At 41.7% G+C, this 1,078,031-nt stretch overlaps 4 protein-coding genes, 1 long non-coding RNA gene and 2 pseudogenes across 24 annotated transcripts; 4 read left to right on the top strand and 3 right to left on the bottom strand.

Annotated features, from left to right (window-relative positions):
- Nucleotides 1–124,947: 124,947 nt before the first annotated feature.
- On the bottom strand, nt 124,948–409,652 carry sumf1 (sulfatase modifying factor 1). Of its 9 annotated transcripts, XM_073072463.1 has the most exons (10): nt 409,149–409,652; nt 403,270–403,443; nt 387,563–387,637; nt 349,250–349,332; nt 341,830–341,952; nt 311,244–311,358; nt 304,971–305,084; nt 251,134–251,193; nt 231,324–231,447; nt 225,921–226,036 (listed from the first exon to the last, which is right to left on the bottom strand). In XM_073072463.1, the coding sequence occupies exons 1-9, from the start codon at nt 409,455–409,457 to the stop codon at nt 231,349–231,351; spliced, it is 1,152 nt and encodes a 383-aa protein (XP_072928564.1). In that variant the 5' UTR covers nt 409,458–409,652; the 3' UTR covers nt 225,921–226,036; nt 231,324–231,348. The 9 variants fall into 9 exon arrangements, with proteins under 9 accessions (XP_072928567.1, XP_072928572.1, XP_072928563.1 ...); XM_073072466.1 differs by lacking the exons at nt 225,921–226,036; nt 231,324–231,447 and adding an exon at nt 124,948–125,057; XM_073072471.1 differs by lacking the exons at nt 225,921–226,036; nt 231,324–231,447 and adding an exon at nt 176,961–177,396.
- setmar (SET domain and mariner transposase fusion gene) lies at nt 184,601–208,166 on the top strand. 3 transcript variants are annotated; one of them, XM_073072474.1, is made up of 3 exons: nt 184,714–184,851; nt 205,178–205,277; nt 206,993–208,166. In XM_073072474.1, exons 2-3 carry the CDS (start codon nt 205,233–205,235, stop codon nt 207,788–207,790), a joined length of 843 nt encoding a protein of 280 aa, XP_072928575.1. In that variant the 5' UTR covers nt 184,714–184,851; nt 205,178–205,232; the 3' UTR covers nt 207,791–208,166. The 3 variants fall into 3 exon arrangements, with proteins under 3 accessions (XP_072928573.1, XP_072928575.1, XP_072928574.1); XM_073072473.1 differs by having other exon boundaries at nt 184,716–184,851; nt 205,171–205,277; XM_073072472.1 differs by lacking the exon at nt 205,178–205,277 and having other exon boundaries at nt 184,601–184,851.
- LOC140742136 (eukaryotic translation initiation factor 4E transporter pseudogene) lies at nt 232,889–234,754 on the bottom strand (annotated as a pseudogene).
- Nucleotides 409,653–409,731: 79 nt separating the features above from the next.
- On the top strand, nt 409,732–942,589 carry itpr1b (inositol 1,4,5-trisphosphate receptor, type 1b). 9 transcript variants are annotated; one of them, XM_073072453.1, is made up of 60 exons: nt 409,732–409,835; nt 413,546–413,657; nt 417,384–417,454; nt 529,496–529,611; nt 560,842–560,928; nt 563,139–563,297; nt 564,685–564,783; nt 565,664–565,747; nt 570,399–570,545; nt 572,428–572,532; nt 572,621–572,665; nt 581,947–582,101; nt 593,400–593,499; nt 595,559–595,719; nt 601,272–601,413; nt 604,746–604,904; nt 605,708–605,880; nt 606,855–606,974; nt 612,087–612,278; nt 615,057–615,308; nt 616,237–616,396; nt 616,789–616,942; nt 617,044–617,231; nt 622,270–622,420; nt 624,407–624,461; nt 629,666–629,831; nt 633,784–633,966; nt 634,869–634,958; nt 635,038–635,175; nt 636,846–636,971; nt 643,544–643,744; nt 645,664–645,915; nt 647,991–648,116; nt 653,260–653,388; nt 668,270–668,390; nt 670,264–670,448; nt 671,009–671,157; nt 672,326–672,437; nt 681,813–681,848; nt 699,886–699,933; nt 704,676–704,808; nt 717,842–718,032; nt 743,744–743,927; nt 748,007–748,260; nt 757,483–757,683; nt 759,031–759,141; nt 761,027–761,122; nt 761,202–761,324; nt 764,447–764,554; nt 771,545–771,737; nt 788,541–788,663; nt 801,749–801,924; nt 822,057–822,221; nt 827,255–827,450; nt 833,109–833,207; nt 834,193–834,326; nt 836,269–836,434; nt 837,507–837,667; nt 922,777–922,938; nt 941,595–942,589. In XM_073072453.1, exons 2-60 carry the CDS (start codon nt 413,566–413,568, stop codon nt 941,679–941,681), a joined length of 8,292 nt encoding a protein of 2,763 aa, XP_072928554.1. In that variant the 5' UTR covers nt 409,732–409,835; nt 413,546–413,565; the 3' UTR covers nt 941,682–942,589. The 9 variants fall into 9 exon arrangements, with proteins under 9 accessions (XP_072928554.1, XP_072928558.1, XP_072928556.1 ...); XM_073072457.1 differs by lacking the exon at nt 409,732–409,835 and adding an exon at nt 412,755–412,901 and having other exon boundaries at nt 572,428–572,523; nt 616,255–616,396; XM_073072455.1 differs by lacking the exon at nt 409,732–409,835 and adding an exon at nt 412,755–412,901 and having other exon boundaries at nt 572,428–572,523.
- LOC140741912 (uncharacterized) lies at nt 733,130–764,724 on the bottom strand. 2 transcript variants are annotated; one of them, XR_012102169.1, is made up of 3 exons: nt 764,598–764,724; nt 735,931–736,027; nt 733,130–733,329 (listed from the first exon to the last, which is right to left on the bottom strand). It is a non-coding gene; the product is annotated as an uncharacterized lncRNA (long non-coding RNA). The 2 variants fall into 2 exon arrangements; XR_012102170.1 differs by lacking the exons at nt 733,130–733,329; nt 735,931–736,027 and adding exons at nt 748,673–750,857; nt 751,331–751,697.
- On the top strand, nt 795,276–797,030 carry LOC140742135 (eukaryotic translation initiation factor 4E transporter pseudogene; annotated as a pseudogene).
- Nucleotides 942,590–955,636: 13,047 nt separating the features above from the next.
- bhlhe40 (basic helix-loop-helix family, member e40) lies at nt 955,637–959,819 on the top strand. The gene is made up of 5 exons (XM_073072451.1): nt 955,637–955,911; nt 956,021–956,087; nt 956,334–956,441; nt 957,243–957,366; nt 957,880–959,819. Exons 1-5 carry the CDS (start codon nt 955,835–955,837, stop codon nt 958,704–958,706), a joined length of 1,203 nt encoding a protein of 400 aa, XP_072928552.1. The 5' UTR covers nt 955,637–955,834; the 3' UTR covers nt 958,707–959,819.
- Nucleotides 959,820–1,078,031: the final 118,212 nt, after the last annotated feature.

Genomic DNA, 1,078,031 nt, shown 5'->3' with positions numbered 1-1,078,031 from the left:
AGCTAGAAGAGCGGTTGTCTTGATGTTCAAGCTCAACCTCTGTGTGGAGTTTGTACCTTCTCCTCATGACCGGGTGGCTTTTTACTGAGTGCACTGGTTTCCTCCAACACCTTGGGGGATCCTGGTAGCATAGCAGTTAATGTAATGCTATTCCAGCACCAGAGACACAGGTTCAATCCCCCCGCTGTCTGTAAGGAGTTTGGGCCAGAAAGTTGGGCCAGAAGGGTCTGTTACTGGATCTCAAAATTAATAAATCTCAAAGAGATGCTGGTCAGAAGGTTAAATGTCAGTTATCCCTAGTGTGTAGGAGACTGGTGGAATCTAGGGGAAGATGAGGGAAATGTCGGGAGAATAAAATAAATTGGTGTAAATATGCTTATTGGTTGCCAAAGACTCATTGGACTGAAGGGCCAGTTTCTGAGCTGTGTGACTCTATGACAACAGGAGAATTTATGTTCAATTCTAGCACTGAGAATCCATCACAATTAAAAGTCACCATGAAGAATGCGGATTAGAGTCAGGCAATCATAAAGTTACATAGCAGAGAAACAGAGCCTTTGGCTCAACTCATCCCAGTTGCCCAATTAAGTTGCTCCCATTTGTCTGTATTTGGCCTATATTGTGCCAAAACTTTCCTATCCATGAAGCTATTTAAATATTTTTAAATATTGCAATTGTTTTCACCTCTACCACAAGCAGCAATGTAAGTTTAGGACACCAAAGAAAATGGTGGCCTTGAGTTATGAGAGTCGATATAACCTGTCTACTGTAAAAAAAAAAGAGTGATGGGCCACTCCCTTTAATCTCAACTATCCAATTGATTCCCTCTGAGTATCAATGTTCTGTCAGAAACTTCAAGACTAGCTTGCCATTGGAAAGTGTTCTAGAAAATGTTACTCACATAGTTGGCATGTTAAAACAGTGTTTTGGATAATGCTAGCAGCAAATTAGGCCATGGGAATCAATTACTAAATTGTATAAAAACAAGATCCAACACTGAATGAAAGTCCAAAAAATCCAGACACTGAAAATCTGAAATATAAACAAAGTGCTGGAAAACACTCAGCAGGTCAGGCAGCATCTGTGGAGAGAGGAATTGTTAACATTTAAGGTCTGGGACCTTTACTGGGGGGAGTGGGTGGATACAAAAGATCATGTGAATGGGAAATGTGCCGGAGTCAAAAACACAAACAAAATTCTTCTCAGCACAGTCTCCACACATGACACATTAAACTGTGACCAGCACATATCCTGAAAGGAACATGCCCAATGTTTCTCAAATGCGAAAATCGATGATCAGAGAAGGACATGGTCCTTCAAGACACATTCTCCCTCCCCACTGCCCTCCTCCCGCCCCACAGCCTGACACAACTACACGTTATGATTGCTACAGAGAGAGAGAAGATAGAGATGCCACCAGGAAGAACATTAAAGTGCTGGTGAGTAAGGAACATCTCAGGGTAGAAAATTCATGTACAATGGTATGTAGGGCTCTCAGAACCAGTAACTGTGGTGTTAACTATTCAGGCATACAAGATAGCATAACAATTCTCCATCGGTTAGTCACCCCCTCCACCTCATCTACAGTCATAACTTAAACATTCCAGACACAGAAACCCATTACAGCATTAAATAACGTTACAGAGAAGCCATTTCATTATAACAATACAGAGAAGCCATTTTGTTAGCCTGAACAGTTAGCACCACAGTTACTGGTACTGAGAGCCCTACAGGTACTATACCAAGAAAATACGATGGCATTGCTAGCTAATTCAAGGTAAGCTCTATAGATCTATAGTGCTGTTAAGTACTGTCCTTTAAACTGCAAAAATATCACCCTACACACACACACACACACACACACACACACACACACACACACACACACACACACACACACACACACACACACACACACACACACACACACACACACACACACACACACACACACACACACACACACACACACACACACACACACTTCCTAAATATAATTTTCACCAGTTCACATTGCTTGCTCCATACCCTTCACTGAGGCAGAAACACTAGAAAATAAGAGGGCGATCCCTCATAGAGGAAACGGTCCTCTTAGACACATTTCCTCATCAGGGTGGAGGGGTAGTTCCTCCTGCCATAGGTACCCACTGAGGCTCAAGGTTTATAAGTTAAGTGAGTGACTCAGTGTTTATGATCTCCAAAGACACTGGTTTGAAGATGGTCAGAGTATGGTGGGCATTAGAGTGTAAACTGGGGGCAATGGCACCTTAAAGCAAAGCTCAATGAGTCACGTTCCTTATTTATTGAGCATGTCGAACTGCCATCATTTTCTGAGCTCCATATGATATATGACACAAGAACTGAAGAAAATAGAAGCAAGAGTAGGCCACTCAGCCCCCCCAAGCATGCCTCACCATCCACCATGTTCGTGGTTGGCCTGCACTAGGTCTTATCTTCTTTCTGTGCCAGTTGCTACAGCTTTATTTAACAATGAGGTTAAATTTCCCTTTTCTATGGAGGGATTCAAATTCATACCCCAGCTTCTGGACACAAGCAGTTTAACACCGTGCTGCCAAAATTGCTGTGGTACTAGGGAAAAGATGATGTCCCATATTCTGATTCACTTTGATGTTAAAATATGAGACTGGAAATGATATAACAATTAGCTTGAAGTTAAACCTCATGAATTGCAAAAGACACAGAGGTACCTTACATACAGTATATTTACTGATTGATTAGCGAAAGCTGTAGTGTCAGAAGATTGCTGTACAGTTAATATAGTGTAGCTTCAATAATAATTTCCAGGGTCGATTGGAAGCTGAGGCCCAATGAGCGGAGCCTGAATCTGCGAATCTCAGTGAGTCCGCTGGGGAAGTCAAAGACCCAACGTCTGCGAGCTCAAATCCAAGTCCGCGAGAGATTGGACACAGAAGACCAAAGTCCTGTTGGGAAACGGCCTGGTCGAGGGAAGTGCCTGGTGTGAAAAGTGCTAGTCTTTGGCTCGAGAGTCTTCGACGAGGAGACTACGCCAGGCACAATTGCAGAGGGTGAAGACATGACCGCTAAGCTGATTCAGTGTGCTACGTGCATGATGTGGGAGGTCAGGGACACTGATGGTGCCCCCGGCTGCTACAGCTGTGGAAAGTGTGTCCAGATTCAGCTTCAGAAGGAGCATGTTGCAGCACTGAAGAAAGAACTGGATGACCTCAGGTTTATCTGTGAAAATGAGAGTTTTCTGGACAGGACCTACAGTGAGGTCATTACACCGAGGATACCGGAAGAGAGAAAGGGGGCGACGATGAGGAAGGAAAGGATCCTTGAAGTACAGGAGACCCCAGGGGATGTACCTCTCGTAAACAGGTTCACCTTCTTGGAAGCTGTCAGGACAGAAGATACTGCCAGTCTGAGAGGCGGACAGGTCTGCGAGCCGAAAATTGGTGCAGAAGCAGAGCCGAGGAGTCAGACATCAGGAAAAGCCGTGGTAGTAGGGGACTCCATAGTAAGAGGTACGGAAAGGGGTTTCTGCGGCAACAGGTGAGATTTAAGGATGGTGTTTTGCCTCCCTGGTGCTAGGATCCAGGAGATCACAGACCGATTGTAGGGAATCCTCAAGGGTGAAGTTGAACAGCTGGAAGTGGTAGTGCATGTCGGCACAAATGACATCGGGAAGAAGAGGAAGGACATTCTGCAGCAGGACTTCAGAGAACTCGGAAGAAGGCTGAAAAGCAGGACTTCCAGGGTGGTTATCTCTGGTTTGCTTCCAGTTCCTCATGCTGGAGAGGGCAGGAACAGGGAGATAATGGATCTGTATGTGTGGCTGAGGAACTGGTGCAGGAAGCAAGGATTTACATTCTTGGACCACTGGGATCTGTTTTGGGGTAGGGATGAATTGTACAAAAGGGACGGGTTGCACCTTAATAGGCGGGGGACCAGCATTCTGGCAGACAGGTTTGCCACTGCAACATGGATGTGTTTAAACTAAGTAGTGGGGGGGGGGGGGGGGGAGGGGATGAACTGGAAATATAAGGATGGAGTGAAAGGGAAAGTGAAAATAAGAAAAGTTAAAAAGGACAACAGAATCAATGGAGTAGAAAGCTCAAGAAGAGATCATACAGTATGGCCAAGTGAAATAGGAATTGATATGAAAGGAGAGGGGAGTAACAAATTAAAAGTATTATATATGAATGCACGAAGTATAAGGAATAAAGTAGATGAGCTTGAGGCTCAGTCGGAAATTGGCAAGTACGATGTTGTGGGAATAACAGAGACATGGCTTCAGGCGGACAGGGCCTGGGAAATGAATATTCAAGGCTATACATCTTATCGAAAGGACAGACTGACTGGCAGAGGGGGTGGGGTGGCTCTGTTGGTGAGGAATGATATTCAGTCCCTTGCGAGGGGGGACATAGAATCAGGGGATGTAGAGTCAGTATGGATAGAACTGAGAAATTCTAAGGGTAGAAAGACCCTAATGGGAGTTATCTACAGGCCCCCAAACTGCAGTCTGGATGTAGGGTGAAAGTTGAATGAAGAGTTAAAATTGGCATGTCGCAAAGGTAATGATACAGTTGTCATGGGGGATTTCAACATGCAGGTAGACTGGGAGAATCAGAATGGTACTGGACCCCAAGAAAGGGAGTTTGTGGAGTGCCTCCGAGGTGGATTCTTAGAACAGCTTGTACTGGAGCCTACCAGGGAGAAGGCAATTCTAGATTTAGTGTTGTGCAATGAACCGGATTTGATCAGGGACCTCGAGGTAAAGGAACCATTAGGAGGTAGTGACTATAATATGATATGTTTTAACCTACAATTTGAGAAGGAGAAGGGAAAATCGGATGTGTCAGTATTACAGTTGAACAAAGGGAACTATGGAGCTATGAGGGAGGAGCTGGCCAAAGTTCAATGGAACAATACCCTAGCAGGGAAGACAGTGGAACAAAAATGGCAGGTATTTCTGGGAATAATGCAGAAGGTGCAGGATCGGTTCATTCCAAAGAGGAAGAAAGATCCTAAGGGGAGTAAGGGCGGCTGTGGCTGACGAGGGAAGTAAAGGGCAGTATAAAAATAAAAGAGAAGAAGTATAACATAGCAAAGATGAGCGGGAAACCGGAGAACTGGGAAGCTTTTAAAGAGCAACAGAAGATAACAAAAAAGGCAATATGCCAAGAAAAAATGAGGTACGAAGGTAAACTAGCCAAGAATATAAAGGAGGATAGTAAAAGCTTCTTTAGGTATGTGAATAGCAAAAAAATAGTTAAGACCAAAATTGGGCCATTGAAGACAGAAACGGGTGAATTTATTATGGGGAACAAGGAAATGGCAGATGAGTTGAACAGGTACTTTGGATCTGTCTTCACTAGGGAAGACACAAACAATCTCCCAGATGTAATAGTGGCCAAAGGAACTAGGGTAAAGGATGAATTGAAAGAAATTTATATTAGGCAAGAAACAGTGTTGGATAGACAGTTGAGTCTGAAGGCTGATAAGTCCCTGGGACCTGATGGTCTGCATCCCAGGGTACTTAAAGAGGTGGCTCTAGAAATCGTGGACACATTGGTAATTATTTTCCAATGTTCTATAGATTCAGGAACAGTTCCTGCTGATTGGAGGGTGGCTACTGTTGTCCCACTTTTCAAGAAAGGAGGGAGAGAGAAAACAGGGAATTATAGACCAGTCAGCCTGACGTCAGTGGTGGGAAAGATGCTGGAGTCAATTATAAAAGAGGAAATTACAACACATTTGGATAGCAGTAGAAGGATCAGTCTGAGTCAGCATGGATTTATGAAGGGAAAATCATGCTTGACTAATCTTCTGGAGTTTTTTGAGGATGTAACTATGAAAATGGACAAGGGAGAGACAGTGGATGTAGTGTACCTGGACTTCCAGAAAGCTTTTGATAAAGTCCCACATAGGAGATTAGTGGGCAAAATTAGGGCACATGGTATTGGGGGCAGAGTACTGACATGGATTGAAAATTATCTGGCTGACAGGAAACAAAGAGTAGCGATTAACGGGTCCCTTTCGGAATGGCAGGCTGTGACCAGTGGGGTACCGCAAAGTTCGGTGCAGGGACCGCAGCTGTTTACAATATACATTAATGATTTAGATGAAGGGATTAAAAGTAACATTAGCAAATTTGCTGATGACACAAAGCTGGGTGGCAGTGTGAAATGTCAGGAGGATGTTATGAGAATGCAGGATGACTTGGACAGGTTGGGTGAGTGGGCAAATGTATGGCAGATGCAGTTTAATGTGGATAAATGTGAGGTTATCCAGTTTGGTGGCAAGAACAGGAAGGCAGATTACTATCTAAATGGAGTCAAGTTAGGAAAAGGGGAAGTACAATGAGATCTAGATGTTCTTGTACATCAGTCAATGAAAGCAAGCATGCAGGTACAGCAGGCAGTGAAGAAAGCTAATAGCATGCTGGCCTTTATAACAAGAGGAATTGAGTACAGGAGTAAAGAGGTCCAAGGCAGCTGTACAGGGCCCTGGTGAGACCCCACCTGGAGTATTGTGTGCAGTTTTGGTCTCCAAATTTGAGGAAGGACATTCTTGCTATTGAGGGAGTGCAGCGTAGGTTCACAAGGTTAATTCCCGGAATGGCGTGACTGTCATATGTTGAAAGATTGGAGCGACTGGGCTTGTATACACTGGAATTTAGAAGGATGAGAGGGGATCTGATTGAAACATATAAGATTATTAAGGGATTGGACACACTGGAGGCAGGAAGCATGTTCCCACTGATGGGTGAGTCCAGAACTAGAGGCCACAGTTTAAGAATAAGGGGTAGGCCATTTAGAACAGAGATGCGGAAAAACTTTTTCACCCAGAGAGTGGTGGATGTGTGGAATGCTCTGCCCCAGAAGGCAGTGGAGGCCAAGTCTCTGGATGCATTCAAGAGAGAGTTAGATAGAGCTCTTATAGATAGCGGGGTCAAGGGATATGGGGAGAGGGCAGGAACGGGGTACTGATTGTGCATGATCAGCCATGATCACAGTGAATGATGGTGCTGGCTAGAAGGGCCGAAAGGCCTACTCCTGCACCTACTGTCTATTGTCTATCGCCTATTGAAGGACTGCATGTGTGCGTGGGTGGGTGGGAGGGAGGAAAGGGGCTTATTTTTGCTGCTGCTGGTTTGTCTTTTGTTGTGCTTAGTGTTGTTCTGTCGAGCTTCATGGGCGTGCTATGTAGACGCCAAATGTATGGTGACACTTGCCCGCAGCACCCCTTCGGGTGTGTTGGCTATTAATGCAAACAGGAGAACTGACTCCTTACACCCTTCCTCGATGAATGATGGCCCATAATGGGATAGAACCACACTGATAAAAGGGGAGATCTTTGAAATATGAATAAAACTGTATGGCAGAAAGGTTCAGTCTAGAACATGAGGTGATTGAGGTAATATGGGTGGATCTGTCCAAACACATGTGGAAATATGGAAAGAGGAGGGTGCAGAAGTTGCAACTATACTTCAATATGTGGTAAAACTGGCGATTATAGTCTAGTCAGTCTAATGTCAGTGTTGGGGAAACTTTTAGAAACAATAATTTGGGTCAAAATTGATTCCATTGGGTTAAGTACAACTTAGTAACTAAATGCAGCATGGAGTTGTTAAAGACCAATTTCTTTGGCATCAATACTTTTCTCAAGTGCCACATTTGATGTGCATATGAATATTATTAAGCTGTTTGATACAGTACAGTGAAACAGATTACTATGCACCAGCAGAATCAGCGGGATTATAGAGTGATACAAAATTAGCACAGGGAGAGTGATGGTAAACAGATGCTTTGTAGATGAATTGAAGACCTGGAGTTCATTTTCCTCAATGGTCTCTGTCAGAACCATTGCTCTTCTTTATGCCTAATTTGGAGGTGTGTAAATGGAATTTCATTTCAAAGTCTGCAGAATACTCAAAAATTGGGAATATTGCAAAAAAATGGATGATAGTGACAATAATCAGGATGTAGACTGACTGGTGAAATGGGAGAACTCGGGAGATAAATTTCAAAGTTCGAAGTAAATTTATTATCAATGTACATATATGTATATGTCACTACCCCGGAATTCATTTTTGCAGGCACTCACAGTATATACAAAAACACAACAGCATCAATAAAAACTACGTACAAAGATGGACGAACAAACAATGTGCGTAGAAGACGAACTATACAATTACAAAAATAAGCAAATAATAATAAATGAATAAGTAATAACTAAAATTGAGAACGTGAGTTGAGGAGTCCTGTATGTAGGCTGTGGAACAGTTCATTGCTGAGGTGAGTTATCCAAGCCCAATGGCTGAAGGATAATAACTATCCTGATCCTCATGGTGTGGGGCCTAAGATTCCTGTACCTTCTTCCCAATGCCAGTAGTGAGAATAGAGCAGAGACTGAATGACGGGGGTCCTTGATGATGGAATTTTAATGAACAGGAAACATTATAGTATGTTTTGATAAGAAGAATGAGAAAAGATAATATACTGTAAACTAGGGTGTAATTTTAAGGAGAGTGCAGGATCAGGAAGTTTCAGTGTGTAGTTACATTTTTAACATAACAAGGTGAGTGAAGGATGCAATATAAATGTGGCTTCATTAACAGAAAACAAAAACCAAGGACACTTGGTTAAACCATTTTTAAAAATTGGTTCGGCCTCAGTGCCACCTCATTTTTGAAAGCAGTCTCATTTTATCTGCCCCATCGCACACAACACTTGAATTAAAAGCTCCTGCATTCCACTTTTGTAGTGCCTAAACCCTGACAACAGCAGATATGCGGTGTGGGCTTGAATCCTAGTTGAAAACAATTAGCAGATGTCTCGGGCAAGCTGCAGGAAAACAGGAAGGAATAACAGAATCCTATGGTTGCTCTGATGGGTAATAGATTCAAGAACCTAACCCAAAATCACAGGGAAGAGGTTTTGGGGGAGATAGTCAGGCTGGTTTGATTAATGTGGCACAAGGCATTGTGGAGCCCCACTGGGTGTGCAATAAAGTAATTTATGTTTTTAGTCTCTAGAAAGAATCCTACAGCTGGCACTCAAGGGTTCACAGAATTCTACTGCACAGAAATTGGGCCCTTTTTGCTCACTTTTCCCCTTCCAACCCTGATGCCCATCTTCACTAATCCCAATTGCCTATATTGGACCCATATACCTCTACTCCTTTTCAACACAAGTACCTATCCAAATGTCTCTTAAACGTTGTAATGGCTTCCACCCCTACCTCCTCCTCTGGCAGCTCCAAATAGTCACTAACATCTCTGTGAAAATCTTGCCCCTCATAACTCCCTTAAATTTCTTTCCTCTCACTAGAAACCTGTACCTCCTGTTCTAGATTCTTCTGACCTGAGAAACAAAAGCTCTTTCTGTGATCTTCATGATTAGAGCTTCACGATAGAGTAGCATTTAGTGTATTGCTTTACAGCGTCATCTGTAAGATTAGCTTCAATTCCTGCCACTGTTTGTAAGGAGTTGTCTTTTCTCTTCATGACCATATGGGTTTCCTCCAGTTGCTCCAGTTTTCTTCCACATTTCAAGGCCTTAGGGTTAGGGTTAGTAAGTTGTGGGCATGTTGTGTTGGACCCAGAAATGTAGTGACATTTGCGGGCAGCCCAGCACACTCATTGCTGATTTGATTGATGCAAATTACATATTTCACTGTATATTTTGACAAATAAAGCCAGCCTTCCTTCTTTCTTGGAAACAAACAGTCAACATTTCGGGCAGAGACCCTTCGTCAGGACTGAAGAGGGAGGGGGCAGGGGCACTATAAAGAAGGTGGGGGGAGAGTGGGAAGGAAAAGGCTTTTGGGTGTCAGGTTAAAAACCAATCAGAGGAAAGATCAATGGGTGGGGGAGGGGAAGCAGGGAGGGGATAGGCAGGAAATGTGAAGAAGGAATGTAAGGTAAAAGCACTATGGGTAGTAGAAGGAGGCAGAACCATGAGGGAGGTGATAGGCAGCTGGAGGAGGAGGCAGAGTGAATCTGCGATGGGGGAAGGGAGGAGGAGGGAATTACCAGAAGTTGGAGAATTCAATGTTCAGGCCAAGGGGCTGGAGACTACCCAGACGGTATATGAGGTGTTGCTTCTCCAACCGAAGTTTGGCCTCATCATGGCAGTAAAGGAGGCCATGTATGGACATATCCGAATGGGAATGTGAAGCAGAGTTGAAGTGGGTGGCAACCGGGAGATCCTGTCTGTTGTGGCGGATGGAGCAGAGGTGCTCAACGAAGCAGTCCCCCAATCTGCATCGGGTCTCGCCGATGTAAAGGAGGCCGCACTGGGAGCACCAGATACAATAGATGACCCCAACAGACTCACAAGTTAAGTGTTGCCTCACCCGGAAGGAATGTTTGGGGCCCTGAATGGTGGTAAGAGAGGAGGTGTAGGGTCAGGTATAGCATTTATGCTTGCAGGGATAAGTGCCAGGTGGGAGACCTATGGGGAGGGATATGCAGTCCAGGCAGTCGTGGAGGGAACAATCCCTGCAAAAAATGAAGAGGGTTAGAGAGGGAAAGATGTCCTTAGTGGTGGGGTCCTGTTGAAGGTGGCGGAAGTTGCGGAGGATAATATGCTGGATCCGGAGGCTGGTGGGGTGATAGGTGAGGACAAGGGGAACACGGTCCCTGTTGTGGTGACGGGAGGATGGGGTGAGGGCCGAAATGCGGGAAATGGAGGAGATGTGGGTGAGGGTATCATTGATGACGGCAGAAGGGAAACCACGATCCTTAAGAAAGAGGACATTTGAGATGTCCTGAAATGGAAAGCCTCAGCCTAGGAGCAGAAGCAGTGGAGATGGAGGAACTGGGAATAGGGAATAGCATTTTTGCATGTGGCAGGGTGGGAAGAGGTATAGTCGAGGTAGTTGTGAGAGTCAGTGGGTTTATTGAAGATGTCAGTGGACAGTCTGTCTCCAGAGATGGAGACCGAGGATCGAGAAAGGGGAGAGAAGTGTCCGAGATGGACCAAGTGAATTTGAGGGCTGGGTGGAGGTTAGCGGCAAAGTCAATGAAATTGATGTGCTCAGCATGGGTGCAGGAAGCAGCACCAAAGCAGTCATCAATGTAGCGAAGGAAAAGTTGGGGAGCAGTACCAGTATAGATTTGGAGCATAGACTGTTCCACATAACCAACGAAGAGGCAGGCATAGCTGGTGCCCATGCGAGTACCCATAGCTACACCCTTGGTCTGAAGAAAGTGGGAAGAGTGAAAAGAGAAGTTATTAAGTGTGAATACCAGTGTTACCAACTGGAGGAGGGTGTGGTGGTAGGGAACTGGTGAGGTCTAATGTCCAGAAAGTAGTGGAGGGCTTTGAGGCCTTCCCCAAGATCCACAAGCCTGACTGTCCCAGTAGACCCATAGTTTCGGCCTGCTCTACCCCACTGAACTTGTATCTGCCTACCTGGACTCCATTTTGTCACCCATAGTTCAGTCCCTCCCCACCTACATCCGGGATACATCCCACACCCTCCACCTCTTCAATAACTTCCAGTTCCCCAGTCCTGACCGCTTCATTTTCACTATGGATGTCCAATCCTTATACACTTCCATTCCCCATCAAGAAGGCCTCAAAGCCCTCCGCTACTTTCTGGACAATAGACCTCACCAGTTCCCCACCACTACCACCCTCCTCCGGTTGGTTGAACTGGTACTCACACTTAATAACTTCTCTACCCCTCTCCGCTTTCCGCAGGGATCATTCCCTCCACGACTCCCTGGTCCACACGTCCCTCCCCACAGATCTCCCACCTGGCACTTATCCCTGCAAGCGTAAGTGCTACACCTGTCCCTACACCTCCTCTCTTACCACCATTCAGGGCCCCAAGGGGTCTTTCCTCTTACTGGTTTTTCACCTGGCACCTACCAGCCTTCTCCTTCCCACCCTCCCCCCCCCCCCACCTTCTTTATAGGGCCCCTGCCCCCTCCCTCTTCAGTCCTGACAAAGGGTCTTGGCCTGAAACGTTGACTATTCATTTCCACAGATGCTGCCCAACCTGCTGAGTTCCTCCAGCGTGTTGCTTTCACCCCAGCATCTGCAATGTACTTCGTGTTTCCTTCTTTCTTTTCTTCCTTCCCTCCTGTTATTGGAAAAGATGACTTGTTCATTATTTATCGTATTTATTTATTTATTTATTTATTTGTTGTAATGCCTGCACTGTTTTGTGCACTTTATGCAGTCCTGGGTAGGTCTGTAGTCTAGTGTAGTTTTTTTCTGTGTTGTTTTTTACGTAGTTCAGTCTATTTTTTGTACTGTGTCACGTAACACCATGGTCCTGAAAAACATTGTCTCATTTTTACTGTGTACTGTACCAGCAGTTATGGTCGAAATGACAATAAAAAGTGATTTGACTTGACTTGACTAAGTTCCAGGGTGTCAACATCTCTGAAGATCTATCCTGGACCCTATATATTGATGTAATTAAAAGAAGGCATCCAGTAGCCATATTTCATTAGGAGATTGAAGAAATTTTGTATGTCTCCAAATACTCTAGCGAATTTCTAAGATGTACCGTGGAGAGTATTCTAACTGGTTGCATCACCATCTGGGATGGAGAGGCCGCTGCACAGGATCAGAAAAGTCTGGAGAGGGTTGTAAATTCACCCAGCTCCATCATGGGAACTAGCCTCCCCAGCATCGAGGAGACCTTTGAAAGGTGATGTTTCAAAAGGGCAGTGTCCATCATTAAGAACCCACACAACTCAAGACATGCCTTCTTCTCATTGCTGCCATCAAGGAAGAGGTACAGGAGCCTGAAGAGACACACTCACCATTTTAGGAACAGCTCCTTCCCCTCTGCCATCAGATTTCTGAATGGTCCATGAATCCATGAGCACTACCTCACCATTTTGCTCTTTTTTTTGCACCGCTTATTTATTTTTATACATTTCTTATTGAAACTGATAGTTTATTCATATATTGAACCGCGCTGTTGATGCAAAGCAACATATTTCATGCGAAATGTCAAAGACAATAAACCTGATTCTGATTCTCCTCACAGTTTACAATGATTTTACTGAGAAGAAGCGTACCACCAGACTCAAGGACAGCTTCTACCCTACCGTTACCAACCTCTTGAATGGATCTCTCCCACGCTAAAGATGAATTCTTGATTTTCAAATCGACTTCACCATGACCCTTGCTCTTTACAGGTTTACCTGATCTGCACTTTCTGCGTAGCTGCAACACTATATTCTGCATTCTGTTTTTTAGTATTTGGATGTAATTATACAGTATTTGCCTTGATCTGCTGGATGGCACGCAAACTAAAAGCTTTTCACTGTATCACAGTACATGTGACAAAACTACATCAATAAACCATACAGGCATGAAACTTTGACACACCACAAAAAGATCATTGATAATGTCCCTGTCTTGCAGCAAAAGGCAGCGTACATTGGGCACCAACAGTCACAGACTCACAGGGTTAGACTCCCGTCTATTGGTTCATTGGATTTGAGGAGAGAGTGACCACCAGCTTGTGGCCAGTTGTGAAGATGTCTGTCTGATGATTTCCGATCAGTCCCCTGGTGCTCCACTTCCCCTTTCTCCCACAGTCACTTCTGTTAACGATCATTCAGAATCAGAATCAGGTTTATTATCACCAGCATGTGTCATGAACGTTGTTAACTTAGTAGCAGCAGTTCAATGTAATACATAATATAGAAAAAGGAAAAATAATGATAATTGATTGTATTTGTTGACATACTAAATCTCTTCAAACTCCTAAAGAAGTATATTCGTTGTCTCGCCTTTATAACTGCATCGATATGTTGGGACCAGGTTAGGTCCTCAGAGATATTGACACCCAGGATCCCTCTATGAGGATTGGTATGTGCTCCTTCGTCTTACCCTTCCTGAAGTCCACAATCAGCTCTTTCGTCTTACTGATGTTGAATGCAAGTGCTGCGACACCACTCCGCCAGTTGGCATATCTCGCTCCTGTACTCCTTTCTTCTCCATCTGAGATTCTCTACCGACAATAGTTGTATCATCAGCAAATTTATAGATGGCATTTGAGCTATGCTCCAACGATTCTCGAGTTATGGCAGTATAGATAGCATAATTATGGATTAACTTAAATAACCATATAACAATTACAGCACGGAAACAGGCCATCTCGGCCCTTCTAGTCTGAGAACAAGACTTCAAAATAAAATTGTATACAATTTAAAGGGATATTCTGATTCTGTTCCATTGGAACTACATAGTGAAAGACAATATGGATGCTACTGCTATTAGCACATTGTTAAAGATGTATCCCTGTCACTTAATGCACAGTGCAGGACAGATCTGTTTTGTCTCTTAACTTTCTGGTTAGTTGTATATTCATGGAGCCGTCTCTCAAGATTGTAAATCATGGGCTATATTTTGGCTATCTGGCTTTTAGAACAAACACCAGTATTGAATATTCAAAGGGGTTCTGCTATTTGGGATGTGCTACCATTGAAAATATTCAATTCTGTAAATTTATCTGACTATATTCAAAATATTAAAATTAAAATTGCAATTGAAACAATGATTAATCTTTTATTGTTATCTGTGTTTGGAAGAACTATAAAATGTGTTAGGAGATTGAGATTATCATGGACTGTCTTCCATAAAGGCTTGTGTGGAAAAAAAAGACTTTTATATTTCCCAGTTACAGCTTCTGTCTGGCTCAGTTTTAGTCTGGTTAAATAATGGTTGAGTAACTTCAATCATGAAATTAAAGTAAGTACCTTCTTCCCTCGCCTTACAAGTGACAATTCAAGCTGCCACAGGTTTCCATCCCTGGTCAGACCCTGGCTTCTGAGCATCAGTGCAGTCTGATCCTGCTGAGGATGGGTTCAGCCACTCTCACTGTGCCGAGAGTGAGCAGTGACTCAGATGCAGGGTCCATCTGGTCTCATGGCTGAGGATGTCAGGCGTAAGTTTTTTACACGGACTGTAGTGAGAGCATGGAACACCCTGCTAAGGATGGTGATAGAGACAGGGGCATTAAGGGAACCCTTAGATGGGCACATGGATAACAGGGAAATGGAGGACTTTGTAGGAAGGAAGGGTTACATTGCTCTCAGGTTGAAATCTTGGTGCAACGTTATGGGCTTGCACTGTGCTGAAATGTTCTAGGCATTGTCTTCCTTCACTCACTACCAATAAGCCGACTCTAATAAGACATGCAAAAGGAAATGTAGAAGTACTTTTGATACAATACCCTGACATCAGTGATTGGGAAGGTGTTGGAGTCCGTTATTAAGGATGAGGTTTCGGGGTAATTGGAGGCATTTGATAAAAGAGGCCAAAGACTGCATGGATACCTTCAGGGGAAAATTTGCCTGACAAATCTGTTGGAATTCTTTTAGGAGATAAAAAGCAGGATAGACAAAGGTGATTATGTGGAAATTGTTCACTTGGATTTTCAGAAGGCCTTTGATAAGGTGCAGCAACTCAGGCTGTTTAACAAGAGTAGAGCCCATAGTATTACAGGAAAGGTACTGTACTAGCATTGATAAAAGATTGACTGACTAGCGGGGGAAAAGAGTGGGAATAAAGACAGCTTTTTCTGGTTGGTTGCTGGTACTAGCAGTGTTCCACAGGGTCCTGTGTTGGGACCACTTCTTTTCACATTATACATCAATGGTTTGAATGATGGAATTAATGATTTTGTGGTGAGGTTTGCAGACGATACGAAGGTAGGCAGAGGGGCAGGTAGTCATGAGGAAGCAGGGAGTCAGTAGAAGGACTTAGACAGATTGGGAGAATGGGCAAAGAAGTGGCAGATGGAATACAGTGTAGGGAAGTGTATGGTCATGTACTTTGATGGAAGGAATAAAGGCCTAGTCTAATTTCTAAACAGAGAGAAAATGCAAATATTAGAGGTACAAAAGGACTTAGGAATCCTTGTGCGGCATTCCCTAAAGGTTAACTTGTAGGCTGAGTCAGTGGCCAGGCAGGCAAATACAATGTTAGCATTCATTTCAAAAGGACGATAATATAAGAGAAAGGATGTAATGCTGAGGTTTTACAAAGCATTGGTCAGACCAGACTTGGAGTATTGTGAGTAGTTTAGGGCACGAGGTAGGAATTCAGAAAATAGTGTTATAAGGATTACCCCTCAATAATAATAGTCAGTTAGGCACAGAAATGATCTGTATTTACCAATAAGCCCCTTTAATGGCTCAGTTCATAAATTTATACAGCTGATTACCTGTGTATGCACCTAATAAGTTTCCCTGACCCTCCATGCACAAAGAATAGAATAGTTAATAGCCAGGGAAAAGTCTACGCTGGCCAGGAATTCCTTGTGGTCCTGATGTGATCTCCACATGTCTGACAGGTGGTCCATCACTTCTACATTGATAGATCTCCAGAGAGCTGCGGCTGCAGAGTTCCCAAAATCTTCTACTTTATACTTTTCCTCATCAGGTCAATCTATGATGTTTCAATTTCATTGGCTCCAAGTCTCCTGACTGACCTGTGTCAGAATCCCATTGAATGGAGCCCAGCGCTACAAGAAGTATTGTTTTATGGCCTTGGGCCCTCAACTTTGTGCCTCTAGTGACTTCTTTTATTTCTATTCAACTCAAACTATGTCACCCAGACACTAGGGCTATGTCCACACTACACCAGATAAATCCATAATCAAAGCTTTTTCTCTTCGTTTTGAACCTCCGTCCACACTAAAATGACGTTTTAGTCCACCGAAAACAGAGCTTTTCTGAAACGCTCTCCAGAGTGTGTAATTTTGAAAACGCTGGATTGGCCGGAGCAGTGTGGACAGAGTAACTGGAGATTTTTTAAATGCAGTCATGACATGCCGGAACAGATGCTGGCAGCAGTGCGCTTTTTCATTGTTTTATTGAACGCAATCTAACAATTTCAGAACAGATAGCTACGTGACTGAAGCCAGAAGAGTTAGAAATGTACTCACCAAATACTTTGACCCATAACTTACAGAATAAATAAGTATACTCACTTTGTCCTATTTTCTGTCCTTGCTCGTATGAAGGTGGTTTACCTATTTATGCAAGTACTTCTCTGACAATAGACGTGTAATAGCCTAATGTAACATTGTATGGAAATACAAGATAACACTGATGCAGACATGTTTTATACATTTAATAAGGTACTTTATTAATGCAACAGAGTTAGTCAGTTTTTCAATGTTCGTCGTCAGCCAGGTCAATCTGTTTGTGAACTCCCTATCGGTTGCCTCCATATGCTCCATTATTTGTTTTTTTTTAGTCGAGAGCCAACAGCTGTCCATCATTTAAGTTTTTCTAGTCTGTAACTGAACAAATGCCCACCCAGTCTTTCACGGCGAGATTCGACACCAAACATGTCACTTATTTTCGGTAGATGTGTCCTGCGCATGAGCAATAGGAGGAGATTAGCTGAAATCTCTATTTCAATGTAGACAGAGATATTTTCAAAAATGCTTGGTATGGATGCCTATCGTTTTTATGCGAAACCTGCGTTTTTTAAATTTTCCGGTCTAGTGTGGACATAGCCTAGGCCCGGATGTCTAGATTACTCCTACAAACCTGCCATTTTACACAATAAGATAAGCTTCTTATCTTAGAATGGTCTCAGGTTTAGCAGACACTCTTTGGGTCCACATTCAATGCTCTGATTAAGATATACCAGAGGAATAATCAGTTCAGTAAGCAGTTCACAAAATGGTGGCTGCAAAGACAGTCTCATAAAATGGCCACCTATATTCCCATTTACTGATTGTAGTTCTTTCTGGGCAATAATAGGCAACTTAACAGTGGATGTCTTTGAGCAACATTATGAACAAAACATAATGTTTTTTGAATGAATTATATGACTGAGCTAAAAGAACCTGAGTAAGCCTGTACTCACTGGAGTTTAGAAGAATAAGGAGGGAGGGGGTCTCAGTGAAATCTATCAAGCTTTGAAAGGCCCGATAGAGTTTACATGGAGAAAACATTTCCTATAATGAGGAAGCCAAGGACCAGAGGGCACAGCTTCAGAATGCAAGGACGTCCCTTTAGAACAGAGGAGAGGAGGAATTTCTTTACCATATGGTGGTGAATCTCTGAAATTCATTGCCAGAGGCAGCTGGGGAGGCTAAGTCACTGGGTATATTTAAAGTGGAGGTTGATTGGTTCTGGATTAGTAAGAGTATCAAAGGTTATGGGGAGAAGGCAGAAGAATTGGATTGATGGGATTATATATCAACCATGATGGAATGATGGAATGGTGAAGCAGATCTGATGGACCGAATGGCCTAATTCTGCTCCTGCAGTACTGTGCAAAAGTCTTAGCCACATGTAAAATAAATTCTGTAAAGCAAACATGCTTTAAAAAATAATGAAATGAAATATTTCTAAATATCAATTACAAATGTTCTAAATTTCTTCACCAGGGTTTCAGCCCGAATGATCAACAATGCTCTTTTCCATTGATGCTGCCAGGCCTGTTGAGTTCCTCCAGCATTTTGTGTGTGTTGCCTGGATTTCCAGCATCTGTGGATTTTCTCTTGTTTTTAATATACAGTATGGTGTGACCACCCTTTGCCTGTTGGATACACTGTTATGCAGTTTTATAAGAACATCAGCTGGTAGGTTGTTTCAAGTATCTTGGAGAACTAGCCAAAGTTGGGCTATCTCACTTGCTTCTGCCTCTCCAGGTAATGCCTCGATGATGTTGAGATCAGGGCTCTGTGGAGGCCGTACCATCTGAAACCATATAAAAAACCTAGGGTGCCTAAGACTTTTGCACAGTACTGTACATCTGATGGCCTTATAAACAGTGAGTGGGTGATTAAAAATATTGAGAAGAGAATTAGTTGCAACCTCTAATGAATAATACACTCTAGGGAACAAAGCTATTTCAGCTACAGCCACCATTTTTATTGTCAAAGGACGTCTGGGTCTTCACTGTACATCAGTTTGACATAGCAACTGCAAAGAAGGAAAATAAGCGATTGTGTGGATAGACTCACACCGATAATTGAGTTACCTTTCAAATTTGTGGAATGATGATGACAGTGGCTTGCTTCAGAGCAGAATGGTAATAAACCAATTGCCATGCTGAAAGCCAGATGCAGCTGGAGCTGTGATGTGGTCTGCTGACTTCCCAACAGCAGCTATGAAGAAAAGAATCAGCTTGCATCCATATGGAATCTTTCCACCCTCAGGACATCCTTAATCACTTTGCAGATAATCAGTCATTTTGTCGTGCAGTCATTATTGCAATAAAAGGAAACATGCAGCCATTTTGCCTAAAATGTCCCTCACACAATAACGATTGGATAATTTTTTTTAAATGAAGTGATTGAAGTGATTTGGTACTAGCATTGCTACTGGGGTGAAATCCCAAAAGAGGGCACATATTACATTACAGAAGAGGAAACTGATTTGATATCAGGTTTGAAAGACAACACCATCAGGGCAATATTTCTGTAACATTGCACATTCTGCTTGCCTTGTTATAGGAAGGAAGTGGAAGCTCCGGAGAAGGTGTAGAGGTGATTCACCACGTAGATAAAAGAAAAACGAAGGGTTCTGTGGGAATGAAGGTTGGATTAATCTCTGAGCTGATTAAAGGGTTAGCACAACAGTATGGGCCAAAAGGTCTCCACCATACTGTATTGTTCTATGCACTATCCTCAAACCATTTACCAATCTGCTATTGGTATTCAAGTGCTCATTTAGATACCTCACTGGGAAGTGAATTAGATTTCATGGTTCAGATCAGAGTTCTGAAAAATGGTCTTCAAACTGAAATGTTAGCTCCAATTAGCATTGCTACCTATTAACTCCCAATTTACTTAATAAACAAATTAAGTTTCTCAACCTCAGTAGTGGATTATGAACTCATGTTTCTAGGTCATTTTCCAGCCTCTAGGTTTTTAGTCCAAGAACATGACTTCAAACACATTTCAGACCTTAATTTATAGCAATGAATTAGCTATCTATATTTTCTGGATTGTATTCCCCATACAGATTTGTTAAACTAATCTGACTTTCTCAGTAACTTCCCTTGTTCCCAATCTATTGTTTGTTCCTGATTGGATCCACGCAGAGAATAATTGTGAGTGCTCTCCCAATGACTGGTTTGCACAAAGACATTTCTTCTCCTGACAATGTGGACCCAAATAGCTATACTGGTGAGGATAACTTCAGTCACCTCAACTCAGATCCAATTCCGCAGCATACAGACTCACTTTCAAGAATTCTACAACTCATGTTCTTGGTATAATTATTTTTTTTATCTGCACAACTTGTCTTCTATTGTGCATTTGCTGTTTGTCAGACTATGTATACTTTATATATAGTTTTACATACATTCTATTGAATTTCTTTATTTTCTTACAAATGCTTGCAAGAAAATGAATCTCAAGGTAGTGTATAGTAACATACAGTATCCATTCTTTGACTTTCCTGCATGCTAAGTAACTCACTATCCTTTGTAGACCAATCAACTTAAAGTCATAGAGTCATCGAAAAGTACATCACAGAAACAAGCCCTTTAGCCCATCTCGTTCATGCTGAATCATTTAAACTGCCTACTACCATCAACCTGCACTGAGACCATAGCCCTCCATACCCCTACCATTCATGTACCCATCCAAACACCTCTCAAACATTGAATTCAAGGTCACAAGCACCACTTGCACTGGCAGCTCGTTCCACACTTTCATGACCCTCTGAGTAAGAGGTTTCCCCTCATGTTCCACTTAAGCTTTCACCTTTCACCCTTAACACATGACCTCTAGTGCAACCCCAGTGGAAAAAGCCTGCTTGCAGTTATCCTATCTATCCCCTGGTAATTCTGTATACCTTGATCAAATCTCTTCTCAGCCTTCTATGTTTCAAGGAATAAAGTCCTAACTTATTCAGTCTTTCCCTATAAGCCAGGTCCTCCAGACGCAGTGACATCCTTGTAAATGTTCTCTGAACTCTTTCAACCTTATTTACATCTTTCCTGAAGGTATTGATCAAGAACTGCACACAATACTCCAAATCATGCCTCACCAATATGTTATACAACTTCAACATAACATCCCATCTCCTGTACTCAATACTTTGATTTAGGAAGGCTTATGTGATTTATGACCCTATCGACTTGTGACACCACTTTCAATGAATTATGGACGTGTATTGCCAGATTCCTTAATTCTACCGCACTCCTCAGTGCCTGGGCTGTTCAGTGTATAAGATCTACGCAGGTTGGTCCTACTGAAGTGTAAACCTCGCACTTGTCTGTTTTAAATTCGATCTGCCATTTTTCACACTGTTTTTCCAGCTGGTCCAAATCCTGCTGCAAGCCGTGATAGTCTTTCTCGTTGACCACTACAACCCCTATCTTGGTGTCATCCGCAAATTTACTGATCCAGTTAACAACATTATTATCCAAATCATTGACTAGGTATCTGCTAGTCTCGACAGACTATGGATTTGCGCCTTGGGAAGTTTCCAGGGCGCAGGCCTGGGCAGGGCTGGATGGGAGACCGGCAGTTGCCCGTACTGCAAGTCTCTCCTCTCCAGGCCACCGATGTTGTCCAAGGGAAGGGCAAGGGCTGATACAAGGATGTCGTCGCAGAGCAATATGTGGTTAGGTGCCTTGCTCAAGGGCACAACACGCTGCCTTAGCTGAGGCTCGAACTAGCGACTTTCAGATCACTAGACCAACACCTTAACCACCTGGCCACGCGCCAACACTAATATAGATGACAAACAATGATGGACCCAGCATTGATCCCTGCAGCACTCCACGAGTTGCAGACCTCCAGTCAGAGAGGCAACCATCTACTACCACTTATAAACAAGAGAAAATCTGCAGATGCTGGAAATCCAAGCAACGCACACAAAATGCTGGAGGAACTCAGCAGGCCAGGCAGCATCGATGGTGAAGTATAGTCAACTTTTTCGGCCAAGACCCTTCAGCATAACTGGGCAGGGTTTCAGGTCTCGGCCTGAAATGTGGACCATACTTTTTTCCGTAAATGCTGCCTGGCCTGCTGAGTTCCTCCAGCATTTTGTGTGTGCAGCTACTACCACTATCAGGCTTCTCCCACAAAGCCAATGTCTAATTACATTTACTACTTCATCTCGAATGCCAACCAACTGAACATTCTTGGCCAAACTTCCATGTGGGACCTTGTCAAATCCTTTGCTAAGGTCCATGTAGACAACATCCACTGCCTTGCTTGGTTAGACATGACCTACCATGCACAAAGCCATGTTGACTATTCTTAATCAGTCCGTGTCTTTTCGGTCTCTTAGAATAACTTCCAATAAATTTCCTACTAGAGATGTCAGGCTCACCAGCCTATAATTTCCCAGTTTATTTTTAGAACTTATTTAAACAGTGGAACAACATTGGCTATGCTCCAATCCTCTGGTACCTCACCTGTCTCTAAGGATGATTTAAATATCTCTGCTCGGTCCATGGCAATTTCTGCATCAGCCTCCTGCAGGGTCCAAGGAAACGCACACAAAATGCAGGAGAAACTCGGCAGGCCAGATACCATCAAAGGAAAAGAGTAGGTTCGACGTCTCAGCCCAAAACATCTACTGTACTCTTTTCCATAGATGCTGCATGGCCAGCTGAGATCCTCCAGCATTTTGTTCGTGTTGCTTGGATTTCCAGTATCTTAATATTTTCTCTTGTTTGTGATTTGGTCCAATGGAACACCTTGTTAGGCTTTAGTGATTTATCCACCTTAATTTGCCTCAGGACAGCAAACACCTCCTCCTCTGTAATCTGTATAGGGTCCATGGAGTTGATGTCATTTTGCCTCACTTCTATTGAAACTGTTCCATCTTCTGAGTAAATACAGATGCAAAAAAAATTATCTCCCCCATCACTTTTGGATCCACACATGAATTATCATTCTGATCTTCCAGAGGACCAATGTTGTTGCTTGCAACCCTTTTGCTCTTAATGTAGCTGTAGAATCCCTCAGGATTCTCCTTCACCTTGTCTGCTAAGGCAACCCCATGCCCTCTTTTAGCCCTCCTGATTTCTTTCTTGTGTTCTCTTGCATTTCCTATATTCCATAAACACCTCAGTTGTTCCTACCTGCCTCTTGCTGCAATGCACTTCCTTTTTTCCTTAAGCAGGGGCTCAATATCTCTTGAAAACCAATGTTCTCTACACCTGTTATCTTTACCTTTTATTCTGACAGGCACATGCAAGCTTTGTACTCTCAAAATTTCACTTAACAAGTATACCTTTGCCGTAACACAGTCTGTCCCAATCCACACTTGCCAGATCTTTTCTGATACCATCTAAATTGGCCTTTAGACAATTTAAAATCTCAACCTGCTGACCAGATCGATCTTTTTGCATATTTACTTCGAAACTAATGGCATTGTGATCACTAGATGTAAAACGCTCCCCTACACAAACTTCTATCACCTGACGAAGGGTCTCGGCCCGAAACATTGACTGCTCGTTTTCACGGCTGCTGCCCGACCTGCTGAGTTCCTCCAGCTTGTTGTACATGTTGCTTTGACCCCAGCATCTGCAGAGTACCCCGTGTTTACTTCTGTCACCTGCCTGTTTCATTCCCTAATAGCAGATTAAGTATCACACACTCTCTCATTGGGACTTCTATGTACTGATTAAGGAAATTTCCCTGAACACACTTAACAAACTCCATCCCATCTAGTACTTTTACAGTATGGGAGTCCCAGTCAATATGTGGAAAATTATAATCACCTACTATAACAATCTTATGTTTCTTGCAACAGGCTGTAATCTCTCTACAAATTTGCTGCTCTAAATCCTTTGGACTGTTGGCTGGTCTGTAATATAACCCCATTAACATGGTCATAGCTTTCTTATTCCTCAGTTTCACCCATAACTCCTCATTAGATGAGCTGTCCATTATGTCCTGACTAAGCACTGCTGTGACATATTCCCTGACTAGAAACACCACCCCTCCTCCTTTAATTCCTCCCATTCTGTCATGTCTAAAACAATGGAACCCTGGAATATTGAGCTGCCAATCCTGCCCCTCCTAAACCGAGTCTCAATCATATTTTTTGTTATATTGAAAATACATTCATCAAATACATACGTTCATCTGTGGCCATTTTATTAGGTATGCCTGTACACTTGCTTGTTAATGCAAATATCTGATCAGTCAATTTTGTGGCAACAACTCAATGTATAAAAGCATGCAGACATGGTCTAGAGGTTCAGTTGTTGCCAGACCAAAAATCAGAATGGATTGGGTATCTTGGAAATTGTTGATCTCATAAGCAACACGCACAAAATGCTAGGGGATCTCAGCAAGTCAGGCAGCATCTATGGAAATGAATAAACGGCTGATGTTTTGGGCCGAGACCCTTCTTCAGTACCTGATCTCCTGGGATTTTCACGCACAACTTACTCAAAAATTCACAGAGAATGGTGTGAAAAAGACATACAAAACATCCAGAGAGTGGCAGCTCTGTGGGCGAAAATGCCTTGATAATGAGAGAGCTCAGAGGAGAATAGCCAGACTGGTTGAAGCTGACAGGAAGGTGACCATAACTCAGATACCCATGCATTACAATGGTGATGTGCAGAAGAGCATCTCTGAATGCACGACACATTGATCTTCAAAGTGGATAGGCTCCAGCAGCAGAAGTCCACAAACTTACACTCAGTGGTCACATTATTAGGTACAAGAAAGTGGCCACTGAGTACATTTCACTATTTTGAGAGACAGGCAGGATGGATAACCTGAAAAAATAACTGCAGTGAAATTTGACAATCCTCCAATCCTTTTGATACTCCACTGACTGATGCTCTGTTCTTCATTTCATCTGAATCCACTGTGACCCTTTATCATCACCATCACGATTTTCTAGCCAAGTTATGGTAGATGCCCAGGAAAATGCCTGAAGGGATTTCCAGTATTAATATTCTTCAGTATGGACTATTTTAACAACGGGCAATAAGTTTGGCCTTCTTAATGTCACACGCAGCCTAAGATTAAACTGAAAGTGAAGTATGGTATGAGAATGACTCTGAGCATCAAGAAGGTCTTTGGAAATTAGTAAAGGGATATCCGCCCAGGATACAGTGATCATGAAGGTGTATCAATGCTGTTGTGATAATCGTGATATCAAGCCAGTAAAAATAGAGATCTGTACACACTCACAGATTCATATTATTTGGTATAAAGGGTAATTCTTCTCTTTGAAGCAATGTCAAAAGCATTTGTTGGAACAAAGGACCCTTTTAATTTTAGAAAATTCCACCAAATTTAAAAGAAATTCTTGTTCACTGCAATAACACTATGTTCTCCCTTTATATATTTTGAATAATAGTCGCATTGCAGGATAACTATGAAGTGTTGAAACAAAAAAACATACAGTTGTTGAGTACCACTGGCAGTTTGACAGATGAAATGGGAGAGGGAATGACTAAAATAAAGTACTTTCCAGTTCAGAAGGGGTAAGTGCTTTGAACATGAAATGCTCGTTGTCCCGAAATCTATCCCGCATCAGGCTGTGGTCGAAGATCAACTGAGAAGTGTTGTTGCTTGGATTATGTAACTACTCCAGAGTCATTTATCTTCCAAACTAGAATTACAACTAAGAAATGGAATTTAATTTTTTTATATACTACAAAGACCCAAACCACAGAGGGACAAGAAGGTGACCTATCTCCAGCCTTTCAAGGCACAGCAGACATCCGTTCAGCCAGTTACATAGAAAATAGAATATTACAGCACAGTACAAGCCCTTTGGCCCACAGTGTTGGGGCAATCATTTAAGCTACTCTTAAATCAACTTAATCCTTCCCTTCCACATAACCCTCCATTTTTCTGTCTTCCATGTGCCTATCTAAGAGTCTCTTGTTGCTGTTGAGTGTCATCGAATTGTCGTTGACTCATGGCGACCCTATAGATGGTCTAGTTGTCCAAAGGGCTTTCATAGGAAGGTACAGAAGTAGATTGCCAGGCCTTTCTTCTGCACAGATACTGCTGCTGCCAGCTTGGGACCCAGTTTTGAACTCAGGACTATCTGTCTCCAAGTCCAGTGCTGATGCCACTACACCACCGGCTGGCAGCACATTAAATGCCCCGAATGTATCTACCTCTACCACCACCCCAGCAACACATTTCACACACCCACTGCTTGTTAAAAAAAAACTTACATCTGACACACCGCCCCCAAAACGCTCCCTCCAATCACCTTAAAATTACGCTCCCTTGTATTAGCTATATCTGCCTTTGGAAAAAAAGTCTCTAGCTATCCACTCTAACTATACCTCATATAAGACTGTAAAATAAAGGAGCAGAACTAGCCCACTTGGACCATCGAGTCTTCTCCACCATTTCATCATGGCTGATTCATTTTCCCTCACCTGCCTTCTCCCCATATTCCTTCATGCCCCAATTAATCAAGAATCTATCATCCTCTACCTTAAATGTACCCAATGACTTGGCCTCCACAGCTGCATGTGGCAACAAATTCCACAAATTCGCCACTCTCTAGCTAATGGAATTCCTCCTCATCTCTATTCAAACTGGAAATCCCTCTATTCAGTCTTAGACATCCCCACCGTTGAATACGTCCTCTTCACATCAACTCTATCGAGACCTTTCAACATTCGATGGATTTCACTAAGGTCCCCCGCATTCTTCTGAATTCCAGTAAGCAGAGGAATAGAACCATCAAATGCACCTCATATGGCAAGCGTTTCAATCCCAGAATCATGTTCACAAACGCTCTTTGAGCTCTCTCCAATGTAAGTACATCCTTTCCTAGATAAGGCGGCCAAAATTGCTCACAATACTCCAAGTGAGTCCTCACCAATGCTTTATAAAGATTCAACATTACATCCTTGCTTTTATATTCCAGTCCTCTTGAATTAATGCTAACATCATATTTGCTTTCCTCACCACAGACTTAACTTGCAAATTATCCTTTAGGGAATCCTATTCAAAGACTCTTAAGTCCATCTGCACCTCAAATTTTTAAATTTTCTCTCCATGTAGATAATATTCTATGCTTTTATTTCTTCTACCAAAGAGCATGACCATATACTTCCAGATACTGTGTTCCGTCAGCCACTTCTTTGCCCATTCTCTTAATCTGCCTAAGTCCTTCTGTAGCCTCTTTACTTCTTCAAAACTACCTGCCCCTCCACCTATCTTCATATCATTCACAAATGTGGCCACTAAGCCATCAAGTTCATCATCCAAATCATTGAAATATAATGTAAAAAGAACAGTCCCAACACAGACCCCTGTGGAGCACCAACCTTTATTCCCACACTTTGATTCCGGCCAATCAGCCAATGCCCTAACCATGGTAGTATCTTTCCTGTAACACTATGGGCTCTTAACTTGTTAAGCAGCCTCATGTGCGGCACCTTGTTAAAGACAATCTGAAAATCCAAAGACACAACATCTAGTGATTCTCCTTCGTCTATCCTGTTTTTTTATTCCTTCAAAGAATTGCAGCATATTTGTCAAGCAAGATTTTCCCATAAAGAAACCCTGCTGACTATGGCCTATTTTATCATGTGCCTCCAAATACCTAAAACCACATCCTTTACGATTGACTCTAACATCTTCCTAACCATGGAGAGTCACACTAACTAGCCTATATTTTCTTTTTTTCTGCCTCCCTCTCTTCTTGAGGAGTGGAGTGACCTTTGCAATTTCCCAGTCTTCTGGAACCATGCCAGAATCAATTGATTCTTGAAAGATCAATATTAATACCTCCACAATCTCTTCAGCCACCTCTTTCAGAACCCTGGGGAGTCATCCATCTGGTCCATCAGGAGACTTATCTACTTCAGACCTTTCCGTTTCCCAAGATCTTTCTCCCTAGTAATGGCACACACTTCTGCTTCCTGACACTCTTGAATATCTGGTATACTGCTAGTGTCTTTCAAAGTGAGAAATGATGCAAAATACTTACTCAGTTCATCTTCTAATTCCTTGTCCCCTATTACTACCTCTCCAGCATTATTTTCCAGTGGTCCAATATCTACTCTCACCTCTGTTTTACACTTCATATGTCTGAAGAAACTTATGGTGCCCCTTTTTAATATTATTGGCTAGCTTACCTTCGTATTCCATCTTTTCCTTCTTTCTGTGGGTTTTTAAAAGCTCCCAAAATCTCTAACTTCCCACTAATTTTTGCTCTATTATATGCCCTCTCTTTGGCTTTTATGTTGGCTTTGACTTCTCTTGTTAACAACGGTTGTGTCATCCTGCCTTTAGATTACTTTGTTTGCTTCAGGATGCATACATTCTTAACCTTCCGAATTGCTTCCAGAAATTCCAGCCATTGCTGCTCTTCCATCATCCCTGCTAGTTTTCCCTTCCAATCAATTTTGGCCAGCTTCTCTCTCAAACTTCTGTAATTCCCTTTACTCCACTGTAATACTGATACATTGAGTTTTGCTTCTCTTACTAAATTGCAGAGTGAATTCTATTATATTATGATCACTTTCCCCTCAGGGTTCCTTTAGCTTAAGCCTTTTAATCAATTCTGGTCATTGCACATCACCCAGCCAAGAAAAGCTGATCCCCCAATAGGCTCGACCATGAGTTGCCCTAAAAAAGGCATCTCACAGGCATTCTAGAAATTCTCCCTCTTTGGGATCCAGGTCCAACCTGATTTTCCCAATCTATCTCGAACACGTCCACGTCAACTCTGTTCTGCTGTTCAATTTGTTCAAGTTTCAATTCTACATCTAGTTTATTCCCATACCTTTCTCCTGTATGGAATAGTCCCCAACAGAATATTTTACATGCATATTTAAAAATATTAATTGGCCCAGCAGCATTTTTTGATGCCCAATTTTCCCATTGCTCTCAATGAAAACAAGTTTGCAGATTCTGCTCTGTTTAATGTTCTTCCCTCTAGTCCAAAGGAAATAACATATACTCAGTAAAATCGCATTTTCATTTTAAATCCCTGAACCATCTAACACCAAGCAACCTATATGCAAGTCAGCCTCCTGACAAGACACTGGAGAAATTCTGGAGATACAGTAGGGTGATAAAAGGTGCCCAGCCAAATTATAAAAACATGTTTAAAAAGGAGCTGATAATTAACCTGAAGTGGTTCTAGATCTATTAACTGTTTGCTTACCATGGTTTACTGGGTTCTAATATCTGATGTCTCCCCTCAAGTTTTCTTTCACGTTACTGAAGTGAGGCCCAGTCAGCGGTAGGAGCAGAACAGAGCATTGAGATTTCTCACAGGTCGGCAACACTTAGTTTAAAAGGAGAGCTTTGCGGGCATTTTTCCTTTTTTCTCTCTCTTGCTCTACTTAGTGTAGTGAATGGCCATTGTGTGTTCTTCATGCTGGATGTTGGAGTCCCGGGAGACCCAGAGTCTCTCAGGAAAATATGTCTGCATGAAGTGCATTCATCTGCAGCTCCTTGAAGACCATGTTAGGAATCTGGAGCAGCAGCTGGATGACCTTCTGCTAAAATGGGGGAGTGAGGTGATAATCGATCAGAGTTATGGAGAAGTAGTCACCCTGAAACTGCAGGAGCCAAGCAGCTGGGTGACCATCTGGAGAAATGGAAATGTGAATAGACAGCACAGAGCAGCCCTGTGGCTATTCCCCTCAAAAATAAGTGTACCATTTTGGATACTTTCGTGGTTATGACATCCCAAGGGGATTGCCACAGAGACCAGGTTACAGGCACTGAGCACGAGTCCAAGGTGCAGAAGGTAAAGAGGAAGAAGAAGGGAGCGGTAGTGATAGGGGACTCAATAGCCAGAGGAACAGACAGGAGATTCTGTGGATGTGAACGGGACACACAGATGGTATGTTGCCTTCCAGGTGTCAGGGTCAGGGACATATCGGTTTGTGTCCACAGCATTTTAGAGAGGGAGGGAGAGCAGCCAGAGGTCTTGGTACAAATTGGTACCAATGACATAGGAAGGAAAAGCAATGAGGTGTTGAAGAGAGAACTTAGAGAGCTAGGCAGAAGGCTGGGAAGCAGGACCTCCAGGATAGTAATTTCTGGATTGCTACCTGTGCCACATGTTAGTGAGGGTAGAAACAGGATGATGTGGCAGATAAATATGTGGCCAAGAAGCTGGTGCAGGGGGCAGGACTTCAGGTTCTTGGATTATTGGGATCTCCTGGGTTGCACCTGAACCCGAGGGGGACCAATATCTTCATGTTTGTTAGAACTGTTAATGAGAGTTTAGATTAATTTGGCAGGGGGTTGGGAACCAGAATGAAGGTACTTAGGATAGGATGGATGGTACAAAAGCAAAGATAGCATGCATTCAGACTGTTAGAAAGGGCAGGCACACGATAGGACAAAATTGCAGCCAGCAGGAAGAGTGCTATATCTCAATGCACTGAGTCTAAGAAACAAGGTGTATGATCTTGCAGATTGTCAGGTATGATGTTGTGGCCATCATTGAACTGTGGCTGAAGGATGGTTGTAGTTGGGAGCTGAATGTCCAAGGTTACACGTTATGTCAGAGGGATAGGGAGGTAGGCAGAGGGGGTGGCATGGCTCTGCTGGTAAAGAGTAGCATAAAATGAGTAGAAAGATGTGACATAGGATCAGTAGAGGTTGAATCCTTGTGGATTGATTTAAGAAACTGCAAGGGTAAAAGGACCCTGATGGCAATTATATGCAGGCCTTCCAACAGTGTCTGTGATATGGACCACAGATTACAATGGGAAATAGGAAAGGCATATTATTACTGAGTTAAGTATTGTATGTAATGAGTTTTTGCTACAACAAGTGTATGGGACATTGGAAAAAATGTTGAATTTCCCCATGGGGATGAATAAAGTATCTATCTATCTATCTATCTATCTATCTATCTATGTCAAAAGGGCAACATTATGATAGTCATGGGAGATTTTAACATGTAGGTCGATGGGAAAATCAGGTTGGTAATAGATCTCAAGAGAGTGAGTTTGTTGAATGGCTACAAGATGGCTTTTTAGAGCAGTTTGTCGTTAAGCTTACTAGGAAATTAGCTATACTGGATTGGGTGTTTTGTAAAGAACCAGAAGCAATTAGGGAGCTAAAGGTAAAAGAGCTCTTAGGAGCAATCACAATATGATTTAGTTCAAATTTGATAGGGAAAAAGTAAATTCTGACATAGTAGTATTTCAGTGGAGTAAGGGAAATTACAGTGGTATGAGAGAGGAGTTGGCCAAAGTAAACTGGAAGGACCTGCTGCCACTGATGATCGCAGAGCAGCAATGGTGTGAGGTTCTGGGAAAAATTAGGAAGGTGCAGGACAGGTGTATTCCAAAAACAAAATAAACTCAAGTAGCAAAATAGTACAACCATTGGTGACAATGGACGGCAAAGCTAATGTAAAAACAAAAGAGAGAGCATAAGACCAAAAGATCATAAGATATAGGAGCAGAAGTACCCATTCGGCCCATCGTCTGCTCTGCCATTCAATCATGGGCTGATGCAATTCTTCCAGTCATCGCCACTCCCCTGCCTTCTCCCTATACCCTTTGATACCCTAACTAATCAAGAACCTATCTATCTCTGCCTTAAATGCACCCAATGACTTGGCCTCCACAGCCGCTTGTGGCAACAAATGCCACAGATTTACCACCCTCTGACTGAAGTAATGTCTCCACATCTCTGTTCTAAATGGATGTCCTTCAATCCTGAAGTTGTGCCCTCTTGTCCTAGGATCCCCTACCACGGGAAATAACTTTTCCATATCTAATCTCTTCAGGCTTTTTAACATTTGGAATGTTTCTTTCTGGTTCCCAACCCCCTGCCAAATTAGTTTAAACTCTCATTAACAGTTCTAACAAGGAATACAGCCCAAGAGCTGCCAGACATTCCTCATACAGTAGCCCTCTCATTTCTGGAGTCATTAAACCAATAAAGCAAAAATTAGCGGGAACATAAAGGATTGGGAGGCTTTTTAAAATCTGGAGAGAGCAATCAGAAGAATCATTAGAAGGGAAAAGATGAAATATGAAAGCAAGCTGGAAAATAATATCAAAGCTGGAAAAAAATATCAAAATCTTTTTCAAGTAAAAAAATAAAAGAAAATGAGAGTGGATAAAGGACTTCTAGAAAATGAGGCTGGGGAAATAATAATGGGGGAACAAAGAGATGGCAGATGAACTAAATGAGTATTTTGCATCAGTCTTCACTGTAGAAAAGACTAGCAGTGTGCCAGATGTTGAAGGGTATGAAGGAAGAGAAGTGAGTGCAGTTACTATTATAAGGGAGAAGGTGCTCAAAAAGCTGAAAGACCGAAGGGTACATAAGTCACCCAGACCAGATGAACAGCACCCTAGCGGTCTGAAAGATGTAGCAGTAGAGATTGTGGAGGCATTATTAATAATCTTCCAAAAATCATTGGACTCTAGCGTGGTGCCAGAGGACTGGAAAATTCCAAATGTCACTCCAGTCTTTAAGAAAGGAAGAAGACATCAGAAAGGAGATTAATTATAGACCAGTTAGCCTGACCTCAGTGGTTGGGAAAATGTTGGTCAATTGTTAAGGATGAGCTTATGGAGTACTTGGTGACACAGGACAAGGTAAGACAAGGTCAGCATAGTTTCCTTAAGGGAAAATCTTGCCAGATGGACTTTTTTGAGGAGATTACAAGTAGGATAGATAAAGAGGATGGAGTGGATGTTGTATATTTGGACTTTTAGAGGGCCTTTGACAAGGTGCCACACATGAGGCTGCTTACCAAGTTAAGAACCCATGGTATCACAGGAAAGTTACTAAGCTGGTTAGAGCATTGGCTGATTGGTAGGAGGCAGTGAGTGGGAATATAAGGATCCTTGTCTGGTTGGCTGCCAGTGACTAGTGGTGTTCTGCAAGGGTCAGTGTTGGGATCACTTCTTTTTATGCTGTTTTAGATTTAGATGATGGAATAGATGGCTTTGTTGCCAAATTTACAAATGATATGATGATTAGTGGAGGGGCAGGTAGTTTTGAGGAAACAGGTCGGCTGCAGAAGGACTTAGATTAGGAAAATGGGCAAGAAGGTGGCAAATGACATACAATGTTGGAAAATGCATGGTCATGCACTTTGGTAGTAGAAATAGACATGCAGACTATTTTCTAAATGGGGTGAAAATCCAAAAATCTGAGACGCAAAGGAACTTTGGAGTCCTTGTGCAGAACAACTTTAAGATTAACTTGTAGATTGGCTCAGTGATGAGGAAGGCAAATGCAATGTTAGCATTAATTTCAAGAGGTCTAGAATACAAGAGCAGGGATGTGATGCTGAGGCTTTATAAGGCACTGGTGAGGCCGCACCTTGAATATTGTGAACAGTTTTCGGCTCTTCATCGAAGAAAAGATGTGCTGACATTGGAGAGGGTCCAGAGGCAGTTCACAAGGATGGTTCTGGGAATGAAAGGGTTATCATATGATGAATGTTTGATGGCTCTGGGCCTGTACTCACTGGAACTTAGAAGAATGAGGGGAGATCTCATTGAAACCTTTTGAATGGTAAAAGGCCTAGACAGAGTAGGTGTGGAGAGGATGTTTCCCATAGTGGGGGAGTCTAGGACAAGAGGGCACAGCCTCAGGATAGAGGGGTGTCCAATTAAAACAGAGAGGCAGAGAAATATCTTTAGCCAGAGGGTGGTGAATTTGTAGAATTTGTTACCACAGGCAGCTGGGGAGGCCAGGTCATTGGGTGCATTTAAGGCAGAGATTGATATGTTCTTGATTGGACAGGGCATCAAAGGTTACGGGGAGAAACCTAAAGAAAGAGGTTGAAGAGAGGAGAAATGGATCAGCCATGACTGAATGTCAGAGCAGACTTGATGGGCCAAAAGGTTCTATGTCTTATGGTCTTATGTTCGAAGTGGTGATCATATTAGAGTTGTACAGAAAAAGCCCTCAGTCCACTGTCCGGAGCAACCACTGAGGACCCATTTATACTGTACTAATCCAAAGTAACACACAAAATGCTGGAGGAACTCAGCAGGTCAGGCAGCATCTATGGAGAGGAATAAACTGTTGACTTCTCAGGCTGAGGCCCTTCATTAGGACTGGAAAGGAAGCACTACACTGATTCCATTTTATCCTCCCCACATCGCCCCAGAACCTGTGGCTCACCTGCACACTAGGGACAATCTGCAGACCTTTTGGATGTGGGAGGAAATGGCAATACCCAGGGGTCGCCTGTGCAGTCATAGAGAGAACGAACACACTCCACACAGGCAGCACCAGTGGTCAGGATTGACTGTGAGTCACTGGAGATGTGAAGCTGTGTCATTTTGTCTTGATAATCTGTTTTGTCTTTGTAATGCTTATGATGGCATATCTTTTAGCCAGGTCACCTGGAAGAACTCCCCAGTTCTCAGAATCAGGTTTACTATCACTGACATATGCTGCAAAATTTGTTGTTTTGTACAATCCAATACATAAGTTGTAAAAAGAAATATATTTTAAAAAGCAGAACAAAAAGAGCAAAATAGTGAGGTAGTGTTCATGGTGCGCTCAGGAATCTGGTGGTGAAGGGGATGAAGCCATTGCTAGATGGTGAGAGTCCTTAATTATGGATGCCACCTTGCAGAAGCACCACCTTTTGAAAATGTCCTCGATGGTGGGGAGGCTTGTGCCCATGATGGAGCTGGTTGAGTTTACAACCCTCTGCAGCTTTTTCTGATCGGTGCCTCCATACCAGACAGTATTGAATCCAGTAAATCTCCTTTATAGTGGTGTTATGGGATGTACAATGGACACGTCGGGCTCAGATTAACATCTCATTAGAAAATATAAACAATAGCAGAGCTCCTGTCAGATACTGCACCTAAGCAGTGATGTAGTCAATCATTCCCCAGTTGAACTTAATTCTGGAACATTCCACTTAAAAAGCTGATTTCACAAATAAAACGTAATTGGAAATACACAAGATTATGGGCAACAGTGAGGATGTAGGTTTCTTATGCTCAAAAAGCTTCATAACTATGAAGAATCACTTCATGTGCTGCAAACTTCTTAATTAAAGCCTTGTTCCCACAGAGAACAGCAAAATCCAGAATCCAGCAGTAAATTCTCCCTCTCACTTTCCAGTCTGATCAAAACTGCTGATAGCACTAAAAAAGCTTAGCAGTACCAAATCTCCTCACTCCAGTACCAGCTTCACCGGAGCCAACAAGGCTCAGATTGGGCTCTGAGCTGATTGATGGCCTTCAAGGTGTAGAAACAGTTTGGACTTTACTCCCTATAGGGTATGACCATATGGTATACATGTCAAGAAATGTAGAGGAGGCTTGACCCAAAATACAGGGCAGCGGAAACAATTTAGCAGTGAGCTATAGTTTTAATAATGTACTGCAAAATAAGAGAGAACAGATAACTAAATTCGACAAGGCAACAGGTAACTGAAGACTAGGAGCTTCTGGCTGAGGAAGGCTGGTTCGTTGAGTGAACAGCGACTGTGAATGGGAGGTGGACTTCAATTGGCTATAGGTGATAGCTCGAAACAAGAGGCAGGTGACTCCTGTTAGCTGAAAGGAGGCTGGCAGGAGCCTGCATGTGCAGGCGTGACAGGGGTCCCACCCGCATGGCTGGGCCCTAACTGTCCAGGATGATCCAGATGGGTCCAGTGGAACTCCCTGATGAGCGATGGATCTCAGATGTAAGTGGATGGCACACAAGTTTTCTCCTCTGGGTTATGCACTTCCCAGTCGGAAGCCATGATTACATGAAGTTATCTACCAGCGAACCAGGGAAATTGAAGTGCCTTCCACCATCCTGGGCTCTGGAAGTGCAGGCTCAGGTGGGTTCAGTGGTCCCTAGACTTCGAGCTTGCGGCAGGACACGAGGAAGATAGGTGTGATCCTGAGGAATGGTGGCAGCAGGAGATGATAAGTGGCTAGATTAATTTTATGGCTAATCTTGAAGGGACAAATGAACTGGGCCGCGAGCTTGTGGGAGTCAATGCGCAGGGGCAGATCTTGGATGGACAGCAAGACAAGGTGCCCAAGTCAGTATTGTCTGGCTGGACACTGGCGGTGTTTAGCCTGTTGGCAATTGACACAGTTGGCAACTAGAATGGCTCTCCATTCCCTCTTCCAAGCATTCCAGCATCAGTGAACGAGTGATGGTGGATGGGACCTCCACAGATGGCTTCTCCGCAGGGAGGAATGGGGGTTGGTAGCCATGAACTACTTCAAAGGGAGACCTACCCATGTAAATTTTCGGACAGTTCAGTCCAGAGCAGATAATTCTTCCATTCGGAAAGGAGAGAGACAACAAAACAGCACAGAAACTTCTCCACTGGCTGATTGGCTCTTTCTGACTGATCGTTTGTCTGCAGATGATAGCCAAAGGACAAGTTCACTGAGATGTGAAGGAGGGAGCAGAGGTTTGCCTGAATCATGAGGCAAATTGTGGGCCCTGGTCCAACACAACATCCTGAGGAAAGCTGTGGAGATGAACTGCATGTTGGAGAACCAGGTCCGCTATCGCAGCAGGTGCCTGAAGCCTGGGGAGGGCAATGAAGTGGGCTGCCTTTGGAAACCAATGGCCCCATCGGAAGGAGGCAAACCCATCATAAAATCCATGACGATGTGGGACCATGGGCATTAAGGGACTGACAGGGGCCGGAAGAGACGAGAGGACTCACTGCTTAGAGGAATTAGACTGGACACATCGAGGGCAGGCTGTGTGAAACTGACATACATCTGCGGTTATAGTGGGCCACCAGATAACCAGAGAGGGGTGAGGAGTGGGCACACCGGAGTTCCTCAGGCTGCGTGTCCACTGGCACATCCTTGTGGTAGACAGGTGTGTCGGCCAGAGGAGGCTTGTACTGTAGGGCCTGGTGGATCTGGTTCTCAAGGTCCCAGACAATCAGGGGAAGGATCTGAAATGTTGGAATGAATGGTTGAAGGCTGATCTCCGTTTTGGCTGGGCCATGTCTGCCTTAGTGTTCTTGGAGCTGGGTTGGTCAGAGAAAGTGAAGTTGAATTGCTCAAAGAAGAGGGCCAATTGAGCCTGATGTGGGTGGAATTGATGGGTTTGTTGAATGGTCCTGGTGGTCAGTCCAGATCAGGAAGGGCTCGGTGTTTCCCCTCAGCCAATGTCTCCATTCCTCCAAGGCCCATTTAATGGTGAGTAGCTCCCTGCCTCCTACTCCATAACAGCTCTGTGTAGAGTGAAACTTGCACCAGTAGGCACAAGGGTGTGTCTTCCTGTCTGGTCTTTGCTGGGAGAGGATGGCCCTGGAGCCCATGTCAGATATGTCCACCTCTATCACAGAAGGTCCACAGGGGTTCAGATGGCAGAAAATGGCTGCGGTGGTGAAGTGTCTCGAGCTCTGCAGAACAGGTTGCCTGTGAGGGAGGTGACTTGGTGAGGGAGATGAGTGAGGTGAGGGAGCAGCAATTCGGCTGCAGCTTCTGATGAACTGGCAGTAGAAGTTGGAGAATCCTAAGAGCACTGTAGCTGTGTGAGGGAGTGTGGTCGATGTTATTCAAAGATGGCGCACACTTTCTCTGGGCCCCTGGTGACATCTTGGCGTGAAAGGATGTAACACAGGAGGAAATAGCTGTGGTGTCGATCATACAGTTGTGTCGTCTGTGAGGCGGCAGGGTCCCAGCTTCCCTGCTACTGAAGGTGACGGCTAGGTTGTGGTATTCCTGTGGGAGCTCGGTCAGGGTTTCCTCCATCTCCATGGATTTATGGGGTGAAGTTAACTGAGGTTGTGGGCAGGTGGTCCAGCAGGCCCAGCACAAGCCGTGTGCACACTCTGACCATCTCAGACCCCAAGGGACGTCCGTCAATGGCTGTGATGCAGAGGGGTTGAGAGACGGTCCCAATAGGGAGTCCAAGCTACACACATGGAGTCTGATATGGGAAGTTGCCTCCTGTCTGCATAAAGCTGTCGAGGTGTGGAGGAGGACAGAGAGAGTGTGAGTCGGGCTATGGTGCTGGAACAAGGGGCCAGATAGAAGGCCCCACGCCTTTATCCAGAGACAGTGAGTATTTGATGTGTGAGTGATTTGCTCTGCAGTTAGCACACAAGCTGTTTCTCCACTGAAGTTCATCTTCTCGGGGAAGGGGGGTGTTCTGGGAACAGAATTGGGGTTCTGGCTGATGATCGGGAGGATCGTTCCATTTGTCAGTTTGAGGGCCATGGTAATGAGGCTTTTGAGGTTAGTGGGCATCTCCCGGATAGACAGCTTGTCCTTCAAGCTCTCCATGAGGCCATAATGGTAATAAGCCGGCAGCATTTCCACTTTCCAGCCATGCTCCACAGCAAGGGTCCTGAATTCCAGCACAGAGCACGAGCCTTGATGCAAGTGAATATACAATCTGCTGCCTCCCTTCCACTTCCCGGACGGTCAAAAACACAGCACATCTCGGCAGCGAAATCCTCGCATTTGCTGCACACGGTGGATTTAGGTCTCAGTTAGTGGAGGCCCAGTCAAGGGAAGAGGTGACGAAGGCAATCTTGGCTCAGTCTGTGGAACATAGAGACAGCTGGTGCTCAAAATGTAAGGTGCATTGGGACTTCAAGTTGCATCGTCAGGTTGGGGGTTGATTGAAGCATTAGGGCACCAGAATCCAGGGCTCTGAGGGAGGAGGGTGACTTCCGCCTGATTCCTGAATCAAGACAGAGTTGGAAGGGGGTGATGAACCAATGGTCAGCAGTTTCCAGCTGCTTCTTGTTTGTGTGCTCATGTCAGCTGATGACTTCCTTTAGGCGAGCATACGCTGCTGAGTCAATTGTTGGTTCATTCCTCCTGTCAGGAAATGTAGAGGAGGCAGAGCAGTGGAAACAATTGAGCAGTGAGTGATAATTTTAATATTAAACTGCAAAATGACAAGCCACAGGGGGCCATGAAAAGAAAAGATATTAAACACAATAAGGCAACAGAGTAGGCTAGGACTGATCAGAGCTGGCTGGTCCATATGAATGAGCAAGGCATGTGGCTGAAAGCAGGGTTTAAATAGGCTGCAGGAGATGAGTTAGAAACGAGTGGCAGGTGACTCCTATTAGCTAAATGGAGACTTGGAGGAGCCTGCACCTGCTGGTCTGACAATCCATTGTGAAAATAGGAGGTTATTCAATCACTGAAACTTTCTGTTCTCATATTGTACCTTGGGGATCTCGGCAATGTTCCCAGGAGGTATTTTGTTAACATACTAATTTATGGATATGGATATATTCATCATATTTTCCATAATTGGCATGTTCAAGTTATCAATTATAAAGAATGCTAATTTGAAATTGAATTTCAAAGTTCTGAAGAGAGTAATCTTTGACAAGAGCTGATTTGAGTAGTAAAAGTAACTACCGTAGATTCCGGATTTTAAGCCGCTACTTTTTTCCCACATTTTGAACAGCTTTGAACTTTGCGGCCTTTAATCCAGAGCGGCTAATACATGATTTTTTTCATGCCGCCTCGTAAACATTTTGCCTCATAACAGTAGACCAATAAAATTGATGAGTAGTTCACAGAGGTCCAATGAAATTGTACGATAAATCAAGCGCACTTTCACAATTAAATTATTGTAAATCAGTCATTTGTACTCACCCTCATCAACATGGAAAACACTCGAAGCATTGTGCTGCCTTATGGCAGTTACTTAGTTTATAATATTTTCGCTTAGTAATTCATTTTCTAGTTAAAGTTAGAAGAGTTTTAACTATATTTGTTTTCTGTACTACATCGCGGGATGCTATGACGTCACACCCGGTTTCGCGGTGTCTTGTGGGAAAAGTGCCGTTTGCGATAAACGGAAAGGTGGGAGGGAGCACATTATGCGAGCGGCTTTGGATCTGAGCGAACGCTGCTTTTAAGTTAAAGGCGATCAATAACTTTTCCTGGTAGGCTGCAGTATATATATTTTTTACCAGTCGTTAGGAGATATTGGAATGTTGTTCAGTAAAGAAGTATACGCAATGTATATTTAAAAGTAGCCGCGTTACGGGCATTTGCAATATGTATTTGAAAAAAAGCATTTGCAATATGTATTTGTTTTTGTTACCATATGGATTTAATTAAAAGTTAAAAAATCCTCACGTGTAATATCTTTCTGTGTAAATATCTCATATTACAACGTGGGACACCTGCGGCTGAAAATCCGGTGCGGCCTAAAATCCGGTGCGGCCTTTACAATTAAAAAATTGATTTTATTTCTAAAATTAGAGCCAGCGGCTTTTAATCAGGTGCGCTCTGTAGTCCGGAATCTACGGTATCTTTAATTCTTCAGCCAAGCTTTTGTGGAGTGAAGTGTATATGAATGTGTACACTTCACTCCAGAACAACTAGGATGAAGTGTTATATATTGATATACAACACCGTGTATGGATGCTATGCAGTCTGTGCACATGTGCAGGGCAGCTAGACAGCTGAAAGGAAGCATGCTGTAGCAGATCTCCATTATCTCTTCTCTAAAGACACTACTCCACCTGGGTTGGAAGTAAGAAATTTGTGCATATGCATTTCATTACAAACATTCCATTGCAATTTTCTTTCCAAAATTACTGACTCAAACTGCTTTATTCAATTTCCTTCCCCACTCAAACACCCTTTTTAAAGATCAGCCTCAGACAGCAGTGGGAATCGAACCCCGATCACTGATCGCCGTAAAGCGAAGCACTAACTGCTACACTACCGTGCTGCTCTTCTGTCCACCCCACCCAATACCACAATAAACACCAGAGAATTTATCCAACCAGAATTAACCTGGCTGGGTGAAGAGAACCACGGAATCTTATTATTACAGCTGTCTTACTATAATTATACTGGGCTTTAGGGAGATCACATTTGGAGCTTTGTGTGTAGTTTTTTTCTTAAGGGAAGGACATAGTGGCCATAGAGGGAATACAACAAAGGTTGACTAGACAAATTCCTGCAATAGCAGAGCTGCTGCAACTGGAGGGATTGGGTTGACTAAGCCTATATTCATGGAGTTTAGAAAAATGAGAGAAGATGTATTAAACTGGATCAGCATATACGCGGGTGATAGGGGTGTAGTGGCAGCAAGGAAAGCTATCAAAGCTTGCAGAGGAATCTGGACCAGCTGAAAACAAATGGGCTGAACAATTGCTGATTAAATCGCAGGAGAATAAAGGGAGATTTGATAGAAATGTACAAAGTTATGAAGGGTATGTTCAAAGTTCAAAGTAAATTTATTATCAAAACAGAATCTCAGGCTTGTATATGGTGACATATACAAGCCTGAGATTCTGTTTTCCAGGCATTCACAGTAATTACAAAGAAACAACAAAAACATGCAAAATGATAATAATAATTAAATAAGCAATAAAGAGTCCTTGAAAGTGAATCCATCGGTCATGAGAATGGTCGAGTGTTGGGGTGAGTGAAGTTATCCTCTGGGGTTCAAGAGCATGATTGTTGAGGGATAATATCTGTTCCTGAACCTGGTGGTATGGTTCCTGAGGCTCTTGTACCTCCTTCCTGATGGTAGCAGAGAAAAGAGAGCATGGTCTGGATGGTGGAGGTTCTTGATGATGGATGCTGCTTTCCTGCGGCAGTTCACCGTGTAGATGAGCATAGTGGTGGGGAAAGCTTTACCCATGATGGACTGGGCTTATGCACTGGCCCTCTTCACATATTGTCCACCAATGAGGATTGGCTCATGGACATCCAGTTTACTCCTCCTGAAGTTAATAATCAGCTCCTTGGTCTTGTTGACACTGAATGAGAGTTTGTTGTTGTGACAACACTCAGCCTAATTTTCTGTCTTTCTCCTATATGCTGATTCATCACCAGCTTTGATTCGGCCAATGATAGTGGTGTCATCAACAAACTTATATATGTATTGGAGCCGCACTTACAGTAGCTGCACAGCCACAAGTGTAAAGTGAGTAGTTCAGGGGGCTATGCACATGACTTTGTGATGCCCCTGTGGTGATGGAGATTGTGGAGGGGATGTTGTTGCCAATCCAGATTGACTGGGGTCTGCAAGTGAGGAAATTGAGAATCAAGTTGCACATGGAAGGGTTAAGGCCAAGGTCAGAGCTTATTGATTAGTTTTGATGGGCCGATGGTATTAAATGCTGAGTATAGAAAGAGTTAACACAAGCAGGTTCGTCCCACTGAGGTTGGGGGAAGCTACTGTAGACCTAGAGGTCATGGGGGAAAGGTGAAATATTTAAGGGGAACCCGAGGGGGGATCCTTCACTGAGAGGGTGGAGCAAATATGGAACAAGGTGCCAGTGTAAGTAATGGATGTGGGTTCAATTGCAACGCTTAAGAGAAGCTGAGATAAGTACATGGATGGAAAGGGTATGGATATCTATGTTCCAGGTGTGGGTCGATGTAACTGGAAAAATAACAGTTTGGCACAGATTAGATGGGCTGAATGGCCTGATTTCCTGTTTTTAGAAAGAAGGTAGATGGAAAGTGTCATAAAACACAGGAGAGACCGGGGATATCGTATTGAAATAGTGGTTGTTCTGGGATTGAAATGAATTGTGGAGCAGTCTCAGGTGGTAAGATTTTTCTGTGGAAGGATGAGGGAATGAGGAGTGTTTGAGGTAGAATCACTGCAACTAGTGTCAGAGACAAGCAACCTCATTTTAATGCCACTTATTTTCGGTGACACATGGCTATCACTAAAGTAAAAGTTGACTTAACTGAACAAATGTTAGAAGCCACCTCAGGAGTGCCACCATCACATCACCCTACTGGCTCAACAGCCAGCAGTCCTGATTGCTGTCCCTGCCAAAATGGCTCTTGCAAAGCAACCTAGCAAATCCACAAAGGGAAATGTCTTCACAGGACTTTGTTGACAGACCACCAGATACCAGCTGTACCATTTACTGCAAAAGTAACTGCAACTTCTGTCCTGAACAAAGCCGACACATCCATTGAAAGTTCACACTGAGGAAGGGCACTCCATCTATAAAATGCACAACTAACGCTGACTAGTATCTCCCCAACACATGACCGCTACCTCCAAGAAGGATAAGGACTGCGTCCACTGAAACACTGCTGGAACATAGAACATAGAACAGTACTGCACAGGAACAGGGCCTTTGCCCCACAATGTTGTGCCCAGCCAAATAAACTAGAAATCAAATGACCCACCAAACCAATCCCTTATGCCTACAAAATGTCCATGTCCCTCCATTTCCCTCACATTCATGTGCCTTTCTAAACATCTCTTAAAAGTCGCTAATGTATCTCCCTCTACTAGCACAACCCCAGGTAGTATATTCTAGGTACCCATCACTCTCTGTGTAAAAAAACTTGCTTCTAAAATCTCCGTTAAGTTACCCTCTCTCACCTAAATGTATGCCTTATAGGTTCTCCTATAAGGAGAACTTATAGTTCAAGTCACAGGCTATTCTACTTTAGAACTGAATCACCGAACCATCATTGTTTCTGTGTCCAAATACAACCCAACCTACCCAAAAGCTCTGTAGGAGTACTTTCTCCAAAGAGTCCTATAGGGTCAAGGTGTTTCACTGCCATCTTCTCAAACTAGGGATGGGGAATAAATGTTGGCACTGCTGACAATGCACAGATCCAGGAACATGAATGAAGGAGAAGTGGATTGATATTTGATTCATGTATTCCTTTTCAACTCCTTTGAGTATAGACGTACAACCCATCTAAAGGACAGTACGTGCAACAATGTGGTAGTCCCGCAGTACTGCATTGAAGTATTGACCTAATTTTTGGTTGAAATGTTAATGTTATCTTTCCACATATGCTGCCTGACCTACTAAGTGTTCCTAGCATTTTCTAGTTTTGTTTCAGATTTCTAGCATCTGCAGTATTTTTATTTTTATTTATTGAACCAATAAACTCAGAAAGAACATACAACAGAGAATACTACAGCCATAGTTTGGCCCTTCAGCCCATGATGTTACACCGACCTTTTAACCTACTCTTAGATCAATCAACCCTTTTCACCTTCATAGTCCTCTATTTTTCTATCATCCATGTGCCTATCCAAGAATTTTTTTAAATGTCCCTAATGTATCTACCATCACTGCTGGCAGGGTGTTCCATACACTCTAAGCCTCTAATCATCTTGTACACCTTTCTAAACCTCCTAACTGGAAGGTGAGAATCTAAATAATGCAATGGTAGAACGGGAAATAAAATTATTCATTCCTCGGAGGAACATGGTTCCTAATGGTGATGGAATAGGCACTAACTTCAAGGAGATACACAACAAACAATGCTTTGAAATTCAATTTCTACCTTGAGACAGCACTCATGACTGTATGTTAAGTTAACACAAAGTTTCATCTTAAATGACACTGTACATTAATCATTTGTTGGGAATGAGAAATGCTGGCGGAAATAATTGTTCATCTGGAGAGCAGTGAGGTCAGATTAGCCTGGGTTCCGCCAGTGCCATGGAACTGCAACTTACATTTATCTAATTTGCAGCTGTTAGTCGTACACATGCATGAGATTTTCAGACAGTGCATAACTCGTTGGGAGCTGGTTTTAGAGTCACCATAATTAGGAGACAACACAAACTTAGCCTAACCAAGAAGATTTCAAAGCATTCATCAGGCACCACTTCAATGAACCATTCTCAAATCGGCTGAGAGCTCTTTTCGCATTACAGCTGGAGTTTATTTTCAGGATCAGGTTTATTATCACTGACATACGTCAGGGAATTTGTTGTTTCACAGCAGCAGTACAGTGCAATGCATAAAAAATATGAGCAGTGATACAAAATCCAATATATGAAACAGAGAGAGAGCAAAATAGTGAGATATTGTTTATGGACTCATGGGCCATTCAGAAATCTGATGGCAGAAGGGAAGATGTAAAATGTTGTGAGTATGTTCCTGTACCTCCTCCCCGATGGTAGTAATGAGAAGAGGGCATGTCCTGGATGGTGACAGTCCTTAATGATGGATGCAGCCTTCCTCAGCCACTGCCTTTGAAGAGGTCCTTGTTGGTGAGGAGGCTAATTCCCATGACGGAGATAATATTGAAACTAGTCAGAACACTGTCCATTGCACATCTATAAAAATTTGTTGGTACACTAAATCTCCTCAAATGCCTAATGAAATATAACTGCTGGTGTTCCTTCATGATTGCATCAATATGTTGGGCCCAGGATAGATCCTCTAAGATGTTGGTGCTCAGGAACTTGAAGCTGCTCACCGTTTTCTCTGTTGACCCCTTGGTTAGGTGTGTGTTCTCCCAACTTCCCTTTCCTGAAGTCCACAGTCAATTCTTTTTTCTTACTGACATTGAGTGCAAGGTTGTTGCTGCAACACCACTCAACCAACCAATCTATCTCACTCCTGTACAACTCCTCATCACCATTTGAGAATCAGCCAACAACAGTTTTGCCATCGGCTAATTTACAGATAGTGTTTGAGCTGTACCATTTTGTTCTGATCCATGCATTACAAGTTCTATGCAAAAGGGTTTAAACCAGTATGGATGTGGAGTTGCACTGAACCCAAATTATGGATCCATCAAAGCTGTAGAGGGGTTTTAAAAGAGATTTAACAGAATCTTAATGGACAAGAAAGACTTGTTTTCTTCATTTTAAGGATGTAAGTATTGTTGACTCTGTAGGCGTGCAATGCCCATTGTTAATTGCCTATTAACTGAGAGTCCTGCTTAACCATTCCATGGGGATATTCAGTTAGATGTTTGGGTAATATTGACCAGACCAGGCAGGAACAGCAGATCAACTTCACTCTGGATTATTAGGGAAGCAGGAGGGTGTTTATAGCAACCTAGTAGTTTTCTCCCCAAGGATTCTGATACCATTAATTTTCTTATCTAGGATTAATTTTATTAACTGACTTCAAATCACCAAGTTGCTTTGCAAGAGTTCATATTCATACCTTGTATTATTAGTGAAGGTCTTTTAATACTCCTGCATTTAATGTGTAAAGTGAAAAGGTGTCATCTCCATTCAATACATCAGGGTTATTGGTTACACAGTCTGTTCAACATATCAGGGTGAATGAATGCCTGTTCTATTAAATGTTTTGCATTGACAAGGTGACAAATCCATTTAATGTAATGGCTGAGAAGATGTCCATTTCTTTCAAGGTATCAGGGCACTGGGTGCCCACTCCATTCAATGCATCTGTATTCAAGATTCTGCTCCATTCAATATTAGGTAACAGATTACATACTTAGAGTCACAGAAACAGGCCCTTCAGCCCATCTAGTCAATGCCAAACTATTATGCTTCCTCGTCCCATCAACCTTCACTCAGACCATATTCCTCCATAGCCCTCCTATCCAAATATCTTAAATGTTGAAATTGAACCCGCATCCACCAGCTTCAACTTAACATCTCAACTCGTGTACTCAATACTTTGAAAGGCCAATGTGCCAAAAGTTCTCTTTATGACTCTATCTACCTCAAACACCACTTTCATGGAATTATGGACCTGTATTCGCACATTTCTCTGTTCTACTGCACTCCTCAGTGCCCTACTGCTCACCTTGTAAGCCCTACCCTGGTATGTCCTCCCAATATGCAACACCTCATGCTTGTCTCCATTCAATTCCATCTGCCAATTTTCAGCCCATTTTTCCATCTGGTCCAGATCCCACTGCAATCTTTTATAGCCTTCCTCACTGTTCACCACACCCCCAGTCTTGGTTCATCCTCAAATTTATTGATCCAGTTTACCACATTATCATCCATATCATTGACAACAACAGACCCAGCACCGATTCCTGCAGCACACCACTAGTCACAGGCCTCTAGTCAGAGAGGCAACACTCTACTACTTCTCTCTGGCTTCTTTCACAAAGCCAATGTCTAATCAAATTTGCTACTTAACCTTCTTTACCAACCTCCCATGGAAGACCTTTTTAACTTCCTGGTAACTTCTTCAAAAAACTCTATAAGATTGGTTAGACACGAGCTACTGTACCATGTAAAAAGCCATATTGACTATCCCTAATCAGTTCCTGCCAAGCCAAATACTTGTATATCCGGCCCCTTAGAATACCTTCCAATAACTTTTCCACCACTGAATTCCACTATTTTAAATACCTCTGCTAGAGCCCCTGCAGTTTCTGATCAAGCCCCCCACAAGGTCCGAGGGAACATCCTGACAGGCCCTGGACATTTATCCACCATAATTAGTCTCAAGACAGCAAGCACCTCCTCCTCTGAAATCCAAATACAGTCCATGACAACCCTACTGTGTTGCCACATTTCCATAGGCTCTGTGTCCTTCTCCCAAATAAATACAGATGCAAAAAATCCATTTGAGATCTCCCCATCTCTTTCAGCTTCTTTCAATGTTTCAGGCCACAGAGTACCTTTATGTTTCAATGTATCTTGGAAAAGTGAGAAGGAGCACACTGCATTTAGTGTATCAAAGAAGGAATTACTAACTTGTAGTGGATGGTCTACAGCAGCAGAAGACAACAAACATACACTCATTGGCCGCTTTATTAGGTACAGGGGTGCTGAATATAAAGGAGAGGGGTTACTGGGTAATAGCTATGCCCGACTCAGCACCAGCAATTCAGATTATTTATACATTGCTGAGTGGATGTGGGGGATCATGGGCAAGGAGCAGGAACAGGCCCTTTGGGCATTCAGTGGACACTTTATTCAGTATAGTAGGTGCCTTGTAGTGGATGAAGCCCATTTACTTCAAGGTTTAATGCGTTGTTCATTCAGAGGTGCACTTCTGCACACCACTCTTGTAACGCGTGATTACTTGAGTTACGGTGGCCTTCCTGTCAGCTTGAACCAGTCTGATCATTCTCCTCTGACGTCTCTCATTACCAAGGCATTTTTGTCCACAGAACTGCTGCTCCCTGGATGCTTGTTGCTTTTTTGCAGCATTCTCTGTAAACGCAAGAGATTGTTGTTCATGAAAATCCCAGGAGATGAGCAGTTTCTAAGATTCTCAAACCATCCCTTCTGTCACCAACAATCACTGCTCTGTCAGAGTCGTTTAGATCATATTTCTTCCCCTTTCTGATGTTTGGTCTGAAAAACAATGGAATCTCTTGACCCTGTCTGCATGCGTTTATACATTGAGTTGCTACCACATAATCAACTGATTAGGTGTTTACATTAATGAGTGTTTGTATCTAATAGAGCGGCCATTACCCTAGTGTGTGTTGGTGAATGAAAGGATCTGGGGTGGGGGCGTGCAGGAGGAGTTGTAGTAATGTGAAGAGATTGGGTTACATATGGGGATTGGATCAAATCCTGATGAAGGGTCTCAGCCTGAAATGTTGACTGTTTATTCATTTCCATAGATGCTGTCTGACCTGCTGAGTTCCTCCAGCATCTTGTGTGTGTTGCTGAGGAATGGGATTGTTCTGTGCACCAGAATGCTTGAATGTTCTATGTCAGAAAGAAATCTTAAATATAAAAGGTACTTCTGGAATATTCTTAAATTCAGAACTTTCAATCATTCCAGCGAAGGCTGACTCTGTCACAGTGGTAACATTATACACTGTCCATTCAATGTATCTGGGAAGCACTTGATCAACATACCAAAGTGATGGAGTGTTCACTTGGTCTGGAGTGCCATGGAACACAGTGAGTCACCAGTGAGTCACCTGTAAGCACAGCTGTGAATGATAGAGAGTTAATTCATTTCCCTATAAATGCTCCGCTTCATTCGGACTGATGGTTTCATCAGAAAGTGGAATACATGGAACCACAAATCAACATGGTTTATTGCCTCACAGGCACATTATTTGACATGTAATTTACTTCCTATACAGGCAGGACATATTTCTCTGCAGGCACAATGCCACATTTAAAGTAATCGATCTGTCTCGGTCAGTAATAGGCTCACAACTTGGCTGTTTCAATTCAGATCACAGTTCCACGAATGTTTATCTCATTGTATATTGGTGTACAGTTGTTTGTGTGTTTCTCTACATTGTTGTTGGGTGCATATGTGCGCTTTGTGTGGGCAGAATGTGAGTGTATACTATATGAATATGTACGCGGTTATCTATGTGGACATATAGATGAGTGTCAGTCTGTTCAGTTATGCAGATGATGTATAAAACAAAATAGTGTCCCTTAATTTTTGCAAATTGCTTTACTGCTATTACACATTTGATCTGTTTCTGACCTGTCCTTGCCCATTATTCAAGAGGTAGAAATACTCTTTTCCAATAGTTTAAAGTTTGAGTTGAAGCACTGAATGACACAGTTACATATTAAACATTGTTGGACTCCTTATTATAAGCATCCGTTAGTCTCGTGAGACAATGGATTTGCGCCTTGGAAGGTTTCCAGGGGGCTGGCCTGGGCAGGGTTGTATGGGAGACCGGCCGTTGCCCAAGCTGCAGGCCTTCCCCTCTCCACGCCACCGATGTTGTCCAAGGGAAGGGCACTAGGACCCAAGCAGCTTGGCACCGGTGTCGTCGCAGAGCAATGTGTTGTTAAGTGCCTTGCTCAAGGACACGAACACGCTGCCTCAGCTGAGGCTCGAACCAGTGACCTTCAGATCACTAGACCGATGGCTTATCCACTAGGCCACACGCCAACACATTGTTGGACTAAAAGCAGGTTATAAATGCTTAGACTATTGTAAGTTCTTTCCAGGCTTACCAAGTCACTCGTCTGGATGGTGGTAGAGTGGCATCACCACCGGACTTCGGGGCAACTGGTCCCAGGTTCACATCTGGCCGGTTTCTTTGCACGCCTTCCATCCGTGTTGGGTTGAGCGTTGGGCTAGCAACTCAGCCTCATAAAAAGCAGACAAGTGCAAAGGAACTGGCAAGGTTGCCACCCGATGTGCCACAAGGCATGGAGAGGGAAAACAACAACAACTAACCTATAAAAGATGTAATCCCGAAAAAATCTTATCTTGCTGAAATTTAGAGCAGTACCTGAAATCACAAAACTTGGCCTTGCGTATTTCATATAAACAATTTTCTTCAAATGCAAATAGTTGGATTGCTGGTGCAACATGTTATCAGGAAGACAATGTTGGCCTTCCTTGTGAGAGGGATTTAATTTAAGAGCAGTGAGTTATTGTGCAAATGTACTGGTGAGACTGCACCTGGAGTACTGTGTGCAGTTCTGGTTTCCTTACATGAGCAGTGAAATACTGGCCTTGGAGACGGTACAAAGGAGGTTCACTGGGTTGCTTCCAGAGGTGAGGGGATTAGCCTATAAGGAGAGATTGAGTTGCCTGGAACTATACTCACTGGAATTCAGAAGAATGAAAGAGGATGTTATAGAAACATACAAATTCTGAAAAGCATAGGTAAGATAGAGACAGGAAATTGTTTCTACTGGTAAGTGAGACTAACATAGGGGATGTGGCTGCAGGACTTGAGGAAATAGATTTAGGACGGAAATGAGAAGAAACTCATTTTCCCAGAGAGTAGTGTATCTATGGAATGCTCTGCCAGGGAAGCAGTAGAGGCCACCTCATTAAATATATTTAAGGCAGAGTTAGATAGATTTTTGCATAGCGGGAAAAAGGCAGGTAAGTGGAGGTAAGTCCATGGTTAGATCAGCCATGATCGTATTGAATGGCAGACCAGTCTCAAAAGGGCCAGAGCAAACTCCTTCTCCTGTTTCTTATATTCTTATGTTCAATAGATCTGTCTTAAAAGTTTAATTAATTCTGTGGCTTGCTCAAACACTGCCATCTTTTAAGGTGGGGAAAAAAGTTACTAAGGGTCCTGACTAAGTGCATCTCCAGTTTGCAGCCTTATGTAAGTGAAGATATTTCCTAGCACATAATCCTTCAGTTTGTAGATCTGCTTTTCAATCTTCTTTCAGTATTCAGCTAGACCGATACCTTGGAGACAGCAAAAGATATGAACAGAGTGAACTAGAAAGGCCCATTTCCCTTGGCAGTGAGATACATAACAAGGTTTGAGTTAATCAGTGACCTGACCAGAGAGGATTTGAGAACTTGTATTTCACCCACAGCACAACGGAGATCTCCAACTCATTGTCTGCATAAGTGATGGAGACACACACCCTCATTTAAAAAGTACCTGGATGAGCAGATGTGGGGCCATAACTTGAGCTATTAAGCAGAAACTAAACAATTACATCTATTCCAGGCATGGACAATAGAGGCTGAATTCCCCCCACCACCCAACACCACATCTCATCCTTCCCACTCCCATTTGTATTATACACCTCTGTGAGTTGTATAAGTTTTCTTGTGCTGTGAGATTTCTACATGAGCTGTGAAGAATTTCCGTTCACTTCAGACAGGACTTACACTTCAAACTCACCTAATACCTCATACCTGAGAGTGACAAATGCTTTTGCTCAGCAGAGTGGAGCTGCTAACCAAGGTTCAATGCTGATCTCCAGTGCTCTCCGCCTCATGTTCTCTCTGGGACTGTATGGGTTTGCATCTCGTGGTCCAGTTCCCTGCCACACATAGACATGCAGCTTGGGAGGTGAAAGGGTGCCTGTAAACTGCCCTTCGTATCAATATTGGAAGCATTCTGGGGGAGTGGGGAAAATACAATGAAATTAGTGTGGATTTGGTGTTGAGGGTTGGTATAGACTGTTTCTATGCTGAACAGTTCTGTGACTCTTGCCTGAAGATGAAGGAATAAGCAAATACCGTAATGGTACTTTGTTAGTTCAATACTTTGTAAGCATGGCAGTGTGTTTTTTTAAACCCATTCTCTACTCCTTCATTCTGCATGAATAATATTTCTTTCTAATTTCTAAAATCTTTTTAATTACCTAGTCAGGATAATGAATTTGACAGGGTCCCCAAAACAGTGCAGACAACTCCATGTTAAACTGGCATAACACTGATTAGAGGATTATGTTCCTTTGGCTTATATTTTCCAACTAAAAGAAATACTTGTTTGCTATCTTAACTTATCAATTCTCCTTCTCTCCGAGAGCAGTAACTTAGGTCAAATCAATAACCCATTATAACTCAGTAGTTTCATGTTGGATCCAGTGTTGATCAATTGCCTTTCATCTTTCTCTGAAGTTGCTGACCTCAATATATAATGGGCTGATGAAACCTCGGTACAATACTTCAAATGAGCTAGGACTCGCATTTAGTACAACTGAAATACTAAAACACTTTGAAAAATCTGGAGCTGCAACCATTCCATGAGAGAGAGTAAACACTTTCCCCTCTAGCACATAAACATAAGTTTCTGATCTGAGGGCCACACTTTGGGTCATATTCACACTGTTTACATCTAACTGTGTGAAATACACCAAAAGACAACTTTGTAACTGTAATGCTTGAGGAAATGAATGATGTGCTGTCCACTGCAGTCTGTGTGCTATTAAACTGTTTGGTTGATATGACATGTTTAGAAAGGTTCTTGAGATGTTTGTTGCTCTGTGTACAAGATTAAAGTTTCCAAATATACTCACCAGTGAGGAGGAGCCTGTGATGCAAGTGTGCAGTTATGGCCCAAGTGCAGAAGAAGAGACACTGAAGTAGATGAACTGTTCACTGACTTTTAATCAAAACAGTGCAGGACAAAGGAAAAACAATCAATGCTAGTCCATCAGGGCCATTAATTAAAACTCTCAAACTGAAAGTTAATGCCAAAAGTATGGCTAGGAAGCAGTAACTTATTACTAAATGAATGCCGCTCCTTTACAGCATCAATTGGACTGTTGGTCTTCTTTTCTGGAACAAAGGTGAAGGTAAGCTTGGACTGTAGACATGGCCGTGCTTTTGGTCAAGTCACGACAAGACTGGAACTAGAAGACCTACTGCCTTGAGGGACCAACTAATCTGAAGGTTGTGTCAAGATAGCCAAGGAAGGCCAAGCACCAGTGACAGTTCAGGCAAATCAACATGATACAAGAGCTGTTTCCTATGGTTGCTTTCTATCAAAAGTTGGAGGGGTTCTGTGGAAAGGTGGATCTTGCTGGTGCCCAAGGCCGGCATCGATATTCTCTCTCAATTGCTGAATCATAGTTCTCCATCCTTGAACGAGAGAGATATCCATGAGGGTCCTAGCTTCCCTGGAGTCAATAAACGTCTGAAGCTCGTGAGTCTGGGACCATCATGCCAAGGAAGCTGGGAGTATTATGCAGTTAGGAGATGATGCTTGCAGGGAGAATTGACCCATCAGAATTCTCCTTCCTGTAGACGGGCATCATCTTTTATTGGGCACTTGGGACACGATGCCCGGAAGTGTCCTGTATCACCACAGTAGAGGCAGGGAACTGTTCTGCACCATCTTGTTCCTCCCGAGATAGGCACATGCGTCCCACCTGCAAAGGCTCCTCTGTGGACGGGGTACTGGGAGATGAGGGAGAAGGTGAAGACAGACAGTGATCCAAAGAGTTGGAAGCTTGAGGCAATCTTTCTCTCCGCCGCTTAGTTGCCTAGTTGTCGATTCGAATGGCCAAATTTATCAGGTCATCCAGATTGTCCAGGTTGTCACACACTGTGATCTCATGCCAAACCCCTGTGCTCAAACCACACTGGAAGACAGTGATAAAGGGTCTTTTGTTCCACCCCGTCTCAACCACAGGAATGCGGGACTTTACCGCGTAGTCCCTCACTGTCCTTTACCTCTAGGAATGTTGCTCCTGACCTCGTACTGGAAGATCAAACACTCTCTGGAACTCAACCACAAATTATCGGAAGGACTAGGCTTTGGGGAAATCTTGTTTCAGTGGAGCGTTGAACAAGCTGGTGAATCTACATCAAGATTCACCATGGAAGCCATTTTACATGCATTGTCACGGAACCGAGCTGGTGAAGTCAGCTCACACTGGGTAATAAAGTTCCTGCATCTGTCAGGGTCACCAGAGTATCCGGCTGGTGGAGGAATACTTGGCTCTGATATGGAAAAGGCTAAGGGAATCGGGGCACTAGTGGCTGAGAGTGAAGAGACTGTTACAGGGGAAGATGTAGGAGATGCTGAGACTAGGACTGTCCTAGCTGAAGGCTGCTGGTGCTGAATTGCGGCACTGAGAACTGCCACCTGATTCTGGATGTGCGTGGTGAGTTGCCGAACCATTGCTGCAAGTGCTGACATCCATTCTTCCTGTTCTGACTGGGCTTGCCACTCTGAAAGCAATTGTAACACTTCACTAGCCATTTCAGTCCACCGAGACTCCACTGACTTTAACTTCTGCTCCACCTGACCAATGAACTTCAGTTTGGATGGGACTTGCTGCTCTGCAAACAGTTATCACACCATATGAACCACATCAGCTAAACCAGTCTCTACTGACTTTAGCCTCTCTCCTACCTGCCCAACAAAGTTCAGGGCTGAGATCGGCTGTTCTTTCTCCACTGGGTCCATTTTAGTTGGTCGATGCTTGCTGGCACAAGTGTGCGGTTATGGCCAAAGCACAGAGGGAGAGACGTTGAAGTGGATGAACAGTTCACTGACTTTTAATAAGAACTGTGCAGGATAAAGGAAAAACAATAAATGCTAGGCCAATAGAACAGTTAACTAAAGCTCTCAAACTGAAAGCTAACATCAACACTGTGGCTAAGGAGCAGTGACTAAATATTACAAGAACACCGTTCCTTTTCAGTGTCAGTCGAACAAGGACAAAGGTAAGCAGGGAACATAAACATTGCTGTGATTTTGGTCAAATATTAACAAGACTGAAACAATAGGAAGGGAGATAAAGACCACCAGAGTCAAACACTCATTGGCTGGAACATGCATATTCGCGAGTGTGATTGGTGAACTCGTTCCATTGCCCGCCTGCGAGAGCGCGCAGACACCATGGTTATGATAGTCTGAACGTCTTTACTCTAGAGAACTATAGAGCTCTACATTGTCACTTGTCGTGGCATTGACCCAGATCTTGACACATAAAGAGTTATAATCCCTACTGGAATGGTTTTTCTCACTTGTCGCTGCCTCAGTAAAGCAGCCAGCATAACCATTCACATTGGACATTATCTTTTTTCCCATCTTTCACTGGGCAGAAGATACAAAAGGCTAAAAGCAAGCACTGCCAGACTCAAGGACAACTTCTACCATAGTGTAATAAAATAGACTCTTAACCTCACAATCTAGTTCATTATGATCTTGCACTGTGTTGTTTACCTGCACTTCGTATTCTCAGTAGCTGTTACACTTTATTCTGGATTCCCTTACTGTTTTACTGTGCACTATCTCAGTGCATTGCAGCGTGTGTAATAATTTGATCTGTGTGAACAATATGCAAAGCAAGCTGTTCACTGTACCCCAGTACACATGACAATAATATTCCAATTCCAATTCCAATTCTTGTTGGCTCTATTCAGTTAGATTGTACCCTTTAGAATTGTGTAGAATTGTGAATTTAGATACAGAAAGTGCTGGCAACACTCAGCAGCATCTGTGGAGAGACAAGCTGAGTTAACATCTCAGGTCAAAGATTGTTTTTTTTCCAAAAAGGAGTGTGATCAGGTTAAAAGAACACACTGCCCACCATCTTTCATCCTCCTCAGTGCATCAATCACCTCAGACTCCCGCCTCACCGTTCTCCCCTCTGCTCCTTACACTGTCCACCTTCCCTCTCCACAGTCCGTCCTGAGGCAGGGTTTCAATCCAACATGTTGTCAATTCCTCCACAGAGTCTGCTTGACCTTCCTGAACTCTGAGCTGTTAACCCACATTTGCTACTGCTTCCAGAACATTCTAAGATCACACTGCACAGCCCACACAATTCTGAAATGTACACTCACATTTCTATTTTCCCAGTTTGATAGGATAGAGCCAATCTGTTCTGCCAGCAGATTGTTTGTTACCCAAGATTCCAGCATCTGGAGTCTCTTGTGTTTCGAAAGGGCAAGCTAAGCAGCTAGATGCAAGACTTGCCCAGAATAAGCAAGATGATATTCCAAAATAAGCACTGATAGTGTGACAGGCTGTAAACCAATCAAGTGATATAGTGCCCAGGGTACAGTGAAAGGACATGGGAGTGAAGAGAAAGGTGAAACCCCCAAAAGTGGGGTTGTTATATGGGTTGGTAACATCAACGATGAATATACCTTTTGGGATATTAAGAGAGGTTTGTCAAGACCTGGGGAGTTGTAAAGTTGGCTATTTGTGTGCCTGCCAGCGAGGCTGTTAACTTTGCTGCGGGGCAGCAAGAAAAGCAAGTACACTTGTATAATGGCAATGAAACGTAAGGGCAGAAAGCCTCCATTATGGAAGTATCTGTGGAGACAGCAACGAGGTGGGAAGGCAAAGTGACAGAGAGTTGGAACGAAGTTCAGAGCAGAGGGAGATGTTCCAAAGCAAAGGCCAGCATGTTCTGAGCAGTCTAAATTCAGAACATTATCGGGGTTATACAAGACCCCCATTGACTGAGGTATTGAAGTAAAAGGCTGCATCATTGAAAGAAGATGCTGATAATGTAGGATCAGGGTGAGAGATAGCCCTCTCCTGATCAAGTAGGAGGTCATAAACTCTGCACAGAATGGTGTAGTGAGGCCGTTTACTTCAAGTCAGAAGACAATACTGCAGTGGATGAAATAATGTGGTTTTTCCTGTTATAAACCACTGAATTAGGATCAGATTGCCTGGCTGCCTCGAGAGAGTATTGTGTTATCATGTTGTTGCCTCCAAGGGTTCCATGAATGATAATACACCAGGCCTGGATTTACTGATGTTGATTCAGTACAGAGTAGGCAGAATTATATGACAATAACTTAAAGCAGAATGCTTAGAATTAACAACTTTCTAGCTTCAAAAGGCTCAAGAAGAGGTTTTAAGATCTGCTTTGTGGAAATTATCAGCTCTTGGAATAGATAATTCAGAGGTCAAAAATAAACACAAGAGATGCTGCAGATGCTGGAAATCCAGGGTAACACAGATAAACTCAGCAGGTCAGACAGCATCTATGGAGAGGAATAAGTCGATGTTTCGGGCTGAGACCTTTCTTCAGGACTGGAGAGGAAGGAGGAAGAAGCTGGAGGAGAAGGTGTACAAGTTGGTAGGTGATATGTGAAACCAAGTGGGTGGGTGTGGGAGAGGGATGAAGTAAGAAGCTGAGAGGAGAAAGGTAGTAGAGGTAAAAGGCTGAAGAAGAAGGAGTCTGACAGGAGATGGGAGTAGACCATAGGAGAAAGAGAAGGAGGATGGACACCAGAGGGAGGGGTAAGAGGGAAGCAAGGGGAATGGGAGAAACTATCAGAAGTCAGGAAAACCAGTGTTCATTACATTAGATCGGAGGCTACTCAGATGGAATAGGAGGTGTCACTCTTCAACAATAGCTGTGTTTTGTAGTTGATCGGACTAAATAAATTAGTAAATTTCTATTTGGTTAAATCAAATAATTCTATGCACATTGTCACTGTGAATAATTAATAAATTACATAATTTCACATATGTAAATAATTAACCATTGGTATGATTTAGTGTATGTATGTAATGGGTGGTTTCTGTGGTTTAAAGTAATCAATAACAAAGTACTTAATTACATAGAGAATAAAGGATACCAAATCAGATTATATCCAAGCCTTTAGTTCTCTTGGTATTATCTGTTGTTATTAATGACATACAGTGAAAAAATTGTACCTTTTAGTTTGGCAGTCCCATATCTTAATAAATGTTGCAGGTATAGATAACTATTGGCAAAGTACTAGATTACATTAATACCAAATTCACATGAGTATTTGGTTACAGTGCAGTTGGAATAATGTATAAAAGCAGGCCTGGAGTTTGAGGTCCCATCATCTGCTAGACCAGGGACTGATGACAAAGATCGAAGCCTGAAGGTCAATCAGAAGTCCAAAAGTCAAAGCCATTGCTGAAGCCTGGAGACTGGAGGTCCAGAGGCCTGTCCTGGAGTTGGAGGACTGACTGTGTGGTGTGGGTGGGAAGGAGGGAGGAAAGGGGCCTGTCTTGCTGTTGTTGTGCTCTGTGTTGTCCTGCCAAGTAGGGTGGGCAAGCTATGTTGGCACTGGAATGTGTGGTGGCAGTTGTGGGTTGACCCAGCACATCCTTGGGTGTGTAGGTTGTTAATGTAAATGGCACAATTCACTGACGAATGGTCTCGGCCCGAAATGTCGACAGTGCTTCTCCTTATAGATGCTGCCTGGCCTACTGTGTTCCACCAGCATTTTGTGTGTGTTGTGGCACATTTCACTGTATGTTTTAGAACATAGAAATTTACAGCACATTACAGGCCCTTCGGCCCACAGTGTTGTGCCGACCATGTACCCTACTCTAGAGACTGCCTAGAATTGCCCTACCGTATAGCCCTCTATTTTTCTAAGCTCCATGTACCTCTCTAAGAGGCTCTTAAAAGAGCCTATTGTATTCGCTTCCACCACCACCGCCGGCAGTGCATTCCACACACCCACCATTCTGTGTGAAAAACTTACCTCTGACATCCTCTCAGTACCTATTTCTTAACACCTTAAAACTATGCCCCCTCATGTTAACCATTTCAGCCCTGGGAAGAAACCTCTAGCTATCCACATGATCAATGCCCCTCATCATCTTATGCACCTCTATGATGTCACCTCTCATCCTTCGTTGCTCCAAGGAGAAAAGGCCAAGTTCACTCAACCTACTCTCATAAGGTTCGCCCTCCAATCCAGACAACATCCTTGTTAATCTACTCTACACGCTTTCTATGGCTTCCACATCCTTCCTGTAGTGAGGTGACCAGAACTGAACACAGTACTCCAAGTGGGGTCTGACCAGTGTCCTGTATAGCTGTAACATTACCTCATGGCTCTTGAACTCATTCCCATGGTTGATGAAGTCCAACACACCATACACCTTCTTAACAATATTGTCAATCTGCACAGCAGCTTTGAGTGCCCTATTGACACAGACCCCAATGTCACTCAGATCCTCCACACTGCCAAGAGTCCTACCATTTATATTATATTCTGTCTTCAAATTGGACCTAACAAAATGAACCACTTCACACTTATCTGGGTTGAAGTCCATCTGCCACGTCTCAGCCCAGTTCTGCATCCTATCGATGTCCCGCTATAACCTCTGACAAACCCCCCAGACTATTCACAACACCCCAACCTTTGTGTCATCAGCAAACTTACTAACCCACCCTTCTACTTCTTCATCAAGGTCATTTATAAAAATCTGAAAGAGGAGGGTTTCCAGAACAGATCCCTGCAGAACACCACCGGTCACCGACTCCATGCAGAATACGAACCATCTACAACCACCCTTTGCCTTCTGTGGGGAAGTCAATTCTGGATCCACAAAGCAATGTCCCCTTGGATCCCATGCCTCCTTACTTTCTCAATAAGCCTTGCATGGGGGAACCTTATCAAATGTCTTACTGAAATCCATATACACTACTTCCACTGCTCTACCTTCGGCAATGTGTTTTGTTATTTCCTTAAAGAATTCAATCAGGTTTGTTGCATGACCTGCCTTTGACAAAGCCATGCTGACTATCCCTAATCAGATTATGTCTCTCCAAATACTCATAAATCCTGCCTCTCAGGATCTTCTCCAACAACTTGCCCACCACTGAAGTCAGACTCACTGGTCTATAATTTCCTGGGATATCTCTACTCCCTTTCTTGAACAACCCTCCAATCCTCCGGTACTTCTCCCATCCCTGTTGATGATCATTGCAAGAGGCTCAGCAGTCTCCTCACACACTTCCCACAGTAGCCTAGGGTATGCCTCATCTGGTCCCAGTGACTTATCTCACTTAATGTGTCAGGAATCTTTCCTGAACACACCTAACAAACTATACCCCATCTAAACCCCTTGCGCTAAGGAGATGCCAATCAACATTAGGAAAGTTATAATCTCCCATCACAACAACCCTATTATTATTGCACTGTTCCAGAATCTGCCTCCCTATCTGCTCCTCAATATCCCTGTTACTACTGGGGGGTCTATAAAAACACCCAGTAGAGTTATTGCCCCTTTCCTGTTTCTGCCTTCCACCCACACTGACTCAGTAGACAATCCCTCCATGACTTCCTCCTTTTCTGCAGCCGTGACACTACCCTTAATTAGCAATGCCACACCCTCACCTCTTTTGCCTCCCTCTCTGTTCTTTTTGAAACATCGAAAGCCTGGCACTCTCAGCAGCCATTCCTGGTCATGAGACATCGAAGTCTCTGTAATGGCCACAATGTCACAGTTCCACATATTGATCCACACTCTTGTTTATTTTACTCATTGCATTAAAATAGATGCATCTCAAACCATCAAGCTGAGTGCATCTTTGCTCTAACATCTCACAATCTCCCTACAAGCTGTCTCTACTTGTGCTCCAACCTCCCCATCCTCTGCCTCTTCACTTCGGTACCCCCCCCCCCCCCGTCCCCACACATCTAGTTTAAACCCTCCTTAATGGCATTCCAAACCTCCCTGCCAGGATATTGGTCCCCCTCAGATTCAAGTGCAACCCATCCTTTTTATACAGGTCTCTCCTGCTGCAGAAGAGGTCCCACTGATCCAAAAGCCTGAATCCCTGCCCCATGCTCCAATCCTTCATTTATCCCCCACCTCATTCTATTCTTATTCTCACTGTCCTGCAGTACTGGCAGCAATCCTGAGATGACTACCTTTGAGGTCCTGCTTCTCAGCTTCCTTCCTAACTCCCTGTATTCTCGTTTCAGGACCTCCACCCTTTTTCTACCTATGTCGTTGGTACCAATATGTACCACGACCTCTGGCTGCTCACCCTCCCATTTCAGGATATTGTGGGCATGCTCAGAAACATCACAGACCCTGGCACCTGGGACGCAAACTACCATCCTAGTTTCTTTTTCTCACCCACAGAATCGCCTATCTGTCCCCCTAACTATAGAGTCCTCTGTTACCGCTGCCCTCCTCTTCCATTCCCTACCCTTCTGAGCCACAGGGCTAGACTCAGTGCCACTGTTGTTTCCTCCAGATAGGTCGTAACCCCTCCCCCCCCCAAAAGCACTCAAAATGGAGTAAGGGGGACAGCCACAGGGGTGATCTCCACTCCCTGATGCCCTCCTTTCCCTCTCCTGACAGTCACCCACTTATCTGTCTCCTGTGGCCCCGGGGTGACTACCTGCCTGTAGCTCCTGTCTATCACCTCCTCGCTCTCCCTGACAAGCTGAAGGTCATCAATCTGCAGCTCCAGTTCCCTAACAGGGTCCCTAAGGAGCTGCAGCTCGATGCACCTGGTGCAGATGTGTCTATCAGGGAGGCTGGAAGTCTCCCTGATATCCCACATCTGACACCCAGAACAGAAAACTGGCCTCACAGTCATACCCATTATTCTAATGTGCCGAGCCCCGCGAGACGCTCCTTTTTTAAACTCTGCTTTCCGACCTGTGCGAATCTCTCTCTCTCTCTTTGGATTGACTGGTCTGTCACTAATGCACCGAGCCCCACAAAACGCTCCTTTTTCAAACTTTTCTTCCCGGCCTGTGCGAAGCGCACTCTCTCTCCCTCTCTCCATCTCTCTCTATGAATCGATTGGTCCGCCCTTCTGATGTACATGTGATAAATAGATCTGAATGTGAGTAAATCAGAATCTGATTTTCAGGCCATCCCTTAATTTATAGGCCATTAAGGTCATGCTAACGTTTGTTTATTGGAGATTCCCAACAATAGTATAAGGAACAAACTTGTATCTATATGAAACATTACATTATTGCAATTCTTTTAAACCATATGAAGTTATTTGAAATTAATGGCTCTGATAGTCATTTGGAGGCGCACTGGCAGTAGTGGAAAGTCCACCATTGTTTGTGAAGGTTCAATAACTTTGCTTTTGACTTTTTAATGCAACCTTCCTGATGCACCATCAATAACTCTCTCTGAGACGGAAAGGCGAGATATCGGCTTTTATTGACTGGAAGAAGGAACAAGCAGTGGTTGACCACCATACTACATCCTGGAGACTGAGAGGCCAGGCTCAGACCTCAATCGCCTTTATACCGGGGTCTGTGGGAGGAGCCACAGGAGCAGTCAGCAGAGGGCGTGTCCAGACAGGTATATGTAGTTCACCACACTTCCTCAATAATCATTTTGCTTCTAGATTCATTGGCAAAAGTGGTGAAGGAAGATGTGAGTGAATCCTCATCACTCAACCAGCTTAGATGTGGAGTTAGGAGTGTACAGTGAGAGAGAGAAGGATTAGGGTGGACTAAGGAATTTTTCATTATTCTGGAAGAGTGGAAGGAAGATTGATGAGGATGTTGCCAGGATTTGAGGGCCTGAGATACAGGGAGAGATTGGGTAGACTGGGACTTTATTTCTTGGAGGGTAGGAGACTGTGGTGTTTAAAATCATGAGGGACATACTGTTAATCAACTTTTTTTTTTCCCCAGGAAAAGGGAAATAAAAAAAACTAGAGTTTAAAAATGAAGAACTTTCAAGGGACCTGAAGGACAATTTCTTCATGCAAAAGGTGATGCGTATGGACTGAGCTGCCAAGGGAAGTGGTTGAGTCAGGAACAACAATGTTTTAAAACACTAGCACAGGTATCTGGATAAGTATAGTTTAGAAGGATATGGGCCAAACCTGAGTAAATCAGACTTGCTTAGGTGGAAATCTTGATCAGCATGGATGAGCTGGGCAGCCCTGTTTCTGTGCTGCATTACCACATGACTCTATGACCGGATTGTGATTTGAATATACATTGCTTAATGTACACCTGGAATCGATGAGAAATCAAAGATGGAGACATTTCTTCAGCAGCAAGAACACTGATGTTGTAATAAAGAAAACCTGGCCAAAGGAGGTCCAGGGGACCAGCAGCAGGAGCATTGAAGAACTGGGCTTCAGTGTAGCACCTGCTTTAATGACCTAACCGAGACAGGAAAGGTGAGTGTGTTAACAGTTAATGTGGATCGATAACATCGTCTCCTTCTTACTGACAATTAACACAAACTCACTTCAGGGATGCATGCTTAGCCCACTGCTCTCTCTCGACACTGAGAGATCCCACACCATCTATAAATTTTGTCAATGACGCCATTGTTGTTGACAGAATGGCAAATAGCAACACGGAGACATAGAGGAGTGAGATAGATCGGCTGGTTGAGCGGTGTTATAACAACAACCTCGCACTCAAAATCAGCAAGACCAAGCAACAGCTTGCGGACTTCAGGAACGATAAGTCGGGAGAACACACGCCAGTCCTCATTGAAGGGCCAGTGGTGGAACGGTGAGCAGCTGTAAGTTTCTGGGCAACAACATCTCCTAAGATCTATCCCGGACCCAACTCACTGATGCTATTACGCAGGAGGCATACTAGTGACTCTTCTTCATTCAGAGATTTGGTATACCACTAAAGGCTCCAGCAAATTTCTAGAGATGTACAGTGGGGAGCATTCAGACTGGTTGCATCACAGCCTGGTTTGGAGGCTCCAACTTGCTGGATTGAAAGAGCTTGCAGAGGGCTGTAGACTCAGCCGTCTCCATCATGGGCACAAGCCTCCTGACATTCAAGGACATTCTCAGGAGGCATTTCCTGAAGAAGGTGGCATCCATCATTAAGGACCCATCTGGGACAGGCCCTCATCTTGTTACTACCATTGGAGAGAAGGTACAGGAGCCTGAAAATCCACACTCAATGTTTTAGGGACAGCTCCTTCCCCTCTGCCATCAGATTTCTGAACAGTGCATAAACTCATGAACATTGCCCCTCTATTCCTGTTTTACACTATTTATTTATTTTGTGACTTATAACAAATTCTATATCTTTCACTACACTGCTGGCCAGAACAACATATTTCACAACGTATAAGTCAGTGACAACAAGCCTGATTCTGATTCTGACACTGCTTTGTCAAGCTGACATCACCAATGCTTTCTGGCATCTGGAAACCACAGACCTGGGGGAGAGTGACACAGGAAAGTAGTCCTCCACATATTTCCTAGCTGCAGGGCAGCAAGGTTTAGGAATCAGTGCTATTTTGATGTTGCTGTGCTTTGGAAATGGGGAGTGAGGGATTTCCCCCACACACTTCCAGCTAGCTGGCAGCATTATCGAAAACAGTGGAAACTTTACAGGGGTCAGAAGTTACAGGGAGAAGGCAAGAGGATAAATCAGCCATGAAGGAATGGAGTGGCAGACTCGATAGACTAAATGGCCTAATTCTGCTCCTATATCTTATGGTATCAAACCATTCAACACACATCCTGCTGGCTAGATTTCAAGAGCAAGTGAAATGTGATCATCTTCGTAATGATCAGTTGCAACTTTTATATCTTGACATGCTCATGCTTCAGTCTATGAATCTTCTGAGATGTTGATTTGGTCTAAGAATGCATTGACCAAGAACCATATGGACTATGTACCAGCTCAGATCATTGCACTTTTCCTAGTTGTCATCTCCTCGTGCTTCACAGTTGCAAGAGGAGATAATGTAGTCAGGGGCACCTGTGAAGAGTTCATATCATAGAGCTTAGCCCCACCCGAGGCTCTGCAAAGCCCTGTCTCTCTGATCCCCTCTCCCTGCTTTCCCTTTCTCTGTTGTACCCTCTCTGTTTCTCCTCTCTCTCTGATGCCCTCCAACTCTGCTGCTCCTCTCTCTTCTGACACCCGCTAATACTCTCTCATCTGGCGTTCTCTCTCCCTTGCCTCTCACCTTTTTACTGCCTCCTCCATCATTTTCAGCTTCCATAATTTCACTATTTCAGCCCCGATATACCCCTTTGAAGAAGAAAAAGAAAACCCTTAACTCCGAGTGGAGTCATCGGGATACCTTCGTGACGACGTCTTTTTAGCAGGCTTTCTTGTTTTTACAAGGCCGAGCTGCTAGCTCGACACTCACCCCAGCACGGATGGAAAGCGTGCCCGGGGGGGGGGGGGGGGGGGAGCCGGCTGGATTCGAACTCGGGAGCCTTCGCTCTGAAGTCCAGCGCTGATGCCACTACGAATCAAACACAGTCATCTCGATGGTGTTTCCTCGCCTCCAGGTTAATGGTGTTGCCATACATGGTAGAGCTAGAGGGTCTGATGAAATCCTAGCCATGTTCAAACAATCCTAGCCAGGGTCACCTCAACAAGTCACGTGAAAGAAATGCACATAAAATCGAATTAGATTTAGATTCAAACTTATTATCACTGACAAGCCCTGAATTTTGTTCTTTTGTGACAGGAGTACAGTGCTAGACATAAAATACGATATAAATTAAAATAAGTATAGGTTATATGTAACACACATATATATGGAATATATATGTTACATATAATTACATATACAGTATTTATATTATACTACTAATTTATATATGTAAATAACTAGTGCAAAGATTGCAAAAATCGTGAGGTAGTGACCATGGCTTCATGGGCCGTTCAGAAATCTGATGATGGAGGGGAAGCCTTTCCTAAATTACTGAGTGTGTGCTTTCTTGCTCCCATACCTCTTCCCAGATGGTAGTAATGAGAAGAAGGCATGTCTTGGGTGGAGGGAGTCCTTAATGATAGATGCCACCATTTTGAGGCATCTCCTTTTTAAGATTGGTACAACAGCCAGAAAAGAAGGCAACTTGAGTAAGTATCCGAGCAGCACACACAAAATGCTGGAGGAACTCAGCAGGCCAGGCAGCATCAACATCGACTGTACTTTTTTCCATAGATGCTGCCTGGCCTGCTGAGTTCCTCCAGCATTTTGTGTGTGTTGCTCGGACTTCCAGCGTCTGCAGATTCTGTCTTGCTTAGAATAAGTATCCGATGGTTCTGACACAGATGATCAGACATAATAACTTGCAGTCATATTCTGTCCTTGCACCATTGTAGACTAGAGGACAGAAAATGATTCCCTTCTCCCCGTGTTCTCTCTCTGTGATATTGAATGTGCCAACATTTGCCCTGAGGGGTGACTTCATGAACGCCACCTTGGGCTTCACAGGTAGTTTCCATGCTCAAGCAGATGAACGAAATGGATGTCACTTCACTGATACCTGAGCCAAATACAGTAAAAACACATGGCCTACACTTCAACAGGAGTTATTGCAAAGTGATCAGAGCATCTTACCCTCCTTTGCACAAGGACCCTAACCCCTATACTGAATGATAATTGTTTGAGATTAGTTCAGTTCTGCACAGATTGAGAACCAGTTTGGTTCACGTGTATTTCTGTTGTTACATGCGGTTCAGCATTACATTGCTGACTATCAATAGGAGCTAATTTAAAACCAAGGGTTTTGACTTGTACGTTGAAAAGCTTCAGTAACACATTCTCTCAACAAAAAATAGTTCTAAAGCTTTTACATTCTTATCTTTTATACTGGTGATTCAAAGGAGAAGGCCAGATCAGCATCACGAATATTACCTTTTCGTTACCCAGGTCAGGCCTTGTTCTCATTGCTACCATCAGGAAAGAGGTTCAGAAACCTAAAGGCATACACTCAACGATTTTTCCCCATTGCCATCCGATTTCTGAATGGACATTGAACCCATGAACACTGCCTCGCTACTTTCTTATTTCTATTTTTGCACTACTTATTTGAGTTAACTATTTAATATACAGCTTACTTTATGCTTACTGTAATTCATGTTTTTTTCTCTATTATTGTATATTGTGAAGTACTGCTGCCGCAAAGACTACAGATTTCATGACATGCCAGTGATATTAAACCTAATTCTGATACTGAAAACTGGCTGACTGCCAAAAATGGAGAACTGGCATTGAACAGCAGAATCAGAATCAGGTTTATTATCACCGGCATGTGACGTGTAATTTGTGAACTTAGCAGCAGCAGTTCAATGCAATACATAATATAGAAGAAAAAATAAATAAATAACTAAATCAATTACAGTTTATGTATATTAAGTAGATTAAAATTGTGCAAAAAAATAGAAATAGTATATATTAAAAAAGTGAGGTAATGTCCAAGGGTTCAATGTCCATTCGGAATTGGATGGCAGAGGGGAAGAAGCTGTTCCTGAATCACTGAGTGTGTGCCTTCAGGCTTCTGTACCTCCTACCTGATGAGAGCAGGGCATGCCCTGGGTGCTGGAGATCCTTATAACCATATAACTATATAACAACTACAGCACAGAAACAGGCCATCTCGGCCCTTCTAGTCCATGCCGAACGCTTACTCTCATCTAGTCCCACTGACCTGCACTCAGCCCATAACCCTCCATTCCTTTCCTATCCATATACCTATCCAATTTTACTTTAAATGACAATATCGAACCTGCCTCTACCACTTCTACTGGAAGCTCGTTCCACACAGTCCTTAATAATGGATGCTGCCTTTCTGAGACACCATTCCTTCAAGATGTCCTGGGTACTTTGTAGGCTAGTACCCAAGATGTAGCTGACTAGATTTACAACCCTCTGCAGTTTCTTTCGATCCTGTGCAGTAGCCCCTCCATACCAGACAGTGATGCAGCCTGTCAGAATGCTCTCCATGGTACATCTACAGAAATTTTTGAGTTTATTTGTTAACATACCAAATCTCTTCAAACTCCTAATGAAGTATAGCCGCTGTCTTGCCTTCTTTATAACTGCATCGATATGTTGAGACCAGGTTAAATCCTCAAAGATCTTGACATCCAGGAACTTGAAACAGCTCACTCACTCCACTTCTGATCCCTCTATGAGGATTGGTATGTGTTCCTTCATCTTACGCTTCCTGAAATCCACAATCAGCTCTTTCGTCTTACAGATGTTGAGTGCCAGGTTGTTGCTGCGACACCACTCCACTAGTTGGCATATCTCACTCCTCTACTCCCTCTCGTCTCCATCTGAAATTCTACCAACAATGCTTGTATCGTCAGCAAATTTATAGATGGTATTTGAGCTATGCCTAGCCACACAGTCATGGGTATAGAGAGAGTAGAGCAGTGGGCTAAGCACACACCGCTGAGGTGCGCCAGTGTTGCGCACAGATTGTGGTCTTCCAGGAAGGGGTTTAATTTACTCCTGAGTAAAAGCAAGAAGTTAATCTGGAAGGTAATTGTTCTTAGCTTTTAACATTCATGGAAGTAAAGTTGGCTGTTGATCACACTGTCGTTTATTGCTTATTGTGTCCACGAGCAAGAAGTTAGCGACCACTTTCCTGACAATAAGCAATGTTCCTATTGATGGGAGCTGGCTTGTGGAACAGAGAAATTGGCATACTGTGAGAAGGGTGAAATATCCTTGAGTGAGACATTCCAGAGTGGTGAAAGGTTCTAAGTTATGTTGTAACAGAAGTCTGCCAGAAGTGTACATGCCAAAGTAAGGCTCAGCTAGAAGACTTCAGAGCAGCAAATCCATTTTGACTGAGGGCTCCAAAGACAAGCTTTGAGCCATTAACCATTGAAATGAAGCAATGCCAAATAAGGTAACTGTTCCAAGGTGGGGCTGTGAAAAATCCTGCCGATTCTCAACTAGAGAACTTGACTTTAGGCATACTCAGAAACTGCTTCTTTACTATATAAAGGTGTATAAAATCACGGGGTGGCAAAGATGGGGAGAATACACACTGTTTTCTCAGAGAAAAGAAAACAAAAACTAGAGGCCATAAGCTTAGGGTTAGTGGGCAAAGATTTAAAAGGGACCTGAGTGTCAAGTTCTTCATTAGAGAGTGGTGAGTATATGAAACGAGCTGCCAGAGGAAATGGTTGAGGCAGATACATTAACAATATTTAAAAGACATTTGGACAGGTACATGGATGGGAAAAATTTAGACAATAAGTCATTAGACCATAGAACATGGGAGCAGAAGTAGGCCATTCAGCCCATCGAGACTGCTCTGCCATTTGATCATAGTTGATTCATTTTCCCTCTCCACCTCATTCTCCCGCATTCTCTTTGAAACCATTAACACTCTTACTAATCAAGAACCTATCAATCTCCACTTTAAATATGGCCAATGATTTAGCCTCCACAGCCATCTGAGGCAATTATTTTCAGAGACTCAAGACCATCTGGCTAAAGAAATTTCTCCTCATGTCTGTTCTAAAGGGACATCCCTGTTTTTTGAAGCTGTGCCCTCTGGTCTTAGACTCCTTCACCGTAGGAAACATCTTCTCCACATCCACTGCACTTAGGCCTTTCAATATTCGATGGGTTTCAATGCAATTTCCCCCCGCCCCATTTTTCTAAACCTCAGTGAGTACAAGCTCAGTTATCAAATGCTCCTCATGCACTCACCCTTTCATTCCCGGCATCATTTGTGGACCTTCTCCAATGCCAGCCCATCCTTTCTTAGGTTAGGGGCCCAAAACTGCTCAACATATTCCAAGAGCAGCCTTAGTGGGCAAATGGGACTAGCTTAGATGGGAATCTTGTTTGCCATGGACGGGTTGGAATGGAGTGCCTGCTTCATTATCACTCTATGATTCTAATAATGGATATTAGGAACAGCCGTTCCTGGAGAGGGTCAATGTGCTGTTGTGAAAGCCTTCTCATACATAGCAATAGTTGTATCACAGTCAGGGGCAAGCAAGCTGCAAACAACCATTGCTGCCAAGTCTGGAATAAAGACTTTCCAAGTTCCAGCACCAACATGAAGCTGAATCAGTGAGTGCGGCAATTCACTCTAAATATGGAGCAGATACTCGGAAAAGAATGGATTTAATGGAGTGTGGAGTCACAAGAGATTTCAGATGTTGGAATCTGGAGCAACACACAAAATGTTAGATGAACTCATCAGGGCAACACACAAAATGTTGGAGGAGTTCAGCTACACAGGCCAAATCTAAGGGGCGAACTGAACTGTTGACATTTTGGGTTGAGTCCCTTCATCTGGACCTCTTGTAAGGCAACAATTCATCCATATTGCACTGACAAGTCAGACAAAAGCACTGTACCTGAAAATTAGTCCTTAAGTTTATTGACTGCCAGCCTCAAAAATCCTTCTATAAGGCTGAGGAATAAAAACTACAGTCAGCCAGGAGAAGGCAATTGTCTCGATTGTGATTGTGACCCAGCTCACCTTCTGAAACCAGCTGGATGGGTGGGATGTGGGTTGTGGTTCTGTGGGGTTTGCAAGTCTTCTCCATGACAATGTGGATTTCTCCTGAATGCTCCATTTACCTCCCACAACCCACAGGTGTACTGGAAGATTAAATGGCACTGTAAATTTCTCCTTAGCGAAGGTTAAAGGCACAGAAGAATCTAAGCATCTTCTCTAGAACCTAAAAGAAAATAATGGGCATGCAGGAGAGAAGATACATTGAAGAAATACAGAAAAACAAGGAGAGAGAGAACAGAATTAATTGGATTTCTCCCTTGGAATTTGGCTTGGATCTAATGGGCTATTATGCAAGTGCACTTGATTTCCTTGCTGTCCCACAGCCAAGTAAACAGAATTGCTGGCTGACACTTACCGTAAGTAGTCAATGTTAAAAATCCTTCGGTTGTGAAAAACTGCCCTTCACTAAATTGCCCTTCACATTCTCTTTGTATCCCAGAAGATTCATTTACCATTGATGTTACCAACCCACATAACAACCCTACTTCTGGCCATATCACCTTTCTGTTCATTCACATGTGATTCACCACATCTCCGTCTCTCCAAAGTTTTACAGTCTCTGACTCACCACCATAGCCTGCATTGGCCCATCCCCTGGCCTACTGTCGTCAGGAAGGTCTTGCAGTTAACTACTTAGTTCACTTTTTAGTCTGATCTTCACATTCATCTTCCTAAGGGTAATCTTTGACCTAAAATATTAACTCAAATGCTCTCTCCACAGCTGCTGCCTGATTTGTTGAGTGCTGAGGGCAAAATGCAGAGTACAGCAGGCACAAAGCTCTAAAATCTTGAAGTATATATTTGCTATAGATAAAATAAATATTATTATGAATCATAGTCAGACATGACCTTCTATGACTGGGAAATATAAATTTCTGTATCTTTCTGAATGCATTTGCCTTCACTGTCAATTGGCAGGTAACACAATGCTGACGATTGTGGGATTTGATCTCATTCTGGCATTAATCGTGGACTAATAGCAGAAAAAGACAGTGAGTGACACTCTCACATCATAATCACAAACCTGAAGGCTGTCCTGACCCCGTATCGATATCCAACAGATACCAGTGGTAAACAGGTTTAGTTTCATTTCTGGGGCAGATACCTACGGGGCCTTAGAAAGGTGTGATTTAGCATCGCGTGATCAAACTGATACATTCTCATCCATGATCAAGGATCCTCACCACCCAGTTAATGCCCTCTTCTCACTGCTACCATCAGGCAGGAGGTACAGAAGCTGAATCTCACACCACCAGGTTCAGGAACAGCTCTTTTCCAACAACCATCATGTTCTTAAACTGACCGGAAAAACCCTAACCCTAACCCTACCTCAGCAACGGATCTGACGGATCATACCCTGCCCTACCACAGACTTGGCTCTGATTGGTTGTTTAGAGATACAGTGCCAACTAGGTCCTCCAGGCTCTTCAAGCCATAATAGCCAGCAATTCCTGATTTAACCCCAGCCTAATCGTGGAACAATTTACAATGACCATTTAACCTATGGATGGTGGGAAGAAACCAGAACACCTGGAGAAAACCCATGAATTCCACAGAGAGGAGGTACAAACTCTTTACAGGGGACACCGGGATGGAAGTCTGCAATCCGACACTCCAGGCCGTGATAGCATCGCACCAACTGCTTTTGGGTTTTTTTTTGCACTAATGTCTTGTTTTGCCGCTTTTTTTTCACCTTGGTTTGTATATGTTCTGTGTGTTGTCTAACCTACCTGGCTGTTACTGCTGCTGCAAGCAAGTTTATCATTGTACCATATGACAACAAACTTGACTTATGAATATGAAGCAGGAAAATGCTTTTGGTCATTTAGACTCATCCTTTGAATGCTTGCTACTGTAAAACCCGAATAGTTTGCTGTCTATTTGGAAATCCCACTGGTTTGGTATTTGGCTCAGCTCAGATGTTTGAAATGTTCCCCTTTCACTCTCTAGGCCCCCAGTTTCTATGCTCTCTTTCTACTCAGCAGCTTTCTGTTTGACAAGCTCCCAATATCCTTCACTGGAAAAATTATCATCAAGTGCTGTAGCATCTAAAATAAAAAGTGAATTAAAAACATGAGGAAATCTGTAGATGCCGGAAATCCAAAGCAAAACACACAAAGCGCTGGAGGAACTCAGCAGGTCAGGCAGCATCTATGGAAATGAATAAACAGTCGCCATCTTGGTCTGAGACCATTCTTCAGGACTCAAGAAGGGTCTCAGACTGAAACATTGACTGTTTATTTGCTTCCATGGATGTTGCCTGACCTGCCAAGTTCTTCCAGCATTTTGTGTGTGTTGAAGAAAATTAAAAGTCTGTTGGGGTATTAATAACATCTGAAATTCCTGAAAATCTTTCAGTCCAGTATCCCCAGTGTCCTAAGCTTGCCAGATGGTCGGAGTTTTATTGAACTATGATAGATCTTCACAGATTGCCTACGGTACTGTGCAAAAGTCTTGATTCTTTTTTTATGTGGTATGTCTCCACAGAGCCCTAGCTTCAACATCATCATGGATGTCTGGGATTACCTGGAGAGACAGAAGCAAGAGAGACAGCCAAAGTCTGCAGAAGAACTGTGGCAAGTTCTCCAAGATGCTTGGAACAATCTACCAGTCGACTTTCATATAAAACTACATGATAGTTTACCTATGAGAATTGATGCAGTTTTAAAAGCAAAGGTTGGTCACACCAAATATTGATTTGATTTCGTTTTTTTACTGTTTACTGTTCTTTATAGCAATTTTTTTGTTATTTAGAAACTTTTCATTTCATTATTTTTGAAAGTATCTTGGCTTTACAGAATTTTTTTACATATGCCTAACACTTTTGGACAGTATCATATCTCCTATTATTCCAGTTGGCCTGTTACAGATAGTAACACTGCATCTTTTCTCCACACAGAAGCTAACATCCAAAAATATGATAAGATGTGACAAAGGGATGAAAAATTAGGGCAGACGTAGGACTGAACAGTTAGCATTTTACTTGGTCATTACAGCAGGCAGAAAAGGTTAGCGCTGAAAGGTATGAGCTCCCAGCAGCCCACCGAGGAGTGAATTATTATGCTTAGGGGAAAATTTCCTGCAGCAACATTCCTTCATCACTAATGAACCCTACGTGTCGTGTGTCTCGGGTCAGGCTTGTCAGGACTCTGTTGACATCTCCGTACAAATGTGATGAGTTGCTCGTCGGCTGCTCTGGGCTCTGTCTGGCTTTGCTTCTTCAAATGATCCAAAACTGCCATAACTGACACGCCTCCTCCTATTCAAGGGATTTACCTCTTGCAGACAACATTAACAAACATGGGCCCCTTGGTTATGTCATTATAACCTTGCAAAATTTCTAAAGTGAAATTTGTCAGGATTATAGATATGGTATGCAGCAGCCAGAAACTTGGGATAGGAATTTAATACAATGCAGGTCATTAATTGACTGATTCTGTGTGTACCGCATGGAAAGAACTTCCATTCATATGCTATACTTTAGATCAGAATCAATTAATTATAGTTTGCAGTGTAATTTTTCTCACATAACAGGAAAAGTAGGAGCTAATGGGTGCACAGCAAGATCTCATCAGCATGTTAATAAGCAGATAATCTCACTGGAAACTCTCTGAGACTGAAATGGACCGCTTGCAAATGGCTGACCCCAAGTTGAGCTTCCTGGCGTGTATGTTTCTCTCATGTTCAAGGTCACCCGCTATCACCTCAGAAATATTTTCTTGTACCAGCTCACTTCCTGCTGAAATCTCATCCATATTATTGTGGATCTTTCACATTCCCCCTTCCTAATGATGCTCCAATGTTCTCAAACCTTTAATTCTACCTCTTCTGTTATTGTCACTTTAGCATTTATTTTTGCTGGCCTCATATATAAACCCCTTCATTCCCAGAATCATCCTTGTGAACCTCTTCTGGACTCTCTCCAATGACAATTCCTCCCTTCTGAGATAAGCGGCCCAACACAGTTGACAATACTTCAAGTGTGGCCTGACTAGTGTCTAATAAAGCTTCAGCACTATTTCCTTGTTTTTACATTCTATTCCCCTTGAAATAAATGCCAACATTGTATTTGCCTTCTTTACCACAGACTCAACTTGTAAATTAACCTTCTGGAAATCTTGCATGAGGACTTCTAAGTCTCTTTGCACCTCTGATGTTTGAATTTTCTCCCCATTTAGATAATAGTCTGCACTATACTTCCTTTTAACAAAATACATTATCATACATTTCCCAACACTGTATTCCATCTGCCACTTTTTTGCCCTGTCTTCTAATTTGTCTAAGTCCTGCTGCAATCGCATTGCTTCCTCAGCACTACCAATCTCTCCACCTATCATCCACAAACTTTGCCACAAAGCCATCAATTCCATTATCCAAATCACTGACAAACAATGTGAAAGGTAGCGGTCCCAATACTGACCCCTGAGGAACACCACTAGTCACTGGCAGCCAGTCAGAAAAGTCTCCTTTATTCCCATTCGCTGCCTCCTGCTCATCAGCCATTCCTCTATCCATGCCAGTATCTTTCCTGTAACACCATAGGATTTTATCTTGTTAAGCAGCCTCTTGTGAGGCACCTTATCAAAACCTTCTGAAAATCTATGTAAATTACATCCACTACCTTTCCTTTGTCCACCCTGTTTGTTACTTCCTCAAAGAATTCTAACAGATCTGTCAGGCAAGTTTTCCCTTTACAGAAACCATGCTGACTTTGAATCATTTTATCATTAGTCTCCAAGAATCCTGAAACCTCATCCTTAATAATAGACTCCAACACTTTCCCAACCTCTGAGGTTAGGCTAACCGGTCTATAATTTCCTCCCCTCTTAAAAAGTGGGGAAACATTTGCAATATTCTAGTCCTCTGGGACCATGCCAGAATCAAGTGATTCTTGAAAGATCATGACCAATGCACTTATCTGTTATCACTTCAGCATCCTCTTTCAGGACTCTGGGATGTACTCCATCTGGTCCAGGTGACTTATCCACCTTAAGATCTTTCACATCGCCTATCACTTTTTTCTTTGGAATAGCAATGGCACTCACACCCTCATTCCTGCTCCCTGACACTCATGGACCTCTGGCACACAGCTAGTGTCTTCCAGAGAAAAGACAGAAACAAAGTACTTATTAAGTTCATCTGCCATTTCTCTGTCCCCTGGTGCTACTCTCCAACATCATTTTCCAGTGGTCCAATATCAACTCTCACCTCCCTTTTATTCTTTATACAACTGAAAAATCTTTCAGTATCCTGCTTTATATTATCAGCTAGTTTGCCCTCATATTTCAAAGGTTCCAAAGGTACATTTAATGTCAGAGAAATGTATACAATATACATCCTGAAATGCTTTTTCTTCGCAAACATCACAAAAACAGAGGAGTGCCCCCAAAGAATGAATGACAGTTAAATGTTAGATCCTCAAAGTCCCCTCCCCACTCTCCTCCCTTCCACGTGTAAGTGACAGCAAGCAACGATCCTCCCTCCCCCCACCGGCAAAATAAAAACATCAGCACCTGCCACCAAGCACTCAAGCGTGAGCAAAGCAACAGCAAAGACACAGACTTGCAGTACTGCAAAGACTTTGTGTTTCACCCGGTATTCGATGTACCACAGGCTCTCTCTCCCCCAATACACAGCGAGAGGGGAGACATAACAAGCAACTCGCTGATTTATGGTGTTAAAAGTCTGTTGCGTTGTTTTTTCCGAGCTCTGTGCCCAAAGATCTCAGGTCTCTGGGCACACAGCCTTAGATCTTCCATCTCCCACGCCACACCGATCTCCTGCCTGGACACCGACCTCCGATACTCCCCCCCCCCCCCACCCCATCTCCAGAGCCTATGAAGGCAAGCAAAGCTCTTAGGCTGCGCCCTGGGTGTATTGAATAACGGCTAGTCATGAAACCCTGAGAGTTGGTCCCATTCCTGCAAAGAACCATAGTCGGTATGTAACTCCAGGTCAGGGTCTTCAAAAGAACTCTGAAAGGGAAAAATAGAGATGGTAAAGATGGATATATAGCTGATTCCAAAGATGCAATCAAAGGAGTCGCTGTCAGGCGCCATTGATTCTCCATATTTCATCTTTTCCTTTGATTTTTCTTAAATCTTTTAGTTGGCTTTTGTTGGATTTTAAAAGCTTCCCAATCAACCAACGTCCCACTCACTTAATCTACCTTATATGCCCTTTCCTTGGCTTTTATGCGGTCCTTAACTTCCCTCGTCAGCCACAGTTGCTTACCCCTGCCATTTGAGAACTTCTTCCTCTGTGGAATATATCTATCCTGTGCCTTGTGAACTGTTCCCAGAAACCTCAGCCATCTCCACTCCCATCATCCTGCCAGTATCCCCCTCCAATCCATTTGGGCAAACTCCTCTCTCATGCCTCTGTAATTCCTTTTGTTCCATAATACGTGTGACTTATGCTTCTCCCACTCAAATTGCAGTATGAATTCAATCATGTTATGGTCAGTGCCTTCTAAGGGTTCCTTCATGTTAAGCTGACTAATAATAGACAATAGGTGCAGGAGTAGGCCATTCTGCCCTTCGATCCAGCACCGCCATTCAATGTGATCATGGCCGATCATCCACAATCAGTACCCCGTTCCTGCCCTCTCCTTATATCCCCTGACTCCGCTGTCTTTAAGATCTTTAAACAACACCCAATCTAAGAGAGCCTTTCCCTAGTAGGCTCAAGCACAAGCTGCTCTGAAAAGCCATCTTGTAGGCATTCAACAAGTACCCGCTCTTGCAATCTGATCCTAACCTGATTTTCTCAATCTCCTTGCAAATTGAAGTTCCCTATTACATTTGTGACGTTGCCCTTATTACAATGCCCTGTCCAGCTCCCTTTGCAATCTCAACCCCACACCTTGGCTCCTATTTGGAGGCCTAAATATGATTCACATAAAGGTGTTTTTTTTCATCCTTGCAGTTTCTTAACTCCACCCACAAAGATTTGACATTCTCTGTCCCTACGTCACCTCTTTTTAAAGACGCAATTCCATCTCTTATCAATAGAGCCACACCACCACCTGCCTATCCTTTCGATACAGAGTATATCCTTTGATGTTAAATTTCCAACTATGAACTTATTTCAGCCATGACTCAGTGATGCCCACAACGTCATACCGACCAATCTCTAATGGAGTATGAGTTTGTCCACCTTATTCTGAATGCTATGTGCATTTAAATGCAGCACCTTCAGTCCTGCATTCTTTGCCCTTTTGAATTTTGCCTCTGTGGTACAACTTAACTCTTTGATGTCTGCTGTTGTACCCAATCATTGGCTTATCCTTCCTTACATACATATTACATCATCGACTTGTAAACCTGCTGGCTCATCTTCAGTTCTTTCATCCTGGTTCCCATTCCCCTGTCATATCAGTTTAAACCACTCCCAACAGCTCTAGCAAACTGGCCCACAAAGATATTGGTCCCCTTTGAATTCAAGAGCAACCTGTCCCTTTTGTAAAGGTCACACCTGCCCCAGAAGAGGTCCCAATGATCCATAAATCTGTATCCCTGCCCCCTGCTCCAATTCTTCAGCCAAACATTTATCCGCCACCTTATTCTATTCCTATCCTCACTGTCGGGTGGCACAGGTAGCAATCCCGAGAATGCTACCCTTGAGATCCTACTTCTCAGCTTCCTTCCTAACTTCCTGTATTCTGTTTTCAGGACCTCCTACCTTTTCCTACCTATGTCGTTGACACCAATATGCACCACGACCTCTGGCTGCTCAGCAACCCCCTTACAGGATATTGTAGATGCATTCAGAAACATCATGGATCCAGGCACCTGGGAGGCAAACCACCATCCATGTTTCCTTTTTGCATCCACAGAGTCGCCTATCTGTCGCTCTAACTATAGAGCCCCTTATTACTGCTGCCACCCTCCTCAGTTTCCTGCCCTTCTCAGTCATAGGCCAGACTCAGTGCCAGAGGGTATCAGTGGCGATGCTTGCCTGTAACACACCCTCGTGTTTGTTGGTTATTAATGCATTTCACTGTATGTTTTGATGTAAACATGACAAATAAACCTGAATCTTCAACCTGAATATTGAATCCTACTACAATTTACACCATTCATCTGTTTTTATTTATTTATTTAGTGATACCGTCCAGAGTAGGACTCCCTGGCCATGCTCTCCTAGCAACCCCACAGCCCTGACTAACCCTCACTTATCACCTAATCATGGGACAATTTACAATGAGCAATTAACCTACCGTTACATCTTTGGACTGTAGGAGAAAACCAGAGCACCCGGGGAAAACACACGCATTCCACAGGGAGGACACATAGAAGAACAGCACTGGAATTGAGCTCCGAATGCTGAAACGCCCTGAGCTGCAATAGTGCCTCACTAATCGATACACTACTACAGCGCTGCCTTTTGCACTCCTTGCTACATTTATTGTATTCATCATTACCATACACACTACTTACTCTGAGAGCTACACAAGCAAGGAATCTCACTGCACATTGTCATATAAGACAATAGATTTAATTGAATCTGAATCTGTCCTGCAGTACAAACCGCCCTAGCTGATCCGCCGGAACCATCCTCCATAAACTCCTGTTCAATCAAAGTTGTGATATCTATTTCTGAACCCATTCTTCTGTCACCTCTGACCTTCATGAGGGAGCCATAGTCATAGAACATGGAAACAGGTCCTTCTTCCCACTTAGTCAACGTCAACATTAAATGCATGAATTCCACTTTTATTCTCCCCACATTACTTATCAACCGCCGTGAGGTTTTATCACTTACCTACATGTAAGGGTTTTCAGCAGCCAAATTAGCCTGTTAATCCACATGTCTCTGGAAACCCACGTGGTCACAGCGAGAACATGCGGACTCCACACAGTCAGTACCTGAGCTCAGAAGCAGAAGCAGAATCAGGTTTAATATCACAGGCATATGTCATGAAATTTGTTAACATTGTGGCAGCAGAACAATGCAATATATGATAATATATATTAAAAAACTGTGAATTACAGTAAGTATATACACACACACACACACACACACACACACACACACACACACACACACACACACACACACACACACACACACACACACACACACACACACACACACACACACACACGTGTTCGCGCGTGACCGAGTGATTAAGGTGTTTGTATAGTGATCTGAAGGTCGCTAGTTCAAGCCCTGGCTGAGGCTGCGTGTGTATCCTTGAGCAAGGCACTTAACCACTCATTGCTCTGCGACGACACCGGAGCCAAGCCGTATGGGTCCTAATGCCCTTCTCTTGGACAACATTGGTGGTGTGGAGAGGGGAGACTTGCAGCATGGGCAACTGCTGGTCTTCCATAAAAAAAACCCTGCCTAGGCTTGTGCCATAGAAACTTTCCAAGGCGCAAATCCATGGTCTATCGAGACAAACGGAGGCCTACACACATCTACGTATATATAGTTAAATTAAGTAAGTAGTGCAAAAAAATAGAAATAAAAAGTAGTGAGGTAGTGGTTATGGATTCAATGTTCATTCATAAATCGATGGCAAAGGGGAAGAAGTTGAGTGTATTCCTTCAGGCTTCTGTACCACCTTCCTGATGGCAACAATGAGAAGAGAGTGTGTCCTGGGTGGAGAGGGTCCGTAATGATGGATGCTGCCTTTTTGAAGCACCTGTCCTTAAAGATGTCTTGGATGCCACAGAGGCTGGTGCCCATGATGGAGCTGAATCAGTTTTCAACTCTCTGCAGTTTACTTCAGTCCTGTGTAGTAGCCAACGCCCCCATACCAGACAGTAATGCAGCTAGTTAGAATGCTCTCCACAGTATATCAGTGGAGATTTGCAAGAGTTTTAGGTGACATACCAAATCTCCTCAAACTCCTAATGCAATATAGTTGCTCTCTTGCCTTCATTATAGCTGCATCGATATATTGGGACCAGGTTAGGTCCTCAGAGATATTGACATATTAGAAATGGATCAGGCATGTTGACCCCCAAATCCCTCAAAAAACATGAACAAAATGAATCAGGCACATCGACCCTCAAATCTCCCTCCCCGCACAAAAAGATGGGACAAAAAAACACATAATATAAAAACTACATGACTGAAGAAAAGTCTATACTCCAAGTCCACATCTAAAATGCAGAAAGAATCGGGGCAACACTCTAGGGGTGCAGCAGCAGGCTCTCCCTCTCCAGTACAGAGCAACAGATCAAAAGGCAAGCCGCTGGCACTCACCCTCTGCATTCATTGCAATGCTTCAATCACCCTCATCGCTCCCTCATGGCTATATTTAGTTTTTATTTTATAGTCACAATCTGTTTATGGGACCTTACTGTGCACTACATTATGCAGGGATCACACTTCTATAAGAATTCCAATTGTTTAAGTGCTCAACCTGTGCTCTTGAAAGGTGCTAAATAACTTCGAGTTCTCTCCTCATTTATATATCCAGCAGAGTTTACATTGAAAGTTGGTGAAAACTTTTACACGAATAATGCAAAAGGGAACCAAAATCTAAGACCTCTTTAGACTTAAACAAAACAGCCTAGCTTGCTGGGTTTTGCCTCACTCTAAGTTAGAACCCTGGTTAGAGTGACACGACAGCCAACAGATATCGGAATCTGGAGCTGCAAGCAACCTGTTGGAAGAACTCAGTGGGTCAAGCAGTATCGGCACAGGGGAAGAAATTGCCATCATTTTGGGTCAAAACCTTGCATCAGGGCTGAGGCATGGTTTTAAACTAAAACTTTGACAATCTTTTTCCCCCTGCAGATGTTGCTCAATCCACTGAGTTCCTCCTGCAGATCATTTGTCACTATAGTTATGGATGATTTTGTAAGCCTTTGTGATCACACCAGGAATAACGAATGACATCCTCCATGGACAGAGATAATGCTTATCTACCTGTGCACACAGTAGCTTTTCAGTAGCCAGCATTCAGTACTGCCATGAACACTTCACTGAAAGATTTTGCAACTAAGCATCGCAGCAAATGTGCTAATTTACAGGATTATGAATATATTTTTCAGGGCTGAAACCACTAGCTCAATTTTAAGATAGTCTATTCATCAGGAAGCCCATCTGGCTCAGTAGAGGCCTACATCGTGCAGACTGAAGGGCTACTTTTAGTAGCCCAGCCACAGCGTAGCGGCTGTAAATGCCATTAATTTACCGAACTTCTCCAGCCCAGCATTTCCCAGGAAGTTTTGAAGCTGGGATCATTAAACCACATTGCACTTTCACTGCAAAGCCAGGCGCCACCTGGGATCTCTAACTCTGCGGGGCTGGGTCCAGTGTTTGTGTACACAGCCGGCCTTCCACCAGAACCCTCAAGCATCAATCATTACTGTGTAACTGAGCGCCTGGTGAACACTCCGGCACACTGCAATGGGCAGGGATCACAGGCAGCCATCACACTGGGAAAACATAAAGAACGGCCGGGCATCTGTTCTTTTTTCTTCATCAATTTTAATTACTTAAATAAAGAGGTCTTGTAGTTCATGATGGATAGATAGTGCAAACCCGTTTGATTTATAACTGCCTGCTGCTCTGGGAGCTAAGGTTAAGCTCTGTCTCAGCATTCTTAGATGGCTTTAAGCACTTAGGAGCATAGTAGATGTCTCTCTCAATTATTCAAAGATTCATCCAACTGCTCTGAATGATGTTCATAGTTAGGGTGGCTCTGTTGGTCGAATCTCAGGCGGACCAGTCCCAAAGGTCATGACCTGCAATGGTCCAACGATGCACTTTAGAAGTGATCCATATCAGTTTTGACATCAGCTGGTTTTCCCTGTCTTGTGGCTATAAAATCTGGAGCACCTAGTGAGATGTGTGCCTGAAGCAATTTGCAGACTGCAACCGCTTGGCCTGCATGTCTCTTTAACCACGCAACTGATGACAGAAATGAATGAGACAGCAATCCCAGCAGAGGTATCTTCTTACTTCTAATTATGATGGCTTCTGCAGATGGGTTTTGCTATTTGATACACAAAATGGCATATGTGTATAATTTCCATTTGCAATAAAACTGATCGATAACTCTGTTATTACTCATGGATATTAGCATTCTTTTTGCTAATGATGAGGTTGAAAAGCTAGGGTGAAAATAAGAGACCAACATTGTCATACCAGACAATTATAACAGCGTTAAAGGCATGGAGAGTCAGACTGGGAAAGGCCAGTGACCACTCACACAGAACTGAACAGAATGGAATGGAATAAAGCAGAACAGAATGGGTTTATTAGTGTCACATGTGTTCAGAGATAGTGAAAACCGTTTTGTTCCTGTGCCATCCAGAAAGACAATTCCATTCTTTAAGTGCACAACATAGGGTTGCAACTGCAGAGAAAGTGCAGTGCAAATAGCTTGTAAACTGCAGGGACCATGAGAAGGTACATTGGGAGATCAAGAGCTCTTCTTTTCGTGTATGAAGGACCCATTCAATAACAGTTAATAACGTGGGAATAGAACCTGTCCTTGTCTGATGGTTCATTGTCACAAGCTCTTGCCTGAAAAGAGAAGGGAAAGAGATGCCCCTCCTATTCCTTTTCTGACACAGTCAACTCTCCTCTACCATCAGATTCCGATCAGATATATCATTAGGAGCTTGAGGAAATGTGGTATGTCGCCGTGATGTACCTTGGAGAGCATTCTGACTGGTTGCAATACTACGGAGAGGCCAATGCACAGGATTGGGAAAAGCTGCAGAGGGCTGCAAACTCAGCCAGCTCCATCGCGGGCACTAACCTCCCAGCATCAAGGACATCTTCAGAAGGCAATGCCATAAAAAGCCGGCATCCATCATCATTTAGGACCCCTGTCACTCAGGACATGTCCTCTTCTCATTACTGCCATCGAGAAGGAGGTACAGGAGCATGAAGACATCCACTCATGTTTTAGGAACAGCTTCTTCTCCTCCGCCATCAGACTTCCGAATGGACAATGGGCCCACGTACACTGCCTCATTATTTTTCCCTCTCTTTTTGCACCACTTATATATATATTTCTATTGTAATTTATCATGTTTTTATTATGTATTGCATTGTACTGCAGCCACAAAACAACAACTTTCATTACATATGCCAGTGATATTAAATCTGATTCTGACTTCAACTCAGCCCTTTACCCCTTCCACCAGCTTTTACTTCTTGCCCTCCCCCACCTTCTTATTCTGGCTTCTTCACGCTTCCTTTCCAGTCCTGACAAAGGGTCTCAGCCCGAAACTTCAACTGTTTATTCCCCTCCATAGATGCTGCCTGACTTGCTGAGTTCTTCCAGTATTTTGTGTGTTGTTGAGGGGAAATGACTGGGGTGGGAGGTAACTTTGATTATGTTATGCTGTCAGCAGTTTCTCAGGGAGAATAGTGAAGTGGGTGCATCTCTGCAAAATATTGAATTGACGCCAATCGCTCTCCCTTAATGATGATGGACAAATTTCCTACTGGTTTGATTGTTGCGTATGTACCGTTCAAAGGTGAAAACTAATTGAATACTCTTCTTGAAAGTAATGCCAAGGAATCTTTTATAGAGTCAACTCTGAGGGCATGCCTGTCTTCCCTCAACAGTGCATATACTCTCTGGGCTGTCAGTCCGTGAGTCAGCCTGGACTTTTGAGTCTGATTCTCTAGAGCAGGTCATCTGTGTGACTGTTGCCACTGTGACATGAACGACAGTGGGGAGTCCACCCTGGGACTCTCTGGCACAGTTTGGTACAATTTCAAGCTTTAACACTGTTACGAATGTGCCACAACTCTGAGGGGCCGAAGGGTACAAAGTAGCCCCCTCCTTTTTCAGAATCGTAAGATCGCTATTAATTTGGGTCTGGGACCCAGGAAATGAGAGAGAGAGACACGCAGAATCCACAAGGGTTTGGAATGTGTCCTGGCCCCCCCAGAAAGGCGGAACCATTGATAACGACTATTGTCTCTTGGAGACGGAATTGTGTATTGAGTACTGTACTATTCATTGAAGCCCTCAGGGGGTGACTAGAGTGGGCTGGTTGAGGGATTGCATCATCCCAACTTGATTGACATCTGAGACCCCGTGAGTAAGGATAAAAGAGGGTCTGGGGAACAACCCCTTTAGACGCACCAGGAGAAACATATGAGACCGGTGGGGACTTGTGTGTGTGTCCATCCTTGCCCGGATGACAAGGCTTCCACGGAACGGCCTCGCTAAAGGACGAATACGGATCAAGATCGGATAAAGGAAAGCCAGCAAGTTTCTAAAATCTGTCTCTCTCCAACCAAAAGGCTGCAGCCTGCATGAACTGAGTGACTTTTATATTTCCATCGGACAATACATTATCCCCTAGACAACGATAGAGCTTATTTCTTATTGATTATTATTATACCCGCACTTTTAGATTTAGTATTGACAATGTATATTATCTGTATGTTTGCATTGATATTATTTTTGTGTATTTTTACCAATAAATACTGTTAAAAATAGTACCATCAGACTTCAACGGACCTCTCTATCTTTGCTGGTAAGTGACCCAGTTACGGGGTTCGTAACAAAGTGGGGATCACGTCTCGAGATTTGATACCAAATTGGAGGGCCAGTGAATCGGGCCTATAAGTCCAAACTTGGATCTGGTTGCGCGGGTAGCCAGACGGGAAACCAGCAAAGATGGACGTGGATGAATTTATAGAAAACCCGACTCTGGAGGTGCTAGAGGCAGCCACAAAGTCGGATTTGATAAATATTGTGAAAGGACTAAACCTCGCAGAGGTGAGGTTGTCAATGAAAAAGCGGGAGGTGCGGAGGGCCATAACTCAGTATTATATTGTGAATGTGTTTTCTGCTGAGGTATTGGAAAATATCCCTGAAAAGGCAACAGCCAGTGGGAGGGCTCAGCTAGAGTTGGAGAAATTAAGGTTGGAACATGAAATTAAATTAAAGCAGCTGGAAGCAGCTGAAAAAGAAAAAGAGCCAAAAGGGAGAAGGAAAGGGCTGAGAAGCAATGGGAGCATGAGCTCCAGCTAAAGGAGTTAGAGGTGAAAAGGGAGCATGAAATTCAGTTAAAACAGCTGGAAGCAGCTGAAAAGGAAAAGGAAAGGGCTGAGAAAGAAAAGGAAAGGACCGAGAAAGAAAAGGAAAGAGCCGAGAAGGAAAGGGAGGCGGAGAAACAGAGGCAACATGACTTGGATATGGAGAAGTTAAGGCAAGAGCGAAGAGCTCAAGGGTCAGACCGAGAGGAACGGTTTAATGTTAGTTGGGAGTTTAGGTTAGTACCTCCGTTCGAGGACACGGATGTTGATAGTTATTTCTTGCATTTTGAAAAGGTGGCAGTGAATCAGAAGGGGCCCAAAGAGCAGTGGGTGGCATTGTTACAAAGTGTGTTAAAAGGGAAGGCACAATGGGCATATGCGGCGTTGTCCATGGAGGAGGAAGAGTCGGAGAATTATGAGAAAGTAAAGGAGGCCATTCTTCAGACCTATGAATTGGTACCTGAGGCCTATAGACAAAAGTTCAGAAATTTAAAGAAAGGGTGGAATCAGACGTATACCGAGTTTGCCTATGAGAAGGGTGTGCTCTTGGATCGCTGGTGTGCAGCAGAAATAGTGGACGAAGATTTTTGGCGTCTCAGGGAGTTAATTCTGATTGAGGAATTTAAAGGTTGTGTTTCGGAGGATATCCGGATGTATTTGAATGAGAAGCCGAATAAGTCCATCTCTGAATTTGCTAAGTTCGCAGATGAATATGCCCTAACCCACAAGACAAAGTTTTTCTCGAATAAAAGTTACCAGAGAGACCGTGGGAATGGTAGAGAAAGCCCGCCAGGTGAGGCAGAGGTCCCGCCGGGAGCTAGTGGTAAGATCGAGGAGGAGAGGCAAGACAGCAGGAGAGGTCCTGGCTTGACCTGTTTTAATTGTGGAAAGGGGGGACATATTGCATCTAGGTGCCTTGCTCCGAGGAAGAAGACAGGAAAATGGAAAGCAGCAGTCCCTATAGGATGTGCTGTGGTGATCAGTAAATCGACGAGAGAGCCCCAGGTAGACAGAGTACGAGAAGGGTCTGAGCAATGTATTTCAAAAGGAACCGTGTCTGTGAGAGAGGGAGACACACCAGTTCCAGTGTGGATCTGGAGAGACACGGGAGCTGAACTGTCATTGATTAGCAGTAAGGTACTGGATTTTGGGCGCAAGACGGGAATGGTAGCTTTGAGAGGAATAGGAAAAGGGACAGAAGCGGTGCCCTTACATAGGATCATTATAAATTGTGATCTGGAATCTGGACCAGTTGAAATAGGGGTGCGATCAGAATTCCCAAGAACTGACGTGGACGTCCTTCTTGGTAACGATTTAGCCAGTGGTAAGGTTTGGTCAGCAATGAAGCTGATGAGCCAGCCTGTGAGTGTTGAGGTCCCACCCCTAGATTCTAAGATCTATCCCGCTTGCGCAATCACTCGCAGCATGTCGAGAAAGGCAGCTGAGAACGAGACCAGTTTAAATCCGGCCAGTATCGATTTGGCTGAGACGTTTTTACCGACCCTGTACCACGAGGGTTTAGAGGGTGGAAAAACAGAGAATAGGAAAGTGAAAGAGAGTAAGGGAGAGGAGGTAGTCCTGCCCTTAGCCAGGAGGAAATTTATAGAGGCACGAAGTAAAGATGAGAAACAGATAAGGCTGTTAAAAGGTCCAGGGTTGGACATGGATGATTTGTCTGGTTTGGCAGAACTGTTTGAAGAAGTTGAAAATTCTAAAGATGTTCCAGATAATGAAATGAGGGCAGTCCTAGATGAAAAGGATGCCATTACCTTGAAGAAGTCTGCTGGGTTGGCAGATGAGGTTGTTTCAGCCCGCGGGGTTGAGTTTACTCCGGAAGGAAGTTGCCCAGAGAGTAGTTGGGAGGATCAGGGGAATTTAGAATTTGAAAAGCGTACGGGTATTGAAAGCCTGGAAGAGGCAGATGTCCCGTTGAGTGTGTCCAAGATGTGGATGCACGTGGTACTGAACCTAGTAATGGAGCTCAGAAAATGTCTGAGGTATTTGATTCAGTTGAAAAGGAATGCAGTCCTTGTGGGTCAGATGGACTTGGTTCAGTGAAGAAAGGGTTAATCTTGGTAATAGTGGGAAGTGAGAATTCCCAGTTGTTGGTGTTCGAAGGTGTGTTAAAAGTTAGTGAGGAGATAAAAGGTGGTGATGTGAATCTTATTATTGAAGGAAAAGGGAAAAGCGTAGTTCCCAAATTGAATGAAGAAAATTTAAAGTCTGGATTGATGTCAGAAGCAGCCACCAGGCTACAGAGACGATGGCTTGGTAACCCGGTGCCTGCGAATCAATTACAGGTTCAGTTGGAATGTAAAGGTGCCCCACACGCTATTGTTATTCAAGAGTGTGGTGTGAAAAAGCAGAATTCGAAATGCTGTTTGAACAAAGAGGAATCGCTTGCAGATCTTAAATTGAGAACTAATAGCATGAAGGGTCCTGAAGAGAAAACCAGCAACTTGCTTAAACTTAAAGAATTGTGTGGAAATTCGGAAAATGGTCTAAGTTTGGAACACATTGTTGATAAAATAACTCCTATGAAAGGAGCGGGCGAAAGCCTATTTCGCCATGGTGCACAAGCTCACCACGTGGGAGTTAACTGGAAAAGGCGCGAGGGTTGACGGGCTGCCATTTTAACTAGCAGGATCCAGTTTTAAGGGATTTCGACAAAGCATGTGAATAATAAAGACAACCCCCATGGAAGATTGACTGTTAAGTTTGAAAGTAAAATAAAGATTAGTATTTGCATGAACTTTTGTAGTGTACACGTAAGCTAAGATCACAACTCTTTAGTTTTGTTTGTGGAAGAAAAGGAATAAAAATAGGTAGTTATTAAATTGGAGTCTGATGCTACAAGAATTTATTAAGGTACAAGATGTTGAGATATTAAAGGAAGTGACAATGTAATCGTTAACTGTTTAGATGCTGAATTGAATGTATAACTGTATTACTCTGTAGTGAAAAAAAAACTTTTGTATTGTGTTAGATTCTAAAATCCTGTAAGACTCTGTATTACTTCGCTTTTACCGATGGTAAAAACGCTTTGAAGGAAGGGGGTGTTACAAATGTGCCACAACTCTGAGGGGCCGAAGGGTACAAAGTAGCCCCCTCCTTTTTCAGAATCGCAAGATCGCTATTAATTCGGGTCTGGGACCCAGGAAATGAGAGAGAGAGACACGCAGAATCCACAAGGGTTTGGAATGTGTCCTGGCCCCCCCAGAAAGGCGGAACCATTGATAACGACTATTGTCTCTTGGAGACGGAATTGTGTATTGAGTACTGTACTATTCATTGAAGCCCTCAGGGGGTGACCAGAGTGGGCTGGCTGAGGGATTGCATCATCTCAACCTGATTGACATCTGAGACCCCGTGAGTAAGGATAAAAGAGGGTCTGGGGAACAACCCCTTTAGACGCACCAGGAGAAACGTATGAGACCGGTGGGGACTTGTGTGTGTGTCCATCCTTGCCCAGATGACAAGTTTTCCACAGAATGGCCTCGCTAAAGGACGAATACAGATCAAGATCGGATAAAGGAAAGCCGGCAAGTTTCTAAAATCTGTCTCTCTCCAACCAAAAGGCTGCAGCCTGCATGAACTGAGTGACTTTTATATTTCCATCGGACAATACATTATCCCCTAGACAACGATAGAGCTTATTTCTTATTGATTATTATTATACCCGCACTTTTAGATTTAGTATTGACAACGTATATTATCTGTATGTTTGCATTGATATTATTTTTGTGTATTTTTACCAATAAATACTGTTAAAAATAGTACCATCAGACTTCAACGGACCTCTCTACCTTTGCTGGTAAGTGACCCAGTTACGGGGTTCGTAACAACACAATGAGCCACTGGAAGAGGTACACACTTGTTGGTCTGGGAAAGCCTACAGAAATTTTACTTTGACTTAAGTGTAAACAGTTATATTAACTGAGCAATATTAACTGCCTCAGTTTAGCAACACTGTGACCACTTTGAACTACAATAGATTTATACTGTTCTAATTGTGTTCTCTCCTGTTTAAGTGTGATGGACTCAGCCCAGTCCTTCCCAGGCAAAGCCCTTCCTACCATTGAGACCATTTATAAGGAGGGCTGCCACAAGAAAGCAGAGTCCATCATCAAAGTCCCCCACCATCCAAGCCATACTCTCTCTCACTGCTGCCGTCAGGAAGGAGGTACCAGAGGATTACATCGCACACTATCACATTCAGAAACACCTACTACCCTTCAACCATCAGACTCCTGAACCAGCATAGGTAACATCACTCACCACAACACTGAACTGATTTCACAACCTAGATTCACTTTCAAAGACACTACATCTCATGTTCTGAATATTACTTGCTTTTATTTGCATTATTTGTCTTCTTTTGCACACTTGTTCTTTGTCAGTCTTTGTTAATGCATTGTTTTTCATAAATTCTATTTGATTTCCTTACTTTCCTGTAAATACCTGCAAGAAAATGAATCTCGGAGTAGTACAGAGTGACATATAGAGTATGTACTTTAATAATAAATTTACTTTGACTTAAATGTGCCATTTAAATAATAATTTAGTACTGCAATACATTTAAAACCTATTCACTTCACTGGTTAAAATTACAGCATGGAAGCATATTGCTCAGCCCTTCTCAAAAAAGTTGCGTTGTCTATGAAAACTAGGTGAAAGGTTTGGATTACGTCATGTTAGGTCAGCCCGTTCCTGGGTGACCATTTTCTCATTGTGAGACAGCTCTTTGTTCCCTCCAGATACATTCCAACATGCCAAACAGTATACTCCATCGGGCTGACAATGCAAAGAAAAGAAATGATGACATCACAGGCTCCAACCATCCTTTTCTTTGATAAACCACATTTCAAACAAATCTTGGCTGATCAAGATTCTTGTATTGTCTCATTATGTATTGTTCCACATGGAATGTAAAAATAACAATCAATGAACAAAAATATAATGGATGTGTAACAGAATTACTTTCTGGAAACTAAATAGGTGACTCAAGAACTTTAGAAAAAAAGAATGACCAAGAGGTCTTATTTCTGGCTGCTCAACATTGTCATTAGCCAATTATTTATAAAACTGAGCCATTAGTAAATTTTTCCATGGACATAAGACCTCTTCTTTCTTTATCTTCACCTCAGGCCACATTTTGAAATAAATGGACCCATTCCAGAATAGAGCAAATGGAAATCGGAGACATGATAATGGACATCAGAGTTACCAAGGTCCTATGACTGTCCAAGAATCCACGGGAATTAAAAATAAATCATCTGAAAAATTTGCATAAATACCATGGAGAAAAAAATCACATGGCAAAGGAAACATTTCTTTACTCATTTCCATTCATATGCAAAATGATTGGATAGCGAACGGTTTACGTGGCTGATTGTCAGGAGCACTGTTCCTGTTAATGAAGAGCCTGTTTGCTTTCCAAGGTCACAAGGTTCCCTGAATTGGGTAACCACAACTTAGAATGTGAGATGTTACATACTAAAACTTTTTGAAGTTGTAGAAAACAGCGGATATCTACAAATTTAACAATTTAGACCCGGTCCTGATGAAGGATCTCGGCCCAAACTGCCAACTGTTTATTCACCTCCATAGATGCCGGCTGACCTGCTGAGTTCTACCAGCATTTTTTTGTGTTTAGTAATTTAGGACCAAGATGGTGGTTTAACTATTCTTGTTTTCTTTAAGCAAGATATAGAATTTCACCACATCTAATGCAAACAATGGAGGTTGGTGGGATGTGACTGTAATCCAAACCACATCTGTAACACTCTGCTTCCAATTCTCACTTCAAAAGGAATAATAACTGGAAGAGAGGTCTAATGGACAGCACATTTATTCAACAATATTTAACAAAATCAACATACTCCTGTTTTACTGAATATAAAATGCATGCGAAAAGGGCAATGTTTCAATAGCCATAAGCAGGTAGATCGGTAAAATCAGGTCAGGAGGGATTTCTAGAGTGTCTATGAGGTGGCTTATTAGAGCAGCTTGTTATTGAGCCCACTGGAGGATCAGCTATTCTGGATTGGGTGTTGTGCCATGAACCAGAATTGATTAGAGAGCTTAAGGTAAAATAAACCCTTAGGGGCAAGTGATCATAATATGATCGAATTCACCCTGAAATTTGAGAAGAAGAAGCTAAAGTCAGATGTATCAGTATTACAGTGGTGTAAAGGGAATTACAGAGGCATGAGAGAGGAGTTGGCCAGAATTAATTGGAAAAGGACATTGGCAGAGACAACGGCAAAGTAGCAATGGCTGAAATTTCTGGAAGCAATTCGGAAAGCCCAGAATATATACTTCCCAAAGAGGAAGAAGTATTCTAAAGGAAACTTAGTCTAATTCTAACTTTAGTCCTGACGAAGGGTCTTGGTCCGAAACGTCGACAGTGCTAATTCCTATAGATGCTGCCTGGCCTGCTGCATTCCACCAGCATTTTGTGTGTGTTGCTGGAGAGGTAGTAATGGGGGACAAGGAAATAGGAGATGAACTGAATAAGTATTTTGCATCAGCCTTCACTGTGGAAGACACTAGCAGTATGGTGGAAGTTCCAGGAGTCAGGGGTCATGAAGTGTGTGAAGTTACCATAACTAGAGAGATGGTTCTTGGGAAACTGCAAGGTCTGAAGGTGGATAATTCATCTGGACCAGAGAGTATATGCCCCAGAGTTCTGAAAGAGGTGGCTGAAAAGATTGTGAAGGCATTAGTAATGATCTTTTAAGAATCACTAGATTCTGGAATGGTTCTGAAAGACTGAAAAATTGCAAATGTCACTCCATTCTTCAAGAAAGGAGAGTGGTAGAAGAATGGAAACCATAGACTGACCTCAGAGGTTGAGAAGATATTGAGATCAATTATTAAGGACAAACTCTCAGGGTACTTGGAAGCACATGATAAAATAGGCCATAATCAGCATGGTTTCCTCAAGGGAAAATCTTACCCGACAAATCTGTTGGAATTCTTTGAAGAAATAACAAGCAGGATAGACAAAGCTGAATCAGTTGATGTTGTGTACTTTGATTTTCAGAAGGCCTTTGACAAAGTGCTACACATGAGGCTGCTTAACAAGCTATGGCCCCATGGCATTATAGGAAAGATTCTAGCATAGATAAAGCAGAGGCTGATCGGCAGGAGACAAGGTGTGGGAATACAGGGAGCCTTTTCTGGCTGGTTGCCATAACCAGTGGTGTTCCACAGGGGTCTGCGTTGGGACCAATTCTTTTTACGTTATATGTCAATGATTTGGATGATGGAATTAATAGCTTTGTTGCAAAGTTTGCAGATGATACAAAGATTGGTGGAGGGACAGGTAGTTTTGAGAAAACAGAAAGACTACAGAAGGATTTAGACAGATTAGGGGAATGGGCAAAGAAATGGCAGATGAAATACAATGTCAGGAAGTGTATGGTCATGCACTTTGGTAGAAGAAAGAAAGTGTTGACTAGTTTCTAAATAGTTTCTAAAATACAAAAATCTGAAGTGCAAAGGGACTTGGGAGTCCTTGTGCAGGATTCCCTATGGTTAATTTGCAGGTTGAGTCTGGTGAGGAAGGCAAATACAATGTTAGCATTCATTCAAGAGGACTAGAATATAAAAGCAAGGATGTAATGTTGAGACTTTATAAAGCACTCGAAGTATTGTGAGCAGTTTTGAGTCCCTTATCTTAGAAGGGATGTGCTGAAACTGGAGAGGGTTAAAGGAGGTTCATGAAAGTGATTCCAGGATTGAATGGATTGAAGAGCACTTGATGGTTCTGGGCCTGTATTCATTGGAAGTCAGAAGAATGAGGGGTGGCCTCATTGAAACCTATTGAATGGTGAAAGTCATTGATTGAGTGGATGTTTCCTATGGTGGGAGAGTCTAAGACCAGAGGACAAGGCCTAATTCTGCTCCTGTATCTTATCATGATCTTATAAGAACCAGGTTATTCCAAGGGCATAAGGTGTGAAGACACTGGCTTCAAGATCCAGCCCCAGCCCACATGTGATATTCCTCTTCCCCATCTCAGGTTGTTGCTGAGACAGAGGCATCTTGCATTTGTATAGCAGAATGTCAGGGAATGCTTTACAAAGAGAAAAGAAATCTATTGCATCATAGATAATGATGCTAAGAGCCTGTGAAGTAATGGATACCAAAGGTGGGATCAAGGGCACAAGGTTGTAGGAGGCGTTTCTAAACAAAGAGACCGCAACATTTTGTGACATGATAAAGTTGTAGCAATGAAGATGATGTTGATGTTCCAGATGATTTGAATCTAGGCAGGAGATTTCCATTAGACTGTATGATACAGGAGCAGATTTGGGCTATTTGACCCATCAAATCTGTTCTGCCATTCCTTCATGACTAATTTATTCAACTACTTTTTCTTGTTTTCACTCAATAATCCTTAGCTCTTTTACCAATCAAGAACTTTTCAAACCCTGCCTTAAACATACCCAATGACTTAGCCTCCACAGCCCTCTGTGGCAACAAATTCCACAGATCACCGCTCTCTGGCAGAAGAAATTCCTCCTCATCTCAGTTTTAAAGGGGTACCCCTTTATTCAGAAGCTGTGCCCTCAGATCCTAGACCATCCCACAACCGGAAACGCCCTTTTCACTTCCACTCACTCCAAGCCTTTCAACATTTAGTAGGTTTCAATGAGATCCCTGTTCATCCTTCTGAACTCTTGAGAACAGGCACTGAGATATCAAAGACTCCTCATACGTTAAACCATTAATTTCTGGGGTCGCTCGTGTGAACCTTTCCTGGACTCTCTCCCAGACCAGTATATCCTTCCTTAGATATGGGGCCCAAAATTGGTCACAATATTGCAAATATTGGATCCCTGTTTCATTCGGCTGTATTCATGTATGGCTGAATGGTAATTAAACTTGAATTTGATCTGATGATTGAAATTGAAATGCTGTCTGCCCAGTGCCTGTTTCTGGTAATGTTAGAGTCTGCTGTGTTGAGAGAATGGGTACAGGTAATAACCTCAGTAGAAATATAATCTAATTTCTCAACCAAATTAAGTTGACATTTCTTTAGACAGGATAGGTCCTGGAGACAAGAATAAGAGTCCTGTATTACAATTATAGATTTTTTTTAAAAGGCTGAAGGACGTTAGTCCTGTATGGTGGTTGAAGCAGTACTCTGAATTTGGTAAGTTACTGCACACCATGAAATCAGTCAAGCAATCTTTACTTTGGTTGCTTCCTGCTCCTTCATTGTATATCTGCTTTCACACCATCTTGCATCTGTTCTGATATCCTGGGTATATCAGGCATTTCCTACCTCCTGTTGTCTAATTGCATTTATTGTCATATGCACAAGTACGGTGAGGTACATGTACAATGTGACTCTTGCGTGCAGCAGTATTACATGTATGTAGGTTCAGACAGGTTGCTGCTGAAGTCACAAAGTCTGGATCATCTCTAGGTTTTCAACCCCCACTCTCACTGTTTTCAATCTGACTATATTCTATGTTGCTCAGTTTTTAATTAACCAGTTTTATTAGTAGGGTAAAACTAGTGGTGGGTAAAAGCAAAGGGAATAAGCTACTTATTCTTGCTTATTTTTGAGTCAGTTTGTGGCTTGGGACTGTCAGAGGTCTTATCTTTGCTGGCCACTTGATATTGTTTCAAGATTGTATGTTTGCTAATTGCCAATAAAGGATGGAACAAAGGATTTGACTCTACGGAAAATTAATTTCACTGGAGCAGAAGGTGCGAGAGTCAAGTGTAGCAACTACGTGGCAGCCACAGGCTAGCGGCAATTGTTTTATTTTGATTTCGGATTAGTTTTGCTGCTACCTGACTTTACTCACTGTACTGACTGAGCTGACACCAGTAAGCTCACTGGCTGTGATTTCACTTTTAGGCCAGAAAAGCTGCAGTTGTCTCACAACACCGGTGACCTGGGTTCAATCCTGACTTCCAGGGCTGTCTGCGTGGAGTTAGCAAGTTCCTCCTGTAACTGTATGAGTTTCACTTTCCTGCCTTATCTCTGAACCATGAGGATTGGTAGGTTGGCACTGTAGTGTGGAGATGAGTAGTAGAATCTGGGCAATGGGATGGGATCAAAGTAGAATTAATTGACAGTCAGCTCAGAATTGGTGTACTAAAGGGTTAATTTCTCTTAAACTCTAAGCACCAAACTCAACTGCTAGTACTTGAAGAGAGTATCTGGTACTGAGCCTTTTGCTTCTCACCTTATTGTGAAATACCCTAATGGACCAACCATTAGACCATAAGACTACAAGACATAGGATCAGAATTAGGCCATTCGGCCCATCAAGTCTGCACGGCCATTTGATCATGGCTGATCTGTTTCCCTCTCAATCCCAATCTCCTGCCTTCTCCCTGTAATCTGACTAATCTAGAATCTATCTACCTCTGCCTCAAATATACCCAATGTCTTGTCCTCCACAGGTGTCTGTCACAATGAAATGCATAGATTCGCCACACTCTGGCTAATGAAATTCCTCCTCATATCTATTCTAAAGGGAATCCCTCTGTTCTGAGGTTGTGCCCTATGGTCCTAGGCTCCCCCATTATAGGAAGCATTCTCCCCATGTCCACTTTATCTAGGCCTTTAAGTATTCAATAGGTTTCAATCCCTCATTCTTCTAAACTCCAGCGAGTACAGGCCCAGAGCCATCAAATGTCCTTCACACATTAATCCTTTTATTCCCATGACCGTTCTTGTGAGCCTCTTCTGAACCCCCTCCAATGCCAGCACATTCTTTTTAGATAAGGGGCATGAAACTCCTGTGAACTGTTTGTAAATAACTGTTGATCCACAGTGAAACAGATTCTTGTCCAGTCTTGAGTTCAGGTAATCCATTTAGAAGATAATTTACTCTTTTATTTCTTCAACCAAAGTGCATGACCATACACTTCCTTACATTGTATTCCATCTGCCACTTCTTTGCCCATTCTCCTAATCTGTTGAAGTCTTTCCGCAGCCTCTCTACTTCCTCAAAACTACCGGCCCCTCCACCTATCTTCGTATCATCCACAAACTTGGCCACAAAACCATCAATTCTGTCAACCAAATGTTTTAAAGGAAGCAGTCGCAACACAGACCCCTGCAGAACACCACTGGCAGCTAAACAGAAAAGGCTCCCTTTATTCCTACCCTTTGCCTCAGTTCTCAAGGCTCCCTTAATTCTCAGTATCAGTCTCCAGGTAAGTCATTCTGTATTGCTCAACCTGGAAATTGCACTTCTTTGACAAACCCTTCACTCTGATGGTAAATGTGCCATCCGTTTTTGTTAGCATCAAGTTATGAATGCCTACCTCAGGAAAATCTCTGATGGGACTGCATTAGGGTAAGACTTCTGTCTTTTTCCCAGATTTATAAAGTTCATAGTGACGGTTTTGGGGACAGAGGAGTGAGTTAGGCGTCAGGTTAGGGTTTAGGGACAAGGATGTGGGGGAATTAGAGTACAAGCTGGAGTCTGAGCCTCCACTTCATGTTCGAAGGCTAGCAACATGGATGTGGTTGGATGTCGGGCTGTGGGATCAGCAAAGACATTTGGGGTCCTGTCATTGGTGGTCTAGAGTTCAGATACTCATCCAGGCTCCTCATTAATCATCCTTGGCAAATCTTGGGTCGATACCAAAGATTGAAACCCAAAAATTGATTGGAAGTCCAGATCAAAGTCTGAAGGTTGATCAGAAGTCCAAACTTTGAGAGCTGATGACCAGAGCCCCAGGTCTCCAAATCTCTGTGAATCCGCTAAGGAAGATGAAGAAACTGCGAATCTGTGAGTCCACTGGAGGCTGGAGGCTAAAGACTGTCTGTCCTGGGGTTAGAGGGTTATGTACAGGTATGTTTGTGGGTAGGTGGGAAGGGGGACTGGAGGAATGGAACTTTTCTTGTTCTGCCTAGCATGGTGGGCAGGCTATGTTGGTGCCAGAGGGTGTGTCATCATTTTCAGGGTGACCCAGCATATCCATGGGTGTGTTGGTTGTTAATGAGAATGACTCATTGCACTGTATTTTTCAACATACTTGTGATAGATAAATGTGAATCAGTAGGGTCAGCCAGTCCATTGTTCAATACGATCATGCTGATCCTTTGCCTTGCCATCTAAAGATGGAGGAATCAATGTTCATGAAGATGCAAAGTAATGCTTAAGAAGCTGCTTTTAGACTCATGAAGATGCAGTGAATGGAGGAGTATGGATCCTATCGAGGCAGAAGAGAATCAGTTTAGTTTGACATTGTGTTTAGGACAGGCACTGTGTGTTCTATGCTGCCGGGTTATATTCTACCCAGGTGGAATATGAGGTGCTGACCCAGGGTCAGCTTACATTCAGCCTCACCCTGGCAGTGGAGGGGGCTGAAGACAGACAGGTCAGCATGGGAAAGGAGAGGGGAATTATAATAGCTAGAAACTAGAGGCTCCAGACGACCGTGGTGGACGCCATGCAGTCTGGGCCTGCTCCATCTGACGAAGAGGATGCCACATTGCCAGCACCAGGTGTTACAAATGAGTTGATGACGGTTCAATAAATAAAACATGCGTTCTGAAGCCTTCTGAAGAAGGGCGTGAGGTATGAATCAGGAGATGGATTCGTGAAACATTCTGTGACAGAGGACAACTAGTACAGTCCATATCAAGTCTGCAGAGAGCAGTGATTGGACTCCTCGAAAGCAGACCAACCATTTCACATCAATTAGAGCTTCCTGCTGATCTGTAACCTTTCTGTGTAAGCTTACATACTGACAGCCTTAACTGTTAGGGCCCGAAGGAGGGAAGGGGGAGTTCATGAATCCTATGTTGCACCAGGTGGCCATTCCGCAACCCAGAGAGATTTATTTTTCGATGTGGTTGTTTTCCATCAATGTGGCTTGGCTTTCAGTCTCACAGAAGGATCTATTAATGTTCAGAACATATGCTGCATTCTTCTTATTCAGGCATCTTAACATTTACAATCCTGAGTATTAGCCATGCATGCAGCTCTATCCAATTAAGCCGGTGGTGGTGAAGTATTGAATAAGTTCCTGGAGAGCATAGTTCGGTACAGACCTCTGCAGCCATGTCTGAACCCTAGCAATGTGGAGAATTATCGGCAGCTAGGGATCATGACAGCTGCACATTTGACTGGAGAGCCCAGATCAGGAAGCACTTAAAGAGCGGTGACCTGCAGGGCCACTGACTTACTGCAGAGAGGTGGGATTGGGTCGGGTGATTCAGCCTGGACACAATAGTCTGAATGACTTCCATCTGTTTCACAACTTTTCAATGATTATCTCCAAAATGTCCCTTCAAGGTTTTCACTAGGTCATCAGAAAAGCCTTTGTCTTTTGTTATACACCCGTAACCACTTCTTCTGTTTCCAAATCAGTCATATTTTCCTCTCATATGTTGCCAAGTTGACATATTTCTCCACTCTTTATCTCACCCAGGGCTCCAACAATACCACTTATCATCAACAAAAACTCTGCTAAGTCCTTTTGTGTCTCTCGAGCTCACCAGCATATCAGCCAGCTCATAGTTGCACAGCTCCTCTAAGAACCTCTTCCTTATCTTCAAAGTTCAAAGTAGTGTGTTATCAAAGTACGTACTGTATATATCGCCATATACTATCTTAATTTTCATTTTCTTGCAGACTTTCACAGTAGAACAGAGAAATGCAAAGAATCAATGAAAAACTACACACAAGCAAAGACTGACAAACATGAGAAATTCTACCGTTGCTGGAAATCTAAAGCATCACACACAAATGCTGGAGGGACTCAGCAGGTCAGGCAGCATCCATGGAAATGAACAGACAGTCGATGTTTTGGGCCATGATCTTTCTTCAAGACTGACAAGGAATTTTTTACAATTTTGACAGAGAACAAATTTTTCTTCACAGTAAAAATTCTAACATAATTACCAAACACAGTGTGGTTTATTTGGGCCTTTCCTCCTTGCTAGTTTTGATGTCTGTGGTTCTTGAGTGAAAACCAAGCAAAGAAATATTAAAGGGCTGAATTTCCCTGCGGCTGAAGTTTCCTCTGGTATGAGTCACAACTCAGTACATGAAAATACCAAATTCAAATCTAGAATTCCATATCTACAATTTCATACATCCTCCAGGATGATTTATACATCAGCATTCTCAAAGTATACTGGGTCATATATTAGATTGACAACCAAGTATAAGTTGGTAATACCAAATTAAGTAATCACTATTTGCTTTTTCTAGTTCTTTGTCATTAACTTCACCAGAAAGGTAAGGTGACAATGTTAATTATGATCTATTAATTTTACATGTTCTTACAGGAAATGACCAAAGCTACAATACTCTTTGTATGATGAAGGAATGCCATGGGCTGCATATTAGCCTCAAGCCCATGTTTCACCCAGAGGTAGGGACAGACTTGAGCAGGACGGGAGGAAGGGTAGTGACTGAGGACAGGCCAGAGAGCAGCTGAGTTAAACCTGACACGAGGAAATCTGCTGATGCTGGAAATTCAAGCAACACACACAAAATGCTGGTGGAACACAGCAGGCCAGGCAGCATCTATAGGGAGAAGTACAGTCGACATTTCAGGCCGAGACCTTTTGTCAAGACTAACTGAAAGGAAAGATAGTAAGAGATTTGAAAGTAGGAGGTGGAGGGGAAAATGTGAAATGATAGGTGCAGACTGGAGGGGGTGGGGTGAAGCTGAGAGCCGGAAAGGTGATTGGCAAAAGGGATACAGAGCTGGAGAAGGGAAAGGATCATGGGACGGGAAGCCTAGGGAGAAAGAAAGGGGGAGGGGAGCACCAGAGGGAGATGGAGAACAGGCAGAGTGATGGGCAGAGAGAGAAAAAAAGGAAATATATCAGGGATGGGGTAAGAAGGGGAGGGGCATTAACGGAAGTTAGAGAAGTCAATGTTCATGCCATCAGGTTGGAGGCTACCCAGCTGGTATATAAGGTGTTGTTCCTCCAACCTGAGTGTGGTTTCATCTTGACAGTAGAGGAGGCCATGGATAGACATATCAGAATGGGAATGGGACGTGGAATTAAAATGTGTGGCCACTGGAAGATCCTGCTTTCTCTGGCGGACCGAGCGTAGGTGTTCAGCGAAATGGTCTCCCAGTCTGCATCAGGTCTCACCAATATATAAAAGGCCACACCGGGGGCACCGGATGCAGTATACCACACCAGCCGACTCACAGGTCCCTCCACTCCCTCCGCACCAATCCCAACCTCACTATAAAACCTGCTGATAAGGGGGGAGCTGTTGTTGTCTGGCGTACTGACCTCTACCTGGCCAAGGCACAGCGACAACACTCTGATACCTCCTCTTATTTACCCCTTGATCATGACCATACTAAGGAGCACCAGGCCATTGTCTCCTATACAATCAACAACCTTATCAGCTCTGGGGATCTCCCATCCACTGCCACCAACCTCATAGTTCCCACACCCCGCACTTCCTGTTTCTACCTCCTACACAAGATCCACAAACCTGCCTGTCCAGGTAGACCCATTGTCTCAGCTTGCTCCTGCCCCACCAAACTCATTTCTGCATACCTTGACACTGTTTTATCCCCCTTGTTCAATCCCTTCCCACCTGTTCGTGACACTTCTCACGCTTGGAATTTTTTCAATGATTTTAAGTTCCCTGGCCCCCACCGCCTTATTTTCATCATGGACGTCCAGTCCCTATATACCTCCATCCCCCACCGAGATGGTCTCAAAGCTCTTCGCTTCTTTTTGCATTCCAGACCTAACCAATTCCCCTCTATCATCACTCTCCTCCGTCTAGCGAAATTAGTTCTTACTCTCAATAATTTCTCCTTTGGCTCCTCCCACTTCCTCCAAACCAAAGGTGTAGCCATGGGCACCCGCATGTGTCCCAGTTATGCCTGCCTTTTTGTTGGCTTTGTGGAACAATCCATGTTCCAAGCCTATACAGGTATCCATCCCCCTCTTTTCCTTCGCTACATCGACAACTGCATTGGCGCTGCCTCCTGCACGCATGCTGAGCTCGTTGACTTTATTAACTTTGCCTCCAACTTTCACCCTGTCCTCAAATTACCTGGTCTATTTCTGACACCTCCCTCCACTTTCTTGATCTTTCTGTCTCCATCTCTGGAGACAGCCTATCTACTGATATCTACTATAAGCCTACAGACTCTCACAGCTACTTGGACTATTCCTCTTCCCACCCTGTCTCTTGCAAAAATACTATCCCCTTCTCACAATTCCTCCATCTCCACTGCATCTGCTCTCAGGATAAGGCTTTTCATTCCAGGACAAAGGAGATGTCTTCCTTTTTTAAACAAAGGGGCTTCCCTTCTTCCACCATCAACTCTGCTCTCAAACGCGTCTCTCCCAGATCAGGGTCCAATTCCCACCACTGTCTGTACGGAGTTTATACTCCTCGCCATGACCATGCGGGTTTCCCCCACGTGCTCTGGTTTCCTCCCACTTTCCAAAGAGGTACGGATCAGCGGTGAGTTGTAGGCACGCTATGAAGGTGCCAGACGCTTGCACAGTCCTCACTGATCTGATCTGACGCAGATGGTGCATTTCAGTGTATGTTTCGATGTACATGTGACAAATAAAACTAATCTTTCTTTCTTTCTAAAATCAATACAGGAACGTCAGCAATGTATTTTATCATGTGTTATATTTTATTTAGCGATACATCGCAGGACAGGCCCTTCCAGCTAATCAGGCCACACCACCCAGCAAAGCACTGATTTAACACTAGTCTAATCAAAGAACAATTTACAATGACCAATTGACCTACCAAATGGTAGGGGCTTGGACTGTGAGAGGAAAGCAGAACACCACACGGTTCATGGGGAGAACGTACAAACTCCTTAAGGACAGGGCCAGAATTGAACTCAGAACTCCAGGACATCCCAAGCAGCAATAACATGGTGCTAACTGCCAAATGACCTTTGACATTCTACTTTTCTCTCCAACTAGAATAGGTACTCTCCAGGGTGTTTTCCACAAGCCATCCAGTAATGGAAAGGAAGCAGATCAAGTCAAGTCAAGTCACTTTTATTGTCATTTCGACCATAACTGCTATGTATAGTACACAGTAAAAATGAGACAACGTTTTTCAGGACCATGGTGTTACATAACACAGTACAAAAACTAGACTGAACTATGTAAAAAACAACAGAGAGAGAGAAAAAAAAACAACTAAACTAGACTACAGACCTAGCCAGGACTGCATAAAGTGCACAAAACAGTGCAGGCATTGCAATAAATAATAAACAGGACAATAGGGCAATAAGGTGTCAGTCCAGGCTCTGGGTATTGAGGGGTCTGATAGCTTGGGGAAGAAACTGATACATAGTCTGGTTGTGAGAGCCTGAATGCTTCAGAGCCTTTTCCCAGATGGCAGGAGGGAGAAGAGTTTGTATGAGGGGTATGTGGGGTCCGTCATAATGCTGTTTGCTTTGCGGATGCAACGTGTAGTGTAAGTGTCCGTGATGGTGGGAAGATAGACCCCAATGATCTTCTCAGCTGACCTCACTATCCGCTGTAGGGTCTTGAAGTCCAAGATGGTGCAATTTCCGAACCAGGCAGTGATGCAGCTGCTCAGGATGCTCTCAATACAACCCCTGTAGAATGTGATGAGGATGGGGGGTGGGAGATGGACTTTCCTCAGCCTTCACAGAAAGTAGAGATGCTGCTGGGCTTTCTTTGCTATGGAGCTGGTGTTGAGGGACCAGGTGAGATTCTCCACCAGGTGAACACCAAGAAATTTGGTGCTCTTTACGATCTCTACCGAGGAGCTGTCGATGTTCAGCGGGGAGTGGTCGCTCTGTGCCCTCCTGAAGTCAACAAGCATCTCTTTTGTTTTGTTCACATTCAGAGACAAGTTGTTGGCTCTGCACCAGTCCATTAGCCGCTGCACCTCCTCTCTGTATGGTGACTCGTCATTCTTGCTGATGAGACCCACCACGGTTGTGTCATCAGCGAACTTGATGATGTGGTTCGAGCTGTGTGTTACAGCACAGTCGTGGGTCAGCAGAGTGAACAGCAGTGGACTGAACACACAGCCCTGGGGAGCCCCTTGCTCAGTGTGATGGTGTTGGAGATGCTGCTCCCGATCCGGACTGACTGAGGTCTCCCAGTCAGGAAGTCTAGGATCCAGTTGCAGAGGGAGGTGTTCAGGCCCAGTAGGCTCAGCTTTCCAATCAGTTTCTGAGGGATGATTGTGTTGAATGCTGAACTGAAGTCTATGAACAACATTTGAATGTACGTGTGAGGGGTCCAGTGAGGGGGGCAGCAGGCTCTTGATATGCCTCATGACGAGCCTCTCGAAACACTTCATGATGATGGATGTGAATGGAACGGGACGGTAGTCATTGAGGCAAGACGCTGAAGACTTCTTCGGCATGGGGACGATGGTGGCGGCCTTGAAGCACGTTGGAACGGTGGCGCTGCTCAGGGAGATGGGACTGGGCAGCAGAATCGCACAGCTTAAACCTCATAGCACAGGTTCAGTCCTGACATTTGTTCTGCAGTTTGTAAGTTCTCCCTATGACATCTGGCTTGTTCTGGATGTTACAGAGATTTAGCCCACCTTCCGTGCTGACATTTCAGAAATCTTTGCATAAAGTCCCACATGTTACGACGGTTAGCAAAATGAAATTCTGTGAAATAAACAGGTCAGCAACAAGAAATAGGAAGCTGGGTTAGGGAACTAATATTACTCCAACCTGGAGAGAGCAGAGTTTCCAGGGATCAGTGCTGGATCACGGCTTTTGTTAATATTTTTAATAGTTCGGATGTGGCTGCAAAGAGTAGCATTTCCATATTTGCAGGTAATACTAAGATTTTTGGATGTTGTGCAGAAAGCAGAGCTGGCAACAGAATGCACATCCATGGGTTAATGGAAAGAGGCAAGCCAGTGGCAAGTAGAAATGAATGCATAAAGGTGCAAGATAATAATATTTTGATTTAAAAGATTGGGCGAGGGCAAATAGATTGAATGGTATGATTCCACAGTGTGTTCTGTGACAAAGGGTGCATACATTTAGAAAAATAAGATGGCAAGTTCAAAAATAATTCATGAAGAAAGTGAAGTCCTTGGCTTGGTAAGGCATGGAATGCAAGCGGAAGCAGGTTACTCTGAACCTTTATAAAATAGGAGTTAGGCTGGAACCGGAGTCTTGTAACTAATACTGATTCCACAATTCAGGAAGAGTGCAAAGTTTGCAATGAAAGTGCAGAGCAGATTTGCTAAAATGGACACTGAAAGTACTGGGATTGTTTTCCTTTCTGTAGAGGAGGCTGAGAGGAGATTTGATTGTGGTATACATGCTGGGGTAACCAGCAGCTTGTAATTCCCGTTTGCAGCAGACCCAAATCAAATTCAGAGCGATTGGTAAAAACTAAGGAAAAACTTTCCCATTCAGTGGATGCCTGGGATCAGGACTGCATTGCCTGAGCATGTGGATGCAAATTTAGTGCATCTTTCAGAGGGGAATTGGAAAACTACCTGAAGGTAAAGCCATTATGATAAACGGACGCAATTTTGCAGATGCTAGAAACCCAGAGTAACACAAAATGCTGGAGGAACTCAGCAGGGCAGGCAGCATCCATGGAAAAGAATAAAGAGTCAAGGTTCTGAGGCCCAGGGCCTTCATCAGGACTGACGTGGATTTTCCCCAGCATTTTGTGTGCATTACGCAGGGTTTATGAGTAAGTAGTAGGTGGATTTGACTCTCCAGATTGCCCTAAAACGAGCCTGTAAAGTCATGATGAGCCAAGTGATCAGAATCAGGCTGAAAATTACTGACCTATGTCGTGAAATCCATGGCAATAATACAGTGCAAAAATAACTACAAATTACAATAAGAAATACATATTAAAAATTAAACTAAATAAATAGTGCAAAAAGAGAGCAAAATTAGTGAGGAACTGTGCAAGGGTTGGTTCATAGTCCATTCAGAAACCTGATGGTGGAAGGGAAGAAGCTGTCCCTAAAACTTTGAGTGCGTGTCTCCTCTGAAACCCCGTGCCTCATCGACAGAAGAAACACAGGATGAATTATATCTGCTGGGAGGGAGATGAATCGGGGGAAGAAGATTAGCATCTTCCCACAGAGGGAACTCAGCAAGGTTTGTTACCTTGGGCTTGTCTGAGCTCAAGGAAAATATTCTCCAGCAGAATCCTATAACCTGGCCAATGGCCTACTGCTGTGAACCTGATAAACCATCAAGTGGTGGCAGGAACAGAAAATGAGTAACATACTTCTGAAGAAAAGACATGTTCACACTAAAAAGCTGATTAAACTTGAATACAAACTGCGGAATATCTGACCTGAGGAAATGTTGGCCCAGCCAAAAACTCCAGACATGAAGCCCAGCCAAGTTGGCTAGGAATTCAGGGGTTACCATGGAACTTCTAGGTTGTCATATAAGTGTAATCTGTTCTATTTGATGAAAACTGAAACAGCAAACTATGTAACAAAGCTCTCTGTGCATAAGTCTTTTCCTAAAAAATCGGGGGAGAGAAAAAAACAGGGAGGGAGAGAGAAGGGGTGGGGGAAGAGGAAGGGAGAGAATTAATGTTTCAGATTGATGAACTTGGCAACTAAATAAATTAGAGATGCCGTACTCCAGAAATGATCTGCGCAAAAAAGAATGCTGAACAGCGAGTCAGTTTTATGCCTGGAGTGATTTTCATGGCACGCCACGCATTGTGTATAAAACAGGCCAGAAAAACATTTACTGAAAAACTCCTTGACCCTGGAGTGACCGTGGATAATTTCAATCATCGCTATTCTGAACTGATTCTATGACCTACGGTCTCACTTTCCAGGGTACTTTACAACTTATGTTCTCAGTCTTGTTTTTATTTGCACACTCTGTGTTCTTTTGAACATTGGTTGTTTGTCTGTCTTTGTTTATGTAGTTTTTTATAAATTCTATTATATTTCTTTTTTTCCTGTAAATGCCTGCAAGAAAATGAATCTCAGGGTAGCATATATGTATTTTGATAATAAATTAACTTTACAGATATTAATCATGTGTAAATTTAAGAGCTCCCGCAAAGCACCATCTGTCCTTTACAATGTCATGACTTACTGGAACTGTTAAAGTTGTTGTTGTTCACGTGAATTGTCAGTCAAACGAATCACAATGGGCATCGAGCTGTCACCCTGCTCTTCAACTGGTGTTGTGGCAGGAAGGCTGGAGGCATAGAAAGAGGAATGGAATGTTTGAGCTCTGGTATCACGTCACCCAAACCGTGCTTGCAATTTGCAGAGAAATCTGGTCAGCCTCCTGCACTGAATTCTACAACAATGATACGGGTAAAGTCTGTCCCTTAAAGATGTACTTTGATAAACCACCGTCCTATTAGGTCCTTGATGCACAGCGGGAAACACAAATAAAGCAAGAAACACTCAAATCAAATTCTAATTGAACAAGTATAGAGTGGTGGAAAAAACAAACTGTCTGAAGAACTCAGCAGGTCAAGCAGCGTCTATGAAAACAAAAGCTAATGTCGTTGATTGCTGATGTCAGACAGACAGACATACTTTATTGATTCTGAGGGAAATTGGGTTTCATTACAGCCGCACCAAGAATAGTAAAGAAATATAGCCATATAAAACCATAAATAATTAAATAATAATAAGTTAATCATGCCAAGTGGAAATAAGTCCAGGACCAGCCTATTGGTTCAGGGTGTCTGACACTCCGAAGGAGGAGTTGTAAAGTTTGATGGCCACAGGCAGGAATGACTTCCTATGACGCTCAGTGTTGCATCTCGGTGGAATGAGTCTCTGGCTGAATGTACTCCTGTGCCTAACCAGTACATTATGGAGTGGATGGGAGTCATTGTCCAAGATGGCATGCAACTTGGACAGCATCCTCTTTTCAGACACCACCATCAGAGAGTACAGTTCCACCCCCACAACATCACTGGCCTTACGAATGAGTTTGTTGATTCTGTTGGTGTCTGCTACCCTCAGCCTGCTGCCCCAGCACACAATAGCAAACATGATAGAACTGGCCACCACAGACTCGTAGAACATCCTCAGCATCGTCCGGCAGATGTTAAAGGACCTCAGTCTCCTCAGGAAATAGAGACGGCTCTGCCCCTTCTTGTAGACAGACTCAGTGTTCTTTGACCAGTCCAGTTTATTGTCAATTCATATCCCCAGGTATTTGTAATCCTCCATCATGTCCACACTGACCCTTTGGATGGAAACAGGGGTCACCGGTGCCTTAGCCCTCCTCAGGTCCATCACCAGCTCCTTAGTCTTTTTCACATTAAGCTGCAGATGATTCTGCTCACACCATGTGACAAAGTTTCCCACCATAGCCCTGTACTCAGCCTCATCTCCCTTGCTGATGCATCCAACTATGGCAGAGTCATCAGAAAACTTCTGAAGATGGCAAGACTCTGTGCAGTAGTTGAAGTCTGAGGTGTAGATGGTGAAGAGAAAGGGAGACAGGACAGTCCCCTGTGGAGCCCCTGTGCTGCTTTTGTGATCTAATGTTTCCACGGAAGTCAAGGCTGAGGCTTGAAACTTGTTGTGCTTGCAATCGTTGTATTAAGCATTACGAGAGCAAAGAAAAACAAGAAGTCTTGAGAGAACAAAGGAAAGAACAGACTAAAAGTAGTCACGGTCTTCTCATACTAGACAAGAGATAGCAAAGTTTCAGCGATAACAATTAGCCTATAAAATGGGCAGTTATGTGGTGTAACACTTGCTACAGAAAGCTATGAAGTTTCTAGAATAAAAACAGAAGCAACTGTACTGTAAGTAAGGGAAGATTTACTGAACACTTACAGGTATATCGACAATTATATAAAAATACCAGCTTAGGAAGGTTAAACTACAAGAAAAATAACAATTCTACACTCCAATCCGAACATTGTTGACTGCTGAGCTCTCCCTGCAGTTTATACTTTGCTCCAGACTCCACTATTTGCAGTCTCTTTTGTCTCATGTGTAGGCTGGTATTTGGTTTATCAAAGTACATCTTTAAGAGACTGAATGGGGAAAGAGTTGATGGTAACTCAGCAAGTAGAGATGCAAAAGATGTTTGAAGATATGAATGCAAGCAGCAAGATTGTTATCTGAAATGGTTTATCTTACATGCCTGGTCAAAATATGAAGGGCTTACATTGACTTCCGCTGGATGATAGAGCGGGAAAAAGGTCATAGAATTTGTAATGTGAGCTGCGAACAGACGAAATGCAAATTAAAGGACTTACAAGCCAGCCACTCTCTCATTTGGAAAGAGCTTTGGGGCCCTCAATGAAGGCAAAGAATGTGAAAAGACAGTCACTGTACTTCCCACTTTTGCATTCATATAGTGATTTTTCAATGCCAAAATATCTCATGGCCCCTTTCAGCCAATGAAGTAGACTTGGAGAGCACCCTCCATTATATTGTAGTCATCTTTCCACAAAATGTGACTCAGATAAACTACCACCCTGTTCCCGGTTATGGTGCTCAATACAAAACAGTGTATTTCTCACCCTGAAAGATAAAGATTTCAGCTGCAAGTACTCTTATAATTATACACAAAGTCAGCTTTTGGATTAATATATTTGGTTCTCAGACAGATTTCCTGTGTGATGCACCATCAATAACTCTCTCTGAGATGTAAAGACAAGACCACCATACTACATCCTGGAGACAGAGAGGCCGGGCGCAGACCTCCATCACCTTTATACTGGGGTCAGTGGGAGGAGCCACAGGAGCAGTCAGCAGGGGGCGTGTCCAGACAGGTATATGTAGTTCACCACACTGTGCTTACATATAAATTGGACAAGAAAGGAAAAAAGAAATGCTGGAAGTCTGTACAGACCATTTCTCACTGTTGAGGCACTTGACAGGCCCTGAACAAGACGTTAAGAGAGCCAGGGAACAGTCCCCACTACACACTGTGGCCAAGAAATCAGCTCGAGAAGCCGAGCAGCTTAACAGAGTCGGAGCTCAAAGCCAAATCCACTCTCTTACTGAGGTGCATTGCGAGATCAGTGGTATATTTGCTCCTTTAAGAACAATTAATCCCTTACTCCAGAAGGTTGTCACTGAGAATTTATGTGTTGCCTGCCCCAGGCTGACATAATTTGTGTTACTTGTCCAACCATTTTGCTGGTATCAGGGGAGAATACAGGCCATCAAGCCTTGCTAGGGTACAGTTCCATCATCAACAGCAGAGCCTTGCTGTCACTGCCAATTGCTGTGGTACTTCTTCATTAAGAACAGTAAGTGCGGCATAAACACTTAATGTTCTGACTCAGAAGCTGGGGCATAAACACTTAATGTTCTGACTCAGAAGCTGGGGCATAAACACTTAATGTTCTGACTCAGAAGCAAACGTTGTTCCAAGGCCATTCATTGTGAATCACGGTTACTATTCAGATGATTCAGATAAAAGTGAAGGCAAGTTTTTTCGTATAAAATAAACTTTATTCATAATAAAAATATTTACAAGGATAGACCATGCAAAGGAGGCTATAGTCACAGTGCAAGTCCACGGGGGTAGGCTGCTTAAATGGTTAGGCATTCTTGAGGTGCTAGTAGACCCAGCAACATTCAGGTGGACCCAAGCCTTTCACTGAGTTGATGATCTGCCAGTGGAGACAACAAATCTTGGTAAATCCATTATCCTATTGGTCGGTTCACCTGGCTCTATATCTTGCACTTCCTTTCTCGTCTGGTCTCACCTGATCTCTCAACACCAGCTCCATAGCAAAGAAAGTCCAGCAGTGTCTCTACTTTCTGTGAAGGCTGAGAAAAGTCCATCTCCCACCCCCCATCCTCACCACATTCTACAGGGGTTGTATCGAGAGCATCCTGAGCAGCTGCATCACTGCCAGGTTCGGGAATTGTACCATCTCGGATCGCAAGACCCTGCAAGCGGATAGTGAGGTCAGCTGAGAAGATCATCAGGGTAAATTACAGACATTTACATCACACGCTGCACCTGCAAAGCTAACAGCATCGTGAAGGATCCCACGCACCCCTCATACAAACTCTTCTCCCTCCTGCCGCCTGGCATTCGGGCTCTCACGACCAGACTGTGCAACAGTTTCTTCCCCCAAGCTATCAGACTCCTCAATACCCAGAGTCCAAACTGGCATCTACATCATTTATTATTATATTTTAATGTGTCCTCTACTGTGTCTATTGTATTGCTTATTAATTATTGTACTGCCCTGCACTGTTTTGTGCACTTTATGTAGTCCTGTGCAGGTCTGTAGTCTACTGCAGTTTTTGACATTGGTTTATGTAATCTACTGTAGCTTTGTGCTGTTTAGTGTAGTTTTGTGTTTCATGTAGCACCAGGGTCCTGGAGGAACGTTGTTTCGTTTCTACTTTGTACCAGCAGTTTATGGTCGAAATGACAATAAATTTGACTTGAAACTCACCTGCGCTCCTTCTGAAGTCACTGAGGCCCCAATATTCCTGCTTCTTTTAAACTCACCAAGGATCAAAGGACAAAGATCAACTTTATTCAGCTTTTGCATTTACAAACTCTAATGTATTTACATATATTAGAAATTTGCTGTGGTGTGTTGGCATGTCATGCATGAAAAACAATTTCAACAATTATAAATAATACAGAATTATGTAAAAATGTTAAGGTACAATTCCAGAATAAATATGCATAAATACATAAGTACCAGCATGTATTTCCAGTGCAAACAGCATTGTAAAAAGTGATTTAAAATACTTACAGTACACTGCAGTGTCAGAGGTGATAAACAGAGGAGGCTGGGAGTGGGCTAATTAGAATGGTTGATCAGATTAACTGCCTGAGGAAGAAATGATTAAGATGACGTGAAGCCTTTGTAAAGAGGCATCATCAGGGACCCTTTAGCATACTCTTTTTGATCTCACCTCTATCCTGTTCCTGTGCAAGCTTTAAACTCACTGGGTTTTGTTTCCCTCATTCCTTTTAAACCCATCTGGTTCACTGAAAAATGTATTACACCATAGTCTATTATCCAAACACATGAATTGAAAGTGTGTTACAATAGTAATAGAGTAACTTCCACCTTTTTAAAGGTAGGTACAAATGAACAACAATAGGGAAATACAAGTAATGTTACACTTTATGAACAGATAACAAAATATAAATACTTCTAGATCTCATTTATTGATTAATCCCCATTTTCATCTCTATTTTGTCCACCACTTTGTTTCCTGCTTAAATTTACTTTGCACTTTGTACCTTGACCATTGTTACTATTGCATTGTCATCCTTCACTTTCATGGCTGAGTTCCTGTAGCTTCTTTGTTTCTCTGATCATCTGGAATGTTCTGATCATCTGAATGTTCAATCATTTATCCCAATAACTAGTTCCTTTTCCTCTCTGAAGGATTTGCCAAGCCGCACTTCACTTCTAATGTTTCTTTTAAATTTACAAGTCTGGCCATGATTCCATTTGTTTAGTCTAAGTTTCCTGATCTTAGGTATGTGCTGTTTGGTAAGATTGTGTGTGTTTCATTTGTCTTTTACTATTATCTTGAGAGGCAATGGCTTTAATTTGATTTGTACATTCAATTATTGTTAGAAACATTAGCAGTCATATACTGTATAGTCATTAAAACCATGAGGCACAGAAACAGGCCCTTCAGACTACCCAGTGCATGGCAACCGGCAAGTACTCAGCTATCTACCAGCACTTCGTCCTTAGTCTTCTCTGCCTTAAGATATAGGAGCAGAATTAGGCCATTGAGTCTGCTCCGCCGTTTCATCACAGTTGATCCATTTCCCTCCCAGCCCCAATCTTCTGCCTTCTCCCTGTATCCCTTCATGCCCGGACCAATCAAGAATCTATCAATCTCTGCCTTAATGACTGTGGCAATGAATTCCACAGATTCATCCCTCTTGGCTAAAGAAATTCCTCCTAATTTCCATTCTAAATGGACATCCCTATATTCTGAGGCTCTCTCCTCTGGTCTTAGACTCCCACACTATAGGAAACATTCTCTCTACATCCACTCTATCGAGGCCTTTTAACATTCAGTAGGTTTCAGTGAGATTCCCCCCTCCCCATTCCTTTGAATTCCAATGAATACAGGCCCAGAACCATCAAATTCTCCTCATATGATAAACCTTTGAATCCCGGAATCATTTTCATGAGCCTCCTTTGAACCCTCTCCAATGTCAACACATCCTATCTTAGCTAAGGGGCCCAAAGCTGCTCACAATACTCCTAGTGAAGCTTTACCAATGCCGTTTAAGCCTCAATATTACATGTATGTTTTTATATTCTAGTCCTCTGGAAATGAATGGTAACACTGTATTTGCTTTCCTCACCACCGACTCAACCTGCAAATTAACATAGAAACATAGAAAACCTACAGCACAATACAGGCCCTTCAGCCCACAAAGCTGTGCCAAATATGTCCTTACCTTAGAACTACCTAGGCTTACACAAAGCCCTCTATTTTTCAAAGCTCCATGTACCTATCTAGGAGTCCCTTAAAAGACCCTTTCATTTCCGCCTCCACCACTGCCACCGGCAGCCCATTCCACGCACTCACCACTCTCTGCATAGAAAACTTACCCCTGACATCTCCTCTGATCCTACTTCCAAGCACCTTAAAACAATGTCCTCTCATGCTAGCCATTTCAGCCCTGGGAAAAAGCCTCTGACTATCCACACGATCAATGCCTCTCATCATCTTATACACCTCTATCACGCCACCTCTCATCCTCCGTCGCTCCAAGGAGAAAAGGCCGAGTTCACTCAAACTATTCTCATAGGGCATGCTCCCCAATCCAGGCAACATCCTTGTAGAACTCCTCTGCACCCTTTCTATAGTTTCCACATCCTTCCTGTAGTGAGGTGACCAGAACTGAGCACAGTACTCCTAGTGGGGCCTGACCAGGGTCCTACATAGCTGGAACATTACTGGTGGTAACTTTAGGGAATCCTGCACAAGGATTCCCAAATCCCTTTGCATCTCAGATTTTTGAATTTTCTCTGCATTTAGAAAATAATCAATGATTTTATTGCTTTTACCAAAGTGCATGACCATACATTTCCCAACACTGTATTCTATCTACCACTTCTTTTCCCATTCTCCTAATCTGTCTAAGTCCTGCAGCCCTCTGCTTCCTCTAAGCTTCTCGGCCCTTCCATCTATCTTCGTATCATCCGCAAATATGGCCACAAAGCCATCAATTCTATCATCCAAATAACTGATATATAACGTAAAAAGAAGCAGTCCCAACACAGACCCCTGTGGAATACGACTAGTCTCTGGCAGCCAGTCATTTTATTCCAACTCTGCCTCCTGCCAGTCGGTGAATGCTTTATCCATGCTGGTGTCTTTCCTCTAATACCTCGAAGCTCTTAACTTGTTAAGCATTCTCATGTGCAACACCTTGTCAAAGGCCTTCTGAAAAACCAAGTACACAACATCCACCGATTTTCCTTTGTCTATCCTGCTTGTTCAAAGAATTCCAACAGATTTGTCAAGCAAGATTTTTCCTGAGGTAAAGCATGGGAGAATAAAACTACAGCTGTGAGTATCCCTGCTGTACCTGGTGACCCTGTGCTTCCTGTCTCGGAGGCCAACGTCAGGCTGTCTTTCAGGAGGCTGAACCTTCACAAGGTGGCAGGTCCTGATGGAGTACTTAGTAAGGCTCTGAAAACTTGTGCCAACCAAGTGGAGGGGGTATTCAAAGATATTTTCAATCTCTTACTGAAGTGGTTGGAAATACCTACCTGCTTCAAAAGGGCAACAATTACAGTATACCAGTGCCCAAGAAGAGTAGTGTGAACTGTCTTAATGATATCGTTCAGTACCACTCATATCTATGGTGATGAAATGCTTTGAGAGGTTGGTCATGGCCAGAATCAACTCCTGCCTCAGCAAGGTTATGGACCCACAGCAATTTGCCTATAGGTCTACGCTGACACTATCTCAATTGCTCTTCACACAGCATTAAATCTCTTGGACAATACAAACACCTATGTAAGGATGCTATTTGCTGACTATAGCTCAGTGTTTAACGCTATCATTCCCACAGTACTGATTGATAAGCTACAGAACCAGGGCCTCTGTACCTCCCTCTGCAATTGGATCATCAACTTCCTAACCGGAAGACCACAATCCGTGCCGATTGGTAATAACATCTCTACCTCACTGACAATCAACACTGGCACACCTCAGGGGTGTGTGCTTAGCCCACTGCTCTACTCTCTCTATACCTATGACTGTGTGACTAGGCACAACTCAAATACCATCTATAAATTTGCTGATGATATAACCATTGTTGGTAGAATTTCAGATGGAAACAAGAGGGCGTACAGGAGCGAGATATACCAACCAGTTGAGAAGTGTCAAATCAGCAACCTTAAAATCAGCATCTGTAAGATCAAAGGGCTGATTGTGGACTTCAGAGAGTGTAAGATGAGGGAACACAAACCAATCTTCATAGAGAGATCTGAAGTGGAGAGAGTGAGCAATATCTCTGAGGATCTAACTTGGTCCCAACATATTGATGCAGCTATAAAAAAAGGCAAAACAGTGGCTCTATTTCATCAGGAGATTTGGTTTGTCACCTAAAACACTCAAAAACTTCTCCAGAAGCACTGTGGAGAGCATTCTTACTTTTTCAATCTTTTTATTATTATTATTAATATCAACATGATAAGATTAATACATAGATAGTGGGATTACAAACTTACAAATTTAAACTGAACATGAAAGGATACACAAGCAATAGTTACAATATAGTTAAGTCTTCCCAAATCATGAATGATACAAATATCATGTAAACAAAGCAAAACTAGGTATATCATATATATGTAAAAAAAAGAAAAGAAAAAAAGAAAAAAAATTTAACCCTAAGAAAAACTAACCTAACAACCTAATAACTAATAAAAAGAAAAAAAAGAAAAAAAAATTTAAAAAATATAATGAATAATGGGCTGTTTATAGTATCTATAAAATATATACAAAATCATCAGTGTCGCCAACTCCAATCCTCTCAACATAGGGATTAAAATTACAAAAAATTATAAGGAGTTATTTAAGGTTAATTTTTTACCCTTAATTGATCAGATTAAATGTTTGTTCACTAAATGGTCACCATTATCTTTATCTCTGATAGGTCGGATTAATGCTATTAAGATGATTATTTTACCCAAGTTTTTATATATATTTCAAGCGGTACGAATTTGTATTCCGAAATCTTTTTTTGATAATGTTGATTCAAAAATTTCCTCATATATATGACAGAATAAAAATCGTAGATTAGGTAAAAAATATTTACAGAAGGCAAGGAAGGAAGGTGGATTGGCATTGCCTAACTTTAGATTTTATTATTGGGCAATTATTATCCAATATTTGATATGTTGGTTGAAGGATTGGGATTTATCTTTTAGCCCTCATTGGGTAAACCTGGAAACTAAATCTGTACAAGGATTTTCATTGGGTTCTATTTTAGGGTCTTCTCTTCCCTTTGCTCTTTCTAAATTGCAGAAACCAATTGACAATCCGATAGTTAAACATACTTTACGTATATTGTTTCAATTTCGGAAATTTTTTGGGTTGAATCAATTTGTTTTAACTATTCCTATTGTATCCAATTTCTTTTTTCATCCTTCTATTATAGACCAAGCTTATTCAGCTTGGAAGACTAAAGGATTACTACGATTTTCCGATTTATTTTTGGATAATTGTTTTGTCTTTTGAACAATTATCTGATAAATATAATTTGCCTAGATTTCATTTTTTTTTTAGATATTTACAGATTAGGAATTTCTGTGGAGAGCATTCTGACTGGCTGCATCACTGTAAGGTATGGGGGAGGCTACTGCACAGGATCAAAGTAAGCTGCAGGGAGTTATAAAATTAGTCAGCTCCATCACGGGTACTAGCCTCTGTAGTATCCAAGACATCATCAAGGAACAGTGCCTCAGAAATGTAGCTTCTCACTGTTACCATCAAGAAGGAGGTACAGAAGCCTGAAGGCACACATTCAGTGACTCAAGAACAGTTTCTTTCTCTCTACCATCCAATTTCTGAATGGACATTGAACCCACCTCACTACTTTTTTAAAAATTTCTATTTTTGCACCACTTATCTTAATTTAACTATTTAATATTGTACATACATAAATACTTCCTGTCATTCAGTTTTTTTCTATATCTATTATGTATTGCATTGTACTGCTGCCATAAAGTTAACATATTTCACAACATATGCCGATGATATTAAACCTGATTCTGTTTCTGTCTACAGCCTATTTTATCATATGCCTCCAAGTACCCTGAAATCACATCCTTAACTATCGATTCTAACGTCTTTCCAACCACTGAGGTCAGACTAACTGGACTATAATTTATTTTCTTCTGTCTCTCTCCTTTCTTGAAGTGTGGAGTGACATTTGCAATTTCCCGCCCTCCAGAACTATGTCAGAATCCATCAATTTTTAAAAGATCATTACTAGTGCCTCCACAATCTCTTCAGCCACCTGTGTCAGAACCCTGGGGTACAGACCATCTGGTCCAGGTGACTTATCTACCTTCAGACCTGCTTCTCAAGCACCTTCTCCCTAGTAATGGCAGCTTCACAGTCTTCTGCCCCCTGACACTCTTGAACATCCGGCTAGTGACTTCCACAGTGAAGACTGATGCAAATTACTTACTCAGTTTGTCTAGCATTTCTTTGTCCCTCAATCGTTCTCCTGTGGTCCAACATCTACTGTTACCACTCCTTTACACTTTATATATCTGAAGAAACTTTTTATTTGATATCTTTTAATATTATTCTCTAGCTTACCTTTATATTCCATCTTTTGCTACTTTATGATTTTTTTAGTTGTCTTCTGTTAGTTTGTAAAAACTTCCATTCCTCTAACTTCCAATTAATTTTTGTTTGATTTTATGCCCGCTCTTTGGCTTTAATGTTGGTTTTGACTTTTCTTGTCAGATCCTTTTGTGACATCCTACCTTTAGATTACTTCTTCTTTATTCGGAATGTATCTATCCTGTGCCTTCTGAATGACTCCCCAGAAATTCTATCCATTGCTGTTCTGCCATCTTCCCTGCTAGTGCTCCCTTCCAATCAATTGTGGCCAGCTCCTCTCTCATGCCTCTATAATTCCCTTTACTAGCTATAATACTGATACATATGCCTTTAGCTTCTCCTTCTCAAATTGTAGAGTGAATTCTACCATATTATGAAAATTGGTTCCTAAGGGTTCCTTTACCTTAAGCTCTCTAATCAATTATGGTTCATTACACAACACCCAATCCAGAATAGCTGATCCCCAAGTGGGCTCAACCATGAGCTTCTCTAAAAAGCCATCTCATAGGCATTCTACAAATTCCTACTCTTGGGATCCAGCACCAACCTAATTTTCCCAATCTACCTACACATTGAAATCCCACATGACTCTCTTTACATTGTCCTTTTGACATGCATTATCTATCTCTGATTTTAATTTGTAGACTACATCTTTACTACTGCTTGGATGTCTGTATATAATTTCCATCAGAGTCTTCTTTCCCATGCAGTTTCTTAGCTCTGCCCACCATGATTCTGCACCTTCTGATTCTATGTCACCTCGTTCTCATGATTTGATTTCATGTTTTACCAACAGAGCCACCCAACATGTCAGCCTACATTCATACCCTTTCAATACAACGTGTATCCTTGGACATTAAGTTCCCAGCTATAATCTTCAGTGATTCTGATACCCACAATGTCATACATGCCAATCTGTAACCATGCTACAAGCTCATTTACCTTATTCTGTATAATGTTTGCATTCAAATATAACACCATCAGTCCTGTATTCATCACCCTTTTTGATCTTGCCCCGTTTTTACATTGCACTGCAGCTATTGACTGCAATTTTGCCCTATCATCAGCTTCACAATGGAAGCAGTCTCGGCGGAGACTGCCTCTGTTTCTAAACCAACCATCCCATCCTCAACCCTATTGCCCCAGTTCACGTCCCTCTGCCAAATTAGTTTAAACCCCCTCTAAACAGCTCTAGCAAAACTGCACCCAAATATATTGGTCCTCTGGTTCAGGTGTAACCCATCCCTTTTGTACAGGCTGTACCTTTCCCAGAGGAGATCCCTCTGATCCAGAAATCTGAAGCCTTGCCCTCTACACCTGATCCTCAGCCACTCATTCATCTCCCATATCATCCTGTTCTTACCCTCACTGGCGCAAGTCATGGGCAGCAGTCCTGAGATTACTACCGTGGAGGTACTGCGTTTCAGTTTTCTACCAAGGTCCCTAAAATCTCTCTTCAGGATCTCCTCACCTTTCCTACCTATGTCATTGTGCTAATATGTATGAAGACTTCTGGCTGCTCACCCTTCTCCTTTAGAACGCTGTGGACCTGGTCTGAGACATCCCTGAACCTGGCACCTGGGAAGCAACAGACCATCCGGCTGTCTGTATTGCAACCACAGAATCTCATCTCTGTTCCTCTGACTATGGAATCGCTTATCACCACCACAGTCCTCCTCACCTCTTCTGAACCAGAGATCTGGTCACTGTGACTCACAACCCCAACATGATCCAAAGTGATATACCTATTATTGAGGGGAATGGCCACAGTTGTACTCTGCAATGGCTGTCTTTATCCCTTCCTTCTCCTGATAGTCACCTGCTTCCTGCAACCTAGTAGTGACTATGTCCCTGAAGCTCATATCTATCTCTTCCTCAGCCTCCCATATGAGCTGAAGGACATTGAGCTGCAGCTCCAGGTCCTTAGCATGTTCTCTGAGCAGCAGCTGGTCAGTGCACCTGGTGCAGATGTGGTTATCCAGGGGGCTGGAAGTTTCCCAGAATTCCCACATCTCACACACAGTACAAAACATTGCCCTGGAGGCATTCTCACGGTACTAACTGCGCTCTAACAAATGAGGAGTGAAGAACAAAGAAGAAGAAAGTTACCAGATCTTTACCTCACTCAAGCCTGATGAGCCAAAGCCACTCCAATACTGGCCCACACACACAAAGGCCATTCTACTTGCCTCTGCCTTATTTTTATTCACCCTTTCTAATGAATCCCTTTCACTGATTGGACGCAGTCCAACTCTGAAAATTTGCCGCAAAGCGCTACCTTTTTAACCTACAGCTGCAATCCAAGTGAAAAAGTAGCTTTTTGTCATGCTCTTGCTCACTGATTGGGAACAGTCCAACTCCAAGTTTTAAGGAGTTCCCGAGATACTTCTTAAATGTTGAGAATACTTGCTTCCACCACATTCTCAGATAGTGCATTCCAAAATCCATGTTCTTCCTTACATCCTCTTTAAACCTTTTACCTTAAACCTATGCCCTCTGAGTATAGACAAGTTTGCTATGGGAAAAAGTTTATAACTACCTAGCTTGACTATGCCCTCCATAATTTTGTACACTCTCTCAACCCTCACCTCAACCTTCTCTGCTCTAAGGAAATTGAACCCAGCCTAAACTGTCTCTCCTCATAAATGAGATACTCCCTCCCAGAGGATAGGCCACCACAATTAGAACAGAATACTTCAGGATAATCCAATGTGATTTAGGCCCGTCTAAATGGATGAAGGATATCCCAACAGGATTGAAGATACTCCAAAGAACTGAGATTTAAAAAAAATAATCCAAGTGTACTGGGGATCAGCAAACATGGGAGCACTGTAGTGTAGCAGCTAGCATAATGCTTTTACAGTGCAATTAACCCAGGTTCAATTCCCGCCCCTGACTTTAAAGAGTTTGTACATTCTCCCTGTGACTACATAGGTTTCCTCCAGGTGCTCCAGTTCCCTCCCACATTCCAAAGATGAATGAGATGGTAGGCTAATTTTAATACACAGGTGTAATTGGGCAGCGCAGGCTCATTGGGCCAGAAGGGCCTGTTACGGTGCTGTATCTCTGAATAAATAAAAAAGTAAAGTGATGGTGTGTAACTGAATGACTGAAAGTCAGGAGGCAGGTCTGGAGCAGCAGAACATTGTTGAGAATAACCAGATGTGTGTAAGGATGTACAACAGGGAATAGGATAACTGGACACATTGGAACGAACCCTAACATTACTGAAAATAGAAAGCTGTGGTTATGAATATCCTGATATGGATTAGTGTAATGCTACCATTGAATTTAGGCCAGTACTAATAAGGATAATGAGTATTCCACTGTTTATATCGAGGTTACTAGACGATCCTTAATGACTCCTAAATGGATAAGGTAGAGCTTTTCCTTGGCCATTGCCCAACACTGGGTAAAAGTGGCTTTGGTGGCTTGATTTCAGCATGACCAGAAGCTATTTTGTTCATGGTACTTCCAACAAGGTCAATCTTTAATACCCATTGCTCACTATCCTCGAGAAGGTCGTGATGAGCTGCCTTCTGCTAAAGTACTTTTAGGGTGTATTCTGGAATTAGGGTATATCGCACATATTAATTTCACCAACAACCAGTCTTTGGACCTGAATGTGGATTGTAGGTTGAATTCAAAATGCAGTCCTGAACAATAGTTTTCCTGGAGCTGCAAACTGGAGTTGATTACAAACCAGGCAATACTGATTAACATTCATTTTGGGTGTCTGGAGTGTGGGTGTGAAGAAGAAGGTGCTTGAAACTATATGCATTTCAAAGGAAGCACTGTAGGTAAATTGTAGCTGTAGAATTGTCCTGCTGTTACCTTTGATCTTCAGCATATAAAATGCCATGTAATATTGGGCCAAGCAGGCTCCTTCTTATGAGAGTGTCTCAATACAATGCCTGTTATTCACTTTTGCTGAACAAAACATTTCTATGTCCACTAACATCAGTGTCTGTCCAGTGACTTTGTTCACAGTTACAACATTTGGGGGCTCATCTGGGATATGTTCATATCCTATCATGTAGCCATCAATCTTAGCAGTGTAAATGGGTGAGTATTTTATAAAGGTTAGTACTCACACTTAGATCTGTTCAGGCCAGGGACTATGGGATCATGAAGTATCACAACACAGTGGAGAGATGAACTAGTAGATATAAAAGTAGTGTGGGGTGTGTGTGCATGTGTATTTATGTAGTAGACTAGATATTTTGTGTTAATTTGGTGGGACAGGGTCACCAGTTGTGAAGGGTGGTTACTGACCATTCAGGACACCAGTAGTGTGTGTGCATACTTGCTCAGGGAATTGTATAGTAGCAGACATGTTTGTGAGTGTGTTTGTGTGTTTTAAGAATAATTCTGTAACCTTGGTGTAACAGTTTTAAATGCAAATAGATGCAATAGGCATTATGAGTTCAGACATACTTCAGTGACAGATTGGAGAATGCATACTCTGTGGTTTTAAGTGTCTACTTTGCTCCATCATTTATCTCTTGCATAATGTGGGAATTAGTGTGGAGGTATTTTAGGGAGAGGTTATCCCCAGGACGGCAGTGATTGCAGTCAAGAGATGTCAGCTCGAGAACCCTGATGACCTGGGCCAGACATTGACTTTGATTACAACCATCCATAAGCCCTTCAGCTCCGGGGAGAAGCAGAGCATTTTGTCAGACCAGTCTCATTTGAGGTCACCTGTGGGAATGCAGAATTCTGGCACAAGCTCGACGAACTGATTGAAATTCACCAGATGCACCCTGTGTGTAAAAGCCAAGTGCCCGAGGAATATGTGGGACAGTATGGCCCAGAGGGTGCGGGATGGTACATGGCCAACTACTGGGAATGCCAATAATGAAGAGAGATATCGCTTCTTTAAGGGGGGAGTGAGGTAGTGACTGGGGGTGGTGAGAGTAACTGGGGAATGATAATGTCAGTGGCTCAGAGAGCTCCATACCAGACTGTGATGCTTCCAGTTAGAATGGTACATTTGAAGAAATTTGCGAGTGTCTGTGCTGACACACCAATTCTCCTCAAACTGCTAATAAAATATAACAACTGTTGTGCCTTCTTTGTAATTGCATCGATATGTTGGGCTCAAGATAGATTCTCAAAGATGTTGACACCCAGGAATTTGAAAATGCTCACCTTTCCATTTCTGATCTCTCAATGAGGACTGAGTGTATTCCCTCAACTTCCCCTTCCTGAAGTCCACAATCAATTCCTTGGTCTTACTGACGTTAAGTGCAAGGTTGTTTTTGTGACATCACTCAACCAGCCAATCTTACCTCTGTACCCTTACTTGTCACGTTGATGGTGTTTGCGCTGTGCCTAGCCACACAGTCATGGGTGTAGAGATAGTAGAGGAGTGGGCTAAGCTTAACCTTGGGATGCACCAGTGTTGATTGTCAGTGAGGAGGAGATGTTATTTCAGATCTGCACATACTGTGGTTTCCTGGTGAGGCAGACAGGATCTTCTCACATGAAAAACCCCATGACAAATTAACAAGGATATTAACTTTGGTGCCCAGGTCAATATTTAACCCCCCTGCCAACCTAGAAACAGATTGTCTAGTTACGATTTGCATTGCCATTTTCTGGACTCATTTCTTTGTGCAAATTAGATGCCACCTTTCATTCATTCACACCCCATCCTTCACACCGACCCTATCCCACACACACCATCCTTCATAATAGCCATCCCCCATAATCTCATACACACACACACACACACACACACACACACACACACACACACACACACACACACACACACACACACACACACACACACACACACATCTATTTCACACCCACCATCCCCCGCATACACAATCCCCATCACACTCCATTCCCCTAATACTCACCTCATCTACACCAACCCTATTCCCCCCCACTCACCCCATCCACACATATCATCCTCCACACACCCCGTCCTACACACACCCCATGCCACACACACATCTATACACCCCACCCCCACACACCCATCCCACCATACACAAACCATCCCATACATGCACACCCCATTTGAAAAGTAAACCATTGACAATGCCAAGCTTCATAATAGTCCAATATTATGAAAACTGCTTTACCTGTGTTACGGAGCTGCAGGTTTTGTTTACCGTGGACTGTCACTTTAAAAGAGTGCTTCAGTGAGGCAGGACTATGTTGTTCACTGACTGACTCGCAGCTTGTCTACCTTTAAAACAAGGACACAGACCGTCACCGTCACAGTCAGAAGAAGGGAGAGAGAGGAGTGAACCTGGAAAAACTCCAGCTTCTCGAAGCTGGGGATTTGGAATTCTGCTATACCCACAAGGGTGGGTTGATTATTAATCCAGTGCACCTCGAATGTGGGGCAGTCACTTTGTATAACCCATAGGAGTGGATTAAGGAATGTCCTGTGGGACCACTCGAAGTTAACCCTTGCCTGGGTAGGTTATGTGGTAACCCCTTGAAGACGACATCCCTGTGACAGATCACTTCAGTGGTAATTCGTATGTGGATTTGGAATGGCTCGACAGAGGATCTTCCACCACTGATATTTATTAATTACCATCATGGAACGTGTGGAATTCGATGTAATTGCCTTCTCTCCACATTTTACCTTGGATTACAAATATCTCTCGCCCATCATTTATTCCTTGGATTACTGTACTTTGCTAATTTACCATCTCAAGACTCTAAGCCCTGTTTCCCCAGGCTGGATAGTTTGGGAGTTGTATTTATACATATTCATTCACATAACACTGTTAATTCTGTTTATCTTGTTTAAGTTTCAATATTATAAGTAGTCACTAATAAAGATAACAACACACACAAAATGCTGGTAGAACACAGCAGGCTAGGCAGCATCTATAGGGAGAAGTGCTGTCGATGTTTCGGGCCAAGACAAAGGGTCCTGATGAAGGGTCTCAGCCCGAAACATCGACAGCACTTCTCCCTATAGATGCTGCCTAGCCTGCTGTGTTGTTGTTTGAATTTCCAGCATCTGCAGATTTCCTCGTGTTTGCACTAATAAAGATTATGGTTTTAACATCAAAACCAGACTCCAGGTGTAATCTATTGCTGTTGGTTTGTTTCTAAAATGTTACAGATCGTAACACCTGTTCTTTCTTCTTCTATACCAGTGACAACAAGCTGAAATGCACTTCAGTTTCACAGAAATCATAGAATCAGAGTCAGAATCAAGTTTATTATCAGTGGCATCTGTTGAAACTTGTTGCTTTATGGCAGCAGTACAGTGCAATATATAAAATATCGTATAAACTATAAAAAGAAATACAGTTTACTGTATACAGTAAATAAAATTATAAACTAGTAGGGCAAAAAGAGCAAAAAATAGTGAAGTCATATCTATGGGTTCATTGTCCTTTCAGAAATCAGATGACGGAGGAGAGGAAGCTATTCCTAAAATGTTGAGGGTGAGTCTTCAGGCTCCTGTACCTCCTCTTTGATGGTAGTAAAGAGGAGAGGGCATGTCCTGGGTGGCGGGGGGTCCTTGATGATGAACAACACCTTTTTGAGGTATCACTTTTTGAAGATGTCCTCAATGCTGGGAGGCTAGTGCCAACGCTGGAGCTGGCTGGTTTAAAATGCTCTACAGCTTTTTTCAATCCTGTACATTTGCCCCTCTATACCAGGTGGTGATGCAACCAGTTAGAAAGCTCTCCACAGCCCCTGTGCAGAAATTTGCCAGTGTCTTTGGTGACATACCATTTCTCCTTAAGCTGCTAATGGAATATAGATGCTGGCATGCTTTGTAGTTACATCAATATGTTGTGCACGGGATAGACCTTCAGCAATGTTAACACCCAGGAACTTGAAACTGCTCATCCTTTCCACTGCTGATCCCTCGATGAGAACTGGTGTGCGTTCTCTCAGCTTCACCTTCATGAAGTCCAGTCAATTCCTTGGTCTTACTGACGGTGAGTGCAAAGTTGCCGTTGCGACACCACTCAATCTATCTCACTCTTGTACACCTCCTAGTCACCGTTTGTGATTCTGCTGGCAGCAGTTGTATCATTGGTGAATTTATAGATGCCATGTGTGCTGTGCTTAGCCACCAAGTCACGGGTGCAGAGATATTAGAGCAGCACTCTAAACAGGCATCCGTGAAGTGTGCTGGTGTCGATCGTCAGCATGGAGGAGATGTTATTTCCGATCTGCTCTGACTGTGATCTCCCGATGATATAGCACAAATAGGCCCTTCTGCTCTCCAATGCGATGGATGTTCACTTTTCTATGATCTGAGAGGCTTATTGCTAAACACAGCTTTCTAGCTGTGCTACATGACCTTTCCAAAGGATTAAAGTTGTTGGTGATAAAATTAAGCTTTTAACAAATAGTCTTTTTCCAGCTTTGTGTTGCAAACAAGGATCAGTCTAAAATTCTTAATGTAAACTGCATGTAGCTTTGCGAAGAAGGTGATCAGGAGACTTGTCTCAATTAGCCAAAAGCAAGACAATGGGGTTATGTCACTTAGCACATCACACAATGGTAGAAGTTGGGATGTTTGTGTACTCAGAGGGTTAGCCCTCACTGCGTTTATTGTGGATGCTTGGAATCTCTGTCGCCAAAAGTCCATCTGTGTGAGTTACTTTGTCCCAGCAATGGTATCTGGAAAGCATCACATGCAGAGAAAGTCATCTAGTAGAAAATGGCATAGATACCAACACAGTTTGGAGATTTTTAGGAATGACAAGGAGAACAACAGAAAGATGGAGCTGCAGAAAAAAATTAGAAGTCATTCCTCAACTTTTGGTTTCTGTGACAGACAACTCGTTCATCAGCACCTTTACAGTATGTTCTTCTGGTTAATAATTATTGTACTTGTATGTATTTGAAATTCCTTTGTAGCCTATAAAAATTTTGTAGTTCAGGCATCTTTTATAAATTAGAAGTCCGTGTGAGTGTTAAATGAGTGATAAGAATTATAGGTCTTATTTAAACATGTATAATTAAAAACAAAATAACTGTGTTTAAACTACTTTTTCAGCTGGAAGTATCTCCTCCTTGGTAGGGAGGGGCAGAACCAACATCAAGCAATGGGTATTGGCAGCTAAACATTGCCTCAGAGACTAGACAAGGAAATCAGCTAGCCCTTGAAGAGTGGCGGATGCAGTATAAACTCCCTATAGTGAGGATTCCCATAGTTCTCGTCAGGTAGGGCTTAAAGTTTTCTTTTGAGTTTATGGTTTTGCAGACAGGGAACCCAATGCAATCACACCAAGTTCACTCCTAACGTCAGCTACCCATTTGCATTACTCTTATACTATCCCTATTTTATCCTCCTCAACTCCCTCAGGGTTCTTCCCTTCACTTAAACCAAGACTACTTTAATGTGATCAATTCAACTTCAAAAGAGCACATCTTTGGGACGTGGGAGGACACTTTTGCTTCTAGAGAAATCCGTACAATCGCAAGAAGATTTTGCAAACTCCACATGGATAGCATCAGGGGTTTGAATAGAACACAGTGCAGCCCACACTATGGTAATGATAGAACAAGAAAGAATGGGGATTTCAAAATGATAAAGATAATTGAATAAATTCAAGTAATTAAGCTTTAACAGGATGTGAAAATAATTTTGAATTGTGATAGTTCATTAGTATTGCCTTTACAGTTGACTTAACTGATGATGGAAAGCACTTTTTTTGACAATAGTCTGGTACACAGTGTAGGTGGATTTCTACCACAAATCTGGATGGCATCACGCTGTTCATTCAAATTTTAAAAAGTGGGTGACTCATATGTTGAGATTTGTGTGAGATATTGAAAAGAAATAATGTCTTTTATTCAGTTCCAAAAGAAATAGATTTGTGTTTATCACGTTAATTTGAACCATTTTGTGTTGTCTTTGTATGGCATTGTCATATCTCTGAGGGGGATGAAAAACCTGTATTTATCTGATATCTCATTGCCCTGATAACTGCATTACAAAGGCTTCCTGTTTCATATATTCCTTCCTTATGTGAAGTTACTGTTGCTCAGTATGCAAAAATCACGAGGACTCACAAAAGGAAATTGGGTACTTAGCTCTTGTAATCAAAAAGCTGTGGCTTCTGAAAATCTGAAATAAAAATAGAATTGCTTCAAACACTCAGCAAGTCAGATCACTGACCTGAAATGTTAATTCTGTTTCTCTTTCCATAGATGCTGCCAGACCTGGTGAGCACTTCAGCATTTTATTTTGATATTTTTCTGCAAGCGTTGTATAAATTTTAGCCTGAATTCCAGAAGAACATTTATTTTTCTTTATGGGTTGTGAAGCAAATCTGGGTGAGCAACACGTCTACCTAATCAATGTTTTAAAGCTGACCTTCAGTTCAGAATCACAATCAGGTTCATTATCACCAGCATACGTTATGAAATGTGTTAACTTAGCAGCAGCAGTACAATGCAATAAATGATAATATAGAACAAAGAATAAAGTAAGTAAATTAATTACAGTAAGTATATACAGATATGTTAAATACATTTAAAACAGCACAAAACAAATAATATGTTAAAAAGTGAGGTAGTGTTCATGGGTTAAATGTCCATTTAGGAATCGGATGGCAGAGGGGAAGAAGCTGTTCCTGAATTCCTGACTGTTTGCCTTCACGTTTCTGTACTGGATAGCCTGCTGTTCACTGTTAATGGGTAGTTAATTGAATGTTTGGGAGCTGCTTTGTAGTAAAATAGTCCTTAACAATATCACTGATCTGCAAGATGCTGGACTTCCAGTATATTGCTTTTGAAGAGTTATTTTATCTTTTGTCTAACCCTTTTTGGGTCAGAAGGTTCTGGATTAAGTCCCATGCAATGACATCAGCATGTGGTCTAAGCTGGCACAGTTCTGGAAGGTCACTACATAGCTCTTTGTACTGCTTTCAAATGAGGCCCTGCTGTCCCCATTAAGCTAAATGGAAAAGATCACATCATACCATTCAAAAAAAAGCATTAACATTTGCCTTTCTATTCCTGCCAGCATTTATCTGTCACAGACATCACTAAAATAGACAAGACGGTCATTTCTATCATTGAATTTTAAGGGGCCTTGTCTTCAAGATTCAAGATTCGAGTTTATTTGCCAAGTGTACATTGAAACATACAGTGATATTTGTTGTTTGTGTTAACAACCAACACACTTGAGGGTGTATTATGGGCAGATGGCAAGTGTCGCCACATGCTCCAACGCCACTTGTGATTTTGTTACTTCCTGTCTTGTGGATCGCAGAAAATGACTACCCTGAAAAAGGCTACCATCTCTCGTGCAGGCCTCAGACAGCTACTGTTCCCAGTGGTGAGGTCAACCTTCACCCAGAGCTCGTGAAAGAAGATGCCATCTAAGCTAGTCACAATTTGTCCACACTTGCCCGATGTCCCTCGAAATCATTCTGAATTAATCTAATGACCTTAGGTCCTCACTCTGACACTGGGTGTCTTCTCAGTTGATGCTATATGGCAAGTGTTTTGCTTCATTTTGCAGATATATTTCCAAATTGATATTGTGACTATGTTCAGAAGTGTGTCATGGGGCACAAAACAGTTCAAGATGTCTTAATATGATTAAAGAAGCTGCACAAATGCAGTGGACTCCTTTTTTGGTTATTTCTCCCTGATACATTGAAGAAGGAGGTAGATATATTTCTCAGCACTGGAAGATTGAAAAGAAATGAGGAGAAGGGTGATCAGGTGTTGATGGGGGAATGGGGCAGAGGGGCCAAATAGCCTTCTATTGTTCCCATATTCTCTGTTATTTTTAAACTTGTAGATCCAACAAGACCAATTACATCCTTACTTTCAGAGAGCAGTCAAATCACAGGAGCCATACCAAACCCCAGAGAGGTGCTGTAACTTTCACTGGCACTTGGTCAATGTTAGATCATGCCTCGGTGGAGGCCTTGTGTAAACTCTTCCTTCTCGAGCTCTAGGTGAAGGCTGACCTCACCTCTGGGGACAGAATTAAATTGCAGCCGTCAGAGACTGTACAAGGGATGGTAGACTTTTTACAAGTTAATCATCTTGTGAGGTCTACAAGACAAGTTTTGACAAAATAAATGTGGTTTACTCTTTAGCTGTTATGCTTCTGTACCTGCAGTCTGTCTTTCTGCAACAGCTCTTGAAGATGGAGTATGACTAAAGCCAAAAGCACATTACTTGTTATGTCTGTAAACTACATGACCGCTGGAAAAATAAAGTGGAAGTGAACCTGGTTTCCAAATCCCTGTGAGTTGGAATGAGGGAAAGCAGGCATTGCCCCTTGATAGCTTGTTTCTAAAGACAACATGCAACCAGCTCAGGTTGTCATAACAACCTGGGCCTACGGTGGTTGTGGGTGGGTACGGGTGGTCGGGGTTGTGGGAAAGTCCCACTTCTTCTTTGGCAGAGCGTCAGGGTCACAGATGACTTGCCTCAACTCTGGTTTCATGGGTTCTGAGGTGGCTGATGAGGTCAATGCAGGAACCATAGACCCTTTCACAGATGGGGCAGAGGTTTTTTTAAGGGGCAGCTGGGTGATTTGTGAGGTGAGTCTCCCCTAGTCATAGAGTCACACAGTACCAAAACAGACTCTTTAGCCCAATTAGCTCATGCTAATCAAGGTGCCCATCTAAGCTAGTTCCATTTGTCTGCATTTGTTCCATATCCCTCTGAATTAATCTCTCTAAGCCTTAGGTCTTCCCTCTGACACCTGGTGTCTTCTCAGTTTACTCTAGATATCCTATTCCACTGATACCCCTTACAGTAGTGAACAGGACAGGAAATTCTGTGAACACTCCCAGGCCAGCCAGTATCTTTAGAATGGAAGGAAAAAGATAACAGGTGTTTGGGGTCTGAGACTCCTTGCCTGAACTAATTTGTAGAAATTAAGTTTATGATAGGATACTTAAAAAAGAAAAGAACTTCAAGCGGTGCTTTCATTGTGTGCTGCATCTGCGAGGCTGAGTCCGACAGCGCCGTGGAAGTCCATAGCAGGGGGTATTCCCCCTGCGTGGGATGACGAGTCTATCGGGACCCTGAGGACTTGTGGAAACTGTGTGGTGGTTTCTTTCAAACTTATAGTCTTTTAACATCTTTGGTCTATTTTTTACTGTGTCCATGGTCTGCTTTTTCATCAATTATGGTATTGTTTGCACTGTTGTAACTATGTGGTTTTGTGTAGGTCTTGTAGCTTTAGTTTTTGGTTTGTTGGGTGGTAGAGTTTGTCTCCTGACTTGGTGTGTCTGGGTAGTCTTGTTTTGTCTGGTGGATTTGGAGTTCCTTTCCGGGGAACGCGCTAAGATGGTAGCGCGATATTAATTCGCAGCAGCCTCTCTGGACTCTGGATTTGGTGATTGCCAAACATTATCTGGATTTTCTGGTGTAGTCTGTTTTGTTGCGTGCTTTCGTGATATCATTCTGGAGGAACGTTGTTTCATTTTTTAACTGCATTGCATTTGTGGTTTCTAAATGACAATAAACCAAAATTCAATTCAAGTAACACTGAAGGAACACCAAACAGCCAAACACAGTTGTTGTCATAAAGAGGTAACTGGGAAGCATTTCATTACATAATGTCTGGGTGGGTTTGTAGGGTCAGGAATGGGAGGTGTGGTTAGGGCAGCAGATGCAGCAATGGACAGATTTACTAAAAGGAAGAAAACAAGCTTGATAATTTGCAGAGACCAGAGCCAATGTTAACTTCTGGCAGAGCCCAGGTAGCTCTGACCATATGACAGAGCTACAAAGATAATAATGTCTTAATAATATAGGAAGCCTGATGGTAAAATACTTCACCTTAATGCCTTCAGTATGGCAGGCAGTTTAACAAGCTTTGTTAGTAATCCATATTTATGGGTCTCTTTTTAGAACCCAGAAGGCACTAAAACTGTCTTTATTAAAGTTAAGAGAATGTCCTTCAGTGAGATCAGTACATGCAAACACAGTGAAGCATGTCTGCAACTCAGCCCGAAACGTCGACAGCGCTTCTCCCTATCGATGCTGCCTGGCCTGCTGTGTTCCACCAGCATTTTGTGTGTGTTGTTGATTGATACCAATACATTTCGTTTACTTCCACACAATTATTTGATCTCTTACCCCCATCTCCTTTCCACTGAGATCTTTCAAAGCTGAGCTTTATTTGTCACATGTATGCTGAACATACAGAGAAATGAGTTGTTTGTGTCAAATCATATCAGCGAGGATTGGGCTGGGAGCTGCCCGCAAATGCTGCCACGCTTCCAGACCCAACGTAGCATTCCAAAACTCACAAACCTTAATGTTACATCTTTGGAATGTGGGAGGAAACTGTAGCACTGGATGAAAGTTAAAAATAGCAGGAAGAAAAGCTTTTTACTGGTTTGCTAAATATGGATCTCTCACATAAAAATTTTGATTTAAAGCATTTCTGGTGTGCTGTATTTAGTGTGAATGCCCAATTAGGGACATAAATATTACAAAGTTGATGAAATTTAGCATCAAAAAAATTCTAGAATGTTTACCCCATTTTGTGCACAAAAATATGACGTGTAATTTCCAACAAAATTGCCTGTTGAAATCAGAATTGCAGCTTAACTGCCGCTGGATACCATGGAAACTGTGGCAAACTTCTACAGATGTACAGTGGAGAGTATCCTAACTGGTTGCATCACAGCCCGGTATGGAACCACAAATGCCCAGAAATGGAAAGGCCTACAGAAAGTGATGGATACCGCCCAGTCCATTAAGGGCAAAGCCCTCCATATCATTGAGTATCTTCACATGGAGAACTGCCACAAGAAAACAGCTGCCATCATCAAAGACCCACCACCCAGGCCATACCTTCTCGCTACTATCACCAAGCAGTAGGCACAGAATCCTTAGGTCGCACACCATCGGGTTCAGGAAAAGTTATTACATCAGCCTCCTGAACTGGCAGAGATAACCTCAGTAACCACAGCTCTGAACCGATCCTACGACCTCCAGAAAGTCATTCAAAGACTCTTTACAACTCCTGTTTTCAGTTTTATTTTTTATTTGGACAGTTTGTCTTCTTTTGCACATCAGTCATTGTATTTATTTTTCCTGTAAACACCTGCAAAAATGAATCTCAAGGTAGTGTATGGTAACATATACATAATTTAATAATAAATTTACCTTGGGGCTGCAGCAGGTTGTACACACAGCTATCTCCATCATGGGCACAATGATCCCCACCATCATGGATATCTTCAAAAGTCATTGCCTCAAGAAGGCAGCATCCATCCCTACAAACCTTCACTATGTCCTCTTCTCATCACTACCATCAGAGAGTTGGTACAGGAGCCTGAAGACCTACATTCTACGCTTCATCAGAAACTTCTTCCCCTCCACCATCACATTTCTGAATAGTCCATGCATGCATGAACATCACCTCGTCATTCTTTACGTTTGCACAATATATTTATTTTTGAATTTCTGGCGACTTTGTATCATTAACCTGTAAAACTACTGCAAACTGACACCATAGAAGTCAGTGATAATAAATCACTTTAATGGGGCACTCTTCTGTAGAATTGCTTAAGCTTTTGTGCAATGCTGGGTCCAGCTAAGAACGTCATTCCAATGAAAAGCACGGACTGAAATCCAGTTATCCCTGAGCATCTTACAACAGTAGCAGTTCAATCAATCACTCAAGTTGAGTATGATGTTCTCAAAAGGGTGTATTGGTGGGTCTTCAGGTGGATGTAGAGACTGTTTCATGATATCATGGTGGATTCCCGTATTGGAGAATGCCTGTGTGACTTTGTTTAATGTGAGGAGGCTGGTGCACAGGCAGGTCCTTGATGGATCGGGGTCCGGTTCAGTGGCATGGAGTGCAAGATGACTGAGATCCTTCACGGTTGCAGCCGTCCTCCACCTTCACTGCCGCTGTGACATGCCATCATCTTCTTCCAGCTCCACCATTGAGATCTTGGTTGGATTGGTCTTTGTCTGAAACTTTCCACTCGACCTTATGGCCAGTGGTGACCCTACAAGGAGCTAAGCTCCAGACAGCATCACTCTCGGGATCTCAGAAGCTCACCACTACAGGGTGATGATCCTAGGTGAAGCACCACAGAGGGAGACAGAATAGTCATCTTAATGCTGGATTTCAGAAGGTGCTGATTCAAATCCTTTTCCAGACGAGAGACGAAGCTGTACCTCCAACTCAGAACTCCTGGTTGAACTTCGGCTGGGTTAACCATCTCATCTTTGAGAGAATCTGTAAAACACTCCAATGTATAACAGAAACTGGGTACTCTGATGTTTTTAAGGTACTTACAATCTTTGATGGAGAATTCACAAGGCAGCCCATTAATCAGCTTGTAACTCTTACCTATTTTTAAAAAATCTACAAGGTAATTGTGTAATAATATAAAGGCAAAAATTTGGAGAATCTTTCCAAGTTAAACTAGTAAAACTGTCAGTGATATGAATAGGGTCGCATGGCAGTGTAACGGTTAGCTATTACAGCAGCAGCTGAAAGATCAGGGTTCAAATCCCATAGCTCTCCACAGGAATTCAATTTATTTGAATTTATTTAAATCTTACATCCATCCCACAACATGAGGGAGTAAAAATCTTTGCGTTATGGCTCTGTTGCAATATACAGGCAAGGAATTTATAAGTCTAATGGCTTGCAGAACAAAGTTGTCCCACGGACTGTTGGTCCTGGCATTAATGCTGCAGTACTGTTTGCCATACAGAAGCAGCTTGAACAGATTGTGGTTGGGGTGACTGGTGTCCCTGATGATCTTCCAGGCCTCCTTTACTCACCTCTTGCTGTAAATGTCCTCAATGGAGGGAAGTTCGCGTCCACAGTCGCTGTGGGCTGTCCGTACCACTCTCTGCAGTGCCCAGCGATCAAGGTTGGTGCAGCTCCCATACCAGATGGTGATACAGCCAGTCAGGATGCTCTCAATGGTGCCCCTGTTGAAGGTCTTGAGGATTTGGGGGCTCATACCAAACTTCTTCAGTCGCCTCAGGTGCAAGAGACCCTTGTACTTTTTTTTGCCATACAGCCAGTGTATACAGTGCAGTGGATATCTTTGGGGATATGTATACTGAGGAACTTGAAACTAATCACCCTCTCAACTGCAGTCCTATTGATGCTGATCAGGGCGAGTCTGTCTCCATTCCTCCTGTAATCCACGATCAGCTCTTTTGTTTTTTGGACATTGAGGGAGAGGTTCTTATCTTGGCAGCACTGTGTCAGGGCATTAGCCTCTTCTCGGTGGGCTGTCTCATCACTGCTAGAAATAAGGCTGATCAATTCTTGCCATTGCCTATAGGAGTTTGGACACTCTCACCCTGACTGTGTGGGTTTACCCTGGGTGCTCAAGTTTCCTCGCACAATCCAAAGGCCTATGGTTTAGGGTTAGTGAGTTGTGGGCTGGTGCCAGAAGTGTGGTGACATGTGCTGCCCAGCACAATCTGCACTGATGTGATTTGAAACAAATGACACATTTTGCTGTACGAGTCAATGTACACGTGAGAAATAAACCTGATCCAATCTCAATCCCTGACCCAGCCCATATCATTTTACCAGCAGCTGCAGATCTACACAGCACTTGTCCTTAAAGCTGTCTCTCCCTTTCCACCACACGCCCACTAATGCTTTGGAATTTGAAATTATGAATGTGATAATTCAGCTGTCTCCGAATGTTGAATGGGAACCGTAGATGAGCTTGATTGGATCAACGAGTCTATGGAGTCTATTTGTTTTATATGGTGTTGAAAGCTAGATATTCAATGTGTTCCTTCAGCCTGCCACTACCAATCGTCCACCTAAACCCCCTACTCCCCAATTTGCCAATACAGAACAAAAGCAATTCTCCCTTGCAAATTCACTCCCATTAGTTTAGGTTTTTGGGTCTTTATTCATTGACCTGAAATTAATTAGAAGAGTGCTTTTGCATGAATCCAGAATTTCAGGTGTTTCTTCGCCTTGCCTTGATTTATACAGTCAGGAATGTTGTATGCTTTTCAAATTACAGGAATTATGGGAGTGCATACCCAAAGTGTTTTCCAGCAGCATGGATAATTTGTCTTCAATGCACTCCCTTTATTGTCAAACAGTGTGTAATGCTGCTGTACAGTTCACAAATACAGGACGTCACAGCCCAGTGTTGGGACTAGTACATCAGTATAGATAAAGATGGGAGAAATGCAGTCAAATATTCCACCAAAAGAGAAAAGAGAGTGTGTGTGTGTGTGTGTGTGTGTGTGTGTGTGTGTGTGTGTGTGTGTGTGTGTGTGTGTGTGTGTGTGTGTGTGTGTGTGTGTGTGTGTGTGTGTGTGTGTGTGTGTGTGTGTGTGTGTGTGCGCGCGTGTGTGCATATTAAAATTCCACAGGACAGCTGAGGTGTAATGAAGTTTCATCGAAATGCTGTTACTGATTGCCCTGCCTTCTGTGACTTTGTTTGGGGTGATTTACAAGTCCGGGGGTGATAGATAAGGAAGGTTCAGTCTACATTGTGCTCATACAGCCCACAGTTTTAAGCACCATAACACAAGCTAACTCTGTAATCATTCCTATACAGTGGAGGGCTGCGTGGATTCCCATGACGATGAGTACTGTAGGTTAACTCCACTGATAATCAATTAAGAATTCCAAGCTTGAGTCTGGCATTTGCATCCTGCACCCTCTGTATTTTTAGTACCAAGCATCTTTTTGGTCTTGTCTTCCAACTCCAGAGATGAGCTGTGAGGGTACATTTAAATCTACAGTTAAATTTATCAAGATGGGACTGATCTGCAATCTCCGTCAAGATTGTGGCACAAGTTTAATTATTTTTAAAGTTTTCTGGGATGGTTTTGGGGACGGAGAGAAATCAAAGGCCAGGTTGGGGTTTAGGGACAGGGACGTGGAAGAACTAGAGGTCAGGCCTCTGCTCCCCACTCCGTGTTCGAAGGCCAGTAATGTGGATGGGTGATGAAGGACATCTGCAGTCTCGGCTTCGTCTCTGTGCATGAAGGCCATGGCAGCAGGAGGCCTGAGGGCTGGTCAGTTTGTGCGTCCAGAGTTCAACCTGAAATTTGTCTGGAGTTCAGGGTCCCATCATCAGCTAGACTAGGGATCAGAGCCCAAAGGTCAATTGTAAGTTGAAGGCCAGTTGCTGAAGCCTGGAGAATGGAGGCTGGAGGCCAGTCCTGGAGATGAGTGACTGTCCAATGTGTGTGAATGGATGAGAGGGGGCTTTGTCTTCCTGCTGCTGTTTTGTCTCTTCTTATGTTCTATTTTGTTTCTTGTTGTGTTGTGTTTTATTGTGTCCAGTGTTGTTCTGCCGAGTGTTGTGGGCATGCTATGTCAGCGCTGGAATGTGTGGTGACACTTGTGGACTGCCCCCAGCACATTCCTAGGTCGTACTATTTGTTAATGCTAACGACACATTTCACTGTATGTTTCAATGTAAATCTGAACCCGAACCTGGGAAACAAGTGTACTGGTCTCCCCGCCAACCATTAGCCGCCCAGTTACGTGAATGTTACATTCATCCCAAAGTTTTAACTTTCCCAATATTCTCAACTTTCCAAAGTTCTGCCACTCACCTACACACTAGGGGCAACTTACAGTGGCCAATTAATCTATCAACCCCCATGTATTATGGAAACTAGAGCACCTGGAGGAAGGCCATACAGTCACAGGACAAACAAACTCCACACAGACAGCACCCAGGTCACTGGCATTAAGAGGCACCGTATATAAAACATGGTTCTGATTATACACAGTAACCAACCTTCACAGTCTATAATGAATTCCAATGAATAATTCTACAGCTGTGGGATTTGAATTCATGTTTGTTGAGAGTTAGACCTGACCTCCAATGTCATTGGGCCATGACTTGCAAACTAAGTGGGCCAGCCAACTCAAGTGGGAGCCCTGACGAAAGTCTCAGCGGGGTGGGGAGTGAGGGAGGGGTCGGGAGTGGTGATTAGCAACAGTAAAGGAAACAAGAACCAGCTGATTCCTAAAACAAAATACTTGCGGCACCTGGACATTTCCAATAAGAGTAGGAAATGCTGAAAATACTCAGCAGATTAAGCAGGAACTCTGGAGAGACACGAAGTAGATGTTTCAGATCAATAACCTTTCCTGAGAACCTGCTGATTTCTACCACTTTCACGGTAAGAATTTCTGCAGTGTAGGTGTCTCCATCAATGGGAAGCAAAGGCAGAATGCTGGTAAATACCCAACAGCTCATCCCCACCCCCATCCATTCCCTGCTTCATTTAAGTACCAACACACGGTCTGTAATTACTGTGTGAAAAAAATTGCAACAGTGTGTTAGAGTAACAGAACTGGCAACTCCACCCAATCTCCTGATTAACTGCACCTATGAATTGAAGATGTCAAGCCCCAATTAAAGTCCATATTAATAAAGGGACATCAACTTGATGCGGAGCTGTGTTGGCAGATGGAGTTCAACCCTGTAAAGTGGCTCACTTTGAAAGATCAAATTTTAAGGCAGAATACAGGGTTAATGGCAAGATTCTTGGCAGTGTGGAGGAACAGGGGTATATTGGAGTCCATGCCCAAAAATCCCTTAAAGTTACCACAATAGGGTTGTTAAGAAAGCATATGGTGTGTTGGCCTTCATTAGCCGAGGGATTAAGTTCGAGCCATGAGGTAATGTTACAGCTCAATAAAACCGTGGTTAGACCTCACTTGGAATATTGTGTTCAGTTCTGTTTACCTCACTATAGGAAGGGCCTGCACTGTGCTGTAATATTCTATACCCAGTGGCCATTTTGTTAGGTACCTGCTGCGCCTAATTAAGTGGCCGGTGAGTGTATGTTTATGGTTTTCTGCTACTGTAGCCCATCCATTTGAAGGATCGATATGTTGGGTGTTCATAGATGCTTTTCTGCACACCACTGTTCTAAGGCATGGTTTTTGGAGTTACTGTCACATTTCTGTCAACTGGAACCAGTCTGGCCGTTCTCCTCTGATCTCTCTCAGTAACAAGGCATTTTCACCCACTGAACTGCAGCTCACCAGATGTTTTTGCTGCTTTTCACACCATTCCCTGGGAACTCAAGAGACTGTTGTGCATGAAAATTCCAAGATCAGCAGTTTCTGAGATACTCAAACTGTCCCATCTGGCACCAACAACCATTCCAGGGTCAGAGTCACTTAGATCACATTTCTTTCCCATTCTGATACTTAGCCTGAACAACATCTGAAACTCTTAACCATGTCTACATGCTTTTATGTACTGAGTGGCTGCCACATGATTGACTGATCAGATAGCTTCATGAACAATCAGGTGCATCTAATAAAGTGGTCAGCGAACGTATATTCTATTACCTGAAATGACATCCATTCAAGTTTTTGTCATTCCACTGCCTTTATGAATTCCACTCCATGCTTTGGTGGTGGACATATCCAGTTTTGTAGATTTCATTAACAGATGTCGTTGGATGGAAGAATAGAGTAGCTAGCAATTGAGAAGAGCATACAGAAACTGCTGAGGGAAGTTGTCACATTCAAGCTGTTTCTGATGAGAAATTCATCCCGTATCTTCCATCCACTTCCATGCTGAATATTTGAATCCCACACAGAAGGGTTATCCAACCCATTCAAAACCATTTGTAATTGTCATTCATTCTAAATCAATTCGATAGGATTTAATGCTCGTTAATGGCTTACTTCCATTATGTCCTGTTTAAGTTTAGAGAAAATAAGAAGTCGGACTTTTGATACATCCTTTAAATTTGAGAAAACTTGGCGACCTTTTATTCAATATTTTCATATGCTTTGATTTATGGCTCTTCCAGTTACCCTCTCGAAATGTTGGATTTGATCAGAAAGTTTTTCTTTTTTCTTGTTTTCACTCTCAGTCTGAGCTGCCTAGTCCTTTCTTGTTTAGTGAGGTTTATTTTAATGTATATTAAAATTATAAAAGTTTCTTTATCTTTTTTCTTCTTTTCATGGAATGATAAGAAAACTGATGATCTTATTCTTTATTACATACTATTAGATTAATACTATGTATGATCTCGATAATGTTTATTTTACCTTTTATACAAATTATTATTGATACAAATACTTGTGATAATTCCCCTCTTGTTTATATATATGTACCCTTTCTTTTTAAATAAATAAAAAGATTGATTTAATACTGGAGTCTGGCTGGCACCAACTTGATAACTTTGTGTAAGCTTGGTGAACTGGTCCCATACAACAGGCTGAAGGATCACCCATCACTTGGTGAACTGGTCCCATACAACAGGCTGAAGGATCACCCATCACTTGGTGAACTGGTCCCATACAACAGGCTGAAGGATCACCCATCACTTGGTGAACTGGTCCCATACAACAGGCTGAAGGATCACCCATCACTTGGTGAACTGGTCCCATACAACAGGCTGAAGGATCACCCATCACTTGGTGAACTGGTCCCATACAACAGGCTGAAGGATCATCCATCACTTGGTGAACTGGTCCCATACAACAGGCTGAAGGATCACCCATCACTTGGTGAATTGGTCCCATACAACAGGCTGAAGGGTCACCCATCACTTGGTGAATTGGTCCCATACAACAGGCTGAAGGGTCACCCATCACTTGGTGAACTGGTCCCATACAACAGGCTGAAGGATCACCCATCACTTGGTGAACTGGTCCCATACAACAGGCTGAAGGATCACCCATCACTTGGTGAATTGGTCCCATACAACAGGCTGAAGGGTCACCCATCACTTGGTGAACTGGTCCCATACAACAGGCTGAAGGATCACCCATCACTTGGTGAATTGGTCCCATACAACAGGCTGAAGGATCACCCATCACTTGGTATTATCTATCAAATAAGCCAAGGGCCACCTATTCCGAATCTATCTTCTGGCCATGACAAATGGGCGATATTTATAGTGATACAATCGAGGAGCTGATGCAAGGAGAAACGCTGGTTGATTGCAATTTTAAACATCAGAGGCCAGATATAGAGAGTCAGGTGACAGAGAAAGACTCTGGTGATCCGGCATGCTCAGAACTTCGGCAGTGCAGGAATAATAGACTTTCCAGATGATTGGATGCTCTTTTTTATTAATGTCAAAAATATGTAATAAATTTGCTTTTTTTAGATGTTACTCAGTAATATAATAAACATTATTATGCAACCATGTAAAACTTTGGTCAGGTTGCACTTAGAGTATTGTGTGAAATTCTTGTTGCCCCGTTATGGGAAGGATGTGGAGGAAGGTGCAGAAAAGGGTCACTGCCTAGATTAGAGGGTGTGAAATATAAGGAAAAGTTGAACAAACTTGAGTTGTTTTTTCCCTGACACATCAGAGACTGAGAGGAGGCCAGATAGACAAGAGGCATACGTAGAGTAGACGGGATCTTTTTCCCAGAGTAGAAATGTCAAATATTAGAGGACATGCAATTAAGGTGAGAGCAGAAATTTAAAGGAGATGTGCAGTGCAAGCTATTTTATGCAGAGAGTGTGAGTGCTCATGATAGTAATGGTGGAAGCAGATATGATAGTGCCATTTAAGAGGCTGTTAGATAGACGGGTAACCAGGCAGGGAATGGAGGGATATGGATCATGTACCGATGGATGAAAATCAGTTTAATATGTCATCATGTTTGGAACAGGCATTGTGGATCAACGTAGACGGGTCCTTGATGATTGGCATGGACATGGTAGTCAAAGAGCCTGCTTTTGTATTATAGGACTCTATGGCTCTAATTACCCACTTCCCCAGGGAGACTTTAAGTCAGCACTCACACAACCATTTCAAGTTTTAAGTGATCATCTTAATTACCCTGCTGGGCTCAAACATCTGGGTTCATCTACCATCAAGGAGCATTGTAGGGATTTGATTGACATATTGAAGGAACATAGGCTCAGTGTGGGCCAGGTGATTAAAAGGCATTGATCAGGCCAGGTGAGAAAACCACTCACAGTCTATGTAAGAACAGAGCTAGGTCACTGGTGGGGATGTTCTTTTTGTCTCAGAGACTGGTGCCCTGTTGAATAAACTGCCTGATTATGTGATGAACACCCATACACTGAATTCCTTCAAATGGGAAGTAGACCAGCATTTAGCTGAGCCCAGCTCAGCTTGTGTATAAAGGCATTTGAAACATTATTTTAAGTCAGACTGAAGTCCAGATGAATTATGATCATTTACTTGTCTTGGTTTTGATATGTTTTTATATTCATCCCTCTGGTAGAAGGTGGAAGATAGGTACTGCGATGGCATTGTGAGTGTGCATACACTGTACCAGTATCACTGGGTTCTCAGAGCTGTCGATTATCCCTCCCATCCATCCCTCAATTGCTTTGACCTCCTGCTGTCAGGAAGACGGTGCCACAGTATAAGAACAAGGATTGCTAGACTGGGTAATGACTTCTTCCCCAAGACTGCGAGACTTTAGAACACCCTGCTACCACCCAGTCCACAGTGTCGGTAACATTATACTGTTGTATACTTACTGTAACTATGTGTCCTATATGCACATCATGCCAGCTTGTATGTCCACAGATTTTTTAATATTATTGTGTTAATATTATTTTATGTGCTGTAATATGCTTTGCACTTGGTCCCAGACAAATGTTGTTCTGCTTAGCTGTATACTTGTGTGTTGTTGAACGGCAATAACCTTGAGAACCTCAAGTCCATGGGTCAGGGACACTCAGAAACCAAGCATGAATGGCAGAAAGAGCACGTCATCACCTCACCAGATCTGGAAGAGTCTGCGAGTCCGCTGCTGCAGAAGCCCATAAAAACGGATTGGAAACAAGTTATCCTCACTCTGAGAAGAAGATACATACACAAGAGATACACACTGAACTAGGAAAGGTACTCATGAAAGATACAACCATTAGAGAAAGAGAATCTTGTAGTATACATGAAAAAATATGAAGCATGGTCATAAGAACCATTACTTTTGCATCGTTTTTGCACTTTGCTACTTCTTCCTTCCTTGAATGCTCAGTTCAATAAGCAGATTCCATATCAGATTCCCTGAACCCTGCATTAACACTAACCTCAATTATGGATCTGCTTCAAAGAAGATCTTTGTTAGATGCTTCAATAAATTTTCCCAATCTCATTTCAAATTAGCCAAGTAGCAACAATAAATATTTTCCAACATACAATAATAACAATGGAATATGTACAGACAGGATTCAAAAATAAATAAATAATGTATGGAATAGCAATGCAAAGAATACTTTCTAACTTTTACCATACCCTTAAGTTCATATTTTGAGGTACTGTATACAATTGAGAATTTTTGTTAATTTTCACGTAATAAACCTAAAATACATAGATGAAAATTTATCAAAACACTTAAATTTTCTGTATACCGAAACTAAGCAAAAGAAGTTTACATTAAAGACAATAGCTTTTTAATGCCCATTAATTAATGACATGAACGAAGCACTTATCAAACTTTCTCCAACTATTTACACATCTGTTTATCTCATGACTGTGTGATATAAATCTGTCATGGAGTTTATCGTCTGCAAGTGACATCTCCGTGGTTCAAAGACCCTCCTATGCTCTCACCGCTTTAATGCAAGTTTTCTTCAATACTTTGTCACCAAGTTGCTGAAAAGATCCCATTTCAGGTTAATGTGCTAAACAGGTCATATTTGAGGGAGGGGTTGTCAATGTCCTGTTTTCTTATCTTGGCAATACCTTGGGCTCCCATTCAGGACGTAATGTGTTTTCCAGACATTCTCCGTACTTTTCAATGATGCCAGCAGCAAGCTTTTTAATGTAAACAAAAGGGGTGACTATGAGGTTGAATAGTCAATATTTGAAGAGACTCAAGTTCCTTCTAAATAGCACTATAAATTCAGATCTCTTCTGTTGTTTTTCTCATCCTTTTCTCATCTTAAAACATAGTTTTGCTTGTCTTCATACTGTTTAGTCTAACATTGATAGGATCATCTTCTCTCTGCCAAAAGAGGGAGAGAATAATCACAGAAGTAAATTAATCCCATTGGCAACAAAGCAACATGAAGCAGGATGGTTCCAGGCTTCCTAGTCTGCTTATCTGAAAGTGACCAACCTCATCTAAACATGATCGGAAAAGCGTTTTAGCTCAGCTCTGGTTTTAGTACTTGTGGGGCTTGAGGACCTAATGAATACCATGAATGACATAAGCTGTTCCAAGATAATAAGATGAAATAAATTCCAAGAGTACTTATTTGATATCAGATGATTGTTGAAAGTCATCTTTTCCCTTTGATTTTCTTCCACACTTTCTTGTAATTCTGTTAAATACCTACAGTATGTTATTCCTGACATATTGCAGCCGCGTCTTTACCAACTAATACTCCGCTATTGTGGGGTTGGAGGCTGCCTACTTCTCGATTTCCATGTGGTCCAGTGAGGGAGTACTGTCAGGCGGCTAGTTGCAACTCATTGGAGTGGCCAAGAATCATGCGTCATGGCTGGCTGCGCTGACATAATTGCCTAGGCAGCCAATGAGACCCCTCCACCCAGGGCTTTCTGCCTGCCAAAACTGTCACTGCTTTTGCATGTTGCCGAATGGCTCTGATATTCGAAGATATGAAAGTAAGACAGCTGGTAAAAATAAAAACAATGCTAACAAAATGTAAATACTTAGTTCTTCTTTAAAAGTTAATGAAAATAGACAATAGCAAGTGAAAATAAACTTAATACAACAAATTAAACAAAAAATCTCTACATCTGCCTGTTGGTTTTAATATGACCACTGGACTGTAATGGATAAACTTCCAGCTTCAGAGCCGGGAAATCTTTGGAAGAAATGCCAGTTCCTTGCATTCCATGAGAAACCATTTCATCAAGCACTTTCACTGCATCCTCAACAGGGAGGATTCCCTGTGGCCAACCATTTTAATTCCACTCTCCATTCCCATTCCAACAAATAGCATCCTCTACTCCATAATGAGGGCCCTGTCAGGTTGGAGAAGCAATAACCTCATACTCCGTCTGGGTAACCTCCAACCTGACGGCATGAGCATTGCCTTCCCTAACTTCCGTAACTTCCACCCCCCTGTCATTCTCTGCTTTTCCATTCCCCATTCTGGCTTCCCTCTTACCCCTTCTCTTTCCGTCAGCTGCCTATCACCTCCCTCTGGTTCCCTTCCTCCTCCCCTTTCATCCATGGTCCACTGTCCTCTCCTATCAGATTCCTTCTTCTTCTGCCATTTACCTCTTCCCTCTATCACCTCTGAGCATCCCTCCCGACCCACCCACCCACCTTCCCCCTCACTTGGCTTTACCTTCCAAATTGTACTCCTCCCCCACCTTCTTATTCTGGCTTCCTCCCCCTTCCTATCCAGTCTTGATGAAGGGTCTTGGCCTGAAACATCTACTCTTTAGTTCTCTCCATTGATGGTGCCTGATCTGCTGAGTTCCTCCAGCACTTTGTGTGTTTTGCTCTGGATTGCCCTCATCTGCAGCGTCTCTTGAGCTTAAGAGAAATCCACGGAGACAGTACATGTGCCTTGGGACCCAATGCCCAGCTGAGTGGATGATTGCTTCAGCCCATGCTCAAAATCTGTCCAGTTACCCATTTATCTATCAATAGGTCTGAGCAGATCTCAGTGGAAGATCTGTTCTACTACATCAACATTTCCTCCACATTTCCTCCATTTCTCTGCTTATCACAAATTCAATGCAGTCCCAAAGTCAGGCCCCAAGTGACAAGGAGAAGGGAGCTACCTTGCCATAATAAAACCCAAAATGCTGGGAGTACTCTGTGGGCCATGTGTGAGAGAGAGAGAAAAGCACAAGAGTTAATGCTTAGATCAATGACCCCTCAAAGATCAGCGACCTGAAATGTTGCTCTTAACTCTCTCCTCACAGATCCCTGACCCACTGAGTATTTTCAGTAGCTTGTGTTTTGCTACAGGAGAGCATGGCTTGTTTTTATTTCAGAATTCCTGTGCCTGCAGCACGTTACTTTTAAACCATCTTTGGCCCAAATAGAAAGACTTTGCAAGCTAATTAATCGCAGTTAACGCTGCACATTATTATCCCATTTGTTACTATATCATGCATTAGTCATATATCCCTGCCTTGATCACTCACGAGCTGTGGATCTTTCCCTGAGATCGGCTTGGATCTGTTGATGGCTAAGAGGGTAACTGGGCTGTGCCAGTACATAGGCTGAAACCAGCTTCTAGTCAGCAGGATGTTGGTTCAAGGACAGGTATAGTATTCCCTGTGGATTACTTATGGAATGCAAGGAAGTGACACCAGCTTCCACAGTTTTCCCAGCTGTCAATTTCAGTAGTCCAGTTGTCCTATTAAGATTAATAGGCAAATTCAGCTGTCAGGAAAAAGACATAGAGAGAGCTTTTTATTTGATTTTGATGTATTAGTTTAAATATTCTTACTTATCTTTATGTATTTTTATTCTTATTTATTAAAAAATAATTAATAATTCAAATTTTGTTTCTATTATTCATATTTCTAACAGTTGTGTTTTTAGTGGAGTACCAACACAGAGGCTGTGTACAAGAAGGGCCAGAGTTGCTTCTACTGCCTGAGGAGACTGAGGTCATTTGGAGTATGCAGGCCTCTCCGTCACATGTTCTACCAGTCTGTTGTCACCAGTACAATCTTCTATGTGGTGGTGTGCTGGGGCAGTGGCATCAACATGGATGATGTCAATAGGCTCAATAAACCGATTAGAAAGGCTGGCTCTGTTATAGGAGTCAAACTGGACACACTGGAAGCTGTGGAAGATCAAAGGACCCTACGGAAAATTCCGGCAATTCTGGACAATGTTTCTCACCCTCTGCATGCCACCATAGCTGAACAGAGGGGCACTTTTAGTAACAGACTAAGACAAATGCACTGCTTCAAAGAGAACTATATGAGATCATTCTTACCCTCGGCCGTTGGACTCTATAATGAGTCAACCTATAGCCTGGGACGTGATGACCCCCTCCTGTTAGACTGTTTGAGGTAACTTATTTTTTATTCTCTCTACTTCTCTTCTAATATTTATATCTGTGCACTTGTAATGCTACTGTGACACTGGAATTTCCTTTGGGATCAATAAAGTATCTCTCTATCAACAGCAAAAATCAGAGCCATTCACAAGCATTTGATAGCAGTGATAGCTTTGACAGCCACTGAACCCAGGGTGAGCAGGGCTTCACTGGCTTACTGGTAGCGCAGGTAGCCATGACACTACTCCGGGCTACTATGGCGTCACCTGGCAGAGAACTGCCTCATGGAACCGCATCGGAATCAAGGAACAGGCAACTGTCAGAGCAGTGGAGTGGTGGTGGCATCCATCGGTCTCAAGAGACCATGGATCTGCGCCTGGAGTTTCCAGGGCGCAGGCCTGGGCAGGGTTGTATGGGAGACCCTCTCCTTCCCCTCTCCACACCACTGATGTTGTCCAAGGGAAGGGCACCCATGCAGCTTGGCACCGGTGTCGTCGCAGAGCAATGTGTTGTTAAGTGCCTTGCTCAAGAACACGAACATGCTGCCTCAGCTGAGGCTCGAACCAGTGACCTTCAGGTTACTAGTCTGATGCCTTGCCCACTAGGCCACGCGCCAACACATTGCGGAGTAGTGGAGTACTAGCAGTGGAGTACTAGTTGACAAAGATATTTGATGGAATTTTGGAGGACAAAACAAGATATTTAATAAAACTATATAAGAAATTGTCGAAGAAAAGCAAAGGAAAATAATAACATTTTGATAATCATTTGAAATGAAATAAGTACTCTTGAAATTCATTTTATTGTATTAGTTCAGAATAGCTTGTGTCACTCAGCAACAATTGTGTTACTGACTTAGCAAGAGAGTGGCATGTTAGCATAGAGATTAGCGTATTGCTATTACAGCACCAGCGACCCAGGCTAACTTCCTGCCACTGTCTGTAAGGAGTTTGTATATTCTCCCTGTGACTGTGTGGGGTTCCTCCGGGTGCTGCAGAATCCATCCACATTTCAAAAACGTACGGGTCTTGCAATGCCCACAAGCACCAATCATTTAAAAGGGTGAGGGGCAAAGAACTCCAGATGCTGAAAATCTGAAATGAAAACCGCTGGAGGGACTTAACAGGTAAAGCCTTGTGGAGAGAGTAACGGTCAAAACTTCATCAGCTAATGAGGCTTATTTGGTTAAAGAGATTGAAGGTTGAAGATTTAAGTTTATTTATCATCTGTACATCAAAACAAGAGTGAAACGTGTCACATGGCTTAAGAACCAGCACACCCAGTGGTGGGATAGCGTACCCGCATACTTAGCAAAACAAAACAGAACACAACAAGCAACAGAACAACAGTAAATCAAACCCTGTTCCTCACTCCCACACACAGGCACTTCTGGAAGTCTGAGAAATCGATGTTCATGCCATCAGGTTGGAGGCTACCCAAACGGAATATAAGATGTTGTTCCTCCAGCCAAAGTGTGGCCTTTTCCCAACAGTGGAGGAGGCCATGGATGGACATACCGGAATGGGAATGGGAAGTGGAAATAAAATGGGTGGCTACAGGGAGATTCTCGTTTGTTCCACTCCCCCTTCACCATTTCCCATCCCCTTGTGCCTCTCTCATGTTATCTCCTTGCCCGCCCATCACCTCCCTCCGGTGCTCCTCCCCGCCCTTTTTTTTGCTTTCTTCCATGGCCTTCTGTCTCTTTCACCAATCAACTTCCTAGCTCTTTGCTTCATCCCTCTCCCTCCAAGTTTCTCCTATCGCCTGGTGTATCTCTCTCCCCTCCCCCATCTTTCAAATCTACTCCTCAGCTTTTTTTTTATCTAGTCCTGCCGTAAGGGTTTTGGCCCAAAACGTCGACTGTACTTTGTTCCATCGGTGCTGCCTGGCCTGCTGAGTTCGCCCAGCATTTTGTGTGTGCTGCTCGGATTTCCAGCGTCGGCAGATTTTCTCTTGTTAGTCAGAGCCTTTTCGTTATGGAGGTTGCAAAGTGGCAGGTTAGCAGAGGGCATTGAAAAAATCAGTGGAAACTGCTAACTGTCTGCAGGGAGAGTGAGTTCAGACTGAGAAACTTACAGTAAACAGAGCCTGTTTTCACACAGACTGCCAGCATCTGCAGTTTAAATGTTTGTCCTTTCATTTGGAACAAGCAAATCTGAAAATGAAAAGGACAAAGTGATGAAATTAGTAACAGATGGGGAGAGGTAACAATATCTCATTGCACAGAAGTGCTGAGGGTTGCTGGACCTCGCCAGGTAAATAGATTTGAAATACAGATAATGCAAAACTATAGGATGGAGAAGGTTGAGGAAGTGTTGGTGCACTCCATTGCTCATGTTTCTGAGACAGGAAGAAAAGCCAACTTGTGTGCTGAAGTTCAGTTCAGGATTGAATGATATCTCTTGCTGGTGATCACAGGGGAGAATGTAACTCAAAGCTTCAAAGTTCAAAGTATGTTTATTATCTAAGTATCTGAGCAGTATACAGCAACTCGTGGCAAAGCCCTGAAGTTTGTGCCAGAGACAGACACTGTGGCTCATTCCTGAGAGGGTGCTCGTCATACAGAGTAATCAGTTGGAAGGCCTGGGCTGTGGCCAAAGTGTGGCATTTATGCTGTAATGTAACTAACCCCATATCATTATCTCATTATGTGCGGTTCAAACAAAGCATCATTCACACGGGTGGCCCTCACAATCTGGCCTAAAGAGTCATGGACTGCTGAAGCAGACAGAAATGAACTATGCTGCTACCAACAGATCAGATCAAAGCTCCAGAACCCTGAACTGCAAGGGAGTTGCAATTAAACAAACAGGAGAGAAAGACTTCACGAGCTCCCTGTGTTAACGTTGGCCCCTGTGTTAGTGATGCATAAGCTCACAAGACAAGCTTGCAGTCACTAGCAGGAAGTCCCTTGCCCATAATCCTCCTGAGCTCCACCAGCTCTCAGCGATTCAGTTCACTTCTTTAGATATCAAGTAATATTTCAGCCTGTTAGTCTACAGGCCAGGTATCTGGCTGCTAAGAGAAGGTTGGCAAGTTGCTACCATCTTATTTGTCAGTGTTTCATGGTTACATCTTGCTATATATCCCACAGCAGGCTTGCAATTCAGTTGAAGGCTAACTGGCATTAATAACGTTCGGATGATGTCAGCTGTTGACAGATTCGATGACAGATAATCAGCCAAAATTCAATTGCAGAGTAGTAGGCAGCTGTCAATCCCAGGGGTCATGGGTTTGTGCCTCTGGTGGACTGTGTCCTCTCCAGGGCACAAGCCTGGGCAGGAAGATTTGAAGAATTGGCTGTTGGCCATGTAGCGGGTTCCCCCTCTCCACGTCACTGATGTAGTCCAAGGGAAGGGCAAGTGCCGATACAGCTTGGCACCAGGGTCACCGCACAGTGAAGTTGTAAACAGCATCAAACTGCCTTAGGGACCCCGGCTCCGGATTTCTTCCTTGGCGTTTACTCCTGAAGCCTTTCTCATGGGCGGGTGTGGCCGCAAGGCAGCGGAGGTTTGAAATCAGAGTTTTCCTTCTCCTAGGCGGGCTGCCGTCCAAGGCTGACAGGCCCCACCTGTTCGAACGGCAGAATAAATGAACCTACAGAGATTAAACAACATCTCATCAGTTGTGCTGAAGACTTGCATTCCAGAACCGGCTATACTTCTAGCCATAATGTTTCAGTACAACGGCAACACCTGCATCTGTCCCATGTGGTGGATAATGTTCAACTAAAACTGAGACAAATCTAAGTTGCCTCTCTTCAGTACATTATCAATCAGAAAAGCGATAGAAGGTGGCAATGATAGCATTCGAATAGCACTTAGCAGCCAATAACCTGCAGGCTGATGTCTTTAACAAGATTTAACAAAACGATTTGATCCGGGCATCACTACACCTATCGCTTGAACACAGTAGCATAGCGGTTAGCTTCACATTTTATAACGCCTGCTGCAAAATGAGAGTTCAATTCCCACTGCTGTCTGTACGCTCTCCCCATGGCCACATGAATTTTCTCCGGGTGCTCCGGCTGTCTCCCACATTCCCAAGATGTACAGTTAGGATTTGTGAGTAAAGGCTGATTTATACTTGTGCATATGGGCTACGCTGCAGTCTACGCCTTAGACCTGATTTTCACTTCTGCGTCGCTCTATGCCGTAATGAGCATGCGTTGGTGTGTGTGGTGAACTAGATATACCTGTCTGACTGCTCCTGTGGCTCCTCCCACAGACCCCTGTATAAAGGCGACTGTGGGCTGCTGCTCTCCCTCATTTTCCCCAGGATGTAGTGTTGTTTATTCTTCCAGTCAATAAAAGCCAATATCTCACTTCCTAAGTCTCAGCGTGAGTTATTGATGGTGCATCAGTCTGCGCCAAAATGCTAGTTGGCAGTGGGGTTTCTATGTCACTGTGTTGAGTTTCTTTGTGAGAGACGTGGATGAGGAAATGCATTTCAAACATTTTTGCATGTCAGCAGGTAGATTTGATGATTTGGTTTATCTATTTCGTATCGGTGTACTCACAGCCTACAAAGATGGCGGAGAAGAAGCAACCGGAAATGCGATGCTACTAAGCGGACCAATCACAGTTGTTGCAGTCTGCATCGCCACGACGCGTGAGTGACTTTTCTGCAGAGGTGCACATCACCCTATGGCGTAGGGTACAACGTGGGTACGGCGTAGGGTACGTGATACATACGGCGTAGATGCGACGCACAAGTATAAATCAGCCTTTATGGACATGCTATGCTGACGCCTAAACCATGGCTGCACTTGCAAGCTGCCTCCAGAACATCCTCAACGCAAATAACATATTTCACTGTATGCTTCGATGTTTCAGTGTGCATGTGACAAATCAAGCTTTAAATCAAGATTAAATAGCAATCTTTAAATCTTTAAGCAGAAGGAGTTTCAGGCAAGAGGAAACAGTGTAGGTGGCATCAGGAAGCTGAAGTCGAAGGAAATCAGAGGGAAACCTTTCTGCTTTCCTGTCATACCTAAGAGATGTAAGATTGCTTGAGGTCAATTGTCTCAATCCCAGGATATTGTTCCTTATCTTTAGTGAAAGCAATAGGTAGGGATGTTTGCCAATAATCGCAAGTCATCAGATAGTGAAGCACTCCTTCCTGGCATGCAGTGACACCTGGAGAACATACAGGCAAGGGCAGATAAGCACAAGAGATTCTCCAGATGCTGGAAGTCCAGAGTAACGCACACAAAATGCTGGAGGAACCCAGCAGGTCAGACAGCACCTATGGAAACAGTCAATGTTTTGGGCTGAAGCCCTTCATCAGGCCAGGAAAGGAAGGGGGAAGTAGAGGGTACAAGTCCAGATAAATAGCAAGTAACATCTGTGCCACACAGGTCACAGGTGCTATGTATTGACCTTCACCAACCAAGGAGAGTGTAGCCACTGACCCCTGATATTCAGCAGTGTTATCATTACCCAATCTTCCACCATCAACATACTGGGCAGGAATGGGGGCTGTCGGACACCATAGAATGACAACTTCATGGGACTAAATACTGTAGCTACAAGTACAGGTCAAAGGATAGGCAAATTACTCATTTCTTGACACCTTCAGGCCCTTCCATCAGGTTTGATGTGAGAGGAAACACTCCCCACGTGTCTGGATGACTGTAACATCGATTCTCCATCTTTGCAGCAGATGGAGTAGGTCGCATTTCTAGCGGCTCTCTCTCTTTCAATATATTTTATATCCCATTAACAGATCCCTTTTAGTTCTAATGACTTACTACTTCTACTGAAGGATTTATTATTTCTACTGAAGGATTTACAACTTAATTACAATGGACGAATAAAGTCGTTCTGGTATCGAATTAAGAAGCGGTAAGACTTTCCTCGAAATGGAACAAACGGAACAAACCAAGAAAACAGAGGAACCTGTTACACTAGTGGGAGTATTTTCTTCAATACAAGACATGAAGTCGGAATTCGGATCGCTTAATATTAAAATTGATAAGCTGACCAGTTCAAAAGGGAAGCTCGAAAAAGCTATTTCTACGATTCAAGACTCGCTGAAAAACTTGGACTCTCAACTTCAAACACTTCAGCAGACTACAACCCGAATCAAGAGTGAGCATGATTTATTCAAGCAAACTATTAAAGATCAAGGATTGAAGATATCTTCGATGGAAAAGAAAATCAATGAAGTTACCTCGGATCTATCTAAAACGAAGAAAAGAATGGTTGATTTAGATAGTTGGAGGAATCTGCGTTTTCTGGGACTGCCTGAAAATACTGAAGCTGGCGATCTGTTAAAATTCTTTTCAGATATGCTGTATTCACTTTTCAATGAGACCCTCGAAACTAGCCCCCTAATCGACAGAGCCCTCAGAATTCCATTCTCTCGCCGTTCAGCCAAATTACGTCCTCGAGCAGTTGTACTTTCTTTGCATTATTACACGACTAAAGAAGCTATTCTTCGAGAAGCCAGAAAGAAATGGAAATTACTCTTTAATTCAACACACATTCGTATAGTTGAAGATTATCCCCCCAAAATCTTTGCCGAAAGAAAGAAATATCGAGAAGTTATGAGTGAAATGTATAAATTAAATTTAAATCCCTCCCTTCGCTTTCCAGCAAAGCTGATCATTTTTCCTGAAAAATCTCAACCATTGAGAATCTACTCTCCTCACGAGGGATGGGAGTATATTAAAAACTTTAAAGTTAAGCCTACTGAATAAAATATTAAAGTTACATCGATTATTCAATAGCCAATTTTGAAGTATCTGCTGTATGAGTTGTTTATGGAGCTTTTGAGTTAAGTACATGTTATACCTTTTCACTCTCTGGAATGGGACATGGTCGATTTAATTTTTTTTACCTTATTAATAATTAGTACATATATAACTGTTTTGTAGGGAACCTTTATAGTATTGTACTTTAGTGGTCCGTGTCGGACCTTTTGTGTATTAATCTTTTTATTTTTTTTATTTGTTTTAATACTTATAGTTTTAGGTCTGTTATATACATATATTCATTTATTTTTATTTTTCGAGAGAAAGAATATTCATTGTAACATTATTTGCTCGGATTTATTCCTTCTTTTGAATATGTGTTTAAGCTACTTTAGCTGATTCTAAGATGGCCGTTGTTGATTATGTTTTTATTAATGTTAGACACAACATTATAGTAGTTGAATTCTGTTTGTGTCTTTTATTATGGTTATTTTCCATGAGATTTTTGCTTTTTGTATATATGGAGCTGCCAGATGGAGAACAGGGTCAAAGGTTATTAGTTAGCATGGAACCAGCTTCTCGGTTCCTTCATTTCTATCTATTGGGTGGGGGGAGGGGGGAGGGGGGAGGGGTCTATTAGCGTAGGTTCTTTTCTTGATTGGGCAGTTCTTTTGATGGATTTCTCTTTCGTAAATGCGTCACTCCTTCTGGTTGTACCTGCGCCTTTTGGTTTAATCTGTACTTGCGTAACATTTCTTTTATATAATATTAAGCTCAATTTTAAACATGGATGTTAATAAAATTAATATAATATCTTGGAATTGGAACGGTGTCAATCATCACATTAAGCGTAAAAAGATTTTTAAGAAATTAAAAACACAACGCTGATATTTTTGCGTAAGAAAATCATATACGAAAACAGGATGGGGATAGGTTTTTTCGCTTTTGGAAAGGGCCTCTTTATCAATTCTCTTCGGAGAATATCCTTGTCCATGAAGGTTCGGAGATGACTGGAAGGATGTGTTTTTTTCTCTCTCTCTTTCTTTTTTAAGTTTATCCTCATTTGGACTGCCCAATCTTTCTTTTTCTTTTTTCTTCTTTCTTTTTTGTTTTAGTTTAGTTAGCGGGGTTTTTCTTTCTCTATCAATAAAATTTCCAATCTTTTTTTTACGATTGCTATGAGGAGTTGTAATTTCTCTCTGACCATTGTATATATAACAGCATAATATATTACCTATTTGAGTTTGATATTATATGCTTTTCGTCTTTAATATTGCTGTTTATATGTCTTTTATATTATCTACTTGTTAAACTCCTCTTTCGATTTGTATTTGTATATTCTTTATTTGAAAATCAATGAAAAAGATTGAAAAATGAAATGAAATGGATGACTGTAACATCAACAGCTCTCAAGGAGCTCAAAGTCTTTCAAGACAAAGCTGCCTGTTTGGCTGCTAGCCCCCACCCACCACTTAAACATTCATTCCCCCACCCACAACAACCACCAGTGTACCTTGGAAGCTGTGAATTATTTCTAGAAAATGTACGGCACAATTTAACTCCGATCTTCCAATAACATGCCTCAAGTCCACAACATGTGGCTGGTGGTGAGAAGGGCCTTCCCAGGCAGATCCCGGACCATCACTCCTACTGTGTGCTGGCCATGGGGTGACTGCACAGGAGACAGGATGGCTGCTCACCTCTCTGCGGACTATGGGGTTGCAAAGAGGATGTGGAGAAAAGGTCATCATGTAGCTCTCTGATCCCAGGGACACACATCAAATGCTGTTGGCAGATTATCAGCTCAGTGGAAGAGGCTGTCACAACCATGGACTCTGCCCGGGAATTTAGGTGCCCTCACAGGCTGGCTTCATTATAGGGTCAGCAATCACACTGTGAGTATTCATGTTCCAGCCAATTAGTGTTTCATTGTGGTTGCATTTAACACCATTCCTCTCACTTCAGTCTTGTCAAATCTTCACCAAAGCACACTCTGCTTAGTCCTTGTTCTGGGAGACAAGAATGCTGTTTAGATCAGGAGTTCCCTACCTGGCATCCACAGACCCCTTCTTCACGGTATTGGTCCATGACATAAAAAAAGTTGGGAATCCCTGGTTTAAATTGACGCTGTAAAGGACTGGTATTTATTTAGTGTTTTGTTACTGCTTCCGAGCCACAGTGTCAGTTTGAGAGTTATAGTTAAAGCCCCATTGGCCTAGCATTTATTGTTTTTCCTTTATCCTGCTTAGCTCTTATTAAAAGTCAGTGAACCATTCATCCGCTTCAGAGACTCTCCCTCTGCACTTGGGCCATAACCGCACATCCTTGTCAGATGACCTTTGGCCTATCTAAACCGTGTTGGTCTGCCAGCATGTGGAGATGTCTGTGGAGGAATGCTGTCGACTGGCACATTCCAGACAGGAGCATGTGCTGAGAGACACACTGACTCCCAGTGCAGCCACCACAAGGGTTCAGTACAGAAGAACCACGGGGTAGGGATCTTCCGTTACCGGACAGGGAGGGGCTGGGTTGGTTGAGAAAGCCCCTCAATTACAGTGTATAGTAGGGTATCATCTCAGAGGGCCATATGAGTGGCAAAATTGCTCTTGGTTTTAAGGTATAAGACCACAAGACCATAAGACATGGGAGCAGAATTAGGCCATTGAGCCCATCAAGTCTGCTCCACCATTTCATCATGGCTGATCTCCTTGCACCTGCCTTCTCGCCATATATTTGATGCCCCGACTGATCAGGAAACAATCAACTTCTGCCTTAAATATACCCGCGGACTTTGCCTCCACCGCAATCTATAGCAAGCCATTCCACAGATTCATTACTCTCTGGCTAAAAAAATTCCTCCTTACCTCTGTTCTAAAAGGTCACCCCTCAATTTTGAGGCTGGGGCCTCTAGTTCTGGATACGCCCACCATAGAAAACATCCTCTGCACATCCACCCTATCTAGTCCTTTCAACATTTGGTAGGTTTCAATGAGATCCCTCCACATTTTCCTAAATTCCAGTGTGTAATAGAACACGACTTAAGGTATTGACTATGAATGTAAGAATGAAAAGGCATTGCACAGTTCATTCTAGTAATTTTTTAAATTATGAGTAAAGTTTATTTTGATATATTAAGAAACCACAGCACCAATAATGATACATGGAAGCACCAATACCTGAAGATTCCTCTTCAAGTTAAACACCATCCTGATTTTGAATTACATCACAATTGCTTTATTGTTTCAAGGTCAAAGTTTCGGTACTCCCTCCCTGAGCAATGCTGGAGTACTTGGAACACACAGACTAGAGGTTCAAGAAGGGGCCTCCTCACCAAGGGCATTTAGGAATGCTCAATATGCACATCCCTTCGCAGTGGTAGAAAAATCCCACAAAAAAAGGATAAAATATGACACCCTAACACTCCATGGGTGGTTGTTCCATTTGCTTCTCAATTCTGCTGCTCTCTCAGCACCGCTCCACTGCAATCAATCCTCTTGGTCATTTCCAGTTGTTCCCCAATGCCCTCACTCCCTCGCTCACCTCAAACCCTCTCCTGTTCGCTGTTCTTTCAATGAATTCCCATTGTCAGCAACTACAAATTCGGCAAAACACAATGCACACTTCAGCAGATCTTACTGTGATAAGGAAATTTTAAACTGCATCTTAACTCAAAATGCAAGAATTAGAGGAAGTCCCCACTAAGCTCAGTCTAACTTTATTGTCCTGTGTACAAAGTTCCAAATGACATCCCTCTCCAGTGCACATTCCCCGGGTCCTTTGACAATCCCTCGTCCTGAGGCTTCATGGACATCTGTCTTGGGTCTTGACCAGGGATATCAATTGTCCACTTCCTTGTGCACTTGCTGTCTGACCCACCAAATTCCTCCAACAGTTCGTGCTTTTTTGCTCCAGATTCCAGCATCTGCAGTTTCCCATGCCTCTGTTTCCAGTTTTTCTTCATGCCTTTATTCTAACTTCGAGGTGTAATTTCATTTCCCTTCTTATAGTCATTGCTTCATCTTGTAAAGTCAAAGTAAATTGTATTATCAAAGTATGTACAATATGTCACCCTATACTACCTTGAGATTCATTTCCTTGTAGGCATTACAGAAAAATAAAGAAATCCAATGGAATTGGATTTAGATAGTAGCTGTGTGGAACAAGCTTCCAGTAGAAATGGTAGAGGCAGGTTCGATATTGTCATTTAAAGTAAAATTGGATAGGTATATGGACAGGAAAGGAATGGAGGGTTATGGGCTGAGTGCAGGTCGGTGGGACTAGGTGAGAGTAAGCATTCGGCGCGGACTAGAAGGGCCGAGATGGCCTGTTTCCATGCTGTAATTGTTATACGGTTATATGGCTAATTTATGAAAACCTTACTCATAAACAAAGATTGGCATACAAACCAATGTTCAAATGAAAATAAATTGAGCAAATAAAAACAAATAAATGAATAATACTGAGAAAATGGATTGTAGAGTCCTTGATAGTGAGTCTATAGGTTGTGGAATAAGTTCAAAGTTGAGGTGTGTGAGGATATTGACGCTGGTTCAGGAGCCTAACGGTTGCTGGGTGATAACTGCTCCTGAACCTGATGATGTGTGACCAAAGGCTCGTGTACTTCTTGCCCGGTGGTAGTGCCGAGATCATGTGACAGCATAGCATATGAAGCCCTATTAACTCACTGTGAGTAAGATAAGTGTACTTTCAATTGCATACAGATTGAGTCAAGAGGCAGTGCTTAGTGAAAAATGTGTGGCCCAGCTGTCCATACTGATGGTGAAGGGACTTCCTTTAGAAGCAGAGATCAAAAGGTAAAGAAGTAGAAGGCTGATACCACAATCCCATCTGTCAGCAAGGCTCTTGTCCTTAAGCACTGTAACCAACACAAGCAGGAGCAGCACATCAGATCACAGCTTATAACCCTATACATCTGTTTTCTTTACAAGATGTGTACAATTTGATTGACCCTTGGATATTTATCACCAAACAAACAGCTCTGCCAAATAGAGCCATATACCCACCATAAAAAGCTTGACATGATAGCAATTAAAAGCAAAACACTTCTTTTTCCAGCTCTTCCATTTAGGATCTAATTATTGAGGAGCAAAGAACAGATGGCAGTCCTGTTTTTTCCAAACAAGTGGAAGCTATTAAGTCAATGAAAGAGTTGGAACAGCAAACCAATAATGCTATAAAAGTTCATGTGAGTAGCTACTGGCAGCAGAGATTCAATTTCACACTTTGTCAGATTTTCCGTATTATTTCTGTATTTCCTCACAGCATAGGAAACAATTTAGTCCATAGAGTAGAACTCTTAGTCCATAGACCTCTTGCAGAAATTGCACTAATACTCTCTTGAACATTCTCCCCAAAATTCCCTTCAACTTCCTCCAAGGTTCTACTGTTTGATAGCCTCTCAGAGCAATTCACAGAGGCTAAACTGCACACCCTTGAGGTATGGGAGTCAAACCATGCAATCACAGGGAGAACATGCAAAATCCATGCAGATGGCACCTGAGATCAGGAGCTAACGCAGATTATTGGAGCTAGGAGGCAATAGCTCGACTGTACCACTCCACTTTGCCCATGATATTTCCTAACAACATAGGACACGATTCAGCCCTTTGAGTGTATGCCAGCAACCATTCAACCAGTTATTTCCTGGTAACCTCTTCTCTCACTTACGCCAATTAACGCTGCAGCCACCCACCTACAATGAGGCAATCTCTGGCAGCTAATTAACCCAACAACGATCCAAAATTTGGGATGTTGGAAGAAACTGGAGCACCTAAGGAAAACCTGTGTAACGATAGTGAAAACATGGGTCACTGGAGCTATGAGAAGACCGGAGACTGCGGAATCTGGAACACCACAGAAAGTAAAGGAGGAACTCAACAGGTCAGGCAGCAATTGTGGAGGGAAATAAACTATTGAAATTTCCATCCAGGTGAAGGGTCGTTGCCCAAAACATTGACTGTCCACTTTCCTCTATGGGAGCTGCTTGACCTTCTGAATTCCTCCAGTACCTTTTGAGTCTATAGTTACAACACCCACTACCCATGGAACCACTCTGGCATTAAGTCTGGGAAGAGATTTGTTGGATGAGTCATTCAGTTTTGAACAAATTTAATATCTAGTGTGGATAAATTGTCATAAATAGTGACTGAATTTGATAAACTCAATAACAGGGTTCAAAAGGTGAGAATGTTGTATTTACCAGTTTACAATCAAAATAACATGTATTACACCAAGATGTAATTGGAAAGGTTTTAACAGGAATAATGGAGCACTTGTTTCTAATGCCAGAAATGTAGCCAGAGGGCACAGGCTGAGAATAATCAGGAAAATGTTCAGAGATAGGATGAGGAAGTTGGAACAAAAACTACAGATGCTGCAAAACCAAAACAAAAAAAAAAACAGGAATTGCTGTAAACACTAAAAGCCTGAGCACAAGAGATTCTGCAGATGCTGGAAAATCCAGAGCAACACACACAAAACAATGGAGGAATTCAGCAGATCAGGTAGAAACTATGGAGAGGAGTAAACAGTCAACGTTTTGGATCAGGGTCCATCATCAGGACTGGAAAGGAAGATGGAAGAAGACAGAATAAGAAGATGAAGAGAAGGGAAGGAGTACAAGTACAAGCTGGTAGGTAATAGGTGATGCACTATCAATAACTCTCGGAGACGGGAGGCGAACGATAGGCTTTTATTAGCTGCAAGAGACCACGATTAGCAGCAAGAGACCACCACACAACATCCTGGAGACTGAGGGAGGAGCAGTGCCTCCAATCGCCTTTATACAGGGGTCTGTGGGAGGAGCCACAGGAGCAGTCAGCAGAGGGGCGTGTCCAGACAGGTATATATAGTTCACCACAATAGGTGAGGCCAGGTGAGGGTAAAAGTGGAGCAGTGGGGTGGGGGGTGCTGTTGAAGTAACTATTTAGTATTTCCTACAGCTCTGCATTTTGCAGCTTTCACATCCCTTTTTGAGTTCTCTCTCTCTAACTGCTCCCATTAATCTAACAACCAGATTTCTTAAATCCCCACAGTTTATCTCCACAGTAACTTCACTCTATTTGCCTTTTCCCATCTGTTCCTCCACGCTTTCTGCAAGTTAAAACCACGTTTCTTTTCTCTCCCAGTTCTGAACAAGGATCTTCAGCCTGGAACAACAACCTGTTTTCATTTCCATGGGATAATTTGTAAATTTCTAAAACATTTCACAGATCTGATTTAATTGCAATTTAAATATTTGATAAGCTGTTTATCTAGTTTAAAATGTTTTCTACTCACAGAGATGATTATCTCTACTGCAATTCACCGCAATTAACAAAATTAAATATTATTGTACCATAACATTATTTTACTTGTCCACAAATTCAGCTGCATTTAAAAGAAAAAGTTGTCCTGCAATTTTGGTGCTTTAATAATATATTGAGTGAAAATGGAAGTCATTACATAAAATGATAAAAGAGATGTCATACCATACTGACTTAGTTGGATACAAAGAGTAAAGTCGCTGCCTGATGGTGCTTTGGATGCAGCTTCAATCTTCATCACAGGACTGTCTGTGTGGAGTTTGTATGCTCTCTCTGTGACTGTGCGGGGTTTTCCTTGGACACTCTGGTATTTCCCCCACATCCAAAAGACATGTAAATTGCTCTTAGTAATAGAATGTAGGGGAGGGTTTTTAAAAATGGGATTAATTTATGATTAGTGCTAATTGGTGATTGATGGCTGAATGTCCTGGTTCCTTGCTGTATCTCTTTATAACTCCAAGTTCAAACATTTGCAAAAGGGAAGCATTCATGAGGTTAGAAGGAGCTGTCAGGGTAGTGGACAAACTTCTTACAAGGGGCTGGAACAGGTAAACACGTGCAAGTGGTCTTGTTCTGCATTGCAAAGTTCTCCAAGATTTCAATGCCATCATACACGGCTGCAAGGACACAATTTAAAAACTGGCAGCCTATACTAAAATATTGACAATGCATCACCAGAGCAAGTGAAGGAATTAGTCGATGTAAATAAGTTAAAAAAATACTGCAGATATTTGAAATTTGAAATATAAAGAGAACACATTAAAAACTCTCATCAGGTCTGGGACCATCTCTGGAAAGAGAAACAGTTAAGTTTTCAGACTTGAGGTCGTTTGTCAGAATGTTTGTGACCAAGAGAAGCTTCCCAATACCTGGGCAAAGAGTGATGAGATTTATGCCATGTTAGGTCAACTCGCTGCCAATCAGACTCAGGCTGATGACATCACAACCCATGTCACTGGCACTTGAAGGGTCTGCAGGGCTATCAGCTCATTTGAAAGAGTTAGGGCTGCCCAGCAGTGAGTGTCACAGGCAGAGGCAAATGGTGGGGGGCGGGGGGGGGGGGAGGAGGAAATACTAAGGACAGCTCAGTCCATCACAGGAAAAATCCTCCCCAGCATTGACCACATATACAAGGAATGCTGGTCAATCCCAGAATCATTTTGTGAACCTCCTTTCACAAAGGGGCCAGAAGTATCTACAATACTCCAAGTGAGGCCTCGCCAATGTTTTATAAACCCTCAACATTACATCCTTGCTTTTATATTCTGGTCCTCTTGAAATGAATGTTAACATGGCGTTCACCTTCCTCACTACAGACTCAACCTGCAAATTAACCTTGAGGTTTACTTCAGGATTAGATATCTTGTGTTTTATGTTTACATTAGTAAATAGAAACTGAGATGGAGAGAGGGAAGATTTGGCAGCCTGGTGAATAAGGAAGTGTGGTTGTACTCACTGACATGGCAGATCACAGAGAGCCTGAACTCCTCGGTTCCCTTCCCCTTTCACCTCCCTTCACATCTGCCTCTCCCTCCTGCTAATCTTTTATTGAATGTCCTTTTCCTTTTCAGCCTCATGGGGAAACATAGAACACTGTAGACGAGCCATTCTCTGCCTGGAGGTCAGTGACCCATGTTGTTCTGCAGGGATCTGTTCAGGGAGGGGGCGTAATTTCAAGGTGATCGGAGGAAGGTTTTGGAGTAATGTCGGAAGTAAGCCTTTTACACAGGGAGTGGTGGTTGGGTGGAATATCTTGCCAAGGGTGGTGGTAAAGGCAGATATATTAGGGGGTATTTTAAGATACTTGTAGATAGGCACAGGGATGACAGAAAAATGGTGGGCGATGTGGGGAGAAAGGAGTAGATTGATCTCAGAGTAAGTTATAAGGTTGGCACAACATTGTGGGCTGAAGGGCCTGTATTGTGCAATATTTTTCTATGCTCTATGAAACAGTACTGCACAGGAACAGGCTCTTTAGCCCACGACATCTGTGTCAAACACAATGTCAGATTAAGCTAACCCTGTCTGCCTACATGGTGCCCATATTCCTCCACTTCACACATATTCATGTGACTGTCGAATAGCCTCCTGAAGGCCACTGTTGTATCTGTTTCATCCTCTACACCCTGACAGGTTATTCCAGGCTCATCCCCTCTCTGCGTAAAAGAAACTCATTCCTCACATCTCTTTTTCAGAGAAAAAAACATCATTCATTTCAACCACTATCTTGCTGTCTCCATTACGGAGGAACTGCAGGCAGGCAGCACAACAGTACAGTAATGGCAGAGATTAACTCAGAAGCCTGAGCTAACACTCCAGACAACTGAGGTAAAGAACAAGATGTTGGAGGAACTCAGCAGATCAGTCAGCCTGTGGAGGTAAATAGACAACCAACATTTTAGGTTGAGACCCTTCATCTGGACTGAAAGAGTAGAAGTGAGCATAAAAATGGCACAGTGCAGAAACACAGTGGTTAGCATAATACTGTTATAACACCAGTGTTCCAAGTTCAGTTCCACTGCTCTCTGTGAGGAGTTTGTATGTTCGCCCCTTTACCTCGTGGGTTTCCTCTGGGTGCTCTGGTTTCCTCCCAAATTCCAAGGATTGACGGGTAAATCATGTGAGTGTAATTGGATGGCACCAGCTCTTTGGGCTGGAAAGGCCTGTTACCATGCTGAATCTCTAAATTAAATAATAGATAATAAGGTAAAGGGGAGGGGTAAGCAAGAGGTGACAAGCGATAGGAGAATCCAGGTGAAGAGGGTTTGATTGACAGATAGAGTCAGGTGACGGAGGGGAGGTTGGAGATGGCAATAGTCGCTGGGAGGTGATAGGTGGAGGCAACAACAGATGGTGGATGTCTTTGAATTTTTTGAGGTAAAAAATAGATAAATTCTGGATAAGTAAAGGGGTGAAAGTTTACTATGTGTAAAAAGGAATGCATGTTTCAGGTTACAGTTGTGATATCATTAAGTGTAGGAACAAGATTGAGGAGCTGAGTGAATTTCTTCAGTTCCTGTTTCATATATAAAAGACAGTAGTAGAAGGAGGTGATTTAATGGAGTACATTGACCAGAATGGACCACATGAGCTGTGTAGCAGTGCTGTAAGTTGAATACAGTTCTCTGCAATTATTGATACTGTACATTCTGTGATTTTAGAAGGAGGGCAGGAGGAATGAGTTTGTGAATTGGTGAGACAGCAGTTCAAGCCCTAGTGTTTGGGGTCCCATCATCCGCAAGTCTGGAGTTCGAGGCCTAGTGTTTGGTGATCAGCGTGTCCCGGGAGTGATGCTGAGGATCGAGGCCAGAGTGGCGATTCAGAAGTCCAGAAATCGCGGCCATTCGGCCAGAGCTAAATCTGGGGATCCCTGTGAGTTGACTGCTGATGTTGAATCCCAGTGTCTGCAGGCCCGAGTACGTGTCTGCTGAAGGCTGGAAGCTGGAGGCCCGTGCAGGAGCTAATGAAAGGTGTGTGTGCGCGTGGGTAGGAGGAAGGGATGGGGCTTGATCTGGCTGATGCTGTTTTGTTTCTTGTTGTGTTTCGCCAAGCATTGTGGGAATGCTATGTTGGTGCTGGAGTGTGTGGTGACACTTGCAGATGCAACCAGCACTCTCAGGTTAACATAAATGACACATTTTACTGTATGTTTCTGTGTACACATAATTATCAAAATTGAATCTTGGATCTTGTATTAGCTGTAGTAACACTTTGTCTCCAGACTCCAGACAAAGGTTTAAACCCTGCTCCAGGTTGCTTTGTCTCACTAACAAACATACCATTGCCATAGATACTGATTCTCAGGACATCGCAATATCAAGAGATGTTAGTTCAAAGAAGAACAGGGCTTTCTCCTCTGGCTGATACTTGGGAATCTAAATCACAGCAGCTGTAGCAGCCAATGGAAGGAGCAGTGGGAGTCTTTCTCAGCAGCAAGATTAGTAGGCATTCAGCACAGCTCATTGCCTGCGCACTCTCCTGTGACATTGCAAATTCATCTGGTAGTTAGGGAGTGGCCCTATTTCCGGACAGAGTGCTGAGCTCCTCAGAATTTTCTGCATCGTTAACTTAAAACTGCATCTATTCCTTTCAACGGGTCTTCAGGACGAATAACCAAGTGTGACCATGGGACATTTAGATCACTGCATTGGAAATGGATATGTCATACTAATAACATGCTGGAAAAAGGGAGGGAGGGGAATAGGCGTAATCCTTAAGGCAGCCTCCCTCCTGTGTTATTCTGCACAGGCATTGGATGGAAGGAAGAGGTCCATTGAAACAGGGTTAAACCTGTTGACCTGTTCCGTCATTCAGGTTGATCATGGTTGATCTGCCTCTTCACACAATCACTGTTTATAAAATCCCCTCCATGATCTCATCATTTGCACAGTGAGCTCTAACATGAGCTTAGCCCCAGTTTAGCACAGCTTTGTATATGAATAACCTTTCTCTCATCTGGGCAACGTGGCGTGCTTTTGGAGAATTAGGCAGTGAGGCGGATTAGGTTAAGGATTATACATCAGACTCTGCTCTCTTCGTGGCCACCTATGTTCCGAGATTTTCTTTATTACTTAGCTTAAAAATCTGAGTTGTACTTAATGTTTAAATGTATTTTACTAAGATGATAAACATAAAGATGAACTTTATTTGTAACATGTACATCGAAACGTACAGTGAAATGCATCATTTGCGTCAAATCAAATGAGTGATGCCTCACCTCCGGTATCAACATAGCATGCCCACAACTCACTCGCCCTAACCCAGCTGTCTACTCCATCTGTACCTTAATCATGTCACCCCTCAACCTCCTTCCCTTCAGGGAATACGAACCCAGCCTATCCAATCTCTCTTGGTAACTCAAGCCCTCCAGCACAGGCAGCATCCTTGTGAATCTCTTTTGCATCCTCTCCAGCTTAATCACATCTCCTCCATAGTGTGGCAAATGTGTTTCTCGCTTTCTGCATTCTGCTGAAGGGTCTTCAATCTGAAACGTTAACTCTGCTTGCCTTTCCGCAGAGGCTGCCCGAAACTGCTGTGTATTTCCAGCAGTTTATCTTGATATGAATAGAATACCTTGGCTTCTGCTGGTTCAGAACTCAAGTATACACCCATTTTGACCTAATAATGTATTGATTTCCACTCGCTAAACACATAGACTCATCGAGTAGTACAGCACATGAACAGGCACTTTGGCTCACCCAATAGTCCCACTGAACTATTATTCTGCATAATCCCATCAACTCATACCTGGACCAAAGCCCCCCATACCCCTCCCATACATGTACTTATCCAAACATCTCTTAAATTCTGAAATCAAACCCACACCCACCACTATTACTGACAGCTTGTTCCACCCTCTGAATGAAGAAGTCCTCTCAGGTTCCCCTTAAATATTTCACCTTTCACCCTTAACCTATGACCTCTAGTTCCATCTCACCCAGCATCAGTGGAACAAGCCTTCTTCATTTACCCTATCGATACCCCTCATAAAATCTCTATACCTCTATAAAATCTCCCCTCATTCTCCTGTGCTCCAGGGCATGAAGTTCAAACCTATTCAGCCTTGCTCTATATTTCAGGTCCGCAAGTCCCGGAAACAATCTTGTAAGTTTTCTCTGCACTCTTTCAATCAAATTGATATGATGAGATTCCCACATAATGGGAACTGATGAATATCTGTCACAAAGTTATGTCGACTAAGTTCAGGAATGTAAGTTACTGTTTAGGTGGATGAACTCGGGCCTCCAATTGATGATCAACTAAAGTGAATCCAGTTACACAGATCCATTCAGCCAATAACAGAGAACAAGATACTTTATTGCATCGTCCTTCACAGGAGCCCGTGTAATGCAGCTTGAAGTTAGGTAGTGCGAATAAATGGTCACTCCTGGTGCGTGAACGATCAGCATTCGATCTAAACCAACTTAATGTCCAGTAAGACAGTCACACACAGCTGCATCACGTCATGGAGTGCAGGAGCCTAGAAATACGTGTTAGAATTGGGAATTTGATGTCAGTGACAAGTAACATCCACGCCACAAAAGCCCAGACAAGGATTAACTGTGAGTCCTGATGAAGGGTCTAGGCCCGAAGGTCGACTACCTACTGGTACCCGTAGGTGCTGCATGACCGGCTGGCTTCCTCCAGCATTTTGTGCTTGTTGCTTTGGATTTCCAGCATTTGCAGAACCACCTGCGCTAAGGAGTACTTCAGCAAGGGAAAGTCTCATGCAATCCCACTACAGGATCAGCTCCAAAATGTCAAAGGACGGTTGTTATCAAAGTCCGCATATGTCACCATATACAAACCTGTTCGGAGTTGTGGTGAGTGAAGTTATCCAAGATGGTTCAGGAACCCGATGGCTATGGGGTAATAATGCTAGGTAAAGCACTGCAGATGCTCACCCAGGCCACTCCAACAGCAACATTGCAAAGACATTACCCCTGCCACTAAGAAGGATAAGGGCTATGAATGCATGGGAACACTATCACCTACCTGTACCCCTCAATTCACACAGCATGAAGACTTGGAAATATACCTCTGAAATTCATTATTGCTGTGAACATCTCCGGGAACAATACTCTCAAAAGCATTCTGGTAGTACCTTCAGCTGCAGTTCAAGAAGCAGCTCATCGCCAGCTTTACAACGTGAATTAGGAATATGTAATAAAACCCAACAATGCCAGCTCCCAAAGATAAGATTTAACCAAGTTATAAATCCACCTAGTGGCCCTTTTATTAGATACCCCTGTGTATTCAGAGGAGCTCTTCTGCATATCACTGTGGTAACATGTGGTTATTTGAGTTACAGTTGCCTTCCTGTCACCTTGAATATGTCTGTCATTCTCCTCTGACCTCTCTCATTAATTAAGCATTTTTGCTCACAGAACTGCCACTCTGGATGTTTTTTTTTGTTTCTTCACACCATTCTCTGTAAACTCTAGAGACTGTTGTGTGCAAAAATCCCAGGAGATCAGCACTTTCTGAGATACTCAAACCACCCCATCTGGCACCAACAATCATTCCACACTCAATGTCACTTAGATCACGTTTCATCCCCATTCTGATGTTTGATCTGAAGAACAACTGAACCTCTTGACCATATCTACATGCTTTTATGTATTGAGTTGCTGCCACATGATTGGATGATTATATACTTGTATTAACAAGCAGGTATACAAGTGTACCTAATAAAGTGGCCACTGAGTGTATAACTCCATGTTCAGCAAACTTGACAAATGGAAGCTTGGATGCTTAAACCCAGATGGTTGATTCCATATCAGACAACGTCTACAATTTTATGCTGCAATTTGAGTAGTACTGGAGCTGGTGATACATCCCCTTGGAAATCAACAAAGTTATTGGAGTAAGAAAATCAGATCAATGTTTGAACACAATCCTCAATTCTCCCCCTTCTCATCTCTCACTCAGCCTGTTTCCAAAGGTCCTAGACCTGAGTGTTTTGCCATTCTGAGGTTTAAAGACTGAAAATTGTCAAACCCAGCTCAGCCTCTGAGTTGCTTCCACCCTTGTACAAACATTCTGCAGATGCTGGAGATCCAGAGTAACACATGCAAAATGCTGGAGGAACTCAGCTGGTCAGGCAGCAGCTATGGCGAGGAAAAGGGTCCACGTTTTGGACTGAGACCCTTCATCAGGACAGTCCCAGCCTTTATTTTTCTTAATAGATGCTGCCTGGTCTGCTGTGTTCCTCTAGCATGTTGTGTGTGTTACTCTTGTACAAACCATTCCGAGAATGAGTGACCTTGGCTGGATTTCAGAACATTCCCGGGTCTTTGGTGCCATCTGCTGGCTACAATAATTCCTGCTGGCTAGCTTCAGAGCCTGCATCCTACATCCAAATCCTTGCCACATAATGAAAATAGCCTGCATAAAAAACACACTTTTTATAATAATAAGGCATATTATATCAAGTAAATATTTTCAAATGCTGTTATGAATGAATCAGTATGATTAATTTTCATACAGGGAGTTCCTTTAAACAGCAGTGTGGTAATAACCAGAATATATAACTTGGTAAACTAGCTTATTATTATCACTTGTTCCAAAGTACAGTGAAAAACTTGTCTTGCATACCGTTAGTACCAATAATTTCATTACAGCAGTGCATTGAGATGGTATAAAGTGGAGATTAAAGTGTTACAGTTACAAAGAGAGTGTAGTGCAGGTAGCTAACACGAGGTAAGGCTATAACAGGATAAATGATGGGGTCAAGCGTCCATGTTATCATTCTAGGGGACCATTCTATAGTTTATAACAGAGGGATAGAAGCTGTCCTTGAGCCTAGTAGTAAGTGCTTCAGCCCTTCTGCCCGATGGGGGTGGGGGAGGAGAAGGGAGAACAGCTGGTGCAGGTGGGGTCTTTGCAAACATGTAGATGGATCTCAGCGAAGAATTGTAGAGATGTTGAACAAAACCTGAGTAAAATGTACTGTACAGTTGAGCAAAAGCTGAGCCGAGGCTGTGATCCTGTGCTGAGGAACTTGCCTCCTGGCCCCCGTCTACATGATTCGCTTTGGGAGTGTGATGGCCCACTTGTCTGGAAGAGTACAGCTTCAGCTAAGACATACACAGCCTCCCTCACCCACTTCAACAAGTTTCTACAGGACTATTTAGAGTGTCCAGTCTGGCTGCATTATTGTGTGATAGGGAAACTGCAAGACCCTACAGACGATAGTAAAAACTGCCAAGAGGATTGTGGGGTCTCCCTCTTCCCCCGTTTGTGAGGTTTACCAGAAGTGAAAAAGGATCTAGTGCTTTCCCAGAGTATACGACAAATAAATTCTTCTTGGGCTTCCAGGGTACAGGCTTTGATGACAAACTCTACTGTCTTGATCAGGAATGAAGCCTGAGCATGACTAGTCCAGTGGTATTTATACCCCCATCGTTCATCCCTCCTGATTGGCTAGTCTTCATCCTATCAGGTTTCCACTTTCCCACCTTGTTTTCAATTGAATTCCAATTCCAGCGAGACCTTAGTCTTTGTTAAAATTGTCTTCATCTAGTTTTATTTCAATAGCTTCCTTTACCAGGCAGTCCCAAAAGCCACTGGTGTGGCACAGTAGTTTTGTGCCGTCGAAGTCAATCCTATGGCCATTGCGAATGCGGTGTTCTGCCACTGCCGATTTCTCTGAGTAGCCCAAATGGACACACCTCTTGTGCTCCTTGATACGGGTTCACAGGAGTTTCCATTAAGGACAGCTTGGTCCTCCTGTGGTCAAGGTGTGATAATTGATCTTTTTGAACACACCCTTATATTGACGCACTTTCTCTATAAGGGGAACTACCATGAACAAATGGACGGAGTGGCCATGGGGTCGCCCTTGGCACCAGCTGGTGCTAATTTCTACATGGAGGACTTTCAGGAGATAGCTCTGAGTTCATCGCCCTCAAGCCCCAAATGCTTCTTCAGATGCGTCGATGACACCTTTGTAGTGTGATCTCATGTCCTCCAGGCACTCCAGCAGTTCCACGGCCATCCGAATAGTATACATCCACACATTCAGTTTACGATGGAGATGGAGAAGAATGGTTGTCTCCCATTCATGGATATTCTAATACAACGCAGGCCGGACAGTAGCCTTGGACATGGCGTTAATCGGAAACCCACTCCCATGGACTTGTACTTCAACAATAACAGCCACCAACATGCCTCCCAACGTAGAGCGGCTCTTTCTATTTTGATTAACAATGCAAAAACAATTTCGGACCCGGAGAGTCTCCCTGAGGAAATGAGATGATCACGCACGGCATTCCTGCAGAATGGCTAGAAGGTGAAGGAAATCACTTGGGCCATTCAAAGGGCTGATGGAAGAACCAGGAAACCTAACAATGAGATGGAACATGTCGCTACTGCCTGTTTTACAAGGTAATCAGAAGGTTCCCCAGAATCCTGAAGAAATACTGGATTAATACCATCACAGACCCGGAAGGAAGCTCAAATCAAAATTTACGTGGCTCAAAGATGACCCGGAACTCAGGTTGACTGGCATTTACAGGATCTCCTGTGAATTTTAAAAAAAAAATATTTATTTATTTATTAAATTTTAGAAATTACAAGGAATAAATGTAATAATAAAATAGTAAGAAAAATAATATTGACCCTCCCCCCTCCCCCCCTTAACCCTTATCTAAAGAAAGAAAAAAAAGAAAGAAGAGAAAGATTGCCTGGATATCAGAGGATCCCCACATGCTCCATGGAGTTCAAAATAATTTTGATATTTATTTTTACTTTCCCCAATTACTATAATTTTATCTTCAAAGGACCTGTGTATTTAATCCTATCTTTTGTAAGTATGGGAGAAAAAATTGAATTTGTTTTTTCATAAAATCACAAAAATCTTGACGTTTTAATAGGGTTGAATTAAATCTCCATCTGTAAATCGATTCCTCCTTATCCATCATTATCATTGTCATTATCAAGGGGGAATGATCTGACAATATTCTTGCTTTATATTCCACACTTTTCACTCTATCTTGAATATTTTTTGATAATAAAAAAAATCAATCCTTGAGTAAGTTTTATGTCTGTTTGAGTAAAATGAATAATCTCTTTCTCTTGGATTAATTCTTCTCCATATATCAATCAAGTTTAAATCTTTCATTAATGATAAAGTTAGTTTTGTTATTTTTGATTTTATAGCACCTTTAGTTGATCTATCCAAAACTGGATCTAAACAAAAATTAAAATCTCCACCTATTAATATTTTATCATGTGCGTCAGCCAAGTTCAAAAAAACTTCTTGTATGAATTTTGCATCATTTTCATTTGGTGCATAAATGTTCATAAAAGTCCATAATTCTGAAAAAATTTGACAATGTATAATCACATATCTCCCCCAGAATCAATTATTACATTTTGTATTTTAATTGGTAAAAATTTATTAACCAAAATTGCAACTCCTCTCGATTTTGAATTAAATGAAGCTGCAATGACGTTTCCAACCCAGATCCCCTGTGAATTTGGAGCAGTTTATATCAGCCAGACAGGATGCACAGTGGAAACTTGCATCAAGGAGCACAAGAGGTGTATCTGTTTTGGTTACCTGGAGAAATCGGCAGTAGCAGAACACTGCATTCAAAATGGCCATAGGATTGATTTTGACGGCACAAAACTATTGAAGTCTGAGAAGTGTTACAGATAAAGGGCCCAAAGCATTGTTCAGGATCCCTAACACCCATCCCACAATCTCTTTGACTCACTACCACCCAGAACCTAGGATTGCCAAACTGGATAAAAGCTTCTTCACTCAACTGTGAATACCAAGGTCTCATCACTAGGACAACGAGCTATTCACTGCTGACCACATACAGTTGCTACATTCACTGCTGACCACATACAGTTTAACTTATTATGATAATATTTTGGTTTATGGTTTATGATATATGTTCTGTGGGTGCACTGTAGTGTTAAAGTCAGTCCCAAGCATTATAGGCTTATCAGGCTTATCGGTGCTTATGCCGGTTTCTGTGGCGTGAAGTGACTGAGAGTACGAGACTCCCCCCCCCCCCCCCCCACCCCTGGATAGGATGCCAGTCTATCACGAGGTTAACCCCCAGCATTTTGCCGGCACCCATTTTCAACTGGAGCAATGTGTGGTTAAGTGCCTTGCTCAAGGACACAACACCTTCAGATCGCTAGTCCTATGCCTTAACCACTTGGCCACATGCCACACACACTGTAGTGACTTTGCGGATGACAACAAACTTGAATTTGAACTTGAACAACACACAAGAAAGTCACCATTGTACAGGAAACAGCAGCCTACTTGATAGGACCCAATCCACAACTCTTCACACACTTCACCGCTGACACAGCTGCAGCTTGTAGCACATACTGGACGCAGTGAAGCGACTCTCCTCAGACTCCACCTTCCAAACCCACTACTTCTACCAGCTGGAAATCAAGGATATCAGAAAGCACCCCCTGGACATTGCCCTCCAAGACCCACACCATCCTGTCTTGGAAATAACCCACTGTTCCTTCACTGTCATTGGGTCAAAATCCTGCAACTTCCCTGCCTAACAGCACTGAGGGTGTACCCCCACCTCTAGGATGGGGGGGGGGGAGGGTGGTTCTAGAAGTGTTGCAGTTAGCGTGACACTATTACGGCTCAGGACATCGGAGTTCGAAGTTCAGTTCCGACATCATCAGGAAGGAGTTTATACTTCCTCCCCGTGACCACGTGGGTTTTCTCCTGCTCCTGCAGTTTCTTCCCACAGTCCAAAGATGTACTGGTTAGTAGATGAATTGTTCATTGGAAATTGTCCCATGATTAGGGTAGAGTTAAATCCAGTGAAAAAGAACCATGGGAAACAGGACCCCTGGTGAGTTCATGGAGAGCAAGGGAAACAAATACAGACGAGATTCGAAGAAGTGCAAGATACTAGGTCCCAGTGTGTTAAAGGAACTCCAGGAATTGGCACCCTAGTGACCCAGATGATAATTCATCAGGATTTATGAACATGGGTTCGGGATTATAGAGTTTTACTGTAACAGCACAGTTTTGTTTTAAAGTCACTGTGACAGAACCTGATGCACTGGTCTACCTAAGAAAACTGCACTGCATCCATGGTATGGTTGGGGAGGGATATTCACACGCACCATGAGAATCACATGTACCAGACTGCCCTGAAAACAGAAACCACTTAAACCAGTTTGGAGTTCCTCTAGTGAGAGAAAAGGCCAGTGTTTTAGATGCTTATCCTTCATCAGATCTAGGAAAAATCCGAAAGTTGTCATGATTGTAGAGAAGCAGGAGGTGGAAAGAACAAGGGAAGGTCTGTGATATGATGGGGCTCAGCAATAGTACAGAGAACCCTACTCATGCAGGACTGTTAGGATATTGGTCAAACATGGCGATGCAGCCTTCTCTCTGTAGAAACTCAGCAGGTCAGGTAGCATCTATGGAGAAGAATTAATAGATGATATTTCAGGCTGAGGCCTTTCATCAGTACTGGAAATGAAGAGGGAAGAAGCCAGAAGGAACAATGACAGAATATTGAAAGTACCAATCTGAAACAGTGTACTCCATTGACTTGGTGACTGAGTGTGTCATTAGTACTGACCTTACAGTTTGGGACATAGAAACAAGGGCAGTCACTTTGGCTCTTGATGCTGCTCCACCATTTATATTATGGGTCTTCTCTTCATTTATGCACCCTTGGCTTTCTCATATACTTAAATCTATTCAACATAGATTTTCATTTCACCCCCAGTAAACTCTGGGTTTTTAAAGAGAGGATTCCAAATTTCCACCATCATTTGGGTGAAAACGTGCTTCCTAAACTAACTCCAGAATGGCCTGACATTTATTGTAATATTGTTCCCCCATCTGATAAAATAGTAGCTCTTCTCCTTTTCCTCTTAAATTTTGTTTAAAACTCCCATTGAACATTTAAGCTCAAGAGATACAAGCTGTATTATCAGGACCTGCCCTCATAAATTAAGAATTTAAGTGCCAGGGTCATTCTAGGCTTGATAACTTTTTGTGCTAGTGTAATCATCAGACTCTGTACTTGCAGCCCAAGGTTGAAGAAGGGGAAGATTGGTCAGGGTTCCAGTTATGAAGAGGGTTTGTGAAGATAATGGCTGTTATTCATGGCAAAGCCTGCCTGATCACCATCCATTAACACCATGGTGAAGAGCAGACATTTGGTGGGGTGCACTGGATACCTGGAAAGCACTGAAGCCAAGTGGAGCAAGTGTCTCTTAGATGCAGATTTATTAATCACAGGTACTGTATGTGGAAACAATCAGTAAACTGCATCATCTGTGTTAGCAACCAACACACCCAAGGATGGGTTGGGGGCAGCCTGCAAGTGTTGGCACACATTCCAGCACCAACATAGCATGCCCACAATGCGTGGCAGAACAACACAGAACACATCAAGCAGCAAAACAAGTCCCTTTCCTCCCTCTCACCCACCCACATTCACGGACAGTCCTCCAACTCCAGGACAAGCCTCTGCATGCAGTCTCTATGTTCTGGCCGTGGGGCTTTGACTTCCAGACTTCCGATCGGACTTCAGGACTGGATTTGAGGTATTGACCCCAGACTAGTTAATGATGGGACCCTGAACTCTAGGCACACCAAACGAGCAGCTCTTGTGCCTTCTGCACGCATGGCTTTCGACCATCTCTTAAACCTTATGTAGAACAAAATGCTTTGTTATACCATGAATTAGCAAGGATTACATTAGGAGCCACAAGTCTGTGTATCTCTCTGAGCCTGCTGTCTCTGAATCTGCAAGTCCCCTGGAGGCTGGAGGCTGGAGGTGGCCTGCCTTGGGGTTAGAGGTCTGTGTACGTGTATTGGGAGAGAGGAATGGGGCTGGCTTTGCTGCATGTTGTGATCTGTCTTGTTCTGCCAAGTATTGTGGGCATGCTATGTTGGTGCTGGAAGATGTGGTGACACCTTTTCACTGTGTGCTTCAATGGACATGTGATAAATAAATCTGAATCAGAACCTAACCATGTCTCTGGCCCTAAAAGTTTAGGTGGAGCAAGAGTCAATGCTTCTATCCCATAGCTCCAGGGACCCCAGTTCAACCTTGACTTCGGATGCTGTGGTTTTCCACATGACTGCATTGGTTTCAGCCAGGAACTCTGATCTCCTACTACCTGAGGACATGTTGGTAGGTTAATTGTCCATGATAAGTCAATCCTCAAATGATTGATTAATAGATGGTTTATATCCAATGATGACAACTGGATGTGTGCAATAGTTCATTTTGTGAACTACACTATAAACCTGTGCAGAAGAGTTTTTTTTTAATGGAAAATGCATTCAGCAGGGCAATTCCACTCTCTCAAACTCGGAAGTCCAGGGCCAGTGGTGCAAGTAGTTGCCTAAACTGGGGTCTTCCTTGGTTGCAGTGGATGGCCATGACTTTGCCTGTGCCTTGTCATGCCCTTTGTTCTCTATAAGGTGTAGCAGAACCACCTTCATGGACTACAGACATGTCCCTGTCTCACCAGGTTATGTGGCCCACCGGCCACCCTTGTGTAATCCAGCACACCCGTCGAAGCGGTTTACTGTAGGGTGGTTGCTGTCCTGTGCAAACCGCTACTTGGAGCCACAAGTGAGAGCCGAGTGTCTGGTGGGGCCGAAAAGTGAGTAAGTTGCCCTAGAATGGACATGACAAGCCTCATCATCAGAGCTGCCACCACTCCCTGGACACCCAGGACGTACATTGGTAAGAAGCAAAAGAATCAAAGGGGAACTGATGGAGGGGGAAGGAGAGAACAAGTTGCAGGGTCACATGGAAATAAGAAAAGAGGGAGAATGGTATACTCTGCTGGGAGCTAGTAGACCTTGTAGGCTGAATAGTCTCCTATGTTGTGGTAGATAAACAATTTTAATAATGTGTTCTGTTCTCAAAGAAAAAATGCACTGGAGTGTTTATTATTACTTTATTTTTCTGCCTCTTTCATTTGTTCTCATATTCCTAATTTTCATTTTGATTTCTGTTCATGATTTAAACTTACATTTATATTTCTGGCTTTTCACTTCATGGGTAGTCTGTCTGTAGCTCAGAAAGGATTATTTATCTGACTGACTGAAGGGTCTGAATGTTTGATGACCTGTGCGCAGACACTGTTAACCATTTACAGAGGGTGCCACTCAGATCAGAAACCAGATTAAAGGGAATCTGAAGTTTAAAGCCAGTCAAAACTTTGTGGGCAGCTCTCGATACCGACTGCACATCCTGGAATAGCTTACCTCGGCCAGCAACCATTTTCCATTCCGGTGAAAGAATTGCCAGCTTTCATTTCTGTTCAGTTAAATAGTTTTCTCATCACCTCCCATATTATTATAATAAATGAAAGATTTCAAAGAAAATAAATTAAAACATCCATTTTTATTGCCTCTATAATTTTCCTCCTAGGACGCTTGGAGAGATTCAGGAGATTCATCTTCACTAACTGGGGACTCCAGGCGTCTCTGAATCACAGAGTAATATTGCATACTGTGATTCAAAGATGTCTGGAGCATCCAGTTACTGAAGGTTCCTTTGCCCAACCAGTCCATACTGATAATGTTGCTCTTTCAGCTAACACCAATTTCCTGTGCTTCACCCATATTCCCACAGGACCCTCCTTTGTTTCTAGCCAAGTGCTTCTTAATTGATAACTATTTTACCTGCCTCAAACACTTCCTCTGGGAGCTCCTTTCATATGCTCACTATCCTCTGTGTGTAAATGTTGCTCCTCAGGTACCTATTAAATCTTTCCTCTCTCACCCTAAATATATGCTCCTTAGCATTGGACTCCCGTGCTCCAGTGAAACGATTGTTGCCATCCATTTTATCTAGCTTCTGATTATTTTAAACATTTCTATAAGATCACCCCTCGATTGTAAGGAACAGAAGCCTAGACTCACCAACCTCTGCTATAAACTCAGGCTTTCTAGTCCTGGCACCAATCTTGGAAATTTTTCTGGACTTTTCCCAGTTTTAACCATTCTTTACTGTAACATGGTAATGAAAACTGTACACAGTACTACAAGAGTGGCTTCATCAATGACTCATTACATTCCAACATAATGTCCCTATTCCTCTACTCAGTGCTGTGGCTGATGAATGCTGGTGTGTTCAATTCTTTTCTCACTATCCTGTCAACATTACTATAATGCCACTTTCAATAAACTATGCACTCTACTAGGTACACCTGTTCCATTACACTCCCTGGTGCTCTGCCATTCATAGGATAACACCTATAGTACATTGGTTTGACCATCCAAAGTGCCATTTCCTCACACTTATATGTATGGAAATCCATTTGGTTCTTCTTAGCTCACTTCCCTATCTGATCCTAAAAGGAACATGAGAATGATGCTGATAGAATCTGTTGCTGAGATTATTCCCAATAATCATTACACTCAATTGATAGAGTCATAGCAGATCAAAATCAGTTCTTTAGCCAATCAAGTTCACACTGACAATCATGCACCTTTTTCCAGCAATCCTACCTTCATCTCATTTATTCTCCCATATTCCCATCAATTCCACTTGGACTTTGCAGAATCTGGGGAGACTTTATTGGAATATGGGTGAGTAAAATGGGTACTTTTGAATTAGTCAATTAGCCTATTGAACAATAAGTTTCAGGGATGCAGGCAGAAACCAGAGAATCTGGAGGAAGCTCATTTAGTCACGGAGAACATGCAAATTGTACATGCACTAGAGGTTTGGTTTGAACTCAGATCTCTGGAGCAGCAAGGCATAGGTTATAAAACTGAGCTGCCTGTAAAATATAAATGAGGATGTTCTGTGCTGGATCTTAAGAGCCTTATTGAATCACCAGAAATATTCCTTAACCCAAAAAGTCTAAATAATAACTGTTGGAAGCAAGAATTTTATTCTAACAGTTCATTGGTACTGAATACTTTTTAACCACAGATGGAGACAAAGTACTTTAAAAAAGTTATTTTTATTTTTATTTGGAAAGTCAACTGTTCTGCAATTCAACAGCTCATTCTCTACTGCTTACACTAAACAACATTAAGAATTTCCAAAAGATGCTGGCAAGGTTGACTAAATGGGGAATAAAGGAATGCAAATATACTTCAGATTGGTCAGAGGAGCATTGTACTGCCATAAATTTAAAGCTAATATTGCTTCTGAGTAACACGCACAAATACTGGAAGAACTCAGCAAGTCGGGCAGCATCAATTGAAATGACTAAACGGTCAACATTCGTGTGTGTTGCTCTGGATTTCCAGCATCTGCAGAATTTCTTGTGTTTATTCTTTCTGAGCACTGGCTATCACATACATGTAAAATTCCCTTCTGCTTCACTTGCATGAAGTCAACGGGCAGTTGGTTTTGGGAGTTCAAAGGTCAGTACAGTAGAACAGTGAGTTACTGTAGATTCTCAGCATGAAGTCTTTGCTAGTGCTCCTAATGTGGCTCTGCAGAAGCCTAAAGAAGATGGTGCATCTTGCTTCACAAAGTAGCTACGCTTTTCATGTGGTCATGCAGTCACCTCTTCACCTCCACAGGAACTAACATGCCCGTTGATTAACAAACCCATGGCTGGAAAATCAACAGAAACATATTACTGTGGTGGATAAAATGTCTACAGCACCAGACAAATGTACATAACAGTCTTTCTTTTTATTGCACTGGTACATTCTAGTTCATTGCCTAAAAGCAAGATAATCTGCAATATTTGAACCTTATCAAAAAAAGACCTCATAGGAATAAATTTACCAGAAAATAAAAATAGGAAAATTTCTATCCATTGAATTCAACTTTGAAAAAATTGTTCTAAATGTGTAAATATGGCACTATTGCTATTAGAGTCATTTGAATTGTTGTCAGTCCACCAATACAGCTGTAAGTTTTATTGTTTTATGAGTAGTAGATTAAAACAAGGAATTGGTTGGGAGAATTGTGAGTTGTGTGACATTAAATAATGTGGGAATTAACAATTTAGCAGTCAAATTTCCTAAATTAGATATTGTATGAATGATTCAGGTCTAACGGAGCTACTTAACGGCATCTGAGCTAGCCAAATTCCACCCATAATCCTGTTTATCTTACACATCTATCTATTCTGAGGTTTTATACCTTCCTGAATGTTTTGTGTGGGCCTGTAGCTTAGTTGTTCCAGTTGGCCTTGTACTCCTTTATCTATTTTGTCATTCTGGCTCCCTACTTGTTCTGTATCAAATTATAATTGTTTATTTCTACATATAGATCACAGAAGCATAACTGAACTTTTCCAAAATTACCAAAATTCATTAATATGATTTATAATTGACTGCAATTAGCATTTAACATTCTGCTCTTAAAAAATCTTGTGTTTGAAACAATTAATGCATTAATAATTTAATGCATTAAAATTAATAATTTTACATAATTATGGTGATGTAAAATGTAGTTGGTCAGTTGTTAATACACTGTAAGTGAAATAACTTATAAATATCAGCCCTAGCACTGATTTTTTTTTGCATGATCACATTTCTGTACCTGGCAAAAACAAACAGATTGTTGTCAGTCCTCTACTCTTTAACTTTCACTTGGAAGACTCGAGAACATTGAGCTCTTCTGGTTGGAACACAGGAAATAGGAGCTGGAATAGGCTGTCAGAATTGTGAGCCAGCTCCACCAACATTAAGGTCATGCCTGACTTTCTACCTCAATGCAATTCTCCAACATTATCCCCCTGTCCTTTGATTCCCTCAATGCCTAAAGATCTAGTGATCTTTGTTCTGCATTAATTGAGGTGAACCAGCACAGCTCCCCACAGAAGAGATTTCCAAAAGTTCACTAGTCTGAGTAAAGAAAGTTCTCCTCATTTCATAATCTTCAATCTCAAAACACGTTCTTTAGTCTTAGACTCATCTTTCTGGAGAAAGTTTCTATTGTATCTGGCCTGTTAAGGCTTTAAAGAATTTTATAAATTTGATGAATTTTTCTCTCATTCTTCAAAACACTAGAGATTAAATCCCAATCTACTCCTCGTTTGGAAAACTTGCTATCCCTGAAAGTAATTTAGTGAACTTTGTTGGCAGAATGCAAAAATCTTAAATTATGCTGTGTGGAAGTTACATGAAGATCAAATCCCAATCCCTGCAGAAATGCAATTATAGCAAAGAAGCTTCTTGTGTTCCGTACAAATCAGATGGGTGTTGGCTCAGCCTGCTCCCCCTCTTAACGCCTCTATCCTGACATCAATCTATCTTCCCATTGCTTTCTATCACCAGTCTAGGAGTAACTGAAATTCAATATCTCCTTTTCTTATTCAATTCCTTCCTACATGGGCTTACGTATTCTTATCTCTATAACTGTATTTGATCTTGAGAAATGTTGGCTTGTGGATGTCAAGGACTTTAGGTCATTACTCTGCTCCTCCAGTAAGTTCCCCACAACTCTGTCAAGCGCATGCACCACCGCATGTGAGTTTACTTGACTGCTGGGCAAATTCCCAAACCTCACCAAGCCCACATCCTCCACTATAATCACAAAACATGGAGTTGAACACCATATTTCCACAACTACCCTGCCAGGCCCGCACACGCAAGCTGGACCCAGATAAGCTGGCAACCGTGAAGTCTTAGTTTGCCAATGTGAAAAGACTGGCATGGTACACCGGCTGAATAACCCCTGGGCTTCACCCCTCCATATGGTTCCTAAGTCTGAATGGCAGTTGCTGCCCATGTGAGGATTACCAAAACCTTAACAAGGCCACCACCCCCCAATCATTACCCTATTCCACACATCCAAGGCCTTTCGGTATACTTAGTAGGAAGTTATTTTTTTCCAAAGTCAGTCTATTTCGGGGTTATCATCAGATGCCTGTGTGCTTGGAGGACATTCCCAAAATGGCTGTGATAACCCCTTTTGGCCTCTGTGAGCTTCTGCACATGCCATTTGGGCTGAAAAACGCTGGACAGATTTTCCAATGGCTGATGGACTCTTTATTAAAAGACTTAGATTTTCTTTCTGTTTTCCCAGATGGCATACTTGTTGCCAATGCATCCAAACCCGAACATGTATCTCATCTCCGTACACTTTTCGAGCACTTAAGCTGACACAGGTTGATTATTAACCCTGCTGAGTGCCTGTTTGTGTTGCAACTATTGACATTCTCGGCCATCACATCTCCACAGGTCCAAAACCCCTCCCGTCAAAAGTAGCTGCTGTTATGGATTTCCCACAGGCCTATATTACTAAACAACTACAGGAGATTTTAGGCATGGCAAATTTCTATCAGCACTTCATTCCATGAGCTGCTGAACTATGGCTCCCCTGTACAGTGCACTTAAAGGCAATGCCAGTAATCATGAGCTTGACTGGGCAGCAGACATGACCAGGGCATTTGATGACATGAAATGTGCAACCCTATTGGTGCAACTGCTCCCCAATGCACCTATAGCCATTACTTCTGGTGCTTCAGGCTGTGCCGTGGGTGCTGTGCGCGAGCAGTTGGTCAGAGGCGCGTGGCAGCCGCTCGCCTTCTTCAGCCGGCAGCTGAGAGAAAGTACAACATGTTTGACTGTGAGCTTCTCGGTCCCTGTCTGTCTGTCCACCATTTTCATTTTCTTCTAGAGGGTTGCCATTTCACAGCTTTCATTAACCATAAACTTCCTTGTACCAATGGCCAAAATATCAGACCCTTGGTCTGGATAGCAGCAATGCCAACTGGCCAACGTATCAGAGTTCACAACTGATGTACAACATATCAAAGGGAAAAATAATGCCGTGGCTGATTGCTTCTCACGGCCAGCCGTTCAGGCCTTACACATTAGAGTAGACCATGGCAGCCAACCAAGCTACTGACCCTGAGGTCCAGGTTTACTGAGCAGCAGTCACGGGCCTGCGGTTGGCTGACACTAAGTTTGGGGAGGCTGGAGTTTCTCTCCTGTGCGATGTCTCAACCGGTCACCCTTGCCCCATCGTGCCCGCAAACTGGAGACGGACTGTTTTTGACTCCATGCATGGTCTCTTGCATCCAGGCCAGAAGACCTCACAGAAACTGGTGCACTGAAGTTTATGCGGCATGGCCTTAGAAAGGATATATGTGATTGGATTGTATCCTGTGTGGAGTGGCAGCGGGCAAAAATTAACCATCATGTGCCCGCAAACTGGAGACGGACTGTTTTTGACTCCATGCATGGTCTCTTGCATCCAGGCCAGAAGACCTCACAGAAACTGGTGCACTGAAGTTTATGCGGCATGGCCTTAGAAAGGATATATGTGATTGGATTGTATCCTGTGTGGAGTGGCAGCGGGCAAAAATTAACCATCATGTTCAGACACCATTGGCACCTTTTGAGGTCCCTCAGCGACAGTTTGACCGTGTCAATGTGGACCTTGTTGGTCCTCTTCCCACTCCTGCAGTTTCATGCATCTCCTTACCATAGTGGACTGTGCCCAGAGGTCACCCCTCTTGCATCGATGACAGCTGTTTACCTGGCTCGGGCATTCATCAGCAACCAGATTGCTCAGTTTGGTATCCCATCTCATGTTTCCATCTGACCACATTCCCCAATTCATATCAGACCTCTTGTGGGTCCTGCTCTAGCTCAGAACAGCTCCAAAAAGAGGAGCTGCAGTTGTCCACGGCTGAGTTGGCATATGGGCAGCCATTACAAGTGCCAGGTGATTTCATTCCTGTTACCACGGCCACCTGGCCAGCCTCTCAACAGCATTCCACCCTCCTCAGTAAATTCAATTCCTTTTCACCTATTCCTACCTCACATCATGGCGTACAGCACTCCTGAGTTCCTGTTAACCTAATTCTGTCTCGTTTGTTTCCATTTGCCACGATGCACACCAACATACATTCCGTGTTTTAAAACAGTGAAATAAGAGGAGTAAACCTGAATGCCTTTCAGTCGATTGCCTTAAACAAGCCCAGTAAGATTTGGAGGATTCTCCTACCTTGTCACTTCAGTCACATGACCACGAACGTGTCAACACACCTCTGGATGAGCCAGAGCCCTCTGCAGTTCCTCCATCCATAGATGCTGCCTGATCTGATGAGTTCCTGTGGCATTTTTTGTGTTAATTTAAATAAATAAAGTTCTGCAAATAGAAACATAGAAAACCTACAGCACAATACAGGCCCTTCAGCCCACAAAGTTGTGCCAAGCATGTCCCTACCTTAGAAATGACTAGGCTTAACCATGTACTTATCTAAAAGTATCTTAAAAGACCCTATTGTATTCGCCTCCACCACCATTGCTGGCAGCCCATTCCACGCAGTCACCACTCTGTGCGTAAAAAACTTATCCCTGACATCTCCTCTGTACCTGCTCCCCAGCACCTTAAATCTGTGTCCTCTTGTGGCAACCATTTCAGCCCTGGGAAGAAGCCTCTGACTATCCACACGATCAATGCCTCTCAACATCTTATACACCTCTCATCCTCCATCGCTCCTAAGAGAAAAGGCCGAGTTCACTCAACCTATTCTCATAAGGCATGCTCCCCAATCCAGGCAACATCCTTGTAAATCTCCTCTGCACCCTCTCAATGGCTTCCACATCTTTCCTGTAGTGAGGCGACTAGAACTGAGCACAGTACTCCAAGTGGGGTCTGACCAGGGTCCTATATAGCTGCAACATTACCTCTCAGCTCCTGAATTCGATTCCACGATTGATGAAGGCCAATACACCGTACGCCTTCTTAACCACAGAGTCAACCTGCGCAGCTGCTTTGAGCATCCTCTGGATGCAGACCCCAAGATCCCTCTGATCCTCCACACTGCCAAGAGTCTTACCATTAATACTATATTCTACCATCATATTTGACCTACCAAAGTGAACCACTTCACACTAATCTGGGTTGTACTCCATCTGCCACTTCTTAGCCCAGTTTTGCATCCTATCAATGTCCCTCTGTAACCTCTGACAGCCCTCCACACTATCCACAACACCTCCAACCTTTGTGTCATCAACAAACTTACTAACGCATCCCTCCACATCCTCATCCGGGTCATTTATGAAAATCACGAAGAGGAAGGGTCCCAGAGCAGATCCCTGAGGCACACCACTGGTAACCTCCATGCAGAATATGACCTGTCTACAACCACTCTTTGCCTTCTGTGGGCAAACCAGTTCTGGATCCACAAAGCAATGTCCCCTTGGATCCCATGCCTCCTTACTTTCTCCAATAGCATGTTGCTCCACCCACATAAAAATTGGATCTAATGTAATAGTCATGCTGCAGAAGTAATACCTAGCATAAAGTAATATGGCAACCTTCGCTCTCAACACGGCTCAACCATCCATCTTTGATGCACACCTCTCATCTGTGGGCTACATCATCCTGGACCTAATCCACATTCTGCAATGATGCCCGTGGTTACTGCCCACACCCATTTAATGTTTCCAGTACCATCACCCAGAGAACTGACATTCACACCCAACTAACATCTGGTAGGGTAGAACTGGCATTGATGCCCTTTGACAGATCTGTCTAAGTCTAAGGCTCTTTGATCAGAGATACTTGAAAACCACTCAGTTGGGTTCATACATATTCTAAAAATAATAAAAATTAAGTAAGGCAATAAAGCAGTTTGTTCATTCATTATGCGTCATGTCGTATGACGTAGGCATGCATGGTCTTTCCATGACCATGATTGCTCTCGGCTAATTTTTCTACAGAAGTGGTTTGCCATTGTTTTCTTCTGATGGGTGATTCCAGCCATTATCAATACTCTTAAACATGAGAAATTCTGTAGATGCTGGAAACCCAAAGCAACACACACAAAATGCTAGAGGAACTCAGCATGTCAGGCAGCATCTACGGAAATAAATATAGTCGACATTTTGGGTCGAGACCATTCTTTGGGATTGAAAAGGAAGGGGGAAGATGACAGAATAAAAGGGTAGGGGAGGGGAAGGATGATAACTAGAAGGTGATGAAGCGAGGTGGGTGGGAAAGGTAAATGGCTGGAGAAGGAAGAATCTGATAGGAGAGGAGAGTGGACCAGAGGAGAAAAGGGAAGGAAGAGGGGACCCGGGGGAAGAAATAGGCAGGTGAGGAGATGTAAAAGGTGAGAATGTGGAATAGAAGGGGGGGGGGGAAGGGGAGGGAAAAATGTTGTTACCAGAAGGAGAAATCGATATTCATGACATTAGGTTGGCGTCTACCCAGACAGAAAATAAAACATTGCTCCTCCACTCTGAGGGTGGCCTCATCTTGGCACAAGAGGAGGCCATGGATCTCAGAGATTGTCTATCTGGTGTCAGTGGTCACATAACCAGGACTTGTGATATACACCAACTGCTCATCCACCCACCACCTGTTCCCACGGCTTCAGGTGACCCTGCTCAGGGGGCTAAGCAGGTGCTACACCTTGCCCAAGGGTGACCTGCAGGCTAGCACAGGAGGGAAGGAACACCTTACACCTTTTTTGGTAGAGTCGTATCTCCAACCCGCCACCCTACTGAAGCAGTACCAAAATAATTAAAGACAAAGTTAACAGAGCAAAATCCCTCTGTCCAATGCATTGGCAATTCTTGTTCAGACAAGTAAATATCAAATAAAAATACCGTTTATATTTATTACTGTCAAAAAACCCACAACCTTCCCTCTACCCACATTGTCCGCTTATGACTGGGCAGCAACTGGAACATTCATGACCTCCGTCCGAGAGTGGGAGCGTCCGCTTTCACTCCCCGTCCAGCCCCTTCCCTGATTGATCGCCGATTCGAGTAAAGGACAGAATGATTACTTGATTGGCACTGCCCACAGCCAATGAGCTTGCGGAGTGCGGAGAGGCGGGGGAAGGCGCTTGGCGGATGGCGAGCCGGCATGCTGTGAGCTCTGGTTGTGGAAGTAGCGGAGAGTCCGCGAGTCCAGTGAGAAACTGGACCTCCACTGTGCGTAGTTAAGAGTGTGAGGGTAATGGCCGCCTCTAGTGCCCTTGCAGCTGGCTTAGGCCGCGTCCTGACCTTTGACGTGTGCTGCGGTCTGGAGAACCTGCCAGTGCCAGTCATTAATGGAGTGGATGATGAGGGCTTGCCTCCCCTGCAGGTAGAGCAGCGTTTATTACACTTCCCAGGCCTTCTACACACGCACTAGTTCAACACATAAAATGCTGGGCTTAACGCAAAATATAGTTCTCCACTGCATTTGTGCTACTTTTAAACAGATGGCAATGAAAGTTTGCTTTTTTTTTTTAGCGCAACGTACTTGAAACCTGAACGACAGGGCCAAAATCAACCATTTAGTTTTTAGATGACCTTTTAGTTATCCACCTAAATGTGGGAAATGCAGATGCTATAACTCTTTTTAAAAATAGCTGGTTACATTTGTCGACGAAAGGTATGAAATGTTCATAATACAAATATAAATAATAACTTCTTTATTGAGCACTTTTCATACAAACGTGGTAGTTCAAAGTGCTTTACAATGGGATAAAGTGCCAAAATAAAACAAAAGACAAAATGATGTTTGTTAAAAGCAAGGTTAAATAAATGGGTTTTGACCTGTTGTTTAAAAGTGTCACCTGAGTCTGCATCCCTTATAGTTTCAGGTATTGGATTCCACAGTTTAGGACTGCAGTTGAAAGAAAAAGCTGTCCAGCCTTTTGAGGAAGTTCAAATTTAAGAGATGGGCAGAAGACCTGAGAGCTTGAGCAGAAGCACAGGTTGTCTTTCTGTTGGTGTTACCAGACCAGCTGAGTGTTTCCAGCTTGTTTGTATGTCTGATCAACTTAGACTGGCTCTTGACAGGGTCATACCTCACCAACTCAAGCCAACTGTTGAAGCAATACATAAAGACTTATAGGGGTGATAGGGAAAAAACCCTTTACTCAGGTTAAACAGATAATCATGACTTGGTAACCTGATCCCCCCCATTGGTCATCTCATCTGCATTTTGTGCCATCTCTTGTGAGAATATGAGAACAAAACAAGACTCGGTAATATTGATAGATAGGCCTGTCAATGGATTTCACCCATTTTGGTCTATTCACTTTAGAAAGCTACCTTCTGAGAAGAGATTGCACATATATGTGCATGTGAATAGTGAATGAAGATAGCGAATCTGCTACATTACTTGAAATAAGTGTGATAAGACAAGTGCCACATGTTCAAAATAATAAAAAGCAAATTCAGCACTGATTATCACCTGAAGTAAGCTTCCAGATTGACCAGTGGGAATAAATATTCTACAATGTTTTAAGAAAAATGGATTTGGACAATTGAGTTGTAGAGAGATAGAAAACAGTTGCAAGAAATATAGGGTTATGATAGCAGGGGATTTTAACTTCCCACATATTGACCGAGGCTCCTATACTGTTAAAGGATTGAATAGAATGGAGTTTGTCAGATATGTTCAGGAAAGTTTCCTTAACCAGCATGTAGAGGTTCCAACTAGAGAGAGTGCAATACTGGATCTCCTCTTAAGGAATGAGACAGGGCAGGCAACACATACATGTGCAGGAGAACACTCCAGTAATCATAATTCCGTTAGCTTTAATATAGTTATGGAAAAGGATAGGACTGGTCTTCAGATTGGGTTTCTAAGTTGGAGAAGGTCCAATTTCGAGGGAACTGGTAGGCATAGACTGGGATAGGTTATTGTCCTATCCACCAGGTGACTGTTTATTGTCTAGTCATGCGACGTAATGGGATTCGTCGATTCGCGGGACTGCAAATCTATCAATACACGTTTGACCTGGTAATTCTGCGTGTGAACATGTTCATTGTTTCCAGGTGACTACGAATCAAGCAGACCTATCCGGCAAAGAGATGCGTGGTAAGCGGGAGGTTTATAAAAGTGAAATATTGAGAGTGCAGAATCTGAATGTTCCTGTCAGGAAATAAAACACAAAGATAATAGGTTTAGGGAATCTTGCTATTGGAGGATATTGAGGCCCTGGTAAGGGAAAATGATGTGTATATCAGTTATAGACAGTTAGAATTACTCTGGCAGACAAGATAAAGTTGATTCCCAAGGGTTACTATAGGTACATTAGAGGAACATGATAGCAAGGGATAAATTTGGTCCTCTTGAAGATCAGCATTGTATGCATGGAGCCAAAGAGATGGAGAAAATCTTAAAGAAATCTTTTGTATCTCTATTTGCATGGGAGATGGACACAGGGACTAGAAGTGACGTAGTGAGGTTATGGGCCATATCTAGATTACAGAAAGGGAGGTACTGGCTATCTAGAGGTGAATTAGGGGGTTAAATCCCCAGGGCCTGATGAGGTGCCCACAGACCTTGTGGCAGGCCAGTACAAAAATAGCAGGGGCCCTGGCAGAGATACTTAAAGTGTTCTAAGCCACTGGTGAGGTGTTGGAGCCCTAGAAGATAGCTAGTGTTATTCCATTGTTCAAGAAAGGCTGTAAGCATATGACGGCTGATGAGTGTGATTTCAGTAGTGGATAAATTATTTTGAACGATATTCTACGGAACAGGATAATATAAGTATTTGATAGACGAGCTTGATTAGGGATTGTCAACATGGCTTTATTTTTGGTAGGTTCTGTCTAACCAGTCTTACAGAGTTTATCAAGAAGTTTACCAGGAAAGACAATGAGGGAAAGGCAGTGGAAGTTGCCTACATGGACTTTAGCAAAGCCTTTGACAAAGTCCTGCATGGAAGGTTGGTCTATAAGGTTGAGCCGCTTGGCATTCAGGATGAAGTAGTAATTGGATTCAGCGTTGGCTTAGCGGGAGAAGTGAGTGGTAGCAGATGCCTTTTTGACTGGAGGCGTGTGACTAGTGGAGTGCTAAAAGGATTGGTGCTGGGTATGTTGTTTGCCATCTGTATTAATGATCTGGATGATAATGTGGTAAACTGGATCAGCAAGCTTGTTAATTACACCAAGATTGGAGGCAAAGTGGGCAGTGAGGAAGGCTTTTGAGCTTCCAGTGGGATCTGGACCATCTGGAAAAATGGCAGATGGAATATAATGCAGCCAAGTGTGAGGTGTTTACTTGGGAGGACCAACAGGGTAGGTCTTACACAGCGAATAGCAGTGAACAGTGTGCGGTAGAACAAAGGGATCTGGGACTACAGATCTGTAATTTCTTGAACATGGTCACGCAGGTAGGTAGAATCGTAAAAAGAGCTTTTTGGCCCATTGACCTTCATTAATGAAATTATTGACTACAGGAGTAGCATTTAGCTGGGCACTATTACAGCTTGGGGGGTGTTGGAGTTTGGAGTTCAATTCTGACATCATCTCTAATGGTTCCTCCCTGTGGAATACCTGGGTTTCCTCTGTGTGTTCCTTTGTCCTCCCACAGTCCAAAGACGTACAGGTTACTAGGTTAATTGCTCATCGCTAATTGTCCTGTGATTAGGTTAGGGTTAAGTCAGGGGTTTCTGGGCGGTGCAGCTCGAAAGCTATAAAGACCGATGCTGTGCTGTGTCTCTAAATAAACTAAATAAATACAATGAAGTTTAGAGATTCAGCATGGAACAGGCCCTTCTAACCCATCGATTTAACCCTAGCCTCATCACAGGACAATTTACATTGACTAATTAACCTATGAACTGCTATGTCTTTGGACTGTGGGTGGAAGCTGGAGCACCTGGAATTACACTGCGAACTCCATTGCCCCGAGCTGTAATAGTGCCGCGCTGTTGTGCTACTGTGGTATCCTTCAGATGGTAATCTTGATGTTATAGCCACTAAGACAGCAAATAAAAATTGATTTGCCGGCTATCTTAAAGCTGCCACATAGAGCAGGGGTTCCCAACCTGGGGTCCACGGACTTCTCAGTAAATGGTAAAGCTTCATGTCATAAAGAAGGTTGGGAACCCTAACCTAGAGGAAACAAGACCTCCCTATCACTGGAAAAGAGTTGGCCCAAAGTGTCAACTGTACTCTTTGCCATTGACGCTGCCTGCCCTGCTGAGTTCCTCCAGCATTTTGTATGTGTTGCTTGGATTTCCAGCATCTGCAAATTTTTTTGTCTTTATGTTATTCATTACTGTATGGTGTTTTTGAAGATAACAAAGTGTTGGCCAATAGAAGTGATTTGATGAAACTGTATGTGCAATGTACATTTACATTATTCAGTGCCTTTGATTCCTCTGACTGAGTGTGTAACAGGCTTTGATCAGTTGAATGATATTTGGCTGTGCTAACTGTCAAAAAAGTAAACATAACTAATTAACAGAAATCTTCTAGTGTTGTGCCTAAAGTTTTAAGAAGTGTACCAACTGCTAAAGAGAACAAGCTTTTCTTTGTTAGCTGTATTTAAACCAGACCTTATCTTAGAAACGGGTAGCAGTTGATGAAGGATTTGAAGCAATAAGAATTGTTGCACAACCGTGCTTCGTAATGCCTAGTTTGAAACAGCTTAATCACTGGAGATAATTGTTTTCAAGCTGGATGTGAGAGGAGGATTTGGAAAAACAGTTGAAGGTGGGGTTTAAAGAAAGAAGGGTGAAACTGCATTGTGCCAACGGGATCATTGAATGTTCAGCTACCAGTTGTTGAACAGAAAGATGGCTCATAAACCTCTGGAATTCACTTCTTCAAAGTAGAGTCTTTGACTATTTTTAAGGCAGATTCAGATTCTGAATGGGCATGGGCAGAGATATCACACAGGCATGTAGCTTTAAGATCGAATCCTGCTCCTCATTTATACGTTCATTTGATACACATAGCAAAACAGACTTTAGTCAAGTGCGCTGAGAACTCTGGAGCACTTTCAAGGACTCCACAAGTCACGTTCTCAGTTTGTTTTTATTTGCACAGTTTGTCTTTTGCACATTGGTTGTTGATCTTTGATTATATAGAGCTTTTCGTAAATTCTATTATTTTTAAAAAAAGTTTTGTATAAATGCCTATCAGAAAATGAATTTCAAGGTAGTATATAGTGGCATATATGTACCTTGATAATAAATTTACTTTACTTTGACCTTGAAAGTGGAGGGTGGTGATGTATAAGGATGAAGATCCTGAACTTGATTTATTAGGGCAGACAGTCTGAAGGTTGATGACAGTCAATGAGGTAGGTGAGCAGGTCTCTTTGTTGGTCGGATTCTGGGCTGTGGAGTTTTGTTGGGTTGAAGTTCAAGTGTTGAACAAGGAAGATTCAGAACATTGAAATGAAAATTCATGAATAAAAATTTCAACAGTGGGGAGAGTGAGTTAGGAACCGAGATAAACAGTTCTTCAAATGGTGCAAAACCAGATGTAGGATTTGGACTGTCAAACATTAAATTCCTTAGCAGCCAAGCTTCAGTAGTGTGGTAAAGGGGAAACTGAATTTTGGAGCTGTAGTTTCAAGGCATTTGTTTAGCCCAGTACTGCACTTGGTTCCATTGACCGAAAACAGAAAGATAATGAGTGGTAGATATTAGTTTTCTTTCCCAATCAGTAGTACAGTGACAGATATTTTTAGCTCAAGTTGAAGATTGAGTGATATGTCATTGCCAGCATCAGACACAAGATGGGGCTAAATGCCACATATCATAGTTTCAGTACCAAAGTAAACATTACTAGAATTGTTTCTATCTCTTAAGACATAGAGTGGACATGGAAAGAATGTTTTCAATACTGTGGGAATTGAGGACTAGAGTACATGGCCTCAGAAGAAAAGAAGTCCCTTTAGACTAGAGATGAGGAGGAATTTATTTAACTAAAGGGTGGTAAATCAAAGTTCAAAGTAAATTTATTATCGAAGTACGTATATGTCACCATATACGACTCTGAGACTAGTTTTCTTGCAGGCATTTACAACAAAGAAATATAATAGAATCATTGAAAAACTACACAAACAAGTAGTGACAAACAACCAATAGGTAAAAGAAGACAAATTCTGGTAACAATAATAAATTAATTAATACTGAGAAGATGAATTGTAGAGTCCTTGAAAGTGAGTCCATAGGTTGTGGAATCTGCTCAGTATTAAAATGAGTGAAGTTATGTCCCTGGATCAGGAGTCTGATAGTTGAAAGATAATAACTGTTCCTGAACTCGTTGGTGTGGCCCAAAGGCTCCTGTACCCCCTCCCTGATGGCAGCAGCAAGAAGAGAACATAGCCTGGATGGTGGGAGTCCTTGATGATGGATGCTGCTTTCTTGTGGCAGTGCTCCTCGTAGATGTGCTCAGTGGTGGGGAGAGCTGTATCCACTATTTTTTGTAAGTTTTTCTGTTTTGGGGCATTGGTGTTTCCATACCGGACTATAATAGAACCAGTCAAAATATTCTCCATTGTGCATCTATAGAAGCTTTTCTAAGTTTTATATGATATGCTGAATCAGCACAAACTGCTAAGAAAGAGTTACTGCCATGGCTTCTTTGTAATGATGCTTGCGTGCTGGTCCCAGGATAGATTGTTTGGAATTTAAAGTTACTGACCCTCTCCATCTCTGATCCCTTAATAAGAACTGGCTCATGAACCTGCAGTTTCTTCCTCCTGCAGTTAATAATCAGCTCTTTGGCTTTGTTGACATTGAGTGAGATGATGTTGTGGCACCATTCAATCAGATCTTCAGTCTCCCTCCTAAGTGCCAATTTTTTGTCTTTCATTCCATATACCATGTAGCAAATGCCACATACCTTAATTTCAGTATCAACCTAAACACTTCCTAGAATTGTATTTATCTCTTAATGTCTTAACATGTTATTAAGGAAAACAGTAAATACATAATAAACTATTTCTATATGAAGTGCCCTCTCTAACCAGAAAAAAATAATGCTGAATAGTTAAGGAATGCAAGAATATTCTCCATCCATCCAGTGCTCTGATATTTCACAATTTTTCATAAAATACATGATTTTCAGTTGAGATCAACAATGGGGCTGTTGTTGAGTGGCTTTGTGAGACAACCCATTAATCACCATTCCTTATCCCAAAAGGCAATGGTGAAGTGTCTAGGGTTTGATGACTAAGACCTGTGATGAGAAAAAGATGGAGGGCTATGACAGCTTTAACCCAAAGAGGTGGTAGTGGGGGGAGTGGGTTCAGAGAGTCTGGAAGTTTAATGTAGCAACAGCAGAAAAGTCTCTGAAAAGAAAATGTGGCAGTGATGAGAAGCTATTAGTATATAGAATGCATCTGACTTGCCAGAGAAAGGTAAAATTCACACATGTAGAGCTCATTGCAGTGTAATTCATTGTATTGTACTTGCACTTGGTAATGTATACTTAAAAAAAATTTGCCTTCAAGAATAAGGAGTATTTGTATTTATGTCACATCTCCCAAAATATAACAAAGGGATAGGTTACTGTGATGCAGAACCTCGATTCGAAACATCGACCATTTTTTTCCCTTCATAGTTGCTGCCTGGCTTGCTGAGTTTCTCCAGATTGTTATGATCATTCGGTATCACTTTTATGTTCAGGAATCTGCTTTGGCTCAGTTGGTAGCATTCTCTTCTCTGAATCAATGGATCTGAGTTCAAGCCCCACTGCAGGTGTTGATCACAAATTGTGTAACTGCAAAAATGTTTTACCATTGTAGTATTTTAGATGAGCTGTTCAACTGTGGCTTCAATTGCTCTGAAGAAGATGACTACTCTTTTGATGAAGAATAAAGGAGTTCCCTGGACAGTACTAATCCCTTGATGAACATTCCTAAAATTGATTATTTGATCATTATGATGTTGCTATTTACAAGAGCTTGTCAGATTGGCTGCTGCATTTCCCATATTGTGTTGGTGTATCATCTTTAAGAGTAAAAGCTGTAGAGCTACAAATGGGAAATAAAAACAGAAAATAGTGGAAATTCTCAGCAGGTCAGGCAGCAACTGGAGAGAATAACCATGTTAAACCTTCTGGTTGATGACCTTTTGTAGAACTTCTTTCTACAGAAGAGCTTGACCCACTCAGCATTTCTCACATTTTCTGTTCTTTTTTGTTTCATTGGCTGTAAAACACATCTTGGGACATTTTGAGTTGTGAAAGATGCTATATAAATGCAAGTAGCATTTACGTTGTTGACTTGAGTTGTGTGAGGAATACAGAAGGAGGAAGTTTGGCAGTGCTAGGGATTTCTCTTTCAAAATGTGATTTTTAAAATTGACCTGATGATGGAATATTAAACCAGATAGATTCCTGGTGTAACAAAAATTTAAAAATGTCATCACTATCTTTTTCCCTCCAGTCCTCCTGTTTTTGTCAGGAGTTTGTTGGAGGAGGTAGTTCTGGTGCTTGAGAGATTTGCCTTCATCCAGCTGTTATACCTTCACCCTAATGGCTTCTAATCAAACCTGATAGGCTGGGCTATGGAGGGTTTGCACATTGTGACAATATAAATCAGTTTCTATTCTTTCTCTCATATAGTGCAATGGAAGGAAGGAAGGAGAGAGTATAAACAAATCAGGGAGGGGAAACAGTGTAAACTGGAGCACAGAGAGAACAAATTAATGGAGGGAAAGGAAAACCAGAAAAACGCATAGAGAGTGTTCAGGTCAGCCATTAATGTACAATGTCCCAGATATTCTTGTGTACCAGATAATTATTGTAGGCTGGTGGTTGCAATGGGATACTAAAGACCGTATGTCACACTGGGGTAACACACATAAAATGACAGAGGAATTCAGCAGGTCAGGCAGCATCTATGGAGAGGAATAAACAGTCGAGGTTTTGGTCTGAGACCCTTCATCAGGACTCTGATTGTAAACTAGGTTTCTGCTGCAAAATTCATTTATACTTGATGTCTAAGGCAGAGTATATAATATATAGGCACCTGTTGGTTTTGAGAGATCATGGATTTGCGCCTTGGTGCAAGGGCGCAGGCCTGGGCAGGGTTGAATGGGAGACCGACAGTTGCCCATGCTGCAAATCTCCCCTCTCCACGCCATCGATGTTGTCCAAGGGAAGGGCAAAGGCCAATACAGCTTGGCACCGGTGTCATCAATGTGTGGTTAAGTGCCTTGTGCAAGGACACAACACACTGCCTTGGCTGAGGCTCAAACTAGCGACCTTCAGATCACTAGACCAATGCCTTAAGCACTTGGCCACACACCATATAAGTGTACAGAGGTTTAGAAAATGTACTGCCCGTGGTTGAAAGTCCAGAGAAAAATGGTAAGAGTAATGTCATGTGATTAAATATTTTGTAATTGATTTAATCAGATCGGTACTCTTATCATGATTAAGGAACAGATTATATTCTGTAATTAAATTCGAAATTCCCTGATTTGACCTTGAATAAACTAATGGAATTGGTGGGGGAGGGTGGGCTAGCAGCTGTAAGGCAATAGAGTCATACCATGGGGTGGTAACAGTAGTGTAGTGGTTAGCACAGTGCTTTACAGTATGTGTGACCTGGGTTCAATTCTTGCTGCTGCCTGTAAGGAGTTTGTACATTCTCACTGTGACTGTGTGGGTTTCCTCTGGGTGCTCCAGTTTCCTCCCACAGCCCAAAGACATACCAGCTAGTAGGTTAATTGGTTGTTGTAAATTATCCTGTGATTAGGCTGGGATTAAATTGGAGAATTATTGGGCATTGTAGTTCAAAAGGCTGGAAGTGCCTATTCCGCACTGTATCTCAATAAAATAAAAAAATAAAGTAACACTGTATGGAAACAGGTCCTTTGGCCCAACTTGTCCAGGCAGCCAAAATTCCTATCTAAGTTAGTCCCATTTGTCTGCACTTGGCGCATATCGTCTAAACCATGAACTTTTCTCAACCATGTACCTGTCAAGAGGATTGAAGGGGTTTCAGGGAGTTAGATATAGAAGTGTTGGGAGGATCGGTAGGTGGTATTTTGGGCCTGGCCCTGGGATTTGAGTGAACAACTTTGTGAAGTGGTGGGAGGAGTTTGTGGTAGGTGAAGTGTGAGGGAAGGAGGCCAGAAAGTTAATTAACAGACGGAGTTAAAGGAGTCTCAATTCAACTACATGCTGTGAAGACCTTGTTGGTTTACCAGTACCCAATTAAGTCTGCTATCAGGGCAATCTAGTCCAGATTTCCTGCAACAGCACAAAAGGAATAATGTAGTCTGCGTGCCCCAGGGAGCAAGAGTGACTTACTTCAAAAAGTGCCTGGTGGTATTTCTGCATTACTGTGAGTTGACCTGGAGGAGTCAAAATGTTTGTAAATCCAGAAGAACAGAGGACTTACAAATGTATAATACTGAAAGAAACATCAAAACTATACAGTTAATTTTTGAGGGCAATATGCTTTGCATTTGTGTTAGGCATGTTTAAAGTTTCTTTCAGAGGTATCTCACTGAAGCTGGCTTTCTGGAATAGCATTCAATGAATTAAATTAGGTCTTTTTTATTTGTTTCATCATTTGCTTATACTAAGTCACAAGATTGTGTTAGTACTTTTGTCAGAAGTTATTTTAATCCGGCATATTTTTGCTGAAGTGTGATCTGTATTTGACATTTCACCATGCGATATGTCACATAATTGTCATCTGATTACATTTTATGTGATTGAATGTGACATAGTCTGATTTCTGGAGCAGAGCTGGTAATCCCACTCTGACATGTAGCATTCTCATAGTAGCAAAGGGCCACATTATATAAACAGTGTTTAGAACCCAGGTTGGAGATGAACTGACATGACAGTGATTAAGCTGACCAAGTATTTGCATTTTATCAGGTTACGTAAATTTAATTGCTTATCTGCCATGTCAAACTTTGTTTCATAGCTCCCATACATACATTTACAACACAAAATGTGGACAAGACAATATGATTTCATAGTGTGGAAACAGTCATCTGTATTTTGGAGATGGATCATTTGTGACATTGTAGAAAGGCAGTGTAACTCCAGGGGCCGGTATCTCCCCCATTTCTTTTTGCTTTGTGCCTAACTATGGCTTGTGTTGATGTGGCACAAGAACATTCTCCCCCTCTTTCTCTCATTTCAGCCTGTCAGTGTAACCTTTATTCAGTTCTCCTTTATGTAGTCAATCTATTTTCCCTTTGAATGTGTCTATGGCACTGATTACAGCATTTCAACTGTCCTCCAAGTAAAGAAACATTTCTTTGCTAGATTTATGAGCTTATGTCCCATGGTTTTACATTTCTACAATCAGAAACATCATCTGTATATTTGTATCTTTGTCATTTTAATCTTCAACTGACCACACAATCACTTTCTTCCTTGGTTACAAAGTATGTGGTTGAATTAGCTGTATTATTTCTAGAAAGACTACTGGAACCTGACATGAGTTGAGAACTGTTTTCTGAGAGTTCCAAGATCTTACGCTAAATGGTAGGATGACTGAGAAGTGAGGCCTGACTTTTCAGCTGTGGCATGGATGCAGTTACTGTTATTGGACACTCAGTACAGTTGAACTCACTAAGTTTGTCTCAAGCATTAGAACTAGACCAACAGTCTTGGATAAGGGGGTAAATTAAAGGCAGATTTGCCAGGGTAGTATTATTGAGTGAGTAGCTGATAATAGAAATATGTGTAAACGTGAAAATATCTTGTAAACAATCTGTGATTATTTTGGATGATGACATGCATGCTCTGACATTTGACATTTTTTCTTAAGGATTTTCACCATTGATATTTTTCTTGTAGTCTGATTAATAGAGATTAGTTTCTGTGGTTACATAACAACTCCATTATCATTGCTTAATGCAGCTACTAGCGGAAGATAAACAAGGTGGTGTGTGTTCACCTCAGCAAGAGTCAGCAGAGCTCATAATTTCAGAAATGCATGCACTCACTCAGCCTGTCCAGTATAATGTTGATTACTGGTCATTCCTACTTGGGGGTCATAAATAAAAGCAATGCGTGATTGTTTTACTGAAGATGACTAAAATATGCTTGAAAACCTATTTAAAATGTGATTTTATGTCTGTACTTCAGTGACACGGTTGGCAGTATATTTTGTGATGGCAGTTATACACTTGCTTTAATATGTGGGCATTGTGCATAAACAAGTGACAAATGTCATGTAATTGTGGAAATGTAATAAAATAAACTGGTGAGTGATGTAACTGGGTAATTCTGGTTCAGTGATGGGGTCTTTGACTATGAAGATATGATTTATGTATGATCAATTGAGAGGCATTACAGGTGTCCCCTGATTTACAAATGTTCGCTTTACGCCACTTTGCTTTTACAAAAGACCTACAATAGTAACCTGTTTTCCCATTACAAAGAGGATTTTCGCTTTTATGAAAATTTTTCCCATATAAATTAATGGTTCTTTGCTTTACGCCATTTTGGCTTATGAAAGGTTTCATAGGAGCTCTACCTTTCTAAAGGGTGGGAGGGAGAGCACCTGTACTTTTAAATATGAACCAACAATTGATGTATTTGTTTTAAGGTTTTTCTAACAATGGAAAAAGCCCAGCTTGGCCAAATGTAATATTTGAAGAGCATTCCTCAATGCAACCAAAATTAAAAACTGAAGAATTCAAGCCAATATCATTAAGCAACTATCAAATCCAGTAAGAAAATCAGAGGTTAGGTCTTGCCATTTAAGAAGGATAACAATATTATTAGAAGGAGCAGAAATGCCTTTAAGGGGAAGAGGGTTGAATATTGAAAGAAGAATACAGTAGAAGAATATGTTGATACAGTATGGAGTACAAAGTTCTTGTTCAGCATAAGCACAGGATGATGAAGGGTCTCAGCTCAACATGTTGACTATTTATTCCCCTCCATAGATGCTGTCTGACCTGCTCAGTTTCTCCAGCATTGTTTAATATTTCCAGCATCTGCAGAATCTCTTGTGATTGTGGAATGATCTGTTTCTTTCTTTTAAGTCACATGTAATGTTTGGGGAAACATTGGTTGTCTGTTTCACATTCTACTTTGTTTACTTTTAGTTTTGCTACAGTCTGTTGGTTTCATATTCCTGCCTTTAAACTTGTAAGAGAAGAGTCAGAATAACCGTCACTTTTTGGCTAGCCTAATCATCTCTACTGCAGGCAGCATCAATTGCCAATTATTTAATAACATAAGAAATTGAACACACTACACTTGATTCCCCCTTCCAGGTCATTAATGTGTATCATGAACAGTTGTAGGCCCAGCACCAACCTCTGTAGCAGTCTGCTCACCGCTGACTGCCAACCGGGGAAACTCTCATTTATTTTTACTCTCTGCTTCCTGTTGGTTAATAAATCCTCTATCCATGCTAATACTTACCCCTAACTCCATGCATCCTTATTTATGGATAAGTCTTTTATGCTGCACCTTACCAAACCTCTTCTGGAAATCCAAGTATACAACATCCACCTTTTTCCTCCTATCTATTGTGCTCATTATATCCTCAAAGAAAAGCCATTAAGACAGGACCTGCCCTTCATGAATTCATGCTGCGTCTGCCTGAAGGAACAACTTCTACCCAGGTGTCTTGCTATTTGTTTTGTAATGATAGTTTCAAGCAATTTCTTGACCCAGGTTTTTCTGTTCCAATTATAAATGGATGAGAAGTTTATGGAGCTATATGAAACAAATGACTTGGATGAAACTTTAGCAGTAAATTGGTCACTTCACTCAGGCTGGAGTTATTGTGGCACATGCTATAACGTTGTGAAAAGAAGCACTCTTCCAAGGTTGATGGTTCAGTTTTTTAGGGGCAGAGAGATGGAAACTTCTGTTTTCACATAGCTCACACTGCACAGATTTGATCTGTTTCATTTCCTCCATCGGATGTGCTGCACTATACCGACCAACGCTTGTAAATTAGAACTTTTATTACTGAAGAAGTGGCATAACCCAATGCTTCTATTTTGGTATTTCCACATGAGCCCCCACCCCCCACCTCTTTGCATCTCACTCTGTAAACATATAATTCTCTAATTTTCTCTATTACTTCAGTTGTCTCATTCATTTTCATTATCGAAACTTTGGATCTTTTTGATTGTGGCTGAGTGTTACTCCACTCACACTGGAACTGCTTTGAATTTTTCAGTATTTGAAATATATTATCATGCTTTTAGTTTAGATGGGCTTTAGACATTATTGTATAGGTGTCTCCCCAGAATTTTCTTCTCACTCCTAAAACAGAGAATTTTAAATGCTTACTTTTGTATTCTGTCTTTCATGTTCACAGAACATTACAAAACATTTCACAGACATTGAAACACTTGAAAAGAAGCCTCTGTTTTAATATAAGGCCTCTTATTACCATTTATACGTGTATGGCTCCACTAGCAGCATTGTGGTAAAGGCCAGATAATTTGCTTTTATGTTGTTGGTTGGGCGTTAAATGTTTAACAAAACACCTGCAAGCCTACTTGATTCCCACAAGTTGGACTTGAACCCACAGCCTTTGAGTTGGAGGAAAGGGTGCAACTCAATGAACTATGAAAAATCAGATGGGGGAGACTAAAGCTGATTAAAGGAGTGCAGGAAATGAAGAGCGAGTTATAGATGAGGGATAGGAAGGAGGGAATAATTTCATAATATCATGTGTTTTAGGCAATGTCTGCTGTGAAATAAGAGGTAACTACACATGAATTCCTGGACTGCACTACCCGAAAGGAAAGTGAATACAACCTTCTTTCAGCTTAGAAGAATGATGGATGATCTTATTGGAGTGTATAAGATCCTAAGACCATGACAAAGTAAATGTTGAGATGTTTCCACTAGTGGGAGAGTCTCAAATAATTTTTTGAAAACAGCGAATATCGTTAGGAATGAATCATTGTTTGAGCTAATGAAAAGAGGCAAGGATTAAACAGAGCAGCCATTGTGGGAGCGGGACAGTGTTAGAGTGGTCAGGCTTTGGCTCAACAGGCTCTGGCAAGAACAAGCATATTCTACAGGTGCTGAGTCATTTGGAATAATTCGGTTGATTGTAGAACTGAAGCTTAAGGAGTTAGAGCTAAAGGTATAACAAATGTAGGCAGGACTGTAGTTAAGGCAGTGGAATGCTCCTTCTGTAAGATCTGGGATTGCAGTGTACCTGATGATTACATCTGTAATAAGTGTACCCAACTTCAGCTCCTGGTTGACAAGGTCAAAGAACTGGAGCTGGAGCTGGATGTACTTAGGGCCATCTGAGAAGCTGAAAACCAAATAGATGAAACTTTTATTGAGGTAGTTACACTCAAAGTGCAGGCTTCAGATAGTAGGTAGGTGACCACCAGAAGAAGTAAGTGTAGGGTTCCCTGGGGCCATTCCTGTCAGCAACGTGTATGAATATCCCCTTGGATATAGCTAGGGAGGGGATGACCTATTAGAGCACAGCAGCAGCAGCAGCTAGACTAATGGCACTGTGGCTGGCTCTAAGGCTCATCAGCAAAGGGTAATGTCAGGCAGAGTGACAGTGATAGGAGACTCGTTAGCTGGAGGGTCGGACAGGAGACCCTGTGGCACACCAGGATGGCGTGTTACTTCCCAGGTGTTAAGGTCAAGCACATCTCAGAGTGGCTGCAGAATATTCTCAAGAGGTCGTGGTGCATATTGGCTTCAATAACCTGAGTAGAAAAGGGGAAGAGTTCCTGTGCAATGAGCATAGGGAGTTGGAGAAGAGGCTGAAGAGCAGGACCTCCAAGGTAGTAATCTTGGGATTATTTATTTGATTTTATTTATTGAGATACAGCACAGAATAGGCCCTTCCGGCCCTTCAAGCTGCATTGCCCAGCAATCTCCTGATTTCTAATCCTAGCCTAATCAAGGGACAATTTACAATGACTAATTAACCTACCAAACAGCACATCTTTGGACTGTAGAAGGAAACCAAAGCAGCTGGAGGAAAGCCATGTTATGGGGAGGACGTGCAGTCTCCTTACAGGTAGCAGCGAGAGTTGAACCCGGGTCACTGACACTGAAGCATTGTGCTAGCCACTACACTACTGTGCTGCCCCAACTACTCGCAGTGCCACATGGTAGTCAGGGCAGGAATAGGACGATAGTACAGATGAATGAGTGGTGGAGAATCTGATGCAGGGGTCAATGTTGCAGATACTTCGAACATTGAGATCTTTTCTGGGGAAGGTGTGATCTGTACAATAAGGATGGGATGCACCTGAACCCAAGGAAGACCAGTATCATTATGGGTAGGTTCACTAGAACTGTTGAGGACAATTTAAACTAATTTGGCAGGGGCATAGGAATTAGAGTAATAGGGCTGAAGATGGGGCAGTTGGTTTACAGGTAGATGCAGTGTTCTGTGGGACTGTGAGGAAGGACAGGCAGATGATCGGTCAAAATTGCGGTCAGTGAGATGAGTTGAAGAGTAATATGGGGACAAAATCAAAAAGGGTAATGAATAAAGGACTGAAGGTGTTATACTTAAAGTGTGCAGTATGCAGAATAAGGTAGATGATCTTGTAGCACAGCTAAAGATTGTGACATTGTGGGCATCACTGAGCCGTGGCTGAAAGAAGAGCTTAGTTGGGACCTTAACATTCAAGGATACACATAAGGCTGGTAAGGAGAGGGGGTTGGGGTGGCTCTGTTGGTAAAAAAAAATGAAGTCAAATCCTTGGGAAGAGGTGGGTAGAGTTAAGAAACTGCAAACGTAAAAGGTGTCGATGGGAATTGTATACAGGCCTCCGAAAAGTATCTAAAATGTGGGATATAAATTACAATGGAAAATAGAAAATACATGTCAAAAGGGCAATTTTCTGAAATTTGTGGGGGATTTCAATATGCAGGTTGATTGGGAAAATCAGGTTGGTCCTGGATCTCAAAAGAGGAAATTTGTAGAATGCCTATGAAATGGCCTTAGAGCAGTTTGTGATTGAGTTCACTGGGGGAAAGGCAATTTTAGATTGGGTGTTGTGTAATAAACTAGATTTGATTAGGCAGCTTAAGGTAAAAGAACTTCTGGGAGGCAGTGATCATACTATGATAGAATTCACCCTGCAGTCTGAGAGGGAGAAGGTAAAGTCAGATGTATCGGTAATACTGTGGCATAAAGGGAGTGAGGACCTTGCCAAAATAGACTGGAAGGGGACACCAGCAGGCATGATGGCAGAACAGCAATGGCTGGAGCTTCTGGTGACAAATCAAAAAGCCAGATGGATACATCCCAAAGATGAAGAACTATTCTAAAGTGAAGATGAGGGAACCATGCAGACAAGGGAAGTTAAAAACAGAATAAAAGGAAAAGCGGGCATATAATATAGCAAAAATGTGTGGAAAGTTGGAGGATTGGGAAGCTTTTAAAAACCAGCAAGAGGTGACTAACAAAGCTATAAGGAGAGAAAAATATGAAGGAAAGCTAGCAGATAAAATAAAATAGGATACGATAAGTTTTTTTCAGATAAATAAAGAGTAAAAGAGAGGTGAAATTGGATATTGGACCACTGGAAAATGATGCAGGGGAAGTAGTAATGGCAGAGTAAGAAATAGTGGAGGAACTTACTAAATATTTTGCATCAGTCTTCACTGTGGAAAGATGCCAGCAGTACACCAGAAATTCATATGTGTAGGAGGGGGCAGAAGTGAATGTAGTTGGAAGGTGTTTGGGAAGCTGAAAGGTCTGAAGATGGATAAATCATCTAGACCAGATGGACTACACCCCAGGGTTTTGAAAGAGGTAGCTGAAGTGATTGTGGAGGCATTAATAATATTCACAGAAGATGCTGGAGGAACTCAACAGGTCAGTCAGCTTCAGTGAAAATGAATAAATAGACCATGTTTGGATTCAGCATCTGCAGACTTTCTCGTGTTTATAATTAGTAATATTCTTTCAAGAATCATTAGATTTTGATATGGTTCCAGAGGACTGGAAAATTGCAAATATCATTTCGCTCTTTAAGAATGGAGGGAGGCAGAAGAAAGGAAATTATAGGCCAGTTAGCTTGACTTCAGTGATTGGGAAGATACTGGGGTCCATTATTAAGAGTGAGGTTTTGGGGCACTTGAAGGCACATTATCAAATAGGCCAAAGTCAACATGAGATTTCCTTAAGGGAAATCTTGCCTAACAAATCTTTTGAAATTCTTTGAGGAAATAACAGGCTGGGTAGACATAGGATAGTCAGTGGATGTTATTCACTTGGATTTTCAGAAGGCCGTTGACAAGGTGCCACACATGAGGCTGTTTATAAAGAGCCCATATCATTACCAGAAAGATACCAGCATAGACAGAATATTGGCTGACTGGCAGGATGCAAAGAGTGAGAATAAAGGGCATCTTTTCTGCTTGGCTGCCAGTGACTAGTGATGTTCCGCAGGGGTTGCTATTGGGAGTGCTTCCTTTCGTGTTATATGCCAATGTTTTGGATGATGGAATTGATAGCTTTGTGGTCAATTTTGCGGATGGTATGAAGATAGGTGGAGAGGCAGCTAATGTTGAGGAAGGAGTAAAGGTGTAGAATATTTTCTAAGTGGGGAGAAAATTCAAAAATCAGAGGTGCAAAGGGACTTGGGAGCCCTTGTACAGGATTTCCTACAGGTTAACTTGCAGGTTGAGTCAGTGGTAAGGAAGGCAAATGTAATGTTAGTACAGTATTCATTTTGAGAGGACTAGAATATAAGAGCAATGATGTAATGCTGAGACTTTATAAGGCATTAGTCAGACCACACTTGGAGTCCTGTGAGCAGTTTTCCCTCCCTTATCTAAGAAAGGATGTGCTGGCATTAGAGAGGGACCAGAGGAGGTTCAGGAGAATGATTCATGGAATGAATTGGTTAATGTATGAGGAGCATTTGATGGCTCTGGGCTTGTAATTGCTGGAATTTAAAAGAATGGGGAGGTGTAGATCTCATTGAAACCTATCGAAAATTGAGCAGCCCAGTAAGAGTGGATGTGAAAAGGATGTTTTGTATTCTTGGACCAAAGGGGACAGGTTCAGAATAGAGGGACATCCATTTAGAACACAGGTGAGGAGGAATTTCTTTAGCCAGAGAAGGGCGGATCTGCAATTTATTGTAACAGATGGTTATAGAGGCAAAGTTACTGAGTATATTAGTGATTAGTCTCTTGATTAGTCGGGGTATAAAAGGTTATGGAGAGAAGGCAGGAGAATGGGGTTGAGATATTAGCAGACTTGATGGGCCTAATGGCCTAATTCTGCTTCTATGTTTTGTAGTCTAAAGGAGCATAATTTCAAGAAAAGGAGTTGATCATTTAAAGCTCAGGTGCATAGAAATTTCTTGCAGAGAGCAGCACCTCTCTGGAATTCTATATTCCATGGAGTTGTGGAGGCTAAAATTTTGAAAGTTTGGAAAATTGAAGGTAATGGGATCTGACAGAGAAAGGGTGCTGATGGTTGTGGTAGACTTCATATTGAATGCCTTGGTAGGCCTGAAAGGCCAGTTAATCTAGACCTACTATTTTTTGTGTACTTGTGTACTCTATCTGCATAGGTTGTGTGTACATGCTTCTCGTAAAGCTGGATTTGGTAAGGCTAAGTGGGAAGAGCTGGTGGAATGGGCCTAAATGTTCAGCCCTTTCAACAAGGACACCTGGTTCTGATGGACTGAATGTCTTGTGCTCTGAGACTAGGATTAATCTGCAATTGAGGTCTGCTTGGGCATTGAATTGAACTGAGCACAAGTACTTGGAATCTTTTCCATATTTATCAAGGCCATCACTGTAAATACAATAGTATTAAGTATGCTTTTCCTCAGTTAGAGTTTAAAACACCACACTTTACTGAAGAACAGAGAACAGATCCTGGCCTGGATAAAGTGCTAGCAAGGCTTGCACTGCTTGATCCAAGCTGAATCCAATACGCCTGGTTAGATCCCTTCAGACTTAAATCAGTAGGCTAAGCTCTAATTTAAAGATCATTTTACCAAATGCTCTAAATATATAGTTTATTCAAGGGACAATAATTACTTCTGAAATCACAAACCACATAAATATGGGTAGGAACTTTGGGTTTCCAGTACAGTATCTAAGCTATGAGATTAACCGTTTGCTACATCCTGCTGGAGTGAGGCAGCACTGCTACTGATGTAGGCTCTAAGACCACAGTGCAGGGAAACTAACTGTTTGAACAGACTTCAGTCCCTAAAATAGAATAAAATGATATGGCAACAATGTAATAAGCAGAAACAAAAGAAATAAGGATAGGAAAATTAGAGAAGATTGAATAGAGATTGGTTGCAAAGTAGTGTTGGCCTCAACCCACTACATAGAACAGCTTTCTGCATCCTAGACATGCAACAGTAGAAATTAAATTAGATACTAACCTACGTGAGCATCAATGGAAAGCTGATTGCCTCTGGTTTCCTTTCAAAATACATCAAGTATCATAGAAACCCACAGCAATAAAATTCAGAAACACAGGAAAGACTTGTGTTTGTATGATTAATACCCCACCTAAATTTTAGGATAAATTTCATCCATTGTAGCCAAGCTGCAGACAAAAAAGATGAAAATACAGATGGGAAATTCTGACGTTATTAATTTGCAAAAGGGTTATTTTGTGTCTAGGAGGAAAATACATTAAACTTTTTATATTTTTAAAACAAAACACTTAGACCTCATAATGTTCTCAAATATTCATTTAGATAATCATTTCTTGTCTTTCCACATGCCTGAGCTTCTAGTGGAAGACCAAGATTATTACTGGATTTTGTGGTGCAGTGAGTGACTAAAGATGGAATGCAGAATGAACATGTCCCTCCAGGTCTGAATGTACAATGTGAAGTAAGTGTTGACACCTCTAGTCAGCAGTGGCCTATAATTCAACATCATGCTAAAGAAAGATCTTGCATTTATATTGTGCCTTTAACACCTTCACAGAGCCCCAGTTTATCGTGAATGAAGGACTTCTGAAGAGTTATTGTACTGCTGAAATGCTGCCACTCTACTTGTCTAGAACAGTACCTCAGAAGCAATAGTATAATACGTAACCAGATAAATGCATTTAATAACACAACAACACGAAAAATGCTAGAGGAACTCAGCAGGTCAGGCAGCATCTATGGAGGGGAATAAACAGGCTACGTTTCAGGCTGAGTCCTAATGAAGGGTCTCTGCCCAAAATATTGACTGTTTACTCCTTTCCATAGACATTAAATGACCTGCTGCATTCCTCCAGTATTTTGTGTTTCCAGCATCAGCAGAATCTCATGTTTAATGATGCACAGCTTGATTAGAAAAGTCCAAAAGGAAATGTATTGGTGCAAAAAAGGGTAACTAACTCCTTTGAATCAAATTCTGGCAAAATTTCCGTGTGCTGCATCAGATACCCTTTTGAACTTTTCAATCAGGCTGCATGTCATGAAAGCAGACTTTGCGGCTGCTTGTGCAGCAACTACAGGCTGATGAAGGACCTTTGTCTTGTCATTAGACCCGTCTCTGTAAGTTTCAGTGAAGGTGTTGGGGCTCTGTCTGTGAACAATTAGACGTGAATTAAACAAGAATGTACAGAGTGAAGTTGGTATTGAAATCTTTGGAAATGAAATAAAGAATTTACATGCATATTATATCTTTAACACCTTCACACTGTCCCAATGTGTTTTAATGTCATTGAAGAACTTCTAAAGTATTTTGTAATGTAGGAGTTGTGGCACTGTACTTGTTGAGCTAGTTGTATCTATTATATGTAAATATAATTTCCCATGATACTTAAAGATCAACTTGGACTACATCCTGATTGTAATTTAACCCCCTACTCACTTCCTATTTCAAGAAAAGAACACTATTTTTGGTGTTAATATGCCTGGCCTGCTTTTTGTACTTTATTTCGTGGATATAGCATAGGGACCAGCTGTAATAGACCAAGGGCATTTATCTGAAAGCCAGATTTACATAACTTAATTAAGGACATGCTTGCTAAGATCTTGTCTAGAGACAAGAAGTACCAGTTTAGAAATAGGTAATGAAGCCTTCCTTAATTGGAAGTTAAGGTTCTTTGGTCATGCTGGTGTCATTTTGAATTTATGTAAGTAAAGAGGTAAACATTGATTTGTAGATCATAGGATGTAGGGATAATACTCATGCTACTCAGCTTGTTGTGTTTCATAATTATTTGAATTAATGGAGATCCCATTTTCATTTTGTTATAATGTCTATTTCTTTTAACATAGCCAGCATTTTCTGCAGATGGATTCATACTAAAAGGAGCAATAAACTGACCTGCACTCCATTGAGAGTACATGCTATCCATCCTACGCACTAGATATTTGAATTCTGGATTTAAGCTTTCCATTTAAGCATAAACATTTTAGGTAGGATTAGGTGTATTTAAACGTTGTTCAAATTTTCCTTTGGCACTATGACTTAATTTAACACAGCTAGTAGAGACATGAAGTGAGATAAAAGTATGTTAATAGATACAGTGAACCTTTGAAGAAACCAGATAACAGAAGGCTATGTGGAAGGAATCACTTTAAGGCTGTTTTGTGTTTATCCTACAGTACACACCTGGAAATGTAGCTGGACCAGGAGAAGACCTTGATCCCACTGAAATAAATCTTCCAGGATGTGACTGCTTAACCTCTTCCTGTAAGTTGGACACGTGCACTTGTCTACAATGCTACAAAGGAGCTTACGATGAGAACATGTGCCTTGTGGACCTTAATGACAAGACAAGCTATTCCAGGCCAGTTTTTGAGTGTAACATTATGTGCAAGTGCAGTGAGGCCTGTAAGAACAGGCTTGTCCAAAGAGGTCTTGTCTTTAAACTGCAGGTGTTCAGAACCTCCAAGAAAGGATGGGGTCTTCAGACACTAGAACCAATTAAGAAAGGGAGATTTGTATGTGAGTATGGGGGTGAAATCATCAGTTTTCTCGAAGCCAGGAGGCGAATTCAGTGCCAAAATTTGGATGATATGAACTATATCATAGCGGTGAGAGAACACCTGAGTAGTGGAGAAGTACTACAGATGTTTGTTGACCCGACACACACTGGAAACGTTGGCCGTTTCCTCAACCATTCTTGTGATCCCAACCTGTATATGGTTCCTGTTCGTGTTGACTCCATAATTCCAAGGTTGGCCCTTTTTGCAGCTCGTGATATTGTAGCTGAGGAGGAACTGTCTTATGATTATTCTGGAAGATTCAATAATCTTTTGAAAGAAGACTCAGATAAGGAATCATCTGGTGGCCCGACTCTTGCCCTTAAGCCATGTTATTGTGGCGCACAGACATGCACTGGCTACCTGCACTTTGATGGTTCACTTTATAATCTAAAGGATAAGATAACTCTGACTTAGTTTTGCCTATCTGGTAACTAGTTTATGGTTCATTTAGCTAGATTTTGCAGTTAATGCTTGTTGGTGTTACAGTGTTGAATGTGTTAGCCAATTACATTCCTTTATAGTACACACTTGTGGAAACACAGCCTTGACTTATTTATAATTGCAGCTATCTGCATTTATAGCAAGAACAAAAACAATGTTATCTCAGATTGCATATTTTAGTGGTAATTTTCCTTATTTTCCTTCAGTTTAGAGGTCCTTTGATTAGGGAATTTTTCCAAATCAGAATATTTGCTTAATATTTTTCCTAATGTTAAGGATCTGAATAAATTGTGTGGCAGAACTAATTGTCTCTTACCCGTGTTATGTTCATAAATGCTTTCATAGTGAATCATTGCATTTGTGCATTTGAAATGATTTTATGGCTAGCACAGCTCAAACGCCATCTACAAATTCACCAATGACACCACTGTTGTTTGTAGAATCTCATGCTGATAAGGAGGTTTACAAATATGATTTAGATGGTCTGGTTGAGTGGTGTCACTTGACAACCTCACACTCAAATCTCAGCAAGCCCAAGGAACTGACTGCTGACTTCAGGAAGGGGAACTTGAGAGAACACATTGAATCCTCATTGAGAGGTCAGCACTGAAAAAGGTGAACAGCTTTAAGTTCCTGGGCATCAACATCTCCAGAAAGTCTTTCTTTGGCCCAATACATCAATGCGATCATGAAGAAGGTACACTAGATAGATAGATAGATAGATACTTTATTCATCCCCATGGGGAAATTCAACTTTTTTCCAATGTCCCATACACTTGTTGTAGCAAAACTAATTACATACAATACTTAACTCAGTAAAAAATATGATATGCATCTAAATCACTATCTCAAAAAGCATTAATAATAGCTTTTAAAAAGTTCTTAAGTCCTGGCGGTTGAATTGTAAAGCCTAATGGCATTGGGGAGTATTGACCTCTTCATCCTGTCTGAGGAGCATTGCATCGATAGTAACCTGTCGCTGAAACTGCTTCTCTGTCTCTGGATGGTGCTATGTAGAGGATGTTCAGAGTTTTCCATAATTGACCGTAGCCTACTCAGCGCCCTTCGCTCAGCTACCGATGTTAAACTCTCCAGTACTTTGCCCACGACAGAGCCCGCCTTCCTTACCAGCTTATTAAGATGTGAGGCGTCCCTCTTCTTAATGCTTCCTCCCCAACACGCCACCACAAAGAAGAGGGCGCTCTCCACAACTGACCTATAGAACATCTTCAGCATCTCACTACAGACATTGAATGACGCCAACCTTCTAAGGAAGTACAGTCGACTCTGTGCCTTCCTGCACAAGGCATCTGTGTTGGCAGTCCAGTCTAGCTTCTCGTCTAACTGTACTCCCAGATACATGTAGGTCTTAACCTGCTCCACACATTCTCCATTAATGATCACTGGCTCCATATGAGGCCTAGATCTCCTAAAGTCCACCACCATCTCCTTGGTCTTGGTGATATTGAGACGCAGGTAGTTTGAGTTGCACCATATCACAAAGTCCTGTATCAGTTTCCTATACTCCTCCTCCTGTCCATTCCTCTACTTCATTAGGAGTTTGAAAAGATTTCGTATGTCATCCATATCTCTTACAAATTTCCATAGATTTAGGGTGGAAAACATTCTAACTGATTGCATCACTGGTATGGAGTCTACAAAGCATAGAAATTCAAGAGGCTACAGAGGGTTATAGACTCATCCATCTCCATCACAAGGATTTTAAGAGGTGTAGTCTCAAGAAGACGGCACCCTTACCATCCAGGATATGCCCTTTTCTCATTACCATCATCAGGGAGGAGGTACAGGAGCTTGAAGGCTCATACTCAACCATTTCAGAACAGCTTTTTCCGCTACACTATCAGATTTTTATGCTTATGCACTATACTGCTGATAAACATAGATCCACACCAAATGGGCCATGCCTTCCTTTGTCTGCTGTTATCAGGCAGGTGGCACAGAAGCCTTAAGTCCCAACCACTAGGTTCAGGAGTAAGTTCTTTCCCACAACAACCAGGTTATTGAACCAAGCCCCACACATCCATAACCTATCATAACAACAGAACACTATGGATCACCTTTTGCACTGCTATGCATTTTGACTCTGATTTTTTTTTCATTATATCTTATTTTTGCAGTTTTTATGTCTTCACTGTGTAGTTAATATATAATTTTTGTTTTGTGTGTTGTCTGAACTTACGACTGTCATGATACTTCAAGCAAGCTTTTCATTGCACCTGTACTTCACTGTACTTCTACATATGACAATAGGCTTGATGTGATTAAGTCGGAAGGCACTATGAGTTTTTTGATTGTTTTTTGTTGTCATTTTCTTTGGTTAGTGAATGTTAAATGTTTGTTAAGCAAATACTTATATACTTTTACTAAACCACCTCAGTGTATGTATGGAATTCACTACAAATTTAATACAGGTGCTTTAATAAGTGTTGTCATCACTGTGCCTGCAGCTGGTCAATTGGCTTTGATGATGTTTCTGTGATCCTGTCCCTGAAAAATCATAACTAGATCTTAGTGCAGACCCGTATGTGAACATTGGAATTGTAGATGTCAAAACAAAGACCCATCCATCTTGCTAATCATTTGATAATACAATAATGAGATGTTAAGTAACCAAAGCAATTTATCTTTGCAGTCAACAGGGACCTGAGGCAAGGAGAGCTTCCGTGTTGCAGAACATTGGACATCATTGGTCCACACACTTTTGTTTTACACAAGTGTGCTACAATTATCACAGCATGTCTCAAACAACTCATTACTGTAGGCCAAGCAGGTTTTTTTAAAAAAAGGAAATCAAACTAATTTGCTTGTGACAGGAATAATGCTCACATTTTACCATAGCTCTGGGGAGCTTGTTCCTTAGCCGGGCCACTCAGTAAATATTGACGCAGCTTTCTACTTGACCTTCCTTTCCTTCAAGACCATGACATGTATACTGCTCTGAATAGGTTGCCACACACTTACAACTCTTGAGATCAATTTTAGCCACTCACTTTGTAATTTGTCTTTAGATAAAAGAAGGAAGGACATTGCCAATTATATGTACATTATTAGTTTTACTAGCATGTAATCTTATGAATTGTATATTTTTATAAGGGTAGAAATCAGTGCACTTTAAAGCTCTTTATTGTTTCTGGAAGATGTGATGAGGAGCCATTTAAACAATGTAGGGCACTGGGCTGTTTAATTAGCTGCATATGTTGGACGCTGTCCCACATTCCCCAAATAACACCAGGCATCACTTCCAGCACCACAAGAGAGAAGACTGAAATAGGTCAAATACAGGTATGTCTATCAAGTAAAGGTAAAGTAGTTCATTCGGTTGTAGCAAGATCCCAAGTTTCCACTGGAAATTTGCACTGTTAACCTCGTTTTGAGTGCCCACGTTCTCATCACGGAAATGACTGCATAGTGCACACATGAGAAGAAGCTACAGCTTGACAAAACACTGGCAATCTCATAAGCAGAAATTGGTGGGAAAATTCTAAAACTAAACAGAAAGATTTCAATAAGAGTGCAGAAAAAATTTACAAAGATGTTGCCGTGACTTCGGGACCTCAATTAGAGAGAAAAGTTGGATAGTTTAGGCCTTTATTCACTGGAGCCAAAGAGAATGAGGGAAGATTTAATAGAGGTATACAAAAATTTGAGAGGTTTAAATAGGGTAAATGCAAGCGTGCTTCTTCCACTGAGGTTCAGTGAGACTAGAACTAGATATCATGTGTTAAGGTTGAAAGGTGAAATGTTTAAGGGGAATGTGAGGGTGAACTTCTTCACTCAGAGGGTGGTGGGACTGTGGAATGAGCTGCTAGTGTAACTGGGTGCAGATTTGATTTCAACATTTAAATGAAGTTTGGAAGTACATGGATGGAAGAGGTATGGAGGGCTATGGTCCCAGGAGCAGGTTGATGGGACTAAATAGAATAATAATTTGGCACATACTAGATGGGCCAAAGGGCCGGTTTCTGTGCTGTAGTGCTCTATGACTATAAGTATTTTGCCATCTAATCCAACTGCGGATCCATAGTGGGATTCTCCGGTGTATTCAGTTTGAGATGTATTTTGTCAGATTGATCCTGTAATATTTGTTGACATTTCAGTCCAATGGTGTAGGAGCGCTGCACAGTTTGGAGCGGTAAGTTTTAATTATTTAGCGATACAGCGTGGAGTAGGCCATTCTGGCCCTTTGAACCACGCTGCCCCAGCAACCCTGACAAACCCGATTAATCCTAAACTAATCATGGGACTATTTAACCTACCCTTTTATTTTCCCCAGGTGCTCTGGTTTCCTCCCACAAATGTGCAGATGTGGGAGGGAACTGGAGCACCGGGGAAAACCCACAAATTCCATCGAGAGAACGTACAGACTCCTTACAGACGGTGCTGGAATTGAACTCTGAATTCTCGAACACCCTGAACTGTAATAACATTGCACTAACTGCTAAACTATGGTGGCATACATTTTGGATTACCTTAAACCAAGGGACCTGTCTCCTGTCTGTGGTGAACATAAGGATTCCCATATTATTTGAAAGAAGAGCAACATGCATTTATTCATTCACCAACATCACAAAAAGGGATCATGGATCATTGCTGTTTGTGTGATCTTATTATATGCAATTGGTTATCATATTTCTTAGATTACAAAAAGATTGCTTTTCAAAAGTGCTATGTTCACTGTAAACATGTTTTGAGAAGTGCTGCAGACATGAAAGGCACTTCAGAAACATATGTATTTTCAGTCCATTGGCTTACTTGAATAATTAGTCACGGCCCCTGTACATATTCATAGCACTTCTGGAGAACAAAATGAGCATTGCATCTAGGTCAAAATTAAAAGGTTGGGAGCAATTAAAGGGAAGTGGAATGATTGGGAGGAGGGTAGCCAGAACAAAGGCATGATTTGGAATCCTCTAAAGATCACAACTTAAGCAGAAGGGATTGAAAAGCAGGCGAACACCAGGTGTAGGCACCTGCAGCTGAACAATTGAGGAGCCCTGTGCCTACCCTTGTGCAACTGGAGCAAAACGAGGGTTGGGGAATTCTCTGTTTGCCTTCTGCAGAAGAGTGCTAAAAACTACCACTATCACAAGGCTCAGGCTCCAGTTGGCCATCAACATGCACTCTGTACTAGCCTGTTGAAGTAGTAGCATTCAACGTTTCTGACTTTGCACAGTTTGCTGGTGACATCTTAAGGGCAATTAAGCACCCCTAGCTCTTGTTTATCTCACAACGCTTTAATCTAGATAAAGAAAACAATGTGCCATTAATTGTAACATCGTCTAACTCCATGAGCTCCACCATGAACGGTCACAAGCCCAGCTGCAAAAAGAGAGGTGGGTTGGGTATGGGGCTAGCAACCCTATCCCATAAAAACCCAGAATTAACAATGTTCCAAAGACCACAGCACTGGAGAGAAATGGGCTACACCTGGGGACTACTTGAAGGTCTTGCCCAGGGTAGAGGACTCTAGTGAGTTGTTGTCAATAGCCTACGCTGTAGTAGGGGAGAGAGGCTTAACAACAGCAACCAACCCCATGAGTTCCTACACAAGTTGGTTATGGTTGTCACATGTTCCTCAGTCCATTAAACCATATGCATCGACTGAAGCCCTGCAATCAGCTTTCTGTTTTCTAAGATGACAAACATCAGCATTTCTAATCAACTATCCACCATTATGGCAAACACAAAAGTTAGAAGAAATATATTGTAAAATTAGGAGTTAAAAGGAACATTAAAATTCAATTTATTGTCTTGTGTAATGAGTAAATAAAAGTTTAAAAAATGTATATATTATAAATCTGAAAAGCAGAAAATACTGGAAACATGCAGGAGGCCAGGCAGCATCTTTGAAAAGAGGAGCAAAGTTAATGTTTCAGGACAGGGATCTTCTGTGTCTAGCTTTTTTAGTTCGGGCAACTGAAGTTTTCATTGAAAACTTTGTTGCCTCTATCTATTTTCATGTAGAGATCTCGTTACAAAGGTCTGCTGAACCTTTAGTGACAAATTGCCAACCTTTTGTCCTAGAAAAAGCATCAATCACTTTGCAAAACCAAAGTCCAAGGAAGGAAAGTCAGTTACAGTGTAAATCAATAGACTGTGATGAAAAAAGACAACCTTTTTACAGATTGAAATAATAAAGATAAATAAAAATAAGACAGTACTGGACGTTAGAAGTAAATGTTCTCCCAGAAGTATGTGAAGAGTAAGGTGTGTGATTAACAGGCTGCATGAGGATATAAAAGGGCTGTCATTTTGGGCAAACAGGAGGCAGATGAAATTTCATGCAGAAATGTATGAAGGGGTATGTTTTGGGAGAAAGAATTTGGTGAGAGTTTCATGCAGAAATGTATGAAGGGATATGTTTTGGGAAAAAGAATTTGGTGAGAGTCCTTTGGAGTTGCGGATGTTTTTGCACCTTTCCAAAATCTGCCTCCCGATCTGCTCCTCAGTGTCTCTATTGCTGTTGAGGAGTGTATAGAATAAAGTGATCCCAGTAGTGTGATTACATCCTCCCTGTTTCTGACTTCCACCCACAACAATCTATATATGATCCCTCCATGACATCATTCCTTTCTGCAGCAGTGATACTATCCCTGATTAGCAATGCCACTTCCCCACCTTTTACCTCCCTCCCTGTCCCTTTTGAAACATATAACTCCCAGAATATCCAGCAGGCATTCTTGCCCCTGTGACAGTCAAATCTCTCTAATGGCCTCACTGTCATAGTTCTATAAACTGACTCATGTTCTAAGTTCATCATTCTTGTTCCTGATACTTCTTGCATTAAAATTTCAACCCATTCAACTGACTGCAATTATGCCCCTTCCACTGCCTTTCCTACTGCTTAGTTTCAATACACTGCATACACTTTTACACCAACTGCCCATGTCTGACCTCTAACTGTGGTTCGTATCCCCTGTCAAACTAGTTTAAACACTCCCTAACGGCTCCAGTAAACCTGCCGGCAAGGGCATTGATCCCCATCGAGTTTAGCTGTAACCTGCCCCTTTTGTACTCATGATACATCCCTCAGAATGGATCCCAATGATCTACAAATCTGAAACCCTGCCCCATGCACCAGTTTTCAGGCACGTTCTTCTGTCAGTCATCCTATACTTAACCTGACTTGCGCATAGCATAGGCAACAATCCAGAAATTACCACCCTTGAGGTTCTGCTTTTTAGCTTCCTACCTAGCTCCCTATAATTCTCTCTTTAGGACCTCATCCTAACTAAGGCCTGGTATTAGTGCATGAATGGTGTTTTTTATTTTCTTTCTCTTGCCCATCGGGTGTTAGTCTTTTGTTTATATTTTTCTTTAATTGGGTTCTTTTGAGTATCTTGCTTTGTGGTTACCTGTGAGCAAATACATCTCAAAGTTGTATAATTTATACTTTCTAATTTATAATTTATACATTTATATATGTACTTTGAATCATCCCTTTTCCTACCTGTGTAATTCTTCTGGCTGCTCACTCCCCCCACCCCTCTTAGGAATGCTGTGGACCAGATCTGAGATGTCCCTGATCCTGGTATCTGAGAGACAACGTGCCATCTGGAAGTCTCTTTCATGTCCACATACCCTTGTATGTCCCCCTAACTATTGAATCTCCTATCACTACTGTTCTCCTCCTATCTTTACTTCCCTACTGAGCCACAGAGCCAGACTCGGCTGTGGCTGCGGCTGTCCCCTGTTAGGTCTCCCCCCACCCCCAACAGTATCCAAAACGGTAAGGGGAACAGCCATGGGGGCACTCCTGCACTGTTTACCTGCTCCCTTTCCTTCTCCTGACAGTTACCCAGCTGCTTGGTAGGGTAAATACAGAGATGTTCCCTTCATTGGATTGTTTGAGCCAAGAGTTAGTATTTCAAGGCCACAGGAGTATGAGGTAAAAATTGTTTATGCAAAGGTAAATTGTGTTCTGCAGCTCATTGCTTGTGAGGATGAAAGAAACTAAATCAATAAAACTTTTAGAAGAGAATTGGAAAAGCACTTGAGGGAGCATTGCAAGCCTATGGAGAAAGAGCAGGGGGGAATGGGGCTAAATTGAGTGCTTAGAAGAAATTAGCGAGAACCTGATAAGTTGAATGGCTTGATGTAATAACTCTATAGTTCCATGCATGGGGCATCTCTTCTCTCTTGTGAAAATGGGAACCCAATGCCAGCATTATATGGTTTAGTTTACAGTTTACATGTGAAGTCGGGTTCAGGACTTTTAAGGTTTTAATACCAGGAATTGGCATATTCTACTGTCCCGGGCTACAAAAATTATAAAAACAACCCTACAGCTGAAGAATTAAAAGGAAAGCTGTGGCCTCCAAGTTTGTCTAAAGGAAATGAGTTTGCCTGTTAAATTGTAATCCAAAGCAGTCTGAGACTGAGTAATGTTTATTAACATACTCCAGGAAGAAACCAGATTTGATTTTGGAAAAGTCTCACCCATATGAAGATTCCAGCTAAACAAAACTGCTGCAGTGATCCTTGTAACAATATTGTCTGTTGGCTGGGTGGGTTTTAGGTTATTGTTCATACAATAATCAGCCATTTCTCAACTGCACTTTCTGCTCAATAGGAGCCTTGTAGGGTCTTGGCAGTGGAAAATCTAAACAGTAGTGGCAAGAAAGAATGTGTTTTAAAAAGAAGGCTTAAAATCTCTTAAAATAAGTGGAGCAGTGCATCATTCAAAGGGTTACTTATGTGTTCCCTGGCTTATGAAAGTAGTCCAGTAACACATTATTCCTGATTAGATCGTTAGTGGATCTCAAGGCAATTCTTGTATTTATAGAACTGACTGCTTCTGCATCCTTCCCTTTTATCAAGATGATAAATTCTGTGCAGATAGCAGAGAAAATGCAGTGTTCAGGTTCTGTTTTCTCCCCAATCCTAATACAGCGATTTTAGTCTTTAATTATCTGTCTGTCCTTGAAGCAGCTTTTTAGCAGCCAATTCATCACTTCACCCAAAGGGTCATTCCTGGAGCAGAGGGCAGGAATTTTTAATATCAGAGGGCATGCATTTTTTACGCTGAGAGGAGATAATTTCAAATGAGATGTGTGGGTGCTTGGAGATACATTGGAGACTTTTACCAGATGTTCAGATAGGCACATGAATGTGAGGAAAATGGAAGGATGTGGACATTGTATAAGCAGAGATGATTAGGCTGCCCATTTGACTGCTCATTTAATTGGATTGGCACAACTTTGAGGGCCAAATGAGGTACCGTTTTACGTCAATGTTAAGATCAGGTATCTGATAATGAACTATTGAATAAGGTAGGTTAGGCCAGCCAATCCTCTTTTATTATTGCTTTCCAGAAGATGTCAATGCATGATAAACAGAATAACCTGCCCTGCACGGTTTAGCTCAGGGTGCCATGAACAACTCAGCGCTTGATCATTCACACATCATCAATCAGGGATCAAACCTATTCCTGTCCAGTGAGTTTGCACTAATCAGCAGATCACTCAGTGCGCACACTGAGACAATGATGCAGGGATCGTTTGTAAAGGTACTCTTACACGGACAGTTTTGAATGAGGTGCTTTGATGATAAATTTGCTTTGAATTTTGAGCTTCTTTCAGAGTGGTAACACATTCATCATTGGAATGTACCAACTCAAGAAGGTTGTGCTTCTCCAGGCAACAGTGGATAATAAAACCTGATCATGAATAAATTAAGTAAAACATTGATTTTTTTTCTATTTTTGGCTTGTAAATATAGTAGGAATTCTTCTTCCTGCAGTTAACATTAGTTGTATTCTATCAACATACTGGAATGAATAGTAGTGGGTTGTTCAAAGGTCTGTTCTATAAATGCTATCTTGCTCCACATTTTGCTTCCATCCACTATGCAGTATTTGAAGATACTTGATTTCCATATTTCTCCTGGTATAGGAGGCCTTGCAGCCTACCTAATTACGTTGGCTCTCAGAGCAATTCCACCAGATCCACTTTACCAGTTATTTTTGTATGACTATTCTCTCTCACATACTCATCAACTTATCCTACCATTTATACTTGGGGTAAATTACAGTAGCAAACAAACCAACCACCTTGGCTTTGGGGTGCAGGAGCAAACTGCAGCACCCAGGGAAATCCATATCACCACAAGGAAATCATGCAAACTACACACAGACAGCATGAGAGATCAGGATTGAACCTGAGTTGTTGGAACTGTGAAGCAGAAGCATTACCTGATGTGTTGGCTTATTAGTTATTTGCAAATGATATGCTAAGCAGGGATCAGTGAGTCATGAGATGTGTATTTAAATCTCCACCCCACACCTCAAGAGAAATGTCTCTCTAATCTAGGCATCTCTGTTCAGTGTCATAGAGCCATACAGCACAGAAACAAGCTCTTCAGCTGAACTGGTCCATGCCTTCCAAGATTTCCATCTAAGTTAGTCCTATTAGCCTGTGTTTGGTCCAGATGGTCTAGATTTCCTGTCCAAGTATCTCCACACCCCTGTAAGATCAGGTAAAGTACCTTTATGTCTTACAAGTAGGAGTACCACCTTTTGTATTGGAAAATCAGTTGATCCTAATATATGACGGTGGAGAAGTGGGAGTTTTCTAAGACTTCTGGAAGGTTTTGTCCCTCCAACAATATCTAATCAAATTATCTATTGATTGTTGCTGTTTATGGGTCATTAACATTTATTAATTTTCTGTTGCAACATCACAGCCGTGACATAGACTTTTAAAATACTGAAATAAGCTAAACAGCTTGGCCTGTCGCAAGGTTGTCAAGGTATTGTGTGCAAGTAGTTCTTTCCCAGGGTTGCATTGTCTACTCTGGGATACAAAGTCACAGTATCAAATCCAGAAACAACCAACTGGATAGATTCCAGCACAGGTTGGCATCTTGTGCAAAACAGCATTTCTTTAAAGTGAGACAAGGGCACAAGGAACAAATACATTGTTATATCCATGCAGAGCCACAAACAGACGTTGTTCAAATTCATTGTCATCTGGGCAGAAAGTTGATTTTAGTGAGCTACCATCACCTTCATTGATAATTTATCAGATGAAATTAAATTCTGTACTAATACCAACTTTAACATACTCTATTATCTCTATAATGCTTGTGTTTGAACATTTACTATGTGGGTTGGAGGAGCGTTACAGTCCAGCTTGCATGAAAGCATGAATTAAGAATGCACACAGTAGGAATTATCCCTTATGATTTGTATCCACTTGGTCCACAGCAACACTCTCTACCTCCAACCATGACCATCCCAACAACAACTTTCCACCACTAGGTGCCTGATTTAGCAAAAGTATTTATCAGTTCAAGTTCAAGCTACAGTGGAAAATAAGAAGTACTGCATTTGCATTATAGGACAAAATGCATTCTTTAGGAGAATTGTAGTTGCAGAAAAGCCGAAGAGAAATGTGTGCAAATATAATCCAGGCACTGCTTTGAAGTCACCCATTCTGTCCTTTGTTCTTTGAACATTGTTTATTGAGCTCTGAAATTCCCTCCACGGAGTCTCTAAGATTTAAAAGTTTCCTCATTAAGCAGACTTCTGGTCAGCAGTTCTATTGTTTTATGCTTTAGCTCAGCCTCAGATTTTGATTGCTACACCTCTGATTCATTGTTAAATGTTTTGTTTTGCTATGGGTACCATGTAACTTCCATTTTCTATTCAGCGTTAAATAGTAAAGACAAGAATCTTTGGAGGAACTAGTTTAAATGTAGGTGCCTATCTATAATAGAGGCAGACTGGTGCACTATATTGCTACTATTAGTGGGAGGGGGCAATTTATTTATATATTTATTAAGATATAATAAATATGGTTATCATAAGTATTCTAAAGTTTGTCTTCATCAAAATTAATACCATATTTCCTCAGAGAGACACAAGAATTCTGTCAACACCTGAGTCCAAGCATTGGCATCTACTATTGTCTGAGTAAATGTACTGCATTCCCATGTGCTGTGACAAGCACCTTTCATTGCTGCATTAATCATTACCTAATCTCTGTTAGCTTCTTTAAACAAAAATATCAGAGTTAACAAAAAGATTACAAGAAAATTAGTAACAGAGCTCTGAAAGGCCTCGCAAAGGGAGGTCCTCTCTTACACCTTCTGGGAAACATTCTGTTGATTCCCAGCTTATGGGTTGTTCTGTAGTCCACCCTAATAAGTGCCTGCAAATAGACTCTTGGCTTCTACATCAAGAACCACAGGGAAGGGTTGATAAGAATGACTAGGAGATTGAGGAGAGAATTACTTGTAAATATTAGGCATTCAATGACTTAAATTCCACTATTTCTCAAAGAAATAGAAACAGTTCTGTAGGCCTCTGAAGACTAAGGTCAGATTGAAAGCCCATGAATTAAAAGAAAAAGTGAATAGAAGGTGTGTAAGAAACTCAGCAACTTGTTGATGGCCATCATATACATTGTTTCATTAGCAAAGCTGAAGCCTTCCATGGTCCAAAAACCAAAGAACCCCTGCCACGGAGAACCAAGAAAGGAGGTGAATTTATTGAGGACAGAGAGGCAGTCAAGGCCTATAGGAAGAACCACATTGAAGACCTCATCAACTGCAATACTGTATTTAATGTGAGTGTCCTTCATTCCATCTCACTGTAGTCAATTTTAACAAGCCTTGCTGAAGAATATACTGTATAGTTCAACAATCCCAAGTAAAAACAGAACAAGACCATAGGAGCAGATAGTGTCCTGCTGATGTTCTAAAGTCTTGGTAGTGAAGGATTTCAGGTATAGGTCCACCTCTGAATAGCAGGATACAGCAGGGGACATCAGGTATGCTGTAATGATGGACATGTACAGGAAAAGAGAAAAATCTTTCCTTGGTAATTATAAAGGGGTTTCCCTGCTGTCTGCCACAGGGAAGGTCATTGTCAAGGTCCTCTTCAATTGCCTTCTTCCAATGTACATGGAGCCTCTCCCTGAACTGCAGTGTGGATTCTACCCATCCAGTGGTACACTGAACATGATCTTCATCATGTGATAATTCTAATAGAGATGCAAGGAGCAGCACAATGCACCATGCATTACATTTTTTTCAATATTGCTCAAGCTTTTGACCCCATTAATTTGAAAGGATTGTGGAATGTTATCCATGGAAATTCATCTGCTTCATGATAGCATGTAAGCCATGATACTAATCAACAAATGTGCAATGGAGCCAATCACAGTGAAGACTGATGGTAGACGAGGCTATATTACTGGTTTAACAGTTTTGCTGTTGAATCCACAATTCCAATGAACTACCTGTGGTAGTGGAGCTAATCTTCCAGATTCCAGTTACACTCAGTTGGCTGTGTTAGGCTCGCCATGTCATTAGTATTGCCAATAACAGACTCCCATTACAGAAGCTCTGTCACAGTAAGACATTACCAGGTAAGTATAACAATAAAGAAATCAGGGATGTATTCAAAGCCTCCTTGATAAAATGCAGCATCCTAGGCAACCCTGGGGAATCCCTGGCCTATGGCCATTCAAAGTGGAGGTGGAGATTTAGGGATAACTTTGTGAATCTTGAGTTTAGTCTGCACAAACACAAATCTTGCTTAAATGGTATAAAGAATGCACCTGCTCCAAATACCAGCCTTTCCCACCACATCAGACACCTTCTGCTCCATGTGTGGAAGAGTCTATGCTCCAAGCATTGGCCTTAACAGTCCCATGACAATCAACAAACCCAGAGTGGAAACAAGTTTTCCTCAATCCCAAGGGACTACCTAAAAAGATTAGAGACACAAGAGACTGCAAATGTTGAACAATGAAGCAACACATGAAGCGTGAGAGGAACATAGTGGGTCAGACAGTATCTATGGAAGGAAATGGGCGAAGTGAATCTGGTCCAGATGAAGAGTCTTGACCTGAAATGTCGGCTGTCCATTTCCCTCCAAAGATGTTGCCTGAACCACTGAGTTCCTCCAGTGCTTTGTGTGTTACTTGAGAAAATTAGAAATGTTGATGTGGGAATTCACTATAGTAACAATCAGCTGGAGCTTCATATAAATTTAATAATTTTAGTATAAACTATATAACCATATAACAATTACAGCATGGAAACAGGCCATCTTGGCCCTTCTAGTCCTTGTCGAATGCTTACTCTCACCTAGTTACACCTACCTGCACTCAGCCATAACCCTCCATTCCTTTCCTTTCCATATACCTATCCAATTTTTTTTTAAATGACAAAATCGAACCTGCCTCTACCACTTCTACTGGAAGTTCGTTCCACACAGCTACCACTCTCTGAGTAAAGAAGTTCCCCCTCATGTTACCCCTAAACTTTTGCCCCTTAACTCTCAACTCATGTCCTCTTGCTTGAATCTCCCCTACTCTCAATGGAAAAAGCTTATCCATGTCAACTCTATCTATCCCCCTCATAATTTTAAATACCTCTATCAAGTCCCCCCTCAACCTTCTACGCTCCAAAGAATAAAGACCTAACTTGTTCAACCTTCTCTGTAACTTAGGTGCTGAAACCCAGGTAACATTCTAGTAAATCTCCTCTGTACTCTCTTTATTTTGTTGACATCTTTCCTATAATTTGGTGACCAGAACTGTACACAATACTCTTAAATTTGGCCTCACCAATGCCTTGTACAATTTTAACATTACATCCCAACTCCTATACTCAATGCTCTAATTTATAAAGGCCAGCATACCAAAAGCTTTCTTCACCACCCTATCCACATGAGATTCCACCTTCAGGGAACTATGCACCATTATTCCAAGATCACTCTGTTCTACTGCATTCCTCAATGCCCTACCATTTACCATGTATGTCCTATTTGGATTATTCCTACCAAAATGTAGCACCTCACACTTATCAGCATTAAACTCCATCTGCCATCTTTCAGCCCACTTTTCTAACTGGCCTAAATCTCTCTGCAAGCTTTGAAAACCTACTTCATTATCCACAACGCCACCTATCTTAGTATTATCTGCATACTTACTAATCCAATTTACCACCCCATCATCCAGATCATTAATGTATATGACAAACATCATTGGACCCAGTGCAGATCCCTGAGGCACACCACTAGTCACCGGCCTCCAACCTGACAACAGTTATCCACCACTACTCTCTGGCATCTCCCATCCAGCCACTGTTGAATCCATTTTACTACTTCAATATTAATACCTAACGATTGAACCTTCCTAACCAACCTTCCATGTGAAACCATGTCAAAGGCCTTACTGAAGTCCATATAGACACATCCACTGCTTTACCCTCCAATTTTCCTAGTAACCTGTTCAAAAAATTTAATAAGATTTGTCAAACATGACCTTCCACGCACAAATCCATGTTGACTGTTCCTAATCAGACCCTGTCTATCCAGATAATTATATATACCATCTCTAAGAATACTTTCCATTAATTTACTCACCACTGACGTCAAACTGACAGGCCTATAATTGCTAGGTTTACTCTTCAATGGAACCACATGAGCAATATGCCAATCCTCCAGCACCATCCCTATTTCTAATGACAACTGAAATATTTCTGTCAGAGCCTCTGCTATTTCTACACTAACTTTCCTCAAGGTCCTAAGGAATATCCTGTCAGAACCCGGAGACTTATCCACTTTTATATTCTTTAAAAGCGCCAGTACTTCCTCTTCTTTAATCATCATAGTTTCCATAACTACCCTACTTGTTTCCCTTACCTTACACAATTAAATATCCTTCTCCCTAGTGAATACCAAAGAAAAGAAATTGTTCAAAATCTCCCCCATCTCTTTTGGCTCTGCACATAGCTGTCCACTCTGATTCTCTAAGGGACCAATTTTATCCCTCACTATCCTTTTGCTATTAATATAACTGTAGAAACCCTTTGGATTTATTTTCACCTTACTTGCCAAAGCAACCTCATATCTTCTTTTAGCTTTTCTAATTTCTTTCTTAAGATTCTTTTTACATTCTTTATATTCCTCGAGCACCTCATTTACTCCATGGTGCCTATATTTATTGTAGATATCTCTCTTTTTCCAAACCAAGTTTCCAATATCCCTTGAAAACCATGGCTCTCTCAAACTTTTAACCTTTCCTTTCAACCTAACAGGAACATAAAGATTCTGTACCCTCAGAATTTCACCTTTAAATGACCTCTATTTCTTTATTACATCCTTCCTATAAAACAAGTTGTCCCAATCCACTCCTTCTAAATCCTTTTGCATCTCCTCAAAAGTTAGCCTTTCTCCAATCAAAATTCTCAACCCTGGGTTCAGTCCTATCCTTCTCCATAATTATATTGAAACTAATGGCATTGTGATCACTGGACCTGAAGTGCTCCGCAACACATACCTCTGTCACCTGACCTATCTCATTCCCTAACAGGAGATCCCAAAAAAGACCCACATATAAAAACATATCAAATAATTTTTTTAAGTTCCAGGAAGGAAACAAAGTTTTGGTAGATTTTTTTGAGTAGCCATCTTTATAGCAAAGGGTTGTAGCATAATTATAATAATTACTGTGTGTGGTTTATTTCTTACTGTGGCACAGGAAAGGATAAGGAGTGACTTTCTGTGTTACAGTAGTTGTATGATTTTCGGGTGAAGATTCTGTATGATTTTCCATCCCAAATTAAATATGACACAAATTCAAACTTAAACAAGTTGGTGTTGGAATAGTTTGATCAGTAAATCCTCTCTTTGAGTTCTAATATTAACTTCCCTTAAAGCATTCTAAGAATACTCTTGTAATTAGTTTCTCTGTCATAGATCTTGAGAATCAATAGATTTAAGCATGACTTCTAAATAAAGACAAAGACATGATGTTATTATGAAATCATTCATCTTTAATGAGATAAAACCCAGTTCCCAATAGATAAAAGTACATAGATGAATCTGATATTTTACACTCTTAACAAACTTCTACAGACTTACTTTTGGTAGGGTTTTCATTGTACCTGTGTACATGTATTTGTGTATATGATAATAATCTTGACTTTGAGATTAACTAGAAATTAAATGTGAACAACAGCCAAGGTGATGGCCACATTGGGGATTCTGCATTGTATGTTAATAGTAATTTAGATTTATCATTGAACCTCAATTCCTGATAGACCATAATTACTGTTTCATTGTAAAACTATCCATGAAGAATTGCTTCCACTTTATTGGTTAAAATTTTGTCAAATTTTAAAACCATGTCCTAAACACTTCCTGAGATCATAATTCTTGTCCCTGTCACCTGAGGTTGGTGAACCATGCTGGGGCTAGGAACTTGTTGGCAATCATCATCACTAAGTGCTAGAACACTCACCTCTTAATCCAAAAATATGTGTTTTACCACCCAGATTTGGGCATATAATCCAATTGGTTCAACAGGGATTACTGGTGCCAGCTTTTAGATATCTTGGACCATATTGATGTGTCCTTGGGTTGATGTAAAAAATATCTTCACCAGTTTATCTGTTAAGAAGCAGCAAAGTTCAGCTTATAGTTATTCTTCAACCAAACATTGCAATCTTTGTGATTCTTCGGTGAACAAATTGGCTTTTATTTACCCTGCGTTATTAGTGACAATATTTTAAAAATCCTCTTCAGCCAGGAGGATACTTTAGACATGCAAAGGGCAGTACGTCAGATCTAATCTTGTTTGGCTTAGATTTACCAGTTGTAAAACCATCAATAAAACAAGCAAATCTTCACTGGACCATTTGATATCAGGGTCAAATGAAGAGTCTTTGCTCTGTTTTCGTTGTAAAGGTTTGGGCAAAAAATGGTTTAAAATTTATTTAATGTGTTATTCCAGATTGTGATCTATGATTGACTATGTTTCTGAGCAACAGAATTAATTTTATTGGAATATTACTAAAGGCATAATCCTACTTGAGAGTGTTGCAGTGCCAGTGAAATTGCTAACAGACTTTCTTGGCTTTACTGCATTCTACCTTTAAATTTACAACATCTAATCAGAAATATCAGTGATTAGGGTATAACCAGTTTATGGGTCACCCAGTACACTTTGGCTGCTGGTTTCTTTAAAGGCAAGTCCATTCAACATGTATCATGTGCATTCTCCTTTTGGGGAGAGCTATTCCTTCGATTTGGTCCTTGGGTTCCAGACAATTCTCCAGGAACCTGCTTCATTTAAGGTAATCTGGCAAAACATCGGCAGCACAGCGGAAACCCAGGTTGGAGGCAGAACTGTCAGGTGTGTTCTGACTTCGAGCAGCACAGCGGTATCTATAGCAATAGGACTAAATAGGAATCAGAACATTAGAGATGGATAAATGATGGATTTTGTGCACTGTGAGTGTACATCTGTGATTCACTCCTACTCTGTCAAGGCATGAAGCTCCTGTTTAGCTAGCTCCTCAAAAATTCACCGGTGGATCCTTCAGATTTTTAGTCTGTGCATACCAGATCATAACAGCACCATTTGTTTAAACAAAAACTCTGGTTCTTTTACCAATTAGTTTGAATCTGTGCCCAGAATTGGACACAGAACTCCAGCTGTCGTCTTTGCACTGATTTGTAAAGGTTTTACATAACCTCTCTGATTATGCACTCTGTGCTTCCAGTTTAATTTTAAAAGCTCTTATCAACTTACCGTGCTGTCTTTGCAGATGTGAACCTGTAGTTCTGTGTACTTTTGCTAAAATTGTAGAATTTATAGAATGCATAACCCTGAAAATTGTGATTATGAAGTTGAAGCTGATTGTAGAGAGAGATGAAAAATGGAATTTTGGAACCACTGTTTGATAGGAATATAGGAACACAGGGAGACAATCCAAGTTGCTTTACAGTTAAGCTGATTACAGCTGGTCTGGATTTCTAGTCCTTTTACCTGCTTCAGCTGCTTCCTAATAATGCTCACTAATCACACGTATGTAAGTTCCAAGTGACGTCCTGAAGCTTTTACAGGAGGGAGTTCAGGATTATATTATTCATTGTGAGAGAAACAGTTTGCAATTTCTTTCCTAAATGGCCAGGCTCTGATTTTAACAATTTTTCCTTGTTCTTGATCCCATTATCAGAAGAAGTAGTTTCTCTGTATCCACCCAATCAAATTATAAATGGCTCAATTGTACTATTCCTTAATTTTCAACATTCAAGAGAATAGAGGCTGTTTCTGTAATGCTTCCTGCTAATTTCACCCTCTGAATCTAAATTGTTGTGCTGCTAGAGGCATGTGGAGACCTGAATAAAGAGCTGAACTCACACAACTTCTTAACTGCTGTAAACCATGATGGATTAATTTAATTATGCCTCTCAATTGTAGGATAGGGGATATCTGGAACCGTGAAACTGTTTGTCTTGATAAAGCAATTCAGTTTAGGTGCGGGGGCGGGGTAGAGGGGGAGTTGTGAATTGAGATTTAAGGAACAAAAGTGATGAATTTTTATTAGAAAGTATTAAGGAGCAAGGAACCAAGGTCAGATGCAGTGCCACCATGACCAAAACAAGAGTTGAGTGAATGGACGAACTCACCGGCTCAGACAGCATCTCTGGAGAGAAATAAAGAGCCTATGTTTTGGGCCAAGACTTCCATCAGATGCTGCCTGACCTGCTGAGTTCCTCCAGCATTTTATCTAGATTACTCTGGATTTCCAGCATCTGCAGAATCTCTTGCATTGAATGTGATGGCTCACATAAATGGCCTTTTGACCACAGCCACTTGGAGAAAACCTTGAACTAACACTAGGACATCGACCATAAGAGTCAGGAACACAGATTGAAACTGCATTGAAGTACTGCATGCAGTTCTGGTCACCCAATTACAGAACTGACAACAATGCTTAGGAGAGCGTGCAAAAGAGGTTCACCAGGATGCTGCCTGGATTAGGAAGTATGAGGTTTATAGTCAGATAGTTTAACGTAGATAGAGTAAGAGTCTTTTTCTCAGGGTAGAATCATCAAATATGATAGGGCATAGCTTTAAGGTGAAAGGGGAAAGTTTAGAAGAGATGTGTGGTGTAAGTTGCCTGGAATGTGCTGCTGGAATGGTGTTGGAAGCAGACATGTGAGAGACCTTAAGTATTTAGACAAGCACATGAATATGTAGGGAATGGAGGGATATGAACCATGTTCACAGATAGGTTTACTTTAACTTAGCATCATGGTCAGCACAGCTATTATGGATCAAAGAGCATATTCTTCAGCTGTGCTGTTACTATGTTCTAATTGTAGGGAGCTAGTGATAAAATATTTGGTACCTATCCCTGGCTTTGACAGTGTGCTTCTCCTTGTGGGAGATAGCCTTCTTGCAGTTCCTATATTGTGTTTTAGGCAGAACTACAGACTCTGTTCATTGATTACAGTTCAGTGTTCAACATCTAAAAAATTAACCATCCTTCATCCCATCTAAATTCATCATCAAGCTTAGACACCATTGGTAGATCTCAGTCAGTGAGGATTGTTAACAACATCTCTTCTCACTGATCTTCAACATATATATGCCTCAAGGCTGTGTGTTTGGTTCCTTGCTCCACTCTCAACAAACCATGACTATGTGGCTAAGTACATCTCCAATGCCATCTTCAAATTCACCAATGACACTCCTGTTGTTGGACAAATCACAGGCAGTGATGAGTTAGCTTACTGTTAGCTTACTAGTTGAGTGACAACAACCTCTTGCTCAACATCAGCAAAGCTAAAGAGCTGATTATTGACTTCAAGTTTGGGAAGGAAGGTGAACATGCAGCAGTCTAACTGAGTCAGCAGCTTTAATTTCCTGGACATACTGTTTGATTTGTCCTGGGCTCAGCACATTGATGCAATCAAAATGAGTGTGCCAACATCTTTACTTTCTTAGGAAGTTAAGGAGGTTTGGCATGTCACCAAACACTCAAACAAACTTTTACAGATGTCCTGTTGAAAGTATCTTGATTGGTTGTATGGTCTGGTATGACAATTCAAATACACAAGAACATAACAAGCTGCAGAGATCAATGGGCTCTGTCCAATACATCATTGGCACATCCCTCCCCATCATCAGGAGGTGCTGCCTCAAGATGGCAATAGCTAGCATCAAAGGTCCCACACCACCTGGTTCAAGAATACTACTTACCTTTGCCCATTTAGTTCTTGCACCTCCCAGCAAAACCCTATTCACTACAGTTTAGCAACACTATATTATTTTACACTAAAATAGACTTTGTTTCCTATCTTTCCAATTATGTCCTTCATTATAAACATTATGTATATATTTCTCTTGTGAATGTTGCAGTAATTAAGTTTTTCACTGCACCTGTGCTTACTTTTACATATAACAATAAACTTGACTAGAGACACTTGAATAGAGATAATACCATTTATACAATGAGATATGGCCAGAAAGCTGTGGATTTTATATTTAGCGAAAGATAATCATCTGATGATTACTTATATAAATGCTGAATCATTATTTATGTAACATTCTTTTCACAAAAAATCTTTCTTTAATTCACGCTTATATTATTCAAAAAGTTCTTACTGTATAAAACACATTATAACTTTGTGTATGTGTTTGTGTTCAAAACAAGATGCAGTTGGCACAATCAGTAGATGCCCCCAACAGCCAGATAACTGAAAAGGCAGAATACATATTGGGAAAATTTACACTGTATTCTAATAATGAAATAGTAGTTAAATATACATTCCAATAAAATCTTAATTTTAACTTCTGGAAATCCTAAGCCACTAAGACATGTTGGTGTTTGATCTTCCTCTGAATGCTTTCATCAGTGGTATGACCTGAAGAAAAAGGAGACTACTGGTTTTCTGGTGTTGAGGCCTTCAAAGGGATAAATGCTGTCTCAGCCTGTAGAACTAAATATAGAAAATCCACAGCTTTTCTTTAAAAATAACTTCAGCATTTTCCGATTTATAATGCAAATTGTATTTTTAGCTAACACATTAAAATAGTTTCATTTTTGAAACAATGAACCAACGTAAATGCACATTGACTATTATTTTACCACCTTCACTGAATAATGCTGTAAGATCCTTCCAGCTACCATGGCTTACCAATCTATCAGGCTAAATGTCAAAGGGCATAAACAAATGTAATGGAAAGAATCTAAATGACCAATTACTTTAAATCTAATTTGAATAGTTCTGTGTGGAAAAACATCAGACGGTAACGATGTCTCTTTTTCGCAGCTGAACATTTGGTTTCCTGTCAGGTTTTTCCAACACACTCTTATCATGATTAGGCTACAAATAGACTTCTATCTGAAGCTGGCCCGATGTAGTACATTTAAAATAAAAGCAAACTTCAGTAGGATTTTCTTTTGGGTTAAAGCTTGAAGCCAAAACCAACACACTTCACTGCACCCTAACAGCATGAAGATAATTGCTGAAAATTAGATCATTAATTAAGCTATACTCCACTGTAAGAGTTCCACTTTGTGCTAATGTGACATTTAAATCCCTAGAAGTTTGGCACTGCTTAGATTTTCCAAGTATTTACTGGAATTATACACTGAAAAAGAAAGAAAACACTTTTCGAGTGAAACACTCAATTGTTTCAGTCTGGCCTGTTTTTGGTGAACTCACAACAAAATAATTTTACCCATCAGATATCCTAGAAACAGAACACTGTTGGCAATGGTGCACTGGGTGAAAGAAAGATCTTTTAGGAATGTAGTCATTTCTGTGACCTCAAAAGATGCTTTAAATCAATAAAGAACTTCTGTGACAATTCACTGTGATAACACAACAGTCAACTTGTGAACAGAAAGCCCCATAAACAAAGTTGTGATAATGGGCCCGATGATCTATTTCAGAACTGATTGTTGAATTTTGGCCAGGTTCTTAGGGATAATTCTGATGCTCTTGTTCAAATTAGTGACATGGGGTCATTAACATCCACCTGGGCAAGTAGACATGGTAACACATTCATACCTTATCCTGAGTCTACCTCTGTGTAATACTCTTAGCCTTGCATATGGGAGCCCAGTTAAAGTATCAGTGATCATCCCCACTTCAGACCTCCCCCTGGAACAAAGATAATTTACGAGGCAGTTGAATGAAGTTGGGCTTTGGGACTTTGTCACAATATCCACGGGTTGAGATCATGGTTGGAGTGGACTCTACTCTTAACTATTTTCTGTGCAAAGTCTGATTCCAGTCTGTGGTGAATTTTCCCCCTTGTTTTCCACTGATTAGTTTACCATAACCTATTTTAGAGATTTACTTCTATCGTGTCTTCTTGATGCCTCATTCCATCAGATGATGCTTTAAAACAGGGGTTCCCAAACATTTTTATGCCATGGACAAATACCATTAAGCAAGAACCCCAGGTTGAGAACATCTGCATTAAAGTCAAGAGCAGTTATTGTCATGTCATTCTGAAATTCAGCTCTCCAATCCAAATTTGAACCAAGGCTGTAATAAAGTTTACTGTCCTCAGTGAGTCCTGGGTGAACACTGTGACTACAATCGGCGTCCACTTTATTAGGCACAAATACAAATATCTCATCAGCCAATCATGTGGCAGCAACAGAATGCATAAAAATCATGCAGACATGGTCAAGAGGTTCAGTTGTTGTTCAGACCTACCATCAGAAGGGGGAAGAAATGTGATCTAAGTGACTCCGACCATTGAGTAAATTGTTGGCGTCAGACAGGATGGTTTGAGTATCTCAGAAACTGTAGATCTCCTGGGGTTTCCATGCACAACTGTCTTTAAAGTTTACAGAGAATGGTGTAAGAAAAAATGCAGCGAGTGGCAGTTCTGTGGGTGAAAATGTATTGTTAATAAGAGGTCAGAGGAGAGTGGCCAAATGGTTCAGGCTGACAAGAAAGCTTATACTTCTGTGTATTGAGGGATGAATGTTGATCAAGTTATTGGGTGATCAATTCCCTACTTGTTCTTGCTATTATCATAGGGTATGATCTTTATAACAGAGAGTGAATGAATTAGTTGTCACAAAAATGGAGGGACTTTTGTCCCAATCTGGAAAGATGAACAAGGATCTATCTTTGTTATTTCAGACTAGCCTTCCACATCTTTATTTATTTAGCAATACAGCACAGAACATGCTGGAAGGGCCTGTTCCACGCTGTATCTTTAAATAAATAAACATAATGCTAATGATTTGTCTTTTGCTTCTGCATTTGTCTGCTTTCTGTTTTCTGTATTTGCTTTGTGGATGATTTTGCAAGTGTGCTGTTGTTTACTTCTTTCTTCAAGTTGGTAATCTAAGATCCAGGCTCCTTTCTAAGCTATGTTTTATTCCAGGCATACAGGACCTGTTAGGATTTGGTCCAGAAATTGTATCACATAGTGCAGTGGCTTTGTGTGCTGCAGAATGGTATAATTAAAAATCTTGGTGCAGGAGCACTTCCCATGGAAAATAGATGTGGCTTCTGACTGCTGGCCATGACTTGTACATCACATTGTGAAATCATTTGTGCATAATAGTTAATACAGCTGGGCACTGCTAACAGCTATGGATAACTTGGCTGGGAAGTTCCTGTGATCTGGAGCTTCCCACTGCTCTCTGCTCTTTTTCCTCCCAAATGCTTATCCACTACTAATTCACTGGCGAATGATCTTCTCCTATCTCCTGCAACCACTAAGCCTCTTCCTCCTCTGTTTATAGTACTGGGAAACCAGGCGGCTGTGGGGATGGAGAGGTGAGGAATAAATGTTCTGCTTTTTATTTTGCTTGTAAGTCATCTACCCAGAAAGCCTTCTCACATCACATCCAGTACTAACATGCAGAGAAGCTTGACAGTAACCAGTATGGGTCAAAATAACATGTATACATAACGTATCCTCTCCCCCCCACCCCCCACACTTTACCGATTTCTACTGTTTCCTAAACACAGCCCAGCTGCTGAACTATTAACATTCCATGGAGTAATCATCAAATTCAACCAACAACAAAAAACATTTTTTTCTAAACTAGGGGAAGAGGATAGATTGGCTCTATAAACCCAGGGATTATTCTGCCCCATGTGCTGAGGTTCAGTGAATAAACTAAAGATTCAATCCGTCTGGAGGCTGCCTGTTTCTGTGAGGGTACCAACAACCTGGGGATGACGCCAAGGCCACTTTAACTCTCGGTGATGTATGTATAGATCCCAGCTTGGGTACTGCATTGTCAGTATGGGGCACCTCAGAAAGCAAAGCTGATGGAAGATGAATGGCCTTGCTAATTAAGGACTGGTGTATGATGATTTGGACTGCCAAGCAGGTCCCCTAGAATACCTGGGGATGGAGGCCGCATTACAAGGGGCAGTAGAATTTCAGGGGGTTTAAATTGCAAAGGCAAGGTTCTAACAGCCTTCATGCTGTTAACTAGCTTGGTGAAAACAGTTATATCTGTGTCTTTTTTTACTATTTGTTTAGGACCGGGTGACACAATTAGAGTCTGTTCCAAATGTTCCACCATGGCAAGTTACCTCTCAAATTCCATTTTGAGACCTTTCAGTTCTGCCTCCACCTCTTACACCGACAAAAGCACTCCAGTCTATGAACTCTTCTTGTTGGCAGTGAGAATGGACAACAGTGGTTTCACATCCACATTTGCTTTTCACAGTATTTCTAATATCAATCTTCTTTATTGATCTCCTTATTATCTTCTCATGATGAAATGGGGGCAAGGTAGTTTCCAAGCTGTGAAACAGGTATTGGGATCCTCTGCAAGTCTCAAATTCTTCATGTGGGGTAGACCGTGGTCTACTGGAGTGACTGCCTGGTCTACTTAACTTACTTGAAAACCACTGACTTAACTGGCTGGATGACACTGATCCTTCACCTAGCACCTCTTCAATCATCAATGCTAGTCCAGATACACTTCTCTCCAAGTTGAAGAGCTCACTGAAGTCCCCCAATAAGGTTCAAGCCTGCTTCCTGGGGAACATCTTTGTCAGCTTCTGATGCATAAACAGTAGATACCTCTGCTTGGGCAACACCATTGCATTCTATGCCTTCTTAAGAGTTTCTGATCACTTCCTCCACCTCTTTGCCCTTCACAGATCCTCCAGTAGCACTTTTATCATCAATGCCCGTCAGCTCTATTGCTTCTGGTTGATTAATGGGGCCAGCAGAAAACCATACTGCTTTCTTTCCAGTATAGGAATCACATGTTTACACTCACCAAAAACACAGTTGCCATCGCCAAGCTCTCTTCTAAAGTGCTTTACCTTGTAGTCTCATTCCCTACCTTCTCTTCCATCTGTCATGCAAGTCTTTATCTCTGCCATCACAATCAAATGTTCTTGATGTTGTTATGCATCCACTTTCAATTCTCCATTGAATACTTTTGCATGTTTCTTCATGTAGACCAGTGCTCCCACCAATCAAGTGCACAATGTGCCATTTGAGCTTGAGCTTGAGCTGCGCCAACTGCAAGTGGCCGAAAAGTGCTGGATAACTACCTCTAACACTGCACAGTGGAAATTTCTTTCTCATTATCAATCTGCACTAACAGATACTACTCCCCACAACCTCATTAGTCAGCCTTGCTCTTTCTGGGGTGAGATGCTGAAATTTCTCCTTGTAAACTGTCTCTGACACCAGTGATACTACAGCACCCGTGGCTGTATCCAACCATGGAGTCACCCAAAAGACGTCTTTGTGTCCTAAAACAGACAAACATGCGATGCTTCTTCAACCACAGATTGAGTCAATCAGTCTGTCCTCGGTATGCTCCATCTTATTCACATGCTTTTTGTGTTTTTCCATAAGTTATTTTTCTTTATTACAGTGTTTTTGCCTGACAGCATCTTTTTCTTTCTTGGGCATGTTCAGTATGTCCCTTTTTACCATAGATCTGGCAATACTAGCATTCCTGATACCACTGTTCTTTTGCTGAATGCCCAATTTTGCCACAACAGTAACATTGATTGCCAATAGTTGCCTTATTCTTGAAGTCAGTAGAAACTTTATGAACTAGGGAAGATGTGCTTAATAGGTGTGCTTCTTTAACTGCCATGTCCATGGATGTACTAATCTCATTTGCCTTCTGTAATGTTAGTCTGTCTTCTGTAAGCAAATGTTTCTGAATTGCCTCACTATGCAGACCATGTATGTCTATCACATAATGTGTCATTCAGCGACTGCCCTAAATCACAGTGTTCAGACGATTGCTTCAGTACCACCACAACCTGTGAAGTAGACTTGCCTTTCTCTCAATTCCTTTTATGAAACCTAAACTTCTCAGCAATAATCAAAAGTTTAGGTGAATAGTGGTCCTTTAAGAATTGAACGATGTACTCATAAGACTTATTGCCAGGCTTGGCAAGTTGCAATAGATTGCATAATAAATTAAATGTTTTTACACCTGTCACAGGCAGAAAGGTTTGAACACAATATCTGAAAGTTGATTTCCCAGTGCAAAATATTCAAATTTTCCAGCAGATGAAATCCATTGCTTTGTCATTTAATCATACCTCCAAACATTGTCACCATTTTCAAACACAATCACATTCCAGATAGATTAATCAGTCTTATCTCTCTCTCTCGTTTGTTTTATGTAATTGTCCTGTTCTCGTTCATTCCCCTCGGGTTCTTCGCTCTCCACACTTGCTGTGGCAGTTTTCTCATGGTGTGCAGCACCTTCTTTTATACAGTGGTAGACTGCCAGCATTGCACATAGACTTTTCTTGCTGGACAGGACAAACAATAAATAACATGTGAGAACTTGTCACCTAGTTACAGTCGGTATGGTTGTGGTACTGGGAAGATGGGTGGCCGTGAATAATAGACATGATAGATGGAGAAGTAAGGAACAAAAATGTGCTGCTGTTTATTTTACATATAAGTCATCTACCCAGAATTCCCTCCCACATTATCATAAGACCTGTATATAACTGCCATTGAGTCACTGCAGTCATTGAGTCTGTCCTGTGCACCTCCAACATTGTGTGGTTTGGAGCCGCCACCAAGCAGGATAGAACCAGACTACAGCGCACAGTGAGGACTGCCGAGCGCATCATTGGAGCTTCCCTGCCCTCTATTGTGGACCTGTACTCTTCCAGGTTGAAGAAGAGGGCGGGGAACATCATAAAGGACTCCTCCCATCCTGCGCACGGACTGTTTGATCTGCTTCCGTCTGGTAGGCGCTTCAGATCCCTCCAGACTAAGACTAATAGGCACTGGAGAAGTTTTTTCCCTACTGCGGTCACTTTGCTGAACAGTTAACTGCCGGTTAACTGTCAGCTAACTATTACTTGGATTGCACTACCTGTATGTACAATTTATATTTTCATTTATATTTATCATTATTATTGTTATGAGCAGAGAGACATCTGCCGGAAGTAAATTCCTTGTATGTGCATAGGTACTTGGCGATTAAAGTCTGATTCTGATTCTGATTCTGATCAATGTCCTTTTACCCTTGCAGTTTCTTAACTCAACCCACAAGGATTCAAAATCTTCCGATCCTATGTCACATCTTTCTGCTGATTTGATGCCATTCTTTACCAGTAGAGCCACACCACCCCCTCTGCCTACCTTCCTATCCCTCCGATATAATGTGTAACCTTGAACATTCAGCTCCCAACTATAACCATCCTTCAGCCACGATTCAGTGATGGGCACAACATCATACATTCAGTACGTAAAACACGGGGATGCTTGATGGCAACCTGGAAAGGTTAAAATATACACAATACATTACATCTTCCATTTTCAGTCCAGGTCCCAAAGTCCTCGTCTTCAGCATGACTAGTCCATTGTCCAACATTTCCTCCATACCCACATAACAGGACACTGTTGAAGGGTGAGCTTTAAGCAAGTTTCCACCTGCAAGGCCCGACTCATTGTGTCCAATCCCTTGGGCTCCATGTGCATTGAAAAAATAGATGCCAAGGCTTTCAGAGTGTAAGGTATTTTATAAATAAAGATGTGAATAATTTAACCTCATTTGTTTCTTTTGTGTCCACCTCATAAAAATATAGTACTGAAATAGGTAAACTTCCTTATAAAATCCATAATCATTTGTGTGTGTATCTCTATAAAAATGTAAACTGTTTTAATATTTTCATTGAACATTAGAATTTGAATTATAATCGAGTGCAGTCTTATTTGTGTAAATCAGGAAAAATAAATAATATTGCAAGAAAATCACAGATGTGGAAGACAAATTGCCTATCTTAATTCATTCATCCAGATTGGCACAAAGCTCCCTCTATTTTGTACCACCTAATTAATTGTAGCTTATGACATGAATATTATTTTTTGTGATTATGGCACGGGAGAATTAGTACATTACAATTTCTTGGCCTTTGTCTCCAAAAGGCTGAACGTCAGCAGTAATACTGGGTGTAAGAATGGGCAGGTGACTGCTCACTACATTGTACCGATGTGGCACATGAAACAGGGCAAGGCATTGGTTACATTGACTTTAAAAGTGTTTATCCTCTTCCTTTCCTGTGGATAACTGTTTTGCTTTTCTCTTTGCTAATATAGCTGATGCTACAACACTGCTTGGGCTGAATCACAAGTGAATTCTAGATAAACCTGCATTCTCAACTTAAGCCAACAAGATTTTAGTGCCCTCCCCACACGAGACTCATACTGCAGTCTAAATTTCCAACAGATTTAAATTGCTTTTCATAAAAAAACTCATTCTGCAAAGCCAGCAGTTTGCCTTTGATTGCCTGATGCAGGTTTAGAACACAGGATTATAGGCCGTAAAAGATCATCTATCCCCTATTTTTAATCTTTCTCCCAAACCAATATAATTACCTTTATCATTTGTTGATATCCAAAAATAAGACTGGTGCATTTTCAGATTTAATTTACAATCCAAATTACACTTGTGGATAAAAATAATCAATCCCTTGAGCTTTTCATATCAATTGATGTATCTAATGACACTCAAGGACATTGACAGTAGTTAGTTATAAATTTGGGAATATAACTTAAAATATGAGTATTTCAATTAGAAAGCATACCATTATATTGCATAGGCTTTCAAAGATGTAAAAGGTTAAAATGTACAGCAATTTAAAATTATATTGAATTACTGATCACGTACACACTGTTCTTAATGGAATGTTTGTATCTTTTTGTCATAATTTAAATGGTACTGAGTTATGGGGACATTATTTCAATAGTAGCAGCAAGAGCATCAGATGAGATTAATAAGTGAGCTAGACAATAATAGTTACGAGGCCAGTGAAGAATCATTGGGGAAACAAGTTTGAATTGAACTGCTCACTCTCTATGAGTGAGATAGTCATTCTTTGGAATGAAAAGCAAGTGATCTGGTAATTTCCAGGAATGACATGGCCACTCCCAGGACTGAAGAGTGAATTAAATGGTCATCTTGAGGTGTAAAGTAGTGAGTGAACTCGTCAGTCTGAGGTGAAGATCTGATGTCCAAGTGAACTGGCCACTTTGTGATCAAGACTTCGGGCGAACAAATCATACTGATTGAGATTCTGAACGAGTCGCTCAGTGGTCAAGAGTTCATTTGTCATGGTCACACTAAGGTCGAAAGTCTGAGTAAACTGGTCATTTTGATATCATAAGTCTAAATTAATAGGTAATTTTGTGGTTAAGATGTCAAGCGAACTGGTTACTCTGAAGTCTAGTATCTAAGTGAACCAGACATTCTGAGGTCAAGAGTCCAAGTGAACTGGTCACTTTAATGTCAAAGGCCCAACTGAATTAGTGACTGAGGTTGAGATTTGGAGTGGATTAGGCACGAAAGGTGTCTGAAAGGTCAGTCAACTTACTATTGTAGAAAATTAAGTTAACCTGTCACTCTAAGGTCAAGAGCCCAAGTGACCTGATCATCCTAGGTTGTGCGTTCAAGTGAACTAGTCATTCTCAACTTGAAGGTCAAACTGAATCATTTACTTTGAGGTTGAGGGGCTGAGTGAACTGGTCATTCTGGAGTCACAGAGTCACAGAAAAGTGCAGCACAGCAACAGGCTCTTCAGCTCATCTAGTCTATACCAAACTGCCTACTCCCATCTACCTGCACCAGGACCACAACCGTCCATATCCCTACTATCCATGTACCTATAACTTCTCTTAAAAGTTGAAATCAAGCTCACTGTGCTAGCAGCTCATTCCACACGCTCACGATTTTCTGTGTGAATAAGTTTCCCATATGTTCCCCTTAAACTTCTCAGCTTCCATCCTTAACCCATCACTTCTAGTTGTAGTCCCATCTAGCCTCAGTGGAAAAAGCCTGCTTGCATTTACCCCATCTATACCCCTCATAATTTTATTAACCTCATTCAAATCTACTCTCAATCTTCTACATTCTAAAGAATACAATCTCAAATACAATCTTTGTATAAATGACCTGGATGTAGAGGCGGAAGGATGAGTGAGTAAGTTTGCGGATGACACGAAGATGGAGAGAAAGCAGGTACAGGGTTCTGAGTTGGATGATCAGCCAAGATCATACTGAATGGCGGTGCAGGCTCAAAGGGCTGAATGGCCTACTCCTGCACCTATTTTCTATGTTTCTAATATTGGAGGAGTTGTGGATGGAGCTGTAGGTTGTCAAAGGTTACAAGAGGATATAGACAGGCTGCAGAGTTGGGCAGAAAAATGGCAGATGGAGTTCAATCCGGACAAGTATGAGGTGATGCATTTTGGAAGGACAAGCCAGAAGACTGAGTACAGGATTAATGGTCAGTTACTTAGGAGTGTGGATGAACAAAGGGACTTTGGGGTTCAAATCCATACATCCCTCAAGGTCGCTGCTCAGGTTGATAGGGTAGTTAAGAAGGCCTATGGGATGCTAGGCTTCATTAACAGGGGGATTGAGTTCAAGAGTAGAGAGGTCATGTTGCAACTCTACAAATCTCTGGTGAGACCGCACTTAGAGTATTGTGTTCAATTCTGGTCACCTCATTATAGGAAGGATGTGGAAGCTATGGAGAGGGTGCAGAGGAGATTTACCAGGATGTTGCCTGGTTTGGAGAACAAGTCATATGAAGCAAGGTTAGCAGAGCTGGGACTTTTCTCTTTGGAGCGTAGAAGAATGAGAGGGGACTTGATAGAGGTCTACAAGATTATGAGAGGCATAGATAGGGTGGATAGTCAGTACCTGTTTCCCAGGGCACTACTAGCAAACACCAGAGGGCATATGTACAAAATTAAGGGAGGGAAGTTTAGGGGAGACATCAGGGTTAAGTTTTTTACACAGAGGGTTGTGAGTGCCTGGAATGACTTGCCAGGGATGGTGGTGGAGGCTAAAACATTAAGGGTATTTAAGAGCCTCTTGGACAAGCACATGGATGAAAGAAAAATAGAGGGTTATGGGGTAGTGTGGGTTTAGTACTTTTTTTTAAAGGATCATATGGGTTGGCACAACATGGAGGGCTGAAGGGCCTGTACTGAGCTGTAATGTTCTATGCTTCTATGGTTCAACCTATTCAATCTTTCCTTATAACTCAGGTCCTCCAGTCCTGGCAATATCCTTGTAAGTTTTGTCTGCACTCTATCAACCTTGATTATATCTTTCCTGTAGATAGATGACCAAATCTGTACACAATAAAGGTTCTGAAAAGGTCTGAAAGGTTCCTGCAAAATTAGTAGTATCCAGACAGAAATTCTGACTCCATCTGAAGGCTTCTTTGTCCCCCACAGCCACCCCTGAATCACATGCTAAGACAAATGTCGGGAGGTGTTATCGCAGGTAGAGCTGCCCAATGTTTATGGCTCATTGTGGAAAGCTGTGGAAATGATGTCTTAAGGCTGAAAAGAAAAGTGTTTATTAGATTGAGACTGCAACTGAACTAAGTCAGCCAGTGAACAGTAATGTGTGAAAAACAGTAACTCTAAATATAGTGTTGATTAAAATACAGTTCATTGTGGTAGAAGAGCAGAATGGCAACACAGCAAGGGGCTGCCTCAGAATCACAGGCTTTCTGATAAAGTGGCTTGTATCTACTCATTCACAAGTGAAAGGTGATTATTTACTAGCTCAATCATCCAAAAAAGCAACTCTCACCCAACCTCAGTGGAAATAGTCCACTTGCATTTACCCTATGTATACCCCTTAGAGTTTTATATATATCAAATCTCCCCTCATTCTCCTATGCTCCGGGAAAAAAGTACTAACCTATTAAACCTTTCCCTAAAACTCAGGTCCTCATGTCCCAACAACATCATAGAGTCATGGAGCACTACAGTACAGAAACAGGCCCTCCAGCCCATCTAGTCCATATCAAACTGTTATTCTGCCTATTCCCATCTCCCTGTATCTGGACTCCATACCCCTCCCATTTATATACTTAACCAAATTTCTCTCATATATTGAAATTGAATCTACATTCACCTGACAGCTCATTCTAGATTTGCACCACCCTGTGAGTGAAATACCCCTCAGATTCCATTAAATATTTTGCCTTTCACCCTAAACCTATGACTTCTAGTTTAAGTCTCACCCAACCTCAGTGGAAAAAGCTTGCTGACATTAACAAAAGCTTGCTGTAATTTTGTATACAGTACTTCTATCAAATGTCTCCTCATTGCCATACGCTCCGGAGAATAAAGCACTAACTTATTCAAGCTTTCTCTATAAAACTCCAGTCCTGACAACATTCTTGTAAATTTTCTCTGTTCATTTTCAATCTTAGTTTGTATCTTTCCTGCAGGTATAGTAGGTGACCACAATTGCACACAATACACCAAATTAGGACTCACTTCAATGTCTCATACATTTTTCAACATTATCCCAATTCCTGTACTCAATACTTTGATTTATGAAGGCCAAGTTGCCAGAAGCTCTCATCACGATCCTGTGTATCAGTGATGCCACTTTTAAGGAATTATGAATCTATATTTCTCGATCTCCGTTCAACCGTAGTCTTTAGTGCCCTACTGTCCACTATGTAGGTCCTACCCTGGTTCGTCCTCACAAAGTGCAATCCTTCACAGTTACCTGCATTAAATTCCACCTGCCATTTTCCAGCTCATTTTTCCAGCTGCTCTGACTGCAAACTTTGGTAGCCTTTCTCACTGTCTACTATATACCCAGTCTTGGTGTCATCCACAAATTTGCTGATCCGGTTAACCACATTATCATCCAGATCATTGATACAGATGACAGACAACAGTGGCCCTAGCACTGATCCCCATGGTACACCACTAGTCACAGGCGTCCAGTTAGAAGGGCAAACATTTACTACCATTCTCCAGCTTCTCTTGCAAAGGTAATGTCTAATTGAATTTACTATCTCATCCTGAATGCCAAGTAATGGAACCTTCTTGACCAACTTCCCATGCTAAAGTCCACGTTGAGAACATCCACTGCCTTTCCTTCATCAACTTTCCTGGTAACCTTATTGAAAAAGTCTATAAAATTGGTTAGACATGACCTACCATGCACAAACCCAAATAGTCTATCCCTAATCAGTCCCTGACTATTCAAATATTTAACAATGCAGGCCATTAGAATACCTTCCTATAACTTACTCACAATTGATGTCAGGCTCATCGGCCTAATTTCCTGGCTTATTCATAGAGCCTTTCTTAAACAATGGAACAACATTAAGATGTCTACCAGATCTTTGGCACCTCACCTGTGGCTAAGAATGTTTCAATACCTCAGGTAGGGCCTGCAATTCTGCACTAGCCTCCCACAAGGGCTAGAGGAAAACCTTGTCTATCCCTGGGGATTTATCCACCCTAATTTGCTTCAAGACAGAAGGCACTTCCTACTCCTCCGTAATCTGTATACAATCAATGACCTCATAGCTGGATTGCCCTAGTTATAAAGAATTGGAGTCCACATCCCAATAAATACAGATGCATAAAAAATTCATTTCTCTCCCTATCTCTTTTGCCTCCATACGGAGATGACCACATTGATCTTCAAGAGGACATACTTTGTCCCTTGCTATCCTTTTGCTCTTAACATATCTGTAAAAGCTCTTCAGATTTTCCTTCACCTTGTTTGTTAAGGTTAATTCATGCCTTCTTTTAGCCCTCCTGACTTCTCTCTTGTGTTCTCTTGGATTTCTTATACCCAAGATTTTCATTTGTTCCTCGCTGCCTATGAACCTCCTCCTTCTTAACCAGGGCCTAAATAGCTCTCAAAAACAAAAATTCCCTAAACCTGTTAGTCTTTCTTTTTATTATGACAGAAACATGCAAACACCTTACTCGCTCTATATTTCACTTTTGAAGGCCTCCCATTTATCAAGCACACCTTTGCCAGAAAACAACCTATCCCAATCTACACTTGCCAGATCTTTTCCGATGCCATCAAGATTGACTAACTCCACTTTAGAATCTCAATCTGAGGACCAGGCCTATTCTTCTCCGTAATTATTTTGAAACTAATGGAATTATGATCACCAGGTCCAAAGTGTACCTCTACAACACTTCGGTCACTTGTCCTGTCTTGTTCCCTAATAGGAGATCCAGTATGGCACTCTCTAGTTGGGATCTCTATATATTGATTAAGGAAACTTTGGTGAACACACTTGACAAACTCTATCCTATCCAACCCTTTTACAGTACGTGAGTCCCAGTCAATATGGGGAAAGTTAAAAATCACCTATTATCACAACCTTATTTTTCTTGCAGCTGTCTGGCTATTTCCACAAATGTGCTCCTCTATATCTCACTAACTATTGGGTGGTCTATAATATAATCCCATTCATCCCTCAGTTCCATCCAGATAGCCAAGGTAGACAAGCACTGCAGTCTATCCTGTCTGAGTACTGCAGTGACATTTTTCCTGACTAGTAATGCCACACCTTCCCCTTTAATCTTACTTGTTCTATCACGTGTAAAGCAATTGAACCCCAGAACACTAACCTGCCAATCCTGTTGCTTCTGCAGCCAAGACTCACTAATGCACTAATGACTACAATGTGCATAATTCTATGTGCTGATCCATGCCTTAAGCTCATCCACCTTTTCTACAATATTTACATTGAAATAGACACAACTGAGAATATTTTCCCATGTTCAACGTTTTGATTCCTGTCTTTGTATGTAGGCTTTACAGCATCTTTCCCCACAACCAGTCCACCATCTGACCTCACACTTTGGTTCACACCCCCATGCAACACTAGTTTAAACCTCCCGGAGCTGGGCTAGCAAACCTTCCTACAAGGTCATTTGTCCCCCTCCGGTTCAGGTGCAAACCATTTCACCTGTATAGGGGACAGTCCAATGATTCAAAAATGTGGAACAATCCCTCCTGCGCCATCTCCTTAACCACGCGTTAAACTGTATTTTCTTCCTTTTTCTGGCTAGCATGTGGCATGTGAAGCAATCCTGAGATCATAACCCTAGAATTCCTATCATTTTTAACTTAGCACCTAACTCCTTGAAATCACTTTGCAGGACTTTGTCATCCTTCCTGCATAAATCAATGATACTGATGTGGACTATGACCTCTGGCTGCTCAATTTACGGACGCAATCTGAGATGTCCCTGACCTTGGCACCTAGGAGATGACATACTAGCCAGGAATCTCGTTCCCATCCACAGAACCTCCTGTCTGTTCCCCTAACCAATGATTCCCATATCACCAATGCTCGCTTCTTCTCCCCCCACTTCCCTTCTGAGTCACAAAGCCAGACTCAATGCCTGAGACTTGACCGCTCTGGCTTTCCTCTGAAAAGTCATCCCCCCATCCCCCTCACCAGTATCTAAAGCAGTATACTTGTTATTGAGGGGAACAGCCACAATGGTACCCTGCACTGGCTGCCTATCCCCTTTCCCTGTCCTGAGTAAATCCATATAAATTTTCTCTGTACTCTTCAATTTTATTTGTATCTTTCCTATAGGTAGGTGACCAGAACTGCACACAATACTCCAAATTTGACCACTCCAATGTTGAATACAATTTCAACATAACATCCCATTTCCTATACTCAATACGCTGATTTATGAAAGCCAATGTGCCAAAAGCTATCTTTAGAACTCCATCCACTCATGATGCCACTTTCAGAGCATTATGGACCTGTACTCCCAGATCCCTCTGTTCCATCGCACTCCTCGTTGTCCAACTGTTCACTGTGTAAATCCTACCCTGGTTTGTTCTCCCAACATGTAACACCTCACACTTGTATGCACTAAATTTCGTCTGCCATTTTTCAGCCCATTTTTCCAACTGGTCCAGATCCCACTGCAAGCTTTGATAGACTTCCTTTCTGTCCACTACACCTCAATCTTGGTATCATTATGAAATTTGCTAATTCAGCTTACCACATTATCATCCAGGTCATTGATATAGATGACAAACAACAACAGACCCAGCACCGATCTCTGTGGCATTCCACTAGTCACCGGCCTCCATTCAGAGGCAACCCACTCTCTGGCTTCTCCTGCGAATCCTTTCTTTCACTCATTTGGTCAGTTCTCTAAACAAGTTCCATCAGTTTATGTGGGTCAATTGAATTTCTCTGAAGAACTGTGCTGGCCCAACATACTGATGCAATTATCAAGTGGGTACGCCAGTGGCTATATTTCATAAGGGTTTGATGAGATTGGTATATCACTAAATACAGGCAAATTTCTACGGATGAATTGTGGAGAGCATTAGAAACATAGAAAACCTACAGAACAATTCAGGCCCTTCGGCCCACATAGCAGTGCTGAACATGTCCTTACCTTTGAACTACCTAGGCTTACCCATAGCCCTCTATTTTTCTAAGCTCCATGTATCCATCCAGGAATCTCTTAAAAGACCCTATCGTTTCCATCTCCACCACCGCCGTCGGCAGCTCATTCCACACACTCACCACTCTCTGCGTAAAAAACTTAACTCCTGACATCTCCTCTGTACCTACTTCCAAGCACCTTAAAACTACGCCCTCTCGTGCTAGACATATCAGCCCTGAGAGAAAGCCTCTCACTATCCACACAATCAATGCCTCTCATTAACTTGTACACCTCTTGTATGATGCATTCTGATTTATGTTTAATACTTTCATCTATTGAAACAATATTTTTTTTAAACTAAGGACAAATATGTTTATGCTCATTGAAATTCTAGTTTTCACTAAATTTCTTTGCACTATTTATTTTGTAATTTATTGTAATTTTGTGTCTTGGCATTTTACTGTTGTTGCCAAGAAAAACACAAATTTCACATCATATAAGATGGTGATAATAATGCTGAGTCCGATTCATAATGCCTCTAAAATGGTGTCTGAAAATCATAAACAAAACATGATTATTTATCAACTCAAATAAGATGCATTGTTCGCATCTTATTTAGTTGGGGAAGTCATCATAGACCAACCACATCAACATCACAGTAGGACTGAGGTTGGCTGCAAGTTATCAGTTTACCTCTTACCTCCTCAAGTACTGCAGAATCTATCAAGCTTCCTTTTTTTGGCAGTCATTTGAAGTCAAAGATGGTTTGCATCAACTCAATTTCATGAGTTTTGAGCTTGCTATGAGTCTTAAGCAGGATGCACAAAGTCTGCCACAGCCGAGACAGATTTTGCTTAATGAATATTGCTTGCAACTTTTGCTATTTACTCATGGCCTCCACTTGGTCTCATCTTAGAAACTCAAGGTGCTTGGTACCTTCCCAAATACTCCTTCGTGAACCAGGGTTTTCCATATGTCAGTGAAGATGTTAACAATTTTTAAGAACAATTTGAGAGACGTCCCGGAGGTATTTTCTTTGTTCTGAAAATTCCTTGTAGTGATGTGCTTGGAGTACATTTCTAACTAGTTGCATCATCGTCTAGTGTAGAGGGACCATTGCACAGGATCGGAAAAATCTGCAGCAAGTTGTAAACTCAGTCAGTCTTATCACGATCACTAGCCTTCCCATCACCAAGGACATCTTCAAAATGGGATAAGAACATAAGAAATAGTCGCAGGAGTAGGCCATCTGGCCCATCAAGCCTGCTCTGCCATTTAATAAGATCATGGCTAATCTGGCAATGGACTCATCTCCACCTACCTGCCTTTCCACCAAAACCCTTAATTCTCCTGCTATGCAAAAATTATCCAACCATGTCTAAAGTATATGTACTGAGGTAGCCTCCACTGCTTCATTGGGCAGAAAATTCCACATATTCACCACCCTCTGGGAAAAGCTGTTCCTCCTCATCTCTGTCCTAAGTCTACTCCCCTGAATCTTGAGGCTGTGTCCCCAAGTATTAGTCTCATCTATCAGTGGAAACAACTTCCCTGCCTCTGCCTTATCTACCCCTTTCTTAATTTTATGTTTCTATAAGATCTCCTCTCATTCTTCTGAATTCCAGTGAGCACCATCCCAGGCGACTCAATCTCTTCTCATAGGCTAACCTCCTCATCTCTGGAATCAACCTGATAAACCTCCTCTGCACTGCCTCCAAAGCCAGTATATCCTTCCTCAAATAAGACCAGAACTGCATGCAGTATTCCAGGTGTAGCCTCACCAGTACAGTTGCAGCATAACCTTTCTGCTCTTAAATTCAAACCCTCTAGCAATGAAGGCCAATATCCCATTTGCCTTCTTGATAGCCTGCTGCATTTGCAAACCAGCCTTTTGTGATTTATGCACAAGCATTCCCAAGTCCCTCTGAACAGCATCATGCTGCAATTTTTTTACCATTTAAATAATAATATGCTCTTCCATTTTTCCTTCCAAAGTGGATGACCTCACATTTACCAACATTGTACTCCATCTGCCAGACACTCGCCCACTCACTTAACCTATCTATATCTCTCTGCAGACTCTCCGTATCTTCTGCACAATTAGCTTTTCCACTCAATTTGGTACCATCAGCAAATTTAGATATACTACACTAGGTGCCCTCTTCTAGATTGTTAATGTATATCGTGAACAGTTGCGGGACCAATACCAATGCCTGTTGTACACAGCTCACCACTGATTGCCAACCAGAGTAACACCAACTTTCCGCTTTTGTTTAATTAACCAATCCTCTATCCATACTAATACATCACCCCCAATTCTATGCATCCTTATGGATAAGTCATTTATGCGGCACCTTATTGAACGCATTCTGGAAATCCAAGTAAATAACGTCCATCTGTTCCCCTCTATCAACTGTGCTCATAATATCCTCAAAGAACTCCAGTAAGTTTGTCAAACAGGACCTGCCTTTGCTGAATCCATGCTGTATCTGCCTGAAGGATCTGATTCTTTCGTTATTTCTTCTTTAATGATAGTTTCAAGCATCTTCCCAACTACAGATGTTAAACTAACTGGCCTATAGTTATCTACCTTTTGCTTACATCCTTTTTTGAACAGTGGCATGAAATTCGCCATCTTCCAATTCACCAGGACCTGCCCAGAGTCCAGAAAATTTTGGTAAGTTATCACCAAAGCCTCTTCTATAACTTCAGCCATTTCTTTCAGTACCCTGGGATGCATACCATCAGGACCTGGGAACTTACCTATCTTCAAGCCCACAAGTTACTTCTTTAGTGATAGCTATTGTATTGAGGTTCACACCTCCCATCGCATCCATAACATCTCTCTTTGGCATGTTAGATATGTCCTCCACCCTGAAGACCAACACAAAATAGTCATTCAAAGCCTCTGCCATTTCCTCATTACCCAATATCAATTCCCCCTTCTCATCCTCCTATGTTCACTTTAGCCATCCTTTTCCGCTTTATATAATTATAAAAACTTATACTATCAGTTTTATATTTTGTGCTAGTTTATTTTCATAATCCAGCCTCCCTTTCTTTATTGCTCGCTTAGTGTTTCTTTGCTGCTTTTTAAAGTTTTCCTATCTTCCAGTTTCCCACTACTCTTGGTGACTTTGTACACATGAGCTTTTAGTTATCCAAGGCTTGCTCTCCTCACACTTACTGTCCTTGCTTTTAACTGGAATATACTTTTGTTGAGCACCGTGAAAAATCTCTTCGAGAGTCTTCCACTGTTCCTCAACCATCCCACCATATAGCCTGTGTTCCTAGTCTACACTAGCCATATCCTTCCTCATCCCATTGTAGTCTTCATTGTTTAGGCATAATACACCGGTTTTTGATCGAACTATTGCACCCTCCATTTGTTTGAGAAACTCAATCATACCGTGATCACTCTTTCCAAGAGGATCCCTAACTACAAGATCACTAATTATACCTGTCTCATTACACAGGACCAGATCTAAGATAGCATGTTCCCTTGTAGGTTCAGTAACATGCTGTTCAAGAAAGCCATCATGGATGCATTCTATGAAGTCCTCCTCAAGGCTGCCTTGACTGTCTTGATTCACCCAATCCATGTGCAAGTTAAAGTCCCCCACTATAACTGCTGCCCCATTCTTAAATGCCTCAGATATTTCTCTTTTTATTGCCTGTGCCACTGTAATGTTATTATTGGGTGGCTGATAGACAACTCCCACCAGTGATTTTTCCCTTTACTATTCCGATCTCTACCAGATGGATTCAACATTTTGCTCCCTAGATCTTATATCAGCTCTCACTATCGTCCTGATCTCATCCTTAATTAAGAGCCGCTACTCCACTTCCCTTACCTTTCTGCCTATCCTTCTGTATTGCCTGATGTCCTTGGATATTTAATTCCCAATCCTCTCCACCCTGCAACTACATTTCCATAATGGCCACTAAATCATACCCTTTGTACTGATTTGTGCCACAAGTTCACTGACCTTATTTTGAATATTACGGGCATTCAGATAACATGCCTTTACACTCATTGTGCTTTTAAAATCGTGTAATCTTTTTCTCTTTTGCACTTGACTTTTCTTTGCTCCACTATTTTCCCTTTTGCTTTTACCTTATCTTTATCCATACTTCTCCAATCTGTTGAACCCACCCCCCTACTATTTAGTTTAAAGCCCTATCCCCAGCCCTAGTTATGCAATTCACTAGGATCCAGTTCCCATCACAGTTCAGCTGGTGCTTATCCCGTTGGTATAGCTCCCTCCTTCCCCAATACTGGTGCCAATTCCCCATGAATTCAAACCCACTTCTCCCACACCAATCCTTGAGCCATGCATTTAACTCTCTAATCTTCTTGACCCAATGCCAATTTGCAGGTGGCTCAAGTAGTAATCTAGAGATTACCACCTTTTTGGTTCTGCTTTTCAGCACCAGGTGGCAACGCTCGGGACACTCTATCCTTGCGACAGATAACTCTGCCTATTCCCCTGACTATACTATTCCCAATTACCACTACATTTCTCTTCTCTCCCCCGCTTGAATGGCTCCCTGAACTACAGTGCCACAGTTAGGTTGCTCATCCTTCCTACAGTCCACACTATCATCCACACAGGGGCGAGAATCTCAGACCTATTGGACAAGCTCAAGGGCTGAGGCTCCTCCAGCACTGTTTCCTGGATCCCACTACCCACCTCACTCACAGTCACACCCTCTTGTCCCTGACCACAGACTGAATTTGAGGCAGCTAATCTAATGGGTGTGACTACCTCCTGAAACAGAGAATCCCGGTAACTCTCCCCCTCCCTGATGTACCACAGTGTCTGAAGCTCAGATTCCAGGTCATCAACTTTGAGCCTGAATTTCTTGAGCAGCCAACACTTGCTGCAGATGTAGTCACCAGGAACCACAAAGGGGCTCATCAGCTCCCACATCATCCAGCTACAGCAAATCACCTGATCCTGCATCATCCCTACTTTATTTAATTAGCTGTAACTTAGTGACTTTTTATTCAACCACTGCAAAAACCTTACCTGCTACTTACCTCTGTCTCCTTGCCAAAGCCTCAAGGTCCCACTCCTACACTGGTCCACTCACACAATAGTCACTCTGCTTTGACCCTGCTTTACTTTTATTTGCTCCTGCTAATGAATTGCGAATCGATTGGTCCGCTGTTAATGCGCAGAACCCCGCAAAATGCTTCATTTTAAACACTGCTACCCAACCTGTGCGAAGCTCTCTTACTCTCTGTGAATTGATTGGTCCACCGCTAATGCAGTGAGCCCCGCGAAATGCTCCTTTTTTAAACTCTTCTCCCCGAGCTGTATGAAATTCTCTAAGTAGATCGAGTGGTCCGCCGCTAATGCCTCAAAAAGGCAGTATCCAAACTACCCCATCTGGCACCAATAATCATTCTCCGGTCACAGTTGCTTAAATCACATTTCTTCCCCATTCCAATGTTAGATCTGAATAACAACTGAATCTCTTGAACATGTTTGAATGCTTTTGTACATTTAGTTGCTGCCTCATGATTGACTGATTAGATATTTGCATTAATGAGCAGGTGTACCTAATAAAGTGGCCACTAAGTGTATATTTTTATTATAATTTATAGTATATTTTATGTATTGCACTGTACCACTGCGTCCAAAATTTTACGACATATATTGGTGATAATAAACTTGATTCCAATTTAAAGCTCTTTCATAAAACATTTACCTGTCTTTCAGTTCTGTCTCTAGGTGCTCACTGAGCTGTTGTGTGGTCACTGAACTTTCAGTCCTTTGTGTTATGTCATTGTGTTTTACAATGCTCAAAAGTTACCTTGTGGCACATGTAGGATCCACCCTTTTTCACCTTATCTGTCCCCGAGGCAGGTCCTATCTGTAAGAAACAAATTGGATGGACAGTCAGTGGAATGTCAGTAGGACTTATAATGATAATGTGATCAATAACATCCAATCACCATAAACCTTTCAGAACTGTTCACCATTCTGCAAAAGCTGGCTTCCATTATACTGGACAACAATGTTTTTGAAAGTATAGCTTCCTCTGAATTTCTATTTTGTGGGTATGATAGACTGCCTGAAGCTGAACACAAATATAACTTCAGACTACTTGTATCACACAGGAATTTGGAGAAATAAAAAATATAATTTTTATTGAATATAATGTGTTTAATTGCATAACAGTACACATGCTTTGCAATAATTCAACTAACCTAAAAACGTTGAAGATTTTTGTTTGTACTCAATGTCTGAGACTTCTGTTCAAGTCTCCAACAATAATCAGCCAGCATTGATGGATTCCAAACAACACACACAAAATGCTGGAGGAACTTAGCAGGCCAGGCAGCATCTATGGAAGAGAGTACAGTAGACGTTTCAGTGTCCTGCTAAAGGGTCTCAGCCTGAAACATCCACTGTTCTCTTTTCCATAGATGCTGCCTGGCCTGCTGAGTTCCTCCAGCATTCTGTGTGTGTTGCTTGAATTTACAGCATCTGCAGATTTTCTCTTGTCTGTGACTGATGGATTCCAGTTGCACTGATACCAATTTTTCTATGACCATAATGTCCTAGAGAAACCTTTCACCATGTTCGTCACTGATGGCACCGAGATTTGCAGGGGAAAAGTCTAAATAGGAATTCAGAAAATTAATCTTCAGTGACATGTTGCATTTCATGGTTTTGGATATTTTAAGCATGTTGTCAACCAGCTACAGTTTGGTGCTCTGTAGTTGCCAAGAAAATTTTCATCGACATCCTTGAATGCCTTCCATGTGATTTTCTCCAGTCCCACTAAAAGTTCTTTGAACTACCTGTCATTAATGAGCTGTTTGATTTGTGGGCCATTAAAAATGCCTTTGTTAATCTTGGCATTAGTTATTCTGACTTGAATTATGAATTGAAATAACAAATATAGGCAATTTCCAAAAGATGGTACAAGTTAGGGAAATTTCAAGGTGATTTTCATGATCAGCAGCCCAAAATCTGTAAGGTACACCCATAAATGTTTAGGAAGCAAAATCTTTGTTGTCCAGTGTTACTACCGTAGATTCCGGATTTTAAGCCGCTACTTTTTTCCCACATTTTGAACAGCTTTGAACTTTGCGGCCAATAATCCGAAGCGGCTAATGCATGATTTTTTTCATGCCGCCTCGTAAACATTTTGCCTCGTAACAGTAGACCAATAAAATTGATGAGTAGTTCACAGAGGTCCAATTAAATTGTACAATAAATCAAGCGCACTTTCACAATTAAATTATTGTAAATCAGTCATTTGTACTCACCCTCATCAACATGGAAAACACTCGAAGCATTGTGCTGCCTACTTAGTTTAAACTATATTTGTTTTCTGTACTACATCGCGGGATGCTATGACGTCACACCCGGTTTCGCGGTGTCTTGTGGGAAAATGCCGGTTTGCGATGAAACGGGACGGAGGGAGGGAGCGCATTACGCGAGCGGCTTTGGATCGGAGCGAAAACGCTGCTTTTAAGTTAAAGGTGATCAATAACTTTTCCTGGTAGGCTGTAGTATATATATTTTTTACCAGTCGTTAGGAGATATTGGAATGTTGTTCAGTAAAGAAGTATACGCAACGTATTTAAAAGTAGCCGCGTTACGGGCACGGTTCGAAAAAAAGCATTTGCAATATGTATTTGTTTTTGTTACCATATGGATTTAATTAAAAGTTAAAAAATCCTCACGTGTAATATCTTTCTGTGTAAATATCTCATATTACAACGTGGGACACCTGCGGCCGAAAATCCGGTGCGGCCTTTACAATTAAAAAATTGATTTTATTTCTAAAATTAGAGCCAGCGGCTTTTAATCAGGTGCGCTCTGTAGTCCGGAATCTACGGTACTTAACATATGGCAGGAATTTCCCAAGACAAGTCCATGAGTGTGCTTTAGATATTGTTAGTAGATTTGTGGTGGCTCTACCAGAACTCCTCTCTGGAGTCCGCAATACCCTTATACTCTGCTGTTCTTATACAATCTATGTTTTTTAACAGCGTAGAACATAAACATACTATCAAATTAACTGGGACCTGTTAAGATGGGCATATGCCAGCTAACGAAGTGTATGTTTTGTTAATTTAACTTTATGTTAATTTGTGTTTGTCCCTGTCTTATAATGTACTGTTCTGATGTGGCAAAAACTAAATTTTCATGAAATTTAAAACCTGTAAATGTATACCAATGACCCAATAAACTTGAACTTCTAGAACTGCAATGGAGATGTAGGAAGAGAGCTGAGTAAACTCGGCAGTACACAACTCCCTGCAGGGATATTGTTTATTTAAAGTTTCTTTTTGAAGAAGTTGTTTCTTGAATGTTTAGAGGCATATGGCAGAACGTATATCAAGTGTCTAATGACTGAGGGTAGTGATGAAGATTGTTACAGTTGTTGATTCTTACACTCATGGTGTTTAATGTCCCCCCCGCCCAGTTTTAATCCCAACTAAACACTCTTCATGTTGATTGTATTATTTATTTTTGCCATGTTAAAGTTTTAAATTTGCTAAATGCTCCATTTACATAGAGCTACAAATGTTAAATCTTCTTTCTGAAGTATCTGAAGCAATGTACAGTAAACATAATCGTACTTGGTGGTCCTAGAACTACTTGTTTTCAAAGGAAACTATTCCTGGTAAATATCTATGGGCACTATGACAGAAACTGGACAATGCCAGTGTTAACGGAGTTGGTAGGATTAGTTCCCAGATTGGAATTTGCAGGTGAGCAATGAACAATATGGTAAAATATTACTACTGCCACCTTTTTCAGTACTGCACACATTAGAATTAGCTAGGTGTGACTTAAAACTAAGAGCTGTAGGAAGTCAGTGGCTCAGGCAGCATCTGTGGAAGCAGATAGTGTCCTGATGCAGAGTCTTGTCTTGGTCCTGTTCACTGTTCAAGACCTATGGTTCTGAACTTTACAACTCCAGGACCCGACGCAGACTGGGACACCATTTCGCTGAACACCTACGCTCTGTCTGCCAGAGAAAGCAAGGTCTCCCAGTGGCCACATATTTTAATTCCACATCCCATTCCCATTCTGATATGTCTATCCATGGCCTCCTCTATTGTCAAGCTGAAGCCACACTCAGGTTGGAGAAACAACACCTGATATTCCGTCTGGGTAGCCTCCAACCTGATGGCATGAACATTGATTTCTCTATTTTCCGTTAATGCCCCTCCTCCCCTTCTTACCCCATCCCTTATTTATTTATTTATTTATTTATTTTTTTTTAATTTAATATTATCTCTCTCTCCCCCTTTTCTTTCTCTCTCTGCCCCTCTCACAATCACTTCTTGCCTGTTCTCCATCTCCTGTCCCATGATCCTTTCCCTTCTCCAGCTGTGTATCACTTTTGCCAATAAGCTTTCCAGCTCTTAGCTTCATCCCTCCCACCCCCATCTTCTCCTATCATTTCGGATTACCCCCTCCCCCTCCCACTTTCAAATCTCTTACTATCTTTTCTTTCAGTTAGTCCTGACGAAGGGTCTCGGCCTGTAACATCGACAGTGCTTCTTCCTATAGATGCTGCCTGGCCTGCTGTGTTCCACCAGCATTTTGTGTGTATTGCTTGAATTTACAGCATCTGCAGATTTCCTCGTGTTTGCGATCATAAATGGCTGCAATGTTTCACTCCCAGATAAGTTCAATGCCTTAATGCATGCTTTGAAAGGGAGAATAAAACTACACTTGTGTACACTGCAGCACCTGACGATCTGGTCTTAGAGGCTGACATCAGAACATCTTTCAAGTGGGCGAACCCTTGCAAGGCGTCAGGCCCCAAAGGTGTACTTAGTAGGGCACTGAAAACCTGTGTCAACCAACTGCCAGGACTGTCCAGGGACACCTTCAATCTCTCAGCGCCACAGTTAAGGTTCCTACCTGCTTCAAAAGGGAAATATTAACGAACAAGCTTGAAAATATGGGCCTCACTCTGCAACTGGATCCTTAATTTCCTTGCTGGGAGACCACAGTCAGTATGGATCAGAAATATCATCTCCTCGTTGTCAGTCATCACAGATACACCTCAAAGATGTATACTTAGCCTGTTTCTCTCATGACTGTATGGCTAGGCACAGCTGAAATGCCATCTATACATTGGTCAATGATGCAACTATTGTCAGCAGAATCTCAGATGGTGATGAGGAGGCACATGGGAGTGAGGCAGATCTCCTGGTTGAGTGGTGCCACAACAACCTTGCACTCAATGTTGTCCCTCTCTCTCCTCTCCCTGCCACTCCAGTCACCATGGTGCCTCACGCCCAGTGATAAAGGGAACAGCACAGAGACAGGACATCCTCCTGCTACCTCTATTATTTGCATGTCCAGAAATATAATCATCTCAAATTTAGAGCTGTATCAGATAAAATTGAAACATTATTCCAATGATCCATGACCCAAATTTAATGCCTACAAGACATACTTTGATTTATGTAAATTATAACCTGATTTATGCAAATTTATGACTCTGGCCAGTTTCAAACACTGAATAACTCACAGTTTAATTATTATAGGTATTGTAATTTGTACTTCAAAATATAAATCCTGTATACTGAAAGAAGACACATTAATACAAACCTCAGGGCCTCAAAATAGGTATTGTGATAATAAAAAGATTATTAAGAAGAGCCTCCTGTAAAGAAGTAATTTTTTGCCTATTTGAAATTTTCTTTTTCCACCTCGTATTGAGTGTTAATTTAGGCCCCCTCTTTGGGCTGCATGCATTCCGCTCAAATGAGTGCTGATGCTTATCAGCAGGCAAAGCTACTCGAAGTTGCTGTGAGTGGTATTTGACTCTCTGTTGGTTGCCAGTCAGATGTCAGCTGATCTGGCAAATCTCAGCCACATCAGCATGCCAGCACTGTTTTCGAACCATGCCAGTTTGAGCGTCTCCTGATTAGCAAAAAGGCTACATCAGTCCCCAAGCTGCAGTATTTCCAACCAAACATCACTCTCAGGAACTGAACTAAGATGCCAACAATGCATTGTCCCAACCAGAAGCAAAGAGGACAGAATATTTTTTTTCTCAGCAGGAACTTTGAGGACTTTAAAGGACCAAGTGGCTTGACTGGAATTAGTTACAGGTCAGCCATCATATACTGGTATTGGCTTACATATTATCACATATACCAATATAGATGCAAAAAGCTAGTCTTGTATACTGTTTGTACAGAACAAATCATTACATAGGATATTGAACTGAATTGACTTTATTTCTTATATCCTTCATATACATGAGTAAAAATCTTTACATTACGTCTCAATCTAAATGTACAATGTACTATTTATAGTAATTTATAATAAACAGTATGTACAAAGGGACAGACAATATAACATAGAAATACAATTGTATCAGCATGAATTAATCAGTCTGATAGCCTGGTAGAAGAAGCTTTCCCAGAGCCTGTTGCTTCTGGCTTTTGTGCTGTGGTACCATTTCCCAGATGGTAGCAGTTTGTGGTTGGGATGACTTGGGTCCCCAGTGATCCTTTAGGCCCTTTTTACACACCTGTCTTTGTAAATTTCCTGAATAGTGGGAGGTTCACATCTACAGATGCACTGGGCTGTCTGCACCACTCCCTGTAGAGTCCTGCGATTAAGGGAGGTACAGTTCCCATACCAGGCAGAGATGCAACCAGTCAGGATGCTCTCAATTGTGCCCCTGTAGAAAGTCCTTAGGATTTAGAGACCCATACCAAACTTCTTCAAGCAACACACACAAAATGCTGGTGGAACGCAGCAGGTCAGGCAGCATCTATAGGGAGAAGCGCTGTCAACGTTTCGGGCCGAGACCCTTCGTCAGGACTAACTGAAAGGAAAGATAGTAAGAGATTTGAAAGTAGGAGGGGGAGGGGAAAATGCGAAATGATAGAAGACCGGAGGGGGTGGGGTGATGCTGAGAGCCGGAAAGGTGATTGGCAAAAGGGATACAGATCTAGAGAAGCGAATGCCTCGAGGCCACCCCCTCCGGTCTTCTCCTATCATTTCGCATTTTCCCCTCCCCCTCCTACTTTCAAATCTCTATCTTTCCTTTCAGTTAGTCCTGACAAAGGGTCTCGGCCCGAAACGTTAACAGCACTTCTCCCTATAGATGCTGCCTGACCTGCTGCGTTCCACCAGCATTTTGTGTGTGTTGCTTGAATTTCCAGCATCTGCAGATTTCCTCGTCCAAACTTCTTCAACCATCTGAGGTGAAAGAGGTGCTTTTGTGCCATTTTCACCACACAACCAGTATGTACAGACCATGTGAGATCCTTGGTGACGTGTATGCTGAGGAACTTAAAGCTGTGCACCCTCTGAACCCCAAATCCATTAATGTCAATAGGGGCTAGCCTCTCTCCATTCCTCCTGTAGTCCACCACCAGCTCCTTTGAGCTAGAATAAGGTAAAACAATAACATGTAAAAGTTACCAAAAAAGTGCAGCACATTTATATGATAAAGTGCAATATCATAACGAGGATATAAGCCTGCACTCACTGCAGTTTAGAAGAATAAGGGGGGATCTCAGTGAAACCTATGAAATATTGAAAGGCCTAGATTTGGTGGGTGTGGAGAGGATGTTTCCCTATAGGTGGAGATATCTAGGATCAGAGGGCACAGCCTCCGTATAGAGGGACATTTTTTTAGAATGTGTCAGGAAATGTAGAGGAGGCTTGACCCTAAAGTAGAGCAGTGGAGACAATTCAGCAATGAATGATAACTTTAATAACAAGAGACTGCAAAACTAACTAGTCACAAGGGGCCACACAATGAGAGAGAACAGATACTAAACATCACAGGCAATAAGAGACCTGATGGCTAGGAGAAATGGTCTGGTTCAGTGGCTGAACAAGGACTGTGGCTGAGAGCAGGTTTAAAATGGGCTGCATGTGATGAGTTGGAAATGAGTGGCAGGAGATTCCTGTCAGCTGGGTGGAGACTGGGAGGTGTCTGTCTGTGTAGGACTGATAGAACAGAGATGAGGGGGAATTTCTTTAGCCCGAGAGTAGTCAACCTGTGGAATTCATTGCTACAGACAGCTGTGGAGGCCAAGTTATCGGGCATATTTAAAGTGGAAGTTGTTAGGTTCTTGATTAGTCAGGGCATCAAAGGTTACAAGAGAAAGGCAGGAGAATGGGGTTGAGAGGGATAGCAGATCTGCAATGATGAAATGGTGGAGAAGCTTAAATGGGCTGAGTGGCCTTAATCTGCTCTTATGTCTTTTTGTTTTATAGGTTGTGAGGCAAGAGTCTATCCTATCATATTAGAGTCTGATAACAAAGTGGGATAGAAGCTAGCCTTGAGCTTGGTGATACTTGTCAGGGCATTGAGTATAGAAGTTGGGATGTTATGTTGCTGTTCTTGAAGATGTTGGTGAGACTGAATTTGGAATATCCTCTTCATTTTTGGGCACCCTGCTATAGGAAAGATACAATTAACCTGGAAAGAGTGGCGAGCAGATGGACAAAGATGTTGTTGGGACTTGAAGGATTGAGTTATGGAGAGAGGCTGAGCAGGTTGGAACCTTTCTCACTGGAGTGTGCAAGAATGAGGGTTGATCTTAAAGAGATGTACAAAATCATAAGGGACACAGATCAGGTCAATGTGCATCATCTCTTTCCTAGGCTTGCAAAATCAAGTACTAGAGGACATAGGTTTAGGATTAGAGGAGAGAGACACTTGATAAGAAACTGAGGGTCAACTCTTTGATCCAGAAGCGGTTTAGTACATGAAATGAACTCTCAGAAGAAGTGGTTGAGGCAGCTACATTACCAACCTTTAAAATGAACGCAGAGAGGTACATCGATGGGAATAGTTTAGAGCGATATGGGCTAAACACTGGCAAATGCAACTTGCTCAGAAGGGAACCTTGGTTGGCATGGACCAGTTGGGCTGAAGGCTTGTTTACAAGCTGTATGGCTCTATGACTCTACAACTGAATCAAAGGACACACCTGGGAGATTGAATGGTTCCCACGCACCACAGAGGCAGGCCTGTGGAACTGAGCAAAAGATCAAAAATAAACTTCAAACAATTGCTTATTTTCCCAATGTGTTTCAGTCCCTCAGTCTACATTATATTGAAAGACCCTCCATTGACTTGCTTACTGTTTGAAACCTCAAAGGTACATAGATAATTGTTGATAGCTCATTATGCATCAAACAATCCTGAACCCCTTAATTAGAGTGCAGAAAAACAGCAGACAGATTACAGTTTGTCCAGCAAGCATCAGTCAGTCATGGTGATTACCACAAATTCGTGAAGCATACAGCTGACAACCTCTCGCAATCTCTCACTGATCTCCATCAATAGAGGTGAGTACTCACACAAGAATACAACTGCAGATGCTGTGGATCAAAGAATACGTACACAGCGCTGGAAGAACTCAGCAGGTCAGGCAGCATCCGTGAGAAAAGAGTAGCCAACGCTGGAAGAGCTGAGTTCCTGCTGAGTTCTTCCAGCGTTGTGTACGTACTCACACAAGAGTCTTCAATGCTTATCTAAGAAAAGATATACTGATGTTGGAGAGGGCCCAGAGGAGGTTCATGAGAGTGATTCCAGGAATGAAACATTTACCATATGAGGAGTGTTTGATGGCTCTGGCACTGTACTCATTGGAGCTTAAAAAATTATGGGGGAATCTCTGAAGCCTACTGTATATTAAAAGATTTAGATAGAATAGATGTGAAGAGAATGGGGGAGTGTGTACCAGATGGTACAGCTGCGCAATACAGTGACGTTCATTTAGAACAGAGATGAGGGGAAAATTCTATAACTAGAAGGTAGTGCATCTGTGGAATTTATCGTTGCAGATGGCTGTGGAGGCCAAGTCATTGGGTATACTTAAAGCATAAGTTGATAAGTTATTGATTAGTCAGAGTGACAAAGATTAGGCTGGAGAATGGGGTTGAGAGAAGTAAAAATCAGCAGAGCAGACTCAATGGGCCGACGGCCAAAATCTGCTCCTGTGTTTTACAGTTTTATAAGCCAATCTTATACAGCAGAACTCAGTTACTTGTGCTGTACATTGTGCTTTTTAAAATTGCTTTTATATTTATATTTATTGTGTTCTTCATGATTATTGTGTCTTTTTATGCTGCATCAGATCTGGAATAACAATCATTTCATTCTCCTTTACACTCATGCACTCAAGAATGACAATAAGCAATCTTGAATCTTAAAATACCTGAATGTACCTTGAAAGTACTGCATTAGGTGCAAAGCATTTTAAGCTATTCTAAGATGACAAAATACATAACAGCAATATTTATTTCCTGACAGGCCACCAGGACTTTTATTTACTAGAAGAGTCTGCAATTTTAAATTCTCCATCACTGTACATTGTACTGAACAGATATGGAGTTCTCCCATTCCTTAGCAACACACACAAAATGCTGGAGGAACTAAGCAGGCCAGGGCAGGATCTATGGAAAAGAGCACAGTTGACGTTTCGGGCTGAGATCCTTCATCAGGATCCATTCCTTTATGTACATATTAAAAATGTCATCACTAGTGAACACAACAGAAAAATCTTATGTTCAGTTTGTATTCTGCCCTCGCTCAAGAGTTTTCCCCGTTTTCTCAAGCTAAACAGATAACGCCAGTTCTAGTGGTCGCTGTAGTTGAAAGCGGTTTTATTATTCACCAGTGCATTACAGTATGCAAGGAGCTGGTTTAAAAAAGTACTGCTTGGCGTTCTCACGAAAGGCTGATTCAAATATTGATTAAAATTCCTTCAATTTCCAGCATGTGCTTATAACTACTAAATGAAATGTACAAAAGATATAAAATGGCCACCCTGATGACAAAAGCTAATTGCTTAACAACACAATAATAAGCAACCAACAACAGCTGTGAACCCACAAGGAGCCAGTGAGATCCAGCCGTTAGAAAAAAAGTAACAATCTAAATCAGGAAAGACATAACAGTTTGCAATGTCTATTAAGAAATAGAGATATGAACCACTAAGGAATACACCTCTTTTTAGTAAACCCTTTAGTAGTATTTCAAAACTGTTAAGAATGATATGTAATATTGAAAACAGACTAACCTCAATAAAAGTTCCCATTTATAGTTAATTTGAAAGCATCATTCAAGCACTTCAGAGAAACAGGCTGATATAAAAATGACTGTCACCTGTTATTATTACCATTCAGAATTTATTTGTGTGGGATACAGTTCATTTAGATATCAAAGGACAAGAAAGAAATAATGAATTTTAAACTACATGATACAATCTGAGGTTTTCTTATAAAATCAAGAACTACAATGAGTTGCATTTCCCTGTTTATGATTGATAACCAAGTTGTTCACTTGTACAATGCAAGTATTTCAAGTCGTAAACAAGAGAGATTCTGCAGTTGCTAGAAATCCGAAACAACAAACACAAAATGATTCTGCCATCTTGGCCCTTCCTTTCCAGTCCTGAAGAAGGATCTCAGTCCGAAACATTCACTGTTTGAATTATTTCAGGTACATGGTTATGATGTTGCTGACTATATCTGATTAAAATGATGAACTGTAAGATTAGTTCCATGATACAAGGTGTGGTTCTGCTGACCATGTACAAAAGATACTCAAACAGCCCACTCCATTGACGTTTGTTAGTGTGTCAGCACTAACACAAATGCTGATTCCCTTAAGTGGATCTTTTTCCTTTATCTACCAATTTCCCTTATTTTCCTAGATGGTGCTGGGCTGAACCTCTTTTGAGTCGTGGCTCAGATTTCATTGCTTGTTAGTTTTTTTTAAGTTCATAGAGATAGTTTTGGAGACAGACAGGGGAATTTGGGCTTATGGATAGGTCAGTGGGGAATTAGAGGTCAGTCTGGAGCCGAAGTCTCCACCCTACATTGGAAGTCAGGCAACACAGATGTGGGACATCTACGGAACAGGCTGGGATGTCCAATGGATGTCGGGCTGGCAGACCAGCTTGGACAAGGTTTGGTGCCCTCCCCCCAGGGTCAGTGAGTTCCAGAAATGGAATTCTATATGGGCAGAAGGAACAACGTCCAGTGATGCTCTGGTTTTGTGAACCGGTGAGATCAGAATTCCAGACCTAGTGTTTGAGGTCCCATCATTGGTGAGTCTGGAGTTCAAGAACTAGCATTCAGTGACCAGTGGTTCCAGTCAATGTCTAATAAGAGATTATACAATTTTGCTATTTATTTAAACAATCAATTAGCAGAACAGTCCTGCAACTGTTATTTTGTCATACACGCAGACTGTAAATTGGTGCAGACCACCACCATTCTTCAGGAATCATCTGTTTACACAACAGATGATTAAGGAGGAGATTAAATAGACTTATGTTTGGGACTCAGGAGACGCTTGAGGAGTTGCTGTTTGGGGTGACTCAGGCATATGTGAGCACATGAGTTAAAGGGTCTGTTTCAAAAGATTAGCTTTAGTTGTCACATGTACATCGAAACATAGAGTGGAATGCGTCGTTTGCGCCAATGACCAACATGGACTGAAGATGTGCTGGGGGCAGTCTGCAAGTATCGCCATGCTTTCAGCGCCAACGTAACATGCCCACAACGTACTACCCCTAACTTGTATGTCTTTTGGAATGTGGGAGAAAACAATAGCACACAAAGGAAACCCATGTGGTCAAGGAGAGAACGTAGTCTTCTTACAGACAGCAGTGAGAATTGAATCTCAATCTTCCAATCGTTGGTGCTATAAAGCGCTGTACTAACCACTATGCTACTGTGCCATATAGAAGTAAATTTCAAATCCTATTGAAGAAAAATAATTTGACGTAAAATGACCAAACTGAGATTAGTTTGTGTAAAATGTACAGGTTTTCTGTATATCCATGAACACTGGTGTGAAATTTTCAATATTTTAAATTTCATCAAGAACTGGTCCAGTAATTGCTGAGTTCTGGTATTGAAGTTACTTTATAGACTCCCATAAAATTCAAATAGGCACTTAGGAATGGTTATCACTACTATAGAAGGCTGTGGAGGCCAAGTCATTGGGTATTTTTAAAGTGAAAGCTGATTAGTAAGAGTATCATAGGTTAAAGCAAAAAGGCATGAGAATGGGGTTGAGAGGGATAATAAATCAGCTGTGATCAAATGGCAGAGTAGCTTCAATGGGCTGAATGGCCTAATTCTGCTCCTCTGTCTTTTGGTCTTATTTGTAGAACAATTTAATGAAGTGAAATTCCAACATTGTGTGAAAATAATTAATAAAAAAACAACCAGATTGTTAGATTAAGGACCTGGAGTAGAGATTAGTTATAATTATCACAAGTACATGGAAATATGTGGTTACATGTGCTGTTTGTGTCAATGACTAACACAGACCGAGGATGTGCTGCTTCTGCTTCGGATTAACTACGTTTACAATTTGTCGATGTTCATGAAAAATTAAATGCAGACAGATCAGCAACCCCGGTTGATAACTGCTGCTTCTTAGCAAGTGATGAGGGCAAAATCAAGAGTACTTTTCATGAAACTTTCTGTGTTGCTGTGGCTTAGTTAAATAAGTTCCTCCTGTATGATACGAAGAAGCTCCTCAATGATTTGCAATTTGTTGGCATAAACTGCTTGGAATTGATGAGAAATATGTCAAGTTTTTACCAGATCTTTAGTTGGGGGGTTGCACAAATCCATTGCGTGTGCGTAACTCCCTGAACTCAGCGATGTGCCTACCTAAAACATCAGAATCAGAATCAGACTTTAATCGCCAAGTACCTGTGCACATACAAGGAATTTACTTCTGGCAGATGTTGTCTCTCTGCTCATAACAATAATAATGATAAATATAAATGAAAATATAGATTATACATACAGGTAGTGCAGTCCAAGTAATAGTTAGCCAACAGTTAACCGGCAGTTAACTGTTCAGCAAAGTGACCGCAGTAGGGAAAAAACTTCTCCAGTGCCTATTAGTCTTAGTCTGGAGGGATCTGAAGCGCCTACCAGACGGAAGCAGATCAAACAGTCCGTGCGCAGGATGGGAGGAGTCCTTTATGATATTCCCCGCCCTCTTCTTCAACCTGGAAGAGTACAGGCCCACAATAGAGGGCAGGGAGGCTCCAATGATGCGCTCGGCAGTCCTCACTGTGCGCTGTAGTCTGGTTCTATCCTGCTTGGTGGCGGCTCCAAACCACACAATGATGGAGGTGCTGTATTTCAACATCAGTGATCTGGTGAGGGTCAGTGATAAATTAGTAATATGTTCACCTTGTGGTTATGTATAAATTAGTAATATGTTCACCTTGCGGTTATGTTTGCTTCTGCATCATCTTTCTTACATTAAATGTTGTTACATTTTAGCTTGATCCATGAGATGCATTAGTACATGTGTGGGTGTCTGTTTGCAGAGATTTTTTAAAGGTTTCATTTTACTTGTTTCCTCACTGGACCAAAAATGGACTCTTGTGATTCTGTATTCAATCAACTCTCAGATCAATGGCTCAGCAAGTGAGCTAAGGCCTTTTTTTGAGAAATCAGTTGTGCTTCAGTTCACCCTAAGCTGTCCAAAATGGTACATGAGAGGTAGGGCCAAATCATTTAGAGTATCCAGTCATTACTATCCAGCATTACCCATGCTGGATGTACCTACATGTGAACATCCTTGTAAAGAATAGCTGTGGTCTCATTATTGTTGGCATTCAAAGACTGTAAGAGCCACTTAAACCAGAGATTAGGAAATCCTTTGTGTAGGAAAATAAAATACAGAAAGGGGAAAAGCCATCTACCAGAGGGGGACCAATTTCAATATATACTTCATTTTTTGGAAACTGATGTCAGATCTGATATTGGCTTTACCCTCACGACATCAAATTTACCTTCCAACAGTCCAACTGCCAAGGCTCAGCAGAGAAATATGACAAATAGGCAAGGGAACCAATTTTGGTAAATTTAATAATAATCTTACCTTTAACATTGAACTACTGAACTATTGTAGTCAGAACAACTATATTTGGGAGTTATGGTTACACTTAGGCAATAAAATAAATAAAGTCTCTGTAAACATAAGAGATTCTACAAATGCTGGAAATTCAAAGTAACACACGCAAAACACTGGCGGAACTCAGCAGGTCAGGTAGCATCTACGGAGAATAAAGAATCAGCGCTTTGGACTAAGACCTTTCATCAGTACAGTTATCAGCTTTCTTCATCGAAAAGACCTTGATGGGCCAATAAGATATTATACAACATGGCAAAGTCTAAACCAACAAACTGTAAGATGCCTTGTATGAATAGCTTTGTCATTAACAAGTAAAACCTTTTGACCTCAAGAAGAAGCTGTATTAATAGTCGGCTCTGTATTTGCATTCTTTCCACGCCATCACAGGGCAGAGTTCAGGAATACACTGTTACTCCCTGAAAATGTTACAAAATAAATTGCAGATGCTGGAAATCTAAGCATCACACGCGGAATGCCGGAGGAAATCAGCAGGCCAGGCAGTATCTAGGGAAAAGAGTCCTATGACTCTTTTCTATGGGTCCTATGAGTCCTATGACCCAAGTCGATGTCTTGGGCCAAGACCCTTCATCAGGACAGGAACATTTTTGAGGAGTCTGAGTAAGAAAGTGGAGGGAAAGGAGGAAGAACCACAGGGTGATAGGTGAAACCGGGAGGGGGAGGAGGGTTGAAGTAAAGAGCTGGGAATATGATTTGTGAAAGAGATACAGAGCTGGAGAAGGGGAAATCTGATAGGAGAGGACAGAAGGCCATGTAAGAAAGAAAAGGGGGAGGAGCACCAGAGGAAGGGAGGTGATAGGCAGATAAGGTGAGAAGGGCAATTGGGAATGGGAAATGATGAGGAGGAGAGGGCATTACCAGAAATTGTTGGTTAGATCGATGGCACAGAATGCATTGCAGAGATTTAAGCTTTCACTGGACACAATACAACTCCTATGGAATATTATCTGTCCCTTATGACTGTCATCTCCCCAGCTTTTCTCCTCAACTGCAATACAGTGGAACAGTTAATGTGACCTGGTAGTTCACGCACCCCAATAATTCTTTGCATCAATTGAAATATTCATGTTAGGCAGCTTCTATAGAGAAGAGTGTTCATAGTTCTAGTCCATGACCTCTCCAGGAAATATCATTGATACAATAATCAATAATTAGATAGAGATCTGTGTATCACTGAAACAAAGAATGCTTCACAAAGTGACAAATGTAACCAGGATCCACACTGGTATCCATAGCAACAGTTTTATGTAATTTTTTTGCTTGTTAGATCTTCAATCCTGTCACAGGGGCAAAGTTTCAACCCTCAGTAATCAGAGAAAGCCAGCTTTGTGGAGCAAAGAAATCATTTTAATGATAATAAAATTTTTAAAAATCTGCTAATTGCAGCTATTGAGATTTAGGTTAAAGCAACCTTGTCTTTGACAAATCATCCTGGAGGAGGCTTAAAGAAGACAGAGAAACATAGGTAGAGGGGAAGAGAGGACAGGTTTGGTGGTTGTGGAACCTGACGAAAAGGCGGAGATAAAAACAAACTAAGGAGAGCTGCCAAATGGATTGGCACTTTAATTCCATGATAAGAAAATGCCGGAGTCTATGTTTTGTTACGTCTCTGAAATAAAAAGATCTAATATCCTTTTCCTTTTGTGGGTGATTTTAAAAATTCAAATCTTGCCACAACATTAAGCCTTAATGAGGAAAAAATACTTAAAGGTGTTTCAGAGATGTGTGATCAGGCAAAAGTAGGCAAAGAAGGACATGTATTGAAAGGTGACCAGAAGTACTGCCAGACATGGTATAGAAGATGCTCCTAAAATGTTGAGTGTGATCTTGGGACTCATGCACCTCCTCTCTGATAGTAGTAAAGAGAAGAAAGTATGATCTGGGTGGTGGGGTTGTTGACGATGGATGCTGCCTTTTTGAGGCATCGCCCTTTTGAGGGTTTCATTTTTGAAGTTTCATTGTGATTTTTGTAGGAAATTCAATCCATGAACCATAATCTTGAATGGTGTGCAATGCACCTCTTTACATAAATTGCGCAAAACTTATTTGCATATGCAAGACCTATGATCGGTGTGGGCCACTGACACCAAAGTGATGAGTTGCAGTCAACTTAAAAGTTAAAAGGGACCTGGCTTACTTATTGACTAGTAGTACAGATATACTATCAATGAAACATCACACACAGCAGGCAGCATTCCCTCCATTAAGTCAATATCAGCTCCTAGTGAAGGAGATCTGTTAGTTTTAATGCCCAACTTTTTTATAATACGGTGTCAATTGACTTGTTGGTATGTTCTGTTTTATGCATGTTCCTTGAAAGGCAGAGGTGTTTATAGGTGGAGTGTATCCTGCTCAGAGGTCCATGACTTACTGGAGTCCTGCAAGAACCTGTCTGGGACCCTGCTCTTTGTCATTTTTATAAATGACTTGGATGAGGAAGTGGAAGGGTGGGTTAGTAAGTGTGCAGATAACACCAAGGTTTGTAGTATTGTGGATAGTGCAGAAGGTTGTTGTAGGTTACATTAGTACATAAACAAAACGCAGAGTTGGGCAGAGAAGAGGCAGATTCAGTTCAATTCTGAAAAGTGTGAAATGCTATACTCTGGAAGGTTGAATTTGAAGGCATCATACAGGATTAATGGAAGGAGCCTTACCAGTGTAGAGGAACATAAGGATCTTGGGGTCCAAGTTCACAGATCCCTCAATGTTGCAGCACAGGTCAATAAGGTGGTTAAGAAGGTGTATAGTATGGTGTCCTTCATTGATCAAGAGATTGAATTTGAGAAACATGAGGTAATGCTGTAGCTCTATAAAACTGTGGTTAGACCACACTTGGAATATAGTGTTCACTTCTGGCTGCTTCATTATAGGAAGGTTGTGGAAGCTTTAGAGAGTGTACAGAGGAGATTTACCAGGCTGCTGTTTTGATTAGAGAATGTGTCTTATGAGGAAAGGTTGAGCAAGTTAGGGCTTTTCTATTTGGAGTAAAGAAGGACGAGAGGAGACTTGAGAGAGGTATATAGGATGTTAAGAGGAATCGAGTGGAAAACCAGTGCCTTTTTCCCAAGGTGGCAACGGCTAATATTTTTAAGGTGATTGGAGGAAAGCACAGGGTAATGTCAAAGGTAGGGTTCTAACAGAGAACTGTATGTGCATGGAATGCACTGCTGGTGGGGGGTGGGGGGTAGAGGTGGTGCATTAGGTCATTTAAGAGGGTCCTAGATAGGCACATGGATGAAAGAAGGGTGAAGGGCTATGTGGGAGTGAATGGTTAGATTGGTTTTGGAGTAGGTTTAAAGGTCAGCACAACATCATGTGCCAAAGGACGTGTGCTGTGTGGTAATATTCTGTGTTTTATGTTCTCATCAGTGTCAGTACTTTGCAGACATTGTGCATATTGCAGTTCAGTTGCTGCTGACTGCTTTGTTTCCCTATTGTCCTGATTATTGGTGTCCCCAAACTATGCACAACTACTCTTAAAAAGAAGTCCAGCGTTGCTCTATCCTGAGACTGTAATGCTTCACGTCACCTGCGCGTCTATGACCCCCAGTCTAGCTAACTTCCTAAACATGGATCCAGCAAGAGAAAGGCTTTTGTGCATGGATGGCTTTTCTGACCTTGAGCCATTAAATTTATAATTTATAATTTAGCCCAGAATTACCTTTGTCATGTGTTCACTGTTGCTGGATCACCAATCTCATTCGAGGTGGACTGTGTATGTCACCACATTCATAAATGAATAGGATTCTAAACTTCACTTTTTATGGTTTGCTACCAGTCACACATGGAGCATGCAAAGAGTGGTAAACACAACTCAGTCCATCAAAGCCTTATCATCTACTTCCATCCAGTCCAACTTCATGGCACATTGCTTCAGGCAGGCTCATAGTACTGTCAAGGAAGTCTGCCATCCTGGCCATTCCCTTTTCTCTCTTCCACCATCTAGAGGACCCAGGAGCTCTAAACCCTGGATGACCAGCTCCAAGAACAGCTTCTTCCCCACTGCTATCAGACTCATGAACCAATCACATATTTAACATCTCCTACCAGATGGCTTTGCTATGATCCCAAACTATTAATTATAAATTTTTAATTTTTCACTTTAATATTTCTTTTTTGTACTGCTACACTTTGCGCCATTTCATTGTATTTTGTTTACTCCAGGCGTGTCAAACTCATTTTAGGTCACGGGCCAGATTGAGCAAAATGCAGCTTCATGCGGGCCGGATCAGTCGGACGCGTGTGAACGCAGCTTTCGTTGCCTCCGTTTTTTCAGCCTGCTCTCATGTGTCTCAGTCTCTGCTATAACTACAAAGTGTTTCACTTCACAAATTCCGTTTCTTATGAAGAAGACTGCCGAATAAACACTAAAAACCCTGAAAACCTGGTACCTGAATAAACTCAGCATTAGCCATATCATACGCCATAGGCGCTTCGATTACTGGGGCCAGCTTTAATAGTAATTAGATATTATCTCGCGGGCCAAAGATAATTCCACCACGGGCCGGATTTGGCCCGCGGGCCTTGAGTTTGACATATATGGTTTACTCTGTCAGGTTCACATGAGCAAGGAATTTCATTGCACCCCCGTGTACATGACAATAAACTAATCTGTATCTGGAAGGAGGGGTTACTCTGTGAAATGGAGAAAGAACAGATTATTCCAACTGCAGCAGACATTCTCTCTGCTTGTTCACACTACAGTAGATATATGATTTTCCCTCATTTGGCTGCACTCCAGAATTTTAATGGCCTGTTGACAACACTATTGGCCTTTCGATGTGCCTGTGAAAATACCTTTGATGTAAGGCTGTTCTTTTTCAATGAAGTCACGTGCATCAGCTCTGTGGAATTTTGTATTAGGCAACAGAACCTAGCAACAGAAATAGTCCTCAGAGGCGCAGCACAGAATCACAGGAGATGCTAATGGAAAACCTCCAGAGAAAATAAAAAGTCTGCAGTGCATAAGCATGTTCCTTCACACTTCATAAATCAAAAAACTGGGTGGTGGCCAGTGATAACACCTAAATAGAAGCCAAATGAGTTCTTCCAAAACTCCATTAATGTTGGACTCCTGAATCAAAGTTCTGACAGAACTTTTAAGTTTTATCCTGTTTTTATCCTGTTGTTGAGTTTCTGAATGCTGCTGTTTAGTACCTGGTAATGTTAACATGTTTCAATTCCATCCATTGAACTTGTAACTTCATGGCATGTCGACAACTGAAAGACCATCTGCATTGGAAGATACCGTAGTTTAAAATGTTAGGGCAAATCGTTCTCCTGGCCTCTGGCATTCCCAATGTCCAGCACAACCTTGGAGAGCTGTTTTCTTTTCCCTGCTCCCGTGCACCCAAATAGGGCATTATACAGACCTTCCAGTTTTCATAGAACATTACAGCAGAGTACAGGCCCTTTGGCAAAGTACCCTCTATGGTGTGTGCTTGTACAGATGCACACATCTTTTGCTACTAATGCACAAAGGAATTTAAATCTTGCACAAAAGGTTGTCAACCTCTACCATGTTGGCATGTTAAAAATATTTCACGATCATTCACAATCATATTTCCTTTTCCAGTTTCTGATGTGGACGGTGTTGACAACTTGGAGTTTGCAATGATTTGTCTGCAGATTTTAGAACTAGCTTATTTATACTGTTTTTATTGAAACATTTATTCAGTGTGCACATTTTGTTGTCACTGGGCAAAAAATTGCACAGCACAAGATTTTTGCGCAGACCGGTCATTACAAATTAGAGGGAACATTGCCCTTTGGCCCATGGTATTGTGACAACCTTTTAACTTACTCTAAGATTAATCTAACCCTTCCCTCCTCTCTAACCCTACATTTTTCGAACATCCATGTGTTTAAGTTTCTGAAATGCCCCTGATGTATCTGCCTCTACCACCACCCCTGGCAGGGTATTCCACACACCCACCACTCTCTATGCAAAGAACTTAACTCTGAGATCCCCCTCCCCCCCATACTTTCCTCCAATCACCTTACATTCATGAATCACTTCACACTTCTCTGGGTTGAACTCCATCTGCCACTTCTCAGCCCAGCTTTGCATCCTGTCAATGTCCCATTGTAACCTATGACAACTTTCTACACTATCCACAACACCAACAACCTTCGTGGCATCTGCAAACTTATTAACACACCTTTCCACCTCCACATCCAAATCACAAAGAGCGGCAGTCCTAGAAAAGATCCCCGCAGAACACCACAGGTCACCAACCTCTGGAGAGAATTTGCTTCACTTGCTCCCCCACCTCTGCCTTCTGTGAGCAAGCCCTTTCTGTATCCCTGGATCCCATGACTCCTGTTTTTCTCAGTGAGTTACCATGGGAAACCTGAGCAAACGCCTTACTAAAATCCATATACACATTATCCACTGCTCTTTCTTCATTAAAGTGCTTTGTCACATCCTCGACGAATTCAATCAGGCTCATGAAGCATGACCTGCCCCTCACAAAGACATGCTGACTATCTCTAATCAGTCTATGCTTCTCTAAATGCTCCTAAATCCCATCTTTATAAATCTTCTCCAATAATTTGTCCTCTACTGAAGTAAGATTCATTATTCTATATTTCCAGGGTTATTCCTACTTCCGTAATTGAAAGAAGAAAAACATTAGTCATGCTCCAACCATCTACAACTCCTACGGCCAGTGAGGACACAAAGGTAATCTCTAATGGTCCAGTAACCTCTTCCCTCACTTCACGTGATAATCTGGGTTGTATCCCATCTGGCCCCAATGACTTATCTATCCTAACATTTTTCAAAAATTCCAGCACATCCTGCTTCTAATGTTGACATGCTCAAGCATATCAGCCTGTTAAACACTATCCTCACAAATGTCAAGGGCTTTCTCAATGGTGAATACTGAAGCAAAGTATTCACCAGTCAGAGTAAAGCTTCCAGGCCAATGGAGCCTCTGCCAGGTTAAAGCTGGCATGAGTACGGGGTTTCCATATAAATCCCCATGAAGAAACAGTTGCTGGGAGAACAGGAAGTTGCCATTTTCTTGTGATTTCATTCATTATTTATTTTACTCATTTATACAGATACAGCGTGAATACTTCGAGCCATCCCCCCAATGGCAATTGCACAATTTAATCCTATCCTAATCACAGGACAATTTACAATGACCAACCAACCTACCAACTGGTATGTCTTTGGACTCTGGGAGGAAACCCACCCAGTCATGGAGAGAACATACAAACTCCTTACAGGCAGCAGTGGGAATTGAACCCAGGTAGCCAGTACTGTAAAGCATTGTGCTAGTCACTACACTACCATGCTGCCCCAGTTGGTTAAAATTTATTTAGTTATGTCTAAATAGATAAACATTTTTAACAAATTTCTTAGTTTTAATTTTTTATGTTTTTTTTAATGGACATTTAAGTTCGACGAAAGCGTTGGTAACCATCAGTCACAGGGGGGGGTGGGGTGGTTCATCCTCACTGGCTTTTAGAGCCAGTTTCTGGAGGCACAGTTAACTAAGTGGACTAGGAGCTCATCACAGGGCACTGGGCCATGCTAATGAGGTGGGGGTCAGTCTGCCATTGTTTGGGGCCGTGTTTGGGAGAAAGAACATGGTTCAAGGGCAAGAGAGCAGTGACCTCATGGTCCATGGCAAATCATCTCCATTATCGAACAACCAATATGAGGCATTATGCCAGTGTTATCTGATTATGCCCACTCCCCTCCTCTTCTCCCTCACTTTGGGAATGTTGGCGTCTGGATGGATGATATGCCCAGCATTTGAAAGTGTGATTGTTTTTCAATGATCACAAGTTTTTTCCATGCTAAATCAGCTGATACTGTTCTATAGGGCAGTTCGCTACAACCCCCTCTGTTAAAGGAGCTACAATTCGTCCTCTGGGTGGCACAAGGATGCAGCAGTTACTGCTCTGCAGCTCCAGGTTCTATCATGAGTCTGCGTGGAGTTTGCTCATCCTCACCATCACTCCGGGTGCTCCGGGTTCCTCCTGCATTCCAGGTGCTGGTTGGTTAATTGGCGAACTGTAGATTACCACTCATTCTAAGCCAAAGGCAAAAGTAATCAAAGGGGACTTGATAGACATGTGTTGAAGAGGGGCAGCGAAGTAAAGAGAGCAGGAACACGTCCATTCGGATTACTCCTCTGAAAGTTGGCACAGACCAGAGAGGCTGAATGGCCTATTTGTATGTCATTGTAAATATGAGGTTCTGTTGACAATAATTATTGCTCCTACTGTGGAGGAGGTTTATGAGAATGATCGTGTGAATGGAAGTGTTAACGTATGAGGAGTGCTTGATGGCTCTGGGCCCCTACTCGCTGGAGTTTAGAAGAATGAGCGAAGGATGACATTGAAACTGATCGAAAATTGAAAGGCCTAGTGAACATGGAGAGGATGTTTCCTAGAGTGGGGGAGTCTAGGACCAGAGGACATAGCCTCAGAATGCAAGGACACCCCTTTAAAGCAGAAATAAGAAGGAATTTCTTTAACCAGAGGGTGGTGAATCTGTGGAATTCATTGCCACAGATGGCTGTGGAGGCCACATCATTGGGTATATTTAAAAAGGCGGTTGATAGGTTCTTGATTAGTAAGGGTGTCAAAGGTTACAAAGCGAAGATAGAGGGATAGGTTTGTGAGGGATATTAAGTCAGCTATGATGATGGAGCAAAATCAATGGGCTGAATGGCCTTGTTTTGCTCCTATGTTGTATGCTCTTATGGAAATAAATTCTACTGAAGCTTTCTAATAAATATTCTATTCTAAGGAGACTATCTAATTAACTGTTCTGCTAGCTTCAATCCTAAAAGAATAATCAGAACTATGCTGCAAATTTCTGCTTCATAATTGCCTTCAAACGTGGATGTTTGTTTCAGATAGCTTTCACTGATTCTGCTTTACTAGAGCATTTCGGAGAATACCCTTCTTCAAAACTGAGCAACAAAACACAAAGCAGAGCCCACTTAGTATTCACTTGTGAAACAAACAGTATTTACTACCTGGGTTTCAGTAACATGAAAGGTTATAATTGTGTGTAAAAATAGAAACGATGGTGGTAACAAGACTAATGTATGGTAATTTACCACCTTTGTGCCTTGAAAGAAAGTCATTTCTTGCTAGACATGGAGGCAGGGGCAACTTTCATGAAGACAGATGGTTACTTGAATCAACACATTCATCATTCCCAACTGAAAGTTAGCTCTGAGTTATATAATATAGTAGTGTCTACCATTAAAATACTCTATTTATAGATCTCTACCACCACAAAAAAATAGCAGTCCATGAGTGTTAGTAATCAGAATCTGTACATCACAGGGAAAAAAATATGTTAGGTAGCTTTGGAATTAATGATTTCAAGATGTTGGTAATGTTAAACAGACCTGTTCAGTGAGCCAAGAAATGTAGTGGTGTGCTTCTTCCATGAAGCATATCTGTTCTCATATTAATTCTGCAAAGTGTATATAATAAGATAAGATATTAAGCTGGTAATAAAGAATAAGTAATTTATCACCAATATCATTTTTACATAGTAAAGAGGGATTTAATGGCCACAGCTGGACCTTAAACGTATTTTGTGGTAGAAGCTGGAAGGAGAGTGATTACAAAGCAAAGAGAAATCATCAGGAGGTGTAAATATGCAATAAAATCAGAAATTACTGGAAACAGTCAGCAGGTCAGGCAGTATCAGCAGGGAGAGAAAAGCCTTAGCTATAAGAACTGGAAAAGTGAGAAAATGTAACATGGACAACTTTGGTCTCCACTTTCTCACGGATTTTATTCTATCATTCCCTCTCTTTGCAAGTTAAAACATGGTTATTTTCTTATTTCTCCAATTTTAATGAAGGCCATTGACTTGAAAGATCAGTTTTTCTTTCCACAGATTCTGCCTGACCCCTTGAGTGTCTCCAGCATTCTGATTTGTCTAAGCTGGTGATTTGTTGAGATGCATCCTGTCGATACTAAATTCTGCTAACAGAGGACAGAACTGAACTCAGTATGGTATCCTCTCCAGGAAAGCAAGTTGCAGAAATATTACTCAAGTGCAAATGCAGAATAGGTGAATAACTGTGGAGCTGGAGCTGAAATCAGTAAATCAATTACCTTGGGAGCGAAGAAAATTGGGAAAAAAAACTTGTATGCTGAGCCTTATGTCAGAGGGACAATGGCACAGCTAGTGGAACTGCAGCCTCATAGATCCAACAACCCTGACCTCCCGTGCTACCTGTGCCAAACTTGCATGTTAGATCATAAGACCATAAGACATTGAAGCAGAATTAGGCCACTTGGCCCATTGAGTCTGCTCTGCCATTCAGAGGATCTGCTGATCCTTTTTTTCCCTCCTCAGCCCCACTCCTTGGCCTTCTCTTTGATGCTATGTCCAATCAAGAACTGATCAAGCTCTGCCTTAAATAAACTTTATGACCTAGCCTCCACAGCTGCCTGTGGTAGCAAATTCAACAAATTCACCATCCTCTGGCTAAAGGAAATTTTCCACATCTATGTTTTAAATGGATGCCCCTCTATCCTGAGGCTGTGCCCTCTTGTCCTAGGCTCCCCCACCATGGGAAACATCCTTTCCACATCTACTCTGTCTAGGCCTTTCAACATGCGGTAAGTTTCAATCAGATCTCCCCTCATCCTTCTAAATTCCAGTGAGTAGGGACCTGGAGCTATCAAACGTTCCTCGTATGATAACCCTTTCATTCCCAGAATCATCCTTGTGAACCTCTTCTGAACCCTCTCTAATGCCAGTTCATCTTTTCTTAGATGAAGAGACCAAAACTGTCCACAGTACTCAAAGTGAGGCGTCACCAGTGCCTTATAAAAACTCAGCATCGCACCCTTGCTAATGTATTCTAGCTCTCTTGAAATGAATGCTAATATTGCATTTGCTTTCCTCACCACCAACTCTACCTGCGAGTTAACCTTTAGGGTATTCTGCACAAGGACTCCCAAGACCCTTTGTATCTCAGAATTTTGGATTTTCTCCCCGTTTAGGAAATAGTCTGCACATTTATTTCTACTACTGAAGCTCATGACCATGCATTGTCCAACATTGTATTTCATTGGTCACTTTCTTGCCCATTCTTCTCATCTGTCTAAGTCCTTCTGCAGCCTACCTATTTCCTCAACACTACCTGCCCCTCTATCACTCTTCGTAATATCTGCAAATTTGGCAACAAAGCCACCTATTCCACCATCTAAGTCATTTATATACAGCATAAAAAGAAGCGGTCCCAACACCAACCCCTGCGGAACACCACTAGTCACTGGCAGCCCACCAGAAAAGGCTCCTTTTATTCCTACTTGCTGCCTTCTACCAATCAGCCAATGCTCTAACCATCTTAGTAACTTACCTGTAATATAATCGGCTCTTAACTTGGTAAGCAACCTCATGTGTAGCACCTAGTCAAAGGCCTTCTGAAAGTCCAAATATACAACATCCACTACATCCCCTTTATCTATCCTACTTGTAATCTCAAAGAATTCCAACAGGTTCATCAGGCAAGATGTTTCCTTAAGGAAACCATACTGACTTTGTCCCATCTTGTCCTATATTGCACCAAGTACTCCATAACTTCATCCTTTACAATAGACTCCAATATTTTCCCAACTACTGAGGTCAGCTAACTGTTTTATAATTTCCTTTCTGCTGCCTTCCTCCTTTCTTAAAAAGTAGAGTGACATTTGCAATTTTACAGTCCTCTGCCTCCATGCCAGAGTCCAATGATTTTTGAAAGATCATTACTAATGCCTCCACAATCTCTACTGCTACCTCTTTCAGACCGCTAAGGTGCAGTTCATCTGGTCTGGCTGACTTCAGCTTTTTGAGCACCTTCTTCTCTCTTGTAATCATAACTGCACTCACTTCTCTTCCCTCATACTCTTCAACATCTGGCACACCGCTAGTGTCTTCCACAGTGAAGACTGATGCAAAATACTCATTTAGTTCATCTGCCATCTCCTTGGCCTCTGTTATTATTTCTCCGGTCTCATTTTATAGCGGTCCAATATCTACTCCCATCTCTCTTTTATTGTTTACATACTTGAAAAAGCTTTTACTATCCACTTTGATATTGTTTGCTAGCTTGCTTTCATATTTCATCTTTTCGTTCCTAATGATTCTATTAGTTTCTCTCTGTAGATTTTTAAAAACTTCCCAATCCTCTGTCTTCCCACTAATTTTTGCTTGGTTGCATGCCCTCTCTTTTGCTTTTGCATTAGCTCTGACTTCCCTTGTTAGCCATGGTTATACTATTTTGCCATTTGAGTACTTCTTTGTTTTTGGAATATACTGTATCTGTCCTGCACCTTCCTCATTTTTCCCAGAAACTCACGCCATTGCTGCTCTGCTGTCTTCCCTGCCAGCATCTCCTTCCAATATACTTTGGCCAACTCGTCTCTTATACCACTGTAATTTCCTTCACTCCACTGAAATACTGCTACATTAAACTTTACTTTTTCTCTATCAAATTTCAAGTTGAACTCATATTGTGATCACTGTCTCCGAGAATTTCTTTTACCTTAAGCTCCCTAATCATCTCTGGTTCATTACATAACACCCAATTTAATATAGCTGATCCCCTAGTAGGCTCAATGACAAACTGCTCTAAAAAGCCATCTCGTAGGCATTCAACAAACTCACTCTATTTTGATCCATTACCAACATGATTTTCCCAATCAACCTGCATGTTAAAATCTCCCATGACTATCATAACGTTGCATTTTGACATGCCTCGTCTATTTCCTGTTGTAATCTGTGGTCCATATCCCAGCTACTGTTGGGAAACCTGTATATAACTGCCATCAGGGTCCTTTTACCCTTGCAGTTTCTTAACTCAACCCACAAGGATTCAACATTCTTCTGATCCTATGTCACATCTTTCTACTGATTTGATGCCATTCTTTACCATCAGAGCCTAGTGACCCCCTCTGCATATCTTCCTATCCCTCTGATACAATCTGTAACCCTGGACATTCAGCTCCCAACTACCACCACCCTTCAGCCACGATTCAGTGATGACCGCAACATCATACCTGACAATCTGCAATATTGCAACAAGATCATCAGCTTTATTTCTTACACTCCGTGCATTGAGTACTGTATTTTAAGTACTGTATTTACACTTTGAGTACTGTATTTGCTACCCTTTTTGGTTCTGCATCCCTAGTACACTGATACTCACCCTGCTGGCTGTAATTTTGTCCTAACATCTGCCTGCCCATCCTGACAGTCTGACTGCACGCTATCTTTGCTTCTTTGCCATCCGTCCTATCCTGACACTGTGTTCTCCCATGTCTGTGTGGGTTTCCTCCCATTTCCAAAGATCTGTGGATAGGTTAAATAACTGTGGTGAGCGAGTGGGTAGTCAAATCTGAGAGATGTTGACAGGGATATGGGGAGAATAAAATGTGATTAGTGTTAATGAGAACTAAAAGACCGGTAAGGAGTCAGTGTTTCCATGCTGTATGGATCTGGATGATGGATTTGTGACTTCAAATACATATCCATTAAGGGAAGTGGAAAAGAAAGTAAATCAACTTATGTCATTGTTATATACGCACCTCTGAATAAAATTTTCATGAGTGATGTACTTTCTTTTTAGCCTCTTTGGTGGCTAAAGCACAATTTGACAAAGGAGGAGATATTAGGAGGGCTGAGTAAAAGTGTCATTGAAAAGTAAGGTTTCAAGGAGGTCTTCAAAGACCTGTGGGTATTACTCACAAAAGCAACATCTTATTTCCCATCCCTGGTTACCGTATGAAAGCAGTGGCAGTTCTTGAGGTGTTACAGTGCATATCCTAGTTGAATGGACACTGCAGCTGTGGCCTGCAGCCATCGGCACTCGCCTCAGTGCTGAACTGGCTCCATGGCTGTGGCCTGCAGCCATCGGACTCCTGGACCGACTTCACTCACCTCAGTGCTGAACTGGCTCCATGGCTGTGGCCTGCAGCCATCGGGCTCCTGGTCTAGCCGCTGTGCAGAACAGAATCCGTGGCTGTGGTGTACAGCCATCGGGCTCCTGGTCTAGCCGCTGTGCAGAACAGAATCCGTGGCTGTGGTCTGCAGCCATCGGGCTCCTGGTCTAGCCGCTGTGCAGAACAGAATCCGTGGCTGTGGTCTGCAGCCGTCGGGCTCCTGGTCTAGCCGCTGTGCAGAACGGACTCCGTGACTGTAGCCTGCAGCCATCGGGTTCCTGGTCTAGCTGCCGTGCTGAACTGGCTCCGTGGCTGTGGTGTACAGCCATCGGGCTCCTGGTCTAGCCGCCGTGCTGTACGGACTCCGTGGCTGTGGTGTACAGCCATCGGGTTCCTGGTCTAGCTGCCATGCTGAATGGACTCCGTGGCTGTGGTGTACAGCCATCGGGCTCCTGGACTAGTTGCCATGCTGAACTAGCACTGTGGCTGTGGTGTACAGCCATCGGGTTCCTGGTCTAGCTGCCGTGCTGAATGGACTCCGTGGCTGTGGTGTACAGCCATCGGGCTCCTGGACTAGTTGCCATGCTGAACTGGCTCTGTGGCTGTGGTGTACAGCCATCGGGCTCCTGGTCTAGCTGCCGTGCTGAACTGGCTCCGTGGCTGTGGTGTACAGCCATCGGGCTCCTGGTCTGGCTGCTATGCATAACTGACTCTGTGGCTGTCGACTTGCTTTTGGGGACTCTGCTGTTCATATTCTGTGTTTCATTAGTGTTTTCTCACACATTGGGTGTTTGACGGTCTTTGTTGTGTGGGGTTTTTCATCAATTCATGGGCATTTAAGAATTTAACCATATTGACTATATTCACATGTAGGCCAAGTTCTGTCCCTGGAAAGGCCATTATCATCCAGCTGTTTTCAATAAGTTGGTAGTTTTTGCTGATATTACTTTTTGATTCCAGGTTTGTTTAAACTGAGGAATATGGGACTTATCTTCTTTCACATTAGTCAGTATTAGGTCAGGGGCAAGTTACTGACAAGTAAAGGATGAGTTAAATAAATTAGAAGGATTTTATCTGGGAGAAATCAAGATCAAGTTCTGTTTGGATGGACTGGAGAAACAGTAAGAAGTTCAAAGAATATGCTGAAGATGAGGAGGAATTTCTTTAGCCAGAGAGTGGTGAATCTATGGCAGTTGTTGCCATAGGCGGCTGTGGAGGCCAAACATTAGATATATTTAAGGCAGAGGTTGATAGATTCTTGATAAGTCATGCATGAGGGATACAGGGAAAAGTCAGGTGGTTGGGGCTGAGAGGGGAAAATGGATCAGCCATGATGGAATGGTGGAGCACACTTCATGGACCAAATGGCCTAATTCTTCACCTATATCTTATAGTATTATCAAGTAGTAAGTATCCAGAAACCTTGACAACTACTTTGCTGTAAAGAATGGTTCATTTCCACCATGGCATTTGGGAAATAAGTCTGGAATTAAAATGCCAGTATCATAATGATGCTCATGAAACCATTGGATTTCCATCAGAACCCATATGAAAGGTAGGAGTACCAACACCTGCAGGTTTCCACCCAATCACACATCTCCAGAATTAGAAATAAATCACCAGTCCTTCATTATTTCTGGATCAAAGCCCAGGGACTTCTTCCATCATGCTTCTACAGAAGGACTTTCACCCACAGGTCTAGGTGGTGACTCACTATTAACGTTCAGAGTGATTAGGGCTGGACATTTCTCATCGCTGTCTGTAAGGAGTTTGTGCGTTCTCCCCATGTGCACGTGGATCTCCTCAGGGTGCTCTGGTTTCCTCCCACAGACCAACCATCTACTGGTTGGTAAGTTAATTGGTCATGGCAAATTGTCGCATGATTAGGCTGGGGTTAAATCAGGGGTTTCCAGGCAGTGCCACTCCAAGGGCATTAACAGCCTATTCTGCGATGTATCTCAATAAATAAAATCAGTCAATAAGTAAAATAATGAAATGCTGCCCTTGCCAGTGAAGCATGTACCTTATAAGCAAATAAAATAATTAACAAAAGGTTTACCAATGTCTTTTAGAGAAGGAGATCTGCTATCCTTATCCAGTGTAACTGATATTGGGGACACAAGATTGCAGATGCAGGAATCCGAGGCTGCTGGAGGAACTCAGTGGTTTCAGCAGATGCTGTGGGATGAAAGGAATTGTAGATGTTTCCCATTGAACCCCTACACCAGAACTTTGTCTCTATTTAGTCCTCTGGTAGGGTTTTGACTCCAAACCTCAACAATTCCTTTCCTCCTACAGATGCTGCTCAACCCACTGAATTCGTCCAGCAGATTGCTTATAATTTGAATGTACTCTGGACCAAACGATGTTGCTTAGTTTTCACACAAAATGCTGGAGGAACTTCAAGGGCTTTGGCCCAAAATGTTGACTGTTTATTCCTCTCCATAGCTGCTGCCTGACCTGCTGAGTTCCTCCAAAATTTTATGTGTGTTACTCTTACTCTGGATTTGCAACATCTGCGGAATTTCTTGTCTTCTTTTTCTTAAGCCCATCACCACAATTGGGTGCAGCTCACCAGAGTCCTCTGTGTTGGGCTGAAGATTCACTGGCCTTGTGGCTTCCACTTTCACCATATGACTTCATACATCTTCCAGCAAAGATCCTTCCTCTCCTAGGGAAATGGTCTATGGAGCTTCTGTTGCAGTTTCTGTAGCTCTGGGTTTTAACGGAATGGAGTTGCTAGCCCCATGCCCAACCCTTCTTCTTTTGCAGCCGGGCTTGGGACAGTCCATGACAGAGTTGGAATCTTTTGTGTTGTTTAATTTTCACTGCTCTCTGTCACTCAGTTCAGAGATAATTAAAATTTGGCAATAAATGCTGGCCTAATCATTAATTTCCATGTCTTCTGAAAGAAAACATAAAAAAGCCAAATGTGACAGGAGTGTTTTGTAGGCCTTTAACACTAGTTGCTGTGTTGAACAGAGTATTAATTTGATTAAGTTACATGGATCAGGGGTAATATGGTAATCATGGGGGAACAGTAATCATAATGAAGGATGAACAAATCAAATTTGCAGTTATGGGGTTTTAATAAAATGCACACAAGATAGCTTTTTAGATCAGTATGTCAAAGCAGCATCCTGGGAACAGGTGACATTAGATCTGGCATCGTGCAGTGAGACGGGGCTTATTAATAAACTTGTAGTAAAAGAGCCTGTAGGGAAGAGAAACTTCAGACTGATGACCCAAATGCATGGAGCTTGCCAAAACATCCAGCGCTGCGTTGTTGGAGAGAGTCTGAAAGAATGTGGCGCGGGGGAAGCAGATGGCTATCTGTGTTCACCCTTGTAACATTGGAGCATACTTCCTCCATGAGCACAATGGTGTACAATAGTAACACTAATTGCATTCCAAAGTGAGGTTCTTTTTTATAACAAACTCACAAAATTTAACAGAAATGCAGCACTTCTTGAAATATCATCAGTGTCATGGTATAAGGTGTTTAGCACTAATGTATTTATTAACATAACATAATATAATATAGTATTAGTATCTTAATTTAAGTCTTTTAGTATAAGAGATTTAACATTTATTTATTTCTTCAGAGATACAACATGGTAACAGGCCTTTTCTGACCCAATGAGCCCCTGCTGCCCAATTACACCCATGTGACCAATTAACTGACTAACCTGTACGTTTTTGGACAGTGAGAAGAAACCCGAGCAATTGGGTCAACCCACGCGGTCACAAGGAGAACATACAGACTCCCTACAGACAATAGCGGGAACTGACCCCAAGTCGCTGGTGCTGCAATAGCTTTATTCTGACCGTTACAGTACTGTGTTGGCACACATGTACTAAAACTTCACTGATGTAAAACAGAATATCATTATGTTCAGGGCTGTGCTTGGAAACTCGGGTGCAGCACATTGACCTGATGTGTTCAGCAACAATTTAAAGAAGGACCATTAGATGCAAAATCACATCCATCAGAAGACTGCAAGTTGGAAAAAGTCAGCCCTCTCACAGCTTGTGAAAGGGTAAGAATGTAATTGTTGCCATCACCAGAAACTCTCTCTCTCTCTCACAGTGACAGTAATTACAGAGGATAAAAAACTTCCCATTGTTAGTGTTCTGAGCTCTAGAGCTGCAGAGAATTTGGTTTTAAAATTTGCCCATAGGTTTAACACCTAACAGAGGAAATCAGATGCTTGTCTCTCAAAGGAATGGAAGCTTTACTTGACTAGTATCCCAATTCAAGATGTTGAATTAAAGATGTTGAATCTTTGAAAGGATTTCCTTACTCAAATTTCCTTCTCTCTGATGCACAGTGGATAGATAGAGAGGCACATTTACAGTGGATCACTTTATGGTTCTGGTTACAAATTATATAATTCCACTCAAAATTCCCTGTGCTGATACTGGTTCTGTGTTAGGGCTAGTATTCTAATTTTGTTTTTCTGCTCCTTTCGTGAACCCATTAATACTTCCCTCCAAGCATGTATAACACTGTTGTTTGGACAGAACTTACAGAACTGCCTGATGAGCTGAGTTCCTCCAGGATTTTGTGTGTTACTCTAGATTTACAGGATCTGCAGAATCTCTTGTGTTTATGCACAAATATCCTTATTTTTACTGGAAAACATTCTACATTCTGTACCAGTTCAGTTCAAAAGAAACATTTGGTTGAAAAAGTAGGTAGAAAACTACTTGTCAATGGACAGGATGTTAATAGTCTCTGGATGGATGGACTTGCATACTAAAAAATGCCAAGCCAAAAGAACTACATGAATCAATCTCATTCCTTTTTGATTCCCTGTAGAAGTTTACAGCACAAAAAAATTCTCTTTCCGCTCACTACATCCATGCTGAATTTGGTTATCTATCTATGCTAATCTCAATTTACTGCATCAGCCCAGTATCCCTCTACATCTTTCCTATTTAACTAGCTGTCCAAATGCCTTTTAAACACTGTCAGTGCCTCAATGACCTCTTCGGGAATCTCGTTCCCCAGGCTCTTTAAACTTACCTTCTTTTTCAAAGTATGAATCTAATTCCTTTTGAACATTACCACTGAATTTGGTTACAACATTTTTTCATTTATTTCATTTCAGATCATACAGATACATAGAGAGAGAGAGAGAGAGAGAGAGAGAGAGAGAGAGAGAGAGAGAGAGAGAGAGAGAGAGAGAGAGAGAGAGAGAGAGAGAGAGAGAGAGAGGGAGGGAGGGAGGGAGGGAGGGAGAGAGAGAGAGAGAGAGAGAGAGAGAGAGAGGCATTAGCTTTATTTGTCAGCTGTATATTGAAAGATACAGAGAAATGTGTTGTTTACTTCAAATCAAATCAGTAAGGATTAGGGTGAGAAAAGCCCACAATGTCACCATACTTCTGGTGCCAACACACCTTTCTCACACTCACTAACCCTAACCCGTATATCTTTGGAATATGGGAGAAAACTGGAGCACCTGGAGGAAACCCACACAAGAGGGGAGTGTACTAATTCCTAACAAGACAGTGGCGGGCACTGTGAAGAGTTGCGCTAATCGCTACACTCCAGCTTTCCAATTAGAAAATCTTTATCAGATCACCATAAATCACAACTTTGTCTTCTCCCCAGGTTTTGTATTCTGTGCACCAAAAAAAGAAGCCTCAGAGCAGGATGCATCTGTATCCTCAGTGAATCAAATAACTCTTTCTCAGTTGATGTGTATCTGGGAATTCCAGCTGGTTCTGCAGCTTCGATGAAGGCATGGAGAGGGTTTAAAATGACAGAGCAATATGGAGAGGTTGAAACCAGTTGGATTGTTTTCTCTGGAATTTCAGAGGCTGAGGGGTGACTGGATAGAAGTTTATAACATTATGAGAGGTGTACATAAGGTAGAGAGTTAAGAGTCTTTCTTCCCTGTGTGGACTGGCCTAATGTTAGAGGGCATAGGTTTAAGGTGAGAGGAGGAAAGTTTCTAAGAGATTTAAGTGGCATTCTTTATACAGGCACTGGTCCCTCCACAAACTGCCAAGGGAAGTGGTTGAAGCATATGACCATAAGATACAGGAGACAGTTAGGCTATTTGGCAATTCGAGTCTGCTCATGGCTGATCCATTTTCCCAATCTCCTGCCTTCTCCCCATAGCCCTTCATGCCCTGACTAATCCAGAATCAAGAATTGCCTTAAATATACCCAATAACTTGGCCTCCACAGCCACTTGTGGCATCAAATTCCACAGATTCTCCACTCTCTGGCTAAAGAAATTCCTCCTCATCTCTGTTCTAAAAGGATGTCACTCTTTTCTGAGAAACTGCTCTCTGGCTCTAGACTTCCCCCACCATAGGAAGCACCCTCTCCACATCCATTCTATCACGGCCTTTCACCATTCAATAGGTTTCAATGAGATCCTTCCTTATTCTTCTGAATTCCAATGACCACAGGCTCAAAGCCATCAAACACTCCTCATATGATAAGCCTTTCAATCCCAGAATACTGGAGTGGTGATAATTGCAATGTTTAAGAGGCATTTAGAAAATATGGACGTGTGCAAGAAGATACGCAATTGAAATTGGCATCATGGTCAGCACAGATACAGTATGATGGGCCAAAGAGCCTATTACTGTGGTTGCTAATTCAAGTCTTGCTGTGTGTGTTTGTGCATGTGCTTGTGCACAGACAGTGAAGAATTACTCAGTACAGTGTGAACGACAATTAACCTTGTACTACACAAAGTACACTGCAAATGCTGTGGTCAGATCAACACGGACAAACAAGCTGGATGAACTCAGCAGGTCGGGCAGCATCTGTTGAAATGACTGCTCACTTCAACGGATGCTGCCTGACCTGCTGAGTTCATCCAGCTTGTTTGTATGTGTTGATTTAACCTTGTACTAAATGCCTGGTATGCAAATATTCTTTGCCACTAGATCCTGATGTACTTTCCTTCAACCAGAATCCATGATGACACCTTAGCAAATGTAGAACACTTGCTATCTCTTGGCAACTACCGCTATGTGAGGGCAGGCACTGAAGATGAAATTCACCATCGCCTTTGTTTGCTTGAGAAAGGCAGGACTTGAAAACCTCAGTGCCACAACATCCAGCTCATGGTGTATTGAGCAACAGTGATGCTCACCGTCCTGTGCACTTTACAAGACACGGCCAACTTACAGCAAAGGCTAGCAATAATATCTGAAAAATCCTCCACACTCATTAAGCTGACGTTGATGCCTTCTCTTGAGCCTCATGCTCAAGGCACAGTTAATCAGCTTTCCTGGGATGGTCACATTGTCCATAAACTGATACCTTGTAGTGGACAGTGTATAAGTTTGTCAAGGGTCACAACAGGCATTAATCAGATGCAGAAATTGGATGAAAAGTGGCTGATGGAGGTCAGCCTGAAAAAGTGTGAAGTGATTCATTTTGGAAAGTCAAACTTGAGTACAGGATTAATGGCAGGATTCTTAGCAGTGTGGAGGAACAGGGGAATCTTGGGGGTCCCTCAAAGTTGCTGTGCAAGTTGATAGGGTTGTTAAGGAGGCATATGGGTTTATCAGCCTTTATTAGCTGGGGATTGAGTTTGAGAGCCACAAGGTAATGTTGCAGCTCTATAAAACTCTGGTTAGACCACACTTGGAAATCTGTGTTTAGATCTGGTCACCTCATTTTATGATGATATGGAAGCTTTAGGGGTGATGCAGAGGAGACTTATGGTATCACAAACATGAGAAGATCGGCAGATGCTGGAGATCCAAAGCAACACATACCAAATGCTGGAGGAACTCAGCAGCCAGGCAGCATCGATGGAAAAGAGTAAACAGTCGACATTTTGGGCTGAGACAATCTTCAAGACTTATCGTATGCTGCCTAGATTAGTGAGCATGTCAGGGGTGGTGGTAAAGGCAGATACATGAGGGACATTCAAGAGACTTTTAGATCGGCACATGGATGATAAAAAATGGAGGGTTATGTGGGAGGTAGTTAGTTACTGCCCATTATGCCACTGGCATTTAGGGCAGCAATGAAGGACCTCCATCTCTTGTCTATCCTTGGCCATAAACCTTCGCATACAGATGTAGGATTCTTTATTGCTATTTCTGTAACAATTGATTTTTCACCAGTCAGGGTTGTTAGCCCTGAGCTGAACCCCTGGACCTAGAGGACAGTGAACAACTCTTAGTCTGGCCTCTACCCTTTGACCTGTTTGGCGTGGGGAACCCTACCAAGAGCCAAAGCATAAAGGCCCTGACTCCAGCCAACAATAAGGCATGCAAGCTTCCAACCCCTTCAGAAAGGTTGTGGTCCTTTTGGAGGTTGGGGGAAGGAAAGGTTAGGTTCATCTTAGAGTAGGTTAAAAGGTCAGCACAACACCATGGGCCAAGGGGCCTGCACTGTGCCATCATGTTCTATATAACAGATTTCCAAAGCAAGTCTTCGTTGGGAAATCTTTTGTGGCAATTGGTTTGAAAGGAGCCCTTGGCCCATGTCTGTTCAGACTGGAGGAGAAACATTTTGGAATGTACTAAACACTTCAAATGCTTTCAATAAGATCTCACAAAAAAAAGAAGCAATGACCAGTGGAAATCACCAAACCTCTGAAGATCTATAGACCTCAGATAGGAATCAATAGCCCCAACTCAAATGGAAACAAGTCACCCATAATCACAAGGGACAGACAAAAACTGATGTGTGCTTCCAATTTAGTGTAGTGCATAGAAGTTAAAAGTACAGAAATCTCTGTAAAGTACTGTGCAAAAGTCTTTGGCACATATGTATAGTTAAGGTGCCTAAGACGTTTGCACAGTGCTGTGTACTGGTTAAAATAGGAAGGTGGTTAGGAATTAGAAATTAATGTACTCCTCCTCCCTCTCTACCAGTCGGGGGCCCCAAAAAGTCCTTCCAGGTGAGGTGACTCTTCACCCGTGAGTCTGTTGGGTCATATACTGTGTCCGGTGCTCCCAGTGTGGCCCGCTGAGACCCGACATAGATTGGGAGACCGCTTCGTCGAGAACCTAAGGTGAGAAAAAATGAGATATCCCAGTGGCCACCCAGTTTAATTCCACTTCCCATTCCTATTCTGATATGTCTTTCCCTGGCCTCCTCCAGTGGCGTGATAGGTTGGAGGAACAACACCTTATATTCCGTTTGGGTAGCCTCCAACCTGATAGCATGGGCGTCGATTTCTCTAACTCCTGGGAATGCCTCCCATACCCCTCTCTTTCACCATTTTCTCATCCCCTTTTCCCATCCTCACCTTATCTCCTTGCCTGCCCATCACCTCCCCCTTTTCTTTCTTCCACAGCCTACTGTCTCTTTTACCAATTTACTTCCCAGCTCTTTACTTCATCCCCTTCCCTTCAGGTTTCACCTATCACCTTGTGTTTCTCTCTTCCATCCCCTCACCTTTTAAATCTATTCCTGCTTTTTTTCTCCAGTCCTGCTGAAGGGTTTCAGCCCTATTTAGCCCTATCGGCTACTATTTTCCTAGATGCTGCCTGGCTTGCTGTGTTCCTCCAGTATTTTGTGTGTGTTGCTTGAATTTCCAGCATCTGCAGATTTTCTCGTTTGTAGGAGTACTGAGTTTTGGATTAACTCAGTAGTATTAAGTGTTATTTGGTGACTGGAAATACATAATATACAGTTCTGTGGAAAATTTTGAGGCACCCTACTATATAAATGTGCCCAAGGCATTTGCACAGTACTGTACATTGGGGCATTAAGATGGCGCTAAAGACAGTGGAACAGTTTGAATTCTTCTTCTAATGCCTCTTTTTTCATTTTCAGGGTGGCTGGGGTCCTGTTGGAGTCTGTGATCTACAGCTGTACTCAAACTGTGGTTCTGCATGGGGGTGTGTTCCTCTTCTTGGAGCTTGCCAATTGGCCGTGTTTTCGATAGCTCAAGGAGAGGCCTTTGGGGTGCGGTTTAGTGCAGCCCTGTGGACCCGATTTCTCACCAGTGTTGTGAACTGAAGTATCATGGGGAGCCAGAACGTTGAGACAGCAGGTGCGGCTGTTGGAGGCCTCTGCTCTCGGGTGATTCCTTTCTCTCTCTCTCTCTCTCTCGATGGTAAGTGAGAGTTTGCTGTCGATTCACAAGTTGGGGGAAACTGGAAATAAAAGCAGTGCTACAGACTGTAACATCAAAACAGCGACTGTTTGCCCCCCTTCTCACTGTGGAAGGAGTGATATCTCTCTCTCCCTTGTTAGTGAGAGAGAGAGAGAGAGAGCCTGAGAGACGTCGAACTGTTGGAATGAACAGTTAGTTTTTGATGGACTGGTCTTTCTTTGAGGCTTTGCTGTTGCTTATATGGTGGGTGGTGGGAGTGCAGATGCTTTCTGCTAGAATTAGGTGGGGGGAGGGTTGAAGCTGCTTGCTGCTGCTCGTGTGTGAGAGGGTCAGGAGCTTTGGGCTTCTTACGTTGTTTTCTGTCATTCATTCTTTAGGGTTTTTCTTCTGTTTCGTGGAGGTCTGCAGAGAGTAAGGATTTCAGGTTGCACACTGTATACATTATCTGATATTAAATGGAACCATTGAATGTACTCACATGTAAGGCCATAACAGAAATAAAATTTTTCTGTATCATGTATGGATGTTCCAAAACTAGAGTTTTACAGGTGTATTTGGAGATTCAATTTACTTGGACAAAACATTTATTTGCACCTATGCAAGTTGAGGAGAACCATTGCAAATTTGGTTTTTATCAAATATGATAAGAGTGGATGTTGAGAGAATGTTTCCTATGGTGGGAGGGTCTAAGGCCAGAGGACACAGCCTCAGAATAGAGGGGAGTCCTTTTAGAATGGAGATGAGGAGGCATTTCTTTAGCCAGAGAATGGTGAATCTGTGGAATTCTTTGCCACAGGCAGCTGTGGAGGCCCAGACTTTATGTATATTTAAGGCAGAGGTTGATAGATTCTTGATTGGTCAGGGCATGAAGGTATATGGAGGGAAGACAGGAGATTGGGGCTGAGAGGAAAATTGGATCATCCATGATGAAACGGTGGAGTGGACTCAATGGGCCAAATGGTCTAATTCTGCTCCTATATCTTATGGTCTTGTATAAATCTGGCACTGTTCATTTGATATCAATATAAATAGATACTAATTTATGAAATACCATTGTTTCTCAGATATAGAGACCATAAGTCCAATTAAAATACTTCATTGTATGAAGTATTCTCTGTAAGTGCTGCTGGCTTTCTCCATTATTCCATGACATTAAGTTCAATTTAATCGGAATGTTTGAAGTTATTAAGAAGCTTTGATTATGAAAAGAATTTTAGGCCAGAAGCCAAATATAGAGCAGCCTAATCCTGGACACAATCAAATTGTGCAAACGGTTAATCAATCACTGAGGGATTGAGACCTGCATTATTCTCTTAATGCTTCAAATAGACAATCTCGAAACTGGGTCAAAGACATTGTTCTTTTGAGAAGAGCTTCTGCCTATTTATATCCTTAAAAACTGAACCCTGCTCCTCTACTTCTGATTCCAAGAAAATAACTGGCAATTGACCAGAAGATTTCAGGTTTGATATTGGCTGTATTAATAAGCATTCGGGAGAGCAGATGAGGGATTGCAACTAGCTTTAATTATGCTGAGCTACATGCTGAGACTTCCTGTCAATACTCGTTAATGGTCCCTGCTCCAAAGTGCTCATCTATAGATACTGCTTGGGCTTCAGTGGAACGCACTCTAATGGACAGATGGAATGGGTACTTGATATTAGGATCCTGAACCAGCATGGATAACTTCACTCACCTCAGCTCTGAACTGATTCACTCTCAAGGACTCTACAACTCAAGTACTCAATATTATCCATCTATCCACTCATCCATCCATCCACCTATATCATTTGCACAGTTTGTCTTTTGCACATAAGTTGGTTGTCAGTCTTTGTGTGTACTTTTTCATTGATTCTATTGTGTCTTTTGTGAATGCCCGCAAGAAAATGAATCTCAGGGTAGTATGTGATGACATATACATACTTCGATAATAAATTTACTTTCAACTTAGAAATGCACGATGAGACACCAGTGCCATGCAGCTACGTCTTTTAAAGCATTGCTTATTTACATTGATAGGGGTTGGGAAAAGGGGAAAACAGGCTATTAATGGAATGCTCCAAATAATAAAGAATGAAAAGAAAATTGGTTAGATGAACCATTAATGAAAACCGATGAAGAATATAAAACCAACAGCACACATAAAGACAACTGTGCAATTTTGTATCTTGTACAGTATTGGCATCATGTTGGTCTCACTTGTGTCTGCCAGAGACTAATTGAGAGGAACTGATTGCAATCATTGCTGAAGGATGAGATAGAAAGTTATATTGATTAACATAATCTTCTTCACGGATGAGCCTGTGTAACACTATGGTGCCACATTTGAACAGGAATATTGGTATCTTTAAAACTAGCAAAACTGACAAACAATAAGCATGAGAAAGTCTGCAGATGCTGGAAATTCAAAGCCACATGTGCAAAATGCTGGAGGAACTCAGAAGGTCAGGCATCATTTATGGAAATGAATCACAGTTGACACTTCGGGCTGAAACCCTTTTCAGTAATGGAAAAGAAGGGAGAAGATGCCAGATTAAAAAGGTGGGGGGGAGAGGAAGGAGGACTAACTAGAAAGTGATAGGTGAAGCTAGGTGAGTGGGAAAGCTAAAGAGCTAGAGCAGAAAGAACCTAATAAGAGAGGAGAATGGACCATTGGAGAAAGGGAAGAAGGAGGGGCACCAGGGAGAGGCGATAGGCAGGTGAGGAGAGGAGTTAAGAGGCTAGAGTGGGGAATAGAAGAGGGAAGGTAGGAGGGAAAGACGGAATATGAGTTGTTGCTTCTCCACTCTTCAGAGTAGCCTCATCATGGCAATAGAGGAGGCCATAGGCTGACCTGCAAAAAGGGAATGGAGAAAGGAAATAAAATGGTTGGCCATGGGGAAATTCTGCTTTTGGTGGATGGAACAGTGATGCTCAACAAAGTGGTCTCACAATTTACCTCAGGCCTCAAAAAATGTACAGGAATACAGGCATTGGGAATACCGGATACAATAGACACCCCAACAAATTTGCCCTGAATAGAGGTAAGGGAGGCGGTGAATGGGCAGGTGCAGCATTTCGGTCACTTGCAGGGATATGTGCCAGGTGGAACATTAGTGGGTAGGGGTGAATGGACGAGGGAATCACGGAGGGAACAATCCCTGCAGGAAAGTGGAGAGTTGGGGAAAGTAAAGATGTGTATGGTGGTACGATCCCGTTGAAGGTGAGTAGAGTTGTGGAGAACGATGTGTTGGATGAGGGGGTTCATGGGGTGGTAGGTGAGGACAAGAGGAACTCCATTCTTGTTAAGGTGACAGGAAGGTGGGGTGAGTCCGGATGTCCGGGAAATAGAGGAGATGCAGGTGAGGGCAGCATCAGTACTGGAGGAAGGGGAACACTGTTCTTTGAAAAAGGAGGACATCTCTGATATACTGGAAAGGAAAGCCTCATCCTGGAAACAGATGCGGTGGAGACAAACTGAGAAAAGGGAAAGCATTTTTACAGGAGATAGAGTGGGAAAAGGCATAGACTAGATAGTCGTGGGAATTGGTAGGTTTGTAAAAGATATCAGTAGACAGTTTGTCTACAGTGATGAAGGCAGGGAAATCTAGAAAGGGGAGAGAGGTGTCTGAAATAGACTAAGTGAACTTGCTGCCTATTCAATTCATATTCCTTCTAGGTAGCCTCCAACGATGGCATGAACATCAATTTTTCCTTCCAGTACTTCCCTGCCCTGCCCCCACTCCTCTTCTCTACTCTGGCCTCTTCTTTCTTCTCCTCACCTACTAATCACCTCCTACTGGGTTCCCTCCTTCTTCCCTCTCGCCAATGGTCTACTCTGCTCATCTATCAGATCCCTTCTTCTGCAAGCTCCTTACCTTTCACACCCACCTGGCTTCACCTATCACCTTCTAGCTAGTCCTCCTTCTCCTCCCCTCACCTATTTATCCAGCATCTTCCCCCTTCCTTTCCAGTCCTGAAGAAGGGTCTCAGCCCGAAGTGTTGATTGTTTATTCATTTTCACAGATGCTGCCTGAAGTGCTGAGTTGCTCCAGCTTTTTGTGTGTGTTAAACTGACAAACCAGATATTCCATTTCTGTTTGTGGACCTTATCAACATTGATTAGGACTATAAGATATAGGAGAAGAATTAGGCCATTCAGCCCATTAAGTCTTTACATCATTTCTGACTTATCCCTCTCAACCCCATTCTCCTGACTTTGACCCCCTGACTAGTCAATAACCTATCAACCACTGCTTTAAATATACGTATTAACTTGACCTCCACAGCTTTCTGTGGCAATGAATTCCACAGATTCACCACCCTCTAGCTAAAGAAATTCCTCCTCTTCTCTATTCTAAAGTGACATCCTTCTATAGGATATAAACTCTCACCATCTTGTCACGTCTACTCTGTCTAGGGTATTGGAATGTATAAATGGAACTTACTGAGAACTGCATACAGGGTGGGTCAGTAAAACCACTCTCCATCAGGAACTTTTATGTTAGACCAAATCAGCTTGTGCAACATCAACAATGAGTGCCAGCCAAAAGTTGCTGTGGTCTCTTTAACTATGTAGTGGCAATTTTATTTCCACTTCAAACCGGGTAACTTTATACGGTCCCAAGAAAGCCTTACTCTTACTCTTCAACCATTCAGATTATAACAGCATTTGCATATTTCAGTTCATTTATGTTTGGAGTGGTTCAATTTTGTTTACTGCAAGCTAGGCTTCTGCAGAGTTTGGAGTGCATTGTGTTGTGTGTGTGTATATATATATATATGTCACTTCCAAACGAAGGTTGATTGCAAACTAAGAAGAAAACACTTATCCAATATAAATGATTCTCTTCTGAAGTCTACCAAACTATGGGAATGACTAAGACACCAGTAATATATTATGATCCTGTGGAAGCATCTCAGACCAGAAACATTGACCCATTGTTTTCCCACAGCTGCTGCCTGACCTTGAGTATTTCAAGCCTTCACTATTTTCTAGCATGCAGCTTTGACATAAGACAGAATCCCGGCAAACACAGGAAACAAGATTTTAGCTGGAGTGACATTGCATTTTTTAAAATTGATTTGAATGTCAACATTTTAGACATCTCAAGTAAACAACTGACTGCCTGAAACAATCCTCGAGTGAAAGATCTTGATTCCTTTTGTTCCTAGTTGAACTTAAACAAAGATATGATAGAGGAGTGATAGGGTACTAGGCATAGATCTAAACTAATGATCTGACAATTGTATTTGATGTAGTGAGTAAGAGAGTGACATCTTGCAGGGCAGAAGTCACTTGTAAACTGCAAGTCCTGTTGGGAGTGAGTCATTGTTTGAAGTAGCAAATGAGAGAGTGACATTGTGCAGGGTGGGAGTAATTTGAAAACTGCAGATCTTGGGAGTGAGTTTTATTTGTGCTGATTAAAAGAAAGGTGTGAGTGATTTCACCAAGAACAGGCTTGAGCAAGCACGGGTGGTAGGTCTAAGTAAATTTCTAGTAAGTTTTTTTCCCCTCTTTCTATGTCTATTAGTACATAACTAACACACTGAGAATGGACACGGAAATTTGTGTGAGATACAGGAACTCTGGGAGACTGCCAGTCTCCCTGATAACTACATCTGCACAAAGTACATTGAGCTCCAGTTCCTCAGAGAACGTGTTAAGGAACTGGAGCTACAGATCATGCAGGAGAATGAGGAGGTGATAGGTAGGAGCTACAGGGAGGTAGTCACCCCTAAGTTGCAGAAGGCAGGTATCTGGATGACTGTTGAAAAAGAGAATAGGCAGTCAGTGCAGAGCAACCTTGTGTCTGTTCTCCTCAACAATAAGTATACTGCTTTCAATACTGTCGACGGCGGGCAACCTACCAGGGAGAAAACACTTGCTGGCACTGGTTCTGGCTCTGTAGCTCAAAGGGGAAGGGGTGGGGAGAAGAGGAGCGCAGTACTGACAGGGGATTGCATGTTAGAGGAGCAGACAAGAAATTCTGTAGAAGTGACCAAGATACCCGGATGGTGTTTGGCCTCCCAGGTGCCAGGGTCAGGATGCTTCAGATCAAAGTTGGAGGTCAATCAGAAGTCCAGATTGAAGCCTGAAGTTTGATTAGAGGACTGGATCAAAGCCTGAGGCCATTCGAAGGTTTAGGTCAAAGCCTAAACGTCAATTGGAAGTCCAGATGTTGAGGTCCAGTGGCCAGGGCACTGAGTCTGTGAATCTCTGTGAGTCCACTGAGGAAGTCATGGTCCAGTGTCCATGAACCCATGAGTCCACTGGACACTGGAGACCAAACACTACCTGGCATGGGGGTCAGAGGTCTGTGTTTGTGCATGGGCTGGGAGGGAAGGAGGAAAGAGGCTTGTTTCACTGTTGTTGCTTTGTTTTTGTTGTTTGTGGTGTTCTGTGTTGTTCTGGCAAGCATTGTGGGCATGCTACGCTGGGGCCAGAATGTGTGACGACACTTGCAGGTTGCCCCAGCACATCTTTGGGTGTGTTATTTTTCAATGCAAACATCACAGTTCACGGTATGTTTCCATGTTCATGTGATAAAATAAATCAGAATCTGAATCTACAGTATACTCAATAACCCAGCTTATGAAAACAAGTACATTTGACCTTCCCACTTTGCATGCAATTCACATATACAACTGTGTTGGGTAACAGGATTCTTTTACAATGCACTTTATACCCAAAGACCCAGTTTATTCCTTAACTAAAACTCACCATGCAGACAAGTGGGTTTCCCGAGCACAGCCACATAGAATAAAAACATGCACACATCATCAAGGAAGGGGAATACTGTTCAGAAGTAAAACATATCTGTCAATGAGAATGGGATGAGAAATTAACCACTGTACTATAAGGGAATCTTGTGCCAGTGCATGGTAATATTTGTCTACTGTGCACTTCTTTCCTTGGATGAGCATCCATGCAAAGCTCTTGGGGATGTTTCTTCCCACATTAGTGGCACCAACTATTGTCAGGTTGTTATTCATGGCAATTTCTAATCTTATCCTTCTCTTTGGTGGCAGCTATCAGCCCCAGCCCACACATCGAGTACAGTTTTGCTCCAGAGTTCCAAAACATTTTTACAGCCCTTGTAATACATAAAGCCACCTTCAGCTTTCCATGACAGCTAGGTGAGCTGCCCTGTGTAGTTTGCATATTCTTCCTGTGAACACATGGGTGCTCTGATTGCCTCCTGTGGTATGGTAAACTAAAAGGCCACTGAGAATTGCCCCTAGTGAGTAGGTGAGTGGTAGAATCTGGAGAGAGTTGATGAGAAAATGGGGGGAATAAAGAATTGGATTTGTGTGAGTAGGTTATTGATGGTTGGCATGGGCAGTGGGCTGAAAGGACCATTTTCATGTGATATGAAGTATGTGGGTGAGTGGTAGTTATGAGGATGACTACGAGCTTAGCAATGGGAGATGCGTCAATGACAGACATAACTCTAGAAAGTAAAGTATGCAATTCAAATTGCCTGTATATAAGATCATAAGACCATAAGACTTAGGAGCAGAATTAGGCCATTCAGCCCACTGAGTCTGTTCCACCATTCCATCATGGCTGATTTATTATCCCTCTCAACCCCATTCTCCTGCCAGCTCTCTGTCACCTTTCATGCACCTACTACTCAAAAATCCATCAACCTCTGCTTTAAATATACCCAATGACTTGGCCTCCACAGCTGCCTGTGGCAGTGAGTTCCACAGATTCACCACCCTCTGGCTAAAGAAACTCTACTCATCTCTGTTTTAAAGGGATTTCCTTCTATTCTGAGGATGTGCCCTGTGGTCCTAGACTCTCCCACTATATGGAAGCATTTTCTCAACATCGACTCTGTTAGAGTGAGTTTTTGGGTTTAGGTCGTTCACTCTTAGCAAATGGCTTTGGCCACCAGTCCTCTGTTTGACAAAGTGCTGTGGATTGAGTTCGTAACAATGCATTTCCTAAAAGCTGTGAATACCCGACGCTGCTGACACTGTAGTTTGCCCAGATGCTGTAGTTTCGAAGACAGTATTATCTATACTTTATGAATAGGAATTGTCCTCTATGTTAGCACGTAAAATACCAAATAAATGTTGTAGCGTGGATGAAATCACGGGAGAGCGAGTTACTGGTAGGTACAAAGCAGCTTCCTTATTCGACGCAACAAGGAACAGCAAGTATCAAGAGTGAATTTTTGGGTTTAGGTCATTCACACTTAGCAAATGGCTTCGGCCACCAGTCTTCTGTTTGACAAAGTACTGTGGATTGAGTTCATAATTACAAATTCACAGCATTTCCTAAAAGCTGTGAATGCCACAGGGGTGTAGGAGGGAAAACAATGAAAGCAGAAAGAAGCGAGTCACAAATACTAGAAATCGGGGGAGCACAGCTTCCAGTGTATTTCTGGGTATGTCCAAATATCGAGGACACAATCCTTGGAATAGACATCCTAAGGGAAGCAGGATTTGGGAAAGGGAGAATTAATATGGACAAGTCAGGGGCAGCAAACGCATACAACCAATAGAATACACAACCTGTCTAGCATAGTCGCAACTGCCCCGATCACCAGAGAATGCAGCCCGGATGGTGTCTGGGTTACATTGTCATCAATTCCCAGCAGTGTGGGCTACACACAAGCACGATTGTGGTCGAGTAAAGATAAACCCAGTTAAAATAGAGGAGGGTCAGATAAACCCCCAAAGCAGGACTCTATAAAAACTGATGCACTGACCGCTGTTCAGGATATAACGAAGGAACAAAAACACCAGAAAGTGAGAGCATGAATCAGAAAGGAAATGAGTGGGCAGATGTTGCTGTGAATAAGGCAGCAGGGGAACAAGAGGTAATTGAAATTGCAAGCGTGTAGGAAGGAACGAGAGAAGCCAGTTTAGTAAAATTATATGAAGATGTGGAGGCAGAAGAGCAGGAAAAATGGAGAATAGGGTAAAAGGAGGGCTAGATACGTGGGGAGGAAGGAGCTGCGGTGTCCCCACCATGTATTAGGTAGATACTAGTATCTCATGGGGCAATGCAACAAGGAAGGCAAAGCATGATCACAACCCTCCGGCAGGACTCGTGCTGGCCAGGGATGGGCGGAGATGTTGAGAAATTCTGCCGCCGTTGTATCATTTGTGCCCAGCATAACCCTGGTAAGGGCAGAAAGCTACAGCTGGCAGATCAGCCTCGACCGAGGGGACCCTGGGAAAACATTCAGATAGACTTCACAGGGCCCCTGCCAAAAAGCAGGGGGGAAAGCTACTATCTAGGAATTATGGACCACTTCACCCGGTGGGTAGAGGCTTTCCCAGCAAGGGACTGCACTGCCAGCTCTGCTGCATGGATCCTAGTTCACGAAATCCTCCCAAGGTGGGGAACCCCGGTCCAGGTGAATTCAGATCAAGGAGCACATTTCACGGGGAAAGTGATGAAGGAAATGTGCCAACTGCTTGGGATTCGACAACGGTTTCACATACCCTACCACCCCCAGAGTTCAGGGATGGGAGAAAGGATGAAACAAACAATTAAGAATGCATTAGCCAAAGTTATAGCTGAGACAGGAAAGACATGGGTTGAGGTATTACCGGGAATCCTGGTGAGATTGCGTGCAACTCTGAATTGCACGTTGGGTCTCAGCCCCTACGAATTATTGATGGGGTGAGCAATGCGACTCCCCTATGGGGTAATTACGGGCTGCGGGGAGCCTGGGGCTTACAGGGATAGAATGACGCAATATGTGAAATACCCTTGTAACCAACTTAAACTGTTGAAGGACCGAGTGAAACAACAGCAGCGAATCACTGATCAGAGAGAGCCAGAGGGAAAGGAGATAGTCCTTCCACAGCCCGGCGACAAAATCATGGTGAGGGTGCTGCCAGAAAGGCCGGGGTTTGCCCCCAAGTGGATAGGACCACAGACGGTACTCTTAACCAATGATACGTGTGTCTGTGTGCAGACTCAGCGAGGCAGCCAGTGGAAACACTGGACTCAGGTTAAAGCATACGACTCACCCTCTTGTTGCTCTCACAGACAGAGCGGGGGATCAAGTGTACCCAGTAACCATGTAATTACAGGAAACCTAAGACAGGAAGACCAGCCAGCCATGCCAGACCTCACCACAGCCGATGAAAACATACCTGGAGGAAACGCAAAGGCAGAAAACGCTGGGAGCATGGCAGAAGACACTGAGAGCATGCTGGAAAACCATGGATCGCCTGCTGAAGTGTGATGATGATGGTACTCTGTAATGAAGGCTGGCTGCTGAAGGTAGATGATTAATTTAATAGCATAGAATAGAAAACTATTGGAAAATAGATTGGGAGGGATTTTTAAGTTAAAGCAGAGGTGGCAAGTTCCACCACTTCGATGGCATTTCAGACTGCACACGGCATCTGGAAGCAGTCACCCCCAGGCTGAGGAGCTGGGCCCTTTCAGCAGTTGGGCCAGTGATCGACAGGAAAGTTCAGAAGGGGGTGCCACCGGGGAGAGGTCCTTGCAGACATTTACGTCGAGGCTACTCCAACCCTTCCTGTCCATTGATGAGAGAGCCTGTGGGTGCTCCTGGAAAGAGAGTTTCAGCGAACAGAGAACGAAGGGCTGAAGACAAACAAATGTGATTAAGCTGTAATCAGCCTGCAGGGAAAGAGCTGACAGGCACACGAAAGGAGCCGCATTTCTAAAGACTTGTTCAAATTTCTGGAACAGCCTCTCTGCTTAACATTTGGTAGGTAGTGATTAGGGAACGCTAGGACAGATAGCGAGGCACATAAAATTGGGGGGGGGGGAATTTTCGAGACAGGGCGTTTTTGTTGCCCTATTTGTTGGCCTTTCCTGGCACAAATTTAATTTGGTCCAGGAGGGCCAAGAGGAGGGACTGTTAGAGTGAATTTTTGGGTTTCTCTACGTCCTCTATGTTAGCACGTAAAATACCAAATAAATGTATTGTGGATTTAACTTGCATTCCGAAAGGCTGTGAATAACAGCCCAGACACGTGGGCGTCAGGAGGGAAGAGTGAAGTCAGAAGGTGTGATGTTTTGTATGTAGCTTCGAAAGAAAGCATTGTCTATACTTTGTGAATAGGGATTGTCCTTTGTGTTTAGCAAATAAATATCGAGCCCACATCGGGCTAGCAGATCTTTTCCACCAAAAGGGCCTCCGTATGATGCCTGCTGTACCTTGTTGTGTCGAATAAAGAAGCTGCTTTGACCTACCAGTAACTTGCTCTCCTGTGATTTCATCCACGTTACAATAGACTCCATCTGGGCCTTTCAATAAGGTTTCAGTGAGATCCACCCCCCCCCCCCCCATTTTTCTAAACTCCAATGAGTACAGATCCAGAGCTATCAAACATTCCTCATATGTTAACCTTTTCATTCCTGTGATCATTCTCATGAACTTCCTCTAGACCCTCTCCTACGTCAGAACATCCTCTCTCAAATAAGGGACCCAAAACTGCTCAGAACACTCCAACTGCAGTCTGACCAATGCCTTATAAAGCCTCAGCACTCCATCCTTGCTCTTATATTCTTGTACTCTTGAAATGAATGCTAACATTGCATTTGCTTTCCTTACTACCGACTCAACCTGTAAGTTAACCTTTATCCTGCACTAGGACTCCCAGATTCCTTTATATTTGTAATGCCTTGGTTAAGAACATGTTTTATTGTATTTCTACTGCTATGCTGTTGGGCATTTTATTTGAGCAGTTTTCTGCAAACACAGTATGTTCTGTTAGTTAAGCTTCATAGACTAGTGTTTTGACTTTAGTTGAGATAAGAAGCATTTACTCAGCCTATGAATGTTGTGTCAGTCATTCGATGGGGTGGGGGGGGGGGGTGGGAAATACCCTGTAACATCCTAGAGAGCTGGGTGGGACCAGGTTTCTGAAGGACAGTAGTCTGATTTCGGGTCTTTTTTTAGGAGGTGCGGAGAAAAGCACAAGTGAAGATACTCGGAGGATCCCACCCAAAGGGGAGACCCTTTTGTAAGAAGTGCCTTGTGCAGACAGGTGGTTCAAAGGAGGAAGTGCCAATACTCATGAGTTAGACAGTTCGTTTGACATGTCTTTGAGGGAAGTTCAAACTGTGGCTGGCGTCTTTCACACAGAACATGGATTCAGCGCATCAGTAATCAAAGTGAAGCATCTTGACTACTTCAGAAATGAGTTCCCATACGTATGTGCACATTTAGACTGGTTTAGCTGTAATGGGCCCCTTTTCTTCTCTTCTTCTATTAACTTGTGTTAAAGTTAAAATACCTGTAAATTTATTTCCACTTTAAGTTTGTGAGGATGTAGAGTCTGCTATCTCCTGGCATCGCTAGAATTTGCAGGACCACTTTGACAACCACATTTGCTCCATCCACAACATGCAGGATTGGCCAACCATTTTAATTCTACTCCCCATTCCCACTTTGACATGTCGGTCCGTGGCATCCTCTACTCTCCGTGATGAGGCACTCCCAAGTTGGAGAAGCAAAACCTCACATCCCATCTGGGTATCCTCAAACCTGATGACATGAACATTGATTTCTCTAACCTGGTAATTTCTCCTCCCACTTCCCCCTTCTCTTTTTTCACATTCCCCTGTCTGGCTCACCTTTTACCCCTTCTCTTCTCCTCACCTGCCCATCACCATCCTATAGTGCCACTCCTACTTCTCTTTCTCCCATGGTCCACTCTCCTCTCCTATCAATCTCCTTCTTCATCAGATCTTCAGCTTTTCCACCTATCACCTCCCAGCTTCTCATTTCATTCCCTCTCCCTTCCCCCGACCTGTCTTCACCGATCACTTGCCAGCTTGTACTTCTTCCCCTCCCACACCTTCTTATTTTGGCCTCTACCCCCTTTCTTTTCAGTCTTAATGAAAGGTCTGAACCGTTTGTTCCTCTCCCTGGATACTGCCTGATCTGCTGAGTTCTTCCAGCATTTTGTGCGCGTTACTTTGGATATCCAGTCAGAGAGTACACGGGGCTGAGAAATGCTCGGAGTTCTGTGTGGAACTCTGTGCCTTTGATTGTACAGGTGAGTGGAAAGTCAGGCATCACCCTCAAACGTCTTTTTAGGTGCTCACTTAGGTCTTGCAAACCACACACCAGTGCAGGACTCCCAGGAGAACAAACTAACCTACTTATAGTAATGAGGGAGTACTACTACTAAGTGGAGTAACCACTAAGGAATTCATTCAAGGAAAGTGTGGACTCAGCAGGTGAGGAAAGAACAAATGCAGGCACCTGTGGGGTACCAATAAATGTGGGTAATTACTAGATTTCTTCAAATACCTGTATTCTACACCTTGAGGAGTTAGTTATGCAGTTGGGATACTAAACTGAATCTTGGCACCTGAATGATTATTTAGTTTCATGCACAAGAGGAAGAGAATAAAACATTTATCTTATTTATTATAACCACTCATACCGAATATTGAAGGCTGAAGGCAATTGGAAGTTCAGAGGTCTCAGACCGATGGCCAGTTAATGGACACCAGAGACAGAAGGCCCAGAGGCCTTTCTTGGAGTTGGAGAACTATCCGTACGTGAGGGAGGAAAGGGGATTTGCTTTGCTGTTGTTGTTCTGTTGCTTTTTGTGTTCTGTGTTGTCCTGCTAAGCATTGTGGGAAAGCTGTGTTAGCACTAGAATGCGTGGTGATACTTGCAGGCTGACCCCAGCATATCCCTAGCTGTGCATCGGTTGTCAATGCAAACGACACATTTCACTATTTGTTTTGATGTACATTGATAAATAAATCTGAATCTGAGTTAGAGCTACAATGAGTTCACTGCTTCCTTTAGATACACTACTGACTTTTGTGATTCTTGCTATTTCAATGTACCTTGTTCATCCTTGGGAAAGTTTCAACAGAAGTTTTCACATCACCAATTCCACAAAATTCAAAAATGACAAACATTCAAAATACAAATTAGGAATACAGTAAGAAAAAGTCTATGTTTTGTGAAATAGATTGTTGGATCATTGCCCATAGGTTGGACTGCAGGAAATAAGTTTTGATCCTGTTTCCTGGTCATAATTCTTATGTGAACCTAAACTAATTCCAAAAATAGCTGCTATTTATTAAATCATTTACACCCTTTGTGGGACTTTGCATGGATGTGTGTGTGTGTGTGTGTGTGTGTGTGTGTGTGTGTGTGTGTGTGTGTGTGTGTGTGTGTGTGTGTGTGTGTGTGTGTGTGTGTGTGTGTGTGTGTGTGTGTGTGTGTGTGTGTGTGTGTGTGTGTGTGTGTGTGTGTGTGTGTGTGTGTAGGACAGTAGCACATTATTATATGATAGTAACTGCAATACATAAAGATGATCTAACAAGTGGTAAAATTTTGAGGAAATAAATGCAACGTAAATGCAATTTATTTTATTTTCTTTCCAAACTGTAGTTAATATAGAATACAGCACATTCATTCAGTGGGGCAGCTTAAATAATGTACTTGCTATACAATGAGTGACCACTTTATAAGACACCTCCTGCACCTAGTAACATGTTCATGGTTTTCTGCAGCTGCACACCAATGCCTAACACGTGGTTACTTGAGTTGCCGTTGCCTTCCTGTCAGCTTGAACCAGTCTGACCTCTCTCAGTAACAAGACATTTGCACCCACAGAACTGCTGCTGCCCACTGGATGTTTTTTTATTTTGTTTTTCACACCATTCTGTGTAAACTTTAGAGAGAACTGTGCCTGAAAATCCCATGGAGAACAGCAGTTTCTGAGATAATCAAACCACCCCATCTGGCACCAACAATCATTCCATGCTTAGATCACATTTCTTCCCCATTCTGATGTTTGGTCTGAATAATAATTGAACCTCGACCATGTCTGCATGCTTTTATGTAAGGACTTGCTGCCACATAATCGGCTGATTAGATATTTGCATAAGTGAGCAGGTGTCCTGGTGTACCTAATAAAGTGGCCAGTGAATATACATTTCCTGCTTTGCTTCCTCCTTCAAGGCTCTGACATGACCTAGGAATAATCATCTTATGCGGTTAAATAAGACTATGGTTTTGCAAAGCACTGCAGTGATTATGAAAGACTGGTGAGAAACTGCATAGACGTAATTTGGTTCTTTTTACCCCTGCACTGAAGCATAGAAATTTCATGAGCTATGTCTGATGTGACAGCAACCAGGGAGATGTTTACATCACACTTTGATATGCAAATAAAACACTTTGCATACATTTGCAAAGCAGCTGCAAAGAAAGGAAATCTTTAAATTAATTAATGCCTTGTTCTTATTGGCTTGTAATTAAAGCCTTCACTGCATCAAAGGGGTGTCAAACTTCTGCTTTCATTTTCCACAACACTCATGCATGTGATTTATAGCAGTCAGTCTAATCACTGTATCCAGAGGAGTCAACACAAATTAGCTGACATTATCCTCCTTCGTGGCCCCTATGATGGCACTGATCAACTATGTCAGAAGATAGTACTGATAACGATAATAATTTTGAAGCACAAAAACAAGATTACCTCCATTTTCTCCTTTCCTTGTGTTTTAACACTTTTATCCAGTATAACTGCATTCATACAAGGAGGCGATTCCTCCAAGTATGCACTGTCAACAGGGAATGCCATCATCACACCAAAGGGAAAATTAAATCAAAAGATGTTTTTCTGGTGTCAGTGAACAGGAGATAACGGGTGGCACAACTTGGATTTTACTGTTGTCTGCACCTCCTCTGCCATCAGCAACAAAGACTCCCAAAAACCAGCCGTGTTGTACACAAAAGACAACCTTGTTCCTGTAGTGATACTCACAGGATTCTCCACTTCATCTGTGGTGTGGTGTACATTCCACCAGTCTGCTGTCCATTCCCAGACATTCCCTACCATATTGAAGAGACCATAAGCATTGGGAGGAAAGGTGGTGACCTGTGAGATGGTTGGAAAGGAACACAACGTAAATAGAGGGCCACATCCGGTTCCCATCGGGGGTTCCCAACCTGCGGTCTACGAACCCCTTGCTTAATGGTATTGATCCATGGCATAAAAAAAGGTTTGGGAACAGCTGCTCTACATGATAATATTAACTCATATAACAGACATGTCAAAATCTTAAGCAGATGATTAAATGAATACAGTGTATTTACCATTTTGAATATAAGACAACCGCAAATATCACATCAAAGTATGCTGCTCATGGCATGTCATACTCTTCATTTGATTCCAATCATCACAAAAGCACTATAACATTAAAATTACTTTCTATGTGGCTATAGCAACAGTACAAATAATAATAAATATAACACTTATCAAGATCCTGTTTAACTCTGCCAGTCAACGCTTTGTCTAGTTTCTGCCCTCCCACAAGCTGTACACTTTTTTGACATGAATGATGATTATTAACATGAAGCTCTATTTACAAAGTTGCTTCAGAAATCAGATGACTCATGTAAAAGGAAAATACCCTGGAAAAGAATGGAAAGCTGTTACGTTAAAAAAAAGCGTTCAGTTACACCGCCGCTGATGCTTTTGTGCATCAATGCATGACCTTGCAAAAACAATCTGCCCTTTTCCCACTCCAAATCTTTATCTTTGTACTCCTTTTGGCAATGATTTGTGCTGTGGTATCATTTTTGGAGAGTAGATGAACACGTTCATCATACCATTCTCCTCAATAATCTAAATCCAAAGAAAGAGTTTAAGGAAGAGAACATAAATAAAGAATAACATATTCCATGAATAAACTAAATTTATCTGCTGGATTCTCTATTGTGTCCTTTAACATTATCATGGAAAAGGATAGAATCAGAGAGGACAGGAAAATTTTTAATTGGGAAGGGCAAATTATGAGGCTATAAGGCTAGAACTTGCGGGTGTGAACTGGGATGATGTTTTTGCAGGGAAATGTACTATGGACATGTGGTCAATGTTTAAGGATCTCTTGCAGGATGTTAGGGATAAATTTGTCCCGGTGAGGAAGATAAAGAATGGTATAGTGAAGGAACCATGGGTGACAAGTGAAATGGGAAATCTAGTCAGGTGGAAGAAGGCAGCATACATGAGGTTTAGGAAGCAAGGATCAGATGGGTCTATTGAGGAATATAGGGTAGCAAGAAAGGAGAAGAGCGAGAAGGGGGCATGAGAAGGCCTTGGCGAGTAGGGTAAAGGAAAACTCCAAGGCATTCTTCAATAATGTAAAGAACAAAAGGATGACAGCAGTGAAGGTAGGACCAATTAGAGATAAAAGTGGGAAGATGTGCCTGGAGGCTGTGGAAGTGAGCGAGGTCCTCAATGAATACTTCTCTTCGGTATTCACCACTGAGACGGAACTTGATGACGGTGAGGACAATATGAGTGAGGTGGATGTTCTGGAGCATGTTGATATTAAGGGAGAGGAGATGTTGCAGTTGTTAAAATACATTAGAATGGATAAGTCCCTGGGGCCTGACAGAATATTCCCCAGGCTGCTCCATGAGGCAAGGGAAGAGATTGCTGAACCTCTGGCTAGGATCTTTATGTCCTCGTTGTCCACGGGTATGGTACTGGAGGATTGGAGGGAGGCGAATGTTGTCCCCTTGTTCATAAAAGGTAGTAGGGATAGTCCGGGTAATTATAGACCAGTGAGCCTTACGTCTGTGGTGGGAAAGCTGTTGGAAAAGATTCTTAGAGATAGGATCTATAGGCATTTAGAGAATCATGGTCTGATCAGGGACAGTCAGCATGGCTTTGTGAAGGGCAGATCGTATCTAACAAGCCTGATACAGTTCTTTGAGGAGGTGACCAGGCATATAGATGAGGGTAGTGTAGTGGATGTGATCTACATGGATTTTAGTAAGGCATTTGACAAGGTTCCACATGGTAGGCTTATTCAGAAAGTCAGAAGGCATGGGATCCAGGGAAGTTTGGCCAGGTGGATTCAGAATTGGCTTGCCTGCAGAAGGCAGAGGGTTGTGGTGGAGGGAGTACATTCAGATTGGAGGGTTGTGACCAGTGGTGTCCCACAAGGATCGGTTCTGGGACCTCTACTTTTTATGATTTTTATTAACAACCTGGATGTGGGAGTAGAAGGGTGGGTTGGCAAGTTTGCAGACGACACAAAGGTTGGTGGTGTTGTAGATAGTGTAGAGGATTGTCAAAGATTGCAGAGAGACATTGATAGGATGCAGAAGTGGGCTGAGAAGTGGCAGATGGAGCTCAACCCAGAGAAGTGTGAGGTGGTACACTTTGGAAGGACAAACTCCAAGGCAGAGTATAAAGTAAATGGCAGAATACTTGGTAGTGTGGAGGAGCAGAGGGATCTGGGGGTACATGTCCACAGATCCCTGAAAGTTGCCTCACAGGTAGATAGGGTAGTTAAGAAAGCTTATGGGGTGTTAGCTTTCATAAGTCGAGGGATAAAGTTTAAGAGACGTGATGTAATGATGCAGCTCTATAAAACTCTAGTTAGGCCACACTTGGAGTACTGTGTCCAGTTCTGGTCGCCTCACTATAGGAAGGATGTGGAAGCATTGGAAAGGGTACGGAGGAGATTTACCAGGATGCTTCCTGGTTTAGAGAGTATGGATTATGATCAGAGATTAAGGGAGCTAGGGCTTTACTCTTTGGAGAGAAGGAGGATGAGAGGAGACATGATAGAGGTGTACAAGATATTAAGAGGAATAGACAGAGTGGACAGCCAGCGCCTCTTCCCCAGGGCACCACTGCTCAGTACAAGAGGACATGGCTTTAAGGTAAGGGGAAGGAAGTTCAAGGGGGATATTAGAGGAAGGTTTTTCACTCAGAGAGTGGTTGGTGCGTGGAATGCACTGCCTGAGTCAGTGTGGGGGCAGATACACTAGTGAAGTTTAAGAGACTACTAGACAGGTATATGGAGGAATTTAAGGTGGGGGGTTATATGGGAGGCAGGGTTTGAGGGTCAGCACAACATTGTGGGCTGAAGGGCCTGTAACGTGCTGTACTGTTCTATGTTCTATGTTAATATTATAAATCATTGTGAGTTCATGTGTACAATTATACACAAATACAATGAAAAAACAACTTGAACAGAATACAGGCTCGTAGCATTAGATATAACGCTTAAAAGAAAAACATAAATTATACACAACTTATACAAGAATTGCACAGAAAGAACACAATTAGAACTAAAAAAAAAAGAAAGTTTATTATTGTCCAAAATGGTGAAAGTGGCTACAAGTTACTATACTGAAGTATTAATTAAGGTCATGCAGGTTGGTTCCAAGAACTGAATGGTTGAAAGGAAGTAGTTGTTCTTCAGCCGGATGATGTGATAATGCTTTAGGCTTTCGTTGAAAACCTTACAAACAAGCTGCATGAACTCAGCAGGTCGGGCAGCATCCACTGAAAGGAACAGTCAACGTTTCGGCCCAAAATCAAACGTTGATTTCGTGTTGATTTGATGACACCATCTGCAGTGTACTTTGTGTTTACTAATTGAAAACTTTGTCTTCCCACAAAACCTGGGTTTGGATTGGGTGAATTTTGTCCAGTGCTATGAGTGTTAATGAAATTCAGAATGCTCGGGTCAATTAATTCTCCTTAGACAGAATGTTACACTATTGTTTTGTCAGATTATATTGATTAGATATGCTTTGCGCTTTAGAAATTGAAGAAAAGGGTACTGGGAGGGGGGCAATGAATGAGATAAACCAGAGAAGGGGTGGGACAAGCTGGATAAGCAGCAGATAGTATAAGTAGAAATTCTTCTCAGGCCATGAAGATGGTGGAGTTTGTTATTGAAATGTCAGTTAAAATCGACACCTGTACCCAGGTGGAAGCCTGTGAAGAGTTTATGCGTCATATACGCCAGTAAAGTACTAGATTCTTTCTCAGTTGCTTAAGTAGCTTGGAGGGAAGAGGTTGTGGGAATTAATGACAGTTGGATGACAAATGAAGAGAGGACCCAAAAGGTGAGAGACACAGAGGCGGATGCTAAGGGCATCAACAAAAAGACTCCTGGCAACTGATGACGACTCCCATCTGCACTTTCTTCTGCCATCCCTTTCCCAATTGGATAGAAAGTAAAATACTAACAAGAAACAAATGAGAGAGTGAAGAACAAGGGAGGTTATTAAAGGAAAAACAGAAAGTGGCTAAGGCAAGAGAAAGTGAGAAATGACATTACAAAACAATATGGAAGAAGTTAAAAAGAAATGATCATATATTCCAATTTATTGCATGCACCACCAATGGTAATCTATAATCAATTCTGTTATTGTAATTCTGTTTTTGTTCAGCTCCAACCCGTCCTTTCAATCTCCACAAGCACTGCTGTTGTAGATTTTGTGGTATAAAAAATTCAAAAGTTCGAAGTAAATTCATTATCAGAGTACATATATGTCACCATATACAACCTTGTGGCATACTCAATAAATCCATAATAGAATAATAACCATAATAGAATCAATGAAAGACCACAACAACTGGGCATTCAACCAGTGTGCAAAAGACAAAAAAAACTGCACAAATACAAAATGAAAAGAAATAATAATAAAAAATAAATAAGCAACAAATATCAAGAACATAAGATGGAGGCCTTGAAAGTGAGTCCATAGGTTATGGGAATATTTCTGTGATGGGGCAAGTGAGGTTGAATGAAGTTATTCGTTTTGGTTCAAGAACCTGATGATTGAGGCATAATAACTCTTTCTGAACCTGGTGGGGTGAGTCCTGAGGCTCTTGTACCTTCTTCCTGATGGCAGTAGTGAAAATTGAGCATGTAGATGTGCTCAATAGTGGGGAGGAGAGTGCTGATGGACTGAGCCATATCCACTACTTTTTACATTATCCACTCAAGGGCATTGGTGTTTCCATGCCAGGCTGTGATGTAACCAATCAATATACTCTCCACCACACAACTATAGCAGTTTGACAAGTTTTAGACATCATACTGAACCTCTGCAAAGTCCTAAGGAAGTAAAGGCCCCGCCTTGCTTTTCTCGTATTTGCACTTACATGTTGGGCCCAGGACAGGTCCTCAGAAATGATAACACCTGGACTGATAAAAGTCTGATTCTGAATTTAAAGTAGCCGACCCTCTCCACCTCTGAGCCCCTGATGAAGATTGGCTCATGGACCTCTGGTTCTTCCTTCTTCTGAAGTCAATAATCAGCTCCTTGGTCTTGCTGACATTGAGTGAGAGGTTGTTGTGGCACCACTCAGCCAGATTTTCAACCTCCCTCCTATATACTGATTTGTCACCACCTTTGATTCAGCCTATGACAGTACTGTCATCAGCAAACTTGAATATGGCATTGGAGCTGATTTCAGCCACAGTCATAAGTGTAAAGTGAGTAGAACAAGTGGCTAAGCACACAAACTTGTGCACCCGTGCTGATGGAGATTGTGGAGGAGACGTTGTTGTCAATCCAAACTGATTGGGGTCTGCAAGTGAGGAAATTGAGGATCCAATTGCACAGGAGGTATTGAGACAAAATTCTTAAAGCCTATTGATTAGTTTTGTGGGGAAGATGGTACTGAATATCGAGCTATAGTCGATACAGAGCATCCTGATGTATGCATCTTTGCTGTTAAGATGTTCCTGGGTTGAATGAAGAGGCAATGAAATGGGACTGTTGTGGACCTGTTGTTCTGGTAGGCAAATTGGAGCGGATCCAAATCACTTCCCAGGCAGAAGCTGATGTGTTTCATGAAAGACTTCTCAAAGCACTCCATCACTATGGATTTTAGTTCTAATGCATGATAGCCATTGAGACAGGCTACCATGTTTTTCTTAGAGTAAAAGTGAAGTCTCCTTGAAGCAGGTGAGTACCTCAGACTGCTGAAGCGAGAGCTTTAAGATCTCAGTGAACACTCCAGCCAGTGATCAGCACAGGTCTTTAGTACTTGGCCAGGTACTCCATCTGGGCTAGATGCTTTTTGTGGGTTCACTGTCCTGAAGGATGCTTGCATGTCAGCCTCAGAGACTGACATCACTGGATCATCAAGGGCTGTATTTTGATGGTCAAAATGAGCATAGAAGGCATTGAGCTCACCTGGGAATGAAGCCCTACTGTCGCCTATGTCACTTAATGAGTATTCAACTAAAAATTCAGAGAGAGTGACACTTACAGGGGCTGTGTCGGCATATCCATCATCTGCTGTGTTCTGGTGAGGGAAGTCTCCTTGCCAGATGTTCATGTAGTGCTGGCCTTTAGGATGTAGCTTGTTCCCCCATGGGAAAAGTCTGTAGAAATGTTAAAGCTTTAATTCAACAGTTGTAAAACAGATAAACAGTTTGTAGCTTTGCAAACATATAAAACAAGAATATTTAAGAGACATAATTTACTTTCTCTGTCACATATGTTCAACTTGTTAGGCTCATGTTACTAGTGTTGGATCGGGGTGAGGAACTGTTGACGTTTCGGGCCGAGACCCTTCATCAGGACTAACTAAAAGGAAAGATAGTAAGAGATTTGAAAGTAGTGGGGGGAGGGGGAAATGTGAAATGATAGGAGAAGACCGGAGGGGGTGGGGTGAAGCTAGGAGCCGGAAAGGTGATTGGCAAAAGGGATACACAGCTGGAGAAGGGGAAGGATCATGGGACAGGAGGCCTATGGAGAAAGAAAGGCGGGGGGGGGGGGGGGAGCACGAGAGGGAGATGGAGAACAGGCAGAGTGATGGGCAGAGAGAGAGAAAATAAAACAAACAACTAAATATGTCAGGGATGGGTTAAGAAGGGGAGGAGAGGCATTAATGGAAGTTAGAGAGGTCAATGTTCATGCCATCAGGTTGGAGGCTACCCAGCCGGTACATAAGGTGTTGTTCCTCCAACCTGAGTGTGGCTTCATCTTGACAGTAGAGGAGGCCATGGATAGACATATCAGAATGGGAATGGGACGTGGAATTAAAACGTGTGGCCACTGGGAGATCCTGCTTTCTCTGGCGGACCGAGCGTAGGTGTTCAGTGAAACGGTCTCCCAGTCTGCGTCGGGTCTCACCCATATATAAAAGGCCACACCGGGAGCACCGGACACAGTATACCACACCAGCCGACTCACAGGTGAAGTGTCACCTCACCTAGAAGGACTGTCTGGGGCCCTGAATGGTGGTGAGGGAGGAAGTGTAAGGGCAGGTGTGGCACTTGTTCTGCTTACAAGGATAAGTGCCAGGAGGGAGATAGGTGGGAAGGGATGGGGGGGACGAGTGGACAAGGGAGTCGTGTAGGGAGCGATCCCTGCAGAAAGCAGAAAGGGGGGGGGGGGGAGAGAAAGACGTGTTTGGTAGTGGGATCCCGTTGGACGTGGCGGAAATTACGGAGAATTATACATTGGACCTGGAGGCTGGTGGGATGGTAGGTGAGGACAAAGGGACCCTATCCTGAGTGGGGTGGCGGGCGGATGGGGTGAGGGCAGATGTGCGGGAAATGGGAGAGATGCATTTGAGAGCAGAGTTGATGGTGGAAGAAGGGAAGCCCCTTTGTTTAAAAAAGGAAGACATCTCCTTCGTCCTGGAATGAAAAGCCTCATCCTGAGAGCATATGCGGCAGAGACGGAGGAATTGTGAGAAGGGTTTAGCATTTTTGCAAGAGACAGGGTGGGAAGAGGAATAGTCCAGGTAGCTGTGAGTGCAAGAGAACACTTGCTATATTTACCAAAGAAAGCTAATGCTGTATGACTCTGTAACTCAAAATAAAGATTGTTAAGTGATGTATATCTATTAGCAGAACAGCCAAAGGCACAAGCTCAATATTCTTACATACTAGGCTTTGTCTTCATGATGAAAAGGTTCCTTGATTTCAAGTATCCAGTAAATACTAATAGCTTGAGATGCATAAACTCCTGTCCCACAATCTTCAGTTTGGATTCTCATAAAAGCAAGAGACATTGCAATTCCCTTTTTCAAACATAGAAAACTTGCTTTCTTCTTACTTTACCACAATGGTTCACTGTTGGCAGTATTGTTATTCAACTGCATTTTCTTTTAAAACCAGACTAAATGAAAATATGTATATTGGAATCAGTTAAGTTTTCTGATTAAAAAATCTAACCCATACATAACAGATTCTCAGGAAATGTACCCATTGGATGAATGGAGATGAAGAATATAATTTGGGTTAGTGGTGTATATGGTGGTATATTTAAAGTGGAAGTTGATAGGTTCTTGATTAGTACAAGGATCAAAAGTTATAGAATGTTCAAAGTTTACAGTAAGTTTTTTTTAACAAGGTACAGATATGTCATGATATACAATCCTGAGATTCATTTTCTTGCATGCATACATGGTAACTCAACAAAACATAATAGAATCAATGAAAGACTGCACCCAACAGGATGGACAAACAACCAACATGCAAAAGACAATAAAAAATGTAAATACAAAGAAAAAAAACAAGAAATATCAAGATCATGAGATGAAGAGTCCTTGAAGAGTGAGTCCATAAGTTGCGGGAACAGTTCAATGATGGGGCAAGTGAAGTTATGCCCTCTAATTCAAGAGCCTGATGGTTGAGGGGTAATAACTGTTCCTGAACCTGGTGGTGTGGGTCCTGAAGCTCCTGTACCTTCCTCCTGATGGCAGTAGTGAGAATTGAGCATGACCTGAGTGGTGGAGGTCCTTGATGATGGGTGCTGTTTTTCTGCATTAACACTCCATGAAGATGTGCTGAATGATGGGGAGGGCTTTACCTGTGATGAACCGGGCTGTATCTGCTACTTTTTGTAGGCTTTTCCATTCAAGGGCATTGGTGTTCTATAACAGGCCATGATGCAACTAGTCAAGACATTTTCCATCACACGTCTACTGAAGACCGGAATGAGGAGAAGAAGGCAGGAGAATAGTGTTGAGAAGGGTAATACATCAGCAGTGATCGAATGGTGGATCAGACAAGATGGGCCAAACAGCTTAATTCTGCGCATACGTCTTTTGGTCTTATAGATCTGCGTGTGTGTGCGTGAGAGTATATATGTTTACGTGTGTGAGTGCATCCATGCACGTGCTTATTTGTACATGTGAACATAAAGAGCAGCCTTTTACACAAGTGTACGTGTGTGCATGTGCATGAGATAAGGAGAGAGAGAGAAAGAGAGGACAGTCAAGGGTTACAAGAGTAAGCAGCTCTTCACTGAACCAATTTACCTTACCTTCACTGCCTCCAACCCAATCTCACTTATCCCTGCACCAAAAACCCTCAAACCCTTCCAGTGTCCTTGATCCAAGTCTTTGAACAGCTCTCTGATTTACACTGTTCTTTCCCCATTCTTCTTTCTGACTCCTCCATAATGATGTCAGTCCCTCTCAAATTAGCTGCCACACCGCAGAGATGGGTATAAAAATAAAATGAACTCAAAAGCCTCTCCTGCTTAGTTGCTAAATTATCCAGCCAAAATACAATAGGCAGCATTGGCTTTTATGTAGTGTGCTTCAGGATCCCAAGATAATATTAACGTGCATGAACGCTGACTGTGCATTTTGGCCATTACCTGTCTCTCATAGGCAATGCTGTTATTGTGTGGCAGAAAATAAAACATCAGCTCTATATTTACAAATTAATAATAACTGCAGCTGGAGCCTGGGCAGGTGGGTGTGTGTAGAAAATATGCCACGGTACTTTCCACCTTCAGTTTACTGGTTTAAAATATGAAACAGGATAGACAGAGAGAGTGCTTTTATAATATTCTCATTCAGCTTTTTTATAAAAAATTTCATTAGAAGTATTTAACTAAAATTCTCTCTTTAGCTTAGCGTTGCATTTCACTCTGCCTCGATTTTATTGTCAAAAAGTGGTTGCCAAATATATTAGCACACACACAAAATCCTGGAGGAATCAGCAGCTTCTTTGGAGAGGAGTACAATGAGACCACTCTCAGGTTGCAGGAGCAACACCTCATATTCCGTCTGGGTAGCCTCCAACCTGATAGTATCAACATCGACTTCTCTAATTTCCAGTAATTTCTCCCCCTCCCCCTCTTTTTTTTTCATTCACCATCCTAACTTCCCTCTTACTCTTTCTCTTCTCCTCACCTGCCTATCACTTTCCTCTGTTTCTCCTCCTCTTTCCCCTTCTCCCATGGTCTACTCTCCTCTCCTATCAGATTCCTTCCTCTTCAGCCCTTTATCATCTCCACCAATCACCTCCCAGCTTCTCACTTCATTCCCTCCTCCTCACCTGGCTTCACCTGGCTTCACCTATCACCTGCCAGCTTGTACTCCTTCCCCTCCCCCCACCTTATTCTGCCTCCTTACCCCTTCCTTTCCAGTGCTGATGAAGGGTCTCAGCTCGAAATGTCAACTCTTTATTCCTTTCCACATAGGCTGCCTGACCTGCTGAGTCCCTCCAGCATTTTGTGTGTGCTACTCTGGATTTCCAGCATCTGCAGAATCTCCTGTATTTGTGGCAAACTTATTTTAATCTTTGCATCTTAAAATATGAAATCAAGTGAAATCATTGTGCTTTTGTCATTCTTTGCTGCCCTACAGATTTACTGTCAAAACGTACTGCAGGAAAACCAGCAGGAATTATATTTGCTCAGTATGTCAAATGAACACTGAGGAACATAAATAAGTGAGCCTCCTCGGAATAGCTACAGTAATTAGCAGGGATGGGTAGTACTCTGTCAAAGACTTGTACTGCACTATAAATACAACTACTTTAGGAGGTACTCTTCAAACAGATGTATATATGCATGCACATGGCGATTAAAGGAAACGGTTTGCCTGTTATAGTGTGAGTGTGTGTGTGTGCTTGCACGTGTGCGCTGTACAGGCCTTAGGTGAGGCGACTGAAATAATTTAAAATACGCCATGCTCTCTGAACCTTTGTTATCTACATTAACCAATGTTCATATCCAACACTGATATGATGGTCTCCGTTTCTGTTATAAACTTCCGGACAATGGTGATTCATGACATACAGGATGACTTAAATATGCATTCCATTCCAGGAGTGAACAAGCCAATTTCAGTACCTCAGAAAGTGACCACAAATGAGCCCTTTGGTCAGCCATGCACAATGTTTGAGGAAGTGAGAATCTTTAGCACATGCAACAAGATGTGAGAAATACTGTATCATCAGTAACCTGGTGGAGAGCATTCTGATCTCTGAGACAGGAAGCTGAGGGTTCCTAATGATAGAGACCCTGGTGATACTTCATAAGACATAGGAGCAGAACTAGGCCATTCGGTCCATTGAGTCTACTCCACTATTCCATCTTGGCAGACTTATTATCTCTCTCAACCCCACTCCCTTGCCTGCCCCCATAACATTTGATGCCATTCTAATCAAGAATCTATCAATCCCCGCTTTGAATGACTTGGCCTGCACAGCTGTATGTGCAATGAATTCCACAGATTCACCACCTCTGATTAAAGAATGTGACTGTTTTAATTGGAAAAACACCCACTTTCATATTATGTAAACTAGAATTTGGGAGGAAATTATCATTTGGTTTAACAAGGGGAAAAGAAGGAATTGAATACTTGGGCATTTCAGTCATCCATGACTGTGTGCATTTAAGGCAGAGATAGATAGGTTCTTGATTAGCCAGGACATCAAAGGGTTTGGGGAGAGGGCAGGGGAATGGGGATGACTGGAAGAACTGGATCAGCCTGATTGAATGGCGGAGCTTTTGGTCTTATGAAGTTGGACTGTACTAACAATGATAATGGTGTGCTGCACACACTGTCTATAACAGTAGCTGTTTGCATATCACTGTATTCTGACTACAGCCAGTTATACACTGGATCATGGGATGTATTCAAAGGGACCGTGCAGTGAGAGGAAACCGAAGGTGCCAAATAATGGAAAACAGTGTTTATTCAATCATATTTGTTCACAAGTTAGTAACACCTGTTTGGATAGCACACAAAATACGTGTGATTTATGATATATGTTTATCCATCATACTGCTGCCCCACCAAGGTTTGGCCATATGTGTGAAATTTAGTCATATGTCATATGCCATTTACCATCTGCTTGTATTACTGCTTCAAGCCTTAATGCAGACTTAACTAAAAGTGCAGTCTTCATCCCGATACTAAATAACATACAGTGAAATAAACTGTCCTGTACGATTGAAATGCTTATCCAGGATATGACAATATTTTTATCATTAAAAAAGGAAGATATATAATTTCCTAATGAGCTAAAAGACGGATAAATTTTAAGTGCCTGTTGAAATGTATCCCAGATGGCTTCAGGATTGCTTGGGCCCTGACAGACTTTTAGATATTCACTGTTCGCAGCTGAAGTTCCAGATGAATGACGGACAGCAAATGTGATACCCTTATTCACTAGGAGGGATGTGCCAGAAAATTACAGGCTTCTGATCTGCACGTTATTTATAGGGAGGTTACTGAGAAAGAAAATCTGAGGGACAGGATTTACCTGCACTTGGAAAGGTAGACAGTAATCAAAGATACCCAACATAGTTTTATTAAGGGGAGTTCTTGTGTGTGCGATTTAATTGAAATTTTTTGAAGAGGTAACAAAATATAATAATGAGGACAGTTGATGTAGTCTACTTGGACTTCAGTAAGGCCTTTGACAAGATTCCACATGGGAGACTGGATCAAAATGTCAGAACTCGTGAGTTTCAAAATTGGCTTGGCAATAGAAAGCAGACAGTGAAGTTGGAGGGCTTTTTTTTAATTGGAAGCTACTGACAAGTGCGGTGCCACAAAGAGTGTATAAACCCTTGCTGTTTGTTCCATATTTTAACAATTCTTTAGTATGATCAGTATGTTTGCAGGTGACACATTAACCAGTTGTGATGTTGCTAGGGAGGATAGTTGTAAGGTACAGCATAAGATTAGGCAAAGAAATGGCAGATGGAATACAGTGTCGGGAAGTGTATGGTCATGCACTTTGGTTGAAGAAATTAAAGGGTGACTGTTTTCTAAATGGAGATGAAATACAAAAATCTGAGGTGCAAAGGGGCTTGGGAGTCCTTGTGCAGGATTCCCTAAAGGTTAGTTTGCAGGTTGAGTCTGCGGTGAGGAAGGTAAATATAATGTTAGCATTCATTTCAAGAGGATTAGAATATAAAAGCAAGGATGTAATGTTAAGACTTTGGGCCCCTTGTCTTAGAAAAAGATGTGTTGAAAATGGAGAGAGTTCAAAGGAGGTTCATGAAAGTGATTCCAGGATTGAATGGCTTGTCACATGAATGGTGTTTGATGGCTGTGGGCCATTCATTAGAATTCAGAAGATTGCGGGGTGACCTCATTGAAACCTAGCGAATGGTGAAAGGCCTTGATAGAGTGGACCCCACCATAGGAAACACCAAGTCTAAGACCAGACGACACAGCCTCAGAATAGAACGGTGTCCTTTTAGAAAGGAGATAAGAGGAAGTTCAATACCCAGAGAGTGGTGAGTCTGTGGAATTGTTTGCCACAGGCAGCTGTGCAGGCCAAATCTTTATGTATATTTAAGGCAAAGATTGATAAGATTCTTGATCTGTCAGGGCATAAAGGGATACAGGGAGAAGGCAGGAGATTGGGGTTGAGAGCTAAACTGGATCAACCATGAAGTGGTGGAGCAGACCCGATGAGCCAGTTCTGCTCCGATTCCATATGGTCTTACTATTGATCAGTTGGTAAAATGGGTAAAGCAATGGCAGGTGGAATTTACTCCTAAGTGAATGAAAGGCAGTGCATTTGGGAAGACTACTAGGGGAGGACACACTGAATGAATGGTGTGGTTTTAGGGAGAATTGAGGAGCAGAGAGACCTCATTGCTCAAAATGTACCAGCACTGGTATATAAGGTGATGAAGAAAGAGTGTGGAATGCTCGTCTTGATTATCTGGGCCATAGAATATGAGCAGTGCGAAGTTGGAACATTTTAAGATATTGGTGAAGTCACAGCTGGAGTATTGTGTACAGTTGTGGCTGTCACATTTTCAGAAGGATATGATTGCAAAGGGGAGATTCACCAGTATCTTGACTGTGTTGGAGCGTTTCAGTTATGAGAAGGGGTAAGCTTGAAGTGGAGGAGGGGAATCTGCTGCACCAAATTATGAAGGGCAGAGAGTCCAAAACATTTCCCTGGAGCTGAGCTAACTAAAAGCTGAGGACTCAGACTCATGGAGATTGGGGGAGACCTGAGGAAGAATCTTTTCACCCAAAGGGTGCTGGAATCTGAAAAGCAGGTGGACGCAGGCACTCTCGCAATGTTTCAGAAGTTTCTAGATGTCAGTGTGTATACAGCTGTACAGTAAGTGCCAATAAATAGAATTAGTACAGATTAGTACTTAGTGGTTATCATGGGCATGGAGGCCTATTTCTCTGCTTTATGACTATGACACTGAATTTATCTGGTGCCTTTTATATGGAAAATGCCAATCATGGCATTATCAGACCAGCTCAACTGGACCAGACAGTGCGCAGATGCTTGATTCCCATCTTCCCAAGCAAGCTCAGTATCCCTAGTTAACCCATCATCAGAGATCCCCTGGATGTTAGAAGGCATCCAGGAAGGACACTTTGAAAAAGTAACAAAAACAAATGCAAGTATCATGAAGTGGAAGAGACAAAAATCTATCAACGTCATTGAACATTACAGCACAGTACAGGCCTTTCGGTCCACTATGTTATGTCGACATATTAATCTACGCCATGATCTGCCTCTACCACAACCCCGGCACTGAGTTCCACGTCTCCAACACATCTGTGGAAAGAAAGTACATCTGACTTTTCTCCTAACACCTTAAAGTTATGCCCCAATCTATCAGTGATTTCTGCCCTGAGAAAAAGTCTCTGGCTGTCTGCTCTATCGATACCTCTTATCATCTTGTACATCTCTATTGAATCACCTTTTATCTCCTTCCCTCCAAAAAGGAAAGCCCTAGTTCACTCAACCCATCCTCTTAGGACATGCTTTCTGATCTAGGTATCATCCTGGTAAATCTCCTCTGCTCTCTAGAGCTTCCACATCCTTCCTATAATGAGGTGGCCAGAACTGAAGACAATGTGGTCTAGCTAGAGTTTTATAGAGCCGTAACAATACCTTGCGGTTCTTGAACTCAAATCCCCTGACTAATGCAGGTAACACACTATACACCTTTTTCAACATCCTATCATCTAGTGTTGCAACTTTAAGGGATCTATGGATGTGAACCCCAAGATCCTACTGTTCCTCCACACTGTCAAGGATGCTGCCATTAACCTTTTCTCTGCCTTCTATTTTGACCTTCCAAGATGAATCACTACATACTTTTCTGGAGCTCCATCTGTAACTGCTCAGCCCAGCTCTGCATCTTGTCAATGTCCCAATGAAACCCACAACAATCTTCTACACTATCCACAACATTGCCAACCTTTGTTTCATCTACAAACGTACTATCCCCCCCCCCTCCACTACTCAATCCAAGTCATTTATAAAAATCACAAAGAGCAGGGGTCCCATCCCAGAACAGATACCTATGGATCACCACTGGCGACTGATCTCCAGAAAGAATATGCTTCATCTACTATTGCCCTCTGCCTTCCAGTGGAAAAGACAATTCTGAATCTTTGCATCCAGCTTTCCTTGAACCCCATGCTTCCCGACTTTCTGAATCAGCCTACCTACCACGGGGATCCTTGTCAAGTGCCCTACTGAAATTCTTATACACCACAACCACAGCTCTACCTTCATCGATATGTTTTGTCACTTCCTCGAAGAATTCAATCAGGCTCATGAGGCACGAGCTGACCCTTACAAAGCCATGTTGACTGTTCCTAATCAGACTATGCTTCAGTGACTCCATTATCTCCTGCTGCTTTGTAGAGATATGTTCTGTCCTCAAAGCTGAAAAGACAGAGAGGTGATAGAAAAGGAAAATAAATTCCTGTCACCACAACCTTTACTGAAGCCAGAGTCCCTAGTATTAAGATAAAGACACCACTCTGCTGGATCAGACATTATGCATGGATGTTCTTCTGAGGGCATCCACCTGTTTCCAGGATTTGAGTTTTTTTTTAACCCAGCAGTTCAAGGGTAGTTTTGGTCTAAAGCAGTTGTTCCCAACCTTTTTTTTGCCATGGACCCCTACTATTAACCCAGGTTGGAAACCCCTGGTCTAAAGAGTCCCAGACTCTGTTTGTCCCAAAGAAGGGTCTTGGCCTGACACGTTGTCGTTTTCCTCTTTTCCGTAGATGCTGCCTGACCTGCTGAGTTCCTCCAGCATGTTCTGTGGGTTGCTCTGGATTCCCAGCATCTACAGATTTTCTCGTGTTGCTGGTTTGTCATTTACTTGTTACTGACTATGCAAAATTCAACTTGGAAGGAAACGTTCTGCAACAATCTTATTACAGTACTGCAGTGGCCAAAGGGTTTTCTACACCCAAGGCACGCTTTTCCCAACTGAGGGAATTACAGGGAAAGAAAATAAGATAAAGAGGCACCAAATGCATTCTGAAAACACAGCAGAAAAGTGGAGAAAGTTGATCTGGTGTGCTGCCTTGGTCAAAAAACCTCATGAAATTTTAGCATTCCTTTCAATATTTTCATATGATCTAATTTTTTTTTCTTTTCTTTTCTATTTTTTAGGTGATTTTTTTTCTTTTTTTTCTCCCTCCGCAAAGTTTCAGATTTGACCAGAAGGATGTTTTCTTTTTTTTTGTAATTTTACCCTCAAATGGACTGCCCAGTCCCTTTTCTTTGTTTTAGGTTAGTTCAGTGGGGTTTTTTTTCTTCTTAATAGAAGATTTCCAGTCTTTTTTTTTGTATGAATTGTCAAGAGGAGTTGTGGTTCTCTGTTTATATATACTAGCTTAATATAATACATGATTTTGACAGTGTATATCCTTTTCTTTGTACATTTATTGTATTATGTATTTGATAACCTCTGATTTGTATCTATTCATATAATTTTTTTTTTAAATCAATAAAAAAGATTGAAAATGAAATTTTAGCATTCCAATCTGACACATTCCATATGCCATTTCACTGTGGTACACAAGACATCACTCACTTAATTGCAGCAAGTCGGTGATAGGGTTCTTCATTATGGGATGTCACAGCGGGGACAATTCAAAGAAAGAATTGCCTTGTAAAACTAATTGAGTTAAAATAACAAAAATGGTCTCAGAGCAGAAAGCTGAAGTTTACAATTTCACTGTTAATAAGTTTGCAATTATAACAAATCTGGTTTAATGCCTCCGACTCTCACTTAACACTTTCCTGTCTGCCTCGGAAGTTTATATCAGTGAGTCCGAAAGCATAACCTTGCAGCCGAAAACAGAAGTGTGAGGAGAAAGCTAAGATTTATTACAAAAGATAAAAAAAGAGAAAGATTCGAGAAGAATTGGCAATAGAAGAAACAAGCATGGCAAACTGAATGAATTCTTCTGCTTCTTTATTTTAAAATTAATCTACAGCATTTCTACTCCCTAATTCTGTTAGCTCCTTCATTTGTACTCCATTTAATCTACCGTTCTGATCCCTTGTGCACCGCTGACTTTAACTGGCTGTAGTTCTCACAGCGTAATGGTTGTAAGCTCTGAAATTGCCTCTTTAAAATCTAGATTTTGATCTAATTTATTTGTCCCAATATCTCCTTGTGTGGTTCAGTGTCAATTTTATTTTTCAGCTCAGTTCCTGTGAACTGTCTTGGGACGTTTGTACTGTTAAACATGCTGCAAGGCTGAAAAGAATAAACACGAGATTCTGCAGAAACTGGAAGTCGTGAGCAACACACACAAAATGCTGGAGGAATTCAGCAAGTCAGGCCGTATCTATGGAGGGAAATAAACAGTCAAGGTTTTGGGTCAAGACTCTCATAAGGACTGGAAAGGAAGGGGACAAATGCCAGAATAAGGTCATGGGGGGCAGGGGAAGGAGTACAAAGCTGGCAGATGATAGGGGAAAGGTGGATGGTTTGGAGAGGGGTGGTTGAAGTGAGAAACTGAGTAGTGATAGGTGGAAGAGACTGAAGAGGAAATAATCTGATAAGTGAGGGCAGAGTTAATGGTGATGGCCCTGTTCTTCAACAAAAACTTCTCAAATAATCTAGAATCGAAAGCCTCAGCCTGAGAACAGAAACACGAGAAAGTCTGCAGATGTTGGAAATCCAAAGGTTCACACAGAAAGTCATGGAGAAACTCAGCAGGTCAGGCAACATCTCAGGAAATGAATAAACAGTTGATGTTTCAAGACCCTTCTTCAGGCTGAAAAGGAATGGGGAAGACTCCAGAATAAAAAGATGGGGGCAGAAGAAGGAAGCTAGCTAAAAGGATAGAGGTGCAGCCGGGTGAGTGGGAATAGTAAAAGACTACAGAAGAAGAAAGGATGGGACTCAGGGAGAGGTGATAGATGAGAAGAGATAAAAGGCCAGAGCGGGGAATAGAAGAGAAAGGGACGGGGAGGGATTTTTTTTTATTGGAAGGAGAAATCGATACTCATGCCATCACATTGGAGGTACCCAGACAGGAGAAAGTGTTGCTCCTCCACCCTGAGGTTGGCCTCATCTTGGCACAAGAGGTGGCCATGGACCAATATGTCGGAACGGGAATGGAAATGGGAAATAAAATGTTTGGCCACCAGGAAGTTCCACTTTTGGCAAATGGAGCAGAGGGGATCGACAAAGCAGTCCCCCAGTTTATGATGGATCTCACCAATGTAGTGGAGGCCACATCGGGTGCACTGGACCCAGCACACTCACAGGTGAAGTGTTGCCTCACCTGGATGGATTGTTTGGAGGTGAGGGATGAGGCGAGTGGGCAGGTGTAGCGTTTTGGCTACTTGCATGGATAAGTGCTGGGAGGGAGATTAGTGGGGAGGGATGAATGGACAAGGGGATTAAGAACAGATGTGGCAGAGGTGGAGGAACTGAGAGAAGAGAATGTTATCAGAACAGATAAGGAGATACATGGGACAGGAAATGGTATTTAAGAGACCAAAGAAGACACACTGACATTTGATCAAGGGAGAGACAATAAAGTGGCAGATTTCTGATGCAAAGACACTGCAATAATGAGATAATGATGGGAAAAAGAGCAATACAAAATTGTCAGCACATGGAGAAGTCAAGCACAGAAATACACACATTAAAATCAAGTCCCAGGCAAATTCAACAAATACTGAAACAAGGAAAGGGGCAATTAAAGGCTCTGTTGAAATTGTGACCCACACTTAGTTGTTTGTTTTAAGTTGGTAGGAATGATTTTGGGGCCCGAGGGGATTTTAGGGTTTAGGGACAGGGATGTGGAGGAATAAGAGGTCAGGCCTCCTCGAAAATTCCCTAAATGAGACTATGGGGCACCAAAGCATTTTAAAAATATATCATCTAATTCCCCACAACAATCAAGCAGTTGTGGTAATTATTGATGTGCAGTCTTCTTACTGTGTCATGCTTCAAAGTTCAAAACAGACTTATTTTCAAAGTACTTATATGTCACCATATACTGCTCCAAGGTACTTTTTTTGCAGGCATTCACAGTAGAACAAAGAAATACGACAGAATCAATGAAAAACTACACACAAAAACTGACGACCAATGTGCAAAAGACACACCATGCAAATACAAATAATAACACTGAGAATATCAGTTGCAGAGTCTTTGAAAGTGGATAGGTTGTTGAACTGTTTCAATGTTGAGGTGAGTGAAGTTATCCACGTTGGTTTAGGAGTCTGATGGCTGAAGGAGTAATAACGGCTCCTGAACCTGGTGCTGTGGGATCTAAGGCTCCTGTACTTCCTGCCTGATGGTAGTAGTGAGAAGAGGGCGTGGTCTGGATGGTTGGTGAGTTGTACAGCAAGGAAACAGCCCCTTTGGACCACCGCACCCCATGTCAACCTTTTTGTCCATCAATACCAATCCAGTTTGTTTCCATGGGATAAAATTGCTGCTGATATGTTTGCCTAAATAATCTGTAGGACATAAAATTCTGCCAGTTCTAGTTCTCATTTATACAAGACAGTAACCTTTAATTAAGATTAGATTGCTCTCTAGCTTTCTTAATACAAAACTATAAATATTCAGAAAGGACGGCAGCTTGAGACGGCGCAGTCAGCTTCAATCAGTCTGTCATGATTACTCAGGCTCTAGAAAGTTCTTTCAGATTAAGTGTAAAATGAGAAGCCGTGGAATTAGTTAAGAGATCCATTACTGAATGTGTCTAAAATACAAAACACTGCTTGGGATTTTTTTCATTAATTACAATCGCAGCATTCCTAAATCCCATTGACTGGACGTTGGATTTGAGTCTGCTTAGCATTTACAATTTAGGCAAAATCTTTAATGGGAAGGTACACAATGTACACACTAATTTAAATTATTTTTAATCCAAAGAGTTTTTTTTATGTGATGATCCCAGCCATTATCATGAAGTATATCATAAACACACGAGATTCTGCAGATGCTGGAAAGTTAGAGCAACACATACAAACAAACTCAGCGGTTTAGGCCACATCTTCAGAGAGGAATAAAGAGCCAACAGTCTTGGCCTGAAATATCAGCTCTTTATTCCTCTCCACAGATGCTGCCTGACCTGCTAATTTCCTTCAGCATTTTGTGAGTGTAATTATCATAAGTACAGAGCTGGGACGTGCAAAGTGTTGCTCACAGGCTCTGCAAGGTCTGGTTTCCATAATCTACCATGCTTATAATAGGCAATTGAATTTATTTATAGCTTACACAGTGGGTTGTTTTTAAAATGGTTTGTCAGGGACAAGACCCGGTTCTCCCTGGCATTATTCATACACTGATATCAGCCCTTTGACCAGGGTAAATACTGTAAAAAGTACTTTGAGTAAAGAATGTTGATAGAAGCAACTGTTGAAATATGTTGTACCCCAAATAGAAGTGAATTGTGCAGTTAATGAAAATGCCGTGTACAGGTTCATGGCTCTAATACTAAAGTCTGCGTCAAATATGAAAGACATTTGCAGTGGTTTGAGAGTCTATTACCAGAGGGCACAGCCTCAGTACCGAAGTTCTTCCCTTTAGAACAGAGATAAGGTGGAATTTCTTTAGCCAGAGAGTGGTGAATTTGTGGGATTGCCACAGGTGGCTGTGAAGGCCAAGCAAGTGAGTATATTCGAAGAGGAGTTTGATATGGTGGAGCAGAATCGATGTGTTGAATGGCCTAAGCCTTATGGTCTTATGGTACCTTGCATAGTAGCACTTCTCCATTCATGTGACATTGTACAATCAGCAAAAGAAGTGAGCTGGCAACAGGTCCCCTCTGCTCATTAGAAGCAGGAGGGGACAATCAGCAATCTGATCCAGTGTTCAATGCATGGTATAACTTTGCATAATCAACATCAAACTAGCATTATATAGTAGTTTGATATATGCTATTTGAATTCACTGCCAGTAGCCAGTAGTTTCCCTGGCATAAATTTCCATCTGCAACCTTCTATTCTGAGTTGGAAATAGCCAATCATACCCAAAGCTTTACAAGTTGAATGTTCTAACACAATGACATTTCCCAGTGTATTTTGTGCATGTGATGCCACCATCAAAGTTTATGCCACATGGGGGCACCACGATAGCGTAGCAGTTAGCACAACACTATTGGAGCTCAGAGTTTGGAGTTCAGTTCCGGCGTCCTCTATTAGAAAGTTTGTACGTCCTTCCTGTGTGCATGTGGGTTTCCTCCCACAGTCCAAAGACATACCAGTTAGTAGGTTAGTTGGCCACTGTAAACTGTCCTGTAATTAGGCTATGGTTGGATCAGTGGTGGTGCAGCTCATTTGGGCTGCAAGGCCTGCGCTCTATCTCTAAATAAAGATAAAGAAATGCTTTTGACCCAGTGACAGATGCACTAAAAGCTGCAAGCTATGGAATTTGTTTCTTTTATTTTCATGAAGGGCAATTCATGGGAACCGCAAATTATTTAAATAACCTTGATGTCATCAACTTTCCCTGTGCTGCCCTTTAGTAGAGAGATAGCATTGGCAGGTAGCTGTGAACTATGGCCTGAATGGGCTACCCTCATAAACCACTGCAGTGTTTCATCCTCCCACGCTGCTGATTGCCTCATCTTTCCATGATAACCCCCTCATCTCTATTTCCATTTATCTATATGGGTAGCATGCAAAAGAGACAGCAGATGCGAACTCGGGAGGCAGCCATCATTTCCCATTGCTTAAATCATGCCCTAGCCCTTTTTGTAAGGGAGAAAACCCTTGACTATGGAAGAGCAATGTTGAGGAGATTAAGTTCATTCTATAATATGATGTAGTTTTATTACAGAACAGGAAAAGGAGCTTTATAAAGTAAAAATAATTAATTGGGGAAGGCCAATTTCGATGGATTGCGAGAAGCCCTGGCCAGGGTAAATAAAGAGAGATTTAAAGATCAGCTTTATTTGTCACATGTACATCGAAATATTGAAACATACAGTAAAATGTGTCAACAGCCAACAGTCTAAGGATGTGCTGGGGCAGCCCACAACTATCGCCATGCTTTGGCTCCAACATATCATGGCCACAGCTTATTAAACCTGACCCATATATGTTTGGAACGTAGTAGGAAACTGGAGCACCAAGAAGACACCCACATGGACTTGGGGAGAATGCACAAAATCCTTCCAGACTGTGGCAGGAATGGAACCCAGGTCACTTACGCTGCAATTGCGTTACACTAACAGCTATGCTCCTGCAGATTCAAAGGTTAACAGGTCAAACTATATCAGAAGAATAGGCTGACTTAGAAGAGACAGTTCAGATGCAGTTAAGCCTATTCCTATGAGGCGCAAAGAAGAAACAAACATATACCGAGCTCCTAGGATGACAAAAGAGTGAAGATAAAAAGCAAAGAAACATTATGACAAGTACAAGGTTATAAAGAGCAGCAGGAATCAGGCTAGTAACAAAGGAATCAGAGGGACTATGAAAATTGAGACAGAATTTGAGAAAAGAGCAGCTGGCAATCTCAAAGACATTTCAAAGTTTTCTCAATGCAAATAAATGAGAGATTGCTCATGGAAGCATGAGGCTTATTAACGGTGAAAATGGGAACTTGCAGTGGAATCTGAGGGCACTGTTATATTAATTGAATACTTTATCTTTGTCTTCATTGGGGAAGAGGATGCTTCTAAAGTAATTAATAGTTGAGATACTAGATCTATTTGACCTGCCCTCCAGTAACTGTTGTGATGTTCCCTTCTAACCATGGCTCACAATAAATTATTGCTTCTTATGGCCACTGTGGGCCTCTTTCAGCAACTGCACTTCTGGCCTGGTGTCTGCCTAAGTCTGTCTGATCTTCTTCCCTTTAAAAGAAATGCCCCTGACTTGATGAATATCATCTTACGATACAATATCTATTGATGTTGTGCATTATACCAAAGGACAGCATGGCTGGGTTGTACATAATTCCAATGGCTCTGTGGCTCTGATAATTACATGAAGGCTGCTTTCGAGCATGGGGATAGATCTGTGTGAAAGGCAACTCAGCAGATCAGAATCTTATCAATAATTATCTAGAATTCAATAAAACAAATGCATTTGTCTCCACGTTGCGACAGCCATTGTAAGATGCTTTATTCCTGTAATTGAAGGATTGGAAAGTGGGAATGTTCAAGAGGAATGGAATAGTTAGGGAGAAGGGGAATAGTAATTTTTGCAATTACATTCATCATCAGGAGGTAGAAACTTTGCCACGATGAGAAAACCATCCGGACTATGCTTTTTTTTGCCACTACCATCGGGCAGGAGGTACAGGAGCCAACCACCAGGTGCAGTAACAGTTACACGCACAACACGTTGGAGGAACTCAGCAGGTCGGGCAGCATCCATGGAAATGAAGAGTCAACTTTTGAGCCGAGACCCTTCGTCAGGTCTCGGCCCGAAACGTTTACTGTTCGTTTCCGCCGATGCTGCCCAACCTGCTGAGTTCCTCCAGCATGTTGTACGTGTTGCTTTGACCCCAGCATCTGCAGTGTACCCTGTGTTCAGTAACAGTTATTAGCCCACAGCCATCAGACTCCTGAACCGGTGTGGAAGACTTCACTCACCTCAACACTGAACTGATTCCACAACCTAGACTCACTTCAAAATACTCTGTATCTCAAGTTCTCAGTATTATTTATTTGCTTGCTACCTATCTCTCTATCTATTTTTATTTGCACAATTGCTTCTTTGGCAGTCTTTGTTAATGTATAGATTCTTCATAAATTCTATTACATTTCTTTATTTTGCTGTGAATGCCTGCAAAAAATGAACTTTAAGGTAGTATATGGTGACATTTATGTTCTTTGATGATAAATTTACTTTGACCTTTAGATTTTGAATAAACCCGATGCTCTCAGTGTCCGCCAAAGGGTTTCTGCCCGAAACGATGACTGTACTTTTTTTCCATCGATGCTGCCTAAACCTGCTGTGTTCTTCCAGCATTTTGTGTGTGTTGCTTGGATTTCCAGCATCTGCAGAATTTCTCTTGTTTTCTCTCAACAACTTTGAGTAATTGGAGGCAGTGGAGGAGGTGAGTTGGCAGGACTGTTGGGATCAGATCATGTGTGCAACATGTGATGCTGTTGAAGACTCAATGGAGTTCAAGTTCAAGTGTATTGTCAACTGACCATACATGTACACAACCAAATGAAATAACGGTAAAACAGTAAACAGTTCGCTGTTCTAGTGATAAGACCTCGGTGGTAACAGGGTATTCATTAGTCTCACAGCCTCGGGGAAGAAGCTGGAATTTATCAGTTTCTCACTTCCCTTGAGCTTTGAGGTAATGAGCCGTCTCCTTGAATCACTGAAGTGTTAGAGCGGAACACGTTCACTTGGTACTGTTGGGTTGGAGTTACCAGGATTGGATACGTCGAGTATAAAGGAATGGCGGTACATTCCACAATGGGTGGGTCCAGCAACACGGGGAGGAGCAAGTGCGGAGAAAATGACTTGCAAGTAGTGGTGCTCCCAAGTACGAGCTCTCTGTTGAGTGGTCCTGGGTTTCAGAGGTGCTGCTGAGTGAGTAACTGCAGTGTATTTTGTACAAGGCAGACACCTTTACAGAACGCTAGTGGTGGGCGTAATATTTAGTACAATAGATGGGGTGCAAATCAAGCACACTACTTAGTCACGGGTGGTATCAAGCTCATTTGATGTCTTTGCTGCAACCTTTGTCCAAGTCAGCAGAGAGTACTCCACTAGTCAGAGGGCGAGCTTAGGATGAGGGTGCCTAACGGCAACTCCTTTGCTTGCATCTTCGGAAACAGCTCTATTTCTATCTTTAATATCTCTTTTCCCATTTCAGGGTTCTTTTGAAGACCCTGACTTTGGTTCTTTGCGGGAATGGAACTCGCTGTCAGGGTCTCACGGCCAGTCACTTTTCAAAATGCCAAGGACACGGCCTGCAAGACTAGTGCGCCTTCACGGTGCCGGATTTTCGCGGCTCTGAAAGCGGGCAGATTTCAGGTCAATGCCGCTGCAGAAAACTGGTGTGTCGTGGGAGTACATGGAAGATTGAAAGCAGTGAGCTGGCTGCTGGCTGTGTGCCCGGAGACCCAAGATCTTTGGACACAGAGCTCGGAAAGAGCAACGCAACAGACAATTAACATCACAAATCAGCAAGTTGTTTTGTTACGTCTCCCCTCTCGCTGTGAAACGGGGACACCTCTTTTTCCCTTATTAGGGAGAGAGAGAGCCTGTGGTATGTCGAATACTGGGTAAACGAGTAGTCTTTGGGGAACTGCAAGTCTGTGCCTTTATTGATGCTTTGCTGTGCTCAGTGAGGGGTGTAGATGCTTTTTTGCTGGTGGGGAATTGGGGAGAGGCTTTGGGGTTCTAACATTTAACTATATTTCATTCTCTGGGACACTCCGCTGTTTTTGTGGATGTTTGCGAAGCTAAAGAATTTCAGGATGTATATTGTATACATTTCTCTGACATTAAATGTACCTGCTGAAACCTATTGAAATTCAATAAATGAAACACGCTGAATACCCCGCTCAGCAAACTGCAGCAACAACAGGCTTGTAACATTATTTTCAGCTGTATCTCTCCTCCCTCCCTCCCTCCCTCCCTCACTAGTTCCACATTGTGCAAACTACACTTAAGGCTCGGCAAGCAGGCACCAATTTTGTGTCATCTGATATTATACCAGCTTTCAGGTTTTCCACACCTACCAGGTTGCCAGTGAAATAAGCAAAAACATGACAGCCTTATACAATATTGCAACAGGCCCTTCTGCCCACGGAGTCCGTACTGACTGTCAAGCCTACCTTTACACTAATCCCAGTTTATTGACCCCACATTCCTATCAATTCCCATTAACTTCTACCACTCACTTACACACTTGATCCAACTAACTTGCACGCCTTTGAGAAGTTGGAGGAAACTGGAGAACCTCCCCACAATCAGGACCCAGGGACAGACCTGAACCCAGGTCAATGAAGCTGGGAGGCTCCTTGGTGGAGGGGGGGGGGGGGGTCGTTGCCTTGGTGCTGTTTGTGTGTGGGAGGGGGAAGATGGGGGGGCTTTGGGGTTCTAACATTTAACTGTCATTCATTCATTGGGGCACTCTTCTGTTTTTGTGGATGTTTGCGAAGAAAAAGAATTTCATAATGTATATTGTATACATTTCCCTGACATTAAATGTACCTGTTGAAACAATGCTTCTGACTTATGACAAGGATGCAGTGGAAAGATTGTGGAATCTGCTAAATGAAGGATGCCTAGCTCCAACCTGCTGTTATACCAACAGAATCTCCTCTTTATCCCTTTACCTATTCCACCTATCACCTCCCAGCTTCTCACTTCCTCCCCTCTCTCCCACCAACCCACCTTCCCCTTTACCTGGCTTCACCTTTTACCTTAAAGCTTGTAAACCTTCACCCGCCCCCCCCAGTCTGGCTTCTGCCCACATCCTTTCCAGTCCCAATGAAGGGTCTCGGCCTGAAAGGTTGACTCTATTCCTCTCTGTAGATGCTGCCTGTTCTGCTAAGTTCCTCCAGAACTTTGTGTGTGTTGCTTAGAATTTCTGTGGCTGGTTCAGTTCAGCTTCTGTCTGGAACAGGGAGTGTTTTGACTGTTTTAGGTTTGACATTATTCTGTATGTCTAAATTAAGGTTCAAAATGCCTTTACTGAAAATGACTACTTTTAGATGTCTACTCCCCAATGCAACAAGTTGCTATCTCCCAGTTGGTAATCAATCCCCATGACTTTCCTGGATTCCAGCTGTTGTAAACATAGTTCAGAGTTGTACAGCCTCAGTGCCCGTGTCGATGCAAGACAGGCTGAATACTTCATTTACAACATCAAATAAACAAGCTACATTCAGCTGTAGCCCATAGGACAGGCAATAAAAGGATTAAATACCTACTCATTGCATATGCTAGTGTGAGAAATCAAGGAGTCTTTTTCACTCCTCAGAAGTGCGCCAGTAGTAGATCTGCTTTCTGATACGGAAGATTGTGGGTGTAGTGCTGAAGGAAGATAAGGATGTCATGGCACCATTTTTCAAACAACAAGTTAAATCTAGGCTCCACTTTTCTCAAACACAGGAGATTCTGCAGAGGCTAGAAATTCAGAGCAACACACACAAAATGCTGAAGGAGCTCAGCAATCCATGGAGAGAAATAAAGAAGCCATGTTTTCAGGCCAAGACCCAAACGTTGGCTGTTTATTCCTCTCCATAGATGCTACCTGACCTGCCAAGTTCCTCCAGCATTTTGTGTATGTTACATCACTTTATTTCTCAGTTGACCTTAGAGGATCCGATTGCACTTCTGTGGAGAGCAGAGAGGAAATTCTCAATTTGATGACAAATAATTGTTTTGTCATCAATTATCTTATACTAATATGACCATTTAATTTGTACAATTATATAACAATTCTTGTAACTATATTAATTTATTCACTCAGTGACATAGAGCTGTAGAATAATACAGCTCTACATGTCTTTACTGACCAAAATGCCCACCTGAGCTAGTCCAACTTGCTGATGTTCGTCCTATATCCCTCTAAACCTTTCTTATCCACATACCCTCTTAAATGTTGTTATTGTATCTGTCTCAGCTACTTTCTCTTGCAGCTCGTTCCATACATGCAGCACCTTCTGGGTGCCCCTCAGGTCCCTTTTTTTTTAACCTCTCACCTTATACCTATGCCCTCTAGTTTCTGAGTTCCTTTCCCTGGGGAAAAAGAATATGCTTTTATCCTATTGTTAGGGCATATTCTGGATTTATGGTATATAGCAAATATTAATCTCAACAGCATCCAGTCTTCAGATCTGAATGTGGATTGTAGATTGAGGCTAAAATGCAGCTCGGAACAGTGGTCTTGCTGGAGCTTCCGATTTGGTTTGATTGTAAACTAGGAAACATCCATTCACCTGAGGTATGTGCATAAGCGTGACTGCAGCTGCGGAGGCAGGGGCGATTAACCCTTGTGTTCGTGTGAAGATGTAGGTGTTTGAAACTCAAAGGACATGCTATGAAATTGTCCTGTTGTTACCTTTGTACTTTAACATATAAAATATGATGTAATATTGAGTTAGGAGGTCTCTACTGAGAGCGTCTCCAGAATGATGCCTGCTTGTTTTGCTGAATAAAAGCATCTATATCCACTAGCTTCAGTATCTCTCTGATGATTTTATTCACAATAACAATATCTGTACCTTTATGATTGTATACACTTCTGGAGTGCCATGCATTAGTTTTGTACATTCTACGGAATAAAGTCCAAGCCTGATCAACGTCTCTCCATGTCTCCAGCCCCCGAGTCCTGGCAACATTCTGCTAAATCATCTTTGCATTCTATCTATCTTAATGACATCTTTCCTATAAAAGAGTGACAAGAACCATACACAATACTCCAAATACATCCTCACTAATATCCTGTACAATTGGAACATAGCATCCCAACTCTTGTACTCATCGCCCTGACTGTTTAAAGTGTACTAAACACCTTCTTCAGCACCTGGACTACCTGTGACACCATTTTCCATGAACTCTCGTGTATACTTGTACTTCGAAGTCCCAGGGCCCTACCATTCACTGTATAAATCCTACCCTGGTTTGACTTCCAAAAATTTAACACATCACACTTATCTGGAATGAAAACCATTTGTCAATGCTCAGCTCACTTACCCAGCTGATCAAGACCCCCTGTCATGTTTGATAGCTCTCTGCACTGGCTAAAATATCACCTATTTAAGTGTCAAGTGAAAGGCTACTAACCATGGCTAAATTATTTCATCAGCTGCAAATGATAGCTTGGATATGAGATGTAATGAGTCAGATCTATTTTTACACCCTGTTTCTTAGACCCAGCAGCTGAGGAATGATTGTGTCTCATAGAACAGTTAATTGTTTCATTGACGAGCTGTAACCTTTTGCATCAGTAATCTGTAATTTATGTCGTTTTTGGAATCAACACTTCACGCACATGAGAGAAAAAAAAAGCAACTAATTTCTAATTTGAGATTTTAAAAAAAAATTATTTGGAGGTATAGCGTGGTAACAGGCCCTTCCAGCTCAATGAGCCCGCATCTCCCAATTACACCCATGTGACCAATTAACCTACTAACCTGTATGTCTTTGCAATATGGGATGAAAGCAGAGCACCCAGAGGAAACCCTGTGCGAATGTACTCCTTATGGTGATGGGAATTGAACTTGGGTCACTGGTGCTGTAATAATGTTACATTAACTGTTATACTAATCCCCAGTTATATAATGGAGGATAATTTTAAAGGGGTTTCATCTAGCACTATGCTCAATCCGAATCAAAAGGGAAAGATGTCTGGTGTACTGGAAAGATAATATTAGCCACTACTTTGACGGAGCACTAAATAAAAATCTATCCACACAGGGCAACAAAACCATCTCTTAAATCTCACCATCAGCTTCAGAATGTCATTTGAAGGATGTCTGCTCACTCTTGGCCTGCCTATGAAACACCTGCTAAGGGAAGACAACTGAAAAAGCAGAAAGAATATAACTTTTAATAATAAAGGGAACAAAGGCGAGGGGAAATACACTGCTTTTGAAGTTTATAATGTTATTCATTTCAGCTGCATGTTAGCCACATAAAAGAGAATCCATTCTGGACCAAAGTGCAGGTTAAAATCGCTCTTGCATTTTTCTGTTACACACTCATAATATCATTCATTAGTTAGCAGTAAATATCTGTAATTGATATTGAAAATAAATCTTGGTTTGTTCCAGATAAAGGCTTTTAACACCACAAAAGCCCCATTTCCGTTGACTTTTAAGTATTGAGCCCAGTTTGCAGTTATCATTGGTGCCTCTCATTACTTTGTGAAATGATCAATATGAACTTCCTTTTATATGACATCTTTTAGAATAACCTAATATATCCCAAAGGGTTGCCTAGGAGCATTATCAAACAGAGATAGGGAACTTGAGGCCCTTCAGGAGCTATTAGTGTAGATGACCAATAGCTTGGACAAACAGTTCTTTGCTTAGCTGGACACAGTATTTCTGTTTAATGAATTAAATCCCATATACTGCATGAACAAAATTTTGTGATGAGACACCTTTTCCTTACTGGGATCCTATTGATGGTACATGCAATAAACGTAGCTGCTTGTTTTGGCTTATTTATGCCGCAATACTAACTCTGGACTGAGCTCGAACTATAACTGTATGCATGCCATCATAACCAAGTGACCACTGAATTATTCTGTACAAAATAGTGATGACAGGCAAAATTACAAAAAATTATCTTTAGAGCCACTGTCTAAGGTTTTCCTTGCACAAAGGCTGATAGTCACTTGAAATGGATTTCTTGATCAGTTAATGTTGCTGGAAACATTGATTTTATCCAGTTCTACCTTACCACCAACTCTTAATTGTCAGATTGTTTATCTGTCACATTGTTCAGGAGGAGAAGAAATACCCTGCAGTGAAATACTGAGTAATGCACAGTCCCTTTCTTCCGTTCCCATTACAAGTTCTACTCTTCCTGCTGAGTCCAATCCTCTGACAGATTGAGTCTGAAACTCAGCCGGTTGCAGTGGTGCATCTGGTTGAGATGCTGTCTCAAACCTCCAGCAACCTGGGTTCACTACCGACCACCCCCCCCCCCCACTATACCACCTGCATGGAGTTTGCAGGGCCTCTTTGTGACAGCACGTGCTTCCCCTGGGTTCTCGTTCTCGTTTCCCAAAGACATGCAGGTTGTTAATTAGCCACTAAGAATTGTCTGCAGTGTAGGTGAGTCTCAGCATCTAGTGGGATTTGGTGGAATGTTGGGTGATTAAAATGGGATTCATGGAAATGGGCTCTTAGTGTTTACCATGCACTGGATGGGCTGTATGGTATGACTGTTTTATGTTTTAACAACTGCTACTATAGACCTCATTTCTCCCTTTCTAAGCTCTATATTTGGCTGCTGCAGTGTATTCCCGGCTGGCTTCCCTTCACTCCCTCTTCTGAGATCATCCAGAAGGACAACAGCCGTACCTGCACATGAAGTCCAATTGATTCACCACTGTCGTGCTTGCCGATCAATACTGGCTGCCTACCAAGCAACACCAGATTGATTGTTTGGCCATCTCTGCACCTCCACAGGAGTGTTTTTGAAGTGGAAAGCCGTTGCACTGGGGCAATTCCACTCTCTTGACCTTGGAGATTCTGGGTCAGGGTTCCAGTTGATGACCATGACTTCTTCTGTGCCTCTCCATGAAGCATTGCAGAACCACCTTCCTGGCCGGTGGATCTCACTGTTGATCTCATTCACCCAATCGGACAGAGCTGACTTCCCAGGCTAGGACAGCCATGCCATTATCTCACCGGAGTATGAGGCCTGCCAGCTACCCTCACCTGGTCTAGCCCACCTGTGGAAGTGCTGTACCAGTGTGTGGCCCCTGTCGCATGCAAATAGGTACTTGCAACCAAAGGTGAGTGAGCTGCCCCAGAATGGACATGATAAGCGTCTTCACTAGAGGTGCTACATCCAACCGCCAGGACTTAAGAACTTTTTAAAAGCTATTATTAATGCTTTTTGAGATAGTGATTTAGATGCATATCATATTTTTTTACTGAGTTAAGTATTGTATGTAATTAGTTTTGCTACAACAAGTGTATGGGACATTGGAAAAAAGTTGGAATTTCCCCATGGGGATGAATAAAGTATCTATCTATCTATCTATCTATCTATCTCATACACCCAACAACAATTTACAATCCTAATATTTGTTTCCAATCTATTTGCTTGCATCAATTTCTTTCACGAGTCTTTTTCAGCACCAGAACACACCAAGATGGTTTTTGTCGCCATTTCTCACCTCTTCCTTATCCCTGAATTAAATCGTTTTGCAACTGAGATCCATCCTTAAAGTTGCAACACTTTAAACCATGAGTCTCCTCTACAGACCTCGTGACACATCTGCCTCCTACAGGATGCTCTTTAAAATGTCCACTTTCATTTAAGCTTTTGGTGAGCTGCCAGAATATCTTCTCAGTGTCATACTTTCATTTATACATCTCCTGTGATCTATCTTGGGTTTCTTTGCTAGAATAATTTCAAAAAATAAATAATATACTCAAATTAATGGACTGCAAACGAGGATGGGCCGGGTTAGGCTGGTGAATGTAAAACCCTTCGTTCTCTAGCAGGGCTCAGGGATACAAAGTCAATCACTGCATTCCCACCATAGAGTCACAGTCAAAAAGCACTACAAATGACAAACAGGCCCATTGGCCTATCTAGTCCATGAGGAACTGTTATTCTGCCTAGTAACCATCGACCTGCACCTGGACCCTACCCCTCCCATTCATGTACATAGCCAAACTTCTCTTCAATGTTGCAAAGCGAACCTGCATCCACCACTTGTGCTGGCAGCTTGTTGCACACTCTACCACCCTCTGGACTTCCCCCTCATGTTCCCTTAATAGTTCATCTTTCCCCCTTAACCCATGACCTCTAGTCACCCAACCTCAGTTGAAAAAATGCATGCTTGCATTACCCCATCTATACCCTCGATAAAGCTACCCTCATTCTCCTACACTCTAGGGAATACATTCCTAACCTCTCTCTTTAACTCAGGTCCTTAAGTCCTGGCAGCATCCTTGTAAATTTTCTCTGTACTCTTTCAATCTTGTTGGTATCTTTCCTGTAGGTAGATGACCAGAACTGCACACAATACTCCAAATTTGGCCTCACCAATGTCCTGTACAACTTCAACATAACATGCCAAGTTCTGTACTCAGTATTCTGATTTATGAAGGGCAATGTGCCAAAAGCTTTCTTTACAGCCCTATCTACTTGTGATAACATTTTCAAGGAGTTATGTATCTGTATTCCCTGATTCCTTGGTTCTACCGCTGTCCTCAATGACCTAATGTTCACTGTGTAAATCCTACCATGTTTGTCCTCCCAAAGTGCAACACCTCAACCTGACTGTATTAAATTCCATCTGCCACTTTTCAGTCCATTTTTCCAGTTCTGCAGACTTCATCAACCCAGTTCACCACGATCACAGCTATTCTCCAATGTTGAAAATCATAGCCGCACAGTGGCACAGCTAGTAGAGCCCCTGTCTCACATGCCAGTGACTCAGGTTCAATCCTGAATTTGGGTGCTTTCTATGTGGAGTTTGCATGGGTTTTTTTTTTTTGAAAATGCTCCATTTTGCCCCCATATGCCAAAGACAGGTGGACTAGTAGGTTAATTGGTGATTGTAAGTTGTCTTAAGAGTAGGGGTTTCCAGCTGTTCTTATGCCATGGACCAATAGCACCGTAGACCCCAGGCTGGGAAACCCTGTTCCAGAGTGACAGAATATTGGGGCATGGTTAACATATAGGAAATGGGTTAAATTGATAAATGAATTTGTTATTCTCACACATACTGAAGTATAGCAAAAATAATTTGTTTTGCACACCAGTCATTCAATTCATTTCACCACATACTTGAATATTTGAAGACTTGAATATACTATTGAGGTAGGACAGGGGAAAACAATAACAGAAAATAGAAAACAGGTTTACATTTACAGAAAAAGCGCAGTGTGGGCAGATGATAGAATGCAAGACCATAAGAGGTAGTTTATGAGATAAAGATATCATCTTATTGTTTTAGGGGACCATTCAAGTCTTAGAACAGTTGGATAGAAGCTGATTTTGACCTTGATGGTACAGTATGTGCTTTCAGGCTTTTGTATCTTCAGCCTGATTGGCGGGGGGGAGGGGGGTGGGGAGCAATGTTCCCACTAAATCTTGTGTTGTGCAATGTGCAAATTTTTTGCCCAGTTATAACAACATGTGCGTGCTGAATTTTATATATAGAGGTATTCATTTTAACATCTAGCAAAACACTGTCGATAAGAACTTTGATATCCCCTGGGTTTGATCATTTTCGCCCTCATTCTTCTGCGCTGTCACAGAATATACACAGCAGGCTTGATCGGGTAATGAAGGATTTCCTCGCTCCCGGAGCTTTTGCATACCGTCGCTTGCTAAATAACATTTTAAAAAGTCAAATTTCCAAATATCACTCCACTTCCTCCCACTTGCAAATTCTCCAGCAACTTTTGCATCGCAACAATACACATAGGTAACACCAGTATTGTACATAAATATTTCTCTTAGCTGCATGTTCCTGACCCCATGAGATTTTGATGTAGCAGTTTCTACTGTTTGATTAAGCCATTCCGCTTTCAATGAACTAGGAGTTCCTTTGGGCTTCACACCCTTTGCTTCTTTGGAATTTGACATACTTAATCAATAATTTTTTTCAATAAAAACAAAATAAATAAGCCAGCTCTAAAATCTGCAGACAAATCATCGCACACTCCACGTTGTCAACACTGTTCACAACAGACACCGGAAAAGGAAATGTGATTGTGTACGATCATGAAATATACTTAACATGCCAATGAGGTAGAGGGTGACAACCTTTAGTGTGCAGTTTAAATTCCTCAGTGTGCTAATAACAGAAGATTATTCGAAGGCAGGCAGGCACGCACACCTTAGCGGGAATGTTGTGGGGGGTGAGGAATAAAGAATACCCAGGGTGGGTGGGTCTTTGATTACGTTGGCTGCTCTACTGGGACCAAGAGATGTCTTTGAAAAGCATAAAATTCCTTTTATTTCAAAATATTTTTACGAGAATTACCCACCACTTGTATATTTTTTATGGTTAGAAAGCTTGTTAAACAGTAATTATTACTTGGTATGCTATTTAACTGCACCCCCAACCCCCACAATCAGATCTCATGCCACAGAGAGAAAAATATCTATGTTATAGTCCATTAAGATTACTTTGTGAACAGTAAATTTATTATCAAAGAACTATAATTTATAATTTACTATAATAAATTTATTCTGAACTTTGTAAGTACTAGAAATGGAAATGATTCACGTTGATTTTGTTGGAGAAGACTGCAATAACATCATCTGCACAGGGCTACCTATTATACTGTTAGTTTGTGCATTAAATGATACATGCAGCTAGATCACAAAGGATGTTGCAAATGGTGAGGGTAGAGATTAGTCTATTGATCATTACAGAATGTCTCTCTGGTGCCTTCCGCTGCCTACCCTCTCGCTACCCCTTTTCCCAACCATGATTCCCCGCTCCCAGCCCCCTTCCCACTCTCAGTCCACAACAGAATCAGGTTTATCATCACCCACATATGCCATGAAATTTGTGTTTTTTTGCAGCAGCAGTACAGTGCAACACATAAAATTATTACATACTGTGCAAAAGATATCCTAGCTATATATATATGTGCCTAAGACTTTTGCAGGGTACTGTACTTCAAGCAACAGCAAGCTCACTTAGTTCAGATTCTGCATTCTAATTTACAACCAACTTTTAATGGGAACGTAGAAAATCAATGATATTGATATTTAAATTACAGTTCAGAAATAAACCACATTGGAAGCCATTGGTTCTATGCATGGAAGTTTAACTAACAGTTTGTGATATGATGTGATGTTTCTGATTACATTAAAAATATTGGAGGTCAGATTAGCGAACAAAGTCTGACAAATGTCTCATGACACAATCTTCTGGTATTGTTAGAATAAAGAATTACATTCAGTGGCCACTTTATTAAGTGCACCTGTTTGTTAACGCAAATACCTAATCAGCCAATCATATGGCAGCAACTCAATGCATAAAAGCACGCAGCCGTGGTCAAGAGGTCCAATTGTTTTTCAGGCCAAACATCAGAATGGGGGAAAAAAGTGATCTAAGTGACATTGACTGTGCAATGATTGTTGGTACCAGACGGGATGATTGGAGTATCTCAGAAACTGCTGATCTCCAGGGACTTTCACACACAACAGTCTCTAGTTAACAGAGAATAGTGTGAGAAACAAAAGAAACATCCTATAAGCAGCAATTCTGTGGCAAATATGCCTTGTTAATGAGAGAGACCAGAGGAGGATGGCCAAACTGGTTCAACCAAACAGGAAGGTGACAGTAACTCAAGTAACCATTGCCTAACAAAAGTGGTGTGCAGAAGAGCATCTCTGGATGCACAACACATCGAACATTGAAGTGGATGGGCTACAGCAGCTGAAGACCATGAACATGCACTCAGTGGCCATGTTATAGGTATAGGAGTGGCCACTGAGTGTATATCTGGATTCCAGTTCATTACAGGTTTAAACTTTAACATATTGAAGGGATATTCATATCTTTTTCCCAAAATTGGGGAATTCTACAGGGTGGTGGTCTCTTCAAAGAACCGGCTACCTCTTGGTTTGTCATTTGAACCTTTGCTATCCATTCTTTAAACCCCTCACAACGGCATATGAAATCTGTTCTGCTTTGGTATAATTTCCAGAAAAGAGTCTTATTTTTACCTGTTCTCAAGTCCACCTCTGCAGGCGTATTCCCATTCAGCTTCCGTGGGCAGCCGTTTACCTGCCCAGGCGCAGTAAGCCACTGCATTGTGCCAGGAGACGTGCACAACTGGGTGATCCATCCTGAGAAACAGCAAACACAATCACATGGAAAAATAAAGCAAGAACAGGTTATGGTAGTTATTACTGCTTTGCATTTTGGCTGAATTATCAGACCATGGATATAGAAATGTACAGCAAAGGGAAAGGCCTTTCAGTCTCATGATTTATTATCTCGCTCAGCCCCATTCTCCTGCCTTCACCCCTTAACCATTGATGCCCATACTAATCAAGACCTATCACATAAATATACAGAAAATGGAAGGATACAGATCACGTGCAAACAGAAGGGATGTGTTTAATTTGGCTCAGCTCAGATATCATCAAGTCAAGTTAAATGGCAATAACTTGACTTGATGATATCTGAGCTGAGCGTGATGCCAAATTAAACTAATCCCTCATGGTGTGGTAGTGTGATAACGTATGCCATTCACGTACTTTTACATATAACCCGTAAAGAGTTATGTAAACAAAGAACGCTTAATTAAACAATATATTTACATTACTCAAATATTATTGAATACACAACACTCCTTCCTGCTTAGCTATAAACTCCAACTCAATATAGAATGCACGTCAACTTATATATATTAGTACTATATAATACAACTACTATAGAGACATCCAGAGCATATTAAATTTTAAATTGTCTCTTTCAGGCCTAAAGTTTTAATTGTTGAGGGGGATTTCTTACTCTTATGGGAAAACGTCTTTCTCATGAAGGTGGGATCACTCGGCTTGGCAGGTGAAATTTGTGGCTGTGGAACAATCTCAGAATCTGTGACTTCCTCCGTGGTGGTTGTAGGAATTGACAATGAGACTGCAGGAAGTGGTTCTGACAGCTCTAGCCGCCTTTTTACTCTAATGATCTCCTCAACAGATCAATGTATCATCTCCAGATGACATCTGACGCAATGTCCACCGTGTAGGAGAGTGGTCCAGTTCTATCCTTAATCTTTCCAAGTAACCACTTTTGATCACCTCTGTATTCCCTCGCCAGGACTGCTTTTTCTAAGAGTGAAACATCGAACCTCCTTATTTAAGGAGCCCTTTATTTGTCTCAGCTGTTTGTCCTGCATCCTATCCTGAGATTGGGTTTGAGCAGATCCAAGCATGAAGGCAAGAGATGACCCAGGAACAGCATAGCTGGTGAGTTGTTCGTTGTGGAGTGAGTTGTATTGCAATATGCAAGGAAGAAGTTGTTGAGCTTCCGATTCAGTGTTGCTGTAATGTGTTCTGACATTGTTCACTGAGCGTCCTTTAGATTCTGGACAAGCCACTTGCAGCTGGGTGGCACGGTGAATATTCCATTTGTTTCCAAGAATGACTGAAACGGGTCTACAACAAACTATGTCACTGACCAAGGCTACGTCCACACTAGACCGGATAAATTTGAAAACGCCGGTTTCACGTAAAACCGATAGGCGTCCACACCAAGTGATTTTGAAAATATCTCCATCCACATTAAAACGGGTATTTGGGCAAATCTCCTCCTACTGGGCATGTGCAGGACACATCTACAGTAAACAAGTGACATGTTTGGTGTTGAATCTCGCTGTGAAAGTGCGCGTTTGTGCAGTTACAGACTAGAAAAACTTAAAAGGAAATTGCCAAACGACGGACAGCTGTTGGCTCTCGCACAGGAGGACTTAAAACTAAAAAAAACCCAAATACTGGAGCGTATGGAGGCAACCGACAGGGAGTTCACGGACAGTATGACCTGGCTGATGACGAACATTGAAAAACTGACTAACTCTGTTGCATTAATAAAGCACCTTGTTAAATGTATAAAACATGTCTGCATCAGTGTTATCTTGTATTTCCATACAATGTTACATTAGGCTGTTACATATCTATTGTCAGAGAAGTACTTGCATAAATAGGTAAACCACCTTCATACAAGCAAGGACAGAAAACAGGGCAAAGTGAGTATACTTATTTATTCAGTAAGTTATGGGTCAAGGTATCTGGTGAGTACATTTCTAACTCTTCTGGCTTCAGTCTCGTTGCCGTCTGCTTTGAAATTGTTAGGTTGTGTGGGGAGGTTGCGTTCAAGAAAACAATGAAATGCTGTGCTGCTGCCACCATCTGTTCCGGCACGTCATGACAGCGTTTCTAGATATCTCTGGTTACCCCATCCACACTACTCTGCCCAAGCAGCGTTTTCAAATTTACACACTCTGGAGGGTGTTATAGAGAAGCTCCATTTTCAGGGGAGGAAAACGCTGTTTCAGTGTGGACGGAGGGCCAAAACAAAGAGGAAAAGCTTCAGTTATGGATTTATCTGGTCTAGTGTGGATGTAGCATAAGTGTTCTACAACACCAGTCCTTAAGAAGAGGCTTCTCAATACAGTGCAGTCCATTGTGAAGATTGTAACTGCACCCACTACTAACCAAGAAATTTATGTCCATGAATGGTCTGGCAAAATCCACATGAATCCTCTGCCAGGGCAATACAGGTCATTCCCAGGGATGGAGAGGAGCTGCTCTTGGTATCTTCTGGCTGTACTGACATCTCAAACAGTGCATAGCGAGCTGTCAATCTGCTGATCTATCCCAGGCCACCAAACAAAGCTACAAGCCAAAGCTTTTATTCTGACCATTACTAGATGACTGGCATGTAACTCCTCCAACACTTTGGCTCTCAGCGTGGATGCTACAACAACTCTCAATCTCCACTTAAGGCAACCCTTGTCAAGAGCAAGTTAATCCCAGTGCTGGTAAAAACTGGGGTACTAGGAATTCTAATGCACATTCCAGCCAAATTGGGCAGGCACAAAGACCTGAGACAGTGTGGGGTCTTTTCTGTTTTCCCTTTGGATCATCTCTGCTGTAATAGGGAGACTTTTGATTTGCATTATGTCACGGGGTGTCCTCTTCTGTAACTTTTCAGGTACATCTTTCTCCAAGGGTAAACCAGATAATCCAACAGGACTTCTGTGATTAGTTGTCCTCTTGAATTTAATCTTGTAATTACGTACTCCAAGAAACGGAGCCCTTCTCTACATTCACGCCACTGCTGTTAGTGGAACACCCTTTTGTGGACTGAAAATGGACACTGGTGGCTGATGATCAGTACCAAGGGTAAACTCTCTCCCATACAAGCACTGGTTGAAACGTTTTACACTCCCAAGCCAAAGTCAAGGCCTCTCTGTCAATCTGTGCATCTGTTTTCCCTGTGGCAGTAAGGGAACCTGATGCAAAGCCTACATGGTGTTCATTTCAAATACTCATAACATGTGACATGACTGCACCTATACCAAAAGGTGCTGTGTCGCAGGCAAGCTTCACTGGACAATGTAGATTATAAAGCGTGAGGACACTGTCTGCTGTCACCAGTTCCTTTGCCTTTTTGAAAGTCACCTTATGCTCCTTTATGCAATGCCATTTCTTACCAATCTGTCGTAATGAGTTCAAGGGGTGGAGCATAATAGCCAGGTTTGGCAGAAACCTGTTATAGTAATTGACAAATCTTGAAAAAGGCCCACAACTGTGACACATCCTTTGGACTTGGGCATCCACCACTGCTTGCACGTTCTCAGCACACTTGTGTAGTTCCTGTGTGTCAATGGCGTGACCACAGTAGGTGATGCTTGATTTAAAGAGTTCACACTTGTTGCATCATGCTCTGAGCCCATAATCTTCAAACCTTTTTGACAGTCTTGTGGTTTTGGAGATGTTCCTTGTTGTCCTCACCAGTAGCTATTACGTCATCCAGGTAATACTGAGTGCCTGGATAGTTTTGTAGCACCTTGTCCAGCTTTCTGCCAGAGTGCAGGTGCAAATGCTATTCCAAAAATAAGCCTATTTTAGCGATAAAGCCTTCTGTGAGTATTTATGGTGAGAAACACTTTGGACTTTTCTTCCACCTCCATCCGTAGGTAGGCCTCAGCTAAGTCCACGAGGCTTCAGTGCTTCCCTCCAGAAAAGTTTGCACTGATATCCTCTATGGTGGGCAGAGGGTATTGATCTATTTTAAATACTGAGTTGATGGTGATCTCCACAGATCCTGACAGACTCATTGTTTTTGGCTATTTAAGACCACTGGTTTTGCCCACGGGTTCCACTCAACCTTGGAAAGAATTTTTTCAGCCTCCATGAGATTTAGCTCACTGGCTACTTTATCACATATGGTATAAGGAACTAGATGGGCTTCGTAATACTTGCGTGTGACATTTTCATTTAACACAATTTTACCCTTAGTTTGTTTGGGTTTTCCAATGCCATCCTTGAACACTGCTGTGGCTTTCTGAATTTGCTTTCAGTTGACTCTATTACAGGGGATGCGGCATGCAAATGGTGGACAGATCTCCAATCAAGTTGTAGCCACTCATGTTTTTAACAAGCCCAGTGTGGCTTGTTGCTCGTTGTATTTCACTGGTTCGAATGTCATTCCCACGGAGGTTTTTACTTTAGTGAAGTGCACACTTATTACGTGGTGGCATGATTAGTTAAATTTGCTGTGAAAATTTTCTGGAAAAAATAAGGCCAGAGTAGTACAGTGGTGCAGTTAGAAGAGCAACTGCCTTTCAGTGAGACTTGGGTTCCTCTTGACCTCTTACTGTTTTAGTTTTTTTTTTGCGTATACTGCACTGAACTGCCATAGGCCAGTGATACTGAACTGGATTCTGACTCCAATTCTGTGAAGCCAGCACCAGAGCAAACACAAGTTTAGAGGCAAAGGTCTGCCAACGGATTTTACAACAAAGTGTTACAGCCTACATGTCTGGTAGGTAGATGGAGGGAAATGACCAAAAGAAACCTCATCTTTCTGTAGTTAAAGTATAAATGTATTGTTGCAGGTTTTGCACGGATGTAAATTACCTACAGATTACTGACTAAATGAAGGTTTCCAATTACTGGTCAGGTCTAAACTTTCAGCAGACAATCCACAGGGAAAGGAGCAAGAAACGAGGCAAATATAGAAACACATAATTACAGCAAGAGATCAGCCATTCCACCTCAACAACAAAGAACATTACTCTTTTTAATGCAGAGGATCACCTTTTATCTCAAAAACATTTTGAGATCTGCATACTGGCAGATGACTGAGACCAAAAGCTGCAGCTTCCTAAAAATAAATGATGACTTCTTCTTTTCGTAATGTCTCTTTGACCTGTTTTCTTAATTTAACAAAAAGAAAACCTCGTAACTAATGAGAAGCATCCTATTTATTTCCCAGCATGGCGCAACCGAAAGAAAAATCAAGACTAATTGGTTGACAATGAGTTGTTATTCTGTTATCACCTCATGTATAAAACGATATGGCATATTGTTATAAAACCTTACATTGGAATAGTTGAGAATGCTCACCAATACGGCACAACAAATACAATTGGTACAATCGTCCAGCTTCTCTGACGGACAACAATCATCTGACATACACGTTGTGTCACACACGCATGAGAAAATCTGCAGACGCTGGGAATCCAAGCAACGCACACAAACGTTGTGTGTCTTGATTGGTATGAGTTACTAAATCCATGATTAAATGATACAGTTTACACAAGTTTGCTGCCACTATTTTCATGTGCTGTATACAGAACAATTTTGAGGCAAACTTTTCATGATTCTTGTGGGATTGAAATATACTTCCAACACCTTTTGTCCAATTCTGCTGCAGTGGTTTCAAGCCGCACAGAGTAATTCTCTGCCATACAGTCTCTTCTTCATCCATTCTGCACGACACCTGCTGATATTCTAATATTCTTTTAATTTCTATCTTTAATATCTCTTTTTTCCCTTTTCAGGGTTCTGTTGAAGACCCTGACCTGAAGTTACACGCTGACTTTGGTTCTTTGTGGAAATGGGACCCGCTTTCAGGGCCTCAAGACCGGCTTGATAAGCCAAGGACGTGACCTGGAAAACTAGCATGCCTTCAGGATGCCGGATTTTCATTACTCTGGAGGTGGGTGGGTTCGAGATCAGTGCCACCGTCTGATGTGTCGTGGGAGTACATGGAAGATTGAAAGCAGTGAGCTGGCTGCTGGCTGTGTGCCCAGAGACTCGAGTTCTTTGGGCACAGAGCTCAGAAAGAGCAACGCAACAGACATTTAACACCATAAATCAGCAAGTTGTTTTGTTACGTCTCCCCTCTCGCTGTGAAACGGGGACACCTCTTTTTCCCTTATTAGGGAGAGAGAGAGCCTGTGGTATGTCGAATACTGGGTAAACGAGTAGTCTTTGTGGAACTGCAAGTCTGTGCCTTTATTGATGCTTTGCTGTGCTCAGTGAGGGGTGCAGATGCTTTTTTGCTGGTGGGGAATTGGGGAGAGGCTTTGGGGTTCTAACATTTAACTATATTTCATTCTCTGGGACACTCCGCTGTTTTTGTGGATGTTTGCGAAGCTAAAGAATTTCAGGATGTATATTGTATACATTTCTCTGACATTAAATGTACCTGTTGAAACCTATTGAAATTCAATAAATGAAACACGCTGAATACCCCGCTCAGCAAACTGCAGCAACAACAGGCTTGTAACATTATTTTCAGCTGTATCTCTCCTCCCTCCCTCCCTCCCTCCCTCCCTCCCTCACTAGTTCCACATTGTGCAAACTACACTTAAGGCTCGGCAAGCAGGCACCAATTTTATGTCATCTGATATTATACCAGCTTTCAGGTTTTCCACACCTACCAGGTTGCCAGTGAAATAAGCAAAAACATGACAGCCTTATACAATATTGCAACAGGCCCTTCTGCCCACGGAGTCCGTACTGACTGTCAAGCCTACCTTTACACTAATCCCAGTTTATTGACCCCACATTCCTATCAATTCCCATTAACTTCTACCACTCACTTACACACTTGATCCAACTAACTTGCACACCTTTGAGAAGTTGGAGGAAACTGGAGAACCTCCCCACAATCAGGACCCAGGGACAGACCTGAACCCGGGTCAGTGGAGCGGCAAAGATCAGCTCTATCAGCTGCACTGCTGTGCCCCCTCCAATTCCGATCGAGAACAAATGGCATATTGTTTTAAAGTTAACATTAAAGTTTCTTTCCCTTCCCACCCCGAGTCCACTATCACTACTAAGGTAATAGAACATAGAAGATACACCAGAAGAGCAAGGAACAGGCCCACTCTGTTGACAATGGAGCTAGCTGCTTCCTGAGCTGCAATAAGGCTGTGGTCAGGAGAAGGACATGGTATGAGTAAACATGAGCTACAAGTGTGGCCTAATTCTGCTCCTAAGTCTTATGGTGTAATGATGTAAAAACTCTGTCACAAATTTTACCTATTTTAAATTGCATCATAAACACAGAAGTAGAAGAACAAAATATATTCGGATGTGAGGCATGCTGATGTATTGTAGTTACCTCTTCGTAATGTTAGAGTCAGGACCTTCCGGATGTTTCCAGCTGGCACCTTTAACAGGCAGCCACCATGGCGCCGCGGCAACCTGGAACGGGAAGAGATCGTCTTGAGTTGAGAATCGTGTAGCATAAGACGGAACTATTGAGACACAAGAGACTGCAGATGCTGGAATCCAGAACAAAAAATAATGCTGGAGGAACTCAGTGGAAGTTGCATGCCAGTCCACACAAATGGTCCTGAAATGTCAGATGTCCACTTCCCTCCACAAATGCTGTCTGAGCTGCTGAGTTCCTCCAGCAGTTTTTTTTTGTGCTTATGATGGACCATACTCTTCTCACAGTTACCACTGGGCGGGGTTGCAGAAGCCTGGCGTCCCAGCCCAGTAGGTTCAAGCAGAACAAAGTACACTGCAGATGCTGTGGTCAAATCAAGACGTACAAAAAAGCTGGATGAACTCAGCAGGTCGGGCAGCATCCGTTGAAAGGAGCAGTCAACGGCTGCTGCCCGACCTGCTGAGTTCATCCAGCTTTTTTGTACGTCAAGCAGAACAACTTCCTTCAGTCACTTGGTTCTTGAACCAACTGAACAATCGTCACTTTACAGGAATGTGAGTGAGAGTGGGAAGCAGTTAAAAGAGCAAGTCTTGCTGATGAGCCAACTGGCTAATTAAGCAGCACATGCCAATAGGATGAAGGTAACCTCAAGTGGAGCATCTATTGTGGTGTGGCCCAGTTTCATCTTTCACACAATATAAAAGACTTAAAGCTATAGTTGGAATGGTAGAGAGAAGGGCAAAGAAAATGTATTGGAGAATGTACTGTGATAGCACTGGGAATGAGATCCAAGCAGAGGAAGTTTGGGTTATGATACAGAAAGTGGAGGAGTTAGAAAACTTGATGCATTACCAATTTTGTATGCTGGGGAGAAGGTTGCAGTTACTGATTCTGGAATAAGCAGACTTATTTGCAGAAACATATGTCAGTGTACATAATTTGGCCAATTTAAGTAAATAAGAGGTCTTATAGAGAAACAGTTTTGGGAAGTAAACCTCAGATTGCTGAGAAAAAAGGTATTCCAATTCCTGCTTGGATGTTGAATTTATACTGTCTGAACTTAAAAGAGGCATTAATGGTGCTAGTCAGGCATCACTCGGGAAAGATGATATTTGTTATAATAACATGGTTATCAGATTCAGAGCTGATGTTGGTTTTGAAATTCTTTAAGACTATATGGGTTGAAAAGTGACTTCCTACCTTCTGGAAATTAGCAGTGATAATCCCTATATTGAAACCTGTTAAGAATGAATCAGATCCTTCGAGTTGCAGTCCCACAGTAAAGTGCAAAAGTCTTGGGCAAATGTAAAAAAATTCACTAAAGTGAGAATGTTTTCATAAATAATGAAATGAGATGTTTCTACACATAAAAGCATTTACTATAAAGCGCATTAAATGGTAAAAAACTAAATCAAATCAATATTTGGTGTGACCACCCTTTGTCTTTAAAACTGCATCAATTCTCTTAGGTACATTGTCATGCAGTGTTGCAAGAAAATTGGCTGGTAGGTTGTTCCAAGCATCTTGGAGAACCTGCCACAGTTCTTCTTCAGACTTTGCTCTCTTCTGTATCTCCAAGTAATCCCAAGCAGACTCAATGATGTTGAGATCAGGGCTCTGTGGAGGTTATACCATCTGTGGCAGAACTCCTTGTTCCTCTTATTGTTAAAGATAATTCTTTAGGACCTTGGCCGTGTGTTTGGGGTCATTGTCCTGCTACAGAATGAAGTTAAAACCAATCAGATATCTCCCTGATGATATTGCGTGATAGAAGAGAATCTGCTTGTACTTCTCAGCATTGAGGATTCCATTAATTCTGACCAGATCACCAACTCCGTCTGCAGAAATGTAGCTCCAAACCTGCAGGGAACCTCTGCTGTGCTTCACTGTTAGCTGGTCTTCACAGGTCTTCTACAGACAAGCTGCCTCCTGTTTGAACCAAAAATTTCAAATTTTGACTCGTCAGTCCAGTGCACTTGTTGCTATTGTTCAGCACCTTAGTCTTTGAGTTTTTGTACAAATGGGAATCTCTTGGCTTTGTTTTCACTCCAGAGGAATGGCTTTTTCGCAGTAACTCTTCCATGAAGACCAATTCTTACAAGACTTCTCTGGACTTAGAGGGGTGTTCTTGAATTCCAGTGGTTCCTGTGAGTTCATAGATGATAGCAGCGCTGGTCCTCTTCCGATTTAGAAGGGACATCAATTTGACGTATCTCTTGTCTGCTGCATTCAGCTTTCATGGCCGACCACTGTGTTTCTGGTCCTCAACCTTGCCCATTTCTTTGTGGTTCTTTAGAAGAGCTTGGACAGCACATCTTCAAACTCCTGTCTGTTGCAAAATATCTGATTGGAAGAGACCTTGCTGATGCAGGATGACCACCTTGTGTCTTGTTGCTATGTTCACTCTTGCCATGGTGTTAGAATTGATGATTTGAAGGTTAAACTGTTACATCTGCCACACCGTCAGCTTTTAGTTTAGTTGTCCTTTTCCCAGCTTGATTTCTTCTACACCTGTTTCTGTTTCAGTTAATCAATTTAGTTCATTCAGCTCATTGTGTCATTGATAATTAGCTCCTGTTTGTTATCTTTGTTTAATCATTCACTGGGCGATATACCTACAAAGTAGTCAAGTTTTTATTTGATCAATTATTTAATATGTTACTTTCTTTAATGAAATACAAACATTTCTCTGTGACATTTAAATTTCTGGAAAATTAATGTTTGGAAATCTAACATTTACTCCTTTCTATTGACGCACTAACACAGAAAACAAAAAACAATGTGAAGCAAAATTTATATAAAAAATCTTGGGTGCCTAACATTTTTCATGATCTTTACATTTAAGCAAGATAAAGGAATGAATGGTTATAGCAAGGTTTTCTTGCACGCCTAAAGAAAGACATCAGAATTTATTTAGAACTCCATGTAACAAAGACTGACAAACAATGAATGAGCAAAGGAAGAAAAGTCATGCAAGTAACACTGGACAACAAAGATTTTGCTTCCTGAATGCTTTTCCGTGTATCTCATAGATTTTGGGCTGCTGATCATGAAACTTCCCTATCAAGTACCATTTTTTAAAAAACTGCCCATATTTCTTATTTCAATTCATAATTCAAGTCAATTAAAATGTTGCCCACAACATAAGCTGAAAAGTTTTTTAGCTTGTCCAGGCATGCTTGGGCATACTTAGGCAGGACGGATGCTGCAAGGCAGAACAGGTTTTAGAAAGGCTATAAAACCATCACATACACCGTTCTATGCATTGTGTTTACATGTCTTACTGGTTTGCGATCACGTTAGTGTGCATGTTCTACAAACATAGTATATTGTGTGTACTCATTTTAATCAAGTACTTATACTTTCAGGAGTATTTGTGATAGCAAACTGTCTCGCCAATGTTGCAACAGTCGTGATATTTTCTGTTACATTTATGGCAAGTATACACTTAAATCTCAAAGACGGAGCATGAGTCATCTTATTAAGAAAGCCTATCAGCTCTGCTTTGGGTGTAAAATCGGTGACCAAGACGAAGGCTGGGCTCCTCACATTTGTTGTGCAACATACACTGTCAATCTTAAGAGCTTGGCCCAGAGGTACTGGGAAACGAATGCTGTTTGCTGTCCCAATAACATGGCGAGAGCAGAAGGATCATATGACAAACTGCTACTTCTATCTGAGCAGTGAGGCTGGTTTCTTTGCTAAAAACAAGAAATCCATTGAATACCCCAATCTCCTCTCAGCCATGAGAGCTTCCAGCACCGAAGCCTCCAGAGACATGACGTCTAGAGGAGGCAGACGAAGATGCCATGGTGCAAGAGCCAGGAATGGAAAATGACACTTAGACTGATAGAGATTTTGAACCCTTTATGTCAAGTGACCCCTATATGGTAACTCAATCGGAGTTAAGTGACTTGCAAAAGCAGAATTAGTGGGTTCGAGTCAGCAAAAACGTGATCTGCTGTCACCAGGCACAAAAATTTCCATCTTCTGAACCACGAAGAAGACAACGCAGTTCCTTCGTCAGGGTGATAATCTGTGTTTCTACACTGACATTAATGGGCTTTTGACTGCTTTGTGTTGCCAGCATGAACCACGGCAATGGTGTCTTTTTACTGATTCTTCAGTGTTAAGCCTGAAAGCTGTGCTGCTGCACGACAGCTATATCCAGCCTTCGATACCAACCATGATGCAGTACACATGAAAGAAAACTACTGAAATTTGGAAGTCTTGTTGAGATGGATACAGTACAACTACAACTGGAACATCTGTAATGATCTGAAAGTAGCAGCGCTGCTACTAGGGATACAGCAAGGGAGGGGGTCGGGGCTTTGATGTGATTGTCACTGATGGGGCTGGGGGTTTTGGGTTTGATGTTCCAGCTGCCATTTTCCATGCGGGCAATCTGTTAGCTTTTGTGTGAGGGAGTGGTGGTGGTGGGGGGTGGAATTTGAGGTTTGCAGGTTTCGGTTCTTCTTCCGTTTCATGTGGGGAGGGGGGTTGATGAATTTTCTTTCAACAACATTCATGGTTTTTTTTGCGTATTTCATGGCTATCGGGAGAAGACAAATATCAGAGTTGCATTGTACGTTGACAATAAAATGAACCTTTGGACACACCAAGTACTTTTGTTTCATTGACCAATGGGACAGCTATGATAAAGAATCTCATTACATTAAAAAGGATTGGCCACTCTGTAAACAGCTGGTTCCAGGGTAGGAAAATGGGGCACATAAGCCACTTGTAGACCCAATAAAGATATTTTTGTCTCCTCTTCAAATAAAACTGGGCTTATGAAAATTTTTGTGAAAGTGATGAACGAGGAAGGTGAAGGATTTTGATATTTGAGGCAGATGTTTCCCAGACTAACTGATGTCAAGATTAAGGAAGGCATTTTTGTTGGCCCACAGGTCAAACAGGTCATCGATTACAGGCAATGCAAAGTGGGACCAGAGATAATTACAGGCCACCAAACTATGTGCAGTTGGTTGACAACATGCTTCAAGCATACAAAATCATGAAGTGCAACATGTCACTGAAGATTCCTTTACTGCATTCCCATTTCAACTGCAAATCTTGGTGCTGTCAGTGATGAGCATGGTGAAAGATTTCACCAGAGCATCGTGGTTGTGGAGAAACAGTACCAGGGCAACTGGAATCCATCAATGCTGGCTGACTATTGGTGGAAACTTAAGCAAGAAGCCTCAGACACTGAGTACAATTGAAAATCTTCAACACAACATTATTAGGTTAGCTGAATTATTGCAAAGCATCAGCATCATTATGTAATTAAATGCATTATAATCAACAGAAGTTACAATTTGTTGTTTCTCCAATTCCCACGTGATACAAGAAATTATAATTCTATCATAACCACAGAAAATTTCTGAGGAAGCAACGCTTTTGAAAAAATGTGCTGTCTAGTGTAATTAAAAAGGTAAATAAATGATACTGAGAACATGACTTGTAGAGTCCTTGGAAACGAGTCCATAGGTTGTGGAATCAGTTCAGTGTTGAGGTGAGTGAAATTAATCATGCCGGTTCAGGAGCCTGATGGTTGTAGGATAATAACTGTTCCTGAACCTGGTGGTGTGGGACCTAAGGCTCCTGTATCCCCTATGATGGTAGTGAGAAGTGATGACAATCAATATCAAAATAAAAGATGTCATTTCACAGATACATTATTTCATTATATTAATGAAGTTCTGGACAACAAGGATCATTTCTTCTGTCTTAGATCAACACACTACTTCTCACTTGCAGTATGGTGTGAAAATCTGCAAAACCTGATGTGAAAAAACTGCAAAACTTCTGACATCTTCAAAACCTCAATCTGGAACAACAAGGGTCCAACTATATACACAGATGGCACATCTGGTTTCTCTTCGGCTGTGTATACTGGGTCGCTGACTACTTACTGGCAGATGTGGAGACTGACAGCATTTACCCTCATCTCACTGAAGTATCTGGAGACATGCAGGACCTACACAACAAAGATAATAACAGAGAAATAGCCTGACAGAAGCAGGGAGTTTGCAGAAGGACTTTGATGGATTAGCAGAATGGGCAAAGAAGGAATACAGTGTAGGCAAGTGTACAGTCATGCACTTTGGTAAAAGGAATAAAGGCATTGACTATTTTCTAAACAGGGAGGAAATGCTGAAATCAGAGGTGCAAAGGGACTTGGGAGTCCTCGTGCAGGATTCCGTGAAAGGTAACTCACGGTTGGGTTGGTGGTAAGGAAGACAAATCCAATGTTAATATTCATTTTGAGAAGATCAGAACATAAAAGCAAGGACGTAATACTGAGGCATTGGTTAGACTTCACTCTGAGTATTGTGAGCAGTTTTGAGCCCCTTACCAAAGAAAGGATGTGCTGGCATTGCAGAGTCTAAAGGAGATTCATGAGAATGATCCCAGAAATGAGAGGATTCATGTATGAGGAATGTTTAATGGCTCTCGGCCTGTACTTGCTGGAGTTTATTAGAAGAATGGGTGGGGGGGGGGGGGGATATCATTGAAACCTAACAAATATTAAAATGCCTGAACAGAATGGATGTGGAGGAGTCTGGGACCAGAAGACACAGCCTCAGGATAGAAGGATGTCTCTTTAGAAAAGAGAGTGAGGATTAATTTCTTTAAGCAGAGAGTTGTGAATCTGTGGAATTCATTGCTACAGATGGCCGAGGCCAAGTCATTGGGTATATTTCAAATGGAGGCTGAAAAGTTCTTGATTAGTAAGGTTAGGGGAGAAGGCAGGAGAATGGAGTTGAGAGGGAAAATAAATCAGCCATGCTGAGATGATGGAGCAGACACGATGGGCTGAATGGGCTAATTATCTTCATGTAGGCTGTCACACACTGGAGGGCAAGCCTCAGGATGGTTTTTAAGAAACACCTGAGTCGCAGAGGGAAGCAGAAGTTCCATGGTCTGAAGAAGGTCAGTTTTCTCTGAGTGCTAACAACCATTCACTTGTTACACCCAGACCAGTAACTACACTGTGCCAGCAGAGAGCCCAGACTGATGTACACAGGTGAGCCAAACAACTGCAGGTACCAAGCTCCATCTGACAAGAACAGCCATGCCCACAGTTAGAAAGTTCTGCCTCTGGTGCCCCAGGCACATCTACCACACCAGAACAAACACTCTTGACTGACTTTGTCACATCCAGTCATCTGTCCGGACACTGGACGACCACCACCTTCTTTAGAAGTTGAACACAGGCTTAACTGAGGCTTAAATTTGTCACCCAGTGTTGAAGTAACAGTGCAGTGTTGAATGTTGAATAGATGCTTATTCATGCAGGCCACAGGGAAGCCACGGTGTTATTCAGGGTATCCATTCAATTTTTTCCCTGAAGTAATACCTCTAGCCAAAGTCAAACCAAAACACAGCCTTAGAACCTACTGCTGCTGGTGGTAATTCTAATTAACAGTTTTCATCTAGCCATTTTACCTGATGTCTGTCTTCCCTACACCATGAGCAACATGGCACTGAGTTGTGATCTCAGTTGAGGTCACAGCTCAGACTTCATTGATTTTAGACTGATAGGGGTAGTTTGGGAGACAGAACAGGGGAGTTAGAGGTCAAGTTATGTTTTAAGAACCATTGTGGGGAAGTTCAAGTCAGGTTGGGTCTAGGCCTTTGCTTTGCGCTCCACTTTAAGGCCAGCAATGAAGACATGTGACAAAGGGCATCTATGTTAGGCTGGCAGATCTGCAAGGACAAGGGCTAGTTGTATTTGAAGTCCTGTCATTGGTAAGTCTGGAGTTCAAAGCTGCATTTCGGGGTCCTCATTGGTTATCACTGGTGAGTCCTGGGGTCGATACGGAGGATCGAAACCTGAAGGTTGATCCTGAAGATCAAAGCCTGAAGGTCAATCGTAAGTCCAGAAGTCCGGGACCGATGGCCGGAGACCCAAGTAAGCAAATTTCTGCAAGAACACTGGACAAGTTGAAAACTCAGCGTCTGAGTCCAAGTCCACTGGAGACTGGAGGCCTAAGGTGACCTGTCCTGCGGTTTGAGGTCTGTGTCTGTGCGTGGGTGGATGGGGGAGGAAAGAATGGGTCTTGTTTTGCTGTTGTTGCTTTGCCGTTTGTTGTGTTCTGTGTTGTTCTGCCGAACATTGTTGTCAAGATATGTTGGCACCAAAAAAGTGTAGTGACAGTTGCAGGCTTCTCCCAGCACATCCTTGGGTGTGATGGTTGTTTATATAGGTTTTCATGTACATGTGATAAATAAATCTGAATCTGGACTCTGTTATTTTGCATTTTGTGATACTGAAGGCAGGACTTATTTGTGTATTCAGTTTTATTTCTAGTCTATTGTCATTAGCAGGATCATCATTTATTGGCAGTGGCTAATTGCTCCTTCTGAATGTGACAAATATCACTGACAGCTCTTTTTGAACTGTTCCCATATTCCTGGTACTTCCACTGTGCTGTTCAATGGGAAGTAAGCTTTCAAATATTTTCATCCCATAAATTTAATTTTATTATCATGCACAAAATGTTCAGCAGGTCAGGCACCATCTATGGAAAAGAGTAAACAGTTGACACTTCAGGCCGAGACCCTTCACTACGACTCACCCTAGATTTTGACTTCTTTTCCACAGATGCTGCCTGGCCTGCTGAGTTTCTCCAGCAGTTTGTGCGTGTTACTTGGATTTTCAGCATCTGCAGATTTTCTTGTATTTCAATTTAACATGCTTGTAAAATATTGGCTGTAAATTGTGAGAGGTGTGTTGAGGTAGTGAAAAGCATAATGTAAGTGCAAGCTTTGTTTTATTTACATTATTCCTTTTTACTGTACAGGTTGACTATCCCTTATCTGAAATTCCAAAATCGGAGATCTTTCTGAATGCTGACATGACGTCACAAATGGGAAATCCCGCAAAGTGTCGAGTAAGTTCTTCAAAGGTTCATATACAATCAAAACTCTGAAATTTCTCTTCTCCAGATAGCCACCAAACCAAGAAAGAAAAGAAAGGCAGCACGATTGTCAACCTCCAAATCCCACCTCCCTGCACAAAAAAATGAACAAAAATGGAACAGGCATATCAACCCCTCAAATCCCCCTCCTCCACACACAAAAAATAATGAGAAAGATCAGGCAAAAAAAAACCAGAATATAAAAAAAACTGCAATACTGAAAAAAATCCATAGCCCATAGTCCAAATCCATATTCATATCCATATCCAAATTGCAGAAAACCTAGGCACAGCAGCAGACTCTCTTTAGTAACCCCAAAACAAACATAAAAACTAATTGAAAGGAAAAGAAGAAAGCTGGCTGGGAATGTGAATGTAACCTTGTTTTTTTTTCAATTTAAGCAAGGCATGCACATATCACGTGGTGTGATGACATATGCCATTTACGACTTTTATAGATAACCCACAGTGCTTTATGTAAACAACTAAGAATGCTTAATCAAACAATATATTTACTAAATTACTCAAATATTAGTGATATTTGATACGCAACAGCTCCCAGGTCTCTGCGCACCATGGACAGTTCTGAGAAGTGATCTCATGTATACTGGTTGGCAGCAGTTTGGTTTCCTCACAGCCAGACCTTTGGGCATTATTCACAGTGATTACCATGTGTTTTGTGCTCTACTGCTCTCAGCTGTGAAGATATTGTTGAAATCTTCTCCTCTCAACATAACATCCATTACTGTGGCCTACTGAGTTGGAGTGTGGAGCGCAGAGTCAGAAAATAAATAAACCCACTAAATCTTTGCCCTCCCCACAAAAAAATTCAGAGATTATAACAAAATGTCTAATGCTTTTCAAATATGCACTTATGTTAACAAACTTTCCGTGTTAAATTGTGTCCATCCCAAAGGTCTCAATTTATAATGGGATGTTTCCTTTGCACCTCATAGGAACTGCATTCACACAATATATGCTGCCAGTAAATACTTGCAAGACAATGAATCTCAAGATAGTATATGGTGACAGATGTGTACTCTAATAATAAATTTACTTTGAACTTTGAATGTTGAAGTTGGTGTACAGTATGTATCAGAGAACGTGTTCTTGAATACAAGAAGTATAATGCTAAAGTCATCACTTCCCAAGGAAGGATGAAAGTAAATTGGACTTGAATATTGCAATTCAATTGCTGACATTATATAAGAAGCTAGGTATGTTGTGTTGTGGCTGTCTCTCTGACCTGACTCCTTGAGAGCGCAATGAGTTGGCACTGAACTTTCAGAGTTCCTTGCACATTGTTCAGATGAGAGTCTAACATTCCAACGCTGACCGAAAGCTAATAACAGCAGTACTGTAAAACACCTGAAAGAATCCCAAGCTGGAGAGTTATTCCAATGTTTGAAGTACATTCACAAAATGATGGGAGAGGACTGATAGGAGAATCTGATAGCCCGCCAACCTGACCGTGGCCTCATCGTATAATACCTTATATTTCAGCTGGGTAACGTCCAACCTGATAGCATTAACATTTATTTCTCAAACTTCCAGTTATTACCCCCCAACTTCTCTCCTTCACCATTCCCCATTCCTATTTCCCTCTCTCACCTCATCTCCTTATCTGCCTATCACCTCCCTCTGGTGCTCCTCCCTCTTCCCTTTCCTCCAAGGTCTTCTGTCCTTTCCTATCAGATTCTTCCTTCTCCAGCCCCTTATCTCTTCCACTAATCAACTTCACAACTCTTTCCTTCAGCCCCACCGCTCTCCCAGTTTCACCAATCACCTGACACCTTGTTGTACCTCTTCCTCCCCTCCCCCCACATTCTTATTCTGACTTCTCCCCTTCCTTTCCAGTCCTGATGAAATTTCTCGGCCCAAAACGTCGACTGTTTACTCTTTTCCATAGATGCTGCCTGGCCTGCTCAGTTCCTCTAGCAATTTGTGTACGTCACTTTGGATTTTCAGCATCTGCAGAGTTTTTTGTGTTTAAAGTACATTGTCGCTGGGTCAGGAATAACCTCATCCCTGCACCGTTTAAAGGGCTTTATCCCCAACTGGAATCTGGGAGCCTCCACTCTTCATTTGTGTTCTCCATTTGTCAACATGCTGTGTTTCTGATTCAGTGTTAAAATATTCTGCATTTAATGTTTCTGTACATAAACTGCCAACTTTTGTCAGCATGGGTCCAAAAATCTGAACACCACAGAAACATCTATGCATGCATCTCAGAACAGATCAAGCAGCGCTGACTACATAATCAGGTTTATTATCGCTGACATATGTCAGGAAGTTTGTTGTTTTATGGCTGCAGTACAAAGCAATACATAAAATAGATCACAAAAAATATACTGTATATGGTGCAAAAAGAGAACAAAAATATTGAGAGTTCATGGACTTTTTAGGAATCCGATGGTAGAGTAGAAGAAACTGTTCCTCAAATGTTAAATTTGTGTCTTCAGGCTCTCGTACCTCTTCCCTGATGGTAGTAATGAGAAGAGGGGCTATCCTGGGTGTTGGGGGTCCTTAATGATGGATATCACCTATCTGAGGCATTGCCTTTTGAAGATGTCCTCAAAGCTGGGGAGGTTAGTGCCTATGATGGAGCTGATTGAGCTAACAGCCCCCTTCGGCTTTTTTTTCCTGATCCTGTGCTTTGGACCCTCCATGCCAGATGATGATCCAACCAATTAGAAGAGTACATTACTATAAATTTGCTGGAGTCTTTGGTGACATACAAAATGTCTTCAGACTCCTAAATAAATATTTACTGGGCCCAGGATAGATCTTCAAAGATGTTGACACGCAGGAACTTGAAATTGCTCATCCTATCCATTGTTGACCCTTCGATGAGGACAGGAGTGTGTTCCTTTGACTTCCCCTTCCTGAAGTCAGAGATATTTGGGCTCTACCGTAAGTTAACATTGGCCCTGGTCTCTGCAGATGATCAAACTTAGAATTAGGGAAGAGAATAAATCTGTCCATGGCTAAGTCTAGTGCCCCCACCATAACAACCATTCCTGATCCTACAAACCCATTTAAACATTATGCAACAAATTGCTCCTCAATTACCTCTTCATGACAACAGCTCTGTTTGGCTGCTTAGTGTATGCTAACTATTACTTTAGGGTCTTTTTTTTTTATCAAATATCCTATCATAAACTTGATTTCTACAAATTAGTTCTGACAAAGAGTGTTAGACCCAAAATGCCTGTTCTCTTTTTAATTCTGTTCTATAGATACTGGCTGGCCTGGGAGTTTCCTGTCCTGTTCAGTACTGTAAGGGGTATCAGTGGAATAGGATATCTAGAGTAAACTGAGAAGACACCAGGTGTCAGAGGGAAGACCTAAGGCTTAGAGAGATTAATTCAGAGGGATATGGAACAAATGCAGACAAATGGAACTAGCTTAGATGGGCACCTTGATTAGCATGAGCTAATTGGGCTAAAGAGTTTGTTTTGGTACTGTGTGACTCTATGACTCTAGGGGAGACTCACCACACAAATTACCCAGCTGCCCCTTAAAAAAAAACCCTGCCCCATCTGTGAAAGGGTCTATGGTTCCTGCATTGACCTCATCAGCCACCTCAGAACCCATGAAACCAGAGTTGAGGCAAGTCATCTGTGACCCTGAAGCTCTGCCAAAGAAGAAGTGGGACTTTCCCACAACCCCGACCACCCGTACCCACCCACAACCACCGTAGGCCCAGGTTGTTATGACAACCTGAGCTGGTTGCATGTTGTCTTTAGAAACAAGCTATCAAGGGGCAATGCCTGCTTTCCCTCATTCCAACTCACAGGGATTTGGAAACCAGGTTCACTTCCACTTTATTTTTCCAGCGGTCATGTAGTTTACAGACATTAACAAGTAATGTGCTTTTGGCTTTAGTCATACTCCATCTTCAAGAGTGTATGCAGAAAGACAGACTGCAGGTACAGAAGCACAACAGCTAAAGAGTAAACCACATTTATTTTGTCAAAACCTGTCTTGTGGACCTCACAAGATGATTAACTTGTAAAAGGCTACCATCTCTTGCTGCAATTTGTTTCTGTCCCCAGAGGTGACTCTGAACAATGTTTATGCATGCTTTAAGGCATGCAACACAACAACAGCCATGAAAGCCACCTCCTCCCCCTCCGAGCTGAGCAGCCACCGTCTGCAACAGCAGCGGATGTGAGGAGGACTCGGGAGAGTCAACCCCCACGAGGCAGCCGGGCCAGACAATGTCACAGGCAGAGTACTCAACGTGTGTCCACACCAGCTCACTGACATCTTCAACATTTCACCCATCCAGGCTCCTGTCCCCACATTCTTCAAATTAGGCACCATCATCCCTATACCAAAGAACCTTACATCTCCAGAACTAAATGACTACTGCCCAGTGGTACCGATGCTAATCATCATGAAGTGCTTTGAATGGCTGGGAATGGCACATATCAAAAACTCTATTTCTGCCACACTGGACATTCACCAATATGCTTACTGACAGAACCACTCTACGACAGATGCCACAGCATCTGTCATGCACCTACAAACCTACAAAACAAGGAGCTTATTCAGAATGCCATTTCTGGATTTTAATCTGGCATTCAATACTAATGTCCCACATACCTTGGTGAGCTCTACTCCTTGGTCAAAATACATCTTTGTGCAGCTGGGCGCTGTGCTTCCTAACCAACATCTTCTCCTCCCTCCCCATCATCCAGAACACGGGTGCCCCCAGGGCTGTGCACTGAGCCTATTGCTGCACACTCTGCTCACACATGACTGCACGGCCAGACACCCGAGCATTCCCATTGTCAACTTCACCGATGACACGACAGCGGTGGGGCTCAACACCAACGACAAAAGGATGGCCTACAGAGAGGAGGTGGTAGAGCTCGAGGCCTGGTGTCAGGTTTGCCTTCAGCACTATATTTTAGCTCTGCCTTCAACACTATTGTTCAGGAGTTACTCCACAGCAAGCTAACCCAGCCAGCAGTACCCTTCAGTATCTGTCAGGAGATTACAAACTTCCTGACAGGAAGGAAGCAGTACGCAAGGTTGGGCTCCACTAAACTGATCCAATGTCTATAAGCACAGGCTCTCCCCAGGGCTGTGTTCTTTCATTCCTCCTGTTCTCACTTTGTACAAATAACTGCACTTCCTCAGACAAGTCCATTAAAATCCTAAAGTTCGCAGACCACACAACTGCAGTTGGTCTCATCTCTAATAATGATGTGGCCTGCTATCAAAGAGAGGTAGACTGTCATGCAGCACGGTGGGCTCATAACAACTCGGTGCTTAATGTTATCAAGACAGTGGAAATGAGGATTGACTTCTGCCGAAACCCCCCAACCTGCCTCCCCGCTTGGAAATTAATGGTCAGGCTGTGTATGTGGTTGAGTCATTCAAATTCCTGGGGACTACCATTATCAATAGATTGAAGTGGAACACACACTTTACACTCATCACGAGGAAAGCCCAGCGGAGATTGTTCCTCCTACTCCAGCTTCGGAAACGTAACATCTCAGGGTGGATCTGGATGAATTTTTATTCAACCATCATTGAGAGTATTGTGGCCACCTCCAGCACCATTTGGTTTCCCGCTGCCTCCTCCCTCTCCGAGTCCAGGTTGCAGTCAGCAGTCCACTGAGCAGAGAAGATCATCGGCTGTCAGCTACTGACATTAAAGGACCTGTTCATCGCCAGAGCGAAGAATAGATCTGAAAATATTACTGCAGGCTCCACCCATCTTAGAAGTCACTGATTCACCAAATTATCACTGCAAGTCCATCAGCACCAGGACTACACGTCACCTCTAAAGCTTCTTTCCTGTAGCAAACCAGTTTATCAAGAAAACTCCCTCAGGTGTACTACCCTGCACAACATCCGTTAAAGGTCTTTTCTGTTCTCCTTGTCCTCTTGATAATTATTGAATCTGTTGATATGTTCACATTTATTTAAGTCTGATTATTGATTGCTCAAGGCTGTTTGCACAATTTTCATGTAAATTGTTGGTAGCTATTGTGTTGACTGTTATGGTATTGTGCTTGGCACCAAACCACAATCAATTCTGGTATGTTTCATATACTGGCTATAACGTGATTCTGATCCAGACTCTGAAAATAATCTCTTCCTCAATGTCAACAAGACAAAGGAGATGGTTATTGACTTCAGGAGAACTCACACCATACACATCCCTCTTTACACTGGCAATCCAGGAGTGGAAACTGAGCCGATTCAAGCTCCTGGGAATGCACATCACGCACAACCTCTTATGGTCCCAGAGCAGGCACTACACAGTCTGGAAAGCTCACGGTCGCCTCTACTTTCTGAGGAGGCTGAAGAGAGCTGGACTATTGACGTGAGAGAGCATCCTAACATACTGCATCACTGCACGGTAAGGAAACTGCACTGCAGTGGACCAGGTAAAATAATAACAGAGTGCAGAATAAAGTCCAACAGCTACAGGTAGTTAGAACTACCTAACACATCACCAGTATCAGCCTACCTGCTATCAAGGACGTACAGTATATATAGAAAAGGGCCAGTAACATCATGGATCCCACCACCCTGCTAATGGACTGCCTGTCTCACTCCTCTCAGGGAGGAGGCTACGTAGCATTCACGCCAGGACCACCAGACTCAAAATAGTTCCTTCCCCCCAAGCAGCAAAGCTGATCGACACTTCCACCCACTAACCCACCCTCTACACTCCCCCCACAACTACTTTATCATTTCTTGTCAGTCACCTTATGTACAGACACTCCTGTGACTAGCGTCACTTTATGGACATACAATCAATCCATGTAAATAAGCTATCTTCTATATTTATAGTTATTGTGTTTTTTTATTATTATGTTCTTCATTTTATTGTGTTTTTGTGCTACATCAGAGCTGCAGTAACAATATTTCTTTCTCCTTTACCATTGTGTACTGGAAATGACATTAAACAATCTTGAATCTTATCATTGAGAAATGTCCAATAGTCCTATAACAGTAGGGTAGAAGCGTTGTTGAGCCTGGTGGTGTGTGTTTTCAGGGTTTTGAATGCGCTGCCCAATGGGAGAGAGGAGAAGAGAATTTCTGGGATGGGTGGGGGCAACTGGATCTATAATTATGTTGGCTGTTTTTCCTGAAGCAGCGAGAAGTACAGACAGAACCCATGGGGGACGGGGTGGGGGGGCAATGGTTTCCATGAGCTGCTGAACTGTGTTCACAACTCTCTGCAGTCTGTTGTAGGCTCAGGACAGTTGCCAAGTGAGCCTGATAGGATGCTTTCTATGCTGCATCAATAAAAATTATAAAGGATCAACGAGGACATGCAAAACTTCATAAGCCTCCTGAGAGATAGAAGCATTTGTGAGATTTCTTGGCTGTGGCATCTATGTGATTGGACCAGGACCGGTCTTCATTACTAGCAAAACGAAGGTCTCAACCCTTTCAACGTCAGAATTGTTGATGTAGATAGGTGCACGTGCACCACCTTATTTCCTGAAGTCAATGATCCGCTCTTTTATTTGCTGACATTGACGGAAAGCTTACTGTCATTTCCACTTCGTCTGAAGCACAAGGCTTGGTTCATAAATACAATTTTATATGATTGCTTTGAACCTATTTTTTTTAAATCATTGAAGTCATGCTTCAATGAAGTTGCCACAAATATGGTCTAACATCAATAGTCGTGTGAAGGTCAAATTCAAGAACTCAAAAGATGGAAATGGATATTGAAGGATTGAGAAGTGGTTCCTATAGGGATCGCATAGTGATTTAGGTTCAAAGTTCAAAAAATTATCAAAATATGTATATGTCACCATAAGTTTCGTTTTCTTGCAGGCATTCACAGTAGAACAAAGAAATACTACAGAATCAATGAAAAGACTGGCAACAACCAATGTGCAAAAAACTGTGTAAATACAAAAATATTAAATAAAAAGTAAATAAATAATACTGGGAACATGAGCTGTAGAGACCTTGAAAGTGTGCCCACAGGTTGTGTTTAGTGATCAGTTCAGGGCTGCAGTGAGTATGGTTATCCATGCTGGTTCAGGAGCTGATGGTAGAAGGGTAATAACTGTTCCTGAATCTGGTGGTTTGAGACCCAAGGAGCCCATTGCTCCAGCAGTGAGAAAAGAGCAAGGCCCTGATGGTTTAGCAGATGAAGCAAATATTGGCATTGGTTTTGGACTATTAACTTGTTAATTCCCTTTGTGTATAGTTTAAGAATACACTGTGCTTACTATTTCTACTCAGGAAGAGATAGCATAACCCAGCACTAACAATTAACCTCAGTTGTGGAAAATTTCACAATAGAAATTGTTGAATGCAGAGATAGCACACTCAGGAACCAACTGTTACAGCTTGATATCAGTGAAGGATTTGTTCTGCCTCAAGGAATACAAGACAGCTTAAGAACTGCAGGCAATTATTTAGCACTGTATAACCCTATACAGATAAGCCAGTGCACCCCTTGGTAGATCACAGCTTAATTTGACAATGAAACCCAAACTACAGAGCAACTTAATTTGGTATTTGTCATACTCCGTGTGAATGGCATGCTCTCCCGTACGATGGGGAGATCAAACTCAGAGCAGGTGATAACTTGGGCGAGTGGGACATCTAACATTCAGTCATCTGTTACTTCAGTTCTCCCACCAGACTCCCATTTTATATCCGAAACTTTGCCAATCGGCTCAATGCATACTCAGAGAGCACAATATCTATCAGTGAGGTATCCACAGCCACCCACACTCAACTTGTTAATTTCAAAGCACAACTATTATTCACTTTATTGTGCAGCAGTTCTTGTACCAACTCTGCTATTGACATTCAAAGCTCTTCTAAAACCAACCTTTGTCTCATAATAATACCCTTTTGCCTTGCACCGTCATCCTTTGTAATTTAATCTCTCCAGGTCTCCACCCCATCAAAGAGCTTCTCTTCGGCTCCGTCCTCCCCTCTCTGACTTCTCAGCCTCTGTACACGCTTAAATCTGTGACATCTAATAATTTTCTGCTCTGCAAAGGGTCATTGACATAAACTCTTTCTCAATAGATACTCTTAACTCGCTAAGTATTTCCAGCATTTTTATTCGGCATGTTCATTGCATCATTTAGGAAGCAAGCCAAGAAATAACTTGGTGTTTAAAAAATGGATTATGCAAGAGGGTAAAATTTTAAGGTGGTTGGAGGGAAGTATAGGAGGGATGTCACAGGTAAGTTCTTTACACAGAGTGTGGTGTCTGTGTTGAATGCCTTGCCAGGGTGGTGGTAGAGGCAGATACATTCAGGGCATATAAGAAACTCTTAGATAGGCCCATGGATGGTAGAAAAATGGAGGGCCATGTAGGAGGGAAGGGTTACATTGATTTTAGAGTTGTTTAAAAGGTTGGCACAACATTGTGGAGCAAACAGCCTGCACGGTGCTGCTATGTTCTATGTAAAAGATCTTGGGCTCTCCCTCAAAATGCCATGTAAGCTGGGAAATGTTGCAGTAATGGGAGTGTCCAATCCAGGAACAAAGACCAACATCCAGCAAGGCTCTGCCCTTGCCCTTTTCTCATTGCTTCTTGCTGCACCAGTCCCCAAGCAAACTTCTGGATGGAGTGGAGCACGGGCCACTCCAGAGCCACGGCAAGACGATCTTGTCTCCAATAATCAAGATGCTGTACTCAGATGTCGCTTGCACTTGTGCAGCTTCAGAGGCCAAGCTCTAAGTATTAACTCGCTCACTGAGAGGATGGAGACTGAACATCTCCAAGAAAAAGATTCGCAACCAACCTAGTCCCAATGTACAGCTCCATCTCTGAGAGTAAAGGTTCACAGCAAGGTCCTGAAAAACGTGGCCCACTCCTCACATCCCAGAAATCTCCGTCCACTGACGACAAAATTCACCTAACTTTCAGTGTGCTGGCACAGTCATTTGAATGAAGAACAGGTTGGTGAAGCTCAAGACCTCAGATCAGATATCAAACTCATGGTCCATCGGGCAGCAGTGATTTCTGCCCTTCTATATGGTCCTACGTTCCCACCTCATCTCTGGGAACAGCATTGTAGCACAGTGTTGAGCTTAACACTACTAGAATGCCAGCAACTTGGGTTTGTTTCCGCCGCTGTACGTTCTTTGCATGACCATGTGGGTTTCCTCCAGGTGCTCCGGTTCCTCCCACATTCCAAAGACATATGGGCTAGTAGCTTAGTAGGTTAGTACATGGGTATATTTGGGTGGCACAGAGGCTGTTACCATGCTGTATGTCTAAATAGAAATATTCCTCCCACAGTCCAAAAATATACTAGTTGGTAGTTCAACTTGTCATTGTAAATTGTCCCATGATTAGGCTAGGGTTAAATAGGTGGATTCTTGGCATGAGGTTTGAGGGGCCGGAAGAGCCTATTCTGCGCTGCATCACAATCAATCAATCAATATGCTTCTAAAGCTTATACTATCTGTAGTAATTATCTCAAAGCACTGTAAGGATAACAAAATGGATTTCAGCATTCTCTCCCTGGCCAAAATTTGCACCATTTGGTCTGTTGGACAAGTCATACACTGAGCATCAACGACATTGTGAAGGACCCCACGCACCCCTCACACAAACTCTTCTCCCTCCTGCCATCTGGGAAAAGGTACTGAAGCATTCGGGTTCTCACGACCAGACTATGTAACAGTTTCTTCCCCCCCAAGCTATCAGACTCCTCAATACCCAGAGCCTGGACTACTCACACACACACACACACTCACACTCACTCTCTCTCTCTCTCTCTCTCTCTCTCTCTCTCTCTCAATTGAACACCACTCCACTCCCTTTGCAACTTTTGCTCATTTCTTTCTCAATTCCTGCTAAAACATTTTTTACATTTTTTACATCATTATTATATTGTAATTTGCCCTTTACTGTGCCTATTGTCTTGCTTATTAATTACTGTACTGTCTTGCACTGTTTTGTGCACTTAATGTAGTTCCGTGTAGGTCTGTAATCTAATGTAGTTTTGTGTTGTTTCATGTAGCACCAGGGTCCTGGAGGAATGTTGTATCATTTTTACTGTGTACTGTAGCAGCAGCTTATGGCTGAAATGACAATAAAAGCAACTTGACTTGTCAGACTTCAGAAAAAGAAATTGCCTTTCAAGCTTTGTGACAGGAAGAGATTACCAGTTGGACAAAGGAAGAGGTTCATGCATGTCCTCAAAGCCTCTTTGAAGAAAAATGTAATGGAAGCACTGACTCCTGGAATCCCTTTCCCACGAATACTCAAAACAGGAGAGCATTCTGAACAGCCTGAGAACTTCAGAACTGGAAGCACAAGAACATCCAGCAGTGGAAGGGATGCACCAACTCACAAACTAAACACTGTCTGTTCTGTCAGACATCTCCAGCCAATTTGAACACAGAATTTGTGCTTCCCACATTGGCCTCATCAATTCTGTACCTGCAGAACTGGAGTGGAAGCAAGTCACACTATATCCCAAGGCAGTATCCTAGAAAAATGGGTACTTTCAAGGTGAAGATAAGTTTCTCTTTAATTTAAGTAAGGCTATGAAGAGATAAGGAATCACCACAGAAATGTTGAGCTGATGTGGTGCAAAAAGATATTGATGAATACAGGTTAATAAACTGTGATCCATCTTCTCTATTTCATACACTCAGTGGTCACTTTATTAGGAACACCTGTACACTGACTCATTAATGCAAATTAATCAGCCAATCATGTGGCAGCAATTCAATGCAAAACAGCATGCAGACATGGTCAAAAGGTTCAATTGCTGTTCAAACCACATATCAGATTTGATCTAAGTGACTTTGACTGTGGAATGATTGTTTGTGCCAGACAGGGTGTTTGAGTATCTCAGAATTTAATGATCTCCTAGGATTTTCATTTACAGTTTACAGAGAATGGTATGAACAACAAAAAAATCTAGTGAATGGCAGTTCTGTGGGTGAACGTGTCTTGTTAATGGGAGGGGTCAATGGTGAATGGCCAGACTGGTTCAAGCTGACAGGAAAGCAGGAGTAAATCAAATTACCACACATTACAACCGTGCTGTGCAGAAGAGCATCGCTGAATGCACATTACATTGAACCTTGAAGTGGATGGGTTATAGCTGAAGACGACAAACACACACTCATTGGCTACTTTATTAGGTACAGGAGGTATCTGATAATGTGGCCACTTATGTGTACCTTCTGTCTTGAAATCCAAAGCTTGAAAGTGTGCGGAATGCATGTAAATAGTAAATTTCGAGATGGAATGGAATAAATACTTGAAGGAGAACCAACTACAGAGTTACAGGAAAAGAGCAGGGCAGTAGTTAACTATCAGACAACAGTTACAAAAAGCTGCCATAGACAAGATGGGCAAATGGCCTACTGCTAAGCTATGAGAGTCTATGGAAGGCCATGCATATTAATTAATTCCAGACTGAAAGACTCTTCATGAGACAATTTAATTTTCCATAAGAGAACATCATCCATTTAACATACGAGATGTTTTATGTATATTTATAAATGGTGGCAAAAGTGATTTTTGATCAAAGACTGTAGAAGCAAATATTTACAGTCGATTTATGGTTGACAATTGTGGAAAAGGAAAGCTTCCCCCCCCCCCCCCCAATTCTTACAACTAGCACTTAATCACTTAATTTTGACAAGCAAAAATAGAGCAAAGATATTAGAATTTTAATTTGGTGAAATAGACCCTGAATAACAGCTTTATGGAGCCAAGCTGAGTGTCAAAGAACTTCATAGTAAAGATGAAGGTGTTAACCACACTGTGAAGTATATATAGCACAACCAGTGCAACCAGGAAAGACTATAAGCCACAGATGTTCTTGCCTTACCACAATAGACAAATATTATTCAGACAGAAGTTGAGAAGTTGAGTTTTAACTCAAAGGCTTGCCGATTGTTGTATCTATGGAAATATTTGATTGCTTCAAAGATCAGGTATCTGTACCACTCAACCCCACAAACCAAAGCAGTAGTTTGTGTAAACACCATAATAATCTGTAAACCTACTGAAAGTTCTGCCATCCATTGTTTCAAAGTTCAAAGTAAATTTATTATCAAAGTATATATATGTCACTATACTACCTTGGGACTCATTATTTTGTGGATGGTATTAATCCGGTATTTCTTCAGGATCCTGGCGATCCTTCCAGGAATCGTGGAAATACAGGGAAGACAGGTGGTAGTGACAGGTTCCTCCTTGTTGTTAGGTTTCTCAGTTAAGAAACCTAACAATGAGGAGGAATCCATTGCTACCGTGTCTTCCCTAAATTTCCAGGGTTTCTGGAAGGATCGCCAGGATCCTGAAGAAATACCGGATTAATACCATCCGCACACCCATAAGGAAGCTCGATTCACGGCCTACGTGAGTCAAGGATGATCTGGGATTCAGGGTGGCTGGCGCTTATACGATTCCCTGGTCAGAAGGGACACACGGTGGAAACCCACATCAAGGAGCACAGGAGGCGTATCCATTTGTGTCACCCGGAGAATTTGGCGGAAACGGAACACTGCTTTTGCAATGGCCATAGGATTGACTTCGATGGCACAAAACTACTGTGCTGCACCAATTGCCTTTGGGAGCGCCTGGTAAAAGAAGCCATTGAAATAAAACTAGGGGAAAAGAATTTTAATTAAGACGAAGGTCTCGCTCCAAGTAAGAACTGGAATTCGATTGTAAACAAAGTGGGAGAGTGGAAACCTGACTGGATTAGGACTAACCAATCAGGAGGTTGGGACCAAAGGGGTATAAATACCACCAGACTAGACATGCCCAGGCATCATCCCTGATGAAGATGACAGAGTGGGTTTTCTAACTGATGTTTTGAATTGATACTTGTAACTGTCTGGAAGCCTGAGAAGAATTTATTTGAATTTATGAAAAACTGTAAAAAAAAACAAAGACTAGCAAACAATCAATGTGCAAAAGAAGACAAATTGCGCAAATAATAAAAGAGTAAATAAATAACACTGAGAAGATGCATTGTAGAGTCCGTAAAAGTGACTGTGTAAGGTTGAGGAGTCAGTTCAGCATTGAAGTGAGTGAAGTTATCCACGCTGTTTCAGGAGCCTGATGGGTGAAGGGTAACAACTGTTCCTGAACCTGGTGGTGAGGGACTTCAGGCTCCTGTACCTCCTGCCTGACAATAGGAGTTAGAAGAGAACATGGCCAGGGTGATGGGAGTCTTTGATGATGGATCCTGCTTTCTTATGGCACATTCCTGTTCCTTTCCATTCCTAATACCAGTCCTAATGAAAGACCACTGACCTGAAACTTAAGCTTATTTCTCTTTCCATAGATACTGCATGACCCGCGAAGCATTGCCACTTCATTACAAACTTCCAACATCAGCAATTTTTTTTTGTATTAATTCCAGTATCATTTACCAAAGGGTCACACCAAACACAATTCCATGCTGCAGTAAAATTCACTCAGTAACCAAAAATACAAAAGTTTAAACTCATTTAAAATTTCACTTTGATCAATCTATCAGCAGCTTGAATAAGAGGGTTCATTGAACATAGAATTGGAATCCATAGCATACATTGGCTAAGCACTGTGACAATTCAGCTCTATTCTTATGCATGACCCAGCCATGTAAGCACCTGCAGGACCTCTCCAGGTTAGAAATGCCCGACTTGTGTACAGTCAGTACATACGATCGAGTGTTTGGGAGACTGGCTGGGTGAGCTTGTGGTTACTGTGGATGTATAGACACCTTCTGCTGTGTGGGAACTTGGCCCACAGCCAAATCTGAACACTTGAGTTCAACACCCTGGTTTAACTGCCCTTTGACAGGTTACATTTTTACTTAAGTATACTGCTGGGTGACTGAATTTCCAACTTGCAAAAATGTGCGGGTTACCTGTCATAACCTGCAGAAGATACAGCACATATAATACACTTTCACTTATTCCGTCGAAAAAAATTGTGTTAACTGTGCAAGACAGATTTATATCCATGCTGCCAAATTATACCTTAATTATGTACCATATGCTAAATGGAAAGAGAACATCATTCCCCAACTGTGTTACTTTTGATTTTGTTGGTGATGGTACTTGAGAAGAGTGGTTATAGAGACATCTTTGTTTTGGTTTTGGGAGAACCTGTTATGGTTTCAGAGGTCGCGAAAGAATGCTGTGACTTCATTTAGGGTAATATCCCGTCATTCAACTTTTACCCAAAATTAGTTGCCCTGGAAACAGCAAGGCTTTGGTGTTCATTCTTCTTGTTGTTTAGCATGATGGGAAGAAGTCTAGTTGCCAGAAGTAGGAGAAAAAGAAGGACCTTTAAAAAGAGGCTCTATAAACAATGTGATTTTGATGCAGGTTTTCAATATCCCCTAAACAAAAAACATTAGTCATGGAGCACTACAGCATAGAAACAGGCCCTTCGGTCCATCAAGTCTGTGCTGAACCATTATTCTGCCTAGTACTATCAACTTGCACCCGGAGCATAACCATCCATACACCAATTCCCTACCCCATCCATGTATTTATCCAAATTTCTTTTAAATGTTGAAATTGAATCCACATTCACCACTTCTGCTGGAAGTTAGTTCCACACTCTCACCATCGTCTGAGCAAAGAGTTGTCCCTCATGTTCCCTTTAAAGATTTCACCTTTCACACTTAATCTCTAGTTCTAGTCTCACCCAACCTCAGTGGCTGCATTTACCCTATCTATACCCTGCATAACTTTGAATAATTACTTGAGAAGTCACAGGTTCTTGCTGAGTTTTGAGAAAAAGAGCAATATTAAAGTTGCCACCGATTGACCAAGTGAAGGTTTTCCAGGTCAATCAAATTGCAGTCAAACCCATTCCATGGGAAACTTTCCTGCATTCCAGTGACAACACGGTTTAGCCAGGTTTCTGAACAAAAGCAGTACTACAATGCTTCGAAAAATTGTAAACTTCTCTAAAGAAATGCAGTAGCAAGACACTGCATACGCTGGAAATTTGAAACAAAAGGAGGTTGGAAACACTCAGCAGGTCGAACAGCATCAGTGGAGAAACAGAGTTTGGTTTCAAAGTAAACTTTCGTCAACACTGGAGTAAAGGCATCATCCTGAAAAGTTAATTCTGTCTTCGTGAGGGGTTGGACTTACTGTCTCAAATTGATGTGGTCAGAGAATTTATGCTTTTGAGGCAGCTGCCAATCAAATTAACGTGTTCTATAAAGTGCCCTCTGTAGTCAGGAGTGGTCCATCGTAGTTTATTCTTTCTCTGTTTCAATGTACGCATAACAGCATAATTGACCAGCTTGTCTATTCACTTCAAAAGCCATCTCGGAGTCAGTCACATTGTCTGGGATCACAAATTGACCAGACCAGGTACACACTACAGATTTCTTAAGGGCATTAGTGACCCAAGTATACAGTCAATGGCCACTTTTTTTTGGTACACCTGTACACCTTGCTAATGCAAATATCCAATTAGCTAATCATGCGACAGCAACTCAATGCATAAACGAATGCAGATGTTGTCGAGAGATTCAGTTGTTCAGACCAAACATCAGAACGGATAAGCAATGTGATATCTGTGACTTTGACTGTGAAATGATTGTTAGTGCCAGACAGGGTGTATGAATATCTCAGAAACTGCTGATCTCCTGGGATTTCATGCACAACAGTTTCTAGAGTTTACAGAGAATGGTGTGAAAAGCAAAAAAAAATCATCCAGTGAGTGGCAGTTCTGTGGGTGAAAATGCCTTGTTAATGAGAGAGATTAGAAGCCCAGTTTAATTCAAGCTGACAGGAAGGCGACAGTAAGTCAAATAACCATGTGTTACCACAGCGGTGTGCAGAAGGGCGTCTCTGAATGCACAACACATTTATCCTTGAGGTGAATGGACTACAACAGCAGAAGACCACAAACATACTTTTTTCCCTGCAGCTTTTGTAACTATTGTTACGAGCTCAAACAAGAGAAAATCTACAGATGCTGGAAATCCAAGCAACACACACACAAACACAAAATGCTGGAGGAACTCAGCGGGCCAGACAGCATCTGTGGAAAAGAATACAGTTGATGTTTCGGGCCGAGACTCTTCAGCTCGAAGGGTCTCTGCCAAAAAACGTCGACTGTACTCTTTTCCATAGATGCTGCCTGGCCTGCTGAGTTCCACCAACATTTTGCGTGTGTTGCATTGTTACTGGCTGTTTGTTTTTATCAAGCTTCTGATTTTTGACCAGAATTTAAATTTAATCAGTCATGGTGGGATTTGAACCTTAGATCCCTGGATTAATCACCCAGGCTTTTGGATTATTAGTCTAGTAATTTAACTGCAATGCTGACACCACAACTCCATAAACAAAGAAAGTAAACCCATAGAGTCTTTAGAAAAATACACTCTCCCAGCCAATCAAACTACACTCTCCCTTTTCAATTCACTCAGTTTCATTAGATACACATGATGGGGGGGGGGGGGGGAAGGGGGAGAGAAACTAATTAAAAGATCAGTGATTTTTAAAATGGGATACATGGAGAAAGATAATAGCTTATTAATGGCTGAAGTGATGATAAATTAGGTTATGCTAAAAGGCACAGAAATTATTAATAGACATGGACAATCTGAAACGGAGAGATATAGAGCAGGGAGTGGTAGGGAGGGGAAGCGGCATATTGAGAATTTAAATCATTGTGCTTTTATGATAGTTATATTTATTTTACAGAATATATCAAACAGTACATACATAATATGTGTAATCTCCTAGGGGATGCAAACAAGCTTTGCCATGTTGCAGTTTCTTGTAGAATATACAGTACACAGTTTACATAATATTAAATGACCTATTCTACTTTAAACTACAATAAAAAAGCACTACTCTTTTAAATGGTGTTAGGGACAAATGGTAGCTGAAGAAATCGATCAGTTTTATTGCCTCATACTTATCTTCATTTGTTTTTATTAATAAAGAAAACAGGGAAATAAGCAGCACCCTGTAGGTGTTACGAAAGCAAACAGGTTTCAGGTGGGGGCCTGTTTCAGAGTAACAGCGCACATTCACAGAAATGATTAAAACACAAAACTGTATGCAGCCTTGCCTACTGTAGCATTAGCTGTCACTTGAAGTGATAAGTAAGTTTGTATCCCCAACCTTAACTGATTTTCCTCCCACTTCTGTTTCCTGTTTTTGGGCCTTTTATCTAAAGGAAGTCTCATCAACCCAACCACACCAGCTCTGAGAGCGTAATTCCTCACGCAACATTCCTTTTCTTTCACACACCTCTTATTTGCTCCACTTTCCACTAGTGTTCAGAGGTTCAAGATCCATTGTTTAACGTAGTGCACAAATGCTGACTCTCTGTCTCAAAACACTTCACTAAGAAATGGAGATGAATTATTTTGATTTTGCCAGCCCAAAAATCAAAATTACATTCTCTTCATTATATATTTGAAAAACAAAATTTGTGAACAATTTTGATCATTAAAGGCACTTGAAATGATTTTTCCAGTATTTGGAATAACTGAACCAAACTTTAACGCCTGTCTCTGCAGAAACAGCAGCAGATTATAGGAAGGCTTCTAAAGAAAGGAACAGCGTCTTCCACTAGGCCATCGGATTGCTTAACTCGTGATGACGCAATATCGACTGTCCCGTTGTACATACTATTTATTATAAATTGCACATTGCACATTTAAACGGACACGTAACGTAAAGATTTTTACATCTCATGTATATGAAGGATGTAAATGATAAAGTCAATTCAATTCAATTCAGGTATAAATCCAGTTTGCACTTGAGTCTTTTTTGCATTGGGGACTTACCTACAAGATTAATTTCCAAGTTTAAAAAAAAATCCCATATGTAATTCTAATAAGGATAATTGGTGTTAATAATGACGGAAATATGTAATGTGTGAAAGAAAAATAATAGACACCCAAGAGACTGAAGATACTTGAATCTGGAGCAACACGCAAGATGCTGCCACAGCTCAGGGGGTCAGCAGAACCTATGAATGGAAATGGACAGTCAAGGTCCTTCATCCTGGACTGAAAGACAGACAGTATAACAAGTCGAGGAGAAGGGGTGGCTCTGGAACAAGCAAGTGATAGGTGGATCTAGGTGAGGCAAAGTAACAGCCAGATGGAGGACAGAGTGGGAATCGTGACAGAAGCTGGCAGGTGTGAGGTGAGAGGCGGAGGTGACAAAGAGCTAAAAAAAGCAACTATTTGGACTGTTAACTAACAGTCCCGATGAAGAGCCTCGGCCCAAAATGTTGACTGTGTATTTTCCTCTATAGATTCTGTATGACCCACTGAGCTCCTCCAGAACTTTGTGTGTTTTGATCTAAGATTAGCCGCATTGGTCCTCTCTCGTGTCTTTCTGAAGGCTGAAGATGGTAAGAGGATGGTGGAGCATGGTATAATGTGAGGGAGGTGGGGAGGGCAGATGGGAATTGTGGAAGACAGGAATCAGAGGGAGGAGTGTGGGGACAATTAGCTGATGGAATGGGTGGACGAGGGGAAAGAAACAGGGTGATGGGGCTGTGGTGAGTGTGGGAAGAAATGGGTAGGGCAAGAGGAGGAGAGAACCTGAGGCAGAGAGCTTCACCGGAAGTGCTCATGCAAGAGAATACAATCTTACTGGCTCTCCACTCTGCGTTGGATCACCTGGACAATAGTAATACCTACGACAAGCTTCTGTTTATTGACTACATCTCAGCATTCAACACAATCATACCCTCATTTGTAATCAAAAACCTGGTCCTTTTGCACCTCTCTCTGCACCTGGATCTTTGACTTCCCCTCCAGGAGACCACAGTCTGTGCAGATCGGAAATAACATCATCTCCTCACTGACAAGCAACACTGGTACACCTCAAGGTTGCAACTTAGCTCTCTGCTCTACTCTCTCTACACTCACGATTGCGTGGCTAGACACAGCTCTAAGGCCATCTATAAATTTGCTAACAACACAACTATTGTCAGAGTTTCAGATTGATGCTGAGGAGGTGTAAAGGAGTGAGATAGATCAGCTGGCTGAATGGTGTTGCACCAACAACCTTGCACTCAGACAGACAGACATACTTTATTGATCCCGAGGGAAACTGCGTTTCGTTACAGCCGCACCAACCAAGAATAGTGTAGAAATATAGCAATATAAAACCATAAATAATTAAATAATAATAAGTTAATCGTGCAAGTCCAGGACCAGCCTATTGGCTCAGGATGTACTCAATGTCAGTAAGACCAAGGAATTGTTTGTGAACTTCAGGAAGGGAAGTTGAGGGAACACACACCAGTCCTCATTGAGGGATCAGTGGTAGGAAGGGTAAAAGCAGGTATGATGGCGCTTTTGTTTCACTTGGAGTTTGGGGAGAATTGCGATGTCACTAAAGACACTCGCATATTTCTACTGATATACCATTAAGGGCATTCTAACTGGTTGGGATACCGCCTGGGATATGGAAGTGCATGAAATTGTCAACTCAGCCAGCTCTATCATGGGCACGAGCCTCCCCAGTGTCCAGGACACCTTCAAAAGCGATGCCTGAAAACGGCGGCATCCATCGTTAAGGACTCCCGCCACCCATTGTTACCATCAAGGAGGAGGAACATGAGCCTGAAGAAACACACTCAACATTTCGAACAGCTTCTTCCCCTCTGCCGTCAGATTTCCGAATGAACAATGATCCCATGAACACTACCCCAGTATTTTTCCTCTCTCTTTTTGCAATTACTTATTTAATTTAATTTTTTTATATATACTTATTATCAGTTATAGTTTTTATTTATTATGTATTGCAACGTAACACTGCTGCAAAACACAGAGCTTTACAACATATGCCAGTGATATTAAACCTAATTCTGATTCTGATTTCAGATTGTAGACTATCCCGGAATACGAGGTACTGTTCCCCTTGGCTGCACCCTGGCTAGAGGAGGCTGAGGACATGCAAGGGAGGAGAACTGGAATAGTGATGAAAATTAAAATGGGAGGGGTATGGGGGAACTATGGTTCAGGTGCAGGTCGATGGGACGAAGCAGGACAATAATTTGGCACAGACTAGATGGACCGAAGGGTCTGTTTCTGTGCTGTGGTGCTCTATGACTCTATTATTATTGTTACATGTGCCAAGATACAGTGAAAAGCTTGTCTTGCAGACTGTTCATACAGATCAGATCCTTACACAGTGGATTGAGTGAGAATAAGGTAAAACAATAACAGTGCAGAATAAAGAGTTAAAGCTACCGATAGAGTGCAGTGCAGGTAAATGATAAGATGGAAAAGGTAGATTGTGAGGCCAAGAGTTCGTCTTATCATACAACATAACAATTATTATAAGCGCAGTGAAAGTAAACTGCAATTCATAGGAACAAAGGTAAATTGGACTGTTTCATATTATGGGAACTAGTTTATACATTGGGGGTGTTCGTAAGCTGGGCATTTGTGACCTGGGTCTGTGCTATCTGGAGTTAAGTACTGTCAAAACACCCTGACCATCCACAATATGGTCTGTTGCAGCCTTTACTGATGCAAACATAATGAATTTCAACATGTTGTGGGTTAGGACATAAGGACATAGGAGCAGAATTAGGCCATTCAGCTGATTGAGTCTGCTCCGCCATTCCATCATAGCTGATTCTGGCTCCCACTCAACCCTATGCACCTGCCTTCCCGCCATATCCTCAGATACCCTGACCAATATGGAAACTATCAACTTCCACCTTAAATATTCTCATGAACTTGGCTTTCACCGCAGTCTGTGGCAGAGCATTTCACAGATCCACTACTCTCTGGCTAAAATAATTCCTCCTTACCTCTGTTCTAAAATGTTGCCCCACAATTTGGAGGCCCTTCTCGTTCTGGATATCCCCACCACAGGAAACAACCTCGCCACATCCACCCTATCTCGTCCTTTCAACATTTGTTGCCCTTATTGTAAAAAAAGTATATGTGAAACTGTTTAGAATGTGTGTAACTCAGTTTCCCTCCATACTAAAATTCTGTAGATTTTACAAATTATCTGCGAAAAGACAGAATCAACAATATGGAACTTGTCACTGATTCCATTAAAATATTCCACACTACCTTTTGTAATCCCGGCACAAAAAACTGGGAAACATTTTTTTTTCTTCAGACAAAATGTCATGGAGTTGTCAAAGTTACCCCCAACTCATTTCCCCACCAAAAAAAAGTTTAAACAACTGACGGTTGAGAAGGCATGGTCTTGAAATTGGTTGGAAGTGTTCAAACTAAACCTTCGACCACATCCAGAAATATAATGGAGTATTAAAATAAAAATTGAAAATTGTTTCAGATAATTTAAATTAACAAGCTATTAAGGAGACGTTAATAAGTTTTACAATACTGAGCCATGGGAAAGCCATTTTAAATTAACAGGCCATTACCCAGGTCTCTAGCAGCTATTCTCTTCTGTTGGAATCCAGAAGAAAGTACTACAGGTAATGCAGAATGTTTAGGCAGATTGTTGCTTCTTTGATGAACGACATGTTGCGTCCACCATTGGAATTCTATGGTCACGGTCACAATGGCACTGAATTTCCACACTTCAGCAGACATAGTTAGAGCTCACAAAGTTGCCAGTCTGACAGAACGGCAAAGCACAAGTAGCTTTGCTGTCGTTAGTTCCACAAAATATCAGCCATAAAGAGGTACAAATTCAGCTGTGGCCTGAAGGATGTTCATTGTCATGGCAATTGTATTCACAGTGACATTCACATCTCATATTATTCAACACACACATACTTCTCTGCAACTTCTGCTGTCTCTAACAGGATCCCATCACCAAGCACAACTAGCCTTCCCCTGCCCTTTCCTCTCCACTATCTGCAGGGATTGCTCTCTCCGACACATTTTCCCATTCATCCCTCTCTATATAATTGCAACCGCACCAAGTGTTGCAACTGACCCTACGCATTCTCCCCTCACCTCCATTCAGGGCCCTAAACAGACCTTCGCATGGAACCCATCGGTGTCATTTATTGCATCAGATGGTCCCAGGGAGACCTAATGCAAATTGGCAGATCACTGCTCCATCCACCGTCAGCCAGGGTCTGCCAGAGGCCAGCATTTTAATTCCCCATTCGTACATCATATCTGTCCATGGCCTCCTCTACTCCCCTCTTCTTCCCCTTGATTCCTGACCCCATCACCCCATCTCTTCCCCTCTGCCCATCTCACACGTTTTCCTTTCTCCAGTTCCCCTCCTCACCTCCTTCCCTGTGTTCCATCGTCCAATGTCCACTATCGGATTCCATGTTCTTCACCCTTTGTCACTTCCACCTATCAGCTTCCAGGTTCTAATATTATAACTACTCTTCACCCTCCTCCATCCAAGACAGCTCCCTCACCTGGATCCACCTCTTGTCCATCAACTCTGCTTCCCCCCCCTTCCCTCCACCCTTCAATTCTAGCTATCTCCCCTCTTTCTTTCCAGTCCTGATGTAGGATCTCAACACAAAACGTTGACTGTCCATTTCCCTCCAAGGATTAATGAATTTTATTTATTGAGATAAAGTGCGGAATAGCCCTTTCTGGCCCTTCAAGCCATGCCATTCCCAGCAATCCACCGATTTACCCCTAGCTTAATCATGGGACTATTTACAATGACCAATTAACCTACCAATTGGTAGGTCTTTGGACTATGGGAGGAAACAGGAGGAACCTGGAGAACTTACAAACTCCTTCCAGCAGCAGGAATTGAACCCAGGTCGCCTGTACAGCAAAGCGTTGTGCTAACCACTATCCTACCATGCCTGACCTGCTGAGTTCCTACAGGATCTGCAGTCTCTCATGTCTCATATTATTCTGCAATGTCTTTAAAGAGTCGTCGTGGCTATCCCTCGAGGTGAAGGATGATGGTCTTCATTCTGTTTCCACAGAGCGAAGACGCCTGTGCGTGTATTTGTTTAACGTGTACTCGATGTTGCACTCCAAGAAGCACATGATACTTCACAAATCAACCAACTGATTCCAATGGCATGGAAACCACGACGAATGGAGCTGATGGATTTGTTGCAGCCTTCATCCGCCTTCACAGCCGTTGAGTTCAAAGTAACTTCGTCCGCCTGTTCCACCGTTGAGGTCTTGGTTGGATTGTTCTTTGTCAGGGACCTCACCCTAGACCTTACCGCCATGGGTGACCCTACCAGGAGCATCGCTCTCAGGATCTCAGGACCACGCAAGCTTCTCCACCACGACAAGGTGACAATCCACAGAGAAGATGGGTGGGGCAGCACCGTAATGTAGGGGTTGGTGCATCACACTACAGTGATCACCCATGATCACGTGGGATTCCTCCCACATTCCAAAGATGTATGGTTAGAATTAGTGAGTTGTGGGCATGCTATGTTGGCGCTGGAGGCTTGGCGTCACCTGCCCAGTTCAATCTTCGCTGATTTTATTTGACACAAACGTCGTATTTCACTCTATATTCTGATGTTTCGCTATATATTCGGCCCTCCTTATCCGTGGGGAATTGGTTCTGGGACCCCTCGCGGATACCAAAATTCGCGGATGCTCAAGTCCCTTATTCAACCTGTCTCAATGCGGTGGATCTTAGGACCCAGCGGAACCCCAGACTTTATTTAAGCTGTCTCAGAGCGGTGGACATTAGGACCCGGCAGCAGAGATCTGAGTCCGCAGTGTTTCTGTTCGCGAAAATAATCATGAACACGATTGAAAATAAAGTGGAAATAATAAAGCAATCAGAAAGAGGTGAAACGCCATCAGTCAATAGAAAAGCGTTAGGCTATGTCGGTCAACAATTGGAACAATTTTAAAGGATAAAGTGAGAAAGGCTCTGTCCCGATGAAAGCTACAATTATTACTAAGCAAGGCAGTGGTTTAATGATTGGGTTTTGGGGTTTTGGGTTTTTGATCCTCCACATCAACCAGGCACGGTGGAGAGCGCACTCGAGAGTGGTCTGTCCCTAGAACTTCTGTTCTCGAGCCCGGCGCTGAAACACACATTCTTAAGTGTCTTATATGCATAGAAAGGTAAAATATATGCTATATACTAAGACAAATATTTGACTAACTGATGCTAAATAATACTGGATGTACCTGTTCCGACTTACTTAGTAAGAGAGCTTCTGATTTTTTTCGATCCCGATCCACGATAACCCACGCACATCCTCCTGTATACTTTAAATCATCTCTAGATTACTTATAAGACCTAATACAATATAAATGCTATGTAAAATAGTTGTTATACTGCATTGTTTAGGGAATATGACAAGAAAAAAAAGTCTGCTCATGGTCGAACAACAAGTGCTGGAAGAGCACTTCCAGGTTTTCGCATTCGCAGTTGGTTGAATTCGCGCATGCGGAATTCGCAGATAAGGAGGCCTGACTGTACATGCGACAAATAAAGATAAGCTTTAATCGTTACTCTCATAGTTGAAAAAATAAGGTGTTAAATATTCAGACTATTTTCTCCCTTCACTTGAGGAGCTGTGAACAAAATCTGTAGAGGTCACAAAAGTAAGAACTTGTCCTATCTTCCAGTTCTCAGGGTCTCAATGGCGAATTTCTAAAATTGAAGCATAGCTCTATAGTAATCAACTCTAATACCCTCCCCCCAACACCGACTTCCCATTTCCACACTTGCCTACGACAAAATGGCCAGGAGTCAATCTGTCTAAGAGATTTGCTGCTTTGGGAAACACGTATTGTCCATGGGAAGTATCGGACATTGTTTTGGTAAGTCTGTTTGGGAAGATGAATAATTAGTGGTGAAATATGAAATCACCTGAAAATCTGAACCAGCCAAGGACGTGGTTGTGCTGGACAGATTGCAGAGGAGGTTCACCAGGACGTTGCCTGGATCGGAGGATTTTAGTTATCAGGAGAGATTGGAGAGGTTGGGCTTGTTTATTGTAAGGAGGCTGATATTGATGTATATAGAATTATGAGCCATAGATAGGAAGAATGGTTGAAATATTTTTCCCATGTTTATGTTATCAAGAGAAGAGGGTACAGTTTTAAGATGAGAAGAAGCAATTTAAAAGGGATTTGAGTGCTAATATATTTTTCACAGAGTGGTTGATATGTACAACTCATTGTCAGGTGAGTCAGATACAAACATTTCATTTAAGAGGTATTTAGGGAAAGTATAGAAGGATTCTGTCCTAATGCAGTCAAATGGGATCAGTGAAGATGGACAGAAAACTTATCATGGGCTGAATCATAAACACAAGGGATTCTGCAGTTGCTCTAAATTAGTGGTCGCCAACCCGTCGATCGCAATCGACTGGTCAATCTTTTGGAGACTTTCCCAGCAGATCCCGAAAAAAAATTAAAATTAATACACAAATACTGTTGAGAGATTGTTTCTGGGTTGTGGGGTTGTAGTTCCGTTGTTTCTGGCCAGTACGCATGCGTGTAGCTCCCTCACCATGCACTACAGTGTACTTCAGTGGTCCCCAACCACCAGACCGCGAGGAAACGATATGAGTCAGCTGCACCTTTCCTCATTCCCTGTCACGGCCACTGTTGAACTTGAATACACGTGAGGTCATCAGTTGCCTAAACGCAGTGATACCCTAGCGCCAGGGATCACCGGTTGGCCTCGGATAACCAGCCGCCTTGCGCGGCCGGCGGGAAGTGCCATTGCTATTGGCCTGGAGTGCGGACAGATGGGCGCCGCCTCTGAACCTGTTTAGCACACCGAATGTTCGAGGGGAACCTGATGCTAAAATATTCGCAGACGATCTAATTCGGGCTCAGGTCAGGATTCCATAAGTAGCACAGCAGCTACCTCACCGGCCGATAGCTCCTACAAGGGGGGGCGGGAACGCGCCCTCTCGCGCTCTTCACTCGTTAGTTGGTTGCTCTCTCCGGACTGCGACCGCCACGGCCCCAGTACGGGAACAGCCGCACCTGGCCAAGGCGTTTGGCGGCGGGCGGGCGGAAGGATGTCTAATGAGGCAATGAAGCACTCAAAGCTGCTTCAGTACCCTGAGTCCAAGCACCCTGCAGTTAAAGACAAACCCACTGAGTTCTTTCAGTGGAAAAAAACGTGAGCAAGTGGGACAGCAGCTAAGTGCTGAGAGCCACGAAAACTAAATTGCGGAATAGACTGGGCATAAGGAACCCGCTTCGAGTATCGCTGTATTCCGGTCATGCTTAACACCACCCTATTACCCCATCCCCACCCCCTCCCCCGTCGGCCGGTCCGCAAGAATATTGTCAATATTAAACTGGTCCGTGGTGCAAAAAAGGGTGGTGACCCCTGGTGTACATACATTATTTCTACTTCCCGGTTGCAGGGTTTTACTTCCGGTCTTTTCTGCCCCGGTGCGCATGCGTGTAACTAATCAATTTGAGGTCGTTCTCGCCTTTCACTGAGGCCGAGGTAGGGGATCTTGGGCTTAAAAAGGTTGGTGACCACTATTCTAAATCCAAACTCAGCGGGTCAAGCAGCATCTATGGAAGGGAATAAAGTATTGATGTTTCTGGCCGAGACTCTTCATAAGAACATAAAGAAATAGGAGCAGGAGTTGGCCATCTGGCCCATCGAGCCTGCTCCGCTATTCAATAAGATCATGGTTGATCTGGCCAGGAACTCATCTCCACCTGCCTGCCTTTTCCCCATATCCCTTCATTCCCCTACTATGCAAAAATCTATCCAACATTGTCTTAAATATATATACTGAGGCAGCCTCCACTGATTCATCAGGGATAGAAAGGAAGGGGGAAGAAGGTCTCACCAACTACCTGCCAGCTTGTAGTCCCAGCTTGATCTGCTGAGTTCGTCCAGCATTTTGTGTGTGTTGTAGTGGGCTGAATGGCCTGTTTCTGTACTGTACAACTCCACAACTAACGAATGCTCACCCAGCCTTCACTCCACTTCATATCACCTCATCCAAGTTCATCAACCTACTAGATTCTCAGCACACCTCAAACAGGCTAGTCTAGCCGACCTTCCTGCCATCAGATGCGAGTTGCAGTGAATTTACTTGGCAGTGAACCAGGATCATAATGGAGAACAAACCAAAGTTTTCTGCAATTTGAAAGTAGCACTGTTTGGTTCATTAAACTTAATACATAACGCAATGTTATGTACTAATATTTGAGCATTTGATGGCTCTGGCCCGTACTCGCTGGAGTTTAGAAGAATGGGGGCATATCATTGAAATCTATCGAATATCGAAAGGCCTAGATGGAATGGATATGGAGAGGACGTTTCTTATAATGAGGGAATCTAGGACCAGAGGGCCCAGCCTCAGAATACAAGGGTGTCTCCTTAGAACAGAAATGAGAAGGAATTTCTTTAGCCAGAGGGTGATAAATCTATGGAATTAATTGCCACAGATTGTGGTGGAGGCCAAGTCATTGTGTATATTTAAAGGAGAGATTGATAGACTCTTGATTAGTAAAGACATCAAATTCTCAGAGGCTATATTCCATAAATAGTATTTTTTTTAACCGAACATGACAAAATGTAGCATAATCCACAAATTTACTGAGGCAGGCCTGAAATTCTGGTCATTTGTCTTTGAAGGGGTTATCTCCAAGCTCGCACTTGCCAGGCTTTCCTCTGAAACGTTACTGTTTGAGGCTGATAATGTTTAGCGATGTCTTGATCAATTCTGCCTACTTTATTAATATCAGTTGACTTTACCATTCCAGCCAGATCCCAGCTGGAATGAACTGCTGATCTGCATGTAGTAGGACGTCACGTGGAAGGCTTGTAACTGAAGCAGAAATAGTGTACGGCTGTAATGTTCTGATTGTCAGTAAGTATTAAACACTTTCACAACTTACAAAGAGAAGCAGATACTCATCAACAATGCTTTACCCCGATTGTTGAACCAAATTCGGCACATGTGAATGTCTTGTTTCTCCCTTTCAAAACTGGAATAAGTTATTTTTAGAAGTTTATGTTATTATGCAGGACTAGACAAACATTTTAATTTAGCACTTTTAAATCTTAGTGCTTTTAAATTTAGATGGACTTCTCTACCAACCACCCCCCCCCACCCCCCACCCCCCCCATGGTCCATCTGTGATGGGGAGGGAGTTTGGAAACCTGCTCTACAGCACCACCTCCTGGCTAATGCCATAACAGCTCCCGAATGGAAAACTGTTGACATACATTTCCATTCTGGACATTTCGTGGAAACAGCACTCACAAATTATTATTGCAGAAAAACAGAACAGGAATTTTTTTGGCAAAAGATAAATAAGATATCCAGAACTGTGCACATTTTAAACAAAAGTGTCCAAATATTCAAGCACCTCTTGTGATGTTCATTATTTCAAAAGAAGCTGGGTTAAGTACAAAAGTCATAATCTTATGGTGTTGATATGTGATTTCAGATTGGGCATATCATCATGACACTGGGTATGTACGATGTGCACATCACTTACTGCTTGGGTAATGCCGTTCTTCATCTTTTCACTCAGCAGTCCCTCAAACACAAAGGAGTCTCCAAATGTTTCTGCCTAAAAAAGTCAAAGAACACCAACTGATTACAACCTGTCACAAGTAACTATCCTATCATGGCTGCTTTGATCTATCTTGATTTAGATGGCTTCAGTCATGCATCTATATTCGTGCAAATATAATTTCCAAAGTTCTTTGTGATCTGCTTTCTTCTGTTTATGCATTTACTTTTAAAGCTGTTGCATGCTGACACAGGACTTCACTGCCTTCTCAAAACAATGTAAATGAAGCATTAAAGGCAAGAGAAAATCTGCAGATGTTGGAAATCTACACAACACACACAAAATGCTGGAGGAACTTAGCAGGCCAGGCAACGTCTATGGAAAAGAGTAGTCGACGTTTCAGTACTGCATGAAGGGTCTCAGCCTGAAACGTCGACTGTACTCTTTTCCATAGATGCTGCCTGGCCTGCTGAGTTCCTCCAGCATTTTGTGTGTGCTGCTTAAATGAAGCACTACTTTAAAAGTGAAATGTAATGCTGTGGCCATTACAGAGACTTAGTGGACACCAAGGCAAATGACTGCTGAAAGAAGACTAAGAGTTGACTTGATAGAGGTGTACAAGATGATACGAAGCAGAGACTTTTCTCCAGGATGGGTTGACTGGAGGAAGGTACAGAGATGATGTTAGAGTTAGATTTTTACATAGAGTGGTGGATGCCTGAACACCCTGTCAGATACAAAGGCAGATACAGCAGCAACATTTAAGAAACTCTTAGATAGCCACATCAATGACAGGAAACTGGAGCACTATGTTGGAGGGAAGCTTAGATTGATCTTAGAGTCCTATCAAAGGTTGGCCATGTATCCAGACATTAGGGATCAAAACAAACTTTCATCTTCCACTGTTGCCAAGATTATTGGATTGGTGATACGTCAGGCCGCCCACTAGGGATTGTGGCACTGGGTAGGCAAAGCTGTTTGTCTGATGATCAAAGGGAAAGCATGGGAAAGTTATGGGCAACAGAATGGCGTTTGAGGAAGAGAGCATCTCCCAACAACCGGTAGGAAGACTGGGAAAGAATATCAAAGTACAGAAAATAATATAAATAATGTAAGACCAGGAATCGATGTTTAGTGGCAGGGACACAATAAAGCATGAAAATACACACTCAGTGGCCACTTTATTAGGTGTACCTGCACGCCAGCTGATTATTGCAAATATCAGTCAATCGTGTGGTAGCAACTCAACTTATAAAAGCATGCAGATGTGGTCAAGAGGTTCAGTTGTTGTTCAGGCCAAACATCAGAATAGGGAAGAAATGTGAATTAAGTGACTTTGACTGTGGAATGATTGTTGGTGCCAGACAGGGTGATTTGTGTATCTCTGAAACTGCTGATCAAAAGGGATTTTCGTGCACAATTTTCTCTAAAGTTTATAGAGAATGGTGCGAGAAATAAAATGCATTCTTTAAGCGGCAGTTCTGTGGGTGAAAACTCATTGTTAATGAGCAAGGTCAGAGGAGAATGGCCTAACTGGTTCAGGCTGACGGGAAGGCAACAGTATCTCAAATAACCACGTGTTACAACAGCAGCGTGCAGAAGTGAATGCGTAACATGTCAAACCTTACTTTAAACTGGAAGATTATTTTTTGATGAAAACCTTATTGAAATATAAATGTTTGTTGAATGGATCTTCTGGGCTGCTTTTTCTATCTTTTCACTAAAACTACCATGAGCACACATCTCAAAGGTACTGGCACTGGAGAAACACCAGACCCTAACGTACACCAGTGGCGTGTTTATTGCTGAACAGATTTGGCTGGACTTCCCGTTTGGTCTTCAGAAGGTCTCCCCCTGAACTGAACAAAATGTTAGTCCAGTTATCCATTCCTAATTTATAGCAAATTTAAATCCCATCATCCACTCCCTAACACATTTCTACTTAAGTACTATAGTGCTCAGTCTGAGCAAACATACAAATAAACTTTATGAGAAAAGAGCACATAATTATTGCTGTGAGGCAAATAACTACCACAAAAGTGTAGTTCCACAAATGGAAACCTTTTCATAAAGTGATTCTGTGAGTGCAGTGTTAAGCAAAGCTTTAATATTGTTTAGTCTCTGGCTTATATAAAATAGTACATAATATTCTATCAGACAGCAGCTCAGGGAATCAGGCTCAGGCTCCATGGATCCAGGCAGTCCACTAGTAGTGTGCTTCCAAAGCCTCTCTACCTGTAATTCCAAATATAGGGCAGAGCTTTCTCTAATTCCTACCAGTTGAGCACCTCCTAAGACACGCCATTCAATTCACACTGCGTTTACATGAATAACTAAAGCATACATTGCAAAAACAATATTATACGTCTACTTAGTGAGTACACCTGCTGATTAATGCAAACATCTAATCAGCCAATCTTGTGGCAACAACTCAATACATAAAAGCATGCAGACCTGGTCAAGAGGTTCGGTTGTTGTTCAGACTAAATATCAGAATGGGGAAGAAATGTGTTCTAAATGACCTTGATTGTGGAATGATTGTTGGTGCCAGACAGGGCTGTTTGAGTGTCTCAGAAACTGCTGATGTCCTGGGATTTTCACGCATAATACTCTCTAGAGTTTACAGAGAATGGTGTGCAAAGCAAAAAAAAAAATCCAGTGAGTGGCAGTTCTGCAGGCAAAAATTGCCTTGTTTATGAGAGAGGTCAAAGGAGATGACCAGGCTGGTTTAAATTGACAGGAAGGCAACAGTAAGTCAAATAACCATGTTACAACAGTGGTGTGCAGAATGGCATCTCTGAACACACATGTTGAACCTTGAAGAGAATGGACTACATCAACAAAGGACCACACCAGGTTCCACTCTTGTACCTAATAAAATGGCCACTGAGTGTATGTGAAAATAAATTTGAACCAGGTTTTACCTTTTGCTCATGAGGCATAATCTAGTTAAAGACTGTAATTGAACTGACAATTAAATAGGTCTTTGCGTCAGATTTCTGATCAAAACTCAGATTATTAATGACAAATAAAATACCCAAAATAAAGATCAAATGGAGAATACCAGATATTCACTAAACTATGCAAGAAGATGTTCCTATGACTATCACGTAATCTTGCAGCAATGGGAAGGGAACAGTTTGACTTCTATGTATTTACAGATGTATCGGTTTGATCAACTTTAAACTGACTTCAGCAATGCCTTCTGTCCAGGAGATAGTTAAGGAAGGACAATAAATGCTGACCTTCTCAGTGACATTCATATCCTGCAAATGAATAAATTAAAAAGTAATAAAATAGCTGCAATCAACTGCAATTTATTATGCATGCAAGAGGTTCTACAACTAAAACATCTTTGGTTTTATAATTAAGCACCATAAACAGTGCCTAAGGGGAGCACACACAGCAGAAGGAGAGGAACATTTTACCCATGCAGATTAATTATGTTATCTACAACATGAAAGTAAACATTTGATAAGGAGGGACACATAAGACCATAAGAATAGGAGCAGAATTAGGCCATTTAGCCCATCGAGTCTGTTCTGCCATTTCATCATGGCTGATCCCAGATCTCATTCAACCCCATGCACCTGTCTTCTTGCCATATCCTTAGATGCCCTAACCAATCAGGAAACTATCAAGTTCCTCTTTAAATATACCCATGGACTTGGCCTCTGCTGCAGTCTGTGGCAGAGCATTATCCTCCTTCCCTCTGTTCTAAAAGCCCACTCCTCAATTTTGAAGCTGTGCCCTCTAGTTCTGGATACCCCCACCAAGTTGACAGTGTTGTTAAGAAGGCATATGGTGTGTTGGCCTTCACCAACTGTGGAACTGAGTTCAAGAGTGTGAGGTAATGTTACAGTTATATAAGACCTTAGTAAGACCCCACTTGGAGTACTGTGTTCAGTTCTGAACACCTCACTACAGGAAGGATGTGAAAGCCATAGAAAGGGTGCAGAAGAGATATACAAGGATGTTGCCTGGATTGGGGAGCATGCCTAATGATAATAGGTTGAGTGAACTCGGCCTTTTCTCCTTGGAACGACAGAGGATGAGAGATGACCTGATAGAGGTGTATAAGACGATGACAGGCATTGATCGTGTGGATAATCAGAGGCTTTTTCCCAAGGCTGAAATGGCTAACAAGAGGGGGCATAGTTTTAAGGAGCTTAGAAGTAGGTACAAGGGGGATGTCAGAGATTAAGTTTTCACAGAGAGTGGTGGGTGCATGGAATGTACCGCCAGCAATGGTGGTGGAGGCGGATACAATAGGGTCTTTAAGAGACTCTTACATAGGTACATGGAGCTTAGAAAAATAGAGGTCTATGCGGTAGGGAAATTCTAGGCAGCTTCTAGAGTAGGTTACGTGGTCAGCACAACATTGTGGGCCAAAAGGCCTGTAATGTTCTGTAGATTTTCTATATTCCATAGGAAACATCCTCTCCATATCCGCCTTATCTAGTCCTTTCAACATTTGGTAGGTTTCAATGAGAACCCCCTTCATTTTACTAAATTTGAGTGAGTACAGGCCCAAAGCTACCAAATGTTCCTCATATGTTAACCCCTTCATTCCCGGAATCATCTCTGGAGTCATTCCAATGGCAACATATCCTTTCTGAGATATGGGGCCCAAACCTGTCGACAATATTCTAAGTGTGGCCTGACTAGTGTCTTATAAAGCCTCAGCATTATCTCCTTGCTTTTATATTCTATTCCCCTTGAAATAAATACTAACATTATATTTGCCTTCTGTAGCACAGACTCAACCTGTAAATTAACCATCTGGGAATCTTGCACGAGGACTCCTGCACCTCTGATGTTTCAATTTTCTCCCCATTTCGATAGCAGTCTGCACTATTGTTCCTTTTACCCAAATGAGTCAGCCTTGAGGAATAGTCCATAATTCACTCACTCCATTCCTCAGCCTTGAAGAATGGTCCAGAACTCACTCAATTAAAAGGGGCGCTGACCGAGAGGACCCACTGGCGTAAATTTCAAAGTTATCGGTATCTTGGATCCTTGTGAAAATATAGTTTAATTTATTCCTCCCTCCCCCCCCCACCCCCATATAATTTAGCTTCTACAGTTTTGTGCAGAAGACAGCACCATGGTCAACTTTACTGCAGAAACATGAATTGCATCTTTTGTCCTAATGACTCTCCTTCCCCTTCAGCTCTTTATTGGTCCTTTCCTCCACTTTACCCCACTCTTCTTTATTCTCTGCTCACTGTTTCACGGAGGTTGCGTGGGCACAAGTTAATGAAGAGGTGAGTGAGGATGTATTAAATCACAGGTCAAACAGGGGCCATGCTAGTACCCCCTGATGTGGGAGTTGTGTAGGTCATAATTAACATCCACTAATTGCCTATTATTAGTGTTTCAAACAAAAATTATGTAAAGGATATTAAATTATTGAGATGTATTTTTTTTTAAACATTCTCACAGGCACATCCCCACCTCCACCTGGGTTCATCTATCTGTGATTGGGACCAAACACCCGTGGGTTTTCCTCTTTGAAAAAGAGTATGCTTTTCATCAAAAAGCAGAGGATACTCGTGTAAGCCTTTCATTTCTCAGTATATACAACTTTGGCAATTCTAATCACACAGCGTGGTAACAGGCTGCTTGGTCAAACCTGTCCATTCTGACCATAAAGTCTTTTTGAGATAGTCCTGTTTTCCTGCATTTGGACCATATCCCTCAAAACCTTTTCTATCCATGCACTTGTCAAAACTTCTTTTAAATGTTGTGATTGTACCCTTCTCCACACCTTGTCACAGCTCATGCCATGTACTCAACACCCTCTGTGTGGAAAAAGTTGCCCCTTAGTTCCCACTTTAATCTTTCCCCTCTGTCTTCTGGGTTTAGGCTCCCCTACCCTGGGGATAAAGGACTGTGACCTTATCTGTGCCCCAGATAACTCAACCACTAACACGCCAGGAGCAAAAGGCCTAGCCTATCAGACCTCTTATACCATTATTCCAGACCCCATAACATCTTGTGAATCTTGTCTGCCCCCTTTCCAGCTGGTATTGGCATTGATTTGTTACTGAGAAACAATGAAAAGCTTTTGTTTTGTATACCACGCTAAGTTTAATGACATCCTTCTTGTAACTGGGCAAACAGAACCCCAAGCTATGGGGTCATACAGCTCAAAAACAGGCCCTTCAGCCCACTGTGTGTGTGTTGCCTTTTGCATCTATCTATACCAATCCCATTTACCAGGTCTAAATTAATGGTGCAATTTGTCTAATGCAATATGAAACATGTAAAAGAAAAGATGACCAGAAAAATCTAGTTTTACCAGTTGAGAAATAAATTTTAAACACAACACTAGGAGAACTTCAAGGAGACTTTTGGTAGGCAAACTTCAGAAGACACTACAAAAATTACTAAAATCAAGGGGAGTATATACCACCCTGGCCAGATGCTTTCCGTGGGTTCACACTCTGGAAGACTGATATTCTCAATGGTGGCTGTGGTTTCAGTTGCACTGAACACTGTCAGTGTGCATGATGACATAGCAATCCCTTTCTGTTCAAAGTGTGCACAGGATGTGATAAGTTCATTGGTAAGTGATGTGCTGTTGTCGGTGATTCTGCCCAACTTCAGTCTGTAGCATTTAAGCTCTGCCACAACTGATGGCTGGTCTGGGATTTGGTTTTGACTCTTGCCTCTTGGCATCTCTGATACCTTTATGGAGGTCGTGTCTCAGTTTATTGATAGGTCAAGCTCACCTGATTTGAATGCTGTAGTCCTTGAAGTGGATCTCCCAGTTCATCCATGATTTTCATTTTGTGAACACCTGGATTGTCCACTCTGGTACACAGTCCTTAGCACGCTTCCTGATAAAAATCCGTGATTGCGGTGACGTACTCATCTAAGCTGGCAGCTGAGCCTTTGAACATGGCCTAATCTACCAAATGAAGGTGGTTGCAAAGAAACTCATCAATTTCTACAGACTAGCACTTTCTGTTCTGGATCCTCCCATTTCAGTTTCTGTTTGTATGTAGGAAGAAGGAGCACAGCTTTGTGGTTTAATTTACCGAAGTGTGAATGGGGATGTGAGTTGGTAAACATCTTTGATAGTTGTACGTCAACAGTCTACGGTGTTTGGGCCCCTGGTGCCGGTAGTATCTTGGTAACACATTTCTGATGCTGGCCTGGTCTGTTGACCACCAAGTAGAGTTCATTAAGTGCAGGCTTCACATCCATCTGGGGTTGGATATGGACCATTGTCAGGATAGCAGGAATGAACTTCTGTAGCAGGTAGTATGGGCAACATTTCACCATTAAATACACCAAAATGGGTGAGCAATAGCCTGTCAGAAGTGCTAGTGTGTGAGCACCTTGATTCACAACCAGTTCATCCGGTGAATTGAGAGAATGGCACAGTCAGGTGAAGCGGGTGTAAGCCACATTTTGGAACGATAAAGCACAAAGCAGCCCTCAGTTCTCTTTGGTAGGTCAGTTGCATCTTCAGTGCATCAACTTTAGTCCTGATGGCCTGGAAGCTAGCTATTGGTATGCAGGGGAATGGGGGGGGGAGGGATTCAGTCTTGAACCCAAAGTTTTTCAATCTCACCTGCAGCTCAGCCCTCCCACCACACTTCTGAGGTAAGTGGCTGTGTCTGGTCAGTCCGGCTAGACCTGGAGTGGATTCCGCTGGCTTGCAAGGTTTGAAGGTGTCATGCTGATGGCCAATTTTAGCATTATGGAGATGTCACTGATAGACAAGATGTGCAAGATTTGATAAGAGACACTGGAGGATTCTTGTGATGGGATCATGCAGTTCATCAACTTTGTCCTCGATGGCCTAGTAATATGCTGGAGAGTGAGTGGAAGGTGCGGGGGAGGGGTGTCTTGAACCCACTGTTTCATCATCCCTGCAGCCCAGCCCTGTGCCAAGGAGTGCTGGAATTCCTGGAGTGGAGTCACCTGGATTGGAAGTAAGTGACTGCTTAAGGACAGTCCTGGAAGACCTGCAGGTGGATTCAGTTGGCCTATAGGGTACGTTGCTGTTCCCATGCAGGTCTGGATGCAAGTGGAAACCAATTTCCATAGACTGGAGAAGTTATAGATGGACAGTGTGCAACATTTCGGAAAGAGACATCGGATGGTTCCATGGAGAATTCTTGTGACGGAATCATGCAGATGTTGGCAGTGCAGGGACGGGAACATTAGAGAACGGAAAACAAAGGAATACTGGGGAAATGGGGTCAACTGGGTACTTCAGAAACAAAATGTCATAGTAAATTTATTATCAGTGTACATATATGTTATCATATACTACTCCGAAATTCATTTTCTTACAGGCACTTACAAGAAAACAAAGAAACATAGTAGAATTTATGAAAAACTATACATAAACATAAACTGGCAAACAACCAATGTGCAAAAGAAGACAAACTGTGCAAATGAAAAATAAATAATACTGAGAACCCGAGTTGTTGAGTCTTTGAAAGTGAGTCTGTAGGTTTGGAATCAGTTCAGGTTGTGGTGAGTGAAGTTATCTGGTAGTAGTAGGGTAATAACTATTCCAGAATCATTGATGGCAGCCAATGAGGAGAGAACATGGCCTGGATGGCAGGGTCCTTGGTGCCAGATGCTGTTTGCTTGTAGTAGTGCCCCGGGTAAACGTGCTCAGTGGTGAGGAGGTCTTTGCCTGTGATGCACTGAAGCTTAACTACAGGAGGTAAAACTCCCAAAATCTTTGAAAGACAGCTAGAAGACGAACACCAAGACTGTAGTTCGTGGGATTGAACATTTCAGGTCCCAGGAAGTTACAATGCATCACAATAACTGTAGAAAGCTGGGATTTTTAATGTAACCAGTAAATTAAGATTGTAAAAAAAAGAGCTTTCAGAAATATTTTCCCTGATCATTTTGATTATTTCAGTTCCAAAACAGAGGTGCCAGTCCAGCTGAATCAAAAGACATTTGTGCCCATTGGTAGAAGGAGCAATAAAGATTAGACAAGAGAAAGAGCAGCTGCTTCCAAAACTGCCAAACTCAACAGAAACTCTACAAATAGGAATGCAGTTTAAAGATGTAAAATGGCAATGCACTAAACTGTCAAACTTTAACAAGACCTCACAAATTGAGAAACATTATTGGTGGATGAAACAAGTTGCATAAAACTAAAACATGAGTGATCCTGCAGATGCTGAAAATCAAGAGAGAGAGAGAGGGAGACACACACACACACACACACACACACACACACACACACACACACACACACACACACACACACACACACACACACACACACACACACACACACACACACACACACACACACATCAGGCAACATCTAAAGAGCTGGCATTTTAGGCTGAGACCCTTCATCAGAACAGGTCCTGTTGACTGGTTTTGAACTGAAACATCAACTTTTATTCTTCTCCACAAAAACTGCCTGACCTGCTGAGTTCATCCAGCATTCTGTGCAGAAAATTAAATACATTAATGTTAAACCAGTGGTGTTTTACAGAGGTGAGAAAATCCAGTCCTGAAAAAGGTCTGGGTCTGGCTTGCTGAGCTCCTCTAGCATTTTTGTGTGTTGCATGGGTTTTGCACACTGGAAACTGAAGTTGGAAAAACTGACAAGGTGCGAACTCAAGACAATTCACAAATGTGGCACTAGCGTCTTCCTGAGTACAGAACGAAACTGTGTGCCACTAGATATGTCACACGGTGTTTTCACAGCTTCTCTCCTGCAAGCCACGGCTTCGCTCTGCTTAACCACGGCTAGTTAACTTTGCACTTGAGCTGGTCACAAGCTGAAGCTGCACACTAACATCTTGCTTCAGAGAATGAAGTTACAAGTGCTCCATCCTCAAAAACAAGGTTTTAGTCTTCAGCTTTAGCTACATCTTGGGAAGAAATTGTAACCTTGGCGTTTAATATCTTAGAAAATAAACATTCTCCAATTGTAAATGTTGTTAGTGTGGGCCAAATATATTTCCACCCTAGTGCTGGTGATTCTCCCTGAACCATGTTGTATAATTCTAGAAGGAAAAAATGAAGAAGCAGTGACTGTATTAAATGAATGTGATGTGGCATTCTCATTCTCGGTGGTAGACAATGAAGGTTTGGAAGGTGTTGTTCTTGGCACAGTTTCAATGTCATATACTGTATAAATACACCATTGTTACCAATGTTACTGGATGAAGCCCAAGTGATCATTGAGTTAGAGTACAGGAGTGAGATGCGTCATATGGTTGAGCGATGCCACAATAACTTCTTGCTTAGCTTCAGTAAAACCCAAAAGCTGTTTGCTGATTTCGGGAAGGAGAAAGGAGGGCGAAATTGTGTCAGTCTACATTGGCGGAAATGGTAATGGAGGGAGAGCGGGTGGCTTTAAAATCCCGGTCAGAAACATGATCTGTCCTAGGCCCAATGCATAGATGTGCACCAATATCTTTACTTTCTTACGGAGGACATTAGGAGATTTGGCTTGTCTGTGAACACTCTACCAAACTTCTAATGAACTTTCATTAATGTATCCTGACCGATTCCATCATGTTCTGATTTAGTAATTTGAATGTGCAGGAATGTAAGAAGGCTGCATAGAGTATTGGACTCAGACCCCTCCCCATCATCAGCAGTATCTGCAGGCAGTGCCGTCTCAAGAAGGAAACATTCAGCAAAGATATCCATCATCCACGCCATACCATGTTCACACAGCTACCATTAGACAGGAATTACGAAAGCCTTTATTCCAAAACCAACCTTAGCCATTTGGTTGTTAAACCACCCGGTACAACCTTAATCACAATGTTTAGCACATAATGACCATCACTTTGTATTCAAATTGTGTTCTTGATTGTAATTATTGTGTATAATTTATGATTTTCTTGTGAATGTTGTACACCTGATGTTATGTGCCTATGATGCTGTTACAAGTTTTTCACTGCAACTATGCATACATGAACTTGTACATGTGACAATAACCTCAACCTTGACATACTTACCAATATTTAAATTTCCCAGACAGTCATGGTGGGATTCAAACTCATGCCTCTGGATTATAGTCCAGCAGCTTAATCGCTCCCAGGCACACAACTTGCTACACTGAGCCCCAGAGACAGAGTGCTTTGTAGCCACAGTATCCAAGTGATGAAGATTGTGGGTGTTTATGCTGGTTAATAGGGTTCCCTTCTCTCTGACATTTCTCTCATCACAATTTATCAGAGGTAGACACATTTTCAAAAGCTTGGGGCTTTGAGGGCTATGGAAAACACACAGGTGAGTTAACCCCTGGGGCAGAACAGCTATGACCTCGTTTGAAGTAAATTTAGTATAGAGTACTCAAATGTCACTATACAGAATATTACCATGAGATTAATTCCCCTGCAGGCATTCACAGTAGAAGAGCGAAAATCAGTGTACTTAATGAAAGAATACACACAAAGACTGACATTGTGTAAAAGACAAACTGTGTATAAAGAAATAGACAAACAAACAAATAATACTGAGAACGTGAGTCCTTGAAAGTGAGTCCATAGGTTGTGGAATCAGTTCAGAGTTGTGGTGAGTGAGGTTATCCACACTGGTTGAAGGGTAAAAATGTTATGGTACCATAGTGGTTAGCGCGGCGCTATTACAGCTTGGGCCGTCGGAGTTCAGAGTTCAACCCCGGCGTCCTCTGTAAGGAGTTTGTACGTCCCCCTCGTGGAAATCGTGGGTTTTCTCCGAGTGCTCTGGTTTCATCCCACAGTCCATAGACGTACAGGTTAAATAGGTTAACTGGTCATTGTGAATTGTCTCGTAACTAGATTAGGGATATTGGTAAATAAATGATAACTGTTCCTGCACCTGGTGGTGTGGAATCTATGGCTCCTGTTCCGTCATCCCATCGGCGGCAGCAAGAACAGAGCACTGTCTACATGGTGGGGGTCCTTGATGATGGATGCTGCTTTCTTGTAGCAGCGCTCCTTTAGATGTGCTCAATGATGGGATGGGCTCTGCCTGTATGAACCGGTCTATATCCACCACTTTCTGTACACTTTTCCATTCCTGGGCATTGGTGATTCCATACTAGGCTGTGATGCAACCATTTTCTACTGTGCATCTATAGAAGTTCGTCAGTGTTTTAGATGATATGCCAAATCTGCACAAATTTCTAAGACCGTAGAGGCATTGTTGTACCTTCTTTGTGATGGCATTTGTGTACTGGTCCGAGTACAGATCCTCTCCACCTTCAATCCCCTAATAAGGACTGCCTCGTGGACCTCTGTTTTCTTCCTCCTGTAGACAATAATCAACTCTTTGGCTTTGCTGACATTGAGTGAGAGGTTGTTGTTGTGACACCATCCAACTGGAATTTCAATCTCCCTTCCATATGCCAATTCATCACCACCTTTGATTTGACCTGGTGGTGTCATCAGCAAACTTAAGTGTAGCATTGGAGCTGTACTTAGCCTCACAGTCATAAGCATAAAGCGAGAAGAGCAGGGACAAAGCACATAAGCTTATGGTACAACTGTGCTGATGGTAGTTGCAGAGAAGATGTTGTTGCCAATCCGTATTGACTGTAGTCTTCAAGTGAAGAGATCGAGGATCCAGTTTCACAAGTACGTATCAAGGCCTGTGTCTTGAAGCTTAGTGATTAGTTTTGAGGGGATATTAATATTGAATGCTGAGCTGTAGTCAATGAGGAACATCCCAATGTATGCATCATTGCTGTCCAGATGTTTCAGGGTTGAGCAAGGAGTCAATGAAATGGCATCTGCTGTGGACCTGTTGTGATGGTAGGCAAATTGGATTGAATTCGAATCACTCCTCAGGCAGGAGTTGATTTGATTCATGACCAACTTCTCCAAGCACTTCATCGCAATAGATGCAAGGTCTACTGGATGATAGTCATTAAGGCAGGTTACCACATTCTTCTTGGGCACCAGAATGATTGAAGCCTGCTTGTGGGTACCTCAGATTGCCAAAGTGAGAGGTTAAAGATGTCAGGGAACACTCCAGACCGATGATTAGCACAGGTCTTCAGTAGTCAGCTAGGTACACCGTCTAAGCCAGATGCTTTCCGTGGACTCACCCTCGAGGTCAGGGCACGGTAGGTAATCGGGTGGCCAAATCTTCCTCCTCTCTTTTTGTGAATCATAATGGAATGACCTTGAAGACCACAAGCTATTTCTTTGGTCTGAAACTCATAGGGTCGGATGTGGAGGAGCCTATGCTCATTCACTCCACTCTGTTGCCATTGACAACAGCAGTTTCACATCTTAGTTCAGTTTATGGGTGTAAATATGGCATTTGATATTACGGGTAATAGATCCTGAAGTATAGCACGAAAAGTCTTTCTCATCATGTTCAAAGCATTGGATTCCAGCGAGCTCAGGGCCAAAGAAATGGGTCTTCTCGACAATTCTCTTTGACCAGCTGCTGTATTCTATATCTAAGAAGCGAGGAGAATTGCAGAAGCTGGAAATGTGAAAACAGACGGCGGAAGGGGTTCCGAAGAACGATTTTTGACCTGATTTTTGACTTGATCTCCGTTTTCTTCAACGTTCAAAGTAAATTCATTGTCAAAGTACATCTAAGTCATCATATACTACCCTGAGGCTGATTTTCTTGTAGGCATTCACAATAGAAATAAAATAGAATCAATGAAAATCTAAACACAAACACTGACAACCAATGTGCAAAAAAGACACACTGCAAATGCAAAAAATAAATAAATAATACCGAGAACATGAATTGCAGAGTCATTGAAAGTTGTGGAACCAGTTCAGAGTTGAAGCAAGTGAACTTTATCCATGTTGGTTCAGGAGCATAATGGTTGTAGGGCAATAACTGTTCCTGAACCTGGTGATAATGGGACCTAAGGCTATTTTTCCTCTTCCCTGATGGTTGTAGCAAGAAAAAGAGCATGGCCTGGATGATGAGGGTCCTTGATGATGGATGGTGCTTTCTTCCGGCAGCGCTCCTAGTGGATGTGCTGAAGGGTGGGGAGGAACTGTGATGGACTGGGCTGTGCTCACTACTTTGCATAGGCTTTTCTGTTCTTGGGTATTGGTGTTTCCATACAAGGCCGTGTTGCTACCAGTCAGTATACTGCCCACTGTGCATCGATAGAAATTTTTTGAAGTTTTTGATGACATGCCAAATCTACTCAAACTTATAAGAAAGTAGGCGCTGTCAAACCTTCTTTGTGATGGGACTTCAGTGCTGGTCGCAGGACAGTTCCTCTGATATGATTACTGATACTCTCCACCTACTGCCATAAGAAAGCAGCATCTATCATCAGATCATCTCCAAAGATGCTGCTTCACCTGTAGAGAACTTTAAATCGGTGTATATAGGCTTTGTAGAAGGAGCACACAAACAAAAATGGCAAGAGTTGAGTAAAAAAAAGTTTTTCCATTTACTTTAACTCCTGATGGAAAACCAATGAACCAAATCCTGTGGCTGGATTTGCCAAGTTATCTTGGTTAATTGTTAATCAGCTACATCAATGGTGTTCATGCCATTTCATGTCCTCACCATTCCCTTTTGGTATATTTTCTTGCAAATCTACAACTTACAGCATGCCACCAACAGGTAACTTCTCTGACTCTCACTGTGATACCCTCCACTTCCTTCACCAAACCTCTGACCATTTTGCTTTCTGCTGCCTGGTTTGCATTCTCTTCAGTTTCCTCTCTCAAACAAAATTGTTCTTTCCAAGACCCTTCTTGAAGTGTACCTCCAGAAAAGCCCTTCTAATTCTTGCTTCTTTGACTCACACCTCTGTGAAGCACCATGGAAATTTCTAGCTGTACTTTTTCATTTCCGTACAAGTTGTTGCCATAATACGAAAAAAATGTGGCTGTATTTCAGCTCAAGCCAGACAATTATTGGACTGGCATAAATCGACCATAAGTTATAGGAACATAATAAGACCATTCAGCCCATCGAGTCTGCTCCACATTCAATCATGGTTAAATTTTATTTATTTTACTTTAGACATAAAGGCCCTTCCATCCTAATGAGTCCGTGGTGTCCAATTACACCCATTGTGGCCTATTAATCTCCTAAACCTTTGGAATGTGGGAGAAAATCATAGCACCCTGAGGAAACTCACATGGTCACAGGTAGAAGATGCCAACTCCATACAGACAATGGCAGGAACTCAACTCTGGTCACTGGCACTGTGACAACATTATGCTAACTGCTATGCAATATGCTATGCTAACTGCTACGTTCCACTCACAAATAATGCCTGAGCAGGAACAAAAAAATATATACTTTTAATGTCATTCTCCTGTCTTCTCCCCATAACCCTTACTAATCATGAAGCTATCAATTCCTGCCTTAAAATATACCCAGTGCCTTGGCCTTCACCACCCACTGTGGCAACAAGTACCTCAGATTCACCACCTTCTGAAATTCCTCCTCATCTCTTTCAAAGGGACGTCCTTTTACTCTCAGGTGATGTGCTCAGATTCTGCACTCACCTACTAATGGAAGCCTCCTCTCCTTGTTCACTAGATCCAGGCCTTTCAGTATTCACTAGGTTTCTATGAGATTTCCCTCAACCTTCTGAACTCCATTGGGTACAGGCCCAGCACCATCAAACGCTCCACATATATTAAGCCATATATTTTTGAGTTCAATACTGTAACATACTAAGGAAACTATTCTAGAAATAGCATGATATAAGAAATGTATAAAGCATTGACAGAAATACCTACCTCTGTGACATAGTCAATATCTTTAATAAATCTCTCGAATTCAGCATTGGTGACTTCATACATATCCATATAGAACTGCTTAATATGTACTTTTCTAGCTGGGCCCTCTCCATCCTGGGGTACCCCAGGTTCATTTGTTCCCATGGTGAACACGCCACCTGGTATCAGCACCATCTAAAATAAAGAGACAATATATTAGCGATGATGATCCAATTTCAACAAACTGATTATGAATGATGGAGATGGAGGTTAGTTGATTACCAAACTGAAATAGCCAGGGAAAGAAATTGATGCAGTTGAGCATTAAATGTTAGAAGATTTACTTGATATTGAATTTCCATTTAGCATTTTATTGGATTCAATTGGAGAAATACCAGACACACAGTTTAACTTTGTTACTCTTGATTTCATAAAGGATTTAGCCAATGTTCTTGACCTATTGTCAAAAAGCATTAACCAACAAAATGCCATATATAAAATAACACTGATTCTGCTTTAAAGAAAGAGAAAATCTTTAGTGGAGTCCTGGTGAAGTGTCTCGGCCTGAAACATCGACTGTACTCTTTTCCATACGTGCTGCCTGGCCTGCTGAGTTCCTCCAGCAATTTGTGTGTGTTGCTGATTCTGTTTGAGTTCTTGTAAATACTTGGTGTAGCACTGTTCTCCCTGACCATGCTATTTAGAGTACAATAATCATTTTCAAAGTAATAATAATTTTAAGAAAGGCTAACATGGAACTAACTGAGTATAGAGATGAATATCTGAAGCACTCTGTGATCAGCTTAGAGAGGCAACACAATGCAAAATGACAAGTTTTCCTCCTTGGCCAACTAAGATGACAGTTTTATAATGAGATAGTGAAATGATATTGCAGATGAAAAAACTAGATTATGTCATATTATTGGCTGCCTGCTATCCCATTTTCAACATGATCATTAAGAAAATGGAATTTAAGGATGTGAAGGAGCTTAAAATGTCCGGTACAAAAACAATGGAAAAGCCAAATTTCACTTCTTTCTACAAACAAATATCTCTAAATAAAACTTCAGAGAAAAATATTTTAATGAGCTTTAAAATGGAGAAGGAGATTGAACTTTATTGATCAAACCAAGTTGGAATCACTGCAAATTAGATAGAAAGATAGGTACTTTATTGACCCCAAAGGAAACTACAGTGTCACAGCAGCATTACAAGTGCACAGATATACAAATATTAGAAGACAAGTAAGAAAGAATAAAATATAAGTTACCTCAAACAGTCGAACAGGGGGCCGGGGGGGGGGGGGGGGGGGGGGTAATTATCACTTCCCCAGCTACAGGTTGACTCATTGAGCCTAATAGCCAAGGGTAAGAATAACCTCGTATAGCTTTCTTTGAAGCAGTGCAACACAGCATTAGCATTACAACACAGCAATAAATCTTCTGTTTGAATATGCAATTATTTAATTTCCTTTCCTAGAACAAACCGACTTTGTCCAATTAGCTTTGTGATCCTGGAGATAACAAACATATCTGGTCTTTTAGTTAACAATAGCAATTGATTTTTATGCTGGTACTGACTCATATCTTGTGCAATAGTGAAATTATCCTGGAAATGAAAGAGTATGAAGAGCTTTTGAAGGCTCTGTGCTTGTACTTGCTGGAGTTTAGAATGGAGGGAGGGATCTCATTGAAACCTGTTGGATACTGAAAGATCTAGATAGAATGGAAGTGAGAGGATGTTTCCTTTAGTGGGGGAGTCTAGGACCAAAGGGCACAGCTCAGAATTGGAGGATCAACTTACTGAACAGAGGTGAAGAGGAATTTATTTAGCCAGAGGGTGGTGAATTTGTGGAATTCATTGCCACAGATGGTGTGAAGGCCAAATCATTGGTCTAATTAAAGCAGAATTTTTTGTTTAGTAAGGGCCTTATAGGTTACGGGGAAAAGACAGGTGAATAGCCTTGAGAGGAGTAATAAACCAACCATGATGGAATAGCAAAGCAGATTCAACGGGTTAAAAGGCCTATTTCTGCTCTTATGTCTTATGGTCTTAATTTCTATATATTTTTCAGGTTAAAAACAACTATATTCAATATTAATTTATATAGCTATTTCACACATGATAGCAAATCCATTTGATTATTCTCCACCCTAATTCTCCTGGTTAGAAAATGAACACTTTCCCTCTTATGTAGTTCTCTATAATCATGGGGCAACAGATTAATGTCTAAAAATTACTGCAGATTTGTAGCCAAGAAAAAAAAGGAGTTCATCAGTTCACTTTACCCCCTCTGTAAACCCTTCTCGATTCTAACTGATGCAATGGAAAAGAATCAAGAGTCAGCAGCAGAATCAGGTTTATGGCTACTGACATAAATGGGGAATCCATTGTTTTGTGGCAGCAGTGGAGTGCAATCATACACATTACTACGAGTTATCAATAAACAAACAGATAGATAGATAAGGAATAGTGAGGTAGTCTTCATGCACCATTCAGAAATCTGATGGCAGAGGAGAAAAAAAAATAACATGTTTCTAAAATACCGAATTTGAGCCATCAGGGTCCTGTACCTCCTCCCTGATGGGAAGAGGGCATGTCCTAAATGCTGAGGGTCCTTAATAATTGGTACCATGTATTTGAGGCATTGCCTTTGGAAGATCTCCTTGATAGTTGTGAGGCTGTGTGCGATGCAGCTGGCTGAGCCTCTTACAATTCTGTGCATTGGTGTCTCCATACCAGATGGTGATGTAAGCAGTCAGAATGCTCTCCACTGTACAGCTACAGAAATTTGCTACTGTCTTATGTGACATACCGGATCTCCTCAGTCTTCTAATAAAGTATAGCCATTGGTGTTCCTTCATCCTGATTTCACCAATACAGTAGGCCCAGGCTAGATGCTCAGGAACTTGAAACTGCTCACCCTTTCTACTGCTTCTTCCTCAATGACGATTGGTGTGTGTTCTCCTGACTTCCCCTTCCTGAACCCTACAAAGTACCCGGGACGTCTTCAGGGAGTGGTGTCTCAGAAAGGCAGCGTCCATTATTAAGGACCCTCAGCACCCAGGGCATGCCCTTATCTCACTGTTACCATCAGGTAGGAGGTACAGAAGCCTGAAGGCACACACTCAGCGATTCAGGAACAGCTGCTTCCCCTCTGCCATCCGATTCCTAAATGCACATTGAACCCATAAACACAAACTCACTTTTTTAATATATATTATTTCTGTTTTGTGCACAATTTTTAATCTATTCAATATACGTATGCTGTAATTGATTTACTTATTTATTATTATTTTGTTCCCTCTTCTTCAATATTATGTATTGCATTGAATTGCTGCTGCTAAGTTAACAAATTTCACGACAAATGCTGGTCATAATAAACCTGATTCCGATTCTGAAAAATTTCTTGATCTTGCTGAAGTGCAAGGAGTACACTTCCTCATCACCATTTGAAATTCTGCCAACAACACCGGTGTTCTCGGTGAATTTATGTATGGCATTTGAGCTGTGCTCAGGCACAAGCCATGACTGTAGAAATGGTATAACAGTGGGGCTAAGCATACATCCTTGAGATGCATCTGTGTTGATTAGTGGGGAGGAGATGTTCTTACCAATCCACATTGACCATGGTCTCCCACTGAGGAAGTCAAAGATCCAGTTGCAGAGGGAGGTTTAGAGGCTCAGGTTTTGAAGCTTGTTGATCCTTTGTGGCAGCTAGCATTTTAGGCAAAAAAAATGGAAAAATACTGGAGAATTCTCACATTTCGAGATGACTTTTAATTCATCTGTTGCACAAAATCCTGTAAATACTCAGCCTTTGAAAAAAAATTGAGTTTTAATTGCACTTGGACTTAGAAGTATTTATTGGAGGGGGTTCAAGAATACAGGAGTGTTTGCAGACAAGGAAGGACAAGATCATGGAATGACTTAAAAGGAAGGATAAGAATTTCAAAATCAGTATTGTTAAAATGGAAGCCAATGTCAGTTTGTACACACAGAGCTAACTAGTGAATGGGGCACGATATGAGCAGCAGTGTTTTCAATAACTGACATTTACACAGTGTGCAACAAGGGAGACCAGACAAAAATACTTTGTAACAGGCATGGCAAGAGATAACAAAGACATTAGCTTATCGCAGAATTCGAGCTGGGGACACAGTGGAGCTATGCAATATTGCAAAAGCGAAGAAAGACAAGAATAGTGATAGTATGGTTGTTGTTGACTGAAATTGCTCTCAGGATCAATATTGGTCTCAGGCTGTGCAGCACAACTTTATACAATAACCAGGGAAGGGTATTAGATTGGTTGGCTGAAGAACAGGAATGTGTGTTGCAGACTAAAGCCATAGCTGCCATCTTCTTACCATTTAGCCATAGAAAATCTCAGTACCTCCAACACTGATTGGTGGTCTAATTGTCTGACAAATTACAGGATTGCAGAAGGATCGAGGAAAATGTAGAGGCAGTACATTGTTGGACAATCCTTTTTGATTCATGTTGCCAGAGAATGATAAGATGGGCTTCTCTTGTTCCAGATTTTACTTGTATTCAATATCTATTGCATTACGACCTGGTTTAATGTATTGTTTCTGAAGTCATCACTAGCTTGTCCTTTAGGTAACCTTTAAATTTTGTAACCTGTCTTCCTTTTTGTTTCCAGCCCACCAGAAGTCTAGTGGGTTAGTTCAACTGACACTTTTTTTTTCTTCAAAGGTTTAAAGATTTCAAATCAGCCATAATGCCAGTCTCTGTCCACCTCAACCAGAATGAACAACTTTAAATGCATTTAGTTCAAGATCTTCCTGCTACCTTGATGACTATTCCTATCTTCAACAATTTTACTTATGGAAATTTTCCTTTTTCTATTGTCCCAGTCATCTTCTTTAAGATATATTTCTCCTTAGAGTGGAAAACATGGAGGAACATTTAATAAAATGATCACAATTGTGTGTAATTTTGAAATCATAAGCAGGAAAACATTTCCTCCACAAGCAGAAGACTCAGTACCTCAGATGGTGCATTTAGTAAAAATGGGCAAAATGACAATTGATGAATTGAGAAACTTTATCTTTTAAAATATGGCTCTATATTTTGATCTTGAATTCATTGCTTTTCTCGTTGGTGTGACTGCTTCAATGATAACTTTTGAAAAGAGGAAAAAAAAGGGAACTCATAGAATTACTGGGAAGCATAAAAATGATCTAGAGCAGAGACATGTTAGCCCCTAATGACCCTTAGATTAACCTGAAGGGAAAACTAATATTCATATGTGTAAAACAAGGCCATGTACACTTATTTAACCATGACCACTTTTGAAGGCATGATATAAATGTATATTCCATTGATGTGCTACAGAGAGGGAGCGGAGATGATTTTAAAAAAAAACTCTGCCCTTGCAAGTTCTGTTTCTGCAAACACACTTGTTCTGAAACAGTTGTACTCACTTGAACTTCCTCCACAATGGCTTTGCACTGGAAGGAAGAACCAGCAGAATAAGGTCCACTGGGCAGAAGATCAGGGCAATATCAATCAATAAAGGTCCCCACAATCTGGGCTATGCCCTCTTCTTGCAACTATCATCAGGTCGGAGGCCTTAAGTCCCACACCACCTGGTTCAAGAACAGCTGCTTGTCTTCAATCATTCAGTTCTTGAACCAAATGACTGAACCCTGATCACTACAGTACTGTGTATATTTTGTATAATTTGTGTGTAACAGGTGTCTGATTTATGTTTTTGTTTGTGAATGTAGTTTATCTGAATCTATGCCCCTGTGATGTTGCATGGATATACGTACTTGTGCATAATGACACTATGACAATAAACGTTGACATGTGTAACCGTTGCAGAACGCACAAAGCAGTTAGTAGGCAACAAGTTGAGTAAAACATTGTTCTACCTGATTAGTACTCCTTTTTGAATGTGGCACGTTCCCCTGTGCTGTCTCTTGACCTTCAACATTGGCCTCCCTGGAGTATTTGACAGCTGCCCGCTTAGCCAGTGAGATGCTGTCACTCAGAGCCTCGGGGAGACGACCGGTGGCCTCCGGGCGATTCGTGGAACCGGATTGGCAGCCGCAGCCGCTGCGGGACCCGGGACCACCGGAGACGTCAGGAGACTGGTTCAATGCTAACGACAGGGCGATCAGCGCCAGGGTAAAATACATGAAAAGGCAGGCGGCTGAATCCCGGGCGATGGGCATCGCCATGATTCTAGGGTCACGTGAGGAGTCAGCTGACCACCCGGAGCCTCCCTCCTCCAGTCTGTGCGGCTGTAGGTCAGCCCCTGTGCCCCGCCCCCAGTGAAACCGACCTTCTCTAACGTCCCAGTCTCTCCGGTTATTCGGGGACTGTTAAACAGCGCAAAGGTTATTCAAAAAGAACGAAAGTGGCAGAAATAACCCTTTTCTGGCTATTGACCATCATGTGAGAAAAACAACCAATCAGGCAGACGAGATTAACTCCAAGAGTTTCCACTAGGCTGGCAAAGCGTGGTACCCACCGAGTCATAGTCCCACTACTTTGGAGGACTTTAACGGTGCCTGCTGCTTATTGCACCTTGTGGCTATTTTTGCTCTGTTTTAAAGGTTAGTCTTTATGATTGGATATTGCTTCAATTTGGAAAATCATTAAATACTTTGTCTCCAAATTTCATGTTGCACATCATTTACTTGTAAGGGGATTTGGATTTAGTATCTTTTACATATAGAATAGACTAATCGATATGTGACTGAAATGGTTTTAAATGCGTTATAAAATTATTTCGTGAATGTTTAATGAAAATTGTTCTTAAACTCAATTGTAACTATACAACATAACGTGTCTCAAAGTGTGCGATAGCTTTGAAATATGTTATCAGGCTGTAACAGTCTATACAATTTATTTCACGAAACTGAAAATTGAGATAGAGAATATGAATAATGATGTGCGAGTATTGTGATTTGTAAGAATGCATGTAATCTTTATTCTGACGATGTAAGTAGTTTTGCATCAGGATTAATAGAGTATCAGTTAACCATTAAATGCCAGTGGTTACTGTGAGACTCTTAACTTATTTTTTAGGGAAGTAGAATTCTAATTGCCTGTCTCATGCCTTTCGTCTTCAAAATATTTTTATTGTTTGTAACATGAGTCCCCGCCTTCTGTTTTTATGTGATGGGATCTCCACAAGATACCTGCAGAGTATTTGAGCCATGCTCTGTTTTGTCTTGGACTGACTGGAATGTGCACTGAATTTAAGCTTTTGGGTATTAGAATACTAATTGAAAATATAATATTTCAGTAGCAGAATAATAAATCTTTATGGAAACATTAATATGGCCCAATAAAAATCTTTTAAGTTGGATTGAAATAATTAGAATGCATTTAACAGATGATCCCATACTGTGTAACACTCACAAAATGCTGGAGGAACTCAGCAGGTTGGGTAGCATCTATGGAAAGGAATAAAGAGTCAACATTTTGGGCCAAGATCCTTTACCTTGTACTGTTGTCAGACATAAGTGCACATACTTTGAACAATAATAAAATAATGGAATATGCTGATTAAATGGACATACTGTTTGCAATCACTGAAATTACACTGGCAGTACCAGTTGGATGCTACTGTTGAAGCAATGATTCTAAATGTCATTGAGAAGGAAAGGAATAGATGACTCTTAAATACTAACAAGAGAAAGTCTGCAAATTCTGGAAATCCAAGTAACACACACAAAATGCTGGAGGAACTCAGCAGGCCAGACAGCATCTTGGGGGGGAAAAAAGTCCAGTCCATGTTTTGGGCCGAAACCCTTTGACAGTCCTACTGAAGAGTTTTGGCCTGAAGCGTCAACTCTACTTTTTTCCATAGATGCTGTCTGGCCTGCTGAATTCCTCCAGCATTTTATGCATATTGACTCTTAAGTACATATTGCATTTTAGGATTTGTCACAGAAGTGGGTATCTGTAATCTGTAAACCTCAGTCAAAAGTAAATTTATTATTGAAATACCTATGTGTCACCAGCTACATACAACCTTGTTCATAACCTATAGGGATACAATTGAATGAATACAGTATTCTAGTGAAAGAATCTGGGATTGAGCCTCAGTATCAGAATGAAGGTGAAGTATCTGGAGGGAGGAAGATCACTTTGATCCTTTCGAGGAGTTCTTTGGATGGACACATTTTACAGTTTCCCTTCTGTGAGCACCTGCACGTCATAAGCAGGCCAAGTTGTCTGCCTGGAGCACTGGGTATCTATAATGTGACGGTGTGTTCTTCTACCATGGGAGCCACATGCCATTTCTTTACTTTGTTTAATGCTGGGTAATGATAACCCAGAGGCCAGTTTGAAAAAAATCTACTCTCCTGTTCAAGGTTGGGTGAATATTATGATTTCTAAAGATAACAGCAGTCATCTCGTTTCTCCCGCTGAAAGATCTGTGCGCCTGTGTTGTTATAAGGAGGGGAGGAGCGTAGCACACACATTTCAAGGTCACTAACTTTTGGGGATTTTTTTTGTAATACTGACAGCTCAATTGGCAAAACTAACTGGAAATTCCATACGTGAGTGAACTTAAACGGAGTCTCTTTAGAAATTCCAAGGTGACTCGCTTGACGATGCAGCATGCAACACACTCGATAACTGTAATCAGGCAAAAATACAATACTGTTGATTAATGAATGACTTCTTGTTCATTGAAATGCCCTCCAACTCTCGAACTGTTACCAGGAATTGAATTTACTTCAAAAGTAGGGAATACTGTAGTCAGCTCCCATCGAGAAAGAGTTAACGATGCAGACTGATAATCCTTCACCAGAATTTATTGTTCTGAACAACCACTTTTAAATTCTACACGTGCAGAACTGCAATGACGCGATTCGGAGATGTCGGTTACCTACCTCAAACAAGTACTACTTTATTTAAATAATTTCTTGATATTTTGGCTGAATATCATCGCGCCCACCTGTATTTTTAATTTGTCGCTTTAAAAACTACTTAAGTTGACGATAACGTGATAGTAAATTAATAAATGCAGAAGTAACGTTTACAGCCTGCAGCTCGCATTTTAATGTCATCACTGACTACCCTAAATATCGCCGGCAAAATGTGGCCCCTTAGAAACAGGAAAAAATGCTGTTAATCCAAGCAATACACGCAGAAAATACCAGGGCAACTCAGCTGCCTGGCCTGCTCAGTTGGTCCCTCACAGAAACTTTTTGAAGTCTTCGAAGAAGGCGGCGGGAAGGAAGTGATTGACTTGCCTTTAATCCAATCAAACGACGAAACCCTGATTAAGAATGTGCGTCGATCGACGTCATAATACTAATAAACCCGTGAGGAATGAGAGGCGGGATTAAATTGCGCTCGCAGAGCTTTTTGAGAATTGTAGTTCGCTCTGCCCGGCGTTCATTGTAACGATAGGTAGTCGGACTACAATTCCCAGAGTGCACCCTGAGCGGAGGCCGATCGCTGATAGGCGAAGGCGCTGCAACAGCTGCTGCTGCTGGCGAGGGGTTGGCAGAGAGCGGTGTTATCTAACGGGAACTGTCTTGCTGAAAAAGGGTCAAAGAAAGACGAGCAACCATGGATTTCTTTTACACTGCCTAAATACTACTATTGCACCATTATCGCTTTGGGTGTCTACTGCCTTCAGCTCTTTTCTCATTAAGGTCAGTGTTTTTAAAGCATATTCTTGCTTTAAGTTTAAATAAACTTAAGGGCAGTGGAGAAAATTGCGCAGCCTAGCACCTAATGTAAGAAACTAATGGCTGTAATGTATCTTCTATTGTTTTTAGTTTAGGAATTAAACTTTGTGCTTGAAGCAAAAATGGAAACAAAGTCTACGAAAAGAATGAATGTTAGCGAGCCCATGTTTGAAACAATGTTTTAACTTTGTTGCAATGTTTTTGATTTTTGCAACTTGTTCCTTTACCTAATAAAGCTTAAGCCGACATCAGAAGAAATATAAATAGCGGTCATTGTATGGAATGCAGCTTTTTCAACAGCCACCCCTTCTGCAAACTCCCCATCCTACCTCTTCTGGATCTGACGCTTTAAATTTTGCTGTCGGAACTTTCATTCTAATAATGTATTTTTGTTTAAATGTTCTACAGTGTTCGAAGATTGAGCTAGTTTATTTTTGGGCTGATGTGATGTGAGAGAGATTTCAATGGCCTTGTTTTAATTTGCTTGTTTTAATTTTCAACGTTTTATTTTAATTAAATCGCTGTTTGTTTTTGGTGAGTGAACTTCTGTCTTGTGACAGTGGTAAAAATACAGTTTCTTAGCGGAACTCTTGTGTTTGACTTCACAGCCCAGAGAAAGGGATGAGAGATGTCTGACAAGATGTCGAGTTTTCTTCACATTGGAGATATAGTCTCCTTGTACTCCGAGGGTTCTGTCAATGGATTCATCAGTACGTTAGGGTGAGTATGTCACGGCAGCCTTCGTTTGTCTTGCCTCGCTGAAGCGGTATCTTTCTTCGTCGGAGTGAAGCGGGCGCGTATGTGAAGGGAGCACATTTCGAGCCGACTTTTCGCCGTGACGCTCTGGTCGGGAATCTTAAAGCAAAACGTCAAGTTTACTGTGGGTTCGACCGCACACGTGTATACCGCCAAATGAAACAACGGTTCCTCAGGAACACAGTACATACCTATAACTCGCGCAACATAAATTAATACTGCCACAAATAAATTAACAATTAATAAGATGCATTTATAACCCTAGTTTTACAGAGTAAGCTGTATAACGCTACTGCTGCTTCAACGCGTGATGAGACCTAGGTGGTGCAGGGAGTTCAGTAATCTAATGACCCAGGTGAAGGTGCTGTTTCTCGTGCTAACAGTTCTTATCCTAATGCTATGGTACCTCCTGCCTGGCGGTGAGGGAGTGAGGGGTGTCAAATAAATTGTTGGTCTGATGGGAGGTATCAGTTAACTAACTGTTCCTAATAAATATTTCTGAGCGGGAAAAAGAAGATTCTTTCCGCAGTCCTTGCAATCCTTTGTAGGTGCTTGTGGTCAGATGCCTAGCACGGTGTTGTAGCTGGTCAGCACATGCGATAGTGCAGTTCTTGCCCTGAAAGATTTGTTCCTTTAATCCAAATGCAGTTGGGGAGCACGTTCATTATTCAAGGGCATCAAGTACACAATTGTATTATGCATAGTCCAGTAAGAGGAACGATGAGTTTAGGTTGTGATGTTAAGGAAGCGAAGGGAACTGTTATTAAATTGGCAACCATAAATACTTTGTATGGAGCAAGTTGTTATAATACTAAATGTGGGCAGTATTAATTCAAATGGATCTTGACGAGGTGTGAGCTTGCTTTTGGGCACAAAGGTCCTTCAGGAGTTGCACATGATTGGTCTGTACCCAGGAACACACTGGAACTTGGTAAACGTTTGCTCTGTATGGCTCTGAAATGCAATTAAATATACTGAGAGCTAATTATGACTTTCATGCCACAGATGAATTAATGTTATTTCGCTGAATGCCTCCTGGTGGTTTTTTTTTTACCCATTTTAATTGGTTTTGTATTATAAATATTGTGCTGCCATCTCCCATATCTCAATTATCCCAACAAGGCTGACATATTGCAAGTGGAGTTGAATCTGGGTGTAGCCTTGTCAGACACTTGCAAATGTGACCCCGTGGTAAAGCATAACCTTATAATAAACTGCTTTTAATCTTTCCTAGTTATTCTTTCTCATGGTTCGTAAGAAATATGAGTAGGCCATTCTACTGTCAGGTGACTTTCCTGCACTTGAGTTTGCTGATTTCCTTAACATAACATCTAGCACTTTTCCTGAACGTGCGCAATGTTACCCTCAAGTACAGAATTTTTAAGATTCACTCCCCTCTAACTGAGTTTTGGTTCTAGACATGCCAGATAAGATAAATATCATCTATATATCTGCCCCGCTAGGCCCTATTGTTGTGTATATTTCAATGTGATCATTTCTTTAAAACTTTATGCTTTAGGTTCAGTTGGATTAATTTCTCATAACAAGTCTACCATCTAAGAGTCTATCTGGCAAGCCTTTAATACACTAACTCTACTGCAGTTACTTGTTTCTTGGGGTAGCGAGACCAGGTCTGTACACAACTTTCCAAATGCAGTCTCACCAGGTTTCTATTTATTTGCAATCAGATGTTCCACTCGCACTTAATTCCTCTGCAACAAAGGTCAGCATTAGCTTTTGTCTTCATTAATACTTAGCTTGCTAACTTCAAATGATTTGTGTACAGGGACACCCAGGTCCCTCCGAGTCCTAACTTTACACTTCCTATTAAAATGGGCAACCTCCATTTTTCGATACTGCATTCCATCTTCAAGTGCTTTCTCTTTCTGTTAATCGAACACTACAGCACAGACTTTTTGGTCCTCAATGTCATTTTGACCTATTCTAAGATCAATCAAACCTTTCCCTCTATTCTTCTCTCATCCATGTGCCAATCTAAGTGTTTCTTGTTTGTCCTTAATATATCTGCCTCTACCACTGTCCTAGGCATGCATTCACCACTGTAATTTTTATATAAACCTACCTTCTGACATCCATTCCCTACACTTTCCTCTAGTCACCTTAAAATTGTGCACCCAATATTAGTCATTTCCACCCTGGAAAATGTCTGTGGCTGTCTACCCGATCATGATTGGGCCATGATTGAAGAAGATTGCTCTCTTCGCAGATAGCAAATTTTAATCTGGCATCACATTAGTCCTTTGATTTTGTGCTGGGAAAATGTCAAATCTTTGCCCATTTTTTTTTTCCGTCAAGGATTATTTCAAGATACACTTATAATCAAAGAAAGTATAAATTGTGCAACCTTGAGTTTTGCTTGCTCATGGGTAGCAACAAAAAGGGAAACCAGAAAGAACCCAATTAAAGAGGAAAAAATGAAAATAAAGGACCAACACTTGTTGCACGAGAGAGGAAAAACAAAATCATGCGAACAGTTAAAGCGAACAACAGCAGTTTGAACCAAAATTGAGTCCTCAGATTTGAACCCTGGCATAGGCCCAAAGCCTATCTTATCAGTTTATCATATTAGTGGGCATGGAGTACAGTAGCCAGGGCAGTGTACACAGCCTGATCACCATGGAGATGACCACTGAGAAGAATGAGCAAAATCAACTCTTGTCCTGACCAGCACCCCGTCTTTTCAGTCTATCTGGGCTGGTGATAAAATTGACCAAACAATGGAGAGTGCAAGAGTCCAGCGCCCTGGAGTGGGGAGTGAGGATCACAGAGAGAGCGAAATCTGCCCTCATCTCCGATCTGGGCCAGCATTTAAATTGTCTAAACAGTGCATTGTACCTTGCACTAGGAGCCAGACACTTACTGCTGTGAAAGGGGGCCCAAATTCCATCGCCCAGCCTGAAGTTCTCAAGTTCTTCAGATCATTTTGGTGCCTGGAGCAATCCAATCTCCCCCTGGGGCCAGTTAAACAAGCTCTGTATGTTCTGTCTGGGCCCCAACTTCTCCTTCTGGTGCCTGGAGCATTCCAGCCTCACTACTTGGCCAGTCCATGGGCATTGGACCTCCATCTGCAACAATTCTGTAACATCTCATTTCCGCACATCCCCCAAACTTGCCTCACTATTACTCGCCTCTTCACTGTTTGTGTGGATAAGTTAACACAATTTACCTCAGGAAAAAGTATTTTTAGTGATGTTTTTGGTTTGATTTCTTTGCTTTTTGACTGCCAGGATCAGTCACATACATTTGGTAGTGCCATCTTTTCAGATTTAAAAAAAAACACATTGTATCCGTCACCAATCTAGCATTCTTCTTTGGAGAATTCTACCAAATCTGACATCTTGCTTTCCTCACTGCACGGCTCTAACTGCCTGCTTCCTGGCCCGAGTTGGAAATAGTCCAGCTCTTTAAAGATTATGACCACTCTTTTAGCTGTGTTAATTCCAAAATAGCATTGTGATTATGCAACAGCTGTTTTTCCTTGAAGATCACAATTCAGTGGGTTATCATTGGCAGGAAGATCAGCAGAGGGGTGACATGTTCCCATACTTTAAAAATACTGATCAAATGGGGTTCTAGTGTAGTTTCCAAGAGTTAAATACTCAAGAAATGAAGTAAATAGAAAAAATGAAGCATTGTGATTTAAAAAAAAATCTTATCTTTTTTTAAAAGCCTTGTGGATGACCGATGTGTGGTGCAACCAGATGCTGGAGATTTGAACAACCCACCTAAGAAATTTAGAGGTGAGTAATAAGCCTTCAAACTTCCAAAATCATAGAAGTTCCAATCCAATGCGTTTTAAGGTTGACAACATTCAATAATAATCATAAATGCATTCTGCTGGCAAAATAATTTTAGTGAACTTGAATTTAATTGTCAACATTCTGCAATGTTTTGTGCTTCAAAGCCTTTGCATGAGTTTGCATGTTTTGTATTGTTGACCTCAACTTTCATTGAGGAGGTCACAAACTATGGGTCTCTTTTGAGAATCAGTGATGAAATTAAACATCTGGTAACACTAGATTAACATTTCTCTTTATATTCCATTTGATTGAAGTAAAATAATGTGTATAAAACACTCAATTAGTACTGATTTAAGATTTATAATGCATGAACATTACCTTGAAGTACATGTTCTGTTGGTGTTTTTGTTTCCAATCCACGTAGTCCATGAATTTGAGGATTTGAGTTTAGTTGGTTCTAGATTTAAATTATAGTGGTTGGATTGGCTAAGATCGATTCCTATGGAGACTGGGTGTTGCAACTTATTGCAATCACAATTAAAAAAAATTATTACTCTAGTCCTTTTTTCTCTCTACTTGTTCAACCCACAATTTTTCACCTCTTTCCCCCCACCCCTTCTAATGAGTTATGTTTTTTGTATTTGCATGACAAAGCATTTCCTCAATTAAACATTGTGTGCAAAAGACTTGTTTAAATAAGATTTCAGCAACATTAAAAATTTTGAAGTGTAGCATTGTAAACTTTTAAATTGTTGTGAATGACGTTTGTGTGTAAACACTTGCTGGTTCAGCCTATTGTTCTTGCGGCATTTATAAAGTTGTTGTTAATAAATTTAAAGTCGGCCATTTGATCTGCAGTTTGATGAAGTGATTTTGTATTGTAAAATTTGGACACTTCTTCAAAGTTAATGGGCTGATGACTTCCTAGCTGCATATTCTTAAAATTTAATAACAATAAATTGAAGTGCAAATCTTCCATTAAAGTGAATACTAATAATTCATTCAACTCAATACCATAGACTCAAAAATGTAGCAAAGCACTGATCTTTAAGGTTCATGCTGGAGTGAAAACAGACACAATCAAGTATCAAAGGCAAAAGTAGCAAATGCTGCTTGTAATGAAAGGTTGCAATTTTGTCTGGGCATTCAGTTTGCAAGGGTCCATGCAAAACCGGAGATGCATGCCAAGGGATAAGGCTCGGAGAGCAATCCTCTTGTATCATTTTCTGGAAATTGGATCAAGTTCAATGTGCAAATTTGAATGTAATTTTTAGTGTATTAATTTTCCAGGAGTAGCCTGGCCTGGCACTCTGCACTATTTTTTTCCACATCCTTTGAGAATATTAAGTCCTTTGTGATACTAGTTTAAAACTGGTGTTGCTGCTTTGTGATTTTTAGGTAATTAATGTCATTTTGGAGACCTATTGTTCAGCAGAATGGCAATTGGAATCCTGTTGGTTTGCGATGTATGCTAGTATGTCTGTGTCTGCTAGTGACAGATGAACTGCTCTAGTGAACTTTAGGTTGCCTGACTTCATGAAAGGTTTTCTGTAAATTAAAATCTGAAAAGAGGCAATATTACTAAAGACATTGAAATATAGTGACAGTGGAATGTGCGTACAAGATTTCCTTGAACTGATTTCTCAATAGTAACCAGATAATATGGTCAAGGGACAAATATTAGCCAGAGTACTGACTGAACTCCTGTTATTAATGTAGTCCTGCAAGGTCTTATAAAGTAGATAAAATTGCAGATGATTTTATGATTTGCAAGTTAGTGTAACATTATCTCAGTGCTACACATGTTTTTACTTGTTTCTGAAATAGAGCTTCGCGCACAGATGTCTGACTTGATGTCAGGTGATGAGGGCAGTAAAGAGTCAGTGCAGGGTCCCCATGTAGCCAATCCCCTCAGCACCAAGTATACCTCTTTTGTGTGGGCATGACCCAATAGCAGCGACCAGGCTAGTGGCCCTCTGGCTGGTTCAGAGGCTCAACCTGGAAAGGTAAGATCAGGCAGAGCAAGTAAAAGGAGACTTGATAGTTAGGGGATGGGTGGGAGATTCTGTGGCTGCAAAAGAGATGCCAGGATAGTGTGTTGCCTCCCAGGTGCTAGGATCCAGGAAGCCTCTGAGCAGCTGCACAAGATTCTCTAGAGGGAGGGTGAGTAGCCAGAGGCTTTGGTGCTCATTGGATCTATGATATTAGTAGAAATGGGGAAGAGGTCCTGCACACTGAGTATAGGGATTTGGGGTAGAGGCTGAAGAGCAGGACCTCCAAGGTGGTAATCTCTGGATTACTCCCAGTTGCTTGGGATAGTCAGGGTAGAAATAGAATGATGATGGTGCAATTTTTTCCCACTTTTTTGCTTAGTAGGGTTTTTTATACAAAATTTTCAATCTTTAAGATAATTTCTTTTTTTTTCCCCCTTGCATTGTAAGTGTTACTTCGATGTACTTGTGTTATTTTTGAATTAAATAATAATAAAAAGATTTGGAAAGAAAAGAATGATGGTGCAGATGAGTGGCTGAAGAAATGGAGCAAGGGGCAGGGTTTCAGATTTCTGGATCAGTGGGATCTCTTCTTGGGAAGGTATGACATGTACAAAAGGGATGGTTTACACCTGAATCTGAAGGGTTCAATATCACTGCAGGTTTGCTCAAGTCAAGTTGCTTTTTGTCATTTCAACCATAACTGCTGGGACAGTATACAGTAAAAACGAGACAACATTTTTCAGGACCATGGTGCTACATGAAACAATACGAAAACTACACTGAACTACATGGGAAAACAACACAGAAAAAAAAAACCTGCACTAGTCTACAGACCTACACAGGACTGCATAAAGTGCACAAAACAGTGCAGGCATTACAATAAATAATAAACAAGACAATAGGGCAATAAGGTGTCAGTCCAGGCTCTGGATATTGAGGAGTCTGATGGCTTGGGGGAAGAAACTGTTACATAGTCTGGTCTTGAGAGCCCAAATGCTTTGGTGCCTTTTCCCAGACAGCAGGAGGGAGAAGAGTTTGTATGAGGATGGCGTGGGGTCCTTCATAATGCTGTTTGCTTTGCTGATGTAGTGTAAATATCCGTAATGGAGGGGGGAGAGACCCCGATGATCTTCTCAGCTGACCTCACTATCCACTACAGGGTCTTGCGATCTGAGATGGTGCAATTTCTGAACCAGGCAGTGATGCAGCTGCTCAGGATGCTCTCAATACAACCCCTGTAGAATGTGATGAGGATGCTCGATCTGTTGGGGAGCGTTTAAACTAATTTAGCAGGAGTATGGGAACCAGAGTGATAGGGCTGAGGATGGGACAGTTGGTGTACAAATGGATGCAATGTGTTATGAGACTGAGAAAGGACAGGTAGATGATGGGTAAAATTGCAGTCAGGGATGAGTTGAAGAGTAACATGGGGACAAAATCGATAACATGATGAATATAGGACTGAGGATGTTTTGTTTGAATGCATGCAGTATGTAGAATGAGGTAGATGGCCTTGTAACTCAGAGGCTGGCAGGTATGGTATTGTGGGCATCATGAGTCATGGCAAAAAGATCACAGTTGGGAGCTTAATATCCAAGGATACACCTTGTGTCAAAGGGACAGTTCGGGGATGGGTGGCACTGTTGGTTAAATAATAAAATCAAATCCTTAGAGGTGACAAAGGATTGAAAGATGTTGATTCCTTGTGGGTAGAGTTAAGAAACTGCAAGATGGGAGTTGTATACAGGCCTCCAAACAGTAGCCAGGATGTAGGATATAAATTACAATGGGAGATAGATAAAGGATTATAATAAGAACAATGTTATGATAATGTAAGTTACAAAATGCAGGTAGCTTGGGGGGGAAACAGGCTGATGCTGGATAAAAAGAGTGGGAATTTGTGGAAAGCTGTGAGATGGCATTTAAAATCAGCTTAAGTTGGAAAAAGGCAGTTCTAGATTGGGGAGCTCAAGGTACTGGAGTCAGTGGTCGTAATATAATATAATTCACTCTGCATTTTGAGGTAAAAGCTAAAGTCAGATGTATCAGTATTACAGTGGAGTAAAGGAAATCAGGCATGAGAAAGGAGCAGGGCAAATTTGATTGGAAGGGGATACTAGCAGTGCTGATGGCAAAACAACAATGGCCGGAGTTTTTGGGGGCAGTTTGGAAGGTGCAGGATGGAGACATCCAAAAGCTGAAAAAGTATTCAAAAGGGAGGATCAGACAACCAGAGCTGACAAGGGAAGCTAAAGAGGGGAATATAATATAGCAAAACTGATTGTGATGTTAGAAGATGGGGAAGTTTTTAAAAGTGAACAGAAAGGAATTAGAAAGCTGTAAGGAAAGAAAAGATGGAATATGAAGGCAAGCTGGCCAGTAATATCAAAGAGGATACCAAAAGTTTTTTCAGATATATAAAGAGTAAAGGAGAGGTGAGAGTAGATATTGGACTGCTGGAAATGACACTGGCGAGGTAGTAATGGGGGATAAAGAAAATGTAGGTGACCTTTTAAGTATTTTGTATCGGTCTTCACTGTTGGAAGACACTAGCAATATGCCAGAAGTTCTAGAGTTTCAGGGGACAGATGTGTGGGTAATTTCTATCACTAGGGAGAAGGTGCTTGGATGCTACAAGGTCTGAAGGTAGATAAGACTACATCCCAGAGTTGTGAAAGAGGTAGCTGAAGAGATTGTGGAGGCATTTGCAATGATCATTCAGGAATCACTAGATACTGGAATGCTCCTAGACAACTGGAAAATTGCAAATGTCACTCCACTCTCTCAGAAGGGAGGGAGGCAAAAGAAAGAAAATTATAGTCCAGTTAGCCTGACTTCAGTGGTTGGGAAGATGTTGGAGTCCATAATTAAGGATGAGGTTTTGGGGGCACATGATAAAGTAGGCCAAAAACAGCATGGTTTCCTTGAAAGGAAATCTTGCCTGACAAATCTGTTGGAATTCTTTGAGGAAGTAACAGGCAGAATAGCTAAAGGAGAGTCAGTGGATGTTGTTTACTTGATCTTTCAGAAGGCCTTTGACATCGTGCAGCACACTAGGATGATAAACAAGTTAAGAGGTCATGCTATTTCAAGAAAGATGCAAGACTGGCTGACTCAGGAAATAGAGTGGGAATAAAGGGGCCTTTCTGTTTGGTTACCACTGGCCTGAGGTGTTCCGCAGGGGTTGGTATGGCGACTGCTTCTTCATGTTTAATGTCAACAATTTGGATGATGGAATTGATGGCTTTGTGACCAAGTTTTCAGATGATACAAAGATAGATTGAGGGGAAAGCAGTGTTCAGGAAGCCTGGAGTCTTCAGGAGAACTTGGATTAGGAGAATGGGCAAATAAGTGGCAGATGGAATGTAGTGTAAGGAAGTTGTATGGTCATGAACATTGTTAGAAGGAATAAAAATGTGGATTATTTTCTAAACGGAGAATATTTTAAAAAAAATCAGTGGTACAAATGGTCTTGGGTGTTCTAGTGCAGGATTCCCTGAAGCTTGTAGTTTGAATCAGTGGTAAAGATGGCAAATGCAATGTTGGCATTCATTTTGAGAATATAAGAGCAAGGATGTAATGCTGAGGCTTTATAAAGCATTGGTCAGAGAATACAATCGGCCCTCCTTATCCGCGGAGGATTGGTTCCGGGACCCTCCACAGATACCAAAAATTGCGGATGCTCAAGTTGGTGGTCTTTAGGACCTAGCAGAACCCCAGACTTTATTTAACCTGTCTCAGTGTGGTGGACGTTAGGACCCGGCGGTGCAGCTCTGGATCCGCAGTGTACCTGTTCACAAAAATAATCACAATCCCAATTGGAAAATAAAGTGGAAGTAATAAAGCGATCGAAAAGAGGTGAAACGCCTCATCGGGTCGTTGGAAAAGCATTAGGCTACAGTCGGTCAATGATCGGAACAATTTTAAAGGATAAAGTTGGAATAATGGAGCATGTGAAAGGCCCTGCCCTGATGAAAGCTACAATTATTACTCAGCAATGCAGAGGTTTAATTATTGAAACACATACGTTTCTTAAATATTTTATATGCATAGAAAGGTAAAATATATACTAAGACAAATGTTTGACTAGCTGACGCTAAATAATACCGGATGTACCTGTTCCAATTTCAAATCCGACTTAAAGACGGACTCAGGAATGGAACTCATTCATAACCCAGGGACTGCCTGTACTTTTAAATTGTCTCTAGATTACTTATAGTACCTAATACAATGTAAATGCTATGTAAATAGTTGTTATACTGTATTGTTTAGGGAATAATGACAAGAAAAAATAGTCTGTACATGCTCAAATAACAAGTGCTGGAGAGAGAACTTCTGGGTTTTCCCGATCCATGGTTGGTTGAATCTGCGCATGAGGAACCCGCGGATAAGGAGGGCCGACTGTATTGTAACCAGTTCTGGGTCCCTTATTTAAGAAAAGGTGCTAGCATTGAAGGGGTTCTAAAGGAGGTTAACTAGAATGATTCCAGGAATGGAAGAATTAATGTATGAGGAGTGTTTGATAGCCCTGGGCCTATACTTGGTAGAGTTTAGAAGAATGGGGGGGGGGGGGGTGGAATCTCTTTGAAACAAATCAAATATTGAAAGGTGTAGATGGAGTGAGTGTGGGATATTTCCTGTAGTGGGTGAATCTGGGACCAGAGGGCACAGCCTCCAATTAGAGGTTCTTCCCTTTAGAACATAGATGAGGAATTTCTTTTGCCAGATGGTGGTGAATCTGAGGAACTCATTGCCATTGATGGCTGCAGAGGTCAAGTCGGAGTATGTTTAAAGTGCAGGTTGATTAGGTTCTTGATTCATCAGGGCCTCAAAGGTTACAGTGTGAAGGCAGGAGAATGAGGTTGAGAAGATAAACCAGTCATGATGGAATGGTGGAACAGACTCGATGGACTGAATGGCCAAATTCTGCTCGTCTCCTGTGGTTTTATGGTCTTGTGATGGAGAAGCTAAGCCACAGCTGTGTAGACAGGAGGCTAGATGGACTTGCTCTGAAATGAAAATGTTGTGAATTCATCTGGTAGTCTTGGAAATAATACTTCTGCTAATGCTATGATTCAAAACTAAGTGGAGATGATTTCCCTTGCACATTTTTCTTGAATGTTTATAATTTATACTATTTTAATTATTTATAACCAATTTGTATGTACAGTATATAGTTGTCAAGTAGGTCAATGTGCAGTGGCCACCTTGTTAGGTACGTCAGTACACCTGCTCGTTAATACAAATATCTAATCAACCAGTAATGTGGCAGCAACTGGATGCATAAAAGCATGCAGACATGTTCAAGATGTTTAGTTGTTGTTCAGACCAAACATCAGAACGGGGAAGATATGCGATCGAGGTGACATTGACTGTGGAATGATTATTGGTGCCAGATGGGGTGGTTTGAGAATCTCTGAAACTGCTGATCTCCTGGCATTTTTGCGTGCCGCAGTCCCTAGAATCTAGAGTTTACAGAGCATGGTGTGGAAAAACTAACAAAAAAAATCCAGTGAGTAGCAGTTCTGTAGGTGAAAATGTTTGTCATGAAGAGAATGGCCAGACCAGTTCAAGCTGACAGGAAAGTGACAGTAACTCAAGTAACTGCATGTTACAACAGTGATGTGCTGAAGTGCATTTCTGAATACAGCACTTTGAGCCTTGAAGTTGATGGGCTACAGCAGCAGAAGACCGCACTGGATTCTACCCTATACCTTTTTAAAATGGTTAATGAGTGTATGTTCAGGAAAATTATACTTGAAGCAAGAAATCTTGATCTTAACCTATTTTTCATTGCTACTTCAAATTTCTAATGTACTGTAAGTGGAATAATGTCAGTGGAGAGGAAAGAGCTTAACTTTTTTTTTTAAAAAAAGAGTAACTGGGGCTCAAATGTTAAGGGGGTAGAGAATATAATTGTGAATTTAGGCCATTGTTGGAATGTAGGGCATATATAAATCAGGAAATTAGATGAATTTAACATGCACTGCAATAATCACAGGGGACATTAATCTACACACACACTGAGCAAACCAAATTTTCAGTAACAGCGTGGGGAATAAATTAATGAATTGTTTCAGAAATAATTTTCAAGATTGATATTTTGAGAAGGGGGGATGTGGTGGAGAAGAGGCTCTTTTAGACCTAATATTGTCTAATGAAAAAAGGTTAATTAAGAAGTTGGTAGTTAAGGGGTATTCAATTAAAAATGATTATAAATTATGTGATGAGGTAAAGTGAGTTCATTCTGGAACTGGAATCATAAGTTTGAATAAAGAAACTTGCCAAGGCATGATGTATGTGCTTGTATGGAAGCTTGGGAAACTTTTATAAAATATGGTTATTAACATACTTTTGTTATAAATAAAATGGAACAGGAAAAGTGGTTCAGCTATGGCTATAAAAAGGTAAGAATATTATAAGCCTTTCCTTTTGACCTAATAATGGTACCAAAAGTAAGGCTGTTAATCCAAAGATTGGGAAAATTTCAGAATTCGGCATTGATGAGCAAAAGGAAGGTATAATATGAGAGCAGGTTAGCAAACATTTAATAATAAGCTTGTGAGAGCTTTTGTAGGTGACAACTTGAATACAAGATCAGACAACAACATGTACAAGATGGAGAAATCAGGCAGCATCTACATAGGGAAATGTGTTGCACTGACGAACGTTGTGGGCAGGCTGTGTTGGTGCCAGCATCTGTGTGTCAGCACTTGCAGGCTGCCCCCAGCACATCCTTGGGTGTGTGGGCTGTTACTTGAAACAATGCATTTGTTTTGATGTCCATGTAATCAACAGTTCTGAGTCTTTTGGAACTAACCTTAAATGTCTTGTAGAGTAAAGACACACAAGGTTGATTGACTTTAAAAATGTATAAATGGAGGTTATGTAATTTAAAAACACCTCAATATACTGTCACTCACTTTGATTATCAGTGATTAGATACAGATGAATGGAGGCATTGTTATAATGCCTTCCAGCCCAGTAGAATGCAGAGGGAGCTGATTAAAAAGCACATCCAGTCCTCCATTTGATACATTGATGTTCTACTGCTCAACTCTGGAGCATGTGGTTGGTTGGATGCATCATCATCAGGTGCCATGCCCAGATTGAGCTTTGATTGCCATGGCCCATGCACTCCTGTTTCAGGTCAAGTGGATCAATTCATTGGTATTCATTTCCAGTTCTCTGGCTGCTGCCTTCATCATCATTTGTCTTCGCCTTCCTCTTGCTTTCTTCCCTTCAATCTTTCCCATAATTACTGTGCCTGCTAACTCTTTCCTAATCACATGTCCAATGAAGTCACATTGCCTTTTCACAATCTCATACATTATTTCTCTTTTTGTGCTTGCTCTGTTCATGACATCCTCGTTAGATATTCGTTTCATCCATGATATTCTTTGCATGCTCCTCAAAAACCACATTTTTGTTGCTTCAATTTGTTTCCACATGTTACTAGATATTGTCCAACATTTTGATCCATATAACATAACTGGAGAAACGTAACATTTCAGTACTCTGAGGCAGGTTGTCATGCCTAGTTTAGTGTTGGTCAGAATACTCTTCATTCTTGTAAAGGTGTCTTTTGCCATCCCGATTCTTCTTTTGATGTCCATGTCGCACCTACCGTCTGATGTCACCCAGCTTCCTAAGTAGCAAAAGTTCTGTACTTGTTTTGTCTTCCCCATTTATTCTCAGCCTGCGGATAGGATTCTCCTTTTTGTATGTCGCCATACATTGTCTTTCTGCAATTGATAGATCGACCCATTTTTGCACTTTCTTCAACAACTATATCAATTAAGTTTTGTAGTTCTTCCTCCGTACTTTCAATTAACAGTGTCATCGACATAGCTGAAATTATTGATGTTTTCACTGCCAACTTTGACTTCCAAGATGTCTCTAATTTTTTGTAATATGTTTCACTGTACACATTAAACAAATCAGGAGAAAACACACGCTTGTCCAATGCCTCTCCTGAGTTTTGTAAACTTAACTCACTTCTCCATCTATTCTTACAATGGCAGTTTGTTCCCAGTACAGATTTCTGATTAGGCAGAGGTCTTTCGAATCTAGATCTAGAGTTTCCTGTATATTTCAAATAACTTATCGTGCTTCACGTTATCAAATGCTTCGGTTGGGTGCACCACACCTAATTCTACAGCTCTGCTGAACTACTTTCTCCATAGTATCTGCTCATCTGTTCACATACTGTAGCGAGTTTTTTTACAGAAACTCGGTTCTTTACATTGTTTCTCTGAGAGGCAAGTAAGAAAAATGAAATACACTTGTCTGATTCCAGGTGTCCAATGTAAGTACTCATTGGTTGCTTGATCCCAATGATATATGCTGTTTTGTGTGTGAAGCAAGCCAGTCAAATTTGTTTTTTAAAAAAAATGGATGCACCTTCAATTGTTGATCTTTGATCTCTTTGCATCATAAAATATCCCTTACTGAAAATGTAATCAATCCACATCCCACGCATGAACCCCTGATAGACTTTATTTTCTTGGGCTCCAGCTAGATGTATGTTCAGCTGCAAGGTGCCCTGTAGCTTTGGATGGTTGTCAGTTTTAACACTTGAGTTGTCAAGCAAGTGCTCATGGTTTTTGATATCTCCTTCCCCCCCCCCCCCCCCCCCCAATACCCTTCCACAGAGCTGGCCACATTCATGCAATATTGTGGTTATTGAAACAGTGAATTGAGGACAGAATCACAATTCCAGTTCTGCACTTGGCTAACTGGTGTGCCCAAGGCAGTTCTTCAAATGAAGCGTTGGCACTCATTAATTTTTATGTGTTAAGATTTTTCATTCTCACTGTACCACTGATTGTCCTGGATTACTGATGCCCTGATAAGTTCTGTTAATTATCATAGATCCTGGAGCTAATCTGAGAGTTTGAAAGTGTGCAGATTTCCATGTTTTAGATGGGGCTGATTTCATTCCCACATGACCTAGACTTAACTTAGTGAATATGCCCTTATGCTTTTATGTTCTCTGTCAAAGAGAACTGTTTCATTCTGTTAATTCTAATGCACACACTATGTATTTTAAAAGTTCAAAGCAACTTTATTACCTCTTTCTCATATTTATATATAACCTTAAAATTCATTTTCTTATGGCATTTATAATAAAATAAAAATACAGTATAATTAATGGAAACACTGTACATAAAGACTGACAAACAGCCAATGTGCAGAAGACAAATTTTGAAAAGAAAAAAATAAATAATACTGAGAACATGAGATAGTTCCTGAAGTGAGCATTTGACCTTTCGATCATTACTTCACCTTATAAACATTCACAAGTAAAACATGCTAGTCTTACTTTTTCTCCAGCTGTGACCCTTCTAACCTTGTGATGATGCCCCGGTCGCAGAGTACAGTCTTTTTTTACTGTAGTTGATGTGTTGATTATCTCATTTGAAATGAAACTTTTCATCTTTTTAATGTGATCTGAGTGGTTATTGTCATGGTAGCTGTGGTTCCAGGCCTAATTAACGCACACACGCGCGCACACACGATTCTGGTGACTATTATCCTACGCCTCCATTGTTTTAGCCAAGTGTATTGTACTGTACTGGAAGTCATCTGCATTGCTTGCCTCTCCTGACTTTCAAGGAGGAAGGTTAGCTTGGAGGAATGGAAAGTGGCTTGGTTGGTTCAGGAGGTTGGAGTGGTGAAACTTTGTTTCTCTTGCTGTGTACATTAAGGGTGAATAGTGATTTAAAAAAAAAAAATCTGCTTTTTTTGTGTGATACTGTCAGGAGGTGAACCACGTGTTGCCGATGAAAGTACTATAAATAGCATCTGTCATTGACAACACCACGATAACTGTTCATGTGTCCGTATGTAAGAACCCGGAAACTTTTCAAGGCTCTTCGCCTCTTCACCACCCACTCCCAACTGGTCTCACACTGAAGTAGTGTGTCCTCTCTAGTAGAGTTTGTTTTTTTGTCAGTTTCCAGCATAACTTCTACCCCTTTTCTAAACTTGTTTCTTGACCCATGACCTTTTGCCTCTAAGCTCTCTTGTTACATCTTTGCTTACAATAAATACAACATCTTAAAGAGAAGCTTTGTCTGTAAGACATCTTGGCATCGTGACTGACAATCTCTTGCAGTATTGCTGCCTGCTGTGCAGAATAAAACCCACCTTTGTTTTGTGTATCTCCTCTCGGTTCTTGGTAAATGTTCACAACTGTAGGATGACATCTTCCGTCCTACTGAAACCCTTGTGCCTTTTGAATGACTTGCAGGAACTTTCATGTTTCTGTTCCTGGTAATGCTTAACTGCTGGTTGACTTTAAATATATAAGGCAGCTCAAGCTATTTTCCAGCCTTTTTATTATTCGATTAAAGTCTCATTTGCATATTTCCCCACTTTACGTGCATACAAAAAGAGTGGTGGGGAGGAAATGCACATATGCAAACAGAAGTTTAGGCCATTTATTCCCTCAAATCTGTCCTGTTGTCAGTGAGATCGTGGCTGACCTGTAACCTTCATATGCTGTTTTTGATCAATATCACTGATCATTCTGTCCATTTTGGCTTTGGTATATTAATTGAGCATCAGTTGCTGTTTCCTGATGAGTTACAAACACCTCCCACTCTTTGACTGGCATTAAATTTAAATTTTGTTTCACTATGATTCAAGCAAGTTTACATTCAGATGACCTAGTTTGTGCTGTTTGTGCTGATAGTGTGGTAGTTGTTGTAAGTTATTGACTAAGATCCTTGTATTTGTCTAAAATTGGCAGTAATGAACATGGAATTGACGTTTCTTTTTATTAAGTCCATCACCTTTACTGGGGCATTGGCCGCTGACAGCAGTTCACTAGAGTCCTCTGTCCTGGGCCAGTCTTTCATGTTGTCCCAGGTGTAGCTCATCTTCAACAATCCATCCTCTCCCAGCAATGAGGTCTTTGGAGCTTCTGTTAATGTTTCTGTAACTACAAGGTTTTTGTGGAATGGGCTTGCTAGCCCTATGCCCAACCCTCTCTCTGCCTTTCACAAACTGGGCTCTGGACTGTCAGTGGCAGAATTAGCTGACTTTGAGTGTGTAATTTGGGTTTCTGTGAAAGTGCAAATTAGATACCACCCAGAGTGGAATTGGATATGGATTTCTCCCTCCTTCCAGTCTTGCTTGCTGTTGCGAAAACATTAGCTTCATTGGCTTTGCACTAGAGGAATTCAGGGAGTTTAGCACACTGTACAGTCTTAACCTTAGGAGGAACTTGCTGTTATCAATATTATGAACTTCATATAAATAGTTGTAAATAATAGCTTTACAAGTGTAGCATTGAACGCTAGATCCTACATAGTCCGATCTTTATTACTTTGAACCATGGCTCAGTGTAATTCTTTCCAGTGATTAACAAATAGATTAATTCTGAGTAATGACATATGACTGCTCAGGATTCCAATAACCTCATTAAGTTAACTTGTTATAAAGAAGTCGCTTACCTTAACGACCACTGGAGTGCCTGCTGAAATACGTTTAACTTTATGGCACTGATTTGGATGTTGCAAGCTTTCCAATTCTAAATGTCATTGTGCTGTACTAGCAGTGTATCTCCAGCAGCATTATGTGGCCTGTTATTGTTTTAATTTTGCAATTGAATACATAGTGCATAAAATGGCATGCTGTGGAGGGAGGTGAAGACTGCAATTCAGTCTGTGGGTGTTATTGGTGTTCATTAACTTCTTCAACAATTGGCTTTGGAGACTTTCGTTAATTATAGCCTTTGCAACTCGACAGGATTATTATTCCACAATCATTTAGCAATGTATGGTCTTTGCAAGGAATTTTGAAACTCATCAGGTCCTGCTCCTTGTTAGCTGATCCAAATCCTTGCTAGAATTGTTCCAAGTTCTTGTACCTTTCTCGCAGTTCAGTGACAAGTCAACTTGCTCCCATTTGGTGCTCAACTTGTTGGTTGCCAGGGTAATGAATTTGAAATGCATTCAGTGCATTTATTTTCATCAAAGTGACTTGATTATGATCCCAGTTTAAAAATAATAAAGGATAATGCTCTCTGCTCATTGTCAGTTAGCTTCAATAACTGGTGAAACTTGGACCGTTGATTAACCTCCTGTTTTATAAAGTCAATATTATTCTTCTTCCCTACCAGAGACTGGCACCATTACTTGCCTTTTGTAAATGTCAGAAGAGGTTTCTTCACCTGTATATTTTCAGATTATGGATTTAACGCAAAGCCTTGAAACATTATCTTTTATCCCTGATTGTGTGCCTCAGCATTTACTACCCTTGAGTATGACGTGGGTTGGCTTTCATTCTAAAATGACCTTTATTCCATATCTGGGCACATCGGAGTGTTTAATTTTTCACTGAGTAAAACTATTCATAAATCCATACAGCCAGCTACTAACTGACACTATTACAGCTCGGGGTGTGGAAGCTCAATCCCGGCATCCTCTGTAAGGAGTCTTTGTACATCCTCCCTGTGCAATGTGTGGGCTTCCTCTGTGTGCCACGGTTCAAAGACTTGCAAGCAGGTTAATTGGTAATTGTAAATTGTCTCGTGATTAGGTTGGGGTGAAATCAGCATTGCTGGGTTCCATGGCTCATAGTCTATTCTGTGCTATATCTCCAAATAAAATAAAACTCCACTTTATGATATTTCAAATATGGTTAGAGATCAGCAAAACTGAGCGTCTTTTCCTGGTATCAAGAAACACAGGAATGAACAGTGAGGTGAGCAAGGCAAGAGATGAATAGAAATCGTGCTCAGGAAAGGGATGGAGCTTCTTCATTGTTGGCTTGGAAGTAGCAATCCATTCAACAGTTATGCAATCCCAAAGCTCCAATTAAGAATAGAAAATATTGAAAACAGCAGCTGGGCAGCTCCAGTGAGAGAGAGCTTCACTCGCCACAGAGGCACACCAGCCTCTGAAATTTGTCTTTCTGCAGACACTGCTGATCTGTGAACATTTACAGCATTGTTTTTACCTTGGATTTCAAATGTATAATGTTTAATGTCTTTAACCTGGCTCATCATGAATATCCTCACAGATGCTTTTCAAAGCATCATTTGTCAAAGGAAAGCAATAACATTGCTTATGTGTATATGGAAGATGTATTTTGACATGCAAAAATGAGCAGTAAATGAATTTTCTCAATTGAATCAGGTTTGTCACTGACATGTCATGAGATTTTTTTTTTGCTTTGTGGTAGCACTATCGTGCAGTGACTAATGCTAAAATTGCTAAGTTCCAATAAGAAATTTTTTTAAAAAACTGTAAAAGAGCAAAATAGTGTTTGTGGTCCATTCAGAAATCTGATGGCAGAGGGAAGAAGCTGCTTCTAAAACATTGAGTATGTGTCTTCAGACCTTATCCCTGATGGTTATACTGAGAAGAGGGCATGTCCCGGATGATTGGGAGGTTCCCTTTCATTTAGTGGTGAGTCTTTTTTTAAAATTGTTACTTCAGAGTGCAAAGATCTAGGCTTTCACTCTTTATTGAGGAAGCTCTGCATTGTAACAGATGTAATTTTTTGCAGTCTTTAGATGGAAGCCCCATGACACTGAGAGCTGGGGCAGGAGAGTGACCAATCCTCCATAAACTTACTGAACTTTGGAGTATAAATTAGTAGCTGCATTTCTTGCATTACAGCAGTAGCAAATCTTCGGTGGAGTTGCAGGAGCTACCTTGGGTTTGGGCACAAGTATTCATTTTTCCTTGCTTTCTGTTATCTCCATGCTTCAATTGACATAAACCCGCAGCACTTTTGTTCGTGAGCCTCTTGCTACAAACTTCAGTGGTATATGCTTTTGAGATGTATATATTAATCCCAATGTATAAATGTTTTGTGGACTGTTATATTTAATGATAGGTGCAAAGATCTAGTGTGTCTTGTATGGCATGTCTCTACTGTGGAAAAACTAGGCACAGAGCCACACTTAATGTTAGCACCACTTGTTCTTCCTTGAACCTTAAGCTTCAGCATCCAGTTATATGAACAAAGCAAATTCAGCTGAAGGGGAGCTGCTGAGATTTAAGATTATGGTGTTCTTACTTATAATAGAGATTGTTCTAAAGCAGTATTAAGCTCTTTGTAATGGTGAATGCACCCACACTTTGCCATTAAACATGGAAATTTAACTAACATTGCATCCTGATCTTCACATCTTTCTTGTTGAAGTCCTGTGATGTTGTCACCAGAATGCATTACCTACAACACAAATTCAGTGGATTCCGGTTCATTTACCCATCGATGAATCAGGGCAGCCATTATTTGAGACAACTCTTAAAGAAAAAGAACTAATTGTGGAAAATAGCAAGGGTCCCCTCCATTTATTTGGGACAGGAGACTGTTGCCAAAGGGTTTCTAATTAGTGTCAGTTGTGTTTGTGTAGAAAAAGCAGTGAATTTGTAACTGATAGTTGGCGAGATAAGCAATTTAATTGCCCAGTTAATTGTAATCCTCTGTATTTGTATTATTTTAAAAAATTGACTTGGTACTTGTGAGTAAGCAACTGAGTCTCTTTGCAATACCTCTAGGTGCCTGTTGCCAATCTGTGTAAAGAGGCACCCTAATTACTTCCTGAAATGTGTAATTACATAACTAATTGTCCTCTTTAGAATAAAAGCTCTACGAACTGAGCACAGTGTTTTATAGTATTCCTTCCATGAATAGTTGGGGAAAATCCAAGCATTGAACTTTTTTTGAGGCCCAAGCTCTCAAGATTCAAATGTATCTTTTGTGCTGCTGAGATTTTGTTTACCTGGGATGTTTACCATTTGGATGAGTTCTCAGAGTAAGAAAAGGTAAGATTAGCTGTATCTGTCACATGAAGCATACAGTGAAATGCATTGCTTGCGTCAACGAACAACACAGGTGACTTTACACCATTGGTGTATCTGGTGCCATGCTTCTACCACCAACATCACATGTCCCACTACTTAACTAACCCTAACCTGTCCATCTTTGAAATGTGGGAAGAAACTGAACCCCTCAGGAAGCCACCTGGCCACGGGGAGAATTTGCAGGTTCCTTACAGTGGCGAAATTGAAGCTGTGTCAGTGGCCCTGTGAAGTACTACGCTGACTACACTGCTGTGCTGCCCCATAGCTAATCCTTTATATGCCATTACTCCCTAACAGCATAAACGGAGTTACAGAGAAAGGTTGAATAGGTTAGGACTTTATTCCCTGGAGCGTAGAAGAATGAGGGGTGATTTGATAGAGGTGTATAAAATTATGATGGGTATAGATAGAGTGAATGCAAGCAGGCTTTTTCCACTGAGGCCAGGGGAGGAAAAAACCAGAGGTCATGGGTTAAAGGTGAAGGGGGAAAAGTTTAAAAGGAACATTGGGGGGGGCTTCTTCACGCAGAGAGTGGTGGGACTGTGGAATGAGCTGCCAGATGAAGTGATGAATGTGGGCTCACTTTCGACATTTAAGAAAAACTTGGACAGGTACATGGATGAGAGGAGTATGGAGGAATATGGTCCAGGTGCAGGTCAGTGGGACTAGGCAGAAAAATGGTTCGGCACAGCCAAGAAGGGCCAAAAGGCCTGTTTCTGTGCTGTAATGTTCTATGGTTCTATGGCTGGTATGCTCCTCTTCAAATCGAACTCAACTCCTTTTGTGCATGCTTTGAAAGGGAGAATAACACTGCACTTACCTGGGAATCCTGTGATCCCTGTATGAGGCTCCTGTCAGAACATCTTTCTGAGGGTGAATCTTTGCAAGTTGTCTGACCCATTGGTGTATCTGGTGGGGTACTGCAAACCTGTGTTGACCCACTGACTGGACTGTTCAAAGTCAACTGCAAGCTCTCACTGCTGCATTTGAGGGTTCTCACCTCAATTATACCAGTGCCCAAGAAGAACAGAGTGAGCTACCTCAGTGGTTATCACCCAGTAATACCTACATCGAGTGTGATGAAATGCTTTGAGAGATTGGTCATAGAATTATCTCCTGCCTGAGTAAGGAGGGAGACCCACTGCAATTTGCACAAAAGGTCTATAGTATGATTCTCACTGGTTTTCCACTTGGTTCTGGTGCATATGGACAACAGCAATACATACATCAGGCTGCTGTTTATTCAGTGTTCAGCAGCATAATCTTCACAGTACTACTTGCAAACCTGGGCCTCTGCACCTCCCTCTACAGAAGGAGAACACTGTCGGTCTGCACCCAGTTAAGTGACATCATGTTCCATATAAATGAAGGGAATCCTAGCTATTTTCTCAATTAGTTTTTTTTTTTCTAAGACTCGTCCCAAATAAGTGGCTCCCTCAATTAGTGGATGGTTCAGTTAACCAGAATCCACTAATTGATTGTGGACTTCAAGGGCTAGTTTCTGAGAACAAACACAAGTTGCCCTTCAAGGGTCAGAAATGGAGAGGATCAGCAGCTTCAAGTTCCTGTGTGTCAACCTCTTCGAATCAATCCAGGACCCAACGACAATCATGGAGAAGGTACGCCAGCAGTTCTACTTCATTAGGATGCATGTCACCAAAGACTCTTATAAATTTCTACAGCTGTTTGGTGGAGCACGTTCTGACTGCACCACAGCCTGGCATGGAGGCTCCAGTATGCTGGATTGAGAGAGGCTACAGAGGGTTGTAGACTCTGCCAGCTCACTCGTGGACTTGGGTAGATGTGCTCATGGATAAAGTTGCCCACACCACTGAACATACCTACACAGAGTGTTGCTGCAGGAAAATAGCATGCATTGACAAGGATCCCCACCACCCAGGACATGGTCTCTTCTTGCTGTTGCTATCAGGAAGAAGTCACAGAAGCCTCAAGACTCACACCACCCAGCCCAGGGACAGATACTACCCTTTAACTATCAGGTTCTTGAGTCAGTGGGATAGCTATCTTCACTCAACTTCACTCACCCCATCACTGAATCTTAGGTACCAAGTGACAAGGTTCTGCATATGGAATTCAAAGGGTTGGGTGCTAAGCTAAAGGGCAGGACCTTCAAGGTTGTGATTTTTGGGATTGCTACCAATGCCACGTGCCAGTGCGGCCAAAACTAGGAAGATTAAACAGTTTATTACATGGCTAAGGAGTTGGTATAGGAGGGAGGGTTCTCTTCCAGGGAAGGTGGGACTTGTAGAGAAAGGACAGTTTGCACCTGAACTTGGGGGGGGGGGGGGGGGGGTAATATCCTAGTTCAAAGGTTTGTTAATGCTGGACAGTGGGGTTTAAACTAGATTTGCAGTGGATGGGAACCAGAGTGACAGAACAGTTAGTGGAGAGGTTGTGGAGGCAGATATTGGTAAGGCCTCAAAGAAAATTAGGAATCAAAAGGTTGAGTGTGGTGTGACTAGTGTTCTGAGCTGCGTATATTTCAATGCAAGAAATATCGTAGGAAAGGTGGATGAAGATGAGGTAGCTGGTTTATAAAGAGGTAATTGGTAGTGAGAGAGGCTGTTGGTAGGGAGGAAATTGCAGTCAACAGGATGAGTTGTAACGTAAAAGGTGGACAAAACCAAAAAGGGTGAATACAGGAGTGAAGGTGTTGTATCTGAATGTGCCCAGTATACGGAGGAAGGTAGATGAACTTGTAACACAGTTACAGATTGGCATGTATGATGATGTGGGCCTCACTGAATCATGACCGATAAAAGATTATAGCTGGGAGCTTAATGTCGAAGGATACACATTGTATCAAAAGGTCAGGCAGGGTAGGCAGAGAGCAGCTTGCTCTGTTAAACAATGATTTCAAATCATTAGAAAGTGTGAAATCGGCTCGAAAGATGTTGAATCATTGTGGATAGAGCCAAGGAATTGCAACAGTAAAAAGACCCTGAATGGAGTTGTATAGAGGCTCCCAAGTTGGCCAAATTGGTCTACAAACTAATTAGGACAGAGAAAATGTGTGTCAAACAGGCAATATTACAATAGTCATGGAGGATTTCATGCAAGTATATTGGGGAAAATCAGGTTGGTGCTGGATTCCAAGAGGGAGAATTTCCAGAGTGCCCACTTGATGGCTTTTTAAAGCAGCTCTTGGTTGAGCCCACTATGAGATCAGCTTTTCTGGATTGGGTGTTGTGCAATGAACTAGAATTGATTAGAGAGCTTAAGGTGAAAGAACCCTTAGGGGCAAGTAATCATAATAATTCACCTTGAAATTTGAGCAGGAGAAGCTAAGGTCAGATGTATCAGTATTACAATGGAGTAAAGGTAACTACAGAGACATGAGAGAGGAGTTGGCCGGAATTGATCGGAAAAGAACACCGGTAGGGATAATGGCAAAGCAGCAATGGCTGGAATTTCCAGAAGCAATTTGGAAGGCACAGGATATATACATTCTAAAGAAGGAAGGGTATTCTAAAGGTGAAAAGCTAATACAAAAGCCAAACAGAGGGCATATATTAGAGCAAAAACAGTAGGAAGTTAGGAGGTTGGGAAGCTTTTAAAAACCAACAGAAGGCAACTAAAGTAAGTGATTTAAGAAGGTAAAGATGGTATACAAAATTAAACTAGCCAATAATAAAGGGGATGGCAAAAATTTCTTCAGATACGTAAAGTGTAAAAGAGAGGCGAGACTGGATATCGGACTGCTGGAAAATAATGCTGGAGGAGTAGTAATGGGTGGGGGGAGAAGAGACAAGGAAATGGTGGATGAACTGAATAAGTGTTTTGCATCATTCTTCATTGCGGGAGACACTAACAGCATGGTGGAAGGTTGAGGTGTCAGGAGTCATGAAGTGTGTAAAGTTACCATTACTCGAGAAGGTTGTTGGGGAAACTTAAAGGTCTGAAGGTAGATAAGTCACCTGGACTAAATGGTATACATCTCAGGATTCTGAAAGAGGTGGTTGAAGAGATTGTGGAGGCATTAGAAGTGATCTTACAAGAATCACTAGATACTGGAATTGTTCCAGAAAACTGGAAAATTGTAAATGTCATTCCACTCTTGAAAGGAGAGAGGTAGAAGAAAGAATACTACAGGCCAGTTAGTCTGGCCTCAGTGGTTAGGAAGAGGTTCAAGTCATTTAATAAGAATGAGGTCTCATGGTACTGGAAGGTGCATGATAAAATAGACCATAGTCAGGAGGGTTCCCTCAAGAGAACATCTTGCTTGACAAAGCTATTATTTCTTCAAAAAAAAATTCCAAGCAGGGTAGACAAAGGAGAATTGGTTGATGTTTTGTACTTGGATTTTCAGAAGGCCTTTGACAGGGTGCCCCACATGAGGCTTCTTAACAAGCTCTGAGCCCATGGTATTACAGGAAAGATTCCAGCATGGATAAAGTGGTAGCTGGCAGGAGGTAAAGAGTGGGGGAAAAAAGGGAGCCTTTTCTGGTTGGCTGCTGGTGACTAGTGATGTTCCACAGGGGTCTGTATTGGGACCAATTCTTTTTATATTGTATGTCATCGATTTGGATGATGGAATTGATGGTTTTGTTGCAAATGAGATGAAGATGGGTGGAGGGGCAAGTAGTTTTGAGAGGCTACAGAAGTACTTGGATAGATTAGGAGACTGGGCAAAGAAGTGGCAGATGGAATACAGTATCAGGAAGTGTATTGTCTTGCACTTTGTTAAAAGAAATGAAAAGGTTGACTATTTTCTAAATGGAGGAAAAAATACAAAAAAACTAAGGTTCGAAGGGACTTGGGAGTCCATGTGCAGGATTCTCTTAAGGTTAATTTACAGATTGAGTCTGTGGTGTGGAATGCAAATGTGATCTTGGCATTCATTTCAAGTGGACTAGAATATAAAAGCAAGGATGTAATGTTGAGACTATAAAGCACTGGTGAGGCCTCACTTGGAGTATTGAGAGCAGTTATGTTAGAAAGGATATGCTGAAACTGAAGAGAGTTCAAATGAGGTTTGTGAAAATCATTCCAGGATTGAATGGCTTGTCATATGAAGAGCATTTGTTGGTTCTGGACCTATATTCACCAGAATCAAGAAAAATGAGGGGTGACCTAATTGAAACCTGAATGATGAAAAGCCTTGATAGAGTGGAGGTGGAGAGGATGATTCCTGTGATTGGAGAGTCTAAGACCAGAGTACGTGACCATAGGATAGATGGGTGTCCTGTTAGAATGGAGATGAGGGGGAATTCCTTTACCCAGAGAGTGATGAATCTGTGGAATTCTTTGCCACAAGCAGCTGTGGAGGCCAAGTCTTTATCTATATTTATGGCACTGGTTGAAAGATTCTTGATTGGTCAGGGCATGAAGGGATATGGGGAGAAGGGAGGCGATTGGGGCTGAGAAGAAAATTAGGTCAGGTGTGATGAAATGGCAGAGCTGACTCGATGGGTAGATGGCCTAATTGCTCCTATATCTTATGGTCTTATAAGAAATGCTAGAGAACACTTAAAGAAATCAGGAGGGCTAAAAGAAGGCATGAGGTTATTCTAGCAGACAAGGTAAAGGAAAATCCTGAGGGAGTCTACAGGTATGTTAAGAGCAGAAAGATTGCAAGGTACAAAATTGGTCCTCTGGAAGATCAGAATGATAATCTATGAGTGGAGTCAAATGAGATGGGGGAGATCTCAAATGGATTTTTTTTGCATCTGCCTTTACTTGGGAGATGGACATAGTGTCTATAGGAGTAAGGCAAAGCAGCATCAACTTCATGGAGTGTATACAAATTATAGAGGAGGTGTTTGCTCTCTTGAGGTATTTTAGGGTGAACAAATCCCCAGGGCCTGACAAGGGGTTCTCTTGGACTCTGTGGGAGGCAAGTGCAGAAATTGCAGGGGTCCCAGTGGAGATAGTGAAATTATTGAGTGACTGGTGAGGTACTGGAGGATTGGGGGCAGATGATGCTCCTCTGTTTATGAAAGACACTTTATTTTTTAATATAAAAAAGGAGAATTATAGGCCGGTGAGCCTGATATCAGTCGTGAGGAAAATTATTGGAAAGTATTCTAAAAGATATGAGTATTTGGATAGACAAAGATAGTTAGCATGGCCTTGTGCATGGTAGGTTGTGTCTGATTAAACTTAAGAGTTTCTGGAGGAAGTTGCCAGGAAACCTGATAAAGGCACCGTAGTAGATGTTGTCTACGTAGACTAGCTCAGCATTTGACGTGGTCCCACAGGGGAGGTTGGTCAAGAACATTTATTTGCTCAGCATTAAAATGAGGGAGTAAATTGGATTTGACATTGGCTTTGTGGGAGAGATCAGAGAATGGTAGTAGATGGTTCCCTCTGACTGGAGACCTAAGATTGGTGGAGTGCTGTAGGGATCAGTGCTGGGTCCATTGTTGTTTATCATCCAGATTGTCACTTATATCTACAATGTGGTTAAATGGATCAGCAAATTTGCAGATGACAGCAAGATTGGGGGTGGAGTGAACAGCAAGGTATATTATAGCTCGCAGTGGGATCTGGACTAGCTAGAAAAATCGGGCTGAAAAATGGCAAATGGAGTTTAATGCAGAAAGAAAGAACTAACCTGGCCAACCTCTCCCCATGAATGGGTCCTGGCACCATCCTCAAATATTTTCTGTACCTTTTCCAGTTTAACCACATCTTTTGTCTAATAGGGTGACCACAATTGTACACAGTACTCTCAGTGTGGTCACACCAATTTATTATACAACCACCACATGATGACCCAACTGCTTAGTGACTAATTACAAACAGTGTACTAATGCCTTTTCCCCAACCTGTGTGCCTATGTTGTCGCTTTAAATAAACCAGGCACTTGTACGCCTACATCCCTCTGTCCCGCTACATTCCCTTTATAGTACACGTTCTACACTAAGATACATCAACTTGGATCTGTGGAGGGTCCCAACACCAACTCCTGCAGCACATTAATAGTTACCAGACTCCATTCTGAGAAACAGCCTTCAATCATCACAGTCTGCTTTTTATCTCTGAGCCAATTTTGGATCTATCTAACTAGCTTTATTTGCATTCCTTGGGACCTAAATTTCCAGAGCATGTGGGATATAATCAAAGGTCTTGCTGATGTCTAGATAAACAACATCCACAGCCTTAATCTTGTCTACTTTTTTTTTGTTATATCTTCAAATAACTCAGATTCATCAAACGTGAATTTTCACACACTAAGCCACAAACTCCTAATCAGTCAAGTCGCTTTTTGTCATTTCAACCTTAACTGCTGGTACAGTACACAGTAAAAATTAAACAACGTTTCTCCAAGACCACAGTGCTACATGAAACAATACAAAAGTACCTTCGACTTCAGACCTACACAGGACTACATAAAGTGCACAAAACAGTGCAAGACAGTACAAAAATTAATATTTTAGCAGGAATTGAGAAAGAAATGAGCAAAAATTGCAAAGGGAGTGGAGTGGTCAGTTGTGTGTGAGTGTGTGTGTGTGTGTTTAGACTCTGGGAACTGAGGCATCTAATGGCTTGGGGGGGAAGAAACTGTTACATAGTCTGGTCGGGAGAGCCCGAATGCTTCAGTACCTTTTCCCAGATGGCAGGAGGAAGAAGAGTTTGTGTGAGGGGTGCTTGGGGCCCTTCACAATGCTGTTAGCTTTTGCGGATGCAGCGTGTGGTGTAACTGTCTGTAATGGTGGGAAGAGAGACCCCGATGATCCCTTCAGCTGACCTCACTATCTGCTGCAGGGTCTTACAATCCGAGACGGATCGTAATTTCACAATTTCCAAACCAGGCAGTAATGTAGCTGCTCAGGATACTCTTGATACATCCTGTGTAGAATGTAGTGAGGATGGGGGGGTTAGGAAATGGACTTTTCTCAGCCTTTGCAGAAAGTAGTGACGCTGCTGGGCTTTTGTGGCTATGGAGCTGGTGTTGAGGGACCAGGTGAACTCCAAGGAATTTGATGCTCTTAACGATCTCTACCGAGGAGCCGTCGATGTTCAGTGGAGAGTGGTTGCTCCGGGCTCTCCTGAAGTCAACAACCATCTCTTTTGTTCACATTCAGAGACAGGTTGTTGGTTCTGCACCAGTCTGTTAGCTGCTGCACCTCCTCTCTGTAAGCTGACTCGTCATTTTTACAGATGAGACCCACCACAGTTGTGTCATCAGCAAAGTTGATGATGTGGTTCGAGCTGTGTGTTGCAGCACAGTTGTGGGTCAGCAGAGTGAACAGCAGTGGACTGAGCACGCAACCCTGGGGAGCCCCGTGCTCAGTGTGATGGTGTTGGAGATGCTGCTCCCGATCCGGACTGACTGAGGTCTCCCAGTCAGGAAGTCTAGGATCCAGTTGCAGAGGGAGGTGTTCAGGCCCAGCAGTTTCAGCTTTCTAGTCAGGTGCTGAGGAATGATTGTGTTGAATGCTGAACTGAAATCTATGAACAGCATTTGAATGTACATGTCTTTTTTTTTCTCCAGGTGGGTGAGGGCCAGGTGGAGGGTGGTGGCGATGGCGTCATCTGTTGAGCGGTTGGGATGGTACGCAAAATGCAGGGGGTCCAGTGAGGGGGGCAGCAGGGTCTTGATATGCCTCATGACGAGCTTCTCGAAACACTTCATGATGATGGATGTGAGTGCAACGGGATGGTAATCATTGAGGCAGGACACTGAAGACTTCTTTGGCACGGGGACGATGGTGGTGACCTTAAAGCATGTTGGAATGACAGTGCTGCTCAGGAAGATGTTGAAAATCTTAATGAAAACATCTGCCAACAGGTCTGCACATCCTCTGAGCACTCTGCCAGGAATATTATCTGGTCCAGCAGCCTTCCATGGGTTGACCCTGCATAGAGTTCTTCTCACATCAACCTCTATCTATCCAGTAATAGACCCTGACCCCTCAGAATTCCCTCCATAACTTTTGTACTACTGATGTCATGCTGACTGACCTTTAATATCCTGGCTTGTCCTTGCTACACTTTGTAAATAAAACATTCGCCACCTTCCAGTTTTTAAGAACCTCGCCAGTGACCAGCAATGAAGGAAGTATGTCTTTTGGCCGGGGGGGGGGGGGGGCGTGGGCCTCCAGAACCTCTACTGCAGCTTTCCACAAATTACAACGATGCGCTTGGCCCAGCTGTGGGGAATTATCCACCTTAACGTGCTGTAAGGTTGCAAATACCTCTCCTGGTAATACGAAATTCCTCCCGAATGTTTCCACTAATTTCCCCCAACTCTTAAGCAACCATGATTTTCCTATCAGTAAAACTGAGGAGAAGCATTTGTTAAAAATCCTGCCCATCTCCTGTGGGTCGAGCCGTAGGTAGCCCTGCTAATAATAAGTATCGGGGGAATGTCAGAGGTAATTTGTTTTTTTTTGTTACATAGAGTGGTGCCAGGAACGTGCTGCCAGGGTTGTGGGAGAGGTACTTGTATTAGCGACGTCTAACAGGCTGTTGGGTACAAAGATGAAAGAAAAATGGCAGGCTATATGTGAGGGAAGGGTTAGTTAGGTTGACCTTGGAGTAGGTTAAAAGGTTGAGCACCATCTTTGGTTGAAGAGCATGTACAGTGCTGTAATACTATGTTTTAAAGTGAAATACAAGTGTGGGTATTGGAAAAATCTGCTGGTATAGCACCGAAATCCAAGAGTCCCAGATTACTGTATTTACAAATTCCAAATCTATAATGATTTCTGCTTGTGCAGATTCCCAACTCAGTGTAAAAATGAGGGTATTATAGTCGGTGACTAGCAGACCTGTTGTATGCAGTTTTTCTATACCTCCAACTGGGAAAGGTAAGAACTGAATCCACTTTGTAACAGAGGTAATTTTTGGAATGTCCTTATATCCTCATGTAATTGATTTATCTTTGGAAGATTTTTGTTTGAAATGATGCTTGTTCATCAGTCTTTCCTCTAGTCAATAATTAACTGAGAGCCCTGATAGGATTGTGGAGAATGTTGGAGTGAGGAAAGGTCCTTTGTAGTTTGTAAGAACGTGAGCTGTAACTATTTGTAACAAATTTTAAGCTTGCACTGTTTCAGATGAGATGGCATTTTGGCAGGAAATCCAGCTTGTATAAACATCACGTTTACTTGACTTGAAGATCAGTTTGCAAAGGAAAATGGTGTATTTATGATTTTGGAATGTACATGCTGGTTAAAATGCTCTGATTTCAATGAAACAGGTTTCAGTGTTTGTTAGCAGTGAAATTGAGTTTTTTTTTGAAAAGTTCAGAATGCTGCCCTGTGGATTACGGAGTCTTGTAACTCCAGGCCCACAAAGTGCTTGGTCATGTTATTTGGTAATGTATTTTTTTGTTTTAAACAGGAAAGCTTATCAGAAAGTTGCTTCCTACTTCAAATTATGATAGTATCATGTCTGGATTTTCAGAGTATATCTTGACTGTGCATGTCTACTTTATAATTTAAGTTTCCAAAAAGTTCATGTGGAAAAATGGGCTGACAAAATAAAAATTCCAGGTGGGATCAGCAGATCTTCCACAACTATGGGGCAGCACAGTGGTGTAGTGATTGGCATAGCACTTTACAGTACCAGCGGCCTGGGTTCAATTCCCGCCACTGCCTGTATGTTCTCCCCGTGGCCATGTTGGTTTCCTTCAGATGCTCCAGCTTCCAAAGACATACTGGTTGGTAGTGTATTGCAAATTGTCCCATGATTGGGCTTGGATTAGAAATCAGGGTTGCTGGGTGGTGTGGATTTGAAGGCCAACTCCGCACTGTAGCTCAATGAATACATAAATAGATTTTGAGGGTGGCTGATTCCATTTGGGGTGAGTGTGGGGGGGGGGGGGAGAGAAGAAATACCATAAATCAAGGCTGATCTTCTGCCTCAGCATTAAACTCTTATCTATTGATTCTCTTAATATCCAAATACAGTGGCATGCAAAGTTTGGGCACCCTAGTCAAAATTTCTGTTACTGTGAATAGTTAAGTGAGTAGAAGATGAACTGAACTCCAAAAGTCAAAGTTAAAAATGAAACATTCTTTTCAACATTTTAAGGAAGATTAGTGTATTATCTTTGTTTTATACAATTTTAGAGTGGGGTGGGGGGGAGGAAAGGAGCACTATGCAAAAGTTTGGGCACCTGAAGAGATTTGAACTCTCATAACTTTTACAATGGTCTCAGACTTTAAATAGCTTGTTAGGACTATGGCTTGTTCACAATCATCATTAGGAAAGGCCAGGTGATGCAAATTTCAAAACTTTATAAATACTCTGACTCCTCAAACCTTGTCCCAACAATCAGCAGCTGCCTAGCACATTGAAAATTAAAATATGCCCACAAAGCAGGAGAAGGCTATAAGAAGATAGCAAAGTGTTTTCAGCTACCTGTTTCCTCAGTTCGTAATGTAATTAAGAAATGGCAGTTAACAGGAACAGTGGAGGTCAAGTTGAGGTCTGGAAGACTAAGAAAACTTTCTGAGAGAACTGCTCGTAGGATTACTAGAAAGGCAAATCAAAACCCCCTTTTGACTGCAAAAGACCTTCAGGAAGATTTAGCAGACTCTGAAGTGGTGGTGCACTGTTCTACTGTGCAGTGTCATCTGCACAAATATGGCCTTCATGGAAGAGTCATCAGAAGAAAACCTTTCCTGCGTCCTCACCACAAAATTCAGCGTCAGAAGTTTGCAAAGTAACATCTAAACAAGTCTGATGCATTTTGGAAACAAGTCCTGTGGATTGATGAAGTTAAAATAGAGCATTTTGGCCGCAATGAGCAAAGGTATGCTTGGAGAAAAAAGGGTACAATTTCATGAAAAGAACACCACTCCAGTTGTTAAGCACGGGGTGGATTGATCATACTTTGGGCTTGTGTTGCAGCCTGTGGCACAGGGAACATTTCACTGGTGGAGAGAAGAATGAATTCAATTAACTGCCAGCAAATTCTGGAAGCAAACATCACATCGTCTGTTTTTAACAAAGAAAGCAAGCTGAAAATTCATAATGGACTACCTCAAGAAGCACAAGCTAAAGGTTTTGCCATGGCCCTCACAATCCCCCAACCTAAACCTCATTGAAAATCTGTGGACAGACCTCAAAAGAGCAGTGCAAGCAAGATGGCCCAAGAATCTCACAGAACTAGAAGCCTTTTGCAAGGAAGAATGGGCGAAAATCCCTCAAACAAGAATTGAAAGACTCTTAGCTGGCTACAGAAAGTGTTTACAAGCTGCGATACTTGCCAGAGGGGGTGTTAATAAGTACTGATCATGCAGAATGCCCAAACTTTTGCTTTGGGCCCTTTCCCTTTTTTGTTATTTTGACACTGTAAAATATGGAAATAAAATAGTAATCTTGCTTAAAATATTAAAGAAATGTGTCATCTTTAACTTAATGCCTTTTGGAAATCAGGTCATCTTTTACTCGCTTAGCTATTCACAGTAACAGAAATTTTGACCGGGGTGCTCAAACTTTTGCATGCCATTGTATATTGATCTCTCTTGAATATATTTGGTGACTGAGTCTCCACCGCCAGTCTGAGTAGAGGCTCCAAAGACTTAGCAGCCAAGTGAAGAAATTTCTATGCTTATTTTGATTCTGGCCCCAGCTTCTGGATAGTGGGACCAGCAAGCATCATTCATTCATCATGTGACAAAGGAAATCATGGTCTTTCCATGACCATGATTATGCTTGGCAAATTTTTCTACAGTAGTGGTTTGCTGTTGCTGCCTTCTGGGCAGTGTCTTTACAAGGTGGGTGACACCCGCCATTATTAATACTCTTCAGAGATTGTCTGACTAGCTAGCATCAGTTGTCACATAACCAGGACTTGTGATATGCATCAGCTGATCATACGACCATCCACCACCTGCTCCCATGGCTTCATGTGAAACTGTTTTGTTGGGGATATGGCTGGTAGGTGTCTAAGCAGGTGCTACTCCTTGCCTGAGAGTAACCTGCAGGCGGGCGAAGGGATTGAGAGAGGTTTTAATCTTGCGCTTTAATCAGCGTGGAGTAATGGAGCCAACCACAGGTTTGTGTTCCACCATTAGAAATTGATGCAATGTACACCCTCGTGACGGCTGTAGCTGCACTTCGTGCTGAATTCCCCAGGAGATCGCAGAAGCACCAGATCGTTTAGTCAGCCCAAAAATACATTCATAAAAGGGAAATTACAGGCTGCAATCGATTGCAGTTCAGAAGTATATTTAGAAGACGAAGAGCATCTAGTAGTTTTGTAACCTGTTTGCAAAATGTTGCTGTTGGTCGCTGGTACCATCTTGCAGTCTTTTTGGAGTGGAGTATTTATTTTTGGACTAGCATGGTGACATTTATTTTCCTCAAGTTGTCCTGAAAGGACATGGTGAGCTACCTTGAGTTGAAGGTACTCCAATATTGCTGTTCAGCAGGATTTCCAGGATTTAAACCCAGCTGTGATGAACAATGACTATTTCCATTCAAGGTGGTGTGTGGCTAAGAAGGGAAATTGCAGACCTGCTTTTGTCCTTATTTGGTATTTGAGATCATTGCTTGGAAGTGCAATTGGAGTTGTTTAGGCAACTGAACTGCATTTTGTACATGCGTTTTACCCACTACAGCTATGATGTGTTGGTGTAAGGAATGAAACTGGCCCACAACTTGAAGAGTGTCATTGGCACCAAAAGCAAAGTAAGTGTGGTGGAGGGATGGAATTGTTATTGTTTGCCCTAATTTGTTTCCCCCTTTTGATGGAATGTATGACAGGAGTTCTGTAGGTGGGAACATGCCTCCACTTCCCCTTCGAAGACGTGTCCTGTCCAGCTTTTGGTGCTTGGTGTCGGCTCATTTTGCAGTAGGAAAACAAAGACATGATGGCAAACTTCAGGTTTTAAAACTTCAATGCTTGTGATCCAATTTTCAGGACCAGTACAGATTGACATTTTATGGAGGCAATTTTGTTTCTCCCTTAATTTTGTATTATTGCTTGTTTTTTAAATCCAGTTTCTGTTTTGTTCAAAAATGGGCTAAAATTAAAGATGTTGGAAGTATTTTTGTAAGAAAACCTGTAATTATAAATGTATGTGAATCATTTTTATTGTTGAAACTAATTCTGTAATTCTGTTAAGAATTTCTGATCACTGCAATTAAAATGAAGGCACTTCATTGAAATGACCTGCCTTTCTCTCTAAACTGTTCATTGCTTTCCTTTCTGCTCGTTGTTTTGTACATCTTTTTATTGTTGTCTATATTGTATGAAGTCTTTGGTAATTGGAAAGAACCCCAAGTTGTCCATTTAGAAAATTACCAGTGAAATATCGTCAGATCATTCTTTCCTAATTATGATTGCTAGTGAATGGTAGATATTAGTGTTGGGACTTCTCAGATGAAGAGTTGTGTTTGGTGCTGTCATTTTGTGATTGTGCATGTAGTAAGTACTATTTGGATCTCAATTTTGTTTTAACAAAGTGGTTTAATTAGTGCAAATTCAAGTAGGTTATTAGAGATCATTGCATTTTGAAGTGTTGGGGCTCAGCTGGGGATCTACCTATTTGTGTTGCTGTTCATATATTCCATTACCACTCCTTGTTTGAGATCATATTCCCTTTTGAACATTGCTGCCTTTTTACCCATTGCAGGTATTACCTTTATACTTTTCTATTTTTCGTTCTTCACTTTCCAGCCTGTGCTTTCCTCCGTCCCACAGAGACACAAGAGAATGCTGCTGATGGCACCGCCAGGAAGTCGCTGGAAGTCGAGCAGCATTTGTGGAGGGAAATGGACAGTTGATGTTTCTGGTTGAGACCCTTCATTTGGATTTGACCCACAAAATATTGAGTATCTATTTCCTTCTGCAGATGATGCTTGGCCCATTTACTTGCTCTGCTTTCACAACATCTGGGTTTGCAACAATTCTGACAGGTTTTCAACAATTTCCAGTTTTGATTTTTTTTTTAAAAAAGTATCAAACTGAAGCATAACTGCTTCCCTAAGTATTAACTGTCCTGTTGGGTATTTCTAGCTTTTTTTGTTTTGATTTTTAGATTTTTTTTTTGGCATTGGAATATTTCTTGTAGATTTGTGCTTTCCATCTATTTTCAGACAGATTTCAGCATTTGATTGTAGGTTACATCTTGGCAAAGGAACGATGCAGGAAATTGTAAATTACATTTCAAGTATGACATTCACTTTAATGTGATGATAGACAGCTCAGTTAATTTCAAGTGAAACACATGCGACATTTGGATCTAAATTTTGATGACTTTGAAATCCAAGTTTCAGTACGAGAAATTCATTTGTATCTAAGCTATTTCAGTGAAATAAAACGATATAAATAATTTTTAAAATTGCCTAGTGAAAGTGAAATGGAAAGAGCATTTTGGAAAATTGGGTTTGTAATGGCAAGAAATTTCCTTACTGGATGAAGAGTAGATTGCCATTGTTGAATTGGGAAAGAATCATTAAGTTTTGTAGGCAGTCTCTCTTGTGGTCAAGGATGACTGACCTCCTATCCATTTTTGAAGTGAATGAGACCGATGTGGGAATGTTGGACCATTACAGAGTAGGAAGTGCTTGAATGTTGGGGAAAGTTCTGAAGTGGTGTCTTCCTTCTGCCTCTTACAAAGTCTGTGTGCTGCTGTTGCACGGACTGGAGGTGTCCAATCTCTGTTCCTCCATTTTGAGCCATTGTTGGCCAGAAATTCCCAGGAACTGGTGGGTGTGTTGCATTTTAAAGATGTGGCTTTGAGCACTTGCTGGAATATTTGCTGACTCACTAGTCAGGCAGTAAAGATTCTCAGAGATCCTGGAAAATGTGGGTAATTTGTTTAATAAGATATGAATGTTCTGCATGAATATGCTTTACATAATACCAGCCAGATCAGAGTTCCACAGAATATTTTCTAACCTTACAAGCCACCATCTGTGTACAGTTCTTGGCTCTGTACTTGCAGAAATTTTATGATTCTAATACTTGAGCATGGTTTGGATGACTGATAAATTTGCAAATCATTTCCTCCAACACTTGTAATGATGATGACTCTTGAAATAAGAATACAAGGGAAAAATGTCCCAAGTCTGGTTTCTGGTCTTCAAGCAGACACAATAATAATTGATAACTTTTTCTGTTCCTGGTATTCATTGTGTTTTTTTTTTTACCCCAAGCAGTTGAGAGAAATTGCCACAACCCACAGGAATCCATCACATAGTGTATTCTTCAATGCATTGCAATAGCTCAGGTGTTTTGTAAGACCACTTGGGCAATGGGCATTTGGGTGTCCTCATTCATTAATTTTGTAACTGGAGTGAGGGAATACAAACAAGTTCCGAGGTTATAGACTTTATTTCTAGCTGACTGATAAGTCATCCTCTCAACTTAAACAATCACACACAGCATCTTTTTTATTAACAAGCTTTCAGAATATTAGTTTCTAAAATGAATATTTATTAATCTACCCTGCTTTGCTATTTTATTGTGTATTGATGAGCAGTTTCAGTGTGGGGAAGCAGCTCTAACTCTAGTGAGTTTTGAAACATTGAGAAGCTTGCAAAGGCCCATAAGGAAACCATAGGTGGATACTATCTAAGTTAACAGTTCAGCATCCAACTTATTCTTTTCAAGACTGAATCATTGACTATTTAATATTGCTGAGTATAGAACTAGCCATGATGAAATTGGAGAACAGACTCAATGGGCTGAATAGCCAAAATCTGCTTCTGTGTCTTGTCGTCTTTTCCTGATAGTTCAGCATCAACTTCAACATTAAACCCTGGTGCAAATGCTTAATTTTTTTTTTGGGCAAGGTATCTCTAAAGATTATTTTGAAATCAACAGAAGCAATCTTAATGATCCTCCAACTTGTGCATTTGAGAAAGCCATTTCTCATTATAGCAATTGTCTGTGATCTTCCTTTTTTTAAATTATGCTTTTGATTATGGTCAGAAAGTACAGTTAGTTTCCTTAACTTTGCATTACCTTTGTTTTGCACTACAGTATGGTTTTGTAGTGTCAAGGACAGGCTGCAAAAGTTGTATGGTTTTTCTTGTGCTGACCTTGTGAAAAGCTTGGACTAGAAACCACTGTAGCAAATGCCAAGAAAGCACAGCACAAAGGCTCTGATTGCTAATTTAGCCATTCATTCTTGTCCTACAGGTTTATTAACTGCACTTAATGAGACAATTTGCATTACTGCCAGTTTATTTGAAAGACCTTTCAATTTTGCCCTGGTGAAATGTTATCTAAAAGTAGCAAATGAAGTGCGCTGGCAAAGGGAAGTACATTTTGAATTCATTCACGACTTGATTTTTAAAAAAAATACAAACAGTCTTTATGGGATTTTTATTCTTCAGAGGCACATCTGCAGATAATGTGGCTACTAACACTGCAATTTATTTGGCTATGAGCTGTGGTAGCAATAGTGAACCTGTTGCATCTGGACAGTTTCAGCTCTGATAGTATTTCCCTTTGGTCTTTAGCTGTAGGTTTAAATCCCTTCCAATAATTGGAGCGTATAATCTGAGGGAGTGCTGTACTTTCTTTAAAAACCAAACAAACTGAAATAGGCAATCGGTCATTGGGTTGCATTAACTTTTTTTTGCCAAGAGCCTGCTCTGTATATCCATTTATCTTTGACTCAGAGCAGAAGCTTCTCATAGTTACAGCTTGAAACCTGAAAAGTAGAAAAAATATTTATCTAATTCATAGTGGGTTGAGTATCTGAGGTGTTTAAGGAGTGCTGTTGGTCTGGAAGTTCTGAAGTTCACAATCCTGGTGACACAAGACTGCAGATACTGGAACCAGGGGAGGGGGGGGGGGAACAAGTGCTGGGGTAACTAGATATTCTGATGAAGGATCTCGTAGAACAGAGAACAACACAGTACAGGCTCTTTGGCCCATGATGTTGTGCCAACATTTCAATCTACTCCACAATTGATCCTTCCATCCTACATAACCAATAGCACTCCAATTTTTTTTCTTTCATCCATGTGCCCCATCTAACAGTCTCAGATATCCACAGTATATTGGCCATTACTGCTACCCCCTGACTGTGCACAGATGTCAGGCACTTACCACTTTTTATTCAAATTGTCATTTCTCCACTCGCCTTAAATAGATATTCTGATTTTACCATTGGTGCCCTGGGGGGGGGGGGGGGGGGGGGGAGGAGGTGTTGGCTATCTACTTTATTTCCTATCATCTTATACGCCTCTAACTCACCTCTTGTACTTCTCGGCTCCAAAGAGAAAGGCCATAGCGTGCTCAACCTTTCCTCACAAGGTGTGTTCTCTAATCCAGGATCATCCTGGTAAATCTCCTGTGCACTGTCTAAGACTTCTACATCCTTCCTGTAATAAAGTGTCCAGAGCTGAACACAATGCTCAGAGTATAGTAAGAGCAGAGTTTTATAGAACTGTAACATTACCTCATGAATTCAATTCCCTGACTAATGAAGGGCAACACACGATCCACCTTCTTAACCACCCTATGAACTTGCACAGCAACTTTGAGAGATCTGTGGTCTGGACTCCAAGATCCCTCTGTTCTTCCACACTGCTAAGAATCCTGCCATTAACCCTTTTCCCTGCCTTCAAGTTTGACTTTCCAAAGTGTATCACTTCACACTTTTCCAAATTGAACTCTATCTGCCACTTCTCAGCCCAGCTCTGCACCCTATCAATGTCACGTTGTACTGTGCAGCAGCCTCCTACACTATCCGCGACATTACCAACCTTGGTGTCATCTGCAAATGTCAACCCAAAATGTTGACTCTCCTTTGCAATTAGTGCCTAGCCTGCCGAGTTTCTTCAGCCGTTTGCTTCATCATCTTGAATATAGATCGAGGACTCCATTTCTTACTGAAAAATAAACACTTGCCGTTAAAGTTTGTCTGCTGGAGAAAATGAAACAAAATGGGGTTTGTTTCAACTCCAACAGTCACAGCATAGCACTAGTAGCATCCATCCATCTTGCCTGGAGAGAGATGTGTGCATTCTACCCCAAAGGTTTTTAAAAGAAAAAGTTCCTGTGCTGATCTTGTCCAACCAGCAGTTGTGTATGTAGCTGCTGGTAACTGGTCTTTGACTGATGACTATACTGCCAGCCCCATTATTCCCCAGCTCCCCATTTCTTACTGTGGCATAGGCTCGTGTCACCTGTGTGTCAGCACCAGAAACAGCGAACAGCACAATGGCAGGAGCCGTTTTCTTGGCGAGACCCCTGGAAGGAAGTGGGTATTTGACTTGGCACAAGGAAAAATTGCACATTCTTCCATGGAGCTTTTTAAGAAGTGGTTGAGTTTTAGATTGCTTTGCACTGTGTATTTACCTACTTCAACTTTGCACATTGAAAGTCTTTATTTTCAATTATTTGGTTACAATCTTCTAAATCTGTTTTGAACCAGCATTTTGTCTGCAATTGTAGTGCTGCTTTTCTGGATGCGGAATTTTGCTGGCCGTTCCATTATTAATGTTTAAATTGTTACTTGCCTGATGATCTTGGCTTTTTGATGTTTGTGCCATACCTGATCTTGGATATTATTAGAAAAGGGATCATTCAAAGGAATCGTTGGAATCTATAGATTGCTGAGCACAGCAGATGAATAAATAAAGTCATCCAATTCAAGAGCGGCTGTTTGCAAAACTGAAGGGTAGAGCTTCAAAGTGAACAATAATCAAAATGGAACAGGGAATGTACTCGTCAATAGTCCATTGCACATGCGATTTCTGAGCAGCCTAGAATGTCTTTATTTTTCTCCATTGGAAATGGCCAACATATTTTGTACGTGAGCCACACAAGGGAAAAATGTTGGCAAACTGCAGTCTATATCCTTTAACCCTGGAACTCCGTTTCTATTTGTGTCATGCCTGCCCTATCTCAAAGTGGTCATCAGTGTTTGAATATGATTTGGGAGCCTTCCCATGTTTCATTACATGGGATTCACAGGAAACCTGACAAGGGTAGCAACGAAATGAAAGAATATTTATATAATCACCCAGAAAACAGTTGGCCAGTGACAGTTTGAACAACAGACCATTAACAATCTAGTGTGAACATACTTAAGTGCTAAACACATGAATTTAATGTTGTTAACATCCTGACTTGTCAGTTTATTGGAGCCTGAGAAAATAAATGCTACTCAATTTCTTTGAATTTAAGCATTAGAGGTGTAATCATGCATTCACACTAAAAAGCTTAGCATTGATGCAAAGAAATTTGACTTTCTGCGACTATGCTTTCATTTCAGTCCAAACTGACTCTAGCGGTGAAACTTGAACAGTAATAACAAACCTAAGGAGTTTCCAATGAGCTTCCCAATTGAACTGGAATGAAGAGACAGAGTTAGACAAAGGGTGAATGTTGACATTCACTTAGAATTCCTTTCTTGCTTTGTGTATAATAAGAACAAGGAATCATTACTGGAACCAGAATAGATAAGCAGTCATCCTGGTCCTTTGGGATCAGGGATGACTTGTTTAGCATGCCAGCTTTGTGGTTTCTGAGATGATTAATAAGGCCAATGTGGTAACCACTGCCTCTCCCATAGATGAGGCAGGAAGTGGCTTGGAGCCCTATATATGTGTAATTCATGAAATAAGAAACTTCCAGTAGCTGACATCTCCACTTTCTCCCTTTTTACCATTATCCATTCCACATTCTGGTTCTTCTCTTGCCCTTGGTCTTCTCACCTGCCCATCTCTGCCCTCTGGTGCCCCTCCTTCCTTTACTCCAATGATCCACTTTCCTGTCCTATCGGATTCCTCCTACAGCCCTTTATCTCTTCCAATTAGAACCTCCCAGCTTTTCAATTTCCCCACCTACCTACCTACCTACCTTCCCCCTCATCCATCATCTGCCAGATTGTACTACTTCCCCCTCCCACCACCACCTTATTCAGGCTTCTGCCCTTTTCTTTCCAGTCCCAATGAAGGGTCTTGGCCTGAAATATTGACTGTTTATTTATGTCCGTAGATTTGTCTGACCTGCCGAGTTCATGCTGTGTTTGTTGCTCTGTATTCTCAGCGTTTGCAGAATATTTTGTTCATGAGGTGGGTTTTGCTGCATTTGCTGTGCTCCTTTGTGTATCCAAAGCATGAACGCGAGGTACTTAATTCCATTCTGAATGATAGGCCAGGCATTGAAGATGAAGATAAGGAGAACGTGGGTTACACAAAGGCAAGCGTGACCATGAAAGAGTTATAATAACTTAAAGGTTTTATAGATGATAGAAGATCACAGCACAGTATTATGGTGAGCCAATTAAATTAGCCATCAATCAGTTTCAAGCAAAATACCAAAGCAAAAGTTAGGGGAATTTGTTCATCTTGAGGGGATGGGAATGCCAATGGAGGTGATAAACTGTAAAACCCATGGTGTGTAACGTGTTTAGTGGAACCAAAATTAGCAATTGAATTTGAATATGGATAAAATTAAGTTAGTGAAAAGAGGTGACTTTTTTGCTTTGATAACATTAATCAAAATAGGATAAAGGAATAAATCAAGCCCTAATATAATAGACGTAGGAGTAGGATTGAGCCATTTGGCCCATTGAGTCTGCTCTGCTATTCCATCATGGCTGATGTGTTTTCCCTCTCAACCTCATTCTCCTGCCTTCTCCCTGTAACCTTTGACACCCTTCCTAATCAAGAACTTGTCAATATCCTCTTTCAATATACCCAATGTCTTCCACAGTCATCTGTGGCAATGATTCACCATCCTCTGTCTAATATTTCTTCAAAGGTTTTGGCTACAGGATTGACTAAAAGTAGTAATCAGAATCGGATTTAATATCACTGGTATATATCATGAGTTTCGTTGTGCGGCAACAGTACATTGTAATACATAAAATTAAATTACATGTCAACATTCAGTCAGCCCCACCCCCTCGCATTCTTCGATATTCCAGTGACTACAGACCCAAAGCCACCAAACGCTCATATGGCTTCATTCCTGGAATTCTCCTCCTGAACCTCCTCTGGACTCTCTCCAATGACAACATATCCTTTGAGATATGGGGCCCAAAACTGTTGACAATACTCCAAGTGTGGCCTGACTAGTGTCTTATAAAGGCTCAGCATTATCTCCTTCCCTTTATATTCTATTCCCTTTGAAATAAATGCCAAGATTGTATTTGCTTCTTTACCACCGACTCAACTTGTAAATCAACCTCCTGGGAGTCTTGCAGGAGGACTCCTAAGTCTCTCTGCTGTTTGAACTTTCTCTCCATTTAGAAAATAATCAGCCTTTTCACCTACCAAAGTGCATGGCTGTACACTTCCTGACACTATTTCATCTGCCACTTCTTTGCCCATTCTCCTAATCTAGGTCCTTCTGTAGCCTGCCTTCTTTCTCAAAACTACCTACCCCTATTCCTACCTGTTGTTTCATCTGCACACTTTGCCACAAAGCCATTATCCAAATCATTGACAAACAATTTGAAAAGTAGTGGTCCCAATACTATCTCCTGAGGAACACCACTAGTCACTAGCAGCCAACAAAAATGGCTCCTTTTTTCCTACTTGCTGCCTCCTGGCTGTCAGCTATTCTGCTATCCATGCCAGTATCTTCCCTGGAATGCTCTAGGATTTTAATCTTGTAAGCAGCCTTGTGTGTGGCACCTTATCAAATACCTTCTGAAAATTCAAGTAAATGACATCCACTGCCTCTCCTTTGTCCACCTTGCTTGATACTTCCTCAAAGAACTCTAATAGATTTGACAGGCAAGATTTCCCTTTACGGAAGCCTTGCTGACTTTGACTTTATCATTAGTATCCAAGTACCCCAAAACCTTGCCTTTAATAGTGGAATCCAACACTTTCCCAACCACTGAGGTTAGGCAAACTGGCCTATAATTTCCTTCTTGCTTTCCTTCCTTAAAAGGTGGTGTGACATTAGCAATTTTCCTGCCCTCTGGGACCATGCCAGAATCAAGTGATTTTTTGAAAGGTCACTGCAAATGCATCTGTTATCTCTTCATCAACCTCTCAGGACTCTGGGATGTAGTCCATCTGATCCAGGTGACTTATCCACCTCAAGACCTTTGAGTTTGCCTAGCAGTTTTCCCTTTGTAATAGCAATGGCACTCCCTCCTGCTTCCTGACACTCACGGACCTCTGGCACACTGTTAGTGTCTTCCACAGTGCAGACTGATGCAAAGTACCTGTCAGTCTTCACTGTGGTAGACACAAGCAATGCATCCCAGTCCACCAATTCAAAACAGTCCTGTTAGCACTCCTCCAACTCCCTTGTCTATATGTTCTTGGTCCTCACTACTGGTGCTGTGCAGTCTTCAGTCTCTGCCTGTACTCGGAGTAGAAGTACAGCCAGGTGATCAGACTTTCCAAAGTGTGGGTGTGAGATGGCATGTTAAGTGTTCTTGATGGTAGTATAACAGTGGTCCAGTGAGTTGGCTCCTCTGGTTCCACAAATGATATATTAGTAATGTATAGTTAATAAAATCACTTGTAAAACAAAACGAGCACTGGGATTTTATTTTTTAGAGGAGTATATTTTAAACAGGAATTGTATTAATATTTACACCACAGTGGAATCACCTGGGCAAGGTGTTGTTATTAAAAGATCGTAAGGTATGAGTGAAGGTGTAGAAAATATTCTAAGGATCATAAGTGCAGTGGAAAATTGTGCGCGGACTGGTTGGTGCCATTTTCTATGGGTTTACAGGGTCTGAGAGGAGCCATAAAGAGTGCTTTCTCTTTGATTACGAGAGGCTATATCTTTAAAATGGACACCTCAATCTTTTGGGGATGAGCTGTTTTTGAGTTTGGAATATGTTGATGTACAAATAGGCAGTGCTAATTAAATGGTTTAGAGGGGGGAATGATGTATATGGATAACATGAAGAGAAGAGGTTTGGCTGGTAAATAAATAGCATTTTTCCCCTGGAGTCCTGTAAGGTTATGAAGTTTACATTCTTGTTTATTTGGGGTATTTCTCTCTTGGTTATCAGGCGAGGTTCTTGCTCTGGATGTACAATAGATTCTGGTTAATTGGGCCATTGCTTAATCGGGGCAACCACTTATTTGTGGCAACTCTTAACAAAACCAAAGCAAGAAAATAGCCAGCATTCTCTTTGTTTATTTGGGACACGATGCCACTGAATTAAGACAGGAGGCTTTTGCCAAGCAGTTTCTAACTAGTGTCAGCTGATGATTTGAACAGTGTAGTTGTTGAAAGCATCATAGCAAGGTGAGAAATATGAAAACTGAGACGGTGATGAAGATAACATATCTGAACTTGAGCTAGTGACTACACAGTATGCAGGAAATTTATTGTTGGGTTATGACATGCCTTCCTGCTTGAAGTGAATGAAGGCCATCCATTATCTGCACTGATTTAGTTCATTTACAGTCAATCAAAAGAACACAGCAGTGTATACTGGGTGAATTCTTCCAAACTACTGGGAACTAATAGCTTTATAGTACTGTAGTAGTATTGGTATTGTTCCAATTTGTTTTGTTTCATTTAAATACATAATTTGTTACTGAGTTAAATGGTAGTTTGCCTTTTTTTTTTAAATACTTTTTAACTATTGCCATGGAACTTCAGCCAAATGGGGGCAGCAACTTAATCGGGCCAAAATGTACTGGTCCCAATGTGTTCCAATGGGAATCCACTGTATATTTTGGAGAGTTTGTTAATGTTCCTTCCAAGTCAAACATTTTTATTTCCATATCCAACAATGTTATGGCTAATAAAACGGCTCAAAGAAGGCAAGCTAATTATAAACATTTAAACTATTTTCTTCTGGGTCCTGACAGTTATGTCCAAAGTTGATGCTAGGAGACTCTAAGACATTGCTCAGGTTTCCAGAAGAAAATAGCTTAAATGTTTATAATTAGCTTGCCTTCTTTGAGCCGTTTTATTAGCCATAACATTATTGGATATGGAAATTTAAAAAAAGTTTGACTTGGAAGGAACATTAACAAACTCGGTCTTCTTTCACTGTGTAAGACCATAAGGCATACACAGAAATAGGCCATTCCGCCCATCCAGTGTGCTCTGCCATTCCATCATGGCTGAACTATTATCCCTCTCAACTCCATTCTCCCATATTCTCCTTGTAATCTTTGGTACCCTAACTAATCAGAACCTATCAACCTCCACGTTAAATATACACAATGACTTGGCCTCCACCTGCATCTCTATCAATGATTTCCACAGATTTTGCCACCTTCTGACTAAAAAATTCTTCTGGATCTCTGTTCTAAATGGATTCCCCTCTATTTGGAGGCAGCACCCTCTGGCCCTAGATTCGCCCACTATATGAAACAGCATCTCCACATTTGCTGAGGGTGCAAAGCTACTGTGGCTCCTCATCTGTGACATCTCAGCAGTTTCCTTAATAAAAACTTAGAGTTGCTTTCACTAGCTGTTCTTTTACCTCAGTGTCCTGTATGTAAACAGACTCAAATCCCTTCATAAGACTATTAGACATAGGATCAGAATCAAGACATTAGTCCCATCCAGTCTCTTCTGCCTTTCCATCTTGACTGATTTATCCCTCTCAACCACCTCCTCTGCCTTCTCCCCGTAACTGTAACACACTGACATTCACACTTGCGCGTGCATACTCTCGTACACTCCACGTGTGTGGATACCTGCACACCTGTTCACGTTTGCTCTTGAACTTGTGCAGGAAAGGAGGGCTTCTGAAGCACAGCTGTCTCGGGCAGTGCCAGGAGCGAGGAGACAGCCACCCCGTGCTGAAGGTCAGAGGGGTAGGGTTGGGAGCCGAGTTGCCCATCTCCGTGTCCTTGTTGGCACTGCACTTTGCTTGGTTGCTATGACCGAGTGGCTCTCTATAAATCTCAGCCTGACTTCAGCTGTCAGGTACACCAGCGGCATTGACTTTGGTGCCCGTTTGCAAATGCTTTTTCCCTATGCTGCGCTAATGGTGTGGCTGCAGCTTTGGTATCCCGAAAAATGCGAGCATTAATTGCTGATCTTTTTTATATTTAAAAAAAACAAACTGGGGGCACTTGAAAGAAGATTCCAGAACTAACATCACGTAGAATTGTTTTACTGCATTTTAGTTAATAATATAAATAGCACTTTTATTTTCATTTTTCAGATAAATGTGTGACACAATGAATTGCTAGATTATTTGACATGGTAGTAAAGAAGCTCAAAGCTGGAAAATGTAGAGAGGAAGTTTCAGTTGAAATTTTGCATGTGCTCTGGATATATATTTTGTGACTGTAAAAATTCCCCTGTGACTCAACCTTAATATTTTGTTTTCTACTAAAATAGCAGGGTCCATGTGAAGCTTTCAGTCCAGAATTTTAATGCTAATGCTGCCTTGAAAGTATTGGATGTGTGCCAATAGAACTGATTTTAGAAATCCATTTATTCTTCTAATCCGACTTCTATTTAAAATAAGAGCATGGCATGAACTCCGCAGGTTAATGGTGAGTTTATGCTGCTCTGTCATCGTTGGCACCTTCAATGTCACCAAATAGCGACGCCTCACCACACAAATGAAACACAAAGAAAATGATGGTAAGAGATGAGGCCAGCTGTATCTCTGGAGATTTTCCAATAATGACCAAACCATTATCAGTCAGTGCTTTTATTTTCCCCCTTTCCCTTCTCTCCCACACTCTCATTAATGAATTGTCTGGAGAGGCAACCACAATGGAGAGAACCAAAAAGGGAAAATTACCTCCAATTAATTCAAAGGATTTGAAACAGTCCAAATAATTGCATGAACTTGCTGGCACCCTTTTCATCTGTCTTCTGCCCAGTCTTTTTAATAATTAATATCCCCTCCTGCAGGCAGGCTGTACAGTAGCGGTAACTGGCAGGAAAAGCTGCTACAAGAGTGTGTGCTCAGGATATTGCTAATATTTTGGTGTTGACCTTGCAGTTCCTACAGGCTCTGGAGGCTAATAAATGCAGATTGTGGCCTTATTCAGCTGAATTTCAGTAGCAACCTGAGTGAGTGCATGTTTCTCAGGGGTTGGAGGGATGTGGTGTTGAAGTACTTGGCCCAAGTGTCTGCACCTTAAGGGAACCCCTTTGAGGATCACTGTGTTGGACGTAGTACTGGGGAGGGTGTCCACGTGCCGGCAGCCAGTGTCCACAGGCAAGTTACAAAAAGCAAAGTGAACTGCAGATACCAGAATCTAAAACAGAAATGCTGGAAGAATTCAGCCAGCCAAGCGGCATCTGTCGAAAGAGAAACCAGTCAATGCTTCGGGCCGAAGACCCGACATTAGTACTAAAAATAAGAAAACAAATTGGTCTGTGACTAAACAAGGTGGGGGAGGGGCAAGTGATGACATCAGTCAGCTCATCTCATCATTGGGAAGTTAGTGCTGCAGCCCACGTCCTCTCACCGCTGAGCGCTTATTCAGTGAGAAGGATATCCCCACCGGTAGATTTTAAGGGGATCATCATTCACTTGATGTTAGATTATTCCAAAGAGATTAAAATGATTAGTTTTATTTGTCACATACATCAAAGCACACAGTGGAATGTTTGTGTCAAAGATCAGCACAGTCAGGGGATGTGCTGGACCAGGCTGCAAGCATTGCCATGTGTCTGGTGCCAACGTGCCTACGATTTACTAACCTGTGTATCTTCTGAATGTGGGAGGAAACCAGAGCACGTGGAGGAAATCCACATGTGGGGAGAGCGTAAAAACTCCTTATAATCAGCAGCAGGAATTCCTCCAGCACTCGTGTGTGTTGGCAGGAATTAAACCCTGATTGCTGCCGTGGTAAACCGTTATGATAATTGCTACGCTACTGTGCTGCCCACCTTTGGGTTTCACTGTAATTCTAAATATATTTTGGGTGCTTATCCCAAGCTGGTTAAATTTGATCTGTTCATGGGCATGGGGTTTGTCTGTAGATCCTGCTTTGGTGACCTAGAGGCTTTGCACAAACCAGATTCCTCTTGATAAGATTGGCCTGGAAGGCTTTTTCTTTGGCATTAAGCACGAGTGGGTGAATTATTACAACGAACAGTAAGCTGCTAGAAAAGGAAGGGGGAGGTAATCCTGCAGGAAGCCACTTGTACCCAAGGTCTTTTGGGAGCTGATCCTTTGGTGAACTGTTTGCTCAAACATGGTGATAGCCTGGGGATCATCTTGTACTGCTTTCTGGAGACAAAAATGACAGCAGTCTCAACTGACCAGGGCAAAATGTAGGGACTGAGTGGGGGCTGCTTGTACTGTAGTTAAAATGATGACCATTGGTCATCTGCACTGCAGTCAGAGCTCAGCTGCTGGCTGGAGAATTCTGCCTGCTTCATGTTGGAAAGGATGGATGCCATGCCTTCAGCTAATCTTCTTGCTCACTTGCTGTAGTCTACTATCTCCTCCCACTATCTTATCACATTACATTATGAACAATATCAAAGATTGAGCTGCTGCCTATGGCTCAAAAGGACTAAGGTGTTGGTTTCATTGCCGTCATCGTCTTGTACTTGGTTTCATCGGTCCCGAATGTAACTGAAGTACTTGCAGCAAGGGGGAAAATTAATAGTTTTGGATATGGGAAAGAGGAATTCTGAAAGTAGCAGTGTTTCAGTAGTTGAGACAGTGAAGGAGAAGTGGGAAGAGGTCAGATGGGTGCCAGAAGCTTGATGCTGTTTTCCATTCTATAGGAATGGGCCAATTGGAGTGTCAACACCAATGCTTAATACTTCTCTAAACTGAGGTATTCAAATCTCAAAAAAAGAACTTTTGCCAACCCTATTGAATAGAGATATTTTTGTGAACTATTATCAAATTTTGATTGATTTGCAGCCCCTGGCTGTTTATGGTTTAACAAAGCCACACCAAAACTGCTCCTAATGTAAGATCGTGACTTGAAATGTCAATAATTCATTTCTCCTCCACTGATACTGCTCAACTTGGTGAGGTCCTCCAGCATTTTGTGGCTTTGGTGAAGCGTCTCGGCCTGAAACATCGACTGTTTATTAATTTCCATAGATGCTACCTTGGATTTCCAGTATCAGATTTTTCTCGTGCTTGTTGTCTGACCTCCAGCATTTTGTGTGTTTCTCTGGATTTCCAGTATATGCAGAATCTTGTTCCTTGTGTTAGTTGTTTGCTGCAGATTCCAATGTATGCTGCATTTTATCTCTGGATTAAAAATGGTTTTCAGGACTTCCTGTTCAGTAACATCCTGACTTTTGTATTCTGCTATTAGGCAATTTAATGATTATTTCTACAGTTCAGTTGTCCCAAACAACTTTAGCACTCCATTGTGGCCCTTGAAGAATTGGAGCCGAGTCTCATCTCCTGTAATAAAATGGACACCTGCAAAAGACATTTGGGGCTGCATTTTTTTTTTCAAAACATGTTGTTCTACAATTGAAACTATCAAGCATGGTTATTTTTAGTAAGTCAGTAAAAGACTTCAATGGGGCCTCTTCGTGCCCACATTGAGTATACCAACCTTTATTCACTTAAAGCAGCTCTTCTGATTCATTGGGAACGTATTTAATAGGCCATTTCATTCCCCTTTAAATGCTCAGGACTTGTATGTTTTTCCTTTCCATTGACTTTATCGCTTCATCTCGTCGTATTTCAACAGTAAATTGTAAAGGTACCAAGGAAATCAAAGTTGGGGCAAATTGACTTGGAGCAGATATACTTGGCTGTCATGCCAATTGACTCAGATCTATGCTTGCTGAGTCCAAAGGGGTAAAAGTATGCAAGTGCTGATTCATATGCAACAAGCTTTTAATAAATGGCATCTGTTCTAAATCATTCACTATTAAAGTATGATTTTTTTTTTTACAGGCCAAAGATAAGGTGTTTGATATGGGCTGTTCCACTTAAAAATGCATCAAAATAATTTCTGTAATTTTATAAGCTTGCTTGGAGTGTATAACATGCGAGTTAAATTTGGACAATTTAAAAGCAGGCCCAAATAGACTGGAAAAACGGTGTCGGGATCAGAGGTGAGAGCTGATTTCACTTGCTCTCTGTGATGGTTACTCCTCTCTCCACAGCGCTGAGGCTATGAAGACTGCCACGGCTGCTGTGCTCCATGCCCGCTAATATGATGAACTGTGAACCTGTTGAACCTTTTGATATGGAGGCTTTCGGGCCTGCTCCGGGATTCGGATCTGAGGACTCAATTTGGTTCAGAATGTTGCTTGCTTCAATTGTTTACATGATTTGTACATGTTTTTTTTCCCCTTTCTCTTGCGCAGCAGGTCTTTTGTTTTTTTAATTGGGCTCTTTCATGTTTCTTGCTTTGTGGCTAACTGTGAGCAAACGAATCTCAAGATTGTGTAATTTTTACCCTCTGAGATGGTACTTTGAAACTTTGAATATATTAAAAAAATATATCTTTATTGTGAAAATTGTCTCAAGGGAATGCTGATCACACGAGTAATCATGAAATTCAACGTGTTATAGCTTATCTAATTTGCCATAATCTAAAAGTGAAAAAATTTGTCAGCTGAGCCTTCTTGTAGTCCAAAAGCCAGGACATCAGTGATGATTGCCAAAGGTATATTTGAGTCTGTTGCCAGCTGCCGGTTAAATGAGAAATGGCACAAATGGTATTGCAAGGAATAGACAGACCTTTTGCTAAAGTAATGTTGTATTTTGGTTCAGAAACTGCACATAATTTAGGTTTATGAAAAATAAATCTGCGGTTAATCCACATTCTAACACTTGCCAACTTTTAAGTCCTGAGCTATGGCAGATGCAATAACTGTCTTTGGCTTGAACTGTGCATACTGTATTGGATTATAGCAAGTGGATGGTACACATTTTGTACAGAAGACATAATGCCAAGATCTAACTGTTCTCCCAATGTTTTTAATGATTTGTTGCCCTGTATTATACAAAGCTGAAATCAATTTCACCAAGATTACCTAATATAGCAATGCTCTGTCTCAATTTAAACTTTGGACATGCCTAATTTAAAATATAATGTTCGCATATTTGCAACAGTGAACTTGGGTGGCGGCTGCTAAGTTAATAATTTTGGTTTCTCTTGTCTACACAAAGCTACCACAAGAATAATTGTTATACGGTGACCTGGTTTCCAGCCCTGAAGTTTTCTGTTCAAGTGAGTGGGACCTGACCATCACTGAGGCCTGTTAATTGCTTGAAGGTTGTATTGATCCTCCGCCTTGAAAATGCTGCAGTCATTTTGGTGCGGTTACTTCTAGTGTCATTGAAGGAAGAGATCTGGTATTTGGGCCCTGTGGCAAGGAAGAGCCAGTGGTATATTGCCAAGTCACGATGATTTGCAGTTTGGAGGGGAAACTGTAGCTGTTGGTCGTCCCACATACCAGCTCCGAATGGAAGAGATCATGGGTGTGTTGGGTGTCATCAAAGTAGGCAAATGACTGCAGTGTGGTTTTGTATATGTTGCAGGTAGCGGCAAGGTGAACATTTGTGGCTGTTCAGATGCCATCAAACAGAAACAAGAAAAAAAATCTGCAGATACTAGAATTCTTTGTAACACGCACAAAATGCTACAGGAACACAGCATGCCAAGCAGCACCTGTGGAAAAGAGTCCAGTCAGCTGTTTGTGATTGGACGACTACACTGTGAAGTCTTTTCCAGGGATGCCTACTGTGAAGAAGTTCAAATCTTCCCTTTGTGAGTTCAGTGAAACCCTCTCGCTGCTCCCCCTTTGTGACCTCTGCATGAAGGGTCTTGGCCCAAAACGTTGACTGTACTCTTTTCCATAGGTGCTGCCTGTCCTGCTGTGTTCCTCCAGCATTTTGTGTGTGTTGTCCATCAAACGGGCTGCTTTTTCCTGGATGGCATCAAGACTTGTAAGCATTTTGAGCATTGTGGCTTTTCCTAGGCAAGCAATTAGCTGGACAAATGGAGAATGTTCCACCGTACTCCTGAATTATTCCCTGTCGAAATACCCTGGGATGTCAGTGCCTATCTCATTTGCAAATGCTATCCAACCTGCACCCTGCCCTTGTAGCCTTATTTGTGTGGCTGGTTCAGTTGTTTCTGGTCATTTGGTGGTTTCCAGGGAAAGGAAGTACAAGGCAATTTATTTCGTAGTTAAAATATTGTTTCCTCATACAGTTCAGATGTTTGAATTCTTCTCAGTTTGAAAATCTGTAGTCCTTTTCTAATGTTGTTGAATCTTTGACAGGCATGCAATCTGCTTGACAATTTGTAGGGCATAACATTTTGTAGGTTGGGCTTGTAAATTTTACTCAAAGGCCCTTGACTTCATTGGTTCACACTGGACAGCTGGAAATTGGTCTCCTTTTGGAACGGTGTGAATTGCAACCCACTTCATTTAATATTGGGCTTCAAGGAGAAGTGGTTGAAGCTCAAGTAATTATTTTTTCTGTTTGAGATCTGGGCTGGGTTATTTTTCTCTCCTTTGATGCTAATAGCTTAATTCCATCATACATAGTCGTGACAAGCAACAGATGCAAAATGCTGGTGGAACGCAGCAGGCCAGGCAGCATCTATAGGAAGAAGCACTGTCGAGACCCTTCGTCAGTACTAACTGAAAGGAAAGATAGTAAGAGATTTGAAAGTAGGAGGCGGAGGGGGAAATGCGAAATGATAGACTGGAGGGGGTGGGGTGAAGCTAAGAGCTGGAAAAGTGATTGGCAAAAGGGATACAGAGCTGGAGGAGGGGAAGGATCATGGCACAAGAGGCCCATAGTTGTGAGTTTATTTATTCTCTGTTCTTTTGGTATGGATATTTCATGACAGTTCCTGTCACACTCTACAAATTCACATTCACAGAGGTATTTATTTTTTGTCTGACTGAAACCAGTGTAGTCCAGCTCCCCCCTAATGCTGAACTCCAGCTGTACAACCTCTCCTGCTTCCTTTCAGCCTGGATTTGAGTTTCTGATGCAGGCTCAAATTTATGGTCTTGATTTGCAGTATGGTGCAGAAGAAAACTGCTCATCAGCAAATGGCTGCCTTGTGTTCAATTACTAACCAATTTATTGCCACAAACCAATTTGCTTTTGCAACAAATAATTAAACTTAAAATGCTCCCCTTGTTGAAAAACAATGAAATAAATTAAAATTTAAGATTTTGTACTTCCCTCCTGACCATTCCTAATCAAGTTGCAAATTGTTGTATTTTTGAGATACAGTTTAGTAACAGGCTCTTCTGGCCCAGTGAGCCTGTGCTGCCCAACTGTATTCATGTGAACAATTAATCGACTAACCTGTATGTCGGAGGAAAACCAGAGCATCCTGATGAAATCAACGTGATGCCTTACAAGTCAGCAGTGGAATTTAAATTAAGTTACGCTGCAGTGCCACCTCTTGCTTTGTTCTCGTGAAGCTGGTTATTGTGTCTCACTTGCCACTTGGCTCATAATGCGCATTTGTTTTCCCTTTCAATTATTTTTTTTTGCTCCCATCTTCTCCCTATTCTCTAACCTCTGAATCTGCCTTCTGGGTCTCTGCTGTTTAAAGTTGGCGAGCACTGCTTATAACACGGAAGGTGTATAAAATTGAGTGGCAAAATTTTATAGTTTGTAGGAAACTTTCTCCCCCATATTAGGGGTGTCTGGAGTTGGAGTACATGGGTTTAGTGTAAGGGGCAAGTGGTTTAGAAGGGAATTCAAAGAAGCATAATTTTACTGAGTGGGTGGTGAAGGAAGCTAATCTTGCTGCATTTTGAAGTATTGAGATGAACTCTTGACATCTGAGATATAGGAAGCTACAAACCAAGTGCTGGTTGGTGGGATTGAGGTGAATGGGTAAATGAAACTTTTCCTGGAAATGGCAGGCGGAGGTACCTGATTTTTTTTTGTTCTGATCCCATGACTAATGCACCCAATGGACAGGGAGTTTGTTAAGTGGAAAGTTAAACCAGCACCGGACCGTTGCTTTACAACATTGGAAAACATGCACTTGATTTCTCTGCTGCATTTGCTAAGTGATCAAAATGATACCATTTGTCCAGTATTACAACCTGAGCAATCATTAACTACAGAGTAGTTGCCAATTAGTTTTTATTTGTCACTATGTAATAACCTCTTGTTTTATGGGTTTGAGTTTTGGCAAATTTCTTTCGTGAGTTCTCCCTGTTGACACTGCACTGCTAACTCTGTTTAGTTCCAATTAGGATAACAAATAATTTAACCACTGTAGTTTCTAATACTAGATGGAGACAGTTACATGTAGAATTGAGCTCCACAGTAAAACAGGTTAGATTTTTGCATTAGAATCTGATATTAATGTATCTGTTTATTATGGTGCTGCAAGTGGTTTTGGTGAGTGGTGAATCGATGTGGGGTTTTGTTAATGACCCAGATGATGGGACACTTTGGAAGATAATAACCACAGTCTGGAGCTTCTCTCTCTGCAATGCTAAGGCTATGAGACTGCCCCCAGCTGCTCTGCTTCGTGTTTACAAAGTTTGTGGCAATTTGCCCTGCTGATATGATGAATACTGAGGCTTTGGGCCTACTCCAGGCTGCTCCAGGGATTTCGATCTAAGGACTCAATTTGGCTCAGAATGCTGCTGTCGTTGCTCACTTCAATTGTCTATATGATTTGTTTTGGGTTTTTTTTCCCTTTGTGGGGGTGGTTGATCTTTTTAATTTGAGTTCTTTCAGGTTCCATGCTCTGTGGCTGCCTGATAATAAATGTACTTTGAAACAGTTTGAGGGTGCTCTCATCGAGTGATGTTTCTCCATCTGAGCTAATGGTCCACGTGGATCCGATTCACAGTCTGAAGCTGTCTCCTTAAAACTTCCTCTGATGAGTGAATGTGGAAGGAAGATGCTACAGCAGATTTTTTTTTTGGAAGCAGACTGTAAACTGTCATGTTACAAAAAATTACAACTTGCAAGCTTAGGCAATTTGGAAAAACAGGGCAAGTGGAAAATGCAATTGTGATAATTGGACAAAATTGAGAAAGGAGAACTGGGAGAAGACGAATTTCACTTTATGTCCCATTTCCTTCACCCTTGTATTTTACCTATATTTCCAAGGCTTCCGTGCAGAGGATTTTTTTTTTAATAGATATGTGGTATGGTCAGCCTTGTTGCTGGTCATAAGCTAATAGCACAAAAATGGAGCCCTTTGGCCTACTGACCCCACATTAATCATCATATGCACATTTGTACTAATTCCACATACATCTATTTTTGTTCTCCACACATGAATGATCTGGGGAATGAAAGGGTTAACATAATGAGTGTTTTATGCCTCTGGGCTTGTACTCGCTGGAGTTTAGAAGAATGAGGGGGCATCTCATTGAAGCCTATCAAATATTGAAGGGCCTAGGTAGTCGATGTGGAGGAGACATTTCCATATAGTGGGGGAGTCTAGGACCAGAGGGCACAGTCTCAGAATTAAAGGATGTCCCTTTAGAAAAGAAATGAGGATGAATTTCTTGAACCATCAAGTGCTGAATCTGTGGAATTCATTGCCACAGCTGGTTGTGGAGGCCAAGTCGTATTTAAAGCGGAGGCTGATAGGTTCATAATTTGTAAGCGTGTCAAGGGCTACTAGGAGAAGGCAGCAGAGTGGGGTTGAAGGGGATAATCAATTAGCCACGATGGGATGGCAGAGTAGATGTGATGGGCCGAATGGCCTAATTTGCTCTTGAGTCTTTTGGTCTCACATTCTCATCAACTGTCTTCAGATTCTACCACTTGCCTCTGTAACAAGGGGAACATAGTGGCTGATTAACCTACTGACCTCCACTCCTTTGCGGTAGAAAACCGGAGCACCCCCACCCCCAAAGGTAAATTGTGGTCACAGTAAGAAAATGTAAATTCCACATAGCAGCCTTTGCCACTGTGAGGCAGTGACTTAGCTGAGCCACTGTGTGCCCTGTGGGTCAATAAAACACAGTTCATGCAAAGTCAATTGGTAGACATGATTAAGATCTTCTGAATTGAGGGAGCTGTGGTTTCCTGGTGCTATGTTACCCTCAACTCCTACCTCTAAGTTGTGCTGAACTTTTAGTGAGATGTTCCTGGAAGGGACAGTTGTTGTCGTGACTAATGTGCCTGTTGTGTAAAAATACTGTTATATCCACCCCCTCCTGCAGCTTCATGTGCCTTTAATGTTGTGTGTAATCTAGCCGGGGTTGACAACCTGAAGTGCATTTCATTCCTGCTGTCAGCTGTGTTCGTTTATGTGGAGACTGAGGTCCTTTAACACCTGCCGGACGATGCTGAGGATGTTCTACGAGTCTGTGGTGGCCAGTGCGATCATGTTTGCTGTTGTGTGCTGGGGCAGCAGGCTGAGGGTAGCAGACACCAACAGAATCAACAAACTCATTCGTAAGGCCAGTGATGTTGTGGGGGTGGAACTGGACTCTCTGTGACGGTGGTGTCTGAAAAGAGGATGCTGTCCAATTTGCATCCCATCTTGGACAATGACTCCCATCCACTCCATAATGTACTGTTTAGGCACAGGAGTACATTCAGCCAGAGACTCAATCCACCAAGATGTAACACTGAGCGTCACAGGAAGTCATTCCTGCCTGTGGCCAGCAAACTTTACAACTCCTCCCTCGGAGTGTCAGACACCCTGAGCCAATAGGCTGGTCCTGGACTTATTTCCACTTGGCATGATTAACTTATTATTTAATTATTTATGGTTTTATATTGCTATATTTCTACACTATTCTTGGTTGGTGCAACTGTAACAAAACCCAATTTCCCTCGGGATCAACAAAGTATGTCTGTCTGTCAGAAGGAGATGAGAGTGCAGCGAAAACAATCTGTTGGGATTTGAGGGTGAAAGAGTGCAGGCAAATCAAGCTTGAAAGGTAATTAAGAAGGAATTAGAGTAAATTGAAGGGCGGAGGTGATCAAAGGGGAGTGAAGTGTGCGCCATCAAAACTGTCAAAGTACTGAAATCCCACAGGACAGAAACAGACCTTTCCACCCACCTGGCCATATCAATCCCGTGTACCATGGTCTATAGTCTTATATGTGCTGCAAATTCGAGTGCTCTTCTAGATGCAACATTACCGTGGAGAGCACCTGCCTCCACCATCCCCTTGGGCAGTATCTATCAGTTATCAACAATCCTCTTCAGGAGCTTCTTCCTTAGCTCCTCTTGTAAACATGTACCTTGCCCTAAACCTGCATCCACTGGTTCTACAGTTGCAAGAAAGTTTCTGAACCCTTTGTGATTACCTGGTTTTCTGCATTAATTACTCATAAATTGTGGTCTGGTCTTTATCTGAGTCACAATAATAGACAAACACAATCTGCTTAAACTAATAACACGCAAACAATTGTGCTTCTCGTCAATACTGAATGCACCATTGAAGCAATCACAGAACGGGTTCAAAAAAGGTATGTGAACCTACAGGGTAATGCCTTCTACAAAAGCTATTTGGAGTTGAGTGTTCCAAACAATGAGATGAGATTGGAGGTGTGGGTTGTAGAGGTGCCCTGCCCTATGTATAAAAGAGAGACACAAAGTTAGGTCACTGACAAAGCCTGCTCTTAAAAAAAGATCTGTTTATGTCAGATTCAGATTCAGTTTATTATCATTTAGAAACCACAAATGCAATGCAGTTAAAAAATGAGACAACGTTCTCCGGAATGATATCACAAAAAAGCACACGACAAAACAGACCACACAAGAAAAACCACAACATTTGGTAATCCCCAATCCAGAGTCCGGAGAGGCTGCTGCGTATCAATATCTCACTACCGTCTTAGCACGTTCCCCGGAAAGGAACTCCAAACCCTTCAGATAAAACAAGACTACCCAGACACACCAAGTCAAGAGACTAGCACTACCACCCAACAAACCAAAACCCTACACAAAACCACACAGTTATAGTTAACATTTAGTTACAACAGTGCAGACAATACCATAATTGATAAGACTGACAAAAACCACATAATTATAAGTTTCCAACAGTGCAAAGCAATACCGTAAACTGATAAAGAGCAGACCATGGCACGATAAAAAGTCTCAAAGTCCCGACAGCCCATCATCTCGCGCAGACGGTAGAAGGAAGAAAAACTCTTCCTGCCATGATCCTCCAGCGCCACAACCTTGCCGATACAGCCCCTGGAAGCAACCAACAGCCAACTCTGAGTCCGTCCGAAAACTTTGAGCCTCCGACCAGCCCTCCGGCACCGAGCACCATCTCTGCCGAGCGCTTCGACCCCGGCCCCACGTGCACCATGCCCCGATCAAAACAGCTTTCAGAGGACCTTGGGAGAAGAATTGCAGAGATGCATGAAGCTGGAAAAGGAGACTAAAGCTTTTCTAAAGACCTGAATGTTCATCAGTCCACAAATGGACGAACGTGCAATGATGAAGGAGGTGGAAAATGAACTCAAGGGTAACAACAAAATACCTGCAAAAATCTCTCAAACTTGCTGAAGTCTCTGTTCAGGCATCCACTATAACAAAAAATACTGAACAAGAATGGTGTTCATGGAAGGACACCATGGAGGAAACCACTGCTCTCCAAAAAGAATCATTGCTGCACATAAGTTTTCAAATGACCACCTGGATCTTCCACAACCCTTCTGGGACAATGTTCTGTGGACAGATGAAACAGAAGTCAAACTTTTTGGCAGAAATGCATACCACTGTGTTTGAAGGAAAAAGGGCACTGCACACCAACACCAAAATCTCATCCCAACTGTGAAGTATGGTGAAGGAGCATCATGGTTTGGGACTGTTTTGCTGCCTCAAGGCCTGGATATCCTGCAGTGGTTGAGAGAACATTGAATTGAATTGCCTTTATTACTTGCATCCTTCATATACAAGAGGGGTAAAAGTCTTTGTTATGTCTCCATCTAAATGTCCAATTTATAGTAATTTATGATAAATGATATGTACAACAGGATAGTCAGTATAACATAGAAATACAGTTGTGTCAGCATGAGTTAACCAGTCCGATGGCCTGGTGGAAGAAACTGTCCCAGAGCCTGTTGGTCCTGGCTTTTATGCTGCGGTACTGTTTCCCAGATGATAGCAGCTGGAACAGTCTGTGGTTGGGGTGACTCCATTCCTCAATGATCCTTTGGGTCCTTTTTACACACCTGTCTTTGTAAATGTCCTGAATAGTGGGAAGTTTAATTCTTGAGATGTGCTGGCCTGCCTACACCACTCTCTGCAGAGTCCTGCAATTAAGGGAAGTACAGTTCCCATACCAGGCAGTGACGCAGCCAGTCAGGATGCTCTCAATTGTGCCCCTGTAGAAAGTCCTTAGGATTTAGGGGCCCACACCAAACTACTTCAACCGTTTGAGGTGAAAGAGGTGCCGTTGTGCCTTTTTCACCACACAGGCGGTACGTACAGACCATGTGCAATCCTTGGTGATGTTTATGCCAAGGAACTTGAAGCTGTTCACCCTCCATCGATGTTGATTGTATCCATTGATACAATTCAAAATTTTATAGCCGAGTGTCAGGATAGCAGTCCATCACCTGAAGCTTACTAGAAGTTGGATGATGTAACAAGACAATGATCTAAAATATGAGTAAACCAACAACAGAATGGTTTAAAAAGAAAATTCACGTTTTGGAGTGGACAGGTCAGCTTCCCTAAACCTTAACCCAATTGAGATATTGTGGCATGACCTGAAGTGGGATGTTCATGCAAGCTATCCCAGAAATATTGATGAACGGAATTAGTTTTCTATGGAGGATAGGTCTAAAATTCCTCCTCTCCATTGTGCAAGTTTGATCAACAGCTACAGGAAATATTTGGTGGAGGTTGTTGCTGATAAAAGAGGTTCTACCAGCTACTAAATACAAGGGCTTACAAATTTTTTTCCAGCCTGGACTGTGAATGATTGAACAATATGTTTAATAAAGACATGAAAAGTAAAATTGTTTTGTTATTAGTTAAGGCAGATTATGTGTGTCTATTATCATGACTTAGATGAAGATCAGACCTCATTTAATGAGTAATTAATGCAGGAAACAAGGTAATTGCAAAGGGTTTGCAAACTTGCAACTGTAAATAACTTTTGCTATGGGGAAGTATTCTTGTTATCTACTCTTTACACCTTTAGCATTTTCTTTCTCTATTAGATTCCTCTCTACCCCACCTCTGCTCCAAAGAAAGCCAAGGCAGCCTAAACAGTCATTATAACTGAAACCGTTCACTCCAGACAACGTTCTGGTGAATCTCCTCTGTCCTTTTTCCAGTGCAATCATGCACTTCCTGAAGTGGGACTCCAGCTGAGTATAACTCAATGTTTTAGAAAGTCTTACCATAAATCCCTACTATTGTATTCATTGCCCCAGCTAGTTAAGGCAAGATTCCCAAATGGTGGCTTAGCCACCTTATCTGTCTATCTTTCATATCTGGGGATCATTAGACTTGAAAACTGAGATTCCTCTGTTCATCAGTACTCTAAATCCTGCTGTTCATTCTGTGTGTCCTCCTAAAGTGCATTTATCTTGATAAAGTTCTGTCTGTCAAAACTCTGCACATCTATTACTGAATCAGGATCATCCTGCATGCTATGTCGATCCTCCTCATTACCAACACCACTATCAATCTTTGGTGTCGTTTGCAAGCTTACTTATCCTATATTCTACATTTACATGTAGATTATAATGTGTACAACAAGCAGAGCCACAGCACCAATGCCTGTGGTACAAAAATTTCACAAGATTCCACTCAAAATGAACCTTGACCAATATTCTCTGCCACATTTTGCCAAGCCATTTTTGGATGCAATTTACCGGATGTTCAGAGGATTTTACATGGCCAACTCCACCATGTGCACAACCTTCCCCACCATCAAGGACCTGTTCAAGGATGGTGCCCCAAAAAGATGGTATCTATCATTGGGGACCCTTGTCATCTGGGACATGCTCTCTTGTTACGAACTTCAGGAGGGAAAGGAGGTACAGCTACCTGAAGACTCATATGCAGCACTTTTGAACAGCATCTTCCCCTCTGCCATCAGATTTCTGAACCATCTAGGAATACTACCTCCTTATTCCTTTATTTTCCCCCACAGTAATTTTTCTTGTAATTGATTTTTTTTTTGTGCTGTACTGCTGCTGCAAAACCAATTTCACGTCATATGTAAATGATAACAAAGCTGAATCTGACTTTGAAGATTCCCGTGGGCTCTTGCATATAGAGCCTCCCATATAGAGTCTTGTCCACGCAGAACAGATCAATCAAATTATTATCGTCATTGCATTCCATCACAATTTGAAAAAGAACGTTAATCATGTTTGTCAGCCAGAATCTCCCCTTAGCACAGCACAGTTATCTTTAATATATGTAACGTGTCTCTTTTTTTTTTGTCCCAATTCTCCTTCCTATCCACTGATATTGAGCACATTAGCTATAGTTACTTGATTTATCCTTTTTGCTTTTCTTCAATAGCTGTACCATGCTTGTTATTGTCCAGTCATCGGTCACCTTATCTGTGACCACTGAAGATTTAAAACAGTCAGGGCTTACATTGAGCTTCTGCACATCCCTTCGTGTGTACTCCTGCTCTGCCATTGATTAAAATCCTGGCTGTTCTGTCATTGTACAAATCCAATTTCCTGTCCTTTCCCTGTAGTCCTAATTAGAGGTCAATCCATATCACCCAAGCACTCCATCTCCATAGCTCTCTGTGGTAAGGAGTTCCAAAAGTTTGATCCAATTTTGAGAAGTAACTTCTTCCTCTGTTGGAAAAGGGCAACCCTTTTATTCCGAGACCATGCACTCTAGTTTCAGACTCTCCTGGGAGAAATTGTGCTGTCAGCAGTTAATGCTTCGGGTCTCAAAAAAAAAATTGGGAGATGTAGCAAGTGTATGGGCCCTCGGGTCCACTAAGTCTGCATAGACTATCAACCACCCATGTAAACTAATCTTACATTAATCCCATTATATTCTCCCACAATTTCATTGACTCTTAATGTGCCCTATCCGATCCCACTGCCCCATGCCCTTCTACTACTTTGCTACACACGAGGATCATCTTTGTGGATACCAGCCCATACGTTTTGGGATGTGGGAGAAAACCGGGGCATCCAGAGCATGTAAACTCTGACAACACAAGAGGACACAACTGAAGGCCAGGTCTCTGGCAGAGAGACAGCAGCTCTGAGTTGTACAGTTGCACTTAGATTTCCTTATTTATATTCACGTACACTCCAACCCCCTTGAAATAAAGGTTATTAGCCTTCCCTATTACCTGCTATGTTTATGTTCTAGCTTTCTACTGTATGCTTCATGAAGGATTCTCCCATCCCTTTTTATACTGCAGCTTTATACAATCTTTCTCCATTTAAATTCTGTTCTTTTGTTTCCCCCCAAAGTGAACACCTTTATTTTCCCATGTTTTGTGCACTTTGTAGAATGTAAACCATTTGTAACTTTCTTGCACCTTGCTGTTCTTTCACAACTTTCACTGCCGTATCCTTCTATATCATAAATGTGTTTACAGTTCCTTTGCCATCCTTTGTCCCTTTTAGTACACCACTAGGTTACAAGTTGCCTGACTGAAAATGTGCTCAAATCTTCCTACCAGTTAGCTAATCCTCCTATCTATGTCAATATTTTTATCTCTTGATCATAAAAGCCAGTGTTATTAATGTGATGCAGTGTGTTGAATGTGTTTTTAGAAGTTCCAACTCAATAAATTATCTGTTTCCAATCTGGTAGAGACATGGTGAAGAAACTCAAATTAGGTGAAGCATTAGAGTACAGTTCCAATGTGGGCAAAGGGGATCAGTAGAGATTGGCGTAGACATGGAGGATGGAAAGTTCATAAAGCACACAAACTGTCCCTATAGCTCAATTCTTGACTTCCTCCATGAAATGGTACTGAGTCTGCTTGAGTAGACTGATTTTATTTTTCTAAATGTGTGTCTTGTACTTCAATAAATTAGAGCAGGCCCTTTGACCCACAATATCTGTAATGAAAGCAATGCTAAATTAAACTAATTCTCTTCTGCCTATATAGGAGGGGTGATTGATAAGTCTGTGGCCTAAGGTAGAAAGAGTCAATTTTAGAATTTTAGAAAAGTTAGCACATTTATTTTTCAACATAGTCCCCTCCTTAGTTCGCACTTAGTCCAGCGGTCGTGGATCATACAGATCCTTCTTTGTAGAAGTCGGCGTCTTGGACCTCCAGAAGTGGTCCACAGCAGGGATGATTGATAAGTTTGTGGCCTAAGATGGATGGAGATGAATTATTAACTTCACATTTTCTGCATAATTACTCAGAGTTGAACTGCACGTGCATGTAACGAGAGCTGTATAACTCATCTTCTACCTTTGGCCACAAACTTATCAATCACCCCTGCTGTGGACCACTTCTACAAAGAAGGGATCGTATGCTCCACGACCGCTGGACAGTGTGTGTACGTGTAGGAGGGGACAATGTTGAAAATAAATGTGCTCGGTTTTCTAAAATTGACTCCTTCTACCTTAGGCCACAAAGTTATCAATCACCCCTCGTATGATCTACGTGTATTCCACCATCCTCTAACAGCTTCTTAAATGCCACTACTGTATTTGCTCATAGTATTTCCCTGGCAGCCCAATCCAAGGAAAAGAAACCTTCTCCCTCAACACCATTAAACTTCTCCCCCCCCCCCACCCCCACCCCCACACCTTAAATGCATGTGTTCAAGTATTTGACATTATATTCTGGGGGTGGGGATGGTGTAGATTGATTATCTATGCTATCTGTCTCTTGTAACTTTATAAAGTCCTGGTCAGTCTCCCCTTAGCCGATGATGCTCCAGAGAAAACAACCCAGGTTTGTCCAGACTCTTTAAAGACCATGGAATGAAGGGAAGGAGGAGATGAATCAGAGGGGAATGATTGGCAAGTGAGAAGAGAAGGTGTATGAGTAACCAGAGTGGGGAATTGAAAAAGAGAGAAGGGGGCAGGAGGGAGAACTTACTAGAAGTTAGAGAAATTGACGTTTATGCTCTCGGGTTGGAAGCTACTCAGGCAATCTCATGGTTTTGTATGGGGTTGAGTGGGATCTGGGATGATGGAATGGTGGAGCAGACTAAATGGGCTGAATGGCCTAATTCTGCTTCTTGTGACTAATGAGGTGTTGTTTCTCCAACCTGAGTCTGAGCACGTCATGGCAAAAGAGGAGGCTGCAGACGTGTCAGTATGGGAATTCAAGTTTATTACTGGTGAATCTCCTGCGCCATTTCTAAAGCTGCCACATTCTTCTTGCAAAGGGGTGACCAGAATTTTACACAATAATTCAAGTGCAGTCTGTTTAAAGTTTTTGTACAGTTGCAACTTCTGACTTACTGGCCCTTTTATATTCAATGCCCCAACTATTAAAGGCACATATCCCATACAATGTCTTTACCATCCTGTTTACTTGTGTGGCCACTTTCAATGAACAAACAGACAGACATACTTTATTGATTCCGAGGGGAACTATGGGCTTGTGCCCCACGATCTGTTTGGTTAATCAACTTTTGCTTCCTTTGTTTCTTTGAATAAGTTGGTTAAGTAGTAGTGATCCAGTCCTCTGGCACTTCTCTAGAACGCGAAGGTTTTTTGGTTGTAACTAACGCATTCACTCTCCCAGTAGCCATTTCATTAGAGATTTGATGATGCAACTCAGCTGAATCGGGAAACTTCTTGCCCATTATTTTCCTGATACAAATTTTAGGGCAATGGTATTTAATACCTCCCATTTATTATACAATATTAATTGGATGCTTGTACCATTTTGAAAACTGATTTAAGTTATCCCCCTTCCTTTCCAGTCCTGATGAAGGGTATTGACCAAAATGTCAACTGTTTGTTCATTTCCATAGAGGCTGCCTGACCTGCTGACTTCCTTCAGTGTTTTCGGAGTGCTGCTCTGGACTTCCTGCATCTGCAGAATCTCTTATGTTAAGATGTCTTTTTAACTCCTCTGCCTTTTCTTTGCCATTCTTCTGATGAAACAGGATCTCTTAATAAAATGTACAATTGCTGATTGGTACAGAATTGTGCCATTTTATTAATTCATTTCCAGAATATGAAAGCACTGGCAAGGTTATTGTTTAATACCTATTCTTGAGGAGGTATTAACAATTCAGCTTAAGTGCAGCGCTTTCAAAGATTATTCCGCCTCCACAACTATTTTCACATTTTACTGTGTCATTTTCTAAATTTATAATGTATTGAAGTAGTACTTTTTCAGCCAATCCACAAAACATTGTGCATCATATCAAATCAAGAGTAAAATTCCAAAACCTGCAACAATTTGCTGCTAAAAGTTCAAAACCAAAATTGAGGCTGTAAAAGTATTCATCCTCTGTAATTTTTATGCTAATTTTCCTTGGGGGAGGGGGGGGAATACTATACCTTACCAACTCACCCAATTAGTTGCAGAAAATTAGTGAATACCTGTTTTCAATGAATTCATAAGAATAAATACCACCCATCTCTGTAAGGTCCAACAGTCTGGTAGATTTGCAACACATCAACCCAAAATGAACACAAAAGAGCTTTCCATACAAATCAGCAAAATGGTAACAGAGAAGCACTGATCTGGGGAAGCATACATGACCATCTCATACCTCGGAGCTCAGTGCAGTCCATCGTGGGGAAAAATATAAAATCACAGCCATACTGCCTGTAAACTCAGTTGCCAGAGAAGAATGGCAATTGTAAGAGAGGTTACTGTGCCCTCAACAGTCACTCTTAAGTGAACTGCAAAAGTCTGTGGCTGCAACTGGAGATGAAGTTCATGTCTCCACAATCTCTAAGGCCTTGCACTAAAAGGGTATTTATGGAAGAGTGACAAGGAAGAAGCTCTGGCTAAAAGAAGGATAGACTTTGCAAAGCATCACTTAGATACTGACACGAGGAAATCTGCAGATGCTGGAAATTCAAGCAACACACACAAAATGCTGGTAGAACGCAGCAGGCCAGGCAGCATCTATAGGGAGAAGTGCTGTCGATGTTTTGGGCCAAGACCCTTCGTCAGGACTAACAAAGGAAAGATAGTAAGAGATTTGAAAGTAGGAGGGGGAGGCGAAAATGCAAAATGATAGGAGAAGACCAGAGGGGGTGGGATGAAGCTGAGAGCAAGAAAGGTGATTGGCAAAAGGGATACAGAGCTAGAGAAGGGGAAGGATCATGGGACAGATCTCTCAAACGCATCTCTCCCATTTCCCGTACATCTGCCCACCACCCCACTTGGGATAGGGTCCTCCTTGTCCTCACCTACCACCCCACCAGCCTCCGGATCCAACGTATAATTCTCTGTAACTTCCGCCACCTCCAATGGGATCCCACTACCAAGCACATCTTTCCCTCCCCCCCCCCTTTGTGCTTTCCGCAGGGATCGCTCCCTACACGACTCCCTAGTCCATTCATCCCTCCCCACTGATCTCCCTCCTGGCACTTATCCTTGCAAGTGGAACAAGTGCTACACCTGCCCTTACACTTCCTCCCTCAGCACCAGTCAGGGCCCCAGACAGTCCTTCCAGGTGAGTCGACACTTCACCTGTGTGTCGGCTGGTGTGGTATACTGCATCCGGTGCCTTTTATATATTGGTGAGACCCGACGCAGACTGGGAGACCGTTTCGCTGAACACCTACGCTCGGTCTGCCAGAGAAAGCAGGATCTCCCAGTGGCCACACATTTTAATTCCACGTCCCATTCCCATTCTGATATGTCTATCCATGGCCTCCTCTACTGTCAAGATGAAGCCACACTCAGGTTGGAGGAACAACACCTTATATACTGGCTGGGTAGCCTCCAACCTGATGGCATGAACAGTGACTTGTCTAACTTCGTTAATGCCCCTCCTCCCCTTCTTACCTCATCCCTGATATATTTAGTTATTTTTTTGTTTTTCCCCTCCCTTTTTCTTTCTCTCTCTGTCCATCACTCTGCCTGTTCTCCATCTCCCTCTGGTGCTCCCCTCCCCCTTTCTTTCTCCCTAGGCTCTTGCAATCACCTTTCCGGCTCTTAGCTTCACCCCTCCCCCTCTGGTCTTCTATCATTTTGCATTTCCCCCTCCCCCTCCTACTTTCAAATCTCTTACTATCTTTCCTTTCAGTTAGTCCTGACGAAGGGTCTCGGCCCAAAACGTCGACAGCGCTTCTCCCTATAGATGCTGCTTGACCTGCTGTGTTCTACCAGCATTTTGTGTGTGTCACTTGGATATTGAAATGATGTGGAAGAAGGTCTTGTGGTTGGGTAAGACTAAAGTGGAACTTTTTCGGCCTCAGCACTAAGTGGTACATGTGCAGTATTAGATTTATACAACCACATGAGCCAAGGTAGCTCCACCCGTACTGTAAAGTATGCTGGAGGTAACTATGGTGATGCTTTTCAGCAGCAGGGACTGGAAATCTGGTCAGGATTGGTGGGAAGATGAATGCTGCTAAATACAGAAAGATCCTGGATAAAAACCTGCTAGCCTCTGTGGGGAGCAAGCTCATTTTTCAGTCAAAGCAATGGTGGAGTGGTTTCAAATGAAGAAAATTGATCTCCTTGAGTGGCCCAGTCAGAGTCCTGACCTTAACCCAATCGAGCTTCTCTGGCAAAACCTCCAGTTTGCTTTTCACCACTGCTCCCCTAATAACCTGGCACAGCTTGAACAATTTTGCAAGGAGGAATGGGCAAATCTTGCCCCATCATGTTGGGGGAAACTAATAGAGACTTAACCGAAACAATTACTGGTTATAGTAGCTGCGAGAGGTGTCTCAACTATGTGCTGAGCAAAGGGGGATGAATACTTTTGAATTGCTGATATTTTAGTTTTTGAATTTTTACTTTTTGACGCTTTAAAAGTTTCCCCTGCTTTTTGGGCTGTGCTATGAAAAAGGAGCACGTGATTCACAAATAAAAATTCTCAGTTGAATCGATCAAAATTACTGGTTGTATACTCATTTGTGTGAGCAAGTGTGTAGCTGGAGTCTGAATACTTTTACAAGCTGCTGTATGGTTCAAAGCTCAAGATAAGCCATAGAACAAATGGTGTGAGCTGGATTGCTGATCTATACAGTATACACAAGTCTGAGTTTCATTATTGTATGTAGGATGTCATACTGTGACAAGTCATCTGGTATGCTTGGTAACTGCATGACTTAGTTTCGTGCTATTTTTCAAAGGCTGTACTGTGGTGTTAAATCTCTTGGTATGATGCAGCTTCCAGTTGTAAGGGCTGACTCTGGTCGTGCTGTGTAGTTTAGTACTGTTCAATCAAGTGTTTCAATTTCCTCTGGTGATATTGATTATTCAGGAGACTACTGACAGCACTGTGTCCAGTGTACTCCAGTTTTTGATTCTGATGCCTGTATTTTCTTTTGGGAAAACAGAGCTTAGAAGAAGTGTTCAGTCCCCCCCCCCCCCCCAGCCCTTTGTTCATTTAAAAAAAAGTATTACGATAAGGGATTTTTAATCAAATTTACTGAGAATTTTTATTTGTGAATCACATGCTTTTGTTTTCACAGTAAGCCCAAAAACAGGAAATCGTAAAGCATGAGAAACTAAAAATTCAAAAACAAATGTCAGCAGTTCAAAAGTATTCATTCATCCCCCTTTGTTGCAGCTACTACAGCCGGTAATCTTTTTTGATAAGTCTCTATTATCTTTGCAGAATGTGATGGAGCAAGGTTTGCCCATTCCTCCTTGCAAAGTGGCTCAAGCTGTGCCAGGTTAGTCGGGATGCAGCGGTGGACAGCAATCCTGAGGTCTTACCAGAGGGCGGGTTTAGGTCTGGACTCTGACTGGGCCGCTCGAGGACATCAATTTTCTTCATTTGAAGCCACTCCTTGGTTGTTCTGATAGTGTGCTTTGGGTTGTTGTCCTGCTGAAAGAGTAACTTGCTCCCCAGTTCAAGCTTTCTGGCAGAGGCTAGCAGGTTTTTTTTTAAAATCCAGGATCTCTCTGTACATTATCAGCATTCATCAATCCTGACTGGATTTCCAGTCCCTGCTGCTGAAAATCATCCCTGTAGCATGGTGTTCCCTCCACTGTACTTTACAGAAGGAATGGCGTTATCTGGCTGATGTGCACCTCATGTACCTCTTTTTTTTAAAAAAAAAACATACTTACCTGTAAAGACTTTGTAAAGTGTCACTTTGAAGATGCTGTAAAGATGTGGATGAAGGTCTTGTGGTCAGATGAATCATGTTTAATATCACCAGCACGTGTTATGAAATTTGTTAACTTAGCAGCAGTACAATGCAATACATGATAATATAAGTTGTGAGCACATATGTATATATAACCCTGAGGCTTGGCCAGCACGTGTTCATTTAGGGGAGAACAACTTCTGGCCCCCCCCGAACTGAGAAATCTCGTTTGTTTGGATGCTGCGTGATGTGTTGCCCGGTTACAAATCTGCACTGCAAAATATCAGACAGTACACCATATGCAACTAAATGATTGAACTTTATAAATCTTAATCTGGTTAGAGAGTTAGTAAAGAAAATAAGAAGTAAAAGGGCCATTTTAAGGAAAAAGTCTTGCGCATTGTTGGAGTGCACTGCTTGTCCATTTGTTCCCGTCGACCTCCAAGTGTAGCCGGCCCTCGGACCCTCGCTCTTCAGTCCACTCCGTCAGGTGGTTTTCAGACTCTCTCCGTTCACGTCCTTTCTCTCCATCGCTCCCTGATGAAAGACCGCGAAAAACCCGGCTCCCAGACACACAAGAAAGAACAACATTTCCTCATTGGCTAGCCCCTGCATTGCAAAGCCCCGTTATTGCTAGCCGTAACCCAAACATTGCTGCTACAGGGAAACCATTTCCTTAGCAGTGGAACATTACATAAAAGCCATTACATTAACCTTGAGTGAAACCTGGAAGTGTGTTACATATATAAAATCGTTAAATTAAAAAGTGCAAGAACAGAAATTTTTTTTAATGAAGAAAATTGATGTCCTTGAGTGGCCCAGTCAGAGTCCTGACCTTAACCTGATCAAATATCTCTGGGAAGATTTTAAGAACATTATGCACTGCTGCTCCCCAACTAACCTGGTACAGCTGAGCAATTTTGCAAGGTGGAATGGGGAAACCTTGCTCCATAACATTGTACAAAGCTACGAGTAATGGAGGTGATGCACCATCAATAACTCTGAGACGTGAGGCGAGATATCGGCTTTTATTGACTGGAAGAAAGAACAAGCAGCAATTGACCACCATGCTACATCCTGGAGACTGAGGGCAGGGCTCAGGCCCCAATCGTCTTTATACCAGGGTCTGTGGGAGGAGCCACAGGAGCAGTCAGCGGGGGGGGCGTTTCCAGACAGGTATATGTAGTTCACCACAGGAGGCTTATCCAAAAAGACTGTAATAACACCGGGTGGTGGTTCAACAAAGAACTGAGCAAAGAATACTTTTGAACTGCTGTCATTTCAGCTTGAATTTTTAGTTTTTCACGCTTTACAATTTTCCCTGTTTTTCTTCGGGCTGTACTGTGGGTGGAGAAAAGGAGCATGTGATTCACCCAAAAAATATTAGTTAAATTGATCAAAACCCTTGGTTGTAATACTGTGGTAAACTATGTATACCTGTCTGGACACGCCCCTCTGCTGACTGCTCCTGTGGCTCCTCCCACAGACCCCTGTATAAAGGCGATTGGAGCACTGCTTCCTCCTCAGTCTCCAAGATACTGTGCTCTGTTTTGCTGCTAATAAAAGCCTATCGTTTGCCTCCCGTCTCCGAGAGTTACTGATGGTGCATCAAATACTCATTTGTGGGTACTAAGGGTTGGGGGCTGAACACTTTTTAACGCTTTCCAGTCTCTGCTATCTCCCAAGCAATTTAGTAAATCTCAGCTCACCAACTCTGTCAAAGTCAAAGTAAATTTATTATCTGATGCACCATCAATAACTCTCAGAGACGGGAGGCAAACGATAGGCTTTTATTAGCTGCAAACGTGACCACAACATCTTGGAGACTGTGGGAGGAGTAGTGCCTCCACTTGCCTTTATACAGGGGTCTGTGGGAGGAGACACAGGAGCAGTCAGCAGAGGGGCGTGTCCAGACAGGTATATGTAGTTCACCACATTATCAAAATGCATTTCCTGTATGTCACCAAATACTACCCTGAGATTCATTTTCTTGCAGGCGTTCCAAGTAGAACAGGCAATCCAATAGAATCCATTACAAAAAACAAAAAGACTGGCAAACAGCCGGTGTGTGATAGAAAGCAAACTGTGTAAACATATTTTTAAAAAATAAAATGGTAATACTGAGTAGTTCATACAGTCCTTGAAAGTGAGTCCATATGTTGTAGAATGAGTTTGTTGTTGAGGTGAGTGAAGTTACTGATGCAGGTTCAGGAGCTTGTGGTAGAAGGTAATAACTGCCCTGAATGTGGTTCACGGGACCTAGGCTCCTACTTTCAAAAACAGAATTTCTTGAGTACCATCCTTACCCAGAAATGAGCATATCTTAATTCAATATCAACATGACTTGGGATTAAAAGATAAATTGCATATTAAGAACAGAATTTTAGAAGTTACATACTTGAACCTATGGTTACGACAGATATCTCAAATTCCTTATTTGCATTTCTGGTAATGTGTTCCTTCTGAGACTGACTGATCCATCTGTTCCTTATTTGTGCATTAAAACTTGTAATTCACCAAGATAAACATTGCAGTGCCTAATGGGCCAACAACTTGTATGTTGTGGTACAGTTTTTAACATTCTTCTGCATCCAGAAATTAGATACGTATTGGGATAAATAGCAGTAAATAGCAACATATTAAATGTTTTGCAGACAGTCTGTACTTCCCACTCAGAATTTTCCTGCAACAATTAAGTTTTATTTTCACATCCAGACTTAAAAGTAGAAAGCATTCATGTATAAACTATTGTGATTGCATTCTTCACAAACATTTCAATAGAATATTTTTGTGTGCATGCAATTGTCTATTATTCCAACGCTAGTCTCTAACTGTGAAGAGGCACGTGACTGCTGTCAGCCCCAGTAACATGCAGTCTTCAGTTCCACCCCCCCGTAGGTTTGTTTATTACACAAGTAAATTACTGGGCATCTCGAAGCTTAATCCATCACTCCATGTGCTCGTGACTGATTTACTCCAGACTTCGGCTGCTCTCTGTCAGTCTCCCCTGTAGTCCTGAATTCCCTGATCTTTTTTATTTATCTACTTCCCCTTTAAAATCTCTGCAGTGCTCTGGGGTAGGACTTGCCTGCATCTCGCCATCTACCTTGTCACACCACCTCTTCGATCTTGAATGTTTCAATACAATTAAACTTCTTCCCTTAATTTCCAAGGAATGCAGTTATAATTTCTTTAGCTGATCATGATGGGCCAAACTTCTTATCCCCAGAGTTGGCCTATTCTATCTTGTGGACTGCCTTCCATGCGAGTGTATCTTATAAATGAATGGTACTTAGTATTGTAAGTGTAACCTCCCCAGCACTTTGCACAATTATAACAATATTTCTGTAGTTTGAAGTGCGAAACTTGAGCAATAAAGTATAATTAGCTACTTTGATTACATGTTTTGTGGATGTTCAGTATTTTTAAAAGAAAATCAATTGTTCTTACTTTCACTGTAATATTTCTGAAGTTTTTCTGTTTTTTGTGTCACTAATTCCACTCCTTGATCAGTATACATTTTACTTTCTATGCCTTGTCTACATGTTCTCCCTGTTTGTGATGATCTATCTTCCAACCCTTATGTCTGCTCTCAGAAGCAGCCAGCACTTGCATCATCGCTCTGATATGTGGTCACACCATGACTTCCTTTTCCAATCTCCCAAAAGGAGCCCCTGCTCATTGAGGCTGTGGGTCACCTGACTGCTTCATTCCCAGTCGGGGGGTGGGGAGGATCTTCTACTGCCCTGGACTACACCACTTCTTTCATTCCGATCGAGCTTGGCTGCAGTTTTCTGTTGGAAGCTGAGCTTCCTGCACTTTAGTTAGAGATGTCTTGGGGGAGCAGCCAGTCAAATATCTTTAACAGGCTTTGAAAACCTCCACCCAGCTTCATCCACTAGTAATGTGTCTGGATGCCTGCCTATGTTTACTCGTGTTAAATTTAATCTGCCGGATTCTTTTAGGAGAAGTTACCAGTTTGAGAGCTGAGTTTCTGTTGCTTTGGAATGCATGAGGAGTTTGACTCCTTGAGCAGCATGGTTTTGTGAAGGTTTTCATGCCAGCACTGGACACCAGGACTGCTTTAGAGAACTATTTCTATGTCCTGGCCTGATTATTGACGGCGGGCTGAAACTCCTTTCCCTTCAGCCAAATTTCATCCTGGTGGTCAGTAGTGCTCATTTATTTGAACTTGATGCTAGCAAATAAAATTTAATTAAAAACCTTTGTAATGCTAATAACTGAAGGGAGTTTGGGGGGGGGGGGCGGGGAGAAAGAGTAGGCAGTGAAAGCAAGCTAAATCACTAACAGGATTTTCGCATGCTCAGAAATTCTGAAATGGATCCAGTTGTCAGTGAAATGACAATGATCTTGGTTTAACATCTCTATGACAACAAAGTCGGAGCTGCAGTTGGTATCATCAAGGTGTACAGATCATGCCTGGAAGCTGATAGTCTATCACCTCGATAAAGTACTGGTGCAGCAATACGATATCGTTGATCAGATTGTATGACAATTGCAGTTAGAGGTTGGTGGAAGAGGCGACATGTTTCAGCTCAAGGTTAGATGGGAAGTACCTTATTTCTGATCTGTCCTTCCATACACAACTTGGTTAAGTATAAGTTAGAACTCCGCTCTGTGCTGTAAGGCATGATGATGTCAATTGTGATTTGTGGCTGTCAGAATGATAAAATACAAATGATTAAAAGGAAACTGCTGAAGAGGGCAAAAATTGATTGTACAAACCGGTTCCTTTTTGAACTAAGTTCTATGACTTGACATTGAATGATATAAGAGAGAATCTCAATTGGCACTGTCTGCGCCAGCACAACTTTACAGTAGTCCATTCATCTCTTAGCCCGGCAATCCTAAATCATAATGAGGTTTGCAATGCCTTGATCACCATGCAATGGAGGGAATGATGTGCCTCTTTTGTGTTTCTGACCTCTATTGTCAGAGTGAGAGGAAGGAGCGGGAATACTCAGATTTGAACAACGCACACAAAATGCTGGTGGAACACAGCAGGCCAGGCAGCATCTATAGGGAGAAGCACTGTCAACGTTTCGGGCCGAGACCCTTCGTCAGGACTCTCGTCAAATCGTCAGATTTGAATTGGTTGTTTGCTCTTGTTCTGAGAATCAAGTACAATAACATTCCAATAATCTGGCACACTTCAGTCCGTGGTGGTGTATAGATGATTGTATAGATGTTGGGATATTGTTTCTGAAAATAACCCCATATGCTTTTAGCTTGCCTTTTTTTTTCAAATGTAGAGGGGTGTTATAATTTTCTATCAAATACAACCTGTGGAAATTGAGACCAAATCAGTGAGTCAAAGAAGGAAAAGGTTGCAAAAGTTACCTCGTGAGCTGGTCAGTAGTTCTAGATTTGAGAGTTGAAATCCAGAGTTTCACTCTAGTTTTCTATCTTGATTTTTTTTTATTCCTCCCGTCCATCTCTAGGTGGTCCTAATGAAAGGTCACGGATCGAAGCGTCAGCTGTTTATTCCCCTCCATTGATATGGCCCGACCTGCTGAGTTCCTCCAGTTTTCTGTGAAATTTGTCTACAGATGCATTTTTTTTTGCCAGTGGGGGCGGGGGGGAGCGTTGCTTTGCTGCTGCTTGCGGGAGGGAGGGGAGCTGGGGGGGGGGACTTTAGGGTTCTAACATTTAACTGTCATTCATTGTTTTGGGGGTAGTCCTGTTTTCGTGGATGGTTGCAAAGAAAAAGCACTTCAGGGTGTATATTGTATACATTTCTCTGACATTAAATCTTCCTTTGAGATCTATTCATTGAGGATGTTGATTCAGAATTGAATTGGGTTAGCCGTGAATTTTCAAATAAAGGTTTGCAGTTATGAGGGCAGCTGGAGTCACTTGCATTGCAGGCAATGTTCACGTAGCTTGTACGAGGCTGGCTTGTGATATCTTGCTGTGAACAGCATTCCTTCCATGAAAGCATTTGGCTTTTAATTCTCTTGTAGGCATGGGGTTGACTGTATTTCTCGGGGTCACAGGTAGAACAGATTCAAACACACTAACGAGTAAATAGCGCGCTGAAGATTTGAGGCAGTTCCTTTTGGATTTTCTCACTCCTCGGAGGTCTATTATCATCACGAGAGTGACCTCAATTCCTTGGATGTAACTCTCAGGAGAAATTTTAAAAGTCTGTATATAGCACAAATTCCACTGAACCTTGCCGTAAGAGATTATTCTATGTATACAAAAGACTTGGAACAGTTAATAGTGTCATTAAATTCTTGAATACAAAGGTGGATATTAAGGTTTCAATCGAATTTTGTCTCATATTACGCGGACTATTATAACCACAGTGTCAAATAATAACGTTGTGTATTCCAGGAGATGCTATTTGGATCAATCCAGAATATAGCCCATTTACTGAAGGAAGAGACAACAGTAACAATGAACTACACAGCGGTTAGCCTGATATCAATAGGAAAGTGCTAGAGTTTCTATCATTAAGGGAATAGTTACAATACAAGAATTTCACAGAAACAGCAATTTGTGAAAAGAAGCAAAGTCTGTGAAGTTGTTTAGTCCTTTAGATTACAAGTAGGTGATGTACTGGAAGTCAAGAGTCGCAAATATAGTAAATGCCTTAAGAAGGTGGTAAGGACACACCAAGTGATGGTCAGCTTGACACTATGCATGGGAGTTTGTATCTGTCAGATCTGGGGTTTTTGAAGAGATGGGTAGGGCAGTTGATATCAAAGGCCTTGCTGAAGTCCATATAGACAAGTTGTTGTAATCTCCCAGGCTAGTTTGGGAGATTGGATCACATGGAAAATAGGGTGAGCTAGCCAATTTGGATACACATTAACTTGATAGAAGGAGGTGGAGGAGGTTGGCCTGAAGGGCCTGTTCGTGCTGCATCGCACCAGTGAGAGTTGAGGATTGGGTATGAATGGACAGAAAGCCATAAGAATAGATTAACGGTACTCGTGTTGGGACTTGTGGAGTGGAAAAACTGGAGCTCGAGCTATTTACGGTTTACATCAATGCTTTGAATTGAGTGTGCTGGGGGGGGGGTGCTTGCAGTTGTAATATACCCATACTTGCTGATGTCATCAAGCTTGAGTGTGTTATGAGGAAATGGCAGATGGAATATAATGCAGAGAAGTTGCAAGGTGGTTTGCTTTGGCATGAACGATGAGAAATACAGTAACACACAAAATGCTGGAGGAACTCGGTAGGTGAGGCAGCATCAATGAAGAGGAATAAACTGTTAACATTTTGGACTGAGACTCATTCTGAAGTTTCAGGATTGAACCCTAAGGGTGGTAGTGGAGGGTGCTGATCTCATTGCCAATCTTTTTCATCTTGCTATCAATTCTGTTTAAACACTATTGTACCTCGACTCTGTTGCTATCCAGTAATCTATTGAGCTGAATGCTTTTAGTAAAAATAAGCTTTAACTGCCATTTTCAACAGAATTCTAAGGGCAGGGCATTTGAATTCTATATGGATTTAAGCAAGGCCTTTTACAAGGTCCTGCAGAAATACTTCCTGACCTGCTGAGTTTCTTCAGCATTTTGGGCGTGTTGCTCTGGATTTCCAGCATTTGCAGAGTCTCTTGTGTTTGGGAAGTATAGTAGTTTTACATTGACTAGGGAGTGAAAGGTGCATTTGTTTTTTTTTGTGGACCTCTGTCCTTGTACATGAGCCATTGAAGTTTAAAATTAGTGAGCTATTAAAAAGGACAATAGCATGCTGATATTTTTTCAAGTTGATTTGCACATGTAAAGATTACTGTCTTACTCAGTTGTGTTCAGAGCACATCTCCCAAACCATGAAATGGTATATACAGTGGCCACTTCATTAGGTACAGAAGTGGAACTGGTGTGGTCTTCTGCTGCTGTAGCCCATCCACTTCAAGGTTTGACATGTTGTGCATTCAGAGATGCTCTTCTGCACACCACTGTTGTAATGCGTGTTTATTTGAGTGACTATCACCTTCCTGTCGGGCTGAAGCAATCTGGCCATTCTCCTCTGACCGCTCTCATTTTCACCAACAGAACTGGATGTTTTTTTTTTGCACCATTCTCTCTGAACTTGAGAGATCATTGTGTGTGGAAAATCCCAGGAATTCAGCAGTTTCTGTGATACTCAAACCACCCTGTCTAGCACTAACATTCATTATCCAGTCAGTCAGTTTGATCCCATTTCTTCCCAATTTTGATATTGGTCTGAACAATAACTGATCACCTTGACTATGTCTGCATACTTTTATGCATTGAGTTACTGCCACAATTGGCTGATGCGGTATTGCAAAAAAATAAACAAATAATAGCAATAAATATCAAAACATGAGATGACTCCTTGAAAGTGTGTCTATGTGTTGAGGGAACATTTCAAGAGATGGGGCAAGTGAAGTTGAGTGAAGTTATCCCCTTGGGTTCAAGAGCCTGATGGTTGAGGGGTAATAACTGTTCCTGGACCTGGTGGTGTGCCCCTGAGGTTATTATACCACCTTCCTGATTGCAGCAATGAGAAGAGAGCATTCCTGGATAGTGGGGATCCTTGATGGATGCTGCTTTCCTGCAGTAATACTCTGAACGATTAGCAATGAGATCAGTGCCTCCTCACTCCTAACCTTGTCTGAGGCCTGTACATTAAGCTGCCTCTACAGTGAGTGTGTGCTGTGCACGAGAGCCCAGGTATCCTCAGTGGCCCCGGTATCAGTTAATGGTCTTTTGGTAAGTGCACAGGGTTTTGTCTGTCATTGTCTTAATGGTGTTGTGGTGGAAATGTTTGTAATATCCAAAGTATCATTTAAAAATAAAAGCAAGATCTTTCATGAAAGTGAAAGGAATTAAAGCATCAAGTGGCAAGGGGAGGTTTGTTTTTTATTTATTAGTAGTATGAGTGCCATTCAAAACCACATGTTTATTCAAGATGTTGATCCATTTGTTGAAATGTCGTAGGTGAAGATAACCCTTCAGTGCTGCTGGATTGACAACATAAAACTGAGTTGCAGGTGCTCTCATCCAGACCGAAGATATGACTGACTTTTCAGTAATGGCAGGCTTCATCCCTGATTTCAGGTGGAATAAACTGGCGGTTTGACTCTTGTGACCATTCTTGGCATCCCTGGACTAATAGCGATAGAGTAAAATTCATCTTGCATTTCCACTTTATTTTTAACCATACCTTTGTTAGCACAGTTTGAGTGGTTCAGTAAGGAATCAGGCCATTCAGCCCACCTAATCCATGCTGACCTTACAGTAATTCCATTTTGTTCTCATACCTAGTAACTTAGGCCAGATTCTATAAGCATAGTTGTAATTGAGGCAGTTTATAAGACTTTTTATAGTTGCTAACTAATCCACCAGGGAGGAAGCTCATGCAGTCAGAGGGTAATCACGGGTTACTGGAGCTATGAGGTAAGAGCTCTACTGTCTTTATCAAAGCAGTCATCATTGAGGTTCAGTGAAACCAATGTTGAGACTTTCAATGTGTTACTTTCATTATGATGAAGCTACGTTAAAAAGCAGACTACTTAGTGAAAGGCTATAGCTGAGTAGTAGTGTGTTCCATCATTTTGTCATGACTTTGGTGCACACTTTAAATTGTTTTAACATTCTGATGGAAAAAAAAATCCATATCAAGCACTGGGCTTTAACATTTAAATTACAAGTGAATGTTCTACATTCCACAAACACTCAGCTGGGAACTGTTTGCATTACAGGGTTTTCCCTTTTTGGTAACCAGTGGCTCTGTTAGAACCTGGGTCTCATGGTGATGTCTACTTCAAAAACTAGTAATCAATTAGCCTTTGAATACGTGCCAAGGCAAAGTTCCTCTGTGTGAAAATAGCAATGCAAAAGTTATTTATTTTAATGTATCTCTGTGGAAAAGATGGAGTTGTTTGCTCTTAGTGTACAGAATTTTTGTCCCTCCCACTGCTTGTAACCTTTTAGACAAGTTCCTCAGAACCAGATGGCAAGTCTCAAGTGTGGGATATGGCTTGCTTCCCACAGAGAATAAATAAACCTTTAGGCTAACCATTTAGAGATGGGATGGCCTTAATTAGGCAGGAAGTAAGATATAGAGACAACAAGAATCTGCAGATGCTGGAATCTGGAGCACACACAAAATGCTGGTGGAACTCTGTGAGTGATGCAGCATCTATGATAGTCGGTATTTCTTGTTGAGTTGAAGTTTCTGAGCCTGAAACATTGGCTGGCCTTTAAGTGAGACGTGCCTCACTGGCTTTCAAGCATTTGCACATTTGAAGTTAGAAACGGTGCTATATGAAGATAAGATCTCTTTAAATAAGTAACTTTAATCTTTGTGAAATAAGAAATTCAACTTTAAAGATGAGATTAAAGGAGAGGGAAATTGGAAAATGGGTTTCTTCATTAAGCATTGGCAGAGCCATCTAGTGGTATGACCTTTGAATTGCCATCAGTGCACCCTCAGTAATGCAACAAGTGACTAATCAGCCAGGGAAATGGACGAGTATTGAAATTTCATAGTGAAATTCTCATTGGAAGTGTTTAGACAACATGTTTAAATGAAGTGGACACTTTGGACCTGACCTGATGCCTTGGTAGACTGGGTTTAAAATTTTACCTGAAGGTGTTGCAATCCAGTGGTCTAAGGCTGTCCAGATAATACTTCTGACATGCTACCATTCTCATAATTTCATGCAACAATAATCTTCAAAGATTCAGTGGCAACTTGCATTGTATTTTGCATATTTAAAATACTATTTGATTAAAAGATATTTTCAAGAAAAATTACTAGGTTTGAGCGTGTGAATCTACGTATTTGTCAGTTGCTGTAGCATTTCTAAAGGTTGTTTAGACTGAAGGGCTCAGCTGAAAGGATGCAAAAGCTAAGGATTTGTTCTCTTAAACTCTAAGAAAAATGCAATGGTAGAGTAATTATGGTTTTTGGGCTCAAAACAAGAGGTTAAGAGTTCAAATCCCACCATGGAAATTTGGTGAATATGAACTTGATAAACAAGATAATTTGTAGGTTGTAAACGTTAAAGATACCATGGGAGCAATAGGATTGTGGCTGTAAGATTGACTGGTTCATTGGTGTCCTTCAGAAGTCTGTGACTGACACATGGTTCCAATCCTGTGCTTTTGACACTTAATGCCATTTTCTTTTTTTTTTAAAAAGACTTCTTTACCCTAATTTGTAGAAGATTTGTAACACACAGGCCTTCTCTTCACCTGGGCCGACAGGAATAATTATGACCACATCATCCACGTACTAAGGACATATAATAAAACCTTGAGTAATTCGTTAATTCTATAAATGTGTGTAATTAACAAAAATATGCTCTAGATTATAAATATTATAAAAATATGCTCATGCCTAGCAATCATAATATTAATGTATACCTGTTTTAACTGGGTTGAAAATCTAATAATTCTATGATGGTTCTGTTTCACTCTCTACCTGAATGGGGGAGGAGAACTAAAGAGGAGAAGAAGTTGAAGATGCAGTTATCAGCTGATATAGATTTTGACAGCTTTGATTTAATTCAGTAGTGACACATGGGCAGTGCTGATAGAACCAGTGTGTGTTTACCAGCCTAATTACTATGGGAAATCTGGAGGCAAGCCACCTCAATGGACCATTGCAATTCATTTGAACTTCAGTTGCACTCTTGGAACACCAAGCTGTTTTTATTGAGCTGAACTATACTAAAGGTCTTACTAATGTCAAAGAAACTACTAATAGAATAGCAACACACACAAAATGCTGGTGGAACGTAGCAGGCCAGGCAGCATCTATAGGAAGAAGTACAGTCGACATTTCGGGCCGAGACTTTTCCTCGTTTACTGATAGTATAGTGGACTTCCATTGATAAAAATTGATTCAATGCTCTAGGTTATGTTCTGTCTTTGCTCTACTGAACCAGCTCCCAAAGCCCTGAGTTCTTCAAGCATTTTCATGTGGTTCTCCCTAAAGGTCAATTCTTCATTTAAAATTTCAGCTGCCTTTAACAAACTAAAATAAAGTTTCATCCCTAGTCAAGAGCAGCACTCTCTGTCTAACTGTGATTGTGCTTCAATACGCGATGGTAAACAGCAGCCTGAAGCTTTGCAGCTCTTGTGTTGCGTGAGAAAGAGTTGATAAACACACAAGCTCAGGCACTGTGTGACATGGAGAGGAGATAGGATTGTTGTAGATCTCCTGCCCTTGGAATGTCACAGATGGGATAAACTGTGTACTGTTTGGCTGATGCAGTTTGGGAGGTATTGGCACATGTTTAGCAGGCCAGACTATGAGCAAGTGGGAAAAGGGATGGCAGGTAGAAATAGGGAGGTGCTGTTACCTCAGTGATCATTGGAAAATATAGCCAGTTTGGTGACATGGGTGCTCAGTGAGTCAATTACCATAATTGGTGGTGATTGATCTCTCTCAGCTTTACAAATGATGTTTCCTTTAATAGATGAATGCCATTCATCCAACAGTATCCATACTAGTGGCAGTGTTATTCAGACTTTGCACATGTCCAGCCTCAGCGAATTAATTTCCCAACGTACAGCCTAGAAAATTGGAACTTCATCACCTGTTTTCATTCTGTGGTCCTGAATATTATACTGAAGCAATGGTTCCTAAACGTTTTTGGGTTACTGCCCCCTGAACTTCCAGACCACATCCCCAGCAACCCCCACTTCCTTTCCGGCCATCACATCAAAACTAAAAAGTATTTAGATTTGCCTACGCAGCGAAAGAAAATAGGAACTGCAAATTCAAAGCAGTGACAAAAAATTATCAACCCAATTTAAAGCTACAAATTATATTTGTAGTAAAAGTTATTATCATTAACAGTTTGAGTGTATGATAGTGGTCCAAATGTTCACTACTTCATTACTTTCTCACCTTTCAATGGGATGTATGCCACTCAAGTTGCCTCAGGAACCCACGTTCAATAATTTGCAGTCTCTTTCATTGCTTTGAAAGAAGCTGAGTGACTTCACTGGAACTGTGCTCCACTAAATAGGGAATAAACATCTTGACCTTTTTCCATGGTGCAGGATAGCATTCAAAGATTGTTTTCTGCACCCAAAACTCTTGATATAATTTTTTTTTTTGAACTTCTATTTCAGTTCAGTCATTTTGTAGCAAGATCAGTTCTTTTTCCATCCTTCCAGTTGATTCATCATTACAAGTGTTCAGCTTATTGGGCTTATTACCCAATCTGGTATTTGTCTAGAGAAGACACTGAAATCTCTGAAATCTCTGCAGCTTACCCAGGTGAAATGTAAAGTTGCTGACCCTCTCCACCTTTTGATTCCCTGATGAAGACTGGCTCATGGATCCCTGGTTTAATCAAGTAAAGATTTGTAGCCTGGCAAAATTGACTCCAGTTCAAAGTACATTTATTATCAATGTAGGTGTACATATGTGTAATGTCCTGGGAAAGGTTTCACTGCCAATGTAATGATTTCTCTGTAGCAGCAGTGTTTGGGTTATGACTAGGGATAACGGGGGCTTTGGAATGTGTGGCATCCAATGAGAGGAGCTTTTACTTTCATGTGTGCCCGAGAGTGGGGGATTTGCGGGCTTTTGTTCAGCAGAAGATGGGGAGAGAAGGTGCCTGAACTCAGAGGTCGTAGATTGCAGGACGGAGTGGACTTGGAATGGGGTCAGGAGTCGACGACGCCTGGGGGAAATCAATGGAGAATGAACGGACGGGAAAATCGTGAGCTCCAACATGCACATTAAAATGGGCCCTTTTCCTTTTTGTTTTCTTTACTAACCTTGTAGTCAAATTAAGAATTATAAAGCTCAATTGTTTAATTGCATATGGTGTACTGTTTGTTTTGTGGTACTGAATTGTAATGGGAAACCATCATACAGCATACACACAAACGAGATTCCACAAGTTTGGTGGGGGGGGATACTGTCTTCTCCTAGACCAACGCCGCTGGCTGAACCTGAGGGTTACGTATATTTCATACAACCTCAAAGTTCATCTCCTTACAGGCAGGCACAAAACAAAGAAACCCAGTAGAACCCGTTAGAACAAAAGAAGGCCCTCAGACACCCAATGTGCAGGGGGGAAAAACAAATGCAAACAATGAAAGTAAGCAAATAGCATTCAGAACTGAAGCTCTTGATTCATAAGCCCATTAATTGTAGGCCACAGCCTCCGTTCAATGCATGGACAAGTGAACCTCACAGAAGCAAACAAAACTGGCCCATTCCTTCTACCCCAACACTCTGACCTTTCCAATCTGGCCAGGTGCCTAAATCGTCCAAACCTCGGGTCATTTCTTGCTCTCGGACCTGGACCATGCTGCTTCGATACACTCCTGGGTCCAAGCCCCACTGCTTCGAATGGGCCTGTGCCCAACCTTTCCAACTCGTCCAACTACAGAGCAATTCTGTTTGTAAGTATGTTGCACGATGTGCCATCCACATTCTCAGACATCTATTTGTCTTTTAACAGTCTTGCTGCTGAGCTGAATTGCTTCAATTATTTGGACTGGTGACTATGCAAAACTGTGCTCAGAACCTCCCTTACTGCTAGCAGAGTCGGTTCTTCTCCAGTTGTATGAGGTTCTACAGATTTAGCAATGTAATGTTGTATAAAGCACGCAAGCTGTCACTGTTTTATTGAGAACTGCTGGCAAACATGTTTTCAAATGTTTTTCTTTTCTGAAAGTTTTTACAAAGTAACTGAAAATAAGCAAAGATGGTTGCTTTATCAAAGTGCATTCTCTTCAAATAGTCAAGGACCCTGGATGGTTTCACTGCCTCATTTGGACAAAAATTTTCACCCAACAGTCACATTGGTTGTTTGGTGCTGATACAAATTCATATTTCAGATAGTCCACACTATACTGTCTATACTTCTTAGTTTGGCCTGCCTCTGGCATTTTTGTTATGGATTAACAACCGTGGTCAATCACCTATAGTTTAAATCCAATCTCCAATCAAGAAAGGGGGGAAAGTGATGTCATCAAAGCTCATGCAAAACCTGACTCAGGTTTGAAGGTATCTAAAGTATGGCAGTGATATCTCAGTCAGGCTAGAGAAATGTGGTCAAGACCATTTGAAATGGCAGATTCTGAACTTTACCCCATCAAACGCCATATTCTAATTCACAGGAATTGTCACTGTGCAATCAGAGTATGGGCATTGTACTAGCTAACACTGTATTGCAGTAGGTAACAGCATTAGTACATGTGCCGGGTCAGGAAATAACACCATTTCTTTAGTCCAGATTTCTCATGATGTGCCAAGATCACCTCATTGCTTTTTAACCAGCAACATGTTTTGAGCAAAGTCCGAGAACGTGGTGAGTTAGCAAGAGATGAGATAATGATCATTGTAATCAATAATGAAGTACTGAGGATCAAGTGCTTTTAAAAAGTAATTCATTTCTTAAAGTAAGCCTAAGATCCTTCAGCTGCCTCCCTTGCTACCAAGACCTCCCCAGCCACACCATTTATCTTTATTGCCCCTTTCGAAACTCCCACTGCTTCCCGGGTAGGAGGATGTTATCATCCACTTTAGGAAACACTACACTAAAGTATAGGGAACCCTAGGCATATGCAATAGTTTCCAATATTATTCAGTGCACTCACCTCGGTGATGTGGAGACCTGACCACTGATGCCAGCTGCCAACCAGTCAGGGGTTTGCTGTTCATTGCTTTGAATCAGAAGCTTATTGATCGCTCTTGATTCCCGATTCACCTGGCCTCAACCCTAGACTTTCCTGATATCTTTCACTTTATTTACTCTGATCTGCGAAAAGGAAAGGCCTCCCTTGGCAATTTTCCAGTTCTAAACCCAGGAGCGAAATGTTTGTTTGGTTAGTCACAAATCATTTATTTGGTGCATGCAACTGGGCATTAACCAGTTTCTGCCCATTACCTCCCTCTGGTGGTCCTCCAGTTTCTGTCATAGTCCACTCTCCTCCTTCCTCCTTCAGCCCTTTACCTCTTCACCTCTCACCACCTCCCAGTTTCTCACTTCACCACCCAGCTCCCCACTTAGCTGACTTCATGTAATGCCTGTCAGCTTGTACTACCGTACCTCCACTTACCCCAGCGCCTTGCAATGGCTCCTTCCCCCATCCTTCTCAGTCTCGAGGAAGGACTCGGACTGAAACATCAACTGTTTATTCCTCTGCATGGATGCTGCGGAGTTGTGCGAGTACTTTCTGTGTGTTGTTTTGGATTTCAAGCATTTGCAGGCTCTCTCGTGTTTATCCAATTTCTAGGCCACTAATAACTAGCCATACTGTAAATTGCATTGAGAATGGACGGGACTTGTTTTTTTCTCTTGCGACTTCACCCATGTGGGCTGCTTCCTGTGTGAGTCCACTGCATTACAGTTGTGCTGGTCATAATGAGAATGATTGTCAGCTGAAGTGTTTCATGAGTTTAAATCTACACTTGATTTAAAACTCGGCACATTGTGTTCCTTTGTATCTGATGCACCATCAATAACTCACGCTGAGACTTAGGAAGCGAGATATCGGCTTTTATTGACTGGAAGAATAAACAGCACTACATCCTGGGGAAAATGAGGGAGAGCAGCAGCCCACAGTCGCCTTTATACAGGGGTCTGTGGGAGGAGCCACAGGAGCAGTCAGCAGGGTCTGTTGGAGGAGCCACAGGTGCAGTCAGACAGGTATATCTAGTTCACCACAGTATCTCATAGCTTTCAAATGCTGGTCGGAAAGCTAAAAGCTGCTTTCCTCCCCAAATTCCATCCCACTGCTTTTAGTGGTACAGCTGACACTAACGGTTGGGATGATTGCTTATTCCCACTCTGACAGAACACTTGCCGTTTCTCGAGAAGACGGGCACTCTTTGATGGCATTCACTCTCCCTGAGCAACTGCTGCCAATCTCTGCTGTGTGCTGCTGAGCTTGCTGTCTGGGCTCTGCAAAGAGTCACAGGTAGCCCATCTGCTGCTTAGTGAGGTGTTTATTTAAAAGAAATGGTGCAAGCCTCATGGGAAGTGCCACCATTGACGGGTTTTGATAGTTTGCATATGAAAGTTGATGTTGTGAGAAGTTTTTTCAATCTCCTGATAAATTTGAGAATCTTGATTTTTTTTTTTAAAAACAGAGAAAAGTAATTTGGTCATTTTGGTTGTATTAAGCACCAATATATTCCTTTACACTTTGATAGAGGCGTGCAAGATGATAAGAGTCATAGATCCAGTGGACAGCAGAGACTTTTCCTAGGGTGGAAATGGCTAATGCAAGGGCTTAACTTTAAAGGTGTTGGGAAGAAAGTATGGGGGGGGGGCATGTCAGAAGTTTGTTTTTTTTAAAAAAGAGAGTGTGGGTGCATGGAACAGCCTGCCGGGGTGATGGTAGAGGCAGATACATGAGGGACAAATAGATGATAGAAAAATGGAGGGCTATGTTAGCACAACATTGTGAGTTGAAGGGCCTGTCCTGTAATATTCTACATTTGCAGGCTGATCCACTTCAACTTGTTAGAAACGTCATAGATATTGGTGTGCAGGACAATCCCACTCCAATACGTCACTGCCAATTACCTATAGTTTAATTCACAACTACCGTTAACTCCTCAGTTTCACATCCTTTACTGCTGTAAAGTTTTGTCCATTTTTGCTTCAACCACTTCCTGTGACAAAGCTCCAACAGCCTCCCAGAGAAATTTCACATTCCTTTCTCATCACTTATCCCTGACTCCCAGAACCAAGGAAGTTGCTAACAAATAAATTTTAAAAAGTGAAATGTCTTGCCTCGTCATAGATTCCTGGCTTTGACAGATCAGTTTTAATAAAGACTCATCCTAATCTTTTTCCTCTTTCCCCATTTTCCAGGTTATTGGCAAAAGTTACGTGCAAAGATGCATGATATATTATGCCAGTCACTGACATGAGACATGCAGCATGTGCTTATCTCTCAATGTAATTTTGGTTCACAGTTCAGTTATGTGCAAAGGTAAGGAAGTTGTGGTCTTGTTATAAATCCTGAGATGCTGTCTTTGGCAGCCAATGACAGATGGGCAGTGGGGACAAATTATGACAGCCCTGCATCTGCGATAAGCTGCTGCTCAGTGCTGGTTCAAGTTGTTTTTAGAAGCTGGTTTAAAGGCAAGTTCAAGTGGAATTGTCATTCAATCATGCAGATGAATACAGCTAAACAAAACCGCATTCCTCCAGGGCCAAGGTGCAAAACGCACTCCCAGCAGCCGCACAGCACACAGCATCTAACACATACAGCACTTATAATTACAACACTAGCAGACAAACCTAGTCACGTTAAACAATATACTCCCAAGTCCCTGAGTGGCATAGCTTGTAGATTGATGGTGCATGGGATATTATCCTGGACTCGTGTTTCTGCAAGAAGAAGCACACAGTGGTTTCTCAACGTGTGCCAGTGCGGCCGCAGGCGAATGCATTCCAACTTGTCTTCCCAGGAGCAGGTGCTGGACAGCAGCATCCAACCCAGCACAGATTCCAGCGTGCCCACACGAAGACCTCTGCTTTTGCCCCGTGATCCTCCCCGGGCGGCTACAGCAGCCTAATCTCATGGTGCGAGGGCCAGGTCCACACAAAAACCAAGACCGTGCAGCTCCTCCACCGTAAAGTTTTGTGCTTTGGGACCCTAGCTTTTGATTGAGTTGGTGATTAAAATAACAAATATTAAGTTCTGTTTTGGAGAAGAGCTTTTAAATTAGTGAGTTGTACTTTTATTTCCCTGCAACTGTACTGCAAGTCTGCTTAGATGACAGAGATGTTTAAAGTTCATTTAAAGGATTAAAGGTTAGCTTTATTTATCACGTGTACAGTGAAATGGATCATTTGTACCAAATCAAATCAAGGATCGTGGTAGGCAGCCTGTAAATGTCACCCGCTTGCTGCATGAACATAGCATGCCAACATCTAAATAACCTGCGTGACTGTGTGGGTTTCCTCTGGGCACTTTGGTTTCCTCCCACATTCTTAAAATGCATGGGTTGCAGCTAGATCATAAAACATAGGATCGGAATTGGGTCATTTGCCCTACCAAGTTTGCTCCACCATTTGATTTATGGCTCTGAACTCCATTCTCTTGGCCTCTCCCTGTAACCTTCAATTTCCTTACTAATCAAGAATCTATGAATCTGTACTTTAAATATACCCCTCCACAGCTGAATGTGGCAATGACTTCTACAGATTGCCACTCTTAGCCAGGATAAGGCGAGCCTCAAATTTCTGTTCATGATCTTTGGGTGGCTTCTTCCTCTGAGATGGTCAGAAAGTGACAATTCTTTAGCTAGCGCGTTAGAATGAGATATTGAAATAGGCCTTGGTCTTACTGAAAGATAAATCTCAGACCTTTTTGTAATCCCTGACTGATGTCCTCTGTTCTGTGATGATTTTCATGACAGAGTTTTGGATAGTAGATAATGGGTATTGGCTTCATTGTTGCTGGTGTTTATGTATTTTTACAATGGGAACAGTTTCAGGACAGGTTATTGAATGAACAGATTGCGCTATGAAAACATAATGGCTTCCGAACCGTTTTGATTCATTTGGATTCTTTCAATCTATCACCTAACTCGTATTTTTGTCACCGTACAAACATAACTTTTTGCTTCTCACCTTTGTTGAAATAGCATAACAACGTTGGGGACTTGTGAAGTGTCTGTCCTAAAATTTGGAACACTAAGAGTGACTATAGTGCTAGGATTCCTTTTTGTATTGAATCTGATTGTGTACCTCAGTTGAATACACAATATTGTAATAAAGCAAAATTTATGCTTGGAACCCTTTAATATAATGTAAGTGCTTTTGACTTGCAGCAGTGCTGTTTGATGCTGTATTAAATAACATGGGCCTTTTGAAAGTGGAGATCATTGCCATCTGAATTTACAGCTGTAAATGTACGAACTTCAGACTGACAGAAATTGCACCAATATAGTGCAGAAAATAGTGGATATCCTTGGTCTTAGAAATATTTAAAACTCCATTGTAAAAGATTTATTTCAAAATGTAGTGGTGTTTCTCGCTCTTTACCTGCGCTGCCTCTTGTGTATCCAGCTCACACAAGTATTATTTATTTATTTATTGTGGTGAACTACATATACCTGTCTGGACATGCCCCCCCGCTGACTGCTCCTGTGGCTCCTCCCACGGACCCCTGTATAAAGGTGATTGGAGACACAGCCCCGCCCTCAGTCTCCAGGATGTAATGTGGTTGCTGCTTGTTCTTTCTTCCAGCCAATTAAAGCCTATATCTCGTCTCACGTCTCCGAGAGTTATTGATGGTGCATCATTTATATATATTTAAAGTGCATTATAATGTAGAGCAGCAACAACTAATAAACTTACTAAACAACACATTTTAGCTTTTTCATTTTGCTCAAAGTAATAAATTTGCAATTCAAAATGATGCATTTGGAAGTTGGGGTCTAAACTAATTTTGAAAAGGTGGGTTAATCTTGACTCTTAGGACTGGCAGAAATTAGTGATTTTGAGAGAGGTTTCAGTTGATGTCAAACCGTTTCCCTTTGGCGGTGAATTGTTCCTACCAAAGAACCAAATTAACAAACATTTGGTGCTCATTGCACTTGACCCAAAATGGGCAACATTCTAAGTCCCTCCCAAGAGTACCGTAATTGTTTTGCGTGGGTCATGTGCACTGTAACAGAGTGTACAGCACATGAAGCTGAGCACCTGGTATAAAATGTAATGTACAGATGCATGCTTACAAGCTTCACAATAAAATACCGATCTGCAACCCAAGGGTTAAGGCAAAACAAATTTAGCTTGGTTGTTTTATGAATGTGTTAACCTGTGACTCAGCTTTTGATAATTTGACAAGCAGCTATTTCTGGCAGTGTAAGTTCATGTAGCATTAGTGTCAATGTTACAGATTGGTGATCTTGCCAGTGCATTGTTAGAGTAAAAGTTAATCCTTCATTATCCAGTGTTTCAGCACGTGCTAATATGACCCAGATATTTCCAAGTGGAAGAGCTCATGAAGTGACTGGTTGCTGCACATTCCCATCATGCAGCAGTCGTAGCCAGAGCAACTGTTCAGGGGCTAGCATCTCTTTGTGGGATTTTGTTCTGATTAATGCAGAAGGTCAATCTTCTTGCTAGGCTGAAAATGACCTCTGATCCGTCTGACTAAGATTGGTCACCTCTTGGCTTAGCTGTCAGAATAACCCTGTGATTCTGGGATCCTCCTGCTGTGTGCTGATCAAGCCTGTCCATCTCAAGGATGTGTGAATGCCAACTGGAAGTGGATGAAAATCGTTAAGTGCTCCTCCTTGCCCTAGCCTACTAGAACACTGTGTTCAATGGTGCATAAATAATCAAATACATCCCGCTTTATGCCATATCCCCATCTACCTCTTGGTGAAAGAGATGGAAAAGCTTCAAAATTAATCCTGATCTCCCCCCCCCCCCTTAGAATTTGTGAGAGCTGCAGTCTCTTAGTTCTCACATCTTTGCTGATCATTAATTATGACAATGAGTTAAAGGTTTAACTTGTTGTTAAAAATGTTAATTTACCACAGTAATGAGAGGTTCAGTTTAGGAAGGCTAAGTTGTTTGTATGAAATTGTTGAAATACCAGAATTGCCATCCTTGACTGGGGTTGGGTGGGAAATGAACTAATAGCATAGAGGAAGGCCTCATGCGGTGGTAGAAGGCCTAAAAGTTGTCATGTAAGTGTCAATTAGACTTTTGGGGGGAGTGAGGGGTGGGAGTTTGGAAGGATCTAGGAGTTTTACTTTGAACCAGTTGCAGGTTGGTAGCCCTGTAAAATATAATGTAGGATTATTTTGGTGCTCTGATTAAAATTGTTTAACTTAAAACTATTAGATTTTATAATGGCACTGTAAGTAGTTTGTACCTTAATTACATCAACCTGTGCATTCACACTTGCTACACTGTGAAGTATTTCATGGTCCCAAAGACCAAATAATAGTACAACAGAGTGTGGATAATGGCTATGACTTTATTTCAATGTACTTTGCTTAATCTTCGTCAGGAAGATGCTTGAGGTGGAGGGCTAGAATTTTAAAGAGATTAGATACACTGGGTCACAGAAGGTTAACGGCAACCATATAGAAGACATAGATAAAATTTGAGGTGCAGAGAAGTCTAGAATTAGAGGTCACAGATATAAGAAGAGAGAAAGAAATTCAGAAGCTACCTGGGGTTCCCTGCCCTCCACACACTGGGTAGTGGCCATCTGGATTAGAAAGACATGGAGAGATATGAGCCTGATGCAGGTGAATGGGATTAGTATTGACAAGCATTACAGTCAGCATGGAGGAGGTGGACCATAAGGGCCTGTTTCTGTTCTGTATACTCTACAATCTGTACAGAAATGAGTGACAGAACAAACTCTCAATACAACTGCCCATTTAAAAGTTGACTCCTTAAAAGAAATTCCAGGAAGATTGGATGTCTAAATATATGGGTAGTGATATCTAACATACAACTGGAGCTTGATATTTTGAGTCTACAGTTTCTGAGCAGGGTCGAACTCCAGTTGAACATCAGTGTGCTCCTTCTTTCCCGTGCTTTTCTAGTGCTAGCAAACTATTCCATGGATCAATTTGATGCGAACACAAAGTCACGTCTGAAGGGTTGAAGGAAATTTGAGGACTTTAAAACCCAGCAGCCAAAGAGGTAACATCCAATCATGGAATAAATTTAGGAAAAAAAAGATGTACAAGAAGGCATAAAGCAAGATGTGGGAATCTAGGAGGTTGGTTAGAATGATCACCATCCATGGGTTAAAATAGTTGATGAATAGTAGTGGTGGTTGCAGAACTGGAGGGTGAAAACATGACTAATGGGACAGATTTTTGGGAGAGATGGAGTTTTGAGAACAAAATGGCGGGCTAACATGCTGGAGGAGAGAGATCATGAAAAGGGTTTTGAATGAGAAGATTCAGGAGTTGAGGGTAAGGGACAGCTGAAGAATTAGAAGTTAAAAGAATAAGGTGCTTAGTGACACCAGGTTTTGCATGAAATGGAAATCAATTTCAACTCTGTGCAGAGGAATGAAGCTTGGTCAAGATTTCCTTTGGAATATATGTCTTGCATTAATAGACCTGAGCAGCCTACTAAAGCTGTGAAGTTTAGAACACTGATGCTTCACAGATGAGGAATTTATTCAGTCAGAAGGTGGTGAATCTGTGGAATTCATTGACACAGATGGCTGTGAAGGTCAGATCAATGGAAGTTGATAAGTTCTTGATTACGTAACCTTTAAGTTCAGTTAGCGGCTTAATCTAGGGGGAGACAGCCAAACTTAAGAAATCTTGTTTGGGTGGATGCTGCGTGATGTGTTCCCCTGTTACAAATCAGTACCATGAAATAACAGACAGTACAGTACACAATATGCAATTAAATGATTGAGCTTTGTAATTCTTATTTTGGGTATAGGGTTAGTAAAGAAAACATGAAACAGTCTAATGTGCAACGCTGGAGCTCACTGTTTTCCCGTCTGTTTGTCCCCCCCCCCCCCCCCGGTGTTGACTCCCAACCCCATTCCAAGTCCGCTCCGTCTTCCCCTGTTCTGGCATCTTCTCTCTCCATCTTCTGCCAAACAAAAGACCGCAAACTCCCCGCGCCCCGTTATCTCTATCCATAACCCAAATGCTGCGCTACAGAGAAACCATTACATTAGCAGGGAAACCTTTCCCAGGTCGTTACAATTAGTACTAAATGTCCAAGGCTTTGGGAGAAGTGAGGTGAATGGGGTTGAGAGGGATAACATATCAGCTATGATGGAGCAGACTTGGTTGGCAGAATAGCCTAATTCTGCTCTTGCCATTTGCTTCATTATACCTTCAATTTAAAGAGATCAAAATTAATTTTCTGCCTTAACTTTTTTTCCTACCTTACCCTCATGTCCCCTCATTCCTCTGGTATCTGTTTCGAATGCATTAATATCATGTTATCTACAGAGTATAAACAGTGAAGAATCTCTCCACATTTCAATCCTACATGGCTTACTTAGCCTGAGAGTCTGACTCTTGATTCTAGACTTCTCAATCAGGACAAATGACCTTCCCATGGATCCTATCGTCTGCCTAAAATTTTCAGGCTTGATGAAATAATCTGTCTTTGAAGAGTAGAACCTTCTCAATCTCCTCTATGACAGACTAGAATCAGTCTGGTGAATCATTGTACACCCTATACAATTACAATAGACAATAGGTGTAGATGTAGACCATTCGGCCCTTTGAGCCTGCACCGCCATTCTGAGATCATGGCTGATCATCTACTATCAATACCCGGTTCCTGCCTTGTCCCCATATCCCTTGATTCCCCTATCCATAAGATACCTATCTAGCTCCTTCTTGAAAGCATCCAGAGAATTGGCCTCCACTGCCTTCTGAGGCAGTGCATTCCAGACCCCCACAACTCTCTGGGAGAAGAAGTTTTTCCTTAACTCTGTCCTAAATGACCTACCCCTTATTCTCAAACCATGCCCTCTGGTACTGGACTCTCCCAGCATCTGGAATATATTACCTGCCTCTATCTTGTCCAATCCCTTAATAATCTTATATGTTGCAATCAGATCCCCTCTCAATCTCCTTAATTCCAGTGTGTACAAGCCCAGGCTCTCTAACCTCTGCGTAAGACAGTCCGGACATCCCAGGAATTAACCTTGTGAATCTGCACTGCACTTCCTCTACAGCCAGGATGTCCTTCCTTAACCCTGGAGACCAAAACTGTACACAATACTCCAGGTGTGGTCTCACCAGGGCCCTGTACAAATGCAAAAGGATTTCCTTGCTCTTGTACTCAATTCCCTTTGTAATAAAGGCCAACATTCCATTAGCCTTCTTCACTGCCTGCTGCACTTGCTCATTCACCTTCAGTGACTGATGAACAAGGACTCCTAGATCTCTTTGTATTTCTCCCTTACCTAACTCTACACCATTCAGATAATAATCTGCCTTCCTGTTCTTACTCCCAAAGTGGATAACCTCACACTTATTCACATTAAACGTCATCTGCCAAGTATCTGCCCATTACATATGGAAACCAAAATTATACACAATACTCTAGGTGTGAGAAGATGTACTAGGTACCCATTAAGGTCCAAGTCAAGTCAAAGTAAATTTATTGTCAAAATATGTAGATACCTCCGTATACAATCTTGAGATTCACATTCTTGCAGGCATTCATAGGAAAATGAAGAAATACATTGGAATTTGTGAAAAACTGTACATAAAGACAAACAATCAATGTGCAAAAGAAGACAACTTGTCCCCGAAGCCTGATGTTTGTAAGTGTTCATTAAGGTGTATTGGATAATGTATTTTCTAGCGTTGGCCTGCACTATAAAGTATGATGCTGAGCAAAGAATGAACAAGATGTTTAAAAAGCTTTGTTTGCATCTTATTCATAAGAGAACTACTTGCTTATCTTACACAAAAGGTGGACTTTATCAGCAATATTGCTTGGGGAGGAAGAGACTATCAGTGAACATTCAAAACAAAACTTCTGATTTTTAGTTTTAACCATATCCTTTGGCAGATGTGACTGTAACTCCAATAATTTGTATAGCTGATGTGTTTTCTCCCTTGCGACAACTGCTGTTGGAAATGCCATTCAGATTGCAAATTCAATTGTTGCTCTGCAGTAAACATTATAATACAACTTCAAATGAAAATGGGCTGAAAAGTAAACAATTGTGAAGTAAAACAAGCTGTCTTTTTAAAAAAAAAAGAGGCTGGTGACACAGTAATGCAAGCAGGGCCGCTAACTTGAGGTTGATACTTTATGTAAATACCGGTAGGATTAGGAATATAATTGAGCCGTTGCCTTGAATGAAGTAACTTTATGTAGTAAACATTGTTTAAAAAAACTCATTTTAAGTGGAGGCTTGAACTAATTGATGTATAACCTTTCCTACACTAAACGTTATAATTAAAAGATCTCTTTGATATTGGTGGAGCAATAAAAAAAGATGACCATAAATGACTCTTTTATGGGATTGAGGTATTATTATGTTGCTTTTGTCTCTATGGTTGCTCCAGTCTGTGCAATGAGCTAGATGCTGTGATGTTATTGCACCTGCAGGCACTAGCTGTGGCTTGTTAATGCATCCAGCATTGAGTGCTATTGGGTGCATGTCAGTGAGGACCTGATTACTTGCAGTAACGCGCACCATGTGACCTACAGGATGCAAGCTGGGCCTTTGTAGAGGCCGTGATTGATCAACTATCAGGAAAGAATGGGAAGCACTTTTGGATTCTCATCAAAATTTGCAGCAATTTGACTTTAGAATTCTGATGATGACATTTTTATATCAGTGTTAAATAGCATGGTTTTATAGCTGACTTACTAGGCCATCTGTGAACTTAACTCAATTTCAATAATACAGGTTTGATTTGATTTTTATTTGTTTTTAATTGGGTAACGTGGGTGGTATGTGTTGGTGCCGTGTGGTTTTTTTTAATGGATACCTGTGTAGTTCATATTTTCCCCATTCTGTTAAAGTACTGATTACTGCTAAAGAATTGTTCCAGTCTTTGGTCAAACTATTTTTTTAATCTCAGCAATGCCCTGTCTTTTTAATTGAACCTCTATGCCGACATCTTCTAAAGCAAGTTTTAATACTTGAATTGTGTGGGGGAAAAAATGATACTTGCATCATGAATACAATGGCTCTTCGCCAGATTTATTGTGGCACATTTTATGGGCCTTGCCCAATACCAAGAGAACAATGATGTGATGAAGCCCAAGCAGGGTTTATTTGAGATCCTTGCTGGAAGTTGGTATCTTTTCATGTCAAGTGACTTTGTGACATACTAGAGTTTCAATGGTCAATTTGCAAAAGTGTTGTGTACTTAAAGGGTCAAATGAGAAGTTTCTAGATAATTGACTCCATTGTTGGAAAACTGGCTAATACCTGCTTGAATTTGGAGAACTCTAACTGTATTTTAGTATGGTAAAACATAAAACAATTGATGCAAGGAATTACTGGGTAGCCTCCAAACTGATGGCATGGATGCCACTTTCTTCCCCTTCCCCTTCCTCTTTTTCCATTTCCCCATTTTAGTTTCCCTCTTTCCCCCCCTTCTCTTCATCTACCCATCATCCACCTGTGGTGCCTCTCCTTCCTTTTCTTCCATGGCCGACTGTCCTGTCCTATTAGATCCTTTCTTCAGTCCTTGCCTTTTCCACCTATCACCTACCAGCTCGTACTCCTTCACCCCCGAGCTTTTATATTCTGACTTCTTCCCCCTTCCTTTCCAGTCTTGATGAAGGGTCTCTGCCCGAAACGTTGACTGTAATTCATTTCCATAGATGCTGCCTGATCTGCGGAGTTCTTCCAGCATTTCACATATGTTACTCTAGATTTCCAGCATCTGCAGAAACTCGTGTTTATAATGCAAGGAATTGATTTGGGTCTGGAACATTTAGATAATGATGTTAGAGTATTTATAGGCATAATAATTTCAGTGCCAAAACAGAATAAAAGTTTGTTTCAAATGTTTTTTTGAAAAAGTGTTTAAATTGTGTTTGAAGTTGTGCTGATTAGGAACGCTCGACATTCTTTTGCTTAAAATACTGAGTCTCGTAAAAAATCTATGAACGCGTGCATTTGGCTAACACACTGGTGCCAGGTTTGTGCATTGAGGGCCAGATGACCATGCAAACAGCTAAAGATGTATGCAAATTCACAAATGTTATTGCTTGTTAATAGCTAATTTATTTTTGGCATAATTTCCATTCAAGCTCAAGTTCAACTTTAATTGTCATTCACCCAAACATGAATACCCATGTATGGTTGAATAGTTACCATGTAGCTAAGTAAAGAGCTATGTATATGTGTGCGTGGAGTGGAGGTCCTGAGGATGAATGGGTTGCAGTGGAGCTACCCCAGCAGTGTTGGCAGTGATTATCCTCACTCAATCATTAGTCAGGCCAGCGTTCTAATGTCTCCTGTATTGTACAGGGCACAACATTACAGTGCATTTGGACTAACGACAGGTGATATCAAGATCAAGAAAATGCAGAGATAAGACGAATGCACACAGTTGCTTCCTAATCAAGAACTAGAGGATAAAGATTTAGGGCAAGAGATAAAGAGAATAGGAACTGAAGACAACTTTTTCATCTAGAGGGTTGTACACCTATGGACGGAACTGCCAGGGGAAATGTGTGCGGCATTAACAGTATTTAAAAGGCTCTTGTATGAGTACATGGATAAGAAAGGTTTAGTGATTTTATTAATTTAGAGATACAGCATGGTAACCTTCTGGCCTACTGGGCTTGTGCTGTTCAATGACACCCATGTGACTAATTAATCTTTGAAATGCGGGAGAACACCAGAGCCCCCAGAGGAAACTCGCACGGTCATGGGGTGTCTGCCCCTTGCGGACAGTGGTGGGAGTTGAGCCCAAGTCTGTGGGTGCTGTAATAGTGCTACCGTACCAGGGATATTGGCCAATCATGCCCAGATGGGCTGAAGGGTCAGTTTCAATGCTGTATGGTTCAGATAACTGGTGATAAATATTCCTTTCCCATTTCATTCATCTCTCAAAGATGAAATGTAAAAACGTGTTTTACTGTTTTGGTTGGTATCCCTCCCAAACCCCCCTCACCTCCTGACCCCCCCCCCCCCCCCCAAACTGCTAGAGCATGCAGTGAATAGTTTCTGAATCCATTCATATGATTACTTTGATTTAGTAGTTGTTGTATGTTTTTCAGGCAAGTTCTGGGAGAGCATGTTGCAAATTTTATTACAATTATTATTCTCCTCTTTCTCATTGCTCTTCTCTATCCCTCCCATCCAACCTGCTGTTTCTGGGAAATTATGTGCTTCCTCCTCTGTGGCTTACAAACCAGGATGAAAATCCCATCATCCCTAAAAGGATCAGATGCAGGAAAAGGCCAAAATAATTGCCATGGCAACAGGGCAAGAAGAGGTCTTGGAGGGAGGTTTAATCATGATCATGAATCAGCCAGGCAAGGTTAGAGGTCATTGCAAGGAAATTATCCTTGCCAATTATGTAAGAACATTCATATCCTTCAGAGTAATGCCTTTAAACTTCTCACATTACAAAAGGAAATATTTTCTGAGTTTTCTACCATATTTGCATATTTTCACATTGTATTCCATCTGCCTTGTCTTTGCTCACATGCTTAACCTGTACATGTTTCTCTTGAAACTTGTATATCATTCCTCAGTCTGTCCTCCCACTAAGCTTTGGATTATTAACAAACTTGAGTGTATGGCACTTGGTTCACTCTTCCAAACGATTGGGGCACCAGCCCTTATTCCTTATTAAGTCCTCCAAAAGCATTTATGAGGGGCAGGAAACACAAAGTACACTGCAGATGTTGTGGTGGTGGTTTCCCTTCTGCCGTCATCAATGATGCCCTCACCCGTATCTCCTCCATTTCCTGCACTTCGGCCCTCACCCCCATCCTCCCGTCACCACAACAGGGACCGTGTTCCCCTTGTCCTCACCTACCACCCCACCAGCCTCCGGATCCAGCATATTATCCTCTGCAACTTCTGCCACCTTCAACAGGACCCCACCACTAAGCACATCTTTCCCTCTCTACCCCTCTCTGCTTTTCGCAGCGATCGTTCCCTTTGCGACTGCCTGGTCCACACATCCTTACCCACAGATCTTCCACCTGGTACTTTAGCCTGCAAGCGTAAGTGCTACACCTGTCCCTACACCTCCTCTCTTACCACCATTCAGGGCCCCAAACAGTCCTTCCAGGTGAGGCAACATTTCACTTGTGAGTCTGTTGGGGTCACCTATTGTATGTGGTGCTCATGGTGCGGCCTCCTCTACATCAGTGAGACCCGATGCAGATTGGGGGACCGCTTCATCGAGCAACTCTGCTCTGTCCGCCACGACAGACAGGATCTCCCGGTTGCCACCCACTTCAAGTCTGCTTCACAATCCCATTCGGATATGTCCATACATGGCCTCCATGATGAGGCCAAACTTCGGCTGGAGGAACAACATCTCGTATACTGTCTGGGTAGTCTCCAACCCCTTGGTATGAACATTGAATTCTCCAATTTCCAGTAATTCCCTCCCCCTCCCTTCCCCCATCCCACTTTCATTCTGCCTCCTCTTCCAGCTGCCTATCACCTCTCATGATTCTGCCTTCTTCTACTACCCATAGTGCTTTCCCCTTAGATTCCTTCTTCACCTTTCCTGCCTATCTCTTCCCTGCTTCCCCTCCCCCACCCCTTGATCTTTCCTCTGGTTTTTCACCCGGCACATTCCACCCTCCCACCACCTTCTTTATAGGGCTCCTGCCCCCTCCCTCTTCAGTCCTGATGAAGGGTCTCAGCCCGAAACATTGACTGCTCGTTTCCACAGATGCTGCCTGACTGGCTGAGTTCCTCCAGCTTGTTTGTATATGAGGGGCAGGAATAGGATAGTTGGCCAGTTTCTCATTTCCCAGGTTTGAGAGCTCTAGAATTAGAGGGCACAGGTTTAAGGTGAGAAGGAAGAATCTGATGGGCAAGTTTTTACACACCAAAGGCAGTGAATATGTGGGATGAGCTTCTAGAAGAGGTTACAATAAAAGGGTTTGAAAGGCATTTTGAAATGTGCTCGGATAGGAAAGGGGTCGGGTTATGGGCCTCATGCAGGCAAATTTAGCATAGATGTCATGGTGACTTGAATAAGATGAATGAGGCTGTATTTTCCTTGTTTCTATAACAATAAATTTATCAATTTAGTCCAGTGTTCTGTCTACTCTCTAATTGTGAATCGATAGTACTGCATTGTCTGAGACTCTGTGCTCAAATTGTGCTAAATAACTTGGAGATGCACCAAGTCAAAGGCTTTTGTCCAAATACACCAATTTTGCTGATTATTCTTTCCCTGTGGTATATAATGAAGCCGGAGGAGGCTATTAACCCTGTGAGTCCATGTCTCAAAGGGGAGCAGCCCTTCGTTTCCTTGTACCTGAGGCTCATTCATGCCGACAGCTCCGTTTTTGATTCTTTGTTATGCTATTAACTTGCATTACAGTTGCCAATTAATATGCACCAATTGTATGGGACTTAGAACACAATGAGAGCTTCTGTGGCCATGTGACTGCTAACTTCCACCAAAGTTGGAATCAAACCCGAACAGTTCCATTTAAAGTCCTAATGAAGGGTCTCGGCCCAAATTGTTGACTGTTTATTCATTTCCATAGATGCTGCCTGACCTTCTGAGTTCCTCCTGCATTTTGTGTGTGTTGCTCTAGAATCAAATCTGAGTCCATTGGAGTGACTGCTGAGCTAATATGCTGGCCTCGATCCACTTTCTAAATAAAAAGCTAACAAGTTTGTCAAAGACTGATTTCCCTTCCACAAATCCATATTGACTAATCCTTCTGTCATTTACCAAGTGCGCTGTTACCACCAGCACGTTTCCAACGTTATCCTTGTCTCAAGAGTCTACAGCTGTGCCTCAGTGCAGTGACCTGCAATGAAAAGTTTAAGGAGTTCCCTCCTTTGCTCTGAGCCAAGGTGCAGTACCAGAAGTTTGTACTCTAAGCCACATAGAAACAAAGTACACAACCCAGGGGCAGAAAGAAAACAAGGCAATGGGAAATGGACCCAACCAAATGGAAGCTGTTGATTGTAATGTGGAGAATGGTGAGCAGGGAACTGTAGGTTAACCTTCATTCTTTCTCTCCTCTTACATTGGGGAAAAATAATAAATTATTTGATGCAATTGACTGTTGTAGTAGATCAGAAAAGTGAATTTAGTATTTTGAAAATAACACATTGAAATGCTTACTTCATCTGAAAGTAATGTGATTTGTATGAATTTTAAATAAATAAAACAGAACCACTTTATGACTTCATGTTTAAACATGGGCGATCTTGTAGATGCTGGAAATCTGGGGTAACACACGAAATGTTGGAGGAAGTCAGCAGGTCAGACAGAATCTATGGAGAGAAATAAAAAGTAGGTATTTCGTACTAAAGGGAAATGTTTTCTTTGCATCAAACCTGTCAAGTATAAGAATAACACACACAAAATGTTGGTGGAGCACAGCAGGCCAGGCAGCATTTTGTGTGTGTTGTTTGAATTTCCAGCATCTGCAGGTTTCCTCGTGTTTGCTCGTGAAGTATAAGAATTTTAAGTTTCAATGAGATATCATGAAGTACTGCCACTTTACTTGATCTTTCCTATGGGGCAACATGGCATTTGTAGAACTAGCAAATTTTTGCATTCAGTCTTTGGCACTGGATTTTTCTGTAATTTATTGTTAGATTATTGAGATTGGAAACCTTATAGACCATCTGTGTGAATATTGTAAAGTCTATTCTATCCATCTTCCTGATAGGATCCAACAGCTTGAGGTTATAGGAAAATGGATGTATCCAGCAGGATATCGCTGGCATCACAGTGCTAGTTTGGTCAGCATCCTGTTTCCCCTATTTGTACTTTTCATTTACAGGTTAGGCAGATTCCGTTCCTTAAAAATATTATTCTTAACTCGAACAGTTGGCAGGTCAGAAAGGTGGTTGCCCAGCAATATATTTAGACAGAAACATAGGTCAGCCAGGGTCAACATGGTGTTAAACCAAAGCATGTAACTAGACCAGTACTGCAGAAAGTGAATGAGGCCCCATAGCAGCCAATCTATCCATTCCAGCAGTCCCCCAATCACTTGTTTGTACTTGCTGTAAATAATTTGGACATAACTTGGGGAGGGCCTGTATAATGGTGAGCAGAATTATTCTTGCATCAAGATCTGGACTGTTTGTGAGTTTTCAGCTGACTCATGATGTTGGTAATAAAGAGAATGTGTTGGTGAGTAATGTAGTTAAATGAATAATGCAGAGAACATTAATGGGCAAAATTACTTTATTCAATATAACTAGTTGAGTTTTGTGGTACAGCAGCTTAACAAGTGAAATTAAATATGTCAACATTAGGCCAGTGGATCGGAATGTCAGGTCTGAAGGTGGTGGGTGGGTGGGTGGAGGTGATGTGGTTGATCCAGCAACCTTTTCTTTTTCAATCTTTTTATTAATATCAACTTATTAAATATAACAAATATTGATACATAATTATTGTGATTACAATATTAAAAGTTAACATGGATATATAAACAATAGGTACAAGAGAATTAAGTCTCCCAAAATCATACATGATACAAATATAATGTATACGAGACAAGAAAACTTGGTATAACAATAAGAAAAAAACAGAAAAAGAAAAAATTATATACCCCAAACAAAAAAAAACTAATCTATCCAAAGCTAACCACTAACTTTAATAAAAAAAAAGGAATTTGGGCTGTTTATACCTGATAACCCACGGCTAGAAATTGGATGTTGACTGTATTGCTCTAGTGAAATGGCATTGGCATGACGGTCTCTACTGCCTACCTGTGTTTTGTCCTAAGTAGTGTGGGACATGGGATAGCAGATCCCTTCCTAAACTGGTTGGGTTTTGGTGGGAAATCACTCAATTGTGTGCTCACTTTTGTTTAGTCTTGATCCACAAATTACCATAGCATTGTTTCTGTTTTGCAACAAGTGGGAATGGGATTTGAAGTTTTGCCTTTTGAGTTTCTGTCCCATTAATGCAATACAACATACCCACTCTATCTGTGCACTGGCTTTTTTTTAACATAAGGAATACATCTATCACAGTTTGCATTTTGCATGAATCATAACTCGGTATAATTGACTTAAAATGCTGTGTTTATAAAAAGAAGTACAATTAATGAGACAGTTTTATCAACTGTGATTATACTGAGTGGTGGGTGAGAAAGTTTAAGGGGCTGATTCACTAAGAATTGTTCTGCTTTCCCATTTACGTGGGAAAGCACCATCATCAAAATGGACATGTTGAGCGACTAAGAGCTGTGGGTTGGGCTGGACTAATACCGTACAATATAACAAGCAAAAGCAAATTTGCTGATGCTGGAAATCCAAGCAACACACAAAATACTGGAGGAATTTAGCAAGCCAGGCAGCATCTATGGAAAAGAGTATAGTCAATGTTTTGGGCCGAGACCCTTCATCAGGACTAGAGGGAAAAGAAGATGAGGATTTAGTTGGAAGGTGGGGTGAGGGGAGGAAGGAATATAAGCTGTTAAGTGAAATGGACGGAGCGGCGAAGTAAAGAGCGGGGAAGTTGATTGAATGAGATGCAGGGATGGAGAAGGGGGAGGAGCACAAGAGGGAGGTGATGGGCAGGTAAGGAAAGCAAGGGAAAAGGGAATGAAGGGGGGATAGGTGGTGGGGGGGAGGGGGGTTTCATTACCAGAAGTTAAAGAAATCACTGTTCATCCCATCAGGTTGGAGGCTACCCAGACAGAATAAGGTTTTGCTCCTCCAACCTGAGTGTGGCCTCCTCCTGACAGTGGAACCTATGTTGCTGTTTTGATGAAACCACATACTGCACCTGTTTTCCTCGTTGCTGAACTCAAAAAGTTACATTTATTTTAGATAACACTTATTGGCATTTGTATCTAAATATGAGTGACTGCTTAGATTGCTTAAAGACTGCTTTGAAGTAATTGTGTTTCAAGTAGCTTGAAACAGCAATGAATCTTTGATTCTCCAATATTGATCAGCTTTTGTGAATTCTGTTTGAACTGTGGACAGCTAACAAACATTAGTGATTGAGAAATACAGGCTAACCCGGTGATTTTTATCTTTAAAAATAAATGATAAGGAAGTCTGAGGTTTGAGTAGCTAAAATGAGTTCTTGCTGTGTTGCTTTTGGCAGAAATTGAAGTCTGTTCCTTTTTGTTTTGCATGAGTTTTAGACCATGGTTCCTGCTTGTCGTGGTTTTGTAAGTCTAGTGCACATCGCAGCATTTAAGCATTTTATCCAAGGGTTGGAGATCAAGTTATTTTTCCCTGTAGCATTCTGGCTGTCTTTCGGAAGGAGTTAGGCTAATTTCTGTCCTTGTACTTTGCATTCATTTTACAGTAGAAGCCTTACCAAATAAGGTTAAAGCTGCAAAGGGTTTTCAGTAAACCAGCTTGAGTGAGTTTCTGACTGTAATGTCTGCACTCTATTCAGCCAAGTGAAGTGGGGTAGTAGCGATGAGGCTTTTAAACTTTTGAGTTTCTAGATTATAGAGCATCATGCAGCCCTGACCATGCCTGCTCTTTGAATATGAATAATGATTAATGCTTAAAGAATTGGTCTACAAGTGGTGTTTCTCTCATGTGCAGAAATGATTTAACTGTGTTTTATCAATAGAAGTTAACAACTATTTTATGTCAAAGGAACAAGTTTGTTTTCCACTGGTGGGGGGGGGGGAGAAATACCGAAATATAAATCTTTTCAAAATTTCAAAGGACCAAGGTGTTGATAAGGACCAGGAAAGTAGAGCACGAGAAGTCTAGTGGGAAATATAGACAACGTGAGAAGCTTCTGCAGGTGTATTAAATGAAAACGAGCAGCAAATGTTGATGTGCACACAGAAAGGAATAAAGTTAGAAAACAGAATAGCAATGAAATTAAATTTTATAAAATTGTGCACATCGCGTGAACTGTGGAGTAGGGAGGAGGACTGTTGATTTAGGAACACAAGGAAATTGGCATTGTGGTTGTATTTAATATTGGAGAAATTAATGGGGAAAAATTGGGGGAAAATACCCCAATGACCCAATCTCTATTTAGGGATGTTTCAAGACATAGCTGTGGTGATAGCGAGCACACTCGCTAAATTCCCTTAAATTCTGAATTGGTTGTGACAGATTAAAGGGTAGTAAATTTAATCACAATATTTATACGTGGTGAAGAGAGAGAGATAGCAGAAAATGACCGTCCCATTGACCAGGCTGTGATACTTGGGAGAATGCTGCAATCTATTATTGAGAGCAATGGGTCACTCAACAGATAGTACTTTTTAAGAAAGTTTTTGAGGAAGTGCTATGTGAGATGCTAAAGGAGGCTGGAGGGTATCATGTTGAAAGTAATATTCTGGCATGGTTTGAGAATGTTAGTAGACAGGAAACATAGGAATAGATTTTGTTTTTGGGAGACTGTAACTAGTGCAATACTACAGATCAGAGCCGTGGTTTCAGCTACTGACAATAAATATCATTGGTTCGAATGGGCAGGTTATGCAACATATCCAATTTGATTCAAAGCTTGGCGGCAGTGAAGGTTGTGATGAGAATGTAGTATTGTTTTGGGAGATATGGACAGGTTAAGTACATGGAAGATAAAATGTAATGTGGGAAGATGTAGAAAAATATGAAGATTTGGAGAGAGGTTGAAAGATATTGGCTTGCAGTGGGTCATTAGTATTTTTGCAGACACATCTCTGAAGGTTAAAGTGAAAGTATGGCAAGCAATAAGGAAGATAAATGGTATACTTGGTAAGAGGATTTGAATACTGGAATAGAAGGACAACGATCCAAGACGTGCCCTCTTCCCATTGTTACTCTCAGAGTGGGTATAGCAGCCTGAAGAGCTGCACTTAACATTTTAGCAACAGCTTCTTCCCTTCCACCATTGGATTTCTGAATAATCTATGAACATTACCCCACTTTATTCTCTCTTTGCACTACTTGTTTCTTTGTTTTAATATAATATCTTATTATAGCATGGTAAATTATTGCTGCTGCAAAACAACAAATTTCACAATTTGTCAGTGATAATAAATCTGATTCTATTTCTAGGATGTCTTTATTAATTATATGGAGCTCCACAGTTAGAATATTTGGACACCACAGGAAGTGTCTGCGGTGGATTCTAATTAATTGGACCACTGGTTAATCAGGACAGTAGCCTTGTATGGGAGAACTCATAAAGAACAAAAACTAATTGAGAAAATTTGCTGGGAATCCCTTTATTTATATGGGACACTATGCTGTGTAATTGTGACTGGACACTGTTACCAAACAGTTTTTAACTAGTATCAGTTGCGTGCACTTGAGTGGTTGTTGGACACTGCGCTGTGTTTTTAAATTGAATCAGTGGTGTGCGTTTGTGCTCCAAAAGGAGTATTTTTTATTGCTAATTAAGCAGTTAGACAATTCAGAACTATTTTGCTCACAGCAGTTTCAAGCATTCAGGCTTGGAGATGTCAAAAAAGACGAGGTGTGAAAACGATCTCACCACCAAGTTAGGAACTATGAAGAATTTGATGGTATTGGCGATCACCTTGAATGTTAGTGAAAATGAAGATTTGGAGGATGGAATTATGATGACAGTCCATTATCTGCACAAGATGTCAGTGCTGATTTTGTTCATTTATAGTCAATCCAAAACCTATGGCAGCATACACTGGATAAATTCCTCAGTAGATAAATATTAGGAACTAATACAGTTTTTACTGTTTTGTCATAGTATTATAGTGTTCTAATTAGTCCTGTATTTAATTTAAATACATAATTTATTCCTTGAGTTGTTGATATTATACCTTTTTAACTATTTTCATGAAATCGGCTGATTGAGTCAGCTGTTTAGTTGGGCCAAAATGTACTGGTCCCGATGTGTCCGAATTCACTGGACAATCTACAGTACTTATGAAGCACAGCAGACATTCTTTAGAATTAGTTCCTAGAAAAGTTTGTCACAATAGGAGAGTTCAAGCAGGTTGAGAATGGATGGATTAATTTGGGGTTTTTCATTTCTTTTGCAGCTTTGCGATGACTGCATTTTGAAGTATTCCAAGTGGCAATATTTGTGTGAGGAGGGGGGCGGGGGTTCTTATGAAAATTTCAAGTTCTATGTGATTTCATTCATCTTGTGCCAAAACATGCTATATAGTCTCCTTTTAAATGTGATACTTGTAGTATGTGAATCATGTCTGCCAATTTCTGTGCAGCAAGGTCCCAAAAGCATTGTTGAGGTAATGTTTAAGGATCACATATTAGCTGGACAGTGGGGGGCCACTTGTGCTCTTCCACAAGTTGCAGATTCTTCAAAGGAAAAGCAAATTGCTGGAGAAACTCAGTTGTACAGCGTCTTTGGAGACGAAAAGATGGTCAGCATTTTGGGTTGTGATCCTTCAGTTCTGATGCTAGTCTATGGGAAGAGGCTTGAACCCATAACTTACCTACATGTAGATAGCAATGTGAACCTTGAACCCAAGAGGTAATATCCATTCTCCTACGGGTAATATATATTAGAACCTAATCTTTGCAGATGGACTACAAGGTATGCTGAAATTTAAGTACATCGAATGTAAAGCAAGCGGTTTTGTTATGGACCTCTTTGGGAGTTAGACCTTTTTTTAGTTGTAGTCATTGGTTATCCCTTTATGCAAGTTTCCTAGTTTGGCATAATGAGAATCTACAAAGATCTGAACCTCCTGCTGTGTTAAAATCCCTGAAGCTAAATTGCTTTCTTCTCTAACTGGACTTGTTTGTTTGGATGAAACCAAGATTTTTTTTCCTTTTCCCCAAAGACATTGGTAGCTTCTCTGTAGTAATGTGTAATTGCCACAGCCGATGGGGAGGTTCTGGATACAACTTTGTTTTGCTGTAAAATGATGAAGGTTGATAAGTCGGACAGTTACAAACTTGGCTTCTTATTGGGAATGCACAAGATTTTGGGTGGGTTGTGAAGAATCTGGTGTGTAGCATAAAACAACTTCCAAATTGTTTGCAAGTAATTGCAGAAAGATCTGAGAACCATTCTCTGGAATGAGCATGAAATCATTAAAGTGCAAACCGCACCTGCCTGAGTTCTATGGACTGCCCCTTCAGGGTTGGTTGATGCTTTACAGTTAAGATTCGTGATGTGGCAAGGTCAAGGGCATATCTCTAGAAGTTTGATGCCAATATTCAGCCCTTCAGAATATTGCAGTTCCGCAGGGGGTGCAGCAACAAATGAGGAATCTCCGTGATTTGATTGGTGTGGCATCAGCAGTGAGGAATTTTCACATGCTGTCAAATCTTCACTGCTAAGCATTGTGGCTGGTGACGTTCAATGTCAGCACTTGAAACATTGAGTGATGTGCAGGTGAACACTTAAAATTCCTAGCAGTTTTAAAATTTAAGAAAATTCCAACTTTGGGAAAAGTGTCTGGGAGATCAAGGATTGTTTTATTTTACCGATGACCGATTTTCAAACTTGATGTCATGCTGGCAGATCTCCTTTTTGTGTCTGTGGGTTTCCTTGAGATGCTTCAGTTTTTTTTAAATGTCCCAAGGTAGGTTAATTACTGTAAATTTGCCCCAGTGGGTAGGTGATTAGTGGAGCCTAGGGGGAGATTTTTGGAATGTAAGAAGAATAAAATGGGATTAAAGTTGGAGTGTGTCTAATCTGCATGGATTTGGCAGGCTAAAGGGCCTGTTTCTGTGCAGTATAATTATCTCTCACTGTGACTCCATGTAGACTGCAACAAGTTTGCTGTCCTGGAACTAGGATCTGAGTTTGTGGTGGATATATCCTTCCAGTGAGTTAAATGTGTATGAGGTTGAAGCCACCATAAGGGTGAAGCAGGTAGGCTACAGGTACTGCTGCAGTCTCTCAACAACATCAACCCACGTTCTATTCTGACTGAGCGGTGTCTGCATGACCATGGGCATTTCCGCCAACACGGTATGGGCCCGCCACGCTTATGCTGACTCCCGGCTGGGCCGTGAATGGACAAGTGCTGTTTGTATTGTGCTATGCCCCTTGCAAGGGTTTTCTATGATTCTTCTATGGTGCCCATTGTGAGAACTTGTAGTTAATCAGTTAAACTGAAAAGGTTAAGGTGACTTTTCTTTCTTTTTAAATCTTTTTATTAATTTTTAAGCAAACATAAATGAAACATGAATACAGAGAGTTTGAAAGTACATAGTTAATAGTTTAAGTAGGCATTCAAATATATGATAATCACTATATATAACCTCCCAAACTCATAGTATTTATGAACAAAATAAATTTTAAAAAATAGACCCCCCCCCCAAAAAAAAAGAGAAGAAAAAAAACACTAGCCAACATGGGCCATTGCATAATGTCAGATATATACAGTAGTGCCAATAACTCCAAGCCTCCATTCAAATAATTAAGGATAATAAAAGTGAGGTTTAGGAAAAGACAATTTAACTCATATGAAAATGTTGAATAAATGGTCTCCAAGTTTCTTCAAATTTAACTGAAGGATCAAAAACAACACTTCTAATTTTTTCTAAGCTCAAATAAGAGATAGTTTGAGAAAACCACTGAAATATAGCTGGAGGATTAATTTCTTTCCAATTCAATAAAATAGATCTTCTAGCCATTAATGTAACAAATGCAATCATTCGTCGAGATGAGGAGGATAAACGACTATTATCCACCATTGGTAAACCGAAAATTGCAGTAATAGGATGCGGTTGGAAATTGATATTCAGAACTGTTGAAATAATACTGAAAATATCTTTCCAATAATTTTGCAAACAAGGGCAAGACCAAAACATATGGGTCAATGAAGCTACTTCAGAATGACATCTGTCACAGGTTGGATTAACATGAGAGTAAAATCGAGCAAGTTTATCCTTAGACATGTGAGCCTTATGTACAACCTTAAATTGTATTAGGGCATGTTTAGCACAAATAGAAGAGGAATTGACTAATTGTAAGATTTTCTCCCACTGCTCAGTGGGTATAAGACAATGAAGTTCTTTTTCCCATTCCTTCTTAATTTTTTCTGATACTTCTGGCTGTATTTTCATGATCATATTGACAAGGATTCAGAGCTAAAATTCTTTCCGTAATGTCCAATGGACATAGTTTCGGAAAAGACTGTAACTTATTATATAAAAAATTTCTAACTGGCAAATATCTATAAAGAAATGAGTTTTAGGTAAATTATATTTATTAGATAGCTGTTCAAAGGACATAAAGCTATCATCCAAAAACAGATCACGAAAACATGTTATACCTTTTGTTTTCCATAAAAGAAAAGCTTGATCCATAAAAGTGGGCTGAAAAAAAAAAGTTAGATATTATAGGGCTTGATAAAATGAACTTATTCAAACCAAAAAATTTACGAAATTGAAACCAAATTCGCAATGTATATTTGACTATAGGATTAGTTATTTGTTTATTCAATTTAGATAAAGAAAAAGGAAGTGAAAATCCTAAAATTGAAAACAATGAAAAGTCTTGTACAGATTTACATTCCAAATTTACCCATTGTGGGCAAGCTGCTATAGTCGATTCTTGTGTCCAAAATATTAAATATCGTATATTAACTGCCCAATAGTAAAATCTCAAGTTTGGCAAAGCCAAACCGCCCTCCTTCTTTTAGGCTTCTGTAAATATTTTTTGCCTAGTCTAGGATTTTTATTCTGCCACAGATAAGAAGATATTTTGGAATCAATAATATCAAAAAAAGATTTAGGTATAAAAATTGGTAATGCTTGAAATAAATATAAGAATTTGGGTAATACCATCATCTTAATAGTATTAATTCGACCAACCAATGACAAAGATAATGGAGACCACCTGGTAGCAAGTTGCTTAATTTGGTCAATTAAAGGTAAAAAATTAACTTTAAATAAATCTTTATGTTTTTTAGTAATTTTAATACCCAAATAAGTAAAATAATCTGTAACAACTTTAAATGGTAAATGTTTATAAATTGGAACTTGCATATTTAATGGAAATAATTCGCTCTTATTAAAATTCAGTTTATAACCAGAAAAGTTACTAAACTGAGCAAGCAAGGACAAAATAGCAGGAATAGATCTCTCAGGGTCGGATATGTATAGTAACAAATCATCAGCATATAATGATAACTTATACGTCCCCTCCCCATGAGTAATACCCAAAATATTAGATGATTCACGAATGGCTATAGCCAAAGGTTCCAAAACAATGTCAAATAGTAAAGGACTTAAAGGACAGCCTTTAAGCTGTACCACGGAATAACTAAAAAAAAAAGATCTTTGATTATTGGTAAAGACCGAAGCCAAGGGTTTATAGTATATTAATTTAATCCATGATATAAATTTCGAACTAAAATTAAAATGCTGCAACGTATTAAATAAATATGGCCATTCAACTCTATCAAATGCTTTTTCAGCATCTAAGGAAATGACACATTCTGGTATTTTGGGTGAAGGAGTATAAATAATATTAATTAATTTTCTAGTGTTAAAAGATGAATAGCGGTTTTTAATAAATCCAGTCTGATCTTCAGAAATAATTCGAGGTAATATATTTTCTAATCTAGTAGCCAAAATTTTACTAAAAATCTTAAAATCCATATTCAGCAAGGATATAGGCCGATAGGATGCACATTCAATAGGGTCTTTATCTTTTTTAAGAATTAAAGAAATAGAGGCTTCATAAAAAGATTGTGGCAATTTGCCTATAATTAACGCATCTTTAAAAATTTTACAAAGCCAAGGAGAAAGTATAGAGGAAAAGGATTTTTAAAATTCTGCAGTATAACCATCCGGACCAGGAGCTTTACCGGAATTCATTGAAAAAATAGCCTTTTTTATTTCAGTTTCCGTAATAGGTGTATCTAGGGATACACTATCCTCTACTGTTAATTTTGGAATATTCATTTTTCTTAAAAATTCACCTATTATAGAAGAATCCTCAACAAATTCTGATTGATGTGAGGAATTATAAAAATCTTGAAAGGCTTTATTTATCTCTTTATGGTCGATCGTCAGAGTGCCATCTTGTTTATGAATCCTAGTAATCTGTCGTTTAACCGAAGCAGTTTTCAATTGATTAGCCAATAATTTACCAGACTTATCTCCATGTACATAAAACTGGGTTCTAGATTTAATTAACTGATTTTTCAATCGAAGAGGATAATAACAAACTACGCTCCATTTGAAGTTCCACTTTTTCTTTATAAAGTTCTTTGCTGGGGGTCACTGAATAAATCTTATCAATTGCTTTGATTTTATCAACCAATGTTAATATTTTAGAATTAGTTCATTTCCTAACTCCAGCAGAGTATGAAATAATCTGTCCACAAATTAATGCTTTAAAAGTGTCCCATAAAATTCCACTAGAGATCTCTGCTGTAGAATTTGTTGAGAAAAACAAATCAATTTGTTGTTTAATAAAATTAACAAAGTCTAAGTCCTGCAATAAAATAGAGTTGAACCTCCAAGATTTAGCATTAATAGATGAATCCATTATCTTAATAGATAGCTTCAAAGGTGCATGGTCAGAAATGGTAATAGGTTAAGGTGACTTGTAATGCTAAAAACACAAGTATCGAGGCCAGTGGTACAAAGCTTTATCAATCCTACGGCTTACTATTTATCAGTAGAGCCTTCACAATCATAATAAATGTCTTTGAGGAAGTTCAGAAGCATGTAGACGAGGAGGGATATTATAAACGTGGCTTGAAGTATTTGAATCCTTCCTTCTCACTCTGTCTGATATGCCCATTGCATTTCTGGTACTGCATTTCTTTCCTCTCCTCAACCATTGAGAGCATCCAAAAATCTAAAATTAAATGCCTTAATCTTGCCTATCTCTGCTTCTCAGCACTGTTATCTATAAACAGGAGGTCAACATCTCTGCATGCACGACCTATGCATAGTTACATCAAGTCTTGACAGATTACTATTGCAAGTCAAATTACTGAAATTGCTGAGACTCTTTAACCTAACCTTTCTGCCATTTTGCTGGATTGGATCAAATATTGGTTTTACATGCAGCTTGATTCTTGTGGAGAAGAATATTACATGAGGTGTACTATTGGGAACAGACAAATACCTTCTCTGAGCATCTACAAGTAACGCGGATGCAAGAAGGCAGCATCCATCAAGAACCCCCATGATCCAGGCCAAAGTACTTGCATGATGGGTGATGGCCAAAACTTTAAAACGTTAACTGATGTGCATCAAACATCCATAAACATTGGGTTACTTGCTGTTCAGATTCCTTGAATATGGGAAGTTCATGTCTCGTCATTGAGGTTTGAAGTTCACTGTGGATGGAATTTCAGAAGACTTGCTGCCACCTCCTGCCTGAACTGACATTTTCAACTGAAACTGATCAAACCTTACAAAATAGCTGTTTACTGAGCACTGAATGAAGCTTGGCAGGGTTACAAACAGGAAGAGCATCTAAGTTAAATAGATAGTATCAATATTTTTTCACTGACATGATGTGAAATTTATTTCTTTGCAACAAAAGTGCAATATTTAAACATCTGTAAATAACAAAACAAATACAAAAAAATGAAAAACAAGGAGGGTTCGTGGCAGATTCAGAAATTAGGTTGAGGAGAAGCTGTTCCTAAATCATTTGAATGTGGGTCTTCAAGCCCTTGTACATCTTCCCTGATGGTAATCACGAGAAGAGGTCACGTCCCTGATATTGAGGGTCCTTTGGATGCTGCCTTTTTGAGGGGTTGCCTTGAAGATGTCATGGATGGTGAGGATGTTTGTGCCCATCGAGGGGTTGAGTGAGTCTATAGCAGTCTGTTGCAGTCCTGTGCATTGGAGACGTCATACCAGGCTATGATTCAACCAGTTAGTGTTCTCCACAGTACATCAATAGATATTTGTATGAGTATTTGACATATGGAAATCTCCAACTCCTAATGAAATATAGCCAGTGGTATGGCTTTCTCATGATTGCATTGCTGTGTTGTTCTCGGGTAGTTTATCTGAGATGTTAACACCCAGGAACTTGAAATTGCTCTCTCTTTCCACTGCGGATCCCTCTGAGGACTGGTTCGTATTCCCTCGACCTCCCTTCCTGAAGACCGCAGTCATTTTCTTGGTCTTGCTGAAATAGTGTGGAGTTGTTTTTTGAGACACCGCTCAATCATTTCTACATCTCATCGCCATCTGAGACTCAACCAGTGAGAGCTTTTGATAGAAAGGAAAGCCGTGGCTTTTTTTTAAGAGAAGTGTTGCATCCAAAGTATTGGTGGATTTTAGCAGGTTGGGCAACTTCCATGGAGAGTTGTGAACAGTCAACATTCGGGCCTGGACAGAAGCCTGACCAAAAAGGTGGGCAGAGAGAGAGGACCAGGACTATTTGTGAGGGAAAAGTGAGGAGGGTGATGGGTGGAAGAGTTAAAGGGCTGAAGGACTCTGATTGGAAAGGACAGTAGAGCGTGGAATAAAGGGAAGGCGGTGGGGACCCTGAGAGAGGACAGTGTAAATGATGGGTAGGTCATGACAATGGGAGAGGGACAAGAGAAGTGGTAAGGGGACCAGAGGGTTATGGAAAAACAGGAGGAGAAGCAAGAGTGTTTATTAGAAGTTATAGAAATCGATGTGTTAGGATTTGTAGCATTTCATGTATCAGTTGACTGCACCTGATTTGTTGATAGACTTTTGCAGATTTAGGCTGAAAGAAGAAAAACTATGAACCTAAAATTGTGCAGGAAAGTAATTCTCAATAAATAGAGCTTATTTTAACTTTAAAAATTTTTTTAAACAAAAAGCAAATTATGAATGCTGCAAATCTCAAATGAAAAAATGTTTTCAATATTCCATGTTATTGACGCACCTATATCGTTTTGATCAAACTCTTTGCCGTGTCTCACCAGTGTCAGTTAAGTCCTTAATCTGCTGTTTTAAAAAAAAATTAAAAAAAAAATCTTTGAGGTTCGCCAATTGGTATCCATCCTTCCTGGGTTGGAAGGAGAAAATAATCAAGTGTTTCCTGCAAACCATTGAGTTGTTTTTTAAACTTGGTTTGTTAATGTTACAGGACCCATGTATGTAACAAGACCATTTAGCTGTAACCACAGTTTAAATGGATCCAGTAATGAATTGGACACCTGCCCCCGATTTTTTAACATAAGTAAAACGATTCCATCTTTTAAAGACAGCAGCAACCATCCTGTTAGTTATTATAATGCTTTTGTTTTGCGTTTTCAGTGTTTATTTTCTTCCCCAACCCTCTTCTGCAATTAAAAATAGAAAACAAATCTGAGGAAGAGCCACTTACAGGAAATGCTTAGTATGGGGACTGACAGTTTGATTAAAGAATATTCTTTGAACAGTGTCCAAAAGTGAGTGTTCTTATTTGTTTAGATCAGCCTTTCCAATGTGAACATGTTAATGAGCTTTTGTAATGTTCTTTTAAGAAGCAACATTTCACAAATTTTAACAAGTAATATCTATTAAGGTCTGTTCTTTTATAAGTTAAATATGACTAAAAGCTACATTTTGCAGTGCCTTTACTTCTCATGCATGACTCCCATGTGTGGTGTAATATTGGGAACTCTATAGCACATTGACAAGTGCTTCTCACAGTTGTGTTCTTGGTTCTGACCAGGTGGAATGAAATTATATAATTTGGTTTTAAAAAAAACCACGACTGAGGGTGATGATAAAGGCCATTTGCACAAATGCATTGATATTCTTTTATTGCTGTGGAAGGTGTTTGGGGGGGGGGGGGTGGACATTTGATTATTTTATATCTCGTTTTTGCTTTCGACTATCTCACTATTTTTTCTCCCTCCTCCTACTCTGTTTCCACAGACTGTCTCTTTAAGTTATGTCCTATGAATCGGTACTCTGCTCAGAAGCAGTTCTGGAAAGCAGCCAAGCCTGGGGGCAACACCACTACCGACACGGTGCTACTGAATAAGCTACATGTAAGTAGAATACAATCCCCAGAAACATCTCAGCTCCAGTGAGTAAACCTGCAGTTACTGCTTGAGGTATTTCATTTTTCTTTGGTAGGCATGAAAAGATTTCTGCCCCTCAGATTTGAGCTGCTGCAGCTGGTGGAATTGCTGTCTCACTGCCTCTGTGACCAATTTCCATCATGACCTCAGATGCTGTCTGGGTGGAGTTTGCATGATTTTTTCCATGACTGTGTGAGTTGCCCAGGTTGCTCCAGTTCCCTCCACATTCCAAAGGTGTGAGGGTTGGTAGATAAATTTTCCCCAGTGTATAGATGAGCGATAGAATCTGGGTGGCAGGGGGTTTTAATGGGAATGTCATGGAAAAGAAAATGGGATTTGTGTAAGCATGTGCTGATGGCTGCCATGAATTTCCATGTTGTATAACTCTAAAACTGACTCTGGACTGGATTGTGGAGAAGCATTAAAGTGTTTTGGTGAGGCATTAGGTTCTCTTTTGGTGGACAAGAAGATGCCATGGCCCATGAATTGGTGTATGGGAATGTTTGCTATTGTCCTGCCCAAAGTTTATCCTTCACTCTCAGCTAATGCAAGCAGGTAATCTGTTCTTTATCACAGTACAACATTTGGAAGTCTGCCTATAATCAAATGCTGTGTGACCTGTTATGAAGAGGGTTATGCTTCTGAAATGCTACATAATAAAGCATTGATAATATTACAAAGTCTTTATCTTTAGACTTTATCTTCTTCAGAACTCAACAAAAATCCTGCCAGGGAATTGCTTGAAAAATGTGATGCTCCAAGGAATTCTCCCATTAGAAACATGATCAAATTCATGATTGTTGTTTTTATTATCACTGTTGTAACACCTTTATTGCTCCTACATGAGTAACTGCTCAACGTTATGACAGGGGATTAAATGGATCATTAACAAGGTTTTTGCAGGTACTGAAGTTTCTATTGAAAGCATATGTCCCGTCAAAAACTTGGTATCTTTGGATAGTCAATTAGTACTAAAGATCTTATGAGATAGGCCAACATTTTTCTTCACTGTTGAAAATTGGTTTTGAAATGTCTGGCCACAGATAGCTGGGTTGCAATGGTGCTTAGCAGGAACATGATCAGACACTGTGGGAAAGGGTTGTAGAGCTTGTTAACTGGATATCTCATTCCTCCAAATACCCTGTCCTTCCACTGCAGCTAATGGTCTACAGGCATATTCAGCTGTAGAGTCCACCAGCTAGCATTCCTATTTTGACTGGCTTCGAACTCGCTAGCATTCTAATAATTTAAATGGCATGAGGAACTGAAACATTTCTGTTAATGGTTGTAATTTTTTCTTTGCAGTTTATATTGCAGGTTTTTCCCTTCTCTGGGATTTGAGTATTGCTAGGGACACAATTGTCAAATCCATTACTAACACACAATGGTTCCAGCTGAACCCTGGTATAGAATAAGTAGGTTGTTTATAGTGGGAACTCATGGCAAAGGTGGTCTATTTTTTATTGTTTATATTGAATCAATGCCTTTGGTTCTCAAAAAATGGCCATTTAAAATAAACTTGTAGAATAGTACAACACAGCACAGACCCTTCAGTCAACCAAGTTGTGCCAACCTTTTAACCTGCTCCAAGATCAATCTAACCCTTCCTTTCCACGTGGACCTCCATTTTAATTTCATCCAAGTGCCTGTCTTAAGAGTTTCTTAAATGTTCCTAATGTACACTATGTGGCCACAATATTAGGTACTTCCTATACCTGATAACAGAAACCTGCAAAACTGGTAATCACTGGATGTTTTTTGTTTATTGTGCCATTCTCTGAAAACTCCAGAGAATATTGTGGGAGATGCTCAATCCACCTTGTCTGGCACTAGCAGTTATTCCATGGTCAAAGTCACTTAAATCACACTTCTTCCCCATTTTGATGTTGGTCTGATCAAGAGCTGAACCTCTTGAAATGGCTGCATGCTTTCATGCATTGAGTTGTTGATGCATGATCAGCTGATTAGATATTTGCATTAGCGAGCAGGTGCGCTGTTGTACCTAAAAGTGGCCGCAGAGTGTATCCTCCGATCACCATGCATGGTGTGTACTCTATGCATCTACAATGCTCTATGTAAAGAAAGACCTGCTGCCCCCCCACATGCTTTCATCCAAACACCTTAAAATTATGCCCCCTGTATTAGCCATTTCATCCTGGGAGAAAGTCATTGGCTGTTCTCTCTATATATGACTCTTATCATGTACACCTCTGTAAAGTTGCCTCTCGGCCTCCATCACTCCAAAGGGAAAAGAGCCCCAGAATAGATCCCTGCAGAGCACCTCTTGTCAACAACCAGACAGACAGAATAAGCTCCATCTACAACTACCATCTGCCTTCTGTGGGCAAGACCATAAGATATAAGAGCAGAATTAGGCTATCTGGCCCATTGGGTCTGCTCTGCCATTCAATCATGGTGGATCCTTTTTTTTTCTCCCCTCCTCAGCTCCTCTCCCCAGCCTTGTCCCTGTAACCTTTGATGCCATGTCCAATCATGAACCTATCAAGCTCTGCCTTAACTATGCCAAATGACCTGGCCTCCACAACTGCCTGCAGTAATAAATTCCACAAATTCACTGCCCTCTGGCTAAAAAATTTCTCCACATCTGTTTTAAATTGATGCCCCTCTATCCTGAGGCTGTGCCCTCCTGTCCCAGACTCCTCCCACCATGGGAAACATCCTTTCTTCATCTATTCTGTATCAGCCTTTCAACATTCAAAATGTTTCCATGAGATTACGCTTCCCCCCCCCCCCCCACCCCATCCTTCTAAATTCTACCGAGTACTGACCCAGAGCCATCAAATGTTCCTCGTATGAAAACCCTTTCATTTCAGGACTCATCCTTGTGAATCTCTCCTGAACCCTCTCCAATGGCAGTACATTTTTTTCTTTGTTGAGGAGCCCAAAACTGTTCACAGTACTCAAGGTGAGGTCTCATCAGTGCCTCATAAAGCCTCTGCATCTCATCCTTGCTCTTGTATTCTAGACCTCTTGAAATGAATGGCTAACATTGTATTTGCCTTCTTCACCACCGACTCAACCTGCAAGTTAACCTTTAGTGTTCTGCACAAGGACTCCCAAGTCCCTTTGCATCTCAGATTTTTGGATTTTCTCCCTGTTTAGAAAATCTAAAAATCTGATATGCAAAGGGACTACCACCCTCTACCTTGTGTGGGCAAGCCAGTTCTGAATTCACATAGCCAAGTTTCCCTGGATCTGATGCCTCCTATGTTTCTGAATGCACCTACCATGGGAAACCCTGTCAAATGCCTTACTAAAATACACGTACACCACATTCACTACTTTACCTTCATCAATTTGTTCTGACTCTTCAAATTTTCAATCATGCTTGTGAGACTTGACCTGCCCCTCACAAAGCCATGTTGACTATCCCTAAATCAGACTGAGCTTCTCCAAATGCTTGTAAATCCTGTCTCTAAGAATCCTTTCCAATAGTTTGTCCACCACTGATGTAAGACTCACTGGTTTATAATTTTCATGATTATCTCTATTACCTTGAATAGGGGAGTCACCTTTGCCACCTTCCAAATTTCTGGTGCTACTACTGTGGCTGTTAGGACACAACTATCATTGCTAAAGGCGCAGTAATCTTGTTTCTCAATTCCCATTGGAGCCGGGGATATATGCTGTCCGACCCCACAGACTTGCCTAACCTAATGTTTTTCAGAAGTCCCGGCACATCCTCTTTGTTAACGTTGATATGTTCCAGCTTGTTCTACTGTTCTCACATTCCTCAAGGTCCCTCTCACTGGTGAATACCGAAGCAAAATATTCATTACAGACTGCTGTGACTCTAGGCAAGTCTTTTTTTCTTCAAATCCCTGATTCATCTTGCTTTCACTGGAGTCATCTTCTGTTCTTCATGTACATGTAGATGACCTTGGGGGTTTTCCTTAATCCTACTTGCCAAGCCTCCTCATGTCCCTTTCTATCTCTCCTAAATCCTTTCTTAACTCCTTTTGACTATCTTGTCATTCTCTAGAGCCCTGTTTGATCCTTGCTTCTTAAAGCTTCATTCTTCCTCTCACAGCTACCTGGACTATTCCTCTTCCCACCCTGTCTCTTGCAAAAATGCTATCCCCTTCTCACAATTCCTCCGTCTCTGCCGCATCTGCTCTCAGGATGAGGCTTTTCATTCCAGGACGAAGGAGATGTCTTCCTTTTTTAAACAGAGGCTTCCCTTCTTCCACAATCAACTCTGCTCTAAAACGCATCTCTCCCATTTCCCACACATCTGCCCTCACCCCATCCGCCTGCCACCCCACTTGGGATAGGGTTCCCCTTGTCCTCACCTACCACCCCACCAGCATCCAGATCAAACGTATAATTCTCCGTAACTTCCGCCACCTCCAACGGGATCCCACTACCAAGCACATCTTTCACTCCCCTCCTCTTTCATTTCTTTTAGTTGGAGACACTGGACTTTGACTTCCCCAGTGTACTTGCAGAGAATCGCAGGCTCTGCTTTGGCTATCAGGCCTGGACTATTTTGACCCTTGGGCCTCAATCCTCTTCATCAATCATAGAACAACACTAGGTCTTAACCTCTGGAGTAATTGATTTGCGATCCCAGGGGATCATTGGAATTCGTTCCTCCTGCCTGCAAGGAAATCTGATTCTAGAACCCGCCAACAACTTGACGAACTGGGTGGGTCCTCACCCATTTTCTGTTGCCCTGATATCTGACCATGGAATGTGGAATGGAGACTCGGGCCTGGTCTCTAATCCCCCCCACATCCCTGTCACTAAGCTCTAACTTCACACTTAACTCTCCCCTCTGTCCCAAAACCATCCTACTGAACCTTAAAAAAAAAACAAAAACAATTTCAAAACAACTAAAGCCGAGCTGTGACTCAATAGTGATCGCAGCTTGGCACCATCATGGGTTGAATCTTTAGCAGTATCTGCACGAGGAAAGGAGTTGAAGACATTTGAGGTCAAACCCTGCATTAGTCCTGGAGATTCCTTTCCTTACCAAATGCTGCAGGACTCCGTTTCTCCTGCAGATGTTTGTTGCAAAGTAAGCCAAGATGTCTATATTAACTTTTTTAAAAAATTTTTTTTATTAGTTTTTCAAAACATTTTACAAAATTAAAAACCCCAAATCCCAATGAGGAGCATTAATACAGTGCAAGATTAAGCATACAATAACAATATGCTACAAAGGAAGAGAATTTAACAAAAAAAGCACCTAAATTAAAGACAAGTGAGCTTAGCGTCCTCCCCAAGCCCCACAACACAAGAAAAAAACAACAACAACTCCAGACCGACCACAACACAATATAGAGAGTATAAGTCAGGACAGTCAAACTCCCAGACTGTGAATACACTTAGCAACAGAGGATAATAATGCCTACTACCAGAAAAAAAAGGGAGCTGAAAGCAAGGGACCGAAAAGAGAAAAAAAAAGAAAAAAAAAACACTAGTCAAGAGGAAGGTTATGAAAGTACTCGATAAAAGGTCCCCAGACCTTATGGATCTTTAGATCCGAATTAAGAGCCGATTGAATAGCTAAGGCAGATTTAGTAGGTGATCTGGTAACAGAGGACGATCGGTCCAGTTTAGGATCCAACCAACAGTTGAAATCACCACCCAATATAAGAGAGTATGAGTTTAAGTCTGGTAGTGAGGAAAAAAACCGTTCAAAAAAAGTTAACATCATCAAAGTTGGGGGCATACAGGTTTGCTAGTGCAACTTTAGTTGTATATAGTTTACCAGAAACAATAATAAAACGGCCATTTGTATCAGATATTTTATTATGGAGTTCAAAAGGAATATTTGAATTAATAAGAATGGAAACTCCCCTAGCTTTAGCGGCAAAGGATGAATGAAAATGCTGACCTGCCCACTTTGACAGAAGCCGGGAGTTATCAAAACAACGAATATGAGTTTCTTGAAGGAAAGCAATGGCAGCTTTGAGTTGTTTGATATGTGAGAATACCTTCCTCCTTTTAACAGGGTGGTTCAGTCCCTTTACATTCCAGCTCACAAATTTAAGTGCACTAGCCATTATCAATTACTAATGCATAAAAGGCAGCAGGCATATAAAAAATCAAGCAGTACAATAGCAGTCTGGGAGCAGAGATGTAAACATAGATTCGTAAGGTCAAAATATAAAAACATGTCCTAAGCAATAAAGAGATGTTGGAACTGGAAAATCCACCCCATCCGCACAACCCAAAACTAGACGGCTACCAAAACAAGTAGCTAGCTCTACCAAAAAAATTAACCCAAATACAACTTCCAGATCTGTGTCATTAACAACATTTCTGTATAAATATTATAGCAAATAATAACTAGTTTATGCACTAGAAAACATAACTACAGATTAGAACACCTTCTGCAGAAATATACAACTTAATACAGAGAAAATCGGAAGAAAACCAAAACTAACCTACCCGCGAAACATTATAGAAGAATAAAGTAAGAGAAAGGGAAAAAAAAGGTAAGAAGGAAAAAGAAAAAAAAGAAGAGGAAGGGGAAAGTTATAAATTCAAGACGAGTGTTTATCAACCATTTACAGAGAAGGGAGAAAAAAATTCAGAGATTAGAAAAAAGGGGTGAAGAAAAGAAAAAGATAAAATAAATAAATATTTAAAACAAAGGAAAAATAAATCAGCAGTTGAACTGTGAACCGACAAACAGGGAGGCCTTCACTAAAGACTTCGAACCTCCAAAACAAGTTAGAATTAGTTGCAGAACTCTGTAGGTAAAGTTATACAAGAATAAAAATAGATTACACACACACCAAATCCCGGGAGAGATTGTCAACGGCCCTTAAAGTTTCAATGAATAATGTCCAAGTGATTCAAGTGAATTCCGAGTCCAGAGAAAGTAATTTTACTACGAGGAGTACTTATCCACCATTTTATGAGGTCCGATCAGATTCCGAAGATGACTGGATAGCCGGAAGACTTACCACAAATGCTTCAGCTTCCTTAGCTGTTTTGAACCACTTATATTTCCCGGTATTAAGCTTGATTCGTAGATCAGCAGGGTTATGAAGGGAAGGTTTGAAACCACGATCAAAAAGCACTTTCATTGCGCCTTTAAACTCAGCGTGCATCTTTAAGGTCTGGGGTGCAAAATCTTCCACAAAGCGAATGGTTGTATCCTTGAAGGGGAGCGACCACCTGCGACGCGCCTCTACGATCAGACTGTGTTTTACCTGGTATTGATGGAAACACAAGATTACTGGTCGCGGGCGGGAGCCCAGAATTCCGGGGGGAACGTAAACTCTGTGTGCCCGTTTGAGCTCGGGCGGCTTCGGAAGCAAATCTTTCCCGAATAACTCACAGAGAAACTCGGCGAAAAACTTCACGGTTGATCCCTTTTCAGTCGCCTCTGGTAATCCCAGAATTCTGATGTTACAGCGTCTGCTGCGATTTTCGAGATCCAACATTTTGGAAAGAAGTTTGTTAGATTTTTCCTCTAAGCTGGAACAGAGAGTCTCCAAGTATCGAACACGGCTTTCTAAATCTTCAGAAGTCGAATCGATGCGAGATAAGTGTTCAGCATGTTTGTCCACTTTATCGTTGATCTGATCCAGTTTGTCTTCTAACTGTTTGAAAGCGGTTTTAAATTCCTTCAAGATTTCGTCTCGGAGCTTTCCAAGCGCAACCAGCGTCTCGTCCGACGGGGTCACAGCTTCTTTTCCCCCGGGTTTAGAACTCTTGCGGAAGTCCCCAGCGGTTTTAAATTCCTTTAAGATTTCGTCTCGGAGCTTTCCAAGCGCCACCATAGTCTCGTCCGATGGGGTCATAGCTTCTTTTCTCCCGGATTTAGAACTCTTGCTAGACATTGTAAGTTAGATATATTCACAGGCAAGTAAGAGATACCGAAATAATTCCTAACTAAGGTTTAAAAAATGGAGACATTTAGTGCAAAGGTAGCGACAGTAACGGAACAAAAGTTCGGAGCAGCTAAACAATCGCCATCTTACCGGAAGTCCCTATATTAACTTGAGGGAGAGTAGGAACACCCTTTGCTATAATCTATAGCTACATTCTTATTGCACAGATGTCAAGATTGCCATAGTTGTAGAGCTTCTAATTTCACTGTAAACTGTGATTATTTCATCAGATGGTTCCTATACCATGTTTCAGCTGGTGTGAAAATTCCTGGCCCTACTCCTCAATCTCAGCGACGTGGAAAAAGAAATTGGCATTCTGTAATTTGTTAAGTATAGGGAACCCTATGAGGTAATCTTGTATGGACACCATTCCACGTGTCTCTGCAGGTTTTTATTAGCATTGGAAACAATAAACTTTAATACCTTTTTGGAGTATTGCATACAGTTCTGATTGCCCTACTGTAGGAAGGATGTGGAGGCTGTAGAGAGGATGCTGTCTGGTATAGAGGGCATGTGCAATCATGAGAGGCTTAACAAATTTAGGTTTTCTTTGAAGTGGTAGCAGCTGAGGGGAGATCTGCTAGAGGTTTATAAGATAGAGAGGCATTGATAGAGTAGACAGGGAATATCTTTTTCCCCCCAGGGTAGAAATGGCTAATAGCAGAGGGCATGTATTGAAGGTGAGAGGGGGTAGGTTCAAAGTGGATGCAAGGGACAAGTTTTTTAAAAATTCAGTGGTGGATGCCTGGAATGCACTGATTGGCATGGTGGTAGAGGCAAATACATTTGAGACTTTTACGAAACATTTAGGTAGGTACAAAAATATGCCAAAAATGGAAAGATACGGACTTTATGAAGGCAGGAAGGATTAGATTTTTTGGGGGGTGGGGGTGTTGGCCCATTTCTGTGCTGTGCTGTTCTATGTTAAAGCAGAGATGATCAGACATTTGGATGGAAATCATACATCTTTTAACTTGCACATGAGGATTAGATATTGCTGACAATGCTGTTTTTTATTTTCTAATTCGCATTATCCTTGAACCTAATATACAGGGTGTCAGTAATTTGCATTGCACCAGGTAAAGCTGGCAGGTTTTAACAAGATGGATTTCTCACCACATGCTGGTGTTATCATCAGCACTGCTATGCAAACCTTTTGTTACTGAGTTGCTTTAGCTGAATGTAAATTCCTCGGCTACCAAAGGGGGATCTGATCCCTTAAGTATACAGATTAGCAGTCCAGACCTTTCGATGCCAGTTTAGTAAATGCTATCACCAAGATTATTAGAATGGAGAATCAATGGAGTAGAAAGCTCAAGAAGAGATCATACAGTATGGCCAAGTGAAATAGGAATTGATATGAAAGGAGAGGGGAGTACCGAATTAAAAGTATTATATATGAATGCACGAAGTATAAGGAATAAAGTAGATGAGCTTGAGGCTCAGTTGGAAATTGGCAAGTACGATGTTGTGGGAATAACTGAGACATGGCTTCAAGTGGGCAGGGCCTGGGAAATGAATATTCAAGGCTATACATCTTATCGAAAGGACAGACTGACTGGCAGAGGGGGTGGGGTGGGGTGGCTCTGTTGGTGAGGAATGATATTCAGTCCCTTGCAAGGGGGGACATAGAATCAGGGGATGTAGAGTTAGTAAGGATAGAAAGACCCTAATGGGAGTTATCTACAGGCCCCCAAACAGCAGTCTGGATGTAGGGTGTAAGTTGAATGAAGTTAAAATTGGCATGTCGCAAAGGTAATGATACAGTTGTCATGGGGGATTTCAACATGCAGGTAGACTGGGAGAATCAGAATGGTACTGGACCCCAAGAAAGGGAGTTTGTGGAGTGCCTCCGAGATGGATTCTTAGAACAGCTTGTACTGGAGCCTACCAGGGAGAAGGGAATTCTAGATTTAGTGTTGTGCAATGAACCGGATTTGATTAGGGACCTCAAGGTAGAGGAACCATTAGGAGGTAGTGACCATAATATGATATGTTTTAACCTACAATTTGAGAAGGAGAAGGGAAAATCGGATGTGTCAGTATTACAGTTGAACAAAGGGAACTATGGAGCTATGAGGGAGCAGCTGGCCAAAGTTCAATGTAACAATACCCTAGCAGGGAAGACAGTGGAACAAAAATGGCAGGTATTTCTGGGAATAATGCAGAAGGTGCAGGATCAGTTCATTCCTAAGGGGAGTAAGGGGCGGCCGTGGCTGACGAGGGAAGTAAAGGGCAGTATAAAAATAAAAGAGAAGAAGTATAACATAGCAAAGATGAGCGGGAAACCAGAGGACTGGGAAGCTTTTAAAGAGCAACAGAAGATAACAAAAAAGGCAATACGCCAAGAAAAAATGAGGTGCGAAGGTAAACTAGCCAAGAATATAAAGGAGGATAGTAAAAGCTTCTTTAGGAATGTAAATAGCAAAAAAATAGTTAAGAGCAAAATTGGGCCATTGAAGAAAGAAACAGGTGAATTTATTATGGGGAACAAGGAAATGGCAGATGAGTTGAATAGGTACCTTGGATCTGTCTTCACTAGGGAAGACACAAACAATCTCCCAGATGTAATAGTGGCCAAAGGAACTAGGGTAAAGGATGAACTGAAGGAAATTTATATTAGGCAAGAAACGGTGTTGGATAGACTGTTAAGTCTGAAGGCTGATAAGTCCCCGGGATCTGATGGTCTGCATCCCAGGGTACTTAAAGGGGTGGCTCTAGAAATTGTGGACGCATTGGTAATCATTTTCCAGTGTTCCATAGATTCAGGAACAGTTCCTGCTGATTGAAGGGTGGCTAATGCTGTCCCACTTTTCAAGAAAGGAGGAAGAGAGAAAACAGGGAATTATAGACCGGTTAGCCTGACATCAGTGGTGGGAAAGATGCTGGAGCCAATTATAAAAGAGGAAATTACGACACATTTGGATAGCATTAGAAGGATCGGTCCGAGTCAGCATGGATTTATGAAGGGAAAATCATGCTTGATTAATCTTCTGGAGTTTTTTGAGGATGTAACTATGAAAATGGACAAGGGAGAGACAGTGGATGTAGTGTACCTGGACTTCCAGAAAGCTTTTGATAAAGTCCCACATAGGAGATTTGTGGGCAAAATTAGGGCACATGGTATTAGGGGCAGAGAGTACTGACATAGATTGAAAATTGGCTGGCTGACAGGAAACAAAGAGTAGCGATTAACGGGTCCCTTTCGGAATGGCAGGCTGTGACCAGTGGGGTACTGCAAGGTTCGGTGCTGGGACCGCAGCTGTTTACAATATACATTAATGATTTAGATGAAGGGATTAAAAGTAACATTAGCAAATTTGCTGATGACACAAAGCTGGGTGGCAGTGTGAAATGTCAGGAGGATGTTATGAGAATGCAGGGTGACTTGGACAGGTTGGGTGAGTGGGCAAATGTATGGCAGATGCAGTTTAATGTGGATAAATGTGAGGTTATCCACTTTGGTGGCAAGAACAGGAAGGCAGATTACTATCTAAATGGAGTCAAATTAGGGAAAGGGGAAGTACAACGAGATCTAGATGTTCTTGTACATCAGTCAATGAAAGCAAGCATGCAGGTACAGCAGGCAGTGAAGAAAGCTAATGGCATGCTGGCTTTTATAATAAGAGGAATTGAGTATAGGAGTAAAGAGGTCCTTCTGCAGCTGTACAGGGCCCTGGTGAGGCCCCACCTGGAGTATTGTGTGCAGTTTTGGTCTCCAAATTTGAGGAAGGACATTCTTGCTATTGAGGGAGTGCAGCGTAGGTTCACAAGGTTAATTCCCGGAATGGCGGGACTGTCATATGTTGAAAGATTGGAGCGACTGGGCTTGTATACACTGGAATTTAGAAGGATGAGAGGGGATCTGATTGAAACATATAAGATTATTAAGGGATTGGACACGCTGGAGGCAGGAAGCATGTTCCTGCTGATGGGTGAGTCCAGAACTAGAGGCCACAGTTTAAGAATAAGGGGTAGGCCATTTAGAACAGAGATGCGGAAAAACTTTTTCACCCAGAGAGTGATGGATATGTGGAATGCTCTGCCCCAGAAGGCAGTGGAGGCCAAGTCTCTGGATGCATTCAAGAGAGAGTTAGATAGAGCTCATAGATAGCGGGGTCAAGGGATATGGGGAGAGGGCAGGAACGGGGTACTGATTGTGTATGATCAGCCATGATCACAGTGAATGGTGGTGTTGGCTAGAAGGGCCGAATGGCCTACTCCTGCACCTACTGTCTATTGTCTATTAATTTCAAACTTTAGCTCAGAGTAGTGTTGAAGTGCAGGTTATTAATGACTGATGATCATACACACAGAGTTTGTCTTTTTTTAATAATGTGGCTTGCTAATCAATGTGTAAATCTCCATGGAACAGATTTCAGTAGTGTGCTTAGTGGAAATGCATAAATTATTTTTGTAAATTATAAACTGGCCTCCTGCAATCATGGGCTAAAATGGAACTATCCATCATCCTACATATTGGCTTCTGCTTGGATTCTCCTTTCCACCATTACTGCCCCTTTTCTGTTTGCATTCCCTTGGAGTCCTAAAGGTGAACTTTATACATACACACACACACAAATTTATTTTCAGGTACACTTCACACTGGCCTAATGTTACTCTTAACAAGGGTGACAATGATTGGAAGTGCTGCTGGAGGTTTGATCAATTGTTCTGACGATGTGACATGATTCAATTGGAAGGCTGAGCAGTAGAGCTTGTTTCTTCACATATTCATGGTAGTAGCTGTTGTGTGAAAATGCCCACGAAGCCTGGAGTTGACCCAACAACTGAAGAAGAGAAACCTAGAATAGGTTAGCAGTTTATAAAAGAAGCCAGAAACTGATTTCACCTGTAACTGTGGTGTACACAATCCATGAGCTTTAAGGAAGTCACATGCAGAGTGAAATGAGGGAAAGAGCTCTAAAGTGTCATTGATAAATTCAATGAAATATCGTGTGTGTATGTGAGTATAATATATATTTAAAAAAGGACTCCATGTATGTATTGTGAAAACAATCAGTTGCATCATACAGTGATGTTATATTTACACCATATTGCTTTTCTGCTGCTCTCCCTCCTGCCCAACAAAGAAAGGGAAATTGAAGTGAGTTTACCATTGGAATTTGTTCCATTGATTTAACTGAGTTTTGCACCCCCTTCGATCTTTTCAACAGTCTTAGAAGGTATTAATTAACCCTCTTCATTTGTGTTTTGTGTTGCCTCTTCAACCAATGTCGTCCTTGCTTCCTTGTGATTTTTATCATGTATCTTACATTAAGATCGTGTGAATCTTTTTTGAAATCTCCCTTTCTCTCTTGAAAGAGAATTGAGAATATGCACTCCAAGGTTCGATGTGTTGTGCATTCAGAGATTCTCTTCTGCACATCACTGTTGTAACATGTGGTTATTTGAGTTACTGTCACATTCCCATTTGCTTGAATCTGTCTATTCTCCTCTGACTCCTCTCATTAGTAAGGCATTTTCACCCACAGAAGTGCCACTCACTGGATGTTTGTATTTTTTTGCAACATTCTCTGTAAAGTCCAGAGACTGTTGTGCATGAAAATCCAGGGAGATCAGCATTTTCTGCGATACTCAAATAATCTTGTCCGGCACCAACAATCATTCCATGGTTAGTTATATTTCTTCCTCGTTCTAATGTTTGGTCTGAAGAACAGCTGACATCTTGATCATGTCTGCATGCTTCTATGCATTGTGGCTGCCATGTAACTGACTGAGCAGATGCTTGCTTTAATGAGCAGGTGTACCTAATAAAGTGGCCACTAAGTGTATAGCTTCAGTGTTCTGTTCCCTTGCTTCTGATGTTTGGTGATCTCCGTGCACAAATCTGAATGTAACTGTAACCTCTGAGCTTGGTATTATATGACATATTTCCCTGCTTTCATGTGTCTGCTTCTTGGCTTCAGTGAACCAAACTCTTGTTATGTTCCAAGTCTCCTGTGAGTCTGCATTTCCGCAGGTGTACACCCTACTCTGCAATGCAATATCAGTCTGCAGCTTAGTAAAATCTGCTGATTGATAAGATCTGGTCTGCTTTGTATCACTTGCTGCTGCTGTCCGTGACTGCTGGTACTATACCCTGCTTCTGTACTTGACGCCAAAAAGAATTGTTGATTCTACTCCATTAGATGAACTGTTCAAAGTGAAATGACAGAAATTGAGGTCTATTTTCCCTGGGCAGATCATAAATGTGAGGAAGTCTGCAGACGCTGAAAATTCAAAACAACATACACAAGACACTGGAGGAACTCAGCAGGCCAGGCAGCATCGATGAAAATGAATGAACAGTCGACATTTTGGGTCCTAATGAAGGGTCCCTGCCCAAAAAGTTGACATTGACATTTCTATAGACACTGCCTGACCTGTTGAGTTCTTCCAACTTTTTTTTTTTGTTTTCTGGGCAGATGATCTGTTTTGAAAATGCATTTGAGTATGATGCACTTAAATACTGTTCAGTTACCATGTTTGGATCAATCTGTTCTGAATTGCTGTCCGCCAGCAGTGGGAGATTGACCACAGTGAGAAGGGTGTGGGGCACTGTAGTAGTTCTGCAATGGTCTTATGGGCTACTTCCACATTTTGGGAGGTGTTTTTGATTTCTGTTATCAGTGGTCTTGGACGAATGCATACTTACTTGCACGCCCTTCCAGGTCCTTTCCCAAATGCTGTGAATGAAGTCCTTCCACAACTCTGCTTCATATTTCTCAGTGTAACTACTCTATGGCTCAATGTAATGCAGCCAATTTAATACCATGCATTGAGACCACCATCGGATGCAGGACATCAGTTCTTGTTTGGCAGATCATTCACGTTCCTTACAGACCCCGAAACCTTATTGAGCCTTTGTCGCCCCAATTGTAATTTGCAGTGCCTTCTTTTCTATTGGTGCATCATCCTTCTCTCCTCATGGGAGGGTGTATCACAAAACTAATGGCCCCTCTGGGGCCCTCGGTCACATGGCATATCACTGTCCCAGCTCCAAATTTGAAAGCATCACTATGCAGTTTTTCTTCGTAAGTCGTGTCCTGGTGTACTAGGCATGATTTGTTCAATAAACCTTTGATTAAAATCTATCAATCCCCCAGGGCGCACTTCAGTTGCTCCAGCATTGGCATTCTTTAGTGGAAGTTGATGTTGGCACGGTGGAAGAGCACTTAGTGCAGCTGCTGTAGAACCTGTCCTGACCTCTGCTGTTTGCATGGAGTTCGCTTGTTCTCCCTGTGGCTGGTTTCTTCCTTGATTCTGAAGAATTATTGGTAGGCTAATTGGTTCTTGTAACTCAACCCAAAGAGAAATGAGAGAAATGTAATAAAATAAATCAGCGAGGAGTTGTTGGGTATTTGTGAGAGAATGTTGGTGGTTTTGCAAGGAGAAGGGAGGTGGGGAATGATGGCATTCGTCCTTGGAGCCAACGCAGTCCCACGTGTTGCTCTAAGATTTTCCAGCAAAATTCCTTTTCAGCGAATGAAGTAAACTCTTTTTCATCTTGTCAAAGAAAATGTCTTTTAACTTTGCTCCAAGCTGGTGAAATTTTAAAATGCATTTTCTCATTTAGTGTTCCACTCCCGGAGAAACTAAATTCTTCAACTTACCCCGAGAAATGTATCTCATTGTTTCAATGTTTATTCATCAGTCCTCAATAGTTTAGACATAAACCTTTCAAATTAGATGTTTTCAGAGTGCTGTATAAAATCAGCAGGGTTGTAGTTATGAGTGGATTGTTATTAAGGGTATGTATGAATTTTAATTGCTGTTCATGGTTTGTTGATAATAGGATTCCAATTGCCCATCAGCAGTAAAATATTTATCAAAGCTCGTAAAGAGTGTTAGTCAGGCTGCTAACTTTCAGGACTGTAGATCTGTTTGTGCCCATTGATGAGATCACTACATTTCAGTGAGTTTACAGATCCAATCTGAAAAGTTGACACATTTTAACACTTCGGATTTACTGCAGATCTGCATAAAACATGCTGCATCTTAAAAGCAACACACACAATTGCTGGAGGAACTCCACAGGTCAGGCAGCATCTATGGGTAGGAATAAAGAGCTGACAGTTCTGGCTCAGGCTCTTCATGTGTTTCATTTGCCGTGTTCTAAAAGCTCTTTTGTAGAGTTGATCTCTTGCATCCATATTAGATACTAGGAATCTTTTTCAATCTGTTTAGTGTTCTCTGTCCTGAATTTTCACTCATGACAAGCTCTACTCTAGTTGGTTAGTGTTTGAGTTGTGTCATACCCTGCTGACATCCCAGTTGGTAACATTTCCTTTTGGGAATGTTTTGATGCTAAACAATGATGATTTAAGTTGCACTCATGTCCATTCTGGAACGGGTCAAATCATGATTCCTCTGTGTCCATTTTAGTGATTTTTTTTTTTAAGTTCAGTGTATGAAATTTATTTTTTTTGCTTATTATTTTACATTGCTTTAATATGTTTTAATTATCTGTAGATTGTAGATGCGTGGGCACGTGGCCTAGTGGGCAAGGCATCGGACTAGTAACCTGAAGGTCACTGGTTCGAGCCTCAGCTGAGGCAGCGTGTTTGTGTCCTTGAGCAAGGCACTTAACAACACATTGCTCTGCGACGTCACCGGTGCCAGGCTGCATGGGTCCTAGTGCCCTTCCCTTGGACAACATCGGTGGCGTGGAGAGGGGAAGGCCTGCAGCTTGGACAACTGCTGGTCTCCCATACAACTCTGCCCAGGCCTGCGCCCTGGAAACTCCAGGCACAGATCCATGGTCTCTCGAGACCGATGGATGCCACCACCAGATTGTAATAGACATCTGTCTTGTCAGCCTTCATAGAGGGACCATCGGACAGGTTTGCAGAAGACATGCAAAGTGAGGACAGTAGGCTGTAATGACTGCTCACTCAGATTTATGTTGTCTGAAATTTGGAAGGTGTACAACAGCTTTGACCAGAATGTTTTTTTCCAAATAATGTTTGTGGAATGTGATCCATAGTGCTCTTAAAAGCACATAGTGTGTCAGTTTTATTATTGGTGAATTTAAGTGGTTTTGCTACAGGAGCATTAATTATGACAATATATGAGGGGTGATTGATAAGTTTGTGGCCTGAGGTAGGAGTCATTTTTAGAAAACCTAGCACATTTATTTTTCAACATATTCCCCATCTACATGTACACACTTAGTCCAGCAGTTATGGAGCATATAGATCCTTCTTTGTAGATTGATTGATAAGTTCGTGGCCTAAGATAGAAGATGAGTTATACAGCTGTCGTTACATGCACATGCAGTTCAACTCTTTGAGTGATTATGCAGAAAGTTTGAAGTTAATAACTCATCTCCTTCCAACTTAGGCCACGAACCTATCAATCATCCCTGGTGTGGACACTTTCTGGAGGTCCAAGATTCGTATGCTCCATGACCGCTGGACTAAGTGTGTAAATGTAGGAGAGGACTATGTTGAAAAATAAACGTGCTAGCTTTTCTAAAATTGACTCCTTCTACCCTAGGCCACGAACTTACCAATCACCCCTCATACATTGGAACATATAGCAATGAGACATTAAACAGGAGCAGGAATAGAAATTTCATCCCCATGCCTGGTCTAGTATTCAATAAGGTTGTTGATCTTTAGCCTTGGTTCTACTTTCTTGCTCTAATGCTATGCCCCTTAATACCCTTGCTGTCTTCCTCAACAAATGAGTCTCCACAACTCATTGGGTAGTAAATTCCAAACATTTGTCCGTCTCCTTGGTGAAGAAATCACTTATCTATTTTGCTTGTTTTGAACAATGCCCTGTTTTTGATTTACTTTTCTAAACATACAGTGGTGCTAGAAAGTTTGTGCATCCTGTAGAATGTTCTCTACTTTGCATGACTGTGGCCTAAAATGTGATTAGATCTTCATGCAAGTTGTAAAACTGATAAAGAGAAATAAATAACACAAAAAAACATTGTACTTACTCATTTCACAAATGAGAAAATCTGCAGATGCTGGAAATCTAAGAATACTTGTTCATTTATTTATTGAGAAAAATGATCCAATATTACAAGTATTTGTTGAAAAACGTATGTGAACCTTTGCTGTCAGTAATTGGTGTGCCCCCCCCACCCCCCGTACTATACTGTAACTTCAACCAGACATTTCCAGTAACTGTTGATCAGTCCTGTACATCGGCTTGGAGGAATTTTGGGCCATTCCTCCTTACAAAGCTGCATCAACTCTGGGATGTTGGTGTGCTTCCTTGCATTAACTGCTTGCTTCAGGTCTTTTCACATCATTTCTATAGGATTAAAGGTCAGGACTTTGACTCGGCCATTCCAAACCACAAATTTTCTTTAGAAACCATTCTGTTGTTGATTTGCTCTTGTCTTTCAGATCATTGTCTTGTTGTGTAATCCAATGTCTATTAGGCTTCAGATTGATGGACTGCTACCCCGACATTGCCATGTAAAATGTCTTGATACAATTTTGAATTCTTTGTTCCCTCAACAATTGCAAGCTGTCCAGGCCCTGAGGCAGTAAAGTAGCCCCAAGCCATGATGCTCTTTCCACCATGCTTCACAGTTAGGATGAGGTTTTAGTGATGGTGTGTAGTGCCCTCTTTTCTTCCAAACATAGCAATGTGCACTTCTGCCAGAAAGTTCAATTTTTTTTTCTTATTTGTCCACAGAATATTGTCTCTGAAGTGTTGTAGAACATTCAGGTGGTCTTTTGCAAACTTCAGATGTGCAGCATTTTTTTTTTAAAGCGGTTTCCTCCATGGTGTCCTTCTATGAACACCATTTTTGTTCAGTGTTTTTCTTATAGTGGACACATGAACAGAGATGTTAGCAAGTTCTAGAGATTTCTGCAGGTCTTTTTGCTGTTATCCTTGGGTTCTTTTTCACCTCCTTAAGCATTGCACGTTGTGCTCTTGGTGTGATCTTTGCAGGATGTCCATTCCTAGGGAGAGTAGCAACAGTCTCTTACTGTGGACTAATGAACACTTGGGTCTTTAGAAATGTTTTTGTAGCCTTTTCCAGCTTCATGCATCTCCTCTATTCTTCTAAGGTTGTCAGGAAATAGTTTTGATTGTGGCATGGTGCACATAAATCTTTCTTGAGAAGAGCAGGCTCTGTCAGTAACCTAACTTTGTGTCTTTTTTATAGGGCAGGGCATCTCTACAACCCACACCTCCAATCTCATCTCACTGATTGGAACACCTAACTCCAAATAGCTTTTGTAGAAGGCATTGACCCAGAGATTCACAAACTTTTTTCTGAACAAATACATGTAATATTGGATCATTTTTCTCAATAAATAAAAGAACAAGTAGAATGTTTTTTGCGTTTATTGGGTTCTCTTTATCTAGTTTTAGGACTTGCATAGAGATCTGATCACATTTTAGGTTCTATTTATGCAGAAATACAGAAAATTCTACAGGGTTCACAAACTTTCTAGCACCACGCAAAGTAGAAGTCCATTCTGCTTACTCACTTTGTACAACAGTAATCAGTCTGGTGAGCCACTGCAATTTATATAATTAGAGCAAGGTGCCTATGGTGTTGTGTGTGAGTACTTTTTCCAGTAAGGGCCAAAATGCTGTTTGTTGTCTTACTGGTTGTATGAGGTAACTCATCTAATTCCTGTGAACACCAACATCTTTAAATGTTTTACCAAAAGCATTCCACCTTTTTCTCTCTCTCCTTTAAAGTGTTCACATTGCATTTCGTCTATTTATTTATTTATTGATTGATTGAGATGCGGAACAGGCTGTCCAGCCCTTTGAGCTGTGCTGCCAAGTAGCCCCTGATTTAATCCCAGCCTAATCACGGGACAATTTACAATCACCAATTAACCTACATCTTTGAACCGTGGGGGGAAATCCACATGCTGATGGGGAGAACATACAAACTCCTTACAGGCTATTTCATGTGCCATGTTCTTTTGCATTCACACCGCCTTCATGTACTCTTCTGTATCCTCGTTACGACCCATACTGTTTTAGTTATCAGCAGGAAACATTATCCCCTCTTCTAAATCATCAACAATGTTTCTGAATAGCAGGAGCTCCAACGCAAATCTGCTGCAACCTACTGGTCACAATATTCCAATTGAAAAATAACTGGGCTACTCCAATGCTTTTCTATAAATAAATCGATCCCCAAGTTACGCCAGTATGGTACCTCCAATACCGTTTGCTCAACTTTCCTTTAATAATTTCTGGTGTGGCTCTTAACAAAGACCTTGAAGTCCAACTATATCACATCAAGTGTATCTTGACTAATTATATCAAACACCATTATCTATTGTGCTAGTTACCACAACTTTTTCAACATTTATCAAACATGATTGCCCTTTCATAAATCTGTAATTATTTCATTGAATTCTATTTTTTTTCCCAAGTGTTGTATTGGCACTCTTGTATTAGATTCTAGCATCATTTTCGCTACTTGGATTCAAGGGGAGGGCTGGGAGCAATGTATGTTAGTTTCAAATCACTCCAAACCATTTCAAGGGCCTTGCATACAATTATGCAACGGCTGATCATTGGAGCCTAGATATATTTCAGTTTGTAATTCAAAAAATAAAGTCTGTAAGAGTAAGAGAATAGTGGTTGATGTTTACAATGTTTTCCTTGACATCCATCTATAGCTTTACTGATTATACAAGTCTGTAAGTGTTTGGTGACAGTAATCCAAATATCCCTTTTGGCAGCAATCATTCTGGGTTTATTTCTCCATCCCAGGTCAGGGAAGTTCTCCTCTTAAAATAGAAGCAGATTTTTGGCGACCCATGTTAAACTACGTGGGATACTTCCTTTCTATGCGAGACTTCAGGGTGGTTCCAGGCTTTGAATTACATCAGTATTATCTGAGTAAGCTATAGCCCACAGTGCCAATTACCAAAGGGAGAATATAGTTGGAATTTGGTGCAAGACTAGCTTGTCAATTCCACTGGGTCTACCAAAGGTTTGAATGTTACATACAGTACAGACTGTAAGAAGCTAGATCTATTCTTGGCAAGCTCTTATAAGCAATTATTCTTTTCCCTGAGATTTTTCAGAAGGAATTCAAAAAATGCTGTCTTACTCCAAAATTCTTTGGATAAAAGCCAGAGTTCAGCTTCCATCAGAGCAAAGCAATCTCAAGACTGATCTTCAGAAGTATAAAGCAACCTAATTTAGCTGGGCAGGATATTCATCACCTAATGCTGTCTCTGAGATCTTGTTACATGTGTTTTTTTCCACATTAGTGACTGTGTCTCAAAAGTATTTCAAAGCCGTTAACCACTTTGACATTGTGTGGTGCTCTTGATGCTCTCAAACGTGGATGAAGCCTGTGAATACCTGTGTGTTGTTCCTGAGGCCCTTGACAAAGACCCTGCTAAGAGGTTGTTCTGTTGAGCTGAAATTCATGCGAGTGACTGACCTAACAAGAAGTAGTGGCAGGAGGAACAGAGAGGGATAATGAGCAAGTACTCACATTGGCAGAATGGGGTAGCACAAATAACTGTGAGGCCTCATTGTATTTATAATGTATGGAACAGTCACATAGAGATATGCAAATGACGGACTGTTAGATCATCCTCCACTGTGCCACAGAGAACACGCGGCAGCTGCACAGGGAGAGACAGAGCCACCAGAAGACCAAACCGCAAGCCACAGCCACCACCTCTTCTTGCCTACTCTGGACCAGAACATGTGGATCCCAGATCAGCCTCGGCTTGATAGACAGCTCCTTATGATACTTGACTCGCGTGATCATGCTTCTTCAAATATTGTAAATTCAGGGGCCTTGTTCGTGTAGATATATGTATAAAGTTATCATTAATTCAGTGCATAGGCAAACCTGTGACATAGTTCATGGTACTGATATGTCCTGAATGAGGGTGTAAGGCAATTTAATCTTATCACTCTCTCGCTCCCCTTTCCTCCTCCTCTTGGTTTTGAAAAATGAAAAAAGTAGCGTGCCTAATGTTTAAAAAGGTCCAAAGAACCTTGAGGCACCAAAGACACATGTAACTAAAGCTGTGCTGGGTACTGCTGTAAGTCTGAAATATCACGGTGCCCAAAGCTACAGTGTGCTTTAGATTGGGAGGGAAAAAAAATGCAGTTTTTAAGATGCCCCTTCCCAATTTCCTTTACTTGAGTTACGTTGGTGCTTTACTAATTTTGTGACTGCTGTTATTGAAAACATTTAATATGGACACAAAATGGAATAAAACCAGTTCTGGAGGTATGCAGTAGGTGGGTCATCATCTGCAGAAAGTTTTTTCAGGTCAGTTCTGTCAATAAGTGTTATCAGAGGTCACTGCCTTGAAGTGTTAAATCGAGTAACTGATCCGACCTTAATCCAACCTTGAATCCCTTTAGTATGTTTTTAAGATTCTATTTCCATAACCATTTAAAAAGCTGCAAAGTTGCGTACAGTTGGCACTGGAATATATGGTGACACTAGTGTGCTGCCACCTTGTGTTGATTGTTAACACAAGTGATGCATTTCACTACATGTTATGATGTACACATGACAAAAGCTTGAATCTTGAAATTAATCACAAAGAATAATGAAATGTTGGTCTCTGAATGTAGAGGGCTGGAGTATAAGGGGAGGAGTTTGTACCTGCACGTGTACTAACCCTGGGTTAATCCTCCTTGGAATATTGTGTGCACTTTTACACGCTGTATCTTGGGAAGAAGTACAAATGTTGCTTGGGCTCCGATGACTTAAGTTGGGGCTGTACCTCCAGGAAAGCTGAAATTTGATGATGCATTTTACCTGTTACAGCGTTTCAGAGTCGCGTTTACTGTCACTGATATTAGTTGTGAACTGTTACTTCGTGGCAGCAGTACAGTGCAGGCATTAACAAATTACTATAAAATGCAATAAAAATCTAAACAGTGCAATGGAGGAATAGCAAGGAGGTGTTTATAAATTCAGGGCCTGTTCAGAAATCTGAACGCAGAGGTGAAGAGGCTGTAGCCTAAAGCATTGTGTGGGTCTTCAGGTTCCTGTGCCCCTGATTAATGTGTTTCCAACATCATTAATAAAAGGCCTAGCTAAATTAGTTGTTAATATTAAAATATGGGATTGGATTAAGTTTTGTAACCAAGGGTCGCGGGCTAGTCATCACTTTGACAAGAGTCCCACAGAGCTTACTTTATCTTTTCCTGTGTATTGATTTTAATTATCTTTTGTGGAACTGTGTCAAGACATTGAATGGTTTATCCTTGTTACAGATTTTACAGGCAGAGGGGGTGGTGGAATGTTACTTTACTCTGTCCTAAGTACAGAATAGCTTTGAAAGGTAAATCAAGTTAGATAAAGTGAGAAAATAACTTTGTTATTGAAGTCAAATCAGTAAATGATTTGCTAAGCAGATGACAAAAAGAAAATGGTGCTAAACTCAGACAATGAAAAGTAGCCTCGAGAAGCTTGTAATAAACAAATTCAGGTTCTCGACTGTTGGTCCCTTTCCAAGTGGTGTTTGAAAAAAGGCACATAGAAATAAGCTTGTGTTGCTCGGATGTGGGATGCCCAAATGGTAGTGAATCTATTCCATGCCTTGGTAAAGGCTGCAGTTTGCCTGAGGATTGTATATCCAATAACGGAAGAAGTATGGGATATATAGGAAACATTTACCATTATCATAACAGAGTGTTTCATTCAGAGAATCACTCAGGCAAAAATTGGGAAAAGTTGTGCTTGTATACAAATGGAAATTCTTTGAGGGGCAATTAATAAAGATATTTGCATTAGTCAATATATTATGAAGCATTACCCAGTTTTAATATAGTAGATAATTAGAAGATATTTTATGTGCATGACTATTAGAATCTTGTAATAATTAATGGATGTGACTCTTGTCAGAATGAAACACATTGTTTTTATAGTGTTCTAATACACAATTCACCATTATTGACTGGGACTGCTATAGTGTTAAGGGATTAGGTAAAACTGAGTTTGTGTGTAGGGAGTTTTATCAAGAAATATGCAGATGGTCTGACTAGTGAAGTGGCATCACTCATCCTCCTCTTAGGAAATAGGCAAATGGCTGATGTTTGGCACTTTGAGACAAGTGACCTTAATTGTATTAGTTTCTAGACAGTAATGGAAAAAGATAGGACTGGCCCTTGATTCAACGTCCTAAATTGGGTGAAAGCTGGCTTTCATTTTTGATGGGAACTTGCAAAAGTTGATTGGAAGAGGCTGTTATTAGTAGATACAAGGATGGCTGACAGATAGTACGTGGTCATTTGGGAGGCTTCTGAAAATCTTTTTGTAAGAGTAAAGGGTAAGGTTGGGCATGATTAGGGACCGTGGTGATGAGGGATATTGAAGTTCTGGTCTGCAGGTGAGAATAGGCATATGTCAGGAGCAAGCTGTTAGGATCAATTGAATCCTTCGAGTATAAGGGATGTAGGAGTATATTTAAGGAAATGGGAAGGGCACAAACCGGATCCCTGGCAGACAAGATAAATGAGAATCGCAAAAGATTTTCGAAGTATATTACAAGCAAAAAGCTAACCAGAGAACAAGTCAACCCCATTAAACATTGCAGTAATCTATGGAGCCAGAGGCAGTGGGTGTGGTCTTAAATGTATTCTGTATTTGTAAATGTAAATCTGTATTTACAGTGGAGAAGGACGTAGAAGCTAGTGAGCTCAGGGAAAAGAATAATGGCATCCTGAAGCCTATCAACATTGCAAAGGTGGTCTTGAAAGCACATAAAGATTGATGAATCCCTGGGGTGTGATTGTGGAAGGCAAGGGAGGAAATTGCTTGGGTATATACAGAGATTTTTGCATCTTTGTTAGCCATAGGTAAAGAACCAAAATGCTTGAGGATGGTTAATGTTGTGCCTTTATATAGGAAGGGCTGCAAGGACAAACCAGGGTGAGTCTTGGATCAGTGGGTGGAAAATTAGTGAAGGGATTTGAAAGATGGGATTTATTTGTATTTGGAATGTTTAAGACTAATTAGAAGTGGTCAATGTGGCTTTGTTCATTGGAAATTGTGCCTCATGAATTTTGAGTTGGTGACCAAGAGGATTGATGAGGGCATTGTGGTGGATGATTCTGCATTGCTTTTAATGAAGCTGTTGACAATGGCCTGTTAGATGGGCTGGTCCTGAAGGTCAATATACGCCGGATCAGAATCGGGTTTAATATCACTGGCATATATCGTTAACTTAGTGGCAGCAGTATAATACATGATATAAAATAATTACAGTAAGTATATATGTATATTAAATAGCTAAATTAAAAATGGTGTAACAGCAGAAATAATACAAGTGAGGTAGTGTTCATGGGTTCAATGTCCATTTAGGAATCGGATGGCAGAGGGGAAGAAGCTGTTCCTGAATCACTGAGTGTGTGCCTTCAGGCTTCTGTACCTCCTCCCCGACAGTAACAATGAGAAGAGTGTCCAGGATGGTCAGGGTCCTTAATGATGGACACCGCCTTTCTGAGGCACCTTTCCTTAAAGATTCCTTGGGTAAGGCATCTTGAAGATCCAGGTTAAGATTGCAAATTGGATGCAAAATTGGCTTGGTGTGAAACAGAGGATGCTAGTGAAGAAGTGCTCTTCAGATTGGAGACCTGGGCCAGTCTGTTGGATGTCTTATATTTTAATGATTTGGAAGAGAATGTAGGTGCCGTAATTAGTCTTAAGTTGCAGCAAAATTGGTGGTACAGTGGACAGTGAGGAAGAATGTCTAAAATATTACAGCATGATATAGATCATCTGGCAAAATGGGCAAGGGAATAGCTGATCAAAGTTAATTCAGACAAATGCAAAGTGAAGTACAGTATTGTGTAAAAGTCTTAGGCACATGTATACCTAGCAATGATGCCTAAGACTTTTGCACAGGACTGTTATCGTCTACATGGAGCAGAGAAAGAGCTTGTAAATCTGGTGGGAACAACAGATACTAAGAATGACCAGGGTGGAGAACCACGGGAAGGGTGTGGGACAATTAGCAGAGGAGGATTGCTGGGGTGGTGGTTTGCGTTGGCATGGACTCCACCAGCTCTGAAACACCAGGCAAGTCATTTGATTCTAAACAATTGATTTATTGATCATTACAAATTGTGGGCGCTTCCTGCTATCTGCCCTCTCCCTTCCCTTTTTCCCAAATCTTGTTCCCCTTTCTTTGCTCCCTTCCCACAACTGGGTTTATCATCACTCACATATGTCATAAAATTTGTTTTCCTTTTGCAGCAGCAGTACAGTGTAATACATAAAATTACTACATACTGTGTAAAAGTCTTGGGCGCCCAAGCTGTGCCCATTATATTCATATAATGTGCTTCTTCACAGTACTGTATTTTGAGAAGTTAAACCAGGTTGCAAAAGAATGGCAGAGCCCGGAGTTGGATAACTGAGCAGTGATATCAGAACATGGTAGAAACACTGAAAGTGACGACAACAGTAAAGTGGTAAAAACAAGGATTGTTATGCTTCCCTTCGTCAACCAAGGCATTAAGTTTGAAAGTTGGGATGCAATATCAAATGTGTGAATCATTTGTTGGGCCACAATTGGCGTGGTTTGTGTAATCTTGGCCACCGTGAGATGATAAGGATGTGATTATGCTGGAGGGGGTGCAGAGTTACAGAATCATTGGCTGACTTGGAGTGCTCAAATTGCAAGGAGAGATTGGATAGGCTGGGACTCCCCTCCCCCCCCCAGAAGCACAGCAGGCTGTGGGGTAACTTTTGGAGATTTTGAGAAGAATAGTTAGGGCAGGTAGTCTTTCCCCCTCCCCCCCTGAGTATGAGAGTTTAAAAATAGGTGACATGGGTGTAAAGTGAGGAGATTTCAAGGAGACCTGAGTTGCAAGCTTTCGTTTCCTGTGCAGTGGCTGCTTGGAATCTAGAATGAGCTGCCAGAGGAAGTGTTTGAGCTGGGTACAATTAGAACATTTAAAATACATTTGGACAGATAACAGGGATAGGAAAGGTTGAGAGGGATATGGGCCAGATGCAGGCAAATAGGATTAGCATGGTGAGTTGGGATGAAGGGCTTAATTTTGAGTTCTGAATGCTCTGAATCTATAACTTTTACGAATTTGCAGTGAGACAGAATGCAGGAAAGCAAGGGGATAATTCCAGAATAAAGCTAATGAGAAACATTGAGCAAAGAATTCAGTTTCTGACGAAGCCTCTGCTGGAAATGACAATCCTTTCAGAGTCTTTGATCCATTGCTCTATTGAGCCTTGGTCTCAGTTCTTTTCCTGACTGGACTAGGCGGGGAATTGAGGATATAGATCTGTCATTACAAACCACTGTTTTTACTAACCAGCTATACTGAATTTCCTATTGTTTAGTTTTGACACTACGGATTGTATATCTTGGTAGACAGTGACCTCTACTGGAGATAGTAATGACTTGGAGATTCTAGAGGAAAAAATAAACTTGGGTGAATACACAGTACATGTTTGTGTCTGTTTTAGCTTAGGATTTCGTAATACAGTTATGAATGAGATTTTCTTTAAAGATGCATTTGCAGTTTTTTAATCTATTATGGTCTGTGATAACGTGTGAACTTAATCCAAAGCAAGCTTTTCTGTATTAGAGACAGAGCATAGGAACAAGCCAACTATTAAGCAGTCACTTGCAGTTATCAAAAGCTCTCAGGTTCCACTTCTCTCTTGCACGTGAGGACTTTTTGTGAAAACAATTAATTGTGATTTGAGCAGAAACTGGAGCACCCAAGGGAAACCTGTGCAGTCACAGAAAGAATGTACGAACTCCACACACACATAGTACAAGAGGATGTGATTGAATATCTTTCACTGGAATTGTGAAGTACTACAACTCTACTAGCTGCAGTTCAAAGTGCATTTATTGTCAAAGGACATAGAGTATGTCACCATATGAATCTCAAATGAATCTTGAGATTGATTTTCTTGCAGGCATTTACAGGAAAATGAAGAAATAAAATAGTTTGTGAAAAGCTATACATGACAAATACTGGCAAACATCCAATGTGCAAATTGTGCCAATAATAAATTACTAAATAAGTAACACTGAGAACATGAGTTGTATTTTACTTTTATTTTAGCAATACAGCGCAGGGTGGCACTTTGAGCCACACCACCCCAACAGTCCCTGGGGGGTGGGGGGAGAAAACCCGATTAGCCCTAACCTAATCATGGGACGATTTACAATGACCAATTAACCTACCTGGAACATCTTTGACCAGTGGGTGGAAACTAGAACACCCAGGAGAAATCCACAGGGTGGACCTACAGGTGTTCTTTACAGAATGGTGCTGAGTTGAACTCTGAACTTAGGGAAGTCCCAAGCTGTAATATTGGCGAGCTAACCACCACACGACTGTAGCGCCATTGTGGAGTCCTTGAAAGTGAGGCCATAGGTTGCGCAATCAGTTCAGACTTGAGGTGAATGAAGTTATCCATACTGGTTCAGGATCCTGTTGGTTGAAGGGAATAACTGTTCCTGAGCCTGTTGGTGTGGGACCCAAGGCCCCTATACCTCCTGTAATTGTGAGAAGTGAGCATGGCCTGGATGATAGGGATCCTGGTGTGCATTGATTGAAATTATGCAAATTTCTTGTGGGTTCTCCATTTTAATGATGTGTAATACACAATGATGACAAATAAGTAATGCATAATTTGAAATGGCTCACTCAAAAGTTTCCTTCAGACTCCTGATTAATGTGTGTCAGTAATGCCAAAGCCTACCTGGAGGACCTATTGCCATGGAGTCTGAGATGCATGTTTTTCAGCTTCAGAGATATTTGTATGTAAATAGTTGACATTAGCTGCAGTCATCAAGGGCTGCTGTACTGTCTAAGGTGCTGACATTTGGATGAAGTGCTAAACCAAGGGTTCAGTGTCCATTTAGGAATCGGATGGCAGAGGGGAAAAAGCTGTTCCTGAATCGCTGAGTGTGTGCCTTCAGGCTTCTGTATCTCCTACCTGATGGTAACAGTGAGAAAAGGGCATGCCCTGGGTGCTGGAGGACCTTAAAAATGGACGCTACCTTTCTGAGACACCGTCCCGTGAAGATGTCCTGGGTACTTTGTAGGCTTGTACCCAAGATGGTGCTTACTTGATTTACAACCCTCTGCCGCTTCTTTCGGTCTTATGAAGTAGCCCCCCCCCCCCCCCCCCCCATACCAGACAGTGATGCAGCCTGTCAGAATGCTCTCTATGGTACATCTATAGAAGTTTTTGAGTATATTTGTTGACATACCAAATCTCTTCAAACTCCTAATAAAGTATAGCCACTGTCTTGCCTTCTTTATAATTGCATCAATATGTTGGGACTAAGTTAGATCCTCAGAGATCTTGTCACCCAAGAACTTGAAACTGCTCACTTTCTCCAATTCTGACCCCTCTGAGGATGGTATGTGCTCCTTCGTCTTACCCTTACTGAAGTCCACAATCAGCTCTTTCGTCTTACTGACGTTGAACGCCAGGTTGTTGTAGCTGGCATAATTTGTTACTCAGTTCCTTTTCAATTCCCTTTTAACTGTTTCATGAAATCTTGGCTAATTGGGGCAGCTGCTTAATTGAGCCAAAATGTGCTGGTCCCAATGTGTCCCAATTAACTAGAATTCAGGTATTTGATCACAAACAAGAAAAGAAAATCTGCAGATGCTGGAAATCCAAGCAACACACACAAAATGCTGGAGGAACTCAGCAGGGCAGGCAGCAACTATGGAGAAGATTGACTGTATTCTTTTTTTCATACATGCTGCCTGGCCTGCTAAGAAACTCCAGCATCTTGTGTGTGTTGTCCAGCTATTTGATTTTTTTTTTCCCCAGTGATGTTTGCCAGGTCAAGTCAGTGTGAAGTACTGCCTTTTACAAAATAAGCTTTATTTTTCTGAAGGATGCTTACATGCACATGCTTAATCTCTTAGTGTTAAATTGCTGCCTTGAACTGAAGCTGTAACATTCTTGTTGTGGTACAACTGGGTGATCTGGGCTGCTTGATGGAGAATGTTTAAAAGTAAACAGTGTTACCGAGGGAGAGATGAGTCAGATTATATTCTCTAAAGAACATGAGCAAACCAGATGGGTGGGTGACGCCTGCCCAATAAGTTTGTTTTCTTTGTAGCTATGATTGAGGAGGAATTCATTTTCTTTATGACATACTTTTGGTAATGTGATACGTCGCAATGCTTCAGCTCTGTACAATATTCTGTCTATCTTTTAAACCCCCCCCCCCCCCACCTCCAATTTGGTTAGCAGTTTCTGCAGTGCTTTTGGTGATGGGCTTGTGTGCCACTCACACTCCAGTTGATAATACTCCAAATTTCCAGGTGTGATAAAGCAGTATTTTCTTACTGCATAAATGTCCATTCTGTCTCTGGTAATATTCATAAACATGAGATTTCATAACACTTTCCCCAACAAGTGCAATCTTCTGTTCAATTTGCAGTAAAACCATTTTTGTATTTGTCCTAATAAATCTGAATCTGACCATTTCTGCAAAACACAGTGCAGCACAACCATCTTTAAAAGTTAACAGCAAAATAAGTGAGAAAGTAACCTCCCCATTGTCATCTGGGGAGGTTCAAAAAGTACATTGTAAAGGCAGTCACTGTGTGAAGTTGGAAGTGTAGCAGCCAAATTATATGCAGAACATTTCGTGAAGTAGCAGTATTGTGACTGGTAATATGCAAGTGACAGTGAAGAATAATTACTAACCCCCAACACTAATTCTACAGCTCTTTCTTAAGATACATTAGAGGTCAAACAGAAGTCTTGCACCCTGATGTCCCCTATGCCAGTGTACCAGCCCTAGTATATCTAAAGTTTTTAGAGTGGGTACACATTCTGATTCTTATCAATAGGCCTCAGTTGGCATTAGTATATTAGCATTTGGGTTCATTTATTTATTGTATATACATTGAAAAACACAGTGAAATGCATCTTCCCGGTCACAACCAATGTAACCTCAGGATATGCTAGGGGCAGCCTGTAAGTGTTGCCACACAATTTCGCGTCAATATAACATGCCCACAATGAATAGCAGAACAATGCAAGCAACCACAACAGAGCAATAGGAAAACAAGCCCCTTTTCTCCCTACCACCCACCCACTCAAAGTTCTCATTTATTGAAATTTAAATGCACTTTCAGGAGGTTTTGTGTTGTCACTGGCCAAAGGAATTCACGGTTCTGAGGGAAGTAGTTAAAGCTAAACCTGTCCAAGAGTTCACTTTTCCTACCTCCAGTTTGGCCAACAGTTTCCATGGCACTTTTGATGGTTGGCTTGTGTGCTTTAGTATGTTACCTGTCCAAGCCATTGTATGTTTGGGTTAAATCGAAGGGTTGAGGCAGTCACTGATACTTGTACCCGTCTCCACAGCATGCTTCCGATCTGGAGAAGAAGCAGAATGAATCGGAAAACCGGAAGTTACTGGGCACAGTGATTCAGTACGGCAATGTTATTCAGGTAAGTACAAGCCAGGTTGATGGTGTCGTGCCCATAACATGCTTCCATTGTGCTCTTGTTCTTGCGCCGTGGCCATGTAGCTCCTCGTAGCCCACAGCTATCGCAATCATTGTAGTCCCACTAAGTGGTATGTGTCATTAATACAATTAAGATAGTGGAATCCGAGGCTCGGCCTCCAGTCTGTTGTGATGGCACTTTACAGCATATGCTGCTGATGGCTTTTCCCACTGCCTCTACATCTCCAATGATCAGACACATTTAAACAGGTTGATGTGCAGTCGTAAAAATAAACATTTTAAAATACGCTTCAATTTAGCTTGATTAATTTAAATAGTGCTTTTTTTAATGGATTTATCTGTACATAGCTTCCTTAATAGGGATAGGTAATCCAATTTAAATGGACCATGCTAAATGCATCAACCATGCCAGTAAAAGGTCTAAGACCAGTTTCAAAGTGCTCGGCATGATCAGAAACTTGATAATGGGTACTATTTAAATTTTGCCTTTTTAAAAAAAATGCTCCCTTATCTACTGATTAATCAGCAAGGGTTATTTAGCTCTTGAAATCCACTGTGCCATTCTCTGTGAATTAGCGTGAAATTCCCCAGTTCCTTTTGTCAAGTTTCAAGTAGAAATTTGTCACCCTCAACCATTTACTCCTCTATCCTCATGGTAGTCTGTAATTAGGTCTCTATGGATCAGTGACCTGCCATTTTTAATGAGATCCCTGTTAAGTTTGGGGTTGGAGCAAGGGATTCAATGCAATTGCAACTGTTCATCTAACGATATGGTACATTTTCTTCTGGGTGTTACTTCTAGTAAGTATTTTCACAGTTTACATCCTAGCTGTGTTGAGGATGGTAGATGGAAGGGAAATCAAGTTGAGTTTATAGTCATGTGCACAAGTACAGTGTAAGGAAAAACATAAAGTAACATCTCAGAAATGTGGATGAGTAACTTAGAATCACCTGTGAGGATCTGAAATCCTGCTAGATTAAGTCAGTCAAGTTGGGATTAAAATGTAACTTCCATCCAAATGTGCTGAATCATAGTGAACTTGTGTCCAGGTCGATCACAGTCAATGTGTTCACTTGCTTAGACTGGCCTCTAATTCAGTAAATGCTCAACTGCTGTTTATTAGCAGGACACGAGCGCAATGGTGCAACAGCCAAGTACACTTGTCAAACCAAGCTTTCAACAGAGCACAGATCACTGTGGGAGCAGGCAGAGCTTCTAGCTCAGGATCTGCAATAATGTGACTGTTCAGTGAAACGGTTTTTCCATCTTTTATCACACTGTCATAAAGACGGATCAAAGAGGAATTTCTAATTTGTAGAATCCTCGCATAGATTGCCCATAGAGCTCTTATTCTAGAAATGACTTGTACGTATACAAAAGGTTGGTTTTGTGTACTGTACGTGACAGATTGGCTTGGTGTAATGTAATTTCTGTATATGGAGTAAATAAGTTGGGCCACTATTTACATGTGTAATGTTTGGTACACAATACCACTTGTACAGGCACACTTTATTTCTTTTTCTTTCTCTAAAGATGTGTAAAATGGGTGCACAGGTTACATGGACCAGTTAGTTTCTCCTGTCCATTATTTGTGCAGCCTCCTGCCTGCGACTAAAGACAACAGCCGGAGCTGTGCCTGATTTCGTGACAATTAACTCCAAGCTCCTACAATATCAGACTTGTCAGATCCATTCGCAATGAGCGAGCATTATAATTAACAAACTTTCTGAGCATGCTGACCTCTTGTGAGGGGTCAGCGCATTGCTTTAAAACAGAATGTCATCAGATTCTTCTTTCTTCCTCGCTACCCCCCTGACCATTGCAGTCAGGTCAAAAGGACTTTATGATAGTTTTCTGGATTCCAACACTAGATGTGAGGCGACAAGTGCAATGTTAATTATGCTGCTAAAATTCCCCAGTCCAGTTAGGGTGAGGAGGAATTCATTGTACTCCTTGAATCTTTTTAGTTGGACCAAGGCTGAGTTACTACTTTATATAATATTATATTGCTCTATATTACATGTTTAGCAAAAGTCTGACCCTTCAGTTGTCCGTCCATCCTCTGTCTGATCGGTAACCTGGTCTCTGGTGCCATTTTGGCCCTGTCCTGTTTCATGGGCCCCAGTAGTGAAGTAGAGCTGTCCGTGCCAGTGCTGTTGGGAATTCACTAACGTGACCTTGTAACTCTGTAGTTATTGCACCTGAAAAGCAATAAGTACCTGACTGTGAACAAGAGACTGCCAGCCCTGCTGGAGAAGAATGCCATGAGAGTTACACTGGATGCTGCCGGCAATGAGGGATCCTGGTTCTACATTCAGCCATTCTACAAGCTGCGTTCCATAGGTGACAGTGTAAGTAGAAGACTTGGCTAGGCAATGTGAAGTACAGAGTGACACTGCCTTAAACCACCGTGGGGACAATGGGATTTGTAAGACCCGAAGGCATAGAAGCAGAATTAGGCCATTTGACCCATTGAATTTGCTCTGCTATTTGATCATGCCCGATTTATTATCCCTCACAAACCCATTCTCCTGCCCTCTCCCTGTAACCTTTGACACCCTTCCTAATCAAGAACCTATCAACCTCCGCTTTTAGTATACCCAATGATTTGGCTTCAACAACAAGCTCTGGCAATGAATTTCACAGACTCACCACCTTAGTTAGCTCTGTTCTAAAGGTACATATTCTGAGGCAGTGCCCTCTGGTCCTAGACTCTCCCACTATTGGACAACCTCTCAATATCCACTCTAAGCCTTTCAGTGTTTGATCAGTTTCCATGAGATTCCCTCCTCATAAGTTTGCTTTCAATGTGGCCTCGGATTGGTTTAATTTTCTCATTGAGTACTGTTCACAGAGAGAGGAAGAGATTAGAATCAAATCCTTCAGCCATTCAAGCACCCATTTATACTCTAGTCCACCTTAAACCCATTTTATTCTCCCCAAGTTCCCATCAAATGCCCCAGATTCTACCAGTCCTTGTGCACTCAGGGCAATCTACAGCAGCTACGGAACCTACCAACTTGCACATCTTTTGGGATGTGAGAGGAAACTCCTGCGGCTGATTAAAACAGGCATGTGCTCAGGGGAATAAGAGAGCCCCACACAGGCTCAGGATTGAACCCTGGTCTATGGAGCTGCGAGGGCGGTACATCTATTAGCTGGTCTTCTGTGCTATTGTTGGTCACATTTGGACCATCTTTACAAAAAAAAAATGGTATGGAAGTCACAAATAGTATTTAAACCAGACTTCCATTTGCCGCCCTCTTGGCTCTAGCTCATTAAGACTCTGCAGGCCCCAAAGGTTCCAGCTTTGATCACCCAGGCACCTGTGGTCTCTCTGGGGGCAGTGATGTGTGTGTGGTGGCTTTCAGGAGATGGGATGACCCACTCCTGATTGCCATTTGCTCCCATCGCAATGTTGAACTTCAGTGTTTTTGAGTTACTGCTGCCTCTGCACTCTGACAACATCCTGAAGTCTGATTGGCCTAAGATGTCACTGGCCACTCAGAATTTTATTCAAAGATTTGGTATTGATGGACCAAACAAGGGGAAAACTGGCAAAATTAAAGGCAAACTGCAGTTCAACTCAATACCTTTGTGTAATGACATATTTCAGAGAACCTTTAGTCCGAAGAGCCAGAGTTGAAAATCTGTTTTTTTAATAAATGTGCTTAAGCAATGAAATCTATCTTCAGACTTAAACAATTTATCTTTTTTTTTAAACCCTGCCTTCCCAAGGTGGTAATTGGAGATAAAGTGGTGCTGAACCCAGTTAATGCTGGCCAGCCACTTCATGCCAGCAATTGTGAATTGGTTGACAATCCTGGATGTAAAGAGGTAAGGAAAAAGATTTTTCTGATTGTAAGGTTGACACTGCATCTCATGGGCTACTATCTATAATCCAGTGGCTATTTTGTGTACGAAACATATAAACAAGACTCCAGCAGATAGATCAGGTATTAGTGTCTTTAGTGGGACTGATGAGGGAAGAATTTGTACCTAACTGTTAAGAGATGTCATATGATTCAGGAGACATCAGTCAGCAGGTAAATCTAAGAAACAAGCTAGTTTATTATTTGATTTGAAGAACAGCTCTCCGATGTAGCACTTAGTCAGTACTGCACTGGAATATCAACCTGGACTAAATGCTCATGTCTAAGTATAGGGCTAGAACTTGCATCCTCCTGATTCTTGAGGGCTATCAAGTAAGATTTCTGTGCTAATAGTACAGGTTACATTAGCAGTGCTTCCCAACCCGAGGTCCACTGACCCCTTGATTAATGGTAAGGGTCCTTGGCATTTAAAAAAAAAGTTTGGGGACCTTTGCACTAGGCAAACCGGGATGATAACAGATTCTATCGGTGGTTGCCCTCACTTGCAAGTATCTTGATTATTTGTGGCGCCCATATTCTGGAAATGTCTTGCTGTTACTGATTGAGCACACAGATTTTATGTGGCAAGTTTGAGAAAGCTGAGGTGAGTGTTTCCTGACAACTGGATGAGCAATGCTGGGACTCCTACTACCATTCTAATACTTACTCCATGTCAATGACTCATAGATGTCACTATTCCGGAGAGTAAGTTTCAGCCAATTGTAACTTGAATAACAATCCACTATCATTTGGAAATGATATTTTGCACAATCTTTCAAGTGCAATCAATTTCACTGTTCCATTTAAAAACCCACATCAAAGTTTCTTACATCTGTCTGTTCCAGGTTAACTCTGTGAATTGCAACACTAGTTGGAAAATTGTTCTGTTCATGAAGTGGAGTGACAATAAGGAAGACATCTTGAAAGGGGTGAGCTGCTTTCACTGCTTGTAATATAAACATTCATGTGACACATTCTCAAATGGCTTCAAGAAAATTGTGTGAATTTATCTTTGCCTCCTGGCAGGAGCTGTTGAAGTTGTCCAAGCAACCTATTTTTCTCATGTAGTCCTGAGGTCCAAGTTCATAACTCCTTGTGGAGCAGATTCGATGGGCCAAATGACCTAATTCTGCTCCCATAGCTTATGGATTAAAACAGCAATACGAGTACTATAGATAAGAGTGGTGTATGGCACATTTGTTTCATTGGTTGAATATAGTCAGAAAATCATGTTGCAGTTGTATAAAACTTTAGTAAGGCTGTACTTGGAGTATTTTGTGCAGTTCTAGTTGCTCTTTACGTGAAGGAATATGGAGGCTTTTGAGATGGTGGAGAAGAGGTTCACCAAGATGCTGCCTGGATTAGTAAGTATTAACTGTAGGAAGAGGTTGAACAAACCTGGCTTGTTTTCACTGGAATTTCTGAGACTGAGGGGAGACTTAACAGAAATGTATAAAGTTATGAGTGGTGTAGATGGTGTCTTTTTCTCCCCCTCCCCCCCCCCCCCCCCCCCCACCAAGGTATAAATGTCAAGTACTTGGGGTGTAAAGGTGATGTGCAGGGCAACTTGTCCATACAGAGAGTGGAAGAAGCCTGGAATGTACTGCAAAGGAAAGTAGTGGAAGCAGATGTTACCGTGCCATTTAAGAGAGATGTAGGCAGGGAATTGCACGTGCAGGGAAATGAGGGACGTGGGTCATGTGCAGGCTGATGGGATTAGTTTAATCTGGCATCGTACTCGGCTCGGGTATCTTCGACCTAAAAGGCCCCTTCCTGTGCTGTGCTGTTCTGCGTCCTAATATATTTAGGATGATAAGACTCGATAGTGGCTGCATTGTTATTCCAGCCCAAGGGTTCAATGGAGGGAAACAGAGTTAATATCCCAGCTCCTGCTGGAACATCAAGTACCGTATTTCTGCCTGACCTGCTGAGGGTTTTCAGCATTTCTGTTTTTATTTCAGATTTCCAGCATCGGTGGCTTTGTACTTTTACGTGCCTGACTAACCCAGGCCTTTACTGACTGTGTGGTCGATGCAAAGCAAGGAGCACTGGTGGACATTGTTACCGTTGTCCTGGAATTCCAGATCCTATCTGCTGCACAATTCAAAAATAATAATCCCAGGAATGAAAGGTTTAATGTATGAGTAGCAATTGTACTCAGTTAAGAATGTGGAGTGGGTGGGGAGAAGTCACATTGAAACCTATTGAAAGTTGCAAGGCCTAGACGGAGTGGATGTGGAGAGGATGTTTATTATAGTGCCATTGGGGGGTGGGGAGTGGGGGCCTAGGATCAGAGGGCACAGTGATAACAAAGATGAGGAATTTCTTTAGCCACAAGGGTGGTGAATCTATGAAATTCATTACCACAGATGGCTGTGGAGGCCAGGTCATTGGGTATATTTAAACTTGAAGGTTGATAAGTTCTTGATTAGTAAGTGCGTCAAAGATTATGAGGAGTAGACAGGAAAGTGGTGTTGAGATCGATAATAAATCAGCTGTGATGGGAATGGTGGAGCAGACTTGATGGGTCGAATGGCCTAATTCTTCTCCTCTGCTTCATGGTCTGAACAGAAGGCTCTCGGTTCTATTTCGGAGCAGCACAATGGGGCTGGTTGGTGCCTCACAGCTTCTGCAACTTGGCTTTGATCCTAATCTCTGCTGGTAGCTGTGAAATTCTGCAATTCCCCCTGTGACCACATGGGTATCCCCAGGTGCTCTCCCCTTACTCCCACATCCCAAAATATGCAGATTGGTAGGTTAATTGGTCTTGTAAATTGTCCCTAGTAACTAGGTGGTAGAATCTGGCATTAGATGAAAGGAGTGCAGGAAGAATATAATCAGAATAGTGTGAAGGAGTAGTTAACACAGACTTGCTTGACTGAATGTAGTATTTGTACTATTTGGACCTAGGATCTTGGGACAGCCCAGAATTTCTTCAGTTAGTCATCTTTTGCAGCTTAGTCTCTGCAGTCTGATCAAACTGTGACCAGAACAGAGTCCAGCGGATGGTCAGTGCAATGAGATAAGGAGCATATAATCCATTTTTGAAGTGGTGATAGATGTCACCAGGATGCGGGACAGAAACCTTGTGGTGGTATGTAAGAGCTTGCGCAAGACCTCCAATTTGGTGCCTTGTCTAAAAGAGGGCAGTGTCAGAGTTCATATGGTGCATCATCAACCACAGTTTGTGCTCCAGCCCATGAGATAGGACTTGAAACTGAACAGAATTGAGAATGTCATGTGCTGGGGGCAGTTGACATTGGTGATGAAGTGGTCTCTGAAAACTCACACTTGTTCTTCAATCACACTTTATTTACTTCTACACAAGGAGAACAGCATTCCCTCTGTCACCACACTGTTCTGGTCTGATCAGAGAAATGAAATTGTTACACAGACTTGACTGGCAGTTATGGATATTGAACAATTAATAACCTTGTATGTCGCAAGATCACTCGTCATTCACAATACATGCGTGAAAAATCAATTGAAACTGCAAGCTTAGCAACCTATGCTCATGAAGCACCCTATGGGGTGGGTGTGTGTGTGTGGCCTACATCCTTCTGCTACAACTTGCCATGTCTCCATATACAAATGGCTCCGATATCCTGCTGAGCAAAGGGAAGCTATGCTCTTCGAAGAACTTTCTTAAAAGATGGTTCTTGGCTGGGCTGTTTAACCCTTGCCTTGCTGTAGCTTTCACACGGCCACATTTCTTTGCCCAGCACCTGGTACATTTTGCCCGACCTACCCTCTCCAATGGGCACTGTAGGGAGCCTATGAGCCTGTTGTTATTAGAATAATTCAGTAGAGTTTCCACAAATGCTTAAAATAAACAGGAAAATCATAATCTAGGGCTCTAATTCTCCAGCTGAAGTGCTGCTTGCTGTCTGTGGGAATCCATGGATTTCTCCAAATCCTGAAAAAGAGTGATGAGATGTCTTCATGATTTTATAGGAGGAGTGTATATTATATCGATCTCTGCTGCCCTATTAAAATAAACCACTTTGCTAGCTTTGAGGACTTGATCTTAAACACATGGCCTCAACTGGCCAAAAGCTGTAGTGGTGCATTGAAGGGTGAAATGCACCTTCATAGTGTCCAAGAGCTAGATCGTTTCCCATTTCACAGGAGGCATATCTTCACAATATACAGTCGGCCCTCCTTATTCACAGGGGATTGGTTCCGGGACCCCTCGCGGATACCAAAATTTGCGGATGCTCAAGTCCCTTATTCAACCTGTCTCAATCGGGGACCTTAGGATCCAGCAGAACCCCAGACCTTATTTAACCTGTCTCAGTGCAGTGGACATTAGGATCCAACAGAACCCCAGACCTTATTTAACCTGTCTCAGTGCGGTGGACATTAGGATCCAACAGAACCCCAGACCTTATTTAACATGTCTCAGTGCGGTGGACATTAGGACCCCGGCGCCAGAGCTCTGAATGCGCAGTGTTTCTGTTCACGAAAATAATCACGATCACGATTGGAAAAAAAAGTGGAAATAATAAAGCGATCGGAAAGAGGTGAAACACCATTGGTCATTGGAAAAGCGCTAGGCTAGGTCGGTCAACGATCGGAACAATTTTAAAGGATAAAGTGAGAAAGGCTCTGCCCCAATGAAAGCTACAATTATTACTAAGCAACACAGTGGTTTAATTATTAGGTTTTGGGGTTTTGAGTTTTTGATCCTCCACATCAACCCGGCATGGTGGAGAGCACACTAGGGAGCGATCTGTCCCGAGTCCCGAGAACTTCCGTTCCCGAGCCCGGCGGCGAAACATATGTTCTTAAGTGTTTAATATGCGTAGAAAGGTAAAATATATACTATATACTAAGACAAATGTTTGACTAACTGATGCTAAATAATATCGGATGTACCTGTTCCAACTTACTTAGTCAGAGAACTTCTGATTTTTTTCGATTCCAATGCACGATAACCCACGCACATCCTCCCGTATACTTTAAATCATCTCTAGATTACTTATAAATACCTAATACAATGTAAATGCTATGTAAAATGGTTGTCATACTACATTGCTTAGGGAATAATGACAAGAAAAAAAGTCTGTACATACTTGAACAACAACTGCTGGAAGAGCACTTCCGGGTTTTCGCGATTCGCGGTTGGTTGAATTCGCGCATGCGGAATCTGCGGATAAGGAGGACCGACTGTACCAGGAAGTGGCTCTTCCTGCCTTCTGTACGAGACAAAAGACAAGATTAATGAATGTTCTCAGGTGGGTGGGGTGGAGGGTAGGACATAATCCATCCCTTTCTATCTACCACGGACGCACATCCTTTACTATTGAGAATGTTTGGTATGGCACTGACAGCTTAGATTTCCTTTGGGCATAGACAGAAGGTTGATGCTGCTCGACAAGGCGCCATATATACAGATGTATATGTCAGGCGCCATATGATAGAGTCGATTCCACCTTAACTGTCTCGGTTCTAGAAAGCTTTCATCCTCTGTTCCTCTGGTCTTCTCAAGATGACTTTATCAACTGTGAATAAGCAGGGTTTTTGTCCAGGGTAGTATGTTATTAACCAATGCTGCTTTTGTTTTAATTTCCGTCGTAGGGTGATGTTGTGAGACTGTTTCATGCTGAACAAGAGAAGTTTCTCACTTGTGACGAATATCGGAAGAAGCAGTATGTATTCCTCCGGACCACAGGGAGGCAGTCTGCCACATCAGCAACCAGTTCCAAGGCATTGTGGGAAGTCGAGGTATGGCACAGTGTTTAAAACCGGGGCTTGCAGTGGTAAAGTGACATTTGCACAAGGAAATATCAGCGCAGGACTAAACTGAAGTCTGACAAGTCCTAATATGGACCTTGCATAATGAACAAAATCCTTTTCCACCACAACTTAGTTTCCAGGTGCCAACAGAATCCCAGACACTAATGAACTGCTGTGATCAAGGGTCCAGTTTCTCTTTGTCAATGGTGGTTCCTTCCAATTCAGGCAAGGCCAGTATAAACACAAAAAGAGTGCAAGATCTAATATATAATCTTGCACGTTTACCACATGATGGCACCCTGTTTCACTAGTTCCCCACCTCTTTATGAAGTGGTCATTCAGTTTACAGTGGTGCTAGAAATTCTGTGAACCTTGTAGAATTTTCTCTATCCCTGCATAAAATGACTTAAAATATGATCAGATCTTCACGCAAGTCCTAAAACTAGATAAAGGGAATCCAATCTAATAAAAAAAACACAAAACTTTATACTTGTTCATTTGTTTATTGAGATAAATGATCCAATATTACGTGTATTTGTTGGAAAAAGTATGTGTGCCCTGCCATATTAGAAAAAGACACACAAGTCAGATTACTTCCTGGTCTTCCTGGTCTAGAGCCTGGTCTTCTTAAGAAAGATCTGTTTATATGCACCATGCCTCGATTAAAAACAACTTCCAGAGGATCTTAGAAGAAGCATTGTAGAGATGCATAAAGCTGGAAAAGGCTACGAAAGCATTTCTAAAGACTTGAGTGTCCGTCAGTCCACAGTAAGAGAAATTGTCAACAAATGAGGAAACTCAGTACTGTTGCTACTCTCCCTAGCAATGGGCATCCGGCAAAGATCACACCAAGGGCACAACGTGCAATGTTGGAGGTGAAAAAGAACCCAAGGGTTACAGCAAAAGACCTACAGAAATCGCCAGATCTTGCTAAAGTCTCTGTTCATGTGTCCACAATAAGAAAAACATTGAACAAGAATGGTGTTTGTGGGAGGACACCATGGAGGAAGCCACTACTCTCCAAAAAAGATGTCTCAAGTTTGCAAAAGCCTTACCTGGATGTTCCACACCACTTCTGGGACAATGTTCTGTGGACAGATGAGACAAAAGTTTGCACTTTTTGCCAGAAATGCACATTGCTATGTTTGGAGGGAAAAGGGCATTGCATACCAACACCAAAACCTCATCCCAATGGTGAAGCATGGTGGAAGGAGCATCATGGTTTGGGGCTGCTTTGCTGCCTCAGGGCCTGGACAGCTTGCAATTGTTGAGGGAACAAAGAATTCAAAATTGTCAAGACATTTTCCATGGAAATGTCAGGGTAGCAGTCTGTCATCTGAAGCTGAATAGAGGTTGGATGATGCAACAGGACCATTATCCAAAAGACGAGAGTAAATCAACAGAATGGTTTTAAAAGAAGAAAACACATGTTTTGGCATGACTGAGTTAAAGTCCTGACCTTAATCCCATAGAAATGTTGTGGAAGGACCTGAAGCAAGCAGTTCGTGCAAGGAAACCCACCAACATCCCAGAGTTGAAGGAGTAATGGCCCAAAATTCCTCCAAACCGACGTGCAGGACTGATCAACAATTACTGAAAATGTCTGGTTCTAGTTATTGCTGTACGGGGGTGGGGGGGGGGGGGGGTGTCACACCAATTATCAAAAGAAAAGGTTTGCAGTGTGTAGTTTTGAAGTGTTATCATTGTAATCTCTCTCCTTCAGGAATCTCACCCTATTGCAAAGCTGCTTCCCAGTTAGGTGGATATTGCAGTCTGTTCTGCATTCCATTTGTGCTTGCATTACACATACCGAAAGGGAAGGATTCAGAAAAAAGGCCTAAAATTGTGTGTGTCTTCGTTGTATTTGTAGGTTGTTCAACATGACCCTTGTCGTGGCGGTGCTGGGCACTGGAACAGTCTCTTCCGGTTCAAGCACTTGGCCACGGGCAACTATTTGGCTGCTGAGGTTGGTGATGTGAGTGTTTCTTTTACTTTGAACTTCTCAATTTTAACGAAGTTAGGACCTCCTCTGCGAGATCTAATAGTGAATTGTTTTTCTTTAGGCCAACCCAGATTACCAGGAGGAGTGTCAGGAATCACGATCATCGGTAAGTGAAGTTCACATCACTGAAGTGGCAAGGGAGTAAGGCATTTTAAACACTGGGTTCTTTGGAGTGGCCTCAGAGTCAAACGGTATGGGAGTGGCTGCTTTGGCTCAGAGTGCACGCCAACCATCAAGCACCTTTTTGCACTGATCCTGCACTAATCCCATTTTGCCATACCCACATTCCCACCTGCTCCCCTCCCCCAGCAGTCCTTAGCAATTAAGTGCAGTTTCTATTTTCCTATACACCAGACTACTTCACAGAAACTACATTTGGTTGCAGGGAGGTGATGTCGTAGAAACTTGATTGAGTTTTTGAGGTGAAGGTAATGATTGTTCAGGGTGTAGAATGCAAGAACTTCATTAAAACATTCAAGGATCCCTTATGCCAGGGCGATCAGAAGATATCCATGATATCCATGGAGATATGGTAGATTCAGTTCAAAACTGACTTGGTCACAGACCATGGATAGTTGTGGTCGGGTGTGTTCTTCTACCCAGAAGTCTTGTGATGTTCTGTTGGGATCAGTGCTGGGACATTTGAGATAAACTTGAGCAAAAATGTAGGTGGGATGATTAGTAAATTTGCAGTGGTATGAAAAGTGGCAAAGTTGTGGATCGTGAGGAAAGTTGTCAAGTGATATCATAAGATATTAATTCGTTGACAGTAAGGACGGAGGACTGGCAGATGGAAATAAATCCAGACAAGTGTGAGGTTTCCTTGTGCACAAAATCTGTCCATACTCGTCCTCCATTCACTGTATTTCCTGTTGAAGTTAACCTGCAGATATTGGGAGAAGTTGCTACAGCTGAAAGCTTTTTGCCAAAATATTAGCTGCCAACTATAGGGTTGCTGATGACAGGCATAATTTTCAGGGGCAGTAATACAGGATGAAGATCATTTGTCATGAAGGGAGGAAAGAACAGGTTAATGAGTCATAGCCAATACTAATTTTATTTTTGAAATCAAATTGCTTTAGCTCCTTGAAGTAATAGAGAGCATTACGTTCATTGTCCAGTTGGTGATATTATGAAATATAAAATGATTCAGAGTCAGCTTTGTTATCACAAGCATATATCATGAAATTAGTTGTTCTGTGGCAGCAATAAGTGCAAGGTATAAAGGTTATGAGAAGTTACAAACAAACAATGTAAAGAGGATCTCACAATCCCACATACTTTGTTGATTCTGGCTTCTTCCTCCTCCTTTTCCAGTCCTGATGAAGAGACTTGACCCAAAACGGTGACTCTTTATTCCTCTCCACAGAAGCTGCCCGACCTGCTGAGTTGCTTCACATTTTTTGTGTTGCTCTGCATTTCGTCTGCCAAGTCTCTTGTGTTTGTTAGTTATAACTTGACTCTGGTGTGATGGTATAGATAATGATTTGGCTGAGAATTGGTAAGCAGAGAATATGCAGTCATGAGAAGATAGTGTGAGGGGGGGGGGGGGGGTGGGGGGGAAGAGTTAGTATTCTAGCCTGAAAGGGTGATGGACGCAGAAACTTACACGTTTGAGACTAGATGCACACAAAGGTAAGAGCTGGGAAGCTGAATCACAGTGCAACTATCTCGCATTCAATTCTGACCACTGGTGTTTCGAATGTAGAGTCTGCACGTTCTCCTGTGACCGCATGGGCTTCCTCCAGATTCCCCTCTCTCATCTCAAAATGTGTGTGATTGTTCAGTTAATTGGTGACTGTGAGTTGCCCCTGACATGTAGATGAGTGATAGTTTCTTGGGGCTGACAGAAATGTAAATAAAATGGGATTTGTGTAGTTAGGTGGTTGATGGTTGGCAGGGGTCAGGGGGCATGTTTCCATGCTGAGATTGTTCTGACCAAACCTGGAGTCCACTCCTGGCTGATGTGGTCATTGAGCCTCCTCCTGTGTGAGAGATTTCTGCAGGTCACTGATTCTAAAGCCCCTCCTAGATGACTCTTACCAGGACATTGCCTTTCACGTGCTTCAATATGATCAAAAATATGTCATTACAAAGTTTGCAGAGGATATAAACTTGGAAATGTCACTATCTGTGAGAATACTGGTAACAATGTGGGAAGGCGAAGGGAAATCTAGAGCAGCAGAAGGATGCGTGGCTACTGAAGCTTAAAGTGTGAAGTTGTGGAGACATGAAATGATCTAAATGGTATACTTTAAACTGGGAACGAAACTAAGCACATAGTGTGTACTTTAATAGTAAGCAATATAAGGGGGAGTGGACCATCCACCTCCCATCAGTTGCCCTCCCCACTTCCCTCACTCTCTTCCATGCTCCATCATACTCTCCTTTCAGATTTCATCATTCTGCATATCCCCTCAAGCTGATGAATCAAATGGCCACTACCTTTACTTACAGGCCCTCCCCCCATCTTTTTATTCCGGTGTCTCCCCTCTTCCTTTTCAATCCTGAAGAGTCTCGCCCCAAAATGTTGACTTCATTCATTTCCGTTGATGCTGCCTGACCAGCTGAGTTCTTCCAGCATTTTGTATGGTGCTTAGTATACATTCTACTCGTATACAGGTAGCAGGAAGGTGACATAGAAAACTACCAGGTTTGAATCTGTCACCTCCACTCCTCCCGGCTACCAATCTATCCCCATTTTGTCTTCAAAAATAAAGAAAGTAACCCAGTCCTCCGCATCAGTTACTTAAATGCAAGTGTGATAGTTCTGAAGTGTTTGGATGGATTTTACTGGCATATTGGGTAAAAGGGTGTGATGTACCTTTTGAAAGGTACTAGTTCCTGATACTGTGACATGGGTTGGCAGTGTGATTTCAGATTCAGATTTATCAGACATACATCAAAACTTTGAGTGAAATGTGTAATTTACATTAACAACCAACATAACTTTGGATTGTGCCTGTGGCAGCCAGCAAATGTCACCACGTATTCCAGTGCCAACTTAGCGTGTCCCTTCACGCCTGGCCAAGTAACACAGAACAGAGCATAGCAAGTGGCAAAGCAATAACAGCCAAGCAATTTCAGGTTGTTCCTCCCTCAGCCTACCCACATACAGACCTCTAACCCCAATACAGACGGTCTTTAGCCTTCAGTCTCCAGCAGACTTATGGATTCACAGACAGTGGGACTTGGACTTTTCCAGCAGGCTCACCGAGATTCCCAGACTTGGAAGTCTCAAATTATTTTCCTCTTGAAAGATTACACCAGTGTGTCAATCAATCAGTTGGAGCCAGTGAAGTCACATTGTAATTCAATGTCCATATTGGCCAGTTGGATTTCCTACCTGGTAGTCAGGAACTGCAATTCCCAAAGTTTAACCCACTTCCTGACTTCTTAGAACCATAGAACACTACAGCACAGTACAGGCCCTTCAGCCCTCCATGTTGTGCTGACCCATATAATCCCCCAAAAAAGTACTAAACCCACACTACCCCATAGAGAATCAGAATCATGTTTAATATCGCTGGCATAAAGTATGTCGTGAAATTTGTTGTTTTGCAGCAGTAGTACAGTGTTGTACACAATGATGAAAATTGTAAATTACACTAAGAATACATCAAAATAAAATGTATGAGTAGTGTGAAAAGGGAGGGGAAAATGCTGGGGTAATGCTCATGGGTTCATTGTCCATTCAGAAATCTCATGGAAGAGGGGAAGAAGCTGTTCTGAAATGTAGAGTTGTATGACTTCTGTCACCTCTACTTCGATGATAGAAGTGAGAAGAGGGCTTGTCCCGGGCGATGGGGTCCTTAATGCTGGATGCCACCTTTTTGAAGGTGTCATGAATGCTGGGGAGGCTGGTGCCTCAGATTCCACTGCTGGTGAATGATGTCATTTGAGCAGCAGGAGGAGCAGTTGCTCTTTCTTGCTCTGATGCTCGTGCTCGCTTGAACATTTAGTCTTCACGCATCTTCAAAAAGCTGTTCTTCAGCTGCTCCATACACGTGAATGAATCCTGCAGAAATCTGATGGCATCTTCAACATGGAAATAGCATTGCTCATCTGGTTAGACATAAAACAACCAAAATAATTTGTTCCAAGTGGTTACAGGATTTTAAGGTGATTTCTGACAGAAATAGGATATTACTTGGCAGCAGGGAGAAAGCTAGTTTCTCCAATTGGACATGCATCTTTACTATTACCAACTGCATGAATACGTTCAGTACAAAGAAAAGTGATAATGGAATGAAGAGAAAATGCAGTGGAAGCAGACAATATTGTACAAATCCATGACAAATATATAGTGAGGTGTACATTAAGAAGATATTGCCCATATTTGATTATCCCCAGTTCATGATAGCAAGACCCTTGTGATTCCTCTGGTGAAGGATCCTCTGCAAATTACAGGCATAGGATAACCATTCCGGATATGACATTATATGAATAAAGATGTGATGTCAAAGCTCTTGGTGCCAGACCTGTAGCAGCAGGGAGCACTGAATGGAATATCTGTGTGTACAAACAGATTTTTTTGGGAGGGGGAGGGTCTAAACTGTTGTACTACTCCAGAGATATGATTGATGTGGGGGGGACTGATTGATCGATAGCATTGAATGTGCTACTTTAAAGGTTTGATGTTAAACTGAGGCACAATCTGACCTTGCATGAATGTTATAAAGAGAGTATGACAATGTCTTTTCCCAGAAGTTTGCAAAAAGTTAGGCATACAATCTAAAACTTTGATAAACTTCTGTAGATGCATGGTGGAGGGTATACTGATTGGTTGAATCATGGACTAGTATGGGCACACTAATGTCCTTGAGTGGAAATGCCTATTAAAAAGTAGTGCATACAGATCAGTCCAATACAGGTAAAGTCCTCGCACCGTTGAGCACATCTACATTAAGCGTCATCGTAGGAACGCAGCATCCATCGCCAAGGATTCTCAGCCATCCAGGCCATGCTCTCTTCTCACTGCTCAATCAATTTGTGTGCATTAGTTAGGATTTTGATTTTTATTTTTGCTCATTTGTATGAACATTGGACAAAGGAATAATTTTAAAGTAAAGGACTAAATTGGAAATTGGTTCATTGTCACATGTACGCCATGCAATAGAAAGGCATCTTTGATTTACCTGCTATGCCTGCAGATTATTTCAAAATATCCATGTGTCAGGGTAGTACAAAGGGAGAAAGCAGTAACAGAATGCAAAATATAGTGTTACTTACAGAGAAATTGCAGTGCAGGTAGACAAATAAAGTGCAAGGGTCATGTCAAGGAACGTTGGGAGGTCAAGAGCTCATCTTTATTGTGCAAAAAATATGTTCAAGAATCTGATAAGAGCAGGATAGAAGCTGCCTGTGAGACTAATGGTGAGTGTTTTGAAGTTTTTATCTTCTGTAATGGAAGGGGAGAAAAGGATGAATAACCAGGATGTGTGAGGGCATTTTGAATATTTTGGTTGCTTTTCGAAGGCATAAAAAGTTGTCAGCTGTGTTCATTGAGGGAGTCTGGTTTTTCATGATAGATGAAGCTGTATCTAGAACACTAATTTCTTGTGATCTTGGGTACAAGAGCTGTTGCCATACCAACTTGTGGTGTATCTGGACAAAATGTTTTCTTTGAATCTATAGAATGTGTGAGGGGGAAAGAAGGATGCCAATTTTCTTTATCTTTCTGAGGAAGTAAATGCATTAGAGTGCTCTGTGACTCTTTTCTGACATTGAGGGAAAGGCGGTTGCCATGAAACTAGACCATCAGGTACTCCATCTCCTTGTGTTTCTGCTGCATGTGTACTATTGTGCACTGGTATGAGTTTTTGCTGCTAGCTTCCTAAAGTCTCAAGCACTTTGCCCTCCCATGACCAGCCCAACCCTAAATGCAGAATCTCATGGAGCAGTTTCCTTTGCCACCTTTGCCTCAGGGGGTCTAATTGCTTTTCCATTTCCCTTCTTAAAACATGTAGTTTATTTCCTATTCCCTTTTAAATGCTTTCCTTATAAACAGCTTTTTACCCAAGCACTTCCTTTGTACTTTGGCTTGGTTCCGATATTTCTCATGTGCCTCTCGGGCCATGTGACGGTTATCAGGATAATTCGAGGGCAGTGACCTGGTATCCCAAGGTAGAAACAATCATTATTCTTGTTCTAGCAAGTTTCACCATGAATACTTAAACAAGTCCTTTGATTAAATAAAAATGCCCTTGCACTGTGGGATTCAATAATCTTCCTGTATTGAAGAGCAAGCTGAGCAGTGATAAACCTGATAGGAATTTTTCTGTTTTCCACTTGGCTTGATGAGGTCAAATGTGTGTTTTTTTAAAAAAAAACCATAATAATACATTCATCTTTTAGAAGTTACTTTAGTAGAATAAATAAAATGTCAAATAGATAATAATAACATTCTATTTATCCTTTATGGTGTTTCAGAGAAGTTTGCAAGAATTGGATATTAAGGAATGTCATAAGAAATGGATACTGTCTGGCTGTTGTCATAACAGATGCATATCAAATTGATCTCATGCTTGATATTAACTAACAAGTCACAGCCCATCATATGACTGTCCTTGAGAAGGTTGAAGTAATTGCACTGGATTAAATTGGGAAACTTGTTTAAATGGAATCAGTTGATATTTGACAGTTGAAATATTATGACAGCATTGATCTTGGAATTCCTGGCTTCACTGTGAGACTGATCTTCCAGATGGCTGAATGTTCAAATACTTTCTTAGGGCAAAGGGTAAAGTGCTTTCAGAAACACTGACTTCAGACCATATTTGTCACTGGTAGTCCAAACACCACCTGAATTATTCTCCACAATAATATCCCCCCCAGTTAAAATTTGTCAGAAATGCTTGGGGTGAGTGATGAGAATGGCTTTTCAAGGAATTGGTAAAAATGAGCAAGATCTGATGTTAATTGGTGGGATAGAAAACGACAGTGATTGAACCCTGTGGAATTCTATACTAGAATGTAGTGTGTGTATAGTTGCAGAGAAGGTGTTGTCCTGAGATAGAAAATGTGAAACTTCTCCATGAATTCCTAAACAAATCCGAGGAAATATTCTTGTAAGTGTAATGTAGCCACTGTACTTCCTGGGGGTGGGGGGGGGGGGGGGGAGGGGGAGGGGGAGTAGGAGTTGGAAAATTTGTTTCACATCATATTATTACATTTTAGTGGGTAATATCGACTTTTCTTTGCTCCTCCTTCAGAACTTTTTAGTTTTATCCTTGTTTTCCGATTTGTTCCTCATCTCCCCTCCATAACCCAACCCCTTATTGAAGTGATACAAGTTGCACATTGATTTACATAGACTGTATCAGGGTTAAAAGGTAGATATATAAACAACACTCAAATTGCATGAAGCATTTTGTCAGATCCCATTTCCAATTTCCATTTTATTTCCTGCTTTTTAGTTTAGATGTTATTTAAATACTGTCGTTGCCATCAACATAGTTTCAAATGATCAAATCTGCTAATGCAGAATCCAATTCTGGTAGTCCAATCACAGACTAGAATCTGTTTTTTTCTATCATTCTCATCCATACATATTTGGTGCTAATCCTAAATAACATTTTTTTTTGCCAGTTATTCTTTACAAAATATTTTAAAACTGCCAACTTGTCTACAAGTATGGTGCCACAATCTCTCCTTGTTCTGAACTGTCAAATCTGACAGGGTGTGAGCAGGGTGAAAAGATGCCTCTGAGTATTTCCATTCTGGCAAATCTCTATTCCACTGTTTCCCATTGTAAACTCTGTCAAAAATGTTGGAATTAATCATCCTTGCCAGGTTGGACTGAAAAGACAACTCCCTTTTGAGTTCCAAGCCACTCAGATTCAAAACCTAGCAAGTTCACCCGACTGCCATCTGCAATTTTCTGGCTGGTGCTCAACCACTTTTTCTTTGTGGTGGATTTTGTGTTGGAATTGCACAAGGTAATTTGTCCCAATGTTATTCCTTTCAAGGAACTGTGGAAATAATTTACTCCTCCTGAGCAGTCTATAAATTTTGCTTTTTCAACTATTATGTGTCATTTCCTTTGGTAAAAGTTGTTAGTGGATAGGTTTCCACTAACCCAGCATTGGATGACATGTACCAAAAGATTGCATGAAATAGCTCTCCCTTACTACTTTTCTGGGTAATCACAGGCAACACATCGGTATTCCATCCATTTCCTATCCATGACTCAATTATAAGCACACGATTGTTATTGTAAATGGTTTATTATTGTCACATGTACTGAGATACAGTGACACACAACTTTATTTGCATGCCATTCAGACAGCTCATTCCATTCTCAAGTACATCCAGGCAGTAAAGTGAAGGCAGAATACAATATTCCAATTACAGAGGGTGCGATGCAGCTAAGCAACGTGCAAGGGTTCACCCTTCACCATACCTCGGAGCAGGATTCAGTCATTTGGCCTATCGAGTCTGCTCTGCCATTCTATCATGGCTGATTTATTATTCCTCTCAACTCTATTCTCCAGCGTCTCCCCATAACCTTGGACTTCCTTGCCAATCAAGAACCCCTCAACCTCTAATGTACCCAGTGACTGGGCCCCCACAGCCATCTGTAACAGTGAATTCCTCAGATTCACCTCCTTCTGGCTGAAGAAATTCCTCCTCATTTCTGTTCTAAAAGGACATCCTCATATTCTGAGATGATGTCCTCTGGTACTAAAAACCCCTCTTATAGGAAATATCCTCTCCATGTCCACTCTATCTAGGCCTTTCAATATTCAACAGGTTTTAATAAGATCTCCCTCATTCTTTGAAACCCCAGTGAGTGTCGGCCCAGCACTATCAAGCCCTTCCTGTACATTATTTTCATTCCTGGCATCATTCTTGTGACCCTCCTCTGGACCCTCTCCAATGCCAGCACAGAGTTTCCTAGATAATGAAGCCAAAATGGTACATGACAATGAGATTGCCCAGCAGTGGCTCCTCCTTCTGGTAGGGTAACCCCATTGTTGTGCTTCACAGATTAAAAAACATGCACAATATCCACATTGGAATACATATTACACCAACTCACTTCCTTCACTCCAGTACCCAGTGCTTGAAGTTAGTTCTTTCATGCCAGCCAGTGATTTGTTGATGTCTACTTTGGGAATGTGTTGGGAATTTTAACAGAAGACAACTACAGATTAAACTGGGACAACTAGTTGATTCCCAGATGGGGGGGTTAATTTTTCAAGGCTAAATGTTTCAATGCCTGAATATAAAGTATTACCAGTTATAAGGTAGTAACTTTTAAGAGGCTGGTTGAAGATGAGTGAGCAAGCATTGTAAATATTCTTTGTAATTGAAAATTAAGTTCCATTTAGTACTGTTCTTTAACCTTTTATCTAACACTCTTGCATGTATTGTCTTCATCAGATTGACTCTGACCAGGAAGCATTGAGGAACAGAATCCGCAGCTTCCAGGAGAAGGTGATGTACGTGCTGGTGTCGGTGCCCGAGGGGAATCACATCTCCTCCATCTTCGAACTAGACACAACCACCCTCCAAAGAGGGGACTCTCTCGTTCCAAGGTATGATTTTTCAGCAAGCTGAAGGTCATTTGTTGGTGACACAGTGTGAGGTTAAGAGTTCAGGAGCTTTCAGATTTTTATTGGGGCCAATAAAAAGCAAGGAAGTGTAAGCAGAGTGGCCATCACATGAGTGGGGTATTGCTGGAGTGGTCTAGCTTTGGTTCAACAAGTTTGGGAGGTTCTAAGTTTAAAGACTTTCTGCTAAGTTTTTTTCCTCTTCACGTATAGCTAGTGAACCGAGAATGGATCCAGAGGTAGTGGTATGTTCCTTGTGTGAGATGTGGGAAATTTGAGAGACCTCCAATCTTCCTGATAGCTGCATCTGCATGAAGTGCACTGAGCTCCAGCTCCTTAGAGACCATGTTAAGGAACTGGAGCTGCAGCTGGATGCCTTTGTCTGACAGGCTGTGTCACTGTCTGGTATGGAGGGGCTACTGCACAGGACTGAAAGAAGCTGCAGAGGGTTGTAAATCTAGTCAGCTTCATCTTGGTGACTGGCCTACAAAGTACCCAGGACATCTTCAGGGAGTGGTGTCTCAGAAAGGCAGCGTCCATTATTAAGGACCTCCAGCACCCAGGGCATGCCCTTTTCTCACTGTTACCATCGGGTAGGAGGTACAGAAGCCTGAAGGCACACACTCAGTGACTTAGGAACAACTTCTTCCCCTCTGCCATTCGATTCCTAAATGGATATTGAATCTTTGGACAGTACCTCACTTTTTTTTTAAAAAAATGCAGTATTTGCTTTTGTACCTTTTTAATCTATTCAATATATGTAATTGATTTATTATTATTATTTTTATTTTATTATTATTTTTTTCCTCTCTGCTGGATTATGTATTGCATTGCACTGCTGCTGTTAAGTGAACAAATCTCACATCACATGCTGGTGATAATAAGCCTGATTCTGATTCTCATACGGGAAAGTGAGGATGTGATCAGCAGGAGCGACAGGGAAGCTTAGTTGCAGGAAAGAGATACGTGGGTGACTGTCAGGAGAGTAAAGGGGAATAGGCACCCAGAGCAGAGTACACTTGTGGTCAGTCTCCTCAATGTAAAATATACCATTTTGGATGCTGTTTGGGAGGGGTCGACCCACTGGGAGAAGCTGTAGTGATCAGGTCTCTCACATTGAGTCTGGCCCTGTGGTGGGGGGGGGTTCCCCTGATTAGAGGAGCAGAAAGCAGGCTCTGTGGATGTGAAGGAGATACCGGGATGGTATGTTGCCTCCCAGGTGCCAGAGTCAGGATGCCTCAGATTGGGTGAACAGCTGGTACATGTTGGAAGGAAACATAGGAAACAAAAGGGAAGGGGTGTTGAACAGAGAATATAGGGAGTTGGGCAGAAAACTGAAAAGCAGGACCTCTGGAGTAGTGATCAGTGAGGGTAAGAATAGGATGATTTGGCAGATAAATGCGTGGCTGAGGAATTGATGCAGGGAACAGGGTTTCAGATTTCTGGATCATTAGAATCTCTTCCGGGCCAGCTACCTGTTGTCGTAATTAACAAAACCTAAAAGGGACTGCAACTGTGACATGTTCTTTGGTCTCGGGGCTCCACCACTACTTGAATTTTCTCACCCACTTGTGTAATCCTGGTGTGTCAATGGTGTAATCTCAGTAAGTGACGCTCGGTTTAAAGAACATGAAAGCATAGGAAAATGGAGCAGGAGTCGGCATCTAGCCCATCGAGCATGCGCCACCATTCAATAAAATCATGGCTGATCTGGCCATGGACTCGTCTCCACCTATCTGCCTTTTCCTCAAAACCCTTCATATCCCTACTATGCAAAAATCTATCCAACTTTGTCTTGTATATATTTACTGAAGTAGCCTCCACTGCTTCATTGGGTAGAGAATTCCAGATTCACCACTCTCTGGGAAAAGCAGTTCCTCCTCATCTCTGTCCTAAATCTGCTCTCCTGAATCTTGAGGCTATGTCCCCTAGTTCTAGTCTCACCTACCAGTGGAAGTAACTTCCTTGCCTCTATCTTATCTATCCCTTTCATAGTTTTTCATATTTCTATAAGATATCCTCTCATTCTTCTGAATTCCAGCAAGTACAGTCCCTGGTGACTCAATCTCTCCTTGTAGTCTAAACCCCCCCCCCCCCCGCCCCAACCCTGTAATCAACCTGGTGAACCGCCTCCAAAGTCAGTATATCCTTAAGTTAAAAGACCAGAACTGCACACAGTACTCCAGGTGTGGCATTACCAGTATCCTGTACAGTTGCAGCGTAACCTCCCTGCTCTTAAATTCAATCCCTCTAGCAATGAAGGCCAAAATTCCATTTGCCTTCTTGATAGCCTGCTGCACCTGTATCCTAAACTTGTGTGATTCATGCACAAGCACTCCCAAGTCCCTCTACACAGCAGCATGCTACAGTTTTTTTTACCCTTTAAATAATAATCTGATCTTCCATTTTTCCTTCCAAGTGGATGATCTCCATTTATCAACATTGTACTCCATCTGCCAGACCTTTGCCCACTCACTTAACCTATCTATCTCTCTCTGCAGACTCTCCGTATCCAATGCACAGTTTGCTTTTCTGTTCAATTTAGTATCATCAGCAAACTTGGATACACTACACTTGGTCCCCCTCTTCCAGATCACTAATGTATATTGTGAACTGTTGCAGGCCCAGCACCGACCCCTGTGGCACACTGTTCACCACTGATCCCAACTCTGCTTTCTAGTAGTTGACCAATCCTCTACCCATGCTAACACATCACCTCCAACTGTATGCATCCTCATCTTGTCTTTTATGTGGCACCTTATTGAACACCTTCTGGAAATCCAAGTAAATAACTTCCATCTGTTCCCCTCTATCCACTGTGCTCATTATATCCTCAAAGAACTCCAGTAAGTTTGTCAAACAGGACCTGCCTTTGCTGAATCCATGCTGCATTTTCCTGATAAGTCAATTTCTTTCCAGATCCCTTGCTATTTCTTCTTTAATGATAGCTTCAAGTATTTTCCCAGCTACAGATGTTAAACTAACTGGCCTATGGTTAAATGCCTTTTGCCTGCATACTTTTTTGAACAGTGGCATGACATTCACAGTCTTCCAATCTGACAGGATCTGCCCAGAAAATTTTGGTAAATTATCACCAAAGCCTCTACTATAATTTTTGCCATTTCTTTCAGGACCCTGGAATACATTTGCTGTGTTGTGCCTTGAGCCCACAATCTTCTGATCTTTTTAACAATGTCTTGAGATTTTGGAGATGTTCCTCGTCACCTTTACTGGTAACAATAATGTTCTCCAGGTGACACTGAGTACCTGGGCAACGTAGTCCATAATACAGGTGCAGATGGTACTCCAAAAAAACGTCTATTAAGACCATTTTTGTGATAATGCCCTTTAAGTGTTTATAGTGAGAATAGTTTGGACTCTTCCATCTCCATCTGTAGGTTGGTCTCAGCTAAGTCCACTTTGCTGAAGTGTTTTCCTCCAGAAAGGTTTGCAAAGATATCCTCTATCCTGGGCAGAGGGTATTGATCTACTTTCAGCATTGAGTTAATGGTGACCCTAAAATCACCGCAGATCCTGACAGATCCATTCTTCTTGACCACTGGGACTGCTGGTGTTACCCATGGAAGCCACTCCACCTTGGAAAAAATTCCTTCAGGCTCTATGTGATCCAGCTCTTTGGCTACTTTGTCACAGATGACATAAGGAGCCAGATGGGCTTTGAAAAAATTGTGTGTGACATTTTCATTTCATACTATTTCACCTTTGATATGTTTGAGTTTTCCATTGCCATCCTTGAACACTGCAGTAGCCTCATGCACTTTCAGTTGACTCTATTGCAGGGGATGTGGCACACAAATGGTTTATGGATCTCCAAATCAAGTTGTAGTTGTCTCAGCTACTCGTGTCCCCATAGTGCTGGCCCTCCTGTTTGTACCACATACAAACAAGCCCAGTGTGGCTTATTGGTTGTTGTATTTCAGTATTACAAATGTCTTTGCCACAGGAGTCATCTTTTCTCTATTGTATGTTCTTAGCTGGATGTCTGTAGGCTTCAGTTCAGTATCTTTGAAAAGCCGTTCAGATTCATTGAGCCAGCGCCCAATTCCATTTTAATTTGCCTTTAATTTCCAGTCTCTGGTTAGTTTTAACATTGTAAATCTGAAGGCTGTGCAGTCCTGAGTCACTCTCATCATTATCAGATTTTTGATCAACAGCATGCAGGTTAGTAATCTTTTCGAAACTTGAAAATTGACTTATTACCTTTATCTCTTTGTTGTCCCTTTACTCTTGACTGCCCATTGTGCTCTTTGTATGTGTCTTTGTTACATTTTCTGCAAGTTTTAACTTTAAATTTGCTTTGGCCTTATGTATGTGATTCCCTGCCACAATGGTAACACAATTTGTTTGGCCAGTCAGATTTTTATTTACACATTGCAATTTTGCTCACACTCACTTTAATTCCTGACTGCAACTCACTTGCATCTCCATCTACCTTTTCCATTGATACAGCTATTTCAACTGCTCTTTTAAATGTAAGTTGTGCTTCAGTTGAGAGCCATTTTTGAATGCTTTCTTGTAAGATTACAGAAACTAAACAATCCCTCAGTGCCCTTGACTGAACTGACAATGCTCAGGCAATCTCTTCATTTCAGCCACGGAAGATGAAATGGGCTCCCCTTTCTTAAGATTTTAAAATTTTTTTTACAGGATGTGGGTGTCAACAGCTAAGCCAGCATTTATTGCCCATCCCTAGATGCTTTTGAGAAGGTGGTGATGAGTTGCCTCCTTGAACCGCTGCAGTCCCTGACATGTAGTACACCCACAGCAAGGGAATTCCATGCTATTGACCCAGTGATAATGAAGGATTCCACATCTGAAACCTAAAGCATTCAGTTCTAAATGCCCCTGCATTACTTTCAAGCTACCAGTGAAGCTCATTTCAGCATGTTTGGTTAGAGCTGTTAATCTTCTAAAAGAAAAGTGTGCTTTTAAACCCAATGCAATCAACAAAACTGGTTCTCAGTTCTTATTGACATTTCATTTGCTTCAAAATTGAGCTCCATCTGTTGAGCATACAAAATCCAGTCATCTCTTGTGCAATCAATCTTTATGATGTAGCTAGCCATTTCTGCTCTTTATTTATGATTGTTATCATTCGGACTCGTGTTTATGAACCTGTGAATTTGTCTGTTTCTGACTTTTTTTTTAAGTTTGGCCCCTCTCTCCCTTCCAAAGAACACATGCTGATGCTGTTTTTTTTCTTGCTGTGCTTTGTGTTTATTAACTCAAACATTTATCAGCACTTCAAAAATTAGGTAGACTTCTCAGGTTCACTTAAAACTTTGTCTCCTCTATTGTTGAGTTTTATAACTCTAAAACACAAAAACTAATTAAAAGGAAAACGAGGGAACCAGGATTTCAAGTCTAACTTCTTTTTCACTTTAAATTAGGCGAGTGCATATAAAGTATGTCACTTACGTGCTTTTACATATAACCTGTTATGTGTTATGTAAACAATGCTTAACTAAACAATGCTTAACTAAACAATGCATTTACAATATTACTCAAATATCAAGGGAATACTAAATACACAATAGTATGACTTGTACACAAAGAATGGGTTACACCTGAACCCGAGGGGGTCTATTGGCACATAGGCAGGTTTGCTGTTCCTCTGGGAATGGGAAGCAGAGTGATGGGACTGAGGATGACACAGTTGGTATACAAGTAGATGCAATGTATAGAGAGATTGTGAGGAAGGACAGGCAGATGATAGAGAAAATTGCAGTCAGTGGGATGAGTTGAAGTGTAACATGGGGGCAAAATCGAAAAGGATGATGAATACTGGAATGAATGTTTTATATTTGAATGAACACAGTATATGGAATAAGGTAGATAATCTTGTGTAATTAGAGACGGGCGGGTATGATGTTGTGGCTGAAAGAAGATCGTAGATGGGAGTTCAACATTAAGGATACACATTGTATCAAAAGGACAGGGAGATGAGCACAGAGGGGTGAGAGTAGAGTGACTCTGTTGGTTAAAAAATGAAGAAAATTCCTTCGAAAGAAGTGACATAGGATTGGAATATGTAGAATCTCCGTGGGGAGAGTTAAGAAACTGCAAAGGTAAAAAGTCCCTGATGGGAGTTAAGTACAGGCCTCTGAACAGTAGCCAGGATGTGGGCTACAAATTACAATGGGAGTTAGAAGACGCTTTTAAAAAGGGCAATGTTTTGTTAGTCATGGGGTAGATTGGGAAAATCTGGTTGGTGCTGGATACCGAGAGAATTTCTAGAAAGCCTATGAGAAGGCTTTTTAGTGCAGCTTGTGGTTGAACCCACTAGGGAAATGGCAATTCTGGATTGGGTTTTATGTCATGACCCAGATTTGATTAGGAATCTTAAGGTAGAGTAACACTTAGTGATCATAACATGATAAAATTCACCCTGCAGTTTGAGAAAGAGAAGCTAAAATTCGATGTATTTAGTGGAGTAAAGAGTATTACAGAGCAAATTTGATTGGAATTGGACACTAGAAGGGATGATGGCAGAACAGCAGTAGCTGGTGTTTCTGGGGGAGATTCAGAAGGCACAGGAAAAATGCATCCCAAAGATGATGTACTGTAAAAGGGAAGTGAGGCAACTGTTGCTGATGAGGGAAGTCAGAGCATGAAAGCAAAAGAGAAGGCATATAATGTAGCAAAAAATAGTGGGAAGGTAGAGGATTGGGAAGCATTTAAAAACCAACAGGAGGTGACTAAAAAGCCATAAGCTGAGGAAAAGATGAAATCTAAAGGGAAGCTACCAATAATGTACGTAAAAGAGGATACAAAAAGTTTTTTTTCCAAAGATATAAAGAGTAAAAGGGAGATGAGACTGGATATCAGACTGCTGGAAAATCACACTGGAGAGGTAGTAATGGGGGACAAAGAAATGGCGGACGAACTGAATAAGTATTTTGCGTCCGTCTTCACTGTGGAATGGCAGAATAACAGAAATGCGTGAGTGTCGGAGCAGAATTGAGGGTCATTGCTATTACTATGGGAAGCTGAAATGTCTGACGGTAAATAGTCACCTGGACCAGATGGACTGCACCCCAGGGGTAGCTGAAGTGATTGTAGAGATATTAGCAATGATCTTTCAAAAATCAATTGATGCTGGCATGGTTCTGGAGGACTGGGAAATTGTAAAAGCCACTCTACTCTTTAAGAAGGGAAGGTGGCAGATGAAAGGAAGTTAAAGGACGGTTAGACTGATTTCAGTGGTTGGAAAGATTTCTATTTTTAAGGATAAGGTTTCAGGGTTCTTGGAGGCACATGACAAAAAAGGCCAAAGTCAGCAAAATTTTCCAATGGGGAAATCTTGCCAGACAAGCTTGTTGGAGTTCTTTGTAGAAATAACAAACGGGATAGAAAAAGGAGTCAGTAGATGTTATTTATGTAGATTTTCAGAAGATATTTAATAAAGTGCTGCACATGAAGTTGCTTAACACTAGCATTAGAAAATTGGCTGACCAGGAGGAGACAAAAAATGGGAATCCAGGCGGCCTTTTCTGGTTGGCTGCCAGCTACAAGTGGTGTGTCGCAGGGGTCGGTGTTGGGACTGCTTCTTTTCACGTTGCTTGTCAGTGATTTAGATGAAGGAATTGATGGCTTTATGCTCAAGTTTGTGGCAATACAAAGATAGTTGGGGTGGCAGGTTGTGTTGAGAAAGCAGAGTGTTTGCAGATGGACTGAAAGAGATTGGGGGAGTGAACAAGGAAGTGGCAGATGGAATATAACATAGGGAAGTGCATGGTCATGGACTTTGGCACAAGAAATAAAGATGTGGACTATTTTCTAAATGGGGAGAAAATTCACAAATCAGGTGCATAGGGATTTGGGAGTTCTCATGCAGGATTTCCTAAAGTTTAACTTGCAGGTTGAATACGGTGATAAGGAATGCAAATGCAATGCCAGCATTTGTTTCAAGGGGACTAGGACACAAAATGATGTACTGCTGAGGCTTTATAAGGCATTGGTCTGACCTCTCTGGAAATATTGTGAAGTATTTTGGGCACCTTAACTAAGGGAAGATATGCTAGCATTGGAGAGGAGATTCAGAAGAATGAAAGGGTTAACATATGAGGAGCATTTGATAGCTCTGGGCCTGATGTCTAGAAGAATGAGTTGGGGGGGGGGGGGGGTTGGGGAAAATCTCATTGAATCTTAATGAATATTGAAAAATCTGGACAGAGCTGTTGTGGAGAGGATGTTTTCTGTCGTGGGGGAGATGGGACTAAAGGGCACAGCCTCAGTTTTGAGAGACATACATTCAGAACAGAGATGAAAAACAATTCCTTTAGCTTGATGGTAGTGAATCTGTGGAATTCAAGGCCAAGTCATTGGCTATATTTAGAGTGGAGGATGATGGGGTTTTGATTAGTCAGGGCACCAAAGGTTAGACCAAAGTGAGAAGGCAGGGGAATGGGGTTGAGAGGGTTAGTAAGTCAGCCATGGCTGATGGAGCAGACCCGTTAGGCTGAAACTTTGTCTTATGATCTTCTGATGGGTTAATGTATTGGTTAGTGAATTAGTGAATTTCTAATTTTGAGCAAGTGAATTTACAAATCATTTTACAGATTAATCAGTCATGGAACTGAGTGCTTAAATTTCAGAAAATTATCTGTATAATTTTGGTGGGAAGAAAGTAGTGATGTTCCAGCTTAAAAATAGTGCTAAATATTCTCAAATTCTGCAGTAATAACTTTTTAAAATTTTATTGTTCATAACAAATGGACAGTAATTTTTTAAGAGTCTATTCAAAGCACACAATGATAAGAATCCTTTTACAGCTAATTGGTAGACAGTTTGGGCACGAATAAAATGAAAGGTAGACGTGTGTATGTATATATATAATATGTGTGTGTGTGTGTGTATATATATATGGCTCGCTGTTTGAGAGCTAATGGTTCACGTTGGCTCTTTGCACACAGCTAGGTATCCTGAGTGGCAATGAGATGATCCATTTTCGTTGTATGATGAATAAACATTAGGCAGGACATCATAAAGCACTCTCTGGTGCATATTCCACTATATTACCTCCTTCACCCCAGAAGGTTTTGATTTAACATCCCATCCAAATTTGTCACCTCTTAGAATGTAATATTTGATGGACGTTTTTACTTCAGCAGGAAACCTATTGTATACATTTGCCCAAGACATACAAATTTTAATTTTGCGTGACCATCATGCATCTTTTAATTAAGCATGAATTTAAAGAATCAGTAATTAAAATACACTTGCATGTTCTACCATGTATTAAGAAAGGCATAAAATATTAAAGTAAATGTGCCATGTAAATGTGTATTTTGAGTTGCTCAATGATTTTGGCTGTTACTCATTTTTTTTCTTTATCGAACTGCAATTATGGTGGTGAATTTGTGGCATTCATTGTTACACATGCCCTTGGAGGCCAAGTCATTGAGCATATTTAAAGTGGAGGTTAAAACGTTCTTGATTAGTCAGGGTGTCATAGGTTATGGTGTGAAGGCCGGCGATTGATTGGGTTTGAGAGGGATAATAAGTCAGGAATGGTGGAGCAGACTCAATCACTGAAATAATCCAATTCTGCTCTAATGTCTTATGGTCTTATTAGTTTTTGATTTCCATTTAGCTTCATGTGGTTAGTTTACTGAACAGCATCATCTTAGCTATTTGTGAAATCGACAGCAAAATTCCCTGGTTTTTCTGCTGAGTGAGTTTTCATATATTTTTGCTATGGGCTGGCAAACCTCTTGCACAGTGAGATGTCCTTTGTAGTAGGAAGCTTAATTAATAAGAAAGGGTATATCGTTGTGTAATGTCACAAATAATCTGATCGATATACCTGGAAGCCAAATTGTTGAAGGAATTTTAACCATGAGCAACTTGTTTAAACGATCTCTCAATTTGCCTTTTACCCAAATCAAACTGAGTTTCATGTAATATTCTAACTAAAGAAGTTACTTTATACTGAGATCTCTGAAAGTGTGAGATATCTTGATTCAGCTCATCAACCTAATCTCATTCATCATTAAAAAAGAGTTTTGTTTTTGCTATTGGGTGCAAGAAACATGGCTGCTTTTTAATACGCATGTCTTGCCAATTCCTGAGAAAGTGACATTTGGGGCACAGGATTTAAAGCAAGAAATTGTTTTATTCAGTTACAGATATCTATACCTTCGAAAGTCTGAGTACAAAAGCACTGACATTGTGTACTGTATAGTTTGCATGTGAACTGCTGCCCTAGTTTATCAATCAGAGTACAAACTGCCAGTACAACAAACCAAGGGGGAAACCCAGATAATGTTGAGCATCTCTCCTGGGCAAGTGCTTTGTGCAGCATGACTCAGGACTGCACAACTAGGGCAGTGGAAAAGAGAACGCTCCTTTCCAACACCATAAAAGTTCTCTCACACTCACAAGACGTGGAACAACATACCTCAATACATTGCTACTGAATCAACCCCTGTAAAATCACACTACAGAGGCATTTAAAGGAAAACAATATATAGGTAATGTGCAAAGATTAAAGTTGATGCATGTTTGTGAAAGAATTGATTTTTAGCAAATCCTAGGGAAAATGTGTTAAGTATGATCATAAACAAGAGAAAATCTGCAGGTGCTGGAAATCCAAGCAACACACAAAATAATGAGAACCTGCTGAAGGATGTCAGCCTGTACTCTTTTCCATAGATGCTGCCTGGCCTTGTGAATTCCTCCAGCAGTTTGTGTGTTAAATATGATGACTATTACTATTTTGCCCTCGAATTTGCTCTATAACATGTTGCACGCCATATTGTGGTCTGAGGTGGGGAAAAATTTCAACTCATGAAATTTCGGTTCATAATAGCAGTGATCTGTGTTGCTTAACGGTACTGCATTCTCATATCAAAAGTTCATGCACTTTTAGGAACGGAGGCTCGCATAGTGTAACAGTGGGAAATCGCTCACAATCACATAACTTACTGGTAACATAACAACTGAGAAGCGTTATCCTGAAACTGATTCACAATAATTTGTCTTGAATTTTTGTCTGTTATTTTTTCTCATTTTGTAGGAATTAGATCTCCTGTTTCCTTAAGCCTCATGTCTGAAATTTCCTCAATCAGCTTTTTTTAAAGTATCCCCCTCTCTTTTTCAAGGTGCTCCTTTTATTTGGGCTTGAGTGACAAGGTGTTAAATTCTGTTTGATATGATTTTGTGCTTTGGTACATTTTACTGCATTAATATAAGTGCTTCAAGTAAGAGTAAGTGGTTAAATGACGACAAGGTATATCTGACATCTTACTTGTATTTTAGGAACTCCTATGTGAGACTCCGGCATCTCTGCACAAACACGTGGGTTCACAGCACCAATATTCCTATTGACAAAGATGAAGAGAGACCAGTTATGCTAAAGGTAAGTTTGGAACAAACATTATTAATATTAACAACAACACACATAAAATGCTGGTAGAACACAGCAGGCTAGGCAGCATCTATAGGGAGAAGCGACACACAGTCTTATCCCCCCTTTGTTCAATCTCTTCCCACCTATGTTCGTGACACTTCTCATGCTTTGAATTTTTTCAATGATTTTAAGTTCCCTGGCTCCCACCGTCTTATTTTCACCATGGACGTCCAGTCCCTATATACCTCCATCCCCCACCAAGATGGTCTCGAAGCTCTTCGTTTTTTTTTGGATTCCAGACCTAACCAAATCCCCTCTACCACCACTCTCCTCCGTCTAGCGGAATTAGTTCTTACTCTCAATAATTTCTCCTTTGGCTCCTCCCACTTCCTCCAAACCAAGGGTGTAGCCATGGGCACCCGTATGGGTCACAGTTATGCCTGCCTTTTTGTTGGCTTTGTGGAACAGTCCATGTTCCAAGGCTATACTGGTATCCATCCCCCTCTTTTCCTTCGCTACATCGACGACTGCATTGGCGCTGCCTCTTGCATGCGTGCTGAGCTCGTCGACTTCATTAACTTTGCCTCCAACTTTCACCCTGCCCTCAAATTTACCTGGTCCATTTCCGACACCTCCCTCCCCTTTCTTGATCTTTCTGTCTCCATCTCTGGAGACGGCCTATCTACTGATATCTACTATAAACCTACAGACTCTCACAGCTACCTGGACTATTCCTCTTCCCACCCTGTCTCTTGCAAAAAGGCTATCCCCTTCTCACAATTCCTCCATCTCCGCCGCATCTGCTCTCAGGATGAGGCTTTTCATTCCAGGACGAAGGAGATGTCTTCCTTTTTTAAACAAAGGGGCTTCCCTTCGTCCACCATGAACTTTGCTCTCAAACGCATCTCTCCCATTTCCCGCACATTTGCCCTCACCCCATCCACCTGCCACCCCACTCGGGATAGGGTTCCCCTTGTCCTTACCTACCACCCCACCAGCCTCCAGGTGCAACATATAATTCTCCGTAACTTCCGCCACCTCCAACGGGATCCCACTACCAAACACATTTTTCCCTCCCCCCCCCCCCCCCCACCTTTCTGCTTTTCGCAGGGATCGCTCCCTACGCGACTCCCTTGTCCACTCGTCCCCCCCATCCCTTCCCACCGATCTCCCTCCTGCACTTATCCTTGTAAACGGAACAAGTGCTACACCTGCCCTTACACTTCCTCCCTCACCACCATTCAGGGCCCCAGACAGTCCTTCCAGGTGAGGCGACACTTCACCTGTGAGTCGGCTGGTGTGGTATACTGCGTCCGGTGCTCCCTGTGTGGCCTTTTATATATTGGTGAGACCCGACGCAGACTGGGAGACTGTTTCGTGGAACACCTACGCTCGGTCCGCCAGAAAAAGCAGGATCTCCCAGTGGCCACACATTTAAATTCCATGTCCCATTCCCATTCTGATATGTCTATCCATGGCCTCCTCTACTGTCAAGATGAAGCCACACTCAGGTTGGAGGAACAACACCTTATATACCGGCTGGGTAGCCTCCAACCTGATGGCATGAACATTGACTTCTCTAACTTCCGTTAATGCCCCTCCTCCCCTTCTTACCCCATCCCCAACATATTTAGTTGTTTGCCTGTTCTCCATCTCCCTCTGGTGCTCCCCCCCTCCCCTCCTTTCTTTCTCCTGAGGCCTCCCGTCCCATGATCCTTTCCCTTCTCCAGCTCTGTATCACTTTCGCCAATCACCTTTCCAGCTCTTAGCTTCATCCCACCCCCTCCGGTCTACTCCTATCATTTCGCATTTCCCCCTCCCCCCTCTACTTTCAAATCTCTTACTATCTTTCCTTTCGGTTAGTCCTGACGAAGGGCCTCGGCCTGAAACGTCGACATTGCTTCTCCCTATAGATGCTGCCTAGCCTGCTGTGTTCCACCAGCATTTGATGTGTGTTGTTGTTTGAATTTCCAGCATCTGCAGATTTCCTCGTGTTTGCTGATTATTAATATTAAGTCATTAAGTTGTTGGCTAACTGATGGTGCCGCCACCTCTCCTTCCACTACAGATTGGCACTTCTCCAACTAAAGAGGACAAGGAAGCATTTGCGATTGTACCTGTTTCCCCCGCTGAAGTAAGAGACTTGGACTTTGCCAATGATGCCAGTAAAGTGTTGGCCTCAATAGCCGGCAAGCTTGAGAAGGGCACAATTACACAGAATGAAAGGCGGTAGGTGACATCCCTTTATCACACAGCTAGATGTTGGCCACACAGATTTTCTTGCAAGACACTGTGTAAACACCTTCCCATCTTTTGATTTTTATCTGTGATTTTTCACCCCACAGCCCCCCTAGTTTTGTGCAGTTGTAAGGGTGTCAATCTGGAAGTATTGTAAAAGTCCTTTATAAAGCAACATTTGTATTTACTGAAATAATTTTACAACATTACCTGAAATTCCTTGGTTATTGCTAAACAAAATTTGAGCAGGGATATTTGGATCATCCTGAAGATTAGTGTTTTTGGAGATTTATGGGAAAAATGTGGTCATTGCTATGATACACCGGCAAGTAGGGAACATCAGCCCTTCTAATCCACTTACTTGCTCTTGTAGTGGTATTACTTCAAAATCTATGTTGTACCGAATGTCGTTCTCAGCTGTTTGCTCTCTTACTTGTTTAGCAAGCTCCTCTTAGCCAGTTATGTCTTTGTTATTGGAAACTTAAAAACGAAGATAATTTGTGGGTATGAGGAACAAATGCAAGTAACTTTTCCAGAGTATTGTTCATACTAATTCATTGACAAATTATTGAAAACCTTCACTTTCCATTGCATCTTAGGTCAATAAAACCTCGCTTTCTGTCGTCCTACTTTGTCAACATTCCCCATTGTCAATTCTGTTTCTGATTTGAGTTGGAATGACCACATCCCATTCCTGAAAGAAAAGCTAACAATGCTCATAAAAGCACAACCTGTTCTCATGTGCTTCTCAAAGACACTTCAGTATGAGTGACTGCCGCCCTGGATCAACATGCTTGATTCTTAACTGACCTTTGAGTTTGAGCTATGATAAGGTTCTTGCCTACCATTAATGCCTAGTACTTGTATTTCAGAATGTAGGTAACACTGGAAAAGGCAGAATTTATCACCCACCCTTACTGCTTCTGAGCACAGTAGATGGTTAGGCTATCTTGAAGGATGCTTTGAATTGATTACCTTATTATGGGTCTCTAGCTGTCTCTAAATGTGTTTATCTTGCTATGGGGTGTACGTAGGCAATGATAGCACATATCTACTCCTGAATGGTATGCATGAGTTAGGTGGATTTTTGCAATTATCTGTAGTTCTTTTGTTTTTTAGCCAATGAGAATTGCAGTCCAAAATAAAGTCCTGGACCAGCCGTCAGTTATGACAGGGCTTGGGCTTATGTGCTATTACAGGCTACAAAACAAAGTTGGGCAGTATCAAGAACAACCATGCATCCCTTCCCAATGAACTTAATGCATTCTATGCACATATTGAACAGAAAGGGATTGGAATGTCACCAGCCACCCCAATGACCTCCAATGCCCTTGAACCTACCCCAATGACCTCTAATGCCCCTGAATTGTGTGCAGATCAGCTGGCAGGGGAATGTGCTGACATTTTTAACCTCTCCCTGCCTCAGTCTGACGTTCCCTTCTGCTTTAAAGAGAGTACTGTCATCTTGCTACTTAAGAGAAACAAGGTAATGTGCCTTAATGGCTACTGCCCATTTGCTCTGACATTAAAATTGCAATTTGCTTCAAGAGGCTGATCTTGGCACACTAACTCCAGCCTCCAAGGGAAAACTGGACCCACTGCATTTCGCCTAGTGGCGAAGTGGGTCTATGACTGATGAATCTCCCTGCCTCTAGAACATCTGCACAGTAAAGGCATCTACATTGACTCGAGCTCAGTCTTCAGTATTACTCCAAGCAAGCTCATCACCAAAATCCTAAACCCTGGGATTGAATACTCCCTTTGCAGCAAGTCCTTGACTTCCTGATCAACAGACTGCAATCAGTAAAGACAGGCAGCAGCAATTCTGCACAATTATTCTCAACACCGATGTTCCACAAGGTTGTGTCCTCGGCCCCCTACTCTACTCCCTGGACACTCACAACTGCATGGTCAGAATCTGCTCCAGCTTCATCAAATAGTAACGAGTCAATACAGGAAGGAGATAGAGAACCTAGTGAGATGGTGCCATGAAAATGGCCTTTCCCTCAGTATCAGCAAAACACAAAATTCAAGTCGGGAAAGGGTGCAATGCATCAATGGTTTCAAGTTCCTTGGAGTGAACATCACCCAAATCCTGTCCTTGTTCAACCATGTTGATGCCATGGCCTAGAAAGCTCAATGTCTCTACCTCCTCAGGGGACTAAATAAATTTGGCATGTCCTCTTTGATCCTCAGCAATTTCTATCGACTTACCACAGAAAGATCCTATCCAGATGCATTCCAGCTAGGTGTGGTAACTGCTCTGCCTGTGATTTCACAAAACTGAAGAGACATTAACAGAGCTCAGCGCATTACAGAAACCATCCTTTTATCCATGGCCTCTTGTCTTTTCATCTCGCTGCCTTGATAAAGTAAAATCACAATCCTAATCAACTTTAGACATTCTCTCTTCTTCCCCCTCCCATCAGGCAGTAGATACAAAAATTTGAGAGCACAGGGAGAACTTCTATCCTACCATAATAAAACTGAATGTTTCCCTTGTGTAATAAGATAGACTCTTGACCTCACAGTCTACCTTGGTGTATCCTTGTACATTACTGTCCATCTGTACTGCAATACTCCACACTTTATTCTGCATTCGGTTATTGTTTTACCTTGTACTGCCTCAATGTATCTTTGTAATGAATTGATCTGTGTTGACGGTAAGACGGTTTTTCCACTGTTTCTTAATACAAGTGATGAAAGTAATAAACTGTTTTGCCAACTTAGATTGTTGACTTAATTTAAATTCCTCAGCTGTCATGGTGAATTTTGAATCTGTGTCTCCAGATTGTTAGCGCAGATCTCATGGTTCCTAATTCTTGTTTCAAGAATTTGTTTTTAAGTAGAGATTTATGAATGAAGTTATAAACCAGGATCTTGAAGGAAGCCACCTCTGGATTATTCCTGGTGTCACGTGCTAGTCAGGGTAGGAACAAAAATAGAACAGGTGAATATGTAGCTGTAGAACTGGTAAAAGGGGCAAAATTTCAGGTCAATTTGTAGTTAGTCCAGCAAGTGGAAGGACCATATGGGAACCGGCATTACATAATGTCTGCCAGGTAACTGACCTTTCAGTGGGAGAACAGTTAGAGACAGTGACAACTCTATTTTAAGATAGTTGTAGATCAGGATTAGTGTGGACCTTGCAAAATTGGAGCAGGTAAAATTATGAGACTATTAAGCAGGGACGAGGGTAAATTAATTGGGAGCATCTGTTTTTGAGCGCTTCAGTCGTGGAGGGTGTTGGAAGACCAACTGCACAGAGTGTGGGTGTGTTACATTAGGGAAAAAAAGGACACATGGCAAGGTAAGGGAACATTGATGTTGAGAAATGAATTTTGTGAGGAAGGAAAAGGAAGTCTTTATAAGGTTTAGGTAGCTGTAATCAAAAAGATTTGTAATGAAGATAGAAAAAAACTCAAGGGAACTGGGAAAGCCAGGAGCGCAATGAAAAGTTCTTGGAAACTAGTATTAAAGAACATCCCAAAGAATTCTATATACACCCATAAAGAGCAAGATGATAACTAGGGACAACTTAGTGATAAAGTTGGGAATCTAGGCTTGGAGTGACAGGATGTGAATGAGTTCTTAAATGAGTGCCTTGTATCAGTGTTCACCAAGGAAAAGGATGTGGAGGATAGGGAGATCAGTATAGAGTGTGCTAATATCTTAGGGCATTCCAAGATAAAGGTGGAATTAGTGTTGGGTCTCCTATAGAGCATTAAGCCGGTTAAGTCCATAGGGCCTGATGGGATATAACCCAGGTTATTGAGAGAGGTGAGATTTTTGGGGCTTTGACCTTTTGTCCCCTCTAGCTAAGGTCCTGGAGGGCTGGCAAGGAGCTAATGTTATTCCATTATTCAAAAAAGGAAACGGGGGTAATCCTGGAACTATAGAACAGTGAGTCTTGTGCCAGTGGTAGGGAAGTTACTGGAGAGAATTCTTGGGACTAGGCACTTGAATGTTTGGAAATCCATGGCCAGCTGTGTCTTCTTAACTTGATTAAGATTTTCAAGGAGGTTATTAAAGGTAGATTCATAAACGTTGCCTAAAGGGATTTTAGTAAGGTATTTGACAAGGTCCCTCATGGGTAGCTCATCCAGAAGATTAAGCAGCATGGATCCACGGTGAACTGTTCATATGGATTCAGAATTGCCTTGCCTATGGAAGACAGAAGCAAGTGGTCCATGGAACTTATTGTGGTTGGAGGTCGTGACTAGTGGTCACAGACCACTTTATATATTAAAAAAAAAACCTGTATGAAAATGTACTGCAGATGGGCAGGTTAATAAGTTTACAGGCAAGATGATGATTAGTGGTATTTGAGGACAGATAAGTGATGCTGTAGGATACCCTTTAGGATATCAAACTGTAAGGCGACAGTACACTGTTAATGACAAGACCCTTAACAGTGTTAAATTATAGAGAGATCAGAGGGCCAAGTCCGTACGTCTCTATCTGGCTACGCAGATTGGGTGGTGAGAAAGGGACACATGGCATGTTTGCCTTTATTAGTTGATGAACTGAGTTCAAGAATCTGGGTGTTATATTACAACTTTATAATACTCTACTTGGTCTGCCTCTGGAGTATTGCATTCACTTCTGTTGGCCCCATTGGAGTGAAGGTGTGGAGGTGTTGGAGAAGGTGCAGAAGAGTTTTACTGGTTTGACCAGCAGTAGAGGACGCGTATTATAAGGAGAGGTCAGGTGGACTTGCGTTTTTTTCTCTGGAGTGGTGGAGGCTAAGGGAAAGGCCTGATGGAGATTTGAGATAATGAGAGGCATAGATAGTTGGCCAATTTTTTACCGCCAGGGTTGAAATGTCCAGTACCGCAAGACGTGCATTTGAGTGAGAAGGGCAAGTTCAAAGGTGATGTGCGAGACAAGCTTTTTAAACATAGTGGTGGGTGCCCGGAATGCATTGGCGGATGGTGGAGTCAGATACCACAGAGTTTGGTCATGAGGCTTCTAATAGGCACTTAAATGCACAAGAAGTGCATTTAATAGGATACAGATATTGTATAGACAGGCTGCATTTGATACTAATTTAATTAACTTGGCACAATGTGGGCTGAAGGTCCTGTTTCTGAGCTGTACTCTTCTATGCAAATAAAATTGGTAGTTTTGCTGGACTTGTACACTAATCATCAGCCTTAAAAACAAAGCTGAAACACACTTCTAATTTGACAGCATTGGCGAAAGGAGAGAAGCAGTTAACTGTTCAGGTGGAGGACTCTTGCTCACAACTGGAGAAGTCACTTTCTCACTTCAGTGAAGGATGTTTAGCTTGTTTCTGTGCTGCCTGGCATGCTGTGTATTTCAGGATTTTCTGTTCTTGCTTCAGATTTCTGGCAGATGGATTTGTCTTTTGGTTCCAGAAAATGAGTTCTTAAATAATGTCAACTAAAAGTGTGGTTTACATTTTTGGAAAAAGTTGCATGCTAATGTTAAGTTTCCGTATTCAAAGTAGCTTAATCTGCTTGCTAATTCTGCAGTTTATGCTGCCTGGCATTTTATTTTATTATTTGTATTTTAAACAGATTTGTTACAAAGCTTCTGGAAGATTTGGTGTTCTTTGTTGCGGACGTTCCAAATTCGGGTCAAGATGTGCTAGAAGTGGTGATCAATAAACCAAACCGGGAGCGACAGAAACTTATGAGAGAGCAAAATATTTTAAAACAGGTGAGATATTGTGGAAGTTGAGTATTCTCTTCAAAAGTAAATCTTGCAAATAACTTTTAAACGGATTAATCTATACAGAATACATTTTTTATATAACTGATAAATATTGTGACACAAGGTGAGTATCTATAATCTCGTACTCTCTCTATTCTGACCCTGGTGTGATGCTTTCTTGGGACCTGTCATTCTAGGACACTGATTAGAATAGCTGTCAGCTTGAGAAACTTCATAGTCTTTGGAAAATGGGATCTGTTTCTGGCACAGTCATTTGGAACAGTTACATGAAACAGTAGCAATGAACATGCACTTGTAGCGACCTTTGCCTCTGCCTCAAGGTGTTGTATGCATAACCCATGGTTAACAAACAGCAATTCTTCTGAAAATGTGCCAGGTTTATTGAAAACAGGCCCAACTTTGGACCTGATCATCCTACACTCTAGACCTAGCAAGTTTCTGAGTTCCCTTGCAGAACGGTTGGGAAGTGAGAATGTAAAAGTTGCCGCGTTAAGGAAAGAACTTCATCTGTGAGTTTTTTGAAATGTACCAAATCTATCCCAATTCTTTGGTTCAAGACTGAAATTCGACTGGTTAAGAACTTTGCTCATTCTTGTATCCAAAAATCTAACAAACTTGTCATCTAGCCGACCTTCACTTCTGGACCAAATAAAGGATTAAAAAAGAGTTGTAATCTTGGGGCATAACAGGATGCCTCCTGTTATACACCCAGTGGCCACTTGATTAGGTACACCTGCACACCTCTAATGCAAGTATCTAATCAGCCAATCATGTAGCACCAACACTATGCATAAAAGCATGCAGACATGTTCGAGAGGTTTAGTTGTTGTTCTGACCAAACATCAAAAATGGGGAAGAGATGTGACCTGAGTGACTTTGACTGTGGAATGATTGTTGGTGCCAGGCTAGTCGGTTTGAGTGGCTCAGATTTCTTGGGATTTTGATGCACAACAGTTTAAAGTTTAGGGAATGGTGTGGGGGGCGGGGGGGGGGGAACAAAAAGAACATCCAGTGAGCGGCAGTTCTGTGGGTGAAAATGCCTCATTAATGAGAGAGGTTCGAGGAGAATGGCCTGGTTATTTCAGCTGACAGGAAGGCAAAAGTAACACAAATAACCATGTATTACAACAGGGGTGTGTAGAAGAGCATATCTGAATGCAAAACACATCAAACCTTGCAGTGGGTGGGCTACAGCAGCAGAAGACAACAAACGTGCATTCAGTGGCCATTTTATTAGTTACAGGAGGTACCTAATACTGTGGCCACTGAATGTATGTTTTATGAGTGCAGCTCACTCACGTCTGTGTGATCTGGAAGACACTGTCAGGCTTCTCAAGACCAGCGACACTCCTCTTCACCACTGTCTGAGTAGACAATGTTAATCTGACATCTGGTACTGATTGGTCCACTAACTAAATAATGGTAAGACCAAAGCTCTGGTGTCCCACTCTGTCATCAGTTTCATTTTCCCAGTAACCAACTCCATTGCTCTCCAGGAGAATTCCTTGAAACCGTTGCCATTGTTTTGTTGTCAGAATCGAGAGGTCGGTTTTGTTCGTTGTTTGTGCCATTAACAAAGTCGCTCTATTCGTGCATCTGCAACGTTACTTGTCTCTGCTCCTGTCTAAGCCCATTTGCTGCTGAAACATTAATGGAATGTCTATTACCTTGATTGTCCTGTTGCAGTGTCGGGCAACCTTCCTTCTGCCTACCAGTAACTTGAGATCATCCAGAATGTTACATAAATCCAGAAAGGGGCCGTAACATCAAGGATCCTGCCCACCCTGTTGGTCTGCTCGTCTCCTCCCTGAGGGGGGTGGGACAAAGCACTTACACTAGGACCACCAGACACAAAGCAATTATTTTCTCTAAGCAGTAAGGCCGATCACTACCACCACCCACCCCCGCACATCCCAACCATCACTATTTTATAATTTCCTGTCAGTCAGTCACCTTGTGTACAGACACTTCTGTCCTTAGCGCCACTTTATAGATGTACAATCAATCGATGCATACAAGCTCTCTTGTGTATTCATATTTATTGTTTTATTATTATTGTCTTCCTTATCTTACTGTGTTTATTATGTACTGCATCAGATCCAGAATAACAATTATTTTGTTCTCGTTCCCCTTCACAATTATGTGCTGGAAATGACATACACACAAAATGCTGGAAGAACTCAGCAAGCCAGGCAGCATCTATGGAAAAGAGTACTGGTGACATTTTGGGCCAAGACCCTTCAGTGTCCAGCTGAAGAGTCGACTCTGCTGCTTTTCTATAGATGCTGCCTGGCTTGCTGAGCTCCTCCAGCATCTGCAGATTTTCACTTGTTTGTGATTCTTGTTTCCTGAATCTTGTTTCATGTTACACCAGGTCTGACTTATGCGTACTCCCCTCTGGCTCCTTGCTAAGTAAATGTTCAATTATAAAATTCTTTACAAACATAACCCTGCTTTTCTATCTCTCTGTTCTGCATAATATCTTCACTCTAATTCTGACCTCCTCTTCATACTCAGATTTAATGATTCCACTTTTCACATCTGTGTCTTGAGTTGCTGAAGGCTTGATCTTCCTTAAAACATCCTAACACACTTTCCATACTGCTAAGCATTAATCTGACCTGCTCAATATCCCATATACAACCATACATGAGGTGGATTTTTTTTGCTTTGTAGGGATGCTGTAAATTTCTTTATTTTAAAGCTAGCACTCACAGTCATGTCAAAGTGCAATCGCTACAAGGATGTTTGACAGCTCACATGCACAGCAGCATCCCAAACACAACAGATAATGACTGAAATAATTTTACTTTATTATTTTGCTTGTGACAGATATTGGCTAAGGCACTTCTCCAAAAATGATTAGAATTGTTTGTGTCCTGAGAGATCAAATGGAACCACAAAAGCAGATGACATTGAGCCTTTCTGATTTATAACCAACTCTGAAGAATTTGTTCAGTTTCAGGATTAGCCTCTGTCCTACCTCCTGTGATCAGTTCCTCCACACTAGTCTGCATATTTATTTTAAGCGCCCATTAAGGCCGAAAGTGTATGTGGCAAATTTTGCTCTTGTCAATCTATTTGAAACTGGGCATGCAGTGTCTTTGGCTATTAATCCATATGAACTGCTGCTCCAGGTGACAAGATGGGAAGAAGCTCAAACTCTAAATGACCATTTGTTCATATGCTGCCAAGCAAGGGGGTAATTTGTTGTTCCTCTCATTTCACTGAAGTTAGCAGTAAGCATAGGTAATGTGCAGTTATACTGGACAAGCTAAAGACTCGTGGTTATTGTTGGCTTCTCACTGTCGTTACAGATTTTTAAGCTGCTTCAAGCTCCGTTCACGGACAGTGGTGATGGCCCCATGCTGAGGCTGGAGGAGCTGGGAGACCAGAGGCATGCCCCATTCCGGCACATTTGCAGACTCTGTTACCGAGTACTGAGACACTCCCAGCAAGACTACCGTAAAAACCAGGTACAGGGTCAGAAGTCTAAATCGTACTGTGCAGTCAGATCTTGGCTTGAAGTTTCCATTCCAAGTATGACTGGTTTGTATAAGTATGCTGATAGGTTGCATTCCTCCTTTGATATATTTTGTTTTTCATTGTCTTAGATAAAAAGAGCAGAGTTTACTTTCTGTTTAATTGACATGACAACTTTTTTGGTAGGAAATCTTTACTCCAAGTTGCTTTGGAAGAGAGGATGCTCAGAGCTCTTAGACTGTCAGTGACAGCGGGGTTTAGGGAGAGGAGTGATGGTACTTCATGGTATTTGGGTACATTCCAGGCTGTAGGAGAACACACTTAAAGGTGCATTCAAGCTTGGTGCAGCTACCACAAAGGCTCTGTGGAGATGGACCACAGACTAGGCTCTGTCTGTACATGGAGGAGAAGCTGGTGGGGAAGTCCCTCAAGCATTAAAGTGTGTCATCCCAGGGGCTGTGGATTAAAGTTAAAGTTTTAACACTATTGAGTGAATTGACCATATTGCACTAAGAATGGTAAAAAGAATTTTGCACTTTTAAAACTATGAATAAAGTTTATTTTGAAATTTGAAACAAAGTCTAATGTTGAATCTCATGACTAAAAAACAAGAAGTCTCTATTGAGATGTTTCCTTGCCAAAGTCCACATGAAAGTTGAAGGGGTTTAGTGGATGGATAAAACATGATTGTTTCTTTCCCTTTATTCCAGTAAAAGCAGAAGAAATTTTTCGGATCCCTTGCTTAGATTCTTCATGGTCCTTGAAGCAACTCCTATTTGTGTGCTCTATTTTCCAGGAGTACATAGCAAAACAGTTTGGCTTCATGCAGAAGCAGATTGGATACGATGTACTGGCTGAAGACACTATAACAGCCCTGCTGCACAACAACCGTAAGCTCTTGGAAAAGCACATCACGGCAGCTGAAATTGAAACCTTCGTCAGCTTAGTCAGGAAAAACCGAGAGCCGAGGTGAGTTAGTTTGTGGGGAATACAATTCTTTGTCGTTGGGTTAAAGATCGGGAACTGGATGAATACTTGAAAGAAAAGAAATGCCAAGCCATATGGAAGGAGGTGGGATGAGTGGGGACTAGTAGGTTAGTTGTGTAGAGAGCTGGTATGGCCTCATTTTGTGTAGTCTTCCTATGATTGGTTGAAGCTGTTTGTGGATGAACATTGTTTAAATCACAAGTTGCATGTCCCCTTATTGGCCAGCCTAACATCCCATAATGATGGATGTCTCCCAAGTTTTTTTCATCCTGGGCTGCTGTGTTTAAACTGCAGATAACATATCTGCCACAGTAAACTCTGAAACTTCATTGAAATGAGCAACTTATTTTCCTGACTTAATTTTTTTATTGCATGCATTTATCTCTACATTTAACCACAGAATTACTTACTCTTCTGCCACGTGGTTTCAGACCCGTCCTACCTCTTACCTTACTCTTCAACATTTACTTTATTTCCTTACCACAGCTCTCAAGCCCTCATTTAAGTAGAAAGATTGGAGAATGAGAAAGAAAGTTTAGCTTCATTTGTTGCATGTACATAGAAGCATACAGTGGAATGTGTTGTTTTTGTCAAAACAACTTGCTAACCCTAACCGGTATGCCTTTGGAATGTGGGAGGAATCCCACGCAGTCACAGAGAACGTACAAACTCCTCACAGGCATCGAACCCCGATCGAACAGCCAACGCTGAAAAGCATTGTACTAACCACGACACTGTTGTGCCATCCTCATTTCCCCTTCTTGCCTCTCCTCTCCAGATACCTTGCCCTCCTTCTGAGGCTTATAACTTCCAATGAGTCTTTGTCCCCCTCTCCTATACCCAGCAGGAACAGCTGAGTTTGCACTTACTATTATGGCTTAGTATAAAATAACACTAATTTTCTGTAGTTTCAACTGTGTTCTTGTTAAACTGATTGAGGTGTTCCTCATTTCTAGGTTTCTGGATTACCTCTCCGACCTTTGTGTTTCCAACAACACGGCCATTCCAGTTACTCAGGAGCTCATCTGCAAAGCTGTGCTGAACCCAGCTAATGGCGACATTCTCATTGAGACCAAGTACGTAACAGCTAAGCTGCTTGTGTTCTTGGGCTGTTATTGTAGAACTTCGGATTTGGTTTGACTGTATGTGTGCTTGACCAGTTTGGGCAGATGACTGTGCACAATTTTACTTTTGACAAGTAATTTGGAGGTTGTAATGACTAAGTATTTATTGCTCATCCCCAATCGACCTTGGAGGATCTGGCGAGGGGGCCTCCTGAATCTCTGCTGTCTGCGGGGTGAAATGCTTTCACAGGCCCATTCAATAGGTTCTCGTTTGGGGAAATATGAAGACTAATTATGAGTACTAATAACTTTTTAGAAGTCTCAGAACCATGTGTTCGCTAGATAGTACATATTGTAACCATGGAATGTTGCTGGTGAGGTAGTGGATGTTGAGACCAGTGAATAAGGTAATTATATCCTGGTTAGTACAGTTGTGATGTCTGCTATCCAGTTCATTATAAAATTTGTGCCTTGAAAGCTTTATCTGCACCACTTGACCCCAAACCTGACTGGTGATGGAAATGTGAGGATGGGAGGGGGTTCTAATTCAGGGCCAGTCTAGCTATGGGTGGCAAGTGAGATCAGGAGCAAGGAATATGGTTGGGTTCATGGAGTGGGGTCAGATTTCAGGAGCAGAATCTGGATAATGGGATAAGAAGTGGGGAGCAGGAACAGAAGCAGAACCTAGAAATGACATCAGGTTGAGGAGCAGGGTATGGGATAAGACCATAAGACATAGCAGCAGTATTAAGCCATTCAGCCCATCAAGTCTGCTTCACCATTTCATCATGGCTGATATATTATCCCCCTCACCTGCATTCTCCTGCCTTCTTCCTGTAACCTTTGACACCCTGACCAATCAAGAAACTATCAACCTTGAAATATACCCAGTGATTTGGCATCCAGAGCCATCTGTGGCACTGGATTCCACAGATTCACTATCCTCTGGCTAAAGAACTCTCTCCTCATCTCTGTTCTAAATGGACCTCTCTCTACTCTGAGGCTGTGCCCTCTGGTTCTTGACTCCCCCACTATAGGAAACATCCTTTCCCACATCCACTCTGTTGAGGCCTTTCACTTTTCAATAGGTTTCAGTGAGATTCCTTCCCCACCATTCTTCTAAACTACTGCAAGTAAAGGCCCAGAGCCTCAAGCACACCTTCTACATTGACCCTTTCATTACTGGAATCAATCTCGTGAACCTCATCGGGGTCCTCTCCAGTGCCGGCTCATCTTTTCTTGGATAAGGGTCCCAAAACTGCTCTCAATACTCCAAGTGTAGCCTGACCAATGCCCTTATAAAGCCTCAGCATTATCTTCTTGATCTTGTATTCTCATCCCCTTGCACTGAATGCTCACATTGCATTTGCTTTCCTTACCATCGACTCAAGCTGCAAGTTGACCTTTAGGGAATCCTGCAAAAGGGCTCCCAAGTTCTTTTGTTCCTATGTTTTTTGAATTTTCTCCCCATTTAGAAACCAGTCTATGCCTTTATTCCATCTACCAAGGTGTGTGACTGTACATTTCCATACACTATATTCCATCTGCCAATTCTTTACCTATTCCCTTAAAATGTCAAAAAGCTCTCTACTTCCTCAACACTACCTGGCCCTCCATCTATCTTTGTATTGTCATCTGGAAATATGGCCCATAAATCATCAATTCCTTCCTCCATATCATTGGCATACAGCACGAAAAAATACAACCGCAACCCTGACCCATACAGAACACCACTAGTGACCAGCAGCCAACCAGAAAAGACCCCCTTTCTCGCCATTCTTTGGCTTCTGCCAGTCAGCCAATCTTCTAACCATACAAGTATCTTTCCTGTTTAGGAATTCATCTGTGATACCCTGTCAAAGGCCTTCTGAAAATCCAAGTACACAATATCCACTAGCTCTTCTTTGTCTATCCTGTCTGTTATTTTTTCAAAGGATTCCAACGGATTTGTCAGGTATGATTTTCCCCTTAAGGAAATCCTGCTGACATAGCCCTATTTTATCAGGCACCTCCAAGTACCCCAAACCTCATCCTTAGTAATGGTCTCCAACATCTTCCCAACCACTGAAGTTAGGCTAACTGGCCTATAATTTCCTAAAGAGTGGAGTGACATGTGCAGTTTTCCAATCCTGTGAAACCATTCCAGAATACAGTGATTTTTGAAATATTACAACTAATACCACACACTCAATTCAGCTAATTTGGAGTTAAATCCATCTGGTCCAAGCGACTTATCTACCATCAGACCTTTCAGCTTCCCAAGCACCTTCCCCTAAGTAATAGCAACTGTACTCACTTCTGTCCCCGGACACTCTTGAATTTCTGACATGCTGCTGGGGCCTTCCAAAGTGAAGTCTGACATAAAATGCTCATTAAGTTTATCCCCCATTACTACCACTCTAGTGTCAATTTCTAGCGATCCAATATCCACTCGGGTCTCTCTTCTTCATATTTCTGAAAAAGCTTTCAAGTATGCAGATGAGGTGACGGGACTGAGACTGGGCCCGGCCCCGTGGTGGAGCTCTGTCACCCTGTTATGAAGCAGCTGTCCAGTCTGATTGCGGAGCTGAGCTCTTCCGGAGCCTGACTCAAAGCCTGTTCTCCACTGGCAGCGAGCAGCTTTCCTTGGGAGAGGCTATGGCAGGCCAAGGGAAGGGACCGGTGTCAGGAAGTACAATCATTTGGCATAGAATACCCACAGCACTTGCACAGCTGATTCAGTTCAGTTCCTGGTCATTGCTGGGATCTGTCAGCGGTCACATTGAACGCCCCTGTGGATATGTCCTTCACTCACTTCTCAAGGTCTTTCAGATACTTGTGTTGCCAACATATTACTTACTAACTTTTAGCCCAAGGCTGAGAATCATCTTGTAAAAAAAAAAGCCTGTGTATTATCATTAGCCTTTTCTTTCGTGACATTGCTTGTGAAGCTAAAGAGTTGTGAAGTGGGCTATCTTGGTCCGTCGTGTTCAGTTTGGATTTGATAGATTTCACTCAGTTCACAGGGGTCGCGAGGTTCTGCCGAAGCTGTACCTTATGAAATGCATTCTGTACCTGAATCGCTATTCAAATTTGGGGGGGGGGGGGGGTGCGCACGCGCCCTTAACTCCTGGTCGAGTTGTCGGGGCGCTGTCACGACAAGCTTTTTGCACCAATCTTTTTGGTGATTGCTCATCGTACGGCGTGTCTTGGGCATCTGAAACTTGACGGAGCCCATCCCCCTCGAGGTCGAGTTGCTAACTTGACACAACCCAAGCACGGATGGAGAGCGTGCAAGGGAGCCGGCTGGATTCGAACTCGGGACCTCTCGCCCCAAAGTCCAGCGCTGATGCCGCCACGCCACCAGCCGGATGTATGCACATAAACTTGCACCTATCAAACCTTCACTCAACCCTTTTTGTTTTTAACAAGAAGAATGACTTCAGCTGTTTAGCCATGTTGCTGACTTCCGTTTTATCCACTGTGATCAGAATGGATTCAGAATTTGGCAGACCAACAACAGGGGTGATCCCTGAAGTTCATTGTGCAGGAGGCTGCGAACACCATGTCTGCATTCCCTGAGACTTCCTGCGTTATCATGCCCAAAATTAGATCTAAAATTGGTTTTGCTTCCATCATTAGTAGCCTTTCATCATTAGGATTAGCCTTCACGTAACAGTAACATTGAAATCGGTCACACTGCTCAACATAAAGAATCTGCAGGAACGCAGTGGGTCAGGCAGCACCTTGAGAGGGAAGTGGGCAAATGACATTGGTAACCACGGCCCTTTATCAGGACTGAGTCATAAATGAACCACTGAGTTCCTCAGTGTTGCCCCAGATTTCCAGTATCTGCATTGCGTCTCCACCCAACCTAACAGTTCACATTTAAAGTAACTGTTGATGACCACTGTTCCCTTTACAAAAATGCTCATCTTTAGGAGTCCTAATGCCAGTTCACTTTTGTTAGAGTCCACGTTATAGTGCAGGAATATGCAGAGGCACATATCTGCAGCAAGGACGGGTTAGTGTTTTTGTAAATTCTTCTACATGAGATTGGTTTATTTTCACACGTCCTTGAGTATAGTGGAAAAGCTCTGTGCCAGCTAGGCAGATCATACCATCCAGAATTATATTGAGATGGTAAAAAGGAAACCAAATGCAGTGTAGTGTTGCAGTTACAGAGAAAGTATCGTGTCAGTAGGTAAATAGTGTAAGGGTTATGCTATAGTAGTTTGGGAGATGACGAATTCATTTTTAGTGTATGAGAAATTGATTCTAGAATCTGAAAGCAGCAAGATAGAAGCAACTTTACACACGAGAACACGACACTGCATATTTTAGAATATGCTTTTGAGTTTAGAATAGATTTGGGACCATTGCCACTTCTCTCTGTTCAGCAATGTTCATAGCTAAAACACATGGAATTGGTGCTGTCCATCAAGTATGCATTGGCATCCTACATACTCCCATTTTAATCCTCCCATCAACTGCCCCAGATTATGTATACTGGTGCAATTTAGAATGGCTAATAGATCTATCAACCTGCACATCTCTGGGCCATACCAGGAAACCTGTGCTGTCCCAGGGTGAATATACAAACACCACACATACAACCACACAACAGGTTGCTGGAGACCTGAGGCAGTCTCTGCACCACTGTGCCATTATGTTAACATGGCTAATGAAATGGGCATTGTTTATCCTATTCAGTGGTTAAGTTATTGCACAAACTTATGAAATCCCTCCTAAATTACACACTCAAAGTAGTTGGCCAGATCAGTTCCCAAATTATATTCACGATGCTGCCTGTTATCTGCTCACGAGTATATAATTTGCAACAAAACTTTTCTCAAGGCTATATTTTCTTGTTCAGAAGGGATGTAGTCTAATATTCTAATTCACTAAGCACTCATGTACAAATATAATAACAATTGTATTTACTTTAATCACATTATAATCCCTTAGTGCAATAGTTCAAACCCTCATTTAACATTTGAAATAAATGTGATTCATTTTTAAATGAGCGCCTTAATCATGTTTTGGGGGTGAAGTAGTCTGTCAATACAGTGTGTTTATTGCGTTAACCCCTCTATGAACTGGAGGTCCATTGTTTTCCCTCTGTTTTGCCAACTCTTATTGCAGGCTGGTTCTCTCCCGAGTGGAGTTTGAGGTGGAGAATGGTGGCGAGAGCCGTCTTGAGGTTGGTGAGGATGAGGAAGTGTGGCTCTTTTGGAATGACAGCAGCAAAGAGCTGCGCAGCAAAAGTATCCGAGAATTAGCCCAAGATGCCAAAGAGGGCCAAAAAGAGGACCAGGAGGTCCTCAGTTATTACAGGTATGTCTTCCTTCGCAGTCTGCAACAAGGTATAGTGGGAAATGTAAATGTGCTGCCTCTCAGCTTTTGGTGTCTGGGTTCAATCTTTACACCGGGTGCTGGTGTCCATTTCTCGGTTACCATGTTGGTTTCTGCCAGGTGTCTTATTTTCTTTTAACACTACAAAGGTGTACTGGTTGGTAAATATGCTGGTGTAATGTGCTCATAAGTGAATTGAATTGACTTTATTTCTTACATCCTTCATGTACATGAGTAAAAATCTTTGTTATGTCTCCATCTAAATGTGCAGTATGCAATTTATAGTAATTCATAATTGTATGTACAACTGGACAGTCAATATCAGATAGAAATAAAATTATGTCAGCATGAATTAAGCATTCTGATGGCCTGGTGGAAGATGCTGTCCCACAGCCTCTTGGTCCTGGCTTTTATGCTGCAGTACCGTTTCCCGGATGGTAGCAGCTGGAACAGTCTGTGGTTGGTGTGACTCAGGTCACCAATGATCCTTTGAGCCCTTTTTACACACCTGTCTTTGTAAATGTCCTGAATAGTGGCAAGTTCACATCTTCAGTGGCTGTCTACACCACTCTCTGCAGAGTCCTGCGATTAAGGGAGGTACAGTTCCCATACCAGGCAGTGATGCAGCCAGTCAATTGTGCCCCTGTAGAAAGCTTTTAAGATTTAGAGGCCCGTACCAAACTACTTCAACCATCTGAGGTGAAAGAGGGTCTGTTGTGCCTCTTTCACCACACAGCCTGTATGTACAGACCACGTGAGGTCCTCTGTGTTGTATATGCTGAGAAACGTATAGCTGTTCACCCTCTCAGCCCCAGATTCATTGATGTCAATAGGGGTCAGCCTGTCTCCATTCCTCCTGTAGTCCACAACCAGTTCCTTTGTTTTTGCGACATTGTGGGAGAGGTTGTTTTCATGACACCACCGTGTCAGGGTGGTGACTTCCTTCTCTGTAGGCTGCCTCGTTATTATTTGAGATTAGGCCAGTTAGTGTAGTGTTGTCAGCAAATTTAATTAGCAGATTGGAGCTGTGGGTGGCGACACAATCATGGGTATACAGAGTAAAGGAGAGGCCTCAGGACACAGCCCTGAGGAACATAATCGAAGGGGTGTTGGTGGGCATGTGAGGGCAGATGAGTTGCAGGCGATAGGAAATGAGAAAAGTGAGAATGGGATTGTTCTGCTAATACGCACCATAGATCTGATGGGGTAAATGCCCTTCTTTAATTGGAATAGTTTACATCACGATGGAAACTTTAGAGCCTTGCGCTGTGGTAGTAGCTCATTTCTGGGACATACACCTGAGTCAGAAAGCTGAGAGTTCAAATCTCATTTGCTGTCTTGAGCAGAAAAGAGCCTGTATTCCAACTGAGGGGGCCGCATTATTGTCAGTTCTGACTTTTGGAGGTGGTGGTAAGTTGAGGCACCACTTGCCTTTGCAGTTGGATGTAAAAGAGGCCATTGTACAATTACTAATCCTTAACAGTGTTGATGAGCAGAGGGGTACAAGTTTACAACTCCCTGAAAGTGGCTGCGCAGGTTAATAAGGTGGTTAATGCATGGCATGCTTGCCTTTATTAGTCAAGGAATTGTGTTCAAAAGTCAGGGAGTTATGCTGCAGTTAGGCCACTTCCGGAGTATTGTAAACAAGAGATGATCAGCAGGTCCTGAAATCCAAACAACACACACAGAATGCTGGAGGAACTCAGCGGGACAGACTGCATCTATGCGGGTGGGGGGGGGGGCGGGAGTACAGTCGATGTTTCGGCCCAAGTTGTGCCAAAGGGTCTCCACCCAAAACGTCAACCGTACTTTTTTTTTCCACAGATGCTGCCTAGCCTGCTGAATTCCTCCAGCATTTTGTCTGGAGTATTGTATACAGTTCTGATCACCCCATTATAGGAAGAGTATTGAGGCTTTGGAGAAGGTGCAGAAGAGGTTTACCAGGAATTTGCCTGGATTAAAGGGCATGTGCTATTAACAAGAGTTTGGACAAACTTGGGTTGTTTTCTTTGGAGTGGCGGAGGCCGAGGAGAAATCTGATAGAGGTTTATAGGATTGAGAGGCATAGTTGAGTAGACAGGCACTCTTTTTCAATGGTTGAAATGTCTAATACCAGAGGAATGCATTTAAGATGAGAGGGGTTAATTTCAAAAGAAATGTTGGGGTGGAAGTATTTTGCAGAGTGCTAAGTGTCTGTGGTAGAGGCAGAAACATTAGAGACTTTTAAGAGATGTTTAAGCAGGCTCATGAGAGTGAGGAAAATGGAAGAATATGGACATTGTTTAGGCAGAAGAGATGAGTTAGCCATTTGATTACTCATTTAATTGATTTGGTACAACATTGTGGGACAAAGGCCCTGTTCCTGTGCTGTACTGTTCATTTTAATTCAAACTAGCTTCGTTTCACTGGGTCCTCACTCCAATTTGCGCCGCATCAATATCACCAAGGCTTAAGGGGTATAAACGAAATGGAAGCAGTGTGGACACTTGCCCCTGTGAACATTTTCTGCCATTCAATATTGTTCAGCCTGCTTAATCCACTTCCCTGTCTGGTGAATGCATGAGGGTTCCTTAAAGAGCTTATAAAAGGGTCAAGTTTTATTGCTTACCAATGCCAAGTTAATTGGGAGGAGGACTCTGATATTCAGTTGTGGTGTTCTTTGCACTGCTTGAATGTGCTGAATCTGTCCCCTTGTATTTATCTAAATCGACAACATTCCCTTGGGATCTCTTGCTCTTAGCATAACATTTCCCTCTGCAGGTACCAGCTGAACCTCTTTGCTCGGATGTGCTTGGACCGGCAATATCTGGCCATCAATGCGGTCTCAGGGCAGCTGGATGTGGATTTGATTCTCAGATGCATGTCAGACGAGAACCTGCCCTACGATCTGCGGGCTTCCTTCTGCCGCCTGATGCTGCACATGCACGTGGATCGAGATCCCCAAGAGCAAGTGACTCCAGTGAAGTACGCTCGCCTGTGGTCTGAAATACCTTCCCAGATAGCAATTGATGAGTGAGTATCTTGTCTTGCTGGTTAATGCCTTTTTGTTGCAGAGCTAAATACTTGGGTATTGATAGTCTTGAACATGAGTTAGGAGTTCCTCACATGCTTCATATCTTTATAAGTGAGCTGATCTACCCTAGAAGGTTCCAGTTACTGGATGTGGTTCATCTTAGTTATAGGCACCCTGGGTAATTGAGGAAAATATTGAGCTATCTTAATCCCTCTCTCCTGATAACTGTGGGACCTTAGCATATGCAGAGGAGGGCATCTCAGACATATCTGTGATGCCTTTACTTAAGGGAATCCTACAATTCCCTTCAAATGGGGTGAATGGTGGTCACAAGCATTGAAAGATGGTAAAAACATTGAGAGTTGCGGAGGGACAAATGGTGCATCATTATTGAGCCATTGTCATAGTTGAATTGTCAGTCCATGGGGATAAGTATTACTTAGTTTAGGTGTTTAAGTTTTAGTGCAGTAATGATAATATTCCCCTTGCAAATGGGAAGAGTTTGGGGTTTAGGATTTTGACACACCATCTGGAAGTTAATTTCAAAAGCCATAGGTGAAGTGCCAGTCTTGAGAGTACACCTATTGCTGGAAAAGTATTCTTGATTGATAATGTATTATTTGCAATCGGGTCCATTTTGAATTGTATGAGAGCGGAATGCAGTTTATTGGTTTAAAATGGTGTGTGCTGTCAGCAGTGGAAAATGTATTGGCCCAATGCACATTTTGCTGTGTGTACCACAGTGAATAATGTTTTTACACTTACTTGTCATGTGGCGCAGCCATGTTAAAATGCCACAGTTCTTTTGGAATAACAGACTGCTACTTATTTGACTTTTAAAGTGGGGGTTAGTGGGACGATAGACTGACTAGGCTACAAATGTAGCAGATTTGTTTCATGTGTACATTTCTTGGAATTCAGGTCCAGTTTGTTTTATTTACTTAGCTATGACTCCAGTGGAACTTCCAAGGATGAAATCAAAGAGCGCTTTGCCAACACTATGGCGTTTGTGGAGGAGTATCTCAGAGATGTTGTCTGCCAGAGGTTTCCTTTCTCAGACAAAGAGAAGAACAAGCTGACATTTGAGGTAAATACACCTAATGCATCTGACTAGCATCAACAGCAACTATAGACTGAAACACAGTGTGAAACTGTTTGAACTGTGTAGCACTGATCTACAAGTAGGCATACTATAGCAATAGCTCTCAGCCTGCGGTATGTAGTGTAGGGCTCCATTAGTCTCGAAAAACCATGGATTTGCACCTTGGAAAGTTTCCACGGAGCAAGCCTGGGCAAGGTTTTTTATGGAAGACAACCAGTTGCCCAAGCTGCAAGTCTCCCTTCTTCACGCCACCAATGTTGTCCAAGGGAAGGGCATTAGAGTATGCGGTATAGTTAATTATTGAAATAGGATAATTATAATATGTTTTGTTACCAACAACAAAACCAGAAATTAGCTAATTATTTCCTCTCCCATAGGTTGTGAATTTGGCTCGAAATCTCATCTACTTTGGTTTCTATAGTTTTAGTGATCTCCTGAGATTAACTAAGATCTTGCTGGCCATATTAGACTGTGTCCACATGGCTACTGTCTTCCCTATCAGCAAGCTGGTTAAAGGGGATGATAATCGAGGTAAGGCATGATTGTGTCCGCCAAGAGTTGGTTCCCGTTATTTGCAATCATTATGCCTCTGTAGTCTGTTGTACTGACTGATGAATGAATGTGTATCGCAGGCAGCAATGTGATGAGATCAATTCATGGAGTTGGGGAGCTGATGACCCAAGTAGTGCTGAGAGGAGGTGGCTTCCTACCCCTCACTCCCATTGCACCACAAGATGGATCTACTAAGCAACAGAGCGAGCCAGAGAAGGAAGATATTTTGGTTATGGACACAAAACTGAAAACAATTGAAATACTGCAGGTAATGTTCTCGTAATTGAGCTTTAGTGTCATTGACATTACAGATCGCAAGTTCAAAATTCGGATTAATTTATCGTGTACATTGAAGCATATGGTGAAGTGTTGCTTGGGTTACAAACATCACAACTCCCCCAGGAGTTGCCATACATTCTGGTGCCAACGTAGCACCCCCACCACATTCAGAGAAGAGCACAAGCTACAGAATACAATAAAAAAACAACAAAAAAACGAGCCCCGCTCCTCCCTCCCACCTACCCACTTTAGTAAGGTCTTTGACAAGGTCCCGCATGGGAGGTTGGTCAAGAACGTTCAGTCGCCTGGCATTCAAGAAGAGGTAGAAGTGGAGGAAGTCAGAGAGAGGTGGTAGATGGCTGCCTCTCTGACTGAAGACCTGATTAGTGGGGTGCCGCAGGAATCGGTGCTGGGTCCATTGCTGTTTGGCATCTGTATCAACGATCTGGGTGACAATGTGGTAAACTGGATCAGCAAATTTGCAGATGACACCAAGATTAGTGGTGTATAGGACAGTGAGGAACACTATCAGAGCATGCATTGTGTGGAGAAAATATTACGCTTGAAGACCAGGGTTGGCAGAGTCATGGACCTGGCGTGATGGGAAGCAGAATGGGTCTGTCTTCACAAATAAGAAAAAAATTTGCAGATGCTAGAAATTCAAGCAACACACACAAAATTCTGAAGGAACTCAGCAAGCCAGGTAGCATCTTTGAATTAAATTGACTTTATTACTTACATCCTTCACATACATGAGGAGTAAAAATCTTTGTTGCATCTCCAGCTAAATGTGCCATGTGCAATCATAGTAATTTATAATAATTTCATAAATAGAACAGTCAATGTAATATAGAGTACACTGAAATCAGCGTGAGTTCATCAGTCTGATGGCCTGATCAAAGAAGCTGTTCCGGAGCCTGCTGGTCCTGGCTTTTTTCTGTGGTACCACTTCCCAGATGGTAGCAGCTGGAATAGATTGTGATTGGGATGACTTTGGTCCCCAAATGATCCTACGAGCCCTTTTTACACACCTGTCCTTGTAAATGTCTTGAATAGTGAGAAGTTCACAACTACAGATGCGCTGGGCTGTCCACACCACTCTTTGCAGAGACCTGCGATTGAAGGAAGTACAGTTCCCATATCAGGCAGTGATGCAGCCAGTCAGGATGCTCTCAATTGTGTCCCTGTAGAAAGTTATTAGGATTTGGGGGCCCGTGCCAAACTTCCTCAACCATCTGAGCTGAAAGAAGAGGCGTTGTGCCTTTTTCATCACACAACTGGTGTGTACAGACCACATGAAGTCCTCGGTGATGTGGATGCTGAGGAACTTGAAGCTGTTCACCCTCTCAACCCCAGATCCATTGATGTAAATAAGTGTTAGTCCGTCTCCATTCCTCCTGTGATCTACACCCAGTTCCTTTGTTTTTGTGACATTGAGGGGGAGGTTGTTTTCTTGACACCACTGTGTCAGAGAGATAACTTCTTCCCTGTAGGCCACTTCGTCATTTTTTGAGATAAGGACAATCAATGTAGTATCATCGGCAAATTTAATTGGCAGATTGGAGCTGTGGGTGGCGATACAGTCATGGATATACAGGGAATAAAGGAGGGTACTTAGTACGCAGCCCTGAGGGGCTCCTGTATTGAGAGTCAGAGGGTTGGAGGTGAGGGAGCCCACTCGTACAACCTGCTGGCGTCCTGACAGGAAGTCCAGGATCCAGCTGTACAAGGCAGAGTCAAGGCTGAGGTCTCTGAGCTTCTTGTCCAGCCTGGATAGAGCTATGATGTTGAATGCTGAACTGTTGTCTAAGAACAGCATTCTCACATAAACCTTGCCATAGCGGAGACATTGAGAGGACTGGTTCCCTGTGAATTCACAAAGTATCTAGTTTCAAGGTCTTTCCCTGCTTTGTGTATGACCGGTACTAAATTCTCTATCATACTGAGATCTGGACCAGCTGGAAAAATGGGCTGTAAAATTACAAACGGATTTAATCCAGGTAAATGTGAGGTGTTGCACTTTAAGACAACCAACCAGGTTTTACATGGTGAATGACGAGGAACTGAGGAGTGCAGTAGAACAGAGGATTCTGAGAATACAGATCCATAATTCCTTGAAAGTGATATCAGATAGATAAGGTTGTTAAGTAAGCTTTTGGAACATTGGCCTTCATAGATCAAAGTACTGAGTACAGGAGTTGGCACCTTATGCTGAAATTGTATGAGACTTTGGTGAGACCTAATTTAGAGCATTGTATGCAGTTTTGGTCACCTACCTACAGGAAAGATGTAAGATTGAAAGAGTGCAGAGAAAATTTGCAAGGACGTTGCTGGGACTTGAGGGCGTGATTTACAGGGAAAAGTTAAATACTTTACATTTTATTTCATTGAATGTAGAATATTGAAAGGAGATTTGATAGAGGTAACAAAATCATGAGGAGTGTAGATAGGGTAAATGCAAGCAAGATTTTTCCAGTGAGGTTGGGTAAGACTTGAACTAGAGACCATGGGTTAAGGATGAGAGGTTTAACGTTTATGGGAAACATGAGGGGAACTACTTAATTCAGAGGGTGGTAAGACTGGAACAAACTGCCAGCACAAGTGATGGATGCGTGGTTGATTTCAAGATTTAAGAGAAAATTGGATAGGTGAGAGAGGTCTGGAGGGCATTGGTCCAGGTGCAGGTTGATGGATCCGGGCTGATTAATGGCTTGGCACGGACTGGATGGACCTAAGGGCCTGTGTGCTACAGTGTTCTATGACTCTGTGTGCACATTCAGGCATTTTGCAAACCCTGAACTGGCCATCTTCAGCCTCCAGCCTCCAATGGACTTGCAGACTGCAGATATCAAGCCTTTGACTTCCTCTGTGGACATGCAGACCCAGGGCTCCGGCCATCCTTGACTTCTGGGCTTCAATCTTCGGACTCTTCTATGAGGACCCTGAACTCTAGGCTTCAAACACTGGACTCTCTGATGACCGAGATCCTGAATACTAGGCCTCAAACTCCAGCATTCATTGACTTGCATACCTAGGGGGTTATTGGCCCTCATTCTCCTGTCCGCACGGAACACTGATTCCAGATTCCTAATGACTTGTTGACCCCCAATCCCCCCAGGTCAGCAGTCCTCGTCCTCATTGGTCTACGAGCCTGACATCTGACCACTGATGTCCTTCGTCACACATCTGTGTCGCCGGCTTTTGAGTGCGGAACAGAGGCCTGGACTCCAGCCTGACCTTTAACTCCCCCTATTTCCCCGTCCCTAAAGCCTAAGCTGACCCCTAACTCCCCTCTCTGTCCACAGAGCCATCCCTAAGAACGCGAAAAACAGTTTGTGTCTGAACCACATCCTTGACTGAGATTAGTCATTAGAATTGCTTTACACAGGGAGCAGCTTACACTGTTACATCATTTTCTGGTTTATCATTTTCACCTCTCAGTTCTGCTTTATTTTCTCATATATTTAAAAAAAAACATGCCCTGCAATATACCAAAAAAATAGTGCTTGTGATCTTAAGCAACTTCTAACAAAGCCCTTCGAGTCGCTGGAGTACTCGAGCTGCTTGCTGTTGTTTTCCCCTTGGAATTTGCCAAGTTGCCTTGTTGATGCAGCAGTGCAACACTGGGCACATCGTGAAATATAAATGCTTACTATAAATCCGACCAACAAATTCACTTTGCTCAGTCATTAATGATGAAAGATGTTATTGATAGGCCAAAAGCTGAAACATACCAACCTGTTTTAACAGTGCACGTGACTTGCTGGTTCAGCTCATGGTCAAGAATGTTTGCATTTGATCTATCTGGATTTCTTCACCCCAAGACAGATATCGCTGAACGTTGGGCCATTTCTCTATATGTGCAGTCTTCAACTGGTTGTTGAAAATTTATCTCAAACCACAGCAATTACTTTTTTTTAATATGTTTAATAAGTGAGGCTTAAAAATGTTGAATCTCATCCCTCAGCCCGCAGATGTCTTTATTTTATTCTGTCACAACTCCATTACAGGCCATTTTCTCAGAACTGAGCCTTTTGAACTTCTGCCATGACCACCATTCTTTGCCTTCAAACACACTAAAATAACAAGCCAAAATTTGCTTCATGGACAGGGTCTTTAACATTTTATCAATTTCCATGTAAATCTAGTGATTCCATTTTGCCTCTGAATCAGGAAGTTCTGAGTTCCAGTCCCGTTTCCAGAGATCTGAACAGACAAATGTGATTGACAGCAGTGGAACGTTGTACTGTTGGAGAAACACACAAAACACCTGCAGGAGCTCAGCAGCTCGGGCAGAATCTATAGAGAGAAATGAAGAGTCAACGTTTTGGGCTGAGACCCTTCATCAGGACTGGAAAGGAAGAAGGAAGGGGGACAGAAGTCAGAATAAGGTGGTGGGGGAGGGGGGGTCGGTGAGGAGAAGGAGGACAAACTGGCAGGTAAGAGGTGAGTCTGAGAGCATCAGAGATCACGGGCAGCAGTGAAAGAGGGTCTCACTGAACTCCCGTTGAGAAGAATTAAACTTCTGGGCTGACATGCCTTGAGGACTCTGTGTAGTAGAGCAGCAAATCATAAATGTGAGCTTCTGCAGATGCTGGAAGTCTAACCTAACACACACAATGCTGGAGGAACTCTGGCCAGGCAGCATCTATGGAGAGGGATAGACAAGATGTTTCTAAAGGGGGAAGAAGGCAGAATTAGAAGGTGGGGAGAGGTTACTGTGTTACTCCAGATCTGCATGTACCGTTGGAGATGTATTTTTGATGAGTTATACCCAGACCCAGGCTAGCTTTTGGGTAACTGTTTATACATTCTCCACGCTTCAGTGAACTGATTCTATGACCTATGGACTTTACATTCATATTCTTAGAGTTATTGATTTATTTATTATGATTTTTTTATTTGCACAGTTTATCTTTTGTACATTGGTTGTCAGTCTTTGTAGTTTTTCATTGATTCTATTGTATTTGATTTTGAGGCAAAGGCAGTTCTGTTAAAACCCAGAATTCTTATCATTCCTGTTCCAGTTCATTTTGAACGTCCGTTTGGATTATCGAATCTCTTGTCTTCTCTCCATATTTAAACGAGAGTTTGATGAAAGCAATGCACATCATCAGTCGACAGACTCCACACCAAGCATAGGATCGGCTTCTCAGGATGGGACAAGTAATGTTCCAGGTTTGTATCAACTAGGAGTTTTATTGGATGCCTTGTTGTCCTAGAGGACACTATCCTTAAATTTTTTGATGCTCTGAAATTTATCAGAGATTGTTGCTAGTTCACCTCATCAACATCTGAAAGCACTGTTACATAACGTTTTGCACTGCTGCCCAGTTCTAGCAATGACCACTGCTCTTGGCTATCCACTGACTCTAAATCAAGAGAGTGCGAGGCTGACGTCTCACTGCACAAATACAAGCTTCCTCCAAATCCAAACCACAGATCCCACCTTCTGGGTTTGGTCACTATTTTGATCTCCATTACCCAGCCACTAACTTCCTCTTTGGCCACTGTCTAAACCCAAAAGCAGAGTGTCTGCAACCCTTTGTGCCACATGTAATGAGAGGAACATTGAAACATTTATCCACATCAACACTGATCACCCCCGAACGTCATCCCAGTTTCAGATCAGCTGCTGTTGAACCCTGTCTAATATGTGCCTTTATTTATTATACTTGGTCTTTATATACTCATGGATATCCTCCTCTTAAGCTATTCAATCACGACCCTCCACTGGATTTAAAGTTAGGTGAAACTCAGCTGCCCATTTGCCAACTTGTACAAATCTTCCAGCATCCCTTTGCTTGCTGATCAATGTTTCTTGGGCAGTATCTTAATTTTTTTTTTAATCTACATCCTACAACTGGAGAACATAATTGAGAACCAGACTGATAATGAGAAGTTCAGGTGGGGAAGTAAAAGAGTAAGTAAGAGGGTTAGAACATATCACAGAACAATACAGCACAGTTAAAGGAAGAGTATAAGAAAAGACAGGTGACAAAATAAAGGGATTCAAAAGATCTTGTGCAATGTATAAATTGTAAGTGGTTCTCTGAGGATCGTAACCTCACCCTGGTGGAGAGGCTTCTGAGATCCCAAGAGTGATGCATAGCCATCTTCAGCTTAGCGCCTGGTAGAGTCAACTGTGGCGGGAAGATCAAGGGGGAGTTTACCGACAAGGGGCGATCCAACTGAGACCTCAACTGCAGAGCTGGTGGAAGATGATGACATGTCACAACAGCAGTGATGGCAGAAGGCAGCGGTAAAGTTGGTGTCCCCACATGTCTTGCAGTCCGTGCCACTCGACCCTGACCCGGATCCCAAGTGTACTGGCTACCTGTGCATCAGCCTCCCCACATTAAAGAAAGTCACGCACAGGCGATCTCCATGCAAGGAATCCACACTAACATTTTGGATTAAGTCCTGTGGGAAACAGCAAGTTGCAAAGGAAGCATGATTTTTTTTGAGGTCTGAAGCCCCTAGCCACGATCTGGCACTTCGGGTGGTGGGATGTTTGATTCAGTCACTGGCCTCTTGGAATGAGGCAGAAAGAGCCCTTTGGCAATTGCAAATCACCTGAAGATCCACCAATAGACAATCCTTTTGGAGAACATCATACTTGGCCAAGTGGCTGCACTTCATGACTGTGAGTGGGTTGTTACAGATGAGTTGGGCCTGACGGGGTACCAAAATGTTGATCTTATGGGGGGTAAAAAGAATGGTCAAAGTAATTTGCATTAATCCTTATTTTGGTGATACTGAGGGAATCAGCAAAAGAACTTTTCAATAAGATAGTGAGTGAGAGAAAAATTGATAAAGGTTTAGCTACATTTACAGCATAAATCACTTGCCCCAGCTTGAATGCATTTGAGGTTGCTGGGTGAAGTAATATAAAGATTACACAATAAAAATGTGTAGTAGTGCTTAAAGTTCTGGAAATATGAAACTATCATGTCCATGTTCAAAAAGTATACATCCAGTAATTAAAACTTATCTGTTTAACCCTTCTTGGAGGGAATTTTTTCAGAAACTGTAGTTGTGAACAAAATTATTGGTCACTTGGACAAGTGTGATTTGATCAGAGCAAACCAGCTCATATTTACCTGTTGTTTTTTTTTAAAGTTACTGGTGATGGGTTCAGTAACTGCCTGGGTTGTTTTACAGGGACATTAGATTTTGAGCATATCGAAGAGCAAGCTGAAGGGATCTTTGGTGGAAGGCAAGTATTAATGTCTGATGTTTTAGAAACTATCAATAACTGTATCGTAGTTCTTGTTGACTGTTGCCCTTTCCAAATGAGAGCTGAACTTTAAGGGCATAAAGCCGCAAGAAATGAAGGGTGTATGTGGGTTGGAACTTGGCCATAGTCCATTTATAACGTGCTGAGTTCAGATTGTGGCACAGCATTAGTACATTTGATAGGAACACCAGGAAGCCATTCACTTGTCTGGTCATAGGCATGTGCCTGTCCCCTCTGTAGATTACAATTCCAGATATGACATTAAATGAATAAAGGTATGCTATCAGAAATCTCTATACCAGACCCATAGTAGTAGTGAGCACTAAATGGAATATCTGTGTGTACATGCACTCCCGTATGTATTTTTTTTCTGGGGGGGGGGGTCCAAACACTTGTCTTACTCTAGTTACATAAGTTTGATGTGGGAGGAGCATGTCAGCATTGAATGTGCTATCTTGAAGGCCTGATGTTAAACTGAGGAATAATCTGACCTCGCGTGAATGTTATAAAGAATGAACAGCTGTTCCTATACTTAAAAGTTTTTTAAAAAAATTCAGCATATCTTCTAAAATTTCAATGAACTTAGTATTCTGACAGAGTATGCTGACTAATCGTATCACAGATTGGTATGGAAATACCAATGCCCTTGAACAGAAAAGCCTATGAAAACCTAGTGCACATGGCCGAGTCCATCACGGGTGAAGCCCTCCCCACCACTCAGCATATCTATATGAAGTATAGATATGCCCTTCAGGTGCGAAGCTGAAGGGCAGGTCCTCCAGGGTAACAATCTCAGGATTGCTACCTGTGCCACGTGCGAGTGAGGCAAGGAACAGAAGGATTATACAGATTAATACATGGCTGAGAGGATGGTGCAGGAGGGAGGGCTTCAGGTTTTTAGATAATTGGGCTTTGTTCCAGGGAAGGTGGGATCTGTTCCGACGGAACGGTTTACATCTGAACTGGAGCGGTACTAACTTTCTTGCAGGAAAGTTTGCTAGTGCTGCTCGGGGGGGGGGGGTTTAAACTAAATTTGCAGGGGGCAGGGATCCAGAATGAGAGAGGATAGCGAGATGAAGAATAAAGGACAGGTGGGGACTACACGGTTCTGGAATATTAAGTTAGTAGAGAAAGGTGAGCCGGAACAAGTGATAAAGAGGACACATGTACAGAGGGATGGTCTGACGGAACATGGAGTTAAATGTGCAGAAAGAATAAGTAAATTTAGTAAGGACAACAAAATTCAAGGGGCGTATAACCCGATGGGAGTTCGGGGAGCTGGGTTAAGCACAATAGGCAGCAATTCAAACAGAGAGAGGAGAAAGGGGCTAAAAATTCTATATCTGAGTGCACGAAGTGTCAGAAATAAGGCGGATGAGCTTGAAGCCCAGGTGCGAATGGGTAACTATGATGTTGTTGGGATAACGGAGACATGGCTGCAGGGAGATCAGACCTGGGAAATGAATGTACAAGGGTATACGTGCTATTGTAGGGACAGAAATGTGGGCAGAGGGGGTGGGGTGGCCCTGTTGGTGAGGAATGAGATTCAGTCCTTTGCAAGGCGGGACATAGGATCAGGAGAAGTAGAGTCTGTGTGGATAGAACTGAGGAACAGTAAGGGCAAAAAGACCCTAATGGGTGTTGTCTACAGGCCCCCAAACAGTAGCATGGATATTGGGTGCAAGTTGAATAGGGAGTTAACATTGGCATGTGGCAAAGTTAATGTCGCAGTAGTTATGGGGGATTTCAACATGCAGGTGAACTGGGAGAATCAGGTTGGTGCTGGACCCCAGGATAGGGAGTTTGTAGAGCACCTACGGGATGCATTCTTGGAACAGCTTTTACGAGAGCCGACCAGGGACAAGGCTGTTCTGGATTTAGTGTTGTGTAATGAACAGGATTTGATAAGCGATCTTGAAGTAAAGGAGCCATTAGGAGGTAGTGACCATAATATGATAAATTTTTATCTGCAATTTGAGAAGGATAAGGGCAGATCGGAGGTGTCAGTGTTGCAGTTAAACAAAGGAGACTATGGAGCCATGAGGAAGGAGCTGGCCAAAGTTACATGGACGGATATCCTAGCAGAAAAGACAGTGGAACAGCAATGGCAGGTATTCTTGGGAATAATGCACAAGGTGCAAAATCAGTTCATCCCCCGGAGAAGGAAGGATTCAAAGGGGGGAAAGGGACCACAGTGGTTGACAAAGGAAGTCAGAGATTGCATAGCATTAAAAAAAAGGAAATATGGCAGAGCTAAGGTGAGTGGGAGGACAGATGATTGGGAAGTTTTTAAGGAACAACAGAACTTAACTAAAAAGGCAATACGGGGAGAAAAAATGAGGTACTAATGCAAGCTAGCCAGGAATATAAAGGAGGATAGCAAAAGCTTTCTTAGGTATGTGAAGAGAAAGAAGATAGTTAAGAGCAATGTTGGACCCTTGAAGAATGAATTGGGTGAAATTGTTATGGGAAACAGAGAAATGGCAGAAGAATTTAATAAGTACTTTAGATCTGTCTTCACTAGGGAAGATACAAGCAATCTCCCAGATGTATGGATGGGCCAAGGACATAGGGTAACAGAGGAAATGAAACAGATTGACATTAGGAAGGAAGCGGTGATGAGTTGACTGATGGGACTGAAGGCTAACAAATCCCCAGGTCCAGATGGTCTGCATCTTAGGGTATTAAAGGAGGTGGCTCTGGAAATTGCGGATGCATTGGTAATCATTTTCCAATGTTCCTTAGATTCAGGATCAGTTCCTGAGGATTGGAGAATGGCTAATGTTATCCCACTTTTTAAGAAAGGAGGGAGGGAGAAAACAGAGAACTATCGACCTGTCAGCCTGACATCAGTGGTGGGGAAGATGCTAGAGTCCATTATTAAAGATGAAATAGTAGCATATCTAGATAGCAGTGATAGGATTGGGCCGAGCCAGCATGGATTTACCAAGTGCAAATCATGTTTGACTAATCTATTGGAGTTTTTCGAGGATGTAACCAGGAAGTTGGACAAGGGAGATCCAGTGGGTGTAGTGTACCTCAATTTTCAGAAGGCATTTGATAAGGTCCCACAAAGGAGATTGGTGGGTAAAATCAGAGCTCATGGCATTGGGGGGGAAGATATTGACATGGATAGAAAACTGGTCGGCAGATAGAAAGCAAAGGGTAGCGGTGAATGGGTGTTTCTTGGAATGGCAGGTGGTGACTATTGGGGTGCCACAGGGCTTGGTATTGGGACCACAGCTGTTTACAATGTACATCAACGATTTCGATGAAGGCATTGAGAATAACATCAGCAAGTTTGTTGATGATACTAAGCTGGGTGGCAGTGTGACATGTGATGAGGATGTTAGGAGAATTCAGGGTGACTTGGATAGGCTGGGTGAGTGGGCAGATACTTGGCAGATGACGTTTAATGTGAATAAGTGTGAGGTTATCCACTTTGGGAGTAAGAACAGGAAGGCAGATTATTATCTGAACGGTATAGAGTCGGGTAAGGGAGAAATACAAAGAGATCTCGGAGTCCTTGTTCATCAGTCATTGAAGGTGAATGAGCAAGTGCAGCAGGCAGTGAAGAAGGTTAATGGAATGTTGGCCTTTATTACAAAGGGAATTGAGTACAAGAGCAAGGAAATCCTTTTGCATTTGTACAGGACCGTGGTGAGACTACACCTGGAGTATTGTGTACAGTTTTGGTCTCCAGGGTTAAGGAAGGACATCCTGGCTGTAGAGTAAGTGCAGTGTAGATTCACAAGGTTAATTCCTGGGATGTCTGGACTGTCTTTCGCAGAGAGGTTAAAGAGACTGGGCTTGTACACACTGGAATTAAGGAGATTGAGAGGGGATCTGATTGCAACATATAAGATTATTAAGGGATTGGACAAGATAGAGGCAGGAAATATGTTCCAGATGCTGGGAGAGTCCAGTACCAGAGGGCATGGTTTGAGAATAAGGGGTAGGTCATTTAGGACAGAGTTAAGGAAAAACTTCTTCTCCCAGAGAGTTGTGGGGGTCTGGAATGCACTGCCTCGGAAGGCAGTGGAGGCCAATTCTCTGGATGCTTTCAAGAAGGAGCTAGATAGGTATCTTATGGATAGGGGAATCAAGGGATATGGGGACAAGGCAGGAACCGGGTATTGATAGTAGTTGATCAGCCATGATCTCAGAATGGCGGTGCAGGCTGGAAGGGCCGAATGGTCTACTTCTGCGTCTATTGTCTATAAGTGCGGTTGCAGGAAGGCATGCATCATCATGGACCCCCACCATCCAGGCCATGCTCTCTTCTTGCTGCTCCTATCCGGAAGAAGGTACAGGAGCCTCAGGACTTGCACCATCAGGTTCAGGAACAGTTATTAACCCTCAGACCTCAGCCTCTTGAACTAGAGGAGATGACTGCAAAAAATTGAATCACCTGGTAATATATGTTGATATACTGCCTTTTTCCTCATAATCTTTAATTCCCTGTTTGGATAAAATCGATCTGTCTTAATTATATTTAACAAATGAGCCTCTCCTGCTTTCCTGGCAGAGAATTCCACAGATTCGGTACTCTCTGGGGAAAAATAAATTTCTACTCTTTATCCTAAATCTATTCCTCCAACTCTTGAGGCAATGTCCCCTAGGAGAGGGGAGATGGTCGGTAAAAAGAAGCTAAGAAAAGTTCGATGTCCAGAAGGAGGAGGAAGGCTGCAGACACTCAGAGCACAACCTCTAGTGTGCAGGTCCTGGATAGTGCCACATTGCACCCTTTAGGATGAATGGATGATGAAGTCCCAGCAAGCTAACAGCACCAGTCATCAGGATCGCTGATTAAATAGCTACTCCTGGTCAGCAGCAGATTATCCAGGGGTGATACGGAGCTCTGCTCCTCGAGCTGTAGTCACTGTTGTAGCATTGGAATCGTGGCAACAGAGTGAGGCATAGCAAGATCCCACAGGGTGTAGCGAGACTAGCCCCAGTGGATATTGAGTGACTGACATGGTAAATACAAATTTAGTGAACTGATGTCCTTTGCAAATGTCTTCCACTTTCTTCTTCACCAGAGCAGTGACTGCAGTACAAAAGCATTTATTAGCTCTAATGTATTTTTGCAATGCCTGAGAAAATCTATTATGCCATAGAAATGCAAGTTTTCTATCTGGCAATGAATACCATGTGTTATTTCTGTTTTTCTTTCAATGTAGTGATGAGAATACACCATTAGATCTGGATGATCATGGAGGAAGAACTTTTCTGCGGGTCCTGCTTCATCTCACAATGCACGACTATCCACCTTTGGTATCCGGAGCTCTCCATCTGCTGTTTAGACACTTTAGCCAGAGGCAAGAGGTCCTTCAAGCATTTAAGCAGGTATTTGAAGACTTTTGCAGATTGCTAATGTAAACACTGCCCAGTTTGCTGCTGGCTGCTGCTTCACGCAGGAATAAAGTGATGCTCTTTTAGTCTTTGAAATTCCTGTCATCTTTAAGGGATTGTAAGTGTATGACTGTTGCCATGTGTTTCCTGTTAATGGGAGATGTATTCTCCAATGTTAGATGCCTATTCAAAGAAGCATACTTTTATAAAACTGTTTTGAATGAACTCAATAACTGCAGAGGATTTGGCTGCAAAGCTACTTAAATTTTTAGTCCTGACTAAGGGTCTCAGCCTGAAACGTCGACAGTGCTTCTCCCTGTAGATGCTGTCTGCCCTGCTGTGTTCCATCAGCATTTTGTGTGTGTTGTTTAAATTTTTAGTTCCCCTCTTCTTGGAGGGGGAGTTGCAGTGGTGACTATAGTGGATCCTGTGTTTCAGCTTTTTGCGATGTGGGGCAATAATATGACTGACAAATGGAAACACTGAATATGGATAAGTCAAATAAAAAATATAAGGAGTATAACTTAATGTTGCCATCTCTGTGGTGCAAAACTCCCACTTCCATTTGCTCATAGGCTTGTGCTCCCCTGTCTGGAGAAAGACAAGCCACTGACAGTCAGGCTATCTTCATTACAAGATGTTCATGTTGTAGAGAGATACAGCATGGAAGCAGGCTGTTGACCATGCTAACAACCAACTACGTATTTTTATGTTAATACTGCCCTACCCCACGCTCCCATAAACTTACTCCTTCAACACCTTCAGATTCTACACCTCATCCGCTACTGGGTATCATTTTAGTGGCCAATTAACCTACCAACCAAATATCTTTGGGGTGTGGAAGAACCTGATGGAACCCCACACCATTCACAAGGAGAGCATGCGAACTCCACACAGGCAGCACGGGAGGTCAGTGTCGACGACAAGTTGTTGGAGCTGTGGTAGCAACACTACTAGCTGCAGCATTTTATCTTCCATCCCTTCTGCCCCGTCCCGCAAACATTTTAAGTAATATATACTGGTATTGCTTATAATCTAGCAGTGTGGTTATTAACATAGTTCTTGGCCTTAATTATCAAGCGTACATTTGCAGCCCCATTGTTTTGTTCTTGATTAGACTGAAACATAGTTACTTCGTGTGCTTATGCCAGGCAATGTTGTAATGGCATCAGAACCGGACTTTGAGGCAAATGGTCCTGGGTTCAAATCTGGCTGGCTGCTTTGTTGAGCATTGAGCTAGCAATTCGTCCTCGTAAAATACAGACAAATTCCAAGGAAACAGCGAAAAATGCAACTTTCCAGGTTTAGTCAAGTGTTGACAAGACCCTGGGAATGTAGACTCTGGCCCCTTTCACCGAGAGTGCAGCCTAGGGATTTCTTTTGTGAACAGTGTTGATGAGTAATAGAAAATATCTAGAGATTAATCCTAATGTGTTTTTCGATGGAATTCTGCTTTAGATCTTTCTCTATCAATTACCTCACTGCACTGTAATCGCTTTAAACCACTTTTTATAGTACATGCTGGTACTTGTGAACATTTTATTTCATATCATCTTAACTTCTAAGTTTTTATATAATTCATGATTTTTATAATCATTGAATGTCATGCCAACCCACCGCAGCAAATTCCTAATATATGTATATGTCAAATAAAGTTGATCCTTGAAAACAAAGTCCTGAGCAAGGAATCATTTGGTCAATCATTCTATGTCATGATAAAGCCTAAATCTGATCAAGTAATACGATTTAGCTTTGAAACAATCAGGAGTAGCTTTCTAGCAATTGCAACAGTCCTGTCATTTCTTCAAGTTTACTCTGCACTAGATTCACCTGTCCTGTCTGTTTCAGCTCGGTATCTCCTGGCATATCAGGAGAGTTAGGATAAGTGTGGCTTGAGAGTTTCAACTCTGATCGTATTGAATGGTGAAGCAGCTTCAAAGGGCTGAATGGTCTTCCTCTGAGATGGGTTAACTTGAATTTCCTGTTGCTCCCTTACCCTTGTTCCTTCACCAGGGGAGATCCTTGGACACTATCTGATTATGCTGCTCAGCTGCTTATTGCCCAAAGATTTAATGTTTCACAGAGCCTGCAACATCCATATCTAGCCGTACTTCTAATGGGAAAGTGGTCAGAAGCTGGCTTAAAGGGTCATCTGCTGTTCATGGCATATTGTAGATAAAGCAGAGGGAAAACGCGTATTGGATAAACTGTACTTTGTATGAAGTTTTGATCAGGCACTCTTAGAATAACAACTTGGGCCATCTCTTGGCTCCAGTTTTGATTCAGAAACTCGTGAGTAGCTCAATGTGCAGATGTGTGTCTGGTTTGGAAAGTCATTCTTGGCTTTGATGTTCTAACAGATGGACTCGTGGTTCTTCATGCAATCAAGCTGTTTTCTCAAGCCTTGAGCAATCATGTCAGGGATTCGCGGGAGTCCATAAGACGTAGGAACAGAATTAAGCTATTTGTCCCATCGAGTGTGCTCCACTTTTCAATCATGGCTGATTTATTTTCCCTCTCAACTCTACCCTCCTGCCTTCTTCCCTTAACCTTTGGCACCCTTTCTAATTAAGAACCCATCAACCTCCACTTTAGATATATCTAATGACTTGGTCTCCACAGCCTTCTGTGGCAATGAGTTCCACAGAATCGCCACCCTCTGGCTAAAGAAATCCCTCCTCATCTCTGTTGTAAAAGGACATCCTTGTAATTTGAGGCTGTGCCTCTGAGTGGTATCAGCCTGATCCTATTAAATGGAGCAGCACCTGGAGGGTCCGACTAGTTTCCTCTGAATGGCGTCCTCTGGTAGAACTTCCATCCCCCTGCTTCAGTTGATTTTGCCAACAGTTTTCACATCCAGAAATTTTACTTCATTGCATCTTGTACTTTGGAAAATGATTCAACTTTATTGAACTTTCCCATCTCCTGTCTCATTATGTCTGTCTTGTTCATCGTAAGCTCTTCCTTTATGCTTTAATGTTTTTAAGCATTAGTTATCTCAAGTATCTTTCCACTAGAAAATGAGTTCAAGAAGGCCCAGGTCTGAGTCCTAGCCATGGAGTCATAGACCACCACAGCATAGAAGCAGAATCCTCGGCCCATTCAGTTTGTGCTGAATCACTGAGTAGGGATATTACAACTTCTTACCTTCCCAGAGGCTCTAAGGACATGCTTTAACCTCGATGTCACAATTATAGGATAGAAATTGGGTTTAATTTTAAGGATGTATTATGTGGTTGAAGGAGTATTTTGAAGATAGCGTCTGTTACAAGTGGAGTCATCTTGCTGAAGTTCTGTTGTGATCGAAGTTTCGAGTCTGCCTAAGCCATTCCCTTCGAAAGATTATTGCTGTTCATTCAGTGTGGTCTGAATGCCTGCCTTTCAGGAGGGTGTCCATGACGACCAAATAGATCCTAACAGGGGAGTACTGAAAGATATGAGGTTAGATCTTACTGAGGTATATTTGTGGCGTCTGAGCATTTACCCTCGGCACTCTACACCTTAATGTTTACTTACAAATTAATAACAGGTCAACAAGCACTGTTCCAAGCAGAGTTCAATGTTATCCTTTAATTTCTGCATTGCAATCCAAAATATGTTCACTAGAGTTGGCTGGAAATGTGAGCTTGTTAAAGCACAGCTTACTTAGGGCAATGGAATCCAGTTGGTGCAGTGCTTCCTTTCTAAGGAAAGAGGTTAGTTGCTTTAACACTGCGAAGGCTTTTGTTTTTCTCCCTGCCCCTCCTTTTTGTTTCATCAGAGTGAATTCTTGGAAAAAGGACACCATTTGTCTTTCTCCTCCCCCACTCCCACAGATCCTCTGGAGTTTATGTTTGTGAATAATCACCATGTGGTGAAAAGATTGGACTCCACAGAGTGCAAGAACTTGCGGTATTATTAAACAGGTGACTTACTACATTCTGGGTTTCATTGTTTGATCCTTCAGGTCCAACTGCTTGTCACCAGCCAGGATGTGGAAAACTACAAGCAAATCAAGGCCGACCTGGACCAGCTGAGGCTGCTGGTAGAGAAGTCCGAGCTGTGGGTTTTCAAGGGCCATGCCCACAATGAGTCAATGGAAGGTGGTGACAGTGCAACAGGAGGAAATGAGCTGAAAAAGAAAAAAGATGTAAGATGTGTCCCATGATAGGAGAAGCAAACTTGTAGCTGCACTAGCAGCAGAAGTCACTCAACTGGGAGAATTATTGGACAAATAAAAGACTGCAGATGATCGAAATCTGAAATAAAAACTGAAAATGTTGGAAGCACCCATAGATCAGGCAGCATCTGTGAAAAGCGAAACAGAATTAATGTTCCAGGTTTATGACCTTTCATCTCAGCATTTTTCTGATGAAAGGTTATTGACCTGAGATTTTACCTCTACTTTACCCTCCGCAGATGCTTCCTGGCCTGTTGAGTATTTCCAGTATTTTGTTTTTGACCTAACTGGGCAATCATTGTTTGGGAATTGCTGATATCTATTACTTATAATTTTACAGCTACACTTTTTCCAAAAATAAGAGTATGTGAGTGTCATCACGAATGTGTCTGGGGGGGGCTCGGTTAAATGCACAAAGGGGCTAAGACAATTTAAAAAGATAGTAGACCTGGGAAAGAGAACAAGGTTCCTTTAGAACCTGCTTAACCCTTCTGATGTAGTGTTGATACAATTGAGAGGCAGTGTAATGCAAATACAAAACAAGTATTTGGAGGAGAGGATATATTTAAGGAGAATTATTCTATTCTGTTTACTAATCCAGGTTTTGCCCAATGATCTGATAGGTAACCCTATAAATACCAAAATGTTTAGTGTTATAGTCAGTGAGATATGGTATCTTCACATGACATTTCCCTTCATGTTGACAGGTGCGTCTTTCAATGGTAGAGATGAAAGTCATTAAGTCTATTTTATAAGATTATAAAATAATCTTAATTTTATAATCAAGCTTTTTCCTAAAACCTGATTTTTGTAAATTGCAGTGCCATCCTTTAAATTAAGAGAAAGTGTATCTGTTTGTTTGCTCTACACAGGGTGACTTTGCCAAGGGTCAGACTGCCATTTCTGATGCTGTGGTTACCATTGAAAGCACCAGCAGCAAGAATTATCGAGTTATTAAAGAGGTGAGGCGTCTGAATTTTGGTGTGCATGTTATCTTCGTTGCTTCTTCAAAGATGCCAATCTGTGTTTTGTCTGTTCCAGGTTCTCATCCGGCTGAGCAAGCTGTGTGTCCAAGAAGGCTCAACTGTGAGGAAAAGCCGCAAGCAGCAGCAGAGGTTACTGAGGAACATGGGGGCTCACACCGTCGTCCTGGATCTTCTGCAGATTCCCTACGAAAAGGTGCTGGCTGATTCTCTTAAGGTGCTATCATTGAACCTTATTTGCTTGTCGTTCTTGGGCTAAATTCCAGCAGACATGTGCCACCAGTTGAATTTTTCTGACAGAAGTGATGCTCTGGCTTGTTTATTGGGCCTCAACAGGAATTCTGTACCCGCTTCATGCGAATCATCGGAAGTGGCAGGAAATATCTTCTCCAATGGGTAACTGGTCTCTTGCTTTGTGAGGCCCCAGGAGCTGAGGATAATTGTGCCATGCATTAACAGATTTACATTTCAAAAATAAGTACCGTAGATTCCGGACTACAGAGCGCACCTGATTAAAAGCCACTGGCTCTAATTTTAGAAATAAAATCAATTTTTTAATTGTAAAGGCCGCACCGGATTTTAGGCCGCACTGGATTTTCGGCCGCACCGGATTTTCGGCCGCAGGTGTCCCACGTTGTAATATGAGATATTTACACAGAAAGATATTACACGTGAGGATTTTTTTAACTTTTAATTAAATCCATATGGTAACAAAAACAAATACATATTGCAAATGCTTTTTTTCAAACCATGCCCATACGCGGCTACTTTTAAATATACGTTGCGTATACTTCTTTACTGAACAACATTCCAATATCTCCTAACGACTGGTAAAAAATATATATATTGCAGCCTACCAGGAAAAGTTATTGATCACCTTTAACTTAAAAGCAGCGTTCGCTCAGATCCAAAGCCGCTCGCGTAATGCGCTCCCTCCCTCCGTCCCGTTTCATCGCAAACCGGCATTTTCCCACAAGACACCGCAAAACCGGGTGTGACGTCATAGCATCCCGCGATGTAGTACAGAAAACAAATATAGTTAAAACTCTTCTAACTTTAACTAGAAAATGAATTACTAAGCGAAAATATTATAAACTAAGTAACTGCCATAAGGCAGCACAATGCTTCGAGTGTTTTCCATGTTGATGAGGGTGAGTACAAATGACTGATTTACAATAATTTAATTGTGAAAGTGCGCTTGATTTATCGTACAATTTCATTGGACCTCTGTGAACTACTCATCAACTTTATTGGTCTACTGTTATGAGGCAAAATGTTTACGAGGCGGCATGAAAAAAAACCATGTATTAGCCGCTCTGGATTATAGGCCGCAAAGTTCAAAGCTGTTCAAAATGTGGGTAAAAAGTAGCGGCTTAAAATCCGGAATCTACGGTACATACAGTTTAGAGTAGTTTTTGATTTGATTCAGTTTATACTGAATGGGCAGTGGATTTTAATCTCTGTTTACAGTGAAAGTTGACAAAAGTTCCTGAATTGATGTGACGAATATTTTACACAATGAAGTATGATGCAGAATTTTCAGCCAGAAAATAGATGGAAGCAAATTTTATCATCCCATGCAGAAGATAATTAGATAAATACTTGAAATGAAAAATAGTGAAGTTGGAAATTAAATTGATCTAGAAAAAATGCTGGGAAAGGCTCTTTCAGACACATGGGCTCATCTGGTGTGTATTACTCTCTGGAATGAAAAAACAAGGAGCGATGTGAAAATCTTGCCAAGTGGCGATTGTCAGTCAAGCCCAGTCTCCCCAATTAATAATCTGCGCCCCTGAGTGCTGCAGGTTCACGGCAAGGCAGAGCAGTGCACGGAACCTGACTATGTTGGCTTATTGTCCTCCGCAGGCTGAAGATGTCAGAATGCAAGAGATCATGAAGCTGGCACACAAGTTCCTGCAGAATTTCTGTGCTGGCAACCCGCAGAACCAGGCTCTGCTGCACAAGCACATCAACCTTTTCCTTAATCCAGGGGTAAGTACAGCTTTTGGAACCCAGCTACCTTCCACCTCACACAGCAGGCATGCACGTCTCAGTCTGGTAGCTGATCACTTTAAGTTGGTGTGTTTTGAGAAGCTGGGGTGCTGGCTGTGTGTACACCGTATTTTTTTTTGTGTGAGTCTCTGTTTTACCTTTTAAAAAGGACCCAGGCAGCTGTCCGGTGTCTTCAGGTGACTTCACAGCTCTGAAAAAGTGGCAGCAGTGAACAAGCCAATCCAGATCAGAATCGGGTTTCTTATCAATGACATAGGTCATGAAACTTGCTGTTTTGTGGCCACAATACACTGCAAAATAGAAAATGATTATTAGTTGCAACAAGAAAAGTAAATAGTTTGAAAAAGAGAGCAAAATAGTGATAGTTTTCATGGAGTTAATGAACCATTCAGGAATCTGATGGAGGGGAAGAACCTGTTCCTGAAATGTTGAGTGTATGTTTTCAGGCTCCTGTACCTCCTACCTAGGGAGGGGTAACACCCCTGATGGGGAGGGGGGGCCTGCCATGCTCTTTTCAGGGCAGCTCGTCTGCCTTTGGTCCCCACCTGGCGCTCAGCTCTCACTTGTGGCTCCAAGTAGCTGTAATACACGCAGCGGCCACACCCCAGTAACCGTCTCGGCAGACGAGCCAAACCAGATGAAGGTGGCTGACGGGTCTTTGACCCTCGGTGAGGTAGGGATCTGCCTATCCCAGCGTGTGAAGTCTGGCCCTGGCAGATTGAGCAGAGGAGACTGATTAATGGTCCAACGGTCAAGAAGGCAGGCCAGCAGGTATTTGTGGAGCGCTAAGAGCACAACAAGACACTTAGATGTCATGGTCATCCACTGCAACCAGAGAGGTCTCCAGCTGTAACGGTTGTCCGTCCCACTGGATCAAGGTCTCTTCTGCCGAGAGGGTGGGATTGCTCCTGTGTAATCGCCGTTCCACTTAATTCCATCACACACAGGTTTCCGTTGTGCAATTCATTCCACAGATGAACTGCACAACAGCGTGCCTTCTTCGAATCTGAAGGACTACTATCACCTCCTACCTGATGGTACTACTGCGAAGATGGCATGTCTAGGGTGGTGAGGATCCTTATTAATAATGCCACCTTATTGAGATGTCCTTGCTGGTTGGGAGGCTTGTGCCCATGATGGAGAGGGCTGAGTCTGCAACATTGCAGCTGCTTTTTTTTTCAATCCTGTGCATTGGAGCCTACATATCGGGTGATGATGCACCCAATTAGAAAGCTCTCCAGAAAATATCTGAAGTAATTTGCTAATGTCTTTGGTGACATATCAAATCTCCTGAAACTCCAAATGAAGTATAGCTGTTGGCATGTCTTCTTGGTAATTGTATCAATACGTTGGCCTAGGAGATGTTCATGCCCAGTAGTTTGAAATTGCTCACCCTTTCCAGTGTTGACCCCTCTCTAAGGACTGGTCTGTATTCTTCCAAAGAACCTTCTTGAAGTACAAAATCGATTCTTTAGTCCAACTGATGTTGAGTGCAAGGTGGTTGTTGTGACACCACTCAACCAGCCAATCTTATTTCTGTCACCACCTCATTGCTATCTGAGATTTTGCAACAACAAAGCGGGTAACAGGAGCCAGAATTGGGAATGGTAAAAGAGAGAGGGGGGTGGTTTGTGAAATTCCTGTTAATTAGAGTGATCAATGTTCAATATTCCTGTTGGATTATGAAGTGTTGTTCCTTCAAACTGAGAATGGCCTCATCATGGTAGTTGAGGACACCATAGACTAACATGTTAGAAAAGGAAGTGGAATTAAAGTGTGCGGCTACAGAGAAATCCTATCTTTTGTAGCAGATGTGGAGAAGGTATTTGACGAAGTGGTCCTCTAATTTATGTCTAATCTCGCTGGTGTAGAAGGTGATGCACCGGGAGCAAGATATAGTAGATGGTCCCAATAGTCTTGCAGGTGAAATGTTGCCTCAGCTGGAAAGACTGTGGGGTCTTAATGGTGGTGAGGGAGGAGGCGATGGGCAGATGTAGGACTTGTCTCACTTGCAGGGATAAGTGCCAGGAAGGAGGTGAGTGCGGAGGGACGAATGGACAAGGGAGTCATGTAGAGAGCAATGAACAATCCCTGGAGGGATGAGTGGAGAAGGGAATCACGTTAAAAAGCAACTGTTGCCAAAAGCAAAGAGTAGAGGGTAGAGAAAGAAGTTCTTAGTGGTAGTAGTAGTAGGCCTCCATTAGTCTCAATAGACCATGGATTTGTGCCTTGGAAAGTTTCCAGGGCGCAAGCCTGGGCAAGTTTTTTTTTTAATGAAAGGCCGGCAGTTGCCCAAGCTGCAAGTCTCCCCTCTCTACGCCACCAGTGTTGTCCAAGGGAAGGGTATTAGGACCTGTATAGCTTAGCACTGGTGTTGTCGCAGAGCAACGTGTGGTTAAGTGCCTTGCTCAAGGAGACACACGCAGCCTCAGCCAAGGCTCGAACTAGCGACCTTCAGATCACTAGATGAATGCCATAACCACTCGGCTATGCGCCAAGTGGTTATGGCATTCATAACTTTAGTGGTAGAATCCCATTAAAGGTGGCAAATGTTATGGAGAATGATGTGAAGGGTGCAGAGGCTCATCAGGTGGTAAATGAGGAAAAGGGGAACTCTATCCCTGTTACAGTAACAGGAAGATGGGGTGAGGGCAGATGCCCGAGAAATGGAGGAATTGCAGCTGAAGACAGCATCAATGGTAGAGGAAGAGAAAACTCATTCCTCCAAGGAGGGAGATGTTCTCAGGTGTTCTGGAATGGAAAGACTCGTGCTGAGAACAGATGCGGTGGAGATGGAGGAAATGAGGTAAGGAAATAGCATTTTTGCAAGTGACAGTGGAAAGAGGCATAGTCAAGATAGCTGTGAGAGTCAGTTTATAAAAAATATTAGTGGTCTGTATAGATAACGACAGATAGATCAAGAAAGGGGAAAAGAGTCAGAGATGGACAAGTAAATTTGATGGCAGTGTCGAAGCTGAAGGGGAAGCTTGAAATTGACGAACTCAGCATGGGTACATGGAGCAGCACCATGGCAGTTATTGATGTTCCGCAGGAAGAGTTGGAGAGCGCTTTGTGAAAGGTAAACCTCTGCTGCCATTGGATTTCACGACTGACTTTCAACTCCATCGTTCCTACTCTATCTCCATATTACTGGGTTCCATTAGCTCCCAAGAATCTGCTGACCTCAGTTTTGAAGATGATTGTCCTGTGGGCAGAAACGCTGTAATAAGGTACTCAATAGTCCGCAATTCTATGACTTCATTTCCTCAAGTGCTTGGAGGGGAGGAGCAAGGCAACCGAGCTGACAAATTAAATCCTTTTTACTGCCCATGCATTGTTCAAACGGCATGGGGAATTTCTAACCTCCCAGGAAATACAGTTTCACTTCTTTGATTGAAAGTGTTCTTAGAATCAAAGGGGAAATTAGAAATTCTATTAATTTTTTTAAATGTGCATTTTGAAATTCATTTGATTTCCCTTTTCCTGTTACCGTAAATTCCAGTGTACAAGCCGACCTGGAGTATAAGCCGACCCCCCCCCCCCCCATTTTCAAGGCTAAAAAAGTGACTTTTTCATGTTACTTTTCCATAAACCGGCCCCTTTTGTAGAGGTTTTTGATTTAACCAGAAAAACCCATAAGATCTCACATGCCAGTACTCAGCTTTGCTGGATCCAGAACCTGGAAATTCTGTGAACCAGTACCTGCTAAGAAAACAGGACTACACGTTGTAGAGCGTTATAGGTGAATTCTTAATAAATAAATCAGGGAGGGAAATTTTGGGTTAGGTTTCCAAAGGAAAAGAATCCTCTGAAATGTAACCCCCGTAAAACCATCGTAATCTCGTTAAAACATAACACGGGTTAGCGGGATCAGTGCGTGTACTCAGTATTGAGTTTGTGACCACCGTGTACAAATGATTAAAACAAATTCGATATGATGCTGGCTTCAAGCTGAGGGTTGTTGATTTTGCTAAAGGAACAAATAATTCTGCGGCTGCTAAGAAGTTTAGTGTAAACGAGAAACAAGTGAGAGAGTGGAGAAAGGCAGAAGACATGCTGAGGGAAATGCTAAAGACGAAATGTGCAAATGACGGGAAAACATACCAGTGGCCAGAACTGGAAGAAAAAGTGAATCACCAGCGATCGTCTGGATATATTGTTACCAGAGAAATGATTCGAGTGAAAATTTCAAAGCTACGCGAAGTTGGTGCACGCGATTTATGAATAGACGTGATCTTGTGTTGAGACAAAAAACAGAGATTGCTCAGAAAATTCCTGCGTGGTGGTGTTTACGTTCAAGAACGCTGCTGGATGGACGAAGCGGGTTGCTTGAAGTGGGTTAAAGAAGTGTGGCGTCGATGTCCCGAAGGTTTCAGGAAGGAAAAATCGCTACTTGTCCGGGACATGTTCAAAGCGCACTTGTCAGGTGAGACAAAAGCAGCATTGAAAGCTGAAAATACAGACATTGCAGTCATCCCCGGTGGTTTGATCTCCGTGCTCCAGCCACTAGATGTGAGGTTAAACAAATCATTCAAAGAATTCAAGCGACGACAGTGGAATGAATTTGACTCAAAAACAGCCAATAAATACAACCTGTCTTCCATGTACTTGTTCTTTCAAAGTTGGCACCCTCTGTATAAGCTGACCCCCTAATTTTAGGACCAAAATTTAGGGTCAAATTCTTGGCTTATACACCGGAATTTATGGTAACTACCCTTAGTGAAAGCAACATACAAAATGCTGGAGGAACTCAGCAGGCCAGGCAGCATCTAGGGAAAAGAGTAAATAGTTCAGTAAATGGGAGTTGAGGTGAGAGGGGGAAACAGGAACAGGCCCACCCTTCACCATTCCCATTCCTGTTTCCCTTTTGCACCTTAACTCCTTACTTGCCCGTCACCTCCTCTTTCCCTTTCTCCATGGTCTTCTACCCTTCTTACCAGTTTCCCTTTCAGCCCTTTATCCCTTTGAACAATCATTTTTTTTCCCCAGTCCTAATGAAGGGTCACAGCCTGAAATGTCGACTGTTTACTCTTCACTATAGATACTGGTTGGCTTGCTGAGCTCCTCTCGTATCTTTTGAGTGTGTGTGTGTTGCTCGGATTTCCAGCATCTGCAGATTTTCTCATCTTGTGCCCTTAGTGAAACTTGTTTATGTAGAACTGTCACTCTACATCATTCAAGTCCAATTTAAAAGATTTTCCATTTTCACTTATATTAGAATGTTGGGACAGCTGTGGATTATAACGGATTATGCATTCAACTATAGACACCAGCTGGGGAACCTATCCATCATATCCCTCCTGTTTTAATATCCACCTCAATGAATCCTGCTTTATCAAAGGAATAGATATTGAAAGACGAGAATAGAATGGGAGGAGGTGGATCTAGAACGAGGTCTGGATGCATGCACTAATGCCTGAGCCACAGTCAGCAAAGTTAAGAAGGTATTAAGAACTGCATGATCAGTACATATTGTTGCCGCAAAACAACAAATTTCACGACAGGTATCAGTGATATTAAATCTGATTCCAATTCTGGTCACTGTCATCTTTTAAAAAGGAAATTTAACATGGATGCTTCGGGGAAGGACCAATGGCCTGAATCTCAGTGCAGCCCTGGAAGGGGGCATCTGAGAGGCTATTCGGTAGTTAGGTCATAGAAAAGGTAAAGTTAAACAAACATTTTAATGTAACATACTGTTTGCCAGTAGAAGGTGGTAAATGTCTATCATAATGATTTCCCTGTGGGATTGATCAAAGTCCCATTGATTTTCCTAAGTGGATGAATTGTGGTTGGTTGAGTCATCCCTAATCAAAACTGATGTTGTGACTGAAACGAACTGTGATCAAAGATCTTTAATCGAGGTGAGGCATCCAATTCAACATTGTCCCCCCAGTTTTCGGGCTTCCGTCTGCCTTTCACAATAACTGGTCATTGATGAGAATGCTTAATTGCACTGTATTCTGATTGAATTCAACCTCAACAGTCGAAGAAGGAAAGTGAGAAATGGGCACGGTTGTGAACGATGATTTTAGCTGTCAGTGTGGCCCAAACCAAAGCACCGTGCAAGTTCCTGAAACAATGAGTATTTGTAGTGCTGTTGCTTTTGCCCAAGTCCAAGTTGACACTCCAGTGTAGATTGTGTACTGTAGGAGAGATGTTAAATTGAGGCCCAAATGGCCCCCTTTGGAAGATGCAAAAACAATGTATTGGCACTGCTGAAAGGTCTTATTCCTCATGCACATTGTTTGGTTACTGCATGTCTGGTGATCGTTCTGTGGATGTTTGCTGTGTGCGGACTTGGAGCTTGTGGTCCAACTTGTCTGTGCCAACTAAGTTGCCTGCCTGAGTTGGCGCATTTACCCGCATTTGCTCCATATCCCTCTAAACTTTTTCTATTCATGTCCAGAAACTTTTGGTATCATCGGTAAACCTAACCGTGCCAGCTGTGCTCTGGGAATAAGGATTGGAGGTAGGGTTTGGCACCAAGGCGGTGGAGTTCTTCTGCTATTTAGTAGTATGAATCACTAAGTGGAAGCTTGCTGTTTCAGATTCTGGAAGCTGTGACCATGCAACACATCTTCATGAACAATTTCCAGCTGTGCAGTGAGATCAATGAGCGAGTGGTGCAGCACTTTGTCCACTGTATCGAGACGCATGGCCGCAATGTCCAGTACCTCAAGTTCCTCCAAACCATTGTGAAGGCAGAAGGGAAGTTTATCAAGAAGTGCCAGGACATGGTCATGGCTGAGGTATGTGTTCCCCGTCAGATACTGAGGTATACACAACAGGTCTATGATTTAGCAATGCAGACATTAACCCCCAGACTCCTCAGCCCTGTCAATCAAGTCTCAAGAAATGTATGTTGCCTAATAAAGGGGTCAGCAAGGTATATGAGGAAAGTTTCTGTCCAGAGACGTTAAAATACAATTGTCCAGTCTTTGGTGGGAAAAGGCAAATTAGCAAGGACATAAATGTGTGCTGAGACAGACAAAATGGGAGTTTGAGCTCCAAGGGAAGATTTGCAATAATTGGTAAAGGGGTCAGGAGAGGGTTCAGAGTGGATGATGGGACTGTTTTATAGTACAACAAATTGCTATGATCTGAACACTGCCTGACAAGATGATGGGGTGATTCAGAAATAATTTATTAAAAGGGAACTGGAAGTGGTGATTTGGTGGAGGGGGTGGTCGAGGAGGGAGTTGTCTGCCTGGAAAGAGCAGAATGTGGAGACAATTGAATACAGCTTTCAGGGAACTGGCATGAAGGCCTGAGTGGCTTCCTGTGCTCTTTACAAAGTACCCAGTGCACTCTGTACATGGAGTTCTCTTCTCCCCTGAGCTGCAAGTCTTGGTCCTCTTAGCAAGGAAGTTGCTGCATGTCCTCAATTGGCTGTTGTTGGAGCAGCTTCAATTCCTATCTTTTCTCAGCAACTAATGAAATATGGCTTCAGAAGCAAGTAAGCAAGAGAAAATATATTAAAACAATGACATTCTTGCTATATTTGAAGAAAATGTTTTGGTTGACTGTTCATTCAAATGTCTTGAAATAAATATCTTGCAGCTGGTGACTGGTACAACCTGTCCACTGGATGTCAGCATGGGCCACTTTCAAGCAGGATGTAACAGTCACCAAGTGCAGCTAAAATTACTCTAACCAATTGCTGCTGTACCAATTGCAACCTCCATGGACTGAGGAGAGGTAATGCATGGTGAATCTGTGGAATTCTCTGCCACGGGAAACAGTTGAGGCTGGTTCATTGGCTATATTTAAGAGGAAGTTAGATATGGCCCTTGTGGCTAAAGGGATCGGGGGTATGGAGAGAGGGCAGGTACAGGGTTCTGAGTTGGATGATCATACTGAATGGCGGTGCAGGCTCGAAGGGCTGAATGGCCTACTCCTGCACCTATTTTCTATGTTGACATTCATTTCGAGAGGACTAGAAAATAAAAGCAAGAATGTAATGTTGCTTTAGAAGGCACTGAGGCCTCACTTGGAGTCTGTGTCCCTTATCTAAGAAAGGATGTGCTGACATTGGAGAGGGTTTTCAAAGCAGGTTAAAGAAAATGATTCTGGGATTTAAGAGCTTATTTTATGAGGAGCGTTTGATGGCTCTGAAATTCAGAAGAATGAGGTGGGGATCTCATTGGAACCTGTCAAATGTCAAAAGTCCTCTATAGAGTGGATATGGAGAGGATGTTTCCTATGGTGGGGGAGTCTAAGCCCAGAGGACACAGCCTCAGAATAAAATGGTGTCTGTTTTAAAACAGAGATGAGGAGGAGTTTCTTTAGCCAGAGAGTGGTGAATCTATAGAATTCATTGCCACAGGTGGCTTTGGAGGCCAAGTCTTTATATTTGAGGCAGAGGTTGATAGATTCTTGATCAGTCAGGGCATGAAGGGATACAGGGAAGAGGAAAGAGGTTGGAGCTGAGAGGGAAATGGATCGGCCATGATGAAATGGCGGAGCAGACTCAGTAGGCCAAGTGGCCTATTTCTGCTCCTATATGTGATGGTCTAATGGCCTTGAAAGCAGAAAAGATGTTCATTTCACCAGTTTAGTCAAGTAGTCAATTTCTGCAGGTCTATTGTCCAGTTTTGTTAGTCAGTGTTCATTGTTTTCCAATACAATCATATTGCTGAACTGTTTTGTAACCATTGTTTGTTGGCAGCTGGTGAACGCTGGTGAAGATGTTCTGATTTTCTACAACGACCGAGCTTCCTTCCAGACTTTGGTACAAATGATGCGGTCTGAGCGGGACCGGATGGATGAGAACAGCCCTCTCATGTACCACATCCACTTGGTGGAGCTGCTGGCAGTCTGCACCGAGGGCAAAAACGTCTACACAGAGATAAAATGCAACTCTCTTTTACCATTGGACGACATTGTCAGAGTGTCGACCCACGAAGACTGCATACCTGAGGTGAGTGGACCATCCATGGTTCTCAGCCCTCTGGTGTTGATTCGATACATGGTACATGATCTTTGATATCTGGAATTATGTAATCCTTCTAATTTACTTGATCCACTCCCATCCAATATTGTCTAACTTTTCCTGCTGATTTCTAATTCAGCTCACTGGGGTCTGCACTGGCACTCAAATCTGCTCCAGTATCTTGCATTTATTTCCCTGCAATTTGCTTTCTTGCAGCTTATTAACTCTACCCTAATTCTCCTACCATCCACTGACACTAGGGGCTATTTAATGCTGCCAATTCACCCAATTGTGCCTTTCCTGTTCTTCTAATCTATATTCTATAGATTTTTGGATTTGATCTGCTACTTTTAAGATCCAATTTGCAAACAACACAAGTTGATAGGATTGTGTGGCACCAATAATGGTCTGAATTCTCTTTATTCCTGCTCCTAACGTCTATTATAACTGTGCAGTCACCTTTAGGCTGGAGACGTGGAAGTGATGGTTATGTCTGCTTCAAATGAAGTCAACAATGTTTGAGAAGCCTCCATGGTTACTCTGAAAATGAGCTGATTTGCATGACGGGGGTGGGGTGATAAGTCCATTGATTAAAAATGTTAATATTGTTTTCATTCTAGTGTGACAAAAGAACAATAATTAGTTTATTCTTTGGATACATGATGCTTGTAAATACAGTGACACAGAGGGAGTGTGATTGGCAGAAAAAGCAAAGTTTTCTTTAAGAGTAACTTTTTTAAACAGCTACATTTGCTTCAGTTGCTGCTTCTGATGACTTGGTAAAAGGAGTAAAACATTTTTGGTCAAAATTAGAATGTTGATATTTTTGCTGATGGATAACACTTTAAAGGTTGCATTCTTAGAAGCAGCCATTCCTGTTGCAGGTGCTAAGCCAGGCCATCTGCTCGTTACTGAATGGATATTCTGGTTGGGTGAAGAATTCCTTTAACAGGTTATTGATAAACTATACAAGTATTGATAGAAACCTTACAACACGACCTCTCCAACAGCAAAAAGCAGGATTACCCCTTGGACAAGCATTTTAATTCCATTCTCCATTCTCATACGCAGAGAGTGGTGGGTGTGTGGAATGCACTCCCAGTGACAGTGGTGGAGGCGGATACAATAGGGTCATGGAGCTTAGAAAAATCGAGGGCTATGTGGTAGGGAAATTCTAGGCAGCTTCTGGAGTAGGTTACATGGTCAGCACAACGTTGTGGGCCGAGCCTGTGATGTACTGTAGATTTCTACATTCTCATTCTGACATGTCAGTCCATGGCCTCCTCTACTACCACGATGAGACGGATCTTGGAGGAGGAGTTGGAGGAGTAAAAACTTCATATTCCATTTGTGTAGCCTGCAGTCTGATGGCATGAATGTTGATGTCTCCAATGTCTGCAATTTCTTTCTCTCTCCTCCACCTTCCCTCTTCCATTCCCCACTCTGGCCACACTCTTACCTCTTTTCTCCTCACCTGCCTATCACCTCCCCCTTGTGCCCCTCCTCCTTCACTTTCTCCTATCGTTCACTCTCCTATCAGATTCCTTCTTCTCCAGCCCTTTGCCTTACCCACCCACCTAGCTTCTCCTCTCACCTTCTAGCTTGAACTCCTTTCCCTCCCCCTCCCCATCACTTTATTCTGGAATTATTCCCCTTCCTTTCCAGCCCTGATGAAGAATTTTGCCCAAAATGTTGACCATTTGTTCCTCTCCATAGATGCTGCCTGACCTGCCAAGTTTCTCCAGCATTTTGTGTGTGTTGCACTGATAGGAACTGTTGTGCCTTATTGTGAAATAATATTCCTGCCATCTTCCTGTTGCGATCAAAAGTTCTTAAGCTTTTAAACACCACTGTTTTCTGCCAAAGACATTGGGTGCTGTAACTGATCGTGCCCTGTCAACTAGCTTGAGACCTTTCCCTGTAGGTCTGGAAGCATCCATTTTGTATCCCACCGACTTATTTATGAACCTGAGCAATTTGATGTCAATTTCCAAACCCTCTTTCCCCAGAACTCTCTGCATACTCTGAGATAGCACATGCCAATAATTTGTTTCTTTTTCTAGGTGAAAATTGCCTACATTAACTTTCTCAATCACTGCTACGTGGACACAGAGGTGGAGATGAAGGAGATTTATACCAGTAATCATATGTGGAAGCTTTTTGAGAACTTCCTTGTGGACATTTGTAGGGTAAGTGTCTGTGCTTGCCATGAATTGTGTGCCCTGTGTTTTGAGTGACTTGCCCCTTGGGAGCAGGAGATGATCAGCCAGCCAATAACACCATCTTGCTCAGATTTGTGTCTTAGTTCATTGAAAAGTTAAGTAGAATTGTGTTTCTTTAGCTCATAGCACTTGCAGTTAAATTGGAAACACAAAATTTCATTTCATCACCACAATAAAGTGATCTAATGAGATGCTTCTCTTTGCAGATGCCACAAAAGCCTTAAAAAGGGGGTGCCATGTTAACCTGTTTGCATGATAAGAAGGAAGCACAGGCAGCATTTAGCATCCAATCACAAAGGAGAAAATCTACAGATGTGGGAAGTCTGAGTAACACACCCAAAATGATGGAGGAATTCAGCAGGTCAGGCAGCATTTATGCAAAAAAGTACAGTTGGCATTTCAGACCGTCGACTATACTCATTTTTTTCCATAGGTGCTGCCTGGCTTGCTGAATTCCTCCTGCATTTTGTGTGTGTGACCAGCATTTAGCATAATATTTTAGGAAATTACCTTTCCTTGATCCCTGGGTGGCTTTATCAATTGACATTGATACAGTAGTTGCTCGATATGAGAGCCACCTGGGAGTGTCCTGTATAGACTGTGGTTGGTGGGGAGTAGGTTTCAGGGAGGAGTTGAACTGTCATCTTCAGCCACACTTAATAAGCACATTTAATATTAAGTCTGTGCTCTTTGACATGACACTTCCCGCTATTTGCAGTGGAGATAAATATTTCAACAAACCTTGCTGCTTCCTATCATGTTGGTAGCTTTTCAGCAACAGGCACATGTATCCTGGTGAAGAATCAGTTAACTCCTATCCTAGTAGGCATCATGCAGGCAACCATTTAGAATGATTGACCCTGGATGAGTGGAATCAATCCCTTTTGATGCTGCACGTGAGGGAGACATATAGTTACTCTTTAGCCAGTGCTTGGACTGATATATTTGTTTTAATGTTATCCACCCTTGATGCAACAACAAATTAATGTCTTCTCATTGACTATTACAACAATTCAACTCCCATTTTTTCCTCGTACAAGAATACACTTATGCACTTGAATAGGGTGTTAGTGTCCAGAAGTGCTCATGTTAGGCATGGTGTCTCAGTGGATGATCTGTGAGTCCTGTACTGGATTCAACATTGCAACAATATGTAACATGGAGTCTAGTTGTTTTGCCAAGCTGAATTATGTACGGTAATTGTTGATGCAAAAGGAGGAAACCCCAGTTGCTGGGAATCTTAAAACCCAAGTAGAAAATGCTGAGGTACTCAGCAGGGCAGGCAGGATCTGAAGAGAGAATCAGAGATGATGTGGAATGACCATTGACGTTCTGTCTCCACAGGTGCTGTACTACCTGCTGAGTATTTATGTTGTCCTTTTGTTTCTATCTCTGTGTGCTGTATGTGAGCCACTTTTGTCCATGTATTCAGCCACGTAACAAGCCCTTTATTTCTACTTCGTATCTGTCTACCTTTCTTCAAATGTCCCAAACTGCATCACCTAAAAGCGACAGAGGAAAGATCCAAATCCTATACTAACTTCCTCCTTTGCTATGATTTTAACTGTCCAAAGAGGTGGTAACATGTTCATGATGCTGTTACTCTTGCAAATTCCTCCTGTTTTTTTAATCTGTGAAGCTTCAAGTGCTCTCCTGTGCTAGTTATTGTGTGAATTTGGAAGCACGTACGATTAAGCCTGAAGCTGTTTCTAGCGTGGTAGTTGTATAAAAGGACCAGTCCATAGTAGTCCTTGATGATGCCCGTGCTTATTTTCTGCATAATGCATGTGAATGACTTGTTTGATTCAGTCAGAATTTAACCCATTGTTATGACGCAGGAGTCTGATATTAGCCCTTTCTCTTGCTACTCATGTAAATAGCACAATCTAGTTGTGTTAAGCACAGGTTATGTAGTTTATTCTTGATTGTTAATGGTTTCTCCTACTAGAGCAGGCATTCTTAAAAATGAATGATATTTGTGACCAAATGGTATTGATGACCATCTAAACAGCTTCATGATGGCCTCACCAATTTCAGCTTTTCATTCTCACTGACTTCAACTTCTCAAGATGTGATTTAAAAACCATCCATATCTTCAGGATTCAAATTTAGTTATCATGTGTACATCAAAACATACAATGAAATGTGTCATTTGCATTAACAGCCAAAACACTGAAGGATGTGCTGTGGTGAGCCTGCAAGTGGCACCACACATTCCGGCGCCAACTTGGCGAGCCCACAGTGAGCAGCAGAGCCACAAAGAGAACAACAGCCTCTATCCTATCTCCTGCCCGACCCATCTGATTACATACATGGTTCTGCAATCCCAAGATAGGCCATCTTTGGCCTCCAGCCTTCAGCAGACTCAGACTCACTGACACTGGGCCTTCGATTTTCCCCAGCAGACTCGCAGAGGTTTTCAGGCTCAGGGCTCCTGACCTCATTTTTGGCCCATATCTGCGGATTTCTGGTCTAGCAGCACATGGGTACAAAATTGTACCTATATTATTGTGGATCCTGAAGTTCTAGGAGCCATTAAACTCAGCTTTTGTCGGTATCCTATCTTCAAGGTGCTTTTAAAATTAAAGTGCCAACTATTTGAATTGGTCTGAAGCACAGCAGTGTCAATGTTCAGATGTTTCCACAAGTGGGGAAAATCTCGATCAATTGGACAGTTACTAGATTTTGGGCTAACCATTTAAAAATAAGATGTCTGGGAACCCACTTTCCTGGGTGGTGGTGAAACCCTAGAATTCTGAAAGTTGTGGAGGTCATGTTATTGAGATGTTTTTAAAAAATCTCAGCAAATTGTGGGCTGTGGGAAGTGGCAAAGAAAATGCGATGAGGTTTAATGTCAATCACCCACAATCATATTAAGAGTCAGGATAAGCTTGTGGGGCTGAGTGGCCTACTGAAGCTCCTATTTCTGTGTTTTCATATTTGTTTATATTGGGTTGTCATGATGTTGTGCTGTGCTTGGAACCTGGCATTCCAGCATTAATTAAGAAACCATTGGCTGTTTAACACCCCTCACTCCTGGCAATCTTGACAAAACCAATTGTAGTTGGTGCCCTTTGGAGATCGCACACAGTGAGGAAGCGGACATGGGATTTTGTGCCCATCTTTTAGACATCTCTTCCTTGTTGCTAAGTTGCTTTGAGGATGTCGTCCAATGAACTTAGTAACTTTATTACCTATTTCTCAGGTTACCCTTGGGCTCTGATTTCCAGATTTGTGTAGATTTATTAATGCTCTCAATCAGCATTGTTAGCTCCTCACTCACTTGGAAAGTGCCAGCAAGCATTAGATGTCACCAACAGCTCCTTTTAATATCTTTTATTTCACAGCTGATGTTCAGTTACTGCAAAAGGAATTTTCTAGAAATAGAAATAGAATTGGAATCAGGATTATTAACCCCGCCTGAAATGAGATAATTTTTTTTGTTTTACAGCAGCATTGTAATGCAAAGATGTAGGATTAATATAAATTAGAAAATAAATTGTTGGGGGAGGGGGTGGGAAACAAAAATGGGATAGTGTTCTGGACTGTCCAGAATCTAATGATAGAGGGGGCGTTATTTTCTAAATCATTGAGTGTGTGTATTCAGGCTCTGGTTCCACCTCCATGTTGGTAGTAATGAGACAAGGGCATGTCCTGGATGGTATGAGTCCTTGGTGGTGGGTGTTGCCTTCTTCAGCACCTGCCTCTTAAAGATGATGTTGATGTTAGGGTTGGTTGTGCCCGTGATGGAGCTGGCTGCATCTATAACCATTTACAAGCTTTTTGCGATCCTGTGCATCAGAGCCTCTATTCTAGGCTGCAGTGTAACCAGTCAGAATGCTCTCCACCTTAATCTATAGAAATTTGCAAGAGACTTTGATGTACTAAATCTACTCAGACTCCTACTGTAGTATAACCTCTGGTGTGCCTTCTTCCTGATTGCCTCGATGTGTTGGGCCAGAATGACTCCTCTTGTGATGTTGATATCCAGGAGCTTGAAACTGCTCATCTTTTTCCTTCCTATTTCTGCTAACCTGTCGGTGTCCAATGGCTTTTTCCCTCCTACTCAGTACCTGGAAAATTATAGACTAATGAGTGCAAATTTTAATTAAAAAGCATCCAAATTCTTGTAGGAAGAACATTTTGAATTAATAAAGAAGCTAAGTAATTCAGATGGGTTGTGTGTATTGATAGCATAACTGAAAGTGAAGAGTGTTTTACTGATCATAAGAATTGAACTGATTGATGTTATAAAAGGCAAAAAACAGTTTGTATTAAAAGGATTAAATAGATGGCACAGTGGCACAATAATTAAATTAGAGATTAAAAATTAGCTTTATTTGACACATCTAAATCGAACCATACAGCAAAATGTGTTGTTTATGTCAAATCAAATCAAATCACGAATTGTGCTGGGCAGCCTGCATGTGTCACCACGTTTCCAGCACCAGCATAAGTTGCCCACAGCTCACTGACCCAGACCGTAGATCCTTGTAATGTGGGAGGAAGCTGGAGCACCCGGAGGAAACAAAAAGTCACAGGGAGATTGGATAAACTTCTTACGGATGGCAGCAGGAATCGAACCCCAAACTGAAAGGCTGGTGCTGTTAGAACAATCATACTATCCACTACATCACTGTGCAGCAGGCCACTGCTTTGAAGTTCCAGTGAACTGGGTTCATTGCAGACCCTGCTGGTGTTGAGTTTGCGTATTCTCCCTATGATCATGTGGGTCTCCATCAGGTGCTCTGGTTTCCTCCCACACCCTAAAGACATGTGGATTGATAAATTAATTGATTATTGTAAATTGCCCAAAGTGAGTGTTAGAATCTTGGGTAAGTACTGAAAGTGTGGAGAGAATAAAATGAAGTTAGAGATGGCTTTTTATCTAAGCGGATGCTTGATACCTGGAACTGAAGAAACTGTTTGAGATCAGACTGATAACAGCACTGTAACAAGCACTCCCCACCAAGCACTTCCTCCCTGCCCTCAGTCAACTTTCCCAAATAAATGCCTTGTCCTTTCCAAATTGCAAATTCTTTCTTTTAATTATGAATACAAGATGTGGCAGTCTTAGTAAGAAGCTGACATCCAGATTCTTGTCTTTCAGGTGTGCAACAATACCACTGACCGGAAGCATGCTGACAATGTCCTGGAGAGATACGTGACTGAAACGGTCATGAGCATCGTCACCACTTTCTTCAGCTCTCCCTTCTCTGACCAAAGCACAAGTTTGCAGGTAGAGCATGCCATCAATCCAGATTGTTATGTGTGTCACAGGATGACTTTCTCCATTTTCTTCTCCCAGACATGCTCGGTGTAGTAAAATGTGTAAAAGTTGAATTGCAAAAGAAAAAGATGCCACCTGATAAAATGGAGAAAAAACTTGACAAATTCCTTGCAACTATGTGACGTTATTTTCTGCCCAGAAATGGACTTTTTGCCTTTCTCTTACGGTTGATCACTCCTTTAAGATTAGTGCTCCTATGCTACGTAATTGTGTTGGGGTGCAGCATTAGGCTGCTATATTAAGTTTTCAGTAGCTACGTTGAATGAAAGTTCAGCTGTGGGGGTGGTGGAAAAGCTGACCCACTGCGTTCTTGCTTAAGGTTCAAGGTAAAGGCTAAGTTGCACTGTTGTCTGGAAATGTAATTCACCGCAGGCTTTTGGAAGCCTTTTGAAGGAAGCATGGTATCTGTTGAAGTGCTTCCCACTCCCAGTTAACAGAAGTCTAAAACAGAAAGCCACCTACATATTACAGAAAGAACCACAGTTTATTTTTATATTTTTATTTGTCTTTGATCTGCAAGTTCAGGTTCTGAGTTGCACACAAAATACTGGAGGAATTCAGCAAGCCAGGCATGCGGACAAGAGTTCAGTAGGTCAGGACCGTACAGAAACGATGGACCTAACGCAGCAGTCAGTTTTGTGGATCCTGGGTAGGAAGTAGAAATGAACATTGTGTGGTATGGAAGCCAGGGTTGATCGCAGTGGATGGGAGAGGCAATGAAGCAGGTGATGGTGCAGGAGACAATGGCCTAATACTTCTTAGTAGGGTCCTATTCATGATTTGAGTGAAGGGAAGTGTCTGAGAGTTGTTGTCTAACCTCAGCAAGGTAGTGGTCAGTCTGCCAGACTACCACAGTCAGGAATCAGATTTCACTGTTTTATAAGGTATGAAAGGAGGAGGTACGTCACTGAGATTTGCATAACATATAGGAGTTGCTTATTAGTGCAATTCTAAGCTTTTTTCCCCCCAAAATGCATTAGTAATAAAGTTTAAGCACGAGGAAATCTGCAGATGCTGGAAATTCAAACAACAACACACACAAATGTTCCACCAGCATTTTGTGTGTGTGTTGTTGTTAGTAATAAAGTTTGTTTGTTTATACTTTCAAAGCCCTCAAAATAATTCCTACCTATCGGCAAAATGGAATGAATGTTGGATTCTATAAATCACTTATTTTCAAACGTACTCTATTAAAATCTTCTATATTAGCCAGATCTTCATCGGCTATGAAATTGTGTAATGCCATATCTGGGCTCCATTGCCTATGGTAGCTTGCCCTATATTTGGTGAATTAAATCCCTTAAGAATTAAATTGACAGAATTTCATGTTATTTCATTTTGGGGAAAGTGGATCCAGGGCAGGTCAACCATTCATTGCAGGAGGTAACTTGTAGGGCAAGCACACTTACTGAGGATAAAGTTAATGCAGTTCATGATGGTTGAGAAACGTCTTAGTGTGACCCTAATTAGACACCCTGTGCTTGATTGTTTCAGAATTGGAATAATAATCGGGTTTTAAATCACTGACGTAAATCGTGAAATTTGTTGGTTTGTGGCAGCAGTACATTGCAATACATACTAATAATTCACAGTTTTTACAATAAGTATATATAAATAAATTAATAGGTAGTGCAAAATGAGAGGGTAAAATACAAAGATAGTGTTCAAGGGTTCGTTGACCATTCAGAATGGAGGGAAAGAAGCTGTTCCTAAAATTGAACAGCTTGTTATATGAAGAGTGTTTGATGGCTCTGGGCCTGGATTCACTAGAGTTCAGAAGAATGAGGGGTGACCTCATTGAAACATCAACTGGTGAAAGGCCTTGATAGGGTGAATGTGGGGAAGATGTTTCCTATGGTGGGAGAGTCTAAGTCCAGAGGACACAGCCTCAGAATAGAGGGGTGTCCTTTTAGAACAGAGATGAGGGATTTCTTTAGCCAGACAGTGGTGAATCTGTGGAATTTATTGCCATAGGCAGCTGTGGAGGCCAAGTCTTCATGTATTTTTAGGGCAGAAGTTGATAGATTCTTGATAGGTTAGGGCATGGAGGGATACGAGGAGAAGGCAGGAGATTGGGGCTGAGAGGAAAAATGGATCAGCCATGATGAAATGGCAGAGCAGACTCGATGGGCCAAATGGGCTAATTCTGCTCCTATATCTTATGGTCTAAAATGTTGAGAATATCTCTTCAGGAATCTATACCTACTCTCTGGCAGCATTAAGAGAGCATGCGTTGGGTGATGTGGGTACTTAATGATGGTTGTTGCCCTTTTGAGGCATCGACTTTTGAAGATGTCCTTGATACCGGGGGATGGTGCCCATGATGGAGCTGGCTGAATCTGCAGCTGTTGCCGATCCTGTGCAGTGGCCCCTCCACACGAGACGGTGATTCAGCCAGTTAGAATGCTCGCCTCTGTACATCTGTTGAAATTTGTTGAAGTCTTTGCTGGCATGCCAAATCTTGTCAAACTCCTAATGAAATATAGCCACTGGCTGCCTTTGAAATTGTATCAAAGTATTGGGCCCAGATAGATCTTCAGAGAAGTTGACACCCTCCAACTTGGATCTGCTCACTCTTTCAATTGCTGAGCCCTCAATGAGGACGGGTGTGTGTTCTCTTGACTTCCCCTTCCTGAAGTCCACAATCAGTTCCTTGGTCTTAGTGCTGTTGAGTGGGAGGTGGTTGTTCTGATACCAGTCAGCCAGCTGATTTATCTCATTCTTGTTCGCCTCCTGGTCACCATTTAACATTCTGCCAACAGTTGTGTCATCAGCAAATTTATAGATGGTGCTTGAACTGTGCCTAGCCCTATAGTCATGAATGAAGTGTAGAGCAGTGGGCTAAGCAGCCATCCTTAAGGTGCACCAATGTTGATTGTCAGTGGAGAGGAATGTTATTTCCAATCCACTGTGATCTTCTAATGAGGAAGTCAAGCAAAGGATCTAATTATAGAGGGAGGGTTTTGGGTGCATTTCTCTTTTCTCAGACAGTCCCTTGGCATCTCAAGTGACTTACTATCTGATTTTCTGAACTACCCATGACTGATGCTGCTTCTCCAAAATTAGACAGACACATGGATCATTAAAAAATGGAGGGCTATGGGAGAAGTAAGTGTTAGATTGATTTTAGAGTAGGTTGCATAGCTGGCACAACATTGTGGGCCAAAGGGCCTGTGCTGTTCTCTTTTTTTATGTTCTAAATGTTTCTTTTCCACAAAGAGGCCAAGGGCCAGAGATTCCAAGGAGTCGGTGAATTGACTCAAGGAGGCTTCAAACATATCCTTGAAAATTTTCCTCTGTCCACCTGGTAGCCTGTGCCTAGGGCTGAGCTTGGACTTGAGCTTCTGCTCCAGGAGTCTGGCAAGTGATATGATCTATTGACTGTGCAACTAAAGCCTCAATGTGAGCGTTGTGCCTGGGAAAGGGATTGAGGTTGGTTCACTTGTTTGCAGATGCTGCAATCCAAATCAACACACATGCTGAAGGAACTCAGCAGATCAGACACATCTATGAAAATGAATAGATAGTTGACATTTCAGGCCCAGACCATTCTTCCTTCCAATTATTTCGAGTTTGATTGTTTTGAAGAGACAGAAGGTTTCCTAGGCTCTTTTTCACTGCTTCTCTACCTTCACTGTCTTGAGACCAAGAAGTCTCAGGAATTTGGTTGGGAGGGGCCAAGTTGATGAAAATTACACTTTTTTGAGCTGGATTTGAGGATCATCTCAAAAAGGAAAATCTTTGACCTATTTACTTTGCTATGTCTGAGCTCAGAGTAGAGGGTCTTTTTCAGGAATCTGTGCTGAGGGCCAGTGATGTGGTCTTCACTTAGCAATGATTGAGTGTGATTGGGGTCTTGTTGCTTGCTATTGAGCTGAGAGAGAGCATTGCCATTATTTCACTAATCCTGGCAGTTGATTGAGAGAATATTGTGGTACAGTATTTGCAGTGCTACTCCAATACTTTGAGGAGCTTGTTCAAAGTAAATTTATTATCAAAGTGCATGTATGTCAACATATATACCCTTGAGTTCATTTTCTTACAGGCATACTCAGTAACTCCAATAACCATAATAGAATCAATGAAAGATGCCACCAACCAGGCGGACAACCAGTGTGCAAAAGATGACATACTGTGCAAATACAGAAAGAAAAGAAATAATTAAAAATAAATAAGCAATAGATATTGAGAACATGAATCCTTGAAAGTGAGTCCATAGGTTGTGGGAACATTTCAGTGATGGGGCAAGTGAAGTTATATTCAAGAGCATGATGGTTGAGGGGTAGTAACTGTTCCTGGTAGTGCAAGTCCTGAGGCTCCTGTACCATCTTCCTGATGGCAGCAGCAAGAAGAGAGTATGACATGGGTGGGTCGGGGTCCCTGGTGATGGATGCTGCTTTCCTGCTACAGCCTCTGTGTACGTGTGAAGCACTGTGCTGTATCCTCTTTTTGTAGGATTTTCTGTTCAAGGCCAATGGTGATCCCATACCGGGTTGTGATGCATCCAGTCAATATACTGTCCACCACGCATCCATATAAGCTTTTCAGTTTTAGATGTCATGCCGGATCTTCTAAGGAAGTAAACTCCAAAGGACGGGGAGGCACTGTCATGCTTTCTTCGTCCATGCATTTACATGCTGGGCCCAGGACAGATGCTCTGAAATGATTATGCCGAAGAATTTAAAGTTGCTGACCCTCTCCACCATTGATCCCCTGATGAGGACTGGCTCACGGATCTCGGGTTTCCTCCTGCTGTAGTCAATAAATCAGTTCCTTGGTCTTGCCGGCATTGAGTAAGATCTTGTGACAACACTAAGCCAGATTTTCAGTCTCCCTCCTCTTTGTTGATTCGTCACCTCCTTTGATTCAGCCAAGGACAATGGTGTCGTCAGCAAACTTGAATATGGCATTGGAGTTGTGCTTAACAACACAGTCATAAGTGTAAAGTGAGTAGAGCAGGGAGCACCCGTGCTGATGGAGATTGTGGAGGAGATGTTGGTGCCAATCTGAACTGATCTCTGGCTGGAAAGCATGTTTTGAATATCCAATGAAATAACTTATAAGCATAGTCACTGTAATAATAACAAAAATGCAGCAAAATGCAACTAACTATATTGTAATAATTCATTAACTTGGTTACTGGGGTAACCGCAGACAGGATGCTTTGAGGAATCTACTTGATATAAAGCCACAAGACCTTTGGACTTCACTTTCAGACTGCCACGCCAAAGATATCTTTGTGCCTGTCTGTGCCAGTAGATTGCTGCAGGAAGCTAGCTGGAGGCCATTTAGCCATTGTTCTTTGTATCATCTGATGAATTCCACTCCTTTTCCTCAGTCATGCAATTTTCTTCTTTGTCAATAATTTAAACCAATTCCTTTCTGACTCTGCTATCTTCCACTGCCCTTCCATTCCAAATCACCACAACTCCCTTTCTGTAACAGAATTCTTCTTGTTAGAGTGACATTGTAGTATTGAGGTGGCATGGAGGCCTAGTGGTTAGTTTAACGCTGGTTCAATTCCCACCAGTGCCTTTAGGTGCTTTTTGCATTCTCCCATGACTGCGTGGATTTTTTCTGAGTGTTCCCATTTACTCCCACATTCAAAAGACACATGTTAGTACATTAATTGGTCATATGGGTGTAATTTGGGTGTGGACTCATTGCTATCTCTCTAAATAAAATAAATCTGTGCAATTTTCTTGCTGCTCTGCAAGATTAACATGAATGTGTGGTTTTGAACTAGAGTATTGGAAACATGCTTGACCTTCACTTTAATCCTTCTGAAGTGATTCTCTCTGTGCCAGCTTTATGCGTTATGCACCTAATCTGGAGTGAGGTTTAAAGGCATTTTTGGCACACTGCAGCTCTATTGCACATCAGTGCAGATTCCAAACAGGATGGCCTTTGGCAATCATGGTATATGCTTGCAGAAAGACAGTGGTGAGGAGCAGCGTGATAATAGATAAATAGCCTTTTGTGTGATCCTGTTCAGAACATACTTGATATTATGTTCACTGGAATAAAGTCACTCTGCCAGGTAAGTGATTATGTGAGAACAACAGAGGTTAGGAAAGGAATGCTGAACTTGCTATCTATGCATTGCACCTGATGAAGGAAAGAAACAGCTTAGTTAAGTGACTGAATGAGCTGTATCCTAAACACTTGTTTTGTTTTCTAGAATAGATTAGAATAAATTCAATGTTAGGAATACAGATTACATCCTACCAAGGAGGTAGTCATAGAGACCTACAGCATAGAATCATCTAGACCATGCCAAACATTGACTAGTCCCATCGACCCATACCTGGACCATAACTCTCTATACCCCTCCCATCCATTTACTTATCCAAATTTCTGTTCAGTGTTGAGATCAAACCCACATTCATCACTTCTGTTGGCAGCTCATTCCACACTCTCACCACCCTCTGAGTGGGAAAAGCTTCCCACCTCTTTCCCCCCCCCCCCCCCCCCGGGACCTCATAAACATTTCACCTTTCACCTTTTACCTATGACCTCTAGTTCTAGTTTCACCCAACCTCAGAGGAAAACATGTGCTCGCATTTACCCTATCTATAATCCTCAATTTTGGCTACCCCTACAAATCTCTCTTCATTCTCCTACGCTCCAGGGAATGAAGTCCAAATGTATTCAACCTTTCCCAATAGTCAACATAAGAGCAGTCAACAGGGATTTGTGCGTGGAAGGTCATGTTCGACAAATCTTATTGAATTTTTTTAAGAGGTTACGAGGAAAGTTGATGAGGGTAAAGCAGTGGATGTTGTCTATATGGACTTCAATAAGACCTTTGACAAGGTTCCACACAGAAGGTTAGTTAGGAAGGTTCAATCGTTAGGTATTAATATTGAAGTAGTAAAATGGATTTAACAGTGGTTGGATGGGAGATGCTAGAGAGTGGTGGTGGATAACTGTTTGTCAGGTTGGAGGCCGGTGACAAGTGGTGTACCTCAGGGATCTGTACTGGGTCCAATGTTGTTGTCATATACTTATATGATCTGAATGATGGGGTGGTAAATTGGATTAGTAAGTATGCAGATAATACTAAGATAGATGGCATTGTGGATAATGAAGTAGGTTTTCAAAGCTTGCAGAGAGATTTAGGCCAGTCAAAAGAGTGGACTGAAAGTTGGCAGATGGAGTTTAATGCTGAGAAGGGTGAGGTGCTACATTTTGGTAGGAATAATCAAAAATAGGACATACGTGGTAAATGGTAGGGCATTGAGGAATGCAGTAGAACAGAGTGATCCAGGAATAATGATGCATAGTTCCCTGAAGGTGGAATATCATGTGGATAGGGTGGTGAAGAAAGCTTTTGGTATGTTGGCCTTTATAAATCAGAGCGTTGAGTATAGGAGTTGGGATGTAATGTTAAAATTGTACAAGGCATTGGTGAGACCAAATTTGGAGTATTGTGTACAGTTCTGGTCACTGAATTATAGGATAGATGTCAACAAAATAGAGAGAGTACAGAGGAGATTTACTAGAATGTTACCTGGGTTTCAGCACCTAAGTTACAGAGAAAGGTTGAACAAGTTAGGTCTTTATTCTTTGGAGTGTAGAAGGTTGAGGGGGGACTTGATAGAGGTATTTAAAATTGAGGGGGATTGATAGAGTTGACGTGGATAGGCTTTTTCCATTGAGAGTAGCGGAGATTCAAACGAGGACTTGAGTTGAGAGTTAAGGGGCAAAAGTTTAGGGGTAACATGAGGGGGAACTTTACTCAGAGAGTGGTAGCTGTGTGGAACGAGCTTCCAGTAGAAGTGGTAGAGGCAGGTTCGGTATTGTCATTTAAAGTAAAATTGAATTGGTATATGGACAGGAAAGGAATGGAGGGTTATGGGCTGAGTGCAGGTAGGTGGGACTAGGTGAGAGTAAGCATTCGGCACGGACTAGAAGGACAGAGATGGCCTGTTTCTGTGTTGTAATTGTTATATGGCTATGTCAAGGTCCCATGTAATGGCATTATCCTTGTAAATCCTCTGTTCTCCTTTAATCTTATTGATATCTTTCCTATAAGTAGGTGACTAAAACTGCATAAAGTACTCCATATTAGGCCTCAGCAATTTCTTCTTCAGCTTCAACATAACATCCCCACTCCTGCGCTCAGTACTTTGATTTATGAAGGCGAATGAGCCAAAAGCTCTCCTTACAAGCATATCTATCTGTGACATCTCTTTCAAGGAAGCAGCAGGGCATTTAGAAAATTATAGATCTAACAAACAGGTGGGCATGGCCTTAAGAAAGAGAAATTGTGTTTGACAGATCCACTAGATTTCTTTGAGATGTAACTAGATGTAAAGTTAATTTGTAGATGTGGGTATTTGGATATCAGAAGGCACTCAGGAAGGTTCCACTTGAAGGGTTTCTGCACAAGGTTGTGGGGGGAGAGGATAATATATTGGTCAGAATAAGGGTGTAGTTAATGAATAAAGGCTCATGTTTGGATTGGCAGACCAAAAGCATGTGGGACATTAAAGGGATCAGTGCTTCAAGGCCTTGCTATTTACTTCTAGTGTTTTTGACTCGTATGAAGGGAACTCTGTGCTCTGGAGCTAAAAAGATAGGTGGGGTAGTGATGGTGACCGGAGCTGCAAAGAGTTATGGATAAAATGAGAGAATGAGAAGTTGGTAAGTGGAATATATAGTGTGGGAAGGAAGTTGGGGAAAAGGCAAATCTCAAAATGTTGCAGTACATAGGGCAATAGAACACAAACCAATCCTCATAGAGGGATCTGAAGTGTAGAGAGTGAGCAATTTCAAAATCCTGGGTATCAAGATCCCTGAGGATTTAACCTGGTCCCGGCATGTCGATGCAGCTGTAAAGAAGGCAAGACTGTGGCTATATTTCATTAGGAGTTTGAGGAGATTTGGTTTCTCACCAAAAACACTTGAATACGTCTGCATGACCGTGGAGAGCATTCTGACTGGCTGCATCACCATCTGGTATGGGGGTGGGGGGGGTGGGGGGGGAGTAGGGGGCGATACTGCACAGGATTGTAGTAAGCTGTACAGAGTTGTAAAATTAGTCAGCTCCATCATGGGTGCTAGCATCTGTAGTATCCAAGACACCTTCTGTAGTCTAGTATAACTTTCTCTGTTTTTTTTATTACGTAGTTCAGCCTAGTTTTTTTGTACTGTGTCATGTAACACCATGGTCCTGAAAAACGTCTCATTTTTACTGTGCACTGTACCAGCAGTTATGGCCAAAATGACAATAAAAGTTGACTTGACTTGACCTTCAAGGAGCAGTGTCTCAGCAAAAAGCTTCCATCATCAAAGACCCCCACTACCCAGGAACTGCCCTCTTCTCACTGTTACCATCAGGAAGGAGGTACAGAAGCCTGAAGGCGCACACACTCAGGGATTCAGGAACATCATCTTCCCCCCTGCCATCCGATTCCTAAATGGACATTGAATCCATGAACACTACCTCACTTTTTTTTTAATTTCTGTTTTTTGTACTAATCTTAATTTAACTATTTAATATATGTATATATTCTTGCTGTAATTTTTTAATCTTGTATTGCATTCTACTGCTGCTGCAAAGTTAACAATTTTCACGACATATGCCGGTGGTATTAAATCTGATTCTGAGGTGAATGGAATATTGGTCTTTCTTGTAAAAGTTACGTTGTCTTCTAGTAGAGAAGTTTTGTTGCAGCTTTACAGGGACTGGCTGGTGACACCATATTCAGAAAAGTATCTTTTACTTTGCATATAAGAATGGATGTGCTTGCTTTGGAAGCAATATGGAAAAAAGTTTGCAGGTTAATTCAAGGTGAGGGGTTAACGTTTGAAGAAACAATGAACCGAAACTCATTGGAGTAGAGATCTTGGGGAAATGTAAAAGATTCCGAGGGATTAACTGGGTGGATGCTGAGAGCAGGTTTCCCTGGAGCTGCTTCTGAGTAAGGTGTCCTCCATCTCATTTCAGGCGAAGGAGAGGAGGGAAAACTTTTTGATCATACAGTATGGAAGCAGGCCCTTTGCCCGGCTTGTCCACGTCAATTTGTGTCACTCAGCATGCTAGTCCCATTGGCAAGCTTTTGACCTAAAAACTTCTAAAACCCTCCTATCCATATACTTATCTAGAGAGCTTTCAAATGTTGCTTATGTAACGCTTGGGGCTAACGGCGTGTGTATGTCTAGGGGAAAAGCTGTCCACCCACCCAGATCGTGTCTCCCATTTGCGCAGACGTGGTGTAATGCACACTGGAACAAACTCGCACAAACTAGGATTACACTTTATAAATCTTACTAGACCAATGTAATTAATAGCGATACAATATAAAAAGAAAGAAAAAGGCGCCAAAGCTTATCAGAGTTCAATCAGTTCATGCACAATCGTTGGAGCTCAATTATCGAAGCCTTCCGTCACCATTCGATCTTCTCCGACCCCCTCGACCCACCACCTGGGACCAACCTCGGTGGTCGACCAGAGCGCGTCCAGCACGTCCTTCCTCTCCGGTTCTCCTCCCGAAAAGCCAGCCCCTGACTTCCAGGTTCCCACACATACAGATAGAACAACATTGCTTCCATTGGATAGTTCCTCTGTTATCAATAATTATAACCCAAACATTTCAACTAAACAGAGCATTACCTCATCAGATACATGCACAGAAGCCATTTCATTATAACGCTACAGAGAAGCCATTTTATATATGTAGTTAACATTACAGTGAATAATCTGAGAACCCTACACTTATGTGCCTGCCTCAACTACTAATTCTGCAGCTTGTTCCGAATACCCTTTTTGAGAAGGGGTATACACATTATAAGGGTATACCCAGCTGCCCTTTTTGAGAAGAAGTTGTCCTAAAGCCCTTTTTAATTCTCTTGCCTCCAATCTTTAACCTATACCCTCTTGTTTTTAGCAAACCCTCCCTGGGAAAAAGAAAATGTTTTTACCCTGTCTTTGCTCCTCAATTTCTTGTATGTCTCTCAGGCCACCCCTTAATCTCCTACGTGCCATAGAATAAAGCTCGAGTTGATGCAGCCTCTCCTTGTTAACTCTTAGTCCAGCAAACATCCTGGCAAATCTGTTCTGCCCTCTTTCGAGCTTAATAAATCTTTCCTATAATAAAGTGACCAAGCCTGTACAGAGTTCTCAGGTGTGTCCTCACCAATGTCTTATTGCTACTCAGATGGTATACTTAGTGCCCTGACTTAAGACCAACATGCCAAACATCATCTTCACCGCCCTATCTGTGATGCCACTTGCAGTGAAACCAGCACCTGCATTCCTAGGTTTCTCTGTTCCATAAACTTTCCGGGGTCCTACTCTTCACTGTATGAGCCCTACTGTGGTTTGATCTTCCAAAATGCAATACCTCTCATTTATCTGGATTGCAATCCATTTGCCAAACCTCAGCCCACATACCTGGCTTATCAAGATTTCATAATATTCTAATCTGTCTACAAACGTCACTTATTTTAGTATCATCTGCAAACTTAGCAATGCCTTCTATCCAAATTTTTTTTTATAAATTTTAAATATCAAAGGTCCTTGTGGCACAACCTCCAGTTTGAGAAATAATCCCTATCTAGCACCCTCTGTTTTGTGCCACTCAACCAGTTATGAATCCAGACCCTATTTCCCCCGGATCCCATGTGGTCTAACCTTCTGACCAGCGTGCTACAGGGAGCCTCGTCAACGGCCTTGCTGAAGTTCAGAAAGCTCTCAAGTTGAGACACTACTTCCCACACACACGCAAGCTGTACTGACTTCCTGAATCAGACCGTGTCTCTCTGAATCTTTGGAATTCTCTATCCCAGAGAGCTGCGGAAGAAGAGTTATTGTATATTGACAGATAAATAAACTATGCACAGGGATTGGCAACTGTAGGAAGAGTCAGGAAAGTAGTGGTAAAACCAAGTTGGGATGGGTATCTTTCAGAATGGCCAAGTAAGGACAAGGAACTAGCTCCTTTTACATCTGTTCTGCAAATGGTTGGGAGCAGTATAGTACCACTTGTTTGCAGGATCAGAGAGTGGGTAGAACTCCTATCTCTCTGTAACCAGAGGGAGGATTAAAATGCTACTATATTAAGCAAACTTGTTATCCTCAGAACAGTGGGGATTAAATATCAAATTCTTCATGGCTCAGAAGATTACTTTAAGTGTTTCCACTGTTGTTTTATAGACACAAACAGCAGCCAGTTTTAAAATTAAGATCTCCCTAAATAAGGAGATAATCTGATGATATTTAGTAAGTTTGTTGGTCAGGACATCAAGTTAAGTTTCTGACACAAGAGAATCTGCAGATGCTTTGCACGTAATTCTCCGTAACTTCCGTCATGTTCAATGGGATCCCACCACGAAGCATATTTCCCTTCCCTCCCTCACTTTCTGCTCTCCGCAGGTATCTCTCGTTCCATGACTCCCTTGACCATTCGTCCCTCCCCACTGATCTCCCTCCTGGTGCAAACAGAACAAGTGCCACACCTTCCCCTACACCACCTCCCTCACTACCCTTCAGGTCCCCAAACTGTCTTCTCCAGGTGAGGTGATACTTCACCTTATATGGGTAGCCTTCAACCTGATGGCATGAACATCGATTACTCATTTTAAGTAATTATCTCTCCCCTCTCCTCTTCTTCACCATTCCCATCCCCTTATCTACTAACCTGCTCAGCACCTCCCTCTGGTACTCCCCCCCCCCCCCCCCCCCACTTCCCTTTCTTCCATGGTCTTCTACCCTCTCCTATCAGATTTCACCCTTCTCTAGCCCTGTATCTTTCATCAATCAACTTCTCAGCTCTTTAATTCACCACCACCACCCCTCTCCCGGTTTCACCTACCACCTTGTACTAATTCCTCCACTCCCCCCACCTTCTTGCTCTGACCTATTGTTGTTATTTCCGGTCCTCATGAAGGGTCTCGGTCCAAAACATTGATTATTTACTCATTTCCATAGATGCCTGCTGAGCTCCTCTAGCATTGTGGGGAAGTGTGTGTGTGTGTGTTACTAAGTTAAAAATCCCACAAATTCGCTAATACAGAAATTTAACTCCACTTGACTAAATGAACAGGAGTCTCTTCCCACTTTAGCAATGCATCTGAAAGTCAGTAGTCACACAGTGCAGAGCTACTGAGATTACCAGCACAGGTGATTTGTGTGCCATCAACTGAGTGAAACTGGCACCAATGGCAAACAACATTAATTATACTGGTCATGTAAAATTCAGCTAAGTAAAGCAGATGTAAGGAACCTCTTCACTAAATTAGGATAGTCATGTGATGCCATTTGCTCATGGTCTTGAGACCTCTCTGCAACTGATTTCACTATACTTAATGTTAATCTCGAAGGTTGGTTGTTCAATAATAAATTTTATATATGCTTTATAGAGAAAACAACTTTAAACCTCAGCATTGTTTCAGTATCCATTTGGTTATTTTATTCTTTTATTTCATGTCAAAGCTTAATTGACTAGTTCCTGATTTCAATAAGTAGTAAATCTGTTTTTATTGCATTTGAAGGGATTCCATTCTATAAACTTGATCATGAAGAAATAAGCAAATTAATTTAGAGTCCTCCTTGCCCTTACACCAACGAATAAGCAAAGCTAAAAATATTCAGTCGATTTTGCCAGACCTCTGTAGAAAACAAGCAATTTAACCATTTCAGCTTGCAGCCTTCTTTCAGTATTCTGTTCTTTTATTTTTGACTTACAGCGTCTATAGTACATCTTTTATGGTAGGGTTGGGGACTCTTAAATCCTGGCATCATAAAATTTCATATGATGCACTATCATCAACCAAATGCTTCTGTTTTCAACCTTTTAAGATAGATAGTTGGTCAGTCTAACTAGAAATACTGAGCTGTCTACATTCAGGTAGCTTTTAAAAATCCAGAAGTTCACCATAATTACTTTGGCTCATTTATTCTCTTAGATCTTCTAAGATCCTCAATAAACATTAATATCAAGTTCTTTTCTACATGACCCTTAATTTGGATGTTGTGTTAAGGTACAAGATTGTTCCCAGTTGCTGTCCAGAAACTGATCACCCTTTCTTATTAATCATTAAAAGAAGTTGAAAAGAATATATTGTTCAGTTTTGCAGTATGATAAGTGGAATTTGGTTTCTTTTAAGTATTGCAAGTTGGTGTCTACTGATAGGTTTAAAGCAAGTAATTGCTAATATGGTAAGGTGATGGTGCCAATCAGACGACTGTAGAATTAGACAGAACTGAAAGGTGCCATTTTGCCCATTTATGCCTGTTTGTTCACCATGGAATTGCAATTATTTCCTTCAAGTCTTATTTGGAGCTTCCTCGAAGGATAAGTTTAAAGTAGGAATTCTTAGAAAAATAGAGGGCTATCCGGTAGGGAAATTCTAGCTAGCTTCTATAGTAGGTTACATGGTTGGCACAACATTGTGGGCCAAGGGCTTGTAATGTGCTGTAGAATTTCTATGTTGACAAACAAGGTTTAAAGATCTTTACTAAGCCACAGTTAAGATATATGTGGGAGCAGATACTGTCCACGTACATGGTCACCTTTGGATAGTCCTGTGTTGACTGCACTAGTACAAAGTTTACTCGTGAAGTACCATGTTTACTATTTTAACCTTTAAATCTTTTAAAAAATTTTAATCCTCTATTTGAACTGGGGCTTTGTTGCCCTTAACTAATTAAAGTGTTAATTCTGTATTTCAGAAGTCAAACATATTGTGCTTGGAAACTCCTTCAGGAGAGGAGCTATTTGTGTTTCCTGTAGTGGCAATGCACCAAAGTGGTAGCCCTTGGTTATTTTTGTCATAATAAACATTTGGTGTAAAGCAAACTGTCAATTTTTATTTTATTCAGACTCGCCAGCCTATCTTCGTGCAGCTTTTGCAAGGCGTGTTTAGAGTCTACCACTGTCCTTGGCTGTCTGCTATCCAGAAGGCTTCGGTTGAGAGTTGCATTAAGGTGCTGTCAGAAGTAGGTAAGTATTTTACTGGCAGATGGTCTGTGGGCTGACAGCAGAGGTATTATAGTTGCTAGATGCTGCTACAAATCTGTGAGATATATCACCATATCCAAAGCTGCAGGGTACTGTTGCGGTGTGGAAAAAAAATAGATTTTTTAATATGCCAGTTCCCTTTTTTTAAAGTTGCTTTTAAAAAAATTTTGACTGCTGTTCATGAAGGTTCTTAAAAATCACGTAATATGGATAAAGTATGAAATGAGAGTTTCAAAGATACTCAGCAGATCAGGCAGCATCTCTGGAGAGTATGCATCTCAGGCCAGTTCAGTCATTGGTTTTGGTGGAAGGTCATTGGCTTGAAATGTTAACCGTTTTTCATTTGCTACAGATGCTTTCTGATATGCATCTTCTATTTTTATTTTGGCGCCTGTAGATCCTTGATTTTTTTCCAGTGACAGTGGATCTGTTTTGCATTTTATTTTGAGCTTTGGGTAGAATATTCTGTGCAAGATGTCCCTGAACCAAGCCCACCACAAAAGAGGGCAACAGCATTCAAATGTCAGATGTCTGAACAAAAGGCCCTTAGATTTCTATTGTGCAGAGAATGAGCAATTGCATTATGAAGGTGGAATTTGTTATTGGGAAGCCTTGGCTCACTACCAGATGCAGTGTATTTTTAAAACATTAATCAATTGGATGCAAATCATTTAACACTGTGATGCTCTATACCTCTGGACAATTGTAAATGGTCGCTATTCTCAATGAATACTCTGCTTTTGGTGATGCCTGTCACACTCATTTCAAGAACTATTTCTCTGCGTGCAGGGCCAATGACATTCCTCCCCCTCAACCTATTCTTTTAATCAACCTTTTTAGCTAGTCCAGTGGGATTAATGTTATCTCACGCAGTGCCAACATGTGGTCACTTTGGCGTAGTAGACCTTTTGATCACCGGCTATTGATTAGAAAAAAGGGGTAAGTGTACATGTTATAGCAAGGTTTCATGGCTTCACTCCTCTGTTTGGGAGTCTCATCTATCAGGGCTAATTATGAAAGCAGGACACAGAGAAGGAAACCGTGCCAATGAAGCCTCATGCTCTTGGCTCAGGTTATGTTGTCAGAAACTCTTGTGACAAAAATCATAAATGTTCAGGTATTATATTTTTTTTAAAGTATAAGAACACAAGGTAGATTCAATAATTTGCCATTGAACATAATGCAATGGTTGATAGTATTTGGAAATGTTGTAAGATGGAGTAAGGTCTTGGGATATGATATAGGAAGAACCTTTGTGCTGTCTGTTTGATCAAACCAGGCACCACTTCCACTCAATCACCCAGCAAGTGACGATCAATTGACTGCCAAACTATTGAAGACTTATTCTTTCCCTTTTCCTCCTTTTTTGTTCAGTGGAAGTGGTTCTTCACACCTGACTAATGCTGCTTATATCTGCAGCACTCTGCTTGATGTGATTTGCCTGCCACGTGGTGTCAGGAAAAACTTGGGAGAAGATGATGAAAATCAGCAGAGAGTAATGCAGGCATCATAACTGTAGAGAAAGAAATAGCTCAGAGATCCCTTTATATTTGACAAGAAAGAACCTGATTTTATTTTTAATGGCATTATAAGTTAGCTTTAGTGAATTACTGGAGACAAGACTTCTGAATTCTCGGCTCCCTGATTCGCTAGATGACTCAGTTTGAAACCAGTGTAGTGAAGGCCAAGCTAGCCACCATATGACTTGGGGAGGAAAAGCTTGATGCCTTTGGTCACAGTTCAAAATGTTTTGGTATATCATTCTAAAAGCTTGATAGGTGCTTCCGTTTAAAATCTTTGTCTTCCATTTGAAGACACAAATCCAATGATTTAATTCCCTTGTTCTCCATTACAGCCAAGAGTAGAGCCATAGCTATCCCTGTGGACTTGGATAGTCAGGTTAATAATCTCTTCCTAAAGTCTCACAACATTGTACAGAAGACCGCAATGAGTTGGCGAATGTCAGCACGGAATGCCGCCAGAAGAGACTCTGTTCTTTCCACCTCAAAGGATTATCGGAATATCATTGAGCGCTTGCAGGTAAGCAAAAGGGTGTCAGCTTCAAAATTCAGTGACCTGCATTGTTGATTTGAATGTTTTTTTTGTTGAAAATTAAGTTCATTATCTTTGTTTTATTTTCTTGTTGTTTTGCCATCTTAAGACTTGTCTCATTCTTTTCCTCTCTGCAGCTCTTTGCTTTTGTCTTTGAAGATCTTCCTTCCCTGATGGCATCACCTCTATTTGCATTTTCTTCCTTTATCATACTTAGTCAATGGATCTCTAATTGCTGGTAGTTTTCATAACATATCAAATATAGTTATTGCTGCTTTCACTTATAATTATATTGTTAGATTTTGGCAGTGACTTTCTGTGCTGCAGTCATTGTCCTTTACATTTGATCTTGCAGCTGCAGTAGCAATGGATAAATGGGTTCTCTCTGAAAGTAGATAAATGCAATTGGAAATCCACACCAGCTGACTGGTAAAAGCCTACAGTTTTTGAGTTAGTGTTATAGACGTCTGACTTGAATTTGTTTATGTTGTGGCACTAGATGGTGGAAGCAGAATATGGATTAATTGACTTCATTTGTTGAAATGCAGGATATAGTGTCTGCACTTGAAGATAGGCTCCGGCCCCTTGTCCAGGCAGAGCTCTCTGTGCTGGTTGATGTGCTCCATCGGCCAGAGCTACTTTTTCCAGAGAATACGGAAGCAAGGCGCAAGTGTGAAAGTGGAGGGTTTATCTGCAAGTAAGTTTTCACTTCATTGCCAGTTTCTACCATTTTCTGCTGATGAACACATTTATTTTCTTAATTGTAGTTCTGCAGTTAATAGAGAACATCATTGTAGGATTATTTCTTCCCACAGAGTAATAAGTTTGTAATAGATTTCTGTTTTACAGATTTGAAGGCAAGTAAATAATGTCTTCCTGGTACATCCAAATGATTTTATTGGCTGAACATGTGCTGGTTGTTGGAGCACTAATACTGAATTCCCACTTTATCAGTGCTCTGTGAGCTGTTGTGTTGATGGGATTAGCATCTTTCTAAGAAGGACAAATCAAGTGGGAAATACACAAAAGGTCTTAAACGAGGAGGCGAAATGGAGTGTATGTCTTTGATCCCACTGGAACATGTAAAATTGTCATGAGGTTTTTTCCAGTGTGGATGCAGAGATGATGTTAACCATACTTGGGCTGTCTAGTGTCAAATAGGGAAATCAGTCGATCACTCTGGCCTGAGATAATGATTCATTGGGATGATTCAGGAGGGCTGTGATGGCTTAGTCACTGAATATATTAGAGTTCAATAGATTTTGTACATGAAGGAATGTGAAGTAGTGGTCCTGAGGTAAAAAGCCAACTTATTGAATTGGGAAGCTGGTGAGAGGAGACCAATGAGCAAATCAATGTCCATTTCTAATTTTCCGTTGTCTCCATCACCCCTTGCTTCCACTTCCTATGCCCCTTAACCCCACACTCCTGCTTTAATACTTCAGCTGAACAGTAGTGTGTGTGTGTATAGAGAGAGAAATTTGGTAGTGACATTGTATTTTCAACTCCAAGCATTTTGCAGTCTCTCTCAATTAATTCTATTGTGTTGTCCTTGAGTGTCATGTACTATTCCTTAATTTTTCATAGACAAACATGTCAGGTGCTGAAATCTGAAATAAAAACAGAAAAAAGTCTAAAGTAGATCAGGCAGAATCGAACAACAAAGCAGCATTAACCATTTTTTATCAATGGCTTTCCAACTGAAGTATGTTCTGACATATGTCAGAGGCAGCCGATCCTTTGTTACATGGTCAAAGTATCTCAATTTTTCAAAAGCTTCTCTTGATTATTGCTCTACTAAAATTTAAGATAGGGGCCAAGTTAGTAATACTTTGCAAGTGAAGACTTGGTCCTGTTTTTAATAGGCTGATCAAACACACCAAACAGCTGCTGGAAGAGAATGAAGAAAAATTATGCATTAAAGTTCTTCAGACACTTCGGGAGATGATGACCAAGGATCGTGGATATGGAGAAAAGGTAGCTTTTTTGTTTCTGCATCACAACTTAAATTGCCTGATAAATTATTTCTCTGATTGACAAAATTAACCATCTTCTCTTTATTTTACATTAACAACTGGAATTTAAGCTTTGGGAAGATCTCAGCAATGTGAAATTGTGCTACTAACTCATCAAAAATAAATTTAATGTGTTATATGAGATTAAACATCAATTTTCCATAATCTAAAATGCCTGATCAATGTGAAAGATTATAGCAAAATGCTGAAAGATGATCAGTAATTATGCAATGGCTGAACAGGTAATTGAACAGGTTTTAAAAATGAAGTATGTTTCCATTTTTAATACCCAAATGTCTGTTGATATGAAGTCAGTGTGGTTTTATTCCCTGTATTGATATCCACCCATTTCTGCATGTCTTCAGTATTCGTGTTTCTATACCATCACCTTGCAAGCAACAGAAAGTTGTCTTGTGGGCCCATGTTTATCTATCAACCTCTTCTTTAAAGAAAAAAGTGAGCTCCGCATTCTAACTACCAGTGGCCTCTGGGAATTAATGTCAAATAACTGTGAAGATATTTAAAGCATTTAGAATATATTGGAGGAAACCCATTTTGTTGTTGTTCGTTGGTTGCCATGTCTTCAGAGTACATTGGGACTCGTAACTCTCCTTGGCAGGAAATGTCTCCATGCATGGTTTACTAGCAGCAAATGATGAGGGCTGTTAGCCAAGTTTACAATGTCCCATTAAGTCTGATTTCAAATGTGACCTGAGAGGGATAATGAAAGAAGAAGAATTCCCTTCCTGTGATGGATCTGCTCTTGGAACTTGGAGTTTCTTCTGAAGGACAAAAGCTTGGTGCACTAGGCTTAAATCCAAATCATTGCCTTCTTTCACTGCAAGGTTGTATATTACAAATATTGAAGTTAAGTTCCTTTGGTTCACTGGAAGCTACCAGGCTGGAGTTCAAATGTTATGTGTAAAGGAGCTGCATAACAACTTCTCTTTTTCGCCACTTTGGACAAAATCTGAATAACCACGAGCTAAGCATTGATCGTTTGGAGACCATGAAGGTTAAATTCAAGCACAGAGTTATCAAGAAAAAAAACTGAATACACATCAACTGTCCTTTAATCTCTCATGAAAGAAACTGCTAAATTTAAGTTGATTGTCTTGTTAGGAATTTCAGAGTTGCATAGAACCTTTTACAAATATAACCGAATAATGGTTGCCTGTTGTCAAAAAAGGAATCTTTTCTTACCGTCTTCTCTCATTGTGTTTGAGACTACTTGTTTGCCCAACAGCGGATATTGAAAGGTGGGCTGATATTGAATATATGTAATAGAATGATGAGCTAGTTAGATGTAAAAGGAATAAAGCATATTCAGGATAATAGATGTGTTGTGAGGGTAATGGGGGAGCAGAATGATCAGGTAGACGCTAGCCTGGACCAATTGGGCTACGTTGTTTAACATAGCGTTATAGAAAACAACAGCTCAAAAACAGCTCCTGACGAAGGGTCTCGGCCCGAAACAACGACAGCGCTTCTCCCTATAGATGCTGCCTAGCCTGCTGTGTTCTACCAGCATTTTGTGTGTGTTGTTGTTAGCTCAAAAACAGGCACTTTGGACCCTCTGGTCTGGCCAAGCCATTTAAACTGCCTAGTCCCATCAACCTACAACCAGACTATAGCCCTCCATACCCCTCCCTTCCATGTACCTTTCCAAACTTTTCTCAAACGTTGAAATTGCATATACCACTTGTGCTGGAAGCTCATTCCACGCTCTCACCACCCTCTGAGTGAAGAGGTTTCCCCTCATGTTCCCCTTAGACATGTCACCTTTCACATTTAACCCACAACATCTAGTTTTGATCTCACCCAACATCAATGAAAAAAGCCTGCCTCCTTTCACCCTATTTATAGCCCTCAGTTTTGTATATCTCTTATCAAATCTTCCTTCCTCTGCTACATTCTAGGAAATAACTTTCCATGTAACTCAGGTCCTCCAGTCCTGACAACATCCTTTATCTCTGTACTCTTTCAACTTTATTTGCATGCAGGTAGGTAACCAAAACGGTGCACAATACTCCAAATAAGAACTCAGCAACATCTTGTACACCTTCAACATAACATCCCAACCACAAAAGGTCAAGTTGCCAAAAGCTTTCTTTACAACCTTATCTACCTGTGATGCCACCTTCAATGAATTATGGACCTGTATTTTCAGATGTCTTTGTTCTACTGCAATCCTCAGTGCCTTACTGCTCACTGTGTAGGATCTACTTAAAGTGCAACACCTCATACTTGTCTGCATTAAATTCCGTCTGCCATTTTTCTGCCCAGTTTTCCAGCTGGTCCATATCCTGCTGCAAGCTTTGATAGTCTTCCTCAATGTCCACTACACCCCAATCTTGGTGTCATCGGCAAATTTGCTGATCCAGTTAACCACATTATCATTGATAGAGATGACAAACAGCAACAGACCCAGCACCAATCCTTGCAGCACTCCACTAGTCACAGGCCTCCAGTCAGAGAGACAACCCTCTACTACCACTCTCTGGCTTCTCTCACAAAGCCAATGTCTAATCCAATTTACTACCTCATCTTGAATGCTAAGTGACTGAACCTTGACCATCCTCCCATGCGGGACCTTGCCAAATGCCTTGCTGAAGTCCATATGGACAACATCCACTGCCTTGCCTTCTTCAACTTTCCTGGTAACTTGCTCAAAAAACTCTAAAATTGGTTAGACAAGACCTACCACACACACAGCCATGTTGACTATCCCTAATCAGTGCCTGTCTATCCAAATACTCATTTATTTGGTCTGTTTGAATACCCTCCAATAACTTTCCCACTACTGATGTCTGGCTCACGACCCTATAATTTCCTGGATTATTCTTAGAGCCTTTCTTAACCATTGGAAAAACATTAGTTGTGCTCTGATCCGCCAGCACCTCACCCTTCACTATGTCTGATTTAAATATCTTTGCTGGGGCCACTGTAATTTCTGCATTTGCCTCCCAAGGGAACACCTTGTGAGGCCCTAGGGATTTGTCCACCCTGATTTGCCTCAAGACAGCAAACCCCTCCTCTGCAAACCATATAAGGTTCATGACCCCACTGGTGCTTTGCTTCATTTCCATACTGTGTCCATCTCCCAAGTAAATTGAGATGCAAAAAATCCATTTAAGATCTCTCCACCTATGGTGGCTCCACACAGGTATTACCATTTGGTCCTCCAGAGGACCAACTTTGTCCCTTGCAATCCTTTTGTTCTTGCCATAACTGTAGAAGCTTTTCAGATTCTGCTTCACCTTGTCTATTAGAGCAACCTCATGCCTTCTTTTAGCTATCCCAATTTCTTTAAGTGTTCTCTTACACGTCCTGTACCCCATAAGCACCTCATTTGTTCCTACTTGTCAATGCCTGCTATTCACCTCCATTTTTTTTCTTCTTAACCAGGGCCTCAATATCTCTTGAAAACTGAGGTTCCCTAAACCTCTTCTCCTTACCTTTTATTCTGATGGGTGCATACAAGCTTGATACTCTCAAAATTTCACCTTTGAAGGTCTCCCACTTACCGAGTACATCTTTGCCAGGAAACAGTATGTCGCAATACAAATATGGCAGATGTATTTTGATGCCATCAAAATTGGCCTTCCTCCAATTTAGTACCTCAACCCACAGACTAAACCTTTCTTTGTGCATACTTATTTTGAAATTAATAGCCTTTTGATCACCAGATTTAAAGTTATTCCCCTACACAAACTTCTGACACCTGCCCTGTCTCATTTCCTAATAGCAGATCAAATATCGCACATTGTCTCGTTGGACTTCTATGTACTGATTAAAGAAACTTTCCTGAACACATTTAACAAACTCCATCTCATCTAGTCTTTTTACAGTGTGGAAGTCCCAGTCAATATGTGGAAAGTTAAAATCACCTACTTTTACAACCTTGTGTTTCTTGCAACAATCTGCGATGTCTCTCTAAATTTGATCCTCTTAAATCCTTGGGTGATCTGTAATATAGCTCCATTAATATGGTCATACTTTATTAGTCCTCAGTTCCACCATAAAGCCTAATTAGATGAGTTCTTCAGTCTGTTCTGACTGATCACTGCCGTGATATTTTCCCTGTTTAGTAACATCAACCATCCCCCTTTAATCCATCCTGTTCTGTCACAGGTAAAACAATGGAGCCCTAGAATATTGAACTGCCCACCCTGCAATCAAGTCTCACTAATGGCTACAATATCATAATTCCACATGTTTATCTGTGCCTTTCCTATAATACTGCTTGTATTAAAATAAATGCATCTCAGAACATTAGTTCCACCATGCTCAACCTTTTGATCCCTGACTTTGTCTGAGGTTGTAACAATATGTCTCTACAACTACTCCACTATTTGTTCTTGCACTTTATTTCCTATCCCTCTGCAACTCTAGTTTTAACCCCTTCCTGTGCAGTACTAGCAAACCTTCCCACTAGGATATTAGTCCTCCTCCAGTTTGGGTGCAAGCCCCATCTTTTCTGTACAGGTCCCACCTTCCCTGGAAGAGAGCCCAATGATCCAAAATCTGACACCCTTCCTCATACACCAACTCCTTAGCCACGTGTTAAACTGGGTGATCTTTCTGTTTCTGGCCTCACTAGGGTATCAATCCTGAGATTATAGCCCTGGAGGTCCTGGTCTTTTACTGAGGACCTAACTCTCTGAGATTACTTTGCAGAGCCTCGTCCCTCTTCCTACCTATATCATTGGTATCAATATGGACTGCGACCTCTGGCTGTTCACCCTCCCGTTTGAGAACACTGAGGGCTCAATACGAGATGTCCTGAACCCTGGCACCCAGGAGGCAATATTCTCATTCTCATCCACAGAACACTCTGTTTCCCTGTCACCACAGCTTGCCTCTTCCCCCCCCCCCCCCCGTCTTTTCTGAGCCATAGCCAGATTTAGTGTCACAGACCTGACCGCTGAGACTTTCCTCATGAGGTAAAAAAATAAAGACAATTATCAGCTTAAAGTGAGTTTAATGAGATGCCTCAGTAACAAAATTAACATACGCTAAGCCTGAGGCCATAATATAACTTGCAGGTGGAGTTCTGTTTAGCACTATGGATTTTCTATCCAAGCAATATGAAAACTTGCCGGGTCGGATGAAAGGTGTGATGACAGGAAAGTATTCCCAGTGTCCTTTTCGAGCATCCATTTGTGTCAAAGGAAATCAAAATGCTTTCTTTGCCAGTTAGGCAAGTCTGGCCATAATACCAACTGATAACTGCCATGGACTCGTTGTAAGAGAACAATCTTGGAAAAAGCTTGAATGACATAGTGGTTAGCGCAACACTACAGTACCAGTGGCCCAGTTTAATTCCTACTGTTGTCTGTAAGGAGTTGGTATGTTCTCCCCATGACACCGTGGTTTTTCTCTGGGTTCTCTGGTTTTCTCCCACAGTCCAAAGACCTACTGGTTCATTGGATAATTGGTCATTGTAAATTGTCCCATGATTAGGCGAAGGTTAAATTGGGAGTTGCTAAGTGGCACAACTCGAAGGGTCAAAAATGCCTATTACATATCTCAACCTCAATACTTCTGTACTTCAGCAAACAAACTGTCCTGTACCATGTTCAACTATTCGAAACACTAAATAGACTTAAAATTTCTGTGGTAATTACCCACTTTGAACAAATTTGGAACAAATCAAATGGTTCATCTTCATACAATGTCCGGATGGCGATTACTCAATTATACAAGAATGTTTTATACCCCAGTGATTTCACATAAATACCAACTTCTGCTGTTCCCAAGCCGCGAGTTGAAAATGATATTGTGCATCTATTGGCTTTCATTTTATGCCCATTGCACCAGCATGTGTTCGAAATGGAAAAGGCTGCCTGGGATTAAACTAAAAGTATTGAGTTTGTCAGTAAGAATCATTTATTGCTCCTCCATATCTTGAACATATTAATAGAAGAAGATGATTTGAATTGGCTGCCGTCTTGTGGAGACATACTACCTTGGAAGCACAGGTTTCAAACAGCTTACATCTTAAAGGCATGATGACTGGTTCTTGAACTTAGGAATTTATAGCATTGGGGAGGGACAGTAAAAGCATTGCTTATTCCAGCAAAGAGCCAACAGCAACAATGCAGAACAAAGGATCTTGTCTTCACTGTGGACCAACTCTCCTCATCATCGAGATGAAAATGGGTGGGGAAAAAATTGACAAATAGCCACAAAGCTTGGGAGTTGTGGATTCAGAATCAAAGTCAAGCTATGGGGAAGATGAGAATGGTCTAAGCAGATCACAAGGATGGCCACCAATAGGAAACAGGCAATCCCAGAGCACTCTGTTTGTCTGGCTGTCTCTCTGCCTGTGTGTTTGCGTATGTTTATATTCCATTTAAAACCGTGATTTTTATATATGCACGTTTTATTGCATATTCAAATGATGACTTCAAAAGTGAATAGTACTGGCATTCACCACTGTTGTAAACTTTATATTAAAATATTTGACCATTTGAAAATGGTTAATCTTTTCAAGATAAATCATTCCTTTGAGTGACTATCTGTTGGCCATTAAATGAAATAACTTGCAGATAAACCTTTTTCAATTCTGTTTCTAATCACTTACTCAGTACACTTTCACTGTTCATTATTGATTAACACCAATACCCTGCTGATCTGTTCACGTCTGTACTCTAACATGACAAAGAAATCAAATCAAATCCAATCCACTGAATGCTTAGCCGATGGTGCGTTTGAAACCACACTTGATGGTTTTGGAGAACGGTTTTGTTTTTGCCATAAGTGCCTGATGCTTGAATGAATATGGCATTCCATCCTTGAAGACCTTTGACAAGAGCTTTGTGCTGAACATGAAAATGATTTTCATAATTATTCCAAGGAAGTACCTGCAAGGGACTACCCAAAAAACCCAAATTAAAGATGGACATTTCAAGAGTCAAATCAAAGGAATTTGAAATAAAACAATATTGTATATCAAGCACGGGATTAACATTTCAGGTTGAAAACTCATCATCAAACTTGCATAGAGAGAAAACAAGTTACTGTAAATCTGCAGATTTCCTGAGGGGGAGGAATGAAGAGAAAGGAGAACTCTGGGGTGATTTTTCTATATAGTTTAGTTTCTACTGAACCAGTTAGAAAGCAAAGGAACATCTTAATAACTGAAATTCTTTGTAGTTCAACTTATTCTTTCAGTCTTTGGTGGAATTTGATTCTTCCCAAGTGGCTACAAATGTGTTGATACCGAGAATAAGGTAATTGGCCTTGTATATAAATAAAGCAAATTATGTGATGATTCAATGTAGTAAGCAAAGTTATTGATGGGTTATAAAAGGTAACAGTTGGTTTTGCATAGTAGTGTATAAAGAATGTGCTACATTTCAATGACATTGAATCATTTTGGTTAATGGAAAAGCAACTGGATGTGGTGCAGAAGTAATGTCTAGACTAGGGGATACAATGTCTTAGACTAATAAATTGTCCTCTTTCCTCCTCTTCCTTCCTTCCTCCATCTGTCTGTTTTGTACAAAAATGGACTGGACTGACTTCAAATTAAATAGATATGTGGAAAACTTCATTCAATCCATTGCAGATAATGAGCTTGTTTTAATTTGGAGAAAGATGAAATTTTGCTTTTTTTTCCACTTTTGATCCTTTGCATCATTCCACCTTGCAAGTTATCTTTCCTTCTGATGTCTGTTGTGCCACCAAACCTGCACCCTAATGGCAATTATACTTTGTGTTTCACGCAAAAGTTTACTTCTCTGATCATTTATTCATGAGAGAGAAGTCAATGGCATGGAGCCTTTTGCATTGGCAAGGTGATTGAAGAATTGACTTTAAAATAGCCAGAGATATCAGGGACATTCTTCATTGAAAAAGGAAGCCTGCGCATTCTAATCATTTTTATTAATAGAATTCTGGTGAATATACATGTCGTTAGTAAGACATAAATGGATTAAAAGGGCTTTAATTAACAACAGAACAAAACTCTAATCTGAAATATTCTGGTATTCATTCAGTGTTTTTAAAGTTTTATTTCTGGTATCCACTTCTGACATTTTTTTAAATGAAATCTTCATGCTTACACAAAAGGAATAATATGGTAAAATTCATGCTCTGAATTTCAGAGTTTAGCTTTTAGTCACCATAAGTTCTTAGCTCTGCTGATTCTTCCTCTACAGTGGGGTGGGTATTCTTAACATTTCCTATGAAAGGTAAGCACTCAAATAATTTACTGAAAGTGCTTTATTTCTCCTCAAATTTCTGAAGAGAAAAGCCAAAGAGTGAGTGGCAGTATTTCATCATTAACTTTACAAGCTCTACAAAAGTTACTGTGAAAAGATTTGACATGAAGTAAAGCTTCATGTATGTCAACTTCCACAAGGGGGCAGATACTGGACAGACTGAAGTGGAGGTCCCCAAGCAAGGTGTTGCATAAATGTGCACTTTTATGTACTCAGTAACGTGAAGCATTGGAATTTGGATGTCTTATGGCACGGTACATCAAATGTGACAGACTATTAATCTAAAAACTTGTGGTTTTAGCATCTGTGAGAAAATTTTGAGCAGCTTCCAATATAAACAATTGAAAATATGACTCTGTGTGTTTAACCTTTGTGTTGAAGTGACTGTTAAATTTCTCACTGGCCGCATCAAAGTCCTACCTAGCTTTTCATTCTGACCGATGTCCAAATGTGATTAGTGAAGCAATTGAGATGCAGTCAATTTACAAAGAAGTTGAAGTCTTTCCAAGTGAAGATTTTTTAGAATAGTTAACTTAATTTGCTCAAAGTATCATGACTAAATCTCATTTTGTGCAAAAACCAGTATTCAGGACTGTGGTTGATGGGACTGCACAGAGAAAGGGTGGGGAAACAGTGAAGGCTTTGGGGTTCTTAAAGACAAAGATGAATCATTGTCTCATTTCCACATATTGGATTGCAGACAGGATTTTTTTATGCATTTCTGTTCCAGCCATGTGTGGGATTGCTGTTGTGTAATTCCAGTTAAACCAGTGTAGGTTGTGTCCTGGGGAAAATTTAAATCCATCTGAAAACATTGTTCCAGTCTGCATAGCTCCTTCACTGAAATAATGAGAGTGCAGTATCCAAGTTTACAGCATTTTTAACCAATTTAAATCGGCACTTAAATTTCCCAATTCATTTGTTACGAAGCATTCTGTATTTCAGGATCCCTTGTAAAAGTAGCAAATGCAAATTCTTTGTGGCACTAAATCTCAAAATTAGTTAAGTTTCAACTTAATGTTATATATCCTTCACTTGAAGTAAAAGGTTTGCACCAACATGTATAACTACTCTCAACTTCCTGTTTCCTTTTTGTCTTTTAACAGCCTATTGCATTTGACGATGAATTGGATATGGCAGAGGTCGATGGTTTCTCTTTACTTTTTATTATGCCTTTTCTCTAGTGTTGTTGCTTACGCTTCTACCTTCTATGTAGTTGTCTTTGTTGTCAATTTGAAATAGTTTTCATTACCCTCTTGCTTGTCGTGGGTAAATAGATGTCAGTGGCTGACTGCAAAGCCTTAGCTTCTCACATTCTCCATCAATACTCAGCTGCAATATGTGTATATGGGGGGGGGGGGGGGGGTAAGCGTGGCCATGGTGACTATATGGAATGTAAGAACATCATTTGTGTTCAAAGAGACTGAACCTGCTGTGCCTGGTCTTGTGTGTAAAATGCTGTCTGTCATTCTGGAGATTTAAGACAGGAGTCATTTACCAAATCAAACCGCAAATAAGAAAGTTAATGTGGCTGCTCCAATCCTGTTGAAATGATAACTGGAAGTCCAGTCTAGAACCCAAGTAGATTGGGTTATATCCATGATGGATGATTGAGACTGGACTGTAATTTACTGTGCAGTTTATTGAATAGGAATCTGCATGTTAATGGTAATATGGCACCTGTCACATGATGCTGGGTTTTATTTTTGGTCTGCTAGTATTGGTTTTATTGCTTGACTGCACTCATCCCATTATGACCATCTGTATCATGTGATTTTTGAAAAGGTTTGAGTATTTTGAGCTTCATTAGTTTGAGAGCTGTAACCTCATCTTGAGCCTCCATTACCATTCATGAACCTGGCCAAAACTCCTGCAACATCAAATGAGCCCCCTCGCTCGAATTGCTCCATCCTCCTCCATAAAATGTGTACATCACTTAAAAGCTCTCGGGTGGTTCTTGAGAAAAGCTAAAATGTTCCAAATTGTTGCTATAGCTACAGTTAATCAGAGTTTACCAATATGAAGATAGCTTTGTATACATTAACTGCATGAAGTGCTTTGTATTGATGTGATGAGTTGTTGTTTAAAATAATTTACCTTTTTGAAGAAAGCACAGGGCTTAGTGTTTTACTAGGTCTCTCTCGCTTCATTTTCCTTCGCAGAAGAACTGCAAAGTTCAAAGTAGCTCAGCATTACTTCAAGGCAATTAGGAGTGGACAATAAGTACTATTTCTCTGACCATTACTAAGTCTCATTAATGCATCTTTTAAAAAGAAAACAGATTAAAACCATATTACCCTTATTTTGCTTTGGTTTTGTGTCAGGGCAGGGGCTTTTACCCCAAAGGGACCTCTCCCTCGTTTCTGGAAGAAATTTTTTTTCAGGTGACATTTATTGGCAAATAAATTTGATCAATCTTCCAAGACCATCTCTTGCTGTAAATGTTGCCGATGTCTCAATTTTAATAATTCTTCAGACTTTCATTTGCAAAACCTGACACTTCACCATTGCCCATTTTACACTAATGCCCAATATGCATTTATACATATATACAGTACTTTAATAAACTGAATTGTTAAAGCAATTGGTTTTAGTGAGAAAGATGTGGGGAGGAGGGAATGCAATGCATGGTTGAGGAAATTAATGCTTTAAAAACCCAGAAACAATACTACAAAACCTAAGTAAAGTTAGCTTATACTAGAATAAAACAACCAATTCCTACCTGAATCTTTTTAAAAAACTTTTTTATTGCGTTTTCAAGTAATTACAGAAATAAAAGTATATGAAAAAAATATATATATTACCCATCCCCCCTCCCCTTAACCCCTCCCCCCTAACATCCCTTTAGAAAAAAAAGAAGAAAGAAAGAAAAAAAAAAGAAAGAGTGCCTGGATATTGGAAGATCCCCCTAAGCTGAATCTTAAGTCAGTTTGGAAAAACTTCCCTGAGGTATTTGTAGTTTCTCCATTAAATTCTATTGTATTTCTTTATTTTCCAGTAAATGCCTGCAAGAAAATGAATCACAAGTCAATATATAGTGACATAGGTACATTGATAATAAATTTACTTTGCACTGAGAAATTTATGCTACTGTTAGCAATGACTTAAGGAAGAGTAGAATAAAGTATTGGTTTTATGGATTTAATATTGGAATCTGGCTTTTTATCACTGACATGGCATGAAATGTGTTATTTTGTGGCAACAGTACAGTGCTAGTCAGAAAAAACCTCCAAGTTACTAAAATAAATACAGTGCGAAATAGGAATAACGAGATAATGTTCATGATTTTATGGATTATTCCGAAATCTGATGGTGGAGGGGAAGGTGTTCCTTAAATTTTAAGTGTGGGTCTTCAAACTACCTCCTCGACGATACTAATGTGCCAGGTGAAGGCATGTCCCAGACGAAGTTTCTTTACGATGCCACTGCCTTGAGGCGCCCCCTCAAATTCCTTTGGGGAGGGCTGTGCTCCTGATGGAGTTGGTTGAGTCTAACAACCCGCTGCAGCCTCTTGTGATCCTGTGCAAAGGAGCCTCCGTACCCGGCTGTGGTGCAGCCAGTCAGAATGCTTTGTAGAAGTTAGCAAGAGTCTTTGATGGCATACCCAATCACCTCAAACGCCTAATGATACAGAGTCACTGGTGTGCTTCCTTATTGACTGCTTTGATGTGCTTGGGCCCAAGATAGATCCTCTCAATTGTTTTATTGGATAGTTTTTGATTGTAACGGCTGCCATTCAGTGCAGAAGAAATCCATGTGCTTGTTTTAGCCAGAGTTAATCTTTATTAACAAGGTGATGAAATTGTGACTGGGAAAACACTGTTCTCATGTGTTCTCATTCTGTAACAGTAAATGATGCCCAGGACAGCTTCCACAATGAATGATGCATTGGAATTGGTTAACAATTGCTGAGGAGGAATGGATCCCTCTAAATGTGTGTGTGTGTGTTTTTTTACTTGTTTGCCACTGAGAAGGATTTTGGATTCGAATCAAAGGCAGAAATTTGAACCTTGCAGGTGCAGATTAGAGCCCCATAGTCACATGCTCAGGAACACAGTATAGATTATTTTCAAATCACAGACAGATCAGTGCCTGAATTTAAAAAAAAACACTTGCAGCAGATGCAGATTATACACTCTATCCCCCGGTTGTTGAAGCTTTTTTTCTCTGAAAGCGAATGGAGTCTGATGTAACTGCAGAAGGTTGTCCTCCTTTCCGCCTCTGCTTTCTGCACGATTCTTGGGTGGCTGCCAATGTCTGTCATCCAGTTACATAAGCCCTGCTTGTTTCCTGGAATCTGGCCCCTCAGCTGATGTGTGACCTTCAGCAGTAATTGCCAGTGGATTTATGTGAGGTTGGAGAGGGATGGGGGTGGTGGTGGGTGAGAATGTGGAGCTCGTTACTGTGATGTATTAGTAATGCAATGCAGACTGAATTGAGAAGCGGAGTGAGGTGGGAAGTTCAGCTTGCCAGATGCTTGTATGCATAAGCTGAGGTACTCTTTAATTAATGTAGTACAGCAGTGAAGCTAAGTTTTTTTTTGCTATGAGCAATTTGGCAACTGTTTTTCTTGGAAGTGGGTGTTTCTATTGAGTTCCTTTGATGCCGTTTGAGCCACGGGCTGATCGAGCAATCAGACAGCCACCCGTTCGTTGCCATGACAACGAATAGCCTGCTTCTCCCGAGCAAGACAAATGCTCACTCACCTGCCTGTACTTTTTAGGTTTCTGCTCTCTTCTTCCCCCCCCCAAGACCCTTTCTTCTATCCAATGCAGTCATTCAACAGAGGTCAAAACTTCTACTTCATTTAGAGACTGGAAGTTCTTCAGCATTAAGTGTGAACTAGAAGGGGCAATCTCCAAAGATTGAGAGCTGCGTCTGACACTCCAGTGCTGCCGGTCAGACAAGGTTGCTTGCTTAATTATGCAGTTCGCAAACATACCAAACCCAGACCTCTGAAAGGGAATTTGGGAGGAGCGGTGCAATACTTTGCTGTCACCATACAGTATGCTTATCACTGTCAATCAGTGCTACTCCCTTGTCCTGTAGTTCTGCCAATCTACCTGTGGATTCCTCCACCTCTCCACACCACTTGGAGAAAGGAATAGGTTCTGGGGGCTATATTTTTAAAGGAAGAAGCAGGCAGAAGGGCATATCCTACAATCATGGCTTGTAGTGGCTAACATAATTAAAATTATGAATAATCAAACGCCCACAATTTAATGGACAGATTGCAAGGGAATGGTGATGGTAAAGAGGAAGAGAGGCAATGTTATGAAGGGTTAGGAGGTGAAATGTTGCATGCTAAAGAGCAAATTTTAGAACAGCAAGCAGGTAAGTACTTAGCCAGTCTACTAAGGTTGCTTATTATGGCCAGCAGGTTGGTTCCCCAGTTTAACAGGGTAGCAATTTGAGTTGTGTATGGATTTTGTACATTCTGCACATGACTATTTTGTCATGGTTTTTCAACACGTCCTAAAATTCTGCTGGAAGGTCAGATGGCTGTTCTAAATAGTTAGTGTAGGTAGGTGCATAAAGAACAAAAGGGGCAAAGGGATTGAATTTCAGGGGAAACAGGAATTTGACTGTTGGGATTGCTTGGATTCGGTTGGTGTGGGACCTCTAGTCTAAATGGCTGCCTTCCCTGCTGTAATAAGTTAATGATTTGGGCTGAACATCTGACTTTAGCTCTGCTTCATTACCACCTGAAGTAGAAGGTATGCCTATTAGAGCTTGGCTTCATGGCATAAAGATGACCATAACACTGCAAGCTAAATCAATCCAGCTGGCTTTTTCCTCCATAATAAAAAAAAATCTTATTTTCTGTTGGTAATCTGGCATTTGTGCCAATTCTCTTATAGGTGACTGTTATGCTTTGAGTCAGGGGGCTGTTAATTTGTGCAGCAATGGAGTTGATCTTAATAGTCTTAAGATGTTCCAGTGCAAACCTCAGGGAGCACCTCACTGTTTGAGACACTGTCATCAGAGGAGACTTTTGAAGCGAGAATTCTTCTGTTCCCTCAAATGGAAATAAACGAGCCTGGTTTCTAAGAGCAGCAAGATGATCCTCCTTGGTGTTAGTCATTCAGATATGCATCCCTCACAATAGCACTGAATCCCATTGCTTATTATGGGACCTTGTTGTACTCAGGGTGGTTGGTGAGTTACTAGTGTAACAGTGATGACATCAGTTGAAAAGGACTTCATTTGCTGAAATCCCCTTTGAGGTATCCTGCCACAAAAAGATGCTGCTAGTATTCCAGTTTTTCTTGAGCTATTGAGCTCCTATGAGTTTCAGCTTCATTACAGACACTCCTGGAGCGTAGGGGTGCGAAGGCTTGTAAGGTCAGGTGGCTTTGTTCATTTGTCTTGATGCTATTTTTTTCCATGGAGGGGGCGAAAGCCTTTTAGTTTTACATCCATTAAAACTAATTGTGGGGTAAATTTAAGCCCCAAAGCATATTTCTCTTTACCATAAAAACATATTACTCTTTGCTTGGGATTGTCGGTAACAGGGTACCAGGGGTGTCTGTCATTCCAGTTCCCTGGGTGACTTTAATCCTTTCCCTACCATGTGGAAGATATGTGCATCAACACACTGACTGAAGAGCCACCTTTATTGCTGTTAGATTCTCAAATAAAAATTTTGAAATGTCAACTGTTTATTCCTCTCCATTGATGCTGCCTGACTTGCTGAGTTCCTCTGGTATTTTGTGTGTGTTGCCCTGGATTTCCAGCATCTTGTAGAATGTCTTGTGTTTTTAGCTTTGTCCTGATGTCCTTAAGGTAACATCTTCCCTAGCGTCATATTCTTCCGGATGAAAGCCTGGGTTATGTGCTCAAACCCAAGCATCTTCCAATATTGTTTTTGCAGAGGTGTGTGTGGGTGGAGGGAGGGTGGTGGTTGTCCCTGAACTGGAACTGATGAATGTGTTCTGTGACCCAGATTTGCTAGTGGAGGCAGTCTCAGTTGAAAAGAAATTGTCTGGATGATACACAATCCCCTTAAAAATAAATTTTCACTTCATCTAAGTGGGCAGCTGCGGTGATTCATTAAACCGTGTGTGAAAGATATAATGAGCTAATCTGTGGGAAAATCTACTGCATTTTTCCATGAAATTAGGGAGTGGTAGGAAAGGGAACAAACATTTAAGATGAATTTCAACAGAAATCTCTTCCTCATATTTCACTGCCCTGTTCTATTGTTAGAAGCTCTGTTTCTGACTATGTGTGCTAAACTTTTAACCATGAAACAGTGCTCACAAGGGAACTGAAGCATGGACTTATCTGTTCTGGGCAGGAGGGTGCCTCCTTTTAGTCTGAGCTGGCTTCAAAGATACTTCATTCCACACAGACCAGATTTTGATGTTATTTCATGTCCTGATTTTTTTTTTTGTGCAGCTGAAATCAGATTTAGTGTTAAAGGGATTAATCTAAAAGAAACCAAATTGATTTCTCAGAGCTGACCTTCTGATTTTACAGAGGGGCGTTAACTCTTAAAATGGCATATGGAAGTGCTGGAAAGGTTCAACACCAGCTAAAAGGCTTTGCTGTTGTTGCACGCCTTGACTGTAACATGGTATAGTGGCTGACATCAGCCATTGCTCAAGGAGCAAGTCCTTTTCTCTTCCTTTCTAGAGTCATAAAACACTAAAACATTTAAAAAGACCCTTTGGTCCATCTCGTCCATGCTGAACTATTAATCTGCCTAGTCCCATCGACCTGCTCCATAGCCCTCCTGTCCATGTACCTATTGAAATTTAACATAAGTGTTGAAATTGAACCTGCAGCTCATTCCACACTCTCACCACCCTTTAAGTGAAGAAGTTCTACCTTATGTTCCCCTTAAATATTTCACCCTTAACCTATGACCGTCAGTTGTCGTCCCACCCAACTTCAGTGAGAAAAGCCTGGTTGCATTTTTCCTGTCTATACCCCTCTTAATATAATTTTGTGTACCTCTATCAAATCTCCCCTCGATCTTCTACATTCCAAAGAATAAAGTTCTAACCAATTCAATCTTTCCTTACAACTCGGGTCCTCCAGTCCTGGGCAACATCCTAGTAAATTTTCTCGGTACTCTTTCAACCTTGTTTACATCTTTCCTGTAGGTAGATGACCAAAATTGCATACAATACTCCAAATTAGGCCTCACCAGTATCTTGTACAACTTCAACATAACATCCCAACTCCTGTACTCAAAATTTTGATTTATAAAGACCAATGTGCCAAAAGTTCTCTCTAATAGGTTTCAAAAGGTCCATTTAATGTCAGAGAAATGTATACAATATATATCCTGAAATTCTTTTTCTTCGCAAACATCCACGAAAACAGATGAGTGCCCCAAAGAATGAACGACAGTTAAATGTTAGAACCGAAAGCCTTCCCCCAGCTCCCCCCTCCCACACATAAGCAGCAGCAAAATGACGACCCCTCCCCACCAGCGAAAAGCATTGGCACCCTCCCCCAAGCACTCAAGCGTGCAGCAAAGCATCAATAAAGACACAGACTTGCAGTACCCCAAAGACTACTCATTCACCCGATAATCTGACATACCACAGGGTCTCTCTGTCCCTAAAAGGGAAAAGAGGTGTTCCTGCTTCAAAGCGAGAGGAGAGAGGTAACAAAACAACTTGCTAATTTATGGTGTTAAAAGTTTTTTCTGAGCTTTATGGACTCTATCTACCTGTGATACCACTTTCAAGTAATCCTACTGTTCTCCTCAGTGCCTTACCACTCACCATTTAAGTTGTTCTCTGGTATGTCTGTACTAAGATTACACTTGCAGATTCAGTTTACCGCTTTATCATCCAGAGCTTTGATTATAGATGACGAACAACACTGGACCCAGCACCAATCCTTGCGGCACACCACTAGTCACGCGCCTCCAGTCAAAGATGCAACTATCTTCTCCTGTGAAGCCAATGCCAAGTGCAATTCACTACCTCAATTTAAATGCCAAGCGAATGAACCTTGACCAACTTGCCATTTGGGATTTTGTCAAAGCCCTTGCTAAAGTCTATGTAGACAACATCAACTTTCCCGATATCTTCCTTGGTTAGATATGACCTACCTTGCACAAAGCCATGTTTACTATCCTAATTAATACTTGTCTATTTAAATAATTGCTCAGGTCCAAGCAATTTCTGCACTAGCCTCCCACAGGGTCTAAAGGAACACCTTGTCAAGTCCTGGGGATTTATTCACCCTAATTTGCCTCAAAATAGTAAACCTCTCCTCATCTGTAATCTGCAAGCAGTCCATAACCTCACTGCTGCTTTGCCTCACTTCTATAGACTACATGTCTATGTCTATGCAAATAACATATACAAAATGCTGGTGGAACTCAGCAGGCTAGGTAGCATCTACAGAAGAGAGTAAACAGTTGACATCTTGGGCTGAGACCCTTCTTCAAGGTCCTTTTCTAGGCATTGCTTGGATTTCCAGCATCTGCAGACTTTCTCATGTTTGTACAGATGAGAGAGATCTACTCCATCTCTTTTGGCTCCACGCATACATTACTACCCTGATCTTCCAGAGGGCAAACTTTGTTCCTTGCTATCCCTTTTGATCGTAATATATCTGTAAAGGCACCTGGGGTTCTTCTTCACCTTGACTGCGAGAGCAACTTCATGCATTTTTAGCCCTTCTGATTTCCTCAGGTGTTCCCTTGCATTTCTTATGCTCAAGTACCTCATCTACCACTTCCTGCCTATACCTGCCATGCACCACCACCTTAACCAGGACCTCAATATCTCTTAGAACCCAAGGTTCCCTTGCCTTTTCTACATTCTCTTTGCTCGCTGCTCCAATCACTTTATCTTGCCGTTCTCAATTTTCTCTATTTCCTCTGTTCTTTTGACTGTTCCAATTAGCAGTTGTTTTCACTCCCAGATGAACTCAATGCCCTTTATGGTCACTTTGACCGTCAAAATATGGAGACACTTCCATGAGCTTCCGCGGCTCCGGATGACCCTGTGATTTCAGTCTGTTTTGACTGTTTCACCCTCTGATATAAAATAGTCTTACTTCAGTTATTACTCTCTTGCATCCAAAGGCTATTCCAATATATATTCTAAAGGCTTCAGCACTCAGTCCAGGAAAAAATTTTCAGTTAAAGACTGTTATGATTTTAATAAACACTGGTTTGAAATTACCATGGAGCTCCTCTCGGGCGGATGAAATGGACTTTGGGCTTTCTGAATGGGAAGCAGGTTCTTGTTGGCCTGGTTTGTATTTTTCCCCTCAACCAACATCACTGGATCAAATCATCTGCTTTTTTTAAATATCTGGATGACTTTGACATTCTCCCCACTGGTCCCAGTTGCTCACGTACAGCCCATAACCTTCCAAACCCCTCCGCTCTATGTACCTATCTAAATTCCTCTTAAGTGCTACAGTAGTGACCTCACCAACCACTTCCTCTGCTAGTTCATTCCGAGTACTCACTACCCGCTGTATAACAAAGCTTCTTTAAAATTTCTCCCTTCTTGTCTTGCATCTGTGCCCTCTAGTTTTCACCTCCCCAAACCATGGTGAAAAGTCCATGATTATCCTGCTTACCCATACTCCTCATGGCTTTCTAAACTTCTCTGAATTTACTTCCTTTTCTGAGGTCTATAGCCAGCGTGAAAGATGATGGAATTTGTGCCAATATGCAATGGAGCAGGTGCAGAGGCCTGAGTTCTGAGATGTGGGTGGTGGGGGAAAATCCTTCATGATGCTTGGGGTGTAAACAGAGGTAGGTAGAGAAAATCAAACAACTCTGGAACTGTGAAGTGCAGATCACAACAGTGCTAGGAATCTGAAATAAATGGGAATGCAGAAAATACTCAGCAGTTAAACAGGTTATGTTTTGCCTTACTAAACAGTAAATAGGGCATTTCTGCCTTTTCTATGTGATTCATTGGAAAAGAACGTGGACTTCTCACTTGTGTGTGTGATGTGCATATGTTGCTTACTAATTTAATCCTTCTCTTTAAAGCTATAGGTATGTAAGGCAATAAGTTATTAGGAGCCGAAATAGGCCATTTGGCCTATCAAGTCCACTCCGCCATTTCATCATGGCTGATCCATTTCCCTGTCAGCCCCAATCTCCTGGCTTCTTCCTGTATCCCTTCATACTAATCAAGGATCTATCAACCTCCACTTTAAACATACCCAGTAACTTGGCCTCCACTGTGACCTGTGTCAATGAATTCTACAGATTCGCCACTCTTTGGCTAAAGAAACACCTCTTCATCTTCATTTCTAAATGGACATACCTCTATTCTGAAACTGTCCTTTGGTCCTAGATTTCCCCCACCACAGGAAAAGTCCTCTCCACATCCACCTTTCAATATTCAATAGGTTTAACTCGATAACTAAAGGCTCTGGGATGACAGCTTTCCAGATGTTGTTCAATCATATATGGAAAGTTGTCATCCCAGTGCCTTTAGTTATAAAGTTTCAAACTCTTTCTCATAGCCACACAATATAATCTCTTTTCCTTTAGAAATGTATCCCTGATTCCCTTGCTAGATGTCCAATTTCTTGTTATCCCCTCCTTTTCATCATCATCTTTTGCAGAGTTGGAACGTGTCCATGTTGTGAATGTTAAGCATGTGGCCTTGCATTGTATGACATTAACATAATTTGTTTTCAATAAGCAAGGCACATGATTTGTTCAATGTTTTGTAAACTCTGGCTCTGGGACACTATTCCATGAGCCTGTCTTGACTACTACTACTGTCCACAAGAGTTGGACATGTTTATCATTTGTTTCTCTACAGATTTAAATACAACCTTGTTCTCTCTTGCATGAAATGAAGCCAGTAATCCCCAAACTTTGATTGAAAGCTCTGATTGTTCACAGTCATGAAAATAAGAACCATTCTCTTCTCCAAACTAACCCAACACAATAAATACCACAGAGGCTAAATTCAAAGGGTGAAAAATGCAGGACGGAGGGCGTTGTATTTAAATGCAAGTCGAATTCGGAATAAGGTGGATAAATTCGTGGTGCAGTTACAGATTGGTCGGTATGATGTTGTGGGCATCACTGAGTCGTGGCCGAAAGAATGTCCATAGTAGTTGGGAACTTGATATCAAAGGATCTACTTTGTATCGAAAGGACAGGCAGGAAGGCATAGGTGATAGTGTGGCTCTGTTGGTGAGAGGTGGAATTACATGTTTAGAAAGAGGTGACATAGTGTCAGAGAATGTTGAATCACTGTGGGTGGAGTTAAGAAACTGCAAGGGTAAAACTACCCATTATGAGAATCATATATAGGCCTCCAAATAGTAGCCAAAATGTGGGGTTGAGATTGCAAAGGAATCTGGACAGGACATGTAATAAGGGTAATGTCACAATGTAATGGGGGACTTCAATATGCAAGGGAATTGGGAAAATGAGGTTGGTGTCAAATCACAGGAGAGGGAATTTGTTGAATGCCTATGAGATGGCTTTTTAGAGCAGCTTGTGCTTGAGCCTGCTCGGGGAAAGGCCATCTTAGATTGGGTGTTGCGTAGTAATCCAGATTTTATTAGGGAGCTTAATGTAAAGGAACCCTTAGCAGGCAGTGATCATAATATGATTGAATCCATACTGCAATTTGAGAGGGGGAAGCATAAGTCAGATGCATTAGTATTGAAGTGGAATAGAGGGAACTACAAAGGAATGAGAGGTAAACTTGCCCAGGTGGATTGGAGGAGGATACTGGCGGGGATGACGGCAGAGCAGAGATGACTGAAGTTTCTGGGAATAATTCACAAAGCACAGGATAGATATGTCCCCCAGATGTAGTTCTCAAATGGCAGGGGTAGGCATCCGTGGCTGACAAAGGAAGTTGAAGACTGAATAAAAGCCAAGGAAAGGGCATATAATGTAGCAAAAGTGAGTGAGACGTTGGATGATTTGGAAGTTTTTAAAATCTAACAAAAGGCAACTAAAAAAGCCATAAGAATGGAAAAGATGAAATATGAGGGCAAACTAGGCAATAGTACAAAGTCGGATATAAAGCTTTTTCAGTTATATAAAGAGAAAAAGGGAGATGAGAGTTGATATTGGACCTCTGGAAAATGATGCTGGTGAGGTAGTAATGCAGGTCAAAGAAATGGCGGATTAACTTAATAAGTACTTTGCTTCAGTCTTTGGAAGTCACCAGCAGTGTGCAAGAGTGTCTGGGAGCAGGAGTGAGTGCCATTGCTATTACAAAAAGAAAAGGTGCTAGGTCAACTCAAAGGTCTTAAGGTGGATAAGTCACCTGGACCAAGTGGACTACATCACAGAGTCCTGTGAGAGGTTGCTGAAGTGATAGCAGATGCATTAGTTATGATCTTTCAAGAATCACTTGTTTCTGGCATGGAAAATTGCAAATGTCACTCCACTCCTTAAGAAGGGAGGATGGCAAAAGAAAGGAAATTATAGGCCATTTAGCTTAACCTCAGTGGTTGGGAAAGTGTCGGAGTCCATTATTGAGGATGATGTTTCAGGGTACTTGGAGACTAATGATAAAATAAGTCAAAGTCAGCATGGTTTCTGTAAAAGGAAATTTTGCCTGACAGATCGGTTGGGAGTTCTTTGAGGAAGTAACCAGCAGGGTGGATAACAGAAAGGGAGTGGATGTCATTTACTTTATTTTCAGATGGCATTTGATAAGGTGCCACACATAAGGCTGCTTAACAAGATAAAATCCTATGGCATTATAGGAAAGGTACAGGCATGAATAGAGGAATGGCTGACAGGCAGAAGGCAGAGAATGGGAATAAAGGAGGCCTTTTCTGGGTGGCTGCCAGTGACTTGTGGTGTTCCTCGTGTCAGTATTGGGACCGCTAGTTTTCACATTGGTTGTCAATAATTTAGATAATGGAATTGATGGCTTTGTGGCAAATTTGCAGATGAAACAAAGATTGCTGAAGGGGTAGGTAGTGCTGAGGGAGCAATGTGATTGCAGATGGACTGAGACAAATTGGAAGAATGGGGAAAAAATTGGTAGATGGAATAGTGTTGGGAAATATAATGCGCTGTAAGGTTTTACTGCTAATGGTTTCTCCGTAATGTTCCACAGCTAACGTAATGGTTTCTCTGTAATGTTTCACTACTAAGGTAATGGTTTCTCTATGGCAGCACTGTTTGGATTATGACTAGAGATAATGGAGGCTTTGGAATGTGTGCCATCCAATGTTGTTCTATTTGGGGTCTGAGAGAAGGGATTTTGCATCTTTTGTTGGCGAGAGATGAAGAGAGAAGGCGTGAGTGGAGGGAGTTGGCAGACCAATGGACGGAGTGGACTTTGAGCGAGGATCCGGGGGTCAGCGATGCTCGGAGGAGGTCGATGTGGAACGAATGGATGGAACCATGAACTCCAACATGCATATTAGACTGTTTCCTTAAAATGGGCCCTTTATCTTTTTATTTTCTTTACCAACCCTATAGTCAGATTAAGATTTATAAAATTCAGTCATTTAATAGCATATGATGTACTCTGATATTTTACGGTAAAGATTTGTAACTGGGCGACACATCACGCAACATCCACCCAAGCAAGATTTCTCAAGTTTGGCCGGGCTGGAGGCTGTCTTCCCCGAGATTAAACTGCTAGCCGAAGCGGAGGGTTACAGTATGATGATGCATTTTGGCAGAAGGAACAAAAGTGCAGACTATTATCTGAACAAGGAGAAAATTCAAACATCAGAGGAGCAGAGGGACTTGGGAGTCCTCGTGCAGAACTCCCAGAATATTGATTTGCAGGTTAAGTCTGTGGTAAAGTAGGCAAATAAGTTGGCAGTTATTTCAAGGGGAATAAAATATTAAAAACAAGTGTATGATGCTGAGGCTTTATAATGTACTAGTTGGGTTGCACTTGGAGTATTGTCAGTAGTTTTTGGCCCCATATCTCAGAAAGGATGTGTTGTCAATGGAAAGAGTCCAGAGAAGGTTCATGAGGATGATTCCGGGAATGAAGTGGTTAAGATATGAGGAGTGTTTGGCAGCTTTGGGCCTGTAATCACTGGAATTTAGAGGAATGTGGGGGGTGGGGATCTCATTGACACCTACCAAATGTTGAAAGGGCTAGTTAAGGTGGATGTGGAGAGGATGTTTCCAGTGGTGGCACAGCCTCAAAGCAGAAGGGCGATCCTTTAGAACAAAGGTAAGGAGGATTTATTTTATATAGCCAGAGAGTAGCGAATCTGTGGAATACTGTCATAGACAGCTGAGGAGGCCAAGACTGTGGTATATTTAAAGTGAAAGTTGATAGTTTCCTGATTGGTCAAGGCATTAAAGGTTATGGCGAGAAGGCAGGTTGTTGGGGTTGAGTGGAATCCGGGATCAGTCATGATGGAACGGCACAGCAGACGCGATGCGCTGAATGGCTTAATTCTGCTCCTTTGTCCTATGGTCTAAAGCTTGATGTCGCAGACCATGCAATTTATGGGGCTATCATAAGGATTGCTGAGAATTCTGGCCAGTCCTGTGGCCTGCATACTGTATATTTTGTATTTGGTTCTTTTTTACTTTGAATCTGATTTGCTGCCTTAGATCAAGAACAATAACAGATAATCTTCGGCATCACTTGTCCACATCAGTTGTCATTAAACTTGTCAATTGTCTAATCAAGTTGTTACGCATAAAGACTTGGCTTTACATCATGAGGAAACAGGACAGAGGGATCTACTGGCCTCCTGATGGCTATCATTAAAAATCTCCATGGTCAGACAAGCTTAAATGGTTCAGATAGATTTAAATAAATTTAGAAGGGTGAACAAGGATTTGATTGAAACATAAAATACTGAGAGGTCAGGTGCAAAGGATTCTTCTTTTTGCAAAATGATTAAAACTTGGATCACTGTATTAAGTACAAAGATTTGCCATTTAAGATTGAGACAAGATATTTTTTACATACGGAGTGTCCTCAATCTTTGGAGCTTCTTCCTCATGGAAGCAGACAGTCAAAGTAATGAGGAACTGAGTTTCCATCAGATCACCCATAACTGTAAGTAGTGGAGCAGGCAGGAACGGTCAAATGGCTGACTCCTGCTTGTAACTTGTACGTCAGTAAATTATGAAAACAATTCCTGCTGTCTTTATGGCGTTTGTACCTTCTCCCCAAGAACACATGGGCTGCCTCTGGTTGCTCTGACTTCCTCCCAAATTCCAAAGATGTATGGGTTAGTAGATCACATGGTGCAATTGGGTGCCTTGGGCTTGTTGAGCTGGAAGGGCCTGTTGCCAGCTGCTGTCTGCAAAATTGTCAGCCACAGGTAAGGCTGATTTGTTTCAAGTATTTAATGAAAATACTGAGTGGACACTTCTGTTTGGTGGTCAGCAATATCTCAGCAGTACAGAAGACATTACCCAGGTCATTTATCCTGCCCATGAATTTAAATCTCAACTATTGGATTTAATGTTCCAAATGCGAAATTGACGACTTTCAGATTAACATGGTTTCCGATATTGCAGCAGTAACTACAGTTGTAATATTTCCATGCCTCACTTGGTAGTGTGGCTGTATCTTTAGAGCATTTCTTACCTGTCATAGCGATCATTATTTGCCCTGAATCTTAAGTGAATTTGGGGAGATTATCTAATCCAGATAATGTTCCCGTTTTGCTCCATCTTAATTCACACTGTGACTTTTGTCGGAAACCTCTGCCTTTTGACACACTTCAGCTCAGCTGTTCAGTGTGTACATTACAGGCTGATGGCAAAGGATCAAAAGTAGTTCAATGTATTAAATATTCCTCTGGTTACTTACTGTATGCTTTGTATTAGCCTTGGATCCAATTATGGCAAGGCACATGTCTGAAGGCAGTAAGTGAAGTCGTGATTTTTTTTCTTTCAAACTCATGTTAATTGATTCAGACTGACAAAAGAAAAATGCCTCTGCAAGTGTGTAGCTGCAGGGGCCAAACTTTCCAATCTCTGTGCACCTGATTCAGACACTGTATGGTTTCTCATTGCTTTTGTGGATAACTCGCTAGTTGAGGAAAATTTGTGCTTAACTGAGGGCATTTGATAGTGAGGATATAGATTTAAGGTAAGTAGTATAGAATCATGGGATTGGTAGCAGAGGAGAAATTCAGTGTATGTGGTGGACCATAATTTGGAATGTATTTCCTGAAAAGATGGTAAACATACGTTAAGTAGAAGGTTGCAAAAAGGGAGTAGAGTATGTACCCAAAAATCCTCGGGCATTTTGTATCTAATTGCATTGCTGAAAAAAAAGAGGCATGGGCAAAATGACTGTGTGTATGTGTATAAAGAGATTAATTACATGGTTTCCATTAGATGGATTCATGTCAGGTTCAGTTTCTTGTCACGTGCACGAGTAGGGTGAGGTGCAGGTACATGGAAAATTTGCATGCAGAGGTATCACCAGCAGGTAAGTTCAGATAATGCACAACTAAGTCATACATTAATTATATAAGACAGTGACATGAGAGATAAAAGTACAACATTGTTAGACACACTAAGACGCAAACAGACAAGTTCATGATAGGCCAAGATCTGTAGTGTTCCATTGCTCAGGTAGGATTAGGATTGTGTGGGTTGGCTTAGGAACCTATTGGTTGTTGGAAGGCAGATTTAGGGGCCTTAGGCTTCTGTACTTCCTGCCTTACGGAAACAGTGAGAAGAGGACATGACCTTGCTGATGGGGATCCTTGAAGATAAATGCCCCCTTTTTGGGGCAGTATTTCCTGTAAATGGCAGTGATCTGAAGTAATTGTAGGATAAGAGAGGAATTGGGGAACAGTTGTGTTTTTCATCCAGATGGTAGCAGGAGTATGTTATCTTGAATCCTGATAGCATGGTTGAGGCAGAAACCCACATTACATTTATCCCAGTGTACTGAGTGAGCTATGACTGGTGCTAGAAGATGGCTCTTTTTCAGTCAGCATGAAGAAGGTGGACTGATTGGCCTCTTCTTGTATCATCAATTTCTGTGAATCGTCCATGATAAGGAAACTTCTAGATGGAGTTCAGACTGGGAATTCTGAATTCAATTGAGGCCAAGAAGATGAACCAAATGGTTTGTTACTCTAAAGTTAGCACGAGTAAGATTGATCTTGCAGGTGTTATCAACATCTGTCATTTATTTATCTGCTTTAGAAATGTATAAGTAGTTTGCATGACTTAATTTATATTCAAAACAGTTATATACCTGAATGGATTCTAATTTTGTTAATGATAGAAGGTTCATGTACATATTTAATAATAGTGGTGAAACTTAAAGAATTTCATCTGGGATTTTTCTGACAGACTCTTGAAAAGCTGAATGCAGTTTTTGGTCACAGAAAACTCATCCAGCTCACAGAAGTATTGGTCATATTGTAAAAGTGTATGAAGTTTTCAAAATAAAATTTGAATGCATTCTGATGGCTTTTCCATTTCAGTACGTGGTGAGTCATTAATGATAAGGGAACATCCTGCTACCTTGGGGCCTTGGTGTTTTGAAAACAAAATGTTTGTTCTATTCTGATACCATACTGCTGTGGGAAAGGATGTTACAAGTCATATCTGTCTTGTCATTTTCTCCATTAACTGCTAATCCAAAAGTTTGGATAGGATTGGAAAGGTGCGGAGGAAGAAGCTTAATGAGCATCTTGGATGTGATTCTTACCTCTAACATTTTTTTGCCATATTTAAGGCAAGTTGTATAGTTATCCTGAGGAAACCGAGCAGGGGCAGCCTTCTGACATCACGCTCCAAGCTAACTTCATTCAAGCTAGAGCTAACACTTAGCACAGGTTGGTTGTGCAATCTGCTGAGCGTTTGCTTCACCTTAACCACACACGTGCTTGACCAACACACCCACATGCATCATTATGGTGGAAGGAGGGCCAAGGTTGAGTGTATATGGTAAAGTGCTTTGCCTATAAACTGCATGGCTGCTTCTGCTACCCCGCATGTAGTTAATGTGCACTTTCTCAATCTCCTAAGCATATCCCTTTTTCTCCTTTAAAATGCTTGAGCAGATTTTGTAAAAAAAAACTCTTACCTATTTCACTAATGTGTAGTTGAAATAATATTGTACTGCTTAACAAAAGTCAGCAGAAGGGATACTGTTTTGAATTGCATGCAGCATGTAATGTCTAACTCTTGTTTGGTAGTTGTGTGGAAAATGTAGATCTCTGCTGTTAATCAACACAATCTTGAAAAAGAAAATCTTGTTTTCTGCATGTCCATACTTCCTGCAGGAGCCTGATCAAAACCTGCCACAGAAACAGCTGGAAGATCAGAAACGGGTATGTAGATCTGCATAAGCTCACCTCAGACCAAGGAATAGCTGAGACCTCCTTTTGGAAAGAAAGTCTTTGTTACGGATTCTGAAATGGACTGTCTGCTTTAGGAGATAATAGCCATGATCCATAACACCATATGTTAATGTGATTTTAATTCTATATTGGGGTGGAGGGACACAAAATGCTTGAAGCAGGGTAAAGTATTGTGTGTAAACTATTTAGAAAGGGAATTGTGTTCCCAAAATACATAATTATTTTCCAGTAATGCAGGCCTTAAAGGCATGGCAGTGGTTTGATATCTCTTTGAGAAATTTATGTGAATGTATAAATCACTTTGTGTGGACCATGGGACAAAATATTTAACAGTTTTTGTTGAAAAGTGAGATTCTCTGTCAAAATCCTAATCCTGTGTTCTGTGTTTTTGGAATGATCAGTTTTTGCATTTCATTGGGGAGTGGAGAAAGGAGGAAGCTAAATGAAGAGAGATTGAGACTAGGCTTGGATTATCATTGTGTAGGAGGACTTTTTTTTCGTCCTGAGCTTTCTGCAGATGATGAAATCCTTTATGAAACAGCTTATTTACACTTGGTTTCTCATGACTTCATATTTGTAAATTGTGCTCTGTGGTTACTTCAAGAAATAGTGAATGTTGAGGCTGTGATGCTACACTTTGGAAAGGCCTCACTTGATGGTTGAGAATCACACAAAATGCAGAGGAAACTCAGCAGGTCAGGCAGCTTGTATGAAATGAATAAACAGTTGACGTTTTGGGTCGAGACCCTTCGTCAGGACTGGAAAGGAAGGGGGAAGATGCAAAAATAAGAAGGTGGAGGGGGGAGAAGAGAACAAGCTAGAATATAAGGTGAAGCCAGGTGTGTGGGGAAGGGGGACAAAGTAAGAAGTTGGGTGGTGATAAGTGGAAAAGCGAAGAGCTGGAGAAGGAGGAATATAGTAGGAGAGAAGAGTAGACCATAGGAGGAAGGGAAGGATGAGGGGCACCAGGAAGGAATTGAAATGGTTAGCCACCAGGAAATATCAATGTTTTGCAGATGGAGCTGAAGGGAATGGTGAAAGGAATTGAAATGGTTGGCCGACCATTTCAATTCTTATCCCCATTCCTTTCTTTGCATTATGGTCCATGGCCTCCTTTCCTGCCATGATGAGGCCACGCTCAGGATGGAGGAGCAACATCTCATATTCCACTTGGGTAGCCTCCAACCTGATGGCATGAACATTGATTTCTCCACCTGGTAATTATCTCCTTCCCCCTTCTCTCTTCTTCGCTCCCCCGGTGCCACTCATCCTTACCTTTCTGCCATAGGCCACTCTTGTCTCCTTTCATATTCCTTCTCTAGCCCTTTGCCATTTCCACTTATCTTCCAGCATCTAACTTGATCCTGTCTTCCTCCACACATCTGGCTTCACTTATCACCTTCTCGCTTATCCTTGTTTACTCCTTCCTCCCTCTTCCCTCCCACTTTCTTATTTTGGAATCTTCCCACTTCATTTTCAGTCCCAATGAAGGTTCTCGGTCTGAAACATTAACTGTTTATTCATTTCTATAGATGCTGCCTGACCTGCTGAGTTCCTCCAACATTTGTGTGTGTGTGTTGCTGTGGGTTTCCAGCATCTGCAGGATCTCTTGTGTTTTTGATTGTTGAGAATGTTTTATTTTACACCTGGATTTCCAAACATATAGTTGTTTTTAAAAACTGCAGAAATGAAATGATAAATGAGCCCATTGCGAGCTATTGGCTCTGTATGTTTTTCCCCCTGATTGTGTGAAAGGTTGCAGATTGTTTTTTTCTGATTTGTAATTCACTAACCTGGTTTTGGATCTCTTCTTTAATATTTTGAAGAAATGGTAATGAAAATATTGCGGAGGTGCAGTTATTTCTTCAGCTAATGACTCTGAAGCTGTCACTCAGTGAATTCAATGTAATCCACATTAATCCCCTAGATGTGATAATGGGAGTGAAGTCACGCTGAAATTGAAAGACTGTTTGTAATGTTTGGATCGCATTCAAAATGGAATTCCTGCTTTTGCCTATTTCCTTTTAGCGTTATTGACTACTTAAAGCTACCAACTTCAAGGTTCTTGCGCCCAAGATAACTGGATAATTAAAATTTAGTAGAGTTGCTGACTCACCAGTTTTTATTTGTTTATTGAATAATTAATTTGGTTGTATTTATCATAGGTTTTTTGGTTTGCCATTTGTCAAGTGATATAGACGTATTGCAGGCACCACACTGAAGATTCCGCTCATTGTGGATTTGGGTTTATTGTTGGACTGTAGGTTTCCAAGAAGTGACACTTTTTGGCAGGGAAACAGAAATTGGCTGTTAACGTGTTAGGATTATCAGCCACTTAAACTGTACAGCTGAGAAATGATCATCTGATTTGTAATATACTCACATCAAGTAAATTAGTGACTTCATGGTGTTTATGGTGTTGATTCACTTTTTAATCTCCATTTATTCAATTGGATGTTTTCAAATGTGCTGCTGTTTTCAAAAGGAAATGCATCTCCTGTTATCAAAATTGGAACATGATCTGAATTTTGTATTATTCAAACAAAACTATGATTTAAACATGTGTCTTCTATTTTAGCTGTTTTCTCACAAAGCATAATCATGAAGTAACAACAATTTATTTTGCAAACTGTAAAAAAAAAACACGATTAGCTCACATTTTGGAAGCAGGAATTACTGATAAATGCCTAAACCAAACCTTAGAGCAAAAGGAAAAAAAGGAGAAAATCTGCAGATGCTGGAAATCTGAACAACAAACAAAATGCTGGAGGAAGTCAGCAGGAACAAGAGAGTTTACTTTTTTTTTTGCGCTGTTGAGAGAACTTACTTCCAGGCTGTGAAAATGTTGGATCAATTTTCAACTTGGTTATGGACATTGGGTGTTTGTTCTGTTTTCACTCTCTTGTAGTTGAGTTTCATGATTATATTTCTCCTCTCAGATTTTAAAGAATATTTTACTCTGTTCATTTGAGAATTAGTGGGCTTCTTTAAATGCTCTAAGAAGGCCTTCTACACAATGGGTACAGAACATTGAAGCAGGAGTAGGATATTCAGCTTGCTCCACCACTGGTTATCAGTATTTAGTATATGGACAATTTAGCTGCTTAATCAGTTTTATGTTTAGATATGTCTCACAGAAAATTTTGGAAATTATGTTGTTTTCCTAGGGCCATTAATTTGTTAGGTCATAGTGTTGAATAAAGTCATTTGATGGGAGCCTCAATTCTCTCTCATCTTCTTTTCCAAGCAAGTCGGTGAACATCAAAGTGGCAGTCTTTTCCAAGGTCTTAAAGTCCTCAGTGTAATTCTGATTGCTGAGCTGGCTTCCTCGTTTCTGTTACTCTTTTGTTACATTATCAGTTTTACACCTGAGAGACCAAAGGTCATGGAATAATATAGGGTTGAAATTTAGATCAAGTTTTGCTGTTAGTTCTCACAGCACAGTTCACAAGCTCAGACTTAACTGATGTAAACTTTAGAGTCTCTGGTTAAAATGAGCTGGGTATGTAGTTAATCCTAGGAAATTCCAAGCTGGTATTGCTCAGTGTCAGATCCCATGGTGCATGTACTTGTAGCAGTCAACAGATAAATAGTTGCTGATCATTTGTCACTGGAATTTATTATAAAGCCATGTTAAATTCATTTGCGTAACAGAATGAAGCTTGAAGAGTGAGTGTGGCTGTGTCTCTTTTTAAATTAAACTCCTGACTGAGCAATTAAATTAGGGAAGTTTGTTCTTGTGGGCATTTCATTAGCACAGTTTTCTTGATGATACTTAGATGTATTTTGCACTACTTCACTTAATTTGCCAATTAAAACCAAACGTCATTGGCCAATGTAAGTTGGACTAAAACTCCCTGCCTTATAATTCAAATAGAAATAGTAAGAAATGAGGAAGCATTATAACTTGGCTTCCATTGGTGCAGGCTCACTCGAGTGACACGATCTCATCATTTACCTAGTCAGATCTTCTGATTTTAAGATTTTGCCAATGGTGCACAAAACTTGCTACTTAACGGGCAGGAATCTGACATGCCTTTCACACAGCTCAGTTAGAAATGCAGGTCTGCTGTGTCGGGTCCTTGAACTCAAGTGGCCCAAAAGCTGTCACACTTCGATTGCAATAGGAAGAAACACCTGTGGCACAAATAGCAAGAGCAAGTTGATTGGGGTTCAATTCCTGCTGCTGCCTGTAAGGAGTTTGTATATTTTCATGACTATATGGTTTTCCCGTGTTCCAATTTCCTCCCACATTCCAAAGACGTGCGGGTTTGTGAGGTGTGGGCGTGCTGTGGTGGCACGGAAGCACAACAGCACTTGTGGGCTCCCCCCCAGTACGTCCTTGGACTATGTTGGGCATTGATGCAAGCAATGCATTTCACTATGTTGTGACAAATAAAGCTCATCTTTTTAATGAATGAAGTAAAAATCTCAGAGGTCTTCCTTACTGCCACTCTTGCAACCTTTTTGCAAATTCCAGTAGGAACAAATAGTTATCTAATCTTGGTTATTAGTTTGGTCTTTCATGGTTGCATTGGCCGGGAAGGATAGCTTCCCATTGATAAGAGTTGTAAGGGTGACTTGCATTTAGATTTCATCAAGAGTCAAATGTTCCATGATGTGGAATCATTTCAAACAATCTTAATTTTTTTGTTTGCTTTTAAACTCCTGCAACTTAAAGCTTTCCTAACGATCTGTTTTGCCTTATTAAGGGTGAAGCTCTAAGGCAAATATTGGTCAATCGTTATCATGGCAATGTCAGATCGGTAGGTAGAAGAGACAGCCTGACAAATTTCCACAATGGTCCACTGTCAGCAGGAGGCATCAACAAGTCTCTTGAACGTGGTAAGATATTTCCTTTTGCTACTCTCTCATTATGTTACATTACAAGTCTTGCAGGTTATTTGCATCAGTGCAGTACTGATGCACCATGGATCAGACATTATACGTGGAGAGCAAAATTAAGCTATGTGTCTCAGGTCGCCAACCTCATGCTAATGTTATAAAATAATGGCGAAGAACAACAAAAGGATAAAGAGGAGAGACCTGTTAAGATGTGCCGAGAAGCAATGATTAATCTGTGAAATGGATGATTGGTGATTCCAAGTCTGTGACAATTTATGAATGGGCCTCAGGGTTGTGAGGAAATGTTCTGCCACATAAAAGCAGTCTGATTAGATTCCTGATTGCATGTGTGGCAGGATGTTGACTTTCAGTTTATTGATTTTCCTGTGTGAGGTGCCCATGCAAGTTGTGCTTTTATGAATACAGAGAATATGTGCAGGTAACTTTTGAAGTCATCTGTTGCTGAACTTAAGCTGATTCCCCTGACTTGGTCCAGTTTGTACAATTTCTTGGTACCTCTGCCTAGCTGTTCAGCAATGCAGGAAGGGCATGGAATTGCAAACGTAAACTAAATAACTTCTCAATAATGGAAGAGATTCTGAACACAGTTCAGTTTGTGTGTGTTTGGAACCTCCTTCAGACCTAACTTCTGAGGATCTTTGCATTGTATGTTTCATTCACCTCATCACTGCTCCCACTATGTGAGTTTACTGACAAACATGTAAGAATTGCCACTGAAAATCAAATAAAATGTTTCTGCTGAAGTTGACTCATGCCCTAGAATTGGTTTTTCTTCGGTGTCTGGAGTCCTTCAGTGCAGCCTTCTCTTGCAGATATAGGAGATTATAGTTGATTAGTAGGACCTAGAACTTGAAGCATGGTGTATAGTCCAACAAGGATTTGTTATCAACGTCTGCAGATATAGCATATTTAATGGACCTATTTTCAGTACTGATTATTGCCAGCACCCTGTCACCTAATTGAATGTAGCCTGATACCTTTATGGTGGCTGAAATAACATCAGATGTCTCGCTGTTGGCTTTGCATATGTGCTCCACATTGCCAAACCCACGCTGGAGTCTGCAGCTTGGTTTACCTCTGAGAACTCCTGCACATTTTTAAAATCACCACAGGGAATATCTGCCTCGATTATAAATGTCACAATTTTCTTCACTGTCCTAAAGCTCTGGTATGGATCTCCATGTAATTAGGAAAGACCAAGGATGGATTCAACAGATCTGCTCTGCCAGTAATGAGCAGCTGTCAGAGTTCAGGTTACCAGGGGAGTTTGAAGAGCCTTACTAATAGGATACAAAAATAACTGCAGTAATTTAAGCTGGTGCTGCAGCAGAGAGGCAGCCCATGTAGTGCCTGTGTTTATGCTCTACACAAGTACCATTCGCTCTATGATTTGTAGCCCTTCTAGTTCTTCCTCACACACTTATCTGGCTTTCCCCTAAATTAATCTATAGTGTTGATCTCAGCGGACGCATTAAAGAGGACACCTTCCAAGTTGGTTTTGTACTTCAGTTCCTTGTATTTTAGCTGGGAAGCTGTTCAGTGATCCCTCAGGATAAAGTTAAGTGCAGTGGCCATAATTGGAAATGTGATCCAAATTAATTATACAAATTAGCTTGAAGTGATCATCAATAGTTATAATTACATCAGTAAAATCTGACTTTAAGAGGAATTGTGCTTCATTGTCATTCCTGAACATAATATCCCTGATGGAGCATGCCTTTATTCCATGGGAAAGCAGCTATCATATGAGGAGGATGTATATGATTATCATTTGCTCCAAGACACAACATCTAAATGCCCCGATCACTTATTGCTGCCCCTGCAAGTGTTCTAAACCAATACACCTACTGATCAGTAGCACAGTGGGTGCTATTAAATCCACCAATGCTTGCTTTTAATTGTTTGGAGGACTTTGGGGTGTTCCAGTGTAGCAACTGGACTCATTTAGGATCTGTAAAAGGGAACTAGCTGTGCGGCACTACAAAGGCAAAAGTGTTGAACATGTCACACTAAAAGTGCATTTTTATTTCCTGGCCTTTATTGTGTTCCATCATTTTCAAGGACCCCCTCCACGCAGGGCATGCTCTCTCCTCATTGCTGCTATCAGGAAGGAGGTACAGGAGCTTCAAGTCCCACACCATGAAGTTCAGGATATTACCCCTCAATCATTAGGCTCCTGAACCAGAGGGGATACACTCACCCTGACGCTGAACTGATTCCACAATTTTTGAACTCACTCATGGACTCAACAACTCATGTTCTCAATATTTATTGCTTAATCATTATTAGTTCTTTTTTTTGAATTTGCAAAGTTTATCTTTTGCACTTTGGTTGTTTGCCTACCTTTGCAGTTTTTCATTAACTCTGTTGTGTTTCATTGCATTTGCTCTGAATGCTCGCAAGAAAATGCATCTCAGGGTTGTATATGTGACATGTACTTTGATAATAAATTTGATCTTGATCTTAAATTTTGGAGTTGCCTACTGGATGGTAATCATTATGCCATACAAAAAAAAACAAATGACATAATTGCTGTTCACGAATAACTTAAAAACAAGAGATTCTGCAGATGCAGAAAACCAGAGCAACACACAAAATACTGCAGGAACTCAGCATCTATGGAGAGGAACTAGCGGTCAACATTTCTGTCCAAGACCCTTTATTGTGAATAAATTACAACAGTAATGTCTTACACCTCAACCAGGTTCATCTAGTTGGAGCGAGTGGACATTGTCAAAGTTATTACTGAGTCAGAACTGAAAATAATACCCTTCATACTCCCAATGTGATCTCATTATACACTTTGCCACTTGGGCAAGTTCCCTTGTAAGTCTGTCACAGGGCCTTTGGAAGACTGGGCAGCTTTATTAGAGGAAAACTTGTGATAATAAACCACCTAAAATATTTGCATCGAATTTTAGGCAATATTTATGAAAGGCTGCATTTTGGTAAACGTGGCATTCAAAGTATGAGTTAGTATGATTGGATAATTTCCCTGCCAATCAAGCTTGTTGACAGCAAGTCAGTGAGGGACCAAGTTAAGCAAAGTAAATAGCCTGTGTGCAGCTATTCTCCAATAACTGCTCTCAATTGAGTCTGCTGTAATTTCCTAAACAAATTGATCCCTTTGCTCTTCATATTGTATTCTTTATAGAACTGCAATATCTTTTTTCCCGTGAACCAGTTGCACTATGTTTAAATAATTGGCTGACACAGCTGTAAAAGGTAATTGGCTTATGGAATAACTGGCACATTCTCCGTGACTTGAACTCCAGGATGGAGAGCACACGTTTGTGAATGACTCAGCTTGTGGGTGTTTGCAAACCATGGGGGAGATGGTAAAAGACTTTGAGGTCACATGGAGTCAACAAGACTGATGAGATTCAGTGTGAGGTGACAGAAAGGAAGAAAAGTATGTGCTAAACGAGTTGAGAAAGAATTACATCTGGAGATGCTGTGCATAAACGTTGGAAAATGCAGAAAGCACATGGGAATGTGAATTTAATAAAAGTGGTGTGGAGTTAAATATTTCTTGCATATAGGTGTGGCCTCAGTAGGAGTTTTGTCCAGTTCAGGACTCTCGTGTTCATAACCAGAGAAGATTTACTCATATAGCTGAAGGATTGAGGGATTGCAGGGATACGGGTGGGTTGAAAACCCTCTGGGTAAAGCCAGGAACAGATGTTCAAGGGATGTATGTAGAGTGTGTGGAGAGAACTGATCCAGTGGCTGTTGTGTGTCTAACAGGAGGCTGCAGGTTTAAGGTAGTTGGTAAGAGAACCGCAGGCAGCATGTGGAGGTGGGGGTGCGGGTGGTGGGAAATGCTTTATTCAATAAGTGGTTAAGATTTGGAATCCCCTGTCTGGCTGTGGAGGATGTTGGTTCAATATTTGCCTTCAATAAGGGATTGAATAAATATTTGAGGAAGAAAATATGCACTAATATAGTGAAACCACAAGCAAGCAAGTGGACGTGACTGGATTGTAGCGACCAGAGGGGCTGATTGACCTCTCCTTTTCTGTACGATGTTTACAATACCATGAAATGCTCCGCAAAGGGAAACTTAAAGTGGATGTATAGAATGATACTCTCCTTCCGGTCTATTACACAGGAGGCCAATGATTGACTGCATCTCGTTTAACATTTGCCTGGTGCATCACATGTACTGCATTCTCAGTCAGTTCCTCTGAGGAATGTGGAAGAGAACTGATTTGTTCAAATACACACTTGGACAAGAAGCCAAAAAGTAGGACTGTGGGGAGAATGCCTGCACGTTAGATATATTCCCTGATGTTAGCACATCTGGCCACTTGCAGTACCAATCAAAAGGATGGGGTAAAGTTTACGCAGCAATTTTCTCTCAATTTTGATCCAAGGGAACTAATTCCTAGCATAACCAACGTGCAGTCAGCCCATGCTGGACTCCCATTTGCATTGCTGAGATATTTTTGCACAGACGCACTGATTAAATACCAATCAACTAGTTCCGTGAAGATGATTGGCATTGGTTCAAGAGCACTTTCATGTGAAAATATTAGGCAGTTCACTTATTCTGTCGTCTTTGAAGTCATGCTAATGTGTAGGCATAAGCTGAAGGATTTATTTGTAGGTGAGATCCAGTGGGAGGGCTGCACAAGAATTAAAGCTGGGAATTTGTGCCACGTTCTTGATAACTATGATCGTACTAGTCATCTGCCTCTGTGTTCCAACTATTATTTAATGTAACCAGTCTTCACTTATGCACCAATCTTATGTAAAACCACTGATTTTGATAGGTCTAAAATAGTTGGCTGCTGCCGCTTGAAATTGTAATTGGTCACTATCAGATCATCCCTTGAATAATTTCAATAGAAAAATTGCTAGTCACTAACTGGGTGGCTGAACTTTCCCAAAGCTGATTTTGTTGATGTTCCGTGTTCTTCCACAGGGCAGTATAAAAAAAACTGCAAGAACTCTGCACCCATGGTGGAATAAACACTAGAACCCCACTATAATTGCTCACATGTCTTATTATTTTTGGTGTTTCTGTTTTTAAACTGTATTTCCAAATAATGTTCCTACTTGCTGGAAGGAAGGGAAGACCATAATATATAGGGATGAAATTAGGCCATTCAGTCCATAGAATCTGCTTTGCCATTCAATCATGGCTGATCTTTTTTTCTTCAAGCCATTATCCTGCCTCCTTCCCATAATCATAATCCCCTTGCAAATAAAAAATGTATTAAGCAGTGCCTTAAATGCACCCAATAACTTGGCTTCCACAGCCCTCTGTGGCAATGAATTCAACAGATTCACTACTCTCTGGCTGAAGAGATTCCCCCTTTTAGGATATCCTTTCATTCTGAGGCTGTGCCCTCAAATCCGAGACTCTATTAATGGAAGCATCCTTTCAGCTTCCACTCTATCCAGGCCTTTTAGTATCTGCTAGATTTCAATGAGCTCTCCCCTCAGACATCAAAAGAGTCACCACAAATCAGCTCTACAACCTTGTACTTCCAAAGCAATGCTGGCAATTCAGCTTTCCAGAGATTTTCGTCTTAGGATTACCTTATAAACATTGATTTTCCTGTTGGCTATGGATAGCAAATCCTCAATTGTATTCTAAAGCTGCAGTTCTGCAGTCCAGAATTGGATGCCCAACTCTTTGCAGTTTCCCAATATTGTGTGGGCATTGGACCTGCTGAGGCTGTACCAGGTTAACCTCTCATACTTTCAGTGTTCTCCTTTGGATGATTGGGGAGAATGGCTGCCAACAGAGAGGTGGAGATAATTTCAAATGATTCATATTTTTAATTAACCAAATTAAGCAGATTAATTGTTTGTTTAGTTTTTTAAATGTTAATAGTGTGATTCATTCTCAAGTTCTTGAATCTTTTGAATCATCTCAAGCATTTCAACTGCAGCTGATTTTAGCTGGGATAAGGCTTTGATGACAAAACATTTCAGTGTGCAGGGCTAGCTTTTCACAGCTGGGGAATCCAATTACTGTTTAATTTCACCAGAAGTCCCCACAGTGCAGCTTGACCAGACACACAACTATTGTTGCTACAGCAACAGGTCAGAGGCTGGGTGGGTATCCTACCATGAGTGACTCCCCTTCTGATGATTCAAAGCCCTTCCAGAATTTGCAAGGAATGAGTCAGGAGTGTGATGGATTATTCATTATTGGAGTCCGTTCAGGACAAAGCTTGATTGGCAACCTATCCATGGCCATAATCATTCACTTTCTTCAACACCAGCACACGGTGGCTGCGATGTGTATCGCCTCTGAAATCCACAGTTGTGTTCATCTGGACTTCATGGGCAGCACCTCACAAACCTGTGACCTCCACCACGGATAACTCCCCCTCAGAGCCTCGCACGGTCCTGACATGGAAGTAAATCACCAATCCTCTGGAGGCATCGGGTTGAAAATGCCTCTCAACAGTGAGAGGAACTTCTCTGGTAGAGTAGAGGTTGAAGAATGTGGTTCATCACCACCTAGATGGTATAAGGATGTGTAATAATTATTGGCTGTGCTATTGATGCTGATTTCCTGAGAAATGAATAAAAATTGAAGATCTGGCTTTCCCCTTGTTTTTTTTTTTGATTGGGAGGCAATCTGATAAAGTTTATTCGGGAAGTAGAGAGGCACGGTAGTGTAGTGGTTAGCACAATGCTTTACAGTACAGGTGACCTAGGTTCAATTCCCATTACTGCCTATAAGGAGTCTGTATGTTCTGCCTATGATGGCATGAGTTTCCTCTCGGTGCTCCAGTTTCCTCCCATGGTCCAAAGGCATACAGGTACATTGTCCCATGATTAGGCTCAGATTAAGTTGGGAATTGCTGGGTGGCATGGCTCAATCAGTTGGAAGGGTCTATTCTGCACTGTATCTCAAATAAATAAATGAACACAAATTATTGGAGTAATGCAAAGAAACTATTTTCCTTGGGTAGGAAAATAATGAATGTGGGGCCACAATATTAAGCAATGTTAAAGTTGGAGGAGACCATCCTAGAACAAATACAGGAAGCACTCTCCAAGCATTAAAACAGCAGATGCCATTCCATTTGCTTTCCACTCCACTTTGGAATGTCTGGACAGCAAAGATGCAAAGTTCAGGATGTTCTTTATTGACTACAGCTCGACTTTCAGTACTATCATCCCCTCAAAACTAATCAATAAACTTCAAGGCCTGAGCCTCAGTACCTCCTTGTGCAATCGGATGCTTAATTTCCTCATTTGCAGACCCCAGTCAGTTTGGATAGGGAACAACATTTTCTCCACAATCTCCATCAGCACAGGTGCACCACAAGGCTGTGTGTTTAGCCCCTGCTCTAGTCGCTTTATGGTTATGACTGTGGGGCTATGTACAGCTCCAAAGCCATATTTAAGTTGCTGACAGCACCACTGTGTTTGGCCAAATCAAAGGTGGTGACAAATTAAGCATATAGGAGGGAGATTGAAAATCTGGTCAAGTGGTGCCACAACAACAGCCTCTCACTCAACGTCAGCAAAACCAAAGAGTTGATTATTGACCGCAGGATGTAGAACTTGGGGGTTCATGAGCCAGTGCTCATTTAAGAATTGGGGGTGAAGAGGGGCATTAACTTTAAATTCTTTGGCATTGTTATATCAGAGGATCTGTCTAGGGACCAACATATAAATGCAGTTTCAAAGAAAGCATGGCAGCACCACTACTTTCTTAGAAGTTTGCACAGATTTGGCACATCATCTAAAACTTTGACAGAGCTCTATAGGTGCACAGCAAAGGATATCCTGAATGGTTACTTCATGGCCTGGTATGGAAACACCAGTACCCAAGAACAAAAAAACCTACAGGAAATGGTGAAGAGAGCTTAGTTCTTCACAGGAAAAGCACTCTTCACCTTTGAGCATCTCTACAAAGAGCACTGCCACAATAAAGTAGCACACATCATCAATGACCCCACGAACAAGGCCATGCTACCATCAGGAAGCAGGTACGGGGGCCTTTGGACTCACACCATCAGGTATAGGAATAGTTATTACTCTTCAGCAAAAGATTCCTGAATTAGCTCCTGGACATCTTCACTCACAGCAACACTGAACTGGTCATTGAACGCAACCTTTGGATTCACTTTCAAGGACTTTATAACTCGTGTTCTCAGTATTATTTGATACTATTATTATTTTATTATATTTACGGTTTCTTTTTTGCATTGATTGCTTGCCAGTCTTTAATTGTGTGCAGTCTTTCATTGATTCTATGTACTTTGTTCTACTGTTCTACAAGAAAGTGAATCTCACAGTAGTATCTGGTGACATAGACTTTGATAATAAATTTACTTTAAACCTAGACTTAAATGAAAGTTTCTAGCACTCTTCCCTGTGCCAATCTACTGATTTACCACACCCTTTTCAGAATCCATAATGTGCAATGAGAGGCTGTTTGTTTGATTGAAATTACCTTTAACAACACTCAAAATGGTGCAGCCTTGCCTAGGGCAATCAAGTGCACAATTGGCTCTCCAAAAGCCATCTACAGTAAACCATTTCTCCCCATCAGTTTCTACCATATGCCTGCTACATGCTCTGTTTAGAAGAAATATTGCAATAATTAAGCATCTTCCAAGCTTATAGATTGTTTTATTTACAACAAGGGCAGCAGGTGCTTGCGGATGCCACCATCTCCAGGTTACTCTTCAAGTTGAATGCCATGTTGACAAATATATCAAATGCTTTAATCTTGCTTGAGTCATAATCCTGGAACTTTATCCCTAGCATACGCATATCACAGGGACTGCAGCAGTTCAAGGAACCAGCTGTTTAGGGGCAGTAACTAATGGGCTTGTTTTGCTTCTGTCTGTGTACAAATAATAAGCTGAAACCCAATCAAGACATCACTTCTGGTGATGTGGTGTATTTGAAACAACCTCTTGCAAATGCTGCAGATTGCACTGGAAGATTTTGTTTGTTTCTACACACACGCATACCCAAGAATTACAGGGATATTCTGCCTGCAGAATTTTGAACTGCATATTGAATGGCACATTAGTTCAAAATGCAAACTTTAATTCAAAACAACAAATGATTCAGTAATTAAAGTTCTGGAAATATTTCAACTTTCATATTGCTTCAGCAGGGTTTTATCTAAGTGCCATCTAGTCATTGACCAAATTAATCTTTTTTCCTCTATTTTTTAAAATTAAAGATCCTTTGAAGTTAGTTGAGCTTCTTGTATACTGTTCTTATTTCACTTCTTCCCCCACCCCAATTACATTCCAGACATTTTGCATCCTTGGCTGACCCATGCAGTTTTTTTCTACAATGGGACAAAAACTGCTCAAAAGACAAGTTTCATGTTAAAATTTAATCTGCAACATAGTTCATGTATTAATATAGATTAATAAGTTGCAGAGGAGATTTACAAGGATGTTGCCTGGATTGGTGAGCATGCCTTATGAGAATAGGTTGAGTGAACTCGGCCTTCTCTCCTTGGAGTGACGGAGGATGAGAGGTGACCTGATAGAGGTGTATAAGATATTGAGAGGCATTGATCGTGTGGATAGTCAGAGGCCTTTTCCCAGGGCTGAAATGGCTAGCATGAGAGGACATTGTTTTAAGGTGCTTGGAAGTAGGTACAGAGGAGATGTCAGGGGTAAGTTTTTTTTAATATGCAGTGAGTGATGAGTGTGTGGAATGGGCTGCCGGCAGCGGTGGAGGAGGTGGAAATGATATGGTTTTTTAAGAGACTCCTGGATGGATATATGGAGCTTAAAAAAAATAGAGGGCTACGGGTAAGCCTAGGTAGTTCTAAAGTACGGACATCTTTGGCACAGCTTTGTGGCCGAAGGGCCTGTATTGTGCTGTAGGTTTTCTTTGTTTCTAACTAGTGTAATGAGCCAGTCTCTGTTGTTATCGGAACAAAAGGTGGGAAATCATCAGTTCACTTATGGTTTATGGAAACTTATTCTTTAGATCTGGCCTGTACTGACCTTAGTCATTTGGTCCCTCAAAGAGCTCCTGTAGGCCTTCCAGTCAGATAGGTTATAACCCTCCCCAATGCTTGTACCCTGAGAACTGTATCTACCTCTATATCAACTAATGTTCCTCTGGCCTGCTTGAATCATGATTTACCATTTATCATTCTGACTTTGTAGTCAATTCCAGCACTGAATGATTGAAAGAATAATAACAATCCAGGTTTAAGCCAATACTTTCTTATTTTCTGTTTGATATAAAATGAGACTATTTGGCCCACTGAGTTTATACCAGTTCTCAGAACAATCCCTTTCTCTTACTAATTTTCTCTGTCAGCTGTCGTCTTTATATTCCCATCAATTCTCAACTACTACACTGGAGCAATATACTGGACAGGTAATGTACCAAGTCGTGCAGCTTTGGATTCTCGAAGGAAGCTAGACTTCCTTGGGAAAGTGCCCTCACTCAGGAGGGAGAAGATGCAGGTCCACAGTGATGACACGGATGCCTGGATTGAATCAGGCAAGCTGAAGCTGGAAGGCAGTAGCCCTACTAACCGCTCCACAGCCTGGGGGCAGATAATTGGAAACGTCTGTGTTGACACTCAGTGGATATATCTTGATGTGTGGAGCTCCTTTCCCTGTTTGATGAGTGAGGTAATCTCTCTTCTATTGCAGGACAACTCGGCTTCAGTTGTTGACTGACCTGTATAGGCAACTGAATGTAATGAATGAAAACTGAACATGGAGCTGATGGTGCCTATAAGCCTTATCCATTATAATAATTTGTGATTATCATTGCAAAATACAATTCTTAATCATCCTGCAAATGCTTTCAGCTCAGTGACCCTCTTCCCCCCTCACCCCCCCCCATTACTGGGACATGCTGTCGTCTTGTTACGACATCAGAAAGGACGTAACACGAGCCTGAAGAGAAACACTTAATAGTTTAGGAACAGCTTCTTCTCCTCCACCATCAGATTTCTGAACGGACAGTGAGCCAACACATGAATGCTACCTCACTGTTTTGACTCTCTTGTTACACTATTTCTTACTGTAATTTATAGTATATTACAATCTATATCTGCTGCAAAACAACAAATATCACTGCATACATCAGTGATAACAAACCTGATTCTGAGGATAATCTAATGGGGGTTTTGAAACTGCCAAAGGATGTTATTGAGCGACTGGAAAGACAGCATTTCCCCTGGGGGGATTCTGAATTGGGAATGGAACAAACGGGTAACTGATGGGTGTTATCAGGAAACATTGCTCCATACAGTGGTATGAACACCTCGATCATTCTCCACAAAGAGGGTGTGAATTGCTGAAGCTGGCAGGAACACGAGCAGAAAAATGACAACCAAAAAAAATCTTTACTCATTTTTAGCTGAGGCTTCATTCCACAATCCCAAAAATCAATGAAAACTGGTGTACAAAGGTATGGTTAAGAGCTGGAGACTGCATCCACTGAGCTTGAACGGTGTGGGGGGTTTGCTGGTCATGTTGATTAAGATATTGGATTGCAGTTTCTGTTGTGTTTGATCCTCTAAGTTATCTTTGGAACAAAATAACCATAAATCTGGTTTTCCAAGTTCAAAATAAATTTATTATCTAAGTACATACTGTATATGTCACAATATACTTCACTGAGATTAATTTTCATGCAGTCATTCACAGTAGAACAACAATATTATAGAATCTATGGAAAATGACAGAAAAAAGACTGACAAAGACCAATGTGCAAAAGGCAAACTACAAATATTTTTAATAAACAATAATAATAAATAATAACACTGAGAACGTGATTTGCTGAGTCCTCGAAAGTGAGTCTGTAGGTTGTAGAACCAGTTCATTGTGAAGTTTTCCACATTGGTTTACAAACCCTTTGGTTGAAGATGATAACTGTTCTTAATGCTGTGAGACCTAAGCGAGCAAGAAGAAGAGGGCTTTCCTAATCCCGCTGTCACTGAGCAAGCCCACCGACACAATTGGAAATGGATCCTGGTGGCTTTCAGTGGATGCACAATGTACAAAAGGTCTGTTAAACTCGTCTGAGGAAATTAACTCCCATACTTGAATAGATTGGAATTTTGGAGGCAAAATACAGGGCATAGCAACTACATTGATTTCACAAGTGGTCAGAAGCAAAAATTCCTCTGTAGGTTCAATCAGGTTCTTTTGTGATCAGCCTTGCAATTGGCTTGAGGTTTTATAGTTCTTGATGTGAATCTCTCCAGCATATTATCAGATGAGCCTTGTTATGATGAGAAGTGCACACACACTGATACCCACTGCCTTCTTTGCATTACTTGCATGCATAATAATACTATGACATCCACCTCACCTTCTGAGAGACATGAGACGACAGACACTGGCACCTGGAGCAAAAATAGTGAACTTCCAGAAGAACTCAGCATATCAAGCAGCATCTGTGGAGGCTGAGGGATGGCCAGTGTTTCAGGTTGAGAATGCATTAGGACTGAGTGTAGGGGGAAGATAGATTACTTTTCCTTTATCTTATGCTCTGATACAGTATCTCAACCTGGCACATTTAACATGGCAAAATGATCCCTAGTGATTCACAGGTGATATATTGAACAAAAAGAATTGATGATCAGATGACCAGAAGCTTGGTCAGAGCTTGGTTTTGAGAAGTGTCATCAAGAGGGGAAAGAAGTAGAAATGTGAAATGACTTTAAAGGAAATATTAATGCAAATTTTGGAGAAATTGCATTCTGAGATGCTCAACCATCCGCCATCATACTTGTGAATGGACAAAGGATCAAACCATGAACACCACCTCACTATTATTGCTGTCTTTGTGCAGTGGCACTGTACTGCTGCCAGCAAAGCAAAAAGTTTCATGACATATCTAAGGGATATTAAACCTGATTCTGATAGAGGGTCCCAGATCGACGGGTGTGGTTATCTGTGTTTTAGGGCTGAATGAAGTCAGAGAGTAGGGGTTGTGGGAACGCCAAACATTTTTGTTCCACTGGATTTTGTTGTGCAAAAGGTCAATTTATTGTGTCAGTTTAATGAGCCTGTCATATATGTTTCAGGAGGCGGGGGTGGACCTGGCACGTTGAGTCGAGGTGAGATGAGTCTTGCTGAAGTACAGTGTCACTTGGATAAGGAAGGAGCATCTGACCTTGTTATAGACCTCATAATGAATGCGACCAGTGACCGAGTCTTCCATGAAAGTATATTACTTGCAATTGCTCTGTTGGAAGGAGGCAATACTACAATTCAGGTAAGTACATTGGTGAACTGTGCCTTTGTTATTCACCCAAAAGTCAATTGTACCATATGAATGTCAGACAACCGTCTTACTTATTTTTAGTTTTGCTTTCAAACGAGAACATGAGAAATTGAACCAGAAGCAGGACATATTTCCCTTCCCAGCTGCTATGCTGTTCAAGTTCATACCTCATTGTCTTCCTCAGCACCACTCTCTTGCACTAACCCCACATTCTTGAAGATCCATATGGAATATACTTAGTGACTGAATCTCCATAGCAGTGATGTGCAGAGAATTCCAAAGATTCCTCCATCCACCAAGAAATTTCTTCCTATCTCAGTCCTAGATGATTAGCCCCTTACTTTGAGACTAGTCCCTGGTTGTAGGTACAAACCCATAAGAAATCAAGAGATTGTCTATTGTTATTCAGAAAACTCACAAGTAAAGTCCTCTCCTATTAGGACAACCTCCTCATTCATCAGCCTGCACATTCCAGGGAATCAGCCTGGTAAGTCTTGGGTTGCACAATCCTTCAGATAAGAAGCCAAGATTTGAGCACAAATTTCAGATGCAGTCTGATCAAAGCTATAACTATATAACCATATAACAATTACAGCACAGAAATGGGCCATCTCGGCCCTTCTAGTCCGTGCCAAACGCTTACTCTTACCTAGTCCCACCGACCTGCACTCAGCCCATAACCCTCCATTCCTTTCCTATCCATATACCTATCCAATTTTTTTGAAATGACAATATTGAACCTGCCTCTACCACTTCTACTGGAAGCTCGTTCCACACAGCTACCACTCTCTGAGTAAAGAAGTTCCCCCTCGTGTTACCCCTAAGCTTTTGCCCCTTAACTCTCAACTCATGTCCTCTTGTTTGAATCTCCCCTACTATCAATGGAAAAAACCTATCCACGTCAACTCTATCTATCCCCCTCATAATTTTAAATACCTCTATCAAGTCCCCCCTCAACTTTCTACGCTCCAAAGAATAAAGACCTAACTTGTTCAACCTTTCTCTGTAACTTAGGTGCTGAAACCCAGGTAACATTCTAGTAAATCTTCTCTGTACTCTCTCTATTTTGTTGACATCTATCCTGTAATTTGGTGACCAGAACGGTACACAATACTCCAAATTTGGCCTCGCCAATGCCTTGTACAATTTTAATTTAAATATTTCCAAGCCCTTTAAATCCCTCTATGAACTTGCTACACCCTGGCTCTGAAACAGTTTCTTCTATACTTTAAATAAAGACTCCTGGCTATCCCTAGGTTTTAATCACTCCATTAGGGTTTGAAATTATCTCCCCAAACCTTGACCCTTCTTTCCCACAGGTGATCCACAAAGCTCGAGCCAAGAGAGTGACTAATTGGCAGCTTTGTTTGATCTCACTACTGTGAAGTGTCTTGGAATTATTTTCCATATTAAAACTAATGTATGAGCATTGGTTGCTCCCAGAAATCCTTAGGTTATGTTGGTTGTAATGGCAAATGGCACTTTTCACTGTATATTTCCATATACATTTGATAAAATGAATCTGAATCTAAAATAAATTGTAATATTTTTAATGACACTAGCATAATTTCTAATTTTGTATTGGTCTTTTGATATTTTACCTTTGAGTAACAGTAATTCTATTTTGAAATTCTCTTCTGCCTAATGAGTGTGCAGTTCAACTGTCTGTGATTGAGTATTGTTGGAGCAAGGGTGGAGAGAACAGTTACTTTTTCACCAGAGTGTGAAGTGTTGTGAGAGTGAAGTCCTGCAACTGTAAAGGAAGCATTGACTAAATCTCGTCTATAAAATCTATGAGAATAAGTTGCTGATGTAACCCAAGGGTATTGCAAAACTGTCTAGCTTACATGTGATCTCTTTGATAAGTCCACAAATTTCCAGTGATGACATTATTGGGTTTCTGTGTGGGATGAAAATTGTGGGAAGCTGGCCTCAGCTCCTTGCCAATAACCATTTTGCAATTTCAGTGGGTTGTGGCCTGGTAGCGCAGTGGTTATCGTAACGCTGTCACAGCACCAGCAGCCCGGGTTCAATTCCCACTGCCATCTGTAAAGAGTTTGTACGTTCTCCCCATGACAGTGTGGGTTTACTCCTGGTACTCTGGTTTTCTCCACATGTGTATGGGTTAGTCGGTTAATTAGCCACATGAGTGTAATTGGGCAATGCAAGCTTGTTGGGCCAAGAGGGCTGATATCATGCTGAATCTCGAAATAAAATGATTTCTCTGAACAATATTTTGTATTTCTCCCTAATCGTTCCCCTTCTCCCGTGATGTACTGGGATTTCTTTCTCCGTTTCCTTTCCTCTCACTTCCCTGTGGTTGTGGAAGATAGACAGGTGCTAGATTAGCGGATCTGACGCATGAAAAAGATATTGGGCAAAGCAGAAGAGCATACAGAGACGATCAAAACCTCGTTACCTTCCTAGTTACCTGGTACTGAGACTCTGTGACCACGAGTGTATCACGACTTTTTGAGTGCACTCCTAGGGGTTCTTAGCTTTGGCTTTTTGTGAGAGGCATTCTTTGAATGGGATCCAACCACGCATGCAGTGATGGTGATTTAAAAATTGAACCTGTGATTTTTTTCCCCCACTCCTGAAAATCTTTCTGGGTTTCTGAGCTTTCCCTAATGATGAATCCTGCTGGCTCTCGACAACTTTACAGTCGAGAAGTAAAGGGGAAATGGGAGTGTTTGGCTCTGTTTTAGTTGATGCAATTTTATTTCTAACTTTTTAAGTATTTTTCAAAATATGGTACTGATATTTTGTTTTAGGGAATGATCTTTGAAAGTTCATCACTCTAACAATGAAAGGAGACTGATGGAGAATAGGGAAGAATATTGAGTGGAGAGCAAACTACCTTTGTGCTCTCCCCATCTTTTTCCATCTCTCTGGAATGTACAGTGTTATTAAAAGCTTCATTTCCCCCTCTTTATCCAACCAATCTACCACTGGGTTGGTGAACAGATGAACTTTTCCCTCTTTTCTAATATTGCTTTAGAGCATGTATGTCTTTTCTGTGTGATACCAGCAATTTAGTCAGTCAAGAATCCCATATTAAGGCATTGGTGCCTGGGAAATGCCAATACTGAGCTACAACCCTCCAAAGTTCATTAAACTAAAGTCCATAAAGGATTCTTATAGTTATCCATAAGTTGTGGCAAAGTTGAAGTGTGCTCCGTCACAGTGTAATTCAGTGTAATGTGTAGATGTAGAATTAAGTTTACCAAGACTTATTAACCTGTGTCTTGGTCAATTCAAATGAAGTTACATTTAAATAGAGCAAAGTTTTCAATCTTCATGCTGACATGCTACAGGCAAAACTATTTCCCACCTTCCCCACAAGCCCAGAAAATTTAGAGTTGAGTTTGTAAAGGGCAACACACAAAATGCTGGATGAACTCAGCAGATCAAACAGCATAATTGGAAATGAATAAATAGTAAATGTTTTGGGCTGAGACCCTTCATCAGTACTGGAAAGGAAGGGGGAAGAAACCAGAATAAAAATGTGGGGGGAGGGGAAGGAGGATATGCTAAAAGTGATTGGTGAAGCCAAGTGGGTGGGAACAGTAAAGGGCTAGAGATGAAAGAAAGTTTAGAAAGGACCTGGGAAGAAAAAAATGTGAAAGCTTGTCACAAATTCAGAAATTAATAATTATTATCAGGCTGATTATAAGTGGTAGAAGGGAAAATTGAATTTTAGACCATGAGAGATAGGAACAGAATTAGGCCATTTGGCTCATCAGGTCTGATTATTAAGACCTTTAGGTGAGATTCAGCTTTCTAAGCAACCGTCAGAAGCCCAGGTAATTGAGACTTGAGCTTGCATTACATTTTGTAATCGGTAGTTTGGCTGAATTTTGTTAGCCAAGAGTATGACAGGAATATTTGCAATGCATCTCAAGTTGTCATTTGGATCTCAAGCAAGAATATCATGATCAGTTATGGGCAATTTAGGGTAAATTGGGAACATTGTTCTTATACATGTCCAAGTTGCTCAAACAGCCCATGGTTGGATTTGTCAAGAATGGGAGGGAAGATTCTCTACTTTGATAGGGTGAGAACTTCAACACAATTCAGGGTTGTTCTTCCTAGTATATACAATAATATGATGTGGCAGCAAATGGGAATGAAAAATAATCCATAAATGCTGAAAAGCTGCAGTAGAAACAGAAATGCTCAGGGATGAGTCAGCATCTGCAGGAAGACAGAGTTAATGTGTCAGCTTTAGTCCTTCCAACAGAACTGGAAAAGTGGAGGTGTGAGGAGGCTAAAACAGACAAAGGGAATATCTGAAAACATAAAATGCTGGCGGAACTCAGCAGGCCAGACAGCATCTATGGGAGGAGGTAGCGGCGATGTTTCGGCCCAAAACGTCGTCACTACCTCCTCCCATAGATGCTGTCTGGCCTGCTGAGTTCTGCCAGCATTTTGTGTTTTTATCTATTTCCAGCATCTGCAGATTCACTTGTGTTGCAAAGGGAATATCTATGCTGGAAGGTCAAATGGCAAATGGCCATTTAGAGGGTAATTATGTTTCTTTGTCTCTGCTATATGTTGCACAGACTGAATAAACATCCAGTATCACAGATAAATTCCAGCAGGAATGGCCAGATCTGATGTGAACAAAATGAGTTGCCTAAAGCTTAATTTGAATTGGAGTCAGAAAACTGCCATATGCCCAGTTGGAAGATATTGTGGCGATCCACTACCCAGCGCACTCGAACCGGCTCACAAAGCGGCGCGCGCCGGCATTGAGGCAGGTCCCAAAGAGGGCACCAAGCCTGCTTCACCAGCAAGGGGAAAAGCCCGCGCGCTGGACGGGACTGTGAATACGCGCCCCCAAAGCATTCCTGCCCAGGGAGGACGGGATCAGGAAGGCTTTAAAGCGAGGCCGTGAAGTTTGAATAAGTCTCTTTTGCAACTGCAGCTCACCGACTCCATGTCGTTATTGCAGTGTAGCACACCGCTACAATATAACATTATGGTTTAAACATGTTTCCAGTATGCAAAGCCCATCTACAGTACTTGTAAAACTCTTCTCCCCAGTCTTGAACCTTAGTTAAGGTGTATAATTTTCTTTCTAATTGAGCTGTAGTGAATAATTGAGTTGCTGACATAATTGACTAAATCTAAAATCTGCACTAGCCTAGACGCAATCGCTTAGGATAATCTCTCAGGATTAAGGATGATTGAAAGTTTTATATGCTCTCAGCTGGTTGATGCAGAACTTGCAGAGGTCACACTCAGCAGATGCATGGATAATGTTGCCTCCAAATTGTTCTGAAGTCATCCGGTATCATGATTTGAAAATGCTTTGTTGCCTAGCTAAAGTTGCATATCTCCCTATTAAATAGCATCATAAGGAATGCAGAGATTGAAGCTGGGTCACTATTGCTTCATGGGGGCAGCTAGGAATGGTGAATAAATATCAGCCTTTGCTTAAATGCTTACAATACATCCAAGGAATATTCTTGGTTAAATTGTGAAGCAATGGCATGTTGTGCCTGGTTCTCAATATCCCCCCCTCCCCCGCAAACAAAATAGATGCTACAAAATTAAATTGGTATGAAGTGGTTCCATGTTATGTTTCACATTTTTCTTAACCCTTGTAAAACTAGTGCCACCTTTTAGTGAGCCAAGCATCTAAAGGAGAAAGACATTCTTTTGAACACCAGCAAGATGTAGAATATCTTTTTAAATGGCCCTTTGTGTAACCAAATGTACTAGATATTTTATGGTACTCTTAAATGGAGCGAACAATTACCAGTTCCAATCTGGCTCGCCCTATTTGTTATCTGAAGTGTGCTGTTTTTGCTGCCCAGAGCTCCTGAAATATTTCAAATTGTGTGAATTGTAAGTATAAAGAAAGCTTTCTTTATACATTTTTCTAAAGTGTTTTGATCATATTTTGATACCTCCTCGCTGCATTAACTTCCTAACTTAACTGAATGTGGATTTATCTAGAAGTCCATTGTGGGGGAGATTAAAATAAAATCAAAACTGTTGATGCTAGAAGTCTGAAATAACTTAGAAACAGAAGATGCTGGAACCATCCACTCAGGCAATATTTGTAGAAGGAGATGGTGTTTTGGGTCAGTAAACCTTTGTCAGAACTGGAAAAGAGCGAAAAGCAGTTTTAGGGAAGTAGTGAAGAATGAATGAGGCAAAGGGAATGTCTGTGATTAGATGAGACCAGGGTTGTTGTGGGAGCAAGTTGTGATTAATCAGTGTAGTTGGAAAGTGATAATACAAATAAGCATATAAAATGTAGCCAAATACAAGGCTTTGTCAATAGAGAGAGAGGAAAATTGAAGCATTATTATAGACAAAATAGCCAGATCTGATATAGACAGAGAAATCAGATTTCTCAAATTGGCGATTTGGTACAACATACCCAAAAGAAAGATACGGATCGTTCAGGCTTGCTTTGTGCCTTGTTATAACCATCCCAGGATGCCACAGAGAAGTTGCAGTTGGAGTAGGATAGGGAATTGATGTAGCAGTCATAGGAAACCTAGAATAATGGGGCAGTTGTCCATGGCTTGAGCAAATTAACCACCATAATGAATTTCATCTCCTTGTGCTATTTGTTTTTGGGGTCTAAAATGTGGAAATCTATCTTGTACTTTTTATTAAGCTCTGCCTGTTGGATTTGCCAGTAGAGTGCCATCCTCTCTGGCTACCTAACCTACAGTTGGATGAGTAGCACTGGGATATGTGGGTTAATGAAGAGCATCCATTCAGACTGCTGCATTCATACTGTGAAGTAAAGATTATGATACCATCAGCTGCTACTGTTATGGATCTCGGGTGGCAGAAGGAAAACCCCCACCAGATGTGATATCCTGGGCTGCCCGAGGCATAGATGTAATTTCTACCACATTGCCCTCAACACCCCCCCCCCCCCATCTATAAATGGAGTGGCAAACTTTCAGGAAACACCTGGAAAACTTGGCAATAGATCAGAAAACTTGAAGCAAACCCCCAGAACTAAAACATACCCTCCCATCAGTTAGTCCTGTTACCATCCCAAGCACTAAGCCATGTAGTTAATACTCAACTATTGCCCCTAAGTAAAAAACGTGTACTTCCCTCTTCTAATCTGGGTTTGTAAGCAAGCTATGCAAGTCATGGGACCAGCCACTTACTTGAAATTGTTGTTTGGCTAAATGTGTTTGGAAAAGATTTTTTTAACAATGCACAGATGCCGATAGCATCAAAGATACAGTTCAGTTCCCAGAATCTTGGCCAAGGAATTGCATGCATCAGTTAGCAGAATATATATATTTTTTAAAACTTTGTAATCTTTGTACACTTCTGTAATTGGGTTTTGATAGCCTGAAACTTTGAGAGGGGAATGTATCCCATAAACTGGAGTTCTAGCAGTACTGAGTGAAGCATTGAATGAACAGTCTTGACCTTGGCAAAATGTAATACAAAGAATGTCCAGACATAGTCTATTTTGGTTTCCACATGCAATATTTGCAAGGGATGATTGAGTGTCTTACTGGCTGTTTCAATATTCAGCAGTCACCAATCAGCTGCTTTGCATGAAACTTGGCTTGGTAATTGCTACTCCCGAAACTGGATTATTTATTCTTTATAACCTTGTAACAAAGAAAGAGATCTGACTGGGAGGGTAGTTGTAACAAGCAGGGGCTTGCTTAGCCTTTTACTCGGGGGCAGGGGTGTTTATTGTTCCGAGCCCATGGTATAAAGTGACAAGCAACTTTTCGAACAAGTTCTGATTGCATAGGTCCCAGTTTCACAAAAGGTTTGTGCGCAATTCAGTAAAGAGAATGAGATCTGCACAGTGCCAGGGCAGTGCTTGGATGAAGGTGATCTGTTAGCCCTGGGAACAGTCTCAAATAAAGGAGAGACCACTAGGGATTGGCTGCACAGACTTGGCTGATAGCTTGGCCAGATTAAATTTATCCCCATGAATCTTCTCTGTTGCACAGCTTTGGCGTGAGTTGGTCATCATTAAATCCTAAAAACCGTGGAAACCTGAAGCCCTTGCATAACAGCCTTTTCAGGCTTTCACATGCTTAACAGGAGGGCTCTAGTCAGATGATCTCCAAATATGGGAATCAAACCTATGAACAGTTAGGCGCAGGCTGCTGAGTCTCAAAACAAGGTCATTCGTTTTTCTCTCCAGCACTGAAATCAACAAAGAGATATTATATAACTTCTATTTATATCCTGTGTTCTCACTCATTCTGCAGCACACCAGAGCTTTTCAAGTGGGAGGCTTTTTTTTTTAATAAGCTCTTGAGTCGTCTTCATTTTTGAAATGATGTGAGTTGGCTCATCATTGGAGAATGGGGGGGAGAAAAGGGGTAACTTTGCAAATGTCGTAGTTATTGTCTGATGAGCTGGGGCATCTATTGAATTAGAATGTGAGGGGTGACCTTGATCAATACCTGCTGGGCATTCTAATAATTGGAATTATGTCGTAGGGTTCTGGTGCAGTGGTTGCCAAAAGGTGTCTGTTAGTAATGTGTTTAATTTTGTATCTCATTACCAAATTCTCCTCCTCACTTTCTCTGTTCAAACCTGTCAGCATGTACAACCCCAAGACAGCAGGGAGGTGACAGCCTAGTGCATCTTAGGTAAATGTGCAGGTCTTCGTAATGGAGGGTTTGGTAGTTAGCTAGGACGCTGTCTGGCCTCTTTGGGTTGGAGGCAGCGCATATTTCATCACCACCCACACTAACTGCCACAGCTGTAGAAACAGAAAGCTCACTGGAGGAGGAAGGATCTCTGACAGCCTCACTCCCCTGGGTAAAGGCAGCAGCCCCCATCATAGCTCAGCTGCTGCATATGACAGAGCTATAATTTCAGATTGAGAGTTCATTGGGGATACCTGCTCCTCTGGTAAACAGGCTGTCTGGAGTCTGCCAATGTGTGGGCATTGTTTACTCAGAGCCTGTGTTTCTCATCAGGGGACTTCCCCAGGATGTGGGCGGATCTGCTCACCCACAGAGAGCTGGCGAATGTCCCTTGGTCACCAGTTAGTGCCTCTAAGCCTCAGGGACCCAGGTTAAATACTGACCTCTGATTTCCTCTTGCACCCGAGAAGGATTACTTAGGTGTGTAAATGGCCCCTTGTGTTGGCAAACAAACCAAAGGGAGAATGGAGTTATACAGAACAAGAATGGGCCTTCTGGCCCAACTCATCCATGCCAACGTTGCTACCCAGCGAGCTAGTCCTGTTGGGCCCACAGCTCTCTAAACCTCTCCTGTCCATATGCGTAACTAAAGCAACACGCACAAAATGCTGGAGGAGCTCAGCGGGTCAGGCAGCATCTTTGGAGAAGAGTAAACAGTCGATGTTTCTGGCCAAGACCTTTCATTAGGACTGGGAAATGAGAGGAAAATCAGAGTAAGACGGTGGAGGGAGGGGAGGAAGAAGTACAAGATGGTAGGTGATGGGTGAAACTGAGGGAGGGGAGAGCTGGGGAGTTGATGGTTGAAAGGGATAAAGGGCTGAAGAAGGGGGAATATGATACTTATCCTCATAAGCGGAGTAAGTGCCACGCCTGTCCCCACAGCACATCCCTCACTACCATTCAGGGCCCCCAAATAGTCCTTTCTGATGAGGCAATACTTCACCTGTGAGTCTGTTGGGGTCATCTGTTGTATCTAGTGCTCCCGTCCTGGCCTCCTTTATGTGAATGAGACCCGATGTAGATTGGGAGACCACTTCGCTGAGCACCTTCGTTCCATCAGCCAGAAAAAACAGGATCTTCCTGTGGCCATCCATTTCAATCCTACTTCCCAGTCCCATTCCGACATGTTGGTCTATAGCCTCTTCTACTGCCACGATGAGATACACTCAAGTTGGAGGAGCAACACCTTGTATTCCCATCTGGTTAGCCTCCAACCTGATATCAATTTCTTGAAATTCCAGTAAATGCCCCTCCCCCTCCTCTCCTTCACCATTCCCCATTTCCTGTTTCCCCCTCTCACCCTCTCCCCTTACCAGCCTATCACCTCCCTCTGGTGCTCCTCCTCCTTCCCTTTCTTCCATGGTGCCCTGTCCTCTCCTATCAGATTCCCCCTTCTCCAGCCCTGTAACTCTTTCACCAATCAACTTCCCAGCTCTTTACTTCACCCCTCCCCTCTCCCGGTTTCACCTATCATCACCACCACCTTGTACTTCCCCCCTGCCCCCCATCTCTTACTGTGACTTCTCTATTTCTCCAGGACTGATGAAGGGTCTCGGCCCAAAACATCAACTGCATACTCTTTTCCATAGATGTGGCCTGGGCAGCTCAGTTCCTCCAGCGTTTTGTGTGTGTTGCTTTGGATTTCCAGTATCTGCAGATTTTCTCGTGTTCACATACTTATCTACATGGCTTTTAAAAGCTTCTAATGTGCCTGCCTCAAACGCCAGCTCTGGTAGCTTAGTCCAAATGCACACCACCCTTTCTGTTAAGAAGCTGACTCTGCTATCCCTTTTAAATCTCCCATCTCTGATCTGAAAGCCCTTTTGCTTGTAGCAGCCCCTCTTGGAGAGAGAGACTGTGCTTTTGCTGTGTCTACGCACCTCATGATCTTGTATACCTGCCTCTGTGGTAAACAAGCTGTGTGGAGTCTGCCAGGGGTATTGTTTACCTGGAGTTGCTCATGGTAGGGTCTGGGTGAACAATCTTTAGAGACCCCAAGCCGATTGCATATAGTTGAATGTTCTGGCATTGGAGGAAATGGTCATCTGATGGCCAAGGCAAGCCTGATGTGATTGCATAGGGATTGCTTTGCAGGAAGTTGGTATGGACCCAAAGGGCCGAATGGCCTCTTTCTGTTTGTAATAAGAAAGAAAGCCCAAGTAACTTTGTTTCTGGAGTAGACCTTAAAGCACATCTGGAGATTTGCTATATATACCTTCCATATGTGCAATTGTATAACAAGTGCTCACTTCTCTGTCTAGTCAATTTATAATGGTGAATTTTGCCTTTTCTATCAGGGTCCTGTTTAATACTTTATCAAATAGACTCTTTTATTGCGGAAGAACCGTATGTAAATTGTATCCGGATATAATTTTGCAGTGCCATGACACCTTTGATAAAATAAATCTCTTGATAAGTAAAACTAAGTCATGTGACAGAGAGTTCACTCAATGGATGTTTCCAACTCTTTTGCCCTGATTGCCCCTCAGCCTCTAACTAGCTGGGAGCTCAGCATGAACATCTGCCCTTCTGTGACACTGGGAAGCATAAAGACTCCCCATTCCTTTCTTGGATGAACCTGGCTTTCCCAGCCGTCAATTCTTTTTTTTTTTGTGTGTGTTTTTATGACTTCTCACCATGCTTCTCATGATGGGATCTATATGAATAATCCTTACTACCTGGAGTCCCCATGCCAATTGCAGATGGTTGGAAGCTCTGTCAAAGAGGAGATGGCCTCCTGTCTGCAAAGGCAACAGTAGTAATACACATTTCATATAGTGGTATATGCACTGTTCTCAGTCCTCCCTACTTTCTAAATGGAGCATTTTAGGAGTCCAGATTGCTGTGTCTGAGATGTAAAAGAAACAGTATATTGAAGGGAACAGCATGTACCTGTGTGCAGAAGGAATTCCGCATTGTGAAGATGTCTGTTTTTTGTGTTTTTGTATGGACTGGTGGCAAAACTCTGATTGTAATAAGCTTTTTTTTACCAAGGAAGAATTGGGTGTTACTAAGATACCAAAAAAAAACGATGGATCTTTGAACCTGGGCAGCTTTAATTAAGCCCTGTAGGAATTACATGTTCCTTGGGGCTCACTGGCCATAGAATTGACAGTCTGGACATCTATCCCACCTGGGAACTCCAACGCTTCCCAAATGTTGGAAACATGATCTGGAGGGAGCATCTTTGGAAAAGTGTAAACAGCCGCCATTTCAGGCTGAGATCCTTCACCAGTCGTGATGAAGGGAGTCGGACTGAAGCGTCAACTGTTCACTCTTTTCCATAGCTGCTGCCTGGCTTGCTGAGTTCCTCCGGCATTTTGTGTGTGTTGCAGTAAGTAGAGCTCAGTGAAGGTTGTTTTAGAGTGTGATTCCCATCTGTCTAATCTCAGTTGCTGAGGACACTGCAAGGAAACTGAATTATCCATAGTCACCCATCAACGGGTCAGAGACTAAACCAGCTCTCTTTAACAGTGGAGTTGGGGTAACTCTGCTTCTCTACACTGATGTCCAGTGTCAATCCCCTCAGTCACAAGCATCCACAGTTTATGGGAAAACAAGCCAGTAAGAAGCAGAAGTAATTTCATTTTTTTTTCTTGGAGTTGGCCCAGATTGGAACAAAACACAACAGTTAACAGTCACCTTTTCAGCACTGTGATTTCCTGTCAGGGAGGGGCTGCTTCACCAGCGACTTAATCTTCCCTGTGTGGTGTGACATTCCATAACAGTCACTGCGCCAACACCCCAAAAAGAAAACATTTTCAATAAACAGCATCTGAACAGCTGTGACAGCTGGACTACAGCCCAGGCATTTTCATCATCACTCACTAATGGTTAACTTGCCAGATGAATCGAGTACTTGAATGATAGAGGTGCTGAACTGCAGGGCATGTGAGCTTAAACTTATCAACAAGTCAGAGGGAGCGGCTGGAGTGGGCTGCCTTGAACTCTGCATCAGCATTCTAGGATTTTCCATTAGCAGACTCTGCTGGTTTTGTACTGAGTCAGACACTGCAGTTACGCGAGAGACTGGAGGAGAGCAGTAAGATATACATTGGCCTCATTAAAACTTTCCACTCGGTACGGCCTTTGGTTCCTGTCAAAGCCACGCTGTTCGTGCGCAGTGATGACTTGCTGACTGAAAGCTTCAAGTGTACTGCAGAATTCTAGGACCCCCTGTTCCATCTGTGTTGATGGGTCAGCTTTGCTGAATTAATCTATTATTGTCACCTGCACTGAAGTACAGTGGAAAAATACAGCCTCCATCCAATACCCTGCTTCATTCACTGTGCTCTTGTCCCCCCTCGCTCACTCTTCTAACCACCCCCTTGCCCTGGTTCTCCTCTTCCACACCCCTTGCTCACCCTGATCCCCTATCCAGCCCCTCCCCATACCCTGGTTCTCCTTTCTCCCCTCATTTGCCCCACTCTCCTCACTCTCCTTGGCTCTCCTCCCTCACTTGCCCTGGCTCACCTACCAACCCCCTCTCACACCCTGGTTCTGCTCTCCTCTTAACCCCCCACCTCACTCAACCAGCTCTCCACTTTCCATCCTTCCCCCCTCACCCCCTGGGCCAGTTTTTCATTCCCCACTCTGCCACCCTCTGCCTCATTTTTTTTCCTCATGATATCTGTAGTAAGGCCACTCGAATCAAGTGGTCCACGTAAAACCTGCACGGTGCCCACTCATTATGGTGCATGGAGACTTCTCAGATGATGAGAGGAATGGTTAATCTCACTGCGGTAATTCTGACATTCCCTGGCAAGTTTTGTGGATTTGACAACACACGTACCATTTCTTAGAATAGCTGTTCCAGTAAAATGATGTTAAAAGCTGTTCTAACTACCCATTCTAGAGGGGTTGACAGTCTTTTGATAAAGAACATTTTTAATGCCCTTTTATTGCAAAACTGCATGCAAGGGAAGCTATTCAGCCCATCATGCCAGGTCCTTCTAAGAACTGTCCAATGTATCTCTCGCCCTCCATCCCACAGAATCAGTCACAATCTATTCTAGAGTGAATTCAACTTTGTCAAAAATTTCCAGATGAGTTGTTGAACGAAGTTAGCAAGAAGCCTTTTATCTTTGAACTCCCTGACCCCGCCACCCTGCAATTCGCAAGACATCACCTATAATAATCAGCAGATTGCTACGTCATGTTGGGGGCTGTTTGTGTGATCAGTCAAGAGAAAGAGAGGGCATAATTATGATGAAATTCTCTTGTTTTCCTATGGTGCCAGCTTCTGTGTTTAGACACTGTTGCCATGGGAACAGGTTGCTGCAGGTTGAAATCAAGCTGGGTGGTAACTTCCACATATCACCCACGCAGTGAATACAGGGCTTTCCAAGTTCTGAATGAAATGTTTCAGGCAAGTTCTCTACTCCACAATGATCGTAAGCAATGATTGTTTTGCCCAAGCTACATCAAAAAGCATTGTTTAAAAGCCTGTATAGATATTACTGAGGTGCTGAGTCTAGCTTTAATTACCATGTCATTTGTGAATTTTATAACCTGCAGCTGGTTAAGTGACAGACATCACTGCTGGAATTAAGTCACTAAGCTGAGATGGTGACCATACACAGCCTTGTCAAGTTGACAGTGAGGAGGAAAGATCTTTTACCAGAATGCAGATACGACATCATAATGCTCCCTAGCCGATGTTCATTTCAGTGGATTTAAATAAATTGTCTGTTGACTTTGTATGATAGCTTACATGACCTATGTACTGAGCATTTGTTAGCCTAACATGGAACCTGTTAACAAGACCCAAATGCATTGCACAAGAGCTGAAACTGGCAGCATTTAGATTGGGATCAGAGAGGGATTCACATTTGTAATAAGGTGGAGAAGACAAGCTTACGGGGCAGAGGTTGCAGAGCTTGTTTGTGCAAATGAAGTTACGACTGCACCTGGACTTAATGGTGCTGTGGTTTTTTAATGCACTTAAGGTGTAGGCTATTTTGAAATACTATCTGTCAACACTGGCTTGAGATTTCTTGAAAAATTGTGTTTTACTGAGAGGCTGAAGCTTCAGTAGGCTGGGAGTGGTTGGGATTTTTGAGCAGGTAGTAGTAAAAAGAAGTAGTTTCATTCTTGTTTAATATTTATAAGGAAGTGCTTGTAAGGGACTTTTTCCAGGGCTCTGACATATTTATTGGTTACATGTGTGGGTGGGCACTGGGTGGGGCACTTTTAATGCATGTGATCTACAGAAGGAGCAACCTTTTTTTAAAAAAAATCTGTTCCCAGGATGTAGGAGTCAATGCCAAGCCTGTATTCTAAGAAGTTGGGTGGAGAGAGCAACTTTGAACAGCTGAAGATCTCAAGGTTATAATGACATTGCTAAAACAATATATGGTACAAAGTTGAAGGGCAACAGCAGAGTGTCCAAGTTGCCTTTATTACTCCTAAAACTGATTATTTTTGGTACTTTATTATCTTGCATCCATTATGAGTTCTTCCAAGCCTCCTGTTGAAATGAAGTAATTTTACATCCTGTCTATTTCATGAAATTGTTTCAGTTGGTGTTTTGTTATCTGAAAACTACCCCGCTGTGGAGAATGCTGCCTTGTTCACACTGCAAGGTCAATGTTGCCGTTTCTCCTTGTTTAGCCTGCTGGTGAGAAAACCTAACGTCAGTGTTGGGCTGGGTAAAAAAAAATTCTTAAAGAGAGGATTAATGATCATTTAGAAAGGCAGGGTCTAATTGGAGGCTGCCAATGTGGCTTTATCAAGGGCAGTTCTTGCATGACCAATGTGACTGAATGCTTTGAAGAGGTATTGCAGTGAATCAATGAAGGTAGGGCAATAGATGTGTTTTGTATGGATTTTACTGAAGCCTTTGACACAGTACAACATTGTAAACTGATTCAAAGGCAGGTGGGATCCAGGATTCATTGGATCTAAAATGGACTTAACCATAGGAAAAAGAGAATGGTGGTAAAGAGGGTGTTTTTGTGATTGAAATTCTGGGACTTGTAGTGTCCCAGAGGAACTGGTGGTGGGACCCTTGTGTGTAACATGCTTGAATAACCTGGATTTGGGAAACAGGATTAATACATTCACAACTGACACAAAGGTCGGCAGAGTTGTTGTGGTGTGGAAGGTTGTTGTTAAGCAGCAGAGAAATATTAACGTATTGGTTAAATATGCTGAAATCTGGAGACAGTTTAATCCAGGCAAATGTGATGTAATCAATTGTGGGAGTACTAATAAGGTTAGGACATGTTCTATGAATGGTGGGTCTTGGAGAGTATTGACAGAAAGACCAGAGTCTTAATCCATGGATCCTTAGTAGGTAATGCATGTAGATAATGTGCATATGATACATGCATAGGAAAGCCTAGGATGTTAGCCTTCATTAGCTAGTGCTCTGAAATAAGGAAGTTCTGCAGCAACATTAACAAACCCTGGTCTGCCCTTAGCTGGAGTACTGTCTGCAATTCTGGTCATGAGGTAGAGGAAGGATGTGATAGTGCTGGAGAGGGTACAGATGAATTCACCAGGATGTTGCTTGGGTGGAGTAGTTCAGTTATGAGTAGAGAAGCTAGGTCTGTTCTCCCTGAAGCAGAGAAGATTAAGAGGGGGCATGATTGAGGTATATAAGTTTAGGATTTACAGAGTGATCTGCAGGAAACTTCCCCATTGTCGGTAGTAGTTAAAACTGGGGACATACAGTAGGATTGGAACATAGACTGGTGTACTCACTGGCTAAAACTGATGAATGGGGGGGGGGGGGGAAATCTCATTGATACCTATCAAATATTGGAAAGCTGAGACAGTAGATGTGGAGAGAATGTTTCCTATAGTGGGGGAGTCTGAGACCAGAGGGCACAGTCTCAGAATAGAGGAATGTCCATTTAGAACAGAGATGTCAAAGAATTTCTTTAGCCAGATGGTAGTAAGCATGTGGAATTCCTTAAAAGGGGTGGCTATGGTGGCTAAGTCATTGAGTCAATTTAAAGCAGAGGTTTGATAAGTTGGTTAGTCAGGGGGTCAAATGTTACGGAGAGAGACTGGAGAATAGGTTTGGGAGGATAATAAATCAGCCACAGTGGACCAGTGGAGCAGACTCGATGGGCAGAGAGGCCTAATTCTGCTCCTATGTCTTATGGTATGTATATATCATCCTACACTAGCCTGAGTTTCATCTTCTTGCATGCATTCACAGTAGAATATAAAGGTACAATGGAACTTGTGAAAATCTATACACAAATGAAGACTAACAATCAATGTACTAAAGATGACAAATTTTGCAAAATTTTAAAAATAGAACACGATTTGTGGAGTTCTTGAAAGTTGTATCAGGGATCTGAGCCTTTACATCTTCAGAACTGATTAAAGCATTGTAGGGGCCTAGAGCATGTATAGTTCTGAGGTTGGAGTTTGGTCTTGAACACTGGGATCAAGCTTATTGAGTGGCTCAAAAGGTATTGGGCCCCAATTTAGCTCAGTGAATAACCTGGGGAATGATCAATGACATGTTCTCTCAGACAAGTTCTGCCAACTTTCTCTTGCAGCCACCATAAACAATTAATTATCTTGTATGTGACTTGAGTGGAAAAGGAGTTTGGCTTGTCATTGTGACATGCCAGGAAATACAAGGAAATGGCCATTATGTCTTTACCCAGGGTGAAATCCAATGATTTCACACCAGCACAATGGAATTGAATTTCTTGGTATATTTGTATTAATGTCAGAAAGGTATTTAATTTTCCTGAGAAAGCAAGTTGCGTAGATAGAAGCTGGAATTTAATAAGTGATTTTCTGCATCTTAATGAGAACAAAGCTGTGGCATGTAGCATTCAGTGTAGGGAAGAGGGAGGTTGGCCATGATTTAACTGAATGGTAGACAGCCTTAAGAAACTAAACAATCCACACCAACTCATCTCAAACTACTTGATATGATTAGCAATATTGACTCAATAGAAGAAAGATGTTCTTTCTGAAGAAGTCTGACTTGCTGCTGGAGGTTTTGTTAGGGCATACTAGATTACAACAATGGTTTCTCAGCTACAAGGTCAGTTCTCCATTCATGATCCAGTCCTTGTCTCAGGTGATGTGTCTTGCAGCTGTAAATATCTGAACAACTATTCCTTTTTATGTTCATTGTCTCCTATGTAGTGAGCTCTTGATTTCAAATCTATGTCCAGATAATGTCTGAATACAAGAACAAGACAAAGCTTCAAGGCCACATTCATAAATAAAATCTTACATTTCCTGATGTTTTCATAGTCTTTCACTTGCTGACCACTTGCTGAGAAAGCCCCTCATCATGTAGATTTTCTTGCATGTCACTTAACTCGGCAAATCTGGAATGAAATTCACAAGAACACAAGGAAATAGGAACGGGGAGACCCACTAGGCCCCTCAGGCCTGCCCCATGTTCCAAGTTATCATACCTGGTTTATGCCAGACCTCAGCTCCTCCTTCTGTACCTTAGCACCTCAATATTTCAAAAATTCATCTATATCCCCTGTAAATATCTCCAAAGATGTAGTCTCCACAACCCCTCTCTCTATGACTGTTCCTCAGTCTAACCTGCTGTGGTAGAGAATTCCAGAGATTCACTACTCTCTGCAAGAAGAAAGTTCTATTTATCTCTTTTAAATAGCTAGCTTCTTATCTTGAAACTGTCCCCTCATTCAGTATTCTCCCGCTAGTAAAAATGTATTGGATTGTACCCTCTTAACCCTACTTAAGAACTTGCGTGTTTCAATATTATAGAAACATAGAAAACCTGCAGCACAATACAGGCCCTTCAGCACACAAAGTTTTGCCGAACACGTCCCTACCTTAGAAATTACTGGGCTTACCTATAGCCCTCTATTTTACTAAGCTCCATGTACCTATCCAAAAGCCTCTTAAAAGACCCTATCATATTCGCCTCCACCACCGTTGCCGGCAGCCCATTCCACACACTCACCACTCTCTAACTAAAAAACTTACCCCTGACATCTCCTCTGTACCCACTCCCCAGCACCTCCAACCTGTGTCCTCTTTTGGCAACCATTTCAGCCCTGGGAAAATATGATTGCTCATTCTTCTAAACTCTAAAGAATATAGACCCATTTTTAAAAATCTCTGTGGTAATGTAGAATTGGTGATACAGTGACACAGTAGACAGTAGTGAGTGAGATTACTTAGACTAGGAGTTGGTTCATTGGTCCTGGTGAAGAAGTAATGAGTCTTGTGGGGTTTTTTTTGTTAGCCTTCATTTGATATTTTAAGTAAAATCTACTTATTAAGTGGTTCATTTAAGTCTTTTACAGATGCACAGCAGACAAATTGGCTTTTGACCCACTGTATCCATGTGAACCATCGAGTGCCCATCTATACTAATCCCTCTTCCACCTGTGCCTTGGTGCCTGTGTATGTGCTTAAAAGTTGCAACGTAGTTGTCTACATCATGGTCTCTGGCAGTTTCTTCAGACTGTAACCACCTACTCAGTGGGAAAAAAAGTTTTTCCTCTCACCCTCTTACTCCTCACCTTAAACCTATGCCCTCTGTCATTAGATGTCTGGGGAAAAGTTTCCTATTATCCACCCTCTCTGTGCTCCTCATGATTTTGCACACTTCAATTGGTTACATTCTCAGCCTCCACTACTCCACAAAAGCATATCCAGCAATCTATTCTTCTTTGTAGGTGAAGTGTTCCATCCCAGGCAAAATTCTGGCAGCACTCCTTTGTGCTCGCTGCAAAGCAATTATATCCTTTCCATTGTGTGGCAACCAGAAATGCGCACTGTATTCATGGTGTGGCCTAACCAATGTTTCATAAAATTGTGGCATGACTTCCATACATTTTAGAAGGTCAGTATCCCTAAGCTATCTTCCCTACTTTCCCTACCTTAGCTGCCATCTTTGTAGTCGACAGATTTGTATACCAAGGTCCTTCTGTACCTCAATACTCCTGAGGGTTATTTTTTCCCTTTTTTTTCTGGGATGAGAAATATTTCTGAAGTTTAAAAAATACTGTTGTATTTCCAACACAATTCCCCAAAACCATATGATAAGCTAGCAATGAAAACTGGGTGATTTGGAAATAAGTGCGTTGGTGAAAATAAAACTGAAACAAAAAGTCTGACATTTCGGGTCAAAACTCTACACCAGTTCTGGTGTAAGGTTTCAATCAGAAATGTCAACAGGTCTTTCCCTCCTGTAGAATGCTGCTTGACCTGTTGAGTTCCTATGGCACATTGCTCCTTGTTCCAGTTCCAGCATCTGCAGTCTCTTGTATCTCAAACCTGTTTGAAGATGAAGTGGCGTTTACATTGCCATCTCCAACAGTGGGCTGGGAATGATGATGTGCTCTTTTTTTATTGCAACCTCGCTGAGTTGTGTTCATGAAAAATGTTGCTCACTTATAGGTTCGTGTAATAAACTAGCAACAACAACTGGAAAAGTTTTGGGGTTGGTGAAATATCAAAAGTACTAGAGATTTGTGAGAAATCCTGTAGATTATTTAAGAGGAATTGCATGTTATTTCTGAAACATCTAATTTTGCACTGATATATGGATGATGCCTCCTTGTACCACCATGTTAGAAGTAGGAAATGTGCATTGTTCTAGTTAAGTGAAAGCCTGCTGTGTCTGGCCGCTAGCTTATAGTCACACGGTAATAAAACAGGCATTTCAGCCTGATTTATTTGTGCTGACCAAAGTGCCCACTGAAGTTAATCCCATTTTGTCCATATCTCTTTCAACCTTTCCCTATGCATTGCTTATCCCAATGCCTTTTAAATGTTGGTGACATACCTGCCTCAACTACTTTCCCTGGCAACTCGTTCTATATACACACCACCTTCTGCATGAAGAAGTTGTCCCTCAGGTCCATTTTATAATTTCCCCCTATCACCCTAAACTTGTATCTTCTTGGTCTTGATTCCCTTTCCCTGGGAAGACATTTGTGTTCTATCAATAGAGGGAGATTTTTTTAAAATATGATTTAAATGTTCCTTAATTCTTTAAATGTAAAGCAGGTATCGAGAGTAGAAAGCACAAGCACCATGCAGCGGATTCAGATGTATTCATCACGTGCATGGAAACATACAGAGAAGTGCTTTATTTGCATTGACAACAAGGATGCTCTGGGGGCAGCCCACAAGTTTCACCACACATTCCGGTGACGACAAAGCATGCCCACGATGCTCAGCAGAACACAGCACAGCAAAACAGAAAATACCAAGTAAAAGTGTTGCTGTTATCGAAAATAAGATGAGAATTAGGGGTAACGGGCATGGAAGACGAATGTCAGGTGGCGCTCCCAACCTTCCATGGAACCATGGGCTAAAATAAATACTTGAGCTATAGAACCATCATCAAAGTTGGATTGAATAAGAGTGGCACTAAATTGGGAAGCAGCAATTATTGCAAGGTTCTGGATATTAAGACATCACAGAGTGTAGGATGAAGCAAATGAGTTGTCAGATCCTAGGAAAGAATGAGTAGTAAAATCCCAGATGTTCAGGGCAAAGGAGAATACAGTAAAATTCTGATAATCCCCATCGAACTAGCAGACTTTCCAAAGTATTGGATACAATTTCTATTAAAACCTCACCATACTTTTAATTGTTCTTTTTTGTTTAGGTGTTACACTATTATAATAAACTTTGCAGTGAACCAATTAGGTAGAAGGGAGTGTAAGAACCAATATTCATCCTATTCCAGATAAATAGGAATGAAATGTGGCAAACGGGTTAGCAAGATGCCAAACTATTCATTATTTCTGATCATTGGAAGCAGGATTATCAGAGTTTGACCGTAGTTAGTCTGATGTATTTTCAGTTTGAGGACAATGAGAGAAGTATTTCAATGTCAGCAGAGGAAGAAATGTTAGCTGGTTGTTGAAGGCCAAGTTTGCCCATCAGATGATTGAATGAGCTTGATCACCAGTGTAGGAGGAGCTCTTTGAAATGTTGAATTCAAATTTGGGTGGATTCTCGCTTTACAGAAAATGAAATTTGAGAGGTATGAACCACTCTTCTTTGATATAAAGAAGAAAACAAAGTTTCTTTCGTAACCTTTAACAGATGAGGCTGTTTCACAACAGGTCTGAACAGAGCACTTGATCAAATAGCTGATAAGCTGGGCAGGACCAAGGTATTCGCTGCTTGGTTTCTTTATAGCTCTTACAAATGGACAATGAACATGATATTCACCTTTAGTGCAAAACAAGTAGAAATGAAAAGTAACACTGCAGAAGACTGAACAAAATAATGTTGTTGTTGCCCCACTGTGAGAAAAATGTTTTCCATTAAGAGAACACTGATGATAGTTCCACATGCTTCATGTAGTATGAAGGGTAATAACAGAATAACATCACTAACAACTGAAAGTGTGCCCTTGTTAATACTGTGGAACAATGTGGTTGCACTCAATGTAATACAGTGGAGATTTCACCTCTGTTTCACCACGGTGTTAACTGGATTGGAGAAAATCAGTGTCAGGAAGAGACTGGATAAACTGGGCTTGTCTTCCCTGGTGTGAATAAAACTGAGGAGAGGTTAATAGTACATAAGATTATGAGAGGCAACGATGGGGTAAATGGCCAAATCTTTTTTCCCTTGTCGTAGGTGTATCAAAAGAGGGCATAGACTTAAGATGAGAGGATGAAGTTTTAAAGGGGATTTGGGAGGTTTTTTTTTAAACAAATATCTGAAAATTGTTACCAGAGGAACTGGTGGAATTAGATCCATTCACTTTATTTAACAGGCATTTTGGCACACTCTTCAGTAAACAAGGCATAGAAGGATATGTACCTAATGTAGGCAAATGAGATTAGTGTAGCTGGGTAAAAGGGTTGGCATGAATGTGGTGAACTGTAGGGCCTGTTTCTATGTTGTACAAATCTATAACTCTGCATCAATTCTGGCCTTCTGATTCCAGACTAAACTTGCTGTAATCTCATTTTATTCTCTTCACATTCCCACCTACACACTAGGGACAATTTACAGTGGCCAATTAATCTGTGGACTGCATATCTTGGGATGGTGCGAAGAAACCAGAGTGCCCTAGGAAATTTGCTCCAGGGTCACCAGGAACGAGCACGTAATACCTGAACTCAGGATTGTACCCAGTTCACTGGAGCTGAGAAAGAGCAGCTCTTTAAGCTGTGCTGCTACAAGGTTTCTAATAATGAATTGAGGAAGTGAAAATTGGGTAGAATAGGCAAGAACTTCATGGTAGCTGTCATCACAACTGTGATGCAAATAGAATGATTTTGGAGGAAACGTAGAAGGTGGCTTGCTTTAAAATCTTCTTTTACTTAAAATGGCTGAATGCCTGACTTAACTGAGACTTTTCAGGTGCACAAATAATTGAATAATGTTCACTGAAGGGTTCAGAGACTGAGTTACAAACCTGCTAATCTTATGCAAGTGATGGGTACGGTTGAGTAAAATATCATGGGGTTTAGAAAAGGTTCCCATATTTTCGTTTAAAAGACTGATTTCTTTTCTGAATTCTGTTCAGCTAGCTCAATAATTTGTATTCAAGAGTGCAGTTAAAGCAATTACTTCTAAATTTTCTTGTGGTGGAGGAGGAGTGGAGGCTGGTGCTGAAGTTGGTTCACTGCCTGAAGTGTTTGATGGGCTTCTGGGCTCCTAATGACATTCTTCATGGACCATCACTGGTCAAGGAATGTGCTCTATTCAGTCTACATACTTTTCTAACAATCCGCATCCCCAGTATGGAATCAATTTACTACCATGCACATCATAAACTGAGCTTGTAACCCCATTTTCTCAGAGCTAAAGCAATGAAGTGCAATTCCAATGATGTTGCATACAGCCGTGCCACACTTGCTTTTAACAGCTGTCTCAGGTTAACCACCACAAGATTCACCTTTTGCTTGCAAACCACCTTTATAGTTCAAGAAACCATTAAGTTCCTCTCACAAGAAATATAAAATGTAATTGTGTAACGAACGTGTTCCTGTAGTACAGTGCAATATTGAATTGACTTTATTTCTTACATCCTTCACATATGTGAGGAATAAAAATCTTTACGTTACGCCTCCATCTGTGCAATGTGCAAATTAATATTAATTTGTAATAAATAGTATGTACAGTAAGATACGCAACAGAAACAGTCAATATAGCTTAGAAATGCAATTGTGTCAGTGTGAATTAATCAGTCTTTTGGCCTGGTGGAAGAAGCTGCCCCGTCCTGGCTTTAATGTTGCGGTCCTGGATGGTAGCAGCTGGAACAGTTTGTGGTTGGGGTGACTCAGGCTCCAAATGATCCTTTGAGCCCTTTTTACACACCTGTTACTATAAGTGTTCTGAATAGTGGGAAGTTCACATCTACAGATGCGCTGGGCTGTCTACACAACTCTGCAGATCCCTGCAATTGAGGGAAGTGATACAGCCAGTCAGTAGGCATTGCATGAAAAATACTTACTTTCTGAGTACTATATATCTGCTTATGGGTGAGAGTTTTACAGAAAATCCCACATTTGAACCATCACTTTAAATTTTATTGCTGCCACTGAGTGGACAAACGTGGCAGAAATTCTTTTGGGAGTCAACCTTAGCAGGGCTTATTTCCATTTCCTTCTACTGAGTTAGGATGGCTGTTCCGGTCAGCCCATAATTCACGTTCTGTGTCCTATTGATCTGAAAGCTGCAGCAGCAGTGACGTGAAACTTGTAGCTGAAGTAATTGGATAATAAGACCTGACAAAATTAATTTGCCTTTTCTCTGTCAAAGTGCCTTTTGCAGACAATGAGGGTGTGGACACATAACCTGCACATTTGTAAGGCAAGTGCCAGCTTAAGCATTGCCATGTATCTTTTCAATAAAGCATGGTTCCATTTGGAAAATCTGCAAAGAATGTTCTGTTCCTCGCCTTAAATAACTTATTTTTATCCCATGTGTTAAGTAATGAGGGTGGTAGCAGGAAGCACAACATTACATTTGTTTAGCAAAAACACAAAATGTTGGAATCACTCAGATCAGGCAACATTTGGTTGAATCCTTATTTGCATGCATGTAATCTACGCTTCAGTTGTTAACACCTCCTGCTTCAATCTTCAGTAAAAATAACGAGAGCTTTCCCTTCTTTTGTCACCCTTCCCACTCTCTCTCCTTCAGCCCTCTCATCACAAAGTTGCTTGGTTATCCTTGTATCTTTTAAATACCAGTGGTTTTCGACAGTTTGGAATTGGATAAACGCCGAGGTTTGAATCCTCCACTGAATTTTCATTAATTTTAATCTAATTTTAATGCAGCTTAATATGGTATTGTGCAATAGCTGTAAGGTAGTTGCTGATTTGAAAACCCTTCAGGCCAGGTTAGACCTGGTCCTTTTTTCTTTGAGCAGAAGTGGTGAATTTGACTTTGTCAAAATCTCAAACTCTTGCAATAAATTGGAGATGCAGGCTTTTTAAAAAATGAGTGCAACTATTTACCCTCCGTGTATGACGGGGGTCTGAGGAAGGGAGGAAGATTAGTGAATAAAACATGTACGATTTCCCTGGTACCAGCAACCAGGTGCCTGTTTCTGGGATCATAACACTAGTTCAACTTGGGTATGTCTCTGTGCCCACTGTTCAATACCCTGATTCACTGAGTATAGACCCTTCCAGATCTGGTAATGATTCATGATACTGGTGGTGAAAATCCCGTTTTTTGGGCTGATTTTCATATCACCTCCATATTGTAAGTATGTTTACACTGGGTATAGTTGTGCAGAAAACTTAATTAATATTGTTGACCGCACCACAGCTCCAACATTGGTTTCTCGTGCATCTGTGATCTTCAGCATTGCATTACTGCCAGTTGTACCTCTTAGCTGTTCAATCTGTCCAGTAGTAATCCTTTGCTAAATCTCTCCACTCTAAATCAATCCCCTGCTAAAACCTACCTCTTTGAACAATGATGAGCCATCCTGATATCTCTGCTGCTTGATGGCCAATCCTGTGAAACTGGCTGGGCGTCATGTTGAAAGTGTTATATAAATGCAGGTTGTTGTTGAACTTGTAATGAGTGTGTACTGAAATCTAAACCCTTGTCTTGTTCGACAGCATTCATTTTACTGCCGATTGACAGAGGACAAAAAATCAGAGAAATTCTTCAAGGTGTTTTATGACCGTATGAAGCTTGCACAACAAGAGATCAAAGCGACAGTGACCGTAAATACCAGTGACCTTGGTAATAAAAAGAAAGACGATGAGTCTTCAGAGAGGGATGTGCCTGTGCGCAGAAGAGGTGAGAGCCAAACATGGGACTGGTGTTTTTGACCAAGTATTCATATTAGTCTAAAACAGGAACTAATTATTTATTCTAATTGTATGCAAAGCTGCTAATTTGTGGTAGGATTTCAGAAAGTAGTACTTAAAGTTCTATTTTGGGATGCCTATGCAGCTTATTGTGGTACCTTTACCTTCACAACAGATGAATCAACCTTAAGAGCTCTGCAGCAGATTTAAAAGCTGTTCTGGTTGGAAATAAACATAAAAATGCAAATAGGTTCAGGGAAATTAAGAAGAGCAAACTGATCAGAGAGCTAAGTGAGGCCACAGTCGATCGGTAGGTGTTGAAAACAGGTTTGTTTATTTCTAAAAGGACAGTCATTTCATTCTTGTTTTGCTCACTGAGGGAACAGTTCAGACTGTCAGTAATTTGAAAAACAAGGCTTTTCTCCAGAGCTGTAAATACAGGGAGCAACTTTGGTTTTTGTCTGGTTCTGTGAACAGGAAGTTTCCACACCTCTCTGATCTTTGCCCATCATCTTGAATGCCCCTTCGGAGCATTGGGTGGCAATGTGCAGGGTCAAGTTTATCACGGAGCCTATTCAAGAAGATTTTTCTCCACGGAAAAAAATAACTAGATTGTTCTACCACAACTGAATAGATTTCAATAAATTACAGCAAGCTTGAGTGCCATTACTCAGAACTCTGCTAGCATTTAAACCCCAACTTGAAATTTGCATCTGACTGATCTCTTAAAGACCAATTAGAAGCACGTGGAGACAAATACTCAGTGGCCACTTTATTAGGAACCTCCTATACCAATAAAGAGGTCACCGAGTGTATATTTGTGGTCTTCTGCTGCTATAGTCCATCTACCTAAAGGCTTTACATGAGCATTCAGAGATGCTCCTCTGCGCACCACCGTTGTAATGTGTGGTTGTTTGAGTTACTGTTACATTCCTGTCAGTTTGAACCAGCCTGACCTTTCTTCTCTGACCTCTTTACTAGACACTTTTGCCCACAGAACTGCTGCTCACTGGTTATCTTATTTTCTTTCTTGCTCCATTCTCTGTAAACTCCGGAAAATGCTGTGATCCAGGAGATCAGCAGATTCTGAGCTACTCAAGCCACCTGGTATGGCACCAACATGGTAAAAGTCACTTAGATAACATTTCTTCCCCATTCTGATGTTTGGTCTGGACAACAACTAAGCGTCTTGACCATGTTTACATGCTTTTCTGGATTGAGTTGCTGTCACACGATTGACTGATTAGATGTTTCATTTAATGAGCAAGTGTTCAAGTGTAGCTAATAAACTGGCCACAGAGTGTGTACTGGGGTGTGTACCCATTAATTCCAGCTGAGATGAGAACATATAAAAAGGCATAATTTCAATGTTGAATTAAAGTTTTGGTTTTAGCACCCTCTGCAAGTTATTTTGGACAGGAAACAAGAAAATAAACTTTTGGCTCAGTGGGTCTAAATTAATAAGGATTCGTCTTAGAATTTTAATAATGGTGAATTCAGTTGCAGTGTTCAGTTGATTATGGTTAAGAACATTGCAGAACAGGTTTTATTTTGTGAATTTGTCAAATTAATATCACTGTTCATTCCAGTTATTCAGCTAAAGATGAATATATGATAGCGTTTGATAAATTCTTGCATTCCTGCTTGGATGAGTTGGTCACCACTGTATCAAATCTATGTTAATTTGCCTTCAACAATATCACGTAGTTAATTTTAGCTTTATTGAGCCATTATTTATCTGCTCACAGTTGCTGACCCAACAGATGAGTCTTGTAGCTACAGTAACTGATTCAGTTTAGGTTCCCTGAGTGTTGCAGGACTATTCTGAAATAAGGTGTTAAAATATATTATGAACTCAGTTGACCAGATTCAGTAATTACCAGATAGGCAACATTTAATTGAAGCTTTAGTTTTTGATATCATTCTTGATATAGTCTCTGCGGGTGTTCGCCAGACATGTTGCATGATTGACCTAGAAACGGGGCAATTGGGATCCAAGGGGAGGTGGCATGTTGAGCTCAAACTACCTCAGTGGCAGAAAGTAAATGATAAAGGTTGACAGCAACGATATGACAGTGGTGTGCAGGCATTAGATGGTGGGATTCAGCATAAGGTCTGGTGTGCACGTGGAATTGAACTTGGAGAAGTGTGGATACAGATACAAGGAAGTAATAAACCGTAGGACAGCAAGAAGTTTTAAAGAACGAAAGGAGCACAGTACAGGTCCGTTGTCTCTGAAGCTAGAAGAGCTGATAGATATTGTTAAGGTGTAGCAGAGATAATTTTAATGTCGTAGAATGCGAGCGCAAATTCAGGTTGGAACTGCATAAAGTGCATGCTTTAGGAGGACAGTGTTTTGCTTTGCACAATATTATGGGTAGGTACTATAAGTACTAGAAAGTATGACAAGGGTGGTGCCAGTGCTAGAGTATAAAACAGCACAGGGAGACAGGCTAGGCTGGGTCATTTCCTTTTTATGGACTTTTTACCAAGGAGTATAAAATTCTGAGTGACCTAGATAGACTCAACAGGAAGGTCCTGTTTCCCTTGGCTCCAGCTTTGAGACAGAGTTAATGCTATTAGTAAAGGAAACCGAGGGTGGGGTCAGGAACATTTTATCTCAGAGTGGTGGAGATTCAAAACTAGCTGTCTGCAAAGACTGTGGAAGCAGAAACCCGAATTATGTTTGAAACCAAAACAATCCTGAGTGGGTTCCTGAACTATTCTAACCTGTGCAGCAAAAGGTGAGGATGATGAGGATTAACTTTATTTGTCACATATACATTGAAACATGCAGTGAACTGCAAGTTAGCATGGATTGTGCTGGACAGCTTGCAAGTGTGGCCGTGCTTCTGGCAACAACATAGCATGCCCAGAACTTGTTCACCCATGCATCTTTAGAAAGGGGGAAGAAACCTGAGCACCTGGAGGAAATCCGCATGGTTTCAGGGACAACGTATAACCTTATAGGCAGTGGCGGCAATTGAACACTGATTGGTGATCACTGATACTCTTAATGGCATTATGTTAACCAGCACCCTACACTACTGTAGACACTCAATGGGAAGTGGGATACGCTTGTTATGATTTGGTTGTTGTGTATGGCGATTATGTTGAGCCTTCATTTGCTGGACAGTTGAAATTCTCCCAACTCTTGATGAATAGGGTTTAGCTACTTCAGTGGGAATGAAGAAAATGTAGCAAAGGTCAGAAGATGGAGTTCTGGTGCAGTTTGACATGTAGTTCCTGCAATTATTTTGGTCCTGTCTGTCAAAGTGATCGAAGTGGAACATTTCCAGCCAGCTGAGAGTTGTACAGTATGGAAGCAGTCCTTCTGCCCAACATATCCATGTTGACCAAGGTGCCTATCTGAGCCAGTCACATTTGCCTTCACTTGGCCCATGTCCCACCACCTTTTCTACTCATACACTTAGCCAAGTGTCTTTCAAACATTGTAATTAAACTTGCCTCAATCACTTCCTTTGGCAGCTCATTCCATATACACTCCGAATGAAAAAAAAAGCCTCTCACATAGCCTTTTGTATCATTCCCCTTTCACCTTGAAACTAGTTTTTGATTCCCTTATGCTATGAAAAAAAAGGCTCCGTCAAACTACCCAACCTAAAATTCCTTATGATCTTCTGTCAGGTCACCACCCCTCAACAACTTCTAGGGAAAGCAGACCCAGCCTATCCAGTTTTCATTATTTCTCAAGATCACCAGTCCAGGTAGCAATAACTCTTCCATAGCAAAAACCTACTCATCTGAGCCATTAATATTTCAACTGTCCAGCATCCAGAGACTTTATATAGTCCTTGTTCACAGAAGCCAAAACTAATTACAATACTCTAGACTTAGACTAAAGGATGGAATGGTTTGTGTAATCATGGAATCAAAAATTATATAGCATAAGGGAGCCATGATATCAATACTGGCCAAATCAAAATAAGCTTATCCTACTTCCTCACCCTTTGTGAATCTTTTCTGCACTCACGCTAGCTTAATCACATCCACCTTATGGCATGGTAACCAGACCGTGGCTAATCAGATCTTTGTGTTGAAATGCAGCCAAGGAACCTTCAGCACAACTTAGCGATGAAGTACGAGAGCAGTTGTTGGAGGCCTCTGCTGCTACGCGGAAAGCCTACAACGCTTTCCGGAGGGAAGCCGACCCAGAGGACCACTTTACCGGCCCGGATGGTAATCCAGCCTCTGGAGAGAAGAACAAGGATGATGGGGAGATGAGTGCTGTAATAGCCATTATGCAGCCAATTCTTCGCTTCATGCAGCTGCTTTGTGAAAACCATAACCGAGATCTCCAGGTATGATGTATCCTGTTTTGAATGGATTTCTTGTCACATCCACACAGCTTTTTGTGACCAAAACTGAAATCAATACCAAAGATGAGTTTGCATCCTAGTAGGGATTTTTGTGAAAAGATGATCTATTTAAAGTGCAAAGGTTTCTAGAAGGCAGACAGCTGTCATGCTTTCCTCTGATTGTCCTCTGGCTTGGAAAGTAACTGGTCATGAGTTGCAAATGTGTCAGTATGCTGTGTTCTGTTAGAGGCTGTTCCAAAGTTTGTTGTTGAAAACTTCTCTACATGTAACATGAATTGTGATACAGTCAGCAATGCAAATTAATTCTGTTGTGATTGTAAATGTGGATATTGCCAGGGTGTCAAGTCTAACATCACAGAAAAATATTTCAAATGTAATTAACTTTCTATTTAATACATAGATAGGAAACACAATTAGAGACAATATATGGAAATGGAGGATATGGAGTATGTATGTTTAATATTCAAAACTATGTATGTTGACAGTCAAACAAATTGCATTCTGTCTTATTGGGTACAGCTCAAGGACTGTTTTTGCAGTTGTACAGAAATAAATGATGGTTTGGCTACCTCTTGCACCTTGAGGAATGGCAGGTATATTCGTTATTAAGAAAACCTAACTCTAAGCGCTTTAATTGCTGCTGTTGTGTTTGGTTAACAGTCCCTCTTAGCGGGTTTATTTAAAATCCGTGAAACTGATTAATGGTTACGCCATTCCATTCATTTCAAGAATCCTAGATAATTGATAGTCCAACCATCTAATGAATATTTGAGGTGAATAGGTCTAATGTCCTTATGATGCATCACCAAACTTTCTTGAATTAACTATCAAAAAAAAAGTTTGTCATCTGAAGAAAACCAGGCTAGGTAAAATCTGTTCTGGCTTGCTGACATGGTGAGCCACCGAGATTTACAAGTTGTCGTAACAGTTTGATGGAAATAATACTTCTATAAGTATTTTCAGGTTTAGTGGCTCACCTGATGAGATTAATCTTTCAAGCAAGATTCTTCTTGTTGAAACCAGGCACTTGATTCCATAGCTTGCCCTCTTCTCTCTGACAGGCTGTTGAGCTGCCAGTTAAATCTACTCTCCAGTTTGTGGATCATGTGGCAGCTTCCTTCAGCTGAGCCGAAATAAGTTCAAAGTATATTTATTATCAAAGTACGTACATGTCACCATATGCTACCTTGAGATTCATTTTCTTGCTGGCATCCACAGTAGAAGAAATATAATAGAATCAATGAAAATCTACACACAAACAAAACTGACAAACAGCCAATGTGCAAATACAATACACGGATAGATAGACAATATTGTGAACACGAGTCCTGAGAGTGAGTCCATAGATTTGGAGTTGGTTCAGAGTTGAAGTGAGTGAAGTTATCCAGATTGTTTTAGGAGTCTGAAGGTTGGTCTGAGTGAGGGAGGCCATTCCAGAATTTTTTGAATGTCACTTGAACTCTCAACAAAACTGTTCCATCAAAATAATATGGTATGCAAGGAATGACATTTTGAAAGACATTCAGCTCCTCCTTTCCTGTCAGTTCAATGAACCTTTCCCAAATATACTGCCTTTTAATCTTCTGCCACAAAAATGTTGATTAAAACATCTAGCACAAATTGGCTTGAAGTTTCTTAAATATGACACTCGAGGAGCCTGTTAAGCTTTTGAGTATGTATGCAAGAATATACAAGAGCAGAGAAAAGACATAAATGGTCGGTCACTTCAATATTGGGTTTCCTTCACTTAATTGTGGACATCATTGATTTCTGTTTCTCAGTAGTAGCTGCTGGTGAGCTTTGGCTGTTTCAGGCAGGATTTTGATATATTGTTAAACTTTATTCCCAGATAATAGGAGAAATTAGTTCAGTGATGGGTTCTAACTCGTGAAACTTCCTTGTCTTTAGGACCAATGGAAAACACTGCTGGGATCTGTCTTGGCCTTCATTTGCTAAATTTGTCTAAATTTGAATAAAAGGAAACCATTTTACAGTAGACATCTGCATCAACTGTAGGGAAATATAGATAGTCATTCTTGTTGCTAAATCGTCAAAAGTGACTTGCTTACCTTTTAATTTTCTTTTTTTGATCTACCAATTGTAAATGTATTTTAGCTCTTTAAGGATTCCATTCATCCAGTGTTTCACATTCATTTTAAGATATTGCAAAGTGCTTCACAATCAGAGACAACTTTGAAATATGAAAAGTGCCGTAGAGTTACTGTACCATCCAAACTGCCTAACCCGTTGGTGTAAAAATGATAACCAATTCAGTGTGAGCAATGTCCACAAGCGATGTGGAAGTAACTGCTCAAAGTGGAGAAGTATTCAGGATGGCACTGAGAATCCCAGGCCCATTCCGCATGTCGACGGTGGAAGGAATGCACTCCCGAAACTTCCCAACCAGCTGCTCCATCGGGCACCTCTGCTCTTGCCCCATCTCTCTGGAGAAGCCTGAGTCTGTTGGCCGCATCCATCACCTTAGGATCAATTGAACTGAGTGGAAACAAACTGTCTTTGTTTGGGGTGGGGTGGGGAAATGCCCGAGAGGAGAAAGATGAAAATCAGACAATCCATTCCTGTAGTGATAACAGAAGGGTAAATATTGGTCAGAATACTGGCTTATAACACTTGTTTTTCTTTCCACTATTGCTATCAGACTGCCTGGTCCATCTCGTATGCTTATCCAACACGCATCATCTCCTATCATGTGGCACTGCCTCAGTATTGAGCTGCAAATGGCAGGTCTATAGAGTGACTTCACCCCAGAACCTTCTCCTTTAAAAGCTGGTAGAGTCACCAATTGAGTCACTGTGGCAGTGGAATTTAGAGTTTGGAAAGAACAGGCAAGGGCTATTTTACTGGTGATCAGAACCATATCCAATCAAATAAGTTATCAGCCATTTTATTGGTGGTTTCTTACGTAGTTAAATGTATCACAAGCTTGTATTTCAATTCAGTGTACTTGTGTACTCCTGTAAATGATTGTTCTTTTAATCGCAGCTTGACAAGTTAAACTGTCCATTTACTTTAGTCATGGAATTATTCCTACCTGTGAGTAAATGACAAGTCCATGTAATACGTAATCTGCTTCTGCTCGAATTTCTTCCCATTTCTGGAGCTTTTCTTTTTGTTTCTTTGTTCCCATTCCTCATCAAATTATGTTAGTGCTGTGAGGAGTATGAGTCTTCTCTCCTACCTGTATGTCAGACACCCAGTTCTTGCTGTCATCTTCCCCTCAGTATTACAGTGATCTCGTATTTGCCTTCAGTTGATGGTGTGGGATGGGTTATGTATGCCCACTCAGCCAATCATTTTTTTGCCCAGATTTTGGAATGGGTTTCAAGCTAAGGCAACTAACTCAACTGTGATGCTGATTGAAAGGCTTCATTTTAATCCATTGATCAGAAAATGCTGGTCTGGAACAAGTGTAAAATAAATAAAGGTAAATATCACACATTGAAATGCAGGCCTTGGGGAATGAAATACAAATTATTCTTTCATAATTAAAAACTAACAGGGAATTCAAATTTTACGTAGACTGTTTTGACTATGAAAGTAATGTAAACTTGGAGAGCAGGTTTTCACAATGCATTAGACCTCTAGAGTCTGAATTTTTAAATAGATCTGCAGGTGCCTTCATGAGCACGCTTTGACCCTAGATTTGATCTGATGGAGTTTTACTCGACGTCTGGCCACTCTGACCTGGATGTGTTTGATGCTAACAGTCCTTGTCCAAAAGAGAAAAAAACTGTTGTTTATAATGGAAGGAGCACAACAGGAGCAGGAACAGGCCACTTATCCCCTCAAACCTGACCTGTCATTTAATATGATCTTGGCTGATGAGCCCAGGTCTCAATGGCTCTTCTGTGCCAGATCTCCATAGTCCTCTATTCCCCAAATTATCAAATACATCCCTCTCCTCGGTAAATACTTTCAGATTCCTTACTTTAAAGAATGACAGGAGAATGTCAGGAAATCGGGCAGCACAAGTTCTAGAGCATAAAAGATTCCAATTTACTACACAGTCTTATGTTGATGGGGTATATGGGCGGGGGGCAGCCCCTGTCAGGGAAGCAGCGTAAATACAGGAAGGTGATGGGAGGAAATGCCACCTAAAAGAATTATAAATATATGAAAGGACACAAGATGCTAACTTGGGTACAGGTAATTGAAAATCGGAAACTGGAAGTGCTGTAATCACTCCGCAGTGTGACCAAACCCACTGAAAGAGGATATTTCTGCCTTAAAGGCACTTTGTCAGAACTGGGGAAGAGCAAGCCAACTAGTTTTGTCTTGCGGAGAAGATGGGAAAGGAATGGGTAAGATGGGGGCAGGGTGGAAATAGAAGCTCTTCCTCTTGTGTCTATTCAGATTCAGTTTCTGTTGCTGACAGTTGTGCATTATCCTGCAAAAGTGGTAAGGAACCACAGTTTCAAGGAATAACAGTCGGTGATTGACCAAAATGGATCCTCTATTAAAAGTGGAGCATGCAGTATTATAGAATTGCCACATGAAACATGAAGTCTTCAATAATAAAGTTGTTTCAACAGCTTATCAAGACCACATTAAATTATTGAACAAAATAGAGTCGATATTTCAGGCCGAGACCTTTCATCAGGACCTGCCAAAGGGTCTCAACCTGAAATATTGATTCTTTACTCTGTTACAGAGATGCCACCTAACCTGCTGAGTTCCTCCAACACTTTGTGTGTGTGCTACTCTGGATTTCCAGATTCTGAAGAATCTCTTGTGTTTAAAACATTAACATTTGAAAACTGTCCTCATTTATATTGAACATGTCAAAAAATCTCATGGGAGAGAAGCAATCCATTAGAACACAGATATGAGAAAGCCATTCAGTATTTCATGACTACTCCATCATTCAACACGTTAATGACGGACTTTCACCTCTTGTCTGTTCCCATGGAAATCTCATATAATTTGATTACTATAATAGCCAATGATCATTGTATTGAATTACTGAGCCTCAACTGCTCTCCTGGGTAGGATGTTCCCAAGATTTACCAGCTACTGGCTAAAGAAATTTCTTTGTCTCAATCCTCAGTGGCAAACCCCTTACTTGTGCTAGTGACCCCTGGTTCAGACATCCCAGCCATCCCATTTCATTATTTTTTTGCTGTTGAGCCATGTAGCTATATTTCAGTACTGAAACGTCACCTTCATGGGGCCAGATGAGTGACAGCAGTCATCCTGGCTTTAAGGAATGTAATAGAACACTACTTACTGCGTTGTAAATTATTGCAAGAATAAAAAGGCATTGCATGGTTTAGTCTTGTCAATATTTATTATTATGAATAAAGTTTGATAGTTTGATATACGTATATAAAAACATCACGTTCATGGGACCACAGGCAACATTATTATTGTCTGTGGTCCCCTTCCATTTCCATGAGACATCATTGCTTCTACCCCCAGATCTCCTGGAATGTATTCTTGTTCTTATTGACAAGCCCCACATTATGGGTCATTGCATTACTGGGAAAATGTCCATGTCATTGGTGAGTCTGGAACTGAAGTCTAGACTCAAAACTAGACCTGAGCACAACATCTTGAGTCTCACTGTGGAGAAGATCAAAGAGATTGTGGACTTTAGGAAGGTGTGGGTTGACCATTCCTCACTGCACAAACAGGGCTCCTCTGTGGAGAGAGTTAGGAGCACAAAGTTTCTGGGAGTGCACATAACGGATGATCTCCCCTGGACCCTCAACATCATCTCTTTGGTCAACAAAGCACAGCAGCAACTCCACTTCCTGAAGAGACTGAGTTATGTCAGATCCCCCCTCCCCCATCAATTTTTACAGAAGCACCACTGAGTGTGCCCTGACCAGTTGCAGCACCGCCTGGTATGGGAATTACAGGGCATCTGAGCACAAGTCCCTACAAAGCATTGGAAGAACAGCTGACAGGATCATCGCGGTCTCTCTTCCGCCCATCAGCGATGTTTATCAGGAGTGCTGCACACGCAGGGCCCTTCACATTGCCAATGATCCCTCCCATCCATCCTACAGTCTTTTTGACCCCCTACCATCAGGCAGGAAGTACCATAGTATTAGGAAAAGAACTACTGGGGTGGGAAACAGCTGCCTGCCCCAGGCCTTAAGACTACTGAACTCCCTGCCACCCCTTCAGGGCTTATCATGTATGAAGTGCCAGAAGCATTATACCATTTACTTTTTAACTTGTATCATAAATGCTCATTATTTGTTACTTTATTTGTGGTAATATTACTTTGTGTTATGTGTGTGAGTTACATGTACTGTGTCCTGCAACTTGGTACAGAGGAACATTGGGCGGAATACATGTATACGGTTGAATGACTATAAACTGAGCCTGAAGTTGAACTTGAATTCGAGGTCATAGGGTAAGAGTGAAAGGTGAAATATTTCAGGGGTACCTGAGGGCGATCTTTGGCACTCAGAAGGTGGTATGAGTGTGGAAAGAGCTGCCAGCAGAAGCAGTGGGTACGGTTTCAATTTCAACTTCTAAGAAAAATCTGGATAAGTACGTTGATGGGAGAGGCGTTGGAGGGCCATGGTATACGTGCAGCTCAATAGGACTAGGTAGAATAACAGTCCGGCATAGATAAGATGGGCCCAAAGACCTGCTTAGGTAGTGTTGTGTGACTTTCTAGATGAAGTGCACCTCAGTTGTGATGTAGAGAAACTAAGCAGCCAATTTCTGCAGAGTGGGATGCCATCAATGAGCAGATCATCTCCGTTGGTTGACTCAAGGGATAGAAGTTAGCCAGGAAACAAGTGCTACAATACTGAGTTATATTATCACTTTTCCCTGCCAAGGCTTTACTTTTAAATGAGCTTGCTGACTTCTCATTCAATCTTCCATCTACCAGGGGTTTGTTTTTTTACCCCATAAAAGATGAGCTCAACAATGCCCTTTGTGCTTGCTTTTACTGACAAAACATGGAGGCACTTCATGAGCTCCACAGCCCTCAATAGCCCTGTGATTTAATTCTGAGGCCAACATGAAAGCATTCTTCACGAGCGTGAACCCCCAGAAAGCGTTTCACTCAGAGAGGGTACCTGGCTGAGTACAGAAGATCTGTGCTACTGACTAGCTGGAATGTTCACTGATATCTTTAACCTCTCGCTTTGGCAGTCTGAGGTGCTCTGCAGCTTCAAACTAGCTTCAATTATACCAGTGTCCAAGAAGAATATGGAATCTACCTCAGTGACAATCATCCAGTAGCACCTGTGTCCACTGTGAAGTGCTTTGAGAGGTTGGTGATAAAACATTATCAACTTCTGCCCTGAGGAGCAATTTGGATCTGCACCATTTTCCCTTCTGCAACAACAGATCTATAGCAGATGCCATCTCATTGGCTCTTCACTCAACTCTTCAACATCTGGACAGTGATGATGCATGCATCAGGATGCTCTTTGTGGACTACAGCTCGGCATTCAGTGCTATCATCCCCTCAAAGCTAATAGACAAGCTCCGAGACTTTGGCCTCAACACCTCCTCCTGCAACTGGATTCTCAACTTTCTCACTTGCAGACCCTAATCAGTACAAATTGGCAACATCTCTTCCACAATCAGCACAAGTGCACGACAGGCTATCTGCTTAGCCCCTTACTTTACTTGCTTTATACTTAAGACTGTGAAGCCATGTGCGGCTCCAATGCCATATTTAAGTTTGATGGCAACAGTCAAATCAAAGGTGGTGGTAAATCAGCATCTAGGAGGGAGATAGAAAATCTGGCTGCATGGTACCACAACAACAAGCTCTCTCTCATTGTCAGCAAGATCAAGGGGCTGATTATTGACTACTGCAGGAAACAGGAGGTCCATGAGCCACTCTTTATCAGGGGATCAGAAGTGGAGAGGGTCATCAACTTTAAATTCCATGGTGTTAAAATTTCAAAGGAACTGTCCTTGGTTCAGTATGTAAATGTCATTAAGAAGAAAGAATGGCAGCGCGTGTACTTTCTTAGATGGTTGAGAAGATCTACCAGCTTATATGAAACTTTGGCAAACTTCCATAGCTGTGCTGTGGAGAGTATATTGACTGGTTGCACCGCGGTTAGTGTGGAAACACCAATGCCCTTGAACAAAAAGTAGTGGATACTGCTCAGTCCTTCTCAAATAAAGCCCTCACCAACTTTGAGCACATCTGGAAGGAGCGCCATCACGGGAAAGCAGCATCCATCATCAATGGCGCCCACCATCCAGGCCATGCTCTCTTCTCGCTGCTACCCTCAGGAAGGAGGAACAGGAGCCACAGGACCCACACCACCAAGTTCAGGAACAGTTATTACGCCTCAACCTTCAGGCTCTTGAATTTAATTGGATTTATTTAAATCTCACAACCGTCCCACAATGTGAGGGAGTAAAATCTTTGCATTATGACTCCGTCGCAATGTACAGGCATGTGAATTTATATGTCTAATGGCTTGTAGAAAGAAGCTGTCATGTAGCCTGGCTTTAACGCGACGGTGTTTGCCAGATGGAAACAACTGAGGCAGTTTGTGGTTGGGGTGACTAGTGTCGCTGATGATCTTCCAGGTCACCTTTCTGCACCTGCTGCTATAAATGTCGTCAGTGGAGGGTAGTTCACATCCACAGACATGCTGGGCTGTCCATACCACTCTCTGTAGTGCCCAGTGATCAAGGTTGGTGCAGTTTCCGTACCAGCCTTGATACAGGCAGTCAAGATGCTTTGTGTAGAAGGTCTTGAGGATTTGGGGGTTCGTGCCGAACTACTTCAGTCGTCAGCGGTGGAAGAAACGCTGTTGTGTTTTTTTGTCACACAGCCAGTGTGTATGTCCAGGTGAAATTTTCGGTGCTATGTATACCAAGGAACTTGAAACCAAAATTTATTTATTTATTATTATTATCTTTTTTTCCTTTTTTTTGTAATTGTACAGTTTGTTGACTTTTGCATATTGGTTGGTTGTCTGTCCTGTTTTGTGTTGGTTTTCATTGATCCAGTTGTGTTTCTTTATATTTTGTGTGAATGCCTACAAGAAAATGAATCTCAGGGTTGTATATGGTGACAAGATAATTAATTTACTTTTGAAATTTGAGCTTTGGAAATCTGTCTGAAAACATGATGGAGGAACAACTTGTAAGAATTAAACATAGCACCTGCTATAACTTTTAATCAATTAAGAAAGTCAAGAAAATATTATTTTTCTATTGTTTTTTTTTGTTTCACCTCAGAACTTCCTGCGATGTCAAAACAACAAGAGCAACTATAACCTGGTGTGCGAGACACTGCAGTTCCTAGACTGCATCTGTGGCAGCACCACTGGTGGACTGGGCCTTTTGGGGCTCTACATCAATGAAAAGAATGTTTCCCTCATCAATCAAACACTGGAAAGCTTAACTGAATATTGTCAAGGACCTTGCCATGAGAACCAGGTATATGTTCGAGCCATACCCAGGAGCAGCTGAAAAAGAATGACATTTGTGATTTTATTTTTGTTGTGGAGTAGGCAGTTTTTGTTGGTGGCCCAGAGCTGGTTGCAGTACATTCATTACACTCCACAGAGGCACATTTACAAATTCTAACAGGTAGCCTGGGAAAATCAGGTTGTCACTGTGTTCTGGATGAGTGTAAGGCAATGGAACCCTTAGGAGGCAGTGATTATAATATGATATAAGTCACTCAGCAGTTTGAGAGGGAGAAGCTAAAATCAGATGTATCAGTATTACAGTGGAGTAAAGCTATGCTCAGAAGCACGAGAGAGGATTTGGTCAAAGTTCATTGGAAGGAAACACTGGCAAGGATGATGGAAGAACAGCAATGGCCAGATTTAAGGGAGTAACTCAGAAGATTTAGGATCATTTCATCCCAATGAAGAAGCAGCATCCTAAAGGGAGGTTGAGGGAACTGTGGCTGACAGGGGAAGTTAAGGACACCACAAAACCATCGAAGCCTACCAAATATTGTAAGTCCTATATAAAGTGGATGTTGAGAGATTGTTTCCAGTAGTGGGAGGATCTATGACCACAAGGCATAGCTGCTGAATAAAAAGAATTCCCTTTAGAACAGAGATGAGAAGGAATTTTTTTTAGCTAGAGATAGTGAATCTCATCTCTTCTCCCTGTAAACTTGGACACCTATGGAGGCCAAATCATTGGAAATATTTTAAGCAAAGGTTCTTGATTAGTAAGAGTGTCAAAGGTTGCAGGGAGAAGGCGGGGGGATTGGGTTGAGAGGGATAATAACTCAGCCTTGTTGGAATGGCAGAGTGGACTTAATGGGCTGAATGGCCTAAGTTTGCTCTTGTGTCTTAAGTCTTAGTATAGGAAGGCAAATTAAAGGTATTATTTCTATGCATAATTGTTTTTTAAACGTGGTATCAGATCACATAAACTGATTCATTACGGCAATATCGTTAATATTTCAAATCAAGTTTTACAGCTTAGATTTTACTTTTGGGCCTCTAGCATAGGTGTTCCACCCACAACCTCAGTAGTCAGAGAAGAGTATCACCACTGACACTATAATTAATTGCAAGAAGACTGTCTACAGCAATAAATGATTTAAACATCTTTTTGTCTCGATCCCCTCTGTTGGGGTGCATAAAATATCTTCATGCAGGTAGTTTACAAACCACAGGTATTCAACTGTGGGGCAATTAAGTACTGTTTCTGTGAATGGGAACATCACTAAATAAATGTTTTGGCTTTCCAAAGCTGCTGTTCCCTAACTTGGAAGAAGAAGCATAATTAAAAAAGACTTTATTTAACTTGTTTTCACAGAACTGTATTGCCACCCATGAATCAAATGGAATAGACATTATCATTGCACTAATTCTTAATGATATCAATCCTTTGGGAAAGAAGAGAATGGACCTTGTGCTGGAATTGAAGGTGAGCAGGGTGGGCTGTACAAAATTGATTACTTGAACTTTAAATTTATTTCCTGATGGTATAGGTATGCCATTGGGAGGACCACCAAACCTAGGGCTAGATTCCTCTTTGCTAAGTTGTTTAGTCTTTGATAGGGAAGAAATTGGGCTGTGGCAGGAATTAATATAGAGGACCTTTGGATGAGGAACCTGGTATTCTCCCATCAAGTTTCCATGATGTCAATACAACTGAGTACTTTATGGTGATTAGAAAATGGCAACTGCCGCAATTATACATCTTTTGTACTTAATCCTAAACCAACTCCAGACCTTACCTGCCCTGGATCATTACTTAGTGGCATTTCCACACAACGCAAGGCAGTGTTGGTCCGATTAGTTTCTTTAGCCACCTTAGAACTCAACAAAACTAAGTGGAAGTAAATTTGCCTTGATTCCAAGTGATTGCCAGAGCAGAAGAAGAGCTGATGACTAAAGAATGAATTCATGCAGTCTCATCCTTGTACTGGGCTGCCGGTTGGCAATGGAATTGCATGAGAAATGAAATACTTGATTGTCATTGTTGTTATAATAGAACTATATTGTAGCAAAGTAAAGTTGCAGTACTTTTTGGCGGTCAGAAGGTACCTGGCACACAATACCAAGGGAGGGGGTAAAAAGAGATGTGATAGCAAAATTTGAGGCATTTGGGCAGATACATGAACAGCCAAGAAATAGAAGGATACAGGCAGGTGGGATTAACAGATAGACAGACAGACATACTTTATTGATTCCTAGGGAAATTGCGTACACAACACAACAAAGATCATTATAGCACAGTACAGGCCCTTCAGCCCATGATGTGCCGACCTTTAAACCTATTCTAAGATCAATCTAATGCCTCCCTCCTGCATAGCCCTCCATTTTTCTTTTATGCAGGAGATTTCCCGAATATATCTGCCTCTACTGCCACCCCTGGCAGTATGTTCCATGCACCCACCACTCTCTTTGAAAAGATCTTACCTCCGGGTTGGCATCATGGTCAGCACCAATGTAGAAAGACCATACAACTGTACAATACACCATAGGAATAGGCCCACAAGCCCACTTTGTCTCTGTTGGCCCTGATGCAAAGTTAAATTAATACCTTCTGCCTGCATGTGATCCATATTCCTCCATTCCTTGCACGTTCATTTTCCTGCCTAAGTGCCTCTTTCATATCTCCATATTCATATCTGCTTCCAGTACCCCTGGCCATGCATTCTGTGTACATACTATCCGCTGTGTGCTTTTAAAAAAGAACTTGCCACCCACATTTCCTTTAAACCTTTCACCTTAAAGCTATGTCCTCAAGCTCTTGGCATTTCTACACTGGGGAGCAGACTCTCCCTATCTGCCCTATTTAAGCTTCTCATAACTTTATAAACATCTGTCAAATCTCCCCTCATCCTCTGCTTCAAAGAAAACAATCTAAGTTTGTTCAGTGTCTTATTATCGTTAAATCTCTCTCTCGTATAGGCAGTTCCCTGGTGTGCCCTCTCCAAATCCTCTGCATTGTTCCTGTAATAGTGCAACCCGAACTGCACACGTTACTATAAGTACAGTCTAAACAAAGTTTTATAAAGCTGCAACTTGATTTACTGACTCCCACACTCAATGCCCCACTCTTCCATTTTCAATTTCTTCATGAACGGCACCTTTTTTTATCATCTATTTACAAGTCTCACAATTTGGCTAGTTACTCATTAATTCTCTGGTTTGGGTGAAACTGATTGGCTGAAAAGTTTGCCATACCTGATAATTATCTGATGTTAATCTTAAAATGTCATCATTCTTGTCAGAGTTCGACTGCTACAAGAAATGTCACTTTTCTGTACATTAATGTGGTGTTTTTTTTTTAAAAAAAACAGAATAATGCCTCTAAGCTGCTGCTGGCAATAATGGAAAGTAGACATGACAGTGAAAATGCAGAGAGAATACTGTACAACATGAGGCCCAAGGAGCTGGTAGGGAGTCTTTATTTTTCTTGAACATTAACTTCCCACCTTCCAAGAGAGATTGTTGATGGAAATAATTATTCCCTAGGTGGAGGTGATTAAGAAGGCATATCTGCAGGGAGAGGTGGAGTTTGAGGAAACAGAGGATGGTGAAGATCATGCAGCGTCACCCAGGAATGTTGGCCATAACATTTACATTCTTGCTCACCAGGTAAAATAATGATGTCAAACGTGAGCTCACTCAAGGTTAATGGGGGAGAAAAGCAGTGTGTCCACATTAGTTCGAGAGAAGTGAGTGGCAAGAACAACAGGATGCTGACTAGCTTCTGTTTAGCTGTTTAAGCCTCTAAAATATTTTGTTTGTTCCAGTTTTGTTCATATATTAAACATGACATTAAAGAAGTGGAAATTTTAAAAATGCAGATGCTAGAAATCTGAAATGAAAAGAGAAAATGCTGGCAATAGTGTCTACAGAAAGAGAAACCAAGAGCTTTCAACCTGTTACATTTAGTGTATGTTCCTCTTCACAAATATGCCACCTGACCTGTTGAGTATTTCCAGCATGTTTTGTTTTCATTGTAAAGCTAGATTTGTTTCCATTCTTCAGTTGAGAAAAACATCTGATCCTTGTAATTTAAATTTACTGCCTGGCATGTTTAACGTCTGATGTCAAGACAGACAAAATTCCTTTTGAGTGTTCTTCACCATGAAAAATGCTCATTGCATCTTGCCACACTCAAGGCTGCCCTTCCTGATGTCAAGTTTGATGTGCGATTTGTAGCACACAGGGGAAAACTACAATTAACCTTTTCTTGTTAACTTTGCTCCAGTCGTGCGTCTGACTGCTGCTACTTGTGTGTTTTGTTTTCCGAATATATTACACAATTTGCCCATCAGCAAGAACTTCCGCAGCTGCATTGAAACATATGGACGTGTTTAGTAATGATGGTTTTTTCTTGGAAAGATGAGATCCACAGCATATAATTTTCAAAGTGTAATCAGAACACAATAAAGTAGGAGCAGGAGGAAGCTACTGCCTGACCTGCCATTCGGTGTAGGCTGTCTCCACATTACAAATGCCTGATTTATGGTCACCCCTATGTACAAATATGCTACCATAAATTTAAAGTCCAATATGCATACACATTTATTGCTGCAAACAGCAGAACTAATTTCTTGTGCACACTGGGTGAATAGGAATGCCTGATGCAAAACAAGCGAGCCCACTGCAGAAATAGCACTCTTCCTTACAGCGCTATATTGTAGCAGTGTTTGTGATTCTTCAGAAGACTGTACTATATAATTCTTACAGTATTTTGCCATAACCATGCTTCCCTGCATCGAGGAAAAGGAAAACGATCAAAATGGATGTTAAAATGGATATAATTATGTGATCTACAAAGGAAGAAGCACCATTAAAAATTGGTGAGGCATTGGATTTTGATTGTTCAGTAGTCAGTGCCATCAGAAATAACAAATCATGCATTCTTGACTACTAAGATTTTTTCCAAGACCTTAGATGTGATGAAGAAGACACTGGCCCCTTCTAATTAATCACAGGCTGAAATTGATGAGGATGATATTACTTGTTTGAATCTCATGCTGAATAGCTAAGCAATGAAGACCTTATGGAACTGGAAGAGCAAGATGCAATTCAAGCAAAGTGCACCACAGTTTGTTGGGATGTCAACAAGATTGATGATGCTACAGTAAAATTTTGGAAGGAAAGGGCAAATTGAAAGTACAGTCAACACACACAAAATACTGGAGGAACTCAGCAGACTAGGCAGCATCTATGAAAAGAGTGCAGTCAACATTTCGGACCAAGACCCTTCATCAGGACTGAAGAAAAAATGATGAGTTGGAGTTAAGGTGGGGGAAGGGGAAGGAGAAACACAGGGTGTTGGTTGAAACTGGGAAAGGTGAGACAGGGTGAAGTAGAGATTGGGAAGTTGGTTGGTGAAAAAGACACGGTGCTGGAGGAGGAGGAATCTAATAGGAGAGGACAGAAGCCCATGGAAAAAAGAAAAGAGAGGAGCACCAAAGGGAGCCAATGGGCAGGCAAGGAGATGAGGTGAGAGAGGGAAAAGGGGATGGGGAAAGGTGAAGGAGGTGGGGGTGGCATTACAGGAATTTTGAGAAATCGATATTCATGCCATCAGGTTGAAGGCTACCCAGATGGAATGTAAGGTGTTGCACCTCCAACCCGAGTGTGGCCTCATCACGAGAGTAGAGGAGGCCATGGATTGACATGTCGGAAAGGGAGGTGGAATTAAAATGGGTGGCCACTGGGAGATCCCACTTTTCTGGTGGAGGGAGCGTTGGTGCTCAGCAAAGCGGTCTCCCAATCTACATCTATGATGGGTAAGACGACTGACACAGAAAGCGAGTTACCTGATGTAGAATTCAGTGCACAAGGTTGCAATATGGTCAGGTGAACAATGAGCTGGGTTTGCGTTAAGCCTGCTTGTAACAGTACAGCAGGCCACAGATTGGTGGGTCAGAGACAGAATTGGAAAGAGAATTAAAGTAGCAGGCAATGTAGAAACTCTGTACTCTCCTTTTTAACTCTGAAAGGTGTTCAACTTGAATCATTAACGCTGTTTCTTTTCCCACCAGTGCAACCTAACTTCCTGAGTATTTCCAGCAATTTTTGTTGTTATTTTAGGTTTCTAGCATTTGTATTTGTTTCTGTTTTTGATTGTCATCTCCAAGATTTCCTGAAGAGATGAGATGACAGAGCTACCCGTGTACATTTACTGGCAAATGATTGTTTTTGAAGAAAAGTAACGAGGTTCAACAGATCAAGCAGTTTATTATGTGGTTATAAGTGGATCACGTGTGCAGGAACAGTGGTCAAAAGGTAACGGAGGAGACCTGAGTCATTTTTAAAACAAGTTATTTCAGGTTATTTTTGAACTTGTGCACCAAGGGATGTAACAGGTTTGGCCCTGCACTGTCAACCCAAAGATATGTTCACAAGACATTACAATACTCAGAATACTCTACTTTGTATGCCATTTGCCTTTACTTGTGTTAGGAAATTGCTGTGGTTTGCTGGTGCCACATGCAACAAGAACAACACTCAACAATTATACAGGATAAGGAATTATATAAAAATAAAGTTTTAGAAGTACAGATATGGGAAAACGTGCATATATACATAAATACCAGTATGTATTTCCAATGTAAACACCAGTATGAAAAGTGGATTAAGGTGTTTACTGTGCGGTGACTAAGATAGAGGGGGGTGGGGGCCAACTAGAATGGCTGATCAGATTAACTGCATGTGGGAAGAAACTGCTCTATGTTAAATCTACTTTACCCTTGCAGTTGGCACGTCATAACAAAGAGCTACAACAAATGCTGAAGCCTGGCAATCAAATGGGTGAAGGAGATGAAGCTCTGGAATATTACGCTAAGCACACTGCTCAGATTGAGGTCAGTAAGCAGGAAGTAAATTGGTAACTGGATGTTATCTTACTTGCAAAGTCCTTGGTTGCAGCCTTGGTGTGCATTGAGGAATGCACTGATGTTCAACGTGTGTTCAGAAGTATTCCAGTGAAGGGTTGGTGAAGGTCTAGACACAAAATAAAACCTTATCAGGCAAGTCATCGTAGTTGGGTTGTGGTTATGACTCAAAAGATTATTTGTTTTGGAGTGGGGGGAGGAGCTTATCTTGGAAATGGAAGCAAGATAATAGAAGATGGGCCTGAGTCACATAGTAACCTTTAGCTCTCACTTGTGACATTTCAACAGCAGCAATAATTGACTAAGTTGGCAAATAAGAGCTGTAACAAAAGACCAAAAAGCAATAGAATAGATTGATGAAGAGGAGGCTTCTGTTATCCCATGTCCACACTGCTTGAAATGCAGGAGGCAATGTGATGTAATTTTTATTGTTTTCAATCATTAAATGCTACAAATTGGAGTTAAAACAGTCCAAAATCAGAGTCTGTTCTGATGTGTGGAAAGGATTAGGAAGGAGTGCCAACTGCTTGGCAACTTGGAACAGGAAAAGGCACTTTGTGATTGGGCAGGCAAAGGTTAAGTGCTGCTCCTATACAAAGCTGCCTTTTCTGGCCAGGAATCCATGCTCCCATTTAGTTTTATTACCAGGTGTAATCCTCCATGGCGTTGTACAGCAGCATGGCATGTATCTTTAATATATTGTATTTGAAAACTACTAATTCCCACTAAATTTACATCGAAACTTGTTGTTCGGCACTTGGCCCATAGCCCTCTATGCCAAGGAAATTCAAGGACTCATCTAGACACTTCTTCAATGCTGTCAGTAACTCTGCTTCCACTATCCCAGCTGTTCTTTCCAGATGCTTGCCACTGTCTGGGCGAAAAACCCTTTAAATTTCTTTAAATTCTTTCCCCTAAATCTTTTATCCTCCAGTTTTACTCACCTCTTAAGAGGAACAGCACTCTGCAGCCTACCTAAGAGACGATTAGTTTTATTTGTCACGTGTACACTGAAACATACAGTGAAGTGTTTGCATCAACTCAAAGCAGCGAGGGTTGTGCTGGGCAGCCCGCAAGTGTTACCGTGCTTCCGGCATCAACGTAACACGCCCGCAACTCACTGACCCCTAACTGCACATCTTTAGAAACCCACACGGTCACGAGGAGAAGGCACAAACTTCTTGCAGACGGGGGCAGGAATTGAGCCCTGATATGACAGCTAGTGCTGTAATACCACTAGGCTAATTGCTACACTAATGTTCCCCCCTCTCTGTACCCCCCCAAACCCCATCCCTCAGTCGCCTTGCCTCTTAACGTCTGTTCCAGGAAAAACAGACCTAGCCTCTCCAGTCTCTCCTCTTAACTGAAATGCTCTATCTCCAGAAATCCCTCTCCAACACATAAAATCTCCTTTTCATTATATATCCACTGTAACTATATTAACTCGTTCAGCTAAGGTTTTTAAACTTGGCTTAATCTCCCTGCACTTGTATTCAGTGCCCCAACTAATGAAGACCAGTATGTAATATGCCTTATTAACCACATTATCCTCCTGTGCTACTAACTTCAAGGATATCTGGACAAGCCTCTCTTTCTCATTACTTCCAAGGACCTTACCATTCATGGTATATATCCTCAGCCTTATTAGTAATCACAACATTCATTACAATCTCTTGTGTTACCTCACATTTATTGTGATTAAACGCCATCTGCCGTTTCTCAGACCACTACATTGCCCTGTAGCCTAAACTACCGTCCACATTGTCCACATCGCGGTGTCATCTGTGAACTTACTGATCATATGTCCTACATCATTTACACATACTACAGACAACAAGGGTTTCTGCACTGATCCTTGAGGAATACCGTCAGTAACGGGCATTCAATCTCAAAGAATAATTTGGGTGTCTCCGACACGCAAGCTAATTTAAATCACATGAGCTGTGACCTTTTGGACCAGTATCCCATACTGAATCTTATCAAAGGCCTAACTGAAGTTCACGTAAACAACTACTAGTAACACTTAATTACCATCTCAAAAATAATTCTGTCAGATTAGTCAGTCAAGATCTGCTTTTCCAATGAATCGCTAATGAGTTCTTTAAAATAATTTCCCCACCCTTGATGTTAGGTTCACAGCCCTGTAATTGCCTGGCATTTCCCTGCTGCCCTTCAAAGGGACTGCATTTGTCATCCTTTCATCATCTGATACCTCACTTGTGGACAGTGATGATTTGAAAATCTTGACCAGAGCCACAGCAATCTTTCCCCTTGCCTCTCACAGTAGCCTGTGATAAATCTCACCTAGCTCTGTGAATTTATTCACCTTTAAGCCTGCTAAGACATGGAGAGGCTCTGGAGTTTCACCTTCCCCTTCTCTGCATTTTCCAACTGCAAGGTTTTTTTCCTTTTGTGAACTTAGTCATTTTGGACCATTGGGTTCAACTTTGTGGTCCCTAATGGGCCCTGCTCACTATCTGATTTTTCTTTTGTCATTAATTTAAAAGTTCTTTGAATTTACATTAATCCTCTCTGCCATTGATATTCTTGTGACTCCTCTTTGCTTTCCTAGTTCCCCTTTTTTAGTATTATTCTTCAGTAAGTGTATGCATCTGCTACTAGAACATCAAACTAAACAACGGTGTTGTGCCAGCCATATTGGAAGTAGTTCTATGTTGTGATACAGATACTGAGTCACTGGTTAATGTTCTTCTGATTGGCAGGAAGGACTGTGGCTATTAATAAATGTGAAATTTGCCTGAAGATTATCGCTGTCATCTCGTGACTTCCTGAACCCCTACACCCAATTTAAAAGCACGGAAGGAACTATATTTAAATGGCAAAGTCTGATCAGATAATGTAGTTCTTTAGATATTTTTCTCTTAAGACTTAGGATCACATCTATTCCTAATTGTGTCCCCACCATCTTTGAAAATTGAGCCTCTTAGCTGCTGGTAATTGTTGTCGTCTTTTGTTCTCTTTGAAACTGGCACTTTCTTGGATGTCGTCCATCTCAACATTTGCAATCTGACTACAATCTACTGTACGTGCCTCCAAGAGTGGAAAAGCAAAGGGGTTGCTAAGTCAGGACATATTTGGAGGCAAATTGTAAGAAAGTAGAGGAACTAGTTGAAGGTATTGTGAGTCGTGCCCAGTACCTGCTCTGTTTCATTTCTCCAATTTCCTGTGAATGGAACAGCTGCAGGGGCTTGGCACCGAAACCTTTGGTGCAGATTCTTCACATTTTTAATGAAAAGTTAGAAGGTGTGTGTATTTAAGTCTTGGAGCACAGGCTTTCACACCAATGGATGTTGATGACCCATGATCTTTGCTGCCTGTAGCACACCCTGTTTCCCATTCACTCCGAGTGAACTCATTTAATAGATAGTCATTTGTAATGGTTGAAACCTATTGATAATGCTGAGAACAATCATCCAATGAGTACTTTGTGGTGGAGGGGGGTGGAGCGGCACTGTAGCGTAACAGTATTACAGCGCAAGTGACCCAGGTTCAAGGTACACTCTCCCCAGGAGAACATGGGTTTCCTCCGTATGCTTCTGGTTTCCTCCCACATACCAAAGGTGTATGGGTTAATTAACCATAAGGTTGCAGTTGGGTGGTGCCGGCTCATTGGGCCAGATATACTTAAATAAACAATGTTTAAGTAAACAAGTTATAGTACTTTGAGCAGGAAATGGTTACAACTACTTGAACTTAATATTTGTAACTCCAACACCAGTTGTAGCTACTGTACCTACCGAGCTCCATTATCACTAAGGTCAGAAATGTTCATGGGATCTGTGTAACTTGGAGCCTCTTGACTGTAGCCTCTCCTCCCCTCCCTTATTTAATTATCCACCATTGTTAGCAGTTAAACAAGACAGAACCACAGGTTTTGAAGATTTGTTAGTTTTGAGATTGCTTAGTTCTGTATTCTCACATCCCATGCCTGCTTTTCATTATGCAAGCGGTCCTTGGCTGTTGTTTGCTGTTCCTTGAGTCATCAGAGTCCTCTGAACCTCTAGTGGAAAGGCAAAAAAGTGCAGATGCTGATGATCCAAAACAAAAACTGACGATTCTAGATCAGCATACGCAGATCCGTAATCCCTTGAAAGTGGCATCACGGGTAGACGGTGGAAAGGGAACCTTTGGCACATTGACCTTCATAAATTTAAGTATTGGGTACAGGAGTTAGAATGTTCTGTTGAAGTTGTAAGTCATTGGTGAGTCTGGAATATTTGTGCAGTTCCAGTCACCTACCTACAGGAAAGGTATCAATAAGATTGAAGGAGTACAGAGAAAATTTGCAAGTGTGTTGTCGTGCCTTGAAGACCTGAGTTATAGGGAAATGATGAACAGGTTAAAACATTATTTTCTGAAGTGTAGGAAAATGAGAGGAGATTTGATATAAGAATGTAAAATTACAAGGTGTAAATGCAAGCAGGCTTTTTCCTCTGAGGTTGGGTGTGACCAGAACAAGAGGTCATAGGTTAAGGTTGAAAGGTGAAATGTTTAAGGGGAGCATGAAGGGAAACTTATTACTCAGAGGCTGGTGAGAGTGTGGAACAAGCTACTAGTGGAAGTGCTGGATGCATGTTTGATTTCAGCATTTAAATGAAATTACAATAAGTGTGTGGATAAGAAGGGGTATAGAGAGCTATGGTTCAAGTGCAGGTTGATGGGACTAGGCGGAATAATAGGTCAGCCTAATCCCATCAGACTAGATGGGCCAAAGGGCCTGTTTCCGTGTGGGAGAGCTCCATGACTCTAAATACTGAGCTGATCAAACAGAGCTTAAGTTATAAGGAAAGACTGTACAGCCAGAGGCCTTTCCCTAGGGCAAACAAAAGGTGGTGACCTTATTGAGGCTTACCTCATGAGAGGTTTAATAACGTAGATTGTTACAGTCTCTGGGGGAATCTAAAACCAGTGAGTATAGGTTTAAGGTGAGGGGTAAAGTTGTAATGGGGATGTGAAAGTCAACTTCCCCTAGAGGGTGTTGTGTATGTTGAATGAGCTTCCAGACAAAGTGGCAGAGTTGGATGCAGTTGCAAGATTTAAGAGCTATTTGGTGAGCTACATGGGTGAGAATGGTTTAGAGGGTGATGCACCATCAATAACTCTCGGAGACGTGAGGCGAGAGATAGGCTTTTATTAGCTGGAATAGAGAGCACTATCAGCAGCAAGAGACCATCACACAACATCCTGGAGACTGAGGGAGGAGCAGTGCCTCCAATCGCCTTTATACCGGGGTCTGTGGGAGGAGCCACAGGAGCAGTCAGCAGGGGGGCTGTGTCCAGACAGGTATATGTAGTTCACCACAAAGGGACATGGAACAAATGCAGGCAAATGGGACCAATTGAGAAAGACCTCTTGGTGACATGGCTAAGTTGGGCTATAGGGCCTCTTTCTGTGCTGAACAACTCTGACTCTGTCTGTGCAGAGAGCAGGTGAGAGCACCATTGCTTCAGGTCAATGAGCCTCAATTGGTCTTTCATCTGGTGTTAGTCACCTACCTTGATGGGATTAGGCTGGGTAATAGTGAAATGCTGTATTCCTTTGGCCAAAATCAGGTGCTCCCAACCACCTTTTTTTATGCCATGGGCCAAAAGCATTAAGGTGGACCCTAAGTTGGAACCTCGTGGTTTCGCAGCTTTGTGTTGTTGGATTTGTACCAGCTAACCCAGTGGTAACCACACTGTATGATGGGAAAGGCAGTGGTAGTGTAGGATTCATGTCTAACAAAGACTTCACTCCTGCCTCACCTGAGGAACATGTGCAACTACCACAGGTAGATTGGTGGGGATGAACACAAGTCAATCTACCTCTTGATACAGTTTCTCTTAACGATTCCGGTCTTAGATTGCCCACTTTGCTCAGGGCAGGGCTAGATGTGAAGTGCCTCTAAGCACTAACTGGTGATGGACAGCGATATCCTCTGCCCAGGGTACATTGTGTGCCTTTTGTTGCCTCTCATTACCCACAAATTCATCTTCTTTCTAGGCCATCAGGGTAAAGAATATGTGATCACATTCTGCTAATCTCTGTCTGAACTATGAAAAGGAACAATAAGTACGAGACATATAACATAAAGGTTTGGAAGACATGAGCACTGGACTCTCTTTAGAAAGCTATGGAGCAAGAAAAGAATATTTTTTAAATGGTGAAACAATAGGATACCCATCACTCCAAAATTCCCATTGACGGTACTGTTTATCAGCTAGAGGAATTTTATCTGCTTTGAATTTTCAGGTGTATTCAAAAACTCTGTCCGATAATTTTGAACCACTCAGTCATGGGCCATCTTCTTGACAGGATGAGGCCTGGAGAGTAGCATTAGGATCTCAAAAGATAAGAGAGGTGCATGCGAAATTACTGCCTTGTAGGCTGTAGGTAGTTAGTTAATAAGTACAATTGAGGCTGAACTTGATTTTGGGCTTGTCAGGGAAGCTGGACTTGGGGTGGAATGAAGCTGGCAGAAGAGGCAATGGTGCTCTTGTCAGTAGCAAAAACATGGCCAATACTGGAGATCCAAAGCAAAAATGGAATGCTGTAAGCATTCATCAGATCTGCAGAGTGAAACTGAGTTCATGTTTCCAATCAGTGATCTTTTCCTGAAATGTTCTGTTGTTATTGTAAAGGAATGGGGAAAATATTATAATGTGATGTTAAAAATATTTGAAATATAACTTGGATTTCAAAAATATTGTGGAAAACAAGTGGACAAAAATATTTTCTGGAATTACCTTAAGTCATTTGGTTTATAAGGAAATACTCTTCATTACAGGTGTTAACATACAGCTTCATTCTTAAGTAATAACTGGAAATGTGTTTCTTGAAATACCAGTAATTGGAAATGTGTTACCTATGGTGTTTAGGTTGAACACGTTGAGTAATAAACACAGTAAATTTGAACATGCAAAGGTTATTAAGGCAAACTTTTAATGTCTTTTTAATTAGATTGTAAGACAGGATCGCACAATGGAACAGATTGTTTTCCCTGTTCCGAATATCTGCGAGTTCCTCACCAAGGAATCCAAATTGCGTGTGTACTACACCACTGAGCGTGATGAGCAAGGCAGCAAGATAAATGACTTCTTCCTGAGTTCTGAGGACCTCTTCAATGAAATGAACTGGCAAAAGAAGCTTCGAGGTTAGTTGAGTTACTTTTAAACTAATGCAGGTAACAATGCATAAAACACTGGTGCCATTTCTCCTCTCTCTACACCGCAACATCCCCTTGATATTATCACCACATAACGTTGAAACTTGCAAGCTTTGCATTTGTTGATTTGTAAAGTAATCCGTTAAGGGCACTTGTTTTCCATCTGTAGTTTTCATTTGAAAAGTAAAAATTGAGAATGCAACTATTGTTTATCTTGATGAATGTTTTTCCTTTTATATCTGACTTTACTGAGGCATTTAACCATGAAAATAAAACAGTCCTTCACGATTTCTCGAAGTATTAATGTAGTTGATAGTCCATAGGCAAAATAAGCAGAGCCCAAGGACAACGGTTGGTGGTAGTGATTATGGATCCTTGGATAGCATGGTTAGTAGCGTAGTGGTTAGTGCGCTGCTGTTACAGCCCGAGGTGTTCAGGGGTTAGGAGTTCAATTCCAGTGCAGTTCTGTTCGGAATCTGTGCAGCCTCCCCATGGAACGTGTGGGTTTTCCTCGGGTGCTCCAGTTTCTTCACACAGTCCAAAGACATACTGGGGAGGTAGATTGTCCCGTGATTAGGTTAGGTGTTTGTTGGGGTTTGCTGGAAGGGCCAACTCTGTGCTGTAACACTAAATAAATAATTACTCAAAACCAGTCCACACATGCAATGTTGGTGGTGAAATACGTTTCCAATTAAATCATTTAATGATGATTGTGCCAAAAGCAATTTATTTGTGTACTATTTTCTTTTAAGTTTATATTCTGAGCAGCCTTATTTTTTCCCTTTGTAATACTTTGATTGCTTTTAAAGTCTTTAATCCTTTCTGAGAATTCCTCTGTACTTGGTTTATTTAACTGCGCTCTTATGATGCAAGTTGCATCACAGGTAAAGTTAAACATTCAGCTACTTATTCATGTCAATAAAATTTGAGTGAATTGATAGTTTTAATTTTAACCTTCAAATCAGTATCAAAGTGTGACCAGAGTCTCATTGTTTATGCCCATTTTAAATTGAACATATCTCAAAGAGATTGGGAGATTAAAAGAAAAGCAAGTCTTGCATTTATGTGGCAAATTTCACAACTTCAAGAGAACTGGAAGCATTCTATTCCAAAAGAGGAGTTTTTAAAGCATAGTTATTTTGAAGCATAAAAAATGTGGCAGTCACTTTGTACATAGCAAGCTCCCATGAACAACTGTGTGTAAATTCCTATTGATATCAGTTGAAGGGGAACCACATTACTATTTTTTTCAAAATAATATGCAAGATCTTTAAGGTCTGAGTACCTCTGTTTAACGTCTCTCCCCAAAGAGGCAACTTTGACAGTGCAGCACTCCTTCAAAGCTGCCCTGAAGTGCTGGTCTGCCCACCACCATTGACGCAAACGCTTGAGGGGGACCTGTTGGGACAAGGCTAACACATCCTGATTTTGGGATCTGATGTCCAGATTTTGTTCATGTGTTCACAAATAAAACTTCTAACATCTTGAACTCGATTTCAAATTTTAAACACCAGGTTCTGCAGATGCAGGAAATCCAGAAGAACAAACACAAAATGGTAGAGGAACTCAGCAGGTCAGGCATCATCTATAGAGAGGAGTAAACAGTCAATGTTTTGAGATGAGACCCTTCATCAGGACAGGAAATGAAATGGGAAGAAGCCAGAATGAGAAAGTGGGGACAAGGGAGGTAGTACGAGCTGGATTAGCTAAGACATTCTTTTGTCTCATAGCTGTATTTCTATTGATGTTAAATATTATAGCTGAAAGCAAAGTATATTTGTTGATGCCAATTCCTCAGAAAAAATAATCACTGTGCAAACTTTAATCTGTTTGAAAAAGGGATAGGCTCCCATTTTGTCCAAAGTTGAGCCTGTTACTATTGGATACAAAGATCCAGAGATACAGTGCAATTGTAAGCGATAACAAAACTAGCTGTAGTGTAATGAAATATTCAAAAGTTGCTGGTGCTAACATTAGAGAGATGCAGCATGGAAAAGAGCCCTTTAGCCCAAAGAGGGCCCAATTTTACACTTGTCCATTTTATTACATTTCTCTTGCTTCCCACAGATTCCACTGCTCACCTTCACACTAAGGGTAATTTGCAGTGGTAAATTAACCTACTAATCTGCCCATAACATACCTGATGATAAACTGATAATAATGGTGGTACAATTGGTATTGTTTAGTAGTACAATATGAAAAATTAATTTCAAAAATTAGTTTAGGGTTGCTGACAGATGCTTGGAAGGCAATTGGATGAAGAAAATGAATTGAAAAGCATTGGAAAAACTATGATTTTAAAGTGAAGAATTGGACTTTAGTCCTTCCTTGGTCGTAATAACCACTGATGTAAAATATTGTTGAAACTGTTCCGTAGAAGTTATTTTAACCCTTTGTATTATATCAAAAACAGGGCAGATCGCTGATTGAAGTGGTTCTGTAGTGTTCTGCATGGTCATTTAGTGGCTCGTGTATTAGGTTACTAATATAGAAGATGAGTTATGACTCGGGAATCCAATTCTCTCATTGCCTTGTGCAATGCCATCGTGCTAGATTACTGGTGACGCAGAAATGCTGTTCAGCCCCTCCCCCCCCCAAGTTCCTCCAGCAAATTGCCATACGTTATATTACTATTTCGTAACTAATGTACTTGCACCCATGATAGCATTGCCAAATGGCTTTATTTTGAATTTCTCACATCCATAAGGATACTTGTCTAATTATCGATCTGTGATAACAGTTGCAAATTAAATCCTATGACCTCTTGTCCAAAAGTGACGTGGGCCTACATCGTCAGGACAACTGATAATCATAGTCACAGAAGCAGACCATTCACCCATCTAGTCCATGCTGCATGCACCACTTGCGCTGGCAACTCATTCCACACTCTCACCACCTTCTGAGTGAAGTTTCCCCTCAAATTCCCCTTAAACTAACCTATCTGCTAGGGCAATCTCATGCCTTCTTTTAACCCTCCTGATTTATTTCTCGTGTTCGCTTGCATTTCTTGTGCTCCTCAAGCACCTCATTTGTTCCGACCTGTTTATACCTGCTATGCAGCTCCTTTTGTTCTTTAACCAGAGCCTCGATATCGCTTGAAAGCCAAGATTCCCTACACCTGTTATCTTTACTTTTTATTCTGACAGGCACATGCAAGCTTTGTGCTTCCAATTTTTACTTTTGAAGGCCTCCCACTTACCAATACACTTTTGCCTGAAAACAGCCTATCCCAATGCACACTTGCAGAATCCTTTCTGATACCATCTAAGTTGGCCTTTCTCCAATTTAGAATCTCAACCTGTGGACCAGACCTTTCTTTTTACGTAATTATTTTGAAATTAATGGCATTGTGATCACTAGATGCAAAGTATTCCCCTGCACATACTTCTGACACCTGCCATGTCTCATTTGTTAATGGCAGATAAAATATCACACACTCTCTCACTGGGACTTCTGCTTACTGATTAAAGAAACTTTTCTGAATACATTCAACAAACTCCATCCCATTTAGTCTTTTTACAGTGTGGAAGTTTGAGTCAATAAGTGGAAAGTTAAAACCACCGCTATAACCACCTTATGTTTTTGTGCAACAGTCTGCGATCTCTCTATAAATTTGTTCCTCTAAATTCCATGCAATATTGGGTGGTCTGTAATATAGCTCTATTAACATGGTCACACCTTTCTTATTACTCAGTTCCACCCATAATGCCTGACTAGATGTGTTCTCCAGTCTATCCTGACTGAGCACTGCTGTGACATTTTCCCTGACTAATATTACCACTCCTCCTCCTTTAATCCCTCCCACTCTATCATGTCTAAAACAACAGAACCTTGAATTATTGAACTGCCAGTCCTGCCCCTCCTTTAACCAAGTCTCACTAGTGGCTACAATAAGATAATTCCAGGTGTTGATCCATGCCCTGGCCTTATCTGCCTCTCCTACAATACTTCAGGACTAATAAAAGATCTCTGCTCAAAACGTCAACTGTTCTCTTTTCCATAGATGCTGCCTGGCCTGCTGAGTTCCTCCAGCATTGTGTGTGTGTGTGTGTGTTGCTGTACAGGTACTACTTTCCCTTGAAGAGAGCCCAATAATCCAAAAATCTGATGCCTTTCCTCGTACACCAACTCCTTAACCATGTATTAAGCTGTATCTCATCCTCGTAGTTCTGGCCTCACGAGCACATGGCACGGGTAGCAATCCTGATATCACAACCCTAGAGGTCCAGCCCTTTAACTTAGCACCTAACTCCCCAAATTTACCTTGTGAACCTCATCACTCTTCCTACCTATGTCATTGGTATATGGACCATATACCACTTATATGGACCATGACCTCTGGCTGTTCACCATCCCACTTAAGAATTCTGAAGACTCAATCTGAGATATCCTAGACCCTGGCACCTGGGAGGCAACATACCATCCTGGAATCTTGTTCTTGTCCACAGAACGTTATTTCTGTTCCCCTAACTAATAAATCCCTGATCACCACAGCTCGCCTCTTCTTCCCTTCTGAGTAATAGAGCCAGAGACCCGACCATTGTGACTTCTTGCTGCTAGATCATTCTCCCCTCCCCAATAATGGTATACCTGTTGTTGAGGAGGATGGCCACAGGCATACTTTGCACTGGCTGTTTAACCCCTTTCCCCTTCCTGACTATCACCCAGTTTCCTATATCCTGCACCCTGACACAGCTACCTCTTTACATGTCCTATCTATCATCTCCTCAGCTTCCCAAATGATCTGGAGTTCATCCAGTTCCAGCTCCATCTCCTTAGCGTGGAGTGTTAGAAGCTGCCCTGGATGCACATAATATCGCAGGTGAAGTTGTCAGGGACACATTCCGCATATATGAAGAAGGAAAAACAGTAAACTGTAGGCAACAAAAATAATTCTGTCCATAGCTTTTTTTGCCTTCTTTGATTGAAGCCTTGAAGGGCTAAAGCCTCAAAACCCCCCACTCTGACTCTGACAATGGCCACTCTGCTTGTCGCTGCCTTGCTTTAATTTGGTCTTGCCAGTCACTGATTGGCTGCCGCTCAAAACACCAACCAGCTGCAGGTCGCTTCCTTTCCTACTCAACTATGTCCTCTCACCCTTCCGACGCTCAACACATGGACTGGGTGGTGAGGGACAGGTGGAGAGGTGTGGAGACAGACTAAGTAGTGAGGTACGGACCACAGTCTGGGCTGTGAGTGATGCAGGTAATGTGTGGACATGGTCTGGGTGGTGAGGGACAGGTGGAGAGGTGTGGAGACAGACTAAGTAGTGAGGTACGGACCACAGTCTGGGCTGTGAGTGATGCAGGTAATGTGTGGACATGGTCTGGGTGGTGAGGGACAGGTGGAGAGGTGTGGAGACAGACTGAGTAGTGAGGTACGGACCACAGTCTGGGCTGTGAGTGATGCAGGTAATGTGTGGACATGGTCTGGGTGGTGAGGGACAGGTGGAGAGGTGTGGAGACAGACTAAGTAGTGAGGTACGGACCACAGTCTGGGCTGTGAGTGATGCAGGTAATGTGTGGACATGGTCTGGGTGGTGAGGGACAGGTGGAGAGGTGTGGAGACAGACTAAGTAGTGAGGTACGGACCACAGTCTGGGCTGTGAGTGATGCAGGTAATGTGTGGACATGGTCTGGGTGGTGAGGGATGGGATGATGTTTAAGGAGGCAGGTCAGCACCACTTTCTCAAAGGGAAGGTCAGTTATTGCTGCTCTTAGGGATGCTGAAAAGTGACAAACAAACTTTGCAATGTCACTAATCTGCATCTTCCAAGCACAGATGTGTTCTCACTGTGTACATCATTGTTATTATAGTCTGTCAGCTCCTGGACACCTTAATGAATTAATAAGGTATGCCTGAGTGTTCTGTGTACTTGGATAACAATATTTCTTTGAAACGTGCATATGAATTGTACTTTGCTGCAAGAATATCTAATCTATTCAAGACTGGATCAGTCATTATTTGCATACTGTCTGGTTCCTCCTCTGCTGTTCCTGGAAATCTGATGTCTGACCTAGACTGACTTGCTTTTCTATTCCTCGTCATAGATGTTGTAAGCATTTCAAAATTCCCTTAAATTTATTTCTTAACTGTAGTAGTCTCCATTTTGATTTTAACCTCTCCCAACAGTTAATTTAAACACTTTTTCTTTTATGGAGAAAAGCAAAGTTCAACCATTGTTGTATGTGACAAACATTGCACTAAAAATACCTGTAGGTACCTTGAAGTGTTTTACTTTCATGTTTACTTTATTCTTAAGAAATTATGATAAGAATGCATTAATATAATTCTGTTTGCAACCAACCTGACATCTGTTCCAACTTGCCCATCTATATTCTGCTTTGGCTCCCACTCCCATAATGTTTTATATTTAAAATTAGCATGTTTAGTTCTTTTATAATTTCACCCTTTTCTATCTCTCGACATAGAAATGTCCCCCTACGTCCTAATATTGTTCTCGACTCTGCCAGATCTAGGATGTCCTTCTCTTAGGTCCCTTTTGACCCTGCTTGAAATTCAATATCTAGTGCTACCTTTTGGTCATTGGAGTCAATCTTTGTGGCTTGGTGCCCATTTCTCAACTCGAGTGTGCTGTATATGTGTTGCTAGAAACAACATCTGCTAACAGGCAAGCAAGTACAAGCATTAAACTTGGCAATATCTGCTTCTGAAGAGTTCCTTCAGAGCGTCAGAAGAATGAGATAACTATTTAATTGGAAGCCAAACAGGAATTATTACTCACTCACAATTAAAACTTGTTTTAATACAATAATAGCAGTGGTTACTTGAGTCTGATCTGTCAATCTTCTGTTGAATTATTCATTATCTGGAATGTGTATTGGTACTTAGTGGAATCCCTGATGTCCTCTCCCTAGCACCACCTTACTTTTCTTGAGGGACTGCAGTCTCCACAAATAAGGGAGAGGAACATCTATTGAAATTTTATGTGGAAGCCCAGGAAATAATTACCTCTTTGCTTGTCCACCATACAAGATGTCCCCTTTGATTTCCTTTCAAAATATCCTAACATTGCAGTGACTACACCATGAGGCGGTTCTACAGTACTGTGCACAAGTCTTGGGTGCCTGAGACTTTTGCACAGTACTATTTTTGTTAAAGTGGAGCAGAGAGCGAGTTTGTAAATCTGACAGGAGCAAAGGATGTTGGGAATACTGAGGGCGGAGCTCCGCAGGAGGGTGTGGGACAGGTGGCAGAGGAGTACCAGGGCAGGGAGTGGCATGGGTGCAAACACACCAAGCCCTGAGACACCAGCTCATTTGATTCCAAACAATTGGCTTATTGATCATTACAGAATGTCTCTCTGGTGCTTCCTGCTCCCACCCCTCCCACTCCCAGTCTACAGTAAAAACCCAGATCAGAATCAGGTTTATCATCATTCACATATGTCAGGAAATTTGTTGTTGATGTGTGAAATGAGTGTGGCCCTTCAAATAGTGAAACTGCCCTCCTGAAGTGATGTCTATTCCTGTTGCAAATCAGTGACTACACCGTAAAACAAATAGGGTAGGCTATAGTGGCAATGATCCCTTTGGATTCTCATGCCTATAATAACTCTGGAAAAGGCTTTCAAGTTACTCCCAGATCCCACAAATATATATATATTTCTTTTTGTAATTTATTGTATGTTTTATATATTACACAAAACAACATATCATGCAGGTGATAATAAATCAGAATCAGGTTTATTATCACCAGCATGATTAACTTAGCAGCAGCAGTTCAATGCAATACATAAACTAGCAGAGAGAAAAAACAATAAATAAAATAAAAATAATAAATAATAAATAAACAAGTAAATCAACTGCATATATTAAATATTTTTTTTTAATGTGTAAAACCAGAAATACTGTATATTTTTTAAAAAGTGTGGTGGTGTCCAAAGATTGAATGTCCATTTAGGAATCGGATGGCAGAGGGGAAGAAGCTGTTCCTGAATCACTGAGTGTGTGCCTTCAGGCTTCTGTACCTCCTACCTGATGGTAACAGTGAGAAAAGGGCATGCCCTGGGTGCTAGAGGTCCTTAACAATGGACACTGCCTTTCTGAGGCACCGCTCCCTGAAGATGTCTTGGGTACTTTGTAGGCTAGTGCCCAAGATGGAGCTGACTAGATTTACAACCTTCTGCAGCTTCTTTCGGTCCTGTGCAGTAGCCCTTCCATACCAAACAGCGATGCAGCGTGTCAGAATACTCTCCATGGTACAATTATAGAAATTTTTGAGTGTATTTGTTGACATGCCAAATCTCTTCGAACTCCTAATAAAGTACAGCCACTATCTTGCCTTCTTTATAACTACATTGATATCTTGGGACTAGGTTAGATCCTCCGAGATCTTGACACCCAGGGACTTGAAGCTGCTCATTCTCTCCACTTCTGATCCCTCAGTGAGGATTGGTATGTGTTCCTTCGTCTTACCCTTCCTGAAGTCCACAATCAACTCTTTTATCTTACTGACATTGAGTGCCAGGTTGTTGCTACGGTACCACTCCACTAGTTGGCATGTGTCATTCCTGTACGCCCTCTTGTCACCATCTGATGTTCTACCAACAATGGTTGTATCATCAGCAATTTTATAGATGGTATTTGAGCTATGCCTAGCCACACAGTCATGTGTATATAGAGAGTAGAGCAGTGGGCTAAGCACACACACCTGAGGTGCGCCAGTGTTGATCGTCCGCGAGGAGGATATGTTATCACCAATCCATATAGGTTTTGGTCTTCTGGTTAGAAAGTTGAGGATGCAATTGCAGAGGGAGGTACCAAGGCCCAGGTTCTGCAACTTCTCAATCAGGATTGTGGGAATGATGGTATTAAACGCTGAGCTACAGTCAATGAACAGTATCCTGATGTGGCTGTTTGTGTTGTCCAGGTGTTTTAAAGCCGTGCGGAGAGCCTTTGAGATTGCGTTTGCCATTGACCTATTGTGGCGATAGGCAAATTGCAATGGGTCCAGGTCCTTGCTGAGGCAGAAGTTCAGTCTATCATGACCAACCTCTCAAATCATTTCATTACCGTCGGTGTGCATGCTGCTGAGTGAAAGTCATTCAGGCAGCCCACATTATTCTGATAAATCTGATTCTGAAAACTTTCTGGGTGTATACTGATTTCTCTCTGGAAAGTTACCATTTAAGGTTTAATGTATTAGTTTTATCCTGCTTTGCCCACCCTATTTATCAGGCACTATGGAATCTATCTATCCTTTTAGAATGATGTTAAACATTCTACAGAATTTGAAAGTATACTTTGCTTCCATTTCCAGGTCATTTTTATCAAAGAAAGCACCCACAGTGAAGACTTGCTGTATATTCCTCCCAGTTGTTCACTGCCACATTCTGTTCTCTGAGCCAATGTTTTCACTCTTCTGCTGTGCCTTCAACAGAATTAGATAGGACTGATGTCCATGAGATGTTACTTTATCAAAAGCCTTTTCAGTGTTCATGTACACAATACTTAATGGACACACTCAAACAGAACGTAATAATGTGTCTGGTTTCCAACTGCATTTCTGGTTTCGGCAACAGTGAGCTGAACCATAACTTAAGACCATAAAACAGAGGAGCAGAATTAGGCCATTCAGGCCATCGAGTCTGCTCTGCCATTCCATCATGGCTGATCCCGAATCCCACTCAACCCCATCCACTTGATTTCTCGCCGTATCTTTTGATGCCCTGACTGATCAAGAAACGATCAACTTCTGCCTTAAATATACCCACAGACTTGGCCTCCACTGCAGTCTGTGGCAGAGCATTTCAGGGATTCATTACTCTTTGGCTAAAAAAGTTCCTCCTTATCTCTATTCCAAAAGGTCAGCGCTCAGTTTTGAGGCTGTGCTCTCTAATTCTGGATACCCCCACCATAGGAAACATCCTCTCCACATCCACCCCTCAACTAACTTCCTTATAAAATAGCATTACAAACACTTGCTAAGATAGCAATGGGTTCTTGAAAATGCAATAATCTTTCATCTCAGATCACCATCCAAGGTCAAATTGATCAGGTCAAAGCAAATGGATTGAGTCTCACTGCACTCTAGTTGTTGGCCTGGGTAGATTGGGACCACAGGACGGGTGCCAGTGTTCTAGAGGGAAGCATGTTGTAACTTTGAGGGTTCTGTGGAGTTATTGGGAGCTATTGAGAAGGCACAAGAAAAACCTACAAAGGAATCGGGTTGAGGATTGAGTAAAATCTTACAGAACATATCTTCACAAGATCTGTACGTTAAATTGATTGGAGTGATGATGCAGTGGTTACTGGCTGTGGCTTATCGTGTGGAATATGATTGATAAGATTGCTCTGACAGCTAGCATAGAACTAATGAGCTGAATGTCAACTTGACAGTGTAGGAAAGCAAGCACCAATGTAATTTGCAATGAGAAGGTTCTTGTATGCTTTCTGAAAACCCACAAGAAAGTTAAGAATTTGTCATAGATGGCAACAAACCAGACGCTGCCATCTAATACACTGTTCATTTTTCCTTACGCCTCAAGCCACATACCAGTCGGTACTTTCTATTCCATTTTGGTTAGCAGAAGCCATTATTTGTCACAAGAAGCAGGAGATATAAAAAGCAGAGTCTGTCAGGACTATCTGTTCCTTTGTAAATCAGTCAAATAATTAGACAGTGGCAGGGGCCACTAAGAAAGCTAGGTTTAAGTGGAACAGCTATTTTGGGAGTGAACAGGGTTACAGTGGGGAAACGGTCTTTGGCTTACGTGGCTTTTGTGAGAAGAGGTTGAGACTAAGATTCCAGTCATGTTCCTTTCTTCCTTTATTATTCCATGGTAGGACAATGAAAATAGATCCCAGGGCAGCCTTGTGCTCCTCTTGCACAATGTGGGAGTCAGGGAGACCTCCGGTGTCTCTGACGACTACACCTGTGAGAAGAACATCTGCTTGCAGCTCCTTGCAGTCTGTGTCAGGGAACTGGAACTGGATGATCATTTGGGAGAATGAGGAGCTGATGGGAGCTGCATGAAGGCAGTCACTCCTAAGTTGCAGGAGGCACATAGATGGTTTCAGTTAGGAGAGAGAGAGAGAGAAGAAATAGGCCGAAAGCACATAGTACTCCTGTGGTGAATACCCTCAATAACACTTTGGATACTATTGGGTGGGACTTAGAAAGGGAGGGGAGGAAGAGGAGAGTGGTGGTGATAAAGGATTAAATAGTTAGGACAACAGACAGAAGATTGTGTGAAAGAGATAACCAGATGGTTGCCTCCTTCGACCAAGGTGAGGGATGTCTCAGATTTGGTCCACAGTATTCCTACAAGGAAAGATGAACAGCCAGAAGTCATGGGACATATTGGTGCCAATGACATAGTTAGGAAAAGGGATGAAGTTCTGAAGAGTGAATAAAAGGCAGTCGGAGTCTAAAAGGCAGGACTTCAGTTGCTGTATTCTCTGGATTGCTGCCTGTACCATGCACCAGTGAAGTTAAGAATAGGATGATATAGCAGATAAACGTGTGGCTGAAGAATTGGTCCAGGGTCAGTTTTTGTAAATCATTGGGATCTCTTCTAGAGAAGGTATGACCTAATCAAAAGGGACAGGTTGCTCTTGAACTTAAAGGGGGCCAATGTCCTGTATGGGCAGGTTTGCTAGAGCTGTTGGGAGAGTTCAAACAGTGTTGGCAGGGGAGTAGGAACCAATATGGTAGTTCAGAGAATCAAGCAGTTTGTGTAAAGGTAGATGCAATGAGCACAGAGGCTATGAGGAAAAATAAGCAGTGGATAGGGCATAAATACAGTCAGTTGGATGGATTGAAATAGTATGTTTCAATGTGAGAATTATCAGGAACAAGGGTGATGAACAGAGCTTGGGTCAGTGTTATGGCCATTACAGAGACGTGGTCGTCACTGGGGCAGGAATGTTGCTGAATGTTCTGGGGTTAGGGACAGGGAGGGAGTTAAGAGGTGGGGGAAATGGCATTGTTTTGTGAGGTTTACTGAGTTGGTATGAGTGGAAGTCAGAAACAGGAAGGGAGCAATCACTCTATTGGGTGTATTCTCTAGACCCCCCCCCCCCCCAAAGCAACAGAGACATTGAGGAAAACAAAAAGAGAAAGCCATGCTTTTGGTGATCATTGCGCACTTACTGGCCCCAGGAGTTGTACCAGATGTTTGGAGGGTGGCAAATTCATCATCTAGTTACATAAGATCTGTTTGATTACATCCTGACTTTTCTTTTAAAACAATTCAAAATTATTTTCATCCACTCCTCCTAAGATGCAATTTCTTGATTCCTAATGTAAGGTTTCACTTGAGTTCCAAAAGTTCTGAGCCAGTGTTAGTTTAATGCATGCTTGTTAAAGAATGATTGGAATTAACACTATTGAGATGATAAGATTGCCTTTTACACAGCTATTATAATCTGGAATGCACGATCTGAAAGGAGGTGGAGGAAAATTGAGGGATAAGTAGATGAAAAAGAAAAACCTGCATTAGGGCTGATTAAGAAAGTACAGCTAAACAGATAACCCAAGGACATGAGAGGCCAAATATCTAGTTTCTGCGCTGAATGCAAAACGGTTTTTACCTCATGATCAAAGCTCTCACCTTTTGCTTTTTTTTAATTGTTCATGTATCTTTAAATACTGTCCTAATATTGAACTTTCATCTGAGTATGCTATTGACTTTAAGGAAAAACAATATAAATATTTGAGTTACATTCATCCGATCCTTAAGTCACAAGTGATTTATTAGGTCAGAAGACAAAGCAGACCCATGTTGTGAAGTACAGTTAAAGAATGGTGTGTTTATATTAACTGATATGAGTGGTGGTGAGTATTTTTTTAAAAACTGCAGCTGTTTGAATTTCCAATACAGACAGAAAATGTAAGGGAAGACTCAGCAAGTCAGGCAACATCTGAGGAAAGAAACTTGTTAACATTTCAGGTTCAAGCTCCTTTGTAAAATTTCAGGCACTGCTTCTTTTACCACAGATGCTTTCTGACCTGCTGAGATTTTCCTGTATTTGTCATTATTATTAATAGCTTGTCTATAAGAAATTTAAATGTTGAATGAATAATAAGGGACTATATTTGTAATATGCGCAATGAATTACAATAGTACAGCTTTATTGGGGATTTTTTTTTGGAATACTGATCTATGGTTGGAGCTCCCAGAACTGTGAAGTAGACAGCTGGGTTTGATGGGCCATGCTGCTTCCCTGCTTGGCTGCTAGCATAAGACGCGTCAAACCCATTGGAGCATTACCTGACTGTCTCAAGATAAAACCTTTTGAGTGAGAACAGCCAATTATTAATGCATTCTGTCAAAAATTGTCAGCTGCATGGAGTCAGTAAGACCTTCTCTGCAGCTTGATAACAAATGATCCCTGTTTAGACATTTTGGAATAGCGGATTGATTAGGTGCATATTAGTTTGATGGGCTGAACATAGACAGCATTTAGGTAATTACTGGCTAATGGATATTTTAAAGCTGGCGAAGTATCAGCATATAGGAGAGAGACTGAAAATCTGGCTGATTGGTGCCACAACAACAACCTCTCACTCATTGTCCGCAAGACCACCGGAGCTGATTGTTAACTTCAGGAAGAGGAAACTAGAGGTCCATGAGAGAGTCTTCATCAGAAGATCAGAGGTGGAGAGGGTCAGCAACTTTAAATTCCTTGATGTTATCATTTCACACGACTTGTCCCGGGTCCAGTACGCAAATGCAATTATGAAGAAAGCTTCCTTTGGAGTTTGAAGATTCAACATGACATCTGAAAATTTGACAAACTTCTATTGATATATAGTGGAGAGTGTCTTCAAATAATTCCAAAATGTACTCAACCCTTCTGTCCATGATCTTGGAATTATTTGAAGATAGCAGGATTGAGGATTTACCAGAATTAAATCAAATGACTGATCAACCTAAAATATTGATATCAGGGATGGAAAGTGCGATTTGGAGTCTAAAAGTCAGAAAGGCAGCCAGTGGAGATAGGATTTCCACTGAAATTCTGAAATCACTTGGGCTGAAGGAAAAAACGAACCTTTTAGCAATATTAAACAACAGTTATCTAACAGGAAATCTTCTGGAGGACTTTCTCAAATTGGTACTTATCACCTTACCGAAAAAGCCAAGGATGATAAAATGTAACGATCACAGGACGATAAACATAATGTCTCACTGCGTCAAGCTACTGTTGAAACTAGTGTTCAGCAGAATGAAAGGTACAGTCAGCGATGAGATTGGAGAAATGCAGTTTGGTTTTCATAAAGGCTCAGGAACAAGGGAAGGAATATTTGTGATGAGAAACATCATGGAGAGATGCATTGAGGCACAAAAGACCATCTACTTATGCTTTATTAACTATGAAAAGGCTTTTGATAAAGTAAGACACGAGAAAGTAATAGAGGTGCTGAACAAGTACGATCTGGGATGGGAGAATGTGCAGATAATAAGGAACTTGTATTGGAAACAGAAATCAGCGGTCAGGGTAGAAAATGAGCTATCACCATGGGCATGTAAGGCAAGGCTGTGTTGGCTCGCCGGATTTGTTCAACCTCTATGGAGAATGGATTTTTCAGGAATGCAACCATCAGGAGACAGGTATTCCAACTGGATGCCGGAAGGTGGATAACATCAGGTATGCGGACGACACCACGTTGTTAGCTGACAGCGAATGCGAACAGCAGATTATGCTGAATAAAGTGAATGAGAAAAGCCTTAATTACAGACTAAAAATCAACCCTAAGAAAACAAAATTGATGGTGGTAAGCAAAACAAACACTAAATACTCATTCATGATGGTAGCGTTACAAGGGAATGGACAAGACATTGAACAGGTGTGTAAGTTTGAATATCTTGGCAGTTGTCTGACAGATGATGGGAGATGTGAAATTGAGATCAGAAGGAGAATAGGTATGGCTAAGACCCAGTTCATGAAGCTAAAAGATCTACTATGCAATCGGAAGGTAGACATCCAAAGTAGAATCCGCTTCCTCGAGTGTTACGTATGGTCAGTGCTGAGGTATGGATCAGAAACATGGACCCTGAAGAAGGATGACATGAAGCGAATTAATGCTTTTGAAGTGTGGTGCTGTCGATTAATGTTGAAGATCAGCTGGGTAGAGAAAGTTTCAAATGAGAGGGTTTTGTCCGAAGTTGATAGACCATGGATATTGCTGGAGAAAATTATGAAGTTCAAAGTTGCTTACTGTGGACACGTTACGCTGAGAGATAACATCTTGTTGGATTTGCTATATGGAAAGGTGGAGGGAAAGAAAGGAAGAGGAAGGCAAAGAACAACATGGCTGGTTAACATCAAGGATTGGACTAAGCTGGACAAGACTAGGGATGTTGTGGACAAGTGTCAGGACAGAACGGTGTGGAAGGAAATCATCCGCCAACTGGAAATTCCAGATATGACCTAACAATGACGATGAGTGGAAAGTATATTGACTGGTTGCATCACAGCCTGGTATGGAATCACCAATACTCTTGAATGTAAAATATCACAAAAAGTAGTGGGTACAGCCCAGTTCATCGTGGGGGTAAATCCTTACCCACCATTGAGCACATCGTTGTTGCAGGAAAGCAACATCCATCCTCAGGGATCCTCGCCACCAGGTCATGCTCTCTTTCCGCTGCTGCCGCCAGGAAAAGGGTACAGGACTCTGGACTCTCACCCCACCAGGATCATGAACAATTATTACCCCACACCATTAGGCTCTTGAACCAGAGAGGATAACTTCACTTGCCCCATTGTTGAAATGTTCCCATAACCTGTAGACTCACTTTCAAAGTCTCTTCATCTCAAGTTCTCGAGACTTATTGTTCATTTATTTATTATTATTTCTTTTTGTATTTGCAATTTGTTGTCTTTTTCACACTGGTTGACACCCAGGTTGGTGTAGTCTTTCATTGATTCCATTGTGGTTATTATTCTATTGTGTATTTATTGAGAATGCCCACAAGGGAATGAATCTCGGGTATATGGTGACAGATATGTACTTTGATAATAAATTTACTTTGAACTTCTTGAATTTCGAATTTAAAAATTAACAGTAAGAAGGGAAGTTGAGGGATGGTATAAATGTCAAACTTTGTGCTTAAAATGGATTTGCTAGGGAAATTGTAGAGAAGCTATGTTTTTGAGTTGGGGAGCTCAGGACAAAGAGGATACAGTGTTAAATAGCACTGGACTATCAGGAACACAGGAAGCAATCTTTCAAACAAATTGGCATGTGATGTAGCATGTTTTCTACCAACAGACTATGTATGTTGTGCCCGTTGAAACTTTGAAACTGAAAATGCATTTTTATAACGTAAAGATCTAAAGCAAAATGGAAGCTAAGGTATGCACATTGAATTAAGATGATGATTAACTGTGATCTGATGGAATAGTGGAATAGATAACGTTTGGTTGAAAAGCCTCCATTAGTTCCTATGCTGGATGCCATTTATGTATTATCTGGGTTCCACCTCTTCTGAACCTCTCACTAAAATAGATCGCTGGCTGATTGCTCTTCAGGGTAGCTTGCTAAACACAAGTTGACTACCATCTTAGCTGCATTAGGGGCTTGATTGCACTCCAGCAAGTACTGCATTGACTCTAGAGTGTTTTCAATGATCTAAATCATGAAAGGTATAATAGAAATGCCATTACATTTTACCTTGGTAATGTTTATTCCAAATCTTCTTTATCTGTCCATCCTTTTGTCTGAATTTCCTTTTTAAAAATATATATTGTAATTATAAATTTTGTATCTAATTGAAGACCTGAACCCACAGTAAACCCATTTACTTTGTTCTAACAGGACAGCCAGTTCTGTATTGGTGTTCCCGCAACATGACGTTTTGGAGCAGCATTTCCTTCAATCTAGCCGTTCTCATGAACCTGTTGGTTGCATTGTTCTACCCCTTTGAGGGCGCCCGAGGAGGTACTGTCACATTAATCTGTGTTCCATGAGCTTGGCAATTTGTGTAGCTGTTTTAATTGAAGAAGAATGGAAAACAAAGCTGTTTGCCTTCATTTTAGACTTCCATAATATTGTTAATAGATTGTGCCAGTGTATTTCACCATCAAAGATGTGGATTCCATACTGTTTATAAAATGAGATAATTTCCTCATTGCCTAGTTTGAAATGAAATATATGATAGGTTAAGTGGATTGCAGACTAAATCTGAATAAGCAACCATGGAGTTGAGTGGATTTCACATTTCTTAAAGTGAGTCTGTGTCAGACATCAACAGAAGGGGATTTCTGAGGCTTGTGAAGGTGTTGTTATCTAGATGATTGGGCAGCCATTTTCCCACAGACACGGAACCAGAACAAAGGAACAGATTTAACAGTAAAAATGTATTGCAGATGTAAAATGACATTTCAGCTTAATATTCCATATCGCAAGAGCTGAAATATAATTTTCATTGTTGTAAATAGCAGAAGATATTAAAATAATTATCTGACAAATTGCTAGTCTGCGCACACAACACTCTGCATTTAACTATGTGTGGCTACTCCAGACATTTCACCATCATTTCTAATGCAATGTCCAGACCAGAATGCAGTTAGAAAACCTGCAGCATTATTCTGTTTTAAACCTGAGGTAAGTCCACAGACCATAAGTCATTGGAGCAGAATTAGGCCATTCAACCCATTGCGTCTGTTCTGCCATTCCATCATGACTGATTTATTATCCCTCTCAACCTCTTTGCCCTGCCTTCTCCCCATAACCTTTGATGCCTTACTAATCAAGAACTTATCAGCCTCCACTTTAAATATACCCAATAATTTGGCCTCTGCAGTTACCTGTGGAAACTAATTCTACCAATTCACCACTGTCTAGGTAACAAAATTTCTCCTCACTTCTGTTCCAAAAGGATGCCCTTTGATTCTGAGGTTGTGCCCTCTGGTCCTAGACTCCTCCACTGTAGGAAACATACTCTGCATGTCCACTCTATCTAGGCCTTTCAATATTCAATAAATTTCAATGGGATCTCCCTCATTCTTCTAAACTCCAGAGCGTACAAGCACAGAGCCATGAAACTCTCCTCGTGCATTAACCTTTTCATTCCCCTAATCATTCTTGTAAGCCTCCTCTGAACCCTCTCCAATGCCAGCATATCCTCTCTTAGATAAGGGCCTGAGAACTGCTCAAAGCATTCTAAATGCAGTCGGAGCAATGCCTTATAAAGCCTGTGCATTACATCTATGCCTTTGCATCCTAGTTCTCCCACAGTGAATGCTAACATTTCATTTGCCTTCCTTACCACCAACTCAACCTGCAAGTTGACCTTTAGGAAATCCTGCACAAGAACTCCCAAGTCCTTTGCACCTCTGACATCTGAATTTCCTCCCGATTTAGAAAATTGTTTGCGCCTTTATTCCTTCTGTCAAAATTCATGACCATACACTTTTCCAATATTCCATCTGCCACTTCTTTGCACTTTGTCCTAATGTGTGTAAGTACTTCTGAAGACTCCCTGCTTCCTCAACTCCACCTGTTCTGCCACCTAGCTTTGTATCATCCCCAAAACTTACCACAAAGCCATCAATTCCATCATCCAGATCACTGACATTGAACATGAAAAGAAGTGGTTCCATCCCAATACCAACCCCTGCAGAACATCACTAGTCACCGGCAAACAACTTGAAAAGGCACCTCTTTATTCTCATCCTTTGCCTCCAGCCAGTCAGCTAATCTTCTAACCTTTTTTTCCAGTACTAAGATGGACACTTGTGCCATAGTGCATTCCCTCCTAAATCCAGAAATGAGCACTTGTAAGCAATCTGACAAGCACTGAAGGGCCTTACATTTTAATCATCCTTCAGGAAAATTGTGTTAATTCAGAATAGTTTGGAACGAAATGATGTGTAAATAATTTTTCGGGACTGTAAATTTCAATAACCAAATCGCATACATTCATTTGCTATCTCAATGCCATGAATTATGTTTGAGTCATAGCTTTGTTCAATAAAACCACGTTAGTATATTCCAGAATAATAAAACTATTTTTATAATTGCCAAGTAAAAATTTTAGATGTAAACTGGTAACAGCATACTGTTGTTGAATCTGTTCCAAAATGGCATCTCTAATAGTTTTATTTTTCTGAATCTGAAGATTGAGGTCTCACATCAGAGACTTGAGCATAGCATTCAATTTAGCGAGACAGCGAGGAAGGGCTACACTGTGAGAGCTTTTGCCTATTGCATGAGCTGTTAAACCGTGATGGTGCCCGCCTTCTCATACCCCATATCACTCTTCCAAAAAGCAAGGATGTGTTATGTTTCAGTATTAGTACTCTTGTCCATTATTATTAAATGAAGAATTGAGTGAGGCATCAACTTGCTACTATTTGTGAAAGTGTTCACAAATTGATCAATACATTTCCTACCGGTACTTTAATCATGGCACTTCAGATGCAGTGTTTTAATTGCTGTCTGGATAAGAAAAGAAAAATCCTGACTAAACTTGTTTGCAGAGTTGGTCTGGTTTCCCCAAGTACTGAGCAAAAGGCTGCTTTTTCATGTTATTAGTCAACCTCTACATGAATCGCACTTGCTCTTGGGCTAAACATTTTTGGCTTTGTTCCAACCCACAGCACACATGGTTTGAAAGTTCTTGTACTTTCCTATAAACTTGAGTGCATTTATTTCCTTCGGTTTCTTGGTTCACTCACCAAAAGTGAAATTAAGTAAAGTAACATGATGAATGCAAACTCTCTCTGTTCTGTATCTTAATAATGTAACACTGCAGTAAAAACTGATGCAAAGCGCAATGGGGGCTGTGACTGGAGATATTCGTGTTGGAGACACACATTTTCAGATAGCAAGGGAATCGAGGCATTTGGAGTTGAAGCAGGAGGTGAGTTTGGATATAAAAATTATTGAATGGTGAAATGAGCACACACAAATCCGACTTGGTTTACCATCACCTGGTCAAAATCGCAGAACTTTGTCCCGAAGTTGTTGACAGACGCTGTACCCTAATGCATTTCCATGACCGATGGCGTTTCACCTCTTTCTAAACGCTTTATTATTTCCACTTTATTTTCAATCGCGATCGCTTCCCGTCAATGGAACAGAAACACTGCAGACGGCAGGTCCCGAGCTCCGCTGGCTCCCGAGGTCCACTGGGTCCTAAGGACCACTGCAATGAGACAGGTTAAATGGGACAAGTGGGGGCTGAGCTGGGTTTGAGTATTTGATCCTCCACAATATTCCACGTGGGATTTTAAAATGGAGGTAGCAGTGTTTTTTTTTACGAGGTTGAGTTGCGAGCTCGATATCAATCCGGCACGGATGGTACGGGAGTCACTGGATCAACATCAACCCAGCATGGGAGCGGTCTGTCACTGGATCGAACTCGGAAACCTCCGTTCTTGAGCCCAGCATTGATCTCACTGCGCACCAGCCTACCGGAGCAGGGGTGAGGTCAGGGTGAATCTTACTAAGAAAAGTTTAAGCCAAATACAAAGTTAAACACTCAACACAGTGTCAACGGCAATGACTTAAAATGGCAGGTGGCGTCGTGATCTGACTTAAAGTGGCAGACGGCGTTCTCCTTCCTGGGTTCGTAAGTACGAGTTGTCTGTAAGTCGGACGTTCGTAACTCAGGGACTACCTGTATAGATAGAACCATGTGGCCAGCTACTGTTTCTATCTCATAGGAAATCTACCTCCAATGAGAAAAATTGTCCAGTTACACTCGTATTTACAAAACTCCAGGGTCAATGCATTAAAGTTAATTATTGTCTACTCAGTGCAAACTGAGTAATCAGAAATGGAGTGGAGAGCTTCAATTACAGTGCAATCCAACAATAATCCGCTGACTGACATCCAGTACGCATTTCACTAAGTCACTCAGCTTGACACCAAATCATGGTTTTGCTTATACATGGACTAAAGAGCTTAATTCCAGAGGTTAGCAGCTGAGTTGTGGAGAGGGGTGAGTGCCCGAGTTATCGAGAGCAGTTGATGAGCATGCCAGGCAGACAAAAATAAATAGACTGCACAAGGAAGAGAAAAAGAAAGTCAAGTTGCAGTTTCAAAAAGATCACAAATCTGCATATTACTGATGAAAAATCTGATAATGATGAGAGTGACACAGGACTAAGCAACCTTGAGATTTACAGTGTGAAAACTAACAAATCGATGAACAATGTGGCTTGCACCAGAAGTGAATGGCAAATTAATTAACATGGAATTGGAGACTGGCTCAGCTATATCAGCCATTCCACAAAATGACTTTGAATGGCATTTCAAAGATCCTGAACTGAAGCCTGCAGATATCCAACTAAGAATTTATACTAGATCATTCCTGTGGGGAATGTATTTGTAACAGTGAAATATAACAAATAGCAAGCCCCATTGAGCTGGTATGGGGTAAGAACAGGGGGACCAGCATCGTGGGGTTGTGATTGGCTGAGACAACTACAACTTGATTAGAGATCCATCCACCATTTATAAGCCACATCCCTTGTCATAGAATTAATTGAAAGTGAATTACAAAAGGTATTGGATGATGTCACATCTGTCTCCATGCGATACACCACGAACTTTTGCACAACAGAGGGCTAACGCGTATTTGTGGCAAAATCTGTGCTTCTGTTTGGAAAGCATATTGGACTAAGGAAGGGCCACAGCACTCCAAGGAATGGTGACTGACAAAGGCAGTGTTTTGACTACAACAGTTTTTTGTAGGCAACATTGAGTGCCTATGAAAAGTATTCACAGTGCTTGGAACTTTTTTCATTTTATTGTTTTACAACATTGATCACAGTGGATTTAATTTGGCTTTTTTTTGCCACTATTCAACAGAAAAATATACTTTCATGTCAAAGTGAAGAAAGGTCTTTGTTCAAATTAGAGATTTCAAGTGATCTAAATTAATTACAAATATAAAACACTAAATTATTGATTGTATAAGTATTCAGCCCTTTCAAGTCAGAATTTAGTAGATGCACCTTTGGCAACAATTACAACCTTGAGTCTCTGTGGATAGGTCTCTATCAGCTTTGCTACTCTGGACAACGCAAGTTTTCCCCATTCTTCTTTACAAAACTGCAGATTGCATGGGGATCATGAGTGAACAGCCCTTTTCAAGTCAAGCCAGAAATTCTCAATTGGATTGAGGTCTGCGTTCTGACTTGGTCACTCCAGGACATTGTTGTTTTTAAGCCATTCTTGTGTAGCTTTGGCTTTATCGCTTAGGGTCATTTTCTTGCTAGAAACCAAGACTTCTCCCAAGTCACAATTGCATCAGGTTTTCCTCCAGGATTTCCCTGTATTTTGCTGCATTCATTTTACCCTCTACCTTCACAAGCCTTCCAGGACCTGCTGCAGTGAAGCATCCCCACAGTATGATGCAGCCACAACCAAGCTTTATGGTAGGAATGTTTTTGATGATGTGCGGTGTTCGGCTTATGATGAACATAGCATTTTAGTCTGGTAGCTAAAAAGCTCAATTTTAGTTTCATCAGTCATAGAACCACCTTCCAGTTGACTTCAGAGTCTCCCACATGCCTTCTGACAAACTGATTTCATGTGATTTTTTTCAACGGTGGCATTCCCATAAAGCTGTGACTGGTGAAGCACCTGGGCAGCAGTTGTCATATGTGCAGTCTCTCCCATCTCAGCCACTAAAGTTTGGAACTCCTCCAGAGTTGTCATAGATCTCTTGGTGGCCTCCCTCACTAGTCCCCTTCTTGCACGGTCACTCAGATTTTGAGGAGAGCCCGTTCTGGGCAGATTTACAGCTGTGCCATATTCTTTCCATTTCCTGATGATTGACTTAGCTGTACTTTTTCAATAACCTTTTTACGGAGTTGCTTGGAGTATAATTTTGTCTTCAGGGTGTAGTTTTTGCCAGGATACTGACTCACCAGCAATTGGACTTCCCAGTTACAGGTGTATCTTTACTACAATCAATTGAAACAACTTGACTGCACACAGGTGATATCCATTTTACTGCTGTAATTATGCGACTTCTAAAACTGATTGGCTGCACCAGTGATGCTTCAGTGTGTCATATTAAAGGGGGTGAATACTTTGGCAATCAATTATTTTGAGTTTTATATTTGTAATTAATTTAGATCACTTTGTTTTCACTTTGATGTGAAAGAGTTTTTTTGTGTTTTAAAAAAAAACCTGAAATTAACCGGTTAATTAACCGAGAAAACCGAAACTGTGATTCAATGTTGTAAGCAATAAAACCTGAAAACTTCCAAGGGAGGTGAATACGTTTTATAGGCACTGTATCTGAGAAAGCTTCTGATGTGTTAATCAGGCAGTTGCTTTCAAAATGTGGCTTGTTTTTAAGCTGGGAGAGAGCTTAAGGAGTTTCAGGAAAGTTGCAAGCATTCAGCTTTTGTGAATATAAGGAACCAGTCTTTTACTCTGCGTGCATCAAGGTTATTGCAAGAACTTCAAGTGGGAGATAAAAAGCTGTTTGTAAAAGTAGATGCAAAGAGCAAAGCCCAGCTTGACGAATGGAAGAGCAAACAGAAAGGAGTCAATGGAGATACGAAAACAGAGGATTCATCAGACAACATGGAAAAGAAAGAGGAGGATGACATAAGTGGCATGAAAATGGAAGAGGATAAACGAGACCTGAAAGAGGATAGGTCAGTGAGCCTGCCATTAGTAGTGGGAAAGTTTTTGGAAGGTATTCTTAGGGGCTAGGTATATAAAAACTTGGATAGACAGGGATAGTCAGTACGGCTCAGTGTGTGGTAGGTCATTCCTAACCAATGTTGCAGAATTTTTTGAAGAAGTTCCCAGGAAAGCTGGTGGAGGTAAGGCAGTGAATGTTATCTACGTGGACTTTATTTGACAAGATCCCACATGGGATGTTGGTCAAGAAGATTCAGTCACTCGGCATTCAAGATGAGGTAGTAGATTGGATTAGACATTGGCTTTGTGGGAGAAGACAGAGGGTGACTACTAAAGTGGTAATAGATGGTTCCCTCTGACTGGATGCCATGATGGAGAATAAAAGAAGACCTTGATGTAAAAGAAGAGCCTCAGTGCTGAAGCTTTGCTGGTGGCTGTCATGTGACCAATACCTCCAATATTCCAGCGGAAGCCCATTGGAAAATAAAGAGAATGAAAATATTCGTGTTTGGGTTGCCAACAGAGAATTGGAAGTGGGTGCATCACAACATCAAGAACCTTTGATCGTGGTGGCAGAGACAAAGACTTGTGTGACAGGGATACTAGAGAAAGAAGGGAATGAGACTACAGGGGAATGTACTTTAGGAGAAAGTTTGGTGTTTTTGGTGAGTGTAAGTAGTGTAATTCCTACACTGGGGAGGAAGCAGAATGGCTTGCTGCTGACCCCACTAGTTAATAGTGCTGACATTGTTTGATGATAAAGTGCCATTGGAGGATCCAAAACAGGCAATAGGATGCAGGAAGCAATCAGAAACCCTTTAAGAGTGTGTAGAATGCAATGGTGATGCCCAAGCAGAGATATGTATTCTTTCCGCCTCAGAAGCTGACCATGAAGTTCCTCAGGAAGCAATCCTGACTGAATCTCTAAATCCTCATTGGGGGACTTTGAATTCAATGAATTTTTCATCATGGAGAAATGTGTGTGTGGACTAGCAACAATGATTGAAGAGATGCTTGGTGAAGGATCAATGTCACCCAGTCAATGGTTTTCAAATAATTTAAGTCAACAAGGTAGTCACTCCAGTAGCCTGTGGTCTATTCCATATGAAAAACTTGAGACATGTGATGGTTGGGAGCAGAGGATCCCAATACCTGTTTCACAGCTTGGAAACTACTTTGCCCCCATTCCATCATGAGAAGGTGATGGGGAGATTAACAAAAAAAGGTTGATATTTTAGAAATGCAGCGAAAAGCAAATGTGGATGTGAAACCACTGCTGTTCAGTCTCACTGCTGACAAGGAGAGCCTAAAGGAGAGTTCACAGACTGGGGTGGTTTTGTCTGTGGAAGAGGTGGAAGCAGAACCGAAAGGTCTCAAAATGGAATTTGAGAGGAAGCTTGCCACTCCATTCATGGTGGAGCATCTGGAACAGGCTCTAACTGCGTCATCCGGTCCTAAACAAATATTTTAAAAAAGACACAGATATAACTCTTCTCACTAAACTAGTTAACAGCTTGAAGGCAAGTGGAACTTTGTCTTTACAATCAAAAATCCCCTGATGAAATTCTGCCACCACCTGCAGCGTGACTGCCGTTCCCAGATATTCTAGGTGACCTGCTTGGCAGTCAGAATTATCATACACCAGTCCCTAATCAGCAAGGCCATTCGTTTTCCATCAGCTTTGCATTCTGAGGTGCCCCATACTGACAATGCAGTACCCAGGCCAGGATCTATACATACACCACCAAGAGTTAAAATTACTTTGGCGTCTTTGCCAGGTTGTTGATACTCTCACTGAAACAGCCGCTCTCCAGACGGATTGAATCTCTAGTTTATTCACTGATCCTCAGCACATGGGGCAGAATAATCCCTAGGGTTATGTCTGGGAATAGAGGCAGTATACTCTCCTTCCCTATTAAGAAAAACTTTTTTTTTTTGTTGGTTGTATTTGATTTCTCCATTGAACATTAAAGCTGGTCTGTGTATGGGAAAGGTTAGAAATCGCTAAAATACGGGAGAAAGGAAAGGTTATGTATTTGTGTATATTTTGACTCTTGCGGGTTGCTGTTGAGCTTCCCTGTATGTCACATTCTGAATATAATGTGAGAGCGTATTCTGGGTAGGTGACTTACAATTAAAAATAAACAGCAGCACTTTTGTTCCTCACCTCTCTGTCTCTCATGTTTGTTGTTCATGGCCACCCGGCTTCCCAGTACCACAAAGGTAACAGTTGGCAGCACGTTTCTCTACTGGAGAGGAAATGAAACTGTTGCATTTTCATGATTCTGTTCCTCTTGTTGACTGTCATCATCAAAGTTGGGGAATTCTCTTTTATTTAATCAACCCCCCCTCCAGTAAAAGAAAATCGGACTGGGACTGACATTTTTGACATGAATATAACACCCATAAGCCAATTGAGTTTGCAAGAAAGAGAAGTTTGACTTCTTGCAAAATGTCAATAGTCCTCAAAGGGGTTAACGATGCAGGACACTTGTATACAGTATGACTTTATAAAGTTGATGACGCAATGGATGAATCTCGTAATTGACTCACATATGTGCTTTTCTGCATATTGTTGTTGCACTTTGCAGAAGAATTTACATGAATGCCCTTTAAACTCTTTCCAAGAAGCTTCTGTGCATATCCTCCTTGCCATTTCAGCTCAGAATGTAGAGGGCAGCTGTAAATGTTCTGGTTTTTTTTGAGGACTAAAATGATGGCACAAGGCAACAGTGCCCCAGTGGCTCACTATCTTGAATTATACGTTTTACACTTGACCTGGCTCAAGTTGTATACACAATATATTGTATAATCTACACTTGAAAAGCAACCTGCATTGAGTTCATTATTCATTTCACAAGTTTCAAAATATATTTTCATTCTGCTGTTAACTTTGTGGTTTATCTTTTAGGCAGATTCACATAGCGCTATAATAAAATCTATGTCATGTCTAACATGCATTTCCTTTCTGTCAGGATTCTAGTTGGTCTTCAGTCTTGGCAACTAAATGTTGTATTTTTTTTACCCATGTATTGGGAGCAGTATGTTTCTTTTTTTTTAGGAGCACCATGTTCTGAAATGGGAACGTGGACATGAGAAAATCTGCAGATGCCGGAAATCCAGAGCAACACAGAAAATACTGAAGGACCTCAGCAGGCCAGACAGCATCTATGGAAAAGTGTGAACAGTCGATAGTTTCTTCACTAGTCCTCAAAGGATCTTGGCCTGAAACATTGACTGTTTACTCTTTGCCATAGATGCTCCCTGGCTTTCTGAGTTCCTCCAGCATTTTGTGTGTGTTGCTCTGAAATGGGAAGACAAGATTCAGTTTGTTTGTATACTCCCTTTTTGTCAAATGTTGACATAATGGGCAACAAGGACATGCAACTACACTCAGTGGCCATTTTATTATGTACCTCCTTGCACCTAAGATTTAATGTTTTGTGTATTCAGAGGTGCTCTTCTACACACCACTGTTGTGATGGTAACACACACAAATTTCCAGCATCTGCAGATTTTCTCATGTAATGGGTGGTTATTTGAGTTACTGTTGCCTTCCTGTCAGCTTGAATCAGTTGGGCCATTCTCCCTTGAGCTCTTATTTACAAGACATTTTTTGCCCACAGACCTTCTGCTCATTGGAACTTTTTTTTTTAGTTTTTGCACCATTCTTTGTAAGTTGTTGTGCGTGGAAATGCTAGGAGATCAGCAGTTTCTGAGATACTCATACCACCCTGTCTGGCACCGTTAATCATTCAACCACGTTCAAAGTTACTTAGAACATACTTATCCCCCATTCTGATGGTTGGTTTGAACAGCAATGGAACCTCTTGGCATGTCTGCTTGCTTTTATGTATTGAGCTGCTGGCACATAATTGACTGACTAGATATTTGTATTAAAGGACAGGTGTACCTCACAAAGTGGCCACTAAGCATATGTTGCAGCACTGACTTTGTAGGACACCTCTTACCTCTTAGGAACCTTTTCAAATAAAAGTGGACGCTGAGCCCTGTGGAGAACTACCACTTAGTCAATGAAGACTATTTTAAGGACTATCTAAACTTTAAATTCTAAAGGAAAGGGATGGAGATGAGATCTGGGGAAGGACGTAGTGTTTGGGGCCAAGGCATGGCCACAAATGATGTGATAAGGGAAAAGTAAGCTAATAAGGAGCCTAGACTTGAAAGTAAGGAATGCTGGAGGTGCTTTGTGGATTTGAAGAAGTTTGCAGTGATAAGGAAAGGCAAGGCTGCAGCATGATACGACTCAGGGATGAAAATGTTTAAAATGTGAGATATAGCCTCACCAAGCACCAATGTGAGTTGATCAAAAAAGCTAGTAGGTTAACTGGAGTTGTTGTGAAATTAAATATGAGCTGCTGCAGTTTGGATGAGTGGGGTGTAGGTTGTGAGAACAGCAATTATATGGCAGAGATAGATATTATTATGGGATTAAAGTAAATAGTTTTAGCACTGGAGAGGAAATGGGGTCAGAGACTCAGGAGTTTGTGGTGAAGACTGAAACTTAGTGCAATTGATATTCATAATATTCTACTGGGAGAGAGAAATTTCTCATCAGCTACAGTGTGTTCTGAAGGTAGCCTGATGAAGACAGTGGAGTGGGAGGAGGTGATGATGAGGAGGAGACAAAACATATCGTGCATTCACACAGTGCTGTCCAGAACTTGTGGTTGTTCCAAATCTCCTTCAGTTCTAAGCAAATACTTCATAGGGACTGGCAAAAGCAATTTGTGCACACCAAGCTTCCACACTGTGCAATGTTAGAAAGACATAATGTATATGAGTTTATATTAACCAACTGGGGCATTTAGGAGAACTTGTTCATCTTGAAATTTGTGCATTCGGGTTGCTTTGAGCAACCAGGGAGGACCAGTGCAGCTTTGTTAATGCTTCAGCCATAGCTCGACACTTTTAGTTCCTGTTCATCTATTGACCCTCTGTTCGTTGGCATTTATTAGCTTGGTCTGATGTTCTGGACTAAAGGGTCCTGGTCAAAAACATCAATTGTTCATTTCTCTCCATAGGTACTGCCTGACCGGCTGAGTTCCTCCAGCACTATTTGTGTGTTGCTACAAATTTCCAGCATCCGTTGTCTCTCTTCTGTCTATAATTGTCTCTAGTCTGGCATCAACTCAGATATGAAATTTTCATCTATGTGTTGCACTTTTCTATAATACAGCATGTAGAGCCACCCACATTTTAACTCCACTGGTTTTGGTGTGTTTTCTGTGTAGAAATGAAATATAACAAAGGGGTCCATTATTTTTCTGTAATTTAAAAGCTGTTACTTCTTTCCTGTCTGCTGGAAGCTCCAAGTGTACAGATGAGTGTATTAAATCTGACGTTAATGACAGTGTGTTATAATGTAATTTTGTTCACGTCATTTGTAATTAGTTATACTGCCTACAGTCTACATCTTCCCCCAAGAATATCTGTTGTACAGTATGTAGGGCAGAAAATGGGGAACAACATTGATATAGTGCCAGAAGTGGACAGTGAAGTGAGAAATCAAGATATCCTGATTAAGCTGAGAGAAATCCCACCCTTCTATATTTCCATTGGCCATTATATTAGAGAGAAAAGTCTAAGCTATAATCAATAGCCTCTCCTTAATCCTTGATCCAATGTTTGAATGCTAAGTAAATGCAACCAGTGTTTACTTAATAAATATCAGAGCTTGTACTGTTCAAAAGCATACTGCAAGATAATACATTACAAAGTGTAACATTCTTGTGGTTGCAGAAGAAATGCATATCTAGTCTGCCAATAGGCTTTTTCTTTCTGGAAGGTTTAATAAGCATTATATACCGGGCCCCATGTTCCATTCCCCACACCTAATAAAGTTTAACACTGCCCTGCCCAGTAAATATATTTTGTTTTCCTCTGCCTTGTAGCAAGTGAGAAAGCTAGAGGGAAAGAGGATTTGGTTTGATATCCTACTCCCCTATTTCTGCATGACTGAATAATCTGAGTGGTTATTAAGTCAACTAGTTAGACCTTCCATCTTATGACTTGAGTAAACAGTGGTATTAATCTTTCCTGTGGTTCATATTTCTTACTTCCTGAGTTTAAGTGGAACAATCTAAATGTCTATTAACAATTTCATCATCCAGTAACTTGTAAACGTGTTGAAATATTGTTTTAGTTGATCTACATGGAAATGAATATCCATTAATAGTGAAGTTGGAGGTATAAAAATGTCCAACTGAACTTCAACAAATGTGGCTGGGAATTTTCTGTGTGAATACTTGAAATGCACTTTTCTCAGCAAAGCACCATGTAATAGGAAATTCATATCCACAGTTGCACAGTTGAGTTTAGTGACTTTCAATTAACCTCTTTTGATATGTGGATGTTTTGTATCTAAAACTGACTTCTTTTGTCTGCAGGTACTTTGGAGGCACATTTATCAGGCTTGCTATGGACAGCGGTGTGTATATCTCTTGCCATTGTGATTGCCCTTCCAAAGCCCCATGGTATCAGAGCTTTGATCGCCTCTACGATTTTGCGCCTTATATTCTCAATTGGCTTAGAACCAACCCTGTATTTGTTGGGAGCATTTAATGTGAGTATTTTACGTACATAGAATAAAACTGCACTTATACCAGCATTTTATAGATAAATGCACCCTTTTTTAACATGGTCCTGAAAGCATGCAGTATGTCTGGTGAAGTATTTGTATGCCTGCCCTGATCTTGTGTCTTGAATAAGTTTTTATTAAATTCAGTCACACTTCCATGAAGGAACCTGAAGCATTGTAGTACATTAGGAGTGTTTTATAATTAAAATGAAAACAGGAAAAAACTGCACATGCTGGAAATTCAGTATAAATGGTGGAAAAGCTCAACTGATCACTCTGCATCTGCGGAAAGGGAAATAGTTAAACTTTCAGTTCAAAGTTATTGTTTCTGACCACGTATCTTCAGCTTGAAACATTCATTATGTTTCTCTTCACTCAGGTGTTCTCTAATCTGTTATTTCCCACATTTTCTGTTTTTAATATAAATTTGTTCTTGATGTGAAAACCCGGAAGCTGACAGTTTTTAAAACCCTATCACTTATCATTTGCGTGTGAATACCTATTAGGTATCCAAGCGAACACTTTCATCCGATGATTGGGTAAAGGAATAGCTGGTCTCTCAGACCCAATCATTAAATACAATCATCCATTAAAGGTTGAAACCACATTCTTGAAACAGTTAAGCTTTTCAGGAAAAGAAGTAATAATATTGTTACAGTTATACAATTTTATTTTAGTTTTTTCTGTATTGATTTAAATTGTTTTGCAGCAATAGATTTTATTATGCTTCAAGTAATATTTGGTGTCTACATTAATCTGTTGTGAAGTAAGAGAGTATTTCTGCTGTCTTGATGATGCATTTTCTGGAATATTGAGATACAGTTGTTTAAGTGAAGATAATTTATGTCTGACCTCCAGTATGGCAAACTAGGAAGAGAACTGGAGACGGTCTTCACTTTTTTTTCCTCAAATATCTTTCAGTTTGTGTTAAACACAAGCATAGTGTGAAAACTGGATTCAGTCACTGATCCACTTACTGCACCAAAGAATGATTTGTAGAGAAGTTCAAAAGAAGTGATTTAATGGACTAAAGCAGCACTTTACCGTCAACGGCAAAGAAAGAGCTTTCACTTTTCACCCGATTGACAGCGGTTCACAACTTTGCACCATTTATACGAAAGATTTCCAATACTCTGGGAATTTGCTGACATGGTGTTCCTTAAAAGGCCGAGCAAAGGAAAATTGTGAACCTTTGTATTTCTCTACAAACTGCAAAACTCGAAATTGGAGCATGTAATGCCTTTTTTCTTAGACATAAATTTCACACAAAGCAATTTAGCATATTTTTAAAAAACTTATCACTGTTCATTTGTGTGTGAATACCTGTTGGGGTGCTTACACTTGGATTTGTTTCTTTGGCCATAGCATTGACCATTAATGTTTGAATTCCTACCCATTATAAAATTGTTTCTTGCAGTGCACACAGTTTTTTTTCCCCACTGTCACCTGTGCACTTTGAGATATTTGCACAGTGCTCATTTCCACCCTGATTGGCCTATGTTGGAACTGCCATGTGTAACCTACTTGTGTTCAATGACCATAGATTTCTCCCAGAAGTTACTTCAGACCACTGCCACCTTCCACCTTTCACTACACACTCCAGCATCAGAGATCACCCAGGGACAGAGGGCTACCTACAGTGCCTATAAAAAGTATCCACCCCTCTTTGGAAGCTTTCATGTTTTGTTGTTTTACAACACTGAATCACAGTGGATTCAATCTGTGTTTTTTTTTTACATGAATCAACAGAAAAAGACTCTTGTGTCAAAATGAAAACACATCTGAACAAAGTGATCTAAAATAATTATAAATTATAAAACACAAAATAATTGTACTTTGTGCCTGTAATAAGTATTCACCCCTTTTAATATGACACACCAAATCATCACTGGTGCACCCTTGTGGTTTTAGAAGTCACATAATTAGTTAAATGGTGATCTGTTTTGGGAGAACTGGGTACAGTCAAGGTGTTTCAATTGATTGTAGTAAAAATACACCTGCATCTGGAAGGTCCACTGTTGGCGAGTCAGTGTCCTGGCAAAACTACACTATGAAGACAAAAGAACACTCCAAGCAACTCTGTAAAAAGGTTATTGAAAAGCACAAGTCAGGAAATGATACAAGAAAATTTCCAAGTCACTCAATATCCCTTGGAGTACAGTTAAGTCAATCATCAAGAATTGGAAAGAATGTGGCACAGCTGTAAATCTGCCGAGAGCAGGACGACCCCAAAAACTGAGAGATTGGGCAAGAAGAGAACAAGTGAGGAAGGCCACCAAGAGACCTATGACAACTTTGGAGGAGTTACAGACTATAGTGACTGAGACAGGAGAAATTGCTTATACAACAACTATTGCCCAGGTGCTTCACCAGTCAGAGCTTTATGGGGAAAGTGGCAAAGAGAAAGCTACTGTTGGAAAAGAAACTCACATAAAATCTTGGCTAGAGTTTACCAGAAGGCATGTGGGAGACTCTGAAGTCAGCTGGAAGAAGGTTCTGTGGACTGATGAAACCAAAATTGAATTTTTTTTTTGGCCATCAGACTAAAAGCTATGTTCTTCATAATCCAAACACCACACATCATCAAAAACACACCACACCATTCCTACCATGAAGCACAGTGGTGGGTCAATCATGCTGTGGGGACGCTTCACTTCAGGAGGCCCTGGAAGGCTTATGAAGGTAGACAGTAAAATGAATGCTGCAAAATACAGGGAAATCCTGGAGGAAAATCTTTTGCAGTCTGCAAGAGACCTGCAACTTGGAAGAAGATTTGTTTTCCAGCAAAACAATGACCCCAAGCATAAAGTCAAAGCTACACAGGAATGGCCAAATCAGAGTCCAGACCTCAATCCAAATGAGAATGTGTGGCTGGACTTGATCCCCATGCAATCTGACAGAATTTGAGCAGTTTTGTAAAGAAGAATGGGGAAAAACTGTAGTGCACAGATGTGGAAAGCTGATAGAGACATATCCATACAGACTCAAGACTGAAATTGCTGCCAAAGATCTTTGTACTAAATACTGATTTGAAGGGGGGTGAGTAAGTATGCAATCAATTATTTTGTGTTTAATATTTGTAATAGATTTAGATAAATTTGTTTTCACTTTGACACAAAAGAGTCTTTTCTGGTGATCAGTGTCAAAAAAGCCAAATTAAATCCACTGTAATTTAATGTTGTAAAACAATAAAATATGAAATCTTCCAAGGAGGGTGAATACTTTTTATAGGCACTGTATACCTCCTATTTCAATGAGAAACTGCTGGCAATTTGGCCAATGGAGCTTTCTCTTCCCAGTAACCAGGAAGTTAGACGGGGGATATCCAGTGGGTGTAGTGTACCTCGATTTTCAGAAGACATTTGATAAGGTCCCACATAGAAGATTGGTGGGTAAAATCAAAGCTCAGGGCATCGGGGGGAAGACATTGACATGGATAGAAAACTGGTTGGCAGATAGAAAGCAAAGGGTAGCAGTGAATGGGTGTTTCTCGGAATGGCAGGTGGTGACTAGTGGGGTGCCACAGGGCTCGGTATTGGGACCACAGCTGTTTACCATTTACGTTAACGATTTGGATGAAGGCATAGAAAATAACATCAGCAAATTTGCTGATGATACTAAGCTGGGTGGCAGTGTGACATGTGATGAGGATGTTAGGAGAATTCAGGGTGACTTGGATAGGCTGGGTGAGTGGGCAGATACTTGGCAGATGGCATTTAATGTGAATAAGTGTGAGGTTATCCACTTTGGGAGTAAGAACAGGAAGGCAGATTATTATCTAAATGGTGTAGAGTTGGGTAAGGGAGAAATACAAAGAGATCTCGGAGTCCTTGTTCATCAGTCACTGAAGGTGAATGAACAAGTGCAGCAGGCAGTGAAGAAGGCTAATGGAATGTTGGCCTTTATTACAAAGGGAATTGAGTACAAGAGCAAGGAAATCCTCTTGCATTTGTACAGAGCCCTGGTGAGACCACACCTGGAGTATTGTGTACAGTTTTGGTCTCCAGGGTTAAGGAAGGACATCCTGGCTGTAGAGGAAGTGCAGCGTAGATTCACGAGGTTAATTCCTGGGATGTCTGGACTGTCTTACACAGAGAGGTTAGAGAGACTGGGCTTGTACACGCTGGAATTAAGGAGATTGAGAGGGGATCTGATTGAAACATATAAGATTATTAAGGGATTGGACAAGATAGAAGCAGGAAATATGTCCCAGATGCTGGGAGAGTCCAGTACCAGAGGGCATGGTTTGAGAATAAGGGGTAGGTCATTTAGGACAGAGTTAAGGAAAAACTTCTTCTCCCAGAGAGTTGTGGGGGTCTGGAATGCACTGCCTCAGAAGGCAGTGGAGGCCAATTCTCTGGATGCTTTCAAGAAGGAGCTAGATAGGTATCTTATGGATAGGGGAATCAAGGGATATGGGGACAAGGCAGGAACCGGGTATTGATAGTAATTGATCAGCCATGATCTCAGAATGGCGGTGCAGGCTCGAAGGGCTGAATGGTCTACTTCTGCACCTATTGTCTATTGTCAGTGGTGTGGGCTGCCGTTGATTGTGTACATGGTACCATAAGCATTCCAGTTATTAACTTGGCTTTCTCGTCAGCAAGATGGGTTTCTCTTCCTTCAATGAGCAGCTGGTTTTCTTCATGATCTTTAAAGCCATGTTTCTTACCTGTATTTCTAGGTTCTGCTATAACACTTCCATACATGGGGTGACACTCTGCCAGCTATTCCCTTGCTACTTGTTACAGCACAGATAAAGTCAATTGGACCAGTAGGTCCGCACTGGCACCCAGAATAGCAATCTCATCAGCCTTATGGCCCCACCTTATTATCTGCACCCACCAATTCCTATTCAGTGTTTTTTGCCACTTACCTGTATTATGGTGTAATTTGCAGCTGGCAAATTAACCTTAAACTTCAGAACATGGGAGAAAACTGGGATATCTGGTGGAAATACATCTGTATCTGAGAAGTGTATCCAGACTCCACACTGACGGCACCCAGGGTCAGAACTGAACCTGAGCCCCTGGAGTTACGAGGCAGCGGTACCGCCACGCTGCCCAAAAGAACCAGCACTGCCCAGAGGGGAGAGTTCCTGGAACTCTGGGGCTTCCTTTTTTGGCTCCAAACTGTACACCTTCCTCCTGGACTCTAGTTGCAAAGTCCAACCTGTGCAATTTAGGAAATGGCCACATAATTTGTTCATTATTGTCACATGTCTTGATGAACAATGGAAAAACCTTGTTTTGCATGATCATTTCATCACGTCAATACATTGAGATCGTACAAGGGAAAGAAATAGCAAAGACATAGTGTATAGTGAATCAGAATCAAGTTTAATATCTCTGGCATATGTCATGGAATTGTTTTGCAGCAGCAGTACAATGAAATGCATGGTAAAAAACATTTATAAATTACAATAAGAAATGTGTGCATGTATGTAAATGTATGTGTGTACATGTATGTTTGTGTGTGTGTGGGTAGTGTACGTGTGTTCATTGTTCTTTCAAAAATCTGATGTTGGAGGAGAAGAAGCTGTTCCTAAAATGTTGAGTGTGTGTCTTCAGGCTCCTGTACCACCACCTTGATGGTAGCAATGAGAAGAGGGTATTTCCTGGGTAATGGGGGTGCTTAATGATGGATGCCGCCTTTTTGAGGTATCACCTTTGGAAGAGGTCGTCTTTGCTAGGGAAGATATTGCCCATGATGGAGCTGGCTGAGTTTGTAACTTTCTGCAGTTTTTTCTGATCCTGTGCAATGGCCCCTCCATATCAGATGATGATGCAGCCAGTTAGAATGCTCTCCACAGCACATCTGTAGAAATTTGCTGGAGTCTTTGTTGATATATCAAACCTCCTCAAACTTCCAATGAAATATGGCGACTATTCTGCCATTAATTGCATCAATATGTCAGGCTCATGATCGATCTTCAGAGGTATTAACGCCAGGAACATGAATCTGTTCAGCCTTTCCACTGCTGATTGCTTGATGAGGACTGCTGTGTGTTCTCTGGACTTTCCTTTCTGAAGTCCACAGTCAATTCCTTGGTCTTACTGACATTGAGTGCAAGGTTGTTGTTGCAACACTGCTCAACTAGCTGATTTATCTCACTCCTACACGCCTCTTCATCGCAATCTGAAGCTCTGCCAACAATAGTTGTGTCATTGGCAAATTTATAGATCCCATTTGAGCTGTACATTGCCACAGAGTCATGGATGTAGAGAGAGTAGTGCAGTGGGTTAAGCATGCATCCTTGAGGTGCACCAGTATCGACTGTCAGTAAGGAGGATATGTAATTTCATATCCACATTGATTTGGTCTCCCGATGAGTAAATCAAGCATCCAGTTGTTGACAGACATACAGAGGCCCAGGTTTTGAAGCTTTTTGATTAGTACTGAGGGAATGATTGTGTTGGACTCTAATTCTGTTGAAATCAATAAACAGCAGTCTGGTGTAGTTATTGCTATTGCTCGGGAAGTTCAAGGCTAAGTGGAGAACTAGTGAGATTTCATCCACTTGTAGACCTATTGTGGTGATGGGCAAATTGCTGTGGGTCCAGGTGCTTGGGTAGGAGTTAAAATGGACCATGACCAACTTCTCAAAACACTTTGTTACAGTAGATATGAGTGTAACTGGGCAGTAGTCACTGAGGTTGCCCACCCTGCTCGTCGTGGGCACTGGCATGATTATCATCCTTTTGAAGCAGGTGGGAACTCCTGGCTGCAGCATTGCAAGGTTGAAGATGTCCTCGAATACTCACGACGGTTCACTGGCACAGGTTTCAGTGCCTTACCAGGTATACCATCAGGCCTGACCTCTTTCAAGGGTTTACCCTCTTGGAAGATGTTCTGACATCGGCCTCTGAGATGGTGGATTACGGCCAGATTTGGGAACAGCTTCTTTCCAACTGTGTTAAGACTGCTGAACAGATCCTGACCCGGATCTGGGCCGTACCTTCCAAATATCCGGACCTGACTTGCACTACCTTACTTTCCCTTTTCTATTTTCTAATTATGGTTTATAATTTAAATTTTTATTATATTTACTGTGATTTGTACTTCAGGGAGCGTGAAGCCCAGAAACAAATATCACTGTGATGATTATACACTCTAGTATCAATTGTTTGGTGACAATAAAGTAAAGTAAACCAGGTGCCGCAGATTCTCCCTTTCAAAGCGTGCATGTTTGAGCTCACCTGGGAGTGAAACGTCACAGACGTTCCTGATGTTAGGTTTCACTTTGAGGAGGCAGTGGTGTGCAAACTCTGCCAGAGCTGATATGCATCTGACTCTGCCTCTGACCTCAATCGGAATTGCTATCTTGCTCTTAAAATAGACTTCCATAGGTCGTCCCTGAACAACTTGTATGGTTCTGGATCACCAACCTTGAATGTCACAGATCAGCAGACTGCAGAACCAAATCTCATGGTTCATCTATGGCTTTTGGGTTGGGCAAGTCTGCTATGTTCTCAAAAGCACACACTCATCCACACAGGTCCTGCTGAAGTTGGTGACAACAGTAGAGTTCTCATTCAGATTTGAAGATGAATCCCCAAATACTGTCCAGTCCACTGATTCAAAGCAGTCTTACAAGTGCTCCTTCACCTCCCTTGTCTATACCTTTTGTGGTCTTCATCACTGGTGCTACAGTCTTCAGGAACTGCCTGTATGCCAGAAATGGAAGTATATCCAGGAGATTGGACTTTCCAAAGTGTGGGTGTGGCTTGGCACGTTACGCATTCTTGATGGCGGTACTGCAACCTTGCTGTGAAGGTTCAGTTTTATTTTTCAGAATCTGTACATTTAGCAGCAAGGTGGTAGGAAGTGGAGGTCTAAGGGCTCTGCATTTCATTCTACTTGCAGCCCAGCATGCATTCCACATTTCCTTATTCTTAAAGGGGAACTGCACTTGTGACACCAGTCTGGGATTTTGGAATCTTATCAATTTTGAATATTGATAGAATTTTAAAACGATGTTGCTTACTAAAGTACCCATGGCTGTGATTGGATTTCAGCTGTAGTATTCCTAAACGGGAATATTTGATCATTCCCTTTGGAGCTACATGCAAAGAGTTGTCAATTTCCGGCGCCATCTTGGTTCAGTGGAAGGTGGCAGATAATATGATGTAAGACCACGAAGGGTGGATTGGGAGCTCAACAGGCTGCTCCAACTGCTCGGTCTCAATACAGCACTGTGCAACTGGGTGTTGGACTTCCTAATGAACAGGCCTCAGGCAGTCGCGAGAGATCGGCTGATGCTCAGCTTGCTGCTTGCAGGGTTTGCTTGTTTCTGTGCAGAACTAAGACTGTGGCCCAAAACTAATGGGCTCCTGGATCAGCTCTGACTAGGTTCATGGCTGTGGACTTTCATGAACTTCAGTTCTGAATGCTATTTGCTTACCTTTATTGTTTGTGAGACTTGTTTATCTTTCTGCACATTGGGTGTTTGATGGTCTTTTTTAATGGAATATTTGGTTTCTTTGCTTAGTGGCTTGCTGTAAGGAGATGAATCTCAAGGTTATCTATAGTATACATACGTTGATAATAAATGTACTTTGAACTGCTCCTTCTTCCCCACTATACTCAGCATAGATGGCCCCCAGGGCTGTACACTGAACCCATTGCTATACACTCAGCTCAAACGTGATTGCACGGCCAAAGGCCTGAGTAATCACATTGTCAAGTTCGCCAATGACCGTGCTCTGTTCTATCCAGCGCATGTCATAATTACTAAAGCGTCTGCTCACAAAGGCTCACTGGAGAGATATATTCTTGAGTCTGAGTGGACTTGGATTCAAAGAACGGTTAATAATTTAATGATGCAGTGACTTCTCAGCATGTTGAAGTGTTGTTTTAGTTGTTCTGCATTAAAATTAGTATCCAGGTACGTTGAAGTTGGAAGTACAAGGATGTCCAACTGAGCTTGAGCAAATGCGGATGGGAGTTTCCCCTGTGAATTCTTGAAAACGTCACTTGATAGTGCCTGAGATCAGGATTGAACCTAGATCACTGACACCATGAAGGACTAGCTGTATTACCCACACCACTGTTCTTCCCAGCTGGACATAGGACATTACAGCACAGCACAGGCCCTTTGGTCCATGATATTGTGCTGACCTTAAACTTAATCTAACATCAGATAACACTTCCCTCCTATATAGCCTTCCATTTTTCTATCATCTATGTGCCTATCTAAGAGTCTCTTAAATGTCCCTTATGTATTTGCCTCTGGCAGGGTATTCCATGCACACATCATTCTATGTGTTAAAAAAAAAAACTCCTTACCTCTGACATTCCCCCACTATACTTTCCTCCAGTCACCTTTACTGAGAAAATGTCCAAATAATTTGTTCATTCTTGTTACATGTATCAATGTACATGTTACATAATAACAATTACATTATGCCCCCTCATAATATCCATTTTCCCTGAGAAAATGTCTTTGACTATGCACTCAATCTATGCCTCTTATCATCTTGTACACCTCCATCAAGTCACCTCTCATCCTCCTTCATCCCAGAGAGAAAAGCCTTAGCTCGCTCAACCTATCCTCGTAAGACATGCTCTCTAATCCAGGAAGCATCCTAGTAAATCTCCTCTGCACCCTCTCTAAAGTTTCCACATCCTTCCTAAAATGAGGTGGCCGAAACTGCGTATAATATTCCAAGCGTGGTCCAGCCAAGCTTTTATAGAGCTGCAACATTACCTTTCAGCTCTTGAATTCAATCTTCCAACTATTGAAGTTCAATACACCATGTACCTTCTTAACAATCCTATCAACTTGCACAACAACTTTGAGAGATCTATGGAGGTGAATGTCAAGATCATACTCCATAGCAAATGAGTGACTACAGCACTGATTAGATGCATTGGGAAGCATTCTGACAGGATAAGATAGAATTTCCTGGCATTATTACCTCTTGCATTCTTTTCACCAAGGTAAGAAACTCATTCAGGCAGTGATGCTTCACAGTCCTTGCCTCACATAAAGACTATCAAACACAGCCACACATCAGAAAAGAAATTCACTGTGATTCATCCTTGGCTGCATTCTTCAGACTTTTTGGGAAAAGGATCATTTAGTTTCCTCTCTCTCTCTCTCTCTCTCTCTCTCTCTCTCCCTCTCCCTCTCCCTCTCCCTCTCCCTCTCCCTCTCCCTCTCCCTCTCCCTCTCCCTCTCCCTCTCCCTCTCCCTCTCCCTCTCCCTCTCCCTCTCCCTCTCCCTCTCCCTCTCCCTCTCCCTCTCCCTCTCCCTCTCCCTCTCCCTCTCCCTCTCCCTCTCCCTCTCCCTCTCCCCCTCCCCCTCCCCCTCCCCCTCCCCCTCCCCCTCTCTCTCCCTCTCTCTCTCCCATGCATTTGCAAGCACAAGTTGGACTGTAGAGTCAGAGCAGTCCGGGCTTGTAAGGCCAAAGACAAGTTGCCAGGTGAATACAACGTAAATTGGCAGAGCGTGCTGAGTAAATCACGTATATAAAACTATCCATGCGCTAAGCACTGTTCTTTAAGCCAGGAAATGATAAGCATCTAGGTGTCGGGTACATGATTCCAGCTACGCAGATCAGGCCTCAGACCTGACCTGCAGAACATTAACTAGTTGAGAGATGTAAACTCCTCCTCGGACAGTGAATTGTTGGAAGAATTTACAATTTAAATTGTGTTAGTTCTAGGGATCTTAATTTTATAAACTCAGCTACTTGAGATATCATAAATGAAAATGGGATTCATCATAATCTCATGAGCAGGAGCAAATTGTTCTTTTTCTTTAAGACATAATAAAGAAAATTTATATTATGTCATGGCTGCATCATGGAAAGTATTCTGATTAGTTTATTTTATGAATGTTTTGTGTCTTTTTTGAACTGCTCTCAAGGTTATATCAGTCAGAGTGTTTTGTAGCTTATGTGTAAATATTAAATTGAGGAGAAAAATCTAAGATAGTGATACTCAAAGGTGGAAAGATAGAGAAAGCAGCTAACTGGGAAATATCCGCTGCACCCTCTCTAAAGCTTCCACATTCTTTCTGTAATGAGGCGACCAGAACTGAACACAATACTCCCAATGTGATCTAACCAGAGTTTTATAGAACTGCAGCATTAACTCGCGGCTCTTCAGCTCAATCCCACAATTGTGCGTCTTCTTAACCACCCTATGAACTTGCACAACAACTGTGAGGGATCTTTGGACATGGACCCCACTGCTAAGAATTTTGCCATTAACCCTGTGCTCTGCCTTCAAGTTCAACAGTCCAAAAATGTATCACTTCACGTTTTTCCAGATTGAACTCCATCTGCCACTTCTCAACCCAGCTCTGCATCTCATCAATGTGCCGTTTAACCTACAGTAACCTTCTGCTCTATTAGGAACACCACCAACCCCAACCTTCATGTCATCTGCAAAATTATTAACCTACTCTTCCATATCCTCATTCATGTCATTTATAGAAAAAAATACAAAGAGCACAGGTCATAGAACAGACCCTTGAGGAACACCACTGGTCACTGACTTCCAGGCAGAATACACTCCATCTGCTAACACCTTATGCCTGTGTAGATAAGCCAGCTCCGTATCCACAGACCAGTTTCCTTGGATATTCTGAATGAGCCTACTGTGGGAAACCTTGTTGAATGCCTCACTAAAATCCATATACAGTACACCATATCAACTGCTCTACCTTCATCAATTTGTTATGTCACTTCCTCGAAGAATTCAGTCAGGTTCATGAGGCAAGACCTGCCCCCTGTCATGCTGACTCTCCCTAATCAGACTATGCTTCTCCAAATTCTTTTAAATCCAGTCTCTAGGAATCCTCTCCAATAGTTTGCCCATAGTGAAGCAAGACTTGCTGCTCTATAATTTCTAGGATTATCCCTGCCTTTCTTGAGCCAAGGAATAACATTTGCTACCCTCCAATTTTCTAGTAGTGATACTGTAGCTTGTGAGGACACAAAGGTCATTGCCAAAATGTGCAGCAATGTCTTCCCTCTCTTCCCATATTAACCTGGAGTATATCCTGTTCAGCCCCAGGAATTTATCTATCCTCATGTTTTTTTAAAAGTTCTAGTATATACTCTTCCTTGACATGTTCTAGCATATTAGCTTGTCCTCTTATTCATCTAGGTCCTTCTCACTGGTGAATATTGAAGCAAAGTTATTCATTAAGGATCTCTCCTACCTTTTCCGCCTCCAGGCGCATGTTTCCTCTTTTATTCCTGATCACTCCTACCCTCACTCTAGTCATCCTCATGTATGTGTAAAATGCCTTGGGATTTTCCTTCATTTTACTCACTTCTGACTCTAAGTCCTTTCTTAAAATCGCTGTTGGCTACTTTGTACTCTCAAGAGCCCTGCCTGATTATTGCTCTCTAAAACTTCCTGTAAATGTGATTCCTCTTTCCTCTTGATAAAATGTTCCACATTTTGTGTCAACCACGGGTTCCTTCACCCTACCATCCTTCACCTGACTCATTAAGACAAACCTACCCAGAACGCAATGGAAGTGCTCCCTAAACAGCTTCTACATTTCTGTAGTGCATTTCCTTGAGTACATGTGTTCCCAATTTACACTCCCAAGATCTTGCCTGGTAGCATCATAATTCTCTCTCCCCCGATTGAATACTTTTCCATAGCATATCCTATGCTAAAGGTCAAGGAGTTCTAGTCATTGTCTGGGAAATGCATTAGATCCAGTATGGCCTCTCCTGGTTATCTTAATTCTACTCCCATCTAAATCTTTTGCACCAAGGAGTTGCCATCAATGTTAGGAAGTTGAAATCACACACGACAACAACTCTGTTATTTCTGCACTTTTCCAAAATCTGTCTCCAGATCTATTCCTCGGTGTCTAGGGGGAGGGTTGGGTGTGGTTATAGAATATTCCCAGTAGAGTGATTGTTCCTTTCCTGTTTCTGACTTCTACCCACACTGACAGTAGACAATCGTTCCACAATGTCCTTCCTTTCAGCAGCTGTAATACTATTCCTGATTAGCAATACCACACCCCCCCCCCCCCGACCTCTTTTACCTTCCTTCCTGTCCCTTTTGAAACTTCTAAATCCCAGACCATCCAGCCACCATTCTACCCTTGTGACAGCCTGGTCTCTCTTTATTGGCCACAATGTCGTAGTTCCATCTACTGCTCAGTTTATCACTTGTGTTCTTGATACTTCTTGCATTAAAATAGACTCCTATCGACTCATCCAACTGACTGCAATAATCCCCTATCCACTGTCTATCCTTCCACACAGCCTATGTACACAACGTGTATCTACCTTAACTCCTACTGCTCCATCCTCTGATCTATCCCCATGGTTCTCATCCCCGGCAAACCTCTTTGGGAAGTGGAATCTTTCTGCATTTCCAGTGCAGGCGTTAGATGCCATCTCTGAGCACAGGATAGAAAATAATATTTTGAAAGCTGCACTGATGCTCAGAAACATCCATTTTAACTTTATTTTCATCTTTTACAGCAAAGGAATTACAACATTTTGTTTGGAGGGGTTGTGAATGTGGCCTGATTGGGATGGATAGAAGAAAAAGAGTTAAAAATAGTAGTTTCGAATGAATCCCTGTAATCTTTAACTGATTTCCTTTACTCCGCCCCAGATGTTAAAGGCATTTTTTCTCGGGAACTAAGAGTGTCCTAGAATCCTGGAGATTGCAGAAGAGAGGAAACGATTCAGCCCAACACCTCTGTACCTGGCAGAGGTTCCAAGATTTTTTTTTCCACTGAACACTTGTGTTCTGTGTTATGGGGACTTTATTAGTAGCAATTATGTGAAATAATTTATAAGCTGTGGTATGCTCTGGAAGTAATGAACACAAGCTGCTAATCTCAAGGCACATCCTTTAGGGCCACTAGGGTTCCAAGCACCTTAAGAACCCCACAGTATAACTGTTTCAAAAACCTGCAGCCAAGAAGGCTTTGGCACCAGCTGGGGGAAAAATAAAATGACATGATTAGGAACAGATTGTGAATGCATTCCCTGGAGCTGTGGGATAAAATAGCTCCTCGTTAGTTCACCAAGGTTTCCACCGCATGAGGGTATAAGATAATGCCAGATTAAACACTGGAGACTTGCACCTATTTATTTTCTTTAAGGATGAGTTTGTGTCAGGTCAGAGCTCAGCCATATTAAACTCTTCAAAATCTCCATGTGCTCATGAATAAGTTAAAGCAGTGTTGTGTAACAGAGATCTTTTCCTTTTTTAAAAACTGCACAAAAGCCAAGTAACAGAACTGGAGTTTTTTTTGCAGTTTTTCCCAACTACTGAATAAATTGATGGTGCTTCACAACTTTCAAAATTAGCTACTTATACCATTGTCACAGTTGCTGGAAATCTGAAGCAACACACAAAATGCTGCAGGAACTCAGCAGGTGAGACAGTATCTATGGAGGGGGATAAACAGTTGATGCTTTGGACACAGACCCTTCATCGGGACTGATAAAGAACTGATCATTGTACCGTTAGCCCTTTGATTATTTATTGCTTCCTGCTGTATCATTGGTCACGACCTTTTTCTACCTCCCGGTCCTGTAATTCATTTAAAAACTATCCTAACATCTTCCAGTTTGAAATAGAGACGATAAAACTGAACTATTGAGCATGCTTCCACATTACTTTATGAAATACTAGGACGATCTCTTAAACCTTGTCAAATGCCATCCTATTTGGGGTTTCCAAGAGTCACAAGGGCATAGGTAGGGTAAATGCACCTAGTTCTTTTCCTAGTGTTAGGGAATCAAGAATTAGAAGACATTTATTCAAAACTGAAGGGGTATGATTTAATAGGAACCCAAGGGGCAACTTTTTCCATCCAGCAGGTGGTATGCGGAATGAACTTCCAGAAGAAGTGCTTAAGGCAAGTACATAACCAACATGTGAAAGTTATTTAAACAGATACATGGATAGGAAAGATCTTAGGATGATGTGGCTGAAATGTAGCAGATTTGAGTAGCTTACATGGGCATCTTTGCCTGCCTGGACTGCTTGGATCAAAGGGCCTATTTCTGTGCTCCATGGATTTATAAAGACTACTCAATTAGTTTCAGAATTATTGGGAAGGGAGGGTTGTGAAGAGAGTTTGGATAACAATAAATAAACCCTAAACAAGTTTCTAGTTGGCATCAGAAGATGGCAGACTGTTGACTAATGAGAAGTTGTAAGGAGGCTGGGAAGATGATGCTGCAGTGCACAGCAACTGGAGACAGGCTCATGATCAAGTCTTCAGGAATAAGTCCCTTCACAAATGGCAGAACCAGACCAGCTGAGCCTTCCCAGCACTGTGTTTTCATTTGACTAAATTAAATCTGGTCAACATCAGAACTGCAGTAACAAAAAGAAACCAACAACCTTAAAAGAACTGACACCAATTCAAAGACGCCCCCTCCCCCGCAAAAATATCTGGCTGCATGCTAAGGGTCCTTGATATACACCAGGCAGCCATAAAGTTGGATTAGAAGGTCGCTAGCCAATTATTTTACACGCAGCATCCCTTCAGTTTTATTGATTAAAAAATAAATTGTATCTTCTGAAAGCGTCAGAGTGCAGCTTTCCCAGTGCAGTATTTGTTTTCCAAAGGTGAGGGACAGGATGGGATGATGTGGGGGTGTGGGGTGGGGGTTGAACACACTCACAACACTAAGCTCTATTTGTCACATTCCCAGCATTTAGTCTTAACTGTTATTGCACATGAAAGGAAGTGACATTTGCACTAGTTACAAAAAAAGCTTTCTCTCTGCCATTTGAATTTCATTTATCACAGCTTGTGCCAGTGCTTGGATTTTAAAAAATCAACTGCAGAGCAGACTAGAGTTTTAAATAATCTCCTGCTTTCAAAGGGTTGTCTAATTATTAAGGGTCATCAAATATTAAATAAAATGTCAATAGTTAAACAAAAACAAATTGCCAGCAGTCACTTAGAAGGCTAAGTAGTATCTGTGGAGAGAGAAATAAAATCAATATTTCAAGGTATGGTCTTCTGCCCTGATAAAATGTTACCCCATTGACCATGGGTCCATTTTAATGATGGACTTCATCCAATAACATGAGAAATGCACTCCCCTGTGTTCTCTTTTGCCTCCAGTGCTCTCAGGTAAAATGTTTGGTTGAATGTTAGTAAGTTTTGTTTACCACTTTGAGGAAATATTTTTGGGGCTTGGCTTTCATCAGACCAATCAGGGTATCACTTCCTGAAAAGTCACCTCTAATCAGAAAGTCATTACCTACAAAGCAGCCAGGTTCATTCTTCTACTTCTCTCAGTTCACATTTGGTACTCTTCCTCACAACCCTTCAAGTCCATCCTGGTGCTTTGCATCATTCACTTGGTGCTGTTGGCTTTTGAGAACATTTGCGTCTTGGAAGTGTGGGGCTGCCATCAGCCCAATCCCCTTTCTCCCTCTACCATGGGGAGATACCACTACTATTGTTGACATCAGCATAAATCAGGCCAATTTTACTATCCAGTGCCTAACCTGAGCATCCCCTGTATTTTCTCTCACTCTCACAATTGGTTATTTTGATGTGGTGCAAGACTTAAGTAGTGCAGTCTGCTGCAGGTGCACAGATCTGGAGAAACTAAATAGATCCTAATTTATAATGTGCGAGGAATTTCTAAATACAGGAACTGGTACGTGTGTGGGATGAGCAATTGAGAAGCAGCCCAAAATGCATACACCATGAAGGTGGCTGTTGGTATCTTACTGAGTGCTACTGGTTATTGGTGTATGATGCCAATACAATTTATGAACAGAAGGATATTCTACCCATCATGTCCAATCAGATCAAAACAAAGTCTTTCCAATCTAATCCCACCTGTAATTGGGATTCTAATCCTTCAGATTTTTGTTTTCCAGATATACATACAAGTACTCTTTAAATATGATGCCTGCTCTTGTCTTTACCTCTTTTTTTTAACACAACTTCTGAACTTCCACCACCCTCTGGTGAAAAAGTTTTCTTCATCTTCCCTCTATCCTTTCATTAATTTTCATTAAATCTCTACTCTCCTCACTACAGTTGGGCCCTGATGCTTTTCTTCAGAAGTTATTAAGAATGAGGCATAAAACTTGCTGCTTACGATTGTTTTTTTTTAATACATTACGAGAGCAGAAAATAAGCAAGGAAGTGAAGCCGTGAGAACAAAGAGAAAGATGAAGGGAAAAGTAGTCTCGTACTTGGACAAGAGATAACAAAAATTCCAGTGGTAGCTATTAGCCTATAAAATAGCCAGATTCAAGAGACGTGACACCTACTACAGAAAACAAAGAAGCTTCTGAAAAAAATACAGAAGCAACTGTACCATGATTACTGGAAAATTCACTGAACAATTACATGTATATCGGTGATTATATAAAAATACATGCAAGCATAGGAAAGCTAAACTACAAGAAACATAACATGCCATGGGAAAAAGACCTGGTTTCTTATTCAGTCTGTCTAGTCTCATCAAATGCTCAATTAAGTCTCCATTCAGCTGCTTCTAGTCAAATGAATACGACACTTGTGTATCCAAACTTTCCATGGAGCTGCACATTTTCCTGACCTTGCAACTCCCTTTGTAAATCTCCTCTTCACCCTCTTTGATGCAATGACATTCTTCCTATATTGTGACCAAAACTGTATGGAGTATTGAAATGTGGCCCAACTAGTATCGCGTACAGTCCTAGTATAACTGCCCTGTACCTCGATTTAAAAAGGCAAGCGTCCCTTGTGCATTTTTCACCTACCCTGCTATATTTAAATACTTGTCAACCGTACACTTCAAGTACCCTTTGATCCTCCACACTACTCGATATCCTGCCACATACTGACTGCAGCGACGGCCAAGTGAAATAATTTAAGAATTCTAATGTCTGATAATAGAAACAAGATTCTTTCAGAACTGGAGAAGTGCAAAGCAGCTTATAATAGCAAAACTTAATGTGATGCAACTATAGTAAAGATCTGGTTATCTCCTATCTAATGAGAAAATACCGATGATTCATTATTTGGCTCATTGGATGCTGACCTCATGCTCACTTTAACATAGGGGAGTCTTGGTTCCCACTTCAGCATGACCTAGATGGACCAATGACTCACTTTAAATTTACCAGGATCTATTGGAAAATTTGTTATGCTATCGCTTAACATTTTTTTTTAAAGAAAACGGTGAATTAGAAGTGTGTTGGGGTATACATAAAGAAGGCGGTGTAGTGGTTAGCACAATGCTATTACAGTGCCAGTGACCCAGGTTCAATTCTTGCTGCAGTCTGTAAGGCGTCTGCTTGTTCTTCCCATGAGCATGTAGATTTCCTCTGGGCATTCTGATTTCCTCCTACATTCCAAAGATGTACAAGTTAGCAGGTTAATAGGTCATGTAGGTGTAATTGGGCAGTGTGGGTTGAAGGGCTGGTTACAGTGCTGCATTTCTAAATAAAATACAATAATAGAAACATAGAAAACCTACAGCATAATACAGGCCCTTCAGCCCAGAGCATGTACTTGCTTTAGAAATTACCTAGGGTTACCCTCTATTTTTCTAAGCTCCATGTGCCTATCCAGGAGTCCCTTAAAAGACCCTATCGTATCCACCACCACCACCGTCACCAGCAGCCCATTCCATGCACTCACCACTCTCTGTGTTTATAAAAAAAAACTTACCTCTAACATCTCCTCTGTACCTACTTCCAAGCACCTTAAAACTGAATATGGGGAAGAGTCATGACTGTTGTTTTTTAAATTATGAAGGGTTTCTATAAGTAACTGGAGACAAATTATTTCCACTTGTGCATGAGCTGCAGATAATTGGTAATAAATATAAGCTAACAGCTAATAGATTGATTCAATAATCTCGGAGGCATTTCTTTGCGGTGGTTAAATTTTCACTTGCATGGGGTAGCTGATACGTTTAAGGAAAGTTGGTGCATATATGAAGGAATTACAAGTTTGTGGAAGCACTGGGTTGAGGAGTAACTCGATCATAGAGCTCTAGCATCAGCATAGGACAGGTGAACTAAATGTTCCTTTGGTCTTGTGTATGAGCGATACATTGACTGTGTTCAGTCCAAATGGAACAAAACTAAATAAAATATTATCTTGTTTTGGGAGCCAAATGGTCTTCAGCATAGTTTGCTCTTAATGATAAACTTTTATTGAGAATAAATAATTCTACAAATAGTCCTATGATCTTTAAAAAAAAACATGAATAAATGTTATGTGAACTTGGTTTATAAACTAAAATAATTAGCTTAAATTTATATCATGTGCACATTCAGACCTACAGTGAAATGCTTCGCTTGCATGAGGATAGGGGTGTCACTACACTTCCAGTGCCAGCATAGCATGCCCCCAGTTTACCCACCCTAACTCTTATGTCTTTGAAATGTGGGAGCAAACCAAAACACCCGAAGCAAACCCACACGGTCACAGGGAGAGTCTACAAATGAATTGTTTGGTAATATTTTTTAAAATGTTCATTATGCTTGGAGCCAGTGCATTTTGAGAATAAAGCATTCTGGCATAATCCATGCTGCTGTAAATCATAGAACAGACTGCATCTGTCCCGATGAAGGATCTAGGCCTGACTGTTTATTCCAGTCCATAGATGCTGCCTGACTTGCTGAGTTCCTCCAGCATTTTGTGTGTGTTGCTTAAAAATTTCCAGCATCTGCAGAATCTCTGGTGTTTATGTTTTAGATTGTGGAATGTCATCATAAAACTGTCTGACAAAGTGAAGTAATATTCTGTTTCCCTTTCCACGGATGCTGCCAGGCCTGCTGAATGTTCCTAACATTTTCTGTTCTTGTTTCAGATTTCTAGTATGTGCAGTTTTGATTTCCAACACTGGAACCATTGATTTACTTTGCTTCTTAACAGGGAAATGTTTTTCCCCAATCTTTTGTATATAGATATTGATATATTTATTCTCACCCCTGTTTTGAATTCAGCTGCAAATGATTGAAAAGACTTTCTCTAATGTAAAAAGGATTATTAGTTATTGAAATTGTTTGTTATTCAAATGAGGTGTGTCTGTTTGCACCAGTTACTGTACATTTCAACACTTAGGGCAGTATTTAGTAATTTGGTATCTCCTGATAGACCATGGCTGATCAATGATTTTTATGCTTCTTCACAGGTTGGTAATAAAGTAATATTCTTGACGAGCTTTGTGGGAAATAGAGGTACTTTCACAAAAGGTTACATGGCTATGGTCCTGGATGTGGAGTTTCTTTATCATCTAGTATACACACTAATATCTGTCATGGGACTCTTTGCCCATGAATTCTTCTACAGTCTGCTGGTATGTATTTGGAGAGATTCATGCGATTTTTTTTTTTTTGATTTTTTTTTTTTGCTTTAAAAAGTCTCAGGTGTCTTTTGTGGCAGGAATTTATCCCGTGGCCATAATGAGCTACAAACTCGGGTAGGATGGAAGAACTGAGAAACTGAGAACTTTTTTACTTGGATATTTGGAAAATTGTGGGTCATTCTCCAATGTAACTGGTTTCAGTTTGTATTGTCACCTGGAATTGATCAGAATGAAAGGACGCTCTTCTGCACACTTTCTTACCAGGCTTTCAAAAAAATTCAAAAATCAAAGGTGCAAAGAGAGTTGGGAGTCCTTGTACAGGATTCCCTAAACATTAGCTTGCAGGTTAAGTCAGTGGTAAGGAAGGCAAAGGCAGAGTTAGCAACCATTTCAAGAGGACTAGAATATGAGAGTGACGATGTAATGCTAAGGCTTTTTAAGGCAATGGTCAGATCACATTTGGAGTGTTATGAGTAGTTTAGGGTCAGTTATTTAAGAAAAAATATGTTGGCATTGGAAAGGATTCAGAGGAGATTCACAAGAATGATTAACATAAAAGGGTTAACATATGAGAAGAGTTTGATGGCTCTGGGCCAATACTTGCTGGAGTTTAGAAGAATGAGGGGGAATGTCACTGAAAGCTATCAAGTATTGAAAAGCCTAGATAGAGTGGATGTGGAGAGGATGTTCCCTATAGTGATTAAGTCTAGAACTAGAAGGCACAGGCTCAGAATAGAAGATGGTCCCTTTAGACCAGAGATGAGGAAGAATTCCTTTAGCAAGAGGGTGGTCACTCTGTAGAATTCATTGCCAATGGCAGCTGTGGAAGCCACCTCATTGAGCATATTTAAATTGGAAGTTGATAGCTTCTTCATTAGTTAGGGTATCAAAGGTTACAGGAAGAAGGTACTAGAATAGGGTTGGGAGGGATAATAAATGTGATGGAATGGGGAGCAGACTCAATGGGATGAATGGCTTAATCCTGCTTCTATGTCTTATGTTCGTCAGACCTTACAGGTTCCCAAGTACCTTCTCCTTAGTAATAGCAACTACTCTCATTTCTGTCCCCTGACACTCTTAAATGTCTGGCACATTGCTGTTGTCTTTCACAGTGAAGACTAATGCAAAATACTAATTAATTTTGTCTGCCATTTCTTTGTCCCCCGTTACTGCCGCTCCAGTGTCATTTTGTAGTGGTTCAATATTCACTCTCGCCTCTCTTTTACTTTTTGTATATTTAAGAAAACTTTAGGGATCCTCTTTTATATTATCAACTAACTTACCTTTATATTTTATCTTTTCTCTCCTTATGACATTTGGTTTTTATAAGCACCCCAAGCCTCTAGCTTTCCACTAATTTTGCTGTATTATATGCCCTTTCGTTTGCTTTTATGCTCTCTTTTCTTCTTTTGTCAACAGTTGCCTCATCCTCCCACTGAAATACTACTACTTCTTTGGGATATATCTACTTGCTCCTTCTGAATTGCTCCCAGAAACTGCAGTTATTGCTGTTCTGCTATCATCCTTGCTAATGTCCCCTTCCATTCAACTTTGGCCAGCTCCTCTCTCATGCCTCTATAATTCCCTTTACTCCATTGTAATACTGATACATCTCACTTTAGTTTCTTCTCAAATTGCAGGGTGAATTCTATCATATTATAATCACTGTTGCCCAAGGGCTCCTTTACTTTAAGCTCCCTAACCAAATCTGGTTCATTAAACAAAACCCGATCCAGAATTGCCTTTCCCCTATTGGTCTCAACCACAAAATGCTCCAAAAACCCATCTCATAGCCACTCTACACATTTCCTCTTTTGGGAACTATATCAAACCTGAGTTTCCCAATCTACCTGCCTATTGAAATTCCCCATGACTATTGTAACATTACCCTTTTTACATGCCTTTTCTATCTCCCATTGTAATTTGTATCCAAATCTTGGCTGTTATTTGGAGGCCTGTATATAACTGTGCCTTTTTCCTATTGCGTTTTTTAACTCTACCCACAAGAATTTTACATCTTCCAAGCCTATGACACCTCTTTCTAAAGAGTTGATTTAATTTTTTACCAACAGAGCCACCCACCCCCTCTGGCTACCTGCTGTCCTTTGGTTTCAATGTTAAGCTCCTAACTATGATCTTCTTTCGGTCACTACCCAGTGATACCCACGACCTCATACCTGCCAATTGTGCTACAAGATTTTCTACCTTATTCCATATACTGCATACATTTAACTATAATGCCATCAGTCCTGTATTCCTCACCCTTTATGATTTTGTCCCATTACACTTCAACTCATCCCACTAACTGCAATTTTGTCCTATCATCTGTCGGTCCTTCCTCACAACCTTGCTTCACACTGCATCGACTTGTATACAAACAGCTCCATCCTCTGCCCTATCACTCTGATTCCCATCCCCTGCTACGTTAGTTTAAATTGTCTCCAACAGCTCCAGCAAACCCTCCCATAAGGATATTAGCCCTCCCTTGGGTTCAGATGTAAACTGTCCTTTTTGTACATGTCATATCTTCCCCAGAAGAGGTCCCAATGATCCATAAATGTGAAACATTGCCCCTTGCATCACTTCCTCAGCCTCTCATTCATCTGTACTTTCATCATATTCCTGCCCTGTCTAGCATGTGCTACTGGGAGTAATTCATAGATTACTACCTTGGAGGTCCTGCTCTTCGGCCTCTTCCCTAACTCCCTGTACTCACTGCATAGGACCTCTTCCCCTATGTCCTTGGTGCCAATGTGCATCATGATCTCTGGCTGCTCACCCTCCCTCTTGAGAACCTTCTGCTGCCACTGGGAGACATCCTGGATCCCAGCCAGTACACCATCCTGGCTTCTCTTTCACAGCCACAGGATCTCCTGTCTGTCCCCCAAGCTATCGAGTCTCCTGTCACTACCGCTCTGCCTAACTTTGCCATTCCCTGCCGAGCCTCAGAGCCGACTGCCATGCTGCTCCTGATAGGCCACTCCATCCGGCAGTATCCGAAGTAGCCTATCAGGACACAAGTACCCTTGGTGCTGAGGGGAATGGATACAGGAGAACCCGGCAGTGACCGCTTATATCCTTAATTCTCCCGGTGGTCAGCCATCCACCATCTGAAGCCTGCATGCTGAGTGTGACCACCTCAGTAAAAGTCTCTTCTATAAGGTTTTCAGCCTTTTGGGTTACCTGTCCACCTCCCTAACTACTGGGCACCCTATCGATTGTCCTTTCTGCTTTCACCTTTTCCCCACTGAGCCTCGGTGCTCGTCTCCGTGCACCCCTGACTATTGCTGCCTTCTACTGAATTGTTGTTCCCACCCTCCTCATCTCTTCCCCAAAACAGTATCTGAAACATATTCTTCTTTTGAAGGGAATTGGGCACAGGGAAATCCTGCACTACTTGTCTACTCCCTTTTCTTTTCCTGGCGGTCACCCGGCTACTTTTTGCCAGCACTTTAGTTGTGACCAACTTGCTAAAACCCATCTTTAAAACTTTCAGCAGCATCTAGGAGTCTGTCCAGATATTTTCCTGTGGTCAGTCAGCAGATGCAGCTGGACATGCTTTCCATGGGTGCAGCCTCCAGGTACTCTGGAAGTCTCCCCGATCTGCCACCTCCTAACCTGGATCCCAGCCAGCACACCACCCTGGCTTCTCTATCACAGCCACAGAATCTCCTAAACTACAGCAGAATGTTCTAAGTCTATAAAGAGAACTCTCTCTGTTGCCAAAGGCAAATCCTGGCCCAGGATCACAATGACCACGCTACCAGAGTCTGCTTTCCTTTTTATTGGCTAACGTGCCTCACAAGTAGCCAGTAAGAAACGTTTCCCCAAAAAGCTATATTAGCCAATCAGAAGAGTTCTTTTTTTTAAGCTTGCCGCTACTGTTCCACCTCCTGCCTCTCAGGACATCAATGAGTGCAAGTTGGTCACATCTCCTCTGAGTTTCCTGCTCCACTGCCCGCCTCAGGACCTCGAAGTGAACTCAGTTACTGCTCCTCTTTAAGCTTTCCACTGCTGCTCTGCCCCCTGCCTGTCAGCGCCTTAAGTTTAGAAGAATGAGAGGAGATCTCTGAACAAGTACAAAATTCCAGTGGGGCTTGGCTGGCTAGATGCAAGGAAAATTATGTTCCCTCTGGCTGGCCATGGGAGGGAGTGTCTATTCCCAGAGGGTCAGAGTATCAGAATACATGATAAAATGTGTAGGACTGAGATGCAGATCAACTTCATTCGGAGTGGTGAATCTATAGAATTCTCTACCACAGAATGCATTGGTAGAGAATTGATTTCCATGAACAAGAAGATTGATTTCCATAAACCAAAATGCATGAAGGGATATGGGCAGGAAGATGGTATCGAGTCAGAAGGTCAGCTATGATCATATTGAATGGTGGATGAGGTCAAGTAGCTTATTCCATTCCTATTTTTAAGTTTTTTATCTCTGTCTTTCCCAAATAGCTGTCCCAAGTGATTTTCATATTTCTTGCCTCATGCAGCAAATGTGTATGATTTAAACTGGTTGGGAGAAAGGGACAAACAAAATGCAAGCAAATGTCCAAAGCTACTTTGACAAAGGTTTAATGAAATTTTACACTTTGTGTGTTTATTGTTTAATGTGACAACCTAATAAAGGTATCTTATAAGCACAAGATATTCTGTAGATGCTGGAAATCCAGAATATACAAGCGCAAAATGTTGAGGAACTCATCAGGTATGGAGATGAATAAACAGTCAACAGTTTTGACTGAGGCCCATCTAATGTCCTGATGACGGATCTTGACCCTAAACTTTACTGTTCGTTCTTCTCCATAGACACTGCCTGCCTTTCTGAGTTTCTCCTACAGTTTGTGTGTTGAGGAAAATGTATTCTTACTACAGGAGAATTGTTACTGAAGAAATTCTGAACTGTATTTACTAGAATAGATTGGTCTTTCTTGTCAGGATTTTTGTTGAACTTCATTGTTGCTTGGATTGCTTTTTAGGGCAGTTGAAGGTTGGAAGTAATAATGATTTTGTTTATTTTTCAGCTTTTTGACCTAGTTTACAGAGAGGAGACATTGCTGAATGTCATTAAGAGTGTTACTCGGAATGGCCGCTCCATCATTCTGACTGCTGTGCTGGCCCTCATCTTAGTCTACCTGTTTTCTATAGTTGGCTTTTTGTTTTTCAAGGATGACTTCATCCTGGCAGTGGATAAGGTGCCAAACAAAACCTACTGGGCAGGTAAGATCATCATATTGGGGGGGGGGGGGGGGGAGGAGGGGGAACTGTGGTTTGGGATGGGATGGGCTGTTACAGAGTTAATATTTTTGGATGTGGGTGTTAAATGGGTACTTCCTTAATTAGGCAGTTCTATACTGTGATTCCCTAGAAAATGAGTTCCTCTTTTGTAACATCTTTGGAGATCAATGGCCTTGTAAATGTATATCAGACTAGGCAAAGCACAACTCTTAGAGACACATGAGACTGCAGAATCTGGAATCTGGAGCAACAGACAAAATGCTGAAGAACCTGACATCCTGAAGTGAAATGGACAGTCAGAATTTATGTCCAGATGAAAGGCTTTGACACACAACATTAGAAGTTCACGTTTTGCTATGTATGTATGTATGTATAAAGTCAGTCTGATAGGCTAGGCTCTCAATCCTAAAGGGGTCTTTTGGGAATAAAAAAAAATGAGAGGAGAAGGATTTATCTAACAGCAAAATGTTGGGAGATAAAGAGTCAATGAAAAGCCTGCCTGAGTCTCCAAATGGCCTCCCACACACATCTTGACGGTGAATTCCATTTCTGAATCTGCCTCCACCTCTTTCCCCATAAACTTCCTAGTCTCTGTCCTCCACCAGTGTCCCTGATTTCATCCTCTTCCTAAACCTCTCCTCACACCACCAAAGTGGCCAACCCTGTCATCACATCCTCCCCGAATTGCCAGCTGATTCCATCACTTCCCTAATGGGAAGAACAGGGTCATCTGCCCCTCCCTGCCATGTTGGGGTCATCTGCCCCTCCCTGCCAAGATGTTGCCATGATCTTCTCCCTCAGCTACTCCCAACCTACAGGGAAGAAGACAGCTCTGTTGATGCCAATAAATACATTGGTTCCATCATCGATTCTGTTGGCGACCTGCAGCCACAACCTTGCATGCACTGTATTTTTAAGGCAACTCTTGAAACTAATGACGAGACTAAAAATTGTGGAGATGGAAAAGGATTAGAATTTTCAGCTGCAAAAGTAACTAAAAAGCTTTGCACAGGCTTACAACATTGAATAGAAAGTTAAACTTTAGATAATTGAGTTAAGGTGGAAAGAAAGACAATCATGTATTCTGTTGTGAGCTATGCACCCCAAAAAATATTGGCCTTGGGAAGGTGCAGTGTCGATGGACCAGAAGGACCTATGCCTGGTTTGCCATTGTTATTTAATAGAAGCATTGCAGAAATATGAGCTGTGGCCTTTTTAAGCTTAGAATGTGGAGCACTAACCCAAATCAAGGCTTTTAAAATGGTATTTTACAATGTGTGTATTGATGCTGTTTCCTTTGTTCAATTAAGTCTGGAAGGATGAGGGAAATTATTTAAATTAGAGTTGTCCATTCAGAAGTTGCACCTGAGCCATTTTTTCATGCACAAGCACTTTGGTCAGTGGAGACAGAGGGAGATCTTCATTTCACAAGGGATCTGGGTTAAAATTGGGCAAATGTAATTGAGGTAGGCAAAGGGGCCAATTGGCCTGCTGCTGTTCTGACGTACTCTGGAAACTTTACAATAAGGATTATCCTTGCAATAGTTTGGAATTTGGAGTCTGCATTTACGAGCACTTTGTTATAAGTCGTCAAGATACTGCAGTATTCATTCTCAAATACAAATCCAGTCTTTGACACAGACTGTAGTTAACTGCATAGATTATTCACAGGTTAAAGCACATAAAAAGCTATTGCATTAGGTAATAACAATAAAGCTCAGTTCCCAATCTTGATGCTCCCTTACAATGCATGCAGTAAATTTAATTACTCTTTTAGCTTCATAAATAGCATTATCAATTAAAAATCTTGGTTTCTAGCTGACAGTTATGCTGTTGGTATTGAAGATTTCTGAGCTTAGACAATATTGCAGCATTAAGTTCGTCTTGAAGGACATCATTCGGGGAGATAAATGTGAGCATTAAAGTATTTGCTAAAAGTATAAAATGTCTGTGCACAAATGCTTATTTGTGCTTGCAGTATATTAAACAACAAAATCTAACAAATGCATAATGTGCTACATGTAATGTGAAGAGGCAAAGAAAAGTGTATGATATTTGTGTCTTTTAGCAAAGAGCCTATTTGGCTCGCTCAAGATTAGATCCACTCTCAAGGTTAAAAGAAATGAAGGCTATGACATAGTATAATGGAGCTGAAGTAATATTATATGTGCTAAAAGCTCAGAGGTTTAGGTTTCACAAAGTACCATCAAATATTTTCTTTCGTTCTTGTTTGTCAGCGCAGGCAAGGTTAGAGTTTTGGGGAATTGAATGCAAGCTGTTGAAGTCAATGTGGACTCATGAGAGCATGAATGATCTTGCTTAGAATGTGAAATCAGCAGAGATGAATTTTAGATCAAGCTACGTATAATTAGCATGTCGTGATAATACTTAGAAAATTTTATTTTGAATTCTATTATCACAGAAGTATCCTCCCAAGGGATTTAGTATCCATGTGAGCTCTGTCCTCTGTTGCACAAGCGCACACAATAGACAATGTCTCGGCTCAGTTTGCAGACCAAGAATCCAAAGAGCGTTCAGCCATGTTTCTGGGTTTAACCCGTAAATATCAACATAGAGATACTTCCCTACAACTCATCCAGAACTTTGATATGCATTGTCAATACTCAGCTGGGGTTTGCAGTGTTCTGGCACCCAATGGCTTGACCAGTCTGTTCAGCTCATCATCTGCATTACTCTAGGTACACTGTGTACAGGTGTCCAATTATAAAATGAAGTATTTATAAAATACTCATTTTATTTTAAACTTTTATCTCAAGCTATGCTATTCAGAATTACACTTGGCAAAGCGGAAGTTTGAAGCCTACTGAGAAGCCCGTCTACGTGAAGGATGCCTAGCGAGTGGCAAAGTCTGCTTACTGCTTGCTGTGAAACGTGCTCTTTGTCGGCATCCTAGTGTTGGTATCAGAAAGGTTTTCTGCTGAGACACATGTAGAACTGAATCTACAGTTGTTCACGCTGACATGTAAATGTCAAACTGTTGATTCTATTAACTCTGAGTTTGGAAGAAATTCTTCTAATGATGGCCTTCATTGGAATTATTTCCATATTTATATTCGGGCTGTACATACCCTTGGGTTTAGAACGTGACTGTAGAGTAAGAGAAGAGGACCACTGGGCAGAGTTCAAGCTGTCACTTGTGTGTGTACGATGCACTGGTGTGTTTGGTGATATCAAGCCCTCTTTTGCCTTTGGCATCTCACGTCCAAAATGTAACCCCACCCAAATCTGATCTCTCAGACCCTGAGGCATCCACCTTCCTCCATGTAGGCATTTCCTTTACCCCTCCATATTCTTATTTGCCACTCTCTTTATTGACATTGCGATGGGTTGCTCCATGCTCCAACACATTCCTGACCATGCCCGCCACCGTCCTTTCTTTAACTAACTTCCTCAATAATTTCTAATCCTTGTAAAGGCAATTCAGGCAAATGCACATTCCACGGTACAAAAGTCTTGAGTCTCTTCGTGCACAAAGAATTTTCTTCCATGGCGAAAACCAGAGTGATGACAAATCAAACTGTGGGGTATAAGGGATACTTTTAATACTTTCAAAATGATATTTTTGAACTGAGACCAACAAAACTAGTCCTCAAGAAGGTGATTCTGGCCTTGGAAGCAGATAGTCATTAACCTGGAATTATAATTTTTTGTGAAGGAACCATTTTCCAACAGAGTTCTGCAAATCAGGAAGTCATTCACCCCCTGCCCCACTCTCATTTTGCAGTTGTAGATATTGGGTGTCCTTTGCTGGACAAGCCCAAGGATGTGGGTCAAGACTGAGTAAATGAGATGGGAAGATATAAACCATGCCGTAATTTGTGTTCTCGGTTGATTGCTGGCGTCCTACAAAATTCCTTTGTAGAGTGCGCAGATAATATGCAGGAGACGCAAGGAGCTCAGAAGATGTACTGTCTTTATTTGAAGGCAAATGTCAAATTTCTATAAAGGATGCAGTGCAGACAGCAGTGGTAATTATTGTTTGCAATCAGTAACACTTGCACTACAGGGTTGAAAGAGGCTATAGTAAAACTCTAATGATCAAGCGTCTGATTGATGGTTTTGTTTTAGTTTCAGTTTTCCATGTTCTCTATGGATTCTTTGGAAAAATTGTTCTGTAAAGAGAATCATAAGTAGATACAGGTATATATAGGAGTAGATTCAGTAATTGGAAAACCTGCTGGCCCAGAATCATCAAACTTCAAAGGGTGTGGGTTATTGGCATTTTATTCCTGTGACCCTACACTGGAAGGCTGGTGCACACAGCTAATTCTGTGGGTAAGTGATTGAACAGCGAGAAGCTACAGTAAGTGAAAACGCGGATGTTGCAATGCATGAAACGGAGTCGAGGATAGTAACCACTTTTTTTCTGCTTTACCTTCTTTTGCAAACTAAGTCTGAGGTTCCCTACTGTTGTCATAATGTAACAAGAGATGACGTCAATAGAGCCACAAGTTCTGACCGCGTAGTTGGAAATAGGAACAAAATAAAACCAGGAAAAAGATTTTTAAAATACCCTTGGCATCTTGCCACAAAAAAATCCTTAATTGCACTTCAACCCTCAGCAGAGGTTTCTGATTCAAAAGACATTTATAAAGTACTAGGAAAGTATATGCAAGGTGAAATGATCAGCATAATCGCTTTTCCAGTTATCTCACTGTGAATTAGCAGTTCATTCTGACATCTGTAGGGGAAATCCAGTTGGGTGCAAGAGGTCTCCACTTTTGCTGATCAGCAATAATCATTTCGGACTCTGCGGATCAATGTCTGGAAATGTTTCGTGATGTGGATAAATCAGCCTACTTTCTCCAAGAGCTTTGTAGATCAGTTCCAATATTAGCCGGAGATTACCTTCCTATCTTCAGGAAGGTGTGTATATTATAAAGAAAGGAACAAGACATTTTCAGGAGTTACCGGTTAGAAGCTCAGATTGTAAGTTATTGACTAAATTAGAATATTGCTGAAGAAAATTAACTTTGAATCCCTTCACTCTTTCATATAAAAGTTGATTTTCGTTTTTCAATTAGGGCCAAGTATGGAGTTGGGGTGGTCTTATGTGGCCCCGGTAGTTAGCAGTTAGTGTGACTCTATTACAGCTCAGGGTGTTCCAGAGTTCAGAGTTCAATTCTGGCACCATTCTTTAGGGAGTATGTCCTCCACATGGAGAGTACATGGATTTCCCCTGGGTGCTCCAGTTTCCTCCCACAGTCCAAAGACATACCGGGTTGGTTAATTGGTCTTGTAAATTGTCTCGTGATTAGGTTAGGGTTAATTGGGTTTGTTGGGGATTGCCAGGGCAGCATTGCCTAAGAACAAGAAGGGCCTACTCTATGCTGTATCACTAAAATGAAAAATAAATCTTGCATATCTTCTGCCATTTTCTTTTAACTGTGTATTCAACAGAGTTTGCATAGCATATTGTATTTATGTAAGCATGGATCTAAAAGGAATGATATGTCTCTGCTCCTGTGAAGCACTGGTTATTCTTTGCAATGATAGTGCAAATGCCATCTTTTTATGATGTGTGCTCGCCCCTTCAAGCAGTAGAAAACCACATGAATCTCTTCAGAGTTTCCTAAACAGTGCTGAGTCTGATGTCTGTTTCCCATCTGTTGTTTTTAGAAGATGCAGCATCAATGGCAGAAGAATTGCTCACCACTGATATCTGTCGCCTGGGCAATGGAGAGAACTGTTCAACACTTTACTCCATGGAGAGTAACGGTAAGATGACTTTGGTTTCCATCTGCATGACTGGTGACAGCATGAAGCAACATGCTGTGGTAAAGAGACATTTGCTGGTCACGGAAGTGCAAGGTGTTGCATTTTGGAAAGTTAAATCTAGGGCCCTGTGTCATCTTCTAGAAGAAGGGCCTTGAAGTACAAGTATATCGATTGCTGAAATTGGAGTTATGGGTAGACAGGGCAGTGAGAAGGAGTTTGGCACATTAGCCTTCTTAAGTCAGGGAATTGAATATAAATGATGGGAGTTCTTGGTGCAGTTGTGTGGGACAATGGTGAGGCCACCACTGGAGTATTACATTCAGTTTTGTTTGCACTGTAATAGGAAAGTTTTATAAACTGGAAAGACTGCCGAAAAGATTGACATGCATGTTGCAGGTCTTGGGGGATTGAATCTGGACAGGCTAGGTTTTTATTCCTTGGAACATGTGTAACTTAGGGGTGATCTTATAAAGGTGTATAATATCATGAAGGGCGTAAACAGGGTAAATGCACTCATTTTTCCCATGATTGGAGAATCAAGAACTGGAAGTCAAAGGTTTCCAGATGGTGTCATGTAACACAATGGTCCTGAAAAATGTTGTCTCATTTTTACTGTGTACTGTACCAGCAGTTATGGTCGAAATGACAATAAAAGTTGACTTGTCTTGACTTGACTTAAGGTGAAAGGGGAAAAGTTTAATGGGAACTTTAAGAGCAACATTTTTTACACAAAGGGTAGTATACTATATATGTAATGAGGAGTAAGAAGAATAGTTTCTCTACCTGCCTCAACAACTTTTAAAAACCAGCTGGCGACGTGCATGGATTGGAAAGGTTTAGAAGGTTATGGGCCAAGCACTGCTAATGAGACTAGCTTGGCGAGGGCATCTTGGCTGACATGAGCCAGTTAGGCCGAAGGGCCTATTTCTGTGCTGTTTAAATATCACTCTGTCTCAGGCCTAATGTAGGAATTCTTCTCAATCAGAGTTGCTTTCTGAGAATGAAGAGGACTCGGAGCACACCTGTGAAACCCTGTTTATGTGCATCATTACTGTACTCAGCCATGGGCTGCGAAGTGGAGGAGGTGTAGGAGATGTGCTCAGGAAACCTTCCAAAGAGGTATGGAACATCTTTATATAGTACTGTTAATAGAACAATCATTGGACGCAAATGCCATGCAATTATTCAGACAGCAATAATTTACACATTAGTGACACCAACAATAACTATATAGTTACCAGTACTTTCCGGTGGTCAGATAGTGATCCAGTTGACGTGCTGTGTAGTCTCTACAGCATCTTGCCGTCTCCAACCAAGCAACCTGACATGGCAGACATCACTGCTGTCAGGCATCCAATTTGGATAGATGTCAGTATTAAATGTTGTGGATTTTTTTTTGCTTTTAATAATTAGTAATGTGAACTGCCAGTTAAATCATCAGTTTGCATAAACATTAAGTAAATTTATCAGTTACTTTTGCAAAAAAGGTGAAGTGGAAACTGATGAGGGTTGGATGATGGACAGATGGAACTAATTGGCAGTGTATAGGAGAGCCCAGTGGGTTGAGTGTGGATATCGGGCAGATGGTACCAGGCAGACCAGGGAGACAAAACTGAATGATGATGGGTTGGTGGGGAGAGGAGAGGTGGTGGTGGTGGTAGGAATGGTTTGGAAAAAAATGAGCTGAGTGAAACTGGCTGAATCAGAATGGAGTGCCAGTGTGGTTTATTTTCCACTGTAGTGGAGTTTTGAAGAATGAGAGATAATAAGGTAAAGGAGCAGAATTAGGCCATTCAGCCCATCGAGTCTGCTCTGCCATTCCATCATGCCTGATTTATTGTCCCTCTCATCTCACATCCTCTTGTCTTTGCTCCATAACCTTTGATGCCCTCACTAATCAAGAACGTCAACCTGCACTTTAAATATACCCACTGACTTTGCTTTCACAGGCATCTGTGGCAATGAATTCTACACAATGACTTGGAATTCTTCCTCATCTCTATCATAAATATACATCCCTCTGTTCTGAAGCTGTGTCCTCTGGTCCTAGACTCACCCACTATAGGAAGTATCCTCTCCACATCCACTCTATCTAGGCCTTTCAATATTTGATAGCTTTCAATGAGATCCACCCTTATTCTTCTAAATTCCAGCATTACAGGCCCAGAGCTATCAAAGGCTCCTCATTATATTCTTGTCATCTCAAAATGAATGCCAACATTGCATTTGCCTTCTTATCACCGACACAGCCTGCAAGCTAACTTTTCATGAATCCTGCGCAAGGACTCCCAAGTCCCTTTGCATCTCTGATTTCTGAATTTTCTCCCCATTCAGAAAATAGTGTGTATCTTTATTCCTTCTACCATAGTGCATGAACATACACTTTCCTACACTATATTCCACCTGCCCCTTCTTTGCCCATTCTCCCAATCTAAGTCCTTCTGTAGTCTCCCTGCTTTCTCAACACTACCTCCACCTATCTTTGTATTGTCCACAAACCTGGCCACAAAACCATCAAATCCATCATCCACATCATTGACATATATCGTAAAAAGAAGCGATCCCAACACCACTCCCTGTGGAGCACTGCTAGTCACCTGAAGCCAACCAGAAAAAGCCCTCCTTATTCCCACTCTTTGCCTCCTGCCAGTCAATTAATCTCCTATCGATCTTACTGAAATTTACAAGATTCTGAATGGGATTAACATGGTGGATAATGTTTCTCCAAGTCATAGTATCTGAAGCTCCAAGGCACGGTTTTGGAAGAAGGTATCAACTGTTTATAAGCACCTCATTACACTTCGGAGTCTCTGTATTGAGGTTTGTGGAGGTGCAGAACCTGAGTCCACCTGAGATTGAAATTGCTAAGGGACTCAAAGGATGAGAGGTTATCCCATACAGGAAAGGATAGGTGAGGTAATTGGTCAGCCCTGATCTTATTGGATGGTGGAACTGATATAGGAGGCTTTACGACTTAATACTTTTTCTATTTCTTTGGTTCTTTTTTGAAGCACTTGTCTGCTTTAAACTCTAGCTTAATTAGGTGACTCATTCTTTGCAGGAGCCACTGTTTGCTGCTCGTGTGGTCTATGACCTTCTCTTCTTCTTCATGGTCATCATTATTGTCCTGAACCTGATCTTTGGTGTCATCATTGACACATTTGCTGACTTGAGGAGCGAGAAACAAAAGAAGGAAGAAGTCCTGAAAACTACCTGCTTCATTTGTGGTAGGCCTATAAAGTTTGCTAGATAATAGGGTATCTGAAGAAATGTTAAAATCCTGGTAAATTATTTGAAATTGTTTTATACAAAATTTTCAGAAAATGAGTTGTGAATTTCAGAATGAGAATTTCAGAAAATGAATAACTTCAGCTATCAAGTAAGCATTAAATCAAGGGTTCCCAACCTGGAGCCAACAGACCCTTTAATAATGGTAGGGGTCAAAGACATTAAAAAGTTTGGAGACCCCTTTTCTAAGTAGTCAAACCTAACCAATTCATTAAGACATGCAAGTTAAATATGTAGTTCACATGGCACTAATTCATAATTTTGAATGAAGAAATTGTGTTGATAAGTCTGATCCTCTCTACAATTTCTAATAATGAAGGGGATTGAATTGAAAATTCACAAATTTGGGAGGGGTAGGCATCTTGGATGCAGTTACATTCTTTTCCCCTGTCTTGTAGTTGAGAATGAAGGCATGCAATCTCAAGTTACAGGCAAATTCTTTTCAGAATTAAAGGAGAAAGTAGCAATATAGTCAAGAAAGGTGATTTGCCATTGATTGTTTTGAATGACGGAGCAGGGTCAGAGGACTGAATGGTTTCCTATCTTCTATGTTCTCTGAGTCAAGATGAAAAGACCCAGATGTTGTAAATTGGAAATAAAATGTGCGGCACGCAAATTCTCATTTGTTGAAAACTCAGAAAAATCAACTCATATCAAGAAAGCTTGTTGTTTGCAGTACGTTTAACTTTTAGGCATTGCCGGTATAGATGATGCTGTACAGTAAAAGCGGATGTCACAATATCGAACATTGCAAGCAAAAAACTCAGAACTCTCGAGAGCTGTGTTAAATGTGGCATCAACTTTGTCAGATTACATAATCTTGCTTTTCAAATGACACAAAATATCTGGTGTAATTGTGCATTTACTTACTTGTAAATGAATAGACTTAATGTAATGGATTCATCTGCCACTTGGGAACTTCCTACGAAAATTGTATGACATGCTATTGCATGCATTGGTTGCAGATGCATTTAGTCTCACATTTGTTGATCAGTTAATTCCCTTTTCTAGGTTTGGAAAGGGATAAATTTGACAACAAGACCGTTACATTTGAAGAACATATCAAAGAAGAGCATAACATGTGGCATTATCTGTGCTTTATTGTCTTGGTGAAAGTCAAGGACTCCACAGAGTACACTGGGCCAGAGAGCTATGTTGCAGAGATGATCAAGGTAGGTAACAGCTCTCTAATGCAGAGCTGATTTTCATTGTGACTGATATAAATTTCATACACTAGGTGATGTGCAGCTGTCACCATGTTAAGTGCCTTGTACAAGATGCAGTAAATTCCATGACAATAAACAAATTGGATATTGCATCTCATGAACAAGTTCTTGACTGGTCTGCAGAAGAAAGCATGTTGTCAATCTCTGAAATGAAAGAGTGAACTAATTTATTGAGGCTAAAAATGATTTGCTTTTGTGAGAGAATCGTTTAAAGAACAGTTGATTTTTCAGTGGGAAGGTATTTGGGATATCCATTTGACATATAGTATCTATGTGTGAAAAGTAAGATGTATGAAGTAAAGTTTGATTCAAAGATGTCTGCACTAAGATGCATAAATTCCAAAGGCTTTTAAATGATGAAGCTACTGCAAGTCTAGGATACCAAGGGACATGAAGTAGCATGTGCAACCAGGGTTTGGTTTCTACAAACTGAGATGTCTCTCATAGCTTGTTGCAGGTGGAGATCAGTTGTAAAGAGTTATTTCCCCTTATTCTTTGGAATGTTTTCTTTTTACCACTTTGGCCCTTTTTTAAATTATATGTTGAGAACCAGGCAAGTTGACAGCAAGGATTGAAGGGAGATTGGCATCCTGGAGATGGAAAGAAATGGTATTACTAATTAGTCTATAAGCCTCAATTTTATTGATTAAGGTTAAAATCTTCTTATAGACTTTTTAAAAGAGGACAGAAGAAAGTGCTTGCAGTCAGAAAAGGACTAGACTTTCTCAAGAGGTTGCAAATGCTCGAATATGGAACTGAAAGCAATCTGCTGGAAGAACTCCGGTGGGTCAGGTAGCATTTGTGGAAGGATCTGGACAGTAAATATTTCAGGTCTAGACTTTCATTTGGATTCACATCCCTGACATGAAAGATCAACTGTCCTTCCATTGGTGCTGCCTAACCTGCTGAGTTCCTCCAACAATTTGTTTTTTCCAGGAGATTATAAATGCATTCAGAAGAGCACTATTGTGAAGAGTTAGATGTAGTTAGGTCATGTTATTGTAGGACAACAACTTAAGACTGTTTATCTTCTGTCATCTCTGCCATTCAGCAGGAGCAACACTGACCTTTTACCCTGGCCACTGACCTGCACTAATCTGATCCCCTTCATAGCTCATCATATATTTTGTCTTAAAAAAATTTCTGCCTAGGAAATTCCAAAGATTGATATTGCTCTTGCTAGCAGGTGACCCACCTGCAGTATGTTCATGTAAAGCAATTGAAAAAATTGCTGATTATAACGTGGTGTGTTTAAGAAGAAAGATGGACTTTATGCAATGGCTCTAGCAAAGGATTGGTCATGAAAGTGGGTGGGGGGTAACTTGGATGGGACATTTTTGTCAGTATGGACCAGTCTGGCCAAATCCTTCTGTACTGTCCAGCCCTGGCCACTATTTACTCTAAGCTGCATGAGTGTGAAGCCAAGCAGAAACTGAGATGCTCCTGTGCACATAGCATTTGTTGTCACACAGCTGGGATTTTCTTTTATATGATAGTAAGTAATATAATTTTGAAATCTGTCAATGTAATTACAAAATGCTCTACAACTAGTTATATATTGGTCCATAAGTTTTCTAAATTATAAATGTACTGCGACCTTTACTTTGAAACATTTTGGAGTTTCAATGTATTTGCATCGTTAGTGTTTCAAGTTACACCACCTACAAATTGCAGCAATAAACACAGAATGGAAGTTTGTAGCTCATTGTTAATAAACAGCCAGCTCACTGACCACTAGTGTCAGCGATTCAAAACATTTTACTTTTGCCACTGTGCCTGTCAGTTGTTTAACCTGCCTGATATTGTTTACTTGTGTTGTGAGTTGTGGTTTGTGTTTGTTTGATGTGCATTTTACGGAAAAAAAAACATTTAAAGTGCTGCAGAGTTTTTGGGCCTTCTGAAGGTTTCCTGCTCAGAGAAATGTTCAGTCCACACAGCTGTAAAAACAAAAATAGATTCTATTCTGATTCTATGAGAATGGCATGTACAGCCCTCCTTAGGTTTATGAATAAAAGAAATAGTTAACATGCAGGCCTGGGAAGCAGTTAGAAAGGCAAATGTTATGTTAGTCTTCATATACAATCCATGTTCCTTTCAATGGAGTTTGGAGAGTCCACCCTTGTATTCTGTGTGCTGTTTTGACCTCTAGTAATGAAGAGTTTGGATAGGATCCTGTTAATTAGGATTCTGAGAGAATCTTTTCCACAGTACCATATTTGTCAAAGTAGAGCGGAGAGTGAGTTTATAAACTTGTGGCGCAAAGGATTTTGGGACTGGTGAGGGTGGAGTGCTGTGGGAGGGGTGTGGGATAGGTGGCAAAGAAGGAGTGCCGTGGGGGTGGGGGGTGGGGGAGGCTTGTCGCAGACACACGCAGCCCTGAAACACCAGGGAAGGTCAACTGGTTCCAAACAACTGGTTTATTGATCATTATAGAATGTCTGCCTTCACTTTTTCCCAACCATGATTCCCTCTCCCTGTCTCGTTCCCGTTCAGCCCACAATGGAGGCCCAAATCAGAATCCGGTTCATCATCACTCCTATATTGTACAGCAGCAGCAGTACAAAGCAATATATAAAGTAACTACAGTATTGTGGAAATTCTTGGGCACCCTAGCTGTATATAATGTGCTTCAGGCTTTTGAAGAGAATTTTATTACCTACTTTACATGCTGCATTACTGTTGTAATATTTTCAAACATTGAAGCTCTTCAGCCTGTACCCTCCAAGTTAATGCCTTAAAAAGGAAGGAGTGGTAGTGACAATTGGTGAAGAAGCCTGCCAGTTTACTTGTGTAGTTTCACCAAATATCAGACATTTCTTTGGAGTCTGTTTGGCGTTCTCAATATATAATTACGAGTTGCTCTTCTATTACCAATCTACATGAAGCTTGTAATAGTTGTTTCATCCAAAATGATTGTTGTTTTTGAAAACATCTCTGCTCATTATTGCCTCAACTTATCATTTAGCTGTGGTTGTAAGTACTCCTATCACTGTGATGCTTCCTGCCGGTGAAAGCTATATTAATCATCTATTTTATGTGCAACAGGTATATTGTGCTTTGTTAATCCTGTGAGGATGGCGGATGGGGAAACAAAAATGCATCAGAGTTTGTTTCATATATCAAGACTTGCTACTGATATTCTAATATACATGCAAACATCCTTCAAAGAAACATTTTCTCTGTATATTCCTTACTTGGGGACCAAAGGCTGCTTCCGTGTTCTTAAAATTGATGTTAAAATGTATTTCCATATGCTCGTGGCCTATTAACTTGATGCTCTTGGTATTTGAATGCATTTGAGCTATTTTAGTGCCACTTTGGGGCAGTACTTCTGTAGTTGCATGGAACCAATACTTGAACACATTTCAAATAGCAGAGAAACAATTTTTCCAATGTGGAAACGTTATCTGAAAGGTGACGCTATTGAAGATTAAGTTTTTGACATTAAATATTTTGGAAACCAAGAATAAAATAAAGTATGCTGGAGACTGGAGGTCAAAGACAACTTATCCTGGGGTGAGAGGACTGTGTATGTGTGAAACAGAAGGAGGAATGGGGCATGTGTCACTGTTGTTATTTTGTTGCTTGGTGCATTTTTACGATTCTGTCTTGTATAGTTCTGCTTAGCATTGTGGGCGTCATCTATTTGTGCAAGAATGTGAGGTGACATTTGCAGGCCAGACTCAGCACACCACACCTTAGGTGTATCATTGAGGCAAATTGAGCATTTCACTCTGGTTCTATGTACATGTGATAAAAAATCTGAATAATACTCTGAAATGATAACTTGGGCCCTCACTGCTACTCAGGGCTACCAGGTGTAGCCACTCTTCACCTATGAGTCTTTTGGGGTCATCTATTGCTCCAATGCTCTTGGTGTGGCCACCTCTACGTCAGTGAGACACGACACGGATTGGGGGGCTGCTTCGTTGAGCTATTTAACACAAAATGCAGGATCTCTTGGTGGACATGCATCTCTATTCAACTTCCCATTCCCATACCAGCATGTCAGCTCCTGGCCTCCTCTACTGATGTGCTGAGGCCAACCTCAGACTGGAGGGGCAACACCTCATTTTGTCTGGGTAGAATCCAACCTGACGGTATAAACATTGATTTCTCTAATTTCTGGTAATCACTCCTCTCCCACCCCGCACCATTTCTCTTTTATCAGTCCCACTCTGGTTATCCTCTTACTCCTCTCCCATCCTCATGACCTTCCCATTACCTCCCTCTGGTTCCCCTCCTCCTTCACTTCATTCCATGGTCCACTCTATTTCCTATTAGATTACTTCTCCTTCAGCCCTTTACTTCTAGATTTCACCTCTCATCTTCTCACATCACCTCCCCTCCCCCACGCACCCACCGTCCCACTCAGCTTGTCTAACCCATCGCTCACCAGCTTGTGCTTCTTCCCCTCTTCCTTCTCCCCTTCCCCCACCTCCTCTTTCTGTCTTCTACTCCCTTCCTCTCCAGTCCTGATGACGGGTCACAGCCCAAAGGGTCATGTGTTTATTTCCTTCCATAGATGCTGCCTGATCTGTTGAGTTGCTCCAGCATTTTGTGTGCTGCCCTTCCTTTGAATATTGAATCAAATTTCAGCCTTGAACGAAAAAGCCATAATGAATAATGATCAATGATAGTCACAGCATTTTGTTTGTAAATGCATGTACGTAATTGGTTAAACTTTGTCCAGTTAGCCTGAGTGGTAGTTGATGTGAAGTAACCATCTCATGTTTAAACAAAAAAGGTCACATAACAAGGAAGTTTAAAGACTCTGATGTTTGGCACCTGGAATCTCAGGATTCTCAGGAACCTCGGCAGTGCGGATCATATCCCTGGAGCCTTGAGAGTAACATGTTTGACTTGACTGACTGCCAACTCATAAAGCAAGGCAGTGGGTACATTCACCTTCCTCTGAAGCAAACGAAAGTATGGTCATACTCGCTGCAAATCTGCTCCTTCAGCTGGCCTCACTGCATGATGTTGCTCTCTGCCATCACTGAGATGAGGCTCCTGAGACATGTGACGTGGGTCATGGTGAACTCCTGGAAAAGTCACCAACATGGCCTTTGACCTCCCAATGAAACAAGGGTTTGAAGGTCAAGGTCTCAAAACTGTTGCAAAACTTGTAGTTAACTAGGTAACAGGGATCCCTGCCATCCTGTATACTTCTAAGATGAGGGCCACCTAACATAACATGTTGAAAGTACTGGAATGAAACGCCAAATGCCAACTGCAAAACCATCCAGGGATACCAGAAGGATTATCAAACCTACGTCAGCGTCCTCACCCGTGCAAATATTTTCAATGTTGAGGTTATTGTCTGGTTTGGTGATGCATGCTCTCACAATATATGAAAGTTCATTGAACTGTCAGGTCAGCAGAAAAGGTCATTGGCTGCAAATCAAATCAAATGATTGAATTTAATATCAGAGAATGTAATCAGTATATCTGTCTACCATCGTTGTAAGACCTGCATGTGACCAGCACAATGAAGCAGGCAGGAAAAATCATTGAGGACACTACCCACCTTGCAAACTGTCTTTTCCCAAAGCTCCCTTCTGAAAAGTACTATACGGCTATTAAAACAAAAACTTCACACCATTTTAAAAGTTCTTCCCACAGGCAATTAATCTGATCAGTCATTCTCGTTAGTTCCACAACCCCCGTCTATTTTTTACCCCCATCACTGCACTGCATTGTAAATACTTGTAAAAGTATGCTGGTATTTTTGTAATGGTGCAGATTTTATTCTGTATCCATGCTTTAACTTTAGATTTTATACAATTCGTTATTCTTTATGATTGTTGAATATGTTTGTTTTTTGTTGTATGTCCTGACCAACACACCACAGCAAATTCCTAATGCATGGAAATGTATATGATGAATAAAGCTGATCCTCGAGTTCCCTATTACAGTCAGTGGCTTGAGTAGAAAGGCTGCATTGGGTGCTTGCTTCAACTAGACTTACAAAACAAAAACACTTATCCATGCTCTGTCACAGCATAAGATTACCAGATAGACAGAGGAAGTGATTCAAGAACTGTTGTCAAAGCTTCCTTGGAATAAGTGTAACATCCCTATGAGAACCCTGATACTGTGACTACCCGAGAGCGAGGAGGGAGCATTCAAGATGTCTTTAGGAATCTTCAGGAGCACACAGGAGTTGAGCACAGATTGTGGAAGGAGCTCCTCAAGCTGGCCAACACAGTTCTGACCCAACTGTAGCAGAGTTTGCAGATCCCACATTAGCTTTATCTTGACAACCCACAGAGAGGAGGCAAGTCGCCCTCAGGAATTAGTTAATATTTGAAGAGAATGACAGAGTAAACTTTTGAGAAATGCCTTGGCATGAGGACAGATCCACTTATTTTGTTTCATGGTTCACTTCCGCTGTTGAGTTCAGTTATGGTTTTCTGGTATACTGACCTTCTCCTACCATCATGATGCAGTGCTCATGTTGTATGGAGGTGGCAACTCAGTAAGTCACATTAAGGCAATTGTGAGTTGTAGAAGATGTGGCGTGGTGTTAGCCGAGGGGGAAATTACTTCACGTCGGTACTGAAAAGATGTGAGAAGTCAATACCTACAAGCTTTTTAGTATATTCTCAATGTTTTAATAACCATTTTTAATTGATGATGGGAAGTTTCCTGTCAGTTCTACTCAGCACAATTATTAGTTCAAATAAATTCTGCTGTGTCACTAGCAAGTGACAGAGCATACAAAACAGATTTCAATAACAAGTTTACGCAGCCTTAAGCAGCGGGCAGCTTCGTTTGCGGGCAGTGGAGTGAGCCGGGAGCAGAGTGTAGGGCTTGGGCTCAGAGGGCTTAGGCGGAAGAGGGCACAGTAGGCTTATCTTTTAGTTCTCCTTGTTATTTTCAGTTATTCGGGAAGTATGAGTGTGAGGGCAGCTTGTTGTTCTCGGTGTCGGATGTGGGAGATCCTGGAGTCTCTGAGCCTCCCGGACGTCCACATCTGCGCCAGGTGCGTCGAACTGCAGCTCCTGAGGGACCGAGTTAGGGAACTGGAGATGCAGCTCGATGACCTTCGCCTGGTCAGGGAGAGTGAGGAGGTGATAGAGAGGAATTACAGGCAGATGGTCACTCCGGGGCCACGGGAGGCAGATAGGTGGGTCACGGTCAGGAAGGGGAAGGGGCAGGTACTAGAGAGTACCCCAGTGGCTGTACCCCTTGACAATAAGTACTCATGTTTGAGTACTGTTGGGGGGGGGACAGCCTACCTGGAGGAAGTGACAGTGGCCGGGCCTCCGGCACAGAGAACGGCCCTGTAGCTCAGAAGGGTAGGGATAGAAGAAAGAGGACCATAGTAATAGGGGACTCGATAGTCAGGGGTTCAGACAGGCAGTTCTGTGGAGGTGATCGGGAGTCCCGGATGGTAGTTTGCCTCCCTGGTGCCAGGGTCTGGGACGTTTCTGATCGCGTCCAAGATATCCTGAAGTGGGAGGGTGAGGAGCCAGAGGTCGTGGTACATGTAGGTACCAATGACATAGGTAGGAAAGGGGAAGAGGTCCTGAAACGAGAGTATAGGGAGTTAGGAAGGCAGTTCAGAAGAAGGACCGCAAAGGTAGTAATCTCGGGACTACTCGGGACAGTGAGAGTAGGAATGGAATTAGGTGGAGGATGAATGCGTGGCTGAGGGATTGGAGCAGGGGGCAGGGATTCAAGTTTCTGGATCATTGGGACCTCTTCTGGGGCAGGCGTGACCTGTTCAAGAAGGACGGGTTACACTTGAATCCTGGGGGGACCAATATCCTAGTGGGGAGGTTTGCTAGGGCTACAGGGCAGACTTTAAACTAGTAAGATGGGGGGGGAGGGGCAGAAATCAATTTGAGGAAACTATGGGAGAGGAGGTTAGTTCACCAGTAGAGCAAGTAAGTAGACAGTGTGTGAGGGAGGAAAGGCAGGTGATGGAGAAGGGATGCGCTCAGCCCAAAGTTGTAGGGGAGAAGAAAGAAAAGGATAATAAATTTGAATGCATTGTTAGGGATGAAAAGAGAGGAGGAGGTGGAGAGTATCTTAAATGTATCTATTTTAATGCTAGGAGCATTGTAAGAAAGGTGGATGAGCTTAAAGCGTGGATTGATACCTGGAATTATGATGTTGTAGCTATTAGTGAAACATGGTTGCAGGAAGGGTGTGATTGGCAACTAACTATTCCTGGATTTAGTTGCTTCAGGTGTGATAGAGTAGGAGGGGCCAGAGGAGGAGGTGTTGCATTGCTTGTCCGAGAAAACCTTATGGCGGTGCTTTGGAAGGATAGATTAGAGAGCTCCTCTAGGGAGGCTATTTGGGTGGAATTGAGGAATGGGAAAGGTGTAGTAACACTGATAGGAGTGTATTATAGGCCACCTAATGGGGAGCATGAGTTGGAAGAGCAAATGTGTAAGGAGATAGCAGATATTTGTAGTAAACACAAGGTGGTGATTGTGGGAGATTTTAATTTTCCACACATAGATTGGGAAGCTCATTCTGTAAAAGGGCAGGATGGTTTAGAGTTTGTGAAATGTGTGCAGGATAGTTTTTTGCAACAATACATAGAAGTACCGACTAGAGATGGGGCAGTGTTGGATCTCCTGTTAGGGAATGCGATAGGTCAGCTGACAGATGTATGTGTTGGGGAGCACTTCAGGTCCAGTGATCACAATAGCATTAGCTTCAATATAATTATGGAGAAGGACAGGACTGGACCTAGAGTTGAGATTTTTGATTGGAGAAAGGCTAACTTTGAGGAGATGCGCAGGGATTTAGAGAGAGTGGATTGGGTCAAGTTGTTTTATGGGAAGGATGTAATAGAGAAATGGAGGTCATTTAAGGGTGAAATTATGAGGGTACAGAATCTTTATGTTCCTGTTCGGTTGAAAGGAAAAGTTAAAGGTTTGAAAGCGCCATGGTTTTCAAGGGATATTAGAAACTTGGTTCGAAAAAAGAGGGATGTCTACAATAGATATAGGCAGCATGGAGTAATGGAATTGCTCAAGGAATATAAAGAATGTAAAAGGAAACTTAAGAAAGAGATTAGAAAAGCTAAAAGAAGTTACGAGTTTGGTTTGGCAAATAAGGTGGAAGTAAATCTGAAAGGCTTCTACAGTTATATTAAAAGCAAGAGGATAGTGAGGGATAAAATTGGTCCCTTAGAGAATCAGGGTGGTCAGCTATGTGAGGAGCCGAGGGAGATGGGAGAGATTTTGAACGATTTCTTCTCTTCGGTATTCACTAAGGAGAAGGATATTGAATGGTGTAAGGTGTGGGAAACAAGTAAGGAAGTTATGGATCCTATGACAATTAAAGAGGTGGAATACTGGCGCTTTTAAGAAATTTAAAAGTAGATAAATCTCTGGGTCCTGACAGGATATTCCCCAGGACCTTGAGGGAAGTTTGTGTAGAGATAGCAGGAGCTCTGACGGAGATCTTTCAGATGTCATTAGAAACGGGGATTGTGCCGGAGGATTGGCGTATTGCTCATGTGGTTCCATTGTTTAAAAAGGGTTCGAGAAGTAAGCCTGGCAATTATAGACCTGTCAGTTTGACATCAGTGGTGGGTAAATTAATGGAAAGTATTCTTAGAGATAGTATTTATAATTATCTGGATAGACAGGATCTGATTAGGAGTAGCCAGCATGGATTTGTGCGTGGAAGGTCATGTTTGACAAACCTTATTGAATTTTTTGAAGTAGTTACGAGGAATGTTGACGAGGGTAAGGCAGTGGATGTAGTCTATATGGACTTCAGCAAGGCCTTTGACAAAGTTCCACATGGAAGGTTAGTTAAGAAGGTTCAGTCATTAGGTATTAACGCTGGAGTAATAAAATGGATTCAACAGTGGCTAGATGGGAGATGCCAGAGAGTAGTGGTGGATAATTGTTTATCGGGATGGAGGCCGGTGACTAGCGGGGTGCCTCAGGGATCTGTTTTGGGCCCAATGTTGTTTGTAATACACATAAATGATCTGGATGATGGGGTGGTAAATTGGATTAGTAAGTATGCTGATGATACTAAGGTAGGAGGTGTTGTGGATAATGAGGTGGGTTTTCAAAGCTTGCAGGGAGATTTATGCCGGTTAGAAGAATGGGCTGAACGTTGGCAGATGGAGTTTAATGCTGAGAAGTGTGAGGTTCTACATTTTAGCAGGAATAATCCAAATAGAACATACAGGGTAAATGGTAGGGCATTGAGGAATGCAGTGGAACAGAGAGATCTAGGAATAACAGTGCATAGTTCCCTGAAGGTGGAGTCTCATGTAGATAGGGTGGTGAAGAAGGCTTTTGGAACGCTGGCCTTTATAAATCAGAGCATTGAGTACAGAAGTTGGGATGTAATGTTAAAATTGTACAAGGCATTGGTAAGGCCAAATTTGGAATATTGTGTACAGTTCTGGTCACCGAATTATAGGAAAGATATCAATAAATTAGAGAGAGTGCAGAGATGATTTACTAGGATGTTACCTGGGTTTCAGCACTTAAGTTACAGAGAAAGGTTGAACAAGTTAGGTCTCTATTCATTGGAGCGTAGAAGGTTGAGGGGGGATTTGATCGAGGTATTTAAAATGTTGAGAGGGATAGATAGAGTTGACGTGAATAGGCTGTTTCCATTGAGAGTAGGGGAGATTCAAACGCGAGGACATGATTTGAGAGTTAGGGGGCAAAAGTTTAAGGGAAACACGAGGGGGTATTTCTTTACTCAGAGAGTGATAGCTGTGTGGAATGAGCTTCCTGTAGAAGTAGTAGAGGCCAGTTCAGTTGTGTCATTTAAAGTAAAATTGGATAGGTATATGGACAGGAAAGGAGTGGAGGGTTATGGGCTGAGTGCAGGTCGGTGGGACTAGGTGAGATTAAGAGTTCGGCACGGACTAGGAGGGCCGGAATAGCCTGTTTCCGTGCTGTGATTGTTATATGAAATAATTAGCAAAGGAACCAATAGACAATGATTTTTTTTTGTCATGTGGCTTGTTGTCATGTCGGGTTTAGACTCCAAAAGGCTGATGACAGCATAGCTTAATTTTGTAAAAGGAATTGACTACATTCTTGAAAGAAAATTCTGTAAGACAACAGAGGGAAGTTGGAGTAATGTTCCTTCAAAGAGCAAGTTCCTTCAACTTCCCACGGTGGAATGTTCTTTAAATAAAGGATCATTTGAAATAACAATAAATGTTGGAAATTCTCAGCAGGTCCTGGGTATCTCCAGAGCAGAAAACAGATTTGGTGTTCCAGGTTGAGGATCCAAAGGATAATCTGAATTCTGAGACTATACATTAGAGCAACATGTGCATTTCATTTAAAGTATTTGTTTAATAAAGAGCAACCTAACTTGAAAATTCATGTGTTGGGACATCACCAAGGGGATTTCCATGAAGAGATTTCAGAAATTACCTCATACAGTAGTGACACAATGAAAGTAACTGGTTAGTAATTGCTGTAGACCATTGCCTCCAATGTGTGGGTTGCATCAGGACTGTGACCTTAATCTTCAAAAGCTAGATAAATGTAAACAGTTTGGCATGATTTGAATGTTCTTTTGGGTCTGTTGTATTGAATATGTGTATGAAATCTGGTCTTGTTCCATTTGAGTACTGTACCTTTTGGTTAGTGTACTCAGGCTTGTTTTTTAAATAAGCTAAGACATTTTTAATAATCCCTTTTAATGAAGCAACTCAAAATTTCTAGTAAACAACCAGGTGCTGGGAATCTGACAAATGCTTGCTCTAGTAGTATAAGCTTTGTATCTGCAGGGGTTCTGTGCTGATGTTGATGAATTTCACTGCACAGATGAGGGCATAATCATACAGCTCTTCAGCCTAACTCGTCCATGTATCTGTCCAGGTACTTTTTACATATTGTTATACCCGCCTCAACTACTTTATCTGGCAACTCATTCCAAATGCTGACAAGACTCTGGGTAGAAAAAGTTGCCCCTCGGGTTCCTATTAAATCACTCCCTTCTCACCTGAAACCAATGCCCTCTAGTAGTTCTTGATTCCCAGTCCTAGAGAAAAGACTGTGTGCATTGATCCTTCATGTGTTCCTCAAAATTTTATACAGATCACTGCTGATTGTCAAAGCCTCTCCATAGATTGTCCTGGCAACATGCATGTAAATCTTTGCTGCACTCTTTCCGGCTTAATGACACCTTTCTTACATTAGAGTGACCAAAACTGAGTGCAGTGTTCCAAAACTGATGTCACCAACATCTTACACAAGGCATGATCTACATAAAATGTGAATCTCTACCGGAATTTAAATTCTAGATTTTAAATTAAAATGACTCAACTTTGCTGAAGGTTGTGCCATGCAGATAAATGCAATGTAATCAGCTGTTCAAATACTCTTTCTTTCAAGAGAACCATTCCTCAGTTCATTTTCTTTTTATTTTAAGAGAACTGTTTCCCAGTGCTCATGCACTTTAAGTTTTCTTAAGGTTAAACTTGTTTGCTGCAGATCAATATCATGGTTTGATTCTGAATATTCTAAGGTAACCTTTTTTGTCCTAACCACAATGCGCTTTATTCTGAAACTCGGGCAATTTTCATTAGAACTTCATTAAGATGTTAGACCAAACAGCAATTTTTCACTTGATATTGCCTACAAATCTTATTAGATGCTAAAAATCAATTCCAGATATTAAGAGGGTTGAATCCTCTCTCTTCCTCTCTCCAATATTCTCATTAAATGCATTTTTTTGCAGAAAGGAGAACAAAAGGTTACATGTGGAGTGAAAAGTAGAAAATAGAAAGAGGTTGATAGCTAGATAGCCAATGCGGAACATTGCTGTCTCAGCAGAAAGATCAGTAACTAGGGTCTCGTAGATTGAAGGTAAATGGGGAAAAAAGAATTAGAAGAAATTTAGAAAAAAAATGATTTTTAAGCATTCAGTGGGCTGCTTAAAACTATGGGAACAGAGATCGTCAGTACACAGTGAGCACTTGACGAGCTATAAGCTTTGGGGCTATAGACTGGTAGAGATATGAAGGACTGAATAGCTTCCTTCCATGCTTGATCTTATAATTTTGATACCTATAAGCTTGGGAGGTAAGGGAATTATTTTCAGAGTAACTTGAAGTGGATGCTATTGTTGAGGGGCTTGTTCTGGAATGGCCATTGTTCATTGTATTGTATATCTAAGTGATATGGATATAAAAAGATCAGGTTTAGAAATGCAAATTATTCAAAGAAGGTAATTCTCGAAGTATAAAGGGAATGAAATTTGCATAACAATTTAATGAGGACAAAGAAAATTCTGTCCCATGAAGTGAAGATTCACATATTTTGCTTAAAAGTCACTGATTAAATCTAGAATGAAAGGAGCTTTAGCACTGAATCTAGGGGTATAGATTCATTAGACATCAATGGAAAAGAATGTCCCAATAGAAAGTGGTAATATTTTCATCGCACATACGGAATGTAAAAAAGTAATCTCAAACCCGAGGGATTGAGATTATATAGACAGTGGCATGCAAAAGTTTGGGCACCCCAGGTCAAAATTTCTGTTACTGTGAATAGTTAAGTGAGTAGAAGATGAACTGATCTCTAAAGTCATAAATTTAAAGATGAAACATTCTTTACAACATTTTAAGCAAGATTAGTGTATTATTTTCGTTTTGTACAAATTTAGAGTGAAAAAAAGGAAAGAAGCCCCATGCAAAAGTTTGGGCACCCCAAGAGATTTGAGCTCTTAGATAACTTTTACCAAGGTCTCAGACCTTAATTAACTTGTTAGGGCTATGGCTTGTTCACAGTCTTCGTTAGAAAAAGCAAGATGATGCAAATTTCAAAGCTTTATAAATACCCTGACTCCTCAAACCTTGTCCCAACAATCAGCAGCCATGGGCACCTCTAAGCCAGGTGGTCCCCAACCACCAGGCGGCAAAGCAAGTGCTACTGGGCCGTGAGGAAATGATATGATTTGTCAATATGAAACAATATGTGGCAGCTGCACCTTTCCTCATTCCCTGTCACGCCCACTGTTGAACTTGAACACACACGAGGTCATTATGCACGCAAAGTCATTACCCACGCGGGGTCATCAGTTGCCTAAACGCAGTGATACCCTCGCGCCAGGAATCACTGGTTGGCCTCAGTTAACCAGCTGCCTTGCGCGGCCAGCGAAACGTGCTGTTGCTACTGGCCTGGAGCGCGGACAGATGGGCACCGCCTCTAAAGCTGTTTAGCACACCGAATGTTCGTGGGGAACCTGATGCTAAAATATTTGCAAACGACCTAATTTAGGCTCAGGGTTTCGTAAGTAGCAGAGCAGCTACCTCGCTGTGATCTACTGAAAGTCATCCCTCAAGCCAAACTTCTGTCGGCATAGATCCTACCTACCTACCTACAAGGAGGGTGGGCACACGCCCTGTTGCACTCCTCGCTCAGTCGGTCGCTCTCTCCGGACTGTGACCACTGCGGCCCTGGCACGGGGACCTCCGGCCCTTACCTTGTCCTCTCACTGGTGTGTTGCAATGATTTTGTATGTTCATTCGAGGAAAATGTGTGCTGTGTGTTTAATATTCAAATGTTACTTAAAATGTTATGATGCTATTGACTTGTAAGAGAGTTGTCACTATGTTCATGCGAGGAAAATATGCACTGTGTGTTTAATATTAAATTCGTTAGATAAACCCTTTTAGAAACAAAATTGAGTGTGTTAGCCATTTATAAGTGACTTATAGTTGGCTTATCACCTATATTCGGGTCGATATTAACACCCACACCGCCCCCCCCCCCCACCCCTCGGCCGGTCCGCAAGAATATTGTCAATATTAAACCCACGGTGCAAAACAGATTGGTGACTCCTGCTCTAAGCAGCTGTCTAGCACTGAAAATTAAAATTAATGATGCCCACAAAGCAGGAGAAGGCTATAAGAAGATAGCAATGCGTTTTCAGGTAACCATTTCCTCAGTTCGTAATGTATTTAAGAAATGGCAGTTAACAGGAATGGTGGAGGTCAAATTGAGGTCTGGAAGACCAAGAAAACTTTCCGAGAGAACTGTTCATAAGATTGCTAGAAAGGCAAATCAAAACCCCCATTTGACTGCAAAAGATCTTCAGGAAGCTTTAGCAGACTCTGGAGTGGTGGTGAACTGTTCTACTGTGCAGCGACACCTGCACAAATATGACCTTCATGGAAGAGTCATTAGAAGAAAGCCTTTCCTGCATCCTCACCACAAAATTCAGCATCAGAAGTTTGCAAAGGAACATCTAAACAAGCCTGATGCATTTTGGAAACAAGTCCTGTGGACTGATGAAGTTAAAATAGAACTTTTTGGCTGCAATGAGCAAAGGTATGTTTGGAGAAAAAAGGGTGCAGAATTTCATGAAAAGAACACCTCTCCAACTGTTAAGCACTGGGGTGGATCGATCATGCTTTGGGCTTGTGTTGCAGCCAGTGGCACAGGGAACATTTCACTGGTAGAGGGAAGAATGAATTCAATTAAATACCAGTAAATTCTGGAAGCAAACATCACACCGTCTGTAAAAAAAAAAAGCTGAAAGTGAAAAGAGGATGGTTTCTACAACAGGATAATGATCCTAAACACACCTCAAAATCCTCAAGAGGCGCAAGCTGCAGGTTTTGCCATGGTCCTCAGTCCCCTGACCTAAACATCATCGAAAATCTGTGGACAGACCTCAAAAGAGCAGTGCATGCAAGACGGCCCAAGAATCTCACAGAACTAGAAGCCTTTTGCAAGGAAGAATGGGCGAAAATCCCCCAAACAAGAACTGAAAGACTCTTAGCTGGCTACAGAAAGCATTTACAAGCTGTGATACTTGCCAGAGGGGGTGTTACTAAGTACTGACCATGCAGGGTGCCCAAACTTTTGCTTTGGGCCCTTTTCCTTGTTTGTTATTTTGAAACTGTGAAAGATGGAAATAAAAAAAAGTGATCTTGCTTAAAATATTAAAGAAAAGTGTCATCTTTAACTTTATGCCTTTTGGAAACCAGGTCATCTTTTACTCGCTTAGCTATTCACAGTAACGGAAATGTTGACCGGGCGCCCAAACTTTTGCATGCCACTGTATAAAAGACCATAAGATACAGGAGCATAAGTAGGCCATTTGGCCCATCGAGTCTGTTCTGTCATTCAATCATGGGTTGATCCAATTCTTCCAGTCATCCCCACTCTCCTGCCTTCTCCCCATACCGTTTGATGCCCTGGCTAATCAAGAACCTATCTATCTCTGCCTTAAATGCACCCAATGACTTGGCCTCTAAAGCTGCATGTGGCAACAAATTCCACAGATTTACCACCCTCTGACTAAAGTAATCTCTCGGCATCTCTGTTCTAAATGGACATCCTTCAATCCTGAAGTTGTGTCCTTTTGTCCTAGACTCCCTTACCATGGGAAATAACTTTGCCATATCTAATCTATTCAGGCCTTTTAACATTTGGAATGTTTTTATATGATCCCCACTCATTCTCCTGAGCTTCAGGGAATACAGCCCAAGAGCTGTCAGACATTCCTCATATGATAACCCTTTCATTCCTGGAATCATTCTCTTGAATCTTCTTGAACCCTTTCCAATGTCAGTACAGTATATCTTTTCTGAAATATGGAGCCCAAAACTGCACACAATACTCCAAGTGTGGTCTCACGAGTGCCTCTTGGAGCCTCAACATCACATCCCTGCTCTTATATTCCATACCTCTAGAAGTGAATGCCAACATTGCATTCGCCGCATTCACTACTGACTCAACCTGCAGGTTAACCTTTAGGGTATCCTGTACAAGGACTCCCAAGTCCCTTTGCACCTCTGCATTTTGAATTCTCTCCCCATCTAAGTAATAGTCTGCCCATTTATTTCTACCGAAGTGCATGACCATACACTTTCCAACATTGTATTTCATTTGCCACTTCTTTGCCCATTTCCTTAAACTATCTAAGTCTCTCTGCAGGCTCTCTGTTTCCTCAACACTACCCACTCCTCCACCTATCTTTGTATCATCAGCAAATTTAGCCACAAATCCATTAATCCCATAGTCCGAATCATTGACATACATTGTAAAAAGCAGTGCTCCCAACACCGACCCCTGTGGAACTCCACTGGTAACCAGCAGCCAGCCAGAATAGGATCCCTTTATTCCCACTGTTTGCTTTCTGCTGATCAGCCAATGCTCCACCCATGCTAATAGCTTCCCTGTAATTCCATGGGCTCTTATCTTGTTAAGCAGCCTCATGTTCGGCACCTTGTCAAAGGCCTTCTGAAAATCCAAGTAGACCACATCTACTGCATCTCCTTTGTCTACCCTGCTTGTGATTTCCTTAAAAAACTGCAGTAGGTTAGTCAGGCAGGATTTTTCTTTCAGGAAATCATGCTGGCTTTGGCCTATCTTGTCATGTGCCTCCAGGTACTCCATAATCTCATCCCTGACAACTGATTCCAACAACTTCCCAACCACTGATATCAGGCTAACAGGTCTATTGTTTCCTTTCTGCTGCCTCCCACCCTTCTTAAATAACGGAGTAATAACAGTTGCAATTTTCCATTCATCCAGTACAATGCCAGAATCTATCGATTCTTGAAAGATCATTGTTAATGCCTCCGCAATTTCTCCAGCTACTTCCTTCAGAACCCGAGGGTGCATTCCATCAGGTCCAGGAGATTTATCCACTCTCAGAACATTAAGCTTCTTGAGCACCTTCCTAGTTGTAATTTACACTGCAGATATTTCACTTCCCTGACACTCTTGAATGTCTGGTGTACTGCAGATGTCTTCCACTGTGAAGACTGATGCAAAATACGCATTCAGTTCCTCTGCCATCTCTACATCTCTCATTACAATATCTCCAGCATCATTTTCTATTGGTTCTATATCTACCCTCAACTCTCTTTTACCCTTCATATACTTAAAAATGCTTTTAGTGTCTTTTGTGATATTAGTCGCCAGCTTCCTTTCATAATTCATGTTTTCCTTCCTCCTTAGTTTCCTTCTGCAAGTTTTTAAAAGCTTCCCAATCCTCTATCTTCCCATTAGCTTTGGCTTCCTTGTATACCCTCTCTTTTGCTTTATATAAAATATGGTACAATCTGCCAGAGGAAGTGGTTGGGGCAGGTATTTAGATAGGAAAGGTTTAGCCAAATGCAGCTGAATGGCACTGGTTCAGATCAGCATGAGCCAGTTAGACTGAAGAGCCTGTTTCTGTGCTGTATGAATCTGTGACAGTGTGCACTATATTTCTACTTCCATGCTGTAAAAGGATATCAGTTTAGTAATGCACTACATAAATTCATCAGGTTGTAGCCAGGCAAAAAACAAGAATGACATTATTGAGAGCTGCTAGGTTTTAAAAATCGTGAGTGGATAAAAAACAACCAGACTTATTTTCAGTCGATGGGGGTTAAAGTTCAAGTGGCCATGACTACCAGATTCTGAGCAAGGCACTGAGCACGTAAGTGTTTACGTGTGCAGGATAGTGGAACTCGCTTCCATGATAAGAGGGAGAAACGATTCCATTCTGATATGGAAGGTTGATACGTGGATGAAGAACAGTTGGCTGAAGGGTGAGTGAGTGTAATTAAACTCTGGGCTGACCTCGACTAGTTATTCATTGCAGCCCATCCGTTCGGTTTGTTACTCTGATCTCTGACTGGCCCCAAGTGCCGGGGTGCGTGTTACTGATGCCCAGAGGATGTGATGCAAACAGGAATTCTGTCTGTTGTGATTATGTGATCATGCCCTTTATAACGTAGTCTAAATAATTTGGAAAATCTGAAGGAATCAAATAAAATTGATTTTTTTTTTACACACCAATTACCAAGGTCTTAAAACCAGAAGCTGTAACCTTCACTCTTTCCAACACTGGTGATCCTATCTGAGACAGTGACAAATAAATAATCTGTACAAACAGGTGGGAAAGGGTTTATAACCCACCTTTTTCAGGAGGTGAATGGTGGTGGCAGGGTCCATTGATGTTTATAAGACATCAAAAGCAGATTTAGGCCAATCAGCCCATCAAGGCTGCTCCGCTCCTTGAGAAAGCACTGCTTTACTAGTGCGTCAGATGAATGTGGTTCCACAATATCACTAAATGGGGAGTTGCAAAATTCAGACCCAGGAACAACAATGTACTTCCAATGGAAAAATAATTGCAGACACTGCAAATCCTGCAAACTTTCTTTTCCAAAAGCTCACTTCTGGAAAGCGCTATAAGGCGATTAAAACTGAAACTTCATGCTATCTCAAAAGTTTTCTCCCCCATCTAGTTAATCTGATCAACCAATTAGATTAGCCCCCCCCCCCGCACACCATCTATTACATTGTACTGCACAGTAAAACATATTTTATGATGCTATTTACATTGTAAATACATGCTAGTATTTATTTATGCACATTTTATTCATATCTATCCTTTAACCTTTAATTATATTAGTTTTTTATATATATAATTATTTGCCTTTTATAGTTTTTTATTCTTTGTAATAATTGAATATGATTTTTGTTGCATGTTGCGCCCTGACCAATACAACACAGCGAATTCCGATTACATGTGAATGCATATCACAAAGAAAGTTGTTCCTTGATCCTCAAATGCACTTTGACGAGGATTCTGATGCTGGTGGACTTCCATGCACCTGTTGCCTTTGTCCATCTTGGTGGTAAAGTTAGCAGGTTTGGGAGATGTTGTTGGAATTGCCAAGGCAGGAACTGCAATACACTTTGCAGACGGCACACACCACAGCATCTGTATCCTGGTGTGGGAGGGGACGAATGAGAAATGCCAGTCAAGTACACTGCTGTGTCCTGAATCCTGCTGAACTACTTTAGGGTGGCTCGAGCTCCACTCATCCTTGCAAGTGTAAGGTAGTCCATTGCACTTTTTACCTTGTAGATGGTAGAACAGGTAAGTGGTGTCAGGAGTAACTCACTCGCAGATCACTCAAGCTCTGGCCTGCTCTTGGAGCAACAATATTTGTGTAGATATTCCACTTATGATTCTAGTTAGCAGTGAACTTGTAGGATGGTGGCAAGGGAGATGTCATTGGTTTCAGTGACAAGTGATTTTACTGTCCCATTGGAGATTGTCATTACCTGGTAATTTACCTGGTAAATGCCACTTGTCATCTATCAGGGCATGGCTAAGCATTTCCAGTTCTTGTTGCATGAGCAGGTTTGGGCTGCTTCATTTGCCTAGAAGTTGCAAATGCACTATGTTCCCCTCTGAATGCATTCCGCTATTGTCAGTCTAGTGTTGGAATTTACCAGTAGAAAAGATGTTCAAAAATTATTGACTGAATAAACAGCAAACTGTGAACCAAAAATTACTGCAGATGCAGGAATTGGAAATAAAATCAGAAAATAATGGAAATACTTAGGATATCTTGTAGAATATGTGAAGGGAGAACAGCTATAAGAGTTTGGGTCAAATATGCTTGTTCTGAGGAAAGGTAATTCCCCAGAAATGTTCATTCATTTTCTCTTTCCATTGCATGCTACCTGAGTTGCTGAGTATTTCATTGAAAATTATTCCTGAAATAATCCTAATCTTTAGCAGATATTAGCATGCAGCAAGACAAAAAGCAATGTTAGGTTAATTTTCTTATTCAATGATATTGGGAACTCTTATTTGTTTCAGAATGCATTTGACAATATTCCGTGCTAATTCCAGGCTGCAGTGTTTTTTTTGGATTTTCATTAAATTTGCATGAGTGTATTTAAAGAGCTATTGTTTCTACTTAATGACTTGAGAATGAATCCTCAGTAACTTGCAAGTGGCACACGGGTACCAATGTGTGGGCTGTGCCCTCAGAATGACTTCCCAGACGTTTGATTAATTCAGAGAATAGGTGATTTCTTCTTTTTTTTTTAAGAGGTTTGCTGTATTTGCACTTTCTGAATTTGAAATTGGTTTGTATCTTACGATCACACCTTGAAATTGGCTGCTAGTTTCATAGTCCAGTTTCACATCTCACAGGATGAGAAATGTTTACCAACCAGACTAATCCAGGTTTAAATGGGCGGCACAAATGTTCAGACATGGGGGCTTTCATTTTTATTTAAACTGGATTCAAGTGTAGATTGTCACATTGTATAATTTGCAGTGAGTAATAACTTTTTCAGCAAATACAGGCTCGTTGCTGTTGATATGCTGGTCGCAGTGACTTGAGCAGATCAGTGCGATACTGAGCAAGTGCTCAAGATTCTGCAAGATTGTGGTTTTGCTTTCATGGTTTTGCACAGATGATGGATGGAATTATAATGCTGCAACTGAGACTGCTAGAGAGTTGGGTGAAGGGGTGGGGACTGTTGAAGGTGCAATGAGGATGCAGTACATGGAGAGTTTGGATAGTTTACTGGTTGGGAGAAAGTTGGTTACCTTATCTATTTTGAATTCAATTGAGCAAGTTTTCCTTTGTTGACATTAGTGCCACTTTACAGGGCAGTAAAACTAGGTTTAAGATTTGATATTGAACACAATAGTGTGCTGATGGCATCCTGTTAATTTGCTTTTCATTTCACGATTTTCTTGTGATTGGGCAGTAGTTCAGCCCTTTGCGTGCATGCTACAGAGTAATCCATGTGTATTCCCCCATAACCTGTTCTCCGCCACAAGCCCTTCAGCTTGTCCTCAGCCTGGGAATATCGTTATAGTAGCCACTCAACCCACAGGAAGAAATGGATTCATCTATGGTTACGGGGCGAACCTGCAAACTCCTCACAGACAGCACCTGAAGATCAGGGATGCTGCACCACAATTGTTTCACCTTGAAGTTCTCAACCCTCCAGCTTTGTCCGGGAGCCTTCGGGAAATAAAGCCTAATATCTAGAGTACTGGAAAGGTTAGTCAATAGCACAGGAGGTGGTCATTTGGTCAATCTTGCCCATATAAAGGCCCAATTATGGCAATCCCTCTGTCCAAATTCTGGAGATGTAGGAAGAGACTTTTCAAAGTGTACGTCTAAATACTTTGGGAATATCTGGCTCCTCCATAGAGGCCCAAACTCCATTCGTTCCCTAGATTAGATTGAACCCAAATTTCTCAACAATGTTTTAATCTGTAGAATAAGTACCCACTTGTTTACCTTTCTGCTCTAGATATATTCTGTTAGTACTTGATATACAGTATGTCTCTCTTAAACATTGTAGGAAGGATGTGGATGCTTTAGAGAGGATGCAGAGCAGATTTATAGGATGCTGCCTGGACTAGAGGCCAAGTTGTCTGAAGAGCGAAGTTGAGCGAGCTGGGGCTTTTCTCTTTGGAGCAAAGTGGGACGAGTGGTGACTTGATAAAGGTGTACAAGATGATAAGAGGCATAGGCCAAATGGACAGACAGAGACTTTTTCCCAGAGTAGAAGTGGCTAATAAGAGGGATCACAATTTTAAAGTGATGGGAGGGAAGTATGGCGGGGGGGGGGGGGGGGGAGATGTCAGAGGTAAGTTTCTTACACAGAATGTGGTGGGTGTGTGGAATGCCCTGTCAGGGGTAGTGGTTGAAGCAGATACTTTAGGAGCATGTAAAAAAAACTCTTAGAAAGGCACATGCATGATAGAAGAATGAAGGGCTATCTATGAGAGAAGGGCTAGATTGTTCTTGGAATAGATTAAAATGTCAGCACAATGTTGTGGGCCAAAGGGCTTGTAATGTGCAATAATGTCCTATGTTCTGTAATTTTACACACCTCATTACTTTTTCTTGCTCTTTTTCATTACAGAGCCATTTAAATGCTCCTAGATTACGATAGTATTATACATTTTTTCTTGAAATGTTTTCTCGCAATACAATCACATTCCCTACATATTTCCCAACAACCAATTTTTCTCTTAGATGCCCATTAACTTGATCCAACTTAACTTCTTCCAACTCTGGTTAGGTTAAGGGCAGTTTACAGTAACCAGAGTTTCTGCTGACCAGCACATCTTCAGTAAGTGAAAGCAGACCAGAGCAGCCAGCAGAAACATGCACGGTCACGAGGACAATGCACAAACGCGAGTCAGCACCAGAGCACAGGACTGAACCTGTTTCAGTGCCACTTCTTAGGTTTAAAATGCCAGATAAATGTGAGACTGCAGATGCTGGAAACTAGAGCAAAAAAAATTCTTAGCAAGTCAAGAAGCATCTGTGGAGGCAAAAGGTTCAAATCAGAGTTTTGAGTTTAGACCCGGCAATAGAACTGAATGTCTGCTAAGTGACAGGAGGCAGTTGGGGAGGAGATAATGAGCAATGGAACTAGGCAGGGAAGTTTTAGGATAGGGGCTGCTGAATGGAATCAGATGGGGAGGGCTTGAAGGCTGTATTGAATCAGGTGGGTGAGGAGGATGGAGAGTTTAATGGTGAAATAAGGGAGAAGAGAACTAGGTGGATAGGTGAATCTTTGTGGGAGAACACTGAAGGTGTGGGTTACCTGAAATTGGAAAATTCAGTGCTCCTACCGGTGGTTAGTAAGCTACCCAAGCAGAACATGAAAAGCTGTTCTTCCATTTTGCATTCTGCCTCTCTGTAGCAAAGGAGAAGGTCAAGGACAGACAGGACAATTAAAATGCCATCTAACCAAATGCTTAAGATGACCATGGTGGATACACTGCAGTGTCCACAAAATGGTTGCCTGCTCTCTGCTTGGTTCAGTAATGTAGGGGAGGCCACATCATGAGCACCAAATATAGTAGACCAGGTCACTTGGAAGGACTGTTTAGATTGCTGGACAGTGGTGAGGGAGGAGATAAAGGGACAGGGGTTCCATTTCCTACAGTTACGTGGAAAAATACCATATAACAGGGAGGAAAGAGGTGAGGGGGGTTAACATAGAGTCATGGGGAAAGTGGTCCTCATGGAAAGCTGAAAGGGCAGGGGACAAAGGGGCAAAGCCACTGGTAGTGGGATCATGTTGGAGCTGACAAATGGCAAAGTATGATTTGGCAGATGCAGGGGCTGGTGGGGTTAATGGTGAAATCTACTGCTGTTCTCCCTGGAGAGATGGAGGGGTGCGAGAGGAGATGTGTGGGAATGAGGAAAATGAGTGTGAGGGATCCCCATTATCTGTGGAAGAGGGGAAACCACATATCCAGAAGGGGGACATTTCAAAATCCCTGGAGAAAAGAACTCGTCTTGAGAGTAAATACGATGGAGGCAGAAGAATTGAGGGGAAAAAAGGATGGCGTACTCTTTGGTGGTGGGGTAGGAGAGAGATAGGAGAGTTTATGGAGGTTGTCAGTGGCAGGTCTGTCTCCTGGAATGAGAAAAAGAAGAGAAGTGTCAGATATGGGCCTGGGGAATTTGAAGGCAGGCTGAAAGTTGGTAACAAATGTGCAGAAACCGATGAGTTCAGCCCAAGTGTGGGAAGCGGCAGTGAGGCAGTCATTGATGTAGAGGAGAAGAGGTAGGAGTGGGTGCTGGAATATTTGTTTTATTTTAGTGTTTAGAGATAGAGCGCGATAACAGACCTTTCCAGTCTAATGAGCCCACGTTCCTAATTACACCCATGTGACCAATAACCTACTAACCTACAAGTCTTTGAAATGTGAGAGGAAACTGGAGCACTCAGAACAAATCCAAGTGGTCACGGGGAGAAGGTACAAACTCCCTACAGACGGCGGTGGGACCTAAACCCGGGTTGCAGGCGCCCTAATATCATTACGCCTAACCGCTATGCTACCATGGCACCCTACAGTAATAAGCATAGAACAAGGAGTGTTCCATTTGGCCAGTGAAAAACAGGTAAAATTAGGCTCCATAGCTAACCTTCTGATCTGCAGAACATGGGAGGAATTGAAAGAGAAGTTCGTTCAGGTTAGGACAAGTTCTGCAGACAGGTGAGAGTGTTAATGGAGGAGAACTAGTTGATTCAATCTACTCGTCTTTCCGTTTCTTTCTGGCTCCACCAGCATCTACCCCACCTTTCCCCCAGCTAATTCCATTTGCTCATTATCTCCACCCCATCTGATTCCACCTTTCACCTGCAAGTTAATGCCATGGACCTCTGCCTCCCCCTCCCAAACCCACCTTCATACTGCTTTATACAGCAATCAGTGCTAATGCAGCACCCACACAAAGTAACCTCCAAAGATATTGCTTGAATTCTTCCAGAGATGTGTTTTTTGTTCCATACAAAAGTAAGCTGGTCTGTGTTTTATCAGTGTTAAAGGAGATGGGGTCATAATACTCTCAGAAGGTAATAGTACAAATGCTAGGTCTGGTACTACTGAGAGTCAGATTTATTATGGGCATCAAGTATGACTTGCCAGAGTAGATTACAATTGGAACAGCAAATTCTGTTGCATAGATTCAAGAACGTAATAAGAGCAGTGGTCAAAATCATCTGCCATTCAGTATGCTCAAGGTTAATCTGCTGGAGACCAAATCTCTTCTATGCCAGTTCCCTATTGCTCAATTCCCTCATCCATCAAACATTTATCTCCCTCTTCCTTAAATACCCTCAATGATCTAATCTTAACAATTTTCCAGCATAGGGAACTTCACAGAGTTACCACTCTCTGCAACAAGTTGTTCTGACAAACCTCAGCCTGACCTTTTATTATTAGGTCCCTTTGATTTAAAAAAAATTCTCACATCATTGGAAACCCTGTTGTATCACCTCAAGATCTCACATATTTCAATAAAATCCCCACTCATTCTTCAAAACTCCAAAGAATGTAGATGTAATTTTTTTTATCCACTTATGGTAGGAACATCTCACTCATCCGAGAAATCAACCTGAGGAAGGAGTTAAATAAGCTTAATGATATGGTGTCTTGACAGCAAAACCAAAGAACTGGTCATTGACTCCAGGAAGAATGCACTGCACATGCTCCTGTTTATATCAATGGTGCTGAAGCTGAGAATGTTGAGCACTTCAGGTTACCAGGAGTGAACACCACTAGTACTTTACCTTAGTCCAAACACATGCTTGGCCAAGAAAATTCAGCAGCATCTCTACTTCCTCAGCAGCAGGCTCAAGAAATTTGGCATGTTCCTGTCAACTCTTCCTAATTTTTATTGATGCACCATAGCAAGCTTTCGAGTTGGGTGTTTCACCACTTAGTATGGCAACTTGTCTGCCCATGACTACAAGAAACTGTAAAGTAGCCAGCATAATCAAGGACCCCACCCATCCTGGATATTCATTCTTTGCCCCTATGCCATTAGGCGGCAAATAGAAAAGCCTGAAAGAACATTCCAGCAGCCTCAAGGAAAACTTCGACCCCACTGCTGAATGGCTCCCTAGTATGATAAAATGGTCCCTTGACTTCAGTCTACTTTGTTAAGCTGTGCACATATTGTCTACCTGCACTGTACTGTCTCTGTAATTGTTAAACTTTTTTCTTCATTTTGTTGCTGTTGTACCTAGTACTACCTTAATGCACTGTGTAATGAATTGATCTGTATAAACAGTATGCAAATCAAGCTTTTCACTGTCCCTTGGCACCAATGACCCTAACTCTAACCAATTCCACTTCCCTATTGAATAAATTTCCATGTAGTGTAAATCACCAGGCCAACATTGCAAATTTAAAATCTATTGATGCTTGATTAGTTTAATGTAAATTATGCTTTAAAATTAATAGTCAATAATGTTATTGGAAAAGCATCCTGAAAGTGTTCAAATTGCATATGAAATCTAGTTTTAATAAATATGCACGGATGTTTCTACAATTGAGAGCGCAGAATCTCTGAGTAAGGGAATTTTTCACCCAGGCTGGGTCTTACCCCAGACCACCTTAAGTCTATTGTTGACCGAGCAAAGCCAATGCCTCATCAGCAACACCCAAGTCCCACTAATGAAAAATAAGATCTCAAAGTGTAAACGCAGCACTTGAAACTGAAGTTAAGCTACTCATGAAACACAATTCCACAATTGTATCACTATGAAACATTTTGGTAATGAAGATCGAATTTTTGATCTTTGGTTTCTCATTGTAGAATGTTAGGGGGGAGAAGGGGAAATTTTATTTGTAGTCATGGTACAATGTTTTAGAAAGCGTGTTTCCTGCATATTAAAGTGCATTAATTCAGGTGTTTCTAGCTTAAATCCAGTGAAAATATAATCACGAAGTAGTTGGTCTTGAAGTCTTTTGGCCAACGCACTTTAAGAAGTCTGGAAAGGAAGCGGGGGTGCAATCCAAAACAAGAATGTGAGAGGTGCATCTTTCCCCTTCCTTTCCAGTCCTGATGAAGGGTCTCAGCCTGAAACGTTGACTCTCTATTCTTTTCCATAGATGCTGCCTGGCCTGAGTTCCTCCAGCATTTTGTGTGTGTGTTATTCTAGATTTCCAGTATCTGCAGAACATCTTGTATATTACACATTAAGAGTGATGTTAATTTATGATCCTCTTCAACATTTTGCCTCATCAGTCTGATTCTCAGAGAGGTGGATGTTGGTACTGTGATCTAAAATGTTTACTAGAATAGAGAACATCTGGAAATGTTTCCTCAGAGGATTTAACGGATGCATCTTGTTCAAGAATTATGTCAAGCTTTTGCAGAGAGCTGCATTGCACAGGGTAACTGTGGGTAGCAGTAAAGTGCAGGGTCAATGGACCGGCCTTCCTCTGTGATGTGAATGACCTCAGAATTAGGAAGGGGATTTTTCTTTAATTATTGTCAATGATGCATTTCCTGCAGGAAGTGTGTAACCTGATTTCATATTCAGAATGTGGATACATTCCATGAGTCTAATGAATTTTTAAATTATCTTCTGGTAGTTTAGTGGAAGATGTTTGCACAATCTTACAGTGTGGCAGGAGGCCATTTGACCCATTGTGTCTGTTCTTTCCTTCTCTCTCTTCCTTCCCCAAGTATTTGACCTGTTCTTGCTCAATGGTATTGCAATTCTTCCCCTTCAGATATTTTCAAGTTCCCTTTTGGACATTACAATTCAGACTATTGCTGCTGTCCTCTCAGAGAATTCAAGAGCAGAACAGCTCTTGGCATTAAAGTGGGAAACATGTTCAACTCTGTTTAGTTTTCTGGGAACTGAGAGATTTTGTGCAGCCTTCTGTTATATAATGCAGTGCAGTAGAAGGATTGCTTTAAAACTTGCTTGGTTAACCCTGGTTTAATTGTGATTCTTGGAATAATTGTGATAGATTAATGTTCTTTTAAAAAAGACAAGGCATATTAATAAAATATAAGACATTGGAGTATTGTGAGCAGTTTTGGGTCCCTTATCTAAATATGGATTTGCTGGCATTGGAGAGGGTTCTGGGAAGGTTCACAAGAAATAAAGGGTTAAGATATGAGAAGCATTTGATAGCTGTGGGCCTGTACTCACTGGAGTTTAGAAGAATGGGGAGGGGGGGAATCACATTAAAATCTATTGGATACTGAAAGGCCTCGATAGAGTGGACGTGGAGAGGATGCTTCCTATTGTGGGGGAGTCTGAGACCTGAAGGCTCATCAGAATACAAGGGTCTTTAGAACAGAGATGAGGAGATATTTCTTTAGCCAGAGAATGGTGAATTCAGTGCTACAGATGGCTGTGGGGGCTAACTCATTGGGTATTTAAAGCAGAGGTTAATAGGTTCTTGATTTGTAAGGGAGTCAAAGGTTATGAGGAGGAGACACAGGAATGGGGTTCAGAGGGTTAATGTCAGCCATGATGGAATGTCGAAGCAGACTCAATAGACTGAATGGATTAATTCTGCTCTTACGTTCCAGTCCTGCCAAAGGGTCCCCGCCTGAAACATCAACTGTACTGTTTTCCATCAATGCTGCCTGGTCTGTTGAATTCCTCCAGCATTGTGTGTGTGTTTCTTGGATTTCCAGGATCTGCATATTTTCTTTTGTATGTCTTATGGTTCAGTGAAACCTGTATGAGAATTGTGAGTAGAATAAACAAACAGACAGGCAGGTACTGTGGCCTAGAGGGCAGTCCTGTAGCTTTGGAATTAGAAGATATTGGTTCAGGCGCTTGATGTAAAATCTAATGTGAGAAATCCCTATGTGGCTGGGAAAGTACTGCATGTTAGATTGAAGTACAAGTTAAGGCAAGACCTATTGTTCACACCAGCACTATCTCATTGTAACTGAGAACAAGATCAAACTACCCATGTTCATCCAGGCCAACACTGAAGCAGGTGACGTGATCATTAGGTTGTGGGACACCATATCAACACAAATACATTCTCATATTCAGTGAGAGCTAGAGAACAAGACTGCAAAAAGGGCTGGCACAAAATTAGTCCCTTGAACTCCCTATTTCTTCAATTGAGTGGATACTTGACAATTGTACATACTAAAACTGAGCCAGTAGATGTTAGATGGCACAGGATAAAATAAACTGAAGTTATAAACTATGGTAGAATCACTGAGAAAGGTTAAAGGTCTCTCTAGCTTCATTTTACTCATCAATGTCTGATTCTAATTGTGCTTCAACATCACCCCACAATGACTTGGACTGAAATCTTTGAACTCTTATAGCTAATTCTCCTAAAGGCTTCAAAGTTTTAAAACCTGCAACAAACATTCCAATCATCATCTTGATTATAAATGATGCTGATTTATTTTTGGGTCATGTTATTGGGGAATGAGAAATCGTCATAAACGAAATGAGAGGAAGCATTCAGTGCCTCGAGTGACATAGGCTGCCATTCAATCCAGCCTTTGAATGCAGATCTTTTTGTTAGCTTCTGTCCTGGCTGAAAGTTTGTGTTGATGTCTACAAGTTGTCTCAAGTTTTCACCCTTCATTTAATCAATTAGCAGGGAAGACATTTTATGTGATGTCCATTATGTACAGTGTCTCCCTGAGCTCATTAGTATCCTCATGATTGGATGAATGTTGTTACCGCTACTTTTGGTCACTAAGAGTTGTACCATATGGAAGGAGTCCTTCAGCACGTTATGGCCCTTTTAAAAGAGTTAATAATTGGCTCCATTTTCCATGCTTTTCCCAAAACATTGCAAATTATTTCCCTAACACAAAAGATTCTGCAATTGCAGGAAATCCAAAGTAACACGCACATAATGCAGGAGGAACTCAGCAAGACAGGCATTAGCCATTAAAAAGAATAAGCAGTTGATGTTTCAGGCTGAGACACTTCATCAGGACATATTATTTCCCTTAATTTTTTGATCCAATGCCAATTTGAAGGTTCCTATTCACCAATGAATGTATTATATCCGTTTTGCATATGTCTTCCTTCTGTTTATTTTGCTAACTATTTTAGTGTTATAGTGCTTAAAAATCAAGACAGAAAGCTCAAAATCTGAAACAAAAATTCAAGATGCTGGAAGCACCAGTATCTATCAAAAGCTTCAACCTGAAATGTTAACTGTTTCTCTTTCCACAGTGTGTTTCCAACATCTTGTGTCTATTGTGAATTGTTCATCATGCAGGCTAGATTCCTGTTCCAACTTCAACACACTTCAGATGCCACATATTAGCTTGCCTAATTCACCAAATGAAGAGTCTTTATTAAGGATTAGGAAACCTTTAACATGGCTCAAATTATAATGTCTAGTTCCCATGACTTTGTTTTTGGCATTGTTGCGTTAATTTGGATTCTGCCATCTCCTTGAGATGTGATTGCAGATGAAGTCCTTGGATAGAGAATGGGCTGTGTGGCTGAAGTTACCAGGATTATTCGGTGTAGTTGCCCATTTGGTATTGTGTGAATGGCAGCATTTAAAGAATGGGGTTGTAATCAAATATTCCTCAATTTACACTGACATCTTTAGGATGTTTCACATCAGTGTGCTTGGCAGAACAGGCCATGGGTTGCTTTCAGAATCAGGTTATTATCACCGGCATGTGACGTGAAATTTGTTAACTTAGTAGCAGCAGTTCAATGCAATATGTAATCTAGCAGAGAGAGAGAGAGAGAGAAAATAAAATAATAAATAAAATAAAATATAATAAATAAACAAGTAAATCAATTACATATATTGAATAGATGAAAAAATGTGCAAAATCAGATATATTGTATATTTTTTTAAAAATCAAGTAGTGTCCAAAAATTCAATGTCCATTCAGGAATCGGATGGCAGAGGGGAAGAAGCTGTTCCTGAATCACTGAGTGTGTGCCTTCAGGCTTCTGTATCTCCTACCTGATGGTAACAGTGAGAAAAGTGCGTGCCCTGGGTCTTGGAGGTCTTTAATAATGGACGCTGTCTTTCTGAGATACCGCTCCCTAAAGATGTCCTGGGTACTTTGTAGGCTAGTGCCCAAGATGGAGCTGACTAGATTTACATCCTTCTGCAGCTTCTTTCGGTCCTGTGCAGTAGCCCCTCTATACCAGACAGTGATGTAGCCCGTCAGAATGCACTCCACAGTACAACTATAGAAGTTTTTGAGTGTATTTGTTGACATGCCAAATCGCTTCAAACTCCTAATAAAGTACAGCTGCTGATTTGCCTTCATTATGACTACATCAAGATGTTTCTGTGTGGATTAAGGGGAACCACATAGTGTCAGGTTTGGTTTTACTTCCCCGGAGATTCTTAAAATTCAGACAATTTGCACTTCTACCCTGTTGAATCATGATGCTTCTACTCCCCCAGCATTAATTGTTTTAGGTACATTTTCTCTTTTTATACTACTTCTGTCAATAGCTTGACCTTCCCTTTGCTCACAGTAATTCAGAGCAACCAACATTAAATGCAGGCACTTAGTGGCTTTACATTTTAATAGCTACATTCCTTTCTCATAACTAGATTATCTGACCTCCCACGTCATTTTAAATAACTTCAGTCAAAGAGGGCTGTCAAATTTATTTGTGAGATAGCTCACTGGTTCAAATGCAATTTGTTTACATGTGCATCACCACCAGGATGGAAGTGACAGTCAAGAATCTTTCCTTTGTTTTTTGTTTGGTAATCAGAAAACTACTACTACCTTTCTACAAATCAAAATGCACCATAACACAGGCCAAGTCTGTTTACAGAGACTCTCCTCCACAAGTAAGAAATTTGTAAATTTACGCCGATATCACATCTGCTTTTTTCCTTAAAGATTAGGCGGTTCATGTCAACTGAAAACCTTGAACGAAAGTAGGACACAAGTAGCCATGTGTTGTTTCAGTGCCGCAATAAGGATTTAAATAGATTGTCCCAGTTATGCAAGTACGATCCTGACCAACTGTATTGCAATTATTTGAGAGAGTCGAGTGGTGGCCTGCTGTGCACGCTTTTCTATTTTTTATTTAACCTTGTCTACAATCAGGTGTCAGTCTGCATGTAGTCACACCAAAATCAGGCAGAGTAGAGTCCATTAGGTCACTTCCCTGTTGGTCACATTGGAAGGCAACACTGTTGTAATCAGCTGGAGTCAAACTTATTACACTTTGCAGCAGGAAAACACCTGCTATTTTTGGGATTCTTTGTTGCTGGTTAAGTCATGAGTTCCTAAAAGGTATACTTAAATAGAGTATGTATAGTGGATAAATCAACTGTGATTGAAATAAAATCTGACAGCCGAGTTTTTTATCTCTACTTCTTTGTGTGATCAAGTGATATAAATACTCACTTTGTAAATATTCATCTGCAAAGCTAACTTTCTCATATCAAAGAGAATACTTTGATTTTCTCAATTTTGGCTCAGTCCGTTTGGAGTGACAGCATGTCATTCTGACTCCAGGTGGGCCTGTTTCTTGTGGTATCAGGCTGAGAGGCAAGCAGAGAAAGAGACGTCATTTGACAGCTTCGTCTTCCAAATAAAGGACTTATTGCTGCTGTCTGTTTGCATTAGGCTGGTGGTGGGTAGGCCAGGTATGAAACTGATAAAATGTGCAGTAAAGCTGAAAATATCAGTTTATATAAACAGAGTCAAACAATAGGGTTGCATTCAGTATGTAGAAAGTTTAGAAATAATGACTTTATAGTCTTATGCATAAAGCTGATTATGGGTGGAAGTAGATAAGCTGGAACTGTTAGTAGTGTGTTATCAAGGTAGTAAATAGTTTTGACCCATCAATCCAGGCAAGATCATGTGTTCTTTTGACTCCTTGCATTTTTTCCATATGATTTTACAGTCGGCTACGGCTTGTATCTGTCAAGTTTTTTTTTCATTCCAAAAACATTTGATAGCTCTTTTTTTACATTTAGTTGATTGCTATTTCTGCTGAGCTCATGGAGCTTGGAAAAGGAAATAAGAGAATTAAACGCCAGGCCTTTTGTTTTTAATGGGTGCTGTTGAGTTTGTTTCGTGACTGCCTGGAAGGAGATGAATCTCAAGGTTATATAAAGTATGCATACTTTGATAATAATTGTACTTTGAACCTGTGATAACCTCAGGAAGATGCCCTTCCAAAGAAAATATAGCGCACTTTCTGTTACTGATGCAGTATGGGGAATATGGCAATGTTTACGAACAGCAGTGTCTCACAAGCCAGATGTGAGCAAATTATTTGTTTTAGTGATTTCTTATGAAGACTATATATTGCCTGAGATCCCAAGTAAACGCGTTATCATCTTGAAACACTGCCATGGGATCTTCTCAGCAGACAGATGGGAAAGTAGCACCTTGAATGGTGTGTCATTGTTTCAGCAGTATACTGGAAAATCAGCCAGGATTACACTCTGAAATGCAAAGTGCCACCAACAGAAGGTCTACTTGTGAAGTGTGTTGTAGCAAAGGCAAATGAAAGAGAAATCTAAAAGGACAAGAGTGGAAAGTATCAGATGAAACCGAGAAATGAAAAGAGGGGCAGATAAGTTATGCAAAAGAAAGGTAAATGAGAAACAGTGAATCAAGGAGAGAGTGAGGTCCAGTGAGTGTGCAACAACCTCTAGTATTTTGTGTGTGTTGCCTTGGATGTTAAACATGGCATTTTAATAGTGGACAGCATCCCGTCTACTTCAAAAGCTTTTCAGGTACAACAAGAGTGATCTGAAACAGATGGAAGATTGCAACAATATTATGAGGTTATTTCACTTGTGTCTCATTGTTGGTCGTGTAGACAACCTGAAGATTAACAAAGTGGTTTGGGGGTTGGTGGTGTCACCAGAAATAATACCATTCAATGAGATTGGCTTAATTTTTTTTAGATTTATAATCACCTTCTTAAATGTTCCGTAACTGGTGAATTGGTGTCTGTCCTAAATATGGAGCTAAAAGAAGTCATCATCCTATTCTGTAGAAGCAAGAGACTGTAGGTACTGAAAATCTGGAGCAACACACGTTAACAGATGGTTGACCTCAGCAGGTCAGGCAGCATCTATGGAGGGAAATGGACAGCTGATGATCTGGGTTGGCGCATTTAATCAGGAATGGGAATCAAGACCAGCCCTTGATGAAGGGTCTCAACCCGAAATGTTGACTAACTTTTTCCCTCCGCAAATGCTGCCTGACCCTCTGAGTTTCTCCAGTGCGTGTGTTGCTGTCTTCCTGATCTGTGTGGTGTTTTCCTTCATCTTGTATTTGCTTAAGAGAGTCTTATTTACCATAATATTGTTTATACTGCAGATTTTCAAATTTAGGTCAAATTACACAGAGAAAAATATTGAGTATTGTAGAGAAGCGGGGGTTAAATATTTAACTTTGCACCATAATCCTTTCAAGAAAATGTAATTAATGTTGTGTGATAGCTTCCTTAGCTTTACTTTCATAGTTGCCCCTTTTAAAGGCCTTATTTTCTCATTGGTATTCTGGAGTACATTAAAGAGAGGCATAAGAAGCAAGTACTGAAATGTACAAGGTATGTTTTTTTAAAAAGGATGTATGAGCTTAGGAAGATTTTGTTTTAATTTACAGTTGTATGGTTGGTGGAAATTGGTTGAAAACTTGAAAATTAACCATTTATGATATAGGAAGTATCTTATTGCATGATTGGGTTTGGTTATTTTCATTAACCGCGTAGAACACATAGATGGGAGGTACAATGTATATATAGACAGAAACTTGCAATATGCCTGAGTAACAAAACCAAAGGTTGTGGGAGTCATTTCTTTAAAGCCAAAGCTATTACTAAAGACTTGAGGTTATGTGCTGTATAGCACACAGAATAAGACTTGTCATTACCCAATGGTTTGCACTGCACAATCATGGACCAAGTTTTTTTCCCCCAATAACCCATTTATTACAACTTGCTCTCTTCAGCATCAGCCATCCTTCAGTTTGAATCATCATGCTCCACCTTTTGCTGATCCCAGAGTTTCATGTACTTCATGTGCTCACAAGGTCTTGCTGCTATGCTCATCCGGCAAACAAGTTTGTCCTCACTCACCCCGCCCTTGACTACTCATCAATAGCCTTTTTACCTGGTTTCTAATTTGTGATGATCAGAAGGAGTTAGAAATTTGTAATTAATTTTTAAAAATAGAGTGGAATTTTAAAATAAAACTTGATCTTCATTAAAGGTGTTCGATAGTTTTCTAACTTTAATGAAATGTATAAGCTACACTAGCTGTGGAAGGCACCAACATGAAAGGCCTGAAAAGGGTATCATGGTGATGCAGCGTTTAGTGCTGCTGCCACACTCTTCCAGGGCGAGGACTGACTGGATCCTGACATCAGGCACTGTCCGTGCAGTCTTTCTGTGACCAATGGGTTTTTATCCAACATCTCAAAGATGTTAATTAGCTACTGTCATTTATTGTGTTGTATAGGTTAAATGAAAAGAGGAGATTTAAGTGTGTGATGATGGGCACGTAGGAGAGAAAATAAGTTGCAGGGCCACTGGGAAAAGAAGGGTGTGGAGTGAGTGTTGGACCAATACATTGGCAATCACATCACCTCTTCCTTTGTCATTGTGAGAGCCTGGTCCCTTAACTTGTGTAGATCAGCAAAGAGTTGAAGGGTGGATTCAATGGTTAGCCTGAGCTGTCAAAGACCATGTGGTTGAGTATTCAGAAGTTCTCAGCAGTCGGTTAGGGTAAAGCTGCACTTGCCTTTGGCCACCAGTTTGTGATAGTGTTGGTTGTCTTCCCCCCCCCCCCCCCCCAGGTCGTCTGTGATTGGCCAATCAAATGGAGGTATAGGGCATGCTGGAGTCAGACAGCCCTTCTGCCAGTTACACTTTGTGGAGTTGAGTGGAGGATGGAACTTCCTTCATTACCCATTCTCCCGTATGGAGTCCATTCACAGAAGCTGCAGCAGTTTAGACAGTGCAGGGTCACTAAGGAAAATGATTTCCATAGAGAGAAAATGTCCTGAGAGATGAGAAGTATTTTACATTTGCATATATTAGCCATATAAGCATATAACAATTACAGCACGGAAACAGACCATCTCGGGCCTTCTAGTCCATGCAGAACGCTTACTCTTACATTAACTTAATTCTTTAAACATCTCAAGTGATTTGTGGCTATGCAAGTGGACACTGGCAGGTCTGCAAAGCATAAGTATGGGATTATCACCTGGGAAACTAGCCTGGAAGGTTCTGCAAGTTCTGGCCCAAGGCTTCAGGTCATTTTGCCCCGTGTGATGATTGAGCTAAAAAGTTACTCTGTTTCCCTAAGTTAAATATGTCACTTGGATCTGTGCATGTGTATGTTTATTGGTATTGGTTTATTATTATTTATTGTTGTCACATATATTAAAAGCTTTTGTTTGCATACCCTCCCATCAAATCATACCCTACATAAGTGTGTTATGATGGCATTCCAACTTGTATCTGGAAATACCATTTTGTGAAAAGATATTAAGTGAGTTATTGATGAGGTATCCACGGTTTTGGAGCATTTTATGGTAATGTAAAATAAAACCATCATGACTTGTTTTAGCTTCCACAATTTGTTGATTTCATACAAATCTGGGTTCATACTGTACATTAAAATTACAAAGCCTTTTTTGAACTTAATATTGAAAACAACATTAAAAGACTAGTGTACATTTGGATAACATGTCAGTTATCTCGAGGAAATCTGCAGATGCTGGAAATTCAAGCAACACACACAAAATGCTGGTGTAACACAGCAGGCCAGGCAGCATCTATAGGGAGAAGCACTGTCGACGTTTCGGGCCGAGACCCTTCGTCAGAACTAACTGAAAGGAAAGATAGTAAGAGATTTGAGAGGGGGAGGGGGAAATGCGAAATGGTAGGAGAAGACAAGGGGGTGGGGTGAAGCTAAAAGCTGGAAAGGTGATTGGCAAAAGGGATACAGAGCTTGAGAAGGGAAAGGATCATGGGACGGGAGGCCTATGGAGAAAGAAAGGGGGAGGAGAACACCAGAGGGAGATGGAGAACAGGCAGAGTGATGTGCAGAGAGGAACAAAAAGGGGAGGGGGGAAATAAATCAGGGATGGGGTAAGAAAGGGAGGAGGGGCATTAACGGAAGTTAGAGAAGTCAATGTTCATGCCATCAGGTTGGAGGCTACCCAGCCAGTATATAAGGTGTTGTTCCTCCAACCTGAGTGTGGCTTCATCTTGACAGTAGGGGAGGCCATGGGTAGACATATCAGAATAGGAATGGGACGTGGAATTAAAATCTGTGGCCACTAGGAGATCCTGCTTTCTCTGGCGGACAGAGCGTAGGTGTTCAGCGAAACGGTCTCTCAGTCTGCGTCAGGTCTCACCAATATATAAAAGGCCACACCGGGAGCACCGGACGCAGCATACCACACCAGCCGACTCACAGGTGAAGTTTTGCCTCATCTGGAAGGACTGTCTGGGGCCCTGACTATAGTTATCTGTTTGGTCTAGAGGTGCTAGGAGGGAGATCAGTGGGGAGAGATGTCTGGACAAGGGAGTCACGTAGAGAGCAATATCTACTGAAAGCAGACAGTTGTGGAGGAGGGAAAGATGTGCTTGCTGATAGGAGCCCAGTTTAGATGGTGGAAGTTATGGAGATTGATGTGCTGGGTATGGAGCCTCATGGGGTGGGAGATGAGGGTAAGGAAATCCTATCGGCATGGGAGAAAGGGGTGGGGGCAGATGTGCGAGAAATAGAGGTGGATGCGGGCAGCCCAGAAGTTTCAAAATGGATAGCATTTCCATTCTTCCAGCATATTATTTTACTGCAGTCAAACTATTTGCTTTATTAGCAGAATAACTCCTGTCTTGTAAGTATAAAGCATTTTATACTGTAGCTAAGAATACATACACAATGCTGGAAGAACTGAGCAGGTCAGGCAGCATCCGTGAGAAAAGAGTAGCCAACGTTTCGGGCCGAGACCCTTCATCAGGAATGGGGGGGTGGAGAGGGCCTGTTGAAGGGTCTTGGCCTGAAACGTTGGCTACTCTTCTCACAGATGCTGCCTGACCTGCTGAGTTCTTCCAGCATTGTGTACGTATTCTTTGATCCACAGCATCTGCAGTTGTATTTTTGTGTTTTTATACTGTAGCTAAATGTGTGAAAATGAGAACTTATACTGTTGGATGTTTGCGAAATACTGTTAACATTAATATATCTTGCCAAGCATGACCCCAGCCTGAATCTGTCTTGAATTTTTGCTCTGTGTTTTTCTGAATGTTTCCAATGTTACCTGTAGGTGCAATGTAGATAGTCAGCTTTTGTTGGCATGACTCATTTTTCTGGTTTACATGCGCATTATTCCACCCACATGTATTGTTTAGCTTTAAACCGATATAAGAGTGCTTTCCTTTGAATTGCATTGTTTCTGATTTGGTGATTGAAGTACAGGTATGTCTGTTAGATAGCAATGATTTGGAGAAAACTTGAAGACTTTGGATGCCTTTGTCTTTATTTCGAGATGGTGGTGCTTTCTCCCCTGCCATATCACCTCATAATACCACCTCCCTACACCCCCTCATTGAGTAATGAGCGGTGTGCACAAGAGGCTGCCCTTCACAGGTTCATTCTTCGTGAAATATTGATGCATGGAAAGAGATCACAACCCTCATATAGTCCAGACATAGTCTTGACCTGGATCCGTGACTTCCTGATTCTGTTTCTGAATCTTTGAAAGGGAATTCCAATCAGTTCTACCTTCAAGATCTTTCCCAATATCCATGCCACTTCCTTTCCCCTTTTCACTTCCAAAGCCTTTTCACTTTCCTCTTTCATGATCCTTATCTTTATTGCATTGTCTGTTCCAGACTGCTCTAATTGAAATATTTATAAAAGAAACATATCCTCTTCTCCCTTTCCAGCACCTTTTCTATCTTAAAATGTTGTCATCTTGTACATTAAAACTCTGACCAGTGGGGAGAAAAGTATTTCCTCATTAATTGAGATTCAAATGTATGAGCATAAGGTGGAAAATAACAGATAGTTTTTAAAAATCAAAATATACTTTATTCACAATAAAATTAGTTACAATAAACCATTCAATTACTCTAAATTCTTTACAGACATTACCATTACATTCCATACACTTTAAAATTTTCAGCCACTTGCGTGGCACTATGCAATACAAGCATAGTTGAGGGGTATCCAGTGGCATGCAAAAGTTTGGGCACCCTGATCAAAATTTTTGTTACTGTGAATAGTTAAGTGAGTAGAAGATGAACTGATCTCCAAAAATCATAATGTTAAAGATGAAGCGTTCTTTTCAACGTTTTAAGCAAGACTAGTGTATTATTTTTGTTTTGTGCAATTTTAGAGTGAAAAAAGGAAAGGAGCACCATGCAAAAGTTTGGGCACCCCAAGAGATTTGAGCTCTCAGATAACCTTTACCAAAGTCTCAGGCCTTAATTAGCTTGTTAGGGCTATGGCTTGTTCACAGTCATTGTTAGGAAAGGCAAGGTGATGCAAATTTCAAAGCTTTATAAATACCCTGACTCCTCAAACCTTGTCCCAACAATCAGCAGCCATGGGCTCCTCTAAGCAGCTGCCTAGCACTCTGAAAATTAAAATAAATGATGCCCACAAAGCAGGAGAAGACTATAAGAAGATAGCAATGTGATTTCAGGTAGCCATTTCCTCAGTTCGTAATGTAATTAAGAAATGGCAGTTAACAGGAACAGTGGAGGTCAAGTTGAGGTCTGGAAGACCAAGAAAACTTTCCGAGAGAACTGCTCGTAGGATTGCTAGAAAGGCAAATCAAACCCCCCGTTTGACTGCAAAAGACCTTCAGGAAGATTTAGCAGACTCTGGAGTGGTGGTGCACTGTTCTACTGTGCAGTGACACCTGCACAAATATGATCTTCATGGAAGAGTCATTAGAAGAAAGCCTTTCCTGCATCCTCACCACAAAATTCAGCATCAGAAGTTTGCAAAGGAACATCTAAACAAGCCTGATGCATTTTGGAAACAAGTCCTGTGGACTGATGAAGATAAAATAGAACTTATTGGCCACAATGAGCAAAGGCGTGTTTGGAGAAAAAAGGGTGCAGAATTTCATGAAAAGAACACCTCTCCAACTGTTAAGCACAGGGGTGGATCGATCATGCTTTGGGCTTGTGTTGCAGCCAGTGGCACAGGGAATATTTCACTGGTAGAGGGAAGAATGAATTCAATTAAATACCAGCAAATTCTGGAAGCAAACATCACACCGTCTGTAAAAAAAAAAGCTGAAAATGAAAAGAGGATGGTTTCTACAACAGGATAATGATCCTAAACACACCTCAAAATCCACAATGGACTACCTCAAGAGGCGCAAGCTGAAGGTTTTGCTATGGCCCGCACAGTCCCCTGACCTAAACGTTATCGAAAATCTGTGAATAGACCTCAAAAAAGCAGTGCATGCAAGACAGCCCAAGAAACTCACAGAACTAGAAGCCTTTTGCAAGGAAGAATGGGCGAAAATCCCCCAAACAGGAATTGAAAGACTCTTAGCTGGCTACAGAAAGCGTTTACAAGCTGTAATACTTGCCAGAGGGGGTATTACTAAGTACTGACCATGCAGGGTGCCCAAACTTTTGCTTTGGGCCCTTTTCCTTATTTGTTATTTTGAAACTGTAAAAGATGGAAATAAAAAGTAATCTTGCTTAAAATATTAAAGAAATGTGTCATCTTTAACTTTATGCTTTTTGGAAATCAGGTCACGTTTTACTCGCTTAGCTATTCACCGTAACAGAAGTTTGACCAGGAGTGCCCAAACTTTTTCATGCCACTGTACTCCCTGCCGCCCAACCTCTCTCACTCCTGCGGGAGAAGTACCCAAAATTGCGGTCCTTCCCCACCAGGCCCTTGTGGTGGCTGCAGCAAGTTTCAGTGCATCCCTTAGCACGTACACCTGCAACCGAGAATGTGCCAGTAGGCAGCATTCTGCCACGGACATCTCGATGTGCTGATAGGCCATCAAGTCTAGGGCCTACGAAAGAGCGTCTTTCACCAGATTGATGATCTGCCAGCAGCACCTGATGATTGTCTCCATGTGCGTCCCCAGGAACAGCCCGTAGATCAGAGAGTCCTCTGTTATGCAGCTGCTGGGGATGAATCGTGACACCAGCCCTTTCATCCTCCTGCACACCTTCCCCACGAACCCACAGTGTGAAAAGAGGTGGGTTACTGATTCCGCCCCACTGCAGTCCTCCCGTGGGCAGCGGGTTGTGGAGACGATGTTTTGGAAGTACGGGGGGGATCTGACTGGGAAGGGCCAGCCTATCTAGCTAGGTCTTGGTGCCTGTTGTGTTGATCTAATGGGCCAGTATTTTCAGTAGCATTTAATGGAGTCTGCTGTTGGTTCGAATTATCCTTGCGCTTCTAAGTTCTTTAAAACTGCGACGAAAGAATTGGCAGCACAATTACTGAGAGCCTGGTATCGCAAGAGGAAACCATACAACATGTATCTCAACCAATCAAGCTGAAGGACTATAATTCAAAAAGAAAGACATTTAAATTTGGGTGGAAGAAATAGAAGCCAAATTAAGTGTGAGAAAGAAAGAATGATTGGATGGGGGGTAGGGTGAAATGAAAGAGAGAAAGACAAACATCTTTCTATTGAGTTTATAACAGACAGAACACTTCCTTTATGGTGCTGGAGGGGGCTGTTTAATTGTAAATAATGATTGTCGCATTGTTTAGAATGCTACCTCGGTTTGAACAATATTCTTTGCGTGAATTTAATTCATGCAGACTCCCAGCTGTTTTGGTTTTATTGGTGGGTTGCGGAACATAATCGTGTTTCACAAACTAAATGGTGAAGAAGCACAGGTGACAGAATCATTTGCAAATGTTTTCTTTTAATTTAATCTCACATGAACCCTCACCTGAAGTTGCACCAAGCATGGCTCATAAATAACAATAGTTTGAGTCTTACCATTAGTCAAATGGCAAAGATACCTGGCTGACTTGACTGAGATTAATTGATGACTCTGGGGTGAATGCAGTGGTTGAGTTCTGGCAAAATTCAGAGCAGCATAATGAATTTATTTCTTACAGTGAAGAAAATTCAGATTATTGATTATAAGCAACTTCCTGTGCTTGGATTTCAGTTTGTTTTTTCATTGGATTTAACAAGTAGAGGTGGTTTTAAAGCTTGGAGATTACCGGTAGTTTGATTAAAGTGCATACCCTGAAAGACTTGAACCACTTGCAGATCAATGGCAAGTTTACAATTGCACTGTCAACTTCACTTGGTCTTGGAGTATTACAAATCATTACAATAATTCTCTTGAACCTTTTCAGTTCAATTTATTTGGTGCAAGTGTGCCTGTAGGAAGGTCTCAAGCCTGTTTTTGCGTACTAGAATTGTACCGGCTCTCGTTATTATGTTTCATGCCAAAATACACCAAGTGTATGGAAATTACTCAGAGTGGTACAACTACATTTAAATTTTATCACATTGAACAATGCTTCGACATCTCTCTTCCCGTAATTGCTTATTTGTGAATCTCTCATGTTTCTATGCAGCTTTTTTCCTCTTCCACGTGTATTTTTCTTTGCCTTCTCCCTCGCTTTGTCGTTCCCACTATCACTATTTCCCCTTCATGCTGAAGATGATTGGAGCAGTGTGTTGAAGCCGCAGTTGGATTTGCCTTTGGGTGCAGTTGTTAATGAATGCAAGGTGTTTATTGCCATCTTAATTCATGACGTGAAGGCTTCTCTTCATCTTGAACAAACAGATAACAAATTTGACATTTAGGCAGATGCTGTGTCATTGTGAAAGATTCTGACCTTAATAGAGAAGAGCAACATTTCCTTTATCTAGAAGAAGCAAATTAGAAAAAAAAGGTATCGTACCTTGGCCTACTTTCACAAATTATCATGTGTCATACTCTGCCACAGTATCCTAGGTCTCAAGTGACTGCTTATGTTTTGCCAAAAGTTGCTGTGTTCCACCCAAGTCAGGTGCATACTCAGGGCCCAGAATTCAGAGATTTGGAATTGAACTGCAGGCTTAGTTAATGATAAAACCTCTCAATTGTGCTATCTGAACACCTGTTCAAATGAGTGAGGCAAGACAGGGTGACCAAGGGCAGAGAGGAGAGAAAAACTTTTTTTTAATAATATGGAGGTCATACAGCTTGGGCACACTGGAGCCTGGCAGAAACCTGAAGCCCATTTCAAAGCCTGTTTGCCCAAGATGTGTTTGTTGATTAGCAAAGGTGATTGAGAAATGTCATCCCAAGACAGGAGAGTTTTGGGACCAATGTAAATGCAGTTGTACCGATACAATGAATCTATTACCAAGCCTCCTTGGCAGAAGTGAAGATAAAAGTACTTGAGGCACTGAATTCAAGCAGAGATTTCCTGGTAATATACTTGTGACTGACGTCAAAGGAATCAGAGGCTGACTGAAGGACCAACGTCAAATAGCAATTAAAGCCAATCCCTCACAGAATCTTGAATTTGGTAATGTCCTTATTTCTTTTGCAGGTGAAGTTCACATCAACTTTGACAAAACTTCATGACAGAACAACAATGTGGACATTACATACAATACAAACCAGTACTACTCCCCTTGTGGTATTTAACCACACTCTCTTTGCTTTATTCAGCAGAGCATTTATTTATGAACAAACAAGAGGAGGTGGGGATAGTTGGCAGCTATACACGCAACTTACAGAAGCAGTGAACAATTTGAAACTTGAGCATTTGGCCATATGATGTTCTGCAAAGCTGCAAAGCCAATCATAAAGCAGTCTCGTCTGAAATCAGCTCCCTTCATCCTTGAGTTTTTGTTCAAGAGACATAATGAATTAATGTGCAATTAAGGAGCAGTTAGCTAGGTAAAAATACTGTCCTTGTTACATGCACTCAGTGGCCACTTCATTAGGTACAAGTGATACCTTATTAAGTGACCACCAGGTGTATTTTCTGAGCAGCTAATTTGTGTACTCCCTATGTAAGAACATACAGGTTCTCCCAGGTTACGAACACCTGGCTTAAGGTCACTCTATGTCTACAAGTGAACAGGATGGATGGAGTTGCTAACTGCTGCAGGGCTGCAAGTAAGTTATGGGTTAAAACTGGGTACTTCCAGCTGGCTTCTCTCCCCACCTTAGAAAGAAATAGTATAGGGATTAGAAGCTGTAGAATCCTTGTGGGGGAGTTTTCAGAAACTGAAAGGGTAAAAAAGACTTTGAACAGTAACCAGGATATGGGGTACAAATTACAACAGGAGTTAGAAAAGGCATGTAAAAAGGATAACGATAGTCATGTGGGGGTGGTTTCAATGCGAGTAGGTTGGGAAAATCATGTTGGTGCTGGATCCCAAGAGAAGGAATTTGTAGACTGCCTACAAGATGGCTTTTTCAAGCAACTAGAGAAAAGGCAATTCTGGATTGCATTTTGTGTAATGAGCCAAATAGGGAGCCTAAGGTAAAGGAACCCTTAGGAGACAGTGATCATAATATGATAGAATTCACCCTACAGTTCGAGAGGGAGAAGATAATGTTGGTTGAGAAAGGATGACTGTAGAAACATGAGAGACAAGCTGGCCAATGTTGATTGGAAGGGGATACTAGCAGGAAGTGATGGTAGAACAGCAATGGCTGGAGTTTCCAGGAGTAATTTGGAAGACACATAATTCATTCATCCCATGGATGAAGGAGCATTTTAAGTAGAGGGTGAGGCATCTGTGGCTGACGAGTAAAAGAGAGGGCATATGATATAGTAGAAATTAGTGAGGAGTTAGAGGATTGCAAAGCTTTTAAAAACTAATGGAAGGCAACTTTAAAAAAAAACAATAAAAAGAGAAAAGATAAATAGGAAGCTAAGTTGGCTAACAATATAAAAGAGGATACCAAATGCTATTTCAAATATATAAAAAGTAAGAGAGAGGCACAAGTGGATATCAGATAGCTGGAAAGTGATGCTGGAGAGGTAGTAATGGGGGGACAAAGAAATGGCAGATGCACTGAATGAGTATGTTGTGTCACTCTTCATTGTGGAAGATGTAAGCAGCATGCCAGAAATTAGTGTGTCAGGGCATAAGTGAATGTAGTCACAATTACCAACAAGAACGTGTTTGGGAAACTGAAAGGTCTGAAGATAGTTAACTCACCTGGACCAGATGGACTACACCCCAAGGTTCTGAAAGGTAGCTGAAAAAATTGACGAGGCATTAGTTGCAATCTTTCAAGAATCACTAGATTCAGGAATGGTTCTGGAAGACTGTACTTGTTAAGAAGGAAGTGAGGCAGAAAGCAGGGAATTATTGGCCAAGTCAGCCTGACTTCAGTAGTTGACAAGTTGTAAAGTCTATTATTAACGATGATGTTTTGGGTACTCGGAGGCACATTTTAAAGTGCCCCAAAGTCAACATGGTTTCCTTAAGGGGAAATCTTGCCTTACAAATTTGTTAGAATTCTTTGAGGAAGTAACAGACAGGATAGACAAGGAGAGACAGTGGATCTTGTTCACTTGGATTTTCACAAGTCTTTTGACAAGGTGCTGCATGTGAGGCTGCTAAACAAGATCAGAGTCCGCGCTATTACAGGAAAGATACTAGCAAAGGCAGAATGGGAATAAAGGGGTCCTTTCCTGTTTGGCTGCTGGTGACTAGTGGTATTCCACAGGGGTCTGTGTTGGTCCACTGCTTTTCACGTTATATGTAAATGATCCTGATGATGGAATTAATGGCTTTGTGGCCAAGTTTAGGAGTGACACAAAGACAGGTGGAGGGGCAGGTAGTGGTGAGGAAGCTGGGAGTCTGAAGTTTGGGAGAATGGGCAAAGGAGTAGCAGACGGATTACAGTGCGGGGATGTGTTTGGTCGTGCAATTTGGTTGAAGGTATAAAGGCATAGACGATTTCCCAAATAACGTGTGAATTCAGATATCAGAAGTGCAAAGGGACTCGAGAGTCCTAGTGTAGGATTCCCTAAAAATTAACTTGCAGGTGGAGTTGGAAGTACAGAAGACAAGTGCACTGTTAGTATTCCTTTTGAGAGGACCAGAATATAAAAGCAGGGGTGTAATGTTGAGGATTGCTCAGACCACATTGTGAGCAGTTTTGGGCCACATATCTAAGAAAGAATGTGCTGGGATTTGCAGCGGGCCCAGAAGTGGTTTACTTGATTGATCTTGGGAATGAAACAGTTAACAGTGTATGAGGAGTATCTGATGGCTCTGGGCTTGTACTCACTGGTGTTTAGAAGAATAACAGTGGGAGGGATCTCATTGAAACCTACCAAATATTGGAAGAGCTAGATAGAATGGCGCGGTGAGGTTGTTTCCAATAGTGGGAGAATCTCAATCAGTGTCAACCGTTATGGAGGAAGCAGGAGAATGGGGTTGAGAGGGAAAACAAATCAGCCATGGTGGAATGGCAGAGCAGATTCAATGAGCTGAGTAGCCTGATTCTGTAATGGGCCCTTCGCCCCACCTACCAGCACCCCTTCCCCACCCCCCAAACAAGCTGCAACATTCAGGGACTGGGGTCAAGCAGAACAGAGCAGGCTTGCTCACTCCCTCAACAAGTCAGTGATGCTGGTTGGCAGCCATTCGTCCCGCATCTGGGCACTCTCCCATCACAGCTGTTTCAGCTCATTTCCAACTTGCAGCCATTTAGGGTTATGAATAGCTCTCAGGAATACAAACCCATCATCATCAGGGAAGTACTCACAATATGAAAAACATTCATAAGGTTAGTGTGTAATTGCACATTTGTGAGAAGTGAGTGATGTCAGTTCAACAATTTGCTTTGCAAGTCTCTTTAGTCAGCTTTGTTTTCAGTAAAGTAGTTCTCACTAAACGGGTCTTGGATCACCCTCTTGGATTCCTGTCTGAAAGTACCTAGATGGTTCTGATGTCTTCTGTCCCTTTTTGACAGCAAGTTTTCAACTTCTGGCTTCAAGCCTTTTGGGCTGTTGTCAATAACGTAGTTTTTCTGGATGTGCAGGGCTTTTTGATTTATTCACTTTTCAGTTGTTTGCTTTTTAGAATCTAGATCTTGTGGCAAGGCTAGCATTTGTGTATTTGGAAAAGGTTCCGTTGAGTTTCCAACTTTACCGACTATAATTATTCAGGTGGAAGTTCCTTCACCATTTGGGTAGGAACATGAGGCAGTGCAAGTAGGCCATCTAACCCTTAGGATCATGGTCAATCATTATCTTAGCAGTATTTCCTTATGTTATAAGGAATATCATTCCTTATAATATTAATATCCAGAAAAATGTCAACCTTTTTTAAATGAACTCAACAATTGAACCTCCACAGCCATTCAGAAGACGAAAATTCCCAAAATTCACCACCTACAAAATTAAGTATCTCCCCATTATGGTCCTAATCAGCCAGCTCTTTATTCAGAAACTGTGTTCCCTGGCTCCAGTCTCATCACTCGGTAATGCATTAACAGCATCTAGCGAGTGTGTTGCAACTTTCAAGATTGCTTAATGCACACAAGTTATGTCTGTGGTACTGGGAAGCCGGGTGGCAATGGACAATAGAGACAGAGAGGTGAGGAAGCAAATGTGCAGCTGATTATTTTGCTTGTAAGTCGTCAACCCAAATGCCCTCTCACATTACGTTCAGTATGTAACACACAGGGAAGCTTGACAGCAACCCTTAAGGATAAAAATATACATGAATAAGTAACATACGTGTAAGGAGAACTAAGTAATTGTTCCTCCAGATACAATGCAGCACAAAATTAAAACAATAAAGGTAAGGAGCACAACAATAATAAAAAAACAATAAATATAAATACATAAGATAGTTCATATACATAGACTGATTGTATGCCCATGTAGTGACATGAGGCTGTACATAAGATGACTGATGGGAAATAATAAAGTAATGGTGGCAATAATGGATGGAGGTGTTGATTAGCCTTACTGCTTGGGGAAAGTGAGTCTTGTAGTCCTGGCCTAGATACCAGTTAGTCTCCTTGGCAATGGGAGTGGAACAAACGGTCAATGAGCAGGGTGTGCCGGGTAACTTATGACGCTACTGGACTTTTTTCTGGCACCTTGCTCGGAGATAGACTCAGCAACAAAGGAGTCACAATGTATTTCCAAGTGGTGATTGTGTGTGATGTGGAGGGGCATCTGCTGCCATTATATCATTGTTAGATGTAGAGCTTGTCCATTTGGAAATCCTGTTAAGAGTAGCTAGGCAAGTAAGAGCAGTACATTTTGTAGATGGTACACTTTGCAGGCACTGTGGGACTGTGGTGGAGAGAGTGAATGTTTCAGATGGTTCTACACCCCAGGTTCAGGAACATTTATTATCCTTCAATCATCAGGCTCCTGAACCAGCATGAATAACTTCACTCACCACAACTCTGAACTGATCGCACAACCTGTAGACTCACTTTACAATTCATGTTCTCAATATTATTTATTAGCTTTTTTATTCTATTTCTTTTTATTTACACCATTTCTCCTCTTTTGCATATTGGTTGTTAGTCTTTGTGTGTATTTTTTTTATTGATTCTATTGTATTTCTTTGTTTTACTGCGAATGCCCATAAAAAATTGAATCTCAGGCTAGTATATGGTGACATATACATACTTTGATAATAAATTTACCTCAAACTTTTTCTCTAGTATGGTACATACATGTTTAGTCCATTTAAATTCATGGTTAATGCTGTCTTGTCAGGTGGATGGTGGGAAATTTGTTGCAGGTAACGTTATTGAATGAAAGGGTAAATGGTTAGACTCTTTTTGGAGGTGGCCATTACCCAGATCTTTACGGGATAAATGTCATATACTGTATCTCTTGCTGACCCATGCTAAATGCTGTCTAAATCTTGCTCTATGCAGACACGGGCAGGTTCACTTTCCGGGTGGCTGAGAATGGAGTTGAATATTATGCGATCATTAAACAACATTTACATATCTGACTACATGATATATATGATGGTCATTACTGAAATGCCTGAGCATGATTGGGTACAAGGCCCTGCTCTGGGAAAGTGATACCCTTAAACTTTAATTATTTCAAACTTTGCAATACTCCTTCTTGGTGCTTTTTCACTTCAGTGGAATTCAGCACTGGGGTTCATGTTGAACTAAAGTCCGAAGCTGAGTAGTCATGGCCAAACCCAACCTGGCATCAGCGAATAGGTAACTGGTGAGCAAGTATCATTGGGTTACACTGTTGATAACATCAGATGTCAGATTGCATGTTAACTACAACAGAAGCCTAACTTCCTAACACAGTCAATTAATAACCTGCATGTACTTCAGTGTCTGGGTGACTTCTCACTAAGTTAACAGGAACCAGTCTGCACTTCACCTGACCTGAGGTGGATGTACGGACACAAGTTGACCATATAACCCTTGAATCTTCTGTGAATACTGAATGTAAATAATTGTGCCATCAATTTTTTCAATTGTGGGCACCAATTCTGGAATTTATATCTGGTCTCAGCCACAGACAGCAAGATTGATGATCACCCCAACTAATTTTTCAGCCACTCTCCCTATCACCAAAAGTGATGGAGATGATGAGAATGAGCCACGGTACCCACCCCATGAAAGTGTGTCGTGCTTCCTGGCAATGGTTAATATTCATCTAGGCTATATTGAACCACTCAGCTGATAAGTGGCAGCCTTGATTTGACAAAAAAACAAGAACAAGTTGATCGCCTTTGAAATGTGAGCAAAATGTAAAAGGTAGCACTGAAATGTGAATGAAGAATATAAAGATGTTAATGTTGTTGGGACAGGATGGGTGGGAGATGTGTGGTGCAGAGATAGATGATGTGTGAAGCAGGAAGTGTGGAAGAGGCCATAATAAGGCAACTCGAGCAACTATTCGAGCAAGTAGGAGAGTAAGTTAATTGATCTATGTCACGTAGCAAAGAGACAAGTTCAGGCGCGCACACGGTAGTGAAACAGTTTTGAGAATATCGCACTAGGATTGCAGAGACTATGGGGTGCTGGGTGAAGGGGAAAGGAATAAGACTCATTGAAAATGTAATGAAGGTATCTGAAATGGACGAGTCATATCCTGAATAAGTCATATGTTAAATACTGGCTGGGTGGAAGATGAGAACAGGATTATCTTTGCTACATTAAATGTGATATGCACAGTCTTAGATCAGCAGAATGGCATAACAAAAAGAGCTGCTAGTGACCTGGATTTGATTTCAACCTCTGCTGCTGTCTAAATGGAGTTAGCACGTTCTTCATGTGACCATGTGATTTTTTTTTCTTCCACATCCCAAAGACATGGCTGGTTGGCAACTTCATTGTCAACTGTGAATTATTGGTAATGCAGGAGAATTAGGGGAGCTAGAGGAGCTTGCTGATGACACCACTCTTGTTGGCCAAACAAACGGTGGTGGCAAATCAGCAAATAGGAGGAAGATTGAAAATCTGGCTGAGTGGTACCACGCCAGCAACTGTTACTCCATGTCTGAAAGACCAAGGAGTTGATTATTCACTTCAAGAGGAGGAAACTGAAGGTCCATGAGCCAGTCCTCATCAGGGGATTAGAGGTGGAGAGGGTCAGCAACTTTAAATTCCTCAGTGTTATCATTTCAGAGGATCTGTCCTGGGTCCAGCAAGTAAGTGTTATTACAAATAAAGCACAACAGTGCCTCTCCTTTCTTAGAAGTTTGCGAAGATTCAGTATGTCATCTAAAATTTAGACAAACTTCTATAGGTGTGTGGTGGAGAGTATGTTGACTGGTTGCATCACAGCCTGGTACAGAAACATCAATGCCCTTGAATGGAAAATTCTACAAAAAGTAGTGGATTCTTCCCGTCACAGGTAAAGGCCTCCCCACCATTGAGGACATCTACACAGAACGATGTCGCAGGAAAGCATCATCCATCATCAAGGACCTTCACCATCTAAGCCATGCACTTTTCTCTCTGCTGCCATCAAGAAGGTGGTACAGGAGCCTGACGATCCACACCAGTAGGTTCAGAGACAGTTATTACTAGATTCTTGGCTCTTGTACCAGAAGGGAGAATTTCAATTAACCTCATTTTCTCCTTCACTGCATTGTTCCCATATCTGATGGACTCACTTTCAAGGACTCTTCATCTCATGTTCTTGATATTTAGTGCTTAATTATTTATTGGTTTTTATAGTTACAGTTTGTTGTTGCTTGCCCGTCCTGTTAGGTGCGGTCTTTCATTGATTCTCAGATTCAGATTCAGTTTATTGTCATTTAGAAACCACAAATGCAATGCAGTAAAAAAATGAGACAACATTCCTCCAGAATGATATCACAGAAGCATATGACAAAACAGAATACACCAGAAAATTCACATAACGTTTGGCAATCCCCAATCCAGAGTCCGGAGAGGCTGCTGCGTATTAATATCACGCTACCGTCTAGCGCGTTCCCCGGAAAGGAGCTCCAATCCCACCAGACAAAACAAGACCAAAAACTAAAGCTACAAGACCTGCACAAAACCACATAGTTACAACAGTGCAAACAATAGCATATTTGATAAAAGAACAGACCATGGGCGCAGTAAAAATAGTCCAAAGATGTTAAAAGACTGTAAGTTCAAAATAAACCACCATACAGTTTCCACAAGTCCTCAGGGTCCCGATAGACTCGCCATCCCACGCCGGTGGCAGAAGAGAATACCCCCGCTATGGACTTCCACGGCGCCGCCCGAACCTCGCAGACGCAGCACACAATGAAAGCTCCGTCGAAACCAGCCTTGCAGACGCAGCACACAGTGAAAGCTCCGTCGAAACCAGCCTTGCAGACGCAGCACACAGTGAAAGCAACCTGACCGCAGCGGACTTCGAATCCGTCGAACATCCGAGCCTCCGACCATCCCCTCCGGCACAGCTTCTCCGAGCACCATCCTCTGCCGAGCGTATTAAGACAGCCACCGGCAACACAACCCTGAGGACTGGGGGCCTGTTCTTCCCAGCAGAGACTCGGACCTCACAGCAGCAGCAGCAACGAAGAAGGTCTTCCTGGAGATTTCCAGATGTTCCTCCATGCTCCCACATCCGTTTTTCATCCGATTATGATTGTGCACGGCACCCCGCTTCACAAATAACAGATAATCTTGTGTTTCTTGGATTTACTGTGAATGCCCACAAGAAAAATGAATCTTGGGGTTTTAAATGGTGACATATATGTACTTTGATAATAAATTAATAAATTATCAAAGTGATCTTTGGGCACCTACAGGCCAGGTTATCGAGCTGCTGTAGATTTAAATGAGCACTGCCTGGGCTATAGATGAGATTAACCTGGGATGCACAAAAAAGATTTAAAATTTTATATGAAGTGATTCCATCACGGCAAGTTAAGAGGACAGCATAATTGGAAGACAAAGAATCAGTCTTCACAGCGGGTAAAGTAGGGAGATGTAAGCATGGTTCTCTCATCTCCTAATGTGTCCTTCAGCAGCCCATTGTTGGAGCTGGAGAAATAGAAACAAGCAAAGCATTGTACAAATCATGAGAGTCGAAAGCTGAAGAGTAAAAATAAGTGGGACAACTGGAGCTTCTCCATCGATTGGTTGGTCATCTGTCAGATCTGATGATGGCAGTTACAAATCTGTGCAAGAAGGTTTTTAAGGAGAAAAAGCCGTTACATTGGGACAGTTCCACACTCTCAACCTCAGAAGTCTGGGTCCAATGGTAGAATAGTTGCCACAGCTTGGGTCTTCCTTGGTTACAGTGGATGTCCATGACTACTTCTTTGCCTTGTCATGCCCTTCGTTCTCTGTGAAGCGTTGCAGAACCACTGTCCTGGCCATTGGATCTCACTGTTGATCTCATTGGCCCAGTCCGCCAGAGCTGACGGTGCATGCTAGGACAAGACATGTCCCTATCTCACCTGAGTATGAGGCCATCTGGCAACTGTTACCTGGTTTAGCCCGTTTATCAAAGCGGTATAGTGGGGTGCTACATGCAAACTGCTATTTGGAACTATATACAAGAGCTAAGTGTCTTGTAGGGAGCAAAAGTGAGTGAACTGTCCCAGAGTGGACACGACAAGCCCCTTTAATAGAGGTGCTACCCCTCCCTAGACACCCCTACACCCCATTTCCTGCAAACAACAATGGAAGATCTCTTCATTGACTGTAAGGCACCTTGGGATATTGTGAAAAGAGCTTAAAAACTAGATCTTAAATGCATCATGATTTATCCTGTTTTTTTCTATTGGTTTAACTAGGATCCAAAAACAACTCAAAGGCAACAATTTTCTGAAGTTGAGATCAGAATAAACCTGTTGAAGGCAGAATGGAGACTTTTTAGCCAATTGTTCAGGAAGAAAGCAGAGAATTATAAGGCAGTCATGTTTTGACAGAGAATGTGGAGCAGGATTCCCAGCCTTTTCTAATACCATTAAGCAAGGGGTCTGAGGACTCCAGGTCGGGAACCCCTGATGTAGAGGGATTGTAACGCCGCTGGTAATAAAGTGATTGGTTCCCTTCAAGAACCCACAGATAAGGACTGAATCAGACCTAAAAATAGTTAAGTTGGCAAGAAACGGTTCAGCTGAAAATTACTGGAAGTGCCCTGTTCTGATATGATTGATGGGAGGCAGGTGCAAAGTTTGTTGTCAAAATAAGTTTGCAACAAAGGTGGTGTGAGGGGCAGGAGGACCTTCAGAGATGTGAGATCCCCTTTCTGGAGCCCTGGCTAGGACTGTAGTTACCCTTTTCAGAAATTGGTGCAGCTTTGTGTTATGCAGAATCATGCTTGAGAAATAGACAAAAGACCTTGATGGTGTCCCAACACAAACAACTGACAAAAGTAGTGACCGATTGTAGTACTTGCCAATTAGGTCCTCAGCACCCAGAACAGGTGAGAAATGACAGTGCAGTTCTTTCCTTCATATTCAGAACCCAAACTTCTGAACTGGGAATATGGCTGCACTCAGGGGGATTTATACAGTTTTCAGCACCTTGTGGGGATCTGTTGCTCCTGACGATTTGGGGAATGCCAGTAATGGCTTGAAAATCCATCTGCTTCCTGTTGATTTCCCCACTGTGCTAGGAAAACAGATGCAAAGATCTACCATCCTGTGTAAAGCAGCTGTCACCTGGCTTAATATAGTTAGATATGATGGACTAAACTGAAGGCTGCATTAACACCTTTAGGTGTTTGAATTGTGTCCGAAGCACAAATGATGAAAACAGCTGTAGTGTTGCTTTGCATCCCTAAGGCCTTGCTAGGAAATAGGCTCTGAAAGATTGAAGGAGGTTATGAAAACTGTTTTAACAATTGAAATCTTCGGATAATGTCCACCAGACAGAACACCCATTTGGTCAGTAATGCCAGCTCGTCCTAATCCTCTGTCCCAGTTTGGCGTCACCTGCTAAAATTTAGAATTCAGTTGGCTGTAATTTGGACAAGAAATCAAAATACATTGTTCCATCAAATTAACTTGCAAAATACAAAGAAATCCTCATTGTACAATGCTACCTGTTGCTAATTATAATACATTGGTATCTCAACAGCAGCAACAAAGCCTCTGTCTCACTGATCCAGCAACCCAGGTTCTCGGGTTGGTCCAGACCTCCGATATTGTCTGTGTGGAGTCTGCAAGTGCTTCCGGTGACTTTGTGCTTTCCCTTCAGGTGTTCTATTTTCCTTCCACCTGCCCGAATCAGCAACTTTTCATGAATTTCCATTGATGTTGCCAGACCTGCTGAGCTCCTCCAGCATTTTGTGTGTGTTGCCAAAGATGTGCGGTTTTGTAGGTTAATTGGCCACTGTCTGTGTGTTTGTGAGTGGTATAATCTGGGAGAGGGGAATGTTAATGGGAATGTGGGGAGAATAAATTGGAATTAAAATAAGAGCACAAATGGTTGGTGTGGATACGGTGAGATGTTCCATGCCATTTCTCTCCTACATACTGCAAGATGGATCAAGTGGAGATGCAAGATGCTGGAAATATGGAAACACATAAAAAGTGCTGGAGAAACTCAACAGGTCAGGCAACGTTTAAGTAGGGGAATGGCAGTTGATGTTTCAGGCTGAGACCCTTCACGACTAGAAAGAAAGTGTGGAGGTAGCCAATATAAATGGATGGTGGGGGGGAGATGGGGTGGGATCTTGTAGGTGATCAGTGGATCCAGTTGAGAATGGAAAAATAGGGAGGTGGGAAGGGGGTGGTGAGAGTGGGAATGATATATAAAGCTGGGAGAAGGAATGTGACAGAAGAGGACAGTGGACCATGAAATAAAGGCAAGGAGGTGAGGGGAGGGAACTGGACAGAGATCCTTACTTTCCCTTTATTTCATGGTCACTATTATCTCCTAACAGATTCCATCTTCAGCCCTTTGTTATTTTCTGCCCTCTATTTCTGACATCATTTCCACTGATCTACTGTCCCCCACTACTTTTCACCCTCCTCACCAATCCATCTATCACCTGCCAGCTCTTGATCCACCTCTTTCCCCCATCTTTTTCTGTTGGCTTTCTCCCTTCTCTTTCCAGTCTTGAAGAAAATGTCCACTGTCCATTTCCCTTTGAAGATAGTGCCTGACCCACTGAGTTCCTCCATCATTTTGCTCAAGACAGATTAATTTCCTAGAATAAGTCTTGTTGAACATGCTTCTAACTTCAGATGTGCTTTTGCACCTAGGCTGAGGTATGCATGTGTCTTATGCAGCATGCAGAAAATAAAGTTTGTGCCTGAGGTCAGCTGTGATACCTACTTGAACCTAATGTACTGCCAAACAGACATGAGTCTTTCTTAACTATAAAGACAGTTTTAGATGAAAAGTTTTCTCTCCCCAGAAAGAATTTGCTCTGTTCTAATCCCTTTTCTTCTCAGTGAGTTGAATAAAGTGTTGATTGCCCCCCCCCCCCCGACTATGCTTGGGGTTGGGTTCAAGTATCTAATGCAACAGCAAAACCACTTCCTTCCACCTGTCTTCCCTCTCTGGTGAGCGCACACATTCATGTTTTTCACAAGGAGTGACACCTGACATATTTCCTAAACACCATACTCAGTACTCTTCCAAATTGTACCCACCATGATCTGCAACATGCCCAATTTTATTTATTTCAGTCCATCCATGTAGTTCTTGCCAACCTAGGTTGAACCATCCTGCCTCCCTTTCCTGCCCTTTCACTGTGTTCACCTTAAAATTCTTAACTGTAAATCACTTTTTTTTGGCCTTGTTGATCCTTTGTGACGTTCTCCAGCCTTGTGTTCTTCTCCATGCAAACTCTGCTGTCTTGGCCCAACTATGAATATCAATGGATACACAACACTGCAGATGCTAGAATCTGGAGCTATAAACAAACAACAGATGCCGCCTGACCTGCTGAATTCCACTGACACTTTATTTTTCCCTGTGAATGGCATTGCTTTGTGGATTCAGCCATCGTATTTCTTTTTAAAACCATCCACTTCTTTAAGCAATCTCTTCGTCTTCACAAGGGCGAAGTTCCTTAATCTTCTTTCATATGCATTGGGATATTTTCACGTATTACCAATTGTATTAATATTTCAATGATTAAACCATATCTAGCTGTTTATATGTAGAAAATGAAGCAGGTTTTTAATACAGGAGTCCTCCCAATGATTGTGAGTTCCTTTTATAGTGCTGTACAAATCTCATCAGCTTTAATTTAGCATTCAGAGAGAAATCTGTCCATCATTTGTAACTTACTGATTTTGACTCTTTTTATCCTGTCAGAGTTTTCAATTTTACTTGGATTAGTGCTATTCATCACATCGTATGAATGCATGGAGCAAAGGTTAAATGTTTTTTTTCTGTAATCTTTAATTTTAATACCATTACAATCATTTACACTGTAATATCTGATGGCCTTCTATATACCTAGTACTGCCATTTTATGCAGAGCTAATACTGAGCTTTTAGTCTAGTTGTCTGAAACTGTACTTTAAGAAAGATATTTACTTGAACTGTACCTTGGTTTTCCTGAAGCCAAGTTATAAAATCCTGTGGTCCCTACTGCAACACCCTGATTGATAGGTGCTGGCTAAAACATGGGCACTTTCCATTGAGTTTGCTACCACAGGGAAATCTCTAGGCTAGGAAGAACTGTGAAGTCCAATTTAAGGGAAGGGGGTATTGAAGAGGATTGTCATAGTAGCTTTCATTACATCCAGCAGCAGGACTCAGGCTGGAAATCAACATGCAGTACAAGTCAGGTTAGGGTTGTGAGGAATTAGAGGACAGGCTGGAGTCTTAAATCCCTGAACCACATTCAAAGACCAGCGACACGATATGGACTATCCGTGGTCGGATGTCAGATGCTGGGCCAGTAGAGAGCGGATGAGGCCAGTGAGTTGTCGGCAGGTTCTGGAGTCAGAATTCAGTGCAGTAAGGAGGAAGTAGTTCCAATGACAGTCTGGGTTAGCGAGTCAGTGAGACTGGAGTTCAAGGCCTAGTGTTTAGGTCTCGTCAACTGTGAGTCTGGAGTTAGAGGCCTAGTATGCAGTGATTAGCGTGTCCTGGGATCGATACTGAGGTTCAAGGCCTGAGGATAGAATCTGAAGTCTGGAAATAGAGACCCATTAGCCAGAACCAAGTCTGCAAATTTGTGTGAGTACACCGAGGATACGGAAGCCCAGTTGTCCGCAGGCCTGAGTCCGTGTCCGCTGGAGGCTTGAGGCCTGCCTTGTAGTTAAAGGATGGAGTATGTGCACTGGTAGGATGGAGGAATGGAGCTGGTTTTGCTGTTGTTTTGTTGCTTATTGTGTTCTGTGTTGTTCTGCCAAGCTTCATGGGAATGTTGGTGCCAGAATGTGTGTGACACTTGTGATCTGCTTCCAGCACACACCCTGGATTCTTGGTTGTTAATGCAAGCAACACATTTCACAGCATGTTTCAATGGACGTATAATAAATAAACTCAAAACTTGAAATCTACCAATCCAAAACAACCCACGCTCAAGTCGGAGTACTGCCTTGATCACCGCACCTTGATTGACACTATTTCTTACATCCTTCCTTTACGTAGGGAGTGGAAATCTTAACGTTATGTCTCCATCTAAATGGGGAATGTGCAGTTTATAGTAATCTGTAATAAATACTATGTACAACAAGACAGTCAATATAACATAGAAATACAATTGTATCAGCGTGAATTAATCAGTCTGACGGCCTGGTGGAAGAAGCTGTCCTGGAGCCTGTTGGTCCTGGCTTTTATGCTGCGGTACTATTTCCCAGATGGTAGCAGCTGGAACAGTTTGTGGTTGGGGTGACTCAGGTCCCCCAATGATCCTTCGGTCCTTTTTACACACCTCTATCTAGTGGGAAGATCACATTCACAGGTGTACTGGGCTGTCTGCACCACTCTCTGCAGAGTCCTGCAATTGAGGGAAGTACAGTTCCCATACCAGGCAGTGATGTAGCCAGTCAGGATTCTCTCAATTGTGTCCCTGTAGAAATTCCTTAGGATTTGGGGGCCCATACCAAACTTCTTCAACTGTCTGAGTGAAAGAGGCGCTGTTGTGCTTTTTTCACCACACAGCCGGTATGTACAGACCACGTGAGAGGTGTGTGCTGAGGAACTGAAAGCTGTTCACCCTCTTTACCAAGGATCCATTGATGTCAATAGGGGTTAGCCTGTCTCCATTCCTCCTGTAGTCCACAACCAGCTCGTTTGTTTTTGTGACATTGAGGGAGTGGTTGTTTTCTTGACAGCACTGTGTCAGGTGATGACTTCTTTTCAGTAGGCTGCCTCATTATTACTTGAGATTAGGCCAATCAATGTTGCATCGTCAGCAAATTTAATTAACAGATTGGAGCTGTGGGTGGTATACAGAGAGTAAAGGAGAGGGCTTAGGACACAGCCCTGGGGGGCTCCTGTTTTGAGGGGCAGAGGTGAGGGAGCCCACTCTTACCGCCTTGGTGCCATTTGCCTGAGCTTACTGAAGACCAGCCTTCATAGGCAGTCTCTCAACACCGAGCTGTGAACATGCCAACGGAGGGCAAGGGTCGCCTGCTCAGTGGGCAATGGTTGGTGCTGGGTTCCCAGCACAGCACCTCTGCCAATAACGTGTCTCTTCATAGAATGCTATCATGACCCTGCCCCCCCCCCCCCCACCCTTAGCTCCATTTCTGTTACTGCTCTCATTCATGGGAATGTTTGCTGAGCACAACCAAGTGCAAATGAATTATTACGAAGCTGATTAACATTCTTACTGATGTACATCGTGTCTGCAGCTGTGCTTTGTTCTCGGCTCTCTCGTCCCTTTGACCTGTCTCAGTGTGTATCTTTATGTTCAATTAATAATTCCCAGGGAACTTTCTGTGTTCATTAGAATCCATGCAGGTCATTCTTCCCCCTTACTTGCTAATCCCCTCTAATTAGCTTGTTGTGAGCAGCACAGTAGCACAGCTAGTAGAGCTGCTGTTCACAGTTCCTGGGTGCAGTCGTGGTATTATCTGTGTAGAGTTTTCACCTCCATGTGACTGCGTGAGTTTCTTCTGGGTGCCCTCGCGTCCTCCCACTTCCCAAGGGCGTGCGAGTTGGTAAGTTAATTGGCTTCTGTAAATTACCCCAAGTAAATAGATGAGCGTCCGAATCTAAGGGTGGTTGACGGGAATATCAGTGTAAATGTTTGACTGTCACCATGAACTCAGTAAGATAAAGTGCTCTTTTTCTCTGCACTGAATGACTCAAGTGAGGTCTCCTTAATTCAGTCTGCGTTTTCTAATCTCAGGAAATTGTCTTGCTTCTTCAACAGTAAGTCTTTTGGTAAAGTGCAAGGGAATTTCTTAAGAAATATTGTTGAACACACCCAATCAGTCAACATCTTTGTTTAGCTTCAATGGCACCTGAAACTTCTTGTTTCTAAAATCACAGGTCAATATTGAACTAATTTGTTCATTGCTACAACTCTCTTCACTTTTATTTACTTAAACAAGCTTGTAGTGCCTATCTTGCCACCTAAAGAGAGCTATCTGTCTTCCAACCTTGTGCTTTTTTTTTAATGTATCTACTATTACTTTAGCCTTTTGTTCATTAAAAATAATTATCTCACGTGACGAATTTATTTTGTAGGTATCTGATTAACAATCTCTTTTATTTCCTGTGTTTTTCTTTTGTCGCAGTCCAGATTTCTGATACTGTTCCATGGCGTCTAATAATCCCTCAGCGCGTGTAGATCACTTGTGATGCTTTCATGTATAGGAGCCTTAACGAGAATTGCCTCTTTTGCCCTTGGTTCCTGTCTCTTTCTGGTGTCTGGGTTGTTTTTTCACGTCTAAGATTCAGCGAGATGTTGCACGTGCTGAAAATGTGCACGTTGGGTGTGAATGCAAGATCATCTCCGCATCTAAAATTACAAGGTTTCTTTTTCAAAACTTTAATGAAGTAGATAAGGAGAAACTATTGCCCCCTACAGGAAGATCAATAACCAGAGGAGACTCGTTTTAGATCATTGACAAAAAATAAAGGCTTTTTTTTTCTTTTATTGTGCGAATTTGATTCTTGGGTTGGCAGGTTTGTAGATCTATAGCTGCCAGAGCTTGGAAGAGTGAGAGGTCTCAGCGAAACACATTCTTTAAGAACTTAACACAGTCATATCAAGTTGCTTTCCCAGCTCTGTTGTCCGGAACCAGAGGTCTCGGTCTCAGATAAATAGTTAGTCCTGTCATTCAGGATGGGGTTGAGAAGTTATCTCCTTACACAGAGGACAGTGGAGGGGTAGTCTCTCTCCCCAAGGGGGCTATGGGGGCTGAATCCCTGGATATTCAAGACAAAGACCTGTAAATTCTAGGAACTTATGCACTTAATGGCACCGAGAGAAATGATCATCAACATTATTGTTGAATGGTGGTGCGAGGAAGAGAATGACTTCCGTGGTGAAGGGTGTCAGTCCAGAAAGCCGACTGTTTATTCCCCACCATAGATGCAGCCTGGCCTCCTGAGTTCCTCCGGCAGTTTGTGTGTGGCTGCAGAGAATGACTTGTGTGTGTCTTGTGTTCTTGTGTGGTTGTTATGATCTTGAGTGCATCGTCAGGAAGAGGTTTGATGATAACTTTTAAAAGGGAACTAGACGTGAACCTTGAAGTGGAAGGAAAATGGATGCTGAGGGAACTGTGGAGATGTGACAGATGTGGTTAGCCCTGTCAGAGAACTGGCACAGTTATGGTGACAGAATGGCTTCCTTCTGTGCTGTGTCATTCTACATTTAGAACCAATGTGTGGAAAGGATCTTTCAAACGACAGTGCTGCAATATATTGTCAATGTGATAGGTTCTCTTACATACACAGCCTGGTCGCACTTGTGATGTTGATTGATTCCAAACCCAGCACCCAGCATCTCACGAGTTCAAATCTCCTCAGGCATTTGACCTAATTCAGCCTCACTGGGTAACATTTGCCAGACATGTTCGTTCTCTCTCTCTTTCTCTCTCTCTCTCTTTCTCTGTCTCTGTCTCTGTCTCTGTCTCTGTCTCTGTCTCTGTCTCTCTCTCTCTCTCTCTCTCTCTCTCTCTCTCTCTCTCTCTCTCTCTCTCTCTCTCTCTCTCTCTCTCTCTCTCTCTCTCTCTCTCTCTCTCTCTCTCTCTGTCTCTCTGTCTCTCTGTCTCTCTGTCTCTGTCTCTCTCTCTCGCAGCAGAGCGCCACATAGACCGAATGTCATAAGCAAATTTTACTTTGAATTCCAATCTTGTGCTGATGTTTGCCAATAACTAAATACAGCAGCTTTTTTTGTTTTTGATTCATCTCCATATCTGCTGTTTAATCATCAGTATCTGATTCCTGGAAGCTAGTGTCAGAAGGCAGCAGCCAGAATGTCCATTTATTCTGCTGAACTGTATACATCTCCCAGCTTGTTACCACTCTAAGTACAAATGCTTGGTGACCTAGTCTCAGAACAACACGTGCACCAGCTGTTCAAACATGCATTTTCATGGCTCGTTCTCCTCTACCTTGCTACCAGATAGATGTTTAGATTCTGAACAAAGGAAAACAAATCTTTGGACTCTTCTAACTTGCCATCTTGTTGCTCATTTCAATTAACTTCTTTTCATGAGGCATGTGTTCTTGTTATGTGCGTGTGTTTCTTATTGCATTTCTATCAATGGCATCACCAATATTAAATAAGACTTTGCAGATAGGAAAGTTGTAAGGAAAATCTGATGAAGATCCTTGATATTTTTGGTTATTGGAACAGAGGAAGAAGATTTTGCCTAAAGGCCCTTGCACCCATACATCTCTTAACTTCGATTGCCCCATCACTAGTGTCCCTACGACCTATGGACTCACTTTCAAGGATATTTATTATTTATTTCTTTATTATTATTATGAGGGGTGATTGATAAGTTCGTGGCCTAGGGTAGAAGGAGTCAATTTTAGAAAACCTAGCGCATTTATTTTTCAACATATTTCCCTCCTACATTTACACACTTTGTCCAGCGGTCGTGGAGCATACGGATCTTGGACATCCAGAAAGTGTCCACAAATGGGTGATTAATAACTTTGTGGCCCAAGGTAGAAGGAGGTGAGTCATTAATTTCAAACTTCCTGCATAATCACTCAGAGTTGACCTGCGTGTGCATGTAACAAGAGCTGTATAACTCATCTCCTTCTACCTTAGGCCACAAATTTATCAATCACCCGTCTGTGGACACTTTCTGGAAGTCCAAGATCCGTATGCTCCACGACCGCTGGACTAAGTGTGTAAATGTAGGAGGGTCGGGACTATGTTGAAAAATAAATGTGCTAGGTTTTCTAAAATGGACTCCTTCTACCTCAGGCCATGAACATATCAAACACCCCTTGTATTATTTCTTTGTTTGTATCTGCATAGTTTGTTGTGTTTTGCACAGTGGCTGTACGCCCAGTTGGTGCGGTCATTCATTGATTCTAGTATGGTTATTGGATTTATAGAGTATGCCTGCAAGAAAATGATTCCCTAGGTTGTTTATTCTGACACGCATGTACTTTGATAATAATTTTACTTAAAGCTTTGGCATATTTTGTGCCACTACATCCATTGCTTCTAAGTATTAACCACTTGCCACTTTTATGCTAAGTTAGTTAAGGACACAATTCTAAGGATATCTGAACCTTTGAAGATTTCAAAATTTCCAGCAAATCTAGATTCAAGTTTATTTGCCACGTGTACATCAAACCATGCAGTGTCTTGTAAATGTATTCAGCTCCCAACCTTTTGTTCACATAAAAGAGTATTACAGCCAGGGATTTTGATCAATTTAGCTGAGAATTTTTATTTGTGAATGACAAGCTCCTTTTCCCTCAGTAGAGTCCAAAAAACAGGGAAAATTGTAAAACATGAAAAACGAAAAATTTACAAACTGAAATGTCAGTAGTTCAAAAGTATTTATCCCCCTTTTCTCAGTTCATAGTTGAACCATCTCTTACAGCTATTACAGCCAGAGTCTTTTTGGATAAGTCTCTATTGGCTTTGCACAGCGTGATGGAGCAAAATTGCCCATTCCTCCTTGCAAAATTGCTTAAGCTGTGCTGGATTTCCTGTCCCTGCTGCTGAAATGCAACCCCATTGCATGGGGCTACCTCCTGGCTGATGCACAATATTAGATTTACGCTATATGTACTGCTTGGAATTGAGGCCAAAAAGGTCCACTTCAGTCTCATCTGACCACAAATCCTCCTTCCATATCCTTACAATATCTTCCAAATTATGCTTTGTAAGGCAATGATATGCTTTTGTTTTTAGCCAGGGCTGCTGCTTTGCCTCACTTTTTGTGCAAGGCCTTAGAGATTGTGGAGCCATGGTCTTCATCTCCAGCTTCATCAGCCATTGACTTCCGCAGCTTACTCAGAGTAACTGTTAGTGTCACAGTGGCCTCTCTTACAAGTGCAATTCTCCTCCAGCAACTAAGTCTAGAGGGGCAGCCTGACCTAGGCCATGTGGCTGTGGTTTCATATCTTTTCCAGTTTTTCACAATTGACTGCACTGAACTCCAAGGTATGTTGAGATGGTCTTGTATCCTTCCCCAGATTTGTACTTCACTATTATCACTTCCCTGACCTGGCTTGAATGCTGGTTTGCCTTCATTTTGGTTTGGTCTGTTGAAAATTTACCATAATGTTGGACCTTATGGGGTGGGGGGGGGGCTCTATTTATTTAGGTAATCCTCCAAGTTTCTACACCAACAAATTGTGTGAACTGGTGAGGTAATTGCACCTGAGGAAAGTTAGCATTGTTAATTACAAAGAGGTTGAATACGTTTACAACCTCACAATGTTGGTTTTTAATTTTTAATAAAATGTTGACAGGTTTTGGAATTCTTCATTTGATATGACATAATGCACAATGTTTTGGAGAGCAACTCAAAAAATCCTACTTCATTGTATTTAAATTTTAGAAAATGAAACAGTAAATGTAAAATACTTATGGGGGCCGAATAACTTTACACAAAAGTGTTAACAACCAACACACCCAAGATGTTCTGGGGTCAGCCGGCAAACGTCACCACACATCCTGTGCTAGCACAGCATGCTCGTATGCTTGGTAGAACAAAACAGGCAACAAACAAGAACAAGCCCCATTCTTCCCTTTGCCACACCCATTCAGGTACATATGCAATCCTTAAATTCCAGGACAGGCCTGCAGCTGCAGCCTCTGGCAGCCATGGACTTGGACCTGCTTATCACCTAATAGGAAATGGAGAAGGGTTTCAGGGAAAGGATTTCCAAGTGTATGGCCTGTCAACAAAAGGAGAGCCACCAATGGAGGAGTGATTAAAATTGAGAATAGCCAAAGGGCCAGATTTCAAAAGAAGTAAGTATCTAAGCGTTATAAAGATTGAGGAGTCTAGTAGTGTAGCTATTAACGCAATGCTATTGCAGCTAGAGGTGTCGAAGGTCAGAGTTTAATTTTGGCAACCTCTGTAAGAAAGTTTGTATGTTCTCCCCGTTTGCGCATGTGCTTCCTCCAGGTACTCTGGTTTCCTCCCACAGTCCAAAGAAGTACCAAATAATAAGTCATTGTAAATTATCCTGTGATTAAGCAAGGGTTAAATCGGGGGTTGCTGAGCAGTACAGCTCACTAGGCCTGCAGGGCCTGTTCCACGCTGTATATCTAAAACAAAATAAATAAAAATCAAAGAATCTCTGAGCACAGGAGCTTTGAGAATTATATAAATTATGAGATCTGCAGCAGAGTTTTGGATATCCTCAACATTAGAGAATGCAACCAGCAGAACAATGTAATGGTCAGTCTAGAGTTGGCAAATGTTAAGGATGAAGGTTCGTCAGCAAATTTAGGAATGGTGTCAGATCGTCATGAGAATAGGAAATTTTAACGATGGTGTTAAATATGTTCTGATCTCATTATGGGATGCAATGTGAGACAAAGGTTGCTAGGAGCTCAGTTAAGCCTCAGATTGCGACTAAGAAATGGATGGAGGTGATGGTTGTGGAATTACAGCAAAGAGTGATGAGAATGGGTTGGATTTTAGTAGTTTTTAGTTAGGGGAAGTCTCCACCTCTCCATTACTGGATGTTAAATATTCAGTGATGGGTTGAGATAAGAGATGTTATGATAGATTTGGATAAAACAATATTACAGATAGAAACTAATAAAGTGTTTTCAGATGATGTTGCCTTGAGGCAACATACAGATAGAATACAGTTGAGATACGAGAGAAAGCAGAAGTAACATTATTGAAGTAGAGGCCATTGTAAGTGGCTCTCTGGGTAGAACCAGCTTGATATGGTTGTGTGCAGAGGAAAGCAGTGGTGAAACACCAGAGGACTTTGCCCTGATCACCTCTGGTACATGCTACAAACAGAAGGGTTCGTGGAACATCATGTGACCTCTCCACTATCTCTTAGCAGAGTGTTGCTAATGGAAACCGCAGAGAAGTACAGGAATACATGGAATGCCCTGCCAGGGGTGGTGGTAAAGGCAGATACATTGGAGACATTTCACAAACTCTTAGATAGACACATGGATGAAAGAAAAATTGAGGGCTATATTGAAAAAAGGGTTTAAGATGATCTTGGAGAAGATTAAAAGGTCAGCACGACATCATAGGATGAAAGGCCTTGGGTCCAAACTGTCGTTTAGAATATAGTTACTTTTCTATGTTCTAAAAGGTGGGTGTGGACTTAGGATAGGACAGAAGGAGTTGGGAAGTCGGGGCTCAGTTTGAACAGACCCACGTTTCAGAGCTGGGGGATAATAATGATGGCTGGTTTGACAATGACCGAGGACAGGAAAACGTCACGACCAGACTATGTAACAGTTTCTTCCCCCAAGCCATCAGACTCCTCAATACCCAGAGACGAGACTGACACCAACTTACTGCCCTCTATGTGCCTATTGTCTTGTTTATTATTTATTGTAATGCCTGCACTGTTTTGTGCACTTTATGCAGTCCTGGGTAGGTCAGTAGTCTAGTGTTTTTTTGTGTGTTGTTTTACATAGTTCATTGTAGCTTTCGTATTGTTTCATGTAGCACCATGGTCCTGAAAAACGTTGTCTCGTTTTTACTATGTACTGTACCAGCAGTTATGGTCAAAATGACAATAAAATGTGACTTGACTTGACTTGACTTGTTAACAACTACAGTAGAGATCAGTGCCAGTGAGAAAAGAGCAGTAGTCTCCACTTTTGTGTGAATCCAGATGAGTTGGTTTTGTGGACAGATTAAATCAGAGATAGGGAAGGTAGCGAAAATTGCTAGGACACTGGGAAACAAAGTGAATCAGACCCTTTTGGCCTGGGGGGGAGGAGTTGGGGAAGAGAAGCCGCAGCATTAACTGATGAAGGAAGTCCAGAAATTCCCCTACACTCACTCAGTGGTAATAATGTAAGAAGATTTCCAATTGTGCATAGAAGCTTGGAGTTATCTAGAATGGTTTTAGTGGATTAAAATTGAGTTTAAAATGTTTTATGTAGTCCAACCAGATATGCTGGTGAATGGCTAAGTCAGTCATCCATCATGAATATTTATGTCTCTACCTTTTCAGTTTAAAGGAGGATCATTAAGGCCTGTCCATTGAGGAGTGCCCAGTGTGAAGACAATGGTTTAATGGAACTGGAGAGTGAAAGGTGGTGCATTTGAGCAGATTTGTGCGGTGAACAGAGTGTCAAAAGTCATTCTATTGGGAACTTGAAACTATCAGTGAGCACACGTAGTTTTTCAGGGTCCCCGCAGTGCTGTGATATACCTTGTGAATGCCTTCATTTTAATCAGAACCAGGTTTATCATCACTGCCATATGGTGTGAAATTTGTTGTTTTGTGATAACAGTGCAGGGCAGTACATCAAAGTTACTATGTTTAAAAAAAAATGTGGAAGAGGAATAGTGAAGTTATGTTCCTGGATTTGAGAACTGTTCGGAAATCAGATGGCAGAGGTCAATAAGCTGTTCCTAAAGCATTGAATGGGTGTCTTCCAGTTCATGTACCTGCTCCCCAATGTTAGAAATTAGAAGGGGACATGTCTCAGATGGTGAGGACCCTTAAAGATATTAAGTATAGATGATAATCCAAAACCCATTTTTCTGAAGGGCCCTGCTATTGGGTTTCTCACGCCCCAGAAATGCAAGGAGAAAGTGGGACTATTTGCTTCACTACTAGAAACTATTGCATTGCTTCTGTTGCCCCACACCAGAACTGCCCCCACCGGCATCCAACCCCTCTCCAAATGTGACTACATTAAGAGCACTTGGAATGATTACGAATGCCGCCTAGGAGCAAAGATCTCCCAGTCAAAGAACTGCCATCAAGAATTTGGCAAGGTAACAGAAAATAGCAAGCTTTTTTTTAAAAAAAGGAAGTTCAGGGTCAAGTGACAGAAATCACAGCAGGAATGGTTAAAAAAAAAGAAAACCATTCCAGATTTAAAAAGTGGATTTAATGCATTTCTCTGAGTCATGGGGGCTTTTCTCACAGGGAGGAGAGAGAATTAATGGATTTTGTCCTTGGAGGAAAATTATCAGCTGGTCACTAAATAGATGTAATCATGTAGACAATCCTCTTCCTATGATCCTCCTGCAGCAATTTTCCACATGTGTGAATTGGTTCCATTAGCTTTGCAAAACTTTTCAATCTTTTTTTGACAAATTACCATCTTGGGTGAGGGAAATAATTGTCCCTTTTGAATGCAGAGCAAATGAGCATTATTGTGTAGAAATCAGTTTGAATTTCTAAAATGACATACTAATGATACAATAATAATGACCTATGCACATTCTCAACTCAACCTCTCCGAAAAAAGAATGTATTTAACTTTAGCATCTTCAAATTGTGATGCTGGTAGAATGATTGTTTCAAGCAAAGGGCTGGGAAATAGTGGGCTGTCACTTTGAGACAAAGTCAGGAAGAAAAAAGTCTACAAAAATTATGGATATAACCCAGTCAATCACACACAATGGATGAGTACATTTACAAGGAGTGTGGCCACAAGAGAACGTTATCCACCATCAAGGACCCTCATCATTCAGGCCATGCTCTCTTTCTGCTTCTGTCACTGGGCAGGAGCCTTGGGTCCTACAACACTGGGTTCAGGAACAGTTATTACCCTACAACCATCAGGCTTCTGAACCAGCCTGGATAACTTCACTCAACTCTGAACTGATTCCACAAGCTACACATTCAATTTCAAAGACTCTACAACTCACATTCTCAGTATTTTTTCTTTCCTTTTATTTATAATTTGTTCAGTTTTTCTTCTATTGCACATTGGTTTTTTGTCAGTCTCTAGCATAAATTCTTTCACAAATTCTATTATTTTTTATTTTCCTGTAAGTGGCGATGGGAAAGTCAACTTCAAGGAAAAATATTCTGATATATACACTCAGTGGCAAGTTTATAAGGTACAGGAGTGGAAGCTTGTGTGGTGTAGCCCATCAGTCTAACATCGGTGGTGGGGAAAATGCTAGAGTCGGTTATCAAAGATGTGATAACAGCACATTTGGAAAGAGGTGAAATCATCGGACAAAGTCAGCATGGATTTGTGAAAGGAAAATCATGTCTGACGAATCTTATAGAATTTTTTGAAGATGTAACTTGTAGAGTGGATAGGGGAGAGCCAGTGAATGTGGTATATTTAGATTTTCAAAAGGCTTTTGACAAGGACCCGTACAGGGGATTAGTGTGCAAACTTAAAGCACACGGTATTGGGGGTATGGTATTGATGTGGATAGAGAATTGGTTGGCAAACAGGAAGCAAAGAGTGGGAATAAACAGGACCTTTTCAGAATGGCAGGCAGTGACTAGTGGGGTACCGCAAGGCTCAGTGCTGGGACCCCAGTTGTTTACAATATATATTAATGATTTAGACGAGGGAATTAAATGCAGCATCTCCAAGTTTGCGGATGACACGAAGCTGGGTGGCGGTGTTAGCTGTGAGGAGGATGCTAAGAGGATGCAAGGTGACTTGGATAGGTTAGGTGAGTGGGCAAATTCATGGTAGATACAATTTAATGTGGATAAATGTGAGGTTATCCACTTTGGTTGCAAGAACAGGAAAACAGATTATTATCTGAATGGTCCGATTAGGAAAAGGGGAGGTGCAACGAGACCTGGATGTCATTGTACACCAGTCATTGAAGGTGGGCATGCAGGTACAGCAGGCGGTGAAAAAGGCAAATGGTATGTTGGCATTCATAGCAAGAGGATTTGAGTACAGGAGCAGGGAGGTTCTACTGCAGTTGTACAAGGCCTTGGTGAGACCGCACCTAGAGTATTGTGTACAGTTTTGGTCCCCTAATCTGAGGAAAGACATTCTTGCCATAGAGGGAGTACAAAGAAGGTTCACCAGATTGATTCCTGGGATGGCAGGACTTTCATATGAAGAAAGACTGGATCGACTAGGCTTATACTCACTGGAATTTAGAAGATTGAGGGGGGATCTTATTGAAACATGTAAAATTCTAAAGGGATTGGACAGGCTAGATGCAGGAAGATTGTTTCCGATGTTGGGGAAGTCCAGAATGAGGGGTCACAGTTTAAGGATAAAGGGGAAGCCTTTTAGGACCGAGATGAGGAAAAACTTCTTCACACAGAGAGTGGTGAATCTGTGGAATTCTCTGCCACAGGAAACAGTTGAGGCTGGTTCATTGGCTATATTTAAGAGGAAGGTAGATATGGCCCTTGTGGCTAAAGGGATCGGGGGTATGGAGAGAGGGCAGGTACAGGGTTCTGAGTTGGATGATCAGCCATGATCATACTGAATGGCGGTGCAGGCTCAAGGGGCCGAACGGCCTACTCCTGCACCTATTTTCTATGTTTCTATGTTTCTATCCACTTCAAGGTTCAGCACATTATGCATTCAGAGATGTTGTAACACGTGGTTATTTGAGTTACTGTCTCCTTCCTGTCAGATTGAACTGGTCGGGCCATTCTCCTTTGATCTTTCTCATTAACTAGGCATTTATACCCACAGAACTGGATGGTTTTTGTTTTGGTTTTTCACAACCATCCTCTGTGAACTCTAGGGACTGCTGTGTATAAAAATCTCAAGAGATCAGCAGTTTCTGAGATCCTCAAACCACTCCATCTGGCACCAACATCACAATTCTACGGTCAAAGCCATTTAGGTCACATTTCTTCCCCATTTTGATGTTTGGTCTGAGCAACAACTGAACCTCTTGACCATGTCTGCATGCTTTTATGCATTGAGTTGCTACCATATGATTGGCTGATTAGATATTTGTGTTAATGAGCAAGTGTACCTAATAAAGTGGCCACTGAGTGTACGTACTTTGATAATAAATTTACTTTGAACTTTTGAAAGACTATTTTTAGCCAGCCGGACAGCCTGTAGATATGACTGTGTGCCTAAGCGCAGCTATAATGCCATAAACAAGTTTGCTGATGACTCCACTATCACAGGCCAAGTCAAAGGTGATGAATCAGAATATAGGAGGGAGATTGAAAATCTGGCTGAGTGGTGTTACAACAACAACCTCTTAAAGTCAGCAAGACCAAGGAATTGGTTATTGACTTTAGGAGAAGGAAAGCAGAGGTCCATGAGCCAGTCCTCATCAGAGAATCAGAGATGCAGAAGATCAGGAACTTTAATCTCCTCATTTTTATCATTTCAGAGAACCTGCCCTGGGTCCAGCATTAAAGTGCAATTATGAAAAAAACACAGCAATTCCTCTAATTTCTTATGAGTTTACAAAGATTCAGCATGACATCTAAAACTTTGACAAAATTCTATAGATGTGTAGTGGAGAGTATACTGATTGACTGCATTGCAACCTGGTATGGAAACACCAATACCCTTGTGTTGGCACGTGGCCAAGTGGTTAAGGCTTTGGGCTAGCGATCTGAAGGTCATTAGTTCAAGCCTCAGCCAAGGCAGCTTGTGTGTCCTTGAGCAAGGAAGGCACTGAACCAGCACTGCTCCTGCACGTTTATAGCCCAGTGGTGCAGTATGGACAAGACAAGAACAGAAAATCCTACAAAAAGTGCTGGGTACAGCTCAGTCCATCATAGCTAAAGCCCTCCCCACCATTGAGCACATCTACATAAAGTGTAGTTGCATTTAAGTAGCATCCATCATCAGGGACCCCCACCACCCAGGTCATGCTGTCTTCTCGCTGCTGCCATTAAGAAGGTGGTACCGGAGACTCGGGACTCAAACAACCAGGTTGAGAAACAGTTATTACCCCTCAACCATCAGGCTCCTGAACCAAAGGGGATAACTTCACTTGCCCATCACTGAAATGTTCCCACAACCTGTGGACTCACTTTCAAGGACGCATCATCTCATGTTCTTGATACTTATTGCTTATTTATTTCTAATTATTATTTCTTTTTTTTGTTTTTGTATTTGCACAGTTTGTTGTTTTTTGCACACTGGTTGAGTGGCCAGTTGGTTTGGTCTTCCATTGATTCTATTATTCCATTATGGATTTATTGAGTATGCTTGCAAGAAAATGAATCTCAGGGTTGTATCTGGTGGTATATATGTACTTTGAAAACAATTTTACTTAGAACTTTGTCACATGATTTGGAGCTATGCCCTGTAGCTATCCAGGTGAAGGACAATTGTGATCCCTGATCATTGTTCAATTGGATCATAAAGTGCAAAGTTGCTAGTGTCTGGTTCCCACCTGCGACGGCTATAGACACTCAGCTATCAGGAAGGGCAATACGCCTGACATGGACACTGGTTAATGCAGAAAAAAATACCTATAAATTGGTTCCTATGGTTGTTCTTAGGTATTTGAATGCTAGTCAAAAGTTCCCCGACCCCTGTACTGAATGGCAAATTTCACTCCCACCTCACTGAAACAAAAAGCTTTTCTGAAACTTACTGCCAATTGTTTAATGTTGAATTTGCATGAAAATATTTTTGAAGTGTCTATAAAAAGACATTGAGAAGCGCATGATTGTTAATTGGCCAGCGTGATCTTTAGCTTACTGAATTTTTTCCCTGAACTGAATGCATTGATCTCACCTCTCACTAAACTTCTTTCTATAGTTGATCTAACCTTTCAGCTTGAAGTTTTTATTCTTGTCATTTGTGACCACCTTTCAGTTTGAGACTGGGGGAGGGTGTGTGGGACAAGGAGAAGAAGAAAAACTAAGTGAAACCCGTGTGTTTTCAGTTTCTCATGCCTACAATTGATGGCCCTGGTTAAATTGGTGACAGTCGAGGAAGTCACACCCTGCCTACCTTTTGCAGTTATGTATCTTTGCTGTGCTGCTGACAGATGTCTCACCATTGGAATGTTTTTTTTAAAGTTACATATTGTTTGTGACATGTAGACATCACTGGCACAGCATTATTTATTGCCCAACACAATGGAGATGGTGAACCTCTGGATTCTCTGCAGATTTCCTACAGTGGTGGTTGATAGGGATTCTGGTTATTGACTGGGTATTATGCTCCATGAGCAACCTCTTTATGGGAATTATTTTATGGAGTCACAGCACATGGAAATCAGCCCTTCAACCCGACCTATCCATACTGCCCAGTATGCCCTTTGAAGCTAGCTTGCTTGTATTTGGATTATACCCCTCCAAACCTTTCCAATCTAATCATCTGTTCAAGTAACTTTTAAATTTTCTATACCCACTTTCTATATACCACTTCTTTTTGCAGATCATTCCATATATTGTCCACCCTGTGGGTGAAGATAGTCCCTTGGCTTCCTATTACATCTCACCTCTCTCACCTTAAACCTGCACCCTCTATTTCTTCATTCCCAACAGAAGACTGTGTCTCTACCTCTCATGATTTTATACACCTCTATGGTCATCCGGAACTCTCCTGCACTCCAAGGAATGAAATTCAGTTTGCTCAACCTGTCTCCGTAATTCAGTCCCTTAAGTCCACACACCATTCTTGTAAATCTTTTCTGCACTTATCTATTATTTCTTCCACCACCACCACCCCAATCCAACGCCACCCATCTCCCCTCTTCAGCCATTGTTTCCTTTGGGTACTTTGTCCCACTAATAATCCCTGAACATTTGGGCACCCACCCACTGCCTACCATGCCTAAGAGGGCAGCATGTACCCGGATGGTGTATGTCAGTAGGTGGTATTGTCATGTTTAATACCTGCTACCACATACACACTTCCCAAGAGGGTTTATTAGATCAGAAAAAGAAGCCATGGTTAATTTCTGCAGCACCACTTTCAATATTTTTGCCAATTTAGCACATCCAGGAGCTGAGGTCCAGAACTTGCCTTCTTTTGGTAACTTAGTGCCACACCCATTGGTATCTGACTGCTGTTCTCCTCTGCAGAGCTGCATTATAACTTTCATCAAACTATATATTTGTAATAAACTGGTCAATGGAGCAAATGTATATGATATCCCCAAGTTTCTGCAAGAAATTTGAATGAGCTAATTTTTGCTTTGTTCATCCTGACTAACAAAATGGTAGTAGTTTTAAAATGACAGATTTTCTTCTGCAACCTGTCAAAGTTCTTTTCATTTACCCTATTTCTTGATCCAAACTTGAAATTTCAGTGTTGACATAGTTTAAGGTCAGAACAATGATTCCTTCCATTCCAAATTTTAGAATGTGGGTGGATGGGGGAGAGGGGTGGGAGTGGCAGCTGGCCATTGCGGGATAGAATAGATGTTGGGAAGTGAGCATTACATTGCAAAACAGCTAAGCTATTTGTCTTTTTCTAAGTAATTGTTGAGTTACTGGAAATAAGTTAGACCCATGTTTTGAAGAAGGTTCCTCTATGATCAAGCATCAGACAAGCTGAGCAACTGTGGTAGCTGCCAACTAATCCCACGCTGTGGAGTGAAAAACAGCCTGGTTAACCCGCCCCCACATCTGTAAACATATGTTGTGTTCTGGGGATTTTTCCAGCTTTTTTTCTCTACCACGTAGCAGCTCACCCAAGCCTGGAAATGTGGTGAGCCAACTTCCTCCTGTGGCTTTTCTTTGGTCTTTTAGCAAAGTCATCTGCTGCCGGGAAAGGGGAGGGTTGTCTACTGGTTTTTAATCACTCTGCTCAGGCTTGCAGGCAGAGAGAGTAGGAGGGCTTAATCAGACAGCACACAATAACATTGGTATGTGGGAGTTCAAAAGGGTGTCTGCATCCTGGTGTGCTTGTCCCTATACGTTCAGTGTTCAAAAATTAGCTTGGCAAAAATGCTGCTTCTAAGACGTTCTGATCACAGGACTTGTATCTCTACCTTTGAACAATTAATATATGTTTAACAATTATTGCTCTCTAAAGGCATTTAAACTCGAGCTGAAAACGTGAAACTGCAAATCTACTTTTCCTTATGAGAGAGCCACTTGTTCTCTGTCCATAGTTTTTCTCCCCTTCCCAGTCTTGGAACTAAATTTGCACTACTGAAGTTTGAGAAGTCACTTAATCTGCCCACCCCACCCATTTACCTTCCCCCTTGCTTGGCTTCACCTATCACCTTCCAGCTTGTATTCCTCCTCTACCTCCACCACCTTATTCTGACTTCTTCCTCTGAAGGGTTTCTGCCCGAAACATCATTTGTTTATTCTCCTCCATAGATGCTGCCTGACCTGCTGTGTTCCTCCAGTACATGTTGCTCTGGATTTCCAGCATCTGCAGAATCTTTTTTTGCTTAAAGTTAGGGACTGAGTATTGGATTAGTATCATATTGCAGCTCCATTGTGCTTCCATCTCTGCCCTAATGGTTTTCAATTGATCTAGAACTTTTGGTCTGCATTTTTAACGTCATCTCTCATGACACAAACCATTTTTCTCCAACAACTAAATCACGAGCAAATAACACTCAGCCATGTAAATGTGAAACAAATAGTGAATTCTATCTGGAACAAGAGTCCTTTAATAAAACTCCCATTTGCACTGGGTAGAACTATAAAATCTGTTGCCTCTGGACTTGAATAACATTAATACCTCCAAATTGCAAATACTTTTTACGGACTAAAATATTGTAAATTGTATAAATGTGAAATTAAAGCAGAAAATGCTGAAAATGCAGAGAAAGTTAAGATTTCAAGTTAATGATCTTTTATCATAATTCAAAGATTTCAGAAATGCTGTGATGGGAAGTGACAAAAGAGCAAATGGGAAATCTCTCTGATCCGGTGAATTGATTTAAGTGGCAGAAATTGTGCGTGTACAAATTTTTTCCTAGTTTGTAGTGGCAGCACATTGTACCATTCCTCTGAAGTTCATTTCATTGAAATTGAAGAGCAAAAGCTGGACCATTTCAGTTTGAGGGCTTTGGTTACAAACCTTAATCAGGGACAAGAGTGGGTCGTATCACAAAGGATTACCAAATAACCCTTATCAAGTCTGATCGATGCATTATAGAAAGCATCCTGTCTGGATGCATCATAGCTTGGTGTGGCGGCTGCTCTGCCTGTGACTACAAGAGCCTGTAGAGAGTTGTGGACACAGCTCAGTACATCACGAAAACCAGCTTCTCCTCTATGGATTCTGTTTATACTTCTCACTGCCCCTGTAAAGCAGTCGACATAATTAAAGAACCCACCCAGCCCGGCCATTCCCTCTTCACTCCTCTCCCACTGGGTAGAAGATACAAAAGTTCGGCTCAAAGACAGCTTCCACTCTGCTGTTATAAGACTATTAAATAGTTCCCTAGTACAATAAGTTGGATCCTTGACCTCACCATCTACCTCATTATGATCCTGCATCTTCTTTTAGCTTGTGCTGCACTTGTTCTGTAGCTGTTACATTTAATTTGGCACTGTTATTGTTCTACCTTGTTCTGCCTCAATGCACTGTGTAATGATCTGATCTGTATCAGCAGTATGTAAGGCAACCTTTTCACTGTACCTCAGTGTGTATGATGGCAATCAAATCATTCCAATTCCAAAAACTGGGAATATGGCCTGTTGCCAATATCACTGTAGGCTTCTCGTTATTGGCTGAGTCTGCAAGCCACAGGATTGTGTACGTCTATCATAGAATCCCGTAGCTCTGAGACAGGTCCTTTGGCCCACCTATTCTAAACCCATTTGCCTGCATTAAGCCCGCAGCCTTCCATGCCTTTCCTATCTTTCTATCCCAAACATTCAATTAGAATCTGCCTCTCCCAGACCCTCTGGCAGATTGTTCCAGATAATAGCCACACTCAAACTTTCCTCTCAGATCCTACCCTCTCACCTCAAACCTGTGCCATTTCTGCCCCGGAGAAGATACCTCTTCAGTTTATAAACTTACTGCCTTATTGCAATATATAAAGTGAAAATAATTTATTGTGATATTAGATATTATTTACTTATTAGACCTCTCTCATCCCCCCCCCCTCCAAATAAGTGAAGCCCTCTATTCCAGGCAACGTTTTAGTGAACCTTTTCTGCACACTATCTATTGCTACCACATCTATCCTGTAGTGTGGTGACCAGAATTGTACAGCAGTGCTCCAAATGTGATCAGATCAATGTTTTGTACAACTGCAATGTGACATCCCAACTCTTGTACTCAATGCCTTGGCCTGCAAGGACAAACTTTTCAAATGGTTTAATCTGATCTACCTGTGAGCTGGGGACTCAGTGTTAACCAGTGAATTGAACAAGGCAGCAAAGAATTAATTTTAAGAGGGAGTCTAACATTTCTTCTCTATACTTCTGGTTTAGGATCATGGTTCATCAGTGCAAATAGGTTGCTGTTCTGGCTGCTCATGGTAGGCTGACTTTGGATACCACTATCCCATAATAACAATGTGGGGTCTATAGTGTATAGTTTTGTCTTTACATGGAGTCAGGTAGTGTTGATTGAAATAAGAGAGTCCTGTCTTAATTATTGTTCCTTCGAGTTAGTAGATGAAAACCTTGTGGCTTTGAGTCAAATTATGTGGTCTTAATATATTTCATAGCCCCTTCGTCCTCAGAAATGTTGACAAAGTTACTGAACAATGATGCCAAAAAAATTTCAGTAGCTTTAAGTGCCAATAAAATGTTCTGCATACAGTACTAGGCATTTTGGAGAGGTCACTGATGGCTGTACTCAGGTTTGTTAATCCTTTTGTATGGTATCCTGAGAGTAGTTAAGGGTGTGTATATTGGTATATGTGATTTTTAAAGGAGCTAAGTCTGCTTCATTGTGCATTTATAATATTGAATGTTGTTTCAGCTGCCATCTTGTAATGTATGTTACATTAAATGTGCTGTAGCTATTTTCCCCACGACTTAACAAGACAACATTGGTTAGAGTTTCCAACCTTTTCACAAAACTCTTGAGTCAAAAATATAAAAGTATGAAAAATGGATAAAATGGGAAATATCGCAGTGGTGCTAGATTTTCACATTCATTGACACAGATGTGCAGCTGTCACCTATTGATATTCATAGGACATCTTTTTAGAAGTCCTGTGGACATCTTGTACACTGAAATCAGCTGTCAGTATCTGAGCTGCATTGCAAACCGCTTGCAGATAAGGGTGGAATTAATTTCCAGTGGCTGTTGGACAGAATTTGATACACAGGGAGCTTTAGGGTCATCTAAAGTTGTGTAAACAGCACAAAATACTTTTGTGTTTGCTCCCTTGATGCAATAAAGAGTGTTGACTTTGCTGGAACCAGTTCCTAGCCAGTCTGCAAAGACTGCCAGTGATCTGGTAAACACCTGTTATTCCAAGATGTATAATGTGATGGGAAGTAATTTTCTTCCCATTTCCAGAATAGATCAAGTTGTGTTATGTGGAAAAAAACACTGCTCTCACTCAGTCTCACACTTTGGCTAGAGTTTAGGGCACTCATTGAGCAACCAGATTAGTCACCCGAAGGCCTGCACTAACAATCCAGACAGGCGAGTTCAAATCCCACCGTGGCAGCTGTGGAATGTAAATTCACCTCATAAGATGCAGAAATGACTAATCATTAGTAGAATTGCCTACTTGTCACCAAAACCCATTGAGTTCACTAATGTCTTTCAGGTGTGCATGACTTCAGACCTGCAATAGCGTCTCTTGACTCTTAACTGCCCTTGGATCTGCCTTACAAGTCACTCAGCTTTATCATAACAATGGACCAACACAGGGAAAAAAAGACAAAACTGTAAAGATCTGCTAGCATCAGTCTAGATGCTGAATCTGGATACTCCCCGCCAAGTCCACACACCATCCCGACTTGCTGTGTTGGTACCGGGGGCGGCGTGGCGCCGGTTGTGGTCGGCCCCCTGTGCTTCCCCGGGGTGTGTCGGTCATTGGCGTGGGTGGCGCATATCACTGTTTCTCAATGTGACAAATAAATTTAAACTTTAACCTCTTAGTCACTGGGTGTACTTAAAGTGGAAGTTGTTGGTTTCTTGATTAGTAAAGGCATCAAATGTTACAGGAAGCAGACAGAAGAATGGTGTTGAGAGGGATGATAATTTGGCCAGGATGGAATGGTGGAGCAAACTCAATGGGCTGAATGGCCTAATTCTCCTTTGTCTTATTTACTTATGGAAATGCAGAGCAGGTCCTTCATCATCACTGGGTCTCCCTTCTCAACACCATGGTGGGAACACCTGCACCAGCAGGGCTGCAGAAATTCAAGAGGCTTTCTCACACCTTTTCTTAAAGGCAATTAAAGAACGTCAATAATTATTGACCTTGCGGATGACTCTCAGATCATTTAAAAAAATGACAAAAGTTTGTGAAGGGTTAACATGTTCATCAGCCTCTCTCAATAATCCGTGAATGATCTACAGCTACTTTGTGGGAAAATTCCTGGTCAGCTTACGTGGCAAGTGTTATCGGCACAGGACCCTTCTTGAGACTATGAACAGAGCCACCCAGACTCACCCTGTTTCAAAAACAGGAAACTGCAAAGGATTTGGGCCCAGCACAGGCTGAGTGAGGAAGTGAGAATGTACGATGGTAAATCTTGCTTTAAGAAAGGCAAGGCAACCCACCAGCATGAGAAAGTTCACCAGTATTTTATGTTACTTATTAATAGGTGTTTGATCAGGTAGATTAAGCAAATCCAGTCATTGTTCATTGTATTTGTGTACTATTTTTAATATAAACATCTTAAAATTCAGATCGAATCTAGCCTTGCTGATTATTTCCTCGGTAGGTTTGTGAGTGAAACACAATAGATAGTGGGTTAGGTAGAATGTTGCTTCTGCAGGCATGAAATACAACACAGCCAAATAAAGTCAACAAAACCAACTTTTGGAAACGGGGAATAACGCACAAGTGCCACTATGGTTTATCTCGTGCAAGAGCTGAGTAATTTCCACCTTATTGTATTCTGTACATCTATCAAAGGTGTAATAATGTCGCAATCACCTAAGGTACTTGTCATATCAGTAGGTTCTGAGCAGAATGAGTCAATCTTGCGTATCACCTCATTTTTTTCGTGATTTTAAATAAACCAAATTTAATTTTGACCTCCCTCAAGTTTCATATCGCTGGTACTGTATTAAAATCAAAGCATCGACAGTTAAAGCTGGTTATTGCCAAAGATGAGCTGCCAGATCCCAGATTAGGAGCCCTGGCGAGATCACATCTAGAATCTTGTGTGTTGGTATCAAGAAAGGAGGTACTTGGATGAGACTACAGCAACGGTTCATCAGATTGACCTGCAAAGGCGTATTTATTAAAGCAGGACGGATCTGTACTCTCCTCTCGTCTGTCATGGACTCCCTCTTATTTTCTGGTTGCCTCGATGAAGCATTCAACATAATCCAACATCCCTCCCACTGGACATTCTTTCTTCTGTCCCTTCCTACTGGGCAGAAGATATTAAAAGCCTGAAAGCAAATACCACCAGGCTCAAGGACAGCTTCTATCCCACTGTCAGCTCTCAGGTGACTGAATGGACCACTTGTATGATAAACTTGATCTCTTGACTTTGCAATCTATCTCATCATGGCCTTGCATCATATTTTCTACCTACACTACACTTCGTCTGTGACTGTTAACTTAATTCTGTTACTGGTTTTCCTATGATGAAGTGATCTGTATGGATGGCAGGCGAGACAATGTTTTTCACTTTACCTTGGTTCATATGACAATGATAAACCAGTTTATCAATTTTTAGAAGAATGTGGAGTCAATTCAGAAATGTACAGTCTTCAGGGGCTTGTTTGTGTAGATGTTAGGGATAAGGTTTCTCCTGGTTAAAGCGTCCAGACCAAAGGGTCATATCTCAAAACAAGGGAAAGTGTGTTGGGGCACAATTAAGGAGAGTTTCACCTAAAGGGGAGCTCATCTTTGGAATGTCCTAGCCAAGAAGTGTGTGGAGACTCAGTTACTGTGTATATTCCAGGCATATCGTGGAAGATTTTTGGATAATAAAGGAATTGAGGAATATGGTACGGAGACAACAGATCTACTATGGCTCTGTTGAATGGCAGCAGCAGCTCTGAGGGGCCAAACAGCCTATTCCTGTTTCCATTGCCCACATTGTTAGTACGGGACTGGTGGTATGCGAGGTGGTGACAATTTTTGCAACAAGTCATTTGCTTTGCTTAGTGAATGGGATGCAGGGAAATAGTAATGATGACAGCAACATAAAGGGGAAAATGTATTCAGAAAAGGCAAGAGCTGTAATAGACCCACAAGCTGTTCTTTCGTACGTTTTGAGCATTCACCCCTTTTACACTTGGAGGAGTCCAGGATGAGCTCAGTTGTGGCTCTTTTAAATTCATTCAATTCCAGAGAGATAGATAGATACTTTATTCATCCCCATGGGGAAATTCAACTTTTTTCCAATGTCCCATACACTTGTTGTAGCAAAACTAATTACATACAATACTTAACTCAGTAAAAAAAATATGATATGCATCTAAATCACCATCTCAAAAAGCATTAATAATAGCTTTAAAAAGTTCTTAAGTCCTGGCGGTAGAATTGTAAAGCCTAATGGCATTGGGGAGTATTGACCTCTTCATCCTGTCTGAGGAGCATTGCATCGATAGTAACCTGTCGCTGAAACTGCTTCTCTGTCTCTGGATGGTGCTATGTAGAGGATGTTCAGAGTTATCCATAATTGACCGTAGCCTACTCAGCGCCCTTCGCTCAGCTACCGATGTTAAACTCTCCAGTACTTTGCCCACGACAGAGCCCACCTTCCTTACCAGCTTATTAAGACGTGAGGCGTCCCTCTTCTTAATGCTTCCTCCCCAACACGCCACAACAAAGAAGAGGGCGCTCTCCACAACTGACCTATAGAACATCTTCAGCATCTCACTACAGACATTGAATGACGCCAACCTTCTTAGGAAGTACATTCGACTCTGTGCCTTCCTGCACAAGGCATCTGTGTTGGCAGTCCAGTCTAGCTTCTCGTCTAACTGTACTCCCAGATACTTGTAGGTCTTAACCTGCTCCACACATTCTCCATTAATGATCACTGGCTCCATATGAGGCCTAGATCTCCTAAAGTCCACCACCATCTCCTTGGTCTTGGTGATATTGAGACGCAGGTAGTTTGAGTTGCACCATATCACAAAGTCCTGTATCAGTTTCCTATACTCCTCCTCCTGTCCATTCCTGACACACCCCACTATGGCCGTGTCATCAGCGAACTTCTGCACATGGCAGGACTGAGTTATATTGGAAGTCTGATGTGTACAGGGTGAACAGGACCGGAGAGAGTATGGTTCCCTGCGGCGCCCCTGTGCTGCTGACCACCGTGTCAGACCTACAGTCTCCCAACCGCACATACTGAGGTCTATCTGTCAAGTAGTCCACTATCCAATCCACCATGTGAGAGTCTACTCCCATCTCCGTTAGTTTGTGCCTTAAGATCTTGGGCTGGATGGTGTTAAAGGCACTAGAGAAGTCAAGGAATGTAATCCTCACAGCACAACTGACCCCCTCTAGGTGAGAGAGTGATTTGTGCAGCAAATACGTGATAGCATCCTCCACTCCCACCTTCTCCTTATACGCAAACTGAAGAGGATCCTGGGCGTGCCTGGTTTGTGGCCTCAGATTCTGTATTATCAGCTGCTCCATGGTCTTCATCACGTGCGACGTCAAGGCAACAGGTCTGAAGTCATTCAACTCCTTTGGTTGTGGTTTCTTCGGTACCGGGACAATACAGGATGTTTTCCACTGTCTGGGTACTCTTCTCTGCTCCAGGCTCATGTTGAAGATGCGCTGTAGTGGTTCTCCCAGCTCAGTCGCACAGGCCCTCAGTAATCGTGGGGAAACTCCATCCGGTCCAGCCGCCTTGCTGGTACAGATCTTCCTCAGTTGACCTTCCACCTGTGCAGCCGTAATCCTGGGCGTGGGCAAGGTCTCCTGTGAGTGGCTATTTTCCTGTGAGGGAAGTAAGCCTGGTGTGGATTTCTGCGGTGAGGATGAGATTGAGCTGTCGAACCTGTTGAAGAAGTTGTTCACCCAACTTCCAAAGTTCCAAAGTGAGACACCCAAAGTGAAATTGCCCTCATCCCAAAGAGCTTTGTAGGAGAGTTACCAAATGAGAAGCGATTGGAGCAAGTGTGAAAAGTCTGCTGAGAGAAAAAAAAACTGCAAGGAGTGACTTTAAGGAGGGCAGAGGCTGAGAGTTGAAATCACGAATGTCTAGTCAGCTGAAGGCATGACTTCAGTCACATTGTTCTCTCATCACCCCTAGCTCTTTGGGCATCCTATATCTGCACAACCCCCTTTTGTATTTCCTCTTCATCGCCAATGCTGGCACCGTGCCAACTCCAACCCATTCCCTCCCCTGAACCTCTCCCTCACCTCTTCTACAGCACTTCCTACTCTCCCTTACCCCGGCACCTCTCCCGTAGCCCCACACCTCTTCTCCAGCACTTCCTCCTCTCCCCTTTCCCCTCTCCCTTACCCCCACCGTCTTTCCTCTCCCTTGCCAATCAGTCTTGCTTCTGTTATACTTTTGAATTTGCAATGTGCTTTGAGGATTTTGACACATGTTAGTCTTCAGGAAGCTTGCGGTAATTTTTTTGGAATCGTGTGAATACATTACTTTCCTATCCCTGCATTGCCATTTTCCTGCAAAGCTTCAAGGAATGATACCACAATAAAGACAGAGCAGATCTCTGACCATTTATCTGGTCTAATACTATACCCCTTGGTTCCCAGAAACTTTATCTCCAGTGTTTAAAATGTTAAATCATGACCGGAATTTAAAAAAAAACACACATCTAGCAAGAGATAACTTGTGCTTTTGGCAAAGAGAGTGACACTGGAGGAGGTTTGGCTGATGTCACTGATTATGATCTAAGTTGCTGGCTTTTCCAGGTAGTATTTTGGAAAAAGTGAGGCATTTGCAGATCACCAGTCATCAAGAGGGTGTTGTTGCACTCCCTCTTTTGCACTCAAATCCTTAATTTTACTCTTCATTCCATGAAAGGCATAACCATAAACAGGAATAGTTGACTTTTATTTAGAAAATTCAATTCATTTTTAAATTCCATCTCAGACTTTGAATATTACCAGAAAATGGGCATTTGTTCCCCATTAGTAGATACCCTGGAAGCTGATGACAGCCTGTCTCTTCCAGCAGCAACAGCCTGTGATCCTACTGTTAAGTAGGGAGTTCCCAGAACTCTATCAGGTTCCTCCTCTTTCAGCCCTTTAGCTCTTCCTCCTATCCCTTCCCTTCCATCCACCTTCCCCCTCATCTGGTCTCACCTATCACCTGCAAGCTTGTACTCAGCCCCCCCCCCCCCAACTTCCTCATTCTGGTTACTTCACCCTCGTGAAGAACCTTGGCCTGAAACATTGATTGTTTATCCCCTCCATAGACACTGCCTGATCTGCTGAGTTCCTCTGGCATTTATATGTGTGTCACCCAGCATTTTCAACTAAGATAGCAAAGGGTAGGAAATGAACTTTTAGGATGACTTGGTTCAAGGTTTGGACAGCAACTTGCACAAGACTGAGGGCATAGACTAGCATCTCAGTTCATGGCCACCTCTACCGTCGTGATGAGGCCACTCTCAGATTGGAGGGGCAACACCTCATATTCCGCCTGGGTAGTCTCCAACCTGATGGCATGAACATCGATTTCTCCAACTTCCAGTAATTATTACCCCACCCCTACCCTCTTCCTCCATTCCCCACTCTGGCTGTCCCTTTGCCTCTTTGCCCCTCACCTGCCTATCACTTCCCCGGTGCCTCTCTTCCTTCCCTTCTCCCTCAGTCCACTCTCCTCTCATTATCAGATTCTTTCCTCTCCAGCTCTTTACCTTTTCCACTGACCACTTCATAGTTTCTTATTTAATTGCCTTTCCCCTACCCACCTGGCTTCACATTATCAACTTCTAGCTTGTACTCCTCCACCTCCCCCCCACCACCTTTGGCTTCTTCCCCCTTCCTCTCATGTCCTGAAGAAGCGCCTCGGCCCAAAAAGTCAACTGCAAAAATTCATTTCCATAGATGCTGGCTGACCTCCAGCATTTTGTGTGTGTTACAAGGTGCATATCCCAATTGTCTGTTGCTCCTAGCATTCTATGTGGTAAAGTCAGTGGGTCTGGGAATCTGAAATAAACAGAAAAAGTAGGAAACACTCAGCAAATCTGTCGAAAGAGGTACAGTTAACATTTCCGGCCAAGACACCTTCATCAGAGCAGATTAACAATTATTTTCTTTTGTGCCGTGAATGTGACAACCTTACAGTATTCTAGTTCTCTCCAGTATTTTACAAGCCTTCACACTCAATACTTATTACACCCTCTGATCTTTTCTTCTCTTTCAGGAACGGAACCTGGACTGGTTTCCCCGTATGCGTGCCATGTCGCTTGTTAGTAGTGATGCAGAGGGAGAGCAAAATGAGCTGAGGAACCTACAGGAGAAACTGGAGTCTACGATGAAGCTAGTCTCAAACCTATCCGGCCAGCTGTCAGAGCTCAAGGAGCAGGTAAACAGTGGCTTCTCGTGTTTCTCAGTGTGAACTATCGGCAATAATTTTGCTGGCATAGAAATGCTGGATGAAACCGCTGAGACTTGGTAGAGAGTGTAAAGTCTGGAAAGTACCAACAGATGGGCTGTGCTGCCGAGTATATCCAGCATTTTCTGTTTTTATTTCAGTTTTCCTACAACTCTGGTTTTGTTTTTGGCTCACCGTAGAAGAGGTTTCCCTGCCTGTTTGCTTGGACTCAGCAGATCAACATCCTTCCGTAGTTCAAAAGAACATTTGATTTGCAAGCTATCTAATTTGCCTCCCAAATGCCCTACAAATCTTTCTGTTTGAGTATTTATCACATTTGAATCTGCTTCCACTAAAAATCTACAAGTTCTGATTACTGACCTTCCAACAGTGAAAATCAATTTCTGATCATTTACTTTATCAAAGCCCTTCATAATTTTGAATATTAAATCTCCCCTTAACCTTCTCGCTTCTAAGGAAAATGTAAGTTTCTAGGTGTCTACATAACAGTGCGGTCATTCGGGTGCTATTTCACGTGATCCGAAAATTCTATGCTGTCCGAAGATCTTCCTTTAAATCTTCCCTTTCTAATAGCTGTGTTTCCAATTCTATATTGAGAAGTATATTTCTACATGTTTATGTTGAAATTTGAACGGCAAGCCTATGAAGTTGGTGCCAAAAAGTTCAGAATTAGATTTATTTATCACATGCACATCAAAACATAGAGTGAAATGTGTCGTTTGTATTGACAACCAACCTAGGAGTGTGCTGGGGGCAGCCCGCAAGTAAGGGTGTCAACATAGCCTGCCCACAATGTTCAGCAGAACAATACAGAACACAGCAAAACAGAACAACAACAGCAAAACAAGCCCCTTTCAGTGCTACCCTCCCAAGCACTCAGACAATTCTTCCCACTACAGGACAGCCCTCCAGTTTCCAAGCTTCAGCCATCAGACTTAGCTTCCACACTTCCGATCAACCTTTGGGCTCCAATCTTTGATCCCCAGACCAGCCAACTGTGCAGAAGGACTGGATCGTATTGTTGCCCCCATGTTGTTCTCTCAGTGATTCCATATGTCAATAGACAGTAGGTGCAGAAGTAGACCATTCGGCCCTTCGAGCCTGCACCGCCATTCTGAGATCATGGCTGATCATCTACTATCAATACCCGGTTCCTGCCTTGTCCCCGTAGCCCTTGATTCCCCTATCCATAAGATACCTATCTAGCTCCTCCTTGAAAGCATCCAGAGAATTGGCCTCCACTGCCTTCCGAGGCAGTGCATCCCAGACCCCCACAACTCTCTGGGAGAAGAAGTTTTTCCTTAATTCTGTCCTAAATGACGTAGCCCTTATTCTCAAACCATGCCCTCTGGTCCTGGACTCTCCCAGCATCTGGAACATATTTCCTGCCTCTATCTTGTCCAATCCCTTAATAATCTTATATGTTGCAATCAGATCCCCTCTCAATCTCCTTAATTCCAGCGTGTACAAGCCTAGTCTCTCTAACCTCTCTGCGTAAGACAGTCCGGATATCCCAGGAATTAACCTCGTGAATCTACGCTGCACTTCCTCTATAGCCAGGATGTCCTTCCTTAACCCTGGAGACCAAAACTGTACACAATACTCCAGGTGTGGGCTCACCAGGGCACTGTACAAATGCAAAAGAATTTGCTTGCTCTTGTACTCAATTCCCTTTGTAATAAAGGCCAACATTCCATTAGCCTTCTTCACTGCCTGCTGCACTTGCTCATTCACCTTCAGTGACTGATGAACAAGGACTCCTAGATCTCTTTGTATTTCTCCCTTACCTAACTCTACACCATTCAGATAATAATCTGCCTTCCTGTTCTTTCTCCCAAAGTGGATAACCTCACACTTATTCACATTAAACGTCATCTGCCAAGTATCTGCCCACTCACCCAGCCTATCCAAGTCACCCTGAATTCTCCTAACATCCTCATCACATGTCACACTGCCACCCAGCTTAGTATCATCAGCAAACTTGCTGATGTTATTCTCAATGCCTTCATCTAAATCGTTTACATAAATCGTAAACAGCTGTGGTCCCAATACCGAGCCCTGTGGCACCCCAGTAGTCACCACCTGCCATTCCGAGAAACACCCATTCACCGCTACACTTTGCTTTCTATCTGCCGACCAGTTTTCTATCCATGTCAATATCTTCCCCCCCAATGCCATGAGCTTTGATTTTACCCACCAATCTCCTATGTGGGACCTTATCAAATGCCTTCTGAAAATCGAGGTACACTACATCCACTGGATCTCCCTTGTCTAACTTCCTGGTTACATCCTCAAAAAACTCCAATAGATTAGTCAAGCATGATTTGCTCTTGGTAAATCCATGCTGGCTCGGCCCAATCCTATCACTGCTATCTAGATATGCCACTATTTCATCTTTAATAATGGACTCTAGCATCTACCCCACTACTGATGTTAGGCTGACAGGACGATAGTTCTCTGTTTTCTCCCTCCCTCCTTTCTCAAAAAGTGGGATAACATTAGCCATTCTCCAATCCTCAGGAACTGATCCTGAATCTAAGGAACATTGGAAAATGATTTCCAATGCATCCGCAATTTCCAGGGCCACCTCCTTTAGTACCCTACGATGCAGACCATCTGGACCTGGGGATTTGTCAGCCTTCAGTCCCATCAGTCTTCTCAACACAGTTTCCTTCCTAATGTCAATCTGTTTCATTTCCTCTGTTACCCTATGTCCTTGGCCCATCCATACATCTGGGAGATTGCTTGTGTCGTCCTTAGTGAAGACAGATCTAAAGTACTTATTAAATTCTTCTGCCATTTCTGTTTCCCATAACAATTTCACCCAATTCATTCTTCAAGGGCCCAACATTGTTCTTAACTATCTTCTTTCTCTTCACATACCTAAAAAAGCTTTTGCTATCTTCCTTTATATTCCTGGCTAGCTTGCGTTCGTTCCTCATTTTTTTCTCCCCGTATTGCCTTTTTGGTTAAGTTCTGTTGTTCCTTAAAAATTTCCCAATCATCTGTCCTCCCACTCACCTTAGCTCTGTCATATTTCCTTTTTATTAATGCTATGCAATCTCTGACTTCCTTTGTCAACCACTGTGGCCCTTTTTCCCCCCTTTGAATCCTTCCTTCTCCAGGGGATGAACTGATTTTGCACCTTGTGCATTATTCCCAAGAATACCTGCCATTGCTGTTCCACTGTCTTTTCTGCTAGGATATCCGTCCATTTAACTTTGGCCAGCTCCTCCCTCACGGCGCAATAGTCTCCCCTGTTCAACTGCAACACTGACACCACTGATCTGCCCTTATCCTTCTCAAATTGCAGATAAAAACTTATCATATTATGGTCACTACCTCCTAATGGCTCCTTTACTTCAAGATCGCTTATCAAATCCTGTTCATTACACAAGACTAAATCCAGAATAGCCTTGTCCCTGGTCGGCTCTCGTACAAGCTGTTCCAAGAATGCATCCCGTAGGCACTCTACAAACTCCCTATCCTGGGGTCCAGCACCAACCTGATTCTCCCAATTCACCTTATTAAGACTGATTGTTGGCTCCTAAACTAAATTCTTAGTGCTTCAGCAACAAAGTGTTGAATAGACCATTGTGCTGTGGTCATAGCGACTGATGGTCTTCCACATAAAGGGTTCTATTTGCATTCTCCTGATTGCAGAAGTTATTTACTGGATGTGAAACTGCTCCATTTAACTGTCCCTTTTTCCCCAGACACCCACCCTCTACCCACAAGATCAAGTTCAGCCTGGTGTTTGGGTGAAGTCTGTTATTTGCAAACTTTGGCCTACAAAGCCCAGTAGGAATTGTTTAATTTTTTTTTAATTGGCAAATGTTGAGGCAGGGAAAATATTGAAAAGTTAAACTGATAAATTTCACTTGAATGGCCATGGGAGTTAATGGAGCAGAAGAGAGGTGAGAGTGAATTTCACTGGGCAGAGGGTGGTGAACCTGTGGAATTCATTGTCACAGGCAGCTGTGGAGACCATGTTATTTGGTATATTTAAAGCAGAGGTTGATACATACTTGATTAGTAAGGGTGTCAACAGTTATGGGAGAAGGCAGGAAAATGGGTTGAAGGGGATAATAAGTCAGCCATGATGGAATGTCAGAACAGACTCGACGGACTGAATGGCCTAATTCTGCTCGTATATCTTATGGAGCATAGCCTGCCACTTTACATTATTCTTCTGAAGCCATGACTGACAAATCTAAAATTGTGTGGATGAATTTTTTGACTTGATTATAGAGATTTTGCAGCAATCCAGCATCCCCCATGTTGAAAATATAATTAAGATGAAAAATGTGCACTTAATTCATGCTCATTTGACGTCTTTGGGATATTCAAAGGTACCTTTTGAGTTTAGTGTTAATGTTGCTTGTCAGTTAGTTCAACTGAGATCGGCAACTCTGTTATAAATATATAAGTCTGCCCAAGATGTATAGGAGAGTTCCTGCAGTTAGTTGTTCTCTTTTCGGCCATTGATCTTTCACATCCACCTCAGCAGGTGGTCGAGGTTTGGGGATTTCTAGTCTGAAAGCAATTCTCTAACAATGCAGCACTGTCCTGACGTCACAGCCTTGTGCTACATTGAGCTTTTGGACTTCTGGACTCTTGAAAGCAGGTGGGTGTGATTCAAACTGACGCCCAGTTAAAGTGATGTGCTTCTGTTTCTCCATTGAATGAAAGGGCAAGGGAAGCAGAAATTTTCAAACAATTAAAAATCTATTCTAGCACAGAGGCTGGAAACCTGAAATAAAACCAGAAAATACTCATCGTCTGAGGTGACATTTCCCTGTGTCCACAGGTGCTGCCTGACCTCCTGAGTATTTCTGTTCTGTTTTTATTTCAGATACTAGCATTTGCAAATGCTCGATTTTCTAACTGGGATTCGCTTTTTTTTATTGTAACCAATTATTCAATTTAACAGTGCTGCACCGCACCTGTTTCTAACTTGGTGCGATCACTTTCATTCAAGTGATTTCTATTGCAATTTCTTTCTGTTCAGTTTCCACATTTTTTTTTGAAATAATACAAAACCAAATCCACTTGAGAGGAAAAAGGAAGTATTTTCATATTGTCAGTCTTCACGATGCTAAAAATGGTTTCATGCTTTCTTTCACCTGCCAAAAAAATCTAGACACAACCAAGACATTGTACCTCATGTGACATGTTAACTGCGACAGAACCTGCAGATCGGTTCCGTTTATTTTCCACCCAGACATACTTCCCTAAAAGTAATTTTATTCTTTTTGTACTGTTTAGCATTAACCCTTTGGATTCTTGCTTCTGCCTCCACACCGAGTATTGAAAATACACCATTACTGTCTTAGAATGGGGGGAAGAAATTTTAGAAATTCTCCTTGCAGGCTGCCCCTAGCATATCCTTGGGTGTGTTGGTTGTTGTTATGCAAATGATGTACTTCATAGTATGTTTTGTTGTACATGTAATTAATACACTCAGCAGCCACTTCATTAGGTACCTCCTGTATCTGATAAAGGAGCCACCATGAGTATATTCATGATGAGCTGCTCCTGTTGCCCATTCACTTCAAGATTTGGCATGTTGTGCATTCAGGGAAATTCTTCTGCATACCACAGTTGTAATGCATGATGATTTGAGTTACTGATGTCTCCTATCAGCTTGAATCAACTTGGCCATTTTCCCCAGACATCTCTCATTAAACAAGGTGTTTACGCCCTCAAAACTACCATTCTCTTGATTTCTTGTTTTAGTTTTTTTTTCCTTATTTCCCCTTAAACACAAGAGACAGTTGTGTGTGGAAAATTCCAGGAGATCAGCAGTTTCTGATATACTCACCCCCCCCCCCCCACCCGGTCTAGCATTAACAATCATTCCAGTCAAAGTCACTTAGACCCTATTTCTTCCCCATTCTGATGTTTGGTCTGAACAACAACTGAACATCTTGACCATGTCTACATGCTTTTATGTATTGAGTTGCTGCCACAGGATTGGCTGATTAGATATTTGCATTAATGAGCAGGTGTACATATGTATGTAATTAACTGGGGATTCAATGTAAATCTGAATCCAATATCCTAGTTTTTGAAAATAAATTATTGCTGAGAGCCTGTGTTGATAAATAAGCTCTCTAAATCATGTATTAATTCAAAATATTTCTCCACAGAACCATCCTGTGCCATCCCTCCCTAACTCTATGCCGATAACAATTTGGAATTCAGAGGATGGGCACTTCCTTGTTGATTACATAGGTTAAGTTATTACCATTTTGAAGCATCAGTTGTTCCATTAGGAAATTGGAACATTAAGCACTTAAAGTCTTTACTTGATCAATGACTACCCAATGGGTTGAAGCCATTGAAGAAAGTGATGTAGATGGAAGAGCATTTGAGGCCTTGCAAGGGAATCTAATAATTTAAGGATCAGACTGGAAGTTAAACCTTGATTACCGCAAGTGGGACAAGACAAGGAAAGGGAGATCTACCTGTGAGTTCAGGATTTGTGTACAAGCAAAAGGTTTCACTATCATGGAGCATGCTTTATAGATCTGGTGAAGTCCAAACCAAAGGCACTGCCCTGACCTGAATAGGAATTACAGCAATATCCTTGTGGCAAGGTTACTGGGAAGGCTTTAAGCCAATATATCAGAGTGAAGAAGGTGTTGAAAGCTAAAGAAGGAGCAGAATGAATAAACTGTTTAAGTAGAGACATAAAGTTCAACTGAATTATAAAATTTAAAAAACCACCAGAAGAGAAAGTAAAAGGAATGACTTAGGGGATTGGATCAGCATTTCTTCAGTGAGCTGCCCTTCGTATCGCAATAGAACCAACGGGAGGGTTGATAGGAAAGGACAGTGAGCTGAAAGGAGAGACTGAGTGTCATACTGTGGAAGTGTTAACAATTATGATAGATTTTGAGAGTTTAGACACACACACAGTTAGAAGTTACTGCCCTTAAATTATATCAAGAATTTTATAGGTGCTCTATCACTGCTAATAAAAATTACAAAGAAATCTTCAGTTGTGAGGTTCATAGAATAACATTAGTGGGTTTTCTTGTTTTTATGCCTTGATAAAGCTGACATTGTAGTCTTCAGTGCAGCTATCTCTATTGATCTAGTACAATTCCTTGCAGCTACCAGCAGTTAGCATAGAATTTGTGATCTCTTCAGTTAAAAGGATAAGAAATGATAGAAGCTACACACTCCCTTGCTGCTGGATATAGACAATAGACAGTAGGTGCAGGAGTAGGCCATTCAGCCCTTCTAGCCAGCACCGCCATTCACTGTGATCATGGCTGATCATACACAATCAGTACCCTGTTCCTGCCCTCTCCCCATATCCCTTGACCCCGCTATCTATGAGCTCTATCTAACTCTCTCTTGAATGCATCCAGAGACTTGGCCTCCACTGCTTTCTGGGGCAGAGCGTTCCACATATCCACCACTCTCTGGGTGAAAAAGTTTTTCTGCATCTCTGTTCTAAATGGCCTACCCCTTATTCTTAAACTGTAGCCTCTAGTTCTAGACTCACCCATCAGCAGGAACATGCTTCCTGCCTCCAGCGTGTCCAATCCCTTAATAATCTTATATGTTTCAATCAGATCCCCTCTCATCCTTCTAAATTCCAGTGTATACAAGCCCAGTCGCTCCAATCTTTCAACATATAACAGTCCCGCCATTCCGGGAATTAACCTTGTGAACCTACGCTGCACTCCCTCAATAGCAAGAATGTCCTTCCTCAAATTTGGAAACCAAAACTGCACACAATACTCCAGGTGGGGTCTCACCAGGGCCCTGTACAGCTGCAGAAGGACCTTAACCTCTTGTTATAAAAGCCAGCATGCCATTAGCTTTCTTCACTGCCTGCTGTACCTGCATGCTTGCTTTCATTGACTGATGTACAAGAACACCTAGATCTCATTGTACTTCCCCTTTTCCTAACTTGACTCCATTTAGATAGTAATCTGCCTTCCTGTTCTTGCCACCAAAGTGGATAACCTCACACTTATCCACATTAAACTGCATCTGCCATACATTTGCCCACTCACCCAACCTGTCCAAGTCACCCTGCATTCTCATAACATCCTCCTGACATTTCACACTGCCACCCAGCTTTGTGTCATCAGCAAATTTGCTAATGTTATTTTTAATCCCTTCATCTAAATCATTAATGTATATTGGATAATAAATGGATGTATCATTGAGGGAAGGGGTCGGAAGGGTAGAGTGCTGAAAACAGTGCCCAAAGGTGATGATTTTTCTAAGCCAAATCACTCTTGCCATAGAGAACTTTGTAAAGATTGACTGTACTTGACTGTGAAGTCTGGTGACCACTGAGGCATTCATGAGGATATACTCAACCCACCCCCCCCCCCCCCCCCCGGTTCAATCAAGCCGAGAATGGCATTGATCAGACATACAGGGGAAATGCAATTCAGGCACATGATAAGCTGTGTTTGTCGTCATCTGTGGTCACATGTCTGAGGACAAAGAATGCAGTTTGACTGCTGGTTCTTTAACAAGAAAGGTTTTGGAAGAAATAGGTTTCGTAAAACCTGCTGGTTGAGTGAGTTGGAAGAACTGTTGCTTTTCAGAGAAGTGAAGTTGAAAGCACCAGACAGATTTTCATTGTTGCACCACTGCTGACATCATCTGGGGAGTTTTGCGTCAGAAGAAAGGTATCAGGACAGAAGAAAATCCTACTGTATGGTTAGAAGTCAAATTTCCCCACAAGCACTAAGACATCATAAAAACTGTACCATGTTACTTTCATCCAGATTATATGATTTTCAACAGCATTGCAGATTTTAATATGCAAACAAATTTCTGAGCAAAGTATTTCCATTAATGGGAAACTGCACCGTATATGAGAGTATTTTCATATAGGTTAAGAAAGAGTACATCAAAGAGTAGAGTTCCATGCAGAAACAGAGAGCTTAAAACCAAAGAAACAAATGATAATAAATTGCTACTGCTAATATTTTGTTCTGACATCATTAAGAAATATAAAAAAGTAACTCAAGAGCTGGAAACAGAGAAGAGAAAAGTTCAAAGGGAAACTTGAAAGGCTTGATGAAGAGCAAGGAAATTGGAAAGTTTTATTAAACCAGTAAGAAGTTAAAGAACAATTAAAGATGGCAAGGCACCTTGGGAGAAGCAACAAAACTAATGGCATTGAAAGTAATGGAAATAATAAACATTTTGCAGTAGTTTTTCTTTTCCTCAAATGATGGTAAAGGGGAATGTATGTGTCCTGAGCGAGGGAATGGAACGATGGTCAAAGAGATTCCAAAAAATAATTAATAGCTAAGTAACAGGACCCAGCATGGCTCAATATGCATCAATACAGGTGAAAGCGAGGGGACAAAAAACCCAGTTGTAATTTCTTTTAACTAATTAGCTATAAGACCATGAGACATACAAGCAGAATTAGGCCATTCAGCTCATCGAGTCTGCTCCTCCATTCCATCATGGCTGATTTATTATCCCTCTGAACCCTATTTTTCTGCCGTCTCCCCATAACCTTTGATGCCCTTACCAATTAGCAACCTATCAATCTCTGCCTTAAATATACCCAGTGGCTTGGTTTCCACAACCGTCCATGGCAATGAATTATACAGAGTCACTGTCCTCCAGCTAAAGAAATTCCTCCTCATCTCTGTTCTAAAGGGATGTCCTTTAATTCTGAGGCTGTGCCCTCTGGTCCTAGACTCCTCCACTATAGAAAACATCCTCTCCGCATCCACTGTATCTTGGCCTTTCAATATTAGATAGCTTTCAATGAGATCAGCACCCCCCGCCCCCCGCATTCTTCTACCATGAGTGTAACTTCTGTTGTGGGATTGAAAGATAACTTCGAATTGAAAACTGAAAAAAAAATCTGGTCTAATTTTGGATAACCTTAGACAAGAATTATTTGTGGCAACTCAAATAATTCATAATTCAGGACGAAAGAATGAAAATAGTGTGTATATGTATGGAAAGAAACTGATCAAGGACCACCCTGCGAAGACTTGCTGAAGACAACTCTTAGCAAATCTTCTGTTGCATTTTTCTTGAAGGTAGTAGATAGATAGATAGATAGATACTTTATTCATCCCCATGGGGAAATTCAACATTTTTTCCAATGTCCCATACACTTATTGTAGCAAAACTAATTACATACAATACTTAACTCAGTAAAAATATGATATGCATCTAAAATCACTCTCTCAAAAAGCATTAATAATAGCTTTTAAAAAGTTCTTAAGTAGTTTACTTAAATACATTGAGTCCTAACCCCGGCACTTTAACATAGGCAAAAGTAATTCAATTAATTGTGTGGAAATGCAAGACTATAGATTGTGGAATCTTGAGCAACACACAAGCTGCTGGAGGAACTCAACACATCAGGGAGCATCTATGGGAGGAAGTGGGCAGTCGATGTTTTGGATTGAGACCCATTTGAACTGAAAAGAATAATGAAAGGTGGTAGTAGCTGGATTTTCACGTACAGATTAAGGGTCCCAATCTGAAATGCCATCTGTCCATTTCCCTCTATTGATGCTGCTTGATATGCTAAGTTCTTCCAGCCCTTTATGTGTAGCTCAATGAACTGTATTCCAAAAAAAAGGAGTTTCCTGCTGGAGATGTTATATGAAGCATAATGTAGCCATGTGAGGTGGATGGAGAGAATAAGTTACAGCAGTAAAAGTATATGTCTTGAACTGAGATAAGATGGTAAATTGTGGCTCACAGTTATTTGAGATACTTGGGAATTTGGATATTATTATTATTGTTGGTCAAGAATAGCTAATTCAAGAATTGCAACATAGAGTGAGTTTTCTGAAGGGTTACAGGAAATCCCAAGGTAACAAAATGGGAAGGTAGTTGGCAAATACAGTTCAGTAAAGTGTGAAGTATTGTAAGGTACATCAACAATCAGAAGTGGTAGAGTTTTAAAGGAGTAGTGGAACCTTGATATACATGATTAGAGGTCATCAAAACCTCATACCAGGTTGTGAGGTAACATAAGAAGGTAACATAATTGTTGGTCTTGCAACTGCAGTTGCAGAGTACAGAAGTGTAGAAGATTACTGTTAAGCTTGCCCAGCTCTTTTCTTAGGCTAAAGTATTGTAGGAAGCTTTGACAAAAGATATGGAGGTCCTGAAAAAAGCTGGATTGTTGATTAAGCACTGTACTTCAGGTGAAAGTTTGCATCAGGTTGTTCTCCACAGAAGTGAAATGGTGAAGGATTGGTAATCCGTGGGTCTTTGGGATCATGAAGTATTGTTATGGGATGAATAATAGTCTCTAGTTATTATCACATGGAAGATCTTTGTACAAGGGTAAAGGTACTTTTCTGTACTGACTGATGAGTCAGCATCTGGAATGTTGTGCACAGGTCTTTACACCCTTGGTAAGGAAGGTTGCATATGCAACAGGGAAGGCAACAGAGGTTCAACTGTTTGACTCCTGGGATCGTGGATGTGGTAATATAAGGAGAGATTAAGAAGAATGAGTTTAGAAAGTGACATGGGGCATATAAAATTCTTGGAGCTTGGCTGGGCAGTCTAGAGCCAGATATCACATCCATTTAGGGTAGGGATGTGGACAATTTTTTTCCACCTAGAGAGGAGGGAATATTAGTGAGTTTCTACTGAAGAGGAACAGGGGCTCAGTCATGGAGTTATGTTCAAGACTGAGTAAGAGAACTTTTGGAAATTAAGGAAAGTTGAGCCGGCCATGATTTTACTGAATGGCAGAACAGTTCAAGGAGCTAAATGGGCTAACTCCCCTTTGGGTTCTTTTGAATTTAAAGTTGCTGTTTTTTTTGATTTTCTTCTTCCAATCTTAGTCTTTTTTAAATCGATGGTAACAGGATCTGTAAAAAAAAAACTCCATAGCAAAACGCACGTTCATAAATAAAATGCATCTTGTATGTAATGGTGATTAAGAAGAGAAGCTTAAAGGTGGATATGACTCATTTTGTAACCTGCAAGAACTGAAAATAAATGGCATTTACAGTAAACTCAACCCTTGAATGTGTAACATGAAACTGAGGATCTCCTGCCCAATCTGGCTCCTGCATAAAATCACAGTTTATCTGTTGTCTCAGTGAATGCAGCAGCTACAAATTCCTCTAACAGCCCTGATTAAAGCCTGCTGAAAACTTAACCAAACAATATTGAGCTCTCATTTTGCACTTCACTCTTCTGATTGTCAAACACTTTTTTTCCTCCTCATTGGCCATGGTAAGTTTTTTTTGTTCACAGTCACTTTTGATTTTAGTTATTAAGGTGAATGCTTTTTTTTCCTCTCCTTTTCCCCAAAAATTGAACACCACGTTTTGGTAAGAGAGGACTTTAAATATATGATTGATAAGTTTTATATACCTTGTATTACCGAAAGTAAAATTTACGCCTTTCCTGGCTGATTACTGTCTATTTATCCATCAAACATGGAGATTGCTTCAGCTGCAGGAAGGACTGAGGTCACTTGCTAAACATATGGTTTAGAGTTACAGTGTATGTGAGTCTGTGGGTAAAATAAGATGTATTATTCCAGGTTATGCTGCGTCATACAGGTGTAAATGACCGTCTTTTGAGGAAGCAGTTAAAAACGACAGGGTTTCCATAAGCAACGGAAACAGTGACTAATTACAAAACAATTGAAATGAATAGAACTTTGTAGTTTTCTCAAATGTTACAGTGGCACAAAGAAAGTTTCTCTCTTCACTATCACTGGAAAGAAACTGGAAAGTGAATGCTGGTTGGTCTGCAGTTCCAGTAAACCAGCTTAATGCTGTTGTGCGGAAATGTAGGAGGAACTCTTGTTCACTGTAGGAGTGAAACGTAGACCTGTGCACCTTCTCCATGACGGTGGTACTTTTAGTACATCTCCATCGTGCTTTCCCTTTTTGAAGAAGAGTTGTGCCATGGTTCTGCAAGGTGTGATGTCTGTCTAAAATCCGGGTCGTTACGATTGATATCAAAATATCCTTTTAGTTCAAATCGGTCTGTTCAAAATTTCTCCCATTTCTAGATGGAACACTTGCTGAATTTAATTAGAGTTTTAAAAAGTTAATGGCCATTGTCTTCTCCGACATGTAATGGTACAAGTCGAATAACTTGTATTTCACATGGAATGGAAATGTCAAGTACCATCCACACTTAGAAAAATATTGGTCACTACCCAGTTAGTACTCTTTGCCAAATGATTGAAACCAATTTAAGATAATAAAGCTCAAAGAATAACCGATTTTTCATTGATTTTGATGTCATCCAACCTGCTATACTTTTCCTTTCATCTCCTTTGCTAAAAGAGAGATGAAAATTAAAATGTTTCTGTTAAACTTAAATGAGTAGTAAAAATGAAAAGGAGTCAATCAGATTAGAGTGCATTAATAATTATGGAATAAATTTGCACTATACAAGACTGATCCAGTTTTAATCCAAGAAAAACAGAATTTGCAGATTAAAAGCAAAAACCAACAAGTGTTCTGCTAATGTCAGACACTAAGGTTACAACTAACTGTCTCCTGCCCACTCCCCTTCCTCTCCTGAAACCCATTTGAGGTATTCTGATGATAAGGTAGTTGGCTTAGAATTGCATTTTCTGGTTGGACAATCTATCTCAGGAGGCATAATTCAGTAGCAGTAGTGAACCTTAGGCCTGAGGTTCAATTTCTTTGGACCCTCAGATGTCTCAGCCAGTTCTCAAAAGGCCCCAGACTAGTCATTGTGCCTGAATTTCTTTACCAGTGACTTGATTTGTCTCTCTTAGTCACCAGTTGAAATGCAGTGGATTGGGACATCAATATATTGTTATTTCAGCACTTTGAAATTATTTCTCCCTGTTTAAAATACTAATCACCCCACCACACCTGCAAAGTAATTAGAAAGGCTTAAATTGCTTATGTAGTCTAGATGTGATCAAGTTTACGGATACACAGGATTAGGTGCAGTCCAGTTCACTGTGATGTTGTTCAGGATAGATCATATCAATTATGAAGAGAGATAAGATGGGCTGTTTGATTTTCCTTGGAGTGGAGTTCTGATGGATGTTTTCTAAATTATGAGTGGGAAAGACTGCGAATAGTGGGAATTCTATCCCTGTGGTAGAAGTATCTTAAGTGTCCTCAGAAACATACAGTATCCATACTCGCTCATCAGGCACCACCTTGCCCACCTGTAGAAGAACTTGCAGTACAGCCCTCACCCATCACCCCAGAACCCACAAAACCAGAATGGAAGCAAGACTTCCTTGACTTCAAGGGCCTGATGAAGAAGGGCCACGATTTGTGGGTGGCCAATTGGGTCCTGACAACATTAGCCCAATGCTAATCAACTTCAAGTAATGAAGAAAAGGACTCCTCCACCAGAACCAGGGTCCTTTTGACAAATCATAGTTCTCATTGTTACTATGATCCAGGGCAAAATTTGGTTTCAAACAAGGTCACCTTCATTGTCTGACCATAAATATGGCAAATGTGACTACAAACAGCCAGGTATCAGTAATTATTGTGATGAACTAACCATTCTCTGATCATTCCCAGTCTCTGTATGCTCTGTGATGTTTCAGAACCAATACAAATGCCTGCTTGCCCAGCATCATATATTCCACAGCTCCCTGTAAAAGCAAAGAATTGACCATGAATCACTTCCTCAAAGTTTGCAGGTTTTGCCAAATGCTTAAGTGGGGATCATCCAGAAGCTATTTAAAAATAAAATATCCATAAAGGGCATTGGGATATACTGAAATCATGAGATACATTGTATGAATAGGTATTTTTGATTTCTGAACATCATCTTAAAATTAAGTCTTTTGTTTTCAATACATTGGACAATATTACAAGCCGTTTCTACAAACTGGCTTCCACTTGATATTAACTACTCTGATGCCAGTACCCCAGAGGTGTTTGACAGTTGTTGGCATTGCAGAATTTCCAAATTCCACTTTCAGACCAAACCTCCTGCACCTTGTCTCTAACTCTGGAAATGGTCAGAAATTTCAGGACCGCTAGCAAAAGTCCGCTAAAAGTTAAGAACTGTTTTAAAGGCATGCTGCGTTATCCAGCTTCCTGTAGTAGATCTTACTGAAGGAAACAGAGTTCCTCTTGAGTTGTTGACTGAACTTCACCATGGTTTAGAAATAATGCTGTAAGCTACTGCAAGCCACTTTTACCTTGAATTGTGAAATAAAATACTTCCGATACTTCAGTCTCAATCCAGAAAGGAAGCCTAGCAAGTGTTCTTTCAGATAGTTTTGAAATAGCACTTAAGGGTTTTTGGCTTCCATGAATGATCTTTAATAAGCCCAACATGTTCTCCTACCCTGCCCCTCCAATCTTTACCCCACCCCAAAAGAAATATTTTGTTTCAGAAACCTAGGTAAGAGGGAAAGAGGAGTGTGGAGAAATTAGGAATAGAAAGGATGTGATTGCAATTAAGGGGAGATTCATAGGGATGTTGCCTGGATCAAAGGTATTTATTTACGGGAAGAGATTGGATTAGCTGTGTTTGTTTCTACTGGAGTGATGGAGGTGGTGAAGTGACTTGAAAGGCATGTGTAAAATTTTGAATGGCAGAGACAGGGTAAACAGAATGGTTTTGGTAGAAGTGTCAAAAACAAGAGGGTATAGATTTAAAGTGAGAGGAAGGAGTTTTATTGATTCATGGGTTAAGTTTTTATTTGACACAGTGGTTGATATATGGAACTTGCTGCCAGAGGAAGCAGTGGAATTCTATAGAATCACAATAATTAAGAAACATTTACAGTAGATGGGCATTTAAATAGGTGAGGTATAAAGGGATTGGCAATTTGGTTTATTATGGTCACATATACTGAGGAGCAGTAAAAATCTTGCATACTGCCAATACAGATAATTTCATTCTTAAAGAGCAGAATAAAGTGTTACCATTACAGGGAAAGTGCAGATAGACAAGAAGGTGCAAGGTCATTATAAGGTAGATTATGTGGTCAAGAGTTCATTTTATTGTACTAGGAGAACATTCAGTAGTCTTCTAACAGTGAGATTGAGGCTGCCCTTCAGCCTGGTGGTATGTGCTTTCAGACGGCTGTATCTTATGTCTGACACAGACCTAATGCAAGCAAATAGTAGATGGCCAAAATGATGGCATGGACTTTGTGGGCCAAAGGGCCTTTTACTGTGCGGTAGGAATTTGTAATTCTGTTTTCCCTTGCTGCAGCACTCCTAATCTGAACACAACTCAAAATTTTTGCATGCCCCTATTGAACTTGGCCAAAATGAAGTCTATAGGTTGTTTTAGAAGAGACCTGATGAGCAGAGGACCCTTTGCTTGGAAAGTGCACTGCAAACAAGAGGATGAAAGTTGTATGATGACATGGGCCTTGAGATGCCTGTAGTAGCAAAAACTTAGTTTGAAACAAGTATGCTTGTGTACTCCCCCCTGCAGTCGAATCTATTTTCACCAAAAGATTAAACAAATGTAATTGCCTGAGGTACATACACAGTTGATATTTGCTCATTTGCAGGTCTTCCATCAGAAGAGGCCATTCTTGAAAGTTGCTTCAGGGCATACATCTGCTTTGCTGAGTGGCATGGGAGGGCTCATCAGTGCCAGATTGCTTACATGCATTGTAAAAGGTCCCATCTTGGAAGAGGAGTCGACCTTCTGCTCCTCTGTCCTATTGCACCATTCCTTTGCATCCCGGATGATCTCCTCTATTCTATTTGCCTGCCTCTGCACCTCAAGATCTTTGTCCAACAAAACTCTGCCCATCCAGGGCATTTACCAAGCACTGAACAAATACTGGTGAAACTCAAATGGTCAGGCAATATCTATGGAGGACAATGGACAGTTGTCATTTCAGATCGAGAGCCTCCATCTTGACTGGAATTTCTCTCCCAAGATGCTGCCTGACCACATGATTTCTTCCAGCATTTTGTATGTTGCTCCAGATTCCAGGATCTGTAATCTTCTGTGTCTCCAGGACATTTCCCAGTTCTGTGCATGGAAAAAGTCCTTCTATACATTCATGCTTGTATGTGATTACTCCTTGTTCGGTATTGAATGGATCCCGGTCACATTCCAGTGATTTGAACCATGAGGACAGAAGGAACCATAGGTGCTGTCGTTCACTTGAGATCTGCCTTGGATCCAAAATCATATACCACTATTTCAGAGTTTTCTGTGATTTGACCCTGTGACTTGCCAATATTTAATTCTCAGTAAACAATTATAAAGCACATTATATGCATTTTTTATTACACTGCTACTTTTGGAGCCTGGCCAAATAATTATCTGCAACATGTATCATATTAATTTTGAGGTACAACTTAAAATGTTGCCCATTGGCTGGAAGTTACTTTGGGGCATCTGAAAGGGATGCAAGATGTTTTTGATAAATTCAGGTCTTTCCGTTTCAGTTTTCTCCTGGCCGACAGGTCTCATTTTATGTCCCTTGTTCTTGGTTGCTTTACCAGAAGCAATATTTATCTGTATCATTTCCCTCAATTTCATTTATATCTTCAATATCTCCACACTAGAAAATGTACATTGTTTAATAGGTAGGGTGGACGTCTGATCACTATTCCAGAGACTAATTCAGAGCTTATTTATTGCACAAAATCCTTTCTAAGCGGGAAATATGGGAAAATATTTATTTATGCAGTTACTCAGCATGATGCAAACAACAAATCCTCGTGACATACTGTCAGGCAGTTCCTAGCAACTGGGATTTCACGTAGCATTACTAACATAATTTAGCAACTCAGAGAAAGATTCCAAAAAAAAGGGTCAAAGTGTTGTGATGTGAAAATGAACATTGAACAAATAAGAGAGAATTTGGGGTTAGTTATCACAACTAAAATCTTAATTCACTGATTCCAATCTCCACATGCTTTAGGTTACTTCTGTCTCCTCGTGCTCCATTTTTGTTCATCTCATTTTCTTCGTTCTTCATACTGACTGGCAAAACCCCAGCCACATCCCTCCCAGCTCCAACAAGGCATCTTATTCGTTTCAGAAGGGATCAAGCAACCCACTTTGTAGATGAAGTATGAATAGGTGGTAATAAGGAAGACTATATTGCACTTCATAACATCAACTTCCCTTCCGTGCTTGCCCATTAATTTGGATGTGGTGCACAAGTTATTTAAGAGTGTACCTGTGGACGGACAGTGGCTGAGGAACAGCTGGAGCTCCTCTCCTGTAATGGTTCAGGAAATGTACAAACCTGCAGAACTGCTCCAGAAATATAAATTGTTTATAGGCAATGCATTCTAATTGACCAGCAGCTTGCAATGCTATCTTTTAAAAATGTATAATAGTTTGCCAGGGTAATGTGTACATTTGCCTCCTTATTCACACTGCTATAATGTGAGTCCTGCGAGACTTCAAAGTCTCTCCTTGCCTGCAGTGATCTGTTGAAGCGGCCCGAATACGAGTAATGCCAGGAGGTTGATCTGCCAATATAAATTTGAAGTTCAAAGTAAATTTATTATCAAAGTACGTATATGTCACATACACTACCCTGAGCTTCTGAAATATTATGAAATCCTCTGACTCAAATCCTCTGAGTGGCTTTAATATGCTGTGTTTCTGAGAAAATAAATTACTCAAGAGCTCTAATGGAACTTATGACTTGTGTGTGTGCGTGTTTTTTTTTTCAGATGACTGAACAAAGGAAGCAAAAGCAACGGATCGGTCTCCTCGGGCATCCTCCGCACATGAACATTAACCCACAGCAGCCAGCCTGAAGGAGATGTCGCCATTTTGGATTGAAATAGCTTGGCTCAGGACCTGTCACCCAACTACTGAACCAGTATATGATTTCAAAATGTTTACTTGTGTGCACCATAGGAATAAAAAAAAGACACTTTTTAGTCTCGTGCTACTGTTACCTAGATTCCTAAGGAACTATTTCCTGTCACACTCATTGGGATATTCTGCTTCTATCGCAGCCAAAGATGGAATCATAGGTGTTCTTTAAAGTCTCCCTTGTAAGCAACAGGATTGTGGGCAGTGACAGAGCTGTCTTCTCGTTCTGGGGAGGGGGCCAAGTTTACTCCAAAGGCCCATTGTTGCAACTTTGGGCAGTTTCAAGGGACAACCCCACCTTAATTGTAAGGCCGGGGAGTTTGAAAGGGGAGGGTGCTGATTATCCCCTGCTTGCTCCACTTGTAGCTGTAAAGTAAAATAAAGCACATTTGAGGAACTGACTGTTGGAATAAATGAGTAGGGCAGAGGTTTTTGTATGTACAGAAAAAAATAACTGTGTACCCAGTATTTAATTGTCTTATTTTTGTAAGTTGATGTGCAATATAATTAATGAATATGCAAAATACTCATTATAACTTTGCATTTGTAGATGAACACTGAAGTGTACCACCTGTGAGGAGCCTCCTTGTCTTTTGCTAAATGAATATCCACTTGTTTATTTTCATTGAAGCTGAAAAAAGGATGAATGGAAACCTTTTTGTATATTTGCTGCCTTAGTTTAGTTTTGTATAAGTACCTCAGTTTACAGATGGCAGACAAATCAGTGACCAAGACAGTAGTGTTAATGACTGAAACTATACACAAAGCACTAATATTATACAAACTGAGTGTGATATGACAGTTGTTCAATGCATAAGAAAAGCTATTTAATAAATATATAATGCTGCTTTGGTGTGTGACTTCACTTGCTAGTTTATTTTGGTATCAAAGTAATTTTGCCCTCAATTTGTTCCTCAGTTCACATCTATTCTCTAACGTTATTTCACATGCCTGCCCTTGTTCATTTCCTTTCATTAATAACATTCCAAATACTTTAACTGTTTATACAGAGAATTGGATTTCTTTACCTATGGGTCTTGTAAACCTTTGATGTCTGTATGTATTTGGCTGTTCCAGTATGCTATCAATAAAAGTTTGGGACAGTAAGACAAGACAATAGGCTATGGAGATCTAGAGGCAAAATGGATCTGATGTGCGTGATGGTGCAGATCCAGATGGCTTACTCCTGTTTATGGAAAAAACATTTTTCAATCTCTGATTTTAAAATAGCAATTGGCTTCACATCAATTCCCATTTGTGGAAAAGTTTTTCCAAACTTTGACCACCTTTCTGCATGGAGAAATCTACCTCCACTCCACAGCAGAATTCTGAAGAGTGCCTTTTGACATGTAACTTCATCTCTCAAGGGGAATATGTTAAACATGGAACACTTTCTAAATTATTTTTTTAATACAGTCGGTCAAGATATTCTACTTTGGTAAAATGGATAAGGAAGAACATGAACTACTGTGTATGGGACACTGAACACAAAAAAGAATGAATACATGTAAAATCTCAAATGCCAACTGTTCATTCTGGGCAGCATGTTTTAATTACACAGCACAGAAATAAGCACTTTGATCCAATGAGTCCGCAACAACCAACAAACACCCATTATACTAATTCCATTTTATTTCCCCAATATTCCCACCATTTTACCACTCATGTACACACGGGGCAACTTAAAATGGCCAGTTAATCTCCCAACCTACATGACTTTGGGATGAGTTTTAAGACCAAATATCAAAGACATGAAGAAGGTACAGAAACTGCAATGATGCCACATGAAGAAGTAGTAATGTTTGTAAGGCCGTAAGAGCAGAATTCAGCCCATCGAATAGACTCCATAATCTTTAGTGGGCACTTGGAAGGTAGTGTTGATCAAGGTACCTTATTCACATTTATTAGAGACTATGTCAACATTAGGAAAAGCAATTTCCTCCAACACTTTGACACCAGAGGTCATAGTTTTGAAATAAGCAGCAAAAGAATGAGGGGATTAATGAGGAAAAATTTCTTCAGATTATTGAGATCTAAATGCACTACTGAAATGTTGATGAATTAAAATCTGTAAGAAAATTAGAAATGCATTTGGGTTTAGAAAATGAATTTGGAGTTGGGGTGGAGGGAGTTGGGAAATGAGATGACTAAATTGCATAGTTACATCCAAGAGTTGGCACAACTGTTTCTCCTTTACAAGTTTATAGGAGTCTATCGAATTTGGATTGGAATTCCACAATGGATTTCTGTAAGAGTTCTCTTCGTACTGAATTCTCAGCATGTATTAAGTACAGTTGTGATTTGTCCACTCTGTCTGGTGGTAAAACAAAAAGAACTTAATAACTCTTGATGTCTCCTCCTTCCTTTTTCTTAAAACATTTTTAATGCAAACAGTTAACTATAAGTTCCTTGAAGTTCTTGTTTGGCATTGACATGTAGGATAAAAAAGACTTGTAAGGATATGGCACCTTTTGCAATTTTGATCTCTCAAGCTACTGCAATGCCAAATAAGTTCTTTTGAAGTATAGTTACAGTGTTAATGTGGAAGATACCGAAGCAAACAATGCATCCTCCATGATACTGACCACAGTTTACATTACCACCAAAAGCCAGCGTTAATCAGGCACTCAAGATATTGAATGTGGTCATCACCAAACAAGAAATGGCCCACCCCAACATATTCCAAATCATAGATGGGGACTTCAGTCAGGCTTGTTTGAAGAAGTATTTGCCCAATTATCATCAGCATTTAACCTGCAGCACCAGCGATAACAACATACTTGACCACTGCTATTCTACAGTTAGGAATGCCTGTCCTGCCCCTACCTGCATACAGGCAAAGGTTAAAGAGCAAGGCTCCAGAGATGATAACAACAAAGAGGTGGTCGTGGGAGGCAGAGAAAAGGCTACAAGCTTGCTTCCAGTCAGTGGACTGGGCTGTGTTCTTAAGGACTCATCTGAGGATCTGAATGAATGCACAACAGTTGTCACGAATTTCATGAAAACAGTTGTAGATGAGTGTAGCCCCACAAAATCATTCAGGGTCTTCCCCAACCAGAAGCCCTGAATGAACCATGAGATCTGCAACCTGCAGAGGGCCAGATCAGGGGCATTCAAATTTGGCGACCAAGAAAGATATAAGGGGTCCCAGTACGAGCAACAGAAAGCCACCTCAACATGTGAAGTGGCAATTCCAGACCAAACTGGAATCACTGAAGGATGCTCGACTGCTGTGGCAGGCTTTAATGCTATTACCTCTTACAAAGTGAAACCAAGTAACATAGATAACAACAAGGCTCCGCTCCCAGGTGAGCCTTCTATGCTCGCTTTGACCATCAAAACATGGAGGAATCTTCACAAACGCCCACAGCCCCTGATGACCCTGTGATTTCAGCCTCCTTCAGGAGGAGGGTGAACCCACGGGAAGTTATCATGCCACGTGGGGTACTTGGCCAAGTACTAAAAACCTGTGTTGATCAATAGGCTGGAGATCCCTAACCTCTCGCTTCAGTGTCTGAGGTACCCACCCGCTTCAAGCAGGCTTCAATTATACTGGTGCCTAAGAAGAACCTGCTTCAATGACCATTGTCCAGTAGCACTTACATCTACTGTGATGAAGCTCTTTGAGAGGTTGGTCATGAAACATATAAACTCCCTGCTGAGAAGTAACTTGGATCCACTCTAGTTTACTTACCATAACACAGGTCCACAGCAGATGTCATTTCATTGGCTTTACACTCAACACTGGAACATCTGGACGGTAAAGATGCTTACATCAGGATGCTCTTTATCAACTACAGCTCAGCATTCAATACTATCATCCCCTCAAAGGTAATCAATAAGCTTCAAGTCTATGGCCTCAATGCCTCCTTCTGCAATTGAATCCTCAATTTCTGTACTTCCAGACCCCAAACTGTTCAGATTAACAAAAATATCCCCACCACAATCCCCATCAGCACAGGTGCACCACAAGGCTGCGTGCTTCGTGTCCTGCTTGTTTCACTTTCTACTAAACATATCTGCAAAGCCAATATTCAAATTTACTAATGACACCACTGTCATTGGCCAAATATAAGGTAGTGGCAAATTAGCACGTGGGGGGGAGAATGAAATCTGGCAGATTGGTGCCACAACAACAACCTCTCACTCAATGTCAGCAAGACCAAGGAGATGCTTATTGGCTTCAGGAGGAGGAAAGTGGAACTCCATGAGCCAGTCATTATTAGCAGATCAGAGGTGGAGAGGGTCAGTAACGTTAAATTCCTTGGTGTTATCATTTCACGGGATCTATCCTGGTCCAGCACATAAATGCCATAATGAAGACAGCACAGCAGAGCCTCTAATTTCATAGAAGTTTGCAAACTTGGTATGTCATCTAAAACTTTGACAAAATGTGGAGAGTATATTGACTGGTTTCATTACAACCTGGTATGGAAACACCAATGCCCTTGTATGGAAAAGCCTACAAGAAGTATTGAATACACCAAGTCCATCAAGGGTAAAGCCATCACCATCAGTGAGCACATCTACATGGATGCTGTTTCAGGAAAGCAGCATCCATCATCAAGAATCTCCAGCATCCTACCATACTCTCTTCTTGATGCTGCCATCAGGAAGAAGGTGCAGGAGCTTCAGGACTCAACCACCAGGTTCAGGAACAATTATTACTCCTCAACCATTGGACTCTTGAACTAGAGGAGATAAGTTCACTCATCCCATCATTGCACTGTTCCCACAATCTATGGACTCACTTTCAAAGACTCTTCATCTCATGTTCTTGATGTTTATTATTTATTTGTTTAATATTGTTTTCTTTTATATTTGCACATTTTGTTGCCTTTAGCACATTGATTGTCTGCCATGTTGAATTTGGCTTTCATTGATTCTAATGTGTTTCTTGCATTTACTGTGAATGGCCACAAGTAAATAAATCTCAGAGTTGTATATGGTGACATACTGTATATGTACTTTGATAATAAATTTACTTTGAAATTTGAACTTTTGAATTATGTTGTTGGCAGAAGGTTCAACTTTTTGTCTGGACCTGTTAAGGAAAGGTGTGGGCTAACTGCGAGCTAGGCAAAATTGATTCAGGAAAATCATTCAATTTTCATAGGAATCTAGTACTTTTCTTCTACAATATAAATAAATAAGCCTAGCTAGAAGTCAGAGAGAAAACAAAGTCAATTATTGTGGCTTAATTGTATTTTTAGCATCTTAATTCAACCATCCAAAGATTGAAATAAAGTTTTAATCTGTTTCAATAATTGTGTACACATATTGTCAAAAACAGACCTAAAAATAGAAACTGGAGTAGACCATTCAACCCAGTACCTGCCTGGTTACTCAGTAAGATCATATCTGATCATTTATCACAGTGCCAATTACTGCACTATGCCCATATGCCTTGAACTTTTTCATTTGTTTGTGATAGATTTAATATCCCAGCTATTATAAAACATTAATATCATGTGAGCAAATATAAAATACACCAAAATATAAAACTGACATCAAAGTTGTGACAAAATAAGAAAGAAAAAGCTAAAAACCAGTTTCAAAATTGAGAGCACACAATCACTCTATCTGCCATTTTCTTCTCTGGCACCGTCTCTAAGCTGAGCATCTAGTGCTAGAAATAAAATTACCAGAGTGACTTAAGCAAAATTACTGAATTCCTAAGGTGATTGATCTCTGCACACTAATCATGGAGGACTTACCGGTAAGTTTGCATTTCCAAACCCCTCTTTCCTCTGTGACAGTGAAGTCATTGGTACATTAAAATCCAGCAAGCTCTCCTTGCTACAACTGTAAGGGCAGTATCATTTCCTCTGATAAATCAAAGTGCCATATAAACTTCTGAAAATAAAGACAATTTAAATAAAACCAGTAAATAGTTTATTAAGCGAGAAAATATGGGGAAATACTTGGGCTTTTCATCCTATTTGGTTGATGTGTGAGCAGATATCTCGCAAAGATAAATGTATGTGATCACGTCATACGGCAATGGTAATTCAGTGCATGATGTAACCCCAAGCTTATCCAAAGTATCGCAACACTTTCCATAAGTATTATCAAGAGAGAAAAAAAAGTTAAAACTGAGACACATGAAGAGGTGACAAGAAATGTAGACAGGAGTTTAATCAGGGTGTTAAGAATAAAGAACTTTAATTAAAGTGCAGTCAGAGAGATTTCTGGAGAGAGTTCCAGAGTTTACAATATTGGCTGTTGAAGACATGGCAGAGTGAACCTCAAACTATAAAACACACAAATCCAGAAACAGATTTAAGAAATTATTTAAGGCCACAATATTATCCAAGACTGGTTTATTTGTCACTTGTACATCGACTTATGTTCTGTTTGCATTAACCACCAACACAACCAAGGGTGTACTAGGTGGAGGGGGGGGGGGGGGGGGGTCCGGAAGTGTCTCAGAATCCTGGACTCTTTCTAGAAGAATGCCATTACCAAAATGGGCTTTTCTCATCTGTTACTACCTTGGGAACTCCAGTCAAGAGGAGTTGCAAATCTGTTGCTTACTTTATTAAAACTACTTTATCTGCCTGGATGTGGAAATTGACCACAGCACAAATTGGTGCTTTTGAAAGAATGATGGTAGCGACAGAATATTATAGAAGTTTTCAGTTTATTAAACCTGTTGGATACTTTATTAAGAAGCCCCTACTGAAAAATCAGTAAGTCTTTAGAGGGTTAATCTGCAGTCAAACTATGGAGATGTCATGTTGTGGAAACATAATTTAAATATCTGACATCTAGACGGGTAAATAAAAAAGTGGCCATTTTATTAGTTCACTGTTGACAGACAAGAATGTAAAGTCAATACAGAGCAACCAAAACAAATAAATGGTTAACTTATTTCATGTTTCGCATTCTTCCCTGCCTTCCTGACCTTTCTGTCAATAGTCAGCCACCTCCTTTCTGGAACTTATTTTGTGGTTACTTCTTTGAGGGATTTGACAGAGGTGCTCAAAGCTGAGAAAGGGGAACTAACTGGATGATATTCCCCCAGCTCTGTGCTAAGAGGAAAACACTGTAGATGGAGGGAAAAGCCTGAATATAGTGTCCGAAAGTACTCTCAACCCTGTTTTCATACAGAGATAGCCCGCAAGTGACCACTTAAAATGTTAACTTCCAGGATAACCATCAAATTCTGCCATTCAGCTTTACCTAAGAGACATTCTTCTCATCAGAAGGATGACATGTCCTGCTCGAGCATTTTCTCAGTACTGTGCTGGAATGTCAATATACACATTATATTCAAGGGTCCAGACTCACTGGTGAGGGTGATTGAGCCATGCCCCTGGGGCAGATAGTCTGAAACAAAAAGAAAAGTGATGGTGGTGCCCATGTCTGTAGCTCATCTTCAGTTGAGAACCAAAAAGTTAAGTTACAATGTGCTTGCATATAGAATTCAAATCGGATCTGCATTGGAAATTGTCTTATCCCAATCCATTTCATATTCAAAGAATAATTCCTTCTTTCTGACTTTTGGTGGAAGGAATTGGGTAAAACAAAGTGAAATATTCTACTATTAAGATTAGTTACATTACCAAAAGATCACACATCAGCAGTATCAACTGCAGTTTAGTGGTAAACTCTGAGCTCAAGGACCCTGAAACATAGAATCTGGGCCAATACTTCCTGGAGGTTTTCACCGTAGGAAACTCCGATTCTCAAGTGAATCATCAAGCATGAGCAAACAGATTATCTGGTCAACATCTCCTTCAGCTTTGTGAGAATTTACAGTGTGAAAGAGATTAACATATTTGCTGCAATACAAAATCAGTTTTTATTTATATTTATCTATACAGTGCCTTGTAAAAGTATTCAACCCCGAACCCTTTGTTCACGTAAATGAGTACTAATTACAACCAGGGATTTTGATCAATATAACCGAGAATTTTCATTTGTGAATCACATGCTCCTTTGTTCACAATAGAGCCCAAAAATAGGGAAATCTGTAAAGCATGGTGGACCTGAGGAGGGCTAAGGCACCAGTGACCCCTGTTTCCATCCAAGGGGTCAGTGTGGACATAGTGGAGGATTACAAATACCTGGGGATATGAATTGACAATAAACTGGACTGGTCAAAGAACACTGAGTCTGTCTACAAGAAGGGTCAGAGCCGTCTCTATTTCCTGAGGAGACTGAGGTCCTTTAACATCTGCTGGATGATGCTGAGGATGTTCTACGAGTCTGTGGTGGCCAGTGCTGTGCTATCATGTTTGCTGTTGTGTGCTGGGGCAGCAGGCTGAGGGTAGCAGACACCAACAGAATCAACAAACTCATTCATAAGGTCAGTGATGTTGTGGGGGTGGAACTGGACTCTCTGACAGTGGTGTCTGAAAAGAGGATGCTGTCCAAGTTGCATGCCATCTTGGACAATGACTCCCATCCACTCCATAATGTACTGGTTAGGCACAGGAGTACATTTAGCCAGAGACTCATTCCACCGAGATGCAACACTGAGTGTCATTCCTGCCTGTGGCCATCAAACTTTACAACTCCTCCCTCTGAGTGTCAGACACCCTGAGCAAATAGGCTGGTCCTGGACTTATTTCCACTTGGCATAACTTACCTATTATTATTTAATTATTTATGGTTTTACATAGCTATATTTCTACACTATTCTTGGTTGGTGTGACTGTAACGAAACCCAATTTCCCTCGGGATCAATAAAGTATGTCTGTTTGTCTGATAAACTAAAAGTTCAAAACCTGAAATGTCAACACTCGAAAAGTATTCATCTCCCTTTGCTCAGTACTTAGTTGAACCATCTCTCGCAGCCATTACAGACAGTAGTCTTTATGGACAAATCTCTATTTGTTTTGCACACTGTGATGGAGCAAGATTTGTGTTTCTCTGTTATCATTTCCCTGACTTGCCTTGAATGCTCCTTTGTCTTCATTTTGGTTTGGTCTGTTGAAAAATCCACCACACTGTTGGATCTTACAGAGAGAGGGGTTACTTATTCTTATGAGTTTACTGAAAAAAGGCGATCCTACAATTTGGGTGAGTTGACAAGGTAATATGGTACATTGTACCCGAGGAAAGCTAGCACGGTAATTACAAAGGGGATGAATACTCTCTCAAACTCACGATTTTGGTTTTTAATTTTTAGGAAGTTGTTGACAGGTTTTGGAATTCTTCATTTGGTTTGACATGAGGCACAATATTTTGTAGATCAGCTCAAATATTTTAAATTTGGAAAATTAGGCAGTGAAATGTGAAAATTGTGAGGGCAGAATACTTTTTTTTCAAGGCACTGTACATTGGAAGTTGGTGTGACGAGTAAGATAGGTGTGTATTGTCCACTTCTAATTCCCTCGGCAAAGGAGGTGAAGTATCACTCTGCGGTTCGCTGGACTCTACAAATTTCTCGTACTTCCACGTTGCCATTAAGTAGAAAGTTTTAGGATTCGGATGCAGCAGAAATAAAGGAGCCAGAATACACTTCAATGTCTCTGGTGTGGTCTAAAGAGGTTTATGAGTGGATTTAATTCGATACATCTGATCTTCTGGTTTGGGAGGTATTCTGTTGGCATCGCTGGGTTGCTCTGGTGCTTTGTGTATGGTGCATGCTGCATCGGTGTGCTGAGATCTGCCGTTGATCAGGTGAATTGCTGGGGGCAGGTTCCCCGTGCTCAGCCGTACTCCAGCAGTCAGTATTCACGTGTGCTTCGAAAGGGCCTCGTGAGCTGTAAAACAGTTGCCAGGCGGTAGCTAAGCGAACCGACTGAGAGACACCCAGCCCTAGGGTTATGATTAGTAGGCCCCTTGAAACAGCAAATTATAAGACCACGTCGAACCATAGCTTCGTAGACCGGGGTTCAGTTCTGACCTCAGGTCCGTCCGTGCAGAATGTGCATATTTCTCTTTGGTTGTGTGGGGTCTCCAATCTCACCCCCCCCCCTCAAAAAAACTGCTTACGTTAATTTGCCACAGTAATTTACCCCGAATGTGCAGGTAAGTGGGAGAATCTGGGGGGAGTTATTGAGAAAGTAGGGATAATATAAAGTAGGATTCGTCTAAAATGGCGGTTAGCTGGTCTTTTTGAACTCTGTTATCAGTTTCCCTCCTCCTTCACCCTCCCCGCCAAAGCTGTAAATGGGAGATTTACAATGCGCAATTCTTTAAATGATAAAGGAATATGTCAGTCAGTTCACAAGCAACTCCAATTATTGATAGGTTGACGTGTGTCATTTTAATGTGACTCACGTGGTGACTATGTGCGAGACTCGAGCCCAGGCTGTGGACCCGCCACTTCGCGACTCATGTTAATTGCACACCAATAAAGCACAGCAGTGATTTTGCATCGTAGTCTCAACTTTGCGGACAAACGTCGTTGTGTCTGCAGTACTTGAATCCGGTTTCATATCACCAGCATATGTCGCGAAATTTCTTGTTTTGCGCCAGCAGTGCATTGATTTTTATAGTTTTGCAATAACTATATATAAAAAAAGAACGTGTTGATTAAGTAGTGTAGAGAGGAAATAAATAATGAGGTAACCCTCGAGGGTTCATTGTCCATTCAGAAATCTGATGGCGGAGGGGAAGAAGCTGTTCCTGAAAAGGTTGAGTTGTGTATACGAGAGAGGGAAATGTGATCCCTGGACAAACGTTAGCTCGAAAGCCTTCGGTGAGCAATTCTAGCTCCACCCATTCTGCCGAGCGACAAATAAAAACACAATGAGTTTGGCGTGAAGTTCTTCTGTGCGAATGGGGAGGGTGGTCGAGAGCGAGACCGAGAAAGGCGATTCATAGCACGATTACAACTGCGCTGGCCAGCTGAGGAGATAACTCAATCTTCACAATGACCCCGACACGACTGTAGGTGTCGGAAATCCCCCAGAAAGTTCTGCCCACTGAGTTTAAGAGGAAAACACTAACCAGAACTGACAGCGAGATTAAACTTGTGAAAACGGAATCGAGCATAATAACGTGATTTGGAGCCGTGTAATACGTACAGCGGCGGACAGATAAGGAACCAGAAATACTTTCCACTATATTTCCATGCGGCATTTCGGTCCATCGAGTCCATACAGGCTCACAATTCCCATTCGTAACATCCCAGCCACCGTTGCAATATCCTTGCACTCATTCTCCGCGCGGAGGAGACTCCACGCAGATTCTACCGCTCTCATACACTGGGACAATTCACCTACCGGCACGTCGGTGCGGGAGACAGACAGTGCCTGGGGTCAGGATTTACCACAAGTCTGAGGCAGCGGCTCTGCTGTTTGTATACACTCGTTCCCACCGACATGCAGCCAACACGCGTCAATTGGAACATCCCGATTCATACATTTTGCCGGTGAAATTAGGGTTATTTTTACTTAGTAATAGGATCTGAAATACACTGCTTTTGAGGCGCTGCTGATACTTGATAGGAACTGTTAACAGGACATTGGATAGACGTTTCATCGGAGAAATTTGCTGATCTTTAGAAAAGGTCAGGGAGGAAGAGACAAATTGCGCCGCCTTTCACAGTCAATATGTGCCCCGTGTAGCCTAATTCTGATCCCTGAACTTTTCCCCAGACCGAGCGCTCCCGCTAAAAACACACGGGTTGGGTGTGCAACTCTCTAGTGTTCTCCTTGAATTTAGAATAATTTACTAAACACTGTTCCATAAGTATAAACCAGGGAGACAGTTAAAATTTCACTCCCAATTTTTCTTGAGCCGTTTGTCTGGATCGAAGCAATTGGAAACAGTAAGTCATGTGACGTAACCTCCAAGAATATGACCAATCAGAGTTGGCAACCTCGGACGCACTCTGCTATCGCCGGATCCAGTCCGGAGCAAGGATCGTGATTAAAATTAATCGTAACTGCTGTGTGAAATTGCAGAGGCCGGAAGCTTGCAGCAACTGGTCCTTATATAGCCTCTGTGGGCGTTGAGGAAATTCGCACCTCCACCCAAATTGTGAATTTACCCCGATTTTCCTTCTCTCAATTGATTGCCCGTTCCCCCATCTTCCCCAGAAATCTGAAATGGGGAAGGGGTCGAAATGTACCGGTGTTTTACTTACGAAATAGAGAGTAGATGAAGTGTTAAATTTATCGGCTTATTATTTATTCATTACGGAAACAGGTGAAATATTTTGAAAAATATTGGTTCTGCTTCATTATTGCCTCATGCACCGAAATATTGTAAAACATTGAGAAAAACTGGCTCTGCTTTTTAGCTTTTTGCCCCCCTCCCCGTTTCGCCTACCTCTCAGAAACCACAGCATTAACTACGATCTTCCATGCAAAATATCCATGCCCCCATTAATTCCCCCCCTCCCGGGGGGAATCCCAGTACAGCAGAAACAACGAGTCTTTCGAGAGTTTCTAAAGATGGACTTTTTCCCCCTTTCATTAATTCCCCTGAAAATAGACTGCGCATAGCGGTGTCTGGGGCAGAGAGCTTGTGGAAAGGGAAAATCGGTGAAAATGAGCCTTGTAAACATGACATGCATGACAGCAGAAAGGGCGAGCAGGGGAAAGGCGTTGTTGCACATTCATATAGGGGGCTACGGCCGAAGTGTGGTATTTAAATAGTTAAAAGTCATCTTCCTTTTCGTTCCCCCGTGGGATTTTTCGTTTGTGCGTGTTTACTCGGGAGAGAAGAGGTTCTGAAATCCCCGCCTGTTATTGATGTGGTGCGGGGGCTGTCCTGTGTTGCTGCTGCGTTCTGCCTCCACTGTCACGTTTGCGTCCTCATGGTCAGATTCGCCGACAGCTGCCTCTGCGCCTCTCGCCAGCAGCCGGCGAGACCTCACGTTACCCCGCACGCCGCGGGGCGGGGTCAGACTGGAGCAGACTGCGCAGCAAACATGTTTAAACCTAACACCTCAAAACATTCGCTCCATACGCTCACCTTCCCAAACCCGCCGTTATGTAACACTCGGCTCACTTTACCATTGGCGCTTCCCTTCATTAAAGCTAGTTTCAGTTTGCAGCACTGACCTAACAGTTTCCAAAGTTTCAATCCGCTAATCCCCTAAAATAGCGTTGAATAAGGCTCTCCCGAGCAGACGGAAGATGCGATGTGAAGGAGGGGATCTGTTCCTTGGTGTTCCCTGAGACGGCCCTCCCTGGCTGATTGTTGTGACCCCTGTTTACTGTCCGGTTACATTTCATGTTAATTTCTCACGTTTCCCGCAGCGCTCGGGTTGCCAGATCCACGACCCTGCGGTCAGACTGAATTAAACTGCCGTCTGAGCTTCTGTCACTGTACTCCCTCGCCAGGTTTTATAAAGCCCAAATCGGACACCTGTTCTTACACTTCCCTTAACCAGCACCTCTATCAAATTTGAAAAAGAAAACACTACTTGATAGCAAAACGGGCGATCCCTGTTAATCAACACCATACCCAGCAGCAATTAATAGCTGCATAAATGTGATGGCACTTCTGGCAACTTCATGCGCCCATTCCTGCAGGACGCAGTGCCAGGTTTTTCCGTTCCTTGTGCTCGCTCGACTCTCGGGCAGTTACTTCAGAGGGAGACACGACCCCAATCCTCCACCCTCCCACCCCTCAATAAAATCAGGTGGCACACGACAGTATCCAGAGACCCGAACCAATACACCAACGACATCTGGAATTATAATCAACTCATTAACAGCTTATCGGCAGCCGATCACTCATTTCCTGGTCGCTTATCCAACTGACACCGCGAATATTATTAGTTTATTTGTTTTACATGTTATGTATGCGGCATTCCAGTCAAGTTTTTGATGAATCCTCCTTATCCCGACTCTTTTAAAGATTTTACATCTGATCCGTTTCTCAACCCCCAATCACTTCTTGTTTTGGACAGACAGATTAGGGAGAGCAAGAGATGTGAGCAGCCTCCTGTACACGTGAGTCTCATGTGACTGGAGCTCTTTTTTTACTGTAAGAGCAAAGACGTGCCTGGAGTCACAGGGTTTAACACGTAGCTCTCTAACACCCACACGTTCATTAAAGGCAAGTGTGGTGCAGCAAACTCCGACTGATCAGTCGGCAAGGCAGATAGAGAGACAGAGATAGAGAAGGAAACCCCGAGAAGCAGCACCGGCAGCAGAAAGAGTAAATTTTTACCGAAATGGAAAGGATCACGAGTGCTCAGCCTCCCCCTCGGATGGCAAAAATCCCAACTTTTGAAAGCAACGAAACGCAAGGGTAGGCTTCTGAATTTTAATTGTTAAATATGTTTTATCGTATATTGTTGGGTTTTGAAAAGAATAAAAATCACAGTACGACTTTCATTATTTTACCTTTCTCTCCACAGAATGGAATTTTCTCATATGTTTCTTTATAAGACCAAGAGGGGACTAAAGAAAGGGGACGATAATAAGGTATGTTGTATTTCTGTATTCTTTGCCACTGTTTGTCGTTATCTCTGTTACCAATCCTCATTACCACCACCCTCCCCCCCCCCCCGCCCGTTATTGTATTGATTTATCTCTGTTACTATACTCTTGGGCACAGTACTGATTGTGCGTTGTATCTGTGTGAGTGGTGCCTGATTTAAATAATAGCCCTTTTTATTTAAATCTGTGCTAAAAGGTAACAGTTAATAAGCTTTCTTTTCTTAATTATAGGAAACATATAAATTGCCTCACCGACTGATAGAAAAGAAAAGGCGTGACAGGATTAATGAGTGCATTGCACAGCTAAAGGACATGCTCCCGGAACATCTGAAACTGACGGTGAGACCCTGAAATTAAACGTGCCTTGGCATAACTGTTAAAGGCGCCATCTGTCTGCGTGTCGATATCCTAGATGAGGAGGGAAGTGTTTATTTAAAGATGAAAATATCTGGCATCATCTTGCTTTTGAGTAATTCTAGGGTTGTATTTATTTGGAGAGGCAATGCACTAGTTTGGACGGGGTGGAGATATTCAAAATTTGGTGGTTTGAGTAAATAACGCAAACCCTTTGGAGGGGCGGGCAGGGTTTACTAGTATTTTGGACAGTGGGTCATGAACGGGAGGCAAAATTCTGTGTTAGACGCCTGGGGTTTCCTAGTTACTTACTGGAGTATCGTTTCTTACCAGCATCGGTTAAATTATTCCGCCAGGGAAGATTTCTAAATGTGAAGAGCAGCAATTCGCTATTGTATTCACAAAACTCGCACTGGTGGGACACACTCCGACACTTAACACCAGTGTGATGCTATTGGGATTTTAATTATGAGACAGTTCGTTGCAAGGGATTGTGATGTATTTAGTTATATGAGCTTTAAATGGTTAATAGCGATTCCGTTGCATTGCTTTTTAATGGTTCCATTCATTACGTTTGTAAAGATGAGGTACAATACATTTAAATATAGGCCTAGTTAGAGTCTGTTTGTTTAGTTAGAATTTGTAGGAATCCCTTAAACAGGTACACTTGGTAAGTCGTTGCTGGGTGTGGGATACCATTGATTAAACGGGCGGATAGACATTATTTTTTTCACAGGGTGCCACATCATTGAGTGCACGTTTTAATCACACTTCTCTCCATTTCAGACGTTGGGGCATTTGGAAAAGGCTGTGGTTCTTGAACTTACCTTGAAGCACGTGAAGGCATTAACTGGCCTTATTGAACAGCAGCAACAAAAAATACTAGCCTTGCAGAATGGTTTACAAATTGGTAAGCAGAGGCTGGAAATATGTTTGGATTTTGCATACATTTGTCTTCATAAATACAGTACAAAATGCCTATATTAATACATTTCTAGATTCAGGTACAAACCAATTAACTTTCTGTGCATGTTAGCAGATTTGTGATTTCTTTTGATTCTGGCATTGAAATCTTAATTCCCAGTGCAGTGACTTGTTGTCATAGTGACATGATTGGTATAGTCCATAATGGTGGTAATTTTATTTGGCATGTTCAACATAAGCTGTTCTGGTTCTTTCAAGTTGTTCCAGGATCCTGTTTTTATTAAAGAATGTACAAAACTTTACTGTTCACTGGAATCTGAACTAGTTGCCAGATGCATTACTGTAAATATATATCTATAACCACAAATCAAGTATCTGTAAAAAGATTGAATATAAAACGAAAGGAAATGTGGCCTTTGACTATAGCTGAAGATTAGTCTCATTCGTGATGGAGTTTATGTAGGTCAGGTTTTAATGCAATTTTCTTTTCATTTCTCAGGTGAACAGACAGCTAAGGCATCGGAGTCTGGTCATGAGATGTTCCAGTCTGGATTCCAAATGTGTGCCAAAGAAGTTTTCCAATATTTGGCCAAGTATGAAAATCAAAGAGAGGTGAAGCCTGCACACTTAATAAATCATCTTCAGAAGATGGGAGCAGACATGCACACAGGGGGATATGTTCACGGGATAGGGCAGAGTTCAGTGCGGTTTCTGGAAGGAGATTTCAGGTCCAGGGCTGAGGGACCTGGCAAAAACTGTGTGCCTGTAATCCAGAGGACTTGTCCAGCCAGCAGCGAGCAGAGCGGCAGTGACACCGACACTGACAGCGGCTATGGCGGCGAGCCCGATAAAAATGACTCCAAGCATGAGCTGGAGGGCGCCGAGAGGGAAACTGAGCTGAAGCACCCATTAGCAGAGAGGATTGTCTCTATTAAGCAGGAATTTGGGGAGCCGCCAATGAAAAAGGTTCGAATGGAGCTGTCTGAGGAGGACATCCGCATGACAAGCGGTGACCATGCTGGAGGTAGCTTCCTCAGTCATCACCCGCCACCTTTGTGCGTGCCTTTTTACCTGTTGCCACCATCAGCCGCTGCATATATGCCCATGCTGGATAAGTGCTGGTACCCAACCTCCATGCCAGTCTTGTACCCTGGGATTCCTGCTTCAGCTGCACTCACCGGGCTGATGAACCCAGATAAACTCTCTCCACTCTTAATTTCCCAAAGGGGAGCCTCACCAGTCTCCATCTCCCCATCAATGGACACATCTGCTCTGCTTCCAGTCCCTAAGCAAGTCCCATCCCTGAGCTTGGAAACCAAAGACTGATTTATTTTCGTAACAGAAACTTTGACTGATCTTGTGTGTTTACATGAAAAAAAAATCTCTCAATTTAAAACTAGTTTGAAAATGATGTAATCCCAGGTTGGTTAGTGTTTACATTTAGAGTTGACGCCATTTCCCAACAGTTGTAGCCTCAGCTAATGTAAACAGTTTGAAATGGCTGTCGAGACCATAATTCATTCACAGTTATAGGAATGGTCAGCAGATTGCTTCAGATGTGAAGTCTTTGCATAAAAATGGCTTTAAAGTGCAATGGATTAAAAAATAAATAAACTTTCCATCACCGTTCTTATTTCCCAGCTAAACAAAACCTCCAAAGCTTTCATATAGTTTCAGAGGTGTAAACGCACTGTCTGTGAAATGAATGTAAATGGTGAAATTATAGATGCTGCTTAAGCTTTCTGCTGTAATAATAGCCAAGGAACTGACTTGTGCCCTTCCTATAGCACTGATATGCTGCTAAATGATCCCACCCAGTTTAAAAGCACCAAATATTAAATGTAACTGCTTCTGTATATACCTGTATTTTTGCAGGATTGATAAAAGTCAGTAGTAGCTATCCTTGCAGGCTCTTAAAGGGGTTGTTGAGTGGAAGTCGTGACCATAATATGGACAAGTGATGTATGAAGTCTTTTTTTAGAAGTGTCAGCATACTGTTTGAGAGAACTGCAAGAAATTGCTGTAAATGTTGATGTGTTATGTGTGAATGGTGAGCTGGTCGAGGTTTTGAGGATGCCAAAGTCATTACTGGATAGCCTGTTTAACGCACAGTACTTCAATGAGATGTATTTAAAAATAATGAATCTTTTTATTTTCTTTGCCATTTGTAAAAGATGTTGCCTTTCAGGTTTCGATATCTGGCATGGATCTGCTGGTAAATGCGTGTATTTGTGTAAATAATGGAATTCAGAAAATATGGGAAGGTTGAATGTAATGTTTTGAAAAAAAAGATGAAGATTAGTTTTGTATAGGGAGAGGTAAACAGACTATTTTTGGAAACTTACAGCAGATGGAATATTGTATTGTACATATTTTGTTTATACATAAATGTTACTATTCATTTAAAAATACAATTAATAAAATATTTTTCCTGTGGAATTTTGTACGTACCATTAAATGTGGCAGCCAATACCTATGTACCACATTGGTCAATTAAGCAAATTACTTGTAAAAATTACCAGTTACCTTGAGTCGGTGAATCATTTTAAAACTAAGCATACATAGGCAATATAAAATCTTGTACTGCCCAGGGCTATTATTTCAATCCTCCACATGGATACTTTCCAGCTCACTGCATAATCATATGCTATAAAAAAGGGCAGCTGAGATAATTCAATTTTATATGCATAGACTATTTACAATTTTAAAATATAATATGGATTTTAAAAGCCAAAATGAAGGAGAACAAAAGAGTGGATTTGAAACAACGGAAAGAAGGGCAGCTAAATATATCACTGCACTGTCATCTCTGGCCTCTTGTGAAAAAATTCAGTTATCAGCTGATTGGGGACAATGCCACAATAGGGATTTTTAATGTTCTTATTAGTATGCTGGCAGAAAGAAAGAATGGAGAGTTGAAGAGGATTGGGGCATGCAGTGCACAGGTTTGGGGAGCTCATTTCCTCTACGCCATTTTGAAAGGATTTTTGTCTCCTCCCTTGAAGTTCCAGGTTCAGGTTGTACACCGAAGAAGAATTCAATATTATGGCAGCATGGTTTCCACTTCACTGTCACAATAAATAATGTAAGGCGCTAAATTCTCATTAACTTTAGAACTGACAAAGCAGTTGCAGAGGGGAAATTACAATGACAAAGAGTTATCAGAGATGTAACAGCTAATAGTTGTTTTCAAACAACAACTCATACAACCCGAGACCTGAAGTAGAATTTCAAGATTTAAATCTTAATTGTTGGAATAATCCACTTGTTCAAAAAGCCACCACTCTTGGCGCAATGTGATCTACAAAAACAATAACAATTTGAATTTTTAAAGTTCCTTTAAAGGATTAAAACTTTCTGAAGTGGGACCATATTGTAAACATTAGTGTTTTGAGTAATTTAACACAGGAATGTGTGTTAACAATGTATTTTACCCATATTACATGAATGAAATTTGGAATTTATTTAAATTCTTTAGTCAAGTAAAGCTTCAGCCGTTTAGAACTGTTGATGGTTTGTCATTAACTCCAGGGCTAAAACCTTAAGGTTCTGCTTCAGCAGTTTCTATTTCCTGTGTCTTGCCTGGCAAGGCTGGAAAATCAGGTGCCTTGCAACGGCAACAAGTTCTCTAGCAACTGCAGGAGAAATAAACTAAAGCCTGACCCTTGATGTGCAGTGTTAAGTAGTCAGGCACCATTTAACAGTACAAGTTCGTTCTGCCCTTTCAGCAGAACAATACAACTCTAAAATGTGAAAGTGAATATTTTAACATCATCCTTATCCTTGGCCGCACATATAAAAAGGTGGTTATAAAAGAATCCTTGACGTGTTAACTATTACAATTTAAATTCAGATGCTGACTACTTCCTGCTCTGTCAGTCAGCCGAAGAAGCAGTGTAGGTACAGCCAATACCCACCCGTGCCACAAACGTGCCAGCCAATACCCATGCACCACAGTGCAAACCTTGGAGGGTGGACACTGTGATTTGCAGGTGTCATCTAGATTGATTTGCAAGGGGAAATTATATTTATGTTTGTTATGAAAATTCTGTAGCAGTTCAGAATAAGGGAAATGTTGTTGACCTGGCAAACAATTAAACAAGAGTTTAATTTTAGAATTGTCTTCCTTGTTTTCAAATTCCACCATAGCCTCGCTACTCCTACCTCTGTAATCACTTCTAGCTGCAACTCTCTTGAGATAGATGAGCTTTTCCGATTCCGGCCTCCGGGTCTCTCTTTGAACTGAGTTGCTTCATCACTGACAGCATTTCCATCCACTGTCAATGCTCCCTGGTTTAGAGTTCTCCGTGAATCTCATGACTCTTTTCTCCTGTAAACTAAACTCCCTGGTCATCAACATCTCCTCGCGTGGAAGTTCGCTTGCTACCCGTGAAGCATCTTGCAAACTTCCTAAATACACTATTTAAACGGAGTTGCTGCAAGTGAGGACCAGGCTTTCGTGCCTACGTTGCATAGAATGGTTACCACAATTACAAGTATTACTGTGAAACATACTGTATATAACCTTTAGGGAACCTCTACTCATACAGAGAGTGCAGTACAGAAACAGGCCCACTAAGTCCATTTACCACTACCCTTTTACATTAATCCTACATCTCTTAAACGTTTTCCTTCCATTCTCAACACCTCCACTTTTCCTCCCGAGGAGGCCTCCCGACTTGCTTTAACTGCGGCCCAGAGCGCTGAAAGACGTGGACCGTTTCAAGAAGTGGTGGTGCTGAGGGGTGGAGATGTGCGTGTGGGGGCGGCGGGGTCACTACTGCACTACACATAGTTGCCACACAGGGTGAGCAGAACGAGATCCGGGTCTAACAAGAGGAGTGTCCGCACCCGTTGGAAACCAGACACTAACAGTACCACACGGACCGGCCCACGCTGCTCTGCGGCTCTCCTTATCACTCTCCCTCTCCGCCCCCATCTCTCTCTCTCTCTCTCTCTCTCTCTCTCTCTCTCTCTCTCTCTCTCTGTGACGTTCACGCCCCCTTTCGCCCCTCCAGCTTTGCTTCCGTGCCCACTTCCCCTAGTATCTGATCTGCCTCGGATGCCTAGAGTATTAAATTTCCCTCGTTCAGCAACAAATAAACCCGTGCACCTTCAACCTTACACGTATCAACAGAGGCTACTTATAATTAAGCAAGACAGTCTTGCATTTATTAACAAGGAGACACGGCTGCGGTGCCAGGTCTCGCAGGCGAGCAGACTGCTAGCGCCCATCTGCCCCGCCCCTCTCTCTCCCCCTTCGTTAATTCGGCAGTTGCATCGCCTCACCCTGTCCTGACCCGCTCTCGCTGCCCCGACAATGTCACGTTTCCGGCTCGGTTTCTTCACGTGCAGGCCGACTAAATAAAGTCGCGGCTCGGCTTCTTGGAAAAGGCGTGCTCTGGCACAGCCTCAAGATCTCCTTAATGCTACATAGCAAACTGCCTCATCAGCAACCGACTATGCGCGCCCCAACACCCGCACCCCGAGACAGACTCTCGAACACGCACAGACATTGAGATACAGACATGATACACAGATCGCGACACATCCACGTAGATACAAATTGGCACCGATACAGACACATAGATTAGCCTCACATATTTTACACACACACACACACACACACACACACACACACACACACACACACACATGCGCACACGCGGCAGACACATACCACAGACAAAACAAACACACAACAAATACAAGCACAGAAATACAGACCACACACCTATAAAGGCAAATTCACAAAGAGAGAGAGAGAGAGAAATTCATGCACAGATAGACACAGAGAAACAGGTTTTTGCACAGACCCATGCAGGTAGACATCGGATACACAATCAGATACAAATATAGGTAAGAAGAGAGAGAGCGAGAGACAGACTTGGAGAGGTAAACCTACAAGCACACATTCTCCCTCTCTCAGCTGCACACAGGGATACAGCCAAATATACAGTACACGCATATAGCCATGGAAAAGCACATATAATAGAACAGTACTGCACAGGAACAGGCCCACATTGTTGTGGTGAACCAATTAAATTACTAATCAAATGGCCAACTAAACCTCCCAACACAATCTCTAATATTCTTCCACTACCCTCACATTCACGTGCCTATTTGCCTCTACCATCAACTTGGACAGCACATGCCAGACACCCACCACTCTCTGTATATAAGAAAACCTCTCCCTCACATCTCCTTTGAATTCACCCCCTTTTGCCTTAAATGTATGCCCTCTGGTATTAGACATTTCAACCCTTGGTAAAAGATATTGCCCTGTCTACTCTAGCTATGCCTCTCATAATTTGATAAACCTCAATCAGATCTCCCTCAGCCTCTGCCGCTCCAGAGAAAACGACTCAAGTTTGCCCAGCCTCTCACATGCCCTTTAATCCTGGTAGACCTCTTCTGCACCCTCCCCAATGCCTCAACGTCCTTCCTGTAATGGGGTGACCAGAACTGTATGCAATACTCCAGATGCAGCCTAACTGGTTTCATATAGCTGCAACATAACTTGCTGACTTTTGAACTCATTACCTCAACTACTCACACACACACACACACAGATACAACACATACAAAGGTGCATACGTATGATGACTCATAAGCTCATGCAGAAATATTGACAGATAACCAGAATCAGGTCTATTATCCTTGACGTATGTCATGAAATTTGTTTAATGGCAGCAGTACAGTGCAATGCACAAAAATAATAAAAATTACAATGTGAAATTCATTAAAAAAATTAAGTAGTGCCAAAAGAGAGAAAAATATGAGGTGGTGTTCATGTGTTCTTGGACCATTCAGAAATCTGAATGCAGAGGGGAAAAAGCTGTTCCTAAGAAGTGGCTTCAGGCTCCCGTGTCTCCCTCCTTACGGTAGTAATAAGAAGAGGGCATGCTCTGGATGGCATTAAGCGGCCGGAAAACTCTTCACTTCTTTCTCAACGAAAGACACAGCTAGATTCCCTCCACCACCACCCTCCTCCGTCTGGCAGAAATGTTCCTCAATAATTCCTCCTTCAGCTGCTTGCACTACCTCCAAACTCGTCACACTGCTCTGGCCATCCGCATGGGCCCCAGTTATGCCTGCATTTTTGTTAGCTACGTGGAACAGCACGTTCCAAGCCCTCTCTGGTAATATTATCCAACACTTTCTGCGCTACATTGATGACTGTATTGGTGCTGCTTCATGCACCCAAGAGAACTTGTCAATTTAATCAACTTCCACCCTGTCCTTAAATTCACTCGGTCCATTTCTGACTTCTCTCTCCCCTTTCTCAATCTTTCTGTCTCCATCTCTTGAGACAAACCATCTACTGGTATTTTTTATAAACCTACCAATTACCCCGGCTAGCATGACTATACCTCTTCCCACCCCGTCATCTATAAAAGCTATTCCCTTTTTCAGTTCCTTCATCTCCACCACATCTGTTCCTAGGCTGAGGCCTTCTTTTCCAGGACATCAAAGATGTCCTCCTTCTTCAAAGAATGGGGTTTCCCTTCCTCCACCATTGATGCTACCCTCACCTGCATCTCTTCCATTTCCCAGATATCTGCATCTTGCCACTGCCTTAACATGGATAGGGCTCCTCTTGCCCTCACCTACCATGCCATTAGCCTCCACATCCAACTTAACATTCTCTGCAACTTCTGCCATTCTCAACAGGATCCCTGACTCTCTGCTTTCCACAGGGATCACTCCTAACATGATTCCCTTGTCCCTCCCCACTAACTCCCTCCTGGCACATATCCCCGCATGTGACAGAAATACCACACCTGTCCATTCACTCCTGCTTCATCTCCATTCAGGACCCCAGACTGTCAGTCCAGGTGAGGCAATATTTCACCTATGAATCTGTTGGGGTCATCTGCTGTATCTAGTGCTCTCGATGAAGCCTCCTCTACAACGATGTAAACTGGGGAATCACTTTGTGGAGCGCCTCTGCTCCCTCCACCAAAAGTGGAATTTCCCAGTAATCCATCATTTTCATTCCTATCCCCATTCTCATTCTGACATGTCAATTCATGGCCACCTCTTCTGCTATGGCCTCCCACTCATGATGGAGGAGCATCTCCTCATAATCCACCTAGGGAGCCTCCAACCTGATGGCATGAACACTGACTTCTCCTTCTGGATTTTTTTCTTCATTCCCCCCCCCCTCTTCTATTCCCCATTCAGACCTATCACCTGCCTTACCTAGTGCCCCTCCTTCTTCCCTTTCTCCCCTGGTCTATTCTTCTCTCCTATCAGATTCATTCTTCTTTAGCTTTTTACCTTTCCCACCCACCTGGCTTCACCTACCACCTTCTTGTCCTCCTTCCCCTCTCCCATCTTTCTATTCTGACATCTTCCCTCTTCCATTCCTGTCCTGGTATAGGGTCTCGACCTGAAACATAGACTGGTTATACATTGTCGTGCATGCTGCCTGACCTGCTGAGTTCCTGCAACATTTTGTGTGGGTTGCATCATAAGGATGAATGCTGCCTTCTTGAGGCACTACCTTTTGAAGATATCTTTGATGGTGGGGAAGCTAGTGCCAATGATGGATCTGGCATTTACGCCTCAATACCAGAAGGTGATTAAACCAGTCGGAATGCTCCCCACTGTTAGAACTAGAAATCTGCATGAGTCTTTGATGGCATACCAAGTCTCCTCAAACTCCTCGTGGAATATAACTGCTGGCATGCCCTTTACGTAATTACATCAATAGGTTGATTTCAGGATTAATCTTCAGAGATATTGATACTCAAGAACTTGAACATAGAACAGTACAGCACAGGGAACTCATGCAGTCGTAGGGAAAATGTGTCACCACCAGAGGTTAGAACTGAGCCTGGATTTAAGGCTCTGTGAGGCATTTAAGAGAACATGTGACGTTGGATGGCAGTGGATGTCCTCACGTTTTGCTGGATTGCATTCCACCTGCTGCCTCCTCTCAGATTCATTTAGCCTGTTGATATCCTCCTTTGACTCTTCATCACTGCCACCCGGTTTTGTGGCCTCAGATAACTTGGGTGGAGTTCATGGTCACATCATCAAGATCACTGAAGTAGATTGTGAACAACTGGGGCCTTTGTTATGGTAGTCTTCCGGTTCAGCATCCAGGCAGACGTCCCAGCTCATCCTGCAGATGTCCCATGTCCACATGCGAAGTGCAGACTTGAGACTCTGACTAGTCCTCAATTTCCTCTGCATCCCTATTTCTAAACCCCTAACCTGACCAGTAAATCCCTTCTGTCCCCAAAGACCATCCCCATGAGCCCAAACAAACTCTTGCAAATAACTAAAACCGGGCTTGCAACTTTGCTCCCTTTTTGTTAATCAAATCTCTGTCCACATGTATAACAGCTGCCAAGGGTCCAGTTCCATTTGTAATTCAGGAAATGAAGTTTTTGCTTGTGATTACCCTGAAAATCCTAGAAGAGCAAGTTACAAAATGTCAAATAATACTCAGTTCCTCACAAGCTCCAGGTTTTACCTGTCTTTAGCCGTGACATTTCTGTGACCATATCTCTGATGATCAATGGTCATCATTGATAACAAACTGAACTAGAATGTCTGCGTAGATGCTGTGATTTTGAACAAGTCAGTGGCTAGTTATTCTGTGGTGAGTGACTCATCTCCTGATTTCCCTGAAGATTTCCAAAAATGCACGACGATTGTAATCTGAGGACATGATCTTCACTCAGCTGAATTAGTGAACTGCGTGACACTCTTTGACTACATCAAGAATGAAGAACCTCAGTTAAATTGCACTTAACCACCAACTTAAATATTGATTCTCTTCACCACTGATGCACCTTACCTATCTCTGCAGTTTCTTTTGATTCTGGGTAGGATTTAAAGAATCTAGGAGCAGCACTGCACGTCACATGCCAACAAAATGTTTGCATGTGTCATCTTGAGCATGCATGCCATAGGTTTGCCAACCTTGCACTAGCTACTCAAATAAACACAAAATAAAAATCTATTAGGAACAACATGCCCGTAAAATAGATGTTCCTGTTTCACAAAATCATTGATGGAAGAGAACTGACCCTATTTACCCAGCTGGTCTCCAGCCCCACAATATTGTGACTCCAATTTAAATAATGCACAGTTGTATCAAGTTGCTAATTAAAATGCACAGACTAATTTGCTCTGAATTAGGATCTCCTTCCTCACAGCATGAGGAGGATTGCAAAGGTTTTAGAGACCAGTCATCTCAGCCTCAGGGCATCATTGCAGGGTCTCCTCAAACAATACCTTGGGACTCTGTCATCTCTAGCAACTTAATGATCCCCTCTATTGTAAGCTCAGAAGCAATTGTGTTTATCAGTGACAAGAGAAGCAGAATAGGCCATTTGACCCCTCACGTCTTATCAGTCAACAAAACCCAGTAACTGGGTTCAACATTTATGTCAGTAACTCTGCTGTATCCAAAAGCCCTGTTTTTCCTGTTTCTCTTTGGACTTGATAAAGTGGCACAGATAGAGTTGCCAGGCTGCACCTTTTTCCCAGGGTGAGAGGTAGGTAATTTTTACACAGAGAGTGAGATAGCCGCTTAATAGGGCCAAAATGTTCTGGTCCTGATGTTGTCCAATTAACTGGAATCCACTGTATTTCAATTAGTATTTTTAAAAGAATGACGTTGATAATTTTTGAATATATTTTCTAAAATGCTTCATTTATTTCAATCTGTCTCTGTTATAATTGTATTAATAGTAAAACAATGAACATATGTAAATAAGCAACATGACTTTGCTTTAAAAAGTTCATAATTATTGTTACTAATTCATTTGAATTTAAATTAACTCATGTTTCTAAACCTCTGAACTACTAGTCAAGTGTATTACCAACTATTCCACCATTTCTAACAATATACTGTATATTTTTTTACACTTGTAATATTTATAAGCACAATTATTTTTAATACCATAAGGCATAAGAGCAGAACTAGGCTACACGGCCCATTAAGTCAGCTGAATCTACTTTTTTTGTATGTGCTGTTATACTGATCATCAGGCCCCAATTTCCAGTGATCCAATATTACCATCAATTTCCCCACAGATGTAGAATCACTCAAGGATTCACCACAGGTGACTTACAGTGGCCTCATCCTACCAACTCTCATACCTTTAGGACCTGACCCTATAGGAAACCAGAGCATCTGAAGGAAACTCAAACGGCTACTGGGAGAATGTGTAAACTCCACACAGGCACTGCTGAAAGGCCAAGGTTATATCTGGGTCTTTGAAGCTATGACAATATTATCTTAATACATTTAGTTATGTAAATGGGAGCATAATTGAATGTACTGACATAATATTATGAGTATGCTTGTGCAATTGTGTGAAAAAAGATCTAGTGCTTTCTCAGCATATATGACAAATAAATTCTTCTTGGGCCTCCAGCCGGGTACAGATTTCAATTTTAACCAACATTTCAATGACAGGCTCTGTCATTTTCCTCAGGGATGATGACTAGGCATGCCTACTCCAGTGGTACATATAGCCCCCGTCTTCCACCCTTACGTGCTGTGGATAATATTAATCTGGTATTTCTTCAGGATACTGGTGCTCCTTCCAGAAATGGTGGAAACGTAGGGAAAACAAGACAGTAGCAAAGTGTTTCTCCTCATTAAACATGCACAAAATGCTAGAGGAACTCAGCAGGCTAGGCAGCAATATGGAAAATATACAGTTGACGTTTCAGGCCGAGATCCTTTAACAGGACCATAGTTGCTGCCTGGCCTGCAGAGTTCCTCCAGCATTTTGTGTGTGTTGCTGACATTTCCAGCATCTGCAGATTCTCTCTTGTTTGTGATTGGATTCCTCCTCTTTGTTTGGTTTCCTGGTTTTTCCGTCAGACCTTTTTTGAACTCTTTCAGCTTGTACCCATTCTGTGGGAACGTCATGGTAATCATCTTATTTCCTCGTGGAGACTCTCTGGGTTCGAAATAGTTTTCGCACAGTTAATCAAAGTAGAAAGAACTGCTGGGCGGTGTGATGGTGGTAGTTATTGTTGAAATATAAGTCCACGTGGATAAGTCCTGAAGAAATACCGGCTTAATACCATTCACAAACACGTAAGGAAGCTCAAATCACAGTTTATGCAGGTCAAAGGTGACCTGGGACTCAGGCTGGCTGGCGTTTACAGCATTCCCTGTGAATGTGGAGCAACATAGTGGAAACCCGCATCAAGAAGCACAGGAGGTGCATCCGTTTGGGTTACCTGGAGAAATCAGTGGTAGCAGGACACTGCAATCACAATGGCCATAGGATTGACTTCACTGACACAAAACTACTGTGCTGCGCCAATGGCTTTTAGGACTGCCTGGTAAAGGAAGCCATTTAAATAAAACTAGAGAAAAAGGACTTTAACAAAGATGAATGTCTCGCTCTAAGTAAGAACTGGAATTCAATTGTAAACAAGGTGTGGCAGTGGAAACCTGATTGGATGTGGAATGACCAATCAGGAGGGTTAGATGACAGGGGTATGAATATCACCACACTAGACATGTCCAAGCATCATTCCTGATGGAGATGGCAGTGTTTGTCATTGAAAGGCTTCTTAAAATTGATATCTGTACCTGGCTGGAAGCCCGAGAAGAATAAATCTGTGCTTGTCTGTGTCTGCTTGGGTACAAACTCTTTTTATATGTATTTGTTCTGTGACCCATACTCCAATGGATGATTGTTGTGTGTTCCTGCAGCCTATCCCTCACTCTCCTTCCCTCTCTCACTTGCTGTCTATGTCAAACAGTTCATCAGCATTCAGGAAGCCACAGAACATCACAACACCTATTACAGAGCTCTGCCCCCTTGCCAATCCCATCATGCCTTCTGATGCCAATCATTTACATGTTGCAACCATACACCAGTGTCCAAGTCATTGGTAAACACTCTTCAAATAAAGTCTTGTGCAACAGGATCTGATTTTCTTACGGGATTGAACACTGAATCCGCAAACTTAAAATAACCAGCCTTTCCAGTTTATCTTCGAACCTCCCAGCGGCTCATCAACTTGCAACATTAATCCTGCCTCTCTCTCCAGAAGCAAAAGAATTGCTTTTGTTTTGGAGACAGTAGTTAATTAAAGTTCACTAAAAATTATTGTATATTCCACTAACTAGAAACTACACTGAGATTTGGTATGAAAGATATTTTTATTTATATATATATATTCTTACTTATAATTAGTAAGTTAATAAAAGATATAGATATTTAAGTATATATATGTAGTATCTGATGATCAATTAAGAATGCCCAACAAGCACTGGTGAGGCCTCACTTGAAGTATTGTGGGCAGATTTGGGCCCCTTATCTCAGAAAGGATGTACTGAAACTGGAGAGGGTTCAAAGGAGGCTCACGAAAATGATTTGAGGATTGAATGGATTGTCATATGAAGAGCATTTGATGGCTCTGGGCTTGTATTCACTAGAATTCAGAAGAATGAGGGGTGGCCTCATTGAAACCTATCAAATAGTGAAAAGCCTTAATAGAGAGGATGTGGAGAGGATGTTTCCTATGGTGAGAGAGTCTAAGACCAGAGGACACTGCGTCAGAATAGAGGGGCGTCCTTTTAAAATAGAGATGAGGAGGAATTCGTTTAGCCAGAGAGTGGTGAGTCTGTAGAATCTGTTGCCACAAGCAGCTGTGGAGGTCAGGTCTTTATGTATATTTAAGGCACAGGTTGATAGATTCTTGATTGGTCAGGGCATGAAGGGATATGGGGAGAAGGCAGGAGAGTGGGGCTGAGAGGAAAATTGGATCAGTCATGATGAAATGGTGGAGCAGACTTGATGGGCCAAATGGCCTAATTCTGCTCCTATATCTTATGGTGTTATAACATACTGGTCAAAATCCTGAGTAATTTATTAATTTACTTAGGAAGTAGCAACCCTTCCCTGGCTCATATTTTGATTTCTCTCTCTGAGGACCGCACTTTGTTGTGGTGGAGAGACTTGTGAGGTCCTGAGATCTCAAGAGCAATGCCACCTCGAGTTTAGCCATCTGCCACTTAGCTTGTGGTAGGGTCACCTATGGAGGTAAGGTCAATGAGGAGATTCCAGACAAAGAACAATCCAATCAAAACCTCAACATGGTTGGAAAATGGTGGCACAGCACAACAACAGTGAAGTCTCAGTTGTCCTGTATTCCATGTCACTGGACTCCGACACTGATTTGTCAAGGGCCATGTGTTGACTCCCCATAGATTAGACAAAGTCATGCACAAGTATTCTCCATTAAGCTAATCCACCCTAAACTGCACCAATCTATGTGGATCCAGGGTTGGCCTTTACAGCCAACTGTGGACCCACGATTAGACAACTCCCTTAGGAGAACATCATACTTGACTTGAATGATTTCACTACTCCTCTGATTTAATTCTTTGGTATTTTGTTTAATGATTGTTCCGTTCCTACAAATAATAATAATCTTCTAAATCTCCTTTGATGGATAGTGAATTGCAGTGAATGTGAACAGGCTGGGCCTGAGAAACACAAAACTGCAGAATGAACCTTGCACCGTTTCTTCTAAAACAAATCAGACAAATTAATTGCTAATAAAGGGGAGCTTTTTTTTTCTTTTTTCTTTTTCTCTACACAAAGGCCTTGAATGTCTCAGGGAATACAAAAGAGCCACTGTAGACAGGGTGAAGTCATAATTCTGGGCTTTGAATTGATGACTGAGATTCTTCTCCAAACAGAGCCAATTAACTTGCACGTTATTTGTCAAAAATATTAAAAGGTTTGGTGCCCTTGCATTTTAGATGCTATTTGCCCACAATTTTAAAGTTCCCTCGTGTAACATTTACTACATTTGGTATACAGAACTTTTACAGTATGGTCATTCTGTAATCCAAACACTAAAATGGCTACAGAGCGCCTGGAGGTAACTATCCTATTTATATTCCCACAAATCAACGGTGACTACATTTTGAATGTACTCCAGCAGCTTTAAGGTATTTTGAGATTTTTTTCAGGCTATAATAAGCAAGCGTGTGTATTCCATTTAGTGGAGGTAAAGTCATCCTTTGCAACACAGCCAGAAAGCTGGAGGAACTCAATGTATGGAAATGCATAAACAGTCGACGTTTTGGGCCACAACCCTTCTTCAGGACTGGAATAGAAGGGGGATTACAACAGGTAGGGGGAAGGGAAGGAGGATAGCTTGGAGGTGATAGGTGAGGTCAGGTAGGTAGGAAAGGTAAAGGGCTGGAGAGGAAGGAATCTGATAGGAGACCATCTGAGTGGACAATGGGAGAAAGGGAAGGTGGAAGGGATCCAGAGGAAGGAGATGGATAGGTGAGAAGAAGTAAGAGGCCAGAGAGGAGAATAGAAGAAGAGGGGAGGGAGGTGGGATTTTTTTTACCGGAATGTTCATGCCATCAGGTTCGAGGCTACCCAGACAGAACTAGTCCTCTCATCCAAGGAAAAGACAAACAATGGGCCTCATTTTTTTTCTCTGGCAGTGACGCAAATTCTTGGGCTGTTTGTTTATCATAAGCCTGCATCTCCAAAGTCAATTGTTCTTTTCCTCAAAATATGTAGTGAATGGTCTAAATCAGTATACAAAGAAGCAGGAGATAATTCCATGGCTTCAACAAAGTAACGTTCAGGAAGGGTGCAATCGTTGGTCCACATCCATAGGTCCATCAAAGTTGCCGTGCAAGTTGATAGGGTTGACTTAGAGTAGGTGTTATGTACCCCTAGGGTTCATTTTTTTCTGTGGACTGTCACTTTAAAATGTTGGGAGAATGAGACTGACTTTTGGAGAGAGACAGACAGAAACTGCTCGAAAGATTGATGTTATGGTTTCTCTACAAGTTGTTTACCTTTCCACAAGGACACTTGCCTGTTTGTTAAAGTTCCTGCAGAGAGAGGAGGGCGGAGCAGGTTGATGGGCAGCCGGTGTCCAACATGTGGAGATAAAAACCAGGTCCGCTGTTACACAGACACACAGTTTCGGACACTGAAAGAGCTTTGTTACACCCACAGGCAGGTGGGGTTTTTGGAGGATCGATTCAGGGAAATCGATCAGTGGCTCTAGCAGTGTGAAAAAGTGCGACCGGTGGGGAATTATTTTTCTGTCCACCCTCCTGGGTGATAATTCCACCACTGAAGAATGGTCGTACGTGTTATAGTCACAGTCGGTGACTTCAACAGGATTTTGGAGGACAACGGGGATTTCAGCAGACAACGGGAAGATCAACAGCATCAGCTCACCTCTCACTGCTCTCTCTCTCCAATGTTACTCAAATAACTACCTCAAACTGAACTGAACTCTCTTCATCATCGTAAGACTATATCCATCCACCCCAAGGTTTGAAAGAGCCTAGTTTTGTTCCTATTTCCACACTTAAGTATATATATCACATTGCTAACCTGTTTGATATATCTGTATTTATATTACTGTATTGCGTAGTCACTAATAAACACCATTAGTTTATAGCAATACCAGACTCCAATGCGTTTTCCATTTCTGCTGGCTCGTTAATCCGTCATGGGGTATGTGACATAGGTTAATAGGTCAGCACAATGTTGTGGACCAAAGGGCTTGTAACGTGCTGTAATGTTCTGTGCTCTACATTATGTTCTATAATCTAATGTACAACTGAATTATTATAGACGGGATGTTCCCGTGGGTCTTTTTTATGTGTGCAGTTGAATGTGATAATTTTGTAGCTATGATCTGAAATGATTCATACATCAATCTTTCCTCTCTTACTCGATGCTTTCTTTCAGATACAGAATGAAATTAGTAACTTACTTGGAAGCAATCACGTGCATACAGCCAAAGTCTCAGATTGAGTTGAGTGATAGGTCCGTGAACTTATCCAGTGAATACTGGAGCAAACCTTTTCATAAAATCCTGAGGGCTAGTTTTCGGTTTGTTAAGTTTGTCATGTCTTGATCAGGGTATATATTAAGGCTTCTCCAATTAGCCTGTGTGAGGCAAGGTTTAACTAGACCTTCCTGTGTTCCTACCTATGGGTGAATAGTACAAATGCAATCAGGATTAGTAAATAGTTTAGGTACCTATGGGTACTTAGAAAGAGTAGCAGATGGTAATGGAACTGTAACTCAGTAGGCACATATAGATCAAAGTTCAAAGTAACATTTATTATCAGAGTACATACATATCACCACTTACAACCCTGAGATTCTTTTTCCTGCAGGCAAACTTAACAAATCTATAGAACAGTAACTGTAAACAGGATCAATGAACAACAACTGTGCAAATGCAAATAGAAATAAACAGCAATAAATAATGAGAACATGAAATCACAAGATAAAGAGTCCATCAGTTGTGGGAACACTAGGAAAAGAATTTGAGTAGATATCGCCTTTAGTTCAAGAGCCTGATAATTGAGGAGTAGAAACGGTTCTTAAACCTGATGGTACGAGTCCTGAGGCACTTGTACCTTCTACCTGATGGCAGCAGCGAGAAAAGAGCATGGCCTGGGTGGTGGGAATCTTTGATGATGGATGTTACTTTTCTACGCAATGTTTCATGTAGATGTGCTCAAAGTTTGGGAGGGCTTTACCAGTGATATTCTGGGCCTTAGGTGTAAAGCTAGTAGAGCAGAGGGCTAAGCAGGGTATACCTGAGCTGATGGAGATTGTGGAGGAGATGTTTTTGCCAACCTGACCGGCAAGTGAGGAAATCCAGGATCTAATTGCACAGGGAGATCAAAGAGAGTGAAATAAAATTATTTGCTTGTGGTTACCCTTAAGCAGGTTGTAACCCAAACCTGAAACAGGATCAGGTTTAATATCGCTGGCATGTGTCATGAAATTTGTTAACTTAGCAGCAGCAGTACAATGCATTACATGATAATATATGAAAAAGAGTAAAAAACAGTAAATCAATTACATTAAGTATATATATGTATGTATATTAAGTAGTTAAATTAAAAATAGTGCAGAAACAGAAATAATGAAAAATTAAGGTAGTGTTCATGGGTTCAATGTCCATTTAGGAATTGGATAGCGGACTGGAAGAAGCTGTTGTTGAATTGTTTCTGTACCTCCTTCCTGATGGTAACAATGAGAAGAGGGTGATGAGAGTTCTTAATACTGCACCTTTCTGAGGCACCACTCCTTGAAGATGTCTATGGAGACTATTACCCATGATAGAGGTGACTAATGTTATAGCTTTCTGTAGTTTCTTTCGATCCTGTGCAGTAGCACCCTACCCTCCCTCATACCAGACAGTGATGCCTCCGGTCAGAATACCCTCCACAGTACATCTGTAGAAGTTTGCTTGTTGTAAGTGACAAGCCATATCTCCTTAAACTCCTAATGAAATATAGCTGCTGTCTTGCCTTCTTCACGGCTACATTGATATGTAGGGACCAGGATAGATTCTCAGAGATCTGGACACCCAGGAACTTGAAGTTGCTCACTCTCTCCATTTCTGATCACTCTATGATGCTCCCTCGTCCTCTCCATTTTGAAGTTCACAATCAGCTCTTTGGTCTTACTGATGTTGAGTGCAAGATTGCTGCTGCGACACCACTCAACTAGCTGGTTAAACTTGCTCCTGTACGCCCTCTCGTCTCCTTCTGAGATTCTGCCAGCAATGGTTGTATGCTCTGCAAATTTATAGATGGTATTTGAGCTATGCCTAGCCACACAGTCATGGGTATAGACAGAGTAGAGCAGTGGGCTAAGTGAACATCCCAGAGATGCGCCTGCGTTGATCGTCAGCAAGGAGGAGATGCTATTACTAATCTGCACAGATTATGGTCTTCTGGTTCTCTGAGGATTGTTGCCTTGTCATGGTGGAGAATCTTGTGAGTTCCTGAGATCCCAAGAGTGATGCCATTAGGAGCATAGCACATAGTAGAGTCACCCATGGCAGTAAGGTCAAGAGGGAGGTTCCAGACGGGGGACGATCCAACCAAACCTCAACAGTGGAGCTGGTGGAAGATGATATCACAGCACAATGACAGTAAAGGCGGAGGAAGGCTGCAGCAGTGAAATGTCCCCAGTCGTTTTGCATTCCATGCCACTGGACCCTGACCCTGATCTATCAAGGACTATGCTGTGGCTGCCTGGTCATCCGCCTCCCCACGGTTAACGAAGTCCTGCATAGGCATTCTCCATTAAGGGAGTAACCCTTTGGAGAGCATCATACTCAACTCGAGTAATCACATCTCTACTAACCCAAATCTATGCTTATCTCTCCTTCGTTTGCAGTTTTCTATCCTATTTGATTCAGCATCACTAGAATTGTTCTCATCAAAATGCACTGCAGTTACTCACCAGGCTATTTATCAGCTGCTCCCAAACCTGCATCTTCACCCATCAGAAAGGACGAGGACGACAAGAGCTTGGGAATGCCACCAATTGCGGGTTCCCCTCTGAAATGCACGCAATCCTGACATCAAAGTTCGAAGTTCAAAACAAATTTATTACCAAAATAAGTATATGTTACCTTGAGATTCATTTAATTGCGGGCGTTTTCAGGAAAAAAGAAATATAATAGAATTTTACAATAAACTATATATAAACAAAGACTGGCAACCAACAAATGTGTAAAAGAAGGCAAGCTGTGCAAGTAAAAATGAAGCTGAGAAACTGCAGTGAAAAAGAGTCCTTGATTGTGAATCTGTACGTTATAGGGTCAGTTCAAAGTAGTGTTTCAGGAGCCTGATGCGTGTAGGGTAACAAATGTTCCTGAAACTGGTGGTTTGGGACCTAGGACTTCTGTACTGCTGTCCGTGGAAATATATCGCTGCTCATCTTTTCTGGGTCTATATGATGGAGCGCTCGACCTGACAGTTCACTCTTTGTAAAGGCAGTGGTAGTTCAAGAAAGCAGCTCAATGGCATTTCCTCAAGGGCAATAAAAGCCACAGAATAAAGAATCAAAAAGAAAATGTGCAACATCCTCTTCACTGTGTCCTCTCACCCTGCTTGGCGTCACTGTGTCCAAGCCTTCTTTCCCACTCAGTCTATGTATGGTTTGCTCTTCCATGTTGAAGCTTTCCACACACTCCAGCATGTCCACAGAGCCCCTGGGATAGCTTCTCACCAGCTGTTCTGCACTCCCAAAACGTTCACAATGTCTCATCTGCTTCCATCATTCAGCCCCTTGCAGTTTTATTTATTGATTTATTTTATTTTATTTAGAAATACAGCACAGTAACAGACCCTTTCAGCCTAACAAGTTCGTTACCAATTAACTTTCTAACCCATACGTCTTAGATTGGCAGACAACTGAGCAGGGAAGGGAGAGACCTGATTCACGTGTGGGGAAGAGGCAATATTTAATTAGTCTGGTGTAGCATCATGGGAGAAAGGGCATATCCTGCTCAATGTTCCATGTACTATGCAAGTGCTATTTAACTGACAAACTTACCCTATATATTTAAAAATTAGCTCTGTTCGTCACATGTACATAAAAGCATGGAAACATACAAAGGAAACTTCCATTTTGTGTCAACGACCAACACAGTCCGAGGATGTGCTGGGCAGCCCGCAAATGCTGCCACACTTCGGGTACTAACATAGCATGCCCACAATTTATTAATGCTACACTGTATGTCCTTGGAACGTGGGAGGAAACTGGAGAACCTGGAGGAAATCTGCATGGTCACAGGGAGAACGAACAAACTTCTTACAGACAGTGGCAGGAATTGAACCCTGACAAACTTCCATAGGATGCTCAATGGAGAGTATCCTAACTGGCTGCATCACAGCCTGGCGTGGAAACACCAATGACCCGGAATAGTAATTTGTATAATTTGCACATTGGTTGTTTATCCGCCTTCATTTATGTGTAGTTTCTCATACATTCTATTGTATTTCTTTAGTTAGTTAGTTAAGCCTATCACCCCTGCAGGGGCATAGACCACTGACAGCGGCTCACCGGAGTCCTTTGGATAATCTTTCGAAGTTTCTTCCTCCCATGGATGAGGTCTTTGAAGCTTCTGTGCTGTTTCTGTAGGTCTGGGCTTTTATGGGATGGGGTTACTAGCCCCAGGTCCAACCCTCCTCTTTTTGCAGCCAGGTTTGGGAATGCCCATGGTGGAGTTTTTATATACCTTTTCTTTGCATGAATGCCACAATGAAATGAACCTCAATGTGGTATATGGTGACATTGTAACTCAAGCAATTTATACATCAAAGAGGGTAAAATTAAAATAATTTGCTTGTGGTTACCCTGTAAGCAGGTTGTAACCCATATCTATGCTTATCTCTCCCCTATTTGCATCTCTTCAACCCTATTTGACTCAGCATCGATGGAATTGTTCTCATCAACAAACTGCACTGCAGTTTCTTGCCTCCTTTAGTTTCCTGGACTGCAAGGCTAAAGTCTCCTTGAAAATTACGGTGCGTCACACTTTGTACTTTCCCATTTGAGTTCCAGGGAGTCCCAGCAAGATCGGGTTCCTTCACCTTCCACCTATCACTCAATAGGTTCATGTGCTTCCCGCACCTATTTCCTCTGAGATGGCTGAATCCTGGCCATTTCCTTCGGCACAACAGGCAGCTGCTAATGACAATAAAAAGGAAGATGCTGGAAATCTGAAAGCAAACAAGAACATGCTGGAAATATTTGGCTCGCCAGGCAGTATCTGTGGAGAAAGAAGCTGAATCAACTCTTCATGCTGAAGACCCTTCATCACACAACTTGCAAGAATCAGCCTTTAATTCTGCTTTTCATGTCCTATAGTTGCTCTCTGACTTGGTCAGTTTCATCAACATTTTCGGTTTATATTTCAGCTTTGTTATATCCATTGCATTTTGCTACCAAGATCGAGATTGAAGTTTATTTATCACGTGTACATCAAAATATGCACCGCAATGAGTCGTTTGCATTAACAACTAACACAGCCTAGAGGATGTGCTGGGGGCAGCCCACAAATGTCACGGTGCCTACGTAGCATGCCCACGATGCAACACTGAACATAACAAGCAACAAAACAAATCCCGTTCCTCCCTCCCACTCATACACATATACACAGCTTTCTAACTCCACAGCTCCCCAGCTGCCAGTGCATTCAGATGCAGTCTTGGACTCGGAAACATTGGGCCCTTGATGATGCCGGAGGGCTTGCAGAGACTGGCAGACTCATGGCTCTAACCAACGGCCTTGACTTCCGGTCATGTTCTTTTTTATCTGAAATGCTGTTCCATATACTTTGAGATTGAAGTGTGATTAAACTTGTTGTGGTTCAAGGTAATTTATGAAGGATTATTCTGTGAATCATTCAGAGATGACCATCATTCATACCTACTCGGTCAAGCAATCAGATATTTACTCATGTCTTACAGTTTAGACTATAGTTTAAAAAAAATATTTATTTATCTTTTTGCTCAGCATAACAAAACTTTCAATTTCCAGATACATTTACATTTATTCCCCTCACAGATATCAGCTATCAGAACACTTACATCGAAATATAGACATCACCACAACATCCTACACAAAAGCCCTTTTTAGTATATCAGACAGGTTTACATCTACATACTGCAGAAAAGGTTGCCATGTTTTATGAAAACTATTTGTTTTTGAGAGTACTATACATGTTAAAAAGTCCAAAGGAATGTATTCCATGATTAACTTACGCCAACCAGAAAGTCCAGCAGCCTTATAGGATATCTAACAAAGTAAAATGTTCTTCCTCACACAAAGAAGTCAGGATGTTAAAATGTTTTTTCTGATGTGCATTAATAATACGACTGCTGGGTAAACCTAAGAGAAAAGACATTGGGTCCAGTTCAAGCTCCATCTTCAGAATCTTTTCCATTTCACCCAAAATATCACTCCAGTATGCCAGAAGTTTGGGACAAGTCCAAAAGCAGTGGGTGAAAGTTCCAGTATTTCCTTTACATTTAGAACACATTGGAGAAACCCGTCTTAAATTTCGAGAGACCATCTGGAGTCAGATGGGCTCTATGCAGAATTTTGAGTTGCAATGCTTTAGTTCTATTACAAACTGAAATTTTCTTTGCATTATCACAGATGTCTTCCCATGTTTCAGCTGTAATTTCTACTCCCAGCTCTTCCTCCAAGACCCTTCCCAGCTGCTCAGCCTCTCCACAAGAACATTCCCTCAGGATGCTGTAAAAAGTACTAATGGAGACTTCAGCCTTAGAACAAAACACCCATTTTCTATGTCAGAGCTATAGAAATCAATTAACAATGATGTTTTTTTCTGTATATAATCTCTTATCTGAAAGAAACGAAAAAGATCCTTGTTGGGTATGTTAAATTTCTGTACTATTTGACTAAAAGACATTATCGTTGCTTCATCATACAAATCTCCTAGATGGAAAATACCCTTAGAAATCCATAGTTTAAATCCAGAATCCATTATGCCAGGCTGAAAATCTGGACTGCTGGTTATCGGAGTGAAGGGTGATATTTTTGCTGCGTTGCCCTCAATTTGTCGCACTGCCCTTCAAGCCCTGACTGTATTAATTGTTATTGGATTGTGACAATATTCCTTAACTAGTTTGATATTATTGAGGAAAATCAAATTAATTAGAGGGCATTTTGCTTGTGAAGCTTCAATGTCTAGCCAACTTGAGGAGGGGTCCCTGCAAACCCAGTCAACCACATAAGATAAAAAGGAACTTACTTGATATTTTTTGATGTCTGGAAAATCCAGACCCTCTAGACTACGGGAAGCTGTAACTTAGACATTTTAATACAGGGTCTTTTTTTGTTCCAGATGAAAGAAACAAACGAGCCATTTATTTTTTTAAGTATTTGCTGGGTAAAAATGACTGGAATCATTTGTATTGGGTAGAGCAGACGAGGAAGAATGTTCATTTTGAGCAAGGATATTCGGCCAAGCCAAGAAATGGGAAGAGTGCTTCATCACTCAAGATCCTGTTTCATTTTGTCAAATAACTGTGTAAAGTTAGCTATGAACAATTGATCAAATGTAGGTGTGATAAAGATGCCCAAGTAAACAAAACCTGTGTGCGACCATTTAAAGGGGAAAACACGCTGAGTGTCAGGTACCTGCTGCAGATTCCCCAGAGGCACAGCCTCTCATTTAGTAAAGTTGATTTTATAACCCGAAAAGGCGCTAAATGAATTGATGCATTGTATGAGGTCGTGCACTGATATAGCAGGGTTTGATAAGAAAATTAGAACATCATCTGCATTCAATGTAATTTTACGTGACTTTAGTCCTATGTCCGGAGCAGATATTTTGGGGTCTCGCCGAATAGCCTCAGCCAATGGCTCCATCGCTAGTGTGAAAAGTAGTGGTGATAAAGGGTAGCCCTGCCGGCTGCCCCTCAGAATACTAAAATTATCCAACCTAATACCATTAGTGAGAATCGCAGCCAAAGGGTCGTTATAAAGAACCTTCACCCACTTAATAAAATTATTGCCCAAACCAAATCATTCTAAAGTGAAAAAAAGATACGGCCATTCGACACGATCAAAGGCCTTTTCTACATCTAAGGAAACAACCAAGCTGTCCACTGCCTGTTGCTGACATGCCTGAATACCTGAATTACATTAAGTAATCTTCCAATATTGTTAGATGATCTACGGCCTTCTACAAAACCCGTTCGATCCTCATATGATAAAAGGCAACACAGTTTCTAATTGCAACGCTGAGATTTTAGATAAGATTTTAAAGTCAACGTTTAACAATGAAACAGGCATGTAGGAGGCACAATCTTCTCAATGATGGTGGAAGGAGACCACAATTAAATACATGATTGAACATGTTTAGCATAGGCTCTGATAATAACCCTGAGAACTCTTCATAGAATTCACTAGTGAGTGAGTCCATCTGGACCAGGGACCTTCCCACTTTGGGGCTGTCTCACAGCTTCCTGTATCTCATGTATAGATAATGGAGCATTGAGGAGGGACTCTTGTTCAGAGGAAATGCCTAGGAGATCTAAATTCCTGAAAAAGGACTCCATAGTCTATAGTTTTAACAATGCTCTGAATATTTAAAACAAGAGAAAATCTGCAAATGTTGGAAATCTAAAGCAACAGACACAAAATGCTGGAGGAACTCTTTAGGGTTGGCAAAATCTATGGAAAAGAGTACAGTTGATGTTGTGGGCTGAGATGCTTCATTAGGATTGGAAAGAAAGAGGAGAAGACAGAGTAAGAAGGCGGGGGGAGGGGAGGAAGAAGTACAAGGTGGTAGGTGATAAGTGATACCGTGAGAGTAAGAGGGGGCAAAGTTAAGAGCTGGGAAGTTGATTGGTGAAAGAGATAAAGAACTGGAGAAGGGGGAAATCTGATAGGAGAGGATAGAAAACTATGGAAGATAGGGAGGGGAGGAGCAGCAGAGGGAGGCGATGGGCAGGTAAGGAGATAAGGTAAAAGAGAGAAACAGCAATGGGGAATGATGAAGAAAAGACAGGGGTAATATTTGGGATATTTATATTTTTAATATATCTTAATACTTATATTTATGAACAGATTTCTTGAAAGTAATGGTTCACTAACAAGTATAGGAAGCAATATAAATTCGATAAAAAGGCAAAAAAATTGAATGGAATGTAGGGAATTGTGTACATTTAATTCCAAATATCACAAACAAGTGATTGGCCTTACATTATAAACCCATTTTGTTCACTGATGGCCCTCAGATGGAAATCTTACGTGTTCTGGCGCGAATATATTTCCAAATCAGAGACAGTCAGATAGGCTTCATAGAACATTTCAGTGGCAACCACGTTAGTGGAGATGTATTTCTCTGGTGAGCCTGAAATATGATTAAGCACCATATAAAGTTATACTCACAGAATTATACTTCTCAATCAACATCTTTGTACTGTCCCACTGCCAGATAAGGTTAACTTGGAGGCACTGGTCATCCAAGTACTTATTGTAACATTTGATGGCATTGGGTCACTAATGTTCAAGGAAGCTCCCTGTTGCTATCTCTCAGTTGGTGAACCAATACTCCTCCTTATTTCACATTCTTGGAAGAAGTGCTAAGGAAAAGGAGGCTACAGGGTGTATCCCATGTGAAGGTTTTGTTGTCCATCATGAGAATCTCTGGCAATACCACTAGACACAGATTGGTTAGTCCCTGAAGAATATAATTAGCATGTTATTGAAGAACCAATTTGAGCAAAAATTCTTCATGACCCCTATTCTTTCCAATTAACCAGTCCTATGTGCACTGGCCCGTAATGGTATTAGTAGAAGTGACCACCATGCAGTTCTTGATGAGTTATAGTCATCCTTAGACCCAGGACATACAACTCTGAGGTGTGAGGCTCCACTACTTTGCATATCTCCCTGTGACCATGTAGGATTCCTCTTGTTGCTCCGGTTACAACCCAGATCCCAAAGACACGTTGGTTGGTACATTAATTGGCACACTAGCAATTGCCCCTTGAGTGTGAACTGTGGAATCTAGGGGAGAGGAGTTAATGAGAATGCAGGGAGAATGAACTAGTGCCAAAATTTTAATGATCTTTTGAATATAATTTTATAGAGTTTGGAATAAACCTGCATGAAATAGCTCTCATATCATCATATACTTTCATGCAAGTGTCTGAGAATTGTGAAAATCTCTGTGGTGTTTTCTACTGAGTCCCAATAATATTAAAGAAGTGAGTGAAAGCTGCCTATGTCCCTTCTATTCTTCATGTCAAACAAGTCACATTTCACAGTTTCCAGAGTAAAAACCATTAATTCCCAGGGTATCAAAATCAGGCTAATAGTGGCACTCTACTATGAATGCAGTCACTCTGTCATGGTGGAGAGGCTTGTGAGATCCCGAGATGCCAAGAATGATGTTGTCTGGAGGTTAGCCATCTGTTGCTTCACTCATGACAGGGTCACCCATGGCAGTAAGGTCAAGGGGGAGGTCCCAGACAAAGAGTGATCCAACCAAGACATCAACAGTGGAGCTGACAGAAGATCATGACACATCACAAAGGCAGTGAAGGGAGAGGAAGGCTGCAGCAGTGAAGGGTCCCCATTCGTCTTGCACTCCATGCCATTGGACTCTGACCCCGATGGGTCGAGGACTGTGTGATCGCTGCCTGTGCTTTAGCCTTCCCACAGTAAACAGATGTTCCCCATTCTGGGAATCTACCCTAACATCCCAGAGTATGTGGATCCCAGATCAACCTCTACAGCCAACAATAGACACCTCCATGGGAGAACATCATACTCGCGTGATTCCACCAATGCTACTACTACTACTGGCTTTAATTGATATATTCCTTCTGCATTCTGTATGTTCTTGGTGAGTCATGTCATAAGATTATTTTACATCTACTTACAAGCCTGCAATGTACCTGCTCTTTATTTTGGCATTCTCCTCGAGTCTGGAAAGGCTTCATACTTAAAGCTAATGTTTCACCATGAAACGGTACAAAATTACAAAAAAAATCTTAATGCCATTTTATGTTCAAGTGTTTTGATTTCAACATACATCATAACAGTATCCATAATCCCAGTGTTCCAACAAACTCAAATACCTCTACATGCATTGATGTCTATGCAATGTAAATTCCTTCTCACCCAGAAGATTAAGATGTATTGGATCCACAGGGAATTGGCATTTAGATTCAGAATTGGCTTGCCTCTTGAATGCAGATGGAATTTATTCTGGCTGGAAGTCAGTGACTAGTGGTGTTCTGCAGGGATATGTACTGAGTATTGATGAGCCGAGAGATGCTGGAGTTCAAGTTTTTAGCTGTCTGAAGGTAGCTACACAGGTTGATACGGAAGTAAAGAAGGCATAAAGCATGCTTGTCTTTATTATCAAGGAACTGACTTGAAGAGTGAGAGAAAGAGAGAGAGAGAGAGAGAGAGAGAGAGAGAGAAAGGAGATCAGAATATATACCAATAAGATTGAAAAAGTACAGAGAAAATTTACAAGGATATTGCTGAGACTTGAGGACACGAGATATAGGGAAAGGTTGAATATGTTAGAAATGCATTCCCCAGAGCATGGGAGAATGAGGGGAAATTTGATAAAAGATATGCAAAATTATGAGGGGCATAGGTAGGGTGCTAAACAAAATAAAAGCAAGCAGGCCTTTTCCGTTGAGGTTGGGAGAGACTAGAAATAGTGTTCATGGGTTAAAGGTGAAAGGTGAAATGCTTCAGGGGAACGTAAGGCGGAACTTCTTCACTCAGAGGATGGTGAGAGTGTGGAATGAGCTGCCAGTGGAAGTGGTGAATGTGGGGTCGTTTTCAACGTATAAGGGAAGTTTGGATAAATACATGGATGGGGGAGTGCGGCTAATGGAGGGCTATGGTCCAAGTGCATGTCAATGGGATGAGGCGAATAATAGTCCGACAAGGTCCAGATGGACCTACTTCTGTGCTGTAGTACTCTCTGGCTCTGAGACTCTATCGAGAGAGAGAGAGAAGCAGGAGCGATTCGGACTGATGTAAAGGATTGCTGTAACATCAAATAACAGCTGCTCAAGAGTTATAGAATCCTCCTGTTGACACTGCCTCAGCCACGTAAAACACCGCAGGTTGCACAACACACACAGTCACTGGTGTCAGCATTGAGAAAACGAAACACACGTCGGTATCTTGTCAAAGGGCTTTGGAAAATTTAAGTAAACAACATCCACTGATTTCTTCATTCATCCTGCATGTTACTTCCTCAAGATATTCCAACAGTTTTGTCAGGCAAGATTTTCCCTTAAAGAAACCATGCTGACTTCAGCCTAGTTACCATGTGCCTCCAAGTATCCCAAAACCCCATCCTTAACATCTTACCAACCACTGAATTCGGGCTAACAGACCTATAATTTCAAACAAGAGAAATCCTGCCGATGCAGGAAATCACAGTGATACAAAGCAAAGTGCTGGAGGAACTCAGCAGGCCAGGCATCATCTATGGAAAGGAATAAACAGTCGACATTCTGGGCCAAGACGCCAACTGCTTACTCTTTTCCGTAGATGCTGTCTGGCCTGCTTAGTTCTTCCAGCTTTTTGTGAGTATTACTGGCCTATAATTTCCTGTCTTTTGACTCCCTCTCTTCTTAAAGAGTGGAGTGACTTTTGCAATTTTCCAGCTCTCAGGAACCTTTACAGAATCTAGTGATTCTTGAAAGATCACTAATAAGGTCTCTATAATCACTTCAGGTATCTCTTTCAGAACCTTGGGGTATATTCTATTTGGTCCAGTTGACTTATCTACCTGGACCTTTCATCTTCATAGGCACCTTCTGTTTCAGTAATATTTGAGTAATGTTCTTAATATTGATTGATTAAGCATTCTATCTTTGTTTAAACAATTCATTATGGATTAAATGTAAAAGTACGTGAATGGCATACATTATTACAGTACTATGTCATAGGTTTGTGTGTCACTAAAGTAAAAACTAAACATACACAAGTTATCCCTAGCTCCGTGGTTTTCTTTCGACCAGTTTTACATTTTGGAGTTACAAAATATAGCATCTTCTCCTTAGTAATAGAGGTTACATTCACTTCTGCTCCCTGATACTCTTGAATTTCTGGCATGTTGCTGGTATCTTTCACAGTAAAGACTGATGCTTATTCAGTTTGTCCAGCATCCCTTTGCACCCCCCATACAATAAGTAACAGATACTTTCAGTAAGAATTTTCTGAAATTCCAAGGTATTTGGAAGATATATGCATGGATTTTCTGTAGTGTTGTGAGTTCTCACTTCACTCATCCTTCTCTTACTTACTAAGTGAGAGACATTTTCTCTGCCAGCCCTCCCCCTTGAATCTCTTCTGCTCTGTCACATCTAAAACAATGGAAGCTTGGAACATTAAGCAGCTAGTCCTGCCCCTTCTGCAACAAGTCCCACTAATGGCTATAGTAACATAATTCCATGTGCTGACCTCACCTGCCTTTCCTATGATTCTTCTTGCATTGAAGTATACACAGCTCAGAACATCAGTTGTACCATGCTCAGTCGTTTGATTCCTGACTTTGTCCAAGGTCTTAACAACATCTGTCTCCACAACCCCTCCACTATCTGTTCTGCCGCTCTCATTCTCATTCCTGCCCCCTGCCACTGCAGTATAAACCACACCACCCCCTCCACACACACACAGCACTAACAAACCTTCCTGCTAGGATATTAGACCCTTCCAGTTCAGGTGCAAACTGAACCGTCCCTTCTGTACAGGTCCCACCTTCCCTGGAAGAGAGCCCAATGATCCAAAAATCTTAAGCTCTTCCTCCTACACTAACTCTTTAACCATTTGTTAAACTGTACAATCTTCCCATTTCTGGCCTCACTAGCACATGGCATGGCATGATCACAACCCTGGATGTCCGGTCCCTTAACTTAGTGCCTAACTCTCTGAACTCACTTTATAGAACTTCATCACTTTTCCTACCTATGTCATACATGGACCTACATGGACCAAGACCTCTGGTTGCTCATCCTTCTACTTAACAATGCTTTCAAGTTGTCCCCTGGTGTAGCCACTTTTTGAAGATCCTTCCTTTACTTGGATGAGGTCTTTGGACCTTCTGCTGGCGTTTCTGTAGCTCTGGATTTTTACAGGATGTGGTTACTCTCCTCCCATCCAGTAGGCGCTAGAGGAGCATCCGCTCCCACACCAGCAGGCACAGGAAGATCTTCTTCCCTGAGGCTGTGACCCTGCTGAACCTCACATCACAGTGCTAAGCAGTATTGCACCCATATTGTACTGTCTCAGTACTTTTATATCTGTGTGCAGTAGCACTTACTTTTTATTCACAGTTGTTTTGTAGAGAACACTATTCTTTGCATTTCTGGTTAGATGCTAACTGCATTTCATTGGCTTTGTATCTGTACTCGGCACAATGACAATAAAGTTGTATCTAATCTAATCTAATGCCCAACCCTCCTCCTTTCACAGCCAGGCTTGGCACCATCCATGGTGTAGTTCATCCTCCTCTAGTTTTGATGATTTAGCTCCTTCTTTCTCTGGATGAACCACTGCCTCAGTATTTGCCTGTGAACTACCATCCTTCGATGTTAACTCTTGCGTTATCTGTAACAATATCTTTTCCATCTCTTTTTAATTATTAAGACAATCAAAGCAAATGGCAATTGCTTTTTGAGAATACTGTGTGAGAAGGCAGTGTTCTGAAAAAGCAGAAGCTGGCATAGAAAAACTGAACAATATTGTGGAAACCCTGGTGGATCTGTGAATTCATGTTCACTGTGTCCCATGTGTGGAGAGTACTCACTGGAAAATTCAAGTTTCCATGTTATTATTTGTAAGGGACGCACCACGTCATGGTAATACAATTTTGGGTTAGGGTTCGTTTCCAAAATGTAAGGTGAACACATTGCATGCTCATGAAACAATCCGATCAAGAACCCACAGAACGTTACAGTGAAATGTTATTTAGAGAAGGAGCAGTTACTCGGCACTGCATAATGCATCATGATGTTGGAAAGTGCTTGAGCATATTAACCTGACTATAAGTGTGGTTTTGTTTGAAACAGATTTGCTGTTGGGAAATAATACAAATGTAACTGTGGGGGGAAAGACAGTAACAGAGCACGGATTCACCTGCTAGAGCACAGTGCAATAACTGGACCCCATGGAAAGAAAAAAACACTGCGAGCATGCCTGGATTTTGGCCAGGTGAGTGAAGACACCAGACATGGCTTCCTTCCATTCGATAGTTCACCATGTATTGGGGGATGGAGCAGATTAAGCTACCTCGATAACTGAATCAGAATCAGAGCCAGAATGAGCTTTATTATCACTGACACACTCTTAGTGGCCATTTTAAAAATTAGACACGTCAAGATTGGACGTGCTGTGTATCCAGAGAAGCTCTTCTGCACACCACTGTTGTAATGCATGGTTATTCAAGTTCCTGTCGCCTTCCTGTCAGCTTGAACCAGTCTGTCCATTCTCCTCTAACCTCTCTCCTTAACAAGGTGCTTTCACCCACAGAGCTGGTGCTCACTGAATGATTTGCTTTTTTGATTTTAGCACCATTCTTTGTAAACTCTAGAAATTTTAGTGCATGAAAATCCCAGGAGATCAGCAGTTTCTGAGATATTCAAACCTCCCGGTCTGGCACCAACAATCATTCCACGGTCAAAGTCACTTAGGTCACATTTCTTCCCAATCCTGATGTTTGGTCTGAACAACAAATGAACCTCTTGACCATGTCTGCATGCTTTATGCATTGAGTCGCTGCAACATCATTGGCTGATTAGATATTTGCATCAATGATCAGGTGTACATGTGAAGCTAATTAGGTGGCCACAGTGTGTACATCATGATGTTTGTTGCTTTGTGGCAGCAGTACAGTGCAATACATAAAAAGTTACAATAAGAAATATTTTAAGAAGTGCAAAAAGAGCAATATAGTGGCTAGTGTTCATGGGCTTATTGACAGTACAGAAATCTGATGGCAGAGGGGAAGAAACTGTTACTAAAAGTTTGAGAATGTGTCTTTAGGCTCCTGTAGCTCCTCTCTGAAGGTCAGAATGAAAAGAGGGCATGTCTTGAAAGGTCCTTAATGATGGATGCTGCCATTTTGAGGCATCGCCTTTTGGAGATTTCCTTGATGCTGGGAAGGCTAGTCCTGTGATGGAGCTGGCTGAGTTTACAAGTCTCTGCAGCTTTTTTCAATCATGTGCAGTGGCTCCTCCACATCAGATTTTGATGCAACCAGTTAGAATGACCTCCACAGTACATCGGCCGAACATAGAACATAGAAATTTACAGCACATCACAGCCCCTTTGGCCCACAATGTTAGACCATGAGACAGAGGAGCAGAATTAGGCCATCTGGCCCATCGAGTCTGCTCCACTATTCAATCATGGCTGATCCTTTTTTCCCATCTCCTCCTCAACCCCAGTTCCCAGCCTTCTCCCCATAACCTTTGAAGCCATGTCCAATTAAGAACCTATCAATCTCTGCCTTAAATACACCTGGCCTGGCCTCCACAGCTGCATGTGTCAACAAATTACACAAACTCACCCCCCTTTGGCTGAAGAAATTTCTCTGCATCTCTGTTTTGAAAGGGCTAACTGGTCTATAATTTCCTTTCTGCAGCCTTTCTCCTTCCTTTTAGACTGGCGAAACATTTGCAATTTTCCAGTCCTCTGGCACCATGCCAGAGTCCAAAGATTTTTGGAAGATCATTTCTAATGCCACCACAACCTCTAACGGTACTTCTTTCAGAACCCTAGGGTGCAGTTCATCTGGTCCAGGGACTGATGTACCTTTAGGTCTTTCAGCTTTTTGAGCACCTTCTCCCTTGTAACAGTAACTGCACCCACTTCTCTTCCCTCACACACTACAACATCAAGCATACTGCTAGTGTCTTCCACAGTGAACACAGACGCAAAATACTCATTTAGTTCATCAGCCATCTCCTTGTCCCCTAATGTTGTGCCAACCATGTAACCTACTCTAGAGATGCCTAGGATTTCACTAGCACATAGCCCTCTATTTTTCTAAGCTCCATGTACCTATCCAAGAGGCTCTTAAAAGACCCTATTGTATCCGCTTCCACCATCACCACTGGCGTGCATTCCACGCACCCACCACTGTCTGTATGAAAAAGTTACCCCTGACATTTCCTCAGTACTGGGTACCTATTTCCAAGCACCTTAAAACTATGCCCCCCTCATGTTTAGGTATTTCAGCCCTGGGAAAAAGCCTCTGGCTATCCACATGATCAATGCCCCTCATCATCTTGTACACCTAGAGTTTACTAGAGTCTTTGATTGCACTCTAATCATCCTCAAACTTGTAATGAAATATAGCCACTGATGTACCTTCTTTGTAGTTGCATTAATATGTCGGACCCAGGATAGATCTTCAGAGATGTTGCAATATTGACGTTAAAGTGAGTAACTAGCTGAATAAGTCACCGTATGTTCCCAGCAGCTAAAGAGAAATAAAAGCCATGTAGAAGAAAATCAGACATCCCACCCTGCAAAAACTCATTTCAGGGAGGTAGCACCATCAGTTTGCGGGAGACTCCTGGAACTTCCGGGAGAGGTGGGATGTCTGCAATAGGGTAGCTCCTTAGCAGCTAGCCAGCTGGTTTAAATAATGTTAGCTATGCTAATGAACGAATGACACCTGTTAAACTCACCTCAACATGTCTTTTACATTTTAACCCACCGTGGGCAATAGAAAAGTTACTGTTGCAAACAGTGCAGCGAGCAACACTGTCATTATTTTTGACCCCTATTAGGCAGGGGTACACTTTTAGTGTAGTCTGGGGTGAAGTACGTTTTATATTTTCTTTTTTTGGAACACTCTGCCATGGTTCATGTTCTCTCTCTCTCTCTTTCTCTCTCTATCTCAGAAAAGTTGATTTCCGGCATATTGTCTATAATTTGCAGGCGTCAGGGAGCCATTATCAATATGCGGGAGACTTGCGGAACTTCAGGAGAGGTGGGGTGTCTGGAAAATGTTGTATCTTGTTAGTTACTGAGATATAGGCTTGGTCAAATAAATAGGCCTACAAATGAGATGTAGAGGACATTCTTAAAACATTTGAGAAGTGCTGTAACCCTGATCAAAGTGAGATCCAAGACTTTTAGGAGCTGACAGGGGGTTGAGCTGATATTCAATACCCACTGAACTCAAGTTGTTGATGGTAAATGGCAACTTCAGACATCAGAGGCCTATTTCAAGGTAGTATCCAGAATTCTAGCTGCAGGATTGAGGAATCATCTGTTCAGAGGAACAGATTTAGACCTGGAAACGTGTGTCACATCCTGTTGGGCCTTAAAGCCAGTGTTAGGGTTGGATCGGAGACAACAAAATTCTGTCTGTGCACTTAAACATAAATACAGTTGGAACATCAGCGGCAGTTTAAGGTATGCAAATAATGTGGCACAGAGGAGGAACAACAAGAGAATTGCCTCACTTAATGCAAGTGACAACTCTAGTGAAAAAGAATGAGACAATTTCCATCATGGTGCAGGAATAGCTTTACTTGCATTGATTCGATTAGCTTCATCTGTCACATGTACATTGAAACAGAGTGCAAAGCATCATGTGCGTTGTATCAAATTAGCAACGATTGTGTGTTGGGCAGGTGTCGCCATGCTTCTGGTGCCCAGAACTCACTGACTTTAACCCTGACTCTAGGTCTTTGGAATGTGGGAGCAAACTAGTGAAACCCACACACTGTCACAGGGAAAAGTACAAACTCCTTACAGGCAGCAGCAGGAATCGAACCCCTGATCTTACAGTTGGCTCTGTAATGCAATGTCCTAACCACTATGCTACTGTGCCACCCCTGTAGGACTGTGAGCAGGCAGGAGATGATTAGTAATCAGACAAGGGCAGTTCACAATGGTGCGCAAACTGACTACTGTTTCTGTGAGACATCTGAGGGGGTAACAAGAAGATATCCAAGTCATAACATGCACGCAGACAGAGGGCAAATATAACAAGATCAAGATGCGATCTTATCAGTCATCCTGGTATTTCAGATATTTAATGAATATTATGGTTCAATGTCAAGATTAGAACAATGAAGCTAATGAGCAGATTTCATGTGATACTCCTGTGATCCTTCTCATCAGCCTAATTTTCCCACCTGCCTTTGAAATATGACACCACCCTCCAATAACAAGACCCTGCAAAACTTTGAGCACATCAACGATGAAATTCACTAATACCTTCAATGTGTCAGCACAACCTTTGGCTGATTGAGGGGAAAGGTAGTTCAAGATCTCAGACCTTGGCACAAACCTAAGGGTACATTTGGCAGCAATGAACTCTGCCTTCCTTTATGTTTCTGAGACCTGGCCTACAGCAGGAATCTCAGACCGTAGAAAAGGTACCAGTAATGGTATCTCTGCAAAATCCTCCAATTCCACTGCAGGGATGGGCAGACCAATGTTAATGTTCCCTTCGGGGCTAACTTCAAACTATCATTCCCCCCAGTTAGTTCTGTTGGGCAAGTTACATCAGTGCATGTCTGATACCAGACTCCCAAAACTACCACCCTGTTCTGACTCCTACCATGGGAAGAGGTTATCAGGTGGAAGGAGGAAAAAATTCATGGATGAGATCTGACTTCCTTGAAAAGAGATGCAGCATCCCTGGTGACTGTAGAGAATGTCTGGCTCATGACCACTCAATGTGGAGAAGGAGCATCTGGGATGGTATTTGTCAAGAGAGATGTTTGGCGTTTTGCAGAGTCTCATTATTATTAGAGGATAGTGTACTGTTTCCAGGGCAGATTGGAAAAATAGGCTAGAGATGGTATGAGTCCATGCATGTGTAAGGACACTGGGAAACAGTGAAGTGAGAGGGAGCATCAAAAGACACACAGGTTACAGAACATAAGAAACAGGAATGGATACTTGAAACCAGAAAGGAAGGAACTTGTTCTTTTGTTCCAGTAGCTTGAATGGCGGGATGGAAACAAAGCGTGGACCTCTCTTGAGCAGCAGTGCTGAAAAGGAAGCTGGGGAATGTGGTTACAGCAGTTTGTTGGTGAAGAGCACTAAGCAGCATGAGGAAGAGTTTGGAGAGCATTGAATCCCATGCAGATTCTGGTCATTAGAGTCATGCAGCACTAAGCAAAGAAACAGGTCCTTTGGCCCATCTGGTCCATGCCAAACTATTATTTTATCTAGTTGCAGTGACCTAGTTAGATAGATAGAAAGCTCTTTTATTGATCCCAAAGGAAATTACAGTGTCGCAGGGACCTGGACAGTATCCCTCCATACCCCTCCCATCCAGGTACCAACACAAATTTCTCTGAAATGTTGAAATCAAACTTGCATCCACTAGTTCCTCTGGTAACTCGTTCCACACTCTCACCACCCTCTGAGTGAAGAAGCTCCCCCTCATGCTCCCCTTAAACATTCTACCTTTCATCCTTAGCCTATGACCTCTAGCTCTGGTCTCACCCAATCTCAGCACGAAAAGCCTACTTGCATTTACCCTACCTAGATCCCTCATAATTTTTTTTGTACCTCTATAAAATTTCCCCACATTCTCCTTTGCTCCAGGGAATAAAGAGCTAACCTATTCAACCTTTCCTTATAACTCACGTCCTGAAGTCTCGGCACCATCCTTGTATATTTTCTCCACACTTTTTCAATCTTATTGATATCTTTCCTGTAGGTAGGTGACCAGAACTGCACATAATAATCTGAAATATAATGACGGAGTTTCATTTGGAGTCCATATATACAAAACCAAACTCAAACCTTTTGCTCCGAAAAGAGATGTGAGATGTGGGACAGTAAGTGTGGTGTAAATTAGTGTATGGTTGATTGTAAACTCCTTTGGACATCATTTAGGTTGGGAAGGGACCTATTTTGCTTTTAATCTTGGTTTTCTTTTCTATGACCAATCTGTGATCAAAGTGGAATGTAGTCCACTAGAGGACTACACATCATGAAATGTTTTTTTTAAAGTTTTGTCTACCGAAGAGCTTCAAGGTCACATTCATATGGGGTCCTTGGTTTCCTTTTGGTCTGCTTTACGGGAATAACAAGCTGATTACGCACACAGCCGTAATATTAGAAAACATTAGTGTAATGTTTTCAACACAAGAGATTCTGCAAATGCTGGAAATCCAGAGCAACAAATGCAAAATGTCGGAGGGATTCTGCACATCAGGCAGCATCTAGGGAAATGAACAAAAAGTCACATTTTTGGGCTGTGGCCCCTCATCAAAACTGGAAAGGAAGGGGGAAGAAGCCAGAAAAAGAAGGTAGGGGGAAGGGGAAGGAGTACAATGTGGGAAGTGATCGGTGAAACTAGGTGAGGGGGAATGAAGGTGGTTGAGGAAGCATGAACTGTGAGCATTCACCAGAACAGAACGTCCTGCTTGTGTGCTAAATACCATTCTTGTGTGGTTGTTAATATGTATCTGGATTAATATTTCTCCCTACAAAACACACCATTTCTGACAGAACAGCACTCTGCTGGTAATGTACCAAAAACCAGCATAGATTTCTATAAACCTGATGAAGGGTCTTAGCCTGAAACGTCGTCTCTTTATTTTTCTCTATAGATGCTGCCTGACCATCTGAGTTCCTTCAGCATTCTGTGTGTATTACTCTGGATTTCCAGCATCTGCAGAATCACTTGGGTTTATAGATTTCTGTGGCTGAGGAGCTGCCGTGGGACTCGACCCAAACCCAGGACTCAAATGTAAGAGTGTAGATCCTGCAACTATGAACAGTTACTAATTCTGTAGTTCCATCACAAGCTTCAATATCAAAAGGAAACAGCAGACCCTGGATTGTTTACTGTCTTTGCCAAGAGGGTGGTTTTATCTTCCTTGAGCAAGATATTGGCTTTGTGACAAGCAAGTCAAGGCAGCTTATTGGGGTAAGGATGTTCAAGGCAACATGTGAAGAATGCTGCTGACCACAATGTCAGGAATAAGATTGATGTGTCCAATAACGTTCTTGTGTTTGCAACTGAAGTTCTTAACTGAAACAAGGGCCTAGCAAGCCCACAGCTTTTCACCAACCTACCCCCCTCCCCACCCACTCCCCTTTCATCTGTGGACCAGAATCCAATTCATGCAACAGCAGTTCAACTTGTTATTGAGGCTTTTAATGTGGGACTCAAATCTTCTCGAACATTTGGGAGCTTCAGTAAAAACAGATTGGGATGCTGTATACCCTGAGGCTGAAGTAACAGTAAGGAAATGAAGTGTGATTGGTAATTGCACATATATTATCCTAAATATGTTTTTTTGTTGCCTGGTGTCTGAATAAATCATGCCAAAATTGTTAAGCATTGAAGTTAACATCTGATGCTATCCAACAAAGCTTTAGCATCTTGAGAGAACAGAGTTTGGGTTGTATAATCTCCCAGGGTGATAAAAAGGTTTATTGAGTGTACATCTTCAGGTTCCTGTACCTCCTCGCCAATGGTAGTATGGAGAAAAGGGAATATCACAGATGGCAAGGGGCCTTAGTTATAGATATTGTCTCCCTCACTGCCTCTTGAAGATGTTCTTGATGGTGGAGAGGAAGGGAGGGTCATACTGGAGTCTAGAGCTCTCTAAGGCCTACTGAAATCTTCTGCATCAAAGAAGTTTCACGAGTGCTGGCAGTGGTTATTTGGATTCTCATCCAGTGGCAAAGAAGTTGGCACAAATTCTTTCTAAGTGAATATGCCATATGGTTTAGAGGAGGACAAAATGACACTGGTGTTTTAGCACCCAACTTCTACACTTCTCCTCCTCCCAAGCAGTGAAGGCTATACAATCGCAAGTTGCCACCAAGGAGAATTTAGTAGGTGGAGTGTTTAATATAATGTATTGAAGGTTGAGGTGTTGATGTTTCATGGGGATGAGAGATGATTGTCTAAATATTCAGGAGGTCCTTGGCTGCTGTTGGTTCTACTCCCCCCTCCCCATGTAGAGAGTATTGAATCACACCCCTGATTTAATGCTTTGTGAGGAAAGAAAAGGTTTGAAGTAGGTTGTATGTCATAGGTCATCTCACCCTCTGCAGGTAGTGGTGAAAGGGAGAGTCTAACCATTTTGCTTGGCGCCCTAGGATATTACCATTACCGTGTCCCCCAACAGCAACATCCTGGGGGGGGGGGGTTATCATCAACACAAATCTTGTCCAGAAGACAGCAGGACAGAGACCAGGTATCCTGTGACAAGCAATTCATCTCTTGACAACTGGAAGCCTTCTTGCCATTTACATGTCACAAGTCAGGAACGTGACAAAATACTCTCCATTTGAGCAATGTCAGCTCCAACAACGGTCAAGAAGCTCGATACCATCCAAGGCCAGGCTGCTTATTTGATCAGTATCTCATCACCCACCATTACATTCCTCCGCCACTGGCACACAGTGACTGTAATGTGTGCCATCTACAAAATTTACAGCCGCTAATCACCTCGTCCACTATGTGAATAACTTCCAACTCAGCACACGTTCACCTCCTTGCCACCCACTCAGATTTGGACAATTGTTTCAGTCCCTCCATTGTCATGGGGTTTAAATCCTCCTGGGGCTCACCATTTTTTTTCTCATAGGCACTAGTAGATGGCAAATAAATAATGGAATTAGGATTGGGGTCCACATTAAAGGGGGACACACAGAAGCAGAATGGACAGGTCACTGAGTTTTAATAAGAGCTGTTCTGAACAAAAGAAAAATAACAAATAACAAATGCTAGGCCAACAGGGCCACTATCAAAGATTCTCAAACTAAAACCTAATGCCATCGTTGTAACTCGAAAGCAATAACTTAATACTAAACTAACACTGCTCCTTTACAGCATCAATCTTTTCCAGAATGTGGATTAATGTTATCAGGGAGAATTGCCGTCGCTGTACCTTGGACAAGACCCGACAAGACTGAAATGAGAGGAAGGGAGTTAAATTCAGCCATTAAAAATCCCCTAAATGGCTAGAGCGTGGATATGCACGAGCACGATTGCCGACCCCTTTCAGCTGCCACCTGCGAGGGCACCCAGACAGTGTCCAAAGTTGTGCTGGGTGCAAAAAAAGTAAAAATGTCCAGTGAATGGGAATTCTACGGGAAAAAATGCCTTGTCAATGGGTGAGGTCAGAGCAAAATGGCTGGACTGCTCAAGCCAAGGGAACTTGGGGGTAATTCAGATAACCACGTGTTGTTGCAACAGTGGTGTGTAGAAGATTTTCTCTGCATGTGCAACATGTTGAGCCTTGAAGATGATGGACTACAGCAGCAGAAAGACACAAACATATAGAAATATACTTTATAAGGTACCTCTTTTATCAAACAAAGTGGCCACTGAGTGCATGTTACCATATACCACCTTGAGATTAGTTTTCTTTTGCAGGTCTGTCTAAACCTAGGAATCTAACACTGTGAGACAGCCACTCAACTACCTATATCACTGTGCTGCCCAAGTATTCCTCATAATTGAAAACCCATCCTATTGCTGTCTAACGATTGGAAGTAGGCTAATGAAACTTTAAATCACCAGGCAGGATTTGATCCATGTTTAGTTAGACAGGGCGATCCTGGAATTGTATTCCACATGGGTGGCCATTGTGGCAGATATATTGCAGAAGCTCAGCTAATGAAGGAATCAATTCTGAAGCTCAGATTTCAAAATTACAAAGATAAATTAAGTTTCACTTGTCGATTCCTGAGCACAGCATTCTCCTGAGCTGCATCTCCGTTGAAGTGAAGTCAGCCCAGAGGATGTATAACAGAGCAGGCAAAGAAAGACCCTGTATGGACTTCTGAGGAAGATGGTGGTGGGTTGCTGCACATTCAGACTTCGGGATAGCCATTTACAAAATGAACACAAACCTGAGCCATTCATCATTTAGAGGTGATCTTATTAGGAAAGGGAGATTTCATTTGTGTTCTATTTCATTCTTAAAATAGCACTGAAACTCAATCAGCCCAAAAGGCCAGGTCTCAGCAGGCTAGTTTGGGTGGTGCTGGAAATTATATGCTTGGATTGAAATGTGTAATTAACCCTCGACTACAAAACAAAAATCCACGTTACCTGCTTATTATACTATTCCTGGTTGTTATCTGGAACCACCATGCTGTCAATGTCACAGTGCAGTCTGACGGGGCCTTGTTTAAGGGTTGGCTCTTACCAATTCCGGTCAATTTGCTCTGATTAAAACTAGCCTTCGCCGTGGCTGGGGCTAGAGATTCAAGATGCAAAGTTGTTTACTGTCAATTTCTGTAAACGAGTGTAAAGAGAATGAAATATTTGTTACTCTGGATCCAATGCAACACAAACTCCACCCCACAAAAGATTAAAAAAATAATAAAACACACAATAAATATAAATACATATGATAGCTTCTATAAATTGAGGGATTGTACGTACAGAAAATTACACTAGGTGACTGAGAGGAAATAATAATGTCTTTGTGGAATTGGTGGATGGAGGAGTTGATCAGCTGTACTAAACACAAAGTACACTGCAGATGCTGGGGTCAAATCAACACGTACAACAAGCTGGAGGAACTCAACAGGTCGGGCAGCATCCGTGGAAACGATGAAGGGTCTCAGCCCAAAACGTTGACTGCTCGTTTCCACGGATGCTGCCTGACCTGTTGAGTTCCTCCAGCTTGTTGTACGTGTTGATCAGCTGTACTGCTTGGGGAAAGTAACTGTTTCTGAGTCTGGTGGCCCTGCTGAGGATGCTACCTGATGGAAGTGGGACAAACAGCCCATGACCAGGGTGGGTTTTGATCCTTCATGACGTTACTGACCCTTTTCTGCCTCCTTGTTGTATCTATATCCTCGATGGCGGGTAGACCGATGCCAGGGATGTGTTGGGCGGTTTTGACTACCCGTGGTAGAGCCTTCCTGTCTGTCACGCTGTAGTTTCTGCACCATGCAGTGACGCAGCTTGCCAGGATGCTCTCTACTGCGCATCTATAGAATCACCGGAGTATGGATGTGCAAAGTCCAGCTCTCAGCAGCCTCCTCAGAAAGTGAAGGCATTAATGAACCTTCTTGATTATGTAGGATGTGTTCTGAGATTATGAGAGATTGAGTGTGATGTACTCTCCCAGGAGTTTGAAACTGCTCGCAGTTTCTAATGCAGTGCTGACGATGTGAAGAGTGATGCGAGTGGTGCCTGTTCTCCCGAAATCGATAACCATCTCCTTTATCTCATTGATATTAAGGAAGAGGTTACTTGCCTGGCACAAGGCCCCAGGCTCCTCCACCTCCTCTCTGCAAGCTGTTTCATCGTCTACGATTCGAGATTCCAGAATCACGATTCAACATTCAAGATTCAAATGCATTTATCAGGTGTACATCAAAACCTGCAGTGAAATGGGTTGTTTGTATTAACAACAAACACACCCAAGGATGCGCTGGGGGCAGCCCACAAGTGTTGCCCCACGTAAGCATGCCCATAATGGTCAGCAGAACAACACAAGAGACAACAAGTAACAAAAGAACAGACGCAAGACAAGCCCCTTTCCTCCCTGCCACCCACCCACCCACACACAGTCCTCCAGCCCCAGCACACACCATCTTCAGCCTTCAGTGGACATTGGGCCTTTGACTTCTCGAGTGGACTTGCAGAGATCTGCAGTCTTGGGCTCCGGCCCTCAGGCCTCAAGCCCTGCTATTCACCCCAGGAGCTATCAATCGCCGAACACTAGGCCTCTAACTCCGGGCTCACCAATGCCAAACTCCAGTCTCTCAGATTTGCAAATCCAAGGGGTCATCAGACCACGTTCCTCCTGCCAGCACAAAGCTCCAACTCTGGAACCTGCTGAAAACTTGCTGACAACTCGTTGACTCTGGGGAGGGGGCAATAGCCCTCTTCCACATTGGTCTGCCATCCCAGTATCTGACCACAAATGGCCCATGCCCTTGTTGCTGGCTTTCAAATGCAGAACAGAGACTTAGACTCCAGCTTGGCCTTTAATTTCCCCCCGATCTCTGTCCCTAAACCCTAACATGACCCCTACTACCCTTCTCTCTCCATTAACCCATCCTATAAACCTAAAAATCAGCTAAAAAGTAATTAAACATGAGATGCAAGTAACACACACAAAATGCTGGTGGAACGCAGCAGGTCAGGCAGCACCTATAGGGAGAAGCGCTGTCGACACTTCTGACTAGTCCTGACGAAGGGTCTCGGCCCGAAATGTCGACAGCGCTTCTCCCTATAGGTGCTGCCTGGCCTGCTGCGTTCCACCAGCACTCTGTGTGTGTTGTTTGAATTTCCAGCATCTGCAGATTTCCTCATGAGATGCAAGTATAGGTTTTGGTGGTTTCAAAAAATGCATGCATGGCAAAATTTGCAGGTTGATGAAGGTATCGGTTGTGGTGCTGGTTTTGCCTGTCCACAAGCTGCTGGCTGTTTTCCACCTGACTTGGAGTGCTTTGCTGTGAACGTCTTCATTTGCTTTCACATTTCCGCTGTCTCTGGATTGTAGAAGGCCACAAAGGCATGGGCTGACTCAAGTTTTCTATTTTGCCAGAACACGACAGTACATAGTTCCTATTCCTTGGACCAGCGCAAGACAGAATTTTGATTTTTTTGAGAGAATTTGCATTTTATATTGACCACAAGGGACATGTCCAACACCGCTACAAAAACATCTTTAGCAACCTTTGCATCAAAATGTTCCTTGCCCTTTCTGGTGATAATAAGTGTGCCTCAGCAGACGGTAGAAGGCATTGAGAAAGATGAATCATCGATGACTGCAATTGCACTGCAAATCCATCCCCTTTGAGGGAAGTTAGCAGTGAGGCTCTGAGAAAATTTGCTCGTCTTAGACACAGAGGTGTTCCTGTAATGATTTTGTTGAGAATGGTGAAATTAGTGAAAGAAAATTCTGTAATGAAGTCATTTTTTTAGCTGGATTCCACAGAGCAACTTGAGTAGGCCTCATTGAGAAATGTGACAGGCCACCTGCCGAAGAAGAATGTGTAAAGGACAGAAAAACCCCTCATTGTTGAATGGACTAAGTCAACAAACTCCAGACTGATGTCTGATTTCCCCAGGGATGAAGTACTGGCTTCTAAGAACTGATGCAACATTTCTCAGAAGATGTACAGGATACACCAGTCTGGGAAAGGGAGCTGTGTAGGCAGTGTAGCCCACAATGAATAGTTAATTTCAAAACTAAACTCAGTCTGGTCACCGGCTGGGTCACTGCTCAAAGTTGCCACAATGAAGACTATTTTGTTAGTGAGCAAATTTTGACCTTGGCTGCTCAGTCTGTTGTATTAAACTGTCGAAAGGCAAATAGACCTTGCAAAAGATTGTTTCAAAGGAAAAACACTGACAACAGGCAACTTTGTTTGGGTGGATGGCACAATCACAAGAGGGTGGGCCTTTCTAAGAAATCATAGCTATTTAATTTCATCACCATATTTTATTTATTTTTAACATTATAATACATTGCGTAAGAGATGATTTCTCAGTATTTCATGGATGAAACATTGCCAAATTAATAACACAGCTAGTGTGTGCACTTCTGATGACAAATGGCAGCCTGCAGAGCAGATGAATTCTCAGCAGTTGCCAAATCTGCACTTTCTGGGTCATGCTGCCTTTAGGCACAAGGTGCAGGAACCTGAAAACCCACACCTCAGGATTCAATAACAGCTTTTTCCCCACTGCCATCAGGTTCTTGAACCAAACGGAAAATCCTAAGCTTACCTCAGACTCTATCTGGCCCAAGTTGCACTAATGTTATATATATTGCATTGTGTAAGTTATGTATAATTTAAGTTTATGTAATATAAAAGGTAATATTATGAAATTTGTGTTGTCATGTTTGTAATGTACTGTGCTGCTGTTGCAGAAAGCTCATTTTCATGCATTTCTATCCTTGCTCTCTATGCCTATGATGATAAGATTGAACTTGAACCTGAGCTCGATTCTGGATCTCGATCCTCTTGGTTACTTCCAGATGAAAATATTTCAAGCCCCATTACCTTCGGTAGTATCAACATGCCTGCAGCCTCAGTAGGATTTGCTCTTTCAGATGTTTGCCTTTGCTGGTTTCCTTTAGGTTGGGGACAACCATATCCTTTGTGGAAGTAATGGCCTCTTTGAAAGCCATCAGAATAATTCTGGGAACCCTCACATAGCTGCAATGTATGACCAATAAATCATATCTTCAAAGTAAGTGTCCTTGTCCTTTGACCGGCCATGTGGACCCCATGTCACACATACGTAGACGAAGCTAGATTGCCGAACATCAGTGACATGCAGGGTGGCATTCCACAAGCTTCAAAAGCTCTGAAGTTGCTGCTGAAAGACATCTGTAAACTTTGAGCAGTACTGGTATCTCTACCATTTTCTTCCCTTTGGAACTGGTCTCTTCTACAGCAACATGGGACTGAGATTGGCAACTCAGTATCTTGCAGGAAGTATCACCAACACCAGGCTTTGAACTGAGTAGCAAGTGGTTTGAGTGTCTAAACATAACCCAAGACTAGAAGTAACGTCCAACGCCACAAAGAGTTCTCAGTCACCTGCAATAACGACTTATCAGAACTGCAAACAGCAGGGCCACAAGTCTGTTATCTTATGATAGATGCAAAGTTCATCATAAATGCTAAATGTATTAGATCATAGCAAACACCCTTAGAAGCTGGAAACAGGTGAGAAGTGTTGCTTTACAACATTTATTTTGATCAGGCCACAGAAGGTGTGTGAAAAATGAAGAAGGACCAAAATAGAAGGGACGGGGCAAGTATATCGTGGGAACGAAAAAGAAAGAGGAAATTTGCTAAAATTTGTAAACTTAACATTCAGCTCAGTGCATTGCAGAATAGCCAGAATATTAATGAAGTAAAGTGATTGCGTTAGTAAATATACTCTGTGGCCGTTTTATTAGGTTCCTCCTTTTCCTAATAAAGAGGCCATTGAGTGTACGTTCATGGTCTTCTGCTTCTGTAGCCCATCCACTTCAAGGTTCAATGTGTTGTGTATTTGGAAATGCTCTTCTGCACACCACTGTTGTAACGTGTGGTTGTTTGAGTTACTGTCGCCTCCCAGTCAGCTTGAGCCAGCCTGGCCATTCTCCTCTGAGCTCTGTCATTAACAAAGCATTTACGCCCACAGAACTGACACTTACTGGCTGCTTTTTTTTGTTCTTCACACCATTCTTTGTAAACTCTAGAGATTGTTGTACATGAAAATCTCAGGAGATCAGAAGTTTCTGAGATACTCTAACCACCCTGTCTGGCACCTAAGGTCATTCCATGATCAAAGACACTTAGATCACACTTCTTTTCCATTCTGATGTTTTGGTCTGAACAACTGAACCTCTTAACTATTTTTGCATGATTTTATGCATTGAGTTCCTGCCATATGATTAGCTGATTTGTATTAACAAGCAGGTGTAGAGGTGTACCTAATCGAGTAGCCACTGAGTGTATGTACTTTATTTGTTTTTAAGCTATTTGCAACATCCTGAGATCAAAAAGGGCACTGTAGAGAAGTATGTGTTCTATAAAGCTTGTGGCGAGCTTGATTAGACTAACAAGTGAAGGAAGTGGCGTGAATTTCCAGCATAATATAATACTATTTTGAGAATTTACTGTCCAAGATAGGCTACTTAACCCAGAGCTCTCGTGTCTCTGAGCTTCCTCCCACACTCCCTTCTACCTTTCACCCCATCACCTCATTTGTTCCTCCCCCATGTTTCTACTGAGCTCTTTCGTAAATGGGCCAGTGCGGTGTACTTCAGCAGAAAGTACACAACATGAAGCGAAATTCCTCCCAAATTCTTTATCTCAGTTGTCCGTTACTTTAATTCATTAATTTATTTTTCATTGATTGAGAGATACAGTGCAGGACAGGCCCTTCTCATTCAACGATCTGCGCCACTCAGCAACCCACCTATTTAACCCTAGCCTAATCACAGGGCAATTCACAACGACTAATTGACCTACTATCTGATACGTCTTTGGACTGTGGCAGGAAACCGTAGCATCCGAAGGACACCCACATGGTCATGGAGAAAATGCAGGAACTCCTTACAGATGGCGCCGGAATTGAAGTCTGAACTCCGACACCCCGAGCTACAATAGCATCATGCTAAGTGCTAAGTTACCATGGCTCCCATTTGAAAAATTATTTTAATATGGTTTGATGTGATTTTTGTCTCAAATACACCAAAATAAGTTTTGTACATACTTAATCTACATGGGAATAGGGGCAGGTTCTTCAATACTCAAACCTACTCTGCTTGATCGCCAATTTGGTTGTGACTGGCAAATATTCTTTCACTTTAGGATGGAGCAGGTGCAGAGAGATTCGCCAGGATGCCACCCAGGATGGAATGTTCCAGTAACGAGGAGAAACTATATAGACTGGGCTTGTTTTCCTTGGAGAATAGAACGTAGAGAGCACCTGACAGAAGATGATGAGGTTTTGAGGGACATAGACAAGCTGAGAAGTGAGCAACATTTCTTTGTAACTCAGATTTCTAAAACCAGATGTCAGAGCTTTAAGTCGAGGAGTAAGTGGATTAAAAAGGACTAATCTATTCGCCCATAGGGTGCTTGCAACTTGGAATGGACTGACTGAGAGGTAGTGGTGGCCTGAACTCTCACAGTATTTAATGATCTAGATCAGGATCACCTGGCCTGGTGTCCATGGACCCCTCAGTTAATGGTAGGGGTCCATGGCATAAAAAAGGTTGGGAACCCCTGATCTGTTTGAACACTTGGATTTTCAAGACATAGAATGCTATAGAACAAATGCTAATAAATGCTGAAGCTATTAAAGATGGGCTTCTGATAGTTGATGTGGGAATAATGGACCAAAGGGACCGTTTCTGTGATGTATGACTTGCTGACTTCACCTGATATTTGTCTGAAGGATCAATTTTTCACATCAAAGCTCTTCATAGTTTGAAATATTCTCTAATACAAAGAATCTGAGCCTACTCAATGTTTCTTGATGATTTCTTCTCAATTCTGATAACATCATTGTAAATTTTGACTGAAGGTGAAAGACAAAATATCGAATATAAACATCTTCATTTTAGTTTCCCTTTAAAACATGAATATTTTGTTTGTTTGGGAATTTCATACACCTACAGTACCTATAAAAAGTATTCATCCCCACCCCCAGAATTGTTCATGTTTTATTGTTTTACAACATTGAATCACAATGGATTTAAATTGGCTTTTTTGACAGCTATCAATAGAAAAAATACTCTTTAATGTCAAAATGAAAACAAATCTCTACAAATTAATTACAAGTATAAAGCACAAAATAATTGATTGCATAAGCATTCACGCCCTTTGGGTCAGTATTTAGTAGATGCTCAATTTTGGTTTCATCAGACCATAGAAACTTCTTCCAGCTGACTGCAGAGTCTTCCGCATGCTTTCTGGCAAACTCTAGCTGAGATTTCATGTAACTTTTTTTTAACAGTGGCTTTCCCTTTGCCACTCTCCCATAAAGCTGTGACTGGTGAAGCACTCGGGCAACAGTTGTTGTATGCGTAGTCTCTTCCATCTCAGCCACTGAAGCTTGTAACTCCTCCAGAATAGTCTCTTGGTGGCATGCCTTACTAGTCCCCTTCTTGCACAGTCACTCATTTTCTGAGGACAGCCTGCAGATTTACAGCTGTGCCACATTCTTTCCATTTCTCGATAATTGACTAAACTGTACTCCAAGGGATATTCAGTGACTTGGAAATGTTCTTGTATCTATCTCCTGACCTGTGCATTTCAATAACCTTTTCTTGTGGAGTTGTATGGGGTGTTCTTTTGTCTTCATGTTGTAGTTCTTGCCAGGATACTGACTCACCAGCAGTTGGCCCTTCCAGACACGGGTGTATTTTTACTACAATCAACTGAAACACCTTGACGACACACAGGTCTCCAAAAGCAGATCTCCATTTAACTAATTATGTGACTTTTAAAACCAATTGGCTGCACCAGTGATGATTTGGTGTGTTATATTAAAGGGGGTGAATACTTATGCAATCAATTATTTTGTGTTTTATATTTGTAATTAATTTAGATCACTTGGTAAAGATCTGTTTTCACTTGGACATGAAAGAGTCTTTTTCTATTGATCAGTGTCAAAAAAGCCAAATTATGTCCACTGTGATTCAATGTCGTAAAACAATAAAACATGAAAACTTCCAAGAGGGGTGAATACTTTTTATAGGCACTGTATATAAAATTATTTTTGGACCAGACTGTTAGCTAAACATTAAAGATAGCTTGGTATAAATACTATGGGACAAGAGCAGACCAGAAAATGATGTTTCCTTTGACAACCTAAAACCTTTTCACCAGTTTTTCACTGAGCTGAAAGCAGTTCATTTCTTTCACTGGGTGTTAGCATTGCTTTCGATATGGTGCATGATATTTTCAGGTTTTCTGCAAATGAGTTTTGTAAACAAGTCACTGATTGTGTTTTGCTGTCTCCTTTTGTCTAAGGATCAGTAATCTTGCATTTTAGTTATATTAAATTATACTCGTCAGTTACATGATTTCACAAGGTAGTAATATACACAGAAAGTGAAACCGTTATAAGGGGTAATTTGCCTCTACGTGTAGTGAGGTAAGGAAGAGTACAGTTCTGTTGAGAACTCTGTCTGAATTTTAAATTTTGAACACCCAGAAGAAGATGTCAGAACACCGGGGATGATTATGTCACCTGGGAATGAACACCGATTGTTATGCTGTATTGTAATACTAACCATGCCTTCTGCATCAATTTCTTCCCATTTGATTCTGGTCTCTGGGTATAATTGTCCAAGTCTTCTCCCTTCACTTTGTTAAAGATTGGAAGATTGGATCTGACTGAGGAGAACTGACAGATCTTCCCACCTTTTGTATTTTCCCAGAAATTTTGAGAGAACAAGGGCTACCTAATCTGTTAGACCATGGGATTTTATCAACCAAATACACAAACTCTTCTTGTAACGTTAAGTATAACACAAATAGCAGTATTGGTAGGCCAAGTGGTCCTACTTGCTGCATTGTGGGAGTATATATTCTTATACTCAAAATAATGCAAACACATTCAAGCCTTTTTAGCTTGTGACAATATAATGTTTTATAGAGCTCAGAGGCCCTAGGATTACATTGTCATTTCCAAAGAAGTTGCAATAGAATTGGTAAAAAGGTTACCAGAAGTATAGCATTCCCCAGGTGCAGCTATCTTTCTGCTGTTGTCTTTTATCATTGCATAACATAACACACTGGATATAGTAAGAAAGATTACTTTGAGTATAAAAGTCAAATGTGTAAACTATAATAGTAAAATGCCATCATTAAGAGTGAACAACATATTTACAAAGCACATTATATAAGGTCTTAAGAACCATATTATATAAAAAGTTACCCATGTTAGAAAGTAAATCTTTGGCATCTGCATGCCTTGAGAGACAATAGTGTGCCACCTTTCCTGATGGTTCTGTGGTTGTAGACTTGGGGCTGTTTGCGCTTTCTCGAGTGGCTGCCCAGCCCCACTTTAGAGTGACAGTCTCTTTCATAGCCGCTGCAGGTGGAGGGGGCAGGTGCTCTGGGTGATACAGCTCTGGCTTTGCTGTTGATGAGCAGGTTGGTCCTTGCCATATCGGCACGTTGCACACTGCTTTTGACTGCGACCCTCCATTCTTCAACTGTTTCCTCCCAGGTGTTGAGGTATCGGTGCCTGCCTGCTTCACGTCACACCTGCAGACATCTCTGTAGTGGAGGCATGGTCATCCCTGTGGTTGGTAACACTCACTAGGCTCGTTATGCAGAATGTCCTTGGGAATGCATCCCTGGTCCATCTGTGTGACATGGCCCAACCACCTAAATACAGATAATAAGTATGTAAAATCCAAATAGGAGAGTGAAAAATATCTGTTGACTCATCATTCTGTGGGATTGTGTTACTTACAACGGACACATCCCAACTCCCTCCTGCCCCAGGATGAGTCAGAAAATGTGTATACCCTGGGCAACATTAGTAATCAGGACTAGGAAAAGGAGAGGAGCAAGGATAACATGATCAGGGCAGACTCTGTCCTTCACTCTTCTGAGGTTGAGGATGAACCAGAGGAATAGGTCAAAGGCAAGCACGAGGCAGTGTAGAGCAAAGCTAACGTATGAGAGATATCCCATAGTAGTACAGGTCAGGTGTTGGAGTTAATGGTGTCTTACAAATGGAGCCATTATACGAAAAGCAGAAGTCTCCAAATTTCAGTCCTTGCAGCCTTCAAAGGGTCAACAAAAGGTGCACTAAAAATAATAACTCCAATGGCTAGGGGGAATTGTCTATTGGAAAACCACAAAAAATATCTTTAATACAATCTAATGTAGTGCCCGGAGACTGTATTCACTGCTGCGGAAGTTAAAAGTGCAACATCCTCTGCCACTATTTCAACTGGAGCATTAAACCAGTCAGAGACTTAGTGTGAGTTTGCAAAGGGAACTTGTGAAAGAAGATGCCTCACTTGTCTGAATGTGTTGGTTCAGTTACTCTTGTCATGTGAAGAGAAATATTCTTTCAATTTGACTGAGTTTCTTCAAGCCACTGTTATAACCATACAACCATATAACAATTACAGCATGGAAGCAGGCCATCTCGGCCCTTCTAGTCCGTGCTGAACACTTACTCTCACCTAGTCCCACCGACCTGCACTCAACCCATAACCCTCCATTTCTTTCCTGTCCATATACCTATCCAATTTTACTTTAAATGACAATATCGAACCTGCCTCTACCACTTCTACTGGAAGCTCATTCCACACAGCTACCACTCTCTGAGTAAAGAAATTCCCCCTCAGGTTACCCCTAAACTTTTGCCCCCTAACTCTCAACTCATGTCCTCTTGTTTAAATCTCCCCTACTCTCAATGGAAAAAGCCTATCAATGTCAACTCTATCTATCTCCCTCATAATTTTAAATACCTCTGTCAAGTCCCTCCTCAACCTTCTACGCTCCAAAGAATAAAGACCTAACTTGTTCAACCTTTCTCTGTAACTTAGGTGCTGAAACCCAGGTAACATTCTAGTAAATTTCCTCTGTACTCTCTCTATTTTGTTGACATCTTTCCTATAATTCGGTGACCAGAACTGTACACAATACTCCAAATTTGGCCTCAGCAATGCCTTGTTGCTGAATGTCAAGTCCTCTGGAACAGGGGTTCCTAGCCTTTTTTATGTCATGGACCCTTATCATTAATTGAGAGGTTTATGGACCTCCGGTTGGGAACCCATGTTCCAGAATATTCTTTGTTGCATCTACCATAAATCATTCCTTAAAACTGGACTTGTGTTTCTGTCTTGAGATACGCAACATAGATTAACTGATTAGATTACTCCAAGAGTCATTTCCTCTATAAACCTTAAAAAGAGGGCGATTTTCTGATTGCATAATGTCTGAATAACCACTGTCATCAAACATTTCTACCTTCCAACTGAATGGAAAGATCATGTTAATGTTATTAAGAGAGCGAGGCACTGTCTAGGCATGGCTGTAGATAGATAGATAGATAGATAGATACTTTATTCATCCCCATGGGGAAATTCAACTTTTTTTTCCAATGTCCCATACACTTGTTGTAGCAAAACTAATTACATACAATACTTAACTCAGTAAAAAATATGATATGCATCTAAATCACTATCTCAAAAAGCATTAATAATAGCTTTTAAAAAGTTCTTAAGTCCTGGCGGTAGAATTGTAAAGCCTAATGGCATTGGGGAGTATTGACCTCTTCATCCTGTCTGAGGAGCATTGCATCGATAGTAACCTGTCGCTGAAACTGCTTCTCTGTCTCTGGATGGTGCTATGTAGAGGATGTTCAGAGTTATCCATAATTGACCGTAGCCTACTCAGCGCCCTTCGCTCAGCTACCGATGTTAAACTCTCCAGTACTTTGCCCACGACAGAGCCCGCCTTCCTTACCAGCTTATTAAGGCGTGAGGCGTCCCTCTTCTTAATGCTTCCTTCCCAACACGCCACCTCAAAGAAGAGGGCGCTCTCCACAACTGACCTATAGAACATCTTCAGCATCTCACTACAGACATTGAATGACGCCAACCTTCTTAGGAAGTACAGTCTACTCTGTGCCTTCCTGCACAAGGCATCTGTGTTGGCAGTCCAGTCTAGCTTCTCGTCTAACTGTACTCCCAGATACTTGTAGGTCTTAACCTGCTCCACACATTCTCCATTAATGATCACTGGCTCCATATGAGGCTTAGATCTCCTAAAGTCCACCACCATCTCCTTGGTCTTGGTGATATTGAGACGCAGGTAGTTTGAGTTGCACCATATCACAAAGTCCTGTATCAGTTTCCTATACTCCTCCTCCTGTCCATTCCTGACACACCCCACTATGGCCGTGTCATCAGCGAACTTCTGCACATGGCAGGACTCCGAGTTATATTGGAAGTCTGATGTGTACAGGGTGAACAGGACCGGAGAGAGTACGGTTCCCTGCGGCGCTCCTGTGCTGCTGACCACCGTGTCAGACCTACAGTCTCCCAACCGCACATACTGAGGTCTATCTGTCAAGTAGTCCACTATCCAATCCATGTCTGAAGTCTGAACTGTATGGGAAGTTTCACTCTAATTTTTTATAAAATATCATGAAAATTGTTAAGGGCAGAACTATTTGTCCTTTGCATGATAATGATAAAACTATCCGACTGAATACACAGCAATAAGTGAAGATTTGTCTGTATATGTAACACTGTCTAGTTGGTGAGTAATGTTATCAGTGCAACCCAAAATTTACTACTATCAATTGGTTTCCAGTAAAATTTGAAATTGGCTTCTTTATCGTATTTTTCACCTTGTAGTTGAAGTCTATCAGAAACGTTATTAGATTTGTAAGGACACCAATAGTTCATAAATAATTTTTGTTGTAAGGGACTATTCGCACCATGGCACAAACTGTTTAATTAAGGGCTAATCAGAAATCTGGGTAGATACAATAGCCTATGCGACTAAAATCTCTAAAATGCTTATTGCTCTTATCAGTTTCGGTTGCCCAGAGAGGAAAACATTTTCATTTTATCTTACCTTCCGCTTCAGTGCATCTTTCCATCTTATCTTCCCATGCAAAAATGCAGATCAAGGCCTTCACTGAGTCATTTAAAACATAACCCAGAAATGCAGAAATTTGTCATGTTACCATGACGTTTTATGATGGAATGGATTAGTGGCCATAGCTGGAGAAACGGAAACGTCTAAAATTTTTGTAGCAAAGTACGAGGGGTGATTGATAAGCTTGTGGCCTAAGGTAGAAGGAGTCCATTTTAGAAAATCCAGCACATTTATTTTTCAACATAGTCCCTTCCTACATTTACACACTTAGTCCAGCGGTCGTGGAGCATACAGATCCTCCTTTGTAGAAGTCGGCATCTTGGACCTCCAGAAGTGGTCCACAGCAGGGGTGATTGATAAGTTCGTGGCCTAAGGTAGAAAGAGATGAGTTATTAACTTCAAACTTTCTGCATAATCACTCAAAGAACCTCAGATAGTTAAATTCAGAGTGGTCCATGTCAAGGAATTCCTCTATTAGTTTATCTTCAGTTTCTGGGCTGGAATCTTTCAGTTTTATAAGGGTGTTATTAATCATTTCTGCAAGTGATTCTTTGCCTTCCCTTGTATCTGTGTTCATTTCTTCTGCAAAGCAGTTGGAGTGAATGTTTAACTGGATGGGAATGTTCACTTTGCCAAAGGCAAAGATTAAGTGTTCTGGTGTGTTAGTTCACATATGATGATGAGGTAAGGACCAATTATTGATATTTAAATTAGAATCATCATTGCTCACAGATCTGCTTAATCGAATATTCTATAAGTCAATAAGTTTTAGGGGTATCTGAGCCAGATAAAGCAATTTCCGTGGTAAAAATGACTTAGTCTGAGGAAAAGTAAATGGTATGAAAGGCAGCACTTGATGACATTGTTATAAGTACAAATAGTCAAAGTAAAGCACAGTAAGAGCAACATTTCTCCCTGGAGTTTGTCTGCCTTTCTCTGAAAGCATCACATTTTGGGTATATCATTCCTGGGCAATTTACTGTTTCTCAAGCGAACAGGAATTTTTACATTTCTTTTTAGATCTAAGCATGCATTTTATCTTTTCAATGCATCTCACAATCCCCCACACCCATCCATTGGGATGTAAGGGTTCTGAGGTGATCCCATGTGTTGGTCTAGTATGAGGGTTCCAGTTATTCAAGGGGATAAATCTTGCTGGGGCAGGTCTGATGGTTTCTATGGAGACAGTTTTACCCCCAGTCTTGTTTCCCCTCCCAGTCTCAATTACCACAGCCCTCTCGTTGATAACTTGGGTAATGAAACAGGGAGGTTTCCATCTAACGTATTTCTTCATGTACAATATCCACGTAAGTACACCCCTGATTGCTAACTAAGGAATTGAGAGAGTTTATGAGAATTCAAGAAAAAACAAAAGAACCTGACAAGAAAGTTTGGATACCACAAAAAAGGGAATGGGTCCAAGAAAAAAAATTCCTTAAAAATAATTCTGAGCCTGAGTTATAAAAAATTTCCTTTTATATTCCCTGCTGCTGCTTGTAATTGAGTGGATCCTATGATTGAGATGGTTCTACATCTTCTATGGCAAGTAAAGATTGTACATCATAGCTCTCAGGAACGTATTCCCATTTTGTGGCGTTCATCTTGTAAGAGCGCTCATCATTTCCTATATCTAGCTATGGTAACTTTCCATTCAGTTCTTAGTAATTTGCAATCACTTTTCAAAGCCACAAACTCTGATTAATATTTGATTGTTCTCTTGCTGTGGTCTTACTACAATAAATGTATGCAATACCATAGTGCTACTTTGATCGAAGACAGTAAATTTCTGTTCTCTTGAGGTGGAATCATATCAGGCTTAGTGTCCTGGCTTGTGTTTCTTCTTTCCCATTATAGCAGATGGCTACAATGGTTTTTGGAGAAACATGAACTTGCAGAACAGGAGATTTGTTCAGTCTCTTGTCCGGATGTCTATTGCTTGCTGAACTGTATTCATCAATGTCTCTAGTGTCTCATAATCTTCTGAGGTAAAAACAAAATGTTTTTCATTTTTCAGTGTGCTTCTGTTGATTAGCGGTTTTGAGCATAGTCAGGTATAAAAGATCTAACAAAATGCACTAGGCCAAGGACTGATTGTAAGATGATTAGGGTCTTTGGATATCCAACTTTGTGACTTGTAGTCTAAATTCAGGGGTTAAACCATATTCCTGATTGGTAGCTGCCATGCCTAAGATCTTTACTTCCGTACAACATAGATGAAATTTTTTAGTGTTAATTACATAGCCTCTGTCTGTTGACCTTTTAATGACAGTCTCAATCTGAGTTAAATGTCGGCTGTGTCGTATATGTCGTCAGTGTACACACAGATGTCTGGTAATCCCTGCAGAGTCTCAGTGACTCCCGCAGAAAATAAATACAGACAATTCCAGAATCCTTCTGGGAGTCTGGTCCATTGATATTGTGAGCCATCCAATGCTGGGAAGTCTGTGTAATCCCTGTCACTTTCAAGAAGTGGTGTGACCAGAAGCCATAGAAACCATTGACCTAGGCCTTGGGATAGCACGCAGGACAGGGTCCCACTCAAAGTGAGCCACCTCACGGGGATGCCCACCATGCCATCCTGTGACGCTCCAAAGCAGTTCTCTTACAGGCAGCTCCTGCACACCTTTCACTTCCTTGCCTTTGTCTGCCGACCAGACCAGCCTTGGCAGCTGTTTTACCATCTGGCTGAGGAGGAGGTCCCCAGCGGAAATCTCTTTATGCAGGGCTCTTTCCCCTGTACACTGGGGACACGAGGTGGAAGGTGTTGCATAGGACAGTACCGTGTAATAGGTCTTTAAGCAGGTTCACTGACATCCCGTCCACCTGTCCATTCTGTGGCTGGGAGGAGTCAGTGTACCATGCTTATATTGAGTGTGAGAGGTTGCAGCCCCGGTTTGAGTGTCTGAAGGAGCTGCTGCTCAGGTTCTGGTTTCATTTCAGCCCTGTGCTCCTTGTATATGGGCACCCAGTATGGAGGGGGGAGTGAGGAGGATCTACTAGTGGGCTTGCTTCTGGGCCTGGCCAGGATGGTCATTTATGGATCTAGTCGACGGAAAGTCGAGGGTTCTGCCAGGGCCGGCTGCCCACCCCTCTTCATCATTAACCTTATCAGAATTGTCCATAGGCCTAGGACAATATCCTCCTCTTCCATCTCACACCTCGTCTTCAATGATCGCCACACTGGACCATCTTTAGAATGAAAATTTCCCACCGATTTTCTACTACACTGGCAGAGTTAGTTCACTTCCATAGTTCGGTTGGCGAATTTAGGAGGGAGAGGCTGACGTCACAATCCAAGTTGGGCGAGCCATTTAATGCTTGGAAAATGCAATTCATGTTCCTAGTCAGCCTACCACCCTCCCCTCCTTGCAATACAGTGATCACCGATTATCAACGGCCTTCCCTATCTCGCGTCTAAAACGGAGAATGAACATAGTCCTACTGCACACTGCCATACTGGGCTGAGGGACCTCCAACAAGATTGCTAACAGGTCTGCTTGGCCACTACCCACCACTGCGAGCGCTAGCATCGTGTGTTGCACAAAGTTCGAAAAGCAATGTTTCTTTTGTAATCACAATCTCTTGCGGAACCCAGGGGGCCCATGGGACCCTGGTTGAGAAACCCTGCTCTGGACAATGCTTATTTGCAAACCTGTCCTTTTAACTTCAAACTGCTTATTACTTGTTATTACATTAAGAACTGAGGACTGGCTCCCTTGTATAACCAAAAGTTAAATAAAGAATATTGGTTGGAAGTTTAGCTTATTAATTTTCTTGTCTGCAATCAAGGTAAATGCAAGAAGCACAACAGAATCAATGAAAGGCTGCACCCAACAAGATGGACAGCAAACAATGTGCAAAAAACCAAGAAACTGTGCAAATACGAAAAGAAAGAGAGAAAATAGATACTCCATGGAAGGCACCACGGTGATCTGAGCAGACAAGATGATGACGAGGAACTCTGACTCTTCACAGAAATGGAGGGGTTCCTTGTGGCAATACAGGACCATGTGGTTAACACAAAAAATATCAAAAATACATAATATAATACCAACAAATTCAAGATAATAAATGATGCAAATGCCAACAGAAACCAGAAGAAATCCAGCATACTACAGGATCCTGCAGCTGCTTAACTCAATCTGATTACTTACACAGGTACAATCAAGTGGTAGACATCATTCACCAAAATCTTTCTTTAAAATACAAACTCATAAGGACATTCTACCTGTCTATAAATACAAGCCCGATCCAGTTTTAGAGTCAAAGTCCCACAAATTATTACATCCAATTCATTATTACAGATAGGACAATCCAGAATAGCCATCTGAATTTAATAATACAAGATAAACAAACAAGAACAACTTACTTAATAGATATAGCCATTCCAAACACGCAAAACTTACAGAAATCAATACGTGAAAAACACCAGCTATATGCTGAATTAAAAGAGAAAGTTGGAAGACTTTGGAACATGAACAGTGTATATGTTGCCCCTATAGTATTATCAACAGCTGGTATCATCCCAAAGATACTACACAATAGCATTAAACAATTTGACATACACAGCATTATTTATGTGAATCTCAAGAAAACCACAATACTAAACACCAATAAAATAGTCTGAAAGTTCCTAGCAATTGAGAATTGAGTATGCTTGGCAAGACCCGTACCTTAGGTTTTACCAACCTGAGCTGAGAAGAAATACAAAGAACAATAATAGTAAATAAATGAGCACTAAATATTGCGAACATTAGATGAAGAATCTTCTGATCCCCTGATGAGGACTGGCTTATGGACCTCTGGTTTCCTCCTCCTGAAGTCAAAAATCAGCTCCTTGGTTTTGCTGACATTGAGTGACACCACTCAGACAGATTTTCAGTCTCCCTCCTATACGCTGATTCATCACCTCCTTTGTCTCGGCCAATGTTGGTGGTATTGTTGGCAAACTTAAACGTGACATTGGAGCTGTGCTTAGCCCCACTCATAATTTTAAAGCAAGTAGAGCGGGGGCAGAGCACACAGCCTTGTGATGCACCTGTGCTGATGGAGATTGTGGAGGAGATGTTGCCAATCTGAACTGAGGTCTGCAAGTGAGGAAATCAAGGATCCAGTTGCACAAGAAGTTATTGGGGCCTAGATCTTGAAGCTTATTGATTAGTTTTGAGGGGCTGATAGTATTGAATGCCGAGCTGTAGTCAAGGAAGAGCATCCTGATGTACTATTTATCTTTACTGTCCACATTTTCCAGGATTGAGTGAAAAAATGAAATGACATCTGCTGTTGATCTGTTGTGACAGTAGGTTACCTAAAGTGGATCCAAATCACTTGATCAAGAAGTTCAGTTGTTGTTCATTCCAAACATCAAAATGGGGAAGAAATGTGATTTAGTTGGCTTTGATTGTGGAATGATTGTTGGTGTCTGACAGGGTGGTTTGAGTATATCAGAAACCGCTGATCTCCTGAGATTTTCATACTTAACTGTTTCTGAAGTTTACAGGGTATGGTGCTGAAAAAAACATTCAGTGTGCAACAGTTTTGTGGGCAAAAATGCCTTGTTAATGAGAGAGGTCAGACTAGAACAGCCAGACTGGTTCAGGAAAGAAACAGTAATTCAAATAACCATGGATTACAATAGTAGTGTACAGAAGATCTCTGAATATGTGACTTGTGGAAACTTGAAGTGGATGGGTTACAGCAGCAAAAGACCACATCAGGTTCCATTCTTGTACCTAATAAAGTGGCCACTGAACGTATATCCACTGTTCAAAAGTAGTTCATTAGCTTGAAGTAGTTAGGGGCTTTATAGAAGGAGCTATATAAATGTAAGGCTTCATTCCTTTTAGTCATTTACCAGCTGGAAAAGATTTTGGTTTCACTCTTACCACTGACGTTGAACTGGCCAGTCCTTTGATTTCTGTCCTCTCTCTATCTCTCTTTATGATGAAATAAGTTACATTTATGAGCCCTGAAGATGGATCTTGGTCCAAAGCATCAACTATTTGTTCATTTCCATGGATGCTGCCTCACCTGCTGGGTTCCTCCAGCATTTTCTGTGTGTTGCTTTGGATTTCTTGCACCTGCAGAATCTCTCGTCTTTAAAATTACACTTGCCGTTTGAAAGGTTCTGGGGGCTGTTTCTCAGTGACATTCCCCTGAGTGTAAAAGATGCACCTAACCCTGCCATCCACCGTTCCTCTTGCTGGAATTTACAGGGTCAATGAGATGGCACTTAGATGGCGTAGATAGAATTCCTGAGCACACCTTTGGTCGTGTACATGTAAGTACACCCAGAAATCAGAAGAAGGGGTTAAGAGAGACTGGAGGTGAAAAAGTTCAGCTCCACCCTTTTAACTCCAATAATCGACTGGGAGTGAGGCTAATCTAAGATTTCTGATTGACTATTATGGTCTTATCATTGGTAACCTAGAGTGTCGCTTATAATTCAAAGAGGAAATGGCTGAATCCTGGTAGGACTGGATCTCTGCCTTGCCTATATTTCTCATACTTGACTTGTTGGCTGGATTCCTATGGCATGCAAAGTATCAGAAACTTATCCTGCCAATGTGAAGGTAGCATGATAATCATTTTGATTGGACGGAGATGGTAATCAGCTGGCCTCATTTGGTCAGGCCAAAAGACAGGAGATCATACTGCCTTCGGCTAATTCAGAATGGTCGTCAGTCAATGGGGAGTGAGTGGGTTAAGGGAAGGTCAGAATGGCTGAGAAACAGGAAAGTGAAGGACAGGGCAATTCTTTCACATAAATCTGACAATGGACAATAATATTAAATGTTAATGTTAACATTTTCAAACATGCAATGGCAGCTCAGGCTCCAGCTCTGGCATCTCCTGAAGCTCCCTCCCTCTCTTTATTCCTTTAGTACTCTCCGTAAAGTCTAACTTTCCAACAAGGGTCTTTCCGGACCTACTCAACAAAATACTGCTAACCTGAAACATTAATTCTGTTTCTCTCTCCCCTGATGCTGACTGGCCTGCAAAAGAGAGCAAGGTACCAATATTTTTGCTGTAGGCATGCTCTCCCAACCCGAAGGGTCTGGACCCTTCTTCAGCGAATCGAAGCAAGGTTTATAGGTCAAAGTAGTCTAGAGTTCCTAGGCAGAGATCAGAACCAGTGTCTGATGAGTCAATGGTGTCAGTAACCGTGGGGGAGGAGTTAAACTTGCTGACATCTGGCCTACACCTGCTGCAGAGGGACATGTAGTGTGAGTGGTGTGGACCCAGCTGACGCCGTCACCAGACTGAATTCATCCACTCTGCTCTGCAGGAATGCCATTTCCTTTTCCGAATCCAGAACTTCCACCTCGGATTTCTCGATTCTCCATCGGTAGGCTTTGGGTCTCCTCGCGCAGAAGTCTGTTCTCAAATTGCAGTTTTTGATTCTCGGACTCTATCTCTGACACCTGCTCCTCCAGTTCTGACATGTGAGCTTTCTTCCTGTCCCAGGCCGTCTGCTTATTGTTTTAATTCATTCACAATACTCACACTTATTTCTCTCTTTGCAAATCCTTAGATCAGTCACTGACCTAGCTTCTATGAATTATCTCGGGATTCCTTACTTTGTTAATGAGGGTTATTATTTTAATAAAGCATGTATATAAATTCCAAAAATGTTTATTAAAATAGCTTATATGCCAGCCAAGACCCATCATTAGAAGGCACTGTCGCCATCTATTGGTGCTTCATGCTGTAACCAATTAAAGGTAATACTTTAATCAGAGGTTTTATGTGTGACAAACAAGTTGGAGCACTTGACCTGGAGTTAACAATTGCTTTATTTCCATTCTGCAAAATAGAAGCTCAAAGTTCAATGAAACATTAGTAGGAAAATAAATATCTATGGAAAAGCAGCCATAATTCACAACCCGGTAACTGTGCGTCAGATTATTAGTGATCTTACCAAGTAGATGAGCAGAAGGTCGGGACTCTTCCCTTCTTTGCGTTGATTTGGGTTATTAATTATCTGTGCACGTACTGAACTTGGTTGTCACTCTTGAACCAGTTGACAGGTCACCCAAGGTGCTTTCACATTTGAATGGTTGTGAAAGCACTGGAGAAAATGGTTAATGGATAATATCAAGCCACATGCAACCATTACATTCTCAGTATGATTTACTTAGGTGTAGGAAAGCCCCCAAGTAGCATGCAATACATTCATTCTGAATGTAAAGTACTATTCATTTTGTAGTAATAAAACAGTCCCATAATGCTCAAAGTTGTCTCCTTAATTTTGGCTGAGAGTCGTGGCTGTCTTCATTTTTAGTTAAATAATAATTCCCAATGTTGGGATGCCATTTCTTGGTCTGTAACCTTTTCTAACTTTCCTCCCAACCTCCCTCCAAAATCTCTGGCCGGCTGTTCCTGCAGTGGTGAGCATGCCTTCACTGGCAGAAGGTATTAGATTCCTTTCCTAAACCGCTCTTCTCCTCTCTTTCTTTCATTAAAATACTCTCTAAAGTCAATTTTTGGACAACACTCGACCGCCTGTCTTATTGTGTGGTTTGATGTTGAATTGTATTTGATTGCTTTGGATGTACACTCAGTGGCCACTTTATTAGGTACATCCGCTCGTTAATGCAAAAACCTAATCAGCCAATCATGTGACAGGAACTCAGTGCATAAAAGCTTGTAGACTTGGTCAAGAGCTTCAGTTGTTGTTCAAGCCAAACATTTAGGTGACTAAATGACTTTGACTATGGAATGATTGTTGGTGCCAGATCGGGTGGTGTGAGTGTCAGAAACTACTGATCCCTTGAGAGTTTCACACACAACAGTTTCTAAAGTTTCAGAGAATGGTGAGAGAAACAAAAAGGTATCCAGTGATCGGCAGTTCAGTGGGCAAACATGCCTTCTTCCTAAAAGAGGTCAGAGACGAACAGCCAGACTGGTTCAAGCTGACGGGAAGGCAACAATAACTCAAATCAGCACGTGTTACAACAGTGGTGTGCAGATGAGCATCTCTGAATGCACAACATGTCGAACCTGGAAGTGAATGGGCTACAGCAGCAGAAGAGCATGAACATACACTTTGTGGCCACTCTATTAGATACAGGAGTAACCTAATAAAGTGTACACTGAGTGTATTTACTCTATTAAAGATCCTGAATAAAGTAAGTTGCTGTTGTAGATTCATCTATGATGTACATCATCTATATCAACCTTTAAGCAACAAAATAACATAATAATATTAGAGATGGAGCCATAACGTTTTAGAGGTGAACTACTTATGTCTGAAATATAAAAGCCATGCAAAAATGCAGAAGTGAGTCAAAAGTACATGTAAGAGACCATTCTATCAATAGGTCCAAACTCGTCAGTTACCAACCACATGAAATACTAATGGTTAACAGTCTTGACTTACAAAGTCAAACCCTGCTCGAGATTCACTTAAGGTGGGAACTCAGACAGGATGAGGGTATTGTCACACTATGCACTACAATGTGTAAAAGGCAAGCAGTTGGTAGAATGCAAACATTTGATTGGCTGTTGAGATTTTTCTCACAGTAATGCAATTTTTATTGCACAGGAACATCAAACAGAAAAAAAGCCACAATGTCGGAGGACTAGGAAAATGCAAATATTTTATAAAGGAGAGAAAGTGGATGAGTTATCCGAAGAACAGCTGCATGTAAGGCAGAGTAGCCACTGATGATATTGACCGCATAACAAAGAATGTTAACAATTTCATAGTCGTCTTGCATTTTCCCCAGGTAAAGACTCAAGAATGGTTAACTCGTCAGAAACAATGGTGCCTGAGCTTTAGTAGTAGAAGAGTAGAAAATGGTCTTATGATTCAACCCCACAAATATTGGTTAAGTTCCCACAACCTGGCAGATGAGACTAATGTTCTGCAATCCTGCCACATCCTGTTGTGAATGGCATGTAAGAGTAGAAACAGAAGCAAGAATAGGCCATTTAGCTCCTCGTGCATGGACTCTTTATTCAATAAGGTCTGAGCTGCTCTTTTATTGCAGTGGCTCTTTATATCCAAACAAAACCTACTCAAGTATATGGAGTGATTTGAGATCAGGGTCCACTTGGGCTGAGAAGGTGAAAGGTGGACTGAGTGAAAAAGTTTCTCCTTGTCTCTTTCTTGAATGGACAATCATTTATTTCAAGATAGTGCCTATTGATTCAGGGCACCCTAGTCAATGGAGATATCTCAAGCATCATAAGATATTTACATGTTTTTAAAAGATCAATTTTTATTTTCCAAACTTTGGAGAGTATTAGCTCGTTCTGTTAATTTCTCTCCAAAGATCAAAACCCTCACTGCAGGCATCGATCTGGTGAACCTTTGAGGTACTCCCTCGATCATAAGGTATCCCTACATAGATAAGGAGACTAGACCTGAACTTAACAATACCACTACCATCTCATAATTCAGAAGCAGGTTTTATTGTCACTAAGATAAGTCATGAAATTTGTTGTTTTGTGGCAGGAGTGCAGTACAGTCATAACAAATTGCTATACGTTACAATAACAATTAATAAATAAATGGTGCCCAAGGTGAAGAGTGAGGTAGTGTTCATGAACTTAACAGAAATCTGATGGCTGAGAGGAAGATGCTGTTCCTAAAATGTGAGTGTGTGTCTTCAGGTTCCTGCACCTTCTTCCTGATGGTAGTATTGAGGAGAAAGCATGAGTTGGATGGTGAGGGTCCTGAATGATGGATGCTAACTTCAGGAACCTGTAATAGATGGTGGGAGGGTTGTGCCCGTGATGGAGCTGCCTGAGTCTACAACCCTCTGAAGCCTCTAACGGTCCTGGAAATTGGTACCTCCATATCAGATAGTTATGCAACCAATCAGAATGCCCTCCACTGTACGTCTGTACAGTAAAAGAATTGCTTGAGTCTTTGGTGACATAGCAAATTTCCTCAGGTGTCAATGAAATATAGTCACTAGTGTGCCTTCCTCAAGATTGCATCAATATAGTGAGCACAGGGAAGATTCCCAGAGATTTGACTCCCAGGAACATGAAAGCACTCATCCCTCACTAAGTGTGTACTTCCTTCTTGCCCTTCCTGAATACTACAATCATTTCTTTGGTTTTGCTAACATTGTGCAAGGTTGTTGTTGCAACATGACTTGACCAGACAATCTATTTTTCTCTTTGCCATCTGACATTTTACCAACATTGGAGGTGTCACTGGCAAATATATACAGTCGGTGGTATTTGAGCTGTGCCATGAGTAATCACGATTATGTGGCTAGGCGCAGTCATGATCATGACATCACTGATTTCACAGAAACATAAAAATCAACACACCATTTGCCTGTCTGGTTATCTGCTACACCTGCAAATTGGATCTTAGCAACTTATATCTAAAAATACACTCAAGTTTCTTTGAACATCAATATTACCAATTGCTCACCATATAATGGAACACTCTATCGCTGTTTTATGCAATAGAATGGCTAACATCACATTTTCTATATTTTATTCCATCTATCACATTCTTGCCCATTCATTGCAAATTGTTTATCACCTTCTGAGGCCTCTTTATATCCTCTTCCCAACTTACAATGGTACCTAGTTTTGTATCATCAGCAAACATGGAAATATAACACTTTGCCACCTCAGCCAATTCATTGACATAGAGTGGGAAGAACAATGGCTCAGACGTTAATCCCTGCAGTAACTCCACTTATCATAGGCCACCAAACCAAGAATGTTGCATTTCTTCCCACATTTTTGCTTTGTATCCAATAACTAATTCCTAGTCCGTGCCAGCATCCTACCCCAACTCCATGTGCTCAAACGTTGTTGGTCAATTTCTTGTGTTGGGCCTTCTGAAAATCCAGATACACCTCATCCATTGGTTCCTCCTTAATTTTTCAACTAATCATATCCTCAAAGAAATCTATTAGATTTCTGTGGTCTCGATTAGTAAGGGTTTCAGTTTTACATTTGCTTCTGGTCATGAACAACTAATGAATGGTAGGAGAAGAAGGATTTATAATGCCCCCATTCTTAACATGTGAGTGTGACAGTAGAGGATAATGCGTTTACTGCCATCTCCAATCAGAAGTGCTGGTGGGCAAGATAAACAAAGAAAATGGTTCAAATACTCAGCAGGTTGAGCAGCATGTACAGAGGAAGAAACAGAGTTATTTTTTCTCATGTTAACCACCTATCTTCAGAATTATATGCCAAGGCTTCAGAAGGAATTGGTCAAACTGCACCCGAAGTATTGTAAGCAGTTTTGGACCCCTTATCTAAGAAAGGACTGGAGAAGGTCCAGAGCAGGTTCACAAGAATGGTTCGAGGAATGAAAGGATTAACAAATGAGGAGTGTTTGATGGCTCTGAGCTTGTACTCCATGGAGTTTAGAAGAATGAGGAGGTAATCACATAATCACATTGAAACCTATTGAAAGGCCTAGATGGAGTGGACATGGAGAGGATGTTTCCTATTGCAGGGAAGTCTATGTCCAGAGAGCACAGTCTCAAAATACAAGGACATCCCTTTCGAACAGAGATGATAGGTTTGTTTTTAGCCAGAGGTTGGTGAATCTGTGGAATTCATTGCCACATACAGCTGTGGAGGCCAAAATCACTGGGTATATTTAAAGCAGAGGTTGATGCATTCTTGATTAGTAAGGGTGTCAAAGTTAATGGGGAGAAGGCAGAAGAATGGGATTGAGAGGGATAATAAATCAGCCATGATGGAATGGCAGAATAGACTTAATGGGCTGAATGGCCTAATTCTGCTCCAATGTCTTATGATCTTATGGTCTTAGAAGTGCTGGGTGCTTAGAAGTGCTTAGAAGAGGCAATTCCTGAGATGTCCCAAATCATGGAAACGAATTTGATTTACACATGGTAACATGACAGAGGCCTTCACCTACCTGAGTGGTGTCATTGACAGAATGGCAGTGATATGTATGTCAAGACAAAAGTGCAGAGCTTTAGTCATAGTTATCTGATAAAAATCCTCCGGATCTTCTGGCCAGCAATCATCAGCAACTCTGATCAATGGCAGAGAACACAGCAGATAGCAGTGGAAGAAGAATTAAGGAAAAGCAGATGGAGGTGGATCAGACACATGCTGCAGAAGACAAGTACCAACATCACCAGGCAAGTGCTAGCATGGAATCCCCAGGGAAAGCAGAAGAGAGGCTGGCCAAAGAACGCCAGGTGATGCGACCTAGCAGCTGAATCAAGAAAACGGACTATGCGTGGGGACAACTTGAAAGACTGGCCCAGGCAAAGGACTCTGGTGAGCTGCTATCCACAGCCTATGCCCTAGTAGGAGTGATGGACTTAACTAACAGGAACAGTTGAGTATACTGGATGCAGTGAAGATGATGGATCTTGGCACTGGAAGTGACCTAGAGTGGTGTACTGGGAGTGTGCATCTCCAGCTCTTTCATCAGTCCGTACTTTCATCATAAGATTAGAAACAATTCAAGATTTGAGATTCAAGTTCGTTCCCCACATGTACATCGAAACATACAGTGAAATGGGTCATTTGCATTAACAAATAACACACCCAAAGGTGTGGTGTGGGGGCAGCCTGCAAGTATCACCTCACATTCTGCTGCTAACGTAGCATGCCCACAACACTGAACAGAACAACACAGAACACGTGAACACCAAACCACAACAGCAAAAACAAGCTTGTTCCTCCCTCCCACCCGTGCACGTACAATGTGCTTTAACCCCAGGCCAGGTTTCTAGCTCCTGGGGGTTCTCATCCACTCTGACATTTGACATCTGACACTTACATGGGGAAATCTGTTGGTTATACCACGGCATTCAATTCCATTTTCAACTCCTCAATGAGTGTAGAGTACAACCATATGTTCTACACCTACATATGGGACAGCAACAAAATTTAAGAAGCTCCACACCATTCAGGGTAAAGCTGGTCACTTGATAGGTCCATCAGGATTATTCACTCCCTCCAAACCAATACATTGAGGCTTTAGTGTCCACCATCTTGGAACTGCACTGAAGCATCTCTTCAAAGTTTCTCTGATAACGCGTCCCAACTCTGCCATTTCTCCTGCTTCGATGGACAAGGGTAGAATGCTCACAAACCCTAATCATGAGTAGTTTCCCCTCTAATTTCCATATTATTTTTTATATGGTAATGCCTCACTGGCCTTTTGCCATTGTTGGATCAAAATCCTGGAACTTGCTAGGAAACAGCACCATGGGCTTATCTTCACGATAACAATTCACAGTAGTTCAAGAAGGTGCCAAGTGATTGTACATTATGAGGTGGACACGCACAGAGTTCTTATGCTTCTGAAACATGAAAGCAAAGGAGTCTATGGAGAACTTATTTTAAGTGGTCTTAAGGAAAAAGTAACCCACACATCTTGACCCTCACCAAGTAAATGGTGTGTGATGTATGGCTGGATTACTAGATGTATAGAAAAGCATTCAGAAAGAAATATCTATTGTGTCATTATTTTCTTGTTATACTACTTTATAGTATTTCTGAAGAAAGTTGTGCATGTTTCCTCTTTAAGCATAACGTATGTAGCACTGAGTGTGCTGAAGCGGCAATAAGGAAAACCACCATGTTACCATTATGCTCAGCTATAAATCCGTATAATTAACCACAAATATATGAGTTAAAACCACTGAAGTTCATGGGACCAAAAAGAGATTTGCTTTTCTGTCCTGGTGTATCTGTTTAATATGATCCCACTAGTACTCTGTGCATCATGCCAGAAGTTTTGTTGAAACACTTAATTTTTTTTTTCTATCTCAATGTTCCAGTAAACATTTTCTGCTCTCAGGATCACAATTGGTGCAGCTCATGAAGCCAGATGCCTGCAAACATTTATCTTCCCTTGATTTTGCACTAAGGTCCTTACAAAACACTAAATTCTTAGAATTTGGCAACTTTCCTGTTTTCTTGTTAGCACCCTGAATGGGGAATACCAGATTCATTTTGTGCTGTCAAATCACAGGGATTAACTGAGTCTGTAGCAAAGCAATTGTTCAAAAAGAACTGAGCAATTAACAAATGATAACCAGAAAGGGGAAATGAAAATAACCATGAATAAACGTTCAAGAGTTCCTTCAAACCAATTAAATCAATGTGTAATGGTGTTCCATGGTTCTAAGAATAATCTAACTTCCTTTTATACTCATCAATGAAATTAACCTTATGAAATTTGTCATAGTTGTGACTGGCATCTAATTTCTCATTGTTTTCGATTGGGATGTTACACAAGAGTGAATTGAACTGTAAATCAAGTAATTTTAATTACGTCCTTTGTTGGGTAGTAGAATTTTCGGGCACTAATCTCATCCCCCATCTCCAATGCCCCTAAATTCAGCAAACAATGATAAATACATGCATCCAGCATGAAAACAGTTTTCTGACCCATAGAGTCCCTGACAGACATCAAAGCCCATTCTCCAATCTTTGGCCCATCTCCTTTTAAGCAATCACATTTTAAAGTGCTCACCTAGACAATTAAATGCTGTGAGACTTTGAGAGTATCTGACTCCACCATCCTCCCAGCCAGTGTGTTCCAGATTTTAACTATCATTTGCTTGAAAATATCCTTCCTTGTGTTTTTAAATGTCATATCATTTAAAGTGATAACCAGAATTGCATACAGTATTCTAGCTGTGGCCTAACATTTTACCACGTTGCCCTTACATTCTATTCCCTAATAATGAAGCAACCATCCCATACATCTTCTTAATCAGCTTATCCACCTGTGCTGTTGCCTTCAGATATAATTGGACTTGTATATTATTGTACTCCTGTTCTCCAACACTTCCTGGAGTCCCACCATTCATTATAGATACTCAGCCTTATTAATCTTCCTAAAATGCACACTTCACATTTTTGAAAATTAAATTCCACATGTTATTTCTCTGCCTGTCTATCCAACACATCACTCTTATTCTGTAGCCGAAGACTACTCTCTTCACTATCAACAACACAACTAATTTCTGTTTCATCTGTGAATGTATCAATCTCACCTCTGACATCCATATCCAGATTGCTAATGTCCAACAAACAGCAATAGTCTCTGCACAGATTGCTGTGTACACCATTTGTCACAGGTTTCCAGATGCAAACTGCAGCCTTCAGTCATCGATCTCTGCTTCCAATTACTGAGCCAATTTTGGATCCTATTTACTAATTTGTCCTGGATCACATGGACTCTGACCTTTTGGACCTGTCTCCACAAGGACTTTGTCAAAAACTACACAAAATACATCAGAAAACACACACAAAATGCTGGTGGAGCGCAGCAGGCCGGGCAGCATCTGTAGGAAAAAGTACAGTCGACATTTCTGGTCGAGACCCTTCGTCAGGACTAACGGAAAAAAGAGATAGTAAGAGATTTGAAAGTGGGAGGGGGAGGGGGAGACCAGAAATGATAGGAGAAGACAGGAGGGGAAGGGATGAAGCTAAGAGCTGGGAAGTTGATTGGCAAAAGGGATACAAGGTTGGAGAAGGGGGAATGTAATAGGACGGAAGGCCTAGGGAGAAAGAAAGGGGGAGAGGAGCACAAGAGGAAGATGGAGAACAGACAAGGAGTTATTGTGAGAGGGAAAGAGGGAGAAAAAAATATATATTAAAAATGAAATATTAGGGATGGGGTAAGAAGGGGAGGAGGGCACTAATGGAAGATAGAGAAATGAATGTTCATGCCATCAGGTTGGAGGCTACCCAGACAGAATATAAGGTGTTGTTACTCCAACCTGAGTGTGGCTTCATCTCAACAGTAGAGGAGGCCATGGATCGCCATATTGGAATGGGTATGAGCGTAGGTGTTCAGTGAAACGGTCTCCCCGCCTGCGTCGAGTCTCACCAATATATAAGAGGCCACACCGGGAGCACCGGATGCAGTATACCACACCAGCCGACTCACAGGTGAAGTGTCACCTCACCTGGAAGGACTGTCTGGGGCCCTGAATGGTGGTGAGGGAGGAAGTGTAAGGGCAGGTGTAGCACTTGTTCCGCTTACAAAGATAAGTGCCAGGAGGGAGATCGGTGGGAAGGGATGGGGGGATGAATGGACAAGGGAGTCACATAGGGAATGATCCCTGCAGAAAGCAGAAAGTGGTGGAGGGAAAGATGTGATTGGTGGTGGGATCTCGTTGAAGATGGCGGAAGTTACGAACTTATAGTAGACATCAGTAGATAAGCTGTCTCCAGAGATAGAGACAGAGAGATCAAGGAAGGTGCGGGAGGTGTCAGAAATGGACCAGGTAAATTTGAGGGCAGGGTGAAAGTTGGAGGCAAAGTTAATGAAGTCAATGAGCTCGGCATGCGTGCAGGAGGCAGCGCCAATGCAGTCGTCGATGTAGCGAAGGAAAAGAGGGGGACGGATACCAGTATAGGTTTGGAACATGGACTGTTCCACAAAGCCAACAAAAAGGCAGGCATAACTGGGACCCATGCGGGTGCCCATGGCTACACCTTTAGTTTGATGGAAGTGGGAGGAGCCAAAGGAGAAATTATTAAGAGTAAGGACCAGTTCCGCTAGATGGAGGAGAGCGGTGGTAGAGGGAAACTGGTTGTATCTGGAATCCAAAAAGAAACGGAGAGCTTTGAGACCTTCCTGGTGGGGGATGGAGGTATATAGGGACTGGACGTCCATGGTGAAAATAAGAACTTGAAATCATTGAAAAAATCCAGAGCATGACAAGTGTCATGAACAAAGGTGGGAAGGGATTGAACAAAGGGGGGATAAAACAATGTCGAGGTATGCAGAAATGAGTTCGGTGGGGCAGGAGTAAGCTGAGACAATGGGTCTACTTGGACAAAGTACATCAACAATTCTACCCTTAGTTCACTTTAAGTCACTTGAAGAGGTCTTCTCCTTACCAAGGCAATACTGATTGACTGATCAATACCCGCCTCTCAAGATACAGCTAAATCCAATCCCTTAGAATTTTTCCAGTAATCTTCTTGTCATTGTCATTAGGCTCACCAGTCTAATATTACTTAGCTTCTTCCAAATGGCCTTCTTGAATAAAGATAGCATATTCACTGTCTTGCAGTCACCTTGTACCTTTTCTGTGGACAGAGAAGATATGAATATTGATGTCAAAACCCCAGCAATCCCTTGTCTACCTTTGAGGCAACAAGGAATTTCAGGATTTTGAAGGAATATCCAGTAAGATAGCAGTATGCACTGGATCCAAACAAAGGTTCAAACAAAGGTCCTTTATGTCTTTTTTGATGGTCGCAAGACTTTGCTGGATATTAACAACATCAAATAAGGCAGGTCTCCCACACTGGTGAGCTGGTTGATAGGGGTGGAGCTGCACTTGTTACATACTGTGTTACAGTCTGTTTCAGCCACCCAAGGAAGAAGGCATCAGAGGCTGTACATGATCCAACACATAGTGGAAATGATTGGCTTGGACATTTATACAGTGCTCGCAAGACCCTGTTGGATATTGGTAATATAGAAAACTGTGAGTATGATTCACTAGTTCATTGGCAAGACCAGCAGTAGGGGAGCTACCTGCTTCAGTTGTGGCATGGACAAGGGCTTCATGCCTCGGGGATCGCCTGTTATGGCCGCTGGGGAAGGATTCCATTCTGGGTTGGGTGTGGCCCCTCCCATTGGTGCTGCTTGCCTGCGTTTGCTCAATGGAAGATAAGCTGGATTGCATTTGTCTGTGGCTGCACTAGTGTATGGTGAGAACTGCTAAGGGCTTGTTCTTGCAGAAAAGTGTCTTCAGGACAACATCCACACACCATCAATCTATAGGCCGTGCCACTTGGGACTTGGGCTGTATTATTATTAATTTTTAACCTTTTTTGTAACTATGTTTTTCTGCTATCATAATTACTAGTGCTCTATGTGCTGTTTGTGACTGTTGGTTCTGTGGCCCAGAGGAATGTTTTTTCGTTTGGCTATATCCATGTGAGTGGTTGAATGACAAGTAAACTTGAACTTGGAACTTGCACAATGCCACCTTAGTCCATTTCAATGGTAAGTCATTCCAGAGTCCCACTGTCACTCTCTGAATTTTCCAACTATCTTTCTCAATGGTGGATACAGATGAGAACTGTTCACTTGAGACCCCCCCCTTTTTCCTTTAGCTGTGCACACACTTTTCCACTGAGGTCCTAATAAGCCCTACTCTTTTGATAGCTACCATCTTCCCCTTAATATATTTAATTTGTTTGGGAGTTTGCTATTTATCCTAAACACAAGAGATTCACAGATGCTGGAAATCCAGAGCAATGCACACAAAATGCTGGAGGAACTCAGCAGGTCAGGCAGCATCTATGGAGAGAAAGAAACAATCAATGTTTCATGCTGAGACCCTTCATCAGATGTCTATGGAGGAGAATAAGCAGTCGACATTTTGGGCGGACACCCTTCAGGATATTCTGATAAAGGATCTCAGCCCAAAACGTCCTTTCTATAGATGCTGCCTGATCTGCTGAGTTCCTCCAGCATTTTGTGTGTTATTCTGTTATGTATACTATTTGCTGCAGAAGAATGGCATAATGATGACGGCTAAAAGAAAGTAATCTATTTGAACTGATTACTTTGCTCCAATAACTCTGACCAATAATCTATTCTCATTACAAAGCAGTAATCGTTGATTGTCCGAAGTTTCTTAGCCTCATGTTCCAAACGCTGATATTTCACAGGAAGTTTCTGCTGATAGGTTGTCGCAGCTGATCGTGAAATCCTGAATTACAATTCCCACTCTTGGTCCACCTGCCATTTTCCCATTCCGTCTCATCTTACTCCCAGTTGAGGATCTTCCAACCCAAGAAAGTAAGGAGATTACCCAAGTTGGAGCTGGAAATTCTGACTGGTCGCACTGCAGCTGTTATGAAACACTGATGCCCAGAAATGGAAACTCTACAAGGAACGGTGGAGGCAGCCCAGTTCATCACTGGCAAAACCCTCCCCAACACTGATTCCACAACTTTGCAGCATCTGTCTTCTTTTGCACATCGGTTCTTTTCCAGTCTTTGTTTATGTATGATTTTTCATAAATTCTATTTTATTTCATTGTTTTCCTGTAAATGCCTGCAGGAAAATAAATCTCATGGTAGTATGTGGTGACATATATATATACATTGATAATAAATTCACCTTGACTTTGACAAAGAATCTGGTGGAGGGGTTCATTGGGTAGAGAGCATGAGTCATCTGTCGTGGGGAGAGGAGTTCATGATGTTTTGGGTCAAATCAGCACAAATACTAACTGGAACAATAACAGTGTAGGAATGATGCTTGAGCAGAAATGTCAACTGTTCCTTTGCTTTTAAATATGTTGTTTGAAACACTGAGTTCTTCCGGCAATCTGTTTTAATTTTGCTGAGGTTTTATCATTTGCAATCCCTTAGATTTTCGGGAATGATGCCTGTTGTGTATTTAATTTTTCCGTAACATTTGAGTAATTGTTGCGTGACTGATTGTTGTTCCCCTCTGTACCCTGTGGCACATCGAGTGGCAACATTGTTGTTTCTTCAGCGTGGCGTCTGTGTTTTACCAGGCTGAGTTGCTAGCTTGACACTCAACCCAGCACGGATGAAATGCATGCAAGGAGCCGGCTGGATTCAAACCCAGGACTTCTCACTTCTAAGCCCAATGCTGATGCCATTAAGCTAGTGGCTCGTGTATTGGTTGATTAAGCAATCTTGTTTATTGAAATAATTCATTACTGGTTACACAGGTATGTATAAATACATGAATTACATACGCCATCACGCTGCCACATCATAGGTGTGCACCTCACGTAAAGAACAAACTAAGACTCTCATTTCAGACTCCATGTGTTTTCCTTTTAATTAATTTAGTGTTTTGAAGTTACAAAACATAACAGTGGCAATGAGGGTAGGATTGGAAAACTCAAACATAACAAGGGTAAAATACTGTTAAATGAAAATACTGCACCCAGGTTTTGTGAACCCTGTCCAGTTCTTTATACCATCTGTGATAAAGTAGCCAGTGAGCTGGATCACATGGAGGCTGAAGGTATTCTCGCCAAGGTTGAATGGAGCCCATGGGCAACGCCAGTGTTCCTAGTAGCCAAGAAGAATGGGTCTATCAGGATCTGTAGTGATTTTAAGGTCACCATCAACCCAGTACTGAAAGCAGATCAATACCATGTCCAGGATAGACACTCTTTTCAAACCTTTCTGGAGGAAAACACCTCAGCAAAGTGGACCTAGCTGAGGCCTACTGCAGGATGGAGATGGAAAAAGAGTACAAACTGTTCATCACTGTTGTGTATGTGGCCTATTTACATAACTATGTTATTAATAAAAATGCTGGAGACAGGAACTAAGTTTCATGGTTCTTTACTGGTAGAGTCTGAACTTGGCACACATACAGATCAATACGCGCCTAATAGTGCGTGCAACAATGTGCTACTACAACATAAAGAAGTCCCTTATTATAATGTAGGCTATACGGTACGCTCCTCCCTTTTTATTTTAATAGTGTATCAACTGTTTTTTACTGGGGCACTATGCTAAACAAATATGTTTACCCTTAACATACAAATGCCTACCATTTGTTTACAAATTATAACTAAGTAACTTAATAATATCAAATTATAACAAGCCTTCTTTTTCTTTTTTTTACTTCTGGTCTAAGGCCCATTTACTCAAGTCTCTGGGGAGCTCTTCTCTGCCTCCCTGGGTAACGTCTGTCCTGAAACGTTTGCTTTGGGGAATGAGTCTCCACAGGTACATCAGGTGGGTCATTAGCACTGATGACAGGTTTATCTGTAGGTGAGGCTGATGTGGTCACATCAGGAGTGTTTGCTTCTATGTCAGGGTAGTCCGGGCAAGGTGTTGTTGTGTTTTTCACCTGAACATCCAGGATTTGGTCCACATGATGTCTCCATACTGTTACCTGTCCCGTGAGTTTCTCAGGAATATGTTGTAATTGCCTCGTGAGATTGGTATGATGTAATTGTTTCGTGATAGTGGGGTGATGTGATGTCACATGATGGCATGTTCCAGCGGGTATAAAAGGGGAGACAGTAGTTTGTTGCATAGTTGTTTTGTTGGGGAGTCACAGTCGGTGGGTACACAATCATAGAAGGAGAGAGAGAGAGAGAGAGAGAGAGAGAGAGAGAGAGAGAGAGAGAGAGAGAGAGAGAAGAATTGGCAGCTTCATACGAACCCAAAGAATTGGGTAGAATTGATGGCGTTCTGTGTGTCTCGAAGTGATTGATGTGAATTGTGGCACACACTTTTGGTTAACTCCTGCATGGTCTCAGGGTCTCAGGTGTTGTGTGGTGACCACCTCCGGCAAAAGGTCAGTCACTTTGAGAAATCTTATTCTTTGCGATCTCTTTGGAAAAGACATTTCTCGGCTGGGATCTGCATCAACAATTTTGTCTGTTCTTCAAGAATCACTTCATCGCTGGTTCAGGAAGTCTCTCCTCTCACTTACTTTATGAATCATATGGACTTCTTAAACTACCACTTTAAGACTGTGCTTGAGTAAGATCTGTTAAGAATTGTCTCTAAGTTCAACTGTTGGATAATTATAGATGCATAACACTGTTAACCTCCGTTTAAGTTAGTCATTGGTTTACTTTTCTATGTTTTTGAGTAGAGGTTAATAAAGTTCGTTGTTTATTTATAAAAACCTGACTCAATTTTCATATCTATTGCTGCTGGTACGTAACAAAACGTTCTCTCCCACCTCCACTGTACTGTATACATCAGTGGCCTGTCAATGGCGGAAATTGTACCTGGCTGCCACTTTTCAGTCCGGTAATCCTGTGCAAGAACTGACTGTCCCACACTGAAGCTCCGTGTTGACTTAGCATTCGTGTTTGAACTGTCTGTTTTGCACATCATGCTGTACATCTGGTTTGAGAAGGTCCATACTAGTCCGCAGGTTCTTGTTCAGAAACATCATCGCTGGAGTCTGATTAGTGGTTGCATGTACTGCATTATGATAGGCAAGGAGGAAGTTGTCTATCTTGTGTTGCACTGGTCAATTTTCGCTGTCCCTTGCCTTGATGGCTTTCTTGAATGTCTGCACAAATCTTTCTGCCAAACCATTTGTGGATGGATAGTAAGGGGCAGGTGTAAAGTGCTCGATTCCATTGTTCTTCACAAAACTTTGAAATTCTTCAGAGACAAATTATTGTCCAGTGTCTGTGCAGATTTGTTCTGGTATGCCATTCCTGGCAAACATGGCCCTCAGCTCTCTAATGGTCTTTTCTGATGTGGTTGCCTTCATTTAGATGACCTCTGGCCATTTGGAATGTATATCAACAGCGATTAAAAAGATAGAGTCCATGAATGGTACAGCAAAATCGATGTGCATTTGTTACCATGGTGATGAGGGCCACTCCCATGGATGGAGAGGGGCCTGTGGTGGTGTGTTCTGGATCTTTTGACATCCAGAGCAGTTCTTGGTCAAGTCCTCAATCTGTTTATCGATTCCTGGCCACCACACATAGGCACGGCCAAGACTTTTCATCTTCACAGTACCCAGGTGCCCCTTGTGCAGTTCCTCCAGCACTCTGGGTGCGTGGCTTGAGAGGAATCACAACTCGTGAACCACACATTAGTGTTCCCCGACACACTGACAGCTGCTCCTTCCTCGCTGAGAAGGCTGGAAACAGTGTGTTACCACACGCTGGCCATCCCTTTACCGTGATGTCATACACTTTTGACAACATAGGGTCGGTGCTTGTTTCTCTTTCAATGAGGCTGTTTGTTACTGGTAATTGTTCAAATATTGTTGAGTGAAAGACCTCTGTTGAATCCAGTTGTGTAGTTATCTCTGAAGTGGGCAGTGGTAACCATGACAACCCATCTGCGTTGCCGTGTTGCTTGGTCCCCTTGTGTTCAATGTCATACTTGTGACCTCCTGAGAACAGAGGTCTTTGTGCTGTCATCACTGGAACGCCTTTCCTTGGGTTGAAGATTGACACAAGAGGCTAATGGTCAGTCAACAGGGTAAACTTTTGACCATACAGGTAGTAACTGAATTTCTTGACCCCCTACATGAGGCTTATGGCCTCTCTATCAGTCTGTGTGTAGTTGCGTTCAGTTGAAGTTAGTGTTCTTGAGGCAGAGGTTATCGGTCTTTCTGAGCCATCTGGAAACTTGTGCGGTAACACAGCTCCTATCCCATGGGGTGAGGCTTCACAAGCCAGTCGGATTGCTAAGGAGGGGTCAAAGTGCGTGAGCACCCCTTCTGAAGTTCTGAGTCTTTTAGTTTCTTGAAACACTTTCTCACAGCTCTCAGTCCACTTCCATTGTGTCCCTGTCTGTAATAGTGCATTTAGTGGGTGTAGGACTGTGGATAGGTTAGGCAACAGCTTGTGGTAATAGTTCACTCGACCAATATATGCTCTCAGCTGAGACACATTTTCAAGTGTTTGTGCCTTAAGCACCACTTCTATCTTGTCTTGAGACATGTGTAAGCCATCCTTGTTGATCACATGCCCACAGTATGAGAGTTCCTTTTTGAAAAACTCACACTTCTGTCAATTAGCTCTAAGCCCATATTCTCGTAACCTGGTGAGCACTTGTTCAAGGTTAGAAAGATGTTCATCGTCATCTTTGCTGGTGTCAATGATGTCAGCGAGGTAACACTGTGTCCCTGGAATCCCCTGCAGGACCTGGTCCTTTGCCCTTTGCCAGATTGCAGGAGCTGATGCTATCCCAAAAACCAGTTTCCATTTGGAGATAAGCCTGGGCCAAATTGATTTTTGAGAAATGTTCCCTTCCTGACAGGGAAGCAAATATGTCCTCAATACAAGGTAGAGGATACTGTACTGTGTGGAGAACTGGGTTGACAGTCACTTTAAAGTCTCCACATATGCGCACCTTGCTTGGTTTTGCTGGTTTTGTGCTGGAGTTTTTCTTCATCACTGGAACGATGAAGAAAGTGGCCCATTCACTCCGATCCACCTTTGACAGGACCCCAGTCTGCTCTAGGTTTTTCAGCTCTGCCTCTACTGTAGGACGGATTGCATATGGCACCGGTCTGGCTTTGTGAAATTTTGGACATGCATTTTCCTCAATCTCAGTTTTTGCCTTCATGCCCCGAACTGTTCCTATTCCTTTCATGAACACTTCCTCAGAGTCAGCAAGTATTTGTGACAGTCTCTCAGATGTGGCCTTCTGCCCTCCTTTGCTGACACATCTAGTGCCTTGATGGTGTGCCAATCCAACTGGATTTTCCTGAGCCATTCATGTCCCAGCAATAGTGGTCCTCCATTTTCAGTACGTAGAGGTTCAGCTGCTGTGTTTTTTCTCTGTAGGTCACTGTCACTTTAATTTTACCTTTGGGGCGCACTCTCTGTCCTGTGTAAGTCTTTAGCAGTAGTTTAGTTTGTTTCGGAGGTATGTGAGAAAACAGTCATTTGTAGTCATGCACAGAGATCACTGTTAAAGCTGAGCCTGTGCCCAACTCCAATTTCAGTCTCACGCCTGCCACTTGTGGAGTGATCCATATAACTCTTTGATCATCTGTCGCCTTCACGCTGTGAAGTTGCAGACAATTCACTTTCGTCTGAGTCGTTTTCATCAGAACTGCCTTCTTACATTTTGTGTACATTGTTGTATTTTCCTTTCTGGAGTTTCTTGTTTCTCTGTATTTTGTCCTTTTTCTGCTGTTTACTAGCTTTGCATACTCTGTCAATGTGGCCCTGTTTGCCACAGTTCCTGCATTCTTTGTCTTTAAACCAACCGTCGTCAGGGTCATGTGACATGTTCCCACAACAGTAACACTTCTTTCCTGCTCAGTGACATTTTATTTGTAGCATATTCCAGAGATTTTTGTTGTATCTCTGAAGCACCCTGTGCTGTCGTTTCCAATGATATTGCAATGTTCAGTGCCTTCTCTAATGTGAGGTCTTTTTTCACACAAGAGCTCCCTCTGTGTGGTTTCACAGTGCATCCCACACACTAACCTATCCCTGAATGCGTCCGATAGACCAGCTCCAAATTGGCAATGTTATGATAATTTGTGCAATTCAGCACAATATTCAGAAATGCTTTCATTTTTGCTCTGATTCCAATTGTGAAATTTAAATCTTTCAGCAATGACCAGTGGTTTGGGGTTTAAATGCTGTTGGAGAGTGTCTACTATTTGCTTGAATATTTTGTCAGCTGGATTTTCAGGGGTTAACAAGCTCCGTAGCAGCCCGTTTGTTTTTGCTCCCATACTGAGTAAGAGGCTGGCTTTTTTTTCATAATTAACACCGTTAGCATCACAATATAACTTTGCCCAGTTTTCAATGCTACTATCAAATGCTGTAATGGTTCCAATCATCGCCATCTTTGTTATGTTAATTTAGCCCCATTTTCCCTTGATTTCTTTTAGCTAGCTCCTTGCAATCACTGCACTTTCCACTTGACTCGCGTGTCCTTTCTGCTAGCACGATGAGCGCACTCCATCTAGATACATGTGTCACTCCTTTTCATCTCCCTTCTCTCTGCTCTCCTCCGATTGTCGTTATCAAATAAAACACGACATTCCGATAAGATGCAGGTTCATAATTCTCATCGCCAATTTGTTGTGTACGTGGCCTGTTTACACAACTATGTTATTAATAACAATGCTGGAGACGGGAACTAAGTTTCATGGTTCTTTACTGGTAGAGTCCGAACTTGGCACACACATACAGATCAATAAATGCCTAACAGCGCATGCAACAACGTGTTACTACAACATAAAGTAGTCCCTTATTATAATGTAGGCGATACGGTTCAATCACCATAAACACTCACAAAATGCTTCATCGCTGTAATACACTTCCTTTTGGAGTAGCTTCTGCACCTGCACTCTGCTAGAAAGCTATGGACCAGGTGCTGCTAGGCCACCCAGGCACTCAGTTTTACCTGGATGACATCATTGTTACTGCTAAGGATGATAAGGAACATCTCCAAAACCTCAAGACAGTGTTAAACAAGAAGTTAGAAGTTTATGGGCTCAGAGCATAATGCAACAAGAGTGAATTCTTTAAACCAAGCATCACTTACTGTGATCACACTATTAACACAAAAGAATTACACTAGTGTGCTGAGAAAATTCAAGCAGTGGTGGATGCCCCAATGGATGTGACACAGATGTAGTACTTTTTAGGATTTGTCATTCATTATAACAGGTTCCTGCTAAACCTGACCACTGTGCCCCACCCCTTGAACTCATTACTGCAGTTTGGAAGAAATGGCAATGGACAAAACAGTGTGAGCTGGCTTTCCAAAGGATAAAGGAAATGGTGACTTCATTCACTGTTCTCACACATTATGATTCACATTGTCCAGTGAAGCTTGCCTGTGACACTTCACCTTATGGTATATGTGTAGTCATATCACATGCTATGAGTGATGGAAATGAATGCTCCATAGCCGTTGTATCATATTCCCCTGCCGCCGCAGAGAAAAATTGCGCACATGTTGCCAGAGAGGTCTTGGGTCTGGTTTGGGGTGTAAAATGTTTTAACTAGTACTTGTATGGGAGAGAGTTTACCCTTTGCTGCTGACCGTCAACCACTATGGTCCATTTTCAACCCACAGAAGAGAGTTCCACTGACAGTAGCATTACGACTGCAGATGTTGCTTCTATTTCTTGGAGGACAAATTACAAGACTGATTTCAAGTGGACAATTAATCATGAAAATGCTGTTGAATTATCCCGTTTAACCTTAGGAAAGGAAATACTGGAAAAATTTACAAAAAAAGGCACTCTTCTTGACGTATTCTTACCAATGTAAATGGAAAGCCTTCCTATTACAGCAGAGATGATCCAAAGGAATTGAAAATTGTTGTACCATCAAGGCTGAGAGTTAAAGTGTTGGAAGGGCTACATGCTGGTTGCCTAGGCATTGTCAAAATGAAAGCGTTGGCTCGAATCTTTGTCTGGTGGCCTGGGATAGATTGGCAGATTGAGCAGCTTGCTGTGCACTGTCTGGGATGCCAAGGCATGTGGATTTTGCCGGACCATTCATGGGCACAAATTTCTTGCTAGTAGTGGATGCAGCTACAAAGTGGCCAGAAGTGTTCCCAGCAGCCTCCACTGCAGCCTCGCACAATGCTGACGTGTTGAGCGGCCTCTTCGCACGGTCTGGTGTTCCAGAACACTTAGTCAGTGACAATGGACCACAGTTTGTGGCAGAACCATTTTAGTTATTCCTAAAAATGAATGGAATAAGACATATTACATCTGCACCCTGTCACCCAGCTACAAATGGCTTGGCGGAAAGTTTTGTCTAAAGCACAACACACTGACACTGTATTAGTAGCTCACCAATTTCCTCCTTAAATATCGCAATGTAGCACATTCCATAACCAACTCTTCCTGGGTCATCCCTTATGTCTACACTTGGGTCTCCTCAAACCCTATCTCAGAAGGAGGATACAGGACAAGCAGCTGAGACAAATTGAGGTGTCCTCAAACAAGGAGGTTCAATGTTTCACTCCTGGACAGGCAGCCCTGCTGAGGGACTGAAGATGAGATCAAAAGTAGTTACTTGGAATGATTAAGGACAGAACTGGACTGCTCTCCTTCACAGTGGAGATTGTGGCTGATATCATCTGGAGGTGGCACATTGATCAGTTGAGGGGAGCAGAGTCAAGTGTTAGAGAAGAAAGGTGACCAGAGCTGTCAGAACCACTTCCTGCGGTCTCCAACCAATTTCTACAACCACCACAGAGGATGCCCCAGAGCCTGAGATTGTTTCACAGCCACAGGTCTCAGCTGCCAAGCAGAGTGACCTCCATTGTCAGGAAAGACATTATCCCAAGAGAGTAAGAAATCCTCCACAGTGATCAAATGTTCAGGCCTGAATGGGACAATTTGAAATTTCCTATACTGTGGATGTCTATATAGTAGCTGTATTATATAGTACACTGTCTTTACAGTATAGTTGAGATGCATTCTATATTGAGTTGGAGTTTATAGCTATGTAGGGAGGAGCATTATGTATCTTGGGCTACGTCCACACTACACCAGATAAATCTGTAACCAAAGCTTTTTCTCTTCGTTTTTACCCTCCGTCCACACTAAAACAGCATTTTCATCGCCTGAAACTGGAGATTTTCAGAAACGCTCTCCAGAGTGTGTAATTTTGAAAATGCCGGACTGGCCGGAGCAGTGTGGATGAGGTAACTGGAGAAATCTAAAAGTGCTGTCATGATGTGCCGGAACAGATGGTGATGGCAGTGCGCCATTTCATTGTTTTCTTGAACACAACCTAACAATTTCAGAACAGACGGCAACGAGACTGAAGCCAGAAGAGTTAGAAATGTACTCATCAAATAATTTGACCCATAACTTACTGAATAAATAAGTATACTCACTTTGCCCTGTTTTCTGTCCTTGCTTGTATGAAGGTGGTTTACCTATTTATGCAAGTACTTCTCTGACAATAGATGTGTAACAGCCTAGTGTAACATTGTATGGAAATACAAGATAACACTGATGCAGACATGTTTCATACATTTAACAAGGGGCTTTATTAATGCAGCAGAGTTAGTCAGTTTTTCAATGTTCGTCATCCACCGGGACATACTGTCCGTGACCTCCTTGTCAGTTGCCTCCATACGCTCCAGTATTTGTTTTTTTTTTCAGTTTTAAGTCCTCCTGCACAAGAGCCAACAGCTGTCTGTCATTTAAGTTTTTCTAGTCTGTAACTGAACAAATGCGCACCAACTTTTTCACGGTGAGATTCGACACCAAACATGTCACTGTGTCCTTTGCATGTGCAGTAGGAGGAGATTCGCCGAAATATCCGTTTTAATGTGGACAGAGATATTTTTTAAAACGCCTAGTGTGGACACCTATCGTTTTTACGCAGAACCGGTGTTTTCAAAATGATCTGATCTAGTGTGGACGTAGCCTAAAATTTCAGTAATATTTGAATAATCATATATTTATATGTTGATTATTTAAGTAATTATTTGTTGTTCATTTAAGTAATTCATTACTTAACTATAACTATAGATACATGAATTGCAAACATCATGGTGCTAGCATGTGATATGTGTGTACCTCACTTAAAGTAAAGAACAAACTAAGACTCACATTTCAGACTCTCCATCATTTCCTTTTAATTAGTTTAATGTTTTGAAGTTACAAAACAATGACCAATGTAATTCCAACCTAATACTACCAGTGATGAGGGAAGGTTCCTGCTGGGATAGACATAATACTCTGTTCAAAGGTTTCATGCAAAATAGTCTTCATCTCTGTACCACAGCATTTCAGTATCTTGCACGTGGCTGAATTCTGAAAGGAACTAAAGTACAATTCGATAGAGCATTGCATTTGAGGTAAGTGGGAAAATTTCGAAGGAGATACGTGGGGCAGCTTTTTTCACATGTTTACATACAGAGCCATGCATGGCCGGATGGCAGAGGCAGACACGTAAGAGGCAATTAAGATGCTCTTAGATGTGAACTAAGATTGTGCTATTCTGTGTTCTACACGAGCGTGAATGGTAAGGTCCTAGGGAGTAATGGAGAAGGAAGGAACCTTGGCGTCCCAGTCCAAAATCCTTGAAGAGGTCTGCATTGATATATAACATGGTCAAGAAAGCATATGGGATACTGACCATCATTAGTCGGGACATTTAATGCATGAGTCGGGAGGTTATGCTCCAACTTTATGAAACATTGATCACTTTTCAGTGAGAGTACTGGAGAGGGAGAGGGTCAGCAATTTAAATTCCTTGGTGTTATCATTTCAGAGGATCTGTCCTGGGCCCAGCTCACGAGTCATTATGAAGAAAGCACAGCAGCACTTCTACTTCCTTGTGAACTTTTGGCGTGACTTCTAAAATGTTGACAAACTTCGATACATGTGTAATGGAGAGTATATTGATTGGTTGCACAACAGCCTGGTATGGAAACACCAATGCCCTTGAAAGGAAAATCCTACAAGAAGTAGTGGATATGGATCAGTTCATCATGGGTAAAGCCCGTCCCACCTTTGAGCACATCTAACATGGAGTGCTGTCACAGGAAAGCAGCAACCATCATCAGAGACCCCCACCACCCTGGTATGTCCTCTTCTCACTGCTGTCATCAGGAAGAAGGTAAAGGGGCCTCAGGACCCACACCACCAGATTCAGGAACAGTTATTACTTCTCAACCATCAGGCTCTTGAATCAGAGACGATAATTTCACTCGCTCCATCACTGAATTATTCCCACAACCAATGGATTTACTTTCATGGACTCTTCCTCTCATGTTCTCAATATTTATTCCTTATTTGTTATTATTATTATGATTTCTTTTGTAATTGCACATTTTGTTGTCTTTTGCACACAGATTGCTTGTCTGTCCTGTTGGGCCTGGTCTTTCATTGATTCTATTGTATTTCTTGGATCTACTGTGTAAACCCGCAAGAAAATGATTCTCCGGGTTCTATATGGCATCATATATGTACTTTGATATTAAATTGACTTTGAACTTTTGAACTTTGAGTTCTGTGTGCGGTTATTTTATTTAGATATACAGCGCAGAACATACCTGTCTGGCCCAACGAGCCACACCACCCAGCAACTCACCTGTTTAACATTAGCCTAATCACAGAACATTTTAAAATGACCAATTAGTCTACTAATTGGTACATCTTAGGACTATGCAAAGAAAACAGAGCACCTAGAGGAAACAGTTCTTGTCACAATCACATTGTTGTAGGAAGGGGGTTAGCGGGAGCATGATTGAGGTACAAAAAAAGACGTTGTGTACATATAGATAGGGTAGACACAAGTATCTTTTCCCCGAAATAGAAAACAAAGATTAAGGTTAAGAGAAAAGGGATTTCAAGGAGATCTGAGTGGTGAGTCCCTGAATGTACACTGGGGAGAGTGGTGGAAGCTGAGTTGCTGACAGCATTTAAGAAATCTCTGAGTGTTCACTTGAATCTTGTCATTGAAAAGACTGTGGGGTAAGTGCTAGAAAGTAGGATTAATGCAGATAGGTTCCTACTGTCTGTGTGTACCTGGTGGCTGAATGGCCAGTGAAATTATTTGACTAGTCCTGATGATTGTTCTCAGCCCAAAGCATCAACTGTTTATTCATTTTCAATATATTTTGCCGGACTTTTTGAGTTTGTCAAACATTTTGTGTCACAAGATTATTGACTATGACTCTACAACTCCTGTCTTCCCCTTCATATACTGTTCATGTGGGCAATGATCTATCTTGATCCATTGCCTCATTTAGAAGTTTACCACAAACCCTTGTCCTACTCTTGTCTAATGACTCTACATTCAGCCTGGTGATCTCCACCAATTTCCCCTACTCCTTTCCAGTACACATGATCTCTCACTTCCATTGGGAATTAGAACTTCATCACATGCTGTGAATGTGAATAATTGCACAACCAAAGCAGCACACTCAAAATGCTGGAGGACCTCAGCAGTCCACAATCACCCTCGGGTCAGAAACCCTTGCCAACAACACGTGACAGTGCATTCAGTTACAGCACTGGAATCTGGACACCAGGAAGTAAAAGGGGAATGCCCTTGACTTTGACTTAAAGAGGAGAATGAGAGGATCCAATGTCTAAACAGTGACGGTTTGTAAAAACAACCCTGATGTTTGTTATCAATGTCAAATTCTTGAAAAAAAACTGAAGGTACAAGCCACCAAGAATTCTGAATGTTACATTGAAAGCAGATACATGAGAAGAGGTGTAATGTTCAGAAGGCATAACATGGTGTTCTATGACTGAAAAACTCATTCCCTGTCAATAATCAAAGTTCAAAGCTCAAGTAGCAGATTTGCATCAGTGAGAACAAAGAGCATGTAGAACAGCAAAACTTGTTGATGAGAACCTGTGCGGAATTTCACTATTAATCAGAAACAGGTCTAACATCACTGGCATATGTCGTGAAATTTGTTGTTATGTGATCATGGGTTCAATGTCCATTCAGAAATCGGATGGTAGAGGGGAAGAAGCTGTTCCCGAATCATTGCCTGTGCGCTTCAGGCTTCTGTACCTCCTCCCTGAAGGTACCAATGAGAAGAGGGCATGTCCTGGGTGGCAGGGGTCCTGAATGATGGATGCCCCCTTTTTGAGGCTTCTCTCCTGGAAGATGTCCTGGATGCTTGGGAGGCTAGAACTCATGATTGAGCTGACTGAGTTTACAACTTTATCCAGCTTATTTTGAGCCTGTGCATATTGCACTGCGATGCAGTCAGTTACAATGCTCTCCACGGTAAATCCGTAGAAATTTGTAAGTGTTTTTATTGACAAACCAAACTTCTAATGAAATATAGCCATGGTCGTGCTTTCTCTATAACTGCATTGATATGTTGGCATCTAGGAAATTGCTCACCCTTTCCACTTCTGATCAAATCAACATCCAAATACATTTCTCTGAGTGGCTGCAGTTCAACAGATGGGAAAGTGTTGAGGTATCATTAAAACAGTGAAAGCAGGTGACGACTTACTGCTCACTGGCAGGAGTGTATCAGCAATTAGAAGCCATCATATTCCTCAAACAGACAAGGCTCTGAGTAATTGGAAAATATTCAAAGGAGAATTCTCAACTGTAAAGCTCAAGAAAATTAATGCTATTTAGATGGGATTCTGGGTAAGAGACATCAGTTATAATTCCTTGGATGGCAATTTCACAGTATCAACTCGTCAGCTAAGTCAATATAGCAAATATACAAACCTCTGTCTCTCCACACTCTGAACAGCATTATTATTACAGTAACGCATCCTCAGTACAGCCATAAAGTTATGGAGTTATAAAACATGAAAATGGGTGCTTCAGTCGAACTGGTCCATGCCAGCCAAGATTCCCTTCTACGCTTGCCTCATTTCCCTTTTTTGTCTCCATATCCCTCTAAATCCTTCCTATCCATATACTGTACTTAGAAACATAGAAACATAGAAAACCTGCAGCACAAAACAGGCCCTTCCGCCCACAAAGCTGTGCCGAACATGTCCTTACCTTAGAACTACCTAGGCTTACCCATAGCCCTCTGTTTTTCTAAGCTCCATGTACCTATCCAGGAGCCTCTTAAAAGACCCTATCGTTTCCGCCTCCACCACCATCGCTGGCAACCCATTCCATGCACTCACTACTTTCTACGTAAAAAACTTACCCCTGACATCTCCTCTGTACCTACTTCCAAACACCTTTAAACAATGCCCTCTTGTGCGAGCCATTTCAGCCCTGGGAAAAAGCCTCTGACTATCCATACGATCAATACCTCTCATTATCTTGTGCACCTCTATCAGGTTACTTCTCATCCTTCGTCGTTCCAAGGAGAAAAGGCCAAGTTCACTTAACCTATAAGGTATGCTCAAGAATCCAGGCAACATCCTTCTAAATCTCCTCTGCACCCTTTCTATGGTTTCCACGTCCTTCCTGTAGTGAGGCGACCAGAATTGAGTACAGTACTCCAAATGGGGTCTGACCATGGTCCTATGTAGCTGCAACATTACCTCTTGGCTCATAAACTCAGTCACAAGGTTGATGAAGGCCAATACACCGTACGCCTTCTTAACCTCAGAGTCAACCTACTTAGCAGCTTTGAGTGTCCTATGGACTCGGAACTCAAGATCCCCCAATCCTCCACACTGCCAAAAGTCTTACCATTAATGTTATATTCTGCCATCATGTTTGACCTACCAAAATGAACCACTTCACACTTATCTGGGTTGAACGCCATCTGCCACTTCTCAGCCCAGTTTTGTATCCAATTAATATCCCACTATAACCTCTGACAGCCCTCCACATTATCCACAACACCCCCAACCACTATGTCATCAGCAAATTTACTAATCAATCCCTCCACTTCCTCAACCAGGTCATTTATACAAATCAAGAAGAGAGGGGTCCTGGATCAGATCCCTGAGGCACACCACTGGTCACCGACCTCCATGCAGAATATGACCTGTCTCCAACCACCCTTTGCCTTCTGTGGGCAAGCCAGTTCTGGATCCAAAAGACAATGTCCCCTTGGATCCCATGCCTCCTTACTTTCACAATAAGCCTCGCATAGGGTACCATATCAAATGCCTTGCTGAAATCCATATACACTACATCTACTGCTCTACCTTCATCAATGTGTTTAGTCACATCCTCAAAAAATTCAATCAGGCTCATAAGGCATGACCTGCCTTTGAAAAAACCATGCTGTCAATTCCTAATCATCTTATACCTCTCCAAATATTCATAAATCCTGCCTCTCAGGATCTTCTCCATCAACTTACCAACCACTGAAGTAAGACTCACTGGTCTATAATTTCCTGGGCTATCTCTACTCACTTTCTTGAATAAGGGAATAACATCCGCAACCCTCCAATCCTCTGGAACCTCTCCCATCCTCATTGATGATGCAAAGATCTTTGCCAGAGGCTCAGCAATCTCCTCCCTCACTTCCCACAGTATCCTGAGGTACATCCCATCCGGTCCTGGTGACTTATCCAGCTTGATGCTTTCCAAAAGCTCCAGCATATCCTCTTTCTTAATATCTACACGCTCAAGCTTCTCAGTCTGCTGCAAGTCATCCCTACAATCACCGAGATCCTTTTCCATAGTGAATACTGAAGCAAAGTATTTATTAAGAACCTCTGCAATCTCCTCTGGTTCCATACACACTTTTCCACTGTCACAGTTGATTGGTCCTATTCTCTCTCATCTTATCCTCTTGCTCTTCACAACTTGTAGAATGCCTTGGGGTTTTCCTTAATCCTGCACGCCGAGGCCTTCTCATGGTCCCTTCTGGTTCTCCTAATTTCATTCTTAAGCTCCTTCCTGCTCACCTTATAATCTTCTGGAACTCTATCATTACATAGTTTTTTGAACCTTTTGTAAGCTCTTCTTTTCTTCTTGACTAGATTTATAACAGCCTTTGTACACCATGGTTCCTGTACCCTACCATCCTTTCCCTGTCTCATTGGAATGTACCTAGGCAGAAACCCACGCAAATATCCCCAGAACATTTGCCACATTTCTTCTGTATGTTTCCCTGAGAACATCTGTTTCCAATTTATGCTTCTAAGTTCCTGCCTGATAGCCTCATTTTTCCTCTTACTCCAATTACACATTTCCCTAACTTGTCTGTTCCTATCCCTCTCCAATGCTATGTAGAGGAGATAGAATTGTGATCAATATCTCACAAATGCTCTCCCACTGAGATCTGACACCTGACCAGGTTCATTTCCCAATACCAGATCAAATACAGCCTCTCCTCTTCTAGGCTTATCTACATATTGTGTCAAGAAACCTTCCTGAACACACCTAACAAACTCCACCCCATCTAAACCCCTCACTCTGGAGAGATGTCAATCAATATTTGGGGAAATTAAAATCTCCCACTACAACAACCCTGTTATAATTACACCTTTAGAGAATCTGTCTCCCTATCTGCTCCTCGATGTTCCTGTTACTACTGGGTGGTCTATAAAAAAAACACCCAGTAGAGTTATTGACCCCTTCCTATTCCTAACTTCCAAGTACCTTTTAAATGTCAAGGTATTTGCCATAACCACTACCTCTGGCAGCTCATTCTATATCCTGACCTCACTCACGGTAAAAAAAAATGTTCCCTTCAGGTTCTTATTAAATCTCTCTCCTCTTCATGAGTTAATGAGTTAAAATTAATGAGTTTTCTTTAGTTATTTTTACCATGAAAATTCAGTATCATGTCTGATATCAGTAAGTATTTGAAGAAAATTCAATTCCTGTGTTATCTTGAGATAACCTGTTGACCCCTAGATACGCGAGTCTGTGACATTAGAGTCTGAGGCCTCGTGTTTGAGGTCCTCGTGTGCTTTTATTGGTGAGTCCTTTGATTTATACCGCAGGTCAAAGCCCAAAGGACAATCGGAAGCGTGGAAGTCGAGGCATGACGGCTGGAGCCTTTAGTCTGTGAGTCCACTGCGGAAGTCAAAGGCCCAATGTCAGCGAAGCCGCGAGCGTGCTGGAGGGCGGAGGCTAGAGACGGCCTGTTCTGGTGTTGGAGGATTGTGTGTATGTGTGAGTGGATGGGTTGGAGGGAGAAACAGAGCTTGTGTTGCTGTTCTTGTTTTTATTTGCTTGTTATGCTCTGTTTTGTTGTGTTCTGTATTGTTTTGCCAAGTATTGAGGGGTTGCTATGTTGGCACCAGAATGTATGGCAACACTTGTGGGCTGCCCCCACACATGGTTAGTTTGTGTTGGTTGCGGAGAATCTCACCTGGTCCCTCAACACCAGCTCCATAGCAAAGGAAACCCAGCAGTGTTTCTACTTCTTGTGAAGGCTGAGGGAAGTCCATCTCCCACCCCCCATCCTCATCACATTCTATAGGGGTTGTACTGAGAGCATTCTGAGCAACTGCATCACTGCCTGGTGCGGAAATTGCACCATCTCGGATCGCAAGACCCTGCAGCGGATAGTGAGGTCAGTTGAGAAGATCATCGGGGTCTCTCTTCCTGCCATTATGGACATTTATACTACACGCTGCATCCGCAAAGCAAACGGCATTATGGAGGACCCCACGTACCCCTCATACAATCCCTTCTCCCTCCTGCCGTCTGGGAAAAGGCTCTGAAGCATTCGAGCTCTCACGACCAGACTATGTAACAGTTTCTTTCCTCAAGCTATCAGACTCCTCAATACCCAGAGCCTGGACTGACACCTTACTGCCCTATTGTCTTGTTTATTATTTATTGTAATGCCTGCACTGTTTTGTGCACTTTATGCAGTCCTGGGTAGGTCTGTAGTCTAGTGTAGTTTTTTTTCTGTGTTTTCACGTAGTTCAGTGTAGCTTTTGTACTGTGTCATGTAATACCATGGACCTGAAAAACGTTGCCTCATTTTTACTGTGTACTGTACCAGCAGTTATGGTCGAAATGATAATAAAAAGTGACTTGACTTGACTTGACACAAATGATGCACTTCACTGTGCATATGATAAAAGAATCAGAATCTGAATCTACATCATCCTGTCCACTTCTTCCCCTGCTACCTTCTTAATCTGGCTTCTTCCCCCTTCCTTCCCAGTCCCGATGAAGGGTCTCAGCCCAAAACATAGAGTGCTTATTCCTCTCTGTAGATGCTGCTTGACCTACTGAGGTTCTCCGGCTTTTGTGTGTGTGTGATGCTCTGAAATTCCTGTGCTCTGATGCCTTTACTAGTTAGCTCAAGTAAATGGTAGTTGGCCTTGCTCTGCTTAGTTACTTCACTAGATTACTTCAGTGGGTAATTATGACTCTGACGCACTTTCTCCCGCATTCTTTCTCTGGAAATAGAAGTTAAATTTAACTATTAACAAAGTTACATTATTCACAAAGCAGTTGACAGAAGCAGATGTTTATGCAGTTGCTCTCTTTCAAATTGTGTCCTCTTGAACTTGCCTTGCCATGGGCTATTGCAACACTAGCAGCTGTCAAACCCATGAAACAATTAAAGTGATGATTAAAGACTGATATTACATATGACATCTGTTGCATCATTCTTTTTAATTACAGGAAAACTAAAGGGAACAAGAATCAGAACAGCCAAATAACTGTCTGCTCTCTGATGACATGAAGTTCCAATGTTTCACAGTATGGAAAACAGCCTTTCAGCTCAACTCAGCCATGCTGACCAGAGTGCCTTTCTGAGCTGCTGCTACTTGCTTGCATTTGGCCTATATCCCTCGAAACCTTTCCAAACAATTTAGCTGTCAAAATTTCTTTCAAATGCTATAATTGAACCAGCTTCTACTGCGTCCCCTGGCAGCTCCGTGTATCCATCACTCCCTGTGTGTCCTTAGGGCCCTTTTAATCTCTCCCCTCTTCCCTTAAACCCATGCCTTCTAGTGTAGACAGTCACAGATTTTTCTCCTGCAAGACGATGTCTCTCATAATTTTATAAACCTTTATGAAGTCATCTTTCAGCCTCCTTCACACCAGGGAAAACAATTCCACCCTATTGATCCTCTCCTTATAAGTCAAGCCCTCTAGGCCTAGAAGCATTCTTGTGCTCTTTTTTCTGTGCCCTTACCTGCTTAATGACATCCTTCCAGTGACTAGAACCTCAAGGTGCTTGGGCTATTGATCTGGTTGCTAAGGTTGCCTTTTCCAAAGGGCCACCATTACCGTCTGTGAAAGTAGGTGTCCATCCGATAATGGGCTCCATGGTCAAACTAAGCCAGAATCTGAATCAAAATAAGGTTTATTAGCACTGGCATATGTCATCAAATTTATTGTTTTGTGACAGCTGTACAGTAACAGATGACATATTGTATACTATAAATTACAATAAGAAATATGGATGAAAAAAATAGTAAGTAGTGCAAGAACAGTGAAGTAGTTGAGCCTTCAGAAATCTGTTCCTAAAACACTGAGTGTGTGTCATCGGGTTCCGGTGCCTTTTCTCTGTACGTAGCAATGAGAAGAGGCTTGCCCTGCGGGTTGGGGTCCGTAATGATGCATCCTGTCTTTTTGAAGCATTGCTTTTTGAAGATGTCCTCAATAGAGGGGAGGCTTGTCCCTATGATGGAGTTGGCAGAGTCTACAAAGCTCTGCATCCCTGTTTTTTTGATTTTTGGCATTGGTCCCTCCATATCAGGTAGTAATACAACTAGTTAAAATGCTCTCCATGATATATCTGTAGAAATTTTCTAGAGTCTTTGGTGACAAGCCAAGATGAAATATATCTACTGGTGTGCCTTCTTCATAATTGCACAATATACTGGGGCCAGGATAGACCTTCAGAGATGCTGACAGCCAGGAACTTGAAACTGCTCACCATTTCAAGGTCCTGATTTGCCAGGACTTTGGCACTTCAGTTGCTCTAGTGTGCCTGAGTTCTTTTGGCTGCCTCCATTTGCCCTTCTACATTTATTTTGCCCCTCTGGTTGTGGGGGCCTTGTCAGTTTTTGGGAGAAGAGTCCAAATGCACCTTCTCCGCTCTCCTCACACCATCCCTTGGGTCAGAGTATTGCGAAAGGCTGTACACCTGGTAGGAGGCTGACTGACTCCTCAGCAGTTTCCCATCTGTCCTCACAGTGTTCTCTGCCTTTCCGTTTGTCCCTAGAAAGAGAAGTGATGTTGTCTGGCGATCAGCTCCTGTCCTTTAGGAAGATCACAAAGCTGTCTGGTGTCCATAGCTAGCAATCATATGTGGCGAGCTGTCCTTTGAGCCTAACAAACAGATCTTATCCCAGCACATGTAGGAGCAGGCGTAGGATGCTCAGACCCCAGAGCTTGCTCTGACTCTGGATATGATCCTGGCTGATCTCTCCCAGGATCCTTCGGGAGGCAGAGGCAGAGATAGATAGGAGTTATCGGGAGGCAGTCACACCAAAAAGACAGGAGGTAGGCAAATGGGTGACAGTCAAGAGACGCGGGGGAGCAGACAGAGAGAGAAGAGCACCCCTGTGGCCGTTCCCATCAACAATAAGTATACCGTTTTGGATACTGTTGGTGGGGATGACCTACCAGGAACAAGTTGCAGTGGTCCTGTCTCTGGCACTGAGGTCGGACCCTTGACTAGGAAGGGGAGGAGGGAAGAGAAGAGAGCGGTAGTGATAGGGGATTCTATAGTCAGGGGGGCGGATAGGAGATTTTGTGGGGAAGATCAGGAGTCTCGGATGGTATGTTGCTTCCCTGGTGCCAGGGTCCGAGACATCTCAGATCGGGTGCAGGTTATTCTCGAGAGGGAGGGCAAGAATCCAGATGTTGTGGTCCATGTAGGGACCAATGACGTGGGTAGGATGAGTGAGCGGGTCCTGTGTAGGGAGTTCAGGGAGTTAGGTGCGAAGCTGAAGAGCAGGACCTCCAGGGTAACAATCTCAGGATTGCTACCTGTGCCACGTGCAAGTGAGGCAAGGAACAGGAGGATTATAAAGATTAATATGTGGCTGAGAGGATGGTGCAGGAGGGAGGGCTTCAGGTTTGTAGATAATTGGGCTTTGTTCCAGGGAAGGTGGGATCTGTTCCGAAGGGACGGTTTACACCTGAACTGGAGCGGTACTAACATTCTTGCAGGGAAGTTTGCTAGTGCTTCTTGGGGGGGTTTAAACTAAATTTGCAGGGGGCGGGGATCCAGAATGTGAGAGAGGATAGCGAGAGGAAGAATAAAGGACAGGTGGGGACTACACGGTTCCGGAATATTAAGTGTGTAGTAGAGGAAGGTGGGGCGGAACAAGTGATAAGGAGGACTCATGTACAGAGGGATGGTCTGACGGAACATGGAGTTAAATGTGTTGAAAGAATAAGTAAATTTAGGAAGGACAACAAAATTCTAGGGGCGTATAGCCCGATGGGAGTTTGGGGAGCTGGGTTAAGCACAATAGGCAGCAACTCAAAGAGAGAGAGAAGAAATGGGTTAAAAATTCTATATCTGAATGCACGAAGTGTCAGAAATAAGGCGGATGAGCTTGAAGTCCAGGTGCAAATGGGTAACTATGATGTTGTTGGGATAACGGAGACATGGCTGCAGGGAGATCAGACCTGGGAAATGAATGTACAAGGGTATACGTGCTATCGTAGGGACAGAAATGTGGGCAGAGGGGGTGGGGTGGCCCTGTTGGTGAGGAATGAGATTCAGTCCTTTGCAAGGGGGGACATAGGGTCAGGAGAAGTAGAGTCTGTGTGGATAGAACTGAGGAATAGTAAGGGCAAAAGGACCCAAATGGGTATTGTCTACAGGCCACCAAACAGTAGCATGGATATTGGGTGCAAGTTGAATAGGGAGTTAACATTGGCATGTGGCAAAGGTAATGTCGCAGTAGTTATGGGGGATTTCAACATGCAGGTGAACTGGGAGAATCAGGTTGGTGCTGGACCACAGGATAGGGAGTTTGTAGAGTGCCTACGGGATGCATTCTTGGAACAGCTTGTACGAGATCCGACCAGGGACAAGACTATTCTGGATTTAGTGTTATGTAATGAACAGGATTTGGTAAGCGATCTCGCAGTAAAGGAGCCATTAGGAGGTAGTGATCACAATATGATAAGCTTTTATCTGCAATTTGAGAAGGATAAGGGCAGCTCGGAGGTATCAGTGTTGCAGATGAACAGGGGAAACTATGGAGCCATGAGGGAGGAGCTGGCCAAAGTTGACTGACGGATAGCCTAGCAGAAAAGACAGTGGAACAGCAATGGCAGGTATTCTTGGGAATAATGCACAAGGTGCAAAATCAGTTCATCCCCCAGAGAAGGAAGGATTCAAAGGGGGGAAAGGGGCCACAGTGGTTGACAAAGGAAGTCAGAGATTGCATAGCATTAAAAAAAAAGGAAATATGACAGAGCTAAGGTGAGTGGGAGGACAGATGATTGGGAAGTTTTTAAGGAACAACAGAACTTAACTAAAAAGACAATACGGGGAGAAAAAATGAGGTATGAACGCAAGCTAGCCAGGAATATAAAGGAAGATAGCAAAAGCTTTTTTAGGTATGTGAAGAGAAAGAAGATAGTTAAGAACAATGTTGGGCCCTTGAAGAATGAATTGGGTGAAATTGTTATGGGAAACAGAGAAATGGCAGAAGAATTTAATGAGTACTTTAGATCTGTTTTCACTAAGGAAGACACAAGCAATCTCCCAGATGTATGGATGGGCCAAGGACATAGGGTAACAGAGGAAATGAAACAGATTGACATTCAGAAGGAAACGGTGATGAGAAGACTGATGGGACTGAAGGCTGACAAATCCCCAGGTCCAGATGGTCTGCACCCTAGGGTACTAAAGGAGGTGGACCTGGAAATTGCGGATGCATTGGTAGTCATTTTCCAATGTTCCTTAGATTCAGGATCAGTTCTTGAGGATTGGAGAATGGCTAATGTTATCCCACTTTTTAAGAAAGGAGGGAGGGAGAAAACAGAGAACTATCAACCTGTCAGCCTGACATCGATGGTGGGAAAGATGCTAGAGTCCATTATTAAGGATGAAATAGTGGCATATCTAGATAGCAGTGATAGGATTGGGCCGAGCCAGCATGGATTTACCAGGGGTAAATCATGCTTGACTAATCTGTTGGAGTTTTTCAAGGATGTAACCAGGAAGTTAGACGGGGGAGATCCAGTGGATGTAGTGTACCTCGATTTTCAGAAGGCATTTGATAAGGTCCCACATAGAAAATTGGTGGGTAAAATCAAAGCTCAGGGCATCGGGGGGAAGGCATTGACATGGATAGAAAACTGGTTGGCAGATAGAAAGCAAAGTGTAGCGGTGAATGGGTGTTTCTTGGAGTGGCAGGTGGTGACTAGTGGGGTGCCACAGGGCTTGGTATTGGGACCACAGCTGTTTACCATTTACGTTAACGATTTGGATGAAGGCATAGAAAATAACATTAGCAAATTTGCTGATGATACTAAGCTGGGTGGCAGTGTGACATGTGATGAGGATGTTAGGAGAATTCAGGGTGACTTGGATAGGCTGGGTGAGTGGGCAGATACTTGGCAGATGGCGTTTAATGTGAATAAGTGTGAGGTTATCCACTTTTGGAGTAAGAACAGGAAGGCAGATTATTATCTGAATGGTGTAGGGTTGGGTAAGGGAGAAATACAAAGAGATCTCGGAGTCCTTGTTCATCAGTCACTGAAGGTGAATGAGCAAGTGCAGCAGGCAGTGAAGAAGGCTAATGGAATGTTGGCCTTTATTACAAAGGGAATTGAGTACAAGAGCAAGGAAATCCTCTTGCAGTTGTACAGAGCCCTGGTGAGACCACACCTGGAGTATTGTGTACAGTTTTGGTCTCCAGGGTTAAGGAAGGACATCCTGGCTGTAGAGGAAGTGCAGAGTAGATTCACGAGGTTAATTCCTGGGATGTCTGGACTGTCTTACGCAGAGAGGTTAGAGAGACTGGGCTTGTACATGCTGGAATTAAGGAGATTGAGAGGGGATCTGATTGAAACATATAAGATTATTAAGGGATTGGACAAGATAGAGGCAGGAAATATGTTCCAGATGCTGGGAGAGTCCAGTACCAGAGGGCATGGTTTGAGAATAAGGGGTAGGTCATTTAGGACAGAATTAAGGAAAAACTTCTTCTCCCAGAGAGTTGTGGGGGTCTGGAATGCACTGCCTCGGAAGGTAGTGGAGGCCAATTCTCTGGATGTTTTCAAGAAGTAGCTAGATAGGTATCTTATGGATAGGGGAATCAAGGGATATGGGGACAAGGCAGGAACCGGGTATTGATAGTAATTGATCAGCCATGATCTCAAAATGGCGGTGCAGGCTCGAAGGGCCGAATGGTCTACTTCTGCACCTATTGTCTATTGTCTATTGTCTCAACCTTGCTCTGAACTCTTCCCCTGAGCCCTCAGCTCTCCAACCTTTTGTCTCACCTCCTCCTTTAAAGATAATTAGCAGTCATCAATAGTTCAATAGTTCCAATTAGTATCAGAGAATATATACAACATGCAACTTGAAATTCTTGTTCTTTGCAGACATCCACGAAACAGAAGGGTACTCAAAAATGAGTGACAGTAATAATGTGAGAGCCCTAAAGCCCTGCTCTACTTCCCCCTCCCACACTCAAGCAGCAGCAAAGCCTCAGCCCTCCCCCTCACCCACTTATCTCAGCAAAAAGCAGCAACACCCTACACCCACCCAGCAAGCAATAGCAATGCCCCCAGAAACACCAAAGCTAGTTATTCACCTGACAATTTGACATACCTCAGGCCCTCTCTCTCCCCTTAGTAAAGGGAGAGAAAGAGAGAGAGAGAGAGAGAGAGAGAGAGAGAGAGAGAGAGAGAGAGAGAGACCACATAGCAAGAGGGGAGACAAACAAGACAAAAAATTAGTCTCACTGATTACAATGTTAAAGTCTGCCACATCACTTTTTTTCCGAGTTCTCCAACGTGAGAACTGGCGACCAATGTTTCCCCACCAATGAGAGAAAGAGATCTGAGTACAGAGATCTCTGACAGCTGATCCACTGCTCCTGATGTTCCATTCTCTCCTGCAACACTTCAGTCGCAGACACCAGCTAAGGATCGACTTGTCCCAAGGGTCACAGAACCTCAGCACTCCGAGGGCACAATCTTCTTCTCGGCTCGTCCTTGGAATATCAAAAATAGTTGTTGGTGAGCTCCAGGAGTGGGAACTATCGCCATAAAGAGCTGAAGTTTGAGTGCAGCTGTAGGTCAGTGACTTCAACAGAACCCCATCCACCTTGAAAATAGGGAAAAAAGACATTAAAGGTAGAAACTAAGCTGCTTCCACAGATGAACTCAAAGAAGCTACTCTCTAGCACCATTGTAGAGCCACCTCAGGCACGATTTTCCCATCAGGGTGAAACAGATCTAATTTCTATTTTAGCCCATGGTCAGTCAAGGACTTAATCAGAAGGAAGGGTTCTTTTGGTTGGTTTGTTTCTTGAGATCTGCAGATGCTGCACATCATTTCAGATAGCTCTTTTACCTCTGTTCCCCCTTGGTTTACAGATACATTCTCTCAAAAACCAAAAAAACAGTGGCTGCAGGAAATCAGAAGTAAATCATGAAGTTTTGTAAATACTTAGCAGGTTAGGCAGCATCTGTGGATTTAACATTTTATATTGATGATCTTCCAGCAGAACTTCCTATCACTCTACAGAAGCAACTTCTAGATGTATGGACTTAATTAATTTGTTCATGTTGTTCCTTCATAGGAAACATTTGCCCTTTCGGGTCTGAACATGAGCTCTCCCTCGTTATTAAAGGAGTGATATAATATGATCTGTAATGCTGGTCTGTGGACAATAATTATCCCTTTACTGTAGTCAGCAGTTTAATTGTTTCAGGTGTTTAGTAGCTATCAGTGCTGCAAACACCTGGTGAGATAAGTTCCACGTACAACACGCTGGAGGAACTCAGCAGGTCGGGCAGCATCTGTGGAAACGAGCAGTCAACATTTTGGGCCGAGACCCTTTGTCAGGATTGAAGAGGGAGGGGGCAGGGGCCCTATAAAGAAGGTGGGGGGAGGATGGGAAGGAGAAGGCTGGTAGGTGCCAGGTGAAAAACCAGTAAGATCAAGGGGTGGGGGAGGGGAAGCAGGGAGGGGATAGGCAGGAAAGGTGAAGAAGGAATGTAAAGGGAAAGCACTATGTGTAGTAGAAGAAGGTGGAACCATGAGGAAGGTGATAGGCAGCTGGAGGAGGAGGCAGAGTGAAACTGGGTTGGGGAAAGGGAGGGGGAGGGATTTACCGGAAGTTGGAGAATTCAATGTTCATGCCAAGGGGCTGGAGGCTATCCAGATGGTATATGAGGTGTTGCTCCTCCAACCTGAGTTTGGCCTCATCATGGCAGTAGAGGAGACCGTGTATGGACATATCCGAATAGGAATGTGAAGCAGAGTTGAAGTGGGTGGCAACCGGGAGATCCTGTCTGTTGTGGTGGATAAGTTTCAGTAGGAAACAGTTCCCCTTACTTAGTTTGGTCTGTACATAGGCTCAGCCTACGACCGAGTCTCCTGCAATATCTCCATCATCTCATCTTTTTTTGAAAGTTAAGGAAATTTTCCATGACCACAATGATTCTTCCCAATTTCCACAGATGCACCATAGAAATTATTCTAACTGCATGCATGATAGCTTGGTATGGCAACTGCTTGACCCAAGACCCCAGTGGATTGTGAACACAGCCTAGTCTATCATGCAAACCTGCCTCTCCTCCATTGGCTCCATTACACTTCCAGCTGTCTCAGGAACCAGCCAACATAATCATGGTCATTCTTCTCTCCTTTCCCATCAGGGAGAAGGCACAAACATCTGATCTCACAGACCACCAAACTCAAGGAAAAAATCTATCCCTCTGTTATCAGACCCTTGAAGTGACCTCTGCTCCATTGAAAGACGAACTCTTGGCTGCATTGTGGACCTTGTATTTTATTTGTCTGTCTGCACAGAAAGTCCTCTGTAACTATAACATCATATTCTGCAAACTATTTTCTTTTTACTATCTCAGTGTATTTATGTATGGAATGATCTGTCTGGATGGCATATAAACTAAAGCTTCAGCCCAGTACATGAAACAAAAATAACAAACCAGTCCCTTTAACTTCTGCCTAGAAACCTTTCCAATCTCCTGAATCAATGGCCGAAAGACTGGAATTTGTCCAGCCATCTTGATTGTCTCAAGTGTAATATTCCCACTTTCCTTAGATGCACAAGATGACTTTGGCTGTCTTTGTTGGCCACAAGCATGTGTTTGCCCAGACAGCACAGAATCCCATATTGCCTGCATTTTCACATGCATGCTCTGTACCCTCTTTGTCTGCTTTAGGGAGGGTCTTCACAGCCAGTGACTTGTGATCATGGTGCACATACGTACAGCACTGGTAATACTCCTCTACGCTAAAGCTCACAGAAGTGGTAATTCTCAGTTTATGCCTCCTTGTGTAGACCCTCTTGCAATGTTATTTCCCCAACACATGTGTCTTTGGTGTTAATTCCTTTACTTTATCATCACAGGATTGCCACACAGTCATGGTTGTGACTTTTGCTTAAAACATTTGGCTGCTTGCTCATGAGAACCCAGTCAATGCCATCCCATAGCGCAGCAAGCTTCAGTCCCTAGACCCAACACAAGGGAACCTTCTGTAGAGTCACAGAGTCACGGAGCACCACAGCACAGAAACAGGCCTTTTGGCCCATCTAGTCCATGCTGAACTGTTTTTCTGCCTGGTACCATCTACCTGTACCTGAACCAGAGCCCTCCATACCCCTCCCAGCAACGTACTTACACCAATTTTGTCTAAATGATCAACTTGAACCCTTACCCAGCACTTACTCCGGAAACTTGTTTCACACTCTCACCATGCTTTGAGTGAAGGAGTTCCCCTTCAGGTTCCCCTTAAATATTTCACTTTTCACCCTTAACTTATGATCTCCAGTACTAGGCCGGTCCAACCTCCGTGGAAAAAGCCTGCTTGCCTTTACCCCTTTGTGACTTCATGGAAGTCACAACAGCTTCAACAACATTTTCGGGTCTTACCTTGCTTTTCAAAAAATAAAATCAGAATCTCAGTTGCTGTGGTGGAATTTTAACTTATATTCTTACGTTCACATTCTCTGGATTATTAGTCCAATCACAAGTAAGCAAAAATCTGGAAACCCAAGCAACACACACGAAATGCTGGAGGAACTCAGCAGGCCAGGTATCAATGGACAGGAGTACGGTCAACGCCTCTGAACCAGACCCTTCATCAGGACTGGAAAAAAGAAGAGATGAAGAGTCAAAGAAAGTGCGGGGAAGGGAGGAAGAACCAGAAGCTGATAGGTGAAACCGGAGGGGTGAAGTACTGAGCTGGGGAGTTGATTGGTGAAAGGGTTACAGGGCTGGAGAAGGGGAAATCTGATAGGAGAAGAAAGACGACCATGGAAGAAAGAAAAAGGGGAGGAGCACCTCATTGATATGGCGATAAGGTGAGAGAGGGAAATGGTAAAGTGGTGGGGGGCATTACTGGAAGTTTGAGAAATCAATGTTCATGCCAACAGGTTGGAGGCTACCCAAAGAGAGTATAAGGTGTGGCCTCATCCCGGAAGTTACTACCATTCAGAGCCCCAAACAGTCCTCCCAGGTGAGGTGACACTTCACCCGTGAGTCTGTAGGGGTCATATACTGTGTCCGAAGCTGCCCGTGAGGCCTCCTGCATAATGGTGAGACCCAATGAGGATTGGGAGACTGCTTCACTGAGCACCTATGCTCTAACCACCAGAAAAATGGGATCTCCCAGTGGCTACCCATTTTAATTCCACTCCCCATTCCCATTCCGCCATATCAACCCATACCTCCTTACTGTCGCGATGAGGCCACTCTTAGGTTGGAGGAGCAACACATTATGTTCCGACTGGGTAGCCTCCAACCTGATGGCATGAACATCGATTTCGCAAACTTCCAGTAAATGCCTCATCCCCCCTTCACCATTCCCCATTCCCATTTCCTTCTCACCTTATCTCCTTACCATCCTATCACTCCCTCCCTCTGGTGCTCTTCCCTGTTTTCTTTCTTCCATGGTCTTCTGTCCTCTTCTGTTAGATTCCCCCTTTGCAGCCCTGTATCTCTTTCACCAATCTACTTCCCAGTTCTTTACTGCACCCCTCCCCCCTCCCGGTTTCACCCATCACCTGGTAGTTCATTCTCCCTTCCCCCCACTTTCTGACTCTGACTCCTCATCACTTTCTCCAGTCCTGATGAAGGGTCTCAGCCTGAAATGTCAACTACACTCCTTTCCATAGATGCATTCTGGCCTGCTGAGTTCCTCCAGCATTTTGTGTGCGATGTTCTGGATTATTAGTCCTGGCACTGATTTGCTGGTTGGCTCAACTACACCATTCTGTCCAGTGGCTGGGTGGAGCCCTAAGAACCAACCACCTATTTACGTGACAGCTTACTCATGTCAAATGCTAATCATAATGACCTTAGACTAGATTGCTTTCATGGTCTGCTGATTTGAAGCCAGCCATGCACTATCTCTGATCGTATTTTCTAACTAAATTTGGCAGGAGGCAAAGTTACCTTAATAATTCTCAAGTAATAATGGACAGTCCACAGTTGCTGTTGACAAACTGGATTGAGAGTGAGATAAACCTGGAACAATTGTTCAATTTGAATCGGATAAATATTGGCATGGTTCCTATTGGATCTGCCTATGTTCTTTACAACTTTGGGGCAACACAGTAGCATAGCGGTTAGTGTAATGCTATTACAGTGCCAGGGACCCTGGTTTAGACCATTAGACATAGGAGCAGAATTAGGCCATTCAGCCCATCGAATCTGCTCTGCCATTCCACTATGGCTGCTCCCGGATCCCACTCTAAGCTGTACTCCTGCCTTCTTGTCATAACCTTTGATGCCCTGACCATTCAGGATTCTATCAATTTTCACTTTAAGTATACCCACGGTCTTGACCTCCACAGCTGTCTGCGGCAGAGCATTCCACAGAGTCATTACTCTCTGGCTAAAAAAATTCATCTTTACCTCTGTTCTAAAGGGTTGCCCCTCAATTTTGAGGCTGTGCCCTCTAGTTTTGGACACCCCCACCATAAGAAACATCCTCTCCACATCCACTTTATCTAGTCCTTTCAAGATTCGGTAGGTTTCAATGAGATCCCCTCCGCATTCTTCTAAATTACAGTGAGTACAGGCCGCTGCTGTCTGCAAAGTGTTTGTATTTTATCCCCATGAATGAGTGGGTTTCTTCCCACATTCCAACAATTTAAGGGTTGATAGGTTAATTGGTCACATGGATGTAATTGGATTGGGCCGGTAGAGCCTGTTACCTTGCTGTATGTCGAAGCTCTTCATCTGAAGACTCAAGACTCAAGCTGAGAGTCCAACATCAATTGCTAGTGAAAAGAAATTGTGATAAGGATCTCCCTGGGACTGAAACAGTCTGATATATCAGCCTGATATACATCTAGCCTCAGCCCATGCTTTTTCAACCCATGATCTCAGAAGGTGGGGGACTCCCAGCTAAAACCTTGGTGGGGGGGGGGGGGTTCTTCCCTCACATAAAAGACAGACAGTACAGGCCCTTCAACCCTTGACGTCTGTGTCGAGCATGATACCAAATTAAACTAATCCCTCTACCTCTGTATCCCTCCATTTCATGCAAATCTATGTACCTAAAATAACCCCTCAAACACCTCTACCTCTATTGCATCTGCTTCCACCACCAGTCATGGCAGCCCAGTCCGGGTATCATCACTCTCTGAGTAAAACACCTCTTTAGACTTCTTCCACCCCCTCACCTACCTTCAACATTTCTTTTCTGGAAGAAAGATGGAACATATTCTGACTGCCTACCCTTTTATACCCCTCATAGTTTTATAAGCTTCCATCAGGTCTCTGTTCAGCCTCAGATGCTCCAGGGAAGCAGTCCGGGCTTGTCCAACCTCTCCGTAAAACTCATGCTCTCTAATCCAAGCAGTATCCTGGTAAACCTGTACTCTCTTCAAAGCATCTACAACCTACCTATGTTGTTGAGTCACCATACAGTTCTTGCTGAGGTTGCATGGTGTGTTCAAAGGCTGGAGTTCGGGGTCCTGTCATATCGCCTGGTCCTGGGGTCATTACTGAAAATGAAAGGCCGAAGGTCGATCAGAAGTCAGGAAGTTGAAGCCCAGTGGCAGAAGCCCTGACCGTGCAAGTCTGAAGTCCAGTGGGGAAGTTCGAGGCCCGTTGTCTGCTGGAGGCCCAGAGGCCTGTTCTGAGATTGGAGGACTGTGTGGGTTGCTGGGTGGGAGAGAGGGAAGAAGGGGGCCTGTTCTGCTGACGTTGATTTGTTGCTTTTTGTGTTCTGCTTTGTTGTGCTACGTGTCTGTATTGTTCTGCACCAGAATGTGTGGTGACACTTGTGGGCTCCCCCTGCACATCCTTAGCTTGTGTGGGCTGTTCATGCAAATTATGCATTTCACTGTATGTTTCGATGTACGTGTGATAAATAAATAAATCTGGAGTGTAAAAATAATTTTCTGTGGTGGCATTCAAACTTGTTTTGGGTGAGTGACACAACCCTTCAGTGAGCTCAAAAATCTTGGTCAGGTTCTTACAAACATCCGGGGACAGGTTCTAGTCTGATAAAATGGTTCAGCAATAACCTAACACATTGGTTCTCAAAGAATCAGACCTTATGGACAAAATGCCAGAGCACACCACCACAATCCCTGCACATGTCCTACATCATCAGACATGAAAATACTGTATATTGCCATTTCTTCACCACTGCTGAGTCAAAATCCTGGGACTCCCTCCCTAAATTTGAATTTGAATTTGAATTGACTTTATTTCTTACATACTTCACATACATGAGGAGTAAAAATCTTTACATTACGTCTCCGCCTAAATGTGCAATGTGCAATCATAGTACTTTATAATAAATAGAACAGTCAATGTAATGTAGACTACACTCAAATCAGCGTGAGTTAATCAGTCTGATGGCCTGGTGGTAGAAGCTGTCCCGGAGCCTGTTGGTCCTGGCTTCTATGCTGTGGTACCATGTCCCATTTCCTGGATACAAAGTGGGTCTGTATCTACCCCACAAGAACTGTGACAGTTCAAGGCAACTCAGTATCATCTTTTTAATGGCAATTTGGGACAGGCAATTAATTGCTGGCTCAGCCTGTGAAGACCCCACCTCTTGAGTGAATGAAGAAACCTAGTTTGCCCTTATCTGATGCTGCCTTATTGCCAAGGGCAGTCACCCTCACTTCACCTCTGCAACTGAGCTCTTTGGTCCATGTTAGGACCAAGGCAGTGATGATATCTGGTGTGGAGTGATCCCGGTGAGACACACGTTGGACATAGGTGAGGAGATTACTTATTGGTGCCAGTTTCCACCACTTTACTGAGCAATGTGTGTCAGCAGATTGGGCGATTAGCGAGATTGGATTTGCCCTGTTTATTAAGAACAGGACCTATGTGGTGAACTACATATACCAGTCTGGACATGCCCCCCCCCCCCCCCCCCCCCCGCTGACTGCTCCTGTGGCTCCTCCCACAGACCCCGATATAAAGGCGATTGGAGACACAGCCCCGGCCTCAGTCTCCAGGATGTAGTGTGGTGGTCACTTGCTGCTTGTTCTTTCTTCTAGCCAATAAAAGCCTATATCTCGCCTCACGTCTCCGAGAGTTATTGATGGTGCATCAACCTAAACCTGGGCATCTTATCTACATTGTTTGGTCAATACTGGTGTTGTAGTGGTAGTTTAACTAAAGGCATCACTGGCTCTGGAGCAAAGGGGTTCAGTAATACAGCTTGGGCCAAACTCGCCCATGAAAACTTAGGTGCCTTCTGGTACTGGCATGGAAACACCAATATCCTTGTATGGAAAAGTAGTGGCTATGGCCAGTCCATCACAGGTAAAGTCCTCCCTACCACTGACCACATCTAATGTGTTCATACATAGCTCTGTCACAGGAAAACAGTGTCTATCATCAAGGATTGCCAGCATCTTGGCCATGCTCTCTACTTGCTGCTGCCATCAGAAAGAAGTTCCAGGAACCTCAACACCCAGACTGCCAGGTTCAGGGTTCAGGCACAGTTATTACCCCTCTACCGTCAGGCACTTGAACTGGAGGTGATAACTTCACTTGTCCCATCAGTGAAATGATGCTACAACCAATGGACTCACTTTCAAGGACTCTTCATCTAATGTTCTCAATATTTATTGCTTATTTACTTACTGTTATCATTATTTTTCTCTTTCTTTTTGTACCTGCACAGTTTGTTGATTTTCTTCTTGCACATTTGTTGTTGCCTGTCATGCTGGGTGTGGTCTTTTGTTGATTCTATTGTGTTTCTTGTACTTAATGTGAATGTTTGCAAGAAAATGAGTCACAGATTTGTATATGGTGGCATGAATGTACTTTGATAAAGATTTACTTTGAATTTTTCCTGAGCTAGTCCAATTTGCCTTTATTTGGCCCATATCCCTCTAAACCTTATCTATGTAAGTACCAGTCCATATAAGGTAAATGAAGCTATCCATAGAGAGTCATATAGAGCCATTGTGTTGCCTGGTCCTGTAATCCTCCCTGTGTCTCATGCTTTCTGATGTTTCCTAATATCACCAGGAATGAATCAAATTGTCGGGATATGACAGTGAGAAAGTCTAAAAGGATGATTTATTTGGCTCTTCTGGATGGACACAATTGTGATCGCTTCAGCCTTGAGTCTAGCTCTCACGTGGACACTTCTATCATTAAAGAGAGGGATAGCCTTGGAGCATCCTCCTTTGATTAGTTGCTGGACTGTCCACCAATGCAGTTAGTGAACAGCTTCAGCTGCAAGCTGTATGGTCATATGAATAAGATTACAATGGAAATTTGGAAGAGATAACCAAGTTGCTTACATAAGTATGCGGACAGTACCGCCCATCACTGAATAAGTGGGATTTAAGGCAAGAATTATTCTGAGGCCTTGCCAGCTGTCCAGTAAAACTGAAGAACATGCATGCACTGAAAAGAAAGCTTGGACTTATAGAAGGCCTTTCACATACCTTTCAGAATTGTCCAGCTAAGTACCTCTGAAGTGTAATCATTCATGTAGAGAAATACAGGAAACCGATCTCAGAGTGAACTCACGCAGGGTGCAATGACTCAGATTATCTGTTTTTGTCAATGTTGACTGAGGGATGAACAGAAGTCAGGAAATCATAGAGTACTACTTAAAATACTTTCTGAAGTAATAACCTATGATTTATTTACATCCCCACTGGTACAATAGGCAGGGACTTATTTTATTTTCTCATTAAGAAGATAATATCTCTCTCAGTACCACTGGGATTATTTTTTACTCAACTCTGTGGAGTGTAAATTGAACCCACAACCTTCTGATTCATGGGGAAGTGCTAGCAATGAGCCAGAGCTGATAAGTCTAAGGCTGGGCTCCGGTACATGATGTGTGGACCACGTGGATATTCATTTTGTGCTCATGACGGCCTCCAGACATTTCACACAGAAAGCAAATTTTCAAAGTTACCTTTTATGGTCTAATTTGCTAAATCACTCAGTAGTTCCCTTTTTTTGTCAAAAACTTTAGCGATATAGTTGACATGAGTGGAAAGTGGTGTGATGTTGCAACAAATTGTCATTGGACGATTCAACATACAGACTGGAACATTGTACGCTTTGAGCAGCAGTTGCCTCATTTTAACTTCACAGTAACTACAAACCAATGTTTAGATACTTCAATGATCACCTCTAAAAATAAACAACAATAAAAACAAGTGTTAACCTAGTAAACTATACAGCAAGACTTTCCATTAATTTCTATGGTATGACCCCACTCAAACAAAGAAAACCTTCTGTTCCCTCTCCCCTACAGTGAAGGGGTTATTAAACAAACAACTTGCCATAAATATGCATAACAATGTTTGTTATTGTGTTGATAAAGTGTGTGAATGGATTAATTAAAATCTTTTGTAGAATAGAAAACAAATCAATGACCCTAATAACTAAAAAAAAGCAAACAAATGTTATGCTGTCAAGTGCCTATGTGATCACTATATGGCACTTGGCCTCTCAAGCCAGTATGATCATTGCCAACTTGCACCAGGCCTCAACTCATCCTCTGGTTAGTTCTCCATTGCCCTCAAAGTCCAAGTCAAGTCAAAGCAAATTTATTATCAAAGTACATGTGTGTCACCATATACTACCCCGAGATCCATTTTCTTGCAGCCGTTCACTGTAAGTACCAAGAAACACAATAGAATCAATGAAAATCACACATAACAAAGACAAACAACCGGTGTGCCAAAGAGAACAAATTGTGCAAATTCAAAAGGAGAGAATAAAAAGTAAAATAATAATAATAATAATAATAATAATAATAAAAGACGCAATAAATATCAAGAACATGAGTCGTAGAGTCCTTGAAAGTAAACTCATAGGTTGTGGAATCAGTTCAGTGTTGGGTTGAGTGAAGTTATCCCCTCTAGTTCAAGAACCTGATGGCTGAGGGGTAATAACTGTTCCTGAACTGTTCCTAGTGGTGTAGGACCTGAGGCTCCTGTATCTCGATAGCAGCAACGAGAAGAGAGCATGGCATAGATTGTGGGGGTCTTTGATGATCGATGCTGCTTTCCTGCGTTAGTACTCTTTGAAGATATGCTCGATGGTGCAGAACCTGTTGCGTGAATTGAATCACTGGAGAAAAGTACCAGTAGATATGCAGCAGCTTCTGTATTCGACAAAACAAGGGAGGCATCACGTGGAGACACTTTGTTTAAAGGTCTGCCTGTGCCAGCATTACAGTTGGCCCTCCTTACTCACGGGGGATTGGTTCCGGGACCCCTCGCGGATACCAAAAAAAAGTGGATGCTCAAGTCCCTTACTCAACCTGCCTGAATGCGGTGGACCTTAGGACCCAGCGGAACCCCAGACCTTATTTAACCCATCTCAGTGCGGTGGACATTAGAACCCGACGGTAGAGCTCTGAATCCGCAGTGTTTCTGTTCATGAAAGTAATCACTATCAGGATTGAAAATAAAGTGGAAATAATAAAGCGATCGGAAAGAAGTGAAATGTCATCGGCCATTGTAAAAGTGTTAGGATATGTCGGTCAACAATCGGAGCAATTTTAAAAGATAAAGTGAGAAAGGTCCTGGCCCAATGAAAGCTACAATTATTACTAAGCAACACAGTGGTTTAATTATTGGGTTTTGGGGTTTTGAGTTTTTGATCCTCCACATCAACCTGGCACGGATGGAGAGCACACTCAATAGTGGTCTGTCACTGGATCGAACTCAGGAACTTCCCGAGCCCGGTGCTGAAACATATGTTCTTAAATGTTTTATATGCACAGAAAGGTAAAATATATACTATACACTAAGACAAATGTTTGACTAACTGACGCTAAATAATACTGGATGTACTTGTTCTGACTTAATTAGTAAGAGAACTTCCGATTTTTTTGATCCAAATCCACAATAACCCACGCACATCCTCCCATATACTTTAAATCATCTCTAAATTACTTATAATACCTAATACAATGTAAATGCTATGTAAATAGTTGTTATACTGCATTGTTTACGGAATAATGACAAGAAAAAAAATCTGTACATGCTTGAACAACAAGTGCTGGAAGAGCACTTCCGGGTTTTCTCGATTCGCGCCTTGGTTGAATTTGCGAATGCAGAACTCGCGGATAAGGAGGGCGGGCTGTACATACATTATATATGTTCAAGTTCAAAAAGAGTCAGGATGATGCAAACATCCGTATTTACAATCTTCCTGGCATCACACCCAAAACAAGTTCTAATCACTGTTGCTTTCTTGCGATGGAATGTTGATAGGACTATGCAGACAATCAGATAAGTGCCTGTTTCCTGGTCTGCCTGTTCTGTGAATCTCTTGTTCAGAGATGCATTTAAATCAAATCCACAATTCAGATCTGAAGACTGGTGGCCGAAGTTATCTGCTAAATATGCTGAACGCAAAAATCACTCGAACAAGGCCTAGGCCTCGGAGCTTATTGATTAGTTTTGAGGGGATGATAGAGTTGAATGCAGAGCTGTAATCAATGAAGAGCATCCTAATGCATGCACCTTTGCAGTTCAGATGTTCTTGGGTTGAGTGAAGAGCCAATGAAATGGCATCTGCTGTTGACCTGCTGTGGTGGTAGGCAAATAGGACTCTATCCAAGTCACTTCTCAGGTGGGGGTTGATAAGTTTCATCATGCACCTCTCAAAACACTTCATCACCACGTGCTAGTGGATGGTAATCATTGATACAGGTTACCACGTTCTGCTTGGGCACCAGGATAAATGAAGCCTGTATGAACCAGTCGGGTACTGCAGACTGATGAAGCGGGAGGTTAAGGATATCAGTGAAGAGTCCAGCCAGTTGATTAGCACAGGTTTGTGAAGATTGAATATTTCAGTACTCAATTCCATGATCTTTTAAAAACGTACTTACCTCCTCAATGGGCTCATATCCACAACTATCCAGGAAGGAGAATTTCAGAGACTTGCCACTCTCAGTGTCTTGCCTTATCACATCTAGACATGAAAAACACTGGAAACACAATTACAGAAGAATCTACTTTCTGTCTAATAGGAGATCCTGGTTGTGTGATATTATTTGCTACAGTCTCCCCCAACTCTCCAGGGCTCTGGATCCCTGCACTGTCTACTGACAAGCTGGGGCCTCAGCTCCCATGCTTCATCCATACTCACTGGGTCCTGCTGAAGGGTCTTGGCCCGAAACATCAACTGTACTCTTGACTGGAGATGCTGCCTGGCCTGCTGAGTACCTCCAGCATTTTGGGTGTATCCCTGGAATCTCAGTTGTGGCCATTTCTTCCCACTCCATGGGACCTGGTTCCTGCACATCCTTTCCTCTCATTGGGACCTGTTTCCAGTCCTCTATTCCTTACTGTGAACTCTACCATTATACAATGTAACATCTAACAAAAAGGTGAATTAAAATTGTGTTGGTCTGTTAATGGGAATAAGATCCTTTGGAGGGAAAACCTACGAGCCTGATACACTAAATTCACCTGCAGATGTGCTGAAAACATGACTTTAATTGAGAGAAATCAGGTAAAATCCATCTGGCCATTTGGCTGCTTTGGAGATGACTCTCAATGGCCAGGAAGATAATGAAAGGAGCAAACAGCATTGTTATTAGTGTCATAGAGCTGTAGAGCACTAAAGCACAGAAATAGGCCCTTTGGCCCAACAAGTCCATGCTGAGCTGTTATTTTGACTAGTCCCATTGACCCACACCTGGACCATAGCTCTCCATGCCCCTCCCATCCATGTACTTGCTCAAGTTTCTCTTAAATGTTGAAATCAAGCCCACATCTACCATTTCCACTGGGAGCTTGTTTTACACTCTCAGCACCCTCTGAGTGAAGAAGTTCACCCTCAGGTTCCCTTTAAATACTTCATCTCTCAGTCTTAACCCATGACCTCTGGTTCTAGTCTCACCCAACCACAATGGAAAAAACTTGGTTGTGTTTACTCTACCTATCTAAGTTCTGTTGACCAGAGTCATACTTCGTACAAGGAAAATGGTTCTGGTCCCTGGATGGTTGTTTCTCTGTCCCAAGACACTGCTGTAACATTGCCATTCTAGGTCATCTGTTGCCTTGATAAGGACAGAAACTGGGGTTTTTGCTGATGATCCAGTTCCACCTAAGATTTATCTGAAAGTCCATGAATGCGAATGTTCGACCAGGACAGTAATCAGACCTAGGCTGATCGGGGAAGTGACATATCTGCCTGGCAGGTGCCAGGCACTGAACTCTCTTGCAAGCGGAAACCAAACAACCTCTCCTTGATATTAACCATATAACCATATATATAACTGTATAACAATTACAGCACAGAAACAGGCCATCTTGGCCCTTCTAGTCCGTGCCGAACGCTTACTCTCACCTAGTCCCACTGACCTGCACTCAGTCCATAACCCTCCATTCCTTTCCTGTCCATATACCTATCCAATTTTACTTTAAATGACAATACCGAACCTGCCTCTACCACTTCTACTGGAAGCTTGTTCCACACAGCTACCACTCTCTGATTAAAGAAATTCCCCCTCGTGTTACCCTTAAACTTTTGCCCCCTAACTCGCAACTCATGTCCTCTTGTTTGAATCTCCCCTACTCTCAATGGAAAAAGCCTATCCACGTCAACTCTATCTATCCCCCTCATAATTTTAAATACCTCTATCAAGTCCCCCCTCAACCTTCAACGCTCCAAAGAATAAAGACCTAACTTGTTCAACCTTTCCCTGTAACTTAGATGCTGAAACACAGGTCACATTCTCGTAAATCTTCTCTGTACTCTCTCTATTTTGTTGACATCTTTCCTATAATTCGGTGACCAGAATTGTACACAATACACTAAATTTGGCCTTACCAATGCCTTGTACAATTTTAACATTACATCCCAACTCCTATACTCAATGCTCTGATTTATAAAGGCCAGCATACCAAAGGCTTTCTTCACCACCCTATCCACATGAGATTCCATCTTCAGGGAACTATGCACCATTATTCCTAGATCACCCTGTTCTACTGCATTCTTCAATGCCCTACCATTTACCACGTATGTCCTATTTGGATTATTCCTACCAAAATGTAGCACCTCACACTTATCAGAATTAAACTCCATCTGCCATCGTTCAGCCCACTCTTCTAATTGGCCTAAATCTTTCTGCAAGCTTTGAAAACCTACTTCATTATCCACAATGCTACCTACCTTAGTATCATCTGCATGCTTACTAATCCAATTCTACTTTCTGGCATCTCTCATCCAGCCACTGTTGAATCCATTTTACTACTTCAATATTAATACCTAACGATTGAACCTTCCTAACTAACCTTTCGTGCGGAACCTTGTCAAAGGCCTTACTGAAGTCTATATAGACAACATCCACTGCTTTACCCTCGTCAACTTTCCTCGTAACCTCTTCAAAAAATTCAATAAGATTTGTCAAACATGACATTCCATGCACAAATCCATGTTGACTGTTCCTAATCAGACCCTGTCTATCCAGATAATTATATATACCATCTCTAAGAATACTTTCCATTAATTTACTCATCACTGATGTCAAACTGACAGGCCTATAATTGCTAGGTTTACTCTTAGAACCCTTCTTAAACAATGGAACCAAATGAGCAATACGCCAATCCTCCGGCACCATCCCTGTTTCTAATGACATTTGAAATATTCCTGTCAGAGCCCCTGCTATTTCTACACTAACTTCCCTCAAGGTCCTAGGGAATATCCGGACCTGGAGATTTATCCACTTTTATATTCCTTAAAAGCACCAGTACTTCCTCCTCTTTAATCGTCATAGTTTCCATAACTTCCCTACTTGTTTCCCTTAACTTACACAATTCAATATGCTTCTTCTTAGTGAATACCGAAGAAATTGTTCAAAATCATCCCCATCTCTTTCGGCTCTACACATAGCTGTCCATTCTGATTCTCTAAGGGACCAATTTTATCCCTCACTATCCTTTTGCTATTAATATAACTGTAGAAACCCTTTGGATTTATTTTCACCTTACTTGCCAAAGCAACTTCGTATCTTCTTTTAGCTTTTCTAATTTCTTTTTTAAGATTCTTCTTACATTCTTTATATTCCTCGAGCACCTCATTTACTCCATGCTACCTATATTTATTGTAGATATCTCTCTTTTTCTTAACCAAGTTTCCAATATCCCTTGAAAACCATGGCTCTCTCAAACTTTTAACCTTTCCTTTCAATCTAACAGGATCATGAAGATTCTGTACCCTCAAAATTTCACCCTTAAATGACCTCCATTTCTCTATTACATCCTTCCCATAAAACAAATTGTCCCAATCCACTCCTTCTAAATCCTTTTGCATATCCTCAAAGTTAGCCTGTCTCCAATCAAAAATCTCAACCCTGGGTCCAGTCCTATCCTTCTCCATAATTATATTCAAACTAATTGCATAGTGATCACTGGACCTGAAGTGCTCCCCAACACATACCTCTGTCACCTGACCTATTTCATTCCCTAACAGGAGATCCAACACTGCCCCTTCTCTAGTTGGTACCTCTATGTATTGCTGCAAAAAACTATCCTGCACACATTTTACCAACTCCAAACCATCCAGCCCTTTTACAGTATGGGTTTCCCAGTCTATGTGTGGAAAATTTAAATCTCCCACAATCACAACCCCGTGCTTACTACAAATATCTGCTATCTCCTCGCAAATTTGCTCTTCCAATTCTTGTTCCCATTAGGTGGTCTATAATACACCCCTATAAGTGTTATTACACCTTTCCCTTTCCTCAATTCCACCCAAATAGTCTCCCTAGACGAGCCCTCTAATCTATCCTGCCAGAGCACCACTGCATAATTTTCTCTGACAAGCAACGCAACACCTCCCCCTCTTGTCCCTCCAATTCTATCACACCTGAAGCAATGAAATCCAGGAATAATTAGTTGCCAATCCCACCCCTCCTGCAACCATGTTTCACTAATAGCTACAACATCATATTTCCAGGTATCAATCCATGCTCTAAGCTCATCCACCTTTCTTACAATGCTCCTAGCATTAAAATAAATGCATTTAAGAAATTCTCCACCTTTTCCTCTCTGTTTATCTCTAACAGTACAAAGAACTTTACTGCCTTCTTTTTCTTCCTTCTCCCATACATCTGTTCCTACATTCTGGTTCCCTTCCCCCCTCGTATCTAGTTTAAATCCACTGGAGCCTCTCTAGCAAACCTCCAGTTCAGATGTAAACCGTCCCGCCGGAACAGGTCCCACCTTCCCTGGAAAACTGCCCAATTATCTATAAATCTGAACCCCTCCCTCCTGCATCATGTCTTCAGCCACGTGTTGATCTGTACTATCTTACTATTTCTAAACCCACCTGCATGTGGCACTGGTAGCAATCCTGAAATTGCTATCCTGGAGGTCCTGTCCTTTAACTTGGCACCTAGCTTCTTAAACTCACCTTTCAGGACCTCCTCACTCTTCCTACCCATGTCATTGGTCCCTACATGGACCACGACATCCGGCTGCTCACCCTCCCTCTTGAGAATACTGAGAACTCGATCCGAGATATCACAGACCCTGGCACCAGGGAGGCAACAGACCATCAGGGATTCTCAATCTCTTCCACAGAACCTCCTATCTGTCCCCCTAACTATTGAATCCCCTATCACTACTGCTCTCCTCTTTTCCCTCCTTCCCTTCTGAGCTGAGGGTCTAGTCTCGGTGCCAGAACAAATTACCTCCCCCCGAGGAGTTCCATTGGTCAGTGTTGACCATGGGTGTTGTATCCTAGCTGTCTCCACGATACGCAAACTAAGGCAGTACAATTTGGAGAGCAAGTTGTTGCCCATGTAGCAGGCTCCTCTCCATACAGCCAATGAGTCCAAAGGAACAGCGGAGACCGATACTGTTTGCACAGGAGTTGCCAGTCAATGTTGAACTCAACGTAGGACTGCCTTGGGGATTCCAGATTCTTCCTCAGGGCTTACTCCCAAAGCCTTTCCAATGAGTGGGTATGGCCAAAAGGCAGTGGCGGTTTGAGATCAGAGTTTTCCTTCTCCTCCATGAGTTGCCAACCATGGCTTACAAGCTCCACCTGACTGAAGCGATTGGTTTTAAGGTGCCAGTAACCCACTTTGACCCTTCTCCTGTCAATAGAAATAGTTCTGCTGGGCTTAATAGCTAAGCCACATACGCAGGTCTGAAGCTGGACTTGGTTTTCAGAGGCTATTTGAGACGCACACCTTTGGGAGCATTTCATAGGTAGTTGGAGCTCATCCCTGGCTATAACAGCCTTAGGGAACCACCCAGGACAATGCATTTGTACTTTGCTTTATTTCGGCTTCTAAGGTCTCCATCACTGGCATTCTGTGGCTACACGTTACACTATCCATGGGCGACTCTGCGACAACTCTCCGAAGGTGCTTCCGTGAAACCTCATTAACTCACAGCTAGGTAGAAGGACGACAGCAGCTTCATCTCAAGGTTCTCCTCCACTGCCCCTGCCCCCAACATCACATTCCAGCCTGGCTGGGAAATAGATCGTTACCCCTTCATTGTCAGGCGAGTAAAATCAGAACAACTACCTCCTCCGAGTGCTGGCAGCACACGAGAGCATTCACCACATGATCCGCACCAGTTCAGGAAGTCCTATCACCACTTGCTCAGGGCAACAGGAAATGGATAATAACTGAACTACATCACAAGAATGGTTAGCGAAGGTTGCATCAGTTACGAGACATATGCATGACCTTTGAAGCTCGAGTTAAATAAAAGACCATTTCATGCATCATTGCTTTTTATGCACTATATTTATTCTGTAATTTATAGTAATTTTATGTCTTTGCAATGCACGGCCGCTACAAAGCATCAACCTTCCAGAGGGTCCCAACTTCTTTTATGCCATGGACTAACACCATTAAGCAAGGGCTCCGTGGATCCTAGATTGGGAACCCTGACAGTGATAATAAACCTGATTCTGGGAATTTCTGGATCTTTGGTTTGGCTGGCAGCTCCTCTATACAGGATAATAAAACTGATTTAAATAGCAGCGTTACAACTGGATGACATTTTTCAGATGCACAATTTTAGCTGTGAGCTGCCTAATGGCCAGATATTCTCAGGCCCAACAATTAAGTCACGCAGCAGGCAGCTCCGAGCAGTAATCTTGCTTTAGAAATCAATGATAATAATAGCAAGCATCAGTTGGTGAGCTGAGGGCAGTAATTTATTCTCTGAGTTCTGCTTGCTTAATTTCAGAACTGCTCAATCAAATTACTATCTTGTAACTCGCTTCCATCCATTTATAACCCCTAATGTAACAAGTATCTTGTCTGCTGGTGTTTTATTTCTGTCCTTCCAACTGAACGTTCATTTTTAAGAACCTACAGGAGCGTCAGGTAAAGGTTAGTTATTGCATCCTGGAGACTCTTTATATCTGGTCTTATTGACAGAGGAAAGGTTTGCTGGTTGTTCAGCTTTTGAGTGCAGAGCTACTGATTTCAGTGTTGTGTTAAAGCATGAAGTATTGAACAGACTAATTATTTTAATTTATCAGAAAAATAAGGTTGGAATGAAAATCTTTAAACCTCACTAGTTTAGGTTGTTTGCTCCAAAGTTTCCATTCATTTGAGATCTCCCTCACTACAAGTTCCCAAATCAAATTTAGCTTCTTCCCATTCCTTTGCCAGATCCTAGTTATGTATTCCAGACAGCAAAGGGATGTCTTCTCACAAAGATTAATAGCCCCTCTCTCTCCCATTGGTGACCAAACAATTATTCTTCGGTATTTTAGTTTCATGATGCTGCAGCATAGTGCAAATTCTCCTCTCCAAAGCAATTTCATTTTATTTTAGTTGAATATTTGATAAGGCATTTGGGTGTGCCGATATTGTTTCATTATAGACATAAATAGCATTTTAATGAGGACATAGCATTAATTTAGCTATAATACATACTTTACATAATAGGAAGTACTTTCAGCCAATCTTCTCAACTAGTACCTACTCATGTTGTTATTCACTCAGAACATACATATACTTAGTGACCACTTAATTTCATACACCTGTACACCTGCTCATTAATGCAAGTATCTAATCAGCCTAGAATGTAGCAACAGCTCAATGCTTGAAAGCATGCAGACATGGTCAAGAGGTTCAGTTGTTGTTCAGACAAAACACCAAAAAAGTGACTTTGACTGTGGAATAATTGTGCTAGATGGGAAGATTTGACTATCTCTTAAGCTGCTGATCTCCTGGGATTTTCACGTACAGCAGTCCTAGACCTGCAAGAGGACCAGCACTTTGTCGTGGTGTGGAGGCTTGAGTGTCTCAATGACCTGGGGAGCCATGTTGGCTGGAGTCAGGCTTTATGCCTTGGCTCTTGGTAGGGTCACCATTGCCAAACAGATCGAAGGTTAGAGGTCAGACCAAGAGTGGTCCACCAGTCCTCCAGGTTTGGGGATTCAGCTCAGGGTTAACAACCCTGACTAGTCAAACAAAACTGTCATGGAATCGTGTATCCGTCTGCGACAGTATTCCTGAATCTCCACCCAGGACTTGCATGGCTGACAATAGCCAAAACCAAGAGGAAACTACTGAAATAATGAAGGAAGCCCCGAATACCACTGAGACCAAGACCAAATGGCTAAGGACAAACAAAAATGGAGGATCTTCATTGCTGCCCTAACATCAGCGGTGTAAAGGGCAGTAAGTAAGTCTCTAGAGCTTACAGCGAATGGTGCTAAAAACAAACAAAAAAAATCTAATGAATGGCAGTCCTGTAGGTAAAAACACCTTGTTAATGAGAGAGGAGCAGGGTCAGACTGGTTCAAACTGATGGGAAGACAACAGTAACTCAAATGACCATGTGCTACAACAGCAGAAGAGCATCTCTGAATGTACAACACGTTGAACCCTGAAGAGAATGGGTTACAGCAGTGAAAGACCACAAACATACACTCAATATTAGGTCTTCCCATCCGTGCTGGGTTGAGCGTTGAGCTAGCCACTCGGCCTCGTAAAATAAAACAAGGGTCGAGTCAGGAACGTTCATACCGTGACCCAGTTAATCCGAAAGGAGACCAATCCTGACACCACGCTCTAGACAAGAATGGCTGACTGTCTGGTGTGACAAGCTATGAATGAATTAGGTCTAGAAGGTATCTATTAAAGTTCAAAGTAAATTTCCTATATGACCCCATATACAACCTTGAGATTCATTTCCTTGCGGACAAACTCAATAAATCCATAAGAGAATAATAACCATAATGGAATCAATGAAAGACTGCACCACCTTGGGCATTCAACCAGTGTGACCTCCCAAATGTCTCCATCTAACTCTGGTAATATGTTCCTTTTATCCTTTTTCTGCATTTTCCTCCCCTTTCAACATCTCAGAGTTATTTATCTCACCACTTCCATAACATAACAAGTTCCCTATTCTGACTGGTCTGTGAGTAAGGGGGTTTCTGCTGCATTCTCTGATGGATGTACGGTATTAGAGAATTACACAATAAATACAAGTGGGAGCATTTGGATCCTCTTTCCGCTCCACCACTCAATAATGTCATTAACCTCAGTAGAACTTTGTTGCATTGACCCCATATCCCTTGATTCCCTACTCTTTAAGTATGAACTCATGGACCGACATCACTCACATCTGGAAGTATCTCCTCTCCGCTTTCCCTAGGAAGCATCCCAATGGTTTAAAAACTATTAGTTTAACATTTCTTTTTGTCTCCTTAATTCTAAACTTAGAAGCTAAATGAATATCCAGCTGACAGACCTTTCTTTTTGTCAGTTATAGGGACATACCAAATATGTACTGTATCATGGTGAATACTCAACATACGTTATTATTATGGTGGGAGAAGAGTTGTTGACAGCACTTAGTTGTCTAGACAAG

Source organism: Hemitrygon akajei, chromosome 19 (genome assembly GCF_048418815.1).
Source record: "Hemitrygon akajei chromosome 19, sHemAka1.3, whole genome shotgun sequence".
Taxonomy (NCBI): domain Eukaryota; kingdom Metazoa; phylum Chordata; class Chondrichthyes; order Myliobatiformes; family Dasyatidae; genus Hemitrygon; species Hemitrygon akajei.
Note: the sequence above shows the minus strand (reverse complement) of the source record. Positions and strands in the feature narration are given on the sequence as shown.

What these genes read in the sequence shown, in the direction of transcription:
- itpr1b (XM_073072453.1), top strand. Translation starts at nt 413,566, where the DNA reads ATGTCTGACAAGATGTCGAGTTTTCTTCACATTGGAGATATAGTCTCC. An exon ending in CAACAAGTCTCTTGAACGTG is followed by an intron (nt 704,809 to 717,841) that starts GTAAGATATTTC and finishes TATATGTTTCAG; the next exon opens with GAGGCGGGGGTGGACCTGGC. An exon ending in CTTTGAGGGCGCCCGAGGAG is followed by an intron (nt 788,664 to 801,748) that starts GTACTGTCACAT and finishes TTTTGTCTGCAG; the next exon opens with GTACTTTGGAGGCACATTTA.
- setmar (XM_073072472.1), top strand. Translation starts at nt 184,723, where the DNA reads ATGGCCGCCTCTAGTGCCCTTGCAGCTGGCTTAGGCCGCGTCCTGACC. An exon ending in AGGGCTTGCCTCCCCTGCAG is followed by an intron (nt 184,852 to 206,992) that starts GTAGAGCAGCGT and finishes TTTATCCTACAG; the next exon opens with TACACACCTGGAAATGTAGC.
- bhlhe40 (XM_073072451.1), top strand. Translation starts at nt 955,835, where the DNA reads ATGGAAAGGATCACGAGTGCTCAGCCTCCCCCTCGGATGGCAAAAATC. An exon ending in CGGAACATCTGAAACTGACG is followed by an intron (nt 956,442 to 957,242) that starts GTGAGACCCTGA and finishes TCTCCATTTCAG; the next exon opens with ACGTTGGGGCATTTGGAAAA. An exon ending in GCAGAATGGTTTACAAATTG is followed by an intron (nt 957,367 to 957,879) that starts GTAAGCAGAGGC and finishes TTCATTTCTCAG; the next exon opens with GTGAACAGACAGCTAAGGCA.
- sumf1 (XM_073072462.1), bottom strand. Translation starts at nt 409,457, where the DNA reads ATGGCGATGCCCATCGCCCGGGATTCAGCCGCCTGCCTTTTCATGTAT. An exon ending in GACTCTAACATTACGAAGAG is followed by an intron (nt 341,953 to 349,249) that starts GTAACTACAATA and finishes GCTGTTTCTCAG; the next exon opens with GATGGATCACCCAGTTGTGC. An exon ending in AGAGGTGGACTTGAGAACAG is followed by an intron (nt 311,359 to 341,829) that starts GTAAAAATAAGA and finishes ACATTTCTACAG; the next exon opens with ACTTTTCCCATGGGGGAACA.